Genomic DNA, 1,153,433 nt, shown 5'->3' with positions numbered 1-1,153,433 from the left:
TCCTTGGGTTATGAATGAGAAGAGTTTGTTCTTAAGTGAATTTCTATGTAAATTGGAGAAGGGACATTTACCTGTTACCTGTAATAGCCTCCATTTGTAAGTGTGAATTTAAATGTAAATCTGTTGTTTGTAACTCAAGGATTGCCTGTACTGCAAACTGAGTGGCTTAAACAACAGAAATTTATTTTCTTATAGTGTTGGAAGCTGGAAATTTAAGATCAAGGTGTTGGTAGGTTTGGTTCCTTCTGTGTTCCAGGCCTGTGTCCTTGATTTACAGATGGACAGATTCATAGAGGGCATTCTCCCTCTATGCATGTCTGTCTCCAAATTCTTCCCCTTTAATAAAGACACCAATTAAATTAATCGCATTAGGACCCACTGAAGACCTCATTTTAACTTGCTTGCCTCTGTAAAGACTTTCTCCAAATAGGTCACATTTGGAGGTACTGGGGGTCACAAATTTTCTGGAATGGGGACATACAATTCAACATGTAACAGAGAAATTGCATGTGAAACACGCAGTCCAGAGCTCAGAGTAAGCATGCCATAGATTATTATCATTGTTGTTGCCTTAATCCCTGTTCACTAATCTCTAGCACCCATGTGAAACATGCTCTTTCAACCTCAATATCCTGTCTATTCCCCAATGCTTCCTACCCTATTTCTTCCTATTCTGATCTCTAGTTTTTTGTTATCCCTGACCTGAAGATTCGACCCCCAACCCCAAGAAGGAAAAGGATCGCTGGTGAATGGTGTGATGAAGATTTAGATCACTGGGTATGTTTATAACATGTCCAGACTGCCAGTCTGAGCCTAGTCCTGGCTGATAATTGAAGCTGATTCCTGCATCCTTTGTAGTCATACTGTGGGACTTGCTTACCTTAGTTTCTAGGGAAAGGTATGAGTAATGGTTAAGAATTTAGACCCTGCTATCCATTTCCTCCTAGCTCAAAGATCAGCAACCACAGCCTATGGGTGGTACTTGGCCCACTGCCTAATTTTTGTAAATAAAGTTTTATTGGGACAGTTATGCCCATTCATTTATATATTGTCTATGGCTGCTTTCATGCTACAAAGGCAGAGTTGTGTATTTGTGACCAAAATAAACCATGTGGCCTGAAAAACAGAAAATACTTAGTATTTGCCCCATTGTGGAAAAAGCCTGCCAAACCCTGTCCTAGCTTTATGACATTGGACAAATCTCTTAACTTCTCTCTGTGTCACTTTCCTGTTTATTAGTTGGAGGTGGTGATGGTACTATAAACTAAAAGGAAACTCCTAAGCCCTCCACTGATGGAACAGAGCCACTCTTGGCCAAGGGGACATCAGAAAATTCCTAAATCTTGAGTTCCTGACCATGAAGGGAAGGGAAATCAGACATGCCTCATTATTCCCCCTTCCTTTTGGAATTTAGACACAACAATTAACTAACATTAATGTTAATCATAAAACTTACAACACAGACTCTTTGGGCAATATGATACCAAGTTAGAAATAAGGCCAAAGGTCATGCCAGGCAAGGGTTAAGTCATGCAATTTATGAAATCTAATTAAACAAGATTTTATTTTTTTCTTTTTACTGGCATGGTGAATAACAGACCCCATTATCTTGATTTAGGCTTTCCTTTTTACTGACTCTAAATTTTTCTAACAAAGCTTAACCCTCTCAGCCAATTGCCAATTAAAAGATCTCTAAATCCACTCATGTCTTATAAGGACCCCCCTCAAAATATCATGCCTTTTTCAGGCTGAACCAATGGATTCTTTCTATGGACTGATTGACAATTTTACTTGCAATTCCTGTCTCCCTGAAATGCATAAAACCAAATTGTAATCCAACAGCTTCAGTTCCGCTTACTGAAGCTTACACGATGCTTTTTGGGGTCTGTGCATCCCATGTATTGGCCACTCATATTGGCCCAGAATTACTTAATTATTTAAATTATTTTACAGAGTTTTTCTTTCCATTAACAGTACCTTTCTCATGGGGATTTGTGATGATTAAATGTGCTGCTACATACAGTGCAGCACGGACTGTTAGTGTTATTAATATACAAGCAACAGCCAAACTCCACTGACCTGGAGCTGTCTGCCCTCTGTTGGGCTTATAAGCAGGGCCAAAACCTGACTTCAAAGTCTTAGGAAGAAATCAGCCTCTCTACACCTACAGTATCTTCCTGCCTGAGAAGACCTCCCTTAGTGTCAGGGTGAGGACTGGTTCTTAACCTCCAGCCCAAAGAATCGCAGCCAGAGGAACAGTACAGGGAGCAATAAGCTGCACACACAAGTCACACAAGAAGCCTTTTATTGTGAAGTTCAAGTACATAGATCCCAGAGGAGGGACAGGTTGGTCTCTGTGAGTGGAGACAAGTCTGTGGAATACAAGGTTTGTTCCTTTTATTTTCCCGTGGAGGGCCAGGTTGTAACTTTCAGGGGGAAGACTGCTCCTTGCACTGTGGTTTCCCATAATCCTCTCTGAAAGCCCATGGGTGGTGGTGGTGGTGAAACCACCCCTAATGACATACAGCCATATCGTTGGGGTACTCTTGATCACCTTTCTCCTTCTATTATGTATGCTTTGTGCAGGGGAAAGTCCCCTAGTTACAGCTGTCAATGGTTGTGGTTAATCACTGCTTATTGTTTGATCCCATGGAGTCCTTTGTTTAATCTTGCTAAATCAACCCCTTTGCTGGGCACAGGGAAACTCTGCCCTTGACCTACCTCTTTGCTGAGGTGGCCTCCTCCCCGAACTGCACCCTAACACTAGCTCATTCTGGCTAGCATAGGCAGTTCCGTGCCTGTCTTTTTTTCATATTCAGCTGCCTCAAGCCAGGGCTCACCCTTGCCCCAGTCTTTGCCATCCCATTCAACAAGTTACTGAGAACCTACTACGTGGGCAAAGAATCCTGAGCTGGGCACCAGCGGGGCTAGAAATAAACACACCATCATTCCTGCCCTCAAATTCCTTCTTCCACTTCTTACATAACAAGGGTGTGTGGTAGACACTTGGACCTTGCAATTTTTGAAACTGAAAAACTTATTTTAAAAATTTCGGGCAGTTTCTGTCTTTAAGAGTGAAGACTGAAATTTACCTTTAGGGCAGGCTGTCCCTTTGTTCTCCGCAGAACCTCTTGAGTGGGCCCTTGTAGTTATGTAAATGAGAAGCAGGTACTTTCTCCCCGGTTCTCAAAGACCTAAATACAATTGCTTCAGACAGAGATGTTGGGTGTACTGCTTAGTAATGTAAATCAGGAGGGTACTTTAGTGGAACCATGCCTCTGTAAATTATGTTTCCTTTAGAGAAATGTTTCCTTTCCAATTCTGGATCAAGACTGCCCAGTGCCTGTAAATTGTGGCATTTGTACCTAGTGGATGAGGTTTTTCTGTGAGCAGTTGTACCTGACTGTATTCTTGGAGAGCCAGACTTTGGCAAGTGTACCGGGTGGGATTCTGGCAGGGTGGCCTTGTTGGGGCCCTGATGCCAGGTGTCCCCCTTGTAGATAGGTGGGATCAGTTTCAGTGGGGGTGGGGTGGGTCCATTTTAGGTTAGAATTTGAGGATTTGGAAGGCAGCCTGGGCTCCAGAGAGGGAAGACTGGCTGGCAGTCAGGCAGGAGCCAGTCCAGTAAGAGCTTTTGCAGCTGGGTCTGCAAGTTCCAAGACTGGCCACTTCTGGGAGCACTTCTAAATTATACTTTATGTTGTACTTTCCTGCATTAGTCTGAAACCTTCAGTACATCTTTGCTAAAGTTCCGATCAGTTCTCAGTGGTGATGTCAGGAGTGGGGGAGGGGCAGGTGAATTGGGGGAGGTGATAACCCAGGATTTAAAAATGTACAGCAATTAAGAGATGTTTTACTCCCAACTGGGTGGGGAAGGGGGATGGCTCACACCTGTAATCCTAGCACTTTGGGAGGCCCAGGCAGGTGGATTGCTTGAGCTCAGTAGTCCTAGACCAGACTGAGCAAGAGACCCCATCTCTACTAAAAATAGAAAAACTAGCCAGGTGTAGTGGCAGGCACCTGTAATCCCAGCTATTTGGGAGGCTGAGGAAAGAGGATTGCTTGATTCCAAGAGATTGAGGTTGCTGTGAGCTACGATGATGCCATTGCACTCTATCCAGGGTGACAGAGATATTTCTGTGGGCAGTTATACCTGACTGTAAAAAAAAAAAATTATCTCCCAGATTAGGCAAAAACAGCCACCTGTCACACTTCATTTCTTTGCCTGTTAAACAAAACCACCTAGTAATTATTTGTACTTCCTTTTGTCCTGGAATATTTCACTGTCACCCCTACCCTGGTTGACATTTAGGATTTATATAAATTTAATGGATTTGGGCTATTGACAGGACAAAGGACACTAAAGTAGTACCACTTGTGATGTTCTGTCTAGAACAACCAAAACCCTTCAGTACCCATGAACCGGTGCTGAGAGTTACAGCTGCCAAGAGTTCTCTAGAAGGAGGTAGCAGGGAACTCCCAGGACAAACATCTCTGAAAAAGGGGCAATGATCATGATGGCAGGTGGCTCCAGGGGAAACTGTTGAGCTGGTGGTGAGAAGGGTTGAAATGGAAGGTGGTTGTGTAAGGTCGTAAAGGTAAAAACTGGTATTTCTCTTTCTGGCCCAGGCATATTCTACATTCTGAATGTCCACTTTTCAACTTGTTAGGAAACATCTGTCTCCTAGAACTCGTGATGGATCATTTAGTAAAATCTCCAGGGCTTCCATGAGCTAGATACCCCATCTGTGCCTGCTGGTACCAGGAATGTTCTCCATGGAGGGATATCAGAGCTGCTCTTGGGGGGAGGACTAGCTGTGTGCAGCGAGGCAGCAGATTAGAAACAAGTCCCCTCTGAGAGGACCTAAATAAGAAATGATCATGGAGGAAACAGGAAGAAGAGGCTCCAAGGAGAACATTGAGTGCCTGAACCAATCACATTGCACACTTTTGGAGCCTTGCAGCAAGGGGCTCCAGGAATCAAGGGGCTCCAGGGATCAAGGGGCTCCAGGGATCAAGGGGCTCCAAGGGATCAAGCAGCAGTAATCTGGATAATTCAGGTCATCAGTTTGCTATTTTACATAAACTGGGGCCAGATGCCTGTTGGCACATAACACGTGCCAGCCCATACTCACAGGTGATTTTCATTAGTGCTCTAATGGGGGGCTAGTGTTATCTCCATGACTCTGAGTGGCTCTATTCAAGAAGAGTCCCAAAGTATAAGAGGAGAACAGGATTAATGGGCTGCAAGTTCTGTGGTTCGGAGACCCAGGTGGCCTGGCGCAGCGCTCTCAGAGACGGCTGAGCCTCTGAGCCCCATCCCTCTAGGGTGCCTGTGATTCCAGGGTAAAGGAAGCTGGGTGATTCTCCTTGGCCTACAGGACTGCTGCAGGGCTAATGTCCTTTTTCTGGAAATAACTCAAGACAGAAGCTACAACTTTTCCTTTGAATGGGAATTGAGTTTTCCAGGGAAGGACATTTAATAAGTTTCACTCAGGAAGTCTGTTACCAATAAAGACTTAAAGTTCATTAGACTAAACAGCAATTATTGTGTCTCTTCATTGTTCAATTATCTGCTGACTGGTGTTTCCTGATTAATTTTCTGATTAAAACGTATTAAACTGAAAAGACCAGCAAACAGGCCTTGACAGGTTCCTGAAGAAGAAGAGAAGCTATAGCTGCCCCTGTGGGGCTGTGGGTACTGGGGCTGCTGAGGTCGGTCCCCCCTGCCCAGCTGGGGGCCAAGGGAAGGCTGGAGGCGGGGCAGTATCCATCCACCTGTATCCCCATGGACACACCTATTGTGGGCACCTCAACTCAAACCTGGACTTCTGTCTTGGCAAATGGCATCTTTAAGTGGGTGGCAGAAACCTGGGAAGCACCCTTAGTCTTCCTTAGTCCCTCTTCTCCCCCCCACACAGTCACCATCCCCTTTTTAACCAGCTAAGAATGGATTATAACCGTCTCCTCACTGATGTCTGTAACTCCTTCCTAGAACATCCTGGATGCTGGCTACCCTTGTCCATTGGGCTTCCCCCAATCTGTACCCAGGCCTCTAAGCATTGCTGGAAAAACCCTGTAACTCTGCTGACGGGTCTCACTTTGAATTTATGACCACAGATCCTGAATGGACATCCATGGCTGCCCAGCAATGTCACGACCTCTCCTCCCCATGTGGCCTTCCCCACTCGGAGAAGACAGGCTCGTCTGCTCAGTCCCCCTTCTGCTTCCTGCTTCCTGTTGGCTGGCGACCTTGCCTTGTACTTCACCGAGCCATAGAGGCAATCAGACAAGGACTCCCGTGTCTTCCCATTGCCAAATTGGCAAACCTCCTTCCATTGCAACAAAAGACGTGTCCCTACTCTTAACAGAGACCGACCCCTGTGCGCGGGGCTGGGCGTCTGCTCCTTCTCTCCTTCTCAAGGACTTTGTTTCTGTAAATATCCTCTCTCTTTCCTGCATCATCAGTTTCTCCCCTCTCAACTGGATCATTCCCATTAGCATACAAAATGCTGTAGTACCTCTCATCTTAAAAAGAAGAAAAGAAACAAAAACTTCCTTTGAACAGCACATATGTGCTGTAGCTATTTCTTTTGAACGTCTGATGCATTTCCCAATCATAAAAGTGTAAAACAAAAGCGCTTTCCCTTGGCCCTCCCGCCCTCCTCCTCCCGTGTTGCCTGCTTTTCTGCTGTTCTCTGCAACAAAACTTCTCAAAGGACTTCTTGGGGTCTTCATTTCCATATCTCCCATTCTGTCCTCCACACACCTGAACTTGGCTTCTATCTTCACAGTGCTACTGAACCTGCTCTTAGCACTGTTGACAGCAACCTAGGTGATGCCCGGGGCTGTGATCCTTTCTCTTCTGACCACTTCTGCAGGCTCCTTGCTCTCTCACCTGCTTCCCTCGTTGCTGGTCTTGAGCTCTGCCTGTTCTCTCCTCCTTCTCTATGAATGTCTAAACCCTGGGGCTCTGAGCCCTCTCTTATTCCTTGCTCTATACTCTTTTCAGATGATCTTATGAGATACATGGTTTTCAATATCTTCATTGAGTCAAATGACTCACAAATCCCTGTCTCCAACCTAGATCTCTCCCTTGAGCTCTGATGTGAATTTCTAGCTTAGAACTCCACATTTCCACAGGTATGTGTAATAGGTATAAAACAAGGGGGAAGAATCCCCCAGTTCTGAGAAGGGTCTCTGCACGGGACACCCTCCTAGTCAGTTATCTGACCTCCTGACCATAGCTGGCATTCTGTCTTGTCAGAGCACAGCCAGAATGAACTGCTTGGGCATCATATGACTCATCTTTGACTTGGATTGGACTGAAGGGGGAAAGAGGCCATCAATTAGGACCACCTGAGAGCCTGGGACACACTGGTGTTGTTTTTGCTGAATTCACCTGGGCATACTCATTCAGCTGCAGGCAGCTGACACTGAATGAGCTGGGCTGGTGTGTCCAGGGACCCTCAGCTGGGTCAGCTCTATGTGGTCTCATCCTCCAGTGGGCTGGCCTGGGATGCCTCACAGGGGATTGGTGCCCACTTATGATTTGTAAAGGTGATGACATGAAGAGGTCAGTGTCTTTGAACATTGAAGAGTTTAATGTTACTCGCAGTACTCCTGGAAAGGAGAGGATAGCACACTTCCTAGGCCATGGGGGAAGCACTGGTGACATTCAAGGGGCAGAAGCAGGATAGAAGGAAGCCCAGGCTATGGTCTTCATCGTGGTTTCTGCAAGGCAGAAAGGAAGGCAAGGCAGGGCAGAGAAGATACCTTTGGATCATCTAGTTTGGATAATTCCTGTGGGCTTTGGGGCATAGGGCTGCCCCTTGTTGTCTGGAACTTGGTCCTGTGTTGATTTAGGGCAGGGGAACTATTGGCCTGGTGTGGGAGAGTTAGAATAAGGAGGCGGTGGGGAGTATGGACTTGGGGGTTAGCTGTTTTTTCATGACAAGTGTGCTCACTGACAGGCTAATTCCTAGAGACAGCAAATAGCAAGCAATCCAGAGAAGCCTTACTTTGCCTGCCAGAATCATCTATTTACTGAAGTCCCTGACTCATGCATTTTACTGTGTTATATTTTTCTTAATTATAATTGTTAATTCTTATGATGGCCAGGCACCATTCTAATTCCTGAGTACAGATTAAAACTCACTAAATCCTCACAACCACTCTATGATGTAGGTTTTATTAATATCCCCTTTTTACAGATGAGGAAACTGAGGCATAGAAAAATTAAGTGACCTGCTTGAGCTTACACATCTTTATCATGCTTATTTTTGTTTGGTTATTTATTTATATATATAAAACTTTCCCCTCCTCCCAATATTATGTTCCACAGGCATCGAGACATTGGCTCTCTTGTTCAATGTTGAGTCCTAGCATCTATAGTAGTGCCTAGTACCTAGCTGAGTTTCCATAGATTTTTGTCGAATGAACGAATGCATCTTCTAGGCCAATTTATTACCAAATCCTGTCTGTCATACTTCCTAAATATTTCTTAATTTCAGCACCTTTCTGCATATTTCTATACATAAGTAGAGAAATCTCTTCCCTATACCATTCTCTATAGACTCAATCTCATGTTCTCCAATCTATGGTGGACTTAGAAAGCTGAAACAAAAAGCTGGGCCACGTACTTCTGCCTAGAAACCTTTTATAGCTTGTAATTATCACTCAAAGAACTGCACATTCATTGGAATGAATCATATGATCCTTCCTGATCAGGGTTCCTCTACTTCTTCACCATATCCCCCAGCATTGAACTTTGCACAGCTCCCTAAACTTGCCGGCTTCTTCCCACATCCTACTAAGCCACACCTACTTTTTAAGGTAGTTCAATAATTCAGGTTACTCTTGGAATCTCACCCCAGCCCTTGCCTGGGATGCCTTTCCTGTCTTTTTTCATGCAGACTCCTATTTAACATTTGAAACCAAATTTAAATGACCCTAGCTCCTATTCATGGACACATAGTTTGTAACTCAGGTCTCTATATCACAGATACTCATTGATGAGTTCTGACAATTGAGTTCAAGAACTTGTCACCGTGTGCTTACATTGGCAGCACTGTACAAACAACTTGGTAAGGTTTCACAACCTTGCATCTCAGTGTCTCACAGTTGTGTTTGTGTCACTGTCGGTGGTGTTTTGCTGAGTGGTATCATTCTTGCTGTTGCCTGTTTTTGTGTGCAGTCACAAAAATGATGGAGGTTGAATTAGAGTGATGAAAAAACATTCATGAATTTCTTGAAAATCTTGGCAAGAGAGAAAGTGAAGTCAGGTACATGTTAGTCCAGGTTGATGGGGATAGTCCTGTGAAGAAAACAGCAGTGTACAAATAGATTAAACATTTTGTTTTTTTGAGACATAGTTGCACTCTGTCACCCTGAGTCCATGCAGTCTGGCAAGATCAGGGAGGGCTTCCTGAGAGAGGTGGTGTCTGAGATGAGATGTGCTTACTGTGAGCTGCTTCAAGGGCAAGGATTTTGTCTTTTGCATATATATTTTTTCTGGGTCAGCATATAACGTAATGCCTGACACATATTAGTTAGGCCAAGACATTTTTTCCAACTTTTAAAATTGTGGCAAAATACATGTAACACAAATTTGCCACATTTTTAAGTGCGCCATTAAGTGGTATTAAGTACATTCATAATGCGTGACCATCACCACCATCCCTCTTCAGAACTCTTTCATCTTGCAAAACAAGAAATACTTTTGAACATACGATCAAATATCTTTACCCTTGCTTCCCACACCTGCACACATAGTTTTTAAGGCAGTTCAATAATTTAGGTGACCCACAGAATCTTCTTGTCTAAAGTGGAGCCCCACCATGCTGTTCACAGCAAGACAACATGACTTAGAAATCTAACCAGGAGGGATCCGATTCAGCCTGGAATCACGTGATACTTTGCCTTCAAGCTTTATCATAAGGATGCTCCCTAACGCCCAGACCTGGGGGGGCTTCATCTTATCGACTCTGCCAACTGAGTTGGAATTCTGAATGGGTGCCTGACATCTGAGCCCATGGGTTCTAACTGGAATCTAGAGGTTGATTACTTGCATGTTTATCCCTTCCCCTGCCTCCACCCTCCCTTGTGTTAAATGAGTAGGCATCTGTCTCCCTCACCAAATTACAAGCTCCTTTGAGGCCAGAGACTGCACCTCCGGCGTGTTTGTATTCCCCACAGTGCCTGCCACATTGCAGGCGGGCATCAATAAAGGGTTGTTAAATAAATAAATAACCCACACTGAATGATTTATCCTAATTAACTCCTCGGAAGTAGTTTCCTTAGGATGGTTTAGGTATGTGGTTTCTCCCACCTTCTAAAAGGCTCACCCTTTATCTGCCACCCACTAGGGTCATTCCAGTTTCCATGCTGTTGGTCTGTTCCAAGCACTGCCTCTGCGGGTCTCTCCATCTAACACTGCAATGGCTTGGCTGACCCTGCACCCCAGAGCCCTCCTTGTCTGCCAGCTTGATTTCCAGGTATGCAGGTTTGGTCTCATTGACTCCTGGAAGTAATCTTGAGGTGTGACTGAGATACGCTAGTGTGATGGTGGTAGGGTTGGGGACTCAGGACAACCCGAGGGTGCTCTATGCATGGTAACCCATGTGGTGCATAGGTTGGCTAGCCTTGGCCAGGAGGGGCCACCTTTGATTTACCTATAACATTGGCATCAATGACCTCAAATGTTTTGGTGTGCTTCATCTTCTTCTAGCCTGAATCTTGGACCCAAATCTCAGCTGTTACTATTTCGGTGGGAGGACAGATTGGCCCAAAGTGTCAATGTTTGTGAGTGGAATCAGAAAAGGGCAGAGAGAGATGATTTACGCTGCTGCTTAGATCTCAGCTGGCTTAGATCATCCATCAGGATTTTTTCTCCTGGGAAGTTTCCTTTGAGCTGTTTTACTTAATCTCATGAAAGAGGAGATAACAGTCATAAAATGGACATACCTGTGTTTACTTGAGCCCTTTGGGGCTCCCTTCAATGGGACCATGATCCATTGAGCTGGCCCTGAACTTGAGCACTGCAGAATACACCTCTCTGTCAGGAGTTAGGGGACAACGTGGCTGGGGATATGCAGATTCTTGGTCTTTCCCTAGAACCCAGCACCCCTTTCCCACTATCTCCCAGCTCTGGCTCCAATTCAGTCCTGGGGAAAAAGAAGTTGAAAGAGCCCCTTTTGATGATTTAGTATCTCAAGGACTCAGTCCAATCTTGACTAGAAGCCCCCTGCTTAATCCCGAAAGGAAGCCCTGACTTTGTACCCTTGACATCTGGGTGCAGGTCCCTCTCTCCCCATCTTATTCTCTGGCCTTGTTCCCAGGTCCTGCTCATATTGGGACCCTAATTGGCTCAGATCAGTCTTGTGAGTTTGAGATAATTCTGTTTCTGAGTCTGGGGCCCTGGAAGCTTATGCTTCCTGGCTCTCTGCCAAGTTCTTTGCATTTGCTGGTTCCACTCACCGGCAGAAACACTCATTGTCTCCTAAACCTTCTGTGGCTGAAGCTGCTGGGACAACAATTCATTTGTTGACCAGTTGTTAGTCCTTCTCCAGATCCTGGGCAGCAGTGACATGACTGACTTACTACGATTGGCTCTAGCTGGGCTCAGCTCCCAGTGCTCACCTCACCCCAGCTTGTGTGCTGCGTCTTCAGGCCCCAGGCTTTCCTGCGCCTGAGTTCCAAGCTCCTCTTTGGATTGATCTTGCATGAAAACTAACTAGCCTTCATCACTACTACTTCACTTCTAATTGTTGCTGTATTGTTTCGTGTTACCCAGATAGCAGCTTAAAATAATGAAAAGCTTGGCTTTTTCAGTATTATTGATTTACTATCAGTCATTAGTCCCAAAGAGAAAATATCTGAAAGTGGACTCAGACTAAATCATCATAGGAGAGCATAGTAACAGCCTCATGTTAAATGGAATAAAATATGGTTGCATGCTATTCTTTCTAAATTTATGTCGAAGTAAGCTAATTGATGGAGCTTTTAGATGACCTGGTTATATTTGCTCCTGACATAGCAGTTTTGGAGACAAATAAGTTTTCTTTGCTGAGGAATGACTTGACAAGTATAAATAAGGCATTTGAAGCAATGATTTCATTCATTGTGCATTCATTCATTAACTATTTCATTCATGCATGTGTGCATTTATGCTCTGTTCATTCTACCAAATATCCTAGCCCCTGGGTTAGGTGTTAGAGATTAAGAGGTAAATAAACAGGGGTCTCAAGCTCAAGGAACAACTATTCTAGAAGAAGAGACAGATTATTACAATGCAACAGCCCCCACAATAGCCCCTAGTGGTCCTGCCCCCCGTGTTCATGCCCTGGTGTGTGGCCTCTACTGCTTGTGTGTGGTCTGGACCTACGGGATCACTTTTAACAAATAAAATGCAGCAAAAGTGATGAGATGTTTCTTCAGATATTGGGTTACAAAAGGACTGGCTTCTGCCTGCATCTGCCTTCTCACTTTCTGGCTCATTTGCTCGGAGGCACTCCTGCCACCATGTTGTGAGCTCTGTTATGGAGAGGCCCCCATGGCAAGAGCCTGATAGCTCCTGCCAACAGCCACACAAAGGAGCTTGGAGAGGTAGATCTTCCAAGGCCTCCAGATAGCTGTGTGAGTGAACTTGGACGTGGGTCCTACCTTCCTTGATTGCAGCATCTTGGAGGACTCAGAGCCAGATGCCTCAAGCCAGGCTATCCCTGGATTCCTGATGCACAGAAGCTGTGAGACAGTAAACGTCTTATCGTTTTTTGTTACACGGTGATAGATAACTCATACAACATGGTGCTTTGCTGGAGAGATGAACTGTAGAGAGGCAGGAGTGATCAAAACTGCACGAAGGAATTGGGCAAGGTGTCCCCAAGGAGGTGTTGATTCTCTAGCTAGAGAAGATAGCTACAGATAATTGGTGGCAATTCATCCACTCTTTCCCTTTTCTCTGATCACCTTTGCAGTTTCCCAGCTCATCCCCTAGGGTTCTTCACACCTTGCAAAGAATCTTTGCCATGCCATTTCATAGGTCTGGGGCTAAGGCACTCTTGTTAGTGGACTCAAAGAGATGCTGGTGGTCCCCCTCCCCTCTCTCCTAAGCCACAGTGAACTTGGCTCTGTTCTGGCTATTCATCTGGATCACTGGATCCTAGTTTAGTTGCTTTTTCCCAAAAGGGGCATCCCATCTTGCATTTGCAAAGTCTCTGCTCAGCACAGCTTGGCACATTTCCCTGTGCCCTCCTCAATTAAAAATGACACAAAAGTAAAGGAGACGCATAGCTCTTTGAAAAAGCTTCCAGATCCAAACTTTTTAATGAAGACAGAATATAAAGAGCCTGTCTTATCTCTCCGATGCGACTCCCATGTGCTGTAATCAAGCAGAATTAATTAAAAGCAACCAAGTGGCGAGTTGGCATGGGGGCCTGCGGCATCAGTCTTTCATCTGAGCCACAAGAGTGCTGTCCCTGAGGGGGTGGGGCTGCAGGCAGGAGGGTGTGGTGGGCCCAGCACTTGAGGGAAAACTAGCTCACCCAACCAGCTGGCGGTGCTGGGCATGGCCCAGGCTGCTGGAGAGAGTTCAGTCTGACTCAGGGAAGCATTCACACATCGCTGTGGGGCAAACCGTCCAGACCGGGGTTTCTCAACCATTCAGCCTCTGATCATTTTTGTACTAGATAATTCTTTGTAGTGGAGGCTGTCCTGTGTATTATGGATATTAGTAGCATCCTGCTGTCTACCCACTAGATAGATCCCTTCCCAGTTGTCACATTTGAAAGTTGCCCCAAGTTGGAGAACCACTGGTCTAAACTAGAGTTTCTTTCAATCAATGTGTTCTGTGTCCTTCCTTCAATAAAGCTGCACCTGGACTCGGACACCTTTCAGTCACTGGAGCCCCTGAGACACTGGGGCAACTTAATGATAATGAAGACTCTCTCTGGCTTGCAGCAACTTGGAAAATGTCATCATCCCAGTGGGATCGAGGAACCAGTCACATGGAGGTGGGCAACATGAAGCCTGGTGTCTAAAGGCTTCCCAAGAAGAATTCACCCACGTCCCAGCCATGCACACTCTCGCCTAATGTCAGCCACCTCCAACACTGTGACATTTCCCAGTACAGAAGTGGGGAAAGCGGGCAGGGAGTGTGGGCTGTCAGGGGACTTTCATCCCCAATTTGGTGATGTTTGTTCTCACCGGTCCCATGCTCTCTCTTTGCTCACAAGTACCTTATAGGATCTTGGGATCTTTGGCACCTGTTTTACCCAAAGAATATGAGCTTTGCTTGACTTTTCACCATTGAGAGTGTGACCAGGGCAGCCTACCTCAGTCCAGCAATGGTAGATTAGGCAAATGATATCCTAACAACCGGGAGAGAAGAGGAAAGCATGCTAAGGAACCAATGGAGTGTCGGCTTTCACCCTGTGGCCCCGTTTATTAGATAAAGAAGGACGTAGAGTTGAAAGATGGCTTAATGCAGGGTGGCAGGGCTGAAGCATTGCTGGGTCCAAAAGGACAAAGGGGAGGAGTTTCTGCCCAAGCTTGTTTGTGCTGCTTAAGCAGAGAGTCTATTAGAGCTGCCCTGGCCTCATGATTTATCTATCTTTCTCGGCCTTCCCTTTGGACTGATGCCTGCAGGATGGGAGGAGGTGTGGGGCCAGGCCTCCTGGATATACGCAGAAGGAATAGGTGACCTTTGAAGGTGGCAAGGAAACCGAGTGATTTTAGAACACCCATTATGTGCTGGGCACAGTGCTCGTATTTCCTTTACCCCAACAGCCCTGGGAAAGAACTACTGGTATCCTCTTTCACAGTGAAGGCAACTGAAGCAGCTGAGAAGAGGCAGAGCCGGGATCTAACCCAGACTGCTGACTCCCAAGTTTATGGTCTTGCCCCTCTATCTGCTGCTTTCCTTAAGCTCCTAAGATGGGCTTAAGAATGTGGTCTCGGAGCTTTTAGGACTAGGGCTGCTGACGGGCAGGTGGTGGTGGTCTGGGATCCCAATCCCAAGGAAATGGGGAAAGGCTGCTCAGGCTTCAGGTTCTTGTCCACTTCTGGGCCCTTCCAGGCTTCTGGGGGAAGGTTTCAGGGCTTCCTCAGAAAACTGGGGTACATTTTAAAGAGCAAATTGGGTAGTACCTTTGCTCTTCCTGTCACCTCCCTGGGCCACTCTGCCATATCTCATTTGTTACTTATATTTCCAGAAAAGTCTTCTGCCCAAGAATTACTCCTGACTTATCCTTCTCTGCTCAGGTCCTCAAAAGATATGTTGCAATGAGGGGCGTGTGGGGTTCCCAGAGTCACGTGACAGCCACTTGCCACTGCTGAAATGCAGAGGGCAAGGTTATAGAGGGCTAGGCAAGGAGCCTGGGCTTGATCCCAAAGGGCCCATAAGCCCTGTGAAGCATCCTGAATTCATCCCCAGGATGTCCAGAACCCCCTGCAGGTTTTAAGGAGCACAAGGAATCAGTGTGTGTGTGTTTTAGATGCTGGGTGCTAGATGGGAGACGGGTCCCCACACACCTTCCTCATGCTCTGCCCTTCACTTCTGATGGCAGTGACCCCCGACTGTGTGGGTGGAACCTGCTTCAGGAGGTCAAGGAGTCCATTTGGGAGAAGAGTTAGCCCTTGAAGGAGCCAGCCTGAGAAATCAGGCTGGCAGTGATGACTCCTGAAGCTCTTTCAGCATTTGAAGTTTTATTTGTCATGGGGTCTTTCTAGTGGTGGCCTATGTCCATGAAAGTCATTATAGAAATTGTTTTAAAAAATTAAGGCAATTAAGTCAGACTTCCTCCTCAGTATCCTAGAGAGACTGGAGGTTACAGACCAAAACCAGCACTGGCTAATGGCTTTGTGATCCACGGGCCCCTGTGTGCCCCAGCAAGGCAGTTCACCAATGTGAGCGACTCTCGTTCCGCTTGTGTTGACAAATGGAAACAGAAGCAGCTTGTGGGTCTGGGGCAGGAGCCAGAACTGAGTCAATCCTTTAGTCTGTGCTGAGTGTGGAAACAGAATTCCAGGGCTGAACGCGGCTGCTCACGGCCTCCCTCTCCCCCACATACTGTGCTGTGTCCTCCTGCCAGTGGTGCCTTTATTCTCCAGGCCACCTTCTGAGTTCAGTTACTTGTCACCTGTCACCTGGGTCACCCTGAAGCCTACCAGCTGATCTTCTGTCTTTTATTCCTGTCTCGCCCGTCCTGTACATCACCCATGGACTGCACTGTCTTAGGCACCAGGTAACGGTGCTTCTAACCCCCCCTGTTGCCTCTGGTCCCATGCTTTAGCCTGACAAGTGGTCTTGTCCTTCGGTCCCTTTCTGGTCTTCTGCTCTCCACCAGCGCAGACACCCTGCCACATCCTGTCCAAGGCTTGCTCATTCCCACCATCTTTCTCGGGTGTCTCTGCTCAGGACACCTCCCGTTTCATCTCTATCCAAGCTTTACTAGACTTTGTAGCGTGTTCATTAAGTGTGTAGCTCTGGAATCAGACTCTTTGGGTTCACACTCTGCTTCTGTCACTTACATGAAATGAAATATATGAAGCTCTTGGCTCCAAGCCTGACAGAAAATAAACTTCGATAATGTATGCTGCGACAGTATTATTACTCCTTTGCATCACTTCCTTTGAGTCTCAGTGTTCGGTTCTTTCCCGATTGCGTTCCTGAGTGACACATTAGCATGGTCCTCATAGGCAATAAAACCTGTCCTGGTGAGTCTAATCAGGGCAGGATCCTTCCAGAGTGCCCAACCCCAGGGATGGGTCTGCAATGACTAGCAGATCCTCTAGTCTGCCACTCTTTGGCCCAGTGTTCAGCATGTTTTGGTGAGTTTCTGTTGAATTGTCCTAAACCAAAGCTTTTCTCTTCATGTTCATCATGTACCACCTGCCTGCCCACCATCTACTCATCCATTGACCCACGGTAGGTATTGGTTCTACTGTGGTGGACAAGGCAGACTCTGCCCTGCCTTCCTGAAGTCATTGCCTCGCAGGAAGGTAGACACTTAGAGACAAGGGTGATATCAGGGGCAAGAGTTCTGGTGAGGGAAGTGCAGGGTGCTGAGATAACGTAGACGCCCAAAGGAGAAGCTCTGTAACCCTGCCTTGGAGGGTCAGGAGTCACTTCCAAAGGAAGCAGAGTCTGAGCCGAGACCCAGAGCATGAGCAAAATGGGGTCATATGAAAGAGGATGAGTGGTACAGAGTGCTTCCACTGAGGGAGCCATCTGTGGAAAGATGTAGAGGGAGAGGGAATGATGTAGTGGAAAGCTTGGGTAGTGCGCTTGTGTGAGCATCCACCTGCTCTCGTGCGAGTGTGAGTGTGAGCATGTGGGTGTGTGTGAATGTGCATGGGGGGTGGATGTGTGAGATTGGGCAGGAGAGGTAGGCAGGGGCTGGACCAGGATGTTCAGGGGCTTACAAGCCACGTTCAAGAGTTTGGGCTTACACATCACAGGCATGGAATAAAAGAAAAGTGAGTGGGAATATGTCTGTGGGGGATGGCATGATCGGATTTATAATTTAGAAACATCACCCTGGCTGCAGTATGGAGAATCAAGGGAGGTTGGTTTGTTAGTCTCCGTGAAAGAGTCTGCCTCAGCTTTTCCCTGAGCAATGTGATTCTTACCCGGGCTTGAGCCCAGCTATGGTCCCGCTGCCCTGAGTGCCAGGCTCCCTCTTGGCTGCTGGACTCTGTCTCCTAGGTTCAGCTTTTGACTTAGGTCCTGCTCAAAATGGACAAGTGACTTGGAATGAGGATCTTGCCACTCCAGGCACAGTCTTTGCCTGCAGAGGACATCTGTCCCCAGAATTGGGTCTCTTGCACACTGCTTTGGGCCAAGTCGAGTTGCCTATACATCTTTGGACAATACAGTTTGGAACTTTCTTGGGTAGCAGAAACTTTATCCAGTCATTCATGGGTCTTAAGCATTGTCCACAGTGATGTGCCAGGTCCTGGGTGCCCAGCGGTAAGCAAAGCCTGTAGTTCTGGTGCTCATGGCAATTGTCAGGGATAGGTCTTAAGGAAACAGAAATTGTTTGAATTGTGATTATAGGAAAGAATAAGATTCCATGAGGGTCACCAGGGTTGGATGGTGTGGCAGGTGTGTCTACTTTACTCCCCCAGGACTGGCCTCTGCCCTGGCAGGCTGAGCCAGACGGCCCACACCAGGGGGGTCTCTTGTCCTCTGACTTCTATCATTAGGAGGGTTCCGCCAAAGGCAGTCGCTGTAGGAGATGAGAGAGTGAGCGGAGAGGGAGGGTAGGGTTTTTATTCTCCCAGCTTGCTCCGGCCTGGTCACCCTGGGCTGGCTGCCCTCAGTGTCCGGCTCCTTCATCCTTCTGCCCTGTCGCTGGCTCTCCCTTTGTCTTGCTTCGTGCCTTCATGCATAGTCCTTTTTATCAAGTCTCCTTGGATTATCCTAATATGAGTGTCATTGTTTCCTGCCAGGCCCCCGATGGATACAGATGGCGATAGAAAGCCTCTCTGAGGAAGTGACATTTAAGCTAGACTTTCGGGATGAGCGGGAGCCAGCCATGTGAAGAACGGGGGAGGAGAGGCGCTCCAGGAGGGAGGAAGTTGCCTGTGAAAACTCCGAGGTGGAAAGAGCTCGTTGTCATGTGTTCAAGGAACAGAGAGAAGGGCACCGCGTCTGGAGCGCAGCCATTGAGAGAGACGGTATGAGATGAGACTTTCTGCGTGTCATCTGGACCACCCAGCACCCAGAAGCCGTCTTCCTGGTCATCTCTCCCCTCATGGTGCCCTTATGGGAGACAAAAATATTGGTAGTTAATGCTTACAAAGCACTTGCTATGTTTCAGACATCGTCTTAAGTGTGTCGTGTGCACTGATCGATTCATTGAATCTTTCGACAACCCCATGAGAGAGTTATTAAGAGTGTCCACATTTTACAGATAAAGAAACTGAGGTTCAGAGAGATTGAATAATTTATCCAAATTCTGTAGCTCTGAAATGGCACACCTGGGATTTGAAATCAGGATGTCTGGAGCTAGGATGTTTACTCTTAACCTCTTGCTGTAACTCTATAAAACATACGATTCCAAGTCCTCAGCCCCCACTGGTCCATTACCTTGCACACCTCAAACACATAGCAATTTCCTATAACTAGCACTCATTTCTGGTGGTTTCCTATAGACGTCACTTGTTTAATAAATTATGCATCTTTACCCTGCCTCCTCTAAAGTATTATAGACTCCTTAAAGACCTAGACAGATTTTTGATTCTCACTACCCATAGAATCTTGTAAAGTGATGAGCACACAAAAAAATGACTCCATAAGTGCTTTTTGGATTCTTGATTTAAATTAGATAGTGGGTGTAAAGTAATAGTGCCTGGGAAATAGAAGGTGTTTAACAGATGGAACCTGTCACTGGTGTTTATCAGGAAGGGAACAAGAAGGGAGGAAGTCAGTTTCCCAGGCAATTGTTATCCTTACATCAAACCTGAGCTCATTGGATCATCCCATTAGGTCATCTCCTTGGTGTCTGCTGTCCAGGGTCTTCTCTTATTCCCGGGCATTAAAGAGAAAATTAGGGGAGAACAGGATTGTTCTCCTAGATGTTAATTTAATGTCCCTGTCTCCTCTCAATAACCCAACATCTCTCTAAGTTTTGGGATCCCATTTGTATTTTCAGCCTCATCTCCTCTTGGGATGATGAATTCTGTAAATCTGCTCCCTGCCCTGTGAAGGAGCACTTCCTTCTGTTGATCCTGAATTTACCTCCAGCAAGTTTCAAGTTTCAAGATTTTCTCTTCTCCTGATTCCTTTCTCTTCCTGGGAGCAGGTGAGCAGCTCTCCATGCCCACCTTGACCTGTGCTTCATCCTAAGAGACCTGGTGGTTTCTCTGTTCTCACTTTCCTTCAAACCTTTCCTTTCTGAAAGTGAAGACAGTAGAATGGACTTCTAAAAAGTACCTGCCCGAAGAGGAAGGCAACCCAGACAGGAAAGAAGCAGAAAACACAAGCAGTGTTGAAGTCGTCTGCTGGCCCAAGCCTAGGCCCCTTCGCTGAAGCAGAGAAGCTTCTCCTCAGATCTCTGGATCTCTGGTTCCCAGGCACCAAGAACACCAAGTTTATTCTCCAAATAATTGCCTTGCTTTCCACCTGCTTTCCTGTGTGTCCCTTGACCAGGTGCTCACAAGGGATCTTTACGTTTCCTGTACAGCAAAAGTTTACCCGCCATCTTGTCTCCTAAGTGAGACATTTTGACAGAGGTGACATTTTATGTTGACTGTTTCGATGCCACTGGGTCCAAGTGATTCCATCAAAAAGTAAAGAAAATTTTTTTCAATGATCAAGTCATGTGTATTTTAGACATCTTTGAGCCTCTCTGCCCATGTGTCTCCCTTCCTCTTGGAGCTGTGCTCTGTTCCTGCATCTCACCCCACCTGCCTTCATCTTTGGAACTCTGCCCGTGGGCCAACCAGTGAGTACTGGTGGGTGAGGTGAGCATTCCCTCATAAAATCAGCTAAGAGTCATAGGGTGAGGCTGCACCCTCCACAGAGTGTGGACAGGGTGGGCGATGAAGTAAGTCTCATAGAGCAGGAGTGAAAGTCTCATGTATCACTTGGTTAAAAGAAGAGCAGAAAGGCTAATTGTTTTGTTTGGTCCCACGAGAACGTCATTGGCATCTAAATGAGTGTGTCCAGGTAGCCACATCAAAATTTATTCACCGTGGAACTATTCACCATGGCTGCACAGGAAAATCTGTGGGAGCCTTTACAAAAACAAAGAAAGCAGAATCTGGCTCCCTTCTGCGGCCTTCCCCCCCTGCCCTCTACCCCCAATCCAGGTAAATCAGAATTACTTTTACAAAATCCCCTACAACTAGGGAAAAGAGCCACCGTCCTGATCAAACATACAATCTCTCGACACCCACACACTGCCACTCAATCTCTCTTTAGCAGAAGGTCCACAGCTCTAGTGACAGCCAAGGGGTGGGGCTGAGAAGTCATGCTGAAGACTCGTCCTGAAGGATATTGATCTTGGGGCACTGATCAATGAGCTCTGTATTATCACAGGTTTTTGTTTTTAATTGTTTTATTGTATTTTTACTATCAAGTTCCGTTTTCCAGTCTCAAGAGCATGCTTGGTTTATGCCTGAATTACAGGGCTCACTAAATCTCACTTACTAATTCACTCATTTATTTGTTCACTCACTCGACGACTCATCTACTAATTCACTGATTTACTTTCCCATGGATTCATTCATTCACTCATCCACCCCTCTGCCCCTCACATCCTTCTGTCTGTTTAATATCCATTTATTTACTCACCAATTCTTCCATTTCTCATATTTATTTGGTTGTTCATGAGTTCATCCATGTGCCATTCGCCTGTCCATCCATCTGTTCACTCTCTCAGCCATTTGCCCATTCATTCGTTCTTGGTTAATTTGTTCACTTTTCAGACATTTTCTGTCACTTTAGATGAAGGCTCTGAGCTTGGTCCTGCTGAAGCTCAGGAGAATACACACCCAAGCGTGTTGTATTTGCAGGCTGAACTTACTCACTCTCTGGGCCAGAGCCTCCTGGCCTTTTGCTTTTCTTTGTGACCAGAGGAAGTGACTTTTGGTGGGAAATATTTTGCCATCCTAGCGAAAAGTCTTTCCATTCTAGGGGACTCTCCCAGGACTAGACTAGAGGAAATTGCTGTGTAGTGTGAGCTGATAGGAAAGAATGGGAGAAGATGGGGGTGACATTTAATGTTCCTGGTTAAGGACAAATCATCTGCTTAGAGTGATGTCTTCTTACAATAAAACTTTCTTTTAAATAGGAGTAAAGGAAATAGGAAAAATCATAATAGGAATAAAATAGTCTAAAAATGGCACAATGAAAGGAAAGTAGAGAAACAGTAAAAGCAAACTGCTGAAACCACTGTAGTAAGCACAGCATTTAAGAGAACACACATGTCAACCCTTAAGAAACAGTGAGTACTGGTGGGTGAGGTGAGCATGAAGGGCCTGGGGCAGGAGAGGGGCAGTGTGGGGTCAGCTACATTCTAGAAGGGCCGACATACAAAGTGGGGCTCCCTGCAATGTTCTCTGGTCAGAGAATCTGGCTGAGAGTTCTTGGGAAACTCTTAATGCATGTGTTTCATGGAGAAGTTAATCCACTCTCCAAATATTTACAGAGCATATGCTCTGGTGCCTCCTTGTAGCTTGACCTGTGGGGCAGGAGGGGAAGCCAGATGCTTGGACAAGGAGGTTTACATGATGGGGACCATGAGGGAGAGGGCACAGGGAGCTATGGGGGTGTCTAGCAGGAGAGACCAGTCTACGGAGGCGGGGAAGTTTCCTGGAGAAAATGGAGGTATCAGAGGTAACTTGAGTTTATGTGTGTAACGTAGTGAGAAGGGTACACAAAGGCAGTGGGTGCGGCAGGCAAAAAGGAAATCTACCCTGTGTGGTTGGTTTGGATAGTGCAAAGGGAGAGGGGCAGGAAAAGGGGTAAAACCCAGCAGTGTCATTCATTCGGCAGACCAACGCGATGCATCTCGCATGGTCAAGAGAGGAGGTTGGGACGATAAAGACATGTAGTTTACATGTCTACAAAAGCATCTATTGTTTGGGGAGCTGAAATGGAACAGATGGCAAAGGAAGGGTTAAGAGAAAATCCCTGCCAAGCTCTGACTTTGATGCATGACTCCCTGCCTTGGTTGGCCAGGGGAAGCACAGCCTGCTTGTTGGGCATATTCTGCCTGTGTGGAAATGCCTCAAGATTGGGCTTTTCTAACCCAAATGGCAGGGTTTCCTGTTGAGCAGCAAACTGGACCATCCTGCTATGTGGTGATTTTGTCATAGGAGGGACCAGGCAGGGAGCGGCAGGAGGAGAACTGGGGATGGAGGACAGGAGAGCCTGGCAGGCCTGACTTCATCAGGAGTGGAGGGGCCACATGGAGACTTGACAGTACCAAGGACTTTACGAGGTGTCTGAATGTTGAGATGTGTGTGAATTTAAGCTTTCACCAGGGAAAGCCAGGGGGGCTGTTTTCCCCAAGGCCTCCCACATGGCATTTTCCTTGGTGAATTCACTCACATGCAGGCTTCAGTCTAACCTTATGTATTGAAACACAGTTTGGTCATGCCCCAGGATGGCTCCAACTCAAGAGTGAATAACAATAAACTCATGCCAGTGAACGTCATAAGAGTCTGACCAGACCTCCTCGAGAAATATTGCTGCTCGGAAGGGCTACTCACGTCTTGTGACCATGGAGCGTTCTCTCTTTGTGGCCATGCCAAATGAGCAGTTAAATTACAATCAGAAGGTGCTTTCATGCATTCAGTCAGGGTTTAATGCTGGAAACAGAAGCTCAGAATATTTGAAGAAGAAAGAGATTTATTTATCATGAGGAATTGGGTGCTTTTCCAAAATTGTTGGGTATTTTGGAGGACAGACTCTAAGCTGGCCCTCCAGGAATGAGTCTAGTGGAAGGGATCTATCCGGAGAGCTGTTACCACTGACATAATCTGGACAGCAGGTGGTCAGGGAGTTGCCCTGAACCCTGAACTCACCGAGGGGCATAGCTGTGACATAGCACTCAGGAAGCACCCCAGCCTGGACACCGAAACATGGAGTCTGACAAAACCCTGCTGGCATCTCTACGCCCTTGCTTGTCAGCCACTGTCTGGCTCACTTTCACCCACAAAAATCTCACCTGAGTGCATTGGAATGGTGACACCTATTTCTCACCCAGAACTCAATTGCTCAATCTGCAAGGGAGTCTGGGAAATGTTATTTTTGTTGTTGTTTGACACTCTGTCCAGCCTTTCCAGCATAGGAATGTCCACAGAGGGGGATAGGAATGGGTTCTAAAAGCCAGTAGACCCTTTCCATCATCCCTGGCACACGTGGAAGTCAAACAGTAGGATTTAATGACACAGTTTGAAAGCTGGCAGGTCTGGGTTGGATTCGAACCCGCCAGCTCCGGTGTATGTGGCTGGCACCCTAGCCACTGAGCTACAGGCACCGAGCCACATAGCACAGAGCTAAGAGATCCTCAAGAACCAACCTCTTCGTTTGCCACAGATATGCCACTAATAAGTGAAGGGCCCAAGGCCTGGCCCACAGTGACACTCCATCCGTTCTCTGAATAGCCTCTTCTGGTTCTGTGCCAGAGGCTGACCACTTCCTGTTTTGATTCACAAATGATTTCTTTAGCTCCAACACACACTCCTGTCAGATCTTTTATGTGGCTTCATTGACCTCAGAAAATATTTGTAGACTTACTCGTACCATTGTGTTGACTCATAAGATGGACCCCAGTTTAACTCTACAGGGCTAGTTCTTCTCCTGCCTGTGGATGAAAACCCAGCTGGGCTCTTGGCATCTGTGTTGCTATCATGTAAGAAAAAACCCAAGCAATAGTTTAAACTTAGTGATTACGCTATGCAGCCCCACAATCTTGCCTTGAAGGGACGACGTCTTCCTTTCTCTGTGATGGGTTGGAGGCTGCTGGGGAAGGAAGATGTGGGGCTGGTGTTTTGTTGCTTTCTTCATTTGGCTGGTACTTCTGCCCTTCTCCCATCTTGCTAGTGATGTTCAGGAAGCCTCCAAGACCAAATGGGAGAGAAAGAACAGGCAGGGGGAGCAGGGAAGTCTTCATTTGACTGTTATCATGGTGGCGACCAGCTTCAACGTCCTTTGAAAATCTTGTCGTTCCTTTGCTATATCAAACCTGGAAGGAAGTTACTTCCCAAACTATAGCCCTCAGCTCTGCTCCAGACAGAGCAGTCCCCAACCAAAGTGGCTTAACCCCACACAAGTTCATTTCTTCTTCTCAGTCCACTGTGGATCCAGACAGCTGGGCAGTTGTCCTCCAGCTACTGACTCAGTGTTTCAGGCTTCTTTGATCGATGGCAACTCTGCATCAGAAAGGCTTCCACAAAAAAGTCCTGGAGGTGGACGGTGGTGTGGGTTGCATATTGGTGTGAGCATACTGAATTTCATTGAGCTATTTACTTACGTATACTTACCACAATTTTGGTAAATTTTATGCTTGTATTTTTAACCACAATTAAAAGAAAAACTGTTGCATGAGAGGAAAACAGTTATTTTTAGTGAACTTAACTTTTGCTTCCTATGGGAAGATAATTTTTACCTTAACTAGTTGCTAGGTAGTCTCTCAGAAATCATCAGTATTTTCTCTTTTCAATACTTGGGTTAAATAACTTCTCTAGAATTAAGTAATTAAAAAATGCTTCTACAAGTGTGACAGCAAGGGAAGAGGGGCTGCAGAGTGGCTGTAGGGCTGAGTCCTGTCGCAAAATGCTTCTGTCTGCAAGTGGCACATTTCATTGGTCAGCCCAAGTCACGTGCCATCCTTCAAGGGGAGAGGATCAGATCAGATGGCAATCTGATCAGTGCACGATCTCTCTGGTGTCCAGAAGTAGAAAATGCCAAACTCCTGTGAATATGATAGGACCTCCCACAGCCTCCCAGGACCTGCCACTCCTCGCTGGGTAGGAGTGGGATTCACAGCAGAGCCTGACTCCAGGAAAGTCTCTGCTTACAGTGGTTTTCCCAAATCCAACTCTTGAGCTGTATGTACGGTTGGTATGAAACTGATTTTGATGGCCTCCTATGTAAATTCTGTGTATGGCCTAGGAACCTCTTTTGAAATGTGAGAGCGATTGCCTTTTGATGCCCTTGGCTAGCACTTCCATTTTAACACCCTGTTATATATTTGTTCACGTTCTGTCTTTCCCATCTGAATGAAGACCCTTGAGATCAGGGGGTTCATTTGTCTCGTTTCTGTGCACACCTGTTAGGCTGCATGTCTGAGCATGGTGTTGGACACATTGTAGATTCTTTAGAGCTATTGTGAACAGGAAGGCGGGAGAAAGGAGAGATGAAAGGAAGGAGAGAGAGAGGGAGGATAGAGAGGAAAGAAAGAAGAAAAGAAAGAGGGAAGGAGGGAGGAATGAGGAGGAAAAGAAAATAAAAGAAAAAAAGTAGGCGGCAGGGAGGGCAAAATAAAAGAGTTCATAGGAAAGTATGCAAATATCCTTTCCCATTGTGTAGGTTGTCTCTTTGCTTTGGTTATTGTCTCCTTAGCTGTACAGAAACTTTTCAGTTTAATGAAGTCCCATTTGTTTATTTTTGGTGTTGTTGCAATTGCCATGGCAGTCTTCTTCATGAAGTCTTTCCCCAGGCCAATATCTTCCAGTGTTTTTCCTATGCTTTTTTTTTGAGGATTTTTATTGTTTCATGCTTTAAATTTAAGTCCTTTATCCATCTTGAATCAATTTTTGTGAGTGGGGAAAGGTGTGGGTCCAGTTTCAGTCTTTTATATGTAGACATCCAGTTCTCCCAACACCATTTATTGAATAGGGAGTCTTTCCCCCAAGGTATGTTCTTGTTTGGTTTATCGAAGATTAGGTGGTTGTAAGATGTTAGTTTCATTTCTTGGTTTTCAATTCGATTCCAAGTGTCTATGTCTCTGTTTTTGTGCCAGTACCATGCTGTCTTGAGTACTATGGCTTTGTAGTACAGACTAAAATCTGGTATGCTGATGCCCCCAGCTTTATTTTTGTTACAAAGAACTGCCTTAGCTATACGGGGTTTTTTCCGGTTCCATACAAAACGCAGAATCATTTTTTCCAAATCTTGAAAGTACGATGTTGGTATTTTGATAGGAATGGCATTGAATAGGTAGATTGCTTTGGGAAGTATAGACATTTTAACAATGTTGATTCTTCCCGTCCATGAGCATGGTATGTTCTTCCATTTGTTAATAACCTCTGCTATTTCTTTTCTGAGGATTTCATAGTTTTCTTTATAGAGGTCCTTCACCTCCTTCGTTAGGTATATTCCTAGGTATTTCATTTTCTTTGAAACTATGGTGAAGGGAGTTGTGTCCTTAATTAGCTTCTCATCTTGACTGTTATTGGTGTATACAAAGGCAACTGACTTGTGGACATTGATTTTATATCCTGAAACATTACTGTATTTTTTGATGACTTCTAGGAGTCTTGTGGTTGAGTCTTTGGGGTTCTCTAAATATCCATGTCATCAGCAAAGAGGGAGAGTTTGACCTCCTCTGCTCCCATTTGGATTCCCTTTATTTCCTTGTCTTGCCTAATTGTATTGGCTAGAACTTCCAGCACTCAATCAGACAAAAGCTTGATAACTAGGATCTATAGAGAACTCAAATTAATCCACATAAAAAAAGCCAACAATCCCATATATCAATGGGCAAGAGACATGAATAGAACTTTCTCTAAAGATGACAGACGAATGGCTAACAAACACATGAAAAAATGTTCATCATCTCTATATATTAGAGAAATGCAAATCAAAACAACCCTGAGATATCATCTAACCCCAGTGAGAATGGCCCACATCACAAAATCTCAAAACTGCAGATGCTGGCGTGGATGTGGAGAGAAGGGAACACTTTTACACTGCTGGTGGGACTGCAAACTAGTACAACCTTTCTGGAAGGAAGTATGGAGAAACCTCAAAGCACTCAAGCTAGACCTCCCATTTGATCCTGCAATCCCATTACTGGGCATCTACCCAGAAGGAAAAAAATCCTTTTTTCATAAGGACACTTGTACTAGACTGTTTATTGCAGCTCAATTTACAATCGCCAAAATGTAGAAACAGCCTAAATGCCCACCAACCCAGGAATGGATTAACAAGCTGTGGTATATGTATACCATTGAATACTATTCAGCCATTAAAAAAATGGAGACTTTACATCCTTTGTATTAACCTGGATGGACGTGGAAGACATTATTCTTAGTAAAGCATCACAAGAATGGAGAAGCATGAATCCTATGTGCTCAATTTTGATATGAGGACAATTAATGACAATTAAGGTTATGGGGGGGGAGGAAAAGCAGAAAGAGGGACGGAGGGAGGGGGTGGGGCCTTGGTGTGTGTCACACTTTATGGGGGCAAGACATGATTGCAAGAGGGACTTTGCCTAACAATTACAATCAGTGTAACCTGGCTTACTGTACCCTCATTGAAGCCCCAACAATAAAAAAAAAAAAAAAAAGAAATAGATCTCATATTATTGCCAAAAAAATAAAAGTTCATAGGAGAAGACATAGCTGGAAAACCCAATTTCAGCACAGCAGCCAAAAATTAGACAGGGCCCTAACACACCATGGAGGTTTTGTGCTCCTTACTCTTCTTTGTGGGTAGGGGGAAGAAAGAGAAATGGCATTTGTTGAATGCCCATTCTGTGCTGGGCATTGTGCCAGGCGCTGCCTATATCTTGTTAAACTCTCAAGGTAACCCTATTATAAAACTGGAAAACTGAAGCTCAGAGAGGTAAGGTAACTTGCCCAAGGTCACACAGCTCCTCAGTGCAGTTGGAACCCAGACCTGGTGTCTGTAGGGTCTGGGTTGGCTTCATTACAGACAGATCCTTCTTAGTTCATCTCTGAGGGCAGATGACTCCTCTCTCCCATTTCTCTCTCTCTCTGTCTCCTTGTGACGAAGTTCATTCCAGGTAGGCACTCTGCTAAGAGGACAGTGTGAGATGTTTGCTTTTTCCTCTTCCTAACTTCTGGGATGTCAGTCACTCTTGTGAGAGGCGTAAAACAACCTTGGAGCGACCCTGCCCGCCTCCGCTCCACTGATGTCTGACTTTGAGATTCCTCTCCTTGCCCAGTGCGTGACCTGCCTCCCACACAGGGTCTCGGGTCTTGAAGTGTTTTCTGGGGCACAAATCCATGTTAGAGAAGATGTGTGCGTGCGCGTGTGCTTGTGTGTGTGTGTGTATTTGTGCATGGGTGTGTGTGCAGAATTGCTGATGGGCTGCTGTCTGGGGAACTTGTCTGAGGTGTGCAGGTGTGATGAGGGTCAAGCATGTGGAGGGTGAGTGTGCACCGAGTGTGAGCTAGTGTGTGCACCACAGTGTTTACAGTTAACATTGGCCTTGGCTAAAAATAGCCTGAGGACTGGTGAATGTGACAAGTGACCTGTGCTGCCCAGCACCACCCTCAGGTGTGAAAGCACTGTCATTGAACTCCTGATCGTGCCTTTGCTGAATGCCCTTGGAAAATGGCTCAGTGACCTGCTCATGCAGGAGAGCTGGTGGTGTTACCCTGGCCTGCTCCTTAAGTTGAGGTTGGACATCAGTAAGACTTGCCTGCACGCACACATCTGTGCTCGAAGACTGCATTTAAAGTCACCTTGGCCGGTGGTGCTGATGATCTGAGAATTCTCTAGGAAAAAAGCATCTATGAAACCTCCCTGGGTGCATGGAAGGGCAGGGCTTGGGGGGCTGCAGTGGCAGCCAGTGAACATTTGTAGATCCCATCTGCATGAGATTTGGGTTGCAACAATGTGATACCAAGACAAGCAGTGGACACCGAGGCAAACATACCTTCGCTGTGGATGTTTGACATTTTTAATTTTTGCAACACCCCATTTCCTTCTTATTCAAGGCAGTGCTCTCTCTAGGAGAGAGGCCTCAGACTCTGGATTTCTTTTCTTTCTTTCTTTCTTTCTTTTTTTTTTGAGACACCTTGGGTAGAGTGAGTGGTATTATAGCTCACAGCAGCCTCAAAGTCTTCAAATTCCTCCTTCAGCCCTGACTTGGATACCTTTGACCAATCTACCTCCCACCTTTCTGCACCTTCCTGTCTGTCCCAGGGGGACAGTTCAGCCAGCGAACCGGTAGAAGATGAGGAGGAGGAAGAAGAATGAGGTTTGCACAGGTTTTTCAGGGTACATTGGTGTGTGTGTGTGTGTTCCTCTGGGATTCAGGCTGAGTACTGAGGAGTGCTATTTGCAGCTGATGATTGGAGTGGGTAAACGGCACCCATGGTCGCATTCAGCTCTCCCCGTGCCTTTGTGTGTGTCTGGAGCTAAGAATGGTTTTCATATTTTTAAATAGGAAAAAACAAAAGAAACAATATTTTGCAATATGTGACAGTGACATGGAATTCAAATTTCAGTGTCCATAAATGAAGTTTTACTGGAACACAGTTATGCTTACTGGCTATGTATTGTCGACAGCTGCTTCACAATGCAGAGTTAAGTAGCACAAAGGCCGAGTTGAGCAGTTATGACAGAGACTTTACAGAAGTGTGCCAGCCTCCGGTCTGCTGGAGCGGCTCCAAACTTCGGAATCAGAGCCACCTGGAGGGCTTTTTAAATCTCAGTTTACTGGGACTCACCCACAGAATTTCTTTCTCTCTTTCCTTCCTTCCTTCCTTTCTCTCTCTCTCTTTCTTTTTCTTTCCTCCTTTCCGTCCTTCCTTCCTTTCTTTTTCTTTTTTTTCTTTCATCTCTCTCTCCCTCCCTCCCTTCCTTACTTCCTTTCTTTTTCTTTCTTTTCTTTCATCTCTCTCCCTCCTTTCTTCCTTCTTTCCTCCCTTCCTTCCTTTTTCTCTTTCTCTCTTTCTCTTTCTCTATCTCTCTTTCTGTTTTTCTTCCCTCCCTTCCTTCCTTCCTTCCTTTTCCTTTCTTTTCTTTCATATCTCTCTCTCCCTTCCTTTTTCTCGTTCTTTCTCTTTCTCTCTTTCTCTTTCTCTATCTCTCTTTCTTTTTAGACCAAGTCTCACTCTGTCACCCTGGGTACTGTGGTATCATAGCTCACAACAATCTCAAACTCCTTGGCTCACATGATCTTCTTACCTCAGCCTCCCGAGTAGGTGGGACTATAAGCGCCTGCCACAACGCCTAGATAGTTTTTTCTTTTTAGTAGAGACAGGGTCTCATTCTTGCTCAGGCTAGTCTTGAACTCCTGAGCAAAAGCAATCCACCTGCCTTGGCCTCCCAGAGGGCTAGATTACAGGTATGAACCACCACGCCTAGCCTGAGAATCTGCATTTCTAACAAGTTCACCGGTGATGCTGATGCTATGCTACTGGTCTGGGGACAACACTTTGAGAACCACTGGTGCGTGTGGTTGGCTGAGGGAAAGCTGGACCCAATGGGCTATGGTCCATGGGATCAAAGGGCCAGAACTTTCCTGGCCTAGCGCAGAGCAGAGTATCTCAGCCTCGACACATTTGCCACACCGTTTTGTTACAGGAGACAGTCCTGTGTACTGTTGTATGTTTGACATCATCCCTGACCTCTACCTACTAGATTTCAGTAGCAACCTCCAAGTTGTGACAATCATAAATGTCTCAAGTCACTGCAAAATGTCCCCTGGGGGGCAAAACTGTCCTTGGCTATGAACTATTGCTATAGAAGAAGGTGTCTGAAGATGCAGGAAGATGGGAAGGGATAGATCACTTATGTGCCACCTGCTCAGCCTCTCCCTGCAACCCCCAGGGGGGCCTAAAGCAGGCGCCTTACACTAAGGTGTTACGAGCTGTGTTGGCATCAGGCACTAGAGCTGAGATCTTTGATCTTGGTGTGAATAATGAGGCTCCCACCCCTGCGTTGTCCAGGCCAGATGGTAATGCCAAATCATCAGAGACAAGGTGTGGGCAGTTTCCATAATAGTCCACAAGTAGAGGTGTTTGCCTTGAACTTTCCCCAGGCTGTTTCACCTTCCTATCAGCCCAACGGCTTCAGGGAAGTGGGCAGCTGCCAAGCCCATGGAATTCCATGAATTCTGACTCCTTCTCATCAACACACTTCCAAATACTTTGGTGAAACCAAAGTGCTCCTGTGGTATATTGTTTGGACATGGCTGAGTAGGTCATACATCAAGTATAGATTTGCAGTTGCTGCCCACAGTACTTCTTCCAGAACCATCATTTCTGGACTTAAAGAGTACTTAATTCCAGACTTGTAGAACCTCTTTCCTTGGTATTCCACATAATAATACCTTCAACCAGGGCACACTTTCTTAAGGTAAAGGAGTAAGACAGTGAACTCAGGCCCATGGGCTTCCCTGTTCTCACCACATGGCCCATCACCCATGTGATGATATGTGGCGGAGAGGCCTGCTGATAGCTCAGTCATCCTAGCTGAGAACAGCATCTATGAAGGCGGGTGGATTCTACAGGGTTTGGTGCATGCCTTAAACCAGTACCCACAGCCAAGATGAACAGATCTGGGCCCCAAGGAAGAGGTGAAAGCAGGTCTTTGACTATTACACCCAGGAGATCCCTGAAGATCTCCTGCTTGCTGTGTCCTTGACCTGGGGCTTCGCTGAGAATTAAGAGCTGATACAGTCTCCTGTCGAATCTGGGATCCTTGTGTGGTTGAACCAATAGGCTAAAGAGGGGGGGTCTATACTGGCCAGGGTGGTTTGCTGCCACACTGTGCAGGCAAGAAGAACCTTGTTTGGAATCACAGAGTTACTGGGACATCTCTTATGTGATAGTCTAGCGCAGTGGAAAGCCAGGGCAACTCAATAAAGACAAGACCACTGAAGACTCAGACCTCACAGGAATGAAGCACTGAGCCATTCCACCAGACTATAGTCTCATCCAGCCCAGGGAACCTTAGAAGCCAAGGGGAACGTGAGTGGGGTGGTGGAAGAGGGCTACTATGATTGCCATCTTAGGCCTCACATCCTGCTATAAAAGCATGGACAGTAGTGTCAAGCTTTGTGTGTTCTTTTCTTCCTCTTTTCATCCTCCTCTACTATCTTATGTGAAGGACACTGGCCATAGCTAAATTTTTAGGGTTCAGTAGAGAGTTGGACTGAATTGACAGCACTCTGTGACAATATAGAAGAGACGTGTGTTCTCTTCAACTTTGGGTGTTCTCGGTATTGAAGACGTGAACTTTTTACCCAGAAGAAGAATGACCAAGATGGAAGCCAAGAGGTAAAAAGAGTGGCTGTGCTCGATATCATTCTTCACACCCTGTGGGTCCCCTCTGCACCCTTTTCCGGTCCCCAGAGGCTGACCTTTATCCACCAGATCAACGAGCTCCTTGCCCTTTGGGTTTCAGTTGGCTGTGGTCAGTGGGGAGTGTTGTACGGATTAGAAAGAGGAAAGAGAATGAGGTCAGGGTGTTTATTTCCCTAGATCCCTCCCTGCTGGATCATCTTGGGCTGTCTGGCTGTGTCCTTCTCCCAAAGGTCATAGCTCCTGTCAGTGGCCCTCTCTCTCCACAACACACTCTCTTTCTGGGTTCCAGGAACCACTCTGCCCCTCGCCTCCTCAGGTCTACAATGGTACCTTAGTAGTACAAAACCCAGAATGTGGAATCATTCCTGTGGTTTTCCTACACCCTCCACTCACCTTTGCAAATGGCTTCTTTATCAAACTTTTTCCAGATCAGCCAATTCCTGCCAGAAGCTGGACTGATACACTGGTTTTGACCAATTAGTCACTCTTCCCAGGATTTTCAATCTGGAGTTAATTATGGAAACAGAGAACCACAGTTGGGGATTCCTGTGTGGTAGCCATGGTTGTGCCTGGTTGCTGTGGCAGTGGTGACTGGTTTCAGTGCTGTCCTTTTTAGTGTCCATGGCATCCTGGACAGATTGTTTGCTGCGTTTTGATCCTTGGTTAAGGGAAGCCTTGGTTCTTGCTTATTTTCCAAGCCTGATCCCCTAGCCACCTAATAATTTTGTGATCCTGCAATATCATTCTAAGAAATTCTTTAAAAAAAAATTAATATAGCCTGGGATGTTTCTAAGCACCCTTACCAACATAGCCATTCAAGCAGATGTTTGATGTCTTGTCCAAAGCTTTATTTTTTAGCCAAATTGGAAGCATGTGGAGCTCTTTAAAGGTGGCCAGTACAGTCAGCATGTTTTGTTCTTTGCTCTTAGAATTTCCCCTTCTTTCTACTTGGAATGTGGGCTGTTGTTGGAAGTACAGCCACCATTTTGTACTCATGAGTTAATCATAGAGAGAAGGAATATGGCAGAGATCTTAGCCTCAGTGTCCCTGAAAGAAGAAAGACAAACCTTGCTTCACTCAGATCATTGTTTCTCATATTATTTATCAGTAGAGCTAATTCCTTTAGTATTTTTCCCCTCTCATCTCTATGACAATCCGACCTGAGATTGAATTCTGTTTATCAGGTGGAGAAACAGACTCAGAGTAAAGAAGTGAACAGTCTAAGTACAACACTTGGACTGGGGAGGAGGACAAGCTGAGAACAATGTCATGAATACACATATACACACATTGGCCCATTCATTCAATAAGAAGTTCTTGAGTTTTTATTTTGTGCCAGGCCGAGGTGCAATATTTGAGATACAAAGATGGATACGGCAGGGTCCCTGCCATCCATTGAGATCCGCTGAAGCAGTGGTCCAAGTGCAGGATGTTGGAAAGCTCAACAAGGAAGATGGAAAGGACCGGGCAGATTCAAGAGATATTGAGAAGGAAAAAATTAGTAGGGCTTGGTGATGGATTGGTATAGGGAGTTGAGGGAAAGAAAGGTATCCCTAGGTTTCTGACTTAACACTTGGGAGAAATGGGAACATGGGAACACTTGGAATAGGGAACATGGAAGGAAGAGGGAGCATGGTGGGGAGAGCTAGAGGGCAGGTGAACAGGGGCAGAATGGGTTTCTGAGCCAGGGCAGTTCTGGGTAGGCACGAGCTCCAGACTGTTGTCACAGGGATGGAAAATCAAAGATGCCTGGGAAGCTTCACCTGCTAACTACCAACAGTGCCTTAACTGTCCCGCCTTAACTGTGCAACTGGAGCCACAGGAGCAGCCCAAGGAGGCCTGTGCTGCCTCTCACTGAGGGCCTTGGCAGGGCTCCCTCCTCTCCCCAGCCAATTCCTGGGCTCAAATTCAGCGTTCAGTCGATGTTCTCATTAGGAGGCTCAGCTCCATGGGGCCGCAGATCACTCAATACAGTAAGTGAGCCAACCCCAGGGGTTCTTTTGGTAACGAGTACTTAAGCCCGCCATTAGCCGCCATTAGGGCTGCACTTACTGCTTAATGATCACCAGCTACTAGGCCTGGTGGGGCTGGACAGATGGAGAGCAGGGAGGAGCTTCCCCATGCAGAGGCTGTTCTGATGCGCCTCTCCAGAGACAGCAGAACAGAGCTGCTCTGCCCTGGGCACAGGATTAGTTACAGGGCACTGGCCTGTCTTGGTTAGAATGGGCAGAGATCTGCGAAGGGAAGGAGGGAAGGGAATGCTATGAGCATATCCTAATAGTGGGATCTAAGGGATTTTGTGCACTGTATGTGTGTGTGTGAACCTCTTCTCTGCCCTAAGCCATCTGAGGTGCAGGATTAGATATGGGCAGTCCCCAAGTTACAAACATCCAATTGATGTACAACTCTCACTTACAAATGGAGGTTATTGCAGGTAATAGGTAAATGTGTCTGTTCCAATTTACATACAAATTCAATGTAAGAGCAGACCTACAGAATCAGTCTCGTTTGTAACCTGAGACTGTCTGCTGCCCAGTGTATATACTATAAATTTCTCCAGGATCCACCAGTCTGTGGAGATCATTGAGACCAAGGGTAACAGAAACAGATTCAAATTTGACTGCCTTATGTCCCCATCTTTGCCCCCTGTGAAAGGTTTTGTGGTTTCTCTAGAAATCCCAGGGTGTCCCTGGCACTTGGGAACGGGCCTGCTGCTGCCTCCCTTAAGGCTCGTTCCCCTCTAGGGGCGCTGCCGCTCTGCAGGGCACTGAAGCCTCGCTCTCTGCACTCCAGACCCATCTCTTGAGCTCTGCTGCTGTGGGGTTTCCAGGCCCAGCCGTGTCCGCCAGTCACCACCATTGCCCCTACTGTTGTTTCACTGAGCCCTGTGATTGTGGCTATCTCTCAAGGGGCACAGTTCCAAGCTGGAGAGTGGTCCGCAGGGAAAGTGGAGAGATAGGGGAAATGCCTCTCCTCCTCCCCTGTGCTGCACCATCTTGGAGGCCACCCAGCATTCTACAGAGCCTGATGACACAGGTCTTCCAATCTTTTCTTAGGTGTCTTACTGTTGAGCAAATATTCCGTTCCTCTTCGAGAACTGTAGGAGAGGAGTGGACTTCCCAGCCACTACTGTTGAGCTTGGCTGGAGGACTGGCTTTGGCTAATGGGAAGTTAGCAGATGTAAAGTAAGCAAAAACTTGAAATGTGCTTGTGCAGTTGGACTTGCCTTCTTGGGCTTTTGCCACGGCCGAGAGAAGAACAGGAATGTCCTCTTGCCTAGACCACAGACCCAGGGGATGGAGAGACCTGGAGAATGGATGTAGCAGATCTGAGGTTGAGACAGTCTCCCTGGGAGCTCTGCAGATGCTGGAGCAAGGAGTTAAGTGCCGAAGGTTGTGTACCACTGAGTTTTCAAATGGTTTGTTACGCAGCATTATTGGGGCCTCAGCTGACTGAGATTAGCCCTTGCCCATCCCCATCCAAGATCCAGATGTGCATTACCTCTGGGAACAACCAAGAATGAGCTCGATTAACAGCTACCATGTGGTCAGAGGAAATTTTCCTCTATTAACTAAAATTTTCAACGGGGTCATTTTATTTGAGTTCGACCCCTTTTTTACTTAGGATGGATTCTCTCAAAAGGCTCTCAGGTCTCATGCAAAGGAGCTTCACAAGGGCTATCTCAATCATGTGTGGATTCAAGCTCACAACTTTAAATTTATTAATTTTTACAAAATGCTCCGCAGAAGGGGTTGGCTAACTCTTTTAATAAAGGGCCAGATTGTAAATGCTTTACGCTTTGAGGACCACACGAATTCTGTCACAGTTATTCAACCCTGCCATTGTTAGCTCAAAAGCGAACATATATGAGACCTAAATGAAATGACATGGTTGTGTTTCAATAAAACTTTATTTACAGGTGGATGGAGTTTGTCTACCTCTGCTCCACAGCAAAAGCTCTTCAACTCTTCCTGCCACCAACAGATGGCGGTAGCGGCTCTGCTTGGTTATCACTTGATTTGTCAGGGCATGTTTATCCTGTTTGTGCTTAGACTGAAGGTGTTTCACAAACGTTGTTATCATTATGACCAATAAGTGAGAAGCAGTGAGTGAGCTTGTTGAAAATGCTGGTTAGAAGAGACATATGGTTACGATGGAAACCGAAGTGGAATAATAATTTCAAAAATTGAAAGTGGTGAGAAAATGGATTTTGCAAGTGAAAATAGGATACTTTGTTTTTTTTTTTTTTTTTTTTTAATAGTGGAGTGATTGTAAAGGACCTAGAGTAAATCAGGCAACATGTAAGGAATGCTGCCCACATACCACTGATGGTAATCAGCAGAACATGATGAGAAGCAATTGGCAAAAATAAAAAGAACTAGAAAAACTTTTGTGTGTACAGCTAGAGAGGGGTGGTATTAATGGAGGCTTATTAGTCTAATGTGAGTTCAGGAAAGGGTAGGAGTCTGTCTGAGAATGTAGAGGCCATGGTGAAATTGCTGTTGTTTGTTTGGAGTCATGAATGATTCCACGGGCTTACGGTCTCCAAAGTCTGTACAAGGTCAAAGTGATGTCGGCACTGTGGCTGCTAAGGAATTCACCACAGAGAGCTCAAAGGAGTCAAAGGAGGGGGTTTGCTTACCTTCACAGATTGTCAAAGGGGGAGAACTAGGGCTATTTTGGGGAAATCCTCCCACCCTCCAAGATATCAGAGCAAAGCAGATTATGTGAAATATCACCTCACTTTTCTGTTGGATGGAAATGGACCTGGGGATAACAAGCTTAACCTTCACTAGGTTCTTTGGACTTGCAAACAAACAGACATACAAACAGCTGTTTGGAACTGGATTTATTGGTAACACACACATACATGCATGCAGGAATGCACATGTGCACCCAAACATACACACACACACACACACAAAAGAAAGTCATAAAATAAAGGGTAGATTTGTTGTCTTGCAGAGCACGAAACAGTCATGAACTACATGATGACATTTTTGGTCAATGGCAGACTGCATATAAGATGTGGCAAAATACTGCATTTTTACTGTACCTTTCCTATATTTAGATCTAATTATCAATAGAGAAGCAAACACTTGCTATTGTGTTACTGTGGCCTAGAGTCTTCAGTACAGGTGGGTAGCCTAGGAACAACAGGTTGGACCATATAGCCTTGGTGTGTAGTAGGCTACACCATCTAGGATTGTGTAAGTACACTCTGTGATATCACTTAATGACGCATTTCCCAAAGCGATGCATTAACTACTCAGGTGGAATGGGAGGCTGGGAGGGCTTTCAGCTCAGCTGCTCCCTCCTGCCTCAGGGACAGGCAGCATTAAGGAGATGGTTTGCTGATGAAACCTGGTCATACATAGTGGAATGAACATGGGTTTTAGAGTCAGGCAGACTTCGTTGGTGTACAAACATGCCCCTTACTAACCGTGTGATCCTGGGTGTTACTGTGAGAACATTTCTAGCTCCCTCAAAGGAAATGGAGGAGAAATGCCTCCCTGGGAACAGATGCTTTAGAGAACAGAGGGGTGCTCTGGACAGAACCTTAAAGCCCCGATTAAAGGAGGAAAAACCAAGGTGTTAGAACAACATGTTAGATTCCAGGTTGAGATGGTAAACAAAGGATCAGGGGAAGGGGGTAATTTGGTCCAGGGGTAAATAGTTCCTATTAAACAAGAGAATAGGTTCTGGGATCTTTGCACAGGACAGTGATTATAGCTAATAATAATGCAATATGTATATTATTATATGGTGTCCCAAAGGTTGCCATATACACATACATAGTGAAAATGGGAAATTATAGCTAACTGTACCTTTATCTGAAAAATATTCATTATAAAATTTTATAAAATATTTTTCTACATGTTGATATATAAATATAAAAAATATAAAATATAATATAAAACATGAGCTTGTTATTTTTTTCTATTTATGGCAATTTGGGGGTTACCCTGTAATGAATTATATATTTTAAAATTTCTAAAGGAGTGTTTAATGTTTTCACCTCAACGAAATGCTAAGTATGGGAGGAGATAGATGTGTTAATTAGCTTGAGTTGCTAATTCTGTAATACAGGGTGGCCATAAAGTTCACGTCCAATTTTAAATTCAGGACAAACTTTATGGCCACCCTGTATATACATGTATTGAAAGATCACATTGTACCCCATAAATACCTGCAATTATTATTTGTCAATTTAAATTAAGGAAACTGAATACAAAAAAAAACACAAGTTAATAAAAGAGCAAATGTAAAGAACTGCGAGGTGGGAGAGGTGTGGGAGGTGGGAATCATTAGAGGAGCAGAGAGGGGCTGGCTCAGGGCCACCTGCCCCTGGGGGCCAGGATTGGGTGGGGGTGGTGATGACCTGGGGGATGGAGCGGTCTGCTTCTGTCATCTCAGGCTGAACCAGCTGTGCTAGTTGGGGTTGTCTTGGTTGTGAGTAATAGAAACCAATTTGCAGTCACTTAAGGAATAATATATTGGAAATATATTTGGATGTCTCACGGAATCAAAGAAACTGCTGAACCACCTATCTGAGGGAATCCACTTAGCAATAGGATTCATGCACTTCCTTCCTTCTGGGGCAAAAGTTCTTTAACTTTAGTAGCAGCAGAATCGGGAGGAAGACCTTCAGCCAGAATTTGCATTTCTAACACACTGCTGGTTGATGTGGTGCTGCTGGCTGGCCCAGAGCATTGCTATCAGTCTGACCCAGTGGTCAGCTCTCAGCCATGTCCTTCCATTCGCCCATCAGGTCAGGTGACCTCCCCTGGTGCAGTCATTCACGGCCAGGCTGTGGAGTCGCTTGGTGCAGACACGGCTGCCTAGGGGCCGCCCCAGCATATCATGAACACTTCAGAGATAAGAAGAGTTTGGTAGTGAGAGAGGATACCCAGGAAGGGTGAGGTCTAGGAGGACAGAGGTCTTCTCAAGGAGACAGCAAGGCACATCTGTAAGGTCCTCTCCATGGCGACTCAGCTCTTAGGAATTTATAGACTTAACTTCCTAGGACCTGGAAATTTCTACTTCTGTGAAATCCTATAGTTCTGTGGGGGCTGGAACAGCTTCTCCTGCTTGATTCAAACTGAGCAATGAGAAAGGTACTCATGGGTTGGAATTTTTTGACTGGAGATAAAAAGGGAAAGACCAAGCCAGTGGGGGAGCACAGCCATTTTGAATTCTTCTATGCCATTCACTTCACCAGCTGAAATAAAGCCCTTCCTCTTATAAACATGGTGTTTGGGTGCTCTTTCTTTCCACTGGGCCTCATCTTCCTGCAACAGAAGGTTCTGCAGTATCATTAGTAGGTATATACCCAGATGAACAAAAATCATTTTACAACAAAGACATTGCACAAGAATGTTTATTGCGGCCCCATTCATAATAGCTAAATTGAGCAAGCAGCCTAAAAACTCATCAACCCATGGATGGATAAGCAAATTGTGGTATATGTACACCATGGAATACTATGCAGCCATAAAAATGATAGAGACTTTACATTCTTTATGTTTACCTGGATGGAGCTAGAACATATTCTCCTTAGTAAAGTATCTCAAGAATGGGGAAAAAGTATCCAATGTACTCAATATTATTATGAAACCAATATATAAACACTTACACACTCATATGAATGGTAAAACACCAATATAGTCCAGAAAGAAAGAGGGGAGAGGAGAGGGAGGGGAGGGGAAGCAGGAGCGTGAGTGGAGGGAGGGTATTTGGCGGGATCTCACCTAATGTGCACAATGCAAGGGTACATTTCAAAACAACTAAGAGTATATTATAAATGTTTTGCCACAAAAAATAAGTAGGTGAGGTGATGGTTATGTTAGTTTGATTTAAGCATTCCATATTGTATATCAAATCATTACATTGTACCCCATAAATGTATACAGTTATGATTTAATAAAAATTAAGTTAAAAAAAAAAGAAGAGTTTGGTGGATGCACCATAAGGCATCTGTGATTCCATTCCTCTCAACTGGTGCATCTGGGAATCTGAATCTGGAGCTCTGGAGTTCATTGTATAGCGTTTTTCTTTGAGTGGTCACCCTATCTCTTGGGATTCTTCCCATTAAGATTGGCCTTCAAGGGGGACTTTGTCTTCTTGGTTCTTTGCTTTGTGGTCCCTTAAAAACAAGTAAGCAGGGCATTTAAGAAGTTTTACTGCTAATCCCTACCAGCATGCTCGAAGGAGATAATAAACCTAACCGATGGAATCTTCCAAATCCTTTATGGTGGTAGGGTGTAGTCAAAGACTCCCAGTTCTCTTCCAAGTTGGTATTTGGGCAGCTGGTAGTTAGGCTGTACCCTTCCTTTCCTCGGTCAAGAAGGCCACTCTCCTTAGCAGGTGACCTGCCCTTGCTGCCAGGGCTTTATGGTCTAGGTGGTTAATTACATCTTTGGGGATGGCCTAGGGTGATCATCACCAGGGATCTCCCAGGAAATAAAATGCTGGGGAAGAGAGCTGCAGATTCCTGGATTCCTGCCCCTTCTGCTTACCGACAACATCTTTATTTATTTCTTGGAGGATAACAAGCTTTCTTTAAAAGTAAACTAAACCCTCACTGTGTTTAGAGCAGAAAGAACAAGAGAGGTGTTGCTGCCACTGGGGAGGAATCATGCAAAGGAAAACAGCGAGAAAGCAGACTTCTGCTGCCATTTGGCACGGTATTTTCTGCCAAAGAAGCAGATCCTTAGAGCGGCGAGAGCACATAAAGCTTCGGCAGAAGGAGCCTGTCCTAATTGGAGAGGTTGTAAGAGCCTGGGATCATGGACTGAGGACTGGGAAAGACCTTCAAAGACAACTTTCCTCTACAAGTTCTCCACCAGGTAGTTATGCAGCTTGATCCTTTTCTGTGATGGGGAGATCACAACCTGTAGTCTTGTAGTGGTTCTGACACTTAGAATACTGCTCCATGTAGTGGCCTGTCTTCTCTCCCCTTCCAGGCTGACAATGATGAGTTCACTAGCTCCCTCTGTGGCTGGGTCATGGCACCAGCATTGAGCCCAAGTCATGAAAAGTATGAGAATAAGGCACTAAATCAGAACCACCCCAATTCATAAAAGGAATTAGACAGTTCCCAAGACCCTTCATATGTAGAACAACACAAAACTTAAATGTGAATGTCCTCAACGTCACAGGCAGTCTGATAAGGACCCTTGTGGAGGAGAAATAGAGCAGGCTGAGTAATTCCAGTCCCATCTTCCCGCCCTGAGCAGTTCAGCTCTACCCAAAACTTGTGTATCCCACTCAGCAGAACACAAGAGCTGCAGTTAAGCAGCCTGAACCTCCTTACAAGGGAGTCAGTCACCCATTGTTTCTTAACCATGTGCCTCGAGGCTCCACTCCCACAATTGGCTTAGCAAAGTCTCCTTTTCTAAGCATAGAGCGTCCTCTCTCTGAGAGAAGTTCTGTGAATACCATGTTCTATATATCACTGCATGTCTGACAATGTCTCCATGCTCTAATGCATTGGGCTAGATTTGATTAACCCATCCCCTTTCATTTTTCTCTTCTTTACTCTTTCTTTTTATTTTTTTTTCTTTTTGAGACAGAGTCTCACTATGTCACCCTTAGTAGAGTGCTGTAGTGTCACAGCTCACAGCAACCTCAAACTCTTGGGCTTAAGTGATTCTCTTGCCTCAGCTTCCCAAGTAGCTGGGACTACAGGCGCCAGCCACAATGCCTGGCTATTTATAGTTGTCATTGTTGTTTAGCAGTCCTGGGTTGGGTTTGAACCCTCTAGCCCAGGTGTATGTGGCTGGCACCCTAACCACTGAGCTACGGGCTCCAAGCCTTCTTTACTCTCACCTTGGGCATTTCCATTAGTGGAATCTTTGGTGTTAGTCTTAGCTTCAAGGTCTTTTTGTAGGAAACCCAGGCATATCCATTTTTTAAAAAAATTAATGTATTCCCAGTGTCTGACCTAAGTACTAAGATAGAGGGTTGGAGTGTTCTTCCAGTAAGAATCACAGGGATCGTATTGAGGCATCAAATCAACAGTTCAAAACCCATTCTGGAGGTTGGTAGGCTCTGCAGAGAGAGGAAGCAACTGGTGCCTTCTGGGAGGGAAGCAGGAGAAAGTGGAGCTCAGATGCCCTGAATAAGGCACATTTCAAAAGGGTTTGCTTACCAGATTTGCTTTCACCCTTCAGGGTACCAGGCCAGCCCCGGGAAGGGACAGTGATTAATTGTTCCCTCTCCTCAGCTTGGAGAAGTCTTCCCAGAGTCTGTGCACCTGAGACAGGCGCACAGCTTCACAGCCTGAACAAAGAGCCTGTCTGGGCCTCAGCTCCCTGCCAGGGAGGCCTTCCAGGTGTTGTCATGGCAATGCTGGAGTCAGGAGTCACTCACCACCACTCAGCTTTGATGGTAGAAAGTAAACTCCTTCTTCCTTTTTCCTGAAGAGTCAGGTGAAACCTCCCCTAATGTGGGGCACAGGCAGGGGAAGCAGTCATGTCAGTGCAGGTGGCTGGCATGGCCACAGGTGGTGGGCTCCCAGGGAGCGTCACCTGTCAGGGTCAGGGAGCCGAAGATCACACAACTGATCAGTCAGGTCCTGGTCCAAACTGGGGACCATTCAAACAATCAGTGCCTAAAATCAAAAACATCTCTGATACTAGGGTGATGTGGGAACTTGTAGGATCAGCCTGTCTATTCCAAGGTGGTGAGGGTTGGCTTGAGAATTCATTGGGTGTCCATTGTTAACGATAACGATGGCAGTATTGCTAACACTGTACGGTGCTTACCATGTACCAGGCAGTGCTCCAAGGAGTGTGGTAAGGCGTTTGGATTTGCTGCCATTGTCGTGCATGTAATAGGCCCAGCACAACGTCTGGCACAGAGAAAGGCCCAACAAATAGAGCCTCTATTATCATTATCGGAATCCTTGGACTCTGATGCCACCTTCTCCAATTGTGTTATTTGACTGCTGAGGCCACTCTAGAGTGGCTGGGGTCACCTTGCTTCCTTGGGTTTTGAATATAACTATTAATTTGAAGGGCCCATGTGGACGTGCCATTCCTCATCCCTGGTCTCCAGGGCCCTGCTCTGTTCTCTTCTGTGGAAGTTCCAACATGCTCCTAAGGGGCCGATGTCCACAGACCCTCTGGGCTATAACTCCATTCTAATGGTCAGTTTTGCAAGGATCCAACTCAGAGAAATCCCCAGGTTGTATTTGTGTCCTGCCGCTGGGCTCGGCGTAATGGCCTTGACAGTCGAAATAAGCAATTGGCCAATTTCCTTCAGGAACGTTTGAAATAAAAAGCAGTTTGTCTGAGTGGAAGAAATGGTGAGAGCCTCAAATGGAATTGCTTAAATTTATTGCCGGAGAGTTTTTACATATTGAGCCAAAAGCATATCTTGTTACACTTGGTCTTGGGCTTTTGGAAGTGCTGCACTGCAACAGAGATGGAGCGATCTGGGCTGGCTCCAAGGTTGGCCTGTAGCGTATCCCTCCCATACCACTGTTCCCAGCCACGGGTCTGCCCCATGCTGTGGGAAAGACTTGAATGCCAGGATAGGAAACACTCTAGACTTTTTCACTGGAAAGCAAGAAGTGGTACCTGCACTTCCAAGTAGGATGTTGATCAAGGCTCGGCATCCTTAGTGTTGGCCATGACCTCAGCTGCTGGGTGGGCCAAAGGCGGCAGCAGATGTAACTTTCCAGGTGGGACTTGCAGTCATTGAATGATGCGTGCAGGAGGCAGGAAACTTGGGGATTTTCAGGGAAGAGTCCCTGCAGCAGTTTTTCCCTGTTGCAACAGAAAATTTTGATCTCGACTTCTGGAAGACACAGAAGACTTTTATACAAGTCAGCATTTGAGTAACGTGTAAATTATTTCCAGAATGGCAAGAAAGTGTAGTCAAAAGAGCTTGGCTAGGCTATTATCAGATCAGATATCTAGTCTCACATAGCAGAAGTTTACTGTGTAACCATGAGCAAGTCACTTTTCTCTGGACCTCACTTTCCCTAGCTGTGAAATGAAGTGAGCAGACGAAATAATGTGAGGTCCCGCCCAGCTCCAACATGCTGTGATCTGTGCCTCTTTACTGATCACACCCCAAAATCTTCTCTTTCTTTTTTGTTTCTCTCTCTCTCTGCAAATATGGCTTGCATATTTGATATACCTTGGAGACCTCCCATTGCAATGTTGACCTCAGTGCATTTCATTTGATATCCTGAGAGGACACATCCTGATACAGTGGAAAGAGTATAGACTTAGGAGGCAGCCAGGTCTGGGTTCAATTCCTGGGTCTGCCTCTTACTTCCTGCCCTTTCTGAACCTCAGTCTTTCTCCTAGCCTAGAAATCATATTGTGAGGATGAGATAAGACGTGTCATAAATTGTCAAGGAAGGAGCTGGGCAAACACAGGTGCTCGCCCAGCATGAATTTCCTTCCCCTTCCCCTTCCCACACTCAGACCCACGTAGACTGCATCAATTACATCACTGCTGGGTGAGGGGGGACCCCACCTTGATTTTTTCATGGGTCTGTAACTCTTAAGAAAAGTGTTATTGTTCACGTTATCTTCTAAGCAGTTGGAAGGAAAGATTCGTGGACCAAATGATAGATGTGCTTGGAAGTGCTACACTGATAAATAGCTTGGTCTGGGAATTGAGGGAGACCCCTGGGATTATCCTTAAGTAAAACAGATTATAGCTAAACTGCCTTCTACAGCGGGTAGGTCCTATTAACTACAGAACTTTTGTCTTGCTGAGCAAAGAGATTAAGTAGGGAACAGGAATCTAGGAACAGAGTAGAATTACTCTGTAGGGGAGAGGGTTATTTGTAGGGTTAGGGGACAGAAAGAGAGCTAAGTGAGGCACAGGAGAGAAGAGACTTGGGGAAAGATGCAAGTGCATCTTATGGGGGACTTTAAAAAGGCAGCTGACCTACTTATATCAATTCATACCCTACACGTGCACAGAGATTTACCCTCATATCAGAGATGTCACATGGTGATATGTATTCCCTTACACGTAGGCATGGTGCTGTTGAGGGCCATGCAAATGAATCTGAGAGACAGAGAGAGAACGCCCACGTGTGCTCGCGGCTCTGCAGACACCTACAAACTAAGCCCCAGGGCCACTACTCTGTGTTAACCCTTTTCCCTTCACCTCCCCTCGTGCCTGGAGACCTGGCTGGGGTCAGAACCACTGTCTATGTAAGTGGGGCTCAGAGCCCCGCACTGGCTTACAAACTGAACAGGATCCTGGGGTACCTAGTGAAGGTGACTTTTCTCATTCTCTTGCATTTGGTGGCCTGAATAATAACATATTTTTCTGCTTGCAAAAGAAATACACTCAATCACTACAAATACCATAATGAGCAAAACAGGCATGGCCTTTCTGCTCCCATGCAGGATAAGGGCAAGAACCCAGCCCTTGAGGACTTGAAAGAAATTCAAGAATGTTGGGAGTGTAGACAAGCAGGGGGAGTGAGAGGATGAGGCTGGAATGGACACAGGCCAGATCATAAGTGCTTGTAAAATATGTTCAAAGATTTGAATTTGATCTTCAGGGCCACAGGGAGCCATTGAAGAGTTTTTAGCTTTGCCTTGTAGAAAGATCACTTTGGCTTCTCTGTGCATGCTGAGCCCTTCCCATAGAGCCAGGGCCCTTTAAAGTCACTGTGATGAAAGGCAGCAAAGTCCGGCCAAGACTCAAGATCACGGGCTAGGGCTAGGCCTGGCCGTGCAAAGTGGGTGGGACTCTCACCTCAGCTCACTGTGCCCTGCTGAGGCAGAGTCAATCATTTTCGGATTTTTATTTTAATTAACATTTACCGAGGGCCTAAAATTTGCCAGGTCAGAAATGCCATTTCATGCTTGGGGCAGCCTTATAAAAAATGCAAAATGAGTCTCATCTTAGAACTGAATGGAGAGAGGACGAGGCAAGGGACTGACATCATGGAGTCCTGTCCATCTTCCAGGTCTGAAGCTAGGGGCTGGCCTACCTCAATCCCATCTGAACATCTATAGATCAAGACTATTATCTTTATTTTAAAATAAGGAAACTAACCTTGGAGGTGAAGTAGTTTATCCAAGAACATCAAAGTAAGTGGTGCAACTGGAATTTTTCTTCCCCCAGTTCTTGGGCTGCAAGTCAAGTTTATTCTGCTAGGTCATTTCCTGAAACCTTAACAGGAAATCTTTTGCCTTGCAGAGTCATCCTAGCTCTCATGTGCTGCGTGGGGAGATACAGCGGAGCTAAGATGAGGGCATCTGCAGAGCCCAGGGCATCCTTGTGCTGGCAGCCTGGGAGCGTGAGCTCTCTCCAGCTCCTCGGGGATGGCACAGTATTCCACACTCTCTTATGGCACCAGCAGAGATGGAAGTCAGGGCTGCAGGGTGATGGGGTCAAGAGTTCTGATGTACACAGGCTCACAGACTCAGCCATCACATGCCTTTGACCTCTCAGGGTCAGCCAGTTACTGGATACCAGCCTGTCCAGGACAAATGGCAGGTGGGAGTACAGTGCCGCGAAGGGGTATTAGTGTGGAGTCAGAACTCTCTGGGTTTAAATGCAAGCTCTGCTATCTAGGAGCCATGGAACCTTTGTGCTACAGCAAGTCACTTTGAGGCACCCTGTCTGCTCCTGTGATCTTGGACAAGCCTCTTTGAGCCTCTGTTTGCTCTTCTATAAAATGAAGGTAATCTTAGAACTTACATGACAGAATTGTGTGGATTAATGAAATAAAACAATGCATGAACTCGGTGCCTGCCTGTTCTAAGTTCCCAGTAAACGTCACCTATTATTGTCAACCCTTCACTTAGGAACCACATCTATGAGATGAGAATAATTAAGCCCTTGGTAAAGAGTTTGGGTGGTGGTGGTAGGAATGAAAGGACAAACTGCACACAGAGAATCCAGCAAGACCAACCTAGTACCTAAGGGGTGCCTGACCCTTGGGTCAGATCCTTTCCCTGGATCTGGGTAAAAGAAATTACCAGATGTTTTCATCGACTGCAAGTATTGACTGGAAATCTTCAAGCCTGGGTCCTTTGCTTTGTCAATCCTTGAGGGAGCCGCTCAGATGGTGTTTGCTGCCACACACCCCTCTCTGCCTGTACTTGGGGCTTCCAGGAGAGCTATGAAATAATTAAATTATTCCTCTCCCCAGATGGCAATCCCCTCCCATTACTTCACTTTGCCAATTACACACATCTTTTGAGCAGCAATTTCCATGCCCTGATCACAAAGGGTAATGAGGGGTGAGACCTGCTCTGGCTGGAATTCCAACCACAGAGCCTCACTTCAGATAGATTTTCAAGTCACTCCAGCAACTTGGGAGTTCTGAGAGCAGTGCTAGGAATGGGGAGATGCTCTGCCCCTTCCCCAGAGGTGGCAACGAGGTGCACAGGTGCCAGGCCAGGGAGGCCACTTGCCCTCTACTCAAGTCAAGTTCCTTTCTGGTTGCCTGAAACTGATCTTGATCTTGCCATCTGCCTTTATTTTTCCATTCCACTTTCCTGATTCTGTTTGCAGCGGGACTCCTCATGAGTCACCGGTTCTGTCTGTCTGTCTGTCTGTCTTCTGCTCTCTTTCTCACCTGGCTCACTCCTGCCAGGTTCCAGCTTTTGTCGAGGTCATTAATGAGCTGTGTGCTGCTACCCTTGATGGTTGATCTCAGAAAATGTGGTTCTCAGGAACGGTTACCGTGGCTTCTCTGCAGCACATGGCCCTGCTGAGCACCCCCTCCTTCTTTTTTTTTAATTTCAAATTATTATGAGGGTACAAATTTTTATATTATGTTGTTCTCACTTCCAGGGTAAAGTTCCAGTCGTAAAAGAGCCCCTTACCCAGGTGGTGTGTTATGCACTCTCACCACGTGCACAACAGTGAGAGCCCTCCACACACCCTCCCTCCTTCTGCCAATCGTCCTTCCCCCTCTTTTTTCTCCTCCCTTTTCACCCTGCCCCCATACTAGACTATATTTGTGTTTTATTGTTCATATGAGCATGTAATTGTTTTTATATTGGCTTCCTATTAGAATTGAGTACATTGGATATTTATTTTCTATTCTTGCGATACTTTACTAAGAATAATGTGTTTCAGCTCCATCCAGGTAAATGTAAAAGATGTGAAATCTCCATCTTTTTAATGGTTGAATGGTATTCCATGGTGTACATATACCACCGTTTGTTGATCCATTCATGGGTTGATGGGCATTTGGGTTGCTTCCATGACTTGGCAATTATAAATTGAGCCGCAGTAAACAGCCTGGTGCCAATGTCTTTGTGATACAATGATTTTTGTTCTTCTGGGTAGATACCCCGTAATGGGGTTGTGAAGGATCGAATGGTAGGTCTACTTTTAGTGCTTTGAGGATTCTCCACACTTCTTTCCGCAAAGGCTGTATTCGTTTGCAGTCCCACCAGCAGTGTAGAAGTGTTCCCTTTTCTCTACGTCCACTCCAGCGTCTGCAGTTTTGGGACTCTGTGATGTGGGCTAATCTTACTGAGGTTAGGTGATATCTCAGAGTGGTTTTGATTTGCATTTCTCTGATGATTGAAGATGATGAGCATTTTTTTTTCGTGTGTTTATTAGCCATTTGCCTGTCATCTTCAGAAAAGTTTCTATTCGAGTCTCTCACCCACCCCTCTTTCTGGAAACACGTTCTTTGCTTGGCTTCTGTGCTATCAATCACTCTTATTTTTTCTTTCTATTTCTTGGCTTCTTCTTTTAAGTCTCTTCTATATTCATTTCATCCCCACAACCTCCAGGGCCTCTCACCTTCCTATTTACACTCATCTTCAGTGGTTTCATCCTGTAATATGGCTTTAAATACCATCTGGATGCTGATGACTCCAAAACTTACGTCTTTAGCCTGACATTGTCTTTTGCACCCCAGTCTCATACTTGACCTCTCCGTGTGGATGTAAAATGAACACCTCAGTTTTAATATGTCCCATACTGCCGTCTCGAGTTTTTCCTTTCAAACTTAACTCTTTCTTCTGTTTACTGTATCTCAGTTAATGGCAACTTCATTATGTTCTTTTTTTTTTTTTTTTTTACTTCATCAGGCCAATTATCTTAGAATTTTCCTGGGTTATTTGTATTTCTCTCACACCCTGCTTTTAATCAATCAGTGAACATTGTCACTATTTTCAAAATATATTACGGGAGTTTCATTTCTTGCCATCTCCAAATGTGTTCTAGTTGAGGCCACGCTTTTCTTTTCTGAATGACCGTGAAGTCTCTTTGCCTCTCCTCTTATTCTTCCTGCCTACTTTTCTGTTATCAAATGGCAGCCAGTGTGATCTTTTAAAAACAATTAGATCATGTCATTCCTCCGCTCATTTTCCTCCAGTGGCTCCTCGTCTGAGTTGGAATAAAATAAAAAGATCTTATCACCATCCATAAACCCAACATGGACTTGCCTCTTTATCTCTCTCGCCTCCTGTTGATAAGCTGAGTTTGGAGAATCCTCAACTCCTGTTTACCAAACGCATCAAGCGCACTCCAATTTGAACTGGCTGTTCTGTTCTTTTCAGGAACACTCTCCCTGGATCCCAGTTATCACCTGCCTGGCTCATCCTCACATCCTTCAGGTCTTTGCTCACATGCTATCTTCTCAGAGAACCTCTCTTGATTTCCTTCTATCCTCTGAAAGATTACCCTCCATCCTCCCTAATAATTCTTAATGATCTGTCTGCTGCTGGTGCAGGATGTTTTTTTATAGTCTCACTGTTGTTTGTTTTGGGGATTCTGTCTTACACTGTCTTAAGCATTTCATGTAAAGTTATTTTCTATTTGGTGTCTCACAATTCCAGTGTCTAAAGTCTTTGGGGCAAGGTTAAGTTTGTTGTTTGTTGGTTCTGCTATTATTTATGGTGCTTGGTTTAATTGTGTGTTTGGTGATCTTTGAATGTGCGTTTATATGTGGTTGATCTTAATCTATGGAAAATAACAGGTCAATAAACTGAGGATGCTTTCCTCGAGAGAAGATTTATATTTTCTTTTACCAGGCACTAGAAGGCATGATCAACCAGAAATCTTTTTAGCTCCTTTTAGGATTGCTAGCTAACTCTGTGAGTCTCAGGCTCAGGTCTCCCACTGTGCTGCTTGCTGACTTGTGGCTTAGTCCCTAGGTTGCCTCTCTTCCTCCAACTCCAACCTCATAGCTTACTTTTTTTTTAATTAAAAAAAATTAAATGGATACAAATGTTTTTGGTTAGATGGATCACTTTTGTAATGATTGAGTCATGCTATATGTGTTCCCATCACCCAAACAGTGTTGGTTGTACCCATTAGGTAGGTTTTAGACATGAATAGAAGATTTTCAAAAGAAGATAGACAAATCGCGAATAAACATAGGGAAAAAATGCTCAACGTTACAAATCATCAGGGAAATGCAAACTAAAGCCATATTGAGTTATCACCTTATTCCTGTTAGAATGGATTTTATGAAAAAGTTCAAAAAATAATAAATGCTGGTGTGGGTGCAGAGAGAAAGGAACGCTTAAACACTGTCTTGGGACTGCAAATTAGTACAACCCCTATGGAAAATAGTATGGCTCTTCCTCAAAGAAATAAAAGCAGACCTACCATTTAATCTGGCAATTCCACAACTGGGCATCTACTCAATGAAAAAAAGTCATTTTATCAAAAAGGCATCTGTACTTGAATGTTTATTGCAGCACAATTCATAGTTGCAAAGATGTGGAATTGGCCCAAGTGCCCATCAGTTCATGAGTGGATTAACAAAATGTGTATGTGTATTCTGTAGAGACATGTAAAAGGATGAATTGAGGCCTTTTGCAATAATTTGGATGGAAATGGAGACCATCATCCTGGGTGAAGTATCTCAAGAACAGAAAGACAAACCCTGCGTGTACTCAGTATAAAATTGGAACTAACTGATGAGCACACATGTGCACAGAGGGGAGTAGAACTCAGTGAATGTCGGATCAGCACCTGAAGCTCAGCAGCTAAGGCGCCAGCCACATACGTGGAGCTGGTGGGCTCGAATCCAGCCTGGGCCTGCCAAACAACAATGACAACTACAACCAAAAAATAGCTGGGCATTGTGACAGGCGCCCGTAGTCCCAGCTATGTGGGAGACTGAGGCAAGAGAATCGCTTAAGTCCAGGAGTTTGAGGTTGCTGTGAGCTGTGACACCAGAGCACTCTACTGAGGGTGACATAGTGAGACTCTGTCTCAAAAACCAACCAACCAAACAAACAAAAAACTCAGTGGATGTCAATTATGTGTATGGAGGGAGGGACAGCTTAATTTTGCTCATGGTTCGTGGCCTTTTTCTTCCAGCCTCTTAGAACTTTGCCCCATGTCCTAGGAGCCTGTGTTTTGTGCAGTATATAAATTGTGTTTGGGTAGAAGAGTCCCTCAGAACATCTTGACCATAATTCCAGAAGTGGAATTTTTTTTTTTTTACTACCTTGACCCCCTCAATTAATCACAATCTGACACAGTATCTGTGTTTTGTTCATTGATTTTATGTCTTCCCCAACTGAAATGCAGGTCCCAGGAAAGTAGGGATTTGGGCTGACTGGTTCATTGCTATATCCCTAGTGCCTAGAACAACATCTTATGTACAAGTAGTAAATATTCAATTTATACTGTTGACTGAAAGAGTAAGGTTCAAGTTCAGGAGGTTATTTTAAGACTTTGCATGGAGAGTTGGGAACTCAGAAGGCAATATAAGAACAGGAGGAGCTGCTGGGCTGGGCTCCACAAGGCTGGAAAGCAGTGGCTGCTTCTGACTCTAAGGTGGTTCTGGGTTTTGGTCAGGTGTCCATCCCCTGACCCAATCAGATAGTGTAGGTCAAGAAGATGGCCAGGTCAGATAACACATGGAAGCTGGGCTGCGGTGGTCTGAGCGAAGTAATTTCCTTTAGAAAGAGGCATGGTTGGGTCATGGAAGGAGATGACTAACTTCAGAACAATCTTTGAGAGTTAAACCGTGAAGAACCAATATGTGATGGAGTGAGTATCTTGAGAAGGCAGAGACCCGCCGTGAAGGAGGCAGGAGTCTCAGGGAGATGTGATTACACTGAATAAAGTTGTAGCCTGATCAATTATATCGAACCATGTTCCAAGTGGTCAGTCAGGGAGTGAGAAGTGGCTGTGGTTCTTCTTGCCGTTGCCCAAGGGAGACAGGCCAGGGCACAAGGGAGCAAGGTGTTAAGTTGAGCCAGCTAGTCTAACAAAGTAGACAGGCTATAATTAAACAATTACCCACATACCTAAGCTAAATTGTGCTTTGGGCCATGAAGGAAGACAACAGGGAATCATGAGAGCTTAGAGCAGTGGGTTTGATGGGGGAATGGGGAGGATCAGAAAAGGCTGCTTGGGGAAAATCACCTTTGATATTTAAAGGCAGCTTGGAAACTTGATAGGCAAAAGTTGGGTATGGAGAAAGTGTTCCAAATGCCCCAGGTTGTTTGCCGTGTTTCAGACTCACGTGTTCAATGCTTTCCTGCCTTGGGGCTTTGCAAGGGCTTTTCTCTGTGCCTGAAAAACCCTTTCTTCAGATAATCCAATGCCTCACTCTTCACTCAAAGATCACGTCCCTGGCACCCTGGCTAGCATAGCACCCCCTGACCCTCTGCACTCCCTTTCTCTGACTGATGCTTCTTTTCAACCCTTATCCACCCCCGATTTTGCATTTTGTACTATAGTGATTCATTTGTAATCTGTCTCCCCTCGCTAGAATATAAGTAAACTTCATGTGGGTAATGGTTTTGTCTTTTGTTCACTGCTATGTGTCCACCCAAGTGTCCAGTATATAACTTGCCTCAACAAATAGATGTTGAAAGATTAAATTAAAAGGAGCAAGGTACATCTAGGAACAGAAGGGAGACCAGTGTGGCTTGAATGGCAAGAGAAGAGGTGAGACAGGCAGGCAGAGGCTAGACAATGTGGACTTTATTCAAGAGTTTAAGCTCTATTTTATGAGCCATGGAAAGCCACTAAAGCTGTAATGAATGGGAATATTGGGATGAAATTTCCATTTAAAAAGACCACCCTGGTTTCTGTGCAAAGGCTAGATTGTTGGGGGTAAGGGAATGTGGAAAGATGGAGATCCGTTTGTAGGCTATTGTACTTTTCCATCCTGGGGATGAAGGTACCCTGGACTAGGGGAAAGATGGTGGAGGCGAGGAAAAGAGGTGAAGGCTAATAATGTTCATGAGGCAGAATCGGTGGGATGTGGGAATAAATTTTTATGTAGAAAGTGAGAGACAAAGAGGGGTCAGGGATTAATTTGAGGTTTCTGACTTATAACACTGATGGATGGTGGTCCATTGCTACAAATGCCACTTTGGAGAGGGAGGTGTATGAGGGGAGGAGAGGTTAGGAGAGGGTTGGAAAAAATCTGACCACATCAGAATTCAAGATTTAGAAGGTGGGGCCATGCCTAGGGGATAATCTTGGGATTAATCTTTGGATTAATTCACTCAAAAGTATTAAACATCTATTATGTTTTAGATACTATATGGGTTCCAGGCTTAGCCTACAAGAGTGGACAAAACAAAATCCTTGCCCTTAACTAGGAAAGTCAGATGGAACTACTGTGCATTACAAAAAAAAAATCTGTAACTCCAAATAGTGAGAAGACAGAGTAAAGGGACAAAGAGTGGATCGTAGCTTAGGCAGAGTGGTCAGGGAAGTTCTTTCTGAAGGTAACATTTGAACATGGACCCGTGAGGTGAGAAGAAGCCATCGACACTCAAATCTATGGGAACAGACAGTAGATGTTAAGCATCCTCACAAGTGAGGTAACACGTATGTCATTAGCTTGATGTAACTATTCCACAATATATGTTAACATTCACAATATATTTAAATATTGATATATTGGATATAAATTTAAAAACATTGTGTCATATACAGTAAATATCTACAGTTTTTGTCAATTAAAAAATAAAAAATGATAAGAAAAAAAGGGAGCAAGCAGGTCAGCTCAGCTCTGCCCTTTTCTGCTATTGTTTAGGACTTGGAAATTACAGGCTTTAAGAAGGCGCGTGTCATAATCTGACAAATGTTTTCAAAGGTCACCCCCATACCATGTGGGGAAGGGGCTGGAAGGGGCAGGAGTGGAAGGGGACAAGCCAGTGAGGAGGTCACTGCTGGGATCTGGGTGAGCTGGGATGGTGACCAGGCCAAGGTGGTGGCCGTGGGGCAGAGCCTCGGGCTGGCTCTGGGACCATTTGAGGCTGGCACTACCAGGACATGCTGCTGGGGTAGGTGTGGGAGTAAACGGTGGTGGCATTTGCAGGATGACTTGTGTGGCATGCAGACCATAGCTAGGTTGAGGCTATTGAGGAGGGCGTATGGCTTATAGAGCCCTCATGGATGGTGGAGTCCACATGGCTAACACGGAGAAGTAAGACACTGAGCCAGGGCCAGAGCCCTCTGTGGGGACAAAAGTGTGACTCCGAGGTCAGATATGGCAGCAGTGGGAAAGGGGAGTGGTGCCTGAGCCCCTGGTGAGGCGTTTTCGCACTAGAAGGTGACCAGGGTAAGGAGGACAGAGGCCAAAGGGGCTTAAGAGAATGAGGCTGGGAGGGGAGCAGCTCTCAGTCACCCCTGTAAGCAGAGGGGGAACATGTCGGGGGCAGAGATGCCAGAACTGTCACCAAGGAATGGGATTGTGTGGGGTGGGGTCCTTCCAGCCCAGTGCAAAGGCTGACAGGGGCAATAGTACATTTTAGCATCTGGATCAGCTTTCAACAGGTCTCCCTCTCTAGCCAACAAAATTATTTTCAGTATTAATTGTGAAATGAACCCAGTGATAATAATGTCTAGAAAAGAAACTCAGCCAAATGTTTCTTTTATTGAATTTTATATATGTTATTATGTTATTATAAGTTATAATATAAAAATTTATAAAATAACCAATTAAGAGGTTGTGATTATATTAATGTACATAGTGTATTTTGAAAAGAATGGTAGAAAACATATGGCTACTTTTTGTCTGTCCCAATGACAGGTAATACATTTCAATTCATCTTTTCTTGATTTCTTCTTTCATTTTAAAACAAGCAACGATGAAAAAAGAAGAATTTGTTTTCATGTTAAAGATATGATTCAAATCCAGCAAAATAGTTCGCGTGTGAGCTAAAATTTACACTTCCAAACAAGAGATGGTTCATCTTGCAGTTTGTATTTTGTTTTAGTGTTTTAAAAATTTATAAGCAAATAAAAATTCCATGTGGCTCACAGAATGACAGAATTGAAGTAACTCAAGTTCAGTTTCTTTGCTTTGCCATCACTGTGCTATCATTGTTTATTTAGAAGCTTCTTTTTAAATACAGGAATATGTAGTATCATGGGAGTTGGAGACATAAACCACTCCTGGAGTGAGCTTGAGAGATGCTGAAGGTCGGAACGCTCTGGAAATGAGCCCAGCTGAGCCCCCACGTGTGGGGCCAACTGTCTAACTGAAAGGGCTCCTCATTAACCTCCATGAAGAAAACAATGTTCATTAAGGGATAAGCAATCAAAAAGGACAAATTTGGATATATCTTATACGTAAACATAGATATATTAAAACACAAGAGCAACTATGGCAATTGCTAGCATTTTACCAGCAATAGAATTTTGGGGGAGAAGAGCATTTTATCTTTGACTGCATTTAGAATTGTCAGTACCTGGAGATAACAAAAAGAGACTGGTGGTTACCAGAGGCTGGAGTGGTTGGGGGAGGGGCGGGAGGATGGGAGATGTAGGTCGATGAATACATAATTACAGTGAGATAGGAGGAATACATTTCAAGAGGTCTATTGTACAGCAAGGTGACTAGTTAATAACCGATATATTGCATTCTCGAAAATGCAGAGAGTGGAGTTAAATGCTCTCCCCACAAAAGCAACTATGTGAGGTGGTGCATTTGTTCATTAGCTAGATTTAACCATGCCAAAGTACATGTGTATGTAACTTCAAAACATGTCGTGTTCTATACAATAAAAAAATACAAGGTTACCTGTCAATTAAAAAAAGGAGAGAGACTAACTTTTGGTTGGTTTTACAACTGTGTTAAGAATCTTGGTGGCTCATGCCTGTAATGCTAGCACTCTGGAGCCAAGGCAGGAGGATTGTTGAGCTCAGGAGTTTGATACCAGCCTGAGCAAAAGCAAGACTCCGTCTCTACTAAAAATAGAAAAACTATCCAGGCATTGTGGCAGGTGCCTGTAGTCCCAGCTACTTGGGAGGCTGAGGCAAGAGGATCACTTGAGGCCAAGAGTTTGAGGTTGGTGTCACCATGACACCACAGCACCCCACCCAGGGCACAGAATGTCTCAAAAAAAAAAAAAACCCCAAAAAACAAAAAACAAAAACCTAGAACAAAAAACATAAAGGCCAAAAATCTCTGCTGATAACACATCTGGTGTTGCCTGTCCTGGGGCACCCTGCCTCCCATCCCGGGGCACTCACCGGTGTGGGACAAGTCCAGGGTGGGTGTGGTGGAGGTGAGGTTTGGAAGAAGGCAAAGGTTGGGATCCACCTGGATTGGTGGGATGGCAAAGGATGTTCGGGGGAGCCCTTGGAGGGAGAAGCCTCAGTCCTTGGGTGTTTAAGGAGCATCCAGGATCCTGTGGAGGGAGTCCTTGACTTTTATTTGAGACTCTTCACTGAGAGAACAAAACTCAGACCCCAGGGGAGAAAGCAGTGGAAACCATAAGTGTGGGGGTCTCCTGGTCCTTGGGTGCTGGAGAAGCTGCACCCCTTATATAATGAGAAGACTGAGGTGCAGAAGGGTGCCCCAGTGGGATGGCCCTGGAGCTCACTCATTCCAGTTGCCTTCTCCTCACTCCCTCCACAGGATCTTGCAAGCTCCTCAAACACCCACAACACCGCAGCCTCAGGGCCTTTGCACTTGCTGTTCTCTCTGCCTGGAACCATCTTCCTCTAAATATCTGAATGGCTTGTTCTCATACCCTTTCAAGTCTTTTCCTCAAATATCCTTCTTCGGAAGTCTTTCCTGACCATCTTATTCGTCTAAAACTCCCTGCTTTATTTTTCTCCCAAGCAATTATCACCTAACAGACTGTGGAGTGAATCATCTATTTTTTTGGTCGCCTTTCTCACTAGCATGTAAGCTTCCCCAGGGAAGGGGATTCCCATCTCCTGGAACAGACTGTAGCACCTTGGAGGCAACTGCTAATCATCTAGTGAATGAATTTAGAGTCCCTGGCACAGAGGCTGCTCCAGAGTGGAGCTACTGTCTCCCGGGCCAGTGTTTACTGAGTGACCTCAGCTTCCCTGACTCAGCTGCATGTAAGCCCTCTATGAGGCCTGACTGCTCTCTGCTGGCTCTGACCGGAATGTCCTTTCTCTGACAAATGGGAGAATCCCTGCCTAGTCTTGAAAGCGCTGCCCACATCTTCCTCAAAACCTCTCCAAGCAGGTTTCTCTCTCGCTCCACTGGTTCCCCCTTCACACTCCACCAGACACCTGTCACTCTCGAATGATCATGAGCTTCTGGGCCCAACAGTGATTCACATCTTTGCCTCATCTCTTCCTGACCACTGACAAGTGGTTTAACTCTTCTGGGCCTCAGTTTCCTCATTAATAAAATGGAGGTAATATAAATAAATATATAAATTTTTTTTAAATTTCAGGTCAATACGAGGGTACATACGATTAGGTTACATTGTTTGCATTTGTAAGGTAAAGTCCAAATTGAGTCCTTCACCCAAGAAATGTGCCATATACCCGTACATTGCACCTGTTAGATGGGAATTCACCAACCCCCATCCTCCAACCCTCCTTCTTGAATTTTATGGTGCTTTTCTTGTGGAGTTCTGTAGTTGTTCATCTTTAGTTTAGACTGAGTACTGAGCATGTGGGATGCTGCCTTTTCTATTCTTGAGATACTTTACTTAGGAAAATGTTCTCCAAATTTATCCAGGTAAATACAAAAGATGCAAAGTCTCCATCTTTTTATGGCTGAATAATATTCTATGATACCACAGTTTGTTAATACATTCGTGTGTTGATGGGCACTTGGGATGTTTCCACACCTTTGCAATTGTGAATTGAGCTGCTATGAACATTTGAGTGCAGAAATCCTTATGGCAAAATGATTACTACAACATATTTCTGAGAGAATGGTTCTGAACACAGGTAGCCTTGTGTGAGATGGCCCTGGGACTGTAAGCTCAATCTGGGACACCAAGCTGGTGGAAACAACTTTCTTGGTATCAACAGCTCCATCCCAGATTCTTGAGTGGGGTGAAGCTATACTTTCCTATTGTAAGCCATGAGGCAGAGATGTGGCCGTGTTCTGAGAGCACGTGGGTCTGTGAGGAGGACCCAGCCATGGACAGTGTGGACATCCATGAATGGACCTGCTTGGTGAAGCTACTGCCCTGTGAGACCCCATGCCCATGGGGACTCGGGCAGGGCACCCATGACTGCCCACTCCAGAGCTTGTGTCTGCTGCTTCCGTTTGCTGGCTGTGCGGCCATTGTGCACATCTACAGGTGAGCCTGGGACACCCACCTGCCTGCCCCCTTTGGGGGCCAGTTCTTTGGTGGGAGACAGAGGACTCAGAGGAGGTACAGAACCTCTCTGAGCTGGCCAAGGGGGCTCCCCAGGCTTTACAGAGGGCTGTTTTACCATTTGTGAGAAATTGGACTTGCCGACCTTGACCATCCCTTCCAATTTCTGAGAACCAACAGTTCTGAGAATATTTTGCTTTATATCCAGCCGAAGTTTCTTTATCTAAACTTTTTTTTTTTTTGCTTCTGAGATTAGAAAATTGGAAAGCAAATGCTTAGGCCTTGTGTACTCAGAGGCAAGTCCCTTCTCCTCTAGTGCTCCTCTGAGTCAGGGAAGGAATTCTGATCAGCCATGGGCAGCTGGCTTCTTAGGACATTGATGAATCAAAGGCAGTTTGGGTGAGAGAGAAAAGTGGGCTCTAGTGTATGTTCAGCCAAATAGCAAAGACCCAATGTCCTTCTCAACTGAATAGCTTCTCTCAAAGATGTTGTGCCCGTGAAACCAACAAAAGCATTCGTGTGGAAATAGCTTTTGTTTTTTGGATTAATACAATATGATGTATTGAATGACTGCTGTGCTAGGTGCTAGGCTGGGCACTGAGGATATTGCACGTATAAGACCAGACACAGAACGCACCCACTCAGCGCTTGCTATCTAGGGGCTGGCATTGGTGGGGAACAGATCTTTTCATCAGCAGAAATTTCAGGACCTGTGAGAAATGGCAGTCAGATGCTCTCCTAGTGAGGGATAAAGATAGATCTGTGTTTCAGGAGCCAGTGTGTGCAATAATCAGAAGCCAAGTAAGCTAGGCTCCACCACAAGAGGTTTGCTGTAAGGAAACCTGCAGACTGTAAGTGTGCCTTGCATGGCCAGATCTAGAAAGCCATCAGGTAGCTATTCTGCTCTTTTGACTCTATCTGAAGCTATGTGATTTTTCTTCTACATGGGTCATCCTAACTGCCCCCACATTGTGACTGACCTCAAGCCATAAAAATCTCTGAGCCTTTCCAGCTAAGCCCCGGTTATTGTCAGGCTTCAGCAGGACACAGCTGCTCAAAAGGGGTGATCAAGAAGCATTTAAGGAAGGGATTATTCAGCCAGTACAAGGTTCAGAGAAATCAACAGGGGATGCTGAAGCAATCTGGGGCTAGCAATGTGAAAGCCATCTCCTCCTGTAGACCTGGAAGGGTAAGGGGCAGGAATGGTCTTGTGAACCTGGCAATGGCTGTAGCAGTAAGAGACATGAAGGATTTAGTTAGAAGAACTCAGCCACTGGCAAACTGTAGCCTGGGAGAGAGGGGGCTATGAGCGTAAATTCCCTTCCCTCTCTCTCTTTCCTCTCTTCCACGTCCTGCTGGTGCCTGTGTTGACCAAACATGACTAGAATTGAGGAGCCTCCTAGGGCACAGAGCAGAGAAGAGAAGGATGGAAGGCAAGAGGAGGGGGGTAAGTGGGGAATGTCCACGGCCACCTTATGTGAATTGTCTTACTTTCAAATGCCCTAGGCGGAATCAGCCTCATTTTCAAGATGAGCAAACCCAAGTTGGGAGAGGGGAAGATGCATGCAGAGAACAGTGGCAGTGCCATTGTGCTGCAAATGACCAAGAGGCACTAGCTCAAGCCTGTTCTCTCAGGGACAGTCCTGGCATGGGCTTAGCACTACACTTGCTGGGTCTCTCCCCAGGTGTCTCAGGTGCTACATTCAGGTGTCTCTTTAAAAATCATCAGAGGAGTTTAAAGATCAATGAGTCCACCCATGTGTGTCTTTCAAAAAGTCTGTTCCATCTTAGCAGAACACTGTTCTGATATTCTGCTCACCACACCGTGGAACTGTCTGCCCTGGCGTCACTGACTCCCATGATGCTCCTCTCCACCTGCAACCTGACTCCATGTTCATCTTTGCCTGGACTCGCCTGGAGGAGTTTGCATAGTGCAGAGTCTCCCCACTGCGGTCACTACATCTGCACTGGAGCCGCAGCCTGACCTTCATAGGGCCCTTGCTCTTGATGTAGGCTCAGGCCATGCTTTTCACTTTGCAGTGCCTGCCTGGGTCAGCACTGCACCCTGAAGGTCAAGTTTCCCTAAGAAGCCTCTGGGTAGAACTGCTCTGAGACACCTGTTAGCGCTTTCTTTTCTGGGAGTCTTCAAAGGAAGAGGTTTCTTGTGGGCGTATCTGAAACTCTTCTATAGGAAGCTCTCCTGGACGTCTTACTTAATTCACCCTGAGTGTAATTTAAACTGGTTTTGTTTAGCGAGAATGGAAGAGTCACATCAGTTGTGTCAGAGGCCATCGCAGGCTGCTTTAGTTCAGAGCAGGGAGGAGTGGGAAGCTTCTGGGTGCTGGCTGTGAGGACCTCAGTTCCAGCCAGCTGTGTGGACTGGGACACCATCTGTGGGCTGTAGTGTCAGCCAGTCATAGAGACCTGTCAGCTGTGTGCCTGGGGTGCCAGCCAGGTGATGGGACCAGGTGCCAGCCTGGGCCGAGATGAAACCGGACTTGTCTCGGTGACTTTCTTATTGCGTGTGCTTCTGTTTATGGCACAAGCAGTTTCAATCAATCAAGGTCACTGAATCAAATCGACTTTACCCAGCTACTTTTGTTGCAGAATGGAAGATGTGTTTCTCTGACAGGAAGACAAGAAAATGTGCTTAAGAAAGATAAAATCATCATTAGGAACGGGCAGGATCTTTCAGAATCGTATTTGCAAGAGGGACTATGTTAATTTTTTTTTTTTTTGTTCAACAAATATGTTATTTGTAGAATGCTTGCTATGTTGAAATTTGTAGAATGCCTGCTGTGTGTCAGACATTGTATAAAGAATAACACCTAAAATAGGAAACTCAAGGTCAAGGTCAAATACCTGGAGTTCTTTTGATATTTGTTAACATTCTGTAAGTGAGGACTCCAGGGCAGAGGCCAAAGGAGGTTCAGAATGGTCTTACCTTCACCCTTTTCTTCTCATGGGAAAGATTCTGCACCCTCAATCTGCCGGGGTCAGGGCCCAGCCGTGAGAACTGGACCCACTCAGGAACACACAAAGACCCACAAAGCAGTACGAGAGACATAGCAATCGCAGACCATGGGGTGCTCAGAGGTGCTGGCTGTGATGCGAGGAAAGAGATGCACTCACAGCTGGGGACACGGGCACAGTTCTGCAAAGGCAGGGTGATGCGCTGACTTAATTCATCAAAGGCTTGATTATTTTCATAGTTCAGCTTTATCATTCCTCCCCTTTTTTCAGCCACGTCCTAGAATTTTACTATATTACCTTGGGGGAAGTGCATTTGATGGTCGTTTTGAAAAAATAGGACATAGGGGGACCACATTACCTCTCAAAAAGGCATTGGAAAGACGCACACATATGCATATGCATACCCCCAACACACACACACACACACACACACACACACAGAGTCGATTTCTTTTATTCTTGGAAGTTATTCTACAAAGTTGCCACAGACCCTGAATCAGTGAACAATGCATCATTGCTCCTAGGGGGAACTCAGGGTTGGGCTTCTGTGAGCCTGTGGTCACAACATTTCTGTCAACTGATCAACACATAACCTTATATGTTTTTTTCTTTAGAGACATTTTATTTAACGTAGATCATTGATCGGTGAACACTGGAGTCACGGCCAACACATGTCTTTTCTTTGTGAGGCCCATCAAGGGAATGCCAGACTGTACTGCTGTGCTTGGGGCCGTGTTAAATAGTGAACAAAAAGCACAAAAATGCAAAAAAAAAAGTGACACTGAATAGACTGTGAAAAGGAAACTTGTTTACAGTAAAAGAGCTGAAACAACAAGGCAAAGGGTTACTATCTGGCCTCAGCTGGAAGGTGTGTCCACTGGAGGACTTGACTTTTCTGTGGGTTGGCACGTGTCCACTGATGATTTTAGAGTACAAGTAAATTTTAGCAAGTAGGTGAACTCACAAGCATGGAATCAATTGTATACATAGCTATATATATGTCTGTGGGACCCGCACACACACAGACTCAGGCACACGAAGGACTTACTACTCTGAGGCTAGAGACTCAACTTAGAGGCAGAGAACACCAATTAGAAGTGGTCTGGTGCTTCAGAACAGAGACGTGTGAAGATATGTTCCTCGGGGGTGGGGGAAAGGAAGAGCAGAGAGAGGGAAGGGGCGTGGGGGTTTTGGTGTGTGACATACCTTTCAGGGGTAAGACACAATTATAAGAGGGACTTTACCTAACAAATGCAATCAGTGTAACCTGGTTTCCTGTACCCTCAATGAGTCCCCAAGAATAAACAAAAAAAGAGATATGTTCCTCAGAGATGGTTCCTATACTGGGTCCTTCTAAGCATCTATAGGTGACCTGGGGTGGGGCATGGGTGGTACACACCAAAGTGTCTAAATCTGTACTTCTATCGAGCTTGCTAGGAGAGGCATTATTAAGTCGTTAGGGCAGACTCCTGGAAAACTTTTTGACCAGAAAAAGTCTTGGACAGAAAACAGAGCATGAAGTTGGGCTTGGTGTGAATCTAACACATTTAGAAATGTATAGTTCTAAAATTAACAGGTTCCAGGCCTTGGGAGGGCCCTGGGAGTACCCAGTCAGTGTAGATTTTTAAACGAATCTGGTGCAGTGTGCTGTGAAGATCAAGGTCAGTCCTGGTCTAGGCAGCATCATCTCACCCACCCATTCCACCATGTTGGACACCTGAGAGGCAAGCTCAACAGCCTTTCTTTCAAGATTTGTGGTCGTGTCTCCTTTATAACTCTTTAACCAGGCCACTGGCCATTCTCTGGACCATCATAAACCAGAGGTGACCAGAGCTGTCAACCGAGTGTGGCCCATGAGTATTATGGAAGAGGTAGGAGCATTTTTGTTTACATTTCCAGGGTTATACAGCAGGCTGTAGGCCCTGGGTGAGTAGAATGGTGGGAAAAAAATTGGCTTTGGTTGATACTTTTCCTGTCATTATCCAGGTGTAACAAAGAACCAGTGGTCTGTTACTATCTTTTCCATTAAATTGGACCACGTGGTGAGAAGTGATGGTGATAATGATGATAGAAACAATAGTGATAGCTAACATTTGTAAGTGCCTATATAGGCCAAGCATGGGGCCAAGTGTTTTAAATTTTAATTTTATCAGACTAACACATGAAACCTAGTTTCCTCCAGATGTTTTATTTTGAACTATTTGAAAAATGACAGAAAAGTTGAAAAAAAGTACAATGAACACCTATATTCCATTTATTTAGATTCACCAATGACCATTTTGTCACATTTGCTCTGTTTGCCCATCTGTTTTTGATGAATGATTTAAAAGGATATTACAGACCCTGTATTATTTTACCCCAAATGCCTCATGATGTATCTCTTAAGAATTAAAGCCATTCGCCTGTATGACCATTACCATCACTAAGAAATTTAACATGGATTCAAAGCTATTGTCCACATTTAAATTTAATGTACTTAGTCTAACAGAATAAATATTTGTAGGAGGCTTTGAAGGGAAGGAAACACTCATTCTTTCTCCTGATTCCTCTTCCAAGGCAAGCATTTCCAATTCTTTTAACTGTTTCTTGCAGTATTAACTCCATATTTCTAAATAATGTGCTTATCCTACTGGGTTTTTGGGAAAATTTATTTATCATTTATTAACATCCTTCTATGTAAGAAGAGGATCTAGCTCTTTTACCCTCCATAAATACAGACATTTCTATCCTCCCAATATGATTATATCATCATTTTGGAGGGTAATGTTTATATTCAGTATTGTTCTGTTATGATTATATGGGGTGGCCGTAAAGTTCTTGTGCAATTTAAATAGTTACGAGCTTTATGGCCACCCTGTATTATTTCAGATTGTTTTATCGTGCATGATGATCATATTTCCTTTATGATATAACTTTGTTGTATTCCCCCCATGTGTCTGAGAATATTAGTTGTAGAGTTATTTTTTCCCTCCCTACAGTGCTTTTATTTCCTTCATTTTTTTTTCTGTTTGCTTATTTTAGTCTTTTCCCAATAGAGTGTTTCCTCCAATGTCTGGCGGACCTTGATCGCCGTTTAGATTTAAAAGGGAGGCACAGCAATGCTTAAGGGAGGCTCCCAGTGTGCAGGTTTACAGATGTGTGAGTTCCTCTGGGATGAGGGGGTAGGACCTGCTGTTCATGTAGGATCCCATAAAGGCTGATTCCTTAGGTCTCTTCTCTTGGATCAGTCAGTGGCTGCCCTTTCCAGCCTCATGACCAGACATAACATTGCTTTTTTACCCTTTCCCCCATCCAAGTATAGTCTGCCCTCTAGCTATGGACCACTCCTGGTTGACCCCTGGAAGCGAGTAGTTAGGTGTCTGTGTGGGTATTTGCTTAGAATGCCTTTCCTCTCTCTTGCTTACCAAACAGGCCTTTGTTGCCCTCACTTCTTTTGCCTCCACACTCATTCCCCATTCCCTGTCTAGGGCAGAGTTAGCCTCTCCCTGATGTCTGACCTCGTAGCTCCCAGGGGCTCTCTGTGGGCACCCCGCCCTGCAAGATCACAACTTCCTGTTTGTTTGTCTCCCCCACCAGCCACAATGCCTTTCCAGGAGTTTTCTTACTGTATTACCTGGTCCTGGTCTGGCCAGTCCTTTAGCAGTGGTGACACCTTAGCATCTTGAGGTAAATAATGTAGAGATGACAGAGACACTGTGGTTTCCAGAAATCAAGGAAGTTTTACGGATCGGCCACCATCACAGGCATCTAAGCCCAACTTGAAAGTCTGCATTATCACCAACACTTAGGAATTCTTTTTTCCTTTTTATTTGTACAAATGTATGGAGTACATGTGCAATTTTGTCATATGCCTTGATTGCACAGTGGTCAAGCCAGGGCTTTTAGAATATCTATCACCCAAATAACATACACTACAGCCATAAAGTAATTTCTCATTATCCTCCCAATTCCCCCTCACTCTTCCAAGTCTCCCTTATCTATCATTCCACTGTCTATATCCATGTGAACACATTTTTTTAGCACTCACTTGTGGGTAAGAACATAGGATTTTTTTTTTCTTTCTGTGTCTGACTTAATTCACTTAAGATAACAGTGCAAAACACATGATGTCATTCTTTTTTGTGGCTGAATAGTAATCCATTGTATGTATGCATGTGTATATACCCATGCACATCTGTACATACCTAACATTTCCTTTATCCTTTCTTTCACTGATGGACACTTAGGTTGAATCCATCTTTGCTATTGTGAATAATGCTGACATGAACATGTGAGCACAAGTATCTTTTTGATGCATTGATTTCTTTTCCTTGGGGTAAAGACCCAGAAGTGGGATCGCTGGATCAAATGGTAGTTCTATTTTTAGTTCCTTGAGAAATCTCCATACTGTTTTCCAAAGAGGCTGTACTGATTTACATTCCCACAACAGTGTATGAGGATTCCCTTTTCTCTGGATCTTTGCCAACATCTGTTTTTTTTTTTTTTTTTTTTGTCATTTTAATAATAGCCATTCTGACCAGGGTAACCGCATCTCATTATGGCTTTGATTTGCATTTCTCTGATGTTTAGTGATATTGAACATTTTTTCATATACCTTTTGGCCATTTTTATGTCATTCAAACCATACCAAGTCTTTTATGTATTAACTTATTTTATCCGCTCCAGACCCCACGAGGAAGGTTATATTCTATGTTATTTTCTCTATTTCATAGCTATGAAACTGAGGCTTAGAAATTATAAATAATTTTCCCAAGATCACAAAGCAAATATGCACCTATATTAGTTATCTATTGCTGCATAATAAAATAGTACCAAATATAACAGTTTAAAGTAAGAAAATTTGTCTCAGTCTCTGTGAGTCAGAAATCTGAGGGTAGCTTAGCTGGGTCCTCTGACTTAGGTTTTTTCACAAGGATGCAATGTGTCTTCTGGGGCTGTAGTCAATTCAAGAATTCATTCTAAGCTCACTCATGCGGCTATTGACAGGATTCCTTTCCTGGGGATTAATAGACTGAGGGTTTTTCTCAGTTTCTTGCCATGTGATCCTTTCTATAAGGCAGCTCAAAACATAGCAGTTTGTTTGCATCAGAGTGAACAAGAGAGAAAGTAAGCAAGAGCATGAAAGATGGCTGTGCATATCTTACTGCAACCCAGTCTTGGGAATGGTATCTTATCATGGTTGTCATATGCTCTTCATTAGAAAGTCCCTAGGTCCAGCCCACACATGAGGGAGGGGATTGGATAAAGGCATGAAAGCCAGGTTGCTTGGATCAGTGGAGCCACTGTAGGAGCTGCCTACCACAGAAGCAATGATCCAGAGAGTAAGGCTCCAGAGCTCCCCTCCTAATGCCAAGAAGCAAGGGGATGATAACCACAAAATTAAGGACTATTGTGAGGGGAGGAAGGAGATGGAATATGAGAGAAGCATACACATGGATGCAATAATACTGATAATATTCTAGTTTTTAAGTGAGTATTCATTTTATTATCATGCTATATAATTCACATGTAGGTTATGTGAATTGTTTTGGATGCACCAAATATTACATGATAATTTCTGAACATTATCTTATTTTTTTGAATGTGAAAAGAGCAAACGGCAACTCTGAAGAATCAAGAATTTTTGTGTGTATCTGATGTACTCAATACTAATAAGAAGCCAGTAGATGATGGGACTTTCTGACTCTGTAGAGCACTGGAGAGAGCCAAACCTGAGCAGCCAGTAGACCTCTGCTATCTAGCTGCTGGAGACCTTTCAAAGTCTCCCACCTGAGAGTTCGTACTGACTAGGTCAATTGGTTCAGAACCCCTAACTTGGGACAATCACCCAAGGACCCTCTTGGGTGATACCCTGATTGTGTAGTAACAGGAAGGGTCAATTTCCCCATTCCAATTGTTGTCTGGGGAGGTGGGGTTGCTTAATTGCTTGTATTTCTTCATAGCTAAGACTTCACCAGAGTCACTGATCCATCAGGATCGGACAAGAACCAGTTGAATATAAGACTGAGACACCTAACCCCCCACACCAAGCAAGTTTCCCCAGCTTCAGACTGTAATACTGTACAGGTCCTTTGTAAAGCTAAAGGGGAAAAAGCTGCAGTCATCAGTCCCAGATCCTTAACGAAGGGCTGGTTAACCACAACTCCAGGAAACCCCAATTCAATCTCACCTTACAGACCACCTAGCCAACAGTGAAAAACAATCATGAGGCAGAATCAGTGGAAAAACTCTGGCAACATGAACAATCAGAGTAGATCAACTTCCCCAAGAAATGATAAAACAGATACAGCACAAGATCCTATTCATAAACAAATGGCTGAGAAGTCAGAAATCGATTTCAGAGTTTGGATAGCAAATAAGATCAACAAAATGGAGGAAATGATGAAATTAGAATTCAAGGCAGAAATTCAAAAGATGTCTCAAGAATTCAACGAATTTAAAGACAAAATGACCAAAGATTTTTGACACATTAAAGCATGAATTTGCAGCCCTCAAAGATCTAAAAAATATAGTAGAATCCCTCAGTAACAGAATAGAGCAGGCAGAAGAAAGGATCTCTGATATTGATGACAGAGCTTTTGAACTCTCAAAGAGGAAAAAAAGTGGAGAACAAAAATGGATTCTCTCAGAGAGCTCTGGGATAATTCAAAGAGGTCTAATATTCACCTTATAGGAATACCTGAAAGTGATGAGGTTGCTGCAAAGGATACAGATGCTTTGCTTCATGAAATAATTCGAGAGAATTTTCCAGACATGCCCAGAGATTCTGAAATTCAGATAGCAGACAGTTTTAGAACACCAGCATGACTCAACTCAAATAAAAATTCTCATAGACACGAGGGCGGAGCATGATGGCAGACAGGACAGATGTGTAGCCCACCTCTCCCAAGCCACCAGGTGAGAGGAAAGGCGGTGTGGACCTTCCCTGTGTGTGGATTATTGGAGTGGACAGACAGCTGGAGACGCCCAGTGAACTGGCGGTTTGCTATATATGAGGGGTAATTTAAAATCACAGACTCTGTTGTAGAGATTCTTCCCCACTTAGCCGTGCTGGCCAGCAGGCCCCTCCCCCACGGAGGTCAGCAGCTTGTAAATGCTGACAAAATCCAATTGACAAGTAATTAATCCTGAACTGAGGGAGGCATCCGAAAGGAGAGCCACTCAAAACCACAGGGAGCTGGGCAAACTGTTGGACAATTGAAGGGAAGGGATCCTGTCCAGGAAACAGACATTTTGAACTACCCAAAAGGGCGGGCACCTTTCCCCCAGGTGTTGGAGGGGACTGGCGGTTCAGGCTGCGCAGCGAACTGGTGGACGCCCATCCAAAACTCCGAACGATAAAACTCAGAATAAATCCCCTGAGCGCTCCAACCATGGGAACCAGCTTGAAGCCTAGGACCCGGCTTTGGCTTCTGGAGCCGCGAAGCTACTGAAGCCACGGACCAGCTTTGGCTGCTGAAGCCCCGGGAACCAGCTACAGGAGATACCGCGCGAACTCAACACCACTCCCCTTATGGCCGATTGCAGTTGCCAGTTTGCAGGGGAACCTGGGAACAGAGTGGAGGGACTTAGGAAGCATGGACACCTGCACTGAGTGGGAAGGTTGGTCGCAAGTGCTGTCCAGAAAAGAACAGCTGAGGTTGCACAATTTTTAGGCGACAAACTTTTACGGAAACTCCAAAATGGTGATCGGCCATGGACGGTGGTTACCATGGTAACGATATAAACTGTAAACCAGGTATAAGTCTCGAAACCATTCACAGCGCCACCTGGTGTCCAGAAAGTATATTGCAGTACGAATATATTCCTACGAAAGTTGATCCCTACAGCAGACATATAGATATTTATAGGTATATTTCTACCACAAGAATATTTTTGCAGTTGGTGCCTTTTTTTTTGTTTTGTTTTGTTTTTTTGGTTTTCGTGGTTTTTTTTTTTTTTTTGCTGTTGTTTTCTTTTTGTCTGATTTTTCCTCACCATTTTCTTAGAGGAGATTTCGATAATTTTTTATTATTACATTTTATATAGATTTTTTTTATTTCTATGTCTTCTAATTTTAATTTCTTCTTTCTTCTCACTTAACATTCCTTCTAACACCACTTTTTTCTCTCTTTTTTTCCTTTCTTTCAATTATTTTACGATTATCACTATTTTTATTGCAGTTGTTCTTATATTGCTGTTGTCGTGGCTATTGCTTGTATGTTTATGTGTTTCCGTCTGGCTCTGTATCTATGGGCCCATGTGCCTGGTAACCTTTGTATCTGTTTATTTGTTCATTTGGTCTCAATGAGCTTGGTGTTACGACCTGCAACCCTGAGCTCCTAACACCTCCCTCCACTCTCACTCCGTGATCTGGAGACCTGCCCCCTCAGGAGTTCAGATTCTTGGGTGAACTCTCAAGAGGTGTAGACAGGACCTGGACTGCAGCTGGCCAGTGCTGACTCTGTAGCAAAGGAGCGAGAAGACAACGGTCAGCTGAGAGGGAATTACACTGGAGCGGTGGTGCCCCGAGGTGCAGAGCAACAACCGTCTTCAGCAATAACAAGGCCCACCCCCAGATATTCCATAGCCTGTCCTCCTGTCTTCCTGGGCAACCAGATGAGGCTGAGCATCTTCTCAGATGGCAACCACCATGGAACAGACCTGGGACTGAAACACAGGCCCCATGAGTAAAGGGTTTTCCTGAGACGGTACTGACCTGGGTGGAACACGGGGACTAGAAAACACACCAGCAGAGCCGGGAAACTCCTAGGGTGCGGCTGATCCAGAGAACCGCTCTACTGAGCCTATGACACACCTGGCCCTTACGGGATCACTAGCCTATAGACAAAGGAGGCCAAGAGGCTACAGCCAACAACTGATCGTGCTACGAATACAAACCCACAGGACTAAAGACAGGGCCTGAGACACAGGTTCTGGGAACTCAAATCAGCCTCTCCTCTGCAGAGGAATCTAGCAAGGTCAGAAACAAACTCCCACAGGGTTGTTCCCTTCACCCAGTAACATAAACTAAGGGTGGGGCTGGAACTGAGTGAACACCTCCAGCCTCCATCAAGTGCCCGAGGTTGACAGGCTATACCACCCCCTGCTGGATAAAGACAGAGAATAGCGGCCTAGTTGAGCAGACACAGACTACCCTGTGACTTAGGCAGGTGCAAACCCCTGGAGTATCTGCTTACTGCAGACAACTGACTGGGTCACAGCCCTGTGGGGCTAGCAGCAACTGGGTGTGACAGAGCTGCAAGGTGGGGAAGGAGGCATCAATCTTCCCAGACTGATCTATTTACTGGTGGCTATTCCTGACTCTACGCAGCACTGGAGCAAGCCATTTTAGAGCAGTCACCAGACCCCTGTGATCCGGTTCCCAGGGACCTCTTGAACTCTCCCACCCGAGGCAGCTGCTGACTGAGACAATTGACTTGGACCTTTTGAACTGAGTCACTCACCTGGGGACTATCCAGGTGGTGCCCTGGGTGTGTGGTTGTAGGAAGGTTTGATTTTCCTTTTCCATTTGTTGCCTGTGGTGGGTGGGGTGACTTAATTGCTGGTATTTCTCCACAGCTGAGACTTCAACCCAGAGTAACTGTTTCACTAGGGTCACATAGAAACCAGCTGAAAACAAGTCAGAACCACTTAGCCCCTCTACACCAAACAGGGCCCCAGTTTCTCAGGCCACAGCACTGTGCGGGTCCTCGACAAAACACCAGAGGAGGGTGGTGCCTGTGGCTCAAGGAGTAGGGCGCCGGTCCCATATGCCGGAGGTGGTGGGTTCAAACCCAGCCCCAGCCAAAAACCACAAAAAAAAAAAAAAAAAAAAAAAAAACACCAGAGGAAAATCAAAGGGAGTAAAACAATCATGGGGCGGAATCAGCGGAAAAACTCTGGTAACATGAATAACCAGAATAGATCAACCTCCCCCAAGGAAAGATACAGCAGATGTAATTGAAGATCCCATTCACAAACAATTGGCTGAGATGTCAGAAATCGAATTCAGAATTTGGATGGCAAACAAGGTTAACAAAATGGAATTAGGAATTTGTGGAGAAATTCAAAAGCTGTCTCAAGAATTTAACGAATTTAAAGACAAAACCACCAAAGACTTAGACACACTGAAACAAGAATTTTCAGCCCTCAAAGATATGAAAAATACAGTAGAATCCCTTAGCAACAGAATGGACCAAGCAGAAGAAAGGATCTCTGACATCGAAGATAAAGCCTTTGAACGCTCCCAAACTCTCAAAGAGGAAGAGAAATGGAGAGCAAAAGTGGATCACTCACTCAGAGAGCTCTGGGATAACTCGAAGAAGGCAAATATCCGTCTCATAGGAATTCCTGAAACAGATGAAGTGGCCTCACTGGGCGCAGAGGCCCTTCTGCATGAAATTATGAAAGAGAATTTTCCAGACATGCCTAGAGAACCTGAAATTCAGATAGCAGATAGCTTCAGAACCCCAGCACGACTCAACCCCAATAAGACATCCCCCAGGCATATCATAATTAACTTCACTAAAGTTAATATGAAGGAGAAAATTCTCAAAGCAGCCAGGCGAAAGAAAACTATTACCTTCAAAGGGAAGAACATTAGAATGACTGCAGATCTCTCTGCTGAAACTTTTCAAGCCAGAAGAGGGTGGTCATCAATGTTTAATCTCCTCAAGCAAAATAACTTTCAACCCTGGATCTTGTACCCAGCTAAACTGAGTTTCATTTACGACGGAGAAATTAAATACTTTAATGACATACATATGCTAAAGAAATTTGCCATAACCAAACCAGCTCTTCAGGATATTCTCAGACCTATCCTACATAATAACCAACCCAATCCTCTACTACAAAAGTAAACTCACTCAGAAACTTCTCATCAAACTCCAACTTCCACAATGGCAAAAGGATTAAAAATGCCCACTGGACTTTCAAAAAACTCAATACCCCAAATTTCACCAAACTTATCAATACTCTCCATTAATGTGAATGGCTTAAACTGCCCTCTAAAGAGACATAGGTTAGCTGACTGGATACAAAAACTCAGGCCAGACATTTGTTGCATACAAGAGTCACATCTTAACTTAAAAGACAAATACAGACTCAGGGTGAAAGGATGGTCATCCATATTTCAGGCAAATGGTAACCAGAAAAAAGCAGGAGTTGCAATTTTATTTGCGGACACAATAGGCTTTAAACCAACAAAAGTAAGGAAGGACAAAAATGGTCACTTCATATTTGTTTTTTTTTTTTTTTTGAAGTTTTTTTTTTTATTGTTGGGGATTCATTGAGGGTACAATAAGCACACTTCATATTTGTTAAGGGTAAGACTCAATATGATGAGATTTCAATTATGAATATCTATGCACCCAACCAGAATGCACCTCAATTTATAAGAGAAACTCTAACAGACATGAGCAACTTGATTTCCTCCAACTCTATAATAGTCGGAGATTTTAACACTACTTTGGCAGTGATGGATTGATCCTCCAACAAAAAGCTGAGTAAAGAAATTCTAGATTTAAATCTAACCATCCAGCATTTAGATTTAGCAGACATCTACAGAACATTTCATCCCAACAAAACTGAATACACATACTTCTCATCAGCCCACGGAACTTACTCCAGAATCGATCACATCTTAGGTCACAAGTCTAACCTCAGCAAATTTAAAGCAATAGAAATTATTCCATGCATTTTCTCGGACCATCATGGAATAAAACTTGAGATGAGTAACAACAGGAATCTGCATACACATACAAAAACATGGAAGTTAAATAACCTTATGCTGAATGATAGCTGGGTCAGAGATGAGATCAAGAAGGAAATTGCCAAATTTCTGGAACAAAACAACAATGAAGACACGAACTATCAGAACCTCTGGGACACAGCAAAGGCAGTTCTAAGAGGGAAATTTATAGCACTGCAAGCCTTCCTCAGGAGAACGGATAAGAGAGGAAGTAAGCAACTTAATGGGACATCTCAAGAGACTGGAAATGTAAGAACACTCCAACCCCAAATCCAGTAAAAGAAAAGAAATAACCAAAATCAGAGCAGAACTAAATGAAATTGAAAACAAAAGAATAATACAACAGATCAATAAATCAAAAAGCTGTTTTTTTGAAAAGGTCAACAAAATAGATAAACCTTTGGCCAACCTAATCAGGAAAAAAAGAGTAAAATCTCTAATCTCATCAATCAGAAATAACAAAGACGAAATAACAACAGACTCCTCAGAAATCCAAAAAATCCTTAATGAATATTACAAGAAACTTTACTCTCAGAAATACGAAAATCTGAAGGAAATCGACTGTTACTTGGAAGACGTCACCTTCCAAGACTTAATCAAAAACAAGTGGAAATGTTGAACAGGCCCATATCAAGTTCAGAAATATCATCAACCATACAAAATCTCCCCAAAAAGAAAAGCCTGGGACCAGATGGCTTCACGTCAGAATTCTACCAAACCTTTAAAGAGGAATTAGTACCTATACTACTCAACCTGTTCCAAAAGATAGAAAAAGAAGGAAGACTACCCAACACATTCTATGAAGCAAACATCACCCTGATCCCCAAACCAGGAAAAGACCCAACAAGAAAAGAAAATTATAGACCAATATCACTAATGAATATAGATGCAAAAATATTCAACAAGATTCTAACAAACAGAATCCAGCAACATATCAAACAAATCATACATCATGACCAAGTCGGTTTTATCCCAGGGTCTCAAGGCTGGTTCAATATATGTAAATCTATAAATGTAATACAGCACATAAACAAATTAAAAAACAAAGACCATATGATTCTCTCAATCGATGCAGAAAAAGCTTTTGATAACATCCAACATCCATTCATGATCAGAACACTTAAGAAAATTGGTATAGAAGGGACATTTGTTAAACTGATAGAGGCTATCTACAGCAAACCCACAGCCAATATCATATTGAATGGAGTTAAATTGGAATCATTTCCACTTAGATCTGGAACCAGACAAGGCTGCGCATTGTCTCCATTGCTCTTTAACATTGTAATGGAAGTTTTAGCCACCGCAATTAGAGAAGAAAAGGCGATCAAGGGTATCCACATAGGGTCAGAAGAGATCAAACTTTCGCTCTTCGCAGATGATACGATTGTATATCTGGAAAATACTAGGGACTCTACTACAAAACTCTTAGAAGTGATTAAGGAGTACAGCAGGGTCTCAGGTTACAAAATCAACATTCATAAATCGGTAGCCTTTATATATACCAACAATAGTCAAGTTGAAAAAACAATTAAGGACTCTATCCCATTCACAGTAGTGCCAAAGAAGATAAAATACCTGGGAGTTTATCTAACAAAGGACGTAAAAGATCTATATAAAGAGAATTATGAAACTCTAAGAAAAGAGATAGCTGAGAATGTTAACAAATGGAAAAATATACCATGCTCATGGTCGGGAAGAATCAACATTGTTAAAATGTCCATACTACCCAAAGCAATATATAATTTCCACTGTCATACTTTAAAGATCTTGAAAAAATAATACTTCGTTTTATATGGAATCAGAAAAAATCTCGAATAGCCAAGACATTACTCAAAAATAAAAACAAAGCAGGAGGAATAACGCTTACCAGACCTCAGACTATACTACAAATCGATAGTGATCAAAACAGCATGGTACTGGCACAAAAACAGAGAAGTAGATGTCTGGAATGGAATAGAGAACCAAGAGATGAATCCAGCTATTTACCGTTATTTAATCTTTGACAAGCCAATTAAAAACATTCAGTGGGGAAAAGATTCCCCATTTAACAAATGGTGCTGGGTGAACTGGCTGGCAACCTGTAGAAGACTGAAACTGGACCTCTCACCATTAACCAAGATAGACTCTCACTGGATTAAAGATTTAAACCTAAGACATGAAACTATAAAAATATTAGAAGAGAGTGTAGGGACAACCCTTGAAGAAATTGGGTTGGGCGAGTTTTTTATGAAAAGGACCCCCCGGGCAATTGAAGCTGCTTCAAAAATAAACTATTGGGACTTGATCAAACTAAAAAGCTTCTGCACAGCCAAGAACACAGTAAGTAAAGCAAGCAAACAGCCCTCAGAATGGGAGAAGATATTTGCAGGTTATGTCTCTGACAAAGGTTTAATAACCATAATCCACAGAGAACTCAAATGCATTAGCAAGAAAAGAACAAGGGATCCCATCGCAGGCTGGGCAAGGGACTTGAAGAGAAACTTCTCTGAAGAAGACAGGCGCACGGCCTTCAGACATATGAAAAAATGCTCATCATCTTTAATCATCAGAGAAATGCAAATCAAAACTACTTTGAGATATCATCTAACTCCAGTGAGACTAGCCTATATCATAAAATCCCAAGACCAGAGATGTTGGCATGGATGTGGAGAAAAGGGAACACTTTTGCACTGCTGGTGGGAATGCAAATTAATAAATTCCTTTTGGAAAGAGATACGGAGAACACTTAGAGATCTAAAAATAGATCTGCCATTCAATCCTGTAATCCCCCTACTGGGCATATACCCAGAAGACCAAAAATCACACCATAACAAAGATATTTGTATCAGAATATTTATTGCAGCCCTATTCATAATTGCTAAGTCATGGAAAAAGCCCAAGTGCCCATCGATCCACGAATGGATCAATAAATTGTGGTATATGTACACCATGGAATATTATGCAGCCTTAAAGAAAGATGGAGACTTTACCTCTTTCATGTTTACATGGATGGAGCTGGAACATATTCTTCTTAGTAAAGTGTCTCAAGAATGGAAGAAAAAGTACCCAATGTACTCACCCTTATTATGAAACTAATGTAGGACCTTCACATGAAAGCTATAACTCGGTTACAACCTAAGAATAGGGAGAAAGGGGAAAGGGAGAGGAGGGAGGGGGGAGGGAGTGGGAAGGAGGGAGATTAATGGGATTACACCTGCGGTGCATCTTACAAGGGTATATGTGAATCCTAGTAAATGTGGAATGTAAAGGTCTTAGCAAAATAACTAAGAAAATGCTACAAAAGCTATGTTAACTAATGAGATGAAAATGTGTCAAACGATCTATGAACCAAGTGTATGGTGCCCCACGATCATACTGATGTACACAGCTATGGTTTAATAAAAATAATAAAAAAAAATTCTCATAGACACATTATAATTAACTTTGCTAAAGTTAATATGAAGGAGAAAATTCTTCAAGCTGTAAGACATAAGAAAACCATAACATACAAGGGGAAGAACATTAGAATAACTGCAGATCTCTCCGCTGAAACCTTTCAAGCTAGAAGAGGGTGGTCATCGACCTTTAATCTCCTTAAACAAAATAAGTTTCAACCCAGGATCCTGTATCCAGCTAAACTGAGTTTCATCTATGATGGAGAAATTAAATACTTTAATGACATTCACATGTTGAAGAAATTTGCCATAACTAAACCAGCTCTTCAGAATATTCTCAGACCTATCCTCCATGATGAACAACACAATTCTCCACCACCAAAGTAAACTCACTCAGAAACTTTTGATCAAATTCTAACTTCCATAGTGGTGAAAGGATTAAAAATGTCCACTGGACTTTTGAAAAACTTGATACCCAAAACTCTGTCTGGCTTATCATTACTCTCAATTAATGTGAATGGCTTAAATTGCCCTCTAAAGAGACACAGGTTGGCTGACTGGGTACAAAAACTCAGGCTTGACATCTGCTGCATTCAAGAATCTCACCTTACCTTAAAAGATAAACATAGACTCAGGGTGAAGGGATGGTCATCTATAATTCAGGCAAATGGAAATCAGAAAAAAGCAGGTGTTGCAATTTTATTCGCAGATACAATAGGTTTTAAACCAATCAAAGTAAGAAAAGACAATGATGGTCATTTCTTATTTGTTAAGGGCAACACACAACATGATGAGATTTCAATTATCAACATTTATGCACCCAACCAGAATGCACCTCAATTTATTTATAAGAGAAACTCTAACTGACATGAGCAACTTGATTTCCCCCAGCACCATAATTGTTGGAGACTTTAACACTCCTCTGGCAGTGTTGGATAGATCCTCAGAAAAGAAGCTAAGCAAAGAAATTTTAGAATTAAACTTAACCATTCAAGATTTGCATCTAATAGACATCTATAGAACATTTCATCCTAACAAAACCAAATACACAGTCTTCTCATCAGCCCATGGATCATCCTCCAAAATTGATCACATCTTAGGTCACAAGTCTAACCTCAGCAAATTTAAAAGAATAGAAATAATTCCTTGTATTTTCTCGGACCATCATGGAATAAAAGTTGAACTCAGTAACAACAGGAATCTCTACACACACACACAAAAACATGGAAACTAAATAACCTCAGGCTGAATGATAGCTGAGTCAGAGATGAGATTAAGAAGGAAATCCCCAAATTTTTGGAACAAAACAATAATGAAGAAATGAATTATCAGAACCTTTGGGATACAGCAAAGGCAGTCCTAAGAGGAAAATTTATAGCTTTGCAAGCCTTCTTCAAGAGACAAGAGAGAGGAAGTCAATAACTTAATGGGACATCTCAAGCAACTGGAAAAGGAAGAACTTTCCAACCCTAAACCCAGCAGAAGAAAAGAAATAACTAAAATTAGAGCAGAACAAAATTAAATTGAAAACAAAAGAATCATACAGATCAACCAATCAAAGAGTTGGTTTTTTGAAAAGGTCAATAAAATAGATAAACAGTTGGCTAACCTAACCAGAAGTAGAAGAGTAAATCCCTAATTTCATCAATCAGAAATGATAAAGGCCAAATAACAACAGACTCCTCAGAAATTCAAAAAATCCGTAATGAATACTACATAAAACTCTGCTCTCAGAAGTATGAAAATCTGAAGGAAATAGATCAATACGTGGAAACATGCCACCCTCCTAGACTTAGCCAGAAAGAAGTGGAAATGTTGAACAAGCCTATAACAAGCTCTGAAATAGCATCAACTATAAGAAATCTCCCCAAAAATAAAAGCCCGGGACCAGATGGCTTCACACCAGAATTCTACCAAACCTTTAAAGAGGAACTAGTACCTATATTACTTAATCTTTTCTAAAACATAGAAAAAGAAGGAATACTTCCCAACTCGTTCTTTGAAGCAAATATCACCCTGATACCCAAACCAGGAAAAGACCCAATAAGAAAAGAAAATTATAGACCAATATCTCTAATGAATATTGATGCAAAAATATTCAATAAGATCCTAGCAAACAGAATCCAACAACACATCAAACAAATTATACACCATGACCAGGTGGGTTTCATCCCAGGATCCCAAGGATGGTTCAATATACGTAAATCCATAAATATAATAAATCACATAAACAAATTAAAAAACAAAGACCATATGATTCTCTCAATTGATGCAGAAAAAGCTTTCGACAATATCCAGTATCCTTTCTCGATCAGAACACTTAAGAAAATAGGTGTAGAAGGAATATTTCTTAAACTGATAGAGGCCATCGCCAGCAAACCCACAGCCAATATCATAGTGAATGGAGTAAAACTGAAATCATTTCCACTTAGTTCAGGAACCAGGCAAGGATGCCCACTGTCTCCACTGCTTTTTAACATTGTAATGGAAGTCTTAGCCACCGCAATCAGGCAAGAGAAGGCAATCAATGGGATCCAAATAGGACCAGAGGAGATCAAACTATCACTCTTTGCAGACGATATGATTATATATCTAGAAAACTCCAGGGAATCAACTACAAAACTCCTAGAAGTGATCAAGGAATATAGTAACATCACAGGATACAAAATTAACACTCATAAATCTGTAGCCTTTATATACACCAACAATAGTCAAGGGGAAAAAACAATCAAGGATTCTATTCCCTTTACAATAGTGCCAAAGAAGATGAAATATCTGGGAGTGTATCTAACTAAGGACGTCAAAGATCTCTATAAAGAGAACTATGAAACTCTGAGAAAAGAAATAGCTGAAGATGTTAGCAAATGGAAAAATATACCATGCTCATGGCTGCAAAGAATCAACATTGTTAAAATGTCTATACTACCTAAAGCAATTTACAGATTCAATGCAATCCCTATTAAAGCACCTCTGTCATATTTTAAAGACCTGGAAAAATTAGTACTTCATTTTATATGGAAACAGAAAAAATCTTGAATAGCCAAGACATTATTCCAAAATAAAAATAAATCAGGAGGGATCACACTTCCAGACTTCAGACTATATTATAAATTGATAGTGATCAAAACAGCATGGTACTAGTACAAAAATAGAGAGGTAGATGTATGGAACAGAATTAAGACTGAGAGGTGAACCCAGACACTTATTGTCATTTGATTTTCAATAAGCCTATTAAAAATATAAATTAGGGGAAAGATTCCCTATTCAATAAATGGTGCTGGATGAATTGGCTGGCAACTTGTAGAAGACTGAAACTGGACCCACACCTTTCTCCTTTAACAAAAATTGACTGTCACTGGTTAAAGGACTTAAACTTAAGACATGAAACTATAAATAATCTTAGAGAGCGTGCAGCTGAAATGCTTGAGAAAATTGGCCTGGGATAATACTTCATGAGGAAGACACCCTGGGCAATTGAAGCAACATCAAAAATACATTACTGGGATCTGATCAAATTATAAAGCTTCTGCATCGTCAAGAACACACTAAGTAAAGCAAATAGACAGCCCTCAGAATGGGAGAGGATTTTTGCAAGTTATACTACTGACAAAGGTCTAATAACCAGAATCCACAGAGAACTCAAACTTATTACTAAGCAAAAAACAAGTGATCCCATTTCATTGTGGACAAGAGACACGAACAGAAGCTTCTCTGAAGAAGTCAGGTGCATGGCCTACAGACACATGAAAAAATGCTCATCATCTTTAATCAACAGAGAAATGCAAACCAAAACTACTCTGAGATACCATCTAACTCCAGTAAGAGTAGCCCACGTCACAAAATTCCAAAACAACAGATGTTGGCATGGATGTGGAGAAAAGGGAACACTCCTGCACTGCTGGTGGGAATGCAAACTAGTATGTTCCTTTTGGAAGGAAGTTTGGAGAACACTCAGGGATCTAAATGTAAACCTGCCATTTGATCCTGCAATTCCTCTTCTAGCTGTATATCCAAAGGACCAAAAATCATTTGGCAATAAAGATATTTGCACCAGATTGTTCATTGCAGCTCAATTCATAATTGTCAAGTCATGGAAGAAGCCCAAGTGCCCATCGACCCATGAATGGATTAATAAATTGTGGTATATGTATACCATGGAATACTATGCAGCAGTAAAGAAAATGGAGACTACCTCCTTCATGTTCACATGGATGGAGCTGGAAAATATTCTTCTTAGTAAAGTATCTCAGGATTGGAAAAAAAAGTATCCAATGTATTCAGTACTGCTGTGAAACCAATTTATAATAACTCACACTTGCATATGAAAAATGAAACACATCTTTAGCCTAGGATGAAGGAGGGAAGGGGAGGGAGAGGGATGAGGAGGGGGTGGGAGAGATAGTAGGGGATAGTAGGGGGACCACGACCATGAAGCACATTGCAAGTACAAGTTGGTTCTGTCATGTGTAGAACACAAATGTCCTAAAGCTATAATTGGGTAAATGAGGTGAAAGCTATGCTGATTAGTATGATGTAAACACTCCAATTTGTACAAATAATCAACATACTGAAATTGGCATAAATGTGTTTATGATATATGTACAAAAGACTTAATAAAAAATAATAATAATAAAAAAGAAGCCAGTAGATGATCTAATTCATGTTCACATAGGAGAAAAACTATTTCAATGCAAGTTGGGGGGAGCAGGAATGGGGGAGGGGGAGGGGGAGGGGGTTCAGGCTTCTCCCACTGAATGTACAATGTAGGGGTGTATGGCACACCTTCTGGGTGCAGGACACACTACAAGAGGGACTTTACCTAACAAATTCAAATATTGTGACTTGGTTGTACCCTCACATTAACCTCAAAAAAAAAAAAAAAAAAGGACAGACAAAAGCAAAAAAAGAAAATTTGTGTATGCTTAAATTGGTGATTTGCCACAGACTTACATAGAAGAAGTAATTGGGGTATATTTTTAAAAATAAAAGTCTTTACTTTTCAGAGTAGCTTTAGGTTTCTAGAAAAATAAGGTAGAAAGTACAAAGTTCCCATATACATCCTTGCCACCACCAAGTGTCCTTTATTATTAATATCTTGCATTAGTATGGTTATAATCAATGAACTAATATTTTATACATTACTATTAACTAAATTCCATCATTAACATCAGAGTTTACTCTTTGCGTTGTACAGCCTATGGGTCTTGATAAATATTTAATGACATATATCCACAATTTATAGTACCATACAAAAGAGTTTCACTGCCCTAAATATCTCTTATGCAATACCTACTTATTCCTCCCTCCTCTCAAACCCCTAGAAACCACAGAACTTTTTACTGTCTTCATAGTTTTGCCTTTCCCAGAATAGTATTTATAGTTGTTGGAGTCATACAGTATGAAGGCGTTTTCAGGTTGGCTTCTTGGACGTGGCAATATGCATTTAAGTTTCCTCCATGTCTTTTCATGGCTTGCTGGCTCATTTCTTTTGATCATGGAAAAACATTCCATTGTATGGATATGTCATAGTTTGTTTATCCATTCAGGTATGAAAAGATATTTTGGTTATCTCCCAGCTTCTGAAATTAGAATAAAGACAGCATAAACATTCATGTGTAGGTTTTTGTAGGGGCATATGTTTTTCTTTCTATCTTTCTTTCTTACTTTTTTTTTTTTTGAGACTGGAGTCTCAAAGTCATACAGTATGAAGTATGTCACCGTGGGTAGAGTGCTGTGGCATTACAGCTCACAGCAACTTCTAACTCTTGGGCTCAAGCAATCCTCTTGCCTCAATTTTTCCACTTTTAGTAGAAATGGGGTCTCGCTTTTTTACTCAGGCTGGTCTCAAACTCGGAGCTCAAGCAATCCACCCGCATCACCCTCCCAGGGTGCTAGGATTACAGGAGTGAGCCACCAAGCCCAGCTGGGGATATGTTTTTCAACTTGATGTGTGAAAACTGAGGAATGAAATTTCTGGATAATATGGTAAGAGTATAGTTAGTTTCATAAGAAAATATCAAATTTAGAGGGAAAAGTATCCAATGTACTCAGTACTTCTATGAAACCTACTTATGTTTACTTATACTTTGTTATGAAAGACAGAACACAACTATAGCCCAGGATGAAGGAGAGAAATGGAGTGGAAAGAGAGGGGAGAGGGGAGGTTTGATAGAGGGAGGGTAAAAGGCGGGACCACACCTATGGAGCATATTGCAAGGGTACAAGTCAAATTTGTCAAGTGTAGAATATAAATGTTTTAACACAATAATCAAGTAAATGAGGCAAAAGCTATGTTGATTGGTTTGATGTAACCATGTCAGATTGTATAAAAAAAAAATCAACACATTATACCCCACAATATGCATAAATGTATTCATGATCTGTGTGTATTGGACTTAATAAAAAAGAAAAAAGAAAATGCCAAATTGTCTTCCACAGGGGCTGTACCAATTTGCATTCCCAAATGAGAGTTCCTGTTGCTCCACATCCTTGCCAACATTTGATGTTGTCAGTGTTTTGAATGTTTGCCATTCTGAAACTTGTGTAGTGGTATCTCTTTTTTTCAATTTGGAATTCCCTAATGGTAATGGTAATGCTGAACAGCTCTTCCTGTACTTATTTTCCTTTTGTATATTTTCTTTGGTAAGGTGTTTATTCATATTGCCTTTTTTTTTTTTTTTTTTAGAGACACAGTCTCACTTTGTCACCCTTGGTAGAGTGCCATGGCATCACAGCTCACAGCAATCTTCAACTCCTGGGCTTAGGCGATTCTCTTGCCTCAGTCTCCTGAGTAGCTGGGACTACAGGCGTCTGCCACAACACCCAGCTATTTTTTTGTCACAGTTTGGCCAGGGTTCGGACCCACCACCCTTGGTTTGGACCCACCACCCATGGTATATGGGGCTAGTGCCCTACTCACTGAACCACAGGTGCCACCCCTATTGCCCATTTTTTAATTGTGTAGTTTGTTTTTATATTGTTCAGTTTTAAATATTCTTTGTGTATTTTGAATACAATGCCTTTAACAGGTATGTGTTTTGCAAATATTTTCTTCCAGTCCGTTGCTTATCTTTTCCATCTCTAAATGGCTCCTTTTGCAGATCAGAAATTTTTAAGTTTAATAAAGCCTAACTGATTATTTTTTCTCTTTCATGGATCATGCTGTGGTGTGGTGTCTAAAAGGTCATCGCCAAGCCCAAGATCACTTAGATTTTCTCCTGTGCTATCTTCTAAGAGTTTTATACTTTTGCATTTTACATTTAAGTCTGTGATCCATTTTGAATTAAGTTCTGTGAAAGATATAAGATCTGGGCCTAAATTCATTTTTTTCATGCAGATATTTAATTGTTCCAACATTATTTGTTGAAGAAACTATTTTCTCCATTGAGTTACTTTTGCTTTTCTGTCAAAATTCAGTTGACTATATTCTCATGAATGTATTTGTGGGCAATCTGTTCTCTTCCATTAATTTATTTGTCTATTCTTTCTCCAATACTGCATTGTGTTACTTCAACCGTACAGAAAGTCTTTAAGTTATCAGTTGTCTTATTTATTTTTCTCCTTCAATATTGTTTTGGTTATCCTGTTTTTTTTTTTCTTTTCCTTTCTTTCTTTCTTTCTTTCTTTCTTTCTTTCTTTCTTTCTTTCTTTCTTTCTTTCTTTCTTTCTTTCTTTCTTTCTTTCTTTCTTTCTTTCTTTCTTTCTTTCTTTCTTTCTTTCTTTCTTTCTTTCTTTCTTTCTTTCTTTCTTTCTTTCTTTCTTTCTTTCTTTCTTTCTTTCTTTCTTTCTTTCTTTCTTTCTTTCTTTCTCTTTTTTTGCTTTTAGAATCAGTTCATTGATATCCATGAGATTTTAAGTGAGATTGTGTTAAATGCAGAAATTAAGTTGGGAAGAACTGGCATTTTAACAATATTGAATCTTCATATCCATGAACCGTGATCATTTTTTAGCAGCTTTTCACATGCCATATAATTAGAACATTTAAATTATAGCACTTAATATTTTTAGTATATTGATAAGTTTGTGCAGCCATTTCATCTAATTTTAGAACAGTTTGTCTTCCCCAAATAAGCTCCATGCCCCGTAATAGTCACCCCTTATATCCTCCTACCTCCTCCTTCAGCCTTAGGTAATCATTAATATACTATCTGCACACAGATATTTTCCTATTCTGGATATTTCTGGGCATTTTATATACAGGGCATTTTATACAAATGACATTTTCTATAAACACGATATGTGGTCTTTGTACTGGATTCTTTCTTTTTTGAAATGTTTTCAAGGTTCATTCATATTATATCAGTATATTATTCCTTTTTAATGTGGAATAATATTTCCTTATATAGCTATACTACATTTTATTCTTCCTTTTACCAGTGGATAGATATTTGGATTGTTTCTACTTTTTGGCTATTATTTGGCTATTTTTGGCTATCTGAACATTGCTGTACAAGTGTTTGTATGGATGTATATTTTCATTACTCTTAGGTATATGCAAAGAAGTAGAATTGCTGAGTCACATAGTAACTTATGCTTAACATTTTGAAAACTTCCAAATTGTTTTTTGAAGTGGCTGGGCGACTTTGCAATCTCATTGGCAATAATTGTGAGTTTGAATTTCTCCATATCCTCACCAACATTTGTTATTGCTTGTCTTTTTCAGTTATGCCATCCTAATGGCCATGAAGTGGTATCACATTGTGATTTTGATTTTGTATTTCCCTAGTGACTAATGATGTTGAACATCTTTTTCTGTGCTTGTTGGCCATTTGTATTCTCTCTCTTGGAGAAATGTATATTCAGACCCTCTGTCCATTTTAAAACCAAGTTATTTGTATTTTCATTATTGATTTGTAAGAGTTTTAAAAAATATATTCTGGCTACAAGTTCCTTATTAGCTATATGATTTGAAAATATTTTCTTTTCTGCTGGTGTTTTTTTCACTTTCTTGATGACATCACTCACAGCATGAACTTTTTTTTTGTGGCTGGGGCCGGGTTTGAACCTGCCACCTCTGGTATATGGGACCAGCGCCCTACTCCTTTGAGTCACAGGCACCGCCCAGCATGAGTGTTTTAATACTGATGTAGTCCAATTTACCTATTTTTTTCTCTTACTATTTATAATCTTGGTATAATATCTAAAAAATCACTTCCTAACTCCAGGTTTCAAAAACTTCCTCCTAGTTTTTGTCTAAAAGTTTTATAGTTTTAGCACTTACATTTAAGTCTATGAGTAATTTTGAGTTAATTTTTGTATAAATTGAGGGAGAAGTCCAAATTTGTTTATTTGCAAGTTGTTACAGTTTTATTTGTTGAACAATTATTTTTGCTCCATTGAATTGTCTTGGCAGTCTGGCTGAAAATCAATTGACCACAGATACAAGGATTTTTTTCTGTACTCTCCATTCCGTTCCATTGATCTTTGTGTCTGTCTGTACGCCAGTGCCACCCTGTCTTGATTACACTGTAATTTTGTAGCAAGTTTTGAAATCTGGAAATATGAGTCCTCCAACTTTGTTCTTTATAAAGATTGTTTTAGCTATTTGGGGGCTCTTGAATTTCTATATGATTTGAAGACTGGCTTTTTCACTTTTGCAAAATAAAGGAGGTTGAGATTTTGATGGGGATTATGTTAACTCCACAGATTAATTTGGGAGTGTTGCCATTTTAACAACATTAAGCCTTCCAATCCATGAACATGGATACCTTTCTGAGATTCTTTAACTTCTATCAACACCATTTTATAGTTTTTCAGTGTACAAATATTTTGTTACAGTTCTTTTGTACAAATTTGACAAAATAATAAAAATAAAAATGCTTTATTCCTAAGTAATTATTTTAAAAAAATGATAAAATAAAAAATATTTTATTCTAAGTATTTTTTGATGCTATGATACATAGAATTGTTTTCTTAATTTTATTTCAGAATGTTTATAACCAGTGTATAGTAAGAAAACTTGAAATGAGGGGGTGTGAAGGAGGGCGAAGGGATCCAAAAGTACTTATTGGGTACAGTGTACACTGTTGGGTGATGAGTACCCTAAAAGCCCTGACTTCACCACTATACAAATCATTCATTTAACAAAAAACCGATTGTACCTCCTAAATCTGTTAAAATGAAAGAAAAACCTTTAAAAAAGAATATGAACAAAGAAGAAAGAAAACAAATTTTTATATGCTGATGTTGCACTCTTGCTGAACCTTTTTATTTAATTCTATTTTTTTACTGAATTGTTTAGGATTTCCTATATTTACAAAATCATGTCATATGCAATAGAGACAGTTTTACTTTTTTCTTTCTAAGGCATATGTCTTTTTTTCTATTTGCTTGCTTCATTACTGTGGATAAAGCTTTAGAATCCTCAGTAAAATATTGAATAGAAGTAGCAACATGGACATCCTTGTTTTGTTCTTGATCCTAGGAGAAAATCACTCAGACTTTCACCATTAAGTATATTGGGAGCTGTGAGTTTTTCTTAGATGTATTTCATTATGTTGAGGAAGTTTTATTCTATTCATAATTTGTTGACTATTTTTATTATAAAAGGGTATTATGCTTTTTCTGAAATTTTGAAAGGATCATAGTTTTGTCTTTTATTCTATTAACACAGTATAATATAGTATATTATCTGAATGACTTTCAAATATAAAACCAACTTGCACTTTTGGGATAAATCCTACCCAGTCATAGTGTATAATCTTTTTCATATGTTGCTACAATCAATTTGCTAGTTTTTTTTTATGGATTTATGTAAGTATATTCATAAGATATATCAGTCTGCAGTTTCTTTTCTTGTTATGTTTTTGTCTTGTTTTGACAATACTGGCTTCATAGTATTTGTTGGGAAGTGTTCCTCCTCTTTTATCTTTGGGAAGAGTTCATGAAGTATTGGTATTGAGCCTTCTTTGAATTTTTGATAGAATTGACAAATGACATCATCTGGGTCTGGGCTTTTCTTCATTAAAAGTTTTTAAATTACTAATTTAATTCCTTTACTGATTATATTAAGATTTTGTATTTCTTTTTGGGTTAGTTTTGGTAACTTATGTCTTTCTGATAAGTTGCCCATTTCATTTAACTTATCTAATTTGTTGGCACACAGTTGTTTATAGGATTCCTTTATAATCCTTTTTTTCTATGAAGTTAGTAGTTCATTCATTCCTGATTTTAGTCATTTGATTATTCTCTCTTTTTTTTTTCCTTTGGCCACTTTAGCTAAAGGTGTCAATTTTGTCAGTTTTCAAAGAAGCAACTTTTTTCTTTATTGTTTTTTCTATTCTGTTTCATTTTATCTGCTCTATCATTCCCTTCTGTTTGCTTGTTTTTTATTTATTTTGCTTTTATTTTTCTAGTTTCTTAAGGTAGAAACATAAGCTATTGATCTAATTATTTCTCATTTTAAAAATATAGGTATTTACAGGTATAGATTTTCCTCTGAGCACTGGTTTGCTGAATTCCATGAGTTTTTGTATATTGTGTATTTGTTTTCATTCATCTCAAAATATTTTCTGATTTTCCTTGTAATTTCTTCATTGCTTATTTAGCAGTCTGTTGGTTGTTTAATTTGGTTATTTAGTGGTGTGTTTGTTGTTTAATTTTTTTCCTTATTTGTGAAGTTCCCAAATTTCCTTCCGTTATTTATTTCTAATTTGATTCTCTATGGTTAGAGAACATATTTTGCTTTGTATAATTTCAGTTCATTTTAAATTTGTTGAAGTTTATTTTGTGACCTAGTATAAGGCCTTATCTTAAAGAATGTTCCATATGTGCTTGAGAGGAATGTGTATTTTGCTGCCAGTGTGTGGAGTGTCTTATACATGTCTTTTAGGTGTAGTTGGCTTATAGTATCGTTCAGGTCTTCTGTTTTCTTATGATCTTCTGCTTAGTTCTGTCCATTGCAAAAAGTCTAGAGTATTGAAGAATCCAACTACTATTGCTAAATTGTTTGTATTTCCCTTCAATTCTGTTACTTTTTGCTTCATGTAATTTGAATGGGTCTTTGTTGTTAGATGCATATATATTTATAATAATCATATCTTCCAGATGGATAGATTCTTTTGACATTATAAAATATTCCTCTTTATCTCTGGTAACCTGGAACTTCTTCTCAATAGGTGAGCTGGGGCTGGAGCAATTGGGCCCCCAGTATTGTTAGCCTACCATGCCTAGGGTAGAGCTCTTGCTTTATGATTGGGGGGCTGGGAGGCAGATTCTCTCTGTCATGTCAGCCAGAATAGAACTGCAACACTGGGCTTGGGAAAAAGATAGGAAGGGTCAGTAGTTGTGGTTCCTGCCAGGGGAAACTGTATTCCTAGAGTCGTTGCTGAGGAGAGAGGGAATCTTCTTGCCAATGTTGGCTTAGAGTAGAGCTAATAATATGGAATTAGAGTAGAGCTAATAATATGTAATATGGAATTGAGGTGGGGGATAAAGAGTGGGCTCAGATGCCATAGACTCTCACTGTTCTGGCTGAGATTTAGTAGATTTTCTTAAATGAATGATTCTCCTGTTGCCTTATGTCCTCAGGACAGTTTCCAGAGACTTTAAATAATCTCTAAAAAATAATTTTCACTAGACTGTTATCTTGTTAGGGAGAGAGTCTGCCAAGTTCTTTACCCTGTTTTTCTGGAAGTCTTATCCCTCCATGACAAATTTGTAAAGTAATAGCTGGGACTAGGTAGAACTTATTTAGGTTGAATACCACCTAGAAAGTCCTGACTATTGAAGTCACCATGACCAGAAATGAGGAAAAACAAGGCATAGTTCTTGGCAGCACCTAATTATAAAGAAATAAGAGTTGGCTGCTGAGTGGCCACATATTTGCCTTTCACTTCTCTGAGAGATCAATCTCATTACTCAGCAACTCAAAATTATGGCAGTAATAAAAGTGCAATTGCATTTGTGTGAAGGCCTAATCCAGCTCAGTGCTTTGAATTGCTTGTAAGCTCTGTGGGCAAATGCCAAGGCAGGAGGCTGATTAGCAAGAGGTCATAGATTAAAACAAACAAACAAACAAAAAACACCAACAAACAAAATCAAAACCCCCAACATTCTAATTATGCAGGTAAAATGGAAAGTGGAACTTGGTAGCAATGAAGAAATGTCATTCTCAAATTGGGAAATGCTTGTTAGAAGAGGACCTAGTAGTGGGCTGATATAGACTGGAGAGGTCTCAGAAATAAAGATTTGGCATGTTTACTAAGCATGGGTGTTTGCTTGGTGGTATAATTATCAGAAGGCCAAGGGCATCCTACCAGCCAGGCAAGGATTTCCAGGAGAGGAGAGAGATGAAGTTGTCTTAACAGGGGTCAGCCCCAGGGAGGTGCAACCACTTTCTACCCCTCACATCCCTGGGAGAATGAATACTGAGGTATCAGCCAGATCCCACTGTCTATGGGGCAGAAAGTCAAAATGGGTCCCAGCATACAGACTGGCAAGGATGGATCACAGATGGCAGCCTGAGAGAGTCATAAATGCTCCTAAATCCTAGGTGATTGGGTCCTGAGCCTGAGGTGAAAGCTGACTGGCTACAGCTATAGGCATCTGAGACCCTCGGGGGCAAATAATTGGGTAGAAGAACACAACTCTCCTTACTGGACAACTCAGGTTAACAATAATAATCACAGTGGTAATAGTAGCAGTGACAGCAGCAGCAAGCCCTTATATTGCACTCACAAAGAAATCAGAGTTGGGTGGGCTCTCTTCTAAACATGATGAAGTAAATCTAGTATAACCCCTGCCCCTGCCTTTAGAGATGAGAAATCTGGGGGCAAAGAATATTTAACTATTAGCACTTATTGGAGCCAGGGTAGAAACCCAAATAATCTGGTTCCTGGGTCCATGTCTTAACCCCATATTCTATCACATTGGATGATCTTGGAACCTACTTTCTCACCCTTAAATGAGAGGAACAACAGAACCCTCATCAGGTTGTAGGGAGGAATAAATGAATGTAGAAGCACAGGGAAGCCAGGAATTCTGGCCCTTCTGTTTGTTATTGTTTGTGAATGTCCTAACCCCCAGGCTGTCCTCAGATACAGTCCCTTCTGCCTGCTGATTGTAGTAACTAAAAATGATATGGAGACAGAAGGCTTCACCACTGTATTAAAATTTCATTGCTTAAGCTGAATAGGGCATGTAAGTATTCATTGCATTATTCTTTATACCTTTTGTGTACCTCAAATATTTCACAAAAAGCCAAAAAGAATAAAAAATAAGTATGTGTCAGGGTAGGGTAAGGAGAGTAGACATCAAAATATATAACCTTAGAGTGGCATTAAGATCAGCTTTCTTGACTTGACAATATGGACCATTCTAGCTTTCCAGACTCCATCTGGACACATCTGGAAAAAAAGCATATGTTTCAGACTGAGAGTGAGAGTGATGGGAAGCAGGAAAAGACCATGGGATGAAGTAAGTAGAAAGTCCATGATATTCCAGAGAGCAGCTTTCAAATAAGCTATCAATAATTCTGCCTCTTTCTACAAAAGAATCCACAGATACATATCTTCTATTGGTTTAGTAAAGGATGGATCCCAAGGAAAAGGAGGGACCAGGGATAAAAGAGGAACTAAAACACGATAAGAGAAAAGATTGACTTAGTCTTTTGGAATTCCAGGCAAAAAGTGACATATGGAATTGACAAAGCTCAGATAATTAGAAAGGAAGCTATAGGCCAATTTCTTAAGAGAAGCATTTTCCCTCCTTCTAGAGTTGGCCTTTGATACTGTGGGATACTTTCAAGTAAAAAGATTAGTTTAAATCACCCTTTAAAAAAGGAACTTTTAAAAAGGGACCAAAGTTTCACAGTGAATATTTAATAAAAAAGCTTTGTTGGAATGAATCTTGGGAAATAAAAAAATATTAAAATATTTTTTATTTTACTTTAAAATAAGTTTATTTTACTTTACACTTGAAAAATTTGTGCACGAACTATCCTCCCACTCTTTGAATGAACTGAGGGAACCAACTGCTGACTTTTTTTTGGTGGAATTTTCCCAACAAAAGTATATAATGGAATGAAATAACATTCTGAAATTCATGTTTGACTTTGGCAGCATGATCATAAAAAGGGTTATTTTTTTTTAAAATAAAAACTCTTGAGCACTTTATCAATTTTCTCAAGAGCTCCTCTTATTCCTTTGATATTCAAACTATTCTCTTTCAAAGTCTTCATAATATCATTGTCCTTGCTGTTTTCTCCTCTCTGGTTGCTAACTGCTCTAACTCTCCCAAATGTGTGTACCCATTTGTGACAGCCTTTGTACAGGACGCCAGCCATTCTTTCACTTAGCTTTCACAGCCTTGCTGAAATCCTGCCTCTCTCCTTTTTATAGCTATTAAATAATAAATATGTTTATTCTTCTTTAAAACACAATAAATTCATAAGAGATCTGGAAAATGGAAAACAATGTTGAGGTAAAAATTTATTTTGCATGAAAACCAATTTTACATCTGCGTAATTTATGTCTATGTATTTGGTTTACGTAAAATAGGACTTAACTAAGCTTTTCTGGGTTGTGTGGCTGATAGGTTTGCTTTTTAAAATTTTTCAATAAATTTGGAGGTACAGTGTTTTTTGTTACATGGATAATCATACAGTGGTAAAATCAGAGCTTTTGGTGTGCTCATTGCTTGAGTTGGGTACATTGTACCCAATAGGTAATTTTTGATCCCTCGCACCCCCTTCCACCTTCCTATCTTTTTACTTTTTAATGTCTGCTATTCCACTTTGTGTAACCACATATACCACATCTAGCTCCCACTTGTATGTGAGAACACGTGGTATTTGTTGTTCCATTCCTGAGATACTTCATTTAGGATAATGGGTCTCTACTTCCAGTCAAGTTGGTGCAAAAGATGTTATTTCATTCTTTTTTATGATCAAATAGTATTTCAAGGTATATGCATATCTCTCTCTCCATATATAGATATATATACATACACATGTACACATATATACACATATATACACACTACATTTTCTTTATCCACTCATCAGTTGATGGGTATTTAGATTGATTCCATATGTTTGTGATTGTCAACTGTGCTGTGATAAACATTTGGGTGCAGGTGTCCTTTTGAAGTAATGACTTCTTTTCTTTTGGGCAGCTACCCTAGAGTGTGATAACTCTATTTGGCAAGATGTGGTGGCTCACACCTATAATCCTAACCCTCTGGGAGGTCGAGGTGGGTGGATTTTTTGAGCTCAGGAGTTTGAGACCAGCCTGAGCAAGAATGAGACCCTATCTCTACTAATGATACGGAAAAAAAAAAGAAAAAAGAAACCTAGCCAGGCATGGTGATGCATGCCTGTAATCCCAGCTACTCAGGAGGCTGAGGCAACAGGATCATTCAAGCCCAAGAATTTGAGGTTGCTGTGAGCTATGACACCATGGCACTCTACCCAGGGCAACACAGTGAGACTCTGTCGCAAAGAAAAGGATAGCTCTACTTTTAATTCTTTGAGGAATGCCCATACTGTTTTCCATAGAAGTTGTGCTAATCTACATTCCCAGCAATAGTGTCAGTGTGCATTGTATTCCCAGGGTATTGATCACCTGCCAACTAGGGAGAGATTGAGCTGTAAGGATGGAGATGGCACAGGAAGGAGTAGACTCTGGTGGAATGTGGGAGGAAGGTGAAGGAGTGAGGACTAATGTCTGAAGTGGAGACCTTTGATCCCCTAGGGAACCTTGCAACCATGGGGGTTCAGATGATGAATGCTTCAGTAAGGGCAACAGCTGTATCAAACTCTTTAAGTGTTTCCCAATTACCCCTTATAAAGAGGACTACAAAGTTAAAGAAGCAGTAAACAATAGCTTAACAGCAGGTGTACGGCAAAATCGGTGGCACATTTTACATGGCTGTTTCTTGTAACTGCCTCTGGTAAAAGTTGAGGCAAAATACACAAACGCAGCCTGCTGCAGGTGATTCTGTGAGGGGCTGACCTGAATATGGTCCAACATGCAGTCTGTCTGTGTTAGTTATCTATTGCTGTGTAACAAATGACTCTCAATTTATCGGCTTAAAAGAACAAACATTTATTATCTCATCGTTTCTCTGTGTCAGAAATCCCAGGAGCAGCTTAGCTGGGAGTCAGCCATGGCTGCAGTCATCTGACCATTGCCTGAGTCTGGAGGATTTGTGTCCAAGCTCATTTGTGTGTCTACTGGAAGGAGGTGAGGCGTCAATTCTTGCTATGGGAGCCTCCCCATAGGATTTCTGATGACATGACTTCCTCTTGATGGAATGAGGAGAGAGAGAGAGAGAGAGAGAGAGAGAGAGAAAGAGAGAGAGAGCGCACGCACAAGCATGGCCAAGACAGAAACCATGGTGTCTTTTATAACTTGATCTTAGAAGGGACATACATCATTTCTGCAACATTCTATCATTCACCCTGGTACAATATGGAGAGGTCTGCACAAAGCTGTGAATACTAGGAGGTGGATGCAGAGGTGGATCTTGGACGGGTGGATCTTCTTTGCAGGGGTGGATCTTGGAGATTGGCTGCCATACTGTCCCTGGGTTGATTTGCTATAAGGGAGAAGCAGTTTTAATATATAACAAAGAACTAGGAAGAGGTAAGGAATCAAGAGAAGAAAGAAATGGAACAAATTTAAAGAACACCCTCATGGAATAAAGGGTGTGGAGGGTGTGGTAGGGCTGTCCTGTACAGTTATCCTGGTTGTACACTGCACTATTTTAGGAGAGTCCATTTATGTCAACCATATATTAGGTGCCCCAAGCAGAGGCAAGCGCAACCTCTTTTCTGAGGAAGTTTGACATTAAGGGTCACCTCTTCATCATACATAAATAACTCATGCAGAAATGGAAGCTGAGTCTGTGCAGTCCATTCATTTTCTGCATAGATCAGGTTGGAGGTAGCCACTCTGTGAGGGTGTCTAACCGGCATCTGTGAGCATCTGGGACTGGGTGATGCTCCCGTCTTCTGCTGAAGGAACCAGTGAAGGTGGGTGTGGTGAGGGGTGTCACAGGAGAGCTAGCTGAACTTGGGGATGGCAACACGACTCGCTAAGCGGGCACAGCAGGGAGGCAGAGCTGCTGTTTTGTTTTTTAACATCTGCAGTTCCATTTACATCTCTGTCAAAGGAAAGGTTGACAGGGACACCCTGACTCTGGAATAAAGCCCCAGAGATTCATAGATGGGAAATCAGAAAATATCAAGTTCTATTTCTGGAATCATCAGTGACTTTCTGTGTGACTCTGTATGATGGGCTGAATTGTTTTGCCCTCAAATTTATATGTTCAAGTCCTCAGAATGTGACTTTATTTAGAGAGAGAGTCTTTAAAGAGGAAACTAAGTTAAAATGAGGTCATCAGAGTGGGCCCTGATCCAATGTTTCCTTATAAGAAGAGGAGATTAGGACTAAGACATGTACTAAGTAACGACCACATGAGGACTCGGGGAGAAGGAAGCCATCTAAAAGCCAAGAAGAAAAACCTCAGAAGGAACTCTGTCAACACTTTGATCTGGGACTTCTGGCCTCCAGAATTGTGAGAGAATAGAATCCTGATGTTTAATCCACTTTGTGATGCAGGCTAGTGAACTGTCATGCTCTGAACAAGTCTTTACATCTCTGTGCTCTGGTCTTGCAATGCTTAGAGCAATGGTAATTCCTTGTCTATAGATATTATGACACATGTCACACATAGGGCTGCTGCCAACACATGTGGTGCTTGTGTGCAAATTAAAAAAAGATGCTCTTTTCTCAGGAAGAATCAGTTCTGCACCAGCATACTTAGCTTGGAGAAGAAAGCATGGGCTGGATTCCAACGCTCCCTTACCCTTAGGCTGGGTGCACTTGTGCTGCATATCCTTACATGGTGGCTCTGCTCATGCAAGAAACTCTGGATTGGGCAGGAAGCAGGGTAGAGGGGGCCACTGACCCTAACTGGGGAAACCATCCATGCCATTGTTCTCAAGGGGAAAGGTTCAGATGGCATCCCTTCCTCCCCATTGCCCTTTCTTAGAGAAACCTCAGTGGAAAACTTCTGCAAACGATGCATTAAACTTTTAAATTTACAACATACTTAGCAAGTCTACTGTACCTGAATAATATAACACACCAAAAGGTTGGCGAGAGCTCCTTTTAAACATTTTATGAATTCATGGCTCTGTACTCACCGCTTCATTCTCATTCTCAACCACAGATAGTTACAAACCTAGAAATTTACATATTCATGCATATAGAAATACCACCTCACTCTCTATATAAATACATTTTAATATCACTCCGAGGAAATTTGTAGACTTGGCTACCTTGTCACAGGTTAATGAATATTTGGTTAGATGAAACTGGCTCTTCCTTGAGAAATCTTCTCCTCCTAAGCCCAAAGCTCAGGAGCAGCCATAACTCTCTTCCCTTGGTGTGGTGCGCCCAAGACAGCCCAGGAGAGCTGGAGAAGCTTGAGAAGTAGAGTCAACAGAGGGGACTGAGACATGGAGCTGGCACAAGGGAGCTGAGGAGCTAAGGAGTGACAACTCCAGGGGTAGCTTTCAACCTGTGACTGGTGGGAGTTTGCACGTCTAATGACCTAGCGCCTTGGCTGGGTGTGTACATGTGGGTGATTCTGAAGCATTTCCCGGGGTCTCCTCTGGGATTATGCTGTGGTCCCCTCACTGCAGAAGCTGGCTTAATACATGGTCAGATAATTAAGTTCATGAACTCATCCTAAGTGCTGCCTCTCTCATTGCTGAATATCACTATGATCACCTTCTAAGTACTCCCCTTGGTCATCTGGTGACCATAGTGATATTTATCAATGAGGTACATAGCACATTTTTTAGGATGAGTTTGGAACTTAATTGTCTGACCTTCATAACACACCAATAGTGATTCTCCTGTGTCACTTCTTTACTCCTCTACTAGAGTTTCTGGTGCCTCCCAGACAAATTATTAGTACTTGGATCCTATCTCAGGGTCTGCTTCTTGAAGAAATCTGAGCTATATCCCCTCCATACTATAACAGACTCTGCGTCAAACCTTAGATAGCATCAGCTAATGGCTCTGACCCAAAGAGCTTGGCCAGAGTGGTTCTTCTGCTCATTTGTTACTCTAGGGCACCTTCTGGTTCACACCTGAAACACATTCAGTGTGTTTTCAAACAACCCTATGGATGGGAAATTATTATCCTGTTTATAAATTCTTGGGGCAAACAGATGAGTCAAGTTCAGGAAGTGGAGGGATATAAAGGGAATTTATAGGCCTTGCATACCTATAACATGATAAAGCATTTCCTTGCATCTTTGTATTTCTCAGCTCACTTTCATCTTACTTCTCGTTGCCCTTTCTTTCAACGTGGGTTGATGTACATAAATTTATTTCCTAGCTGTGTCTGATGAGAGGTCTGGGAAGCAGTGACACCCCAGTAAAATGAGCACACCTAGCAACCAGACCGTGGTCTCTAAGCATCATTCTTCATTCAATGGAACCAGGGTTCCTAGGAGAAGTAGTTGGTTCCAGGGCAGAGGAAAGAAAAGCACAAGATGAGCTTAGACCATCTGGAGGTTTAACAGAAGAACAGAGGAGCCAACCTGTGGAAGCTCCTAATGGCCACCACTGGAATAATTTAAGCAGCAAAATCACAATTCTGGTATTAGATTTTAAATCAGATAATAAAATATATACATTAAAAATTAAAAAAAATTTTTTTACAACTCTAAGAGGTAGACATGATTATCCCCAGTTTGTAAATACTTGAGGTAATGATAGAGTTGAGATTCAAATCCAGGTTCAGAGAAGAACACAGCTCCACCACACCATACACTTTCCCCACTGCCGGAGGGGGATTAGAGTGTGTATAAGCTCTCACTTCTGCTTTGAGTTGAGCCACAGGCAAACCCTTGCCCAAGTGAGACAAGGGTCTATTTTCTTTCTCACCTTTCTGTCTTTCCTTAAACCTTTAAGGATGACTGGCATCCCACTGACCTCATGGAGTCACTGTGTTGTTTACTCTGCCAGCTTAAATAAGAGGTGGGTTGGCAAGAGCAATCCAGTAATCTCCCTTTTCAAAGTTTACTGATGTTCCAGTTGTCTTAAAGCAACTGTTTCATTCTCCTTGGTAACTCAGATAAAGTCTCAGGTCCTATCTGGGCAGTTCTGGGGAAGGGAAGGAGGTAAAATAAAATAAGTAGAGAGGGTGGGGTGGGGGACCTTGGCGTCCCATTCTTAACCACCCTCTGTGCCTTTATGCCTTCTCTGATAGCGTGGATTCTGATTCCTTATTTGTTCACATTTCCTGGGGTGGTGCGGGGAGGCTGGTGAAGAGAGCTGAGCACTCTCACACTGCTGCAAAAATAAGGAAGGTGATGAATAGTCCCAAACAGCGAGGAAGAGAAGAAAGGCATTCCTTGCCCGCTTCCCCTGGGCCATAGATAAATTACATCTGTCGTGGCTGGGGCCTCTGAGCTTTAGCTGTGATGTGGTTGGGGTGGCTGTCTGCCAGGCCCTCCTCTCCCTCCAGCAAGGAGACTGACCCTGATGGCTAATTTTAAAAAGAGAAAACAAAGCAGTGGTCCCCTTCCTTTTAACAGCTCAAAGCCTGGACTCTTTGGGGCCTTGGGGAGTCACTTCCACATTGGCACTGGCTTCCTCATTGAGATCATGGCCAACCTGTGTGCTCACAGAGGGTCTGTCCTTTGCTGCACCTCTGGCTGACTGCTTAGATGGGTTCAGAGGCAGAGGGATGGCCACAGGTTTGGATGCCAAGATATGAGTTCTGGACCAGAATCAGGCTGTGATTTAGAACTAGAAAGAGAAAGAGCTAGAACTAGAACTAGAAAGAGAAAAAGAGGGCCCAAACCTAGGGGTCACCCTGCTACTTCCCTCTTGTCCAGTCCCTATGTACAGTAGGATTCTGTATCTTGATAATTCATTCCCTTTAATGTCTCCTGTTTGTGCCACTCCTCCCTTCCCTAGGCCCTCATCTTAAGGCAGCCCCCTCTGCCCAGCTGATCTGATGCAAGGGCTCTCTTGTGGTCCCATCTCTAATTTATCCACTATATCTTCTCTAAGCTGTCCTCTCTAATCCATCCTCAATAAACAGCCAGAGTAAATACTCATCTGGGCGCACATCTACCCCAAGTAAAATCCTTCCGTGGCTCCCACTGCAGTGAAAATAGAAACCCACATTCAACTGCCTTGTACACACGGTCTTGCATGACCTGGCTAATATCTTATCTCTCCAGCCTTGTTTCTCTCTGGTTGCTCTGGAGCAAACTCTAATTCCTGAGAACACCAAACCTCTCTAGGAGCCCTTGAATAGGACTTGCTTTTTTTCTGTCTTCAGAAAGGTACGCAGACACATTCCTATTTATTGTCAGAGCCTCAGCTGCACTGTCACCTCCTCCAGGAAGCCCTTCTATGGCTAGATTTAAAGGGGCCTCCTCTGCTGACACATGGACACCTCCTGCTACTGTCTGTTTTGCAGTCTCCTCAGATTCCTGAATAATGAGGCTCGTATGACCTACCAGATGCAGTTCAAGCACATGAATTGACCAGTTGAATCTTCGTGCCGTGCCACTGAGGCACAAAATAGTTAATATAACTTTCCTAAGTTTTCAGAGCTTGTAAGTGACAAAGCCAGACTTGGACTTAGCCCTGCTCTTCTTGACCACTAGGCTGGACAGTGTGTGTTAGGTGAAGAGTAGCTTTGCCGTTTTCCTTTGAGTAGCTGAGCTGAGATCCTGGGCCTGTAATGAGAATTTCAGGCACCTGAACTGGAGAACAGTAAGGTTGACCAGTTAGACCTGGAGTGCAGGCACTTGCTCTTATAGAAAGAGTTCTAACAGGACACAGCCACATTTATTCACCGACGCGTTGTCCATGGCTGCTCTCGCACTACCATGGCACAGCTGAGAAGTGACAGAGTTTGTATAACCTGCAAAGCTTAAAATATTTACCAACTGACTCTTTAAGAAAAGCTTTCCAGACTCTGGTTAGAGTAGCCCATATGGCTAGTAAGTGGCTGAGCTGGGGTGGGGAAAAAATTCTTTCAGTCTCCAAATTCCAGAAATTCCAAATTCTGTGCACCAATTTGCAAGGCCTCTCCCCTGCAGCCAGGTGCTGGGACAAGGAGCACACAGTAACCAGGTGACAGGAGGTGTCAAAGGCTTGGAGAATTCATTGCTCCTCTTCCTTACTGTTGTCTCCTCCCACTCGATATCTAATGTCTTAGCTGAGGCTGTTGGTCTGCAGAGCTCACTGGCCTTGCCTCTGAGTCTCCATCCTCTGGTGAAGCCCGGTTCTTCGTGGAACAGCTGGTCAGCCTCCTCATGCCCCCTGCCAGCCTGCTCCCTCTAGGCAGATGCCAAGAATTGAAGTCTGCGTCGCTCCAGCCATCTCCCTCTCTCTGGGCCCCATCACTCCAGACTGGTTTCAGTGCCACAGATGGAGCTGGTTATAAAAGTGCATCAATAAATGTTGTCGAGGAAGATAAAATCCCAGCATGGGGAAAAGCTCTTGTGTGTATGTTTGTGTGTGTGTCTGTGTGTGCGTGTTTCTTGGGGGTGCAGGGGTGCGTGTTTCTTGGTGGGAATGGGAGGAGGGCTCTGCAGAGGGGGAGAAAGGGCAAAGGCCCGAGGAAGGGAGGGTGTGTGGGGCTGTCAGCAGCAAGAAGGGTGATTTAAAATCCATTTTCTGGCCAAGAAGAATCACTCTTGCCAGGGTGAAATATAATGTGAAATAGGAAAGAAAGGCAAGCTCAGGCCCTGCCACCAAGTGCCTCAGGCCTTCCTGCTTATGAAGCAAATAAATAACCTTTTCCATGAGGCAACCAGGCTGGCTCTGTTATCCCAGCGGGGGCAGATGTGAGGTGCGGTCAGCTCTGGTCACCAGGCTGAGAGTGTCAGACTAACAAAGGATGAGCCCTCAAGGACTGCCTGGGCCCTCCTGTAAGTGGCTTTAGCATCCAACCATCTCAGATACCAGACTCACTGCAAACCCACCCTTCGGCTTTGATTCTGATATTAGAATTCTTTCAGTTGCCAATGACAGAAACCCGATTCAAGTCAGTTTAGGTTACAAGGAACGCTATGGACCGGAGCTGCCCAATCTCAGTTCGGGCAGGGGCTCCGGCACTGCGCCTGTCTCTCTGGGATGTCAGCTGAGTTCTGCCAGATGGGCCTTCTCCATTGGCTACTCGTGGGCTCACAAGTCCTAGGTTTCATTCCTAGAGAGGAAAATACTCGATTTCTTTGGTTTTAATTTGAGACATTCCAGCGAGGGAATCTGATCAGCCTACTTAGTAGTCATGCCTTCTTCTGGTCCCAGGTCCCACTGAAACTCAAGGGTTGGGCTTGTGGGAGGAAAGGGATCCTAGAAGAGGGCGCGTGAATCTCAGAGGAGGAGGGTCTGGACATGTAAACGGTGGATGTGCATCACAGTGCGAGTTCCTGCCTGAGGCTCCTGCGACAACGTCCTGCCCGGGGGTCTCCAAATCCCTGTGCACACTCCTCGCCTGCACCTGTCATTCTCTCTTCTGCACTCTGCAGTCCGGCTTCTGGTCCAACTCCGTCACAGAAGATCTCCCTCCGGGGTTCTGGTGAGCTGAATTGGTAGACAGAGTGCACGGTGCTATCTTTTTCTGCTGTTCTCTCTGCAGGTCTGTAGGGCACGACCTGACTGCGCGCAGCTTTGGGGACAGCCTCCCCTCCTTGCGTCTCGGGCTGCTCACCTCGCTCTCTGCTCCTTCTCAGCTCCTTTCTCTGGCCCTTTTTCTTTAGTCTGTAATGACAGCTTTCCCCAAAGTGCTGCCCCTCTTTTGTTCTTCATCTCAGCACTCCCCCTCAGTAATTTTAATTAATCTTGGGGCTGCATTAAGGGAGACCAGTGAATAGAGAAACGGGGGTGAAGGTCTTGCCCTGTAGACAGGCTGCATCCGTGGGAATATTCTTCCCGCTTGGGGGCATGTTTTCAAAGGAGCATTGAGAAATTAGTATGTGTTAACTGGGTCACAAGTAGGGGGAGACCCAAGCCTGGGTCACGTGGTGCAACAGACAGGGTGGAAATGCTCAACCTGGACAGAGGAGGAGCATGAGAGGGCTGTTCTGGGACTGTCAGCCCCATCGGTGGGGTGGGGTGAGGTGGGTGGGTTTCAAGCACTGCCAGGAATTCCCCGGTGACTATTTTCATCTTTGTGTTCTTGGGGCAAGTCCAGGCTTCAGCCTCAGAATTAGGGGTATATTCCCTATGCCCACCTCTGGGAAACAGCAGCGATCCAGGATGCTCTGGAAGGGTGTTAATAATCTTGGGGGCAGTTAGGCTGTCCTAAAGCTTCTGATACAGGTCCTTCTGATTTCCAAGTCACTGGCACTCTCTGGCTCAGGGATGTGATTTGACAGGAGGCCTAAGGTCCTCTTTGTGCCTAAAAGATCAGTGGGACACTCCTCTCCTGGGTCACCTCAGCCTCATTTTGTGGCCCTGGATACTCTTGTGCTCAATCCCATTCTCTTCCCAAACCTCAGGAGGAGGGGTCTTGTTTCTCTGTTTATGTAATTGTTCAAATAGTATTTTTTCAGTACCGGCTATAGCACTGATTTTCAACTGGTGTGCCTTGAGAAGATCCTAGGTGTGCCAAGAAACTTTTTAAAGATCATTAATTAATTTTTTTTGAAAGTAGTTCAAAGCACTGTAAGTATATCCTTTCTTTTATTCTTTTTTTTTTTTGTCAATGTACTTTAAATATGCCATGGAAGTTTAACTATAGGTTCAAGTGTGCTGTGAGATTAAAAAAAGTTTGAAAAACACTGTGCTATAAGCCAGACAGTACTCTAGAGGCTGGGGTATATCATCATCATAATAAAAATAACATATACGACCGTAACAGGTGTGCTAGGAGCATCAAAGGCAGCAAGTTACACAAAAGTGTGACTCTTTCTAGCGAAAGAGACAAATGCTATCAATTAAAGACACTTAAAGTCATGGTGATAACCATCATGATGAGAATAAATTAGGTAAGAGAAAGAGATGGGATGAGGGTTGGGGGGTGCAGCAGGAGCTCATCCAGAAAGAGTGCTCAGGGGAGTGCCTAGACAGGAAGGGTTTAAACTAAGACCCACACGCAAAGAGATGGAAGGAGAACATCCTAGGTGGGGATACAGCCTGTGTAGAGGCCCCGGGCAGAGGCCAGGCTTGGCTTGTTTGCAGACCAGAGAGAGACCAGAGCAGCAGAACACCCTGTCAGAGATACAGGGGGTGGGGTAGATCTGGAAGGCCACACAAGGGGGCGAGGATTTGAAGAAGGAGGTGGTGTGATCAGTTGTGCATTTTCACAAGATCACACCTGCCTTTTATAAGACAGTGGGTAGGTAGGGGGTGGGAAGGTGAGGAGGTGAGGATGGAACCACAGTACCAGGTAAAACCCTGACAATATAAGACAAGCAGGAGGGATGGCAGCTTGGACTGGGGACACAGAGGCAGTAAAGGACACAAGAGGACCGGGCTGCATTTTAGAGGGAGAACCCCAGATCTTGTTCATGGATTGTGTGGAGAGAAGAGAAAGAGAAGAATAAAAAATGACGCCATGTTTTGGGCCTGAGCAGCAGGGTCGCTGGTGGTAATTACCAAAATAGGGGCTCCTGGTAGAGGAGGATGAGATGTGGGGGGGAGAGGGATCAGAGTTAGGTTTTGACTCCTTGTGCCATGGTCTAGACTCTTGTGATCAGCGATCAGGGGCTGATGTCTGGTGCTGAGAGACCATGAAGCCCAGTCCTCTGACCCACAGGGATAATTCCAAAGCAGACCCAGGGCCTCTGGCACATTCCCTGATGGACAGAGTGCAAAGTCCTCCCTGAGGCTGGGCCCTGCTCTCCACACCACCATCCTACCAAAGTTTGGGTGGCATCGGCAGACTAACAGTCCCTCCCAAGGTCTATGCTCCATCCAGCACGTGTCTGAGCACCTGCTGTAGGCCAGACATGTGTTGGCCATAGAAGACACAGAGAAAAAACTAAGATGGTCCTTGACCCAAAGAGCTCATTGTCTGGGGTAGATGGATAATAACAGAACAGTGTGGTGAGGGCACAGGTAGGGACACACCCAGGACGTGGATGGAGAATGAAGGAGGTTGTGGCCTCCTTCGAACGAAGACTTTGTGTGATCTGTTTTGTCTTCCTGGTAATCCTCACAAGCTGCCCTCTGATCATGACCTTTCCAGAGAATGGAGTACTCCCCCGCCCCTTCCTCTGAGCTTTCCTGCCATGGCCCTCCCTGACAATGCTTGGGCCATCCTCTCTCTTTTTCCTAATGTGTTCCCTTCTCTGGTCCCTGCAGGCCCAAGCTAGTTCATCTCTGCATGTCCCTGGAGTCTGGTTTGTGCTTCCCCTCTACCCATCGCCCTGCGGTGGGAATTGACCAAAGACCATTTCGTGGCTGCTACCCTGTGCTTCCTGCCTGGAAAAGGTGTTGGTCTTCCCAGCCCGATAGCTGCTCCTCCTGCCTCTGGCAGCCAGAGAGACTCAGCCTGCTCCCTACTGAGGCCAAAGCACAGAAAATCAGTTGAAAATATCCATGTACACAGAAAGCATTCAAAGATGTAATATCTAGAGTGCATGATGGTTTTTGCTTTGTCTTTATCTTCTGTTGTTTTGGAGCCAGAAGTTAGCTTAAGTTTGTGCATGCTGTGGGAGGTGGGGGCTGGTACAAGCCACTTCACGCCTAATCTAATTCTTCCTCATTTGTCACCCTTCCAACCTGCTGACTTGGGACCCTCACGCACTGGAAGGACTCATTTGTGAGGACAGTTGTGCAGAGTGTGGATGGGTGCAGAGGGGGTGTGGGAGGCAGCACCCTGAGAAATCCCAGCATCCTCTTTCCACATCTACAATTCAACTTTATGGGCTTTGTCTCTTTAGCTTGTGGTTTTCTCATTGTGGGGCTATATTTTTATTTGCAGGAATAAAAGTCAGTGGCAGCAGATGTGGCCCTCTGGAGTTGGAGGCAATATCATTGTGGGCAATGCAGCCTGGGAAATAATAATAACACTAACCCATTGATTGTGTAATGTCTTCCCTCATCTCTCCTGTCAATCATGTACACCCAGCTGCCCTGTAGCCCTGCATGAAAAAAGCAGAACAGAGAGACTGGTACAGAGGAAGGGGGCTGAGGGTGCTGGTCTGAGAATTCCTACAATTGGGAGGCTACAGCAGCCACTGGGACATTACACCTTGAGCAGAGAGGGAAGGGAGATGAGACTCTCTGAGCCTCAGTTTCCTCATCTTTGTAATGGAATGAGCAGAGCCACCTCACAGGCTTGGACAGCTGATGTGAGACAGTGTCTGTAAAACCTGGCACAGGGCAGAGCCTCCGTGAATAATCATTCCACATCTTTCCTCCCATTTCAATGCTGAAGATGGAACCAGTAATGTTTTTTCAAGAGCAAGAAGAGAACTTAAGAAGAAGCACTCGGGTTTGATCTGGCCCTTGCCCACTGGAAGCATTTTGAAGGTGCTACCAAAGACCAGTGGAATTCCTCCCATCTCAATTTCTTTCCCACCACCTCTGCCCATGCCCTGCCCCCCACCCCCCAGCTTGGCACTCTCTCTTCTCAAATGCATCCCTTCTGTTCTCCTCACCACACGCTGTCACACAGTAGGACTCTGTATTCCCTGCTGTATCGTCTTCTTGGCCTTGCCCATGACGGTGTGAGATCTACAGGGATGACCATTGTATCTTTCTTTCAAGGGGAGGTGACCTAATTTTTTTTGGCTCAAATCCATGTGCCAGATATTTTGTAAGTCATGTTATAGTGCTATATATTTTTAAATCCATAAAACAACTCCAGGGGGTAGGCAGTCAGCTCTCTACCCTAGGGAGGAAAGCATTTGGATTCTGAAGGCCATGCTATAAGTGAGTAGGTGAGTGAGGGGTTGGGAACTCAGTCTGGGAAGACTCCAGAGTCCCTGCTCTTTTTATGGCACTAGGTTGCCTCTACAGTGGGTAAAGAGACCTGAACTCTGATGGAATGACCTGAACCTACCAGTCCCTAGAAAGTCACCGTACCCCACTGAGCACCCAGACTGTGAGAGCCTCTCCTTGGGAAGGCAGTGTAAGGGGCGTTTGGTTGAATTCTCCATTCTCCTGCCTCTGTGACCAATGATCATTCAGCTTCTGCTTGCACTCTTACAAAGACAGGGGATTCGCTCACCTGGGCGGGCAGCATGTCATATAGAGGTGCTCAAAGTCTGGTACCCAGAACAGCAGCTTCAACATCACCTGAAATCCTGTTAGAAATGCAAATTCTTGGGCTCCATCCATGATTCAGAATCAGAAACTCTTGTTAACCTGGGTGTTAACAAGCCCTCTGCATGTTTTTTTTTTTTTTTTATTGTTGGGGATTCATTGAGGGTACAATAAGCCAGATTACACTGATTGCAATTATTAGGTAAAGTCCCTCTTGCAATCATGTCTTGCCCCCATAAAGTGTTACACACACCAAGGCCCCACCCCCTCCCTCCTTCCCTCTTTCTGTCCCCCCCCATAACCATAATTGTCATTAATTGTCCTCATATCAAAATTGAGTACATAGGATTCATGCTTCTCCATTCTTGTGATGCTTTACTAAGAATAATGTCTTCCACGTCCACCCAGGTTAATATGAAGGATGTAAAGTCTCCATTTTTTTTAATGGCTGAATAGTATTCCATGGTATACATATACCACAGCTTGTTAATCCATTCCTGGGTTGGTGGGCATTTAGGCTGTTTCCACATTTTGGCGATTGTAAATTGAGCTGCAATAAACAGTCTAGTACAAGTGTCCTTATGATAAAAGGATTTCTTTCCTTCTGGGTAGATGCCCAGTAATGGGATTGCAGGATCAAATGGGAGGTCTAGCTTGAGTGCTTTGAGGTTTCTCCATACTTCCTTCCAGAAAGGTTGTACTAGTTTGCAGTCCCACCAGCAGTGTAAAAGTGTTCCCTTCTCTCCACATCCACGCCAGCATCTGCAGTTTTGAGATTTTGTGATGTGGGCCATTCTCGCTGGGGTTAGATAATATCTCAGGGTTGTTTTGATTTGCATTTCTCTAATATATAGAGATGATGAACATTTTTTCATGTGTTTGTTAGCCATTCGTCTGTTGTCTTTAGAGAAAGTTCTATTCATGTCTCTTGCCCATTGATATAAGGGATTGTTGGCTTTTTTCATGTGGATTAATTTGAGTTCTCTATAGATCCTAGTTATCAAGCTTTGGTCTGATTGAAAATATGCAAATATCATTTCCCATTGTGTAGGTTGTCTCTTTGCTTTGGTTATTGTCTCCTTAGCTGTACAGAAGCTTTTCAGTTTAATGAAGTCCCATTTGTTTATTTTTGTTGTTGTTGCAATTGCCATGGCAGTCTTCTTCATGAAGTCTTTCCCCAGGCCAATATCTTCCAGTGTTTTTCCTATGCTTTCTTGGAGGATTTTTATTGTTTCATGCCTTAAGTTTAAGTCCTTTATCCATCTTGAATCAATTTTTGTGAGTGGGGAAAGGTGTGGGTCCAGTTTCAGTCTTTTACATGTAGACATCCAGTTCTCCCAACACCATTTATTGAATAGGGAGTCTTTCCCCCAAGGTATGTTCTTGTTTGGTTTATCAAAGATTAGGTGGTTGTAAAATGTTAGTTTCATTTCTTGGTTTTCAATTCGATTCCAAGTGTTTATGTCTCTGTTTTTGTGCCAGTACCATCCTGTCTTGAGCACTATGGCTTTGTAGTACAGACTAAAATCTGATATGCTGATGCCCCCAGATTTATTTTTATTACAGAGAACTGCCTTAGCTATACGGGGTTTTTTCTTGTTCCATACAAAACGCAGAATCACTTTTTCCAAATCTTGAAAGTACGATGTAGGTACTTTGATAGGAATGGCATTGAATAGGTAGATTGCTTTGGGAAGTATAGACATTTTAACAATGTTGATTCTTCCCATCCATGAGCATGGTATGTTCTTCCATTTGTTAATATCCTCTGCTATTTCCTTTCTGAGGATTTCATAGTTTTCTTTATAGAGGTCCTTCACCTCCTTCGTTAGGTATATTCCTAGGTATTTCATTTTCTTTGAAACTATGGTGAAGGGAGTTGTGTCCTTAATTAGCTTCTCATCTTGACTGTTATTGGTGTACACAAAGGCTACTGACTTGTGGACATTGATTTTATATCCTGAGACATTACTGTATTTTTTGATGACTTCTAGGACTCTTGTGGTTGAGTCTTTGGGGTTCTCTAAGTATTAGATCATGTCGTCAGCAAAGAGGGAGAGTTTGACCTCCTCTGCTCCCATTTGTATTCCCTTTATTTCCTTGTCTTGCCTAATTGTATTGGCTAGAACTTCCAGCACTACGTTGAATAGTAAAGGTGACAGAGGACAACCTTGTCTGGTTCCAGTTCTAAGAGGAAAAGCTTTCAGTTTTACTCCATTCAATAAAATATTGGCTGTGGGTTTGTCATAGATAGCTTCAATCAGTTTTAGAAATGTGCCACCCATGCCTATACTCTTCAGTGTTCTAATTAGAAAAGGATGCTGGATTTTATCAAATGCTTTTTCTGCATCTATTGAGAGGATCATGTGATCTTTATTTTTGCCTCTGTTAATATGGTGGATAACGTTTATAGACTTGCGTATGTTAAACCAGCCTTGCATCCCTGGGATGAAGCCTGCTTGATCATGATGAATGACTTTTTTGATGATAAGCTGTAGTCTATTGGCTAGGATTTTGTTGAGAATTTTTGCATCTATGTTCATGAGTGAGATTGGTCTGAAATTCTCCTTTCTGTTTGGGTCTTTTCCTGGTTTTGGTATCAGGGTGATGTTTGCTTCATAGAATGTGTTGGGGAAGATTCCTTCTTCCTCAATTTTTTGGAATAATTTCTGCAGTACAGGAATAAGCTCTTCCTTGAAGGTTTGATAGAATTCTGGAGTGAAGCCATCTGGACCAGGGCATTTTTTGGTTGGAAGCTTTTTTATTGTTTCTTTGATCTCAGTGCTTGAAATTGGTCTGTTCAGGAGCTCTATTTCTTCCTGGCTGAGTCTAGGGAGAGGGTGTGATTCCAAATATTGATCCATTTCCTTCACATTGTCAAATTTCTGGGCATGGAGTTTCTGGTAGTATTCAGAGATGATCTCTTGTATCTCTGTGGGATCAGTTGTTATTTCCCCTTTATCATTTCTGATTGAGGTTACTAGAGATTTTACTTTTCTATTTCTAGTTAGTCTGGCCAATGGTTTATCTATTTTATTTATTTTTTCAAAAAACCAACTCCTTGTTTCATTAATTTTCTGAATGATTCTTTTGTTTTCAATTTCATTGATCTCTGATTTGATTTTGGATATTTCTTTTCTTCTACTGAGTTTAGGCTTAGATTGTTCTTCTTTTTCCAATTCCATAAGATCTCTTGTGAGATTGTTGATGTGCTCTCTTTCTGTTTCTCGAATGTAGGCATCTAAAGCGATGAATTTTCCTCTCAAAACTGCTTTTGCAGTATCCCATAGGTTTTGGTAGCTTGTGTCTTCATTGTTGTTATGCTCAAGGAAGTTAATGATTTCCTGTTTTATGTCTTCCTTCACCCATCTGTTATTCAACAGAAGATTGTTTAGTTTCCATGCCTTTGGGTGGGGTCGAGCATTTTTGTTAGAGTTGAGTTCCACCTTTAGTGCCTTATGGTCTGAGAAGATACAAGGTAAAATTTCAATTCTTTTGATTCTGTTGATATTTGTTTTGTGTCCCAGGATATGATCAATTTTGGAGAATGTTCCATGGGGTGATGAGAAGAATGTATATTCTTTATCTTTGGGATGGAGTGTTCTATATGCGTCTATCAAGCACAGTTGTTCTAGGGTCTCATTTAAGTCTCTTATATCCTTGTTTAATTTCTGTTTAGAGGATCTGTCCAGCTCTGTAAGAGGAGTGTTAAGGTCCCCTGTTATTATGGTATTATCAGGTATCATATTGCTCAGACTGAGTAAGGTCTGTTTCAAGAATCTGGGAGCATTTAAATTGGGTGTATAGATATTTAGAATTGAAATGTCTTCTTATTGTATTTTTCCCTTGACCAATATAAAGTGACCATCTTTGTCTTTTTTGACTTTAGTTGCTTTAAATCCACATGTATCTGAAAATAAGATCGCAACTCCTCTTTTCTTCTGAATTCCATTTGCCTGAAAATTTGTCTTCCAACCCTTGACTCGGAGCTTTAATTTGTCTTTTGAAGCCAGGTGTGTTTCTTGCAGACAGCAAATGGATGGCTTGTGTTTTTTAATCCAGTCAACCAATCTATGTCTCTTCAGTGGGGAATTCAAGCCATTAACATTTATTGAGATAATTGATAAGTGTGGTAGTATTCTATTCGTCTTATTTTGTGAGAGTCCATTGCTTAGTTTTATCTTTTGCATCAGTCTGGAGGTTAGGTTCTGTCCTTTAATTTCTGAGTTCTTACTTTGCTGCTGATCCATTGTGGTGGTCAGTGTGCCTAACAGGTTGAAGTATTTCCTGTAGAGCTGGTGTTGTTGTGGTGAATTTCCTCAATGTTTGTATATCCGTAAATGATTTGATTTCTCCGTCAATTTTGAAGCTTAGCTTAGCAGGGTACAGAATTCTGGGCTGAAAATTGTTCTGTTTAAGTAGATTAAAGGTAGATGACCATTGTCTTCTTGCTTGGAAAGTTTCATTAGAGAAATCTGCGGTCACTCTGATGGATTTGCCCCTGTAGGTCAACTGGCGCTTACTCCTGGCAGCTTGCAGAATCTTTTCTTTTGTCTTGACTTTGGACAGGTTCATCACAATGTGTCTTGGAGAAGCTCGGTTAGAGTTGAGGCGACCTGGGTCCGATATCCCTCTGAAAGCAGTGTGTTGGAATCTTTGGTGATATTTGGGAAATTTTCTTTTATAATATTCTCTAGTATGGCTTCCATTCCTCTGGGGCATTCTTCTTCCCCTTCCGGAATTCCTATAACTCGTATGTTGGAAAGCTTCATAAAGTCCCATAATTCTGACAGTGAACGTTCTGCTTTCTCTCTCTTCTTTTCTGCCTCTTTTACTATCTGAATTATCTCAAAAACTTTGTCTTCTACCTCTGAAATTCTTTCTTCTGCATGGTCTAACCTGTTGCTGATACTTTCCATCGCATCTTTAAGTTCCCTGATTGACTGTTTCATTTCCTTCAGCTCTGCTATATCCTTTTTATATTCTTCGTATCGTTCATCTCTGATTTGATTCTGTTTTTGGATTTCCTTTTGGTTATTTTCCACTTTATTAGCAGTTTCCTTCATTGTTTCCATCATTTCTTTCATTGTTTTCAACATGTGTATTCTAAATTCCCTTTCTGTCATTCCTAACATTTCTGTATAGGTGGAATCCTCTGCAGTAGCTACCTCATGGTCCCTTGGCGGGGTTGTTCTGGACTGGTTCTTCATGTTGCCTGGAGTTTTCTGCTGATTCTTCCTCATGGGTGATTTCTTTTATCTGTTTCCTTGCCCTAATTTTCCTTTCACTTCCTCTTGCTCTTTAAGTTCTCATGCCTGTGGAAGTTGTGGGCGGGTTTAGACGGATTGAACACACACGACCACTTGCCGGTTTTCCACTGTTTTAGTCCTCCTCTTGGGGTCCAGAAGTCTCTCGCTGACTCCCTGTATCCTCTCAGGGGTGATGATAGGCAGATCCCACCAGGCAGAGATGCATGGAGTCCTATAACCCCAGAGTCACGGTGCCCAGATGCAAGGAAGCTGTTACTCGGCTGCCATCTTGCTCCGCCTCCAAGCCCTCTGCATGTTTTAATGCTGCCTGAGTTTGAACGCCAGTGGTGTAGTGGAAAAGAGGAGGGCTTTGAGGTCACAGAGACCTGAACTCATAGCCCTGGTTCTTACCATTCATGTGACTTTGGAGAAAGGTAGCTGTGAAGCCTTGTAATAATATTATTAGCATTTATTGAGTACCGTGGAAGGATAAATGATGCCCCCCCCCCACAAAGATGCCCTTTTCTGGTGAACAGGTTAGCACCTGGCTCCAAGGTCAGATCATAATTCTGACCTCTGGAACTATGAGAGAATGAATTTATGTTATTTTAAGCTACTAGGTTTGAGATAATTTGTTACAGCAGCAACAGGAAGCTAACACAAGCACTTGCTATGGCTGGGCTCTGTTCTAAGTGCTTCGCTGACAAAAAAGGGATAAAATGGGTTATTTGTTACTATTAATAACTATTTTTATCCCAGCAACACCCCTATTATGTGAGTTCTGTTATTAGATCCAGATGAGGGAACCAAGGCACGGAGATGGTTAGTTATTGCCAAGGTCGTATAGCTACCAAGGGGCAGAACTTGGACTTGGCACCTGGCTCTAGGCTTGTCTTACAAAGTTGGATGCACTCTTTCTCCTGTTCAGCTTGCCTCTGCACATTGTCTTCCTGCCCCTTCCCTATTCTTAAAAGAGCATCAATGCTTCCTTGTATAATAGGTGTTTTATTCTAGAAGCAAAGCTCTGCCTGATGCTGGGGCACAATCATCCAAGCTCAACCGACCTCTGAACAGCCCTGTGTTCCCTTCTTATCTTCTCCTTTCCAACCTGGAACAACTGTAGTTTGGGGGGCCTTCCCCAGATGCTGTGCTCAGCTCCCGGAGGTTCCAGCTGTGCCCTTCTTGTGTATGGTAGAAGGACCCCCATGTCTGCTCTGACACTAAGCCCTGGAGTTGGGTGCACCTCAGTGGCAGGCCTCAGGAGAAACATCTGGAAGCTCTGCCCAGCCAGAATGCCCTTCTTAGAGAGCTTCCAGGGCTCTCTCTAAGGTTTCCATCCATCCTGCGGTGCAAACTACATTCTGGCTCTGGCTGCAATGTATACATGTGTGTGGGCTGCATTTCATTCATGCCAGAATCTGACACATAGGCAGAATTTTTGTAGCAAGCATATGGCTGGAAACCCTCAGATAACGTGCTCAGTGGGGACCTATTTTGAATCAAGATTTCAAGTGAAAACATAAGTCAGCAAAGAAATGAAGGCTGAGATATACATAGAAGAGCCCTTAGGCTTCAGATGCAGAACTTCCTGTCTCTGTGTGTGGGGTGTGTTTGTGTACAGAAAAGTGTGCAATATATGCTCTGCAGTGTAATATGTCTGAGTATGGAGTCACAGGTGACTTGCATGACTACTTGTGTTTGGTGAGGTATGTAAAAATCTGGGGGTCACCATGACCCTGTGTGTGGGTGGATGGCTTCAGGGTGTGAGTGTGTGCTTAGTAAGTTTCCATGAATGCCGGAATGTGTGTATTGTGTGGACGGTGGAGTAAAGGTGTGAGCATCTGGGCATGAGTGCACCTTTGTGAACGGTGAAAGGCAACCACCTACACCCGGCCGTGAGCTCACGTGGGGGTGCACGTGCTCCCGCATCCCAGTGGACGCTCCTGGCTAAACACGCAAGGTTGCCTCTCAACTCCTGTTTGCAGAGCTTGATGGTGTTTTATGATTGAGCCTCCCAGGAACAATTTAGATGATGCCCAAACAACGAGGCCGTTCAGCAAAAGATCCTGACAGAGGGACCACAGATTCCTTATATTCCAGGCCCATAGTGTGCATCTGATTTAGAGCCCTTTGCTGTGGTGCTGTCAGCGGTCCTCTCCCAGGGTCTTGTAGCCTTGGACATCACTGTGCACTCTAGATCCACGGAGGCTGCACCACCTCCGCTGGTGCCTCCCAGCAAATGAGGGAATACAGTCTGTGTAGATTCCCTCACTTGTGGTGACCAAACCTGAGACTGGTGTTTCGCTTTGCAACTTTTTGCAATATGCAAAATCACCTTAGTGTTTTGCAAATAGGCAGGGAACAGCACACAGGTCACACATTTTCCAAATGAGGGCTTTTCCCCATTCTGTAGATCTAATGGAGAACTGGAAATGCTGGGGGTGAGTCTGAGACATCCCACATAGAGAATACGGGGTGGGAGAAAGCGGTGGAAAGGGATGAGTGGTGTGTGCCTGCAGCAACAGCAGGCAGTGACTGCTCTTCAGCTGTGGCTGCGGTTTATACAGAGTGCTTTCATGTACACCACCAAATTTTGTTTCCATAACAATCCTGTCTGGGTTGTTCTCATTGTACAGGTGACAAATCTGAAACCCAGAGAGGGTAGGTGACTTGTTCAAGGCCACCCAGCTGTAAACCACTGGAGCTGGATCAGAGTTTGGGGTGGATAAGGCTCTGCATCAGTCGTGTGACATCTGAGTGAGCATCGCAGCCTTGGGGCGGGTCACGTCATCCTGCTTCTGCTCCACACATGGGCTCTTCCATCGCATGTTTTTCTCGGCAATCTCTCCTTAGCTGTGGTGCTTCTGACTCCAGTTGAGGGCTAACAAATCAAGACAAAAAGCCAGGAGCTATTGATGGAAGAGCTGCTACAGGCCTGCTCTGTGCCAGGCATCACGAGGGTGTGCCCTGTGCTGTAATCTGCTCAGGAGGCCAGCCTCAAGCACCTGTCACTTTCTTGCTGGGTGACAGTGGGTAAGTCATTTGTTCATTTACTCACTCCCTGACAGGGCCATCTGTTACTGTGGCTCTTCAGTGTCCCCCCTGCCTGCCTCTCATAACTGAAGCCCAGATTTCTTTGGGGGGTTTACTCCCCCCTCACCATATGGTGCGTGGTGGTACTTTACCCCCCAATACTCAGGATAGAGTGTTCCGCTCAGGCCCAGCTAATCACAGCATTGTGCTCCCCTGGCCATGGTGACAGGCTCAGGTCACAGTGACTTGGGCAGTGACTTTACAGTGAGCGTAAAGAGAATTTGGCTGGAATTGTTGAAAGTAGGGGCACCTGCTTTTGGACTTGACATGAACCATGATAGGCTGGGAGGGTGGGCACCATAGGCAGTGTCCCCACCTGGAGCCTGACACCAGAGCCAGAGTCAGGTGCAGAGTCAGGCTGGAGATGGAGTCAGGAGCTGGTGACATTGCTTGAGCCTCTGATACCAGTGATACCAGGAGCTGGCATAATAATTAGTGTGCAGACTGTGCTAGCATAATGAAGAAACTGTCATGTGCAGTGGTGTAAACAAAACACATTTCCCTCTCAGGTAACGGCCCAGAGACAAGTGGTCCACGGACAACCAAATGGCCCTGCCATATTCACTTCAGTGCTTCTGTCCCTAGGTCCAAGGCAGCTGCTCCAGAGCTTATCTTCTCCTTACTGGGAGGAAAAAAGGGAGCAAGAAAAGAATTTTCCAAAGTTGTTAATCAGCTTTATTGAGGTATACTTTGCATCCAATAAAATTAACCTATTGAAGTATATAGGCCTGTGATTTTCTTTCTTTCTTTCTTTCTTTCTTTCTTTCTTTCTTTCTTTCTTTCTTTCTTTCTTTCTTTCTTTCTTTCTTTCTTTCTTTCTTTCTTTCTTTCTTTCTTTCTTTCTCTTTCTTTCTTTCTATTTTTTTTTAATTAAATCATAGCTGTGTACATTAATGCAGTCATGGGGTACAATGTGCTGGTTTTATGTACAATTTGAAATATTTTCATCAACCTGGTTAACATAGCCTTCCTGGCATTTTCTTAGTTATTGTGTCAAGACATTTATATTCTACATTTAGTAAGTTTCACATGTACCCTTGTAATAGGCCTGTGATTTTTGACAAATGCATATGGCCATTGTAACCTCTACTGTAAATCAAGACACAAAGCATTTCCATTCCCTGCAGTCAATTTCCTTCCCCAACCCCAGCCAAAGTAACACTGGCCTGTGTTCTTCAGCTACAGCTGTGCATTTCCCCAGTTGCATATAAATAAATCATATAATATGTATCCTTTTAATTTTTTATTGTTTTTTGCTTGTTTGTTTGCTTGTTTAAGACAGTCTCACTTTATCACCCTTAGTAGAGTGCTGTGGAGTCCTAGCTCACAGCAACCTCAAACTCTTGGGTTCAAGGGATCCTCTTGCCTCACTGTTTTTTCATTTTCTTAGTAGAGATGGGGTCTCACTCTTGCTCAGACTGTCAAACTCCTGAACTCAAGCAATCTACCTGCCTCGGCCTCCCAGAGTATTCTTTTTGCCTAATTTCTTTGACTTAGCATAATGCTTTTGAGATCCAGCCTTATTGTTTTATGCTTCATTCATTGTTCATTCCTTTTTTATTGCTGGGAAATGTTCCATTGTATAGATATACCACAAGTTGTTTTCTATTCACCAGTTGATATAAATCTGGATAGCTTCCCATTTCTGACTATAAAGCTAATATGAACACTTGAGTATAAGTCTTTGTGTGGATATGCACTTTTATTTCCCTGGGGTAAACATGTACCTAGAAATAAAATTACCTGACCACACTTAAGTGTACACTTAACTTGGTAGAATACTGCCATATTCAAGACACGATTGTAAGACGGACTTTACCTAACAAATGCAATACTGGTTTCTTGTACACTCAATGAATTCCCAACAACAACAACAACAACAAAAAAGAATACTGCCATATTCTTTTCCAAAATAGCTGTACAATCTCATATTCCTGTCGTTAATACATGAAAGTTCCAGTTGCTCTACATATTAGTCAACATCAGCTATTTTTTTTTTTGGAACAAGATCTCACTGTGTTGCCCTCAGTAGAGTGGCATGGTATCATCACAGCTCACAGCAATCTCAAACTCTCAGGCTCAGGCGATCCTCCTGCTTTACCTTCCCAAGTAGTTGGGACTACAGGCACCCACTACCACGTCTGGCTAATTTTTCCATTTTTAGTAAAGACAGGGTCCTGCATTTTCTCAGGCTGGTCTCGAACTCCATAGCTTAAGCAATACATCCACCTTGGCTTCCCAGAGTACTAGGATTACAGGCATGAGCCACTATGTCCAGAAAGCACTTGCTATTTTTAGTTTTTTAAAAATTATTATTATAATAACTAATAGGTATTTAGTGGTATGTCATTGTGGCTTTAATCTTCCTTTCCCTTAAGGTCATTATGTTCAGCATCTTCTTATTTTCCATCCGTGATTTTGGTGTTCAAATCTTTTGCCATATGCAAAAAGTGAAGCTTCATTCATACTTTATATCACATATAAAATGAACTCAAAATGGATAAGATGGGTTTTCAGTTATTCCAGGACCATTTGTATTTTTTATTTTTTTTTATTGTTGGGGATTCATTGAGGGTACAATAAGCCAGGTTACACTGATTGCAATTGTTAGGTAAAGTCCCTCTTGCAATCATGTCTTGCCCCCATAAAGTGTTACACACACCAAGGCCCCACCCCCTCCCTCCTTCCCTCTTTCTGCTTCCCCCCATAACCATAATTGTCATTAATTGTCCTCATATCAAAATTGAGTACATAGGATTCATGCTTCTCCATCTTGTGATGCTTTACTAAGAATAATGTCTTCCACTTCCATCCAGGTTAATACGAAGGATGTAAAGTCTCCATTTTTTTTAATGGCTGAATAGTATTCCATGGTATACATATACCACAGCTTGTTAATCCGTTCCTGGGTTGGTGGGCATTTAGGCTGTTTCCACGTTTTGGCGATTGTAAATTGAGCTGCAATAAACAGTCTAGTACAAGTGTCCTTATGATAAAAGGATTTTTTTCCTTCTGGGTAGATGCCCAGTAATGGGATTGCAGGATCAAATGGGAGGTCTAGCTTGAGTGCTTTGAGGTTTCTCCATACTTCCTTCCAGAAAGGTTGTACTAGTTTGCAGTCCCACCAGCAGTGTAAAAGTGTTCCCTTCTCTCCACATCCACGCCAGCATCTGCAGTTTTGAGATTTTGTGATGTGGGCCATTCTCACTGGGGTTAGATGATATCTCAGGATTGTTTTGATTTGCATTTCTCTAATATATAGAGATGATGAACATTTTTTCATGTGTTTGTTAGCCATTCGTCTGTTGTCTTTAGAGAAAGTTCTATTCATGTCTCTTGCCCATTGATATATGGGATTGTTGGCTTTTTTTATGTGGATTAATTTGAGTTCTCTATAGATCCTAGTTATCAAGCTTTGGTCTGATTGAAAATATGCAAATATCCTTTCCCATTGTGTAGGTTGTCTCTTTGCTTTGGTTATTGTCTCCTTAGCTGTACAGAAGCTTTTCAGTTTAATGAAGTCCCATTTGTTTATTTTTGTTGTTGTTGCAATTGCCATGGCAGTCTTCTTCATGAAGTCTTTCCCCAGGACAATATCTTCCAGTGTTTTTCCTATGCTTTCTTTGAGGATTTTTATTGTTTCATGCCTTAAATTTAAGTCCTTTATCCATCTTGAATCAATTTTTGTGAGTGGGGAAAGGTGTGGGTCCAGTTTCAGTCTTTTACATGTAGACATCCAGTTCTCCCAACACCATTTATTGAATAGGGAGTCTTTCCCCCAAGGTATGTTCTTGTTTGGTTTATCGAAGATTAGGTGGTTGTAAGATGTTAGTTTCATTTCTTGGTTTTCAATTCGATTCCAAGTGTCTATGTTTCTGTTTTTGTGCCAGTACCATGCTGTCTTGAGCACTATGGCTTTGTAACCAGGACCATTTGTTGAAAAGAATACTTCGTCTCCATTGGATTTTGTGGGAAATTTTGTTGACAATAAATTGACCATATAGGAATAGAGTCCATCTATTTCTGGACTCTCTTGCATTCCACAGAACATGACCTATATGCCTATTTACATATTACATTTCTTCATTGATTTATGTCTATAGTATGTCTTGAAATCAGGTAGTATGTGTACTCCTGAGTACTCATGAGTATGTTGTTTTCCTTTTTGATATTGCTTTTGCTATCTTATCTCCTTTACTTTTCCATGCAAATTTTAGAAACAGCATCTGAGATTGTCATTAGGGTGGTGTTGAATTTGTTCAGCAATTTAGGAAAACTAATATCTTAATAATATTGAGTCTTCTTATCGATGAACATGGTATACATGTATATCTCCATTTATTAAGGTCTTCATTGATTTTTTAACCAATATTTTATAGTTGTCAGTATGCAGATTTTTCATGTATTTTTTGAGATTTATATATATATTTTTTTGTTTTATGGTACCATAAAGGGTACTTTAAAAACTACAATTTCCACTGTTCATTACCAGTACATAGAAATGTTATTTATTATGTAAACAATAATTGTATTGTATCCCGTGACCTTGTTAAACTTATTTATTAGTTCTATTATGCCTTTAATTTTCTGTATAGACAATCTTCTGTATTCAGATGACTTTATTTCTTCCTCTCCAATTATTCTTATTTATTTATTTGTTTATATCGACTCATTGTGCTGGCTATAATCTCCAATATAATGTTAAACAAGAATTGTGAGAATGGCTATCCTTTCCCTGTCTCTAATCTGAAAGGCAGAACATTCAGTCTTTCAATATTAGGTATGACATTAGCTTTTGGTTTTTCATAGATGCTCTTTATCAGGTTGAGGAAATCCTCTTTGCTTACTAGTTTGTTGAACTTTTTTTTTTTTTTGTAGAGACAGAGTCTCACCTTGGTAGAGTGCCATGATGTCACAGGACTCACAGCAACCTCCAGCTCTTGGGCTTTTGTGATTCTCCTGCCTCAGCCTCCCGAGCAGCTGGGACTACAGGTGCCCGCCACAACGCCCAGATATTTTTTGGTTGCAGGTCAGCCGGGGCTGGGTTTGAACCCGCCACCGTTGGTATATGGGGCCGGCGCCCTACTCACTGAGCCACAGGCGCCTTTAAAAGTCAGGAATTGTTATTGACTTTTATCAAATGCTTTTTCTGAAGCTAGAAAAATAGTCATATAGTATTTCATATTCTTTTGATATGGTGAATTGTATTGATTGGCAATTAAATTCCAGTATTTCTGGGATTAAATTCTACTCATAATACTCAATATATATTGATAACATTTGTTTTCTTATATGTTATATCATGTATCTCTTATAACTGCAGAAGTCAAATGTGACTTGAGTATTACAATGCTAGTACAGTTTTTTCCTTTCTTAAAATATGTATACATTTTTGGTACCCTCTGATTTTACTTCTTTCTGTGTGACATAAACCAGAAATTTATTAGTATTTCTTTCTATTTAAGCAGTCAATTATCTTTTAAACTGATTTTAAATAGTAAGGAAAAAAGATTTTTATAGATCTGTATACTTACTGCTTCTGAGGCTCTTTATTCCTTTGTATAGATCCAGATTTACTTCTGTTACTTTTCTTCTGCCTACAGGAGTTTTACAAAATATTTCTTGAAGTTCTCATGTGCTGGTAACAAACTTTTTATATTACTTCATGTCTTCATTTTTGAAGGATACTTTTTCATATTATTTATTTAATATGTATAGTGTCATATTCCTTTCAATATATTAAAGATGTTGTTCCATGGCTATGTGCCTGTAGCACAGTGGTTACAGCGCCAGCCACATACACTGAGGCTGGTGGGTTTGAACCTGGCCTGGGCCAGTTAAACAGCAATGACAACTGCAACAGAAAATAGCCAGGCGGGTGCCTATAGTCTCAGGGTGGCGGATGCCTATAGTCTGAGCTACTTGGGAGGCTGAGGCAAGAGAATCACTTAAGCCCAAAAGTTTGAGGTAGCTGTGAGCTGTGAAGCCATGGCACTCTACCAAGAGCAACATAGTGAGACTCTGTGTCAAAAATAAATAAATAAATAAGTAAAATAAAGATGTTCCAACGTCTTGTAGCTTGCATTTTTTTTCCACTGAGAAGTCTGCTGTCATTCTTATCTTTATTCCTGTCAATGCATTTTTTTCCTTCTGTGGCCAATTAAAAAAATTTCTCTTTTTCACTGGTTTTAAGCAATTTGGTTATTATGTACTTTGGTATAATTTTCTTTATATTTCTTGGTATTCATCAAACTTCTTGATCTATGGATATTTTCATCATATTTAGAAAAAAAATTGGCTCCTAATTTTTGCTCCCATTTCTACTTCGTGTGTGTGAGAGAGAATCCAGAATGCTAGACTATTTGTAATTATCTCACAGCTTACTAAGCCCTGTTATTTTTTTTCAGTCTTATTATCTTTCTGTACTTCATTTAAGATGCAATTTTTATTGATACATTGTCAAGTCCACTAATTTTATTATTGTGCAGAGTCAAATTTGCTATTTTACCCAGTTTACTTTTTATTTCAGATACCATTCTTTTATTTGTATAAGTTCTATTTGAATCTTTTGATTTTTTTATTTCTCTTTTTGTGTGTATTTTTTTCCTTAACATATCTGAGTATATTTATAATAGCTATTTTAAGATCTTTCTCTTAATCTCATAATATCTTGTCATTTCTGGATCTTATTTCACTCATTGACTTTTTTCCTAGTTATAAGTTACTATCATTTGCATGCCTGATAATTTTTTACTAGATTATAGATGTTGGGTATATTATAGTTTTGAGTGTTAGATTTTGTTTTTCTTCAAAGAGTTTTGGGCTTTTCCTGATGCCAATTTAAGTTATTAATAATCAATTTGATTCTTTTAAGAATTTACTTTAAGCTTTACTATTTAAAGTCCAGAGAAGCCTTTGCTCTAAGACTAACTTAACCTCACAATGAAGGCTTGAACCTGCTGAGGACCGTACCCAGAATTTCTCTACTCTGGCTTTTGGGAATGTGAACAATTTCTAGCTCTGTGTGAATTCTGAGCATTTTTTGGCCCGCTGATTACTGGAAGTTCTTTCTCTGGCCTTGAGGAGTCTCACCCCAGGATTCAGAGATTAGTAGTCAGCCAAAGACTTAAAAGGACCCCTTTGTAGATCTCTGGAGCTTTCTCTGAGTGCAGCTTCCTCATTTCTGGTACTCTACCCTATAGAATCCAGCTGTCTCAGCTCTCCCAGTCTCTGTTATTCATCCTCAGCTCAGTAAGACCTTTAGGCTTTGTTTTGACTCCCCTCCCTATCCGGAATCATGGAAACTGTCTCCAGGTAGAAGGCAAGGGCCATCTTGTGCTACCTTGCTTGTTCCCCTTCTCTCAGGGATGACAGTCCTATTGTGCAATGTCTTATAAGAATATATATATATATTTTTGTCTGTTATTTTAGTTGTTTATGATGAGAGGATAATTTTTGTAGCAGTTAATTCTTCATAGTCAGAAACAGTAGTCCCCCAGGGTTAAGCTTTAAGAGCAAGTCTCAGAAGATGCCCATTTTACGTCTAAGATATTGGATTATTAGTCATACAGCAACACTTAGTTATATGGAGGAAGCCTAAATAATGAAGTCTAGTTATAACCATGTTCCCAGTTAAATTGCATTTCTGTGGAGGGAGGGAACAGTGTACCTTTGTTGTGATGCCTAGTCTTTTCAGTTATGTATATCAGTTTGGGTTTGGGCTCTGTCCTTGTAATGTAGAGTCCTGGCTGATAGAGCCAGTCAAAAGGCAGAGGGAAACATGTTCAACAACAGAAGACATTTAATTTTGTACTTAATCTCTTTGGAACTTAGTTTTTCTATCTGAAAACTTGGGATATGTTATCATTTGTTTCTCTGGTTTGTTCCTAAGTTTAATAATTACATGAATGAGAACATCTTCTGTAAGATGTCTAACATTACATAACCACAAATTATATTTACCAATATTTTTCTAACCCCCAACTTTTTTTTTTCACTTACTATGTACTCTTAGAAGATCTGGTACTTATTTCTATAGTTTATCTCAATTGCAGTAAATAGTGAATTGCATAATTATTTGTTTTCAGGTTATATTTCCCAGTGGAGTGAAAGATGCATAGGATGCTCAGAAAGTTGTTTCTCTTGTCCACAGATGTATTTCCAACTTATTGCCCAATGACTGGCACTTATGGAGCTCCCAAAGAGTGTTAAAATGAATAAATCGCAACATTATGAGATGACATATTATTGTCTGATTCCTAGGGGGAACTCAAAGCTCCCCTTAACTATGACTGCACCTCTCCCATCTGAAGGCCAGGATGAAAGTTACAGATATCTACTGGGAAAGGATTCTGGGAACCTCTAGGAGGGGAGCATATTGGCAGTCTTCTATGAAAGTAGATAAAGATTAAATGTGATTGCATCCATATGGCATGCTTTCTGAGGCTGTGACTTCTCTATTGCTTGCCCTTGGAGCACTTATCTCCTCTGGGGTTGGTGCAATGAGATGGACCTGGTGCCGCCTTCTGCTTAAAAGGTGCTTACCTTGGGAAAGACTCTTGTGCTCTAGGATTTGAAGAGATTGGGGTCCATATGAATGGTGAGACTGTGAGGACTACAGTCAGGACTAGGGTCCAAATATGGAACATGAGATGGTTTTAGCAGTATAACCCTCCCTGAATTACAAGCTTCTTGAAGGACTGGATTCTGATCATTGCCTCTATATCCCCCAAAATACCCTACCTTTCAGTCTGTACTCACCAGCACTCTGTTCCAACCACTCTCTTGTCAATGTTCACAGTAAAACCCAATGGTCACTTCTTGTTTGTTCTAATTCATCCTCTAAGCAACATTTAACACAGTTGATACTTTATCCTCCTTGAATCACGTCCTTTTTCCACCTTCCACAGTACCATATATTCCTGGGTTTCCCCTACCTCAATAGGTTTTCCTCTTTAGTCTCCTCATTTGTTCCTCATTCTCTATCTTGCCTTAAAATGTTGGAACATTCCAAAACTATGTCTTTGCATTGTCCTATTTACACATTCCCTCTATCTAGTTCTACAGATCTAATTTTTACTTATATGCTAATGACGCACAAATCTTTAGCTTTATATTTTCCTAGAATTCCAGCCTCCTGTATCCAATTGCTTATATATCCAAATGGGTGTCTAATAAAGGCATTTCAAAGTAAATGTGTTCCAAATAAAGTTCTTGTTCTGCTCCTCAAACTTCCTCTTTTTCTCCGTCTCAGAAAATGGTAGCACATACCCTGGCTGTTCATGTCTCAGATTTGGGTGTTCTTACCTCCTATCTTTCACTTTCCAAACCCAACTAAGAAGCAAACTCTGCAGACTCTACCATTCATCTATTTTTGTCCATCTCCATCTCCAGTATCTCCCCATAGTTCAAGCTTCTTTCAATTCTTGCCTGGATACTGCAATGGTCTCATAACAGGTCTTCTTGGTAACTAGAATTAGATTTTCAACTTGCTGAACTTTTCCTACTCTGGGATATTTGCGTTAGCTGTTCCCTCTGCCTCCAATCACTGCCCTCATCTTATCATCACAGGCTCCAACTTCCTTTCTTTTCTTAGTCTAAATGTCAACAACATAGAGAGATTCCCAGATATAAATTAGCCATCTAATTTCTATCATGTCACCCTATTTTACCTCTCTGCATGCCATCTTGTCTGATATTAATCTAACATTTCTTTCTGTCTCCTCCCTTTTTCCCACTAGATTATAAGTTTGAGAGTAGAGACATTATCTTTCTTGTTCACTGTATAAATTCAGTGCTTAGAATCATGTGATACACATGTATCAAGTACTCAATAAATACCTGTCCAGTATATTAATAAAATCAGACTGCTCGTTTGTTTAGTATAGGTTGTCCAAGTCTGTCCCCACTTAGGCAAAACAGCCTCTAATAGCAGCTATTGTTTCAACTGAACTCATCAGATCATAATGAGGTTCAGAGCCATTAATACAGACCATGATTTTAATGATTGCTGGCCTTTGTTTGCCTCCCTGACCAACTTATGACTGTACTAGGTGGCTGATGGAAGATTTAAGGCACAGGAAAAATATAGAACCTCATCTCAATTAACATGTGGTGGAGTCAGCAAAGTTTAGAGATCCTGGTTCCTTGCCATCCTTCCCAACCCATGACTGCCTTCTCAACTGCACTCACCTCTGTTAGAATAAGCTACACTAATAGTGTTGGAGCAGATGATCAGGGAAGGAAATATTAGCTCACCTTGCAGTTTTCAGGGATTGTAGCAGGGCAGGGTAGGATTAGGATAGACAGATACATGAGGGAAGAATGCTGACAAAGGTGTGGTAATGGAAAAGCAAAGCATTTCTTCAGGAGAGGGAAAAGACTTCTGAAAGATCTGGAAACACTAAATCAGTTTTCTAAGTTTTTGGTGTAGAATTTGGGAATGTACAGTATTATTGAACCATGTGCAATATTTATTTCTTTGAAGACCCTCTAAAATATCTAAAACAATTTCATTACTTAAGGCATCACAGAATTTGATAGACCCAGAGGACACAGGATGGCATTTCATTAGCCTTCTTACTCTGGGCAGAAATGCCTTCTATCATGAAAGTGCAAAGATGGCCATTTGGCCACTAAAATACTAAATGATAGGGACCTCACTTTCAAGGAAGCCCAGTTAAATTTTAGAAGACTGGGCTGAGTATGGTGGTTCATGCCTGTAATCCTAGCACTCTGGGAGGCCAAGGCTGTGGATTGACTAAGCTCAGGAGTCTGAGACCAGCTTGAACAAGAGCAAGACACCATTTCTACTAAAAACAGAAAAATTAGCTGGGGGTCGTGGTAGGCACCTGTATTCTCAGCTATGTACATGAAAGGCTGGAGCAAAAGGTGCTCTTGGGCCCAAGAGTTTGAGGTTGCTGTGAGCTATGATGACACCATGGCACTCTACCCAGGATGACTGAGTGAAACTCTGTCTCAAAAAAAAAAAAAATAAAAAAAAATTAGAAGACTGATTATTAGAAATGTTTTCCTTATACTGAACATAAATTTCCCCAAATTGGCTGTCCAACAGTCCTTGTTTTTCTCCCCAGAGCACTCACAGAGTGAGCCTAAAACTCATTACCCTCTAATAGTTGGTTATGAATGGAATTGTATTCCTCCAGCCCCAATTTGTATGTTAAGGTATAAACCCCTAATGTGACTATATTTAGAGATAGTGCTTTTAAGTAGGCAATTAAGGACAAATGAAATATCTACCCAAAGGAAAAGAAATCAATATATAAAAAAGATACCTGCACTCATATGTTTATCACATCACAATTCACAATAGCAAAGATACAGAATCAACCTAAGTGTCTATCCATGAGGAAAATTGGATAAAGAAAGTGTGGTATATACATGCAATGGAATATTATTCAACCATTAAAAAGAATGAAATCATGTCTTTTGCAGCAACATGGATGAAACTGGAGGCCATTATTTTAAGTAAAACAACTCAGACACAGAAAGGCAAATACGACATGTTCTTTCTTATAAGTGGGAGTTAAATAATGTGACAAGTGGAAGCAGAGTGTGGAGTGATGGACAGTGGAGGTTCAGAAGGTGGGGGCTGTATGATGGGAGGTTGCTTGATGAGTACAGTGTGCTGTGCTTCAGTGATGGGTGCACTGAAGGCTCTGAGTTCACCACGATGCAATATATCAGAACAGCAATTTGCACCTGTGCTCCATGAGTGTATACAAATAAAAAATAAATGGGGTAGAAAAAGGATAAATGGAGTCATAAGGATGGGGTCCTATTCATAAGACCTCTATAGGAAGAGGAACAGACACCAGGGTTTTGTGTACCAAGGAAAGGCCATATGTGGACACTGTGAGAAGGCAGCCACTATAAGCCAAGGAGACAGACCTCTAGAGAAACCAAAGCTGCTGGTGTCTTGATCTAGGACTTGCAGCCTCCAGAACTGTAGAAAAATTTCTGCTGTTCAAGTCATCCATTCTGTTATTTGGTTAAGACAGCTCAAGATGACTAACACATACTCTTTGTACACATCAGGTGACAGTGAACGCTCTTTGTAAACTTCTTGTATTCAAATGGAAGGCTCTACTTTCCTCCACTGATCCTCCTTAGAGTAGAGACATCTATTAGATGGAGACCTTTCTTAAATGGAAATGAGCAGAATAGAATACAATATCAGTCAAATAGGATGAAGCCTGCCCAGAGCAGGACTACTTGTTCCACAGTTTCTATTTTCCTAATAAATCCAACTGAAGACCCATGTTTTGGCAACTATTAACCAAGATTAACTTCCAAGACAATTTAACCCACTCCCTCACAGGCTTTGCTAATAGTCCACTGGCTTTGTGCATTAAGTGCCTGACTTAATATCAGTCTGGTTAGAATTCATCATGTTAGATTTGCCTCATTTTTCAATCTATCCAAATATACTCACTGTCTGCCCCCAAACGCTTATTATTGGAAAATCGATGCCCTTCTTCAGACATTTCATAAAGATGTTGAGTGGGAAAGGGTCAAGAAGAGACCTGATATTATGAATGATAATAATAACAACTTACATTTATATAGAGCTTTACAGGTTACAGTGCTTTCTACCAGTTTAGGGTTCCTGGCAAAATAGGAAATGAGTTTCATCTTTCATGACCTTTTCTTTATGAGTTGCTCAGTATGATGAAAATGCCCTGGGAGCCAGGAGCACTAATCTTAGCTTTGAAGCCACATTACCGATCTCAGCTTTGATGTCCACCTACAAGTGAAGGAAAAGACTTGATGATCTCCAAGGTCATTTATCTTCAGTACTTTTTGACCTGGATAGCCGCACAGCGTACAATTTTTTTTCACATAACAGATATATAAAGACACACACACACTTATATATATCCTCCTTTTCAAATTAAACCTTCCTAACTCCTTAAATAAAGTTCCATGTTTGGTAAATCTACACTAGTTCTGAGGCTCCTTGCTGAATCTCTGAGTCTAAAGCATTCATAAAACTTTTCCCAAGTTCATGGTTTGAAGAACCCACCTTTTCCTCCTTTTCTAAGTTAACTACCTTTCTCCATCTGCTGCCATCAGCATCTCTCCCATTCTCCCTGATAGCTCATAGAAAACGAACAGTGGGTTAGTGATGGCATCTTTAAATCTTCCCGGGACCGTGGGGTGCGAGTCCTCCAGCAGAGTCTTTTCTGGCTTTGTGAGAGCAGCCAGGTGCTCTTTTGCTCCCAGTCCACCCATTGTAAGTTCTTCTCTCAGCACTTTCATCTGCACATTTCATATTCATGTCTGCCATATCTTTATTCAAGGTGCCAATAAAAATGCATTATGTATGACTTGGTTTGCTTAGAAAATGATCATGTTTTGTATATTTAGGAATGTAAAATCTTGTTTAAAAAAAGCAAAAAAAAAAAAAAACCTTTTCGGGGGGCGGGGGGGCAGATGTGTTATCTCCTTGACAAAAAATCTCCAGAAAAGTAATATTTTGGTTTCATCCTTCTCTGTTCAACCTCCTCCAACCCAAATCTCCACATCTCCATCTAGAGCACCTAGTACTTAATGGGTTAAAGCTGGATGGATGGGATGGGTGAGATGCAGCCATGTAGGGGCAGCCTGGAAAGCCAAACTGAGACATTTAGGTTAAATTCTGTGGGCAATAGGTGACCACTTTCAGTTTTTCGGCAGAGATGCAATGCCATGGTGGCGTGTCTTCTGATTTGTCTTTAGGTGGTTCTAATCGGACCAAGTGACTTTTTTCCTGGATCCCCATAGCCAAAGCAGATGTACACTTGTCACTACTATTTTTTTACTGACCAGCAGAAGCTTCATATTTTCTCAATCCTGTGTATGTATGTGTGTGTATGTATATAATCTGTTAAACACAGATTAATGGTACCCACTCCTAGAGTCTTTGTTCAATAGGTTGGGGGGGGTGCTAGAAATGTGCATAGTTAACAAGTTCACAAGTGATTCTGATGTTACTGGTCTAAGGACTACAGTTGAAAAACAAATGCTTGAGAGAATCACATCTGGGTCTTCCCCTGACCTTTCTTTATTAATGAGATGCAAATAGCGTGCAGTCCATGAGGGCCGCTGAGGATAATCACATCTCTTTTACTCATGGTGGCACCCAGAATTTCCCCTTGGCATATAACAAGACATTTTTCCTATGGAGGCTTGTCTTCAGAGAATGAGTTTTTATAGCCCCCAACAGAGGAATTTGACATTATGATCCATTTACAATAGACTGGAATTCTCCTTCTCAACTGAAGGGTCAGTTTGCAGATGTAACCCTCATCAGATTATCTCCACATGTTGAGATTATCTTGGGAGGTATTTAGATTAGTCACCAAGAAGAATCTACTGATAACAAAAACTGTAAAATGCCCACAGGGGACTCAAGAGAAGTTATTGCATCTCTTATCTCAGTAATAATTGGGACGAAGTTAGATTTTTCTTAATGTAGAAAAAATTTTGAATTCTGAAATCAGAGAGAACATGGTTTGAATAATTTTTCTGCCTCTTTTTTTTTTTTTTTTTAGGTAATCTGCTTTAGATGAGTCACTTAACCTGAACTTCTGCAACTATACAGGTATATCAGGGCTTTTGTCAATTTTAATCAAGTTTAAGGGTGTGGGTGTAAAATGCTTAGCCCTTGGTCTGGCTCATAGTAGGTGCTCAACTAATATTAATAATCTCTCTTCAAATGTCTTCTCTGTAAGAGGGGCCATTTTACTATTGAATATTATGGCTATTTTGAAATATATCAGAAAGGAAAATAAAGAACCAGGCTTGGAAGGGGAGAATCATTTTCAGACTCAGTATCATTACTGCCAATTTGGAGATTAAGGGATTTACTTAGAAACTTCAGAGAGAGATGGGCCCTGCAGGAAGCCAGCTCCAGCTCACTCAGTGCTGGGCGGCACCAGGAATCTGCTTCCTGGAGAGAGAGGGCGGCCCGAAATAAGCACAGTGAGCGTCAGCACCTTGGACAGAAAACAGCCAGCGATCCAGGTCTTATCTGTCAGCTGGGCCCTCACTCTCTAGTCCTGGGTAATGATCCATGGCCATCTTGTTAATGGCCTTAAGGTTTCACATATTTCTTTAATTATTGAATCACTTGGAAGTTTTGAGTTTCTACTTATTAGGCGCAAATTAAAATCTCCTCTATAACTTGGTTTTCCTCAGGCCTTGCGCTAGTGGCTCCTGGTTCTGTCGGGTTATCCTTCTAGTGAATGGTGGATGACAGCAGTTGCAATCACCTTTCTCATCATTTCTCTGTGCGCTTTACCTCCAGGACTTCCTTTTTGCTATCAGCGTTTAAATCCTCACACTGATGTGCCCAGTGATAAACGCAAGGTGCTCCTCTTTGTAAGCCCAGCCCCTTAGTCTGCATATTAAAATCACCTCAAGAGTTCTTAAAATGCTGCAAGGCCCCATCCCAGGGAAATAATTTGTCTTTGTCTTGGGAGAGGCATGAGTATTAATATTTCTTAAGTGCTCCCAGGTAATTCTTACTTGCAGCCAGAGCTGAAAATCACTTGACTAGAGATAGATCTTTTTATCTCCCAATGTTCCCCCCAGAGTTGATCTCAGCTTCTGACTCGTGATTCTGTTGGGATATAGACGGGATCCAATTTCTAGCTTGTCAATTTCCAGCACAGACATTGCCAAACCTGACATTGCAACCTTACCTTCCTCAGATGTAGAGTGGCGATATTACTTATCTAAAAGAATCTGCCTTATCTATCTCAAAAAGTTGATCACAGAATCAAAGAAAATAATTTATAAGTTGAAAATTTCAAATAAAAAGTTTTAATATACAATTGGAAGTTCCTAGAGAAGCAAGGCTCTCTTGTTGAATTCCAGTCCAGTCATTCTAGAGCTCATTTAGTGAAATTAAATGTACTCATGCCCTATGGCCTGGCAGTCTTACTTTAATGTGTATGTATATATAGAACTATCCCAGAAAACCTCAAGCACAGGTCCATTAGAACATGGACAAAGATGTTCACAGCATGTTCATAGCAGCACTGTTAGGGATGGCTGGGAGTTTTAGGCAACTGAGACACCTGTCACTAAAAAATTGACAAGAAAAAAATAAACAATGATTTTTTTGGAAGGCAGTATAGAAGTTACAAACCATAAAATGGGAATATAACACAGCAACATGGCTAGAACTTAAAATTGAGTGGTGAAGAAAAAAAGACACAGCATGAAACCTGAAGCACACCGCCACTTACACACATTTAAAACAAATTTATTCACAAAGCGGTATTATAGACTTTTCATGGATACACTCATGTCCAAGGGCATTTACCAAACACACTATAGGAAGTGCTTATGGGGAATGGGATTAGAGAGTGGGGACAAAGGGAAGAAATAATGAAACAAAATCTAGCAAGAGCAGAATCTTAAACCGGCAGATGCTGATGATATGTGCTGTGAACCAAGAAGAGAGATTGGCTTTAGCTCTCTGCCCTTTCCAAGAGGGAAACAAGAAAGAAAGACAGAGGGGGAGCCCTGGCTGGCTTACAAGTGGAAGCAAGAGAATCCAGAAAGAAAAATGAGGCCTTGGGAACCAGAAACAAAAACCAGGAACTTGCCCCAGGCTGGAAAGAAATATCTAGTTTTATTGCTCCCCTTAATGGATTGGGAAAGGAAGTGAAAAAGGCTGCCAGGTTAGAAATAAAGGTATTTACAAAAACTCTGAGACAGAGGCAAAGTACTTTGGAGGCTGGAGCTGAGGCACTGCACTTCTAGACCTAGGGGAGGGTTTTATTTCAGAGACTCTGGGATGTTGCTGCTGCCCTAGGTGGGAAAGGAGCTGTGTTCTTCCTAACATTCTTGACATGCTTGAGTTTCGGAACCAAGAAATTTCCCAAATTGGATTGGTATTTCCCACATAACAGACCCATGACTAAGGTCTCCTCTTCAGTTTTCTCCAGATACCGATTGTAATTATTGAATCATCCCTCTAAGATCCATGTAACAAGCCTCTGCCGTGTGCTAGGAGACGGGTGTCCAGAGAAGAGTGAGCCGTGTCCCTAGCTTTAGAAAGGACAGGTGTAGATGGTGAAGTTTCCTTCGCTGTGCCCCAGACCCTGAACTGAGGCTGTGCAGAACTTCTCTCCCTGACAATAGGTAATCACTTACCTCGAGAATAGAAACCCCGGCAACCTCCGTAAAACACACGCCTTAGCAAGAAGTCTTTTCATCTGCGCTACTGACAAACAGTTACGAATAGATTAACATATTAAGGAATCATGTTTTGAGCTTGTTTTCTACTAGGAATCTAGGAAGAGCAATACAAATATCACCAGCTTACAGGCAAGGACACTTTACACATCAGATCAAACTCGTCTAACAGTGATGGCAGGTCTGACCTCAGGTAAGTTGAGTGTACGACTGGGGGCACGAATCTATGAAATCAGATTCAGACCCCCAAAAGTAGATCAAGGAGTCCCGTGCTTGGAGGAGCCACCCCGGATGACCCCGTGAAAGTCACAGTGCAGTGGTTTTGAGAGGAATCATTTTGGTGGAACGGCTCTTGCTTTGCATTTATGATTGTCCTCCTGAAGAGGTCATGTGTAAATCAAATTTAATAAATCAAATTCCACCATTCATACCTTGGGGAGTCACTCTCTTCAAAGGAAGCTGTGAGTGAATCCCTTTTTAATGGAAATAATCAGCTCTTCATTTATCTGATTTGTATGGTAAGATTTTTATATGTCAGATTTTTCTTAAAGTGACCAGTAGAGTATCTCAGCAGTGGTAGAAAACCCAGCACAGAATGGTGGAAATAAAACAACAACAACAACAAAAATAACAAATTACAGGCTCAAATAACAAATGGCAAACTCATAGAGAAGAGTTCAGTGGTACATTGGCTTTCAACATGGCTGGATTCAGAGCCCAAATAATGACATCAGATTTTCTCCCCCACCCCCATCTCTCAGATCTGCCTTCTTTTGCCTTTGTACTCAGGTGCTACCTGAGTAAGGCAGCTGCAGCATCTTCTCCTGGCAGCTTCAAGGCCAACAAGGATTACTTGCCTTTCTTCCTAGTAGTCTCAGAATTGGCTCTGATTGAGTCATCTGCCCATCCCTCAATGAGTGAGGAGTGAGGGACTGATTAGCCTGGGCTGGTCACAGGGGGCCCTCCAGGAGCGGCATGGACTCTGAGTGGAGAAAAGCCACTTCCAAGGAGAAAATCAGGCAGTTAGCTGTCAGAAGAAATAAGGGAAAATGCCAGGGGAAGGGGACAAAACCCAACTCATCCCTCTCCCTCCCCTCATACCAATCTACCACCAAGCCTGTCTACCCCAGAAATATCTCACAAGGGGGTGTCTGTTGTACAGCCCTGGCATTGGAATCACTGGGGTGCTTGTTAAAATACAGGGTTTCAGGGTGCTACTTCAGATGCAATGAATTTCATTCTCCTGGGGTGGTTCTCAGATTCTGCACTTTTAAATCCTTTCCCAGGAAATTCTTTTAAAAGTGTACATTGACATTTAAGAACCACTTCCCAAAGCCGTTCCATCCTTCCCATTCCCCACAGTCACTCACCATTTCTCACCTGGGCTCTTCCAAATGCCTCCTCACTGGTCTTCCCTCCTCGGCGTCTTCTCTGCCAGCACAGTCCCTCCCTGCAGCACGTGGGCTCATGTGCCTCACAGCTCTAGTGTCTTTGCAGCCTCCTGCTCCAGGAGCCCTCCTCACCCACCCTGGAGGCCACCATGCCATTCCAGATGCTTCTTCCCTCATCCATCCTCTCAACATTCCAGGTCCTTTCCCCAGCTCTGCTCTTCCCTCTGCCTCAGGCGTCCTTCCCTTTTTCTAGCAAACGTGAACTCCTGCACGAAAGCCCAGTTCGACTGCCACCACCTCTGTACAGCCTCCCCGTCTCATACCTCCAGGGGGAATTGGTGGCCACCGTGCCCTGCCCCCCTTCCCATTCTTCTATGGAATCCTGGCCCTGAATCTCTTTGACAGCTGTTTAGCACACTCTAAATGAATATACATGTCTGTTCTTCCCTCTGGCACTACTAAGGGGGGGCTAGTCTAGCAAACCTCAATAATATAGCAAACCTTTGGAAAAAGACAACCTGGGTTCTCATCCAGTTTGAGATATTTATGTAATGTGTTACCTTGGGTGAGCCACTTCACTTTTCTGAGCCTTAATTTCATAATTCATAACTGGGGATTTTCATACCTATTTTGAAAATTTTTGTGGATGGGTTCAACTGAGATAACAAACAGATAGCTCTTAGTGCAGTTCCTGAAAATATAAATAGTGCCCGATGAATGTTAAATATGAAAAAATTAACCTTCAAGGTAAGGGAGGAAAAACCTTCCATAGCATATAAGCCTGAACTTACTTTGAACAACTTTTCCTTAAAACCACATTACTTAAATGAAACTGTAATGTTGTGCAGGTCAAATCTGGAAGGTTGCAGGTGCACTGAGACTATTGTCCTGGGTCTCGGACACCTTCATGCCCCTTCTTTATCTCCTCCTGGGCTTTGAGCAGCTCTCAGCCCACCCCCTCTTAGACAATCACTTTTGGAACAAGGAAAGCCAATATGGGAGTCATGTGGCTCCCCTGGGTGAGATTTCTCTGGGCTACGGAAACATTTTGGTTTCATGAGAATAAGGAAGGCTGAGGGTGCCTGGTAGTGGACAACCAGTTCAGAAATGGCAATGTTGAGCATGCATAAATAAAAGCCATGCAAGCCGCCTGAAATGACAAGACTGGTCCCTGAATCCAAATGAACCGATAAGTGTGGGAGAGATAAACATTTCATTTAAGTGAGCAGCAGGATAAATTTCAAGAAATTTAGTTCCTCTTCTGGTGACTCTTTCCTGCTTGTTTTATAATCTGTCTGAAATTGTCACTCCCCCTTGTGAACCACGTAGCTTGTATTTGACATCTGAGAGACTACACAAAAGGGATCACAAACAGAAGTTGGGGAAAGCACGGATAATCTAAGAGAAAAGAAATGACTGTAAATTCCTAGTTACCTGCAATGCCCACTGCAGTGTCACAGGTGGGGGAGACATTCAAATGGTGCATATTTGATGTATGGAATGAACCCAGCACAGGAGCTGGGTTTTTTGTCACTAGCAACTAATGTTGATTTCTTCGTTTCCTTCCATTCATTCTGAAAGTTAGTGGGTCAGGAAGGAACGTGTGCACGTGCATGTAAGTGGGTGTAAGAACTGACTCCTGTGTCTTTGTGGATTGCTGACAATTGAGAGTGTAGCTCACAGCACTACCCTGACTGTATTTATCTTGCTAATGCATTAGATACTATTCTGAATGCAACCCTGCTCCAAGTGTTCAGAATACGAAGTTTAACAAGAAAACACAGGACAAAATCTTTGCCTTCCAGGAGCTCAAGATTAGAACATAAAAATAGACAAGTAAACAAACAAAACATAAGATTAGGTTCCCTTGAAGCCAGAGATTATGTCTTATGTGTATTTGTTTCCCTAGAATTTTCCCTAGGTTCTTACATGACCTTCATAGGCCTTAGGTAGTCTTAGTTTTAGAGGCCTGCCTTATTTAAAATAATATATAATATAATACCATTGCTGCATTAAATATACAGCTGGCCCTCCATATATGTGAGTTTTGCATCCATGAATTCAATCAAGAGAATTGAAAATAATTTTTAAAAAGGATGGTATGTCTGTACTAAACATGTACAGACTTTTTTCCTTGTCATTATTCCCTAAGTAATATAGCATATAAACTATTTATATAACATGTACATTACATTAGGTATTATAAGTAATCTAGAGATGATTTAAATTATACAGGAGAATGTGCATAGGTTAAATGCAAATACTACACTATTTTCTATAAGAGACTTCAGTATGGGAGTGAGATCCTGGAACCAATCTCCCATGGATACCAAAGAAAGACTGAAATTTATATAGAAGAGCTTTGTTGAAAGGTGGTTGAAAGGTTGACATAAACTTGCACTTCGTAGGCTTTCAAGTAGATGTTGTTGATTTAATTTGCAGTCTTTGTATTTTGGAGAGGATAATTATTTTCTTGTCTCAAATATTTTCATGAACTCCAGAAGAGCTCATAAGTCCCAGGAAATGTTTTGGGGTTTGTCTAATAGATCACATGGCCCTGGAGACTTCACACAGTGCTTGGCACACAGTGGGCTCTTCATTCAAATATTTGATGAATGAATAAATGAATTAAGGGCATCAGATAATAAAGAAATATCATGTGTTAGAAAGTCTAGTTCAATGAAGCAAGGAACCTGTGGCTCCAGATTCTATTCCAGTTCCCAGTACTGATCCCTTTGAGAGCAAAGTCCATTGTCACTGAGGGATTATGGTTCCTTGAGGCAACTATCTCCTCCCCCCACCTTTTTTTTTTGAGACAGAGTCTTAATATGTTGCCCTCAGTAGAGTGCCATGGCCTCACAGCTCACAGCAACCTCCAACTCTTAGGCTTAAGTGATTGTCTTGCCTCAGCCTCCTAAGTAGCTAGGACTACAGGCGCCCACCACAATGCCCGGCTGTTTTGTTGTTGTTATTGTTGTTGTTGTTGCAGTTGTCGTTGTTGCCTTAGCTGGCCTGGGCCAACTTCGAACCCTCCAGCCTCGGTGTATGTGGCCAGCGCCCTACCCACTGAGCTATGGGGCCACCCTATCTGCTCCCTTTGTAAAACTAACTGAAAAACTTGGGTCCGGATGGAATTTTAGCAAAAGAAGTGGACTGGTCCAATATGCACAGAGTAAAGTCAAGCACTGTGGAGATGAGCCGGTACTTTTGTCACAGTTCAAAAATGGAGGCAGTAGCATAGTTAGTACAAAGTCCTGAGCACTAGAGATACTGGTAGAATGTAAGCTTTGAAGTCAGACTGCCTGGGTTTGGGTTCTGGCTCTAGTACCCTTGGGTGTGTGCCATTGGGCAAATTACTTAGCTTCTGTCCAGTTTTTATTTGTTTATTCTTTTAACATAAAAAGGGGGGGGAATAATTATAGGACCTATTCCATAGGGTCATAGTGAGAAATAAATGAGTTTTGTAAAATGCTTTTCACAGTACCTGACATGTGGTAGGCATCCTAAAATTTTAGCTATTTTTTTTTATTGGTTCCAGTGTTGTCAGAAATTAACCACCTGATCTTGGACAAGTCTTTTATTTACATACAAGCCTCTGGTTTCCTGTTTAGTACCTTTCCTAACAAATCAGAGCCAGGATGTATAGATTGGAAGAGGTCATTAGAACTCGCAGAGTTAGTGGTATGCTGAGCTAGCTCACACATGCTCACGCAAGCCTATCAATAAATTTTCTGGAATTCTGTAACCTTATTAAAGATAGACATTTAAAATATTAAAGTCTATACATTTATAATTAATTATATTTATAAACAAAGATAATAAATACTAAAAAGTCATCAATTTGTAATATTTTAGTAGATTTTACTATTATCGATGCTCTTGTATAGCTCTCCTCATTCATTTATGTCTATTGTATAGGGATGGTGAAAATGTTACATAGTAGTTGGTGTGCTCCATATTCAAAGCTGTTACACTGGCACCTTGAAATGACTTATGGTAGGAGTATTTACACCATGGAAATTGGCAATTGCTACAAATATGGGCTTTTTTTTTTCTACTGAAGCCAGTTGTTAAACATTTACCAGCATACCACTTCACAATTATCCATAAAATAGTCTTCCTAATTTCTGTTTTGCATACATGGATTCATAATGCCTTCAGGGTTCATCCAAAAATCGGGGCAGGATAGTAGGAAGATCCTGACATAGTAGGAAGATCCTGACATTCACTCAGCTGCTTACTAGTGCACTATCCTTGCACCAGCCAGCACTTGAAGACAGCACCAGCAAACCTTCTCACATGCCTTGTTGAATTACAATTGTAATTTGTTGTACCAGCCTCAAGACTGTGTTAGACTGAGTCTGTTGGACTCATTCTTAATGTAAATTTTGAGAAAAAGTGGTTCTATATTTTTTTCTACTGCAGTAATGTGGACCTGTTTCCTTCTGTGCTTGTGTAATCAACAAATACCTCCTGAGTATCTGTTCTGTGCCAGCTTGGGCACTCTGCTAAGCACTTCATGAAAGGATGGAAGTGAGTGAGAGGAGGATCTTGCTCTCAAGTAGTTCATAATATAATTGGGAGGCACACATAAATAAATAACTGCAGAAGACCATGATGTCCCTGGAGATGAGGCAGTTGTTGGGAGGCAACAACTAGGAATGAATTTTCTGCATGTGTACATGTAGAGAGGATGGTTAGAGGAAGATGGCATGAAAGAGATGTGGAGAGATTTCAGGGCAGGGAAAGTGTATCGGTCAGAGCTCTTAGTTGCAAACGATGTAAATCAATCTTAGTTAATTAACCAGAAAAGGAATTTAAGAGGGGATATTAGAAAGCTTGGAGAACTTCTAGGAGGGCCTATGCACTCAGGGGTAACCTCCAAAATCACATTGCAGAGCTAGGTCAATGAAGTCACATGGCTGTCCAAAGGGCACGGACAAGACAGTTCATGACCAACTTTGCTAATGCCAAACATTGTATATTACCATTAGACTCCCTGTTGCTGATGTCTTTCACAATCTACATTCACAAGATGTAGTTGCTGCCACTAGTGCCTGATTTTATAAGTAACACAGTTCTTATTTAAAGCCTACCACAAATATGCTTGCTTGGTGAAGTCCATGTCACCTCTCTGTGCTCTAGCTGCAAGGGAGGCTAGGAGAAATTTGGCTTTTGTTAAAGGATTTAAAGGATTTAGAAGTTAAGTGACTTTCCAGATGTAGTAAACGTGTTCAAAGATCTAGTGAGATCTAATGACACATGTCCATTATACTGTAATCCCGTGACTGAGTTTTGCAGGAAGTTTGAAAGAGTGTCAGATTGACAGGATTTTGATAGGGTATATGGTATGCTGGACAAAATGGACAGCATATTCAAAGAATATTAGTGGCCTGGGGAACCTGGCACATATAGGAAATTTTAAATATTTCAGTCTGGCTAGAGTGAAAGTCATGTATGTGTGTATGTGTGTCTGTGTTTATATCAGAGGTGGTTTCAGAACATCCATTTTGTACACTTTCAGCTGCTTTCCCTTCTAAAACCCACAGATTCATTTATATAATTTGAAATTTCCTCTTTTGTGATTGAGTTAGTTGTTAAATGCCCGATGGGAATTTTCTATTTAAAGGAAGCTTGTAATTAATCCTTTCACAATATGAATAATGAGAGTAACAAGTCACCTCCCACTCCTACACACTCATCTCCATTCCAACTGTTGAGTGTAACGTGAGGAACTTGGACATCGGAGTTGCATAGATCTGAAATCAAACCATCTTCCAACCACTTTGTACATGTGTGACCTTAACTTCTGTTTGCCTTAGTTTCATTGTTTATTCAAATTATTCTTACTGCTCTAAGTATTTATTCTTCTCAACTTCCCTAGTTAGATTCTATTCTTTTGTCTGATCTCAACGGAAGTGTTACTTCCCCAGGGAAGACATCCAGGACTTCCTGCAGTGGGTCAAATATTTCTATTTTGTGCTCTCAGAGCCACAGGTACCTTTTGTTTATTGCACTTGCCACACAATCATTTTGCATTTGTTTATGTTGATTATTGGTTTAGCATCTTCTTCCAGTCTAGGATATAAGATCTTCCTTACACAGCAGAGGCCAGGGATGCCCAGTCTGTGGTGCACATACGTTCCATGAACAAATTCTCATACTGAGAGTACTGAACCTTACCCCTATAGGGCTGTTATGGGGGCTAAATGAGCTAAGGGTGTCTTAGTTTGGGCTGCTTCTGCAACTAGGATGTAGGTATCAGAAGTGTATTTGGTTGTTTATCCCTGTTAGGATGGTGAAGGAACACAAAAGGGATACAGCAGAGGGAACAAGTTCCATAAAGGATGCACTGATAGGGAGGGACCACTGTAGGGAAGGAGGGCTCAGTCCCGCTGGGGACTCTCTGGAAACTACATAGAACTAACTTTGGAATTTTCCAAGTCGGGGTGATGGAGCTGAGCTCTTTGTTTATCTGCTCCTGTGTTTCATTGCTTGGGGTGGGAGTTCCTTCCTGGAGCTTCATCTCTCAGTTTCCAGAGAAGATCCTCAGGCAGAAAGGTGGAGGGAGCCAGAGCTGCGTGTCAAAGAATTGTCTGCAGAGGACCTCTGGGGCGGGGGATACCAGTAGTGACCACTACAAAGGAAAAGCTCTCTGTGTGTGTCCATGCTTATAAAAGCCACTGCTGGAAACTCTGCCTTCCTGCCTGTCTGCTACACGGACCCCAGCAGAACTGGGAGCAGTTACAGAGCGTATGCCAGGGCCTCAGAGTACACCTACTGTTAGCACTGACCAAAGCAAGCACACGGTGGATAGGCTTGCCCTGGGTCCGGGCTTCATTCTACTCTAGGAATGCTGCCTCTCAGGCTGACCTTGGACTGACCTTGGGCACACGGGGGGAACACAGACAAGGCTGCCTTGGTGTGAATTCTCTGGAGAGAGGTGGGGCACTGATCCAACCCTCGTGTGGGGCATAGCTTGTTATCAAGGCAAGACCTGCCTTTCCCCGTTTCCTCAGAGCCATCAGCCCTGCTCCATCCAGGTCCTGCACCTCAGCCTGTTGAACAAACGCTGAATCCACCGCCTGAGGCCATACCAGAATCAGGGCCATTATGGTGAAAATACACCAATATTTTAAAAGGTTAATAGCAACAGAACTGATTTATGGCAATTAAAAAAAAAAAAACTATTTCTTTGAGTGATGAGATGGGATGATTCTAATTCCCAGAATAAAAAATTAAGGTTTCTTTATTTTCACAGGGAAACGAAGATTTCTAGAACATTTGCGCTGCCAAATTTTAGCTCTGATTTAAAACACCTTTATCATAAATAATGCTGGCTGTGCATAGCCTTTTTAGACTGTAGAGAGCTGATTCAGTCCTCCCTCCTCAAAAGGAGGGAGTGGGGGGGGGCAGGGAGGAAGAGAGAGATTTCTTTTTCTAGCTTTGTGAATACCAATGTTGTTTCTTCATAACCACATGTGTGTCCTTGCCCGTGGGGTTCACATGTGTTTCTCTCTGGCAATAGGGAAAGGTCCCACCTTCCGCATCCTGGTTCCTTTGTCCTTTTACGTCTGTGTGTCTCTGCCTCCCTGCCTGTCTCTCTCCGAAGCTCTTCTGTCAGTCTGTTCATCTGCCTGTCACTCCTTCTCTGTGTCTTTATTTCTCATTTCTCTCTTTCCTGCATGTATCGTTGTTCTCTCCTCCCACGCCTGTTGGCATCTGTCTTCCTGTGGCTCACGTCTCCCCACTTCTGGTCTTCATCGTCTTCTCTCTCTTCCCCAGCGTCCTTCTTCTGTCTCCGTCTCCCAAACACACACACACACAGAATTTCTTAAGACAAACACAAAAGTATTTTTAATTTTATCAGAAGAGGCGTGAAATATCTTCAATCTGCCTCCCCTTTAAAAAAACAAAACAAATGGGAAAAAAAAAAAAAACATCTAACTTGCCCTGTTTCTTCCTTCTATGGTCCTGAGTGAGGCCCCCTGAGTGAGGCCCCCCTGTAGAAAAACAATCTCTGTTCCTTGTCTGGCCTTGACTGGCCACCTCAGTACATGATTTATTTTAGGCATGCTCAGTTTATTCCAAGTGGTGGACCAAACTGTAGCAAGTCATTGAGTTGGACAACCTGAGAAGTCCGCCCAGCGGCCAAGCCTCTAAAGGCCCAAGACATCTTCCCTCCACTCTGAGTGAGTCACAGTACAAATCGGAAGTGTTGATTTGGGGCAAAGGGCTGAGTGAAATGAGTTGTTTCAAATGAGGTGTGTTACCTCCGCCTGCCATCTTGCCTCTGAGTCTAAGTTCAAACCCCCTACTGGCAAGTAGCAGACAAGCGCCTTTGCCCTTTGGTGCCTAGGTTTTCTCAGCCATAAAATGAAGGATTTGATGAGGTGAAGAACATGCAGCTCATCACAGAGCTGTGAGCTAAACCTCAGGAGCAACAGGGAGATGACATCGCCTTGTCTACCGCACAGAATGGTTTTGAGTGTTAAATGAGTGATGATGAAAAAAATCTGCTTTACAAAAAGAGTACCAGGCACTACATAAAGTTTATTCTTATTTTTAAGAAAAAAACTCTAATGGCCAACAGTTATTGAGCACTGGCAATAATACGTTTTAAAAAACCCTCTAAGGTGGGGATTATCTCTATTTTACACATGATAAAATGAATCCTCGAGAGGTTAAATGATGACCAAGACACACATAAAAAAGAATAAAATTTCTTTATTAAGTGCTTCCCATGTGCCAGCCACCATCCTAGGGCTCTCACATGCATTATCTTATTAAAGTTTGCAGTTGCATGAGACAGCTATTAGCTCTTTTCACTTTGGTTTTTTAAAGATGAGTAAACCACAGTTTGGAGAAGTTAAGTGATTTGCTCAAGCTCATGTGGACACAGGCAGAATCCGTCAGATGCCAAAACTAGTTCTGGAAACTTCTTGGTGTTCCATCTTCTGGGGCTCGGCTCTGTCCACTTCACAGCGTGTCGTGCTGGCCCTGTGGGGTGTGTATGTGGGGGGCTCCTGTGTCCAGGCAGCGGGTGCCCTCACCTCTGCTGTGGGAAGGGGGGAATAGGGCAGTTCTCTGTCTGTCCCTCTTTCTCCCCACCTGCTTCTCTTGCTCCTGTCCTTCCTCTACTTTTTCTTCACACACCTCCTCCTCCTCCTAGTCCTCCCTCACTTCCTCCCCTCCTTTCCTTCTTCTCCTTACCCTCCTCTAACCTCTCCTTCCCTCCTCCTTCCCTTCCTCCCCCTCCCATTTCCTCTGGCTCTCCCTCCCTTCCACCCCCCTGCTGATTTCTCCCCTACCCCTTCCTCCTCCTGCACCGTCCCTCCCATGTCCCCAACCCCTCCTCCTTCTCTTCTTCACTAACTCCAAGCCTAAAGAGCCTGCTGCCTGCCGTTACCATGGAAACACCGCAGCCGGTGTTGCAGCCTTTTCCTGGATCTCTGCTGGCCAAAGACCAATAAGAAAAGCCTAATGAAGTGGCCCCAGCATGTCCTTCCTCTCCTCTCCCTCACAGAGACCTCAGGAACTTCCTGCATTTTCCAAAAGGCTGAACCACCTGTCCCTGGAGGGGTTAAGGGCAGAAACATAAGGGGCAATGGAGAGATGAGGGGCAGCCCTGGGCCTGGGGCCCGGCAGCAATCTCCTCTAGCACCATCAGCAGACCTCAAAAGGTTCTGCAGAGCTCCTCTGCACTTGGTACAGCACAGGTACCCAACTGCATGCAGGGGTGCCTGTGGAGCTGATGTGTGCCATCTGTCACCCTGTGCCAGCTAAGTGTCAAGTCTTGACCAAATTTTTTTGCCATGCACTGTCTTGTTGAGAGAGATCCCGGCCAGAACTCAGGGCACCTATGCTTTGTTCCTGCTCTTGCTGGGTGACTGGGAGCTTCCCACTGTACCTGTCACTTGGCGAGGTCTCATTTACTCTGCAAGCCTCCAGGATACTGTGGGAGCCAAGTCCACAGGGCTGCGTATGTGCTGGTAGAGTCACCCTTCTGTGGCCTTGCAGCGAAGCCCCATTCACAGACTCATTCTTCTCCAGGAAAACGCACTGTGGACTTGAGCTTGTTCTCTGTCGCTGGAGCCACCCCCATGGGCAATGGTTCCCTCCTCTCATCCCTGAGTGCTCTGTGGCCTCATTATTTTGATTTCAATTTAGAGAACATATTTAGATCACGAATTATGTACAAAATTGTTCTGGATGGTATAAAGCCCACCTTTGCAACCAAATGCATTACTTTTGCAATGCGGAAAACTGACATTATCCTCTCCGGTGCCTACTCCATCAGACTGCAGAAGGCCTTGTCCCTTCCTGTGCCAGGGACCATGTCTGCATTAGGCAGGGTTTCCTATGGCAACGACCTCCACCCACTCCTGCCAAATCTCAGTGCCTTACAATAGCAAGCGTTTGTTTCCTGCTCCCATTGTGTGAGGGGTGCCAGACAGCCGTAGCTGTCCTTGGTTCTTCTGGGCTCTGCTGGGTCTGGCTTAGCTCCATAGGCCTGCTCTTACTCTGTTCTCATGGCAGGGACAGAAGCTCAAGGGACAAAGAGCTAAGCCAACGAGCACATTGAAAAGCTCTGCTTGGATGTGGAGCGTGAGCCATGTCTGCTGGTGCACCACTGGGCAAAGCACGTCCCGCGGCTCAGCCTAACATCAAAGGAGCGGGAAGTAGGGCGGCTTCCAAGGAAGCAGGGGAGCAGACAATTACAAACAGAGAACGGAAGCCAGTACAATGTCTAAATAATCCCGGACTAGAGGACTCTTCTCTTTTTACCTCCAAATTACTGGCTGAAAAAACAAAATTGTGGGTATGTGTGGCGTGCCAACAAAATACAAGCTGAAATCTGGGTTTTTCAGGGTATGAGCTGTGTGACCTCAGCTCAGGGAGTTGACTTCTCTGAAATTCAGTTTCTGCTTCAATAAATTAGAGATGATAACATAAATTTCAGAAGGTTGTTATGGGGATGAAATAGGATTATATAGTGTGAGGCACACTATAGACACTCAACAAACCACAGCCATTAACTTTATCACTACCCAAAAATGAATAAATTATTTTTCTTTCTTTTTTTTTTTTTGTAGAGACAGAGTGTCACTGTACCGCCCTCGGTAGAGTGCCGTGGCATCACACGACTCACAGCAACCTCTAACTCCTGGGCTTACGCGATTCTCTTGCCTCAGCCTCCCAAGCAGCTGGGACTACAGGAGCCCGCCACAACGCCCGGCTATTTTTTTTTTTGTTGTTGTTGCAGTTTGGCCAGGGCTGGGTTTGAACCCGCCACCCTCGGCATATGGGGCCGGCGCCCTACTCACTGAGCCACAAAACTTGGCTGTCTTCTGCTTTTTCCCCACTACCCTCACAGACAGCACTCGTGGGGTTGTGTGTTAGCATACCTTTTTACTTTTAAAGAGGATAGCTTGAATATATGTATCAGAAAATCACTAAAAAAAAAAAGAAAAGAAAAGAAATTTTGATTGGGAAAAAAAAAATCTATGGCATAAACTGCTCAGAACCCAAAGATTTGAGGAGGAAGGTCAGTTCCTTGTTTAGAAAAAAGGAAAGAAAAAGGAGCAGTTTGATACAGAAAAAGAAAAAGAATTTTGACCTCAATAGTTTTCCGTGTAGGAATCTATCAGGGAGTTAACTTTTCCTGCTTACCCAGTTGGCCAGGTGATGTGAGCAACAATATCAGCAAATACATATGAGATCCTAGTCAAGGACTTTATGTATTCCAACTCATTCAATACTTCCAAACCCAGGAAATACTGCTACTGTTAGCCGCATCCTATAGTTGATGGGACTGAACCTACAGGAACACAAAAGTGAAAGAAGTTAAGTGACTTGCAGACTCTTTGTAGCAGAGCTAGGATTTGAACCCATGCAGCCCAGCTGAAAGTTCATTTTCTTAACTGTTGTGCTACAGCACCTCTTGGCTGGTAGGCAGACAGGGATGAGTAGGAGCTTTGTGATTGGCTATTTTGTTGGACTGAATCTGCAGAGTGACCTGGAGTCAATTTGTACTTAGACATGAAATAAAGGAGCTGCTGGAGGTGAGGCAAGATGTGTCCTCTGTGGGACAGCCCTTAGTCCACTAGCATCATGTGTGATCCCAGGTGGGAGGTGTGGTGGCTTTCCTAGAGTGGAGGGTAACTCTTTCTTTTCTTCTCTTCGAAAGCCCTAGGCTTTGCTCTCCAGCCAGGCCAGCTGCCCTTTGGAAGGCAGGTCTTAGAGATTCCAGTCTCTGACAATACTGTGATTGCTCTATCCCCTTCCACAGACAAGGCCAGAGGATGGCAACTCCATTGGGAAGCATCCTTACTTTCCCAAGGCAGGTGAAAACATTGTCATTCCAGCAGACCCGTGGTGGCTTTGACATCTGTAGCCACAGGAGAGCTGACAACCCTGCAGGTGGCACAGCTGCCCATCACCTCCCATTCTACTAAGAGCTGACCACCAACTCGTGACCCCAGCACCTGAGGACAGGAATGGCAGAAAATGTCTGCCTGAGTCCAGGCCTCTAAATGAGGCCAGCCTGCCAGATCACACCCATACACCCATCGGCGCTTTTACTGGGTCCTCTAGATATCCGGGTCTTGTTGACAGCAGAATTTCTTGACCTGCTAGCATCAACACACTGATTATGTTTTATCTCTTGATCTGTGTCTTTTGTTTATTCCACTCCTGTCCTGTTTATTAGCTTCAACTCCCAATGCTACATTCCCCCCTTCAATACAAGGACTGGTTGGGCTTTGTGTGATTTGATTAATGCATGTATGTGGCTTTGGGGTTACCTTCCCGATCTAGCCCCAAGTATCCTCTTGTTAGTCAGAGCCCTTGAGCACCTGGTAGGCTAAACCCTGCTCTACCCTGAGCCAGTCATTGTACTTAGATCTCATGGAGGTCTCCTTTGGTCATGAGTACTCTGGGAACAGGGACTAGACTTTGTGACAGTCCCTGTGGGAGGAGCGTTAGCTCAGACTCATGCTTTGGCTATTATTGTGCCTACCTCACTCCTACCTCCAGGCTAGAAAGGACTTGGTTGGAATGAGTCTCCTAGATGTTCTCTGGCGGGACATATTCTTTCCTTGCTCAGTAGGCAGTCATTACTCACCTGCTCTGCTACCTGCCCAGCCCTCGAGCCAATGAGGCCCAGCCTGAAAGGCCATCAGGAACCCCTTACCCACCACTCAGTGGGGTTTTCAAATCATCAGTTGCTGTCACATCCTGTGGGCCCAGTGCATGAGGGTGTTTAACCCCTGGGTACCCAGGGAGCCACTGGGCTGCAGCCTCACAGCCTGTGTCTTGAGTGTGACTGTCCTCTCTTGGCCCCCAGGGTCCCCATTATGCCCTGGGGCTTGTCATCCAGCCCTAGAAGCCAGCCCACTTGTTCAAATCCCTTATGTTGCTATCTTATGGACACATTGCCTCCCTCCACCTGCATGTCGCTCCTGTCAGCTCTCACATTGTCTAGATTTGTCTTTCAAATCTAAGACTGAGTTGTCCATTAGTTGCCAGAAAGCACAATCATCTGGAAAACCCACCCAGAGCCCTTGAATATGACGTTAAATGAACCAGACTCCACCTGACTCCACCTCTTGAATTTAATGGCCTGGGCTGTGAGCTTCTTTCCCCAGGGGCCAGATCTCTTGTCCTAGGTGATTTCTCCAAGAAAAGTCTCAGCTAGCTCTTCTCTCTCCAGCACAGGCTTTTGGAATCCTCCAAGCCCTGCCAAGACATGTAGTTACATCATTTCCTTAGATAGGGACTTTCTTGGCCTATTAAATTGTCAAATTTAACAAGGATGAGAAATCAGGTTTTACCTATCAGATCTGTAAAAATGAACATGATTGGCAATGCTTAGCAAGGGTACAGGGAAACAGACCTTCACAGACAGCATTTGCGGCAGTGTATGTTTACTTTTTTAGGGGGCAGCTTGAAAATATGTATCAGATGGAGGCAGAGCAAGATGGTGGCCGAGTAACAGCTTCCTTGCATCTGGGCACCGTGAGTCTGGGGAGATAGGACTCCAGGCATCTCTGGCTGGTGGGATCTGCCTATCATCACCCCTGTGAGGATACAGGGAGTCAGCAAGAGATTTCTGGACCCCAAGAGGAGGACTAAAACAGTGGAAAAACGGCAAGTGGTCGCATGTGTTCAATCCGTCTAAACCCGCCTGCAACTGTAAGTTCCGTAGCAGCGAGACTGCAAACCGGAAAGGCCTTACCTGTGACTGTTTTGGTGTCTTTGGACTTGGCACTCAGTTGAACTGCCTTGGGGAGAGCCTGAGTGGGAGTGCGGAGAACTTTGGCCATTGTCTAGGGCCCCAGTCTGAGCCGCTGAGCCAGACAGAGATAATAGTTGGCTGTGGATCACAGGGAGCCATTGTGAGCGATTTGCCCTGGCAAGCTCCACCCTCAGGGTCACAGAGCTAGAATCGGGTGGGAGCTAGTAACCCAGCGACCGAGTAGCCTAAGGGTGGGGTCTGAGCTGCCTTGTAGCCCTAACCCTCAGGGGCAGAGTGAGACTGGTTTTGGCACACTGGGTAAGTGGATAGCCACTTCAGTAGTGATTCCAGCGACAAGCGCTTTCCTGGGAAAGCTTCTGCTCAGCAAGTTTACAAGTTCAAAGTGCCTTTTAAGTGGGCTGAAGAGAGATTTAGGGTGTCTACCTGCTGGGGTTTGAGAAATCAGCAGCCTCCAGTCGTATCAGAACTGTGATTAACATCTCATACCCCAGAAGATCACATGTTGCCCAGACAATATTCAATAACATATACATATTGCTTCGTTTTGGGTTGTGTTTTTTTTTTTGGTTTGGTTGGGGTTTTTTGTTTATTTTGATGTTGTTGATGTTGTTTCGATTTTAATTTCAACCTTTTCCATACAGATCCTTTTTCTTTCTCAATTTTTCTAATTTAATTATAATTTCCCATTGCTGCCTTTTTCAATAACAAGAACTTCATTTTTGCTAGTGTTTCTATCACTATTATTTGGTTTTTCACCCAATTTTATCCCATAAAAGTTTTCTGTTTGCTTGTTTTGGTTTGATTTATAGCATTTTTATCTTTCCTCTCTACTTGGTGGAGGTGGGGTACTGTGTCTGATCAGGTTAGCAAAGAGCTGCTGACCTCAAGGGAACCACCCAATTGGGCACCCCCAGAAGGTGGGGTTTTTTTTAAGGTTGTGTCAAAGTACCCTACTGTACACCTATATTGCTCTGTCTCCCTCTTTCTGTGCCTCTCTTCTTTTTGTCAATATTCCTTTTACCCACCCCCTCTCCGTTCTCTATTTTTCTTTATTTTTCTTATCACTTGATCCTCCTTTCTTTCATCCCTTTTTTGCTCTTCAACCTTCTCACCCTTCTGGTCCTGTAACCCTTAGTCAACAGGCATGAGAACTTAAAGAGCAAGAGGAAGTGAAAGGAAAATTAGGGCAAGGAAACAGATAAAAGAAATCACTCATGAGGAAGAATCAGCAGAAAACTCTAGGCAACATGAAGAACCAGTCCAGAACAACCCCACCAAGGGACCATGAGGTAGCTACTGCAGAGGATTCCACCTATACAGAAATGTTAGGAATGACAGAAAGGGAATTTAGAATACACATGTTGAAAACAATGAAAGAAATGATGGAAACAATGAAGGAAACTGCTAAAAAGTGGAAAATAACCAAAAGGAAATCCAAAAACAGAATCAAATAAGAGATGAATGATATGAAGAATATAAAAAGGATATAGCAGAGCTGAAGGAACTGAAACAGTCAATTAGGGAACTTAAAGATGCAATGGAAAGTATCAGCAACAGGTTAGACCATGCAGAAGAAAGAATTTCAGAGGTAGAAGACAAAGTTTTTGAGATAACTCAGATAGTAAAAGAGGCAGAAAAGAAGAGAGAGAAAGCAGAACGTTCACTGTCAGAATTATGGGACTTTAGGAAGCGTTCGAATATATGAGTTATAGGAATTCCAGAAGGGGAAGAAGAATGCCCCAGAGGAATGGAAGCCATACTAGAGAATATTATAAAAGAAAATTTCCCAAATATCACCAAAGATTCTAACACACTGCTTTTAGAGGGATATCGGACCCCAGGTCACCTCAACTCTAACCGAGCTTCTCCAAGACACATTGTGATGAACCTGTCCAAAGTCAAGACAAAAAAAAAGATTCTGCAAGCTGCCAGGAGTAAGCGCCAGTTGACCTACAGGTGCAAATCCATCAGAGTGACCGCAGACTTCTCTAATGAAACTTTCCAAGCAAGAAGACAATGGTCATCTACCTTTAATCTACTTAAACAGAACAATTTCCAGCCCAGAATTCTGTACCCTGCTAAGCTAAGCTTCAAAATTGACGGAGAAATCAAATCATTTATGGATATACAAACATTGAGGAAATTCGCCACAACAAGACCAGCTCTACAGGAAATACTTCAACCTGTTCTGCACACTGACCACCACAATGGATCAGCAGCAAAGTAAGAACTCAGAAATTAAAGGACAAAACCTAACCTCCACACTGATGCAAAAGATAAAACTAAGCAATGGACTCTCACCAAATAAGATGAATAGAATACTACCACACTTATCAATTATCTCAATAAATGTTAATGGCTTGAATTCCCCACTGAAGAGACATAGATTGGCTGACTGGATTAAAAAACACAAGCCATCCGTTTGCTGTCTGCAAGAAACACACCTGGCTTCAAAAGACAAATTAAAGCTCTGAGTCAAGGGTTGGAAGAAATTTTTCAGGCAAATGGAATTCAGAAGAAAAGAGGAGTTACAATCTTAGTTTCAGATACATGTGGATTTAAAGCAACTAAATTCAAAAAAGACAAAGATGGTCACTTTATATTGGTCAAGGGAAAAATACAACAAGAAGATGTTTCAATTCTAAATATTTATGCACCCAATTTAAATGCTCCCAGATTCTTGAAACAGACATTACTCAGTCTGAGCAATATGATATCTGATAATACCATAATAACAGGGGACTTTAACACTCCTCTTACAGAGCCGGACAGATCCTCTAAACAGAAATTAAACAAAGATATAAGAGATTTAAATGAGACCCTAGAACAACTGTGCTTGATAGACGCATATAGAACACTCCACCCCAAAGATAAAGAATATACATTCTTCTCATCACCCCATGGAACATTCTCCAAAATTGATCATATCCTAGGACACAAAACAAATATCAATAGAATCAAAAGAATTGAAATTTTACCTTGTATCTTCTCAGACCATAAGGCACTAAAGGTGGAACTCAACTCTAATGAAAATGCTCGACCCCACCCAAAGGCATGGAAATTAAACAATCTTCTGTTGAATAACAGATGGGTGCAGGAAGAAATAAAAGAGGAAATCATTAACTTCCTTGAGCATAACAACAATGAAGACACAAGCTACCAAAACCTGTGGGATACTGCAAAAGCAGTTTTGAGAGGAAAATTCATCGTTTTAGATGCCTACATTTGAAAAACAGAAAGAGAGCACATCAACAATCTCACAAGAGATCTTATGGAATTGGAAAAAGAAGAATAATCTAAGCCTAAACTCAGTAGAAGAAAAGAAATATCCAAAATCAAATCAGAGATCAATGAAATTGAAAACAAAAGAATCATTCAGAAAATTAATGAAACAAGGAGTTGGTTTTTTGAAAAAATAAATAAAGTATATAAACCATTGGCCAGACTAACGAGGAATAGAAAAGTAAAATCTCTAGTAACCTCAATCAGAAATGATAAAGGGGAAATACAAGATGATCTCTTGTATCTCTGTGGGAGATACAAGAGATCATCTCTGAATACTACCAGAAACTCTATGCCCAGAAATTTGACAATGTGAAGGAAATGGATCAATATTTGGAATCACACCCTCTCCCTAGACTCAGCCAGGAAGAAATAGAGCTCCTGAACAGACCAATTTCAAGCACTGAGATCAAAGAAACCATAAAAAATCTTCTAACCAAAAAATGCCCTGGTCCAGATGGCTTCACTCCAGAATTCTATCAAACCTTCAAGGAAGAGCTTATTCCTGTACTGCAGAAATTATTCCAAAAAATTGAGAAAGAAGGAATCTTCCCCAACACATTCTATGAAGCAAACATCAACCTGATACCAAAACCAGGAAAAGACCCAAACAAAAAGGAGAATTTCAGACCAATCTCACTCATGAATATAGATGGAAAAATTCTCAACAAAATCCTAGCCAATAGATTACAGCTTATCATCAAAAAAGTCATTCATCATGATCAAGTAGGCTTCATTCCAGGGATGCAAGGCTGGTTTAACATACGCAAGTCCATAAACGTTATTCACCATATTAACAGAGGCAAAAATAAAGATCACATGATCCTCTCAATAGATGCAGAAAAAGCATTTGATAAAATCCAGCATCCTTTTCTAATTCAGAACACTGAAGAGTATAGGCATAGGTGGCACATTTCTAAAACTGATTGAAGCTATCTATGACAAACCCACAGCCAATATTTTACTGAATGGAGTAAAACTGAAAGCTTTTCCTCTTAGAACTGGAACCAGACAAGGTTGTCCTCTGTCACCTTACTATTCAACGTAGTGCTGGAAGTTCTAGCCAATACAATTAGGCAAGACAAGGAAATAAAGGGAATCCAAATGGGAGCAGAGGAGGTCAAACTCTCCCTCTTTGCTGATGACATGATCTAATACTTAGAGAACCCCAAAGACTCAACCACAAGACTCCTAGAAGTCATCAAAAAATACAGTAAAGTTTCAGGATATAAAATCAATGTCCACAAGTCAGTAGCCTTTGTGTACACCAATAACAGTCAAGATGAAAAGCTAATTAAGGACACAACTCCCTTCACCATAGTCTCAAAGAAAATGAAATACCTAGGAGTATACCTAAAGAAGGAGGTGAAGGACCTCTATAAAGAAAACTATGAAATCCTCAGAAAGGAAATAGCAGAGGATATTAACAAATGGAAGAACATACCATGCTCATGGATGGGAAGAATCAACATTGTTAAAATGTCTATACTTCCCAAAGCAATCTACCTATTCAATGCCATTCCTATCAAAATACCAACATCGTACTTTCAAGATTTGGAAAAAATGATTCTGCATTTTGTATGGAACTGGAAAAAACCCCGTATAGCTAAGGCAGTTCTTAGTAATAAAAATAAAGCTGGGGCATCAGCATACCAGATTTTAGTCTGTACTACAAAGCCATACTGCTCAAGACAGCATGGTACTGGCACAAAAACAGAGACATAGACACTTGGAATCGAATTGAAAACCAAGAAATGAAACTAACATCTTACAACCACCTAATCTTCGATAAACCAAACAAGAACATACCTTGGGGGAAAAACTCCCTATTCAATAAATGGTGTTGGGAGAACTGGATGTCTACATGTAAAAGACCGAAACTGGACCCACACCTTTCCCACTCACAAAAATTGATTCAAGATGGATAAAGGACTTAAATTTAAGGCATGAAACAATAAAAATCCTCCAAGAAAGCATAGGAAAAACACTGGAAGATATTGGCCTGGGGAAAGACTTCATGAAGAAGACTGCCATGGCAATTGCAACAACAATAATAAACAAATGGGACTTCATTAAACTGAAAAGCTTCTGTACAGTTAAGGAGACAATAACCAAAGCAAAGAGACAACCTACACAATGGGAAAGGATATTTGCATATTTTCAATCAGACAAAAGCTTGATAACTAGGATCTATAGAGAACTCAAATTAATCTACATGAAAAAAGCCAACAATCCCATATATCAATGGGTAAGAGACATGAATAGAACTTTCTCTAAAGATGACAGACGAATGGCTAACAAACACATGAAAAAATGTTCATAATCTCTATATATTAGAGACATGCAAATCAAAACAACCCTGAGATATCATCTAACCCCAGTGAGAATGGCCCACATCACAAAATCTCAAAACTGCAGATGCTGGCGTGGATGTGGAGAGAAGGGAACACTTTTACACTGCTGGTGGGACTGCAAACTAGTACAACCTTTCTGGAAGGAAATATGGAGAAACCTCAAAGCACTCAACCTAGACCTCCCATTTGATCCTGCAATCCCATTACTGGGCATCTACCCAGAAGGAAAAAAATCCTTTTATCATAAGGACACTTGTACTCGACTGTTTATTGCAGCTCAATTTACAATCGCCAAAATGTTTAAACAGCCTAAATGCCCACCAACCCAGGAACGGATTAACAAGCTGTGGTATATGTATACCATGGAATACTATTCAGCCGTTAAAAAAAATGGAGACTTTACATCCTTCGTATTAACCTGGATGGAAGTGGAAGACATTATTCTTAGTAAAGCATCACAAGATGGAGAAGCATGAATCCTATGTACTCAATTTTGATATGAGGACAATTAATGACTATTAAGGTTATGTGGGGGGAAGCAGAAAGAGGGAAGGAGGGAGGGGGGTTGGGCCTTGGTGTGTGTCACACTTTATGGGGGCAAGACATGATTGCAAGAGGGACTTTACCTAACAATTGCAATCAGTGTAACCTGGCTTATTGTACCCTCAATGAATCCCCAACAATAAAAAAAAAAAAAAAGAAAATGTGTATCAGAATTTTGACCTCCATAATTTTCCATCTAGGAATTGATCTGGTAGTTAATTTGATGAATTTTCAAAAACTTACATGTAAGGGAATTCTCTGATGATGTTTCTGACAGCAGATAAAGATATGGGATTTTTTAAATAATTTATGTGACGTCTATACAAAACAATGGAGTACTGCTATTAAAGAGCTTGTTATAGAGCATCTTGCATTGATATGGAAAGATGTCCACACCAGGTTTCTGAGTAAAGAAGCAATTTAGACAATAGTTTGTCTAAGATAATCATGGTAAATAGATTTCATACATCTATTATGTGCATGGGTAAGTATAGGGACATACATATACGCACACATAGATGCAACATATGCTTCAGGGAGGTCACAATCTACCAGTGATGGGTGGTACATTCAAAAAGAGACAATTGTAGAACTGTATGGTATATAGGTCATTAAAGACATGGGAGGAGTGGTCCAGGGAAGTCTTTCCAAACAGAGTTACAGCTAAGCTGGGAGTTGAAGGGTGGATTGGGAGGTTGGCAGGGGAGGATGCAGAGAGCCCAAAGGAGGTGTTTGGTTAATGGTTGGGCCTATGGGCCTCCAATTATCACTATGACCAAGGCATAGTGAGCCTTCTGCTCTGACCACTTAGGTCAGTGGGCCAAAGCCACAGAGGATGCAGAAAGAAAGCATCATTGAAATAAGTCACATAGATGGGCCATTGAACAAAAGGTGGGCTTGGACAATTGAACTTTGGCCCTATGCCCATTGTGCGAGGCAGAGAGAAGCCCCACCTTCTCTAAGTGACTTTCCGAGTTCTCCTTTCCTTGTTTGCCCTGCTGTGCCCTACAGTAAAATGACACTTGGTCACACGATCCATTCTGTGGTTAAACTTGAGCTTTAGTAAAATTGCTCTGAATAACTCTGGGGGTAAAATTGCATCCGTCTCCATTCATCTTGAATGGCTTTTACACCTCACTCGACATAACTGTCTCCTTTGATTAAATCTCCATTAGGGCTCTGTTCCATATTCAGCAGCTCTATAAGCCAATTAACCCACCATTCCATAGGTTAGGACAAAGAGCACTGCTTTTCCTTCAGAGAGAAGGAAAAGGAAGGGAGGGAGGAAGAGTGATGCAGGGAAGAGAAATGCATCCTCCCTGCTAGGGCTGCAGGTAGTCATTGTTTATCACTGTCCCTTCATTTCCCTCATTTAACCTAAAGGAAATGGGAGGGACATTGCCAGCACGATGCACTGGCAGGCCTACAAAGTCCAAACTTGGCCTGCCCACCATGCTAGACTCCATAGTTAACAAGATGCAACTTCTTAAACTGAACGATGTTTGGGAGTGTTCAAACCTCTCAACCCCTTCCTTCCTTGATCAGTCAGAATCTGCAAGGTTGTCCACCACTACGCTCAGCCTCTCCAGACTTGCCTGGGTGTACATAGTAGAAGCCCATCTACTCTAGCATGAATCTGGTCTGGTCTCATGCTCATGTGCTGGGGCTGGTTGTCCACAAATCAATGAGCTACTCCTTGCTCATGAACTGCCCTCTAATCTCTACTCACAGGAACAGACTGTAGAATTATCTTCTGTCTGGAGACACGGCCAACCTTCTAACTCTTTGTAAGGGCTGGAGCTTCCTTATGCCTCTGATTCCCAGCCTGGTTGTCAGGGACCCCATCCTCTATCTGGTTCAGCTAGCTCCTTTCCCTGGAGGATGGATCCACTTCCCTGCTCTTGGCCGTGGGATGAAGTTCTGCCCAGAAGACATAGCATCTGTCCACATTTTGGTGTTACCTAAAGCTGGAGAACCTAGTTGCTTCTCAGCCCCATGGACTTTGAGGATACCACTTCTCTGGAATCCTAAATGTCCCAGTAACCTGCATCCATGGCTGGGCCGAATGAAGTGATCTTGAACAAGAATTCATGACAGATCTTGTGCTGAGGCCAAACACTTTGGGTTAGGAGGTAGTGGCTCACAGTCAAAAGGCAGGGATGGGATTGGAGGTCAGCCCAAGACTAGGGCCTCAATCCATCCAGTTGCTTAGAATGGATACACCAGTCCCTTCTGCCCCCCTTTTAGTGGGGATGATAGGAGCAGAAGATGGCTTACCAGGTGTTCAAACTTCTGTCCTCTAGCAAGTGGCTTTGGGAAAGATACTTTCAGTTACCTTCATATAGAGGTGAGGTTTTCAGGGAGCCATAGGGCCTAAAGTGCTGGTGCGTTTCCCTGAACCTCCCAAAAGCATTTAGGTAGAGCGGGCTGACTTGGGCATCTGGAATCCTTCAGCCTAGTCTTCTGACCACCATGATGGTAGCCCAACAACTGTTCCCAGCCCAGCCAGGAGAGTCAGTACTCCCAGGTCTCCCAGCCATATCCTAGGCTTCCCTCAATTCATGCAGACTTGCTTCTGAGGGGTGCTATGCTCCTGGTTTGCTGGTTACCTCTTCTCTGCCCTGAATTTCATTCCCTGGATCAAGGATCTTGAGACACTGAACATGTCTGCAGGTAAAGCTTATGCCTGACCCTTTCCCTGAGGCGGGGAAATTTTCATCCCTTCACTCTTCCATCTTAGTGTTTTCTCACCCCCTACTCCTTTCAGAACAGGTGGATCCTGGATAGTACACACTGGACCTCTGTGGCTCAAGTCAACCTTGTTCTGGGATCCATTTGTCTGCTGTGGCTGTCCATGAAACCAGTGAGCTTGGAGGAAGCATTAGCACAAATATGGCTTGTGGAATGAAGGAGGTGACTCTCTTCATGCTGACTCTGTATGTCCCACCTATGGAGGGTATGTGGTATTCAGCCTGAAGGCCACCAAAGGAAGAGCTATGCTGTGCCATGCATGGTGAGGGTGGTAGGGGTGGCAGGCGGGGGGCAGGATTGCACAGCACTTTGCAACAGCGCATTCATGATTCTCCATCCCAGCTCTGCTATGCACCAACTGAATGATTTGGGGGCAAGTTAATTAATCCCTTTGAGCCTCAGTATTCTCAGCCATAAAATGGGAGATGTAATATCTGCTTCACAGGGGTGCAGAGAGGATCAGATGAGATCATGGACATTGTCTAGCACTTAATAAATGATAAATAATAGCCATTGTAGAGAGGATAACAGAAAGACTCAAAACCATCTGTATTAGAAATATTTGGGAAGACTGGAAGGATCAACCTAAAGGAATCAAGGGGGATGTGATGGGAATTTTCAAAATCTAGGACTGTGCTGAGAGTGAGGGATTAGAATCAGTGAGTGTCTGGTGTATCTAATATGTGGAGAGGATCACTTTTGAACAGCCCCCTCCTCTATACCAGATTACTTTAAGTAATAAACATAAAATGAAACAGATAATAATAATGGCCACCAAAGAAATGTAGATATTGACAATTTTCTTTTATTAAATTTAATCTATATAATTATGCTGGTTAAAAAATACAGCAAATATTGCAGAATAAAAAAGGAAAAAAGTAATGGCTTAATATTTTTATTATGTTCCTGTAGCTACTGAAAAAAGGAGAACCACAAATCTACATTATGTTGCAGTCATAAATAATAATATTACAGGTTCATTTTCCTGATTAACTCTTTAGTTGAAAAACAATTAACAATTAAAAAAGGATGATGAATTTGAGTTTAAAAGATATTATTCAAATTCAATACAGATAAACCTGAAATTACACTTAACCAAACCCAATATATTGCACCTAGTGGTTCTCAAGATTTCACTGTTTTAATTTTAAAAAACTAATAAAAATGTTCAGGGCTCACACAGAATGTCAGAATTGAAGTAACTCATTTTCTGTTTATTTGTTTGTTTTTCTCTTTATTGTTATGGTGCATATTCTGAATTTATCATTTAAGTTCAGGAGTATGTATTACCACAGGAGTCGGAGACATGAACTATGCTTAGAAGCAAATTGGAATAGGTCCAAATCTTAAGAATTGACCCTTGAAATGAGCGTGAATAGCTGAGATTGCATGTGTTGGGGGATGATTGTATAACTCAGGTTTCTCCAAATTAGTGGCCGTGTAGAGCGCAATGTTGTTAAAGGATAAGTAATAAAAATGTGCTAAATGGAAGCTTATTATATATATTGTTATTATTAAAACCCAATGCAGCTGTGACAATTATTTAGAACTTGACCAACAAAGGCTTTTGTTAAAGAGGAGTATTTTAATGTTGTTTGGAATTGTCAGTGAATGGTAATAATAGAAAGCAGACTGACCTTCCGTTGGGTTTATTATTGTTTTCACATTGTCTGGGGACAATGTTGCCTCAGTCTTCTGCACCTGGGGTGCGCTGCTCCCCATGCCATGCGTAGTGTGTTCTGGTTAGAGTGGTGGCTCTCGTGCAAAGCACAGCTGGGCTAAGCTCTGTGTAAGGGAGAGTGTCCCAACTGCCAGAGCACTCCAAGATGGAGTGGTCTGCCCCAGAAAGTAGTAAATCTCCCATTACAAAAGGTGCTCAAGCATAAGATGGCCTTTAAGGTCTTTCCAACCTGGAAATTCAGTGACTCCGTGAATCAGGAATAACAGAGCCTCCTTCACTCACTGGGAGAGGGGTGGGGACTTAGCTGTGGCTGGGGTTTGTGTCTGGGTATGTTCTGAATAGGAACAACCCCACACTCTAGAGCCACCGTCAAACCCCCGTCCCCCACCCACAACACCTGCTGTTGCCAAGAAAGACAGCACTGTCCATAGTCAGAGACCAGAAGGTTCCCAACTACTGATCAGAGCAAAGGGAGATCAGCAGGGGATTTTGGCAGGACTGTCACAAGGAAATGGTCAGGTGGACTTGCCCAGGTGCTGCCTTTTCCTTGACTGAAATTCTTCCCTCCATCTGGTGTTCCTCCTTCCAGCCGTGGGAGGGCTGTTGTGTTCCCTGCTGTTCACATCTCAGGGGGAGAAAGCAAATTTTGGAAAAGTGTTGACCCTAAATTCTAGTCATTTTTTAAATCCCTCTGTGGGAGGTTCCCATTATCTCTCTAATATGAGGTACATTATTAATGGATTGTGTTTCAGCAGGTAAAGGTCTTTTTTAATTGCCTTTAATCATTCCAATCTGGACTTTCTTTCCAGAGACAGTATCTTCAAGGCTCTGGTGGTGAAGAATATAGAGAATGGGTCACCCCCAAGGAAGACACCTAAATGTGCCTGCCTCACCCTAGGGAAACACTCAGCCTCTATCCACTCAGCATGCACTTGCTGGCACCTGCTCTGGGTCCCAGGCAGTACTGGGCACTGGATGTCCAGAGATGTGGGAGCGGCCTGGATGCTCAAGGTACCCATGGCTCACCTAAGGTAGATAGACCTGCAAATAAACAAAAGACCACAGGGCAAGCTGATAAATGCACCCATGGAGGTGGGGGATGGCATGTCCCAGGAGCTCAGTAGATTGGTGAAGTTTGTTTCATTCATTTAAGAAAGTGAACAATGGATCCTGGACAGATTCAGCAAAATGTGCTTTAAAAGTCAAGAAAGATCTTGGTTTACACTTGAATGTTTATAGTAGCTCAATTCACAATCGCAAAGATGCGGAACAACCCAAGTGCCCATCAACGCATGAAAGGATTAATAAACTGTGGTGTATGTCTACTGTGAAATACAGCCATTAAAAAGACGGAGACTGGGCATATATGCCAGAGGTGGCGGGTTCAAGCCCAGCCCTGGCCAAAAACTGCAAAAAAAGATGGAGACTTTACATCTTTTGTATTTACCTGGATAGATTTGGTGAACATTCTCTTAAGTGTCTCAAGAATGGAAAAGCAAGCACCCCACATACTCAATACTATGTTGAAACAAGCAGATCAACAACTATAGGCCCCCAGGAGAGAAAAACACAATTAAATTCAAGAAAGGGAGGGATGGAGGGGGCTTGGTAAGTTACCATCTAACAGGTACATGGCACACCTCCTGGGTGAAGGACTCAAATGCAAACAATGCAACCTAATCGTATGTTCCCTTATGTTAATCTGAAATAATGAAAAAAGAAAGATCTTGGTCACCAAGCTGCTAGTGCTTGATATTGTGCTACCCAGAGGTCTTTGGCTCGCTCGTTGGACTTAACAATGAGAGAGATAATTTTCTTTTGCAAAAAAGACAAGTTTTCCTGATGTGCTGACCTTTCCAGGGATGACGGGTGGTGGTTGCTATTAGATATTTTCAAAAAAGTAAACATTTGTAATCTGCCCTTTGAAGGTAAAGGTGACATATTTAACAATGAGTTAGAAAGGAACTATTTTTTGAAAACAGGTTGGTTTACACAGAAGAAAGAGCTTTTTATTTTTTATTTTTTGAGTTATTTTTAATGTTTTCAAATTAATATGAGGACACGATTTTTAGGTTACATTGTTCTCATTTCCAGAGTAAAGTTCCATTTGTAAAACAGCCCCTCGCCCAGGGTGGAAAGAGCTTTTTAAAATGAATGTTTGAAGTGCTTCCACCATTATGTGATCTTATTGCCTAAAATATTGTCAGTGTTATCACTTATAACAACTGTTGTATCTGTGTCCTACAAAAACGGGGAAACAGAATTTTCTAAAGTGTTAAAAAATTTCTAAATAAAGAATTCCAGAGAATATTAAAATGCCACACCTTCTGATCTGTTTGTAATAGCAGCAGATTGACAGTGGAAGATAGAAATCTCCTAGACAAATGTCCACAACACCCTCTGTGTAATTGGTAGATGAGACTGAAAAATGAGTCTACCGTGTAGAAAGCACAGCCACTGATGTACACCCTACACTTTGATCTCTGCATCTTTGGGATGCCGCTAGCCTGCCAAGTCACCAAAACCACATACAAAGTAAACATACTTTCAACCTGACCTTCAAATGATTATGTCCAAAAGTGCTAAGCTAGGATTTTAAAAAGTTGCAAAGGTTTTACAATGAACAATTACACTGTTCTCATTATTTTATTTAATGGTTCAAAAATTTTATACATACATTCTAATTTTCAACTTTATACATTTTCCCCTTTAAAATTTTCTACTTGCTGTGCAAAATTTCCATGACGCATGAGCACATTATGGGTGTGCAATTTATTAAATAAATAAACATGTTGATGACAGCCTTGGATTCTTAAAAAGGTTTTCACTGATGGGGCGTTGATCATGAAACTGGGAAACTTCTCCCATAGGTAATGGGAACAGCCTAAAGGAAATTAACAGATGAAAGTGACAGGACTTGGGTGGGTTTCCCAGCAGTGTGGAGAATGATCGAATCCAGGAGACCAATGAAAAAGTTGCTTTCATAACTCCAGGACCACATGAAGGTCTCAATTAAGGGTCAGAAAGAGAGAAGGGAGAAGGAACATATTTAAACAGCCCCTCCCCATCTGCTGCGCCTGCTTAGTCACATTCTATTCATGTGTCATAACTTAGTCCCTGTCACCAACACCAGGAAGCCTTCCCTGACTTCCCTGCACTGGCGTGGGTGCCTCTTCTTCGGGCTCCCGTAGCACTGGTGGTGTTTCACAATTCAGCTCTTATCACACTGTTTTGCAATTAACTCTTTACGTATTCTTGTGTTACTAGAAGACAGGGAGCTGGTGCCTACATTTTATTTCTGACTCAGGGTAGATGCTCTGTCAGTACTTCTGAATGAACAACGTAGAATTTGACAAGGCTGGACGGTGAAGAAGTACAGAGAGGTTGGAAACGTCTGAGATCAAATCCTTCCAGCAGAGGATGGGCCCATGGACACTTTTCCTTTGCCATCAAGATATTCTCAAAAATTTTTAATTAGCTGCCAATCTTTTAAAACTTGGAGATTTTTTAAATTAATATCTAGATTTCTTTTTTTTTAATTTTTTTATAGGAAGGCTATGATAAGCAGTGTGATGATAATATCTGGATTTCTAACTTCTTTTTTTATGTTTATTTTTCAAATTAATATGAGGGTACGATATTTAGGTTACATTGTTCTCACTTCCAGGGTAAAGTTCCATTTGTAAAAGAGCCCCTCGCCCAAGGATTTCTAACTTCTTTAAAAAAAAAACAAAACAAAACCCAGAAGAACAGGCAACACTGGGTTCACATTCCTATATGGCAGCATCAGCTGGAGATGGCAAGCTGCCGCCCCTCTAACTGTGGCATGTCCCCTCTCAGCCTAGCACTCTCCATTTATTTGAGTTACTTGCTTTAGGCATTTTACTTAGTGCTGTCTGCTTTCCAGAGGTGAAAAATGATAGAGCTTGATCCAAGATGGAAACTATTTTAAGGAGGCATTCCAGACACCTCTATAGAAACATTTGATGGAAAGGGAAACCTTCTGGTCCCTAAAAATTATATGATAGAGATGATCACTTATAGATCAGACAAATCTGATAAGCCTCCCAAACAAGTATACTCCTTCTCATTTGTAACCAACCCTCCTCTCCTGGATCCTCCAAAGTAAAAGTTGCTTCCTCCCTCCTAAAGAGAGGTATCTTTATCTAAATTCTCTCTCTCTGCCGAAGTGAGCTGGTCACTCTTTGAATCCTCTTGTGGCACTGGGTCTCCTAACTGTTTGCTTTTATCCCAAAGTAAGAGAACCAAGATCAAGGAACAAAAGACTGTCTCCCTCTTCATTCTCTATTCCAGGGAAGTCAGTGTCCCAGTCTGGTTTTCCAGAAAGCAGAGCTGGAGACCTGGACTTAAGTGAGGCCTGTGATCCTAGAGAGAAGTAAGGGACGGGGAGGAGAAGCCCAGAAGAGAGAGAGTCAACCTCAGGATGTGTGAGTAAGCTGACCCCTGCCATGGTTGACCTCTTGGCTGATCATCCCTCAAGATCATCAACAAGCCATATGAAATGCATCTTAGGACCATCTGTCCAGGGACAGAAAGAGGGAAGTATTTATACATCACCTTCTTGTTACCCATTGGTCAAAAGTTGACCCTGTGGACTCCTCAGAAATTCAAAAATCCCTTAATGAATATTACAAGAAACTTTATTCTCAGAAATATGAAAATCTGAAGGAAATTGACCAATACGTCACCTTCCAAGACTTAGCCAGAATCAAGTGGAAATGTTGAACATGCCAATATCAAGTTCTGAAATACCATCAACCATACAAGATCTCCCTAAAAAGAAAAGCCCGGGACAAGATGGCTTCACATCAGAATTCTACCAAACCTTTAAAGAGGAATTAGTACCTATATTACTCAACCTGTTCCAAAATGTAGAAAAAGAAAGAAGACTACCCAACACGTTCTATGAAGCAAACATCACCCTGATCCCCAAACCAGGAAAAGACTCAACAAGAAAAGAAAATTATAGACCAATATCACTAATGAATATAGATGCAAAAATATTCAACAAGATCCTAACAAACAGAATCCAGAAACATATCAAACAAATTATACATCATGACCAAGTCGGTTTTATTCCAGGGTCTCAAAGCTGGTTTAATATACGTAAATCCATTAAGTATAATTCAGCACATAAACAAATTAAATAACAAAGACCATATGATTCTCTCAATTGATGCAGAAAAAGCTTTTGATAATATCTAGCATCCCTTCATGATCAGAACACTTAAGAAAATTGGTATAGAAGGGACATTTATTAAACTGATAGAGGCCAGCTACAGCAAACCCACAGCCAATATTGTATTGAACGGAGTTAAATTGAAATCATTTCCACTCAAATCAGGAACCAGACAAGGCTGCCCATTGTCTCCACTGCTCTTTAACATTGTAATGGAACTTCTCTCACAGCAATTAGGGAAGAAAAGGCGATCAAGGGTATCCATATAGGGTCAGAAAAGATCAAACTTTTGCTCTTCGCAGATGATATGATTGTATATCTGGAAAACACCAGGGATTCTACTACAAAACTTTTAGAAGTGATCAAGGAATACAGCAGCGTCTCAGGTTACAAAATCAACATTCATAAATCGGTAGCCTTTATATATACCAACAATAGCCAAGCCGAAAAAACAGTTAAGGACCCTATTCCATTCACAGTAGTGCCAAAGATTATGAAATATTTGGGAGTTTATCTAAAAAAAGACGTGAAAGATCTCTATAAAGAGAACTATGAAACTCTAAGAAAAGAAATAGCTGAAAACGTTAACAAATGGAAAAACATACCATGCTCATGGCTGGGAAGAATCAACATTGTTAAAATGTCCATACTACCCAAAGCAATATACAATTTTAGTGCAATCCCTATTAAAGCCCCACTGTCATACTTTAAAGATCTTGAAAAAACAATACTTCGTTTTATATGGAATCAAAAAAATCTCAAATAGCCAAGACATTACTCAAAAACAAAAACAAAGCAGGAGGAATTATGCTACCAGACCTCAGACTATGTTATAAATTGATAGTGATCAAAACAGCATGGTACTGGCACAAAAACAGAGAAGTAGATGTCTGGAACAGAATAGAGAACCAAGAGCTGGATCCAGCTACTTACTGTTATCTGATTGTTGACAAGCCAATTAAAAACATTCAGTGGGGAAAAGATTCCCCATTTAACAAATGGTGCTGGGTGAACTGGCTGGCAACCTGTAGAAGACTGAAACTGGACCCACACCTTTCACCATTAACTAAGATAGACTCTCACTGGATTAAAGATTTAAACTTAAGACATGAGACTATGAAAATACTAGAAGAGAGTGCAGGGAAAACCCTTGAAGAAATCGGCCTGGGCGAGTATTTTATGAAGAGGACCTCCCGGGCAATGAAGCAGCTTCAAAAATACACTAATGGGACCTGATCAAACTAAAAAGCTTCTGCACAGCCAAGAACACAGTAAGTAAAGCAAGCAGACAGCCCTCATAATGGGAGAAGATATTTGCAGGTTATGTCTCCGACAAAGTTTTAATAACCAGAATCCACAGAGAACTCAAACGTATAAGCAAGAGAAGAACAAGTGATCCCATCGCAGGCTGGGCAAGTGACTTGAAGAGAAATTTCTCTGAAGAAGACAGGCGCACGGCCTACAGACATATGAAAAAATGCTCATCATCTTTAATCATCAGGGAAATGCAAATCAAAACTACCTTGAGATACCATCTAACTCTAGTAAAATTAGCCCATATCACAAAATCCCAAGACCAGAGATGGTGGCATGGATGTGGAGAAAAGGGAACACTTCTGCACTGCTGGTGGGAATGCAAATTAATACATTCCTTCTGGAAAGATGTTTGGAGAACACTTAGAGATCTAAAAATAGACCTGCCATTCAATCCTATAATCCCTCTACTAGGTATATACCCAGAAGATCAAAAATCACATTACAACAAAGATATTTGCACCAGAATGTTTATTGCAGCCCAATTCACAATTGCTAAGTCATGGAAAAAGCCCAAGTGCCCATCGATCCACGAATGGATTAATAAACTGTGGTATATGTACACCATGGAATATTATGCAGCCTTAAAGAAAGATGGAGACTTTATCTCGTTCATGTTTACATGGATGGAGCTGGAACATATTCTTCTTAGTACTAAGTATCTCAAGAATGGAAGAAAAAGTATCCGATGTACTCAGCCATACTACGAAACTAATTTTTGGCTTTCATATGAAAGCTATAACCCAGTTATAACTTAAGAATATGGGGAATGGGGAGAGGGAGGGGAAGGAGGGGAAAGGATGGGCGGAGGGAGGGTGATGGGTGGGACTACACCTGTGGGGCATCTTACAAGGGTACATGTGAAACTTAGTAAATGTAGAATATAATTGTCTTAACACAATTACTAAGAAAATGCCAGGAAGGCTATATTAACCAGTGTGATGAAAATGTGTCAAACTGTTTATAAAACCAAGGTATGGTGCCCCATGATTACATTAATGTACACAGCTATGATTTAATATTAATAAAAAAAAAGTTGACCCTGTGGGGCATTAGCTCTGCCAGGCTTCTGGGTTGCACATACACAAGTACCCACAGTAGCCCAAGCTGCAGCATCAACAGAGAACCTCAGGATGATGGGGTACAGGTGCAGGCCCAACGTAAGCACTCTAAAGATGCTGTTAGAATCCTGTGGGATGTCAGGACAAATGAGATCTCCTCCACAGACTGCCCCGTGACAGACAGCAGGAGAGTCAGCATAGTCCTAGCACAAGTCTCACCCAGGCTCTTAGTCTGAAATCAATGAAGGGTGAAAGGGACAAACTCCTGCCTCCAGGAAGTTATAGCAGCACCTGTACTCTTCAAAGAAAGGGAAGGAGATGCTTCCATTATCTCAGAGAGTTAATGGGGATCTGGAGGTTGAAGATTCTCAGGTTTGTCCGTTTACATGTTCCCACCCCACATCTTGAACTTCCATTTCTTTTCCATCAGGACTTTGACTTTGATGTTGGAGACCTATTAAGACTATGCATTCAATTTTCCTTGCAAATGGTCCCTCTTTCAATTAGATCTTGGGCAGGCTTTTGGCCCAGTCTGTCTCATGGCTAAAGAGAAAGCTTCAAAGCTTCCATAGAGGCCTTCTGGTTTTCACAGCATAGCTTGAATCCACAGTCAGAGATCTTGTACCTTTTATTCTCTGATTTCAAGGTGTTCAATGCAGTTAACAAAAGGCTGTGCAACTCTATAATCTGTATAATTATATATTCAAGAGCCACAGCCACCATAACTCACACCTCTCCTTTGCACTGGCCTCTCGTCTCCACCAGCCTCAGTTGGAAGTCTTAGTTTCTGGGATGCCAGGGGATGTCAGGACTCATCGCCCCTGCACCGACTGTTGGTGGTAGGGTCTTGATTGCCACGTGGCTGCTGAGTGATCCAGCTCTACAATCACATCCCATGGGGCAGTCTTCCAGGCCACTCAAGGCAACAGCCATCTTAGGCAGGGACCCCTGAAAGCAAAGGCTGAGACAGAACCGTCCCAGGGAGCAGAAGGAAGGACAAGGGCGTGAACCCAGGTTGGACCATGAGCCAATACAAAGATGCTTTAACTTGGCTACAGCCATGATCAGCTGGTTGCTCAATCCCACAAGAGCATCTGAGATGCTCTCTGAAAAGTATCTGAGACAAGGCACCTAGGGGGACATTCGTCTCTTGATTGCCTCAAGGATGTTGATTCCCCTGCACCTCCAGGCTGTGTGTGCGCAGGATGCTGAGCAGGCTCACCACAGTGTCCCACAGCGAGGCATCAGAGTGAAGCTGGAGGGGGGAAGCTGAGAGGTGCATGGTGTGGCCTGAGCAAGGCACTGTCAATTTGTACCCACCTGGTTACAGCAGCAAGGACTGGAACCACAGATAAAGCCAGGAGGATCTAAGTAGAGCCTAGAGGTACAGTCAGGTTGGCCCAGACATGCCTGAACTGAGCACCATCTAGAGCTGGTGGTGGTGCAGTGGGGAAGCATCCTCTACCTCCCCACCTGAGTGAGTCACCTTGAAATGAGACACGCAGGGAAGTTGCGTGGGGTGCGTGTGTCTGTGTGTACATGTGTACACGTGTTTGGGTATGCATTATGCTTGTGATGGAGCGCCGAGGGGAAATGCAGGGGCTGTCAGAGGTGCCCCTGCCACGTGTCTGAAAGCGCAATCAGAAGGATGCCTGCAGAGCGCTGCTCAGGAGGGGCCCCATCTCCTAGTAACCAGATCACCCAATTGAAGCTTTGCAGCCTGCACAGGCAGAACCAGTCCTGGTTCACTGTTGCTGCCGCAACAGCTGCTTTAAGCCTGTGGCTCAGTGAGTAGGGCGCCGGCCCCATATACCGAGGGTTGTGGGTTCAAACCCAGCCCCGGCCAAACTGCAACCAAAAAATAGCCGGGCGTTGTGGCGGGCGCCTGTAGTCCCAGCTGCTCGGGAGGCTGAGGCAAGAGAATCATGTAAGCCCAGGAGCTGGACGTTGCTGTGAGCCGTGTGACGCCACGGCACTCTACGGGGGCAGTAAAGTGAGACACTGTCTCTACAAAAAAAAAAAAAAAAAAAGAAGCCGACTGATACTTTAGCAATTTTCCTCCTGCCCAGATCAATAACGGTAATTGGGAACAGAACCTGGTGAGGAGCATGGACAGAAGGTGGTCAGCTGTTGATGTTGAATTCTATAAAATCCATTTCCAGGACAGTCTCTGGTAAGTCACACACTCATCTCCCTGCCTCCAGCTATGCAGGTCAAGAAAGGCAGTTGACCTCTGCCTTGTGCCAGACTTAGTGGCAGATTCTGATGGGGGAGCACAGAGGCAGGTGTGATCGAAGACATAGATGCAGCCTGATGGGAAGTGAGAGCCCCGGACCACATTGGGGGGCCCGGAGCTGGAGCGTGCTGGATCAGCCACCCTTCCACCGTGAGGCTTTACCATTCTCCAACTTGGCTGCAGTTGTCTCATCTATAAGTGAGGGCATTGGGCTGGGTTGGCAGTTTCCATCCTTTGTTTCTGGTGGCACAGGACAGGCAAGTTCTCAATGCTCACTTTGTAACGATCGGAGAACTAGCTTTCAATTGCTGAGCACTCACTTCCCTTGCTCAAGGCATGCACTGAGCGTGCTTCGCTCACGCAGTAGTCACAGCCACCTTCTGATGGAGGTTCTCTTGTCATCTCCATGTTACAGATGAGAAGACTGAGATAGTAAATTAAATGGTTCAAGGGCAGAAAGCTGAGAAGTACCACAGGTAGGATTCTTCAAATGCAAGTCTGTCTAACCTCAGAGGCTCAAACTCTTAACACTATGCGAGGCTGCTGTGTCAGAATTTTTCAAAGTTACTTATGACTCAATTGTGCAGTGTTTCTCAGTCTTCCGAAGCTCACAGCCCCTTTTGTTCAATGTAGAAATCTCACGCTGTCCCCTGGGGATTCTGGTATGCCCCCCCCACTAAGGTGGAATGTTGTTGGTGAGAATCAATAGGCCAGACACGTCTAAAGTCCATTTAAAATGTAATAACTCAACAAGAGAACACATTAAGCACACCATCCTTGACACGTAGTAGGTCCTCAATTCCTGGCAGCTTCAGTGGCCCATTGATGGTTGCCTCCCCAGCACCTTCTCCTCCTTCCTTCTTCTTTAGAGAATTCCAAATCTCCCATTTGTCCATGTAGGGTAAATTTAACCTCCCCTCCTTCTTCAAAAATGGACATTGATTGGCTGAAACTCATTCTCATCTGCATATTACATTCTTCCAGCTGCAGTTATTGGTTCAGGGATGGCCATGTGACTCAAATTGGCCCAATCAGAGAAAATCCTAGGATTCTGTTCATAATTTTATATTTTAAACAGTGGTGAATATTATATATCCTCAGGTATGTAAGAAAAAATCTAAAGGAAAGATCCAGAAACCATTGATGACTATTTTCACCTGAATGGGAGGCAACAAACCCATGAAGAAATAATGTGTTTTATAATTCAAACAGGAAGGAAAGATTTGGGGGTGGGGCTTTCCCCTCATCTCTCCACCTCTCTGGCTCTGCCCTCTGCTGGCTCTCCTTATATAGGTGCAGATAGGTGCAGACCCTATCTCTTCCAAAGATCCCAGGCCAGGATGACCTGAAATATTTAAAAAGCTTTGGTTCCTCTTTACCCTCGGGGAATAAGGGGTCCAGGATAGGGAGCAGTGATTGCTCTGACCACTCTCAGGTCACCTTCCCATGTGACGGAAGGACCCAGAGCTGATCCAGAGCCCTCGAAATGTTACCAAAGTCACAGGCCATTTCCTCTGGAAACTCCAAGATTCCTGCCATAGTTAATCACCCCACTACCAAAAAGGACCCCTGAACTTCAGTATGCAGCCCCCTTGAAATATATATCCAGGGATTTTTGCTAGTTCCTTAGCTACTGAGAGGATTGAGGTCTGGCCTGGCCTAAGTCCAGTGTTCCAGGGCATCCCTGAGGCTTGAACCATGACTGGACATCACACCACTATGCATCTGGTTGTGTTTCTCTTCCCCATCTCTGAATCTCCACCTCCCAGAGATTCTGTACCCCAATACCTGTGGCCCCACACTCCTCCACCCGTATAAGGTCCTGTATTATTTCACTGTGGATAAGCAGACAAGTGTACCTGTGGTGATGAGTGATAGTGACAGGTGTCCAATCACTGAGATGGGGGTGGGTCTGGGTATCTCTAGGTGGGAGCTTGGGCCAGGGTAGGAATGAAAAACGCTTTCACAGGAGGGGATGGATGCTGGTTTGGGGAGCTGGGTAGGCCATGTGGGAGCTGGTCTGAGCTGACAGCAATTTTTCCTATTTCCCTGGCTTCAAGATGATAAGCTTGAGACAGGGCCCAGCACAGTGGCTGGTCAGCTTGAGTGCTTTATTTTTATTTCTTATTCCCAATCAACAATTGTATAGCTTTTATTAGCAATCAGTGCTCTGACAAGACTGCTGATGGAAAGAGACTCAGTAGTGAGTTGGAGTGGTCAGCTCTCTGGCAGAGAGTCAGCTGAGGTGAGCAGAGGAGAAGCTGGGGAGAGGAGGGGGAGAAGAAGGGTGAAGGGGGTTCAGCAGTGTACACAGAGATGAGACTGGAAGAGGTTCAGGCCAAGTTTCATGAAAGGGGGCTGAGACCTGCCTGGGCAAAGTTGGCTGCTGCTACAAGAGTGGTTGGGGGCTTGTTTTTATACTGGGCATAGGGGGAGGGAGACTCCACAGGTTGCTGGAAGACTTTGGGGGGACTCTTGGGGTTGGGCCAGGTAGTTTTGTTCTGGGAGGGGAAGTGGAGAAGGGTTTAGGCCCCTAACAGAGGGGGAACAAATGGGAGCGGAGCAGAAGGAGGAGGGGTGGGGAGAGAAGGGTAGCAGGAGATGAAGGAGAAAGAGGAGGAGAGAAGCAAAAAGACTGGGGAGGGGTGGAGGGGGGAGAAGAAGGAACGGGAGGAAATGGAGGAGAGGAGGAGAAGGAGGGGGACCAGGGGGAACATTATTCCAAGCTGAAGCTTGCCGAGGCCTGTGGTTCCACATCGGGAGGCTCTGAGGGCTGGGTGAGCAGGGTGGGGCTGCAGCAGCTGCTTGCACATTCAGGGCCCACTCCCCTCCCACCCTCTGCCGATCCCCCAAGTCATCGGCAGTCATGACCTCAGTGGAGACTTAGTTTCCCTTGAGGCCTGTGGCAGGGTGATGTTTTTAGAATAATTTGCTGTTCCTTTTCCCTGAGAAGGATGAAGGAGGATGGACACATCTTGATCAGAGACAAAAAAATCTTTTTAATATATTCGAACTGGAAAAGCTCAGGGGTGAAGTGGACATACCCTCTTCATGGGACTTAGATTATGGCTTGAATCCTTAGTGAGTCTGCCAGCTTTTTTTTTTTTATTGTTGGGGATTCATTGAAGGTACAAAAAACCAGGTTACACTGATTGCATTTGTTACGTAAAGTCCCTCCTATAATTGTGCCTTGCCCCCCAAAAGTGTGTCAGCTTTTTTTTTTTTCCTGCAGTTTATGGCCTGGGCCGGGTTTGAACCTGCCATCTCTGGCATATGGGGCCAGCACCCCACTCCTTTGAGCCACAAGCGCCACCCAGGTGTGTCAGCTTTTTTTGTGTGCAAGCATAAACAGATCCTAACTTCAGTTCCAGCCTGAAAACCAACCACCTGGGGGTCTGAGCAGAAATTCAAATCCTTGCTTTGCTGCAGAGCCATTAAAAGAATGAGCCTGGGCTCAGGCCTACCTGACACTGATTCCTGGCTCTGTCCCTCACTGGCTGAGTGACCTTGCACAGATGACTGAATTTCATTGACCCTCAGTCTCTTTATTATGTGAATGGGGGATCAAGTGAGATCCAAGAGCTGGAAGAAAGGCCCTGGGAACCCCTTCAAAGACCAGCAGAGGTTCAGATTCACATGCAGCCACTTCATGTGATCTTGGACAAGTCACTTAATCTTCAGCCTTCAGTTTCTGATTTGTAAAGTGGAGCTGATGCTAATGGTACCTCTCTCCTAGGGTCCTTATGAGGGCTGAATGTCTGAGAAGCACTTGGAACAGTGGCTGGCTCCTTGTCAGCCCTCGCTGAGGTTGGCTAGGTCAGTAACCATCTAACCTCATGCTTGGTACAGTGGGATGTACGTGAGGTAGGACAGCAGCCGGGCATCATTAGCTAATATATTTTTATTGCCTAGGCTGGGCATCAGGAGGAGGGTGGCCAGCTGTCCTCATCATAATGTCTAGTGGCAAAAAATATTTGCAGCCCCCTGCCCTGGAGGCTTCCCTCCCTGCCTGTTAGAAATGCAGATTGTCAGGCTGCCCTCCAGACCTACTGAATCAGAACCTGCATTTTCACGAGACTCCCAGGTGACTGTGTGGACATAAATCTTGAGGGCATTGAGCACTGTTGAGGGAGGGACACGACAGGTGGGTTTCCAGTGCTCTCTCCGAGATGGTGCACTCCTGTGAACCCCCATGACACCCTCTGGGCAGCATTCCCCCCCTCTCCATTGTTACTGCCCATTTACTTGTCTGTCTCCCCTACTAGGCTGTGGGCAAGTTGAGGGCAAAATCTGTCTTTGTCCTCATGGAGAGATGGCAAAGAGTGGTGGTGAATGCAGCAGTTTTGGAGCCAACTGTTAGCCCTCCATCCTGGCTCTGCCACTTTCCAGCTGCGTCACTTTGCTCTTCCTCAGTTTCTTCATGCATAAAAAGCAAACAATAATAGTATCTGTCTCACGGGATTGCTGAGAAGATTAAAGGATTAAGTGAGTGCCAGGCGCATGATAAGCATTCAGGAAGAGGTAGGTCCTTCTATTATTGTTGCTTTTATTGTTGTTATTACTGTCATGGTATCCCCAGTACATAGCTCAGTACCAGGCATCCAGTGGACACTCCATATACATTTATTGAGTAATAAATGACCTCGGCTAAGTACACATTAATGTTTTTCACATCCTTGACATTGGCAAAGCTCTTTCAGGTATCAAACATTGAACTCTGCCTCTGTTTGTGACCTGAATTCCACAGGGGAAGATGAATGATTGAGGGCAGATTCCATGTCCTCTGAAAAACAACCTGCCAAGTAGGGAAGGGCATGTTGGCTCTTGTCTTCAGGACCAGGTCAAGAGAAGAACAGGACTTTAAAAAATATGGTGATTATGGTTTAGGAGGGCAGACCTTTAGAGCCCAGTAAGTAGGATCTGGGAAAAACAAATGCTGTTCGTTTATGTCCAAGGAGAAAGCATGCTCTCCAACACTGATCATCAAGGAAATGCAAATTAAAACCACTGAGACACCAAGTTACTTTTGTCAGAATGGCCATTATTCAAAAGTCAAAAAACAATAGATGCTGGCATGGATGCAGAGAGAAAGGGGCACTCACACCCTGGCTTACAGTCAGCCCTACCTGAGGTCGGCTAGGTCAGTAATCTAACCTCATGCTTGGAACAGTGGGATGTACTGGAGATGGGACAGCAGCCGTGACATCATTAGCTGTTATTGCCTAGGCTGGCAATCAGGAGAGAGGTGGCCAGCTGTCCTCATCAAGATGTCTAGTGGCAAAAAATCATTTTCAGCCCCCTGCCCTGCAGGAGTTGTTAGGACTGCAAATTGGTACAACCTCTATAGAAAACAATATGGAGATTCCTCAAAGAAATAAATGTAAACCTACCATTCGACCTAGCAATTCTCTTGCTCTTAAACAAGATACTGTGCTTTCAAAATTTTGTTCTTTTTCACCTACGATCGGCAGCTGGAGGAGGGACCTGGGAGAAGCTCCATATGGAGTCCTCGGCTTCTACTCCACTTCCCCTTCCCCAAGTGGTTGGAAGGCAGATTTCTGATTCTGCACCTTCCCAGGCAACTCAGGCTCCAGGGATGTAGTACCCAGTGTTGTTGGGGATGGTGGGATGTGTCAGAGGTCCACCACTTCGGGCAAAAACATCAGCTGTGCAGGGTCATTGCAAGTGTCTAGCGGGGTGGGGGAGCCTATGCACAGGTGTCTATACTCTTGGCTCTTCCTGGCAAGCTTGGGCCCTCTGTTACTCCTACCTTCAGTCACTGGTTTTCCCAAAAACTTTATACTGAGGCTTCCTTGCTGTGTCCCCTACCTGGCCAGGAGAGCTTTGGGGATAATTATCCCATCTCATTAACTGTTGTACTCCTAGAGTCCTCAAAGTCCTGGACCCAGCCTTGGTGTTAGAGAACGCTGATGTGAGTAGAATGTAGCAAGACTCCACAGCCCTGAGAACAGAGGAGACTTCTTGGGAATCACTGGGCTAAACTGAGGGTCAGGGACTGGAAGACAGGGATTCTGGGGTAATTAATAATGACGGTAGTTAATTACCATTTCATGAGCACCCACATGTGCAGGTATCTGAGTGAAGCCCTTAAGAAGCATCACCTTGCTGGGTGTGGTGGCTCACACCTCTAATCCCAGCACACTGGGAGGCCGAGGCAGGTGGATTGCCTGAGCTCAGAAGTTCAAGACCAGCATGAGCAAGAGCAAGACTTTGTCTCTAAACATACCTGGGCGTTGGGGCAGGCGCCTGTAGTCCCAGCTACTCTGAGGCAAAGGCAAGAGAATCACTTAGCCCATGAGTTTGAGGTTGCTGTGAGCTATGGTGCAATAGCTCACTGGGGATAAGCATTCCACTGGGGTAAGAAAATGAGACTCTGTCTCAAAAAAAAAAAAAAATAAGCATCACCTTTTGTTTCCACTTGACAGATGAGGGAGCTAAGACTTAGAGAAGTTAAGAAACTTGCCAAAAGTCAGACAATTCAATATGAGGCAGAGTCATGTGAATCCATGTGGTTTCTTCCATTTCCTTCATCTACTGTGCTAAGGATCCTACTTAAACTGCAGAGTAGGAATTAAAGTGGAAGGCTAACTTGAGAGGGCAGAATCCCTGTGTTTGAGCACCTGGAAGTCATCATGAGTAGAAGGTGTGTTCTCCTGGCAGAGCTCCTGTGAGTGGAGGAGCCATGAAGGAGTGGATGTGAGCTCACCGTGAGAACTCTCCACCAATGAAACCAGGTCCCCATGGGATCAAGGGATATTACGGAATAACTTTTAATAAAAACTGTGTTCCAGAGAAGTCTAGATCTATCACATCCCTTGGGAAAACGGATAAAGGGGGCATGAGGAATTTGGTATTAAATAGTTTGGGAAGCTACATCCAGTATTTCCCCTTGAAGACTTACTAAGTGTAACAGCCTGTTAAATACTCAGACAAGTCCTGGGGAAAGAAAGCTGGTCTCATGTTCTTGAAAACAGTGTTTCCTACGTTTATTTGAATTGTTTCCTGCATTTATTTGACTACCGAACAGTTTTTTGTTTTTTTTTTCAAGTGACATTTTTTAACATTCCTAGGAAGTAATGGTCCACTGAACTCAGTGGGGGAACTGAGTTTCTCAGGGGGAAACTTCTGCAAAAGTTTGGCCTGGACTGAGTCCCCTGTGTTCCTTCTCACCTTGTGGTCAAGTGAGGATTCTGTAGAGCTCAGTCAGAACTTAGCCCATTTTCAGTGGTTTCCCGAAGTAAGCTGAGGTGATAAGCTCATGGGAGAAGGGGGCGCTGCAGGAAGCACGGCCTTGTCTTACTGCCTGTGGGCATTGCTTTCCCTCCCAGCACAGTGATGCTGATAGAGACATTTTCCTCTGGTGCTTGAATTTTCTATCTTGCAATTATGTCTCAAGCCAAAGATAAAATTCACATCCACGTTTCACTTGAGATAAACCTAACTTCATAATAATACAAAAGATTAATTCATTATGGAGAAAAACAGAGGAGAAAAATGGCCTTGAATTAATACTCAAGATTTGTAGAAGGGGGCTTTTTATACCACACTCTGTCCTCGACCCTGACATGTGAATACAGAAGCAGTGCCCTTTAGTACAAAGTGCCCTTTAGTAGATACTCGTCCTTGTGTGTCCACTGATACACCCACACTATAACCAGCAGACGTCACTCATAAGGCCCCTAACTTCTGAGTCCAACTCACCCTTTAGGACACACTGCTGACATTTCTCTCAGAAGTCTTCCTTGACCACCTAGGCATCACTAATTTTTATCATCTATAATCATCTTAGAGGGTGTATCAATCAGCTATAACCATAGTCATGCTGCATAACAACCACCCCTAAACAAAAACTCAATGGTAAATAACAATGAGCTTTTTTGCTCTTATGTCTACAGGCCAGCTGGAGGGTGGATGATCCAGGCTGGGTTTAGCTCTAGGTCATGGGCTTGGTTCAGATATACCTCACATTTTGCTCACTCTTTTGGTGCCAGGAAGCCACCATGGGTCTGTTCTTTAGGAGAGGATGCCTCTTAAAGGTACACACTGTTATTGCCTTGCACATTTGGTTGGCCAAAGCAAGTTTCATGTTCAAGCCCAAGATCCATGAGGTGGATCTTATGGAAAGTGAGGAGAAAGGACCCAATATTAGATGAACAATATGTGATGTGCTACAGGGGGGCTGTACTCATGTCTTGGCGTGGTACCTTCATACTGGTAGGAATTATGTTTCTATGTCCATCAAAGGTGGTAACATTGGAGCTAACCCTTAAAGAATTAGTTTTCTCAGACACCTCTGTGGATCCCCATGTTCACCACAGCAGTACTTAGAGAAGGAATGTAACAAAAAGTAAAGTGCACGGTGGCCTGGTAGACATAGTCATGCGTCCTTGCTTCATTGGATACAAGGAAGGGGCCAAGCCCTTTCTCACCTCTTAGTGTTGGTGTTTGTGGGAACCATAATTAATCACACTCCTCTTCCCTCAAAGTTCTGAACCAATTTAAACTAATGCATAGGGGTTTTGATAGGGATGAAAATACTGATTTTATAACTAGTTAAGTAAATTTGAGAACAGCTTGGAGCTGAAGCTGAAGTGGTTTTCTTGACAGCTTCCTCTTCATCTGGACCCTGGATTCTACCTGAGGGTATTTCTGGGTCTTCAGAGTGGACTTTTAGCCATATGCATGAAAATGGTGGCTATGGGACAGGCCACACTTGGGAGGAAAGTTTACACATTTGAGAATTAGAGACCAACAGCATCAGCCTCTTGCCACCTCCACAATCGTGCCAGTCTCCCCTCCACTGATGCGAAGGAGGGAGTTAAGAGGACAAGGAGGTACAGGGGACATCTTCTTCCTCCCGATCTCATCTGAGCGGAGTGTCTGTTGCATGGGCCATCAGGAGGCAAGGAAGGAAGGAAGACTAGCTCAGTGACCTGTGAGATGGGGCAGATATTATGTGAAGAGGTCCTCACTTGCTATAGAGGGCCACCAGGTCAACTCTACCAGGCCCTGGAGCAGATCTTTCCCACTGCCAAGTCCAGATGGGGAACATCCTAACTCCACTCACTCCCTCCCAACTGCAGTCTTTGCTCACCTCCAAGTGAACCTGGGCCCGGTGAGTTCATCTGCATGGTCTCTGTGTCTCCTGGGACTGAGCCCTGCGGGCAGGAGACTGCTTAGAATCGGGTGCTCTCATGATCTTCCCTCTCCTCTCAGAGGCCAGTTTGTTCTGCAGCCAGTAGGAAGTTAGAAATTAAACCTGGGGGTGGGGGGGGCAGTCAATGAGGAAAGAGGGAGTGGTTACATGGAAAGTAACTTCTCAGAGCTTATGAAAAGCTGTAACCTGGGCAGTGGGACTTTCACTCATTCCCCAAGGGCAAGATGGAGTTTGTGAGATGGAGCTGGAGGGGGCATTGAGGGAGGGAGGTTGTGTTTGCTGAAGCCCCTAGCATCATCATTGACAGTGTCACATCTGATCCTCCAGCGACACCATTCTTAGCATTGTAGTGTGGGGGTTAAAAGCACAGACTCTGGAGCCAACTTTCAGGCCTCTTCACATACCAGCTGTGTGACTGTGGGTCCTTCCTGCTCACCTGTTGAATGGTAATAAAGGGAGGGGAGTATTGAGAGCACCTGGCACACAGAGGTGCTGGGAAGGGGGAATGGCTAATCGAGGTGGTCGGCAGTTACTGTGATGGCTCCCCATGACCGCTGCCTCCAGGGGTCCGTGCCCTTGCTTCCAGTAAGGAGGATATAGGCAAACTGACAAGGTGCAATTTATGAGCTTGCTGAGGAGATGCCCATGTGGGAAGAAACTGTGGGGCTCAGTCTGGGCTCTTATCCAACAGCCCATGGGAACTAGCTCCTGCCAAAACCACAATGCACGAGTTTGGGATCTGATTTTCCCCAGGACAGCCTTGAAATGGCTATAGCCCCGTCACCTAATATCTTTTTCTTTTTTCTTTTTTTGAGGCAAAGTCTCACTCTGTTGCCCTGGGTAGCGTGTCCCTGCATCATAGCTCACAGCAACCTCAAACCTTTGGGCTCTTGCCTCTGCCTCACAAGTAACTGGGACTATAGGCACTTGCCACATGTCTGACTACTTTTTTCTATTTTTAGTAGAGAAGGGGATCTCACTGTAGGTCAGGCTGGTCTCAAACTCCTGAGCTCAAGCAATCCACCTGCCCCAGCTTCCCAGAGTGCTGGGATTACAAGGATGAGCCACCACACCCAGCCTCTACCTAATATCTTAATTGTAGTGTGGGAGACTCTGAAACTAGAGACCCAGGAAAGCTATACTCACATTCTTGGGCATGGAAACTGAGAAATAAAAAATGCTTGCAGTTTGAAGCCACTGAGTTTTAGGGTAATCTGTTGGACAGCAGAAGATAACCAATACAATACATGGACAATTCTTATAGTGCTACCTAGTATATGGTGAGCCTTCAATAGATACCATTACTAATGCCTCCCTTACCCAGATGAGAAAAATGAGGCTCAGAGAGACTCGCCCAGTGTTGCACAGTAAATATGCAGCAGAGTAGGGTCTCTGCCCATGTCCAGTCTGATTCCAAAGTTGGCACTCTCAAAGAAGCACTATTGGGAAGACCTGGCTCCTGAAGGTATCTGGTAGGAGCTGTTGAGAAACAGAGGCAGGTTTCCACTGGAAGCCTTGGAGAGGCAAATGGCTGGCTGCAGAGGGTCAGACCGTGGGCTGGGGAAAGCCACAACCAGCCCTTCAGGGAATGTTTTTCAGGAGAGGAGGACAAATTCCTGTACTCAGACATAGCTGGGGGCTGGGCATGGGAGCACCAACCCCTGCCTGAGTCTATTCAAGGGGTTGTAAGATGCTATGAACAGAAACGGAGCACCTGTCTCTCTGCCTTCTGCTATGTGTTGGAAACTTAAATCCCAATGTAACAGAGTTGGAACCTAATGGGAACATGAGGGCTCCACCCTCATGAATAGATTAAAGTCAGTTATCAAAGGGCTATGAGTTCAACCTCTGGCTCTCTGCTGTTCTCTTGCCCTCCCACCTTCTGCAGCAAGAAGGCCCCCACCAGTTGCTGGCACCTTGATGTCAGACTTCCTGGCCTCTAGAACTGTGATAAATACATTTCTTTATAAGTTACCCAGTCTCTGGTATTCTGTTAGAGTAGCACAAAACAGACTAAGGCACTTTCTCTCATTCCCTTCAGGAGCTCGTGATCCAGAAGCCTGAGATAAGTCCCATCTGGGCAAAGGCTGCTCTCATTGCTATCTAGTCATGGTACTGGCAGTGATGATGAACCCTTTTAGCTGATTAGAAAGTGGTCATCGCTACTAGGAACAATGTGTCCTCTGAGCACCGTAACTGCTGGGAGCATCAACAAGGTCTGTCAGAATACACAGACAATGTACATGGGGAGCCTGCAGAGAGGCAGAAGGCATAGCCCCAGAGCTGGGGATGGGGTGGGAAGCAAGATGCAGGTTCAAGTTCACCATATAGACACACAAAGAATCAGACAGACACATGGTGGCACACAGATATATACATTAGTACGGATATGCTCCCAGACACACAGACACACCTAAAGAAGGACACCCTCTCAGATATTCAGTGAAGAAGACAAATGCTCTGATAAATGCCCCGATGTCCGGGAGGAGCACTTATACCCCACAGATCACGTTTCCATGAAGGAGAGGACTTTTCTATTGCGCCATCCAGGAAGGAAAATAATGGAGAGGGCTCTTCCTGCTTTTGTCCATCCCTTCATCCATCTCTTCCCAGAGGAGAGGGGACTTATCTGCCCAGTCAGTCGGGGAGAGGAGCGAGCCGTGCTCACCTTAGCCTCTTCTAGAGTCTCTGCACCTTGCCCTCCTGCAGCGGGGAAACAACATTCTCATCAGTCCTCTGGCACTGGGTGGCTGCAGAGGGTTGACTCTGCTCCTCTGAGAGTTACCTGGTGTGACTGGTGCTGATGGATTTGCCTTTCTAATTCATTGGTGAAGGATGTGCAATCCTATTTGGCTACAGATCTGAAGCCATGTTCTTTACTTGACTTTACCCAATAATAGAGTTGAAATTTTCATCTTCATCTTTGTCTCCTGGGCCTTATTTTCCAGGTGGCTTCAAATTTTAATTCACCAGTCCCAACACCCAACATTCCTACTGATGAGAAAAAACAAAAACATGGGCACATGTTCAAAGACACAAGAATAGGGACGTAGACGAAATGGTACATTTGCTTTCCTGAGTGGAGGGGAGATGGTTAGCAGAGCAGTTCTTGACCCTGACTGGGTGTTAGAAGTGCCTGGGAAGAGTTACAAACAGGTACTGATGCCAAGGCCACACTCCAGACAGACTAACTCAGAATCTACCGGGTTAGAGCCTGGGTGGTAGATTTTAAAGCTCCCCAGGTGAGTCTAGCAGGCAGCCCTGGCCCCAGCCCTCAGAGGCTCACATATACTTTGGCCTTCATGTATCAGTTCTGATTCAGTAGATCTAGGGTGAGCCTGGCCTAGTCCCTACAGCCCAGGCTGTCTACTGCAGACCTCGCTCTGACAGCACGTGCTCTCATGTTCAGCTCCTGGCAGTGGTGCTGAGAACTGGCTCCACTAACGTGGGCCAGAAAACACTGCTCTTCCCATAGCCAGAGGCACTTGCCTTGTGATGGGTGGAGGCCAAACTTCTCTGCCAGCAACAGAGAGCGCAAGGCCAGGCTGATGGCTGTAAAACAGGGAGGTTCTCTGGCATGGGACTGACCTGGAGCTGCCTGGATCCTTCTCTGCCTTTCTCCATGTATTGGAGAAAGCCATTGGCATTCTAACCAGGAATCTGGCCTTCTTCATCTGCCCCTTGGCTCTAGGGCCAAGATTCTCAAACTTGTGTGCATCCAGATCCCCTGGAGGGCAAGTTAAAGCACAAATTTCTGGGCCTTGCTTCCAGAGTTTCTGATTCAGTAGGTCTAGGGTGAACCTGAGAATTTGCATTTCTCACAAATTCCCAGATGCTACTGGTCCAGGGACCACACTTTGAGAACCGTTGCTGTAGCCCATTTGAGATGTGTGTACATGCGTGTATTTCCCCTGTCACCTGAGGATCAAGCAGGAAGGCACTTAGGTAACTTCTACAACAGTAATCCAGGTCAAGTTCCCTTCTACCAACTCCTGACTAGCAGCCTGGCACAACGTCAAGTGCTTTCAATGCATTATCACACCCAGTTCTCCCAACTGCTCTGTAAGGAAGGTATTATTATGTCCCCCATTTTACAGAAGGGAAAACGAAGATTAAGTAACTGACCCAAAGTAACATAACACAGAGTTAATAGATAGTTAAGCTGGGACTGGAACCCAAGCCAGATATGGTCTTAAAATATTCATTCATTTATTCATTCATACATTAATGAATGTATGTAACAAAAATATATTTAACATCTTCTAAGTATATTACTAACTCTGTCCTAAGTCATAGTGGTACAATGAGGCAGGGCAGATAGCTGCTCTCACGGTGCTTAAATTCAGGAGTATAGAGAGACAATAACCAGCATATTTAAAAAGTGCACATGAATTTCGATCAATTGTTCCTGTGTAACTCACGATGAGACAGGACTTGACTCCAAGTGCAGTTGGGGTTTTGGAGGAGCCTCCCATGGTGGAGCAGTCCCTATGGTCCTCAATTCCCTCAGGTGAGGTTGCCCAGCAGGAGCCCCCAGTTCTTGGAAGCAGGACCAGGCCTGAGGTGAGCCCAGTCGTGGGGTCAGCAACTCCCACACCAGCACAACTGCCCCTTCAGGGAGCCACACAGTTCCTGCCAGTCTAAGGGACACTCTGTCCTTTGGTGAGTGGTGGCCCTGGTCATGACAGCAGGGCTCAGTCTGAAGACCATCTGCTTGGCTTGGTGCCTGTAGCTCAAGCAGCTAGGGCGCCAGCCACATACACCGGATCTGGAAGGTTCGAATTCAGCCCAGACCTGCCAAACAACAATGACAACTACAACCAAAAAATAGCCAGGTGTGTGGCGGGCATCTGTAGTCCCAGCTACTTGGGAGGCTGAGGCAAGAGAATCACTTAAGCCCAAAGAGTTTGAGGTTGCTGTGAGCTGTGACTCCATAACACTCTACCAAGGGTAACGGCTTGAAACTCTGTCTCAAAATAAATAAATAAATAAATAAATAAATAAATAAATAAGATCATCTGCTACACTTGTGCAGAGAGAAATGGCCTATGGAGCTGCCACATGGAGCTCGTTCACTGGGTGAGTAGGTGAGGGGCCTGCCGTGTAGCTTATTTTAGAAAGCAGCCATCACCCTAATCCTCATACAACTTGTATGGAACACCCATGCACAGGGCAGGCTAAGCCGTCTCCTATTGGCAACACACACCATCGTCACAGCCACCTTCCAACTCTCCCCATTGCTCATCGATACATGTCCTCGGGCTTAGCCAGCATTGTCAATTGAACTCAGTGTCAGAAGTCTGCTCCTAAGGGGCTCCGTGGAAGCATCTTAATATCTGCAGTCCCCAGCAGGGTGCCTGACACATAGCATTTAGTGAACGTGGCATGGATGGGTGGATGGATGGATGGATGGATGGATGGATGGATGGGGCAGTGAATGGGCGAGATACTCCTGCCCCTTTTCCAGGCCCTGCTGCCTCCAGGCCTGTGCAGCTTCAGACACTCACAATTTCCCACACTGAGGCTCAGCCCATGACTCAGCTGGGTTGCCTGTGGGGGGCCCAGTCGCACCAGTCTTGTGATCTGGGGCTAACTCTGCTGCTCCCAGTGTGGCATCTGGAGAAGGGTCTAGTCCTGAGTTCTGATGACTCCTGAGCACTGCTCACCACCATCTGCTGTACCTCCTTCTCTCGGCTAAACCCTCTGGGTATGGTTGCAGGCCTGCCTCAGTTTTCCCATTGCTCCTTAGTTCCCCATATGGACTAGAGCTGGCTTTGAGTCCCTACCTGCTTTGCTAGGACCAAACCAGACTGCCTGGATCTTTCCAGCTCCCTGTCTCAGGGGCTGAACCCTGCCCCTGTAATTCTAGCAGCTCTCTGGTGAGAACATCTGGAATCACAGTGCCCCAAGTCTCCTGCCACACTTCCCTCTGTATATACATCGCATCTTGCATTTTAACACCTGCAGCCCAAGGCTGCTGTATTCCTATAGACCACCACATTGGGAACAATGGTCACCCTTACCTGCCAAGTTAGTCATCCAAGACACAGCTCCAATGGGTTTGACTTCTCCCCTGTTCTCAGTGGCCCACCGAGACATTGGCCTCCCTAGGTATAGTGCTTACGCAGGTCAGGCCATCCCTGTTTATCATCTTTAGTCATCTCTCTCTGGGCCTAGGAGGATCTGCTGAGGGTCCCCTTTCCTTTTTCTGCTCACTGCAGGCCAAGCCCTTTGCCCACTCTCCTGACTTTCCATCAACCTGATAGGTAAACCATCTCCTCCATCTCTTCCTCTCCCACCACCACTTCCAACCAAGCCCCTGCAGCCTCCCCGGTGCAATAAGCTGCCTCAAACAAAAATCTGATCTTCCCCACATCTAACGTATTCTTACTAATCTCTTCACAGGTGCTTTTGGCAATCCCTGTGAGAAAACTTGCTTTAAATATTTAAGCAGCAGTTAATGTGTTAGTTAACTGCCCCACTTCTTCTAGGGTTCAAATCCTGGCTCTGCCACTTTCTAGTTGTATATAGACAAAATAAGGAAACCATCTGGGGACCGACTTCTCCATATATAAAATGGGGATCTTAATGATAACTGCTCCTAGGGCTTTTGTGAGAATAAAAGGAGTTTAAATACGTACAATGCTACCGAGGCAAGGGTCCTCAAACTTTTTAAACAAGGGGCCAGTTCACTGTCCCTCAGATGGTTGGAGGGCCGAACTATAGTTTAAAAAAAAAAAAAAACTATGAACAAATTCCTATGCACACTGCACATATCTTATTTTGAAGTAAAAAAACAAAACGGGAACAAATACAATCACACTGCCGCATGTGGCCCACGGGCCGTAGTTTGAGGACCCCTGATTATTTCTAGTGCATAACAAATGCTCTATAAATGTTAAGTATTATAGTATGGATGATCTGTTTGTTCCTCATCTATTCAAGGTATAGTAATGAAGAACCCACAACATAGCAGGCTCTGTGAAGCACTCAGAGATGAACTGGATGTGCCCTGGAGCCTGCATGGGGATGCCACATGGGGGTGTGTTGGGAGGTGTCAGTTATACCGTGTCCTTGAGGCAGTCTTGAAGGCAGAAAGTCCCCTGGATGTTGCCCCAGGAGATCGGGCTGGACAGAAACTCAACTGCAGATTCTGAAGCACCATCCCCCCGGGCTTTAGGATTCGTGACCCAAAGTGTCTTGGGCCCTCAAGAAACAGGACAAACTGACCTACAGGACCTATGGGGATATCTCACCACGATGTTGGTGCCGCGAGTGGGATTGTGTAGCCTGAAGCCTCCTGGACCAGTAGACGTGGTGTGTGGTCTTTACAATCCCAGGATGGGCCTCCCTTTCCCTCCACGGTTTTCTTCCAAGCGACACAAACACATCCTCTCTCTGCTCCACCGGCCCCGCCCGCGCCCTCCCAGCAAAACACTGAACCACACTTTCTCTTATTTCTTCTTCATCTTCCTTGTTGAAGCTTCAGGTATTAGAGGATTTTTTTTCCCCTCTCAGAGTTTAGTGGAAAAACTGTGAGGGCTGCTTCCCTCTATTTTGCTCATCAGTTAAGTCAGATTGCTTCTTGGCATTTACCTTTCCCTGGCCATTTTTTCTGCCATCTTGAGTCAGCCCACTTCTGTCACCCTGCCACCTCCACCCTTGGATTCTTTTAATGGACTGGGTGTGTCTTCAGAGGCCTCCTGACAAGGGTTCAGAGAGTTCCTTCTATCATGGGTCCTATTCCAGTCACCCCGCAAAACAATCAACCACTGGTTGTGAAGTGCCACCTCCACTTATATAGAAGGGACAGGACATTAGATCACCCAATAAACTCAGTAGAGAGAAAACAAACGTCTCAAAAGAGAGCTCACTAAACACTCGAGGACTTCATTATCCTGAGATGTCCCAAAGAGACACCCGACATCTGGTAGAAAACAGTAAAAGCCTGCAATGGCCCCATTGTCGGCAAATGAAGCTTGCAGTCAGGAGTAGACCACCCTCGCGGAAAGTGCTTAATGGGAAGAGAATAGGGTGGTAGTTTAAAAAAAAAAAAATTGACAAAGGATTTTCTTGGTGTGGGAAGACCTGAGATTGAGGAGGAAAGATATGACAGGGTGACACTGAAGGGGTGTGTGTGTGTGTGTGTGTGTGTGTTGGTGATCAATGGGTGAGCTTCTTCAGGTCTGGGGACAGGCCCCAGGGTGCATGTCCTAGAGGTCAGCTCTGGAAAGGGGCAGGGGAGGAAGGACACTACTCTAATAAGAAGCCCTATTTATGGGCAGCTTGCGATGCCCCAGACAGCAGGCTAAGAACGTCTCCTGGGTTGTGTCTTTTCACACCTCAGACAGACACTGTCATGTCCTCATTTTCCAGATGAAAAACCCCAAGGTCAAGGAGGTTAAGTGACTTCCTCAAGGTCCTAGAGCTAAAAAAAAAAAAATGACACAGTCAGGACTTCCGAGCTCAAGTTCCCAACTGCTTTATGGTTGCTTGTCTGTGGTGCTTCTCAAAGAGAAATAACAACCAATGGCTCACATCGTGTGGCTCGTAGCCTGTGCATAGACCCCGTGATTGATTTGTGCTAACTCATCCACCCCCAGAGCAGCTCTGTGAGGGGAGGTAAACTGCTATTGCCATTTTGCCCACATTGTGACTTGCCTAAAGTCACACAGCCAGTACGAGGCACAACTTGCTCTTGAGCCCGAGGACTGACTCTAGAACTCGGTGCTTAATACACGCTTCACTGCCCTTCTCTTCCAAAAAGGGAGCATGGTGTGAAGACGAGAGCAGAGGCAGGGAGTCCCCACCTAGTGGCTTTGAGAGATGGGGGTGGGGAGCCTGGACTGGGGATGTGGAAGAGGTGTGGAGAATCCATACTATGGAAGATGAGCAGGGCTAAGGGACAAAACAGGGTGGTAGTGAGTCAGAGTCAGCTGAAGCTGCCCTGCTTGTCTCAGCCTGAAGCTTCCTTCAGAGTCTTCAGCAGAGAGCTGGACAGAGAGGCTGCCCCTGGGCCTGAGCTGGGTGCCCAGGGTGTGCGATCCTGGGTCTCAGACCGTGAGGACTGGTGGACATCCTGGGGACCCCATGTTAGCTTTGAAAGCATCTGAGATGCTCAAAAAAATACCCAGTTCCTAATCCCTGGAACCTGTGAATGTTACTGTATGGTGGAAAAGGGACATTGTGGATGGAATTAAATTAAGGATTTTGAATTAGGGAGATTATCCTGGATGATCTGGGTGGGCTGTAACTATAATCGCAAATGTCCCTCTAAGAGAAAGATTTGGCACAAAAGAGAAGGGATACCCCATGAAGTTTAAGAGGCTGTTAACTTGGGAGAGAGACCTCCAAGGATGAGTCCTTGGGGGGCAATATGGGTGTGTTTGTCCTGGCAGAGTTGACCACTGGTACCTCCAGCCTCAGGGAGCCACCTGGGCATAGGATTCCTGACGAGAGGAATCCCAGGCATTTTAAAACTCTGAACACCTGAGGGTGCCAAGTCTGAAGTGTTAGTGTTCATGGTCTTTTAAATCTTATGGACAAGAGCTGACCCTTCAGAAGAAGCCCTGATAAGAAAGGGTCAGAATTAATCAGGTGGCTGCAGCCCCTCCTCCCAGGTCCCGCCCCACTATCTTCCTGACTTGGCTTTTTCTCCAGGGGCTGATTCCTGGCTCCAAGTCCTGACTAGTATACCCTTTGGTCTCTACCTCTGATGACTCATCTCATTGGCTGTGGTGGCTCCATGACTTTCTGGAATCATAAACCGAACCTAGTTCAGAATAAGCCGCTTCTAGGCTAGGGCCTGGCCCACTTGTGCTGTGACTATTTATTGCACTTAGGACTCACTTCCTTCAGTGTCCAGCATCCAAAGGAGGCAATCAACTGGGGGAGCAGCAGAGTTCTATCCAAGAAGTCTGTGGAAGTGGAGGTGATCTCTGGGCAGCTGTGGACAGATGTGAGGACAGCGACTACTTATTCATAGCTGTCCTCTGAGGTAAGAGCCCCAGTTTTGCTCAGCTCTGGGCAGCTGATAGGAGAGCAGAGCTCAGCCACATCCCTGACAGGAGCCACAGATATAATGGCCAGAGGAAGTTGTGTGCAGAGATGCATCCAGAGAACCCAGAGGACTCATTAGAGCATCATCTTGCTCTGATAAGTTGTTAGTTAAAAGTTCACCTGGTTGGGCTTTTATTGCACCCCACTGAGAATTTCTACCTCCTGCTAGGAGTGCAGATTGGGAAGGAAGAATTTTATAGATGGTGTAAATGGCTAACTGTTCTGAGCGTTAGTTATTCAAGCCTCACACAATCGTGCTCTTTGGACCTATAGAAACCCAGCCCTTTGTTGGCTGTGCTACAGTCACAGGAATAATGTTCCGGCAGAATTAGGGGATAAACACTGTAATGACAATAACAGTAATAAGAATAGTAGCAGTAATTTATGGAGCTTCTACATGCCAGCCACTCTGCTTAGCACCTGCAGTGGGCCAAATAACAGCTCCAAAAAACACCCAGTTCCTAATCCCTGGAACCTGTGAATGTTACTTTATGTGGCAAAAGGGACATTGTGGATGGAATTAAATTAAGGATCTTGAATTAGGGAGATTATCCTGGATGATCTGGGCGGGCTCTAACTGTAATCACAAATGTCCCTCTAAGAGAAAGATTTGGCACAGAAGGGAAGGGAACGTGGCAGTGGAAGCAGAGATTGGAGTGATGTGGCCACAAGCCAAGGAATGCCACAACCACCAGAGGCTGGAAGAAGAAAGGAGTGGCTTCCCTCATGAAGCCACCAGAAGGAAGTGACATGCTTGATACCCTGATTTTAGCCCCACAGGGACTTATTTCAAACTCACAGACCCCAGAACTCTGAGAGAATACATTTCTGTTGTTTGCAGTAATTAGCACTAGGAAACCAAACACGTCACCTTAGATAGCTTAGCTCGTTTCCTTCTCATCTATCCTACGGATTGCTGCTATTGGGGTCTCTACTTACGGATGAGGAAGCTGAAACTCAGAGGGGCCGAGCAGCTTGCTAAAGCAGCACTAGCTAGCGTAAAAGCCGAAAATCTAATCGGGGTCTGCATGACTCTGGAGCTCATGTCCCTCACCACGTCTCTGTGCCTTGCAACTCAACGTGTTATTGTCTATGGCAAAAGTGGCAGGGAAATCGCACTGCCTCTCCAAGGCTGGGCAGAGAGATCATTGGGTGAAGATTGAGATGACTTTATGGAGGGCCCTTGGCCACTATCATGAGAAAAGCCCCCAGAAGAGAAGAAGCAGGCATTGACACCAGTGTCACTATCAAGATGTGGTAGGAAAGTGGAGAAGTGGGTGGGAATTGAGTTCTGGAGTAGAAATGGTGTGAGCTCAGCTATGGAGAAAGGGTGGTAACTGAGGTGCCCACAGAGTGAGGCTGGGGGTAGAGGAGCTGATCCAGAATTTGCTACTTTTCAAAAGGGCGATGAGCATCACCATCTCAGTGGGCACCCCTGTCTGCCAAAGCCAGTGTTAGAGGGGAGTGGGGTTGTGCCTGTCTGTACTCTTTTGCTCAGGTGGACTCAGTGCTTCTTATCCAGAGGGAGTGTTGCCCTGCCACTCCTTGAGGAGGCCCAAGACCCTTGTAAGATGTGGAGTTAGCAAGGGCTTGTGGGGTGTTAAGACCTCAGTAAATTATTACGGGATTGGGACAGGGCCCTCATCCCAAGGAAACTGACCTGGAGGAGCTGGACCAGGAGACCAAGGCAGAGCCCAGAAGCTTGGGCTGAACCCGTACTGTAGGGGCTGGGGAGGCTTGTGACTCACTGGGTATGCAGATGGCCAGCGTACATCCCAGGCCACCAGGCTCCCCAACTGCTGGGCTAAGCTGAGCAGCAAGCACAGCCTGCAAATGGTCGAGGTTCCTTGTGGCTTCCCAGAGATGCCCAACACTTGCTCAGAGGATGTTGCTGCAACTGAGTGGGACAGGAAAAAAGGGGGAGAGAAGGAAGTCTGGCAGCGGAGTCCCCACATGATGAACTCCCAGGTGTGACTATTCCAGAAGGTCCAGTTCTCAAAGTATTGTCAGAACGACAGCATCGATTTCACTTGGGAATCATCACAAATGCAAATTCTCAGGGACCACCTCACACCTACTGAAGCAGAACTGGGGTTGGAGCCCATCAATCTGGGTCTTAATAAGCCCTTTAGGTGACCCTGATGCCTACTGAAGTTTAAGAACCACAGGCCTACACCACCACCTATGCGATTATTGGGTCTCCCCAGAAAGATTGGGGTCAGAGACTAATTGTTTGTATTTTCTCCCCTCCCCCACCTCATGCCACACAGGTGGCAGATTTTCCAAAGAGGCTCACAGCTGTATCTAAAGCAATTCTCTGCATAAAGGCTTTTTTTCTCTTTCCAGAGATGTGAATTCCTATCAACAGATGAGTATCTACTTCCACTGGGGCTTTTGAATTATATAGGACTGTGGGAGGAATTTGGGGAATCAGATATTAACTAGACCTTGAAATACATCTTTTTCCAAATGGATGCACAGTCTTTATTTAAATAGAAAGCATTTATGGCTATATTTGGTGATGCATTTGTAGGAAAACCAGCAAAATCCTGACTTCTGGGAGTCTCTGTGATTTAAGCCATGTTAATACTAGCTACTGGTTGAATCACTGGGAGAAAATTGATGGATTCATTCTCTTGGGGCCAGGGAGGAGAGGGAGCTCCCAGCTGAGCCAGGAATCTGCCAAGGCTACAGTCTGGGTGATTAATGGCATCAGACCTCGGCACTTTCCTGTGCCATCCAGCCAGTGGCCCCGGGAATCCCTGCAGCACCTGGTTGTTTTTGTGAAGCAGCTCCCCAGGTTGGGAACAGAATGTAGGGGTTTCAAGTAGGAGATGAGGCAAAAAAAAAATGCACGCTATCTCCATCTTCCCTTCCCAGCGGAGCTGCCAGCCCGCAGCCCCCGTGCACCATGAAAAAATGATGACTTGACTTCATTAAAGCCTTGTCATCTTTCCCCTACTGACAGCTTGAAAAGAGTGTGCTCGCCTGAGTAGAATGGAATTCCAGAGGCCACTGGGGGCATAGAAATCACAGACTGAACTTTCAGAAAGAAAAATCCTTTTCTTCCTGTTAAGCAAATGGCGAACAATAGTGGGGGGTGGGGTAGAAAATTCCATCTCAGTTTCAGCAGGCCTGGGGCATGTACTAGGGCTGATGTGGATTCAGCTGTGTCCAGGCCAAGGGGATGCTATGGTCAGGAGCCCCAACCCTGCCCTTGGACAGGGCAGCATCTGGCTTCCCAAAACCTGACCCCATCTCGCTTGTTTTGACCTGGTTTTCCTCCAAACCATGTGGTTCAGGTCACTGGTATCTCCCAAACATCTAGAAGGCCCCATGGTGGGCACAGACACACATGTGATGCCCCTCTTTGAAGGTGGTGTCATTACCCTCACTTTACAGAAGTAGAGGCTGGGAGAGGGGAAAGATAGGGAATTTGTTCAAGTGACCCAGTGATGGAATCACATCTGGAGTTCAGGCCTGTCTCACCCAGTGGGTGGGTCTTCAGATCATTGAGACTCAGAAGGAAACTCAGAGAGCATGGAGAGCTTCAGGCTTGGACAGAACCCCAGAAAGACCCAGTGCCCTGCGGACAGCCACCCAGCTCATAGCAAGGGGACCAAATGTCTTTGCTCAGGGCTTGGTAATCTTCTCATTTATTCATGTGACAACTGAAAAAAAAATGTTTAAAAAAAATCTTACCCTCTACAAAGATTTTTGCAAACATTGCATGTGGTTAAAAGCAATTCAAATAATACCAAAAGGTGTATAATGAACCAAAAACCCAGTCCTTGACCTGATCATTTGAAATCTCTTAGTGCTTTTCCTGGCATTTACTTTAATTCCCTATTTCTACATGTCTGCTTCCCCTTCCTTGGTGATTTGTGGGAGGGGAAATTCAGCTCTTTCATCGCAGCCGTCCCCACCTCACCCCAACTCCATCCTCTCAATATAGTGCTGTCACTGTTTTCCCTGAAATAGAGTTACTATAATTACATTTCCCTTCTTCAACATTTGAACGGTTTTTGATTTTTCTTCGGGTTAGTAATTGCCTAGCTATTTCACTTGCATATTTTCTACGTATATATCCTTCAAGTTTTCAAAATTAACCAGCTTGATCATCTACCTATCATTAGCTTTTACAAAAATTCCATCATAGTACATATTTTATCATTTCCTCCTTTTTGAAAAATTTCTAGAGACTGCCATTGTCAAGAATGCTTTCCTCTCACTTCCAACTATACTGATTAATCTGTAGGCCTCTTGCACAGTTATGCTCTGGGGCCTCCGTTGTCACTGTCCTGGGCTGGATCCACCATTTCTTGATTCTTTGTCATCTTCTTGGATTATACTCTAATTTTCTTGGAGAATTTTTTCAAGGGAGGGAGTATAAAAGGTAATTTTTTTCTTGGTCTTTCATGACTGAATATATTTTTTATTTTATTGTCACAAAATTTCTAATTTGGTTAAATATAAACTCCAAGGCTGAAAATAAGATTTTATTTCGAGATATGATAGCATTGCCTCATTGTTTTCTAGTTTCTAGTTCTGTTCTTAGGAAGTTAAATGTCATTCTGATTATTATTTTTTGCATGTAGTATTTTTTTTTTCTCTTTGAAAACTTTTGGGATTTATTTCTTGTCCTTGGTGTTTTGAAGTCTTACAAAAGCCTGGAAGCAGAAGATGCTGTCTAGTTTCAAGAAATATTCTTTTTCTTTCTTCTTTTTTTTTTTTTTTGATAGGGTCTCACTCTGTTTCCTGGGCTAGAGTACTTTGGCATCATCATAGCTCGCTGACACCTAAACTCCTGGGCTCAAGCCATCTTCCTGCCTCAGCCTTCCAAGTAGATGGGACTACAGGAACATGCCACAACACCAGGTTAATTTTTTCTATTTTTTGTAGAGACAGGGTTTCACTGAGTTGCCCAAGCTGGCTGTGAACTTTTGGCCTCAAGCCATCCTCCCACCTGAGCCTCCAAAGTGCTGGGATTATAGGTGTGAGCCACTGTGCCTGGATCTCAGGACATTTTTTTGAATCCATCTTTGAGAATTTCTTCTTCTCTTTTTTTCCGTTCTCTAGTTCTGTTTCTCCTATTCATCAGATACTGGGGTTCTAGACTGGTTATCTAAGCAATTACATTTTCTTCCACAGTTTCCATCTCTACCTTTTCCTTCTGCTTTCTGACAGATTTTATTATCTTTATCCTACAAACCTTTTCTTGAATTGATTGAGTTTTTCTTTTTTATTCTTAATTTCTAGTAGTGCTGTCTTTCTCCCCTCTTGTTCCTTCTTTTGTAAACCCTATTCTCCTTTAATTATAGCTCAGTATGCACAAAGCCAATGTTACTTTTAAGTTTCCTTCTGAGTCCTGTATTACCTCTATTTTCTTCAGTTCTTGTTTTCCTGTTTTGAAATTGGTATTGTTTAATTTAATTTAATTTATCTTTTCTATTTTATGTTTGAGTCTCAATTGCCTACTTGCCCTTCATTGTTTATTCATGAAATGAGCGCTACATGGATGATTGAAATCTCTGAATACAGTCAGCGGCAGGGAGGATTACCAGATGATGGGTTTCACTTTAGAGTGATCAGACACCAAGCTGGTTGTTTCACGTGGAGATTCTCAAATAATGATGAGTAAAGTCTTTCCGTTGAAGCCATTCTGTTTAAGTCAATTCGGTCATCTTTTGCTTGGCCTGTGTACTTTTGGCTTCTAAAGAGTTGGACATGGGCCATGGGAGGGGGTGGCTAGGGGATATCACTTTTCCATGGGTAGGCTGTTAAAGCACTTTCTAAATTGAGGTATAATGCATGTATAGCAAATATAAATGTGAAAAATAAATAATTGTACATTAGATACATTTTATTTTTATTTATTTATTTATTTTGAGACAGAGTCTTACCTTGTCACCCTGGGTAGAGTGCCATGGTGTCATAGCTCACAGCAACCTCAAACTCCTGGGCTCAAGTGATCCTACTGCCTCAGGTTTCCAAGTAGCTGGGACGATAGGTGCCCACCATAACACTTGGCAGGTTTTTCTGTTTTTACTAGAGATAGGGTCTCATCCTTGCTTAAGGCTGGTCTTTAACTCCTGAACTCAAGAGATCCACCTGCCTTGGCCTCCCAGAGTACTAGGATTACAGGTGTGAGCCCCTGCACCCAGCCTAGGTACATTTTTATATTTCTATGACCCTGAAAGTTCTTCATGCCTCCTTCATGTTCAGACTTTTTTTATTTTGCTTTTTTTTTTTTTAATTAAATCATAGCTGTGTACATTAATGCGGTCATGGGGCACCATACACTGGTTTTATAGACCGTTTGACACATTTTCATCACAATGGTTAACATAGCCTTCCTGGCATTTTCTTAGTTATTGTGTTAAGACATTTATATTCTACGTTTAGTAAGTTTCATATGTACCCTTGTAAGATGTGCACTGCAGGTGTAATCCCACCAATCACCCTCCCTCCACCCATCCTCCCCCCTCCCTCCCCTCCTTCTCTCCCTTCCCCCTATTCTTAGGTTATAACTGGGTTATAACTTTCATGTGAAAGCCATAAATTAGTTTCATAGTAGAGCTGAGTACATGGGATACTTTTTCTTCCATTCTTGAGATACTTTACTAAGAAGAATATGTTCCAGCTCCATCTATGTAAACATGAAAGAGGTAAAGTCTCCATCTTTCTTTAAGGCTGCATAATATTCCATGGTGTACATATACCACAATTTATTAATCCATTCGTGGATCGATGGGCATGTTCAGACTTTTAACTACTGCTTAGTTTCAGTTTTGTACCTGGCTCGCAACTCCCCTATACCTAGTGCCCCTGAATCCTGATCCTCTCCCATTTTCCTTTTCCAGGGAATAACTCTTCCTCTCCAAGGGTCTCACTGTAATTGGGTAAGCAAAGATGATATCGCACATAATGTGAAGTTCAAAGGTAAGAAGTGCTCCCGGTGTGGTATAGATCAGCAATGAGACCATCTAGCATTCAGGGTTCTTTGGGCTCTTTGCTTTGCTGTCCTCAGCATCTGACTGAAATGAGCTGGTTCCTTCATGGCCATAAAATTGTGTCACTAGTACTTGAGCTATGTTTTTGCCACTCAAGGGTGGCCATTGGACTGGCCATCCTGGTATCACCCTAAAGCTTGTCATATATGGACAATCTCAAGTCCTGTCCCAGGCCTACTGATCAGAACTTGCATTTTAATAAGATCATTACGTGACTTGTATAAAGGTGAAAATTTGATAAGTTCTGAGCTATGACATTTCTATGTCTGCATTCAACTGAAGAAAGCTTGAGAAAATCTCTCTCCTAGTACTTTTTTTCTACTTGATTGGACTAACTTAGGATAGGAGTCCACCACCTCCAGAGCTTATGTGAATAGTCATGTGCTTACTGGCTTAAATCAATCAAGACCTGTCCCTTAGGTCTGAGATCAGGTCTTCCCTAGAAACATGCTTTATGCAAGAGGGATTGATAGTCTAACAAGAGCAGGGATCTGTTACAAAGGAAGAAGGGGAGTGGAATTAAAATTTCAGGGAACAACCTGTACAATCCATAGGAGAGTTTGGCCACTAAATTTACAGACTTTAGACCAATCCCTGCTCACAACTCTTAGTTCTCCCCATGCCCGATGTAGGGTCTAGGGCCTGCACATCCTGAATTCTCCAGGGGCTCTTGAGCAGAGATGCTGTATTCTCTACTCTCTGCTCTCTGCTCTCAACAGTATCCATCCCTAGGAGAATTTTCTGCTGGAGCCTCTTTCTCCCAGATAAAAGTTACCTCTATTTGCTTCTAAAAATTGTTGAAGTCTCTTGTTTGTTGTTTTTTTCTCTCCCTCTTCTCCTTGTCCTCTAATAAAATCCATTGTTATCGTTTTTGTCGTTTCTAGGGAAACAGAGGAAGCAAACACATGTGGTCAACTTACCATCTTTAACCAAAAGAACTCATCACGCGTGGTGTTCTTGCAGACGCTGTGCCACGTCACCTCTTTCTGATCAAAACCAGAAAAAGGAGATGTGGGGGAAAGGGGTGTGTGTGTGTTAGGAGGGAGACAGAGAGACACACACGGAGAGAGAGATAAAGAGACAAGGACAGAGAGAACCAGGACAGTAGAAGAAGGTTTACAGCTCAGCTCATAGGAAGTGGGAGCATTCCATGAACAGGAGAGATGATAAACTTAAAACTCAGGGTCTGGAGTAGGAGAGTTCGCCAAGCAAGCAGGGCAATCGGTGCAGCTGGAAGAAGCAGCCAGGCAAAGAGCGTCACACCAATGAGCCACAGCAGGGTCAGGTGCAGAGCCAGGGAGGCGCCTGGCCAAGAGCAGGTAGCTGAGCACATGGACAAAACCTCAAGACCAGGCCAGGTGGGCACTGCCCCCAGAGCCCCAAATCACCACAACTCAAGGCCAAGGCTCAAAGTTTGTCCACAGGCCTGCCTCGATTGCCTCAAAACCACTGTTTTCAAGGTGCTCCCATGAAAAGGGAATGTTGAAATAAATTGTGTAGGGAGAATATGATTCACCTGTTAAGGTGACAATTTCTATAGCTACCAAGATGAAAAGACACCCATGATATAGTTAGTGTGGAGATAGTGGTGGGGAAGCAGATTTCAAAACAGGGGGTTGAGAGCGTTTGTGCCTTTTCCAAGTATCTGTTTGTAACCAGGATGTCTCAGACTTAATCAGCCCGTGAGAACATGTTTCAACTAATACCATAAATTACAAAGGCTCCAAACCTTGGTGCTGCTTGGCTACGGGAACGCAGCCTCCCTCAGAGGGTCATGCTGTCATCTTCAAGAGTCCCCCAAGGCACCGTCTGCTCATTTTGTCCTTCTGAGTAGGAGGCCAGCTCTGTCACCACCAGGAGTGTTCTGAGACATCTGAGTCTCAAGGTCAGGCCTAACAGCCACGGGACCTGGAAAGGGAAGGCAGATAGTCCTCACTGCCCCCTCTCAGACTCACCTGCCTGGGCCATGCCTGTTTTCCCGGGATCATCTTTTTTCCCAGGCAATGGCTGGTGGTGCAAATGCTCATTTCTCCTTCGGTGAACTGGGATGGCCCTGCCTAGTGGACTCCAAGCACACAGCAGCATCCAGCACAATAGTTCAATATCAGTTCATCCCTCCAGGGCTGTGGGAGGAAGTTACTTGTTTAATGTTTCGTAACAAGAAGCCCATTTAAAGTGTTTTCCCAAAGTAAATAGTCTACTCCTGAGGTCAATGCCAGTCCTTTCAGAAGGAATACTGCTTATATGGAAGCTTTAACCATCAAAGTTTATAAAACAAAAAACAATTAAAGGAATTACCTTAAGTCAATAATTCTGGCTGGACATTCATTTGTATATATGCACAAAAATGTTCAAAAGAGTGATACAGACTAGTGGGAAGAGTGATTTTTCTTAATTTTATTTTGGTCTATCTGCTTTTTCTATAATAAACATGTATTATGTAAAAATGTTTTTAAAACTTAAAGAAAAGAAAAATGATGACATACACTGTTAATGTTCCTGCAACCAGATCCTTAGTAGAGACGCTAAGGGCAATGGGGTGGGGGCTGCCACTCGCTGGCCTTGTGCTCCTAAGAGATGGGTTCTCTCCATCATCCTTTACATTTTCCCCACAGTCAGCTTCACCCCTAATTCCAGTCCATTATGATGTACCAGAAAATGTGGGCACATGTTCAAGAAGGATTAGCGTCGGCAAATGTTCATTCTAAAATCTGGTCAGCGAAAGGGCAGCTCAGACAGAAGCAGCGTTCTCTGACAGTGCCCCAGGCTTGTCTCCCTGCCCTCTCTGTCCTGGAAAAAGCCACTCCTGGTGGCCACCCAGCCCTAAGTAGAGGACCAACCCCAGTGAAACTCAGCTCAGGCAAGTTCAAGGCCTGGGACTACACGGGAAGCAAAGTCGAGTTGAGGTGGCTGGTGTGTGCCAGGACCAGAGCAGACCTCATGGGGGGAACCAACCCCATTGAAACCCAGCTCAGGCAAGTTCAAGGCCTGGGACTACACGGGAAGCAAAGTTGAGTTGCGGTGGCCAGTGTGTGCCAGGACCAGAGCAGACCTCATGGGGGGAGCCTGAGAGAGGCTGGAGTCAGAGTCCAGTGCCATGAAAGGCTGCAGGACCTGGGCCTTGAGCCAGAGCCCAGGTGGCTTCCCTGTAGCTGATAGCTGGGGGCTTTAGCAGTGAGATCCCAGGATGTGGCTGAAGGTGCTCTGTTGCTTATGCTGAGTCCCCTCTCCCAGCCCCTTGTGTTGGCTTGAGAAGGTATGTCCTGGCCCTGTTACCTAGTGCCTCAAGCCACTTGGCTCCTTGGAGTCTCACCCCTGCAAAGGGCTGCTGAAGGGCACCTTCTCAGTCCAGTGCTGGCTTCCAGAGAGGACAGGGTAGTCTCAACCTACCCGGCTCTCCTGCTGCACTTGGCTCTGTGTGTGGTGGGCGAATGTGGGGGGTGTGGGGTCCACATAGGAAAGTGTCTGCCAGTTTTCACCCCCAGGGTCCCCCCAGTATCCAAGCTCCTCTCCACCCAGCCTTAGATGTTAATTTCTCCTCCATCCTGCTTGTGTGCATTTGGTTTGGGGCTCAAGGGCAGTAGCTTTGTGGATCCTTATTAATTCTCCTAGCAGTAAATTCAGTCCATCTGCAGTTCCACACCTTTGGACCATGGTGAAGTGGTAGGAATGGATGAGATGTCCAGCAGTAGGTGATCCCTTGGAGCAGGAACACAGCACAGCCTTGAGAGCTGTAAGTGCTGGTGCCCAGAGACCATATGGGAGTGGAGATGTTCAGGCCAGGTTTATTGAAAGGAGAAAGTGACCTGCCCAGGCAGTGCAAAGATGGCATCTGCACCAGGGGGCAGTTAAAGACCCCTTTGGTACGGGCTGTAAGGAGTGGGCGAATTCCACATTTTTCCTGGAAAGTTAGGATCTTTGGCTCAAACTTCTCAGGGAATGGGGCTAGCCAGATCCTTTGTGTCTTTGTCTTAGGAGGAGAACAGGAGGAGGAGGAGAAAGTGTTCATATGTGGCTGAATTAGGTCCCCCAAAAGGCCTGGGTGGAGATCCAATGTCCATCTCCCAGGGAGGAGCTGGCTGACCTCAGGTTCCTGCCACTGGGCCAGGTTGGGGGCATAGGCAAGACTGTGCCTTAGTGGAAGTGGGAGTGTGAACCCCAGGCAGGACTCGCAGCAGAGGCTGGTCCTGCAGACTGCTCCATAGAGTGGTAATTCTAGGAAGGGGATTGTCTAGGCTGTGAGGCCCATCGGCTTGAGTCTATACAGCTTAATGAGGCAGGAGATGCTGCTACCACTGGGTGCCTCAGGATTAAGGCCTTAAGAGTGATTCCAATCTCTACATCAAGCCTGGGGCTGGGGCTTCCAACATATTCTCAAACCTATGGACCAGGCAGAGCTGAGTCATGTGCCAGACTTGGTTCTAATGCTTTACACACATTAAGTCCTATAATTCCACACCCATCTCATAGGATAGGGACTATTACTATTCTCATTTAACAGATGAGGACATGGGCTGCAGAAATGGCAAAGAAAATAGTTTCAAAGTGACTACAGATGAGTAGACAATCCCCGGTGTTCTTCGTAGCACACCCTTGTCTCTCTCTCTTCCCTCCAGCCCCCTCTCTCCTTTCTTCGCCCTCATTCCCCCAGACCTGGGACGAATGGTGATGAAACCCAATATCCTTGGAGTAGCAGACACAGCGATGTCCCCAAGCATCCTCTTTGTGCTCTCCCCTCCCCTCCGGGCTAACAGTGGTCTTCTGCAGACACCTGGTCCCTCTGCCTGCTGGTGCTCCCTATTTAGAGCATGTTCAACCAGAGGGGAGGATGGCCAGGGAATTAGCACCCCTGGCAACAGCCCTCAACCAGACACTGGAAAGGATTAGTACATATACATCCAGCCTTGTCACCCTCAGGTGTGACAACTCTGAGCATGTCCTACACAGTCTCCCCGAGGCTCCCTCTGGGGCTGAGTTCCAAATGCCCACACCAGAAACCTGCTCTGGCTTCCCTTCCTTCCCTGTATTCCTCCTACTCTCCAGAATCACCTGCCACGTAAGCCACTTGCACTTCAGTCCTTGTCTCGAGGTCTGGTTCAGGGGGGACCCAGCCCCAGCTGTCTGCCCTTTCTAGGCCTGCCCATCAGGACTTCTTGGGTCACATCCATTACAATTGGCCTCTTTTCTTTATAGAAACACTTTTTTTGTTTGTTTGTTTGTTTGTTTTTGAGACAGAGTCTCACTATGTCGCCCTTGGTAGAGTGCCATGGTGTCACAGCTCACAGCAACCTCAAACTCTTGGGCTTAAGCAATTCTTTTGCCTCAGCCTCAGCTGGGATGACAGGCGCCCACCACAACACCCGGCTATTTTTTTGTTGCAGTTGTTCAGCTGGCCTGGGCCAGGCTTGAACCTGCCACCCTTGGTGTATGTGGCTGGTACCATAACCAATGTGCTACGGGCACTGAGCCAGAAGCACTTTCTGAAGGTAGGAAAGGACCCTCAGCTGGGGACCTGTCAGCTCTGTCCCTTGAAAGGGATGACAGAACATTATGCTGTCAGAGATCAGCTGCTTTGCTCCTCAAGAGACAGATGCAGAAGCAGCCCCTTCCTCACTTGTCTCTTAGGAGTTCCAGCTCACATCTGATTGAGGAGGTCCGTGAAGGATGCGCAGAGGTGAGGTTGCAGAAAGTTTGCTCTGCCATTCAGCAATCTGGGAATGCCGTGCGCCGTGCCATCTCTCTAATTTGACTGAGAATTTGGAATGACAAAGGAACTGGAATCAGCCCTCCTCTTTTGATTTTAACTAGACCTGTGGAATAATAAAGAACTAGACCTGAAGTCAAGTCTGCTGAATGACTCTATGCCTCGGTTTTCTCATCTCAAGCGTGGGAAGAACAACCTGCTTGACGGCAGCATGTGACGTGCCCTGTAGGAGTATCTGGCACATGGTGTGTGTTCGGGTGTTTCGAGATGGTTAAACAGGTTGTCAGTTTATCTTGGAAGTTACCATGAGAGTTCAGGGTCAGCTGGGGTTGGATGGGTTTGAGGAGTAAGACAGGAGGGCTGTGAAATTAAGACAAACATTCTTTAAAAGGTCTGTGACTGCCCTCAAGTTTCCCTGAAGTTTTAAACTTACTCACAGATCCCTTGAGCTGCAGTGTGATTGTTGCTTGTAAGACAAAATCACTAGTGTGGCATCCGTGTGTATGTGTGTGTGAGGGGTGGAGAAGCGAGAAAGAGCCTGACCCTGAGCCCTCACCGTGGATTGTTTGGTTTCCTAAACTCCCAGAGAGAGCCCCTGGTGTCTCAGATATTCTCCTCAATGGCCATGGAGTTCTTTCTGCTGCAGCTTTTGGGTTTAACTAATACTGGACCCATCGTAACCTTGACCTGGCCATCAGGATCCTCCCCTCACCACCTCCACCTGCTGGAAGGGATGCCCTTGTTGCTCTCAGTGATGGAGGGAAGGTCTCACAGCTCTCAGCTTCTCAGGTGTCCCCTATGTTCTAACACTTCTACTGGACTTGAACTTGAAGGTCCAGATTGGCCCTTTCCTTCAGGAACCTGGGGAAATTCATCCAGGGCTGGGTTTGAGGACAGTCTGTGTGGTACTCCCCTAGATCCAAAGTGCCCTCTGACCTTCCTGTTCAAAGTTAGCCAGAGATGGCTAAACTTTAAATGGCTTCCTATTTAAATAAAGCTACATATCCATTTGCAAATATACATTTCCAGGTCTGGTCAGTATCTGACTCTTTGAACTGTTGTGTAAATCAGTCTCAGTGAATGGAGGTACTTGGTCCCCAGATTCCCACCTCTGCACCCAGAAGGCTGGACTGGAGGTCCATGAGGGTTTCTGCCTCCTCACTTCCAACTGGGTTTGGCCAACAAGGAAGACCAGTAGGAGACCCCAGGGGGGAGGACAGCATGGATGGGCACTTCTTCCCCTTGCTGTTCTGGGGTCATTGTAAACTGGTTGACACCACAGCTCCTTTTGTCTCCAGATTCCTGGATACACCCCTCCACTGGTTCCTTTAGGCATAGGGTCCTGCACCATCCCTGGGGGCGTCTCTGCATGCTGATCCTAGTAGAATGTGCTATCTATTTTCTGCCAGGACCCATACTGGTACACAGAGCCCAGACATCTTGACTGATTGAGGATTTTATTACAGGGCTCAACCTGGAGTCCCAGTGAATACACTTTCTTCCAGAAGATTCTCAATAAATACACCAAAACAGTATGAGAGTTAGACACTGGCTACACAGTTAGCAAGATCATATCTTCAAAAAATGGCATTGATTATTTTTCCCCTTATTTGTATTTTCCTCTTTAGAGGTTTCTTTTTTTTTCCTGAGACAGAGTCTCATTTTGTTGCCCTTGGTAGAGTGCCATGGTGCCATAGCTCACAGCAACTTAAACTCTTGGGATCAAGCAATTCTCTTACCTTAGCCTCCCTAGTAGCTAGGACTACAGGTATCCGCCACAATGCCTGGCTATTTTTGAAGGTGGAGGTCTTGCTCTTACTCAGGCTGGTCTCGAACCAGTGAGCTCAGGCAATCCACCCACCTCGGCCTCCCAGAATGTTGGGATTACACACCTGAGCCACTGCACCCAGGCATATTTTCTTCTTTAGAGATGTCAGTTTTCAGAAAAGGAAGAATCTTGAGTCCTAAAACAAAGTTATACTTTCTGGCATTTTTATAACACTTAACAAAATGAATGGCCGTTATATTTTCAGTTGCTTTTGTTTACTTTTCTGTAGGTCCATATTACAAACCTTCTTTTCTGAGATTTTCTTTCTTTCTTTCTTTTTTAAATCTTTTATTAACCAGAATTGCTGTGAGGTAACCCAAGAGTCTGGAATGTGGCTGGAGGTTGCTTGTGAAATTGGTATTTTTCTTCTTAAAATGCAACTTTTCCTTAAAAAAAAAAACCAATACACACATTGTGGTGATGCTTTTACTTAAGATTAGGTATTATCTTCTTTAATAAATGTTAGAATAAATTAATAAATGTTTAGAATATATCAGAATACTATTCAATGTCTCAAGGGCCTTGGACCTTGCTGTACCTTGTTTGAAGGCCCTGACAATACTGTCAGGCCTGTTGCTTTGCTGGTGGATGGTGACTTCGAGCAGTCGTGTCCTGCTCATTTGTGGGTTCTGGTCACATTGGGATGCCCGCTTGCCTACAGCCATGTTTCCTCTAATTTTCTCAACTGTTCTGGATTGGCTGATCCAGGCTCCAGGCACCCTCTGTATGTACTGGGCCCTTCTTATAACCATCATTGGCCCACACCCTTAGCCAGCCTCCATCAAGGAGAAGGCAAGAGCCTCAGTTTCCCTATTCGTATATTGGGGTAATATTCCCTCCTCTCAGGTTTTATCTTAAGGAGGTAAGGTTTGCAAATTGCTCAGCACAAAGCCCACAGTTGCAGGGGGGCCAAACGCAGCCAGACATGAACCTTTCCGCCTCTTCCTCCCCCTCCCCCACCCCCTTCTCCTCCTACAACGAAAAGCCTACCTGGCCCAGTCCCAAGAGTTCCATCTCTGGAAAGACCCTAGTGCACCAGAACCTTCTAGCAAGCTGTGGAATCTTCCTCTCCCTCTTCCCAGTACAAAAAGAGGCCTCCAACCACCCTCAGAGCAGACACCAGCTTTGCACTGCCCAGGCAGGTTGCTGTCCCTTTCAATAAACCTGACCTGAACGTCTTCACTCCTGTCTTGTCTCTGGGAGCCGCGCTTAACACCTTTCAACAGTGAGAATTCACTGAATGTTTTCTATCATTATTATTGTCACTATGTTTTGAATATAGATCCTCAAGGTGACAAATTTACATCAAGAAAAAAGTCACTATATTATATCATAAAGTACAATTCTACATGGAGGCGGGACACAACTCCAACAGGAATCTTACCTAACCAACGCAAACATTGGAACCTAACCATATGTACCCTTGTGTTAATCAAGTACAATACAACATTGTCATCTTTCAGCATTCCAAAAAACTTAAAGCACAACCTTTTTGGGGGGCACAGGAAGGATATGTTAATCTAAATTTGCCAGCTGTTTGCTCTTGTTAAGGACTGCCCTTTGTACTGGTGGGATGCCTTCCTGATTTTTGTGTTAAAATGTCCTTTCTTTTGTGAAATGATGATAATAGTAAGTTTTAAAAAATATCCTTACTTTCCAAAGTAAAAAAAAAATAAATTGTGAGTTGCCTTGTTTTTAAGCTGGGATTGGAAGGGCAAAGAGTTTCAGAATCCTGCAGTTGCATAAGGAGGGTGATGGTCAGGGAAAGGAGATGAAGTGGGTAGTGGCTATTCTCAGTAGTGAGTACAAAAATCCCATGGGGGCTTAGCCCGAGCCACTTGTGTCTCAGGCACTGGTGACACTGTAGATGGCCCTGGGACATGCCTATTCACCATGGCAGGTGAAATGGAAGGCAACAAGCGTCACTGCATTTGTCCACACTAAAAATACAGTAGAACCTCTGCAAGTTGACCAGTCAACCACACAAGGGACTGATTGTCATAAACTGTCAACACATGCTGGTTGTCAGCATAAGGAACTAGGCCCACTGTACTGATACATATAAGTGGTGCATGTCTGGTCTATGAGAATTAGGTCAACTTAAGGAGGTGGTCAGTGTAGGGAGATGGTCAGCTATGGAAGTTCTACTATATTTATTGGGCATCTGCAACTTGCCAGCTACTGTCCCAGGGCTACAGCTGTGAATGTGATGGGCAGATTCCCTGTCATGAAGCTCACATTATAATGAGCTTGAAAGGTTTCAGTTTGATCCTCAAACAACCTTGGCTAGGTAGGTGTGAAGCCTCCATCCTCCGTGTGAGAAAACTGAAACCAGAGCTCACATCGCAGGTAGCAGCTCCAGTTTAGCACCCTGGTCTTCCTCTCAGGTTGCACTCTCCCCATGGAGCCGGGTCCCTCCCAAGGGTCATACTGAAGAGCTGTCTGACATCTGGACACTAAGCCTCCAGTGGCCATCGACAGGTTGGCTCCAATGCAATTTTCACTCCAGAGCTGTTGCATCAGCAAAAGCCCCAGGCCGGATGAGAAGTGCATCCTCCATCCCTTAAACTAGTCATGGATAGCAACAAAATGATGGAAAAGTCCCCCCTCCATCTGACAGCTGGATGACCTTGAGGCCCTCACTTACCTCTTCATCTTTACTATCACCATAATATTACTCCCTGGCAGACCGTTTGCCACTGTCCATAAAACAGCATATGTGAAAGCCCTGAGCTCATCTCCTGGCAAATATAGTTGCTCAATAAATGTTAGTTGAATTGGAATCTGAAAAATCGAGGCATAGTCAGTGAGTGAGGCTAATTCCTGAGACTGCAAACTTCATTTGGCTCATCAACTTGCCTTTAAGCGATTGATTTTATATGTCAGGGCACACATCAGGATGGTGTGGGGAGCCCAATTTAGCAAGTCTGTTTTATCTGACGTGGATGTGATCTGTGATTGAAATCAGGAGCATTTCTACCTGGGGCGTCTGAACACTGTCTGGACGGCTCGGCACACGCACACTTGTGAATGGCGTGTGTCCCTGTGCCAACTCTCTTGGCACTTCCACTACCAGGTAGGCCCCTTTTGCCTCTTCCTCAAGACCAGCAAGAGGCCTGGGGAAACACGGACGCTGCTTCAGAAAGTCAAGTGCCTACTCATCTCTGCTGACTCTGCCACGCTTAAGGTGACAACCTGATTTTCTCAGTGAACGAGAAACTCAGAACCTTCAACAACCAAGGCACAGGGCCATCAGGACACACACCGCCACTCACTCCACAACCCAGTTAATTTGGGGGATGTTAGTGAGAATGATGGTGATGGTGTCAGTGGGATGCTCAGGCAAGGCAATGGACTTTGCTGTCTTGATGCAAGGAAACGGTGTCCTACCGCTGTGTCAACTGTGAGGAGGCCGACGGACTGTCACTTTGGGAGAAGGAGGGGAGGCAGATAGAAAGCAGGTGCTGGGAGTGTGTCCCATGCACAGCTGCAGATTCTGAGCCTGAACTCCAGAACCATGTCCCCCAGAGAAGGGGCCTGGCCAGAGACGAGTGTCCACATGGGCCACTGAGCAGGGAGTCTGGAGGTGAGCATCAGAGCAGAAGGAGGAGCTGAAGTAAGGAGGAGCAGGCGAGGGTGCCAGGGTGCTCTTGGCACTCTCCACTCCTGTCTCCGGGCATCAGGCAAGGCAGAGATCCAGCCACTCGTCTGGACGCAGGTCAAAGAGGGAGTGGTGAGACCAGCTGGAGGTGGAGGCCCCTGAACTTCTGGGCAGATGTCCCTACATGCCTCCTGACAGCAATCAGGGGTCATCCTGGAGGTCAGGCTGCTCAAGTGGCTCTGGCCAAGGTGAAGACCTGGCAGGCTGCCCCCCCAACACATACTCTCACACACACACACACATGCGTGTGCGGTGGCTGAGGGTCCTGCTGAAGACCCAGGTGTCCCCTGGGAAGACTGGAGTCCTCCCTCTGGGCCTGGCTGGCTTCCCATGTGCTCCAGCTCCTAGGAGGCCTCTGATCCAGCAGGTCCCTGTCCTCCAGTCTCAGGGGCTACCAATGCCTGAACCCCAGGGCTGGTGGCCAGGCAGTGCATTCTGACAGCCTCTGTCAGTCACACAGCTGGTGATTTGGGGAATATCCATGGTGTCTATGGAGAGAGAGACATGTAAGGATCACCTTGGGAGACTTATCATTTGTTACTGATCAAGCCAGACAAGATAAGAATTCCCTCCCTTTGGCCCTTGGGGACCCAGCAGGAGGCCCCCTCCTCCCTGAGCCTAAGGAAAGCGGAGAGCTGAAGCAATTACCCAGATTATTCAGGCAAAAATCCCCACAATGTGGCCATTGAGATGGGGAAAATGCAAGTGGCACCTTCTCTTTAAAAATCCTACTTTCTCTATTTCAGTTGCTTTAAAAAAAAAAAAAAAAAATTCAAACCTATTGTGTTCAAGGAACCTTATAGGGAGACTCAGCTGGGGTCTCATTGTCCTCCCCTCAGGAATCACATCAGTCTCAGCCCCTCCCAGACCCTCCCAGGGAGATGGCAGAATTGAGTTAAAATTGAACAGATTAGTAAATAGATTTCCATCTTTGTGCTATGCAACAAACAGCATTGGGTAGAACACATGAAAGGATTACTGGATAAAAACCTATCAACCCGATCAGAAGGAAAGGAGCTATGACAAGGCACAGGGTGTCAGCAACCTCCTGCAGGAAGGAATTGCTGGGACCACCAGCCTTATTGGATCTACCGAGTCACCCCTTCTGGACCAGAAGTTCTTGTCATTGATTACCCCTCCTTTTCCCAACCATTGCCAAACTCTGATGAGATCTTCCCAATAGACTCTGAGTCTGTACTGACCCATCCAGGTCCTGGGTGAGTTCCACCAGCTTCAAGATCTGGACTTAAACTGCGTCTTCCTGGGCCTATGATGTAGCACGTGCCCAGGGGCCCATGGAACGCCATCACCCTGACCCCTGTCTTGTGTGCCTGACCTGTACTAGTGGCCTCCAGCATGAGCCCTGGTAGTATCATCTGTGTACCCAGGTGTGTTTAGAATGGTGCCCAGCACAAAGTCATTTTCCTTTTTGGATGATGAAGGGAGATGTGCCATCAGTGACCTCTCTTTGCCCAGGCCAGATCCCCGCACAGGGATAAGCATTGCATTCTGGGAAAGAGGCAGAGGCTCTAGGCTTCAAAATCCATTCTAAACACAGGATCCTGGGCTGGGGCAGTGTGGTGAGCCTGGACCCACATGCTGGTGGAGTTCTCACCCAGACTAGGAGCGGGCAGGGAGGGCCAGTGAAGGTGGTGAGCGGAGGGTACCTGTAGGTGTGACCCTGGGGATCACAGCCAGGACTTCAGCCCGTGTGGGCAACTCCTCCCAGCCCCGTGTTCATTAACACTTGCCTCGCAGCGCGTTCTCGTGACACGAAGGAGTCATCCTAGACTCCTCCCCGCTTATAAGTCAACAGACTGCATTGGTTGAATTTATTTCCGGTCATTCTTTTGTTTGCTAATTCTAGAAGCATCCATTTTCTCGTATAAACATACAAATCCTTTTACTAGAGTGATAAAATTTAACTCAATATGACAATCAGTAGTCTGACCTCATAGTTCCTCAAACCTATGAGGTCTCATAAGAAATTGATTTTAAAACATGTTGAGTCTTTGGGGTTGGATGTTCAGCAATGCCACATGACTTCCCCATGGGCGTGGCCAGCAGAAGATACAAACATGGGAAGGATGGTGTGTGAGCATAGCAACAGAGGCCACCGTCCATACGCCGCAGAGGTCGGAGGGCTGCTGCATCTTAGGCTGCCTGGACCCCTCCATGTCACATACTGGTCTCCCGTCTCCCACACACACACCTGCTCAGCCCTGCAGCATAGTGGCTCTTCCCCTCTCTTTCTCTGTGTTTCAGAATTCAGCTTTTCTTCATTCTCAGCTTTTGCACACTTTTTTGGTTTTGATGTTCTCTGGGGTTTCAGGAAAGAACTCCATCTTTCTCTTGCATTCACTGCAAGGTTAGAACTACTCAGAAGCTTCCCAACAGAGCTGCCAATAGCCCTCAAACTTATCTCTGAATATGGCTCTTCTGGGCTGCTGTGGTGGCAGAAATTGCTCACACTCTAGAGTTGTACAAGCCTGACTTTAAAATTGGGCTCTGCCTCCTTACTGCCTTGGGCATCTGGCAGAGTGTCCTGTCTGCTATGGGCACTTCAGAAATTTTATGCCTGAACAGGAGAACTCTGGTGAGTCATGTGGCTAGGAAAGATAGATCTTTGATTTTGTTTGCCAAATATAAAGGATATCTATTGTTTTTGTCTATTCTTATAACAACTACATTTTCTTCTGTTTCAATGATGAAAAATAATTAAAATAAACTTAGTGGCTGAAAACACCATTTAAAAAAATTACAATTCTGTGAATTTATTGGGCTCAGTTGGATGGTTCTTCTATACCTCCTAATGTCAGCTGGGCTACAGTCATCTGAGGCTTGCCCAGGCTGGAATGTCCAAGGTGGTCACTCATGTGTAGTAGTAGGTATTGGCCATCAGTTGGGAGCTCAGCTGCAGCAACTGACCTGAGCACCTCACTTCTCCTGCATGTGGCTTAGGCTTCTCACTGCATGATGTCTGGGTTTGGAGGGTGAAGGGAGCATACCAAGTGCCTAAAACCAGAAGTTGCAGGCTTCTTAAGCCCAGCTTAAGAATACCACATCTGCAACATTCCACCAGTCAGAAGAAGTCACAAAACAGCCCAAATTCAGGAGGAAGAAGAAGACTTTCCATCTCCCATTGCAAGGCATACCAAAGAACTTTTAGCTCTTTTCACCCTACTATAGCTAACTCTGGAAAGCCACCAGTCAGAGCTTTAGCCCTGTGGTCACAGCGATGGACAACTGGTCTCCATCTGGACAGCCAAAGTTCCCTGTCCCTACTCTCACCCCGCTGAGCCCCACACTTGGCAGATGGCCCAAGAATAGGCACCATCACCCAAGTTGAGTCGCCCAGACTCTCCCCTTGAGATCTAATGTAAGAGCAATAGGAGAGGCAGGCTTCCCACTTTACTCAGGGCTTGGGCAGCTGGGATGACTCGAGACTAAAGCTGTCTGTGGCCAGAGCGCTCGTCTAAGCTTCCTATCATAGGAGCTCTTCTTCCCTAGTGTACTGAGATGCAAATGGTGAGCTGGGGGGTGCTGCAGGAATGGAAAGAGAGGTTTCGAGAGAATGGGATCATGAACAAGACAATAATGATGATAAAAATGTGATTGGTTGAGAATTGGAGTCCCTAGACTTCCAGTTATATAAACCAACAAATACTCTATTTTGCTCATGCTAGTTTGAATTAGTGACTATCAACCTGATCAAAATGGTTCTGGGTTAAGAAGAAGTCACTTATTAAGGGTAATGGATAATTTTATCCATTTGGAAAATACCAGTGAAATTAGCACATATTATAGGCCAGGAACATTGTATACTTTTTTCATTGCCTGCTTATGGGAATCTTGGAGAGTAGGTACTATTGTGCCCATTTTACAGATAGGAAAATTGAGGCTCATGGGAAGAATCAACCTTGTGAAAATGTCTATACTACCCAAAGCAATCTACAGATTCGATGCAATCCCCATTAAAATGCCATCATCATACTTCAAGATTTGGAGAAAATAATTCTTCACTTTGTATGGAACTAGAAGAAACCCCGTATAGCCAAGGCAATTCTTAATAATAAAAACAAAGCTGGGGGTATCACCCTACCAGAGTTTCATCTATACTACAAGGCCATAGTGATCACAACAGTATGGTATTGGCACAAAAATAGAGACATTGACATTTGGAACTGAATAGAAAACCATGAGATGAAACTAACATCTTACAACCGCCTGATCTTTGATAAACCAAATAAGAGCACACAATGGGGAAAAGAAACCCTATTCAATAAATGGTGCTGGGAGAACTGGATATCCACATATTAAAAACTAAAACTGGACTCGTATCTCTCACCACTTACAAAAATTAATTGAAGATGGAGAAAAGATTTAAATCGGAGGCATGAAACAATAAAAATCCTGGGGAAAATGTGGGGAAAACACTTGAAGATATTGGCCTGGGGAGAGATTTTATGAAGAAGACTTCCGTGGCAATTGCAACAACAACAAAAATAAACAAATGGAACTTAATTAAACTGAAAAGCTTCTGTACAGCTAAGGAGACAACAACCAAAGCAAACAGACAACCTTCAGAATGGGAAAAGATATTTGCATATTATGAATCAAACAAAAGCTTGATAACTAGGATCTATAGTGAATCAAATTAGTCAACAAAAAAAGACCCAAAAATCTCATATATCACTGGGCAAGAGACATGAATAGAACTTTCTCTAAAGAAGACAGATGACTGGCTAACAAACATATGAAAAACGTCCATTGTCCCTAATCATCAGAGAAATGCAAATCAAAACTACCCTGAGATCTCACTTAACTGCAGTGAGAATGGCCCACATCACAAAGTCTTATTGCTGCAGATGCTAGCATGGATGTGGAGAGAAGGGAACACTTTTATACTGTTGGTGAAACTGCAAACTAATACAACCTTTTTGAAAGGAAATATAGAGAATCCTCAAAGAACTCAAATTAGACCTCCCATTTGATCCTGCAATCCCATTACTAGGCATATACCCAGAAGAAAAAAAATCCTTTTATCATAAGGATATTTGCACTAGATTGTTTATCACAGCTCAATTTACAATTGCCAAAATGTGGAAACAGCCTAATGTCCACCAATCCAGGAATGGCTTAACAAGCTGTGGTATATGCATAACATGGAATTCAGCCACTAAAAAAGATGGAGACTTTATATCTTTTGTATTAACCTGGATGGAACTGAAACATATTATTCTTAGTAAAACATCACAATAATGGAGAAGCAAGAATCCAATGTACTCAATTCTGATATGAAGGCAGTAGATGAGCTAATCCAAGGGGCAGGTCATAAAGGGAATGAGCAAATGGGGAGAGGGGAGGAGGTCACGGTGTGGGGCATTTGTATCTAACATGCAATCAGTATAACCTAATTCTTTGTACCCTCGATGAATCTCTAATAATAATAATAATGAAAGAAAACTGAGGCTCAGAGACATTCAGGCCCTACCCATGATGAACACATTAAATGGTGTAGACCTGCTTCTGACTCTTTTGGACAACCAAACCTATGCACTGTCCAGTGCCCGACGAGGCATGGCTAGACTGAGAGTTGGCATGACTTTTTAGACAAGTGTGCCAACAGTATAAGGCCATTGTGAGAAAAGAAAAGAAAAGGGAATCCCTTGGCCCCTCTAAATTCTCCTTCCTCGGGGTATCTTCCCAGGATCACCAACTCATGGTTAAAATTAAACAATATCAGGCCATAAGTAATTCTAACGTTTTGGGAAAGGAGCATCTCTTTACATTTTGAATGTAGCATCTATTTTTAACACACTCCAACTTTGAAGAGGAGAGGGAATCAATAGAGAGTGTGGGTCTCCCTACTCCAGCTCTGGAGGGCACCTGCAGGCCCCCTCAGCTCTCCCATGGGAGGCACTTACTATCTGTTGCTTGCAAGTCACTCTGACCCCTGTCAACTAGGTGGCTGTGTAAACACAGCAGAGCAGATAGGTCCGTCTTGGGACTAGATAGTGCCAAATACCACAAAATTCTTCCACCCTATGCTAAACATTTATTTCAATATTCATTATCCATAGGGTTCAAGGCCAAGAAGCGAGAGCTGGCAGATGTCTGTGTAAGAGAGTCATGTATTTTGTTGATATTTACTGAGCACCTGTAATGTGCCAGGCTTGGCCAACAGCGAACCTTTGATGCTGCTTTCAGTATCAGGAATTTATCCACAATCTCTTCCCTAAGCTGCCTGCTCTCTGACCCTAGGCAAGAATTATGCAGAATTCAATTTGCTTCCTGATGGAAATGGACTCAAGACCCTAGTGAAGTAAATAAGTAAGCACACACCTGATGCATCTAACACACCTTTTCTGTCACTCCTGGCTCTGCCTGGGGCCCTGCTTGGGCTGCAGCAATTGAAGAAGCTCTGAAATGACAACATTGCCCATCCTGAGACCCTGGGGTGTGATGGCTTCCCCTAACCCTCTCTGGGAGGGGAGGCCCTGCCCCCAGCACTGGGAAGGATGGGGCTTTGTCATAACTGTCCCCTTCTCTTGCTCCCTTTTTTTTTTTTTTTTTTTATTTGAGACAGAGTCTTACTCTGTCACCCTGGGTAGAGTGCCATAGCATCATAGCTCACAGCAACCTCAAACTTGAGTAGTTGGGACTCAGGCACCCACCACAATCCTGGCTAATTTTTTCAGTTTTGAATAGCAATGAGGTCTTACTAGTGTTCAGTTTGGTCTTGAACTCTTGAGCTCAAGCAAACCTCCCTCCTCAGCCTCTCAGAGTACCAGGATTATAGGCATGAGCCACCGCGCCTGGCCCTCCTGCTCCCATTTTAGGTGCTGGGTTCAGGCATCATCACTCTCCCTCTAGATTCTCTCGATGCCCTTCAGATAAACTTTAGGCCTCCTCCATTGGAATCTGGAAAAGCTCTTACTGGCCAAGAGATGTCAAAATCTAGCTCATGTAGTCTGGAACTCATCAGCAGGGTCCTCTCCCTGTTCGAGCAACAGGAAGAGGATTGACCTTCCCTTGGGGTCAGGCCAGTGCGCGATAATTGACTGGCACTGGGAAAAGGAGCTTTGGACCTGCTCTGTCCCCACATCCCAGTGGCTGTGAAAGGCAGTCTACACCTACTGCCTGGCCCCTGCTGCCTGCCACAGCCAGATGTGGTCCTGTCAAGCTCACCCAAGGGGATAGTTAGGCTTTCCTCTCTGGAAGCTGGCTTTGGAGTACCCAAGTGGATGAACCCATCAGCTATTAAGCCATTGCCCCATCTGCCCGTCAGCCCTTCTGGCTGGACCCTGCTCCCCAAAGGAATGGGTTCCTAAACTTCTCTGACCAGGCAGACTAGGGTGCTGGCCTTCCTCTGCATCCTGGCAGTCCCCTTTCCTGGAGCTGAACTCTGTTACAGAGCCTCCCATACCTGTCAGGACACATTTGGCGGAGTGAAGATTATGTCTGCAATAGGCTGCTTGGGCTACCGTAACAAAACACCACAGACTAACTGGCTTAAACAACAGAAATTTCTGTCGTCTCAGCTCTGGAGGCCAGAAGTCCAGATCAAGGTGAGGATTGGTTACTGGTGAAGTCTCTCTTCCTCGCTGTCAGACAAATCTATCTGTATCCCTACTTGGGATTTTCTCTGAGCATGCAAAGAGTCCTATCAGATTAGGGCTCCACCCTTATGACCTCATTTAACATTAATAACCCCCTTAAAGGCCCTATCTCCAAATCTGGACACATTAAGGGTTAGGACTTCAACATAGGAATTTTGGAGAGATATAATTCAACCCATAACCTTCTCCCCTAGAATGAGCCCAAACAATGCCTGGAGTCAACTCTCACCCCTCCTCAACCCATTCCCTTTGGACCAGTATCCTTAAAAACCAAAGCTGAATGTGAGCTTGCCCTGAATACGACGTTAGGAAGATCACAGGCCAGGCACAGTGGCTCACGCCTGTATTCCAGGATGCTGAGGTGGGTGGATTGCCTGAGCTCAGTTGAGACTAGCCTGAGAAAGAGCAAGACCCTGTCTTTAAAAACTAGCTGGGTGTTGTGACAGGCACCTATAGTCCCAGCTACTTGGGAGGCTGAGGCAAGAAGATTTCTTGAGCCCAAGAGTTTGAGGTGGCTGTGAGCTGTGCTGCCATGGCACTCTACTGAGGGTGACAACGTGAGCCTATGTCTCTAATAATAATAATAACAATAACAAAAAAATGTAAAAAAAAAAAAAAGGAAAATCACAGATGTCTCTAGCATCCCACAAGAATAGGATGTGGGGACATCACTTAACTCCTCAGTCCCATTCCACAAGCCCCCACCCAGTGCCCACCCACTCTGAGCCGGGCTGGTGCCCACCACCAGCTAGGAAAGCACATCAAGCCCCAGGAGCTTCCTCTGCTTGCCTCATTGGCCCCAGGACACTTCCTCTTGGGAGCCCCTGCCTCAAAGGGTTGGGGAGCAGAGCCAGGAACTGAGGAGGGCAGGCAAGGGTGGGAGGGCTTGGGGCTGGGGAGGGAGTGCACTAAAGGAGCTCTCAGTGTGGGTTTGTTGAGCAACAATCCTGTAGGCATATGAGCCAGCGAGGACAGAAGAGAAGCAGAGGTTCAGAGAGGACACCCGAGGCACAGCTGCCTCTCTCTGCCCGGCGGGAAGCAGAGTCTGTTGCGCTCTGGGTGCTGGAAACTTCTTAAACAGGGAGCAATGCTGGGCATGTGGGCCCCTGGGAGTGAGATTAGGCCCAGGGGTGACAGCTTCACTCCATTTATCCAAGTGGAGCCCCGCTTTGCTTCTTCAAACCCCTGTTAACTGCTGCTACACAGCAGCCCAACTTCATTCTCTCTGGACTTCATTCTCTCTGGCAAAAGACTTAAGCTTTTGCCTCTTAAGGGCACCCGAGGGAGACATTTCTGCAGGCTTTGGGGGAGGGGCCTCACGCCTATACTGGGAGCCACAGGCTAGGCCTGGTGTGTAGCTGACCCTGCCCTCCTCACTGCAGGGTGCAGAGACTTCATGGGAGTCCAGAATTCCTCGGATGCTGGGCACAAAGGCTCATGCCTGTAATCCCAGCACTCTGGAAGCCAAGGCAGGTGGATTGCTTGAGCTCATGAGTTTGAGATAAGGCTGAGCAAGAGTGAGACCCCATCGCTGAAAAAATAGCTGGGCGTTGTGGTGGGTGCCTGTAGTCCCAGCTACTCTAGAGGCTAAGGCAAGAGGATCACTTGAGCCCAAGAGTTTGAGGTTGCTGTGAGCTGTGACACCACGGCACTCTACCAGGGGCAAGAAAGAGATTCTGTCTCAAAACAAACAACAACAAAAAAACCCACCAGAATTCCTTGAAGATGTATGAGGACCACGGAGGCTTCCTCGCCTGTCTCCCACTAGGGGCCTCCCATTATGTCCATGTGTGTGTCATCCCGGCCTCATCTCCCTCCTCCCAGTTCATTCATTGTTCATCCACTCAGCACACACAGTGCACAGATTCTAACTACTTGCTGGGGCTACAGCAGTGAACAAATAAAACCCCTGTCCTCATGTAGCTCATTGACTAATTTGGAGCAGATGAGTAAACAGACAATAAAATGTCAAGGGCATAAATTCTAAAGAGGGAAGTAAAGGTGATATGGAAGCACGGAGTTGGGGCCTGCATTGGCTTCCTGGAGTTACTGTAATAGACGACCACAATTTGGTGGTTTACAACAACAAACACTTATTCTTTCATAGTCCAGGAGAATGGAAATCCAAGGTCAAGGCATGTCCAGACTGTGCTCCCTGGGAGAGCTCCGGGAGGATCATCTCTGGAGTCCTTCTTGCTTCTGGTGGTTCCTGGTGGTCCTCAGCATTCCTTGGCTTGCAGGTGCATCTTAGCCTCCCTGGGCACGTGGTACTCTCCTTGCCTGTCTCCAAATTTCCCTCATCTAACAAGGACACCAGGCATTGGTTTAGAACTCATCCTAGCCCGGTATGACTTCAACTTGATCATGTCTACAAAGACCCAATTTATTTTTTCTTTTTTGAGACAAAGTCTTACTTTGTCTCCCTGAGTAGAGTGCTGTGGCATCATAGCTTGCAGCAACCTGAAACTCTTGGGCTCAAGTGCTCTCTGCCTCACTTTTTCTTTCTCTTTCTTTCTTTCTTTCTTTCTTTCTTTCTTTCTTTCTTTCTTTCTTTCTTTCTTTCTTTCTTTCTTTCTTTCTTTCTTTCTCTCTCTCTCTCTCTCTCTCTCTCTCTCTCTCTCTCTTTCTTTCTTTTTCTTTCTTCCTTCCTTCTTCCTTTCCTTTCCTTTCCCTTTTCCTTCCTTCCTTCCTTCCTTCCTTCCTTCCTTCCTTCCTTTCTTTTTTTTTAGTGGAGACTGGGTCTTGCGCTTGCTCAGGCTGGTCTCAAACTCATGAGCTTAAGCAATCTGCCTGCCTCAGCCTCCCAGAGTGGTAGGATTTTAGGCATGAGCCACTATGCCTGGCCCCCAAACCCTATTTCTGAAGAAGGTCACGTTGACAGGTATTTGGGGATTTAGGAATTGAACATATCTTTTGGAGGGGACACAATTCAACCAACAACAAGTCCCTTAGCCCTAACATGAATCAACAGGGCAGGCTTCCTGGAGGAAGTTAAATCAACCTTTGAAAGCTAATAGCAGTTAGGCAGGCAAAGAATGAGGAGGGGAAATTATGCATGAAGTCCAGGAGTGAGAGAGAGTTGGTGCATTTGAGGTGACAAAGGACATGCAGTCTGGCATTGGATGGGACTAGGAGTGGTGTGGCATGGAATTGGGGCCTAACGATGTAGGGCCCCATGTTACATGTCAAGGGGGTTGGATTACATTCACAGGAAAATACTGAAAACCTTTATGGAAGAGACTGACATATTCGTATAATAGAAACATCATTCTTGTGGCCATGTGGAGAATTGATGGGAGGGCACAGGAAGACAGGTGAGGAAGCCCTGTCATGGTCCAAGGTAAAGAAAATATTGGCTCAGACTGTAGTCAGAGCACAGGAAATGGAGAGAAGTGGATGAGTTGGGGAGACATTTATGCAGTGTTATCAGTAAGACAGTGTGATTGAAGGGTGTGGGGAGATGAAAGAGAGGAGCAAACTGGCTTCAGGCAGGCCTCTGGCCTGGCAGCTCCCCAGAGAGGACGGAACGCACCTCCAAGGGAAGCTTCTGCCAAGGAAGGGGCTCCCTACATAAGGAATGTACAGAGATGTTTGGGGCTTTGATGTAAAATGCTCACAGAATTTACACAGTGCGGAGCCAAATGCCCAGAGAGCAAGAGGCCTGTCTTTCTTCAAAGAGAGCTATAGTCAGATTTCCACCAGCATGGAGAAGCCACGGACTGTGACACTATTTGGTGGAAGCAAGTTTAAAGGGAAATGACCCAGTCTAGACACTACCTTTTAGATTGGAGTAGGTGGGAACACTGCATGCCCATATAGGGATTGGAAGGGGTTATGGCCACGTTAGGCAGAAGCAGCTCTGGATTCCCATCCCACCTGATCCTCTTCTGGCCTTTTGAGTTTGCAACATCCTCTCACCACCTCTTTCTATTTCCTCCACCTCCCCCAGCCAGTCCCAAGCCCAGCTGGCCCAACCTATCTGTCCCTGGGCTATGACCTCCAGGTCTGCCCACCTCCTGGGGTGTTCCCACTGGCCCCTCAACCTGATCACAGGCACACTCTCCCTGTTCCACAAAGGCCGCCCCCACCCAGCCCCAGCTGCTGATCCAGCGCCTCTCCTAGCAGAAAGCAGCTGACCAAGAAACATGGAAATGAAGTTACATTTTAGAATCTGAGAATTAGAGAGGTTTTGGAATACTGAGAGGAAAAAAAAAAAACCTCAGGATAATTAGAGTTGTTATTTATGAAGCCAGGACTGTGCAAAGAGCTTTGCATGCATCATCTCATTCAGCTCCACCATCCCTTGAGTACGTGTGTTACTGTCTCCATTTTACAGACCAGGGGATGGGGGCATAAACAGTTATGTGACTTGGCCAAGGTTATGAGACTAGTATATGGCAAAGGCAAGATGGAAAGTGAGGTCTGCTTGGTTTGGAAGCCTGTGCCGACAATCCCTTCATTTTTTGCCTCTCAGTAGCTGACTGTGGATGTGGACAGTTCCCTCGGGGGTCTTTGTTGCAACTTATCCTCTCATGATTCCATCAGCTAGAGGTGGGATGATCCTATCCTCAAATCAACTCCACAGTCAGGCTCCGGGAGATTATGAAAACAAGCAAAAGGAATCTCTGATAAACAGAAATTATGTGAACCACACTCCTTGTCTCATTCATGGCTCATTATCATAAAAAGTCTGTGCACAGCCCTCTTTTGTTTTATGGGCTTTTTCTCATTTTACCCACAGTCCTCACTCCCATTTGCTTTCCTCCCCCAGGTACTCACTCTGGGCTATGTGATATATAGCCTCGCAAACTCATGGATCCTAGTTAAAATCTAATGTTGTTCTGTAGCGCGTATGTGTTTTTAATTTACACTAATGGTATTGTGCTATAAATCTTCGGTTTCGTACTTTTTTATGCTCTGAACTATGTTTTTAAGATTTATTTCAGTTGCTCTTTACGCAGCTAGTTCAGACTTCCAACCGCTCCCACCATCTTCTTCCTACTGTCTGCCCCTTCCCCGGGATTCAGCTAATCAGAAATAGCACCTGACTGGCTCACGTCAGCGGCAGTTCTGGGCTCTATACCTGGCAGAGGATTGCTGGATTGTAGACTTTACACAAACTTAATTGCACGGAGTATTTCTATAGAAATTGGTAGAATGCCTCTAGTCTACCAATCTATTTTGTTACCAGCAAGGGTTCTCATCTTTCTGTTTTTCTCTAACACTTGGTTTCAGCCACCTCTCTGATTGTGAGATGGGTTGCCACTCAAAGAAGGGGACTATAGGGCCCAGCGAGTCTCCTACCCCAGGGATCTATTCCCACCTGCCCGGCCCTGCCCTGTGGCATCTGTGAATCTTGCTCTGTCTTGCCTTCTGTGGCCCTATTTAATCACAGTCACCCGTTAGCATCAGGTCGAAGGCAGAGGTGGTTGTGCTGCTTGGTGTACTTGCATCTAGGTGCATGCCCAGCCTGAGGATATTCTTTCCAGCTCTTGTTCAGTTGGCTCCAAATATAGCAGGGTTTCTTCCTCATTCCTAGGCCGAGTCCACTGGGGCCTCAGGGTTCCTGGGCCCATCAATCGCAGCTTCTCATCCCTCCTTCAACTCCGTGCACACCATCCTAGCTAGGTGGAAATCCCAGCATGTTTGCGTGAGTAACCTGCCGAGAACTTCTTTTGGCTTTTCATTATTGTAGAGAGACTTCTCCCTAAATTTCTGTGGGGGACAGGAGGCATTGGAAAGGAAAGGTGCTCCCTCACCTGCCTTCCTTCCTATCCCCCTGGAAGGGTAGATAACTCCTTTGTGTTTCTAAAGTTGGGTTTCTTCTTGACTGGCCTCCAAGCTCCACTGTGGGATAGAGAGGTAGAATAAGACCTCTGTATTTCAGAATGTGACTGGAACTGGCCTGATGCTGAGAGACACTCTTGGGCTGACAGCAGATTCCTGCGATCCTTGAGGCAATCATGTACAAGTGGAAGAAAAAGGAAAGAAGCTGATCTTTGGAAAGGACTTCTGAGGCAGAAGAGCAGAGCAAAGCAGAGACCAAAGATCAGGAGGAACTTGAGAGCAGAAGCAGAGATGGGAAAAGTCACCACTCAATACTCTCAGCTGACTATTGTCACGGAAATACCACATAAAAAACAAGCACACAATCTCAGTGTTGTAGGATGAGTACTTATGTAGTACAGACATCTTTCAGGCAGCTGGGATTGGCTGACAAGGGCTGGCTTAGCTACTCAGCCTGGCTCACCCGCGCACCTGTGGCTGGCCAGGAACCTGGCTGATCTAGGCTGGCTCTGTTGCTGGTGACTCAGTTCTAATGTCTCTCCTCTCCCTCCTGGGTCCAACGAGCTAACCCAGGCACGTTACTCTCCTGACGACGGCAAAGTGCTAGACAACGAGCCCAGTTGTACATATGCTTTCCAAAGCTTTGGTGTTATGTAGCTTTGAAACGATTCCAAACATTTGCATAGTTTGCTGTATGAATGATAGAGTTTTTGCTGTGATAAGCACTTGGGAGGAAACTCCCTCTCTCCCCAAGAATGAGACAGTGAACTCCTCTTCTTCTCAGAATGTTACATCACCCTCCTTTATCAGACCCCGTATGTGAGTTCCTGACCTGAACTATAGGACTTCAAAAGACATACAAACCTCATAAGTCTAAAGGTCTGACAGATACTTTGAGAGCGTAGGCCCCAAGAGGCTGCATTCTGTTGGCCTCTTCTGGAAAGACGGACAGCTCATGCTGTGACAGGGCCACACTCTGCAGCCTGAGAGCTACTCCCCAAAGCATTCACCAAGTGCCACGCTGCTCTCTGGCCTCAAGGGACCTAATATGAGCCCACAGATCTTCACTGTGTTGGACGCCATCTCTCCTGAGAACCGTCAGAATAAAAGGTACCCCTGAAACTTTAATTAGACTTGACCTTCCACAGAGGCCTATTTCAGCCAATTGTTGCTCAACAATCAGATTTTACTAATTTTCAAAGTCATGCGCTATGTGGTTCATGTATCTCATCTATCAAGTGTATTCTCTGTGAGGTTTGTTGACATTATTCCAGCCTTTTAAAGGATTGTGGACCTAGGGTAAAACATTCTCATTCTATGGCAATAAATCTTGTGATTCGGGAGACCAAACTTTGATCATTCCCTTGTTGTAATTATATGAAACATTCGGTTACATGATGCTTGTCATAATTTCATTGGCCAAACAAGCCCCACAGCCAGAGGTAGGAAAATCATGGAAGGGAAAGGATTTAGGGACATAGATGCCTTTGATCTTCAATGCTTTCTATTTCTATGAAGCCTAGTTGTACTCCCTTTATTTCATTCGAATAGGTGATTTTTTTTCTTGACAAGCAAAGAATTCTTGACCAAGGAAAGAAAAACTCTGCTTTTCGACATTTCCCTCGAGACTTCAGAACATAGCTGAGGTGACCGATGTGACTTTTCCTTTGTCTTTTTCTTATGGCAGAGGGCACAGACCAGACAACATCCTGGGTCCTTGTCAAGGAAAATGTGATGAATTCGACCAGCCTGGGAAAAATGATTAAGCAAGGAGAGTCGTCCCTGGAGAGTGCAAAATCATACATCCAGGGGCCTGGTAGACTCCCCTCCTCTTCAAAGAGCCATCTGGAAAGGTGGGGGTGGGGTGGGCGCAGCCTCAGCCTTCCCAGTGCAGTGGTTTCAGCATCTCTTGGAATGTCAGAGGAGTCCGTATGAGGAGATGAAGGATGCCAAAAGGACACTGTCTCAAAGAGGAAGGAAGGATGGACATGAAGGAGGGCCAGGGGTCAGAGTCCAGCTGATGAAGCTGGGAGTGATCTTCAGGCCAACAGAGATCTGGAGTGAGAGCCAAGTGCCAGACCCAGGAGAGAAGGCAGTAAGGCCAGTAGCTCCAGGCTCCCCGAGCGCCTGAAGTTTGCCTACCCAGGTCTAGGAAATGTGGCAGTGCAGACTCTCAGACATGGGGCATCTATTGATGTCCTTCCAAACCTGGCTCTCACCATCCCAGGGCCATGGGGTGGAGCCTTCCTGGATGTGTGTGTGTGTATGTGTGTGCACATACACACTTCAATAAGGCTGGAGCAGGTAGGTACTGCAGAAGCTTGGGTACCCAGGCGAGCTCTTCCTCTACTTTCTTCCCTTCCTCCCACCTTCTTGGAGAATGGGAGCAGCCTGAACTGCCCCAGCCACCTGCTAATACAGCCGTAGAGTTATTGGTGGTCCCAGCGGCCCTATCCCTCACTTACAATAAGTGTTCAGGAGCCAGATCCTTGGGAGTTTTACGGGTGATGAGAATGTATGAACCAGAACAAGTTTGACTCCCTGACCCCCCATTGAACTGGCACCAGGAGAAGTGAAATCAATTCTGGTAACCTGAGCAGCAGAAGAAAGCAGGCAAGAGTAACGGGAAACTGTCAAGGCCATTTTCTCACTTGCACAACAGGGAAGAGGAGAAAAAAATGAACCAGTAACAACACAATGATTATGTATCAATGCCGGCTATACAGCAGACCCTGGGCTGAATATTGCGACACAAAAGTGCATGAGATCAGGCCCTGGAACTGGTGATAGCCTGGGTGAAGGTGGAGGGTACACACGCACACACACAAATACAGCATATCTGATGGGAGGAAAGACTGAGAGCTGACTGAGCCTCGGGAGGGCAGGGAGTCCACATGCATCAGCCTAAGGCTAGGTTACGCTGCAGTAACAGCCCCCAAATCTTAAGGGTTTAACGCAAAGGCTTCCTTCTCCATTGTAGGCTGGCAGGGGACTCCGTCCAACATTTTCATTCTTACTTGGGTTGCGGGTGAAAAGAGGAGCAGCTACTCAGGCCAGAGGGAAAGAGGATTCTAGAGAGTCTCACTTGAGCAAGCAAATGGTCAGACCCAGAAGTGACACATGCCACCCCCACCATGACTGTCCTGGGCCAGCCCTTGACATGAAACTCTGTGATGTGCCCAGCATGTGGGGAAAATGAAAATCGTGGTGCACAGCCCTCTGGACGGCTGCAGACTTCTGGAGATGCTTCACACAGGAGGAGGATCTTGGGATGGGGCTTGAAGAAGACACAGGGAACGAGACAGAAGAGGGAACGACCTTCCAGGCTCAGAGGCTTTGTGGACACATAAAAAAGGAGAGGCGAGGACATCAGCAGAGCTGGAGCCCGGGGTGGCGGGGTTGTGGGGGGAAGAGGAAGGGCTGCCTCCGAGGAAAGCTTCTTGTGAGCCTTGCTTAGTGATTTGGAGTTTATCCTCCAGCAATGCGCAGGCAGCAGGCATATCTGAGCAGCACGGGTGCTGGGGATGCTTAAAAGGGAAATGCCCGGGAGGATTTGGGGAGAGCTATATTGGGCACCAGCTTCGCAGGCAGAGGCCTGCAGGCAGCTGTCCGCAGCCTTCCTTGTCTTTGTTTCCCTGGATAATGCTTTTTATAACTCTGTAATAGCCAGCACTTGCTCTTTTTTAAAGATTTTTAAAAGCTGCCATTGTGACTGGGGTGCAGTTTGGGGTGAATGAAATCCTGGCTTTTGTTGAACTTTGGAGACAACGTATATACATGAAATCACCCATGCCGCGAGCTTGGGAGCTCCGGCTGCGTCAGGGGTTCTTGTCAGTTCCCATCTCCCATCTCGATAGAGAATTCTCTTGTCACCATAATACAGGAGGCCGAGCAGAAGGCAACTGTGGAAGGAGTTGCAATGTGGGAAGGGTTTGCCCTAAAACACTTTGTCAAAGTTGAGTCCTCAGAGCTGCATTTAAGGCGCTGCACTGCAGAAGTTTTCTCAGATTGTGCCTTGGTTAGACAAAAAGCCTGAGCACCTCCTCTCCGGCTGGCACAGTTGGGGGAGGACTTCAGGCCTAGTTCCCAAGAAGGGAAAACTCTTGGTTTCCCTCTTCCTCACATCACTGCACTTGCTCCCATGGGGAACTGTGTCCTTTTTGCTAGGGAGCCTCATACTCGTTGGCCATGCTCCTAGGGTCACCGTTTCATTCTCACCCAGACACAGCCTGCCTCAAAGACCGATGAGAAGCACCAGCCCCCTGTCCTCTTCCTCCATGTCAGCAGCTCCCTGGTGCTGGTCTTCATCTCCAAGAAGACCATCTTCCATTCTGGGACCAGATGAAGAAGTCACCTTGGTCCCATGATGTGGGCCTGGCTGTCTTGAATTCAGAAGACAGAGGGAGAGGATGTTTCATTTGGCCTCAGGTCCAAATCACCTTCTCCAATAGCTCCTCCTGGAAAGCCCCAAATAAGGCTGATCGTGGGCCTCCCCACTTGGCCATTTTGTGTCCCTTTTCAGAGGGAGAGAGGGTGAGCGATCAGTGCTTATCACCACCCACTTGTTGCCTTACAAAATTCCTAGGCCTGCAGGAGACAGGGTTTCTGTCTTCTCTATACTGGCTCTGTGCACCATGAGCACGGTTATGGGAAGAGAGTCACGGGAGTTTCAGGACTGGAAACAAGAAACATTAGTCTGTTTTAGAGCAGACCCTCCCGTGAGGTATAAAGAATGGGTTGGAGAAGTAGGGTTGAAAACACAAGGCCTAGTTAGAGACCGACAGCAATAATCCAAGTGAGAGATGATGCCTGGAAAAAGACTGTATCAGTTAGGGTTGAACGAGAAAGGCAGAGCCAGTAGGAGACGCCTGTGGGAAGCTTTACTGCAAAGGCATGGCCAGATGAGGCAGGTTCAAAGCCTGTGGGGCGGACCCTAAGGAAGGACCACTGGGGCTCTCAGGTGTGGAGTGAAGCTGACACCACAGGAGACATTTATCTTCTGCAGGGAAGCCTCAGCTCTGCTCTTAAGGCCTTCAAACTGATCAGATCCGGCCATATTATTAGGTTCACCAGATTATGTAGGTGTTTTCCCTTACTTCGAGTCAACTGATTATGAACTTGAATCCTATCTACCAAATACCTTCGTCTCAACCCCTAGCTCAGTGCTTGATTGTATAACTGGGGACTCTAGCCTAGCAAGTTGATGCATAAAATGACCACCCCACAGGGCTTTGGCCATTTTCCCTATACCAGGGACCCTGATATCTCAGAACCAGACTCACTAGAGAGGCTCTTTGGCTGTGCTTTGCTGGTGGCCTGGATAGCAAGACAAGCTCCAGCTGGCTAACGATCAGTCGCTACTCCAGGTAACAGGGAGCCAGCGGAGGGAGCAGGGGTGGATTGTTACATGTCTACCCAATGGGCAAGAGAAAGATTTTCATGGTCTCCAGGCAGAAGCCACAAAGAACAGAGCTCATGTCTTCTCGGGTATAACACGGGGATACTGATACCCCCTTCAATGGGTGTTTTTGAAGATTAAAAGAACTAGTGATGACTCTAAACTGTCACTGTAAGGAACGTCGGTCTTTATAGTGAAATGACAGGAAATTATTGACTCACATAGATGTATGAACTCAGTTTCTTTCTGATACAGACCATGAAATAACCTATCTGTATTAGCCACTCGGTCTAAGATGTCTTCACTGACAAAGACGGGTGTTCCCCACCTGTTACCAATCGTCTATAGCTTTGTTAATGGGCCAGATTCCAACAATATAATAACAGAACTCAACTTGAAAGTGCACGATCCAGTATTCTGGAAAGTTATATGAAGCTATTTCAAGAAGTGTGGTAGGAATGACATTTATGTGACTCGTTTTGTATATAATCTTGGAAAACGCCTACTTATCTTCTCACATCGAAATGAAATGTTGCCTCCTCGGCGAAGGCTGCTCCAACGTCCCGGGCCTCGTATGGCTTCCTCCTAGGATGACCACTGGGGACGGTGTCCAAACACAGACTCCGCCACCTGCTGCCTGCCTCGCTGCCACCACCCACCACTCACCTCCAACCGCCATCCCCGAACACTCACCCAGCACCCGCATTCCTGCCTGTCAGTGAGTATGGAGCCCTGTTCCCATTGGTGAGTCGGATGAAGTGGCCTCTGGAGACCTGTTCCCATCACATCTAATGTCTGCTGTCTCCAAGGAGCTGAGCCCCTGTCCTGAGTTGAGTCTTCTTTCCTCCAGCCGGTGGTCACTCATTCTTAGGCACTATGTGGACTGCTTTACAGCAATCATTGCTGTTATTTTTTAATGCCATATTAATAGAGCTAACACATATTTTCTGCTTCCTACATTTCAGCCACTTTTCCAAGAACCTCGTCTTCATTAACGTACATAATCCTCATAACTCTACAGAGTAGGTGCTATTATTGTTCCCATTGTATAGACGGTACAGCTGAGCTTCAAGGACTTACCTGAAGTCCTGCAGATCAGTAAGCAACAGAACTGGTTTATAAATCAAGCTCCTGTTTCTACTGCCCTCTGCTCCCTGCCCTTCCATCCTCCCCCTCCCCACACGCTTAGGCACACTTTCAGATGCAAGAGATACTCCTGCTAGTTTGGAGTTTGTGGCAACCTACCCTTCACAACATGGGGTCCCGATTCCTCTGGGCCAGCCCAGCTGATTCAACTCCTCATCTCCCATCCTCCTGTCTTCCTTGCTCCTTGCCCTATCAACCTTCCAGGAGTCACAGCTCTGACAATCTGACAGCCAAATCCACGGTCCTGTGGCCCCCTTGCTTACTGTATCGTACTGTCTCTATCTGACTGGGTGTCTCTTCATTGGCCGGGGAGCTCCTTTCATCTTACCTACCTCTCTTCGGATCCCGGTTCCTATGATTCAATGAGGAGAGAGAAGATCTGTAGCATTAGTGGGAAACCTCTGCTTAAGAATGAGGTAGAAATGGGTCCAATGGGAAAATTTAAGGAGATGAGTGGGGGCGGATGAGCCTTCCTGGCTGCTGGCTGAGTGGAGATTACAGAGCGGCACTTTGCATTTCCACAGAGACCCGGGACTTATGGAGGTGAGGACTTCACACCAGGGCTGGGGGTCTGCCCAGAGTCAGGGGAGCGATGCAGTGATGCTCACGGGGTCCACCCCACCCGCTTCTACTTAAGCATCACTATCTGAAATTCACTGTTATTTCTGGGGAAACCAGGATGAAGACACAAATAGAAGCACCTTATGTAGCTTGCCTGGAAGGAAATGCGGGCAGGAGGATGACAGGGAGGAGGGAGGCAGGAAGAAAGGGAGAGAAAAAGACGGGAAAAGGCGAGAACGGGGAGGGGGTGGAGAACATTTCAAAATGGACTTCATGAGGCTCCGTGGCTTGGCCATTTAATCACCGCAGATTTAGTGGTTTCTAGTCTCAACTCCACTGTCTGTCTCCAGAGTCTCGATTTTGCCTCTTGTACACCGGGCAGTAGCCAACTCACATCCCCCACCCCATGCTAAACTCTGCCCTGATCTCCAATGCCCCAAAGTGGAGAAAAAGAGAAAGAAAAGACCTGAGGGGCGAGCTCGAGAATGTGGTGAATCCCTTCCAAGAATGTTGTACATTTTGGAGAGTTGTTCGGTCTGGTCTGAGAGAGTTTGCACTGAGATGGAGAAACTGAGTTTCTCAGTTTGCACTGAGATGGAGTGTTTGGTCCCTTGAAAATTATCAAAGACCCCAAAGAACTTTTGTTTACATTTATAAAAATCTCTGTGTGTGTGTGTGTTGTCATTTTGGAAATTCAAACTGAGAACATTTCAAGACCCTAGAATACACAAGCGCACACTTCATCAGCCCTCAGGGTGTCAACACCATCAGACATCACGGAGAGGCTGGAGAACTCCACTGTGTACTCGGGAGAGAAGGAAAAAACAAATCACATCTCGTTGTGGTTACGAAAGGAGTTTAGATCTCTTAAGTACCTGGATCCTCCCCACAACACACTTTGAGAACATCTACATTAGGGAGCTGAGATGGGTACCGTGGGAGAATGGTACCCATGATGGAATTCCCTCTGTAATTCCCCCAAACCTTGGACAAGACGATGGGCTCCTGCACTCACAGCTGCGATTGAATTTCTTGAGATACATGGGTACCAGCTGATGTGTAGGCAAGTCAGGGTGATTCACTCAGCCAGAGGGGACGAATCTGAGGACCCAGGAAGACACATAGTCAGGAATTAGGGACAATCACAGACAGGGCTCTGGGTCCCTGTGAGTTATGAAATTTGAGGGTTTCGACCCAGTTTGTCTAAATCTGCCAGAAGCAGAAAAGCCCGGTTGTGCTTGTTGCTGGGAGGTCGAAAAATGTAACTGTCCCCAGAGGCCTTGAGCCCTGCAGCAGTGTCTGTACCCCCGTCCCATCCTGTGAGGGCAGCATCTGCCTTCAGCCCCACCAGCCTCCTCCCCTTCCATGGTGCCAGAGGAACCAGAGCCGCTGCAATCAAGATGAAATGTCAAATTTTTTAAAACCTGAGGAATAGCTGTAATTTGCAAGGAGACAGAATGCAATTAGCATACACTTGTCAAAATGGGAGATGGTTGCGTGAGCCCCGTATCGCCTGCGTTTTATTAAGACTGGGCCGATTCCTGCAATTCTGCTTGCTTTTTGCCCCATTAATGGCCAAACCAGAACAATAAATAGGAAGTCAGTGGAGAGCCATTTAGGAGTGGGACGGCCAGTTCCTTGAGAGTCTCGTGGAGGACAGAGAGAAAATCAGCGACTGCCAGTGATCTCTTGTTTGTAATCAGAGGAAATGAGGGCTTCAGCCCGGACCCCTCCGCTCCCTGGCCTGTCAGCACCTTTGTAACCTTTGTTTCCTGTGTGGCAGTGCTTTGGGGTAGAAGGCAGGAAAATCAGGGCAGATGGTGACTAATCACAGTATTAACCTGGTAATCTAGATGAGGCCCTGGAGGAAGAGGGGGAAATTAAAATTCCCTACGCAGGTTCTAGGGCCTTTAAATTATTCTGCACTTTTCTCTCCCCTACCCCTGCACTACCTGACCTTGAGGCTGCCACTGGGGGCTGATTCTGACCCTACTGCTTCCTGATCCCTGCTGCAGGAGGTTCTGCAGCCCTGGGATCAGACCTGGCCTCATTGTAATGGGAGTCACCTCCTAATCCTTCATCTGTGTCCATGTCCTACTGAGTCCTCTTCCATGGGCTCCATTAAAGGACCTTCAACCTGCTCATTGAAGGAGCACGACCTGAGGATAGGTCAGAAGCATGATTTTAGTTTTGCTTCTGTCTGCCTTTTAAAATGTATTCAGTGAGGGCCGTTTTTCTCTTGCCTGAGGATGAAATCTATGTCTCAAGCAGGCCTCATCATTTTCTCCTGGCTTTTAGGCAATAAAAAGATCTCTGGTCATTTTAAACCACAAATATAGTCTCAGTTCAGTAATTAAAATTGTCTAGTCCTAGATAATAAGAATTCTGGGCTAGTTTAAAAGTCCCCTAAAGGAATCTTTGATGGCTGGGAAGGGGCAGGGTCTCTGGCTTTCTACCCCCAGGGTCTCTCCTTCTCCCCCACCTCTGCTGACCTGGAACTTTTGGAGATTTCTGACCCTTTCAGGTGGGAGATGGTGGTGGGGTGAGTCTGGGAAGCACCTGTGGGTTTACACACTTTCATCTAGCTTCTTGAAGACCCCTAACCTCTGGTTTTGCAGCACCCTCTGCCACACAGTAGCATCAACTCACTGGAGTCTCTCTGTCCAGGTTTAGATGATTCCTTGGCAAAATTTGGGAGGCTGCAGAACAGCACGCTCTTCTTGCTGGGGGCGGGGGTTCAGATCTGTCCTGCCCAGGCAGGGACCTCCCATCTCACTCAATTGTTCCTTCTGCTTTGCTTTTGCAGCCCGAAAGCCACAACCCCTTGTCTGAGATTCCACAGGTGTGTGTGTGTGTGTGTGTGTGTGTGAGAGAGAGAGAGAGAGAGAGAGAGAGAGAGAGAGATTGAGAGAGCTTGGATATTTATCCCCTCCAAATTTCATGTCAAAATTTGACCCCCAATGTGGGAGGTAGAGCCTGGAGGCAGGTGCGTGGGTCATGTGGGTAGATCCCTCATGAAGGGCTTGGTGCCCTCTCTGTGCTAATAAGTGAGTTCTCTCTCTAGCTGGTTGTTTGAGAAGGCCAGTACCCACTCCTCTCTCTGCTTCCTCTTTACCAGGTGACATACCTGCTCCCCTTTCACCTTCGGCCGGTCGTAAAAGCTTCCTGAGGCCCTCATGAGAAGCAGAAGCTGATGCCGTGTTTCTTGTATGGCCTGCAGAGCAAAATAAACCTCGTTGCTTTCTAAATTACCCAGCCTCCGGTACTTCTCCATAGCAGTGCAAAACAGATTCATACAGTTAGACATCAGTTTAAAGTTCTCACGATTCCGGGGGCCACACTATGGGGTCTCCGTGGGTCCCATTAAGGGCCCTTCTATAGCTTCAGGTAAAGGAGGTAATGTTTTGTTTTCCAACCTCAATCTTTTTTTTTTTTTTTAACTCTTGCATATTTTGATCTTGGTCAGAGGTCCTGCTGAGAGGTCTAAGAGTTGTGAAATTTGTTCTCAACTTCTTCACACTGGAATATAGTATCAATTATGTTGAAACTTCCATTTTAATTTCCTGTAATGACCATCTGTGTGCTCAGTGTCTATTCTCTGTTCTTCTGGAAATGGTGCACAGACAGGTTTGGGAAACCACTTTACTCCTCCCCTTGGAGATGTGACTTGGGGATGTTGGCCCCATCCCGGCTCCAGCAGTGGGTCTTGATGGGTTTACATCAATTAGTATATTCTGTCCTTCTAACCAGAGGGATTGGTTCAGACAAGGGAACCTGCTTTGGCATGACTGACTCCCCTAAAAAGCATGTGTTGGAAACTTAATCCCCAGTGCAGCAGTGTTGGGAAACAGGACATAATGGGAGGTGTTTAGGTCATAAGGGCTTCAACCTTATGAAGAGATTAGTGCTGATTATAAAATACAAAAGGGCTTGAGGATGAGAGTTCAATCTCTTGCTTTCCCTTGCCCTTCTCTTTGCCCTTCTGCCATGGGGTGACTTAGCAACAAGGCCCTTGCCAGAGGCTGGCCCCTGCCAAGTTCGATCTTGAACTTTCCAGCCTCCATAACCTTGAGCCAATAAATGTCTCTTCATTATAAATTACCCAGTCTCAGGTATTCTATTTTAGCAGCCCAAAGTGGACTGAGACAGAAAACTGGTACTGGAAAAGGGGACTGTTGCTGTAAAAATACCTAAAAATGTGGACGCAACTTCAGAACTGAGTAATGGGAAGAGGCTGGAGGAATTTGGAGGAGCAAGCTGGGGAAAAGCCTTACTGCAGTGAACAGAATGTTAAATTTCTGCTCAGAAAAAGAGTAGAACTGCAAGGAAAGTCTGGAACTTCTTAGCCATGACTTAAGTGGTCGTGATCAGAATATTGGTGGAAATACAAACAGTAAAGGCCATTCTGATGAGATCTCAGAGAGAAAAGGGAAATATCTTAGTGGAAACTGGAGTAAAGGCCATTGTTACTACGAAGAGGCGAAGAGACGCGGCTGAATTGTGTCCACGCCCGTGGGTTTTATGGAAGGCAGAGTTTAAGAGCAATGAACTAAAATGTCTGGTGCAAGAAATTTCTAAGCAAAATATTGAAAAAGCTGCATGGCTTCCTTTAACTGCATGCAGTAAAAATGAGAGAAGAGAGACATGATTTAAAGATAGGATTTATAATTGAAAGGAAAGCAGAATTTAGGGTTCTGGAGGGTAAACAGCCTGGCCATAAATGAAAGAGTGTTTTCAGGGCATGGCCAAGCCACCGACTGATGAAGAGATTAATATGCATAAAACAAGGTAAGAGGCGATTCATCAGGACGATGTAAGAATGAGCCCCGAGATACTTTGGAGATTACTGTGATTACCATCACAGGCCCAGAGTGACAAGGCCTGGGGCGAGGAATCACAGTTATGTGTCTTATAAGGTCTTTTGGTCATAGGCTACACCATACGGCCTGAGCATGCAGTAGGCTAGACCACCTAGGTTTGTATAAGCACCCCTATGATGTTCACACAATGACAAAATCACCTAGCAATACATTTCTCAGAACTCAGCCCCAGCTCTAAGCAACACATGACTGTATGCCAAAAAAGAAGCCTAGGGCACCCTTGGGACCTTGGAGCTCATGGTCCAGGGTGGCTTCAGGTCTGTGCTCCTTGTACTCTAAGACAATGCTCCTTGGTTGTTCCAGGTGTGGTTCAAGGGGGCTCAGATGCGGTTCAGGCCGCAGTTCTGGAAGATATGGCAGGACGAGTCTTGAAATTGTCCACATAGTGAGCAGAATGCACAAAGAAGGGGGCATGGCTCCTTCCACTTAAATTTCAGAGAATGTCTCCAACAGCCTGGGAGACCAGGTGGAGACTTGTTGCAAGGGCGGAGCCACTGCAGGGGGGATCCTCTGGGGTGATGCCTAGAGGAACCATGGAGGTGGGGTCACCCCCAAGACCCCAGAACTGTGAAGCTACCAGTGTGCATACTAGCCTGGGAGAGCCACAGGTATGCACTTTCCCCCGTGAGAATGGTTGTGAAGCTGAGGCTGTCCAAGATGTGGAGGCCCAACCCCCACCCCAGTATTCCTGAAGACAGGACATGGAGTCAAGGAAGATTATTGTTGTATTTTTAATGTTGTTTTATTGCCCTGTTAGGTTTTAAACATTACCAGAACCAGTTATTCTTTCCTTCTTGCCTATTTCTCCCTCTTGGAATGGGAATGTCTATTCTATGCTTGTCTCACCATGGTATTTTGGAAGTCGATAACTTGCTTGATTTCATAGGCTCACAGCTGGAGGGAAATTTGTCTCAGGATGAATCCTGCCTTGAGTCTCACCCACATCTGATTTAGATGAAACTCTGAATTTGGACTTTTGAGTTGACACTGGAATGATTTAAGAGTTGAGGGACTGTTGCATGGAATGAATGTATTTTTTTATGTGAGAGGAACATAAATTTAGGGGACCAGGAGCAGAATGCTATGGTTTGAATGTGTCCCCCCAAAAGCATGTGCTGGGAACTTAATCTCCAAGGCAACAGTGCTGGGAGATGGGGCATAATGGGAGGTGTTTAGGTCATCAGGCCTCCACCCTCATGAATGAATTAATGCAAATGGGGTTAAGGTTGCAAATTCAATCTCTTACACACACACTCTCTCTCTAAGCCTGTCTTTGCTTTCCTGCCATCAGAGAAGCAGCAAGGAGGCCCTCACCAGAAGCTGACCCTTGATCTTGGGCTTTCTAACTTCTGAAACTGTGAGCTAACACATTTCTGCTCTTTATAAATTACGCAGTCTTAGGCACTCCCTGATAGCAGCACAGAATGGCTTGAAACAGCACCAACAATCAGGGCCGAGAGAGGCAAGGAAACATGCCGAGGGTTTTGCATGGGAAGGTGCCATCTTTCTCTTCCATGGGAACGACAAAAAGAGACCATTTTCCTTCCCTTGAACAGTGGCATCTGGACAGTGAAGTCTATAATTGTGATGGCCATTCTGTTGCTACAAGGAGAGGGGGCAGAGCTACCAGGAAGACTATAAGATGGACCCCTAGGATAAGCCTGTGCTTTGGTCATGAGAAACCAGGCCTGGTGACATCATTTCAGTCACCAGCTCAGCTTTCCTAAAGCAGTGGTTCTCAGCTAGGAGTGATTTTGCCCCCCCTCCCCAAGGGGACATTGGGCAATACATGGATGCATTTTTTATCATCATAGCTCCAGGGAGGATGCTGGTGACACCTAGGGGGTGGAGGCCAGGGACAACTGCTAAATATTCTACCATGCACAAGACAGCCCCCACAATGAAGAACCACCTAGCCCCAACTGTCAGTAGTATGGAGGTGAACAACCCTACTCTAACACCAAAACTATATCTGGATTTTTCACTTACTTGAGCCCAAGTGTTTTATTTATTTTGAACCAGTTTGGTTGTCTTTCTTCTGTCTTGCAATAGACAGGATTCTGAAAGACAGTCCCTAGAATAGCACCACCTTCCCATCCCCAAGTATTGTCCTCAGGGCCCCACCTCCGGCCTGCAGTCCTCTCTCAGGAATTGCCCTTGTGACACTGTCAGTCTATCTGCCTCCTTGGTAGCCACTTCTAAGAAATAGTGTTCTCCCCTCCCCAGGTTCTCATCCAGAAGCCCACCTCATTGAGACTTAATCCTCCTTGGATGAAAGCATTTATAATCGTGCTTACAGAGTTCAAGGTCACTATGTGAAATTTTTACTGTGAGCTATTTCAGACAATAAACAAGTGCCCATCTTCCAGCTGAAAAAATATGTCTCCTTTCCCAGTAACACTTTCTCTCCTCAAGAGAAACTAGTTTTCTAAATTTGGCTTTTACCTTCTCATGCTTATTTTTTACATAATATCTCTTCTCTGTGTGTTCTTCAACAACATATGAAATACTTCCCTGAGTATTTTATGTACACTGATATAAATGATATCATTATATCCTCTTGTGAATCTTTTTCTTTGTAACTTTTCTCAGAGTCCCCTGAACTGCTTTAGGTAGTTTTGAGTTCTTCTATGTGTGTCTTATTCTGTGAATGTCTACATCCATTTTCATGGTGAAGCATAGTCCAATTTTTCCACAAGTGAAAAAGATTCTACTTTGAAGATTCATGAGGTTGTGTCCTACAGATGCAGTTTCCAACACTGGGCTGCAGACCAGCACCAATCTATGGCCTGTTAGAAATGGGGCTGCACAGCAGGAGCAAAGCTTCATCTGTATTTACAGCTGTTCCTCACCACTGGCATTGCCGCATGAACTCCACCTCCTGTCAGATCAGTGGTGACCTTAGCGTCTCCTAGGAGTGTGAACCCTACTGCAAACTGCGCATGTGAGGGATCTAGGTTGTGTGCTCCTTATGAGAATCTAGTGCCTGATGATCCGAGGAGGAGCTAAAGACACAGGCAGTACACTTTCAGGTGTCATTGTCTCCCATCTCCCCCAAATGGGACCATTTAGTTGTAGGAAAACAAGCTCAGGTCTCCCACTGAGTCTGCTTTATGTGAGTTATAGAATTGCTACATTATATATTACTACTATTATTTATTTCTATTACAATATGTAGTGGTAGAAATAATGTAATATGTATACATAATTGTAATAGAAATAAAGTACACCATAAGTGCAATGTGCTGAATCATTCTCAAAACCGTCCCTTATTCCAGTCAGTGGAAAAGTTGATGTCCATGAAACTTGTTCCTGGTGTCAAAAAGGTTGGGGACCACTGTCCTAAAACACATGTATAAGAGAAGAGCTTCTAGTACTTTCACCTAGAAGTGGAACTATACAGTTGTAGGGTGTGTGCACCTTCACACTCTACCAGATGTTGCCAAATTGGTCTCCAAAGGTTAGTTGGATTTGCTTGTGCTGTGTGTGTTGTTTAGCTGTGTTAGAGGATACAAATATTGCTGTTGGCCTTCATCCATCTCCATCACTCCTGAGATTCACTGGGTCTTTGTGTACAAAGACTACGTTAGTAAGAGTAGTAGAAAGACTAATGGCTCCTTAATCCCCTTGACCTCTGGAATCTATGCATACATTACCTTCCACAGCAGAAAGAACTTTGTAGATGTGATTAAATTAAGGATTTTGAGATGGGAACATTATTCTAGATTATCTAGGCAGCACAATGTAATCACAAGGGTCCTCATAGGACAGAGGCAATGTGACAATGGAACCTGAGGTTGGAATGAAGTGAGGAATCAGCCATGAGCCCAGGAATGTGGGAGCCTCTCTAGAAGCCAGAAAAGGCAGAGAAATAGGTTCTCCCTGAGAGGTTTTAGAATGCATGCAGCCTGCTGACCCATTTTAGGGTCCCAAACTCCAGAAGTATAAGATAATAAGTTTATGTTCTTTTAAGTCACTGAGTGTGCGGTTATTTGTTACAGCAGCAATTTGAAATATTCAATCCGCAAGGCCAACTCAGAACAAAATTGAAAGGGCCAAGCTCATCTCTGGCGACCCTACCCACTCACTGTAGCACTAGACACACAATAGGCTGTCTCAGTCCCTTCAGGCTGCTGTAACAAAATACCACAGACTGGTGATTTATAAACAGGTACAGTTTCTCATGCCTTTCATTCCAGTACTTTGGGAGGCCAAGGTAGTAGGGTCACTTGAGCCCAAGAGTTCAAGACCAGCCTGGGCAACACAGTGAGACCCTTATTTCTACAAAAGAAAAAAGTTAGCTGCACATGGTGGTACAAGCTGGTAGTCCCAGCTGCTTAGAAGACTGAGGCAAAAGGAATCTTTTGAGCCCAAGGAGTTTGAGGTTGCAGTGAGCTATGATGACATCACTGTTCTCTGACCTGGGTGACAGAGCTAGACATTGTGTCAAAAACAAAAGCAAAAACAAAAACAGAACAGAGCATAAATGTGTTTGTCATAGTGCTGGAGACTGGGATGTCCAAGATCAAGTTGCCAGTAGATTTGGTGTCTGGTGAGGGCCTGATTTTTAGATGGGGCTGTGTCCTCACTTAATGGAAGGGGCAAGACAGTTCTCGACTTCTTTTTTTTTTTTTGAGATAGAGTCTTACTTTGTCACCTTTGGTAGAGTGCCCTGGTGTCATAGCTCACAGCAACCTCAAAGTCTTGGGCTCAAACAGTTCTCTTGCCTCAGTCTCCTGAGTAGCTGGGGCTACAGGCACCTGCCACAACTCCCAGCTATTTTTAGAGATGGGTTTTTGCTCTTATTTAGGCTGTTCTCTAACTCCTGAGCTCAGGCAATCCACCTGCTTCAGCCTCCTAGAGTGCTAGGATTGATTATAGTCATAGCAAGACAGTTCTCTGGGGCCTCATTTATAAGGGCACAAATCTCAGCAATGATGGCTCCACCCACGTGACCTAATCACCCCCCAAAGGCCCTGCCTCCTAAAATCTTATCTTAGGGGTTAGAATTTCCATGTATAAATTTAGGGGGGAAGCATAAACATTCAGACCACAGCAGAGACTTGTTCAGTGTCTCTTTACTCCCTTTTCCATCTATCCCAAGTGCTGACCCTTCAGGCTTCCCTGAGGGCCTATCAAAAAGGAAATGTCCTAAAGCAGATTTTTAATGTGGGAAAGTCTAGGAGATCTAATAAAAGCAAATCACATCCATTATGTGTGAGGCACTGCCCACTGTGGCGCCTTCACATGGCATCTCCCTTAAGCCTCACAACAACCCAGGGAGGTAATAATAATAATATCAACAACTACTTGTGGTTGAGATCTTGTCTGGGGGTTTACCAAAACAAAGGGTCTGTTTAACCACATAGATAACCCTGGCTGTCTCCTTTTGACTGATGAAGGAGACTTAGCAATTTGGCAAGAGTTTGTAACCCAAACCCATGGGATCTCAACATTCTGCTTGTCTATGACAATCTCCTAAGAAGGCAGATGGAAAGGGAGCTTCAGCCGGTCCTCGCGTGTGTAGCACACAGGCACAGTTCTTCTCCTTCTTCTTGTCAATGCCGTGTGTCAGACAACAGTGGTGAATTCTATTTCCTCAGTCCCAGAGACCTCTTGTGCTGTGTTTGTCTGTTACATCTGCAGAAAGAGGGGTGTGCAACTGTTATTACTAAAGCATGTTGACAGGACACTCCCAGACAGATACAGTCGTGACTGCAAAGGATGAGGCGATTTCATCCTGTTCTCGTTCCCCTGCAAATATTTCCACTTCCATTGTGCTGATGATCACCTTCTGCTTTATCTCCTCTCCTGCCAGAGGGAACTGTAAGAGTGTGTCTAGGAGGAAAGTAGGGGAGGTAGTTGCTATCAGCATGCTCCTAAGTACACATGTGTGAATGCTTGTGCATGCAGACATGAGATAGTCCTGACCGTTGTATAAGTCTCTTTCTGATGACTGGGCTAGACCAAAGGTTTCAAGCATGGAGGCCACTGCAGCCTTTGATCTACCAATGAATTTGGAGACACAAAGGAGTGAGGCTAGACATGGATAAGGAGGCTTTAGTTTCATGGGCCTCAAGAATATCCCATCTCTACTTAGAAAGGTGCTTAAATGGAAATTCAGTTTGCCTCCTTAGGGGAATGTGTGATCACATGATTAAGTACAGAGCAATGGAGTGTGCCTGCTGTTTCTCTAGAAGTATGGCCTTGAAATTACACATACAAGGTCAGACAATTAAGTCCTAGAACTCCTCTTAGACAAAGAGCTCTGAAGGGTGGACTAGGTACTGTGGTCAGTGCATAGCTTCCCAAGGGGAGCGCTTAGAAGGTGACTACTCGTATTCAGCAGTGAGACACGAAATGCTTTCTCTAGGATGAGTTTGTGAACTTCATTGTCTGACCTTTTATTACTTCTATATACTTCCCTTTTCCAAATGAAAACAAGCCACCTTTCTTGGATGTGGCTTTTTCTGTTCTTGAAATGTAGGTTTCTGGCTGACTTTGTGGGGTGAAGCTGCCCATCATTCAGATTGTCTGGATTGTTACACCAGTGGGAAATAAACTTCTACTTTATTCTAGCCACGTTGTCTTGGGGTGTTTTGTTATGGAAGTTGAGTAGTTTTACCCTAATTAATATAACTATATCCTACACAGCACCATGAGAGCAATTACCTAAGCTTTACACTTGCAAGAAAGGATTAAATTATTTGGGGCATATGGTTTTGTTGGCCAGATGGATTCCAAATAGGATCATTCTCCCCACCCTATAGCTACTTTGCCTTTTTACAGTAGATTTATACCTTAAACTGGCTTTAATTTCTATAGCTAGGTAAGAATCACACTTTAATACTCTGAATAAATCTAATGAAACCAATGCTTTTTTTTTTTTCAGCATAGAAAGATGGCTATTTCTCTGGTTGTCTTGATCTACATTTAAGGATCTTATTACATAAAAATGTGTTTTAAAATATGCTTATTCTTTTTCTCTTTGCAGTTGAGTGTGTCAAAGAAAAAAATATACATATGCTTATTCCACCCCTCCACCAACTTTTTCTTTCTGTCTTGGATAGAAGTGAATTCACCTAAGTTTACATGTGTATGAAGTGATTGGCATAAACACTGGTGGCCAATTGCTTGGCAGCCAGGAATGATGTGGACTTTGAATGCCGGAGGCCAGAGAGCTCCCAATCCATCCGATTTACTTCTGGTGCAATCCTGCCTTGGGTTAGGAAGCTGGACATGGTGATTTAATGAGATTGCTTTGAGCAAAGACAGGCAGCCTCCAGAGTGGCAGAGAAAGCAGTCACTTGCATGGGTAATTATTTCTGCCTCTTTTCCCATCCTCTCTAACGTTTTCCTTAAGTATGTACTGATTTATACCTAAAAATCTCCTTATTCTGACTTATTGTTTTAATAGATGTTTCAACACAAATCCTTGCAGTATTTTCCATTACTCATGATTTATATGTTGTTTTTGCAAACAGTATTATTTTTTAAAAATATTCACTGTGGATATTTGGTAAAGAAAAAATATCTGTACTCCCATTAGCTGGCCTCAACAACAATCTTCATTTAGCATAATCCCTTTTAGCTTGCATCCAAATGAATATATTTTTGTTTATTTGTAATTACGTTGAGTATATTATTTGATGTATGACCTTCTTATGTAAAATTTTATTATTGAAATCTTTCCATGTAGCTACGCTTTTGTAATTACAATTTTAAGAGTAGCACAAAAGCCTATTGAATTTATGTTTTCTATTCTACTCCCCAGTTGCCACAAACTACAATGGAGAGGATACTCTCCACTTCACAGACTTGCTGAGAGGATTATACGGCTATACGGTGCTTAGCCCAGACCCTAACGTATTGCAGAATTGGTGGAAAACATGATTTTGAACACAGACTTCCTGGCTTGGAATCCCATTTCTCTCCAGGTTTGTTGTGAGAATTAAATAAGTTAAGTACTACATGTGTTAGTTGTTGTCATTGTTATCCTCTTTTTCATTCCTTTCCAGTATATTTGGTCTTTGCCAAAATCTAAGAATCAGTCCTTTTAAGTAATTCAGTTTCATGTCTTATTGCTTTATCTAAAACTTCAGCAATAATAATGATTAAAGTCTTACCTGACATAATCATTCTATTGCATGTTTTAATTCTGATGTTTTTAGAATTGTCATTAAACATAGAGTTGAGGTTTTTGTGTGTCCAATGGGTATTACTTTTTACATAAAAGTGGAAATTTTTGTTTCTTTCTTGAAAATTCTTAGCATAAGGAATATATATTAGGTTGCATTAAATCCTTTGTTGTTTGTATTGTTTCTTGTTGAACTATTGAAGGGATGTGCATTTGTTCTTAATTAGATTTATTAGCTTAGGTTTCTTACCTCATTTTTATTCTTATCTTACTATTCCATTCATTTGGGTCTTTGTTCTTGTTGTCCTTTTCATGTGTCTTCATGTATTCTCTATACACAAATTAAATGACAGGTATGTTAGGATTCTCCAGAGAAAAAGAACCAATAGGATATATAAAAGAAGATTTATTATAAGAATTGGCAAAAAAAAAAGAATTGGCTTGTGTGATCTTGGAGGCCAAGAAATCCCACAATCTCTCATCTGTAAGATGGAAGCCCAGGAAAGTGGTACAGTTTTAATTCAGGCTCAAAGCCTGAGAACCAGGGAGCCAAGAGTATAAGTCCCCATCTGAGTCCAAAAGCCTGAGAACCAGAGGCACCAATGACCAAAGACAGGAGAAGATGAATGTCTCAGCTTAAGCAGAGAGAGAAAATTTGCTCTTCTTCCACCTTTTTGCTCTATTTGGGCCCTCAGTAGATTATATCATGAAAACCACATTGCTGAGCATGATCTTTCTTACTTAGTTTATGAATTCAAATACTAGAAACAGCCTCTCAGACACATCCATAAATAATATTTCTTTCTTTCTTTCTTTTTATTAAATCATAGCTGTGTACATTAATGCAATCATGGGGCACCATACACTGGTTTTATAGACCGTTTGACACATTTTCATCACACTGGTTAACATAGCCTTCCTGGCATTTTCTTAGTTATTGTGTTAAGACATTTACATTCTACATTTACTAAGTTTCACATGTACCCTTGTAAGATGCACCGCAGGTGTAATCCCACCAATCACCCTCCCTCTGCCCACCTCCCCCCTCCCTCCCCTCCCTTTCCCCCTTCCCCCTATTCTTAGGATATAACTGGGTTATAGCTTTCATGTGAAAGCCATAAATTCACTTTATAGTAGGGCTGAGTACATTGGATACTTTTTCTTCCATTCTTGAGATACTTTACTAAGAAGAATATGTTCCAGCTCCATCCATGTAAACATGAAAGAGGTAAAGTCTCCATCTTTCTTTAAGGCTGCATAATATTCCATGGTGTACATATACCACAGTTTATTAATCCATTCGTGGATCGATGGGCACTTGGGCTTTTTCCATGACTTAGCAATTATAAATTGGGCTGCAATAAACATTCTGGTACAAATATCTTTGTTATGATGTGATTTTTGGTTTTCTGGGTATATGCCTAGTAGAGGAATAATAGGATTGAACGGCAGATCTATTTTTAGATCTCTAAGTGTTCTCCAAACATCTTCCCAAAAGGAATGTATTAATTTTCATTCCCACCAGCAGTGTAGAAGTGTTCCCTTTTCTCCACATCCACACCAACATCTCTGGTCTTGGGATTTTGTGATATGGGCTAATCTTACTGGAGTTAGATGATATCTCAAAGTAGTTTTGATTTGCATTTCTCTGATGATTAAAGATGATGAGCATTTTTTCATATGTCTGTAGGCCATGCGCCTGTCTTCTTCAAAGAAGTTTCTTTTCAAGTCCCTTGCCCAGCCTGCGATGGGATCACTTGTTCTTTTCTTGCTTATACGTTTGAGTTCTCTGTGGATTCTGGTTATTAAACCTTTGTCGGAGACATAACCTGCAAATATCTTCTCCCATTCTGAGGGCTGTTTGCTTGCTTTACTTACTGTGTTCTTGGCTGTGCAGAAGCTTTTTAGTTTGATCAGGTCCCAGTAGTGTATTTTTGAAGCTGCTTCAATTGCCTAGGGGGTCCTCCTCATAAAATGCTCGCCCAGACCGATGTCTTCAAGGGTTTTCCCTGCACTCTCCTCTAGTATTTTTATAGTTTCATGTCTTAAGTTTAAATCTTTAATCCAGTGAGAGCCTATCTTAGTTAGTGGTGAAAGGTGTGGGTCCAGTTTCAGTCTTCTACAGGTTGCCAGCCAGTTCACCCAGCACCATTTGTTAAATAGGGAATCTTTTCCCCACTGCATGTTTTTAATTGGCTTATCAAAGATCAAATAATGGTAAGTAGCTGGATTCATCTCTTGGTTCTCTATTCTGTTTCAGATATCTACTTCTCTTTTTTTGTGCCAGTACCATGCTGTTTTGATCACTATCGATTTATAGTATAGTCTGAGGTCTGGTAGCATGATTCCTCCTGCTTTGTTTTTATTTCTGAGTAATGTCTTGGCTATTCTAGGTTTTTTTCTGATTCCATATACCATTAACTTTTAAACATTGACAATGATAGATGACTAGCAAGGATTAATTAATTAAAAGGATTTAATGCTTGTTTACTTAATATTTGAAAATTAATGTTAGCATTTATACAATGCATAATGTTAAATATTTTACCTATTTTGAACTTAACAGAATTTCTTGCATGTTATTCTGTGGCTGTTATAAGAATAGACTTTTGACGGACCTACTTACATCCTTGGAAATAAGCTTAGTCGCAGGCAACACTGGATGACACTTTCAAGAATTTTTCTAGAACTCATTAAGTGTTGTATCTTGTAGGAATGTAATTGTTAATTGTGTTTATAAGTGATGTGTGCATAAATAAACAGAACAGGCAATATTAATAATTGTTAAGATATTTTAGAACAGCATATGTTATGTCAAGTATGACTGATATGAATAGATTTCCTCATTATAAACCACCTTTATTTTGCTGGAATAAATCATATATGTGCCTGGTATATTATTCTTTTGATGTAGGGCTGATTTTGCTTACTGATATTTTATTTCAATACTTTCTGTCTGTATCCAAATATGATGTTGGCATAGATTTTGCTTCATTGTGATGATTTTGTCAGACTCCAAGCTCTGTGTCATACTGACCTCATAAAATCACATGGGCATCCTGAGTTTTTTTTTTTTTTCCTTTCCTTTGAAATAGTTGATAGCACATAAAAATCATTTGTACAAGGAGTAATTAGCAGTACAACATTATAGCCTTTGTAAATAAACTTCAGGTTAAATCTAACACTGTTTTCCATTTTTTTCTTGCATCAAGCTTGGAATGCCATGTTTTTAAACACATTTGTTCCACCTTTTTGAGGTTTCACATTATATGACAGTTCAGTATAAGGTACTTTCATAATTAAAAAAATTATTTTATATCAGTTGCTATATTAGCTTTCTGATTTTGGTTTTGTTAGTTTGAATTGATTTTTGATTAGCTTTGCTAGTTAAGTTTCTTTGTTTTGTCACTCCCTTACTTTTTGTCTTCTTACATCCTTTGGATTTCTATTGCTATTAGCAGTACAACATTATAGCCTTTGTCAATGATGTCCCTGTGTCCCAAGAGGCAAGATTAATCATTAGATTCTTACTAAGTAGAAATACAATTAAGAAACTCAAACACAGATGATTATTTCTTGTGAGAGCCAATAGGAAAGGTCAGAGTGTGTATGGACCAATATTTTCACCAGCAAAGACCTATGCCAGTGAAATTAAGGAAAGAAGGTTACCAGCCTGCCCTGTGGAAAACAGTAGGAAGAAAGACATGAATGGAGGCAGACAGAAATAGAGACCAGCGACCATATAATCCCAGGGTGATGCAAATGGGGAGTCCAGCTACCTTTGTCCTTCTCATTCCCATGAAGTCTGACGATGTTTCTCTACCACATATTTCCATGAAAATCCCCCTTTATTTTTACATAACTCTTATTTTATCCTTAGGCTAGAGAATTTCTGTTTCATACAACCAAACATGCCTTGAAAATATTTTCTTATGTTTTCAAGCTGACTAATTATTTGTCTTATTTTTTAAAAATAATAAAATAAGTTAAAATAATTAAGAAGCTGAAGTGGTTGCAAATTTATTATTTTTCCCATTAATTACTCAGAAGCATTCAGACTCCCTGATTCTCTGATGACGTTTGCTTTGCTGATTTTTTTCTATTCTTAGAAAAATAAGAATTCCAGGACACAGTTTATTCTCATAATGGTTGCCTTAAGTTTCTCTCCAATAGATTAGGTACAGATTATCATCTCATCCTCTCGCTGAATTACAAATCTAAAATAGTCACCAAACAAATCCATACCTCTTGTGAATACATATCTGTAACTACATAGAGGGAAAAAAGAAAAATGGATAGAAAATAGACCCAAATATTACCAGTGGTATTTTGAAAACTTTTACTTTCCTTGTGCCTCTCTGTTTTCTCTAAACAATGAGGGTGCATTATTTTGTAATCAGATAAATGCAATTACATGGTACTAAAAACCGAACAATTAATTTTCTCTGGGTCTGACTATGCTGTAAAAACAGAGGTTTCTGTGTTTAATGTTTTTTTGTTTCCATTGATTTCCACATTTGCTATTATTTGACCCAAATGTAATTTTGCAGAAGTTTTTTTTTTTTAATTTATAAGATTTAACAATGTTCTGTTATATGAGTTACCTGAGCACCCGACTTGGGAGAAAGTTGAGTCACAACCTTTGTTACTGTTCGCTCTGCATCTGTAGTTTTTTTTTTTTTTTTTTTTGAGACATGGTCACACTCTGTCACCTGGGCTAGAGAGCAGTGGTGCTAATAGCTCAAAGCAACCTCAAAATCCAGGCTCAGCCAATATTCCTGCCACTGCTTCTCTAGCAGCTGGAACTGCAAGCCGGTACTACCATGCTGGGCTGATTTTTTTTTGTAGAGATGGGAATCTCCCTTTTGCTCAGGCTGCTCTTGAACTCTTGGCCTCAAGCAATCCTCCTGCCTCAGCCTCCAGAGTGCTAGGATTACAGGTGTGAGCCACCTCGCCCGCCTGTATCTGCGCTCTGTACTGGCTCTGACAGTCTTTTCCAGGTCTGGTGAGAACACAAACAGCTGACCCAGGGGCATGTATTGATGGGTTGCTTTCAGCAGTGACCTGCGTGGGGCGTTCAGTATGCTGGCACTGTTTTAAGGTCTGAGGATAGGATACAGAAATAAGCAAGACAGATTAACCCGTTTTCACAGAGTTCATACTCTACAAGCAAAGAAATCAGAGTGTGGCATACAGGAAGAAGAGCTATCTAAAACAAAAAGTTCCAGTGGGATATAATAGAGATTGGGCTTTCGGGAAGGTATCTTTGCAACGAGATCTGAAAATGTGAAGAAAGTCACTTCAGGCAGCAGGGGTATCAGATGAGCCTGGGTTTTGAGGTTGCTGTGAGCTATGATGACATTACTGAACTCTAGCTCAGAGTATAGCCATGTCTCAAAAAAAAAAAAAAAAAAAAGAAGAAGAAGAAGAAGAAGAATACAGTAACACAGGTTGTGACCAAAGTTTCCCCCAAGTCTGATGCTCAGGTAAGTAATGCTGTATTAGTAATATAAGTTAAAACAGACAAAACATTTTTAAAGCTTATAAAAAAAATCTTCTGACCAAAATTACATTTGGGTCAAATAATAGCAAATGTGGAAATCAATGGAAACAAAAAAATATTAAACATAGAAACCTCTGTTTTTACAGCAAAGTCAGACTCAGAGAAAATTAATTGTGAAGGGCCTAATGAGCAAGGGTATTGGGAAAGGCCACAAAGGTGGGTGTGACTGCAGCTGAGTGGAACATGGGGAAAATGCAGTCGGACATGAACTTGGAGGAAGAAAGGGGGCAGCTCAGGAAGGTGCAGAACAGAGGAGGGGTGTCGGACAGGAAGACACTGGAGTGTCTTAAACAGGAAAGTGCTGGGGTCCCACACCAGGGGCAGGGTCTGGTAAGGCCTGTGGATCTGGTGGAGACTAAATGAAGAAATAGAACGTTAGAACGGATGAAAGAAAGAGACAAGACACACAGAATAGAATTTTCAAAGGTGGGAACACAGGAAACCACCACCTGCTTGTGGGATTCTGAAAACAGCCAGTGTCAGCTCCACTCAGCTTTTATTAAAGGCTATTTGCTCATTAGCCCAGAGGGTAAGCTGAGGAAGGGAGCAAAGACATCAACAGTTTCTCTGAGTGAGCTTATCAGCTCCTATTGTTTCTATAATCATTAACTTTAAGGGTCTGAGCAGTCATGAGAAATCTGGAACCTGAACCTTGTGGGGGCAGCCTCCTGTCTGAGGTCATACACACAGATTCTTAGGTGGGTGTTAATCCCACTAGTTCACTGTGGAATAAAACGTCACTGGTGTCAATCTCCTCTGAAGAATCAGTGGGAGAGAGGAATTTTCCTCTCATCACCACCATAGAGGGTCTTCCTCTGTGATAAGGGATGTAAGTCTTCCTACCCATATTTTAGTGCTCAAGCTCTTCCCTTGATCTCTGCCTCAGCCAAATACAAATCTCCACCACAGGTATTTGGTTTGACTGTTTACTGGGCAGGAAACGGCCTAGTTAATGTATCTTTCCAGGCCTTGCCACAGTATCTTTTGTGGCCATTATTCCTTCAGAGTGTTCACAGACCCAGCAGGGGTGTTGGTAAGTTGTATCCCCAATAGGCCAGAGCTCTGGGTAAAGCAGGAAACTTGCTCAGATAAGAAATTTAGCAGTGCTGGTTTAAAGGTAAACTAGCTGACTTTCCTTTGTTCCAACTCACTGAGCTTACTTTTAAATTTTTTCCTTTTCCTGGAAGTGTTTTCCCTTGCCAAGAATGAGGTCTTCGGTCCCCATTCTGCCTGCAGAGAAGTGATGTGATTTGTTTTAGGAATTGAAAAGATAACTTGAGGACTTCACTCTGAGAAGGTGGGATACATGTACTTTCCCCTATTCCTTCTGCTGAGAATAACTAAAAGCCCTGGATGTTATATGTAATACAAATATAAGAAGACTCTGAAAGGGAGAGAAAAAGAATCAGGCTAGTTGGACATCTCAGGACCTAAGAAATAATATAATAGTGAGTTTCCTATTTATTTTTTAGAATATGAGAATTTTTTTTAAATTTCAGATTAATATGAGGGTACAAATGATTAGGTACACTGTTGGCCTTTGTTAGGTAAAGTTCAAGTTGTAGTTCATCTTTTCACCCAGTGGATGTGCTGTGCACCCTTACATTGCCTACCTTAGATCAGCGTTCACCAATCCCCCTCCCTGTTCCCTTTTCCCTCCTCCCCTTCCCCCATTTGAATTCAATTGTGTTTTTCTCTCCTTTAGGCATGCAGTTATTTCTCTATTGGTTTCATATTAGTATTGAGTATACTAGATACTTGCTTTTCCATTCTTGTGGTATTTTGCTAAGAAGAATGTTCTTAAACTTCATTAAACTACAAAAGATGTAAAGTTTCCATTTTTATAACTGAATAGTATTCCATGGTATACACACACCATGGTTTATTAATCTATTCATGCATTGATGGACACTTGGATTGATTCCATGTTTTGGTGATTGTGAACTGAGCTGCAATAAACATTCTAGTGCAAATATCCTTGTAGTAAAATAATTATTTTTTTCTGGGTAGATACCCAGGGATTGTGGGAATGGGTGATCAAATGGAAGGTCTACTTTTAGCTTTGAGGATTCTCCATACTTCTTTCCATGGAGGCTGTATTAGTTTGCAATCCCACTAGCAGTGAAAAAGTGTTTCTTCTCAGGTGGCGCCTGTAGCTCAGTGGGCAGGGTGCTGGTCCCATATGCTGAGGGTAGCTGGTCAAACCAGGACCGAGCCAAACTGCAACAAAAAAATGGTTGGGCATTGTGGCAGGTTCCTGTAGTCCCAGCTACTTGGGAGGCTGAGGCAAGAGAATCACCTAAGCCCAGGAGTTGGAGGTTGCTGTGAGCTGTGATGCCACCACACTCTACTGTGGGTGATAAAGTGAAACTGTCTCTACCAAAAAAAAAGAAAAAGTGTTTCTTCTATCTACATTCACACCAGCATCTGCAGCTCTGGGATTTGGAGATGTGGGCTATTCTTACTGAGGCTAGGGGATATCTTAGGGTGGTTTTGATTTGCATTTCTCTGATTATTTAGGACAATGAGCATTTTTTCATGTGTTTATTGGCCATTCGTTTGTCTTCTTCAGAGAATGTTCTATTCAAGTCTCTTGCCCACTTATAAATGGAATTATTTACTCTTTTCTTGTTGATTAGTTTGAATTCTCTGTAGATTCTAGTTATCAGCCTTTGGTCCGGTTTGTAGCATGCAGAAAGTCTGCTCTCATTCTGAAGGTTCTCTGTTTGCTTTAGTTGTTGTACATTTAGCCGTGCAGAAGCTTTGCATCTTGATCACATCCCATTTATGTATTTTTGGTGTTGCTGCAACTGCCAAGGGGGTCTTCTTCATAAAACCTTTTCCTTGGCAAATTCTGTCAAGAGTTTTCACCCCATTTTCCTCTAGAATCTTTATCATTTCATGTCTTACGTTTAAGTTTTTTATCCAGGGAGAGTCAAATTTTGTTACGTGATGAGAGGTGTTCATCCAATTTCAGTCTTCGACATGTGGCTAACCAGTTCTTCCAGCACTGTTTATTAAATAGGGATTCTTTTCCTCAGTGGTATGCTTTTCTATGACTTAGCGAAGATCTGATGATGAAATGTGGTTTGTTTCACCTCTATGCAATCCCCATCAAAGCACCAATGTCACATTTTGAAGAACTTGAATAAATAATACTGTACTTCATATGGAACCAGAAAAAAAAATCCAAATAGCCAATGCACTTCTAAAAAATAAAAACAAGTCTGGAGGCATCACATTACTAGACTTCAGGTTATACTGCAAGTCAACAGTGATCAAAACAGCATGGTACCAGAGTTTCCTATTTTTTGTAAATTTTACAATTTCTGCTTCATATATCCTAGTCTTGGACATGAAGAATCTAGTGGCTGAGAAAAACTCAATGGCCATATTCTGCCCCACATCCAAACAAACAAATAAACAAATAAAAAGCCCTAACAAAAGCTTGCTGCCTAGCTGAGTGCCAGGAAAGAGGTGGGCTGGCACAACAGGAAAGTTAAGACAGTGACTGCTCTGCTTTCATCGAACACTATAGGAAAGGGATGCCAGCAAAGGTGAAGTGGGGAGCCTAGACTTCTACCACTTCCTGTCTGTACTGGGGGTCCCAAGACCCCCCACCTGGGGAAGGTTCAGAGAAGGCCAAGTAGGGGGCTGGAATTTGCATCCTGCCAGGTGACAAGAAGCCCCCAATTCTCTGTGGTATCAGTGGATACTACTTGGGGAGCCTGGACACCCATGTCCACCTGTTGGTAACTGGATGCATTCATCTTCCTGGTGAGGCAGTGTCAGAGGAGATCAAGTGGGGAAACAACACTTTTGCCACTGCCCAGAAGTGAGGAGACTGCCAGCTTCCCTATGGTGTCAGCAGAGGTCACTTGGCTGTCCTGCCTCTCCTAGCCAGGGGTTATGGAAGGCTGAGTGAAGAGCCAGAGCTTCTAACCTTCCAACAGTAATAAGGGACATACCCCCTCAGGTGTCAACAGAGACTGGGGGTGGGAGAAATACCTGTACTATTACCCCCACCTGGCAGTACCCAGGTGGCCCCAGCCCCCTTTCCCCTTTTCTGATCACTGTCAGAAGAATCCAGCTAAAATGTACTTAAATAAGATCCATAATACCCCAAATGTCCCAGTTTCAAAGGAAGATTACTTGTCATGTTAAAAATCAGGAAAATTCCAAACTGAAGGAAGAACAATCAATAGATGCTAATACTGAGGGAACAGAGAGGTTAGAATCATCTCACAAAAATATAAAGCAACCATCTTAAAAAGTGCTTCAAAGAGTGATTATGAACACATTGCAGACAAATGTAAAAAAAGAAATTCTCAGCTACAAAATAGGAGATAAAAAGCAGAACCAAATGGCAGAAAGAAAACACATAACAATCAAAATAAAAAACTTTTGGACGAGCTCAGCAGCAGAATGGAGGGGCCAGAGGAAGGAATAGGTCATGTGAAAGATGGAAAATTAGAAATTACTGATTCAAACAACAGAGAGAACACACATTAAAAATGAATGAGCGGAGCCTCTAGGACCTGTGGGTCTGTAACATTCATGTCATATGAATCTTGCAAAGAGAGAAGAGAGGGGATAGGAGTAAAAAAGCACTAAAAGAAGTAATGGCTGAAAATAGCCCAAATCTGGCAGAATCGCTCAACATAGGAGTTGAGCAAACCCCAGGCAGGATAAACGCAGACAAATCCACACCAAGACATCACAGTCAAAGTTCTTAACCCTAAGAAAGAATCTTGAAAGCAATGAGAGAAAGGACACCTTAGCTACAGGAAAAAAGGAATTCCAATCACAATGGATTTCTCAGCAGAAACCCAAGAGGCCAGAAGGAAGTGGTGCAGAATTTTTCAAGGAATGAAAGAGAACTGTCAACCCAGAATACCCAGTAAAACTCTCCTTGAAGAATAAATGGGAAATTAAGAAATATTCAGACGAAGGAAAACTGTGCCAGTTTGTCACCAGCAGGCACACCCTAGAAGACTTGCTGAAAGAACTTCTCTGAACAGAAAGGAGAAGATAAAAAAAAGAAACGGGCAACACACAGAAGCAAAAAAGAATGAGGTAGACAAAACTTTAACGGTTGAAGCGAAAACTTCAAACACTGTCAGAGGTGGTTCTAAATGCATACAGAAGAAATATTAATACAAGACAATTTATATACAAATGAGAAAAAGGAAAGGGTCATAAAGGGAAGAAAAGCTTCTGTGTTTCATTTGAACTGGTAACATTCTTTTTGTTGTTGTTCTTGTGTTTTTTTTTTTATTAAATCATAGCTGTGTACATTAATGCGATCATGGGGCACCATACACTGGTTTTATATACCGTTTGACGCATTTTCATCACTGTTATGTAAAATATGTTATGTACGTATAATGTAATACCTAGAGCAACAACTAAAAAGCCTACATAAAGAAATACACTCAGAGCAACATAAGTAGATCAAAATAGAATTCTAAAAAATGTTCTGGCAACCCACAGGAAGGAAGACAAAAGACAAAGGACAACAAAAACAAGCACAGAACAAAAACTAAAATGGGAGACCTGAGCCCTAACATCAATAATTACATTAAATGTCAACGGTCTAAATACACCAATTAAAAGAGAGAAATTGGCAGAGTAGATTAAAAGGTGTGACCCAACCATATGCTATGTGTAAGAAACTCACTTCAAATAGAATAACATAAGCAGGTTGAAAGTAAAATAATGGAAAATACGTACATGTATCACGGAAACATTAATAAAGGCAAAGCAGGAGTGGTTATGTTAGTATCAGATAGACTCAGGCTAAAGACAATTATCAGAGACAAAGATGTGTGTTATATAATAATGAAAGAACCTGGTGCAAACTGGCACTAAGACATAGCAACTCCTAAATATATATGTAGGAAAAAAGAGAACTACAACAAACGAATTGTTTGTACCCTCACATTAACTGGAAAGTTAAAAATGAATGAAAATGGAGTTTCACTCTCCAACACACACAAAAAGGAAAACTACAAAAATGTTTGAAGCAAAAGCTGGTGTAACTGCAAGTGGAAATGGACAAATCCACAATTACGGCTGGGTACTCGACATTTCTCTCTCAGTAACTGATAGAACAACTAAATATAAAAACAATGAGAATACAGAAACTATTCCTCTATCTTCAACAATACCATCAAACAACAGGATGTGATTGACATTTATTGAAAACTCCACCCAGCAATGGCAGAGTACATATTTCTTTTCAACTATTCACAAACACCACCGAGATATACTGTAAAATAAACTTCAACAAATTTAAAAGAACTAAAATCATACAGAGAGTGTTCTCAGGCCACAGTAGACTCAAGCTATAAATCATCAATAGAAATATAACAGAAAAATCCCCACACCTTGGAAACAGAGCGAGATACTTCTAATAATCCATGGGTCAAAAAGAAAACCTCAACAAAGATTTTCTTGAAATATTAAACTGAATGCAAATGAAAATATAGCATATCAAAATTTGCGGGTCACAGATAAAGCAGTGATGAGAGGGAAATTTAGAGCACAAAATATACACATTAGAAAAGAGGAAAAGTTTTAGCTTCTTAGTCAACACCCTAGAAAAACAAGAGCAAAATGACCACAAAGCAAAAGAGAAGGAAGATTTATTTAAATCGTATTTAAATAAATATTTAAATGTTTAAAACTAATATTTATAAATAAACACTATTTCATAAATAAAAACTATTTTAAATAGTTTCAAATATTTTTTGAGACTTAAAAAAAATACGAAGAAGTTAACTGATGACTCCATACTGAATCTCAGAGTCAAGGCATTCTGTAACAGATGTACTCTTATTTGACAACATGAATGTTACTTTCTTTGCATCATTATTATTATCATTATCATTGGTATTGCTTAATATTTCGATGTAGCAATTGTCTGATTCCTTTTCTGATTGTATTTGTGTTCGTTCTTTGTGAGGTTTTTGTTTCTGGTCCTTATCTTAAACAGGGCTATTACTGTTACATTTTGAGTCTTTTTAATTTTGTGAAGTCAAAAATTGGAAACCTAATAAATGCATATATATGTAAAAATAAAAATAATAATAATAAAAGAAGGAAGAAAACAACCAAGAGTAGAAATAAATGAAGTTGAGAAAATGAACAGAAAAAAAATCAATGAAAGAGAAAGACGTTGTTCGGAAGTATTGGTGAAGTTGGCATTCCACTAATAAGAGTGACAAAGAGAACAAGCCAAGAGACAGAGCACTAATATCAGGATGAAACAGGTTGTATCACTGTAGACCCTGCAGACATCAAATGCATGATAAGACCACTATGAACAGCTATTATTAATTAATAATATCAATCAATATTAATTAATAATTAATATTATTAGTAATTAGTATTAATAATTAATAATTAATGACCAAATACATCATTTATTAATAATTAATAATCATATGCATGATAAGACCACTATTAACAGTTATTAATACACACAGAAATTTGACAGTTTAGATGGAATGAGGCCACCAGCCTCAATCCAGGGGTAGTCAGGGGAAGGAGCACAGACTTGTGATCCATTGGCCTACTTGTTAAAAACCCCTACCCTTTTATTCAGCCTCTCTCTATCCAATCTTCCTGGGGACTTGGGATTCTTTTAACCCTATCTTTTGACATTTTTGCATTTTGCATAAATGCTTTTGTTAAAAATCAACAAAAGCCTTCTGAAGAAGCCAGAGAATTGCTCCATTGTCTCGATTTACTGCTTGGCCTGAGACAATGTACACACATTCTCAGACTCTGTGTTTTAAAGTGGCGTAGATTATTTTTCCTCAGCATAGTTTCCCAGTCAACTCTCAAACACAGTTAGGGTCCCTGCCTCACGAGTCCCAACTGGCCAATTCCTTAAAAAACACAAACCACCACAACTCACCCAAAAGATGATTTAAATAGGCCTATAGCTATTAAGAAACTGAATTATTAATTTAAAAACATTCAAAAAAGAAATTTTTAGCCCCAGATGGTTTCATTGGAGAGCCTGCCAAACATTCAAAAAAATAACACCAATTCTACCCAATCTTTTCCAGAAAACAGAAAAGGAGATAACATTTCCCAGTTCATTTTATGAAACCCATAGAAAAACCACATAAAAGGGAAAACTGCAGATCAATGCCCCTTATGAGAATTGGCACAAAGATCTTTAACAGAATTTAGCAAATAGGACTAGGTAATATCAGAGTTTTATACTTTTACAAGTTTTTCTTGTATAGATGTTCCACCTATTTTGTCAGATTTACTCTTAATTTCAAGGAGGGCTGCTAATGTAAATGTTACTACGCTCTGTTGCCCTGAGTAGAGTGCAGTGGTGTCATAGCTCCCAGCAACTTCAAACTCTCTTGGGCTTGAGCAACCCTCTCAACCCTCTCAACCCTCTCAACCCAGTATCTGGGACTACAAGTGAGTGCCAATATGCCTGGATAGTTTTTCTATTTTTAGTGGAGATGAGTTTCTGCTCTTGCTCAGGCTGGTCTTTGCTGAGGTCCTGCCCCGGGGGCAGGGTGTGTTAAGACCTGTGGATCTGGTGGCAATTGGCTGAAGAAACATAAAATTAGAAACGATGAGAGACAAAGAGACAAGACACCCAGAATAGAATATACAAAGGTGGAAGCACGGGTGACCACCACCAGTTTGTGGGGTTCTGACAGGGGCCCCAACTGTCAGTTCCACTCAGCTTTATTGAAGGCTATTTGCTCATTAGCTTAGAGGGTAAGCTGAGGAAGGGAGCAAAGACATCCGCAGTTTCTCTGAGTGAGCTTATCAGCTCCTATTGTTTCTATAATCATTATCTTAAAGGGTCTGAGCAGTCATGAGAAATCTGGAACCTGAACCTTGTGGGGGCAGCCTCCTGTCTGAGGTCACACACACAGATTCCTAGGGAGGTGTTAATCTCTGCTGGTTCACTGCAGAGTAAAATGCTACTGGCCTCAATCTCCTCTGAAGAATCAGTGGGAGAGAGGAATTTTCCTCTCATCACCACCACAGAGGGTCTTCCTCTGTGATAAGGGATATAACCCCTCCTGCCCATATTTCAGGGCTTGAGCTGCTCCCTTGATCTCTGCCCCAGCCGAATACAAATCTCCACAAGGGGTATTTTCTTTGACTGTTTAGTAGACAGGAATCAGACTAGTTAATGTTTCTTGCTAGGCCTTGCACACAGCTTCCTCTGTGGTCATTATTCCTTCAGAGTGTTTATAGACCCAGCAGGGGTGTTAGTAAGCTGTATCTCCAATAGGACAGGCTTCTAGGAAAAGCAGGAAACTTGCTCAGGTAAGAAATTAGCAGTGCCTGATTTAAAGGTAAACTAGCTGACTTTCCTTTGTTCCACCTCACTTAGCTTACTTTTTTATTTTCCCCCTTTTCTGGGGGTGTTTTCCCTTGCCAAGAATGGGGTCTTTGGTCCCCATTCTGCCTGCAGGTCTTGAAATGCTGAACTTGAGCAATCTACTCGCTTCAGCCTCCCAGAGTGCTGGGATTACAGGTGTGAGTCACGGGCCTGGCCCAGGGTTTTCTCCATAGACAATCATGCCATCTGTGAACAAAGACGGTTTTATTTCTTCTTTCCCAATCTGTATACACATATTTCCTTTTACTGTCTTATTTAATTGGCTAAGACTGTCAGTATGATGTTGAATGAGGGTGTTAAGAGGGGTAATTCTTACCTTGTTTTTCCTCTTAAAGGCAAAGCATCTAGTTTATCATCATTAAGTCTGATATCACCTCTAGGTTTTTTATAGTTTTTTTTTTTTATCAAATTAAAGTTTCTCTTTATTCCTAGGTTGCTGAGTTTTTATCATGAATGAATGTTGGGTGTTGTCAAATATTTTTTCTGTATCCATTGATTTGATCATATGAATTTTCTTCTTTAAGCCACTGAGGTAATGGTTTACATTAATTGATCCTTGAATGTGGAACAAGTCTTGCATACTTGACACAAATCCCACTTGGTCATGGTCAGCAATTCTTTTGGCAACAGTTTTGGATTTGATTGGCTAATATTTGGTTAAGGATTTTTGCATCTATGTCCATGAGGGATCGGTCTATAGTTTTTCTTTTTTACAATGTCTTTATCTGGTTGTGGTACTAGGGTTACATTCTCCTTATAAAACATATTAGGAAGTGTATTCTCAGAGCCTGTATTTTCTGGATGAGGTTATAGATGATCGTTAGCATTTCTTCCTTAAATATTTGGTAGAATTCATCAGGGAAACCATCTGGGCCTGGTGTTTTCTATCTTGAAAGTTATTAATTATTGATTCAATGTCTTCAATACATCTGAGACTATTAAAATTTTCTATTTCTTCTCATGTGAGTTTTGGTAGATTGAGTCTTTCAAAAAAATTGGTCCATTTTTTTCTGTTATCAAATTAGTAGGCCTATCTTTGTTCATAGTATTCTTTTATTATTCTTTCAATGTCCATTGGATCATTGTTGATGGACCCTCTTTCATTTCTAACATTGGGAATTTCTGTCTTTTTGCTTTTTTTTTTTTTTCTTAGATAGGCTGGTAGTGGTTTACCAATTTTACTGATTATTACAATTAACCAGCTTTTGGTTTTGTTGCTTTTCTCTATTGCTTTCCTATTTATAATTTTATTGATTTCTGCTTTAATTTTTAGTATTTGTTTTCTTCTGCTTACTTTGATTTTAGATATTTCTTCTTTCCTAAAACATGCATGCTATGCAATAAGTTCCTCTCCAAGCTTCATTTTCACTACAATCCACAAATTTTGCTAAGCTATATTTTCAGTTTAATTTAGCTCACAGTACCTACTTAAAGCTTTCTTTGGAGATTTTTTCTTTGAGCCATATGTTATTTAGAATCATGTTGTTTAATCTCTAAATATGTTGGGATTTCCCAGCTATCTTCTTGGTGTTGATTTCTAGTTTTATTCCATTGTGATCTAAGGGCACATTTTGTATGAATTCTAGTCTTCTTAATTCATTAAGCCCAGCATGTTGTCTGCCTTGGTGACTGATCCATGTGAGCTTGAGAAGAATATATATTTTATCATTGTTGGATAAAGTATTCTGTAAGTATCAGTTAGAATCTTTTCATTGATGGTTTTGTTCAATTCAACTATTGCTGATTTTCTGCCTATAGGATCTGTCCATTACTGATAAAGGTATGTGGAAGTCTCCAGCTATAATATAATCGTTTCACAGTTCTCAGTTATTTTGCTGAGTTTATTTAACTGCTTTTTTCCTCTTTGCATTTCATTCTGAGGAGTGAAGTGACCATGCTCATTGATTTTTTTCCCACTGTTTCTAGTCTAGTGATGATGGCTATCCAATGTATTCTTCATTTTTGTTATAGTGTATTTTTAATTTTTGGCATTTCCTTTTGATTCTTTCTTAAAGTTTCCATCTCTCTGATTGTATTACTCGTCTATTCTTGCATGATGTCCACTTTTTCATTTTTTTTTATTTTTATTTTTTGAGACAGAGCCTCACCATGTTATCCTTGGTAGAGTGCCATGGTGTCACAGCTCACAGTAACCTCAAACTCCTGGGCTCAAGCAATTCTCTTGTCTCAGCCTCCCAAGTAGCTGGGACCACAGATGCCCACCACAGCCATTTTTTTGTTGCAGTTGTCATTGTTGTCCAGCTGGCCCAGCCAGGTTTGAACCTGCCACTGTTGGTGCATGTGGCTGGTGCTGTAACCCACTGTGCTATGGGCGTCAAGCTAGATGTCCACTTTTTCCTTTAGCCCCTTTAGCATATTCACCTTAGTTATTTTAAATTCTTGGTTGATGATTCCAAAATCTCTTCCATATTTGAATCTAGTTTGATGTTTGCTCTTTATCTTCCCACTGTGATTTTTGTTTCATATTATGTCTAGTAATTTTTTGGTAAAAAGGAACTGAGATAGAAAGGTCTTTAATGTGAGGTTTTATGTTTATCTGGGCCAGGAGTTAATCTGTTTAAAATTTCCTCTGGTTACTTGTTTTTGTCTCTCCTGTTGTCTTGGGCTTTCCCTAGAGACTTTTTCACAAATAAGGTCTTAGACATGTAGTTCTTTCCATTGTAATCCCCTGTTATTATATAAGAGCCCAACTGATGTGGTGGTGAGGGGTGGAGAAGGAGGATATATTCTAGTCTTATGATTAGATGTCAGACTTTTAGTGAGTCTGTGCCTTGGGATGTGATCTTCAAAAGTACTTCTTCACTTCCAGGTGAGACAGGAAGGGTAAATAAAGAGGGCTGGAATTGGGTATTTCCCTCCTCTAGGTCAATTCGGCTCTAGTAAAATAGTTTCCCTAGAGGAAGGTTTTCATTAAGGAAAAAAGAATGCTCTGAGTGTATTTCAAAATGATTACTTTTCCTCCAAGAAAGGAGGAATGATTATTTTCCTCCTTTCTTGTCAGAAGCAGGAGAGGACTTTCAAAGATTAGGAAGAATGTGGAGGGATTCCAGGAGAACCTGGTGGGACTTTAGGAGGTAAAACCTAGGAAGGTGTGGGAGCCTCCCTGAGTTTCTAACTGTCAAGGTTGTCCACACTGAGACTTCACCAGTTCATCAATTATCGCTTAGGTTTTTCTGCCCTAATACTGGTCCAGTAGCAGGCTTCTGTCCCTAGACTTTTGCTTCCGTAGCCTGTGGTTTTCTGTATTTGCCTGGCTCCCCCAATTTGGGGTGCAGGAATTTGTCTGTGACCTGAATTCTTGGATGGATCTAGGAGGAGTTTTTGTTTTTCTGTTTGTTCAGTTTTTATTTTGCTGTGAGGCTTAGGAGTGATAACTTACAGGCTTCTCACATGCTCAACTGAAAATCAGAAGTCCCTTTATCTTTAATTTGTGTCTTCATATTTAAAGTGAGCTTCTTGTAAACAACATATAGTTGGGGCTTTTTTTAAATCTGCTCTGATTTTTAATTAGTTTATACCGTTCACACTTAACATGACTATCGTTACAGTTACATCAGTATCAACCAGTTTTGTTCCTGTTTTCTAGTCATTGCACTTAGTATGTATTTCTTTTTTAAAAAATCTTTCTTTTTCTATGCTCAATGCTATGGTTGTAATTGAATAATCTGTCTGATTCCATTTCCTTTCTTCTCTTACCATATCAATTATATTTCTTTTTAATATTTCTATAGTGATCGCCCTAGCATTTGCAGTATATGTTTACATCTAATATAAGCCCACTTTCAAATAATACTATACCACATCATGGGTACTGCAATTACCTTATAACAGATTATTCCTGACTCCTCCCTTTGTTCCTTTTAACGTTATTGTCATCCTTTCCCTATCCACAAGCTATAATCATGACACATAATTATTATTTTGAACAAAGAGTTATCTATTAGATAAATGAAGAGTAAGAACAATAAAAGTGTTATATTACCTTCATTCATTCCTTCTCCCACACTCTTCTTTTCTTTATGTAGGTCTGAATTTCTGACCTGTATCACTTTCCTCCTTTCTGAAGAACTTCTTTTAACATTTCTTGAAATGCAGTCTACTGGCAACACGTTTCTTTAGTTTGTGATTGTTTGAGAAAGTCTGTTTATTCCTCCTTCACCTTTAAAGAATGTATTTGCTGAGCATAAAATTCTAGGTTGATGAGTTTCTTTCTTTTCTTTTTCTTTTTTCTTTTTCTGAAAAGTACTTTAAATATTTCACTTCATGTTCTTCTTACTTCCATGGTTTTTGAAGAAAAACCCTGTGTAATTCTTTTTCTTTTTCTCCTATAGGTAAGATGTTCCATCCCCCGCACTTCTCTCCCACAGCTTCTTTCAAGATTTTCTCGACATTTTTGCTTTTCTTCAGTACACACATAATATGCCTAGATATAAAATTTTTGGTGTTTATTCTGCTTGGTGTTTTCTAAGTTTCTTGGATCTGCAGTTTGGTGTTTGCCATTAATTTTGAAAATTCCCAGCCATTATTATCTTACTTTTTTCTCTGTTCCTTTCTCTTTTTCTCCTTTTTCATTTCTTTCCATTAGGTGTATGTTACATCTTATGTAATCATCCCACGGTGGCGATTCTTTTCTATTTTTTTTCCGTTCTTTTTCCCCTTTGCATTTCTGTTTGGGAAGTCTCTAGTGTCCTCTTTGCAAACTCACTAATTCCTTCCTCAGCTGTGTCCAGTCTACTGCGAGTCCATGAAAGGCATTTTTCATTTCTGTTACCATGTTTTTTATTGTTGGCATATCCTTTTGATTCACTTTTAGAGTTTTATCTCTATTCTTATTTTACCATTTGTTCTAGCACGTTGTCCACTTTTACCATTAGTGCTCTTAAATTCATGCTCTGGTAACTCCAAGATTTCTGCAATAACTGAGCCAGTACTGTTGCTTGCTTTGTCTCTTTAGAATTTGTTTTTTTTTTTTCCTTGCCATTTAGTATACCTGGTAATTTTTTTGTTGAAAATAGGCCATGTGTAAAAAGAACAGAGGTATAGACATTTAGTGTGAGATTTTGTGTTTATACTCAAGAGTTATGATGTTTATTGTGGCTATAGGTGTCTTAGACTTTAATTTCCTCCTGTGTTTGGTATTTTTGTCACCCTGTTGTTTGGGGGCTTCCTTAGAAACTCCTTCTTAATTAGTGCATGAGCCTGCAGTTTTTTCTGCCATAACCCTCTTGTTATTATGCAAAAGCCCTGCTAATGTGCTGTAAGGAGAGAGGGAGGGGAAGCATTCCTTGCTCCTCTGATTAGGTATCTGTCTTTTAGTGGCCTGTGCCCCTGTGCTGTGACTTTTAGAAGTGCTCCTCAGTTTGCCACCACCTCTCTTAGATGAGACAGGGAGGGTAGAAGGGCCTGATGTTGGGTATTTCTCTTCCTTCAGGCCTGTGAGTCTCTGGTGGAGTAGCTCCCCTTGAGGGCAGGTGGGAAACAGAAATCTCCTGATGCATTTCAGAGTTGTACTTTTCCCCTCCCTCTGTGGGAAACACTATATATTTTTCTCTGATCTTCACAGTGAGAACTGAATGGAACTCCAGGAGGTAAAACTCACAAAAGTGTGAGGGTTCCCTTAAGACTTGACCTCCGGGACTTTTTAACTCTCTTGTTGGACCACCTGAAACCTCCAGTAGTTCACCAATTATGATGTCAGTTTTCCTACCCTTTCCTTTCTCCATTGGTTTCTGTTCCCATCAAGCTTTCATTCTCTCTATTCCCCTGTCTCTCCAATTTCGGGGACATCAGTTTATTCTGGGACTTCAATTCTCTGATGGATTTAAGAAGAGTTGTTGATTTTTAGGGTTGTTGTTTTTTCCCCAGCCTTTCCTTGCTGTGAGGATCAATGTGGAAACTTCAAGCTCTTTATATGTTGGGATGAAAACAAAAAGTCTCTGACTTTCTTTTTATAATTGTGTTTACATGATTAAAAATGATATGTATGTAGTTTGTGAATATTGAAGGAAAAAATTTTAAAGTAAGAATTAATTCTAATTCATTCTCTTAGCCAATAATTCCTTACTGAATATCTTCTATGTTCCAGGCCCTATTCACTGGGGATACTGTGATGGATTAAACAAGGCACTCCATCTTCATGGAACAAAGAGTTAAGTGGAGGGAGGTGCAAAATGAACCAAATTATTCATTTAAATTATAATGCCAGGTTTTCAAAAGTATCCTAAAGCAGGATGGGGAATAAAGAGACTAGGTTAGATGGTGCTATTTGTAATTGAGTAATTAAGAAAGGCCTTTCTGAGGAGTTGACTGTAGGGGACTTTAGCTTATGACTTTAGGCCTTTGGGTTTTATTATAAGGGTGATGGAAAGCTATGAAGGGTTTGGGACAAACAGGAGACATAACCCTGCAGATGCGTTGAAACGATCGCCCTTGCTGCTATAGGGAGAGCAGAGAAGGGGAAGGAAGGAGCCCATTTGGGCTGTCATAGTCATTCACACCAGAGGTGATGGCAGCTGGGACAAGCTGGTGGCCACAGAAGTGGTGCATTGTGGTCAAATATGGGATGATTTGGAAAGGTGAGCCAGTAGGACAAAACAAAAGGAGATAACTTAAAAATACTTTGCTGTCTTCATTCAGAATAAAAACTCTTGCTACCACTTCCATGTATTTCTTGATTTTTTAACGCTTATAAAATGCATTACTTGCTAATCTGTTTTATCACTTATTACAAATTTTTCTCCATGTAAGTACATTTTATTCTAAAATATCATTCTAACAGATACATAATATTTGATCATGGGATGCACTAAAATTTACTTAATCCATCCTTTACTCTCGGACATTTAGGTTATTTTCAATTTTTCATTGCTTCATAAACACATTCTGCCATGTTTATTCTATTAGCTAGATACATACATCCTTTCTTGTATTTTACGACAGTTTCCTAGCTGTATATAAAGGGTTTGTGTGTTTCTAAGGATTTTAATATGCATTTATTAATTACTCTCTGACCAGTAGTTTATGAATATCCTATCCCCTGCACCCAGATTAAGTATTTTCTGGTCACCACAGAGGATTATCTTTGTTTTAATCTTTGCCGGGCTGATGGCGACACAATGTTATCTCATTGTTTTAATTTGCTGTTCTTTGATTATAAATGAGATTGAACATTTCCTTGAGTACATCGATTGATTCTTCTCTAATCATTATTTAGGTCGCAGTTCGCCTGCACGCACAAAGGCTATACTGGGGTAGGGCAGGCAGTGGTGGAGTGTTTCTGTTGCAAGTGACAAACACTCCAGCTCAGGTAATTGAAAAGTCCAGGGATTGAAAAGCCATATGCAGTTCTAATTGGATTCAGAGCTCAAATGATGTTTTTAGGACTTCATTTCTTATCTTCGTCCTCAGTTCTGCCTTGTGCTGTATTGGTTTTTAGGTCTCAGCTCCTTACAGTACCTTGGTGGTGAATAGCCCTTCCAGAGCTTATACCTTTCAGCTTCGAAAACCCTGGCAAAAACACCTGCTCTTGTCCCAGAAGTGGCAGCCAACGAGTCAGGGGATCCCATTGGTTCTGAGGGCCAGTTCTGAGCCAAAAATGGTGGCTTGGGGAGTGTTGGGGCTGTAACTGCTTGGGCCTGAGGCATGTGTACCACCCCTGGGATTGGAGGTAGAATTGCCCTTATCTGAAACAGATGGACAGAGAGAAAGGAAGTAGGGGTGCCTCTACTGAATGTTGAGATATTATAACTGTGGGGCCAAAATGCAAAGGAAGCACGTAACTCTTCTCTCCCTCTCTCCACCCATTTCAGGCTCCCTGAATTCATCAAGGACTCTTTTCCCAACATGAATGGCCCTTGGCTGGCACCAGCTGAGAGCAAGCAGCCAGCCTCATCTTCAAAGCAATGCCAGGCAGCACATAGTTATTGATTACATGTAACAGGCAAAAGATGGCAGGGGTATTGGAGGGGAAGGAATAGGAGATCCAGATGTTTGAGACATTGTTTCAATCCTCAGTGAGTTCTCAGTATCTGAAAGGGGCAGCAATGGTTATAATTCAAAGTAAAGTTGAAGTGAGATCTCAGTGCAGGTGAAAGGATGCAGGGAGAGGCAGTCAGGGAACTTCAGTGGGAGCAGCACTTGGGCTGAGCCCTCAACCCTGAGCCGGCTTTCTGTAGGTAGAGAGAATGATCATTCCCTTGCATGAGCCCACAGCATTCGATATACAGTTTCCAAAGCCTTTCTCACAGAGCTCTGTGCAAATGACGCCTTGTAAATTATAGAGAATTAATTGCATCATTTATATTCCCTGCAGATCCAAGCCAGATCTGGTCTTAGCCTCTTTAAAGCAAACAGCACAGCCACTTTCTCCTCGAATTGCAGATGCCACTTCTTTTAATAATTTAGCTTACTTGGTCGAGATGCTGGGGCTGGGCTGTCCAGTCGGGCACCCCATGCAGGCTCCTGCCTTGGGTTACCGGAGGGCAACTGGAAGCTGGGCCAGGCAGCACTGGGCCAGTTCTTAGCTGTGCTCTGATTCCGACTGGGAAAGACTTGTTAGTAAACAATCTTCCTAATAGTTACCATTTTTAATTTCTCCTGAAATATTGGCAGGGGAAGGCTCCACAGAAGACAAATGAGCCTTGAGAGATTATTCACTGACACAAGGCTCAGTTGTGCTGACAGCCAAGCCAGGTTGCCTTATCAAGGACTGCTGTATCTATTTCCTCAGCCAAATTCCCATTAATAACCCGCTAACAATAACAAATTGCTACATGACACCCTCACCGTGCCGTTGGGACAAAGCACCTGGGGAGGTGTTTACAATAAATCCGACTCCTCTCCTTCCTGTCCCTGTCCATACTTCATGGAGTCTGTGTATATTTATAGCCTGTCCCCCTTGCTCCAGACTCACTGTGAACAAGACAAGAAGGTCCCTCCTCCTGGGATACTGACATTGTACAGAGGGGCACAGACCCCAGGAAAAAAAAAAATTAAACTCACCATTACAGATAGTAGGAACTGCTATAAAGGAACCAAAATGGGGTAAGAGGCAAAGAGGTTATTGGGAGGGGGTTATTTCCTAGCAAGTGGCCAAGGATGACTTCTCTGGGGAGGGGACATTAGCGTCTGACTTGAATAAAGCATGGGAGTCAGTGATGTGAAAAGCCTGGGGAAGAACATCTGGGAAGAAGAGACAGGCCAGGGAAGTTGGTAGTAGAGGGGCCCATGGGCTGACCTGCTAGGGACCAAGGAGAGGGTAGAAGCATCTAGTATATTCTGTCTTCCTGCCTGGCCCTTCCTTCATCTTCTCTCCTCCTCTTCCTCCCTCTAACCCTGTCCCCCGCCCTTGCCCAAGCCTACATAGGATTTCTCCCTGTCTGCTCCTCATTCTGTACCTTCCAAACTCATAAACTTCTGGGAGTCCAGGATATTGTGGTTTTTTGAAAGTTTGGCTCTTGGCAAAAAGCCAATGCTATTTCCATCTTGTGTGGAAAATATAGAATTACCATGAATTATATTGAAAAATTAGATTCATTCACTGCTGTGATAATTTATCTCCCAATCTGTCTCAGAGAGTTAGCAGCTGGTGAGAAAATAAAATGTAATTTAGGCAAAAAAAATCACTTTTAATCTATGTCTGGCAGGGAGAGAGGCTATTAAGTGAGTTTACTCTTTGCCAATCAGGTGGTTTTCTTTAGCACACCCTCAAACGAAATGTTGTGATGGAGACTAATGGGTAGCTTGGTCTGTTTGCATGGGCCCTGCCTACCTCAGGGTACGAAGTCAGGCCCCTCTTAAAATTCTAAAGCATCCTCACTGTGGGCCTCTCCCAGGGCTCATCTCTTGAGATTCTGTTGGACTTGGTCCTGCTAAGAGGATACACTTTATAGCAGCAGGGTTTTCCATGACAGCTTCTGCCTTGAGAAAAGAGGAGAAACAGCCCCCAATTTTAAGCCTTATCGATTTAGGGTATCTGAAATATTCCTCTCCAGCTGGTAATGATGTCCATTTTTCTTCTCCAGAGTGCCTGATTATGTGTCCTGGAATGGTCCTGACATCATTGCATGAGTCAGAACACTGAGCTAATGGTGCTGTGCCCAGAGCTGAGTCCACAGCTCCCTGCATTGGTGAGTCAGCCCCTCACAGTAGCAGGCCCAGCCGGGGCCAGTCAGGGACAGCAGACTTTAGGAGATGACCAGTTCTCTCATTCGCAGTGTCAGGGCAGACCTCTCCCCCTCCTCCCAAGGGGTTCTGTCCTCTCTGAACAGTGGCTCATGGGGTTAATATGGCCCACCTGCTTCCCAGGGAATGAGTTCTCTGGGTGGCCAGGTGGTAGGGGTGGAAGTTGTGGACACTAGCTGCTTTCCATTCTTCCTAGGATAGAATCGTGCATTCTTGGGGAGACTGAAGCACAGTCAAGAGAGAATATCCTAGACTAGAATTAGGAGCTCAAAGATGCCATTTGCTAGTCATATGGCTATGGGGGAGATCCCTTCCCCCCTCGTGGCCCCCTGGCTGGGGCCACCTCATGCATAAAACGAGGAGCTTGAGTACCATGGACAAGGCCCCTCCAGCCCAGAGTTCAATGATGTGAGAGCTTGTCCTTTGGGCTATACAGATACATGCCCAGCTCCACTCTGGGCATGCCAGGGAGAGCAGAGCCCCTGACTCTCAGCATGAGCCTCCCTGGAACCCGTGCTCAAGGAACCGTGTCTCAGGTGACATCAGGGGACAGATGGTAAGCTCTAATCCGGGGAGGGGCAGAGCAGTGGGGAGCAGCAGCTTCTCACTGGCAGCTGTCACTCTGGGTGCATCTGGTGGAACACAGCACCGTGGTGATAGTTGGTTTCCTTAAAGCCAACAGGGGATTCCCCTGTGGCAGCTGACAGGACCCTCCCAAGTGGGAAATAGTCACAGGAAGCCAGGTGTGCAGGGCCCTCCTAGAAGTCATCTGGTCCACCAGGTGCCCCTCAGGCAGAACTTGCCTCACCAGCTCCCCAAAGATCTCTCTGACTTCTTGTACACGACCTCCAAGTACAGGCAGACACAGAAAGGGTTTGATTGAAATTCAGTTTGAACCTCCAGTAAAGCTGGAGCTCTTGTTAGACATTCCACCTGCCTCACCTCCACCCCTCTGCCTGGGTCAGGTTAAAATTACTCGTGGAATATCAAAACCGGAGGAGAGCACACTGGTGCCGTGAAGCAGGCAGAGCTGGCAGAGGGGGGCAGACTCGTCCAGCGGGAAGGAGGGCTGACTGTATGGGAGAGCCAGCTACAGCTATTTGCTCTATTTGCTCATTCAGCACATCTTCACCAAGCCCTTTCTGTGTGCTGTACACTGCTGGCCTTCCGGGGGGTACAGAGGAGAGAACGGGAAAGTCAAGATCCCTGTTCTTGTGAAGATTATATTCCAGTTTGGGGAGACAAACAGAAAACTGATAAGCAAATACATAGGTATTTCAGAGGAAGAAATGCTGTCACATGTCATGGAGAGCACGCACGGCAGGCAGGCCACACAGTTGGTCAGAAGAGACTTTTAGGTGAGGTGAGCTCTGAGCAAACACCTGAATATCAAGAAGGAGCCAGTCCTGAGGAAGGGAAGGGGGAGAATATTCCAGAGAGGTTGTGAGACGAGAGCAGCCTGGAATGCACACTGTCTATGGAGAATGGATCTGGGTCCCTCTAAAGTTAAAGAAAAAGATTCTGGCAGAATTCCACTATCATCACCCCTGCCCCCAACATCTCAGAGGGAAGGCCCAGAGCTGGGGATGGGCTGCGGGCAGGTCAGAGGGACTGTATGGCTCCAGGGATTGAGGTAGCATCCCCAGATGTACAGCATCCCCAGATGTACACAGCCTTAGTGACCCAGGCGCTGACTGGGCCAGGGGAAGCAAGAACCACTGCTTCCTGCTTTGGGGTGTGTCACCAGAAATAGCCAGGTCATCTCCTACACAAAGGGTCCTGATAGGGTCTCCCTATCTCTCTCCCTCTTACCCCAAACCCCTGGGTCACTGGGACATCGGTACATTTACAATAAACGTAATCTTTCCTCTTCTCTCTTTTGCCTCAAGCCAGCAAATTGGAACAGGGGTCTACCCTGATCATCTTAGCCAGGACTTTCCCTGGGGAGGGGAAAGGGACAGAAAATAACCAGACATGGAGAAAGAAACTGAAGTTCAACAGAATTGGCCCATCTGAAACACTGGATAACATGTCTCCTTAAATAGTAAAGTTATTGAAAGGAGCAGGAGATAATTTTAGACAATTTTAATTGTCCTCTCAATGAGATCAAAATGTCATTGCATCTATGAATCTAAAGCAGAAGCTCATCCATGAAGATATAAGGACAAATTAGGACAAAGTCAATGAGGAGATGACAAAGGTGGGGGTGAAGAGCCTGGGCTGAACCCTGGCTCTCCACTTGTTAGCTTCGAGGTCCTGGACAAGTTCTAGAGCCCATCAGTGTCCTATAAATAGGGGATTAAAAATAGCACCTCCTCCCCAGAGCGTTGCAAAGCTTAAACAAGATAACAATGTGTGAACAGTACTTGGCACAATGTCAGGGACGCAAGAAGTACGCAACACATGTTATACTTTTGGAGAAAGTGCATGAAAAATGGAACATAACTGCTTAATTTAGAGATTATGGTGAAGGCAAAGAATTACAAGTGAAATTCTTCAGGAAACCAAGAGCAAAGTGGAAGGCAAGTGTGGGAAATTATCCCTCTTTTCAAAAGAAAAGAAAAGATGAAAAGCAGGAAGATTTTAAAAGGAAAGAGGCATAAATCATAGGGGTGATACATTCAAGACAGGTCTAGGAAGCTGAGTAGGTGAAGCTAGAGCGTCATTAAAAGAAAACCCTGGAAAACATATTTTGCTATTTCTACGGGTCTTGAGGAGGTACTGAGCGACAGGAAAGGAAAATAGACCAACGACTAAAAATAGCTTAGCAAAAAATTTGGATGTCAGAGATAAGAAAAATGGTTTGCCAAATAGAAGACAAAATAAAGAGCATTTATTACAAAGGAAGAAAATCGGACCAGCTTTAGATCTCGCCACGAAACCGAACACCAGACAAGAGGGAGCAACCCGAGAGGAGGAGAAGCCCGATGGAGACTTGTGCTTGTCATTCCTGACTGTCGCTCCTGTGAGGGCAGCAAGGGTTGCTCCTACATGAAAGGGCTCACAGTACACTTCCCATGGGGCTGCGATGAAAAAGGTTCACTCGAAGACACGGCCTAATGCTTTACAAATGAATTATATACAGAATTGAAGACTGCAGCAGCCATAATTTAAAGAACCATAGACTAAACTAGGTGACAAAGCTAAGGCTAAATGATTAATAGAATTTCATAACTGTAATTTTTCATAATTTGCAATTAAAAAAACCTCCTTAAAATAAGTTAATATTAACCCAGATCGAATACCTTATATTTCTTTTTTTTAACTGAAAAATAGGATACTAGGAGGAAGCAAAAGTTTACTACGTTTCTCCTCTTTCAAAAGCAAGTATGGATAAAGGTTTCTGATACAAAGTCGGGAGAGTGGGGTCACTTTTAAACTCTAAAATGACTCTTCAGGACAAAACCAGGATATAACTCCAAATTTAACAGGCAAAGGAAAAGAGAAAATGTATTTCCATACAGGAACAACCCTAAAAACGAAATGAATAAAATAATAAGCATGAGTACATAGGTTTAAAATAACAGAAATAAAGCTACCTACTTTTTTGTTGTTGTTAAGTAGGCCTCCGCCGGGTTCAAACCCACCATCCCTGGTGCATAGGGCTGGGGCTTTAACCACTGAGCTACAGGTGCCCAGCCCAAAGCCATTTATTTTTTATTGTGACGACAGGTATGAGTAAACTGAGCTCCCTTGTTAAAAAGAAAAGACTCCTGATTAAATAATGAATTGAAATCCATCAAAGTTAATATCACAGAAAAATTAAAACCCTACTCTAGCATATAAAAGGAAATGAATTAATGTCAAAATATACCATGATTCTTGACAAAAAGTCTCAACTTTTTAGAGTTAGGTCTAATTAATTTATAAGTAAAACAATTCTAATGAACAGTCAAATGGAATCTTTTAAACTTTGGCAAAATGATTTTTATGTTATTCTGGAGGAATAAACACAGGAAAAATAAAAATTAGAACAGTAGAATAACAGAGTCCCTTTTTTAATTTGTTATGTATTTATTTATTCAGAGTCCCTTTTTTATACTAAAATTTATTTATTTATTTATTTTTGTTGCTGCCGTTTGGCCTTGGCATATGGGGCCGGTGCCCTACTCCCTGAGCCAGAGGTGCCACCCCTATAATTTATGAAGAGAGTATGATATGAGTAAAAGAATGACAACATCACTGCAACATACTAGAAATCCCCAGAATAGACCCACATAAGTAAGGAAGAATTTCATGACATTGGGTAAAAAACAGATTACTATTGTGCTGATGGTAACTAATTAATTATTAGAAATTAATAAAGTTGACTGCTACATCATAGTCCATCCCTAAACGAAGACATGATGGATTGAAATGTTAAATGTAAAAGATTAAACCGTGAAACAACTAATATTCGAAAAACAAGGATAAATGCTTACTCTCTGGATGGAGAAGGGAATTTTAAAGCAAAAAAGCAAACGTAAGAAAAAACTCAATATGAGAAAATGTAGGACTTGACATAAATATTACACAATAATGATTTCTCTTTGTCTAAATGTTCCTAAAGCAAGTTGTAAGGAGAACAAACAAAACTGGCAGCACATCACACACACACATAACGTTTTGACTAAAGATAGGCACCCAATGGGAAAGACTAAGCACACCATACAAACTGATGAATAACAAATGAAGAAATGCAAGTATCCAACTGGCACATGAAAAAATAAAGTTTGACTACATTAATAGACAAAGATATTTCTTTTTTTTTTTTTTTTTGGCCGGGGCTGGGTTTGATCCCACCACCTCTGGCATATGGGACCGGAGCCCTAGTCCTTGAGCCACAGGCGCCGCCCTATAGACAAAGATATTTCAATCAAATAACACGCCTATCACATTGAAAAAGATGGAAGGATAGACTGTCACTGAGACCTGGAGAGGTCCAAGAAACAGGGACTCTTGATGTCAGTATTCTATAGGAATTTATTCCAGGGAAACATCCAGAAATTTACATTGAAGTGGAGCTAGGAGGATGATCTTTATAGCATTTTTTTAAGCAGGTCAAAATGGATGATAATAAGCAAATCTAATATTTATTTATTGAGCATGTAAAATGGCCAGGCACTCTGCCCAGTGCTTCACATGAATTATTTTCATTTTATCCTCAAACAGCCATGTGAGGTATATCCCATTATTATCTCTACTTTACAGATGAGAAGATAGAGGATTAAAACAACTCAAAGGCCCAGCAAAAGAATATGGTTACACGTACCATGAAACAAAAATAATACAAATGTATAAAGCCATTTAAAACCCTGTCTCTCTAAGCATACAGACAGACATCACTAAATGTTCATAGTACCTTTGTAAGTGTGTGTGTGAATAGGGTATCAAACATATGGCCACTTGATTTTGAAGAAAACCATGCAAACGTATCTCCCTAGGGGAAAAAAGGATAAGTGGAGAGAGAAAGGGGGAGGGGAGAGGAAGACGCAAGCTGTTAATAGCGATGTAGAATGATGTTAATCTTAATTCTCTTTTTATCACTCTTTGCCTTTACATTTTCTTCAATGAACTTGTACTTTTAGAATAAAATAAAATTTTGTTTAAAAGGGGAGAAATAATTGATGTCGCTTTTAAAGGTTTTCTTTCTCGTAGAAAAGGATTTTTCTTTTCTCAGATTTACAGCCAAGCCCTAATGGTTTATCTAAGGTGGCTGGGGTCACTAAAGTTGTCAAAGCCATCTGATCCTTGAAGAAGAAGAGGACTGATTTATTTACCTTGGAATAGTTCCACCTTTGGTCTGGAGAGACTGGGGCTTAAAAGACATTCCTTAGATCACTAAGTCCTCCCTCTGGCTAAAGTTTTGTTCTGAGGCTGAAGCCCTTGTGCATTTTCCCAGCTAAGTACATACGTCCTGATGCTCGTGTTTGCATATGGATATGTGTTTTTTTTTTTTATTAAATCATAGCTGTGTACATTAATGCAATCATGGGGCACCATACACTGGTTTTATAGACCGTTTGACATATTTTCATCACACTGGTTAACATAGCCTTCCTGGCATTTTCTTAGTTATTGTGTTAAGACATTGACATTCTACATTTACTAAGTTTCACATGTACCCTTGTAAGATGCACCACAGGTGTAATCCCACCAATCACCCTCCCTCCGCCCACCAACCCCCTCCCTCCCCTCCCTTTCCCCCTTCCCCATATTCTTGGGTTATAACTGGGTTATAGCTTTCATGTGAAAGCCATAGATTAGTTTCATAGTAGGGCTGAGTACATTGGATACTTTTTTTTTTCCATTCTTGAGATACTTTACTAAGAAGAATATGTTATGATATGTTTGAAAGCCTCCAGTTCTGAGCCTGCCTCTGCATTGTCTCCTGAATCTCCACAAACTAATATTGTCACTAGTAGGAAAAAAATTCCACAAATTTCCAATCAAGTCACTGAAGCAAGGTGATTTTTGGCTGTAAGGAGAAGGTCTAATGGCGATGTTAGGGTGTCTGCCTGGTCTGGCTGGCTTGGGGAAGGCAGCTGCAATGATGGCCACAGGGGGATCTGTCACAGCTATTCCCAAGGCCAAGGTCCACAGGCGGGAGGGCTCCTCCAAGCTGGGTTAAGCTTTAGAAATTTCATGAGGGGATTTCAGGTCAGGGAAATAAAATGTGCTTCTCTTAAATAAGACAAAGAGGCACAGAAAAGTCTCCTGCTGGCAGTCCTGTGGTGCACGCTTCTATTTGGCTGCTCCACTCACTCCTCCACCCATTCATTCACTCAAACAATAGAACTGTTAAACACTGGAAGTGTGCCAGATGCTGGGGGTGAACAACGCAGTGAGGTGTCTGCCTGAATGGACGTGTATACCTGCTGGGACTAGATACACCGTAAACGTGTAAACAGGCTTGGTGCCCATAGCTCAGTGAGTAGGGCGCCAGCCACATACACCAAGGCTGGCAGGTTTGAGCCCGGCCCAGGCCTGCTGAACAACAATGACCACTGCAACCAAAAAATAGCCGGGCGTTGTGGCGGGCGCCTGTCCCAGCTACTTGGGAGTCTGAGGCAGGAGAATCACCTAAGCCCAAGAGTTGGAGGTTGCTGTGAGCTGTGATGCCACAGCATTCTACTGAGGGAGACATAGTGAGACTCTGTCTCAAAATAAATAAATAAATACATAGGGCAGCGCCTGTGGCTCAAAGGAGTCGGGCGCCGGACCCATATGCTGGAAGTGGCGGGTTCAAACCTAGCCCTGGCCAGAAACTGTAAAAAAAAAAAAATAATAATAATAATAAAATAAAATAAATAAAAATAAATAGATAAATAAATAACCACATAAACATATAAATAAGTGTACCGACAAGCAAATAAAAAAGAAGATAACTTCAGATAAGGGTAAGCGAATAAAGGGAATAAAGCAGAGTAGTAATGGGATGAGTTTCTTAGGGTGGTCAAGGACGGCCAGGCCCTGCGTCGGACTGTTGAGCCGAAGTGTGTCAGAGCGGGAGAGGTGGCCACTCTATTATTTTTTATTTTATTTTATCTTTTAAATTTCAGATTAATATAAGGGTACAAGTGGTTAGTTGCATTCTTTTGTTTCTAAGGTAAAGTTCAAGTTGTAGCTGAGCCCTTCACCACGGGGCATGCTGAACACCCTCACATTGTGCACATCAGCAGGGATCCCGCCAATCGCCCCCCTCCCCCCTTTCCTTTCTCTCCTCTCCCCTCCCCCTCACTAGAATATACTAGTGTTTTTCTCTTGTGTGGGTGTGTAGTTGTTTATATATTGGTTTCATATATAGTACTGAGTACATTGGATGCTTGTTTTTCCATTCTTGTGATATTTTACTAAGAAGAATATGTTTCAGCTCCATCCAGGTAAACTCAAGGGTGTAAAGTCTTCATCTTTCCTTAGGCTGAATAGTACTCCACGGTATTCGGATGTTTGTTAATCCATTCACGGGTTCATGGGCACTTGGCTTGCTTCCATGTCTGAGGTGGCCACTCTAAAAGGCACATCTTGTCCCTGTTTTCCTTAGCCAGGCCACGCCTACACACCAGGAATCTCCCCCAGAGTTCTCTGCACGTGCTGTCCCCTCTGTCTCAGAGCTCCCTACCTGAGCCCCATGCACCATCAGAGAGTCCTTTCCATGATGCATGCAGTGTTTGCTCGTTTGTGTGTTCATGGAATGTGTGTGTGTGTGTAATATGTCTGCATGTCTGACCCTTCTGCTGGACTGCAGGGTCGTGTGTGAGCTAGTGGTGCATCCTGTGGTCAGTCCATAACTGAGGGGTCTGAGGTCTTCCCCAGCCTCGGCCCAGGTCCCCGTTTGCAGCTGCTGACAGGATGAATTTTCCTGAACCTGCCGCAGGTGCCTTGTACTCTGTGCATTTAAAACTGAATGGGCTGTTGGCTGCTTGAAGGCTGCTTCCAGTTCTGCAGCTCTGAAATAAAGGGATGGAAGTGAGGAGGTGCCCAGAGGGCCCAGCAAGAGAACTCGCTAGAATTCCCCCACTGCTAATTTATGTACCCTGTTTTCCCGAAAATAAGACATCCTCCGAAAATAAGACCTACTTACAGGAAAGCTAAGACGTCCCCTGAAAATAAGACCTAGCGCATCTTTGGGAGCTCTCCTTAAAATAAGACACTGTCTTATTTTCGAGGAAACAGGGTAGTAGCTCCCAGCCTCAATCCCATCCCTCCTTCCTGGTTGGCTTGGACTAAGAATTTTTCTCCAGTGGGAAACTTAGCCCAAAACTGGCCTTTTAGACCATGGCCCCATTTCCAGGGATTCTAAGTCATGGCAGCAGTAGTATAGCGAGAGACTGGGAACCCGGGTGACACATTTGGCTGGTATGGAAGTGTCAGGGCCTGACAGTGCCCGGAGCCTGCCAGGCCAGCCAGACTTTGTGAGGACAAAGCAAATGAAGCCCCCAGCACCCCGGGGAGGAGATGGAGGTATAGGAACCCTGCAGGCTCCTCGCAGCCCTTCAGCTCTGAGGCTGCCCAGGCCTCAGCTCCTGATCCAGACTCTGAGCTCTTCCCTAGGTCCCCCAGCCACATCAAAGAGCCCAATAGCCAACACTTTTGCAATCGCCTTGCCCTAATCAGGGACATGAGGGTAGGTGTGAGACCCAGGGAGGATTCAATTCAGTTTATCACAAGTTCTGCAGTAAGTCCTGAGGCCACACAGCCACCATCTCTGCGCCTGGGAGCTGCAATGCGCATGAGAAGACAGACCAGGAGCCAGCAATGGCAGGGCACTGTCCTCCTCTGACAGAAGTGGGTAGCAAGCAGAGTGACAGCCCAGACAGGCAGGAAGACCCCCTCCCTGGGGCCTGGGGGCAGGGATCGGGGAATTGAAGACAGGAAACATCTGAGCTAGACCTGGAAGAGTGGGTAGGACTTTGCGGAGAGAACAAGAAGGCAGAGAGGTTCTCAGGTCCACAGAACCGTATTAGCAAAGGCAAAGAGCAGAGCGCAGGGGCTAAGCACAAACGCTCCGGAGCCCGAGTGCTAAGGCTGGACCCGGACTCTGCCCCTTACCAGCTGTGTGCCCTGGACACCTCCACTCTTTGTGCCACAGTTTACTCGTCTATAAACACAACAATAGTAATAGTACTGACTTCACAGGATGGGAGTGGAGATTTCTCAGAAGAGTGTCTGGCACAGAATTAGTGCCATGGAGTATTCATGTTGACTGTTCTGTTGTCACCACCAATGTTAGCACCATCCTCTTTGGACAGCAGCTCAGTGTGGACTTGGCGAAGTTGCAGGTCACACTCAATACTGCAAAGACACACCAGAGCCAGATGGCCGAGGGGTGGACTCTTGGAGGATTTTTCAACCTTTTTCTTGCCTGCATGTGTTTTCACACAAGCAGAAGGCCAGAGAGGTGAGGAAGGGGAGGCTTACATGTGTCCTTGCCCTGGACCCATGGAAGGCTTCTCTGAGTGTGAGCCCAGCTTCAAACCCTGCTCTGGACATTTTGTAGGCTTGGTCTGAATGCCAGAGACCACTGAGTCAACCCCAAACAGCAGGTAGTCTGGAGGTGAACGTGGGCTTCAGTCTCAGAGAAGCAAAGCACTTCTGAAGGTTCTACCAAATGAGGAGGCTGCCGGGGTGAAAGTAGAAAACAATTTCTTTTTTGCTCATACCTGTTTTTTTAATCTCTACTTTCCTATCTCTCAGATGAAACCTTAGGCCGATCTCATAATACGGGCTGGTTGCTCCTTTATAATAAAATTCTCCGGTCACTTTCAGGCCCTCCCTTCCTTAGTTAGCATAACGTAAGGGGTGTCCCTTTCCTCCCCATGGGGTCATGGTGGACCCACAGTGCACCCACAGCTCTTACCAATAAATGACTCCGTCTCTTACCCTCTAACATTCAAGTTTGACCCTTTATGTCTTTGAGATGAGTGACAAGCTAAGATTCTCAAAACTGGTTTTGGACACCCCTTCCCATCTGTAGGGGGCGTCCAGCATGCCATTTGCCTCCCCTATAGATTAAGAGCTTCTGGGAGCAAGAATTGTGTCTGTCTCCCTAATGTATTCTCAGATGCTCAAAATGCATTTGGCATGTGACTGGTATGGTAGGCAGAATAATGGCCTGCAAAAAGTCCACGTGCTAATATATGAACCTGTGAATATGTTAGGTTACATGGCAGACAAGGATAAAATTTGCAGGTGAAATTAAGGTTGCTGATGAGCTGATCTTGAGAGGGACAAGTTTTGATGGATTTTCCTGGTGGGCCCAACATAATCACAAGGGTCCTTGTAATTGGAAGAGGGAGCCAGAAGATCAGAGTCAGAGTCAGGTTGAAGATGCAGCGCTCCTGGCTTGGAAGAGGGAACAAGACCATCAGCCTTCAGAAGCAGGAAGATGCAAGGAATGGATTCTGTCCTTGACCCTCCAGAAAGAAATTCTACCATGCTGACCCCTTGATTTTCAGCCCAATGGGACCCATTTAGAGCTTCTGGTCTCCAAACACCCATCGACCCGTGAACGGATTAACGAACCGTGGTGTATGTATACCACGGAGGACTACTTAGCCATAAGGAAAGATGGAGACTTTACATCTTTTATGTTTTACCTGGATGAAGTTGAAACATGTATCTCAAGAATGGAAAAAAAATCCAGCACTCAATACTAATATGAAACCAATATGTAAACAATTACATGCCAACATGAATGATAAAACACAAATATAGTCTAACGAGGGGGTTGGAAGAGGCAAGAGAGGGGAAGGAGATGGTGATTGCTGGGAGGAGGGAGGGTGATTGGTGGGATCTCATCTAATGCGCACAATGTGAAGGTGTTCAGCCTGTCCCCTGGGTGAAGGGCTCTACAAAAATTTGAATTTTATCTTGGAAGTGAGAACAATGTAACCTAAAAGTTTGCACCCTTATATAATTTGAAATAAAAAATAAAAATTAAAGGCTCGGAGCCTGTAGCACAGTGGTTATGGTGTCAGCCACATATACCAAGGCTGGCAGGTTTGAACCCAGCCTGGGTCAGCTAAACAACAATGACAACTGCAACATAAAGCAGCCGGGCGCCTGTAGTCCCAGCTACTCGGGAGGCTGAGGCAGGAGAATCACTTAAGCCCAAGAGTTTGAGGTTACTGTGAGCTGTGACGCCACAGCACTCTACCGAGGGTGACATAGTGAGACTCTGTTTCAAAAAAATAAAAAAATTAAAAAAGAACTTCTGGTCTCCAAAACTGTAGGATAATACATTTGTGTTGTTTTAAGTCTTTTAATTTGTGGCAATTTGTTACGGCAGCCACAGAAAACTAATAGAATCAGTGTTCGATACATGTTGGTTGAATTATGAAATTACACTGGATCAGAAGATTGCTTAATGCATGTGGAATCTGAGCAAAGGGAGGGCAAAGATCGGGAGCGCTGTGTCCTCTGGGCTGCTGTGGGTCTGTCAAAGCATTCCTGGATGTCCCCTCTGCCCACCTAGGGAGTGACAAGGTATCAGGGTGGGCGGCCCCTGGAGGCATTTGCTAGAGGACCAAACCAGTGCCTGATTTGCAAACTCTCCCCTTTCCAGTCTGCTTGCAGATCACTCCCTTCTGCAATTTGGGTGTCTTTTAGAAACGGTAGAAGTAATTTATGCACTTACTACATTTTTTTCTTGCAATTCAGATGAGTGTTAAAACATGAAAACAACCCCAACCCCTCTTTTTGATCTTCAGAGCTAAACTACTGCTATTTCTGTGAATCCTTTTTACAATTTTTATACACATATTATAGCACACATTTACATAACTATCTGTGTACACATGCAACTTATTTTGACACATAATAAATTATCCTGTAGATATTGTTCTACAACTTAAATGTCTTCTCTTATTAGCACATTGAAGTGCACTTTATTCTTTTTAATGGTTGCATGCTAGTCCATTGCTTGCCATAATTTATACAACCACTACCATGGTGGCATTTAGATAGCTCGGTGTATAATCTAACAGATTCTTTAATATTTAATCACATTCTCCCCAAACTACATACTCACAGACATTTTATGACTTTCAAAGGCCCCAAGTGCTCATTTTTGGAGGTTCTACCCCACATCACATCAAACATTATGTAAATACACCCACATCTCACGTCAGATATAAATTTTTGTTGTCAAAATCGAAAGGATTTTTATGATTTTGCTTTTGAAATGCTTGGGTTGCAAGCAACCATTTAACCTGCAAATAGCTTTTAAGGGCAATGACATTTTTATGACTATTAAATTTAACAATTAATGAATGTGACATAGTGCTACACTTTGTAGATATTTAAGTAGACACTTATTAATTTTGATTTTGCGGCTTTCTTTTCATATTTTGAAATCAATAGCTTTCTTTCTCAGACCTCATATTTTCTGGAGGGCATGGGGTGGCTTGAAATCCCTGGAGACTATGAGGAGAGTGCCCAGGAGTAAGCGCACACTGCCACTTACTGGATGCCTGGGTGGGAGAGTTGGGGTGTCCCCAGGGCTGGCTAACCCGGGTCCCCAAGGTGGGTGTTTCCCCAGGTGGCCTGAAGCAGCACAGTAAGATGTGGGACCAGAATGGATTGTAAAGAGAAGCCAGTTGTAGCTAAGGAAACACAGCACCACCCAAGGTGGGCTTTTAGTGAAGGAAATAAGACAAGCCAGGACGTGGGTGCCCCCAAATTCCTCATCCACATAGTCCAAGACCATCTCTCAGAGGCTTAATTTTGTTTTTTGTTATGGGGAGGGTGTCTCTTCTTCTTTTTTAAATCAGAGTCTCATGTCGCTCCGTCACCCTGGCTGGAGTGCCGTGGTATCATCATAGCTTGCAGCAACTTCACACTCCTAGGATGAAGTGATCCTCCTGCCTCAGCCTCCCAAGTAGCTGGACTACAAGCACCTGCCACCACATCCAGATAATTTTTCTATTTTTAGTAGAGGCAGAGTCTTGCACTTACTCAGGCTGGTCTCAAACTCCTGAACTCAAGTGATCCTCCTGACTCAGCCTCCCAGAGTGCTAGGATTACAGGTATGAGCCGCCAGGCCTGGCCCCTTGTGTTCTTCTTAAAGGGAGGCCAAATCTTCCAGGTCTGAGCATCTCTGAGTCTGCCTCTGTGCTCTGACTACTGTACGGCCTGGACAGCGATGGATGCTTATGCTGAGCTGACTAATGGGCAAATGAGGAGTCTCCATCAGGTGGTAAATTTTCCCATCTGCATTGCTACATGTGAAAATGTCATGCTGATCAGAGCAGCAAATGCTCAGGAGAGAAGGACAACATAATGACAGAGATAATTTGGCATCTCATTTAATTTCCTCACAAAAAAAAATTAACGTTTTTGGAAAGATTGGCCTTCTCCCTGGAAATTCCTCTCCAATGTAAGCGCTTGCTCAACGATGGCCCATTATAAATGCTTATGATCATGAGGATGAGATTTCTATAGCATCTGATGCTGTTATTACTTTGAATGAAATCATTGCGAGGACGATTTCAGGTCCCACAAGTAGCTCTTAGCTGTAAGAAGTCCCCACGGATCAGAACACAATTTCCGTAGCTCAGTCACACAGACAGCCAAGAAGCTGGGGCAGAGCTACAGAGTGGGGCGGGAGCAGCGGAGGAGGGTGTGGGACGCTGTGTGACTGTGGAAACACAGCAGTGGGACCACACCAAGGCTCATGACTTTTGACTCTTGGGTTATCCCACCTGGGCTAGGAAGGAGCTCCCAATTTTAGGCACACTCTGTATTTCCCTAGTTGAGTCCTAACTGTTTGAAACAGAGTCTTGCTCTGTCATCTCTGGGGAACCTCCTGCCAGGGTCCATTTGAGTCCTAGGTATTATTTTTCTTGGCAGCCATCGATGTCCATCTTCTTTCTTCTCTCCACTGTAGGTCACTGTGGGCTGCCTTCTGCTGCTGACAATAGCAGACGTGTCAGCTCTTGCAGCAAAGCTGAGGACACCAGTACTGCAACTGCTATTGGGGGAACTGTCAATTCTAATTTTTTTCTTTTTTGAGACAGAGTCTCACTATGTCACCCTCAGTAGAGTGCTATGGTGTCACAGCTCACGGCAACCTCAAACTCTTTGGGCTTAAGCGATTCTCTTGCCTCAGCTTCCCAAGTAGCTGGGGCTACAGGCACTCGCCACAACACCTGGCTACTTTTTTTGTTGCAGTTGTCATTGCTGTTTAGCTGGCCCAGGCCAAGCTCGGACCTGCCAGCCTGGGTGTATGTGGCCGGCGCCCTAACCACTGAGCCACGGGCGCTACCGGAACTGTCGATTTTAGATCGAGGTTAATGCTGACCAGTATCAAGGGGGTCTACCCTGATACCTTCTCCTTCTGGGAGAGTATACTGTGGTCCCCCGATATCTGTTCTATTTTTTCATAGTAAAAAGAACTTCAACTTTTAGTTTGACGTTGTCATCCAGTGAAAAGATTCTATTTCTAAGCCTCCCTTACAGCTACAGGCAGCTGTGAACATGAGTTCTGACCAATAGAAATGAAGCAGAAATGTTGTGTGAGGCTTCAGGGACCTCTCCTTAAATGACAAAAGTACACCCTTTTCACTTTTCTTTCATTTCCTACTTTCTTCACCCAGAATGAAGCAGATGTGATGACTGGAGCTCCAGCCACTTTTAGACTATGAGATGGCCTTGAGGATGGAAGCCATGTGCTGAGGATGATAGTCTCGCTCTATAATGACAACATGAAACCACCACACTGGCTCGTGAAAGCCACTTCTTTTTTTTTTTTTTTTAATTTTTTTTTATTTAGCAGGCTCTGGCCAGGTTTGAACCTGCCATCCCTGGTGCACAAGGCCAGCGCTCTAACCATTGAGCTAAGGGCTCCCAGCCCCATTTGGGTCTTTATGTTATATGTAGTCAAACCTTGTGCTAACAGATATACACTTGTTACTGTAGAATAACCCAGTTCCAAAGCTTCTGGAAATCATATGACAACCACTCTCAGATTTCTTCTTGTCCTTCTTGGTGCATCCAACTTATACTATAAGAACATTCTGGGCTCCCGAAAGAGCCACACAGAGCAGAGTTTATCCAGATACGCTACAGACCTCCAGTCTAAAGCAGGGATACCCAACTGATATACAGACCTGCAGGAAAATATATAACTTCTGTTTAAAAGTTACTGCCTTTGGGGGTGTTTATGTATGTAGCATTATTTCAGGAAAAGCCTAGCCAATATGGTGCAAAGGCCCTCTTGTGCCTTACAAGACCTCCAATTTCTTGGCTCAAAAGAAACCTTTCCAACTCATCCCGGTATGAATTCAGACCTGTGAAAAAGGGCAGGCTAGGATCCAGCCTTCCCTCTGGCATCCTCAACCTGTGGGTCATGACCACTTTGTAATAATGAAAATATATCGTGGCATTAGGAAGGTTGAGAACCACTGCTCTAATTCTTTATTTTTTCTCTTAATTTTTTAATTAAATCATCAATGCATTTATGGGACAAAATGTGTTGATTTTATATACAATTAAGAATGCTTACATCAAAGAGGTTAACATAGCCTTCATCTCACTTCCTTAATTGATGTATTAAGACATTTATACTCTACTCTTAATAGATTTGACATGTACCCTTGCAATACGCACCATAGGTGAGGTCCCACTGTTTACCCTCCCTCCCTCTCCCCCTTCTCTTCCTTCCTTCATCCTGGACTATAGTTGTGTTTTATCTTTCACTTCTACACAGCCAAGAACACAGTAAGTAAAGCAGACAGCCCTCAGAATGGGAGAAGGTATTTGCATCCTCTAATTCTTGCTGCCTCTCTTTCCAGAAAGGGAAAAGGGGTGGTGCGCAACACCTGCCTGGAGGAGAGCCTGACCCATCTAAATTGTTATCTCCTTCTAAGACCCACCACCCTCAGGCTCTTTACCAGCACTGCATTCTTTTCAAACACCCTCCCAAATGTAGCCAGGGGTTCTTGAGAACATCCTATCAGACCATGTCAGTGCTACGCCTATAATCCCTCTCTACAAGTGTTTAGTGAAATTTTCTGTTTCTTTTCTTTTTTTTTTTTTAATGTTCAAGGCCCTTCATGGTCTGACTGCTGCCAGGCCCTGCCAGCTCCCGCCCCTCCTCTACCCCACTGGCCTCTCCAACTCTAGAGAGCTCCTCAGAGTTTCCAGAAGGCATCACACTGCTCCCTGTCCCCCACACCAGCTCCCATACCATCTCCTTGACTTGGGTGCCCTTCCCCTGTTCCCTGGGATATGACTGTCTCAAGGTGACAGTGATATGATTGATGGAGAAGGAAATGAAAAGAAAAAGATACAGCTAACTACCGCAGATGGCCTCAGTGCTGGGAGTACCGCGACTACCGCAGATGGCCTCAGCGCTGGTGGTACTGCAGCAGGCCTGGGCCAAGGGGGTGTCGTTACAATGCAGTTTATCTGCTGCCATAGTGACCTGAATTCCTAATGCATCCTTCAGAACCCAGCTCAAGCCTTGCTCCCCATGCCTCGCTGCCAAGGTCTGATTTAGAAGCCTGTTTCCTGGTGTCCTAAGGGACCTAGCATACTTTCCATGGCAGGTCCATCCAGATGTAAGAGCCATTCTAGGAGCTCGAGGAGGGCAGGTAACCACATCTTACCTGGCATGCTGCAGGTGCTCAGCACCTACTTATTGAGCATCTGGGCTGCTTGAGTTGTATGCAGGAAAAGCAGCGGCATGCTTGGTTGATAGCTGTCACACCCGTGGATGACAGGTGCTCGACATGGACATAGATTGTGCCCTCTAAGCTGCCTCCCTGCCTCTAGGCTTGTCTCCATGTAAGACCCTCATGTGGCTTACAAAGAAGGGCTGCCAAAACTAACAAATAAAAAGACAGAGTACCCAGTTACATTTGGATTTCAAACCAACATCAAATAGTTCTTTTGTGTTAAGTATATTTTGTGCAATATTTGGGATATACTTGCACTAAAAAGAAACTTGTTTATGTTGTGTGATGTTCACACTGGGTATCTTGAATTTTTCCAGCGAAGCCCTTTGCCTCTGCCGCTGCTTGTCTCCGCAGCCTCCTTTCTGTCTAAGCCGCTGCCTCAGACCTGCCAAACCCCTTCAGTCCCTTTCTGCTTTCCTCTGGACTTTCTATCATGAGGCTGCTGTAAGGATCAAGTGAGTTAACACATGAGAAGTGCTTAGAACAGTGTCTGGATCATGGCCGGACACACTGAAGTCTGTCATTGTCCTTGCCCACTCTGTTGGGCACACCCAGCCCACCCTAACGGCCCCACCCGGCCAGGTTAACTCTTACCTGTCCTAAAGCGAGGTGATGGCCTTGGACCTTCAGTCTCTCTTTGGAAAGCCTCCTCTAGCTACACCTTGGATGAGATTGCAGGTCCTTGGTATCTGCTCCCAAAGCACCCTGTTCTTCCCCTGTTATAGCTCTTTTCTCCCTGTGTCATGATTCCTTAGTAATTTGTTTCCTTGTTTTTTTGTTTCCCTCCCAGACTGCAATGTCCAGAGAGAAAGCAAACTCTGTGGTGTTCCCCAGCAGAGTGCCTGAGGAGGAGGCAGCATTCGGGGCGTGCTGTGTGAATGAACCTGCAGCCCTGGTATTCCTCAGGGGCTGCTGTCCTGGGTAGCTCAAACTCTTTGTTGTCAAGGTCAGAAGCGCTCTACAGCTGCGCAGCCTGAGTGCCTGCTCGGCTTGGGATGCTCAGCCCCAGTCCCGGCAGAAGGGAAGCGGAGGAGCAGAGTTTCCATCTCATTCCTGCCTTACCACCTGCACACCACGGTGTCTGGTATCGGGGACACTTCGACTTCTCTTCCTTGTATTCCAGAACCCTCTGCTGAGAAGCAGCATCCATAGGAACTGTTCGGACAGGCCTGGGGGGAGAATTAGCAATGAGGGGACGCTGCGTGTGAGTTTTCTTCCTCCCGCACCCCAACAGTCTAACCAGGGCCTCCTTCAGAGAAAATACAAAGTTTGGAGGCACGTGACCAATACCCGGGCAGTTTGCATAAGGCAATGTATTTTGGTTTCAGATCAGAATCAGGAACCCCTCCTCTTTAAAGATGAGAGGGGAAAAATTGTGAAGTGAGAGAGGCCACGTCTGAAGATTTGAGAGAAAGAAAAAAGGGGCTGGAAGCAGCGGATCAATCATCAAGGTGAAAACTTAAAAGACGATTGATTTTCCTCCTTGATGTCCACGTTTCAAGGGCCTTGTTGGGCTCCTCCTGGGAAATCAACTTTGAGGCTCATCTGCCATGGAGAGTCATTTCCTCTGAGCTCTGTTTTCGGCAGCTCCCCAGGAGCTGGGCAGGGAGCAAACATTGGCGTCCCTGGAGACCAGCAGCCTGACCTTGGGGCCTTCCCTCGCTCCTTTATCCCATAGCCTGGAGGAGGGTGCCCAGAGTACTGGGCCTGGAGTTGCTGCCTCTGGATCCAGCCCAGCTGTCTTGGCCTTGTGGCCTTGGTTGAGTTTACTCATTGCCAGGTAAGCTTCAGGTGGCACCAGTGCATGTCTTGAAGGTCAGAGGCAAGTGGACAGGACAGGACAGGGATGGACCAGATGGTAGCAATAAGATATGTCTTAGGTACACTCCAAGTCAGAGCAGAAAGCCTATATTTTCCTGGGTGTATACCTGGAACAAGCAAGGAAAAGAGGGTGCAGCAGGTCCAGAGTAAGGAAGGAGTGGAAAAGAAGGAAAGGGCCGCAGTGCTTAATGGGAATTGGGGAACGCCCATGGTGAAAAGCCTGGAATGCCCAAGATCCAAGTGGGGAAATCGGGTTTAAAAGCCCAGGGTCAAGGTTAACCACTGTAGCTCTAGCCCGGCCAGAACGGTGTGAGGATTGCATGAAGGTCATGGATGAAAAGTCCTGTCACGTAGGGATTAGTAAATGGGCTGGGTCAGAAGAACATGAACGAGGCAAAGGACAAAAGAATCCAATCCATCACTCCACTGCCCGCACCCCTCATGCCTGACCTAGCCCTGGGGACCCTATCTGTGGGCACCTCTGAGCTCTACCTCTGGGGACTCCCTCTAGCCTTGTGGTGTTTGAGTTCTCCCAGAGGGACTGGGCTACTTGGGGAGTGTGAGTTTGCCCAGCCTCCGCCTCCTTAGCATCTCCACCTGAGTCTAGATGGGTCCACACTCTCCTTTAGAACAAAACCAGACCCCTCCGTGACCCAACATGTGACCCACAAGCTCACACTCCTCTTCCTGCCACACAGGGCAAGATCGTGGAGGCTCCCCTGCTCTTCCTCTCCCAATCCCACCTGTCCCCGACCTTCAACCAGACCTTTCCATAGACTCCAGGTACAAAGGGTGAAGGTAGTCAGGGTCAGCCACTCCCTGGTCTGTGGGACACTAAGGTCACAATCCCTCTGATTTAGTTTATTTGTGTGCTTTTCTCTTTCTTACTATTCTTCTTTCTGCTGTAGGCAGCCACTCACTTGTTGCATGGGTATCCTTGAATTCGTAGGTATCTTTGGAAAATAAGGATCATTGCAGTGTGTAATACTGTTTTAAGACCTTCACACATTCCTGATCTCTTTACTCACTGCCTTCACTTCTTTTTTCTTTTTATTATTTAGGATTCATTGAGGGTACCAAGAATTGAGGGTACACTGATTGCATTTGTTAGGTAAAGTCCTTCTTAAAATTGTTTCCCACCCCCAAGAGGTGTGCCATACACTGTGACCCCATCTCCCTCCCTCATCTCCCTGTTCCCTCAGTCCCCTGTCCCCCACCTTGTATAAGACCATCTACTGCCCTCATATTAGAATTGAGTACATTGGATTCTTTCTTCTCCATTCTTTTTTTTTTTGTTTTGTTTTTTTTTTTTGTAGAGACAGAGTCTCACTGTACGGCCCTCAGTAGAGTGCCGTGGCGTTACACGGCTCACAGCAACCTCTAACTGTTGGGCTTACGCGATTCTCTTGCCTCAGCCTCCCGAGTAGCTGGGACTACAGGCGCCCGCCACAATGCCCGGCTATTTTTTTGTTGCAATTTGGCCGGGGCTGGGTTTGAACCCGCCACCCTCGGCATATGGGGCCGGTACCCTACTCACTGAGCCACAGGCGCCGCCCTTTTTTTTTTTGGTTTTTGGCTGGGGCTGGGTTTGAACCCAGCACCTCCAGCATATGGGACCGGTGCCCTACCCCTTGAGCCACAGGCGCCGCCCTTTTTTTTTTTTTTTTTTTGAGACAGAGTCTCACTTTGTCACCCTTGGTACAGTGCTGTTGCATCATAGCTCACAGCAACCTCAAACTCTTGGGCTCAAGCGATTCTCTTGCCTCAGCCTCCTGAGTAGCTGGGACTCAGGCACCTGCCACAATGCCCAGCTATTTTTAGAGACTGGGTCTTGCTCTTGCTCAGGCTGGTCTCGAACTCATGAGCTCAGGCAATCTGCCCGCCTTGGCCTCCCAGAGTGCTAGGATTACAGACATGAGCACCACACCCAGGCCCTGTGTCTCCATTCTTGTGACGCTTTACTTAGAAGAATGTGTTGCAACTCAATCCAGGTGAATACAAAAGACGTAAAGTCTCCATCTTTTCAATGGCTGAATAGTATTCCCTGGTATACATATACTACATCTTGTTAATCCAGTCTTGGTTTGTTCACTTCTATCCATGCTGTGGCCCATACACCTGATTTCATTGTTCCTCTGTCTTGCCAGGTCACCAAGGTTACCACAAGAGCTGGATGCTGATGTGGGAGGAACCTGGGGGGCTGTGCTGAGCCCTCTCCCAGTCACACAGAGCAGCCCAGTCCAGGCTCAGATAGCGCACCTACTGCACTCACCTGTGCCCACCCCATTGCGCTCACCTGCACCCACCCCACTGTGCTCACTTGCACCCACCCCACCTGTACCAGCCTCTGAGGCCTGGATGGCCAACAACGGGTCTCTTTCATGAGCCTGATCTCTCTGAGGCTTCGGCTAGGGATAGTGCATTTAGAGCAAAGTTTGTTTCCATGTAATCGCCAATTATTTCCAGGGATCAAAGTTGATCTAGAAAACCCGAAGCTAAATTTAAGTCAGTTTAAGCTTTAAAAGTTGTTTGGGGCCAATAGTAATAAAAACAAGCAGGCTCTTGAATACCTTTAAGATGAAGTCATTGCATTATTTACGGGGTTTTCATCTCCAGTTCCCCTTCTGCTCCAGGATGTCACCCCCACCCTGAGGCAAGATTTAGGGGGAAGAGGATAAAGTAGAGAAGCCAGTGGCATCTTGGCTGCCTTCCCTGGGGTGCTGGTCAGCCCCTGGGGCTGGGTAGGAAGGAGAACTCTCCATTTGGACTTGGAGCCCTGAGTGACCACAGTCTGGCATGCTCGGACTATACCACTTTCCAGCTTAGGCCGCAGGAGCCAGGAAATTTGCGGCCTTTGGTGTCTACTTTTTATGCATGAGCAGCCACGTCCTGCCTCCCCATCCCCACCTGCCCTCGGTTCCCCAAATCCACCTGTGAGTTACAGGCAATTTAACAGGAAGATCTAATCTCACCGGATTTCAAAGCCATCCAGATAATGCGTCCTAACTCTGCTTTGTCTGCCTGTCCATAGCTTCCTCTTCCTCCTCCTCCCACGCTGGGCCATGGCAAAGACCTGTCAGAGGAGCCAAGATGCTCCCAGCTGGGTCTCGGCTCTTTTCATTGGATTTCACGCTGTGAGAAGGCATAGTCTTCAGTGTTCCTGATGAACTGTGGGGGAGTGCAGTGGTTGAGCACACGATTTTTAGTGCAGGAAGCCTGATATTTTTACTAGCTGTGTGAATTGGGGCAAGTTACTTAACCTCTCTGTGCCTAAGTTCCCCAGCCAGCAATATGGGGGTTCTAACACCTACCTGTCTCTTAAGAGCACCTACCTCAGAGACTTGTATGTGGGCCTTAAATGTGTTAATACTAACGGTGATGTGCTAAGAACAGTGCCTAGCTTATAAGTGCTCGATAAGTGTTTGCTAAGATGAGTGATAAGGATGATTGATGAGGAGGAAGAGGAGGAGGAGAGGAAGGAGGATGAGCAGCTTTAAAGGAGAAGAAAGATGGGAACTGGCTGGATTGATCAGCTCTACATCACCTTCTCCTCATTGGCCTTGGAACTCAGAGATCCTACACCTGTGCAAAAGAGCCTCCAGGAAACTCGCACTAAATTGGCCAGAATGAGGTCATTTCCCTACTGAGGTGAGGGATGGACAGACCTCCTGGACATAGTGGAGCAGGGAGCTCACAAGCAGACATCTGACACAAGACAGCTGGGGGGTTGCTCCTTAGAAAGAGAGTGAGCATCCCTCCTATGCAAGGCCGTGCAAGGTGTTCTAGTCTCTTCCACTCAAAGCGTGGTCCAAGGATAAACAACATGAGCTCCTCCTGGAAGTTTCCTTGATATGCAGAACCTCAGATCTACTCAGTCAAAATCCATTTTAACAAGGGTCCAGGTGATCTCCCTGCATATTAAGGTTTGAAAAGCACTTGCTCTTCTAGTCCAAGTGCAGGACAAGGGTTCAGTGGGCCTCCTTTGCTCCCCCACTGGACTGTCCATGCCATGTAGGCAGGGGCTGTGTCTGTTTTATTCCCCATCACTCCTCTGACTTTAGTGTGATTCCTATCACGTACTGGACACTTGTAAATATTTGCCAGTGGATGTATGAACTAGGTAACTGCATAGGTGAGTGAGGGAGTGGATGACTGCTGGATCAGAACCCCATTGTCTGGTTTGGGGTCCTTCGTGAATAAAGATGGGATATCCCAGTCGGAAGCAAAAATGTGTAAACCAGACAACATCTGTGCACCACCTCACCTAATTTACTGCCAAGATTGAGCAAGACGGGTTTGAGAGACTTGAGGCTTGCAGTTTCATGCAGCTGGGCAGAGCTAGGTCACACAGGAGCTGATCTTATGTCTACCACATACTCTGCTCTCAAACTCATGTGGCCCTGGCAAAGAAGGGAATCAGGTCAGTCTGACATGACTTATTCTAAATGAGTGATTCTCAACCTGTGGGTCGCGACCCCTTTGTAACAATGAAAATACACTGTGGCATAGGAAGGTTGAGAACCGCTGTTCTAAAAGAATGCGTGCAACCTGACAGCAAGCCTCAAGTCTCGGCCTGGGCACTCACCGTGCAGCCCCTACAGACTCTGGATACCCCTTTCTAGGTTGAGACAATGGCTTGTTGTACTTGCCCTCTCCAAGGCTTTGAAAATATGAATGACCTTTACCAGTTCTCAGACTTCCAGCCACTACCAGACTTGTATGAGTCCTCAAAGGTCAGCAAATGATGGTCTTTAAGGCTATGGTTTGTAAGACACTTTGCAAGTGTTTTAAATACCCCACCACACCATTCGCCTGGGCCAAAAGGCCAGGAACAAACGTGGTAGCTCAGTGTTTGACTGTGGTGCACTTTTCCTCTTCTTTTGGGTGTCTTTTACCCCTACCAATGTTCGTTCTAACCATTTAGTGTAAAGATCATGGTGAAGATCTGCCCAAAGCCATCTGTGGCAGCCCAAAGGCCTTAGAAGATCAAAGCGCAGCTTGGAGAGACACTCACTGTTCAGTGCTTGCTTTATCTTGTTCCCTGCCGCTCCCTCCTCCTGTGATTACTGCCCGGAAGTAAACCACTCTCACTCTGCCTTTGCCCATGTGCACCAGAACGTGTGGCACAGACACATCCATTCCCACCCCCACCTTCCTCCTTCCCAGTGGAACTCCTATTTTGTAGGACAGCCACCTTCCCCAGATTGCCCACATGCCTCCAGGAAGTGGACTCAGCCGGGTGGTGCATTCTGTGCGTCCAGACTAATTGTGATTATTGCCATTCCCAACGCCAGGGACTGGAATCCATTCTGGCCAGCAAGCTGTGAAGAACAGCTGCGAGATTGCTTCTAGGAGAGATTTACTTAGTCTTCAGAGGAGCCCCAGAGAAGAGTCAGTACTGTCTTTTTCTCAATATCAACAAGTCTAGATAAGATACTTGGAAATGGCCATGGTTATTGGCAGAAACAGACAAAGCCAAGAATATTCTGGATGGAAGACAGGAAACAGAAAAAGAGCCCGGGTCCTCAATGGTATCTCTGAGCATCTGAAATAATCAACCCTGGAGCGGCACTGCCTCTGGACTGATTGTGATATGACATAATAAATCTTCTTATTCTCTAGGGTTGTTAAGTCGAATTGGCTGCAGTCAAGAGTGTAAAATCAGAATGTGTGATTACACTCAGACAGCTCAGGCAGAGCTGGATGCTACTGTGGTGGTTGAACTAAAGAGGAGCCTCCCTTCAGCCTCCTGTAAACACACATAGAAGCTTCCTGGATACTCATGTGTGTACATATGCACACATGTTAAAATCAGCCAAGAAATGCAAGCAATTATATGGGTATTCCTAGGAGAAATCCCAGTTATGTTTAAAGCCTGAAATACAAGGGCCCAGTTTTGTTCGGATCAGGGAAACGAAGCACCACCAGGTGGGATTAGGTGAGAACAAGCCAATTAAGTGGTGACACTCATTAGTATCTTGTCCTCGAGCACAGGGCCTAATTGGTGCAAGTTTGTCTGGGAGAGGACTTCTGAAACCACAATTCTGTTGCTAAAACTAAAACTCATAATTTTGATGCTAAAAGGTTTTTCTCCTATTCAGAACCCATTATGTAATTCAGGAGATAAACCCTGCCTGATGTATAATGTTCTTTGAGGAGGACGAAGGTGGTGCCAAGTCTGCTGGGTGAGCCCTGCCCCGACCAGCCTGCTGTGACCCCCAGGGGTTCCTCTCTCCTCCATCCCTCCTCTTAGCCAAGCAGAAGCTGCAAAGTTACATTTTGTCTTCAGTGGGTTTCTCCAAGAAACAGACTCTGAGTTGGAAATTTGCATACAGAAAGTTCCTTGTGCAGAGGTGGAGGTGTGGGGGAGGGAAGTGGTCTCAAGGACATCTGGAAGGGAATGAATGAGGGAAACAGGATTGGGAAGAGAGAAGTTGAACTGGGACGCAGCCATTGTAACTGAGATCTCAGCAGATCCCACAGGGAGCTCTGGAGCTGGGGTGGCTCTTCAGAGCTGTCCTGAATGAAGGTAGAGGAGTCAGACCTCTAACTCTACTCCCACACCAGTTATGGGATGGGGGCTGTTCCCAGGGAGCACAAATAATCCTGGGAAAGGCAGTGCCCCTTTGAGGGAAGGAGGAAACTTCTCAGTGAGGGAATCATGAGCTCTCAACAGCTTCCATCCCTGACCACTGGGGAAGTGAATGTCCTGCTCAGAGGGGTGGGGGTGGGGGGATGGTTGGACAGTGTCTGAAAGGCACATCATAATCTACTCACACATCTGATGCAGAGATTGGAAAGTGCTGAGCAGAAATGTCATTTTCCCTTCCACCCCAGCGCCTCCCTGGGTGTACAGTGTAGGCACTGTGTAAATATTGTTGGACAAATAACGCCAGACATTGGGGACCCAACTGAGACAAAGACATGCCCACTCTCTCTTCAGCCTATTGCCCCATTCAGAGAAATCACTGCGAGCTGTTGAGCTGCCAGGTATTGTTTACATCACAGAGATCTGCCTTGAATAAGGGGAGAAAAGATGACATGGGCTGGGAGGGTTTGTTAACTATTTGGGAAAAAAATTAACGTTACAGCCATTACAGCTTTACTGCGTAATAGACAACAAAATAGATTCCAGGTGATCAACAATATAAATATAAAAGAATTGAAACCATAAAAGAATGAGAGGGACATTCTAGGGCAACGTTTTTATAAACTTGGGGTGGTGAAGCCTTTCTAAACATAACTACGCGTTTGAGCATTTCTAAGCAAAAACAATAAAGGAAAAGATTGATGGACTTGATTACTTAAAATCTTCCCTGGCTTAAAAAAAAACAACGAAAAAACCATAAGCAAAATTAAAAGGCAAATGAGACACTGGGGAAAATATTATGAGCATATATTATAGACAAAAGGTTGATGTATAGGAAGAGTTCTCAGAGGTCAAAAAGAAAACTTAAGCCTGCCTATGAAAAGGGGCAATGGACATCAATAGACAATTTGCTGAAGAAAAATTTCAAAGAGACGATGAACATACGAGAAAGAAATTCTGCAAATTAAACCAACAATGTGAGTAGGGAATTGGGCATTCTTGCGCACTGCTGGAAAGAGGGTAATTTGGTGCAACATTTTTAGAGGTCCATTTGGCAACATTTACCAAAAGTCCTAAAAATGTGTATCTGTACCCTTGACTCAGCAATCGTACTTCTAGGCATTTATCTTAATGATTGAGGTAAATAAATATACACCAATTATATATAAGTATATTCAATAAAGTATTATATATGTTAATGAAAATTGAAAATAATCTGTATATGCAACCATAAGTGCTTGGTTAAACAAATTGTGCAATATCTGTAATATAGGGTACTATAGAATCATTATAATTAAGTTACAGAATATTTACTGATGTGGGAGAATGCTTATAACATATTGTGACGTGAAAAAAGCAGGCTACAAAACAATCCAGACAACACTATGAATGTATGTGTGTGTGTGTGTATACACCTAGAAGCATGTATTTTCCAAATATTAACTTTATTTTTCACTTGGCAGTGGGTTAATGATTTTTATTTCCTTTGTGTCTTTCTATATGCTGGTTCCAATTTTCTGAATTAACCACGAATTACTTTTGTATTTAGAAAATAAAATGTCGTGAACAAAATAATTAGATCTGGTAGAATTAGCAAAAATAATTGTACGTATATTTCAGTATCAGGACTGGTCCCACAACTCCAAGGGGTGTTGGACTTGGATCTGTCTCACTCTGAACTAAGGACTCAGCCAGAGACAAGCTCACATGAGAACCACAGAAGACTCCCAGTGTGAAGCGATTGTGAGTAGGAGTCCATCTGTTGTTTGAGGGCAGGGATGAGTCCTGGGTGTCTCAGGGATCAGCACAGAACAGTGAACTGAATGCAGGTGTGAACGAGTAGCATAATTAGCAAACCTGCCTTCTGCCCTCTCCCCTCCCATGTCAAGTTCACTGCCCATGAAGAGAACAGCCCACTCCTTGCCCCTACAGGAGCCAGCATATACCCTTGTCATCAAGACAACCTGACTCTGGGAACAGGTTCTGGCTCTATGGAGACCACCTTCCATCTCAGTTTTCCACCATTGCCTGTCCCTCCCTCTGGCCAAATTTTCTCTGCAGTAACTTTCTGATAATCTCAAGGTAGAGACAGTTGGCTGCCCAATGTGAAGATGTTTTGTGATGACCTTGGCCCTCAGAGACAACTGCATGAAACTCCCAAGAGCCCCAGTAATAGATGATATTGATTTAGCTTTATTGCTGAAATAGAGGGTGACACTGTAGTTAAGCTTGGATGGGTGGATGGAAGAGTGGGTGGATATATGGAAGGATATTTGGTCAGTCTGAACCAAAAGCAGGAATTAGAAAAGGCAGTAGAAGGTACTAAAAATTAGATTGAGGCTAGAGGTGACTGAGAATGTCAGAGAGTGAGGACAAAGGTATTCTCTGCTCTTACCTCCCCAGACTTCATGTGTCAATCCAGCCTCTTCTTTAGACTAAGGGACACTCCCTCTGCCCAGAGCCCTGGGGGCTCCCACGATCCCTGTTGATAGCCATGGAGAAGCTCCTACAGTCTGGGATAGCTGTCTATTTCTTTGTTTCTCTCTCCTAGATGGTGAGCACCTGAAGGCAGTGATTTTATTTCAGTTGTAAGTTAAAGAAAGCCCAAACCAAACTGGCTCAAGGGAAAGGAAATCTATGGCTATAATAATCCTTAAGATCCAGGAAGTAGAATTGGTAGCTTCAGATGTGGTGTGAAGCAGAGGCCCACACAGATTCCCCTGGACCACCTGGTTTCTCTCGCCATCCCTGTGCTTTTATCCACTAGATTGGCTCCATTCTCAAATAAACATTTTCCTTGTGGTAGCAAGAAGGTTGCAGCAGCTCCAGCAATCACACCTCTTTGCCTCAAGCCCAGCCAAGGAAACATCCCAAATTCCCCAGTAAAAGACTCATTGTACATCAGGTTCTGATGGGACCATGTGCTCCTCCTTGATCCAATCACTGAGGCTGGGTGAAAGCAGAACTCTCTGGTTGGCTTAAGCTTGGACTAGGAAAGCAGGTGGTTATCCAGAGAAAAGCCACCAGAAGAAGGGTGAGGATGCTGTGTGGCATGAGAAACAGATGCCTACCCATGACCTCTGCAGTGTTTGGCTACTACCCCCAGCACGTAAGCAGAACTGACACATGCTGATCCTGTCCCAACTATTTTCTTTTCTTTTCTTTTCTTTTAATTAAATCATCAACACATAGATTATGTATACATTAATGCATTTATGGGGTACAATGTGCTGATTTCATATAGAATTAGGAGCATTTATATCACACTGGTTAATATAAACCTCATCTCGTTTACTTACGTGAACATGTCACAGAAGCTCTCCAGGCTATCACAGCGTCCAGCTGGGGCTCTGTGTCTATGAGGCTCACCCCCCAACCCCTCTGTTTCCTTTGCTACTTCCCTGCCAGTCCGTGGCTGTCATGCTTCAACTACAGGCAGCTGTCAGCAGGCCACCCTTCCCCTCCTCATTCCAGAGCACTGGGCTGGAAATGTGTGAAATCGATGCACACTAGAAAACTGGGATTTGGGTTTTTCTCTCTTCCTCCCAGCATCCTTTTTGCTCAACCAGCCAGAACTGGTGGCAACTGATGCTCCTACCTAAGCCCTAAATCCAAGCTATAATAATTATTATACTAGCAATGGTAATAGTACTGTTATCACAATGCCCATTTTGAGGATCTCCAATGTACCCAGCCCTGTAAGCATATATGGTCATGTGCTTGTACAGTAACTTTGCACAGTAGAGTAACTGAGACCACCACAAGCTTCACTTACCTCTGGGAATGAGTGGACCATATCACTAATAACTTCTCAGATTTCACAAATCCTTTGCCCCCAAATGCTGGAGCATGATCTTTAACCCCTTGCAAATATTTCGGTGGGTTTCTAGGGGTCATGTCATCTGGGCTCATAGTTGATTTTCCTCACTGGTCCCCACGGCTCTGCCAAGCTCCATGGTCTCTACTGTTGTTGTTCGCCAGCACCCAGGTCCCTCCAACTGAGCCACCAGCCACTGCATTCTCTGCCACTGCCCCAAAGCCTCTGCTCTGCCAGTCTGCATGGTGGAAAATGTGGGTAAGATGTCTCTCCCTGCCCCTCCACTCTGTGCGGTGGACTGTCAGCATGGCCCTGAGACAGCCCTCTTTATGCCCCAATTGCTTAACGGCTCCATCTGCACCTGTGCCCCCTCTCCCATCACACTGGACATTGGTGTGAGATCCCTGGGACTGGGCTAGGAGACAAATACAAGTGACAAAAACAAGGCTGTACTCAAGAAGCATGGCCCCTGCCCTCCCCTTCCCTTTTCTTTCTCTCCATCTCTCCACCCCTCAAATGCAGCCCCAGACTGTTTTACTGGGTAAAGTCCTTTCATTTGAGTCCCCTTTCCTCAGGAGAGTTCTCCTCACTGGTCAAGAGTAGGTGTTCAATGCATATGTGTTGAATGGTTAAGGTGATGGAGGGATGGATAGATGGATGGATGGACAGCACAGATGGATGCGTGGCTACAATGCCCCGTCAGTTCTTACACCAGCCTACTGTCTGATGATTCCACTCCGCATGTGTCTGAATTTCACTTAGACTCAAGCCGGAATCCTTGTTAGACTTGATACGATTCTCCTCTACAGGGCAGACTAAAAACCTGAGGCCCAGAGAAGTTAAGTCACTTGCCTGGAGGCACACAGCTAAAATGTGGCAGAGCTGGGATTCAAACCCAGATCGAAGTGCTGCTCAAATCCTTTGCTCTTTCCTTCCCACTCCCTCCACCACAAGGTATTGGAAGGTTGGCTAGTGAGGTGCAAGATCTACGTCACCGGGGCCCTGGAGGGCAGGACATCCCAGATAATCTTGGCACTTCCCACTCCTTCAACACACCTCTGGATAGAACAAATCGAGGCTGGAGACCCCCATGGGGGACCCTTCCCAGCAGCTGGTTGGCTGTCCGTCGTGGCAGAGGAGCAGGGCCAAGGCCGACTTTTCCTTGCACAGCTGCCCCTGACAGGCCAATGCTGTCCTGTACGTCCCCCAGCTCCCCTGTCTGCTGCATGCTTTTCAAGATCTCTGGCTCAGAAGAGCAACAGCATCTCTAGTGCTTCTGGAGAAGAAGGGAAGTCACTTTGGGGTCAGTTCTTGGCTGCCAACTCCCTTGTCAGAGAGCCAAAATTAAGCCCTCCCACTGCAGTCTCAGCCCTGGCCACGTCTAGGACTCTCAGGACACCACCTTGGCAATGGTCAAGGACCTTGCCCCCCTAGTGAAAGAGAGGTTCTTACTTGCCCTGCCAGCTGGAGGAAGCCCCACAAATCCCAAGCCACAGCCTTCCTGTCCTATTGTGGGCTCCTGGCCCAGCCCTGGTTTTCCTATAGGCCTCCTAAGTCCTGAATCACTGCGGCTTTGCTGGCTGGGGCCTCACATGCCCCCTCCCTCCTGAGGTCCCTCCCTGCCTCTCTTCAGTCTGGCTCTGAGTTCTTGTATCTTAAGCCACTGTCTGGGTCTCTCAGACCTGGATAACACATTATCAGCCTGAGATACCCTGGGATGCCTCTGACTGCCCACTTCTTGCTCCTGGGGCTAACCTCAGCTTGGATCAGACAAATTTTGCCAGGTCCCCTAAGTCCAATGGAGTCTCTACCCTGAATCACTGCCTGGGAGAGCCATCATCTGGGCTCAGAGTGAACAGACCTGGAGGTGAAAGACTGATGTTAAGTGGGAGAGTTGAGAGAAGCCCTGTTACAGCGGGGTAGGTGGGGCCTCTATAACTCTACGGATCCCATTCTATGGAAGGAGCCAGACAAGGCACAGGGACAAAGGCCAGGCTAGAGTCTGGACTCTGCCCTGCAGGAATTACTAAACAAGCATTAGGGATTGGTTTCATGAGACTGTATGCATGTTTGTATTTTATTGGAGGTGTTTCCATGGCTTTTACTAATAAGGACACTTAGTCAGAACTTACTGTGTGCCAGACACTGTTCTAAGCACTAATTCACTTACACATATTAACTCATCTACTTCTTCTCACACCTTATGAGGAGGGTACCACTGTTATCCTCATTTTATTTTTGAAGGAACTAGGGCACAGGGAGGCTGAGTAACACATCTCATATCACACAGCCAGCAAGGAGTGGAATTGGTGGTTTCATCCAGATCTTTGTGACTCCCAAATCCATGCTCCCCACCTCTGCCTTTTATTATTAAAATCTCAAAGACATGCATGACCCGACAAAGGCTGAAACTCCTCACACAGGGAGAAGCATCTGAGACCGTGGAGGACTTTGCCAGCTCATGTGCTGAGCATGGAGACTTGCAGAAACCAGCCTCGGCCGCCGGGCCTGCGGCATCAGGCGGCATTCTGCCCCTGCAGGCTTCTGCAAGAGCCACACGGAGCAGGCCTCACATGCTCCATCTTACAGACGAGCAAAAGTACAGTTCTGCAAGTTGCCCATAATCACACACGAGTGCACAGTGGTCCTGAGGTCCAAACCCAGGCCTGTGGGACTCCAGAACTGACATAGTGCGAGAGATCAGATGTGCCCACCATGGGCAGGGGCATCAGTGTAAGGGGAAGGCACGCTGCGGGCTTCTGTCCATCCATCCTGCCTCGTCTTCTTCTCTCCCACCCCCCCCACCCCCTCCCGATGCACCACACCTATCCCTCTTCACTTGCTAGGGATTAAGTTAGGAAAACAAAAATGAAATGAACACCGCTCTGCCAGCACGTCCCCCGAGACGCCGACTTACACGCGTCTGACGCCGTTGATGATGTCCTATCGATTTCCCCTCTAATTGCTGCAGCTGGATCTATATTCATTTTCTGTCTCAAACCTCTCTTTTGTTGGTTCAATCAACTAAATGAAGGGCCCATTTCTCTCTGCTCCTGTCCTGAAAAGCCAAAGAAGTTTCAAATGAAGAGCTCTCTTCAGAAGTCAGTGATGTCAGCAGGCTGGGGACAAAGAGGGCCAGAATTTGATTATCTCTTTTGAAGACTTGTCTAAGAACAAGGCTGGAAAAGAAAGTCCCAGGGGACAGACTCAGTTGGCAAGAAGTGGAAATATTCTGCCTTGCATTTGCAGATTAGGAGTTCATTCATTCAACACCTTTCTTGAGCATCTCCCACAGATGAAGGTAGGATCTAGAAATATTCATGGGACCCACATGGGCACAGACCCTGCTGTCATGAAGTTAAATGTGACTTGGGTGGACAGCTATGAATTAAATAATCTTATAGACGTATGATTTGTGCTATGGAAACATCCACATCAATCTGAGGGACCACAGGAAGGAATCTCAGGTTGGAAATCAGACTTGGTTCAAGCAAGACTCACTTTTCTTTTGTTAGATCACAAGCTTCCTTTTTGGTTCCACTCAACTAAGAAGATATAAAAAGATATAAAAAGAAGGGAGGAAAGTACTGAGGGAAATCTCCCATCTGGACAGGACTTGGTGCTTACTACATAGAGAGACAGAACCAGGCACCTGGAATTCTGAGCTGAGGCAGGCAGGGAGACAATAAAAGAATAATCTGAGTGGAGAGTGGGGAGGCCAGGTGGATTCTTACAAGGGGCAATGTGGGAAAACTTCTGTGAAGAGGCATAATTTGAGCAGAGCCTTGAAGATGTAGTAGATTTTGACAGCCCTGATGCATCTTCTGGGTGCCCGGCTTTTCAATAAAGGCTGTGGGGGATGAAGCAAGAGGAAGGCTTGCTGTCTGGAAGGACATCTGAGTCCATGGAGGGTCAGTGTCAGCCACATGCAGCAGCAGAGACACTGCTTGCACGGGAGTGGGAGTGCACGCAAAATCAACCCTCTTCCAGTGCGATCTGTCTCTAGCTTTGGACCCGGGGAGTGGGAGTGCACGCAAAATCAACCCTCTTCCAGTGCGATCTGTCTCTAGCTTTGGACCCGGGGAGTGGGAGTACATGCAAAATCAACCCTCTTCCACTGTGATCTGTCTCTAGCTTTGGACCCGGGGAGTGGGAGTGCTCGCAAAATCAACCCTCTTTCACTGTGATCTGTCTCTAGCTTTGGACCCGGGGAGTGGGAGTGCACGCAAAATCAACCCTCTTCCACTGCGTCTCTAGCTTTGGCCCTTGGATAAACTTGGCACCACTTTTGGTATTCACCCATGAATGTTCACTCCTTGCTCCAGAGGCATCTGAGGCTGCTCATTCTCTATTTTTTTAAACACTTTTTTTTTTTTTTTTTGCAGTTTTTGGCAGGGGCCAGGTTTGAACTCACCATCTCTGGTATATGGGGCCGGCGCCCTACTCCTTTGAGCCACAGGTGCTGCCCTCAGTCTCTATTCTTGGAGACTGACTACACTTTATCTTTCCAGGTCAGCCCATTGCCAGCGACTAACCTGCATGTGACCATTTTCCTCCTAGCTCTTTACTCATCAGGCCAGGTGAGTGTACAATGCAAACAGAGGCATTAGTCAAGATATACCTAGGCTATGCTGCAAAAACAAATACCACCCCCAAACTATTCAGTGGCTTAAGACAAGAAGGGTTTGCTTCTTACCCATGCAAAGTCTACAGCAAGTTCAGTGGCTCTACAGGACAGTTCCCTTCTAATCTTTGCCTTAGGAACCTGGTGAGCTTCCATCTATGACTCTGATATCTTAATACATGGTCTGCCATGACAGGGAAGAGATTGGATGGTCATTCAAGAGCTTTTCACTGCATTCCCCCCTGCCAAATGACACATTATTTCTGCTCACAATCTTGACCAAAATTAGTCGCAGAGCACCATGTAACTTCAAAGCTTCCCAGGAAGAATAGGAGAAGCAGATATTTTTAAGTTCTGGTCATGTCTACCACAGTTCATCCATCCTCTGAACAGAACAGCTATTTAGAGACATTCTTATCTGGGGCCCCAAACTTTCAACCCATCACAGCCCAAGTTCTAGTTTCTCATCCCTATTCCTATGATTAATTCACAGCCCATGTCTCTGACTCCATTAGATGCACCTCTCAGCCAGTAACTTCAAGCTGTGATTCAAGCTTATGACTATCTTCAAAAGGAAAACTTATACCTTTCCCTCTATATTAAACCACCAAATCCTCAAAAAATTTCTGCTCTTGCTGGGAGAACAATATTGACATGTATAATAAAGGTAGAATGGCTCAAGTACAGTGGTGAAGAGCTCAGTGTTTGCAGTGTGGCACATATAAGTTCAGCTTTCAACTTTGACATTGATTATTTAGGTGACCATGGTCAAATGACCTAACCTATTTGCACATCCGGAAAATGGAAGTTGAGAACTAACTTGGGGTGGTTGTGATACCACATGAGCTAATGTGTTTATTAGGGGATAAATAAGCATAAACTGTTATTAGCATTACTATGTATTTCTAGAAGTTGATATCCAATCAAGGATTTGAAGGTGCGTTTCACTATCTCAATGCAAATGGTGCTCCTAGGGGAAGAGGGAGGGAGAAGCTGAAGAAACACTAGGGGTCTGAGTTTTCTGCAGGCTCCAAATGAGTTGCTGGGTGATTAAGCTGCTAAAAAGCCAGAATGGGAAGGCTATTTCAAGGATATACCTCAAGAGTAATGGGATGTGGAGGTATGGATCAATACATCTCTGCATATAAGGAAGTGGTTAGGGGTATGGAGATATAATCTCCTTTCTTTATTCTGCAGCCTTGAACTTGAGATGGCTCCAACATTGCTTGAATTAGATATACACTATTCTTATAAAATGCACAACACAGTCCCAGGACTACAGTTGATGTGTGGTAAATAATAATTATCATTATGATCATTATGATTATGAGTCTACTCCAATAAATTATCTCATTGATGTGGGAGACCATACACAACAGTTTCCTTTACAGTTCACGTCCTCAGCTTGTCAAGGAACCCTCTTTAGGAACAAAACCACCCCTGAATAGTGTGACTTTGAAACTAGGAAATGCGCTGCTCCAGACCCTGAGGAGTTTATGGTCTAACAAGGGTGTGGGATCTGATAGCAATGACAATGATTGAGTCCTTTGTCCTGCACTGTGCCTGTCACTAACATTATCTCCAAAGCTCACAGTAGTTGAACAAGGTATGTCTTACTCTTCCCAATTGCAGATGAAAAGAATGAAATCTCCATTTCTTCAACTTCAAAATGGGTAACAACATAAAGTTTGACCGACTTGCTGTGAAGATTAGGAGAGCCCCTATAGAGGGTATGCGATAACTCTAGGCACAGGAAGATGTAGAAGAGGGCGGGGAGGTCTGCAGAGCACAGCCCTTCTGTGCCTACATATCTGTTTAGTTGCTGCCTATACTAGGAAGTCATGCGGGGGTGGGGGGGGCACAGGAGTCTGACAGCTGAAATTTGGAATGGGAGGGTTGTGTTGTGTGAACTCACAGGCACGGGCAGAGGATGGGAAATGAGGATGGGGATGAGAGAGGGTATGAGGGAGAGGGAGGAGGTATTAAGTATGCCAGCTCTTGCCCAGGGAGATAATTCTCAGACCCCAGGGCTGCCACCTGAGGCTGTTGCAAGACTAGGGTGGGTATGAGCAAAGGACAGCCTTTTCTCTGTCCCACATCTCCACCACTCTCGATCAAGTCCAAGTTGACCTGAAGTTCAAATCTAGCCTAAGACCTAAAGACTGCCTACAACTTTGGCTTTTTGTGTTTCCCTTAAATTTCTTTCTTTCTTTTTTTTTTTTATTGTTGGGGATTCACTGAGGGTATAATAAGCCAGGTTACACTGATTGCATTTGTTAGGTAAAATCCCTCTTGCAATCATGTCTTGCCCCCAGAAGGTGTGGCACACACCAAGGCCCCACCCCTCTCCCTGCTTCCCTCTCTCTGCTTTTCCTCCCATCCCATGACCTTAATTGTCATTAATTGTCCTCATATCAAAATTGAGTACATAGGATTCATGCTTCTCCATTCTTGTGATACTTTACTAAGAATAATGTCTTCCACTTCCATCTAGGTTAATATGAAGGATGTAAAGTCTCCATTTTTTTAAGTAGCTGAATAGTATTCCATGGTGTACATATACCACAGCTTGTTAATCCATTCCTGGGTTGGTGGGCATTTAGGCTGTTTCCACATTTTTGGCAATTGTAAAATTGAGCTGTAATAAACAGTCTAGTACAAGCGTCCTTAGGATAAAAGGATTTTTTTCTTTTGTAACCAGCTAAATCCAGGAGTCAATGCACCAGATAAGCCTTGGGTGAGGTGACTCCAAGTCTTCCCACAACATGCCACTCTCTCCCTCTGTCTTATTCATGGATTCAGGGCTAAGATCCTGCCCATAGTTCCTACGCATAGCAATCCAGTCTGCCCTGGTAACCCACTATGGCCTTGGTACCATCAGCTTCTTTGTACAGGTCCTATTATATGTGATACATCTCCATTCTCTTTGCTTCTGAATATTGGACTTCAGGTAATACATTTGTGGAGCCACAAAGCAGACTTTTGAAGAAATGCAGGGATATATATGTACATGCTCCTCAGGCTTAGCTGGAGGTAGCCTCCAATGGGGTGGACCTCTTGGAAACTCCCTCAGTCCAATAGACTCTCTTATCTGTTAAAAGTCTTTAAATTCCAACCATTGAAGATATTTTAATTCAGATTAAGGATCCTATACAATGAAAATCTTTCAAAGAAGGGTAAAATATCAGAGTTTAGGCAAAGTCTTAACAGGGGTAGCTTCTTGATGAGGTTGCCCATGGCAAAGCCAATAGTCAGAACTCTGGAAGGTGGATATCCTAAAACCAGAACCAGGGAGAGTTCCCTCCTGCCTTGCAGCAATCTCAGAAAGATTTCTAAATCTATTCCCTTCCTCCAGGGACCATTGCCTTAAAGCCATCAGCCTCTCAGGACAAGAGTTCTCTAGCAGACCTTCATTACACAATGAAGACTTCAGCTATGAGTAATGGTAAAGATCTTTTCTCTGGACAGAATTGGAGCTTGGCTTAGAGTTTCTGCTCAATCAGTCAGAGAGATTGGAACCTAAGGATGCAGACCCCCTTGCTGGATTTATCTTGATGATGGTGGTAGTGATGGTGGTGGTGGTAGAGATGGTAGTTATGATGACACCTAACTTATTGTGTAACATGTATTTACTATGTGCTAGGTACAGTTTTATGCACTTTGTGTGTATTCATTCACTGACTACCCAGAATAAGGCTAGGAGGTAGATACTGTAATTATCCTCATTTTACAAATGAGGAAACAAAGCACAGAAAGGTAGGTCTTCCCCATGCCCCTATATCACACAGCTCCAAGGGTGCCTGCCATGCTCGCTGTAGTCCATGTGAATGGCGCCCCCTAGAGTCGTGTAGAGCACAAATCATGCCGCTTACCTAAGTTCTCAAAGCTAAGTAAGAGGTGGGCTTAAACCCAGGTAATGTAGTTCCAGAATCCCTGTGCTTAACCATTGCATTTGGTGGTGATGGCATCCTCTTTATCAGGGATTTCCCTTCGTGGAAGTGCACTGCGGGCTTGATGGCTCATGTGATATTTTAAGATTTATTTTTAATTTTTATTTGTTATAATAAAATACGTGCTTTCCTCAGCAAACTCAACATTACGAAAGCACTCAGTGCGAGGTCAAAGTCTCTCCCCCACCACCATCTATCTTCATATTTTCCCTGTGGGTGTCTCTTCCACCCGCTTTTCCACCAGTCCCCTACAGACAAAATTTAGACAGGGAGCAGACAATGCTAGATTGACCTGATTGCCATTTTCAGAAGGAAGAGGGTTTGACATAGGAAGAAAGGGCAATAGAGCTGGAATTTCATGACCACTTTGGCCACTTGGGGCCAACTTCCTGCTCAGATATATCCTATCTGGAAGGATGCGATGGGGACTCTGCCACATATACAACTTTGAGATATGCTTTAAAAGAACTTTGTAAATGAAGGCAACTCATTCTTCCAGGCTCTGAAATAGAGCCTTTGAATCTTACTACCACCTACTAGACTCCTGCCAGGAGGACAAGTCACGCATCAGTACATGGTATCAAGAACTAGATAGATAGCTCTGTTCTCATTTTATGGACTCTGAAGATTGTGTGGTGCTTCCTTGCCCAAAACCATAGCAGGAACTGCAGGGACATTGCTAACCAAGGGTCTTTCAGCCTAGGATAATCTCTCCTTTTTTTTATTATTAATTGGTTCAGGTTCATTGAGGTTACAAAGAATTAGATTACACTGTTTGCATTTGTTAGGTAAAGTACTTTTTATAGTTCTGTCCCTCCCCAAGAGGTGTGCCATACACTGTGACCCCATCCCCCCTCCCTTGTCCCCTCTCCCTGCCCCCTCATTCTGCTGCCTCCTACCTTGAATTGATTTGAGTTTTTCTCTTATGTGGTATGTATCAGATCAACTACTGGCTGCATATTAGAATCGAATACATTGGATTCTTGCTTCTCCATTCTTGTGATGCTTTACTAAGAAGAATGTGTTCCAATTCCATCCAGGTTAATACAAAAGATGCAAAGTCTCCATTTTTTAAATGTCTGAATAGTATTCCATGGTGTACATATACCCTAACTTGTTAATCCATTCCTGGGTTGGTGGGCATTTAGGTTGTTTCCACATTTTGGCGATTGTAAATTGAGCTGCGATAAACACTCTAGTGCAAATGTCCAAATGATAAAATGATTTTTTTTCTTCTGGGTAGATGCCTAGTAATGGGATTGCAGGATCAAATGGGAGGTCTAAAGAACACCAATCCTCTTGATGTTATAAACATTTGCATATTTTTCTTTTATCTTTTATCAAAGTGAGATCATAGAATACTAGACTACAATTTTTCTGCTCCCTTCATATCATGCACATCTCCCAGGTCAGCACAAAAATCTACCATTTCTCCTAATGGGGATGTGGTGATCCATTGCGCAACTACACCGCAATTTTTTTTTTTTTGATATTTAGATTATTTCTAATATCTTTTTTTTTTTTTTACTATTACAAGCAATAGCATCATGAATGTTCTTACATGCATCCTTTCACTTCACGCTAGTATTTTTATATGGAGGGGAATTTCTGTGTGGAGGGTATGCGATCAGTCGGTTTTAATGATGTAGCCAGATAGGGTGAGAATCAAAGGAGAAGGGTTTTAATAGGAAGGTGGAGGTCTAATGGCTCGAGAGAGGCCATGAGGAGGAGGAGAATGCTGACCTGAGATTTTGCACCTTGGCAGAATGAGCAGCCTGGACTTGAGAAGACACAGAGGCAGCAGAGTCCTCTGGGGAGATTTCATTCTCAGTCAAGGCAGGAGGTGGAAGGAGTGCTCTGGGAAGAGGCCAAGCATGCAGCCAAGCCTGTTACCATGAGAGGGGAAGGACCTGGAAGGCTGGGAGCTGGGAGGTTGGGGCAGGGCTGAGCTGGAGTGAGGAGGGTCTTTCACACATGTGTAAAGAGAGCAGTGATGGATGACAGGGGGTGAGGCTGGAAGGTTCTGGCTACCAGGGGCAAGTGGCTGTCAGGTGATAGTCCTTGAATAGTACCCAAGGCTTAATGACACTTCCACAATGCCGTCTTGGCACAGGAATTGTCTTAGGTCTGATTCCCCAGAAACAGAGCCTGAGGGATTTGGATGCATGTGAGCTTCGAGGGAATTCTCATCAAGAAAATATGTAAGGGACCAAATGAAGCTGGAAATGGAAGGGGGAAGAGCCAGGCAGCCAGGCAAGGCTGAGGGTTCTGTCAGCTTAGCCTTACCCAACCCAAGGGGTGCTCTGGGGTGTAAATCACATTGCAGAGCCACCATGCTGTGAGATAAGGGGCCCAGGTGCTTATCCACTCCTGTGGGCTACCCATTGAGTATAATGTCCTTGGCTCCTTCAGGCAGAGGGTTCCTGTAGGCCCAGGGCAAATCTCAAGAGAAGGTCACAGTCAGACATTAGCCACAGTATTTGCAGCAGCTCAGGGAGAGTGCATGAACAGGGAACGGGGAAGGGCCCAAACGGAGTCTACAACACGGTTCAAAGAGATCCTCAGATCTAATTAGGATACCTTCAGAGATGTGCACTCTAGACACAGGACAGAGGACAGAAGTCACTGGTTCCCGGGAACCTTGCACCAGAGCAGAATAGCAAGAATGCCAGTGGGTGGGAGGGTTTAGACTTCTTTGGGTGAACAGCTTGCCTAGTCTTGACTTGGGCACACTTTGAAGCAGTGATTCTTCAACCCATGTGCTGTGAGAAAATCTTAATTGTACCATAAAAATCTTTCAAGAAGCATTAATTAAATTACTTTCAAAAGAAGTTCAAAGCACAGTTTTTTTTACCATAATTTAAGTGTGCCATAGAAGTTTAACTATAGGTTCAAGTGTGCTGTGAGATTAAAAAAGGTTGAAAAACACTGCTATAGAGGAAGATTTGATTTGTGGAGGAGTGGCTGATCTGAGAATCAAGACGTCAGGCCAGACCAATGTGGAATATCAGGAATCAGCCATTGCTCAGAGCCTGTGGAAGGGGCTCCAAAGTCTCTGTAGAGCAGTGGTTCTCAACCTGTGGGTTGCGACCCCTTTGTGACAATGAAAATACATCCTGCATATTAGATATTTACATTACGATTCATAACAGTAGCAAAATTACACTTATGAAGTAGCAACAAAAATAATTTTATGGTTGGGGTCACCACACCATGAGGAACTGTATGAAAGGGTCACGGCATTAGGAGGCATTAGGAAGGTTGTGAACCACTACTGTAGAGCCTGGAAAATTTGCAGAGAAACTGCAGACAAGGCCAGGGCTGTGCACCCCTTTCTTTTGCCTCTCTCTACTTTTTACCTTCTTAAGAGAATCTCCATGTCTGCTGATGCCCTGGCAGAGGTCCTACAGCCTGTGTTTCCCACACCCACTGTGGGTGCAACCCCTCACTGGCTGTAGTTCTCCAGCTGTCGTCCACACTCACAAAGCTTGACTTCCTGGGGGTGAGGGTGGGCAGGCTTTGTATGTTCTCCACTCAATATCTATTCCCTCTTTCTTCCTTGCCCACAGAACCCTGCTTTCATTCATGGCAACAATGTGCCCAGTCCTTGGAGATGAACCATGAGTTATCACTAATCCACATGTAACAGTTCTAGTCCTTGCTTTCCCTGTAAGTAGGGCTGGCCTTTGGGTGTTTGCTGGCCAATTGCACCCGCATGGAAGTCTTCTGAGGGGTTCCTTGATGAAAGGGGGAAGGCGGGGCTGGAGTTGTCTCTCCCTCTTCCCCTTCTTTCTCCTCCTGCCTTGAGCATAGGTGCCCTGTCAGAGCTGCAAAATCCATCTGTGGCCATGGAACAAAATGCAGAGGAAAAGGCCACGAGAAATCTCAGAGATGCTCTTCTGGGAACATTCAGCTGTTGAATCATTTCCAGAAGCCTCCTGCCTCCAGGCACCTTATGGTGTAAGAAAAACAAATGCCTATTTGTTTAAACTACTTTTAACCAGTCTTCCTGTTACTTGCAGATGAATGCATTCCTAAACAATCAGGAGCTGGTGGGAATCCAGCCTGAGTCCTCTATGCTCCTGTGAGCACAGCATCAAGGATGGATGGCAACTTGTCTGGGAGGCCAGCGCCACAGCAGAGCCGCCTGCTCTATCCCGATCCCATCTGGGCCTGTCTCCTTCCTAGTCTTGGTGGATCATAAAAATGCAAATCTGTGGTGATCAGTCATAATCAAGGAACAGGCAAGGTGGACCAGCAGAATCAGGAAGCAGAGCTTGGAAAGAGTCCCAGAGGAATAGAGGGGGAGAAATCCTTTTATGGGGTATTTGTTCTTCGGTCCGTAGGCAGAGAGCCAGCATAGACGCTGCTGAGCTCCCACAACGATACTGATTAGAAAATACAACCATAAATGCAACTGCGTTTCTTGAGCATCCACTATCTGTCCTGTGCTTCCTGTTGATGATCTCCTTTGCACAACCACCCAATGACATGACTACAACTCTATCCATGTTTTAGATAAGAATACTGAGGCTGAGAGATGAGGTAACTTACCTAAGATCACTTAATTTAAAGGGGCTGAGCCTGAAGACACACTCAGCCTGTCTGAATGGTTGTCTGAAGATTTAATCTCCCTGGCACGAAGCATCAGCAGATGCTCTAGGGAGATAAAATGTAGGGAGAGGCAAAAAGAAGGGGGTGCACAGCTCGGCCTTGTTTTCAAACTCTCCAAGCTTCATAGAGACCTTGGACCTCCTCCCACAGGCCCTAAAGCAAGGGCTGACTCCTGACACTCCAGGCCAGCACAACCTTTATACTTAGTATCCAGAGCAGCCCCTCCTCCACAGAACAATTGTCCCTCTGAAATATACCCAAGCTAGGACTAGGCAAACTGTTTATCAGAACAAGCCTGAATCCTCCCACTCAACTGGCATTCTTGTGGTGGAGTGGTGAGACAAAGATCCTGGGAACCATTGACTTCTGCCGGCCCCCCATCGGCTGGTCTCTGGAGGCTTCCTATCACACACCAATCAATTCCATTCATTCCATCAGCACTGCCCAGAGGAAGGCCACCATATTCAATGGAGGTATCCAGATCCTGCCAACTACAAGTGTGATTTTTCTCACCTCCTTTTTAATTTTGTGACTCCCCCACCTTAAGTTTCTAATAAATGTTCTTTTTGCTTTTGTAAGCCAACAAACCCTAATGAAAATGGTTATAAATAACAGGTTCCCTTCTTCCATGCAAAATATGACATGATTAATGGATGTTCAGTTTACATGTAATTTTACAGAGATTGCACAAAGGAAATAACCCCAAATTTTCTGATTTGCCACAGTCACATTGTGCACCTTTCCGCTCCATACCTTGGTGTCTTTGCTCATGCCACTCACTCCAGCCAGAATGCCCCGTCTCCTCGCAGGAGCCATCGTTTGGGGTAGGCGCTTTTCAGAAGCGTGCCCTGGATTCAGTGGTTGGGTCTCAGGTCCAGACAAATATACCAGGAATGGACCTCTGACCCCAGCAAGGCCAATCAGGTTCTTCCATGAATCTGAAATTTTGGACCAGAGAAAGACCCAGAGACCAGGAGTTGATGGAGATGTGTTATCTCAGGACAAGCTCTATAGAAAGGAGGGCCGTGGACTCCCGGGGCCGAGGTCTGTCAAACTCCTGAGTTCTTGCCACTCTTGAGATGTACTTGTTCGTCTTTTCCTTGGGCTCCTTGAACCAACCAGGACCCTTCCAATAACTCTCTGCTATTTTAACTAACCAGTCAGTTTCTGTTACTTGAGACCAAAATAACCTATTCAACACACTTCTGATTCTCAGCCTGTTTCTTCAAGACCACTGGGCCCCCTTTACGGAGAAACCTTCTCTGACTTACCATCCCCTGTCAGGCAAAATTGCCTTCTTCCCCCTCTGTGATTTCTCCACACTTATTGCATCATTTTCATAATCTGTTGGGTATTTAGAATGCGAGTCCTCAAGGGGCCTTTTATTTATACTGGTCTTCCCAATTTTAATGCCTGCAACATAGTATCCATTTATTAAATTGTTCTTGGTTAACTGAATGAATCGATGAATGAATGAACAGGTAGAGTGAAATTGGAGACTGGCTACATTAGAGGCAGGAAGTTAAATCCACTTCCTTTGTGGTGTGCATTGGTAAACAGCAGGGATCTCAGCAGCAAACCAGCTCTGTCCAGCTCACATCACCCAGCACAATGAGCTCCTCAAGCTGTCAGAGTCCCTTTGTCCTATTGGAGCATGGGTTTGCTGCCTGCTGCTTGGAATGAAAGGCCATGAGATGGGGGACTAGAGACTCCCTTGATTGTACAGAGATTTCTTGTTTACAGAGGGCTCCACCTGGCAGACACCGGCTGTCCCATTGACCCCTGGCTGTCTGGAGTGAGTCCCTGAGGGTGTAGGGAGGGCTCCTTCTCCGTCTGGGGAAAGGGAGCTGACAGGAAGCCCCAGAGAGGGGGCTGAGCTGTCTCCTCATTCACAAGGGTTTCATTCTGACAGGCTTCAGAGAATCTCCTGGCTGTGGCTCTGAGCTGAAATGTAAAGCCAACTGCAGCATGGGTAAACACGGGACTCCTGGCAGAGCAAAGATTTCCAGAACAACCAATCCAATGAATGCAACTCTGAGCCACGCAGCACAAAGCAAATGCAATTATGGAAAAGCAGGGCAAGAGTGGGCAGATGGATCTGAGGCTGATTAAAGTTCACATGCTCGGAACACTCGCCGTCTGAGAAGTTGCGCTACAAGGCCACAAACTGGGATTTCAATGGAGCTGCAGCACCTGGGACAAAACAGCCTGCCCAGGGGGCTGTGGTTGTGCCATGTGAGCCCTGGGTTAGAAAGGCAGAGACTGCCTACGAGGAAAAAACTTCTCTGAAACAAGGACCTGGGCCAAATATGCTCAACAATTATAACATAATTATGGTGATATAGTAACAATAATAACAACTAACATGCCAGGCACAGTTCTTAGTACTCCAGATGTGTTATCTCATTCAATCTGCAGTATATACTTAGGAGATCAATAGCTCTATTATCCCGAGTTAACAGAAATGAAAACATCCCTGGATATTACATACTGCGGCTAAGCCAGTAGTTCTCAACCTTCCTAAGGCTGCAACCCTTTAACACAGTTCCTGTGGGTCGCGACCCACAGGTTGAGAACCTCTGGAAGCTCACACAGTTGCTGCTGTTGGATTCCAGGTGGCTGGTCCCAGGGCCCTTGTGCCAGGTCTCCAGGACAATTCATGCTCCTCAGCAATGCAGGGCTCTCTCCTACTTCAAGACCTTGTGTGTGTTGTTGCCTCTCCCAGGGACATTTCTTGATAACTAATAGTAGCAGTATAGTAAGATGGGTGGAAGTTTTTAAAAAGCTTCTAGTGCAGTAGAGCTCAGATATCAGCTTAAATTGTAAGAAAGACTGTTCAACAGAGCCTAGAAAAAAATAGAGAAGTAGTCCAGTCATAAGTAAATACATCTTAAATGGCTCACCCTCATGGAGAATTAAAGCGATCAAGAGAAAAAGGGATTGGAGAGGAGGATTTTTTGGAGAGAGAAAACTGACACATGTGATTTTAACTTATCTATGATCTATTCTTATCATAGAATTTGTCACGATGTGGCCTGGGACAGGCTAATGTTGACGTCCAGCTTTCCTATTATGGCAGGGACTAGTCTGCTGTTAATCAAAGCCTTTTCCTTTTCTTCCAGGGCACATGGATAATGATATTTCTCAGACTCTCTTACAGCTAGGTGTGACCACGTGGCTGAATTCTGGCCAGTGGAATGAGAGTGAATGTGTTTGCTGCTCCAGAGCCTGGCTCACACAATCCTCCCACACAGGAGACTCACTCTCTTTCCACTTCTGCTCGCGGGCTCCAACGGAGAACTCCAAGACCATAAGGGGTGGTGAAACCAGAAGATGGACAGACCTGGGTCCCAGAATTCCCTCATGGAAAACCAACTCCAAATACCCAACTGGTCTTTTCATGGACAAGAAGTGAACTTTTATTTTAAGCCACTGAAATTTGGGGGTTATAGCCTGCATGTCTAACAGCTGTGCAGGGAAGAGAACACAGGTGAGCAAGTTCACCATCACTGCCAAGGGCAATCAATTTAGATAAATTTCTAGTTACAGAGTCAGATAGTAAACCCTACAGCTCAAGCTCTCCCAGCTATTCAGCCTTCTCTGCCTTCTACTGCCCATCTAAGTTACTTAACCCCCCTGAAGGCTAGCACGTTCTTCTGTAAGCTAGAGGTTTCACTTGAGATCAGGTTCTGCTATCATTAACAGAAACCTGACATCATGTGGCTTTAAAAAGATAGAAGTGTATTTCACTGCACAACAAAATCCAGTGGCAGAAGATTCAGAGTCAGTATGGTAGTTCTGCTCTACAGAGAACTCAGGACCAGGTTCCTTTGAACAATCAATCAATAAGCCTTTCCTATGCGCCCAACTCAGTAAAAGCATTTACAACCATGTTACAACCACGAGGTTCCAGGGAGTGCAGAAAAAAACGAAAGACCCATCCTTGCCCACCAGAGCATTTGAAAGGAGACATAATATGCCTGTAGATATCTGTGGCAGAGGCAGGGCCCACACACCATTTGTGATTCCCTTGTACCTTAGCAGTGGTAACCCTGGAGTTATGTGAATTCAGAAAGAGCTGTCAGGATTGCAGAGCCTTAGTTGACTTGAATCATCCTCATGTTTTGGGTCAAACCTTACTCCAGGAGAGAGGGTTTCACAGATAATTTATAAGTTACAAAATGGCATCTCCTTCCCAGATCCTTCCCACTGACCCCATCAAGGGGTCAACTCCACATGCTCATGACAAGGGGTTGGGGAGAGAAGGTTCGCTTATCCGTTCCTGAAGCAAAGATTCATTGAGAATTACTAAGTGTGCTGGTTTCTGCAACAACAGCGGTAGACAAACCAGACTGGAAAGAACACAGGGCAGAATAATGCAGAGAAAGGGACTTTGGGAGCAAGAGGGGTGAAGGATCCAGAGGAGATGACACTTGAGCAGAGACTTGAATGAAGTGACTCCTGTGGCTTTCTGGAGCGAGGGATCTCCAGGAGGAGAAGATATCAAGCACAAAGGTCTGAGAGGAGGAGAGGCGTGCTAACTTGATGCCTTCAAAGACCAGCAAGGAGGCCAGGATGGCTTGAGCAAGTCAGTGCCAGCAAAACTCACAAGGGCAGAGAACAGAAGGTGATGGGAGCCCTTGCAAGCACTGCAAGGCCTTTGGATTTATTTATTTATTTTTTTTTTGGTGAATTGGAAGGTTAAGGGAGGGTTTGTAGCAGAGGAATGACATGATCTGAGTAATTGTAAAGGATCAGAATCCCAGCCTGCCGCTGTGTTGACGCCAGGTGCAGGAGGGCTATGGTGGACACAGAAGGACCAATTAGAAAGTCACCGACATAGTGCAGGTGAGAGATGATCATCTCTTTATCAGTGGCTGGGGCAGTAGTATTATTCTGGCCCAATTATGAAGGAAGAGACAGAAGGATTTGCTGACAGATTGGACATGGAGAGGGAAAGAAAAGAGAGCAGGCAATTCCGAGATTTGGTGCCCGAACAACGAGAAGAATAAAGTTACCATTTTCTGAGGTAGGAAAGCCCCCACCAGGAGCTAGTGTAGTAATAGCCATCAGCGGTTCTCAGAGATGCCCATTAGAGCTGCAAGTGGAGGAGTTCACTAGGTAACCAGGTATGTGGCTACTCGGGGAGATGTCTGGATCAGAGATCACATTTGGGAGCCATTGGCCTAGACAAGGTGTTTGCCGTCAAGAGGCCAGAGAAGACAACCTGTTCACACAGAGAAGAGAAAAGGTCTGAGACGAAGCGAAACTATGCTTCAACATTACAAGGCAAGAGAGACAAGGGGGAATCAGCAAGGGAGGTTGAGATGTGCCCAATAAGGCAAGAGGCGGATCCGAAACTAAGAGAAGAGAGTGTTTCAGGCAGGAGGGAGCAATCATCAGTGTCTGCTGCTGCCCAGGGTGAGGCCTGAGCACTGACCTTGGACGAGCAACACGAGGTTGCCCATGACCTTGTGGAGCAGTAGGAAGGAAAGTAAGTCCAGTGGGCTTGAGGGAAGGAGCGAGGAGGACATGGGCAGCACAATGCTTGTGAGAGGTTTCACTGGGTGGGACAGTGGGGCAGGGGCAGGATCTGGGCTGGGAGTGGTATCCTTTTAGAGTGCTTTTGTCATTTTTTAAAGGATGCTTAGATGCTTACTGGATTGATCCCATAGGGAAGGAGAATTGATAGAAAGGAAGTAGAGGAGATATTTTCAGGATTGGTGGGTGTCTCTGGAAGCAAGAAGGTATGAGATCCAGATCACATGTTGGGGTGGCCTAAGATTGAGGTGCGTGCAGCTCAGTGGGAGGGGAAGCGGCACTTACTACAGGCAAAGACGCAGGCATTGAAAACCTGTGAAAATTATCCTCTGGGCCTTTCCGTGTTCTTGGGGGACTAAGAAGGATGGTTATTTCTAAGAGTGGGGAGGAGGAGGGAAGAGGAGTGAAATAGCTATCAAGGAGATGGAGACAGAACATGAGCTTCGGCAAGGGGGTTATGATAGTTTGCATTGAGGGTCTGTTTGAAGTTTGGAAACGCAAACTGAAAGAGAGAGCCAGGCATGGTTGCTCACGCCTGTAATCCCAGCACTCTGGGAGATGGAGGCAGGTGGATCACTTGAGCTCAGGAGTTTAAGACCAGCCTGAGCAAGAGCAAGGCCCCATCTCTACTAAGAATAGAAAAACTAGCTGGGTGTTGTGGTGGGCACTTGTAGTCCCAGCTACTCGGGAGGCTGAGTCAAGAGGATCGCTTTGAGCCCAAGAGTTTGAGGTTGCTTTGGGCTATGATGCCACTGCACTCTTCTCAGGGTGACAGAGTGAGACTCTGTCCCCTGCTTCCCAACCACCCCCCAAAAAAAACTTAAAGAGAGAGCACAGCATGGGATTTGGCTGTGACAATATACAAGTGTGAAGTCAGGTAAGGAGTTGGGTTTAATCCCAGCTGGGTAAGGCACACAACAGTGACAGTGGAGGCCACTTTGTCTGGAAAGAGAGCTCACCGGTGTCACACTTGGCTTGTGCTGTGCCTGTGGGCTCTGGGAATGCTCCCCACTTTAATCAGGGCAGTGGTAGGCATTCGCGTTTACCAGTTCCTCTCCGCCAGGTGGCATTCTAAGCACTCTGGATGGGTTATCTTATTAAGCAGTGTGATGACCTTCTGGAGCGCACACTCTTATTATCCCCATCTTGCTGATGAAAATACCAAGGCACAAAGAGATTCAGATATTTGTCTAAGCCCACATTGGGCGTAATAAATAGCACGGTCAGAAGTGGCATCTTAGCAATTTCTGTAAAGCCCAGAGGTTCCCCCCATACCGCACGTCCGTGATGCTACCCAAGGCCCAGTGAAAACCACAGAAATCTGGGCTTCACTGTGTATCTGGGTGCCTCATGCAAAATGGCAGATTTTCTAAATTTAGATACTAGATGGGGAAACATATTCCCATTTATAGCCTAATTTATAAAGGGCTCTAACTTAGCTCAAATTCTGGAGGCACAGTTGTCTAACAGAGGTATTCTAACCCAATTATGGGAGTTGAAAAAGGGAAGAATAATGGCTGGTAATTCACAGCCAGCCTGCTGTAATTTGTCGGCAAATGGGGGTGGGAGAAAGTTTGCCTCAATTCCTAAACTTCCTCATAATTAACAATATTGTGACTCAAGATCACTTCCACACACACCCACAAGCCTTTGCATTTTGGCATGACAAGGATGGAAGTTGCATCCACCACGCTGGGAAATGGCCTTTTTGATCTATTCAAAGAGATACCAGCGAAGTGCCTCAGCCAAATATTTTAAAAATCAGTGTATTGTCCTTCAAACCCTGTTTTCTCTGATTATCTTAATCCCCTGGGTCCCATGCTCTGCGCCCCCAGGCACGGTGCCGGTCCAGCTATCACACCTCTTAGCTGCTGGCACCCAGCTATGGCTGCTTCTCCAAGGTGACCCTCCTCCTACTGCACGTGTGTTCGTTCTTTATGTGACAATTGGCCTTTTGGTAACTAGCATCAAATCTCACTTGTTTAAGTGGGTGGGATTGTTTGCTTTGCTTTCAGCAAACCCTTAAGAGAGTCAGCTGACCCACTGACTCCTGCAGGAGGAACGTGGACAGTCATTATGGGAAGGGCCTGCTGGAGATGTATGGGTGCCTGGGAACATGCAGCCCCAGGAGGGTCAGCTGGGGAATCAGGTGAGTCAGGGAGACACGATGTGGATCAATGTAGACTATTCATTTCCCCAAGGGCCTGCGGGGTCTCCTGGGTGAGATTCTGAGTTGTCGCATCATGGCCAATGGATGTCCTTGATGTTTGAGTAGCTCAGCCTCTCTAAGTAGGGTCTCTGTGCCCCTGCCATGAACTCACAGCTTCCCTTTTGCTCCCTTACAAAGGGCAGGGCACAAAGATGGAGGTGCTGCTCTCTGAATGTTCCAGGCCTCCCACCCCATTAGTTGCCCTGGCCTGAGCTGCAAGCTGGGCATCAGGGTCTGGTCCTTCTTCCTCCATCTCCCAAGCTGCTTGGAAGAGGAATGGGGCCACCTCTGGGGCATTCATCCCACCTCTCCCCACCTCTCCCCTGACACTGGCTCAAATTCTGGAGGTACAATTGTCTAACAGAGGTATTCTAACCAAATGGGTCGCCATTGGAGCCTTTCCAAGAACAGAGAGAAGCAGCAGCCACCACTTCCTGAGGTGCCCTCAGGAAAAAGAAGCCCCAGAGTGGGGTCAGGTGTGAACGTCGGCAGCTGCTGCGCCTCATGGCAGAGGCATCCAGCACCTACCCGGCATTAATAGGCTCAAAAGCTCTTAGTGCCAAGTTCAAGGCCTGGCACACAGCAGCAGTTCTGAAGCTTGTCTTCATGGTGACCCAGGTGTCTCTTCTGTTGCAACCTTTTAAAAAAGGTAATTAAGTAATAAATGTCATTGTAGAGATAATGGGAAATCTAAGATAAAAGGGGGAAGTCCTATAATCTCACCACGCGAAGTTAGACACCTCCACATCTTCACATTTTTATATCTTCCCATCAAGACTTCTGTGTGTCCAGCCACACATAAATATAGTTTACACAGATGGCTTTGTCCTAGATGCGCGATTTTGCAGCCTTCCTTTCCCGTTGACAATCCTTCATGTTCGGCTTTCAATGTCAGTACCCATGGCTTTATATCATTCTTGATGACTACAGTGCAATCCTTTGGGTCGATATAGTAAAATTCATATAACCAACCCCCCACTGTTGGATATTTATGCTGCTTTCAAATTTTTTCCTATAATAAACAAAGCTGTCGTGAATATTTTTGTACATACAGTCTGTGCCCTTGAGGAACTCACAGTACAAGAATGTGGGAAGAAGGGATTCTGTTGCTTTAGTTTATGGCAGGTGAAATAATGGCTGTTGTTTTTCATAACAATAAAAGCCACTTTTATTAAGTATTTATTTTGTGCCAGGCACTGTGTCAAGGGCTTTACACTCATATGTCATTTGATCCTTAGCACGACTCTGCGATGCTGGCATTACTAAGATCCGGATTTTGCAGTAGTGGAAAAGGAAGCTCAAAAGAAGGAAATTATCCTGCAAGGGATACGTGGCAGAGACAGAATTCAAACCTGGGAATTTCGTCTGCACACTAAACTGTGGGCTAAACACTAGACCTTCTCTTGACAGTTGGAACTTGAATTCCTGGATTGTAGCCTCAGGCCTCCTCCTTATCAAGTACAGGTTCAAATAATGAAACGGCGTAACAGACTACTTGCAGATGGTCAAACAGCCTCCTATCATTTCTCTTCCTGTATGTATGCCTGCCTGCAACACGAGTTCTAAGTTTTTCTCTTGGAGAGTGATGCCCATTTTCCTAATACTGAAATCAACCCCGACCTTGGTGACTTGCTTTAATCAAAAGAACAGGGCAGATGGGTTGCTGTAACACTTCTGAGCTTAGGCTTGCAGAGACCTCTGGGCTTCAGGGCTCACCTTGGAGTCCTGTGCTGCTGTGTGCACGAGCTCAGGCTAGTCTACTGCAGAAAGGCAGGCGTGTGGCTCAGGCCCCCTGCCCAGGCTGACAGACTATAGATGACTGACAGGTGACTGAAGGTTCAGGAGGGAACCCAGTGGAGATTAGCAGAATACTCCTCGCCCCACTAAATTGTGAGCTTGTAAATACTGTTTGAAGCCTACAAGTTATGGGGTGGTGGTTATGTAGCAAAAGCAGATGGATGGATGGGTACACTGCTGCTAGGTTCCCTTACATATGGGTGATGCAGTCTGGGAGAAAGGGGGCTCCAGGAGGGATTGCAAACCACATGGCCAGGAAGGCTTCGCCGAAGAGGTGACAGCTCGGGCATTACGGGGTGTGTAATAAATAGCAAAGTCTCCTGAAGCAGAACAGGGAGGCGGGCCTGCATGTACAATTAGATAAACCTCTCTGCTGGTGGTGCCGGTTGCCTAGATGTCTCTCCAGAGCCTGAATTAAGCAGAAACCTCCCTCTGGTCGGAAAGGCAGACAGTTGTCATTTACACACCAATGCAGAAAAATAAACACCTGGCAAATTCCCTGGCAGCCTCTCCTGGATCTACCCTGAGGGCTGGAGTGCAGATAAGTTGGAGGCTGGTCTACCTTTCAAGTGGAGAATTGGAATTCCAGTCTCAGCCACAGGGAAATGTTGCTCCTTTCTAGGCTTCTCCACCCCCTGATTGGGGCCCAGCCCCAAGATGTTCTAGTTCCTGGGAAGTCCTGCAGAGGCAATATTTCCCTGCACCTTCAAACAGACACATTGTGGGAAGTACGACCCCTATGGGGTGCTCTTAGCAATGTCCCCATGAAAGAATTGAGCCAAATAATCTGCCGACAAGTCATTCATTCATTTCTTTCATGAACATTCCCGACCTTGGCACAGGTGTCACATGAAGATGCTCACAGTCTGGTGTGAAAAGCAGACACAACTAGAAGCCCAGGATTTATAAAACCCACCTCTACCAGCCACCTCTTTCTTCTTTGCTTTTCCTGGTTTCTCAGTAAGTTGGGTCTCTTGAAAATTCCATGCCTCGTCTCAGCTAAATTTCAGTGAAAGAGCAGGCGGTCCAAAAGGACCCTGTTTGCTCTGGGCTGCTGATGGAGCAGCAGGCGGTCTACTCCAGCATGTGAGGGAGACTGGGGAGCCGGGAGAGTGAGATGAGAAAGATGATGGAGAGGGGTGGAGGGAGAGGGTGTCTGGGTGCCGAGACCCTGTGCAGGTCTCTTTTGGCATCACCTAGCAGGCAGAGTTGCTGAGGCTTCATTCCTGTGGAAAGCAAGGTGAGAGGTTGGAGTCCAGAGGCCACTGTTACCTGGTATTGTGCCATCTTCCTAATAGACATGGTTTTTCCACACATGAAAGCATTTTTAGCAGTGTTTATTAATGCCCTGTTGTACTAATGCAAGGTATCAGGAGCTACAGCAGATCCTGCCTCCAGGAACTTGCGATCTATAAGTGCAGAGAGGTCTGCAGACAAATTGTTGCATGCCAAGGTGATGGGCACTAATGGGAGCTGGGCATGCCCAGGCAGCTGAGGAGAAGTGAAGGCTTTGGAGGTGAGTTGAATGAGTAGGAGTTTTCAGGTGATAAAGAAGAATTTTAAGAGGAAAAAGAAATTAAATATACCCAAATATAGCAGAATGGAAAAGCTTAGAACACTCCAGTATCTGTAAGTGATTCAGTGGGGAGCGGGGTTGAGAGAGGCAGGAAGGAGCCAGACCATACAAGGATTTGTGGGCCAGCTGGAAGAGCCTGGACTTCATCCTGGGGACAGAGGGAGGGCCCTGGAAAAACTTTAATAAGAGAGGGAATTGATCAGTGCCATCTTTTAGAAAGACTCCTCTGATAGCTGTGGGGAGAGGGTGGTTTATAGAGGAATAAGACTGGGGTCTTTATACCCAGAGGTACCACGGGAACCTCAGAAAGAGATGCTGGAGGCTTCTCCATGGGAGAGCACTAATGTAGTGGTTATGTGCAGAAGCCCAAGTCAGCCTATAGAGTTCAAAGCCTGCCTGGGTCCCTTACCGGCTGTGTGGCCTTAGATACAGGTTAAGTTACTTAACCTCTCTGCCACCTGAATTTCTTTCTCTGTAAAGGGTGAGGGGGATCACAAAAGTAACTGACTCGTCGTGGTTTTCTATGAATGAAATGAGATGAGGTGATCACGTAAAGCACTTGGAACTGTCCACAGAATGTTGCACATGCTCTGTAATCACTAGGTGCTCTCATCAAATCCATTAGACTTGGTGACTGATGATGGACAGTGAGTGGGAAGCTGAGTCTAGACTTGCTTCTACAGGGTGGGTGCTATGGTTTGGATATGATTTGTTTGGCTCCTCCAAATCTCATGTTGAAATTTGAGCTCCAGTGTTGGAGATGTTTGGGTCATGGCAGAAGCTTGGTGCCATTCTTAGAATAATGAGTGAATTCTCTATTAATTTCCACAACAGCTAATTATTAGTAAGATCCTGACTCTCTCTCTCTCTCTCATTCACTTTCCCTCTAGCCATGTGAGCCTGCTCTCTTTCACCTGCCATGATTGGAAGCTTCCTAAGGTCCTCTCCAGAAGCAGATGCTGGTACCATGCTTTTTGTACAGCCTGCAGAACTGTGAGCCAAATACATCTATCTATCTATCTATCTATCTATCTATCTATCTATCTATCTATCTATCTATCTATCAAAAACAGAGTCTCACTCTATCACCCTGGGCTTAAGGGCTATGATGTCAGCCTACCTCACAGTAGCCTCAAACTCTTGGGTTTAAGCAATCCTCTTGCTCAGCTTCCTGAGTAGCTGGGACTACAGGTGCCCACCACAATGCCCAGCTAGTTTTTCTATTTTTAGTAGAAATGGGGTTCTCCCTCTTGCTCACAATGGTCTCAACTCCTGAGCTCAGGGGATCCGCCTGCCTTGGCCTCCCACAGTGCTAGAATTGCATGTGTAAGCCACTGCACCTGACCTAATGAGCTTATATTTTTTATAAGTCACACAGTCTCTGGTATGCCTTTATAGCAACACAAAAGGACTAAAACAGAAAGCTAGCACAGTACTATTCTCAGGAATAAGAAATAAGAGTTTTGCAAAAATGTTCATTCCCCTCCAGGAGAGAAGTGATACCAGTGCAAAGAACAAAGCCTCTGTTCCCTGTTCCTCTCTGAGGACTCCTGCCAATGCTGTCTCAGTTCTGTGTAAGTAGACTGGATTCCTGCCCAAGACTGACAGCAACGAGGGACATCTGCATAGACTTTGTCATACCTGCTTATTCTCTTTAAGCTTCACAATAAGCTTGAAATACAAATTAGACAGGTATAACTATTGTTGCTATTTTTACAGATTAAAAAAAATGAGACTCAATGCCATTTGCAGGATCTAAAGGGAAGAATCAGGTTTTCTGACCCTCAGATTCAGCTATCTTCCTGTGACCATCATTTTGTTTCTTCACAGGACTCCCAAAGCCCATGTGACGGTGAAGAGCCCCATGAAAACTCTAAACTCTGATCTTCCTGTCTCCCAGAAGTGGAAAGGGGCTTCTGAATCTTACAAGAAGGGTGGAGCAGAGGGGTTTGCCAGCTTTTGCCTGAATTTCCATGGGAGGAATTCAACCCCTTGAAAACCCTCACTACAAGTCTGGAGATGTCTGACAATAGTGAGAAGAGGGAGGGGGAGGCACAACACGTAGCCACCCTTTGGAGAGTGGCCCAGAGAGGACCAGAGAGGAAGAGGAGGAATCGTTAGTCTTCTCCAAGCAGTGTTCCAGTGCCAGACATTCATCACCTCATCGACTGCTCGCAGCCATGATGGTAATCAATACCATTTTCATTTTTCATACAAGGACACTAAGAGCCAGAGAAGTAAGGTACCCAAATTCTTAATCATTCTGCTGTGGCCATTCTGCCCTTGGGTGAAGAAATAGGGGGCTGGGACAGTGCATTAGGACAGCCTCCTCTTATCCAAGGCGTGTGCTTTGTCACTCACCCGAGAAGGTATTCTACCTTTCATCAATCCTTTGTGAGGACAACCCAGTGAATTAAGTCCTGTTAAAGGGCTCTGTGGAGTAGTAGGAGTGGAGAACAGAGCTTGGTTTTTTCACCGGGCTCAGTGTGCATCTGTCTGTAGCACGTAGTCACAATGGTACCTAACTCAGAGGTACTCAAATGGAATGGACTAACTGCCAGAAAATGCGGTCAGTACTTCATACACATTTATTATCCAAAATGACCCTACGAGTTAGGTTCTATTATCATCATCCCAATTTCTAGCCTTGTTCCAAGATCATCCAGGTGCTAAATAGCAGAGCCCAGTCCACGTGCTGCTAACTTGCAATTTATGCAGCCTTCTGAAGTTGAGGAAAAGTGCTCTGCTACTGCAGGAGAGGGTGGGAATGGTGCATAGACCATCCATGGTGTCCAGATCCATTTTGGAGGCCACCAGGCAGCTTCTGAGACTGATCCCCCATATGAGCCTAGAGTAAGAGCTCCCAACACTGGTCCATGACCCAAGAACCTTCTAGGAAACCCATAGTGAGGTTGCACAGATGGCCTGCTTAGTAGGTGAACAGTGATAGCACAGCCTATGCATTGTGAAAGACCAAAGGTTCTGGTCCTACCACTTAAGAGCTTCATGACCTTGGGGAGAGAATTTACTTTGTTTGAGAAGTCTCACATCCCTCATCATCTGGTATAAAACAAGACCAGTGACAATACCTATACTTCTGATAACTATTGCTTTATAACAAATTATCTCCAAACTTAGCAATTTGAAACAACCACTCATGTCTTTGTGTGTCAGGGATGTAAGAAAGGCTAGGCTAGGTAGATTTGGTGCGGGGACTCTTGGATGATTATGGTCTGATGTCGTCTGGGGCTGCTGAATCTGAAGGCTTGACTGAGCTGAACATCCAGTGTAGCTCATCCATGGCTGGACAAACAAGACAGCTCACACATGTGGCCTGGACAGCCAAGGTAGCTGTTATGGTTTGAGTGTTTGTCCCCTCCAAACTCATGCTGAAACTTAATCCCAACAATGGCAATATTGAGAGGTGGGTCCTTTGAGAGGTGAGGGCTCTGTGCTTGTGAATATATTAACCCATTCATTGATTAATGGATTTATGGGTTGATGGATGAGTAGGCTATCATGAGAGTGGGAATGGAGGCTTTATAGGAATAGAAAGACAGAGCTGAGCTAGCACGTTAGCCTGTTCAGCCCCTTCTCCACATGATGCCCTGTGCCATTTGAGGATTGTAAAGAAAGCCACACCAGCAAGAAGACACCCAGCAGCTGTGACCCCTTGACCTCTGACTACTCAGCCTCCATAGATGTAAGAAATAAAATCCTTTTCTTTATAAATTATCCAGTTTCAGGTGTTCTAAGCAACAGAAAATGGACTAAGACAGAATTGGCACCAAGAAGTGGGGCACTGCTGAAAACAGATACCTAAAAATGGGGAAATGGGTTTGGAATTGGGTAATGGGAAGAAGCCAGGAGAATTTGGAGGAGAAGACTAGAGAAAGCCTAGATCCTGGTGAGGGTTGATAAGATTATGGAAAGCTTGACTCTTTTTGTTTCGATAAGTAATATTTTATTTGTTATCAGTACATATTCAATGTATGTATTTGGAACTTCTTAGAGATTGAGGAAGTGGTTGTGGGACATCTTGGGTTTGACTTCTTACATGGCAACTCCGACTGCAAAGAGAATATCCCTTCTAATAAGGGGAAGCTGCGTTATTTCTTATGATCAAGCTTCAGAAATCAAGCAGTCACTTCCATGGCACTCTAATGATTATGTGTGAAACATGGGGAAGCCAGGTGCAAGGTAAAATAATTAAATTATGTTTCCCACTGGGGTGGGGAGATGTTCTAGAAGAACATATGAAACAGATCGTATTGTTGGGTCATCTTTGGAAAAAAATCTGCTACCTTCTATACATGGCTTAAAGAAGACATTGCATGGGAAGCACTTAAGACTATGCTTTGCATATAGGGAGTGTTGGATAAAGCTTAGCTATATTTATTGGGTATGACATGATTGGGAGATGTCTTTCAACATATGAGGATGAGGGAAAGGGTTGAAGAAAGAATAAATGGGGTTATTGGCCAATATGAAATATTGGCAACAAATGGCTAACATCAATGGCAAAGAAGGTAAGATTTTCCCCAAAGGGCAGAATCACTTGACCTTTTAATGAGTAAATGGGCCCTAGCAGAGAGAAAAGGGCCAGGACCCCTAAGAAAGTAAAGGAGTGGATTATCAAGTTTGTGGTAGCTGAAGAGCCTGAAGTCTTGGTTAATGGAAGGCGCAGCCTAGGAGCTCAGAAGGAAGAGGCGAGAACAGAGCAGGACTGAGTGTGGCTAAGGCAGGTGGTAATACCGCATCCTGGGCTCCTATTATATGTGAAGAGATGAGTTCTAGGAGGGAGAAAAAGCCCACCAGGTCTGGCAGGGGGACCAACAGGTAGATCAGGTTTACACAGTTCAATCTTCAGGGGCTGGATGGCTTTGGCCTGTGTCTGGGCATGTACCCCACGGACAAGAAAATCAGTTGGCAAACCTGTTCATTTCAAGGGATAGGGGGTTAATCTTGGCGTATTTCGCCTTTAGTTTTCCCACAGCATATTCTAACTCAGGAATTCTCAACAAGGTCTGAAGTGTATCTGAATTTCACGAGAACGTCTGAGAAAACACTTCTCTGTTTTTCTATTGCTCTTAAAATATAAGGCGTCCCAAAAGCCACCCCTAAAGTCACTATACATATTGGAATATGGGAAATTGTAGCTCAATGTACCTTTATTCACAAAATATTCATTACAAAATTTTACGAAATATTTGCAAAATATTCTGTACATGTTAGCCACCTTTTTGTAAAATTTTGTAATGAATATTTTATACATGAAAGTATATTTAGCCATACTTTCCCATTTTCCCCATGGATGGCAACTTTAGGGCTAACTTTTGAGACACCCTGCAGAATCAGAGTCCATAACACAGCCTACAAGACCCTGCATTATGAGGTCGCTGCTATGTCTGCACTCTGATCTTAAACTCACCTACTCACTAGATTTATTTTTTATTTTTGTAGAGACAGAATCTCACTTTATCACCCTCAGTAGAGTGCTGTGACATCACAGCTCACAGCAACCTCCAACTCCTGGACTTAGGTGATTCTCTTGCCTCAGCCTCCTGAGTAGCTGGGACTACAAGTCCCTGCAACAACACCTGGCTATTTTTTGTTGCAATTTGGCCGGGGCTGTGTTTGAACCTACCACCCTCAGTATATTGGGTGGTAGGTTTGTTTTTTTTTTTTTTTTAGAATTCAATTAATACAGATTTATTGGGTTGATTTCAACATGTAGTTTAAGATGAAGAGTTCTGTTTGGTTTAAATCACTTCATTTAACCGCTTGGTAATGGTAGTCCTGAGAGTCTCCAGTGTTGGTAAAATCTCCCTGTGACCAAGGGTCAAACTGTTGAGGGCGCACAGCAACTTCTTGGCCCATCACATTTCCTTGTCCTTGTCCCTCGAATCTGATAGCCTTGCACCGAGGGACACAGTCCACCATGATGAAGAATGTTCAAAACCATTTTCTAAAGACACCTCCTTCCAATGTCCAATACTGCAGGTGGTCAGGAAAACTTGGAAGGAAGCTGCAAAAGTCCAGCTGGGAATCTTGACTTTGTTAGATATGAACACAGGAAAATCACCTTTGTCCTCTCCAGGTTTTATTATAGTCAAAGGAAACATCCATGGGATTCAAACTGCAAATGTGCTAGATATAAAATTGATGGAATGCTAATTGGTCCATAAAGGGCTGTACAAGATAATCCGCGGCAAAGTAGAAAACAAGCCCAAAGGTGATAGAGATTGGAAGAGCTGGCAATGCTTTCTTGAAAATGGCGAGGAGTAATAAAGTAAGGCACAAACCGATTAATATGGCTACAAAACAGGCTATGGTTGTGTTCCAGTCTCCACTGGCTGTTGCCGAAGCTTTACCAACAAGAACACTGTAGAAAATGAGCCACAGGCACCACCCAACTCACTAGATTTTAATTCTATTTCCTTCTTGCAGACCTCAAAGTATTAAGCATCTCCTTGCCTCAGGACCTTTGTCCATGCTCTTTCCTCTACTTAAAATGAGCCCCTCCTCCTCTTTGCATGACTAGCCCCCTTTCATGCTCCAGATCTCAGCTAGAACATCACCTCTTCAGTGAGAACGTTCTCAATCATCCTATCTAAACTGGCTTCTTTTTTATTCTCTTTCAAAACACCTTGTCATTTCCCTCATATCGTCTATCATAATTGTGTATTTATGTGTTAGACTATTTCTTTGTTTATTGTCTTCTCTCCTCACTGGACTGGCACCGTATGAGACAAGGGCCATAGCAGTCACTGTCACTCTATGTACCTAGCACCTAACCAAGTGTCTGGTACTCAGCAACTCTTAGGTCATTAAATATGAAATGTTTGATTTAAAGTCAAAAGTTTAATTTATTATATCTCGAGCAAGAAGCAGTACAGTTAATCAAAGGATAAGCCTAAACTATCAACACAGTTTCCCAGTTTTTTAATACCAGCAGTGAAGAAGCTCGGAGAGTAAGTGGTGATGAAATTGCAAAAGGCATTTTCCACAGCTTGTTGAAAATGGAATGTTTTTCCTTGCAAGAAGTTGTCTAAAGTCTGGGAAAAGTGGTAGTCAGTTTGTGCAAGATGGGTGAATACGGGGGATGACAGAAAGTTTCCAAGTCCAGCTTCTGTAGTTTTAGCAGCAATGTTTGTCTCACATGTGATCAAGCATTGCCTTGCAAGAGGATTGGCTTGTCTCTGTTGACCAATCTCGGCTGCTTCCTTGCACACATCCTCATCATTTCATCCAGCTGGTTGCAGTAGATTTCCGCTATAACTGACTAACCAGGTTTCATGAAGTTGTGGTGAATAATACCAGCACTGGACCACCAGTAGTATTTTTTAAAGGAATATTCCATTTTAGACTGTGTTTCAGCACTTAATCTTTAATGCTTGTGAATGTTGAAAAGAACCCAGTTTTCATCACACTAACAACACAATGGAGAAATGGTTTGCCTTTGTGTCACAACGGCAAAGAAAGGCAAGCTCTGAGATGACGTTTCTTCTGATGCTCGTTTAATTCATACAGAACCCACCTGCTGATTTGTCTCAAACGGTCCAATATTGTTGGAATAGTAATGTCAACACTGCTGCCAATTTTCACGTAAGTTGAGATGGATTCATTTTCACTACAGCTTTCAACTCCTCATTATCTACCTGGGTCTTAGGTCGCCCATGGGGCTCATTATCAAGATTAAAATCACCCGAATGAAACTTCTCGAACTATCGATACATAATGCATTCATTAGCCACCTCCTTTCCAAACACTTTGTTGACATTTTGAGATGTCTATGCTGCATTGGTTCCATGACGGAACTTATAATCTAAAATAACACAATTTTTTTACTTATCCATGATTTCACAAAAAATCACTCTAAAAAAACATGAAAGCTAATCCCAAGCCAAAACATGCTTTGGAAAGAATGAGGATGTACCTTCACAACAAAAATAAAACAAGAAGTGTCAACTTGAAATGTCAGAGATATCAACTGTCAAACTTAGTTCTTAGGAAATCAAATACTCCATACTTACTGTCACTCTATATATGTAGCATCTAGCCAAGTGCCTGATGGTCAGCAGCTACTAAATAGTAATTGTGTGAGAGTCTATACCCTTCGAAGGGTTGAGCTAAGGAATATGAACATTGTCTACCCTGTGGCCACAAAGCTAGGCTGGGTTAGAATGTACTGGAATGTTGGGAATGGTACTAGCCTGGACCCCTCAGTTAAGAGCCTACTGGGGGGAAGCCAAAGGGCTTTTGTTCCTTAGAGTTGAGACTGCTGGAGGGTGACTGTCTGAAGCTGCTCTCCCTTCTCTAGTGTGCTCTTTGTGAGATGATTTTCCAGGAAATACTTATTTTTTTGTAGATGAATTTGTGCATTTTTTGATATCAGAAAACAAAACTCTGTTACCCAATGTGCTGTGTGACCAGAAAAGAGTCTAATTTATCGTCTGTTCCTGGAGATGGGGGGCTGACATCCTCTGCACTCCCAGGGTCAGCCTGCTCTCCTTGCTCCTAAAACATCTTGTCTTAACAACCTGTCCTTGCAGAAGCTTGCATCTCAAAAGACTTGAGACAATATAAATTTACATGTATACACACACTAAAGCATGTATACGCGTGCACATTAACTCATTCACGTATACTCTCCTGAGTAGTGAGATGGCAAAACATATTTGATACATAAGCATTAAGCTCCTGCTATATTTATGCCAAAAAACTCAGATGGCTTAGGCCCTTTTCAAAAACAAGAAAGCATAGTATTAGTTTAGGTCAGTGGTTCTCAACCTTCCTAATGCATCCTAATGCCGCGACCCTTTAATACAGTTCCTCATGTTGTGGTGACCCCCAACCATAAAATTATTTTCATTGCTACTTCATAACTGTAATTTTGCTACTGTTATGAATTGCAATGTAATTATCTGATATGCAGGATGTATTTTCATTGTTACAAAGGGGTCGCGACTTACAGGTTGAGAACTGATGCTTTAGGTAGACTGTTTGCAAAAATATCCATAATTACCTCCTTCCACACATCCATGAATCTTATAATGTGACTACGCACCTCCTCCCCTCTAGAAGTGGGGTCTATTTATTTACCCTTTAAGTCTGGACTGGCCTTATGACTTGCTTTGGTCACCAGAATGTGATGAAAGTGACAGCGTGCCAGTCCCAGGCCTACCACCCAAGAAGCCTTGTGCCCTCTCTCAAAAACTTGCCCAGTTACTGGGAACAAACTCAGTCTCTCCTGCAGGAGGATGAAAGATCACACAGGACAGAGGTAGACCGTCCTAGCTGAGTGTCTTCTACACAAGTCAATCCCCATCAGACAGAAGACTCATGCAGGAACACATGAAGTGCCGGAAGTGCTTTGCCAATCCACGGATTTATGAGTAATAATAAATGGATATTGTTTATAGTCACTACGTTTGGGATAGCCTGTTGCCTTAAAAGACCTAACAGATATAATTCCTTTCATAAAGGAATAAACTTGAACTGTTCCTGAAAGTAATACATCTTAGAAGTCAGATTCTGTGAAACAATTCTATAGATGACTATGAAGCCCCAGAGGGACATGGTCCAAGAGCCCTGCCTTGGAAGCAAAGAGACCGAGGTCTTCATTCTGGCTTTGCCACCAGTTGACTATGTGACTTTGGACAAGTCGCTTGACATCTCTGGACTTTGATCCCTTTATCTGTGTAGTGAAAGAGTTAAGTTTAGCTAATTTTAGGCCCTTCAGGCTCTGCCACACATTCTGTGCTTCTGTGATTCTCAGTCTCTGCCACTTTTCTTTTATATAGCAAGGAAGGATAATCCGTCATTCTTTCTGTCTTGCAGGATCATCCAGAAGGGTGAAGTGCTATTTCCTCAGTGGCACCTTTGCTGCCTCAACACTTTCAAGAATGTGAATATCTCTATAGTAGGAACAGATAGGCTGAGATACTGGATTTGGGATAAGTCGCTGGGTTTTATCAACATATGTGAACACACATATTTTCAGCTACTATTAGAAATTAGGATGGAACTGATTAATGTGACTCCTGGCAGTTCCCATCACATCTCTTAAAAGAAGTGTAAACGTCCTATTTGAATATACACATGTTGGTCCCCCTCTTCTCTTGCGTTCCCTCTTGAGGATAATAAAACTTGATGAATGAGGTAAGATAGAGTTTCCCAGGCCCAAAGAGGAGTCCAGGACAGGCACAAACATGTATGTACACCATGCTTTGAAGATAAGCTTGGTTAGAGCTCTTTGTCTCATTCTGACCACACAGAGATCGCCACAGATGATGCGTGGTGATCAGCTCTTCCTATGGACCATTCTGAATGCATTTTAATAGCTCAACTCAAATTTATTCCAGAGATAAAGTGTTAGGAGTGCCCAGTTAAAAACTGAAATCTGATATCTGGCTTAAGATGGTGTCAGTGACCCAGGAGACAGCACTGCAGGTGGACCACAGGATTGTGGGATCAAGATCAGGCATTTTCATGAGGAGATACCAGGACTAGATGCCAAGACCAAGAGCTATCAATCCAAAGTCCAAGAACCATGCACCACAGTCAGCATCAATGCCAGCACACAGGAGAGTAATGCAATTAGAAAACCTTTGGCTGGAAGAGTTTAAGGACTCTTAAACACAAAGAATTGTGTTTTGTTCAGGATCTTTTTGGCTACAAATCACAGAAAATTCCAACCCCAAATGACCTGAACAGAAAGGAATTAGTGAATAAAACTGAAAATTTCAAGGGGTAGGATTGTTTTCAGGTATGGCTTGATGCCATGGTAGAAACAGTGTCTTCAGGACCCAGTTTTCTCTGTCCCTTGGTTTAGGCGTGCCCTCCCAGATGTGTTGGCTTTGGCAGGCTCCTTCGTTGTGGCCCTGGGAAGGCTTCAGCTACACCAGATCTTTCGTTCTCTACAATTTGTACCTGGCAGAAAGAGCCTCCCTCTGTCTTAACAGTTTATATAAAGTTCTAGGCCTGACTCTTTTTGGACCAATGAGGCCACAGGTCCATACTTGATCCAAACCCAGTGCCTAAAGTTATGCCATACACTGATTAGCCCAGGGTAATTAGAGCCTACCCTGGGAGCCGACAATGGTCAAACCACAAGAACTTAGAGTGTAGAAAGAGCAGCTCCCCAAGAGAAACTCATGATTCTGTCTTTAAACCAGAAGGTAGATTGGCCAATGCTGGGAAAAAATAGCCCACAGGTGTTCAGTGCAGACAGATATGGGTAGAAATATGGAAAAAGAATCAGAAGACTTACAGCTTGAGAGTCTGAGATTTTCTGAAAGCAAAGAATAAAAGTTGTTGAAAGCTGGCAAAAGTCTAGATGGTAAATGTTAGTGAAATCAGCTAAATCATGGCTAGATATGAAGAAAACAGGTTTCTTGAAAACTCCTTCTCCTCAGGAAAGATCAGGGGTTATAACAATTCAGATAATCTACACATGAGATCCAAAAGAAAGATTTTTCAGCCCAGGTAAAATATGAAAAATTTTTAGAGAATACATCTGAAACTGTGAAACCAATCAAGTGGAACCAATATTCTCAGAGACTAGGACTCAGAGTAAAATAAGTTGCCCAGAAAAGAAATAGGTTGGATTTTTCAAAAATCCAGGCATTTTAAGGCTTACCAAAAGAGCTCTAATTCATTTGTACATTGTGTTCACCTTAAATGCAGCTTACAGATGCAAAGGAGGTCACATTTAATGCTCAAATTGCCATAGCTGCAAGCTCTCACCTGCTGGATTACAACATTTATAAAACAGGATCACGGTCTTCCCTACAACTCAGTCACACTCTGTTACCTAGGTCCAAAGCAATTCTGATTGTTCCCCTGAGTCCATGATATCTCAACAAAACAACTCAATCAGCTGCTGGCTTTACCCTTTTCATCAGTGAGGCTTAGACCTGCTGTCTGGAACCGGAAAGTAACCTTGATCATGGCATCTCTCCCCCGAGTCTCCTCCATCATGTCTTGTAGCTAGACTCCAATAAACTGCTATCTTCCTTCCACAGATTCTCAATAGATAAAAATAAATATAAGTGAGGATAGTTCATTCATTCAATTAATATTTATGAGCACATAATATACTAGAAACTTGATTTTACAATTTAGTGGAGATAACAGAGAATAAAAAGAAACACAAATTTTTGGTGCATGTATGTATATATACACAATAGTGATAAATGCTGTTAAAAAACCATCTGGATGAAAATCAATTAATGTAACCATAATATCAGCAGGCTAAAGAAGAAAAATCACAGGATCATATCAATAGATGTAAAGAAAAAAAAAGCATGTGGCAGACTCCAATACCCATTCATGATAAAAATTTCCACATGGAAAAATTTCCACATGAACCTCTACTGGAGGTCCCGTCTAAGGCAATGAGACAAGTGTATTAGTCAGTTTGTGCTGCTATAACAAAATATATGAGACTGGGTCATTTAGAAAGAACATAAATTTATTTCTCACAGTTGTCAAGGCTGGGAGTTTAAGATAAAGGCACCAGCAGGTTCAGGGTCTGAGGAGAGTCCCATCTTTCCTTCTAAAATGAAGCCTTATTGCTGCATTCTCCAGGGGGGAGAACTGCTATAAGCTCACATGGAAGAAGGGCTAAAAGAGGCTAAAAGAGGCAAACTCTCTCTAAAGCCTTTCTACAAGAGCATTAATCCTGAGGGAAGACAAGGACAATATAAGTAAAGGAAACAATAGACTAATATCTCGCACGAATTTAGACACAAAATCTTCAAGACATACCAGCAAACTGAATCTCAAAATATATTAAAATAATTATATGCCAATTATATAACCAATTCATATCAGGACCACATGAAACTTACTTCTTGTATACCAGGTTGGTTCAATATTGGTAAAATTTAACATCCCTCATGACAAAAACTTTCCCAAAAATAAAAAGAGAGAAAAATTAATTTGATAAACAACATCTGCAAAAAACCTGCAATGACTATCACATCTAGTGGTAAAAGATTAAATAAGGAACAACATCCAGATGTCCAGCCTCACTGCCTTTATTTAACAAGACTACAATTTCTACCTCCTACAGTAAGGAAAAAAAAAAAAGCAAGAATAGAAATACAGATTGGAAAGAGAAATAAATAAATACATAGAAAATTCAAAAGCATCTGTAAAAGAAAACCCCTCCTAGAATTAATAAGTGAGTTCAACAAGGTTGCAGGATACAAAATTGATGTATAAAAAGCAAATTCCATATACTAACATATGCATCTACGAATATGCAGAAACCAAATCAAAAACATAATACTTTTTTCAGGAACTACAAATAAAATCTTAGGTAAGAAATTAACCAAACATATACAGAATCTCTATGTTAAAAATTGCAAAATGCTAGTCAAAGAATAAAAATCCGAAATAAATGGAGAAATGCACCATATTCATGGATTAGAAAACTTAACATAATAATTCTCCCCAACTTGATCTATAGGCTTAATAGAATTCCTAAAAAAAATCCTAAAAAGTTTTTTGGAAACAAAACAAGAATATTCTCTAAGCAAAATTATGAATAAATAATGAAATATCTATAAAAGCCATAAATATTTCTGAATTAAATCATATGCCTCAAAATTATGAATGTGTCCAAAGTAAGTCAAAAGAGAAATTAGAAACTAGTTCACAATGAATTTTAGTGAAAATGCAACAATCAACACTTGTGTTACTTGATTTTAAAAAATGGTGCTAAAGCGATCAAAGGCGGGGGAAAAGTTTTTTTTTTTTTTTCTGTTTCCCAGAGAGGTAACATAAGCAAAATGGCAGAGTAGCCTTCTCCAAGCTCTAATCTCCCCTCAAAAAAATTACTGAAAAGTAAGTACAGAATGTCAGAATCAACTTTGTTAGTATTCTGTAAAATGGAAAAATTCACTAGAGTGGTTTTGAACTAGGAGTGTTTTAAGAGCAGATATGAGCAGGCAGGACAAAGAATTGGAGAAATTAAAGGTAATATACTTGATATTATAGAGCCTGAGGAGCAGAAGGAAGAAAAATGAAGAAAAATGGATGAAGCCTGAGGGACCCATGGGGCACCATCAACCACACCAACATATGCACCATGAAGGAGAAGGGAAAGGGAGAAAGAATATTTGAAGAAATTATACCTAAAAACTTTCCAAATTTGATGAAATTTGATGGAAGACAGTATTTCAAATTCAAGAATCTAAAAATCTAAGAAGTCAACAGACTTGAAGTAGAATCAAATCAAAAAGACCCAGACTGAGCCACATTATAATTAATTTGTCAAAAGCCAAACCCAAGAGAGTGAATCTTAAAAACAGCAACACAGGGGCTACTCTTCATGTGATCCTCACTACAGTTAGCAGCCAATTTCTCACCTATAACTATAAAGGCTAGTAGGCAATGGGATAGGATTTTTAAGGTATTGAAAGAAGAAAAATGTCAATCAAGAGTCCATATCTGGCAAAACTATCTTTTAAAAATAAGAGAGAAATTAAGGTATTTCTAAACCAATAAAATCTGGGAGAATCTGTTACCACTTGATTTGCCCTTCTAGAAAAGCTAAAGCGAGTTCTTCAGGTTGAAATTTAAGGACACTAGATAGTAACTCAAAGCTGTGTGAAGAAATAAAGACCTCTGGTAAAGGTAGATATCTGGCAAGTATGAAAGCCAGTATGATTGTATTTTTAATGTGTGACTCCTCTTTTTTCTACATGATTTAAAAGACAAATAGATAAAATATAATGATAAATCTATGTTATTGAGCACACCATGTAAAAAATGTAATTTGTGACAACAATAACATAAAGGGGGACTGTATCTGTGTAGGAGCATAGTTTTGTATGCAATTGAAGTTATATTCATATACATTCAAATCAGATTGTTATAAATTTAGGATGTTGAGTCAGTAGCTATCAAGAAAACATCTAAAGAACATACACGAAGAATTTGGGCTTAACATCAAAACCTTTGAAGTTCTGTTGAGTTCCATATGTGAAGGCTCTCATGGAATTGTCAGTGCACTCTTTTACCAATCCCACTGCTTCTGCTCCAACTAACAGTCTAATCTTAGAGGCACCAACAAGATATAAGTCCTCATTTTTATAGTGTTTCTTTCTCATATCTGTTTAACAGAGGTCTAAACAACAACTGGGCACCTTCAAAAACAAAAGAACACAGTCTTAAAAAGAGACAAACACAGATGTTTCAAAAATAAAAACTTTCTAAGTAAACATAATGTTTCTAGTTTGGTGCAAAAAAAATCATATTCACAATTTAAATCCATCTTCCAAGTAATTAAGAAATGTAAGTAAGTTGGGGATGGCATTTCTTTATAGTTTTTTAATTATCACAAGAACTAGAAAATATAGCAATAAGTAGTTTGCCACTTATGCAAATTTGAAGGAGATATGAGATGAGATAACAATCCAATATTTATGAGTCTAGGTATAAAGTTGCACTGAGTAAAAATACAGAGAAAAGGATGCAGCATCTTAATATAAACATAATGAACTAAAATTTAAGCATATTAATTTGGAATAAAATATTCCAGTGTGAAAAACCCACACATAGACACTTATGACTGGATTATAACAAAGTTTGTCAATATTAAATATTAAACAACAAAAAGCAATATAACTTGTCAGTGATTAAAAATATATATACAAAAAGAAATAAGAAATAAGAAAGACATCAAGCACTTCACTACCAAAAAATAAAAAAAAAATCAACTTAACACAAAAGAAGGCAGGAATGAAATAAATGAGAGACCAAAGGGGGGGAAAAAAAGAAAAAAGAAAAGTAAGAAAGCTCTATGAGACATATAGAAAGCAAATAGCAAAATGGCAGAAGTATATTCTTCATTATTAGTAATTATGTTAAATATAAATAGACTAAACTCTTCAATGAGAGACTGTGAGAATGGATTTTTAAAAGTATAATCCAACTATCCATTGCCCACATGTGATTCACTTTAGATCGAAAGACACACAAAAATTGACAGTGAAGGGATAGAAAAACAAATTCCAAGTAAAAAATAATCAAGAGAGCTAAAGTGGCTATACTAAATATCAGACAAAATGGACTTCGTTTGTTTTTTTTTGAGACAGTCTCAAGCTGTCGCCCTGGGTAGAATGCCATGGTGTCACAGCTCACGGCAATCTCAAACTCTTGGGCTTAAGCAATTCTCTTGCCTCAGCCTCCCAAGTAGCTGGGACTACAGGTGCCCACCACAACACCTGGCTATTTATTTTTGGTTGTATTGTTATTGTTGTTCAGCAGGCCCGGGCTGGATTTGAACCCACCAGCTCTGGTGTATGTGGCTGGTGCCCTAGCTGCTTGAGCTACAGGTGCTGAGCCAAAATAGAGTTTTTAAGTTAAAAACTGTTAACTGTTAAGAGAAAAGGAAAAACATTATATATTGCTACATGGGTCAATTCATCAAGAAGATATAATACCTATAAACATATATGCACCAAAATATATGACACCTGAAGTTATATGAAACAGAACCCCCAAATATATGAAATAAATATGGACAAAATTTAAAGTAGAAATAGTTCTACAATAATAGCTGTGGACTTTTATAGCCCATTTTCAGTGGTAGATGGAATAACTAACCAGAAGATAAATAAGGCAATAGAGGATTTGAATAACACCATAAAACAACTATATATATATATATGTATGTCCATTCAACAACAGCAGAGTATATTCTTCTCTAGTGCACATGCAACATTCTCTAGGATAGATTGTAAGTTAGGCCATAAAACAAGCCTCAATAAACTTAAAAATAGTTAAATAATACAAAACGTATTCTCTGACTGTAATAGAATAAAGCTCCAACCAATAATAGAAAGTGTAAAATTCACAAATACATGGAAATAAGACAGCATTCTCTTAACCAATGGGTCAAAAGAAATTACAAGAGAATTAAAAAATACTTAGATATGAATGTGAATGAAAACACAACATGCTAGAACTTACAGAATGTGGCAAAGGCAGTATTCAAAGGCAAAGATATAGCCTATAAAATAGAAGATCTTAAACCAATACCTAACTTTACACTTTGAAGAACTAGAAAAAGAAAATAAAATTAAATCCAGAGCTAGCAGAAGAAAGGAAAGAATAAACACTAGATAAATAAAATGGAGAATACATAAACAGTAGAAAGAATCATCAAAACCATAGTTGACTTTCGAAAAAGATCAATAAAATCAACAAACCCTTATTTAGCTAGAGGAAAGAAAGAGAGAGAGAGAATTAAAATCAGAAAGGAAAGTGGGGATGTTACCACCACCCTCACAGAGATAAAAGGGATTATAAGAGAATAAGAGTATTTAATTGCAAGAGAGACTTTACCTAACAATTGCAATCAGTGTAACCTGGCTTATTGTACCCTCAATGAATCCCCAACAATAAAAAAAATAAATAAATAAATGGCAATATTTATTGGCAGAATTATTCACAATAGCCTAAAGCTGGAATAAACCACGTATTTATCAACAGATGAAAAGCTTTAAAAAATGTGAACTAAACATATAATAAAGTACTATTTAACCCTAGAAAGGAATGAATTTCTGATACACCCTGCAACATGCTTGAACCTTGAAAATACTGTAATAGGTGAAGTAAGTTAGACACAAAAGACAAATACTGTGTGATTACACGTATAAGAAATATCTGTCATAGTGAAATCCAGGGGAACATAGATTAAAAGTTACCAGTGCCTGAGTGGGGAGACAGAGGGATAAGAAATTATTGCTTAATGGTTACCGAGTTTCTGTTTGGGGTGATCAAAAAGTTTTGGAAATGCATCCTTTTGGGAGATGCCATGCCATTCTCTTGCTCCTTTTCTCTCTACCCTGCAAATTCCCTTCTTTCGCTCCCTGATCTCTTCTCTCTCTCTTTCTCTTCTCTTCCCTCCACTGTCTCCCTCTCTCTAATACAAAATAAACTTATACTTTGGGGGGGAAATTTTTTAGAAATAGTAGTGATGATTGTACAACATATCTAGTAAATGAAATTAATGCCACTGAATTGTAGGCTTGAAAATGGCCCACACAACAAATTTTTATATTACATGTATTGTACCACAATAAGAAAAGAAAGTTTTTCTACAGTTTATTCTGAAACAATTGGATGACCACGGGAAAAAAATAGACTTCAAAGCTTGTCTCACACTGTACACAAAAATCAGTTCAAGATGTATAGACACACCTAAATGTAAAACCCAAAACTAGAAAACTTTTAGAAAAAAAATGCAAAATACCATTGTGACCTTGGAGTCAGCCAAGATCTTTTAGCATGGCATAGAAAGCAATGACTGTAAAATAAGAAATTGATAAATTAGACTTCACAAAAATTTAAATGTTCTGCTCATGAAAAGACACTATTAAGAAAAGGAATGAGCAATCCACAGCCTAGGAGAAAACATTCATGAAACATGCATCTTACAAAGGACTTGTATCCAGAATATATAAAGAACTCCAGCTCCAAGATAAAAAGAACAAACAACCTAATAAATACATAGTCCAAAGACTTGAAGAGAGTCTCGAAGAGTTTTAATAGCCTCAAGCAGAGACAAAAGAAAATATATGAATGGTTGGAAACAAATGAAAAAGTTTTTTCACCATCATTAGTTGTTAGAGAAATGCAAATTAAAATCTCAATGAGTTGTACTACATATTCATTAGAATATCAAAAACTCAAAAGATTGAAAACAGAACACTACTAAGGACATAGAACATCCAGGACTCTCATATATTGCTAGTGAGGGTGTAAAATGGTACCTCTTCTTCGGAATTGGCTATTTCTCATGAAGTCACACCTAGATTATCCTGTGACACCACAATTCTGCTGCAGCTATTTACTAAAGAGAAATAAAAGTAAATATACCTTCAAAAAGTGGTTCACGGAAAATTTATTTCTAGTAACGAAAACAGCACAAATATATATTCATCAGTATGAAAATGGGTTTAAAAATTGTAATATGTTCATGAGATGGAAAACTAATCAACAATAAAAAGTATGCTACATATATACACAATAACACTGATAAATATTACAGATATTGTACTGAGCACAAGAAACCAGACACAAAGTTTTCATACAATATTAACCCATGTACCCAAAACTCCAGAACAGAAAAAAAAAAAAATAGTGATAAAAAACATCAAGACAGGGGTTTGCCTCTGGGGTTAGGGTAGGAATTGGCTGGGAGAGGACATGAGAGAAATTTTCTGATAGGGTATGGGTTACACAAATGTATCCATCTGTCAAAACTGTACAGCTTATATTTGTGCATGTCAGTACATTGTATTTTTATAAATATTAATAAGACATAAGAAGAGGCTAGCCCTGCACAGTGAGAGGAGAGGGTCAAAGACGATAAAACAGGGTCCGTAGAGCACCTAGATTTGTTCTGGTTAAGAAGGTAAAAGCTGGGCGGCGCCTGTGGCTCAGTCGGTAAGGCGCCGGCCCCATATACCGAGGGTAGCGGGTTCAAACCCGGCCCCGGTCAAACTGCAACCAAAAATAGCCGGGCGTTGTGGCGGGCGCCTATAGTCCCAGCTACTTGGGAGGCTGAGGCAAGAGAATCGCTTAAGCCCCGGAGTTGGAGGTTGCTGTGAGCTGTGTGAGGCCATGGCACTCTACCGAGGGCCATAAAGTGAGACTCTGTCTCTACAAAAAAAAAAAAAGAAGGTAAAAGCTCGGCGGAGCTGAAATAAGAGTTGATGAAAAGAGACTGAAATGAGAAAACCACTGAGTTAGACAGCGTCCAGATCACACAGACCCAGGTAAGCCAGGAAAAGGAGTGTTCATTTCTTCTTTTTAATGGAAGACCATTGAAGGGTTTTAAGCAGGAAAACACCAGCCTTCAATTCGTGTCTTGTAAGGGCTCACTCTAGGGACTGTGTGGGAAATGCATTGGAGAAGCCAAGAGCCAAAGCAGGGAAACTGCAAGAGGCCAGTGCCTTTTGTCTTGGTAAGAAATGAGAATTATTGGGACCAGTAGGCAGCAGCAGGGAGAAGAAAGTCAATCATTTCCAGGCACATTTAGGACTGAGTAGTGTTCCATGGTATACACATACCACGGTTTATTAACCAAGTCGCTTGGGTTGGTTCCACATCTGGAGACTTTACATCTTTTGTACTAGCCTGGATAGAGAGTTAGAGAATATTCTCTTTAGTAAAGTATCACAAGAGTGGAAAAGCAAGTGTTCAATGTACTGAATACTAACGTGAAGCCAGTAGATGAACTAATACAAGCCCACTAAGAGGAAAGCTCAATTTAAGTTGTGGGGAGGAGGATGGGGAATTGGTGTGCTCTCACCTAATGGGCACAATGTAAGGGTACATGGCACATCTCCCGGGTGAGGGTCACAACTACAACACGGACTGTACCGAACAAATGCAAACGTTGTAACCTAATTGTTTGTACATGCCATAGTAATCTGAAATTAAAAAAGAAAGACGCATTTAGGAGATGAAAAGAATTGAACTTGATACTAGATGGCTGTGTGGAAAGAGACAGGAAGAGAGAAGCTTACTGAATTGAGAAACTGAGCACAGGCTGATGCTCTTTGCAGAAGTAGGGAAGACTGGAAGAAATTTAGATGTGGGGCGAGAGGGGCCCGAGGGGCCCCCAGGGCCATTTGGACCACAGTACGTCTAAAAATGGAGCAGAGAGGTCAGTGTGAGGCAGCAGGACTTACAAGTGTGGAAGTCGGAGGACGGCTTGGTCTGGGGACACCAAGTAGGGAGTCGTCAGCCTCCAAAGGCATTCAAAGCTCTGCAAACCAGTGAAAGCAAGGGGAGAGTTTGGACAGAGCTAAGTTCCAAGGTGAGTCCTGGGACACACGGGGAAAACCACACCAAAGTGGGGGAGAGAAATGGCCAGAGGACAGAGGAGAAGCAGAAGAGAGTGACATCACCGAGCACGTTTGAGAGGATGGGGAGTAATCCGTTGTGTTAAATGGTACAAGAGGATTACATGTAACCAAAACATTGGTAGACCCCCAATTAAATTAAAAATAAATACATAACTAGATGGAGCTGTGAGGTTGCGGGAGAGAGACGTCTCTGCGGAATTTAGTAACACAGAGGCTGCTGACAACCTCAGCAAGATCAGACACCGCTGGAGCAGGGGCAGCTGAATCCAGACCGTGCTGCGTGAAGCGCTAACTGGGGAGAGGGGCAACTATGAAGTACGTGTGCCATCTTGTTCTAGAATTTCTGCAGTGAAATAAGCAAAGAAAATTGGGGTAGAGGAGGTTTGCAAGAGAGTGAGTGTGTGTGAAGGAGGCCCCTGAGAGGGTGGGAAATCTGCACAGTAGGACTGCTGGCCATCAAGGAGAGTCCTCCTAAACATAAAGCTTTTTACAGGTGGCCACGTGGCATTTCCTTTTTTTGTTTTTTAATGCATAGCATTGTTAATTTTATTTTGAGACGATTATTTACATAGACACATGTAAGATCTACCAGTATGATAAGAGTGCCTATAATTTTGGATATCCTATTTTATCATTTCATATTTATTTATTTATTTCTATACATTATTTGTTTATTTTTCTTTCAGATTAATACAAGGGTACATATCATTAGGTTACATCATTTGCGTTTGTAAGAAAAAGTCCAAGTTGCAGTTGAACCCTTCACCCAGGAGATGTGCCATGTATCCCTACATTGTACCCAGTAGGTGGGAACTTACCAACCTTCCCCTTCTTGAATTTAATTGTGTTTTTCTCTTTTGGGGACCTGCCGGTGTTGATCTACTAGTTTCAACATAGTATTGAGTACATGGGGTGTTTGCTTTTCCATTCTTGAGATACTTAAGAAAAGCTTCTCAAAATCCAACCAGGTAAATACAAAAGATGATTGTTTCTTAATGTGAGCCTCAGCAAAGAAAGGGATCATGTTGAAAAATAACACAGGAGAAGCTGATTACCTTGGGTGCGTGATGAATGTAACCTGCTCGAGTGTACGCAGGCAGGGAAGGGACAAATGATTGAGTTTATCATCCACACTTGATGTTTCTCAGAAGCGTATGAGAAATGAAGAGATGAGCGAGGGATTTGAGGCTCTTTGCAAGGGGGCAACTATAGCAACGGACCACAAAAAGCTCAGGGGTGATGAGCTAGGACATCATGGCCCTCTACCCAGGGCACAGAGTGAGACTCTGTCTCAAAAAAAAGAAAAAAAAAAGGCTCGATGGTGAGAGGAGGACAGTGAAGACAAAGAGAAACTGAGGGTGGTGGGATAGGCGTGTGCATGGGGGGCTGGGAATCAGCAATTGGATTCCAGAGTGATCTCGCGGGGGCTCTTGAGAAAGCAGATGTGAAGACAGATTGCAATCAGGACAGAGGGTGTTGGAAGTTTTAATTTTAGAGGTAGTCATACATTTGCAGGGATAGTTTGGAGTTAAAGGGCATCAATGATGGAGGGGAAGAAAGTGTCATTGCAGATTGAGAAGCTGCAAAGAGCCCAAGGATGGGTGTGTTAGGCTCCTAGGGCTGCCCTAACAAAGAGCCCCAGATCAAGTGGCTTAAACAGCAGAAATACATATTCTCAGCATTCTGCAGGCTGGAAGTCCAAGATCAAGGAGTTCTCAGGTTTGCTTTCTGCTGAGGCCTCTCTCCTCGACTTGCAGGTGGCTGTCTTCTCACTGTGTCCTCACGTGGCTGTCCCTCAGCTTGTGGATGTATGTGTCCTGATCTCCTCATTGGGACACCAGTCACATTAGATGAGGGCCCACCCACGTGACTTCATTTTCCCTTAATTTTCTCTACCTATTGGACCTGCCTCCAAATGTAGTCACAGTCTGAGATCCTAGGGGTTAGGGAATCAACATATGAATTGAGTGAGCAGAGGGTACAATTGAGGCCACAGCCTAACAGGGTATTGGAAGAGTATTCATTGTTTCTTTTTTTTTTTTTTTTTTTGTTGGGGATTCATTGAGGGTACAATAAGCCAGGTTACACTGATTGCAATTGTTAGGTAAAGTCCCTCTTGCAATCATGTCTTGCCCCCATAAAGTGTGACACACACCAAGGCCCCACCCCAGAGTATTCAGTTAACATTCAGGATACAGAGGAAGATAAAAAACCCGGAACTTTTTAATAAAATGCTCTCAAGTGTTTACAGCAACACAATTCACAATTGCAAAGATGTAGAATCAACCCAAGCCCTCAATAATTCATGAGTGGCCTAATAATTTATGAGTGGACACCATGGAGCACTACTCAGCCATTACAAAAAGTTGAATTAATTCCTTTTGCAACAATCTGGACGGAAGTTGCGCTGGAGTCCATTCTTCTAAGTGAGGTATCACAGGAATGGAAAAACAAACACCACATGTACTCACTATTAAATTGGAACTAACCAATGAGCACATGCGCACAGAGGGAAATAGAACTCAGGGGGAAGAGGAGCGGTGGATCACTCCTGTAGTCTTAGCACTCTGGGAGGCCGAGGCGGGAGGATTGCTTGAGCTCATGAGTCCAAGACCAGCCTGAGCAAAAACGAGACCCCATCGCTACTAAAAAAATTGAAAAACCGAGGCAAGAGGATTGCTTGTGGCCAGGAGTTAGAGGTTGCTGTGAACTATGATGCCACAGCTCTCTACCCAGGGTGACAGCTTGAGACTCTGTCTCAAAAAAAGAAAACAAAAACAAAACAACAACAAAAAAAACTCAGTGGAAACTGAAGAGAGAGGGGAGGAGAAGAGGGGAATGAACCAACCTCATGTAACTATGAACAGTATCTGAGTGAGGGGCATATCTATACCCAGGACTCAAGTACAAAAATGATCCTGTCTTTTACAACTGGAAATTTATCTTGAAATTGAGAACAATGTAATCTAAATATTTGTAACCTCAACAGAATTTAAAATTCAAAAAATTAAAAAAAAAATGAATCAGTCCCAAAGTTTAAAAAAAAAAAAATGATCACGTAACCCAAACATTTTAAAATTAAAAAAAAAAAAAACAAAAAAACCACACACAGAAACTAAGTCTTCAGGGAATGAGCGGAGTGGCCAGGTTGGTGGTAGCAGCAAGGGCTTTGTCTGTATGTTGGGGGCAGCAAGTATCCTAAGCCTAAGTCTTGAACAAGTGGTGGCATTCAAAAAATGGAGAGAGACGTTCTGGAAGCGGCGGTGAGGAGTAAGGAGAACAACCAGCCTCCCTCCCTGGCTGTGAGAAATTTGGAAAAACAGCCTCCACCTGAGAGGGCTGCCAGAGCAGGGATGTCCTCAGGCAACAGCCATGTTTCAGAAAAGGCAGCAGGTGCATGGGATGTGCGGGGAGAGGCTGAGGACACAGGGGAGGGAGTCTGGCCCCAGTCGGAGCAGGAGTCAACATGGGCTGCGCCTGCAGCACACCGGTGTGTACGTGCACACACGTATGTGTGTTTACATATTCTGGGCTCCATCTATTTCAAGACCACTATTCAGCTTATCCCACCTCCAAAGCAATAACTCTCATTGTCTATTTCCCATGTGGGACATTTTTGCCACCTCTTATTGGTGGCTGGGAGAAGCACACTCACTCACTGGTGAGATGGGCCACCTGTGAGATGGCAGCTGACTTGCTGTTTGTCAGTTTGTTCCTGGTGAGGATGCCCCCAGGAGCTCTCACGGCCAGCTTTCTCTCCATTATTCCAAGGACAGCCTGCAGTTAAAAGAATCACATCCTGGGATTTGGGGTCTCTGTTGGCCTCTTTCATTAAAGGGATCCAATTAAAATGCCAAGGGTTGAAATGGCTGTTTTATTCAAGTAATGCCAGGTGATTCCTCCCTTCCGATTTGGACATTTATGCCCAAAATGAAAAGTCAGCTGTGTGCAGTGGCTTAAGCTAATCCTGCAAGATACATGGAGCCAAATGAGCGTGTGCAAGTATAGAAATTAGAGTTTTGGGCTGGAACATCTGAAGGACAGGCTGTGCCTACCCATTAAGTACATTTTACTCCCGTGGAATGAGCCAGGCACTTTACCAAGATGATACATTTCCTAAGACTATCTAGAAACAGGAAAATTAAACCTGAGCTTGGGCAGGCCCCCTGAGCTTACATAGATGAGCATCTTAAAAAAATGAGTCGAACCTGTATTATTTTAGCCACTAGGAGGAAAGAAAAATCAGTATTATTAAAAAGGAATTGAATATGGGAGACTATCCAGATATTTCAAGTTAAATAGTAAAATAAGAATAATAATAATAAAGTCATGTAAATAATTCTATTTTCATTCATTCAGCCAGAATTTTTTAAAACTCATTTTGTTTCATGTCTTATTGTCCTATGCTGGGAGCTGGGGATATAAAAAAGGCAGGACCTATCCTTAAGGCCCTCCCAGTCCAGGGGTAGACAGACAGATGGAGATGATCGATTCTCATTAGCAGGTGGTCTAGACTCGATCATAATTGTCAACCTGTAGACTCAGGATCGTGGGGCAGAGGGCATCTAGATTTTCAGGTCTAGAGCATGAGGCATTTTCTGGTGGGAGGGGGATAATTTCACGAGTATATGAGCTATTTTAAAGGAAAGTGGATAAAATTGTGATTAGCCAAAAGGAAATTTATTTAAAGGGTTTCTTGAACTCATAGAGTTTCTTGCTATTATGTATTATCTCAATCGATGGATATTAGAAGTATAGTTACATCTTAGAGTCCGGGAAACATTTTGAGGTTCAAAAACAGTGGCTTCAAGCTAGGAAAACCTGCTAACCACTGGTCTAGCCACCAGCGAGAGATCATTTTTCCCCAGTGTAACCAGCCCAGTAGCAGTACAGGACTAGATGTTTCCTCCGATCCAGGCCAATCCCTCCACCAGGGTTGTGGATTCCATGCCTCTTTCCCCCTTGGGAACCTCACTGTATCAATGACTCACTTCTCTCTGGTATCTTCAATCTCCCTCTCTCTGCCAAAGCTCTTCTCTCAGTCCATAAACACACTCAAGTTTCTTTTGTCTTCACAGGATCTGCTCTATCCTATCTGTTTTGCAAACATATATTGGGCTTTTGTATCACAACTTAGCCTGGAATGTCAGGAAAAGGCACCCCAAGAAGGTCAAAGTTGACCTCAGAATAATTCATAGGCATTAACCTGCAAATATAGGAGTAGGGGTAGAAAGGGTATTCCAAACCTTTGAGGTATTTTACCTCCTAAAATATCTCTCAAATCTATTTGCTTCTGTCCATCTCCAAGCCCAACTAGTCTAAGCTGCCATCTACTCCTGCCTGGAATATTAATTACCATGTCTTTGGAACTGGTCTGACTACAGTCACTCTTGTCTCCTGTCTGATCTCCACATTGCAGTTGAGTGTTCTTTTCAAAGTGTGACTCTCCCCAGCTCCTTGCCATGATCTTCACCGAGGCCTGGACCCCCCGTGCCTAAGGCTCCACCTCACTGAACATCTCCCATCCTCTCACGCTTCCTTCTCCAACCCATGCTGGCCTTTCCATACTTCCTATGTGCTCTGCTCCCTCCTAGCCCAGGACCTTTCTATGCAATTCCTTGACCTGAACTCGGTGGTAAAGAACGTGATTTTATTTTCAAAGCAATGGGAACTCTGAAGGATTGTAAGCAGAAGAGTGGCTGCATGTGATTTGATTTATATCCTAAAAGAACAGCCTGGTTATTGTGTGAAGAGTGAATTTCAGGGGCAGAGGTTGAAGCAACCAGTAAGATCTTCCCACATTTGCGGGTGGCTTCAGGGAAGGAGAGTGAGAGAGATGGAGGAATTGAGGAGGAGCCCCCGAGATTTTGACTTGGGCGATTGAGTGGGTACTGGTGTCACTTGCTGATGATTTGCTGTATGAAGCTACGGGGGCTCACTGTCCTGTCTTCTACTGACTGCGGGGACTTTCCTGTTCTTGATGGATTGTGAAGTGTTAGGGTAATGGGGGTGCAGGGAGATGGGTAGGAAATAAACAGTGGAAGTTACGGGAGTATGGAGAAGATTGAGGAGCATGACCTGTGTAAAGCACTGTGCAAGTTCTCACCTGGGAGCTGAACTTGAGATGCTACCTCACTGGTCCATGGCACCAGCAACCATTTTCCTCTGTACATCAGCCCCTCCTGTCTTCACCTCCTTCTCTATCTGGCTTGGATGCCATTCCCTATCACTTCAGTCTCTCTCTTACTAATACCCTTACCCCCCTCCCCCAACATTCCTCCAACCCAACTTCTGGAAAAATACCAACTTTGGGTGAATTCAATTGTTGTTCATCTCTGGTTTCAGCACTGCTGAAAATCCACACAGATTGGTGTCACTATAAATCACTAGTGCCACTCTGAATTTATGGTCTCTGACTTCAAACGGACCCTCAACACTGCCTGGCAAGCCTTCTCTATTTCTACCGTCAGCACTCTCTCTTCCTCCACTGTGGCTGTTGCAGACTTTTAACCCTCTCTTCAAGGCCGCCTTTACTTCTCTCTGAGCAGGTGAATTCACCCCCTTCACAGAGAAAACAGAAGCCATTGGAAAGGGGAACTGCCTCAGCCTTTTCCCATCAACCTGTGAACTTAAGTCTAAAACTGTCCTTCATTTACTTAGGTCTAAAACCCCTTTCCAGAGACATGTCTCCTCTTCCTACTAAAAGCAATGCTTGAGCCCGGATCTCATTCCTTCCCACCTTTTTGAAATATTCTTCTATTTATTTCCTTTCTTCCCTATGTTATTCAACCCGTTACTCTACCAGCTCCTTCCAACTGCGTTGTATTGCTTAGGTCTCCGCTATCTTTACAAATGGTAGAAACTGTTCTTTCCTCCACCCCTAACAAGTCTCTCTCTTTTCTTCTCATCAAAACTTTCTGAAAATATTGTCAATGCATTTTTGTCTCCAGTTCTTGCCGTGAACACAATGGTCTGCCTTCACTATGAACCTGCCCTCACCATGGTCACCATTGACCTTTATTTAGAATTTGATGTTCACCCTGCGGTCACTGTGACCCTTGGATTCTCAGCAGCCTGGATGCTGTTAACTATTTCTTCCTTCCAGAAACTCTCTTCCCACTGGCTTCTGTAACACCACACTCTCCTGGTTTTCCCAAAACCTCTTTGGAAGTATCCCCACTTTCCTCTTCTTAACCTTGAATGACAGAGTTGTGAGCTGGCCTTTTTTCTCTTTTCCTCCTATAGCCTAATCTTAGCTAAGTTCTGTGGTAGATGATTTGCCAAAATGGCCCTAATTCTCTATCCTTCCCTATGTCACTGTTCTTTGTAATGTAACTTTGCAACTCTTCCTGTCAAGACGTGGAGTCTATTTTAATCTACCTCTTGGGTCTGGGCTGGCAGTGACTTACCATGGCAAAGTAGCATTGTGCCAGGTCCCAGCCTGGGCCTTGCTGCCCTATGAGCAAACCTGGGCTGGCCTCCTGCATGATCAGATTCCTATGGTCCAGTCATCTCAGTCAATAATCAGCCAAGCAGCCGGTGAGTGAGGCCATCTCAGAGCAGCCAGCCTCAGCGAACCTGCCAGCTGACCACAGATGCATGAGCAAGCCCGTTTAAGATCAGCCAAGCCTAGCCCAGATCCAAGAACTTATGCAGCCACGAAAAATAATGCATGGTCGCTATCAGTCACTAACTTTGGGGAATGATTTGCATTGTTGCAAAAGCTACTGAAATATCTTCAATCCCTCTCATGCCCTCAGTGGTCATCTTCAGGCTTATGGATTCCTGGACTACATCTCAAGCATAGATCAGCCTTCTTAAGGTTAGAGCCACATTTACACTTGAGTGGTGGACAATAGGATTTATGCAGCCTTTTTATTTGGTCTAAACACAATGCTACACATATTTCCCTTCATCCTCTCAACTACTCTATGTTAGGTAGGCTGTTTTCATTGCTCTGTCTTCCTGATGAGAAAACTGAGGCAAAGAGAGCAGCAGTTCTCAATCTGTGGGTCGTGACCCACACGAAGTGTATTAAAGGGCCGCGGCACTAGGAAGGTTGAGAACCACTGCCAAGAGAGGCTGAAGGCATGGCCGTGATCACACAGTAGATACGGGTGGGTCTGGGATTTGAACCCTGGCTTGTGAGACTCCAAAGCCCGTTTTGTCACTACTGTACTGCTTCCCCTCCATTTATGTTCTCCTTTCTCTAACTTTAGTCTTCCTCGTATATGCTATTCTCTGCTCTTGCTGGCTAATCTCCTACTTACACTTTATAACTCTACTCAAATGTTATCTCCTGAAGATGTTTCTCCAACTTTCCCTGCTTCCCCCCAAATAGGTGAGTGGACCCTCCACTGTGACATCTGCAAACATCCACCCTACTCTTACTGTGTCATATTGAAATTATATCTCTCTCCCCAGACTATGAACCCCTTGAAGGCAGGAACTCCAGCCCCAGGAATAGGGCCAGTGGATGCTCCATTCACTTTACCCTGCCAGGTACCATGAGCCATCCTGTACCAAAGGGACAGTTGCTAAGATATCACCACAGACAGCTCAAGGTCAGATATGTAGAACCCAAGTATGTAAAACTGCTCAAAACACCAGCTACTCATAGAAATGCAAATTTCAGTCCATTTGGCAATTTCTAAGGCAGCTGGGTCTGAAAATGAACTTTTCAGACAGGCAGAGAATTTGCAAAACCACTCACCCTAAACTCAGATACGTGAGCTTGAAGAGAAACTGCAAGACGTCACCGAGACTCTGCTTTTTCTTCTTCGTTTCATGGATAGATGCTTTCTCAGAAAATAGGTTCTAAATTTTGCGAGAAAGGAGAGATGTAAGAAGTGGAACTGGTCACCCTGGCCACGTCTCAAGCAATGCAGGATCCAGATGGCCCCACAAGGGTAGTCTGCCTTTGACAATGAAAGCGCACCTTCTCTAGGCTAGGTGGGGCTTCCCTGATGCCCCCCAGTCTCAAAAGCTGCTGTTGTCCAGCTGGGCCAAGGAAGGCGTCATATGGTGTGAGGCCATCGATTCCACTTCAGCCACCTCTGATGTGAGGAGACAGTGCTGGAGGAAGCTGCCTCAGGAGATGAGAGTCTTTAGAGAACAAATTCCTGGGTTCCAGCAAATGTCTCTTAGCAATAAACAAAAACAAAACAAAAGCCATTACACAGTATTTAGGGAGCAAATGCCAACATGGTGACATAATGTGTCTAGAATACGTTTTGCAAAGTTTTTCTCAAAAAAGATCAGGGAATTTTTAGCCATCTACTTTTTAAGAGATTTCTTTTAAAAGTCCTTGATTCTAAAATTAAGAGCACACCAGAAAGGAACCTTGGAGCCAGCATAGTCGTGGGGGACCACAGGTTACTTTGTCCTTGAGTTAGTGGTATTTGCCTTGGAATGATGGCTTAGTATTATTTAGGAATATAGATGCTGTTGTACACGGATATGATAAAGACTAGCGTATTCTCACCAAAAATCCATGTTCATTTCTTGGGTACATGGTCAGGCTATATTTCCCAGTCTCCCTTGCATTTAGGTACAACCACAGACTACGTTCTAGCCATTAAAATATGAGAGTTAAGTGATGCTCATCATTTCTAGGCTTGGCCATTAAAAAGTTCCCATGCATCAGTTTTTCAACATAGAAAAAGTTGTGGAGATGGATGGTGGTGATGGTTGTATACCAATGTGAGTGTACTTAATGCCACTGAGCCATATACTTTAAAATGGTTAAAATGGTCTTGCTATCTTCTTGAACCTAATCTCAGAAGTGACATCTCTTCCTTCCACCACATCAATTCATTAGAAATAAATCATTAGGTCCAGCTCACACTCAAGGACTTTTACACAGAGTAAAAAGAGAGACTCACCAAGAGTATGAAAGCCAAGAGGCAGGGCTCCTTGGAAGCCGGAGGTTCTGTTTGTTACAGGGACAAGCCTACCTTAACTAGTATCATCAGCCTAATGGATGCTTTTGCAGCCTTGGTATTGCTAAGCATTTTTGAAGGTTGTTTGAACATTTTCCCCCATGCATTCAGCCTGTTCCTAGGAGCAGAGGGAGAAAGTGCCTAATTTTAGGTTATTCATAACTCAAGAGATGGGTGAATGACATTTCAAAGAGGACTGAGTTTTTCTGGCACGATCCTCATCTTTATCTTGACCATAGCCGACCAAATCCAAGAAGCAAGGGAGAATTCATCATCTCTTGCCACCAAATGCTCCCATTGTCCTTCTCCCAGGACATTCACCACAGTGATGGCTTTGCTACCCTGTTCCCTAAAGGCTGTGACCAGTTCCTGATACTTCAGGCAGTGGAGGAGGGGCTGGCCAGACAGCTGTCAGATGCAAAGATGCTCCCTATGTGCGCATAGTTCAACTTAATTGCTCATCTGGCTAAGCCCCACTCCTCTCCAGATGTTGTATCACGGCACTGCTGGAACTGCTGCTTTCAGCCCCCTCTCATCACCCTAATTAAGCCAAAATAATAAGGCAACATGTTAGACATGATGATCGAGTTTTAATTAGACTTTGATAAACCCAATGTGAATTTGATCTCGTCAGGTGCAACATTCCTGATGAGCAGGAAGACCAGTGAATCATGAGATGGTTTTGGTATAAATAGCAACTGTGGTTCCAATTTCATCTGTGTACAGGGAGGTCAGGGATTGGGGATGTGTATAACCATAATAACCCTTTACATTTAGGGAACACTTTACAGTTTTCAAAGTTTGTTCAGACCATTGCTACCTGACTGTGTGAACTGAAGCTCATTTGGCATAAAGCATACAAGCCCAGATGGGGAGAAGAGGAAGAAACTAATGTCTAACCAATTCCTAGGGCTTGCCAGGCCCTCTGTGCTAGGAGCATCAGAGAAGGAAGAGAAGACAAATGTCTCACCAGAGTCTCCGTCTTAAGAAGTGTCAGAGCAAGAATTCCCACCCACGTTTCTTTACTTCTTCTATAGGACTCTCCTTCCTACTTCATGCAAATGATCTTCCAAAGCCACCCTGAGAGACCATGGTCATAGAGGGAAATACACAGAATTAGAGCTGAAAGTACTGTTAGAGATAATTCCAACCTTCTCACTGCATACATGGGTAAACTGAGGCACAAAAAGGCAAAGGCTGGCACCCTTGTCACACAATGATTTGTTGACAGAACCAGACAACAATTTAAGTTAGACACTGTCATGCTCTTTAATTTATTTAATTCCGTTTGATTCAACAAATACATGTGGCGCATCTACCAGGGACTGAGTGCTGTTTTAGGAATGCGTCCATGGATTTAAGTAAATAAAGATCTATGTTCTAGTGGATTTCCATTCTAGGGAGAATGAATAGTGAACAATAAATTAATTAACTTATACGGTTTGTTAAGGGAGGATAAATGGTATGGACACAGAGAGAAAAATAGAGCTGGATAAAGGAGCATGGGAGCCGTAAAGATGGGTGAGCTTTTCAAACGGCGTGATTAGGGCAGGTCTTACTGAGATAGAGAAAATTCCTAAAGGCAAAGGCTTCCATCCATTCATTCCTTTACCCATTCTCTGGAAATTTACTGAACACTTCCTCTGTCCAGTCTTCTGATAAAGGTGGGGGTGACGTCCACAGGACCCAACCACCCATCTCCCTCTGGGGCCTCTGCCTAATCCCCAGGAGCTGTGCTCTGGTCTATGCCACTTTATTCTAATAAATTTGATTTCCCAAGATCATGACTGGCCAACTGAATCCAATGCTTCCACGGGGCACAGAACATCTGTATACAAAATGGAAGGAGTCCCAGCCAGACAGAGTCTGGGCATGGAGGTGAGAAGGTGTCCTCCACCATGCTGGGGAGCAGGTGGTTTATCTGCAGGACCCTTCCTCTCCTCCCACTCACTTGCCATACGTGGTCCCCCACAAGCTTTCCTCCTTAGAAAATGATCCACCTAACCTTCACCCACCTTTCCACTTCCCAATTTCTCCAGATTGGAGCTAATTCCATCATCAAAGCCTGTTTGAAATCCTCGGGTGCCAGCTGGTTGCCATGTAAGCTTAATGAGTCTGTGGGTTCCTGCATCTACTCCGGTCTGCTAATTGGAGTCCACTGACCCCAGACCATTCATCTCTCTCCTTCTAATTTGTTGAAGTAGCATTCGAGAGATAAGTGGTCTCTGCCAGGGGTCTTTATATTACACCATATGGGAGAAATCCTTGGCGTTTGGGTAGAATTTTACAACTGACAAGGCATTTTCCCATCCATCATGTCATTTACATCCCACAAAGTGCTGGATCATTATTTCTTTTTTCTTCCCTAGATTAGAAAGCATATACTCTTAGGAGTGAAACATTTGTCCAACATCACACAGCTATTGAAGCATAACTAAATGGCCAGTGCTCTTTCTAGATTCCTAAGCTGGCTGACTCTGTGGACAATATATGGCAACAGGCCATGTGGGCAAAGTAGAGGTGACCCAACTCCAAGTTGAGTCCAAAGGTGATAGAACAGCATGAAATCCAGGAGTAGGAGGGTGTGATATTTCTCAAATGTGAATGTGTCCAGAAGTCACCAGGATATCTCGTCAACATGCAGATTCTGTGTCACTGGGTCTGAAGCAGAGCCTGAAATTCTGCATTGCATAAAAACTCCCAGGTGATGCCAGACAGCTGGTCTCAGGCTGCACTTTGAATAGCAAGAGGATGATGCAAATCTATACACCAAGTTGCCCAATCAAAGGAAGCTCAGCTCCCAGTCCTACCCTTTAGTAGCCATGGGACTTGGGCTGGATTCATCACCAAGTTAAACTCGGGGTGGTTGTTATTTTTTACCCAAATAGAGCCACAAAGAAATAACATGATGGATACTCAGAGGTATCACTAATGATACCTTGACAGAGCTACACTGAGACTATAATGTAGGATTATGTAAGGAAATATGCCCTGCACAAAGGTACTTGCCCATAAGGGATGGGCGTCAATCTAAATCCAGTCCCACACTCCACTCACTCACCATTTAGGACAATTAAATATCCAGTGCTCTTTCTGGACCCCTACAGAAAGGCTGCACTAGGCTATGTATACCTTGAAAAAGGGACGCCTTTTATCCACCTGACTCCAGGGCACTGCATGGATCATCAGAGGCCTTTTATTCCTTCCCATAGGTTTGGAGAGTCTCATGGTCTAATTGATCTGCCTCTGTAGGGTTTGGCTGCCAAGGCTTCACCTATCCTCTGTCCCCTCTTTCTGGGACTGCTCTATATTGACTGACCTCTTTGACTTTTCCTTCAGGCTTCTCCTATGTTCTATCCCCATTAACAGCTTCATGGTTGAGCTCATGCCCATTCATTTCCATTCATGCAACAGCAGATATGTATTGGGTGGCTTCTGTGTGCTGAGCACAGTTCCATGCATTGAGAATCAGCAGAAAACAAAAAAGACAAAGCCCCCACCCTTATACAGCCTCCATTCTCTAAGGGAAGAGACAATACATAAATAATGTTTGTAATAATGGCAGGGAATATATCTTATGTGTACTCAGAAAAATAAGACATGGTGGTCAGGAGATGACTTTTGAGCAGACATCTGCCCAAAAGGAGGTAGGGAGTGAACCAGGGGAAAAGAGGAGGGGATGTGATTTGATTCCTCTACAATTTGGGTAAAGGAATGGCCTCTGGCTGTTTTGCTGCTGTAGTTTTGACCCCTCCCACCCTCCTTTGTCTCTAGTTTAAGTGTTTTAAGGGCTTTGTCTCCAGTTTAAGTGTTTTAAATGGGTTGAGGTTTGGGGTAATTCATTCAAAAAATTCAGCAAGTGATTTCTCAAGTCCCTACTGTGTGCCAGACACTGTTCTATGCCCCATTCTAGGTCTGAGGAATATAGCAGTGAGCAAGACAGGTAAATCCCCCTTCCTCATGGGGCTTCTATTTCCATTAATAGCAAGAGGACTCTGCATTCTGCCCTCTGTGTGTTGAGGCCCCCATGTGATGGGGGTGTAATGAGCACTGCTTCCCTGAGCCTACCTCTCTTTAGAGACACATGCAAGTTGGGGAGGGCGTGGGGAAGCCAGCAAGGGTGGAAGGACCCAGGGCTACCCACGCTCTTTGAGAGTACTTTGTGTTGGTGACTCTCATGGAAATCAAGAGTAAGAAGTTAAAATTGTGTCAGGTCAAGCAAAGCAGAGAGGAAGGACAGCCTGGGGAGGGAGGAGCTTATGAGGCTAAGCTTCTTGAAGGAGCCAGAAATGACTTTGCCCTGGGAATGCATGTATATTCTGGGGAGAAAAAGAAATGAATCAGAGGCTTCACCTTACTTGCATTCTATACATATGTACGTAAGCATTCTCCCCAAATTGTACTTGCTCTTCAAGGTCCAGCTTTAAAAGTATCTCCTTGCCAGACATGGTGTCGTGCACCTGTAGTCACCACTACTAAGGAGGCTGAGATAGGAGCTCTGGGCTGTAGTGCGCTATGCTGATGGGATGTCTGCACTAAGTTTGGCATCAATATGGTGACCTCCTGGGAGCGGTGTGTGTGTGTGTGTGTCCGGGGGGGGGGCACCAGGTTGCCTAAGGAAGGGTGAACCGGCCTAGGTCAAAAACGGAGCAGGTCAAAACTCCCGTGCTGATCAGTAGTGAGATTGTGCCTGTGAATAGCCACTGACTCCAGCGTGTGCAACATAGAAACACCCTGTCTCTTAAAAAAAAAAAAAAGAAGTATCACCTTTATAGGACCATCCTTAAAAAACTAGATCACATCCATCTATACTACCCAAAGGACTGTATAGATTCACTGCAATCCCTATCAAAACACTAATGACATTTTACACAGAAATTAAAAAAAAAACTCCTAAAATTCATATAGAAATTCAAAAGACCCCAAATAGCAAAAGGTTTTCTTAGCAAAAGGAACAAAACTGTAGGTATCACAATACCTGATCTCAAATTGTATTGCAAAGCTGTGGTAACCAAAACAGCATGATACATGGACCAATGGAACATGATAGAAAACCTAGAAATAAATCCATGCACTTACAGCCAACTCATTTCTGACAAAGGTTCCAATAACATACATTAGAGAAAGGACAATTTCTTTAATAAATAGTGCTGGCATGTAATCCAATCCAAAGCTAACATCATGCTGAATGGAAAATAGTTAAACTCCTAGGAACTGGAACAAGACAAGGATACCTACTTTCATCACTCCTATTCAATAGTACTGGAAGTCCTAGCCAGAACTATCAGGAAAAAGAAAGAAATAAAAGATATCCAAGTTAGAAAAGAGAAAGTCAAATAATCTCTGTTTGCTAATGATACGATCTTATAGCCAGAAAATCTTAAAGTCTCAGCCAAAAGACTCCTAGATTTGCAAAATGATTCAGTAAAGTTTCAGGATACAAAATCAATATACAAAATCAGTAGCATTTTTATATGTCAATAGTGATCAAGCTGAAGCCGAAATGAAGAAGTAAATCTCATTTTCAATAGCTAAATAAATAAATAAATAAAACACCTAGGAATATATTTACAAAGGAGGTGAAAACTATCTATAAAGAAAATAACAAGATAATGATTAAAGAATATATAGCTGACACAAACAAATGGAAAAACATACCATGGTCATGGATTAGAAGGATCAATAACATTAAAATGACCATACTGCCCAAAGCAATCTACAGATTCAATCCAATTCCTGTAATTTTTTACAGCATTAGAAAAAATAATTCTAAAATTCATATGAAACCAAAATAGAACCTGGATAGCCAAAGCAATCCTAACCAAAAAGAACAAAACTGGAGGCATCATATAACCTTACTTCAAATTATACTGCAAGGACATAATAACCAAAACAGCATGGTACAGGTATAAAAATAGACACATAGGCTTGGTGCCTGTATCTCAGTGGTTAGGGCACCAGCCACATACACTGGAGCTGACTGGTTTGAACCCAGCTGGGGCCTGCCAAACAACAATGACAACTACGACTACAACAACAAAGAAAAAATAGCCGGGCATTGTGGTGGGCACTTGTAGTCCCAGCTACTTGGGAGGCTAAGGCAAGAGAATCACTTAAGCCCAAGAGTTTGAGGTTGCTGTGAGCTGTGACGCCATAGCACTTTACCGAGGGTGACATAGTGAAACTCTATCTCAATAAATAAATAAATAAATATAAAAATAGACACATAGATCAATGGGACAGAATAGAGAACCCAGAAATAAAGCTGCATGTCTACAACCAACTGATATTCAACAACATTGACAAAAACATATGCTGAGGAAGGGATGTCAATAAGTGGTGTGGGGAAAACTGGATTGCCACATGCAATAAAAAACTGGACCCCTATTTCTTACTATATACAAAGATTAACTCAAAATGATTTAAATGTAAGAACTGATGATTGCAAGAGGGACTTTACCTAACAATTGCAATCAGTGTAACCTGGCTTATTGTACCCTCAATGAATCCCCAACAATAAAAAAAAAGAAAAAAAATATACTAGAAAATAATCTAGGAAAAAACTCTTCTGGACATTGGCCTAGGGAAAGAATTTATGACTTAGATCTCAAAAACAAATGCAACAAAAACAAAGATAGACAAATGGGATTTAATTAAACTAAAAAACATAGCAAAAGAAGTAATAGAGAACAGACAACCTGCAGAATGGGAGAAAATATAAACTATACATCTGGCAAAGAACTAATCTCCAGAATCTACAAGGAACTCAAATAACTCAACCACCACCAAAAAATAATACCTCCATTAAAAAGTGGGCAAAAGACTTGAACAGACATTTTTCAAAAGAAGATACACAAATGACCAACAAGCATATTAAAAAAAATACACAGTGTCACTTATTATCTGAGAAATGTAAATTAAAACCACAGTGAGTTCTTACACCAATCAAAATGGCTATTATCAACGAGTAAAAAATAACAGATGTTGGCAGGGATAGAAAAGGGAACGCTTATACACTGTTGATGGGATTATAAATTATTATAGTACAACCTCTCTAGGAAACAGTATGGAGATTTCTCAAAAAACTAAAATAGACCTATCATTTGATCCATCAGTCCCACTCCTGGGCAAACACCCAAATGAAAAGAAATCATATCAAAAAGATATTTGCACTTGTATGTTCGTTGTAGCACTATTCACAATAGCAGAGATCTAGACTCATCCTAAGAATAAAGAAAATGTGGTATATATACACCATGGAATATTACTCAGCAATAAAAAGGAATGAAATCACGTAAGCAACATGGATAAGAACCGGAAGCCATCATCTTCAGAGAAATAATTCAGAAACAGAAAGTCAAATATCACGTTAGCACTTATAAACAGGGCTAAATAACATGTGCACATGGTCACAGAGAGTAGAACGATGGACACTGGAGTCCTGGGAGGAGTGGAAGGGTGGAAAGGTGGTGAGGTATGAGAAGTTACTTAATGGTTACAGTGCACACTCATCTAATCACGGCTGCACTTAAAAACCCCTGGCTTCACCATTACATGATATATCCATGAACAAAACTGTACTTGTACTCTGTATCTATAAAAAATTAAAAATGACAAAATAAATAAGTAAATTAATCGGCTTTGGGGAAACTGGATATCCACATACAGAAGAATGAAACCACATCCCCATACACAAATATTAACTCAGAACGGGTTACAAACTTAAATCTAAGACCTGAAATTATGAAACTACTAAAAGACAATATTGGGGAAATGCTTCAGAACATTGATCTAGGTAAATATTTTTAGGTTAAGACCTCAACAGCACAGGCAACCAAAGCAAAAGCAAAAAACAAATAAACAAAAACCAGATGAATAAGATTACATCTAGCTAAAAAAAAATTTTCTGTACAGCAAAGGAAACAATCAACAAAGTGAAGAGACAACCTTCAGAACGGGAGGTCTTTCTTTCTTTCTTTCTTTCTTTCTTTCTTTCTTTCTTTCTTTCTTTCTTTCTTTCTTTCTTTCTTTCTTTCTTTCTTTCTTTTTTTTTTTTATGAGACAGAGTCTCAGTCTGTCACCCTCAGTAGAGTGCTGTGGTGTCACAGCTCACAGCAACCTCAAACTCTTGGTCTCAAGTGATTTTTGTATCTCAGCCTCCCTAGTAGTTGGGACTACAGGCACCCACCACAAGGCCTGGCCATTTATTTATTTATTTATTTATTGTCATTGCTCTTTAGCAGGCCCAGGCCCGGTTTGAACCCACCAGCCTTGGTGTATGTGGCTGGCGCCCTACCCACTGAGCTATGGGCGCTGCACGAGAAAATATTTTCAAACTATCCACCCCATAAGGGATCAATAACAGAATGCATGAGGAATTCAAACAACTCAGTATAATAAAATAAATAAATAATAAATAATCTGATATTAAAATGGGCAAAAGACCTAAATAGACATTTCTCAAAACAAGAAATACAAATGTCCAAAAAGTTACTGAAAAAATACTCAACATTGCTAATCATCAGGGAAATGCAAATGAAAACTACACTGAGTGGCCAGGAGTGACAGCTCAACGCCTGTAATCCTAGCACTCTGGGAGGCCAAGGAGGTGGGGTCTCCTGACCCCAGTTCAAGACCAGCACGAGCAAGGGTGAGAACCCTATCTCTACTAAAAATAGAAAAACTAGCTAGGCCTTGTAGCCCCTGTAGTCTCAGCTACTCGGGAGGCTAAGGCAAGAGAATTGCTTGAGCCCAAGAGTTTGAGGTTGCGTGAGCTGTGACACCATTGCACTCTACTGAGGGCAACAGAGTGAGACTCTGTCTCAAAAAAAATAAATAAATAAAATAAAAACACAATGAGCTATCGTCTCACCCTGTTAGAATGATTATTATCAAAATTAAAAAAAAGTAACAAACCTAGTGAGAATGCATCGTTAGAATGCGGTGTTGGTGGGGATGTGAAGTAATACAGACCATTATGGAGAACAGTATGGAGGTTCTTCAAAAGGCAAAAAATAGAACTATCATCGGGCCCAGCAATCCCACTGCAGGATATAGACACACAGAAGAAAGGAAGTCAGTATCATAAAGGGATACTATGTATCTGCACACCCACGTTTATTGTAGCACACAGTTCACAATAGCCAAGACACGGCATTGACCTCAGTGTCCACCAGCGGATTAAGAGATAAAGAAAATGTGGTATATATACACAATGGGCTATTATGCAGTTACAAAAAAATAATGAAGCCTTGTCATTTGCCACATGAATTGAACCCTAGGTCATTATATTAAAGAAGTAAGCCAGACACAGAAAGACAAACACACATATCAGGTGTTCTCACTCATATGTGGGAGCTAAGAGAGCAGACCTCACGGAGGTGGAGGGTAGACTGGTGGGTGCCAGAGGCTAGGGAGGAAGGGAGGTGAGGAAGAGAAGTTGGTAAGGAGTACAATTAGGTAGAAGAAATAAGTCTTAGTATGGACGGCACAGTAAGGAAATTAGAGTTAACAATAATTATTATATATTTCATAGTAGCCAGAAGAGAAGATTTGTAATGTTCTCAACTCACAGAATAAATCTTCGAGGCAATGGATATCCCAATTACTCTGATTGGATCATTAAACATTGTGTACAAGTAGCAAAATATCACATGTGCCACCAAAATATGAACAATTATTACATACCAATTTTTGTGATTAAAAAAACTTGATCACTTCCTAATTTCAACAGATGTCACTCCCTGCACCTAACTCAATATTTCTGTTATCTGTCACGGAACTTGACTCACAGCAAGTCCTCGGTACATACACTGGGGGGAATGGATGAATGAATGAATGGATGGATGGATAATACCATGTCTGTTTGGGTATAGTTTTACCTCAGGGTAGCTTGTCGTCTCAGGGTGTATGCACATGAGGATAAGGGGAAAGTTTTAAGACTGATTAATTAATGTATTTTTCCCCTATAGCACCCAGACTGTGGATGTACATATAATAAAAGTTTAATAACTGTGTGCTGAATGAAAGAAGATAAGCTTTGACCAGAAATACGAGACCAAAGGTCTCGTATTCAGTTTTTCCCATGAAACTTTAATGCCATAAAGGATTTCTGCATATGAAATTTACCCTTCTCTGCTCACCTTTATATAATTCCAGCAGAGTGTGTCTCCTTGGGGACTTCTCTGGACATTAAGTTGCCTCTCAACAGGCTTAGGATTGAACAGCTGCATGTAAGCAATTGCCATCGATTTGTCATTATGAGGGGTAATGGAGCACCACGGGAGGAAGGGCATGGCGCTAGAGAGGGAGGTACGGAAGGGGACGGGGTGCGAGGCACAGCACCTGCCTTTGTGGAGTTCGGAGAAGTTAGAATGTGAGACAAGGCCACAGACACACCTGGGAGACACGGGGTTCCTTAAGCTGCTTTGCCGTGTTTGTTTCTTTCCTCTGAATAATATCTAACTCCTGGCCCCTCCACGTCGGCTTGACAAGCACATCTCAACAAGGAAAGTCAGACAAGGGAAGAGGTTGGAGAGGTTGTCTTTGTTTTGCAGCAAAAACCCAAGAGATAATGAGGAAAAGCAGCCAGGCTCTCTTTGAAGACGGGTGTCCCCTGGGAGCTACAAGAGCAGAGAACGGCTCGGGCTCCTCACGCCTCGGTTCCCAGAAACATCTGCACTGATGATTTGATAAGCACAGGTCCAAGTCCAGACGTGACCAAGTCTGCAGAGAAGCAGCTGGCCAAGACCCTCCACGGAGGACAGGAAGGAAATGACTCGTGCAAGAGACCCAGGACTCAGAAGAGTGAAACTCTGAGAAAAAGAGGACCTAGAATGAAATTCTGTCCTGTAGAGGGTGGGGGTAGAAACCTATCAGCCCATCCTGTGACCTCTCAGTGCTACAGGCTCTTGAGGATGCTGAGAGAAATGCGGAATAAAAGTAGCATTTACGTAGGTCACTATGAAAGTTTTGAGACAGACTGTGTTAGGGGTCATTATTTCACTTCCAAGAAACACAGTGACAGCATCCTTTCTGGTTCACCTGTTCAAATTTCAACTTACTTGACTGTTGGTGTTGCTGGGAGGGCTTCTTTTGTTTTTATCCATGCAGATTTTACATTGCTTAGTTTTTGCATATCTCAAATTACCTGCATATCTGTAATTACCACCTATGAGATGGTCATTCCCAAAGATCATCCTGCAGAAATGGGTAACAGCCACCTGGCCGGAGACAGGCAGCTGCGCAAAGCTTGCTTCATGGAACCCTCACACCAATGCTGTGAAACAAGTCCCGTGATCTCACTCACAGTGGATGGAACTGTGGCCCCACCACACCAAAGATATGTCTCAGAACCTGTCAATGTGATCTTATTTGGAAAAAAAGGTCTTTTGCAGATGTAATTAAGTTAAGGATCTCAAAAGGAGATTATCCTGGATTATTTGGGGAGGAGATCTAAATTCAAAGACAAGTGTCTTTACAAAAGGTGGGAGAGGAGGAAACACAGGGAGAGAAGAGGCAGCCATACAAAGACAGAGGCAGAGGCTGGAGTGACGCTGATGCAAGCCCAGGACCCGCAGGAGCCCACACGAGCTGGAGGAGGCAAGAAGAGAGTCTCCCCTGCAGCCTTCAGCCGGGGTGTGGTCCTCCCGGCACCTCCAGAACTGCGAGAGGATAAATTTCTGTTGTTTTTAGACTACCCAGTTTCTGGTTATTTGTTATGGTAGCCTTAGAAAATCAATACATCATTTTTGGGGTTAGAAAAATAAGGCTCAGAGAGATTAAGCAATCTCTCTGAGGACTCCCGATTCATATGAGACAGACCTGGGTTACAGACTTGCAGATGGAGCAAAAGGTTAGCATTTTCGAAGGAGCATCCTTCAGAAATGGGTCCAGAAAGGGCACCTGAAAAGAGTTCCAGAGGCAGAAAGTTTGGAAACACTGGAAACTTGAAGGTTTCCGCTGGTAAGTGCCTAGCGAAAGCTCAACAAGACCTTCCATCACCCTGCCTAGAGGTTAAGTCCACACCCGGGCTAGTCTTTCTCCTAGTACCCTCCCAGTACTTCCCTCCTTGACACTTAAAAATCACAAGCTGGATGGTTAGAGATGCTGAGCATTTTTTCTTAGGCTTATTGGTCACTAGCCTGTCTTCTTTTGAAAAGCTCCTGTACATGTCTTTTGCCCACTTTTTAAAGGGATTGTTTGATTTTTTTCTTGTTTATTTGTGTGTATTATTTATAAATTCTGATTATTAGCCCTTTATTGGATGTATAGCATGAAAATATTTTCTTCCATTCCATAGGTGTCTAGTCTCTCTGTTGATTGTTTCCTTGGCTGCACAGAAATCGCAAAGATGTGGAATTAGCCCAAGTGCCCATCAGTTCATGAGTGGATTAATAAAATGTGGTGTATGTACACCATGGAGTCCTACTCAGCCATAAAAAAATGATAAACTAATACCTTTTATAGCAACCTGGATGGAGCTGAAGACCATTCTCCTAAGTGAAGCATTGCAAGAATGGAAAAACAAGCACCACATGTACTCTCTATTAAATGGGAATCGATCAACACTTTGGGTGATGAGCACACTTGTAACGTTGACTCAAACTGTACAAAAGCAATTCGCATAGCCAAAACATTTGTACCCCCATCATATTCTGAAATTTTAAAAACAACACCACAAGCCCGAATAAATGCATATTTGAAATTTGTTTTGGTGGAAATTTTTCTCCCCTGCTAGACCATTGACCCCATGAGACCCATTCCTAGAGCTGCACAAGACACTTGGTACATGGCAAGGACCCATTAATACCTGCTGAATGGATGATCGAGAAAAAACTATTAAGCTTTTTAAAAATCCAGATATTCCAAACTTATTTTACTATTAAACTCTTTCCCTTACAGATCAGATTTGGGGAAAAGTTGGGGGTGAGGTCTATGCCAAAAAAAAATTAGGCTGACTCCACTGTCTCCAAGGTTGAGTCTGGACCTCTATCCAAAGGGCCTTTCACTCCAGGGAGACTCCACTCTCTCCCTGGGAAAGAGACACTCAGGAGGTGATGCAATCCCAATGAACAGACCTGAGGGACTCAGGGGGTGAGGAAGAACAGATGAGCTGATTGAAAGTCTACATGAAAAAGCAAACATGGGATGAAAGCCAGAAAAATTCCAAAGTGAAATTTAAAAGAATAAAGAAAAATGACAGGCCTTGCCATATATCAAAATATAATAAAAATCTATATAATACTTACAACTGGTACTAAGATAAGCCAGTAGAGGAAAGGAAAAGAGGGTCCAGATAGAAACTCCAGAACACACTGGAATTTTGTATATGATAAATGTGGTATTTCACATCACTTAAGCAAAAAAGGATTATTCAATAAGGGGTGTTGAGACAACCAACTTGCCATCTGGAAAAAAGTAAAGCTAGAGCTCATATTCACTTCTCACACCAAAGCAAATTCCAGATGGAGCGAGGATTTCAACATAAAAAATAAACTCATAAAAGTACTCGAAAGAAATATGGAAGAATTTTTTTTTATGACTATAGAGTAGAGACAGCCTTTCTAAGCAAGACATAAACTCTCTAAACTGAGAAAGTAAGGAATTGCCTTGTCTCAGTGGAAAAATGAAATTTTCTGAACTCCAAAAACCACTATACTAGTAGGCATCTACCCAGAAGGAAAAAAATCACTTTATCATAAAGACATTTGCTCTGGATTGTTTACAGCAGCTCGATTTACAATCGCCAAGTTGTGGAAACAACCCAAATGCCCATCCATCCAGGAATGGATTAACAAACTGTGGTATGGAATGGAATACTATTCAGCTATAAAAATGATGGAGACTTTCCATCTTTTGTGTTAACTTGGATGGAGTTGAAACACATCTTCTTAGTAAAATATCACAAGAATGGAAAAGCAAATATCCAATGTACTCAATACTAATATGAAGGCAGTCATGATCTAATTCATGCCCACATGAGAGAAAAACTCATTTCAATTCAAGTTGGGGAGAGGGGGGAGAAGGAAGAAGGAAGAGAAGGAGAGGGGGGCTTGGGGTGCTCCCACTTAAGAGGCACAATGTCAGAGTGTATGACACACCTTTAGGGTACAGGACACAACTACAAGAGGGACTCTGCCTGACAAATACAAATATTGTGACCTGGTGGTTTGTACCCTCATATTAACCTGAAATAAATTAAAAAACAACAACAATAACAACACTAAACACAAATTCAAAAGTCAACTAACAAACTGGGAAAAAATATCTGCAAATCATATGACAAAGGCCTGTTGTACATAATATATTAAAAGCTCTTGGAGATCAATAAGAAAATGACAGTTCAACAGGGCAAAAAACAAGACAAAACAAAAAACACAGACAGACAACTCAGAGGAAAAAATTTATAAATAGTTATTGATATTCTCTTCATCATTTCCTAAAAATGACAGAGAGTGTTGTATGTTTTTATCACATACAACACCATGCTTTGAAGTGCGTTCACATTGTGGAATGGCTGAATTTAGCTAATTAACAAATGCATCACCTCACATAGTCATCACTTTCGTGGCGAGAGCCTTTAACATCCACTCTCAATACATTTTTCAAGAGTAAAATATATCATTATTTTAGTCATCTTGCTGTACACTAGATCTCCTGAAATTTATTTCTCCTAACTGTAATTATATATCCTTTGACCTAAACCACCTTCTGTAATTAAAGAAATGCACATTTTAAAATGACACATCATTTTCATCCATTAGGTTGGCAAAATTCAAAACTGTGATAAGACACAGTGCTGCCACAGGGGTGGAGAAATAGGCACTCTCATGTACTGTTAGTGGAAAACATAAGTTGGGGCAGGCTCTTTGCTGGGGAATTTAGTAACCTCTATCAAAATGAGTGGGCCATCAGGGATAAAACACATAAAGAAGTTGATTGTGTCTATGAATGATTGGTCCATATATTTCTAGGTTAAGTCAAGCTCAAGACCAACTGCCAGACTTCCAAAGCTACAATTAAAAATATATTAAAAATAAATTTAAAAAAATGAGTGGGCCAGATGCTCAGTGCATGGGCTGAATCAGTACTCATCCTGACCAGCCCAGCCGGGCCCCAAGTCAGCTTCTCTCAGCCACCTGCCAGGAAGCCACATAGCCCTTGAATTGCCACCCATACTGAAGACCTCCCTCAACCCTGGATCAGCCTGGAGCAATGCCTCCTGAATCCTCTGTCTGTGTCTCATCTCTTTGATTGAGATTATTGGCTGTGAACAACTGTGCCAAATACTCCCTTGTCAAATCCCATAAGAGAGAGAACATAGTGGGATACGAGCCCAGCTGCCGAACCAACAGAACACCGAGAAAGCAGCCCCTGGCAAACGGGGTGGAGGTGGAAGGCAGGGTGCATTCCACTCTTGAACAAAAGTATGAATTGGTCATTACTGAAATTACACAAACTGGCCACTGACACCAAGGACCCCCACTTGGTGAGTTCTCCAAGACCCATTACCTGAATGAGTCAGGGTAAAGTGTTGAAGAATGGAGTGATAATGGAGCCAACTTCCCAGGAGCATGGTATGGTGTCATAGCTTTTTGGCAGTCACATCCAGGAAATGGTGACTGTGGGAGCTAAGCCCCAGCTGGCTTGCTCAGAATCACGGGAGCAGCTTTCCCATGCAGCGTATGTGTCCTTGGGTTACCTATACGCTTTCCATGAGCTGTGCCCAAACACCCACCACATTCTCCTGTGTATGTCCACCACTCTTTCCTAACAGCATTTTGTGCCCTCCCTCAAAGAAACATTAAAATGGTACATGTATTTTAAACCAGCAATCTGTCTTCTAAAAATTTACCTCTCAGATACGCTCATGCATGTGCCAAAGACACGTACGATTATAGGATCAGTAGTAACAGCAAAAGACAGAAAATAATTTAAATGTCAATCAATGGAGAACTAGTTAGATGAATTATGGGACATCATGCGATGGAAAGTTAGGCAGCCATGAAAAAAGATGAGACGGTGATATAGACACATCCAAAATATATGCACATATTTAAAAAAATAAGGTACTGGATGTTCCATCACTGATGCAAAAAGGGATTATACATGCATAGAATATTTCTTGAAGAAAAATTGTCAGTAGAAAAGCTATAGGATAATAAGGCTTTCTCTGTTCCACAGTTCTACTGCAGACCAGCCTCCCCTAACTCAGAAGGAAGGAAGATCAGTTCCCTGACAAGCAGGGTCTTTAGGCGTGGCCCTTCTCCCAAGGCAGTGGTCCAGAGCACAGAATCCAGCTCCTCTTTAGGATCATCATCCAAAATCTGCTGACCGGGAAGGCCTCCAGCAAAGATGGTCCGGAGGCAGGCTCCAGACAGCTTCCTGTAGACTCACAGCCTGAGGCAGAAACCCATTCCCAGACGTGTGCCTTTGTTGTCAGCTACCCTGATGTGTGGAGCACGTTCTGCATGGAACACCCAACACTGTGATCTGGAGTCCCGAGCCGTCCCTCCCACACCAGCACTGCTTTGTGGAGTATCTAGAACAACATCTGGGGAGTCAGGGGCTGCTCCCTGGAGCCCCCAGCATGCCTGGAACACAGAAACCTCAGTCCCGAGCACTTGCTGCCAGCCAGGAGACCAGACAGGGGCTGTGAGTCCTGAGCTCTACATATGGGGACCACAGGCTCTAGGACATTGAGGGTTTGGGTCACTGCTTGTTGGAGTCGTGATCAAGTACCTAGCTGACTGGAAGGCACAGCTCCCACCACTACACCTGCAGCGTTTCATCATGAACTGCCTATTTTTAATTATTATTTCAGACCAGGTGGGGTTTTTTTCTTCCTCCCCATCTGACCTCCCTGCAGTAACATATTTATTGAATACCTACTGTGTGCTGGGTATGGTGGCACCCTGATACCTACTATGTGCTGGGCACGGTGGCACCTGATACCTACTATGTGCTGGGCAGGGTGGTGCCTTGACACACACGATATACTGGCCCTGGTGGTGGTCTCATAGGATTGGTATGGTAGCAAAGGACAGGACCTGCTTCCTTGACCCAAGTCTTGCTTACACACATGCAGGGTGGTCTGGCAGTTTTCTGAGCTACTCAGAGTGAGTTTAGCAGTCAGCATATAGATGTCGGCTGGCCAAGCTCCCGGAAGGCTGAGGGCTAGAAAGATGGATTGACTTCATTTCAGGAAAGACCAGAAGATCTGACATTTGTTGTGAATGCTGATAGATTGGAGCCAAAGATATGCCAGGTTGGTCTCAGGATATATCAGAAAACCCCATGTGTGTTTTATAGGTAGAGTCGAGACCAGAGAAGCTGAGGCTATGCCATGGTTGCTAAGAGCCTGTCTTCCTCCTATCTTGAACCTCACCCTTCTCACCCCCAACATCAATTTAAGCCACGGTTACAATTAAACCACTCTGAGTCTCCACCACAGATTCCTTAAGTCAGGTGCTTCTGAGGAGACAGTAGCGGCAGCTGTTTTGCCCCAGGGCTGCAAACCTGGGCACATGGTCAGAGGTTAGTACACAGTAAATTTAGCAGCTGCTCTTTGCCAAGGGTTCCTTTCTCTGCCATTCTTTCTCCGTGCTTATCTGTATCCCCAGTGCTGGCTATGTCTTTCTGGAGGAAGATGGCTCCAAGCAGACTCATGCCTGCTTGAGTTATACCACAAATCCTAATACCGATCAGAAAGCTTCTGCAGCCACCGCTCTGGTGCATGACACCCGCTGGGTCAGGTGCTAAGTGCAAAGTACATGAGCACCTGGCTGCAAATCTTAGTCACAAGCAACTCGTTCACCTTTTCCACACCTTAGTTTTTTCACCGGCAAAAGAGGCTAAAAATTGTATCTATTTCGTAAGCTTGTTGGGAAGATTAAATGAATTAATATAGCTAAAAGCACTTGAAACAGGGGCTGACACACACTACCTACTCAATAAATATTAACTAACATCACCACTAACCATGATATACTGAACATCAAACGTCATCCTTCACCTGTGTTATTCAATTTTCATGCAATGCTCAAGGCAGGTACTATCATCCTCCCTCTCCCTTTGCTGATAAAGAAACAGAGTCAAAGAGAGACAGAGTAACTTTATGTCTGGAAAGTGGTGGAGGTGAGATCTAAGTGTAGGGAGGCAGGCCCAGAGTTCACTGCGCAATGCTGCCCAGCAGAAGCAGCTCCCCTGGGTTAAAAGCATCAGTGGACACGAAGTGTCTTCAGAAAGCAGAATCCTTCCCTACTGGTCTGGTGACTAGGAAAGAAACAGAAAGGAGGAATCCTGCTGAGGTCCCCTTCATGCACGCTAGGGACAATTCCTTGAGGCACAGAAGGTTGCCTGGGCCCAGGTCACTGGAGGGGTGGCCCTTGTTTTAGGTGAACCAACCGCAGTCAATGTAGGGAGATGGCAAAGGGACGTAAGAGCTAACACCCAGCACAGAGGTAAATGCTTTACCCTCATTTAAGCTTCAAACTCCCCTAATGACTTAGTACTCATTTATCTCATTTTAATGATATGAAGCTGGGACACAGACAAGTAATCTGCCCCAGATCACACAGCTAGGAAATGGCAAGATTTGAACCACAGGCAGTCTGGTTCTGGGGACCAGGCTCTCAAACATACCCTAAACTGCATGAGAAGTTTAGGTAATTTGCCAGCTCAGAGTACACACAATGAAGGTCAAGGGCTGACCTCCAGGATCTAGCCACCGGGAGATGCAGGGAAGTCTGACGATCCGAGGAGAATGTATATTTGGAGCCTATGGGGAAGGGCAGGACTTCTGTTACCCCCACATGCCATGCTGAGAGTGCAAGAAGGAAGCCCAGAGCACACAGGAGCAGCCCTGGGCTGGGAGCTCCAGGAGCTGGGTCCTGGTGCCAGACGCGTGATCTGCTGAGCGTATCTCCCTCCCTGGCATCAGTCTTCTCTTTCATAAATTAAGGTGGTTAGTTTATATGAGCTCTAAAGCTCTCTTGTTCTGATACTCTTTGTTCTGTCAAAAGAATTATGGTCCATTCTGGGAACAGAAACTTGTAGCAAGCTGATCTGTGTGAGGCTCACGCCGCACAGAAGGTAGGGACTACCCCCCAGCTTGTCTTGGGAGGGGCCTGGCTGAGGACAGCAAACACCATTAGTGTTGGCAGATGCTGAGGAGGTGACACCTGAGCCTCTGATGTGAGTGGTACCTCAAAGAGCCCAAGAGGTTGAATCCCAAGCTGTCTCTCAGGGGCTAGAAGTTGAGGAAGGACAGAACACAGCTCTGTGGAGTAAAGGCGACATAATAAGTTATCACAGGGAAAGGGGGCCTTCTCCTCACTGGCAGTGTCTGTGCAGAGAAGCGTGTTCTTCTTCCAGGGGTCTTGGAGAGGAAGTTTGTAATTTCTCCTCTGGAGTCAGGATGTACCACATCTTAGTCTATTCATTCATGAGCATTTATTCACCCTGCTAATATTTAATGAGCACCTATAATTTGTCAGATGCTGGGCTAGGGACAGTTAATCAAAGACGAACAAGACACAGTCTTACCTTTGACCACAATGGTGAATGTATGATCAGGAGTACTGAGGACACTGATCCACTGGGGTGTCACATTCTGGCAGGTCAGGGACCACTCTGAAGCAAGCTTTGGATACAGTACTTTCTATCCAAATTTGAAGTCCTCAGGGTGATGAGAGATGATGTCCTGAAGTTCATGCTTCCAACCTCTTAGCTCCTGTGCCCACACAGCTGAGCAGGTACTGGCCGGCTGCCAGCCATGCTGGGGTGATGCTGGACGCATCCGTCATGTCCAGGGATATGGGGGTGGAGCAAGCAGGGATGAGCTGCAGGCAGAGCAAGTGTCGAGGGATCTCAGCCCTCTAAGTGGACACAGCAGATCTACTCCTCAGTTCACAGTCCAGGAGGAAGCCGTGCTGCTGGCAGGGTGGGCAGGAAAGGAGGTTTCTGAAAAGCAGAGTAGGGACAGGGGGAGGGGACACCCAGAGCCAGGTCCTTCCTGGAATTCCAGGAAAAAAGCTAAATTGGGCTCACTAGGGCAAGGGGCTTTAAGTTGAAGACCTAGGCAGAAAGTAGGACACCCCAGGCCCCTTGGAAGACTAGATGGGGGAGGAGAAGATAGAAAAACACATCACAGGATGGTGGCTGTGGCTCAGTGAGTAGGGCGCTGGCCCCATATACAGAGTGTAATGGGTTCAACAAAAAGTAGCCAGGCGTTGTGGCAGGCACCTGTAGTCCCAGCTACTCGGGAGGCTGAGGCAAGAGAATCGCTTAAGCCCAAGAGTTTGAGGTTGCTGTGAGCTGTGATGACACAGTACTCTACTGAGGGTGACAAAGTGAGACTCTGTCACCAAAAAAAAAAAAGAAAAGAAAAGAAAAACACATCACAGCCAAGAGATCTGGTAAAGGAAGTACCAGGTGGCCACTCTAATCTCCGATGGCGATTTCTCTGCTTTTGCTTTGCAAAGAGCAGTCAAGTCTATTCCTCGCCCACTGCTGTTTCCAGGACAAATCCTCTTGCTATTGGGTTCCGTTGGAGGCTAGGGCCACAGATGGGGAATTCCTGGCAGGTATGTGGGGAGGGGGGGGTCCTGCATGGGTGAGCATTGCCAAAAACCCTCAGGAAGGCCACCAGAATTCAAGCCCAGGGTCAGCCCAAGTCACCTGGGGAATGAGAGTAGGACTCAAAGCAACCCTCTCTGGGTTAATCTTAGAAAGCAAAAGCACTGGGAGCCCCTGAACGGGCCTCACAGATGCAGCCAAGGAGATGAAAGTTGAGATTAGAGGACCTACCTCTGAAATGAAGCTGACCATTGATTCCTTGTCCATCAAGGAAGAGTTCAAAGAGCTTCTCCGAGGGTGACATTCTTCCCCATGCTGGTCTTTCATCCCAAAGCCTCAGGTAGCCGCTGTCATTGGCAGGAAGGCCACCGAAACAGGCCAGCGTGTCTCTGGACATTTCCATTACCTTGCAAAAGACAGAGCTCACAGCCTCCCTCCTCCTGTGTGCCGGACACTTCTGCTCACTTTGCGTACATACCTCCTGTCATCCTCAACCACCATCCCTATTTTTATTAGCCAGGTGGGGGAGGGGGATGAGATTTGGAGAAATATGGTAATTGTTCAAGATCGCCAGTCATGGTAGAGATCGGTCGGCCCCGGGTCTGTCTGCATCATTGCATCACAGGACACCCATGCCCTGTTGTCACTTGTCCTCACCTGGTTCCTGGTGGGGGGCATCTTATCTTATGGCCTTTCAGATGGCTTTTGAATGACCACATCCACCACATCACACTAAGTTTCTTCAGAAATGGGGGACTCCTTCCCTGGTACTAGGGACTAGGAAAAAAAGACATGGGGGATCCTGCTGTGGTTCTCTTCATCTGTGCCAAGAATAGTTCCTTGTGGCACAGAAGGTTACCTGGTGAGGACCTGGACTCAGCTCTGGCTTCCCCCCTCGGATGGCTGCATTGGCTCAGATGGCAGGCACACATTTGCACCCTCACCTGTCTGCCTCCATGCGGCTACTGGCACCTCCAAGCCATTGCTTCTCAATGCCAGTGCTCTTCCGTCACACAGCTCACAGCAACCTCCAGTTCCTGGGCTTAGGTGATTCTCTTCCCTCAGCCTGCCAAGTAGCTGGGACTATAGGAGCCCACCACAACTCCCGGCTATTTTTTTGTTGCAGTTTGGCCAGGTCTGGGTTTGAACCCGCCACCCTCTGTATATGGGGCCAGCGCCCTACTCAGCACCGCCCACTTTGGTAATAGACTTTTTTATAGACTTTGCAATGATGCCTCGCTCTGCCCAGTCCTCACTCAAATGTCAGTCTGCCCAGGGCTCTGCCACTAAGACCTGGAGACAGACTGGCCGGGTTGGATACCGTGCTCCTTGCCTCCCCCACTCCCACTGCTGTCAGAATGCCTTCTGATGATGGCATTCATGTGCCGGCCACACAGGCGCTACACCTGAGTCCCAGCCACACGCAGTCCAGCTTTCCCCAGCTACAGAAAACCATCTTTCCCTATCCCCAAATGGTCCATAGGCCTGTCTGCTGGTTAACTGGGATCTGCTCTGCTGCGTGTCAGTCGGGGTAGATCTGGAAGCTCAGTAGATTGGCCGCCGTGGCTGATAGGAGGCCCATCCGGCACGTCTCGGAACAAGCCAGTGTGGGTTGCAACCCACCCATTTGTTGTCTTCTCTTTTCAACTAGATTGTGGTATCTTAAGGTCAGTCTCATACTGTGCGTCCCACAAAACTAATTGAATCAATAATTCTAGGAGAAGGAGAGGGGAAACTCACACTTACAAGATTCTTACTTTATAAAACATACTCAGGAGCTGCTATGAGTGAATCGTGACCCCTCCTACCCGAAATTCACATGTGGAAGCCCTAACCCTCAGTGGGATGGTATTCGGAGATCACGCCTTTACGAGGTAATTAGGGTTAGTTGGGGATATGATGGTGAAACCCTCATGATGGGATTACTGTCCTTATAAAAAGAGGTACCAGAGGCCTTGAGCTCTCTTCCTCTCTCTCTCCCTCTCTTTCTCTCCTCCCTCCACCCCACCCCCTTCATACAAAGTAGCGGCCGTGTGAACCCATCACAAGATGCCAGCCACGTACAGGCCAAGAGAAGAGCCCCCCGAATGAAACCTGCCTTGTCCAGCTCGTAAGAAATGCATTTTTGTGGTTTAAGCCTCCCAGTCTCTGATGTCTGCTGTGCAGCTTGAGCACAGTAAAACAGGGGCCTCTGTCTTTTAACCCCAGGAGGTAGGGGGACAGACAGCTCTGGTCTCTACTCCAAGCCATTCCCCATTTCTGCCTCAGTTTACAGAAAACCAATTTGGTTTTCATATTAGCCAAGTGTAATGCGGCGGGAAAGGCAGATTCCCGTCACCTTCCCTGGAGTTTCATCTTTCACCGGTCACGGCCAAAGGCTGAATAAGCAAACGTAAGCGTCATTCAAATTCCAGTTCCAGAAATGGAGCTCTACAGCCAAGCTCTCTGGACCCAAATCTCAGCTCAGCAGATACCTGTTGCATAAGGTTTTCATCCTTTCTACACCTTAGAATTAGCACTTGTTTCTTGGGGGGGTTGTATTAAGTTAACCCGTGAAACATACATAGAAAGACACCTGTCACTTGTGAGTACTCAATAAATGTCACCACTGTTGTTGTTGCTGCTATGAGCTATAATGGGGACCTCTCTGGGTTGCTTCTATGCAAGATGTGTTCCTAGATAAAAAAAAAAAAAGGGAAGTGAGAGAAAAAGCTGCCTCCCTCTTGCTGTCTTGAATGCAATTGCATTGTGATTTGATGCCTGGAGCTGCCATTTTGCGGTTTTGAAGAAATCACCTATGGACAAAAAAAAAAAGAAAAATCCTGTTATAACAAGATAGAAACTTCAAAACATCTCCTTATGTGAGATAACAGCTATTTTGAGCCCCATTATAGCAATGGGGAAACTGAGGCTGGGGGAGGGAGAGGGAGAGGTTAAGTAATTTGCTGAAGATTACTTTGCTTAAGCTGGTAGATCTAGGATTCAAACCCACAGCCCAGGCTTTCTTTCCTTGGAGCCAACAGGGCTGGAGGTTTGGAGAGAAGAGTATGTCTCATAGAGGAGGTGAGGGAGGGTGTGCTTTGCCTGACTCCACGCTTTCCCTGGAAGAGGTGTACGGAGCAGGTGCCTGCCTGCCTCCAGTGCCTCAGCTGTCAATAAAACCCCCAGCCTGGCTGTGGCAAGCTGCAGATTCATGCAAATTCAGGGCCTATATTTAGCAGTAATTTAGCTGTCATCAGTCAGAGAGAGAAGAAAAAGCCCTCCCCAATGTAATGGTTATTCATATCAACTACCTACTCCTCCAGTGCCTTATAAATCCAATGGAATCTGACTCCAAGTGGCAGGGGGCTAGCTGGCTTGGATTATTTAACCCACTAGGGCAGAGATAACGGGACAATGGCCTGAGTACAAAGGGAATTTGCATTTTTCATGGAGGGTGATGATAAGGCAGAGAGAGATGGAGAAAGATGAGTCAGTTGTGAAAATCTAATAAAAAACCCGAAACGAGAAGGATGCCAATGAGTCAGAGGATGTCAGAGCTGGGAGGGCCCTTGGAAATCAAACAGTCCAAGCCCCTAGGAAACTGAATCAGGGAGGGTAGCAATCACAGAAACAGGGATCGTTATTACCACTAATTGAATTCCTGCTGTCTGTGCCAGGTACTGTGCTAAGCACTTTACCGGCTTGTGGTCATTTAGTTCTCTCAGTCATCCTACAAGATCAGAATTATTGTCCTGGATACAGAGAGATTCAGACACTTGCCACAGGTGCAAAAATGGTGGAGCTAGGATTGGAACCCAGGTCTGTCCGCCTGATGCCAGAGATCAATGCTCATAACCACTAATAAGACTGCCAAATGTCAACAGTTTCACAGTCGTGGATGTCCGAGCTGGATCAGACTTTGGCTTAACCAACTTCTGGTCCATTTTGTTTTCTCCTGTATCTCTTCTGCCAGGTGGAAAATAAATGAACAGAGAAGGAAGGAGGGATGGGCAGAAGGCAGAGTGAGTTTGTGCTTGAAGTAGTTGGATCTTTGGGAGAAAAAAAATAAATGTGGTGTTTTTTCCCATTAGTAATGCATCCGTTAGATTTATGTGAGGGTGGATGTGGGATACCTGTAAGACCAGAGGGAGAGGCTGCCTCAGAAGGGGGAGGGGGAGGTGTGCCTAGGTGGGCATGATGTTAGGGTGGGGGCTGGGAGGGCATCCAGAGACTGGACACAGAAAGGGAAGACGGTGCTGTTAACTCTGTCTTCTCATGCCTAAAGTTGACCAGGCACCACTTTGCATGAGGAGAAAATGATACCTAGTAATGGCTGGGCCAGGAGGGATGGCGCCAGGCCCCACTCACGGCCCGGGGAAGCCGCTCACAGACCTCCACGTCCTGAGCTGGTGCCAGAGCCCTACACGCAGCCCCTTCAGGACCCAGAGCCCAGACTCTGTTCCCACGGTGCCTCAGTTCAAATCCTTCTTAGCTGTGTGACCCTGAGCACGTCACTTCATCTGTCTGTGCCTCAGTTTATTCCACTATGCAGTGGGACTAGTATTGGTCCAGACCTCATAAGGTTTATGTGAGGATGAACAAAGTGAGTGTACATGAGCTGCGCAGCACAGCACCAGGGTCAGCTAGTACTACTGCTTTTGTTGTTGTTAATTCTGAGAAGCTTTTATCTGCCAAAGCAGAAGGTCTGTAGGACTGAGTGGTTTCCCTCTGTAAACTCAGGGTGATGAAATTCTCCCTGCCATGCCAGAGTGTGCACGCCAGTCATTCAGAGGATATGCAAAAATATTATATTTCTAGTTCTATCTTTTCCCCGCAGCTCCCTATCCCCCACCACCACCTCCTCAGAACCACATTTATCCGGATAATAATAGAGAAAAAAATCCCGTGCTTTGTCCTCAGATTGCTCAGGTATCTTCAGGCCGGTCGGATCATCTGGGAAGGCCCAGGCCTCTGCCCAGGCCCCCACCCTGGGTGCTGGTGCATCATGTCAGCCCTGGTCTGTGCTGCTTGGTCCCCTGGGTCAAAGACCGTCAGATCCCCCCCTGTGTTCTGGGAGTTTCGGGCATCATGTGCAGCTTAACAGTCAGCACTTTGTATCCCAAGGAGCCAGGAAGAGGAACGGCCACAAATAACCGTGCTAATGGAGGTAATGGAAGGAGAGAGACTGATGTCTCCAGTTCACGGAGGGCGGGTGGCGTGCGCTGGCTGGCTGCGCCCAGCCCAGTCTGAGTGCTTCAGCAGGCTGCTAGCTCTTAAAAGAGAGAGAGAGAAAGAGCATGGTCGAGACTGGGCTTCTGAGGCTCTGCCTGTAGTGACAACATCTCAGGAAAGAGCTGCAGAGTTCCCGGGTCCAGGGAAGGTACTGAGACAACCTTGTGTTCATTCTCCCGCCTCCACAGGGCTTGCCCCAGGTTTCCCTTTCTAAACACTTCAGGGCAGGGCAGATGCAACAGAGAGTGAATGGTATCATCTGTCAGTGGCTCTCAGTGTGTAGACCCCCACTGGCAACAGCAGCATCACCAGAGAACTTGCTAGAAATGCAAATTGTGAATAGGCTCCACCTCCCAACTACTGAGTACGAGTCAGAAACTACGGAGGTGGGTTCTGGCATTCTGGGTTTAACAAGCCCTCCAGGGAATTCTTCTGCTCGGTCTGGTTCGAGAACCACTGGTCTTGTCGACAGTTCTCAAACTTTGCTGAATAATAGAATCACCTGGGGAGCTTTTAAAACTCCCACTGGCCAGGCTGCTCTCCCGCCCAATTAAATCAGGGTCCCTCAGGGTGGGATTCAGACTCCAGTGTGTCTAAGTTCCCCAGGTGATGTTGATACATATTGAGAGCTGTGAACCACTGATCTAAATATTTAATAGACAAATCCACAGACATCTTCCTTCCAATATGAATGTGCTTAGCAAAAGCCATAAAGATGTTTGGCCTCTGTGCAAGAGAAGGGATATAGAGTTTATTCTGCTCCCATTAGATGCCGAAATGTTACTGTGTCGTTTTTTTAAATTGAGCAATAAATAAAGGTATGATACTATTAAGTAGCTTTTCCAAAGTCAGAAGCAAAGCTATCAAAAGCCAAACTATATCTGTTCTAACCTGGGGCCTCAGGCTAGACCAGGCGTCCTCAAACTTTTTAAACAGGGGGCCAATTCACTGTCCCTCAGACCATTGGAGGGCCAGACTATAGTTTAAAAAAAAAAAACTGAACAAATTCCTATGCACACTGCACATATCTTATTTTGAAGTAAAAAACAAAACGGGAACAAATACAATTCACACCGCTTCATGTGGCCCGCGGGCTGCAGTTTGAGGACGCCTGGGCTAGACCCTGGGTCTGGAGCTAGACCAGGACAACTCAGGCCATGTAAAATGTGCACGCTATTACTGTCATGACAAAAGCAGTTATTTCGACTCTGCTTCAGCTCTTGTGAATGACATCATTAGGTGACAGACGTCAAGGTATTTGACTAATGAGAATTCAGGAAGGCCAAGATCATAGGCCAGACACCAAGAGTGGTTTTTCTACACTATTATAAGACAGAAATTAATACAAGACACACAAAACTCATTACCTCTGCTTAGTACCTACAAATAGAAATGAGAAGGGTTTTTTTTGCAGTTTTTGGCCAGGGTTGGGTTTGAACCCGCCACCTCCGGCATATGGGGCCCGCGCCCTACTCCTTTGAGCCACAGGCGCCGCCTAGAAATTAGAGGTTTTTAAAACCACCACGAATATAACTTCAAGCCTTAGTTCCTCATCCCAGTAAGTTTGTTTTTTCCAGTAAGAATTCGATTCCTCTTCTTCCTGACCCCAAGCTTAGGCACTTAAAACTAGTCTTGAGGACTTACCCTTTCAGAAAGAATTCAATAGAAGCAAAAAACACCTGCATAAGGATGTTAATGAAAGCACTACTTATAATAGCAAAAAAAAAAAAAAAGTGATAAAAAACCACAGTAACAAAAATAATAATAGTAATTACGATAGTGTCTACCCTTTACTGAATGCTCCCTATGTTCCTGGGACACTGCGCTAAGAAATTTACATGTATAATTTCACTTTGATTATATGTTGTAGAAATAATCATAACAGCATATAGTTACACAATACTTTGTTGTGGAAATTATAAAATATTTCTAGTTTTCCCTTTCCTGGGTACCAAATAAAACTGTACTGCTCTTCCCACTTGCTGGGAGTGGGGCCTGTGTAACTCTATCAAGTGAGTTATAAACAGAAGTGACCCATGGTTTCTCTGTCAGCTGAGTCCCTAACCAAACACAAAGAGCAAAATCACACCACCTCCATCTGATCCCCACCACCCTTCAACCCACAATGCACATGTAACTTGAGGAAGAAATACACCTGTTTCTTAAGCTACAGAGACATAGGGGGTATTTGTCAGCATAACATTATCCTGACTGATGCATAGTCGACCTTTGAAACATACAGGAGTTAGGGGCACCAACCCTCTGTGAAGTCACAAATATAACTTTCAACTCCCCAAAACATATAACTACTAATAGCCCAGTTGACTGGAAGTATTACTGGTGACATAAACAGTTGATTGACACATAATTTGAATGTCAATACATATTACATACTGTATTCTTATAATAAAATAGAGAAAGGAAAATGTTACTGAGAAAAATCATATGGAAGAGAAAATATATTTGCTATTTGTTAAATGGAAATGGATGAGCAAAAAGATTGTTGTGTTGAGAAGACTATGGAAGAAGAGGGGCTGCTGTTGCTGTCTCAGGTGTGGCAGAGGTGGGAGAAAATCCACATGTAAGTGGATCCATGGATTCTAAACCCATGTTGTTCAAGGATCAATTGCATAAAATTATCTAATTTTAAACCCAACAACATTTCTATGAGTGATTACTATTGGATCTATGTATAGATGTAGAAACTGAGGCTAAGAGAGACTAAATTACTAACCTGCTCAAGTTCTCAAAGCTACGAGGTCTCAAATGAGGCCAACTAACACCAAAGACCAGCCCCTCAATCACTGTGCTAGGGAAACGGGATAGCCATTCTAAAGGACTCTAAGGAAATCATCAAGATCAATAATTTTAAAGATAATGTGCAAACAGAAGGAGAGTATGTATGATGAAATAATAAAGAAAAGAATCAGGTTACAATTAACCTGTAATTATAATTACAGGTTTGCAATTATATTTATAGGTGTCTAAGATGAACAAAGCCAGGAAGGAAATATATAAGAACAGACATGGTGGTTGTATTGGAACAGCAGGATTAAGCGTGACTCATCATAAGTTTCTCGAGGGTTATTTCACCACATGTTCATTAATAAAACAAATCAATCTTCTTTTTCACACACCGCGTTCACATAAAGTCCAGCATGTGGTGAAAAATAGAAAAGTGCCATCCATCAGCAGCACACATCTTTTGCCCAACATCAGACATCTGGAAAGTCTGAATGAACCAAATGACTGGATTTTTCATGCTTTGTTGAAAATTTGGGGAAATGGGGAGGACGGATCTCTAGAGCCCAGTTAGGTAGAAATTCTGTGGGCAGCAATGCTGTTCTGAGGAGGCGTCTGGGAGGGGGAAGAAAACACTGTCCCCCAAGCAAATCAGATGCAAGACCCTGCCTTCCCTGATCAGCCACCTCTACCTCAGGTTCTGGTAAGAAACAGGGTCCCTGGAGACTAGACATTTACCTGATGACAGAAGTGGGACAAGTGCTGTCCAGCCAGGCCTCACTGACCCCCCACCTCTGAATAGGGGAAGCATTGAGGATGGTTTCAACCCACCCGAAAGAGACGATGCCCATGTTAATTTAATATTCATTAAAATATATAGCAGACCCCGTCTCAGAACGCTGGCATTCCCACTACTCCCTTATGATGGAGTTTCTCTCCTGCAGGTTGTCCCACAGGTATTCTGTGACCACCTTCACCAAGACCCCAGTTGATGGACCACAGGAGAGCGAGCACCTGAGATGAGGGACAGGTGAGCTACAGGCGGAGGTCAGCACTGTTGGATCCTGGAGCATCTTCTAGTCCTAAGGACACCAGGCTGTGGGGCAGTTCCTAGGATACCTTGTTTGTGTTCCTTTAATCTGGAGTATGTAGGAAGGACAAGGAGCTTTGCCCAGGTCTAGGACAGGGATACAAAGCAACAATGGAAGGAGGTGACGAGTTCTGCAGACACACCTCTAGTCTAATTGGTTGGACTAGGAGTTGGCAAACTTTTTCTGTAAAGGAGAACATGACCCCTTTCAGCTTTCAGGGCCAAACAGTCCCTGTCACCATAATTCAACCTTCATGTTGTGTCTTGAATGCACATGGCTGTGGGCCATACATCTTACAAAAACAGGTGGCAGGAGGCTTTGGCCCTTGGGCTATAGTTTGCAGACCCCTGAGTTGGGACATGCGACTCCTCCACCTAAAAGGGGTGTGTCCACAAGCATTTCAGGAGTGGTGTCCCTGCTGCTCATTGAATGAACTTCCTATTCAGCAGTGCAAGGATTAAGCTTGGGGGAACAATGGAATTAGTCTCCAGTGTCACTTTCTCCTACACTGTGGCCTGCAGTCTTGCAACTCTTGAGTTCTGGGGCCAGCCTGGAAAGCAAGAGATACAGTGATGAGAGAGGCCACAGAGCTCCCCTTCTCCTCCTACCTCCTCTGCCTTCTGGGGAAAAACAGCTTCCTAAGGTGTGGGAAGATGGAGACAAGCTCAAGGAAAAACACCAGCTGCAAAAAATAAGAAACTTAGTTCTTGACTCCACACATCCTTAAATCCCCTTGCTTGGATTCCTAACAGCTACTTCCATGTCTATAGTTTCTCCCAGACATGCCACTCTGTCTGGTTTCAAAGCCACTATGCTGAGCTCCAGGTACAGGCAGACAACCGTTCCCACTTGGATGTCCTGTTGGCTTCTCCTGGTTTCCAGTCCTCGTGGGCTCCAGATCTGTTCCGCCCCCAGCGTTCTCATAGCGCTGAAACATCACCTTCAATCGCTCAATCGCTCAGGCCTAAATCCGAGGAATCCTTGCAGGTCCAATCCATGGCCAGGTATGATCAGTTGTGCCTCTGAAATGTATTTCAAACCTTTTCTCTTGCCATCACCTCCACTGCCAGTGTCCTGGCACAAGCCTGATCACTGTCTCTCTCAACAGCTTCCCAAGTGCTGTTTTTGCGTCTCTTCCTGCCTCCCTGCTGTCCTTTTGACTGGAGTGATAGGTTCTAAAGCAGAAAGGGCAGGTAGGCTCATGTTTTATCCTTCAGCTGTCTGTCTAAAATCTTTCCTTAGTTTCGCATAGCTCTTAGAATAAAGCCCGAAGTGCTCACAGGGCACTGAGGGCCCAGAGTAATCTGGCTCCTGCCCACTTCCCCCACCCTGTCCTAGGACACCCTCTCTGCTCACAGCACTTCCATACAGGTCTCCTTTCTGTTCTTTGAAAACAGTAAAGCCACCCCAAACTCCCAGACCACTGCACCTGCGGTTCCCTCTGCCTGGAAAGCTCCCCCACTTCTCTGCCTGATTGGTTTAGTCTCACCCCTCAGGTCTCGGTTTGAATTCAACCATCTCATAGAGGTCATTATCTCTGAAACCAGCTCCAAGGTATCCTCCCAATGCTCTCTGTCTATTTCCTTCAGAGCCCTTAGCTTAGTCTGAAATGACCCTTTTTTTTTTTTTTTTTGATATTTGTTTACTTGTGTATTGTTGCCTCACCCACTGGAATCCATTTATGTCTCCCTGAAGACATAAATCTTGTCCGGCCAATCTGCCGTTGCCTTTCCAGTGCCTGGGAGACCTTGGCACAGAGCTTGTCTTCGATAAAGACAAGTTGATGGAAGGAATGGATAACTTCACCCCACAACATGTGGGGGAAACATCCAGGGGTCCCCCTCCTCTCCTCTTCCCACTCTTCATTTGGTCTGATGAATGCAGAAACACTTGCTCAGGACACCTGGTTTGCATCTCCAGCCCACACTAAAAAGAAATTCTTTACTATTACTTTATCATTACCGTATGAATAGACAACATGAGTCTACCCTCTCAATAAATTTCTTGGAGTCAAGTACATAATTGCTAACTCTGAGGACAATGCTTTACAGCAGATCTCTAGAATTTACTCACCTTGCATAACCGAAGCTTTGTACCAGTTTAATAGCAGCTCCCGGTTCCCCCTTCACTCAGCTCCTGGCAACCACCATTCTACTTTTCTGCTTCTATGGATTTCACTGTTTTGATATCTCAGACAAGTGGAACAGTATTTGTCCTTCTGTGACTGGTGTGTCTCACCAGCATAATATCTCAAATTCATCCACGTTGTCTTATACGGCGGAATTTAAGAGGAGACCCTTCATCCTGATTGTCTCCTTTGGCAGGATTGAAGAAGGGGCTCCTTTTGAAGTGTGCTGGGTAGTGGGTGTGGGGTGTGTGCAGACTTTCCCTCACAGCGCAGAGCAGGAGTTAGACAAGTGAGGGGGGGAGCTAGTGCCCCCCGTTGGCCTTTTGTTCTCTTTACTCCAAGGAAATCCCTTGACTCTGAGTTTCGGTGTCTTTGCTGCAGGGAGTTCAACACCAGCAATCTCACAGAGTTATCGCCATGATCAAACGAGAGGCTACACATGCAGCTAACTCCCTACAGGGGAGCTCCAGAAGCTCAGGGTAGGAGTAAGTTTCTGGGGTGCTGCTGTGGGGGGCACGTGAAACAATGACACTTTAAAAGAGGATATCCAAAGGCTCTTTAGAAGAATACAAGCTCTGCAGAGTGGAAACTTTGCTTTGTCAGTGCTGTCCCCTCCCCGGCACCTAGAACAGTCCCTGGCACCCAGCAGGCACTGAAGATTCAAGGAGACTAAATTAGGGGTAGCTGAGCATTCTTGCTTGTTGTTAGTCAAGCATGAGAAAAGCAGGACTCAAACAAATTAGTCCAGTTTAACACGGCTGCTTCTAGTTATAACTTAAAACAAAAAGAAAGAAAGAAAGACAGTGTAACTGGTATAGTCGGGACTGTAATGAAATATCTTGAACCTGTTTGGGTTTAACTACAGGATTTAGCACCGGGGAACTGTGTTCTTCTGGGCTGTTATTTTACCCCTTTCTCATTTCTCTCCTGTTTGGGCTCAATATATTTCCCGGCAGCAAACCTTCTATATTACTTTTCTGCCATGCTTCACTTACCCCAGACAGACTCTGGGATTAACTTGGGCAATCCATTCTGTTCAGCTGAGGGCACTCTTCATTTGGTCTGATGAATGCAGAAACACAAGTAAATTATTTGCTCAGAATCAGTCGTTCTTTGTTGACCGTGGTTAAGAGGCAGTAGCCTGGGCTCCTGCCTCCCCACACCGGTGCCCAGGATTGAAGGTAGCAGACTCCATCAAATTTGTTCAGTCATGAAAGCTGCCAATTTCCTGCTAAGTCACTTTCTAAGGCACAGCAATTCACAGTAGTCATTTGGGTGTCTAGACATAGCCCAAGGCACAAACCAGGGACTGCTGTTGACTTGGGACGTGAGTCTGAGCTTCCCACACTAAGCTAAGTGTGTGGATGAAATTGAGCAGGAGGAAGCCCAGTCTCAGAGGCCATCTGGTCCCTGCCCCATCCTAAGCAGCACTCACTTTGCATGTCATCTGACCTTCTGCCTATGCTATTTTGCCTACAAAATAAATAAATAAACTAAAAAAAAAAAAAACTTTTCCATTCATTTTTTTCTAGCTTGTCTTCCAAGACTTAACCTAGGCACTTCCCATATTAACAACCTCCAGGAAGTCTTCTCTGATCTGAAGACTGAGTCAGAGATCCTTCCAGTGACCTTCGTGCTTCCCCCTAACACAACCCCTAACTCACTATCCCCCCTCCAACACAACGCTGACACTCCCCTATGGCAGAACCTTGGTCCCAAAGGTCCAAACAGAACCTATCACCTAGAAAGCATCAGTGAGTGTTTGGATTGAATAAATAAATGAAGAAACTTACTGAAGGTCACATAGCTCAGGAATGGCAAAGCCAGAAACATTAGTCAGCTTTGAAGCTGACTAATAACAAACAACTCCCAGGTCTCCAACTTAAAACAACATGCATTCACCCTGGGCTCATGTGTCACATCAGTCTGCTCCACGTAACTTCTCACTCCAGGATCCAGGTGGGAAAGGCATCCCGTCTGTGGGATGTGCCCATTTTCATAGAAGAGGAGAACAAGAGGCTGATTCAGATCACACATCTAAAGTTTTGCTCACATGTAGTGTTTGTCACATCCATTCATATTCTATCAGCCAACGCAAGCAGCATGGCAAAGTCGTAAGAAGGTGGAGTGGGGAGTATATTCCTCCTTTAGGGACCACCACAACAGGACTGTCTGACTCCAAAGTGGCCCGTCTTTCCTTTGCACCTGTCTTCTAGCTTGGATGCTGTCTCCCTAGGGCTTGAACCCAAGGAGATAAGAAAGGAGGAAAGGGTGGTGCCTGTGGCTCAAGGAGTAGGGCGCCGGTCCCATATGCTGGAGGTGGCGGGTTCAAACCTGACCCTGGCCAAAAACCACAAAAAAAAAAAAAGGAGGAAAGATCCAGATACAGAGAAGGAGGCTGATGGTGAAAAATCAGTAGACCACCTTCCAGACAAATCTGTTTATTTTTCATCTCGATGAAAAATTTGCAATGTTTACACCATCACAGCACAAAGTGAGCCATGACTTAACTTTCACAACTTCTGCAACTGATTTCATGTATTTTTGATAGTACGATCACATTTCAAGGAATCATAAATTTTCTTTTTCCTCTGAGAACCGTGTCCTCCAAATACAATGCTTAGAGAAATAATCATAGGAAACACACACAACATCAGCTCAATTCTCTTCTCAAGTCTATAATTGTAAGCCCCTAAATACCAGGTGATGTTAGAAAGAGCTGTACTGAGCCAGCATCTGTGACTCAAAGCAAGATCACCACAATATGCCCTAGAGATGACATGTTCACCCAGGAACATAGGGCTGAATAAGTTTAGGATGAAAATCAATCAGTCCATAAGAAGACAAAAAAATAGAACAGACTGGGGAAAAGAAAAACAACAAAGACCAAGACCAATACCAAGAGAAAGCACAACGTTCAACGGTAGAAAAAAAGTCCAACTCTACCAGGGATCCTAATAAATATAAAGTGACTAGATTCTCCAGTTCAGATTAAGAAGTTCCCAGAATTAAAACAATTCACTTCTATACTGTGTAGATAACACAGAAAGTAATCAGAAATAAACAGAAAGGTTAAAGCATAAAGATAGGGAAAGATATGTCAGTTAGATACTAAACAAAAGAAAACCAACATATCTCTATTAGTATCATCTGGTTAAATAGATTTTAAAGCAAAAAGCATTACCAGAGATAAGAAAGGTTATTATAGATTAATAAAAGTTCAATTCACTAGGAAAATTGAACAATTCCAAATTTGTATGCACATAATGATATTGCTTCAAAATAAATAAAACAAGAACAGATAGAACCACCAGGAGAAACTGATGAATCTGTCTTTCTAATGAAATATTCGCAAGCATTTCTATAGTGCAGCAAAGATCCATGAGCAAGAAAAAAGTCAGTAGATATATAGAAGATATGAATGCAAAATTAAAGTCTTAATCTAATTGAATTCTGCAGCAACAGTTTGAGAATAGCAATTTGCCCGTGTAGATAAGGAACAATAAACAAAGTCTGAACAAATTCTAAATAATTTGTATTACACAGACCATGTTTAATGACCATAATGCAATTAAGCTAAATAACAACAAATGAATAGCTAAAAGAAAATTTACTTGAAAATTAAAAAAAAAAAAATACTCTTTCAAATAATGCATGTCAAAAAGGAGAACATAATGGAAATTAGAAAATACTTAGAACTAAACAACATTGAAATACAAAACAAAACTGTGGGATGCAGCTAAAATGGTACTTATAGGAAAATTTATAGGGTGAAATGCATGCATACATTTATAAAGAAGATTGCAAATTAATGAACTAAGCTTATTCCAACTTTAATTAGAAATAGGAAACAATAGTATAAACCCAATGGCAGTAAAAGGAAGGCAGGAAGAGTAAGACCAAAGTTATTAAAATTAGAAATATGTACAATAGGCTGAGCATGGTGGCCCAAGCCTGTAATCCCAGCACTTTGGGACACCCAGGTGGGGGATTGCTGAGTCCTGGAGTTCAAGACCAGCCTGAGCAAGAGTAAGAGCAAGACCCTGTCTCTACAAAAAAATAGAGAATGTTAGCTAGGTGTGGTGGTACGCACCTGTAGTCCCAGCTACTCAGGAGACTGAAGCAGGAGGATGGCTTGAGCCCAAGAGTTTGAGGTTACTGTGAGCTGCTACATCACAGCGTTCTACTGAGGGTGACAAAGTGAGACTCTGTCTCAAAAAAATTAAAAAAAAAAATACAAAGAAAAGAAAAATGTAAAGATAAAGAAAATCAGGGATGTCATAGCAAATACTTCAAAAAGACCAAAATAATTGCCATCTTACATGGGCATAGTTTATGATACTCCAAACAATTATAATTATAACATTAAAGATCACTGATGGCCTGGTGCAGTGGCTCACACCTATAATCATAGCACTCCAGGGAACAGAGGTGGGAGGATCACTTGAGGTCAGGGACTTGGGGTCAGCTTAAGCAAATTGAGACCCTGGCTCTAGTAAAAATAGAAAAATTAGTCAGGAATTTGGGTGAGTCCCTATAGTTCTTCAGCTACTTGGGAGGGTGAAGCAAGAGGATTACTTGAGCCCAGGAATTTGAGGTTGCCGTGAGCTAGGCTGAGCTATGGTATTCTATCTAGCTCAGGAGACAGAGGGAGACTCCATCTCAAAACAGAAAAAGATCACGATCACAGATCACTATAACAGATATAATGAAAATTTTGAAATGTTGTGAGAATTGCCAAAATGCGACATAGAGACATGAAGTGAACACAGGATACTGAGAAAATGGTGCCAATAGACTGACTTCCTCACACAAGGTTGCAACAACCTTCAATCTGTAGAAAGTACAATCCCTGCAAAGCTCAACAAAGCGAAGAACATTGAAATGAAGTGTGATCTATAGAGAACTCAAATTAATCCACATGAAAAAAGCCAACAATCCCATGTATCAATGGGCAAGAGACATGAATAGAACTTTCTCTGAAGACGACAGACGAATGGCTAACAAACACATGAAAAAATGTTCATCATCTCTATATATTAGAGAAATGCAAATCAAAACAACCCTGAGATATCATCTAACCCCAGTGAGAATGGCCCACATCACAAAATCTCAAAACTGCAGATGCTGGCGTGGATGTGGAGAGAAGGGAACACTTTTACACTGCTGGTGGGACTGCAAACTAGTACAACCTTTCTGGAAGGAAGTATGGAGAAACCTCAAAGCACTCAAGCTAGACCTCCCATTTGATCCTGCAATCCCATTACTGGGCATCTACCCAGAAGGAAAAAAATCCTTTTATCATAAGGACACTTGTACTAGACTGTTTATTGCAGCTCAATTTACAATCGCCAAAATGTGGAAACAGCTTAAATGCCCACCAACCCAGGAATGGATTAACAAGCTGTGGTATATGTATACATGGAATACTATTCAGCCATTAAAAAAAATGGAGACTTTACATCCTTCGTATTAACCTGGATGGACGTGGAAGACATTATTCTTAGTAAAGCATCAGAAGAATGGAGAAGCATGAATCCTATGTACTCAATTTTGATATGAGGACAATTAATGACAATTATGGTTATGGGGGGAAGCAGAAAGAGGGATGGAGGGAGGGGGCGGGGCCTTGGTGTTTGTCACACTTTATGGGGGCAAGACGTGATTGCAAGAGGGACTTTACCTAACAATTGCAATCAGTGTAACATGGCTTATTGTACCCTCAATGAATCCCCAACAATAAAAAAAAAAAAAAGTTATCTAAAAAAAAAAAAAGAAAGAAATGAAGTGCCCTGTGTCTTTCCTAGAGAGCCACACCTCTGTTTCTGGCTTCTGCTGAGATGGTTGGTTGGCTTCAGGAGTCACACAACTACTTTCTAAGGCAAATGGTCATCCAGTCACACCCTCAGCTCAGTTTCCAGAGCACACTATCTGGATGGGCTGAGAATGTTCCAAACCATCAAGTGTTGGTTTCTTTTTGCTTAGAAATTCCTGCTTCAGTTTATTTCTCTCCTCTGTCAGCAAGGCCACGCCCTCCGCACTTTGCTTACAAACATCCCCAGCTGAATAGCCAGGTCTGTAGCTTGTAAGTTCTTTCCATCCAACAGAACAAAATTGAGCCAAATCTTCTGCTTCTTTACAACAAGTTTCCTCCCGTTTCCAATAACAGGTCTTTTGCGTCTATCTGAAACTTCACCAGAAGCATCTTTAACAATCCTATTTCCAGCAAAATTCTGCTCATGAGGATATATTTGTTCTCTAAGATGACAGACTTTATGGCTTTCCTCTTTTCTTTCTAAGACTTCACCAGAATCTCCTTTAATGTCCTAATATCCACATTTCTACCAATAGTCTCTTCAAGGTAATCGAGGCTCCAATTCAACTCACAACACTGTTGGGAAGGTCATAATTATATGTTATTTGAAAAAAATTATCAAATTAAAGCATACTATAAATCTCAAGGCATACATTAAAAAATAAATAAATAAAAACGTAGAAGTATAGTTAATAAGTTAACGTAAATAAAATGAAATTTTTTTTAAAAAAAAAGCAAGAGGGGGGCGTCTGTAGCTCAGTGGGTAGGGTGCTGCCCACATTCACCGAGGCTGGGGGGTTTGAACCCGGCCTGGGGCAGCTAAAACAACAATGATAACTGCAACAACAACAACAACAACAAAAATAGCCGGGCATTGTGGCGGGCGCCTGTAGTCCCAGCTACTTGGGAGGCCAAGGCAAGAGAATCGCTTACGCCCAAGAGATTAAGGTTGCTGTGAGCTGTGATGCCACAGCACTCTACTGAGGGTGACAGCTTGAGACTCTGCCTCAATAAATAAATAAATAAATAAATAAATAAATAAACAAACAAATGCAAGAAAAGGGAAAAAAATGAAATGAAGATCAGATAGGACAAATGGGAAAAATAATAACAGGGCTGTAAAATAACCCCCACCATATTGATAATTACATTAAGTATAAATAGTCTAAGCTGTCCAGTTCAAAGACAGAGACTGTCTGGACTTATGAAGCAAAGTCCAACTATTACATATGCCATCTATAAGAAAAGCATTTTAAATATGAAGACACAGATAGGTTAAAGTGAAATGACAGCAAACAGTAGGCCTTAACAGACACACAAATAAAATTACTAGGAATAAAGAGGAACATTTCATAATGATAACAGGTTTGCTAATCAAAGATATATGGCAATCTTAAATAAAATTCAGAAATAGCAGAATTTTAAAATACATGAAATAAAAACTGACAGAATAGAGAGGAGAAACACAAATCACAGTTATAATTGGAGATTGTAACAATAATTGATACAATAAACAGAAAATTAGTAAGGGTATAGAATACTTGAACTTTCAAAAAACTACAAGTAATTGGCAATTTTATAGGACACTCCTGCAACAATACTAGACCACATGTTTTTTTCAAGTGGACATGTAAGGTAAACCATATGCTGGCCCATAAAACAAATCTTCACAAATTTGAAAGAATTAAAGTTACATGGAGTGTATTTTCTGGATAAAAGAGAATTAAGTTAGAAATTAGTAACAAAATCCTTACATATTGGAAAATCTAGAAAATCCTTAGATATTTGGAAACTGAACCAAAAATTTATGACTCATATCAAAGAGGAAAGCACAAGGGAAATTAGAAAATATTTTGAATCAAATGAAAACAAAACTGAAACCTATCAAAATCTGTGAGATGAAGCTAAAGGAGTGCTTTGAGGAAAATGCAGAGCTTTATATGCTTACGTTAAAAAAGAAGAAAGGTCTAATGTTAGTTACCTAAGTTCCACCTTAAGAAGATATACAAAAGAAGATCATTTAAGACCAAAGACAATAGAAAGATACAAATAATAAAGATAAAAGCAGACATTAATAAAATAAGAAATAGAAAAAATTAGAAAATTAATAAAATCAAAAATTATTATTATTTGAAAACTCACAGCTTAACAGATAAACCTACAATAAGTGAGCTTGATCAAGAGATAAAGAAGGGGCTTGGGGCCCATAGCACAGTGGTTTCAACGCCAGCCATATACACTGAGGCTGGCAGGTTCAAACCCAACACCTGCCAGCTAAACAGCAATGACAACTGGAACAAAAAATAGCCGGGCATTGTGGCGGGCACCTGTAGTCCCAGCTACTTGGGAGACTGAGGCAAAGGAATTGCTTAAGCCCAAGGGTTTGAGGTTGCTGTGAGCTGTGACGCCACACACTCTACCGAGGGTGACATGGTGAGACTGTGTTCCAAAAAGAAAAAAATAAAAAAGACAAAAAAGAAAGAAAGAGGGAAGAAACAAATTACCAATGTTAGGAATGAAAGCAGGACCATCACTATATATTATGGAAGTTATGTTATGAACAACTGTATGCAATAAATAGGAAAATTCTTTGAAAGACAAAACAGCTCACAAAGAAAGAATGAATTTGAATAGTTCTATATCTATTAGTAAATTTGAATTCTTGGTTTAAAACCTTCCCATAAAGAAAATACCTGGTTCAGATGGCTTTTCTGGTGAGTTCTATAAAATGTTTAAGAAAAATAATAATATTACACGTTTTGTACAGAATCTTTCAGGAAATAGAAAAAGAGGAAACACTTTGCAAATAATTCTATGAGACCAGAATTATCATGATACCAAAACTAAGCAAAGACAGCACAAATAAAGCAAACTGTAGGCTAATATGCTTTGTGAACATAAATGCAAAATCCTTAACAAAGTATAAGAAAGTTGAATCCAGCAATATACAGAATGATAATACATCTTGACTAATCGAGAAGGCAATATTGGCTTGATACACAAAAATTAATCAATATAATTCAGTATATTTTTATTCAACAGAATAAAAAACACTGTCAGCAGATACAGAAGAAGCATTTGAAAATTATAAGACCTGTTCATGACACATGTATAATCTCTCAGCAAACTAGAATAAAAAAACTTTGTCAATCTGATAACAGACATTTACCAAAAAAATCTAGAATTATACTTAGTGCTGAAAGACTTTGCTCCCTAAATTCAAAGACAGATGTCTGCTCTCACCGTTTCTATTCAATATCATGGTAGAACTCCTAGATAGTACAAAGTGACAAGAAAAATGTATAAAAGGCATAAAGTGACATGATCCTTAAGTAGAAAATTCTAAGTAATGTACAAAAAAGCCACTAGTACTAATAAGTCTAGTAAGGTCAGTATACAAAATAGTTTCTACTTTTTTCTTTTTTATTGTTGGGGATTCATTGAGGGTACAATAAGCCAAGTTACACTGATGGCAATTGCTAGGTAAAGTCCCTCTTGCAATCATGTCTTGCCCCCATAAAGTGTGACACACACCAAGGCCCCACCCCCCTCCCTCCGTCCCTATAAACTGCCAACATTCAATTGGAATAAAAAAAAACCATACCACTTACAATATCATCACAAAATATGAAATACATAGGAGTAAATTTAATGAAATATGTCATAGACCTGTACACTAAAAACTATAAAAATAGAAAGTGAAGAAGAAATTAAAAATGCAGAAATATATCATGTCCATGGATTGGGGCACAGTATGTTATAATGTCTGTCAGTTTTTCCCAACCTAAACTATCAACCCAGTGCAATTCCAATAAAAACCTTAGTAGCTCTCATACAGAAATTTCAAAACTTTATATATTTTTTAACTTTTTTTTAATTAAATCATAGCTGTGTACATTAATGCAATTATGGGGCACCATGCACTGCTTTTATATACAATTCGAAATATTTTCATCACACTGGTTAACGTAGCCTTCATGGCATTTTCTTAGTTGTTGTGTTAAGACATTTATATTCTACATTTAGTAAGTTTCACATGTACCCTTGTAAGATGCACCATATGCGGGCCCACCAATTATCCTCCCTCCACTAATCTTCTCCTTCCCTCCCTTTCCCGTTTCCCCATATTCTTAGGTTATCATTGGGTTATAGTTTTCATATGAAAGCTGTAAATTGGTTTCATAGTAGGGCTGAGTACATTGGATACTTTTTCTTCCATTCTTGAGATACTTTGCTAAGAAGAATATGTTCCAGCTCCATTCACGTAAATGTGAAAGAGGTAAAGTCTCCATCTTTCTTTAAGGCTGCAGAATATTCCCTGGTGTACATATACCACAATTTATTAATCCATTCGTGGGTCAATGGGCACTTGGTTTCTTCCATAACTTAGCAATTATGAATCGGGCTGCACTAAACATTCTAGTACAAATATCTTTGTTATAACGTGATTTTTGGTCTTCTGGATATATACCTAGTAGAGGAATTGTAGGATCAAATGGCAGGTCTATTTTTAGATCTCTAAGTGTTCTCCAAACATCTTTCCAAAAGGAACGTATTAGTTTGTATTCCCACCAGCAGTGTAGAAGCGTTTCCTTTCCTCCAACAAAGGTTTGATAACCAGAATGCACAAGGAACTTAAATGTATTAGCAAGAAAAGAACAAGTGATCCCGTCTCAGCCTGGGCAAGGGACTTGAAGAGAAACTTCTCTGAAGAAGACAGGCACACAGCTTACAGACATATGAAAAAATGCTCATCATCTTTAATCATCAAAGAAATGCAAATCAAAACTACTTTGAGATATCATCTAACTCCAGTAAGATTAGCCTATAACACAAAATCCCCAAACCAGAGAAATTTCAAAACTTTATATGAAAATACAAGAAACTGGGCAAGATGGCAGCCGAGTAACAGCTTCCTTGCATCTGGGCACCGTGAGTCGGGGGAGATAGGACTCCAGGCATCCCTGGCTGGTGGGAACTGCCTATCATCACTCCTATGAGGCTACAGGGAGTCAGCGAGAGACTTCTGGACCCCAAGAGGAGGTCTAAAACAGTGGAAAACCGGCAAGTGGTCGCGTGTGTTCAATCCGTCTAAACCCGCCCACAACTTCCACAGGCACAAGATCTTAAAGAGCAAGAGGAAGTGAAAGGAAAATTAGGGCAAGGAAACAGATAAAAGAAATCACTCATGAGGAAGAATCAGCAGAAAACTCCAGGCAACATGAAGAACCAGTCCAGAACAACCCCGCCAAGGGACCATGAGGTAGCTACTGCAGAGGATTCCACCTATACAGAAATGTTAGGAATGACAGAAAGGGAATTTAGAATACACATGTTGAAAACAATGAAAGAAATGATGGAAACAATGAAGGAAACTGCTAATAAAGTGGAAAATAACCAAAAGGAAATCCAAAAACAGAATCAAATCAGAGATGAACGATATGAAGAATATAAAAAGGATATAGCAGAGCTGAAGGAAATGAAACAGTCAATCAGGGAACTTAAAGATGCAATGGAAAGTATCAGCAACAGGTTAGACCATGCAGAAGAAAGAATTTCAGAGGTGGAAGACAAAGTTCTTGAGATAACTCAGATAGTAAAAGAGGCAGAAAAGAAGAGAGAGAAAGCAGAACGTTCACTGTCAGAATTATGGGACTTTATGAAGCGTTCCAACATACGAGTTATAGGAATTCCAGAAGGGGAAGAAGAATGCCCCAGAGGAATGGAAGCCATACTAGAGAATATTATAAAAGAAAATTTCCCAAACATCACCAAAGATTCTGACACACTGCTTTCAGAGGGATATCGGACCCCAGGTCGCCTCAACTCTAACCGAGCTTCTCCAAGACACATTGTGATGAACCTGTCCAAAGTCAAGACAAAAGAAAAGATTCTGCAAGCTGCCAGGAGTAAGCGCCAGTTGACCTACAGGGGCAAATCCATCAGAGTGACCGCAGACTTCTCTAATGAAACTTTCCAAGCAAGAAGACAATGGTCATCTACCTTTAATCTACTTAAACAGAACAATTTTCAGCCCAGAATTCTGTACCCTGCTAAGCTAAGCTTCAAAATTGATGGAGAAATCAAATCATTTATGGATATACAAACATTGAGGAAATTCGTCACAACAAGACCAGCTCTACGGGAAATACTTCAACCTGTTCTGCACACTGACCACCGCAATGGATCAGCAGCAAAGTAAGAACTCAGAAATCAAAGGACAGAGCCTAACCTCCACACTGATGCAAAAGATAAAACTAAGCAATGGACTCTCACCAAATAAGACGAATAGAATACTACCACACTTATCAATTATCTCCATAAATGTTAATGGCTTGAATTCCCCACTGAAGAGACATAGATTGGCTGACTGGATTAAAAAACACAAGCCATCCATTTGCTGTCTGCAAGAAACACACCTGGCTTCAAAAGACAAATTAAAGCTCCGAGTCAAGGGATGGAAGACAATTTTTCAGGCAAATGGAATTCAGAAGAAAAGAGGAGTTGCAATCTTATTTTCAGATACATGTGGATTTAAAGCAACTAAAGTCAAAAAACACAAAGATGGTCACTTTATATTGGTCAAGGGAAAAATACAACAAGAAGACATTTCAATTCTAAATATTTATGCACCCAATTTAAATGCTCCCAGATTCTTGAAGCAGACCTTACTCAGTCTGAGCAATATGATATCTGATAATACCATCATAACAGGGGACTTTAACACACCTCTTACAGAGTTGGACAGATCCTCTAAACAGAAATTAAACAAAGATATAAGAGATTTAAATGAGACCCTAGAACAACTGTGCTTGATAGACGCATATAGAACACTCCATCCCAAAGATAAAGAATATACATTCTTCTCATCACCCCATGGAACATTCTCCAAAATTGATCATATCCTGGGACACAAAACAAATATCAACAGAATCAAAAGAATCGAAATTTTACCTTGTATCTTTTCAGACCATAAGGCACTAAAGGTGGAACTCAACTCTAACAAAAATGCTCGACCCCACCCAAAGGCATGGAAATTAAACAATCTTCTGTTGAATAACAGATGGGTGCAGGAAGAAATAAAACAGGAAATCATTAACTTCCTTGAGCATAACAACAATGAAGACACAAGCTACCAAAACCTGTGGGATACTGCAAAAGCAGTTTTGAGAGGAAAATTCATCGCTTTAGATGCCTACATTCGAAAAACAGAAAGAGAGCACATCAACAGTCTCACAAGAGATCTTATGGAATTGGAAAAAGAAGAACAATCTAAGCCTAAACTCAGTAGAAGAAAAGAAATATCCAAAATCAAATCAGAGATCAATGAAATTAAAAACAAAAGAATCATTCAGAAAATTAATGAAACAAGGAGTTGGTTTTTTGAAAAAATAAATAAAATAGATAAACCATTGGCCAGACTTACTAGAAATAGAAAAGTAAAATCTCTAGTAACCTCAATCAGAAACGATAAAGGGGAAATAACAACTGATCCCACAGAGATACAAGAGATCATCTCTGAATACTACCAGAAACTCTATGCCCAGAAATTTGACAATGTGAAGGAAATGGATCAATATTTGGAATCACACCCTCTCCCTAGACTTGGCCAGGAAGAAATAGACCTCCTGAACAGACCAATTTCAAGCACTGAGATCAAAGAAACAATAAAAAAGCTTCCAACTAAAAAATGCCCTGGTCCAGATGGCTTCACTGCAGAATTCTATCAAACCTTCAAGGAAGAGCTTATTCCTGTACTGCAGAAATTATTCCAAAAAATTGAGGAAGAAGGAATCTTCCCCAACACATTCTATGAAGCAAACATCACCCTGATACCAAAACCAGGAAAAGACCCGAACAAAAAGGAGAATTTCAGACCAATCTCACTCATGAATATAGATGGAAAAATTCTCAACAAAATCCTAGCCAATAGATTACAGCTTATCATCAAAAAAGTCATTCATCATGATCAAGTAGGCTTCATCCCAGGGATGCAAGGCTGGTTTAACATACGCAAGTCCATAAACGTTATCCACCATATCAACAGAGGCAAAAATAAAGATCACATGATCCTCTCAATAGATGCAGAAAAAGCATTTGATAAAATCCAGCATCCTTTTCTAATTAGAACACTGAAGAGTATAGGCATAGGTGGCACATTTCTAAAACTGATTGAAGCTATCTATGACAAACCCACAGCCAATATTTTACTGAATGGAGTTAAACTGAAAGCTTTTCCTCTTAGAACTGGAACCAGACAAGGTTGTCCTCTGTCACCTTTACTATTCAACATAGTGCTGGAAGTTCTAGCCAATACAATTAGGCAAGACAAGGAAATAAAGGGAATCCAAATGGGAGCAGAGGAGGTCAAACTCTCCCTCTTTGCTGACGACATGATCTTATACTTAGAGAACCCCAAAGACTCAACCACAAGACTCCTAGAAGTCATCAAAAAATACAGTAATGTTTCAGGATATAAAATCAATGTCCACAAGTCAGTAGCCTTTTTATACACCAATAACAGTCAAGATGAGAAGCTAATTAAGGACACAACTCCCTTCACCATAGTTTCAAAGAAAATGAAATACCTAGGAATATACCTAACGAAGGAGGTGAAGGACCTCTATAAAGAAAACTATGAACTCCTCAGAAAGGAAATAGCAGAGGATATTAACAAATGAAAGAACATACCATGCTCATGGATGGGAAGAATCAACATTGTTAAAATGTCTATACTTCCCAAAGCAATCTACCTATGCAATGCCATTCCTATCAAAGTACCTACATCGTACTTTCAAGATTTGGAAAAAATGATTCTGCGTTTTGTATGGAACCAGAAAAAACCCCGTATAGCTAAGGCAGTTCTTAGTAACAAAAATAAAGCTGGGGGCATCAGCATACCAGATTTTAGTCTGTACTACAAAGCCATAGTGCTCAAGACAGCATGGTACTGGCACAAAAACAGAGACATAGACACTTGGAATCGAATTGAACACCAAGAAATGAAACTAACATCTTACAACCACCTAATCTTCGATAAACCAAACAAGAACTTACCTTGGGGGAAAAACTCCCTATTCAATAAATGGTGTTGGGAGAACTGGATGTCTACATGTAAAAGACTGAAACTGGACCCACACCTTTCCCCACTCACAAAAATTGATTCAAGATGGATAAAGGACTTAAATTTAAGGCACGAAACAATAAAAATCCTCAAAGAAAGCATAGGCAAAACACTGGAAGATATTGGCCTGGGAGAAGACTTCATGAAGAGGACTGCCATGGCAATTGCAACAACAACAAAAATAAACAAATGGGACTTCATTAAACTGAAAAGCTTCTGTACAGCTAAGGAGACAATAACCAAAGCAAAGAGACAACCCACACAATGGGAAAGGATATTTGCATATTTTCAATCAGACAAAAGCTTGATAACCAGGATCTATAGAGAACTCAAATTAATCCACATGAAAAAAGCCAACAATCCCTTATATCAATGGGCAAGAGACATGAATAGAACTTTCTCTAAAGACGACAGACGAATGGCTAACAAACACATGAAAAAATGTTCATCATCTCTATATATTAGAGAAATGCAAATCAAAACATCCCTGAGATATCATCTAACCCCAGTGAGAATGGCCCATATCACAAAATCTCAAAACTGCAGATGCTGGCGTGGATGTGGAGAGAAGGGAACACTTTTACATTGCTGGTGGGACTGCAAACTAGTACAACCTTTCTGGAAGGAAGTATGGAGAAACCTCAAAGCACTCAAGCTAGACCTCCCATTCGATCCTGCAATCCCATTACTGGGCATCTACCCAGAAGGAAAGAAATCCTTTTATCATAAGGACACTTGTACTAGACTGTTTATTGCAGCTCAATTTACAATCGCCAAAATGTGGAAACAGCCTAAATGCCCACCAACCCAGGAATGGATTAACAAGCTGTGGTATATGTATACCATGGAATACTATTCAGCCATTAAAAAAAATGGAGACTTTACATCCTTCGTATTAACCTGGATGGAAGTGGAAGACATTATTCTTAGTAAAGCATCACAAGAATGGAGAAGCATGAATCCTATGTACTCAATCTTGATATGAGGACAATTAATGACAATTAAGGTCATGGGGGGGAAGCAGAAAGAGGGATGGAGGGAGGGGGGTGGGGCCTTAGTGTGTGTCACACTTTATGGGGGCAAGACATGATTGCAAGAGGGACTTTACCTAACAATTGTAATCAGTGTAACTGGCTTATTGTACCCTCAATGAATCCCCAACAATAAAAAAAAAAAAATGGGAAAAAAAAAAAAATCAAAAAAAAAACAAAAAAAAAAAGAAAAAAGAAATTAGACCCCCATTTCCAGGCACAAACAGGCTGCCTTTTTCAGGACATACCCTCTGGGCTCTAACAAAATCATGAACAAAGCAGCCTGAGATGGTTTTTTGGGTGGTTCCACCTTGAATAGGAAGCACACCCCATAATCCCTTCTCAGAGACAAAACCAGTAAGGACCTGACAACCTTGCCCTACTGGAGGAAGAACTGCATTCATTCGTTAATGCACTCATTAACTTTGAAAAGATGTTTTTAGACCTATCAAGTCCTGACCAAGTGTAATTCTCAAGACCTAATACCCCTAGATAAAGAGCCCACATAGAGACTCCCCAGTTACTTCTTTCCCCCCAGAAGCTCTGGTGCCTTTTACTTCTTCTGTATTCCTTTCTTTCTAATAAAAATCCTATCTTGCCACTGAAAAAAAAAAAAAAAAAAAAAAAAAGAAAATACAAGAAACTGAAATAACAAAGACTATTTTCAAAAAGAAGAACAAAATGTGGGACTTATATTATACAGAGGTACAGTAACAAGATAATGTGGCATTTGGTTTTTTTAATTATTTATTTTTCATTATGAGTACATAAATAGTTGTATATATTTATAGGGTACATGTGATGTTTTGATACAGGTAGATAATGTGTATTAATTAAATCAGGGTTGTTGGGTTGAGCTCTTAGATACGGTTGTGACCTCTACTAGGTATATACCCAGAAGACCAAAAATCACATTATAACAAAGATATTTGTACCAGAATGCAGCCCAATTCATAATTGCTAAGTCATGGAAAAAGCCCAAGTACCCATCAATCCACGAATTGATGAATAAATTGTGGTATATGTACACCATGGAATATTATGCAGCCTTAAAGAAAGATGGAGACAAGATGGATGTAAACATCCATTCATGTTTACATGGATGGAGCTGGAACATATTCTTCTTAGTAAAGTATCTCAAGAATGGAAGAAAAAGTATCCAATGTACTCAGCCCTACTATGAAACTAATTTATGGCTTTCACATGAAAGCTATAACCCAGTTATAACCTAAGAATATGGGTAAGGCAGAGAGGGAGGGGAGGGGAGAGGATGGGTAGAGGGAGGGTGATTGGTGGGAGTACACCTGCAGTGCATCTTACAAGGGTACATGCGAAACTCAGTCAATGTAGAATATAAATGTCTTAACACAATAACGAAGAAAATGCCAGGAAGGCTATGTTAACCAGTGTGATGAAAATGTGTCAAATGGTCTATAAAACCAGTGTATGGTGTCCCGTGATTGCATTAATATACAGAGCTATGATTTAATAAAAAAAAAGATATCTTTTCAATATACTTATTTCCTTTTTTTTGAATATATACCAAGCAGTAGGATTGCTGGGACATATCATAGTTCTATCTTTAGTCTTTTGAGGAAACTCCAATCTATTCTCCATAATGGTTTTATTAATATACATTTCTATCAACAGCATATAAGTGTTCTCCTTTCTCACCATCCCCACAAGCTTCATCATTGCCTATCTTTTTGATAAAGACCATTTTAATTTGGGGGAGAGATGATATCTCATTGTAGTTTTGATTTTTGTTTCTCTGATGACTAATGATGTTGGGCATTTTTATATAACTTTTTATACACTTGTCTTCTTTTGAGAAATGTCTATTCAGATCTCTTGTCCATTCTTTAATTAAGTTATTTTATTGTTTCCTCTGGAGTTGTTGGAGTTTCTTGGATAGTTTTTAATTTTTAGTTTTTTTAATTCTGGCTTTTAATCCCACGTCAGGTGGGTAGATTGCAAATATTTGATCCCATCCTCTGGGTTGTCTTTTCACTTTTTTGATTATTTCCTTGGCTGTGAAAAAGCTTTTTAGCTTGATGTGATGCCATTTGTTCAAGTTTGATTTGATTGTCTGTCTTTTGGGTTATTACTTAAGAAATCCTTGCCCAGACCAATGTCTTAAAGTGTTTTCTGAATATTTTCTTTTATTATCTTCCTGTGTTAGATTTAAGACTTTAATCCATTTTTATTTGATTTTTGTATATGGCAAGAGACAAGAGTCTAGTTTCTTTTTTTTCCATATGGATATCCAGTTTTCCTAGTACCATATAAGACAATGTGGCGTTTGCCATAGGGTAAATGTGTAGATGAATGAAACAGTATGGAAATAGAACCATGCATAGATGAGCAATTGATTTTCAACAAAGGTGCTGTCTTAGTTTTCTATTGTTGCTATAGCAAATTACCACCAACTTAGTGGCTTAAAACAACACAATTTATTATTATACAGTTCCGTAAGTTAGAAGAAGTCCAACAGAGGTCTCACTGGACTAAAGTAAAGACATCAGCAATACTGCTTTCCTTCTAAATCTAAAGTCTCTTGGGGACAATCTGTTTCCTTGCCTTTTCCAACTTATAGAGGACACCAACAATCCTTCGTTTGTGGCCCCTTCCTCCATCTTTAAATTCAGCAATAGCAGATCAAGTCCTTTTCCTATTGCATCACTCTCACTTGTATTCTGTATCCGTCGTTCATTTCTAAGGACCTTCATGATTATGTTGAGTCAACCCAGACAAATCATGATAATCTTCCTATTTTAAGATCAGGATATTAGGCTCGGCACCATAGCTCAGTGGCTAGGGTGCCAACCATATACACTGGAGCTGGTGGGTTTGAATCCAGCCCAGGCCTGCCAAAAAATAATGACAACTACAACCAAAAAATAGCCAGGCATTGTGGGAGATGCCTGTAGTCCCAGCTACTTAAGAGGCTGAGGCAAGAGAATCACTTAAGCCCAAGAATTTGAGGTTGCTGTGAGCTGTGATGCCAAGGCACTCTACCAAGGGAGATATAGTGGGACTCTGTCTCAAAAAAAAAAATCAGAATATTAGCAAGCTGAATTTTATCTGTACCCTTAATTCTCGTTTGCTGGGTCATTTGACATATTCACGTGTTCAATTTAGACATGGACGCCTCTGTCAGGGGAGGGTATTATTCTGCCTATCACAGATGCCAAGGTAATTCCACAGAGGAAGGATAGTCTTTTTAACAAATGATGATAGTACAATTGGATATCTATATCGAAAAGAAATGAACACTGATTATTTCCTTACCACACACACAAATACTATCTTGAACTGTATTGTATATCTAAGACATAAAAATTAAAACTATAAAACTTCTCAAAGAAAATCTTCATGACCTAAAAGAAGTCTTAGGAGACAAGATGTCTTAGAACACAAAAGGCAACTTGGAACACAAAACCATAACTGAAAAATATCAGTAAATTGGTCTAAATCAACCTTTGATCTTTGAAAGATGCTATTTTTAAAAAAATAAAAAGGCAAGTCTCAGACTAGGAGAAAACAGTCACGTGCATGTGTATCTGACAAAGGATTTGTATATATTTAAAGAATTCTCGTAACTCCATAATAGAAAGACGAAAACCCTCATTTAAAATGGGCAAAAATGTTAAACAGACATTTCTCCAAAATAGATATATAAATGGAAAATAAATACCTGAAAAGAGGCTTGACATCATTAGTCACCAGGAAAATGCAAATGAAAACCACGGTGAGATACCTCCACACATCCATTAGAACAGCTAAAATTAACAAGACTGATAATAGCACCTATTGACAGGGTGTGGAACAACTGGAACTCTCATAGATTCCTGGAGAAATGTTAAAAGAAACAATCGTTTTGGAAAACAGCTGGAAAACTTTTACTATGGTAAATCTCACTCACCATACATCTCTGCAATTCCAATTCTAGGTGTCTAAGAGATGTGAACACCTTTGTCCATACACAGTCTTGTATTTAAATGCTCAGCCATTAATTAGAAATAACCAAAATATCCAACTTCAAGCAAATTACAGTATGTTCATATAATGCGATATTGTCCGGTGGTGAAATTGCATGAATAACCATTGATCACAACAACATAAATGAATCCAGACAGTGGTTCATGTCTGTTAATCCCAGCACTTGGGAGGCCATGGTGGGTGGATTGCCTGAGCTCACAGGTTCAAGACCAGCCTGAGCAAGAGCAAGACCTCATCTCTGAAAAAAGCCGGGTGTTGTGGTGGGTGCCTGTAGTTCCAGCTACTTGGGAGACTGAGGCAAGAGAAGCACTTAATCCCAAGAGTTTGAGGTTGCTGTGAGTGATGGCACCGCGGCACTGTACCAAGGGTGACAAAGTGAGACTGTCTCAAAAAAATAAAAAGTCATAAATGAATCTCATAAACGTGATGTTGACTGAAAAATCACAGAATGCACAGATTGGAGCCCATAATAAAGTTCATAAACACACGTATATTGTTTTTGTGTTTATGTGTGGGTGGGTACTCTAATAAGAAACAAGAGAATGACAAATGAGCACAATGGCTACCTCTGGGGACATTCAAAAGGAATATGGCTTTTTTTTTTCCTTGAGACGGAATCTCAAGCTGTCACCCTGGATAGAGTGCCATGGCATCACAGCTCATAGCAGCCTCCAACTCTAGGCTCAAGTGATTCTCTTGCCTCGGTTTTCTACTTTTAGTGGAGATGGGGTCTCGCTTTTGCTAGGGCTGGTTTCAAACTCGTGAACTCAGGCAATCCCCCTGCCTCGGCCTCCCAGAGTGCTAGGATTACAGGCGGGAGCCACCATGGGCGGCCAGGAGCATGGGTTTGATATAGATTTCATTAGGGCACACAGAAGGAGTCCAAGTGTCAGCAACACCCCATTTTTTATGCTGACTCGTGGAAATGTAGGCTTTTCTTCTTCTTTTTTCTTATGAGCATATGTTAAAATTATTGGGATGTGTGGTTATAATATATACTTTTCAATATTTTAAATTTCACAGCATTTCATTGGTGGAACTAGAGCTTGAATCCAATTCCTGAGACTGTGGACTCTGAGCAGGGAAAGAGAAGCAGGTTCTATCATTCTGCCTCCAGTTGAAGTTGAATGTTTGGGGACACAGGTGGTGGAGCAGCTGGCTGGGGGAATCCCTCATGCTGCTGTCTCTCATCCGTGTCGTTGACATCGCCTGCCTCTTCTCTCCATGAGATATCTCCTCTTAGTACCAGGACCCTGGACAGCAGACTAGATCCTACAAAGAAGGATTTTTCCCCTTAGTGAAAGCAGTAGAGAGTGAGGGTGCTGGCTACCAGCATATATATTCATTCTCTCCTGAGGCAGTTGGAAGCTCAAGGTTTGCAGTTTCCTGTTGATTGATGATGTCAAGGTCAAGATTAAGCACCCCATGAGATAAGGAGTGGTCTGCTGACCTCCCTTCCTTAACTACAGGCTGAGTAGACACCCACTTCTGAGACAGAGAGAGCACTCGTAAGGCTCCCTGGAAAAGGTTGTCTCCATGTCACCCACTCCTAGTTGGCATGAGGGGCCCATGATTTGTTACTCCCCCGAGACAATATTAAAATGCACGTTCTTCACCTCAGGCAGCCAATTGGGTCTCTCCCATTAGCACATCTATGCTGGTGAGATCAAACCAGGGACTGTTCCTTCATCCACTCATTAGTTTTAACATTTATTGAGCACCTAGTGGCAGCAGCTGTCTTAGTGGATGGGGCACAGAGATGAAAAAGCAGCCAAGGTATCTTTGAATACAGAGCTTTTAAAAGAAGAAAAAAATACATCAACATATAATTGCAACACACTAAGCTTGGTGCATGTTGAGTTTTGTGCAGAGGAAAAAGTAGCAAGCTGCTGGGTTCATCAGAGGTGGTGACATTTGAAATGGGGGTTGCAAAGGGGGTAGGAATTCACCAGAGAGAAAGGTGGGGGTGGAAACCTTCTGAACACTTGCAGAAAGTTCGAGTGTTCTCTGGAGAAACAGAAATAGTTCCCCACAGCTGCAGCCTGGGTATATGTGGGAAGGGGGTGTGATAGAGGCTCTTTAGGAGCGCTGGAGGGAGCAAGAACCTTAGGGTTTAAGTTCTAGGCCAATTTTCCCAACCTATAAGCCCCTGAAGACCTTGGTAGGGCCATGAAGTTACTTATAAGAAATCCTCAGGTGCCGGCCCCATATACCAAGGGTGGAGGGTTAAAACCCAGACCCGGCCAAACTGCAACAAAAAATAGCCAGGTGTTGTGGCGGGTGCCTGTAGTCCCAGCTGCTCGGGAGGCTGAGGCAAGAGAATCACTTAAGCCCAAAAGCTGGAGGTTGCTGAATGCTGTGATGCCACAGCACTCTACTGAGGGTGATAAAGTGAGACTCTGTCCCCCTCAAAAAAGAAAGAAATCCTGAAATTCTTGTGTGCACTGAGCATTTCCCATTGAATAAAACAATACTACAAATATATATGCTGCTATTTTTAAGTGTAAATAAACAATGCACTGTTTTTTTAACATTCAGATGCATTTAAAAATCATAGTATTTTTGGCAACATGCATTTTCCCAACTGACCATTCTTAAAAGTACGGCTACTGTCGTGGGTTGAGGTTTGGGGAGGTGTCCGGTGGTGAAGATGCAGATGATGACCATCCTAACTGAAGCCTGGACATTCTCTGAGGCCCTGAGACCCATGGGATGGCTTTAAGTGGGGGGACAACTTAGGTAAGTTTCTGTTTGGGAAAGTTCATATTAACTGTCATGGGGGTAGGACGGATCACAGAAGGAAAGTCCAGCTGAGAAAGAGGCACCAGTCTGGGGTCTCTCACAGTGAAAGATAAGAGTGGCCTGAGTCAGACAGATGACAGCTAAGATGCTGAAAGAGGGGCACATTCCGGAGGCATCCAGGAGGTAGGATTGACCGAACTTAGGGGCCAACTGAATGGAGGGGTAAGAGAGACGAAGGGTCCAAGATGACGCAGAGCTACTCTGTGCTGTATGTCCTGTGATTAGTCCCATTCTAAGATGGTCTGTCTCTTAACATTCAGAAATCACTAGGCTCTGCATGGAAAAAAAAAAGTCATGAAATCTTCACCAAAGATTTGAGGTATAAGGAGGCAAAAAGAATAAAGTAAAAGGGTATAACTACAGATGAATCCTCCAGGGAAAGGCGAGGTTGAATGACACAAGTCACTAAGTGCAGGGAAGCAGTCATTACCCAAGTCACTGCCAAAGGAAAAGAAAACATTAGAAGCCTGGAAGTCACAAGGCTTTTCTGATAACAGCTCCTGTCTGTTCCTCAGAATAGGGGTGCTCTGCTCTGTGACTAGGAGGGGAGTTCGGAAGCCAGGGCATAGATTAAACCACTTGCACAGTATTACAGCTGGGAAATGGTAGGGAAAGGATTCAAACAGTGATAACAGCTAACCCTTAGGGAGCATTTACTAGGTGTCAAAAACTGTTATTAGTTCATAAAACATATGAATTTATTTTATAAACCTCCAAGCTCTATGAGGTAGGTAGTATTATCATCCCTATTTTACAGATGAGAAAACTAAGGTGAAATAACCGATTCGAGGTAGTACACATCGTAAGTGAGGAAGCCGGGAATTAGACCTCAGCCATCTGGCACCAAAGCCTGCTTTCTCAGGCTTTACCTGTGACAGTGGCCGTACCTTTAGTAACTGTCAGTTGGGAAATGCTCGTTGCCAAAAATACATCTGAATGTTAAAAAAATCAGTGCATTATTTATCTACACTTAAAATAGTAGCATATATATTTGTAGTATTGTTTTATTCAATGGGAAATGCTCACAAGAATGTCTTGTAAGTAACTTCATGGCCCTACTACTTAGGACCTCAGGTGTATCTGTCCAACTCCAGAGATTGTGCTTGATTACTGAGCCACACTACCCCGACACAGGAGGGCATCTGGGTGTAAAGGGAGATGAGGAACCCAGTTCAAGTTCAGGGCAGTGAGAGGCCAGGGGTGGTGGCTATCACCCAGGAGGTGTCTCTGCTCAGTGCAGGGGGTATAGTGAGCCACTGAACCCAGGAAGCCTGGGATGCAGCTGGAAGCAGCAGAGGGATTGATGCTAAAGCTGACTCAGGCGAGGGATAGAGGGACTGCGACGGCAAAATTCCACCCCACTGGCGCCCAGGCACGGTGGTTGGGGGGGCTAGGAGACTGGGGGCACTGAAGCTTGTTGGAATTCTATGGGGACACCTTACAAGAAGAATCAGGCTTTCTGGGTCTTGTGAAATTGATTTTATTTTTATGTCTTAAGTTGGTGCTAGGATGTTATTTCTCAGTTGAATTCCTTTGACTACTTCTATCTCCAATTACACTCTCATCTTCCTCCTGTAGCTGTGCATTCATTCCCACGTGCAAATAGGGATGGAGAGCAGACAAACCTTGTTTCCTGTGGGAGAAACATGCTGTCTGCCTGCTGGCCGTGACCCAGAAGGAGAGCTCTTCTGACTCTAGCAACCTTCTCCTTCACCGGGGCACCAGTTTACCTTTTTTTTTTTTAATTTCCATATGCCTCATTAACTCTTTACTCCAGAGTCCTGATTACATTTTAACTATAAAAACACAGCAATACCAAAGTTTAAAACTTCCAGGAGCACTAACCTGTGCTTCCTCCTCTGCCCTCAGTGAACAGACTCCATAGAAACTTTAGTGCCCTTGGGCAAGGCTACGTCCTACTTAGGACTACTAAGGGCCTGAGAGGCTCCTTCTGATAGAAGCTGCCTCAGGAACAAACAGTAAGAGAGGGAATGAGGTGAGGAGACACACATTTACTGAGCCTGATTCTGTACCCTGCAAAAACTGGACAGTCTCCAATTTAATAGTCACATGTACTAGGTGCCTTGGACTCTATGCTATGTGCTTTATAGGCCACACTGGTCTTTAAAAATACTAATCTGGTCCTGTTATCTTCCTGCTAAAAAACCATTCACAGGTTTCCCATTGCTCTTGGGATAGAGTTCCAAACAGAGTTGTTATCATAGTTCACAAAGCCCTATCAGTAGATGACTACTAACTTAACTCCAATACTCATCCTTCACAGCTCAGCTCAAAAGCCTCAGCATGCCCAAAGCAGAACACCACAGTGTTTTCCTGAGTGGCCTCTGCAGCCAAATTGACTGGGCTCATGTTCCAGCTCCGGACTTGATTGGCCTGTTTAGATCAGGTGCCCACGGTTAAGCCAGCTACTGGCCAAAGTGATGGAATACCCCGACTGGCTTAGCCAACCACTAGCCAAGGTGATGAAATATGCTGACTGGCTTAGCCAACCATTAGCCAAGTGATGTAATACTCCAATTGGCCTAGCCAACTGCTGGCCAAGGTGAAGGAATAGGCTGATTGACTTAGCCAACCACTGGCCAAGGTGGTGGAATTTGCTCATGCCCTTATCCACCCTCCAAGTCCTGCCACTGCAGGGCTCCAGAGTGAAATCAATTTTATTGGGAGCCTGGGGGCTGAGAGGGGTAGGGAGATGATTCACCAGAGCAAATCAGGAAATGTTTCCCCAAGAAGGAAGAGCAGATGCAGGAATAACAAATGACCACTTCATTGCCAGGCTATGTTTGCCAGACTTGGACCATATGTTCCTCCTCCATGATACTTGCCTTGTTCAAGTGTACTATATCATTTAATCAGTATGTCCCACAACTCCCTTTTTGTATTTAGAGCTTCATTTAAAAATAAATTTATTTATTTCGCTGCTGTAAATGAAAAACTAATACTACTTGCCATAAATAGGACGTAATCTTCAATTTTTTTAACAATGAAAACGAAGCCATGTTATTAAATTCCAAGCTAGAGATTGTGGCCTGCTTAAGAATGCTCTGAGAACTGTGGCCTTGTTCTCTCTTTGTTAAAAAGAGAGATTATCAAGCGTTATAGAGGTGTAAAGACATACTAACACCAAACTGAGCCTTTCTCCCTGAGGTAATCAGAAGGCCTAAGAAAGAATTGAAAAGGAAATTACTTTCTCACTGTGTGATTCAATGTGATGTGATCCCATATCCATACAGCTTTGAGAAGTCATTTTCTATGCCACTCGCAGACTTCTGGGCTACTACTGGTGCTACCACCAGTGCTACCTGCCTGACACTTGAAAGAGTACTGTCTTGGAGAGTTTGAACTTGGGCAAAATGGTTGAATGAATGGCTAGTGACCACGAGGGGAAGAACTGGCTGGCTTTTAGAGAGAAATGGGAGGAAAATAGCCAATACATTTTGTCTTATTGGTTTATTTATGAGACGTGAAAGGAAGTGGGTCAAGTCTCCTTGTTTCTCTCCCCGCTTTCTCTATATCAGATCCTCCTCAGTAGATGCCTACATGGTCTTCCTAATGAATGACCCCTCTTCCCTCTATCCAGCCAGAAATCTTGAGTTCTTGACACATCTTTATCACTCATCCCTGTCACCATGACAATTTCCCCGGCCTATTCAGTTATTTCCACCTCCTGAACATGTTCTCTAATCTGTCCATTTCTGTTCTTCTCTCTTGCAACAACTATAGTTCACAATCATATGCCTTCATATGCCTTCCAGACTACAATTGCCCTCTCACTATCATTCTTCTTCCTCTTGTGTGTTATGTCTCTGATCCACTTTCCACCTGTCATCCAGAATGATATGTTTAAGAAGTGAACTGGAACACTCAGTCTCCCACATGAAGACTTCAGTAGTTCATTAGGGTTAGAGAAAAGCTATATCAAGGCCTGCCTGGCTGTGTCATCTGGACCTACCTCGATTTCATATCTAATCTTGGACCACCCACCTCTTCCATCCCTATGCTGGAGAGAGACCTCTCATTATTCCTCTTGTTCCTGGACCCCTCTTCCTCACACTCTATTCCTGCCCCTCACCTGACTTATTTCTTTGCATCCTTCAGTTCTAATGTCTCCTTCACTTATGGCTTCCCTGGCCCCCAATACAAAATCTATCCCCTCATTCTTTGCCTTAATTATGCTTTTCATCATGTTACCTATATATATATATATATATATATTTTTTGTGTGTGTGTGTGGTTTTTGGCCGGGGCTGGGTTTGAACCCGCCACCTCTGGCATATGGGACTGACGCCCTACTCCTTGAGCCACAGGCGCCGCCCATGTTACCTATATATTCATGTGTATATGTACCTAATGTTTTTTCCTCAATCTGGCAAACAGCTTCTTGACAGGAAGGACCATGTCTGTCTTTCATATTCATTAATAGATCTCCCATCATTAGCCCAGAACTGGCATTCACTCATTTTTGTTAAAAAGCATACATAAATACTTTCCATAAAGCAAATAATGTCCTTAAAGTCTAAAACTGGCTAAGAGGGAAATGTGTTAGGTTAGAAGAAAAGAATTTGTAGGTTAAGCACTAAAGTGTATTTGGTAAGAGGTTTGATAATGAATAAGCTATAATTATGTGGCTTAAATACATTTAGGAATAATTTGTGTTTTATGCTTAGTTGATGGAAGTAAAAATCTATTAAGTTATGGAATTTAAGGAAACATGAAGAGCTCATTAAGACATTGGAAGAAACGGATAAGATAACTCAGAGGGTACTGACTATTCACCTCATGGAGACCACAGGGGTGAGGTGAGTCATGGATGGGGCTGGATGCTATCCACTCTCCTCCCCCAAAAAAGGCCTCTCAAAGCCGAAGCCATGTAACTACTGCATCACTTGCCTTGGTCCTCCCATCGATTACATCAGAAATGGAAAATCCACCTGCAAATGGGGCTGGTACAGAACAGAGTCAAGCTAGCTCCAACTCAGAGAGAGATTAGGTGGGAACAGAAGGGTTGGGCAAGAGCTTAAAATGTGTCATCATACGGGAATGACACTGAGGGACCATTTAGAACATGCTAAGCTTGTGTGCTTGAGGATGCCTTGAGCCAATTACCTTACTCCACGTTTCACCTTCATGTTGCAGGCAGTGTTAATCAATTAAGATTTGTGAAGTCATATTTCCTATCCTGCCCTGCTTACCACTATTACTGTTTGGAAGAAAACCTCATAGGGTGCAGGGTAAGGAAAAGTCAATACTCTCCACCAGATTTTAAAAATCATTTATCTTTTTCCCATAATACTGATAAGGCCACCATGGCTAGATGACATGACATGTAGACAGGGTGAGCCCTTGTGGGATAAGTCTGTACACACTATGTATGTGTAGTGAATACACAATCCCCAGAACCTCAAAGTGAGATAACTCCATAAGAGTAGACTTGTTAGAAGTGTCAACTAGAGACCAAGTTTGACCATCAGTGCAGGATCTCAACTAGGTAAACTAAGAGTCTGCTGTAGCCAGCTTATACTAGCTTGTAGGAGTTGATTGGTAAACTTTCAGGAATTTTGTGAGCCAGTTTTTTTTTGTTGTTGTTGTTGAGACAGAGTCTCACTTTGTCACCCTCAGCATCATAGCTCACAGCAACCTCAAACTCTAGGGCTTAAGTGATTCTCTTGCCTCAGCCTCCCTAGTAGCTAGGATGCAGGTGCCACAATGCCCAGCTATTTTTTTGTTTGTTTGTTTAGCAGAGCCGGGCTGGGTTCAAACCCACCAGCACTGGAGCATGTGGTCAGCACCCAGCCTGTGAACCACTTACAAAGCACAAACATCATCCAAAGTTAAATTCTCTAGATCTACAATTTAATTAATTTTACTAAAAACAAAGATAAACAATACTCAGAATTCATCAGTTCCTAATTACTTTATACTATTTTACTGTTCTAAGTGCTCCCAAGGTTATTCACATCCCTTACCTCTGTACGGTGGAAAGTTGTGTCAAGGGTGCAAACATCCGTGTCCTCCCAACTCTGTTCTCACTGATGGTATGTTGCTGGCTCAAAATCAGCCAAGGTGGGAGCATTTATACTACAGGAACCCCCAAATCATACAATCAGGGTTTGATTTGCTATTTTGTTGATTGTGTAGACTTAAGAAAGTGATGGAGAAATTGCTAACCATGCAGATTAAACTTGAAAGCCTGTCATGTCTGTAAATGTTACATGGTATATGGCACGAAAATTGAGAGAATATTATTCCAGTGTTTGAAAACTATTATCTGGTTCAGCAAAGCAGTCACTTCATGTCGCTGATGAACGAATGGAGTTCTGGCCTTCGTTGTTTCACTTTCATCTTATTTGCTAATGTGAAGGGAAATACCAGCCAACATTCATGTCAGAACTACACTCATTCCTACATTGGCCATAGATATAAGAGTCTAGCGAAAAAATAATGAGAGCATTCTATAAGCACCAATGGCTATTGGAATTTATAATAAATAGGGTTGTATATTTTAGGATTTGCAAATGATGTATTACATATCCTTTGCATCAGTTCAATCTGAACACTTATGTACATAAGTACCATATGTGCATAATTTTTGAGAGCTGTTGGTTAAATGATGACCAGCACACTCCTTGGTAACTCTCCTACTGTGTGTACTGAAGCAGAGTACTGTGCACAAGAAGACATTGGGTTCTAATGAACAGCTTCGATAGGAAGCTGAACTCCATGAAGCCCTAAGATCATCCAGAAAAGGGGAATTTCAGTGTTTATCCAGCCCGGGCCAGGTGACAGATGCACTGAAACATGGAGTATTAGGGATTAAAGTGTGGGGTTTTTTTGTGGAGAACAAAGTTTCTATTGGCTCTAATCATTGTCTGATCCATGTTTTTCAACCTTTTTAATCTCACAACACACTGGAACCTATAGTTAAATTTCATGGCACACTTAAATTAGGTTGATCAAAACAAAAAAGAGTAAAACTAAGAATATACTTACAGTACTTTGAACTTCTTTCAAAGATAATTTAATTAATGATCTTTAATAATGGTTGAGGCATGCCGGTTGAAAATTACTGGTCTAGATCATGCTTCTCAACTTAAGCACTGTTTTGGACCAGATTATTCTTTGCTGTGAGCCACTGTCCTATGTTCTGAGGAATGTTTGCCAGCATCCCTTGCCTATCCCCACCAGGTGCCAGCTGTGACAATCAAAATGTCTGAAGAGGGAGACAAGATGGCTGACTGAAGCCCAGCTTTCCACAGAGGCTCCCATCCAGAAGGAGAGTTAAAGGACAGAAATTTAGCTAGTAACCAGGTGGATTAGAGCTCTGCCAAGAGAGAAGGTTGAAGAACACACATCAACCCTGCTGAGGTGAGCTGCAACCCCAAGGATACAAACAAAAGGTACAAAATCCATCACCAAGTGGAAGGGAGGCCCTCCCCCAAGAGAATGGCTTGGAGTAACCCATAAACAAACACACACAGTTCAAAAATCCTCCCATTGTGTCCCACAGGAGAGACCCTCTAAAAACTGGACCTACTTCCCCTACTAGGGTGCCATGGGGCTCTCCTGACAGGAATAAAACTGTATAAAACTGTATATATTCTCTACCTGAAATTCTGAGCTCCCAGCACTCCCCTCCACTCTCACTCTGAGGTCTGGAAGCCTGTCCCCCATGAGTCTAGATTCTTCATATTATCTTGAGAGGTGCAGACAGGACATGGACTGATGCTGGTCAGTGCCGATGATTCTGCAGCATGGGAGTAAGGACAGGATAGTCAGCTGGGAGGGAGCCACGCAAGGAGTGGCAGTGCCCCAAGGTGCAGAGCAGCAACCGTTTTTGGCAACAATAGGGCTTACCCCTGGATATTCTGGAGTCACACCCCCTGTCTCTCTGGGCAACCAGAGGAGGCCAGGCATCTTCTCTGATGGCAGCCACTGGCAGAAAAGATCTGGGATGGAATGCAGGCCCCATGAGTAAAGGGTTTGCCTGAGGCGGAACCACGCTGGGTGGAGAAAGGGGACTAGGAAACGCACATGCAGTGCCAGCAGACTCCCAGGGTGGGGCTGACCCAGAGGACCGCTTTACTGAGCCTAAGACACACCCGGCCCTCAGGGGATCATCAGCCTAGACAAAGGAGGGCAGGAGGCTAGAACTGACAGCTAACATTGCTGCAAATACAAACTACCAGGCAGCAGCAAAGACAGGGCCTGAGATGCAGGTTCTGTGAACTCAAATCAGCTTCTCTTCTGCCGGGAATTTAGCCAGGAAAGAAACAAATTTCGCAAAGTTGTTCTGTTCTGTCAGTAACATCAATCAGGGGTGGGACTGGAACTGAGTGAACACCCCCAGCCTCCATCAAGCGCCAGAGGTTGTCAGGCCTCACCTCCCCCTGCCAGATAGTGGCAGAGAGCAGCGGCCTGGCTGAGGAGACATACATCTCCCTGTGATTCAGGCAGGTGCAAACCCCTGGAGTATCTGCTCATTGGAGACAACTGGGTCACAGCCCTGCGGGTTTATCAGTGACTGGGTGTGACACAGGTGCAAGGTGGGGAAGGAGGCATCAACCTTCCCAGACTAATCTATTTGCTGGGTGGGTCCTCCTGATCTCATGGAGCACCAGAGCAAGTCATATTTGAGTTGAGTTGTCAGCAGACCCCTGCAATCTGGTTGCCAGAGACCTTTTAAAATCTCCCACTCAAGACAGGTACTGACTGAGACAATTGATTTGGACCTCTTGAAATGGGCCAATCACCCGAAGACTATACAAGTGGTACCCCGGGTGTGTGGTTGTAGGAAGGTTTGATTTTCCTTTTCCAATTGTTGCCTGTGGGGGGCGGTGTGACTTAATTGCTAGTATTTCTCCATAGCTGAGACTTCAACCCAGAGTAACTGATTCACTAGGGTTGGACAGAGACCAGCTGAAAACAAGACAGAGCCACTTAGCCCCACCAAACCAAGCAGGTCCCCAGTTTCTCAGGCCATAGCACTATATGAATCCTTGGCAAGCTCTAGGGGAAAAGGTACAGACACCAGTCCCAGCTTTTGGGCAAAGGACAGGTTAATCACTACTCCTGGAGCCCCAAACCAAACTTTTCTTTATCCACTCATCTAGTCAAATGGTGTAAAATAATAATGGGCGAAATCATTGGAAAAATCTGGTAACATGAATAACCAGAGTAGATCAACCCCCACCCCCCAAGGAAAGATATGGCAGACATAACTGAAGACCCCATTCATAAACAGATGGTCGAGATGTCAGAAATGGAGTTCAGAGTTTGGATTGCAAACAAGATTAATAGAATGGAGGAAAAGTGGGAATTGGAAATTCAAGGAGAAGTTCAAAAGTTGCCTCAAGAATTCCATGAATTTAAAGACAAGATCACCAAAGATTTTGACACGTTGAAGCAAGAATTTGCAGCCCTCAAAGATCTGAAAAATACAGTAGAATCCCTCAGTAACAGAGTGGAGCAAGCAGAAGAGAGGAATTCTGATATTGAAGACAAAGCTTTTGAACACTCCCAAACTCTCAAAGAGTAAGAGAAATGGAGAGCAAAAATGGATCATTCTGTCAGAGAGCTCTGGGATAATTCGAAGAAGGCTAATATCCACCTCATTGGAATCCCTGAAAGCAATTAAGTGACTTTGCAAGGCACAGAGGCTCTTCTCCATGAAATTGTGAAAGAGAATTTTTCAGACAAGCCAAGAGATTCTGAAATTCAGATAGCAGACAGTTTCAGAACCCCAGCATGACTCAACCCAAATAAGACATCCCCCAGGCACATCAAAATTAACTTCACTAAAGTTAATATGAAGGAGAAAATTCTGAAAGCAGCCAGATGTAAGAAAAACATAACCTACAAAGGGAAGAATATTAGAATGACCTCAGAACTCTCTGCTGAAACCTTTCAAGCCAGAAGAGGGTCGTCATTAACATTTAATCTCCTACAACAAAATAATTTTCAACCCAGGATCCTGTATCCAGCTAAACTGACTTTTATTTATGATGGAGAAATTAAATACTTTAATGACATTCACATGTTGAAGAGATTCACCATAACCAAACCACCTCTTCAGGATATTCTTGGATCTATCCTCCATAATGATCAGCACAATCCTCTAACATAAAAGTAAACTCACTCAGAAACTTTTGATCAAACTCCAACTTCCACAGTGGCAAAAGGATTACAAATGTCCACTGGACTTTCGAAAAACTCGATACCCAAAATTTTATCAGGTTTATCAATATTCTCCATTAATGTGAATGGCTTAAACTGTCCTCTAAAGAGGTACAGGTTGGCTGCCTAGATACAAAAACTCAGGCCAGATATTTGCTGCATACAAGAATCTTATCTTACCTTAAAAGATAAATATAGACTCAGGGTGAAAGGATGGTCATCCATATTTCAGGCAAATGAAAAGCAGAAAAAAGCAGGTATTGCCATTCTATTTGCAGATACAATAGGCTTTAAACCAACAAAAGTAAGGAAGGACAAGAATGGTCACTTCATATTTGTTGGGTAATACTCAATATGATGAGATTTCAATTCTTAATATTTATGCAACCTAAATGCACCTCAATTTATAAGAGAAACTCTAACAGACATGAGCAACTTGATTTCCTCCAGCTCCATAATATTCGGAGATTTCAACACTCCTTTGGCAGTATTGAATAGATCCTCCAATAAGAAGCTGAGCAAAGAAATTTTAGATTTAAACCTAACCATCCAACATTTAGATTTAACAGACATGTACAGAACATTTCATCCCAATAAAACTGAATAAACACATATCTCATCAGCCCACAGAACATACTCCAAAATCGATCACATCTTAGGTCACAAGTATAACCTTAGTAAATTTAAAGGAATAGAAATTATTCCTTGCATCTTCTCAGACCACCATGGAATAAAAGTTGAATTCAGTAACAACAGGAATCTGCATACTCGTACAAAAACATGAAAGTTAAATAACCTTATGCTGAATGACAGCTGGGTCATAGATGAGATTAAGAAGGAAATTACCAAACTTTTGGAACAAAATGACAATGAAGACACAAATTATTAGAACCTCTGGGATACCGCAAAGGCAGTGCTAAGAGGGAAATTTATAGCACTGCAAGCCTTCCTCAAGAGAACAGAAAGAGAGGAAGTTAACAACCTAATGGGACATCTCAAGCAACTGGAAAAGGAAGAACATTTCAACCCCAAACCCAATATAAGAAAAGAAACTACCAAAATTAGAGCAGAATTAAATGAAATTGAAAACAAAAGGATTATACAACAGATCAATAAATCAAAAAGTTGGTTTTTTGAAAAGGTCAATAAAATAGATAAACCTTTGGCTAACCTAACCTGGAAAAAAAGAGTAAAATCTCTAATCTCATCAATCAGAAATGACAAAGATGAAACAACAACAGACTCCTCAGAAATTAAAAAAATCCTTAATGAATATTACAAGAAACTTTATTCTCAGAAATGTGAAAATCTGAAGGAAATTGACCAATACTTAGAAGCACTTCCAAGACTTAGCCAGAATCATTTGTTCTCTTCAAATGTTGAAGAGGCCTATATCAAGTTCTGAAATAGCATCAACCGTACAAAATCTCCCTAAAAAGAGAAGCCCAGGACCAGATGGCTTCACGTCAGAATTCTACCAAACCCTTAAAGAGGAACTAGTACCTATGTTATTCAACCTGTTCCAAAATATAGAAAAAGAAGGAATATTACCCAACATGTTCTATGAAGCAAACATCACCCTAATCCCCAAACCAGGAAAAGACCCAACAAGAAAAGTAAATTATAGACCAATATCACTATTGAATATAGATGCAAAAATATTCAACAAGATCCTAACAGAATCTAGCAACACATCAAACAGAATCTAGCAACACATCAAACAACACATCATGACCAAGTTGGTTTTATCCCAGAGTCTCAAGGCTGGTTCAATATACGTAAATCAATAAATATAATTCAGCACATACAAATTAAAAAACAGAGACCATATGATTCTCTCAATTGATACAGAAAAAGCTTTTGATAATATCCAGCATCCCTTCATGATCAGAACACTTAAGAAAATTGGTATAGAAGGGACATTTCTTAAACTGATAGAGGCCATCTACAGCAAACCCACAGCCAATATCCTATTGAATGGAGTTAAATTGAAATCATTCCACTCAGATCAGGAACCAGGCAAGGTTGCCCATTGTCTCCACTGCTTTTTAACATTGTAATGGAAGTTTTAGCTATCACAATTAGGGAAGAAAAGGCAATCAAGGGTATCCATATAGGGTCAGAAGAGATTAAACTTTCGCTCTTTGCAGATGATATGATTGTATATCTGAAAAACACCAGGGATTCTACTACAAAACTCTTAGAAGTGATCAAGGAATACAGCAGCCTCTCAGGTTACAAAATCAACATCCATAAATCGGTAGCCTTTATATATACCAACAATAGTCAAGCTGAAAAAATAGTCAAGGACTATCCCATTCACAGTAGTACCAAAGAAGATGAAATATATTGGAGTTTATCTAACAAAGGATGTGAAAGATCTCTATAAAGAGAACTATGAAACTCTAAGAAAAGAAATAGCTGAAAGTGTTAACAAATGGAAAAACATACCATGCTCATGGCTGGGAAGAATCAACATTGTTAAAATGTCCATACTACCCAAAGTGATATACAATTTTAATGCAATCCCTATTAAAGCTCCACTGTCATACTTTAAAGATCTTGAAAAAAGTAATACTTCGTTTTATATGGAATCAGAAAAACCCTTGAATAGACAAGACATTACTCAGAAATAAAAACAAAGCAGGAGGAATCATGCTACCGGACTTCAGACTATACTATAAATTGATAGTGATCAAAACAGCATGGTACTGGCACATTAACAGAGAGGTGGATGTATGGAACAGAATAGAGAACCAAGAGATGAACCCAGCTACTTACCATTATTTGATCTTTGATAAGCCAATTAAAAGCATTGAGTGGGGAAAAGATTCCCTATTTAACAAATGGTGCTGGGTGAACTGGCTGGCGACCTATAGAAGACTGAAACTGGACCCACACCTGGATTAAAGATTTAAATGTAAGACATGAAACTATAAAAATACTAGAAGAAAGTAGAGGGAAAACACTTGAAGAAATCAGTCTGGGCAAATATTTTCTGAGGAGGACACCCCAGGCAATTGAAGCAGCTTCAAAAATACACTACTGGGACCTGATCAAACTAAAAAGCTTCTGCACAGCCAAGAACACAGTAAGTAAAGCAAGCAGACAGCCCTCGGAATGGGAGAAGATGTTTGTAGGTTATGTCTCCAACAAAGGTTTAATAACCAGAATCCACAGAGAACTCAAACGTATAAGCAAGGAAAGAACAAGTGATCCCATCGCAGGCTGGGCAAGGGACTTGAAGAGAAACTTTTCTGAAGAAGACAGGCGCTCGGCTTACAGACATATGAAAAAATGCTCATCTTTAATCATCAGAGAAATGCAAATCAAAACTACTTTGAGATATCATCTAACTCCAGTAAGATTAGCCCATATCACAAAATCCCAAGACCAGAGATGTTGGCGTGGATGTGGAGAAAAGGGAACACTTCTACACTGCTGGTGGGAATACAAATTAATACATTCCTTTTGGAAATATGTATAGAGAACACTTGGAGATCTAAAAATAGATCTGCCATTCAATCCTATAATTCCTCTACTAGGTATATACCCAGAAGACCAAAAATCACATTATAACAAAGATATTTGTACCAGAATGTTTATTGCAGCCTAATTCATAATTGCTAAGTCATGGAAGAAGCCCAAGTGCCCATCGATCCACGAATGGATTAATAAATTGTGGTGTATGTACACCATGGAATATTCTGCAGCCTTAAAGAAAGATGGAGACTTTACCTCTTTCATGTTTACATGGATGGAGCCGGAACATATTCTTCTTAGTAAAGTATCTCAAGAATGGAAGAAAAAGTATCCAATGTACTCAGGCCTACTATGAAACTAATTTATGGCTTTCATATGAAAGCTATAACCCAGTTATAACCTAAGAATATGGGGAAGGGGGAGAGGGAAGGGAGGGGGCAGGATGGGCGGAGGGAGGGTGATTGGTGGGATTACACCTACGGTGCATCTTACAAGAGTACATGTGAAACTTACTAAATGTAGAATATAAATTTTTTAACACAATAACTAAGAAAATGCCAGGAAGGCTATGTTAACCAGTGTGATGAAAATATGTCCAATGGTATATAAAACCAGGGTATGGTGCCCCATGATTGCATTAATGTACATAGCTATGATTTAGTAAAAAAAAGTCTGAAGACATTGGCCCAGGGCTGCAAAATTGCACCTGGTTGAAAATCACTGGCCCAGATAAAACATCACTTCAATTCCACTCATCTCAACAAGTATTATATTATTACTTGCTATGTGCAAGCTACCATCATAAGGCACTTGGGATATATAAATGAACAAAATAGATCAAGGGGTTCGCCCTCATGGAGCTTCCATTATATAGACCTTTGAATAACCACTGAATTGATCTTTTCCTCCAGAATGTGAGCTCCTTGAGAGCAGAAATTGGGTCTGACTTCTCTCTGGGACTCCAGCCTGTCAGGGCACTAGGATGGGCCCCTATGTCCTCAGTAAACATTGGCTGAACTGAATGGATCCCAACTCCTGCACTGGGGGAACACACAGCCTGCCTCTACCTGCTGCATCTCTCATGCTCTTTCACTTCGAGACCTTTCCTAATGTTCACTGGGTGTGTTAGTTTTCTAATGATGCATCACTAACGTCTGTGAACATAGCAGCTTAACAAAACATTCATTTATCATCGCACTATTTCTGCAGGTCAGAAGTCCAAGCCCAGTGGGACTGGGTGCCCTGCTCAGGGCTGACAAGTCTGAAATCAGGGTGTCGTGGACTCTGCTCTTTTCTGGAACTGAGCCTTATCTTCCAGGCTCATCCGGGTTGTTGGCAGAATTCCGCTTCTTGCTCACTGCACACCAGGGATGGCGCTCAGCTCTGAGATGCCAATCTCCTGTCCTTGTCATATGGGCAGTTCCATGTGCAAATGCAGCAGAGGAGAATTGCGCACACATCAAATCCTCCCCCTGCTTTGAATCTCTCCAACTTTGCAGCTCTTTCTTCAGGAAGGGCCTTGTCCCTGTAAAGGACACATGTGATTAAGTCATATGATATGCTGGATAGAATAACCTAATCATGGAAGTGAGATCACGTCACAGTCCCAGGTTCCTCCCACCTTGAGGAGTCACACAGGGGTGTGGATCCTGGGAGACAGTCTTAGAATTCTGTTTCCCACACTTAGACTCATCCACTCCCCTTCAACCTCACTGCCCCACCTCTGCTGCTTTTTGGATCTTAGCTTCATTGTCACTATTCAATAACAATACAGTACAGGGTGTCCCAAAAGCCTTTATTTTAAATATTCTGTATCTTTTAAAATGAAATGTATTTTTTTTTATTTTGTAGAGACAGAGTCTCACTTTATGGCCCTTGGTAGAGTGCCGTGGCCTCACACAGCTCACAGCAATCTCCAACTTCTGGGCTTAAGCGATTCTCTTGCCTCAGCCTCCCGAGCAGCTGGGACTACAGGCGCCCGCCACAACGCCCGGCTATTTTTTGGTTGCAGTTTGGCCGGGGCTGGGTTTGAACCCGCCACCCTCGGTATATGGGGCTGGCGCCTTACCGACTGAGCCACAGGCGCCACCCAAAATGAAATGTATTTTTATTCATAAAATATTGATGACAAAATTTTACAAAATATTCCCTACGTGTTGGCCCACTCTTTCTAAAATCTCAGAATGAATATTTTGGCTAAAAGCCATGTACCATGCACTACCTCAGCATTGTACTTAATTTGCACAACAAGCATATGAAGAAGTTATTATTTTTCTTTCTGCACATGGAGTTCCCTCTGCCTTGCACCCTTCCCCCAGACAGTCTCCATGTTACTCTCCCTCACTCCTTTCTGGTCTCCACACAAATGTCACCTCCTCAGAGAAGCCTTCCTTGATGGTCCTGTCTAAAAATAGTTCCTATCATGCCTGTAATCCTAGCACTCTGGGAGGCTGAGGCAGTGGATTGCCTGAGGTCAGGAGTTCAAGACCAGCCTAACCAAGAGTGAGAACCATAGCTAAAAAATAGCTGGGTGTTGTGGTGGGAGCCTGTAGTTCTAGCTACTTGGGAGGCTGAGGCAAGAGGATCGCTTGAGGCTAAGAGTTTAAGGTTGCTGTGAGTTGTGACACCATGACACTCATCTCCCGAGGAACTAAGTGAATGAGACTCTGTCTCAAAATAAATAAATAAATAAAATAAAATAAAATAAAAATAGTTCCTAGTAAAAACCCAACTGGCAAACCCAGAAGGAACTATAATGAAACTAGAAAACCACCATTTGGCAACTAGGACATCAGTAATTGATTCAGGCAAGAATTATCAATGAAGCCTAAAGCCAGTGGGTAAAAGCTTGATCAGAAACAGAATAATTACATAGGCTCAAAGGATCTCCTCCAAAATACTTACTAATTGTAAATAGAAAAAAATATATATATACACATATATATTGAGACAGAGTCTCACTTTGTTGCATTTGGTAGAGTGCTGTGGCATCACAGCTCACAGCAACCTCAAACTCTTGGGCTCAAGAGATTCTCTTGCCTCAGCCTCCCAAGTAGCTGGGACTACAGGCACCCACCACAACGCCCGTCTATTTTTAGAGACAGGGTCTTGCTCTTGCTCAGGCTGGTCTCAAACTCGGGGGTTCAAGTGATCCACCCACCTCAGCCTCCCAGAGTGCTGGGATTACAGGCATGAGCCACTACACCCAGCAAGGGAAATAAATCATCTTGCCTTTATGCTGGAGGAAGCTGGCAAACGTCACCTTAACTCACTGATCAGAGTCAATGTCCCCAGTGATAAGGTAGAGCTACGTCACCTGCCTCCTGTGTGATGTGCCAAGAAGCACAAATCACTTCTGAAGTTGTCCTGTCATATTAGATATGCCCAAGTTGAGGGGTCATTCTGCAAAAAAAAAAAAAAAAGTAGTCTGTACTTTTCAAAATTTCAAGGTTATGGAGGGCAAAGGAAAGCTGAGCAACCATTGTAGATTAATGGAGATTAAAGAGACATGACAACTAAATGGGATGTGTGAGCTTGGACTATATCCCGGACCAGAAAAAAAAAGTCTGCTAAAATTTCAATAAGGTCAGTAAATTAGATGATAGTATCAATGTTAATTTCCTGATTTTTATAACTGTACTGTAGCTATGTAAAAAAAAAAAATTCCTTTGCTCTTAGAAAACACACAGTAGAGTATTTAGGGGTAAAGGGACAACATATCAATAACTTCCTACCTAATGGTTCAGAAAAATAACAATATGTAAGAAAGAATGATAAAGCCAGCGTGGCAGAATGGTAACCATTAAGGAGCGAAAGGTGTATGGGAGCTCTGTGTACTATTCTCCCAACTTCTCTGGATCAGTATTTGACTGATATGATTTAAAAATGAAATGTACTTAAAAAAAATAATAATAGTAGCTCACTGCCCCACTCTACATCCCTTGCTCACCTTTACTGTTCCTCATGGCTCTTCTCACTGGTTATAGCATAGAGAGACAGTTTATAGAGAGATGATATATATTTTATATGCATAATTTATTTGTGTACTTTTCTTGAGATAGGGTCTCCCTCTGTCTCCTTGGCTACAGTGCAGAAGTGTCATCATAGTTCACAGCAACCTGACACTCTGGAACTGAAGCAAACCTCCTGCCTCAGTCTCCTCCTGAGTACTAGGACACAGGTATGCACCATCACACCTGGCTGGTTTTTCTTTTTTTTTCTTAAGAGATGGGGTCTGGCTAAGTTACTTAGGTGGGTCTCAAACTCCTGGCCTCAAGTGATTCTCCCTCCTTGGCCCTGCAAAGTGATAGGATTATAGGTGTGAGCCAGGGTTATAGATGTGAGCCACTACACCCGGCCCATAGCACATATTTTATTTAATGTTTATAACAGCCATATAAAGCAGGCACGGCTACTGCTCTTTGCATTTACAGTTTCCTCTGCCTGGAACGCTCTCTTCCCCAGATAGCTGAACGTACTTCCCTCGAGTGTTTCCGCTCTCGTCTCAGATACCACAGAGCATAGCAGCAATGTTAATCTCTTCCTTGACTAGACCGTGACTCCATGAGACCAAGGACTTTCTGCTGATTCCTCAGCATCTTCCACAGTACCTGCACGTAAGAGGTGTTCAGTCACTGTGTTGAATGAAACACCTCTATTTTAGAGAAAAGGCTTAGGAAGAATTGAGGTGCTAGAACCAGACGTTGAATACAAGAGATGTGGTGGGGAAACGGTGTCCTTGGGGCCAAAAGGATTTGTTCTGTGAAGTTTTAATTTGGTTGAGGGGCCTCATTTGGGGATCTGGAGGGCCACACGTGGCCTCAAGGGCACAGGTTCTGATACTGATAGTAATGCTACCACCTTCTACATCTTCGTGGCACCTGTACTTTTCTATATTAGTAGAAACATTTTGAACGTGTCCCCATTCCTGACAAGACGATTGTGATGGTCAGCTCCAAATGCTTCTAATAACCCCACCTCCTAGATTCATGCCTTTGTGTACAATTGCTCTCTTAGGCTGGATTTTGTAACTCACTTAGAGCAAACAGAATATGGCAAAACTAAGGGGGTGCCACTTGCATGACTAGTTACGAAAAAATTGTGACTCCTGTCTTATTAGTGGATTCTTGTGGGCACATCTTGTTTTCTTGCTTGTTGTCATGTCGTGAGATGCTTTATGGAGAGACCCACATGGCAAGGAACCACAGGAGGCCTCCAGCCAATAGCATGCAAGGAATTGAATCCTGCCAACAAACACGTGAGTACTTGACGTTGGGAATATCTCTTCCCTTGTCAAGCTTTCCAATAAGACTACAGCCTTAGAAGATACTTGGACTGCAGCTAGTGAGGACCCAGCTAAGCCATGCCCAAGTTCCTGAACCACAGAAACTGTGAGATAATAAATGTTGTTTTATTTATTTATTTTTTGTTTTTTTGGGACGGAGTCTCAAGCTGTCACCCTGGGTAGAGTGCCGTGGCATCACAGTTCACAGCAATCTCAAACTCCTGGGCTCAAGCTATTATTTTGCCTCAGCCTCCCAAGTAGCTGGGACTACAGGCGCCCGCCACAATGCCCAGCTATTTTGTTGTTGTAGTTGTCATTGTTGTTTGGAAGGCCCTGGCTGGATTCGAGCCCGCCAGCTCCAGTGTATGTGGCTAGCACCCTAGCCGCTGAGCTACAGGCACTGGGCCAATAAATGTTGTTGTTTTAAACTGCTATGTCTTGAAATAATTGTTGCACCACAACAGGTAATTAATACTATAACCCTCTCCCTCTACTTGGCACCTGTTAATTTTCTATATTAGTAGAAACAGTTTGTAGTGTATTTATCTGTGTTCCTCACTCTCCCCATCACCCACACCATAAACTTTGTAGGCATAGACTATGATTTGTTTAACTTTTTTGTTTCATTCTCTAGTGCTTTTCTTCTTCTTTTTTTTTTTTTAATTGTTGGGGATTCATTGAGGGTACAATAAACCAGATTACACTGATTGCATTTGTTAGGCAAAGTCCCTCTTGCAATCCTGTCTTGCTCCCAAAAGGTGTGGCACACACGAAGGCCCCACCCCCTCCCTCCTTCTTTCCCTCCCTGCTCTCCCCTTCCCCCACACCCATCATGACCTTAATTGTCATTAATTGTCCTCATATCAAAATTGAGTACATAGGATTCATGCTTCTCCATTCTTGTGATGCTTTACTAAGAATAATGTCTTCCACGTCCATCCAGGTTAATACGAAGGACGTAAAGTCTCCATTTTTTTTAATGGCTGAATAGTATTCCATGGTGTACATATACCACAGCTTGTTAATCCATTCCTGGGTTGGTGGGCAGTTAGGCTGTTTCCATGTTTTGGTGATTGTAAATTGAGCTGCAATAAACAGTCTAGTACAAGTGTCCTTATGATAAAAGGATTTTTTTCCTTCTGGGTAGATGCCCAGCAATGGGATTGCAGGATCAAATGGGAGGTCTAGGTTGAGTGCTTTGAGGTTTCTCCATACTTCCTTCCAGAAAGGTTGTACTAGTTTGCAGTCCCACCAGCAGTGTAAAAGTGTTCCCTTCTCTCCACATCCACGCCAGCTTCTACAGTTTTGAGATTTTGTGATGTGGGCCATTCTCACAGGGGTTAGATGGTATCTCAGGGTGATTTTGATTTTCATTTCCCTAATAGATAGGGATGATGAACATTTTTTCATATGTTTGTTAACCATTTGTCTGTCTTCTTTAGAGAAGTTTCTATTCATGTTTCTTGCCTGTTGATACATGGGATTGTTGGCTTTTTTCATGTGGATTAATTTGAGTTCTCTATAGATCCTAGTTATCAATCTTTTGTCTGATTGAAAATATGCAAATATCCTTTCCCATTGTGTAGGTTGTCTCTTTGCTTTGGTTGTTGTCTCCTTAGCTATACAGAAGCTTTTCAGTTTACTTAAGTCCCATTTGTTTATTTTTGTTGTTGCAATTGCCATGGCAGTCTTCTTCATGAAGTCTTTCCCCAGGCCAATATCTTTCAGTGTTTTTCCTATGCTTTCTTTGAGGATTTTTATTGTTTCATGCCTTAAATTTAAGTCCTTTATCCATCTTGAATCAATTTTTGTGAGTGGAGAAAGGTGTGGGTCCAGTTTCAGTCTTTTACATGTAGACATCCAGTTCTCCCAACACCATTTATTGAATAGGGAGTCTTTCCCCCAAGGTATGTTCTTGTTTGGTTTATCAAAGATTAGGTGGTTGTAAGATGTTAGTTTCATTTCCTGGTTTTCTATTCGATTCCAAGAGTCTATGTCTCTATTTTTGTGCCAGTACCATGCTGTCTTGAGCACTATGGCTTTGTAGTACAGCCTAAAATCTGGTATGCTGATGCCCCCAGCTTTATTTTTATTACTAAGAACTGCCTTAGCTGTACGGGGTTTTTTCTGGTTCCATACAAAACACAGAATCATTTTTTCCAAATCTTGAAAGTATGATGTTGGTATTTTAGTAGGAATGGCATTGAATAGGTAGATTGCTTTGGGAAGTATAGACATTTTAACAATGTTGATTCTTCCCAGCCATGAGCATAGTATGTTCTTCCATTTGTTAAAGTCCTCTGCTATTTCCTTTCTTAGGATTTCATAATTTTCTTTATAGAGGTCCTTCACCTCCTTTGTTAGGTATATTCCTACGTATTTCATTTTCTTTGAAACTCTGGTGAAGGGAATTGTGTCCTTAATTAGCTTCTCGTCTTGACTGTTATTGGTGTATTCAAAGGCTACTGACTTGTGGACGTTGATTTTATATCCTGAGACATTACTGTACTTTTTATGACTTCCAGGAGTCTTGTCGTTGAGGCTTTGAGGTTCTCTAAGTATAAGATCATGTCATCAGCAAAGAGGGACAGTTTGACCTCCTCTGCTCCCATTTGGATTCCCTTTATTTCCTTGTCTTGCCTAATTGTATTGGCTAGAACTTCCAGACCTATGTTGAAAAGTAATGGTGACAGAGGACAACCTTGTTTGGTTCCAGTTCTAAGAGGAAAAGCTTTCAGTTTTACTCCATTCAATAAAATATTAGCTGTGGGTTTGTCATAGAAAGCTTCGATTAGTTTCAGAAATGTGCCACCTATGCCTATACTCTTCAGTGTTCTAATTAGAAAAGGATGCTGGATTTTATCGAATGCTTTTTCTGCAACTATTGAGAGGAGCATATGGTCTCTATTTTTGCCTCTGTTAATATGGTGGATAATGTTTATGGACTTGCATATGTTAAACCAGCCTTGCATCCCTGGGGTAAAACCTACTTGATCATGATGAATGACTTTTTTGATGATAAGCTATAATCTATTGGCTAGGATTTTGTTGAGAATTTTTGCATCTATATTCATTAGTGGAATTGGTGTGAAATTCTCCTTTTTAGTTGGGTCTTTTCCTGGTTTTGGTATCAGGGTGATGTTTGCTTCATAGAACATATTGGGGAAAATTCCTTCCTCCTCAATTTTTTGGAATAATTTCTGCAGTACGAGAATAAGCTCTTCCTTGAAAGTTTGGTAGAATTTTGGTGTGAAGCCATCTGGACCAGGGCATTTTGTTGTTGTTGTTGTTGTTGTTGTTGTTGCAAGCTTTTTTATTATTTCTTTAATCTCAGTGCTTGAAACTGGTCTGTTCAGGAGCTCTATTTCTTCCTGGCTAAGTCTAGGGAGAGGGTGTGATTCCAAATATTGATCCATTTCCTTCACATTGTCAAATTTCTGGGCATAGAGTTTCTGGTAGTATTCAGAGATGATCTTTTGTAACTCTGCGGGATCAGTTGTTATTTTCCCTTTATCATTTCTGATTGAGGTCACTAAAGATTTTGCTTTTCTATTTCTAGTTATTCTGGCCAAAGGTTTGTCTACTTTATTTATTTTTTTAAAAAACCAACTCTTTGTTTCATTAATTTTCTGAATGATTCTTTTGTTTTCAATTTCATTGACCTATGCTTTGATTTTGGATATTTTTTTTTCTACTGGATTTAGGCTTAGATTGTTCTTCTTTTTCCAATTCCATAAGATGGCTTGTGAGTTTGTTGATGCGTTCTCTTTCTGTTTTTCGAATGTAGGCATCTAAAGCGATAAATTTTCCTTTCAAAACTGCTTTTGCAGTATTCAACAGGTTTTGGTAGCTTGTGTCTTCATTATTGTTATGCTCAAGGAAGTTAATGATTTCCTGTTCTATTTCTTCCTGAACCCATCCATCATACAACAGAAGGTTGTTTAATTTTCATGCTTTTGTGTGGGGTTGAACATTTTTGTTAGAGTTGAGTTCCACCTTTAGCCTTATGGTCTGAGAAGATACAGGTAAATTTTAACTTCTTTTGATTCTGTTGAGGTTTGTTTTGTGGCCTAAGATATGATTAATTTTGGAGAATATTCCATGGGGTGATGAGAAGAGTGTATATTCTTTATCTTTGGGATGGAATGTTCTATATATGTCTATCAAGCACAGTTTTTCTAGGGTCTCATTTAAATCTCTTATATCTTTGTTTAATTTCTGTTTAGAGGATCTGTCCAGCTCTGTAAGAGGAGTGTTAAAATCCCCTGTTATCATGGTATTATCAGATATCATGTTGCTCAGACTGAGTAAGGTCTGTTTCAAGAAACTGGGAGCATTTAAGTTGAATGCATAAATATTTAGAATTGAAACATCTTCTTGTTGTATTTTTCCCTTGACCAATATGAAGTGACCATCTTTGTCTTTTTTGACTTTAGTTGTTTTAAATCCATATGTATCTGAAAATAAGTTTGCAACTCCTCTTTTCTTCTGAATTCCATTTGCCTGAAAAATTGTCTTCCAACCCTTCACTCAGGGTTTTAATTTGTCTTTTGAAGCCAGGAGAGTTTCCTGGACAGCAAATGGAAGGCTTGTGTTTTTTTTTTTGTTTGTTTGTTTGTTTGTTTTTTTCAGTTTTTGGCCAGGGCTGGGTTTGAACCCACCACCACTGGTATATGGAGCCAGCACCCTACTCCTTGAGCCACAGGTGCCGCCCTGGATGGCTTGCATTTTTTAATCCAGTCAGCCAATCTATGCCTCTTCAGTGGGGAATTCAAGCCATTAACATTTATTGAGATAATTTGTAACTGTGGTAGTTTTCTATTCATCTTATTTTGTGAGAGTCCATTGCTTAGTTTTATCTTTTGCATCAGTGTGGAAGTTAGGTTCTGTCCTTTAGTTTCTGAGTTCTTACTTTGCTACTGATCCATTGTGATGATCAGTGTGTAGAACAGGTTGAAGTATTTCCTGTAGAGCTGGTCTTGTTGTGGTGAATTTCCTCAATGTTTGTATATCAGTAAATGATTTGATTTCTCCATCAATTTTAAAGCTTAGCTTAGCAGGATATAGAATTCTGGGCTGGAAATTGTTCTGTTTAAGACAATGACTGTTGTCTTCTTGCTTGGAAAGTTTCATTAGAGAAGTCTGCAGTCACTCTGATGGATTTGCCCCTGTAAGTCAACTGGTGCTTACTCCTGGCAGCTTGCAGAATCTTTTCTTTTGTCTTGACTTTGGACAGGTTCATCACAATGTGTCTTGGAGAAGCTCGGTTAGAGTTGAGGTGACCTGGCGTCCAATATCCCTCTGAAAGGAATGTGTCAGAATCTTTGGTGATATTTGGGAAATTTTCATTTATAATATTCTCTAGTATGGCTTCCATTCCCCTGGGGCATTATTCTTCCCCTTCTGGGATTCCTATAACTTGTATGTTGGAATGCTTCATAAAGTCCCATAATTCTGTCAGTGAACATTCTGCTTTCTCTCTCTTCTTTTCTGCCTCTTTAACTATCTGAGTTATCTCAAGAACTTTGTCTTCTACCTCTGAAATTCTTTTTTCTGCATGGTCTAACCTGTTGCTGATACTTTCTATTGCATCTTTAAGTTCCCTAATTGACTGCTTCAGTTCCTTCAGCTCTGCTATATACTTTCTATATTCTTCATATTGTTCATTTCTTATTTGATTCTGTTTTGGATTTCCTTTTGGTTATTTTCCACTTTTCCAGCAGTTTCCTTCATTGTTTCCATCATTTCCTCCATTGTTTTCATTATGTGTATTCTAAATTCCCTTTCTGTCATTCCTAACATTTCTTTATAGGTGGAATCCTCTGCCGTAGCTACCTCATGGTCCCTTGGAGGGGTTGCTCTGGACTGGTTCTTCATGTTTCCAGGAGTTTTCTGCTGATTCTTCCTCATGAGTGATTTCTTTTATCAGTTTCATTGCCCTAATTTTCCTTTCACTTCCTCTTGCTCTTTAACTTGCTGCGCCTGTGGACTAGGGTTTCAATGAGTCCTTTTGGTACAGTAACAGAAGGATGAGAAGGTTGAAGAGCAAGAAGGGGTAAAAGAAAAAAGAAAAAAAAGAAAGAAAGGAAGAAAAGAAAAAAGAGAAAGGAGAGGGGGTGGGTAAAAGGGAATATCGACAATGAGAAAAGAGGCACAGAAGGACGGAGATAGAGCAATATAGGTGTACAGTAGGGTACTTTGACACAATCTTAAAAAAAATCGCCAACCTCTGGGGGTGCCGGGTTGGGTGGTTCCCTTGAGATCAGCAGCTCTTTGCTAGCCTGATCAGACACAGTACCACACCTCCACCAAGTAGTGAGGAAAGACAAAAATGCTATAAATCAAACCAAAACGAGCAAACAGAAAACGTTTATGGGATAAAACTGGGGGGGAACCAAATAATAGGGGTAGAAACACTAGCAAAAATGCAGTTCTAATTTTTGAAAAAGGCAACAATGGGAAATTGTATTTAAACTAGAAAAATGGAGAAAAAAAGAAAAGAAAAATCTATAGGGAAAAGGTTGAAATTAAAAAACAAAGCAACAACAACAACAGCAACAACAACCCCCCCCAAAAAAAAATAAAAAAGAAAAACCAAACAAAGCAATATATATATCTTGTTGGATATTGTCTGGGCAACAGGTGATCTTCTGGGGTATGAGATGTTAATCACAATGCTGGTATGACTGGAGGCCTCTGCTGACTTTTCAAACTCCACACGGTGGAGACCCTAAATCTCTCTTCAGCCCTCTTAAAAGGCACTTTAAACTTCTAAACTTGGCTAAGCAGAAGCTTTCCCAGGAAAGCACTTGTCGCTGGGATCTCTTCTGAAGTGGCTATCCACTTACCCAGTGTGCCAAAACTGGGCTCACTCTTCCCCTGAGGATTAAGGCTGTAAGGCAGCTCAGTCCCCACCTTTAGGCTGCTCAGTCACTAGATTACTAGCTCTGGCCCGATCCTTGCTCTGCAACCCTGAAGGCGGAGCTTGCTGGGGCAATTCTCTCACAATGGCTCCACGCAGCCCACATCTGAACACTATTAGCTCTGTCCAGCTCAGAAGCTCAGTCTGAGACCCTAGACAATACCCAAAGTTCTCCACACTCCTGCCCAAGCTCCTCCAAGGCAGTTCAACTGAGTGCCAAGTCCAAAAACACCAAAACAGCTCACAGGTAAGACCTTTCCAGTTTGCAGTCTCACTGCTGCTGTACTTACAGCTGCCAGTGGAATTAGACTGAACAAACACACACACACACACACACTTGCCAGTTTTCCACTGCTTTTGTCCTCCTCTTGGGGTCCAGAAGTCTCTCGCTGACTCCCTGTGTCCTCAAAGGGATAATTATAGGCAGATCCCAACAGCCAGAGATGCCTGGAATCTTGTCTCCCCAGACTCACGGTGCCCAGTTGCCAGGGGGCTGTTACTCGGCCACCATCTTGCTCCTCCCTTGCAATTTGTTTAACATTTTATCTATTGTTCATAGCATAGTGCCTATTTCATATTTGGAGTTCAGTAAATGCTTGTTAAAAATTATTAAAGAGCCAGCATATGGTTCACACCTGTAATCCTGTCACTTCAGGAGACTGAGGCAGGACTATCCCTTGAGGCTTGGAGTTCAAGACCAGCCTGGGCAATGTAGCCAGACCCTGTCTCTATAAAGCATAAGAAAAATTAGCCAGGACTACAGGCACACCCCTGTAGTCCCAAGCTTTCCAGTAATACTGGGAAACTGAAGGAGGAGGATCACTTGAAGCCAGGAATTCCAAGCTGCAATAAGCTATGATCAGCCCACTGTATTTCAGCCTGGGCAACAGAACAAGACTCTGTCACTTTAAAAATATATATATATTGAAGAGTCTCTCATTAGAAATAAATTGTGGTTGGAATTACATGCCAACCTGTGAATCTGGTTAGTTCTAAGGAATTGATAAAGATTTTGAATTTGAAAAGCTCGGAAGCACAGCCCAAACTATAGACACTCACCATGGCTCTCCTCCCGCACCCCCACAAAGCCCCATTTGGGTGGCCAGCTGGTCCCTGGACAATATCTCTGTTCCAGCTACCTCACTATCATAATTCTTAAAAATAATGTCTGTAACACTGAACCACAGGAGAGGACAAAGCGACCTGCCCATCCACCTGTTCTAATTAATGTATTTTTAAATCTTCCAAGGAAAACTATTTCTCCTCCTTTCTTTACACCACACAAAGATTTAGCCATAAAATTTCGGCTTAGAGTAATCACATCCAGAATCAATGGCTTCCTTTTTGAGTTAAAAAAAAAAAAAAACCTCTAACATGCTCATTTTAATTTTAAAAATACTATTTTAAATGGTAGGGAGCCTTTTAATTCTCCACTCTGGGTTATAAAAAAAATAATAGATAGGCAGAAATGTGTTATTAAAGCTATTTTTCTTGGCATTCTGGTAATTTAATAAACTGCTGAAGCTAAGCCTTAAGACTTTATGATGCAGCAAGAAGATGGCTTGTCTGTTGATTAATAGTTTTTGATATTTCCCCACCCAACCTCCCCCCTGCTTCTTGGGGTGATTTCTGAAGGATAACGGGCAATTTCTGAAGAATGAAGATTTGGAGAAACCTTGTGTAAAGAATGTTTCATCCAAGGAATTTTAATTTCCTGGTACACGCATATACACTCCTGTCTAAGGCTTGGGGTGCTGGTGAAACTGGTTAAGGTGAGGTCCAGAAGAGAATGCTTGAGTGATTCCTTCCATACTGGACAATTTCTGAGCATTTCACCAACCTTACAAAGTTTCCACATCAAGGCTACTGGGGGGTATCTTAGTCTGGTTAGGCTGTCATAATAAAATACTATAGCCTAGGTGGCTTAAACAACAGAAATTTATTTCTCCTAGTTCTGCAGGTTGGGAAGATTAAGTTAAAGGTGCTGGCAAGTAGGTTTCATTTTAAGGCCTCTTCTCTTGGCTTGTAGGCACCCTCTGTCTCATTCTGTGCTCACACGACCTCTTCTTTGGGAAAGAACAAGTTTTCTGGTGTCTCTCCTTATAAAGACACTAATCTCATGAGGAGGACCCCACCCTCATGACCCTATCCACCCCTAATGACCTCCCAAAGGCCCTATCTCTAGGGGGCCACAGTGGGGGTTAGGACTTCAACCCTAAGTTTTGAGAAGACACAAACAAAGGGTAGTCCAGTTATTAGGCCAGTCACTTGGCTTCAAATCCACTCCTAATGATCTTAAAACTCTGCAAACCACATTTCAGAATTGCCTGCCGGTTCCCTGTTAGGTTCTGTCATCAAGGAGCACCAGAGGGAGACCCAAGGCTAGAGGTGAAAGGAGGGATTGTTCATTCCCAGTTGGCTCTGATTCTGCTCAGCAGCACCCTGGCAATGGCAATCATCCCCATCAGCACCTGTGTCATCCATTTGGCCACTTGGCAAAGCCAGCCTCCCTGTGCCTCCTCCCCAAAGACCCCACCTCTGAGTGTAGAGACACCGATGCCACCCAGGCAGTCCCTCCTCCCTAGATTCAGAGCTCTGAGCTTCAGCTCCTCAAGGCTCCTCTCCTGGCCTTCTAAGTTTTCATCATTCTACTCTTTTCCCCTTGGGTGATCACTGCTTCTTTCAGTTCCTACTCTGTGCCACCCTTGGCATTCTTTTCATGTTTTCTCACTTTTTCAATCCAGAGGTAACAATTACATATTAAATTCTTTCTGTTGAAATAATTGAAGTCACTTCTGTGTCCTCTTTGGGCCCTGACATACAGTAGGGACTTGGCTATATTCATTAGATAGAAAGGGACAATCATGGAAAATATAGATAGGCTACCTTTGTACTCTCTAGGACTGTTTCTCTCCTTGTAAAGGGAAGAAAATGGTAAATACTCGTCATTTATGAGATCGACCCCACTGAGCTGAAGTTCTCCTGTTTAGGAATGTCTGGGTGGGCTGGTTGTGGCAAGGAAAAATCTTCCTATTGAAAAGTGTTCCTTCTTTCTTGCTAGATAGTTAGCTCTGTGAGGGCAGAGAATGTGATTGTTCATTTATGCAACTAAGCACCTCACCAAGTGCCAGGTGCAAGTGATGCATTCAATAAATGTCTGTAAAGTCATTGAATGAATGAATAGAAAGATAGATAAATGGAAGGATGGATGGATGGATATAATCTCATCTCAAGAATATCTAGTACTGGGGAGAAGAAAGCCTTCCTGAGGGAACAGTGGTACTTCATTTTTTAATGTGTCATTGGGATTAGGATTGGCTATACGTGAACACAACCCAAAATTATAATAGCTTTCAAAAGGAGTTCACTTTCCTCTCACTTAACAAAGTGCCGGGATAGGTACCTTGCAATCTCAAAGGTACCAAGCACTCACTCCTTCTGTCTCCACCAACCTCATCAAGCAGCTTCTGCCTCCATCCCATGTGGCCATAGCTAAGTCACATGTTCTGAATGATCAGGTATTGGTCCGAAAGCAGGGCATCATTGCTAAGGGGAAAGGCATCTTTGATGCCAGCTGGCAATCCTTTTCGTAGCAAGGAACAGACAGCATATGAACTGAAACTGTCTTCCCAAAACAGGGAGGATGGGAGGAGGATCTGAAGTCCTGGGAGCAGAGCTTCGGGTAACCTGCGCCTTTCCCTATGGTAGGTCCAGCAGGACTTCCCTTCCACCCACCAGGCCCTACCTCCCATGTCTTATGACAGGCTTAGTACTGGAAAATGACTTAGAAATCTTAGTGGTCTGAACACTTAGTAGCATGACCTATGTTCCAACACAGTTAATTTACTCTGGACTGTTAACTAGAAGCAGGGAGGCAGGAGGAAAAGTGGGTAAGAATGTTGATTTTGAACTGACAATCAATTCACCATGTGACCACAAATAAGCTACTTAATCACTCCGAACCTTAGTTTCTGCATGTGTGATAAATACATACCTTACAGGGCTATTATGAACACTAGATGATAAAGGTGATGTATATAGCTCTGTGCCTGGTCCATGTAAGTGCTTGATGATGAATAGCTGTTTTTATTTCATAAATTCTTTCAAAACCTCCTAAATAACATGCTGCTCCTCAACTTTGTTGCTGAAAAACCACATATGGACCATCCAAAGTTTTAAGATTCACAAATAAGGCCCGGAGCAGTGGCTCACACCTGTAATCGTAACACTCTGGGAGGCGAGGTGAGTGGATTGCTTGAGCTCAGGAGTTTGAGACCAGCCTGAGCAAGAGTGAGACCCCGTCTCTACTAAAAACAGAAAAGTTATCCCGGCATTGTGGCAGTCACCTATAGTTCCAGCTACTTGTGAGTCTGAGGCAAGGGGATCACTCGAGGTCAGGAGTTTGAGGTTGCTGTGAGCTGTGATGCCATAGCATTCTAGCTAGAGTGACAGAGTGAGTCTCTGTCTCAAAAAAATAATAATAAAAAAGATTCAAAATAGAGTATGTCCAGGAAGGAGACCGTAGAGTAACAACTTGAAAACATATCACATGGGAATTAGATGGAAGGGGGCAGGAGTGTGACAAAAACAGATGTCACTTGTCCGACTCCCTGAACCAGGTTTGGGTGTCCCTGAAATGTGCTCTCACAGGTCCCAGTATGTCCCTTTGCTAAACTCATAGTAACTATGATTTAATGTCCATGCTCAAAAATTTCTGTGGGCAGGTGCTATGTCTGTCTTACCCGCTGTTGTGCCCCTGAGAGTGCGTTTTCAGTGAACAAGTGCTAAATGAATGGGGTGACAGTGAGGGGTAGCTGGTAGGAACACTGAGAACAGCAGGGGTTTTCTTTTTTTTTTTGTAGAGACAGAGTCTCACTTTATGGTCCTCGGTAGAGTGCCCTGGCCTCACACAGCTCCCAGCAACCTCCAACTCTTGGGCTTAAGCGATTCTCTTGCCTCAGCCTTCCAAGTAGCTGGGACTACAGGCACCCGCCACAACGCCCGGCTATTTTTTGGTTGCAGTTTGGCTGGGGCCGGGCCTGAACCTATCACCCTCCGTATATGGGGCCGGCGCCTTACCTACTGAGCCACAGGCACCGCCCAACAGCAGGGGTTTTCAATCCCATCCGGGCTTCACAATCCTGAATCAGGGTCCCTGTTCCCATTACTCTCCAGCTATTTCTGGAACTCCCTGACAGATGGGCAGAGTCAGGGATGCAATATGTCGAAGAGGCATTGGGCACTGGCTCCAGGCCCTCCTTAACTAAGTTTCCTCCTTAAGAATTTCTTTTTTTTGGGCGGCGCCTGTGGCTCAAGGAGTAGGGCGCCGGTCCCATATGCCGGAGGTGGCGGGTTCAAACCTAGCCCTGGCCAAAATAAAAAAAAAAAAAAAGAATTTCTTTTTTTTAATCATGTTATCATAAGGACATTTGCACTAGATTGTTTATCACAGCTCAATTTACAATGGCCAAGATGTGGAAGCAACCTAAATGCCCACCAGGAACAGATTAACAAACTGTGGTATATGTATGCCATGAAATATTACTATTCAGCCATAACAAAGATGGAGACTTTACATCTTTTATATTAACCTAGATGGAGTTGAACACATTCTTTTTTGTAAAGTATCACAAGGATGGCAAAGCAAGTATCCAACATACTCGGTACTAATATGAAGCCAGCAGACAATGTGATACTCACCCACATAAGAGAAAAACTCAGTTCAATTCAAGTTAGGGGGAGGGGGAATGAGGGAGGAGAGAGAAAGGAGGAGGCAGAGGGGTTGATATGCTCCACTTAATGGGCACAATGTAAGGGTCTAGGGTACACCTCTTGGCTGCATGACACAACTACAAGAGGGACTCTACCTAACAAATGCAAATGTTGTAACTTAGTTGTTTATACCCTCACATTAACCTGAAATAAAATATTTATTTATTTATTTATTTATTTATTTGAGACAGTGTCTCACTTTGTTACCGTTGGTAGAGTGCTGTAGCATCACAGCTCACAGCAACCTCAAATTCCTGGGCTCAAAGCGATTCTCTTACCTCAGTCTTCCAAGTAGCTGAGACTACAGGTGCCCACCACAACGCCCAGCTATTTTTTTTAGAGATGAGTTCTCACTCTGGCTCAGGCCAGTCTTGAATCTCTGAGCTCAGGCAATCCTCCCACTTTGGGCTCCCAAGTGCTGGGATTAAATACATTTTTTTAAAAAAAGAATTTTTTTTTCCCTAATAGATTTGGAGGGTACAAGTTGACTTCCACTACATGTGTATATCATAGAGTTATGAAGTTTGGGTTTTTTAATGTACCCATCACCCAGATAGTGTGCAAAAATTCTTAAAGGTTTCTGACAATCTGAGTATCAGATTAGAGCTTGGGCAGTGGGCTGTCGGGAGGCGCTCAACACAAGCTGAGGAGCACTTTTGACACCGGCCATGTGCCCTGGTGGATGTTGTTCTACATACAAGTCCTCTCTCCCTCTCTCTCTATTTTAAATAAAGGCTTATTTGTATTAAAGTCATGCATTCAAGTGGCTTAAAAGCTAAATAGTGCTAAGACTCACAAGGCAGTGGTCCCTGCACCATCATCCTCCACAAACCCACCCTGCTTCTCGTAGGCAACGCTGTTAGCTCTCTTGGGTTTTATGTTGTTTACCTCCAGATTTCTAGATGAGTGTGTATTCCACTATCTCTGGACTCATCCATGTTAGCTATTACCTTCTGACTTCCCAGTAGGATAAATAGAGATTTGAGCTCTATTCGCGTTCTTCTTTCCATCTCCATCCCCCGCTTAGGGTTGTATCACCACTTTGGGTAAAACCCATATTTAAGCTTTTTGTTATTAAGACCACATAAATATTATTCAATGCTGAGTTAATAACAACTGTTTCATTTTTTTATTTGAACTTAGTTAAATGTTCCCACCTCCACTAACCACTATAAAAGAACTCTCAATACAATTCTTCATAGAATCAACGCTGTCAGAATAATATGGTTTTGTTTTTGCTTTTGTTTTGAGACAGAGTCTCACTTTGACCCATGGTAGAGCACTGTGGTGGCAGCAACCTCAAACTCCTGGGCTCATGTGATTCTCTTACCTCAGTCTCCCGAGTAGTAGGGACTGCTGGTGCCCTACACAATGGCCAGCTATTTTTTAGAGATGGGGGTCTTGCTCTTGCTCAGGCCGGTCTCGAACCCATGAGCTCAGGCAATCCACTCACCTGGGCCTCCCAGAGGGCTACGATTATAGGCATGAGCCACCATGCCCAGCCTGAGAATAATGTCATAATGTTTCTCTCCATCTCCTCCAGGACACCCCGATGATATACCCCTCTTCCAGAGGTTGCCAACTTCCGACTCCCAAATGGACTGGTAGTGGTGGCTCTCCAAGGTGCTGCTTCATGGCTCTTATGCTAAGATCTTCCTTTTTTGTCACCTGAGGAATCTCCTTAGCCTCTCTCTCCCAATGAATAACTTATTGCCTGGGTTCCAGGTTCTCTTTTTTGGGTTCCCCCACTTGTTTTAGTGGAGTACACCCTCTCTTAGCTTCCTGAAAGTGGGCAAAGAGGAAAATTGATTGCTCTGCATATATGAAAACATTTTCATTCTGCTTGCACAGATAAGAGCATGGGTTTAGGCTCAGAGAAGTGGTTCACTCCTGTAATCCTAGCACTCTGGAAGGCCGAGGTGGGTAGATCACTTGAGTTCATGAGTTCAAGGCCAGCCTGAGTCAGAGTGAGACCCCATCTCTTAAAAAAAAAAAAAAAAAAAAAAGCCTGGCATTGTGGCAGGTACCTGTAGTCCCAGTGACTCAGGAGGCTGAGGCAAGAGGATGGCTTGAGCCCAACTGTTTCAGGTTGCTGTGAGCTATGACACCAAGGCACACTACCGAGGACAGCAAAGTGAGACTCTCTCTCACAAAAAAAGAAAAAAAAAAAAAGAGTATGAGTTTAGAATTCTAGGTTGAAAATTATTTCCATTCAAAGCTCTGACAACTTTGTCCCAGCATCTTCTAGATTCCAATGTCACTGTTGGAAATGCGATACCATTTTGGTGCTTGAACATCTGTGTGTGAGCAGGGTTTTTGAGAACTTTTGGAGTTGTGTCTTTGTCCCTGTTATTCTGAAATTTCATAAGGATGTGCTTTGATGTAGGTCTCCTTTGTGCATTTTGCTTAGCACTGCTTTGGACCATTCAAACTGGGAAATTTTCTCATATTTTTTCATTAGTATTTCTCTCCCCTTTATTTCCACTCTGCTGCCTAGAATTCCTGCTAGCCAGATACTGGATCTCCTGGACTAATCTTCTCATTTTCTTGTCTTTTATCTCCTATAATCCATCCATCTCTGAGTCTTTTTTTTTTTTTTTATTGGGGATTCATTGAGGGTACAATAAGCCAGGTTACACTGATTGCAATTGTTAGGTAAAGTCCCTCTTACAATCATGTCTTGCCCCCATAAAGTGTGACACACACCAAAGCCCCACTCACCTCCCTCCTTCCCTCTTTCTGCTTCCCCCCACATAACCTTAATTGTCATTGATTGTCCTCATATCAAAATTGAATACATAGGATTCATGCTTCTCCATTCTTCTGATGCTTTACTAAGAATAATGTCTTCCACGTCCATCCAGGTTAATACGAAGGATGTAAAGTCTCCATTTTTTTTAATGGCTGAATAGTATTCCATGGTATACATATACCACAGCTTGTTAATCCATTCCTGGGTTGGTGGGCATTTAGGCTGTTTCCACATTTTGGCGATTGTAAATTGAGCTGCAATAAACAGTCTAGTACAAGTGTCCTTATGATAAAAGGATTTTTTTCCTTCTGGGTAGATGCCCAGCAATGGGATTGCAGGATCAAATGGGAGGTCTAGCTTGAGTGCTTTGAGGTTTCTCCATACTTCCTTCCAGAAAGGTTGTACTAGTTTGCAGTCCCACCAGCAGTGTAAAAGTGTTCCCTTCTCTCCACATCCACGCCAGCATCTGCAGTTTTGAGATTTTGTGATGTGGGCCATTCTCACTGGGGTTAGATGATATCTCAGGGTTGTTTTGATTTGCATGTCTCTAATATATAGAGATGATGAACATTTTTTCATGTGTTTGTTAGCCATTCGTCTGTCATCTTTAGAGAAAGTTCTATTCATGTCTCTTGCCATTGATATATGGGATTGTTGGCTTTTTTCATGTGGATTAATTTGAGTTCTCTATAGATCCTAGTTATCAATCTTTTGTCTGATTGAAAATATGCAAATATCGGACGGCGCCTGTGGCTCAGTCGGTAAGGCGCCGGCCCCATATACCGAGGGTGGCAGGTTCAAACCTGGCCCCGGCCAAGCTGCAACCAAAAAATAGCCGGGCGTTGTGGCGGGTGCCTATAGCCCCAGCTGCTCGGGAGGCTGAGGCAAGAGAATTGCTTAAGCCCAGGAGTTGGAGGTTGCTGTGAGCTGTGTGAGGCCATGGCACTCTACAGAGGGCCATAAAGTGAGACTCTGTCTCTACAAAAAAAAAGAAAAAGAAAATATGCAAATATCCTTTCCCATTGTGTAGGTTGTCTCTTTGCTTTGGTTATTGTCTCCTTAGCTGTACAAAAGCTTTTCAGTTTAATGAAGTCCCATTTGTTTACTTTTGTTGTTGTTGCAATTGCCATGGCAGTCTTCTTCATGAAGTCTTCCCCCAGGCCAATGTCTTCCAGTGTTTTTCCTATGCTTTCTTTGAGGATTTTTATTGTTTCATGCCTTAAATTTAAGTCCTTTAGCTATCTTGAATCAATTTTTGTGAGTGGGGAAAGGTGTGGGTCCAGTTTCAGTCTTTTACATGTAGACATCCAGTTCTCCCAACACCATTTATTGAATAGGGAGTCTTTCCCCCAAGGTATGTTCTTGTTTGGTTTATCAAAGATTAGGTGGTTGTAAGATGTTAGTTTCATTTCTTGGTTTTCAATTCGATTCCAAGTGTCTATGTTTCTGTTTTTGTGCCAGTACCATGCTGTCTTGAGCACTATGGCTTTGTAGTACAGCCTAAAATCTGGTATGCTGATGCCCCCAGCTTTATTTTTATTACTAAGAACTGCCTTAGCTATACGGGTTTTTTTCCGGTTCCATACAAAATGCAGAATCATTTTTTTCCAAATCTTGAAAGTACGATGTAGGTACTTTGATAGGAATGGCATTGAATAGGTAGATTGCTTTGGGAAGTATAGACATTTTAACAATGTTGATTCTTCCCATCCATGAGCATGGTATGTTCTTCCATTTGTTAATATCCTCTGCTATTTCCTTTCTGAGGATTTCATAGTTTTCTTTATAGAGGTCCTTCACCTCCTTCATTAGGTATATTCCTAGGTATTTCATTTTCTTTGAAACTATGGTGAAGGGAGTTGTGTCCTTAATTAGCTTCTCATCTTGACTGGTATTGGTGTATACAAAGGCTACTGACTTGTGGACATTGATTTTATATCCTGAAACATTACTGTATTTTTTGATGACTTCTAGGAGTCTTGTGGTTGAGTCTGTGGGGTTCTCTAAGTATAAGATCATGTCGTCAGCAAAGAGGGAGAGTTTGACCTCCTCTGCTCCCATTTGGATTCCCTTTATTTCCTTGTCTTGCCTAATTGTATTGGCTAGAACTTCCAGCACTATGTTGAATAGTAAAGGTGACAGAGGACAACCTTGTCTGGTTCCAGTTCTAAGAGGAAAAGCTTTCAGTTTTACTCCATTCAGTAAAATATTGGCGGTGGGTTTGTCATAGATAGCTTCAATCAGTTTTAGAAATGTGCCACCTATGCCTATACTCTTCAGTGTTCTAATTAGAAAAGGATGCTGGATTTTATCAAATGCTTTTTCTGCATCTATTGAGAGGATCATGTGATCTTTATTTTTGCCTCTGTTAATATGGTGGATAACGTTTATGGACTTGCGTATGTTAAACCAGCCTTGCATCCCTGGGATGAAGCCTACTTGATCATGATGAATGACTTTTTTGATGATAAGCTGTAATCTATTGGCTAGGATTTTGTTGAGAATTTTTGCATCTAAGTTCATGAGTGAGATCGGTCTGAAATTCTCCTTTTTGTTTGGGTCTTTTCCTGGTTTTGGTATCAGGGTGATGTTTGCTTCATAGAATGTGTTGGGGAAGAGTCCTTCTTCCTCAATTTTTTGGAATAATTTCTGCAGTACAGGAATAAGCTCTTCCTTGAAGGTTTGATAGAATTCTGGAGTGAAGCCATCTGGACCAGGGCATTTGTTGGTTGGAAGATTTTTTATTGTTTCTTTGATCTCAGTGCTTGAAATTGGTCTGTTCAGGAGGTCTATTTCTTCCTGGCTAAGTCTAGGGAGAGGGTGTGATTCCAAATATTGATCCATTTCCTTCACATTGTCAAATTTCTGGGCATAGAGTTTCTGGTAGTATTCAGAGATGATCTCTTGTATCCTTGTGGGATCTGTTGTTATTTCCCCTTTATCGTTTCTGATTGAGGTTACTAGAGATTTTACTTTTCTATTTCTAGTTAGTCTGGCCAATGGTTTATCTATTTTATTTATTTTTTCAAAAAACCGACTCCTTGTTTCATTAATTTTCTGAATGATTCTTTTGTTTTCAATTTCATTGATCTCTGATTTGATTTTGGATATTTCTTTTCTTCTACTGAGTTTAGGCTTAGATTGTTCTTCTTTTTCCAATTCCATAAGATCTCTTGTGAGATTGTTGATGTGCTCTCTTTCTGTTTTTCAAATGTAGGCACCTAAAGCGATGAATTTTCCTCTCAAAACTGCTTTTGCAGTTTCCCACAGGTTTTGGTAGCTTGTGTCTTCATTGTTGTTATGCTCAAGGAAGTTAATGATTTCCTGTTTTATTTCTTCCTGCACCCATCTGTTATTCAACAGAAGATTGTTTAATTTCCATGCCTTTGGGTGGGGTCGAGCATTTTTGTTAGAGTTGAGTTCCACCTTTAGTGCCTTATGGTCTGAAAAGATACAAGGTAAAATTTCAATTGTTTTCATTCTGTTGATATTTGTTTTGTGTCCCAGGATATGGTCAATTTTGGAGAATGTTCCATGGGGTGATGAGAAGAATGTATATTCTTTATCTTTGGGGTGGAGTGTTCTATATGCGTCTATCAAGCACAGTTGTTCTAGGGTCTCATTTAAATCTCTTATATCTTTGTTTAATTTCTGTTTAGAGGATCTGTCCAGCTCTGTAAGAGGAGTGTTAAAGTCCCGTTATGATGGTATTATCAGATATCATATTGCTCAGACTGAGTAAGGTCTGCTTCAAGAATCTGGGAGCATTTAAATTGGGTGCATAAATATTTAGAATTGAAATGTCTTCTTGTTGTAGTTTTCCCTTGACCAATATAAAGTGACCATCTTTGTCTTTTTTGACTTTAGTTGCTTTAAATCCACATGTATCTGAAAATAAGATTGCAACTCCTCTTTTCTTCTGAATTCCGTTTGCCTGAAAAATTGTCTTCCAACCCTTGACTCGGAGCTTTAATTCGTCTTTTGAAGCCAGGTGTGTTTCTTGCAGACAGCAAATGGATGGCTTGTGTTTTTTCATCCAGTCAGCCAATCTATGTCTCTTCAGTGGGGAATTCAAGCCATTAACATTTATTGAGATAATTGATAAGTGTGGTAGTATTCTATTCGTCTTATTTGGTGAGAGTCCATTTCTTAGTTTTATCTTTTGCATCAGTGTGGAGGTTAGGTTCTGTCCTTTGATTTCTGAGTTCTTACTTTGCTGCTGATCCATTGTGGTGGTCAGTGTGCAGAACAGGTTGAAGTATTTCCTGTAGAGCTGGTCTTGTTGTGGCGAATTTCCTCAATGTTTGTATATCTGTAAATGATTTGATTTCTCCATCAATTTTGAAGCTTAGCTTAGCAGGGTACAGAATTCTGGGCTGGAAATTGTTCTGTTTAAGTAGATTAAAGGTAGATGACCATTGTCTTCTTGCTTGGAAAGTTTCATTAGAGAAGTCTGCGGTCACTCTGATGGATTTGCCCCTGTAGGTCAACTGGCGCTTACTCCTGGCAGCTTGCAGAATCTTTTCTTTTGTCTTGACTTTGGACAGGTTCATCACAATGTGTCTTGGAGAAGCTCGGTTAGAGTTGAGGCGACCCGGGGTCCGATAGCCCTCTGAAAGCAGTGTGTCAGAATCTTTGGTGATGTTTGGGAAATTTTCTTTTACAATATTCTCTAGTATGGCTTCGGTTCCTCTGGGGCATTCTTTTTCCCCTTCTGGAATTCCTATAACTCGTATGTTGGAACGCTTCATAAAGTCCCATAATTCTGACAGTGAACGTTCTGCTTTCTCTCTCTTCTTTTCTGCCTCTTTTACTGTCTGAGTTATCTCAAGAACTTTGTCTTCTACATCTGAAATTCTTTCTTCTGCATGGTCTAACCTGTTGCTGATACTTTCCACTGCATCTTTAAGTTCCCTAATTGACTGTTTCAGTTCCTTCAGCTCTGCTATATCCTTTTTATATTCTTCATATCGTTCATCTCTGATTTGATTCTGTTTTTGGATTTCCTTTTGGTTATTTTCCACTTTATTAGCAGTTTCCTTCATTGTTTCCATCATGTCTTTCATTGTTTTCAACATGTGTATTCTAAATTCCCTTTCTGTCATTCCTAACATTTCTTTACAGGTGGAATCATCTGCAGTAGCTACCTCATGGTCCCTTGGCGGGGTTGTTCTGGACTAGTTCTTCATGTTGCCTGGAGTTTTCTGCTGATTCTTCCTCATGGGTGATTTCTTTTATCTGTTTCCTTGCCCTAATTTTCCTTTCACTTCCTCTTGCTCTTTAAGTTCTTGTGCCTGTGGAAGTTGCGGGCGGTTTTAGACGGATTGAAGACACGCGACCACTTGCCGTTTTTCCACTGTTTTAGTCCTCCTCTTGGGGTCCAGAACTCTCTCGCTGACTCCCTGTATCCTCATAGGAGTGATGATAGGCAGATCCCACCAGCCAGAGATGCCTGGAGTCCTATCTCCCCAGACTCACGGTGCCCAGATGCAAGGAAGCTGTTAGTTGGCCACCATCTTGCTCCACCTCTCTGTGTCTTTTTTTTATTCTTCTTTTCAGGAAAGCTTTCTGATGTTAACTTCCAACCCTTTCACTGGAAAAAATTAAATCAGCTTTCACTGTCTTAATTGACAAAAACCCTTCCTTATCCTGACTTTTTAAAATAAACATATGGCATATTGTCGTTAATTTTTAAATGTCATCTTTTCCCTTAGAATATTATGGTCTGTCTTTCTTTCCTTAGTTTCTTTTTACCTTAGTTTTGATATTTTTTTTTTTTGAGACAGATTCTCACTATGTCCCCCTCAGTAGAGGGCTGTGGTGTCACAGCTCACAGCAACCTCTAACTCTTGGGCTTAAGCAATTCTCTTGCCTCAACCTCCCAAGTAGCTGGGACTACAGGCACCTGCCACAACACTCAGCTATTTTTTTTTCTTTTTTGCAGTTTTTGGCCAAGGCTGGGTTTGAACCCACCATCACTGGTATATGAGGCCGGCATCCTATTCCTTTGAGCCACAGGCACCTCCCCTGGCTATTTTTCTATTGCAATTGTCATTGTTGTTTAGCTGGCCCGGGATGGATACGAACCTGACAGCCTCGGTGTATGTGGCCGCTACCGTAACCACTATACTACGGGCACCAAGCCTGATCTGTTTTTTTCTTATCAGAGACTGTCCATTCCTATTAAGAGTTAGGTCCTGGGGCGGCGCCTGTGGCTCAGTCAGTAAGGCGCCGGCCCCATATGCCGAGGGTGGCGGGTTCAAACCCAGCCCCGGCCAAACTGCAACCAAAAAATAGCCGGGCGTTGTGGCGGGCGCCTGTAGTCCCAGCTACTTGGGAGGCTGAGGCAAGAGAATCGCTTAAGCCCAGGAGTTGGAGGTTGCTGTGAGCTGTGTGAGGCCACGGCACTCTACCGAGGGCCATAAAGTAAGACTCTGTCTCTACAAAAAAAAAAAAAAAAAAGAGTTAGGTCCTAAAAAGTTGATTGGAAACTCTTTGTAAAGGGGCATTAATATGAGGGTAATTCTTTGTTTTTGAGACAGAGTCTCATTATGTCGCCCTCGGTAGAGTGCCGTAATGTCACAGCTCACAGCAACCTCCAGGTCTTGGGCTTAGACGATTCTCTTGCCTCAGCCTCCTGAGTAGTTGGGACTACAGGTGCCCGTCACAACTCCCGGCTATTTTTTTGTTGCAGTTTGGCCGGGGCAGGGTTCGAAACCTCCACCCTCGGTATATGGGGCCAGTGCCCTACTCACTGAGCCACAGGCACCACCCACGAGGGTAATTCTTATTGGTGCTTGCAAATGTCATGGGGGCAATTCAGTTTCTCCAGAGGACCTTCCTAGCCCAGGGAGCCTCTTGGTTAAAGTTTAGCTGCTGGCATTGGGGAGGGTGTGTATTCCACTTAATCCACATTTTCCCTTTGGGTGCTCATCTCCAATGGTCCTTACGCATGGTCTCCAGGGAAAATGCCTCCTGTCTTCTGGAGAAGTCTCCAAGACCTTTGGCTGTGTGGTGCTAGGATAGGGGATACACCTTCCATCAATTCCTTGCCTTCATTTCTTACCAGCCCCATCTTCCACAGTGCCCAGGATCTGCACCTCTGGTTGCTAAGATCTTCAGGGCTCTTCAGGGAAAGTGGTTTTCTTCCTTTGCTGTCTTCCTTGGCAGGCATTTCAACATGGGCTTCCGCTGCTCTGCCAAGGCACTTTGCGTTCCTCCAACCCATTTCTGCCTTAGCATGTGGGATGGGATTGCCAGCTTCTCCTGTTTTCCTTGAGGATGAGGCATGTGTAGGTTTTCTTGTTCTTGTTATTTGAGAATAAGTTTCAAGAGAAAAGGGGTACAATCTTCTTTCCTCCATCATCTTAAAACCACAGATCTATGTTGAATAGACAGTAAGTCTATATTAGGTCTATATTACCTTTAAATCATTATGGCTCTTGCCATTAATAAAACTGAGATTCAAAAAGGTTAAGTTCTCCACCCAGGGTCAAAGTTGGAAAGTGGCTAAGAAACCAGATCTGGCCAAGGCCAAACCCATATTCTTTCTCTCTCTCTCTCCTCTGCCTCCCAACACACTATGATCAAGGGAGGGCAGCAAACTATAGTCCATCCTGGATAAAAAACACCTGCAAGTACAACTGAGAAGGTCCTTCAGGGAAGACTATTAGCCAAAGGTGTCAAGGAGAAACAAGAAATATTGGAAATAGGGTATAGCATTGGGGAAAGGAGTTTGCAGGGAATCCTAGACTCAGACCATGGAGAAAGGGAGAAGGCCGATGTCCTAAGGGAACTGAGGTGAGAAATTTGTTTCCAGGGACCCAGAAAGAAAGGCCAATGAGGCCAATGGTGTCACACTGTGAGGACAAGAGAAATGCTCTTGTGGGCAGCGGGCTGAAGCTCATCCAGAAACATGAACAATGTCCAGACCCCCGCCCCTCATTGCTGCAGGGATTAGGGCTCCTTCTGGCCTCAGCCCTGAAGAGGTTCAGCTTTCAGAGCAGACAGGAGCGGACAGTGTCAGCCCCTCCTATATGTACATAGTTCATTCTTTAGACTGAAGACTATGTCCTTACATTAATCCCTATTTGCTTTCATATTTTTAGGATTTGCCAAAGAATGGTACATGGGTTCCACTCACAGAGTACCCTGGTCAGTGAGGCTGCCTGTGGTCAGGCTCAGGAGAACAGAATGCCACAGTTCATTAGTGACGCCTGCCATGGGTATTGAATAGCGGACTATCATGCTATCTCCTCTTCCCAGACTTGTGTTCTCCATAAATCTGATTAGGATCCCTCAATAACCTTATTCAAGTCATTGATCCAAGTTGAACAACACAGACCCAAGGACACTCCCATTAGGGCAGTTTGGGTATTGACTTCCAGCTGATGTACAATCACTGGGTAGAGACCATCAACACGTAGTGTCTGTTTCAAAATTGCTTACCAGGCCGCGTTTTCTCATCTTATGTCCAAAAGAGACTTTTTTGGTAAAACTTCCACTTGGGATAGGACAGAGGAGGGTTCGTTCTTTTCATGATGTCCTCTCCTGAGAAGCATACACTGAGAGGTTGAGGAATGAGAGGATCACAGGGGAAAAGAGATAAGCCCTCACGCGGACGAGCCCTGGAGACCAGTATTTAAACAGCAGCTCTCTGAGGACTCCAGCCAGGGTCTCTGTCCATGCCCTGAGTACATGCTGAGTCTCGTGGGCAAGCGAGCAGTAAAGATTACACGGAAGGTAACAAAAATAAAACAGGCACACTCTGTTTCAAGCAGCTCATACGTTTATCACAAAATACAAACTTTCTAAAATTAAGTGTCTTACTTCTATTTTACCAACAACAACAAAAACAAAAATCACTCATGTAGCTAAATACAGGTGCCTATGTGGGATGAGCAAGTGAGCACGGGTCCGAGGGGGCGCCCCGTGCTCTGTGTGTGTGTGTGTGGTAGTGGTCGATGGATCTGGTCTTGCTGTCTTCTGTCTGTCTGTGGCCTGGTCAGAACCTTGGCTTTGCAAACTTCATCCCCAGCTGCTGCAGAACCCAGAATTCCAGAGCCCTTGGCCCTGAACCAAGGGCTTACAGGAGGAGGGGGGAGGAGAGAAAGAGATCTAAAAATTTATACCGTTCCCACTGGAGGAAAAATAGGGGCTGTTCATCACGGGCCCACCAGACGTTGAGCCGAACCTGCAAGAGAGGGGAGGGTGGGTGCCACGATGAGACTCCTGATGTTATGGGAGAGATTAGAAGAAATAATATATTAATTTTGTGGCTGTCAAAGATTGCTAAGAGCATGACAGCCTTAGAGGCGAAAAGCTTTAGCATAATGAAAAAGCTTTGGCTCTGAGAAAATAAAATATTGAAATAATACAATTAGAGGACAATAAAGAGCTGCTTCTGCCACTTACTTACTTAGCTCGGAAAGCCCCTGGGAGCCTGTGAAGATTACTTTTATGGAGACTTTCTCCATGCCCAGGGCCACAGAGGAGGGAAACTCCCTGGATCTCAGCATCTCACCTATATCTTGGGCCCACTCTGCCTGCCTTAAAGGGCCGGGTGTCTTCCTTAGGAAAGCTCACATCATCACAGAAGTCAGGGGCAGGTCCTAGCATTAGATCGTAGAGTTCAGACAACCCCAGGGCTCTTTGTCCCCTTACCAGCACCAAGCTCAATCAGACCCTTCATTTCCACACCACCTGAGAAGCCTGGGGACATCCCTGAGTGCCTGGGCGCTTTGCTAGCTCCTCAAGGAAGGAAGAGCTGAGATGATGTGAAGCTTACTCTCTACGCCCAACAAGACACACACCTCTCTTTTCTCTCTCTGGCGCACACCACACACCTATCCAGCCTTGAAAATAAGAGTCCAGAAGCCATCTCCTCTGCGAAGCCTTCCCTGGCCCCTCCTGGTGGAATCATTCACTCACATTTCTGGCGTCCTACTGCAATTTTTTAACCCATCTGCTAGGACATTTTGAATGAATGAGAGCAGAGCTCAATGTAATTGCAGTGGAGCAAATGGCTAGATTTGGTCTAATCCTGGCATTCTCAATCACTTTTCAGCTGGGCAGAGACACATTACAGAAGAGATTCACATGCATAATGCCCGCCCATGAATGGATGAAACCAAAAGAAGTGGGGAAGGGGCGGGGAGGGAAGAAGTGGGCAAACCACTGCACTAATCTGTAATGCCTCAGCTGGCGACAGCATCGCTGATCACTGGGAGGAGGAGGGACAAGCTAGGCTTTGGGTTCTGCCGCATTCCCCTCAGTCTCTTCTCACTAAAGTTCCACGAGAGCAGGGACGACATTACACCAACTGCTCATCATTTCACACCCAGCACCCAGCACCCAACTCAGGACCCGGCATGAGGTAGTTGCCTAATAAGCAATTAATGCCAGCAGTGACATGACCTCTTTTTCTCTCTTTCAAAAATCATATTGGAAGATGAATGACGGAAAGTGATGTTATTATAGGGATTCCCTGGATTCCACTCTGATTTATAAAATAAAGGCCATAATCCACACTTCAATATTTAACAATTATCAGGGGCGAATTACTGGTGACACCCCTCACATCTGACTGCCACATACGCATCTAGCTCCTCCAGGCTGAGGACTTTTGTTTGGACCAACTGCCAAAGGCGTGGTCTTGACAGGACACACCCTAGATGGCCCGGGAGAAGAGCAATCTGTGTGGACAAGAGGAGGGCGAGGGTTAAGCTGCCACATGGTCATGGTGAACAGACGTCCTGGTCTGCCCGGGCTGGCCCCTATGCTGGTACTTCCACTGTCATTATTTTTTGTGCTCTTTTTTAACTCTCAAATTTATTATTGTTTGGAAGACAAATTGTACAGTTATCCCACCGCAATGAATAGACACAAGTTGCCTCAGCAGAGGGCGGGGAGGGAATCTCCTCTTTCCCTGGGGACTTGGAAGCCTTTTGTTCCTTCCTTCCTTTCTCCCTTCATATAATTTTTATCTCTTGATTCCTCCTGGACCCTCCTTGTCTCCCAGACTAACTCTCCACCGAGAGGCCCACGCCCCCTGCCCTGGCCAGCACGGCACCGGGGTAAGCCTCAAGCTGACTGCTGTGCTCAGGGCTGTCTGTGTCTCACGCTGCCATGCCCAGGCCTCTCTCATGACCCCGTGATCCCTCCCTCTCTCCTTGCCTCATCTGGCTTCCTGCTCCACACACCCCCATTTTCTGTCCCACCCTGAGAGATGCTCCTTCTTAGACCCTTGCTTCCTCCTCCACATCTGCCCAGCCTTTCTAGGAGCGGGTGCACAGGACACAGCTCTTGGGCCTCTCCTGTCCTCCGTACGCGCGCTCTGTGGGCATCCAATCCCATTCTGCCCATGCCTTCAAATGTCATCTATATGCTAATGGCTCCCAAATTTATTACCAGCCCCAACCTTTCCCCTACGGGAGCTCCAGACTCCCGTATCCACCTGCCTGTCAGCAGCTTCCCTCCTCTGCTTAGCAACATTGCAAATGTCACACGTCTGAGACTGTCCTCTTGATAAGCAGATCCATTATGACCTTAGTATTTCGGCACTGCCACTCCTCCAGTCGCATGGGTCAAAGACCAAGGAATCGTATATGACTCTTTCTTTTCCTTCTTCTACACCCATCATCGAGTCCCACCTATTCTCCCAAAGACACTAATAGCCCAGATCTTTCACCCACATGCCCCCCACCATGGTCACTGCCCTCATCCGTGCCACCAGCACGCCTTGCTTGGCCAATTATGTCTCCTACCTTTCTCCCCACATCAGCTCTTACCTCCTGGTCATTCTTCAGACAACATGGCCAATGTGGTCTGTTTGATAAAGCCAGAACCTGACCTCATCAGTTTAAAAGCCTTAATGGCTTCCCACTGCTCTTGAAAGAAAGCTCCTTCCTATGCCGACTGGGCTGGGGCCAGTCCAGCCCTGGCTACCTCCCTGATGCTAATGCTGCCCACCCCCTCTTCTCACCCTTTGTGCTCCAGACACGTGCGCCTGCCTCGGAGCCCCTGCAGTTCCCGTTCTCTCTGCCCAGATGTTCACCCCTACACAAACATGGCTCATTCTCCCATTTCACTTGGATCTGGGCTGGAGATGTCCAGTGATTCTTTTTTTTCTTTTTTTTGTAGAGACAGAGTCTCACTTTATGGCCCTCAGTAGAGTGCCATGGCCTCACACAGCTCACAGCAACCTCCAACTCCTGGGCTTAAGCGATTCTCCTGCCTCAGCCTCCCGAGTAGCTGGGACTACAGGCGCCCGCCACAACGCCCAGCTGTTTTTTGGTTGCAGTTTGGCCGGGGCCGGGTTTGAACCCGCCACCCTCGGTATATGGGGCCGGCGCCTTACCGACTGAGCCACAGGCGCCGCCCTGTCCAGTGATTCTTATGCCAAGCACCTGCCCACATCCACTTGCTTATAAAAAAAAGAGGGAGGGGGATTAATGGGATTACACCTGCCGTGCACCTTACAAGGGCATATGTGATTCTTAGTAAATGTGGAATGTAAAGGTCTTAGCAAAATAACTAAGAAAATGCCAGGAAAGCTATGCTAACTAGTGTGATGAAAATGTGTCAAACGGTCTATGAACCAAGTGTAGGGTGCCCCATGATCATACTAATGTACACAGCTATGATTTAATAAAAAAATTAAAAAATAAATCTCCTACTGGCTATTTCTCCCCCAAGAATGAAAGGTCCTCAAGAGAAGGAAAGACTTTGTCTTCCTTACTAACAGTATCCCCAGTGCCTCTGACAATGCCAGGCACACGAAGGGGCCTGACCAGTATGACCTGTATGACCTGACCAGTATGACCTGTTCACTCCAGTGAACAGATCACACCCCCTCCTTGCATCACTCTTCTCACCTCGCTGTCCTGGACTTCCTGATCCACTCTGTGACTGCCACACCTCAGCACCCTCCTCTCAGCCTCTGCTGCCTCCAACTCACCCAGGCTGTCTCCCCCGTCTCCACCCTCCCTCCCTCTCCTGTAGACCAATGAGAGTTGGGACCTTGAGCCCAAAATCACAGCAGGGAATGCAGGAATTGTGCTGGCCTGGATCCCTAGTCTCACCTCCAGGGGTGTCACCTCCACACTACACCCCCCTTCCCTCCTGTTTCCCTCCCCTCCAGCCCAGCCATTCACTCTCATATGCACAAATCTGCATTGGATCCCCCCACCTAGCAGCCAACAGCCTTTCATAATTCAATCTCCACCTCCCTTTTCCAATCCTATTTTCCACCTTTAGCAGGGACAAATCTAATACTTCAGCCAGACGCCTTCATTCCCCAGGCCTCCAGCGTGGGACACATTTCCCATCTGGGAGCCTTCCTGCTGGGATTCTGTCGCTGTCCTCCACTCTAACAGTGCTGGCCACATCTCGTCTGCTGTCAGCTATGTGAAGGGAGGAAGGGTGTCCTTTTCATCTATAGGTCTCCCTGCCCTACCAGCTAAGATCAAATGCACCAGATGAATGAACACAGCACTGCCCCATTTGCCTTGGGGCATCACAACATGGATGTGCTCTATAAGAAAGAGGGAGGGAGGAAGGGCAGAGAGGAAAAAAAGAAAGATTAAAAGGGGGGGGCAAGGATTTCACATTCAAATAGCACTTTTGACCACCTTCCTGAACATTCTCCAAACACCCTAGGAAATTAACCAATCTGAGAATTCCAACAGTTAAGAAATCTGTTTCCCGCAGTTTTTCCCAAAAGGATCTGACTATGGAAAACACTTTCTAGCCTTTATCCCTTTTCACAAGATATTTTGGGGAAAAATAGATTGAAAGGATAAGAATTTGGGGACCCATGGCTGGCACTACAATGAAGGTGCTGTGACAGGGAGGTGGGTGGATGGGAATCAATGTCAGATTGGGGAGTTTGGCCCTGGTCCTATAAACTGAGTTTTTCAAATTGAGGTAGCCATTCCCGAGGGTGTGCCTCTCAGAGACTGGGATTCACAAGAGTGACATGGCACCATCTACCACATGAAGCACCAACACTGGCTGAAGGTTTGGTGGGTGCAAATGAGTGGCTATTTATTATGTTCAAACAAACACAACTTTATCACCCAGCTGTATGCAAAATTCGAGTGGAATTTTCAGCTGGTATATTCAGTTAGAGTTGGCTGTTGGCTGCCAAGTCCTCAGACCATCCAGGAAATAGGGGGCCCTCACTTTTGCAAATTGGGGTGCTTGGTGGAAAGGCATGGGGAGCCCTCCCTGGTAAGTGGTGGAAGGTCCTTCAGCAGGGCCTGTCACAAAGTCAATGGGACATTCAGGAAATTAGATTGGCAAGGAGCTAGGGGTGCTGGAAGTGGGTGGGAAGAGCTCTAAGAAGATGTCCTGGCCTCATCCTGTTGTTGACCAAACACACAGATAAAGGCAAGTGCATCATCCTCCACCAATTGCTATGCAGTTGCATTTCTGCAACCAGACTGGAGGGCTGCAGCCCCCAAATTGGCTGATCAACAGGGGCTCATCAGGCCCTAGACCCTGCTTACCTCCCCATTAGGTCCCTACAGGACCCAAACAGCTACTGACTTGGTACGGGGCCTGCCCTTCCCCACTGCCATGGGACACATGTCTGCATGTCCCAAGAAAGCACACTCCACTCTTCTCCTCTCTAGCAGCTTTCCAGATACCACTGGGTTTCCAGTGTGGGCCGAAGACTCACCCATAGGCTTGGGGGAAGAGGTATTGTGGCCCATCCCCTGCCATGGGGGAAGGGTCTCGTGGATTGGCAGACATCTTTGGAGGTGTCCTCTGAGGGTACGGATAGTTGGGCTGGACAAAGGGGATGTAGCTCAGTAGGGGAGTGTAGGAAGAGCGAAAAATCTGCTGTCCCATCTGCTGCCCCATCTGCTGCCCCATCTGCTGTCCCATCTGCTGTGGGTTATACGGTGTCACCTGTAGGTTGGAGAGAAGACAGGAGCAAGGTCACCATTCCTTAGCCCTAACTTAAGCCCAGCTGCCACCCCTCAGCGTCCCTCTCAGTCATTGTAGTATATAGAAAGGCAACATGTTGGAACAGGAAAAGCATCAGGCTTGACTTCTGTAGTGAGCCTGCTGAGTTGCTTAATGTATCTGATCCTCAGTTTCCTCACCTGTAAAATGGGCAAACGCTATATACATTGTGTGGAGATGGAGTCGGTTGTTAAAGAGATGGCATGTAATAAACAGCAAATAAATACTGTTTTCATTCTCTTGCCTGTCTCTCTAGCTTTCCCTCTGTCAACAACCATCTCCTAAGCTCTTTGTTCATTTTTTAAGGCTTTTATTATCCAAAAAAAGCTGCTGTGATCAACATGGCTTTGGCTGGTTTTTATCCCAGAATCTCATTAGATTCCAAGTCCAAGACAGCCCTGTCCAGCCCTGAGATGTCCTACATCTGTCCAGCTCAAGGTGGCAGCCATCAGGCACACACGGCTGCTGAGCCCTTGAAATATGGATCATGGGAAAGAGGAACTGAATTTTGAATTTTACTGAACTGTAATTAATTTAAAAATAGCCACATGTGGCATATGATGTGGACAGTGTGAGTCTAGGAGGGAGGATAAAATAAAAGGGCAAAAGCTCAAACCCTGGGAAAATGCAGGGATCCAGTGGGGTTTCTGAGACCGCCTGGAACAAACTCCCATCAGGAGCCGGGGCTCTGCCATCTTGCCCCTTATAAGGCTGGGCCCTTATCTGTCTTATTTGCTCATCTCCCCCCAGACCTAAAGCAGTGCTGGTACACACAGTAACTGCTCCGTAGAAACATATGAAATGAACAAATGCATGAGAGAAAGAAAGTGGAAAGGGAAGGAGGGCAGAGGGCAGGAAGGAGGGAATAGAGAAGAGACCGTTGAGTATCTGAGCTAATCCCTGAAAATAGCGGGGCGCCCACGTGAGCACCGTATCCCGCTATGGACAGCTCCGGCAATCAGAAAAGCCTTTCTCTCATGTGGAGCTGACCTCTATCAGGGCCTGGGTGTGCAGGCCCTTCACGTGGATCCTCTCACCAAAACTCCAAAAGGCACTCTGGGAGGCAGAGCAGGTGTACTGCTTGAGTTCAGGAGTTCAAGACCAGTCTGAACAAGAGCAAGACCCCGTCTCTACCAAAAATAGAAAAATTAGGCAGCGCCTGTAGCTCAGTGGTTAGGGTGCTGGCGACATACACCAAGGCTGGCGGGTTGAAATCCAGCCTGGGTCAGCTAAATAACAGTGGCAACTACAACAAAAAAAATTGCAGGGCATGGTGGCAGGCACCTGAAGTCCCAGTTACATGGGAGGCTGAGGTAAGAGAATTGTTTAAGCCTGAGACCGCCTGGAACAAACTCCCATCAGGAGTTGGAGGTTGCTATGAGCTGTGATGCCATGGCACTCTACCAAGGGTGACATACAAAGACTCTGTCTCAAAAAAAAAAAAAAATTAAAGAAAAAATAGAAAAACTAGCTGGGTGTCGTGATGGGAGCCTATCCTTCCAGCTACTCGGGAGACTGAGGCAGGAGGATCGCTTAAGCTCAAGAGTTTGATGATGCCACGGAACTCTACCCAAGGTAATTGAGTGAGGCTGTGCCTCAAAAAAAAAAAAACAAAAAAACTCCAAAAGGCCCCATAAGGTAGAACCATTATTATTCCCATTTTGGAGATGAGGATGCTGAAGTTCAGAGAAGTTAGGTGACTTTCTTAGTCCTTTTGGTGTCTGGGTTGTGCTCAGAACCCCAGTAGAAGGAGCCAGAGCCTATATCCCGGCCACCATGTCTCTGCTATGCCCCTCTGGAAAGCCGACCCCTTCCTCCTGGTCCTTCCATGGTCCCCACAGGGGAAATGCAGGGCCTGGTGATGCTGGACCTGGGCACCATACCCCAGGATGCGGAGCTAAAGGTCAGAAAGTGCCAAGAGCTCACAGAAAGGGCCTGGGAGGGCACCTTCTGGGACAGACCCCAGGGGTCAGTGTGGCAGAAAATATCCCTGGTCTTCCCGATGGGAGGAAGCACCTGGGAGGGGACTGAAGTAGAAGAGGTGGGTCCTAGAACTCATACAACCTTGTTCAAAAACACGGCCCTGATTCCGTGTAACTGATAAAAACCATAAAATGCAGCTTTGTACCCTGCTCGGAAACTATCTCCAAATATAATCCTCACTAACAAAAGCGAGAGGAGAGTGTGCCCAGAATGCCTCATTTGTATAAAAATGTTTATATAAATAGATATCACGGAAGGATATGTAAGAACCCAGTAAACAGTGATTGCCTCTAAGCTTCTACATTTTTTACCATGTTCTCGTATTACTTTTTTCAAATATATACACCTACACATGTAATCATCATGTATGTAATCATCTAAAAAGATTGCATGTAATCATCTAAAAAGATTCTCTTTGTAGCCAGGCGGACGCTGTCACTGTTCAGGGGTAGAGGTGATGTGGCTAAGGCCTGATGACCCTGACTGTCACTCAGCCCAACTTCAGCTCAGGATGCAAAGAGCCTACTGAGGAAGCAGTCCTGGCCCGGGTTACAAAGTAGCCCACACCGGGGCCTTTCCCTCTGGAGTGTTCTGTTGTCTTTTAGGTCAGAGGTGCAGTAGTGTTCAGAGAAAGGGTAGGGCAGAGCAGTCCATGAGCTCGAGTGTGGGGGTGTCTGTCTGCCTGTGACGGGCTGCAAAGCCAGTCTGGTGATGTGGCAGGTTGGTCTGTGGTACCCTGTCTGCCCTCATTCTAAGCTCCTTTCTGGACACCCTGTCTCTACCCCAAGACTCAGTATCTGTCAACGTGTTTCTGGTGTCGTCCACGCACCTTGGTGCCAGGCATAACTGTATCTGTGCTTCACCCGGCCTGTGTGTGTATTTGTGTGTGTGTATTTCTGCCTCTGCTGCTTTGTTTTGATGCTGTATTTTTGTGTACAAGAGGTGAGAAAGCATAGTGATTAGAGTACCAGGCTACCCAAAGTCCAATTCCAATTCTGCTTTTCTGCTGTTATCCCACAGATATTTATCCCAGCCTAACTATGGAAGTAGTGTCGCCAGACTCAGCAAATAAAAATACAGGACACCAATTCAATTTAAATTTAAAAAAATAATTTTTAGTACAAGTATATCCCATGCAGCATTTGGGATATACTTACACGAAACATCTTTTCCTTGTTTGTCTGAAATTCAAATTGAACTGGGTCTCCTTTATGTTAACTGGCAATCCCATATGGGAAGAATATGACTCTTCGGCTCCACTAAGGCTGTGCAAAGCCATGCTATTTGCTTTGGCCAATGGAAGGCAGGTGGAAGTTACTTACCGTGGACCAGTTCTGAGCTGAGGCTTTCAGAGGCATTGTGTGAGTTTCCACCTGCCCTCTGGTGTCCCTGCCACCCCCATGGGAAGAACAGCAGTCTACTGTATCTTCTGCACAGACCCAGAAAGAGAGATACGTGGAACATCCCTGAACCTGATCCACAGCCCAGCTCAGCCAGCTTCTAGGCCCGAAAGAGAAAAACAAACATTCATTGTCCCTGAGGCTATTTGTTGCCGCTTGTAAATTACTTCATCTCATTGTGCTTAGTTTCCGTGTGTATAACTCACTTCACAGAGAGGTTGCAAAGATTGAGTTAGCTGGTGCAGTCAGAGCACCCAGAGAAGGACCTGGCACAACAGGAAGGGATCTGTTAAGTGACAGCTGTTAACACGCAGGGACATCGGTTTGCGGGTCTGTACTCTGGAGCCAACAGTAGACCAGAAAGTATGGGGTGGGGGGTTGCCAGGGAGGAGGTGTTTCCTCTGACCCCAAAGCCTTCACGGAGCTGAGACAGAGGAGGGAGGTCATCTACTCACCTGGCGGGAGTAACACCCCATCGGGGGGTGCACAGTCTGTTGATAGGGCATCCTTGGTGCCCGTGGTGGGTACACCCCCTGGGGAGAAAGGGAGAGGTTCAGCGCAGCCCGTCAAAGGGCTCCCCCACAGAGAGGCGCAGGGGCTCAGCTCAGCCTTGCTGCACGCTTGGGCTTCCAGACAGGGCTGAGTCACACTGCAGGCCAGACCCATGCGTGGGCTGCCTGAGACCACTAGAATCGGATGGGGCAAGCACAGCTCAGGCCACTCAGGAAGCCCCTTCGTAGCAGGCTTCATAGCCCTCCAGTAAGCATGTAAGACAAGAGCTTCTTGAGTCTGGCTGTGTGAGTCTCCCAAGTCTGTGCCTTAGTGGCTGTGTGACTTCAGGCAACTCACTTCACCTCTCTGAGCCATTTTGTTCTAATCTATAAAACTACGTGTGCTCAGGCCCGCAAAGCCGACAGGAGCAGCCACGTTATCTTTGTTGCTATCTATGCACCTTTTCCAAATGCCTTTCCCCAGACCCCCATTCTTGCCCTAAGACACGGGTGTTGGTTTGCATCTGTGTTTATTTATTTATTTTTATTTTATTTATTTTTCTTTTTTTGCAGTTTTTGGCTGGGGCCAGGTTTAAACCTGCCACCTCTGGTATATGGAACCAGTGCCCTACTCCTCTGAGCCACAGGCGCTGCCCTGCATCTGTGTTTAAGAACATCTGCATGGGTGTTTGCATTTGTGAGCATGTGGCTGTGTGTTTCTGTGTACAAACATGAGACTGCAAACCCAGGTGTGTTAGTTCAGGTTTCTGCGGCTGTGTGTCTACACACCCAAGCGTATGCCCGTGTCTGCAGCTTACTGGGAGGGCTAGCGTGGGGACAAATGAGTTCATGCATCTAAAGGCTTCAGAGAAGTCAAGTCTACTCTGTGTGTGTGTGTGTGTGTGTGTGCGTCTCTACTTCTTCTCTGCTGCACACAGTAGGGGCTTTATACACGTTGGGTGTGTTCCTCTCTCTCGCTGCCCTCTTCCTAGAAAGGCTCTCTGGCAGCTCAGCCAGGTGAGAAATGGACGCTTCATTCACAGTTCTGTCTGGGTGGCCTTGGGATGTGATGTGTCCACACAAAGACACAGACACACCTACACAGATGCAGCAGAACTGCTTCTCCGGGCAGGGTCTCGGGCTGACCCCTCCAGTCGCAGACTCTGCCTCTGCCTACCAATCCACAGTCACCCCTTAGGATGTGGTATCTCTCAGCCCAGGACATATTCTTGGAAGATTCTGGACCCCAAGATGCTTCCTCCATTCTGCGCTCGGGTTGTGTCCAGGATCAGCGTGTTGAGGGCTAACACTGTACCCGTGAGGATTTCCTCATGGCCTATGGAATTCCTGAGATGGACTCTGCAGGTGAGGCTCCCAGCTCTCCACGTCCCCAAGAGTGTGCATCAGAGCCTCTCCTTACTCTCTGCTCCCACGCACGAAGCACCCCACTTCCACCGACCCTTCACCTGGAACCAGCTCACCACCTGCTCCCTTAACCCCAAACCCTGCAGCCTGGATGGCCTCTCTCTCCAGTGTTGCCACAGCCTGGTCCCTACAACCCCAGTCTTGGCCCGAACCTGGACGGAGAAGTCAGACTGACAGGACTGCCTCGGCTGCTCCCAGCCCTGGTGACCCCAAAGCCACACTGAGCAGGTTGCTAAGCATCCCTCTTCTGCCTCCCCTCTCTCGACCCCATTAGCACTCTGACTTCCCCAGGCACACACAGCAAGCCTCCCCTTCCCCCACCTGCCTGTGCCTGGCTGCCCAGCCCTGCTGATCCTGGGGTGGGTTGTCAGGATATGAAGTCACATTCTTTAGCACCAGAAACACTCATGACTTTAAGGGCATTTCTAGTTGTTAAAATTGCAATTTTGTCAAATCACAAGCAAGAGTAAATAAGGATTCACTCTCTGCCCGAGGGCACAGCCTCCTCCGCATCCGCACACCCTCCCTCCCTGGCTTGGGAGCAGAGTTCCTTCATGCCAAGCAGCCCAAGAGCCTCTGAAGCTCCTCCGGGTTGGGGACTTTGTCTTGCACGTCCCCCAGTCCTTCCACACAGAGCTCTGGGTAAATTGGATGGGGACCTCATCTTTATTCCTCACGCTGAGCAGGGAAGAGCCTAGGATAGACTGCTCCCCACTTCTCCTCTCTGTCCCCTCTAGCTCTGCGGAGCTCCCTGATCCCGTTTCCTTAGAAGACTAGGGCTGAATAATAATAAAGACCAACCTCTGTATCACAGTTTAAGTTTTACATTGAGTCCATGGTTCCTTCCCAACCATGGACTCAATCCTTACAACTGAATCAGCATATGCTGCTACTGCTGCTGTTGTAATTGTTACAAACCCATTTCACAAAGAGTAAACCAAGACCTGGGCACAGTGACTCACACCTGTAATCTTAGCACTCTGGGAGGCTGAGGTGAGTGGATCACCTGAGTTCAGGAGTTCAAGATCAGCCTGAGCAAGAGATAGACCCCGTCTCAACTAAAAATAGAAAAATTAGCCAGGCACTGTGGCTGGCACTGTAGTCCCAGCTACTCGAGAGGCTGCAAGAGGATCGCCTGAGCCCAAAGTTTGAGGTTGCTGTGAGCTATGATGCCACGGTACTTGTTCCAAGGGCAACAAAGTGAGATTCTGTCTCAAAAACAAACAAACAAACAAAAAAAAAAACGAGGATATCAGGGCTTAGAGCAGTTAACTAAGCCCTTGGAAGCAGGAGAACCTTTAAACCCAAGTCTACTGATCTCAAAACCTGCCTTTTTTCTACGATCTCAGGCCCCTTGTTTAGCTGTCTTAAAGTTCTGAAATCGTGAGAACTGGGACAAGGTAGATTATGTCCTTCATTACCACCTGGAGGGCATAACTAAGGACATAATTCCTTCAGCTGGGCCCGTTGGGTACCTAAACTGCCTCCTAGACCCCAGCGGACCCTGCCAGCCAGGCTTCTTCCACCGCTTCTGCCCAGAAGCCTGGGAAGCTAGTCAGGCCTATGATGTAAGCACCAGTGTGTCTGAAGACAGAGGAACTTTGGCTCAGGAAATGATAGGTTCAAATCCTACTCACTCTCAAAAATCAAGTCAGAAGAAATTCACACAACAAAGAAATGCTATTCACACTTAATAAAGCAAACCACTGCAAATTAGCTTTACACGGTGAGTGCATTTTAGAGTGAATCAGTTTACACCAAATAAAATTAGGCAATTATTTCTCTTTTAGAGTTGAAGGTGCATACAGCTGGTCTCTGATTTATACCTGAGCTTGGATTAGACTCCAAGCATTTTTCTTAGTTATCTTTTTTGGGGAGGAGGAGGAAGAGGGCCTCACTATGTTGTCCAAGTTGAGCTCAAGCAATCCTCCTATCTCAGCCTTCCCAGTAGCTGGAACTACAGGTGTACACCATACCAGGCTTCAGTCTCTTTGAATCCCTTCACCCAGCACAATGGTTTGCCTGTTGTAAGTGTGGAGCGGAGCTTTTTAAAAGTCCTTAAATGAATGGTAAATAGATAAGTGGAAATGAGTAAATCAGTGAGTGCTTGAGTAAATGAACACGGAATCAGCAGACACAAAAAAGGAAGGGTAGAAGCCTGTCAGCTCGAGTTGATGAATCACTTCTCAGGGCATTTCCCTCCAGACTAGTGTGCAGGGATAACAGTACTGATATAAAACGGATACACCAGCTTCCCCCTTCCATCGCCTAGGGAGGGAAGGTGTGAGAAACTGTAGGAAAAGGCTGGGTACTTGTTTTCTTTAGCAAATAAACAAAAGGCTTGAAAACAAAACAGAGAGAGAGAAAGAGAGACTTTGCTAAAATTCCTGTAAGATCCAGGAGCTAAGTCAGGTGGACCAGCTCAGGGAGTCTTTATCGAGGTTAGAGAGGACGCCTTTCTGCACAGGACCTAAGCCATCAATAAGCCTTGCTGCTGTGCTGTAAAGGAGGACATTCTCAGGGCCCCAGGGGTGACTAAAGGGGAAGGGACCTGTGTCCCTTCTAGAGGCAGGATGAGTGTCAAAAGTACTTCCTTCTCCACCTTTGCCCATGCAACTACACACCATTCTGGGGAGGAGACAGCAAGGGGAACAGAAGACTGAGAAAATCTTAGGTGCTGAACCCCTTTCCTGAAAGAAAAACCCTGAGCACTACCTACAGGGACTATTTAAGTTATTGGATTGGACTAAGGTCTAAACCAGAGTGGACATTTATTTAATTTTTCCTTTCTTCTACCCAGTGGGTGGTAGCGCTTAAGGCATATTAAGTTAAATTGACAAAATAAAGAACCTGCGTTTTCCCTGCATATAAGTTCTGGGAGTAAAATGTCCAGCCCTTCTACACGTCCTTCACCATCTCTTTGTATTTGGTCCTAATGTCCTTCTAGCTATGAGCCCAAGACCAAGTCTTTAGAATGAATACCACTCCTTTAGCTGGTACAGCTCAGATTGCTTGAATGTATTTCAAACAAGGTGGCTGTATACGATCTTCCCCTGGTGTCCTCAGAGGATTGGTCCAAGTACCCCCCCTCCATCCTGTGGATAACAAAATCCAGTGAGGCTCAAGCCCCTGATTTAAAGTACCATAGTATTTGCATCCAACCTATCTACCTCCTCTCTCCTATACACTTTAAATCACTTATTGTGGATTACTTATAATATCTAATATAACATAAAGGCCAGGTAAACAGTTGTTATGCTGTATTGTTTCCTTATTTTTTTTTTTTATTTTTATTTTTTGAGACAGAGTCTCAAGCTGTTGCCCTGGGTAGAGTGCTGTGGCGTCACAGCTCACAGCAATCTCAAACTTTTGGGCTTAAGCAATCCTCCTGCCTCAGCCTTCCAAGTAGCGGGGACTACAGGCACCTGGCTATTTTTTTTTTTTTCAGTTATAGTTGTCATTGTTGTTTGACAGGCCCAGGTTGGTTTTGAACCCGCCAGCTCTGGTGTATGTGGCTGGTGCCTTAGCCGCTTGAGCTACAGGTGCTGAGCCAATTTATATTATTTTTTATTGTTCCATTGTTACTTTTTCTTTTTTTCAATTTCTTTTTTTTTTTTTTTTGATCCAGGGTTGTTTGACTTCTCAGACGCAGAACAATGGATAGGCTAATTTGTCACCCAGATCAGGACACTTGAGAGTGAAAGGTAATGCCATTAGTAATTGTTATGGGACAAAACATCTGATCTGGGACTGGTAATCTAAGTAAGCTAAGTCCCAAGTAATCCAAGATGTATGCCATCAACTTTAAGGGAAGTCATAGGAAGGAGGCCAAGCACCTAACCAGCCAAGACTGGCAATTTGCCTATAGAATAAACAGCACAGAGCGAACTGGGATTCAGACCATGCAAAGATGGAACCATATATGCTTACGTGTATATATGTGTGTGTGTTTACATATACCAAGTGGTAGGTCTGCTATGTTCACAGAGAAAATCCTAAGTGACAACATTGATAGCACCCTACTGAGTCCCAGTGAAGCCCTAGATATTCAAGAGAGTCTAAAGGCTCTTTGTGAAACAGGGCCCCTGCAAGCCACACCTCGTGCCTGGCCAGAACCCCCACGGACAGCTCTGGGAGGGTGAGGGCCCACTCACCTGATACTGGGGGAAGGTGGAGTGATTTGAGAACACTGGCGGAGGTGGATAGTTCATGTTGAGCCAGAGTGGCTGATTCACGGTTGCTGAGGTCAAGGCTGCGGCAAAGCGTGGGGTGTAAATGTTCCCTGCATACTTGTGGTTGTTCTTGTCAGCAGTGGTGGCAGGTGGGTTAACTGTAAGTCACAGGGAGAGACAAAGCAGATCAGTGATTGAGGCAGGGAGGGGCCAGAATGCCTTCAGCACCACACTTGTCCCAGGGATTCGTATTCTCACAGCTCAGGTCTTTTAACCTCCAGAAAGGTTCCTCAAAGTTCTGGTGAATTTTCAGCGATAGAGGAACAATCATTAGTTTACACCTTGCCAGTTTGGAAGGGATGAAAATCCCAGTGCAGTCTGCCTTGGAGCTTCTCTTTCTATCTTTCACTAGTAAAGGAGGCAGTTTAACAAGCGAATATAATAAACCAGATTGCTGGTAGGCTATATTTCACCTACTTACAAACTGAAATTCTTTCAAGTGCTTCAGAAAAATCCAGCTTTGTGTGAACGATTGTTATGCATTGGAACTCACTCTTATCAAAGGGTTCAAGCAGCCCCTCACAAGAGCACACACTTGGCAACACTGAGAACCTCGTGCAGGTTGTCGGACTAACATGGGAGCAATGATTTAATATTTTAAAACATGAACTAATCCAACATGGAGTGACTCAATACTAGTCAAAGTGAATGAAGATAGGTTGAGTTTTTTTTCAGGATATGAATGCTGGATTCTTCCCTTCTCCAAGACATCCTATTGGCTTAGAGAATCAGAAATGGGTCCTCAGTTTCCCCTTCATTGGTATCCTTTTTCGAAAAAGAGGTTTGACTAAAATAGTTGCAGGCGAGCAAGGGGGGAAAAGCAGAGACAGCTTAATTAGAAATAGTCTAAAGTACGGTTTTGTTTTATTTTGTTTTGTTGGGGGGGGGTTGGGCAATTTGAGAGGATATGATATGTGCTGGGTCAGGGCTGTATTCAACACTAACCCCTAGTAATCTAATAATCCCCATGTGAGCCCTGAAAGCCAACTGCCTTTCTCTAGCAATTGCATCCTCAATAAGAGATATAAGAATGACATCGTTTTTCCTATTTTATGGGTTTAAAATGGATACCTTCAGAAAGGGAGTGACTTGCCCATGGATAAGACAGCCATTGCCACCCCTGGGGCCTACGAGGGTTTCTGGAATCGCTTCCTCAGTCCTCTCCCCCTGCGCAGGTCAGCTTACGTTTCAGCTCCAGCCCATCCACTTCAGCTTTGCTGCGAAGCTTCAGCTGCCCGCTTGGGTTCTTTGTGGCCCCAAAGAACTCATAGAGCAGATTCTTCTCGGCCGGCCATGCTGGCTTCTTGGTTGGCAGCACCATAGACATGGTGCCCACTGGGTCACTGCAACCCTCCTCACCGCAGCTGTCCTTCCGGCTCTGGGGCCACTGGCTGAGAAAGAGGCTCTCTCGACCCTTGGTCAGCTCTTTGGTGCCAGGATTCCGTTCTATGACATGAAGGAAACTGAGTCAAGGCCTCTGGAAGGCCAAGTGCCAGGTGCCAGGAGCACCTTCTTATGGACTAAATGACAAGACTCCATAGCATGCACCTAGGGCTCAGAGCACTCTGGGGGACTCTCTCTCAGCCAGATACAGCCCTGGTCTCCCCCTAACCCTTTCCTGCCTGCTGCCCATTCTCATCTGTCCATCTCATGCATCCACACATTGACCCATCCACCCATCATCTTTGTCTTCCTCCCATCCGCTCATTCATTCTTCCTTTCATCCTTCCCTACTTCTAACCATCCTTTGGGCCAGGCTGGGGATATAAGGATGACGAGCACAGTTCTTGCCTTCAGTGAGCGCATGGCTCCTATAGGACACGTGCTCTCCTTCACCGTGCGCTCTGCTTCTGTCTCACTCATTAGTGCCAGGCCCTGACCTGAGTGCTAGGGACACAGCTGTGAGTCAGTGCCAGACTGTGCCCTGCAAGAGTTCACAACGCGGAAAAAGAGAAAGACATGCCCAGAAATAGCTCCAGGACAAGTTATCTGGGCACCAAGAGGTAACAGAGGAACAAAGTGAAAGAAGAGGGTGGTTGAGACTGCTTCTGTCTGAGAGGGGCCTTCCTTCCATGAAGGAAGGACACACATTTGTTTTTTTCAGCGATGGAAATCTTTCTGCAAACAAAATTAAGTATGGGGAGGAAATTATGTATAGCTGTTCGGTTTGGTTATTTTTTGGTTTTTTGTTTGTTTGTTTTGAGACAGAGTCTCACTATGTTGCCCTTGGTAGAGTGCCGTAGCATCACAGCTCACTGCAACCTTCAGCAGTTCTTAACCTGTGGGTCACGGCTCCTTTGTAACAATGAAAATACATCATAGCATTAGGAAGGTTGAGAACCACTACAGTCTCTTAGGCTTAAGGGATTCTCCTTCCTCAGCCTCCCAAGTAGCTGGGACTACAGGTGCCTGCTACAACACCTGGCTATTTTTTTTGTTGCAGTTGTTATTGTTGTTTAGCAGGCCTGGGCCACGTTTGAACCCACCTGCCTCAATGTATGTGGTGGGCGCCCTAACCACTGAGCTATAGGCACCGAGCCATGTTTGTTTGTTTTTTGATTCTGAGACAGGGTCTTCTTCTGCAGCCCAAGCTGGAGTGCCGTGGCATTATCCTTGCTCACTGCAGCCTCAAATCCCAGGACCCAAGCGGTCTTACCACCTCAGTCTCCCAACACAATGGGATTCTAGGCCTGAGCCACTGCTCCTGGCCTAGTTGTTCGGTTTGGGTTTTTTGTTTTTTTAGGTATTGCTCTGGTTGAAGCAGTGAAGAGATCCTTGACCTCCCAGCCCAAGTTGCTCCAGCCTCAGCCTGGAGGTCTTTAAAACTTGGCCACCCACCTGATGGCTGCATAGGGCGCTGGACACAGAGGAGGCGCCTGGGATCTCCCGGGCCGTAGCTGAAGCAGTTGGCCTGTGCCTGAGTGTTACCTTCTGGGAGGGACTGTTCCCCCCAGCGCAGTGGCTTGGGAGCTGAATCTGGATGGGACTGGGCCTGCCCACCTAGCACCATCACTACAAAAGGAAGAGCTGCTCTAGCCCCATCCGATTTTAGAGAAAATGATATTTTTAGTAAATCACATCTCTGGAGTCTCTTCTGAGAGTTTCTCTGGTTGCCGAGTTTAGCCCCCCGCCAGTGCACTGGAATAAGAGTGCCCACTAATAGTAGCCTTTCCCCAGCGACACACACACACCTCCAGCCTCTTACTCACAACCACAGTCACCTTCAACATCTACAAAGCTCCCTCTCTGCACGGGACACAGATACGCACACTACTTCTCGATGTTCCTTTGACTCACTCACACGTGCATAGCTACGCACAGGATGGACACACACGTGCTACGCTCCTGCCTCACCTCTGGCAAACACTCTCACATCTGCAGAGCTCCCTTCAGCACACCTTTGCCCCCACATCTGTACACACACCAGCCATGGGGAGGCGGTGCAACATGACTACCCCCAAACCAGCGGCCCCAACCAACAGGGAGGCATCTGTGGGTCCCTCCTGGAGAACAGTGGGGGAGAGGTCCTCTCCGCCCTCTCACACCCACAGTTCCTTACCCCAAAGCCCTCTGGCTTCTAGAGGCCTTGCCAGGACCCCAAGTGAGCCTTGCTGTCCAGAGCTTTGTTCCCCAGGCCTTCCTACAATGCTCAGGACACAGAATGTTCTCTCGGGCAACCCTGTTCCTATTTCTTAGGGAGATGGATTTGGGCCCGCCTGGTATAGGCGTCTCTAGTTATCCATCCATGCCCACAGCCTGGGCGTAATTTTTCCTTTGGTTGACATGAGCATGATCTACTCTCCTTGTGACTGCTGACTGTAGGCAAATGCCACTGCCATCAGTCTTGCCTTCTTGGAACCAATGAGTCTGAGTAGCTAGTTCAGAACAAAAGGCAGAATCCAGGGGTTAAGGTGGGAGAAACTTGGGAGGTGACTGGACTTCCCGGGAAGAGTGAGGGCTCCTCAATTAGTAAATGGGAATGTGTGCTAGGCATGGTGGCTCATACCTGTAATCTTAGCACTCTGGGAGGCTGAGATGGGTGGATAGCTTGAACTCAGGAGTTCGAGACCAGCCTGAACAAGAGTGAGACCTCATATCTACTAAAAATAATTAAAAAAACAAACTAGCCGAGCATTGTGGCAAGTGCCTGTAATCCCACCTCTGCTGGACACTGAGGCAAGAGGATTGTTTGAGCCCAAGAAGCTGAGGTTGCTGTGAGCGATTATAATGCCATGACATATAGCACTCTATCCAGGGTGACAGGGTGAGATTCTCTCCCAAAAAAAGAAGAAAGGAAAGAGGGAGAAAGAAAGGGAGGGGAGGGGAGGAAGTGGCCAGATTCTGTGGCTCAGGCCTGTAATCCTAACAATCCAGGAGGCTGAGGAGGGTGGATTGCTTGAGCTCAAACAGTTCAAGACCAACATGAGTAAGAGTGAGACCCATCTCTACTAAAAACGGAAAAGTTAACCAGGCATTGTGGCAGGGGGCTATAGTCTCAGCCACTCAGAAGGCTGAGACAAGAGGATCCCTGGAGCCCAGCAGTTCGAGGTTGCTATGAGATAGGCTGACACCACAACACTCTAGTCATAGTGACAGAGTAAGACTCTGTCTCAAAAAAATTACAAAAATAAAAACTATTTTAAAAAGAAATAGGAATTCCCCAGGGAACAAATTCTAAGGCCAGCACTCTGAACTGTGGCTGGATAATCTGGACATCTGCCCTCTGCCCAGAGAGAGGTCCTGCCCTCATGGCCAGAACAGGGGCCTCCATTAGACACAAGTGACCTGAGCTGCCAATCAAATTTCTCTCCCATCCATCTTAGAGTCCCCATGCTACAGTGTCACCCTGGACCCCAGCGGGAGTAAATACTTTTTTCAATGTATTCTGACGACCTGGTAGACGCTCAAAAATTGAGCCAGTTACTACGTGGTTCCTCTATCTCTCTCAGAGCATGTTGGGATCAGGGCCCCTGGGTTTGCTTAGCCAGGCTGTGCCCTCCAGCAAAGGAGGCCTGTGGGGGCTGAGAACAGCCTGCACCTGGGGACTGTGCCCAGCAGAGAGGCTGCTTTGTCCTGCTTCTCACAGAGATGCTTTGTGTGCGCACTGCAGCCCTGACGGGCTTCCTGGGAAGGCCTCCTCTGTGCGGGCCAGCTCTCTAGCCCTGTTCCAGCCCACTCACCCGTCAAGTTATGCCCCTCCACGGCCGGGTCAGCCTCAGGCTTGGAGCAGATCTTGGCAAACACTGGGAGCTGCCTCTTCTGAGCAGCGAGCTCAGGGAGCTTTTCAGGGGCCGTGGGAGGAGGCGCGGGTGGCGGCAGCAGGAAGGGGCCCAACCCCACGGGCTCCCTGGACCCAAGGCCACTGAACATGCTGTTCTGCAGGAAGTCCTTGATGGCTCTCGTCTCCTCCAGCACCATCTTGTTGTCAGGAGTCTTGGACGCTTCAGTGGACTTCAGCGGGAACTGTGCCAGGAGCTTGCTGATCTCCGAGTTGGAGGCACCCAGGCTGTGGCCCCCATTGTCTGTCCCCTTGGCACTCTTGACCTTGGCAGCACGCAGGATGCCTGTGACTGTAGACATGGCAGAATCGCAGTCCTGTTGACTGCTGATAAGGGGCATGGCCACCTTCTGCTCCAGGAGCTTGTCACAGGCGCTGATGGAGGCTCTGGGGCGCTCACTGCTGCCTGTCACCAGGGGAGATACGAGGATGCAGGCAGCTGGCTCTTTGGTGCCCTCAGCAGAGCCGCCAGATGCCTCCAGCTCCCCTGAGTTCTCTTTGACCAGGATGAGGTGCTCTTTGGTGAGGCTCAGGAACTCCTGCTCCACCAACAGGGAGATCTCATCTTTGCCACTGCTGAGCTCCAGAGCTCTGCAAACGGGTCGGAGAGACAGACAGTGTTAGTGCCAGCTTGCCAAGGCCTGGTTCTGCAGCAAGATGCAGGCCCCAGGGAAAGGAGATGGATACATGACATGACAAAACTGCATTTCCAGGTAAAGGAACACACTGCTTTCCCAAAAGAGAGAAAATGGGCACCCAGTGGACTCCCAAGAGAGCTCTGTACCACACCAGTGGGGCACAGTACCCAGAGCCTAGTTCTGGGAACAAGAATCCCTGAGTCCTCTTCCAAGAATTTTGCTGAGGGAGCTGGGGCAAGCCACAGCCTCAATGAGCCGTAATTTTAGTCCATCCCTCCCATTCATCGTGCTCAGAACCTGACACAATAAATGACCAGAGAGGTAGCTCAAAATCTTGTACAGCAGCATCCAGAGTGAACCGACAGCTCTAAGCACAGAATCCAGAGCACTGGGGCTGAGCTCTGGGAAGCCCCCAGGAGCACAGCTTGGCCCTCCTTGTCCACTCTTTGCATACTGGTGTGTGACCCTGGGCAGTTGATTCCACATTTCAGTACCCTGCTCTCCTCATCTGATTAACAGGAACATCAGAGGTGCAAAGCACTTGGGATAGCATCTGGCAGAGAGTAGTGGGTATTTAGGGCCAGAACATATATAGGACATAAGTAGTCCTGGCTGGGACCCTAAACCCATGCTGGGGCTCCATAGGTACACACGTCCACTGGGGGTGGCATGGCCTCTGACAAGATGAGGACCTCTGTCCTGGGCTTCACTTTGTGGTTGGTGCCAGCACCAATCCACAAGGGTCTCCCTATACCTAAATGCTGGCCTCTACCTCTGCCTCATACCCTGGACCCTCAGCTGGCCCTTTCCTGGTTGTCAACCGCCTGATGGCACCTGATGTTCCCCTGGACTCCGGGCTCTTGGTTGCTGGCTCTCTGCAGGTGTGGGAGGACGTGGCAGCCCCTGCCCCAATAACATCCTTGGCACAGAGCATCTTCCCCCCAGTGCTCCCAGGAGGACCAGAGCCATCACCTCAGAGCCATCTTCCATCCCTTCTCAACAGGTTCCTACTAGGAGAGGAGGATGAGGTGGCCTGCACCAAGCATTCTGGAAACTGCTCAGCACTCTGGGAGCACGGTGGGAGAAGATGATAAAAAGGCAGAAGGAAAAATGAACGAGTGGAGCTCAGCTGCTGTGGCTCAGGCTTTGCAGTCAGGGAGGCTCTGTACATGTTCTGGCTCTGACCACCCGCTCAGAGGGCACAGGAGTTCTGAGAACAGCCTCCAGGGAATGCTCCCAACAGGGACCATGCCAGACACACGCACGTGCACCTGGACACACACGTGTGCTTGATGCTTACACACATATGAACAAAAATAGGCTGGCACATGACTCATGTGCCGCCATACACAGAACCAGAGGAGTAGTCCTCGTGTTTGATGATCAATCAGAATAGGCACAGGCTATAGTCCCCGAGGTTCTCCGCTGTGCTGGGCATACACCCTTTTGGCCCCCAGCCTCTGCCCCAGACCCAGGGGTCCTGGGGCAGAGGCTGGGGGCCAGGGTGCTTCAGGAGCTTGAGGAAACTGTACTGAAGGTACAGGAACGTTTCTGTATTCTGACAACCAAGACAACGGCACCTCTGTACATCAGCCCTGAATATCATTGCACCGGGCTTGGAGGCAGGAAGCGATGCCAGGAAAACACAATCTCCAGCCAGCCAGACAGGCCTGGGTTTGAATCCAGGCACCACTGCTCCTTTCATTTCAAACTCTAGAGCCTCAGGGTGCTCCCCTGTAAAATGGGATGACACTTGACAGCACCTGCCTTATGGGATGGTTGGGAGAAATTGGGGGAAGTGACCCAGGTGTGAGCCCAGCACAAAGCCCAGGAGCAAGGCCAGCTCCTCCCCTGTTTTCTCTCTCCCTCCACTCTCTCTCCTCTCCCTCTTCCTGCCCTCTCATCCCTTCCTTTGCTCCTTCCTGTGTCTAGACTTAGGCCTATAAATAGGCTGCGACGCTCAGGGCTGAGCCCACTAGGAACAATCTGAATAAAGGGGTTGCCAATCCCTGGTCCCAAGTTTTAGATCTCCCTCCTCTCCTTCCTCTTCATTCTTCCTCAAAGGGAACAGGTGCATCTCAAGTCGCAGGAACCAGACATGTGAAGGATTAGTCTTTGCCTCCCCTCCCACAGGCCCGATACCTTGCCAAGCAAGCTATATACTCACAGCTTTTCTGAACTAGAGAGACTCACTAGAATTAAGTTAATTTTTTTAAAAATTGTGATAATGGTATTGTGGTTATACTTCAACAACAACAAAAAGAGGCCTGATCTCTTAGGCCTGTACATACCAAAGTATTTACAGATAAAATCATGTCTAGTTTCTTCAAAATTAACGTGACAGATGAAAAAAGACGGGCCACGCGTTGATCGCTGTGAAAGCCGGGAGGTGGACACACAGGGCCAGTACACACTAATCGTTCTAGTTGTGTCTGTACTAGCTTTCTTTGTAAAAAATAAAAATACTACATACAAGATAAATAATAAAAAATACTACATACAATACTACATACACATACAAGACTCAACACCGAACCCTTTAAAGGATCAGGTCCAAGGGGCAAAGTAATTTCCAAAAAGTCCACAGTGTCCTGAGGTCTCTGTACCAGAAACTGTCCCACTGGTGGTTCCCTCTCAGATGGTTCTGCCTGACAGGACCTTCCTACCCTCCCCAACCAGGCAGGCAGACAGGAAGCAGCAGGGGCTGAGTGGGAATCTCTGCTCTGTCTGCACCTCAGATGCCTCATCTGCCAAGGGGGGACACACCCACCTCTCAGGGTTAGACTATGAATGTTCTCTAAGTTGTGCGAGACACTTAGTGCAAGCCTTGTGCATAATGAGCTTCAGATATAGTCATGGCACAATTACAATATTATCGATGGTCACCCATATACGCGTCCACTCAACGCCCAGATGGGACAAGGAAGAGCACACTTTCCCTGTGCCCATCCTGCAGCCCTTGTGGCATTTGAGAAAACACGCCTGTCCCTCCAGTTGCAATTGCCTCCGCTCTATTCCAAACTCACAATGATCCTCAGGGGACATGGCTGCCAGATCTGACCCCTCCAGGTAGGTCATTCCCCTCTGGACACACCCCAGGGGCCAATGGGGCTCTTAGAAAGCTGTCCTTCCCAGAAGGGGGAGAGCTGTGTCAAGACCGGAGGAGACCACCCTGGCTGTGAGCCCTCCACGTGCTCCTGAAAGGCTGGCCCAGTCTCTACATACCCCTATCACCCTTGCATTTGTCATGAACACACTGTAGGCCGCACAGGAAGCCCAGCATCCACACACATGCTCATTTACTCCTCTCCACACCCCTGAGCAATAGACAGTATCATCCCCACCTTGCACATGGGCATTGTGAGCCTCAAAGGCCAAGGACCTTGCCACTGAAAAAATGGAAGAGCTGGCATAGGGACAGCGCTGAGTCCAGCTGCCTCCACTAACTCCCCCACCCCAACTTGGGCTTCTTTCAGGAGATAGTTACTCAGGAAAGCCTCCCTGCTCCCAAGCTGGGTTTTGTTCTCCAATGTGAATGCAATCAGGGGTATTGCTGGTCTCATCCCATCACTCCAGCCTGGGGAGGATCATGGCAGTGAATCTTGAGCCTGTCATCCGTGGCATTAGCTGTCCCTGACAGCTCCGTGTCAGCTGCATGTCTGATGAGCTCATCTACTGAGTCTTCCACCAATTTATGAATAGAAATGTTGAGCAGGAGAGAGTCCGGGCAGAGCCTTGGGGACACTGCCGGAGACCATCCTCCCAGCCTGACAGTAATCCTGGATCAACACTTTAGGGGGGTAAATCAACCCTGTCCCTGTCACCCCATCTCTATTCCTCCCCGACAGCCTTTATCAGATGCCTTGTTGCCATCGAGATTCAACACATAGTTCAAATTCCCTGCTCCAGGGTCACTCCCACGTCCTCTTCATCCCCTCCCCCCCCAAAAAAAACAAGATTTGCTTGCTCTTATTTGTTCTAGAACACTGCATGCCTGCAGAGCTAAGATATTCTCAAAACTTAGATCAAACCACTTCCCTGCTTAAAATCTTTTTTTTTTTTTTTGTATTTTTTTTTTTTTTTTTTTTTTTGGCTGGGGCTGGGTTTGAACCCGCCACCTCCAGCGTATGGGACTGGCGCCCTACCCGCTGAGCCACAGGCACTGCCCTCCCTGCTTAAAATCTTTGTGTGGCCTCTCATTACACGCAAGATGAAATCTAAGCTCCCCGGTGATCCTCAGAGCATGACACAAATTGGCCACATGTCCTCCTTCTTCCAGCCACACGTCACACTCATTCCAGCCCCAGGACCTTTGCACTCACCCCACGGATTGTCCCTGGACTGGTTCCTCATCATGCAGGCCCGGTTCAAGTGTCATGTAAATTACACAGAGTGCCCTTTGCTACCCATTTTTTAAGAGCGGAACCCTGACCGGGCGCTCTCTTCTCCATTCATTTTCCTCACAGTATGCATCACTATCATATGGTACCTTTCTCACATTTTTACTCCCCGCCACATACACTCTGTGAGGGCAGGGACTCTATCTTATCACTACAGAAGCCTGCAAACCTAGACTAGCTAACTCCAGCTCTGTGAGCTCACTTGCCTTTACCTATGTCCATCTTGCAGAGGTCTTCAATTCCCCGGTGCACACTCCTGGTCCTCCCCCAGGCCCAAGGCAGCCCAGCTTCTTCTTCCGGTTGCAAACTGCCTGGCTTAGGTTCCATTTTCACGTCCCACCTGTGGCCTGGCCTTCCTGTGAGCTGATCAGATGACTAACCATCCTGCTTGGCCCCATCCTAAGAACTCCCAACTCTGCAAGGCAATCCCACCGCAGAACCCAAATTGGCTCTGACTCTGAGCAATCACCTTGGGACTTACAGAGAGATTTTCCTGACACCCCCACAACTTTGCTGGGTTCGGCGGTAAGCCCCCTCACCTGCATCTCCTGGAATCTACCCTTCGTTTTTCCTGAGAAATTTGGCTGGTCCTGGCACCTCTCCTGTGCTGTTTGCCTTCTCCTCCAGGTTGGTGAAAAACCATAAATCTACCACATACTCTACCACAGTAGTGAATCATTCAGGGAGATTAACCAGCTCCTGGGCTCCTGACAAAGGAAGCAAGTCAGAATCGGGGTTGTCTCTAGTTCCACACCAGCTGCCACCTCTGCTTTGCCTGCCTCTAGAAAATGAGAGTTGTCTGATGGTGGCGGCTCTGTACTGGATACTGTGCATGATTTCTGCGTTTGCAGTGTACTTAGTCATATAAAAATAAAGGCTATTGACTGGTTGGCACCCCTTACCAGAATAATGAGTAAGCAAGCATGCTGTTAGCAGTTCTGTGTACATAACACAGAGCAAAGATGAAAACTGCTATTCATCTGAGCCAAACAACAGAAAAATGCAGGCAGAAAATTGTTAGTGCTGGAGGAGGATACCAAAACAAATATTTTCTTCCAGCTCTGGCATTTTAGCCGACGACAAACACAGTACCCAAGGCAACAGGCTGATTAGGGTGATGCGACTGAAGGACTTTGGAGTCAGGCACAAACCCCGGCTGGAATTGTGGGCTGTCCCTGGACTGGCCTTCTAGCTTGGAGTGAGGTTCTGCCGGTCTATGTCTGGGTGGATGTGCAGTAGTTAAAGAGAGAAAGAAACTAAACTCAAATCCCCACCATTTACTGGGGGCTGACCCTTTAGCAAGCTGCCTAATACGTCTAAGCCTTGGGTCCTATTTCACAAAATAACAGGAAGGAGTATTTATTTAGTGTTAACTAACCAACCAGATACCATGTTAAGCATTTCATATGCAAAAATTCTCATTTTAATCCCCACAATAGCCCAAATGGGATAGTGTGGTAAGCTGACCACAGTAATGTCCACCACCTGATCACATCTTCCTGGATCTAGACTCTTTGGTAGTTCCCTCCCATCTTGATTCAGAAAGAAGCTGAGACTCAAAAAGCATTTGGACATTAGGGCTTGGCCTCTTACTTCCCTTGGGACTCAGCAACATCCATGTGAACAAGACCAGACTAGCCTATTATAAGGTAACACATCACAAAGGCGAAAACTCCAGGGCACTGTAGCCAACAATTGGCCAGAGCCAGGAGGGGGAACAGGTACCTAAGAGAGCATGAGCCAAGCTCTGTCAAGCCCGGTCCACATCAGAAGAACCACCCGGCTGAACCCAGCCCAAAATGCTGAACCTTAGAAAACAGGAGTGGTTGTGGTTTTAAGCTACTAAGTTTAAATCATTTAAATTGGACACAAACTTTATGGCCACCCTGTATATCAAAAAGTACCTCACACAGATAGATACAATTATCCCAATTTAAAAAATGAAGAAGCCAAGGGACAGAGAAGTTAACTTCCCCAGTGACAGAATTACTAAGGGACAAAGAGCGTGATTTGAGGCAATCTTAGATGCTACTCTCTTAACCACTATGCTATACTGTTCTGAAAGCCAAGAGTAAAATGATGTGTGTGAAAATACTAGTGATAGTTACCTAAGTTAGGAGAGCAAGAGAGGCCTCTTTGGGGAAGTGTCATTTAAGCTGGTGCCTGACAGAGCATAAGCATCCAGCCAAAGAATGCATGGAACAGCTTTCCAGACACAGGGAATAGCATGTACAAAGCCCATGAAGTGGAAAAGAGCTTGATGCATTGGTAGAAATGTTCAACTGAGTGGGCACATTACTAAGGCAGAGGAGTGTCACTTAAGACAGGTTAGAGATAAAGGCAGGAGTCAGAATCTTTCAGGCCTTGGAGGTGATGCTAAGGAATTTTTTTTTTTGAGACAGAGTCTCACTATGTTACCCTCAGTAGAGTGCCATGGAGTCACAGCTCACAGCAACTTCAAACTCTTGGGCTTAAGCAATTCTCTTGCCTCAGCTTCCCAAGTAGCTAGGACTACAGGTGCCCACCACAATGCCCGGCTATTCTTTTGTTGTAGTTGTCACTGTTGTTTTGGCAGGCCCAGGTGTATGTGGCTGGAGCCCTGGCCGCTGAGCCACAGATGCTGAGCCAGGAATCTTATTCTAGAGTCACAGAGAAGCTTGGCACCTATAGCTCAGAGGCCAGGGCGCTGGCCACATACACTGGGGCTGGTGGGTTCGACCCCTGCCTGGGCCTGCCAAACAACAGTGACGACGATGACAACAACAACAAAAATAGCTGGGCGTTGTGGCGGGTGCCTGTAGCCCAAGCTACTTGGGAGGCTGAGGCAAGAGAATCGCTTAAGCCCAAGAGTTTGAGGTTGCCGTGAGGTATGACGCCATGATACTCTACCGAGAGCAACATAGTGAAACTCTGTCTCAAAAAATATAATAAAATAAAAAAATAAATAAAGTCACAGAAAAACCATTGTAGAGATTCAAGCAAGGAAGTTTCAGGCTCTGGTTTCCATGGATGAGGGGCATGTCTCCCAGGACAATCCAGAGGAGTGAAGGGAGGGGACTGAGCCCTGAGCCACTGTCTACAAGGAGTCTGCTGGGTGCTGGGTAGTGTAGTTGGTGCCTGTCCCACCACAACCAGGAGAATGGGGGCATCTTCATTCCCCATTTAGAAAGAGGAAACTGTGGCTCAGGAAAGTTAAAAGGCATATTTGAGTTTACACAAGAGAATGTACAGGATTGGATCCCAGATCCACCTGACTCTGCAACCTCTACTCTTAGCCACTGTCCTACACTTCCCAAAACAGAAGTGGGAGAAAGAGCAGAGGCTTTACAGCCAGGAGACCCGGGTTTATACCCCACTCTGTCCCCTCTGAAGAATGACTATCCACAGTTTACTTCCCTTCTTTGAGCCTCAGTTTTGGGGAGGGCCAGAGGCAGGCCAGGGAGTTGCCAGGAGCCAGCCAAGCACTGAAGATGAGGTAGCAGAAGGCAGACCTCAGTGGATAGGCAGGTGTCCAAGGCAGGGGCTTGCAAGAGCCACAACCTGCAAGTTGTGGGGTGGGGGACCACTAAATCCTCCAGACAAGGAGAGGCCACCCCTCATGGAAGCTAGGGTCTGGCATCCAGCCTGGCGTCATCCCCAGTGGAGATCCTGGCTCAGCAGGCATTCCTGGATCTTCCTGTTGGCATGGTAATCAGAGACCCATGTTTTATTTTCTCGGGCACATTTGTCACAGCACCCAGTGTGGCCTCTGCTCCACTGGGAGGCAAGGGAGGTGGCCTCCTTTGTCAAGCTGCCTTGTCTCTTCCAGTTTGAGGGTAGAGGTCAACTGAGAGAAGCTGCAGATTTAGTCGCCATCCCAGGGCCTATGACCTTTGTCCCAAAGGCACCTGGAAACCAGCTGAGCTCTATGCCCTAGGACTTCCCTTGTGGGAGGCAAGGGGGTAAGCATAAGGTCTAGGGAAAGCTTCAGCCTCCCCGCCCCCAGCCTCCTCCACTCTCTTCAAGCTGAGGTGAGGATTAAGTGAGATGATGAATGTGAAAGCCCTCGGTAAATTGCGCTATGCAAATGTTAGCAGCCCGGACGGAGAGACAGCTTGGTGTGGGAGAGCCAAGCCTGGCTGCAGGCTCTGGAGTCCTGCTGGCCCCATTCACAGCCAAGCCGGTTTACGGAAAGGTGTGAAACCCAGGAAGCCGCCAGATCTCGGTCTCTTCATCTGCAAAGTGGGAGGGTGATACCCACCCAGAGCGAAAGGAGGCAACACTGAAAGCTCTCGGCTCCCTGAATGCCAAGCCTGGTCTTTGTGTTCATCTCATTTCTTAGCAAAGGTCTTCACACATAGTGGATTCAATTTTTTTAAACGTCTCTGGCATACACTTAGAACTTGACAAATGTCAATCTCTTTCCTTCCTTCCTTCCGCACTTTTCTTTTGAAACACTTCCTTCCCAAAGCCATGCCCCTCCGTTTCCCCTTCAGCTTGAGATTCCATCATTTTTGCCTTCCAAAGTATCAGAGAACCTTCTATACGGGTGCATATGAGTCACCTGTGGTGCTTGTTTCAAATGCAGATTCCTGGGCACCCTTGGCGTAAGGGCGGTTCAGCTGGTTTAGAATGGGGCCGGGATCTGCATTTTGAGGTTTTCTTTCTCCCCTCATTGCCCACTCTTTCTACTCCCACATCCCACCTCCCCACAGGATTCCTATCTCTGCCTTGGTGCACAGCCTCCTAGTACAAATCTCCCTCTAGATCAGTGGTTCTCAACCTTCCTAACGCCACGACCCTGGTTGGGGGTCAACACAAGATGAGGAACTGTAGTAGAGGGTCACGGCATTAGGAAAGTTGAGAACCACTGCTCCAGATGATTTGCAGCTGTTTCCTGTGTGTCCGGCGGGGCAGAGGGGATACTGAGGAATGAACAGAAGTGAGGCACTGCGTCTTCCCCAACGAGATTCTCCCTCGGGGGAGCAGGTGTGAGTTGGGCCAAGGACTGGAAGTTGGGGGAGATGAGGGATTCAGTGAGCTGGGGAATGAGACAGGAAATACTGGGGAATAAATACAGCAATAAAGGAGCTTGGGCTGGAAGCTACACGGTGATTCGTATTGTTCAAATTATCTTTAAAACTTTTCATTTGAATCTGTTTAATAAGGGAAGGCTTACCCTAAGGAGGAGGTATTTTTTTAATGTGACTTGGGAGCTGAATTGGAAATAACGTTGCAACAAAGATATTAAAAAGGGGATTAAACCAAACCACTGGTGGCCCATCTCTGCGGGCTCCCACAACCTGCAACACAGCTCCCAAAACCGTAAAATTAGATTACAAAGGGGGACCTGGAAATGGGACATTAATCATGATTCCTCTTTCCTGGTACTAAGCAGACACAGAAGGGCTATCCTGAAGGGCTGCTGGTGGGTGGGTAGAATTCAGGTGCTGCAACCCCACTGGGCTCCTGTCCCTTGCTCTGCTCCCCTCTGAGCTGATGACCTCGGGCAAGTTGCCTACCTCTTTGAACCTCTCCTTACTCATCCGTCAAAAGGAAGTAATATTGACCCTTTCCTGGGAAGGGAGCTAAGGACAATAAAATAAAACAGAAACTTAAAATAGAAAGCCAGATACATGATGCAGACAAGGTGCTCAAGAAAATGTTATAATAGTTCCCTTATCTGCAGCCTAAGACAAAAGGAGAAAAAACTGCATTATCTTGGCTTATTGATATTCTGTTTTTATGTCCCTAAATGCCTCCCTGATGCCCATGACCCTTTGCTTGGATCTTGGCCACCTCGGGACCTCGCCCTCCTTGGAGTGGCATTTTTACAGCTCATTCATCATCTACTTCCTCATTCATTCATATACACTGCAGAGCCATCAAGTGCCAGGAACTTGGCTGGGCACAGGGGAGGCAAAGACGAGTAAGACACAGCCATTGCCCTTAAAATACCACGATCCAGTGGGGGAGAAGGAATCGTCACAAGGCAGCAGACAATGTGAGCCAGGTGACTGCCTCCTCATCGGAAATCCCACAATGACACCTCTGATCAGGGTATTGTGTCCTGCCCTCTGGCCAGCAGTCAACAAGAGAGTTGGGTTTGATCTGAGGCTTCCATTTTATCATCCACAAATAAAGACCCACACCATGTGGTCCTCAGAGATGCAGAAGTGTTTGTGTCTCATGAATATCTCTGTTGCTTTCTCTCTCTCTTTTTTTTGAGACAGAGTCTCACTATGTCACCCTTGTTAGAGTGCTATAGCATCACAGCTCACAGCAACCTCCAACTCTGGGCATAAACGATTCTCTTGCCTCAGCCTCCCAAATAGCTGGGACTACAGGCGCCCGCCACACGCCTGGCTACTTTTTGTTGTTGTTGCAGTTGTCATGGTTGTTTAGCTGGCTTGGGCTGGGTTTGAACCCACCAGCCTGAGTGTATTCTGTTGCTTTTTCTTATTAGATCATGTGAGTTATGAAAACCGATGGGTTCTCCCTTTTTGCCCTGGCTGCCAGGAATCTTAGACCAAAGGCTGTCCTCCATTGAGGACTACTCCCTTAGCCTTAGTTTTCTGGTATGTAAGTCTCCCTTTTCTGTGTTGTTCTTGTCCCATCATTTTAACCTGGTAACAATAGTGGTAGTGATGGTGGTGATGAACGTGAAGTTTCTCTGGTATTTGCTGGGTCAGGTTTACCTGCATCACTTCATTAGCCCACCCCACCCCTGGAAGTCCTTAAAGGTATCACTTTGGCTATTTCCATATTTCAGATGTGCAAAAGAGGGCATAGAAAGTCTGAGAAACTTGGCTACAGCTAGGAAGTGTGCTGAGGTTCCATTTAAAGAGGAACATAGAGGAAGGAGAGAGAGAAAGAAATGATAACTGGGGCAAGCAGTGCAAAAGTCGAGAACAACGACACACTTACTCCCAGTAGTTACGGAGGGCAGGGATTTTGATAGACAGATACGGAGAAAGGCATAGCCAGTGGCAGAAAAACCGAGCAAAGCAAGAGGACAGGCACCTGTTTGCCAGCAGTTCCTCTGGGCTTCCAGAACACGGGAGAGAGCGTTGAGACACGCATCCAGAGACACAGGCAGGGCCACCCCAGACAGCCCTGGAGACGGAGCCCCAGACGTCTGAGCAGTGCCCTTGATGAGGCAGATGAAGGGCGGAGGGAGTCCTGGAGGGCAAGGAACCAAATGCAGCAAGATGCGGCATCGTGGGGTGGCAGAAGAGAGATGAGCAGGGTGGCATGGAGGCCATCAGGAAGGTCACTGTCAGGAGCCGTGAGGGGACTGGACGAGGGAAGGCGGGCATGTCACATCAGTGTCAGTGGATTGGGGTGCTGAGATCCAGCCCTGGGAGGGAGAAGTTGCTTAAGTATTGAGTCTCATGGCTTCTTGGCCATTTGGCTCAGAACAAGTGTATCAGAGCCAAAGATTCCAAACTGTAGCCCCTGAGGATCTCTGAAATCATTCTCCAAATATTGAGAGATGTGAGGATGTGTCTCAGGTAGAAGCATGCCTAGCAGTTTCACCAGCTTCTCAAAGAGGAGTGAGAGCCCCCAAAGAAGAGAAAGTACTAGCCCAGAACATGAGACTCCAGAGGTCTTCAGAGCTGGCTTCAGAGCCGAGCTTCCATGCATGAACCTTGGCCTTCCACTCCCTTCGTTAGGTTTCAAGCTTTGTAAATAACAATAGGAGAAACATAGGTTATGTATTCCAAGCAAAATTCCTGGAATAGGAAGGTTGGAATTAAGTTCACCTAATTGTTTAAATAACAGTAGCACAGAGCATGGGCTTGTTGGGGGGCAATTCAAACATGACAGCCCTTTGGGTTCTCAAGTCTCCCCGGTTCCACCAGCACAGAGGACAGTGAATTGCTGGCAAAGCCAGAGTGGAACAGCTCTCTTTCTTCCTCCCTTCCAGCCCCAGAAAGCTGCAGATCAAGAAATCAGGTCTGGAGCTCAGCACAGTAGCTCATGCCTATAATCCCAGCATTCTGGGAGGCTGAGGCAAGTGGATCACTTGAGCTCATAAGTTTGAGACCAACCTGCACAAGAGAGAGATCCTATCTCTAAAAAATGGGCATTGTGGCAGGTGCCTATAGTCCCAGCTACTTGGGAGGATGAGGCAAGAGGATGTCTTGAGCCCAAGGGTTTGAGGTTGCTGTGAGCTATTATGCCATAGCACTCTACTGGGGGCAAGAAATTAAGATTCTGTCTCAAAAAAAAAGTAAGAAAGAAAGAGAGAGAAAGAAAGAAATCATATCTGTTTAAAAATGCTTAAAAGGATACCTTTTCTTTCTGTAAATTCATTTTTCTACTTGGGTCAGGCTTGGAGTGATGCCTTTTGGTTCTGCAGACCAAGTTCTTTCTGACAGGTAGATGGAGAGGTTCTTGGATGCTGACCAAGGAAGCAGTAAGGGAAGCCGCCCACCCCAGCAAGATCTAGGCCATCTCTCCATTCTTCCCCACTCTTCACACATGCTGAATTTCATCCCCAGGGAACCCCTCATCTTTTCCTGCACCTGCTGGCCTCTTTTCATAGGCTGGTCTTTCTCTCTTCTCAAGACCTAGCTTGGACTCTCAACTATGGAACCTTGCAGTTACTATGGGTTGTGACATTCTCTGCTTCCCGACAGCTGTGATCACACGTTTCTTTACAGTCACAGTGTTGGGGTCTCATCTGTTGCCCCTTCAGCTCACTTCCTTCAGCCTTGTCCAGGAAGCCTTCCCTAGGCACAGAGCCCGAGTCAGCGTGCTTCTATCATCAGAAGAACACTCATCGCAATGTGCTGTGCTCTGCCTTTTACAAGACACTGAAGCTCCAAGAAGGAGATCAGAGACTTTCCCCAGCTTTTCCACCATTGTATTTATCTTAGATATTGTCTGGCATGCAGTAATAGACATACATTAACTATGTGTTGAATGTTGTTCTCATATGTATCTGTGTCCCTCCCGCCTGCTCGAATGGGAGTTCTTTGAGGGAAGGGCTTCTGTCTTATATCTGTGTCTCTGAGACTCTGCACAGGGCACTGTGTTTGTTGAATGCATCTATAAATAAGGAAATTAACAAATGCCATTCCTTAATTAGGGCAATGGAGTCATCAGCAAATCTGAAGCCCTGATTCTGAGGCTGTGAAGTTTTAGAGACAAATGAATAGGCAATCCTTGAGCAAGTGTCTTGCCACAATTCTCCAAGTCCAAATTTAACACTAATTAAAAGAAAACTAACAAGATTCTGTTCAGTTTAATCAGCACTAGATAGAACTATTGATTTCTCCCCCAAAGGCCATTTCTCCCCCATTTCTTCCCCACCTCTGTAAATGGCACTACTGTCAAGCCAAACACCTCAATTCAGCTTCACTGTCTGTATATACCCAAATCATCAGCAGGTCTATGGCTCCTCTTAAAATACACACACAGAGTCTCACACTTTTTTCATCTCTACTGTAGTCACCCTGGTCCAGCCACCAGCATCATCAGGCCTTCATCAGGTCTCACCTGGACTCTTGCAGCACCTTCTCAGAGATCTACCAACATCTCTGCTCACATACAAGCCATCTCTGTTTCTCTCCCCTACTAGAATGTAAGTTCTGGAAAGGCAGGGCCTCACCTGATTCAAAGCTCTAGCCCCCCGTAGTTTTTAGCACAGTGCCAGGCACATAGTAGATGCTTAATAAATGTTTGTTGAATGAATGAATGAACTCAACACATGTCCATACAGGGAAGTCAGCTTAGGGAGAAAAGTGAATGTGGTATTGGCTGTATTAACAGGAATGCAAAAGGTAGACAAGGAGGATCCTGTCTCTATAGATTGGATCATACCTGGATTACTGGACTTGGTTCTGGGAGTCACGCTGCCACAAGGACCAGAAATGTGGTCAGGAAACTGACCAAGTTGGCACATGAGGAGAAACTTAGAAAACCAGATGTATTTAGCTTATAGAGACAAAATAAAAAATCCTAGAAGGTACATTGTTGCAATCTTTTTAAGATCTAACGGGCTATTCAGAGAGAGGGGGGATAGATTTGGATTGGAGCCCTAAGGGCGGAATCCAGATCAATGGGTATTAGTAGTTTGATAGAAAACACATTTTAGATGCAGGAAGAAAATGGCCTTTTGAGAAAATTCATAGCAAGGGAAGACACTGCCTTAGGAAGTGATAAGCTCTCCTTCTAAGGAAGTAGACAAGTGGTACAAGCATAGCACTTGGCAAGGACACGGAGGAGGGGATTCAAACAGCCGAAGATGGCCTCTAAAATCTCCTTCAAATTTGAGATGTCTGGGTTTCTACGATAGGTAAGGACAGAGTCAAGAAAAAATTTCTGGCTAACAATGGTTTTATAACTTACCTACCTATCCAAATAGAAGAAAGCATCACCAAATTAAGCAATGGATAAACTAGCAGAGAGGGGTCTCGTGGGCCTGGAAGTATCCTATTAACACCAGGGACAGCTGCCTAGATTTGATGTCTGTGTGATCATCAGAACATGGGACTCCCAAATATTTTGATCACCCAGAGATGCCTCAGATCCTAAGGGAAGACAACCAACATTGTAAAATAATGGCTAAGATGATCCTGGCTTTCATTTCTAAAACTCTAGCATTTTCTAAATGGTAAGACCTTGGGGAAAAAAAATTAACCCCTCCCAATCTCAGTTGCCTCATTTGCACAAAGGATTTTGTTTAAAAATGAAGGGTGGAGAGCAACTGATACCAGAATGGCACAATTGGGTAATTATTGAAACTTGGTGATAGGCACATAAACATTCACTATGCTATTCTATGTGTTTGAAAATTTGCATAATAAAAAGGTTTTTGTTAAAAAGATGGGGAGTTTAAAATAGTACCTACCTCATGAAATAACTGTAGTGCTTAAAGATATGATCATCATTACCACCATTACAAGAAATTTTTACAAATCCTGATTATTAGCAGAAATGTTTAAATATCGTCTCGACTCCTGTAGCTCAACAATTAGGGTGCTGGCCACATACACCTAGGCAGGCTGGTTTGAACCCAGCCCGGGCCTGCTAAACAAAAATAACAACTGCAATAAAAAAATAGCTGGGCATTGTGGCGGGCACCTGTAGTCCCAGCTGCTTAGGAGGCGGAGGCAAGAGAATCGCGTAAGCCCAAGAGTTTGAGGTTGCTGTGAGCTGTGCCATGGCACTCTACTAAGGGCGACATATTGAGACTCTGTCTTAAAAAAAAAAAAAAAGTTGAAATATCTAATTTAATCATCCCATCAACTCTATGATATGCATAGTATTCATCTCCATGTGGCAGATGAGGAGACCAAAACTCAGATAAATTAAACAGTAACAAATTCTTCAATTGGCACAGGGCTGGAATATAATCTGAAGCCAGAGTTATCTGATTTCACCAGGGCAGCTTTCTTTATTTCAGAATAGCTCATTGTGTTCTGCTTGGTTGACATCTGCACAATTATGATATCATTTATTCATCTAATTCAGTAGTTTCCTACCTAGTTCCTCTCAGTAGCAGAGCCCTTTTTTTTGAACACAACCTTACTTAAAGCTTCAGTAAGGAAAACTGATAAAAGCTGAATAGCTCTGGCTGAAGTGGGAACTGGGGCCCCAACTAGCTTACTTGACTCCAGGACAGTCCCCAAAACACTCTGGGGTTTAGAGAGTGCACTGTGAAAACCCTAGATCGAAGCCAACAACAACAATAAAACCTCCAACCCTAAGCATCGCATAGTAAGAGCAGCCTCATTTGTATAATGCATCTTTCATTTCCCTGTCTCCCATCACATCTGATCCTCATTATCAACTCTGAGGTGGACAAGGCAGGGCACATCATCCTCAATTTGCAGATGAGCAAATCAAGGCCAAATGGAGTTAAGCAACTGGCCAAAGGTGTGCCAGTTCAATTTTTGGCCAAGTGCAAACTGGAAGTAGAGTCTGCCTCCATTAACTCAGTGTGACCTGGCAGACTGGGTGCCATTTACTGGAAATTGCCACTGACCCTGGGTCTGCAAAGTGGACATCAGCTTCTTGGCCTCTGAGAGCTCACCACAGCCCCATGGGCTCTCCTGCCAAGGCCCTGTCCCACAGCAGATGGCAATGGGCAGGGGAGAAGGGCTCATTGCCACCAAAGGCCTGACAGCAGGATTTTGGCTATAGAAAAGCCATTCCTGTTTGAGCCAAGTCATGCTGAGCACAGGGCAGAGGAGGCAGGAACAGCCAAAGTGCCTTCCACCCTCATCGGCAGCACGTAGATGAGGGACAGCAGGTAGTGCTGATCCGGATATCAGTTACATGTTGCTTTTCTTCTCAGCTCTGACTTAGACATCCCTGAAAACAGAGGCAGCTGATAAAAGCTGGAATGACTCCCTTGCTCCAGAGCATCTCTGAACCAACCAGGAGCAAGTGTTGGAATGGCAACACTTAATTATCACTTAGTCTTTAATTTGCACTTAATTTTCAACACTTAATCCATCTGTAAAATGGGGACACTAACACCTGCCTCATATAGGGACTATGGGAGGATTAATTAAGTTTGCAGCCCCCTTTGAAGATGCAAAGCGTTGAATAAGTGTGCAACAATGGCATTAATAACCACAGCAGATTTATTTCCTTTTCCTAATGAGGTCCCTTCTTCCTCTCTCCTCCTTCCTCTCCTTGCCAATATCCATCCCCACCAATATCTGCCCACCTTTGACCTGATGGAAAAACACTTAATTCTGTGTTTCCCAGACACAGGATTTCCCATCCAGGAAACAGGCTATGTACAGCCATCTTCCAGCGCTTTAATTTTCTATTATGTCCTCTGAATATGTCAATGCCTTCCCAGTAAATATTTTGATGTGTGCTCTTGCAGCAGCTTCTGTGGAGGCTGAATGGGACAGCTGCTCCCTGTATTAGGGAATTCCAGATGTGGTTTAAAACCATCAGATTCATCTGTGTGAATGCCCAGCCTTTAAGTGGGAGATGGAAAGGAACCTCTACTCACCTCTGGGGCAAAAGCCACAAGCCATTTACCCCTAGGCTTTGGCTAGGGTTATTTTTCAAAGACCCGACATTCACATGCCTTTAGGATGAGAAATGGCCTTTTTAGTGGGCTGGTGAAGAGGCAGCCTAGAATACAGCCCTGATCTGGCCCTTCACGCCAGTAACTTCAGAACCTTGGTCAGCTCTTCTATAAAGATGAACAAAGGACCATTGGGGGAGGCCGCAAGGAGGAAAAATATAGTGTTCAGGGTTTAACCAGGCTGAATATGGGGTCAAGACATTCTCCCAAAAGGTCAGACTTCATCTCTCCCCTGTTCACTTGCTGCTGACAAAGTACAGAGATACTCACTCTTCTTGGAAGCTGAGTCCATAGTCTCTTGGAGTCCCACCCATGGGGACAGAGAGCTGCTCCATGGAGGTCCCGGGCTGCAAGGCCTCAGGTAGGCCTTGAACTCTCTTCCAGATTTCATGGCAAGTCTTGTCTAGGCTGTCTTGGGGTGTATCCTGGTGGATCCAGATGTATCTGGGAAATGGGCCCAGGGCGGAGGGGCGCTTGGCCACCAGGGCAGAGGATGAAGAGAGCCCATTCCCACTGGCCATCCTCCTCCTCTCTTTCCGGAAGCCCTTTTGTCCATCCAGGGCTCGAAGACAGGGGGACCATCCGCCACCACCCCTCATTCAACAGAAAGGGGGATGAGGATGGGTCCTGGTGGAAGGGGTCAGCCCTGCCTGCCTGCGGCTCCGGCAAGGCGACTGTGTTCAGAGGCCCCCGATTCGTGCGGGAGTGGTGGGTGGAGGACAGCTTTCTTTTGGGGAGGGGGGGCTTATTTTGATTTGGGTTTTTTTGCTCTTTCCTGACTTTTTCCCCCCTCCCCTCTCCCTTAGAAGAAAATATTTAAAAGTCAACAAAAACCAGTAGCTTAGTAACCGTGGAATCCCCCGGAGCTCAGGAACCAGGAGCCTGGGCGGGCAGAATGACATCTGGGAACAGCTGGAGGGAGAGGCTGGCTCTCCCCACGGTACCTGGGACTCCCCCCGTGAGACACCCCTGTGACACCTTGCGGCGCCTGGGCTCAGCCCATCCTTGCCCGCTGAGCCCCGCGGGGACTGGGCGAGGGCCCGGCACCGTGCTAGGCGCCGCGGGGGCAGGAGCCTCCCACACTAGGGCTCGGACCTTCCAGGGCCAACGGCCCCGTCTCCTGCCGCAGGGCCTGCTTTGCTTCCCCGGCTATCCTGCCAGTCCCTCTGTGCCCTGTCCGCAGCTGCTCTGCCGCCCCTGGGAGGCGAGAGCGGCGAGTGTGTCAACGAGCCGGCTGACCCCGGACCCCCAGCAGACACCTGCGCCGGCCCGCGCCGGGCTGCGGGGAGTGGCTCCAGGAAAGCAACCCGACGCCTCCAGAGGGCGCGGGCTCGGCTGGGCAGACCGGCAGGGCGGCTCTGGCCAATTTACGTGCCAGTGGCTCCCAGATCCTCGCCGTCGAGCGCTGGAATTCTTTAGGTGGGTTTCAAACGCAGCAACGGCTCGGTGCGCGGGGCGCGGGGTTCCGCGGCCAAGGCCGCCGGGTGGGCTGGGGGCGGGGTGGGGGGTGGGGAGGGAACGCCGGAGCCGGGGTGCCCTTAGGGATTAGGAGTCAAAATCAAAGAGCAGGCTCCCCACCCCACGCTCACACACACACACCTGGGGTCCGCCTGGGGGCCCTGCGCCTTTATCCGCCTGATTTTAACCCTAACTGCCATTTTATGTGGTGCTCAGCGTGTGCCAAGCTTTGGGCTCACATTCAACCCTATTCAAGCTCATGAAATTAGTACGGTTGTTTATTGTCGTTCTACACGTGAGGAAAGTGAGTTTCAAAGTCGAGAAGGGTTGTGTCCAAAGCCTACTAAGAATTGGGGAGCTGAGACTCAGACCCCAGCACGCCGGCCCTGACCGCGCGCCCTAATCCGCTGACATAACCTCGGTAGGAACCCCAGGGTGGGGCGGGAGGTGGGGGAGCTCAGGCGGAGGGAGCTGATGGCGATCAGCAGGTTGCTTCTCCTCACTGAACAGCAACCACAGTGACACAGCACCTCTGCCCACGCGGGGCTCCGTGGCCCCCGAAGAGTCAGTGCTTGTTCCTCCAGAGGTTCCCCTGAAAAGGAAGAGCAAACAACAGAGAAAGAAGAAAGAAGAATGGACACCCATGGACCAAGGCCTCAGCCTGCAGGTGTACAGCTGGGTTGAATCCTGACACTCAACTTCCCAGCTGTGTGTCTCTGAGGGCTTTTTATTTTCTTTCGGTTTTTGGCCAGGGCTGGGTTTGAACCCACCACCTCTGGCATATGGGGCCAGCGCCCTACTCCTCTGAGCCCCAGGCCCCGCCTCTCTGAGGGCTTTTTTAACTTTTCCCATCCTCGTTCCAATTTTCCCCAGAGCTCGCAGAGTCCTTCCTGGATGCCAGATGGGCTGTAGGCACTGAGGAAGCGTGAGGTGGACTACACTCCTGGGGTCTCTGCTCTCAGGGAGGCTGTGTGCTAGCACAGGGAAATCCATCGCAAACTAGCCCAGCAAGAAAAATGAAAGCAGCAGTAATTACAGATGAAATAGGGCTCTAGTGGGAAATAACTAACTCAGTGAGGAATTGGGGAAGGGAGAGGAGGCAGTGTTTGATGACCTTCCATGCAGGCCTCTTTGAGGAGGCAATTTTGAGCAGGACCAGAAAGAATCCTTTTCTATAAATGATTATAAGGATCCTGTTTGTGGCACATAGTAGGCACTCAGTAAATATGTGTTGGATGAATTCATGGCATACTGTATGTAAAGTGCCAGGCATACAGTAGGTGCCCAATACACAACCTTGCTCTTTACAGAGGGGCTGAGTTCCTAGAAATGTTGACTCTGAATTTTGAAATCCAAGCTTCATTCCTCTTTGATTTTCATTATAAAATTGAAGATGTGTTCCTTTGGGGAAAATTCCGAGGACCTAGACTGAATAAAATTATAGTTAAGAATGTAGAAAACCTTTTAAAATAAGTGTATTTAAAGGAAAAGTGATCATTTCTGATGAAATATTAATAGTTCTGAAAATGTCACTCGGTGTTTGTGCTGCTTGGCATTTGGTTGGCTAACACCTAAGCTTAGAGGGGCACGCCAGCCACCCTGCACTGCCCAGGCCACAGGATTCTGCATTTAGCTAGCTCACTCACTCCTTCTGCTCTCTCTCCCCACCAGCAGGAGACCAGGCAAAGGGGCTGAATTAGAAAGGATTGCAAGAAAAAAAAAGAAAATACAGCACAGATAGGGAACAAAGAGCATGTTTTTAAAGCACACAGAGGAGGGTTCTAGAAGATTCTGCTTTAAGTGATATAGTCAAAAACAGGATAAAGTATATGGGGTTATTTTCATTTTAATTTAATGGAAATTAAACTCAGAAGTCAGCTCCTCAGTTGCACTAGCCTTATTTCAAGTGCTCCATAGCTACATATGGTTAGTGGCTACCCTACTGGACAGCACAAGGACAGTTCCATCATGGTGAAACACGTACACTGTAGAACCAGACTACCTGGCTCAAATTCTGAGTTCATGCTTTCTGGCAATGTAGAGTCAGACCAATTACTCTGGGCCTTGGCGTATTAGTTTGCTGGGATTCCCATCGCAAAGCAGCACAGATGTGTGTGTGGCTTAAACAAAAGAAATTTATTTCTTCATAATTCTGAAGGCTGTAAGCCCAAGATCAAGGTGTTGGCAGCGCTGGTATCATTCTGAGGTTTTGTTCCTTGGCTTGATTCTAGGCTGGCTTCTTCTGTCCTCACATGATTATGTGCATCCCTGTCCTAATATCCTTTTCTTAAAAGTCCATCAGTCAGATTAGGACACACCCTAAGGAGCTCTCATTTTATTTTAACCACCTCTTTAAAGGCCATATCTCCAAATAGAGTCACATTGTGAGGCACTGAAGGTTAGGAGTGTACCGTGTGAATTTGGGGGGTGGAGACGTAATTGTGTCCATAATACTTGGTTTCCTCATCTGTAAAATGTGACAGTAATGAAGAACACGGGCTTTGCAGAACTGTTGTAGCTATTCCATCACTAAATAATTGCTTCACACATGGGAATTCCTTACAGCAGTGATTTTCAGCTGGTACACTGCAGCATACCAGTGTCCCATTTGAGGCTCATGTAAGAGTGCCACAAAAAATTTTGTTTATTTATTTATTGAGACAAAGTCTCACTTTGTTGCCCTCATAGAGTGCCGTAGTGTCATAGCTCACAGCAACCTCAAACTCTTGGGCTCAACTAATCCTCTTGCCTTAACTTCCCAGCTAATTTTTTTCAGGGTCTCACTCTTGTTCTGGCTTGTCTTGAACTCCTGAGCTCAAGCAATCCACCGGCCTCAGCCTCCCAGATTGCTAGTAGGATTATAGGCATGAGCCACTTTGCCCTGCACCACAAAAATTTTTAAAGATCATTAATCAAGTTATTTTTGAAAGAAATTCAAAGCCTAGTAAGTATATCCTTTTTTTCACTCTTTTTTTGTTTTGATCAACAAAATTTAAGTGTGCCACCGTTTAACCATAGGTTCAAGTGTGCTGTGAGATTTTAAAAAATGTTGAACAACACTGCCTTAGAGCAACAACCAGCACGTGTGTAGCGCGCATGAAAAGTGCTGCTGCTATTCTGCTTGTTGATTCCACTGCGACGTATTTGGAGTTTCTGAATAACAGCTTTTGTGCTCTGTGTAGGGAGGGAGAACTTTAGCTGTACTGGGGAAATTGTCCTTTGGTGAAGAAGTGGACTCGGAATCATCATTTACACCTTTCCAGGCTTTGTTTGTTTTTAAGCACCTATCAGGGACCATGACTGTACAAAAGACACAGAGATTAGAGATGAGAAAGACCTCTACCCTGGACTGAGTCACAACCGAGTGAAGGGGGCGGGCGGGCAAAGCATTTCATAAGCCCCTGCTGCAGAGCAGTGTGGCATGAGCCAACTTATTCCTGTCCTTATTCAACACGGAGTTGTGTTCTTCCAGTGCATGCATCTATGTGCCCAGCGCTGTCCCCAGTGCTGAAGATAGAATGGTAAAGATGGCAGGCTGGGTTTCTGCCCCTTTTTTTAGAGCTTGAAGTGAAGCCTTCAATGGTCATGGATTCTATATTATCTATGAATTATTATTAGCTTGGAAAAATTCTTAAAATCCCCCCCTTACCACTCATATGCCCCGGGCAGATTGTTTAGCTTCTATGTCTCAATTTGCTCATCTACAAAATAGAGAGACTATTGACCTTGTAGAGTTGTTTTGTGACAACTGAGATGATACACTTAGTGCTTCAGATAGTGAGTCTAGCTGATGCATGTACCTGAGGAAAGTTGGCTGTCATTATTTAGAATTCTGGGAAGTCCGGGTACGGTGGCTCACACCTGTAATCCTAGCACTCTGGGAGGCTGAGGTGGGTGGATTGCTTGAGCTCAGGAGTTCAAGACCAGCCTAAGCAAGAGTGAGACCCCATCTCTACTGAAAATAGAAAAACTGAGGCAAGAGGATGTCTTCAGCTCAAGAACTTCAGGTTGCTGTGAGGTATAATGCCATGGCACTCTAGTCAGGGTGCCAGAGTGAGACTGTCTCAAAAAGGAAATAAATAAATAAATAAATAAATAGAATTTTGGGATTCTTCCTTTCCTACTTAGAACCAGGAAAGTCTCAGGAGGAGGCAACGCTCCTACCTATCCCCTAGCCAAAGCCTCTACTCACCTGGCTTCTGACACAAACAAGCCTTGCTTGGAAAACTCAAAAAGGTGGGCATGGCCTCGGGCTCCTTTAAGACCTTCATAGCCCCTGAGCTTGCTTACTCTCAAAGATCCTGTTCCTCACCTAACATACTTTAAACACACCCACCTCTCACAGTAAATATAACTTTTGGCTACATGAGAAAATTGCAAGGATTTTTGCCATTTTTGTCTTTGAAAACTTTTGGCCATGAGTAAATTATTTCATTTATGATCGGCTATGATTTCTCACCGATCTTAGTGCCTACTTGAGAAATCTTGTGCAGTGGGGAAACTCCGACCTACAAATTGTTATCAAATGCAATGAAATTTTTACGACTACTAAATTCAACAGTTAATGAAGTTGACATAATGTTACGCTTAGCATTTAATTAAATATTTACTGATTTGAATGTTCCAGTCTTTTCTTTCATATTGTGGAGCCAAGGACACAATTTTTAGGCCTCAAACTTTTTGTAAGTCCCTAAAAACCAGACAGACCCCCATTACCACGGCAACAATGCCCAATGAATCAAACTGCTCAGAGGCAGGGCCCATGCATAATGATATCCGGGAAAATTTCTTGAGGTAAAAACCATCAAGCTGGAGGAAGAACAGGTGGTGGCCATATTTCATAGCAATGGGCTGCCCCCTGGATGTTGCCTCAGCAACAGAATAGGGCTGCAGAGCAGCCAGCCACTTACAGGACTTTGAAAAGGAACCTAGGGTGTTCTGGAAGCAAAACTGTGACTCTGTCACTTCTCTCTCCTGGCAACTCCGTTAGCAATCCCTGCCATTTTCCAGGACATTTTAGCCCTTGTTATTGCTTCATTCTTTGCCCACATGTGAGAACGTAGGTAAGAGCTTGACTGGTGGCGGGTGACACACTTGTATTTGTATTTCTGCTCTGCCACTTCCTAAGAGGTGGCTTTGCACCTTCGTAACTTCTGGCATTTCTTCATCTGCAAAGTAGTAAAAACAATAGACAAGTTTGGGGTGGAGGGAAGTTTCAAATAGGAAAATGCATTTGAAGTTCTCAGCAGTGCTTGGATCATGGTATGACTTCAATAAAGGAAACATTATACTTATTATTATTGGCTGTTGTTATTGACCTCTTCATAGCACAAAAATGGCAGCCTATGAAATCTCCGTTTAAAGATAGGGGAAAGGAAAGTCAGTGTTGGCAGAGGAAAGGGATATGACGTGGCAACAAAGTCAGACTCCACTTGACCTTCTGCCTCCTGCTGTGATCTTTCTATTAGACCCCAGTCATGAAAGAAGCCCCAAGGATTCTTAGAGTGGCTCTTTATGGGATCTCTCTCAACTAGAAGTTTGGTTCTCAGCCCTTCCTTCCATAACTTCCATGCCGGGATATTGGTCACCAAAATGCATTTCTTTAAAACTTCTGTTAGCTTACTGCTGAGATGATTTGAGGCAGCTTTTAGATTAAAAAGTACAAAATATAGCATTGAAGAATAAAGCAAGAACTGACTCCACCTAAAGAAAGCAGAAAAAGTTGCTACTTTCAGGCACCTGAATTGGTCAGACCGCACGGAGGTAATAAGGTAATAAAACTGGGTATCCCTATTTGTCAGCTAAAGCAAAAATGGAAAAACATCGGGTGGCAGAGTTTTTATTTTCTGACAGCAGAAAATACACATCTTCATCTGCAGAGACAAAATGTTTCCTGGAAATAACCCCAAGCATGAATTTATCATGAGTCCTTGTATAAAGGACACAGAATGACATAGTGGGCAATATATTCAATTCTGCTTTCCTAAAAGACAGAAATGCTGTTAAGTTGGTCAGTTTCTCACATCAGGGTTCTCTAAAGACAGACAGCATAATATTAAATCATAACTTAGTAAAGACATTTCTTTAAGGACCTCAGATAATGGAGTACAGGAGAGATATCTTTGGGTCCATTCTACAAACATTACTGAGCACCTACTCACGCATCCATCCATCCACCAACCCAGCAAAGATTCCCGAATGTCCACCAGGCACCAGACATTCTGCCCTTTGAAGGGCAGACAGGAGAAGATCAGACACAGAAGGAGGAGAGTATTCCAGGCAGAGGAGCAGTACCCACAGGGACCTGGGGAGAGGGAGTGAGACAGGGTGATTCATGGCAGAAGGGTACAGGGCTCAGAACAGCAGAGCATGGAGGTTCAGGAGCAGAGTAATATGACACCTGAGAGAGGCAGGAGCTTATGATGGAGGCTACTGTAGGGAGGATCTAGCGGGGAGCTTAGATTTTACCGTATAGACCCTGGGGGAAAAGTCTAGGGAACACAGGCGGTTGTAAACTCAGGTTAGTGTTTTTAAAAGGTAACTGATGGGAAAGAGGAAGGTGCCTTGAATGGAGCAAGAGCAGGGGTGGGCACTGTTATCCAGCTGTTGTGAGTTACTCAGCTGTTGTAACCTGAGAGACAGTGAACGGGGGCCCTGGTTAGGTTCTAGGAGGTATTAATTACCAAGGCAGAATCTGGAGGGCTGAAGGATGGCCTGGATATGGGAGCCAAGTGAGAAGGGGGTCTAGAACGACCCCACAGATTTCTGGTTTGAGACCTGGGTGTATGTGGAAACACTTCCTGAGCTAGGGAGCTGGGCAGAGGCAGACTATGCTGGAGAGCCGGAGTGGGTGAATTTAGGCCTGAGCAGGCTGGAGCGAGGGTCCTGGGAGTCATTCCAAGAGGAGAGAATGCTAGACACAATACAGGCAGTGAGTCTTCTGGAAACAAAAGGTTTCTACCATAGTAGCTGCCTGTCCACCAGGGGAGACAAGCAGGACCACTGAGTCACAGAACAGAGGTCTTTCCCCCCTTACACCCTTCTTCTGGCGCCTTGGGCTGCTGTGAGTACCGCAGATTTGCACACCGTGACTCCTCCCACTCCATGCTTTTTTTCCTGGAAAGTGCCACTTCTCACCCTTCTCCCTCTCCCCCCTCGTTGTTTCCCTTACACCCTGTATGTTCCTAGAGTAATTGATCATGCTCTGCTATTTACCTCTCTTCACAGTACACTATCCACCCCCGAGTGCGGGGGCCATATGTAAGGTCAGATCCTTCTTTGTATTTGTTCCCTTGGCATCTCACAGAGCCTGACATGCAGATCAGTGTTTGTGGCATGAACAAATGAATGAGTGAAGAGTGAGCGAATTACTGCACAGGATACTACGGGAAAAATCGGGCTGGGCGCCGGGGCTCATACCTGTAATCCTAGCATTCTGGGAGGCCAACGCGGGTGAATTGCTTGAGCTCAGGAGTTCAAAACCAGCTTGAGCAAGTGCAAGACCCCTTCTCTAAAAATAGCTGGGTGTTGTGGTAGGCACCTGTAGTCCTAGCTACTCGGGAGGTGGAGGCAAGAGGATTGCTCCACCCTAGGAATTTAAAGTTGCTGTGAGCTATAACACCACAGCATTCAACCCCAGGATGACTGAGTGAGACTCTGTCTCAAAAAAAAAAAAAAAGGAAATGAAGTGTGTATAAGGCTGTTGCTAGCTGCTGTGACTAATCCCAGTATTTCAGTGTTTTAATACTGGTAAAGGTAATTTCCCATATAAGAGGCTGATGCAGGTGTTCCTAGTAGGTGAGTGTCTTTCTTCCATGTGGTGATTTGGAGATTTAGGCTTTTTCCATCTTGTGGCTCTGCCAGCACCCAGGGACCTAAATATTCTGTATCCAGTCAGCAGACAGGGGAGTAAGAGTGAGGGGGATTTTGTGGCATGAGCCTTGAAGTGACACACATCACTCCTGGTTGCATTCCTTTGGCTAGAGCCCCGTCTCATGACTGCATCCAGCTGCAAAGGGGACTGGGAAATATAGTCCTGGCTGTGCAGCCACTTCTTACTAACAACTAAGCACTATTGACATTTTGGGCCAAGTAATTCTTCTGGGCAGAGAGATGCTGCCTGTGTATTGTAGGATGTTTAACAGAATCCCTGGCCTCTACCCTTTAGATGCCAGTAGCACCTTCTAGTTGCAACAACTAAAAATGTCTGCAGGTCAGGCGCGGTGGCTCATGCTTGTAAACCTAGCACTCTGGGATGCCAAGGCGATGGATAGCTTGAGCTCATGAGTTCAAGAACAGCCTGAGCAGAAGTGAGACGCTGTCTCCACTAAAAATAGAAAAACTGAAGCAAGAGGATCGCTTGAGACCAAGAGTTGCAGGTTGCTGTGAGCTATGATGCCATGACACTCTGCCGAGGGTGACAAAGTGAGACTCTGTCTCAAAAAATAATTAAATAAAAATAAAAATGTCTACAGATATTGCCAAATGTTCCCTGGGGGCAGGGGATCCCCTCAGTTGAGAACCTCTATACTATGGCAGGGAAAGTAGAAATTTTTGATGTCCAACTAGCTGTCCATGCTGAAAGGGCCAGCTACCCCAGCAAAGGGCAGGAGGTGGGAGGTTCAGGAAAGGTTATCTGGAGAGGTGACCCTGGAGCTGATCAGGAATTAAAGGAGAGGGATTTGTACTGCAGGCAGAGGAAAACAGCATGAATAAAGGCATGTGGCCTCAATAACATCTCTAATGGAAGGAATGAACTTCAAGTAGAGCTGATAATCCTTTCCTCTGGATTATGGCCTCTGACATAGAAGGAGAAATTTGACCTCTGCTTTGCCACTGGTGTGAGCTCTGTTCTTTTTGCTTCACAAGTGTAGAATTTTCTCCAAGAATATCAGAGTTTGGGGGCCCCAGTAAGTGATATTAGAGGAATGGCCCACGCCATTGGCCCTTTCTTACTTCTCCCTCTGGAGGGGGGTCCCTTGGTTCCTTCTGGCGTTTTCCATCAGGAACCCTTTCTGCCACCATTCCTGGGGCAGCAGATCCTGCCATTTCTACTCTGACAGCCTCACCCTTGGGAGATACTTGTTTCTGCCGGGTCATGCTCATGATTTAAGAATTCCCATCCCAGCTCAGGTCCTATGCTTTCCCTCTGAGCCTGTTCCCTTGGCTATAGAAGGCTCTTTGATCTAGCTGGGCGTTGTGGCGGTCGCCTGTAGTCCCAGCTACTCAGGAGGCTGAGGCAAGAGAATCACCTAAGCCCAGGAGTTGGAGGTTGCTGTGAGCTGTGATGCCATGGCACTCTACCGAGGGTGATAAAGTGAGACTGTCTCTAAAAAAGAAAGCTCTTCGATGCTTTTCTTGGGACAGAATGAAAACTTCAGGGCATGGAGTCCACAGTTCCTACTTGAATGAGGCTAAGTCCCCTAGAGCATCAGGCCTTGTTTTCTTTCTAAAACAAACTCTGATCTTATCTGGATATTAGGCTTATCTTGGTGAGTCACTAGACTGCATTGGGCTTTTTGTAATGTGATATTGTAAAGACACTTCTCCCATGGCTGCCTTTGAAAGGGGGCAGGCAGGGAGCCAGCCAGTCCTGGGGACTGGGCTGAGAGCCCCACTCTCTGAGCCTGGATGAGGAGGGCCATTATTATCTCTGTCTCTCTGTTGTGCTACAGATATTTCCAGGGCCCCTATCCCTGCCTTTGCCCACATCTCTCCCAGCTCAGACTATTGCAGTAGCCTCCTAAGCAGCGCTCCTTCCCTTCATGTCTATTCCCCAAAGAGAAGCCAGATACATGCCAGGCTGTGCCACTTGGCTTCTCTTTCCTAGGAATGAAAATCCACCTCTTGTATTCATCTTTCCAGATACTGCTGCTAAAGCCGTATACAGGTTTTTTATTTGTTTGTTTGTTTTTGAGGCAGAATTTTGCTCTGTTGCCTGGGCGAGAGTGCAGTGGTCTGACCATAGCTCACTGCGATATCCACCTCCTGGGCTCACATAATCATCCTGTCTCAACCTCCTGATCATCTGAGTTTATACGTGTACACCCCCATGCCAAGCTAAGTTTTCTACTTTTTTGGTGGGTGTGGTACAGACAGGGCCTTGCTATGTTGCTCAGGCTGGTCTTGAACTCTTGGCCTCAAGCGATCCTCCTGCCTCTGCCTCCCAAAGATGTAAGCCACCACCTGACCATAACAGTCTTAACAGATAGCCCTGTATATATTCTGACTGTCATGCATCTGTGCTCTCTCTCCTGCCTCCACCTTTCTGCGGGGGCTAAACTGCGTCTCCCCCACCCCAATTCATCAGAATGTGACTTTATTTGGCAGTAGGGTCTTTAAAAAGGCAATTAAGTCAAAATGAGTCATTACAATGACTCCTAATCTGAGGTGAATGGTGTCCTTATAAGGGGAAATTTGGACACAGATGTGTTTAGTGAACACAGGGAGAAGACAGCCATCTACAAGGAGAGAAGCATCAGAAAGAACCAACCCTACTGACACCTTGATCTTGGACTTCTAGCCCCAAGAACAGCAAGAAAATACATATTGTTTAAGCCACAGTCTATGGTACTTTGTTGTGGCGCAGCCCTAAAAAATTAATATACCTTCTAGATCCCACTGCCTAAGAATAAAACCCAAACTCCTCACTATCTCAAGACGCTGCATGATCTGGCCTCTCCTCTTGACCCCATCTCCTAGGCATCTCCCATTGCTCCTATTGATCCAGCCCCACCCTCCTTCTCCAGGTCCCTTTCCCTTTTTGTAGGCTTGCTCATGCTCTCTGTACCCAAAGACCCTTCCCCAACTCTTGGTATAACTGCCTTAATGTTAGATTCCTTCTTCAAGGTCACCACCTCAGAGAGGCCTTCCCAGAACATGTCTCTAAACTATACCCTGTATTCTTTCTCCTAGCACCATGACCTTTCCCTCATAGCATCCTTAACTAGTAGCTTTATGTCGATTTGTTTATTTATTGCCTGCCTTCATCAAGTCAGAGACTGTTCACTAGGTGTATATTCGTTATCCAGCTCGTAACGATGCTCAATAAATATTTGTTGAGTAAATGAATCTTTCCCTTGTTAAGATCTTTATCCAAGCCCCAGGGGCCAGCCAAAATCCTGCTTCCCTCCTTATGTTAGCCTTCCAATCCTGCAAGTTCAAGAATAGCTCACTGTCCTGACATGTCTCTCTGTAGCATGCCCCTCATTCAGCCGTGGTGATTACAGCTGTCTGACTGCATCAGCTACGTGTGGGCTTCTGCCCTGTGTCCTCCCAAAGCAGGACCCCACACTGTGCATCTCTCATCCCCCACAGTACAGCCTCGCTCAGGGCCTGGGGCTCAGGAGGCTCTCAGTAGATGCATGTGGACCCAAATAGATCAGAGAGAGCAGGATGGGTGGAGGATGTGAGTAACTGGGCTGTCTACATGGATAAAAAGGGTGCCCCTACCTCCACAGCCCCCAGGGAGAAGGATGGGTGTGGGGGTAAGTTTGATCTGCCGGTTGCAGCCACAGAGAAAAGTTTTGGGGGTGAAGACATGAGGAAAATCCATTGTCTTGGAGCCCCAGAACTAGAGAGCAGCCCAGACTCTTCTGCCCAGCTATGGGCTGCAAAGGAGGGAGGGGCATCTCTGCCAGACCCTTTCTGGGGAGGAGAATCTTGCCTCCAAGAGAGGGGAGGGTCGAGATCAGGAGATGAGGGGTCATGAGCCCACCTCAGGTTAGGCCCAGCCAAAGGCCCCCAAGGCCACCAACACTCCTGGCCTAGCCAGTCCCTCCCTCCTCTCCAGGGCTGATGGGAAGGCTGAGCCCTCTCCTTCGGGGGCTGGGTCTGGACAATGGGAAGGGAAAAGCCCCCTCCTCGCTGCCCCAGGGAAAATAAAGCAGGCCTTTCACTGAGGAGTTCTGGCTGCTTCGGTTGGCTCTTGGCACTCAACGAGGTGGCGACGGGAGGGGCGGGCCCACAAGTGTGTTGGGGGTGGGGACCGGGCCGGCGGTTCTGAGCAGGCTTGCCGGCCCAGGGCCACCGAGCTGGCTCCCCAGCTGTGGGATGAGCTCATGCGGGGAAACCGGAACAACTTGGGGTGGGTGGGGGAAGGAGGAAGACCCACATCAAGGAGCTGCGAAAGCAAAGCGTGGATCTGGGAGCAAGTTTTTCGTGGGGAGTAAAGACAACACTGCCCTGGCCCTGCCCCTCCTTCCAACCCGAATCCCTAACCCAAAGCCCCACTCTACTCTCTTTCTCGGAAATTTCCAGGTCCCGCTGGCCACTGCTGCCTTGGCCACACGATGCCAGGAACGCGTTGCTGCTCCTGGAGCTCAGAGCCTCTCTCGGACGTCTTCGGAAAAGGGGGTGGAGGCGCCCATCGGCAGGTGCCTTTCTGTTGCAAGAGCCTTGCCCCTCCTGGTCCCTTCTAGCCTTCTCCCTCCCCGAAGCGTCTCTTCCCTATACCCGAGAGTTTGGCGTAGACAGCGAAGGAGCCATCGTGACTGGCGGAGGAGTCTAGGGTAGACCAGACAGAGACTGCGACCGAGTCGGGGTGGGGGAGGGGGCTGGGATCGAGGCTGAGCCCTTGGGGCCTGGAGACAGCGGGTACTGGGGAGAGGCTCACGCCATTGGGAGGAACTCGCCGGGCTTGGGGGCATGGCTGGGAGGGGGAGGGGGAAAAGAAGAATCATGGTCCAGCTATTGATATTCGAGGATAAATTGTACAAGTAACTCTTGTTCCGTCTTTCCACCTGCCCCCCCCAACCCCCCTCCCTCGAGCACACGGGCACTCCTTCCTCAATCCTAGTATTTTGTCTTAGGATAGGAATAGGACCGCGCAGGGTCAAATGAACGGGTGGGTAACCACCCCCACCCAACCTGCCCTCCAATTCTTAACCCTGACTCAGTCTATGCAGACAAACCTCTTTCTGAGATGGGGTAGGAGGCTACTGCGAATGAGGTTCGTAAGCATCTCCCCCCCACCCCCCGGGCCCAGATTGCAAGTTCAAAGCCACCACCCAAGATCAGCTTGTAAAAGCCACGACTTAGGGAACCGCATCCTTCTTTGGTTACCTTTCCCAGACAGTATTCCAATTTCTAAATGTGGAAGAGGCGTGTGTGTTTGTGTCTGTGTCTTTGAGTGTGTGTCACTGTGTATGTGTGTGTACAGAGGGTGTATTAATAGGTGATCTTATAAATGAAAACCGGAGGACTGAACTTAAAAGAAACTGGTCAATTGTAAAACAGGAATAAACAACCCTTTAGATGTAATTTGTGGTTTATCTGGAGGTGGAGGTGGCGGTGAAAAGGAACCCCCACCCCCCAATATTTTTCCCTGGCTGCGCCTCCCCCAGCATTTGGAGCGGCCGAGAAGCGGCTCCGGAGTGATTAATCCGGGGATAATTCACCCCCCGCCCCCCGGCGCGAACCCCGCGAAGCGGGATTGGAGCGAGTCATTTCCGAGAGCGCAGCGCGCCTCTCCCCGGCCGGGCGGACACTTGGTTCATTCCAGCCGCAGAAGCTCAGGGCTCCCGCGTACCGAGATTTTTTCCGAGCAGAAAAAAGCTCCAGAGCTCTCCTGACCTCCTTTCTCCTCAGCGCGAGCGGAGCCTCTCCCTCGGCGCTGCCGGCCGCGCCATGCAGCGCTCGCGGGGACGGGAGCAGGGGCGCTGCGGCTGCCCGGCGGGAAGGGCTCGCGGCGAAGCCGGGATTTCGGCGCTCGTGCCGGGCGCCGGGAGCCGCTGGGGCCGCCCGCCGCCGCCAACGCCGCCGCCGCTGCTGCTGGTGCTGGGCTGGGGGCTGCTCAGCGCCTCGGCCGCCGCAGGTAAGTCCGGCTGCGAGTGGGACCCGGCGATCTCCTTGGGCCCCGAGCCCACCCTTCCTCGATCGGCTCTCAGTTCCTCCCTCCGCCCTATCCCCGCCTTAACCCCGCTATCCTCGTAATTGCCCACCCTCCTCATCCTTGCCTCTGTCTTCCATCCCACCCTCAGCCACGTCCTCACCGCCACCCACACCCTCATTGCTATCCCCAACCCAGCCGCAACTTGACCGGATCCCGCTGGTGTGGGGGGCCTGGGAGACATATCCCCGCCTGGGGTTGCGGGGCACCTGGACTGTGGCTTCAGTTTCTCCAGCCTCCTACCCCCGGGTGCCAGGCTTTTTCCCGATAAACTTTCCCGGAGCCCTACTCCCTAGGCTCCCTATTATGCTAGGCACGCTACTCCTGGGGGCTGAAGAGGAACTGCGCGCCCCCTGCCCATTTGCGCGTCTGCAAGGTCTGCCCTTCCCTGCCCCCGCCCATTTTCTCCCAATGAAGCCCTTGCCCCTGCCGGAGCCGCCCGGAGACTGCGGCCGCGGTCCCCCTCCCCAATTGTCCCCCTCCGTCAGCGCTCGGAACTGGGGGGGCTCAGGTGGGCGCGTGCCCAGGGTGGGGGTCCCGCTCATTCTTTTCAGGAGAGCTCAGGTGGGGTCTGGAGGGTGTTGAGCGACTAAAAGAAGGGGAGAAGGGTTGTACCCGGGGACGGTGGAAGGAGTGTCGCTGCCAGGCTCCGCGCCACCACATTTCCCTCGGTCCCCACTCCGCGCCAAAGTGCCCTTTCCCGCGCCCTGCTGCAGCTGAGCGCCCGGGCTGCGGCAGCGGCGGCGCAGGCAGTGGGACAGACTCCCGATGACCGAGTCCGGGAGGGGGGTAGACCTGGCGGGTGCTGTGAGTCCCAGAACTTCGCGGGTGTCTGGCTGCAGCTCGCAGCAGGGGGAGGCACGCGAACCTTCGAGGGAACCCGATAGCCAGTGAAGGCCGGTGGTCTCAACTGGTCCCCTCCCGCTGTACCCACAGCACCCCTCCGAGGCTTAGCCCTAGCCACAACCTAGAAAGTTCCGTGTGTCCAGGTGGGGACGGGGCCAAATAGGGACTCATTTTTATTTGGCCAGAAAGCTGATACTCACCGAGCAAGAGAACCCCAAACACCTGCTGCCCAGGCCTGGACCCAGTGCAGCTTCAGCCTGCAGCCGTGTTTCTGTGTTTTGTTTTATTTTGTTTTGCTGTTTGTTTTTAAACCACTATTGAGCCTCAGAAGGCTTGACCTCAGCTACCAGTGCCCCTTCTTGGAAAGTGCACTCCTTCCCTGGCAGGTCCCTGAGTGGTGAACTCTCTGGTCCACCCCGGCCTCCAGCTTCTTGTGAGCCGGGCCCCAAAGACCATGTCGCTTACCCCTCAGCGGCGAAATGTTGGGGTTGGCGGTCAGGGAGGGTGCCTGGAGCCGCCTCTGGCTCTCACATCCCTACTTGACTAGACTTTCTCAGGTTCTGCTAAGAATCATAGCCACTCTCACCCAGAGAGGGGCGCCCGCGCTGCGCGGGCCTGGGAGCTCTGGCCTCGCGCACATCCACACCCACTGGGAAGCTGTCCACGCGGAAGCCCACTGTTCACCCAACTTGCCCCATGGGTGGTGGGAGGACTTTTGCTACCTGCTGTCAGGCCTCTAGGATGATTGTCCAGGTGAGGCCCCAGTCAGGCTTAGCTGCCTGGAGAATCACTGTGGATCTGAGTGAATTATTTTTCTGGCTAGATTTGTCCCTGCTCCTTGGCCACGTCTTGCCCCTGAGGAGAGAAAAAGGCCGACTCCCTGGAGCTCACACACTTCCCACTGGTGCTGGGATCTGCCTTGCAGACATCCATTTGGGCGCAGACTTTGGTCAGGGGAGAAGCAGGAGGTGGGAGAGGCTGTGTGAAAGGCTTGGGAGGGAATCTCGGCTCTGGAGGCAGGCCCTGCTCAGGCCTCCAGTGCTCCCAGCTTGTTTCTTTCTTTCTTTTTTTTTTTTTTTTTTTTTTTGGTTTTTGGCCAGGGCTAGGTTTGAACCCACCACCTCCAGCATATGGGACCAGCGCCCTACTCCTTGAGCCACAGGTGCCGCCCTACAGCTTGTTTCTTTTTAAACCGTTCCGGCATTGAGACGTGCTTGTTTGGCCGTGCAGGTGGCAGAGATAGGGAAGTGGGTTTGGTGAGGGAAGATGGGCAGGATTTGGCACATTAGAGGGCGAAGCACATTCATGTTGTGTTCCCGTCACACTGTAGACTTTAAAAGACGCTCAGGACTGAAGCGGCTCTCTTCTTTGGTTCAGTGATCACTGGATAATATGAATGAAAGCATTTGAAAAAGGGGAACCTGCTCACTTGCCTTTGCTTGCCTCCCCCAGCCTCCTTAGCGGCTTCCAGGACTACCTGCTCTCCCTATACCCATTCTTTCTCTATATCCTAATAGCACATCACCCCCAGCTCTGTGGACAGTTTTGTCTTTAACGTAAAACAAGCCCAGAAACCTTGCTGGCCCTGCTGGCCTCTCTGAGCTTTCTAGTCTCTGTTCTGTCTCTGTATTTTGCAGTCTGTTATCTCAAAGGGGTCTTCAGCTTCCTTTCTCTACTACCAGTCACTCCCCACGGTCCGGCTTCTGTCCAGAGAATGGAACGCTCTAGCCTCCCAGCCAATGACCACCCAATTGCCAAACCCACTGTACTTTGTCCTTACCTTTCTGTGGTGTTGGACACTTTGGGTCACTCCTTTTATAATTTCTCTTTGTTGGGCTTCTGGGACACTATGTTTTACTTACCTCTATCCTGTCTCTTGAGTGTTCTTTCTCAGTGTTAGTAATGCTAACACTTCATTCCCCTCCCTGGAGTACGGCGTCCTGCTGTATTCAATTCTGTGTACTTTGCCCATTTCTTCTCTTCCCTCCCTGGGTGAGCTCATCCATGTCTGTCCCTTCCCCTACCACACTCTGAAGCTTCCAGACATATCCCTCCTGCCAAGATATCTCTTCTGATGGATGTCTGCTGGCTTCCTAGTCTACAGAAACTCTGAGTCTAGACAGCTCATATATCCAACTGACTCTTGGACATTTCTACCTAGATATTTCCCTCCCAAAACAACTCATTAGCATCTCTCCTCAGCCTCCCGTAGTCCCTGTGTGGGCCAATGGTATCTATAGCCTTCCAGTTACCAAGCCCAGAAACCTTAGGATGGTCCTCAAGTCCTTCCTTATCAGGTGGCCAACCTAGCTACTTTTCCCTAGAATAGGAAACCCTGAGCATTGAAAATTCTCTAACACCTCCCATCCCTTTATTAACTAATTAAAAATCAAAGCAATATTAAAGTACAAGTATAAGGAATTCCAACGAAGTTCTGATTTTTCACGTGTCAACTACTTCATAACTTTAAAAAAATCAAATATGAAATGTTTTTAAACAAATTTCCTCTGCTTTGCATACTTCACTTGAGTGCTAGTTGGCCTCTCGTAGACTAGGGTACTAACTGTACACAGTATGCTGTTACAGTACAAATTGGATTAGATTAAAAGCATTAGTTTGTCTGCCTCGTGTATTAAACTGTGGGCTTCCGGAAGGCAGGGACAGTGCTTATTTCTCTTAGTATCTCCATCAGCCCGCTCAGGACCTGGCATAGAGTTAGTGCTTGATGTACACTTGTTCGATCGATGATTTTTACATTTTTCTTCTTCAACAGTTTTCCAGGGACTGGTAAGGCTGAATCAGGAGTTGTAGGAGTCCAGGAGGTCAGCTAGTTTACAGAGGTAATGAGGCGACAGAAAGACCTGATCCCCACTTGCTTTTCCTCACAGCTAAGTGTCACAGAAAGGCGAGACAACACCCTAACTTCTAGAACCAATGCAAAAAAAAGCCCTTGGCACAAAACTCTTCCTCCAACCCTGTGCCAGAGAGAGATATTAGCTGCTGGGTCACTAATGTGTGTATGCATTTGAATTTCCATTGGCAATTGAGCTGTGGGTTTATAGTTAAAAAAAATAATAATAAGCTGACTACAGTGGAGAGCACTGACCATATCTAGGGCTGGTGAATGTATGTGTAGCTTTGTTGAAGATGAGACCAGAATCATGTAAAGGGGAGCAGAGGGCCAGACTGTGGGGTCTTGGACACTGTGAGGTGGAAGTGTGTCTAGAAGAGCCCAGCAGATGGCCTCAGCAGCGACCCCTTCACCAACACACATGTGCATGGCCTGCTGTTTCACCCCCATCTTCAAACCTGTAGGATTAAGAGAATCTGATTGCTCAGCAGAGCTTTATTGGAGATCTAGATGATCTTCAGACCTCTCTAAGGCCCAGGTTCCCAACCTGCAAAAGGGACAACTAATTCTTGTGTTTCGGGAAGGATTAGAAACCAGAGATGCAACAGGCCTAGGGCCACACCTACTCCATCAAATGTGCATATTGAATGGAAGCTGGGGCTGAACAGGAACACTAGGACAAAAGAATCAGCCAGGAAGTCTGTGGGCCTTCACCATGGCCTCCATCGTCCAATGCTCAGAAAGCTGTTCTGGATACCCAGGGGTGATGTTGACAGCAGGTGTTCACTGAGTCCTCTCTGGTACTGTTTTAAGCCCCTGTGTGTATTAATTCAATTCTACTGGCAGCCCAGTGCAGTGTTATTATCCCCATTTTATAGAGAAAGACACAAGTTCAGGGAAGACGTTTAATTTATCCACACAAGAAGTAAATGGCTAAGCCGGAGTATGGATCCAGAGCTGCCTCACTCCAGACCTGCCTCACTGCAGAGTCTTTCTGGGACCACCCAGTGTAGGAGTTCCTTAACTTGAAAATGATGATGTGGTTCTTAGAACTCTTTCCTTACTCTTGTGAGTTAAAAGAAACAAAAGGAAATTCATATCCTTTTTTTCCCCTGGACTCTTGAGAGTTCTACCACCTGGACTCTCTCTTTTTTTATACTCGTCCTTTGACAATGAGACTCTATAACTCATTTTCTTCTCTTGTACCAAAATGCACACTTAGTTCTTAGAGCTTTGGAGGAAGGTGAGACCATTTGGCTTTCTTGGGGACCTTAATGTAACAGGACGGATAAGTCATGACCCACTCTGGATACTCAAATGACAATTTTAGCCCTGCAAGGGGTAAGAGGGGAGGGCGTGGAACAGAATGTGCCTTAGTGGGATTGGAGAAGTAGGATAATTTGAGATGGACTGAGATCATGTAGGAAGGCGTGGATTGGGATGAGAGGGGGCAGGCTTAAGAGTGGGTTGGGATGCATGCGGATGGGGTAGGGAGAAGGGGGTCAGTGGTGGATGGAGTGTGACAGGACTGAGTGAGATATGGTGGCTGAGGATGGCTTGAGAGCTGGGGTATGAGTATTCAGCCACTTGCCTGGGGTGGGGTGAGATAGTGTGGGAACGTGTCACAATAGATTGAGATGGGATAGGATGGGGTGGGTGGGATAAGTGAGAAATGAGGGGTAAAGGTGAGATGTGTTGTGGTGGGGTGACATGAGATGGGGGTGAGTCAGGTTGTATTGGGCTGTTTTAGTTGGGTAAGTTGGGATGGGAGATTGAGAGATGAGTGGGATTAGACAGACAATTGAACAGGCACAGGAAGGCAAGGGGGAATGAGGGAACACACTAGGAACAGCTTAACCTGTTTCACATTATTGTACAGTTTTCATCTCCCTCCCCAGGACTCCTTGAACTATGGTCCGTTTCTTTACTGCCTCCACTGTGAAATTCCAGCAGATAAAAAGTCCCCATCGACTTTTGGTTCCACATGGCATGAATCCTAAAATACTGGAGGCTCCCTCTCCTGTTGGAGGGAGTCCCTTTTCAGGGAGAAGCTGGGAGTCCCATGTGGCCACCACCAGGAACCCTGTCAGAGAAATATGCCTGGCAGAAGCCAGGAGCTCCAGGGTGGCTCATGTCAAGTTCAACATCTGAGAAAGGCGTGTGCCTCCCCTAGAGCTGGGGTGGGGCTGCACCCACAGAAAGCAAAGCCCAGGGTGGAGTAGAATGGGGGTTTAGCTCCATGGCCCTCCCTGTAGGGAATCTCCTCACTGGAAACTACCTGTTACTTCCTACTCACTTGTTTCTGAATTGTTAGAAATTTTTAAGCTGAATTTGTTTTTCTGAGGATGTCAGTCCTACCCTTGAAAATCATCATCATAAGAAAGTTTTATGATGCTAAAAGTAATGCATGTATAGTTAAATTACTCAAAGTACCCAATTACTCTTAGAAGTGTATTTAGAAGCTCTAGAAGTGTATCTAGAAGCTCTAGACCACACCAGAGACTCTCTGGTGTGGTCTAGAGCAGACAAATAAGGGTTCATTTTGCAGCACAAATAGTCTTCCACCTTGCCAATGTCTAGTTTATACTCAGTTAAGTGCAATCGTACTCCAGAAACCTCAAAAAAAAAATTGTGTGTCCATCTTCTAGGTTTTCAAACAGAAAACAGAATAAATTCTGTTTTTAAGTACCTACATCTATTGATTGATTGAAAGTAAGCGAGTGTGACGGTTGCAACTTTAAAGGGGAAAAGCAGAAACTTTGAAATTTGAGATACAAGTGTATTATCAGAGAATGGGCAGGCATTTTGTGCAGAATGATTGATGGCCCCTTCCGAGATGAGCAAGTGTGGTAGAGTGGACTCAGGCCCCCGGAGCTTTGTCTTCAGGTTGCTGTCTGAGCTCACCCTTCCCCCACCCCAGGCTGAGTTTCATTTCTGACCTGCCAACTCTCATGGCTTCCCCATCACCATTTTAAGAATGGGGGTCAGGGACGGAGAGAGGCTCAGAAATAGGGTAGGCTTGGTGACGATGTGTGGAATTAGCAATAACGAAGAGGTTACAATTTAATGGTTTCTTTTCAATCCATGCTAGAATATTCCTAACGTGGTGGTATCCTCTCCTGCCAGGAACCTGTGTGGCCCTGCCCTCCTGGCTCTTGTCATAAGTGCTGTCCTAGAAGGGCTGACCTACAGCAGATCCTGTGCTGGGAGGAAGGCCGTGTTTGGACTAGGCAGCAGAAAGCCAGTCTTCCAGCTTTAGTCATGCCCGTAGCAACCTGTGTGATCAGGAGTGAATCACTGCATCTTCCTGGACCTCCATTTTCTCACTGGTAAAATGGGAAGTATAATACACACTTTGTCTATGCAATGATGGACTTGGAAGCTCTTTAATCAACAAAATAAGAAGGAACCAGAGATGTTAGAATAGAACCAAAAATATTACTAGTCTAAGCCCCATCCAATGGGAGACCCTGCCTGGATGTCTGGTTGGCTCTCCAGGGATGGGGAGCTCAGGACCTGCGTCAACAGCCTGCCTGGCGGCACATCAGGGCTCAGGGTAGTGGGTAAAAGAGGGTGGACTTGCTGAGCATCTGGTCCCCGATCCATTCACACCCTCCAGTGGTTTTGTGTGACTGCTCCTGAGAACTCAAACAGGAGGAAACAAGCCATCCCCACCCAGAGCCCATCAGACACACTGGCCGCAGCCTTCTCCCCACACTTCCAACCCCTGGCAGTAGCACTCTGAGTTTGGTCCTGGAGAGCTGTCTGCTTGGGCATCCCTCCCACTAACACATCCAGCCAGCCCAGGCACAAGATCAGAATGAGGCCTTTTAACTCTAGCAAGATGAAAATTCCCTGTATTCAGGGACCACTGGGCTCACATCTCTCATGACATTTTGTTCTAAGAAACATGGAAAGAGGACGATGTTATAAGGATCGTTTCCCCAAAGCCATGTGGAAGGCACAGTTGATTTTTTTTTTTGTTTTCTGCTCCTCCCCACGTCTCAGGTGCATAACATTGAGTTAACCCTCCTCTCGGCCCAAAGCACTTTCTGATTATCAGTCTGCGCAAGATTCCTCTTATTTTATGTAAAACCTTTTCTTCCCTTCATCCCTGATCCCAAGGCTATTGCTGTGCTCCAAACAGGTACCCATCCTGATGTATTTGATAGTATGTTTTGAAGTCTGCATGGATTCTTCTAATAAAATAAGTAGAGTTGTTTGTGTGTATATGTTTTTAATTTCTAGAAATGATAATGATCTATAAATTTCATGTGGTTTCTTACTTTATTTCCTCAACACCATTTTTTTTCTTTTTTTGAGACAGAGTCTCATTATGTCACCCTCCATAGAGTGCCGTGGCGTCACAGCTCATAGCAATCTCAAACTCTTGGGCTTAGGCGATTCTCTTGCCTCAGCCTCCCAAGCAGCTGGGACTACAGGTTCCTGCCATGACACCCACCTATTTTTAGAGACAGGGTCTCGCTGTGTCTCAGGCTGGTCTTGAACACATGAGCTTAGGTGATCTAACCGCCTTGGCCTCCCAGGGTACTAGGATGACAGGCGACACCATATTTTAAATATCCAGTCATGCTCCTTGTATGCGTCCAGTCTGTGCGTTGCATTATGAGTTAGCACTCACCACATTTTAAATACCTGTTCCCCTGGGGCTGGACCTGTGGCTGGTCTTCAGCTCCTCCCCACCACACCCTGGGTCCTGAAGGACATCCTTGTACATGCTTTCTCGGGACCCTGTGTGAGAATAACTCTGGGTGAGACAAATGGAAGATCGGGATTCTTAAATTAGTATGTTCATTTTCTGTAATCTGCCATAGTGTTTTTCAGAAGGGTTATGCCAGGTCACATTTCCTCCAAGATTGCCTGAGAATTTTTGTTTCCCCACACCCTGGCCTATACCTAATACTGGCCACTTTTCTAAATTTGCCCCTCTTCTGAGTGTTAAGTGCCATCTCATTGTATTAATCCACATTTCTCTGATTACTAGTAAGTTTAAATATCTCTCAGATGCTTGTTAGCTGTTTGAGCTTCTCCTTTGGTGAATTGCCTGTTTATATCTCCTTGCTCATTCTTAAATTAGAGTTCTTGTCTTAAATAGAAATTTTTGATTGATTTGAAGAAGGTCTGATTATGGGCCAGACACATGGATTGCCCTTTGTTAGTTTCGGAGTTCACTGGTAACTTTTTCCAGTCTTTCTCTGTCTCTTATCTATGGCATCATTCTCTGGACAGAAATACTTTGTTTTGATGTGGTCAGATCCAAGAATGGGGAAGGCAAAAGTCAAGATATGAGGATGCTGTCACGTTAAGGGGCAGCGTGGGGTCCCATGCCAACCCATGTCCACCCTCTCACAAGCTCAACTTGCTGTATGGAGGTCTTTGAGGAGTCCCAGAGCCTTCCTATCTACCTGGACTCCTGTATTCTATAGAAGCTCTTTCTTTTGGTTCAAGGCTCTGTCTTTCTTAAAGGCCTCAGTTACAGTACACATTAATTAATGGATGGGTGCTGCAGCAAGAGAATGTTCTTCAGCGGGTGTTTATGGCTGTGCTGGAACTCTCAGTGCACTGGGACATGGGCAGCTGTGAGTGGTAAGTGTACACAGAGGGGCATCTATACACATGTTCATAGGAACATTATTCATGGTAGCCAGACAGTAGAAGTGTTCCAGGTTTCTGTGGATGGATGAATGAATGGATTAAAAGGAACTGTGATAGGCCCATACATGCAATATCTTTCAGCTTTAAAAAGGATGGAAATTCTGAACATGCTATAGCAAGATGAACCTTGAGGGCATTATGCTAAGTGAAAGAAGCCAGGCACAAAAGGTGGTTGCACGTACTGTGTGATTCCGCTTATGTGAGATATTTGGAGTTGGCGAATTCATAGAGATGGAAAGTAGAATGGTGGTTGCCCAGGCTGCGGGGTGGGGAGAAGAGGAATCGATTGTTCCATGGGCGCTGATTTGCTGTCTTGCAGATGCCTTCTGTGGGTAGATGGTGCTAGAGGCAGTGCAGCAATGCCAATGTACTTAATGCGCAAACTGTAGGCTTCAAGATGGTTAAGATGGTCAATTTGATGTTATGTGTATTTTATAACAATTTTAGAAAAAGAAGAGGTGCAACTCTCCAGACCCCAAGGGGGGGGGTGGGCTCAGCAATGTTTAGGCCGAGATCTCCAGCATCATCAGTGAGCAGATGAAGAGGGCAAATAGGAATTGTCTAAGGACAGCAAAGCTTACCTGGGCAGGCTCCTTGTTCAGTGAGAGCAAGGCATGCCCCAGGTCTGGAGGGAGAGCTGGCTTCAAGGTTCAGAGCAGGGGAGCAGCCCGATGACGGGCTTGGTCTGCAGCCACAGGTCTCCAGAGGCACAGGGTGAGGGACAGCGAGGGCAGGGTGCTCCTGAGGAAGGCAGGTCTTGGTGTGGGCACATGGTGCCCCACTGGGAGTGGTCGGTGAGGAAGGAGTGGAGTCCTCCTCTTCCTGCCATTTTTTCTCTACCTTTCAGCCCATCCTCCCAGTAAACAGCTGCTGGAACTGTCACAAGTGCACAAAACCCACTCCATAAATCATGGATCGTAAATCACAGTTTTATTCATCCTGTGAGTACGTCACACAACTTTCTTCAAGAAAGAAAATAGAAATTCTACCTGGTTGGGGCTGACTCAGCAGGTCACTTCAGCTTGCTGTCTGTGGGGAGGCCTGCTGCATTCTTGCTTGTCCAGGGTGTGTGTGTGCCTGTCAATAGCACGGCCCTTGGTCCTTCTGCTCTTTCCCTCTTTCCCTCTTCCTTCTCTCCTCCACATATCTCCCTCCTCCCTTTCTTCTTCAGCCCTGCTCTTCCCCAGGTTTGCTCCTTCCTACACACCAGGACTCCTCACCCTCATTGTGGGGTCCTCCTCCCCACCCCCGGCCTCATCACCAGTTAGCAGCCTCTTCCCGGCCTTTGACCTTGTTGCCTCCACCCTCAGCCCATCCAGACCCCTCCCTTCCATGGCCTTCCCCTTAGCCAGGTTTCCACCCAGCAGCTCTGCCAACAGGAGGGTTTTTAAGGCTCTGGCTGTTCCCATCGGCTTGAGACTAGTGGGGCTGGATCCTTTGAATGTTCACTGCATACCAGTGTAGTGGCCTTGGGCTGGGATCATGGATCCAAATACCATTTAAAACCAAGTTCCTTCCCGCAAGGACAGTTGTAAGCTGCCAAAGGCCCAGGGAGCCCTTAGCAAACAGAGGAGGGGGTGGAGGATGACAGGGAGAGCTTCATTTAGGAGGTGCCAACAGGCTCTCAGGAGTGAGCTGGCCTCGGGCTGGAGGAGGATGATATGGGGGGAGGATGTCTGAGGCAGACAGAGAGGCCTGGACAAAAGCTTAATCTAGGAAGCTGTGTTTGTGGGATGTCACCTTTGCCTTACCCCCTCCGTCAGTGTCATCAGCCTCATCTTCCTCATGGAAGCTGTCCCTCTTTTTACGCTCAGACCTTGTGCTCGGAGTTGCACATTCCTCTCTGAAACGTTACTTCTAAGCATTTGATCATTTGCATTTGAGAAAACTGAGGCCTAAGGAGGTGAACTTGCTTGCCTAAGACTGCAGAACTAGGGAGGGAGAGAGCCTGGATTTAAACCTCCTTTGATTCTAGAGCCCATAGGTTTAACAAATGTACAGATTTCTCAGTTAAAAATGTAGATTCCCGGTCTAGGCATGGTGACTCATGCCTGTAATCTTAGCACTTTGGGAGTCTGAGGTGGGTGGATTGCCTGAGCTCAGGAGTTCAAGACCAGCCTGAGCAAGAGTCAGACCCCATTTCTACTAAAAATTGAAAAACTAGCTAGGTGTTGTGGCAGGTGCTTGTAGTCCCAGCTGCCTGGGAGGCTGAGGATAGTCCCAGCTGCCTGGGAGGCTGAGGCAAGAGGATCACTTGAGCCCAGAAGTTTGAGGTTGCTGTGAGCTATGACACCATGACACTCTAGCCCAGGCCACAGTCTCAAAATAAATAAATAAATAAAATAAATTCCAGGCTCTCTGCTGATCTTCTGAATCCGAGTATCTAGGAGCGGGGTGTGGGAATCTGTACTTTTAATGGATTCTTCCTGCTTACCTCCTGATGACTCACGGTCTCAACCCCACCTGAGACTGACCAGAAGAGCTGCGTTTCTGGATGGTGGCATTTGCAGCACCCCCCTTCTTATTTCCCTCCTCCATAATTCGCTGGGGCACTGCTGGGTGGCACCAGGACCTGTTCCAGAGACGGCAGCAGCCTAGAGGTGGTCACCAGGGTGACCAGATTGTGTGGATGAGATTAGGCAGCCGCCCTGAGGAGACCGGGAAACACTAACCTGGGGAGGCCCACATTAGCGTTCCTAAACTGCTTAGCACACTTCACAAAAGGCTCGTCCTGATAGCCGGAGCCCCTGAATCACTAAGTCTTTCCTCCATCCGGATTTGAAAGTGAGAAATCAGGACACTCAGGAGAGTCTTATCCTTCACTACTTTGGTGTACTAGTTCCCATTACCATTATTTTAGGTTTAATATTCTCTGAAGAGCAGCCACAAGTGCCAAAATGCTACTTTCTTTGGACCTGTTGGTGGGGGGCAGCTAGCATTTTAGGACAGAGGGCTGCCTGGGCATGAGGAAGGTCCAGAGGGAGGGGGTAAGGAGGCCAGGTTCCAGCTGCATATGCTCCTGGCTGGGGCTCGACCCACCCCCCAGGGGAGGGAGCCAGCAGGGTAGAAGGGTCCTAGCCCAGTGAAGGGCATTCAGAGTCCACAGTCCCTGGGAGGATCCAGGAGGCTCAGCAGGGTAACTGAGGCATGTGAAGGTAGGAAGTATAGAGACACTGGGAGGCCCAGAGACAGCATTCATTCATTTATTCAGACACTCTGGATTTTTGGATGTTGAGTTAGGGGTTATTAGATAAATGCTCCGGGAGGGGGGAGAGGAAAGGTTTCATGACCTTTGTTTTTAACATGTGACCCAAGATCTTGCCAGGAAGCTTCTTTAAAAAAGCAGCCTCTCAGACTCCATCCCCCACCTACTGAATCTGTATTTTGATCTTATTTTAATAAGATCTCCTGGTGATTTGGGGCCCTCTGAGAGTCTGCAGAGACCTGATGATACATTCTCTGTGCATACACTTGAAGTAAGGCCAACCAGGGCGAGTCCCAGCTTAAGTTCATTCTTGGTCTCGGTTGTCACATTTGTGAAACGGAGCAAAAGTCCTGACCCAGACCCATGCTTGCAAAGTGGCTGGCTCAGAGCACACAGCTCTCCTGCGTCCTCGCCTTGATGCGTTTACACCCCACTGAAGGAGGCAGTTTGGCCCTTTTGTTCCTTGCTGTGTCCCCAGCACCTAGGACAGTGTCCGGAGTAAGGTAGTTGCTCAATATATCTGAGTAAATGAATGGACAGATGAATGCTCACCAAGTGGCTGTCAGATCAAACTCAACACCCTGGTGGCTGCTTTCTGGAGCAGCAAAGATACAATGAGGTTTACCTTTCTGTTTTCCATTGTTGCCCCAAGTCATGGTAGATTTTACAGGGTGAAGGATCTCTGCGAGGCTGGGCAAAGGGGTGGTAGAAATTTTTGACATGGTGCAATGAGATAGCTGGTTGGTGTCAGCCTGTGTTTTAGGATTCTGCTATTGCTGAAATCTGTTATTGTTTTGGAAGCTGTTGTTAAAATTAAATATGATGGAAGATGTTAGTTATTAACACCTTAGTAAGAACAAACCCATCAGTTTGAAAAGAGCAGGACTATTTAGGGTGGTATGAGGGTAGACTTCTGTGGATCTAGACCCACTCAATGTCTCTGGGGTTCGGGTTTTGAACCTGGAAGTCCATTCCACCCAACCCTACCACTTCTCTTTCCCCCCTTTTTCCAGGCTGTTGACCTCTCCCACTCAGCTGAGCACTGGTGTGTCTTGCCCCTGACTCTTGATCCTTCTGGACCACTCTCTCCATTCTGGGACCATTCTCATCTCCTGGGCAGCTTCACCCATTCACTCTACAGAACAATCTTGCTTCCTACTTCACAGAAAAGTTGACACTAAAGGAAAACAGCGGCATGAACCTTGCTGCTGAGTTTGTGCAGGGACGCGCTGAGGGTACCACTGTACCTTGGTTACCCAGGAGCATCACCGCCGTGATGGGTACCCCCTTGGCCATTGCTCTAACCCCGCTCTCCCTTCTTATTTCCTTCCCCCTGCACATGCTTTGTTTGCATCTTAAAATACACTCAGAACCACCCCTCCCCTGACTCTGCACCCCCTTTTGGCTGTCACCCTGTCTCTCTCTCTTCCTACCCAGCCATGCTTCTCAAGTCGCTGTCTGCCAATTCATTTCTTAGCGCCTGTCATCTGGCTTCCACCCTCCCCATTCCAGGGGAAGTGCTCCAGCCCAGACCACCACATAACTTCCTATTTAGCAAATCCAAGCCTGCCTCTTGGCTCCTAGACCTTCCCCAGCCTGGCCACAGCCCAGCTCTTGACCTTCCGGCTGTCCTTTCCCCTTACTTCTCACTCTTCAGCATCTGATACTGCTCATCACTGCTTCCCACTTAAAATTTGCTTTTATATTGGTGCTTCCAGGTCTTTGGCCTTGGCATCCTCTTTTAATTCATTTCATTCCTTCCTATGGCTTTCATGCCATTGTCCAAATGCTGATGACCTCCATAGTTAAGTCTCCAATGCAGACTTTGCACCTGAACTCTGGACCCACATACCTCCTAGAAGGTCCACAGGCCCCACATTCAAGATGCCACAAACTAAATTCTTCCCTCCTGATGTTGCTAATGTGACTCTGTCCCACCCCCAACAATTTTGCCACTCCAAACTTTTTAGTGTCCCACCATGAATTATTTCACTAGTCATGCAATTTCCTAAGCCAGAAACCTGGGAATTCATCCTCGGTTCCACCCCCATTCACTCCCTTTCACTAACCAAATCTTGTGGATTCTACCCACATAATTGTCATGCCTTCTCCTGAGTCTTGGCTGGTGTCTTGGAACTCATCCATTTTCCCTTGGACAGTTGGAACTCATCCCCCTTGCAGCTGCGGGAGCAAAGGCGTGGACTCCCACGTCGGAGCTGGCTTCCTCCAGTTGGTGGTTCATGCTTCCGTCAGGCAGATAGAGGGGGTGACTTCACTCTCTGGAATGGAAAAGGAGGGGCGGGACAAGGGTCAGTGAGAGTTGGTTGGTGCCCCTTGAAAAAGAAGTGGCAAAGAGTCTGAAGCTCTTAGGGTAAGTGGAGCTTTGGAAGGTGTTTAAACTGATAAGCCACTAACACCCTCTTCCTTCTGGGGCTCTGGTAGATGGGGACAGAATCAAAGAAAAGTGGTCGAGTGGAGGGAAAGGTACTAATTCCTTCATTAATGGCTGGACATGTGCCTGATACCTTGGAAAATACAGGTCTTTTGGTGTATTGTGTTTGGGGTTGGCCTGGGTCTGAATGGGCCTTCCCACCTCCTCCCACTGCAGACTGACATCTTGGGGACTGAACATTCAGAACATCTGCAGAATCTGGGTAGTGTTGGGTTTCCACTGTAGCCTCAGCAGCCACTTTCCCAGGAAGCTCTCAGGCATGTGAGTGAGAAGGCTTGCTGTACCCACCAGTTTCAGGCAGAACAGTGGGTATCTGGTGCTTTCCTAGCCCTCCCTAGCATGGGGAGAAAGGAAGTCTCCCTCTCCTGGTGCATGCTGAGACTGCCTTGGGGCTTGGGAAGGAGACTCTTCTCCCTCAGACAATCCAACTTTATGATAGTGAAGGATGATGCTCTCCCACCCTGAGTTTGTCCCAAGAATCTTGTGTTTCAAGGCACTGTTTCCACCAGACTGCGTTTCTTAAGAGGATCTTAGATTCTTTCCCCATGTCTGCTGCCGTGTTTTCAGGTCTGTTGGCACAGATCAGCTCTCCCCCCAAATCCCACCCACTTTGTGATAACTGCACTGGACGATTTGGCCTAGGGGCAGGGACAAGGTTCGTTAGAGTTCTCAGCTTCATTCAGATCTGCCCCTCCTGGCTGTGAAAGGGCAAAGCCACATCCAAGAGAGGCAGGTGCCACTCACAAAGCAGAGATATGGCCACCTTTCTACCCTTCTGCTGTCCTGTGATGGAGCCCCTGCCCCTGTTCCCACCTTCTTGTGGCTTCAACCTTCCTTTATCCCCCATAGATTGTCTGAATCGAGGCACTGAGCTGTTCACACTCCTAATCTGGGTGGTTCTGTCCTTTGGCCCTGGGAAAAGGCATTTTCTTGGGACTGTTGTCTAAGATTGAGGCTATCCTCATTTATTCCCCCAAATGCACCTCATTTCAATTTCCTCTTTCAAAGCAGCAGGCAGCATTGCCAAGGGGCTAAAGTTTCTCATGCAGTCAGCAGGGGGATTGGGGAAACCAACATCTCTTAATTGGCAAGACTGGGGTCCCCAGAGGGCCACAGCTCAGTCCCACCAATCAGAACTGACAAAGGGCAGAATGACCTCACTGATTGGGAATACTTCCAGCCCGAAGCAGACACTTGGCATTTATTTGGCCTGTGCATTTTGATTGTGGATAAATGCAGTTTCTGTTAGGCTCTCTGAAATATTGGAAATAGCTCACCAACTCTCATTACCACTTTTGAGGACCCACAGGGGTCTGAGATCCCCAGGCAGGGAATGCCGTCCGTGTCTGATTTCTACTCTGCACCTTCCCCTCTTTCTTCAGCCCCCCAATGCCTTTCTTCCTCTCTCAAGTTTGGGACCAAGTGAGAAACACAAGAGGAGTCAAATGGAGATATCACAATGTCAGTGTTATTGCCAATAACTGATCGAAGGACATGGCTTTGGATATGTGGCCAAATTGGCTTGTTAATACATTACTCTTGAACTGGAGAAATTTACCCGCCATTCACCAGCAAAGGGATCAACTGTAGGCTTCCCTCATAGGAAGGGGTAGGGCCTGCTGGGTAAGTTTAGGGAGTTGCAAGGTAGTTAGGGCTGAGCTAAGTGTGCCAAGTTCTTTCCCCAGATGCTATCTGGACAAGTCAGTCCTGGTTAAGGAGGAAGTGACAGGTTAGAGAGAGACTGGGATGTGTGTGCCACTGGTACTTGGCCCTCAGGGGCATGGAGTGGGAACTCTCTCCCCTCTGTGCAGACAGGAGCTGGGGAATCAGGACCTGCCCCACCCACCTTTTGGCTCAGTTGTGGAGACCAGCCAGGCTTGGATGTTTCTTGAAGCTGTGACAGACTGGGAGGAGATGTTGACTAAGACATCGATCATCTGGCCCGCTTATCTCTGTGACATATTTAAATAAGAAAATAAATTGTTCATTTTTCTTCTCCCTTCATTGTCCCCTGAAAGAGTAAATGGAGAATGTGTTTCAACCAGGTGAATTATGAAGAAGTGGTACCACTGTTTAAAATGCAGCAGCTCTCTGGAGTCAGACCTGATTCTCTTTGGTTAACTCCTTGATAGAAACTGATGTCAGATTAGGGCCAGGCACCCCATTTTAGAAGAGGGGCTAAAATTGAGTGGAGTAACAGGCCCAAGGCATGAGGAGCAGGCTGGAGATCACAGAGGGAGTGCCTAGCCTCATGAGTAACGATGCCAAGCCTCTTTCCTTCCTCCTTCTTTCCCTCCCTCACTTCTTTCCTTCCTCCTTTTTGCCTTTCTTCCATGCGTCCAACCATCCATCCCCCATTTAGCCAAGTTCTGTTGAGCTCCTACTGTGCAGGGTTCTGGGATGTAGAATTCATGACTTGCCTGGTGTCTGTTGCCCAACCCAAGCTTTCGTTCTTCCTAACACGTCAGCTCTGCAGTGGACAGATCATCAAATGCCATGTGATGGGCATCACAGTAGAGTTTAGCTTGGGACTAGAATGGTCATTATGGGAGCATGGGAAAGGACAGAGATCCCTTGAGGGCTATCAACGATGACTTCCTGAAAGAGGTGATGTTTAAACTGAGACCTGGAAAAGACAGAGAAGAGTCAGTCACAGCATCTTTCCCTCCACCTGTTGTAATGGCCCTGGAGGCTGCTGTCTAGCGTGAGCATGTTCTGGGGTCGGGGGGTGCCCGTCAGAGTCTGACTCTGACTACACGGAGCACATCCCTGTACTCACAGTACTCGGCCCTATGCTGGATGCTTCATGTGCATTATCACGTTCCCACTTTAGAGACATAGAAACTGAGGTTCTTTGTTGTTGTTGTTGTTTGCTTTGTTGAGACAGAGTCTCACTCTGTCACCCTGGATAGAGTGCTGTGGCATCATCATAGCTCACTGCAACCTCAAGCGATCCTCTTGCCTCAGCCTCCCTAGTGGCTGGGACTACAGGCACCTGCCACAATGCTCAGCTATTTTTTAGAGACAGGGTCTTGCTCTTGTTCAGGTTGGTCTCAAACTCCTGAGCTCAAGCAAACCACCCGTCTCGGTCTCCCAGAGCGCTGGGATTACAGTGTGAGCTTCTAAGGTTTGATGGAGTGAGGTAACTTGCCCAAAGATCACACAGCAGGTAAGGGATGGATCGAGGTCTGTTGGCTACCGCATGTCACCACCCATGCAGAATCTCTCGATAGTGTATTTACAGCTATTTTTACTAGCACACACCACATGGAGGCTCTAGACAGAGTCTGGCAACAGCATGGTCACAAACCCTTTCTATAATAATAGCAGTAATGAAACTGTCTTCATGTTTGGAGGTTCTACTCTGCCTCTGTGCCGAACACTTTTTTTTTTTTGGAGACAGAGTCTCACTATGTCACCCTCAGTAGAGTGCCATGGCATCACAGCTCACAGCAACCTCAAACTCTTGGGCTTAAGTGATTCTCTTGCCTCAGCCTCCTGAGTAGCTGGGACTGCAGGCGCCTGCCACAATGCCCAGCTGTTTTTTGTTGCAGTTGTCATTGTTTAGCCGGCCCAGGCTGGGTTCGAACCCTCCAGCCTTGGTGCATGTGGCTGGCGCCCTAACCACTGTGTTATGGGTGCAGAGCCTGTGCCAAGCATTTTATATACCCCATCTAGGATAAGCCTTAAAACATGCCTATAAGATACCTGCCATTATTATTCTCATATTGCAGATGGACACACAGAAGCTCAGTAATGTTACAGAATGACACATGGTCACACGAGGTTGGTAAATGTTGGAGCTACATCGAGGGCTGCGTAACTCCGTAGCCCGTGCTACTGAGCAGAATGTTTTTTACTTCCTCTTCTGTGATTTCACACCAGAAAATGGAGAGAAGGAGCTGTGCTCATGTTACATCACATCCTGCTACTTTCCAGGCCTTAGTTTTCCCATCTGTATAGAGGGTGTAGTCCTTTATCCTGCCTTGAACAGAGATAGGAGCAGGCTCACCAGAGCCTTGCAAAGGCCAGATCCCACTGGGTGGGGACAGAGCTTGCAGCTGCACTTCAGGACTTGCCTCTCCTGGGGGTGGGGGTGGCAGGTGACAGCCTGAGAGGTAACTAAGGGGGCAGAGAAGAGCTGCTTCTGGGCCTCGGCTCCAGGGACAAGCTGTCTGACCTGATTGGGCAGATCCCTCTTCTCGGCCATGTACTGTTCACTCATGGCCAGCAGCTGCGCAAAGATAGGAACTTATTTGGAGACAGAGGGCTGCTGGAACAGGGTGACCCCTGTCTCTTTCCTGAAGGCCACAACAGCAAGAAGAAGGCTCAGAGAAGCTGCTCAGGGACACCTCGTGACTCATGCGCTCTGCGAACATTCATTGGCCTGGCCTGGTGCAGTGTTCCAAAGGTCGACAGACATCATCCTTACCTCGGGGAGGCACACGTGGGAACAGTCCCTGCAGCCATCCCCAACGCCGCTCTCTCTCTTTCCCCACATCAAGCAAGCCCTGCTGGCTCCACCTTCAATGTGGATCCAAGGTCCCAATCTCTCTGTCCTGTGGAGTCTGTCATCATCTTTTGCCTGGGCCCCTGAAGGAGCTCCTCCTCGCTTCCTTCCTTGCTACTTTTGCTCCAGCCCAACAGCTGGAGAGCTCTGGACATCGCTGGGCAGAACATTCATTCCTGTGCTCAGAAGTGGCTCCCATTCAGAAGCATGGCAAGGTCTGTCCCTGCTGCCTCTGGCCATCTTCCTGACCTCATCTCCTCTAGACCTACCTGCCTGACTGCGGCGGGCAGTGGCTTCCCTCCTGCTCCTTAGACTATAGGCGGGACGCTCTTAGTGCTCTTAAATAGATTTGAGATCAGCATCCCCCAGGTTGCCACATCCAGCTCATCGCTTTCCTCAACTCCTGCTTTGATGTCAGTGCCGTGGAGAGGCCCCTCCAACACCCTCTTCACCAGTATTGTCTTCCGTTACTTACTCTGCCTGCGGCTCTTTCATCACCCCTATAACAACCCCACATATTATATCTGCTTTTACAAGAATGTATTGCCTGACTCCTCGAGTAAGTCCTATGAGATCAAGGAGCTTGTCTGTTTTGGTCTCTGGTTTGCCCAGCTCCCAGCTTGGGCCTTACCTACAGTAGGGCTCCATGGATATTTATGGAATGTTCAATCCGTGGGTAGAGTGAGACCAAGACTTGGGGGAATCCAGAAAATGGAGCAAACAGCCCCAATGTGCATGCGTGTGTGTGTGTGTGTGTGTGTGTGTGGTGGGCCTGGGACTGAAGAAAGTAAGTTTGGAGAAGGGACGGGGGTAGAGGAGAGGAAGGCTGTGATTGCTCACTGGGAATCGATTAGGCGCCTGGACTCTGGAGCCGCCCAGCTGGGTTAAATTCCAGTTGTGCATGAAAAACTCCTGGAGGTGTGGCTATTAAATCCTGGCTTAGGACCTCAGAGATCATTGTTCTCACAAGCACAGGTCGGAGATTCAGAGAGACCTAGGCCTAACTCCTGGCCCTGCTCTGTACTGGCCTGGGTAGGAGTCTTAGCAATCTCTTTAGGCCTCAGTTCTCCATCTCTCAAATGAGAATAATAGTGCCTAATTCCCCAAGTCTTTATAAGGATGTGGAGAGATGATACACATGCCACACTTACCTAGGCCTGGCCTGGTACACTGTCGTGGTTGCCAAGGTGACAGGGCCTGCCGAATCCAGTGAGATCAGAGGCATTGGGATAAAAACTTGTCTTTAAGCCCTTGGAGGCGGCAGGTATTTTCTGGACGTTCACTTGGCCCTTGTCTGCAAGGGGCCATGCCCCTTGCTCAGTGAGCCTGCACTCCAACCTGCTGCCTTCCTTCATTCCGGCAGAGGGCTGGGCTCCCTCCTTCACGTGTGCACTTTCTCACAGAAGCCATCCCAGAGGTCCCCCAGGTATAGATCTTTCTCACAGAATTGTATTCCTTGCCTTGGGTTAGCTTATCTCAGTTGCTAATTAAATATTGATTAAAGACATTAATTTATTATTATCTATCTCCCCCACTAGACTACAAGCTTCAGGAGGGTGGGAACTCTGTCTGACTTTGCTTATTATCCTATGTCTGGACCACGGACAGTCCCTGGCAAATAGTAGGTCCTTAGTTAATATGGAGAATGACTCAGGGATGGGGAAATGACGCACACAACTCCAGAGACATTGCCTTATCCTGTCCCTTCCCTATAACACTGGGAAGACGGAGGGAGCCACTTTGGCCGTGAATCGCACAGCTTTAGGAGGGACACCAGTTCCTTTTGTATTTATAACAACAAGAACAACAATAAATAACACGTACTCAGCGCCCTAGTCGCCGGGCGAGGTACTCCATAGACACTACTTCATTTAATTGAAACATTGTTATAGGGAAAAGCAAGATGCTGCAAAGTGTGTATAAATATGATCCAAAACCCTGCTGTATATGTAAATGTGTATATGTGGCTACGTAAGTTTATGTCTGTCTGCGTCTTAGTCTGTTTTCTGTTGTTTATAACTGAATTATCCTAAACTCCTGAAGCTTATAACAAAATTACCACGAAATTTCTGTTGCTCATAACAGAATTACCACAAAACTCTGAAGAATAAAATTCCCTGAAGCTGGGTAATTTATAAAGAAAAGGGATTTATTTCATACAGTTATGGAGACTGAGAAGCCCCAGATGGAGGAGCTGTATCTTGCAAGGGCCTTCTTGTGGTGGGGACTCTCTGCCGGGTCCCAAGGTGGTGCAGGGCATCCCAGACTGAAGGGCTGAACGTGCTAACTCATGTTCCTCCTCCATAAAGCCACCAGCCCCCCTCCCAGAATGGCCCATGAATGGATTAATCCATTCAAAAGGGTAGAGCCCTCAGGATCCAGTCACCTCTTAAAAGCCCCACCTCTCAATCCTGCCACCTAGGGGAGTAAATATCAACACACATTTGGAGGTGACACACATCCAAACCATAGCAGTTTGTGTGTGGTTTTCTGAGCAAGAATAAACATATGGAAAGATGCAAACTAGATTTTAACATAGGTTACCTGGAATGTGAATTGATGAACAGGTCATGTGGGTGAGTGAAAGTAGGTGGAGAGGAAACGGAAACCAAGGGTTGAAAGGACAAGTTAAAAAAGTAAAGTGGCGGGCAGCACCTGTGGCTCAAAGGAGTAGGGCGCCGGCCCCATATGCCGGAGGTGGCGGGTTCAAACCCAGCGCGCCGGCCAAAAACTACAAAAGAAAAAAGTAGCGCTAAATGCCAATGCACACGAGCAGCTCATATTTGTACATTCATGCAAGGTTACCCATAAATGTATGTGCAAAAAGAAATATAAAAGTTGTTCCAGGAAAATGTACTGTGTGCAAGGCAAGGGTGCAGTGTAGGGGGCACTTTCATAAACTGCCCGTCGTTTGTAAATTGTTGCAAACTTTCAGAAAGCAACTTGGCACTATATTAGCAACAGCCTTTAAAATATTCATGCGCTTGGAGTCCATATTCTGTTTCAAAGAATTTACCCTAAAGAAATAACTAGAAATGCAGTCAACCGTTTATGTAGAAGATGCATAGCAATGTTTATAATAGAGGGGAGAAATGGAAATTTAAAAAGTAGCCAACAAAATAAACAAAATGTTGCATTAAAAAATAAATTGAAATCTCTTGATAATCCTAGGTATGGTTACTCTTACTATCTATATTTTATAGTTGGAGGAGACAGAGGCTCAGAGAGGGGAGATGAGGTGGCCACAGTAACACAGCAAGTTAGTGGTGCAGCAGGACTTAAACGTACATATTAGCAATGACATGAGACTCCTGACCTGACTGATAAGTTTGGGATTAAGGGAAACCTCCATTTCTCAAGTCCTTCTCCTGGAGGGCATTGCACAACTCAGAGTATAATGTACATGTCCCAAACCCTGGGACTTGTTCAACCATAGTGTGTAGAGAGACCCCCAGAAAGGTTATTAAAGTGACTTCAGTTTTTTTAAAATGAAATAATATATAGAAAGCCTGTAGCCAGCCCCTGACACTGAGTTAATTGAGGATTTGCATGATCATTTCTTCTTGGTTAGACAATCCAAAAAGTGGCATGTTTTCTTGCCTATCATTCTGATTTGTCCTCCCAGGTTAGCTTGGAAATTGTCCTCTTAATGGTAGGTAGCTTGTTGGAGCAGAAAGAGCCAAAGCTTTGGAGTCAGATCTGGGTTTGAATTCTGGTACTGCCTCGTAGCAGCTGTGTGACTGTAGATAAATTACTCTCTGAGCCTCAGCTTCTCCTCTGAGCCTCTTTGCCTGACTCAACAGAATTGCAGCGAAGATGAAATTAGGTGTGAACTGGAAAGCACCTAAGATAGTCCCTACATTGTAGTAGGTGTTTATTAGGTGTTAGGTTCCCTCCCTTCCCTATGGAAGGCACGTTCTTCAATTGATGCCTTGTCAAGTGGCACTGAATTGTGAGTGATTAGGCCAGGTTAGACCAGGCTAGACCAGGGTATAAACTGGGCCTGGGTACTAACATCGTGGCTGAGATGTAACCCCAAGCTAGATTTCAAAAGGAAGTGAGTGAAGGAGGGAGAGGTTACCTGGGTCCAGGATGGGCACTGGGGGTTACAGGCTAGTTTTGAGCCTGATATTTGTACTCTCAGCACCTAGAAGTCCCAAGTGGTCAGAAGGATTTGGAGTTTGGATAAAGACTTGCTGTTTGGAATGCTCAAACACATCCTGAGTGAAAAGAGCTTAGTGGGCTTTGGGGAAAGTATCAGGGTTTCAATCACATTTTTTTTTTCTTGTAAAGTCATTAGACCTTGCTTGCCCCGGTATCTTTACCTCCAGAGGTATAACCAAGTCTAGAGCATGGGGTGGGATGAAGAGATGTACTTGTTGAATGGATAAGGGGATGGATGGATGGATGGTAGGTAATGGAAGGATGGATGGGTGGATGGGATGGATAGCTAGATAGGATTGATGGGTGTTTGGGAGGGGTGGATAGATAGATGGGCTATTTATACGGAAGGATGGATGAATGCATGTGTGACTAGGATGGAAGGATGTGGTTGATTGATGAGCTAGTAAAGTGGAAGAATAGATGAGGTAGATAGAATGAATGGATAAATGGAAAATGAGTGGGAGGGTGAATGGATAGATGGAAGGATTGGTTTCATAGAAATTGTAGTGATGAAATGGTATGGCTGAATGAAAGGACGGATAGGATGGATGACAGGTAGATTCACGGGATGGTTAGACTTATGGCTGTTTGTAGAGATGAATGGACAAAAGAAAGGACGCATGGATGTGTAGATGGAAGGATAATTGGATAATGGATGGATCGGGGTTTTCATAATTTATTGCACAAGCAAACCCATTTGGGGACTGGCTGTTCAAAAATGATGAATTAGAAAATAAAATTTATTATCTCCTTAGAGCACCTCCTGGGAATAGGAGCCTGGACTCCTTTGCAAAGCTCTCTGCTCAATTTCCATGATGCCCTTAATGTAAACCCTTGGTACAGCAGGCCCGGGACCCCAACCTACAGACCATATTCACATAGCTCTGCAGGAACAGATTGCATTCTATTCTAATACATCAACAGTCTTTATTAACTCTGACCTGAAAATATGGGATATGTCCGCACTGGTGTTCACACACACATGTAGGGTGCCGTGGAGACCACCTGTTCACGCTCTTCTCAATGGGAACCAAATGAGACTCAATGGCTCAGAGACCACAGCACATTCAATGGGGTGGGATGAACCCACGGGAAAGAAAGTCAGGAGGCTCGGGGGGCCTTGCCTTGTTTAATGAATGTGAGAGTGTGAGATTTGTTTTTTTTTGTCTTTGTTAAACAAGTAATTTATTTTGAAAGCTACTGGTTCAGCAAAACAGCGTTTTTAGTGTTTCTTTACTGAAGCACGTGTGTGATGAAGATAAAGCACAGAGGTGCCTCTGAGCTTCTTGGAGTCTGAGGAGTCTCCAGGATGCAGTTTCCTAAATGGCCTCATTTCCTCCCCTTCCAGCCAGGCCTCCCTCTTTTGCTTATTCTTTCTCTCTCCTTTCAGTTTAATTAATTATGACCACTTTAAAATGCTCAGGGTACAAATGCAGATGGCAGAGAAGAGCATCTGGTGACCACTGCAGAGCCCAGCCACGCTTATTAATAGTTTCTTCGGAAATACTTCAGAAATTTTCAAAACATATAGAAAAGCAGAAATATAACACAAATTCTTTATCTTTTACAAAATGGGATCATTCTACATATGCCGTATATATTACCCTGTAATGTGATTTCTCTCTCTTTTTTATTTTTTGTTTTCGTTTTTGAGGTCTGTCGATCTGGGTAGAGTGCTGTGGTGTCCTAGCTCACAGCAACCTCAAACTCTTGGGCTGTCTAGGCAGCTGGGACTACAAGTACTTGACACAGCATCTGGCTAGTTTTTCTATTTTTAGTAGAGATGCGGTCTTGCTCTTACTCAGGCTGGCCTCGAACTCTTGAGCTCAAGCCGTCTAACTGCCTGGTCCTCCCAGAATGCTAGGATTACAGCCATGAACTTTTTTGTCTCTCAGCAGTGTCTCTTAGGAATCTTTCTGGGTCACCATTTCATTCTCCTTTAGTAGCTACATAATATTCCATAAGTTACCCATAAATTAGTTCTTTATCTGGGGAGTTTTTCTAGTTTTTGGCTACTCTAGTGAATACCACAGCAAAATAACTGTGTGTGTGCTTTCAACACGAGTGTATACTCTGTCAGATGGATTTCTTGCTTCAAAAGGTATACACATTTGTGCTGATAAACTTGCCAAATTGCATGAGTTTAAATTCGGCCAATAGTATTGGAGAGTTCTTGGTAAGGCTACACTTTAGAGTGCATGAGAATTACCTGGAGGGCTTGTTAAAATGCAAATTACTGGGTGCTACATTTTCTGATTCAGGTTTGGTGTTGAGTAGGTCTTCAGTAGAGTAGGTTTGGGAGGAATCTGATAATTTTCATTTCCAATAAGTTCCCAGGTGATGCTAATGTGCTGGTCCAGGAACCACTGATCAATCCCTTTCCAATAACTTGTTAAATACTTGTCAATCTGATTAGCATCAGAAAGGCATCTCATTATTGGAGTTCTTTAATCGTAACTGAAACTGAGGCAGTCTTTTTCCAGTTTGGACCTTGTCTTTAAACTCTATGGCATCTTTATTTTATCTTGTTTTTTACATGTAGAGGTTTTTTTTTTTTTTTATGAGAGAGAGAGAGTCTCACTATGTCGCCCTAGGTAGAGTGCCGTGGCATCACAGCTCACAGCAACCTCAAACTCTTGGGCTTAAGTGATTCTCTTGCCTCAGCCTGCCAAGTAGCTGGGACTACAGGCTCCTGCCACAACACCTGGCTGGTTTTTTTTTCTTTTTGGTTGGAATTGTCATTGTTGTTTAGCAGGCCCGGGCCGGGCTCGAACCCTGCAGACTTGGTGTCTGTGGCTGGCACGCTACTCACTGAGCTACAGGCACTGAGTCAAGGTTCTGCATGTTTGTGTGATCCAATTTGTCTATGTTTTGGCTTTCCAGTTTTGTGGCATACTTTGAGAAAGACCTTTCCCACGTTAAGATTATATAAAAGTTAGCAATGACTATGTCCTAATGCTCCTTTCAAATTTCTAACCTAAAATAAGACAGCAAATGTTACTATGATAATGTAGCAATTACTTATTTGGAAATGAAGATATTAAGTTTTCATATTTCTGAATTAACCCAAAGGGATCTTGACTGCTTTTTATCCCTTGGGTGTGTAAGAGAGAAAAGAAACTTCCATTTGATGATTTTCCCCTCTTCAGGCTATGCTGTGATGAGTTGAGATTAAAAAAAAAAAAAGAGTTTGAAGTTTGAGAGCAAAGTGTGTAAGCTGTTTTCAGGCAAACAGATGTTCCTAACGTGATGGAGGCACAGAGAGCGCCACGGCGGCCACAGCATGAGGCAGCGTGGCAAACAAAACTCCCTCCCTCTTCTGCCTGTCTGGCTGCCAGGGCTGCGCAGAGCTTTACACGTTCCCTCCCTCTCCTCGGTCATGTGCTCTTTGGCTAAGCTGGAAGGCTTACCATCGGAAGGGACCAACAGGGATGGGAGCTGTGAAGCACAGCCCTCTGCATAGTCCCTTAGGGTGGGCTTCCTGCATTCAGGGAAGCCTCATGTTTGGTAAGGCTTGTTTTCCTATCACTCAGGCAACTTTAGGTGCAGAGTTCTGTGCTAAATGCTGGGACAGCATTGCTCACGAGCTGCTGTACCAGCCAGGGAAGCACTGGTCATCTGGTGGACAGTTAGATACTGAGGTAAGCACTGGTCATCTGGTGGACAGTTAGATACAGAGGCACCTTCAATTAACACTTCTCTCCTTTTTTAGAGAGAAGTGTTAATTGAAGGTGCTAGACTGCACAAGGACAGGGACCATGTCTTAGGGCCTGACACTGAGGTATTCAACCAAGGGTTGGTGACTGAATGAATGAGTCTGAGAACAGTATTAGTCAAGGTTTCCTAGAGAAATAGAACCAGTAGGATGTGGACACACACACACACACACACCATATATAAGAGAAGATTTATTATGGGAATTGGCTCATGTGATTATGAAGGCTGAGAAGTCCCATGATCTGCCATCTGTGAGCCGGAGACCCAGGAAAGCTGGTTGTGTAATCGGTGTGAGTCTGAAGGCCTGAGAAAGGGCACGTAGTGGGTGGGGGTAGGAAACTGGTCTAAGTTCTGGAGTGTGAAGGCCAAAACCATGCTCTGACGTCCTAGGGCAGGAGACCATCCCGGCTTAAGGAGAGAGAGAGAGAAAGATAGAATGAATTTGCCTTTCCTCTGCCTTCTTTTTCTATCTGGTCCCTCAGTGGATTGCACAGGGCCAACCCACATTGTCAAGGGCTGATCTGCTTAGCCTACTGACTCAGTGCATGTGCAGACATAATGTTTTACCGGCTCTCTGGCCATTCCTTAACCCAGTCCCATTGACACTTAAGATTAACTGTCAGAGGAGCAGAGAGGAGGGAGCCAGTGATTCTGCCTGGCGATGTAAGAGGGGAGGAGCTATTCCAGTCTCAGTGGGAAGAAGAAGGGAGACAGAGAGGTGAGTAATAAATAAGATGGGTCTTTGTGGGTACCACTCACTACCCTCGGGGGCGTGGGATGAATCCTTCAGTGTCACAGGGCAAGGGTGAAGGTGGAGGCTTTTGTTATTCTAGGAAAGGAAAGCTGTTAAAGCAAGGTCAGCAACACAGGAGGCTGGTCGCCTATTCCCCCTAATCTCCATGGAGGGGCGTGCTGGGGCCCTGGCACTCTGCCTTCTTTTGGCCAGGTCTGTGTTCCAGGGGAAGGTCCTCACCCTCTGTTGCTCCTTCTCTTTGCAAGCCAAACATGGGAGCCACCTTACTGCCCAAGCTGCTTGGGTGCAGGCTGTGTGTAGGAATTGGCTAGAAGTCAGCTGTCCCATGCAGGGGGAATTTGCAGCCTCTAGGAGGTTGGAGTCCCCCTGTCTCTGGCTCCAGCTGCTCATGGTTTAGGCGACCCTACATGAGCTTTCAGAGGTATTTCCAGAGGATCTGGCTGTTGCATCATGGCAGGGAAGGGTACTACAGGTGGGCTTGAGCAAAGACTGGGAGGTGCACCACTGGGTTGAGGTCGAGGAACCCCCTGACTAGAGATGCTGTCCTTGGTTTATTTGCAAATCAGAAGGAAATTTTATGCTGGAAAAGGAATGAGCAGCTTGGTAATGGTGGGCCTAGACTCCTTGGGCCGACCAGGCTTAGGTGGGCCACCCTGGGCCACCTCACCAGGAAGCCTGGGCCCTGGAGGCTGCAGATGCAGGTTAGCGTGAGTCTGGGCTTCTGCCTGCCCTCTGCTTCCTGGGATTCCTGGTGGTGAACAAGCCCCCTTCAAGCTGAGTTAAAGGAGAAGACGCAGGATGCCAAAATTAATACCAGGGCCAAGTCAGCACCTGGGGTCTGGTCTCCACACCTTTTAGGACAGAGAAACCCCCAGGCCAGGCCAGCGCGTGTAAGTAATGTGTAAAATACATTTATCTGTTTGCTTATTGAAAACAGTTAAGGCGTGACACCCCTCCCGGACTTCCCAGTAGAGCAGACCGACCTTTGAGTTTGGCTGATGTGTAGTTGATTCTCATCTTGTACTTCCACTGTTAGCTGGCTCTACCACCTCAGTTTCCTCATCTGTAAATTGGGGCTATGATAGCCCGTGTCTCATAGGCTAGTTGGGAAATAAGAACATACCCTTGAAAGTGCCCAGCATGTGGCAGGTATGTAATAACATTTAACAAAAATAGGGCAGGGATGGGTACTTGGAGAGAAAGGGACAGGCACCACACTGTGAACACTTATTGAGCACCTACTGTGTGCTCTATCTGGTGGGTCTGCTCATAAAGGAGAATCAGATACCGTATTTGTTCTTGAATCTTGGGTGGAATGAGATGGAATCAGTTTGTCCTTTAAACCAGGTACCAGGTGCTGTAGGTGGTGGGACCAGGGAGGGGCTTCAAAGGGAAGGTGGCCTTTGAAAACATGTTTCCAAGAGTTGGAAAGTGGACTCTGTAGTGAGGAGAGGAGGCAGGTGGGGGGTGGGGGTGGTGTGAGTCAGGGCAGGCTGGCCAAGGTGAGCCTTTCAAGTCGTCCCTGGCTGGTGTGCCTTCCTCCCTGCTCTCACCTGCGGTTCCTTCCTCGCAGCAGCTGGAGAGACCCTACATGTGCTTCTGACCTCAGTCTCCCGTCCCAAATTCACACAGCTCCATCCTGGTTTGATCTGCCCTTGACTGCCAGTCTGTCCCCATATCGCCACCCATCACTCCTGCCGCTTCTCTGTACCCCAGCGGTGTTGGTCTTCTTGCTGTTCCCTGGGAAACTACACGCTTATTCCTGCCGCAGGCATGTGTGCCTGCCATTATTTCCTGCTGGAATGCTCTCCCCCCTGCTCCTGACATGGCTCACTCTTACTCCACAGTTCTCTGCTCAAGGGTGGCATCCTCCAACATGACCGCCGCAGCTGAAGCATCACCACAACACCTTCACAGCTCTGATCGTGCTCTTTACATTCCGTGCTATTGTTTATTTGTTTACCGTCTCCCCCACACTGGAAAACAAGCTGCGTGAGGATGTGGACAGGGACTGTGCATCCCTGGTGCCTCCTGCAGCCTTGACACACAGCACTTGATAAATATTTATCAATTGCATGACTGAAAGGCACAGGGGTGGGTGGAAGGGAGAGAATGAGTGGTAATTAATGTTTATCGAGTTCCCCAGGGCCTGGAGTTTCACATCTATAATCTTATTTAGTCTTGCCAGCATGCCTGTGAGGGATGTATTATTATGCTTCCCTTACAGATGAGGGAGCTGTGGCTCAGAGAGGGTAAGCAGGGTGCCCAAGGTCACACAGCCAGCAAGTGGTAGAGTGGGACTGTGCAGTCAAGTCTGTCTGACTCCTTGGGCTAGGTTGGTCCTCCCCGCTGTGCTGCAGCTGCTCGGTATGTGTGTGCAGGGAGCAGTGAGGCAGCCAGAGTGGCAGATGCCCTGGAACACGTGCGTGTCTGTGGCAGTGGGGGTGGTGCAGGTCAAGTCCTGGCTATCACGGGCTCTTTTTCAGTTCCACCCCCTTCCACATATTCTTCCACATGTTGTAACCTGTATGTGTAAGAAAATGTGTGCACACACTTCTACACACAACCTGTGTTCATGAGCACACAGTTCTGCCAGATAGGCCCACTGCTGTAATACTTGCAAAGACAGCAGCAGGTGCAAGGGACACCCAGAGCTTTGCAGATTCTTCCAGAAGGCTGCTGAGGGGGTGTGGAAGGCCAGGCAGTCCAGGGTGTGCTGAAGGGCTAAGTGCATGCTGCAGAGCTGTGTGTAGGATGCATGTGTGTGTGGGGGTGGGGTGGGGTGGGGTGGGGTGCATGTGTGTAGTGCCATACACACCTGTGTCTGCAGCTGTGGGTGTGGTGTGTATATGGATTCTGCATGCCAGGACTTGGTCGATGTGAACACTCGACTTGGCTTGGGTGTCTCCTGAGTCTCAGCTCCCAGCTCTCCAGCCCCAGGGGTGGGTGGGGAGATGATCTTGCATCTCTCCCATCCCTAGCTGCTGTCCTGAGCTGCAGAGAGTAGGGGCAGGGGCCCTCCCACACCTCATTCAAGGCTCTGTGTGGAGCGGTCTTCCTGAGAACAGAAGCTGGTCTATTCACTCCTGTCATGCCCCCATCCCCGGGACGCTTCTAGAGTGTGAGTCCGTGCTTGACACCGTACCTGGCAACATCCAGGGCCCAGGGATGCCGGCAGCTGCTCAGAGCCTACTGGGCAGTATGGGGCTTAAGGTACTCAGCAGGTCTCTGGCTCCATCTGAACCTCAGGCTTCCTGGAACACGTGTCTTTTGGTGACACCTTCACTGCCTGTGCTTTCTGTGTGGGGTGGGAGCGGCACCCCCCACTTAAGCAAGGCAGGCCTGCCTGTGGGTGCAGGTTTGGAGGAGACGTGATTCCCCAATGTTTCTGTTGAGATCATCCCTGGAGTTGCCCCCAGAGAAACAGAGGCATATGTAGGTCTTGTGGCCCTGATTCCTGGAAGGAAGAACAGGGTGGGACAATGGATGTGGGCAGTGCCCTGCCACGCATGGCGTCTTCAAAGCTGGAGACCCCAAACCCTTCAACAGCTTCTGTCCCGAGCAGCCACTTTCCTTCATTGCCAAGGCCACCAGTCTCCACCGTCCACCCTGGAACAACTATCCCACTGGAACCCTCAGTCTCTGCGCTCTTGCCCTGGGTCAGTCCCACAAGTCAGCTCTGGGCCTGCCACCATGGCTGTTAGCCCCCCTGCTGCTGTGCACCCACGGCTCTCACCTAAGCCCCGCACCGCTTAGACATCTTTCTGCCTGCCCCTTGGTCAGTTATCTGTCTTAATCCCCAAAGTGGCCATTCCAAAGCACACATCCCCGTTCCATCCCCTGGGGGCTTGCTGGCACCTCCCTGAGCACACACAGACTTCCCCCTTGTCCCGCCCTGCCTGTGTTCCCCACACCTGCTGCTACCCCTCTCCTAACTGCTCAAGAGCAGTGTCTTCGCTGCTGCAGTTCCCAGTTCCCAAGGGACCTGGACCCCTTTCTTTCCTCTCTCTCCTCTGGATTTGCCTCTTTTCTCCCCTCTACCTTTCTGGTTTTATTTTTCTTCTCCACTGACTGCACTGCCTGAACTTCAAACAAGTTCACAATTTTAAAAGTTCTGCATCCCTTTGGGCCCTGAACTCCACCTGGCCTCTGCCCTGTCCTTTCGTTTAAAGCTAAGCTCCTCAGAGGGTCCACACTTGGTTTGCAGCTCTCCTGGGTTAGTTGGAAGCGAGGCCTGTTGTCGGCGGCTGGCAGAGCCATGAGGCTGTGTGGGACCATCGCTGTCCCCTAACCTTCTGCCGTCCCGATCTGGTCTCGCCGTGCGTGTCTGCTTCTTTCCTGTCTCTTGTTTTCTTCTCTCTTCTACTGTCACCTCTCTCTCTCTCTCTCTCTCTCTCTCTCTTTCTCACAGTCTCTCTCTCCACCTGCCTCTACGTCTCTTCCTCTGTTGAGCAGCTCTCACTGCCTGTTCTTCTCTTTGGGTCTTGGTTTTCTGTGCCGTGTCTTTCTTTTTACCCATCTGTTTCTGTATGTCCTTGTCTCTGTGTCCCTCCTCTCTCCCTGTCCAGGTCTCTCTCCCTTCCAGCCTCTCCCTGTCTGTCTCCTTTTCCTTCCTCCTGACCACAGGACAGCCTGCCTGGCTCACTTCAAGGCCTCCAACAGCGGGACTCAGAGTCCTTTCTGCCCCACTCCTTTCCTGCAGAGCCATACGACCTCGTGGCCCTACCTCTCCCTTGTCCAGGTATCAGCAGCTGTTGCAGGAATCCAGGGCTCAGGATATTTAGAAACCCCCAAGGTTTACAACCTTAGAGGCCAAGCGGAGCAAACATCCTCTGTGTCCCAGAGATAAATCTTGGTGAGCAGGCAGTGGCTTCCCACTGGGCCTCCCACAACATAGAATGCCCCAGCTGTGCCGCTCCACATAACTGTGGCCATAGAGGGTCACAGAGGCTGTGATCACAGCCAAGGCCCCCTGGGTTCTGCATCTCCCAGCTCCGGGGAGGTGATTTTGCTCAGGGCCCAGCTGACAGCAGGAGGCGGTCCTGGGTGGACTCAGCCCAAGCCTGTAGATGTGGGAAGAGCTCAGCTTTCTCTTCTAGGGAAGGGATGGGGAGCTGCCGGGGACCTTGAGATGGAAGTGTCTTAGGTTGGGCTCCCCTGAGGAGACCCAAGCCAAGGATTCTAGCCTACATAGTTTAACGTAGAGGTGGTTCAGGAAACACCGATTGAGGAATAGAGAAGGGAGGTCCTCCTCTGTATGGGGTTTATTTCTAAGCCAGTTACTCCTAGGAGCAATGGGGTGGGTCTGGACCAGCGAGCGGGTGGGCAGAACTTGTGGCCTTCCCATACCCCACAGGGATGTCTGTTGGATTTTACGTGGAGCTGGAAAAGGGGGCTGGGCCCTGCAGGCCCTCTCCTGTCTGACCTGGGATGTCAGGCCATGGATGGTGTCACTAAGGGGACCCCAGTGGGTCCTGGAGGTCACCCCTTAGAAGCCTTTCCTGGGGCCTGGACCAGAGCAGCAAAGTCAGTCTGGCTATCCTAGGCCTGGCACAGTCCCCACTTCCCCCACCCAAGGAAGTGCCCTCAGGCAATAGTGGGGCTGGGGGAGAGTCCGTTTCTGTGCGGATCTGTGGAGTGCCTCCAGTTAGTGTAATTACATTCTTCCTGCTGACAGCTCCTACCATGGTCTCAATTGGATGTGACATTCTTATTAAATAACTTCTCCAGTAACTAGTAATAATAACACAGTCCTTACTTCCTGACCTAAATTGCTCCATGCTATTTTGGTGAGCAACAGCGGTGCTGCAGGGCTTCTGCAGAACAGCCTGCCAGATCGCTACCAACACACTCACATAGGCACGCACACACACACTCACACTCACACACGCATGCATGTGGGCAGCCCAGGCTGACAGAAAGTGTGCTTGCAACATCTGTGCACAGCCTGCCTGTATGTGTCCCAGAGCACACACCGGGGCCACACTTGCTGTCCAGTCCAGGGAGCCCCTGTCCTGATGGCAGGACAAGCTTCCTGACAAGGACCACTTCCCCAGCCCGGTGGTTGCACAGAATGGAGATGTGACTTCCAAAGTGTCTCTTATTTTGTGTCCCTTTCTCTACCTGCTCCAGCTTCTGTGCGTTTGTAGATGACTTCCCCTGTTTCTGGCGTTTCCTTTCCTTCCTTTTCCGACTGATGAAATTTTACTCGTCTTCCAAGGCCCAGTGTGGATGTTACCTTTGCTCAGAAGCCATCCCTGATCCCGCCATAGGGGATTTGTTACTCCCTGAATTGGTCTCCAGCTTCATTTGTTCTGTTCTGGCTCTGTACTCTAACTTTGTCAGGTGGATGTGTGTGTGTGTGTGTGGCGGGGGGGGGGGGGGCGGGGTGTCAAGGGCAGAGGCTGGGCCGTAATCACTCTCTCTGTGCACCTGTCCACGCCAGTTGTGAAGCTGCCCGTGAGTTTCCTGTGTGGAAGTGGATCTAGGCCTATGGTGCGGAGCATTGTTGGACATGGAGACTCGCTGGCCGTGGGTTTCTCCACAGAGATGAGAGGCTCGCAGGGCCCTTGGTCTGTCTTTGTTTTTATTTTCCATCCTGACAAAAAAAAATGTGAGATGTTCAGTCTTGCAGAACAAATAGAACTGTGACTTCGGTTTCACAATTTATGTGGCTGATTTTGTCTGCTTCTGACAGTTCTGTCATGTTCCTGACAGTTACAATTTGGTTTCCCTCTGGGACCTCAGGGTGATAAGTTGGGTTGCCAACCTTGCATTGATCCTCTGGGGGAACACATAGCCCCTTCTTGGTCCTCCCAGGCCGTGCTTGTGGATGGGAGTTGCCAGCAAGCTGGGGAGTGGACAATGGGGAGAAAATAAGGCAACATGAGAGTGTGCCCGGGGAACAGGGCATCATCTGGATCGCCCGACCCAGGTGACCAGCTGAAGGCCTGCAGGGTGTCTCCTTGGAGTCTCCTAGGCTGACTCCCCCCAGGCACCCCATCTTCCTGAAGATCAGTGAAAAACATCTGCTCTCCTTCATCTGTAATGTGTTTTCCTCCCTTTCCTCTTTTCTGCCTTTACCAAGAAAATTAAAGAATGCAGGAGAGAAGCCCCAGGCTTCAGATACCCTGCTGGCCCTCCCCAGCTCCACATTCATCCATTCATCCATCTATCAGGTATTCCCTGGCTACCAACTATAGCCCATGCAACTCTTCTAGACTCTGAGGATTTGGCAATACACAAGAAAGAAATAAAACAAATTCCTGTCATCAGGGAGTTTGCCTGACTGGTATTTACAGACAATAAACAGACAAATACTCAAATATGTAATATTATGTTGGGTGGTAATAATTGCTCTAAAATAAATCAGAGTTAGAAAGTTCTCTCTTGAGCATATGGAAGGGGCAAAATTAAAATTACCAATTGATTCTTGTCCTTTTATACTCCTCATAAAACCTACCCAAACTCCCATGCACCCCCCTTTTGATTATGGCAAAGAACATTATAACACGCAATTTACCGTCTTAATCATTTCATATGTAGTTCAGTAGTGTTAACTATATGTACTTCGTGCCACAGGCATCTAGGACTTTGTCATCTTGCATAACTGAAATGCTATACCCATTAAACAACAACTCCCCTCTGCCTCCTTCTCCCCAGTCCCTGGCAACCACCATTCTATTTTGTAATAGTCTGACTGTTTAAACACCTCATATAAGTGGAATCTTATAGTAATACCTTTCGTGACTGGTTTATTGCACTTTGGATAATACCTTCAAGTTTCATCCACACTGTAGCACATGACAGGATTTCCTCCTTTATTAAAGACTAAATACTATTCTATTGCATGTATATACCACATTTTTTTATCCATCTGTCCAGCAATGGCCATTTAAGTTGCATCCACCGCTTGGCTATTGTGATTAATGATACAATGAATATTGATGTGCTGATATCTGTTAGAGATCCCATTTTTAATTCTTTTGGATATATACCCAGAAGCAGGACTGTTGAGTCACAGAGTAATTCTATTTTTAACTTTTTGAGTAACTTCTATGCTGTTTTCCATAGAAGCTCCACCATTTTACCCTTCTACCAGAAGTGCATAGGGTTCCAATTTTTCTAGATCCTCACCAACACTTATTGTTTTCTGCTTTATTTTATAGTGGTCATCCTAAGAGGTGGATGGGAGATGATGTCTCCTTGTGGTTTTGATTTTCACTTTCCTGATGATTAGCAATGTTGAGCATCTTTTCACATGCTTGTTGTCCATTTATAAATCTTCTTTGGAGAAATGACTATTAAAGTCTTTTTCTCATTTAAAAATCAGATTACTTATTTTGTTGTTGTGGAGTTGTAGGAGTTGTTTGTATGTTCTGGATATTAACCCCTTGTCAGATATATGTTCTGCAAATATTTTCTACCGTTTTTCTTAGGTTGTTTCTTCACTTTATTATTTCCTTTGCTGAGCAGAAGATGTTTAGTTTAATGGAGTTCTCTATGTCCATTTTGGTTTTAGTTACTATCTTTATGGTGTCATGTCCAAGAAATCATCACCAAATCCAAGGTCATAAAGTTTTCCACCTGTATTTTCTTCTGGGAATTTTGTAATTTCAGTCATATCTTTAGAGCTTTAGTCTATTTTAAGTTAATTTTTATATAGTATAAGGTAAAAGTTCAATATTATTCTTTTGCATGTGGATGTCCAGTTTTCTTACTGTATTTGTTGAAGAGACAGACTGTTTTTCCCTATCCCCTTGTAGTCTTGGAAGCCTTTCTTTTTTTAGACAGTCTCACTATGCCACCCTCAGTAGAATACTATTAACGTCACAGCTCACAGCAACCTCAAACTCTGGGGCTTAAGCGATTCTCTTGGCTCAGCCTCCCAAGTAGCTGGGACTACAGGCACCTGCTATAAGGCCTGACTATTTCTTTTGTTGTTGAGGTTGCCATTGTTGTTTAGCTGGCCTAAGCTGGGTTTGAACCGCCAGCCTGGGAGTATGTGGCTGATGCCATAACCACTGTGCTATGGGCGCTGAGCCCTTGGAACCCTGTGATCTTTTATTAAAGATCATTTGATGATCTACGTGAAGACTTATTTCTGGGCTTTCTAGTCCATGCTGCTGGTTGGTATGTCTTTCTTTATTTCAGCACCATGCTTTTCTGGTTGCAATGTATTTTGAAATCAGGAAACAGGAGTCCTCCAGCTTTGTTTTTCTTTCTCAAAATTGTTTTGGCTCTTTGGGGTACTTTGAGATTCCATATCAATATTAGAATAGTTTTTTTGTTTTTTTCTATGTCTGCAAAATATACCATTGGGATTTTGAGAGAGATTGCATTGACTCTGTAGATTGCTTTGGGCAATATGGACCTTTTACCAACATGAAGCCTACCGAACCATGAACATGGGATCTCTTTCCATTTATTTGTGTTCTCTTTAAGCTATCTTTTGTAGTTTTCAGTGTACAAGTCTTTTGCATCCTTGGTTAAGTTTATTTCTTAATATTTTGCTCTTTTTGATGTTATTATAAACGGGATTTTTAAAAATTCCCCTTTTTGATTGTTCATTGTTAGTGTGTAAAAGGGCTGTGGTTTATGGTATGTTGATTTTTGTAACCAGCGTCTTTGCTGAATTCATTTATTAGTGCTAACAGAGTTTGTGTGTGTGTGTGTGTGTGTGTGTATGTGTGTAATCTTTAGGGTTTTCTACATATAAGATATAATGTTATCTCATCCTTTCCAGTTTGGATGACTTTTATTTTTTTGCTTTGTCGTCTGTCTAGAACTTCTATATTATATTGAGCAGTCGTTAGAGAGAGTGTATGGACCTTGTTCCTGATGTTTGAGGGAAAGCGTCCAGTTTTTCATCATTTAATGTGATGTTAACTGTGGGCTTTTCATATTTGGCCTTTATTATATTGAGGTAATTTCCTTCCATTCCTAGTTAGATCAGGGTTTTTATCATGAAAGGGTATTAGATCTTGTCTAATGCTTTTTCCGCATCAATTGAGATGAACATGTGGCTTTCGTCCTTCATTCTGTTAATGTCGGGTTTTACGTTGATTGATTTTCATATGTTGAGCCATCTTTGCATCTCAGAAACAAAACCCATTTAGTCATGATGTATAATCTTTTTAATGTGTTGTCGAATTTGATTTGCGCTAAGATTTTGTTCAGAATTTTGGCATCAATATTCATCAGGGATATTGGTCTCTAGTTTTCTTTTCTTGTGGAATCTTTAATTTTGATATCGGGATAATACTAGGAAGTGTTTCATTCTATTCAATGTTTTTGGAAGAGTTTGGAAAAGACTAGTGTTAATTCTTCTTTAAATATTTGGTAGAATTTTCCAGTGAAGCCATCTGGTCTTGGGTTTATCTTTGTTGGGAGGTTTTTGATTACTGATTCAATCTCCTTACTAGTTATAAGTCTGTTCAGATTCTTTTTTTTTTTTTTCCTTCATGATTCAGTCCTGGTAAGTTGTATGTTTCTAGAAATTTTCCATTTCTTCTAGGTTGTCCAATTTGTTGGTTTATAATTATTCACAGTAGTCTCTGATGCTCCTTTTTATTTATGTGGCATCAGTTACCATAAGTCCTCTTTCATTTCTGTTTTTTTTTTTTTTTTTAACTGAATCTTGTGTCTTTTTCTTTAGGTGGTCTGACTAAGGATCTGTCAATTTTATTGATTATTTTCTAAAAACCAACTCTTAGTTTTGTTGATTTTTTTCCCATATTGGTTTTCTATTCTCTATTTTCTTTGTTTCTTATCAAATCTTTGAGATTTCCTTCCTAATTCTAACTTTGGGTTTAATTTGGTGTGATTTTTCAAGTTCTTTGAGGTAGAAAGTTAGGCTGTTGCTTTGAAATCTTTTCTCTTTTTGAATAGATATGTAATGCTATCCTATAAACTTCCCTCTTAGTAATGCTTTTGCTACGTTCTATGAGTTTTTGGTGTGATTTCTTTTTGCTTTTATTTGTCTCAAGATATTTTCTAATTACCCTTCTGATTTTTTCTTTGCTCATTGGTCGTTCAAGGGTATGGTGATTAATGTCCTCATATTTATGAATTTTCCAGTTTTTCTTTTGCTGTTGATTTCTAGTTGTATCCTGTTGCGGCTAGAAAAGATACTTAGTATGTATGATTTCAGTCTTCTCAAATTTGTTACGATTTTTATTTTATGGGCTAACATCCTGGAGAATGTTTTATATGCACTTGAGAAAAATACATAGTCTTCGGTTGTTGGGTGGAATGTTTTATAGTTGTCTGTTAGTTCTAATTGGTGTATATGTTTTTGAGGTCCTGCTTTCTTATTGATCTTTTGTTCCATTACTCTATCCATTATTGAAAGTGGGGTATCGAAATCTGCTGTCGTTATTGGGCCACTGTCTATTTACCCCTTTAATTCTGTCCATGTTTTCTTCATATATCTGTCTGCTCTGCTGTTAAGTGCATATATATTTATAACTGTTTTATTTTCCTGGTTGAATTTATCCTTTTTATATTATATAATGTCCTTCTTTGTCCTTTGTGACAGTTTTTGACTTAATGTCTATTTTTTTTTAAATATAAGTATGGGCCATCCTGCTGTCTTTGACGACCATTTACATAGAATATCTTTTTCCATTCTTTCACTTTTAGCCTATGTATGTCCTAATATCTAAAGTGAGTGTCTTCTATAGAATAGAGAGCATATACTTGGATCTTGGATTTTTTGATCCATTGAACCACTCTGTGTCTTTTGGTTGTTGAGTTCATGGATTACAATAACATTGAACGTGATTATTGATAGAGAAAGACTTACTGTTACCATTTTGTTAGTTGTCTTCTACACATTTTATAGTTATTTTGTTCCTCCTTTTCTCTCTGCTGCCTTCCTCTGTGTGTGCATGTGTTTTTAATATTTTAGTAGTGACATGCTTTTATTCGTTTCTTATTTTCTCTGGTGCTTCTTCTGTAGGTATTTTCTTTGTGGTTATAATGGAGATTGCATAAAACATCTTATAGTTGTAAGGATCTATCTCAAGTTACACCAACTACATTTCAATTGCATGCAAAAACTCTGCTCCTTTTTATTTCCCTCCTTCCATACACTTTTATGTTATTGTCACAAATTACATCTTTTTACATTTTGTATTCATCAACATAGTTTTATGATTATATTTTAAATTATATTTAAAATTCCATGCTAGAATTACCAGTGATGTATGCATCACTATGACAGCATTACAGAATTTTATATATCTCTCTATATGTATGTTTACTAGAGAGCTCTCTATTTTTATAGGATTTCATATTACTGTCTAGAGTGTCCTTTCATTTCAACTTGGAAGGACTGTCTTTAACGATTCTTGTAAGGCAGTTCTAGTGGTGATGAACTCCTTCAGAGTTTTTTCCTTTTAATCTGGGAAGGAATTTATTTCTCCTTCATTTTTCATAGACAGTTTTGCCAGATAAAGTATTCTTAGGTGGCATTTTTTTTTTTTTTTACTTTTAACACTTTGAATATGTCATCCTTTTGGCTTTTGGGCCTATAATGTTCTGCTCGAGAATCTGCTGACAATCTTATAGGAACTCCCTTATACGTGATAGGTCACTTTTCTCTTGCTGCTTTCAAGATTCTTTCTTTATCTTTCACTTTTGATCATTATGTGTCTCAGTGGTGACCTCTTTGGGTTCATTCTAGTTGGAGGCCTTTAAGCTTCTTCAATTTGGAGGTTGATTTTCACTTTCAGATTTTTTTCTTTTTTGCCATTATTGTTTAAAATAAGCTTTCTGTTCCTTTCTTTATCTTCTCTGCTAGAACTTCCATAATTGGCCTATTTGATGGCGTCCTTTTAGTCCCTTAGTCTTTATTCACTTTTGTCCATTTATTTTTCTATTTGCTCTTCTGACTCGATAATGTCAAATGATTAGTCTCTGAATTCACTGTTTGTTTTTTTTCCTGTTTGATCGAGTCAGCTGTTGAACCTCTCTAATGACTCTTCAATTTCAGTTATTATATTCTTCAGCTACAGAATTCCTGTTGGTTCTTTTTTAATAGTTTCTTTCTGTTGATATCATTTTATTCATACATTATTTTGTGATTTCATTTAGTTGTGTATCCGTTTCCTCTTATAACACATTGAACTTTTAAGACAATTATGTAATATTTTGAATTCTCTGTCAGATAATTAATAGGTAGCCATTTCTTTAGGATCAGTTCCTGGAGATTTACTTTATTCCTTTAGTTGGGCCATGTTGCTGTGTCTTTTTGTGTGCTTTGTTATTTTTTGCTGATTTCTCCATTTGAGAAAAACAACCTTGTCTCCTAGTCTTTATGGATTGGTGTTCTACAAAGGAAGATCTTCAGTAGTCATCCTGGCTAGAAGTTTGGGGGGGCCTCACAAACTTTTCCTGGGGATTCATCTTCTCTGGACTCTTGTGCATAATTTTCTAATTTGAGATATTTTATTTTATTTTATTTTTTCAGGAGCTTGTCATCTCTTGCTCCCTCTGTTGTCTGACATGGCGTTCACGTTCTCTCATATCCCAATAAGTGACTGATCTCTCTTTTATTCTCTGTGGTCCCCCAGGCATTCAGCGTATGCTGGTTCATCATCAGCACTCCGAGTTAGGGAGGGAGAAACCAGTCCCTCAGAAGCCCCCCGAAAAGATGGAACACTGGAAGTACATTACACTCCTCTTTTTCCTTCCCAAAGAAGATGCAAGTTGGAATTTTCCTCCCAATCTCACTGGGCTACACCAGTTTGGGGGAAGGATTATTGTAATTGACATGAAACAAGTTTTCTTACACATTTCAGTATGGCTATTTTTGTCTTTGTATTTGCCTGGGGTACTGTGCCTTTTTACTTGGATTCTAGAGTTCTCATAAATTCTTTTTGGACTGTATATTGTTTGTTAAGTCAATATCTCATGGCGGGGGGAGAGGAATGAGGTTTGGGGCTTCCTATTCTGCCATCTTGCTGATGTCATTCTCTAGTTCCTTTGAATGACACCTCCTCCAGACGCCTTTGCCTACTTGCCCTCAGCAGAGGCCACTGGACTGAGGTAGGAGGGGCACCAGGACTTTACACTTACAAAGGTCTTCCTGACCATAATAAACTTCCTCTTGCCCAGTGGTGACAACAGACATGTGATGTTAAGGGTAAATGTATTCATTTAAGTGCACCCTACACAGCATTCATGCTGCAGGTGAATACATCCTCCTAGCCATTTCAGGGTGAGACATATTTTGAAAGGATGTTGCATCTGCAGGATCTGTCAGGAATCAAAGGTCCTTAGACATAGCTCTATCACTCCTTTTGGTGTGACATTTCTGGGTCCATCAACTCATGCATGATTGGACCCCACACTTCCCTCTTGGGAGACACAAGGAGATGGATACCTCTTGATCCTAACAATTCAGATGGGAAATGCCACCAGAGGAAGGCTCATGGACAGAACACATTTTCCAGACAAAGTCAAGAAGTCTGAGCCATTTGGCGGCTCAGCTAGGAGCAGAGCTTATCTCACAATGGCAGGGATGAAACTAGGTCTTACTTTCCCCTCTGTGTCCCTCTTTTCTAGTTCTATAAATTTCTTGCTTTTCTCCACCCACTCTCCAGCTGCCCTTCAGCTGTGAACACTGTCAGGACAGGATCAGATTGTCTTGTAGAATGCCATAGTAAAGATTCACCAAATTGGCTTGAATTCTATTCTATTCTTTCCATAGCCTCCATACTACTCCTTAAGCTAGTGAGTTTCCTGCCAGGAATCTCCAGCACCAGGACCAGTAGATTCTAGACTTCACTCTTTACTAATTCTAATATTGGAAGGCCCATTCATTTATTTGTTCATTCATTCATTCAATATGTACTTTTGATTCTTCTCAAGACCACCCAACAGATGAGACTGGGAATGCCTGCCCCAGTCTCTGGCATGGTGACATGTCTTAGTATGTCCATAGGAGAAGAAAGCTAGCATCAGATGGAGACTTTCTTTTTTTTCTTTTTCTTTTTTTAGAGACAGAGTCTCACTTTGTCACCCTCGGTAAGTGCTGTGGCGTCACAGCACATAGCAACCTCCAACTCTCAGGTTTAGGTGATTCTGTTGCCTCAGCCTCCTGAGTAGCTGGGACTACAGGCACCTGCCACAATGCCCGGCTATTTTTTTGTTGCAGTTTGGCTGGAGCTGGGTTTGAACCCGCCACCCTTGGTATATGGGGCTGGCACCCTACTCACTGAGCCACAGACACCACCCCAGATGGAGACTTTCAAGAGTGTCTAGGACCTTTATCCATAGATCTCTGCAGAGCAGTCCACTGAGAACCACTTTGAATTGCCTCATGGCTGGAGCATCTGCGGGTAGAGCTTCTTGCTGGAGTGAGGATGCTGCAGGACAGTAGGTGGGTATATAGCCTGAGGCTGTGGCTGATGATGTTGGGGTAGCCCAGGATGAGCAGAGGTCATTAAAGGCAAAACTAGGCATCTGGGGAAGATGCCATGGAGGAGTCTTTTGTGGAGAAATCTGGTGTCACTGGGGCAGGTTCTGAACCAAATGCCTCCACATGCCCATCCTGATCAGGTTGTTCACCATGGCTTGAATGTGTATGGGCAAAGGGCAATGACGGAAGTGTGAGGATTTCCTTTTATAGAGATTTTAAGAGGAAGTACATTTTTTTTTTGCTATTCCCTGACACAAGTTTTAGATCATCTGTCCACCCACTCAGATATATTTTTCCCTCAGTTCATTCATGTTGATGTGTGTGTGTGTGTGTGTGTGTGTGTGAGAGAGAGAGAGAGAGAGAGAGAGAGAATATGATAATCTAAAAGAATTTATTAAAATAAAGTCTCTTCCAGACCAAAATGTCTATCCCATCCTCTAGGGGTAGGGAGGGGGGACAGGCCTATAATTGTGTCATGTCTAGCCAAGAGGAAAGGTTCTTAGTTCTTTTAGACCTCCATGTTGCTTCTGCATATGGACACCCCCGACCATCTCCCCTTCCTTCTCTCCCTCTCTCTCACCCTCTCTTTCCTTCCAGTGCAATGGTATAGCATATATGTTAAGATCTCAGTCTCAGGAGTCAGATAAACCTGTGTCTGAACCCCTGCTTTGCCAGCTGTTATATACGTGATCTTGGGTGAGTCACTTGCCATAATAACCTTAAACTTGGTCAAGAGTAATACCTACATCTTTGGATATTGTAAGTTTTGGTGGAAATAATGCAAGAGTGGAGCTCAGTATTGTTTGGGCACACAGTCAGTGCTTAATAAATGATGGATGAACACTTGTTCAACTTTCTACTTCCCAATGTGAGCATCCTATGGCAGCCCTGTGCTGGGCCCTCAAGAATGCAGTGAAAAAGGCAGAGCATGCTGTCTGCCACCAAGGAGCTCAGTCTTGTGGGGAGATGGTTGTGGAAACAGCTAGCAAGTGGCAGCCAGGATCCTCCCTCCCAAGCTTTAATTGCATTGTGGGCTAGGTCTATGGGGGCTCTTCCATCTCGTATTGCTTTCAGACAGAGCCACACTAACTGGTTTGGCTTCTTGGGTCTTTAGGGAGTTGGCCCCACATGAGCCATGCTTTTGTAAGTGCACTGGATTGCAGTTTGTTCACTCATTCAGCGGACACTTACTGAATGCCTACTATGTGCTGGACACTGTTCTAGGAACTTGGAATGCATCACTGGATAAAATAAAGACTATGGTCTTCTAAGCAAAACCTTCTAGCAGGAGGAAAAAACAACAAACAATAAGCAAAATATATAAGAAAGTTACTTAGGGTGCCCTAGAGTGATACATGCTATTGAAAAAAGAAAATAAATGAGGAAGATTGTAGGTGCCAGGTTTGGAGATGAGAAGGTTGAGTTGGTATTTTTAGAAAGCCGTCACAGCAGAGCTTACTGATAAGGTGATGCTGAGCAAAGGCTGGGAGGAGGAGGAAGCATTTGCCTTATTTGGGGGAAAGAATTTTGTGAGAAGAGAAAGCAAGAACAAAATCCCTGAGGAGAGAGAATGGCTGGCCTGTTGGAGAATCAGGAGGGAGGCAGACATGGCTGGGGTGGTCTAAGTAAGAGTGGGAAGCTCCGTGGAAGCAGAGACCACATTTGTCTTGTGCCTGGTATGTGGCAGAAGTGCAGTGAATGTCCAGAGAATAATGAGTCCTTGCTGGCATCTGGGCTGATGTCTGCTGAGCCATGCCAGGACTGACCCCATCACTAATTTGCTTGAGCAGAGGGGGCTGATTTGAGCTCTCCTTTTTGATAAGAACAATTTTCAAATCACCAGCGGAGCTCATATAAAATTCAAATGTGCCATTGGGGGCATCAAAACACAAAGCTCTTTCCTTTGCATGTAAAATGAGCAACACATCTGCTGAAGATTGGGAAAAACAAAGTGAAATTGCAGGTGACCTTTGAATTCCTTAATTTAAAGAAAGATCTGGACTGAGCTTGCCCTGTAGCTACCTGACTGTCTCCAGGAGTGATCTTTTGGACTCCCGGCAGATGTCCAGTCTGAAGCTTCCAGAGGAGTGAGGGGGTGAGGTCTCTGTGGAGGAAGAAGAGGATGCACTCAACAGCTGCTGACCACATGGCATGCCCTCCTTGAGCTCAAGGATTTTGAGTCTTCCCGCTCCTCGTGTCCAGAGAGCTAGCTTCCCACCCATGTTCCTCCCTGTTACTGGCTTCTGGAGAGTAAGTTCCAGGAATATCCAGGCCTCCTATGCAATCCACCTGTAGTGTGGTTCTGTTTGGCCCAAGGCTAGGGCACTGTGTCTCAGGCACGCAGAACCCCAAGTGGGGCTCCATCCTATCTTCACCCCATCAGTCCCTTTCCTTCCCTCTCTTGCTCATCTTCTGCTTCTTTATGCCACAAATTCTCTTTGTTGTCTTTTTCTCACTGAAATCCAGGGAGAGGTTGGACAGGCATCTCCAGTAGCCTGGCTTCAGGAGAAACAAGCTGTCTGAGGACGTTTGCAGTTCAGGACCATGGATAGGGCTCCCTCACTAGGGCAGATGCTGACTCTTCACTTGGGCCAGCGACCTCAGAGCATCTCTGCGAAGGTGACCTTGAGAGCCACATTTTATAGATGGAGGGACAGGGGGCTTAGCAGTTACATACCAAAGGGTGGGAGTGGGGGGGGTCAGTTCTGAAGTGGTTTTGCACATCTGGTTAAGGTGGACAACCAACATACGAAAACAAACCATTGGTGGGGTTAATCCTTGACCTCCCCAACTGGTATATGACTGTTAAGTGGCTAAAGGACTTGACCATAGACCTTGCTAGTAAGTGATGAAGCAGAGTTAAGAACCCAGGCTTTCAGATTCCTTCCACTGCACCATGTTATGGTTGTTCCCATTTTTTATTAGTTTTCAAATGTGCATTAAGGGAAGGCTCGAAGTTACCTACTTCCCTTAGGGATGAGGTCAGTTGCACCAGGCAAAACAGCAGCCATTGGTTTTTAATGGATAAAGAAACAATTGGAAAGCAAAGAAAAAAAATAAAGGAACAGATACAAGGCATATTAATCTCACTACTCAACAAATACCGACTGAGTCTCTATGAAATGCCAAACCTTGTACTGGGGATTTAGTAGGGAATCGAGTCTGGGCTCTGCCCTCATGAAGTGTTCATGGTGAGAGAAGGAGATGCAGAATCTTGGTTCCACATACTCTGACAGCTCATTCCTGTTTCCCACGTTAGTATTATTTTTTTCTTCTGGGAATTTCAGTGCGCACAGTTTTCTCCATGTGGTCCCCCTCTGAAACCAGGAGGAGCCTTGCCACAGTGGGCACATCCCAAAAGGGCAGGCAGTCGGAGAGAAGCCTAGGAGTTTGGGCTAAGATGGTTGATATTTGAGGAAAGGGCTCCTTAAGGCAAAGTGCTCTTTGCCCTGTGGGGGTGTTCTAGAAAGAGCTGTAGCTTAGGACATGGGCCAAAATAAGCATCGATCTACTCCCCTCGCCTATCTATCCATCTATGATGGAGTAGTGGTTAAGAAGGCACCAAATTGCCTAAGGTTGATTCCTGTTTCCTCTATTTATCAGCTGTCTGACTTGGGCAGGTTATTTAACCTTCCTGGACCTCAGTATCCTTATCTGTAAAATGGGAGGAGTAATAGCACCTATCTAATATTGTGAAGATGGAATGACTTATTAACGGAAAGTCTGTAAGAGAGCAAGTGGCTCAGAAAAATGCAAGCTTCATGAGGGCAGGGATAGTGCCTGGGACACAATGGGTGCTCCATATGATTTTGAAATACGTAGATAAAGGAATTGAACATTTACTAAGCCCTGAACTTTGAACTTTCTTTCTTTTTTTCTTTTTGAGACAGAGTCTCACTTAGTCACCCTCGTTAGAGTGCTGTGGCATCATAACTCACAGAAACCTCAAACTCTTGGGCTTCAGTGATCTTCTTGCCTCAGCCTCCCAAGTAGCTGAGACTACTGGTGCCCGCCACAACGCCCAGACATTTTTAGAGATTGGGTCTTGTTCTAGCTCAGGCTGGGTAAACTTTGAACTTTCATATGTTAGCCCCTGTCTTCAGCCATGGTCCCCTGGACCAAAGTCGCAGTTCAAGCATCTTCTCATCTGGGGAGAAGTCAATGACAGTTTTTTGTTTGTTTACTCTGAAAGACCCAGCCAGGAGCAGAATCAGCCTTGCAGAGGACCCTGCCCCTGGACACACATGGCCTCTTCTCTTGGTGTCAATTCACGGATGTGGCATAACTTGATTAGGGAGCACCTCTGCCATCATGAAGGCAGAGATACTTCTGCTGGTCCAGGATTCTCTGTCAACATAATAAACAACCCCTGGCTAGTGTTGGCTCAAGATGATGAAAAATTAGCTGCATCTGTAGCACCAGGCAGGGAAAATCACATTTGGTCCACAGTGGAGGCTTCTGTGTTAAGCATGTCCAGGAGAATCAGAGAGCCTGGAGTCAGAATTAGGAAGCCGAGTAGCATGGGATTATTCCCACGGAGCAATTGGATGTCGCACAGAGGCAAGCTCACTCCTCACCCCACTTGCCACATGTTGTTTTGTGCCTTTGTTGTACATGTCCCCAGCTTGAGAGGAAGAAAGAGACCCTATTTTGTTTCCATGTCCCTGGGGCACAGCAGCTGTGCTGAGCTCTTTTCAGTAAATCCTAGGCTCTGACTCCTGGTGCTGGGCACAGAGGAGAAGCAGGACTGTAGCTCTGGGACTGTGTCCCCAGATCGTGTAGGAAATCCTTGCAGCCTGGCAGAGACGGGGCACACTGTGCCTTCACACAGATCTGAGTTTGAATCTCTGCTCTTTTGCTGCTGCTTGTTTGACCTTGAATGTGTTCTTAAACCTTAAGGCGCTGTAATTTCTTCACTTGTAATGTGATATGGGGCAGGGGTGTAACAGCCACTTCAAAGAGTCATTGTAAGTATTAGGGGGATAATGTTAGTAAGTGCATGGGTAGATGTTTGTCCTCTTCTCAGAACTGCATGAAAATACCAGTCACTCTAGATATATCTGTCTTCCCTTCTGCTGTGCACCTAAGCTCTAACAAGGTGGTCTCCCTGAACCACCGGTCAGGAGGAGACACAGTGGGACGGGCTATGTCTGTCTGTGTCCTAAACTCCGCTGTGAACTTGAAGGCATGGGCCATACTATACACAATCCACCCCTCCTATCTCTCCAATCGCTGCCTGGCCAGTAACTTCCCCCCACACATGCAACCTGAAACTCAACAGCCCTCCCCAAGACTTGCTGAATGAAAAACTGAGTTTGGTTTGGACCCCTGGAGTTCTTGATAGAATCCATGGGGTCCCTAATTTGGATGTGGAAAATTGCATTATTTTCATTGATCTCCTACTGAAGCTTACATTTCTATCAATCATGAACACAGGCAACAAAGCACAGTAGTATTAGCAGTACCTGTGAATTTGTTACTATAAGGTCATAGATAGTTCCATCAAACAATACAGTTGTTACAACTATCTTGATTTTTTTTTTTGTTAAGCAGGCCCTGGTGAGGTTTGAACCTGCTGCCGCTGGTGTACAAGGCCAGCATTCTAACCACTGAGGTATGGGGCCCAGCCCACAACTGTCTTGAAATAGCACATACACAATGAGCTACTGTAAGATCTTCTTAAAAATGCACTAATAAGGGATTATCTCTATTACTCCATGATCTATTTTTCTAGATATTTTGAACACCATGTTTCAATATAATTGATTTCCTTTGCAACTCTATGCTTTTTTTTTTTTACCATATGTAATTAAAGACATTATTGAAGATGGTGTCATCAGGCTGCCAATGGGGGCATGGCCCAACAAAGGTGAAGGGCTCTTGGCTTGCAGATCTCCTGAAATGAATGAAAAAAGTGGGAGGTTAGCTTCCCATGGACATTATTCCAGAGGGAGTATTTCTGACTTTCATTAGGAACTCCAAAAATGGCTGAGAATTAAACCAGGGGTTCTCAAATGGGGCTGCTTTTCCTTTTAGAGGACGTTTGGCGATGCCTAGAGCAGTGATTTTCAACTGGTGTGCCATGGCAGGATCTTAGGTGTGTTGCGAAAAATTTTATAGATTATTTATTAAATTATTTTCCAAAGAAGTTCAAAGCATGGTAAATATATATATATACACATACATATATATATATATTTTTTGTCAACATAATTTAAGCATGCCACAGAAGGTTCAAGTGTATGTGAGATTTAAAAAGGTTGGAAAACACTGCCCTAGAGAGATTTTTGGTTGTCACAATTGGGAGATGCTAGTGGCATCCAGTGAGTAGAGACCAGGGATGCCGCTGAATTCCCTATGTGCCCAGGACAGTGCTTGTAACAATTAGTTATCCCAGCCCAAATGTTCAATAGCCCTGAGGTCGAAAAACCCTGGACCAGACTACTGCACATTAATAGACGTCTCTGACTGTTAAAACCTCTAGGGAAAAAAAGAATGCGTGCACCACTTCATTGGAAACATCTGTGGTAATCCTGCCATCCGTGCCTACATCCGCACACATCTACAATACACACCAGGCCTTGGGCTTGGTGCTGGGCTTACTAGAGCAGCTTCAGGACTGCAGTTTGGCAGGATGTGTGAGCTAGTGGACCCAGGCACAAGGTGTAGCCATGTCACACACCTCCCTGGGGCACCTGCTGGGTTCTAGGCTGTGTGCTGGGTGCCAGATTTTCCTTGAATTTGATCTTGAGGTCTCTCTCAGGAGAGTAACTGATGGGCTTCAGGGGAGGCAGCTGTGTGTGTTTACAGTGTGCCTTTCACTGGATAGTCCTTCACCCTAGTGGATGACCTGATGCTGAAGTGTCCAAACAGCGACCAGGTGTCCCTCTCACAGGAAACATGGTTATACTGGCAGACGCCCTTCTGGCTTTTTTCTGCATTGTATCCACTTTATTCCTGCCAAGATAGCCTGAGGGATGCCCTGACAGAGAGGAGAGTCAGGTTTTGGGCTGCCTGTCAGGTGAGACAGGAGACAGCTCAGCAAAACCCATGAGATGACAGAAGCAGTTTATTGCTCAAAAGATCCCAGAGAGAGGAGGGATCCCCATGCTTCACAGGACCCAGGGGAAGGGGAGCCATCTGGAACAGCATCTGAACCAGAGGGTGGAGGTGAGAGGCAGAGACCTGGGGCCTAAGGCCTTTACTGGGCCTGGGGCATTACCCAATCAGGTTGCCCATGGGGAGTTTTAGTTGTCTGGTTTAGAGCCAGGAGGTCATGCTGTGACAGAGAGGTGCTCTCTGTGGTGTGTCTGCGTGGTCCATGCAGGGTGTGGGGGTTGGTGGCATGGATGGGTTGTAGCTGGCTGTCCCACACGGAGGTGGTTACCAGGAGGTGGTGTCTAGTCAGATACACGTATCTAAGGCTGGGCACGGTGGCTCACGCCTGTAATCCTAGCACTCTGGGATTGCTTGAGCTCAGGCGTTCGAGACCAGCCTGAGCAAGAGTGAGACCCCATCTCTACTCAAAATGGAAAAACTAGCTTGGCATTGTGTAGGTGCCTGTAGTCCCAGCTACTCGGGAAGCTGAGGCAACGGGATCACTTGAGCTCAAGAGTCTGACGTTGTTGTGAGCTGTAACACCACAGCAGTCCACAGCCAAGGGTGACTGAGTGAGACTCTGTCCTAAAAAGCAAAAAGAAATCAACTGCAATGAGGAAGTGGGAGGAGGTGGTGAACAGGAAATTGTCAAGGGTGACTAAGTCCTGCTTCTGGTCTGAGAAAGTCAGATCTGTATTCAGAAGGGATGCCAAGGCAACACTAAATTATAAGAATTTATTCCTCTGAGGAATGAGTGTGGAACAGGTCAGAACGTGGTCTCTCCCCTCCTGGAATCCCCACTTCTCCAGGAAGACAGATACTCAATGCTGCCACACTTTGTGCCCCGTGGGACACACAGCAGGGTGTGCTGTTGGCTGTGTGTTGGTGTGAGGGGAACACAGCTTGGTGTAGCAGTCAGTAAGGTCTCCTGGCAGAGGGGCAGTGAGGTTTAAGCTGCGAACTAAAGGGTGCGAAGGAACTGGCTCCAGTGAGCAGAAGCATCCTGAGCACTGAAGGCACCAAAGAGTCTGGCTTGGGCAGAGGGAAGTGGCCCCAAGCAAAGCCTGAGGGGAAGGAGGCTTGTGGGGGGTCTTGTGCACCACATTTAGGGCTCTGGGCTTTGTCCAGAGGAGCCATGGAAGGCTTTCAAGCACAGGTGGCACATTATCTTTGCTTTTTTGAATAGTTCAGATTGGGAGAGGAAAGGTCTGGAGTTGGGGGCTGGTTGTTGTTTTGCAGTGGGGACAGGGGAGTGGGGAGAAAAGAGGGACTCTGCCTGGAAGCCAGAGGAGGGTGCTCAGAGGGGGTGCTGTGTGAACCGTGGCTGCAACCGAGAGTTAGATTTGCTAGGTTGAGATGGCAGAGGAAAGACGTTCCAGGCAAAGGGCCAGGCATCACAGGTGACGAACTGGTGGTGTGGCTGAGGCACATGATGTGCAGGGAGAGGAGCTAGAAGGAGTCTTGATGCCAACATCTCTAACGACCATATTCTTGGTACTTCCCTAAAGTGTCATTGCAGGGGGACAAAGATACTGCTTGACCCTTGCCTCTCCATCTGCAGACAAGGTTCTCCTGCCAGAAGGCACCACAGAGATGGGCCAGAGGCCGACTGTAGACTCGAGGTGTCCAGTTGGTTCTCTGACAGTGGGTGCGATGATTTATCTGGCATCTGCAGCTCCCCCTCTGTGGTTCCTCTTAGGGCAGTTTCATTCATTGCATGGTCTGACAAATCTGTATCTCCAGTCCAGATTGCACCCCCAAACACCAGGCTGCTGCAGCCCTAATTGCCTTCTGGCCCTCTCCGTCTGGATGTCCCACTGGCATCTCCAACTAAATTTGTCTAGAATTGACCTTATCAGTCAATAAATATTTGCAGAATTGAATTGAATTTTCCTGCCAAACTTCTCAAAAGAGTTATCTCCCCCAAATTATCATTATTTGTAGACAACATGATTGTGTGCCTAGAACACCCTAAGGGAATCAACGGAGACATTTTTTAAAATTAATAGGAGTCCAGAAACCTGGTTGGATGTGAAATGAATGTATAAAAATCAATAGGTTTTTCTGTATCATAGTAATAACTGTTAGAAAAAATAATGAGAAAAATGTCATTCACTAGTGCAATAAAAGTGCATAAAATGTCTGTGAATAACCTTAACAAGATGTGACTGGGATCTATGTGAGAAAAGTATATATCTTTACTGAAGGGTTAGATGGTAATTATTGATAACTTATGGTGTGCCTGGTAGTATACTGAGTGCTTATTAACTTATGAGATATTGTCCCGTTAATCTGTACAACCATTCTAGAAGTGGGTGTTAAGTTTCAAGATCTCAAAACTAAGGTTTAAGGAGTTTAATCAAATTGTCCACAAGGTCTTAAGTGGCAAAGATTTGAGAACTGTACTCAAATCTTTGAATAATAAAGATTTGAATGAAACACATGCTTTTATTCTTTTCACTAAGCCACCTCCAAAACAAAGCATAAATAGACAAATGAAGTTTGTGGGTAGTGTCTGTATATTATAAAGTGATTAATTTCATTTTGCTCATTCAGTAACAAAATATGTGCTGAGTGTCTACTGTGGAAAAGTCCGGGGCTAGGTGCTGGAGATAAAATATGAATAAGATTGTAATGTGTATACTGGTGGAGACAGCCACTTACACACATCCTGGCTGCTGCCATTGGTGAAGGCAAAGCTTTTCATAGCGAAAGTTGAGTAAGCAGTGGAAGAATGCTTGATGTTGTCTTGAGGGTTCTAAGAAGGTTTTCTGGAGGAGATAATGAGTTTTAAAGTGCCCGAGGTAGTTGGCTGAAGGGACAATCAGAACACAGAGAGCTGGGTGGGCAATTAATATCCTCATTCATTCAGCTCACTATTCTGTGAGCATCTACTGTATGTCAGGCTCAGGTCTATGAGCTGGAGAGGGAGTGGAGAATATAGTAGACCTCTGCTTTCCTGGAGATTGCATTTTATAAGGGTGAGGTGGGGTGCAGAAAATGAACAAATGGAAAATACATGTCATAGGTGCTAAGTGCTGTGGAGAAAAAAATGAAGTGGTTACATGGAACACCAGGTGTAGAGGAAGGATGCCTGGATTAGGGTGGTCACTGAAGAGGTCATGTTTGACCCAACTCCTGAAGGAAGTGAGGGAGTGGGTCGCTCAGCTATAAGGGGAAGAATTTTCAGGGCATCAGCAAATGCAGAGGTCCCAAGGTGGGTGTGTGATGGGCTTAGGGAACAGTCAGGAGGCAGCATGGCTGAATTACAGGGATGAGGCGAGGAGAGAGGCCGCGGAGAGCCCATTCATTTGATGCTTTAGGGGCCACAGCGAGGACTTTGGCTTTTATGTCGAGTGAGCGCATCAATCACTAGAAGTGATTGGAAGGAATCCAACATTTTGTGAGTATGAAAGGACACTTGGCCATTTGGCATGGGCTCCACACCATTAGTGTTGCAATCTGTGGTGTCTGTTCCAAGTTAGAACTTCCTCTCCTCGCTCACATACATTGGATTTCTAGGGGACTTGCAAAGGCATCAGGCTTCTAGACCTTTCTAACCATCCCTGACAGAGGTCAGCCAGCCTAATATGGACAATGTGCCCCTCCCAGCCCCGACCGAAACCGAACCTGGTTGCGGTTACCAGGTAAGTGAACATTCATTCTGGGACTCTGGCCACGGAAAAGCATTTTCCGCTGCACTGACCTCCATCCTGTCACCAGACATAATGAAGGGTCCAGGTCTTATTTATCACAGAAAAAAAAATCCAGAAACAATTCAAATCTTTGACAATAGAAGAATGGTTGAGTAAATTCTAGTGTAACCATATATTGGAAAGTTGTGCGTCCATTTAAAAATGCTGTAAATGAACAGATTCAATATCTTGGGAAAAGCTTATGTTATAATGTTTACTGAATTGTTACAAAAGAAAACCGAGAAATGACCAGAATGGTTATCACCAGGGGAGTGTTTGAATAAATTGAGACACATCCCTGGCCTGGAATATTACACATTCATATAAAAAATGAGTTAGATCTGTATCTACTGACCTGGAAGGTGTCCCCAACGTATTGTTAAGCGAAAAAGCCAGTTGCAGAGAAATGGACTAAACTATCATCTTTTTTAAACAACAAAATAATAAAAATTCTCCTGGAATGTGTCCATGTGTTTGAGAGAGGAAGTGGGGAAAGGTAGCTGTTAACTTTGGTAACTTTAGATTGAGAAACCGGACGTACGTGTCTCTTTTTACTTGTATTGCATACGGGCATATGTATGCAAATTACAAGTGCACGTTGCCTTTTGTAATTTAAGACGGTAGAATAACTAAAAAAGAGCACACAGAATTATATTCACAGTATTATCTCAACAATGTGAAATATGCATGGAAAAATCTAGGAACAAAATCTAGAAAAAATATTAAGCACGGTTGCCCCTGAAGGAAGATGAGAATCCATTTTCTCTTTTAAAATCTTGCCTGCGATTTCCAAATTTTCTACAATGAGCAAAACGTGTTAAGTTGTTGTTTAAAATAAAATGGTTTTCTACCATCTCATCAGCCAATCTCGCTGTTACCTGTTACAATGAGGCATCCGTCCACTTTGCAACCCTTCCTCCTGCCTTAGCTGAAATTGATGTATCCATTTAGCAAATAGTTATTGAATTCTGGGCACTGAGGATGCGGCCGAGACCAGAACAAAGCTCCAGCTCTCGGCGTTCTGGCGTTCTTACTTCCAGAGGGACCATTTAGACATCAAACCGAGTGACCTCATCCGAAACCCCCATCTTCGTGTCTCTGTGGTGGTCATCACATTGAGTCACCTTCTCCTGCACGGATGTGCCCTCTGCCTCTTTCCTCCTATTCTGTCTGCCCCTACTCTGTCACCTTTCCTGTCCCCTTCCATGAAAAATGTCCCCAAAAGCTCTGTTTTGAGCCCTTCCCCTTCTTTCTCTACAGCGGGAGCCATGCCATTCATAGCCAGATTCTGAATCATAATCTCTAGACCTGAGCCTATGTTGGACCCAGGCAGAGTCTGGGATGCTGGAGATGCTGGTGAATATTGGTATTTCAATGCTTGCCAATGAAATGAACTAGGCTGGACCTTACCATCTGTCCCCCTGTGGCATCTATACTTGAGAATCACTCTGTGCGTCCCTCTGGATTTACTTGGGTTTAGTATATGACCCACCATGGCTTATTATAGTATCGAGTGAGAAGAATGAATGGATGACATGGTGCAGCGACATCACTGGACATAGTTTAGGGACATGAGCCAAGTAGGTTTGGTGCCTACACCAGTGAGGGGGTATTCAGAGAACTATATACAGGGTTCCTTTGAATGTTGAGGAGATAAGAAGCTTCATTTCATTATTACTGTGGTTGGATATTTTTCTGGTTTCTGGGCTACTTATGTCTGCTTTTGTGAACTATTTGTTCAGACCCTGTCCAATTACTAGAAATAGTACTTCCCCCCCCAATATTAGTAATTGTTCTTTCTATAATATACATAAATATATATATTTTAAGGTGAGCACAATTCATAATAGTCAAGTCGTGGAAGAAGCCCAAGTGAATGGATTAATAAATTGTGGTATATGTATACCATGGAATATTGTGCAGCCTTAAAAAAGATGGAGACCTCTGTTACGTTTACATGGATGGAGCTGGAACATATCCTACTTAGTAAAGTATCTCCAAGAATGGAAGAAAAAATATCCAATGTACTCAGTACTATTATGAAACCAATTTACAATCACTCACACTTTCATATGAAGAATAGATCACAACTATGGCCCAAGATGAAGGAGGGAGGGGGGAAGGTCAAATCCAGGGAGGGTTAATGGTGGGCTCACACCTATGGTGCATAATGCAAGGGTACATGTCGGATCTATTAGTATAGAGTATAAATGTCTTAACACAATAACTAAGTAAACGAGATGAGGTCTATATTAACCAGTGTGATGTAAGTATTCCCGATTCTATAGAAATCAGCACATTGTACCCCATAAATGCCTTAATGTATACCTGATCTATGTGTTTACAATTTAATAACAAATAAAAAAAGAGAAAGAGAAAGATAGGTTACACTGTAAGAGCAAGATAAAGAGATACAGGGCAAGATATGTTCACAATGGGCAGTGAATTGGCCCCCACTGTTGCAACAAGGAAAAGGCAAAAACACAAAGAGACCGATTCTTTCAATAACATAGGAAGTTTATTATTTTCTCCCTATCACATTTGCATACCTTTTGATTCTATTTTGACATAACATATACTTTTTACATAAAACTATCCATCTTACAGTATCTTCCACAACAATTAGAAATTCAGAAAGTCACAGTCAGATAATTGACTTACATTTTCTTCTGATTATTTTGTGACTTGATGGTTTTTAACATTTAATTCTTTGCTCCATCTGGACTTTATTTTGGTAGACGGTGTGAGTAAAAGAGATAGCGTCATTCTTTTCCCAAACTGTTAATTAGTTGACCCTGCAAAACTCATTTTCTTTTCTCATTGATTTTTTTCTAACATTGGCCACATGCCAATTTTTCTACTCATCATATGTATTGATCTTCTTGAAATATCATCTCATGTCCTACCTGTCCTCTCTTGGCCTGCCCCCACACTGTTTTCTTACGTGTTAAGTTGTGATGCTGTTTGTGACCTTGTAGGATGAGATTATTGAATTTACCACCTTTTTAAAAAGTGCATCATCTGTGATAATCTATTTTTGCAGTTAAACTTAGGTATCATTTTGCCAAATTTAAAACAGGTCATTGCGCTTTGGATCAGAATTGCATTAAGCTTATAAATTAACCTTTCTATAACTTTTCATGAGGTTAATATTATAAATTAACCTTTCAGTGGTTAGTCTTTCCACTCAAGATTACACTCTGTCTCTCCAATTATTCAAAAATGTTTTATCCCTCTGTAGAAGTTATTTTTGTATAGTGCCTACATATTTCTCATTAATTTTATTTCTGTGGATTATATACATTTTGTAGTTACCATAAACAGGATCTTTTTTCTTTGTATTTTTATCTATCGCCAGCATATAGCAATGTTACAGACTTTTTGTTATAATATTTTGGCTACTTTAATGAAGTTTTTTTATTAGCTCTAATAGCTTTATAATTAATTCTCCTGGGGTTTACAGGTATCTTAATATATCATCTGCAAACCATAATTTTGCTTTCTCTTTTCTCATTTCTTTCTCTTGTGTCACATGGGTTAGCTCTTCCAGTAAGGCGTGAAATCCCAGAGGTGATGGTGTCATCTCTGCCTTGTTCCCAGTCTTAATCAGGTGTTTCTAAAATGCAATCTTTATCATGGTAAGGATAAATGCAATCTTTATCATGATAAGGACCCTTTTTCTTAGTTCTGAATGCTTATTTTAATCAGGGTTACAAGACTAATTTTATTCAATGCCTGTTTAGCATTTGTTTGGAAGACCTTAATGTCTTTTCTTTTTTAATGGCATACTTTGTGTTAAGAGATTTCTTAATATTAAAAGTCATTTTAGAGATTAACTGTCCTTTGTCGGTTAATCCCTAAAGTGGACTTTTAAAACATTAGTGTTGAGTCCATTTATGAGCATCGTGCTAAACCAGGTGAATTCAGAGAGGACTACTTATGTTGGAATCCCTTTGCATAACAACCACTTGGGTCCCCCTTCCTTAATTTCTCTTTGCCTTGTTCTTCTGTAAAATAGAGATGATATTGATAGTACCCACCATATAGGATTGTTGTAAAGATTACACAAGTCAATATAAGTAAAGCTCTTAGCAGAGAGTCTGGTAAAACACTAAATAGATACACGCAATATACCAAATTATTGAGAACTTACTGTGTGTCTAGTACTAAGCTTGAGATGTGGATTCCAAGATAGGCAAACTCACATGTGGTCTCTGCTGTCATGGAGCTTACAGTCTGGTGAGGAGATAGGTACTTAAGATATAGATATCCATGTAGCAATCAGATGGAAGCATGGAGATTTGCATCGATTATAAGTGCCACCAAGGAGAGGTTATGGTGTCATGACAACATGTAGTAGGGACATGTTGCCCTCCCTTCACCTAATCAAGGAGGGTCATTAGGCTGAGATCTGAAAGATGATTATGCCAAGAACAGAGGGAAACATATCCTAGGCAGAGAGAGCAGCATATGCAAAGGTCCTGTGGCATATGCAAAGGTCCAGTAAGAGATTGTGGCAGTTACTGAGGACTAAGAAGGGTGGGATTTGTCTGGAAAGCTGGTGGAAATGAGGCTGGGAGGTCACTGAGGGCCTGACTGCACAGAGATCCTTATAGACCTCATTGAACAGCAATGAGGAGTCATTGAATGTTTGGGGCAGAGGGAGATGTGAATGACCTGATTAGATTTCTGCTTTGAAAAGATGTCCCCAGCTGCAGTATGAAGAATGGTGGGCAAGGACCAGAGTAAATGTGGTTGACCAGTTAGGAGTCCCTTGGTGTGGGGTGAGGGAGAGTGGAGATAAAGACTGCATGGTAGATTGGCCATGGGGATGTGAAGGAGAAGAAGGTGTCAGCTTCTAGGCGGGCCTAATTATTTATTTATGTCTTGATCCTAAACTCTTTATTTATTTATTTTTTATTTTTTTGTAGTTTTTGGCCAGGGCCGGGCTTGACCCTGCCACCCCCAGTTTATGGGGCCTTCACCCTACTCCTTGAGCCAGAGGCACCTCCCCATCCCAAACTCTTTAAAACAGGCTTTGTGCTATATGATCTTGCCCAACTGTAGACTCATGTAAGTTTTCAGAGCATGTTTAAGGTAGGATAGACCAAGCTTTGATATTCAGTAGGTTGGGTGTCTTGAATGCACTTTAGGCTTAAGATCTTTTCAATTGTGGGGTTTTTTTTGACAATGTAATCCTATCTGTACTAAAAAGCACTGCAGATGTGTTAAATGAAATTCTAGAAAAACTTGAAGTAGCACAGAAAGGCAAGTAAAATACTGCAAAATAACAACAAAGACAAGAGAGGAGCCATGCAAAGGGAACAAAAAAATGAAATCATAAAATGGCAGACTTAAGCGCTAACATATTAACAATTATTTCATATTCCAATGGTCTAAATGTACCAATTCAAAGGCAGAAATATGCAAAATGGATAAAATAGCATGACCTCAGCTGATAAGAAATTTACTTCAAATGCAGTGATATATGATGAGACAATATAAACCGTGCCAGCATTCAGCAAAAAATGCAAGAGCGACACTGGGTTGGTATCAGGTTAAGTATTGACAAAAGTATCATTAACAACAGAAAAGAAAAAGCATTACAAAACAATAAAAGAGTTCATATGCCAACACTTGGCAAAGTTACCTGTGTATTTATCAAACAGTAGAGCTTTTGAGTTAGTTGAAACAAAAAGGGATAGAACTTAAAGGAGGAACGCACAATTCCACAGTTATAATTCAAGACTTCAACAGCCATCTCTCAGCAAGGTAGGTGGGCCTGATGGAGGCACCATTCCACTCCCTGAGGGAGGGAGCAGCGGACGATGCCAGAGTGGGAGGGTGGCTGTCGCAAGCCTGAGCATCCCAGAGGAAGGTGTCAGGCTGGTCGTGCAGAGGGGAGGTCTGGCCTGGACTGTGACTACACTGTGAGTCATCTCAAGTGGGGAGCTCCTCTAAACTACAAAGAGGGGGAGAGGCCCGATTCTGAGCCTGAAGCAGGCAGAAAAAGAGCAAGAAAGGAGGGTGGGGGGATGGGAGGAAGACCCCGGCGCTGCTGCTCAGAGTGTGGCCCTTGCAGAGCAGAAGCATCACCGCATCACCAGAGAGCCAGGTGGATATACAGACGCTGCAGGCCCCCCCCCCCCCAGGTGTCCATCTGTACCTCCATCTGAGCCAGATCCCCAGGTGGCACCCGTGCAGAGTGAGATCTGAGATGCTGTGTCCCAGAAGGAGTATTTCTGGAAGGAGGGTGAGCAACAGTGTCAGAGGTGGCCAAGTAGTGTGTTAATTAATGAAGATGGAAAAAATATCCACTAGACCCATCGAAGACCTTAGTAGACCTGTTTGGGGTGGATCTATAGGACCAGAAGGCAGAACCGATGGGGATGGAGAGTGAGTGGGAGGTCAGGAAATGGAGACGGAAAGTATAGACAGATTGTGTTTTCTATAAATTTGGCTGTGAAGGGGAGGAGAGAGAGACAAGGCTGGGGAGAGATGAGTGGAGTGGGGAATTGTTTTCTTCATGATCTTGAGCACATTTTAAAGGAGAAGCTTCCAGGAGAAAGGAAACAATTGAACATATATGTATACAAGAGAGATCATGTAGCATTCTCAAAGAGCAGGGAAGAAAGGGATCCGATGGGCACATGGAAAGATTCGTTTAGGTGCAGAGGGACGTGGATTCTCTGTAGGAGGAAGAAGGTGCCCTGGGGTCATGCTAGAAGACCAGGGACTCCTCATTGATGGCTTTTCTTTTCTCTCTCTCTCTCTCTTTTTTTGAGACAGAGTCTCACTCTCTCATCCTAGGTAGAGTGCTGTAGTGTCATAGCTCATGGAAACAAACTCCTGGGCTCAAGCCATCCTCTTGCCTCAGTTGTTTTCATTTTTTTAGTAGAGACAGGGTCTTGCTCTTGCTCAGGCTATCCACCTGCCTCGGCCTCCCAGAGTGCTAGAATTACAGGTGTGACCCAGCACACTGGCTGGTTTTTATTTTCCATGGGGGTGGGAGCAGAGCACATTAGCTGAGAGTTGGGAGGCTGCAGACAATGGGGAAGGTTTGAAATTGTCATTCTGGTAATTAATGTCGTAAAGGGGAAGTCTGGGTTTAGTCTGGTATTGGTTGCTTTTTAGCCCAAACTCCCTGAGCTTTAGTTTTCCATTGCATGGACTTGCTCTGAGGCTTGAATAAAATGATACTCAATTTATCACGGTGTCACTGCACAGCACACAGCAAGCTGACAGTCAGTGTTGGCCGGCCATCTTGCCTCCCTCTGCGCCAAGCACAGGGCTAGCTCATAGGAAGTGCGTGGGGAAAAAAGTGGATGCATGCTTCTTTAACAAATTGCTCCTGTCTCTCTGGAAGCTTGTAGATGTTCTTCTGGCTGCACTGAACCGCTGCTCTCTTTCTCTCTCCCAGGCCAGAACTGCACGTTCCAACTGCACGGCCCTAATGGGACAGTCGAGAGCCCAGGGTTCCCATATGGCTATCCCAACTATGCCAACTGCACGTGGACCATCACAGCGGAGAACCAGCACAGGATCCAGCTCGTGTTCCAGTCCTTTGCCCTGGAAGAAGACTTTGATGTCCTGTCCGTGTTTGATGGCCCACCCCAGCCGGAGAACCTACAGACAAGGTACCACCCTGCCTACCCTCCCTGTAGCAGACAGCGGGGCTCTGAGCTGAGCTTGCTCAGAAGGACTTGCTCGGATGAAAGGTTTATGGCCATTGACAAAGACTGCTGTTTCTACGAGGCCCTCCCTCAAATCCTCTGCTTTCTTAGACTTTCTCAATTCCTTTCTCCTGCTTAGTGGTTATCAGTAGGCAGGATTGATGAGTAGAATATTTGGGAAGACTAGATAGAAAACACCCAAGGGCTCTAGAGAAATCTTCCGTTGAAACTGACTTGACTTTACATGAACGTGCACAAGTGTATATGTGTGTCTACCTCTAGGTGTATATTCTTTGCACACACAGAAATACAAGCTAGACCCAGAAGATTCAGGGCTTGAAGGCTAATAGTGCTGGGCTATAGGATGATCCCAGTGTCTTTGGCATTCAAAACCATCAATAAATTGCTGGAATTTGCTCTGCGTTTGCAGGGCCCTGGTTGTGGGTGTATGTATGGCTGAGATGGCTTCCTGTGTCCCTAAGATGCCCCCCAAGGGGGAAAGTTCACATGTGAGAAGGGAGGCAGGGGTAGGGGAAGGCTCCCACCCTCTGCAGGAAGGGCAGACTCCTCTGGGCCAAAGGTGGAGGCCCTAGTGTCATAGCTCTCCAGGTTCTGCTGACCCAGAGGCCATGCTCCATCACAAGCCTTGTCCCTGTCCTGTCAGTCAGCCTCCCCAGCTCCTCAGGGAGCCAAAGGGTTAATGGCCTACCAGCCCTGGGGAGCCAGAGGTGCTAATTGCTTCTAATGACAGGATGCCCTAATGAGTGATTCCCTGCCACCAAGTGCTTAACCTCCAAGTTTTGTTTAAGATGGTGTCTAAGCCTTTGGGTTCCCAGCTCCTGGAACAGGGTCACAGGCACATTTACAGGGACAGCTCCTTGCCCTCTTCTCTTCCCCTCCCTTTCCTCTGGGGCAGTGCAGAGGTGAGTCTAGGAAGTCTTCAGTGGGAGGTGGTGAGCCTCTGGGGACCTGCTGACTAGTAGCTTCTCCCATTCAAGACTGGGCTAATCCCTTTTCCCTTGATGTTCAGCAGGAGTTGGACATTATGTGTTCTGAGAATGTTTGGTGAAAAGGGATCGAAATCTTCTTCACTCATTCCTTCCACACATATCTCTTGAGCACATATGTCCTGACGCTGGCCTGGGTGCTAGGGATACAGCAGTGAGCAAAACAAAGGCACTGCCTTCATGGAGGTACATGCTAAAGGGGAGACAGGCATGGCGATATCTAACATGATTATGTTCTAGAACATGTTATGAAGACAACACGTGTAGGCAAGAGGGTGATGGTTTTATAGCATGGCTGAGGAAGGCCTTTCTAAGGAGGAGACGTTTGAGCAGAGAGCTGGATCAAAGAGCATCATGTTTGTTGTCCTGTGCGGGTATCTGGGAAAAGCATCTAGACTAAGGGCATGGGGAATATCAAGGCCTTTGGAGGGCAGTCCTGCCATGCATAGCCAGCCCTGGTCAAGCCAGCCTTGTAGATGAGGGGTACCTGCAGCTTTGGAAGTTTCATTCTCGGCCATTTCAGGTGTCATCTCTGTGATCTACTAGTGTGAATCTATCTCACAAGTAGATGAGGGGATGCCTGAGGCCAGTGGCTACAGGCCAGAGTAGAGCCCGTGGACAGGAATCCAGAAAGGGGAAGGTGAGGCTGGGAGGTGGCAGGAGGTAGTAGATTCTGCAGGACCTCATAGTCAAGTGAGGACTTTGGCCTTGGCCCAGAGGTAAACAGGAAACACTTGGAGGGTTCTGAGCAGAAGACCTTTGGGGGACCTTTGGTTGCTGTGGGGAGGCTGAAGGAAAAGTGGTGAGGCTGGAGGCTAGGAGGGAGGAGGCTGTTGTAACAGCCCAGGGCAGAGAAGGGGGAGTTTTGTATTCCAAACACAGAGTGGGCAGGATTTGCTGTTGCATTGAGTAAGGAGTCAGCAGTATGAGAGACAAGGGGACCAGGATGATCCCAGTGTCTTTGGCTTTAATGACTGGTAGAAAAAAAAAAAGTAGCTCTTGAGCTAGGCACAGTGGCTCACACCTATAATCCTTGCACTTTGGGAGGCTGAGGTGGGAGGATCACTTGAGTCTAGGTATTTGAGATCAGCCTGGGCAACAAAGCAAGATCTCATCTCTATAAAACATTTTTTAAAAATTAGCCAAATTAGCTTGGCATGGGGGTACCTGCCTATTTAGGAGGCTGAGGCAGAAGGATTGCCTGAGCCCAAGAGGTCAAGATTGCGGTGAGCTGTGATTGAACCACTGCACTCCAGCCTGGATGGTAGGGCAAGACTCTGTCTCTTAACAACAACAAAAGCTGTTTCCTAACATGCGGACAGCTGCAGGAGAGGCATATTGGCAAGAGGTGGGGTAGGGGCTAGAGGTTAAAACTTTCGTTTGTTCATGTGAAATTTGAGGTGCTTATAAGATATCCAGATGGATCCATTGAATGTCCGCTTAAATCTGTGAGTTTAGAGTTTAAGGGCGTTGAGGCTCGAGATAATAAATTGGGAGACTGAACAAGGTAACAAGGGAGCGAGTCCTCTCTGTCAGATTTTGAGCTCAGGTGACACTATCTTTGGGGCAGCTGCATAAACTTTTGATGAAATGAAATGAATGTTTGAAAGACAGAAAGTCCGAGGAAGTCACCCGAGCACTTGGTTGAGGTGGGACAGCTGGAAACAGACTCTCTAATTCCTTTCCTTGCTTTTCAGGCGGGGTCCCCACAGATGCCATCAATCCTCTGTTTTCTGACACTTGGTTTTCTGACTCTGAGGGGGACATATAACAGAGTGGGGACTGGCTGGCCTGTGTTTGGAGGCTTTGATGGATGGTGGTTGCCCTGACCTGAGGAAGTAGCTGTGGCAGGGGAGGCTTCCTCTGGTCGTGAGAAGGCAGAAGGACCTGGACATGTTTCCAGCCATGGTACGGGCCACTCCAGCCAACCAGACACGTTTGAGAAGGTTGTCCCTTTTGCTCCTAATCTCTGCCATCTTTTGTGACTGGCTCATTACAATTCATTGCACAAGTAGCCAAGGACATGTGTACTAGGTGGAGGGGAAGGAGCTCGCTGCCTTTTAGCACCCCTGGAACTGGGGGCTCTCACACGCTGGGTGGCATTAAGAAGGGGAAGAGACCTAGCAGTGGTTCTCAACCTTCCTAGTGCCGCGACTTTTTAATACAGTTCCTCATATTGTGGTGACCCCCAACCATAAACTTATTTTTGTTGCTACTTCATGACTGTCATTTTGCTACTGTTATGAATTGTAATGTAAAGATCTGATACGCAGGATGGTCTTAGGTGACCCCTGTGAAAGGGTCCTTCGACTCCCAAAGGGGTCGCAACCCACAGGTTGAGAACCTCTGCCCTAGAAGATGGTCTGAGTAACCTCAGAATGTGCTGTCCTTGTATTAGAATAGTGCTCCTTTAGGGGCGTGCAAGGGAGACAGCAAGCCTGTGTTTGGTGGGGACCCTTAGGTCTTTGTGATGATTTTTTAAATCTATTCATCTACTTGAGTTTTCTTTTTATTTGTGAGTCAGTTTTTTCTACGGCGAGCCCAGAGAGTCACCCATTTACTGAGATTATCAAGTGTATTAGCCTAGGACTGTGCACAGCTTCCCCCTCACCGTTTCCAGCTCCACAGAGTCTGGGTTACCTCCCTCTTTCACATCTGCTCCTGTGGTTCGTGTTTTCTTTCTTCTTACTCAATTAGTCTAGCTGGAAGTTTGCCTATTTGATTGCTCCTTTTAAAGTTCCCATGCCAGGGCTATCAATTTTATGTTTTCTCTATTATCTAACTTATCGATTTCTGCTTTTATCTTTATCCATTCTTTTCTCCCACTTACCTTAGGCTGATGTTGCTCTTTTGCTGATTTCGTGAATTGAATTAGTTTTATTATTTCTTCTTTGACAATAAAAATATTAGGAGGCATTTTCCCCTAAGTATAACTCTGACCATATCCAATAAATTTTGATGGCTAGTTGTTATTTTAGAAAGAGTGTCTAATTGCAGTTTTGTTCTTTTCTTTTACTCTAGGGATTTTCCCTCAAAATTTCAAGTAATATTTGTTTATACTTAAAAAATTATTAGCTGGTTTTATTGCATTATGATCAGATTATGATTTCTACTTTGGAGAATTTGTTGACTTTTTTTCCCCTCTAAGATCATTTTTTGAAAATGTTCCAGTGAGTATTTGAAAAGAATACATATTCTGTGGTTGAAGGGCAAAAAAAAAAAAAAATTAAGTTATTAATATCATTCAATCTTTCTGATTTCTTATTTACTACCTAATTGATATTTGTCAAAGTAAACAATGTATTGGCCTTACATTTTCATTGGAGAGTTTATGGAGTTCTTTTTTTATTTCTACATTTTTATTTTATAAATTTTGATGCTATACACTTTGATACATAAATATATTTTAATTATTAGAGCTTCAGAATAAATTATACATGTTTTTCCAATATAAAAATTATGTTTATCCCCAGTGTTTTTTGCCTTAATTAAATTGCATTTTGATACTAACATTGCCACCAATTTTCTTTTAGGTTTGCATTTATTAGGTCTATCTTTGCCAATTTATGTACTTTTTTTTTTTTTTTTGTAGAGACAGAGTCTCACTGTACCGCCCTCAGGTAGAGTGCCGTGGCGTCACACGGCTCACAGCAACCTCTAACTCTTGGGCTTACGTGATTCTCTTGCCTCAGCCTCCCGAGTAGCTGGGACTACAGGTGCCCGCCACAACACCCGACTATTTTTTTTGTTGTTGTTGTTGCAGTTTGGCAGGGGCTGGGTTTGAACCTGCCACCCTCGGCATATGGGGCCGGCGCCCTACTCACTGAGCCACAGGCGCCACCCTAATTTATGTACTTTTAATATGACCATGTCACTGTTTTAAGGGTAGCTCTTAGTACAACATGCACAGTAGTTGAATGTTTTAGAATCTTAACTGGGAGTCTTTATTCTTTAATAGGAAAGTTTAGTCCACTCACATTTTTTGATGATAACTGATACATTTGCTCTTCTATGATGCTTAATACTTTCTATTTTTAAGCTTGCTTACTTACTTTACTATGTCTTCAAGGGTTTTTTTCACTTTCTTTTTGTGACTTTTATCTTGCTAGTGGTTAATTACTTCTTTGGAGCACATTTTAAGCTGTGTGTGTCTGTCAACATCCTGCCTATCTGGCCTTTTTCTTAATTGGGTCTTACAGGCTCTGTATCTTGTATAAATTCCTTAGTGTTTGTAGCACATAGGTAGGTACTTCCTTTCCTTGGTTTTCAAGGTTGACATAGATATTCCATCTCTTTATATACCTTAGATCATTTCCATGAGAATTTAGGGGGTCAGGCAGAGGTGGGTTTAACATGTTATCTTGTTGGCTCTCCATCTCAAACTGGAAATGTCTCATAATGGTTTTTATATTTTTTATTTCATTGCAAATGGAAATTTTTTTAATTTAATTTTTGGCCTAGTCATCGCTAATATAATAATATATAGAAATACAATTGATTTCTGTATATTGATCTTGTATCCTACGATCTTGCTGAATTCATTGCTCCTTCAAGTTGTTGTATTTGTGAATAAAACAATTTTAGTTCTTCTTTTCCAGTATGGATGCTTTTCTTCCCTCCCTCTCTCCTTTCCTTCCTTCCTTCTTCCTTTCCTCTCTTCTCCTCCCTTCCCCTCTTTCTTTCTTTCTTTTTTGCCAGACTGCACAGCTAGAACCTCTAATATGATACTGAATGGAGTGGTGAGAGGGGATGTCTCTGTCCTGTTACTGATCTTGGGGGTTCAATCTTTTCCATTATGTATGATGTCAGTGGCAGGTGTTTTGTAGATACCCTTCTAATGAAGGGTTTTAAACAGATGATTTTGGCGTGGCCTTGCTGTAGTGTGGAAAATTCCCTAAAGTTGGGGCCAGACTGGCAACCCTGGGGCCAAGGAGAGTTTGCAGCAGCCCAGACGATATGTAGTACCAAGAAAGGGCAAAGACGATGTGGATGTGTGTGCTCTCAGAAAGCCTTGTCCCCAGAGGTAAGAGTGGATTTATAGAGATTGGGGAGTGGGACTAAGAAAAAAAAGGAGTGGAGGAGAGCTCTGCGGTATCCGGCTTAGAAACAGCAAACAAACTGCAGTGAATTCCAGTGTTCAGTAAAATGTGTTCTCCAGGCTTACCAGGGTATTTTCTGCACTGATGCTTTTCTCCCCTCGTCTGGTAGAGCAGGTAGGTCACCTCCTCTCTCAGTGTTTTCCTGTGAGACAGAGGGTACAGTGGGGACAGGCCTAGATTTATGCCTAGCTGGGCTCTATATTTATTAATGCTATGACCTCATGTGCGGTGGGGCTTCTCCAAGCCTCAGCTATAAAATGGAAGTGACGGGGTCATTGTGAGTCCCCAGCTGCAGATCCTGAAGTGGTCCACAACGTTGTTGGCATCCTTCCCTGCCCTTCTGTTCTTAAGACCTAGGAACCTGGACCTTTCTGAGGGCCTTTGGTGCCTATCCTGACACTTCATCAGTGGCCCACTCATCAGATGTTGTAGACTGGGGTGTTGTGGGGGGTGGGGAGGCACCGAGGCAGGACCTGGGCTTGGGGGTCATTCGTTGTGTGTAGTGTGCACGTGTGTAGTGTGTGTGTGTGATGGCATTGCTGACCCCTGCACCCTTCCTCCTCTCCCTCCCACACCGACACTGGGCCAGGACCACCAAGATGCCCTTCGCAGGTTTCTCTCTGTTGGCATCACTTGGGGGCTTTCTATGTTTATTGTGCTAGTGGGTTGAAATAACTGTAAAACTGCGTTTTTAGGTCAGATGCAGTGGCTCACGGCTGTAATTCTAACCCTTTGAGAGGCTGAGGTGGGTGGATTGCTTGAGCTCAGAGGTTCAAGACCAGCCTGAGCAAGAGCGAGATCCCGTCTCTACCAAAAATAGAAAAACTGTGGCAGGTACCTGTAGTCCCAGCTACTCGTGAGGCTGAGTCAGGAGGCTTGCTTGAGCCAAGAGTTTGAGGTTGCTCGTAAGCTAGGATGCCACAGCACTCTACCCATGGGACAGAGTGAGACTGTCTCAAAAAAAGAAAAAAAAAAAACCCTGCATTTTTAATGCATTTCTCTTTTTCCTCTTTCCCCCCAGCACTCTGATCTTCTTTATCTATGAATACATTCCCATAAAAGGCTGCAGAGTTTCCTCCCTACCCCAACCTCAGCCTTTCTTTGAACTTGTCCTTCTCCAGATGCTTGCTCCTGAGCTGTGTTGTAAGCAACAAACTTCCTCCTATTACAGCCTGAGCTCCCTGAGGCTGAGAGCCAAGCCTTCTACTCTGTTTTTGCAGTGGCAGAGTCATGCTGGGAAATGATGCCCTGGTCCTGCATGTGGATGACATGAGTGTGAGTTTTCTCCCTAGCCACATGTTGTTGGCAGGTAACTTTGACTCTCCTCCTCAGCATCCTCATCTATAAAGCAAGGATATCAGGACCTTGGCTGATGAAGATTAAATTAAATAAAATATATAAACCTCTTTAATTATGAGATAGAAACTAAAGCAATACTCGTATATTTGTAAAAAATTTTAGCAAAATTAAGCAAAAAGACAAAAAAACACTGATAAATTTGTAAGTCATCAATTAGAGCAGCAATTGATGCTCACCTGAAGGCAATTTTTCAGGCCACCTCATCCCCACCCCCAAGAGACATTTGATCATGTTTGGAGACATTTTTGTTGTCACAAGTTCAGGAGTGTTCACAGCATCTACTAGAACAGTTGATTTTCAACCCGTGCACCATGGCACACTGGTGTACCGTGAGAGGGTCTTGGCTGTGCCTTGAAATTTTTTAAAGATCATTAATTAAATTATTTTCAAAAGACTTTCAAAGCACAGTAAGTCTATTCTTTTTTTTTTTTTTTTTGTAGTTTTTGGCCGGGGCTGGGTTTGAACCTACCACCTCTGGCATATGGGGCTGGCGCCCTACTCCTTTGAGCCACAGGTGCTGCCCTATTCTTTTTTTTTTTCACTCTTGTTTTTGATCAACATAATTTAAGTGTGCCATGGCAGTTTAACTATAGGCTCACATACGTCCTAGGATAAAAAAACGTTGAAAAATACCACACTAGGCTGAGGCCAGGGATGTTAGGAAACATTCTACAATGCACAGTACATCCACCCACAACAAAGGATTATCTGGCCGCAAATGCAGTAGTGGTTAGATTGATTTGAGGAGTTAATGCCTCTGGCATATGATCCACCTGGGTTTTAATCCCTTTCCTGTATCAGTGACCTTGGGTGAGTGAGTCAACCCATCTGAGCCTCAGTTTCCTCCTCTGCAAAGTGGGACTTCTCAGTGATGCTGTGAGCGGGCGGCTGCACCTGGCATGTTGATGGAGAGGTGCCCATACACAAGCGGTGCACAGCCTGGTCTCCATGCGATGCCATTCATCTCCCAGCGACGCCTTTCTTCCACCAGGAGTTCATAGCCGTCTCCTTGAAAGCATCTCACATTTCATCTAGAGCTATTCACAAGCAGCGACATCCCAGGGTGCCAGGAGGCAGTGTCTGGCTGCTTCAAATTAAATTTACAATAGAAGCTGATCAGATTCTTCTCATAATGGATCAGGGTGGGAAACAGGAGTTGGAGGCGGCCTTAAGGCTGCAAGCCTGTAGGAGTTGGGAAAATTAGCAGGAAAAGAACAAAGAGCTTTCCAGATAATGCAGTGTCAGCCCTGCCTGGATGAATTACCGAAACGATCACCACGTCTCTGCTTCTGCACAATTAGATGGCCTTCCCTTGCTGGCAAACATCCTATTGCATTGCAATTTAATGTGAAATGAAGTTTTCTAATGGGGCACAAGCAAGCATAATGTATAGAGACACTGCTAATAAACTGCATACCCTGTGTACTGGAGGCTTTATAGGGTGCTGGTGATGACTGCACCAGTTAAGCACAGCTAAGCATCCCTTAATTTGGACATTTGGGCTCAAGTTATGGGAAACACTACAACTCGTTCCCTCAGTTGGCAATACACATTCTGTCATCAGCCTAAGGTGGAATGTAGTTTAAGTCTTTTGGAGCTGGTTGCAGATTTCAGTCAACTGGCGTTAGACACCTGTTCGGTAGTTGTAAACATCCACAAATTTGCCAGATTTACTGTCTTCTTATGAATATGTATTACAGCAGAGTCCGTCCCCGCCCACCCCAGGGACCTGTCTGTTGATTCCTTAAAAAGTGTGCCTTGCACATCAATAGGGTTGTCCTTGAAGGGTCCTCTCCCCAGAATCCCTCTGCATTGTGCTCTTGTGGGCAGGAGGAGTCTTTGTTGAGTACCAAAACAGAGTGAGGATGCTGGAATGGGGAACAAAGACACGAGGACGCCGAACACCTATTACGTGCCAGCCACCATGCTAGATGAATTGGTTCATTCATTCACTGCCATTTATTGAAATCTACCCAGAATGCCAGGTGTTGGAGAGACAACAGTTAACAAGATTGCTTCTGCCTTCAAGGAACTTAACCATATCTTTAGGGAGACAGTTTAAAATTTAGGTAGACAGGTTAAAATTTAGGTAGATAGGGTGGCGCCTGTGGCTCAGTGAGTAGGGCGCCGGCCCCATATACCGAGGGTGGCGGGTTCAAACCCAGCCCCGGCCAAACTGCAACAACAAAAGAAAAATAGTTGGGCGTTGTGGCGGGCGCCTGTAGTCCCAGCTGCTCGGGAGACTGAGGCAAGAGAATCACATAAGCCCAAGAGCTGGAGGTTGCTGTGAGCCGCGTGTGACGCCACGGCACTCTACCGAGGGCGGTACAGTGAGACTCTGTCTCTACAAAAAAAAAAAATTAGGTAGATAGTCCAGGAGCCCAAGTGCTATGACCAGGGTGCCTGAGCTGCTCTTGGGGGAGATCCTTGTGGACACCCATCTAGGAGGGACCTGGGGTGCCCGCCCTCCATCTGCCCCTTTGCTTAGCTGTCTCTTACTCAATCTTCACATAACTTAATCATCACTACCATCCTTTGGGTACCCCTTCACCCTAACTTGTGATACTGGCTCAGATTACCCTGGATCTGACTTTTAGCTTTGTGTGTGTGTGTGTGTGTGTGTTTATTTAACTTATGCCCATCTCCTTCACAAGTCTGTAATCTCCTGGACTGTAGGAACTCCTCTTTTATTCACCCTTGTAGCTCCAGGGCCTACCACAGTAACTAGCATACAGCAGGTGCTCGATATATACATATTTATGGAGTAAAGGAACAGAGGCTTGCTAGAGGATGGGAGTCTCACTAGGACATGGAGGGAAGGTTAGGGAGAGTGTTTCAAGCCAAGAAAATACTGTGTGGGCATCAGAGAGGGAAGGGCCAGCTGCAGAGTGACATTGGGTTGGCTCCCTGTGGTTGGGGTGTAGGGGTAAGGTGGGAAGTGGCTTGGCCCCAATCACACAGGACTCTAGAAGCCTTGTTGGGGAGCTAGAAGTGTATCCTAAGAAACATGGGGACACACGGAAAGGTTTTAAACAGTCATATAACTCTGGCAGGCCGATGTGGGTGGATTGCTGAACTCAAAGGTTTGAGACTGGCCTGAGCCAGAGAGAGACCTCATCTTTAAAAATAGCTGGGCACTAGGGGCGCCAGCCCCATATACCGAGGGTGGTGGGTTCAAACCCGGCCCCGGCCAAACTGCAACCAAAAACAGCCGGGCGTTGTGGCAGGCGCCTGTAGTCCCAGCTACTCGGGAGGCTGAGGCAAGAGAATCGCTTAAGCCCAGGATTTGGAGGTTGCTGTGAGCTGTGTGAGGCCACGGCACTCTACCAAGGGCCATAAAGTGAGACTCTGTCTCTACAAAAAAAAAAAAAAAAAATAGCTGGGCACTGTGGCAGGTGCTTGTAGTTCCAGCTACTCTGGGGGGCTGAGGCAAGAAAATAACCTGAGCCCAAGATTGTAAGGTTGCTGTGAGCTATTAAGTGACAGTACTCTACCCAAGGTGACAAAATGAAATTCTGTCCCCCCCCCAAAAAAAACAAAACCAGTCATATACATGCTACCTAATAAGGTGACACACCACCAGCAGGTAAGTGGTAATAATTCCCTTTGCAGAGGTTAAGCAGCATCTAAGCCTCTAAGCTGCAAAGTGGCTAAAGGAGGGGGATGGGGTGTGCATCCTGGGGCCAGAAACCAGGCTTCCCCTGACTGCTGTGGATTCATTTGCACTCAGTCCATTTCCTTTAAAAAATCCATCCCCTTTTCCTTGCTGAGCAGTTTCTGTAAAATAGTGAAAATCATAGGTACTTATTGCTTTTATAAAACAACAACACAAGCAGAGTCACAGTGTATACACTATAAAAAGTACATGTTTCTCCTTCCCAGGCCCTTGTCTCAGACCTGCACTCTGGAGGTACCCCTCTTAACAGTTTGGTGTATGTCCAACTCCTTCCTTCCTTCCTTCCTTTCTTCCTTCCATCCCAGACGGGGTCTTGCTCTATTGCCCCAGGTAGAGTGCAAGGCTTTATCATAGCTCATTGTAACCTCAAACTTTTCGGCTCAAGTAATCCTCCTACCTGAGCATACCAAGTATTTGAGACTACAAGTGTGGTATCGCCATGCCAGGTAATTTTTATTTTTTGTAGAAACATGGGGTCTTCCTATTGCCTAGGCTGATCTCGAACTCAGGCCTCAAGTGATCCTCCTACCTCGGCCTCCCAAAGTGTTAAGATTACAGGCATAAGCCACCGTGCCTGGCCCAATTTCTTTTTGAATAAAGATTCATTAAACTGCCCATGAGGCTTATTGGGACATCCATCAGCCCTTTAAAAATTGTTCTGATGAATTAAGTGTAAACTAATTAGAAACATGGATTCAATTACCCTTGAAACACACAAGGGTTTAATAATTAATAGGAAGAGGGTTTGAGGCCAAAGGCATTATGGATTTTATCAAGGCTCTAATATCCAAAAAGTAAGTATGTTTGATTCACCCTAAATGCTTGCAAATTTGCCATCCAGAGGCAAATCTGTTAATAGGAGCTGTCCATTTAATCATGAACGTTAGCTATGATTAATAAGGAGTCAGCTGAAGTGGGGTAGAGAGGCCAAAGCCTCCATATTGCTGGACGGAGCCTCCTGGGGCTTTCGGTGGCCTGCCTTTGAAGTTACTATAATCGGCTTTCTTCATGATCCTTTATCAGGCAAGGTTTGGGGAAAGGGACTGGATGCCTGCTGAGGCCCCAGGTGAGATCACTGACCACCAACTATAGACCCAGAGCAACTGGGGAACAATATTGGGCCAAGGAAACACTGCAGAACTTTTGGGGGGAACACTTAGTTCATGCCCTTGAACTGTGAACCACGATGACTTAGACTCAGAGGGCAGTCACAGGTTGACATAAACATTTATTTACCTGTGTTATGCCAGGTAAATGTGTGGAATCTCACTTAATCCCCACGGTTGTCCTGCAAGTAAGTAAATGTTATTACCTCCACTTTTATTGCTAAGGAAACTGAGGCTCCAAGAGACTTCATGCCTCGTGGAAGGCAAATTCTAACTCCCTGATCTGCTTGACACCCAGGTTCACGCAGGTCGGCACAACCACCCCAGCGTGGAAGGGGGTTGTGGAAGGGGAGGAAGTGGGATCTGCTAGGGATGGGGCTCTGGAAACCCATTGCAATGGCCCCACGGGGCAGCCATGTGCTCCATCCCCCAATGCCAAAGGGAGGGTCTGGGCAGACGTGGGATGGGGAGGGCTTGGCAGCAGGTGATACACAAGGCCAGGTGGGCAGCAGTGTCGGGGTCCTGAGCAATCTCTCTACTCACAGTAGGATCCTGTGATTCAAGATCAAAATCAAATTTTGTTTATAGTCTCACCTTGTTCATTCATCAAGTCCACTGTTTAATAGCAGCCAAAATTTAAGGCCCCATAGAGCCCGTGGTTGAGGCCAAAAGACCGTGCTGCCTGCACCTTTCCTTATGGTCAGTTCTGCCCACAGTGTTAAGTGTTGGCCAAGATCCAGCATTACCCCAGAATAGACTTGGCTACCCTTCGACCCTCATGGGCCCCCTTCTTCCAACCAGGTGCCTGCAGAGCTGGTGCTGAGACAGAAAGTGTCCCCTTCTTTATCCTCAAGTCTTATTCTCTGAAACTTCGAGGCCACAGAAATCTCTGTGCAAGGGACCCTGATAGCCCAGGGATCTCATCCCCAGGGTAGAGGCAGGCTTGGACTCACAATTCAAGTCTTCCCTGCTTCTTTGTTAGCAGAAATGGCACCCAAATAAATACCTCTCAAGTACTGACTTCCTCATTCCCTGGGAATCACAGGCAATATAGAAATAAACCAATTCTCAGCTTGTAAGTGAACAAAAAGCCAAATTATTTTTCCTTCAAGTGGGTCTGATCTGTCACGAATATTGTGCCAGGAGCCAGGCGTGGGAGTGTTAGGCTGGGTTCTGTCCCAGCTCGGCCACTGGTTTGCTGTGATCTTCACTTAGTCCTATCCCTTCTCAGGGCCAGCTGCATTTTCCTCACTTACAAAATGAGGATTTAAATCTCAAAGAACTCCAGAGCTTCCTCCAGCTCTGAAATTGTGTGATCAAGCAATGCCAAAGATGTATTGGAAGAACTGTAAAACACTCTGATTGTCTGGGATTATTTCTGTCCTCCTCGGATACTGCTCTTTAAACAACTCCAGCCTTTTTCTTTTGGCAAAAGGTTTCTTCTCCAATGGCATGTTGGGCAAGGTGGCTGGCAGGCTACTGTTCACCATCGGTCTTGTTCCTATTCCACAATGTAGAGCCATCAGTGGGAGGCAGCCATCCAGCCAGGGATAGTACTTTTCAAACCCCCCCACCTTTGTATTTAATGAGGCCATGTGGCTTCATGCTCAGTAGAAAGTGGGCAGAAGTGATGTGCGCCCCTTCCAGGCCTGGCCCAGAAGGGCTCCCGTTCAATCCTCTGTTCTCTTTTTCCTGGAGACAGGAGATGGAAGAAGCCTAGATGCCTGGATGACTGTATGGCGTGAAACCCCACCGCTCTGCCCCACCACCTGCTGCTGATGAACTGGATCTCACATAAGTGAGAAATGAACTTTGTGTAAACTTAGACCTCATACATTATGTACAGTGCTAGTCTCCTTTGCCCCAGGAGCTGTGGTCAACTAGGGCTCCCTGGGTAACAAGGTGAAGGTGCTGTAGATGGTATTGGCGTCTGGAAGTCCTTGAAGTGACTTCTGACCATGTGACACCCCTAGTATCTTGGGGGCTTGCAATGCAGTCTTTATTCCTCCTAGAGGAGAAAATGTTTTCCTGAGGTTTATATTGGCGAGCTCCTCTGCACTCGGCAGTCTTTCACTGGACCCTCCTGGTTCAGTCTCTCTCATGTCCTTTGCCACCTTCCCCTTTGTCCCTTAGTAAGGCAGTGGCAGCCTTATCAAGCAGCAGAAGGAAGGAAGCCTATACCTTCGGCTCCACCTTCTCACTTGGATTATCACATCCCCATAGGGTCTCAGCTAGTGATTTGGGGGGCTTTGCGATGCCCTGGCCAACTGGTAGAGGCACATCCAACCTCTGCCTTCTCCAAAGTTCTGTAGCCACCTATCATAGACAGGGTAGATCTTTGACTTACGCAAACCCTAAATAGCAAAGGGTAATAACAGCAGTGACGGACTCACCTTCAATACTCCAGCGAGATTTCACTTATAAAAGGAATTCATCACTATCTGGAGATAGAGACATTCAGAAAGCCAGAAAGTTGTCAAGGCCTTTGCTAGGTAGAGGAATGCAGACAGCCACAAAGAGTTCTTGCAGACCAAGGCAGGCTTGAAAACATTGACCTACGGTAAGGATCCACCCTTTAAGTGCCCAATATTGCTCCTCCAGATTCTGTTTGAATGTGGAGGCTTCCCAGACACATTATTTTATTTACTGCTTTCAACAATCTATTTGCTTTCGACAATCCATTAAGTGTTGTATTCATCCTATTTTGCAGAGAAGAGAAAGCTGAAGTTCAGAAAGGCTCGCAGACCCAATGCTAATAAGATGTGGCTGAATTCTCAGCGTTTTGTCCCTGCTCTGAATCAGTGTCACTCAGCTGTCCAGGCTATAGGTCCTATGGCGAACGGGAGAGAGACTCCAAGGATCTAGCAGCCTGCAGGAGGCCCTAAGGGCAGCAGTGGGTGAGAGGAAGCCTACCAGAGACATGATTCTTTTCCCACACCCCTAGTTCCCTCTATACTGCTATCTGAACGTGGGCAAAAAGGGACAGAACGGGGTCTTTTCTCTCTGTGCTCTTGCTCTAGTCTAACCTAAGTGAAGGCCTCAACCTGGCAAATTATGTGTAGAACCCTGAAGGAGTGGGCTCCTTCTATTTTGGAGTATGTAGAAGAGTAAAGATTTTCTTTAATTAGATAGTGCCGGATAGATTTAATTAAAGCTTCAAACCTGCAATTTTCTTTGTTTGATTGATCAGTTGGTGCTGATTGCCTGGCGTAATTATGAGGGGGAGGGGGAGTTCTCAAAGTCTGATGGTGATAAGCAGCAGCCTGAGCCAGCTCTGGGATACTCGGATGTCAGAGTGATGCCGAGAAGGTGCAGATTGTACAAATGTTTGTTAGCTGGTAAAATGGAAAATGCAGCGTCTCAATTACGCTTTTGTCTAAATCGTGTCCTTGGCTGATGTGCTTCTGTAGAAAAGTTCCCCCTTTCTCCTCCTTTCTCCAAATGTAATCACACCCCCGAGACTAGGCAGTATTCTGTTATTTTTGTCTTTCTTTTATGAAATAATTGAAGCACATTCTTGGAAATGTCTTATAATGGCCTTTTAAAATGTCTAGAGCCTACTGGAGGGTCAGGAGCGAAAGCGCTTCTCATGATGTCTGTGTGAATTTAGGGAACTCAGAAAGAGCTGTAAAGTCAGGCAATCCTGGGTTTGAATCATATCGCTACCATTTACCAGTTCTTTAACCTTGGTCAAATACCATTGAACTTCATCTTCCTCTGCAAAGTAGGGAGTTGGGTGGAGAGAATTCAATGAGCTGATGTGTGCATGTCAGGCCCGTGGGCCTGGCCCAGGCGGGTTCTTACTGCCTGACTGTGGGTCTGCCTCTTCCCTTTCCTGAGTGCTCTTGCTTTACTGAGATCACCACGCACATGAGGTCGTGAGACCACAGCCCCCTTTTTGGCCATTAGAAACAGCCCCTGGCCTCTGCTTGCTTCATGATGGGTCTCAGCAAATACTTGTCCAGTGAATGAATAAATGAATGAATAACTGATGCAGTTAGGCTTCCCCCAAAGTAGATGATACCAGTACAGGGTAAAGGAGTTTTTCCATTCATAAAACCCTAGAGGGGTGCAGTTTGAACAATGGGATGGAGGCTGCCTTGTGAAAGCATTGATGGAGAAGCTGTTCTCTTTTTATTCTGATCTGGTAGAACTATCTCAAGAGACTGAGTTTAGTTCTTAGTTACACACTGGATGGGGAGGCTAAGGCTGATTAGCAAGACTGTCGCAGCATAGAAAAACGTTTCCTTAAAAAAAACAGGCTACAGAATTATGAGTGCCTTACGTATATCATCATGTAAGAACGCTGATACCCGGTGGGCAAGACTGGGAGGGAATACAGCAACGTGGGATTAATGTGGTGTGAGGATGCTTGATTATAAATGGTATTTTGTATTTAAAAGTTTTTCATAACATAGTTATATTATTTATTTATTTATTGAGACAGTTTCACTATGTCACTCTTGGTAGAGTGCTCTGGCATCACAGCTCACGGCAACCTCAAACTCTAGGGCTTAAGTGATTCTCTTGCCTCAGCCTCCCAAGTAGCTGGGACTACAGGCGTCCACCACAATGCCAGCTATTTGTTGTTGTTGTTGTTGTTGCAGTTGTCATTGTTGTTTAGCAGGCCCAGGCTGGGTTCGAACCCACCTGCCTCAGTGTATGTGGCCGGAGCCCTAACCTCTGAACCACGGGCGTCGAGCCTAGTCATATTATTTTTATAATAAGAATCCATTTCCCATTAATGCAAAGTTAAATATATAAAAGGGAAAAGCTTTGGTATAGTCCTTCCTACTCATACTCCAAGAGGGACATTGACAAACTTGAGTGCGACCTCAGGAGAAATGATCACAATGAAGAGAGGCTTTATGTTGCAAGATGGATTTTGGAGAACTTCAGAGTGTTGTCTGGAGGAAGGAGACTGTTCGGGGAAACGAGGTCTGTTGACAAAGCAGACGTCAGTTGGCAGCACTCGGCTGAGACGGGCATTGCAGGAGAGCAAACTTCAGGATGTGTCTAACACTTGTATCTATCTAGAACTGGGGCTCCCTGCCTCAGGAAGCATGGAATGTCGTGCTTCTGGAAGCATCTGTGCAGAAGTTGGGCCTTCTGTGAGGCCCCTCTCTGAGCCACAGACATCCCCCTGCATGGTAGGGCGGTGCATGGGTGATTCTCCACCTGGGGACATGCCTTCCCCAACCCAGACTTCCTAGAGTCAGGGACAGTAACAGCCAGAAGGGACGGATATGCGCAGTTTGAAAAAGCACCTTCAGAATGACCATGGCTTTGACTTGTTTTTTCCACTATATTTTGAAAATTTAAACTACCTTAAAAATGGAAGTGATCATTTTATATGGATCCTAAGGGGCCCCTGGTTTGTAAAAGTTTGGCAGACTGGTCTAGATGGATGCTTCTTAAACGTTCAGGTACACCCAAGACATCTGGGATTTGGGAAAATTGCTCATTCAGATTCAGTGGTTCTGCAATGGGGTCCAAAATTTTACATTTCCAGCAAACTCACAGATGATGCTCATGTTGCTGGCTCGTGGCCTACTCAGAATGATCTCTGAGGTCCTTTCTGGAAGCCCTGGGGGCCCCAGGCTCCTTGGTGGCTTCTGTACAAGTCCGTGGCCCATTCCTTTTTTTTATTATTAAATCATAGCTGTGTACGTTAATGCAATCATGGGGTACAGTGTACTGGTTTTATATACAATTTGAAATGTTTTCATCAAACTGGTTAACATAGCCTTCACGGCATTGTCTTAGTTATTGTGTTAAGACATTTATATTCTACACCTAGTAAATTTCACATGTGCCCTTATAAGATGCACCGTAGGTGTGGTCCCACCAATTACTCTCCCTCCACCCATCCTCCACCCCCTTCCCTCCCTCTCCCCTTTCTCCTTCTTCGTGGGCTATAATTGGGTTACAGATTTCATAAGAAAGCTATAAATTGGTTTCATAGTAAGACTAAGTAGATTGGATAATTTTTCTTCCATTCTTGAGATACTTGGCTAAGAAGAATATGTTCCAGCTCCATCCATGTAAACATGTAAGAGGTAAAGTCTCCATCTTTCTTTAAGGCTGCATAATATTCCATGGTGTACATATACCACAATTTATTGATTCATTCACGGGTTGATGGGCACTTGGGCTTCTTCCATGACTTAGCAATTATGAATTGGGCTGCAATAAACATTCTAGTACATGTATCTTTGTTATAATGTGATTTTTGGTCTTCTGAATATATACCTAGTAGAATTGTAGGATCGAATGGCAGGTCTATTTTTAGATATCTAGGTGTTCTCCAAACCTGTGGCCCATAAAGATAGAGGGGCCCTGTAAGGATGCACCACCCAATCCAGGCAGGGACTTGAGAACTGAGTTTTAGTAGCAATAGAACTAAGCGTTCGTGGCTCAGATTTACATGTTTATATCTGTGTCCGTGTCTGCTTATCATCTGCAAATAATGCTTCGTTGTCTTAATCCTACTTTTATGGCTAATGATGTGTGTTTCATTCCGATCAAGCATAGCATTAGAGTAAACATATATTTCCTCAATACTTTTCCCTCTAATCACTACTCAGGGCTGTGAGTCATTGAAAGAAATCATGTGTGAGGGAGCAGAGTTGTTTGTGGAGCTCGTCCCTGGGTGCCACCCTTCTCTGGCTGCGGGCTGCCGTTCCGGTGCTGGTGGGCGTGTTCACCCTTGCACGTGCCTTCCCTGTGGGCCAAGGAAGCCCTTACAACCTTCCCTGTGAATCCGCGAGGGCGAAACGAGCCTGCCAATGCCATTTGTCACCAACCCCCTCCAAGCAGAGCTATTTCACTCTCATTTCCAGGAATTTGTGATGTTTCTAATTCAATTATTGAATACTGACCCCATTCCTGCTCAGCTGTGGACAGTGCTGAGTGCTGTTCAGACCCCAGGCCCATCCTACACAGCTAATTGTGGTGCAGCCCCTGCCTTCCCAGAGGTGGGCCCAAGGCTTAGCCTCCCAGGCCAGGACCCTCAGAGTGCTGCAGGGGGCTTGCATCTTCCCAAAGCCCTGTCTCTCTGTCGAAGGCCAGACTGCCCCTGATTCTCAGCCCACTTCTGCCTGCAGCTAGACTCTGTGCTTCTGACCTCTGACTCTATATCAGCAGCTCCCAGGACTTGGACCTCCTGCCTCATGGCATGCACCCCATCCCTGGAGGGCTGCCAAGCCCCAGCCTTTGGTTCTCCCCTCCCTTCCTTCCTCTGCCCCTTCCTTCTGCTGACTTAGATGCTGTTTCAAGATGCCAAGAATCAGGGAACACTGAGGGAGAGGAAATTCCAAGGTGGGGTGTGGGGGATGCGAGAGGGAATGAGCAAGGCGGAGGGTGGGAGGAGGCAAAAGCAGGCTTCAGAGCAGCAGTTCCTGGTCAAAAAAGGGAACACATCTGCAGTTATTTGCATATACAGTATATTCCGCATAGATAGAGATATAGATAGATTAGCATGTGTGCAGTGCAAATGTGTCCGTATAAAACCACTCCGATATAGAACATGTCTGTGTGCTCAGCATTCTTCTCAGCTCGAGATGCAGCACCTCGTTGAGGGCCTCGTGGGGTACATATTATTATCACCCCTGTATTATGGATAGGAACTGAAGCAAGCAGGGCCAGCTGACCTGCCAAGGTCACACAGAGCCAGGATTTGGACCGCGGCGGTCAGACTTGTGTGCCACGGTCTGATCACTGTGTGGTCCTGTCTAAAGCTTCTGGCTTGGGCGGGATGGGGGTTATGGAACCCTCTGAACTTCTGACGATAGGCAGGGACTCTCAACCCGTAATGGACACACGTGCATTCAAAACTTTATATTCATTTTCATTGGACCTGCCTGGAGCCAGGTTCCTGCTTTAGAGGTTGTGCATATGGATGGCAATAATAACAACAGAAATTTACTGTTTTTCTTCCTAGCATTTATTATGTTTTAGGCATGGTGCTAAAGGCTTTCTGTGAATTATCTTTTTACACCTTACAAAAATTCCTTGAAGCGGTCATTATCACACCCATTGCACAGATAAGAAAACTGAGGTTTGGGGAGGTCAGGTCACTGTCTCAAGCTCTTGCAGCTGATGAATAGCAGAGATGGACTTAAACCAAGGCCTAATGCCCCCAGAGTCATGCTCTGTGCATCACGTAGCTGCCCCTGCGAGGCTGAGTGGTGCCCCTATACCCAGGCAGACACAGGCCCAAAGGCGGGAGGGGATGATTTGGGGATGGTTTCTAATGGATGCTTCTGGACTGTTTTACAGCCCAAATCCTTGGTGAGTTGGACTGCAGCCCGGGTCTCTTAGAGTCTGTGGTTTGGTGTCCTCAGTTCCACATGTACCCATTAGTAAGATGCCCTCTTTGAGAGCAGGGACACTGAAATGGGCAAAGAAGGAAGGTTTGGGGGACCCAGCTGCAGAACTAGGCATGGGAGGGAAGAAGGTGTTTGTTCCAGGCTCTCTAGGGGACTCTCTCAAAGCAAAGTGACCCCGTGAGGGAGGGCTGCTGAGGAGAAGGAAGAGGTTTTGGGAAGTCTCTTGCCAATTAGGGATTGGGAATGTGTTTCTGTAGTCAGTTTTGTTGCTTTGCTTCCCCGGAGACTATTAGTCCTGGGGTCTGAGAACAAAGCCTCAAAGATCAGCAGAAGCAAGTGTGGGGCGGAGCCAGGTCCCGATGCAGGCGTTTTAGGCTGCCCGTGGCTGTCCTCCTTTGCCGGGACACCCGTCCTTGGGTCTCATGCTCCCAGTCCTCTTTCTGCCTCTCTACCACCTTCCCTGTCCTCCATGTCCCCTGGTCTTCAGCCCTGCCAGTTCAAATGTATGTCCTGAAACACGGCCACAGCGGGACTTCCCGGCTTGGCCATTTAAAGCATCCACATTAACGTGACTGTCAGAATGTATAAGCTACTTCTTTGTTACCAGTCGTGTATGCCACAGACACCCGTAATGGATGTCAATGACATGTGTTACTTGGTAATAAAAATAGTTGAAGGCTTAAGGTTTTATTTTTAGGCTGAGTCCAATGTCGCTGCCTCCAAATGCCACTGCAGTCTCTGGGGGGCTGGTGGGTGCTCGCCTGGTCTCGCTTTGGGCTGTTGCCAGTGTCTGGGTCCCAGGGAGGTCAAGGGCAATGGTAGGATATTCTCTTGCTGATTTAACTCACCAAGGTCAGGAAGTTGCGGGGTCCAAAGAGCCACTTCTGTCCTGTTTGACTCCCCACTGGAGGGGAGGCCACCAAATTCTCTACACTGGGGTCTTGTCCCACTCCGATCCCCTAATTTGGAGATTCCCATATAGGGATAGGGAAAGACTTGACGCAGTTCCCCTCACTGAGCTGACCCAGCAATGTCCTCTTTTGGAAAATGAGGATGGATAATATCTCCAACCTCTGGGGCTGTTCATATAGACACAATGTAGGGCTTCTAAGGGGGCTTGTGGGAGCCTGAATGGAAGTGTGTATCTCTGTGTGTGGTGGGGACACACCACGGTCACCCTGAGTTATGGTGTCCCGGGATTCCTTTCATGCATCTGGGCAATAATATTAATGGTTCCTGTCTATTGAGCACTGTGCCAGACACTGTGCTAAGCACTTTGCATGTGTTCACCTTTTTAAGTCTTATGAGAACATTATGAAGCAGATGTTCCCATTCTACAAATGAGGAAACGGAGGCTCAGGGAGATTCAGTGACTTGTACATGGTGTTGCTGGGATTTGAATTCAGCCCGACTAGTAACACCAGGATCTCATGGAAGCTATGGGGAGGCCAGGACATTGCATTGTCTTCCTCCATGAGGCAGCCTTGCTAAATGTCTGGATAACCCAAGGATGGGCAGCTTTGGGAGCCCCACGCCGCCTTGCTGTCAGAGTGAGACAGTACAGCTTCCCCCAAGGCGTCGCTGTTGACATTTGGGGCTGTGGACAGTCTTTGTTGTAGGGGGCTGTCCTCCACATTGTAGGATATTTAAGCCAGTAGCATCCCTTCCCCCATTGCAGAAACCAAAAACTGTCTTCCGACCTTGGCAAATGTCCCCAGGCAGGGTCCAGAGTGAGCTTGCTGTAGGGCTTAGGAGATGTGAGCAGGTTTTGTCTCACCTGAGTCAACGCCACGCTTATGCCACAGCTGTCTCTGGTAGACTCACAAAGCCTACTCTTCTGGCCCCTGGGCCTGCAGGTGAGTAGGGCCCCTTGTGCATCTCCAGTAGGAGGGGAACTGGAGCCCTAGAAGGAGAAGCCCGGCTGGGAGGGGACTGGACAGTGACCACTTTCCAAGCATTTGCGGCCTTTTGATCCTTTTCTATCACAAAGATTCACGGCACTTCTGTTACTCCATTTCCACCCAGAATCAATTGAAAAGATCAAAAAATATGGCATCTGGAGAGTTTAAAATTAGATTCTTACAAAATACAAAGTGGAAGAGCGAAGAAAAAAAATAGAAACAGGGAGCCCCATGACTTGCACAAATACCACATTTGTTGCCTGGGAGCTGAGCAGTGTGGCTCCAGCTGAGAAGGAATTCCAGGATGCCTGGGGGCGGGGAGCACTGGGTTGGGGCCTGGGTGTACTGGGCTGGGGGGTTGGCCACACCTGGGAGGTGGCACCTTCCAGAGCACCTGCCCCTGCTGCTACCCATGCCTCTGCTCTTCCTGGGGCTCTCCATCCTCAGCCTCCTGGTCTTTCTCCTTCCGTCTATGTTTTCATTATAGAAATATATTCTAATTATAGAAAACCTGGAAAGTGAAGACTATCATAAAAGACAAAATTTTTTTTTTTTCTTTGAGACAGACTCACTTTGTCACCCTTGGTAGAGTGCCGTGGCATTAAAGTTCACAGCAACCTCAAACTCTTGGGCTCAAGTGATACTCTTGCCTCAGCCTCCTAAGTAGCTGGGACTACAGGCGCCAGCCACAGCATGCGGCTATTTTTTAGAGACAGGGTCTTATTCTGGTTCAGGCTGATCTCGAACTCATGAGCTCAGGCAATCCACCTGCTTCGGCCTCCCAGAGTGCTGGGATTACAGGCATGAGGCACTGCGCCTGGCCCTAATTTTTAAAGTCAGCTGTAGTGTTGTCACCCAGAGAGAACCACCAATAATACGCCTCTTCTCCATGCTTGTACATTCATTTTACCCAGAGTGGGGTGCACTGTGTATCCCTTAGCCCCCTGGAATCATGCTTCAGGGCCCCCCATCGCCTGTAGACTCTTTCCCAGGATGTCCCCCACCCCTCTGACCACCGACCCTGGGGCCTCCTGGGCCTCTGTGGCATCCTCTCTGCTGACCTCTCCTGTCCCTGTCCTCATCTGCAGCCTGTGACACCCTGTGCTTTCCTGGCTTTCTTCTTTTCCTCTCTTATACATCTTACAAATGTGCTGAGATTCAAGGGGTCATTTGCAGCCGTGGCTGTGGCTTCTGACAGCCCACAAGTGGCCTGTGAAGAGGACCTGATGGTCCAGCATGTCGTGGAGCTGAAGAGTGGGCATTTGAATGAACGTAGATGAGATGGGGGCAACCAAGTAAGAGCCTGAGGGGTGGTGGCCAATGAGGATCCCAACCAGAGGGACCCGGGTGGGGGGAAACCTGGAAAGTGAAAGGTAGCTGCCAGGGCCAGGGCGCGCTGCAGAGCCAGCAGTACCAGTTTCTGCTCATGCCCATTCATTCAGTCCCTAAATAGTCACTCAGCACCTGTCAGCGGCCAGGCACAGGGGCAGCTGTGTAAGTGTTAATTATACCAGGCCACGTGTCACCCTTAGGGATGAACAGGCTTCAGGAGAGCAGTGGGGGCAGGAAATTCCCATTAATTCCCAAACTTAGCCTCTAGTAAGAGAGATTAGTAAGTAAACAGAGAAGTAAATAAAATGATTAGTTTGGGGTAAGCTTCCTGGAAAAAATAAGCAGTGTACTAGAATTGAGCCAGTCTGGGGGCCCCAGCTGGGTGCCCTAAGTATTCGGGAAGGGTAGAGTGGGAAGGGCTGAGGGGAGAGGGTGCCAGGCAGGGCACACCCACGGGAAGCTGTGCTCCAGGAAGGCCCCACGCCCCGGCCCTGCCCGGCCCAGCCACAGGGAAGTAGCTGTTGCCGGGCACTTGAAAGCACCTTGACTTCTGCTGGTATTTATTGAGAGTGTTACCCTTTATCACAGGACCTCAGGGTCACAGCGTCACTGACTGCTTTGTCCTGCTGTGCAACTCCTCATGCTCTGTCCCTTGAAATACAGCAAGAAGCCCAGTCTCCAGATTTGCAGGTGGGGACCAGGGCTGGGCGTCATTGCCTGAGGTGTTATGTTCACCAATCAGGGCCCAAGAGGCAGTGGGCCTAAAGCTTGGTTCGGGCTGCCCCACCCAAGGTTCAAGGCGAGTGGAGATCTAAGGACATGGCATCCTGAGCTTCCAGCCTGTAAAAATACCTTGTGTCTTTACAAGGAAGGGCAAGGAGTGGAGCCAAAAGGCAATTCAGGGCTGGGGTTGGGGCACAGGGTCCAGGCTTCTGGGGAAGGGGGCTGACCGAGGCCTAACGAGGCCATGTGAGCAGCGCGGAAGGCCCAGCTGTGTGCCGGGAACCTGGACCCTCTGTGCGGACACCCACCCCAACACCCAGGTGCCCAGACAGCAGGTGTAGGTGGCAGTCCTGGCTCTAAACCCGTCCCGCTCCCTGTCTCACCTGTCTCGGGGGACGTGTGGGACCTCTGCTGCTGTGGGACCTGTGCTTACCTCCCCTCTGACGCCACAGCCTTACATACTGTGACCCTACAGTTTCTCTTTCCTTATAGTAGGCCTTGGTTTGTTTTTCTTCATAATTTTTTTGATAGTGATAGAAATATGGAAGATTTGTTTTAATATCATTGTAACATGAAGCCCTTGTTCTATGTCAGGCATCTGCTAAGGGCCTTTCCTATATTAACTCATTACATCATCACCATGTGGGATAGGCACCATCATTGTCTCCATTTGGCAGATGAGGTAACAAGAATCAGAGAGGTGAAGTGAGCTGCTCTAGGTCACAGAGCAAGTAAATGGCAGAGCCAAGGGCCAGAATTAAATGTGTGACCAGTCTGCACTGACCAACTCCTGTGTAATGCAAGAGCCGGGGAAGGGGCCTTCCTCTTCCTGCTCAAAAGCTGTTCTATGCAAAGGGATATTTCGGAGTTATCACACCCACCTGCTACAGCTGTGCCCACCTCTGCCTTGACCAGATGACTGTGCCTGGTTTTCCCTCCTCTCATGCCCCATCCCCTGCTGCTTCTCTCTCTGCTCTTAGGCCAGGAGAAGCCACACCTGCCAGACATTGTGAGTTCAGGGAGGAGGTCAGAGACAGATCTGGCCAATGCCATTGCCAGCCCAGCATCGGGCTCACCTCCTCGCCCCAACCCCCAGCTTGCCTGCCAGCGCTCAGATGTGTGGTGCCATAAAAAGCCAAGTAGTAATATGCAAATCGCCCTGATTATTTATGGCCAAGTTAGTAAATAAGCCAGAGAGACAAGGTAGGTTGTTGTTTTTACGATCTCTGCAGTCCTCGCAGGAAAATCTACGGTAGACATAGTCTGAGCAAGCAGAGCCAGAGCCCATGGTTTAATAAACACAGCCCAATTATCAGGCACCAGGGACGAGCAAGTGAGGGGGCTGTGGAAGGGAGTAATGACAGCCGGTGGCCAGGAAGGGGAGTAGGCAGGAGGTAGGGGAATAGGAGCCTGGCAGCTGGATCCTCTCCACCCACCTCTCAGGCCCAACCTCTGAGCCACCTGCTGGGAGGGAGTGGGGACTGAGCTACCAATCAATGTGATGGTCTGTACGTGGCTCTGGGTCCTACCAGTGTGCCAGGAGCCTCCCATTACTAAAGCTGCAGAAAACACCATCTGAATAGAAGTGGTGAGGGAGGCTTGGGGTTTAGGGGTCTAGGACTAGGATGAGGGAAGCTTCCTGCCAGCCACGAGCCTAGTGCGGAGGATGGCATGGCTGCCTGGACACCCAAATTAGTCTTCAGCACTGGTGCATCTCTGCAGCGCCAGCCCTTGGGAGGTTGTGGTCAGGATGGGGTACAGCAGAGAGATCAGGGCAGGGGCGAGGCGGTAGAGGGACTCAAGGAGACCAAGACACTAAGCAGCCAGGGCACAGTCACATGTGTGTGTGTGGGGGTGCCACAGTCCTGCTGGGCACCCCCCACATCGCTCAGGGGGTGAGTGGGAGTGGAGGGGAGACCCAGCAGGTGTGGTGGTTGCCCCATCCATACTCACTGCTTGGAGCCAATGTCCCAGAGCAACCAGCAGCCAAAAAGGAGGGAGTTGGTGGGTGAATCCTCCAGCCCCCTCTCCCTGCAGTGGGATGACCCTGAGATGCATGCTCCACACCTGTTCCAGCCTTCCCCGATGGATGTGGCTCCCTTTACTCACAAGGGCACCAGGTGTCACCAGGATCCCTTTCTCAGCTGCCTCCTTTTCCCTATTTCACATTCCTCCCCTCACTGTGCTTCTTGGGGTCTCCTCCCAAAGAGGCTCTTTTATACCCAAGTCCCTAACACAGGTCCTGTTTTTGTGGAAACCCAACCCAGGTGACTATAACTGAAGGTGCTAAACACTTTGATAGAAATAATTACTATGTAATAGCTGTTGAGCCCTTAGTATGTGCGAAGCACCCTTCTAACCATCTAACCTGCATTAAGCCATTGAATCATCTCAACATGTTACAAGGTAGATACCATTACTAACTCTGCATTTGATGAAGGGGAAAGTGGGGCATAAAGATGTTCCCAAGGTCACACAGCCCAACCAGGATGCAGACCCAAGTGCCACTAGTTTAAGAGATCATTTTATTAACCTTTCCACTAAACTTCAGGCTTGTCATGAATTCCCCAAGCACTTCTTCAATCCAGGCCTCATGCTGAGCTAGGGGATTCACAGATGGAGCAGACGTGGGCCCTGGCCTTCCGGGGAGGGTGGGGTCTTGAGGCAGAAACAAGAAGGAAACAGACAAGCCCGTGTGGCATGGAGAGAGGTGTCCAGAGCAAGGAGCATTCAGAGACAGGGCACGTGGAGGAATCAGGGAAGGTCTTGTTGAGCAGGAGCAGCTCGGAAGGAGTCTTCCAGAAGACATCTCTGTTGGGGGATAGTAGGGGATGAATGAATGGGGAGAATAGTCCAGGTGGAGGAACGGGGTATAAAGGATCCTAAGTGGTTGTGCCATGGTGACACTCTGGGAATTGCATCACATTCTGCCTGGCCAGCGTGGTATTGTGAAATATGCATCTGGTATGCATCACTTCCCCTGGCACACACAGGCAAAAATACTAGGCAGCATTCTGCGAGGAGAGGAGGGTGGATTGCTTGAGCTCAGGAGTTCAGGACCAGCCTGAGCAAGACCATCTCTACTAAAAGTAGAAAAAAATAGCCAGGTGTTGCAGCAAGGGCCGGTAGTCCCAGCTACTCATGAGGCTGAGGAAGGAGGATTGCTCAAGCCCAAGAGTTTGAGGTTGCTGTGAGCTGTGATGATGCCACTACCCAGGGCCAGGGCCACAGAGTGAGCCTCTGTCTCAAAAAAAAAAAAAAAAAAAAAACATGGAAAAATATCAGGCATCTCCTAAGTGATGTCTTTATTTTTTATTTTTTTATTAGTATTAGATCATAGCTGTGTACAGTAATACGATCATGGGGCACCATACACTGGTTTTATAAACAGTTCCACACATTTTCATCACACTGGTTAAACATAGCATTCCTGGCATTTTCTTAGTTATTATGTTAAGAGGGAGGGTGATTGGTGGAATTATACCGGTGGTGCATCTTACAAGTGATGTCTTTTTGAATGCTAATGAGCTGGCTGTGGGATGGCCACCCCTAAGTAGCTTCAGGATGGGGCCACTGGAAAGACCAAGCCAGGGTTAAAGGGTTGGGGTTTTCAGCCCCAACCTCTAAACTCAGGTCAGGAAAGAGGGGGCTGAAAGTCAAATTGATCACCAATGACCGGTAATTTAATGAATCATGCCTATGTAAGGAAGTGTCCATAAAACCTCAAAAAGACTGGAATCGGGGGGGCTTCCAGACAGTGGAACATGTGTAGGTCCCTGGAGGGTGGTGCACCCAGAGAGGGCACAATGGCTCTGTGCCCCTCTCTCCATTCCTTGTACTGTGCTCCTCTTCACTGGGGCTTCATTAGTATCCTCTGTAACATTGTTTAGAATAAACCAGTAAATGCAAGTGTTTCCCTGAGTTCTGTGAGCTGCTTGGACACGAGGAGGGGACTGTGGGAACAGCGGTATACAGTCTGTCCATCAGAAGCACAGGAAACAGCCTGAGGCTTATTACTGGCATTAGAAGAGGGGGGTTCATTCTTGGGGTCTGAGCCCTCAGCCTGTGGGATCTGTTGCTAACTCCAGGTAGACAGTGTTAGGAGTGGATTGAATAGCTGGCGCCAGCTGCAGAATCGATTACTTGCTTGATGTATGGGGAACCACCCCCACCCCAGCCCCACATACACACCTTGGGTCATAGAAATCTGTGTTGGTTCTTGTGGAGTAAGAGCAGAGGAAGAACAGCATGTTTCTTCTACAACTGAAAAGCTGGGGGCAGGTTGGCTTTTGCTTGCTTGTTGCTATTGTTGCATGGCTGAGAGCCGAGGACTGATGGGAGAAGCAGCAGAGGCCAGATTAGGAAGGGTCTTGTCACCAGGCCAAGGGGAGGGCGAGCTTCCCAGGGCCTCTGATTATGCTTGTGGTGTTTCATTTCCTCAGCAAATGCTGAATACACGGGAGTTTATTATATTATTCTTTATCCTTGTGTTTCTAAAGGATTTTTATTTTAAAAAATGATTTGGCTCAGCGCCTGTGGCTCAAGCGGTTAAGGCGCCAGCCACATACACCTGAGCTGGCAGGTTTGAATCCAGCCCGGGCTCTCCAAAACAGCAATGACAGCTGCAACCAAAAAAATAGCTGGGCGTTGTGGCGGGCACCTGTAATCCCAGCTACTTGGGAGGCAGAGGCAGGAGAATAGCTTGAGCCCAGGAGTTGGAGTTGCTGCCAGGATGACAGCGTGAGGCTCTGTCTCAAAAAAAAAAAAAAAATGATTTGGAAAAATAAAAGCATCACTTTCTCATGGAGATTGCAATCCTGGGAAGGTATCCTAAGGGTCTGTAAACTTTCTTAGCATGACATCACACGATCAGAGACAACTCTGAAGACCAAGAACGGCAGGCAATGGCCTGTTTGGAAACCGCTTTTACAATTTGGGTCTAGTACTGAAGGACGAAAGGTTTTTCTGTGTTTAATGCAAGTCCTCTGGATTAAATCTGGGGAAACCTTTTGGATTCCCAACTCAGGCACCCAGGGCACCCGTGTTGGCCTCATACCTGTCATTGAGGGGCCTAGGGTGCCAGCTCTAGTCCCAGAAAATATGTTAAACATTGTCAGGCAAATGAAATGTAGTCTTCTGGATCAGATCTTGGTACAAAAGGAGGACATTTGTGGAAAAACCAGGAAGTATTCAGATAAAGTCTACAGCTTAGTTTAGTAGTAAAATATTATACCAGCGTTAATCTCTTCATCTTTACAACAGTGCCATGGTTACACTGGTTAACAGTAGGAAAAAATGAATGAGGAGTATATAGGAATTTTCTGTGCTATCTTTATAGCTTTTCCCTAAGGCTAAAACTACTCCATAATTAGAAGTTTATTTAAAAATTATGGAGGGCAGGGCAGGACTGAGGAGTTAGCTCAATTGTAGGCCACTACGGCCCCATTCCCAGTTGAGGTCTGTGTACAGTGGTTGAGCCAGCAAGCAAGCGGTCTTGTCATGATGGAGTCCAGCTCACCTCTCCCCTTCTTGTGCATTTATAAATGCTTTGTTGAAACTAGGATATTCCATTTCCGTCACATCTTCCTGCTTTCCCACCCAGTAACTCTTTTCAAAAGGAAATGAAGATGATGATAATGCACTTTGCAGAGAAACTCCACTTGATCAAAAGATTCACCAGAGATTGCTCAGAAATAGCGTCCTTTCTTACCATGTTTTAAGAAGTTCTTCTATTAAAGTAGTATTTTTGCCGGCCTTTTCAGAAATCTCTAGAGCAAGTAGAGCAAGGCACACCTGTTTTCTCCAAGGAACAAAGGCTCAAAGCACAGAAGCCCAAAGGAAGAAGGCTTCAAGGCAGGCAGAGCCTTGCAGTAATAAGGGACCCCTGTCAAGACCAGGTGCCACTAAGTTTTAACTTTCCTTAGAGCTTTCTTGTGACCGCTTTGTTTGCAGAGACCCAAGCAGGTGGACTAGAGCGGAGTCAGTCACGCATGGAAGTGTCTGCTTCTGACTCCGAGATGTGGTGACCTTCCGTCTTCCCCAGACAAGCTGCATAGCAAACTGTCCTCCACTGCATTGTTCTAATTGTTCCTATTGATTAATGAGGTCAATTAAGGTATCAATTATTATCCTGCCAAGAGAATGAATATCAGACTAGAACAAATGCCCATGAACTTGCTTATTCTATTAAAAAAATAAAATAATGAGCGATGATTAATGGTGTGTGCCCCGAGAGAAGCCCCAGGAAGGGATGACAGGAGAGAAAGGTAGAAATCAGCATGTTGTGATCAGGGAGCACAAAAGGCTTTTCTCTACATGTAGCTTGCCACTGACCCTCAGGAGAGCTGTCTCGGCTGGGTGTCTCATCTCACCAGGGCCTTCCTGTGAACTGCTCACCCGCCGTGTCCGTGTTCCAGTCTCACCACTGTGCTGACACTGCTCTGTGACAGGCCACCACCAGCTTCCTCCTTGCCAAACCCACAAACCCTCTTCATCCTCTCTTACCAGGCCCCTCAAAAGGGTTTTCAGCCAGTGACCTCATTCTTCTTGAAACACTTTCTTTTTCTAGCTTCTCTGACACCACCAACTCCTCGTTCTCACGTATTTATTGAGCATCTGCTGTGTACTGGGCAACGAGCCAGGCACTGAACGTACCAGGGTAAACAAGATGCACAGAGTCCTTGTTCTAAATGGAGCTGACATTCAGGCAGAGAAAGACAGGCAATTAGCAAATAAATTCCTATAAATAAGCTGAATTGTTCTGGGTCCTCCATAGGAACAGAACCCATACGAGATATCTATCTATCTATCCATCCATCCATCCTATATTGAGCCTATACACACATACATTTGTCCCTGAGTATCCACAGGGTTTTGGTTTCAGTGCCTTCCATAGACACCAAAATCTACAAATACCCAAGTCCTTGTTATAAAATGGTTATTTGCATATTACCTTTGCATAGCCTCTCGTATATTTTAAATCTTCTCTAGACTACTTAATAGTACCTAATATGATGTAAATGCTGTATAAATAGTTATTACACTGAATTTGTTATTTGTATTATTTTTTAATGTGTATTATTGTTTATTATTATTATTTTTTAATATTTTCAATCTATCACCGGGGATGACTCTATGGATGGGAACCCACAGATACAGAGGGATGGCTGTGTATATATCAGTAATTTATTATAAGGAATTGGCACACCTGATTATGAAAGCTGAGAAGTTCTAAGATCTGCAGTTGGCAAATTGGAGACCCAGGAGAGCTGATGGTATAAGTTCCAGCCTGGTAGGAGTCTCAATCAGAAGGCAAGAAAAAAGACTGATGCCCCATCTTGAAGACAGACAGAGAGAATAGTAAATTGTCCTTACTCAGCTTTTTGTTCTATTTATGTCTTTAATGGATTGAATGATGCCCTCCCCACATCCTGAAGGGCAGTCTGCTTTCTGTAAAGCACGTTGGTTCAAATATTAATATCACCCAGGAACACTCCCTGCACACACACACACACAGAGACAGAATAATGTTGAACCTATTATCTGGGCACCCTGTGCCCAGTCAAGTTGGCACACAAAATGGACCATCACAGATCCACCCCTTGTCAACTTGGCACCCATGCACATCTCCTTAAAACATAGTGAACCTCCAAATAAAGATAGTAACAAAGTTAAGATTCTGCCTAACATGATTATGACTATCCTGCAGACAAATGCAAATGCAACAAGAGGAAGTAAAGTCCCTGAGTGATGTTTAATCTTCTCCTTGGTATCCCATAACTTAAATACCACAATATAAAAATAGCAATACTTAAATACTATAATATAAAGTCATTATATCTTATGTGTTGAGGGAATAAGAGAGAAAATTAAACAATATACCTGCTTAATATACAGGGTGTCCATAAAGTTCATGTGCACTTTAAAATAGATAACTATTTAGATAAATAGAGACAAAGATGACATAGTTATCTATTTTAAATTGCACATGAACTTTATGGACACCCTGCATATGTGCATATGTATATATATGCATGTATATGAATAAGTATATATACCTATATATGCACACACATAAGCAAGCATTCATAACAAAATAAAGAGGAATACTCATTCCAGTCTTCATTGCTGTAATAAGTCATACGATCATATTTATAACAACTCCTTTCACTACCTGTTCCCTTTGTCTTCAGCAAGCATTTCAGCTGGTCATGGTTCTTTACCTGATGGATTGACCTAAACCTTTCATTCTAGAGGGGTCAGGATTGGGTTGTTTGGGTTCTTTATTGGCCCTAATCATAGGGCATGGTGATACCAAGAGATGCCCTAAGAGATTCCCCTTATTCCGCACATTCTCTTTCTGCCTTCTATCGTGGAGTAGCAGTCCAGTGTCCCCTTGGAGGTCAGAATTAGTAACCTTGGCCAGCACAGTCGCTTCCTTCTTTGCCTGTTGGCTCAGAGGCATGAGGAGTACAGAGTGGCCTGGTGGCAGTCTTAACTTCTAGTACAGTGGACTCCTCGGGGAAGCTTCCACCAGAAACTTTCTTCCCTTTGGAAGTAAGACCTCTTGGCCAGCATAGCATCGGGTTGTGGGGAGAGGAAGCAAACTTCTTTGAGTTTCTTGGTCAGAGCAATGCCATGTGGAATTTCATGATGATGGATAAAGCGTTCTGTAAGTCTGTGGATGGTAGTTTTGAAAGAATCACTGCATGCAGGGAAGTCAAATCCATTTCCAGGGCAAGTGAGAACAAAAACACTGCCTCTTCCATCTTGGTTCAATATAATCAAACTGATACCAGGTAGCTGGTGTATCAGTCTAGGGAATGGTGCCGTAGGTAGGATCCCACTCCTGGTACCAAAATCTGTCTTAGTCTTCTCTCCTTATCACCAACTAGCCGTAAGAAAATACCATAGACTGCATGGCTTAAACAATAGAAATTAATTTTCTCACATTTCTGGAAACTAGAAGTCCAAGATCAGGTTCAGCATGGTCGTATTCTGGTGAGGACTCCTCCCTGGCTTGTAGCTGGCTGCTTTCTCTGGTGTCTTTTCTCATAAGGGCACTAATCCCGTCATGAGAGCCCCATCCTTGGGGCTCCTGAAGGTCCTACCATCACATTGAGGGTTTGGCCTTCAACATATGAAGTGAGGGTGGTGGGGGGGACACACTTAGCCCATCACATAAGCCTTTCAGGTAGTGGCACATGTTGTGAGGCAGTAACACGGAGTAGCTGATGGGGTGTGGCAGGGTGGCATCAGCAGGCATAGTCAGCAGAGCCTCTCTGTGGAAGTGACACCTCAGCTGTTGTCACATGGCAGTCCCTTCAGTCTTGCCACTGTCTCCGGGGTTTCACATCTTCCTTTGTGTCATCTCAGATCTCAGGGGTGGTCAAGTCCCTGGTTTGCAGAGTACGGCACCAACAGTGATTCAGAGATGGTATTTGAGGGGGCTAGAGGTCATACCCAGCCCCCAATTCCAGCTGACAGTTATGACATCCTAAAGGTCTAGGCAGAAAAGCAGAATTCAGGGAGAAGTTAGTGGTTCAGAATCTAGGGCCACCTTCTGTGATGTGAATGGTGCAACATTGTGGCCTTGAAAAATCCTCAAAGCTGAGAAGAGATAGAAGTTCAGAAGTCATTAGGAAGCAGAACCCGAGAGTCCCTGAAATGCCTGTAAAAACTTTCAAGTGACCAGTGTCACTGCCTCTGTGGGTCCTCCCTCTCCTGTCAATAGGCGACACCCACAGGTCAAGCCTCTTTACTGCCAGTTGCAATATCGCTGTGTTTTGCTGTGTTCGCTTTGGCAGCACATATGCAAATATCTTTAGCTTGGATCCAATTCTGGTTTGTCCCTCTGCTGATTACAACCACCATCACCTGTGCCCTGGCCACTGCTAGGCTCCTTTCGACCTGGAAACCCAGCCTGAGCAGAATCCCTGATCCCCTCTTATTCAGAAGGGAGTCTCCACAGTTCTCCTTGAGGTCGTGGCTCTGGAGGCTTTTGTTCCTCTTGGTTCCCTGGAGTATGGAAAAACAGTGGACGTGGTGCCTGGGGTGTCCTGGCCCTGGCCCTTCCCTCTAACCAAGGCAAGAAGCATTTCTTCCCAGTTGACAAGGATAGGGACTGGGCTTCTCCCCTGTCATGCCTGGCACCTTCTGGTAGTGGCTGTGCAGAAGCCGATAATAAATGATGGTGGTTGTCATTAACCTGGACACAGGTGCTACCTGAGGCTCACTGTAAAGCACTGTCTGGAACACACACACCCAGCCTTTGCAGACCAGGTTCAATGCTCAGAATGGGGTCTGTGGTGGGCAACAGAAAGGGCAACATAGTACAAGAGCAGATAGGGGTGGTCCACCCTATCTCTCTGTAAAGCCTCCCCACCCCCTCTTACGGGCATTTCAGCACCTTGAGCCTCCCTAGAATTCCCTTGCTCCCTCTGCAGTTTGACCTCAGCAGCCATCGGAGAGTCTAGGGAACTAACTCCATTGGGATGGAGAATCTGGGGAGACACTGTTGGCCTTTCAGGGATATTTGAATGACTGTTGTTGTTTACGTCTCCCTGGCACATGAGTAATAAATAATTCAAAGTTTTTCCAAGTGGTGTCAATCCTAGCCTGGCTCCATCTGAGGGCATAGGCAGGTCTCAGCTGTTCCATCGAGCCCCCTGAGTTGGCCCAGGCTTTAAGGGCTACCTTGATGGTGCTGTCGCCTGATCTAAGAGTGGTAGATACAGAAGCAGCAGGCTTCTGGAACATGCTGGCCCTTCTTCCTCAAAGCCCCCTTCCCCATTCCCCTCCTCATCACCCTCCCACCCCACTGTGTCCGATGCTTTAGTCTCCTCGTGGAGGACTGAGCTCGGTCTGGGTTTCCCAGGCTCCTATAATGAAGTCTGCGTCTGCTAGATGGCTGAACAGCCTCCAGAAAAATCCCCTCTCTTGGGGAGACTGGTAATTAAGCAGTCACGGCAAACAAATGGAGGAGGAACATCTGGTTATATCCATTTGTTCTCCTGTCATTGGTTGGGGAACAATTTTATAATGTAAATTTGGGGTTTGGGCTTCCTGTGCTTGTAGCATCCCCTGTGGTCGACATGACCCATGACCTCCTCTTCCTACTGCCCCTCTCGGTGCCCTTTGGATGACTGGCTAGCAGTCCTTTTTAAAAATCTATTTAGCTCAGCTCAGGCCGGTGCTGTCAAACTCTCTGGGTACATTTCTGTCATTGCATTTGCTATACTGAATTATTATTGTGTCTATTAAAAATTAATTCTTATCTCCTATGGTGTGCCTGGCACTGTTCTCAATGCTGGGGTTAAATCAGTGAACCAAATGGATAAAAATCCCTGCCCTCGTGGAATTCACATGCTAGTGGGGAAAGATGAACATAATAAATAAGGATTGATTAAATATTAATATATAGTATGTCAGAAGGTGATGTCAGGATGGGGGGTCATAGGGAGCCAGGAACTGGGACAGGGGAGAGGAGAGTTGCAATTTTAAGTGGCATGGTCAACAAAGACCTCAGTGTACAGAGGAATATGTGAGCAAAGACCTGAAGAAGGTAAAGGAAGCAGCCACACACAGCTTGCAGGAAGAGATGAGATAGGTGGAAGAAGCTGCAGGAACAGAAAGTGCAAAGGCCCTGTGGCAGAGATGTGCCAGGTGTGATTGAAGAAGAGCAGGGCTAGAGTAAGTGAGCAGGGGGTTAGTTGGTGATAAGGAGAGAAGTGATGGAATGGGAGGGGGTGTTGATGGAGAGGATTTCCCTGGGCCTTTTGGCCATAAGGAAGATGGCTATTATCCCAAATCAAGGGGGATGCCTTTGGAAGGGTTCTGAGCAGAGAAGCGACATAATGCGACTTAAAATGATCCTACAGGCTGCTGTGTTGAAGGTGTTCTGTAAGTAGATGAGGGGGAAATAGAGAGGCCCCTTAGGCGGTTACTGCCCTAACTACTACAGTTATTGCAAGAGAAAGATGTGCCCTGATCCAGCTTGGTAGTAATGAAAGTGATGAGAAGTGGCTGGATTTCTAGATAAATTCATGTAAATGCCTCCTTTGGAGAGTGAACCCCTGGAGAGCAAGTCCGTGTCTTTCCATCCTTAGAACAAGCATATAATACGTAACATTTAACAGGGCACACAATTAATATTTGTTGAATGAATGATGAGAAAAAATTTTAAATGTTACCAAATGGAATAAGTCAGCCTTTAATCTCTTTGTGAACCTCTCAGATCATAGACCAGAGGTTCTCAACCTGTAAGTTGTGACCCCTTTGGGGGTCGAACGGCCTTTTCACAGGGGTCACCTAAGACCATCTTGCATATCAAATATTACATTATGATTCATAACAATAGCAAAATTACAGTTATGAAGTAGCAACGAAAATAATTTTATGGTTAGGGGTCACCACAACTTGAGGAACTGTATTAAAGAGTCATGGCATTAGGAAGGTTGAGAACCACTGTCATAAGCAAATCATGAGTAACATCTATCTAGTTTCCCAACTGACATAATAAGTAACTCTACTCTTGGGTGTGCTGGACCAAAGAGGAAGTGTGGGGCATGCTGGCCCCCACCATGCTTGTCTGTTTTTCAGGACTTTTCAAAGCCTTTCAAATGCTAATACAAAGGTTCCCCAAATTTCTTAGACACAATTAGTGTCTCATTAATTTTTCCATGGTGCTTCTCGAGTAAAAGTAGTATCAGCTCCATCTATTAAGTAATTAGGTCCACATAACTGAGTGACTGTACTCTAACAATATTGGATCTGTTTGCAAAGATAACAAATATGAATTGAAAGAAAAAATATTTTTACTCCATCCTTCAATAATCACAACTACTTACTAATAGTACGTGTGTACTCTTTGGACATCGCAGAGATTCTCGAACCTTGAAGTCAGATTGGACGCCACTGCCCTCGCATCCCGTTCCCTGCTGATTCACACACGGCACCTACTTCTTATCACACCAGCCACTCCACACTCTGCTCTGCAAAGACGTGATGTCCTCTAATGGAATGCAGCTTTGCGATGGTGAACTGCCTCGAGCTAATAGTTGTGTGTCCAGCAGAAAGTGAGAATCACTGTTTCCCTGAAAGATTTAAAGTACCCCACAGCACCCTTGTAAATTCTCTGCAGTGCTCTGGGATCCATGATGCTACTTGTCTGCACATTTGCCCAGATTATTTATTTTCCCAGGCCAAGCTCCTGACACCGCAGTGGACAGTACTACGTGGAACTGTCTGGTTTGGGAACTGCCGGGGTAGAGCATATAAAGAGAACTCACTCCCTGCTGCAGAATGAGAAGCCGCAGTTCTACAGGAAACACCCCTGGGTTTTGACAGAGGGACTGCGCTTAGAGGATTTGCATTCTGCACGCACAGTGCTTCTCCCTTATTTTTAGATCTCAGGAGGTGGGTCTGCTGTAACTCCAGATCTTGCTTCTAAAGACAGTACACAACCTAGAAAGTGCTCTGTGCATGGAAATTTAAAGGCCTAGCATTGCTCTCATGCAACCATACTTAGGGCAGGTATCCTGGCCTCTCAAAATAAGTACACACGGTGCAGCTGAAAACAGAGGTTTGCAGACACCAGTCCATATTTTCTGGATACACAGGGACATTTTGGAGAAGATCCTTTAGATGTAATTTTTTTTTGTTTTTGTTTTTTTTTTTTTTTTAGCATATATATGGCCAATGCAAAGTCACCTTCTGAAAGGACGTTTCCTACAAGGATTCCCAGATATTGAAAGAAGAACTATCTCTTTAGACTTTCTGCCACTCTGGGGTTCAGGGGTTCTAAGACAAGAGTGTGTGTCAGGGGGCCCATGGCCAATGTAGTGACATTGTCAGCTCTGTGACCTGGGTATCATTTCCCAGAAAGAGTTCCACAGAACCCCAGCCCACAGGATGCTCTAGAAAGGCACAGAAAGCCTAGTTTTTCCAAGTTTCCCAGTTAATTTAGAAGCTCTCGATGAAATGCAAATGGGAGTTACCAGAGAGAACACGTGTTCGCAGGTGTGTGTGTGTGTCTGTGTATTGTGTGTGATTATGACTAATGTCCATCAATTACCTGCAAATGACTAGATGATGCTTGTAATGATAGTTCTGTTTTTAGCTTAATGGTTTATGTATCTAACTAGTGGCTGCTGTCTGGAGTAGGGCTGCTGGCAAATCAAAACACTATTTGCCAAGCCTGTCACTGTGACAAATGTTGCTTACATTTACTCTTTTATTCCCAAGGTCAATTGACATGTCTTTTCTTTCATATTGCTATTTGACATGCTAAGAGCCTTCAATGAGAACCATTTAATAAAGGCCCCATTTACTATATTGCTGTTTATTCTTAGATAATTCCATTTAGTGAGCTCTTTCAGAGTACAAAGAAGATAGTGGAATGGATCACCCTCAGAAATGGGGGTTTAGTACGAGGATCTCCAGATTCTGGGGCAGCATAGAACCATCTCCTCAGGGTTTTGGTCACTCTGGGTTACAGGACTTTTAAGACAAGGAGTGTCAGCAGCCTCGTGACCAGTGGTAGCAATACCCTTACCTCCATGGTCTTCCCTGGGCATACCATTGTCCAGAGAGGGTTCCACAAAACCCCAGCTCACAGGGTGCTTTAAGAATAAAAGAGTTTATAACAGTGTTTTTCAACCTCTTTTATCTCATGGCACACTTGAACCTATAGTTAAGCTTCTGTGGCACACTTAAATGATGTTGATTCAAAAAAAGAGTAAACACAAGAATATACTTACTGTGCTTTGCATGTCTTTTGAAAATAATTTAATAAACAATCTTTTTAAAATGTTTGTGGCACACTTGAGGTCCTCTCATGGTACCCTGGTTGAAAATCACTGGTTTATAATCAAATGGGGGATTTGGGACTTATTACATAATCTATTCTAGCCTTGGAGATTTACCTTTACTTAGTTTATTAGAAGCCCCAAGAAGCACTTCATTTTTTGTTTTCTGAAAAGTCCTGCCTTTGTTCAACCCAACATTTCCCAATTCTATTTAACTAAGGAACACTCTAGAACATGCTTTGGAGAATAGCCTAATTTTAGTACTTTCCGGAGAGTCTGGTTGTATTAATTTGTCATCCTCTGCGTGTGTGGTGGGGGGAGGTACGTGGGGGGTGGGGAGCATACCCACTTGCAGACGATCTGTTAGGAAGACTCTGAGGACTCAGGTTATAGTTGTATTCGTGGCTGTGATTTGTTACCATGAATGGAAACAGAGCAAAGACCAAAGGCAGCAGAGGAAGAGGTGCATGGGTGAAGTCCAGGAGAAACCAGGCACGAATTCTGAGTGTCCTCTTCTGGTGAAATCGCACAGTGATGAGCTGACAGCACATGTGAAGGATTGCCAACCAGAGAAGCTCAGCAGAGGCTAACTGGGAGGATGATCACCTAGGCACCCTCTGCCTGGCACGCACCAAAATTCTAGACTCCCAGACCAAGAGCAGGTGTTCAGCATACACCATGATGTTCGTACATGTGCAAATAGTTTAGACTATTCTTATTAGTGTTGGGAAAGGTGGGAACCTTCCTGAAATCCCAAGTTCCTAAATGCTAGCCAGGGGCCAACCTTGTAAGCCGTGAGGCCTTTTCTGTCCCCTCCATCATCATAAAACCTTCATTTCTTCATTCTCTATTGCATCTAATATCTGCCAGTGATACAGTGAATAGGTCAGACTCACAGTCCTTGCCTGTAAGGGACTTACCACCAAGAATAAAAGACAGATATGTAACAATTCAATAAGAAAGTCAATGCGTGACAATTGGGATGAATGTTACGAAGTAGAAGTACTCTGTTCTCCAAGGGGATTTATCAGGGATCTCAAAACCCTTCCCAGAGGAAGTGACCTTGGAACAGAACCCTGAGAAACTAGTGGGAGGGTAAGTAAGGTGGGGGCAGCCTGGGTGGCTAACAGGGGAGCTGAACACACAGCTCTGAGGGCAGCACAGGCAAAGGCTGTGAGGTGGCAACAAACATGGTGCATTCGAGGGCAATGTAAGAAGCCCATGGTGGGGGGACAGAGAGACAGACATGAACTGAGGCAGAGAGAAAGACAACCCAGGTAGTACAAGTGCAAAGTCTTGGGCTTCATCTCCTGAGGGACAGTCCATCATTCCCGGTAGTTATGTCCTTGGAACTGACCCAGATCAAGCAACATTCATTGCAGAGACTTCGCCAGGTTCTGCCCCTATCCTTAGAAGGCCACCTGTGCCTGGAAGACATTTGGACAAAGCCTTCCTCTTCAATCTCTCCCTCCCTCCTGTGTTTCTCTATAAAGTCGGCATCAAGATTTACATACACTCCCATAATGGGGTCACTGGACGTATTGATGGACTCAATGGAATTAATTCATTGACATCAGTTTTTGTTCTCTGACTGGTAGAAGCAAGAAAAGCCATGTCCTGGTGAGCCTGGCCCAAGGTTCAGCCTCAGTATGTTCCTACTCACCTCTGAGGCTCAGCATCTGAGACATGCTGGTGCTCAGTAAATATCTGAGCAACTAAAATTGAATTGAACTTGAGAGGCAGTGTGTTCTCACCTCTGACAGGTGTGAATGCCAACATTCCTCCATATGTGGAACCCAATAGTGTGTCTCCCTGGATCCTCTGGCCCTGGTTCATTGCCAAGCATTTCGTGAGGACATTGGTGTGTCAAGCATGACCTTGAGGGATTTTGAGAAAGTGCTTGCCCTCCCCCTTAGCAATGATGTTTTACTCTACTCCTTTATTCAACGTTCCTCATCACACAGGGTTCCTTCAGGATCTCCTCTTACCCCAAGCCTGCTGCCTCACAGGCAAATGGCTACAGCCTGGAGAAGTGGGTAGTTGGTCAACTTAGAGTCTTGAAGTTCTCAAACATGAATACCATCTCCTAGAATAAGAAAACTAGCTTTTATTTCCTTGAGTGGGAATTTACAAACACTTCACTTGAGTGGAAGAAACGCCATATGCGTGCATTAGAAGAAAAGTTGACCCTGGTGCATTCATGGTAAGAAATTCCATTTCAGCGTTGTTGGGGTTCCCCTGAGCAAAGTCTTACACAGACCCCACATTCCAGGAAGATCCTCGGTCGTCAGGCCTCACTGGGCACTGTGGATGTGCTCACGGCCTCAGTAATACTTGGAGGTCAGTGGCTTGGTTGTATCTGTGCCAAACTTGGGTCAGGGAGTTCAAGCTTCCTTGCTTAGAATGGGAGTCCTTGTGTGTACCCGACAGCCTCCCTGGCTTCCGCCACCAACCCCATGCTTCATGAAGTGCAAATCCCATTGCTCTGATTGCACCTGAGCTGACCGTGGTACGGGGCAATCTCACCTGCGCACCTGGGCTCACTGCCCCCTCTCTACACTCCAAACTCTGACCTCTGTCCCCTTTAAAAGGCCCTCTTTTCCCTGGGGTGGTTGGGAGGAGACATTCGAAGCCATCTGCTTTTTCCTTGTGTCTCCCCTCATTGCAGGGGTCTGTAAGGGAGTTGCCATGTCAGTAGGTGTTACTGAGCTCATGTCTGGATGTCTCTCCCTGTGGTCCCTACTGCCAGCATCAGGATCACCTTTGAACCCTGTGGCTGCCCCTGGACGTGCCGTGTCATCTGCCGTTCATTCACTCATTCAAAAATACATGTGCAAGGTGAGCAAAATAAACATGCCAGGGCTTTAGGCTAGTCAGACCTTACCGAAAACTATTTACCCCACTAAACATCTCATTAAGAATTGTGGCAGATGCTAGGGAAGAAAAGAAACAGGAAATCAGGATAGGTCAGACGATGCTGTGTGCGTTAGTCAAGTTTGGTATTTTTGCTGTATTTCCTGATGCTCTGGCATCTTGGGCCTTATGGACCACTCTTCCAGCAGTATGCCTTTCATCTGCAAACCACCTGCTGGGGTGGGTAGAGCCCAGCCACCTCCTTTACTGGGCTCTCACCCTTGATCCACTGTCCCCTTTACAAATGACTTCAGGGCCACTTTCAAGAGTTTAGACTGAGGATCACTAAAACTGAGTAGCCAGCCTTGAGAAAGGAGATCAGACCCCCCTGCTATTCTTAGAGGTGTCCTTTGTCACTCACTAACAGGCCTAAAGCTATGCAAGACCTACCTGGAGGTCCTCAGTATACACAGCAAACCATTTGAGTCTGTCAGGCCCTTTGTCTCTAATTAACAGACTCTTTAATCTTAAGCATCCTTTTCACTGACTCCTGGTCTTTTAGACAGAGCCTAACTCTTTCAGGCAATTGTTAGCTAAAAAATCTTTAAACCCACCATAACCTGTAAGCTCCACTGTATATTCTCCACATATTGATGCATGACGTCACCTGTTGTAATCCCTGTCTCCCTAAAATGTATAAGACCAAACCGGAACCCCACCACCACGAGTCCACTTACTCAAGGCTTCTTGGGTGTGGCTCCAGATCATGGTCCTCAAATTTGGCTCAGAATAAACCTCCTTACATTAAACAAACAAACCAAACTCCAAAGGTTTAAGCAGGATCCGTATACTCCAGAGCCCTCTGAAATTTCTCAAAATAGCCAATCCTAAACCTGCTCAGTCACCAATGCAGCCTCACCCCTTCCTTCTCAGGAAAACCATCACCATGGCTCTGTCACATTGCCTCTGCTCTTGTCTCCTGACATCCCCCAGGGCTTTGCACCTGCATGTGGCCCTGCATGGGGTGGTGGCCCCCTTCTGCTGGTAACTGGAACAAATTTCCTTTCAGTGGCAAATATCCCCTGATCTGTGGGCCTCATCATACCTGAATAATAATAATAATACCTATATTTGAAAACACTGTGGTAACAAATGCTCAAATCAAAATGTCCTAACCCACTGAAAGTTTATTTCTTGCCCATAGTGCACGTTCAAAAGGGTGTGCGGGGGCTCTCTGCTTGGTAAAATCACTCAGAGACAGTGGTGGACAGAAGCCCATCTTGGCTGCCCACCTGGGCTTACTGCACTCCAGTAAGGGAATTCAGCAGGGGTGCTCAGGCTGCTCAAGGCTCCCTCCCAGATAGGCGGCTGCACTGCTGCCCACATCTCCCTGGCTAAAGCCCGCCTTCAGAGGGATGGGGGTGTGGGCCCACCCTGTGTCCAGCTGGAAGCACCTGGTGAAGAATTCCACCGACTTCCCAGGACCTGGGAGAGTACCGAACAGACTAGCCAGCGAAGTTAGGAACTTCAGTTTGTTCAGAACTGATATTGAGACGTTTGCAATAAGATTTGAACGACGAGAAGGAGTTAATGACACAACTCCTAAGAGTTAGAACGTGTTCTGAAAAGACAGCAGCAAGTGCAAAGGCCCTGAGGACTGGCCATGGCAAACTGAAGGAAATGAAGCCAATGATGGACTAAGGGGGGTGTGTACCCAGAAGAAAAGTGGGAAGAGTATTTCATCACTGACATCAGAGTGTGGGTGCAGGGTGATAAGACGTGGACTCTTAAAGTCATTTTTATTACTGTTTTCAAATTCTTAATAGGAAACACACCCACTTGTTGCTCGTGCTCTGGGCTGACCACTCCTCCTGCCCTCGGGATGCCCGTGACCAAAGAAGCCTGCAAGGGCAGGAGCCGGAGCAGGGGATCTAGCAGGGCCAACCCATATAGGCTTTGGGGATCTATTTAGGGATTCTGATCTCAATCCTAAGAATATGAAAAGCCATTGATAGATTTCAGATTGAGAGAGTGAGGAGTATGGGACTGTGGACATCACCAGTGTTCAAGACTCTGGGTCTCTCTGGGCAGGAAGGTAAAAGCAAAGCAAAGGTGTTTGAGGAAACGAGACAGATGATAAGCCTTGGGAAGCAGAGGGTGAGTGCTGTTTCACACGTGTGGCCGCTAACCTGTTTGTGAGATTCTGCTCTCTGTGCATTTTAGAGGCAGCAGGGAGGAGAGCCAAGAGCGACGGGGGCCTCTTGCCTGCCTCTCATCATTTTGCCACGTTTCTCCACTAAATCTCCACCTTACTATGGAGGGTACCTCCCTCCTTTCAATATGGTATTTAAACTTGTCAGAGAAAAGATGAGAAAGTCTGAAAGTTTTATTTGCTCATTCCAGCAAGCAGCGTGATAGATCCCAAGTGCAGGGTCATCAGCTTCTCTGAAATTGATCTGGAAAATAATGAGTAGGTGGAGGAGGGGACAAGATGATGATTCAGATGCCCAGCTTGAGGGGTGGGGTGGGGTGGGGTGGGAGAGTCACAGTGTCACATCAGCCCCATGGAGGAATCCTCCCTGCTGGAAACAACCCACCAACCAACCCTGTGATAAATAGCAGAGCACTGGTAAACACCCGACCAGAGAAAATGCCTAGTAAGCTGTATTACCATACATTGCACGTGATACAACTGTAATTGTTTGTTGAGAAGTATACATTAGCTATTCACAGCTTGTGTCAATATAGCACCAAGCAAGTAGGGTCTAGGAATCTTTAATGGCAGCACAAAATTCTGGAACTAACTTGGGGATTAAAATCAACAATTTCTACTTAGTGAGAGGAATGCCGTTCCCAGAGGGGACTTTGTGGGAGGAGCCCTGGTGAGGTTCGAGATTCCTCCAGGAGGCTCTGTCTTGCTGAATGTCCCTAAGCATGGTGTCTGGGAATGGTGCCTGGGGGCTGGGGGGCGGAGTGGGAGGGATAATTCTGGTGGACATAGGTGGGTGAGAGATGAGTGAATTGGGCCCATTTGAAGGCAGAGGAAACCAGCCTACTTGGGTGGGGCCTAGGTCTGGCCTCATTAGGGACAATTAGTTATTTTAATTCATAGAATCCAATGGGCTGGCAACAATCCCACATAGGAATATTTGGTAGGGTGGATGGGTATCTGATGCATTCTTGAGTCCACATGTTACTGGATGAAGAGGGTCCAGCTGCCTGTCACCGTCAGCCAGTATGAAGCGACGGAGATCAGTCCACCAAACTGAAGGCCAGGATTCTGGAGAACAGTGATGGTAGCCTCTCCAAGACAACTCTGTTCTTCTATTTCCAAAATTACAGTTTTATGCATAATGGTTCAAGGCAAAGACCACACCAACCCCTATTCCAAATAATAATCAATATAACTCAGTGACCTATTACAACATCCCAAGTTGAAAGTTAATCTAAATCGGAGGCGGAGCAAGATGGCAGCCGAGTAACAGCTTCCTTGCATCTGGGCACCGTGAGTCTGGGGAGTTAGGACTCCAGGCGTCTCTGGCTGGTGGGAACTGCCTATCATCACTCCTATGAGGATACAGGGAGTCAGCGAGAGACTTCTGGACCCCAAGAGGAGGACTAAATCCGTGGAAAACCGGCAAGTGGTCGCGTGTGTTCAATCCGTCTAAACCCGCCCACAACTTCCACAGGCACAAGAACTTAAAGAGCAAGAGGAAGTGAAAGGAAAATTAGGGCAAGGAAACAGATAAAAGAAATCACTCATGAGGAAGAATCAGCAGAAAACTCCAGGCAACATGAAGAACCAGTCTAGAACAACCCCACCAAGGGACCATGAGGTAGCTACTGCAGAGGATTCCACCTATACAGAAATGTTAGGAATGACAGAAAGGGAATTTAGAATACACATGTTGAAAACAATGAAAGAAATGATGGAAACAATGAAGGAAATTGCTAATAAAGTGGAAAATAACCAAAAGGAAATCCAAAAACAGAATCAAATAAGAGATGAACGATATGAAGAATATAAAAAGGATATAGCAGACCTGAAGGAACTGAAACAGTCAATTAGGGAACTTAAAGATGCAATGGAAAGTATCAGCAACAGGTTAGACCAAGCAGAAGAAAGAATTTCAGAGGTAGAAGACAAAGTTCTTGAGATAACTCAGACAGTAAAAGACGCAGAAAAGAAGAGAGAGAAAGCAGAACGTTCACTGTCAGAATTATGGGACTTTATGAAGCGTTCCAACATACGAGTTATAGGAATTCCAGAAGGGGAAGAAGAATGCCCCAGAGGAATGGAAGCCATACTAGAGAATATTATAAAAGAAAATTTCCCAAACATCACCAAAGATTCTGACACACTGCTTTCAGAGGGATATCGGACCCCGGGTCGCCTCAACTCTAACCGAGCTTCTCCAAGACACATTGTGATGAACCTGTCCAAAGTCAAGACAAAAGAAAAGATTCTGCAAGCTGCCAGGAGTAAGCGCCAGTTGACCTACAGGGGCAAATCCATCAGAGTTACCACAGACTTCTCTAATGAAACTTTCCAAGCAAGAAGACAATGGTCATCTACCTTTAATCTACTTAAACAGAACAATTTTCAGCCCAGAATTCTGTACCCTGCTAAGCTAAGCTTCAAAATTGACGGAGAAATCAAATCATTTACGGATATACAAACATTGAGGAAATTCGCCACAACAAGACCAGCTCTACAGGAAATACTTCAACCTGTTCTGCACACTGACCACCACAATGGATCAGCAGCAAAGTAAGAACTCAGAAATTAAAGGACAGAACCTAACCTCCACACTGATGCAAAAGATAAAACTAAGCAATGGACTCTCACCAAATAAGACGAATAGAATACTACCACACTTATCAATTATCTCAATAAATGTTAATGGCTTGAATTCCCCACTGAAGAGACATAGATTGGCTGACTGGATTAAAAAACACAAGCCATCCATTTGCTGTCTGCAAGAAACACACCTGGCTTCAAAAGACAAATTAAAGCTCCGAGTCAAGGGTTGGAAGACAATTTTTCAGGCAAATGGAATTCAGAAGAAAAGAGGAGTTGCAATCTTATTTTCAGATACATGTGGATTTAAAGCAACTAAAGTCAAAAAAGACAAAGATGGTCACTTTATATTGGTCAAGGGAAAACTACAACAAGAAGACATTTCAATTCTAAATATTTATGCACCCAATTTAAATGCTCCCAGATTCTTGAAGCAGACCTTACTCAGTCTGAACAATATGATATCTGATAATACCATCATAACAGGGGACTTTAACACACCTCTTACAGAGCTGGACAGATCCTCTAAACAGAAATTAAACAAAGATGTAAGAGATTTAAATGAGACCCTAGACCAACTATGCTTGATAGACGTATATAGAACACTCCACCCCAAAGATAAAGAATATACATTCTTCTCATCACCCCATGGAACATTCTCCAAAATTGATCATATCCTGGGACACAAAACAAATATCAACAGAATCAAAAGAATTGAAATTTTACCTTGTATCTTTTCAGACCATAAGGCACTAAAGATGGAACTCAACTCTAACAAAAATGCTCAACCCCACCCAAAGGCATGGAAATTAAACAATCTTCTGTTGAATAACAGATGGGTGCAGGAAGAAATAAAACAGGAAATCATTAACTTCCTTGAGCATAACAACAATGAAGACACAAGCTACCAAAACCTGTGGGATACTGCAAAAGCAGTTTTGAGAGGAAAATTCATCGCTTTAGATGCCTACATTCGAAAAACAGAAAGAGAGCACATCAACAATCTCACAAGAGATCTTATGGAATTGGAAAAAGAAGAACAATCTAAGCCTAAACCCAGTAGAAGAAAAGAAATATCCAAAATCAAATCAGAGATCAATGAAATTGAAAACAAAAGAATCATTCAGAAAATTAATGAAACAAGGAGTTGGTTTTTTGAAAAAATAAATAAAATAGATAAACCATTGGCCAGACTAACGAGAAATAGAAAAGTAAAATCTCTAATAACCTCAATCAGAAACGATAAAGGGGAAATAACAACTGATCCCACAGAGATACAAGAGATCATCTCTGAATACTACCAGAAACTCTATGCCCAGAAATTTGACAATGTGAAGGAAATGGATCAATATTTGGAATCACACCCTCTCCCTAGACTTAGCCAGGAAGAAATAGACCTCCTGAACAGACCAATTTCAAGCACTGAGATCAAAGAAACAATAAAAAAGCTTCCAACTAAAAAATGCCCTGGTCCAGATGGCTTCACTCCAGAATTCTATCAAACCTTCAAGGAAGAGCTTATTCCTGTACTGCAGAAATTATTCCAAAAAATTGAGGAAGAAGGAATCTTCCCCAACACATTCTATGAAGCAAACATCACCCTGATACCAAAACCAGGAAAAGACCCAAGCAAAAAGGAGAATTTCAGACCAATCTCACTCATGAATATAGATGGAAAAATTCTCAACAAAATCCTAGCCAATAGATTACAGCTTATCATCAAAAAAGTCATTCATCATGATCAAGTAGGCTTCATCCCAGGGATGCAAGGCTGGTTTAACATACGCAAGTCCATAAACGTTATCCACCATATTAACAGAGGCAAAAATAAAGATCACATGATCCTCTCAATAGATGCAGAAAAAGCATTTGATAAAATCCAGCATCCTTTTCTAATTAGAACACTGAAGAGTATAGGCATAGCTGGCACATTTCTAAAACTGATCGAAGCTATCTATGACAAACCCACAGCCAATATTTTACTGAATGGAGTAAAACTGAAAGCTTTTCCTCTTAGAACTGGAACCAGACAAGGTTGTCCTCTGTCACCTTTACTATTCAACATAGTGCTGGAAGTTCTAGCCAATACAATTAGGCAAGACAAGGAAATAAAAGGAATCCAAATGGGAGCAGAGGAGGTCAAACTCTCCCTCTTTGCTGACGACATGATCTTATACTTAGAGAACCCCAAAGAGTCAACCACAAGACTCCTAGAAGTCATCAGAAAATACAGTAATGTTTCAGGATATAAAATCAATGTCCACAAGTCAGTAGCCTTTGTATACACCAATAACAGTCAAGATGAGAAGCTAATTAAGGACACAACTCCCTTCACCATAGTTTCAAAGAAAATGAAATACCTAGGAATATACCTAACGAAGGAGGTGAAGGACCTCTATAAAGAAAACTATGAAATCCTCAGAAAGGAAATAGCAGAGGATATTAACAAATGGAAGAACATACCATGCTCATGGATGGGAAGAATCAACATTGTTAAAATGTCTATACTTCCCAAAGCAATCTACCTATTCAATGCCATTCCTATCAAAGTACCTACATCGTACTTTCAAGATTTGGAAAAAATGATTCTGCGTTTTGTATGGAACCGGAAAAAACCCCGTATAGCTAAGGCAGTTCTTAGTAATAAAAATAAAGCTGGGGGCATCAGCATACCAGATTTTAGTCTGTACTACAAAGCCATAGTGCTCAAGACAGCATGGTACTGGCACAAAAACAGAGACATAGACACTTGGAATCGAATTGAACACCAAGAAATGAAACTAACATCTTACAACCACCTAATCTTTGATAAACCAAACAAGAACTTACCTTGGGGGAAAGACTCCCTATTCAATAAATGGTGTTGGGAGAACTGGATGTCTACATGTAAAAGACTGAAACTGGACCCACACCTTTCCCCACTCACAAAAATTGATTCAAGATGGATAAAGGACTTAAATTTAAGGCATGAAACAATAAAAATCCTCAAAGAAAGCATAGGAAAAACACTGGAAGATATTGGCCTGGGGGAAGACTTCATGAAGAAGACTGCCATGACAATGGCAACAACAACAAAAATAAACAAATGGGACTTCATTAAACTGAAAAGCTTCTGTACAGCTAAGGAGACAATAACCAAAGCAAAGAGACAACCTACACAATGGGAAAGGATATTTGCATATTTTCAATCAGACAAAAGCTTGATAACCAGGATCTATAGAGAACTCAAATTAATCCACATGAAAAAAGCCAACAATCCCTTATATCAATGGGCAAGAGACATGAATAGAACTTTCTCTAAAGACGACAGACGAATGGCTAACAAACACATGAAAAAATGTTCATCATCTCTATATATTAGAGAAATGCAAATCAAAACAACCCTGAGATATCATCTAACCCCAGTGAGAAGGGCCCACATCACAAAATCTCAAAACTGCAGATGCTGGCGTGGATGTGGAGAGAAGGGAACACTTTTACACTGCTGGTGGGACTGCAAACTAGTACAACCTTTCTGGAAGGAAGTATGGAGAAACCTCAAAGCACTCAACCTAGACCTCCCATTCGATCCTGCAATCCCATTACTGGGCATCTACCCAGAAGGAAAAAAATCCTTTTATCATAAGGAAACTTGTACTAGACTGTTTATTGCAGCTCAATTTACCATTGCCAAAATGTGGAAACAGCCTAAATGCCCACCAACCCAGGAATGGATTAACAAGCTGTGGTATATGTATACCATGGAATACTATTCAGCTATTAAAAAAAATGGAGACTTTACATCCTTCGTATTAACCTGGATGGAAGTGGAAGACATTATTCTTAGTAAAGCATCACAAAAATGGAGAAGCATGAATCCTATGTACTCAATCTTGACATGAGGACAATTAATGACAATTAAGGTTATGGGGGGGGGGGAGCAGAAAGAGGGATGGAGGGAGGAGGGTGGGGCCTTAGTGTGTGTCACATTTTAGGGGGGCAAGACATGATTGGAAGAGGGACTTTAGCTAACAATTGCAATCAGTGTAACTGGCTTATTGTACCCTCAATGAATCCCCAACAATAAAAAAAAAAAAAAAAAAAAAAAGAAAGTTAATCTAAATCAATCCCCCTAAACTACTCAAGATAGGCATCTTTAGGGTGGGAGCTAAATTTATAAAACAGTAAGAATGGGAGACGGGGGGTGAAGGTCAGGCAGGACCTAAACCGGGCAGACCAGCTGTATCCCCCCGAAGCCTGACAGACTCCATCTTCCTCCCACTACATGTGCTTTCAAACAGGGGCCCAGGGGCAGCCTAGTGGCCCTGTTATGGACCTGGTGGTCAGTACACTTCCAGCGACGCCCCAGTCAGTGCTATAGGTGCGGGTGGGGAGGGAGAAATCTGCGTGTTGGAATAGACTGGAAGTACCTGAAGTGAGGGGCCTGGCAAAGACCAGTGGGAGCTTGAACACCCATCCAGAAGACTGAGGTTAGGTCAGACGTGATGGAGGACTGGGGTGCTCCCATAGAAAGAGTTCTAAAAATTTTTCTGTTTTGAAACAATTATAGACTCCCAGGAGGGATCCCGTGTAGCCTTCACCCGGTTTTCTCCAGTCCTCACATCTTTCGTGACTGTAATACAGTATTAAAACTGGGAAACTGATGTCGGCACCGTGTGTGTGTGCGTGCGTGCGTGTGCGTGTGTTTCCATGTCATTTTCACACGTGTGCAGACTCACACACCCAGCACAGCCAGTCGGATGCAGGACTATTCCACCCCCAGGAGGATCTCCTTCCTGCCCTTCCTTTAGGGCCATACTCTCTTCCTTTCCTGTCCCCATCCCTAACCCTACAGCCCTTAATACATTTTTCAGGCCACCACTAGCCTGCCCCTGGGCCTCCTGTTGACCTTACGTGCCTCAGATACACTTTCCCATTTTCATTTCAAGAATATTATATAAATGGGATCATGTGACATAGGATCTTTTAAGATTAGCTTTTATAAAAAGACGTATATTTTTAGTTTGCTTAAAGTCCTTGAGGTCCACCCAAGTTATTTCACGTTATCAATACTTCGTGCCTTTTTATTGCTGGGTAGTATTCCGTCCTGTGGATGTGCCGATGTCTGTTTACTGATTTTATTGCCTTCTAGGACATTTTGGTTGCTTCCAGTCTGGGCTATTAGAAATAAATCTCCTATGAACAATCACGCAGGGTATGGTGTGGATGTGAGTTTCCATTTCTCTTGGGATAAATGCACAGGGGGGCAATTGCTGTGTTGTATAATTCAAGTATTTTTTTTCTTTTTTTAAAGAGACTGCCAAACTATTTTGCAGAGCGACTGTACCTTTTTATACTCCATCCAGCAACGTATGAGAGGTCCAGTTGTTCTGTGTTGTCACCAGCATTGCGTAGTGTCACTACAGGATTTTTATTTTAACTGTTCTTATGAGTATGTGGTCATATCTCATCATGGTCTTAATTTGTGTTTTTTCCTAATGGCAAATGAGGTTGAAGATCTTTTCCCAGCTTGTGTCAATATAGTACCAGGCAACTAGAGTCTAGGAATCTTTGCCATCCAGATTTTATTTTTATTTTTATTTTTTGAGACAGAGTCTCACTTTGTTGCCCTTGGTAGAGTGCTGTGGCATCATAGCTCACAGCAACCTCAAATTCTTAGGCTAAAGAGGTCTTCTTGCCTCAGCCTCCTGGGTAGCTGGGACTACAGATGCCTACCATAACACCCAGCTATTTTTAGTAGAGATGGGGTCTCCCTTTTGCTCAGACTGGTCTCAAACTCCTGAGCTCAGGCAATCCATCCACCTCAGCCTCCTATAGTGCTAGGATTACAGGCATGAGCCACCGTGCCTGGCCCCAGATATTGTTTTGGGTGAAATGTTTCTTCATGTCTATTCCTCATTTCCTAACTGAATTGTTGGATCCTGGCCTTGAACTCAATCTTAGGGGAAAAGTACTCTGTCTTTCACCATTACATGTTACGTTAGCTATAGATTTTTTTGAGATATTCTTTAGCAAGTTGAGAAAATTTCCCTTTATTTGTAGTTTTTTGAAGGTTTTTCTCTTAAATCATAAATGGGCATTGAATTTCGTCAGATACTTTTTCTGCATCAGTTGATAGAGTCATGTGATTTTTCTACTTTTTACCCATTAATATGGTCCGTCACATTGATTGATTTTCAGCCTTGCATCCTTAGAATAAACTCCACTTGGTCATGGTGTGTAATTACTCTATATATTGCTAAATTCTCTTTGCTAAGATTTTGTTAAAGATTTTGGGTTTATATTTGTGTGAAATATCGATCTTTACTTTTTAAAATTTGTACAGTCTTTGGCTTGGTATCAGGGTAACACTTTCCTTTTCATATGAGTTTGGAAGTTTTCTGTTTTCTGAAAGAAATTCTTCAGAGAGGAATTGGTGTTAATTCTTCTTTCTGTGTTTGTTAGTTAGAATTCTCTAGTGAAGATATCTAGGCCTGGATATTTCCTTTTTGGGAGTTTTAAAACTACCGATTCAATTTTCATAATAGTTATAGGGCTATTCCAATGATGTATTTCATATTGGGAAAGTTATGGTAGTTTGTGCTTTTCAAGGAACTAATCCATTGTATTTAATTGTGTTAAATGTGTGTTGTATAATTTGTGGTATTTCCTTATTATCTTTTTGATAATTGTGAGACCAATCCGTTTTCCTTAACCCTTGCTAACTCTGGCTATTTGCCAATCAGGTGAAAAATGAGTCTTGTGGATTTATTTTTTCTTTTCTTTTTTAAAATTTCAATTAATATGAGGGTACAAATTTCTAGACTACATTATTCTCACTTCCAGGAGCTCTTTTACAAACCAGTTCCAGTTGTAAAAGACCCCCTTACCCAGGGGGCGTGTTACACACCCTTAAAAATGTGCACATTACCCCCCGGCCACATGCCGTCCCTCCTTCTGCCAATAATCCTCCCCATCCCTTCCGCTCCACCCTCCCCCTCCCCCCCACAAGACTATATTTGTGTTTTATTATTTATATGAGCATGTAATTATTTATTTATTGGTTTCATATTAGTATTCAGTACATTGGATATTTATTTTTCCATTCTTGTGATACTTTACTAAGAAGAATGTAAAGGTAAAAGATCCATCTAGGGTAAATGTAAAAGATGTAAAATCTCTATCTTTTTAAGGGCCAAATAGTATTCCATGGTATACATATACCACAGTTTGTTAATCCATTCATGAGTTGATGGGCATTTGGGTTGCTTCCACGACTTGGCAATTATAAACTGAACCACAAGGAACATTCTGGTACAAATGTCTTTGTGGTAAAATGATTTTTGTTCTTCTGGGTAGATACCTAGTAATGGGATTGCAGGGTCAAATGGGAAGTCAGCTTTTAGTTCTTTGAGGATTCTCCACACTTCTTTCCAAAAAGGCTGTATTAGTTTGCAGTCCCACCAGCAGCGTAGAAGTGTTCCCTTCTCTCCACATCCACACCAGCATCTGCAGTTTGGGGACTTTGTGATGTGGGCTAACCTTACTAGGGCTAGGTGATATCTCAAAGTGGTTTTGATTTGCATTTCTCTGATGATTAAAGACAGTGATCAGTTTTTCACGTGTTTCTTGGCCATTTGTCATGTTTGGAGAAGTTTCTGTTGAAGTCTCTTGCCCACTCACAGAGAAGGAGGTTTGATCTGTTCTTACTGTTTGAGTTCTCTGTAGATTCTAGTTATCAGGCGTTTGTCAGATTCATAACATGCAAAAATCTTCTCCCATTCCAAAGACTGTTTCCTTTGTTTGTAGTCCCCTTTAGCTGTGCAAAAGCTCTTTAGCTTGATTAAATCCCAATGATTTATTTTTGCTGTTGCTGCAACTGCCAGGGAGCGTCTCCCTCATAAAATTCTTTCCAGGCCGGTATCTTCAAGCGTTTTCCCCACACTGTCTTCTAGAGTCTTGTGGCTTTCGTTTTTCGTATTTTGATGTTAATTTGGCGGATCCTCTTTCTGTTTTTGTTTGCTCATACCCTTTGCTCTTTTCCTTTTAGTTGTTTGTCAGTTTCCTACTGATTTCTAAGTGTTCTTTCAGTTATAAATACTCACCCTCTTCCTGTCACATATATAATGCATAATCTTTCCGTTTGCATTTTCCTCATTACTTTTTTATGCTTTCTTTTGTCACCCATACCTGATTTTAATTTTCACATAGTTATCATAAATCCATCAATATTTTTCTTTAAGGCCTCTGGAGTTGCATGTTGGATCTGTCAGTACTCAATCAATTTCAAGAGATAGAAACCCAGACCTAGTTAGTTTTGAGAAAAAAATAAAAGGAAAGGAAAAAAAAGAATGTTGGCTGGTGTAACTGGGCATTGAAGAGAGAGATTTCTCTGCATGGCTGGATCAAGGATCTGAAGAATACATCGTCAAGGCTCTCTGCCTCTCTTCTCTTACCACTGCTTAGCTTTTGTTTATATCTACGTGATGATACCATTTTCTCCAAAGCAGATAGTCCATGTGTGTTGATAAAGAGGCTGCTGGTAGTCCCAGCTTATATTCTAATGATTTCAGATCCATCAATATACGTCACAGTGTATGGCACACCTCTTGGGGGTGGGATGCAATTATAAAAGGGACTTTAACAAATGCAATCGCAATCGGTGTAACCTAATTCTTTGTACCCTCAATGAATCCCAAAGAATAAAAATAAATAAATAAATAAAGTAACAAAAAAAAGTTTATAGACAGGGTGGCCATAAATTCCATGTACAATTTTAAATTGCATGCTCTTTTAAACTGCAAACAAACTTGATGGCCACCCTGTATCCTATTCCATGTAAAGACTTAGAATGACCCTGCTTGGGTGTGTGTACCCTCTTCCCTCTCTCTCATACCTCGAGCCAGTCCATAAAAATAAGAAACAGTGTATCATGCATAATTATTTGCTCAACTCCGTGGCTAGTGGGCAGGTGGGACTACCTGTCAGAACCCCAGGCTGTGGAAAACTCCCTGGAAGACTGATGGGCAGGTAGAAGCAAAAGGAATCCTCTACACATTCTTACTTAGAAAGATCTTCCCTTCTAACACATATGGCTTCGTTATTTTATATGTAATTTTTAGCCCATGAGAAGGCGAGAAAGAGAATATGAATATGGGGTGAGGTAGGGATCTTTTGCTGGATACCTTTATACTTGAAGAGCAGATGACCTCGAAACTTATATGCTTGCCTGTTTCATAATTTCATCACTTTTTCTTCTCTTTTTCTTGAGTTTATTCTGAGTTAACATGAATCTTAGAAAATGAGAATGGTGGGAAAGGTTTGTATAGTGGGTGTTAACAAATATCTCTTTTAACCCGTCTGAGCCCATTATTTATGCCCTTCTGGGATGTCCCGGCATCAAGGAATTGGGTAGCATTGGAAGGTACAGAGTGGGCTCCAGGAGCACCATAGATATTCCAAACTACCTAGATGTGGGAATAGAAGGAAAGCTGGAATTTCTTCCAGATGCTGGATTGGGCTGAGGGTGGGGATTGGCTGAGTCTAAGAGGGAAGGTTAAGGATGCAGGTGCCACCTGCGTGGCCACCTCACTCCCACCTAGGTGTCTCATCAGGTCTCCTGTGGGGGCCACAATGCATGGACGCCCAGGGACAGGCGAGTCATTCTAAATGTCTTCCCAAGTGTTCACTGGAATCTTTTTAACTTTAGAGGAATCTTTCAAAATGACTCTCTCATGCTAAAAACATACTATCTCTGGTTCAACTATTCCTTTAATTTCACCCCACATTCCTTTTCTTCACTTAAATTCCAGAAAGACAATTTCTTAAATTCCAGAAAGACAATTTAAACATTTTAATTTCAAAAGCATGCACAGTGTGATCCCACTGGTATGAAATTACGTTGTTGAATGAGATTCCATCTATTGATCCTTTCATCCCTTTGTATGTCAGCTGTCGAGAACGATTATTTCTAGATTGTGTTGGGTTTTCATTTTTTGCTTTCTTCTTTTTTAAGCTAATAAGCACTTATTTCTATAAAAAGCAGTAGGCATGCCTTTTAAAGTCTATGATGAGAAGCATCCACATCCTGCTACTTAGAGTTGGATATATCCCCCTCAGTATGTGAGTAAATATTGTCTACTGACAATTATTAGTTGCAAATTCATGGGGAGGTTTACAGGACCTCAGCCAGAAACAGAGGAGACAGGAGAAGAATCTAGAAGAGGAGAAAAGAAGTCACAAATGAGGCAGGGGATTAGGCCATGGGGAGTCGTGGCCCCGCGTTTCAGTGGCAAACTGCTACTTTTCATCACCTCTGCTGAGAGTCACTTTTGTCTTTATCTCAAATCAGGCTCCTTTTATATCCCTTCCTGTGCCTAGAGCAGCACTGTACATTCAGCAGGTGCTCAATAAATGCTTAATGATGTATAGTTTACCAAAGGAAACTAATACTAATTGCATCTTGTTGACTTGCAGGCTCACGGGCTTTCAGCTGCCAGCCACCATTGTCAGTGCAGCCACCACCCTCTCTCTGCGTCTCATCAGTGACTACGCGGTCAGCGCCCAAGGCTTCCACGCCAGCTATGAAGGTAGGTGTGACGGGAGCCTGAGAAGCGATGTCCTAATAGCCACAGGCAGGCCCGTGACTCTCTTGGCTGCAGGGAAGGAAAAGTTCTTTCGATCCAAAGCTTGCACCTGTCCTAACAAGGTTGGTCATGAGCTAGAAACTCAGTTACCTCAATCGCCCCTCTCCTATTCCCGGGAAGCCGAGAATTGCAGTCAGAACTCAGCTGCAATAGTTTATCCTGAGGGCCTGGTAGCATCTACTTCTCTGTTCCCTTTAACTAAGTTTTGGTGTGTTTTTATTTTTTAAGTTCTGTTCTATATTGGGTTTAATTGTACAAGGTACCTCAGGTTGTTTTCGAAAATAAAAGAGAAATAAGACTGAAGTAAAAGATATAAAACAAGCAGCCGGAAGCTTGATATAACGACTGCAGAGTCATTTATATATCATTCCGAAAGCAATCGATTTTTCCTTAATAGCATGGATTGGGGTTTTTTGGTTTGAGCTAAGCAAACAATTTGCACGTCTCTCAGTCTGTTTAAATACGGTGTTAAAATTCAAATTAACACTAATATCTTCAGATTATACACTATTATTATTATTAACTTTATTATGTTAGTTCAGAAGGTGGTACTTCGAGATCTCTGTCATTTCCCTGGGAAATTTACATCTCATTAATAGGTAATTATGCTGCTCTTGGCTAAGACCTGTGCTGCTATTTTGTGTTCAAATCATTAACAGGCATATTTTAAGACTGTTAATGATAATTAATAACAATAATGATATAACACCCTAGCAAAGCATGCCAGTTATTAGAAAGCTTTTTTCCTTTGCCTTTGTTTAAAAACTTAAAAAATAAGAGATGCTTTGCTTGAAGCTATACTGATATAGAAATAGACACCACCTTTGTCTTGGCCAGGGGTACACCACAAAAAGAGGGCAAGTCCTGTCTCCTTGGCAAAAGCCACCCCTGGTGGTAGGGGCATCGGGGGCACTCAGATGCTTGAACCTGAGGAATTGAGGGCTCCTGCGAAGGCCTCTGTTATTTTTAACTAAAGAATTCCAAGCAGGTTCCACATGCCTTTTAATGAATGGCTCCTGACAAAGATCTACCTGTCTTTGAAGTGAGGACTCCTGAGATAACCCAATTTCTTTTTTTTAAATTTCAGATTAATATGAGGATGCAAATGTTTAGGTTACCTTGTTTTCATTTCTAAGGTAATGTTCAAGTTATAGTTGAGCCCTTCACCCAGGGGGTGTGCTGAACACCCCCCTATTGTGCACATTAGGTGAGATCCCGCCAATCACCCTCCCTCCTCCTCCCTTTCTCTCCTCTCCTTTCCCCCTCGTTAGACTATATTTGTGTTTTTTCTTTTGTGTATAATTGTTTATATATTGGCTTCATATAAGTATTGAGTTATTGAGTACATTGGATACTTTTTTTTCCCATTTTTGAGATACTTTACTAAGAAGTATTTCACCTCCATCCAGGTAAACACAAAAGATGTGAAGTCTCCGTCTTTTCTTATGGCTGAATGGAACTCCATGGGACACCGTAGTCTGTTAGTCCATTCATGGGTTGATGGGGACTTGGGTTGCTTCCGTGTCTCTAAAAAAAAAAAACAATCAATTTCTCCCACTATCAAGTCCGACTTTGGTCAGCTGGGCTATACTTTCACCCCATCCTAATTCCAAAGTAATTCTCTCCAAGGTTGATCTACAAGCTCATTACTAAAATAGGCCTCTTCAGAAGCTTCTCAAGCCCCTCCAGCCATTTGGTCCTTCTGTGATATTTTGCCCTTGGGGAGACTGACCATATCTGGGGAGAGAGCAGACAGGAGGGGGACTGAGTTGGTTGTTCAGAGGAGGTGTCTACAGAGACTCTGGGAGTGACTGACACATGGGGGACCTAGGCCCTCGTTCAGCAAGCCTTGTGGGTCTTTGTGGGAGGCCCAGACTTTTATGAGGCTTGGGGAAAAAAGTGTCCCAATGGACTCGGCACCTGTAGCTCAGTGGTTAGGGCACCAACCACATACAGCAGAGCTGGTGGGTTTGAATCCAGCCTGGGCCTGCTAAAAAACAGTGACAACTGCAACAAAAAAATAGCCGGGTATTGTGGTGGGTGCCTATAGTCCCAGCTACTTGGGAGGCTGTGGCAAGAGAATCACTTAAGCCCAAGAGTTTGAGGTTCCTGTGAGCTGTGATGCCATGGCACTCTACCGAGGGCGACATAGTAAGACTCTGTCTCCAAAAAAAAAGTGTCCCAGTGATCCCCAGCCACACCGCCCTGTCAGGAAAACAAGTACTTCTCCATTAGGCAGAGAAGATCTGTTTGTACGTTCACAGAGCCCTTTGAAAACAGAGGTTCTAGCCTGGAATTTAGGCTCTAAAGCAGGGCATCAGGACGTCTGTAACAAGGATCTACAGAGAACTCAAATTAATAAACATAAAAAGAGCCAACAATCCCTTAGATCACTGGGCAAGAGATATGAATAGAACCTTCTCTAAAGAAGACAGATGAATGGCTAACAAACATATGAAAAAGTGCTTATCATTCCTAATTGTTAGAGAAATGCAAATAAAAACCTCTCAAAGATATTATCTAACCCCAGTGAGAATGGCCAACATTACAAAGTCTCAAAGCTGCAGATACTAGCGTGGATGTGGAGAGGAGGGACACTCTTACACTGCTGGTGGGACTGCAAACTAATACAACCTTTTTATTACCCTTTACAACCCTCAAAGGACTCAAGCTAGACCTCCCATTTGATCCTGCAATCCCATTACTGGGCATCTACCCAGAAGAAAAAAAATACTTTTACCACAAGGACACTTGCACTAGACTGTTTATTGCAGCTCAGTTTACAATTGCCAAAATGTGGAAACAGACTAAATGCCCACCAACCCAGGAATGTATTAACAAGCTGTGGAATATGTATACCATGGAATACTATTCAGCGATTAAAAAAGATGGAGACTTTACATCCTTTGTGTTAACCTGGAACACATTATCCTTAGTAACGCATCACAAGAATGGAGAAATAAGAATCCTATGTACTCAATTCTGATATGAGGACAATTAAGGTCCCAGTCCCTAGTGGGGGGTGGGGTGTATGGGATGGGGAGAGCTGAGAAAGGGAAGGAGGGAGGGGGTGGGGGGTCAAGGGGTGTGGCACAGCTTTTGGGGGTGGAACACAAATATAAGAGGGTCCTTATCTAACAAAAGCAATCAGTGTAACCTGGTTCTGTGTACCCACAATGAATCCCCAACAATAAAATATATATATATATATCCGAAGGTATATATACCTTTTTTCTAGGGAGAATATCCAGTAGAAGTTAGCAAACCCAGGCCCCCTGGTCCAAATCTAGATAGTAGCTTGTTTTAGCAAATACATTCTTTTGTGTGTGTGTGTGTGTGTGTGTGTATTTTATTGTTTGGGATTCATTGAGGGTACAAAGAATTAGGTTATACAGATTGCATTTGTTAGACAAAGTCCCTCTTATAATCGTGTCCCTCTTCAAGAGGTGTGCCGTACACCGTGATCCCCATCCCCTCCCCCTCCCTTCTCCCCACTTGCTCATCCCCTCCCCCTTGTATGAGCTCATCTACTACCTTCACATTAGAATAGAGCACATTGGATTCCTACTTCTCCATTCTTGTGAGGCTTTACTAAGAATGTGTTCCACCTCCATCCAGGTTAATACAAAAGATGTAAAGTCTCCATCTTTTTTAATGGCTGAATAGTATTCCCTGGTATACATGTACCACAGCTTGTTAATCCATTCCTGAGTTGGAGGACATTTAGGCTGTTTCCACACTTTGGCAATTGTAAATTGAGCTGTGAATAATAGTCTAGTGCAAATGTCTTTATGATAAAAGTGTTTTTTTCTTCTGGGTAGATGCCTCCTAATGGGATTGCAGGATCAAATGGGAGGTCTAGCTTGAGTTCTTTTAGGATTCTCCATACTTCCTTCCAAAAAGGTTGTATTAGTTTGCAGTCCCACCAGGAGTGTAAAAGTGTTCCCTTCTCTCCACATCCACACCAGCATCTGCAGCTTTGAGACTTTGTGATGTGGGCCATTCTCAGTGTGAGAATTAGGTTAGGTGATAGATATCTCCGGATAGTTTTGATTTGCATCTCTCTGATGATCAGGGATGACGAGCATTTTTTCACATGTTTGTTAACCATCTGTCTATCTTCTTTAGAGAAGACCCAGCAAATGCATTCTTATTGGAGCACAGCTGTGCCCATTTGTTTGTGTGTTGTCTACAGCCACTGCGTGCTCTTCCGCTGCAGAGCAGAGCTCTGTGACAGAGACCACATGCAAAGCTTGGAAATGTTTACTGTCTGGCCCTTTGCAGAAAACATTTGCTGATTGCTGGCCTAGAGCTGTGGTATCCAATGCAGTAGCCATCAGCACGTGATTACATTTAAATTAATTAAATAAAATGCAAAATTCAGTTTCTTCGTCACACCAGACTCACATCAAGTAACCACATGTGGCTTGTGGCTACCATATTGGAACACAGAGATACAGAATCACAAAAGGGCCTGTGATTCAGAAGAGGTCACAAAACATTAGGGACACCTTACAGGCCAGCAGGTCCGTCCTCTCATCTGCCCGGCACAGGTGAGAAAGTGCAGAAGTGAGAATCTACAGCCGGGCTGCCAGGGCAGAAGGAATGGCCCGTCCTCTCCAGACACATAATGCTGTCAGGTCTCTAAGTCATTGACAGGGAGAAAATAAAGCCTTGCAGGCCCTGGCCAAACACTGGGCCAGGGCACGCAGATTGCTGTAGCTGAGTGCATCTCTATGCAGTCACTTATGTAGGGTTTCTGCAAACTTCACTGGGCATGTGGCTGGCTGCCTTTGTGCCGAAAGGTAAAGTGGGTCACAGGTGTCTATACTAACAAGGAAATCAGGCCCCAGTAAGCCAAAGCTGTGGCTGTTTTATTTACATATATATATATATATATATATACACACACACACACATTTTTTTCTTTTTTTGGAGACAGAGTCTCACTTTGTCACCCTTGGTAGAGTGCCATGGCATCATAGCTCACAGCAACCTCAAAGTCTTGGGCTCAGGTGGTTCTCTTACCTCCCTCCCAAGTAGCTGAGACTATAGGCACCCACCACAACATCTGGCTATTTTTAGAGATGAGGCCTTGCTCTGGCTCAGGCTGGTCTTGAACCTGTGAGCTCAGGCAATCCACCTGCCTCGGCCTCCCAGAGTGCTAGGATTACAGGCATGAGCGACCAAGCCTGGCTGTCTGTGGCCATTGTTAAATCCCATTGGTTTGACTTAGGACTGGACTGTGGGGTAATTTGTACATCTGGAAAAATGTGAATTACACCCACTTTGGGGACACTTGACATGGTGGGGCAAGACAGGGGCAGGAACAGTAGGGTGAGCTGCTGCTGTGAAATCCCCAGGGGACACATGCCCTGGCTTATTTTCATCCCTGAGCTCATTCAACATGAGAGTGAATGATCCCATGTTTGGGGATTTACTGATAAACACTAACTCTTTGGAGCTAAGCCTAACTGGCTGAGCCTAGGCAGATTTTTAAACTCTCTGGGGCTCACTGGGGGGAGTGGGGGAGATTCAGTCAGGGACTTTATGAAGATCTGGCTCTCAGGGAAGAAGATCAATCCCTTCCTTCCATTGCAGAGTTCACCTTAGACATTTGTGCTGGATGGTAAGCAGGAAGACAGCAAGGCAGATAGACAGGCTCTACGGGAGAGGCTCACCTGCCAGCTGGGCTGCGCCAGCAGGGCCCTGCTCTTGGTAGCTCCTCTTGGCTGACATCCCTACATGTCTGCTATCAAAGCAAGTTTGATCCTCCTCCGCCCTCATCCCAAATGTGAAAAGCGCAGATAAGGAACTGAACCGCTGTTAGGTATTTTGGAGAAAGGTGAAGTCAGGTGAAGAGTGTCAGCTCACAGCTGCTCCTGCTTCAAGGAAAAGATCCAAAAGGCCAAGAGTCCAACCCTGGGGTGACAGAAGATGCTTGATTTGTAATCCTCAGGGCAAGAGAATGGGCTGCAGCAGCTGGACAGGAGGGAAGAGGATCAGCTTGTATTAACACTGCCTGTATGCCAGGCACTTTGCATACATTATCTCATTTAATCCCTATCCATCTTACAGAGGTACAAGCAGGGCCTCAGGGAGGTTTTCTGTGCAGCTTAAGTCTAACCGAGGGCCAAAGTTTTAACATGGTTCCTCTAGCACTGAAGACGTTTGTTCTGCTCTGTGCTCCTTCAGAACTCCCGGAGTAAGGCAGGGGCAGGTGACTGCATTACATGGACTGGTAAACTGAGGCTGGGCTAAAGGCAGGGGAGGGCAGAGGAGTGTTCCTTGGCTTCAGTGTCCCTCCAGGCTGCCCTGTGTCCTCCCATGCAGTCAGCAAGAGCCGCGTTCCAGAGCTTCTCAGCTAGGGTTAGCAGGCAAAATACAGGATGCCCAGCTAATTTGAATTTTAAATTATTCTAATTTTTAAAAATTGGGATAAGTTTTGGTATAAGTATATCCCAAATATTTTCATGGGACATATTTATGTTGGAGATAAAATTATCCATTCATCTGAAACTCAGGTATAACTGAGCATCTCGTGTGTTACTTGCTAGATCTGGCAACCCCATTTTCAGGGCTGAGCCTGAAAGAGGCTCACCTCACTCACCTCCTCCTCCTCCTTCTGACTCCCAGGCCTGCCCCTGTTCTGCTCTGCCCCCACAGGGCTATCTGGCCAGGTCTGGCCTCCCTGCTGGCATTCCTGTGAGTATATACATTCTGTCTGCACATGCACACAGACGCACACACAGACCCAGATCTATGGGCCCTTGGGCTTATGTTATGCGTGCAATCCTGTAATCTTGTTAATGAGGACGACATTTTCCTATGTTAATAAAAGTAGCCCGGTTTGTCCTTTCTAATGAATATCAGCGAGGGAGGCACTGTTTGAATATATAGTCGTCTTCTGTGGACATTTAGGCAAAGAACATCCTTATACATACAATTTAAACCCTCATCTAATTATCTTCTAAGAATAAATTCCTGGAAGCCCAATTACTGGGTCAGATTTTACACTTAGATACGTAATTCCAAAGTGTCTTCAGAAAGGTTATACTAAAGCACACTTCTAGCAACGTGCGTGAGCTGGCCCATTCCCCACACCTTGCCAACATTGCCTGTTGATGAGTTTTAAGTCTATTTCATTGATTAAAATGAGTGACAGTGAAACCTCATTTGTCCTGCTCATTTGCATCTCTTTGATTATAGGTAAGGTGGAGCACCTGTCATCACTTACTAGCCCCGTGTGGATCATTTTATAAATTGCCTGTCCCCCTCCGTCTCTGCCTACTCCTTCACTGGGGTGTTAAGGGTGTTAGTGTTTTTCTTATCTTCTTAGTAAGTGGTTTTGGCATGTTAAGGATATTCATGGGTTGGGTTTCTTTTTCATGTGCAGCGGTTTTCACTTTTATGCCACTGAGTTTACGTTTTAATTTTTTTTTACTATGTCCTTTATGATATCTCTTTTTGGTGCCATGCTTGGAAAGGTCTTTTCCATGTCGAAATTAGACAAATACCCATGTAAGTGCTCATCTTATTGATGCAGTTTTATTTTTTGCTTTTCACTAAATCCCCCTGGAAATAAGTTGTGTTTGGTTTGGTTTCTGCGACTCCCTTTCTGTTGCTGGCTCTCTGATGTTCCCTGTGTGTCACTCTGTCTCTGGGTGTGGGGAAGGCTCCCCCACCCCCTCACCCCCAGCGTTTCTGGTCTTGCTGCCATCTGGACATTATTTTACTCACTTTGGCCCAAGGACCGCCTGCCTTCCCCACACACAACTCTCAAAAGTTGTATAGAATTGTTTCTGTCTATTCTGGACCGATTGCCATGTACGCAAGAATTATGAGCAGATCAGAAATGTCAATTAGTAAGAGTCTCTGCGGGTTTTTAATGCCCCATCCCGGTTGCACGTTTGCATTTTAGCAGCATGAATACTGTGCAGCCAGTCTGACACTGATTTGAAGGAGGGCCCATCTCTGAGTGCTGGCCTCAGCCTGTCAGATCTATCTGGCAGTCTAGATCTCAAAACAGTTATTTCTTTGTTTAGCTAAGTCTATCTGTGATCTGATCCTGATGGTTCAGAACAGACCCAGACCTGCTCTGTTCCACTTACTATCTCCATATAGAAATCCAGAAGGAAGAGGAATGCTTATTTTTTCAGAATCCCTGGCAACCGTAAGGGGGGAGGCAGCACAGTATGAACCAGGACTAAGATCTCAGGCGCTGGCTTCGGACATCTGGAATCAAATCCCATCTTGCTCCACACTTGGTGCTTGACCTTGCACGGTGTCAATTCACTGAGCTCCAGTACCATGACTGTAAAATCAGGATAAGAATAATACTTCACAGAGTTGTTGTGAAGATGAAGGAAGGGAATGCACAAGTCACAGGATGTACTCAGTACAGGGCCTGGCAAATTGTCAGTGCTCGATAAATGTCAGCTCATTAATTAAGTCTCTCTCATGGTAACCTGACTTGATGGGGATTATTTCGGGAGATGGAAGGAATATGTCAACTCCTTCGGTCCCCAAACCAGCCCTACCCCAGCTCCCTGGCTCCTGAGTTTACATACAATCCTCAGTCCTGCTGTTCATGGTGATAACCAGACCGTGGCTTCTTTGGAGAAGGATCAGAGTGTTCTCTAAATCTGTGCCCCTCCAGCACTGCCTGAAAGCAGGCCTGCTGGATAGGGATGAAGTCCCCTGCCTTGTCACCTAGTGGACCGGAGCTAACGAGGCCAAGCCAAGGACTAAGTCTATTCACGGCATCTTCTCTTTGTAACAGAGACATCAGGTGTAGAGCTAAGGATCCTGGTAACAAGTCCAGTAGGTCCTAGACCAGCGTTTCTCAACCTTTTCTAGCTCATAGCACACTTGAATCAATAGCTAAACTTCCACAGGACACTTAAATTATGTTGACTCAAAAAAAAGAGTGAGAAAAGGAATATACTTGCTGTGCTTTGAACTTCTTTGGAAAATAATTTAACTAATGATTGTCAAAAATTTTTGTGGCACACCCAAGATCCTCTCACAGCGTACCAGTTGAAAATCACTGCCCTGGACCACTGGGATCATGGGCTTGCAAGCTGTGACCCGCGCATGAAGACATGCACTCACGCAAACCTAAGTTTCCCATATATTAGTAATTCACAGGAAGCTCACAGATGCCCTGCAGCCCACCTGGGAACCTCTGGTCTACCTGAAACACTAAGCCCAGAGAGGCCAACGTCACACATGAAGTTGGTGGTAGAGATTCTGTCTTTCATCTAGCTAACATGTATTGAGCACCTACTGTGTGCAGTGCCTGATTTTTTAATCCACTCTTCATTTTTACAGTCACAGCTCATGCCTTGTCTCCACATCCATCTCCCCTCCCTAAAGGGGACAGAGAGGAAGAAGTGCTTCATTTAGTGTCACTTCCAGAAAAACTCCTTGGGGTGCTTTTGCTACCAATGGAAGCCTAGTAATGTCATTGCTGCATAGGGACCACGGTGTGTTGACACAGGGCCAGACAGGCATATCTGCAAGAGATGGACAGAGGGAGGCAGAGCTCCCTGTGTCATTGTACCAGCACAGGCAGCTTGGGAGTGAGCTTCCAGACAAAGCGTGTTTTCGTGGCTTTTAGAGGTGGGGACAGGGCTGAAGGTGATCACACCTCTGTGCACACAGGGAGATCGGGCTGCAGAGATGGAACTGGAACCTTTTGCATTAGAGAAACGGACCCCTCTGGGTTTTATTCCTCCCTGGAATTAGATTCTCCTCTCCTGACCTTAGTCACTCAGATAATTTTCTCATTCTCTAATTCTGGGACATTATGCGGACAATCACAAAATTGGGCTAATGGAAGCTATTTGATCACACACACACACACACACACACACACATTATATACTGTTTGTACTGTTTAGGCAACTCCAGGCCAGAACCTCTGAACAGTAGGGCAAGGCCTCCTTCAGGGTGGGAGGTGACGAATGTCCATTTCTTCTGCTCCCGAGGAATGGCATTGCCTCCTGAGCCTACCTGCCCCATTTCTGATGGCTCTGCCTTGGGAGTTAGAGAACATTCATTTTAATCAGCACGGTGGAGTAGCAAATTAATACATAGAGATGTGACATTTGAGACAAATTGGGCAGCACTTCTCAATAAGTGGGAAATCAGGATGATTTTTATATCACATCCTCCATAATCCCACAAATAGTTCATCATGCATAGTGATATTTCCCCCCTTTGGGAAGAGTATTAACATAGCTTTAAGATGATGTTGTGCCAAGCTCTAGTGCCCTGACCCTCCTCGTGCCGAGGTGTCAGGGGTAATAGTGGTGAGCAAGGAGCGTCCTCAGATAGCTGAGTGCCTGTAGGTAAGATCTGCCTCGACTTTTCTGCCCCCATTCATTCATTCTTCACTCATTCAACAAATGTTTGCTTAGCACCTGCTTATACTAGTCCCAAACTAGGCTTGAGGATACAAGAATGAATTAGAAGAGACCCCTGCCTTCCAGGAGCTCTGAGACCTAAAACTTCCTGGGAGGAGTCTAAGATCACAGGAGTCAAGAGATGTGGGTTCCCACCCTGCCTTTCCTTCAGGCTCTCCTTGAGACCAGAGGCAAGTCTCCCAACCTCGCTGAACTGACTTTTTGCAAAAGAAACTATAATGCTCACCTCAAGGGGTTGTAATGAGGATTAAAGGACGGAATGGATGGAAAATGCCCAGCACAGAAAGTTGCTATTGAATAAATACCACTTCCTCTACTGCATGGAGACCATTGTTCTCAAGCCCAATTAGGTGTCTAGAGAACAGGTTCAAGTTCTGCCACATCCCCACCTGCAACTGTCCTGGAGAAAACAGGGTAACTTTTTTTTTTCTCTGAAACGGAGTCTCACTCAGTCGCCTTGAGGTTGAGTGCTGTGGTATCATAGCTCATTGCAAAATCTTGATACGTGTAGCTGGGACTATAGGTGCCCACCACAACACCTAGCTATTTTTTAAAAACGGAGTCTCGCTCTTGCTCAGGCTGGTCTCAAAGTCCTGAGCTCAAGCAATCTGCCTGTCTTGGGCTCCTAGAGTACTAGGATTACAGGTGTGAGCCACTGCATCCAGCCTGTAACTCTCTTTTCCTTTCGAGAGGGATTGCACTTGTGATAAGGTATTGAAAGCATGTCGTGCGACGTCCGGCACCTGCTAGGCACTCGGTTAATAAAAGGAAGCTATTACAACAGGTCATCGCGTGTTTTGTGAGAGTGAAACAACTCTTTCTGTCCCGTGACAAAATCTTTGGTCATGCACTATGCTTCTCTAAGGGCAAGGGCTGTCACCTGTGTTTTATTTCCTCTACCATCAGGCTACCTTAGTCCATTATGCCACACTGTAAGGAGCCTGTGATAATAGCTAGTGTTTGCCTCCCCTGACCTGGATCCCTGCTAATTCATATAGAGCTTTTGTGCCAAGTGGTCAGCCTGAAGGGACACGGCCCCATGAACGTATGACTTAATGGATGGAATTTATAAACTGAGTTTTAGTCCTCAACTCCCCTCAGCCTGGGCACATTTCCACAGTGCTCAACCTGATCAGCTGAACTTGCTCCAGAGCCCTCCTTTTAGGAGTCTATAGTCATTCACTGTTTGACAGAAGATCCAGAGAATCATTAGATGTTTGGGTATAAGGATCTCAGAAAGCTTTTACTTGAAACCCTCTAATTGCTTCCAGGCTGGAGTCCAAACTTCTTACCTAGCAATCAAAGCCCTGGGCATCAGCCCCACCTCTACCCGCTTCCTTCTCCAGCCACAATGGCTTTTGTCCAGTTCTTAGACATACCACGTTCTGTCTCCTCCCCACTTACTCTTCAAACACAGAGTCCTCTCTCCCAAACTCTTCTAGTTTCTGCCCACGCCAAATCCAGGAGGCTGCCCCTGTGCACAATGGCTCCATTCTATTCTAGTGCTGGGTGGTGCCCATGGCTCAAAGGAGTAGGGCGCTGGCCCCATATGCTGGAGGTGGCGGGTTCAAACCCAGCCCCGGCCAAAAAAAAAAACAATTACTAAGTTCCATTCTCCTAGTGCCCTACAAGTCTCTTTCCACCAGGGGCATCACTTGTGTATCTCCTGTTCCTTGTTTGCCTTCTCTACTCCTGTGTGTCCTTCTGGACAGCTGGGACGCTCACTAGAATAGCAAGGTTAGAACTCAGGTGCTAGGGGGAGGACTTGACTCTCAGCTCAGCCAGGTAGGAGCCAGTGTGTGACTTTGAGAGGTCACTCAACCTCCTCTGACCTCCTTTGGCACAGGAAGACAAGGATAACAGTAATAAACTCTACTCCATGGGATTGTTGTAGGGAAGAAATGGGGCGACGCATGTCGCGCTTTCCTAAGAGTGCCTGGCAGAGATAAACACTCAAACAGCAGACAGGTGAGCCCCGCCCAGGATCTGATACATAGTAGATGCTCAAGAAATACAGATTAAATAAATGAATAGATAAATGATCATCTCACCCAATAAAAAAGCCCCAAAGAGATTTGTTCAAAGTACCTGGTACCGTATTTCACTGACTCTAACATGCCCTCAGATGTACGATACAGTGTTAGCTGATGTGCCACCAAGAAAGAAAAAGTGCTGTCGATTAAAGTGTGACATGTCATCAATTATAAGACAGTTTCAGAGATATTAAAATACAGGGAAGCTTGTGCCCTAGAACCAATGAAATACAGTGAACTGCTTAATTGCTGTTGACCACCTGTTGGCCTCAGTTTGGGATGGGCTCATCTTTCTGGCCTTCTCTCTGACCCGGAGCTCTCTGGCTGTCAGGTCTCCTTCTTTTTAGCATTCAGATGGAGGCTCTTGGCCATGTGAACACCTCTTAATTTATTCTCTCGGCTCCAAGTCTCATTACTTCTCAATTTTCTGCATTGAACTCTATTTAACACCTATTAGCACAGGTCTTCAGCGATAAACGCCCTTTCCATGGGAGGCAGCAGGGTGCCCCAAGCCTGACCTTTCGTACCTTATCTGTGCCCAAGGCAGGGGGGCCCACAGAACTCCAAATAGGGCTTGCACAGGACCACTGCTGCCCTCTCCTGCCTATCTCTACCCCCCAATGGCTCCTGTAGCACTGAGAATCTGGATGAGGACCTGGATATATTTTTCCTATTTGGATAGAAGGGAAGAGGGTCAGCCTTCAATCACTGCTCTGGCAGGGACTGTGTAGCTGGACATGCACATCTGTCTCCTCCGCTGGTCAAGTGACCCCAGCAGAGTTTCCTCCACCAATTCCGTCAGGGGATGCATGCCTTTCCTCTTCCTCGGGGTGACTTGTCTCCCAACCAACAAGCCCAGGATCAGTAGGGGGTGGAACACTTCCAAATAGGAATATTGGATTGAATGTTTCAATCCCACCTCTTCCCATTAACTGATAACTCGGGGGTGACTAGCCAATGATTTGGTTTATTCTTTGCAGCCCTTCCCTTTATTAGAGTGAATAATTGAGGGTTGAACCCACTGACATTTCATCTTAACAGCAGGAGAGAAAAGCTCTCATAGCATTCGGTGGGAGATTCGGATTCAGAGATTTGGTGATGGGCAGATGACATCTCTGCCCTTCCTCTTTCGATCCCATTAAATGATAGGAGTTGCTTCGCAGTCTTTTATCTTCATATGAGCTGCAGGATCCAGAAGCCAGGGCCTCTGAGATGTAGGAAACAAAGGAAGCAGCTCTTGCTGGGTACTTTCAACATGCCCAGCAATGCAAGGGGGACCTTGCAAACACAGAGACATCACCATCTCGTGACCCCCATTTTATACATGAGTAAGTCAAGGCTCAGGGAGGTGAGTTACTTTTCCTGAGGTTATCCAGCACATAAGGGCCATGCACAGTTTGAAAATCAGTCTGGTTCCAAAGCCCACACTCTTTCCCTCTCAAAATAAGGCCCACACAGTTCTCCAGCCCTGCCCCTTCCACCTGTTTCTACCCTACAGAAAGGAGGAGGTCCAGGCAGAATGCTGGGGCACCTCTCTGGACCTGTAGCCCAATCCTGGCCTTGCCAAGGACCTCATTGCTCCCTAAAACCTACATTGTGGACCCCCTGGCTTTGCTTCCTGGCTCTGAGACCTTCCTCCCAGGTCTCAGCTATCCTGTTTTCCCCTTGAGACTTTTATCCAGCCATATTTTAGGAGTAAAGCAGACTGGACTTCGTAATGAATTACATCACCAGGAGTTAGTCTCAGGAGGTGGAGAGCAGAGGAGTGAGCTTGCTGAGCACATTGTAGCCTCAGGGCCTCCGTACATTCTGTTCCACTTGCTGCGCTGCTCTTCCCAGTGCTCCCACAGCCCTTTCCCTTGTTCCATTCCAGTCTATGTTCGAATGTCCCATTATTGAGAGGCCTTTCTTGAACAGACTGTGCACCGCAGCCCCGCCCATTACTCCTGATACATAAGATTATTTGTTTTTTCACTTATCATCCTTCTTCCCTACCAGAATTCGAGCTTCTTGGTGTCCCGGGCTTTGCGTTTTGGGCTGATTCCGCAGCTTCTAGAACATGTACCGGCATATGTTAGATGCTCAGTAAATATTTGGTGAACAAATGAAATCAAAAGCCAGAAAAAAGAAAGTGCCTGCATTTGAGCAACTTCAAGAAATCCCACAGGGCAAGCAGGCAGAGTGTGGGAGGGGTAGCAGGAACCTGCGGCGGGGAAGGGCAGGGACTGGTCAAAGTTATCAAAGCTGGGCTGGGAGGCCTGGGGAAGGAATCCAGGCTTTATTTACAGAGAAGGACCAAACTGAAAGGTCTCCAGCAGGGACGTTACACAGTGAGATTTGTGCTTTGGAGACGGTGGGAGGGCAGGGCCAGACTGGACCTAAGAGTACCAGTGAGTGGCCGGGGGCAGGAGGGAAGCAACTGTCCAGCTTAGAACTTGCAGGACTGCCACAGCACTGAGCATGGGTGCCTGGACAAGCAGAGACCAAGCCCAGGGCTCCCTCCCCACATTTCTTTGTGGATGGGCATCTCCACTGCTGGAATGGAAGGAATGCCCCACACAGGGTGGACACAAAGTCTGTGTGCACTTTACTATGTTAAACTGTATAATAGCAGCTTCGCCTTCACAATTGTTTAACCAAGAATGTTTTGTAACTGATCGAACAAGCTCACCTTCAGAGTCCTGATCAAGAGATGAACATTGAAGGGTCTCTAGTTACAAGTGATGTGGAAGGAGCCCTAGAGATCACGCGTGGAAATTATGCAGAAGATTCGGAGCAGGGAGAAAAAATGTCTTGGACGATGATGGTTGTGAGGATGACAATGAAAGCCAGCCTGGCTGGATCTCTTCCCAGGTGCCAGACACTCTTCTAAATGTCATGTAATCCCTACAACAATCCTGTGGGGTAGGCACTCCTACAGATGAGGCACAAGAAGGTTAAGTAACTTTGCTTGAGGCCACACAGCCAGTAAGAGGTAGGATGTGGGTTTGAACCCCGGCAGTTTGCCTTCAGCCTGCAAAAAGGAATCAAATAATTTCACACAGATGGGACTGTTGGATCAAAATAAAACATTCCACTGTAATAAAAGGAGTGTCAAGCTTTGTACTTTAGTTTAAAGAATCTAACAAAAGGAAAAGATGTAGTAATCAGACCATATTCAAATGTAAAAGTTCTGCACAATAAAAATCATCTAAAATGGAAAGAAAACCAACTGAACTGTTGAATATGACAGGGTGTCCCAAAAGTCACCTCTAAAGTCGTCCATCCATAGCTACAAAATGGGAAGTTGTAGCTAAAGGTACCATTATTTACAAAATATTCATTACGAACTTTTACAAAATATTCTCTGCATCTTGGCTACCCTTTTGTAAAATTTTGCGATGAATGTTTTGCAAATAAAGATGCCGTTAGCTACAATTTTCCATTTTCCTGGGGATGGTGACATTAGGGGTGACTTTTGGAATGCCTTGTAGGTTAGCAAATATGGCAGGGAAGGGTTACTCTCTGTATTACATAATGAATCCACGTGAAGTGGTAAGAAAGGAGTTCACACCAGAGGAAATAGAGTCAGCGAATAAATACTCACGGATGGCTATTGGGTCTTGATAGTTATCAAAGCAATGTAAATTAACACAACGAAATGGCACTTTATCCTTATTAAATTAGGCTGAAGAAATTGGAGGCTGTGATACGGTGCCGGAGTGGTCTCCGAGACATGGACACCCTTGTGCCTTGCTGGTGGCATGTAAATTAGCTCTTTGGGAATCTGCCTTGACAACATGTATCAAGACTCGTAAAACGATCCTGTCATTTGACCCAGTAATTCCCCTCCTGGGAACATATCCTACAGAAATAATTCAACAGAAGAAGAAAGTTATATGCATGAAAGTGTTGATTTCAGCATTATTTATAATGATGAAAAATTGGAAACTGTAAAAATGTCCAACAATAGGGGAATGGCTTGGCAAATTATGGGATATCTACCTAATAGATTTATGCAGCCATTTAAAATTATAATAGCATTATTTAATAATATAGAAAGATGTTTATGATATTATTTTCAGGGGAAAAAGCAGAATGCAGAATTAATTCCTCGTATTTATTACGACCATGTAAAGTAGGTCTTCTATGGACAGGGACTGGATGGAAATAAAAAGAGAAGCAACTGACAGGGGAGGACAATGAGATTTTTGGCAATTTTTATGAAAGTTCCTCTTTATGACTACTCTTTATGTTGTTTGGTGATAAATAGCAAATGGGAGAAAATCCAAAATCAAAGGGTAAACTAAAACTAAAACCAACAGCAATGAAGTCCTGGCTTATGTGAAAACTGCATAGAGATTTCAGTTGGCTATGAACATAATGTGAGCTGATGTGACACGGGTCTATTGATGGAAGTACAGCATGTCCCAAAAGTTGCCCCTAAAGTTGCCATACGCAGGGAAAATGGGAAATCATATAAAATTTTACAGCGAGGTGACTAATAGGTAGAGACTATTTTGTAAAATTTTGTAGTGGCTATTTTGTAAATAAAGTTACATTTAGCTACCATTTCTCATTTTCCCTATGTACGGTGACTTTGGGGGAGGCATGTGGGACACGCTGTATAGACTCAAGGTCTTGGCAAGTGGGTGCATTCAGAGGAAAGAAACTCACATAGTAAAGCATCGATCCGTAGCAAGGTGTCTTTGAGGATCATGAACTGTATCTCCAGCACAAGACTCAAAACAGAGTAGGATTTGGGCAGAATAAATGAGGTTAAGTAATGATTGATCACACAAAGAATAGCTACAGAGAAGACCTGGAAGGGACTAGAGGGTTTGTCACACAGAAGGCAGATAAGGGTTCATTCTAGATTGATAGCAGGACCGCAGTCCATGGGAAGATGTTAGACCTACGTGAATTTTAACTACCGATCAGGAAGAAGTTTTATGGCGCTTTCGGTACCATAATTTGGAGGAGGCTGCCTTAGGAAGTAATGAATCCCTCATCTCTGGATAAAATTCATCTCTGAATTTTATCAAAGTTAACATTCTGTTGATTGTAAAACGCACCATTATTTTATGCATCACTAAGAAAGAAAAACTGTGCCAATTAAACTGTGGCATGTCCTTGACTGTTAGGCTCATTCATCCCAATTTCTGAGATGTTTAAATATGAAAAAAAATCAGTGAAATACATATAGCCCCGGGGGATACATGGTGTATTAGGAGTCCCCAAATCTACAGGCCAAACACGATACATTTTCCAATATATACACATGTATTTGCTTATTATAAAACTTATACATATATACACACACACATATATTTGCTTATCATAAATATATACACACATATATGAAATAAATCTATGTATATACATGTAAATTAAATAATGAGCTAATTACATGTATTTTAACTAAATATACATTTCTGTATAAATCAAGGAACAAATTATTTGAACTAAATATATTTATATTTAATATTTATATACATAAACTAAAGCTACAAAGAGAGAGAGTCAAGTGCAAATGGGCATCTTTTAGAAGACAGAGGAGGAAACATGTCCTGCTTGTGGCTGGCCACACTAGCTAGACCCCAGGTGCATGCACCCCTGTTCTTTTTCTGCTGACGGTTTCTTCGTGTGAGAAGCTTGGCTGAACTCGAGAGGGAGTTGCGCTACATGCCTTCTGAAATCCATGACAAATCCGAGTGGCTCATTCAGTGGATCCATGATACTGTATTGCTGCTTTAAATCAGCAGCTCCTCATCCATTAGTCTGATAGACTTTGATTCCAAGGCATTTTCTAAACTCTAGTATTAGTCTGGCCCTGCCTCTCAGCTGCTGTCAATAACATGTCTGCAGCGATACAGGTGCATGGACAGCCTGCCATCCCATAACCCTCCTACTATCCACATCCCCAGCGTCTTTGGAGCCCCTGCAGCCTTTTGTTATCTAGGAAGCTGAGGAGGCCCCGAGAAGGCCCGGCCGCTTCACCTGAGCCTTGGCGTGCCCCAGGCCCAGGTAAGCCTAGCCCCAGAGCCATGGTGCCCCCTCATGCCTCTCACCTAGCTAGTCTTCCTACCCCTTCTGGAGGCAGGGGGAAGCAGGAAGCAGACAGAACAATAGGATGTGCATGTCTTTTCCAATCATAGGGTTCTTGGGTTAATCTGCCACTTACCATGTTACCTGGGGGAGGCTCTCTAATATCTCTGAGCCTCAGTTTCCCTGACTGTAAAATGGGGGTGTGGCATGAGCACGATGTGATAATAGCAGTTCTTTTCTGCAGCCATCCAGAGGAGTGTACTTCCTCCCCAAGATCCTTCTTGCTCTGGGACCATAGGAGACTCTTCTCCTAAAGCCTCCATGTCCATCTCAAATGGAGGGTAACATGCAGGAGGACTTCCTTCTTTTCTTGGGAAATATATCCAGAAGACTGTGGTTTTAACAGCTCTACCCTTCATAAGCCAGGAGAATACGTACTCTCTTTCCTGGGCTATACCCCTTACTGCCTTGGGGAACAGCCCAGACCCTGTTTAGAGGCAGCGCATGGACTAGTTGGCTTCTGTCTGAGGCTTCTTGGAACACAGAGTATATTTCTTGGGTTCTCATTGTCCAATCAAGCATAAACAGGAAAAAATGCCCCCCAACCACTGTAAAGGTTATGAAAACACAAGTTTTTAAAAAGTAATTTACCCATTCATTCAATTCATCCATCCATCCATCCACCCACCCATAGGTCTTGAATACCTACTCTGAACAAGGCCTGGGAAGACCCACTGCGGCAACACCCAGTCCTTGCCCTCACAATCATGGGGAACCTTCAGTCTTCTGATTTCAGGATCATTCTTTTTTAAGAACCAAAGGAGGCAAGAAAAGCTTCATCTTTCTCTGCTGCACCCCATTTATAAAAGGATTTGCTCTGTGAAATTTGGAGTCAGTCCAAAGGCCACACTCCAGGATCCAGAAGGCCACATGTGACTCCAAGGCCACAGGTTCCCCACCCCTGGTTGATGAGAGAGATAAGAAATCAAACAACCGTGACAATTGCTGGAGAGGTGAGGTCACTTGCTTAGGCTCCAGAAAAAGCACTCACTGAACAGCCTGTGGCTTCTATGTCACTACTTCCTGAGGAACCCCTGGGCTCTAGCCCAGCGGCACCCCGTCCCTCTGGGGTGAGCATTTACCTGACACATTTGAAGAGGAGAGACGCAACCAGTGTGGCTGGAGCAGAGTGAGTGGAGGTGAATGGTGGGAGGCGACAAGATCAGAGAGAAGGAATCATGTCACACACAGCTTTTACATTAGTAGCTTTGACCTCGAGTGCAGCAGGGCCCATCGGCAGGTCTTGAGCAGAGGGTAACCTTGTCTGACCTGCCTTAAACCAGGTGCTGAGTTGAGAGTATGCTACAGGTGAGCAGAATGGGATCAGGGAGATTGGCCAGGAGTCTACTGCAGTGACGCAGGCAAGAGAACGGGGTGAGGGTGACAGAGGAGGGTACACAGGGGGACAGCAGCAGTAGGGGAAGGGTGAGAAGTGGGCATCTTTCAGGTGGAGCTAACAGAATTGGCTGGCAGGTGGGGTGTGAGTGTCACGGAGGAGTCCAGGGCAGCTCTGAGGTCTGGGCTGGAGCAGTCCACAGCACAGAGCTACTGTTCACTGAAATGGAGAAGCCGGTGGGGAAGACAAGCTTGGGGTGTGGAGATCGGGAGCTGTGACTGGAGCGCCAGGTAGGAGGTGCCTGCTGGGGATCTGGGAGGACGTGGCGCGTGGCAGTCGGATGGAGAGACCCTGTCTGCAGATGCCAGTCAGAGCTTCCTCAGCATGTGGGTGGTATTGAAAGCCATGAGGTCAGATGAGATGACCTCAAAGGGAGCAGATGGAGAAAAGAGAGACTCACTTTACTCCCCAAAGATGCCTCTGCCTGTGGTGTTCAGAGCACTTTCACTCGCTTTTCTCCCGGACGAAGGCCTGGAGAATAGTTCTGTCTATTTCTCGGTCCTTACAGTGGCCTAGGAAGGGGTGGGTCAGCCTGCAGAGAGCTGGGGACCAAGGACAGTGGTGGCCATGGCAAAAGAGACCTGGTCCCTGCTTGGAGGCCCTCACTGGCTCCCTATTTATCCTCCTGAAGCAGGTGCTAGCCCCTGGCAGGAGCCGCATACATGTTGGCTGAGTGAGAGAGATGCAGGGTTCCAGGAGAGTTTGAGGGTTCTACCTGCAGTTGGGAGAGAAGCCCGAGAAAGCCTGTGTCTCTGCGAGGATACCCCTCTGAGCAGAGAGGGGCAGGTCGTCTGCACGTGGGCGCTGGGAGCTGGCGGCAGCACCAAGGCAGAGCAGGGAGTACAAGTTCATCTCTGCCTGGCAGGCACCTAGCCTGGGGAACTATGGATTAAGGAATCCTTAACAGGCGTGACAGTGCGTGATAATACTTGGAATGAAATCGCAACGTCTGTTTCCAAAGCAATGTTCCCCCAGAATACCCATCAGCCCTCCATTCCTATGGCTGTGCCTTTGGTGACGGCCATAGCACTTAGCCAGCTTGCTGGTGTCCACGCGTGGAAAACAATGAGCGGATATGTGGCTTGGACTTGGCATTGGGCTTCTTTCTAGGGGCTAATAGTTGGCTCAGAATAGTGAGGCACTGGGGGCACATTGCAAGGGGGGGCTCCAGGAAAGCAATGGCCAGTCCTGGTTACTGCAAATGCAGACAAGCTTGGGAGAGGTAGACGAGTTCCCTTTGTGCTGGGGCCTTGTGCAGCTATAATGAAAGGCAATATTTCATTGGCCTTGTTTATGTGAGTATGTTTTTGTAGGAGGCGCCTTCCTTTATTCAACAAATAGGCACTGACCACATGCTACTATGTGCCAGGCACAGTTTGAAGTCCTGGGCTTACAGCAATGAACAAAACCAATAAAAATCCCTCCCCTTCTGGACCTTTCATTTCAGTACATGGAGCAGATAATAGACAAGCTAAATGCATACATGTACCGCATATTGGTGTTGTTGAATTTGAAGCAAACTTAAAAACAGAGACGGGGGTAAGATGGGTCCAGGATGGGGACATGGCGAGTTTAGGTGGGCTTCTGAGGAAGACCTTGTTGAGAAGGTGCTATATGTGTGAAGACCTGCAAGAGGGGAAGGTGTGACATCGGGGGGGAAGAGTGTTCTGGGCAGTGGGAACAGTAATTGCAAAAGCTCTAAGGTGGGCCTCGGGAGAACAAAGAGTCGGGGCCGTTGGAGGAGATGGGTAGGGAAAAATGCATAGGAGGTGGAATCAGAGAGTCCCCGGGGCCACATGTGGTGGACCCTGATAGACTGTTTTAAAACTAGAAGAAAACTTGAAACCATTCTTCAGCCCGAATTCCCAGTTTTTCCAGATAAGGAAACTGCCCCCTGCCAGGCAAAGTGGTCTGTCCATAGTTATACTGTCAACAGCCAACCTGGTTCTCTCAGTTTCCTCGGCATCCAGATTATTTCTTTTCATTCAACTCATTTAGCCATTCAGAGCACGTTTGTAGGCATTTCACTCAGTATTGGAGATGAAATATGAATTAAACTGGTGGAGATTTCCAGAGAACTCGGGTGGGGAAAGCATGGGCCCTCTCTGTTTCTACCTCTGGTCTTGGAGGGAGCACCTCAACGTTTGCCTCTCCCAGAGCAAAGGGAGATTGGAGTCCTCTGGCCCCATTGACCAAACTGACTTCTGCACTTTTAGCAGTTGTCTTTGCCTTTAGAAGTTATTAGGCAAAGTTATTAGACTAGGGCTTGGCCTCCAGTGGGAAAAGCAGCTCAGCGTGTACTAATTTGATCGGGGACTGTTACGTAGTGCCAGGCAGCAGGGATTTACTTGTGAGCAGAGGCAGCCTCTGCCTCTGAACTTTATGGAACTCTCAGCCCAGCTCATTCATTCATTCAGTGAACGGTCACTGTGCACCCAACTGTCTGCAAATCACCATGAATACACCCGTGAACAATACAGTCCCTGTCCTCAGGAAACTTAGAATCTAGTGAGAGAAGAGACGTTAAACAAATAAGCACACAAATAAATATAACTGAACATATTAATGAATGAACGAACATATTGATAAATGAATCTCTTAAGACTTCACTTTTGGGCGGCGCCTGTGGCTCAGTGAGTAGGGCGCTGGCCCCATATGCCGAGGGTAGCGGGTTCAAACCCAGCCCTGGCCAAACTGCAACAAAAAGTAGCCGGGCGTTGTGGCGGGCGCCTGTAGTCCCAGCTGCTTGGGAGGCTGAGGCAAGAGAATTGCGTAAGCCCAAGTGTTAGAGGTTGCTGTGAGCCATGTGACCTCAAGGCACTCTACCCGAGGGCGGTACAGTGAGACTCTGTCTCTACAAGAAAAAAAAAAAAAAAAAAAGACTTCACTTTTGTTCCTAAGAAGCTTCAACTTTATTAGAAACTGCCCATCTGTGTAGTCGGATGAGAAAGCTCTTTTGAACTTGGGCCTCTTGTTCCACTTAGTTCTGTGGAACAGGACAGGACAGTGATAGGACCCATGGCAGACACTAGAGACTGGACAACAGTCCTCTGACTTAACCTGCATCATTTTCTTAGTGCACAGGCTAGCACTTTGCCATCTTGACTCACAGAAGCTTCTGCCCATCCGCGTGCTTGAGATGACAAGAGGCAACATGGCATAGCTAAAAGAGTCGGGGAGTCAGGACACCTGGGTTCAAGTCCTCCCAGCCAGGCCCCTCCCTGGGGGGAACATCTCCTCCTCTATAAAAATGTGGTCGATGCTAATACGTGCTATGCCTTCTTCACATGGCACTTGGGGAGGTTGAGCAAGGGAACGTGGCAGAAGCCGGGTGGCAAACATAAAATCCAGAGCACATCTGTGGTTTTTAGGTCTCACCTGTGCCCACTTGGAGTTGGAGCCACTGATGGATGAATGCAGAGGATTGGCAGCAAATGTCAGAATCCTGATTTGGTTCTGCCTTCTTTATAGAGCATAGTCATTTGTTGGTTTAAGTGAGATCTCTAGGCTTTTCCAAAGAGTCAAACAGTTTATACTCAAACTGCATCTCGACAGCCAGACTTGGATGTGCTCATCTTTTTTCTTTTTCTTTTTTTTATTTCTTTCTTTCTTTACTTTTTTTATTAAATCATAGCTGTGTACATTAGTATGATCGTGGGGCACCATACACTTGGTTCATAGACCGTTTGACACATTTTCGTCACGCTAGTTAGCATAGCTTTCGTGGCATTTTCTTAGTTATTTTGCTAAGACCTTTACATTCCACATTTACTAGGATTCACATATACCCTTGTAAGATACACCACAGGTGTAGGAATCGTCTTTTTTCAAGACCACATGTTTTGCTTTTGCAGATTATGTACTACATGTCCATGGAAGAAAATAGGGGAAATTCACAAAAGCACAGAGGGGGAAATTCACAAAAGCACAGAGAAGAAAATTAAAATCAACTTCTAGATAGAACCACAATTAATATCTTGTCATTTACTCTTGCAGACATATGCATGCATTAAAATTAGAAATGCATTAATAAGTATTATACATATTTATACTATTTATATTGTCATAATTATTTAACCAATCCCCTGTGTTTAAAATTTAGATTGTTTCTGCTTTTCTTCTATGATAGATAATGCTGCCATGAAAAATTCCTATACATAAATCATTGGGTTGCATCTGATTATTTCCTTAGAATAAATCTATAAGGGCATGACCATTAAGACTTTTGTTACGTGGTTTCAAATTGCTTTCCAGAAAGATTTATGTTCCCATCAGCCATGTAGACCCATTTTCTCATTCCCTTCCAACCCCGAACATTAACATTTTTAAGCAATGGCTCACCAATTGGATGGGGAGAAGATGGTTCATCAGCAGAGGTCAGGGGAGGCCAGTCTTGAGGGTTGCCTTATCCCAGGAGCTGTAGGAATCTCAGCAGAATGTATGTTTCTCAGAAGCTTTGTTCCATGGTCGTGACTCTGACCTGCCTCCCATTCACTGAGGACTGAGTGAGTATTTCTCATGTGCTTGCCCCAGGGTGGGCACTCCCAAGAGACTGAGGTCAGGCATGATGCTCAGGGGTTCTGGAGAGACAGAGGGAGATTCAGGTTAAGGTGGACCAGTCCCCTGACATGACTCTAGGCTCCAGACTTGGGCTACAGAATGCCCTGGCCATTCACAGGGCCTGCCTCCTTCCAGACTAGATGCAGAACCTCTTGACGCAGCAAGCTAGTCTTCTGCCCATGGGAGAGGACATCTTTATGCCTAGATGGTAGTGCCAGAGCTTCTGTGACTGAGAGAGTCTGGCAGCGGATTCCCTGGGGTCCACTGACCTTCCTCACCAGCGCTTGCTGTCTCCTGGGGGACTTTCACTATTCTGGGCCTGGGTCACCTTGGGATGGTTATGACTCCACCCTAGATATGGCTGGAGACTCAGAGAAGAAGAGGCAGAGGGAACAAACTAACTGAGCTTATGCCCAACAATGAACTGTGTTTCATTCATTAATTCATCCAACCCTGTGTCACGTTGGTTATTAGGAGAAAAGTGAAGATAAACAGGACCAGGCCTTCTGGTGCCTTCTAGGAACTCACAATCAAGTAAGGAAGACAAGCCCATAAATCATCATTCAAAACAAGGGGGTGAGCTCTAAGCCCCCTAACAGTTTCTTCCTGAGACTCTAGAAGCCCAGGCTGCTCACCTGTTTTCATCTGCCATTTACACTCTAGAGAAAGTTCCTCCAGAAGCAGTATGGGATGGTGAACTGGAGGTGAGAGGGTCAGATGTGAGATCGGGGGTGGGCTGAAGTGGGCTATGAGCAGCTGCTCTACTGGCTCTTGCTTGAAGCTCTTAATAGTAAAAACAGGTGTAGGTGGGGTCTGAGGCCAAAAAATTCTCCAGGTGCAATATACAACATCCTAGGAGGCAGGATATTAGCCTCTGAGTTAAGGACCAAGGGACTGTGGTGAGGCTTGGGAGGACTGTCCCACAGGAGTTTAGGCTGAGGCAGCTGGCTGAGCATCAGGATGGGGTTAGTGGTGAACCAAGATGGGCTGGGGTCCTAGAAGACAGGGAGGACCAGGAATGTACTGACCTGGCAGAAAGGACAAATGGTTTTCATCTTATATGCCTGCATCAGTCAATTAGTTGTGGTTAACAAGAACCGTGTGCTGAGGCCACCTCTAGAGTCACTGAGAAGAGTGCAGAGATCCATTAGTCATGTCTGTGCTGGTAGGATGATAGGAATGGGGGCATGGAGGAGGTTTTTGTCATCCCCTATGTTAGCCATCACAGAACACATTGGTAGCTGGCAGCGAGGACGGCATCAGGATGGTGTACACAATTTATGCTTGTCCCTGGGAAAGGTCTGCATGGGTCCTGCCAGAAGACAAATCTGAGAAGCTGGAGGACCAGGAGCCATCCAGGGAAGAAAGACTCTTGAGTTCACCAGGGTCCTAAGATAAGGTTCTAGTGCTGGGGGATCTGTGTCCTCAATCAGGGAAACTGAGGTAGAAACCCAGTCTGCCGAGGGCAAGGGAAGCTTGAACTCAGTGGGCTCCTCTTCACTCATAATATTGGGCCTGTGGCCACACAGCTAATTTGGACTCCACCTTCTAATGATGCCTTCGCCCTGTTCAGGACCAAATCAAGGAGTGGGCATGACAGAGCCTATAGGAGCTGCGTGAGTCACACCTAATCATATACATGTCAAGAGCAGCCATACATAGGGGAAATAGGAAGAGCCCTGGCAAGTGCAGTATTAGGAGTATTAAAAGTCCTCTTCCCCCCCCCACCCCAAACCCTCTCCTATAGCCTAGGCACATGGGCTATATGCCTACGTTTTCACTATCAGAGGTGGCCCTGTAAAACGCCTAAGCTAGAAATGTGCTCATTTCTGAGCACATGACCTGTCCCTGTCCAGGGAGTAGATCTCTCACACTCCCTCTGCCTCTTGGGCAAAGCAGAGATGGTCTCCCTGAATGTGCTTCAGCCTGGTTCTCTTTCTCTGGGAAGATTTCTTTATCTCAGCTCTAATTAGCCTCTCTATAGAGAAATCGTTTTCACTAAACAGGACTTGGTGCATGGGTTTCCTGTGTCAGTATGGAGAGCTATTGAGGGAAAGTAGTAGGAGATTGCGTCCCCGCTGAGCCTTTCCATGTCCACTGTGGTCAGGGGTAATTGGCAAATGACCAATAGAACAGGACCTGGGCTGGCCAGCCCAGAAAGGATGGAGGAGAGGTGATTGCTGGGGAAGAGGAAGAAAGAGTAAAGATGGGCAGAAGCAGAGCCAGATCTCGAACCCTATCTCAAAACAACATCAACTCTTTGGTGTAGGAGGGAGTAAGAAATAGCAGATTGAACGGGGGTTGGGTGTGGTGGCTCACACTTGTAATGTGAGCACTCTGGGAGACTGAGGAGGGAGGATTGCCTGAGCTCAGGAGTTCGAGACCACCCTGAGCAAGAGGGAGACCCCATCTCTACTAAAAATAGAAAGTTCAGAGGGGCGCCTGTGGTCCTAGCTACTTGGGAGACAGAGGCAGGAAGCACACAAGTCTGAGGCTGCTGTGAGCTGTGAGGCCACGGCACTCTACCCAGGGTGACAGAGTAAGACTGTGTCTCAAAAAAAAAAAAAAAATAGATCGGATGGAATGAAGATGACATTAGGAATGCCTGGACCCTATCTCAGACCATCTCTTCCTAAAACCTTCCCTGGGGAGACTCCAGAACTCCACCAGGTACTCCCCCAACCCTGAATGCCATCCAATAGTTTAACCCTTCTGAAATCAAAATATATTTTACAATCCACAAATGCAGTGCATGCTGTTTTTCCCTTTCTTTTTTTCTTCCTTGAGAAGCTCTAATTAAATCAACAGCGCATGTCATTATTGACGGCATGCTTGAATCAAGGAGATATGGTATATATATGCAGAGAATGACGCTGGCAAAGACACCCTTGATTACTAGATGAAGCTGTGGCTCCAAATGCTCTAGTGAGCTGGCTGAGTTCCAATGACAATATCTTTAGCCTATTTCCGTGATTTTTTTTGCTGGTAGATGGGAGAAAGCCAACTCTAAGACATTTGAACAAGAAAGGTAAGCTATAGGGCGGCGCCTGTGGCTCAAGGAGTAGGGCGCCGGTCCCATATGCCAGAGGTGGCGGGTTCAAACCCAGCCCTGGCCAAAAAAAAAAAAAAAAGAAAGGTAAGCTATTGTCTTAGGTTCCAGGGAAGTCCAAAGCATGGCTGGCCTCAGGAACAGCTGGATCCAGTGTTACTGAGACCTTGTCCATCTCTCAGCTCTGCTTTTTCTCTTTTATGAAGCCAGAAGATAGCTTCCGGGAGCTCTGAAGTTTACCTGACCCTAGAGAAAGAGAGAGATCCTATTTCTCCCAGCGTCCACATATCAGAAGTCATGGAAGAATTGGTATTGGCAATGCTGGCATTTGGGATGTTATTTTCGGCAGTCACTTAAACCACAAGGCAGATGGGGCTTTGTGACTTGATTGACAGTCTGTGTAGAGCCACGTGAGCGGGGCAGGACCGCTCTCCAATATGGGCAAATAAAATTAACAACTGCACACTCTTGGAGCAGCCTGAAAGGCCTGGAACCAGAGTTCTTCCCTGCAAAGCTCAATCTGAGACTTACTCTTACCACTTCTGTTTGAGGAAAGGCCAGTCTGGAATAGACCATTCTAGTGACAGAGGACAAGGAGAGGAAGTGGCCGAGTGTGGTCCCTGGAGGGTGCGGGAGAGTCCCTGTCAGGCAGTGCCTGCCTTTGGGCCTGTCTCCACAGAGGAGACCTGGGTGGGGACGAGAAGGGGCAAATTGCTGGAAAGGCTTAGAGCAGCCTAAACCAGGCCAGCAAGGAAGGAAGGGGCAGAAAAGAGACCGTATCCTCCCGGGAAGATAATGCATGGGGCTGCTCAGCCCAGGGCCTGGCACCCGGCACCCAATCAATAAATGGTAGCTATTATTATTACCCATTAGGGATCATCCCTCAGCGCCTGCAGTCTGGGCGTGATGGATGCAGGCTGTGTTTGTGTAATGGGGATTATTTATTAGTCACCTTGTAAAAAGCAGTGACAGAAAGGCACAAAACTATGTTACCACAGAGGGATCTTATCTCTTGGAAATCAAAAGCTTCTGTTTTTCCACTAAGAAACAAGAGCAGTTATTCTCAGAGATTAATCCAATTCCATTAGACCTCAAGGGGAAAGAGGAGATGTAATTCCTACAGATCTCAACACCTGCTTTTGGGATAATTCTCCAGCCCTAAGTACCTGGGACTTGGGCTTGTCGAGAGTGGGAGTGGGAGGAAAGGGAGCGGGATGGAGTTGGAGAAGGAAGAGAGGAGTTGGGTGGGGACTCACTTAGGGAAAAGCCCCAGGGATGAGGCTTATGCAAATCGGTTGCTACCCACTCCCCCAGCTGCACTTGCTTTCAGCTTCCTAACCTGGTCCACTGCACAGCCTTAGACCCATTTTACAAAATGTGGTCCATTACCCTTTGCTATCTAATCACATATATGTTTTAGAACCACTGTCAATTTTTTGTTAAATTTTATTTTTTTAGTTAGTAGATGTAGAGAGAGTATATTTACGTGGTGATGCTCTAGTAACAGTTTCAGGGTAGCCACAAAATCCCCATGCGTGAACTTAGATCCTCTGTTAATTGTTTAATAACAGCTCTGCCTAACAATAATTGAAGACCTAAGGACAGCGATCAACAACTGTTCCCCAAAGAACATGGGAAGTCTTAAATTCATGTGGCAAATAGAAGGCAGCCTGCAAATCACTTCTCATTAGCGTGCGATGAGAATATTAACATTCATGAAACACTTAGATCGCTTCTGCACTTTGTGGCCATCATTGTTCTTATTCCTCACAACTCTACTCTAAGTAGGTGTTATTAACTATTATTGTCCCTGTTTTACCAGTGAAGAAACAAACCAAAGCACCAAGAGATTCATAAACTAGGGATGGTGGTGGGAGGCTGGGTGTTCAAGCCAGAACTTCAGAGCTGTGGTCCTGCTATGATATTAAGATGAGTCCCCCTGGTATCATCACATCATGGAAGAAGGAGTGATGACTTAGTTTTTCTAAATGATTCATGTCTATATTAACATTCAAACAATACAGTTAAAATAGAACATAAGACATTTACAATCACACTAATTCCAATAATCCACAAGTGAAACGTGGCTAACATTTTCAGAGCATCCCCCCTTGACTTCTAGTTAGCTGGGAGATAAGCTAATCAGAGAGCTAGAAAGAAAGGATTCTCGTGGAATTGATACATACTCCCCATTTTATTTATTTATTTATTTATTTATTCATTCATTTATTTATTTATTTATTTATTTACAGAGTCTCACTTTCTCACCTGGGTAGAGTCGCATAGCATCACAACTCACACAACCTCAAACTCCTGGGCTTAAGTGATTCTCTTGCCTCAGCCTCCCGAGTAGCTGGGACTACAGGCACCTGCCACATTGCCTGGCTATTTTTTAGAGATGGGTCTCCCTCTTGCTCAGGCTAGTCTTGAACTTGAGAGCTCAGACACTCCTCCTCCTTGACGTCCCAGAGTGCTGGGATTACAGACGTGAGCCACTGCGCCTGGCCTCACCCCATTTTATTTTTACTTTAGAAAATTTTACTTGAATTCAACAGATGGAAAAAAAAATTAAAGAAAATTTAAGAAATAATTTAACTTCGAATAACTGGGCCTTAGCTCTTAAAACATATCTCTAAGGTTAAGAACAAAGTTTAATGGATACATATTAAGAAACTGCCTCATTATTGTTATTCTTTTTGTTATTATTTTCCCAACATTTATTAACTTTATACACTGAAAGATGAGGAGATTATTGCATTTACATTTATTCTCATTTCCATAGCCTCCCTGTCCTGGCTTAAAATTGATTTTCTTTTTACTTGGCAAGTTCTATAACATTTATATTCTGTTATGTACAGTGATTCTCAGAGTTGTGTAATTGTAGCTCCATTTTTAATAGGGTTGAACACTCATTACCAATTTTCTTGCTATATATTTTACATTCCAAAGTTCTGTATTTTGACTGAGCTCTTTGTTTGCTGAAGTATAGTCAAATACTTTTTGCAAGAAGGCACATGGATGTCGTATTTCTTGAATTTCTACATTCTCAAGAATGTCTGTCTATTGTCCAAATGCTTAAATGACAACTTCCCTGGGTAAGCTGTTGTCACTTCCCTCAGAATGACTTGATTGGAGGCCAGACTTAATTTTCTCTTGTTTATTAGCATGACGTTTCTGCCTGGATGTCCATGTAAATCATTCTTTTCCCTTGAAATTTAGTCACTTCAACAGAATATGTCTTGACAGTGATTGTTATATGTAAAATGTTTAGAGACCTCATGTGCTCTTTTTATCTTAAAATTCAACTCTCACTATTTCAAGGATGTTTTCATCCATTATATCTTTGTATGCTTTTCTTTATAGGTGTGTTGAATTGCTTTTGTCAATATTCTATTATTTTTGGTCTTCTCTATAATCATATTTATTATCTGTTTGATATTTTCCATTTAATTATTTGATTTTCTCAAGTTTGCCTGTCAAATTCCCAATTTGGGCTTTCAGATATATTTAATTCATTTCTCCCTCCCCCTCCTCTGCCCCTCCACTCTCCTCCTCATCCTCATTCACCTCCTTTTCAGCAGCCTCGATGTGATCTTTCTTTTCCCTTTCCCTGTTCTTCCAGCTAACTTTTTATGTCTTCTGCTTATCTTATAATTTCTCTTTTAGATGCTTGAAAGTCTTCTCTGAATTCCTTTTGTTTTTTAAACCTGTAATTCCTTTTTTTGTTGTTTATTTTATTTTTTAAAATATTATTAAATCATAGCTGTGTACATAAATGCGATCATGGGGCACCATACACTGGTTTTATAGACCGTTTGACACATTTTCATCACACTGGTTAACATAGCCTTCCTGGCATTTTCTTAGTTATTGCGTTAAGACGTTTACATTCTACATTTACTAAGTTTCACATGTACCCTTGCAAGATGCACCACAGGTGTAATCCCACCAATCACCCTCCCTCCATCCATCCTCCTCCCTCCCTCCCCTCCCTCTCCCCCTTCCCCATATTCTTAGGTTATAACTGGGTTATAGCTTTCATGTGAATTTGTTTCATAGTAGGGCTGAGTACATTGAATACTTTTTCTTCCATTCTTGAGATACATTACTAAGAAGAATATGTTCCAGCTTCATCCATGTAAACATGAAAGAGGTAAAGTCTCCATCTTTCTTTAAGGCTGCATAATATTCCATGGTGTACATATTCCACAATTTATTAATCCATTCGTGGATCGATGGGCACTTGGGCTTTTTCCATGACTTAGCAATTATGAATTGAGCTGCAATAAACATTCTGGTACAAATATCTTTGTTATGATGTGATTTTTGGTCCTCTAGTAGAGGAATATAGGATTGAATGGCAGATCTGTTTTTAGATCTCTAAGTATTCTCCAAACATCTTTCCACAAGGAATGTATTAATTTACATTCCCACCAGCAGTGTAGAAGTGTTCCCTTTTCTCCACATCCATGCCAACATCTCTGGTCTTGGGATTTTGTGATATGGGCTAATCTTACTGGAGTTTGATGATATCTCAAAGTAGTTTTGATTTGCATTTCTCTGATGATTAAAGATGATGAGCATTTTTTCATATGTCTGTAAGCCGTGCACCTGTCTTCTTCAGAGAAGTTTCTCTTTAAGTCGCTTGCCCAGCCTGTGATGGGATCCCTTGTTCTTTTCCTGCTTATACGTTTGAGTTCTCTGTGGGCTCTGGTTATTAAACCTTTGTCGGAGACATAACCTGCAAATATCTTCTCCCATCCTGAGGGCTGTGCAGAAGCTTTTTAGTTTGATCAGGTCCCAGTAGCGTATTTTTGAAGCTGCTTCAATTGCCTGGGGCTGGGGGGTCCTCCTCATAAAATACTCACCCATACCGATTTCTTCAAGGGTTTTCCCTGCACTCTCTTCTAGTATTTTTATAGTTTCGTGTCTTAAGTTTAAATCTTTAATCCAGTGAGAGTCTATCTTAGTTAATGGTGAAAGGTGTGGGTCCAGTTTCAATCTTCTACAGGTTGCCAGCCAGTTCACCCAGCATCATTTGTTAAATAGGGAATCTTTTCCCCACTGAATGTTTTTAATTGGCTTGTCAAAGATCAAATAATGGTAAGTAGCTGAGTTCATCTCTTGGTTCTCTATTCTGTTCCAGACATCTACTTCTCTGTTTTTGTGCCAAGTACCATGCTGTTTTGATCACTATCATTTATAGTATAGTGTCAAGTCTGGTAGCGTGATTCCTCCTGCTTTGTTTTGATTTATGAGTAATGTCTTGGCTATTTGAGGTTTTTTCTGATTCCATATAAAACGAAGTATTATTTTTTCAAGATCTTTAAAGTATGACAATAGAGCTTTACTAGGGATTGTATTAAAATTGTATGTTGCTTTGGGTAGTATGAACATTTTTAACAATGTTGATTATTCCCAGCCATGAGCATGGTTAAACCTGTAATTCCTTTGAGACTAGAGAACCATGTTTTTCTGAATTCATCTTGCTTCCTTTGATAATTCCTTCTGAGGCCTATGTTTTCCACAGCCTTTTACTTTATATATTTCTTTCTTTTGTATTTTGTTTACTTATTTTATGACTTCTGCCACTTCTCTAACTAGTTCCCTAGTAATTATCTCTCTCTCTCTTTTTTAATTGGACCAAATATTTGCTAAAGAACAGTCTGTGGACCTCAGGGGCCTGGGAAATAAGGGGACATTGAACTGAAAAGTTCTGCACTGCAGGTCAGGTTTTGTGGTCCAGATTCCTCTGACCAAATCCAGTGTTTCTATTTGTTCTGTCCCAGAGCTGCCCTGTGCCCTTTGACTTAACTCTGCAGTCTCCCTAGGTTGGGGCCCTTGACTTTCAGGTGGAAAGGCACATGGTCTCTTCATGGCCTTCTCACCTCCTTTCCTGGCCATAGCACTGTCAAGGTAGCTGGTCCATGTCTCTACATCTCATCACTTTCATCAAAGGTGCATTGAAGGGCCAGGTGCAGTAGCTCCTGGCTGTAATCCTAGCAGTCGGGAAGTCTGAGACCAGAAGATTGCTTGAGCTTAGGAGTTTCAGACCAGCCTGAGCAAAAATGAGCAAGATCCCAACTTTACTAAAAATAGAAAGGAAAATTTTTTTCTTTTTTTTGAGACAGAGTCTCACCTTGTCACCTTTGGCAGAGTGCTATGACATCACAGCTCACAGCAACCTCCAACACTTGAGCTGAAGTGATTCTCTTGCCTGAGCCACCCAAGTAGCTGGGACTACAGGCGCCCACCACAACACCCAGCTATCATTGTTGTCATTGTTGTTTAGCAGGCCTGGACCAGGTTTAAACCCACCAGCCTCGGTGCATGTGGGTGGCACCATAACCACTGTGCTACAGGCGCCAAGCCTAAAAATAGAAAAAATCAGCAGAGCTTGTGGAGTGTGCCTGTATTCCCAGCTACTCGGTAGGCTGAGGCAGGAGGCCGCTTGAGCCCAGGAGTTCAAGGTTGCAGTGAGCTGGCATGATGCTGCTGCACTCTAGCCCGGGACTCTGACTCTAAAAAATAAAAATACAAAGTTTGTCGACAGCCTTTTGAGGGCTGAGATAATTTGTTTTAGGGAAATCTGAATTTTGCTGAAGGTCTGAGGTCTGAGATTACGAGCATTTCCCCTCGTTTAGGTCCACACCTGCCGTATTTGGCAAATATACCAAAAGGCTTGTGTTTGGGGCGACTTCCTTGTTTCACTAAAGATACAGTTGTTACTCCCCTATACTTCTGTTCTTGTTGCTGTCAGTGTATTTCAAGGCAAAAAATGTAAATGCCTTCACTTGCTGTCTTTAAAAAGAGACTCCCACATCTATACGGTTGAATGGTTACATAGAATTGCACCGTGCAAATGCTAACAGCATTCGATTTACTAAAATCCTCTCTCAAAGGATATTTCTTTTGTTTCCATTTCTTCTTCTCCTTTTTTCAAATATAAACAATACTGTGATGAATATCTCAGGTATATTCATGAATATTCAGGTATGCCCTCACCTTATTTTAAAGAACTGGGAGAAAGCCTCAGAGAGGTCAATGAGTTTGCCCAAGGTCAGGAATCTAGTTCCCATAGACCTGGGAATGCAGGCTCAGCCTTGCCATGCCCATTTCAAAGCTGTCTACCCGCCTCAGGTCTGCTCCTCTGTTTGTGTCAGGAAGAAACCTTCCCCCTGCCCATTCTCTAATTTTACTGCCTCTTCCTCTGGCTCTGAATTCTTGTAGATTTAGCCCCTGTTCTCAGAGGGATTAACTGTAAGAGGATTTCTGGGTGGTTTTCTGCTGGATTCACACAAAAGGACTTAGATAAGTCTTGGCTTATGGGGCCTTAATGGGCTATTAGGAGAAAGTGGAACATATGGGGCCAACTCTATTCAGGGGGAGGTGTCGGGGAGACTGGACATGCCTGGGAAGGGGGGTTCCCAAAGCCTCTTCTTCAACGTCCTTGTTAAAGGGAGACTCTGGGTGTCTGGGCTGTTTGTGCAACTGAGATGTGAGGATTTTCTTACATTAAGAATCAACTTTTGGAAGTATTCACACATCAGTGACAAATAATTGAGTGCCTAACATGTATCCAGAGCCTGTGTCCTAGGCACGTGACCCGTGCAGTCTTCTAGGATCCCACTCATGGAATGGCCCTGGGCTTGGTTTGATGCTGTCTTGTTGCCCTTTTGGAATGTTTAATGATGTTGAAACACTGCCTTTTCATTGCATACTGAATGCTGATGTTGTAGCTGGTCCTCTGTGTGCTGGACACAACGCTGAGCTCTGTCCCCTGGGCCCTCTGAAGCTGCCCTCCAGAAAGGCAGAGAAGTGGCTCTAAGGGCCCCCAGGCTGGGAGCCTGCAGATCTGCAGACTATAGTCAGGGCAGCCTTGTGTGAGGACAGCAGCAAGGCTGATGCAGAACACCTGGACAAGGTGATGTCCTTGGGCTTGTAGCCACAACTGGCCATACTGCAAACTAGTCATTCTGCATGCAAATGACCCGGGGATCTGCCTTTAGTGCATTTTCTGTAGCGTATATCAGGATGCCTGAAAGTGAATAATTTACAAAGAAAAGGAATTTATTTCTTACAGTTATGGAGGCCGAGACAATCAAGATCAAGGGGCCACATCTGGTGAGGGCCTTCTTGATGGTGGGGACTCCCTGAAGAGTCTCAAGGTGGTGTAGGGCATATATGGTGAGGGTGATGACTATGCTAACGTGCTAGCTCAGGTCTCTCTTCTTCTTATAAAGCCACCAATTCCCTTCCCATGACAACCCATTAACCCTTTAAACCTCGAATCCGTGAATGGATTAATCCATTCACGAGAGCAGAGCCCTCGTGGCCTCTTAAAGGCCTCACCTCTCAAAATAGCCACATTTGGGGTGGCAGGGGGTTTGATAAGTTCCCACCTAACAAGTGCATTGTAGGGATATATGGCACACTCCCTGGGTGAAGGGCTCAACTGCAACTTGGACTTCACCTTACAAATGCAAACAGTGTAACCTAATTGTATGTACTCTCATATTAATCTAAAATCTAAAAAAAAATTTAAAAAAATGAACCCATTAAAAAAATAAGAAACTAAAAAAAAAAAGATACAGCCATATTTGGGAGTAAACTTCAACATGAGTTTTTTTGGGGAGATAACAAATATTCAAAACCACAGCAGGGTCAGAAGAGATACCCATCATTTGGTTCCTGGACTATAGATGGATGGCAGAAGCTATTAGAAAAGAGAGCACTCACTGGATTCCCACTCCATGTTCCTGCTATCACCTGTCCCTTCCCCAAAGGAAGGAGCCCAATTCCAAGAACTATGCAGACAGATTCCAGCATTCCTTCCTAACCCTGGCTGGAAGGCAGCCTCCCTTTCTCTCCCCCTCTAAGTCTTTCTCTGTTTTCTTTCTTCTGTTTTATTAGCTGCACACACAAAAAAGGATTTTTATTACTCAAATGAGCTCTCAGCACATCTGCTAATACACTCCTAATGGGTTTTAAGACTTAAAAGCAACAGCACAGATCACCATTTGCTTGCTCAGCAAGAATTGGCCGGTGGGAGGGAGGTGGAAGGGAGGTAGGCCGGGAAGAGGAGCCACCTCTGCCGGCCAGACCCGCCATGCAAATGAGCTGGGATGCGGTCCCAACATATTAAACAGATCAGAGCAGCTTCTCATTCACATGTGCAAATTAGATTAATCAGACCAGACGCAGAAAGAGGAGAATAATAATGCCATTACTAAGGACATGTGGGCACCCGCGGAGACAGACAGGAACCACACCTGGACTGGGAATCATCTGTGGGCAACGAATTATGCTCTGGCCTCTTTCACCCAGCCATTACACTGGGTCCAAATCCGCCACATGATCCCTGCCTCAGCAGCCCTCCAGGTCCTCCCTGTCAGCACAGCCTGCTCAGGTGGCTTCCAGGGCACTGATGAGCAGGAAAACCAACTCTGGTTTCTTTGCAGCCCGCTTGGTGCCACGGGCTGAGCCCTGCACACAGGACAGGTGTCAGAGAGGTTCAGAGCACAGAACCCAGAGCCTCCTGAGCTGTCATGATCACTTACATGCTGCATGACCTTGGGAACGTGCCATGAACTCAGCTTCTGCAAGTGCTATTGATAACTCCTCCAAAGGGTTGGTCTGTAGATTAAAGGAGATAGTACATGTAAAGCATAGTGCCAGATGCAGTAAATATTGCCTATTATTTTCTTCCTTCTTTCTCCCTCTTTTTCCTCCCTTCCTGTCTCCTTCCCTTCCCCTTCTCTCCCTCTCATCCTTTCCTCATTCCTGTCCTCCCTCCCTTCCTTTTCCTTTCCTGATTCATGGAATCACTTCTAGTTTTCCCTTAAATTGATTCACAGAATCAATTCCATTTCTCTAATTTGATCTCCCAGGAGAGGTACACAAACCCATCCCACCCAGAGACGAGGATGCTTTTGGAAATTCCAGTGGCCTGCCTGGAAGGCTGGCCCCTGGGCAGGCAACCATTTCCTTCCACTTCACCCGAGCTCCTCGGTCCCTGCCTCCTCCGGGCTTGGCTCAGGCCTCTGTCTGCTCAGCTCTCAGTAGCTCCAGGATGACTAGGACTTGCTGCCAACACATTCTGTTTGTTCCCTGCACGTTGTGCCCTGACAGCTGATATACACAGAATCCACACACCTGTGCCAGGACCTGTGGGCAAGCAGGTTTTCGTGGAACAGCCAGGACAGGGGGACTGAAAGTGGGGCAGAGTGTGGCTTCTCATCATCCTTCAACACATTTTCTTCCCTCTGTGGATTGTTTTTTCCAGCAGGCAACGTGTAGCCTGGATGGGGGCAGGAGGAAAAAGTGGCAGATATGGCCAGAGGGTGTGGTCATTGCATCTTGCTCAGATTACCAGTGACCTTCAGTGTCTTGCCTTTCTGTGAATTTTCTGTCCATATTCTTGGATCATTTGAGTTTCTTTTCCTTTTCTAATAATTTGCAAGAGTTCTGAACAATATCAGGGCATTCGTTCCTTGTTGTCTGTTGTACATATTTTCTTGTAGTTGGCTGTTTGTTCCCACTTGGTCAATTGTGTTTTTCATCATGTCACTTCAATTGACCTCCTCAAAGCATGTGCTGGCCCTGGGGTGTGCACATCTGTAAAGATCGTTATGGTTACACCTTGAATAATACACATCAGGTGCGCAGCAATTAAAAGAAAAAAAAAACTAGATGAACTTATGCTCCAGGTTACTAAATACAGACACAACTGGACTTTGGGATTTTTAAAGCATTGCTTTTCCTATTTGCAATGAGTCAATTTCTTTCCAGGATACAAAAAGAACACAAGCCCCGCTGTAGCTAGGAACTGAATGTGAACAACACCGTTAGAGAATGATCCAGAAGTGGGGGCTGCTGAGACCAGCTGGTGTGCTTTCCTGTCTCCTGACAGGGGGGTGGACTTGAAGGTTCTGCCTAGCCCCTGGGTCTTGACTGGAGGCTGACTACAGAGACACTATCCCTGAAGCAGGAGCCTGGCAGTGACTTTGGTCCTAGTTGAGGGGCTGGGGGGAATTGGAGTCCAGAGGGGGTAAGTCTGATGTCGCGGAGCCCCCAGGCCCTGCGAATCAGCTCTTGGCAGCCTCCAATGGTGACAGCGTTGTCCTGCCATGGTGGGTTTATAGTGGGTGATTTCAACCTTAGCAATGCCAAAAACCTCGTGTGTGTGTGTGTGTGTGTGTGTACATAGCCTGGGGCGGTCATTCTGTGAGAAGCCAGGGCTGCACAGAGTATGGACCTTATGAGCGTCCCCGGCATCTGCTGTTGGAGAACTTCTCTTTCTTCTCATCCCTGAGAAACATTTACCAAACATCTATTGAGTTCTGGACTGATGGGAGCTCGTGGAACTATTTCTTAGCTGCATAAACCAGCTGCTCTACACGTGAGACCAATGAGGTTAGATATGCAGGCCCACTGGTGTTCGAGATGTGGAAGTGACTTCACTAAGTATTTCCAGGATAAAGGGTGTTTTAACTAATAATGCACTAAATGTGATGAATATTCATGGCATATCTACCATGTGTTGGGTACTGAGTTGGGTTCTGGAGATACAATGAAAATTAAAAATATAGGCTCGGTGCCTGGAGCACAGTGGTTACAGCATCAGCCCATGCATCGAGGCTGGTGGGTTCCACCCCGGCCTGGGCGAGCTAAACAACAATGACAACTGCAACAAAAAAACAGTCGGGCGTTGGGGTCGCCTGCAGTCTCAGCTACTTGGGAGGCTGAGGCAGGAGAATCGCTTGAGCCCAGGAGTTGGAGGTCCCTGTGAGCTGTGATGCCACGGCACTCTCCTGAGGGTGACGTAGTGAGACTCTATCTCGAAAAAATAAATAAATAAAAAATAAAAATAAAAATATAGGTGCAAATCTTTCCTTCGTAGATCTTAAGGGAGAGAGCAGGTAATAGATGTTATCAAGGTGACAAGGTGATGACAACGCTGAGACAATGGTGAGAGGGGAGCAGCCTTGATGCTGGGAGCAGGAAAAAGATCGGGAGGACTGGCCTTGTGGGAGGCGGGGGTCCCTGAGCCTGGCTCTGGAGGGAGGTGGGACTCTTTTAACTTCTCTTTCAATCTGTTTGATCATAAGAAGAGCAAAGCAAGATGGCTGGAGGAAGTAGAAGTAGCGAAAGAGAGAAGTGAAGGGAGAGAAGGGGGGAGAGAAAGAACGGCTGATCGCAGGCTGATGATGTGATGATGCAAGGAGGGGCGGCTTGCTGAGAGCTAGGGCCCAGGAGACACAAAGCGGGCAAAAGTGGCCCAGATGGGGCCGAGGGCCCAAGCCCAATGGTTGACCTTGGACGAAAGGAGGGAAGGCAAGTAGAATTCAGTGACATAGGGAACACTGAGATGGAAACAGAGGGAGGGGGCCGGTGTGATCCAGCTCAATTCCGTAAACCAAGCTCTTAAATAATAAAGCTAACTACCTTAACATATGCATATTTTGCTGTAAAATTACCAGCCCCTGTCCTGCCTTCATCTCTCGAGGTTTTCAGGCTCAGGGATCAATGTGTAACTTGGCAGATCTTTTTGTATACATTTAGACCCTTGTCCATATCTCTAGACAGGGAAACATTCACGGATGTAGACACAGGTATATGCTATGTACGGAAACACATATCTGCACACACATATACATACACAAATGTATCGCGTGTTTTTACAGAAGGGGCGTAATACAGAATGTGCTATTCTGAAACTTGCTTTTTTACACATGCCATATTCCTTAGATCTCTTTCTATATCCATATGTAACCTTCTTCGAGGCTGTCTAGATCTGCGCGCCATCAGTTATCTAAGCATTTTATTGATGGATGTTGAAGTTATTTCCAGGGATCTGTGTTAAAAGCGGTGCTGTCGATGTCCCTGCCTGTTTGTGAGCTGATGTAGGAACATCTGTCGGGTGGAAAGTGAGGAGCGGAACTGTTGGGGCACAGACTATGCAGCTGTCATTTTGATATTGTTGCATTGTCCTCCCCCCAAGCCACACTCATTTAAATTCCCACCAATGACCTGGGTTGATTCCCTTCCCCTCTCCCGGAGCCAGCAGTCTCTTTCATTTCTGCCAATCTGATAGTCAAATGATGCTTTCTCGTTGTTGTTTTGATTTGCATTTTCCTGATTATTAATGATGTGCCTCTTTCATATGTTTATCCTCCATTTGGTTTAGTTTTTTTATTTTGATTTTGTTCTTATCTCCTGCCCATTTTGTTTCCCCTCCGTTGGGTTATTTGCCTTTTTTAATTGACTTGGAGCTCTTAATACTTTCTAAGCATCACGGTTTTGTCTATTATATATGGTGACTTTCTTCTACTCCAGAACTTGTATTTTAACTTTGTTTTGAGGCCTATTTTAGAGATGAAGAAACTGAGTCAGAGAGAGATATTTTAAATGACTTGCCTCCGGCTGGAGCAAAATGTCTTCTGACGCCCCATGTTCTTTCCACCAGATCCAGTATTCCTCCCCAGAACAGCAAGGCTGTGCCCTCCTCTGGCTCCCACTCACGGAGCTCTGTAAACTTGTGCATTCTCCTAGGAGGGAGCTGAGCTTCAGCAGGTGGCTGAGCTGGCTGGGTTCCACTCTGCCTCTTCCCTCTCTGTTCCATATCACAATGGCAAAATTACAAAGATCTGCCATCCACCAGTTCACATGCCCTGTAACCTGAAGGGTTTCAAACTGTGCTCTCTGAAACCCTAAAAGGTTCAAAGATAGTATATATGGGGCCACCTGGAATAGGGTTGTGAGCCTTCACAACTGGAAATACAGGACGCCTAGTTAAGTTTGAATTTTATATAAACAACAAATATTTTGCAGTAAATATGTCCTGCAGTCCCCAACTCCTGGACCACAGATCGGGACTGTTAGGAACTGGGACTCAAGGCATCACTGCCTGAGCGCCACCTCCTGTCCCATCCCCCACCCCTGCTCCCCTCTCACCGACCATGAAAAAATTGTCTTCCGTGAAACTGGTCCCTGGTGCCAAAAAAGGTTCCTGTCCTTGGCCTGTTAGGAACCGGCTGACTAGCAGGGAGGGAGCAGCAGGGGAGCAAGGGAAGCTTCCACTGTAAGCCACTCCCCTTGCTCCCGCCTGAGCTCTACCTCCTGTCCCACTCTCCTCCCTTCCTTGGTCTGTGGACAAGTGGTCTTCATGAAACCTGTCCCTGGTGCCAAAATGGTTGAGGACCACTGTATACAATATTCTACTTTAAGTATGCACATGCAATTTACTTCTACTAAAACATATTCATTGTTTACCTGAAATCAGATTTAACTGAGATCATGTATTTTTGAATTTCAGATTAATGGTATAAGGGTACATAGGATAAGGCTACATTGCTTGCATTTGTTAGGTAAAGTCCAAGTCGTGGTTGAGCCCTTCACCCAGGAGGTGTGCCATGTACCCTACATTGTATCTGTTAGGTGCGAGTTTACCTCCCTCCTCCCCCCTGCCCTCTCCCACCTTCCCCCTTTGCCTCTTCTTGAATTTAATTGTTTTTTTCTCTCCTGTGATCATGTAATTGTTCATCTGCTAGTTACGTACTTTATCTGGTTACTCTATCCCAAAGGAGATGGGAAAAGACAGGAGGTACAGTTGGCCCACCCCTGGCTTCGGTGAAAGGGTGGTGCTTTTAAATGTTTTAGATTTTCAGATTTAAGAATTTAAAGTACAAAGAGGTCAAGTGACGTGGTTGGGCTGGGATTTGGATCAAGATACCTTCTGACAGAAGAGCCCATGATTTTCCCCAAGTGCCCTGTGTTTGGGAAGGCCAGTTCTCCCCTTCACGGTCCCTTCCCATGCTGGGGAAGTGACAGATGGCCCAGGAGCAGCACAGGGGGTGAGGACATACAGACCTACGATACGTACAGATCTGTGGGCTCCCTGCAAGGCGAGAGCGTAGCGTGAAAGGAGAGAAATGTGTTTCTTGCAATACTCTCATCACCTTAAATGGGGTGAACCCACATTAATTCAAGTTAAATAACTATTTAATTGGCTCTGACTCCATTTCCTGGAGTGAGTTCCCAGCCCATGTATGGATCTTTGGACCTCTGATTACCACCTATCTTGCAACACATACTATCCCTATTTTGGATACCTGGTCTACATTTTTTTGTTGTTGTCGAGATATAATTAACATATAATAAAATTCACCAATCCAGAATATACAGTTTGGTAAGTTTTGACAAGTTATGGATCTACCTAACTACCACCACCAAGACACGGATGCTGCCAGCACTCCAAAAAGTTCCTTTCTGCCCTTTCCTAGTCATTTTTCTCCCACTCTCTTGACCCCAAGTGGCTGATCTACATTCTGTCCTTTCAGATGGGACTTGTCTTTCCTAGAGTTGCAGGTAATGGAATCGCACAGCATCATCATACAATATATACTCTTTTATATCCAGCTTCTTATAGGGTAGCAATTTTGAGATTCAGCCCATGCTTTTATGTGTATCAGGAGTTCATTCATTTTTTATTGCTGAAGAATATTCAGTTGTACTAACATATTATACTATAGCTTGTTTAGCCCTATTGATGGATATTTGTGTTGTTGCAAGTTTGGGGCTATTATAAGTAAAGCTCTGTAAATGAATATTCATATTTAAGTTTTTGTGTGGTCATGGTTCATCTCTCGTGGTTAAATACCTAGGAATGAAAGTACTAGGCCGTGTGGTGAGTGTATGTATAACTTCATAAAATACTGCTCAACTGTTTTCCAAAGTTATATCATTGTATATCCCCATCAGCAATGGATGGCGGACATACTCTTGCTAAAGCTCAATATCTTCAATTTTCTAACTGTTCTAATGGGCGTAGAGTGATACTTCATGATGGGTTTGATTGGCATTTCCTTCATGGCTAATGATAATGATAAACACTGTATATGTGTTTATTTGAATATTGTCTGTTCAAGTTTCTGCACATTTTTAAATTGAGTTGTTTATCTTCTTATTAGCAAGTTGTAAGATTATATATTTGATTGTGTATGTGCATGTGCGTGCGTGTGTGTGTGTATATATATATATATCTTATAAATATGGAAAGAGAGATTTTTACCTTGTCCCAAATTCATGAAGGTTTTCTTCTAGCAATTTTTAAGTTTAAGCTCATAGGTCTGATCCATTTAGAGTTACTATTTGTGTATTAACTCAACACAAATATTAGAGTTGGATCAAGTGAGGATCCTCATATAGTGAGGACCAAGGTTCATTTTCTTCCCTCATGGATATCCAGTTGTTCTAACACCATTGGTTGAAAAGACTATCATGAGATCGTTCTTTGACTGAGATGCAGAGGCAACCTGATTGATTTCCTATCAGCCCTTTTATTTTTCTTTTTAAACTTGTTTCCCCAAGTCAGCAAATGCTTGTTGAATTTCTGCTCCCCGTCAGGTGTTGTTTTAAGTGCTGGGTATTAGTTGTGAGCAAAGTGGAGCCAGTCCTCATTCTCATGGAGGTCATGATCTAGCCTTAGGAGACATTCAACAATTTAACCAAAAATAATAATAGTAGACCAACTTCTCGAAAGAAAGCTAAAGTAGGGTTAGGAAACAGAGAGTAGCAGGATGTGCTAGCATGGGACAGGGAGTGCAACATGTCTGAGAAGGCAGTGTTTGAGCAGAGACCTGCAGGATGAGGAAGTAGGGCCTCAGTTCTCTGCAAATGTGCAGTTAAGGGAAGAACCCAATTCCCAACACCTCCCATTGCAGGCCTAGCAGAACCTCCTTCCCAAACGCCCCAAAGGTTCTGCTGTTTTGACAGGGCCCTCTGCAGAGACCATGTCCCATCGGATGTCAGGTACAGTCTCTCCCTGCCCTGGCTGTTCCAGCCACCACTCACAAAGGTGCCCCTCACAGTAGGGAATGACCTTGGAAGATGCCACTTCTTCATTCATTTCTTCAATCATCAGCCATGTATTAAGCATACCAAGTGTGCTTGGCACTGGCACAAAACTCTGGGGAGACAGAGATGAATGAATGAATGGGCCCAAGTTACTGCTTCAGCAGAAGTTTGTTCAAGAAGAGTCTTAAATGCACATAGTGCGTGAGATCTTTGCTCTGCAGACAGAGGAGCTCCATGAATGGTTGAAGCTACTGGATGGATTTGAGGTGGAGTAAGAGATAGGGAACAAGCAGGAGACGATTACAATAGGTCAGGCAGGACCTGACACAAGTGTGAATTAAAGCAGTGGAGATTGGAAAGATGTTTGGAGAACACTTAGAGATCTAAAAATAGATCTGCCATTCAATCCTATAATTCCTCTACTAGGTATATACCCAGAAGACCAAAAATCGCATCATAACAAAGACATTTGTACCAGAATGTTTATTGCAGCCCAATTCATAATTGCTAAGTCATGGAAAAAGCCCAAGTGCCCATCGATCCACGAATGGATTAATAAATTGTGGTATATGTACACCATGGAATATTATGCAGCCTTAAAGAAAGATGGGAACTTTACCTCTTTCATGTTTACATGGATGGAGCTGGAACATATTCTTCTTAGTAAAGTATCTCAAGAATGGAAGAAAAAGTACCCAATGTACTCAGCCCTACTATGAAACTAATTTATGGCTTTCATATGAAAGCTATAACCTAGTTATAACCTAAGAATATGGGGAAGGGGGAGAAGGAGGGGAGGGAGGAGGGAGATGGACGGAGGGAGGGTGATTGGTGGGATTACACCTGTGGTGCATCTTACAAAGGTACATGTGAAACTTAGTAAATGTAGAATATAATTGTCTTAACACAATAACTAAGAAAATGCCAGGAAGGCTATGTTAACCAGTGTGATGAAAATGTGTCAAACTGTTTATAAAACCAGTGTATGGCGCCCCATGATTGCATTAATGTACACAGCTATGATTTAATATTAATAAAAAAATGATTTTAAAAAAAGCAGTGGAGATGGGGAGAGGATGGGAAAAAGTATCTCAGGGACTCGGGTTTCTGACTTGAGCAGAGGGGGATGGTGTTACCACTGATTTGGGGGGCAAAAGAGGAAGAGCAGATTTGGAATAGGTAAGTGGATGGGTATGGGTAAGGTGATGAAGAGTTCAACTGGGGCCATGTTGGGGATGAGGTGCTCCTGGTCGAAATGTCCAGGACTTCTTTCATTAATAATTGCACTGGAAGGTCTGAAGCGCATGGGTAAGGTCTAGGCTGGAGGTCAAGCCTTGGGATTCATCCACAGAGAGATCAAGGCTGACACCAAAAATGGATGAGATACTACTAAGAGGAGTCTAGTATATTGATTTAGACATTGAGTTCTGACACCCAACTCCCTGGGCTCCAATCTCAGCACTAGCCCTGACTAGCAGGGTAATGTTGGGCAGGTTACTTCATCTCTCTACACCTCTGCTTCTGTGTCTACAAAATGATGATAGTCATACATTAACCTTGTGGGGGTATCATGAGGGTCAAATTATTTAATATATGGATAACACTTAGAGCAGCGTTATAGTGTGAGATCAGTAAACGTTAGTTACGGTATCTTTTAATTCTCACAATACACCTATAATGTAGGGATTATCATTCCCCATTTCACAGATGGGGCATTGCTTGAGGTCATGGCATCAGGGAGTGCAAGAAGCAGGAGCTGAGCCGGTCTGTGTGGCCCAGAGTCTTCCATGGAAGACTGGCTTCCATGTGGCAGAAGGTCTGTGCATCACGAGCTTCCTGACTACCTCAGCTCCCCTGGGCGGATGGGTTCTGCCGGCTGGCTGAGCCTTTATCACTGCTATGCTGTCAGCCAGCACCTTCCCGCCCCTGGCCTGGGGCCAGAGGACCCCGCAGCCTGGCCTGCAGGCCTTGTGCCCCCGCGAGCACCTCCTCCTGCTTTCTTTAGGATCCAGGTCCTCCTGCCTCCCCCAGGACAACACCTTCCCTGGAAGCCCACTTCTCTGGAGCCGTCTTCCTCCAGGCACCCTTAGTCCTGATGCTCACACACTGCCCAAGGGCAATCTCGGGGCATTTCACGGCATCATGGTCTTGCACCCACTGTGTCACATCGGAGTCACATGCTGTATGTCCCTGCTGTGGACTCAGGGTGGAGGAAGAAAGGAGCCCCGGAGTCAGTGCTGACGGAGGTCTGTTACCATGCCCAGTGCCCTGCATTGTGCTCCGGGTGTCCATGTGAAGAAGAGAGCTGGTCAGAAGCCCTGGCCAAAATCCTGGTGGCCAGGGTGGGGCGAAGCCGGGAGAGCAGGCTTGGAAGGACTTTAGGCTATTAGCAAATAGGGCATAGACAGAGGCCAGAAGTTCTGGCAGGACTTGGGGTTAAGGAGTAGTCTGAGTCATGGCCAGAGGGAAAGAAGGGAGGCAGCCAGCTCTGGGGAGGGCACTGAGAAAGAGCCTGGCTCACCTTCCCTGCTCTGTCACAACTGCTGCGCCTCTCTGAGCCTCAGCTTCCTCATCTGTAAAATGGGCATGACTGGATGTGTCCCTTCCAGGGTTTATGTGAAGACTCTGTGCTGTGCCAAGGATGTTACATGTCAGCTTCCTGTCCCCGGCTCTCTGCTGTATTTAGTTGTGGCTTCTTCCCAGGAAGGGGCAGGTGGATGGGGAAGAAAGGCTGAGTCTGAGCTTTGAGTCTCCACGACAAGAGGGAGGCAGCTCAGGGCTCCATCCCTCCAGGGAAGCCTCCTCTCCATCCCCCGCCCATTGGGTTGTCACACGTACACGTATTTGTCTTGAAAATGAGAGATTCTGAGCCCCGTGTCCGACAGCAATGGAAACCTTTAACATCACGCTTCTGTCTTCATCCAAGCTGCTTGTTTACATTGACAGGTTTTAAAAGAAGCAAGCATCAGACATTTGTATACTTTTCTATTAATGTCATTCATCCATTTAATGCATTAAGGTTCTATGGAAGATTTCTTCAGAGAGGGGTTTGTTTCCTTTGGAAATCAAAGCTTCACAATTGAGGGCCTGGCTCCTCTGAGTGTGGTCCGAGGACCACCAGCAAGGTGAGCCTCACCCTGGTGAGTGTTAGAAATGCACAACACAGACCTCGCTCCATGCCAAGGGAATGAGAAGTGACACTTTACCAGGTCAGCCCCCTCAGTCTAAATCCGATCACTGGGGAGCTTGTTAGAATGCAGATTCCCCGGCTCACTCCATGAGATTCAGACTCAGGAATTAGGGGAAGGTTCACACAATCTACCTTTCTCATAGCAACCCTGTTTATGGAGTGAGCCCTTTGACCTCAGAGACATGAATGTTCCCTCTCTGCTAACAACATCTGGCAAAGCAATGCACAGAAATATAAACTTTCCTATGAAACCTCTTTCTTTCCAGAAACCCTGTCCCCTGAGGTTCCAGACGCCAGGGGTGGTGGGATGGGTGACTGCCCTAGGGGGAAAGCACCTGTGTGACCAGCAGTTTCACAAGTTCACATGTTGGCCTTGACCATGCAAACATCCTTCTACTGCAGGGAGGAAAAGACTTAAGACAGCAGACACTCTGTGGGAACCAGGGCTGTTCCCAAGAGGAGGCAGCCATGGTCACAGAACAACACTGCAAATATACTGGAAGATATATTTCTTTATAACAAGTCCCCAAGGAGATGATGCCAGTTCTTTCTTCCCCTTCTTGACCTGCCAGAATTCCCGCAGAGAGAAGTGAGAAATGTCCCAAGGGAGGGGAGCGATGGGTGATCAGACCAGCTAGATTATCCATATCCTAGAGGATGAGGCCCTGAATATGTTCTTGTCACCTGCTAAGTGCACAAAAGTATTTATTGAGTGAAAAAAACAATAAAAAGAGCTATCCATTATCCATCACCTGGATTGTTGCTGGAGCCCCCCTGCCTTTGATCTCCCTCCCCTGAATTTATCCTTCTTAGGGCCCCCAGGCCTAAGTTGCTCTGAGTCTCTGGGGCTCCCTTGGGCTCTCAGGGACTGATCCAAATGCCTTGGACATGATCTAGTTCTGTGCCTCAAGCCCTTCCAAGACCACATTATGTGCACCCTCCTCTGCACCTGCTAGCAGGTCATCTGTAATCACCCTGGGATCCACTTCATGGATCATTCAAGAAGAATTAAGTTCTGCCACTTGTCACATGATAAGCTAGAGCCTGCGGTCATACCGGATCTGACAATCAAGTTCCTGAACTTGCCACTATGTACTTACCTTGGCGGCACTGTACAAACAACTCAGTAAGGTTTCATAACCTTGGTATATCAGTGTTCATGTTCACATGTGGCAGTGTCTTGCTGAGTGGCGTTCATAATTGTTGTGGCGTGTGTTATGTGTCATTGAGAGAATGTCAGAGCTTGAATTAGAGCAACAGAAAAATAATTGTAAATTTCTCATTAAACCTGGTAAGAACAGAAGTGAAATCAGGGACATGTTAGTCCAATTTTATGAAGATAATGTCATGAAGAAAACCACAATGTACAAATGAATTAAACATTTTTTCTGAGGGGAAAGAAAACATCACTGATGAAGAGAGGTCAGGGTGGCCATTCATGAGCAGAACTGATGAAAACATTGCAAAAAGTTGACTAATTGTGCATCACAATCACCAGCTAACTGTGAAAAACATAGTAAACCAAGTAAACATTTATAGAGAAATGGGAGAATCTTCATTGAAAATCTTGATCAACAGCTCATGGCTTTTGCATCACAACAATGGGAATTTTTAGCCAGTGAACAAATAACTGTATTGGAACACCTTCCCTACTCACCTGATCTGGCTTCCAAATACTTTTTTTCTTTAATCTGAAGATAAAGGAAGATACTTTGATAACATTCAGGACATCAAGAGTAATATGATGATAGCTCTGATGCCCAGTCTAGGGAAAGAGTTCCGTGGTTGCTTTGAAAGATAGACTAGGCACTGGCATCAGAGCATAGCTTCCCAAGGGGAGTACTTCAAAGGTGATTGTAGTGATATTCAACAATAAGGCATGTAGTGCATTTTCTAGGATGAGTTTGTGAACTTAACTGTCAGACCTACTGTTTACAGTAGACACAGTGAACTCCTTTATGGTATTCACAGTCCAAGGTGCTTCAAGATAACATCTCTCCTACCTGCACATTCAGCTAACAAGGAAACTGAGGCAGAGCAGGGTTAAAAGGCTTGCTCAAGGACATGCCACTAGAAGGTGGAAGGTCGCGACTGGGAAGTAGTCTGGCTCCTTCTAGAGAGCAGGGGCTGTGACTATGCTCAGTACCTTGGCAAGAGCCCAACATGTAGCAGGTAAATATGAGATGGATGGAAAGATGGATGAAGGAATGGAAGTAGCGGTTGAGTGGGCAGAGACTTCATCTAAGGTAGAAGGAAAGAAAGTAAAGTAACTCTTAGTGAACTGCCTACTGTGTACGTGGCCCTGGGACAAGTTATCCCCTCTTAGGTCATGGCTAGGGTGTATGTGAATGGACCCTTATGTGTCTCATCAGAGAATCAAAGGTTTTCTTTCCTTTGTTCAGCTGCTGCTTCCCTGGGGGACCTGGCTTACTAAGAAATGTGCTGGGGAAAAAACAAAATATTTTAATAAATGCACTGTCTGCATTTAGCACTGACAGTCACTCTTTCTGTACACTGCTGAGATGATAGCAAAGAAGGGGCCAGTGGCCTCAGTTTACCCATCTTTAAGAGAGGGATTGGGGTTCTAGGATGATTCCTTAAGGATTATGCCAGGTGTGGAATCTGTAAGTGATTTCTTAAGAAGTGCCTTACGTCTTCACTCCAGAACTAGCCAGGTCCTCCCCAAGAGTCCTAGCCCCAGACCAGTGCCAAAGGTTCTGCCCACTGGTGCCTACTGCTTTGGCCAGGACAGGGTTCTCCCCTGGCTTCAGGCCACATATTTTATCTATGGAATTGCATACAAGAATCTCACAGACCCATGAAGCGGGCATAGAAACCAACTCATGCAGGCACATACGCCCATTACGAGACCCCTAAATGATAATAGTCAGGCCTTAAAAAGCACTGGCTGGGTGGCAGGCATTGCTCTAAACCGAAGCTCAGAGAAGTTGAAGACCTAGCCCAGGGTCACACAGCTAGTAAGTGACAGAGCTATCTTTGGACACAGGCAAATGGGCTCTGAAGTCCCCTGCTTTTAACTCCTGCTTCATCTGAGATACTCAGACACACTCACCACCAGACACGCAGCCTCTCAAAAGTACACACACAAGAAACACACCCAGTGTTTTCCAACACAGAGACAAAATGGCTCCCATTGTCTTCCCCTTTTCTCTCTTGTAGTGTATTTAGGCTTTGCTGGCTAAAAGCCCCGCACAAAGCCAGCAAGGCCTCTCGTTGTCAGTAGCTCGCTCGCTCTCAGATGGATTAGCGTTCCCAGTCCCTCTGCCAGCCAGGCTGGAAATGAGGCTTGGGAAGCGCTGGGCCTGCAGTGGCCTTAGATACTGGTACCCACAGCAGGCGAAAGAGGCAGGGCTATTTCTCAGCACGCCCCTGGCCTGGCTTGACAGCTGCTTTGGTTGGTAGCCGAAATGCCTCTTTTATCTCTGTCCCGTTAATTCAAAGGTGCCATAGGAAACCTGTTAGGAAAAAACAAAGTAGGCTTGCCTGGCTCTGTGCACTGACAACCACCCTAGCTCCAGCCTGCGCCAGATGCGCCAAGGCAGAGAAGCTGTGAGGAGGCCTGGTCCGGCCAGGCACAGCCAACCTGGGCATTCCACCAGCCAGGGATGGGGCATGGAGTGGACAAGGGGAACCTGAGACGAACTGAGAAGGGGCAGCACGAAGCAGCAGGCCAGAGAGGAGACGTCGCCTGGGTGCACAGAGCAACAGACATGTGGAGCTTATGGGAAGGACCATGCACCTGTGAGGACCTGCGGAGGGGACAGCTGCTGCTGATCTTACTCCGATATTACTGGCTGTGTGGCTTTGGGCAAGATACTCGCCTCTCTGTGTTTCAGTGTCCCCTTCTGTAAAATAGAGAGGCAGTGGTACACACCTCTTAGAGTTGTGGAAAGGATTTAATGAGATAACCTTGCAAAGAGCTTAGTACAGTGCCTGGTGGATCATAGGCATGAAGCAAATGCCAGCTCTTATGATTGGTAATAATAAGGATGATGACGAGGCAGCAGGGGCAGGACAGACGGCAGGGAAGTTTCTGTGCAGGAGCACGGATGGTGTATGGGCATCCCCAGCCACCCTGAGTTTCTGCTGTTCCTGGAGGGGGCTTCTGCTCTCCACTCTTGGCCTTTGCAGATGCTGTTCCTACTGCCTGGAGTGCTCTTCCCTGCTCTTCTCTGGATGAACTCTTTATACTCAGGTGGGGCAGACTTAGGAGCTCTCCCAGACCCTGCTCCATCTAGGGAGCCCTTCCTGACCCTCATCGTGTAGAGCTGGCTCAAATGCCCCTTGCAGGACTCTCATGGATGTCTGTTCAACCCTTTGTGACCTTTTGCACCCTAGGGTGGGATTGTGGTCTACCTGTCCCCTATGGTGTGTCTTGCTCAGCACAGAATCCCCAGAGATTCACAGAGCCTGGGGCACAGTGGGTGCTAACTCAATGTATTGGGAATAAATGAAAGATCTACCCATATGATGGATAATAGAATATCATCCCTTCAAATTTGGCACCTGTCTTAGCATCTTGGTACTGAGATTCTGACCATGGTGTCCCAGGAGTGTAGGCTCTGGAGCAAGACTTCCAGAATGGCAGTGTCTTCTTCCCTAGTAGCTGCCATGACCTTGGGGACCATGACCTTAGCATATCTCTTCCTCAAGTTCCTCATCCATAAAATGGGAACAATCAAGGCTCCACCTCACAGACTGGTTAGGAGGATCAACAATGCACTTAAAGGACTTAGGACCCAGGTCGAGCTCTCTGTAGGTCCAGCACTGCTCCTGCCCATACTGGGAATCACATCTGCCTGGCCTGGCCCCCTACCCTCTTCTGTGGACTCTTTTAGTATGTTTTAGAAACTATTGTGACATTTCCTAGTTTAATATTGATATCCCTTGGTGTCCTAACCAAAAATAAACAAGAAATAGTAACAGGTTCAAAAAAGAAGTGAAAGCTGCCTTGGTCATGATGTGGTCAGGCCCTGGTCAGCAAGACACAGCTTGCTGGCTCCCACCTGGGTACTGGGTCTGCAGCCTCTTACTGCAGCCCAGGCTCCAGCCCTCTGACCGCCTGAGCCCAGTGCAGTCCTGTTCCAGGCCCCCCAGCTGGCTAAGCAGTCTCAAAGTTACCATATCATGGGCTGGCTGGGCTGCTGCCAGCCTGATGTGCTGAGAGAATGCTGGTGTGAGCATGTACATGTGCGTGCATGTGAGCATGTGTATGTGTGAGTGTGTGCGTGTGATGAGTGTGCGTGGATGGGGATGGGGGAGTTCAAGTTGTTCCTCTTCCCACCCAGAGCCCTTTATGTCATCTCGGTCTTTGTATCTGGACTTCTTGATTCGTCTTCTGGTGTCAGGCTGGGGTTCAAGGTCTCTTCCAAACTTGGGCCTGCTTGTCTCGGTCCTGGTGTCCTGCCGAGCTCTCCTAGCCTCTTCCTTGGGGACTGGACCTGCTCCCTATCCCACTGGCTGCTAGCCAGGCCTGCTATAAATTTAGCAACCTCTCTGATACTCCAGCACTGTCTTACTCCCCTTTCTGTTGCTTGTAACAGAATACCTGAAACTGGATCACTTATAAGAAAAGATAATTTATTTCTTACAATTATGGAGGCTGAGAAGTCCAAGGTCAAGGGGCCATATCTGGGGAGGGCCTTCCTGGTAATGGGAACACTCTGTGGAGTCCTGAGGGGACACAGGGCATCACATGCCAAGAGGACTGATCTTGCTGGCACAGATTTCTCTTCCTCTCCTTATGAAGCCACCAGTCCCACTCCCGTGATGAACTGTTAATTCATTAACCCATTAGTTCATTAATGGATTAGTCTATTCAAGAGGACAGACCTTTCAGAGCCCAACCACCCCTTAAAGGCGTATCACTTCTTGATACTGCCACATGTGGGATTAAGTTTCTAAATGAGTTTTGAGGGACAAACATGCAAACCATAGCAGGCACACATGCCCCCCTCCCCCCCAGGACAGAGCTGCAGGTCCCAGCACACCTCCAGGCCAAGCCCACAGAGGTTGGGACTCAAGATCAAGACTAAAAGCCTGATGTAGCCTATGATGTCTCGCAGGCTGGGTCCACACTCACCTCTGTGTCCCCACTCTCACCAGGCTCCCTCTGCTCTCTGACCCCAGCTGCACTGGCCTCCAGTTAGTCCCCAGAATGCCCTCCTCAGGGCCTTCTCATGGCTGTTCCTGCCACTTGGGATGCTATTCCTGCACTGCCCTGTCCTCTTTAATCCCCTGTTATCCTGCAAAGAGCTCAGAGGTCACATTCACAGGGAAGCCCTCAAGGCCCCCAAGACTAGATACAGCCCCTTACTGCTCATTCACACAGCTCCCGGAATCTGTTCTTTGTCAACCCTATCATTGCTTATAATTGTTCATTAATTAGTATTTTTATTTGATTAATGTCTGCCTTCTCATTAGTCTGGACACCCAATGGGGACAAGGGCAGTGTCTTACCCCAGAGCCCTTACAAATGTCCTTTGAGTGCCCACTGGGTGCCAGGCAGTGAGCTAGGTGCGGGGGGTACAGGGTGAGGGAGATCCTGGGAAGAGGGGCCAGTAGATCTCCTGCAAATGGATAGCGGGATGGGTGGGGTGCAGGGGTCCACAGCAGGAGGAGGAGCCCCAGCTCCAGCCTGAGAGGAGGGCTTGGGGAGGGGGGGAACCTGTGAGCTGAGACTTCCAGTCCCCTAATCACAGATTCTGTTTCTTGGGGACACCTTCTACAGGGTTAGCGTGTGCGTCTCAGGCAGAGGAGGTGGTGAGTAAAGCCGTGGGGGCCAGGAGGAGTGCAGCACAGGAGGCCGGCCAGCAGGAGCGCAGGGGATGCAGTGAGGGGCTTGGTCATAGGGGTTCCCGGGGTCCCTGGAAGGGGTTTGGAATGTTGCCCAAAGGAAACAACATGCCACAGAGGGCTTTGAGCAGAGGAGAATTAAGAGAGGCTACCCTGGCTGGTTGCGGTGGCTCATGCCTATAACCCCAGCCAGGTGGTAGGATCACTTGAGGCCCTGGAGTTCAAGACCAGCCTGGGCAATGTAGCAAGACCCCATCTCTACAAACAGTAAAACAAATTAGCCAGCCAGGTGTAGAGGTGGGCACCTATGTCCCAGCTACTCAGGAGACGAGGCAGGAGGCGTGCTTGAGCCTAGGAGTTTGCAGCTGCAGTGAAATGTGATCAAGCCACATGCTCCAACCCTAGTGACAGTGTAAGACTTACAGAGAGAGAGAGAGAGAACTGTGATGATGGAAGGATGGGCAGTTTGCTGGCTGATAGGTGGGTGTCTGGACATTCCTGGGTTGGTCTTCTGCTGTTCTTGCCTCATCACCTTAATCACCCCACACCTTCGCTGGGCCTCAGTGCTGTCTACTCCCTTCCCAGTCCCACCGCCAGGCGGAGTCCAGGCCTCATGCCTCCCTGGCTATTTGCCCCTAGTGCCCTGGACAGGACCTGACCCAGAGCAGGTAGAAGTGTCTCTCTCCTCCCTCCCTCCCTTCCTCCCTTCCTTCCTTCCAGACTCTTTTCCTCTACCTCCTAACTTCCTTACCTGCTCCCCCCCTGGGCCCCCCACCTCTCATCTGGGCTGTGAGCTGATTTCTTTCGTCCCTTTTCCCTGATGCTCCCCCTTATCCTGTCATCTGCCACTTCTTTCCGGGAAAAGCTCTGAAGCCTGTGACGCTTGAACCTAAGTGAAGGGGGAAGGAGTCAGTGTCAACTGAGCACCTTTTATATGCCAAGAACAGTGCTAGGAACTCTACGTAGATTACTTCATTTAATTTTTAAATCATCCCAAGGAGGAAGGTATTAGTGTCCCATCTTATAAATGAGGGTCAGAACAGTTCGAAGCCACCCAGTGTGACACTGTGGCAGAGCCGGAGGCCTCACCAAAAGAATGGGTCTATAGCGGTGGAAGCTCAGGCATTCTGATGAGGCATTGGGAAAGAGATTTTGGTGCCAGGAGACCTTCCAAGACCACCCATATTATGCCCTGGTGGTGACGCCCCTGCACTTCTGCCCTGGGTCAGAGATGTCTAATGCACAGCCCTGCTCTGAGCCTGGCGTAGACTCCGTGATCTTCCTGGGTCAGATGGTGCTCCAGGAAGGCAGAGAGTGCATCTGACTCAGGTGGGCCTACCTGCTGGAGCCAGGGAAGCACAAAGGCAGAGGCCAGATCTATCTCCAGAGATGTATGGCAGGGCTACGGCCACTCCTAGGTTGGGATCCCCAGGTAGGTTCTATTTCCCAGCCCCTCCTTTTGCCATCAGACCCCATTTGGATCTATCTGACCCCAGTCTTCTCCTGCCCCAGTCACTGCCCTGGGCCAAGACAGTTAAGCTTCCATTCTGGGCCCCACCATGGTAAGTAGAAACCCTGAAAGTGGAATCAGCACGTCCTACTCAGGTGAGACAGCACCCCTGGTCCCTGGACCCAGCATCAAAGGGCCTGCAATCAGCAGCAAGTTGCTTTTGAAAGAGTAGAGAAACAAAATATGTGAGGCTGCAACTTTTAATTTAAAATGCTGTGCCCTCTGCCTTTGGATATCATGAGGGATCTTGAGTGGCATTTGTGGAGCTGCGGGAGCGAGCGTGCGAGGTCGAGCACACTCATTAGCCATGCTTGGTGGCAGTGCAGAGGGAGCAGAGAATGCAGCGGTTCTACTGTCAGGAGGGAAGCAGAGCTTGGATTCAACTTGGCATCCCCAAGGCAGGGCCAGAGCCACGCACAGAGAAAGCGCCTACAGGGGCCACAGTGGGGCAGCAGGAGGAACCCAGAGAAGCCAGGCTGCCTTCCAGACAGCTTGGTCCGCTAGGGAAGGGAGGCCCAGGGGTGATTCCTCTAGATACCACCTGTGTGATATCATCCCTGCTAGGAGCAAAGTAGGTCCAGGCTGCCAGGAATTTTATCTCAAAAGAAATCTGGATGTCCAGATGTCACATGACATTCCCTAACCCAGGGACCTCAGACATCTACGTGGCCTAGTGTGTGTGTGTGTGTGTGTGTGTGTATGTGTGTACACTTGGGAGGGTGGTGGGCCATGGGACTATTGAATATTTTGAAATTCTCAAAGGGGTTCGTTCATTGATTTACAATGCATTTACTGAGCAGTTATCACATACCTGGTGCTGTTGTAGGTACTGAGGAGACGGCAGTAAACAAAGCAAAGATGGGGTCTTGCTCTATTGCCCAGGCTGGTCTTGAACTCCTGGCCTCGAGTGATTCTACCACCCAGCGCTCCCAAATGGCTATTTGTGCTCTGATCTGGGAGGCAGGTAATGAAGGTGTAAACGAACACATCGGTACCCCAATGGTACCCTCATTTACCTCTGTGGCTCATTTACCTCTGTACCATGAAGACTAGCACCTGGGAAGCAGAATAGAGAGAGAGGACAATTGTGCTGCTGGGTACATGACTCTAAAACCGTCAGGAGCCCTTGGTTTAGACAGTTAGTGGGTCCCAGTCTCCATGTGATGGGTGTCCCTGGATCTGTAGCACCTTACAGAACAGGGTCTGGGTGTGAGCCGGATGCTTGCAGACGCCAGGCCCTCTGGTGATGGAGATGAACCCTGGGAAGAGACAGAGTGGCCCAGTGACCCTTTCTTCCTTTCCTCCCTGCACTTAGCCTGGCACCCTGCTCCTGATGAGAGCGGTGGGAGCTGGCTCTGCCAGGGCTATCTGAGTGGAGCTCTGTGCAGTGGGAAGCACCTGGCTTCCATCAGCTGAGCTGGGTCAGTCTGCCTCGTCCCCTCCCTAGAGGTGTCCTGAGTGGACACATCAAGCATGGAGCACCTGATGTTGTGTGTGGCTCACGGTGGCTGCTCTGTCTACAGAGTGCCCTCCTCCTTTGCCCTGTTAGGGACGCTCAAAGATGAAGAGCGTGCAGTCCTCCAAGCGTGCTTGTGTGGAAGGGGCTGGGAAGCTCCAGTTCTAAGAAGACCCCTCCTTGGAGAAGCTCCATCCACTCTCTGGGACTTGATGGCTTCACAGTGCAATGCAGGAGTCAGATCCTGACACGGGCCTCATGGTCCCTTCCATTCTCAAGTTCACACCACAAATATACTCCTGTGCAGCACTCAGCCCCCAACCTTAGGATGTTCACAGACCAGTGGGGGAAACATGCAAGCCAAGGGGCTCTGCCATGGACCAGCCCTGTGACATCCAGCAAGTGACTTAAACTTCCCTAGGTCTCAGTTTCCTCATCCGAATAGCAGGGATCATCAGAATACCTTCTGGGGCTTTGGCAAGGATTGAGCAAGTTAAGAGAGCAGGTGGAACAGCACTCAGTAAACCTGCTCCTTGGGGACAAACAGCCTGCCTTGCTGTGTCTGTGTCCTCAGTGCCTGGTCCCGTGCTCGGCTCAGAGCAAACAGTGTGTGTGGGGGGGGGGGGGATGGTGGGGGGGTTTCTGCTGCATGCTGCATTATCAGTTTCTGCAGGAGCCATGCGAGATATGTGTGAGCCCATGTGACCACCAGACAGTTCTTGTAGGCTGCTATAAAGCCATCGCCAACACCTGTCCCTACGAGCCACCGCTTTGTGTATTGGAGCCTTTGATATACTGGGGATGTTTGCCAAGGGAGAGAAATGTTATTGGACATTTTTCGTGGTTGTAAAGATTACTTCTTGATGAAACACACACAAAGAAAGACTTGCAAGCTGCCCTTAAGGTAGGCAAATGAACGATGTGTGTTTACCGCAGCCAAGCCGTTGCTCAGGGCTGTCAGCTCCGCGGGCGCCTTGCAGGGGCAGAGGCAGAAGGAGGGAGTGGTTGGCCCTGCCACATGCCTGAGCAGCGGGCAGTTTGCTAACCCTGCATCAGCCCATTACTCGGATTCATCCCTTGGTTCTCCTCTCAGCTTGATACCTTTTTCCTGTAAGAGCCCTAGCCTTTTCGCTGAGCTCCGTGCTGGTCACTTCTCCCTCCTCACACTACAAGAAGCCTTGTTATAGTGGGGACGCAGGCCCTTTCCATAGAGGAGTCCAGATTCTAAATCCTATAGGGCAGGGCACATGGTCATTCCTCTAAGCCTCCTCAGCCCCAAGCACTGTCCCCGACATGGGGCAGGCAGGCAAGGAGAAGTCAAGGACGAAAGCACAGGCCGCCTCCTCCACTGACCTGGGACACCCCCACCCCACCCCTGGCCTGCCAGAGCCTGGGGAAGTTCATGGAGGGAATGGAGAGAGTAATGAGGCTCAGCTTTGGCCCCCTTGCTGACCTGTCCCTTCCCCTACACCATTTCAGACCCTACCTCCTCGGCAGGAGGCCCCTTTGGCTTCCTTAGGGGGTAGGCTCTTCCCCTTGGCTGGCTGCACTGCTTTTCCCTGAGTCTGCTTCCTGGCATGGAGTGTTCTTCCTGCTGCAGAGACGTCTTGGGGCCATGCCAGGGTGCTGAGCAACAGGCCCAGAGCATCCTAAAGCAGATAGTATAGGCAGGTTAGGGTCCTAGCAGGGTTGGATTCTGGCTGTGGCATCTGCTCGAGAAGGGGGTTAGAGGCAGACAGGGCCTGGGTTGGAGGCTGAGATTGACTTACAGCTGTGCAACCTTGGATAGATAGCTTAACCTCTCTGAGCTTTCCTCTTCTCTCAGTCTGCGAGGGAGAAGCCTTTTAGCAGAGGGACCTGCCCTATGCTGGGCCTTGCAGAAACATCAGTAGACGTGTCAGCAGCCTTCATGCAGGTCATGGTATGCATGTTCATTTCCTACTGTAAACAATCTCTCCAAAGGTAGTGGCTTAAGACAACAGAAATTTATTTATTTATTTTCTTACAATGTTGGAGGCTGCAAGTCCAAAATGAGTTTTACTGGGTTAAAGTCAAGATGTTGGCAATGCTGGCTCCTGCTGACCTTGGTTTGTGGCCCCTTCCTCCCATCTCTGTGACCTCCTGCTTCCAAGTCACATTTCCTATTACTGCCTCTGATCCCTTTGCTTCCCTCTGATAAGGACCTTCGAGATTACACTGGACACATCCAGACAACCCAGGACAGCTTCCCCAATCTCGAGATCCTTAATCTAGTGATACCCAGAGTCTCTTTTACTGCATAAGGAAACATGGCCACGGCATCTGGAAATTAGGGTGGGGATGTGGGGGGTGTGAGTAAGCCCAGTGCAGTGTGGCAAAACATAAAACTTGTTAAAGGCGAGAGTTCACCTCTGAGCAGTTCGGTGGACCTGGTTTGGTTCATCCCGTGGAACTAGCAAATTTGGCTGAGTCAAAGAGAGCAAGGAACTGAGTGGATAATGAGGCAGATGGGGATTCAGTATAGCAGAATAGAAGCAAAGTTTTATCTAAGTAAAGAAATCGAGTAAAGGAAAGCAGAGATAAGCATAGACTTTTCCAAAGAGTGGAAAGAGTCCCCCCTGGGAGCTAGAGGACGTACAAAGGCAATACACCAATATTACTCTGTCTCAATTGTTTTTGTTTTGTATCGATAATAATTACCTGTTATTTTACTAGTGATGCAGCATCTATCAGTTCCTGGCGGCCAGGGTCCGTATGCCCTGTTCTGTGCTGGGATCCTTATCTTTGTTTTATAGGGAATCATTCATGGGCTAGAAGTCATGGGTCACAGGCTAGAAGTTATATTTCACAGAAACAGCACACACTTGGTTAACTAGGTCACACCCACCCCTCATTTCTGGTTGTGCTTCAGGGCCCTTTCCAAATTTCTTGTCCAGAAGGCCGTAATTCTCTCCCACCTCCCTGGAGCCCCTTTACCCACCTTCCATCCCTAAACAAAACTATACGTCAAATAATCGTCATATGAGTGTGTTTACGTGGACTCTGGCAGCACCAGTCATGGAGAGCCTCTGTCCTGGGAAGGGACTAATGGGCCTGGCTTAGCCCTGGCTGCCAGGGCTGGGGCACATATCCTTTTCCTCAAGCCTTGTCAGTCCCACTGCCCCATCTGCTGTCCAGAAGTCCCCAGGAAGTCCCTTTCTGCATCCCCCCACTGTCCCTTCCCCCAGCCCCTGCCCCTGGCTGGCGGGATCCGTAGTAGTGCTTCTCCTTCCCAGCCAGGGTCCTGGGGGACGGGCCTCCTGCAGGAGTGTTGGAGATGGAAATATTAGTATTATCAGTTTTGCCTCTTGGGTTGGGAGCATCAAGCTGGGATTTGGTTGGTTGCCCTGCCTCCGTCTAACCCCCACAAGTTCTCCATCACCTCTTTGGAAGCCTTACAGGAATAGATCTTGTCATCAGACCTCTCTAAGGAGCCAGGTGGGATTGGGAGGTGGGGTGGAATCCGGGTGGTTCCTTGGGAACACCCTCCCCCAGCCCTGTCCCCAAATAGGGTCCACCCCAACCCTGCTGAAGGCACTTGAACCAACCTCACTTGCCAAAGCTTCCTGAAAAGGCAAAGAAGCAATCAGCTGCTGGCCACTGGGCTCCACAGGGAAACTGCCCTCCATCCTCGTTTCCCAAGGCTGTAAGTCCCAGAGCTGGTGGTTCTGCCCATGCACAACACAGAAAGGACATCAGAAGGTATCTGGCTTTGCACCGAAGCCTTGGTACTTCCCCAGGTTCTGCAGATCCCTCAGCCCGGGAGTAGCGTCCAGGCTGGGCCAGGCAGCTGCCCCGTCTGCAGGACTGGAGGAAGATTGGTCATCAATGCCCATTTCCATGAGGCCACCTGCGCTGGCTGCCCCATGCACGTGGGACTCTCCTGCCAGCCCCGGCAATTCAACTCTGGAGGTCCCAGCTAATGTAGCCCAGGTGGGGCCTCCAAGGAGGATAAAGCCTGGGGTTCATCCACTGCGTGTTAATCATGAGTCCTGCTCTCTGGGAAGGTGCCCTTGTCTGTGGCAGGAGCCTTGAAGGAGAACCTCTTAACTGCCAGCGACTTCCCACCGGTCCCGCAGACACCACAAGGGCCGCCATAATGATGATGATAATGGTTCTGATAATGATGGTCGCTCTCATTTGCCCAGTGTTTATGTTGTGCTGGGCCCTGTGCTCAGCTCTTCATATTCATTGCCCCAATTAATCCTCCCAGCAGCCTAAGTGTTATCACCCTGATTTTACTGACGAGGAAACTGAGGCAGAGAGGATTAGGCAGGGCTGCTGACGGCTGGTTGAATAAGAAGGCTGTGGGCAGCGTGGGTTTTGCTAAACAGCATGCATTTTGCAGTTGCACAGATGTGCGTTTGCCACTTACCATGTAGTGACCTGGCAAGTCACCTCCCTGCTCTGAATCTCAGGGAGGCAGGAGAGAGTGAGTGCACATATATGGACATATGGGTCCCCGGGCGGGCCCCTCCCCCCTCCCTGGGGACCCTACCCTGTCTCCACACACACCTGGACTCATATAGTCCCTGCAGGCCAGGGCTATGCCTCAGAGGAAGCCACCTTCCCTCTGGGGAAGGCTCAGCTGGCAGACAGGGCTGCTGGGTCGAGTGGGTATCTGATCTCCCCTGCCAGGGAGGGCAGAGCAGAGGAACATGCCAGGTGAGCTCTTGTGTACCCAGGCCTGAGCCCCGTCTTGGATGTTGCTCTGTGATTCCACAAAGCTGGCCTCACTTCACAAAGGGCAAAGAGGACAGGTGAGATGTGGAACACTGGGATCAAAGACCGACAGACACAGGGATTTCCAAAGGAGGGGGTGGCAGCCTCCCACAGAGCAGGTGGCAGGGAGGGCTGAGCTGTGGGCAGCACCTTCACCATTGGACCTGCCTTGGCTGGAGAGCCTGCTGGGTAGGAGCTGAAATCCATCCGCCTTTCATCACCATCTGAAGCAAACACGTGCACTCGTGCACCTTCATCTAAGAGGATGGGCTTTGCAGACAAATGGACTTGGCTTTGAGTTTCTGTCTTTTCATGAATTTTCAGCATGAGCTTGGGAAAGTCATTTATCACCCAAGACCTCCACTTTCCTGTATAAAATGGAAATAACAATACCTCATTCACAAGGTTGCTAGTAGGGTCAGAGGAGGTAGTAGTATACATCACCCAGCACAATATCTATACCCATAAATGCTCAAGAGATCATTTTAAAATCTCTTTCTAGAACTCTGTCTAGGGGAAATATGATGCAAACCTCAAATGTGAACCACAGATTTCATTTTAAATTTCTAGTAGCCCTGTTAAAGGAATAAAAAGAAACAGGTAAATCGAATAGTAATATGCTTTACGTAACCTCATATAGTCACAGTATTATTAAACATGTAATCCATGTAAGACATGGTACTTTTCATTCTTTCTTACTGCCTTTGGAATTGGGTGCGTATGTTACCTTACAGCACGTTTCAATTCCGACCAGCCACCTCTAAGTGTGAGCATTCCCCGGGGCTTGGTCCTTGTCCTTCCTTGACCACATGCTGTTTCTCCTATGATCTCACTGACTCCCATCTTTTCAGTGACCACTCCTAAGAGAACGATGTCGGGAGTGATTTACAGGACCTAATCCAGGGAGCTAGAAAAGAGACCAGAAGTGCCCAGAACAGACCCAGGGGGCATGTGGCCAACGGTAAGGGTCAGCAGAGGCCTAAGAAGATGGCCTCAGGGCGGCAACGCCCCAGAAGAAGCTTGAGGGTGTTAGATCCTTATTGTTCCATACTAAATTATCACAATTACAGATAATCACAATTATAAAATTATCACCAATTTGGCAGCCTAAAACAACTCCGTTTCTGTGGGTCAGGAATCCGGGCACAGCCTCTCTGGGTCCTCTGCTCAGGGTCTCTCAAGGCAGCAATCAAGTGTTGGCTAGGCTCATTCTCATCTGGAAGAGGCGTCCAATTCCAAGCTTCTTTGAGTTGCTGGCAACTGGATGTCAGGTTCCAGATGCCAACTTCAATGCCTCGTCACCCAGCCTTCTCCAGCATGACCCTTTCCTTCATCAAGCCTGCAAGAGAAGTCTATCTCAAACAGTCTTACGTAATGTGACATAACCACACACATGGTATCTCTTGCCCTTTGCCATGTTCCCTTGGCATGCCCCACACTTGCAGGGATGGGATTACACAAGGCACAGTCACCAGAAAGTAGAGTTGTTGGATGTCACCTTGCCATCTGTCTGTCACTAAGGATTTGTCAGATGTGAATAGGAAGAAGACAGTGGGCTTAAGACTCACCCCACCTCTCATTTGAGTTTTCAGCCAAGGAAAGTTGAGAAGCAAAGATAATTCATTTCCAGACAAGCTTGCCAGAGTGTGGGACTTTGATAAGGGCTAGACTGGAGAGTGGGTATGGCTTCCCATCTTTCTCCCAGAGAGAAGACAGCCGGGCCTGTGGGCCAAGGCTGCCCAGCTTTACCCACCTGACCATTCAGGGGAAAGGTTGGCCACCAGGAGAGAATGGTGTGTTTTCTCCTAGGAGGCAGACTAAGTTGGAGCAAAATGCAAGAAGTGGCCCCTTTTCCTGTTAGTGCAGTGACTCTGCTCCTAGTAAAATGTACCTGCTGGATAACAGGTTCTCAATAATCAGGTGCTGCCCCCTTTTTCCTGAGAAGGAACAAATAAGGGTGGCCACAGGAAGGAAAAATAGAAGCCAGAGGATCCTCTTCTGTATGGATGGGAGATAAGGGCTCCCCTCAACACACATAAAAGGAATTTTCAATTACGTTGGAGCAGAAAGAAGGGCACGGCCCACTGCTGGGTAATAAATAACCCCTCTCCTGTGCACTGGATTTTATAGACTCCCAAACCCTTTTGTGTCCAACTGACCTATTGAGTCATCATACCAACAGCGGTCAGGGCAAGGGTTTAGAAATGAGAAAGCTGGAGCTCTGGGCATCAAGTGACCTCACGGTCAAGTTGCAGAGCTAGACCTTGTATACAAGTCTCCTGGCTCCCCAGCTGGTCCACATTATTCTGGTCACAGAATAGAAGGAACACGCAGCAATTCCACCTGCTCTTATTTTTTACACCCACCTCATGGAAACTTTAGCAAGACTGCCAAATCAGTAGCTGGAGAGCATGCAGAGGCCAGATCAACATAGGCAAACTAATAACAGGTCCCATCAAACTTCCCTTCCTTGTAATAGTTAGCTGAAGGGTGACAAAAATCATGGAGGTGGGCTGGGCACAGTGGCTCACACCCGTAATCCTAGCACTCTGCTAAGCCGAGGCAGACAGATTCCTTGAGCTCAGGAGTTCAAGACCAGCCTGAGCAAAAGCAAGACTCTGTCTCTACTAAAAATGGAAAAAATAACCAGGCATTATGGTGGGAGCCCTGTAGTCCCAGCTACTTGGGAGGCTGAGGCAAGAGGATCACTTGAGCCCAAGAGGTATGAGGTTGCTGTGACACCACGGGACTCTACCCAGTGTCACCCTTCAGCTAAATAAATAAATAAATAAAGTGGGATGCTTTAGCAAGGAAGACATCTCATCTGTGATGTCTGACCTTGCGGACAACTGTCCAAGGAAGCCCTGGCATCCTTCTGAGTTTCTGTCATTCTAGAGGATGGAGTTCTCCAGATTATACTGCTCCGTGAAGGTCCTCCTCCATGGACTGGAGGTTTCAAAGTGCAACAGAAGTGAAACAGGGAGTGTGACCGGGCCTTTTATCAGAGACCCATTGCCCTAAATGAGGCATTAGCACTGGGACATCCGAAATCAATTGGCCCGGTCTCATTGGGAAGGCCCTGTGGGCCATTGCTTCCCCACATGGGATCCCTGCCTTCCTGCTTATAAAGAGTTCATGCATTTTCCTCTTGTGATACCTCTAGAATACCCACTGAGTGACTTTCATGGGCCTTTGGCTGGGATTTGACCTGGGGAGTCAAGAGCAGAGGAAGTGGGATCACTTTAGAAAGAGAAAGAAGTCGGTAAAAGATGTGGGGACGGAGAGCGTGTGCCCTTGAGCCTGAGTTCACCTGTGGATGCAGCTGTGCTGAGCGAGTACGCAAGAGTCTACATGTGAACCTGTTCACACTAGTGTGTGGGAGTCTACCTGTGTGTGTAGATCCTTGAACTTCAAGTACAGCACATCTAAGAATAAGACATCCCCAAATACTCAAATACCTTTATAGAATATTTCCCCCATTAAAAAATCAGTAAAGTGTGTACTTGAGAAAAATGTTTTGGCCACCCCATCAGACCTTTAATGATTCCATAAATATGAGATCAAAGCCATTTATAAAATATTAAAATCAATTCTTCACTAAAATAAACTCCCCTGTACGTTGCCTCACATCATTATGACTAACACATTCACGCAGAGTTTTAAGCAAAGCTTCTAAGCCGAAATGGGATCAGGATGAATAATAATGCCACGCCCCTATTAACTTCTCCTGCAGCAAGGGAAAACGCTTTGCAAAATGTTTAAACCTTTCCTTGTGCTTAAAGGTCACTTGTACGGCCACAAGATTCGACAGCTTCTGCCACCTGGCGCTTTATGGAAGTGTTTACGCAGCTCCCAGCTGTATCCCAAGCTCATTGCCACGGAGACTCATGGGTTTCCTGGGTATAGACTCACAACACTCTCGACTGCCTTTTTAGCTGTCACCGAAGTATTCATTCCCACTCAATGAGCAATTTTTGCCCCGGCTGAAGCACTTACTGAAATGCTTTCATAAATCATCTTTTTCTTGTTTCCAAACAGTCACAAATCAGAGCCACCATCAAATTCAGCATCCACTCCTTATTCACCCACAGCTTCTATTTTTCCAGCTAAAAACCATTACTTTCTTAGACTCTCTCACTTACTTTTCACTTCTATTACCACCCTGGGCAGTTAGCTCTATTTGGGGAAATGATTTTTCACAATAAAATAAAGATTTCCATCACTTTACTGGAGTTGCCACATAAGCCCCCAAAAAACCCCCTTAGAATCAGAGAGATGCCTGGGGTGGGCCTGGTTTTCTCACCAGCATGTACCAGCCTCCTGGTGCATGAAATTCACAGTTAGAACTCAGCATGGCTGGGAATTATTACCTGGACCAACTATTCACTTTATATAGACTGGGCCTTCAAGGATTTGCCACCATAAAAACTGAACATTTCTATGGCTGCTTCCTAGCACTCTGGGAGGCCGAGGCAGGTATGTTGCTTGAGCTCACGAGTTTGAGACCAGCCTAAGCACCAGTTTGAGACCAGCCCAACCCTGCCACCCCGTCTCTAAAAATAGCTGGGCGTTGTGGCGGGCACCTATAGTCCCAGCTACTCAGGAGGCTGAGGCAAGAGAATCACTTTTGCCTAAGAGTGTGAGGTTGCTGTGAGCTATGACTCCACCACGCTCTACCCAGGGTGACAAAGTGAGACTCTGTCTGTAAAAAATAAATAAGTAAGAAATAAATAAATAATTTCTATGGCTGCTGCTAGGGATACACAGGTGGGACTAACGTTGGCTTGGAAATGGGGCAAGAAGGCTTCCTGGTGGGTGGGCTGGCTGGAATCTGGGGTCGGGACCTGAAGCCTGAGGCTAGACTTCAGACCAGGGACTCCCTGAAGATTCAGAGAGCCGGGTAGGGTTCCTGTCCCATAAGATTCAGATCTTGTGTCATTTCTTCCTGGAAGGTGTCTCTGACTTACCCCCCTTGCCTCCCCAAAGCAGGTGAGCTCCCTCTGCTAGTTCATACCATTCCACTTCATGCCTCAGCGGCGCGACTCAGCCGTCCCTGCTGTGCTTCACTCTCTCCTGGTGGCGTCCTGCATTAGACGGGACCTTGCCAAGGTAGGGACCGTCCTAGCTCTCCCTCTCATTCATTCTGCTGCTACGTGGTTTATAGAAAGGATGTGCCCTTTATGTAGCTATCTGCATTCAGGGCCAGGTTCGTGGGCGTAGGAGTGTGTGGTCTCACCGGGCACCAAGGGTCCACACATAGCATCATGTTCTGCAGCTGCCATCTTGAAATTCACAAGCAATGTTTTGAATAAGGGGCCCTGTGTTTTCATTTGGCACTGGGCCTTGTAAATTACATAGCTGTTCCTGACTGCATTTTGAAATCTAGTAGACATGTTTTTAGAGGATTGTTGTCCCTAGAGGTCTGATGTCAAGGACCATAGCTATGGGCACTTTCTGATGGCACCCAGCATCCTCTGAGGCACACAAGCATCCCTTACCCTTGACTTTGCCTGGTGCAAGCTGAAAATAAGGAGAGGGTTACCTGCACCCAAGAAGGACCCTCAACAAGAACCTCAGACCACCTGGAGGTGGTGTGCTAATGGTGCTAAGCATGGCTTGCATTTGTCCCCTTGCATAATTTCAGAGCCGACAGGCATAAAGCCAGGAATAACAGGCTTAGGTGAGGCCTCACCAGTCAGGGAGGAGATGGTGCCAGAAGTCAGAGCTCCTTATTAGCCCTCATCCTAATTAGGCCCTATATGGGAAGCAGGAAGCAGGAGGGTCTTAGCAACATGGCCACTAAGAAGAGGATGAACAGCAAGAAGAATTCCAGCTCTCTCCTGAGTGACTTTGATTCCAGCTCCATGAGGTTTACCAAGGGCAAAGCTTGCTGAATAGAGGTGATCCAGGGGACAGAGTGAGTGCAGGTGCCTGACCCAAGCAGCCCTTTGCCTGTGTACCAGGGACCTTCCCTGTGTCACAGTGCTCATGCTTCACATGTAAGTTTGTGTCCAGCCCCCCAGCAATCCTATGAAGGAGGACTTACGAGCATCGTTGTTTCACAGATGAGACGCTGAGCACAAAGGGGTCCAATGACTTGTCCAAGATCCCCCATCTGGTTAGGGACAGATCTAGGATATAAACCTGGTGCTAAAACCTGCACTCTCAGCACCGCAGCGCTCACCCTCCCGGGCTCTGGGAGAAAGGGCTTCCCGTGGGGGAGGGGGTCATGCACCCATATTCCAGGACAGGCCAGAGGGAGAGAAGAGACTTGGGGTCCTCATTGTCAGGAATAAAAACAGAAAAGCAGAAGCCTTGATGGGATTGGGGGGGCAGGGTGAGTCCTGGAATTATCTTAAAAGGCATCAGGAACCTGGAATTGTGAGAACCTTAAGGATGCTGGAACCTCCGCCACTGCCCAACTCCACTTGCTTGTTTTTTGTTCCTTTATCCAGCAGTTAGCTCCCAGGAGCCTGACATGTGCCATCACATTTTACTAGGGACTAAGAGTGCAGAAACTAAAAAGAATGACAAATATTGAGTTGCTTCAGCATCCGGGTGCTGCTGTAGTGTGGGTCCCGTGCAGTCCATTAGCCAAGATGCCTGAAGAAACCCAGACCCAAGACCAACCAATGGAGAAGGAGGAGGTTGAGACTTTTGCCTTTCAGGCAGAAATTGCCCAGTTGATGTCATTGATCATCAATACTTTCTACTTCAACAAAGAGATCTTTCTGAGAGAGCTCATTTCAAACTCATCAGATGCTTTGGACAAAATCAGATATGAACGTTTGACAGATCCCAGTAAACTAGACTCTGGGAAAGAGCTGCACATTAATCTTATACCAAACAAACAAGATCGAACCCTTACTACTGTGGATACTGGCATTAGAATGACCAAGGCTGACTCGATCAATAACCTTGGTACTATTGCCAAGTCTGGAACCAAAGCGTTCATGGAAGCTCTGCAGGCTGGTGCAGACATATCTATGATTGGCCAGTTTGGTGTTGGTTTTTATTCTGCATATTTGGTTGCTGAGAAAGTAACTGTGATCCCCAAACATAACGATGATGAGCAGTATGCCTGGGAGTCCTCTGCAGGAGGATCATTCACAGTTAGGACTGACACCGGTGAACCTATGGCTCGTGGAACAAAGGTTATTCTCCATCTAAAAGAAGACCAAACTGAGTGCTTGGAGGAACGAAGAATAAAGGAGATTGTGAAGAAGCATTCTCAGTTCATTGGCTATCCCATTACTCTCTTTGTGGAGAAGGAACGTGATAAAGAAGTCAGCGATGATGAGGCGGAAGAAAAGGAAGACAAGGAGGAGGAGAAAGAAAAAGAAGAAAAGGAGTCTGACGACAAACCTGAAATAGAAGATGTTGGTTCTGATGAAGAAGAGGAGGAGAAGAAAGATGGTGACAAGAAGACGAAGATTAAAGAAAAGTACATTGATCATGAAGAGCTCAACAAAACAAAGCCTATTTGGACCAGAAATCCTGATGGTATAACTAATGAGGAGCATGGAGAATTCTGTAAGAGCCTGACCAATGACTGGGAAGATCACTTGGCAGTGAAGCACTTTTCAGTTGAAGGACAGTTGGAATTCAGAGCTCTGCTTTTTGTCCCAAGACGTGCTCCTTTTGACCTATTTGAAAACAGAAAGAAAAAGAACATCATTAAGTTGTATGTCCGCAGAGTTTTTATCATGGATAACTGTGAGGAGCTAATCCCTGAATATTTGAATTTCATTAGAGGAGTGGTGGACTCTGAGGATCTCCCTCTAAATATTTCCCGAGAAATGTTGCAACAAAGCAAAATTTTGAAAGTTATCAGAAAGAATTTGGTCAAAAAGTGCTTAGAGCTCTTTACTGAACTGGCAGAAGATAAGGAGAACTACACAAAGTTTTATGAGCAGTTCTCTAAAAACATAAAGCTTGGAATACATGAAGATTCTCAAAATCGAAAGAAGCTTTCAGAGCTATTGCGATACTACAATTCTGCTTCAGGTGATGAGATGGTTTCTCTCAAGGACTACTGTACCAGAATGAAGGAAAACCAGAAACATATCTGCTATATCACAGGTGAGACCAAGGACCAGGTAGCTAACTCAGCCTTCGTGGAACATCTTCGGAAGCATGGCTTAGAAATGATATATATGATCGAGCCGATGGATGAATACTGTGTCTAACAGTTAAAAGAGTTTGAGGGGAAAACTTTAGTGTCAGTCACCAAAGAGGGCTTGGAACTTCCAGAAGATGAAGAAGAGAAAAAGAAACAGGAAGAGAAAAAAACAAAGTTTGAAAACCTCTGCAAAATCATGAAAGATATCTTGGAGAAAAAAGTTGAAAAGGTGGTTGTGTCAAACCAATTGGTCACATCCCCGTGCTGTATTGTGACAAGTACATATGGCTGGACAGCAAACATGGACAGAATCATGAAAGCTCAAGCCCTGAGAGACAACTCAACAATGGGTTACATGGCAGCAAAGAAACACTTGGAGATAAATCCTGACCATTCCATCATCGAGACCTTAAGGCAAAAGGCAGAGGCTGATAGGAACAACAAGTCAGTGAAGGATCTGGTCATCTTGCTTCATGAAACTGCACTCCTGTCTTCTGGCTTCAGTCTGAAAGAGCCCCAGACACATGCTAACAGCATCTACAGGATGATTAAACTTGGTCTGGGTATTGATGAAAATGACCCTACTGCCGACGATACCAATGCTCCTGTAACTGAAGAGGTGCCACCTCTGGAAGGAGATGATGACGCATCACGCCTGGAAGAAGTAGACGAAGCTTTCCCTGACAAATTACTTGTATACGTGTTCAATACTTCATTCCCTCTGATAACACATTTTCAAGTATTTTTGTTTGTTTGTTTTTAACATTTAAAAATTCTATATGGCATGATATAATACTTTAAAGGAAAGATAAGATTTCTTTCTCCATCTAAGTGTGATACTGTGATACTTGAGACGCTGAAGCAGAGCTAGTAATGCTTTTTTCTTCACATTGACTTATTTTAAGAGATTGAGGTAAAGTGCCGTAAGATGTATGTAACCTACGTTAATGTTGTGGCCTAGAGTTTTAGCTATCAAGCCAGATTCCTTGGTAGACCAAATCTTTTTGTCATTGAGTATTCAGAACATAACTTGATGTTGAGAAGAAGAAAACCATTTGTTCAAATGACTTAAGTTTATCTTCCAGGCTCTACTTTTTAAACTTTTCATCCCCTTGTAGTTTTTGCACGTACTGGTACTTTAGAAATATAAAGTGAAGCAACTTGATGAAACTCTACACAGGGCTTGTTTTCCAAAGAAAAGTTACTGTTTAGAGGAGCAAAATTAGAAGCTTACCCATGTGTGTTGTAAAGCTATCTGAAAAGTGAGGCTTGTGAATGGAAATGTAGTGCCCAAGTCACAATCCACTTAAAAAGGGTTGTAACAAATATACTTAAGTTAAAAAAAAAAAAGAATGACAAATATTGCTGAGGGCTGACCACGCACCAGGGGCTGGTTTAGACACATCCTTTCTTCACAGCAGCCCTGTGGGGCACTCCCATGTTATAGGACACAGGGTGAATCGCACATCTGGAAATGGATGAACTGGGCTTTGAACCAGATGGTCTTGCTGCACAGCCGCCTCTCTATCACTCCATGGCACCACGTCCATCTTCAAGAACCTCCACTGCACCTTAGAACTACCTGGGGAGCCTTTAATAATCCCTGTGTTCACCGAGACTCTCCTCCACTATGGGTGAGAATACAAAATGGCACCAGGACTTTGCAAAAAAGCTGGGCAGTTTCTTAGAAAGTTAAGCACACCCCGCCTACCATCTGACCCAGCCGTTCCACTCCATGGCTGTAAGTACCCCAAGACAAATAAACACATATGTCCACATGAAGACTTGTACCCAAAGGTTTGCAGCAGTTTTATTTGTGAGAACCCCAAACTGGAAGTAATGCACATGTCTGCCAACAGGGGAATGAATAACCAAATTGTGGTCTGTCCAGGGTTATACCCCTCAGCCATAAACAAGAATAGATGGGCAGCAACATGGATGAATGTCGAATGAATTGTCCTGGGTGGGAGAAGTCCCACAAAAACGAGTCTCTGCTGTATGATTGCATTCATATATAATTATAGAGATTTTAAACTGATTGAGAAGTGGATCACTGGTTGCCTGGGGGCAAGGGGATGGAGAGGATGGGGAGAGAGAGATGATGAGGGTCCCATGGAAGTGCCCAGGGATGCCTGGTACTCTCCTTATCCTGATTGTGGTGATGGTTAGGAGAAGTAGACATAGGCTAAACTTTATCAGAGTGTGCTCCTCAAATACACACAGTTCAAATCAACTGTGTGTACTTTATATATATGTTCATAATAGCCCCCAAAGGCTGTAAAAAATATGTCCGTGCTGAGACCTCACCTCAGACCAAGTAGATCAGGGTGTTTGGAGGTAGAATCCTGAACTAAGCGTATTGAGCACCTTCTCTCTAGTCCAAACTGCACGAATTTGCTGGAATGATTTCTATTCCTTCCAGCCTAAATAGCCACTGTACCATTTATTGAGTCCTTACTTGGTGCCAGGGTTTGTGATTATATATATAGTGATAGAGTCTCACTGCGGGGCTCTCGGTAGAGTGCAGTGGCAGTGGCATCACAGCTCACAGCAACCTCAAACTTTTTTTTTTTGAGTGACAGATTCTTACTTTATCACCCTCGGTAGGGTGCCACAGGGTCACAGCTCACAGCAACCTCCAACTCCTGGGCTTAGGCGATTCTACTGCCTCAGCCTCCCAAGTAGCTGGGACTACAGGCACCTGCCACAATACCCGGTTTGTTTATTTTTTTGTAGTTATCATTGTTGTTTGGCAGGCCTGGGGTGGGTTCGAACCCACTAGCTCTGGTGTATGTGTCTAGCACCCTAGCCACTGAGCTACAGGCGCCGAGCCTTAAGTTCCCCCGAGATTCTAATGGGCTATCAAGACCCAGAAGCACCAATCAGTGGTGTATAAATAGTTGGTGCTTAAGACAGGTGCATGTAGTTGGTTGGTGTTCAGTTGGGTGAGGGGCTCGACAAGGGGTTTTGAGGAAGGGAGGGGCATGGCCAGGGTTGCACTCAGGAGAGCAGTGTGAAAGCCGAGGCGAGGAAGACAGGCTTCAGACAGCAGGATCTGTGCTTCAGGCAGGTGTCACTGCCTCTTCATTCCTTCCTTTATGGATTCATTCATTCAGCAGCTCCCTGAGGGCCAAATACATGCCAGACCTTGTTCTGCACAATAAGGACAGGAATGAATGAAACAGAAACCCCTTCCTTCATCGGCTTGCATTCTAGGGAAAATAAATGGTGGCATTGCATATACCGTATGAACTGTGAGGTGCTGATAAATGCTATGAAGAAACCAAAACAGGGAACAGAGATGGAGAGAGATGTGTCTGGGAGTAGGGCTTGCGATTTTAAACAGTGTAGGGGCCAATCAGGAAGGATTTCACTGAGAAGCTGACATCTGAGGAATACCTGAAGGGGCTGAGGGAGTGAATCTTGCTGTATTTAGGGTCAGATCCTTCCAGGTAAAGGCCTAAAAGCCCTGGGGCAAGAGCGGAGCAGGGTGGGTGGGGGTAGTAGAGGGTCATAGAGGGAAGGGCAGAGAGAGAACAGTTCATGTGAAGCCTCTCAGACCACTGACAGGACTTTGCATGTACTCTGAGTGAGAGGGAAGCTGTTGGAGCATTTGAGTACAGAAGTGGTAATAAATTTGTTCTCTCGAGGTTTCCTGTAAATCAGACATTTGTCAAGTGAATCCTGCTTCAGATCTCCTCCAAGAACCCCAGCTGACCTAACAGTTCTTACGTGGAAGTGGCTGGTACAGAAGTAGCACATGCTTTTCCCAAATTAAGTCTTTAGGTGACCCCCGCCCACTGCCAAATCCCAAACCCTCCTGGATGAGAGAGCAAGCCCCTCAAATAGCAAGGCTGCCCGCATCCAAAGCCCATTCCTCCTCATCCAGCCGAGTCCTCTCACCCTCACGGAGAGGGGATGAAGCCTGCAAAGAGGAAAGGCGAGATGCCAATTGTGAGAGAGGCTGCTGGCCCTGCAGTCTGAGACCCAAATGAAGGGTATTGAGCACCCTCTCTCTAGTCCAAACTGCACGAATTTGCTGGAATGATTTCTATTCCTTCCAGCCTAAACAACCACTGTACCATTTATTGAGTCCTTACTTGGTGCCAGGGTTTGTGATAGTTTATATATATATAATCTAACTTATTTCATTCTTTCAGTATCCCCAAGTCCTAGTAACTCCCATCTCACAGATAACCCACCTGAGGATCAGAGAGGTATAGTGTATTTCTAAAAGTCACACAGCTAAAGAGGACACCCAGGTCTGTCTGACTTCAGAACTGTGCTTGAAACCATGACCTTGCCACTTTCTGAGACACTTGGTGCCCTTTACCTTCCAAACGGGGCAGGGTGCACTAGGCCAGGAGATCCTTTCCCAATACACACAGCTCCTCAGTCCTCCATGGCACAATGGGACATTTGTGGCAGACTGTAGGGAAGGGGTGGGGTTTGGAACCAGATTGGGTTTGAATGGGGGGAAGTGGCCAGGCTTGGGCCACTTTGAGGGTGGCCGGCAACCTCTAGTACAAAGCCTCCAACACCCCTAATGTACCTGCAGGGGATCCAGTGCAGTGCGTGAGAGCAAGCAGCAAGGCTCCTCGAGCTGTGGAGTTGAGGAGCCTTGGAGAGTGGGACTGCAGCCTGCGAGGGAGGGATTGGCAGCAGAGGGGGCTGATGCCTTTAGCACTCTGATGAACTGGATTTAGTTTGAGGACTAGTACTGGTCAGGAACAGCAGGAGATAGAGTCAAGAACTGTGACCTGGGGTTGTCTGGGCCAACACAGGAATCATGAAAGAATGGGAGCCATGGCCCACTTCAGACCCCACCTGCTTCCTGCACTGTCTCCTCGCAGTTCCTCACTAATTCCAGAGTCTCCTTCAAGCCAGATATGTCTCCAATGGTAGGTGCTTTCTAAAGACGGCATGTATGTAGACTTTTGCTAAACTCCGAGAACAGAACGTAAAACTCTCATCCTCCAGAGAAATCCTGTTTGCTGGGAGAAGAGGTATCTGACTCCTGAGCTTGGAAAGGTTGGCAAATGAGAGTCTCTGTTTTTATGGGAAATGCATGCAGTCAGTCCCTGGGGTCCCGCAGTGCCTAGCGCAGGCCTCCCCCGTCTTCCTATAATTATTTGCTTGCACATCTGTCTCCCGCATAAGACCATGGGCCCCTTGAAGGCAGGGTCTGTGTCTGACACTGATCTGTGTCCCCGTCCCCAATGGCTGGCCCAGGTTGCTCCGTAGAGTTATAAATTCATGAATAATTAGGAAGAAACTGCTTCCAGAGAGCATCAAGGTTCCAAGTCAGTGGTCTGATAATGTCTGTGTGAGTGAATCTGGCTCCCATGGATTTTGCGTGTTGAATAATTGAGTGAGGCGTGCCAGAGGCAGAGCAGATGTGAGATTTTTTTTCAAACCTCTGACAAATGAAAGACAGTTTCCAATATAGAAGAGGTGGATGTGTGGCTGAGCCCCATCCTGGGGGCTAATCCTCTGGAGATTCCCGGGAGGGAGGATGCTGACCTTGCCGCTTGAGGGCAGACAGCACCCCTGGGAGCACCCCGGAGGAGGGAGTGGACTGGACTGGGGTGGGGCCGTCACTGTGGGTCAGCACAACTCCTGAGACCCAGAGGGCTTGTCACAAGGCACCAGGATTTGGAAAGGGGCTGAGGGTCAAGTTAGCAGACAAGCCTTCGTGTGACATATACCCATGCTGCTAGGATCCAGCAGGAACCAGACAAAGTCAGTGTCCTTATGGAGGTTGACTTCTAGTGTGGAGACAGCCTGTAGACAAGACAAACAAAAAATAATCCAATTTCAGATTAGCATAAGCTGTACACAGAAATAAAAGCAGGGTCAGGGAAAGAGAGTGGTGAGTTGCATTATTTGGGACAGGGCAGTCCAGGAGGGCTTCCTGGAGGACGTGACCCTTGAGGAGAGGGATGAAGGATGTGAACCGGGGAGCTTTGCAGACACCAGCAAAGGGTGAGATTGTCAGGTTTGAGGAGCTGCCTGAAGGCCCGTATGGAAGGAGTCAAGGGAGCGAGCAGGGTAGCCCACAGTCCTGCTTTTCTTTGACCAAGGGTTTCCTGGGACACAGGACTTTCAGTACTAAACTTGAACACTTCCCAGACAAACTGAGTGAGGATAGGTAGGCAGGGTGGGAACATGCTGGGCCCCCTCTGAGGTCATGGGAGGTTGTGTTCTACGTTTAATGGAATGGAAGACAAGGGCTCGTTTTTGATTTAACAAGTATGTACCTATCTGTGCGAGCCTCCCCTGTGCCTGGCACTGTGCTGGACGGTTGGCAAGGATGAAATGCACACACTCCCTGCCCTCGTGGGGTTTCAGGCTTTTGTGTCCACTCACATTGGCAATTATGCCAGCAGTGTCACGTTTCACCACATGCCTTCTCTGCAGCGTTTTCCCGCTAGGCTCAGGATAAACAAAAGGAAAGCATCCGTGGTCATCAGCGCAGGTAGTTTTCTTTTCCATCTACATCAACAGGACGCAATTTGCAGAACTCATTTCACTGTGACCACGAGGGAAGAATATGTTATTTGATCCAGAAAATCTAGTGCTGGCTCAGTTTTGCTGGGCACCTACAACGGAAGGTCACGGATAGCAGAGGAGTTGAAATAATTGGGTAGTTACAACGCAGCACGGGCAGGGCCACGGTGGCTATGTGGACAGGGAGGCCTGATGCCCACAACAGTGAATATCTATTAAACACTAACTGGTTCCATTTTCTATGCTGCATAACAAATTGCCACAAACTTAGCAGCTTCGAACTTATTTATTATCTCAGAGTTTCTGTAGGGCAGAAGGGTAGGCAGGGCTTAGCTATTAATTGCTTCTCTTCTCAGGCTCTCACAAAGCTGTAAACCAGGGGTGGCTGAGCTGAGGGGTCGCAGGCTTGGGGTCTGTGACTATTGGCAGAATTCATTTCTTGCAGCTGTACAACCCTGCTGGCTTGTTTCTTCAAGGCAGCAGAAGAATCAGTACAACTTTAAGTCTCTGAACTTTAAATCCTTGGGGCTCACCTGATTTGGCCGGGCTCACCCAGGATAATTTCCTTTTCCATTAACTCAAAGTCAGCTTATTGGGGGCCTTAATTACATCTGCAAAAAAATCCCTTCACCTTTGCCATGCAACTTCATCCTAGAGGTGACAGCTCATCATTTCCATGGGGTCCACCCACACCCAAGGGAGGGGGGTTCTGTGGGTGGGACCAAGGGCTTGGGGACATTTCAGAATTCTCCTTGTCATGCTAACAGTGTAAGAGGCGCTTTATATACCAACTCATTTCATTCTCAGAACCATCCTCTGAGACAGATGCTGTTGTTGTCCTCATGTTCCAAGTGAGGAAACTGAGGCAGAGAGAAGGTAAATAATAAGCCCAAGGACCCACGCCTGCCAAGAGAACCCAGTGCTTTGGCAAAGCACGGTCTCATGGAAAGAGGATCCCTATGGCAGTCAGGGAAGGAGGAGGGGAGGGGAGCCCACCAAAGTTCTCCTGGCTGTTTCATAAAGTGTTGCCATGGAAACCCTGCATGAAGTATCACTTAAAGAGCGGTTTGATTATTTTTCAGGGTGGCATCTGCAGGCACCTAGCAGCAGCGCAGACACACACACACAGTGGCTAAGTTAATGGGTCTAGCAGCAGCACCACGCAGGAGATCTGGAAGGTCCATTGATAAAAGAATATGCTCACTGGCAGGATGAGGATTCTGGTGGGCATCCCTGCTGCAGGGAACTCAGATCTGAGCACTATTGAGGTACTGATGGTCATGGTGCTGTCAGGCGTCAGTCAGTCCAGGCCCGGAGAGCGCTCTCTTCCAGCTGCCTGCTCCATGTCCTCCCACTGGCCTGTATCCCTGGCCTCAGCCCTGCCCATCCTTCCCGAGCCTTCTCATGTCAATCTTGGTGTCTTTGCCTTATGGGGAATGGGACAGGACTGTGTAGAATTCATGGATGTCGAGTCTGAACACACAGACCTATGAGGTGCCAAAACTGCTTTCTCACCCTTGGATGAGTCCCAGCTCCCGTCGTGACACAGAAAGTCCTGGACACTTATTGATCTCGTCCTAAGTCTCGAAGCTCAGGCTAGCCTTGCAGATCAATACTGCAGGAGAAGCAGGGTAGTAATTATGACAACAACGATGATCGTAATGACTGCCATCTAGTGTGACTTTTTGTCAAGCCCTGTGTAAAGCGCTTTCTATACATTATGTCTAACTGCTCATTTGTCAATTCACTCAACAAATATTTATTGAGCAGTGGTTCTGGGCCAAGTTCTGGGTCTGTACTGATAAATTGGTCCATTAGAATCCTTGACCATGGGGGGCTTACTTACTAGTGTGGGGGAGGTAGATAATAAACAGCTGATTATGGTAAGTGTTGTGCACAAAATTAAAATAGAACATCCTTGGAGAGGGGACTTTGCTATGGGCATGTTAACTACCACCTCTCAGAGGAGGTGGTAGTTAAGCAGACAGGTGAATACAAAGCTGCCTGGGGAGAGAGCATGGCACATGCAAAGGCCCGGAGGCAGGAGCTGGCTTGGCTTAGCCTGAGGAACGGAAAAAGGGCTGCTGGGGCTGGAGCCTGGTGAGGAAGGCAGGGAAGGCACCAGCAGAGGCTGGCTAACAAGACTGCAGATCCCGGGAGAGAGGAGGGTGGGTTTAATTTGAAGGGAGGATGTTAAACAGGGGACAGACATGCTCTGACTTGTGTTTTAAGAGCTCTCTCTGGCCGCTGTGTGGGCCACAGTGGAATCAAGGAGTCTAGGCAATAGGCCTTTGCTGACACTGGGTGAAGGAGTCTGGGCCTCAGGCCAGGGAGTTAGCACCAGAGCTGGAGAGAAGTGCTCAGACGCAGGTCCCATCAGCAGTGCTGGGGAGGTTGGGGAAAAGAGAGTTCTAGAATAGTTCAGGTGTTTGGTCTGAGCAACAGGGTAGGTAGAGATTCCATCCTCGCAGCAGCTCTCAGGCCCATTGTCTCCTGCATTGCATAACTTAAAAACCAGGCCCAGGATGGCCTGACCCAGCCTGCAGCGTAGGTGGCCCTCAAGGACATTATGCTAAGTGAAAGAAGCTGGTCACAAAAGGACAAAGACTATATGATTCCACTTATAGGAAGCACTTATAGTGGTTAAATTCATAGAGACAGAAAGTAGAGTGGTGGTTGCCAGGGGCTGCGAGGAGAGAGAAATGGGACATTATTCTATTCGGTTTGCAAGATGAAAATAGTTTTGAGGATGGATGGTGGTGACGGTCGCCCGACAGTGTCAAAGTTCTTAATGCCACTGCACTGTATATTTAAAAATGGTTCCGATGCTAAATTTTATGTTATGTGCCAAGATTTCATAGCTGGTAAGAGGCTAAGCGAGGTTTGAACCCAGATCTGGCGTTTCTAACTGCTACACCACCCTGGTTCTGGGGCGCGGAGATGTCCTGGCTGCGAGCTTTCCCACGGCATCAGCGGCAGGCAGGGAGCAGCTCTCACCTTTCAAAGGCCTGGACACTGAAAGAGAACACCAACGCCCTTTGTGTGATTGCTTTGGCACTGCGAGTGGGATGTTTGAATAGAGGGAAGAACAATGACAACCACTTTAACTAACAGCGTTGACAGGTACAGAGTAGCCCTTTAGAAATGATGGTGATGGTGATGAGCATGGCAATGATAAGGATGACACAAATGTCAGCTCCCACACAGTGGCACGTGGGTACCAAGCCCTTCACACATGCCCTTTTGTCAATCCTCACTATATCCCTCCAGGGCAGGTAGTTCAGTTATCCCCATTCTGCAGATGAGAAGACTGAGGCTAAGTGACAGTAAGAGACTTGAGCGAGGCTTCCCTGGAGTAAGTGGAGTGAAGATTCCAGGCATGGTCTGCCTGCCTCCAGAGCCTGCGTGCCTTTCCAGGAATGGCCTGGGTTAAATGAGGAGACTAATTAAGGAGGTACAGCAGCACCTCCCTCCTTGGTGTTCTAGTTTGGGGGCCAACCTGAAGGGACACCGAGTAATTATTTCCTGGAATGAGCATCCTCTGCGCGGGGCCCAGGATGCTCCACACTCAGCCTCCCGTGTGGAAGCTGACACGGTATTTGCTTGGCGACAAGTCACAACAAAGCTCAGCACACTCGCGCCCCGCCCCACTCAGGCACCTCATGGGGGAAAATAAGATAAAACAAAATCAAGCTGAGCTCCTAATCCACACTCCATCTCCGGCAGCTCCTTGATGAAAAATAATTCTGGAATTGGAAATGAGGCAGGAGGGAGGTGGATGGAGACCTGGGCAGGGCGGCTCAGCAGCGAGTTTCCGCACGGGACTGTCCTTTATTCCTCCTTGGAGCAAGTGAGACGGGGCCAAGGCAGATGAATCAGCACCTTTGCCTCTCCCTCCTTTAAAAAAATTATTATTCTTAAATTTACCATCTTAACTGTTTTTAAGTGTACAGCTCATAAGCATTAAGTACGTCCACACTGCTGTGCAATCATCGTGCTATCCATCTTTAGAACTTTCTCCTCTTCCTAAACTGGAGCTCTGTCCCCTTTAGTCTGTACTAACTCCCACTGCCCTGGTCCCCCAGCCCCTGGGAACCTCTATTTCTGCTTTCTGTCTCTATGAATCTGACTCCCATAGGTACTCAGATACCCATATGTGGAATCATACAGTATTTGTCTTTTTGTGACATCTTCATTTCACTTAACATAGTTTTCCCAGGTTCATGCACATTGAAGCACCTGTCAGAATTTCCTTCCTTTTTTCAGGCTGGATAGCATTCCGTTGTATGGACATACCGTATTTTGTTTATCCATTCATCTGATGGACAATGGGGCTGCTTCCACCTTTTGGCTGTTGTGAATGGTGCTCCTGTGCCTGGAATTCCCCCTCCTTGACCCCAGGCTTTACCATGACTGTGTGTGATTGTGGGTATTTTGGTGACCAGGCTTAAGTCAGTGTCCACACCATACTGTCCATGGCCTTAGTTTTGTCAGCTGTAGAAAGAAGATCATTATAGCGCTGTCCTTGCTTCCCAGCTAAGGGGAGGGGTGGAAGGTGTAACATCAGCCCTAGGTCTGTGCCAAGCATCGTGCTGTGCTGGGTGCTTTGCCTGGGTTATCTGACTTGATCCACACTGCTACCCTAAGAGGTAGTTATATCATTATCCTCCTTATAGATGAAGAAACTTCGTCTCAGGGAAGGTGAAGGACTTGCTCAAGGTCCCGCACCAGGGAGCAGTGCTGCTGGGATTCTGAGCACTGGGTTTGTACCCTTGTGCACAGGACATGCCCTGCACATGGGGGGCCCAGTCTGATCAGTCTTAGACATGGTCATGGCTAGAGAAGGCCAAAAGTAGCAGGACCTGGGGGTCTGGAGCCAGGAGACAGATCTGGGCTTGACTCTGGCTGCAGGCAGGAAGTTAGGAATCCACGGCTCTAGGGCCTACAGCCTGGAAAACATACAGTGGGGGCTTCTGTGCTCCTGGGTATGTGCTGCTCCCCGACCTGGAATGGTCCCTTCTCCTGCTCCAGGAGACCTCTCCATGTTTTCCCTTCCCATCATCTCTGGGACTCTGCACCACTGGCTGGTGGGCCGGGAGAGCACAGGGCAGCTGAGAGGAGGGAAGGGAAGGGCAGAGAAGGGCAGGGCCCGGGCCTGCTGTTATGCGGCTCACCTCTCACATCTTCCTGGTCATTTGGGGGCTGGGTAGGACCATTTGTGAATTATGCTAATCAGGATCTAAGCGGGGAGGGGGGCCTTTCAGACTCAAGCAGCAGGCCCCTGCCTGGCTTGACAACAGTGGTTGTGGGTCCAAGTGATGACACCTTGTGCCTGATGGAGCCGGGTATGGCTTCCCATGTCCCAGCTCCAGGGGCCCCTCTGCCCTCCTCAGCTGCTGCTCCCAGTTTCTCTCTACTTCAGCTCCGGCCTCTGCACACTCCTCCCAGGGAACTCCAGGGACTTCAGCATAATCATATCCCAAATTAACTGAGCTCTTACTATGAGCCAGGCACTGAGATAAGCACGTCACCTGTTCTATCTCACTTAATCCTCTCCACAGCCCTCTAAGTCGGGTGCAGTTTCTACCTCCATTTTATTGGTGAGGAAGCCGAGACGCAGGGAGGGGGAGTAACTTGCTATTTAAGTAAGAGAGTTGATATTTGAACATGGGCCAAGTCCACCTGCAGGGTCTGTCTCCAAAGTCCACTATCCTAACCCGTATCTGTCACATGGCTGCTAACCCACAGCCAGCAGGGCCACAGACGGAATCTAAACCCAGATCTGTGGGACGCCAGAGCTGTTTTCCAAACTCTGACGTCCTATGCCTCCCCATCCTGACACTGCTTACTGCCCACTTCCTAGCTCACAGGCTAAGCAGTGGCCGCCTGCAGTGTCTCTGTGGTCGAATCTGCTCTCCTGCCTCGCCGCTGCAGCCACTGTCGGGTCTGGAAGGCCCAGAGCTTAAACACTGGTGATGGCAGGCCCTGTGCATGTGGGGAGCTGGGCCTGGCTTCCGTGGGCTATGCTTGTTGTCTAAGGGGACATCTATGAGAAAGGTTACTAACCCATAGAGGTCATACGGAAGTGGATCAGTAATTCTGAGACATGAATGTAGGTTGTTTCTTCGAATGTGTGGGAGAGTAAGCGTGCTGGGTCTGTTGTGTGTATAAATTGCAAGAGCTGTGTGCAGATGCGGGCTGGATTTGTCTGTTTTAAAACATGAATGTTTATGTGTATGCAAATGTATGTATGTGAGTGTGTAAAAACAGTGTGTGGATGGATTTGAGCCAGTTGGGCTCAAGGATATGAGCCTACTTGTGTTCACGTGTAAGACACTGTTGGGTCTCCCAGGCAAGCTGCGTCTCCAAGGCAGAACCAGAAGGTAGAGCCTGCTCCACGTCCTGCCTCTGTGACATCAGAGGACCAGAACAGTCTCCTTCACGGAGTCCTCCACGAAGCCTTTGGAAAAGCAGTTAGACTCCAGAGATGAGTGACAATGAGCAGAAAAGCAAAGGCAGGGTCTTCCCTCCCCTGCTGCTCCTGATTCTCAACCTGCAAAATGTTCACCAAGAGGGAACCTGTGGGAAATGGTGCCTCAGAGTGACTTCCCAGCCACCAGGACAGCCCTGTGACCTACCAGCCTTCCTCTGCCTCTTCACTGTAATGAATAAAGAAGGAAGGTGCAGGAGTCAGGCCTACTAGGGTCACATCCCAGCCCCCCAGTTCCTAGTTGTATGAATGAGAACAAGTCGCTCAGCCTCTCTGAGCCTCCAGTTTCCTGACCTGTAAAATGAGCGCAGTACCCACCTCGGGCTACTAGGAGAACAGGATCGAGTGTGATGTTAGTCCACAGTGGTCGGTAAGCAAGGAAGCTAATGCTAAAGAAGAAAGTGAGGAGGGCGAGGACTCACAGGACACCCCATGGGGACTCAGGTGCACCGAACTTTTACTCACTGTCTTTCGTGGTCACTGTGCCCACTGTCCTTTGCAGAAGGAGCAAGAAGCAGGTGGGCGACGGTGGTCAGAAGCCCTCATTGGGCCCCTCTATCTGATTCTTAAAGGGAAAGAGGCCCAGGGGTCTGAAGCCTAGAGTGTTGTGCTTCTGGTGGGTGCAAGTTCAACTGCCTCTTGCCTTGAGAAGAGAGATTGCTATGGGATATGCTGAGGTTTCGGGGCTCTCTGTGGGGAGCCACGTGGAGGAAACAGGAGCTCCGGGGCTGTGCTGTCCCAGGGGTTGGATATGGACTTGGGCATCCCTGTGGGCCTCTCAGGTGGTGCTGGCACTCCAGGCAGTGCTTCCCTGCCAGCCAGCAGGATACAGGGACCGAACCCTAGCCTGGGGAGGGGCTGCAGAGCTTGGTCCAGAGAGGGGCTCACATCTGGGGAAAGTTAAGGACAAAGCCAACTGTGCGTCCTGAGGAGATGGATCTGGTAAGGGATAGTGCGACCTCCCATGTGGGCAGACTCACCAGTAGCTACAAGTTCTAGCCTTCCCGCAGGGCCCCCTGGCAAGAGGTTTAGCCTCCTCCTCTCTGAGCTCCTTTGCTGGGATTGGTTCAGGGCTGAGGCCACAGTGGGTGATGACATCATGTCTGAACCTGAGCAAGGGTGAAGGCCAAACATGGCTGGCCCTGGACATAAACCTCTTAAAGTCTGGGCCCACCAGGCCTGGGGGTCACAGTGCCTCAGCCAAACAGAAAACATACCTCGTTACAAAAGTTGTCAGATGAAAAGAAAAAAAGCATACCTCGTTGCCCTTCCGTTACATGCTGCATTTAATTGGAAGTGATAAATTTACCTCTTCAGTAAGACTTGATCTCACCACCAGAAGTTACTGACTCATGGGTCCTGGAAAGCCTCAGACCATCCCTGCTCCCAGAAAACCACAGGTTTGCATGTGTCAAGGGGAGATCACATTTAAAAAAAAGAAGAAAAAAAGAAGGAGTGCCTTTCAGTTTTATTTCACAGAACAGTTCAGAGGTTAATAGGTATTACTGAAAGAAAAATTAAAAAGTCAAGGGAGTGATTCTATAGTCAAGTTTTTGGAAATTCTGGATTAAGCAAGGTTAAGCAAGGTTTCTCTCCTTCAGAAACTCTCAAGCTTTCATTTCTTTTAAGAGGAGGGAATTTCTGCAGTATTTTCCAAAATGACCTGGCCCACTGAGTGATTTTCTCATGGCATCTATTTCTCAGCCAGTCTTGTATGGAATGCACTTCGGATAACATTTCTAAGCTCCATTCTGCTATTAATCAAATTTAGCCCCACATTGCATATTTAGCTCCTCTAAGCTTAACACTAACAGTAGTTTGTTTCCGCTGACTCTCCATGTGTTTTTCTGTCTAGACAGGTTTGGAAATTGCTGTGTCGTGGGCAGGGCAGGCTGGGTCGGGGGCAGGGGGACAGGGGCTGGAGAAGTGAACAGAAGCTGAAGGACCCGTCCCTGCCTAAAGCTCTTCCTCCCGGAGGGTGGGTGAGTAAGACGCACTCAGTGTCCTGGAAAGGGAGCGGTACCTGGTTTGGGTTTGGAAAAACTGAGCTTCCCAGTAGAGCGACCGCAGGAATAAGAAGGCAACTGGGCCCACCCCTGGAGTCTTGCTGTGCCCCAAACTCCTCAGGCCTTCCCTTTAGGGGCTCCAAAACTGCCCTCCCAGCCCCCAGCCCCCCTGCACATTTGCTCTTCCAGCTCAGTGTTAAATTCCTTAAGGATAGGGGCTAGCTCTTCACCCTTTTCTCTTCTCCATTTCTCCAGAAAAATGGCCCCAGCTCAGCTTGGCACCCAAAGCACTGTAGTTACAGCGCTAACCACATGCACCGAGACTGGCAGGTTCGAGCCCAGCCCAGGCCAGTTAAACAACAATGACAATTGCAACAAGAAAATAGCCGAGGATTGTTGTGGGCTCCTGTAGCCCCAGCTACTCAGGAGGCTGAGGTGAGAGAATCACTTGAGCCCAAGAGTTTGAGGTTACTGTGAGCTGTGACGCCACGGCACTCTACCCAGGGGGATATAGTGAGACACTGTCTCCAAAAATAAAAAAAAAAAAGGCCCCAACCTTTTTTTTTTTTAATTTCAGACTATTATGGTAGTAGAAATGTTTGGGTTACAAGAATTACTTTTGTACAGTTTAGTCAAAGTTCTAAGTGTGCGCTCACATGGATCTTGGGCATTGTACCCATTAGCAGCGAATGTACCTCTCCCCCGCTCCCTCCCATTTTCTTGCTTTCTTTTCTGTTGATTTTTACTACCATATGTGCTCATGGCGTTGATCGACCTGTTCCAATTTAGTGGTAAGTCCCTGTGGTGTTTGATTTTTCATTTTTGTGAAATTTTACTTAGAAGAACGGTCTCCAGTCGCATCCAGGTTGTTAGAAAAGGTATTAGTTCACCTTTTCGTAATGGCTGAATAGTATTCCATGGTGTACATACGCCACAGTTTATTGATCCATCTGTGTATTGATGGGCGCTTGGGTTGATTCCACATCTTTGCAGTTGTAAATTGTGCCACAATAAATGTTCAAGTGCATGTATCTTTTTGATAAAATCATTTCTTTTTCCTTTGGGTACATACCCACTAGTGGGATTGCTAGATGACAGGGTAGGTCTACTTTTGGTTTTTTGAGGTATCTTCACCCGACTTCCCATAGAGGTTGTACTCGTTTGCAGCCCCACCAAGGGTGTATCAGGGCTCCTTTCTCTCTGCATCCACACCAGCTTTTTAAGAGGTTACAGTCTTTGATCCAGAGGAGATGCCTCTTCCCTCTGGGTCAGGGTTGCCAAAACTGGCAAATTAAAATACGAGAAGACCAGGTAAATTTGAATTTTAAATTACAAATAATTTTTTATGATAAGTATGTTCCAAATAGTCCAAGGGACATACTTATACTAAAGATAGTGTTTGTGTTTCTCTGAAATGCTAATTTAACTGGGCATCCTGTGTTTTCTTTGGCAGCTCTACCCTGAGGCCTGTGATCTTTCCTTGTGATGTTGCTTCCAAAGAATCACAGGTTAGATAGAGGAAGCCACGTGGCTCTGTGCTTAGGAACGTCAAGGAGAACTCTGCTCTGACACTCTGTGGCCCCACTGATCAGATGATGGATATCTTTGTAGCCCCAGCTAGTCTGGGTTGGGGAAGATGGGCCAAGGAGAAATCTGACTGCTTGTGGGTCAAGCATGCTCTAGGCCTGGCAGGAAGAGGGTCTCTGAAGGTGCCCAGAGTACTGGCCCCAAGATGGGGAAATAGTGAAACAAACACAGGCCTTTTTTTTCCCTTAGAGATATGATCTTGCTGTGTTTCCCAGGCTGGAGTGCAATGGCACCATTATAGTTCATTGTAACCTCAAAGTCTTGGGCTCAAGCCATCCTTCTAAGCAGCTAAGGCTAGAAGTGTATTCCACCAGCCCAGCTAATTTATTTTTTATTATTATTATGTTTTTACTTATCTATTTTGAAACAGAGTCTCACTCTGTCACTCCAGGCTAGAGTGCCCTAGTGTCATAGCTCACAGCAACCTTAAACTCTTGGGCTCAAGCGATCCTCTTGCCTCAGCCTCCTGAATAGCTGGGACTTCAGGTGAGCACCACAATGCCCAGCTAGTTTTATTTGTCTTTTGTAAAGATGGGGTCTCGTTTTTGCTCAGGCAAGTCTCAAACTCCTGAGCTCAGCCAATCCACTTGCCTTGGCCTCCCACAGTGCTGGGATTACAGCCTTGATTCAGTGCACTTGGCAAAATTTTCTTAATTTTTATAGAAATGGAGTTCTGCTATATTGCCCAGACTGGCCTCAAACTCCTGCCCTCCAACGCTTCTCCCACCGCAACCTCCCAAAGTGCTGGGATTATACGCGTGAGCCATTGCACCTGGCCTAAACACAAACCTTGAATCCTGAGAGATCTAGGTTACAACCCGGTAAAGGACATAGGCCCTGAGGTCAAGTGGCTTGGACCCTAACCTGCAGTGTGGCCCTAGGTCAGAGTTATCCCGGGTGTTCCTCAGTTTCTCACCCTGTAAAAGTCGTAGATGAAGCAGTAGATGCAGGAGTGCTAAGCAGAGTGTCAACTGCCTGTCCCTCCCAGTCCCTCCCAAGTCACCTCTAGCCATGACATTACTTACATTCTATCAGGATGTGTTCTTGTGGGATCTTATGGTTTCTACACAACACCAGGGGTATTAGTATCAAGGAGGGCTTCAGAGAGGAGGTGATGTTTAAGTGTGGAGTTTGCCAGATGAAGAACTGGAGAGAGAAGTAATGTGTGCTTGGGGAACTTGTGTAGAGCAGCAGTGGTGCAGGGGACACGATGGATCAGCTTACGGAAGGATGAGGCTGCCTGAGCCTGAGCTTCGATTTCGCCTGACTGCAATGGAGAGGTTCCCAAGGCTTTCTTTTTATTTCCATTTCCTTTTCTTTATCTTGGATTAATCTTTCAAACTCTTGCATGAATTGCTCAAAAGGACAGAGGGTCTGTTTTTGCCATTGGTGGTAGGGAACCCACTTTTGGCACGTGGGCACCTGGTGGGGAGTCCATGGGGCAGGGCCATGATGAGTTTGCTGTTTTAGAATGCTCACTCCAACATAAGTGGGGACAATGGCTTAGAGGGGGCCAGCAGCGAGGGGACCAGAGTTGGGTTTAGCAGCCCAGGGGAGAGATGAAAAGGGTCTTCAAAGGAGAAGGAAGGACAGGCCCAGGGTGATTGGCAGAAGTACAGGCCCAGTGTGAATTCCAGGAGAGAGGCCAGGCCTCTGCTCTACAATAGGAAGGGCTCTGGAGATTGAATAGTTAAAGCTTAGACACATAAACCCAGCTGGGCCCATGGAATAACTTCCTTGGGGAGGTTTCTGTGAGTTGTTCCAGTCTCAGCTTTGCGGTCTCCTGGAGGAGCCCAGGCTCTTCCTCTGATATTCTGAGTCAGTAGGTTTGGGGACAGGGTCCAGGCGTCAGTATCGTTATAAAACTTTGTAGATGACTCTGAAGCTGAAGGTACAAAATTACAAATAGGAGTCAAGAGAATAGGCCAGTGGAGAGCTTATGCCTGACAGTGATCAGGGAGAGCACGGGTGTGGTGGGGACAGGGCCCGCAGACTTGTCATGGGCGGTGTGCTCCTTCTCAGGCCCTGGCATTACCTGCTGTGTGTGATTGATGAGCAGCAGGAAATGTAAAGGACCCACCAAGAGGTTGATTTGCCTGACTGTGGCCCAAATCATCCCCTGAAGGAGAATAAGCATGAGTCCCTTGTGAGAATGATTGCAGGTACGCCTGTCACCATGAACTTCATGTGGAGTGGTCAATGCGGCCTAGTGCAGGCCGAAAGGACATGGGCTCAGTGGTTAGGTGCTGGTGTGAGGACCTGGTTCTGCCCCTGTAATGAGCTGAGTGGCCTTGGGTAAATGCCCCACTCCTCGGGCAACCATTCTCAACTCAACAAGGTACAATAAGAACACCTCTCTCAATAGATTGTTGAGAAGATTAAATACGATCATTAAGTCATTCAACAAACTTATCAAGGTATTATTATATACCAGGCACTATTCTGGAAACTGAAAAACAGCAGTGAACAAAACAGACTCAAAAAAAACCCAAAATGCCTGTCCTCATGGAGCTTGCAGTGTAGCAAGGAGAAACAAACAAATGATTGTACCAAACATAAAATATATATCATATGTAATAGGTGATTATACGTGAATTTTATATAACAGATGATATACCATATAAAATATATCATATAATGATATCTATCAAATACATAATATAAATATATATCAGATGGGTGGAGAGGAAATGGAGAAAGCACATATAGATAACACTTTGGGGATGGAAATACACGCAAAGCACTTAACATTGAGGATGGCACAGAATAAACGTGCGGTACATTATGTTTAAAAGACCAAACAGCTAAAAATAGGGAGTTGTAAAAACTGGGGAAGATACTGTGTGGTGCAGACGGGCCTAGCACAGAGCCGGTACTCAAAAGATAGTGGTTTTTATTACTCTCTCCTTTGATAACTGCCCGCTGCCAGATCACACACACATATGTCACAGACACACACACACACACACACAGAGCACTTTCTCTTCTTTCCAGGGTGAGGGGTGTGGGAAGGCTAAATCTTTCTCCCAGAGTCCTTCCTCCCAGCTCTCCTGCCGCTTTGTATCAACCGTATGGCCATGGACATGAAACAAGTTACTTGATGCAAGATAAGAAATCAAAACATATGGAGGGTTCTTGTCCAGATAGTATAAATGACACTTCATTATAATATGGGAACCAAAGTCTCAAATTAAAAATAAAAGAAGGCATGATGTCGGTTTTGCTGCACTTCAAGCACAGTGGAGAGTCACTGTCACACAATCACTGAGAATATTATGTTGATTGGCAAGAGCTGGGCTTTGTAGAAGGGACACAATTCCCCAGGGCTAATCTACAATGGAATTGTTCCATGTCAGGCGCAGCTCTAATAATATTGTTCTGGGCTGCGTTGGATGTAAATATCTCACTCTTCATTTTGTAAGCAATCAAAGGGAAGCTTTATAGATGGAAAAGCCAGAACAGTTATAGTATCTGTGCTGAAAAACACACAAGCTAAGTAAAAAAATCAAAGAACATTGTGCTTTAGAAAGGCTTCACTTTGTGACTTATCTTCAATCTCCTATGTCTGTCCAGCAAGTTGCACATTAGACACATAACAAAAGACCACACTTTTAATGTTGCCCTTGACATTATTAAAAAGTACAGGACTGGCAAATCAGACTTGGAGGAAAAATTAGACTTTTAAATCTAGACAGTCAGATACTCTCCCTTCATTGTGTGGCAACGCCTCGAATGGTGATGGGAGGAAGGGAACTCTTAACACTCTTTAATAAAGTACCCACTATGTGCATAGGTGTTTTGCCTCTGTCAGAAGCAGTACCGCATTCCAATTAATAGTGCTGAATAATGGAGCCAGAAAGACCTAGCCGTGTGGCCTTGGGCAAGCAAATTAATTAAGTTCTCTGGTCCTCAGTTCTTCTGCCTGTAAGATGAGGATAGCATGTAACTCACAGGATTGTTTTGAGGATTAAGTAAAATAAACTTTTAGTCCAGGACCGGAAACATCTCAAAGGAAGGTGTAATTGTAAATCTTAATCTGCACAACAACCCTGTTATGGGTTGGACTTTCTTCCCTAAAATACTATGTGAAGACATAACTCCTAATACCTGGGAATGTGACCTCATCTTTGGAGATGATCAAGTTAGGATGAGATCATGAAAAAGGCCCTACCCAATATGATTAGTATCCTTATAAAAGGGGAAAATTTGGACACAGAGACATGGTAGGAGAACACTATGTGGAGATGCAGGATTGATGTGATGCCTTTACATTTCAAGTCAAAATCTAGGAAGAGAAAAGGAAGGACTCCCCTGTAGGTTTCAGAGGACTCATGGCTCTGTGGACACATCAGTTTTGAACTTCTAGCCTCTATAACTATGAAAAATAAGTTTCTGTTGTTTTCATTCATGCAGTTTGGGGTATGTTGTTATGTTGGGCCTAGAAAACTAATATAGCTTTATAAGAAGAAAAAGTTTCCCCATTTTCAGATGAAGAATTGAAACCCAGAGAGGTAAAGTTTCTAGCTCAAGATCATTCAGGCAGAGGTGTTGGCTGGGATTTGAACCCAGATCTCTCTGAGCCCAAAGCCTGTCCTCTCTCCATTCACTGTGTGGCCTCCATTCATAGGAACAAACCTGGGATGAAAAGCAAGGTAGGGCTGGAAATGAGCCCCCATTTATTATGCCAGCGTCCCAGTGGAAGCTCCAGGTCAGAGTGGTCTGATTATGAACAGCTCATTAAGTAAAGAGCAGTGAATGTTTGAGAGTGACTTTTTAAGAAGAATCGACTTTTATTTATAGTGACGTTCCAGTCATTAATTTCGAAGGAAGAAAGCCCAAAGCAGAAGCAGGTTCATTAAAAATTTGACATTAGTAATTTAATTAAATTGAGTCTTTGCGTCTCGTTGCAGAAAATGAAACGTTAGTTCTACACCACTTCTCAGCTCATTTCCCCTGGTTGGTTCCCTCCCCTCACCTTAGCTGGCTTTCTTCTCCAAATGTTTACCTTCCCTGCCCCTCCCACCCCCAACACTCATAAATACACACACATCATAGTCATTGCCTCTGCTGCAAGCCAGCAGCAGGGGATCATGGGAAGCTCCAGTGAGCCAGCAGCAGGGGATCATGGGAAGCTCCAGTGAGCCAACAGCAGGGGATCGTGGGAAGCTCTAGGGAGCCAGCAGCAGAGGATCATGGTAAGGACCACGTTAGCCAGCAAGCCAGAAGTAGGAGATCATGGGAAGTGCCAAGTAAGCCAGCAACAGGGGATCATGGGAAGCTCCAAGTGAGCCAGGGATCATGGGAAGAGCCAAGTGAGCCAGTAGCGGGAGATCATAGGAAAAGCCAAATAAGCCAGTCAGCCAGCAGTGGGAGGTCATAGAAAGCTCCAAGTGAGCTGGTAGCAGGAGATCATGGGAAGGGACAAGTAAGCCAGCAAACCAGCAGCAGGCATCAACCATGGGAGATGCTGTGTAAGCCAGCAGCAGGCGATCATGGGAAACACCAAGTGGGCAAGCACAGGGAATCATGAGAAGTACCAAGTAAGCCAGCAGCAGAGGATCAATCATGGGAAATCATATTTAAGCCAGCCACACAGAATCGTGGGAATCGCCAAGTAAGACAGCAGCAAAAGATCTATCATGGGAGATGCTATGTAAGCCAGTAGCACAGAATCATGGGAGTAAGTCAGCCATAGGGGATCATGGGAAACACCAAGTGAGCCAGCAGCGGGGCACCATGGGAAGTAAGGAAACCAGCAGCAGTGGATCAAGCCATCATGGGAAGTACCAAGAAGCCAGCAGCAGGGGATCATGGGTGATAGATGTTAATCTTTTCATCTAGGTCATCTTGGCAGAGGTAGAGAATAAGTAAGGAAAAAACTCATTCCTTAAGATTAACACTGCTGTATTCTCAGTGCCAAGCATAGTAGGCCAACACTAAATTTTTGTTATATGAAAGAACTAATATGTGAATAGGTAACTCCCCAAACAATTAATTAATGAGTGTACAAATATGTTCCTATATGTTCCAGGCACCACGTTAGTCTCCCAGGATAAATATACCTGTGAGCCACACCAGGCCTGTGCCCTCATGGCACCTGCTGCCCAGGGAAATGAGAACATCTGCTGGCTTGTAAGCACCCACTATGTGCCAGGCACTGTGCTAGCCATGCAGCATTTATATTGGTCAACCCCATCAACCACTAGATGTTACTGGCTTCGCTCCCTTCTCAGCTGAGGAAACTAAGGCTGAGAGAGTTCATGTGAGTCAAGATCACACAGAATAAGGCAGTAATAACCTTATTAAACCCAGATCCGGCTGTTTCCCAAGTCTGCCATTTTCCTCTATACTGAGCTATTTCCTCTCATAAGGGGAGGAAAAAGGACTGAGAAGGCCTTCCTTCGGAGGGTCCTGGAAGGCAACCCCCAAAAGCACTGTGGCTAAGAAGAAGGCGCTGCAAGGGTTTGGGGACCCCTTTAGAGTCCAGGCCCACCCATGTTCACTTCCTCATCATCACCACTTCACCATTTCATTCCAGGACCCCTCAGTTCCTAGGTTATTACTGGCCCCAGGGCCTTTGCATATGCTGTTTGCTCTTTTTGACCTAGCTAATTCTTTCTGACGTCTCAAGGCTCTGCATAGACATCACTGCCTCCAGGAAGTCACTTCTGACTTCTCCCCCTGCCCACTTGACTGGGTTTGGGCCCCTGCCTAGTCCCTATCTCATCATAACCCTCAGTTTTGGCTGGGTGCTGTGGCTCATGCCAGCATTCTGGGCGGCCAAGGTGGGTGGATTGCTTGAGTTCAGGAGTTTGAGACCAGCCTGAGCAAGAGTAAGACCCCATCTCTAAATATAGCTGGGCATTGTGGCAGGCACTTGTAGTCTCAGCTACCAGGGAGGCTGAGGCAAGAGGATTGCTTGAGCCCAGGAGTTTGAGGTTGCTGTGAGCTGTGATGCCACAGCTCTCTGCTGAGGGCAACAAAGTGAGACTCTGTCTCAAAAAAACAAAACAAAACACCCTCAATGTTCCTTTGCTTATGCACATCTGCCGCTGGCCTGGGAGCTTCGATTCACTTGTGTTGTGCTCACTGTACATCAGGCCCTGCCCTAAGCACTTCGCATACCTGAACTCATTTAATTCTCACAGCAATTAAATGGGCACGAGGAAAGTACTTTCGTGATTCCTATCTTACAAACGAGGAACTAAGGTGCAGAGAGGTTAAAACACTTGCCTAAGGTGCCGTAGGTGGTAAGCTGCCGGGCTAGGAGGCGAACCCAAGCACTGTGGTTCCCAGTCTGCACTCTCCACCACCCTGCTGCATGGCCTTCCACAACTCCATAAATCAAAGTCAAAAAGAAGGCAAAAAAAAATCAATCAAAGCCAGATGGATCGATGGGGAGGTTCCATCAGTGGCCTGCGCGTGACTGAAACCCCTCATCCTCACCCTAAGGCGGTGTCTTGGCATGGTGGGAGATGTTGACCTTCAGGGAATAGGCAGTTCCAACTCAGAAGAAAGGCAGAGGCAGGGGGAGCTGGGTCAGTAGGCACAGAGGAGCTGTCCTCCCTCTATCGTAATTGGTGGGTCGTGATGCTTTTCTGCCCTTACCAAGACCTTTTCTTCTGGATAATGGGGGTGTGCTCACAGCTGGGCCCTATTGCTTTGGCTCCATTCAGATACTGTGCACTGTATTCCCCAGCTCCCAACTTTTTCCTTTAAACAAGTCAGGCTGATGAGAACTCATGTTCTTGTCTTCCCATTTCACTGCCTGTCCCAACATCAGCCAGCCCCTTTGACTCCCTGACACCCGCTGGGCCAAAGTACCCTTCTGGCTTCCAAGGCAGACCACACATGATAAAAGGACACAGGATTTAATGAACACCTATCTATGCCATGTTTTGTGTCCTTTCCACGGTGTTTGGTGAGAAGGGGAGGAGTCTGAACTCTGACCCAGCGTGCCCAAGAGATTAAAGTGATTTCCCTGGGGCTGCGTCTCTAGTGACTGGGATGGACATAATTCACACCTAGGGCTGCACATCAGAAAAAGCAAAAAACCTGGCTGTTCAATTCCACATCTCCTGTGTGGCTCCTCCTTAACATATAATCTCTTTTGTGCAGCCCATTCTCTGATAATCAGCAGACATGAGAAGTGAGCAGATCAGCAGGGGCCAACCACATTCGCAGAAGAAATGAGTCCCGGGGAGGCCAAGTGGGGAAGGTTTGGCTAAGAAACTGGTTTCAGGGCTTGAGCCCAACTCATGAGCGGCATGTCTCTCCCTTTCTTCATAGTTCTCCCCAGTCATACCTGTGGAAACCCAGGGAGGCTGACCAATGGTGTCCAGCAGGGCTCAACCTTCAACCTGGGTGACAAGGTCCGCTACAGCTGCAATCCCGGCTTCTTCCTGGAGGGCCATGCCGTGCTCACTTGCCACGCCAGCTCCGAGAACAGTGCCACGTGGGACTTCCCCCTGCCCTCCTGCAGAGGTAGGTGACCAGAGTTGGGTCTGCAGGGGTGGGCAGCGGCTGGGACAGTACGTTGGGGCTGCCAGTGGGATCCAGTCTCAAGGGCAAAGGCTATACCCCAGCAGGGCATGGGGTACCCACCATGGGGAGTCAAAGTCTAGGGAGCACTGAAGGTTCTTAGGGGCCCCAGGTATTCTAGAGGCTTTTTAACCTCGCCTGAGCTCCTAGCCTTCATATATGCACTCCCTTGATTTCCTTCCTCTGCATCAACAAACTTATTTTTAGCCAGTCTGCCCTGCCTGCTGCCCTGCAGTCTCAGATGAAACATCGTTTCTCTCCCCTACAGACCATCTCTCCTCTTGCGCACAGATTGTTCCCCCAACAGGTTCTGTAGTGAACCTTCCCGCAGCAATTATTCTTTCCTCTTTCTCATAAATTCACCCTCTCCCTATCTAATAGCTCCTTCCTCCCCACCTCCAGATATGCTCAAAACCACCTTAGCCCAACCGTACCTCCCCCCAAAAAACCTCTCCTCAATGCAATGTGGGCCTCATCCTCCCAGCTAGAGTGACCAACTTGTTTGCCCAGGACTTTCCCATTTTTAGTCTGGAAAAATCCCACATCCTGGCAAATCACTACATTGGTCATCCTCCTCCCAGTCTTTTCCTCATCCTTTCCCCAACTCATAACAGCCGTGCACGTTTCTACAATAATTTCCAGTGGCTATCATGATAAAAATAACACAGGGTCATTTTTAAAAGCTTAGAAAATACAGAAAAGAATAAAGAAGAAACAAAATTTGCCCGTTTCTACCACACTTTTTATGTATTTTCTTCCTTTCTTCGCATACATATCACACACATACAAATAGTACAAATAGCACATAAATTGAGATTATAATCCATGTAGAAAATTTGTAACCACCTTTGAAAAACGACCACATTGTGCCATAGAATTTCCAATGCCATGTCCTGAGAGTATCAGACGGCCTTGTCTCTCCTTTTTACTTCCCATTTACTCCGCTGCAGAGTGGGCTTTGCCCCAGTATTCTATATCTCTACATCATGCTGCCAAATCAGATGAGAATTATCTAGGCCCTCATATTTGTTGATGTCCTACAGTCATTTGCACTATTGACTACCTTTTCCTTCTTGAAACTCTCATCTTCACATCCTGTGGATACAGAACCCTACCTATCAGTCAAGGGGTTGAGCATGATTGGTACAAGTAGCTCCTCCTTTGGTCCCAGTTTTACTTTTCTCTTGGAGGAAGCTTCTCTGTAATTATTACCACAAGACTAGCTCCAGGGATAAGCAGCTCCCTCCTCCCACCACATGCACACATTTTTATTATTGACTCCAGGGATGAAAATTACTTGGCACGCATACCTATTCCCCATCTTCCCACTCGCATGGCAGACATAATTAATCGATCATAGCATCCCTACTGCCTGAGCCCAGGCACAGCTGCAAATGCCTTCCCAACAGGCAAGCCGCCGCCAATCAATCTGACTTGCCACTTGATTTCACCTTTGTTTATACCTCCTCAGCCAATAGAATCAGCCTCGGCCATGGTGATCCTTCTTAGTGGAGTCTGGGGGGACGAGAATCCGTTTCCTGTCTTCTCAGGGTCCATTTCTAACTGGGGACTTGCCTCTTCAGGAGATTGACCAAACCCGTAGGTGAAACCTGGGCTCCTACCTACATGTGCATGGCCTAACCACAGCCTGGAGCCACCATGGTGTCTGCCTATCCTTGTAGCATCTGTGCTCACTGCCACCCCCTGCCCTGGGGATGTGACAGTTAACATTCTGATATTCCAAGGAGGGTGTGAGAGTTGTGACATGATGATAGAATATGAGATATGATAGTAAATGAAATCGAGCATTCGAGGTGTAAAATATAAGCCACAGCTCTTTCCTTTTGCAACACTAAGAGTATTATGCCCTTTTGTTAAAAATAGAGACTAAAAAATCAGTATCATCCAAGTATCAGATGCAGAAGGGGTATCACTCTGCTGGGTGGGGTATAACTCACATCATATCCCAGGCTAATATAGTAGAAATCCACTATTTCCTGCAGTATAGTCAGAAATCTTTGTTGAGTTCAGCTTCCTGTGACCTCGAACTCACTGCCGTACTTCTCTTCCCCTGGTTCTGCTCTGCCAACTCAGGTCAAGAACTTGGCCCACAGTTTTTTTTATGCCCCTCCCCATAGAAAAAATATAAAAAACACTAGCAAAAGTGTTTGTATGTAGTGCAGCCGTGGTGGAAGATTTGTGGCAATGCAAGGCGCTTACATCTCAGCAATGCCAGGGTCTTCGGATGAAAGTATGAGCGACCATGGGCCTCCAGGTCCTTTGGCCGCCTCTCCCCTGGAAGCTTCTCCCCAGCTCTGACTTGGCATGGCCAGCTTCCTGGGGGTGTCCATTGTGTCTGCTCTTTTCTCTCCAGCCTCTGCCACCTTGATGCGGCCTGCATCTTGGCCCCATTTTTCGGATTTCCATCAACTTCTTAGGCACAGAGCCTGATTTCCTCTTCCTTATAATCTCCCTCTCCCACCTAAGCTACTTAGGTATTAGGTGATATTTTCCTGAACAAAAAAGAAACTCTGGGATTGGCTGTTAAAATATCTTTTTGGTTAACCCCACTAGCCAGAGATAAGAGATGAGGGCTATCTCAGGGAGGTCTTCCTTTGCCAGATCTTGGCCATGAAGTCCAGGGTCATGGAGCTTAGGCATGGAGGGCAGCAAAAGCCGGCCCTTCAGGGGCGAGGACCCAGGTGGGGGGATGCCACTTGTCCAGCATTCACATCACATGTCCCTACCTCCAGCCCATCCAGCCCCTCCAGCCTCTGCCCCGTCCTAGCTTCAGGGCCATATAAATGTTGGACCCACTGCTGAACCCCTGGATGGCACATCTAAACCCTAACTCTTTCTGTTTTCCCCAAACCGGCTATTTTTGCTGTCTCCCCCAGCTCAGTGAAGAGTGTCCCCCCTCACAGCAGCCAAGCCAGACACCGCAGGGCATCTATCTCACATTCTTGATTTCCTTGCTGCCTGCATCATTAGCCACCATGTCCCTCTGCACCAGTCCATCCCCTCCATGCCTCTGCCACCCTTCAGACGACAGTCTGGATCCTCTCATCTCTCCCCTGCCTCACTGCAGGTGTCCCTCTGTGGGTAACCGTGCTCCAGCCCCCACTGCTCACACATTTCCTAGTCCTTTCTCCACTGCTGCAGTGAAGTTTCTAAGGCACAGACAGATAAAGTCACCCATTGCATGGCTTGGACTCTTGTCAGTGGTTCTTCTTCACAGGCAGGGTCAAGTTCAGATGCCTTAGCATGGAGCACAAGGCCTCTCCAAAGAGCCCCAGACTGACCTTCTAGTCTGTCTCTTAGCCTTCTCTTAAGTAGCTTCCACTTTAGCCACACCAGAGAATGCTCCTTTCCGAACACACCAGGGAGGCCAGCTGAGGGTGTCAGATGTTGCTTTCAGAAGGGCTTCAAGCCCAGGAGACTCCCTGCTGCCCAAGGAGGCAGAGATGTGGATTTGCTCAAAGGCTGGGAGAGAACAGAATGGCTCTCCAGCTCTCAGAACCCCCAGGGCCGCCACCACCAACCTCCCTGTGCTTCAGGTCTATTTCTTGATTCCAGTTCTCCATAAGCTGCAGTCCTCAGTATTTTGAGACACGTCCTGAGTAACATCAGTGATTTTCTGAAAGTGATTTTCCAAACTGCTCTTCCTTAGGAACAAAGGGCGCTCACCATGTGCCCACAGTCTGCCAGGGGCAGCGGTCACACCAGAGCTAGTGGGTTCATGCTCAGGAAGGATTAGAAGCCTTTTGGTCTTTCTTCTTCTTGCATGGAACCCCCAAGGGATGGCATCTGTGAGTGGATAAACCTCATGCACAGGGCAGTGGTCTGTAAATATTTGCTGAATGAACGGCTGTCTGGATGGCTCTAATTCACCACCGGGATCGTGCAGGCCTACGAGCCCGAAAGGGAAATTGCTGGCCTGGGTTCCTGCACCTGCTCAGTCGCTCTGAGTGACAGGATCTCTTTAAGTCCAGAGTTTCCTGGAGCAGCTTGGAGAGCTGTATGTGTCTGCTTCATCCAGGAGATGCGATATGCCCAGCTGAAAGGTGGGCTCGGTCTAGGGATATAATGCAGACCAGGGGACTAGGGAGCGGCAGGAATCCAGCGGGCAGAACGGGTTTGAGGCCAACCCCGAGTAGCCTCATCCCAAGGATCCTGGCCCATGGAGGCTTAGTCCAGCTGGCAGAGGGAAGGAGGCAGGGCCTGTGACTTCCCTTCACTTTGTACCACTCTGGGCATATTTTCAAAGGCAGAGGGCCCTGGGAGGTGCTGAGTTTTGGTAACCCCTTTGTTCCATAAGAAGGAAAACTGTGGATTTCAGCAACCAGCCTCTGACTTGTGCAGGGCCCTGGATCAAAGAAGGCTCCATGGGGAAGGAACAGAGTTCAGATGCACTGGGAGGCTGAGAGGCAGGTGGTAGAGAGAAAGCTGGCTTGAACAAGAAGTGCCTGGCTTTTGAGGTTCAAGCCAAACACTGCAGGCTGCCACCAGACCCGGGGAAATGGGCGTTTGGTATGCAGCAGTGTGGACTCCAAGTGTCGAGTTGTATTCTAGATTTTCTGGGCCTAGGGAGAGAAGCCTACAGAATGTGAAAGAGCAGTGGCAGCATTAGGCGTGAACAGTGGGTGAAGTCAGACTGGCCTGGGTTCAGTCTAACTGTGCCAGCTCATGGCTGTGTGGTTGCCAGTGTACTGCTAAACCTCTCTGAGTTGTAGAGGTGAAAAGCTAGCAGCCTGACAGGGCTGATTTCTTGCTCATTCTTTTACTCAGCTGTTCAATAACTTTCTACTGCCAGCCAGTCATTGATTCAATCGTGAATTTATTAAGTGTCTATTAAGTGTCAGATATTCCTCTAGTTACAGAGAATTGAAGCAATGAACAAGTCAGACCAAATTCCACGATCTCATGGTGTTTCATTCTGGCAGACAGGAGGCAGGAAATAGATAAAGCCAACTAAATAAATTTCAGGTGGTGGTGGGAGCGATGAAGGAAATAAAGTAGCCAGTGAGGAGGAAGCGACTTTAGATGGAGCAGACGGGAACAGTGACATCTGATCTCAATCTTGAATCACAAGAAGAAGACCTAGGGAAGGGCATTTCTGGCAAAAGTGACAGCAAGTGCAAAGGTCCTGAGGTGGGAAAGAACTTGACCAGATCCCTGTGGCTTAAGTAGAGTGAGAGGCAGGTGGAGAGGGCAGAGCTGTGGGGAAGCAGGGTAAGAAGTTCGGGTTTGGTTTTGAGTGTAGGAAATAGCCAGGGAGAGTTCTCAGCAGTGGTGTGGTTCAATTTCACTTAATTTTTTAAAAAGATGCCCTTGGATAATGGAAGGGAGGGAGCGTGTGGTTGGGTGAGGGGTGCAATGGGAAGACAAATTAGGAGGCAGCCATCATAGGCAGCCAGGGTGGAGATGTCCCATCTCCATCAGGGGTGGCCAGGGCAGAGGTGGAGGCACACGAATAGACTGGGCTGTGGCTCGTGGTGCAGCTGACAGGCCTCGCTGACGGATTAGACGCAGGTGCTGATGGAATGAAGGGTCAAAGCTAACTCCTAGGCTATCCTGGACCGTTGGTGAGTGGGGATGCCAAAGACCAAGATGGGGTGACTAGGGCAGGGGGCAGGAAGCATGTGCCTCAAAACGGTTCCCGACAGCTCCTTTTGTCCAGGGGAAGTTTGAGACACCCCTGAGACATCCCAGTGTGGGTATTGATTCTGGGATCTGGGAGGAGTCAAAAACTAGAAAGAGGTCTGAGAGAGGCAGAAGGGCCCCTAGGGCAGCACTGCAGTTAGCAAAGGGGGTCTGTCAAGAGGAACAACACACAGAGAGCAGCAAATGCTGTGCTGGGCGCAGGGCGGACCCGAGGCGCTCTGAGCGCTGGGGTCTTGGCATGGACCATGGCTACCCGATGCCAGGCCTTATGCTAGTTCCTCACTTCAGCTCGGATCACTAGTACCTCTCCTGTCACCTTTGCCATCACTATCACTGTGGCAGAACATTTTACAACACGGGCTCTGGAGTCCATTCACCTGGATTCACGTCCTTGCCACTCGTACCTCGCTGAGTGGCTTTGGGCCAGTTGCTCAACCCCCTAGTTTTCTCATTTGCAAGTGGGAAGTGAGGTTTGAGCTGATAAGTGCTAAGCATGTAGCAGAGGGCCTTGCTCCTAGTAGTGACTTGATGACAGTCAGCTATCATTGTGATCCTTACTGCCACGGCCCCACCAGCCTGCATGTACTAAGCCCAAACTATGTGCTGGACCCCATGTTACCCAATTTAATCCTCACAAAACCCTAGGAAGTTAGAGGATTTTATCTCCTATTACCAGCAAGGGAAGCAGGGCCCAAGGAGATGCCATGGTTTGCCCATGGCATCATGGCCCTTGGATTCAGCCCAGGGCTGTGTGCCTAACAGCCATGATCTTGGCCACTTCTTTTCCACTACAAACAAGGAAGTTGGCCTTAGGCCTTTGGCAGGAGACTCACAAACACTGTAACTTCCAGAGCTCCGTCAGCCTGGAAGTCCAAGGCCCGACAGCGTGGTCCTCCAGTGGCTGCATCCCCTGGATGGGTCCCCCTGGTCAGAGACTGCTGGCCTCCCACGGTTCCTCTCGACCTTCCACTTTAACTTGTGCTGTGAGCTCTTTAGGAGAGACGCCTCTGGGAAAGGGCCTGAGGTCTTTCTGCTGGATGGAAGCTGCTTCAGGACAGGGGGCAGGGTCTGCGAGGAGCTACCTCTCCTTTACGAAGAAAGTCTAACCCAAGGCTCACCCACCTCCACCTGAGCACCAGGTCCCTGCCTTGGCCCCTCAGGCAGAGGAGAGGGAAGCAGGAGGTGGCTTCTTATTCCTCTAAAGCCCCATCTCTAGGGTCTGGGCTTGCCTGCTCCTATATCGGGGCAGCCTTACAGTGATAGGGGCCAGGGTGGCACAGAACTAGATGGATAAAGGCATGGCCGAGAGTCACAGTGTCCTGAGTTCAAACCCTGGCCCCTCAGAAGTTTTAAAAACTCACTGAGCCTCCATTTCCTCATCTGCCAAATGAGTGTGCTAATATCTATCTTTTCAAGAGGTTTGAGGATTTAATGAGAAAATGCAGGTGAAGCATGTTACACAATGCCTGGCCCATAATGAAAACTCAGCGAAGAATTATATAGTCAAATACGGCATCCTCTCCACGCTCATCAACACCCTTAGATGGCCGCAGCTATGGAAGGATTATCTATGGGGCAAAAGTGATGTTCTTGGGACTGGGTTATTTTTTAATTTTAAGGACCATCTTTAATAAAGCCAAGGATAAAGGGGCAGAGTCTAGAGCCTCCCAGAGGAGGGTACTGAGGAAGCTGAGCAGGTGGTGAGACCATGCGTGGGCAGGGATTCCCCAAGCTGTATAATAAGGGGGAGGGTGGCTGCACCAGGGCACGGCTGCTGGGCTCTCTTTCTTTTCTCTGGAATTGCAAGATGGCAGCTTCTCCCTCGTGTTGAATGAAATGGGCCTGTTGGCATTTTCATCTCCTGGAGGCTGAGTGGCCCTGAAGAGGATGACATGAACAGAAGCCAATGTGAAGACCCCAAAGCTTCCAGGCATCCAAGATGGTGCCCTGGAGTTAGCTCGAAACAGGGTGGCTAATGTGCTGTTTCCTCCATTGCTACCTGAGGCGGACCAGTCGTAGACATCCAGGGGGACTGAGGGACAGTTCTCTAAGATTATCGTTAACTGAAGAAATGTCACTAGTACTTAACATTGATCATAAATACAGCCATAAACTTGGAAAGTCAGTATAACACACCCGCGGCTCAGAACACGCATGACTTCATGGCAGTGCATGATGCCCATTGCCAGAGAAGGAGAAAGTTTGAATGAATATTTTAGAGCAGTGGTGTCAGCCGAAGGTTATATTTTTTTAGTCTGAAGTTGGAACCGTGAAATATGATGCCTTGTGTTAAAGTGAGAGAAAACCTCCAAACAGCTTTTTATAGGATCTTCAGTCAAAACAAGATGGTACAAGAGTAAGGGTGGCCGGGGAAGCAAGCTGGCTGAAGTGGCAAAGGTGCCATCTTCAGAGCAGATGAGCGGTTCTGGCCAGAGGGTCTCAAGTTCCCAAGGACTTAGCTCCAGCACAGTCCAGAAGTCATTTGACTAAAATTGGGAAGTTTGAATATCTCAGAATGGCTTACCAAGCCATTGTCGAGCAGGAAGGAGACGGCTATCCTGGTACCAGAAAGACTCAACTAGAATCCTGGCTTAATAACTTCCTGTGTGACCTAGGGAAAGTCACTTAACCTCTCTGAGCTTTGGTCCCCTATTACCTTTCTTTGTTCAACAGATATTTATTGAGTGCCTGCTGCATACCAGGAAATGTGCCAGGTGCTAGTGACAGAACAGACATGGACCCTGCCCTCATGGTTTTTACTGTGTAGATATTAAATAAATAATGACATGATAGATCAATTAATGAAAGTTCATGATGTACTGAAAGTGTATGATGGGGGCAGAGGGTGTTCTGTTTCCATAAAGACCCTTGAGGAAGTGATACTGAATCTGAGGAGGGGCCAAGCCCTTGTTTCCTACCACGGAGGTAGAGAAGAAGGATCCAGAAGGAGAAAATAACACTTGTGAAGGTTCTAGAGCAGCATGACCCGGTGCTGTGGCTCATGCTTATAATCCTTGTACTCTGGGAGGCCAAGGCAGATGGATCAGTTGAGCTCAGGAGTTCTGAGACCAGCCTGAGCAAGACTGAGAACCTGTCTCTACTAAAAATAGCCAGGTATCATGGCAGACACCTGTAGTCCCAGCTACTCAGGAGGCAGAGGTAAAAGGATCACTTGAGCCCAGGAATTTGAGGTCGCTGTGAGCTGTGATGCCACGGCACACAGGGTGACAGAGTGAGATTCTGTCTCAAAAAAAAAAGCCAGAAGCCAGTAGATACACACCCATACAAATGAAAAACTCAATTTAATTCGAGTTGGGGGAGGGGGGTTGTTGTGCTCTCACCCAACAGGCACAATGTAAGGGATTATGGCACACCTCGAGGTGAGGGGCACAACTACAACAGGGACCTTAGCTAACAAACACTAAGATTGTAACCTAATCGTTTGTACCCTCATATTAATCTGAAAGAAAAAAGGGGCAGGGGAGAGGAGCTGAGAGGAGGCCAATGTGTCTGCGATGGTGGGGAGGGGCTTTCTAACAGAGAGCTGTATAATCAGATCTCTGCTCGCCAGTGTCCCCCTGGCCTCTGTGAAGAATGGACAGGCTGGGGGAAGAGGGAGCCTTGTTACCCAGGAGGGGGCTTCATGGCTGTGGTCACCTTTGGGCATGACGTGGCTTAGAGTAGAACAGTAGCAGTGACTGTGGGGGACAGAGACAAGAGCCGCTTAGAAAGGCTCCCAGGGCTGGGTCACGGTGGACGTGGGGTGCAGGAAGAGCCTCCTGCGTGGGGAACTAATGAGCAGTGCTGATACCTACCAGGACGGGAACTCTGGGAGAAGCAGGTTTTGTGTTAGGAGAGGATGAGGCGGTCTTGGTGGGCTGAGACCGAGGACAACGTGGAGTATCTAAGGGTTGGGTTCCTAAGGCCACCTTCGATGGAAAGCTGTGGGGTCACTATCTTTCCCGCAAGACCTGCTTCCCCTTGGCATTCCCTGTTGTGCATAGGCCATGAGGACCGCAGACCTGGTTGGAGACTTCTCCATGCCGAGTATCTGCCCAGCTAGGCCCTAACCCTCTCTGCAGCCCCGAGCTGTCCTGCTCCCGACACCTCTCTTTGGTGACCTGCTCACTGTCCACTGAGTTCCCCTCCCTCCTGGACTGTCCTTTCTCTCCTTCTCTTAAATGCCTTGGCAGCTGCCTGCTCCTGAAAGTGTCCCTTCGGTCCCCAGCCTTCTCTGCTCCCCGCAGCAAGTCCCCGCTTCACTCTGCTGACTCCCGCCTCACAATCTCTGGTTTCCAGGCCCACAGACCCAGCAGTGGGGCTCACACTCATCATGGGGGTGGGTCTGAGTGGCTGAAGAGCACGCCCTCTTCCTCTTCCGCCTGCTCCATCTCTCCCCTCCCACACCACTGCCTCGCTCTGGGCCCTTGATGACTGGAACAGCCTCTTCTCTGTTCTCCCTGTCTCTGGTAACCTGCCTGCCACTTCCCTGCCCCCAACCACACCATCCATCCATTTCTAGGGCCAAAGTCATCATTGTCAAGTAGGCCTGGGCTCCTCCTTCCTGCTGAAAACCCTCTTCTCCATACCTACCATGGTCACCTGCCCGGGCCAGGCCAAACTCCTCAGGGGTTTCTGAGCTGACCTTTGCCCTCCTTCCCATTTCAGCTCCCACTGTTCCACTTATGCGCACGGCACTCTCCTCGTGGTGGGGAGCCAGCCTGGTGCCTAGTGCCCTGGGTAGGCCTTCTTGCCCAAGGGCTTGTTTCTTCTTTCTTCCTCCTCCTCTCAGCACAGTCCTCCTCCTTTGTCAGAGTTTCCTCCACTGTCATTCCTCCACTGTGATTTGCTGGCCCTCGTGCAGCCAAGAGTAAGCCCCTGTGAACAGGGCTGCAGATGGCTCTGCCTGGTGTAGTCAGGGCCAGTGGCAGGACTGCTGGGCCTGGGCAGGCCCGGTGCTTGCTGGGAACGCCACTGACAAATATCCCGTGTGCTGGCTGGCTTCTGTGGTTTATCTTCCTGGTAATGTTCACATAGAATTTATTTACATCAGAAGGAGACAAACTCTGCCTCGGATGTCAGACTTCACAGCCTCCTGCCAGAGAGACAGTCAGGGCGGAAATGCTGTGCAACTCGATAACACCAATAAACAGCACCACTGCCCTGGATTTGAAGCCAACAAGGCTCACCTTGCCTCCCTTCCCTCTCTCCTGGAGTCTGAGAGAAAGGGACCTCAGCTCCTCTGCTCACCGTTCAAGGCCCTTCTCAATGTAGCCCTTGCTTTCCTGCCCAGCCCAGCTCTATCATCTCGGCTTATCCCTTCAAGTTCAGAGCTCCTACCCAGTAAGTCCCTAAGCACGCCATACTCCCCAACTTCAATGACTCTTGCTGTTTCTCTGCCAAAGACACCCTCTCCCCTGAGGTTCAGCAGGCAGACAGCCCTCAGTTAGTGGATCGTGCCAGCTCAGTTCCCAGAGTGCAGCCAGACCCTGACTACCTCTCGCTGTTCCAACCTGGTTCAAGCCACCATCGACTCTCACCCAGATTACTGGGGCAATCTCAAGAGGCCCCCAGCTTCTGCCCTTACCCTCTTTGATTCATGGTCTACGTGGCAGTCAGAGGGATCCTGTTAATAACACAAATGAGATCTTGTCATCCTCTGCCTAGCACCCTCCACCAGCCTCTCATTAGAGTAAAGGTCCACATCCTTACAGGGGCCTCTAAGGCCCTCCGTGGTCTGGCCTCCACTGCCCTTGCTCCCTGCCACTCTCCCACTGTTCCAGCCCCTGAGTCTCTTGGAGCTCTTCAACAGTGCTGGCCTCTGCACCCCATGCCCTTAGTTTTTACTGTTCCATCTTCCAGAATGTGCTTCACTCTCCCAGACAACCACATGGCTCCTTCCCTCACTCTTTCAGATCTTGGCTCAAATGCTAATTGCTCAGTGAGGCTTTCCCTGACCACCCTTTCTGAAATGTCCATACCTCGCTCCCAACCGAGGGTACACTGCGTGCCCCTCCACACTTATCACCACCTCATAACCACAGGGTTTACTTATTCATCTGGAAATTGTCTTTATCCCTCTGACCAGAGTGTAAGCTCTGTGAGGATCAGGGTTCTTTTTTGTTATATTCACAGCTGAATCCCTGGCACCTAGCACAGTGGCTGACGCATGGTAGGTGCTCAATAAGCAGTTGTTGAATGAATGAATGAATGTCTCAACAAAAATGTCTCTTCCCTACATCCCGTGTGCTATCACTGTCCTTTGAGCGCCTCCACTATAACAATTCCAAATGGCCTCTGCTGGTTTGCCTCCCCCGCCCCTGAGAAACACTAAGAGCAGGGATGGAATCAAACATTTCATATTGTAGTGCTGTCCCCAGCCCAGCGTTTGGCACCCAGAAGATGCTCAGTTAACAGGTGTGGGAGGAGATGGGTACCTACTGTGTGTGAGGCCCTTTCATTTCTCTGCTCATTACCTACCTGACAGGTGGCATTTAGAAGTCGGCTCATGGCTTTCTTGACTCTGTAGAATGGTCTTAGTAAGAATTGTTCAGAGCCTCTAACCAAACTCACTTTTGTCTCTAGCCCACATGGCTCCTATGTATCTGTTAATTTCTTCTCACCACTGGACGCCCCACAGACGTGCCCAGCAGTCTGTGTCCAAACCTCAGCTGGTTGCCTCTGCACGGCAAGGTGTGCCTGGGTTCCCTGCCGCCAGGAAACAGCACCTCTCATCTGTGCGTTGGCTTCTGCCACGGACTAGATTTCATACCTCCCAGTTGCAGAGTCCTGTAGATTCTACTTCTTAAATATCCCTTGAATAAGTCCCTTTTCCATCCACCCCACAGCCTCACCCAGCCTCTCCTGGGCTTTGGTGACTATGTCCGCCGAGGGCACCCTGGGTGCTTCCTGACTCAGACCTCTGCTCTGCCCCAGCCAGTGTTCTTTCTAAAATGCAAGTTGAATCCTATTTCTTTACTACCCTTGATCCCTAAGATGAAGTGGAAGGAAAAGGAGAAGTTAGCGCTCGTTGGGCTTCTGCCATATGCCAGCCCCTGGCTAATGCTGGGGACTGTCCCTTTAATTTTCCTGTTCGGTTACCACAACAAGCCAGTGCACAGAGAAGCAAACTGAGGCTTAGAGAAAGAGATTGGCCAAGGTCACACATGTGCCTGGGGGCCTGCGAAGCCGAAATTCAAATCTAAACCTTTCTGACCTGGCTACTTCCAATCTTTTTGATCCAGTGTTCTCTCTCACATGGCTCCTTTTCACATTTTATCACCAGCAGACATTATCCCTTTCTGCTCATCCTAGCGCATTTTTATATCTGTGGCTCCTCTTCTTTTAAATGTCCTTTCCCTCCCTGTCTAGTGAACTCCTATTCCTCCTTCAAAACCCACCTCCTCTGTTCAGCTTTCCTGAATTGACTTTTCTAGCAAAGTTATTTGCACCCTGTGTCCTCAAAGTGTGAATTGTACTCTTGGGAGACAGAAGAGTGTCTTGGTTAACAAAGTAGACCCTGCAGGGATTTGAATTCATCTCCTTCTACTATGAATTTTGTCGTCACCTTTGGGAAGTGACTGAATCTCTTTGTGCCTCAGTTTCCTCACCTGTAAAATGGGAAAAAGTACTTCATAGGGTCCCAGTTAAAATTAAATGAAATGCGCATAATATTTAGAATAGCGTCTGGCATATTATAAATGCGCAACAGATTTTTGGTTAATGTAAAAAATAATAATAAAAATAAATGCTCAATAAATACTAGCTTTCATTATTGTTCCGTGCTGGATCTCATGTACAGTGGAACTGTACATGAGATAGTCGTTTTCTGTACTGATAGTCGTTTTCCCTGCTATATCGTTTAGCTCACATCTCTAACGTAGCCTATGCTACACATTGCAGCCGGAGGGAGCAGAGAGGAGAGAGCAGTTACTAAAGCTCCAGGGAACTGGGCAGTACCAAGAGGTGGGATTGAGAGAACTGCCTTGGACAAGGGCACAGCACCGGCACTCATCTGGCCAGTGGACAGCGCGGGAGGAAAGATTGCAGCGTCTGGCCAGGCTGTAACAGGCACAGAATACCCTTTGCGTTTTGCCCTAGAGAGGGCGTCAGTTTAGTTTTGTTTCATCACATCTGAAGTTGATCAAGTCTGATGAGAAGAAACATCCTAGCCACTCAACTAGTCACCATGGAAACCCGTGTGCCAGCTGATTTCTTCCTGGCATGGTAGTTAAAAGTGAACCCTCCAGGAACAGCACTGCCACTCAGTAGCTGTGTGACCTGGGCCAGGTCACTTAACCTCCCTGTGCCTTGGTTTCCTTGCTCTGTTACGTGAGAACACTAACATTCTATCTAAAGTTCTCTTTCCCTCCCGTGGTAAGGGCTATAGAAGCATCTGGCATCATTATTCAAATGATACCCTGGCCAGTTCAGACCAGGATCTTGTCTGACCTGTTTGCACGCGTCCTTCATGGGTGAAGCCCACAGTCGTTTCTAGGGCCTGGAAACCAGACCACTCATGTGAATCTCTTTCTCTGCGCCCACAGCGGACGATGCCTGTGGCGGAACCCTGCGGGGCCAGAGTGGCATCATCTCCAGCCCCCACTTCCCCTCGGAGTACCATAACAATGCTGACTGCACGTGGACCATCCTGGCTGAGCTGGGAGACACCATCGCCCTGGTCTTTATTGACTTCCAGCTGGAAGATGGTTACGACTTTCTGGAAGTCACAGGGACCGAAGGCTCCTCCCTCTGGTAAGCACACCATCCCCGCCCCCTTCCTTTCTTCCCTGTTCTGCTGGAGTCCTTTCATCTCATCATGATGAGAAATCACTGCTTATTTTTAGAGCTGGGGTAAAATTTTACAGTGATTTTGATATCTGATTTGAAGCATGTTCTTACTGAAAAATTTCATGATGGGCCTTGAGGGTGAATAACTTGCATTAAGGCGAAAAATGTTCTGATCTCGGGATGTGGACAGGGTCCAGGAAAATGGTTTGAAATATTGCTCCATTTCTGGAAGACATATGCATTGTATTCAGCAAGGGGACTGGAAGCGTAAGTGGCAATTGCTTTTCCCACCCCCAGGGTCGTGAGCCAGAGGAAAGGCGTGATTTCTCAGTGTTGCAAGGGAAGGACTAACCCTCCCCCTCTTGTTCTGGCTTTGCTAAAATGTGTGGGCTCTTCTCTGCTGTGCTGCATGGAGGTTCTTAGGTGTCCATGGGTTAGGGAGGAGGTGGATGGTTGAAGACTTACCAGCCTTTGTTCCTGTTGTCGCCCAGACCTGGACTCATGGGATATGCTGAAGCTGGGGTAGGTTTAAGGTAGTATCCAGCTTTCTGTTTGGATGGCAAGCTCCATAAATGGTGTTGTGGCATTTGGGAAATTCTCTTGTATTCTTCTTGTGGCTGTGTTATCAGGATGAGGGCATCAGGAGACCTTTGGCAGTACGTTAGGAGGCAATAGAAGTATATGTTCAAACACACTTTTGGCAAGGATGGGGCATGGTCACAGCTCTCGCTGTTGCACAGTGCCAAGGGAAGGCAGGGCTCAGTGTGCAGGGATGGAGGATGGAGGCGGTATCACTGAGGATTCTGAGTGGACAAGTTGGGTTGAAAGTTTAGATGAGCCTTCACTGAACTGGAATCTTGATGACCTGCCCAGCCCAAAGACCCTCAGGCTCCCTGCCTCTTTTTGTAACACACCTGTTTTGTTGATCCTAAGTGTAATGCTTATGCTCCTTATAGGAAACATAGAAAATATATAAAGGCATGGAGAAATAAATAACAGATAGTTACAAGTTTGATGTACTCCCCTTTGACCTTTTTTGCTTGACCTAGATCAAACTGGGTGGTTATTTATATATATTTTAACATTACCAAGTTAGAATCTTAATATGTCTGCAGTCACATATTTTTAGCTTAACGTTGTGTCTTGAAATTTTTTCCTATATCTTTACAGATGCTTCCAAATTATAAAATGTTTGCTAATTATATAATTTGTTGAGCATTTTCTACCAAAATGCACCAGGCCAGTTCTAAGCTCTTCAGAACTATAATTCATTTCATCTTCATAAAAACTCAATAAACTGGGTAGCATAATTATCCTCTTTTTACAGATGAGGAAAATGAGGTGCAGAGGTTCTGCTATTTATTGAGGTCACACAGTTAGTAAGGAGCAGAGCTGGGATTCAACCCCAGTTTAACCTGATTCCAAAGCTTGTCTCCTAAGCCATGACATCGTACTATGACGTGCTGCATCTGTGATGGTTTTCCCTGGCTTTGTAGCATTCCCGGGTAAGACTGTGGTACAGTTTACTCACCAAATAGATCTCGTATCAGGTTCTTCTCAGGTTTTCGCCCCTATGTACAGGTGCCAAAGGAATAGTTCCCTTTCTTCCAAGGCCTCTTTCTACTCACTTGTTTATCTGTGGGCCAAATGGTCTCCTCCTGCGTCCGCCCCCCAGGTGTGAGCCTACACATTGTCCAAACTTCTGGAGTGAAACGAAACTGAAGGAGTATCCCTTTTCCTATTAAGTCACTCAGTGGGGAAGGAATTAAATGGAGGAAAACGTTAGGGGAGTCATTCAAAGCTCTTTGCTGTAAGATTACATTATTTACAGGGTTGGTGTCACCATTCCAAGGCAGAATGTATTTGTTGTTCTAATTTATACTTGCTTAGCAATTACGGGTAAACAAACTTGGAGGCCCAAGTTAAGTGTGGGAAGAATCCACTCCCTCCCTTGCCCCTCTCCTTTATGGATCCCCGGATTCCTGTAAAAATTTGATGCTGCTAGTTTATGAGTATCCTGCTTTTGTTAGCATGTATTAAGATTGCAGGCTGTTCTCTTGAGTTCTGTGCCAAGCCATAGAAAGACAGCAGATCCTGTTAGAAAAGATGGATTTGAACAACTGGGCATCCCTTAACCTGTTGAGAAGACAGGAACTACTTTGAGAGAAAAAAAAAAAAGAAAAAGAAAACATCTGTCTCCCTTACCAAACAGCAAGTTTCCATTGATTGAGAAGGGTGGCAAACAATGGCTCTGACTCAAGTCCCACACTCTTCTCCTCCCCCAAATAAGATGACAAGAAGAGATTTTTAATTAGGGGGCTCCAATTGTTTGGATTTCACAGACCAGTAAAATTCCCAAACGATTAGGGAAACATACCATTGGTAATTTTTATGGTAGAAGAAAACCTGCCAACTCTTCAGGATGTTATTTCATAAAACAAAGGACAGTAAATGATTTGTTGTAACCTTGTGCTAACATCATGAAAGCTGGTGGTGGGGGTGCGTGTGAGCAGTGGTGTGTGTCCTTTGCTGGAGTTCACTAATCTGCCGTGTATGCACCAATCAGAGAACCGGCTCTTCCTGTTCTGCTGGCCCATGACCAGCCTTTGGGGATCCAACAATACATGTTTTGAACAAGAAAAGGCTGTTACTATGGTGAACATTGAACCCTGTAGCTCTGAAACGTTGAGAGATTCCCTAGTATTTTAGACTCAGTCCCCTTAAAGTTAATTGCTTCATGTGTGTATGTGACTGTATGTGTATGTGAGATTTTGTGTGTGTGTGTGTGTGTGTGACTGACCATGAACCAAAGCTGGCCTTGGACTGGCAGAGGTTTCTGGTCTGGACAGTAGACTTGGTACTGCTCCCCCGCTGCACACATGCAAACACACCACACACTCACACACTGCCAAGTCACCTCTGACACACACCCCTGCAAGTCACAAACAAGTATGCATCCCCGAGTCATGGCCCCAGGTCCCCTTAAACACACACCCAGTGCCTCTACCCCCACTTATGTATCTAGTTCACTGAACTGAATTCAGGGGCCAGATTTTTCTCTGGGGGTGTGACCCTTCTGGGGGCGTGATGTCTTTCCTGGTTCTGCTCTGACCCTCCTGGAGCCCTATCCCTGCCCATCACATTATAGGAAAGTGCTCTCATCACTGCCAAAGTGCCCCAGGAGGCCTCTGGAGTTTTTCAGAGGGCTGGGATGGAGGATGCAAAAGCCCCCTTTAAGACATGGGGAGCTGACTCCCCAGAGGGCATCAGGATCCTGCTCTCATAAGTAGCAGTGATTACCACCCACCATGGAGCTAGCCTCCCCATTAGTGGAGAAAACCAGTGACATGAAGGCCACCGAGAAGCTGCTAGACCCGGAATCTATCTCCTCCTCCCTCTGCGTCATGCTCAATACCACTGAGTCTTGGCCGGGTGCGGTAGTTCACGCCTGTAACCTCAGCACTCCGGGAGGCTGAGGCAGGTGGATGCCTGAGCTCACAAGTTGGAGATCAGCCTGAGCAGGAGCAAGACCCCATCTCAAAAAATAGCTGGGCGTTGTGGTGGGCGCCTCTAGTCCCAGCTACATGGGAGGGTGAGGCAAAAGGATCAATTGAGCCCAAGAGTTGGAGGTTGCTGTGAGCTATGATGCCATAGCACTCAACTGGGTGCCAAAGTGAGATTCTGTCTCAAAAAAAAAAAAAAAAAAAACGAAAAATACCCTGAGTCTCCCCACAATCCTCCCTGGGCTACATTAAAGGAGGAAAAGCCACATGTTCCCTCCAGGAATATTGGAGAGAGGCTTGTGCAGTTTCCTGGGATTAGACTGTGAGCCTGCTTCTTGGCATCTAACTGGGGAGTGAGCAGTCTTGGGAGTCAGACAGACTTGGACTCAAAACTCAGATCTTCCTTTTAGTAGTTGCTTCATTTCGGATATTTACTAACCTCTCTCTGGGTCTAAGTTTCCACATTTGAAAAATGGGCTCGTCGTACCAACCTGCAAAGCATTTTGGGAGGGCTAAACGTGTGAAGTGCTGCCTGGCTCACCACAGACCCCATCCTCCTGGGAGGGTAGCCAGAGGCAGTAGGAGCTCACCCTCTGAGGGGAGAGTGGCAAGATGAGGTATCTCCAGTAACCCGGGGATTCACTGCCCCCTTCCTGGTCCCCTGAGGCCATTACCCCAGCCTTCTAGCCCAGTGGCATCTCACCAGGCACAAAGGCACAGCCCCAACTGCTCCAGCTTCCAGGGAATTGCTTGGAAATCCGGGTGAGGTTGGCTTGTGGAGAGTCCCTGGGTCAGACTGGAGTATGCCCTTTCAAAGGTCAGAAAGAGGGCCAGCGATTTCTTTGAAACTGCCTTCCCAGAGCTGCACTTTGTGAGCACTGTGTGACAGTGTCACTGCTCTGCCAGGACTCAGCCCCAGACGGACCAATCAGCTGCTTTGCCAGAAATGTAGACGAGGACTCCACGCACTCAGCTACCACCGGCTGCTCTGTCAGGGGCTCTGCAGTGAGCGAGGCACAGCCCCCGACCTGAAGGGCCCTGACGTAGGGACAGAAAGCACAGAGCAGCGTCCGAGGAAGCAATGTCACCACACAGAGAGGGGAGGGGTGCTGGGCCTGGCTTCCCTCCGCTCTGTCCATGTGTCTGGGGGTCTTGCTGGGCCCTCCTCTGTCCTCTCTCCCCGACCCCTGTGGCAGTTTCTTCCTGCAACAAGGAAGGCCGAGCCAGGGTCTGACCTGCACTCAGAATGGAAGTCCCCCTTGTCCCCAGGGCCAGCGGCAGTGCCAGCATTTGAGCATGTGGGGCGTATGGTGGAGGAGGGGATCCCACAGCGCCTTCCCACATGTGGCATTTCAGTGTAGACCTTGGACTGTCCCTCCCCCTGTTTCTTTTGCTGGACTCTGTGGGCTGGTCTCGGGGGCTAATTCTCAGCCCCTCTTCCCTGCACTACATTTTGGTTTACTTTTTTCATTTCTTTCTTTCGGATCCCTGGAGCTCTGCCTGCCCATTCTCTATATCCCCTGCACTCCCAGGCCCAGTCCTCACAGACCTCTATGTGACCCATACTTGCTTCCACCAAACATTGACAACAAAAGAGAGCATGCTCCAGGGTTCCGAGGACACTGCCCAGGGCGGGAGAACAAGGCCTCAAGGCAGAGGCTACACTTGAAATGGGCCCAGAAGGGCGGGTGCCTTCCCATGTAGGAGACAGCATGGGGGGAGGCATTCTTCCCTGGCTTCTGCCAAAGTGCAGGGGCTCCTCACATCCCTGGGACACAGGCCCGAGAGGAAGTGATCCCAGGAATTCTCTAAGGAGGATGTTCCCCACGGTGGGTGAGCCTAGGCTGCCCCCTCGGACGGAATAGCAGAGCACAGCCTGTTTGTCCTCCCAGGTCCCAGCCCTGCCTGGATAGACTTTGCCTATTTTGGGAGAGAGGATTTCCCTGAAATGCAGGCTCCCTCCCCGCCCTCTGGATCTGGCAACTGACCCTTTTGAGTTTCACCATTAAACTCCCTCAACTCATACTTCCTTTTTACCTCATGAGAGCCATGGGGAGGAGGGGGGTGTTTCTTCACCTCTTTCCCCCTTTATTTGTTTGTTTTGTTCTTATTGGTGGGGATACGAAAACGTCTGTCTACTCTGCAGACATTCAGTTTGAAATTTTTCCCAATAATGCACTTTCTCCTCTTGAAAGACCTTGTTTTAATTATTAGGGATTTTACACCAGGAATTTGGGCCAACTAGAACCATTTGATCTCAGCAAATTTGAACTAGACATTTCATTCAGGAACAGTGAGATTCAGATGTAGTTAGAATGAGAATAGCATGCCAATGGGAATTTGTTAATAGTAACTATTCATTTATTTATAAAGTCACATGTACTTTATCAAATCATTGGTTTAGATTAACATTCTTTATTACTTTCCCCCTATTTATTTTCCGTAATCATTTATTGAGATCCTTCTATGAAGTAGCCTCTCCCGGGTGCTAGAGAGACAAAGACACGGTCTGTGTCCCTGACAAGGTATTTGTTCACCCTGCAAATGTTTATGTAATAGCCGTGCACCATGCTGGACCCTGGAGCTCACAGTCAGGGCGAAGAGGCAGAATATCATTAAATGTTTTACAAACTGTGTATGAAGTACTTCGCTATGAGGCGTAAAGAAGTTCCCCCAGGGACTGAAAAGAGAAAGGCAATAGCTGGGACCCTTTTGGTTTAAGAAATAGAAACCCGGGTGGCGCCTGTGGCTCAAGGAGTAGGGCACCGGTCCCATATGCTGGAGGTGGCGGGTTCAAACCCAGCCCTGGCCAAAACACACACGCACACACACACAAAGAAATAGAAACCCGTCTCCAGCTGACTCAAGCTAAACAGGGTACATGGTGGCTTCCATAACTGAAAAGTCCAGGACGGGCTTCAGGAAGTGCTGGATCGAGGTGTGCAAATGGTGTTTCTCCTGCTCCCTGGCTTTGAATGACTCCTACGTGTCAGCCTTTTCTCCATACTTTCCCCAGGAGGTGGCAAAGGTGAGCACCATCGGCTCTCCAAAGCCCATGTGTTTTAGCAATCTCAGCAGAAGGGGAACATCTCTTCTCTGGTGGTTCCTGCACAAACCCTCACATGAACATTGCTTGGATCAGATTGAGTCATGTGTCCACCCCTTCATGTAGCCAGGGGTGCTGTCACTGACCAGACCCAAGTCACGTGACTGCCCACCCCAAAACAAAAATGGAAACTGTCCTCTGCACACATTGTCAGTCTTCCTGTCAATGGGCGTGGTGCTGGAAGGACTCAGATGAGTCCCACAGAGGACGGTTTTTGAGCGAGCTGAGGGGTGAGATTTTGCCACTGGCGCAGGCATGTGGGGCACTGCATGTTAGGTGCAGGGAGCAAGGGATGAGATGCCCACAGTGCAGGAAGAGCCTGGGCCAGAGAAAACCCGCCCCTGTCTATTAGCCAGAGAGGTTGCCACTGGCTGGGGGAAGCTGTTGACAGGCTTTAAGATAATCACTCTGAACTTTAAGTGGGTCAAACTGGAAGGCCCAGAAACCAGCTGTGAAACTTTTTTGTGACTACTCAGGCAAGAGATAACCCCTGAACTGTAGCAATTGTAAAGAGGTGGAGAGGAGGGGGCTGATGAAACTTGGGTGAAATTCCCAAGTTTCTGGCTGGATGACTGGGGAGGGGGCATTTACTGAGCAGGGGAACACTCAGGGAAGGAGTGGGCTTGGGTGGGGAGGGGGCCGGCAGTGTCCAAATAGGCACCAGATGATAGAGAAATCAAGGCCTCAGCAAGAAAGGAAATGGGGCTGGATACAGGGATGCAGCTGCCCTCAACCACTCATTCACAGTCTTTGGGATAAGACTGGTGAGCGTGGGCAGATGAAATCGTAGCTCCACCTGAAAGTTTGTTTAAGTCAGTGGCCCAGCAGGATGCTCAGAAGTCATCTTCATGACGAGCTCCTCCAGCATCCTTTTTTGGCAATATCTCCTTCATCATCATCACTGTTGCCTCACCATCTCCATCTTCATTACCATCATCTGTCCATTTACTGATTCACTGATTCAAACAAGCTGACTACTTAGGCCCTTCTCCTGTTTGGCCTTGGGCTTGGCACTGGGACTATAGTGGTAGAGAAGACAAATAAGGCCCTACCTTTGTGAAACTTATGTCTGGGAGAGATGGACACTAATAATATTTACAAAACAAATGAAAAATACAGCTGTGATGTGTGCCATAAAGTTAATGAATGGGACAGGGAATAATATGTGGGGACCCTATTATGCGATAAAAGGACCAGGGAAGACCTCTCTGGGGGGTGGGGGTGGTGGAGGGTAGGCTATAAGCTGAGACCTGATTGTTGAGGAGGGGACTTCAGGGGAAGAGCTCAGGGCAGAGGAAACTGTGTTTATAAAGACCCATCATCACAACATCCTATTCACTTGTGAACTTCATACATGGAAGTAGCATGGGCCTAGTAGCCTTCCTCTGTAGTTTTATCCTCTGAAGGTCAAGAGCAAGGCGGGGCCAAGGTCTCCAGCTGTCAGAGATGCTCAGAAAACAGCTCAGAGGCACACGGCTGAGGATGCTGACCCCTCCTTGGTTGAGCTGGTAAGCAAATGGGCCTCTTCCTGCTGAGATTCAAAACCCCCCACTTTCCTGAGGGTTTGCAACTTCCTCGCTTCTCTCTCCTTCTCTGCCACATCACAACGCTCTAAGCCACACTGAGAAAACTGTTCTTTTTTGATGAAGCCCATGAAATTGCATCTGTTATATCCATCAGGAGCCAGGCCATAAATAACCAGCCCTTTAAAATCTCATCTCCCGTATCTCTCGGAGTTGGAAATAGCATTACAAGCTCTGCAGCCTAGCAGTTGGAAGGGATTAGTGGCCTAGCGTGCTGCTGGCATGAACACGTCCGGAGGGGTGAAGGCTGGGCCTCCAGCACTCTCCACGGACTATCAACGTGACTTCCTTGCTTCCGTGGGCATGAACTTGCTCTCAGGTGGAGAAGAACAACCACAGCTGGAAGGAGCAGGAAGTGAGCCAGTGTTGTCTCAGTGGGCAGAGTGGCTCAGCAAGCTTGTGACTTGGCCAAGTTCTGTGCGTGGGAAGCTGTGGTTGAGCAGCTGGTCTGCCCACCGTGCGTCGGACTGCGCGCAACAGGTTTGTACTAAGTGCCTCATCTGCAAGGAGGCCTGTGCCAGAACCGCAAAGGGCCCTGGACAACAGGACGCTGTCCTCCACCTGTCCCGAGGAGCTACTGAGGCAGATGGAAGGAGCTCTGGCCCTTCCAGAAGCCCCTCATTCTGGCAAGATCTGTCTTCTACAATGACGTCCGTTCATTCAGAACATCCATAGGGCCCCTCCTGGTCTCTATTTTCAAGTTTGGCCACAAATGTTTGTTCCGCTTACCCACTCTGGGCTTATCATACCCAGCATTTCATACGGGTTTGCCGCTGTCTTTCTGCTGCAGCCTCTCCCCGGGAATTAAGTCCTTGGTTCTATCCCTAAGCCTGTATTTTTTTTACTCTCCTTTTCTTCTGCTCCAGTGGCTGGTATGTGACACCCACACACTCACCAGGGATGCAAGATTCACACAGAAAACTAGCAACGACAATCTGAAGGAGGAGCAAAATCATCACTGTTGATCTTCATAGGTTGGGTCATATGAGAAAAGAGAGTGCAAGGATGGTTTGAACAAACCAGGGAGGCTTCACAGAGGAGACGGACCTCCAGCATCCCTGGGAATTTCCCATTCACACCTCATGAAGGGTGATCTAAACTGGCTGCCTCTGAGCCTTCTCTTCCCCTTCCTTCCTCCCCTGCTGCACCCTCACTCTTCTCCCCTCCAGCCTTCCCCCTGAAACGACTCAGGTTAAGATCATCGTCAGGGAACTGCCCCCACCCTGCCCTGCCCACTTGCAATCGCCCATACAGAAGGTATTTTTCCTGTCTTGTCTCGCTGGACACTCTGGATGACTTTACACTGTTAGTTACTTTCTCCTTCCACAACTCTACTTTCTCTTTGCCTCACTGTTTGCTTCATGCTGATTCTTCTTGGACCTCTGGCCACTGTTCTGTGTCTCCTTTGATGTCCCCAGGGCTCTGTTCTTGCCTTAGTTCTCTGCTCACTGCACACACTCTCCCTGGGGAACTCACCTGCTCATGGTTTCAGTCACCACCTGTTTGACTCCCAAACCTGGCTCCCTAGGCCAGCCTCCCCACTGCCCACTCCCTGTTGGACATCCCTACTCGATGCACTGCCGGTACCCCCAACTCAACTTGTCCCAACTCTGCTCATAATTGACCCCTTAAATGGGGCAATTCCTTTCTTAGTTTATGACCACCATCTACCTCATTATGCAAAAATCTGGGAATCATCCCCATTTAATTCCTGTCTCTCTCACCAGTCACATTCCATTAGTTGTTGAGTTGTCCCAGCATACCTCTTATAACATGTCTTTCTATCCTTGTTGCCACCTCCTGAATTCAGCTCATCATCTTTTCTTCTTTGCGGGATGTAATAGCCTCCTTACTGATCTCCCAGCATCTTGGCACTCTCCAATTCATCCTCCTCACTGCTACCAGAAGGGCTTAATTAAAATGCAGATCTGACATGCTAAGCCCCAGGCAAAAGCTTTCAATCATCTTCTGTTGTCTACAGAATAGAACTCAGTCCCTTGATAAGGTACCAGAGGCCCATGTGGATCTAACCCTTGCCTACACCCCAGCCTCATCTCTTGCCGTTTCTTTCCTTGAATTTCATTAACCCTAACATTCAGGGGTGTAGCAGCACCAAGGTTTATTTCTTGCTGATCTTACATTTCCGTCATGGGACAGAGGGAGTGGCTGTGATCTACATGGTCGTGCACGTGAGTACGACCACATGGCCTTCTCCAAGGCCAGGGCAGGGAAAGTGAGTGGACAATCCACCCGGGCTTTTCATGATCTAGCCCAGATGTGATACACATCACTTCCAACTCATATTGCCTTGGCCAGAAACAGTCACATGGTCCAGCCTCTCCGTGAGGGAGCCAGGAAATGTGGATGAGCAGATGAAATGCTTGGTAAGCCAACCTCTGTGCCACACCTCATATTTCAGCAGACAAGCTGTCCTGGCTCCTGGCAAAGGCCAGCCCCTCCCCTGTGCTCCAGATCTCACTTTCCCCAAAACTACCCTAGTACAGTCACCTCTTTCTTGCACTCTTTAACTTTTTCTCTCTCCTGAGCTCTTCTAACAGCATAGAGGGAGGTTCTAATAGCTACCATGCAGAACCAAAACAAAAATCGCACCTACCCAGCCCTCATCACTCTCACGGCTCTGCCAGTTCCTGAGACAGCTCTCTTTCCCAATTTCTGCCCCGTCTTGCCACTACACTGGACCTTTCTAAGAGTCTAAGATTGTCACTTTCTAAGTGACCTCCAGGTTGCCAGATCTAGTGTCACTTTTCCATCTTCATCTGACTTGACCTCTTGGCAACAAATGACACTAGTCTTCCGTCCTTCTTGGACCATTTCCTTCTCTCGGCTAACAGGAAACCACCCAGCTAGCCATCTTATGGCCCTACCTTCTCACTCTCCTTTGCAGTTTCTTCTGTGTCCAGCCTCTGTCCAGCCTTTATATTTGGACTACCCAAGACCCCGCTTTTCCCGTCCGTCTATCCCCTTTCCAAGATAATTCACCCCCACCAGTCACAGTTTGGTTTTAAGTATCATTCCTTCGCCAGAGACTCTCAATTTGAGTTTTTCATCCTGATAGGTCTTCTGGGTTCCATGTACCGCATACATATGTTAGCAGGAATCTCTAAATGAGTATGTTTAAAGCAGTTTTCTTTTTTTTTAAATGTGGTAAAATATACATAACATAAAATTTATTGTTTTAACCATTTTTAAGTGTACAATTTAGTGGCTTTAAGTACCTTGGAGACTTGGTGATGGATAACACCATTCTCCATTTCTAGCACTTTTTTTCACCTTCCCAAAGAGAAACTCCAAACCCCTTAAGTAATAACTCCTCCCTCCCATTCCCATCTCCTGGAAACCACATTCTACTTTCCATGTCTATGAATTTGGCTATTCTGGGTACCTTACATAATTGAGATCATTCAATATTTGCTCATTTGTGTCTGGCTAATTTCATTTAGCATAATTTTTTAGGTTCATCCATGTTGTAGTATGTTGCAAATTTTCATTCCTTTTGAAGGCTGAATAATATATTCCCTTGGTCTCACTCTGATAACCAGGCTAGAGTGCCATGGTGCCATCTTAGCTACCTGCAGCCTCAAACGCCTGGGCTCAAGTGATTCTCCTGCCTCAGTCTTTTAAGTAGCTATGATTATAGGCATGTGCCAACAGGGGTGGCTGAGTTGATTTTTAAAATTATTTTTTGTAGAGACAGGGTCTCCCTGTGTTGCTCAGGCTGGTCTCAAACTTCTAACCTCAAGAGATCCTCCCACCTTGACCTCTCAAAGCGCTAGGATTACAGGCAGGAACCTGACTCCCTTGTATTCTTAAACAATATTTTGTTTATCCATTTGTCCATTGATGGACACTTGGGTTATTTCCACCCAATTCGGACCTCCCCATTCCATGCATAATCTATTCCCCTGCCAGCCTTCTCCACAACTTCCCACATCTATTTGCTGCCAGAAGAAAGCTGCTTTTGCCCATTCTGTGCTGCCAGCACCTTTGGGCTGCTCGGTGGCCTCATCCCCCATGCTCCGGTATCCCTTCTATAATCCATTCTCCAGATGGCACCTAGAGTGCTTATGTTTATAAGTCGAGTCACGTCTCAGCCCTGTTTAAGGGCTCCCAGTGGCTTCCCATCACATTTAGAATAAAATCTTACAAGACTCTACCTTGTCCAGCCACTGCCTCCTTCTGACTTCCCTTCTGTTCCTCACCCTCTCCCTGTGCCCAGCTACCCTCACCTTCATCCTGACCCCTTGGATGAGCTAACCATGATTCCCTCCTAGGGCCTCTGCACCAGCTATCCTCAGGGCTTGAGACCCTCCTTCTTCAAAATGTTCAAATCTCTTCCTTCCAAGTTTTTTCTTTTTCCAAAAGAGCCCTGGATTTTTGGAAATTGTAGGGTCCAATTTGAATTTCCCCTCCCTTGAAAAGCCTTCCCTGTCCACAAGCCTAAGATGACCCCTCACTCTCTAACACGGCATCTTGTAGGGTAGGTGCTTGTCAGATACTCTCTTGCTTGCTTAGGTATTTGTCTTTCTCCTGTGCCCTTCCCCTCCCCCACCATTGCCTGCAGAACTTCAAAAAGCCCCACAGGGAGGGCTTGGCACTTAGTAGGTATCCAGGGTTCGTTTATCTGGAGGAGAGATCTGCTTCCACCTCACCAGTAACAATGTCCTGTGGCTAATTGCAAAGGTTAACATGGAGCCTCTCCATCAAGTATTTTAAGTAATAACCTTCCTGGGGGACATTTGCAAATTAGCACTGACTCTTGCTGATTACTCATCCTAAACTCAGTCTGATTAATAATTAATCAGTAAACTGCTTGGCCTGAGGAGGCTGATCAGTGCTGGAAAAGATCTTCAATTATGCAAGTCACTTGGCCAGTCTTAAAAAAATTTAAAAAATTAAAAAAAAAAAAAAGCTCAGCAGTCAACAGAACTGGAGAGGTTTGATTGCAATGTGAGTGAGGTTTCTCGGTTGTTTATTTTTCCTTTTTGTCTTTTTTTTTTTTCCTTTTGACTAAAATCAATTAGGCTCAAACTTGCAACCTCAGAGAGAGACTGTAGAGCACGGAAATAGAAATGTGTTAAATATCACTTTCTTTTCTGTTCCTTTCTTTCAAAAGAGTTTTGGTCTAGGAGGCAGAGGTTAAAATTAGCCACTTGCCTAAGCAAATGCCTGTCTGGCACCTGATGTCAATTTCTGCAGCCAGGGAGGTCAGGTTCAGCTCTTCCCCTCACTCCTCCTAGCTGTGGCATGCTGTGCCTGGCAACAAGGAGGTGAGAGATTTGATGGGTACTGCTGGCTCACCCTGCACCCCACCCTGGGGTTGAGGCGGAATCAATTTGCCAGAAACCTGCCTCACCAGGAATCCTTACAGCGCTCCCTGCTTCTGCCTCCAAACCCCAAAGAGGAGAAAAGGCAATCAGTGGGTGATGAACGGGCTGTCAAGAGTGAACTTGGTGACCCCCGGGGGAGCCGTTTTAAGCCTAGTCTGCAGCTTCCAGCCTTCAAGGCCAGCCCCACGTGTGGCTTGGTCTTTCTTCTCTGCATTCCTCTTCTGGCCGTTGGAGATATGGCTGAGGGGAAGACTCAGAGAAAGCAGGGGAGTCTGTTGCAGCTGATCTCTGGGCCAGAGAAAAAGTGGAGGGTAAAAGGTTGGCTTAACAGCACAGCTCTGATCCCAGTTAGAACCGCAGTGTGACAAGGTGACTCCCCAGAACAACTAGATCAGAATGCCCAGGGGTGGGCCCCAGGCATCCGTGCTTCTCCCTGCTCCCCTTCCCTGGACCTTCTCCCTGTGCAGAAGTGGAGAACCCTGAACTAATAGAGCGTAGGAGGCTTTGGGGAAAGAGATTATGAAGGACATCACAGAGTGATGTAGAAAATGGGCTTTTCAGGAGTTCATTGTTTCCCTGGACACAATAAAAGGACATCTTTCTATCTTCCGACAGGCAGGTTAGGGGAGAAGAGGTGTCCAGACAGGAGCACCAAAGCTTCTGGTCCATCTTAGAGTTCTGCCTTAAAAAACGCCCTCTAGAACTTAGCCTGTGTTTGTCAACTCAGGCATGCACTGGCCAACTCCCTGCTTCAGAAGACTTGCCTGAAAGGTGTTTCAGAATGCAAATTCCTAAGCCCTAGGAAGGTGAAATTTCTGAGGCCAAGACTCAGATTCTGCATTTTTACGCATTCTCTTGGGTACTCTGACGTAGACTTAAGTGTGAGAGCTACACTAGGCCTAAACAGAACTCTTTCCAGAACAATAACATGGAAGAGGTGGATTTTGCCCATTATGAAATGATCCGTCCTCTTACCAATGGATTCATTATTGAATTTCTTGGCATGGAAACTTGCCAGTTATGTTTGACACATGGGTTTGATTATGGTTTATGCACGAGTTTGGGCAGGCACATCTATTATGCACAATGAAGCCCTCTGACTCCAAATGGACTTTATTAAGTTATTTCATAAATTTCTGGTTGCCTGCTCTGTGTCAATTTCTGTGATAAACCCTGTGCTTACCATGCCGAACGAGGAGGTCTTGTCCCTTGGAGGAACCACCGAAATCTAGCCTAACTTCCTTGTCTACCTGGTGTAGGCCTCAAAGGACAGCTCCCTCCTGAAACCTGTAGACATGGTGATATCTCTGCCCACCCCCACCAGCCCACCCCAGGCTCCCACCACACTGGCATAAGCCAAACTTGTCTAGCAGCCTCCTCCCAACTTGAACTCTTTAAGACCATGGACTTGGCCTGTCATCTCTGAAACCTCAGTGCTCAGTGGAGTCCTGGCACAGACACATGTAAAGATTTTTCTGACAATTTGTTGGATCAACACAGCCTCTGAGATCCGAGAGTGACAGCAACCTCCTCCCAGGCCCATGTCACCAGCACTGGAAGGAAAAGCATGTGGCACTTGTCTCACCTGCCTGGTCACAGAGCCACAGGCTACAGGACCGATGTGAAGATAAATACACAGGCAAATAGCTATCGATTACCTCTGCGATTGAATCAAGGCTATCACATATCTTGTCCCACTCAATCTTCACCGCCATCTTTGAGTTAGGTATCAGCTTACCCATCTTGCAGATGAAGAAACTGAGCCTCAGAGACTTAGCTTGCTCCGTACCTGCACACTCCTCTCCAGCTAGGTTTTCCCGTGCAGATCCTAGAACAACCATTCCTAGAATCATTCCTTACCCTTGGAGCAGGTTCTGATGCCATCTCTCTGTCCCTTTCGAGTTTCTGATTACCAGCTTTCCTCCTGCCTTAACATACCTTCCAGGGGCGTAATTGTCTTTAAGAGCTACTCTATGTCAGGCACCATACTAAGGGTTTTACTTGCATCATCTCACTTGATGCCTACAAAACTCCTGTAAAAGAATGTATCATCCTGAAGACATTAAGAAACCTGCAAAAGGTATTACACCCAGTGAATGTCTAAGCCAGGAGTTGGACCCCCATCCCCTGGACTCTAAACTCTGATCTACCCCCCTCTCTTTCTCTTCTACACCTCTGGGCTGTGATTCATTTTCAGTCTTGACTCCAAAGAAGGCAGCGTGGAGCAACATTGACTTTCAGAGTCAATGTTGGGTTCAAATACCAATTCTGCTACCAACTAATCTTGTGACCTCAGTTAACTTTCTCACCTTCTCGGGATCTTGCACAGAATTACAAGAAATAATTGGGCACAGAAGACTTTGAACAGGCCCAGATTCCCAGCCTTTAAATCTTGCTTGTGTCCTTCCTCTGACCTCGCACGGCTATGGCACCTGGAAGGGCCTTCCTCCCCCGGCCCTCCCTCTCCACTCCCAGAGACTCCCAGCATGCGGTCTGTGTGGAGGGCTGAACACAGATCCTTTCAGAGGGTCAAGGTCCTGTGAGTCTTGACCTCTGCAGCTGATGAGTCAGGGAGGCAGCTTCAATCTGGCCCGGGGTGAGAGCCACAGCAGGAGGTTGTCACGTCCTGGGCCAGGCAGCTCTGAGATCCCAGGGCCATTTGGCGTGATCCTGATGGGTGTACAGAGAAAGTCAGGGGTGAACAATAATGGCTTTTACTCTTCTGTCTGAGCTTTCCGAACTTGAGTTGCCCTAGTTTTATAAGGCAGATGATGGGTCTTCTCCCATTCCCTCCCCAACCTGCTGGGAATGCGTGGCATGGTGCACAGAGATTTCTTGATTTTGCACATAAACACACAGCACCACAGACTCCTCTCCAGCAGGATCTGCCTCCTAAGATGATTTTTCTAAAACTGGGAGGATTTGACAAGTACTATCTGTGGGTGCCAACGACATGCTAGGCATTTACACTGACTATTTCCTTTGCATCTTCAAGACACTGAAGAAACCACTCAGTGAGGTCATGTGCCAAGGTCACAGATCTAGGAACCTGCAGACTGAAGCCAGATTTTTTTGCCTCCCATCTTCTCGCTTTTTCTGACCATGTGCGTCTTGGAGGTTGAGAAGAGGCTTTGGGTATCCCAGAAGGATGATCCTGGGCCTGTGCCCTCAGCTTCAGCTCCCCCCAGCCTGGGTTGCTTTATGCCTTGGGCTCTGGCTGGTTGAAGCTGTGGGCTGGCTTCGCAGATAGCGTGCTCTTTGAGGCCTCATCTGCCATATGCTGCCAGCTCCCTAGCAGCTGGCTGGGGGAGCCTGGGACAGACTGTCATCAGCCTTCCCCTTTCAGGAGAGCCCTGTCACTGCTAACAAATGGCTCATGTCATTTAACCACGTCCGTCTCGTCCTTCTCATTGCTGGTCTGTGGCCTGAGTTGTCCAGATAACCCTTTTCATTTAGTGTTGTCTTTATGGATGCCACAAAAGTCCCTGGGCAAGGACAGCCCAGCCTTTGCCCCAACCAAGAAGAGTGCGGGCAGGCCTGCTTCCTGACTTCTGTTGGCTGCCAGTTCGGCTCTCACAGTTATTGGAATCTGTCAAACTCCATCAAGTGACATTTTTCACATGAGGTCAAGTGTCCCCTAGGACTTGCTGTAAGCTGAGGATGACATCCTGGATGCCGACACAGCCTCCATCCATCCACCAACAGTTTCCTTAGCAATTGCCAATCTCCTCCTAAGTCTTGCCCAGCGGTGCCCTCCTAAGCTCCCCCGAAATCCTCCCATCCCTCCGCGTGTAATTACCCTCCCCCAAACCCTTTCCCCAGCCCCACCTCCCCTGGTGCCTTAGCAAGTAATTACCTTCACAGGGAAGTTGACAAGTCTCTGGCGACTCCTAGCCCGGCTGGAAAAGATTCATTATTCTGTATCTGGAAATAGCTAGCCCCGCCAGCACAGGGGCTGAGATAACACCAGTATAAAAGTTCTCTATTCAGGGGAATTAATTAGGATTCCTTATTAAAGATCCAATTAGGCAAAAGGGCATTTTTATCTGTGATAGTCAGCTGCTCCTATTTTTCTAAAGCTATAACTCTAAGTTTTTTTTAAAAATGAGAAAATCGGGGGGCTGTGTTTTTGTCTAAGACAATTCACTCTTTCATTGTCAGTTACGTCTTCATCAGGATGTGAAAATAGATTTTCTCATTCAATTTGCAATGCTTTATCTCTTCCGAGTGTGGTAATGACTCCACTCTATCCCTTCATCAAGAATGGCAGCCCACATGGGTTATTTGGGGAGTGGGCTGTTGCTTGGGACGAGTGCATGAGAAATAGCGGCTTTTAGCCACCTGATCAGTCATACCTGCTGTGTGACCCTGGGCAAGTCACTTCATCTTTCTGAACCTGAATTTCCTCCTCCCTAAATCTATCTCCCAAGGACAGGGTAAGGATTGAAGAGTAAATTGGTGCATGTAAGAAAGTGACTAAGAACCCAGGCTCTTGACTGAGACCACCTTACACTCACACTCATGAGCCGTATGGCCTTAGACAAGCTGCCTGAACCTTGGTTTTCTCATCTGCAGAATGGGAGGGAAATAGCTCCTCATAGAGTCTCTGGGAAGATGGAATAGGTGATGTATGGGTAAGCACCTTGCCCATGGAGGGTACTTCATACGGGTTTGTCAAACTTGAATGAACTTATTTTATATTTCCCTCAAAGAAGTGCAGTGTGGGTCCCAGGAGATAGCCATTCCCACTCCCTACCCTGGGGGCACTGAACTAATTTTGTCCCTAGCAGTTCTGGGTGATTCGAAAGGGCAGCTGAGGCCGCAATGCCCTGTCCCCACTCTGTATCATCCAGCTGTGTCCTTGGTGGCTCCCAAAGGATGCAGCACTCAATGGGGGAGGAATGACACCTTGATCTCGGTGGTTGTTCTATCCTACCTTCAACCTGGGACCCTCCACCCTGAGTCCACCCAGCCGCATGATGTGGACATTGACAGTTTAAACCCAAGAGGGCAGCGTGGTGTATTTATCGCCAGGAAAAGCGAAGGCCTGGAAAAACAACAGAATCTGAGGTTTCTATGAAGTTCTGTGTGTCATTGTCCACATGCCGCATTCCACAGATGAGGCGACTGAGTCCCAGCATCACTCAACAAGCAAACAGCAGAGCCGGGGTGAATCCAAGCTCTCCAAGTCTGATCCAGACCTGTGTCCACCATCTCAGATGTTTGCAGACATTGACCACTGAGCCAGCATTGTAGACATCACGGGAGAGGGTCATGGCACCCCATCTTCTGCCAGCTCTGTACCCACGTAAACCCGGTACCAGGTGGTGTTCCTCTCCTGTCTGCCTGCCCTGAGTCTTCTTTGCTGGTGCTTAGTGCCTCAGTTTACCCCAGAGAGCAGCCACATTAGCTTCTGGTTCCTCTCCTTACCTTCCCATAAGATTGCCTTGGACCCAACACCCTCTTTTCCAGGTCCTGCCTCCTGTGCCCACCTAACTGCCTCTTTGACTCATCTCCTCCCACTCTCCCTCTTATTCACTCCTGCAGCCACAGTGGCCTCCTTGCTGTCCCTTAGACCCCAGGCGTGCTCTTCCTGCCACAGGGCCTTTGCACTTGCTATCCCTGCACTTGGAAAGCTCTTCCCCCTCACCCCAGAGATACACATAACTTAGTCCCTTACCTTTTCCAGATGCTACTTCCAAGATCACATTCTCTGTGAGGCCTTCCCTGAACACCTACTTAAAATGACAAGTGCCTCTTCCCATTCTTCAGAGAGTTTGTTCATTGGTGTCTATTTCTTCTCAGCAAGACCCCACACCTAACAGAGTGCCCAGCACCACCGGGAGCCTGGAATCTGGGAGTTCTAACCCCTCTCCTTGGTTCTAATCTCAGAAGCACTCATTCTCCAGATGAAGAAACTGAGGCACAGGGAGGGGCATGTGACTTGCCCAAGTCACGCAGGGAGTTAGTGTTGCAGGAGTGACTATGCCAGGGCAGTCTTAGAATAACTGCAAAGATAGTTGTACTCCCAGAGTTATTTATGTTTGCCTCGAGCCTCGGGGTGTGTGTGACTTCACTAGGTCATGTCTTCAGGTTTTGCTTGAAGCCTCCAGGAGGTGGCTGAGTATAAGACCCATGTCGTGGAAACAAATTGTCCTGCTACAAAAATGGGTTGCTGGAAGACAACTTGGTCTATGCTGAGAACCAGGAAATCCTCTCCCCCTCCCTCCACCCCTCTGCACCCCCCACCCCCTGCCAATTCCCCCATCAAATAATTCCTGATAATGAAGTTAGGATGATTCAGTGGTTTTCTGATGAGCATGAATTCATAATCAAAATCTACATATTTCAATCCCCTGATATGTGCTCTCAGATTTCTAACCTGATTAATATGTAAAGTGCTTTATCCTGTGACTTAACAAAAGAAAGCCCAGCTTGCTTTCAGGGACCTGCATGGCTCCCAGCCTCTGAGTTCTGGGAAGTGTGGGGAGATGCTTCTGGCTGCTTCTTGGGGGAAACAAAAGCAGCTCAGCAGGGGTGTGCCTCATGCTGCCAAGGTGCCAGCAGGTGGCACAGCTGGAAGGGAGAGTTGGTACTCAGGGTCAGGCCCTGGAGTGACCAAGCTCTGCAGCTTCAGACCCCTGTCTCAGAACCCAGAGAGACCTGGCCACAGAGAAGTTCACCATTCACAGCCCAGCAGACTTGTGGGAGCAGGAAGAAGCCAACATTTCATGTCTAAGAACCTGGACAAGATGCAGCATCCTCTTTTTGAGCCTTTCTGGAGGGACAGCCAGGTGCCCTGTCACATCTCTGCCACTTAACCCAGAACCCTGTGTTGTGCGTCCACACCTTTTCAGGAGAGGGAAGGCTTTAGCTCAGCAAACAGCCTCCAGCCTCCCTCCAGGGCCACAGCCCCCGGGATGGGCCTGCTACAGCCATTCCCTCATAGTGTCCCAGATACCCCCCATTCACAATCCAGCCCACCACACACCCACCCCTTCCATCATCAGCTTCTGCGGTCAGCCCAGACTGGACCAATTCTGGCCTGTGCCTCCTTGCATTCCCACACTCGCCCCGTCGCTCCACACAGGGCCAATCCCTGTCTCTCTCAGCCCTGACCAGCAACACCCACACACCCCAAGGGAGCTTCAACCCTGTGCTGTGGCTGTTCATAACTGGAGAGTCTATTTGCCTAGAGGACTCCGGGGTCAGTTACAGATACAGACCTCAACTCCAGGGTTGGGGTGCAGTATTCAACCCCTCTGAGGCTATCAAAAATAATAATTTATTTTTCTTAGGGCTGTTGTGAATTTTAAATTAGCACCAAGTGGCATATTTAACATACAGCATAATGCAGCCAGTATTGTTATTTATCCTTTTTAGCCATTAACTGAGGTGGACAAGTGTTACTTCCAGTTTTCTGATTGGAAGTGGAAGCTCAAAGATATTGAGGTTGGGATATAGTTGGGGGAGCAAGGCTGTACCCCTTCTCTAGAGTCTTAGGGCCTGAGGCCTCTTGGAAGAAAAGGATTTATGACCCTGTGGAAGATTAGATGCCCAAGAGAAGACTTGCCTTGTAGGAGAATGGGGACCCCATCAGTGAACTGGATGCCCCATCATAACAGAAGTCCCATGGAGATCCATTGCTTGGCACAGTAAGTGTCCAATGCTGGAGTTCTTACCACCCCCTGCACCAGGACATTGTCCTAGGTTGGATGTCCCCAAAGCAGGGTTCAGGCAAGAGTTCAGGTGCAAATATTTTATTTAGAAGTGCAGGTAACATCAGAAGAACATGGGGACGTGATATAGGGAAGGGACTGAAGCCCATAAGGAATGTGTGGTCACACCAGTTATCACCATGGGGGTCTGGGCTATAATCCCAGGGAAACTCTGGGAAAGTCTGCCAAACTCTGGTCTGCAAAACCCACTCAAAGGACAAGGGAGTTGGGTGTTTATATACCAATTCCCAAAAGCCATTAAACGAGTGTTGTCTCTGGGGGGCGGGGGGGTTAATCCTTCCCTCCCTCACCGCCCTTCCAGTGGGCTGTGCACATGGATGGGCCAAGTAGCTTAGCAAGAGACAAAGAAGTCCTGGCGCACAGGAGTGCAGATGCAGGGACTGGGAGTCAGCTAGCCTGCTCTTCAAGATCTAGAATGACAGGCAGGACACCAGCATCATCTGTGACAGCAGAATGTGTCAAATGGCAGTGTGGAGGTGAACTTACAGAGCCACAACTCTTGGAGCTAGGCAACTTGGTGGTGGGACCCAGCTTCAGCCCTGGAGAGCCACTGAGATTTGGGCAAATCCACAGAAACTGCGGTGAGGCAGTGGCTCTGGTGAGTGGTACAGAAGGCAAGAATCCATTATCCAGGTAGCCCTGTCGCTGTGACACCAAGCACCCTTCCCCCATCATCACCGTCAGACAGCCTAAAGGGAGAGCTCCCAGGACAGGATGAGGGGGAGACCCCATGCCAGGGTGTGTGTGATTCTTGTCCTGCCCTTCCGGCAGACTGCAGCCAGCCAGCGAAAGGTCCACCTCGGGGACCAGTATCCTCCATCCCAGGAGCCTGGGGAAAGGCTAGGTTTCCTGCTAGCCCAGCGATTAGCCATTGAGATTTGGAAAATTGGGGATATGAAATTTCTTTTGTATAGTCGCAGGATGGCAAGTTCTGTAGATTTAGGTCACACACACACACTCTCGCTTTCACATGCCAATTATTCACTGGCAGGCAAGAGGATCTGCTGTCAACATTCAAGTATTTTTGGAAAGTTTGTATTTTTCTGGCTGTGCATTGAGTGAAGCACTTGTTCCACAAGTTGTAGGCTCTGGGGGTGAAGTCACAAAGAGCTCATGCATAGTGGAGCAGGAACACCCACTTGGGGGCTTTATTTAGACATGCCCCAGCATTTCCTTCCTCGCTTTCTAGAACCATCAGGAGAAGTTTCAGAACTATGGCTAGGGAGAAAGAAAAGGGCTGAGAGTTCAGACACATACTTTTTGAAAGGCTGTGGGTGAAAGCGCCTTCGTGGTGCACTTCCCCATCCTTTCTGCTCACTCATCCTCTGTCTGGGAGGCCAGTGGCAAGAGCCCAGGCTCTGGACTCAGATGTACAAGTTCCATTGGGCTCCTTGGGCAAGTGACGAAGCTGTCAGTGTTCCCATCTGCATAGCAGACAGGATCGTGCCGGTGCTGGAGAGACAGGTGGCACATAGTAACTGCTCAGTAAACACCACTCCTCTTTCATTTCTTACACGTAATTTTAGTTTTGTTTTAATTCCTTTCCCTTCCTCATCCATTCAGACTGTACTGGGCACGGATGTGACCTGGATATTTCCACTGATGTGGGCATTAGATAGATAGCGTGGTGATCCATTCAGTCATAATGAAGCATCCTTAATTTATTACACACATACTGTTATGCTAGTAACAGCCCATTAATCATTTTTAATGGGATAACATGAACCCTTTCACCTGCTCTTATACCCATCTGCACTTGGTCCTTCACCTCCTACAAATGTGCTCAAGTCAGTGCTGAGGGCCCAGGGAGGCCCAGCCCCCACTTCCTGCCTCAAGATCGCCTGAGCAGCCTCAGCAGAAAGGAGCAAAGGAGCAGTTATGTTACTGAATCAGTTTCTAGCAAAAAGGCAACAGAACTTAAAAGGAATGGAGTATTTTTTTTTATTCCCATTGTAAACATAAGGCATGGTCATTAAAGAAAATATAGAAGATAGAGAAAAACCAGATAAGTAAATAAACTTTTATGCGTGAACATTTTGAAGCAGTCCCTTCCATTTTTTTCCCAGGCATGGTTTTGTTTTGGTTTACGTTTAAACAGCTGTGTTCGTAAAGTGTATATGTGTGTGTGTGTGTGTGTGTGTGTGTGTACGAGAATGTGTACATAAATATATATTCGTTTTCGTTATTTACAAAAGCAATTTATATTGTGAAAAATCCAAAACATATCCGAGACTATGGAATAAAATATTAAAATCTTCTATTTGTCAAGCAACTACCCTAATTCCACTGTCCTCCTCGGGGACAAACACCATTAAGTTGGCCTAAAACCTTGTAGACATTTGTCCCTTATACATGTGTGCACACACACGCACCCCTATACACACACAGGAGGTGGGTGAGCAGAGACACACTGTTTTACAGCTTACTTTTATTCTTTTGAATGTACATATGAGATGTTTTCAATGTCAGTATATGTATATCTCTCTATGTATCTGCCTCATTATTTTTTTAACAACTGCCTAATACTTGTACTTTTTTACCATTTCAAACAATGCTACAGTTACCACCATCCTGAGTATACCTTGGTGCACACAGGAGCTTTAATAGGCTAGTTTCCTTAAAGTGGAATTTCTGGGTCAAAGTATACGTTATTTTTAAATTTAGATTCTGCTAAAGTGTACTCCAAAAAGGCTGTGCCAATTTAACATCTCCATCAACCACGTATGAGACTAGCTGTTTCCCTACATCCTTTCCAAATAAAAGTTTTGCTATTTTTATCCACGTCGATGGGTGAAAAATAACAGCTCATTCTTCTGTGGATTTCTAGTCCTCCAATTACTGGTGTAGTTACTAATCTCTTTGTGTGTTTATGGTCATTTTTATTTCATTCTCTTAATTATCTCATATTCTTCGCAGTTTTTCTTTCTTTTTTTTTAGAGACAGAGTCTCACTAGGTCGCCCTCAGTAGAGTACCATGAGGTCACAGCTCACAGCAATCTCCAACTCCTGGGCTTAGGCAATTCTCTTGCCTCAGCTTCCCAAGTAGCTGGGACTACAGGCACCTGCCACAATACCTGGCTATTTTTTTTTTTTTTTTTTTGTAGAGACAGAGTCTTACTTTATCGCCCTCAGTAGAGCACTGTGGTGTCACAGCTCACAGCAACCTCCAACTCCTGGGCGTAAGTGATTCTCTTGCCTCAGCCTCCCCAGTAGCTGGGACTACAGGTGCCTGCCAGCAAGCCCGGCTATTTTTTTGTTGCAGTTTGGCTGGGGCCAGGTTCAAACCCACCACCCTCAGTATATGGGGCCAGTGCCCTACCTACTGAGCCACAGGCGCTGCCCTTTGCCTGTTTTCTATTGGGTTGTATGGTTTTCTTATGGATTTATAGGTGTTTCTTGTCTATTTTTTTTTTAATTTTTATTTATTTTTATTTTTTTATTATTTTGTAGGGGTTTTTGGCCAGGACCAGGTTTGAACCTGCCACCTCTGGTATGTGGGGCTGGCGCCCTACTCCTTTGAGCCACAGGCACTGCCCAATTCCTTGTATATTTTGAATATTAGATACGAGAATTAAGCCACGTTATAAAATAGTTTTATCAATCAGTAACTTGCCTTTTAGCCTTGCTTTATTCTGCCTCGCAAGAGAAATTTTAAATTTTTATGTGATCAAATCAGTTGGTCTCCTGATTTAATCACATAAAACTCCCGAGTTTTATGTCTTGAGTAGGAATACCTCCCTACTTGGAGATTGCGGTCTTCTCTATTTCTTCCAGAATTCTCAGGGTTTTATAGCCTACACTTAGCTTTTTAATCTACCTGAATTACAGTTTTGTACCAGGTGTGAGCCATAGATCTGGCTTTATTTTAATTCCAAATGAATAATGAATTATTCCCAAACCTGTCCTTTCCAATTTGAAATAGCCCTTTTATCATAAACTGAGTTCCATTCTATTCCTGGCTGGACTTTCTCTTCTGTTTCATTTCTCTATTATTCTATGTCTGTGTCATAATTACATCATTTGAACTTTGTCATACCTTTATAATAATTTCTAAGTGGGAAAAGACCTCCTTAATTAATATCGTTAAAATATTCTGTTGGAAATTCTTGTGCATTTACTTTTCCGGATAAATTTTATTTATTCATTCATTTATTTATTTATTTATTTATTATTTTTATGTATTTATTTTTTTGAGCCAGAGTCTCACTTTCTCACCCTGGATAGAGTGTCGTGACGTCATAGCTCATAGCAACCTCAAACTCTTGGGCTCAAGGGATCCTCTTGCCTGAGTCTCCAGAGGAATAAGTGGGACTACAGGTGCCCTCCCACAACACCTGGCTACTTTTTTTTTTTTAAGAGACAGGGTTTCACTTTTGCTCAGGCTGGTCTTAAACTCCCAAGCTCAGCCTGAACACCTGCCTCGGCCTCACAGAGTGCTAGAATTAGAAGCATGAGCCACCGCGCCCAGCCCTTTCCAGATGAATTTTAGAATAATTTTTTTCCCAGAGTAAATTGTAATGTAATTTGGGTTGGAATTTTGCTGAAATCATAGATTCATTTGGAGAGAGTTGCCATTTTTACAGAAGTGACTTTTCCTATCCTAGACCATGGTATCCCTCTCTTTTTCAGGTCTTTTTTTATGATCTTTAATAAAAGTTTATAATTTCCATCATAGAGGCCTAGTTAATTTATTGACTATTAAATGTTTTCCCTATGTACTTACAGTTTTTATCATCATTGTGAATAGGGTCAATTTGTCCTTGTATTTGCTAACAGTTTATTGCTGATAAATCAGAACGCTATTGAGTTTTGTGCATTTTTTTTGTGACCAGCCATCTTCCTGAACTCTCTCATTAGCTCTAATAGTTTTAAAGTTGATTATTTTAGATTTTCTACATGAGGCAATCATATTAGTTGCCAGTAGTGTAATTTTGTTTCTTCTTTTCCTGTATGTATGTTTTTTTGTGGGGGGCGGCAAGGGAGGCTTCTTCCATAGCTAGAGCCTCCAGGACTGTAATAAAGTGTGTGTCACACTTTATGGGGGCAAGACATGATTGCAAGAGGGACATTGCCTAACAATTGCAATCACTGTAACCTGGCTTATTGTACCCTCAATGAATCCCCAACAATAAAAAAAAAAAAGGGGGGGGGGGAAAGTGATAGGGTTGGCAGTTCCAGGATTTTTTAGGAGAGGGACCCAAAGGCAACCAGAGTTTTTACTAAATTCTACATTATAGATCAATAAAAACAGCAAAATTAGTTCTAGGGATGTTTTTACCCTCACATTACACAAAATTGAAAAATCATGTCATCACATTAAATAGTGTTATTTGTATTAATCAGAGTGATTTTGATCTGATGGAGATTGAAGGTAGAAATGTCCAGAATGGAAGCCCCAGTGGCTCCATAACACCATGGATGATTCCATGTAGAATTCTGCATTCTGATTAGCATTAGTATTTTCTCTGTTATTCTCAACCCTTGGCCTCAAAATATTCCATTAAGTGGATACATCACAATTTACTTAACCATTTCTCTTTCCGTGGGCATTTAGACTGTTTCTAGTTGTTTATGTTATAAATATAGCTATAAAGAACATTTTTGTGTGGAAAGCTTTTCTTCCCCCACCCCCCTTGAATTTATGATTATTTCTTTAGGAGCAATTCCCAGAATGAGTATTTTTTAAGATTCTAAATTCTTATTGCCACATTGCTTTCTAAAAGCATTCTATCATTTTACACTGCCACAGAATGTGCGTGTTGGAAGAAATGGGACTTTTAAAATTCAAGATTATGAAATATGTCATAGAGAAAAGAAAATGGGCTTTGGAATCAGGGACTTGGATTTGAATTCTGATCCCAACATTAAAAAATAAAAGTCGTCTTCAAAAACATAAAGCTTTCTGAGCCTCAGTTTCCCTATCTGTAAAATGCTCAGCTAATTCTTTCTGCAGTCGTGCTGAAGACTGAATGAGAATACAGTGGTGATGGCACCAAGGAGCTCTAAACAAATGGCAGTCCCTTTATTTGAACTGTTTTCAGAGGTTTTTATTTTCTAACCAGCTTTGGAGACTCCTCCTAAAGAACATGCTGCAATTAGGAATGACTTCTGTCCTTTCGCTGGGGCCTGTCTGCCAAGGGGAAACCCTCTCGTGCAGCTGGCTGCTGGCCCCAGCTGTAAGCTCCGAGGCCTGTTACATGAAGGAATTTCCCGTAACAAGCTGCACCCTGCTCTGTGGGCAGGTAGTGAACCCTGCAGCCAGACCTCTGTTTAGTGCCAGGGAGGAGGGAATAGCACAAGGTCAGCATTCCCAGGGACACCAGGGGCCAGGGACTTCCACATGGGCCTCGGCTTCTCCCTGATTTGCTAACTGCCTTCCCTCTTTTACTGACATGACATGGAGCAGGCGGTTGTCATCTGTTCCCAGCTCTTGCTTGCCAAGTCCTGCCAGTGCTACCCCATAAATATCTTAACAGTTGGTCGCTTTCTCTGTAATACCAGTACCCCTGTCCTCCTTCGGTGCTCTCACCCCTGGAACACTGAAGCAGCCCCCCTGCTCATCTCCAGAATATCTCCATCCTGTCTATCCTCTCTTTTGGCCCAGAGTAATCCTTCTAAACACCCATATCTGGCCATCCCATTTCTCTGTTGAAAACTCCATGATGATGCCTGTCACTCATGGGGTATAGTCCAAACCCTCAGCAGAGCATCCCAGAACCTCCATCTCGCTGTCACTCCTAAGTCATGCACTCCACTCATGCTCAAGACACCTTTTATTAAATATCAGTGACCAAGCGAGATGTTGGAGTTTTGTGATTTGTTTCAAGCTAACCAGTCCATGTAGGAATTGTATTAGCTTAACACTTTCTGTACTCTTTCTAGGCACTTGGGGCTATGCTAAGTACTTAATATGCATACGCTCTCCTAACCTTTTCAACAACCCTAGGAGGCAGGTATTATTTCCATCTCCCTCTTACACATAAAGAAACTGAGGCTCAGGAAGGACACATAGCCTGCTCAAGGGGATTCCACTGGGAAACAGCAGAGCCAATTTCTCTGTCTCCAGAGCCCAGGCCCTCAACCAGCCATCAGTCCCAGTTTCTTTCATGCATATTAGACTTGGCAATACCTGTTCGACTAAATGGTGGTATCTTTCTCTATGTACATATCTTATATAAGAAACATGGGCATAGAATTCACAATTCTAATAAGAAAAATTACAAAATGTTCCACTAACCAGGGACTAGAACAATTCTACTCCTGCATAGTCCAGAGCTGACCACATAGGACCCCTGCCTTGAACCCTGGCTCCCAAAACCCCCCTTCCAGTCTTCTCATGGGGTACCCCATGCCTAAGTTGGTCATCTTTTCAAGAGGGACATCTGCTTTTCTCTCTGCCTCTTCCGTAGCCAGGCTTTATGGGGCGCATGGTGTACCCTTGATAACGGCACTGAACTAAATTGGATTGAATTGAGCCAAATTGAATTCAGAAGCAGATATTCTCCAGCAGTAGCTGGGATTTAAGTTCATTGTTGTCCTAATCATCTTGTGGTAGATAACACTGCCTCCTCCATAAGCCAGGCTAAGCACTTAGGTTTTCGAGGATAGTGTATCGTAAGGGGTTTCTGTTCAAGCAGGGTAGCTTTTTCTGCATAGACCATTGGAAACAGATCTGAGTTGTGCATGTTCTTTGATGTAGTTTTCTGATTCGTCTCCAAAGTCAAACAATCTGAGTTTAAGAATCATTTGGGCTGTTCATACTGACACATGACCTTGGGCAAGTTATTTAGCCTCTCTGGGTCTCTAGTTCTTCGTCATTCTCTGTCCCATGGGGAGACTGTGGGAATTAAAATGAGAAAATTAATATAAACTCTGTAAGTGTACAAAGCCCAGTAAGAGCATGCAGGTTTTGGCAGTAACTCCAACAATTGCTTTTCTCTCTCTCTGTCTCCCCTGTCCATGCTGAACTGGACAGTGAGGTGGACTGGGGGCAGCAACAATAAGGGAAGGGGCAGAAATCAGAATATATCGTCTTTAAAGGGGGAAGGTCACCCCAGGATCCTAGAAAAATGGGGCATATTCCCAGTTCTGTGCTCAGAAGAGTAGCTGAAGGATGTGGAACATTGAGAAGGGATGAGACTGGAGAGGTAGCTATAGACCAAATGGTTCATATTTTATTCTGAGGGCAGTAGGGAGCCACTGAAAGGTCTATGGCAGGAGAGTGACATGATCGACTTTGCACTTGCGAAAGGCCACTCTGTTGCTAGAGAAGAGGGTAGAGGGATGTATGTCGGCACAGACAGGTCCCACTTTTTGTTGCAGGACCCACGTGAGCTATGATGAGGTCTGGGTTCACACAGACAATATCAGTGGCATCTGCGAGGAGGGGAGAGAGACTCAAAGAACATAAAAACAGCATCATTGGGTTAGCAACCCAGTGAACCCAAGGGGCAAAGGAGGAGGAACAAGATGGCTGGCAACTCTTGGTGTGAGTGGCTGGTGGGTGGGATGGCGAGAGGCAGCAAAGGGAGTGATGCATCTTAAGTTTCAGGTGACCCTGGGATACCTGAGGTCAGTGGTTGTAAGGATCTGAAGTTTGGGGGATGGGTGTGAGTTATAAATTGATGTTTGGGAGCTAGCTATCAGCATAAAATTGGGTATGAGGAGAGAGCTTACAACTGGAGACCACAGGGAAGGAGGAGCATGAGAGGACAAGAGGCTGTGCAGGGTAAATGGGTGTCGGGGCTTCCTGGGACACCCAGCTCCACCAAAGGGCGGGCCTGGAGCTGGCTGCCCTGAGATCCAGTGTGTCCCGGGAAAGCTCGGGCATTCTGTTGTCCACTGTGTGTCTGCGATGGTCACAAGAGACCTCCCAGATCCCTGCCTAAAGTGTGCCCAGAATTTCCAGGTGCTAGACTGGCCCATAAGCCCCTGCCTTGCCCTGATTCTTCTCTATCTGAGGCTGCCCCCCTCCTTCTGCCCATGTTGAAGAGCCCTGATCTGCATGGGCCTTTTCCAATCCTCTCCCAGTTCCACACTCCAAATCCCATAATAAGGAGGGAAGGGTCCTATCTGACAGCAAGCAAAAGAGCGAGACACCCTGAAAGTTGGGCCTGGACTCCCAGTTCAGAGGCATGTTTCCCAGGGATCATATAAGTCCTTGATGGTGGGACATCCCCTCTCTGAAATGCTGGAGAATTCCTAAATGTGTTAAGGCCTTCCAACTTCTTGGCAACCTGGATACTGCTCTGAACTAAACAAATAGAAATTTCCAGCTCCCACTTGCACACAATATAACTCATTAGATTTAGAAGTATGACCCAGAAATTTAAGTTTAAATACTCACTTTTACCCATCTCGATGCAATGGGTCAGAGACCACCTTTAAGAAATACAAATTTAGAAAAAAGACAGTTGTGAGGAGACCCAACATCTAACAACCACCCACCATTTGCCATACCAGTGACATTTCATTTCATCCTCACCACTCTCCTGTAAGGTAAATGCATCATCACTTGTGGTCCGGGACATAGTCTGAGACTCAGAGATACTTAGCACCTCACCCAAGGACATACAGCTGGTTACTAACAGACACGGAATTGGAAGCTCAGGTCTTTCTAAGCTTAAAACATCTAAGCTTAAAAATGGCACCTGTTTTCAGGTAATTAAATGTCTATCCTATGGAGCAAGGTTTAGATAATGGTCAGAAACTAGACCAATAGGTAGTTGACTCAGCACAAAGATTTTTCTAATAGGATAGAATAGCCTCCTGGGGAGATAACTGGAAATGTCCAGTAGGGGCTGGACAGACGTTACCTGAAAGTGTGATAAGAGAGGATTTATGGAGTAGGCCAGAGTACATGACTGAAGCCCTTTGAAGCCTATTATGGTTACAAGACAGGGTTCTGATGACTTGAGTTGCTGACTGTGGATCTCAGTCTAGCTAGGCCAGTCTAGCTGGCCCTGGACTTATGTTATTGCATTTGTGGCCATGAAAGGAAGAAGGGGAGGAAGGAAAGAAGGAAGAATGGAATGAAGGGAGGAAGGAAAGAGGGGAAAGTTAGCTAGGGTTTCAAGTTATGAAGATTGAGAGAGCTATGGATCCTGAATGTTTTATTCTCTGTTGAGTCGCTTCTTAATTATAAGACAACTGAGAAAATGTGCTGTGGCCTCAGAGAGTGGGGTGCTTCCAATTGCCTAGATGGCTGATGGAAGTATATGTCCAGTGTTGACTCTTCAGTGAACCTGGGCATTAATGGAGAATCCTCCTTGAACCAAATTTCGGAAGAGCAGGCAAGTTTTCATATGTGCCCTTCCCACTAAGCCTAAGGTTGAGTCTACAAAAGAATAATAGTCAAGAGAAAAGTGGAAACATTCCATTTGTCTTGGGTCTGAACTTTCTCAAGTGGGAAGAGGCATGACCCCAGTAGCTTTAGAGAGAGCATGAGATTACTAGTGTCCATCAACAGGCTGTTTTTTCCAGCTGTCTCATGAGACCATCTATCTCTACCTGAGTCAGTTTCAGCCCTCTAGACTCAATTACTTCTGGTCACCCCACTCCCCATCTCCCCACCGACATTCTGCCACAGCCCCGCGGCTACCAGTGGTCACATTTAACTCCCAGCCCTCCACTCACAAACTTAAATCTTACACGAGTCATTGAACTTTTTTGAGCCTCATGCCTTGCTGGAGGGATTATAAATTGGCACAGCCTTATTGGAAGATAGTGTCATGGTAATGATTAAGATGTAGAATGTGGATACCATTTTTAGGAACTTATACCTAGGAAATAAAGAGATGTTTTTACAAAACGGTATGTACAAACATATTCACGGTAGTGTTATTATAGTTGGAAAAAGGAAACTGTATATATTCAACATTCACGGTTTAATAAACTGTGGTGCATATGGCTGATACAACAGGTAGCAATTAATATTATACTTGCAAGAATATTCAAAGACATTGAAAAATGCTTAATATCTGGGATTAAGTGAAAAAGTCAATATGCAAAACAATATATTGTATACACTGAATATATAATATTAATGCATTTTCTTATGTTCTTTTGCATTTCCTAATGGCAGGATCACACCTGTGGTGCATAATGCAAGGGTACATGTCGGATCTATTAGAATAGACTATAAATGTCTTAACACAATAATTAAGTAAACAAGGTAAGGTATATATTAACCACTGTGATGTAAGCATTCCTAATTCTATATGAAATCAGCACATTCTACCCCATAAATGCATTAATGTATACATGATCTATGTGTTTATGATTTAATAAAAAAAAAAATAAACAAAATAAATAAAAGTTTCACAACAAGCATATATTACTTTCGGGATGCAAAAAAAAAAAAAAACTAGTAAAAGTTAAAATGTGTTTTGATAGCTCTCACTACCTACAGAGTGAAAAACAAGCTTCCTAACAGAGAGTGTTCACAATCGGACCCTCTCTTAACTCAGCACCTTTACCTCCCCCTCGTCATCACGTCCCTCATACCTTGCTGTGTCCACCCCAAGCTCCTTGCCATTGTATAAACACATCAAACCATTCCTACTAACGTGCCTTTATCCTTCCTGCTTTCTGCAGCCCGAATGCCCTTCTCCACATTTTTAAGAACCATTTCAGGCATCCCTACCTTGTCCTTGATAGCTGTTTCCTGGCCTTTCCACTTGCAGAACGTTTTATGTATGCTCAATAATTACTTATTTAGTGCCTGTCATTCCTACTTTACCTTCTTCAAGATTTTATGGGAATCCCCAGAAGGGAACACTAACTCTGTCTTAGAGAATCAGGAAAGGATTCATAGAGGAGGGTTCCAGAAAAATGAATAGGTGTTAGTCCACTAGATAAAAGACTAGAGAAATCGCACCCAATTCTGGAATGCGTTCCCAGCTGGCCAGCTCTTACGTCTCTCTCTCTCTCACAACCCTTATCTCACTACATAATGTGTTGCATGTGGGTACGTGTCTCCCCCCCGCCAGACAGTGAGGTCTTTTAAGGCCGAAAATGCACCTGGTTTCCCTTGCAGCGTTCAGCCCAGTGCCTGGCACACACTGGGTATCATAAATTATATTTTTGTCCTGGAGTATGAAAGTACTGATACAGTAATTACCTTCCCCCCATCTTACTATGAAGGGGGATCATCTCTTACTCTTATTGTTGCTTATCACTGATTTTAAGTGAGGGTCCCACCGTTGCTGAAAACACTTTATAGACTGCTGATTTGAACCAAATTGAAGATGTTGTTTGCCTGGTAAGCATTAAGAGGATGTGCTGCAAAATTTGGACTTTGAGCATAAGAACGCTACCGACATGAGCTCTGCTTCTCCTTTAAACAACAAGCCACAGTTTCAGAATGATGCCTTTGAAATAAATCCTGTGTGAGTAATGTTTCTCTTGGACTCATAAAATCTTCATGGAAATCTTTTCTCATCTCATAGACTATGAGAAGGAAGAGAGAGCCAGAACCACTGAGCCAGAAATGGGGAATGCAGATTTTTTTTTTCATATGTGGGTCACACATTTAATGTAGTTTTTAAAAGCAAATCCATTACTGACTACACATTAGCTCAAAAATCCTAGCTCTGTCCAAAGTGCTGAATCTGTGAGTTAAGATCTCCTAATCTCTGATTAAAGGGTAGATGGTATGGAAATATATTCATTCAGATAGAACGTTTAACTGTATTAAAAGATCCAGTAATAGCTAGACTAGGGATAAGAACACAAATGCGAAAAGAAATAAAACAACAGCTTAGTGCCCCCATCCCCCAAAGGAAAAAAAAAGAGAGAAATAGTAAGTTAGTAGAGCGGAACTCTCAAATCAGTTATGCAAAGGGACATTGACCTGGGATCCATGCATTCATTAGACACGTTTTTTTTTTTTGAGTACCTAGTATATAATAGTCATTATATTATGACATTAAAGTAGATAAGTCATAATTTTTTATCCCCCATGAGGTCAAGATCAGCACTGGCTCAACCACGGACCAGCTGTTGACCTTGAACAGTTTACTGAACCTTTCAAGCCTCAAGTTTCTCATTTAAATATTTGAGATAATAGGATCTCACCAGATTATTATGAGGATTAAGTAAGGTAATGCTTGCAAAGAACTTTGCACAGAAGTCAGTATTATAAGCTCTCAATGAATGTTCCATATTACTACCAGTTGTGATGAACTTTGCTAAGACCATATTGAAGAGCCCTGCTCTGCGTGGGCCTTTATATTCATCCTGTATTCTCTCATTTGCGCTACACCAATCATGTTGAATTGGTTTTAATGTACCCTTTACACAGATAGGGAAAATGAGACTCAGAAGAATGGGGTTGGCTAACTTGCCCAAGTTCATACAATTAGCAGTGTGGACAGAATTCAAAGTCAGTTGTTTCTTACTCTAGAGAAAATGCTAAGCTGGGCATGGTGGCTCACACCTGTAATCCTAGCAATCTGGGAGGCCAAGGCATGTGGATTGCTTTAGCTCAGGAGTTTGAGACCAGCCTGAGCAAGAGGGAGACCCTGTCTCTATTAAAAATAGAAAAATTAGCCAGGCATTATGGTGGCAGGGGGGGCAGCGGTGGTCCCAACTACTCAGAAGGTTGAGGCAAGAGGATCGTTTAAGCCCAAGAGTTTGAGGTTGCTGTGAGCTACAATGCCAGAGCACTCTAAGCTTAGGGCAACAGAGTGAGACTCTGTTTCAAAAGAAAAAACAAAGCCAATGTTCATGATAATGATGCTGGTTAGAGCAGGAGTTGGGGACAAATCAACTCTCCTTATCCACTATCCAAGGTAATAAGGCAAACTACCCTCATCTGGGCTGTCATTTTTCATAAGGTTAAGTCTAAGGGAGCAAGATGACCAGATGCCTCAAGTGGTGTGTGACATTTGGATCAGGGACACTTCTGGGTTAATAGAAATGGAGAGGATAAACCCCAACCTTTGAGAAAATGGGACTAAAGCCCAACTATCCAGAAAGGGCCTATGGGGGAGCAAGCCAAGGTACCAAAGACCGGAGCAGACCAGTCAGGTAGATGGGCCACACTCAGGTGGGGTTGTTGACAACCAAGGCCACAGGAATCCAGAGACTAAACTCCTTGGGTCATGGTACCTAAGATGCTGTGGGCGAGGGCAGAAAACTATTTCCAGAATCCACTTGAGTAGAGGGAAAGGGGTTCATGATGATTTGCCTGCTGTAGACTTATTGTCATGGAGACGAGGAAGGTTGATCCTGAAATATGTGGCTAAGTGAAGGCTGGGCAAAATCTAGAATCATAAAAGCTACTGTGTCATACTCTCCATTTGGAACCCCCAGCTGAGAGAACTCTTTGATTGTGCTGGTCTGTGTCCCATGGAGCAGTGACAGTGGGGGTTCTGAATTAGTGACAACACATTATTACTTCAGTGGCAAGAATGTGATTTTTCTTTTAGTTTAAAAGAGCTTATGATTCAGTCCTATGAACTCACACAAATATATATTTGCTTTGCTTCCTCCCTGTGGTAAATCAAACTACAAAACATTACAATACCCCTTCCCCCTGCCCCAAGGCTATCCCATAAACAATGGGAGCTGTTTGGATTCCCTTGATTGAAATTGGAAAGGTCACATCTCAGGAGTGCCTTTGGGGCTTGCTTTTACTATTTGTGACAATCCTGGGCTGCCCCCAGGGCCTCCCTGAGGTGTCCTTCCAGTTCTGACCTTCCATGGGTGTCTTTCAAGCACAGAGTCTGGCCAGCCATCAAGCAAGTAAACAGATCAATGGAGGCTGTTCATGGAATTATGCTCCCCAGGCCTCTGTCTGCGGCTCTCAGCCCCTGCTGTGCCACAGATCAGTGGGGGGAGCAGATGGCTGTGCTGTTTAGGACAATGGCTCCTTTGAAGAGACTTTGCTCAGTCCTTCTCCTTTAGGCTGGGGAGGAGAGGGGCAGCAGATATCCACACCTTGGCAGCTCAGGGGAGGCCCATGTTGCTTTCTGATAAAAGTCAGCAGGGGTCCCTGGAATGGACCACATGCTGGCCCAGCGCCTGCCTGTGATATCTGTCCCCATTAGAGGGGAAGAGTGGTTGCGCACATCTCATGTACATGGAGCCCACGGGGTGCTTGGCCTCATCTTCAACTGAAGCTGAAGGGAAAGCATGCTGTGTCCAAGAAAACAAAGCAGGAGTTTGCATGTATTCCCAGCACCTTATCTTCATGCAGTAATGTTCTCAGGGGCTGGCTCTTGGAATCAGAGAGTTTGTTTGATCAAATATATGGGACAGAAAACGCTGGGGGGCAACTCTTAGTACATGGGTCACAAATGGTCACTCTGGCTCCTGAGTCTGTCTAACCTTCTGACTCTGGGGACCCAGATGACTGACTCCCAATTTCTGCATCTCTTAATTCAGATTTTCAACAGGGAGGATCTGATCGGCACCACTCATTAGTCAAGTATCCACTCCTTATTCCATCAGCGTAAAGGGGAGGGGGGGGTTCAGCAGATGCCAACACAGCTGCAGGTGCCCAGCCCTTCAGCAGGGAGTGGGGAGCCTTGGGGGAAGGGAGCAGGGACAGTCCTGAGAAGAGGGCAGGGGCTTGGCAAGCAAGCTGGGGCGTCTCGTCTGCATTCGCTTTAACTCTTTCTCTTCTCTTGGCCATCCTCAGGAGGAAGGAGAAAAATATTCTTTTTATCCAACCCTTGAACTAAGCAAAATCAAACAGGTAAAGGGCCTGGAGCTCAGTGGAGAGAACTGGAGAGCAATTTCAGGGTGTCTTCACCACGACAGTATTGTCTAGCTGGCTTCCACAGTCTGCACAAGGGAGCTTTGTAAATAACAGGTATTTCTGTGATTATTATGAATCCTCTAAGCAGCTCAATTTCCTAAATTCTCAGAGTTGTAATGCCTTGGGATTTAGAGATATAATTAAGAACAGATGAGCCGCACAAAGGTTGCATCAAACAGCAGACAGAATTCTGATGTGAGTTCCAGGCCTTCATCTCCACCACGTGGTAGCAGGATGAGGACAGGACGGACTGGGGACATACCAGACCTCAGTTACTGAAACCACTGGGCCCAGGACTCCTGGCCTCTCATTCTCCCAGAACGTGAGACGCAACCTATAGACCCACTCAACAAGTTAGGAAGAGGCAATGCTGAGCTGGCCTTGGGCTGGGCACCATGGCCACCCAGAACACCTTTCTGCTGTTACAGGATCGAGGGAGACAGGCCAAGTCTGGCCCCTTTCCTCTCGGGGAGCCACTTGAACTATACACCAGTTTTGCCAAAAGAGGGCTTGTGCCGTGGCATTGGGTCATTCTCCTCCTCTGTCTAGTTTCTTCTCACTTCCCAGTGTTTTTCTCCAAAAGGAGCAGAAATACCAATGAGGCAATACCACGTTTTATTTGATCTATCGAATGTAGCAACTTTAATCTATATTATCTGTCATGCCCAGACTGTTTTGACCTTCTTAAAGGAAATGAATGCTCTCTGAACCAGAGCCAGACAAGCAGCTTAGACCCATTTGCAAGTAAAAGTCTGGGGCCTGGGGAGTTCCTGGTATTGAATCACCATCAGGATACGAGTCTTGAAGCTCATGATTTGGAACAGCAAGTGACAGGAAGGAGCAGTGACCCCACAGCTAGCATGGGAGGTGGTAGAGTGAGGATGCTAGAGCCAGGATGCCTGAGTTCTGCTATTTGATAGCTGTGTGACCTCAGACAAGTTGCTTAACCTCTCTGTGTCTCCTCCTCCTTGCCTGCAAGTCAGAGTTGTCATAGAATCTGCTTCATGGGTTGCTGTATTAGATGAGTTAGTACAAATGAGGTTCTTAGGACAGTGCCTGGTAGGGTGACATCTATTTCCCACGGGCTACATTTGATTCTCATAATAATCCGGGGTGATAGCTTTCTGAGTTTCCACTGTGCAGAGGAAGAAGTTGAATCTGTGATGCTCATTAAATTGCCCAGGGCTACGTAGCAGGTACTGATCCCTAAGATGGAAACCCTGTGTGGTTTCTTTTGCACCATCACGACTGGTCCCCGCATCATCAGCCTGGCTTGCCATAGTCACGGCCTCTTCCCTCCAAATCCCTCTGAAGAGTCTGGTGGGGTTTGGAGCTTCCTCTCAGCAGTGAGAAAATTCGGGCATGTTACTTAATCCCTCTGAGCCTCAATTTCTTTATTTCTATAAACTGACACTATGATAGAGCCTTCTGGGAAGGAGAACAGCAGCCCCCAACAGCTGGAAACTGGTCTGGCACTATCAAGTTAGCTCTCGGGCTGCAGGGTTCTGGCCTGGCACCTACACCTGGCCTTGAGGTTCTCCTGTTGACCATAAATAATTTCACTGAATGTCAACACCAGACAGGGCCACTCTAGGACTGTGATGGATTAAGACAAAAATAAGACTATTTCAAAATCATGTCTGAACTCAAACAAAAACAAGAACATTATTCACAATACAAAAGTGATCTAATGGCCCTCTCCCTCCATGTCTTGGCTAATGTCAGTGGTGCTGGCTTCTTCACCAATTACAACTCTCTGCCTTGCTTCATTCCTCCTGCTTCCTAGACAAAATTTGCCAAGTACCCAATCATAGAGTTGTATTTACTTTCAGACAGTATCCAATCCAGAGAACAGCTCTGCTTCTCTGAATCCTCCCCAAAATCACCCGAGACAAGCCTGAACCCTACAATAAATTTCTTTCAGCACCTTCCTGCCGAGACACTCCACTGTTCCCTGGGGAGTGCATTCTCCCTCACTGCCACCGACCAGGGGTCACCTGCAGGTGGATTCCTGGTGATCTTTAGCTGGAGGATGTCTCCAGAACAGCAGTTCTCAACCTGTGGGTCGCAATCCCTTTGTAAAAATGAAAATACATCACGGCATAAAGAAGGTTGAGAACCATTGCTCTAGAATTATACCTGGGGATGCCTACAAAGCACTTAGAAATAGAGTACAATACATAGGAAGTGTCCACTATGTGCTAGTTATTAACATTCTATTTATTACCAAAAAATGCCTTCCCCTTTGGACAGAGCTGTGAAGCACCTGTTGGCTCTCCCTTGCCAGCCCGCTTCTTGTCTGCAGGCCGTGCAGACACCCTCTTATTTTTGCCCTGGGCACTACAACATTCCCCTGCTGAATTTTGTCCATCTTAACTGCACACTGTAGCCCTCAAGCCTGTGAAAACCTTTTTTGCCTATGACATTGGGAACTGCTGTCTGTCCTGTCTTTTGGGGGTTCCCCATAGAGGATATTCTCTTAGGATGTTTAGACTGCAGACAAGGGCAGGAGGGGGCCATGTTAGCTGTGGAGTGATGAGCAAGTATCAGCAGCTCCTTTCCACTCCATGGCAGAGCAGACAGTGCCCATGGAAGTTCCCTCACCCACTTGCCAGGGCTGTGCAGGCTGGAGGAGCCCAGCCAGATCCCTCAGCACAAATGTACTCGCAGCTGCATCCACAAGGGGTAGCCCAAGGGACCTGAGTTCTTCCATGCCCACTGCTGCTAATTGCAGATAATGCATTAAAAATACAGAGCCGCATCTGTGTTTGAACATGGGTATCGAGGAATTTACGTGGTTTATAATGACAGGGTGTAAGAGAGGAAAATGCTTACTCTGTCTGCAAGCCAGAGGCACAGCTGTGAGCAGAGAGCTGGAGGTGTGGTTTCTGGTGCCTATCAAGCTCTCTGGGTCCCAGCTTCTAAGCCTTTCCTTAGAAGCACAAAGGGATTGAGCCAGGTATTTCTCCAGAAATACCAAATTACATCACCCTCCAAGCACAGTGTATGGGTCCAGGTGCCCAAGAGGCCTTCTGGTCCGACTCTGGAGTTTGCAAAGAGTTCCTGATAAAAGAGAGAACTGACCACTGCCAGGCCCAGGAGAGAAGGAACAAGGGGCCTCTCATGGTTCAGCTGTTTAGTGTCTATTAAACATGATGTGAGCTCTTAACCTGGTGTTGAAGTTTGTAAAATGGGGTGTTTAGAGTGCCTACCTCATTGGATATTTTATTAAGTAAAATAACATTAAATTGCTTCAAACGGCACCAGGCATGGAACAGACTTTCAATAAAAGTTTACTATTCTCACTTACTCCATGTGAAACATTATGGTAGATTTTAGGGCAGTAGGATGAATAAGGCAAGGTCCAAGTTAGGGAGAAAAATAATAGCTGTAATGTGCTGTGCCTGGGGGCAATGTTGTATGGACTACCTACTTACGCTGTTATGGGAACACAGAGAAGGTGAAAAGGTCAAAGAGAGCTTCCTAGAGGAAGGAAGATCTGACCTAAGTCCTATAGGACAGGTGCAAGTTTACTAGAACTACAAGCTAGGAAGGATGATCCTAGGCAGCAGTAGCATGTGCAAAGGCCCTGGGAAGTGGGAGGAGAGTGTAGTATTTGGGGGAAATAAAGTATAGCAGGACCTCGGGGTGGGTGTATTAGATATCTATTGCTATATCTCATGGTCCCCCCAAATTTAGTGGCTTGGGACAACATTCATTAGCTCATATTTTCTGTGTGCTTGGATTCTGGGTGTGGCTTAGCTGGGTTCATTGGCTTAGGATTTCTCATAAGGCTGCAATCAAGGTGTGCACCGGGACTGCGCGTGTCTCAAAGCTAAATTGTGGCAAAGGATTGGCTTCCAAGCTTACTCACATGGTTGTTTGCAGGATTCAATTCCTCAGTGCTAGTGATTGGAGATGGCTCTCAGTTCCTTTCCGTAGGGCAGCTTTGAACATGACTGCTTGCGTCATAGGAGCCAGCCAGAGAGGAGAACCAGTCAGAGAGGCTAAGACAGAAGTGGCCATCTTTTATAACCTGGCACCAGAAGTGACAAGTTATCAACTGTCTACATTCTTTTTGAAGCAATTCACTAGGTCCAGCCTGCACACAAAGGGAGGAGATTGCACAAGGGCACACATACCAGAGTCATTTCTGAAGCTGCCTACCAGTCTCTCCTCCACCGCCCAATGATTTGTGCCCCTTCCACATGCAAATATGATGGCTTCATCTCGAGGTTTCCAAGTGTCTTTCCCTAGGATAGCATCAATGGAAAGTCTAGAATCGCATCATCAAAATCAGATTCAAGTGTGGATGAGGCGCCTGGTTGTGGTTTCTTAAATACAGATTCTAGAATGTTGTCTACTCTGGATCTGGAGAGCTACAAAACTAAACAGAGACATTATCTGCCCCACATGCCCAACAGACACAGTGTACTGGCTACAGACATTCCTACTCAAAGGTGGGTAGGGGACATGTAAGACACAAAGGAATCCCTGGTCCATAGCAGTTTTGAAATCCAGCCAGGAAAATGCTAGAAATTTCTTGGTCAGGTTTCAAAGCCTGGGAATAATTCCCTATGACACTTAGTTCTACCTTCTGTGCTCTTGGGCCCTCCCTGTGACTTCTCTTTCCTTTTCCGTGAGAGGAAGCATGTGTTTGAAGCTGACTTGTCTTCTCTGCCTGTTTCCTGCGGAGAATTTGGGGGGTCCAATGGTGATTTTTTACTTTGTACTGTCTCTGTCCCTTTCTGTCCCAGCCATCAGCCTTTCTTTGATAATAGTGTTCTCAAAAATTGTGTGGATCTTCTATAAATCACACTGAGATTCTCTCCATTACACAAAAGCTGTGGCCATAATTTCTCTGAACTAAACCCTTCTCTACCTGGGCCTCTTCCTAGAACCTGCTGACATGGCCAACACACAGCCCAGACTTCCCAGAGTCTGGGAAGGATCTGTGAGGGCAGGATCTGTGAGGCCTCCTCTAGTCTTTAAATGGCCTTTGTGTAGTTGAATACCACCACGATCCTTAGATTTTTCTGAGGTCTTAACCAAAGGCTGCACAGTTGGCCGCATCTTCAGCTTTCTCTCCAGACCACCTTTTCTTGACAGTGCTCAAAAGCCATTTCTTACTTTTAACATCTTTTCCTGTCTTGGGAAGCTGAGAATTTTCAAAACTATCGATTCCTGTCCCCTTTTGTTTAACAGTTTTTCCTGTCTTCTCACATAAGCAGTGGGAAGAAATCATTTTCAACACTTGGCTTGGACATCTCCATAGCTAGATCACTAGGTTTATTAGGCTGATATTCTCCATCTAACTGCAGACAACAATGTTGCTAAGCTTTCTACTCCATCTAATAAAAATCCCTTTCCTCCATGCCATGGTTGGCCATGCCATGGTTGGCCCAAATTTTATGTGATGGAAACTTAATCCCCCATGTAGCAGTATTAAGAGGTGGAGCTTTTAAGAGGAGATTGGATTATGAAAACTTTGCCCTTTTGTATGGATTGATCCATTACTGTATGAATGGGTTATGATGGGAGTGGACCTATTGCTCCCTTGCCATGTGATCTGTGCCCCTTCAAGACTCTGCAGAGAGTCCCCATTAGCGAGCAGGCTCTCAGATGCAGGCCCTTGACCTTGGACTTCTCAGCTTCCCTAACTGCAGAATAAATTCATTCTCTTTATAAGTTACCCAATCCAATATTCTGTTATAAGCAACAGAAAACGGACTACTAATACACTCCAGTTGCCAATAACATATTCCTCATTTCCTTTTGAAACCACCCTTCTCCCCCAACAGCATCTTCAAAGTCCAGATTTCCACCAACAATCTCTTTAAGGCAATTGAGAATTTCTCTACCAAGGACCTCAAAATACTCTCAGCCTCTACCCACTGCCTAGCTGGGTCTGCCACAGGCTGCAGCGAAGGTGTCACTGGGGAATGATCCATTTTCAAGCTCACACAGTTGTTGGCAGGATTCAGTTCCTCGCAGGCTGTTTGATTGTGGGCCTCGGTTCCTCACTGGGTGTTGGCCAGAAGCCACCCTAGTTCCTGGCCACATGGGCTTCTCCATAGGGCAGCTTTCAACTGTCAGTTCGCTTCAAGCAATCTAGAGAGAAGAGCCAGAGAGAGAGAGAAATCACAGTCTTTTATGGGCTAATAAGAGAAGTGACGTCCCAACACTTTGGCTCTGTTTTGTTCCATTCATTAGAAGTGAGTCACCAGGTCCAGCCCCCATTCAAGGGGAGGGGATTACCCAGGAGCAGGAATCTCTGGGAGCCATTTCAGCTGCCAGCACAGTGAGTGCCAGTGACAGCACAACTGGCAAGGCCACAGTGGTCCAGTGATGCCATGCAGACTCCCATAGGTGGTGGGCAACTGCTGAAACATTTCACTATTTGAAGGGGAAGAATATCAGAAGCATACCCAGCCAGACAGAGCAGAGAAAGGATTGGAAATGGAGGCTGGGCAGGGAGAGCCATTGCAAGGCAAAGCTCCATGGGCAGCCTCATAACGGAATGTTCGTGTCACTGGCTATCCAACCTAGACGTCACAGCCAGCCTGGAGCGTCACAAGGCTCCCTGTGGGCCAGGCTGCTTCTGCTGGAAACTCCCTTTCTGTGTGTTATTCTCAGCTTTATGCCCCTTCCTTGAGAGAGCAGGGCAGGGACCCACATTCCTAGGACACTCCCTGTGCACTGGACTTCATTCACAGTGATGTCCCAGGCATTTCATTTATTCCCCAGCACAACTGTAGGACAGGTATTGCTTGTGGGAAGTGTGACAAGAGGTCACATGGCAGTTCTAATGCCTTTGTGACCTCATCCTGATGACCTCACACCATCGTGGTCCTGACCTCCAGTCTTAGAGGCCCAGGAATGGACCTTTTGTTCCCAAATATTTGATGAGTTAGTGGAAGCTGAAACCAACCATAAGGTCCCAGTGCTGCTGTGTGGCCCAAATGCCAGCTGATTGTTGTGTAACTAGAATCAACTTCTCTCTTGGGATTTGAGGAAAACCAAATGTATTTATGCCCCTCTCAAGTGCAGAATCAATTGGCAACTACAGGAGAAAGACAGATGAGGATCCATCCGTCCCCTGATTAGAGGGCTACCTTCATGTACTCCACAGCTAGGGACAGAGAGAGAGGAAAGGGGGGAGAGGGAAGGACGAGTCACACCTCTGCAGAGTGAAGGAGACAAATTCTTCCGTGGTCCTCAGACCAGCAGCATCAGCATCACCTAGGAACTTTTAGACAAGCAGGTTATAGATCCAACTCCCAGAAATACTGAGTCAAGCTTGGGGGGGAAGGGCAGCACCTTGTTTTAATAAGCCCTGCAGCTGGTTCTGGTGCAGGCCCAAAACTGAGACCCACTGGCCTAGCAGAAGTTGCTCCCTATGGAAATACAAGGCCCAGGAGGAAGAACTCCCCTGGAAGATTCTGCCACTGTGCCAACCCATTTCCTCTATTCCTGGGAAAACACATCACCGAGAGAGAAGTTTCACAGTTCCCACATTTGGGTTTTAGCTTACAGCTGTTCCAGGAAATATCAGTGGAGGCTTCTCCTGACCTCTACCCCAACAGGGAAAAAGGCCATGCGTTTGGTGTTGTCTAGCCTGGCCTCTTGCGGGCCCTGGAGGGGTTGCACTTGATACTTTCTGAAGCCTCTAGAATGACCAATAATGAGAAATCAAAGCTGGAAGCATGTGAGTCCTCCCTGCTGAAAACTTTCTCTACCTGTCCATTACACTTAGACTTCAAAATAAATCCCTTGCCAGGGCCTGCACCTTTCCACCTACCCCTCACCCATTTCCTCACACCTCCGGTTACTCTGACCCCCCCCCCCATCTGTCCCTCTGAGATGCCAGCCTCACTCCTCTCTCAGAACCTTTGCACCTGCTGCTGGACATTGGCATCCCTGGCTCCTTCCTCTCCTTTAAATCTAAAAATGTCCCCTCTGACCACCCATTTCAAGTGCCCTGCCTACCCCACTGGTCACGGATTATCTCGTTACCTTTACCCTGGTTTATTTTCTTCCAGCATTTGACCGCATAGAAATTTGATCTGGTGTTGGGTTGTTTTTTTTTTTTTTTTTTTACTATCTGTCTCCCCCTCACTGGAATATGAGAGGGAGATGAGAGATGAGGGACCTTGTATTCCTAGCACCACAACAGTTGCTATTAAATTGTTCACATGAGATTTAAATACATATTTGTTGAATTCATTAATGACTACGTGAACACAGCAAAGGGCTCTAAGAGAGAAGGATCAGAGTAGAGTGACTCACTCATCAAGAGATGTAGATCTGCCTTCTTCTTCCCAAGGACAGGGGCAGCTGAGGCCAACTGAGTGGGGCTGGAATGCTGCACCCCTGCATTTCTTCTCACCCATTATCTTAGGGCCAGCCCCCCACTTCTTCTCCTCCTTGCTTCCCTCTGTCTACCTCCAATGTCATCACATTACAGTCATTAGAAGCCAGAAGATTCACACCCTCCTGTTGTCTTTTTCATAAAGGACTGTTAATGGAGTTAGTTTTCAGCAGGGGCACTGCAAACTGTTGCCAAAACTCTAACTTGGCCACCCACATCCATATAATTAATCACACAGGAGACCAGAAGGAGGTGGCAGGCGGGCTGGGGCCTGGTTGTGCAGGGGCCCTCTTCCCAGAGTGGAGTGTGGTACATCACACTGCCGCTGCCCACCAGGAGCCCACAGTCTGGAAACAAGACAACCCAACTAAAGCCACTACAAAGTAGTGCAAGTCAGGATCTAATTAGCACTGGAAGGGGGAGGGCGCTCCTCCACCTTCAAGAGGTTGGTAACAAAGGAAAGGAAATTAAATGGGGATGGTACAGGCTGGAGGTAGAAACAAGATTAAAAACAGTCTCTTATAGAATTATAAGAAGCTAGCATTTATTGGGTGATATATTAGTTCCCTATTGCTATATAGCAAGTTGACACAGACTTAGTAACTTAAAACAACACATGTTTATTCAGTTTAAACATTTATACTTTTTTATTTTGGGGAATTCATTAAAGGTACAAAGAATTAGTTTACACTGATTGTGGTTGTTAGGTAAAGTCCCTCTTGTAATTGTGTACTGCCCCCAAGAGGTGCGCCATACACCATGATCCCCCCCAACCCCACTTTCCCCAATCCCTCATTCCCCTACCCCACCCCTTGTATCAGATCATCTACTGCCTTCATATTAGAATTGAGTACATTGGATTCTTGCTTCTCCATTCTTGTGATAAACATTTATACTTTTAAACATACATTTATTCTGTTTTCATGGATCAGGAGTCCAATAAATAGCTTAGCTGGGTTCATTTCTTGAGATCTTATAGGAGATCAATTAACATGTCAGCCAGGGCTCAAGATCTCATCTGGTGGCTCGACTGGGGAAGAATCTACTTCTCCACTTGAATGGCTGCTGCAGCCTTCAGTTCCTTGTGGTTGTAAGACTGACAGCTTCTGTTTTTTGCTGGCTGTTGGTCTGAGGCTGCCCTTGGCTGCTGAAGATTTCCCGCAGTTCCTTGCCACATGGACTTCTCAAACTTGGCTGCAGACTAGCCAGCAACAAGGAGAATCTGCAGAGTAAATTAGTTAGCCAGATGGAGTATTATATATTATTACATAATCATGGAAGTGACATCCATTCTATTAGTTAGAAGGAAATTATAGGTTCTTCCCAAATGTAACTGTCTTCCACAGTTCTTATTAGGTGTTCAGGATGGTGCCAAAAACTTTGTATGTGTTACTTCAAGTAATCACTAAAACAACCTGTAAAGGCAGGCATCATTCCTATTGCACAGATGAGAAACCTTAGGCTCTGGGGAATGAGAACTTGCCCTAGGTCCTGCTGATGGAAACCGCCACATCACAGCATCGAGTTAGCTTCTGCAAGCTTAGACTGAAGGGCCTGCCTCCTTACAGTCAGGAGCAAGGGCCTGAGGGAAGCAGAGAAGAGGGACCTGGAGGAACAGGGTTCTGGCCAGCTCCCCCTGAGGCATGAGACCAGAAGGAAAGGACGGGTGTGGATCACATTTTAAGAATGAAAGAAACCAAGAGCACTTGTGTCTGATGATCTCTGTTTTCTCAATGAAGCAGAAAATGAGGGTGTTTCCTGAGAGGAGGGTGGAGGTTGGGCTGGTGGGGGAGCAGAGCCAAGCTGGAATCGCAGCTGTGAGGCTGGGGAATGGGAATTCTGCCAGTGTGCATGTAAGGTTGTCAAGCGGAATGAGGCGGCTTCCTTCATGAAGACTGCAGGGATAGGCTTAGTAGGGGGGTGTCCCCACTCCCACCCCCCGGCACTTTGTGTATTTGCTTTAATAGCCTCGCTTTGCAGTGCTGTGATTTATACCCATATCCATCTCTCTCAGCAGAGGAAAGGTTCTCACAGGGCACTAACGGTCATCCACGGTGCACCTCCCTGTCCTCAGCACAGTATTTGGTACATGGGAATCCTCCAGTAATGGCGTGTCTGATTCCAGACCCTGAAATTGACATCACTCCACTATGTTACTGCTCATCCCCAAAGGCGGTTCTAAAAGACTGCTCAGAGATATGGATTTTTGCTTTTGTTTTGAAAGTAAAAGTTCAAATAGTGCCTAGAGTAGAAACTGTAAGTCCTCCCTCACAGAATAGGGCTTTGAGGTGGAGTTAGGGAGGTCTGTTTCATGCATAAACTGCAAAAAGAAGCTTTGCATTTTGGCTCAGTCTTTTTGATGTCAAGAAATCAAGAGAACCATTTCAAAATATTCCATTTCAATCTTTATCGATTGGTGTAAAACACTGCCCACAGTATACTGTTGCCTGAAAACTCCAGCCACTGTATAGACACTTAGGGCATAATCCCATTCGTGTCAAATTATTGTCAAGTAGCTGAAAACCCAACTCAAACCATCTTAGGCAAAAAGTGAAAAGTGAAGGAGAATGCACTGATGGCAAGGGGATTCTGCCATTTTGGCCTTATTCTCAGGCTCTGTGAGGTGCCAGGGGGCTGTCAGCAGCCTCTCTGGGCTGTGTTCTCCCCTAGGATTCCTGACAAAAGTTCTGAGGTCCACCCTGATCGGACCAACTGAGATCACATGCCTGTCGCTGACTCAGTTACTAGGGCCAAGGAATTCTGTCCTCTGATCAAGGCCTTGGCCACTCTCAACAGGGAGTGGGGGTAGTATGACCAAGAGCAAGAAGAATGGATGCCAGGTTGCCATAAATTTAATTAGATCTACTGAAAAATGACTGGGTGGATGCTCCAAGCCTGGGACCTGCAGACAGAAGCTCCCTCTGTTGGTTTTCTTGTGCTGTGTATACATGTGCACATGCCACACACATGCGTGCACGTGTGTGTGTGTGTGTGTGTAAAATCAGCCCCACCCTCATCCTGACTAGGGAACACCACTGGGGACTTATCCTGGCTGGCTCATTAAGGGTATCTAAGCCTTGCTACAAACCCTGGGTCCCCTCTGGCCCACCAAACTGCAGCTTTCTAACCTCTGCTGCTTGATCCCATCCCTGGGATGAGCCCCTGACTAGGAGCCTTATCATATATCCTGCTGGGGCCTGAAATGGGAGCCTAAACTGAACTCCAGGCCTTCTGGCCCTGGCTGTCTGCCCAGTCCTGCAACCCTCCTTGTCAGAACTGGGCCTCGTGTTTCTGCGCCTGACGCTGAGTAGGGTCCTCCAACCTGGACCACCACCTGGTGCCAGGGTGTTCCTACCTCCATAGCTGCCAGCTTCTGACCCCCTGGAGACTTCCGCCACCTGCTCAAGCCATGTCCTTTGGACAGTATCACCACTTTTCTCAAAGCCACCCTTCCCCTCCCCTACACCCCTCCCAGGATCAATTTCCCCACCCCAATCTCTCCTCCACCAAACCACTCACTACCCCCTAAAGCATCAACCACAGCTGCTCCTCTACCCCCCACACAAGACCAGGGACAGGCAAGACGGTTGAATGGCATTTTATTTTTTCGAACTGCATCCATCAAGCTCTGCCCGAGTCACCTTTCCCTCTGCGTTGTTTCCTAGCCAACATCTGGCACTTCTTCCTGGCATTACGTTGTCTGCGGTAGATTTGGAGTTCCTCTTGGTACTTAGCTCTCAGAAGAGCTGCTCTCTCTTCATATGGTTGCTTTTCCGCATTGGTTGATAGGGACCACATCTTTCCTGTGGCCTTTGCCACTTGCACCACAGACCAGTTTGGATTCTCCCTCTTCAGCTGGGCATAGTGGTCTTGGCAGAAGAGTAGGAAGGATGACGGAGGTCGTCTGGGTGCCTGGGGGTCCTTCTTTCTTCTTCTCCTCCTTTTACCAACGTAATGCATCATTTCTTCCTGGTATCGGGCTTTGTCAAGTTTGGCCAGAGCTTCGTACTTGGCCTTTTCATGCTTTGAGATGGATCTCCATTTTTCCGAGCACTTTCTAGAGAACTCTTTAAAGCCAATGTAGGTGTTTGACTGCTGCTCCTTGAATTTGTTTCTGTAATTCAGCAAAAAGTGGATGTAAGAAGAGACATTCACCTTAGGCCTTAGCTGGACTCCTTTTCCCATGTTCATAAGATCATTTTTTGCCTGGAATCAGTAACTTGGACAGTGGAGACTTCTGTTCCCACACTTCAGGAGCAACCTAGGTGCTCTCCTTGAGATGAAGTTTTTCTCTCTGGGCGAGCTGCAATCAGGGCTGGGCCTTTTCAGTAGTGGTGGCATTGTCAGGTCAGAGGAAGAAAATTGTGACATCATTTACAAGCTGGCCAATCCCAGCCCACACCTGCGTTCATTTGCATGTAGGTACTCTCATTGGTTGATGACTTGAGGGGCAATTTTTGCCTCTCTTGAAAGACTGGGATCCATTCCAAGAAGGCTATGAAACCACTATTTCCCACAGAAATATTTCTTCTTGGCTTCCTGGAGGCTGTGGGTTTTGCTCAGCTTTGGGGGCTTTAAATCCCTCAGGTGGAGTAGCAAGCTGCGGGGTCTGCCTTCCTCACTATAAGTTTGTCAGGATGTCTCATCATCCCTTCCAAAGACAGCCTGGAAATAATGAACATGAGGAGGTGGATGGCTCCAGAGCTGTCACAATAAAATGTGAAGCTTTCTGTTTGCCTTGAACAGTAGCAGCTCATGCTGTACAGAGGGTTTAGTACTAACTCTAAAAGTAATCAGGTGTGACAGCTGTGACTCGGTTCCTGTCAGGACAAAGTTGTCTAATTTAAAACCTGAGCACTTGGACTATGAGTCTGAACTCTTCGTGTCTCTGAAGAAATTTGAAAGGAAAGAGGGAGGAGCACCTTGAGATGTTATTAATTACACTTGAGTCCATGAAAATGGGATGGCGTTCTTAGCACAGTGGGTAGCCTTCCCACTCCCAGGGGAGAGGTCCCTATTTCTTAGGCTAGACCTCAAAGCTATGATCAAACTAGTTGGTTTCTGTGTTTTTGTAAAAGTCAATTCAAAAAATCTACTAGTCTTCCAGTTGGAAGGAAAAGAAAAGAGAAAGCATTGTTTTTGAGCCTTCGGGCACTGCTGTACTTGCTCATAGGGCACCAAATTTAATACTAACTCAGTGGTTGGTGATAGTGCCAGATTCATTAACATAAAAAGTAGCATGTTCAAGGTTAAACAACAACTAACAGGTGGGACTGTGTGGGTTTTTGACCACCTGACTCAAGCCTGTGCTTTATCCTGCCTTCATAGAACTGGGTGAGGGTGAGGTGGTAGTAAAGGCCTAGAGGTCTCAGATGTTGAGCCTGGCAAGGAAACTTGCTTAAGACTAGACTACATTTTGAATTTTTACAAGTCCATTCCCAAGGCTCCAGGACTGACATCAATATTTATCTTCTGAAAAAGAAATTGACTAGAAACCCCAATGCTAAATGCTGGCCCTAGCCCAGCTGCAAGGTGACTGGGCTACCTAAGTCATCCCTGTAATAAATTGATTCAGACTGGCTAGGTAATCCCCAACAGGTGATAAGCTGTAGTTTTGGAGCTGGATTTGGGGGCCTGTAAAATATCAGGTGCTAATTAAGGAAGTCGGTCCTTGTGTGTAGGGGGAATCTAGTCAATGGAAACAGATTGCTATAGGGATATTTCTCAGCCTAGGCAGCTTTTTTCACTCTGGTTCTTTCTCCCAAGGGGCTAGATGTTGGCTTCGCCGTGTTTTGGACTTGAGAGTGAGCTGGGGGCCAGAGATAAATAGGACACAGCTCCTTCCTGAGATCAAAAGATGGGACATGAAGAACTTTGAAGTCTAAACATATTGATCAGACTTAACCTTCCACCTCTCTCAGGAAGATTAACCCATCATAACCCTCTGGAGGTAGCAGATACTGAAACAGAAGGCAGTAGAAGGTGTTTGAGCCAAACTTCCAATCTGGGGGGAGGAAGCAGGGGGAATCCCTTGTGTAGGGAGCTTAGGGAAGGTGAATAAACATGGCTTTCTACATCAATGCTCTGTGTGCTGGGTAGCTAATGTTTGCCCTTCCCGATCCTCGTCCAATCTTCTCCAACTGTCTCTCTTCAACCTTCTCTGGCCTGGGAAGCAGACTCATATGGTCCACATCACTGGGTCCTCTGTCCTCTGGCTTTGATGTTTAGCTACTGGGGACTCCCAACAGATTAGAGATGGAGGAAGCTGAGATCAAGGCGTTCATTCTCCTGGCTCCCTCCTCACGCAGAGCTGGCTCTCCACTCTGGACTAAGGTCTCAACTTCTCTTAAGGTGTCCTCCCTAAATGACTCTCCTCCCAGGCTTAGGAATTGCTCCCTCCCCCATTCCCTCCTGCCTAGGGTGGTAACAGCTCTGCTTTTACTAGCCTGTGAGTTCTCTACTACTTTCCTATGTTCTGTTGACTTTCCTGTGCTCTGTCCTTACCTTGTAGACAGTCTCTTTATTAAATGCTCCTAGAATGTCTGATTTGAATGGCCATCTCTTTACTGCTGAGACTGCAACCAAAGTACCATGTTTCCAGCCTTCCACCACGTAGGCATCAGTTCAAAGTAGAGGGTAATGAGCTTCTGGAGACTCAAGTGCCCAGCAGAGTTTTCTGCAGAGGCATGCATGCCGATGAGGGCAGTGGCATGACAGGGCCACACACCTAGGAAGAGGCGTCTAATATTCCCTGGATTATGCAATGACCTCTAGACAGGACCATTGGTAAATATGCTAGGCTTTGGGAGCTGCAGAGTTTCTTTGCAAGTACCCAGCTCTGCCATTGGAACTCCCAAAGTATTCATAGACAATACATAAATGCATGAGTGTGGCTGTGTTCCGATTAAACCTTATTTACAAAAATAGGTGGAGGGTCATAAATCTGCCAACACCTTGGTCTAGAGATGTGAGTTGAGTATTTTCAAACAGTTTTATTGGAGCCTACAATAAGAAATACATTTTACATCATGACTCATTTACACCCATCCATACTTAATATTTATATAATGCTTGATCTGTGTCAGCCTGTTCTCAGCACTTTGTGTATATCAATTCATTCAGTTCTCATAACAATCCCATCAGTGCTGCTATTTTTATCCCCATTGTAAAGATAAAAGTAGCACAGCACAGAGAGGTTACAGAAATAAAAAGTTTTACCAAACCATACTTACTACATCTGTGATGTGCTCTTATTTTCGATTACAGTCACCTCTATTTTGTTATTTAAACTGCAAACAGCAGACTGATTTCATGACCCACCAGTGGTTAAAAACCATGGATTCATCTGCAAAGCACCATCCAGGCAGGCTGAGAGGGAGCTTTCACCTAAGAGACTGTAAAATCCTCTTTTCTTAGTAGCAATAACATGAAGTGGGAAAAGTGTGGCCTTTGGAGCCGGACAGATATGAGTTCAAATTCTTGCTTTGCCATTTACTAGCTGAGCAACTTTGGACAGGTATAGCTCATGACAACTATATCTGCTGAAAGTAGTGAGATGATAAAACTATTAGGATTTCCAAATTGACATCATGGAAGAAAAACATCTGGTACCCCTCTCCCCTCAGAGTGGGCCGGACTTAGTGACTCACTTCTAAGAAATAGAACATAGAAAAGGTCAAGTAGTATCTTTACAGCGGAGAAAGCTGGCAGACACCACCCCAGCCAAGTGATCAAGGTGAACATCATCAGTAACAACAGGTCATGTTGATATCACACATACCCTTTCTATGACGCCATAATAAGAGCATCTCAGCCCCATGGTATCCTTCCCCCAGATCTACAGCCCAAGTTTCATTATGAGAAGACATTAGACAAACTCATGCGAAGGGACATTCTACAAATACTTGGTATTCGTCAATAATGTCAAGGTCTTGAAAAAACCAATAAAAGCCTAGGAAACTGACCAAGACTAGAGAAAACCAAGGAGATAGAACAACTAAATGGCATGAGACATGCTGGATTGGATCCATCCTGGGACAGAAAAAAATGGCACTAGTCAAAAACCAGGGGAATCTGAATAAAGTTATTCAATTAGTTAGTACCAATGCCGATTTCTTAGCTTTGATGCATGTACCATGGTCATGTAAGATGCTAACACTGGGGAGGGGAGAGGAGGGCTATACAGGACATTTCTGTACTATCATTGCAACTTTTATTCTTACTTCAAAATAAAGTTTTTTAAAATTCTCCCCAGCTGGCAGCAATGTGCATCAGGGTTGCGACACCTGGCTCTTGATCTGTTACCTCTAGGACTCACAGGGCCTGGTTTTCACCCTTAATCTCAGCAGCATATGCTCTTGGCATCTCTCTGTCAAAGTATTTCTCAGGTTTGGGGGCATGTTGGAATCACCTAAGCCTTGAAAAATCCCAGTGCTCACAAAAACAGCAATACCTGGCACAGGCATTTATCTGACAGATGCTTTGAAGCTTCCTCTGTCCTCCTCCTGCCCCCTCTGTGGGGCAAGACTCCCTGGCTGCATTTCCCCTTCTGAGCAAGGTGTTTGTGGCAGGTAGGATAACGGGCTCTTCAAAGATGTCTACATCGTAAGCCCTGAAACCTGTGAATTTGTTACCTCCCCTGGCAAAAGGGAGTTGGCAGACAAGATTACATTGGAGATTTAGAGATAAGGAGATTATCCTGGATCATCCAGGTGGATGTGTTGTTATCACATGGTCCTTATAAGAGGAAGGCAGGAATCTCAGAGTCAGAGGAGACGGGATGACAGAAACAGGATCAGAGGCAGAGAGGGTTTTGAAGATGCTACACTGTTGGCTTTGAAGATGAAAAAGGAGGCCACAAGCCAAGAAATGTAGGCGGCCACCAGGAGCTGGGAGAGGCAAGCAAAAGATTCTCCTTTCAAGCCCCCAGAGGGGTGCGGCCAGCCAACTCCTCCATCTTGGCCCACTGAAATCCATTTTGGTTTTAAGATGAATATATCTATGTAGTTTTAAAGTCACTGAATTTACAGTTATGTATTAACGCAGCAATGGGAAACTAATACAGTATCTTTCTCATCCAGCTGGTGGTCTGTAACTTTTCCTGTGCCTTCCTTAACCCCTGCTTGTGTTAATAAGGATGAAAAATTTAAAGATGAAAAATGTTTGTCTCCGCGTATGGGATTTGAGGGGGAGAGAGCGTGATCTATTCAGCTCTACACACTCTTCTCCACTTGCTGACTCATTAAGTCACTAATTCACTCATTTGCTTGCCAATTCATGCTTATGTTCTTAGATTCTTTCAGTCTATTCACTCACTTGTGGACTCACACATCTCAATAAAAAGCTTTTGAACTACTGGAGCAAGAGGGCTGCTGCTTTGATGGTCAGGGAGAGCAGTGTTTGAGGGACAGAGATGTCTCAGGAAGGAGGCTTAGTCAAGGGAAGCATCTGGCCACTTCTAGATCTCTGCATATAAAAAGCCAGACTGGTGGGGAAGGCCAGGCCATGAGCAGCCACACTGAGGGTCTTTAGTGCTGACCCTGTGCCAGAAACTGTTATTTAATCAGATGTGTTCTTCAATCCTGATGTTTTAATAAAAAGGATGATCATACTTCAGGTACATCATCTCTAGAAGCCTGGACAGAGCAATTTGTCACATAGGAGGGAGTGGCAGAGCCAGGCTTCAAACTCAGGTTGATGTGACTCCTCGGTTCAAGAGTTTACCCTCCACTCACAGTCTAAGAGCTCCTGTGGTTGGGGCTAGGAGGGGCAGAAACTGGAAGGAGCAAGGCAAAGGATTTCAGGAGGAGGGAAGGTAGAGTAAAAATAAGCCATCTGAACCTCAACTTTAAAGGGATTCAAGTGAGTCTTTTGTAATCTGGGTTGACCCTTATTACAGATGATCTTGTCAATTTATCTCCAAGGCACGGGATGTTTTGAGTCCAGTAGGTCAGCTGACCTGGGTGACCCATAGAACTTCACCTACAGGAGCACATGGAGCTGGGCCCACCCCCCAAAGGCAGAGGCTGCCCAAAGCTGACTAAGGGGTCAGCACCTGGCCAGATGGTCTGGTGGACAGGGAACAGGAAATTGGACAGATAATTAGACACAAGGATGAGATCAGCATGGTAGGGGGCAGGCAAGCCTGGCTACCTCTGGTGGGATGTGGGACAGATTTAGAACAAGATCAACTTTGGAGGGACATCCTGCCCATAGTGATCTGTGTGTACCCCTCATAGGCCTTAACAAACCTACTTCCTTATGCCACAGAGTGGGAAGGTGGCCCTGGCTGTGCAGCCTGCCCCCTGGACTCTTCCACCCACAGCAGACATCTTTTGTCTTGCCTGCCTGGTATCCCTCTTTTCTTTTAAACACATTCTTTATTTTGGAGAAATGTCCCCAAATCTGTTATGGGATTCTAGTGGGAACCATGTCCTTAGCCCCAGGAATGTGCACATGCCCCAGATGAAACTAATCAGAGGCTTCTCGTGGACTTTTTCTAATTAGATCCAAGGGCAAAGCTCTTCATCTTTTCTCTGCTGGTGAAGGTCAGTGTAAATCAGCAAGCTCTGAGGGTGTCTTGATTCCAGCGTCAAGCAGCCACCATTTGCAATAGAGAGAAGGATAGACAGCAGGGAGGGGCTTTGCAGCACCTGAGCTCCTAGTGCTGGTCACCTTTGCAGGCAGCACATCCCTACAACCCTGCTCTTCCTATGGTTTGTCTACAGCAGCCAATAATTCCTTCTCTAGGCTCATGTGATCGGGATTTCTGCCATCTGAAACCAAAAGTATAAGACGTTACTAAGCCAGATGGGATGGGGGCAACTAACATGAGAAGACAGGAATTCTCCTCTCCCCCATTTTGGGGTGTTTTTAGAGTGTTTGCTATGTGCCAGGCACTGTGCTGAGAGCACTGCAGGAATCATCCCACCTAAACCTCCTAAGGACTCTACGAAGTGGGTGCTATTGTCATCCTTATTAAATAGATGGGGAAACTGAGGCCCCCAAATATGTCAGTTACTTGTGCAAAGTAAGCAGCTAATAAGTTTAGAGCTGAGACTTGAACCCAGGCCCTGCTCTTCTAGGGCCTACATGCTGCTGACTACCCCAAATTGTGTTCTGCTCAGTAAACACTGGTCTCTTTGCCCAGGAGTCTCCCTCGCTACCCAGAAACATGACCATATAGCATGACTGGAGGCCTTAGTGGGACTTTGTGAGCGTCACTGTATCATTTTTAATCCTCACAGTCATTGTATGAGATATAAACTGGGGAAAGGGGGATTCAAATAGGTGAAGCCACCTCCCCAAGATCACATGGTCAACAGACGGTGGAGGCAGGATACGAATCCAGCTCCAGAGGACTCTAGGACAACTTGTTCACTGGTCTTAGTGTGTGAGAGATGTCTAGCCCACCCATTCTCCAGCTGCCAGGAGGCTCACTCATTCAGCCAGGCTTCGGAGCTGCAGGTCTCAGGCAGAGCTGCCTGGCTGCCTCTTGAGGGATCAGGGAGCACCGATGCTCAGACACAGAATGGTGGTCACGTGGCAGGTCACGTGCTCCTGAATGGCTCTCTACTAAGCCATCTAGGCCAAGCTGCTCTGGGGTCTGCCTCATCCTGCCTCCTCTGGAACGTTGGGGTCAAGGCACTGATAATATCCCACTCCTCTGCTCTGACCTAAGCTGTGAGGCACCCACTGGGTGTCAGGCACAGTCTTAGACACACTCTACCCAAGCATGGCTATGCAGAGGAATCCCATTGCATAGATGAGGAAACTGAGGCTCAGAGAATCAATGCCACATGCTCATGGTCACACAACAGTGTGAGGTACTATGGAGCTTCAATTCAAATGCGGACTCTCAGGTACCAGGGGCCTGGCCCTTAACCTTTAACCTTAAACCTATTGCCTCTATGGGGAACAAGACAGGGAATGAATCAGACAGGTGGCATCTCCACTTAGGCAGATACCTGAGCCAGGAAGAGGAGGTAGGTCAAATAGAGTGTGAGTGTGCTGTAGTCACCAGGCTCTTCAAGCTTGGGCCCCGTCCTGGGCCACATCTGATGGCGGCGGGCTAGCACCCCAGATCTGTAACCTTTAATATCAGAGACTTGGGCTGGGGAAAGGGACAGCCATGTAAGGGCCCAGGAGCTGGTCAGACTGGAGCAGAAACTGGAGGAGGACGAACATACAAGGTGCAAGACATCGTATGAGAATGAGGCAGGTAGGGAGGGGACACGGCAGCAGAGGCAAAGATATGATGCTGGACACCCAGGGAGAGCCAAGTCTGCGAGGCCTTCTCTTCATCACAATGAGTGCTCAGCACTCCTCTCTGCCAACCTCAACTTTAAAACAGGGGCCATAGGGCTCCATCTTCCTGAGAGAAGTGCCAACAGCTGATTTGCCCAGCTTAGGTCACATGGCCACCTCCATGCAATCAGCTGTTGCTACAGTGATTGCACAAGGCTGCCCCTTTCAGGAGCTGAGGTTTCAGGGAGGGAGACTGGTCTTCAAAAGCTTCTAGTACTCAGAAGAGATTAGAACTGCCTGCTTTAGAGCTGAAGGCAGAGAAGGAGGGAGATGGGCAATTCAGAAAGGTTGCAGGGCATCCACCACAATGGCCTTGCCCTACAGTGTGGCACCTGGCGTCAGTTCCCATCTTCAGCCACAACCCCGTTCCATCATTTCAGCATCATGGGCACATTGTCTCCATAGAAGGCAAGAAACAGCTCACCCATCAATGCTGCCAGCTGAGTAGCTGAGCAAGGAATGAAAGGAAACTGACACCCCACACCTCCCCCAGACCTCCTTAACGTGCCACCACCCAACGTGTACGACCCAGGATATTGGTGATAAAGCACTCATCCCAAAAGCAAACACAGCTGGGAGCCCTGTCCCTCGGCACTCCCAAGCACAGACACATGTCCTCCAGAGAGCCAGGCATCAGGAGGAAAAACATTTACCTGATGTGGTTTGTGTGGGTTCCCTGGAGCTAACAATTAGCTGAGCAGGAAAGAGCTCTGATAATTTTGCTGAGTTTATTGAGTTGCTTCTGGGGAAGAGGAACATTTGCCCACATTGATTATTAGACCCCACTGCTGCTGTCTTGGGGATAGGTCACCATGAGAAGAGTCCCCCAGGAAGGCACTGGCAGCTGGTATGTGAAAGGGAGCACAGCCAAGTTGAGGAAGCATGTCTTTCTCATGGGAGTGGGCAGTGCCCCAGCAAGCCCAGATGAAGGCAGCTTGGAGTTCAAGGTCCTCCACATTGTCCCCTGGCTCACCGGTTTGCTGCCTCTTCCTTTGCCTTCCCCAGCAGGGTCTCATCTGTTCACTCCTTCAATCAGTCGTCCCTTCTTCCATTCAGAAATAGTCACTGAGCCGTTTCCTTGTGTCAGGCACTCTGCAAGGTCCCGAGGGAAGAACCGTGAACAGGAAGGAAGCAGCTCACAGACCACTGGGTGAGGCAGATGTCTGAGCAAGGCCTGGTGAGGCAAGGACGGTGGGAGAGAAAGTGCAGGGTGTTAGGAGGGCACACAGGAGAAGCAAACCAGACTTGGCAGCAAAGGTTTCCTGGAGACAGAACTGATGCAGCTGCAGGACGGGTGAGAAGTAACTGGAAAAAGAGAAGGGACGGATCATGGATCAAGACTGGCAGGGAGAATTTGGCCAAGCGCTGAGTTCTTGATTGTTGGAAACATTCAAAACAGATCGTTTTGAAAACTGGCCATTTGTGAAGAAGGCCGTGGCTGGGATTCATACGTAGCTAGGCGTTAGACCTAGAAGACCTTTGCAGTTCTCAAATCTAAGGTTTTAAGATTACCCGGTTCTCACACTCCTGATAGCAGAGGGAATATACAGCAAGTGACTGGTGTTTGTTTATTCCTTTATTTACTCATTCACAAAGCACGTATAATAAAAGTATTCGTAACCAATCTCCACCAAAGCAGCTTGTGCATTACCTGGCACACCCCTGCGCTCAGTCTGCCCGGTCCCGTGGCACCCTGAGCATCTGCGGCCACCGGGCCATCCCCGCCATCCCTCCGGTGCACTTCTGCTCCCACCAGCTGGGTCTTGTACTTTCTGAGACGCAATTGGGTTTGTTGCCAACTCTCTCTGTGCCAGTCACACTTGTTATTGTAATTATGTGATTTAAATTAAACATCACATAAACTGATGAAATATGAGTGTGAAAGGAAGTATAGTTGCATCTATGGAAACGAAATTGAATGCTTTGGAATGAGTCCATGAAGGAGAGTCTCTATAAAGAATTGCTTGCTAAATGTTAGGTGTGAGTGAACGAGACAGCTGCACCCCACTGGGTAAGTGATGAGGGGGTCGGGAGAATGGGATGCAGCCCCTCCGGTGCCTGCCACGTAAGGTTTTCAGTAAACCTTTTCTAGCTGGATGATCTCTAGCAAAACTAGAAATGGTGAATGATGCATTACAGCTGTGGTTAACATAAAATTTACACTGTGAGGGACAAGTCCACGGTCAGAGGAAAGGCCTTGGTCCTGCGCTAAACTAATTGACAATAAATGTACATTTAAGTATTGTACATTATAAAGCAGTGTTTAAGCTACATAGATATCCTTTTATGATTCCCTACTTAGAAATTAAATTTTAATTAACCAGCCGACTCCGTCATCTGTGAAGCTTCTATCGTTGGGGTCAGCAAACTTTTTTCTGTGAAGAGACAGAAAATAAATATTTTTGGCTTTGCAAGCCATAGTCTCTGGCACAACTACTCAACTCTGTTGTTGTAATTTGGAAGCAGCCACAGACAATATGTAAATGAATGAATAGGCCTGGTGGTGATCCGGTAAAACCGTATTTACAACAACAGGCAGCAAGCCACAGTTTGCCAACCCCTGTCCCACGGAACCGATTTGTTCTGTGTGCCAGGCACTGTGCTGTGCTGCTGGAGAGGCTGAGACAACGGAGATTCCATCCAGGCTCTTATGGAGCTTGCCTTCTAGGTGGAGAGACAGTCAAAGCAAAAGACAGAAGTAGTCGCGTTTTACATTTAAAATCCTGTACATTAAAAAGTCAATGTTGTACATTAAAATGTTTGGACTTGATTCAGGAGCCAGTGGGCTCACCCTTCACTCCTGGGCCTTCGAGCAAGGCAGGGACGTGATCAGATCTCCCCACAAAGTATAGACGATGGAGTGGAGGCAGAGGGCAAATCAGAAGACTGTTTCTGCAATCCATGTGAAAAATAATGAGGTCACGAGGGGGCCTCACTTGGACATGAGGAAAAGGAGGGGGTGATGAGGATGCTACGTGGATTGGGTGACTGGGAGGGTAGTGAGGATTAGGCAAGGAGGTGCACAAGGGAGCAGGTATGATGGGGGAGCTTCGGGCTGCTCAGAGCATGGTAACCAACCCCAAACACATGGTAGGTGGTTGGGAATTGGCTTGGAGCTTCCTGTGCAACTGGGGTGGGCAGGCACTGCCAGGAAAGCAAGCCATCAAAGATAAGGCTGGAGACTGGGAGGCCAGTCGTCCGAAAGAGCCTTGCATTCATCCCAGCATTCACCCAGTTCCCGGAAATGTATAACATCATGGGGTTGTCTGGGGAAAGGATTTATCTTAGCTAAAGGGAAATTGATTATGGAAGGCATTTGTGATGAGGTTGGGTGTGAAGCCTGAGTCAACAAATCGAGATTCAGGGATGAAAGGTAGCTTAGGCTGGCAGGGGAGCCGAATTAGCCTCCAACAAGGGCCTTTGGGCCATTTGGCCACCATTACCTTTCCAGAAGGGTTTCCCTGTTTGCATCATGGCGTCCTCTCCATCCTTCTGGGAGGCAAGCACATGGCAGATGGGAAGGAAAGAGGGCTTGGGAATGGGGATAGGTGAACACCTCCTATAGTTCGTGCTCCTAGGCCAGCCTTGGAGGTGGAGGAATGGTTTAGGCCTGGTCCTGGGATGCGGAAGTTCTTCAGCCCTGAATCAGACCCAGGCTGTCCACAGAACTTGGTCACGAGATAATGCCCACAGGAGGTGTTCTGGGAACACAGAAGCCAGATGCTATTGATGCAGAAGGAGGAGTGGGGGCTGCACAGAGAAGGGGACGTTGCGGCTAAATCATAGAGATGCCGGGCTTTGCAGGGACTTCCCATATCTAGGGAACTGCAGGGGGAGTGGTCTTCATTGTCAAGCATAGTGCCTTGTACAAATATATGCGTGGTGAGTGTGTGAATGAATGTTCTCCTGAAGATGTCAATTTTCAGGGATGCTGGGATTTAAACCAACATCTCCTAATGCGTCTCCCCCTAGGAGGAGCAAATCCTCGCACTCCCTGTTATCATCTTACAGGGGATGTCACCCAGCTCCTCAACATCATCAGCACACAAGAAGCTTCTTAAGAAGCAATACTGTCTACCAGCCCCGCTCTGAGCCCTCCTATTGCCAAGAGAAGGGCTCAGAGCTTTCTGCAGAGGAACTCAAAGCCACTTTTTCTATAATCAACTTGCATTAAAGGGAATTATTTTTTTTTCTTTATTCTCCCCAAGCCAGATTCCATTAATGAAGCCCCATTTAACGGAAGTCAATTTACCAAAAAGAAAAAAAAAATTGAGCGTAATTGCTTAAATACATTTTATGTTGTACTGCAATAGCAATTTCCTGGGTGAACTTGGAATTCCCCAGGCCCCCCATAGTGAAGTTAATGTGGACAGAAAGGTTTGAAGGGGAGGATCTCTCTTTATGTTTCTCTCCTTTAATTATGATTCTAAGAGGGAGCAAAATTAAAGAGGATGGGGGGGAGGAAGGAGGGGCAGAGCAGGAACAGAATGGAACTCGGCCGAGACTGTTCTGCTGTCTTCCTTCACGTTTGCATGTACAGGCCAGCTTAACGCAGAGGCTGACTACATGGGCTCTGAAAGGGATGGCCTGAATTTGAATCCCACTTAATAGCTGTGTGACTGTGAGCAAGTTCCTTTACCTCTCTGTGCAGCCCAGTGGTGCAGTGGGAAAGAGAGTCAGTGCAAAAGGCAGTGTGCAGTCCAGTACACGTAAGCCTTCTTTCTGGAGAACGGAGCATGTATGTGAGTGCTGTGTGTATGTGTGTGTGCGTGCATGTGTACACGTGTGTGTGTGCTCTCATGGTAAGAAGGCAGGAAGGGGGGAAACCAGGAAGGCTTCACTGAGAGGGTGACATTGGATCAAAGGTTTGGCTGAGCCGGGGGAGTCCCGAGAGAAGAGGCAGTGTGAAGACCCAGAAATGGGAGCGGGCCTGGCCAGCTTTGAACAGCCCGGAGACCCAAGCGGCTGGAGATGAAGAACAGAGAGGTGAGGAGAGAAGCAGGCAGGAGAGGTGAAGGCGCACAGGCTTTGCTACAGCCTTGTAGGCCCTTGTAAAGTCTTTTAGTCTGAGGACTGGAGCCAAGGTTTGTTTTATTTTGATTTGTTTTTAATTAACTCGATTGTGGTATAATTTACACAAAAATAAAATTACCCATTTTAAGTGTACAGTTCTTTGGAGCTTTGACACATGTGTGTAGCCCATATAATCAACATCTCATTCAAACTGTAGAACATTTCCATCACCCTCGAGGGTGCCCTTTATGCTTTTCCAGCCAGACAGTCCCCCAACCTTTGCCTCTCATCCTCAGCTCCAGCAGTCACTAATCTGATTTCTCTCACTAACGGTTGGTTGGTTTTTTCCGGAGTTTCATGTGAATGGAATCACACAGTACGTGCCCACAGTATATATACCCTGTTAATGGCTCAGTGGGACGCTTAGGAGAGCCATCCACAGTGTTGCAAGTATTGGTGGTTTGCTCCTTTTCTTGGGAACCTTCTTGGAAGGTTTTGAGCAAGGCCTGACACTATCTCAGAAGCAGAGTTTGATATGATGATTCTGCCACGTAAGCCCCCAGTTCTTTGATAGACACCAAGAAAATTCGCAAATGTTCAAACATTTATGCCCAAGGGAGGCAGGGGCTGAACAGAGAAAAGACGCTCCGGTGATACAGGGCCCGTGGAAATTAACAAGCCTTGGAAATTAACCATCATAGGATTCCTGGGAGTGGGCAAAGGTGTGGGAGAAATGGGAGGTGGGAGATGTTCCTTAGGACTTCTCCAGGCTATCCAAACTGAGATTAAAGCAATCATTCCTACCCTGAGCTCATGGCTGGGAAGTCTCCCTGACTTCCTGAGATCATCTGCATCATTAATCTCACTCTGCTCTGGAGACCTCGACACCCTCCCCTTATTCCATTTTGTAATAAGGAGCCTTTGGTCATGATTTATTCAGGTAAGTTCTCCCTATTTCAAGGTCCCTTATGTAAATAGCCTCCACGATTTGTCATTGAGATAGAATTGAATTTGGCCTAGAGGAAAAAAAAGAACCCACAATACAGTTTGTGACTCCTTGCAAAACTTAAATGACTCAGTCTGTAATAAACTATTTTAAATGGGATCTGGTGAAACACAGTAATTGGTTTCTATTATAGTTCTTACCATAGCAAATATGGGCTATATTCCTGAAGTTTGGTGTGTGTCAGCATTTTCATTATAGTAAGAATTCAGTTTTGCGGGGGGGGTGAAGCTCCTCGGTTAGTTCTTTTGCTTCATACATATTTATGAAGACCCACTGTGCTGGAGCTCTTCCGTTTGCCCTCCAGTTCCTTTTCCTTGCCTCCCCCCCCCCCACAGCAGAGGAGGCTTACCTGTGGACTGCGTCAGTATGCTGCTCCCTTGCCCTCTGGCTTCCAATTGGGCTAGATCAACAGAAGCATCAACAGGAGACTAGAGGAGGGGAAGGAAGAGAGTGAGTTCTGTATATTCATTCCCTGCTCTTTTCTGGTGGAATTTGTACAGATTTTTCACAGCCCCACTGAAAGTAGCTCTCTACTTAGAGATAACCATTCCCTCTTCTCCCCACTCCAGGGTTGGGAGTGAAATAAGTTATTACCAGCCCCCAGATATTTCCTTTCCCCGATGGTCTTCCCATAGCTCGCCCTTACCTTTGTTAGAGTCATTCGTCGAGTTCCTGGAATTATTCTTATAGGACTGTGCCACCTGTTTTCCGCTGGAACCCTGACATGCCTACTTTGTACCAAGCATTGTGATAAGCTCTGGGAACTAGGATGAATCATAAAATAACAGTTGCCATTACAAGAGCTTGCTGTGCCCAGGGACCCTGCTAAGGTCTTGTTACGTATTATCTCATTTAATCCTTGCAACCCTTAGAGGGAAAGGTCTGTTACCCCTATTTTTTAAATAAGGTCACTGAGGGTTGAAAGGTGGGAGCTGTGGCACCCAGAGAGGAGATCTGGAAGGGAGAAGTTTAGGTCAGGTTTATCGAAAAGGGATGTGGACCTCCCCAGCAGGATAATGATGGTGTCTGCACCTGGGGGCAGCTAGAGACGCTTTTTTTTTTTTTTTTTTATTGTAGAGACAGAGTCTCACTTTATTGCCCTTGGTAGAGTGCTGTGCCATCACAGCTCACAGCAACCTCCAGCTCCTGGGCTTAGGTGATTCTCTTGCCTCAGCCTCCCCACTAGCTGGAACCACAGGTGCCCGCCACAACGCCCGGCTATTTTTTGTTGCAGTTTGCCCAGGGCAGGTTCGAGCCCACCACTCTCAGTATATGGGTCGGCACCCCATTCACTGAGCCACTTTTTAATGGGGCCATAGGGAGTGAGCAAATTCCACAGCTTGCTGAAGGGATTTGGTGGGTTAGGGTCCTTTGTTGCAAATTTCTTCAGGGGTGGGGCTGACTAGGTCCTTTGTGTTCTTTGTTTCAGTGGGTGGGGAGGGAAAGGTTCCTCCCAACGGGGTTTAGGTAATTTTTCTAAGATTACACAGCGATTCCTCCAGAGTCCAAGCTTCTTCACCACTGGACTACACTGCCCCATTGAGGAGTTATCTTAGGGAGATACACACCTAGATAAAGGACTTCCCATTTGAATAAAACACTGTGGCATCACAGAGGAAGGAAAAGAAAATTCTGTTTATTGAGCCCAGTATGTGCCCAATACTGAGCTAGGTTCTTGGCCCCTGAGGGTTCTGGCGTACTCTTACAAACTCTTAGGGCCAGTGTTATTCTCATTCTTAAAAAGGTTAGGTAAGGATTTCAGGAGTCACACTGGTGAAGCCTGGATCTGAACCCAGATCTGTTGGCTTTCCTGGGAATGTGATGGTAAGGATGGTTTGAGGGCAATGATTTTTAATCAGTATGCCGCAGCACCCTGGTGTGCTATGAGAGGATTTGGGGGATGCCGCGAAAATTTTTAAAGATCATTAATTAAATTATTTTCAAAAGGAGTTCAAAGCACAGTAAGTATGTCCTTTTATTTATTTATTTTTTTACTCTTTTCTTTCTGATCAACATAATTTAAGTGTGCTGCGCAAGTTTACCTATAGGTAAAAAACACGGTTTGAGGGGCCTCCCAAAGTTGTCTCCAGTGACATGAATATGCAGGAGAAAGGGCTGGGGAGGCGGGTATATTCCAGGTAGAAAAGGCAAAAGAAAAAAGAGGGACAGCTTAGGAGACGCAAGCAGGAGGCAGTTCACCTCACCACACTACGCGTCTGAAGGATCAGTCCCCTGGTCTCAGCGTCTCAGGGACAGCCAGCTGTGGGATGAAGCCCTGGAGGAACCAGTCAAGCTGCTCACGTCCAAGCTTTTGGAAGGGCTGGGGCGACACAGCCTTCCTTTCCTGCTCCAGCCCTGGATGGAGGCCCTAGCACGAAAAGGAAGTGGGGCAAATCCTGGGTGCCCATGCCCCTGCCCTGCCAGCTCCCATCTCTGACCCCACCTGCTTCCTGTCCTCACAGGTTCACAGGAGCCAGCCTCCCAGCCCCCGTCATCAGCAGCAAGAACTGGCTACGGCTGCACTTCACGTCGGACGGCAACCACCGGCAGCGCGGCTTCAGTGCCCAGTACCAAGGTAGGCAGTCCCCTGGCACGATGACACCCAGGGGACTCATTCCATCCCCATAACCAGGTCCAGTGTGGCTTCCGGGCATCCTTGCCTCTGCTGTCTGTTCTTACCGGCAGACAGAAGCCTGCCGATCTGTACCTCTGCATCTGCCCTGTGGCCTTTTGCCCCAGGGAGTGACATTTCTGGAATTGTGTAGCCTGAGCTACCCCACTCAGGTCAGGCTAATAATCTTAATAGTTAATACTGAGTGCCCACCAAGAGCCAGGCACAGTGCTAGCCGCTTAGCGAGTACCTCATTAAATCCTGTAAGGAAAATGTCACCACCCCACTTTATGCACAAGGAAGCCAAGGCTGGGAGAAATTAAGCCCGTTTTCTAAAGCCATCTGAACGCCTGCCTTTTGAGTCCAGAGCCTACCCTCTTAACCACCAGCCTTTAGCCTACCTCGGGGTAAAGTGGGAGAGCAGCCCACATTTTCACTTCCTTTCATTTTATCTAGAATACAAGTATAATACAGACACAGGCAAAATCTCTTTAGGGAGTATGGTAGCTTTGAAACTCAAATCTGCAAAGAGCTGCCTAGTGGCAAGAGATCAGACCAGGAATGGCAGGTGGAAATCACCAGTAAGCAGATTTCTGCTGCAGTGATAAGGGATTTCCTATAAAGAGGTATGGGTTTATCCAGAAGGGAGAGCTCTCTGCAAACGGAAGAGACCCAGAATTCCAGCAATGGAAGAGAGTGGGTGAGGACATTCCTTTTCAACATCGAGTTTATTTGAAGTATTCAAAATTTATAGGGCTAAACAGCAAGGGTTGGACTCATAACATCCTCATTAAGTCTTTAACTATTACCACTCTCAAATGGATGCTGGTTTTAATGTGCCAGCAAACTTATACTGCACCCCTACTCAGTATATTAATAAGGCCCTACACATAGCCCTGGGCCTCAGAGGCCAAGTGTCTGCTAGTTCACCCTGAGAGTGGCTTAGGGCACAGGGGAGCCTTCTTCACGAGGCCCCTGGGGCCAAGCTTTCTGGCTAGAAATTAGAATAAAATCAGCCCTGGCAGCAAAAGCATTACCTTCAAAATCAAAACCTTTTATGAATGGCCTCAATTTTTTAGCCCTGGTAGCAGAACATATTTGCGGTATCTAAAAGGTAAACAAGAAACAAACTTGATCCACTAGCGTAACAAAGCCTGGCCCCCAGAGCTTTCCTGGAGACATTTGTCCGGTGCTGAGGCTGGGCCTCTGTGTGAGTGGAACAGCTGTCTGAAGCTTTCTGCTGTTTTCCACAATAGAAAAGCAAAGACAGATGTTATAATGGTATCTGATTTAATAAGTACTAGGTGCTTCTAATGTCTTAAGTTACTAGGGGCTCATATGTCATAGTAATTGGTTAAGGTTTGATGCCAGACAATGGACAACAAGAACCCACACCAGACAGTCTGTACATCACATGTGGATTGCCTGCCTGTGCCCACCAGTCCCTGTGCCAGGGTACCAGATGTGCACTGCCCCATTTCATCTTCCCCACAGTGCGGTGTTGTTTATGTTTTTATGCTCCTTCTTTCCAGGTGAGGAAGCCAAGGCTTAAAGTGGTTGCATAACTAGCCCCAAGTCACACAGCCTATAAGGGGTGAAGCTCAAATTCATTCACAGGCCTCTGGGTATTCTGCATATGCACAGAGCCTCTTTTATGGGGCCCTGGGTATATTCCCTGTCCTGTTTTTAACCAGTAGCTTTTCAACTTTGTTTTGTTAATCTCACACCACTGTAGGAAAACCATTAATCACAACCCAGGACACACATACATCTATAGAACTAAACAAAAATGTCGCCAAACAGTATTTACTCTTACTAAGTGTGATGTACCCTGAAATTTTCTTTTTCATCTTTTAACTCTAGTTGCAACCTCTACATTAATTTTGCAAGTCGTAGCAGGGAATAATGCACAATCTTAAAAACACTGTTTGATGTGCCTAAGCCCTATCTCTTCTCTCCAGCCCCCTTGGCACAGTCTAGAATGGAGTTTTGCATGTTACTGTATGCCAGTTTTTAAGGAGGGTTTTGTAGATTGGGGGCACTTGGCAGTTTTCAATTCTAACAGCAATTGTATAAAATAAGGACTGTTATGAGTCCCATTTTACAGATGAGGAAAGACAGTCACAGGAATGGTACCGAGCTAGCTCAAGGTCTCATCAATAGCATGCTGGAGTTAGAATTTGAACTCCAGCAGCGTTAATTAGGATCTGGCACACTTAATTACTGTGATTGTGTCAGTAAATAGTTCTCCCCTGAGACCTTCTCTTTCCAGGATTTGCAGACTGAGGGTACATAGTGCAGGATACACAATGATTATTTAGGAACCCAGTTGGTGACTCAACAAAGCAAGTTTTCTTAGCCTCAGTGCTATGGACGTAATAGTCACTCTGGATCATTCTGTTGCGGGGACTGTTCCATGCATTGTAGGATGGTCAGCAGCACCCTTGTCCTCTGCCCAGATGCAGTGCAGGAGGAGGGGAATACAAGGACCAGTGGCCACTGGTGCTCCCCCCTTACACACACAGTCATGACGACCAGGAAAGTCTCCAGACATGGCCAAATGTCCTCACGTGCAAAAGCACTCCTGGTTGAGAACCATTACTCTAAAGGAATGAAAAGTTGGAACCACTAAAGACCAATCTCAGCTTTGATGTTACAAACACAGTCCCAACAGTGGCAGAGAGATCTCAGTCAGGGAGCCAGTAGGAGACAGAAGGTAAACCTCATGCCTTTAACTGAAGAGGGCTTGGTGAAGAGGTGAGAGCTAGGTTAAATGAAGCCACGGGGATGATGAGGTCCTCAGGGACTGAACAGCAGGATGGCCTTTAACACCCCTCGGCACATGAAGAGGCCAGGGAAAGGGGTGGCAAGAGCTGGAGCCATGGAAGTGGGGCCACTTGGCAGGCCTGAAACGTTGTTGCCACCCCAAAGTGCAGGAGGAAGGGACCAGGGTATCAGTATCTTCTTCCCCCCACCTCCCACCATCTGCTGCATTTCCCATCAGGAAGCTGGGGCTAGGGAACAGAGGCCCTGCTCTGTCCTGCACTGTGCCCGAGATGCTGACTGGCATCACCATCAGGCTCTCTTGCCCTCTAGCAGTACAGAGAGTTCAGTCCCCTGAGGCCCAGAGCAGGGCAGAGGAGTCTGAGGAATGAACTGGAAGGGTCAGGGAAGAATCACCAACATGGGATCAGTTTCCCCTACACTCAGCTGTATGGCGTTAGAGTCTCGAGTGATTTATGACTTATCAGAACTAACGATTACCAATCTCTAATTGTACTGATGGACACTTTTTCACCAGGGAAACAAAAAGTAAATTTAAAATAAAGGATAACTCACAACATAGCATATTCCATTCTTGTTTCAATCCGATCAGAATTTAGGGGTGTTCATGGCCAGACACAATTTTAATAATTTTAACACAGGGCATTGGAAGATCTGAGATCTAGTTGAGCTCTGCCTAAACAGGCTGGGGGCAGGTGGGCTCTTGTGTTCAATTTAATAAGCATTTTTGGTGTGACAGCAGAGAAAGATGAACACCACTAGGCCGCTCTCTGCTCTTAAGGAGAACAGGTTAAAGAGAGGCACAGACATAAATCTATAACTTCTGTACAGCATAAGAGCTATATAATTGAGGCCTGCTTAAGAGTTCTGGGGCTAGAGATAAAAGGGCAGTTAGGTTTGCCAAAGGGACTTAAAGAAAGCCAAAAAAAAGGCAGTGACTTAAATATGGGTCTCAAAAAGATTGCTACTGACAATAGAAAGAAGCATTCCAGATAAAGCAAAGGCAGGAAACTGTGAAACTGCTCAATCTCAGGGACCACAAATTCACCATGTGTCTGAAGCAAGAGTCATAGGCCAAATCCAGTTCTCCACCTGTTTTTGAATCACCCTCCAGCAAAGAATGGGTTTTACGTCTTTATGGTTGAAGAAAAAAATGGAAAGAATAATACTTCATGACACATAAAAATTGTTTGCAATTCAAATTTCAGTGTCTGTAACTAGAAGTTTATGGGGACACAGTTATGCTCATTTGTGTACACGTAATCTCTGGCTGCTTTACTGCTACTCGGGGCAGACTGGGTCAGTTTGCAAAGGACACTGGTGGCCCACAGACCTAATAGATTTACTACCAGGCCCTCTGCAGAAAAAGTTTGCAAACGGAGAGGCAAGTCTATCCCCCAAAGTGAAGGCGAGCAGGAGGGGTAGTAAGTGCTGCATCCAGAGAGTGAGGTATGGGTCCATTTGCTAAAAGCCTTAATAAAGTTGGGCTTGATCCCATAGGTCATGGATGAGAGATGACAGCAAATTTTTAACAATAGGGAAGACACAGTTACAATTTCATTTTAGGAAAGATATTTGCTTTAGAATCAAAATTGGGAAGACAGTTCAGAGTCTTGGGGCATCAGATCACAGGAGCCAAAGTTTAAGCAAAAGTTGAGATGGACAGGAAGAGACAGACCAGAGATAATTCCCAGTAAACCACACCGGGCTCCTGGGGGGTGAGCAGGAAGGGGTGGACATCAAGGAGATGAAGGAGTCAAGGATGAATCCTAGGTTTCTAGTTTAAGTGGACCAAAAAAAATGATGCTGTTAGCGAAGGTGATCTGGGGAAAAGACAGAGGAGGGATGGATTTTTTGGGACATTGATTCTGTGGTAGTCTTGGGATATCAGGAGATCATCTGTGTGTCTATAAGCTCAGAGTAGAAAGTTCTGGGCTCAAGATAGGGATGTGAGACCACTGTTCCCCATATAGATAACATAAGTGCAGGGCCCAAAGTGTGATTGTCAAAATGGGTTCTTTGGAGACCAAGGGGGCCTCCCAGCAGCTGGTTTGATGGAGGCTGAGGAGATGGGGCTTCAGGCGTCTACTCCCACTTTAGCCAGAGCACTTTCTCATTGACCTATGTATTTTGTTCAGTGGGTACTTAAGAGTTTGTTAAGATGATAAGTTCCTGTAGCTGAAGTGTTTGGCAAGGACAGGACTTTAAAAGACCCTAAGGTTCCTTTCAGTCCTGGTAGGGGCATTGGGCAGAGTATAATCAGATTCCACCTCCAGGCGGCGATGTGTCCAGGGCTTCTCAGGGTGTTAATGGCTTTCTTGGTTGTTTTTTGTTTTTTTCCCAAGTCTAGAGAGATGCTGGTGGGAAGAACCTTTCCTACTGCAGCCAGTGGCTGGTAATCAACCTGCTGAGGGCCTTCCCTGGCAGGGAGGACAGTGCCTGCACTGTTAACGTCCTCATCTGGAAAGAGGGACTTTTATTGACCCCACAGGGCTATTGGAAATAGAATGAGATCTTGATAAAATGTCCTACTCGTGTCATGAAATGGAACTCTCAGCCCTTATAACCCACCATGGCCTTGACTTTCTGTTACGCAGCAAAACACGTGCAGTGGGAGAGAAAGATCCAGGGCCTCTGGCTCCTCCTTAGAGACCTGCTCCTTGCCTCTAATCTGACCTGTTCATCTTCTTCTGGTCCGTCCCTCCCTTCAGCCAAATCCCAACCTGGCCCCGCTACCTCTTTCATTGCCCTTCCTGTCAAGTTAGCCCTGGTGACAGAAAGCTGGAAGATACTCCGTGGTGAAAACCACTGGCTCCTCTGCCTTCTAGAAGTCCTGCACTGTGTTTGTCTACAGAATAAAGTTTTTCATTTGAAAACAATTTACATTTACTGAGATGCTTGAGGCTTTTTATAGTAACAGCTGAAGCTTTTGTTTTACACATGAACATGCTGGATTCTTGCTTGTGACTTACCTGCCTTCTCAGGCCAAAATGAAAGTGCCTCGGGCATCCCGTGGTCCACACTCTCTTTTGCCCTAACCTTGTTGGTCTGTTCAGCTGCCAAACTCTTCCTAGCCTCATTTCCAGGCCTCTATGGGCTCTGCACAAATTGCAGATTGTGGCTGCCTGGTTAGGGAGCCCAGGTCCAGAGGCCACAAAGTCAAGCTGCTAAGTTCAGTCAAAAAGTGAGCCTGTTACACAATGAGTGAACACAAGATACAGCACTCCTCACCTCCCCAGTTTTAATTGTAACCCTCTCCTTCTGCTGGGAAATAAAATTACAGTGCGCATTTTTCTAACAGTCATTCATGCATTCAGAAAGTTACTAGAAACTTTCTGGGTGCCTGGCTCTATGGCAGTCCCAGGATGTAGACACACGAGATGGTGTGGGCAGTGCCTAGGACATGATGTTGCAGTGTAACAAGAATTTCAACCCCAATCTGAGTGATGTCTTGAGGTTGGCAATGACTTTTACCTGAGAGATGTACAGACAGCCATGGGGAGGTGGTAACATTTGACTCAGGCCCTGGTTACCTACTCCATTAAAGGATATCTCAACCAAGCAGAAAAGTGGAGGAAAGAATGTTCCAGGTAGAGAGAATAACATTGCACAGATAGGCAAATACCCAAAACCAATGGCTACAGTGATTTCCTTAAGTATCTTTCCTTTACTCATTTTCTCCACCTGAGTTCGCTGAAGTTGTTAGTGAGTTAGTTACCCACTAACAGTGGCAAAGCACTATTCCAGGAATTAGAACATGCCACCCCCAACACCACCTCCCATCTGCCATCCCAGGCCCTGCTCTTCCCGAGCACGTCCAGCGGCTACCAGATTTTGCGGTGGTGAACTGAGAAACCAGAGCTGCAGCATCTGACAAAGCAGCTCTTACCACCTCAGTTGGTTATTTTTTCCACCATATTCAGAAGATCTCTGAGCACGGTGCATAACCAGCTTCTAAAGAGCTTTGCATAATTCTCTCAACTGTTAGTGATCCTTCGACACCTGCATTCTTAGCAATGGTTATTGCTAGAATTTTGAGTGTTCTTTTAATTATTTCTATATTAATTTTTTACTCTTCATTAGCTGGAGCAGTGACTCCAAGGATGAAGTGCACCAAAGCCAACCACTTACTCAGTGTGTCTGGAGTCTATTTCTTTCTGTCCACATCATTTTCCCCATCAATCTTCAGTGTAGCCACTCCATCTGAAGTTTTGCTAGATGTTCATCTAGGGAGGAGTCAAGGTTAGTGGAGGGGCTCACTCCCACAGAGGACAGTCTGAATCCAGTGAGATTTTAAGAAGCCGCAGATTCCATCCACTCCTGAACTCCCAGAGCACAGGTTAGATAGGACTCCATCTCCTCTCTCCTCCCCTAACAGGTCCTCATCTCCTGCTAGCTCGGCCCAATAACTTATGCTGCAGACTAGAGAGGCATTTGTATTGCCAGATTCTTCTAGCTAAATGTGTACCATGTGTCCCGCTAACCTTTACAACAGCGGGGAAATGTCTTGTAATTAACCAGAATATAAAGGATGAATGGAGCAGCCTGGCAGTCTCCTGTAGTCATTACCATTCGGAGGAGATGAATGCACATAGTAAGATTTCCATCAACCAGTTAGAGCCAGCACTCTTCTCCTGGGAGTCCTGACTGTGTTCACGTGCAGTGAAAAAAAAATGTGTATAGCATACGTGTGTGACTTATATTTTGTATGTGGCTGTTTGTGGCCGTGTGCACTTGTGACTGAGCTGGGTATAGACACAGATATGCACGTATGCATGGAGAGGGACACATGGATGTGGGCAGCCGCTCCAGGCTGCAGATTACCTCCCTATATTGACTGTTCCAGAATATTCCCTCTAGAGACCAGTGGTTTCATGTGATATTGTTGAAAAAGGCTAGTGTATGTTCCACAAAAGAGATTCTCTAGCTCCTTGCTTTTTTTTTTTTTTTTTTTTGAGACAGAGTCTATGTCGCCCTTAGTAGAGCGTCACAGCTCGCAGTAATCTCAAACTCTTGGGTTTAAGTGATTCTCTTGCCTCAGCCTCCCAAGTAGCTGGGACTACAGGCACCCACGACAATACCTGGCTATGTTTTTGTTGTTGTTGTTGGAGTTGTCATTGTTGTTTAACTGGCCCAGGCTGGGCTCGAACCCACCAGCCCCGGTATATGTGGCTGGCGCCCTACCCACTGAGCTACAGGCGCCACCCACTCCTTGCTCTTTTGTCCATCTGCTGGGTTTGACCTTCCTTTCTGACTTTGGGCAAGGATCCTCATCTGCTGGTTGTGCACTTTGGAGGCCTGGAGGGGCTGAGGGGACCTGCCCACATTCTCTGATGTTTTGCATCCCAGTCTGCCCTGGTTTGTTGAACTAGCTCTTCAATGAGCTCATTTTGCAGCTGATTTCACATGGTGTTCCATACCCCATGATCACTCATACCCACCCTGGTGGACTGTTAAAAAAAAACAGATCAGCTACATGTAAGTCAGCGTGTGACCACTTCCTTGGAATTGCTCAAGAACTGAAACCCCAGCATCTGGAAGTTTTTTTTTTAATGCCAACATCCCTGGTGACATGGATCTTGCCGCTCAGTTACATGACTCATCAGCTCTCAAGTGTGTGGGCCAACTGCAGGTTTCCTGTCCCCAGAACCTGGGGCTGGCCAACTGGTCCCAGATGTACATCTTTTAGAGACTGTGTTATTGGTATGAGGATCCTTGCCCAAAGCTCTGCAGCCAATGCACATCCCCAGGATAACATGATGAGGACAGAAACTCTATCCTGGTGACCAAGTGGTGGTCACAGACCACATGGCCGATGCGATCTCTTGACCCAGCCCGGTGGGATGAAAAGTCACAAAGTTCACAGGCACATTAAGGAGCCTCTGTTGCTTTTCGGCTTCCTTCTCATTCTGCTCTCATGACCTTGACAAACTACATCCTGTGGGAAGTAGCAGGACATGAAAGAGGAAGAACAGAAGTTAGTCCCAGTGTGGGAGGTGTGATGACATCACCACACTAAAAGCCGTCTAGTGAACATTAAGCACTGACCCGTCAGGTCAGACAGTCCTCCCTGGGGAGGGACGCGTGGAGAGGACATCAGATTCCTTCAGGGCCTTGAGAGGAGCAGGAGGAGGACCATTTTCCTCCGTGAAGCCTGGAGGAGAGAGAAAGGAGGGCTCCCTATAGCAATGCTTCTCCTTACGGCCACCTGTGTCTCACACACACACACCCGCACCAGCAGCTGCAAGGAAATTCAAGCAGCTTTGCCATGGCAATGGCCTCCCTTGACACCAGATCCTGAGACAAAGAGACTAGGACAGCTCTGACCTCCCTTCCTCCTGGGCCAGGTACTCTGAGCCATCCCTGCCTGGCCTCCAGTGGATTGCACTGGGTCACAGAGAACGCTCACCCACCCTGTCCCAGTGCTTGAGCTGTTGTCACCATGCTGGCACCGCTCCTGTCCTCCTTGGGATGGCAAATCAGAGGGATATCCCCCCTGCCGGACCACATTAGCGAGGCTTGAATAATGCATGTTTTCTCACTAATGCCCTCTGTCTGGTAATGGGTCCACGCTAGTGTTCATTGGAAATTTTCCTGCTGGATACACACGGAGAGTGATGTACATTTATAAAAAGGGTTCGAATGCAGGTTGGGAGGCTATGTCTGTGGTAATAACTGAATTTTATCAGGCATTCAGCATAGACAGTGGCTTGCCAGGGGACAAACCCTTGGGGAACTTTGTGAGGTAGGCAGAGCAGGGGCTGGGAGCCACTCCCCTGCACATCTGATCACTGTGGCTGTGGTTTGGGGATTGGCATGTCCCCTCAAGTCCAGAGCAAATACCTGAGTTTTCAGGGGCTGAGCTCCAGGTGGGAGGCAGACCCTTTGGGAAGATTGACGGTACCCCTGGGACAGGACACAAGGAAATAAGCTGAGGCTCAGCTGGGTGCAGAGCTGCCTCCTGGCTGTGTGGCCTACAGCAAGGCACCCAAACCACTTTTAACCGCCGTTCTATTATCTACCAAGTAGGTTTAATAACTACCGGTCAAGGTCATTGTAGTATAAAGACCAAATGAGTATTGAATGCCAGCAGGCACCACATGTATTCTAGGCATGAGGACGCAGCAATGAATAAAAATCCCTGCCTTTGTGGAGTTTCCATTGCAATGTGGGTGACAAAAATAAGGAAGTAAATGATATAGTGTTAGAAAATTGGGGGGATAAGTAGGGAAGTGAGAGAGCTGGGTTCGGAGGTATCATTTTAATGGAGCAATCAGAGAGGGCCTCCGTGAGGAAGTGTTGTTTGCAAGAACTCTTCAAGGAGGGAGCCAGTTGTTTGCACAAACTCAACAGGGAGCGAGTCACACAGCTATCTCAGAGGCAGGGAAGCATTCTGGGGACCTGGCAGGCTGAATCAGAGCATGCCTGGCATATTGTAGGCACAACAGGGGCCCACAAAGCTGGAGAGGAGTGATTGAAGTCAAAGATAGGACTGGGGAGGTCGAGGAGAGAGCAGGTTGGTCCTTGCAGGCCATTTTAAAGACTTTGGCTTTTACTCTGAGCAGGACTGTAGCTTGGATTGACTTGTTTTAACAGTATTCCTCTGCTCTGGTGCTAAGAACAGACTCTAGGTTGGCAAGGGTGAAAGATGGGAGACCATGGCAATGAGGGGAGAGGTGTCAGCGACTTGGACCAGGGTGATAGATGTGGACGTTGTGACAACTGATCGCAGCGGGATATATTTGGAAGGCTTTGCTGGTAGATCACATGTGGGTGTGAGAGAGAGGAGTCCAGTATGTTGAGTAAAGGAAAGAACTTGTAAAGCACCCAGGGCCTGGCACGTGAGCTGTTGTCACCACTGATGGGCATCAGTGTGGACAGGGCTAAGGTAGCAGGCAGGGGCTGGCTACAAGATGGCACAGGAATCTGGGATTGGGCAGATAACTAGAGACTAGATGAAGCCCTCAGGAGAGTGCTTTGAGGAGCACGGGTGGCCAGATGATGGATACCAAGAGGTGGCCTTCAGAATTGTGGCATTCTAGATCTGGCCCCTTTTGTGTGCTGTTTTGGCAAAGTTCCAGAGAGCTAAGACATGGACTTAATGACAGGGTCAAAGGCAGATTTAGTCCCTCAGGTACTCACTCGAGCCAGATACCATGCCCCAGAGACCTCCAGGACTCAGTTTCTCCTGCCTGCACAGGTTGGCTGCTGTAGGCTGGACTGGGCAAGGCTGACCCCCCCCACCATGTGCCTCTCCTTCTCTTGGGACCAGCCATGCTGTCATTCAATGATTGCAGGGATACGAGAGGGCACGCCTTCTCTGGCAGGTATTTCTCAAGCCTTTGGACCTGTCAAGGATTCCAAATTTCTAATGACCAAAGCAAGTCACATGCCCAAGTCAAGGGATGGTGACATACAATCCACGTCCGTAAAGAGGGACTACAGAATCACACAGCAAAGGGTGTAAAAGTGGGAGACCACCTTTCCCGCCTCCCCTGGAGAGCCAGCCTTGATAGCAGCTCTCCTTCATGTCAGAGATCCCACTGTATTGAAATACTACTCTTGGTAGGGCCCAGCCCGGAGGAGTTCCTGGCTTCAACCCACCATAGCAGTCCCAGACCAAAGGAGGAGATCATTGCAGAGTAGCGATTTTTAACCAGTGCTGCAAAAATTTTTAAAGATCACTAATTAGATAATTTTCAAAAGAAGTTCAAAGCACAGTAAGTGTATTCTTCTTCTTACTCTTTTTGGTTTTTTAATCAACATAATTGAAGTGTGCCACGGAAGTTTATAAGTTCAAGTGTGCCAAGAGATACCAAAGGTTGAAAAACACTGTTCTAGAGGGACTCCCATCCCTGGTCACAGACAACAATTCAAACTGCTTTTCTTCTTGTCTTCCTCTAGTTAAGAAGCAAATTGAGCTGAAGTCTCGAGGCGTGAAGCTGATGCCCAGCAAAGATAACAGCCAGAAGACGTCTGTGTGTAAGTGTCTGCCCGGGGCTCAAGGTCAGACCCGCCGGCGCTGTGACCGCGGGGAAGCCAGATGATGTTGGATAACTTCCCTTCAACCCTGCTTCCCTCCCTCGCGGGCTCTGTGCATGGACACACTGACCCAGTGGCCAGCGAGCAGCCTGGGGCCTGTCCTCTGCCTGCTTCTCCCCTCCCATTTCCCTCCTTATCCAATTTCTCCCTCACTTCCCATTCGAACTGCAGTCCAGGGAGCCATTACTGCTACATTTCTCTCTTTATTTTTCCTTTTGAATCACTCCACCTGCTAAGACAGTCTTTTCAGCTCCTCTTTTAGGAGTCAATAACCTTAGGCAAGGATCTTGGGGGCTTCGGGGCTCCAATTCCACCTCCCAAGGTTAGACTGGGAATGGGGTGGGGAGGAAGATTTCCAGTAACCTCCTCTGAGGATCCCTGGACTGGGCTGGGCAAAGAGGGGCGAGGCCTGCTCTCCGGCCACTAGGGAAGCACCATGGGCTCTGCTTGGGCACAGAGAGGATGAACGTCTTTGAGAACCTGTTCCTGTTCCCAGTGTATGGTTGATTAAAAGAGGCCCAAGGTTGGGGAATGGTCTGGAATGTCGGCCTTAGATACGCTTGATTGGAGCCCGTGCTAAGACACATTAGGGCTAGAGCGCAGGAAGGGTTGGGAAGATTCTGCGCACCCTGCAAGGTGAGCTCGAAAGCAGAGGTGGCTTTTCCAGAAACCCTCCATTTTCCTCCTGGGGGAATGTGGGGAGCTTTCCTTGGTCCCCATACAACCAACCAACCTTGTGGTTTCCCCATTCCTTTCCTCCCTTTGTCCCCCGTTATGCTCCCCAACTCCCTCAAGGCCTTCTCCCCCTCTGCTCTTCCTCTTCTCCCCCCAGCCCCCTCTACCCCTCTTTCTACCCTCCCTGCCCTCCCCCCACTTCTCTCTTGGGCCTCACTTGCTCCGCCACCCTCCTCCCTTTTGTCTCGGCTCCACGCGCTCACTTTCCTGGAGATGCTGGCAGTCCACCTAGAGGAGTGGCACATGCAGGGCGGCGCCACGGTCCTGGGCTCCGTGCTGATCTGTGTAGCTGGGAGAAGGCTGGGCCAGGGACAGTTTGGTCTCTGGCCCGGACCAAGCGGAGCCCAGGTGGGGATTTTCTCTGGTCCTTCAAGCCCTCTGAATGGAGACAAGGTGCCACTGGTGGTTATTTTCAGCTGGGGTCAGTGTCTGTGGTCACCTCTCACCCTGAATGGGCTGGATGGCCAAGGGTAGCCAGGGCAAGCCAGGACTCTGCAGCCAGGGCTCCAGCGTGAGCCTGGACCTCACCGGCTCTTCCCTTCTGTAGTCCCAGGAGACCATGTGAACTGAGGAGGGCCTGGTTGAATTTTAGAGCTTGTCCAGAGGCCACAGGCAAACTTAAGGAAATGGCTCTGGTTTGGGAGTCAAGTGTATATCCCAATTGTCCACATCGGCAGAAAGGGGATGCAGATTTCTACCCTGCCTTCTTCTCGAGGGTGCTATTGGATCTAAGGTGGCCTTCTTCACCAAGGACTTCAAGAGGTCCATAAACTAGATGAAAAATGGTATGCAATGTTGTCAGTGAATTTGCCTGAGAGAGGGTCTGTGGTTTTCATTAGCTGCTTAAAGATGCCCAGAACTCTCTCAGAAAGATGAAGAAATTCTGTTCTAATGGAATACAGTCTTTGAAAAAAAAAAACATGCCTCTCTCTGCCAAAAAGATATTAGTCTCCTTCAGAGTTCCTCACAAAAAGATGGGTATGTGACTCAAGAGGCCTCGGAAGCAGGTAGCCACATGTCTGTAGGTGTCTGGCCCTTTGTGTTCTACCCATATTCCCTGCAGACAGCTGTCCTGAACTGTAGGGGAGGTCTGGACCCCGCTATGTGCCTTCAGTAGGGAGTCCATGTTTGGAGGCAGCCCGTGGGGACATGGACCCCTGGCTATCGATTATGGCCAGCCACCTGTCTGTGCCTCCCAGCACTTTGGGTAGAAGGCATTGCCTTTCTAGGCATGTTGTGGCTTCTTCCTCACCAAAGTGACCCTCCCAAGATGGATAAGTCTTACCCTTCTTTCAGTAGACACCAACAAATACAAGCAGCTGGTTTTGAATAAACAGTGAAGGCTGGAATTACAAAACGAAAGGGGAAATGCCTCTTGCCTCTGTCATTCAGACAGTAAACTGTTTGCTGAGATTTAAGTTTTCTTATTTCCTGGGGAACCTGGAAGGTCCTCCTGGGACTGCTGTTATCTTCTCCGTGCTCCCTGGGAGAGGAAACTGGCCAGGTGTGCATGGCGTCCCCTCTGGGTTTGTGACTTCCTGGATGGCGCCTGATCCTCCTCTGGGGCTGGCTAATTTCGAGGGAGGTAGGGGGATCTGCGCTGTCTGTTGGGGCTGTGTCTTGGTGGGTGGCCTTTGCGATGGTATCTCCTCTTTGGTCCAGCCCCATCATCATCGGGCGGCCACCTGTTCGGTCTGCTTCCCGGGTGGTGTCACTACTGAATGAGAGGGCAGGAGTGGGGGCAAGAAACTGCTGTACATTTATTCTTCATGCGCTACAAGGGGGCTGTGTGTTCCCATGTGGTGGTCGGCAGGGATATCGGGGTGGATGTGGTTCCAGGGCAGTGTTGAGTAGGGAGGACCTAACAAGAGGTGGGTCCTTAGCTGGGAAGTCCATAGTGGGAACAGATCTCCATGAGGCTGTATGGGGGGTTGATAACCAACAAGTACAGCTCAGGATTCCTCACAGCTTTTCCCAGGTACCCTAGAGAGTGACGTCTTCTTTCCATTACTTGTGAAGCATGAGACTCCCAGGAGGCAGGAGTGTGCTGTGCTGTGAGGGATGGTATTCCATCTCATTATCCCAGCCTGAAGGTGTCTGGACTGGTGGGAACGGTGACTTTGTTAAGTTCAAGATCTGAAAGCTTTGGAGGTAGAGGCTCGGCAAAGAAGGGGATGGGGGTAGGGGACAAGCATACAGTGGGGGGGACCAGTTTTAACCTGGCAGTGTGGAATGTCAGAGAAAGGGAGGCTAACAGGAGGCCTTGCATTCACCAAACACAACCAAAGGGGTCTCTGATGTCTCGCTGGAGGGTGCGGTCTGCCTGGGCTACCTGGAGGTTTGAACAAGGTCAACACCAGACTCAGACTGTAGCAATGAGCTTTAGACTCAGTGAATCTAATAAGGGCTCCCTGTCTTCTCCCCTCCAGGAGATCCCCCTGCACCCTCACAGGTACCCAGCCCTGGAAACCCCTGCTCCCTGCCCTCACGCCCTGGTCCTCCATGAGCCCCGGGGATTTTTCCTTTGCCACAACATGCCCAGATTTTTCCTTTGTCCTTCCCACTGTGTCATACCTGTTTCCATCACCAGGCTCTTGTCCTCAACCCTCAACTTTAATCACAAAAATTCCTAACTCACCTCCCAGTAACCAGCCCACCCCGAGCAATGGGTCTCACCACACCCTTTTCCCCCTTGGAACGCCTCAGTGATGCCTGGTCACTTTCAGGATCTGACTGGAACTTTTTCCAAGTCTGATCTCGGAAAATCACCTTCTACCCTCCCTTGTCATCCTTCAGCCTCCCCACTGCACGGGCCACCCCTAGTTCTGTTTCCGTGTTCCCACTTAGCTCCTCATGCCTATATGTCTGCCTTTATCATCTCTGCTGCCATGTGTCCCAATCCCGCTGCCTCAGAAGGTCCATATTAAGTGCCACCTCCTCCAGACAGCCTTTCCCACTTCTCCCAGGACTGTGAGACTGGCCTTCCCTGCAGGTGCATGTGGCATCCTCCCATATGTCCCACTGTCTGTTTCCATATTTCACGTCTTCACTCAACTGGAAGCCCCTTGAGGACAGGGGACATACGTGACTATTCTTGGCATTTCTCGTGGTATCCAAATAAAGCCTTGTACACAGTAGGTGCTCAATGAATACTTATGTACCTATGTGAGTCAGTGTGTGTGGGGGTAGCGGAGCGCTTTGCTCACATCGTGGGGCACTGAGGGGAATGGGAGGGAAATGTGTAAACGCAGGGAATGTTGCTCCAGATGCCCTGTCATCCCTCCTCTAGAGGTCGCTCTTGGGACTGTGGGATTGGTGAGTCCTTGAATGGAGCTCCTGTGACCGGGCTGTCTACCTGGCCCCAGCTCCTGCTCATCCACAAAGCCAGAAATCCAGGAGTATGAGGGGTTCCAGCCTCATCAATATGTGCATCCCGTGAACGATTAACAGGCGGGGGCTGAGGGTTCCTACCCTCTCCACCGCATGTGTATCCGCCGCCCCAGCCCAGCTTCTCCTCCGGCCGAGACAACTGTGCATATGGTTTTTGTAAACAGGACATTGGTATTGGCAAGTGTCCAAGCATCACACCACCTGCCAGAACCATCACAGGGGCCATCACTACTACTGAGTGCCTTTGGCCAGTGGCCTTGGGCGGGGGGTGCTCTGGTTCCTGCTTACTGTGGCTTGAGAAGTATCTGATGGGAAGAGGTGTCTCAGAGGAGATGTCCATGTTCCAGCGACAGTCCCTGCTTTGAACTTCAGACCGTATCTCTCTCTTACATGCTTTACCGTTTCTGACCATGCATCCACCTTTTATTTAACTTTCTTTGAGTCATTTCTCCATTTGGGGCTGAGGTGGGGGGCTCATCTCATCTAGAGTCTCCACCCCTAGACCTGTAGCACAGGGTGGGGAGGTCACCAGGGCTGTGGACAGGCCACCTCTGGCCGCTGGTGTGGGACAAGGGAACTGGGGGGTGGTTGGGGTGGAGGCCTGTTTCTGAACCCACGTGCTCTAAATGACCTTGCTCATAGCAGCTGCCCACCTTGCACACTCAGGAAAGCCCAGGCCAGAAGCCCAGCCATCCCGTGTGGGCCCAGCAAAGCAGGGCCTCATGCTGTGTCTGCTTCCACCTCCCACCCTGAGACATTGCCCTAGCGGTGTCTTCCTGTGACTACCCATCTCTGTATATGCTGTTTTTTTGCCTTGTAGTAACTCAGGTTGGTGTATCCCAAGGACATAATATGTGTCCAGATCCTGGCATACCCGAAAGGGGCAAAAGACTAGGCTCGGATTTCAGGTAAGACCTATTTGGGAACTTCTTGACTGTAAAAAGGTGGGGTGGCCTGGCTCGGGGGAAGATAGGGGCTGGTCTTCCTGGACGTGGGAATGGAGAGAATGGTGTGGACACAGAAATATATAACTTTCTGGAGCTGTGGCCTTCAACAGTCTCCCTGGCCCAGCCTTTGGAACACTGCCTGTGCTTTATGAGGGGCCCATAGACTGCCAGGGTAACATCCAGGGCGCAAAGGACTGCCATCTCAGGATTGATGCTTCCGTAGGCAGCTCACACCTGTGATAATCTAGGGGACCCTAGGGCCTGGCAGAAATGTTTGCAAACTTTTTCGTTATCCAGGCATTTTCCCATAATCCTCCTTTTTCTTTAAAGTTTATGGGTATCATCCACCCACCCTTAGCTGCCCTAGCTGATGCTTATCTCAGAAGATTGCTGTGTTGTTCACAAAGTCACCTTTTAACTCAATCCTAAAACCATTAAATGGTCAATAAAAAGAAAAAGATGGAGAGCAGATGTTCCTTCCGATGGAGATTTTCAGTGATAAAACAGTGGAGCAGAGATTAAAGGCCAGAAAGAGAAATAATGTTCCACGTGGCACTTCTTTGTGGAACCAGCAAGAACTCAGGGCTGGGCACGGCAGGCCCCGGGATTGAGCTCACAGACACACCTTGTCTCCCAGGTTAGGATCCAGTGTCCAGTTTACCTGCAATGAGGGCTATGACCTGCAAGGGTCCAAGCGGATCACCTGTATGAAAGTGAGCGACATGTTTGCTGCCTGGAGCGACCACAGGCCAGTCTGCCGAGGTGAGGGTGCCTGGGGAAGGGAGCCCAGCCAGAGACTGGGCCAGCTATGGGGAAGAAAGCCCAGCTCTGCGCATCTGAGACCCAGCTCTTGCCCCGACTGGCTCCCTGTGCTCCTTGTGTTTATTTATAAATTAACATATTTATTTAGCAATTTATTTATCAAGGCCTGTACTAGAGGAAGGAAAAATAAATGTGGTCCTTGCTCACCTGACAGTCCAAAGGGGTAGCCACATATAAAACGGGTTGCCAGATGATAACCGTTGACAAGATACTACAACCACATCTGCTAGGAAGGGCAGCCACCTTGAACCCCCCCTCCATTATAACACATACATGTCCTGAGCCCTCCATGCCAACGCCCTTGTATCTTTGCCCACACTCTGTGATAAACAGACCTGTCGCTCCTGGAAGCTCTTAGCTATGCAGAAGTGACATGGACCACCAAGATCAAAAGGCTTCTCTGTGGGATTCCACATCTGAGTGTCTTGTTTGTAAGGGCTCTGCCACTCACATTCCCAGCTGTCTCATAAGCCAAGGCTGTGCCCAGATAGACTCGGCTGGCCTATCTCCCAGGCCCCAAATAATTAGAAGGGGATGGGGGTAGGAGACAAGCATACAGTGGGGGGACCGGTTTTAACCTGGCAGTGTGGAATGTCGGAAAAAGGGAGGCTAACAGGAGGCCTTGCATTCACCAAACACAACCAAAGGGGTCTCTGATGTCTCGCTGGAGGGTGCGGTCTGCCTGGGCTACCTGGAGGTTTGAGCAAATAATTTTAAAATATCATACCTAACAGTATTTCTGTAGTGGGGCAGGGCCACCAGCTGTTTCTGTGGTAGAGAAGCCCTGCCCTCATTTCCCAGGGCATAAGCAAAGAGAACCCCCAAGCTCTAGGGAGCTAGATGAGCTTTAAAAACCAAAAGATGCTCTTTTGAGAGCCCCTTGGGAAGAGAAGGTATGTTGCCCACTGTAAAATTAATTCTGGATCCTTCTAATCCAGTAGTTCTCAACCTTCCTAATGCTGCGACCCTTTATACAGTTCCTGTGGGTCACAACCCACAGGCTGAGAACCGCTGTTCTAATCTAAGAAAGAGAGTCTCTGCCTAGGCATATGCATCAAGAGGAAATTCATGCAGAGTAAGAAGGGTCCGGGAAAAATAACTTAAGATCATTATTCTACTCAGGAAGGGACAAAGTCGGAAGAGGGGCATGAAAACATCTTTCAAATTAGCTTTTGATTTATTCATCCTCACTCAACTTTACATGTGGCCATGATCCACCATGTATAATGTACTTTGCATTCCACTGATTCCAGCTATATTATTTCAGGGATTTTACATAGCTAGTATGTTTCTTTTTAAAATGAAAGAACACAAAAGTATTCTTGTTATAACTTGTTATAACTCAGCAATTGGGCAAATCACCTATTTCCTTTAAGCCTTTCTCACCTATGAAACTATAGATGATGGTACCCATGTGACTCTTCTTGTGTTTAATGTGAAGATCAAATGGAGTTGTGGATGTGTCAACCATTTATGAATTGGGAAATGCTAGAAGGAAAAAAAATCAAATATCTTCGTGCTAGTTGAATAGGAGCTAGATAGGGCGAAGACTTGTGTTTTGTTCACCCGCTAACATATAGTAGGTGCTCAATACCATGATTGAATAGTACACCACTCCAACCGCAGGGAACCAAGACAGCAGCTGTAGAGAGAGGCATAGAATTATCAAGTGTGAGGACTTCTGCCAACCTGTTGTTTCACAACTCCTTTTGAGAATCCAGACTAACAATGCCTTTAGGCAGTGGTAGGATCTGATCTGTCCCCGAGACCTTTTCACTAGAGAAAGGTTGTTCTTTTAGTAATGATGGTTGTTTATGTGAACATGCCAAGAGTGGGGAAGGGCTGGTGTTTCAGCCGTAAGGAAGCTCAGAGTCAAATAATATGCTCATCTTTTTCTCCAGTGACTTGGCCCCACGGGACTCTGAATTCTCTGCTACATTTTCACTAAGCATTGAGCTAAGTTTCTTTTCACATTGTCATTTCATTTCATCCTCTGCCGCTGTGAAACATGGCAGAGGATGGTTCGAATCAGCCATCCTCTTGGGATGTCCTTGGGACAGTTTCTTCACCTCTCTGAATCTCCTTCGTTCTTGCTAAAAGGTGGTGACAATAGAATGTGACTTCATGCCATTACTTAGAGGACCAGTCGAGGCAGTGCTGGTCTAGAATTGATGCCGGTGCTTCTGCAAGGCTTAGGTGCATGCTGAGTTTAACTTGCTCAAGCCCTGTCAGTTTGCATATAGCTTCCTTAAGCCCCGGAGCAAACCTCAGCCTCTAGTGAGGCTGCAGGTCCTTTGTCACGCCTGTTTCCTCGCCATCTTGTCCAATCCTATTGCAGTCGTACAGTTCGGGAGTCCCATAGACTTTGATCGGGATCCCATTTCTGACACCTATTAGCTTGCTGGCCCTGGGCTGGTGCCTTCAACTTTTTTAGCCACGGGGCCTTCATTTATGAATAGGGAAAACAAAACCTCTTTGCCTAGTGATGGTAAAATTCTAACAAGTCATTTTATAGAAAGTGACCAGTGCTGACAGTGATGGAGAGTGGATTCTCAATACAGGTTAACCTTCCTGCCTTCATCTCCGTCAAGTAGGCCACAGTGAGGGAGAAAGAGAGACAGCTATCACCAGGGTTCAGATTTGGATAATCCGCGTTGGGCCTCCCAGAGGCCAAGAGCTGAGATAGATATTAGATCCAAGTGTCCTTTATTTTGGCCGTTTTTAAGCTTTTTCTTTTAAAATCTTTTGTTCATAATTCATTGCAATTACTATTCTAATTGTGATTTTTTAGGACCGATTAGGTGAACCATACCTTAAGATTAGAAGGGGACAAAACTCTTTTAATTCCAAGAAGTTCCACGAAGAAGCAGGTTACCAATCACGTTCTAAGATAGGATTGCCACCATACACAATGGTGTTATTTTTTTCCCTCTAATGAATTCAAAATATGATTCCATTTGAAATATTCATTTTTCCACACAATTAATTCTACTAAAACACAGGGTCTGGCAAATAATAGGTTCTCAATAAATGTTTGAGGACTACCTGAATGAATCAGTGATTGAAATGAATGAACAATGTGGAACTGCGCCCTCATTTTGGAATTTGAAATTAGGTATTCACAGGCCTTTCTTTTCTTTCCCTCCCACCAGAAGAAATAAGCTTCATTTGACTCCTCGAAAGTTTTGATTATACAAAGGAGATGGAAGGCTACATGAAAAACAGTGACAGCAATTCTGTTCAACCCCAGGTGTGGGCAGGATGATACAACATAGGGCTTATCAGACTTAGTTTTACATAGGGAGCCCAATATATAAAATGAATTTTTACAGTCTCTCAAAAAAATAAAATAAATGCAAATGGAGAATCTCTCATGAAAGGAAGGGCCGGGGACTTGGATCACCCCCTCCTTCACCAGTCTCAGCCAGCTCGACGAAGCCCTAGCGCCCCGGGGTCTCTGGGGAGCAGGTTTGTAAACCACTAGAACCGTGAAAAGAACCAAATTAATAACCAGGAGACATGGTTTCTTGTGACCATAGGTTGGTGTTGATGGAGAATGGGGATTAATTACCAGCTCCAGATGGGATTTTTTACAGCTGATGAATCACAAAGTAAATAATTAACGAAATATATATATATATTATTTTTTCTTCATGACTAAATCCACTTTCTCCATCTATCTATCTCTATCTCTGTACACATACACACACACATGGAATAAAAGCCTTGTTGGTGGATAGAATACAAGGCTTGGGACTCAGTGACCTAAAGTAAACTTTCAACTTCGTAATTAACAAGCCATGTGGCACAGGGGAAAGAAAAGTCACTGAAATGTGCTGAACCTTTTTCTTCATCTGTAAAATGGGAAAGAAACAATGGCAACGTGGCACAAATCAGCTGAACGAAGAGTCATGATAATTACAGGTGTCTTGGAGGCCTTCATTGGATCAGCTTCCTGGGACTGCCCCTTAAACACTATTGCCCAGAGTTCTGTTTGCATCTCTTTTCTCTCTTTTGCTCCTTCCTCTCCCTCTTCTCTTTTATTCTTTCCTTCTATCCATTCTCTCCTGACCTCTCTTCTTTCACTACCCAGTCTGGACCTCAAGACAACTCACTGATACCTTCAGCTCCCCCCTGCTCTCATATCTGCTTGGTGAAATGCAGCTATGTCCCTTCCTGTCCTGTCCCTGGCTCCGCCCTTCTCCTCTCTACCTGTTCTCCCTAGATGATGCCTTCTGACTGTCCTGGAACACATGCCCCTGGCTGCAGCCCTGAGAGTGTCTTGAGTGCCTATGTGATCATAATAAAGCTCCCATTTATTAAATTATTCATACTTGTATAAAGCATTGCACTGGGCATTTTTCATAGTTTCTTTGTGAGGAAAGGGGCAATAACCTTATTTTATGTTTAGCTGAAGCTCAGAGGGGTTGGCTAGCTTGCCCAAGGCCACAAAGCTAATTCGTTGAGCTGAGTTGCAAACCCTGACTCCAAAAGCCAAATCCCACTTCTGCTTGCAAACCACACCTGGACATCCTTTGGGTTTAATATATTGGACGGAACCATGCAGAACTACTCCCCACTTATTTTAATAAAAGTTTAAACTCCTAGAACAATTTCAATTAATGAGCAAAGTATTGCCATATACACTTTCCCCAGATTCAAACAGCTACTTTTAAGGAATTAATGGAGGAGAAGGAAGCTGAGGAGAGTCGGTCAGAGGTAGGAGAAAAGAGGCAGCACTGAAGCCAAAGAACACGAGTCTCACATTAGAGAAGGGTCAGTAGGGTTGGGTACTCCAGAGAGGCTATGTCTTATAATGACTGAAATGCGACCATTAGAGTTATGTGGCTCCACCAAGCATCACATTTGATATGTCTCTGCAAGGAGCTAGCCTAGGAAGACCAGGGAGAGAGCTGCAGCTTCCATTATGATGGCAAACCATGAGTCTGTGGGGCCACCATGATTCTCCTGGCAGCCCCCAGGCCCCAGAATTAGGAAATAGAAGAGGTGGCTGGTAGGGTTGAACAGATATAGGCATTTCACCAAGCAGATCTGAGAGTATGGGTAGAGCTGAGGGTATCAGTGAGTTGTCTTGAGATCCAGTCTGGGTGGTAAAAGAAGAGAGGTCAGGAGGGAAAAGATGGAGGGACAGAATGTGGGAACCAGAGGGCTGGAGGGGTAGCAGGTGCACTGAGACCAAGTCACTCTGCTGGGAGCATAGGCAGTGGGGGAAGAAATGGGGTGATTGGTATTAAGATCTGTGAGTTACACTTTATGGGGGCAAGACATGATTGCAAGAGGGACTTTACCTAACAATTGCAATCAGTGTAACTGACTTATTGTACCCTCAATGAATCCCCAACAATAAAAAAAAAAAAAAAAGATCTGTGAGTTAGACTTTCTGGGTTCCCAGGACAGCTGGGCACTAGGTGCAACCGTGGGCATGGTTAATCTCAGAACAGAGGGAGCGCAGGGTGCCAGTTCTCATGAGAAGAAGTTGACCTCCAAAAGAAGGGAGCATCCCTCTGTTGGAACAGGAGAGAAAAAGAAAATCAGCATGTACACAGACGGTATTGTACTTTTAGGCAGTGGGAGAGGGGATGTGCCTGCCAGATGGATGGCTCTGCTTCCTCCATAAAGAGTGAGGTGAGGTCATCAACTGAGAGGAAGGGGAGGTGAGGGGAAGGGCAAGAGGTCTGAATGGCAAGATAGGAGGTGTGACAAGGTCTTTGAACAGAACAGGAGCATGAGCTCATAGAGCTAAATAGTAGGGTCACTGGGCAACAGGTAGGATTTTTTGACTTTATAATGACATCACTCTTCCTACTCATGTGATTTTTTTTTTTCTCCAGCAAAACACAACCTCATGGGGGTAGGTATGGAGGATGTGGGTGGAGGGGTTCATCCACAATTGATGTCTTCCAGGCAACTGATTAAAGGAAAAAGAAGCAAGGGACTTGGGAGGACTTGCAAGAAAATGTTCATAATGGTGGACCATGGGATCTAAGTTGGGTAAGGACAGAAGACAAGACAGGAGGGGCTGATGGGTAGAGAGAGGATATTGATGTCAACAGAGTGGAGGTGACGGTAGAACAAGATGAGTTCTTCTGGGCTTCTGCAAGCATTTGTTGAAAGAAACACTAGAAGGTGGGAGCAAGATCTTCCCTGCAGAGGCTGCAGAGGAGGCAGTGGCTTGGGAGGGGGAGATGGGCTTCAAGAAGGCAGTAGCAATAACAGGAGGTTGCGGTTATGTGCAAAAGATGTTGCAGTTATGTGCAGAGGTTTGCTTGGCTTGGACAGCTGGGTGGGGAGAAGACAGGCAGTCAGGGGCACCTGCATCTGGAACAGTTCCTTTTTTGGTGCCAAGTTATTTCAGTTCTGGAACTGGCTGTGGTGCCTCCCTGTGGTCCCCATTATATGGTGTAGTGATGTCCAGACCAAATGTAGGAGTGGCTGCAGAGCTCAAGCATAGACGCTCTCTCCTTCAAGCTGGCCAGAGGAACATTTGATGTGGAAAGGCAAAGAGAGTGACATAACAATATGTTCAACCATTTATTGAGACATTGTCTGAGCATCTATAATTTTGCCACCCATCTGGGTTTCTGCGATGAGCTTTCTGTGTGCTGGTGGGCTCCCGGGAGCTGGATGCTCAGAGGAATTCTGTCAGTCTACAGGACCCCTGACCTTGCCCAGACAGCAGAGGAAAAGAGTAGCTATTTCTCCATTCTGAACCTAGTTTAAAGTGCCCCGTGCTAACTAACTGCAGGTCGTAATTTTAGTTAAACCCTTCTAAGCCCTTACAGTGGTAAATGCCTTTTTGGCCTGCTCTCTCATTACTTTCAGCTTGTATCAACAGACTGCAAATACCATCTAATTCTGGGAAACAAGTGTAAGATAAATTGAGTCTGAATCTGAGGGCTTTGGCAGCAAAATCTGACTTTCCAGAAGAGGTGCAATAGGAGGGTGCTGGTAAAGATGTGTAAGGCTGCTCTGCAGGGGGAGAGTTCTGAACCCACAGGTCCTCTTTGCAAAGGTGGGATGGAATCAGGGTCTTGTATTTGATTATCTTATGCTAATTCATTTGGTAATGTCTGTCTCAGATGTGGTTGGGGGAAAGAATCTATGTTGAGAAACTTTAGGAAAGGTAGGAAAAGAAGAGCCTTAGCCATGGGAGAAATCTCGGGCATAGAAAAACAGAGTGGACATGGCATTGGGAATCTGATATTCTAGGTCCCCAAGGTTGAATACTGACCCTGTCCCAGGCTGAGCTTCACGTCCTTCATCTCATATTTAAATCCATCCTCACCATATCTCAGTGAGGGAGTATCACTCACCTTTTATAGATGAAGAGGTAGATCAGAGAGGTTTTCTGACTTACCAAGGTTTAAACAACCTGCAAAGAGATTCAGATCCAAAACCCCAAAGGCTGACCTGGCCTCAATCATGCCACACTGCCTTAGGGCCCAGTTGTTATCAAGAACAATCTGTGGATCTCAGTGTTTCTCAGCAGAGAATTAAAGGAGCAAACGGATACACAAAAGGGAGAGGAGGGAGGGCTCAAACTTGGTTCAACTGCCATTGGAGCTCAGCGCCTTCACGTGTAGGATGGGGTGAGCCATCAGTAGGGACTTCCTCACAGGAAGTGTGGAGCTAGCAGAGACGAGGGAGCAGTTCTGATCCCAAACCCCCTTGAAAATAACCCTCTGACAATACCTTCTGTGCTTGGTTGGAACTTTGTTCATCCTTCTTTCTTCCACTTGACATGGCTTTTCAGAGGCAGTTGGCCAGACAGTTTTCTCTCCCCACATTCTGCCCGGCCCATGACAGACACTCAGTAAATGTTGGAATAAATGAGTACAGGAACAAATGCATGAAATGAGAAGAGGTTCATTCTGTCCAGGAACTGTGGTCCCTGCTTCCCAAGACCCTTCCAGGAAGGGTATCCTGGGGGAGGTCTAGCACAGCCCTGTCCACAAGTGGAGAGGAGTTCTAAGATACTTAGCCCCATCGGAGGAAACGAGATTTGACACCAGCTTCATATTAGTTAGGCTTGTTGCGTTTGCTCACTATTTCCTTACTTTTAGGCACTTTGCCTACAATTAGGATAAATTGCCATGTGGGCAGCCACGGAATAGACTTATAGAGCCCTTTATTAAAATAGCTGAGCACTAACATTAAAGACAGAAGTGGCTAGAGCTAAAGTACATGCATTTAAAGAAAGCAAACACCTAGGTACAATGTAGTACCTTAACTGTTATCAATCACTACTTAATCTAATTAGTTTAGAAGCTATTTTAAAGAGCTTAATTAGATTAAGCTGTGATTGATAACACTTTATATCTACTTGAGTAGAGCACTTCTTCTAATTCACCTTGAATCTACGCTTCCAGTCAAAAGCCTGTTTCAGGCATGAGCTGAGTGTGGAGTGGGTTTAGGGAAGTGCTGAAATTACTTTGGGTGCCTGGCACTGGGCTAAGTCAGGGACCTTCACAAAGTTCTTGGGCACAGATATTCTGAGACCTAATGGGGTGGCCTTGACAAAGACAGCTTGAGTTTCTACTGCAAGAAACCTGGGGGTGTCACACCGGGCAGCATTGAGGGCTGGCAGGACCTGGAATGAGCTTCAGGTGCAGAGCAGCACTCAGCTGGTTTGGAGGGCAGGAGTGCAAGTAGGTCAACAGAGCAGGACCTGGGTTGCTCAGCAGGCTCATAGGTGCCAGGACCCACTTTAGGGGAACACAAATAGTACTAGCCCACACCCTCTTGGTGAAGAAGAGCTGCTTCATCACTGTGGAGCTGTGGCCTGGGGGTGGACAGGACACGCCGGGAGGTGCTGATCCTGCGTGGGAAGTTCACTGTTGCCCACAGAGCAGCAGGACAGGGTATCTGGAGCTTGCTCCTGCTCCAGAGCTCCAGGCACTGTGCTTCCCTTTGAGCCCGCAGAGAACTGAGGGGGGTGGGCACAGGAAGTAGAAGGTTATGTCTGGGGTGGGATGTGCAGATTCAGTGTCTTGTGGGCTGGGAGTGGAAGGTGGCGAGGGGAGCTGGACATGGTCTAAACTCAGAAGCGTATCTCTCATCTCCTCTCTGCAGCCCGCATGTGTGATGCCCACCTTCGAGGCCCCTCGGGCGTCATCACCTCCCCCAATTTCCCCATTCAATATGACAACAATGCACACTGTGTATGGATCATCACAGCTCTCAACCCCGCCAAGGTAAGGCTCTTGGGGGCCAGGGGAGTGGTGACCTGTGGGCAGGGCCAGGTGGAGGACAGTTGGTTTCAAGCCCAGAACTGTGGGTGATAGACAATTCTCTGAAATTGTTTTTTATTAATATTGATCAAATAGAAAGCATATCTATTAAATATAAGATAGAAAAAAACATGAATACCACAAACACCTGTGCAGCCATCTTCCAGCTCAAGAAAAGAAAAATCTGTTACCTTAGTGATGTGTGCTTCTCACCAATCCCATTCCTTGTCCTATACCCTCCGAGGCTAACTGTCACCTCAATGGTGAGTTTGTTTTCCTTTACACTTAGCACTTAACTGTGTATCCCTAAAAATACATTGCTTAGTATGCCAACATTTGAATGTCATGTAAATGTAATCATGCTGTGTGTATTTTTAAACAACTTCACTTAAAATTATGTCCCTAAGTTTTATCTATGTTAGTGTGTGTAGTTTTACACCACTATATACACCATAAGTTTATTTCCTATTAGTTTTTTTGTGTGTGTTCTTTATGCTGTCCCGTAAATCTTATAAGCATCTTGTCAAGATCTACAAAATAACCTACTGTCAACTTTATTTTAATTATATCAAAACTATGGATCAATCTTTCATATTGAGTCTTCCGGTCCATGAATATGGTATATCTATTTACTCAGGGTTTCTTTAATGGCTTTGAAAACTGGTATAATTTTTTCCGTTACGGATCTTACACATTTCTTAATATAGTCATTCCTAGATATCCTTTATTTCTTGTTGCTATTACAAATCATATCATTTTTTAATTGCATTTTCTGCCTGTTTCTTGCTGGAATTTAGAAATGCAGTTGATTTTTATGCTTCGACTTTTACATATAGCCACTATGTTGTGATACTTTATCTGTGAATTCTTTGGGTTTTTCTTTGTAGACAGTCATCATCTGCAAAGAACTATGGTTTGGTGTCTTCCTTTCCAGCCCTTATACCTTTTCTTACTTTCTTTTTTTTTTTTCTTGCCTCATTGTTCTAGCTAGAACCTTCAGGATAATATCAAATGATTATTATGATGGTAGCCCCTCTGGTCATTGTTTGATGTTAAATAGAATGTTTTTATTTCTTCATCAGTAAGTGTGATGTTTGCTGAAGTTTATTTTTAATTTACACATACTCCTTTTTGGATTGAGAAAGTTCTTTCCAATAGTTTGCTAAGAGCTTTTATGACAAATACATATTGAATTTTAAAGCACCTTTCTACATCTATTGATAAAATCATTTTTTTTCCTTTATTCTCTTAGTGTAGTGACATTGGTTGACATTTCTAGTGTTAAATGAAACTTGCATTCCTAGATAAACCTAATTTGGTCGTTTTTATACATGCCTATATTTGATTAGCTAACGTTTTGCTTAATAATTTGCTTCTATTTTGTTAGTGAGATTGGCTTGATATTTTTTCATATTTCCATTGCCAAATTTTTGTATCAAGATATTGCTAGTAGCCTCATGAAATGATTTGAAGAGTGCTTCCTCTTTTTCTATCCTTTAGGGTTGATAGAAGATTGGAGTAACTTTTTTGCCTTGAAAGTTTGGTAGAATTTTCAGTGAAACTATCTGGGTATGATGTGGCCACCAGATTTAAGATTTTAGACTATAGATTTAATACCTGTAGTGACTAAGGGATTAGCTAGGTCATATGTTTTTTTCTTGAGTTTATTTTAATACTAAATCGTCAAATTTATTAGATATAAAGTTGTGTAGATCATCTTTTGTTATATTTATGATCTCTAGTGTTGTTTCTATTCCCTTTTGAATTTCTAAAAGGTACCATTTTTTAATCGGTATTTCCAGAAGTTTTATTTTTATTTTTTTAGTTTTTTCAAAGAATCAATTCTGAATATTTTCTAATTTCCATAATAGTTTCATCTTTCAACGTTGAGTCATTTAAAAGTATTTCTTAAATTCCCATTAGTATCTGTCTACTAATGGTCCTAGTACAAGATTCTAAATCTTATAGTCAGAGAATATTAGTCTGTATTTGATATTTGTGCTTTTGGGAACATAAGTGATTATTTTTTGCATATATTCTGTGTGGTCTTGAAAATTAAACTGTACATTTTTCAATTTTTGTGTTCTAGCATGTCCATTACGTTGACCTTGTTAATTATGTTTATATCTTTTATATCTTCATTGATTTTTTTTTTTTGTCTTCTTGATCAATCAGCCACTATTATGGTGGGTTTGTCTATTATTCTTTGAAGTTTTGTCAATTTTTGCTTTATATTTTTTGAGAATGTATTATTAGACCACACAAGTTTAGAATCATATATCTTCCCAGTGAATTGAACTGTTTCAAAAATAATTAGGTAGTGACTCTCTTTATCTGTAAGTAATTTTTTGACCTTAAAAGTTTTTTCCCCTAGCTATTACATCAGCTTTCTTTTGGTCTTTGTCCAATAAATCATCTCTGTTCTCTTACTATCAACCTTTCTCTTTCTTTGTGCTTTTGATGTGCTTTGTGTATAGCTGTGTTTTTAAAAATACAGGCCGATTACATTTTAACTGAAAAATTTAGACCATTTAAATTATAGAATCATTTATTTCTTTTAGGGTTACCCTAAATACTCCAGAAATTAATATGCATATTTAATAAAGTCTAACATTAGATAATGTTGTGTTTCTTCTGAAAATTCAGGGATCTTAGAACACTATAACTTTATTTATCCCCTCCCAATTCATACTCCATGATGTATGCAATTTTCGTATTTTCTTAGCTTTTCTTACAAGTCATTATCGTTACTGTTAAAATAAAGCCAACGTCCATTTAGATTTATTCATATACCTACCATTTGTTGACCTCTCCTTCTTGTGTGTCAATCCTTCTGTCTGGAATTTCTGTCTAAAATACATGCTTTAAAATTTGTGTTCCTGTTGATGACAAATTTTCTTAGTTTTTATTTGTCTTAAAATATCGACTTCTCCCTTTTTACTGAAGGAACATTAGTACTCCCTGGACATTTGACTCACAGTTGATAGTTGTATTCTGTCTGTATTTCGAGATATTGTTCCAATGTCATCTACCTTCCATTGTTGCTGTCAGTTCATGTCATTCCTTTGAATATTTCTGCCTGCTTTTATGGTATTTTCCTTGTCTTTAGTGCTGTACAGTTTCACTTTTATTTGTCTAGGTGTGAATATTTTTGTATTCGTTCTGTTTGAATTAATTAAGTGTCTTGAATCTGTGGATTGCATCTTTCATCAGCTTGGGGAAATGTTTAGCTGTTATCTTTTCATCTGTTGCCTCTCCTTTACTCTCTTCTCTCCTCCTGAAGGTCTGACAAGATGCGTTAATCTTTCTCATTTTATCTTCTGTGTTTTCTAACCTCTCTCATATATTCCCTTTCTCACTATCTTCACTAATTCTCTGTTCAGCTGTGTTCTAACCTGTTAAGTTCATTTACTAATGATACATTTCAATTCCAAATATCATTTTTATTTTGTGAAGTCCTATTTGGTTCTTTTTCAAATGTTCATTTTGTAGTTGCTTGCTCCTTACTCATATGTTTAGATCCTTCTTTAATTTTTAAAAATTTATTACAAATATTTTATATTCTGTATTTATTAGTGTCAGTATCTGAAGTCTTAAAGTTTGATTCTATTCTCTGTTATTTCTCACCTCTTGCTCCCAGAACTATGTTTCCTTCTTTGTTTGGTAATTTTTGAATGAGTGGTTAAAAGGATAAATTTTGTCTCTGTGAATTCTTAGAGACTTGAATGGAAGATGATTTTTTCCAGAAAAGGTTTGTGTTGGACCATTAGTAGACAGAAACTTATTCACACTTAATTCTCATTGTGAAGACTTCAAATTACCCAAGTAATGTGAAGGCTTTAAACACATGTGAAGACATATGGTTACAGATTCTCAGAGAAAGTTTTCTGTTTTTTGTTTCCTTATTGTCAGTGTCAAGGTTTGATATGAGCAATTAGTTTCCAGATCCATCCAGAGGATTGTAGAGGCAGGTGAGAAGGAAGACAGGCTTATTTCTAGTTCACCCTCACTATAGGTACAGCTTTAGCTACTGCAGCTCTATGCAGGGGTGTCATATTAGAGTCCTCACCTTGGTAGGCTCTGACTTTTCTCTCCTGATTCTTCTTCCTCCTTCATGAGTCACTGAAAACCAAAGCTTACTTCACAATCAGAGCTCACAGTAATCTTGAACCCCTAGGCTCAAGCAATCCTCCTGCCTCAGTCTCCTAAGTAGCTAGCACTACAGATATGTGTCACCACACCCAGCTAATCTTTTATTTTTTGTAAAGATAGGGTTTTACTTTGTTGCCTAAGCTGATCTCAAACTCATGGCCTCAAGCGATCCTCCCACCTCTGCCTTGAAAAGTGCTAGGATTGTAAGTGTGAGTCACCACACCCAGCCCACTTGACCACATTTTTAAAATACACTCAAGGCCAAAACCAAATTCATGTTCCAAGTTGCATTTTAGGTTTCTACGGTCATGGTGTTGTGGGCTTTGAGTATTCCTGATTACGTTAGTCTAGTCTACTTGGACTGCTGTAACAAAATGCTATAAGCAAGGGAGCATAGACGACAAACACATATTTTCTCATTATTCTAGAGGACTGAAGTCTATAATCAAAGTGCTGGCAAATTCAGTTTCTGGAAAGGGCTTGCTTTCTGGTTTGTAGATAGCCACCTTCTCCCTGTGCCCTCACATGGCTTTTCCTCTGTACTGTGGATGTTGGTACCCTTCTTATAAGGACACCAATCCCACTGTACTAGGGTTCCATCCTTATGACCATGTTTAACCTTAATTACTTTCCTAGAAGCCCCCATCTCCATATAGAGTCACATTGGGGATTCAACATGAATTTGATGCAGGGTGGGGAAAGGGGATGTTCTTATTCAGTCTATAACACTTAACTAACTTGTTAAAAGCTTTTTTTTCCTTTTAAATTTTTACCTAACACTTTAAAATTGTTTGGACCTGGTGCCTGAGGCCACAAGTTGCTGGGAACACTGGAATCAGATTGCAGTTTTGTTAACTGCACAACAGTTAACAAAAGTGTATTCACATCTTATTAAGCCATTTCATGGTGAAGCTAATCAGTGGGAAAGGATGCTTCAGCTACATGAGGTGAGGATGGAGGCTAGATCAGAAGGACATATGACCATGAGGTTATATTAAGTTGTTGACTAGAGGCTCTTTCCTGGGCATTGTTAAGGATGTTTATCTCCATTCTATTTTGAATTTGAAGGAGAGGTGTAGGGGAAAGTCTAGGTGAGGCCTGAGAATTTTCTAAGAAACAATCAGATTAACCCACAGAAGGCCCTGGTTTGGGCTAGTATGTGGAGGTCAGTGGAAACATGTGGTCACTCTTCCACCACAAGTAGACCCCAAGAGGTCATGCCAGCCTGGGTTTCTGAAGACAGCCCAGCTGAAGACCACCCCCTGAGCACGTGCAGAAGAGCATTCCCAGCATCACTGTACATCCTTGCCTGGGCTCCAGGTAGTGCTGAGGGAGCCCAGAAAGGCTGAAGAGAGGAGCCTCATCCTGACACCAGGTACAGGAAGAGTCGGAGAGCAGACAGTACAACAAGAAGGGTTTAAGTGTGGAAACCCAAAGACTAAGGACTAGAAGCTGTCTTCTGGCAAACAACAGGGGAAATGGATTCTGTGTTCCTACCTCTATTTGTGGAACTGGTCCACAGGTAAGACACAGGTGTATCCAAGGACCGCCTGTCTACTCACCTTCAGATGTCTCCTCCAGCAAAAAGCAGTCTCTCTATGCTCGCAGTATGTTTTATGAGATGAGCATTCATTCATTCATTCATTGACTTAGGAATGTGCACATAGGAATGAAGACAGGCATATGAATAAGAGGCTGGAGCATTCATGGATAAGTGCTGATGGATGTGTGTTCAGAGTGCTAGGGGGAAACCCAGAAAGGAGCTGCCAACTGGGAGATCAGGGAAAGTCTTTACAAAGGAGGTGACATTTGAGCAAGGTCTCAAAGGATGGATAAGCTGGTAAGTATCTCAGAGTGGACACGAGCGCAAAGGCACTGAGGTTTGAAGCAGCCTCTTAGAATGGAAAGTAATTTGACATGCCTGGATCCTGTGCCACACACTAAGCTGGAGCTCTCTATATAAATAATTTTATTTCTTTCTCTTAATAAGACAATGAATTATGTTTCAACAGACCCATTTGGTGGATAAATAAACTGAATTATGGATAGGTTGGATACTCTGGACCAATCTAGATTCAAGACGGAGATTTGGGTGTTACCTCATGGGTGCAGGGGTGAAAACAGAGGCCTTAGGAATGGGCACTATTTCTTAGAAAGGGTGAAGAGAATCAGTAGATTCAGAATGGATCTAATAACACCATCCCTGTAGGTGAAAGTGCAAGATCCAGGGGAAGAGCCGCGTGAAAGGCAGGAGGAGAGCAGTGACGAAAAGCAAGAATGTTTCTGATCGTGGCAAGGATGAAAAAAGTCTTGCTGGAAAAGGACTGAAAAGAGACAGCTGGCTTTGGCTTTGGAAGACCTTTCAGTAGGGCTCTGGGAGCAGCAACAGACAGCACTGGGAAGGGAGAGAATGGATGGGAGCTGAGGCCCCGGAGGCCTGGAGTGTGGACAGTTTCATGGTGGAGTGAAGGAGGGAGGTAGGACAGAGAACGTTTGGGGCTACTTTGAGGTATCTGTTTAAAATATTGGGGTATGAAATACTTAAATATTTCATGCTTAAATTTTAATTTAATATTTTAACATTTAAAATGTTGGAATATGTTTGTAGGCTAAGGGCAAAGCAAGCAAAGAGGAAGGGAGTGAAGACATAGGAAAAACAGGCTGGTGAGAGAAGGGGGATTCTGCAGTGCGAGGGCGATGGAATTGAGCATGCAAGCCTCCTCCTGCCAGGAGTGGCAGGGGAAGAAAGATGCTGTTGTGAGAAGGAGCGGTTTGCCTACAGGAGTGCAGGGTGGGACACACGTGACCCCTTGGTCTCCCCCAAATTATAGGATGATCCTGCATTCCAAGCGCCTGCACATGTGTGCATGCGGGGCGCCTTCCTGGAGTTCCGTCCTTTTTGTGGGGCTTTGCTAGCTGTGCTTGGGAGAGCGCTAGGAATGTCCCAGTGCCTAGGACCCTCCGAGGGCAATGAGAATCCTCAAAAGAAGAGGCAGAGGTGCTCTGGCTCAGGAATGGTGAAAAACTGCCAGCGTTAACTGGGCACGTATAGGCTGTGCACCTCTATACCACAGAACAATAAGAACTTCTTGTCTTACTGGAAAGGCAGGTGAAGGGTACATTTCCACTCAATCAACTGAAGTGCAACAAATGGAAACACCTAGTCCCTCCTCCTGGAAGCTTGGTAGGTTGCAGGAACAGAGAAAGGATGGCTCAGAGTAAGTGATGCTTCCCTGTTCTTCACGTGGCCTCTACACTTGCCCCCTGATTGAGCAATCCTTGGGCTGTGCTAACCCCACGTTGGGCATTTGGACTATGTTAGTCCTTGTAATATTAATCTAATATCAATATAATATCTGCCTACAATAATATTTCTCAAATTTCATCAGAAATAATCTGGGGAGACTTTAAAAAGTTTCCCAAGCTCTTTCCCCCAAAGGTCTGATTCAGTAGGTCTAGAATGGGACCTGGAACTTATTTTTAAAGAGCACCCTGGTGATTCTGACCAGCCAAGCTTACCTGTTAAATAATAATCCTCTCTCCCAGCAAAGCATACAGGGCCCATCTCCAACCCTCCCCACAGACAGCCCAGCTTCGGCCACACTGAGCTCAGAGCCACAGACACACTTGGCCCTTTAAGACCTCTGTGTGGGCACATCTAGTTTCTCCAGGCAAATTTCTGTGCCTCTTTGAGTCCAAACATTCCCTTTTCTGAGAAGCCTTCCTGACTCCACTGGGTCTTTCCCTTTCCCCTTCCTACAGCACTTGACAAGCACCTTTTATATTTTTGTGTATTGTGTAGTGCCGAGAGGGTCCAACCTTTTCTCTTCTCTGCCACACATTGGAACGGCTGTCTTGGACCACACATTAAATACACAAACACTAACAAAAGTTGATGAGCAACAAAAAGATCTGTGCATAATTTTCACCATATCCTACACCACAAATAAGCAAAACTGTCCTCAATCTGCATGCGGCCTGCAGGCTATGGGTTAGACAGCCCCCATAGCTCTTGAGCGTCCCCAAAGCAGGGATGACTGTTTAATTCTTTCACAATTAGCACAGTTCTGGGCACAGAGGAGAAGCGTGGAGATGTTTGACAATGTGATCATTGATGGAGGGGTAGCTCCTCTGGCCTGGCTCCACCCATGTTGGGCTGGAGCTTCAAGCCTCCCTCCTGGGGCCTCCTCTTGTTAGGAACATTCAGCTCAGCTTGGTGGAAAAAGACATAGTCAGGCCCGGGGCCCAGACTTGGCGTCCATGCCCCCTACCTACACACACCTGTCTTTCTTTTGCAGCTTCTCAGTGTGAAGACAAGACATATGATCCAATTTGCATATGAGCCTCACTGGATTGGATCAGGAAAGTTAATCCACCTTTGCTAAAACAGAAGGAAAAGCAGAGAAAGGGAATGAGGGTGGGAGGGCCAGGGGAGGGGCACAAAGAAGGAAAGGAAAGCTCATTTCATGAACTTCAAAGCCAAAGTTAACAGTGTCTTGATTATTCCCTCCTCAGGGAGTATCAGTGTCACTCTTCCCTTTGTGGACCTGAAGAATGGCGAAATAACTCTCCAGGCAGGTGATCACTGGCTAGTGTAAATGTCAGAAAGGCATTTGTTCACTCACTTATTCGTTCAGCAAACATCGACTCTGTGCCAGGCCCTGTGCAATATGCTGCCAGTCAGATGGGTTTCCCTAGTTGACTCCATGGCCCCCTCCTCATGGTGGAGTAGCCTCCCCCAAGACCAAAGTCTGGTTCCTTTCCTTTGTACAGTTATCTCCTTCTTAGCTCTAGAGGCCATATAAAAATAGGTCATTTATGATCCACATTTGGCTTCAGCGCCATGTTTTCCAAGCCCTGCTGTAGAAGCCAGGGTGGCATTGAGGGTGCTTGGTACAGAATGAAGAGTGGGGACAGGGGCACCAAGCCCAGGTAAGAGGGTGTCGCCAGAAAGCAGTCATTAGACAAAACAACCTAGTCCAAGTGTCTTAGGTGTCCAGCTTCCCACAAAACCCTCCTGAGCTGCTGGGTCCTCTGCAGCCTCACCCAGACACTGGGTACAGGCTGGCAGGACCAGAAGCCCTTCCTTTGGCTGATTCTGGACAGTGCTCACTGGAAGAAGTGAGGAATGTTCTCCAGGGTTTCAGAAGGGTGCCTTCCGTGCTCCTAGTCCACTCTCCATGATTCTCAGGACAAAGTGGCTATGTTCTGAGGGGTCTAGTCTCCCAACTCCCTTCCCCCCCCTCCTCTGCCAGGGACCCATCTCAGGGCCCACCTAATTCCTCCCCACACTCTTGAACTTTGCACCAACCTCCCACTGGTCTCTCTGCCTTCAGTACTCCCTTAATGTTGAATTACAGCTTCTCATCAACTTGACCGTGAAGTGCAGACTGCCCACTCTGGCTACAGGCAAAATACAGCTGCAGACCCAGCCAGACTGTTCTTCCCTGCCCTCCACTGCTCGCAGCCTTGTCACACCTCTCCTCATCCTCCTCCTCGCATCCTTTCATCTTTGCAGTCCTCCAGCGCTTACCATCAGCACCATGGCCTTGGCCAAATTCAGTTTAGATTCTGCTCTAAATTCTCAAGCCAGCAGAATAACTTATGGGAAGCAGCTAGCTCGGTGCTTGGCACATGGCAGGTGCTCAGTAATTATGTCCTAGATGATGAGTTTGTTTATTCATTTATCTAATGGGTTTAAATTGGATGCCTGAGCTGTATACAAATGTGCCTCTTTGATCATGCCTATTTCATGTGCTGCCATTTCTCCTGCTTCAGAAAGGCGCTTTGTGAGTTTGATTGATCTGCGTGTTAGTTAATGAGTCATTATAGGAGTCTGTCTTTAAACAAAGGCCAAAGCAAGGAGAAAAAAAAGGAAAGAAAAAAGGGAAAGCATCAGGACATTGTGTGCTGGGGGCTGGTCCAGAGGCTGCACTGCTGTGTACGTTCAACAGTCTTCTTGGTGTAATTAGCCCCTACATTAGGGTCGATGCTCTGAAATGTGGTTTCCATCAACGGCATCGCCAACCAGTGATGTGAATCATTTTATGACTCTGGGTTCTGGCCTTCAAAGTAATAGTTTCCCATCATAGGCCCAATAATCATATGTTCCCTTTTTGGGAGGTGGCTGGGTGAGCAGTGTCCTCTGCCCCAGGAAGGCGCTGATGTGGTGAGAACATGCAGCCACCACCCTCCCGCCCTGCAGAGCCCAGGCCCTTCCCCCTGCGGAAGGCACTGTCTGCCTTCTGGTATTTTATGCCCCGTGTTTGCTGAGCACCTGCTATGATCCAAAACAAGAGCTTAAGGAAGATTTGAGAGGGTAAGTCATAGTCCCTACCTGGGGGACCTCAGACATTTGTTGGGACACCACACAGAGCAATGTCAAAAAGCCTGGCCTCTGGCTGCCTGGTGCGAGTCCCCTTTCCACCACTTATCTGTGTGACCCTGGGCAAGCTGCCTGAACTCTATGGCTGGGCTCTCCCCTTGTAAAATGGAGGTAATCAGAGAAGCTGTTGTTGTGAGTTTTGCATGAGTTGATTACGTGTGGAGTGCTCAGAACAGAGTTGGGCACATTGTGGAAGTGTCAGCTCTTGGAGTGACGGAATCACATAAGAGAAGACAACCAAAGACTATTATTAAGCATCTCAGAGAATCTCCCAGACTAAAGGTTAGCAAACTGTGGCCTCTGAGCCAAATTCAGCTCATTGCTTGTCTTGTAGATGAAGTTTCATTGGCACCCGCCGTCCACATGCACATCGTGCGTGGCTGTGCTCTTGCGACTCTAACACTGTGAGTAGTTGCTTCGGAGATCATATAATCCATAAAGGGAAAAAGATTTACCATCAGGCCCTTTAAAGGAAAGGTTTGCCAACCTTTGTTCTAGATGGTAACTACTATGAGGGATCTGAGAGCCTTGCCAGGCATCCATGCTGGAGAATTGGGAAAGGTTTGGAAAATGTTCCCATTCAACACTTTCTGAGCCCCTGGGCTGTGCCTGGCACCCCAACGGCACTGATGGTGCAGAGGGAGGGAGACCTGAGCCCAGCACTCCAGGTGGGCACGGGCAGTGGAGGAGTAAGATAGCAGATCAATCACAGGGCAACAGGTAAGGACGGAGATGGAGGGAGAGGAAGGCTGGGCCAGAGCATTCCCTGCGGCAGGGTCAGTCAGAGAGAGCTAGGACCACAGAGAGCTGGAGGAGGAGAAATTTGCTAGAGGAGCAAAAAGGAGAGGGAAGAGCCTATGGAAAGCAGAGTCAGGAATGGGCCACCATGGCAGGAGTGCCCCCAGAGCTCAGACGGCTACACAGCCAGGTGGAGCCAGAGGTCAGCAGGTGCAGGGGCCCCCTCCTGTGTGTCATGAGAGGAAATGAGACCCCAGGACACATTCTGTACTGCAGGGCTGTGGAGAGTAAGAGGTGGGAAGCGGCCTGAGCAAAAGATCTGGTGATGATGCTTTGCTAGCCAGCAGGGAATATTCTGGATGGGAAACTCAGAAGGAAGCCCCGCTCACTCTCGACAGCTAAATTCCATCTCCTCTTTACGAATCCACCCCACCCACTGCTTGCTGCAGGCCCGCGTTCTCCCTCAGCTAGACTGTCGCTGCAGCCCCGGGATCGGCCTCCATGTTTTCAACCATCCCTCAGTGCTATGGCTCCTAGAACAAAAATCTCATGTCATACCCTTACTTACGAGTCTTGCACAACTCCCAGGACAGAGCCCAACAATCTTAGCATGACAGACAGCCTTTCGTAATCTGGCTCTTGTTTCTCTCATGTCACCACCCTCTGCTTCCCTCTCACTTAAACAACTACTAATTAATTAGAAGCTTCTGGACCCAAAGTGGAAGCTTCTGGACCTTCCGCATTCATTGGTTGAACTCCAGTTCATCTTCCCAACCCAGGCTTGGCTTCATTTCCCCCAGGAAGCCTCCCAGAGGGGGAAGGTTCTCCCTCTCTCCCAGCAGCGGTGACCCCTGCCGCCTTCCCCTGTGTCTATCTGAAGATTCACTGATGTGCTCGGGATGATCACTATTAGCCAGAGATGCTGCAGAGGGGCCCCGCCAGGTGCTACCCAGGCTATCAGCCGGTGGCAGCGTCAGCTTGCCCCTGAGAGACCAGAAAGCACCTTGGGGTGAGCCTCTACAGGCTCCCTGGCTCCGGGCTTTTCACTTTGGGTGGAGAAACCTTCAGAAGGCATCAGTCTCAAGTAGGAAAAATATCCATAGGCATTCTGTACTCCTTGAATTGTAGAACACAAAACAAAGGGCAACTTCAGCCACCTCACTGGGGGAGTGAAAATGACCGTCAGGTTGAATGGCTCACCCCCCACACACACCCCCAGTTGCCCAGGCCAAAAGCCTGTAGCTCATCCTAACCCCTTCTTCTCCTCAGCCCCATGTCCATTTAGGCACAAAGCCCTACGTAACCTCTGGGACCTGCCCCCTGCTCCATCCCCATCACTCCTGTCCCATTGGTTACCTGCACAACCTCCAAAGCCCAGGGCTGTCCCCACCACCCACTTCACTCCTGCAAGTCATTTCCTCACAAGCAGCTATTTCTCAGACGCAGTGTGTCCCCATAACCATTTAAAACTCTTCCACTGCTCCTCCCTCAGGGAAAAAATCAATTGGGGTGTGTGTGGGGGGGGGGGGGGTTGGACCAAGCTCCTGGCAGATTTTTCAAGTTCTGAGCCTTCTTGTGTCACCACTCTGCACTGAAGCCTTGCCGTGCTGTCCCCCAGAGCTAGGTGGCTGGCAGGTATGTCCAGCTTCTAGATCTGCAGTCAACAAACACTGAACAACTTATTCTGGAATGTTCTGGGTCTGCCATAACTCAGGCCCTGTGGGTCTGACTCCTTGTCAGTGTCCACCTCTCTCTCCCAGCATCCCCCTGTGGCATGGTGGAGTCTTCTGTAGCCTTCAGAATTCTCTCAGGCACCATCATCACAAGTAGCCTCCCCTGCCAAAGGCTAGGTGAGCTGCAGGCTCCTCTCTGCTTCCCCCTATGGCATCTGTCACCCCCAGTGTTGTGACTATCAGTTTATTTGTCTGTCTCCCCTTTTCACCATGGGCAGGGAACATGTCGTACTCACTGTTAAAACCCCTGGCATATGGTGAGGGCTTTTAGTAAATATTTGTGGAAGGCAGGATTAAAACAAGAGGGAGGAATCTTGTCGAAATCTCCTTCTGAAAACATTTCATTTATTCAACAAATAAACAAACAAAAAAAGATGGAGAAAGACAGGCAGGGGAGAGGCTAAGAGAAACTCCTACAGGTCCCTGGGGGCACAAGAGCTGAGATTCCACATGTGGCTTGAAAAATTGCCACTAAGCCCAGGGGGACTTCTGTGCATTAAAGCATGAAGAAGGCATCTAATCATCTCGCGGTCGGCCAGATGTGCCCGGTTGCTGTGACAGCCTCTAGAATTGGCCAGATGTGCCATGAACATCTTCAGAAACATCAGGGGGCTCCAGAGACTGTCTAGCCTGGAGGGAAATAGTCACACATGTTAAGGTGGCACAGAAATGGTCAATGGTAGGGGGGATGGTGTCACCAGTGGCTCTGGGCATCAGGACCTAATGAGGCTCTGGAAGGCTTCCTCGGGGCCACAGCCTGCTCCTAACCCTGTGCTCCTGCCCCCAGGTGATCAAGCTCGCCTTTGAGGAGTTTGATTTGGAGAGGGGCTATGACACCCTGACGGTCGGGGACGGTGGGCAGGATGGGGACCAGAAGACAGTTCTCTACGTGTAAGTGATGTGGGCATGAGATCTGGAGGGTGGGGTGGCCATGGATGATGGGATGGGTTTGCCAAGTCCCATCTGGTCCCAGACCTTACTGCGCCAAGGGCAGCGTCCTGCAGTGCTCTTGGCTTCCACAACAACCCCTCCACCTCTCTCTTCTCTAACCAGGGGGAAAAGAGCATAGGGCATATTCTCACTGGGAATTCACACAGAAAGGGAGCAGCATGAGCAGTGTCTCAGAGGCAGAGGAGATGGAGGCTTTACACAGGAGCCGGAGCTTTCCGCCGGCAGTCTGCTGCCATTCACAGTTTTCACTGTGGGCCACATCTTCCTGTGGCAGCCTGACCTCACTCAGGGACAGTGTGAGTGTGTTCCTAATCTTCCTGCCTGCTCAGAGCCATCTGGTAATCAGACCCTTACAGACATAGCGACCACACTTCCTGAGCTGAGCCAGGCCAGTATGACATGGTACAGTCAAGGGACAGGAAAATATCAGGCTGTCCTGGGGATTCTAGATGTTGTGCCTGTGCTCCGGAGAAAGAGGAGGACATTTCGCTTCCTCTTTGCTCACACCTGACAGCTTGATGTGAAAGCCAGGAAAGGCTCCCTTCAGGGCACGTGGCCTAGTTCAGGGACAGGCAGGCCTGACCTGGTCCATCTCCCTTGCAAGAAGGAGGTGGGGAGTCACAGACACTGAGCACCTCCTATGCACCCAGGTACTGTATAGGGGAGTTCTGTATTAGTTACCTCGTGTGAGCTCCACAGCAACCCTGTGAGGAAGGTGTTATTATCCCCATTAAATAGGTAGGGAGACTGAGGCCCAAAGGTTGCTAGCAGAAGCAGCACTTGAATTCTTGTCTTTTGATTTTAGTCAGGGACCATGCCCCATGCCACAGCCCCTCCCAGCCAGGCTAGCTCCAGGCACTCTCCCTCCGGTTCCAGGTCTGTGTGAGAAATGGCCATATGTGACTCATCTCATTCAGTGGTACATGGCTGGGACTTGGGATCTCCCAGAACAAAGGCATGGAATATGAGCCCATTCCTCTTCCTGGCTACTCTACTGTGGTAGTCAGGGTTCCTCAGAGAAATAGCTAGTAGGAAATGATATATGATAGGAGAAAAAGAAGGAAGGAAGGAAGGGAAGGGAAGGAAAGGGAAGGGGGAAGGAAATATGTGGATAGATAGATAACAGATGATAGGTAATAGATGGATAGATTGATGATAGATGATTGATGATAGTAATATGTGGATAGATAGATAATAGATTATAGGTAATCGATGGATAATAGATTGATGATAGATAAATAGATATTTGGCTCGTGTGATTTTGGGTGAGGTCCCAAGATCTTCAGGGAGAGTTGGCAAGGTGGAGGCCCAAAACAGTCAATGATGCCATTCTAGTCCAAAGACCAGTAGGCAGAACCAATGTTCCAGTTGAAGTCCAAAAGTAGGAAATAAGTCCGTGCCCCAGATCAAAGGCACCCAGGCAAGAAGAATTCTCCTAGCAGGGGAGGGTCTACTTTTTTGCTCTATTATCAGCCCTTCAACTGACTGGACAAGGCCCGTCCACACTGGGGAGGGCATCTGCTTTACTCAGTCTACAGATTTAAATGTTAATCACATCCAAATGAATCCTCGCAGAAATACCCAGAATAATGTTTGACCAAGTAACAGTGGCCTAGTGAGGTTGACCATGAAACTGTACATCACACCCACTCTCTCCTTCTCTTGGTGTATCCCCGTCACTCATCTCTGCCCTACTTTGCTGACCTGTATGGTGCATAAGCCTAGTGTGCTCAAGAAGCCAGGATCCCAGCCCTCTTTTCCCTCATTATCCCATTCTGTTTTGACACAGAACCTTAGAACATCAGAGCTGAAAAGACTCTTGATTATACAAAATAATCCCCTTATGTAGCATGCAGTGAAAAGGCTCAGAGAGGCTCAGCCACTTGCCCAAGGTCCCATAGCAGATGAAAGGAAGAGGTAGAAGTTGGATCCAGATGTCTGGAGCAGTATAGTTTGAGTAGCTCCCAACAGGTGTTGTCATAGCTCATCGGCTTTTCCACTACCACCCAGATGTCTTTAAGCCAAAATTGATCTCAAACCTTTAGGGAAACACATGCAAAATGGTTGGGTTCCTTGGTTGTCATAGTTGGGTTAAACAGAGGAAAAGCAGAGACCTCAGCCGGCCCCATCGCTCACCACTATCCCAGAGCTAGGAGCCAGTACAGGCCTGGCCTCAGTCATTACTCATTACAGAATGTCAGAACCTCAGCCTCGAGGATGTCACCGGGCCAGGCTGTTGTATGTATCCCAGGTGGTCTATCCTAGCTCCACCTCCCTGCTACTCATGCTATGATGATTACCTCTCTACAGCCAACTCAATAGGCCCCTACACTTTGAAACCCCAGCAGAGATTAAGACCCATTAATTCAATTGCCACCTCTGCAGCCCTCTGTGCTGGTAATTTGTCCCATGTCAACAGGAGGGAGCCAGGTTTCCAGAGGAAACCCCAGTCTGCAAGCAGACTGCTGGCTCTGCCATTCTCTATCAGGTTGACATTGGCAACCCACTACCTAGTCTTCACCTGTCTTCTGATCTGTCCCATGTTGATGACACCCCTCTCTCACTGGTGACAAGGGTATTAAATGAGATAATGGGCGGGAAATTGGTCAGCACTGTGTCTGACTCACATTGGTGCTTGGTTTAGTGAGTTGGAACAGAATCCTCCCAGGGCTTAAACCTTTTTCAGAAAGAACATGGCCCTCAGCTGATGCTATACTTTAAGCCTTATTTCTCATACTAGAATGGAAGGAGGTATGTCTTTTAAAGGAATGGACTGGGTTCCAACTGGGGAAACTGAGTTTCTGTGAGAGGAAACCCACGCAAAGATACCTTTCGGGGTGTCCTTTTTGCTATACAGTTCACATGAGCAATCAAAGGTTGCAAGAGCATGGGCACCCCCTTGATTAGAATTGGCTCCAACAATCCCTATCCAATCCCTGTCTCCTTGTGATCTATGTCATGCTATGATGATTACCTCATAGATCTCATCATGGACATAGGTCTCCCTCGTGAACCCAGAGATCTGGGCAAGTGGGTCAAAGTTGATATTCAAACTCTGCTTGTGGCCAAGGTGAAGAGGCAGTGAGTCCTCCCAGCACATGGTGTACACAACACTGGGCTCCAAAGTCATTAACACGGTGGGGCCCAGACTTTGCCCCTCAGTGGACCTGGGTATCATAGATAGTCCTTTTAATGTCATAAGTTGGGCAATTGTTCTACTTAGGTCAACGCCTCTAAATATCTTCTCTATTGCCAGCCTGACAGGTACATCAGTCCCAGATCTGATTGTCAGCACCAACCATCAAATGTGGCTCCTCTTCCAGACTGATGGCAGCGGCAGCTCCCTGGGATTCAAGGCTTCTTACGAAGGTAACTGCTGTCGGGGAGCCATATGAACTCTGTCCTGGCAGCCATAGACTTGGGTTCTGTATCTGGAATCCGAAAGCCCTGGGTTTGAATCCTGGCTCTGTCCTGCACTAGTTTCACTGAGGCACATGGTTCAGCTTCTCTGAGCCCTGCCTCCATCCTTGTTCACTGGGCCTCCCAGCTGGTTTCAAGGATTATCTGGAATAAATCACTTAAAATGCTAGGTACCCGGCACCAGGCACATACCCCAGTGCCATCCCCCATTCATTCCTGGTTCATATAGTCTTTCAGGGGGCCTTACTTAGTTTTAGCCTAATTAAGTGTCAAGGAGATGAGTGAGTGAGTGTGCATAGGGCTAGGGACAGACACACCCCAGTGTGGGTGGCCTGAGGAGGATGTTGACAAAGGTCTTCCTCTCTCGCTGGGAACAGGCATTAAGGGAACTGCAAACTCCGGGGCCCAGGAGATGCCACAACCATCACCCTTCTGGGCACTTGCTGGTTGGCCAATGGCTGCTAAGACCAGTCCCCACAAGGAGGGAAGGAGAAGCCATTCCACGAGTAATTAATCGTGAAGCCCCTGTTAGGTACCAGACACCAGACCCATGCTAGAGGGACGGATGCACCAGGTCTGGGCTTTGCCTCTCATGGTGAGACAGAGGGGAAGAGGCATGATGTGTTAAAGCCAGATAGTTCTGCCAAGAGCCAGTGGGAGCACAGAGAAGGGTGCAGCCATCATTTTGGGGGGCAGTCAGGCGAGGCTCAGTCAGGCGAGGCTTTACCAACAAAGTGAACCTTAAGTCCTGAGAATGACTAGGTGGCTGCTAGGGAGACTGTGGCTCAGATACCCAGTCCCCACCAGCAGGTTACCAACAGCTCTTCTGCTCTGGGACATGTGCTCTGTTTCCAAACTGGGTACAAGAGGTGTGTTCATCTGCTAATGCCGTCCTAACAAAGTTCCTTAAAACAACAGAAACGTATTCTCCCACAGGCTAGAGCCATGTTTTTTTAACCTTTTTTTATCTCACGGCACACTTGAACTTAGAGTTAAACTTCTGTGGCACATTTAAATTACGTTGATCAAAAAAAAAAAAGAAGAATATACTTACTGTGCTTTGAACTTCTTCTGAAAATAATGTAATTAATGATCTTTAAAAATTTTTACAGTACACCAGCTGAAAATCACCGGTTTAGAGGCTGAAAGTCCAAAATGTCAGTGTCATCAGGGATATGCCCCACCCCCCAGCCCCGCCCAGAGACTCTAGGCAGAACTTTCCGCACCTCTTCCTCACTTCTCACTGTGGCTGTCAGTCCATCGTGTTCCTGGGTTGTAGCCAAGGTTATATCACTTCAGTCTCTGCCTTTGTCATCACACACTTTCCTGTTCCTCATTCTTTCCCCTTCTTATAAGGGCACCAGCAGATTGGATTAAGAGCCCAACCAATTCCACTGTGGCCCCATCTTAACTCGATTCATCTGCAAAGACTAAGGACAAATAAGGACACATTTATAGGTACCATGTCCAGCTAGGCTCTGGGAAGCCAAGGCAGGAGGATTGCTTGAGGCTGCGAGTTCACGACTAGCCTAGTCAACATATAGAGTCCCCATCTCTACAAAAAGTTTTTAAAAACATTAAACGAGCCCGGTGGCACACACCTATAGTTCAAGTTATTCAGGAGGCTGAGGTGGGAGGATTGCTTGAGCCCAAGAGTTCAGGGCTGCAGTGAGCTATGATCTAGACACTGCATTTCAGCCTAGATGACAGAGTGAGACCCTAACTTAAAAAAATAAATAAATAACTTCAACATATGTTCTTGAGGGAAAAAATTCAACCCAATAACAAGAGGCCAGTCCATATTTCCTACACTACCATGTCATACCATGATGTCCCTTGGGGTGAAGAAGATGGTTGTACTATTGTAAGACTAGGAAGCCCCGTGCCCAGGTGAGGCAGAAAGACAACACTTACGGGTGACAAATGCTGAGGGCAGATCCTGGCTCTGCGAAATGGAGATACTAACATGACAAGGTCACAGGGGTCCCGTGAAGATTGTGAGATTAAAAATGTGAATATAGGCTTGGCGCCCATAGCTCGGTGGTTAGGATGCCAACCACATACACCAAGGCAGGCAGGTTCAAACCCAGCCTGGGCCTGTTAAACAGTGACAACTGCAACAAAAAAAAATAGCCGGGTGTTGTAGCTATAGTCCCAGCTGAGGCGAGAGAATCGCTTAAGCCCAAGAGTTTGAGGTTCCTGTGAGCTGTAACACCACAGCACTCTACCGAGGGTGACATAGTGAGACTCTGTCTCAAAAAAAAAAAAAATGTGAATATAAGAAATGATGCAAATCGCAGAGTACTTAGTAGCAAATGAATCTGTACCTAGGTAGTTCAATGTCCTGGTGCATGGCTTGCACATAAGCTGGGGAGCAGAGAGAACACACCAGGCAGGAATTCAAGCGACCTGCACTGGGGTCCAAACTCGTTCACTCGTTACTTTGGAAAGGGGTATGGATTTGGAGGCAGAGTTTCCAAGCTTCCCCCCATTTCTGAAATTCTATGGATGTTCAGCAGCGAATGTTCCCAGAAGTGAGAGGAGTAAGCCCATGTCATCCGCACGCCCTTAATCTGTCCATATTTGCCAGTGGTTTGGATAAGACGTAAATAGCATGAACGTAAAAGAGATGACAGCACCACTCAGCAAACAGAGTGCAGGAAGATCTCGATGCAGTAGAGCTGCTGGATAAATTTGTAGGATAAGATGAAGTGGGGATAAATACTGCCGTGTTTTAAGTTTCAAAATATTAGCCTTGCCTTGGGAGAACGTCAGAGAATGAAGCTTAGATGTGAGGACCTCAGCTTGAGGTGGATAAGGAGAGGATTTGAGCCAATCCCTGTGAGAAATGTTGATGACCCTAAAGGTTTATTTGGGGAGAAAGTAGGTAAACTCAAGAGACTGGAGAGCTGTGTCTAAATATTGGAAGAGCGGTCATGTGGGAAAGAGGAGTTAGGTTGGTGTGGTGTGATTTCACTGGAAAAGAAGGGGACATAACATTTGTGGAGAGCCTACTGTGTGCCAGACACTCTATGTTCATTAGCTCAGGATTTTCCAACAGTATCATGAAAAGACTTAGAGCACCCCTGGGGACCACCGAGACCACCCCATGTGGGGCATGCCCAGGAGAGAGGGCTCTGGCCTTGCCTCCGTTTCTTCTCCTTCCTTCTCTTATGCTCTTTGTAAGACTTATTTAGAGAGGGGATTCTGACTAAGCATTAGATCGAAAGGCGTTGCTTCATCTCATTCAATGCTCACAGAGTGAGGTAGTCCCCCATGGGTACAGTGTAGGATGTGGAGACAGAAGAGCCAGGAGGCGGAGTCCAACTTACGGACATCCTGAAGGCCTCATAAAGCCTTTGAACTTGACCCAGTGGGAAGAAGAACCTTTGAAGGGTTAAATTGGGTAGACTCACCTTTGTCTTCTTCTCCGTCCCATCTTTGGCTTCTTATCTGAGGGGTGAAGCCCACTGTTCTGATGTTCTCACACCACCGTGGTGAGGCCCCATGGCGATCGATGTGACCCCGTGTCCCTGCCCATCCTGCTCCCTCAGCATGTCTCGCCTGCCTCCTGGCTCTCTCCACCTCTCTAGCCGGTCCTCCTCCACAGCTTCTGCAGGCTCCTGACTGCCCCTTCTCAGGCCAGTCCTCAGCCTTCAGCCCTCTGATTGTAGGGCCTTCCACAGCTGCTCACTTCTACTCCCATGGCTTCGGCTTCACATAAACCTGGTGACTTGTGCCTCTGTCCCCAACTTGTGTTTCCATCTACCTATCCCACATTTTCACACAACTTCCCCCAGACATCCTGAACCCAACCCAGCTGTGGTAGTCAGCTACCCCAACAAAATATCACAGCCTGGGTGCTTTACACAGCAGCTCTGGAGTCTAGAAGTCCAAGATCAGGTTTTTGACTGATTTGGTTTCTGGTGAGGGCTCTCTTCCTGGCTTGCATGTCCTCACGAGCCCTTTTCTCAGGGAGTGCAAGCAAGTTCTGCGGTATTTTTTTTTCCAGATTAATATGATGGTACATACGATTAGGTTACAATGTTTTTGTTACAAAAAGTCCGAATTGTATTTGAGTATTTCGCCCAAGAGGTGTGCCATCTACCCCGCTATGTTGTACCTGTTAGGTTAGAGCTTACTGAGCCCCTTCTCCTCTTCCTCCTACCTGAATTTAATTGTGGTTTTCTTTCCTGTGGGCCTGTAGTTGTTCATCTGCCAGTTTCAAATTAGTATTGAATACATGGGATATTTGTTTTTCCATTCTTGAGATACTTTACTAAGGAGAACGGTCTACTAGTTATCCATTTAAAAAGACAGAGACTTTATATCTTTTGTTTTTACCTGGCTGAACTTGCAGTATTTCTTTTATAAAGACAGCAATCCTCTCAGATTAGGGACCTGCCCTATGACCTCATTTAACTTTAATTATTTCTGTAGAGGCCTCATCTCCAAATACACAGTGGGGTTTAAAGCCTCAACATATGAATCTGGGATGGGAGGGACAAACATTTAGTCCATAGCATCAGCCCAAACCAAGCTTGCCAACCTACCCCCATGCACAACCTGCATCTGTGTGCTGTCTCCATGAACAGCACCACTGCCCAGCCCCTCACTTCGCCTCATCTCTGCCTCCTTCTCGTCCCGGTCCCACCTCTAACTCTGCTTGCAGGCTGGCAGTCTCCCTCTGCAGCCTCCTGCTCCTCTTCCTCTGCTTTGGTTGAGCACCCTCCACCACCACCATCACCCTCACTTGGGTGACAGCACAGTCCCCTTACCTGTCAGGCTTATCTCGAGTCCTCTCCCTTCATCCCCCACCCACCTGCCACATGGAGCACAGTGATCTTCCCAGAATCCAAATCTGGCACAATTCTCTCCTACTTAAAAAAAAAAAAAAGTAAATGACAACTTCTTATCGCTTTTAGGATAAAGTACTGAATTTTTCACATTGCATCCGACATTCTCCACGATAATTATTCTAAACTAGTTCTGGCGTCTATGAATCTATCTAAGACAGAAATTACAGTTTATTAATCTGTCCAGTGCTACAGGACCTCACCCAGTGCCTGGCACCGAGTGTGCGCTCTGAAAAGCTTGCAGATTGAATCATAGTAGCTCTTTACGTGGGCAGACTCACCCTCCTCAGCACCCTCTTAAGTCTCTTTTGGCCACTTCACCTCCTCATGGTGCTCAAAAGCCCATGGCATTCTGTATTGTCCCTGTACAGGACAGGCGCAGTTTATAATCAGGCTCCTCCTTTGACTCCCTGATAAACGTGACCTCCCGGGGTCTCTTGAGGACTCAGCATAGTGAAGCCCCCAGGGCAGGTCCTGCCACTTAGTAAGTACTCCCTTGAAATCTTGCTCTCGTCCCTGCATCCCCACACTTGCAGCTCTTCTCCCAACCTGCATCAGCCTTGCCTGAAGCTTCAGAATTACCTCTGACCCCCTCTCAGCCCTCCTGTTATTCCAGCTCCTGGAAAGTACCACACAAGACCGCCATCTTGGCTCAGGGCTGGGAAGGCTGCTGGGATGCCGGTATTCTACAAGATGGCAGGAGGCATCTAGAGGTGGAGACCTCATCTGTCCCTCGTTTCCACCTCTCCCCCCGGCCACATCACCATCCGTACCCCCTCTGCCCCAGTTTGGGCAAAGAGATGCTACCTTGGGGCAGGCAGATGGCACTGCAGTATCACCCCTCCCTCCTCATTAAAATTATGAGCCCCAGTGGAAAAGAATTGGGGCATTTATTCTCAGAAATCCTCCCAATTCTGCTCATCACCATCTCAGGTTTGGGTGAGGGAGGGGACTCACGATCTATCAATATCTGAGCAGTCTGAGCCTGGAAACTCAATCTCCCTCCACGGGGGCAGCCAGCTGTGGGGAACGCATTCATAGTTGCAATTGCTTTGCTTCCCAGTAGAATAAGAAATATTTAAGGAACAGGCAATTAGCACTTACCAGAAACATTATAAAATTACACACAACTTGCTAACAAGTCTTAACATCAATCTGGAAGTCTCCTTGCTTTCTCACTGGAGTCTGGAATCTGGCAGGCTGATACTGATTCCGGGCGGCCAGCCCAGGGGGAGGAAAGAGCTGGGACCTGGATCCTGCAGACATGAGGGAGTGAAGTGGTAGAGATTTTGCAGAAGGGATGCCCAGTGGGCTAGGGGACTCATGTTAGAAATGAGCTCATCTGTTCATTCCATATTTTCCAAGGCCCTGTGATGTGTAGCAGACACTGTTCAGGACACCAAAGCGACAGGGACAAGACAGGCTTTGCCTTTTCCTAATTCACAATCTGTTTTCCCTCGGGTAGAGCTAGTGCTAGCAGATGGGGCAGCACAAGGAGCGGGCGCTCACCTCGCTCAAGGGCATCAGGGAAGGCTCCTTGGAGGAGCTGATGTCTGAAACTGAGACTTGCTGGAAAGATGAAAGAGTTTGTGGGGCATCCCTGAGAGCTGAGATGCAGATAGATTGAGGCTAAAACTTCCGCAGGAATAGACCTTGAGAGCAAGTGAACAGAAGAGGACCGGACACACCCCATGCGGGCAGGGCTACACCCCTTCTCTAGAGCGCCACCATAGGGGTGGGCACTACTGACTTCCTGGAAGAGGTGGTATTAGAGCCAGGCTGGGAGGAGGAACAAGGGCAGCCAGCCGGTGTCGCTGACCCCCACCCTCTGGGACACTTCCTTTCCTTCTGGCAGACGACTGTTATTTTCAGCACACCTCTGCCTGCCTGGTCCCCAGGAGCTGTAAGCCCCGAACATTCCAACCTTGGCCAGGAGCAACAGCAGGTACATTCCTCAGACACCCACTGAGTTTCCATGATACCTTTAGAATTTTTCAGGCACTGGAAGCTAAAATGCAGCTGGATACAAGTAGCAACTGGCTCTTCTCGGTAAAACCCAGTGGCATCCAGTCTGTTCTGGCCCCTGGAGGCCGGGGCAGCAAACAGGAGAGGATGCCGGAGTGTTAAAACTTGGCAGGAAGTAATTTGTCAATGAGATGCACTCCTTAAATACACAGACTTTTGCAAATGGGAATCTCCAGTTTGGGGCTAATACAGGCAGCTTGGAGGCTACCTAAATGTCCATAGTCATGTGTGTTCCCAAACTCCTTCGGCCAGCAACAGACCCATGACGATGTTGGGGAAAGGAGACGGGGAGGGGAGACTGTCACCCACTTCATCCCTCCGTCCCATCTTTGGAAATCACGAGCGGAGAGAGCAGCAGCCCCCAGAGATACAGAGTCTCTCACTTCCCAGTGCCCTTCCCACCGGCAGTTGAGGAACAGAGTGGGATGTGGTTCTAAGGAAATCCAGGAAGTCTGGGCCTTCCCAGGGGGGTGTGCTAATGCCCAAAAGATGTCCTCATCACTCACTAGGAGTCTGAGCCGATTAAACAGGTCTGGAGTGCTTACTAGGCGTAAGTAAGCACTGGGCTCGGCTTAGGAGGTGCAAAGAACAGAAGGAACAGGACCCTGGCTTGATAGAGCTGGCAACCTATAGGATAGATGTGAAATGACTTGGGGGCACCCATAGTTCAGTGGTTAGAATGACAGCCCCAGGGAGTAGGTGTGGCAGGTTCAAACCCAGCCTGGGCCTGCTAAACAAAAATAACATAAAAAATTCAATTAAAAAAAATGTTTTTAATTGGGCGGCGCCTGTGGCTCAGTCGGTGGGGCGCCGGCCCCATGTGCCGAGGGTGGTGGGTTCAAACCCCACCCCGGCCAAACTGCAACCAAAAAATAGCCGGGCGTTGTGGCGGGCGCCTGTAGTCCCAGCTACTCGGGAGGCTGAGGCAAGAGAATCGCTTAAGCCCAGGAGTTGGAGGTTGCTGTGAGCTGTGTGAGGCCATGGCACTCTACCGAGGGCCATAAAGTGAGACTCTGTCTCTACCAAAAAAAAAAAAAAAATGTTTTTAATTGTTTAAAGCGTTGAAATGACTACGGAACCAGGCCCTTCATGTTCCCCCTCTGGCCATCTCTCCAGCCATCTCTCTTCTCTTTGCACCATCACTTGAACTTCCCACCACACTGAGCTTCTAACTTTTCTCCCAACACTATGCTTCCATTCTCTATTTCTTCTTTTCTGCCGCTTTCCTTCCCTCCTTTCCTTCATCCTCGTCACTCCTCAAACATGTATTGAATGGCCCCCTCTGTGCCCTACACTCTACTAGAGCCCAGGGTGTAGGCATTTCAAAAACACCATCACTGTCCTCAAGAAACGTACCATGTAATGAAGAGAAACAGAACCACAGAGAGAGAAGTGTGTGCCGCAAACTGCCGCCCTGTGGCCGTAAAAACAGAAGTGTCCAGGGAGCCGGGGGGGGGGGGGGGGGGGAGCGCGTGAAGAGCTCCTAAGTCTGCCTGGGTGATTCAAGGGAGGATCCCAGATTGGGACCGCACTTGCTCTTGAAAGATGATTCTCTGTCTGGCAGACAAGCAGGGGGTGTTGGCTTCAGGAAGCAAAGATAGCAAGAGCCGAGTGAGAGCCATGTGAGAGCCGGCTGGGCTCTGCAAACTACAGCGGCAGGGATAGTGCTCACGCACCCCGTGCTGGACGTCTTGACAACTGTCTTCTGGATATGAGCTCATTTAATCCTCACAACAACCTTGTTATTATGACCATTTTCATTTTACAGATGACAGACCTAAGGCTCAGAGAAAGTAAGTCCTGTGCCCAAGGTCTGCTCCTTGGAGTCAGAGCCAGGATCCTGCGTTTGACAACAGAGCCCTCCCTTGTTGTCATTGTATTACACCACCTCCTTCCAGATCACTCAGTTGTGTCGTGTGCTAACGTCAGGATCAGTAATGCCCGAAGATGAAGCTGGGCTGGGAGGGAAGAGAGGGGTAGGCGAGGGTCCTGCCATGCCAAGGAGTTAGGGTTTTAATCTGCAGATTTGAGGAAGAAAGAATCCATGAGCAGGGGACAGGAAGGATAAGATTTTTATTTCTGAGCCATCTGTGCTGCTTTGTGGAGTGTAGAATAGAGGAAAGAGGCAGGGGAACCACCAGGCCACTCCTGCTAGCCAGGTGAGCCACTGTGAGGGCTGGCCTAAGGTGGGGAGAGACGGGATGGCGAGCAGAGGGTGCCGGGCCTTTAGGAGCAAGAGGCAACATTTGGGTCTGGGGAGGGGAGGTGGAACCCAGGCTGATTCCCAGGTTTGGACTGTCTCCAGGAAGCCTGTCCAGTGCTCCCAGCCAGAGGCCAGAGCTACCTCTTCTACTGGCCCACAAGCATGTGGTCAGGTCCACACCTCTCCATTGCCCTCATCATTTGTATTGGAATAATTTCTGCACCCACCTGACTATGAGTTCCCCCAGGGCAGGGGCCAGGGGTCAGGCAGCTCTATACTTACCATGGCATTTAGCACAGTTTTCATGCAAAAATGGAAAAACTCATGCATTAAACAGAATATCCTGTGTTTCAGGCACTGTGCTGAGTGCTGGGTATACAGTGGTGTATGCACAGTGTGTACACAGTGGTGTGTGCACAGTGGGTACACAAAACTTAATCCATGCCTGCCTTTATGGGGCTTACTCTCTAAGGAGTGGAGAAAACAAGAAAAAAGGGGCCAACCTGGGTTGAGCTGGTAAATCAGCTCATCCCTTAAGCCCAACCAGACAGCAAGCTCCAGGGGAATAAATGTTTACCTTTTATCCACTGTCCTACCCCCAACATCTAGGACACAAGCCAATAAAATATGTGTTGAGTGAACAGGTGGAGAGTTGTAAGGGGCCCATCAGTGCTATGGGATGCCAAGAAAGAAAAGGAAAAGGGAAATATTGATTGGGGGAAATTGTGGCCTTCTGGGTCTTTGAGTGAGGCCTTTTGACTGAATCCAAATTTTACAGAACAGATCCTTTTAGTAAAGGGACTTGTTCTGTGAAGTCGGAATTCGGTTGAGGAGCTACACTTGGGAATCTGGAGGGCCACATGTGGCCTTAAGGCTGCAGGTTCCCCTTCCCTTATTAAGTGGCATTTTAAGCTAAAGTCTATCAATGTGAAAAGCAGCCACATAAGAGCGGGAGGAGGGGACGCTCAGGTGGAGGGGACAAACAGAAAGTGAAGGAGCAGCTGAGGTCCCCCTCTTGAAAGGGCAGGTCCGCCTTCCTCCCAGGCTGGCTTCTCTTCTCGGAGCACGTTAAATAATCAGTGAATCTGTGGGGACCCACGATACAGTCCCATCTGGACAGACGTGGTGATAAAAGAGGACTCCAATTTAGTATTTGGAATTGAAAAACTCGGGGAGAAGACAGTGAGGGCAATCACAGATGATGGGGATAAAACAGCCGAGAAAGGGCAACGCAAATACACCGAATGGCAGAGCCCAGTCATGACAGAATCCTGTGGCATCTTAGAAGCAATCATGTCATGTTTCCCAATGTATTTTGGTAGGCAAAAGCAAAGAGAGAGAGAGGAGAAACATTTATGAAATGGAATTCTATTAAACCAGATAACAGGAAGTTGCATGTGTGATTTTTGTCCAAGTCAGAATTCCATTTATCTACTTGCATGTCTGGGTCCTGACGTCAGACTTGGCCGGCACTTGTCTAGAAGAGCCGAAGCCAACCACCTTCCGGGCTGGGCAGTGGGGCACTGGGGGCCCTCTGCAGGAAGACAGGGGGTCTCCGTCCCTGTGTGGGCAACAGGTTTGATGCTGGGCTTGGAGTGAAGGCTCAGGCCCAGACAGGAAGGGTCTGATTGACAGAAACCAGCCTCCAGCCCCCTCCATCTTCCTAGCAAGAGCTCCTGAGCTTACCCCACCCAGCTCTGTTCTTCCTCTCCCCTCCATCAAATCTTGGTTCTTTGGTCGACACATCCCCCTGCACCTTAGACCTCTTTGACAAATTCTCCCTTGAACCTGACGCCCCCTTAAGGTCACCCTAACCCTGTAGCTCCCTTCAGTGCTAGCAGCTCATGTCAAAACATCCAATGAACTTGACATTTAAGAGAGGACTGTGCACTTCCCATCCTTCCCCTCTGACCTGCTGTCTGCTGCTCTGCCCCTTTCTGCCCTCCCACCACTGTCACAGGGCCCTTCCTCTCTACTCCAAGTCTTGCCATGTCCTTGTTTCTCGCCTTGACCTTCTCACTTTTCTTCAGTGCACTGCACCCTGCCTGCAGCAGGACCTTCCGGTGTAACCCCTCTGAAGTCCCAGCCCTAGCCCCGACACTCCCTCTGCTCCCACTGCCCAGCCTGCCCCTGAGCTCTATTCCCCCATCCCTCCTGCTCCTGCCCAAGCCCCTTGGCTAACACCTCCCTCCTTTCAACAATACCCTGAGCTCCTTAGACTGTTATCCTTCCTGTTCTCCAAGCCCAGCCATGCCCTCAGCCAGCCCTGCTCAGACTGGGGGAAATTCCCACCTTCTTCATATTTTCAGTTGACCATTCAGTACCCCCTTACCCATCTCTCTCCCCACCTTTTGTTATTTTCTAGCATTTAAATATGGTCAAGTTTCTCCTATCTTTTTTTTTTTTTATAATTTGAATCTTTATTAAAGAATTCCAGTGATCAAGGTTGGAGGGGATGAATTGCATGATACAGCATAATGTCCCAATGATCTTTTTTATCCCTTTAATTCCCCAGACCCCCTTTTAAGCTTCTCCTATCTTAAAACCATTTTAACAACCTCCCCCCAGCCATGCCCCTCATGAGATGCAACCTGATTTCTCTCTCCCTCTTCACTGGCAAGGAATGTTTATTTCCAAAGTCATCTGCTCTTCTTGTATCCTCCTCCTCCTCCTGCCGTGGGGTGACTGTCATTACACTCAGTCTACTCCCGCCAGTACCAACGGTGACCTCCTTTCACTAACCTGCTTTTCCAGCCTGTCTAAACTTCCCTGCAGCAATGGAGGCTGTTGGTTTCCTTATCGAAACTCATTCTCCTCTGAGCTTCCGTGACCCTGCTATCCTCCGGATTTTAGTCTAACATTCTGTTGGGCTCTACATTGTCTCAAACTTTCCTGTCCTGGCACCTCTGCTCCTCTTCTTGGGTGCTGGTCTTCCCCTTCTCACAGCCTCTTTTACCATCAATGAACTCACTTTCTACATCATCAGACTTCTCTCCTGACCTTAGATCTCTAAAGCCACTTTCTACTATGTAACTCCACTTAGAGGTTCCACCAGCACCTACCAATGACCTCCATTCAGAACTGCACACTTGTCACTGGGGCAAAAGCACAACCCAGTGCCCAGGTCGAGCCCTCCAGGCGGCGTTGTAGAACCCTGCCTCTCCTCACCCCATGGCCCCACTCCCAGAATGAACTACAGCTTCTTCCTGCTTTAGACCTCCCAGACCTTCCTGCCTCTCTCCAGTCTGTGCCCAGTCCAGGATGCCGTCAAAACACCTCCCAAATTACTGTGAGCCTCCCACTGGAATGGAGGCTTCCCGGAGGCAGGGCTGGTGTGTGCCTTGGTCTCCATCATGTCTCTGTGTCAGCACAGTGACTCACGCTAAGCAGGTATTCAAATGTTTGTTGAGTGAATCAATGGCCTCGCTGCTTCTGGCAGCAGAGGGGGCAGCTGTCAGGGAATCTTTCTCAAATATAAAATCTTAAATGCTAATTAGAATGTGGCCCTTCACTGATCCCCCCTCCTCTGCCAAAGTCCATTCTGTAGATTGCACAGGCCCTTTTGTGAGTTGGCCCTGATCATTCATGCCTTTCCCAGCCTCATCTCTTCTCATCTTGTAGAAAGTACTCAGAAGGGTGGTGTGGCACAGGCATTGAGAGCCCAGGAGCCACGCAACCGAGTATGGCTGTCAGATCCACTGCTTCCTAACTCTGTGGCCTTGGGTGAGATCTCTGTGCCTCAGTTTTCTCACCTTTCAAATGGGGAGAATAGAACCTAGCTCACAGGGATACTATGAGGACAAAATCAGTCAATCAGTGTAAGGTGGCTGCCAACATGTAATCAGTGCAAGAGTTACTAGTTATGTAACTAAGAGTCAGTTGTGTGGCTAGATGCCCGTGGCACAGTGGTTACAGTGCCAGCCACCTACACCGAGGCTGGTGGGTTCGAACCCGGCCCAGGCCAGCTAAACAGCAATGACAACTGCAACAAAAAATAGCCGGGCACTGTGGGAGGCACCTATAGTCCCAGCTACTTGGGAAGCTGAAGCAAGAGAATCGCTTAAGGCCAAAAGTTTGAGGTTGCTGTGAGCTATGACGCCATAGCACTCTACCAAGGGTGACATAATGAGACTCTGTCTCCAAAAAAAAAAGAGTCAGTGGTGATAATAACTGGGAGGTGGTCATTGTCACTGCTCCATTGCAGTCCTACAGTGTCACCTCCTGAACTTGACCTTGGTTCTTCCCTCCACCTAGAGGGCCCTTCCTCTCCCCTCTGACCTGCTCTCCCTTTCACCTTGCCAGCTCCTCCTCAATCTTCATCTTAGACCTCACCTCCTCCAAGAAGCCTTCCCTGACCCAGGGCTGGGACTAGGGTGAGGTGAGCAAGGCACTCGCTGGCCTAAAGTTTAAGGAAGGGGGGCAAAATTTTCAGTAATTACGATAAGTAATGTTTTAACGCAATTATTTAAAATCAATATTAATGTAAAATATTCATGATTAAAAACAAATCAATATTTGAATTAAAAAGAGGCTCCGACAGGGCTGGGACTGAGGTGAGCCAAGTGGCATCAAGTTGTCCTCCAAGTGGCGGGTAGGATCCAGGCTTCCTTGAAATCAGTGTCTCTCAGCCACTGTGCCGCAGCACCCTGGTGTGGGTGAGAGGATCTTAGATGCGCCGCAAACATTTTTAAAAAATCTATAACTAAATTATTTTTGAGAGAAGTTCAAAGCACAGTAAGTATATTCTTTTTTGTTAACTCTTTTTTAAAAATCAACATAATTTAAGTGTGCCATGGAAGTTTAACTAGAGGTTCAAGTGTGCCGTGAGATAAAGAAGGTTGAAAAATGCTGCTTTAAATGTTAGAATTTTTCTTTATTGTAGACTGGATTTAATCTATATTAAAGCATTAATTGTGGCTTCTTATGAAATATTGCACCCAGTTACTATTTGTCTTGATTACTGAGTTTCTGGTGCCTCCTGAAATTTTGTATGTGAGGCCAGTGCCTCACTTTCCGCACCCTGTTCCCAGCTTGATCCTCCACGTTTGAGTTTGGTGCTTTCCCTGTGTACTTCTATAGCACGAATCACCTGTGTCATAAACACCTCTGCCTGGTCTGTTCACTCCTTAGGAGCAGAGACATGTCAGGTCTCAAGTGTCTAGCACCAGAACTGGCACACAGTAGGTGCTTACTATATACTCATGATTGCAAGGGGATTGGTGGGATTACACCAGGGGTGCATCTTACAAGGGTGTATGTGAAACTTGGTAAATGGTCTGTAAAGCTAGTGAATGATGCCCCATGATCATATCAATGTACACAGCTATGATTTAATAAAAATAAATAAATAAATAAATATACTCATGATTGCACTGATGGTAAGAGAAATTGGGTGGGTGTGGACATGTGGACAGGGCAGTGCCTACGCAGCAGGAGCACTGGGAGGGAGAGTCCTTCCTGCCCCAAGAATGGGTGTCCCCATAGCCTCCAACTAGCTGAGGATACAGGGACGCAGGCAAGTGTACCCACACGGGTCTCTCCTTCAACATGGGCCTTGCTAGGAAATCTTAAATCTGGGTCCTGTATCAAATGCCTGGTAATGTTCACCAGGTCTCAGAACGACTACAGTGACAGCGCTCACAGCCCAGGATCTTGCATCATGAACATGTCTGGGGACATCTGGAAGAAGGAGGGCCCTCCTGCTTGCCTCCCCTTGTCAACTTTCTTCCTTTCCTTCAAAGGCCCTGTAGCTCTGGGACATGGAGCAAAGGTGTCACCTTCCCTGGAAGGCCTCAGTGTATTCCCTCCCCCACCCACATGGGAGCAAAGCCAGCTTCCCAGGGGGTTCAGACATATTTGCAGCAGGCACGTGCAGAGGGCAAGGCCAAGGGGGTGTGGGGGCGGGGGGTGGGCTTGCTCACACTTGAGATTCCTTGGACTTGGTGTGTGGTCATACAGACCCCCACCCCCAAACTGGAGGACCCTCAATGTTTAACTTAGGTCACACACACACTCACTCATGCAATCCCAGCTATATAGAGTGCCTTGTCTTGCCAGCTCTTAACAAAGGGCAGGTGCCCTAGTTTTGGGGTTAACATGAATGTGATAGCCAAAAGCTCATCGGTATGTGGCAGTGCCTGAGGCTAACATAGGCTACCCCAGTCAGCCCATGGAAGCCCCACGATGGTGGTAAGAAAGCTTTTGCAGAATCGTCCCTGACAGAGAGCTCCTGATAGCTCATAATGGTGTCTGCAGAAAAGCCAGGGTTCCTTTGTCCTGAGATCCCTGGGAAGGTGTCCAAAAACCTCCCCTGATGACTCCAGGTCTCTCTCTCCCAAGTCACAGGGCTGTCCCAGGCCTCACCTCACTGTCTGGCACTTCCTTCATCACATCCTTCCTTTCCTACAAGCTGCCCTCCTCCCTGGGAGCAGAGGTCCTTTCCTTCCCACACTCCTCTCCCTCCTCCCCCACACCCCACCACCTCCTTCATCTTTCACAGCACTGAGCATAGCGTGGGTGAAAGTGGGGGTGACTCTGGAGAAAACTCCTGGGATTTGGCCAGGACAGATTCCCTTCCAGAAGCATCTGAATCCTGACTGATACCCAAGAGGTGGACAGCCCTCCTGCACACTGAGCCCTGGCCCCTGGAGGTATCTCAGGGAACCCACTCCGTGTCTGACTCACCACTGTTGACTCAAGTGAACTTTAGACGCATCCTGAATGAGTCATTTGTTTCTTTTTAGCTGTTACTGCCTTAAACTGAATTTTTAAAAAATATCTTCACGAAAGTACTTCCACATCAGAAGGTCATGAATATTTATTCTCATTTAATCTCTGGTTTGGGACAAAGGCAGGCAGAAAGAATGGGCTGCCGTGTTGTCTTGTATTTGCCTTTGCTGTCCAGAAATGGACTGTTCCATTACGTACAACCTGTTGGTAATCCAGATTAGTAATCCAGATGCAGGGTCAAGTTCAATAAGGAAATCTCCAAACACTGGGACTTGTTAGCTCCTGGGACAGGGAACCACCAAGAATGTACACCCACCTTCCCAGAATGGAAATATCCAAAAACTAGAGCACTCTGTGTGGACCCAGAGTCTCAGGCATTTGTTAGCTGGGGTCCTGTGTTGAAAGAGGACATTACAGGATTTCTCATGTCAATCCCATCCCTTCTAAGAACATTAGTCCTACCCGTGTCGCTCTGAGCACGGACTCACGGAAGAAAGGAGGCAGAGCATGTGTGGACCTCCATCTTCAAGAGACGTATAAAGTCATCTTTTGTCTCTGTTTTCTCATCTTCCTGTCTTTCAGAGATCGAGCAGGGCAGTTGCGGTGACCCTGGCATACCTGCCTATGGCCGGAGGGAAGGCTCCCGGTTTCACCACGGTGACACGCTCAAGTTTGAGTGCCAGCCTGCCTTTGAGCTGGTGGGCCAGAAGGCAATCACGTGCCAAAAGAATAACCAGTGGTCGGCTAAGAAGCCAGGCTGCGTGTGTAAGTGAGCAGGGAGGAGGCCGCGTCAGGGTCTTCACCAAGAGGCAGGGGGACCATTTCCTAGCTAGTCCAGGGGCCCCATCCCTGGGAACCTCGCAGGATGTGACAACAGCTTCACTCTGGTTGGTTTTGTCTATTTCTCGGAATGTTGCTAGTTGGACCCTCATTTCCAGCCATAATGTAGACAGTGGCACTGAGAATAACTGCCGTTGACATTTGGGGGCCTTCTTCAATGCTATCTTACCCTCCCTGCTGATCCTTAACGAACAAGGTAGAGACCACTGGGGCTTGGCCCACCAGACTTGGCCCAGACACTTCTCACTACCCTCATTGCCGCCACTGACACCATACAGTCAGGCAAGGTGGAAGAGACTAGCAAGTTCGAGAGACTGTAAGCTCTGTACCAGCCTCTGGGTACACTGGGAAACCATGGCCTTGCCAGACACAAAGTTTCCTAAAATCACTTCCTCTTATACTGGATTTAGGGAGGGCTGGGAGATCAAACTATCTTTGGATTGTTGATCCATGGGGGATGGGGTTAGAGCTGAGTGGTCTATTTTGTGGAGATAACAAAGAATCCTTTCTTCCTTCATCTTGAATGCTGTGACCATACTTTGTGGTGCAAGTGATATCGTAGGCCTTCAGTCACAGTGGGATAAGTGTGAGGGGTTGTGTGTAGGCAGGGGAGCCCCAGGCTTGGTCTCCTTTGGAAAACTGGAAGTTTCAGCTTCTCTGGAATATCACTTCTTCTCCCAATCCTTGTCACCCCACCTCCTCCATCTCTTTCAGTTCCTTCTCTCAAGGAAAGGCAGACAGCCTGACCTGATCCTTCACCCACCTTGGTGGGCTACTCAGAGATTCTGGGTTCTGTATACTAGAAAATGGTGGCCCCTGGGGGGCAGAGGGAGGATTAGCCTGGAGACCATCAGGGTCTCTGTGATGACCGAGAGTTTGGTGTGTGACTTGGTGAGTTGGTTCATACCATGGCAATTACACCTTTCAAACAGGAAAAAAAAAAAAAAAACTCTGTCTAACAAAGCATTTTGATACCTTTTGAATTTATTTATGTAAAAATTCTTTAGAGGTTTAAAGATCACATCACTCCTAGAGTGAACACATCACTCTTACTGAAAAAAAAAAAAAATTAAATTGCATGATATCTGCCTAGCTCTGCTCCCCATTGTGGATAATACAGAGCCCAACAGTGGTAGCCTCTTAGCATAGTGGGACCAACCACAGGCCCAGGAGGAGCAGCTCAGAGAAAGCCAGCACAGAGGCTATGGCCATGACGGAGACCAAACCCAGGTGGGAACCCCAGGTGCCAGGGAGCTTAGTCAATATAAAACAGGACAGGAAGGAATGGAAGCGGACCCAGCTTCTGGGGCAGACAGCTGGTAGGACTGAAGTGGGAACAGAGTCAAGCAGTTCCTTGGGACCAGAATAAGGTTTCCTCTCACATAAGCTGAGCAACGCAGGTGACAGAATGCTGCTACCTGAGAGGCTATCACTTGAGTCCTCCAAAAAATGTACTGGACACTTTGCCTCTTAGAAGTAGTTTTAGACCATCTTTCTAAAATCTTCTCTAAGGGCAGAAGACCTTGAAGTACTGCTCAGTGGGCCCAGGGCTGGCAGCCTTAAGCAAGCTGGGCACTGCTTGCAAACAGCTGAGAAGAAAAGAGGACAGAGCTGTCCCCCAAATATAGATCAGTGCTCCCTGGGGTTCCCAACAAGGACAAGGGGCCTGAGGCTTATTGATGAGAACTGTGAAGCAGGTACTCTGGGAGGCCAACATGGCATTTCTTCTTCTACACGATTCTGGGGTACAGGAGGATGACATCCCCAGGCACTTGTCTCTCTCAAGTTGGTCTGGACATTCGAATGTAACAGAACACAGCTTGAGTCTCAGGGATGCTGGCTTTAGTGGAGGGGCCACAGGGAGCCAACCAGTCCCATGCTTTTGTGCCACACAGCAAGATCGCAATGGCACTTCAGGAAGGCAATTGCCATCTGTCCACTCTCTACTGAGTCCTGAGTTTTACCATCAAGGAGTTTACACTCTCATTGGGAGTAAAAGGATGGTGATAAGAAAGGCCTTGTGCACTGAGATAACTTTGGATTCAAAATCTAGAGACTTGATTCTTACTCCTAGCTCAGCTCATGACTAAGGCCAAGGTATCTCTTCTCTGCCTCTCTGGATTTATTTATTTTAAGAGACAAAATCTTACTCTGTCACCCAGGCTGGAATATAGCAGTGTCCTCATAGCTCACTATAACCTCAAACTCCTGGGCTCAAGTGAGCCTCCCACCTCAGCCTCCCAAGTAGCTGCGACTACAGGTGCTCAATACCATGGCCTGCTAATTCTGCTTATTTTTTGTAGAGATGGGATCTTGCTATGTTGCCCAGGCTGGTCTCAAACTCCTGGTTTGGATTTCCATTTACTGATCTATTCCATAAGGTAGCACTTTATTCTAGTTCCAAATATCGTAAGCCTCTACCACCCTATTTATTAAAAGAGATCACTATGACATGAGCCATCCTCCCATTTTCCACAACAAATGCTTGGAAACTACCTCTAAAATGGATCAGGATAGGGCAGGTCCTATTCGACTGAAGGTCAATGACAAACTTTGATGTTCACCTGATTCTAGATTAAATCTATCATGGTGTGTGGCCAATGGAAAAGGGACAACATCTATAAATGTCTACAAAAATATAAAATACTAAGGTTTGTCTCTGTGTTTTTATAAAGTGTTTATAAACATACACACAAAAGCCCCTCTAGCCAAAGTCAGCATAAGTGTCCTGAATTTAACAATACATTAGTCACAATAAATATTAATGCAGTATTTAACAAACAAACTGCTCTTTCCTTATTAGAAGTTCAAAGGGGATTGGGAAAATTATTCTGATGGCTCAAATTTCTTTGAGCAATTGTCTAAAGAAGTGCAGAGCTGTGCGTTGTTCCTCTCTTGAAACATTTTCTTCAAAACAATTCCTTACTAGGGAATTACTCTGCCAAGACTACACAGATACACTCTTCCTTTATGTTTCAAAGCATTCTCTGTAGCAAGCAGAGACTTCAGAATCATTTCGTTGGCTTTTGAGTGCCCTCGCAGTAGGAGATGCTCCAAAGATAATCTTTCTTGTTGAAGTTTTAAAGAAAATGATGTATCTCACAGCGAAAAGCATTTTGAAAGATAAGATGGAGTCAGCTTCTTTCCTCGTACATTCTGTTCCTCCTTGGTTAATTCGCATCTCCAGGGACTCCTGCTCCAAATCAAGGGGAGTTAGTGTCCCCCACATTCCCTTGATGATATTTACCGACCGTCTTCCCTGTGCCCAGCACCATGCATTGGATTTGGAGCTGTTTGCTCTCTGTCTAGGAAACATGCTCACACTGGCTGTCCTGGTGAAAGAAAGCTTTGGCCAAGTGACACATATTCTTTACCCTTCCAGAAGCTCTTGCTGCTCCTTACCCCCTTCCGTGCAAAAGAGTGGTGGGCCTTCCCCACACCAACCATGTCCGGTTATCCCTCCGCTAGAAGGAATACAGTGGGAAGCAGGAAGGTACAAATAACTCTCTTGGTGACTTCCATAAGACTTGATGCTTTGTTGACAGGCCCACAGAATACTTCACACTCCATAAGGAAGCCAGAAAGCCAATTATCAGTCCATTAGCAGCCACTTGCAAAAGAAGTTTCAAAACAGCCTTCACCAGAGATATGGCAAGACTGCACGAACACATTCCTTCCTTTACCATCTTGCAAACCACGTAGAAGGTGTGAATCCTAATTGCTCGGTTCTTAATGTGTATGGTCTATGGACAGAATGTTAAGGCAGGGCCTACTGAAATGTATACAGTTTAAGTTACACAACAGCAGTCTAATCTTGACAGGTCACGGGAGAAAGAATCGGAGCCTTGGGTGCATTAAAAAATGTCCCAGAAGATATAGGGCTTGGGCTGTGCTTTAAAATGCTGGGAGGAGGAGGTTGCTCTAAACAGGGATGCTATGGGAAGTGGCCCTCCTAACATCTTCCTGTCCTTTCCCCCTCTGAATTCCTCCCCACCTCTCCCACCTTCTGCTCTGGACACACACACACACACACACACACACACACACACACACACACACACCCTTCTGGACAAAGGAGTGAATTGGGTCACAGGGTCCCCAGGAAGCTGTTCTCTGTCCATTACTCTTAGGAGGGTTTCTCAACCTCAGCACTATTGACATTTTGGTCCAGACCATCTTTTTGTGGGGGGCCAGTCTTGTGCATTGTAGGATATATAATAGCATCCCTGTGCTCTACCCACCCAATGCCAGTACCACCCACCCCACACACCTGTTTTGACAAATGAAACCGTCTCTACACATTGCCAAACATTCTCCAGAGGGAAAACCATCCCATCTTAAGAACTACTCGTCTAGGTTAACTTAATCTTGTCAAATTCCAAATGGAAAGAATCCTGTGGGTTTACATTTTATGTGAGACTACAGTTAAAATCTATAGCATTATAATAGTGAGAAAGCGTGGGGTGCAGGAGGACGCTGATGTTTATTAAATGTTTTATGTCATTGGGAAAATATGAATCTCCCCTACAATTCTATGATGTGGTTATTCTCTCGATTTATAGTTGGAAATGAAGTTCAAAGAGATAAGGTAACTATGCTGGGCTAGAATTTGAACTATTAATTGAACACAGGTTCCTACTCCAAGTTCTGCACTCTCTGCATTGCATCATATTTCCAGAGCCTGAGGGGTCCTTGGCAGAATAAGGACAAATAAGCCTAGGACAGAGTATGAGGCCAGAGCACAGGAGCAGACTGTTGGGTGTGTCACTCCAGTGAAGTAACAGAGGTTGACAAGAGTCAGATAAGTTCATGAAGGATAGATCTATGACCTTCATTGGAACTGTTCTGATATTGTAGACCAATATGAATATAGTGGAGTTGAAACCTTTTCCTAATTTTTACTTTTTCTCATTCCTTCTTCCCATCCATATATCTATCTGTCTTGCCTTACTGAACATCCTGTTATGTTCAATGGCCATTCCTGGTCAAGTTCCAAACTGAAGGGCCTCTGGGGACGATCCTGCTTGGGTTGCAGGGGCGATCTCAGTGCCAGGCCCTCTCGAAGGTGCTAGAACTGAAGAAGTTATCTGTGTTTGGGGGCTGATACTCAACACAGGCTTTTGGTTTAAATAGATTTAATGATTTAAATAAACTTAGAAGTTTAAACAAAAAAAATACTCTTATCTCCCTTCCTTAACAAAAACTGGTTTTAAATTTGGCCATTTTCTTTTGATTCTCGCCCATCTACATACACAATCTCACGTGGTCTTAACAAGTGAACACAACAATTTGTATTCTGTGTTTTAAAGTCTATGTGATGTTGTATCGTTCGTAGTTATTTATCATTCTTAAGATCGACGGGATATTCTGTCTCATGAATGGACCGTGGCTTGTTCGACCAATTATGCTCAGCTATATTTTATATAAGGCAGTAATGAACATCCTCATGCATATGACTTTATTTTTCCCTTCTCTTTAATTATTTCCAGGAGTAATGTTATCAGGCCAGAGCATGAACATTTTTATAACTCTTGATGTCTACTCTCCTATGGCTCCCCCCAAATGTACCCGTTTACATCGCCAGCAGCAAAAGCTGAAAGATTGAGATTTCTGTGATGCATGGCTTCTCCGTACAGAAACGTGGCCTGTGCCTCTTTTGTGTTTGTCTGCTTTCACTTTTCTAAAAATAACAACTACGGTTCTCTTCATGTAGGTCATATCCATTGCTTGTAACCTTTATCGGCTTCACTAAACCTCAAGTATTTGTGTGGCCTTTTGTAAGTCGCTAATTAACAAGTAGAAGTTGAATGTATCCTTCTAGCACACCCTTGTCTCCTCTGGAGAGTGCCAGATATGACGATCAGTGCTGCAAATCCAGAGATGAACTGGGCGTAGTCCTTGACCCTAAGACGTTCTCTCCACGTGGAGATAAACACAATTAGGCGAATTAAAATGGTCCCTTGTGATTTACAATTTAGTTTAACAATGAGAACGCATTGGTGACACTGATTCATTCAGGTTCATTCTTCCATTTTACACATATTTATTGAGTGCCTGAAATGTGGCAGGCATCATAGTGGATGCTGGGCAGAAAAGCAACAGCCCCTCTTCTCAAAGAGGATGGACTTGATGTCATCTCTGTTAGGGACATTGGAAAGAAGGGAGGACAGAGTTGGGGCCCTGCTGGAAAAGGAGACATCCAAGTGGCAGTGCTGGTTTCTGAGAAAAGCCATAGGTCTTGGGCTTATGTTGCATCGATACAGTGAGGCTTGTGCTCACGAACATGTAGGTACGCACGCCCATGCTGCTGGCCTGGGGGCTTCAGTTTGCAGTAGTTCCTGGAAGGTTGTGACAGAAGGGAAATAGAGTCTGGAGCAAAACTGTTAGGTAACCACAGGCCAGAGACGTGTCCCTGCTGGGGAAGGAGGGCTGCCGGGATTTCCATCACAGGACACTAGATGGGGACTTCAGTCTTGGCCTTTCTCCAACCAGCCTGGGTAAGCTCTGTCTAGCAGGGACACGGAGCAGTTGCTATTTGTAATCCCTGTACAGTGACCATCTGTACTGACACCTGCCTCCTGGGGCATTGGGGTATTTTCCTTTCCAATTTGAAAACACTCTTTGGATGTTGTGGCTAGAAACTCTTCATGGTATTTGATATACCTCATACATACTTTTCCAATCTCATTTTCCTTTTTTTGTTGTTTTGCTATTTTTTCTTTGTGCAGTTGTTTTACATTTTTACAGAGAACAAATCTCTCAATATTTGCGATTTCTTTTCAAAGCTGACAAAGTTATCATTCTGCCACAGATCTGAGAAGCAGTTTGTTCTATTTTTTGTTATTTGTCAGTAATTTGATTTTTTTAAAATATAATTTGTTAATCCATCTGGAGTTTACTTACGTGAATGTATAATATTGCCCAAACTATTATGCAGTTTTCCAAGGCAATTTATTAAGTAATTTATTTCTCATTTGATTTGACGGAAATGAATTGTTTCATTACATACCGAATCCTCAAATGTAGTTAAGTCTACTTCTTGAGTCAGACACTTTGTTCTGCTACTCTGTTTCTATCTTCACACCGGTACTGAATAATTTTAATTGTTGTTTTATAATATGTTCTAATATCTGGCAGAGCTAGAAACAACTCCTTCCTCCCTTAATTATTTTCTCTTTCAGAATGTTCATTGTTATTCTCATCTGTTTGTTGTTCAAGATTAATTTTAGAACCATTTTGTCGGGTTAAAAAAAATTCCCATGGGGATTTTGTATGTGAGCTCTTGTTAAATTATAAATGAACTTGAAGCAAATAGGCATCTTTATAAGACACAACCTTCACATCCAGATGCGTGGCTTCTCTCTCTTTGTTCATCTACTTTCATTTTTCTCTGTAGTTTTCTTCATATAGGTCACATACATTGCTTGTTACCTTTATTCTTAAATAGGCAGGTACTTTTTCCACCTCCCTCCCACCTTGACCTCAGGATCTTTGCACAGGTGAAGCATGCCCCTGCTCTCTTTCCCTCCTTCCCACGTCTATACCTTGGTATTCCCCGTAAACATACAATCCCAGATTTCCTGAGATAAGTGCAATTTCAAACATCATTTCCTTTAGCCCAGAAAATATGGTCACAATAGCTAGAGCCCTTGGAAACTGCCCTTTTTAAATGTTCAGAGCCAGAGTTGGGATCAGCAAAGGTTTAAAAGCATCGGCCTCAGGGTGGGTGATGATATTCCCATGAACTGTATGCATTAGGGGATGGACCATGATAAGGGCTGTGTGAGCTTCTGCTTGATGTAATGTTTTTGAGTTCTCATTGACCCCCCGATGGCCCCAAGAAATAAGCAGGAAACAGAGGGCCCTCTTCCTCTGTCACCCAGTCCTAAGAACCAGGACACTAAAAACCTGTGGTCTCACTGTGCCAGTGAGGTGCAGAGGTGAGGGTGGCCTGCTTGGCAGAACGGCTTCCAGGGATCCAGAAGGGGCACTGCCTGGAGTGGAAAGTCTGTGGTGGCAGCAGGCGGTGGGGAGGATCTGTATCTGCTCCTGCACTGGGGAGTGGGCACCAAAGTTATGGCTGTGAAGCTATGTGGGGTCACAGGGCAGCCTGGAACAAGTAAGCCAGAACTGAGGGAGTCTGGGGCTTGGAAAACCAACCTGGATAAAGGGATGGCTCCCCAGGGAGCTGCCAGACTTTCCTATCAGAATGTCCAAGAATGTAGAGTCCATCAACCCTTTTCCTACCAGGCCCATGTGGGTTACATACATCATTTGTTACCTTTCTGTTTAAATAGGCAGATACTTTATAGGAGAAAGAGATGTCTTTGGTGGCCCTGCCCAATCTTAAACCAACCCAAACACAATCAATCCTTAGACTCATTCAAAGAAAATATACAATTCCTGGCCTCTTCCCCAGAAGTTCCAATTTAGTAGGTAGGGGACAGGCTGTAGGAATTTTTATTTCTAGAAGCCTCCTAAGTGATGAAGATGTTAGGCTGTGTGTCGGAGCCACTGGTATGGAGCACCTACTATATGTCGGTTGCTTGGTGGGGGGTGAGGTTGTGTCATTGCTGATGGGTTTGGTTTCTTGGCAAGAGGGTAGCCTCGTGATGCGTGTGATGTATGTGGTAGTCACGTGTCATCACTGTGGGGCTGGCCACGTTATTATGATGGTCTCCTGGGGTCCATGGAATGTTGACCTCTGCATTGATGTGCTAGCAATGAGTGGGATGCACAGTCCGATACTCTGACATTACTATTTCATGTTTTCATTTAATTTAAATGCATCAAAATGTGGAGGGGAGGGGCTACCCATACTGATCATTGTACTTAACACTGGGTGAGTAATGGGGACAATTCTAACATGGCTCTTGCCCTCAAAGACCTTATCATTTAATGTACAAGATAAGCATGTACTTCTATTATAAAGCAGTCTCTGAATTATTGCAATAATGGGTGTGGTCACAAAGTGCTACTAGAATGTAGAGGAAAGAAAATTTATTCCAATTGGCAGATTCTCAGAAGTCATCTCGGAATATTTTAGCACAGGCAAAATTTCAATCCAATCCAACCTAGGCATCTGTCCAAGACCCAACTGTGAGCACAGCTTAATCCAAGGCCAAGTCCAAAGGCTGTATTCCTGCAGCTCGGGGTCCTGGTGCAAGGTATTTTAGGACCACAGCTACCTGGGTGGAATGAGGACTAAGGAAACTGACCAAGCTTTAGGACTCTAATCCTGGGCCATGACCTTTGCTTTGGAGGAATGGGGGGTCTGTGTCATTCTGCCTTCAGCTTTCACCTTTGGGATCAAGCCAGCAGGTTCCGTCTTCTCTGTGATCTGTTCAAGCTGTATGCGCTCTGCCGTGCCTGACTCAGATTGCTATGGCGGCAGACACAGAGTTTCACCAACCAGGCTCTGTTTTCACAGCTGCTAGCTCGGGAGCTGGAGCTCGAAGTTCTACCAGAATGTCTGCCTCATTCTTTGAGCCTCTTGGCAAATTTGTCATCTCACTTGGACATACGCACATCACCATCAGCCCCCAGTGTTGTGGGCATCCTGAGACTGTGGTTCCCGGGGAAGGCGCTGCGTGCCTGTTCCAGGACGTGGCTTTCTAAGAGGACCTGGGGTTACCCCTTTGCGTTTATTGGCCCTCAGGTCCTTGTGCAAGAAGGTGACCTCCTGGGAGATGCAGGGAGGGGAGCCCAGCGAGGGGGCTACCTGACTAACTCTCACCTTGCTCTGGGACTCAGATAAGTCTCCCCCAGGGCCTTGAAGGTGGCTCTCCTGGGCTAACTATAAACTCCCCTGGATTATTGTGATTCCTCTGGAGGGAAGACCAAGCACACTCCCTTATGCCTTTGGTGAGTGGTCATTAAGTATTCTTTTCAATGCTGGTGGTCTGAGGCATAACAGGACCACAGCTGGTTCTAGACCTCCTGGGTAAAGATGCTCTAATTAAACAGGCTTAGGAAACTCGGTATAGCTCTCTGACAGCTTTTTGAGGGCCTCCAAGACCCAGTGGCCTGGGCTTGCCATCTTGGGAGCACCGCTTGAGTTACCGGAGAGGTAGTTCCCAATCTTTCTTAAATTCCTCAGGGCTAATGGGAGGGCTTGGGCTCTTGGATTACATCAGGCTAAGGTATTTTTCTTCTAAGCTAACTCTTGTGTCTGGATGACAAGGTTAGTAAGAGCAGCTGAGGCAAACCCCAGCTGAGCAGAGGCTGGCTGGGTTCTGAGCATGTGCCAAGGATAGGACCTTATGAGTGACAAGGGATGCTGGCTGTGGGATCTCACGGGAGTGAGAAGCACTTTTGAGTAGACTTCGCTGCTTGGGACATGGAAAGACTGGGTCATCAGGGCTTCCATCTGTTACCCCACTTGTCACAGTTCATCAGAATCCCACAGCGAGGCTTGAGACTGACAGACTATCCCACACTCCAGGCAGAGCTGATCAGCACCCCCTAGCGCTGCCTGAGCATGTTTCTCTTCTAAATTAATCTGCCCACAGAAAATGACACATCAAGTCACACTTGGCAAACAAACAATCATTTCTGCAAATAAGGAGGGTTGTTTGTTTGTTTGTTTTGGAGTCTTCTAGACTTGGAGCCACCTGTTTGTTCCTTGAGGAGAAGAGGGACTAAGAACTAGAGAGAAAGCCATTTGTTCTGGGGTCTTGCTCAGTTGACACCATGCTGGGGAGGAGCGTGGAGACACTCCTCTTGCTGTCCCAGTAAGCTGGCTGAGACTAGGACATACCGCCCGCAGAGGCATGAGTGGAGACAGCCATCAGCTGCAGAGCGGAGACATGCCTCTCATTCCAAATTCAACCAGAATTGAGTTTGCCCCTGCCTTGCAACTGCCCGGCACTGAATTCCATGTCATCACACTAAGGCCTCAAAACAATGATATAAGTGAGACATTATTAATGCAGTTTTTATTTTTATGTATGTGGAAAAAGACCCAGCGGGATTAAGCAGCTTTTGACCCCCTCCCACCAAAATATATGTCTAGTAAGTGAAAAACATGTTCACACCCAAACTTTTTAGAAAGACTTCCATTTACTCCAACGTTAGCAAGATGGCTTAGTTTGGCTACATATATTTTCCAAAGAATTTATGGTCTATTTTCAAGGTGAAAGCTGAGTCCTTGGAGTGTGGACTCAGCTCATTCCCAGGAGCACAGAGCAGGGGCCTCTCCATTCCTTGTTCTATAAGGCGTCAGAATCGGGCCTGTGCACAGGGCCTTGAGATCCCCAGCTAGCTGCTGCAGAGTGCATGCACAAATATCCTGCTCAGAGTAAGCACCAAGAGTAGTGTGCGTGGACATCATTCCAGAAGTGTGGCAAGAGTCAATCACGGCAGCAGGGGAATTCCAGGCAGTGGGTAATCCCCAGAGGTTGCACTGCTAAGCAGTTCAGTAATTTATATCAAGTACCTCTGTGGGGTGCAGGGAGCAGGATCCAGTTGTAGGGGGCTTATCTGACCCCTCCACTGAGCTTCGGTTTAGGATTCCAGTTCCAGAGGCTGCCAGGTTATGAATGAAAAACTTGAAGGAGACACAACAGGACAAAGGAAATAAAATGATCATGAGTAGGTGACCCTACACCCGTATTTTCTTGAGACAACCCCACTACACATCTTTTGTTCTAGTTAATTGTTAATAGTACCCCCTTTCATTCTCAAAAGCGTCCCTAACATACAATGGGAAATATACATATTATGTGGCCTCCCTAACCATGGCTCAACAGACTTCACGGTAAGAAAGGAATTGGACCTCAGCTGAGGGAGGGCCCTGAGCCTGAGGTTTGCAAGGCTCTGTGTGATTAACCCCTTCTTCCCCCTCTCCCCTCGGCCCAGCCACTCTTGTGGGAGACTTTGCACTAGGGTTCACCATGTTGGAATGTTCTGACAAGGCTCCTTCTCATCATTCCTTAACTGTCACCTTTGCAGAGAGGCTGCCTCTAGCCACCTTATTAAAAAGAACAATCTTTCACTTTTAATTTTCTTCATATCCTTTTTCATAAGTGTTAGTAGTCAACTTTAGCTGTGGCTTCGACAGCTCCCAAATCTCAATGGCTTGACTTGCAACAATAAGTGTTTATTTTTCTCTCACATTCCAGCAGGGCTGTAAGTCAGGTACATCTCCGCATGGTTCTTGGAGCTCCTCATGGCATCTTAATCTGAGACCCAGGCTGAAGGACCAGCCTTTCCCCGGGGCATGTTCTCACAGCAGAAGGCAAAAACTCCTGGGAACAGAGCCAAAGCCCCCAACACTTTTAAAGCCTCTGCCTAGGAATGCCTGTATCCTGTCCACACACAATTCCATGGACCAAAGCTAATCACAAGACCACGCCCAAAGTCAACAGGGATAGGAAGAGACGGCTCCACCTATAAGGGTGGATAGCGAGGGCAGGGAGGGACTGGATGGTCGCAAACAATATAATCTACCACAATAAATGACACTTACTCTCTTTGTCAATTACCCAACATCCTCACTAGACTATCAACTCCCTGAGGGCAGAACTGTACGTATCTTGTTCACTGTTGCATCTCCAGTGCCAATCACATAGCAAGTTCCTAGTAGTATTGGTTTCCTATTTTTTATAGTTATTATTAGTAGTATTAATATTGATGATATGATGTAGACAAAGCCAATATGGTAGGGGTGGGGGAGGATTTGATTTGGAAGATGCTTGGCCACCCAAGGTTGATCAGCAGCAGAATTTTCTTCTATGGTCCTGAGCTGGTGGAGTTGTAACCAGGGATGGCCGAGGCACTGGGTGGTGGGTGGTGAATCTGATATAGAAACTCTATGACTACAGCTAGGAAGGCTAAGTGGGGGGTGGGAGGTTCCACGATGACAGATAGAAAGGTAATTGTGGAGCAGGAAGGGGCACACATCCCTCAACAGAAGTGATGCTGATGCTTTAACAGAGTTTTGCAGGTGGCCAGGAGGAAAGAACATTCGGGAAAAAGAAAGTTGCCTGGGCAACAGTGCCAGCCTGGAGTTAGCCTTGCACATTTGTAGAGCTGCAAACAGTCAGTGGAATGTCGGGTGCAGTGGTAGTGGGGTGAATAAAAATAAAAGAGATTAGCCTAAAAGGGTCTTAGGTCACTGAGTCTTTTGTGCCCAGTTGGGGAGTTTAGATCTTATCCTCTGAGCACCAGGCAGCCTTTAAAGGGCCCTAACCATGGATGTAACAGCACAAGGATTTGTGATATTCAGAATTGACCCTGGAGCCAATATGGAGGATGGATTCAAAAGGAGGGAGATTTCGCATCAGAGACCAGGTAGACTATTGCCGTGGGAAGAGGACCTCCACTTAACAGGATGTGAGGATGTGACAAGTACAAGAGACACCGAAGAGATAGAATCAACACAAGTTGGTTACTGATCGGATGTGAGAGCGAGGGAGAAGGAGTTGATGTATTTTGCTTAGGCAACTGGGTGTTGTCATTCATGGAGATAAGGAGTGAAAGAAGCTTAGGAGGATAGATAAAGACTTCAATTTGGGGCGTGCTTCAAGGTGCCAGTGGGGTTTCCAGAAGAGATGTGCTTCAGACAGCTTCGCGTCAACCCTGGAGCGCCGCGGGAGTGTGTGGAGATCTAGGCTGCTACTCCCTACTTGAGAAGCAAAGGGTGGGAAGTGGTGACAGGGCCTTGGATAATGGCAAGGCTGAATAATTTGTTGATGCCAGGGAATGTTTTAGGTCCTCGGGAATCTACGTTCCCCCTGGGAGACGTTTAAGGAAGATGACCAGGAGTTTGGTTTGGGACATAGTTGAAATTGCTGTGATAAATACACACTCCTCATGATCTAAAAGACCTTTGCCATCCTTTTCAGTTAATTTCATGTCCCTGGCTCCAGGCATCTCCTGATTCTGCCACACTGGTCTCCCTTCTCTCCTTCACATACACCAAGCTCAGTCCCTACCCCAGGGCCTTTGCACTTGTGATTCTTTCTCCCTGGAGCGATCTTTCCTTAGGATGGTTGGTCCCTTGTCATGAGGCCACAGTCTAGAGGCCACCTCCTCAGAAAGGCCATCTCTGACCCCCTTATTGAAAGTAGCCCACCCCCACTCCATTCATTTCTTTTTGTTCACCCTGCCTCATTTTCACTGTCACCTATTAGAATGTAAACTTCAAAGGAGTAGAGGACTTGCTTACTTGTCTTCGGGGGCTGCTCCTCCCATACCTGGAACAGCAACTGGTGCACAACAGGTGCTCCATCATTTCTTCAATACTTGAGTACCAACATTTATAAGACTTCTAGATACAAAGGTCTGGAGCTGGGAAGAGAGCTCTGTCCTGGAGGTATCCTAAATGTATAGATGAGGTGGTTGGGGCTCCTTAAAGAGAACAGACAAGTTTAGAAGATGACCCTGAACAAGATCCTTTCATGTTTCAATGCAAAAGTCAAGTAGAAGCAGAAAGCTTTCCAATGACTGCCAAGAGACGGTCAGCTGGAGGTGGGCAGCCTGGAGGGAGCATCATGGACGACAGAATGGCAGTGTTCTGGGAATGGGAGAGGACTAGTTCTGTTGAGTCCTCTGCTAATTTGTCTCAGTACTCTAGTGCTCCAATCCTGCCTTCCCAAGCAGCGGGGATTGGACAGAAAAAAAAAAGAAATGCAAAAACTGAAGCACAATTCCTGGTTTCTGGACTGGGTTGCATCAAATATGAATTTAAGAGGATATACTGTGTACTCAGGAACTACGTGGCCAGTATTGTTCATTTATTCTTGAAGCTTCTTTTGGAACGTGTATGAGTTTCTAGAAGGTATCCTTAGTATTCTCCTTAGAACCAAGACTAAGGTACTAAGCCCTGCCCGGTAACTAGCTTCAGCCCTGATATACAGGTAACCTTGAGAACCTCATACAGCCTCCTTGAGACAAAAAAAGTTAAGAAAAACTCTCACCAAGGGCCAGTGCCAAAGATGACATCAACATGCCCTAGAAGAAACTGGATATACCCTAAGCTTCTGAGCAGAAAGAGGAGAAAAAAATTTAAGGGTGGCTTTGTAAAGCCTCAGCTTCCAGCTCAGCTGTAAACATTCATCAGCAGAGCTGCCTCAGTTTGCTGATCCAGAGAAAGATAATAAAGCAAGAACAATCTGATAGGGCCACTTCTGCTTGAGTGAGCATTGCTGGAGAAAATCACCCAACCAGGCAAATTAGCCCTGCTGTAAATCCATGGTCACCAATCTCAATCAGGCCTGCAACCGTGCCTGGCCATCCGTCTGTGCTTCTCAAGTCAGTCTCTTCTCCACCTCCCCATGGAAACATCCCCAGCATGCTCCTCTCTCCTTGAACTCATGAACAACCTCCTCCCACCACCTTGCTCTAGAGAATGACCTTGCCTCCCACCTCACAGGCAATGCCATCACTGCCCCGCAGACCTAAACCCACTCTCACCTCCTCTGTCCTTTCCGCCTTTTATAACGGATGACCACTCCTCTCTCTCCTTAAACACCTGTAGTTTACATACTGGGAAAAAAATGTATTGTACCTCCCCTTAGGCTTCCGATCTGGAAGTCTAACACCTTTAACATCACAGTGAGAAATGCATTTGGATGCTGCAGGGCAGTACCGCACCTGCGCAGAATTGAAACTCACATGTCACAAATATATGTTTACTACCTTTGATCAATGCAGATACCTTCCGCGCTTTGCTTGTTCATTCGTCTTGTTTCATTCTGTTTTGTGTTTTGCTATGCAATTCATGACACACCATGTCAGCTTCATGACCAGTCACGAGCAGGCTACAACCACTGCTTCATACATTTTGCTGTAGAGTCTCCTTTGCCTCTCGCCTCTCAAGAACCTCAGGCCTGATGTAATTCACCCTCCTGTCTCTTCAGCCCCTTCCCTTCTGCCACTTGCTTGCTGTCAATATTGAAATTTTCTCAGGCCACGCTCGTCTTTAAAAAAAAAGTTTCTTTACACGGCACACCCAGACTTCTTTTGCAGGATGTCTGTCTGCCCTTGGCAGTGGCCATGCCCCATCTCCCGGTCACTTGTCACCACTACTCTATCCTGCCTCTGAATCTGCTTTCACTAAGCCTGCCAGTGAGCTTCTTGTGGCCGAAACCTGATGATTCCTTTTTCAATCCAGATGATACATGACGCTCAGCAGTTTTTCGAAACAGATGGCTCTTCCTCTTTCTGGAAACCTCTTTCCTTGCCTGGATGACACCACTCTCCCATTTTTCCTCCTACCTCTTAACTGCACAGTTGGTCTGCTCATCCAGCTTCTCTCCTTTCTCTTGAAAGGTTCCATGCTATCTTTTTTTCCTTTGCCAACCTGTTAACTCTGTTATTTTAAGGTTTTGCTTTCTAGTAATCGTGTACATTTTTCTATATCTTTATTGATCAATTTCATTCTTTTATTAGTTGCCTCAATTTCCTCAGGCATTATTTCTATTTTTATCAAATTGCAGTTCTTTATATACGGCGCATAGTAAATATTTAACCATAATAATTTGCAAATATTTTCTCTCCATTTGTTCCTCACTGTTGAACTGTGGTTTAGGGTGATTTTGGAAATACAAATGTTTTCCATTTCTATAGTTTAAAATAGTGTTTAGAGATCTAAAAATAGACCTGCCATTCGATCCTACAATTCCTCAATTAGGTGTATATATCCAGAAGACCAAAAATCACATTATAACAAAGATGTTTGTACCAGAATGTTTATTGCAGCCCAGTTCATAATTGCTAAGTCATGGAAGAAGCCCAAGTGTCCATCAATCCACGAATGGATTAATAAATCATGGTATATGTACACCATGGAATATTATGCAGCCTTAAAGAAAGATGGAGACTTTACCTCTTTCATATTTACATGGATGGAGCTGGAACATACTCTTCTTAGCAGAGTATCTCAAGAATGGAAGAAAAAGTATCCAATGTACTCAGCCCTACTCTGAAACTAATTTATGGCTTTCATATGAAAGCTATAACCCAATTATAGCCCAAAAATATGGGGAAAGGGGAAAGGGAGAGGAGAGGAGGGGAGAGGATGAGTGGAGAGAGGTTAATTGGTGGGACCACACCTATGGTGCATTTTACAAGGGTACATGTGAAACTTACTAAATGTAGAATATAAATGTCTTAACACGATAACTAACGAAATGCCATGAAGGCTATGTTAACCAGTATGATGCAAATATTTCAAATTGTATATAAAACCAGCACATTGTACTCCACGATTGCACTTATGTACACAGCTATGATTTAATTTAAAAAAAAAAGAAAATAGTGTTTCCCTACTGATCTCTAATTTTAGTATAGTGCTAAGAAAGTCCTTCCCCACCTCTGACATTTTGCAAATACTCCTCATATTTTCTTCTAGTACTTCTCTAGTACATGGAGTGAGCGGATCTAATTTTTTTAGAAGCTGGTTAGCTATTTGTCATATATCAATCGATCAAATCTTTACTTGCTAATTTAAAAAGTCCTCTTTATCATATAAAATTCTTACATTCCTGCAGGAAAGAGAACTGGACTTTCTTTTTCATTTCCATTCATCTTTCATTTGGAACCAGTACATACAGATTGTATTATTGAAGCTCTGCAGAATGTTTTAATATTTAATATCTCAGTTGACAAGCCATCCCTCCACTGGGAGGAAGTAGGTGTCATGGTTGGAGCTTGGGCTCTGGAACCAGCCTGAATGGTCCATCATCCCAGCCCCATCACTTACAGGCTGTGTGACATGAACACTTGGACTCAGCTTCTGCCTCTGTAAAATGGGTTAATAACAGTACCCACCTGAGAGGGCTGCCATGAGGAAGCTCTTAAAATGCCAACTAGCAACTTGTATGCTGTTATCCCTTCTCTATCTCAAGGAGATCTTGGCTGTTTTCACCCATTTATTCCAACGGATGGATATTACAATAGTTGTAAGTTACAGAGAGGGGGAAAGTGGTGTGGATCTTATCTGGAATCGTGTTAACTTTGCATGTGATTTGAAGATAACTGTCATCTTAGGAATAAGAACTCTTTTTATCCAGGAATATAGTTTGTCTCTCCATTTTTTAATTTTTTATGAGTAAAGTTTCATTGTTTTGTTATATAGGTTGTGTTTGTTTACTTTTTTAGGGCTGAATTTAACTTGCTCACACATTGTAGATAAGATTGTTTTTTACAGTGTAGATGTGTCAGGGAGGTGGGTATATATGTGTATCATCTACAGGGGGGACACAAAGTTTGTGTGTATTTTTTTTTAAGTTTGTGTGTATTTTAAACTAGTGTACAATTTTAAATTGCACACTAAACTTTATGGCCACCCTGTATACTATCATTATGTGAGTATTTTTATCAAGATTTATTTAACTAACGTGGCTGTGAGCAATTTATTTAAGACTTTAAAGCATTGATCATAAAAACCATCTACCTCTTAAGTTTTTTTCAGTTTCTCAGGATTTTCCCTTCACACTAGTTTTGGTGATTCAAATTTGCCTAGGAAATTCTCCCTTTTGTCAAGATTTCAAATTTATTAGCGTGTTGTGCAACTATCCTGTTATAATTGAATTATCACCATAATTTTATTATAGCCTCTATGTACATGTACCCTCCCTATTTTTATTTCTTGCATCTACCAATCAGAAATTTCTCTTTCATTGGTCTCCTCAGAAGTCAGTGGTGTTTTTTTTTTTTCTGCTTTTATCATTTCCAACTTTATTCTCCCTTCTTCATCTTGTTCAATTATTCTCTTTGTAACTCTTTAATTTATAAACACTCATTTCACTCATTTTATTTCTTGATTCTTTAATAATGAATAAAGCTATGAATTTTCTCCCTACTATAATGTTGGCCTAATATCTAGTATCATCATCATTATAAATAGTTTGTACTGACAGCTTTTGTTTCTTCATTGAACTCAGGAACTTAGGAAAGAGTCTTATGAAATTTTAAGTGACTGTGGATTTTTCCTTGTTCTTTTAGGATTGATTTCTGATTTCTTTCTGCTGTAAACAGGAAATATGGCCCGACAGTTTTGCTTTGTGGCAGAATTTAGGGGGGTTTTCTTATAGCCTAATGTAAGGTCTATTTTTGTAATGCTCCATGGGCACCTATAGAGAAGGTTGTGTTCCTTGTTTAAAGACTACAGAGCTTCATGTAACACACACACGCTTGCAATATTCTTCAAATCCTTGTTATCTTTACTTATTTTTTGACTTCAGGTTAGTATATTGTATTTTGTCTCTTTTAATGCTTTGGGGCATAACGTATCATATCTATTATATTTTCATTTTGGAACGTGTCCATCATCCATGTTTTAAATATCCTGTCATCTGTGGATTTTACTGTAGGTCTCTGTCAAGATCGTGAAGACTCTCATTGTCAGCCCCCAAGAAATCAAATTATCATTTTGAAACCAGTGAAGCCAGCAGTGACAACACCAAAAGAAAAAAAATAGGAGAAGAGGATTTTACAAACCCTTTTTATAAAATTTTCTACTCAAAATCCTATTAAATAATAATCCAATATTATGCGATCTTATCTTCCTCTTAACCTGTATTGATGGTGATGAGATCCAATTACCTCTTTTTTTTTTCTTTGTCCCTCTTCCGGGACACTAAGAAGCAGGCTCCTCCTGTCCTCTGTGAGAAGCATTATGATGTAATGTGCATACATAATTCTCCAGAGCCAGAAGGATTTGTAGGACCCACACGCTTCCTTTTTCTGCCCTCCTCGCCACGGGTCGGAGTACTCTCTTGAGATGGAAGACAGAGCCTTGTATGGCCACACTCTTGTTCTAAGAGTGTCAGTTTATCAGCCTCATCTCTAAGTAGAGAAAAAAAAAAAAAGTATGTCTTGGTAAGCTGTCCAGAAGGCTCCTGGCTTGAAAAAAGGATCATCTAAGAGTCAAGTATAATACTGTAATATACAACAGTCTGATATTAATATTAAAACTCCTTTTTCTTTTTAAAATTCACATTTACCTCCATCGCTAATTCTCAAATGCTGACTGCAATTTTGGTTCACCTGGGGAGCTTTTGAACAGGAACCTTTGGGACCCGGGCATTAGTAAATTTTAACACTCTTGTAATATAAAGCCTGAGCTCTCTTGGCTCATTCCTTAGGACTCTTTAGAGTCCCTTTATTCTAGCTGTGTGCCCTGTCCCAGTGTGAGGATTCCACGTTACTAGAAAATCAACATGTATACATTTATTGTCATACGTGATGTTTTGTTCTTCTAGCTTCTCCCTCCCTTTATACTTCCTTGTTGATTCCTTTGAATTTCTTTCTTCCTTAAATTGACTGCTTTGCTTTTTCCCCTTTGGTAATTTTGAAGATGAGCTATTTCATATTCTATTGCTAATTACACCTAACATCCTTTAAAACACGATCCAGCCTATATCTCTACAATTAACCACAGAAACTATAAAAGAGAATTTCTTGCAAGATAAGAAAAATCAGCATTTCTCCTTGTTCCAACTTTACTTTATTTCAGTATAATCTGGAATATTTCACCTGGAGTTTTGGCAGGAGTGATGTACCTTCACTTCCCAGGAGTATTTATTGTACTTGGATTCCATTTTATAACTATGTTTGTAACAATTATTTAAATTCATTACCATATTGGTTTAATTGTTTATTGCCAGTCTGGTTTTTTTATGTTTTTCTTTTTACTTTTTTTTTTTAACCACAACTTGCCCATACTGGAGGTCTTCATTTCGATTCATCTCTTAATTGGGTAGAAAGCATCTTTGAGTGGTGCTTTATGAATGTTATGTGAATAGCATATTTTTTGAAGCCTTTGATATGTGAGAGCAGTTTTCGTTGTCTTTGCTGTTTAATGACCTGGCTGGGTCACATCCCTGTTCTACTCTAAATTATGTAGGGGCACTGTGTGTAAGAGAAATGCATCAAGGATCGTGGCCACAGTATTTTTCCCTGTTTTCCAGAATGGACACAGGTGTCCATCTATTTTTATAGACTTTGGTCAGTTTTGTTGGTTGAGCTTTGGAGTGGGATGGGCCTTTGAGGTCCACATGTTCACGTCACCATCTTTTCAGATGGTGTTAACTATTATTACTCAAGGATTCATTCAGCAAATACTGAACGATCGCCAGCCATGTGGCAGACACTGTGGGAGCCATTAGGCAGCATCAGACAAGATTTCTGATCTCATGGTGGATCTGTGTATGTGCTGGGGTGGGGACTGACCATAAACAGCCAAACACACAAACAAGACAATTTCAGATAATAACAAGCAGAGGTGTCCTATAGCACTGCTCATGTTCCAAAATGGTGCCCCTGGAGCTTTACAGTGTGGCAACCCTAGCGAGAAATAAGAATACAGGGACAGAGGGATGGAGCCCAGGCCAGGGGCTCAGGCATATTAATCACATTCTCCTCTGCAGCAAATCCATTGGCTCATATACTTACAGCCCCCCTCCCCTGCTCCCATGATCTTCCCTCTAAAACTGGAGCAACTTTTCTTTGCCTTTAATCTATGTGGCTTGTTTTGCTGGCCAAGAGATTTGTTCCCTCTTGTCTTTAAGGTATGTATTTGCCTTTGGGTTACAATTCCCACGTATTTGCATTATTCTCCCAGCTGGACTTCCACAAAGCCAGAGACAGGATAGCCGTGGGTGGGGGTATCTGTGTCCAGCCTGGAGCCCCTCCCACTTCAGTGCTGGGATAAGGCTAGGGGTCAACAGATAGGTCTTCAGCAGATTCAAGGACACCCCCAGCAGGCCCAGTGGGCAGTATGGTTCTCACCCTGGGAGACAGTGTTGAGGGGTGGCTAAGAGCTTTCTCCCTAGACTCAAACTGCATAGGTTTGAAGTTGGTACTACCAGTTACTGGCCATGTCACCTGGCCATATCACTCACCCTCTGTGGCCCTCATTATCTTCTTCTTTAAATGGAGTTAATAACAGTACCTACTCCCTAGTGTTATAGAGACAGCTAAATTGAGTAATTGGGGAAAACACCTAGAATGGTGCCTATATTCAGCAAACCCTTGATAATGTATAATAAGCATTGCTATTAAGTTTATCTTGCATTGCCAAAAAGCTTTCTCATGTCCTTCTTTCTCCTCGGCTCAAATTATTTCTTTACTTGAAACATACAGGGATGAAATTGAATGCGTCTTAGGCCTAGGCTCACTTTGCTGAATTTCATGAGAGGCTTTTTCAGTAGCAGGTTGGAAAAGAAACACCTCACTTTAAAAGGGGCAAAATGGGTAGAGTCAAGGAGAATCAGGAAGAAAGTCACCCCTAGGAATCACCAGTTCCTTGGTTTTGTGTGGTTCTTTTCTTTGACAATCAAGATTTTGTTATTCACCTTGGCTTTGTTACTTAGTATAATTAGTAAGTCAAATATATTCACCTAAGCATTGGTGTTATCATATTAACACAAAACATCAATATGAATGTTAGAAATGGATTTCCAGGAAGCGCCTGTAGCTCAGTGGGTAGGGCCAGCCACCTGCACCGAGGCTGGCAGGTTCAAACCCAGCCCAGGCCAGCTAAAGCAACAATGACAACTACAACAGAAAAATAGCCAAGTGTTGTGGTGGGTGCCTATAGCCCCAGCTACTTGGGAGGCTGAGGCAAGAGAATTGCTGAAGCCCAAGAGTTGGAAGTTACTATGAGCTGCGATGCCACGGCACTCTACCCAAGGTGACAGCTTGAGACTCTGTCACAATAAAAAAAAAAAAATTTATATATATAATTAAAAAAATAAATGGACTTCCATGTTTATCCATGTTCATTGTTAACCTACTTTGCACTGTTGTGTATTAAAAAATGTTTAGAAAGAACCTATAGCGTTTTTACAGTCAAAAAAATGAAATGTTAATTCATTTTTAAAACATATCACCGAGAAACCTACAACCTTAATACAGCTTTTTATTTGGGGGCTTATGTCCAGCCTTTATCTACACATAAACAAACATTTAATAGCTATAATCAGAAGTACACATATAATTTTATGATCTACTGCTTTGCTCAAAAAGATGTTTAACACTCTTTCTACGGGGTCATATTTATCATTTTAATGAGTGCGTTCAAACTGCATCACATTAAAAGCTATCATTTACCTCACATTATTAGGCTGACATACAGTTTGTTCTCATTTTTTTTCCTCTGTAATAAAATTATGTCACTGTACACATCTTTGCCCAGGCGGTTTTTTTTTTGCAGTTTTTGGCCAGGGCCAGGTTTAAATCCGCCACCTCCAGTATATGGGGCCAGCACCCTACTCCTTGAGCCACAGGCGCCGCCCCCTTGCTTCTTTTTTTTTCTTGAGACAGAGTCCCACTATATCGCCCGTGGTAGAGTGCCATGACTTCATAGCTCACAGCAACCTCAAACTCTTGGACTTTATCAATTCTCTTGCCTCAGCCTCCTGAGTAACTGGGACTACAGACACCCACCACAACGCCCGGCTGTATTTTGGTTGTAGTTGTCACTGTTGTTTGGCAGGCCCAGGCTGGAGTCGAACCTGCCAGCTCCAGTGTATGTGGCTGGCGCCCTAGCCACTGAGCTATAGGGGCAGAGCCAGGCAGCACTTTTTCTTTTGAATTAATTCTTAAAGATTACTGAGTAAAAGTATTTTAATAGTTCTGTGGCTCTTGATAAGAACTCATATACTCCCCATCAGAAAGAATTATTATATCCACTTTACTCCACAACTGGCAATAAAGGCATGTGTAAGTTTCCACAAAGTCTCACTATTTGAGTTTTATAGTTTTTCTTTATTTCTTCCTAGCAAAATGGACTGTGTTATCATATCGATTCTATTTTTTCTCATATGAATCCTCTCAGCATCATCTTGATGGTGTTCTTAGATAATTATAAGTGCTCTAGCTTAATACTAATATTTTTCTATTTTTCCCTTATCATAGTTGCTCCAATTTTTTTTCATTCTATTATTTTCCTTTTTAACTTTGATTTAATATTTGTTTTTCCATGTACAGCACTTTTCTTGCCTCATCCTGTTGCAGAGTCTGTTAGGAATTGTTATAAAAAGGGCTTAAAATAAGGAATTTTCAGAAGGTTGGATTCTTAGGGTGAAGGAAGGAGGGCACAGTCACAGGACTGGACGGGGGGATCCCAGTGAGATGCTGCCACCTCCCTCCCCCCGTTTCCCTAGAAGCTTCAGTCACTAAAGGGTGGTGTTCCCAGACCTCCCCAGTGTAGTGGGGTTAGCGTGGAGTTGTCAGAATGCCCTTGGCACACCTGTCATTTCCCCATTGAAGCATTTTAAGGAGAGAAATGAACCTGGACTGTCTCCACCCTGATTGCCCCTGGAGATCTACCACCACTGTGTCATTAAGCGGTGTCCTTTCCTCCTGATGCCAACCAAGCTAAGGGAGGTTGGGAGCTGTGACTGTGCTCAGGCATGAACATGGGTTTCCCCACGTCCCCGCCCCAGGGGCCCAGAGCATGCAGACACTGCCTCAGTGAGCATGCCAGCCAGAGGAAAGGGGCCAAGAGCAGACGGGCTCCACCACGTTCGCCCTTTACCAAGGGGCCCCAGTACTAAGGCCAGCATGGAGCCCAGCATGGCCCCCGCCTACAACCCAGCCAAGCCCTTGTGCTGCCCTTTCTTCCTATTGCTCGTTAGACTAAGAAGATGTTCCCCCGCCAGCCCTCAGTGTCCCCACAAAATGTTGGGGACACTCATTGACCTCCCCTGCTCTTCTCTTGCAGTTTCCTGCTTCTTCAACTTCACCAGCCCATCCGGGGTCGTCCTGTCTCCCAATTACCCAGAGGACTACGGCAATCACCTCCATTGCATCTGGCTCATCCTGGCCAGGCCTGAGAGCCGCGTCCACCTGGCCTTCAACGACATTGATGTGGAGCCTCAGTTTGATTTCCTGGTCATCAAGGATGGGGCCACTGCCGAGGCCCCAGTCCTGGGCACCTTCTCGGGAAACCAGCTCCCCTCCTCCATTACAAGCAGCGGCCATGTGGCCCGTCTCGAGTTCCAGACTGACCACTCCACGGGGAAGAGGGGCTTCAACATCACTTTCACCAGTGAGTCCTCCCTCTCTCACCAGCTGGCCGTCCCTCTGAGTGTCTGCCTCCCAGGATGGCCCAGGGTACTCCCTGGGAGGATGGTTGATGTGGGTCTCCAGGGTGTCGCTGGGCTGCAGAGCCCAGCCCAGAGCTCCCAGCATGACCACGAAAAGGCTGGCTGCCAAGCAGGTCACTTTTTCTTGGCGATCACTCTCTTTACAGCATTGATGTCCCGTGGGTGTGATACGTGTATGTAACGTAAAAGGAGGCAGGGGCTTCATTTCTCCTGCCTACTCTCCCCCTCCCAGAAGGCCCTGCCAGAACCAGAGAGGGCCCAGGGGCAAGAAAGCCTCTGCCATGCTCTCTCTCTGCTCTGGTCCCTATCTGAACCACGTCCCCAATCAGAAGTCAAGTCAGAAACAAAGATCGAAGCAGCTTTTCTGTTTGGCTCAGAGGCATAGTTAAGCCACCTCCCTGAGCCTTCCCTCACCGCCCACCCCGGGCCACCATTTGAAAGCTGCCACCTCCAGTCTCCATCCTGGGTCCCTTCCCTAGAAGCAGCCTGAAGCTCAGCAGTGATTCCTTTCATTTCTGTATGTGGTTACCGTAGGGGTAGGGTGGGGACAGAAGCTTGGAGGCTGCAAGTAGCAAGCCACCAAAGACAGCAAGAAGTGGTTATCCGGTCAGCAGAAGCTGTAAATCCAGTGAACTTGACACAGAACTAGTAGAGTCAGGTCTGCCTGATCAGCTAGCCAGACGCTTTCCCAGAGGCTACCCATGAAGGGCAAGTCCTCGATGCAAGCTGTGTCCCATACCACAGACACGGGTGGAGAGTTCATCTCTCTAGTACTCTGTGACAGCCTAAGCTCCTCCAGCCCCACACCCAGCCTTGGCAGAGAGGGCTTGTCCCACCTGACCCATAAAGTACCTCATGGTGGGCCCTCTGAGACCCCAGATTCCAAAGGCCCACCCAGGCTAAAACCCACTCCCCTCACCACCCTTCTTCGGGATACTCAAAAAGAAGCAGAGCTGAAGCCCAGTTCTAGCTTTCCCAGTCTTTTGGGTTCAGCACCGACAGGACCAGTGTTTAGCTGCTCTGCCCCCCTACCTGTTTTCCCCAGAGAATGTGCACTCTGGAAAGGAGTATTACTCATCCATCTATCCCTCGGCCCAGCACAGGGCCAGGGGGTGGAAGGACCGGCAAATCTTTATTAAATGGAAAGATCCAGGAATGACTAGATGCTCTTTGCTAGCCTAGCAGGAATGGGAAGAAGAGGGCTGAGAGGTGTCCCTGGGAAGGCCCCTTATCCAAGATGGTGAGAGCTGAGAGGGAAATACATCCTACTAAGACTTCACTTCCCAGGAAAGGACCAAATCCTTCTCCTGGGAAGGAGAAGGGAGAAGGTGGCCCGGATGGTGAGTGTCACTCTGAGAGCATTTGACCAGCATTGCTGGGGATTGAGCTCTTAGCTAGCATTTCTCTCCAGGGTTTCTTCACCCTTGTAGAAATGACACATATCCGATGTGTAAATACTAAAGAAATGGGTCAGGTCAAAGAAGAGATGTTAACTCCCACCCCAAATCCCCCAGCCAGAAATGATTCTTGCCAACTTTTGGGAAACCTTATTATAAATATCAGACATTTTTCTGGGCAGTTATATAGACAGACGGTTGTATGTATAGATAGAAATAATTTTTTAAATTATGTCTGGGCTCCACTCTAGACTTTCTGAGTCAGAATTTTTAAGGGGATGAGGCCCCAGAATGTCCATTTTCACAGGCTTCTGGGGCGACTTTTCTATAGCCAGTGAGCGGTGGTCCTTGGACAAGCACTGGGGACTGGTACAGTCTCCCCCACAGGGCATTAATCTCCTCCCACACCCCAGATAATGGGCATTGAGGCTGAGCTTGAATTTGCCCAATGCCAGGGAGCTCCCCTGCACAGACATCCCTCTCCATAGCTAGGGAGCACTGAGTGAGTTCTCCTTTGTTGACTTAAATCTCTGTCCATGGAACGAGGATCAGTGGTCCCATCTGCAGCCCCAGAGCTCCCGGGAATAAACCCAATCTTTCCTCTGCATGGAGAATAATGGACAATAATGATAGTAGGTGTCATTTACCGGGCAGCTCTAACCTGGCAACAAAAACTCTATAATGCAAGATCTGTCCCTTTTCACATGTGAAGGTTTGAAAAGGTGCGTAAGTAGAAGTGGGCAGGATTTACATCCTTTTTCTCTCAGATGTTAGAAATAGCTCCATATGCTTGCTTGTGCGTTTGTGTATCAGCATTTGTGTGTGTGTGGATCTGTGCACGCACACGTGTGTGTGTGTGTGTGAGAGAGAGAGAGAGAGACTGATAGGATTGCGAACAGAAAACGCCTAGACTTCTGGGTATCACGCACCACTTTTCTTCCCACTTCATATTTCTAAACATCTGGGCAACTTCATGGTCATAATTCCTAGTCAAGGAAGGTTGAGAGACTGAGGTCTGGGCTGACATAGACTTTCAGAGGGGTGGGTGCTGGGGACTGAGCCGAGGCCCTGCATGGCATCACGATAGCTGTCACCATGTCAGAGGCTCCTGCGGTTTCTCCCCAGTGGAAGGATCACTCGGTTTACAGGTCTTACCCAACAGCCTGCAGGAAATGGGTTCTTTACTGCGGCTTATACTCATGACGCCGTGGTTGCCATCCTTTAAGCAGCAGGGATGCAGGGGCGGCTCCTGTGGCTCAACGGAGTAGGGTGCTGGCCCCATATACTGGAAGTGGCGGATTCAAACCCGGACCTGGCCAAAAAAAATACCAGCAGGACTGCAAACAGGGCCTGGCTTCAGAGACCTCCAGCCTAACGTCCATGGCCCCCAGGATGGGAGACGGCAGGGAATGTGTCTGGTGGAGGCAGAGCAGGAGAGGGTGCCTTTCCCTGCAGCAAAGGGAAGAAGGAAGGGGCCAGACACTTACCGCCTGTCAGTTGCTGCATCAGACACTCTCCGCTGTCATATTCACGCCAACTTTCATCTTGTTTCTATCTCGGAATGGCCCTGCAAGTGAAGTGTGATCTCCTTATCATTGGCTGGGAAACTGAGGCTCAGCAAGATGACACAAGTGGCCCAGGGCCATGTAACGAGTAAGAGGCAAAGCACAGTTAAATCTGTGGAGGTCTCACTCCTGCCTCTCCCACCCGACATCAGGGCGGCAATGGAGGCGGTGCCTCCAGTCGGGTTAATTCCAGGCCACCCTCCTACAGGACGCTGAGTGTCTGGTCATGTCACAGGACTTAGAGTCCAGGTCACCTGAAGCATAAATGATCTCATAACTGTCTAAAGTTAAGAAAACATGGATTGGATTTGACACTGGGGAGAAAGATCAGTTGCTTAGCCACTTGGAGCCTCAGTTTCCTCATTTGTAAACTGGGGTAACAACATCTACTTCGTACTTGTTATGTGAAGTCAGTGAGCTCCCAGAAGGGACACTCAGCACCTGTCTGACCTGCAAATGCCGTTAGCGCAGTTGGAGGGGGTGCTTGGGAAGGCAGGCGATCAAGTTTAACAAGTACCTGCCGTGTGCCAGGCCCTGGGCTATCTCTCCCTCCAGCAGGGTAGCTCTTGGGGGTGGGGGATTCTGACCATCCTAATGGAGGTTATTTTTTCTGAGGGCGTCCTTCTGCACACCAGCTCTGTCTGACCACTGTCCTTGTCACCCATCTGCACAGCCTTCCGACATAACGAGTGCCCAGATCCTGGTGTTCCTGTAAACGGCAAACGGTTCGGTGACAGCCTGCAGCTAGGCAGCTCTATCTCCTTCCTGTGTGACGAAGGCTTCCTGGGGACACAGGGCTCAGAGACCATCACTTGCGTCCTGAAGGAGGGCAGCGTGGTCTGGAACAGCGCCGTGCTGCGGTGTGAAGGTGCGTGGCTGTGGGCCAGCGGGGGCATGTGCCCAACAGCGGTGGTCCCTTTTCTCATCCCCCAGGACCTAGGGCCACCCTCCTGCCCTCACGCTAAAATATCATGGGCTCTGTGGGACCACTTTGCATAGGAATTTGAATTGTACTCAGAGATTAAAGTGGAGAAACGCCGGCTCTGAACTGTCAGGCATCAAAAACATTTCTCCTTTCAACCAAGAACTCTCTTGGCGCGATAGCCGCTAGCAGCCCTGTCCACAGCTCCTGCCCAGGGGCGCCCCAGCAGCCTGGAGCAGTGTTGGCAGCTCTGTGAGTTTTAGTGTCTTTCAAGCTGCTGCCGTGCTTGCCTTCTGTCCACATCTAATTTTCCCCCATTCCCCAGGATGTCGCCCCATCTCAGCCTCTGCGCCCCTGTTAAATGCTGCCTTGATGCCTTTGTGGTCAGTCACTAGAACATGTAGGGCAGAGCGGCCAGAAGAAACACGGCTTGAAGCAAACACATGCTTATTATGTGTCTCCTCAATCCTACCTTGCCACACAAAATAGGTTTTTACTCAATCTTAACACACCAGCCATCTGTCCCACCAAACTATGAACAGTTAGAAAACAGATTAAGCTTCCTGAAGGCAGGAAGGAATAAGGTCAAATCTGTGTACCGGGCTGAGCATGCACAGTGGCTCACGCCTGTAATCCTAGCACTCTGGGAGGCCAAGACTGGTGGATGGCTGGAGCTCAGGAGTTTGAGACGAGCCTCTACTAAAAAAGAGTTTGAGACCCCATCTCTATTAGAAAAAAAAATTAGCCAGGCATTGTGGTGGGTGCCTGTAGTCCCAACTACTCAGGAGGCTGAGGCAGGAGGATCACTTGAACCCTCCTGTTTGAGGAGTTTGAGGTTGCTGTGAGTCGACTGGTGGCCACTGCACCCTAGCCTGGGAAACAGAGTGAGGCTCTGTCTCAAAACAAATGTAATGTACCAAACACAGTACCTGGCACAAAATAGGTGATCAATAAATATTTGTGAAGGTGGATGAGTAGTGAGTGTTCCCAAAGTCTGTCTGAGGGCAGTGATGGGTCTAAGAGGCAGGGTGTGTGGTCCTCTCTTTAGGGGAGCAGGGTGTGTGGTCCCCTCTTTGGGGGAGCATGGTGTGTGGTCTCCTCTTTGGGGAGCAGGGTCTGTGGTCCCCTCTTTAGGGGAGCAGGGTGTGTGGTCCCCTCTTTGGGGGAGCAGGGTGTATGGTCCCCTCTTTAGGGGAGCAGGGTGTGTGGTTCCCTCTTTGGGGGAGCATGGTGTGTGGTCTCCTCTTTGGGGAGCAGGGTCTGTGGTCCCCTCTTTAGGGGAGCAGGGTGTGTGGTCCCCTCTTTAGGGGAGCATGGTGTGTGGTCCACTCTTTGGGGGAGCATGGTGTTTGGTCCCCTCTTTAGGGGAGCAGGGTGTGTGTTCCCCTCTTTGGGGGAGCAGGGTGTGTGTTCCCCCCTTTGGGGGAGCATGGTGTGTGGTCCACTCTTTGGGGGAGCAGGGTGTGTGGTCTCCTCTTTGGGGAGCAGGGTCTGTGGTCCCCTCTTTAGGGGAGCAGGGTGTGTGGTCCCCTCTTTGGGGGAGCCCGGGTCATGTGGTAGGCAGGGAATAGAAACCTAAGAGGCCTCTCAACTTATCCGTCCCCAAAGCCAGATCTGAGCACCCGGCCACGAGTGGGATGGGCAGAGACTGAAGCGGGGAAAGCATTGCCCAGAGCGGACAGGCAGGTGGCTGGGAGGGGAGAGACCGCTGAGAGCACACGGCACAGGGCAAGGGGTCCAGGTCAGCTTCCAGGTCAGAGAGGCCTGGGCTGGAGTCCTGGCAAGTCGGATTTTGCCCTCTGAGCCTTTGGTTTTTATTAGCTGAAAAACAAAAGGAGGGGTAGTAATAAAACATACACAGAAAGGACAGTCCCTGGCATGCAGTAAGTCCCCATGAACGTTCCTGTGCCCTCACTGTTGTGTGAGGTTAAGAAATCCCCCTCGGCTTCATATCCCTGCACCTCGAATGTTGTTTGACTCACCTGGGCTGGGGGCTTCCTCATGGGAAGTGTCAGGGGAAGGCCCAGAGCCCTGACCCTTGGCTAGACTGCCTGCTGTCTCCACCCAGCCACTTACCAGCCAGGTCACCCTGGGTGAGAGACTTGATCTTTCTGTGTCTGGGTCGCCCCATCTGTAAAGTGCAGATTGATAATGGGAACCTCCTGCGGGCTTATCGTGGGCATGTGCACTTCCTGGAGCAGTAGTGCCTGGCTGAGAGCACTCATTAAGTGTTGGCTGTTCGCATGAACTTGATTTTAACCGTATCCTTTTTTTTTTTTTTAAATCATAGCTGTGTACTATAATGCAATCATGAGGTACAATGTGTTTGTTCCATATACAGTCGGAAATATTTTCACCGAACTGGTTAACTGTTTCTTTATTGGGCCAATCAGATCAGTGTTCTGTTTGCTCCACTTTCTGGTATCAAGTGATGCATTTTCAGCCTTCCAGGTACCTACCCCAATTGAGATGTAAATAGACTTTACTCTCTGACTTTTAAGATCCCCACAATGTGGTCCACACAACCGCATCCGCCACTCTTCCCCAGTGCAGTCAGCACTTTGGACGGAGGATAAGCTTTGGAGTTAGAGAAGCAACATGAAACTCACAGCTCCAGCCCTTCCCAGCTGTGGAACTGATGGGCTTAGGTTAGGTAACTCCCAGACCTCAGCTCCTGCATTGGCAGGAGGGGAATAATCTTTCATATCTGATGCAGCCATTTGCCAGAGAAACAGATGACCAACCAAAGGAATAGCCCGTACAGAACCCGGTCTGAGGGTTGTCGGTCAGTGGTCATTCAGCTTCTGGAGGCCTCCATCGCCTTGCCTTTGTAGGCATCCATCACCTCCCATTTCTTGGGTTTTCTTTGTGTTGGTTCATCCCTCTGACATCTTCCCTGCTTCTCAAGCTCACCTGATCTCTCCCTTTTCCTAATTCCTATTGTTCTTCATAGGCTCACCACCAGACCACTCTATTGGACACTTGGTCTTACCACGATTACATTTTTCTTTACTAGTTCCATGTACCTCGGTCCAATCTCCCCACCAAGATTGTGGGCAGTTCCAGGGCAGAAGCCCAAATCCCCACTGCCCTTGATCCTGCAGGGCCTCAGTGCCGAATGAGTCAACCCCAGTAAAGAAGCCTCAGGACTTGGTAACTGCTGAATCCTTCCCTCCAGTCCCCGCACTCCTGAATCAGGTGCTCCCAGACCAGAGCTCTGTTGATGCAGTGAAACACTCAAGACCACATAGGAGCATGTGAGAGAATTTGACCTTTGTTAATGGATCTTCGAGTGGCTCACTATTTCATAAGCAAAGTCTTAATTTGAAAATTAAAATGGTCTTATTCATTCTGTCCCTGGAGGGGGAATGCTGTATATTTGGGAGTAGTTGGCAACAGAAATAAGAGGCAGCCTTTGGGGGGAGCTCAGAGAGGAGCCTGCTCGGTTTGCTCAGACTGATGGGCATGTGACGCCAGCCGGGTTGTCAGGGGTCTGAGGAGTAGCATATCAGAGAGGCAGAGCAAGGGCTAGATGCCACCCACAGTGGACAAATCCAGCATTAAAACCCTAGAGAGAGCTGGGTCTTTTTTTTTTTTTTTAAGTCCCTGGGAACCTGCCCCTCCTTCTGTCCAAGCTGCAGGAGAGCCTTGCTTTGTAATCAGCATCTTCATCTTTTCTAATTTTTTTCGTTTTGTTTTTGATTAAGTATCTCCACCTTGTGGACAATTAAATGCAGAAGCTAATGGTCTTTTTGAAAATCTTTTAATATATGCTAAGAGCCACTTAGCTTTTGAGAGGCTATAATAGGACAAGGGAGAAGATGGCTTCTCCTAAATTTAGAAAGAAGGATGATCATCCAGCAGATCTAACGCAGGGGGTGACTAACTTTTTCTTAAAGGGCCAGATAGGAAATATTTCTGACTTTGTGGTCCATAAGGTCTTCTGTCATAATGCAAAAGCAGCCTTAGACCATATATAAATGAATGGGGCAGATTTGGTGGGATCTGTGGTCTAGAGTTTCAAAATCAGTTTAAAATCACAAATGTCCTAAGAAAGACTCCTGAGTAGTAAAGGCTGCTACACAAGAGTGCCTGGCTAGCTCCCTGCCACCCGTGTGCGTCTCTTCCTTGTCTCTTTAAACAGTCACAGACACTAGGAACTCTGGGAGGCCAAGGCAGGTGGATTGCTTGATCTCAGGAGTTCAAGACCAGCCTGAGCAAGACAAGCCTGAGCCTGAGACCCCATCTCTAAAAATAGCCAGGTGTTGTGGCCGGCACTTATAATCCCAGCTACTCAGGGGGCTGAGGCAGGAGGATCACTTGAGCCCAGTTTGAGGTTGCTGTGATCTATGATGCCACAGCACTCTACAGAGGGTGACAACGTAAGGATCTGTCTCAAAAAATAAAAATAAATACAGTCACATACAACTGGGGAGGGGGCAGTCAAGGATGGTTTCTTTTCGCATACCTTTGACCTTAAAGGAGAAACCAAATAATCATCCCCCCACACACACTATGGTAAGTGTTTTACAATTATCAACTCAGTTCAGCCTTGCACCAGACCTAGAAAATAGACGTAGTATCACAACTGGGGCACAGAGAGGTGAAGTCACTTGCTTGTACGTGATGGAGCCAGAATTCAAATTCAAGCTCTTAGCTACCCTGTTACTGTATTTTTCTTGAATTATATCACTAGAGAGACTATGACTTTCAACAGTTTTATGAAAGACTTAAAAGGTTTTGCAAAATAGAAGGAAAGCAAGTTTTCTACTTGTCACATCCCCGTAGAAAATTAAAACCAAAGGAAACATATTGCCTATCAAAAAAGACAATGAAGGCAGGACAGTGCATAGAAGCTACAGAAATTGACAGCATAAGACAAAATGACAGTGGTAAGACAAATATATCAGTTATGACAATAAAGGTAATTAAACTCCTATTAAAAGACAAAGCTTCTGAAGCTGAATTTTTAAAAAATTCTGCATACACAAACAGAAAAAGGCAATACATTATCTCCAGCACGTATGTATTTTCATTTTTTAATTTTTAAAGGAATATTTGGTATTTGTAGAAATTTCAAACAATGCACAAGTGCAATGAAGTTCAGAGTAAAAATACTCATTTCGCAATCTCATTCCCCAGAGGGAAATGGTTTAACAGTTTGGTATAATCACATCCATGTATTTTTCTCTATCTGTACACCAAATGGGTTACTTCTCTGATTAGAAAAAAAAGCCAAGTCCTATAATAAAGAAAGAAGATCAATTTTCCTCATCCCATAAAGAAATCTGAATGAATGAGAGCTGGAGCTCATCTGGTCCTCCAAGGAAAATTTTTAGGGTAGTTATTGAGTGTTTCACAATCTTGTTATCATTTTTGTGACAAAGATATAATTGTGCCTTAAGCATACGAATTCTGAAAAATAGTGAGGTGAATTGCCTTGCTCCAAATCACCCGGCTAGTGATAATTGAGCACTTACTATGTGCTAAATACTAGGCCAAGTGCTATTTTATTGACTTGTGAGGTACATGTGCTTATTTGCTACATAGCCATAGTGCATAGCGGTCGAGCCTGGTGTTTTAGCTCTCATGCGATTAGTGTACATAATACCCATTAGGCGATTTCTCTTCCTACACCCCTCTGCTGCTCTTCTGAGGCTCCAACATTTGTTTTTCCATTCTCTGTGTCCATATGTCCTCATTATCCAGCCCACTCATACATGAGAACATGCAGTGTTGGACTTTCTGAGTTATTTCACTTAAGATAGTGGCCTCCAGTTCCATCCCTGTTGCTGCAAGACATTGTCTTTTATGGCTGAGTATTCCATGGTGTGTGTGTGTGTGTGTGTGAATGCACAGCGGGTGCCAAAAAATGTATGCACACTTTAAGAAGGGAAAAAACTGTATTAAAATTGTAATAATAAATATCAATAACATTTGTTATCTTGTATCTCTTATACTTGCAGAAGTCAAATATGACTTAAATATTACAATTTTAATACAAGTGTTTTCTTTCTTAAAATGTGGATACATTTTTGGCACCCTCTCTCTATATTTATACACACATATACCTATGTGTACGTACCACGTTTTTCTTTATCCAATCAACCATCGAGGTCTGGACACTCAGGGTGATTCCATGTCTTTGCTATGGTGCACTAGTGCCCAATAAATGTATGAGGATAGGTATCTTTTTGATAGAATGATTTCTTTTTCTTTGGGTACATGTTCAGTAGTGAAATTTCTGGATCTAATGGTAGATCTATTTTTAGTCCTTTCAGGCATCTCCTTACTGTTTTCCATAGAGGTTGTACTAATTTATATTCCCACCAACAGTGCGTAATTCCCTTTTCTCCACATCCTTGCCAACATCTTTTGTTGTTTTTTTACTTTTTTCTTTCTACCTAGAGTAAGATGGTATTGCACTGTGCTTTTAATTTGATTTCCCTGATGATTAGTGATGTTGACCATTTTTTCATATTTGTTGGCCTTTTGTATATCTTCTTTTGAAAAATGTTCATGTCCTTTGCCTACTTTTTAATGTGGTTATTTGGAATTTTTTTCTTGTTCAGTTTGAGTTCTTTGTAGGTGCTGTATATTAGTCCTTTGTCAGGTGCATAGTTTGTAAATATTTTGTCCCTTTATGTAGGTTGTCTGTTTATCGATTTTTTTCTTTTGCTGTGGTGAAGCTTTTTAGTTAAAGCTTCCACTAAGTGCTTTACAGACTTTGTCCTATCGAATCCTCATGACAACCTTATGAAGTAGGTACTATTATCCTCATTTCACAGATGAGGATACTGAAGCTCAGAGGGGTTAAGTAACTTGCTCAAGACCGCAGCTAAGGGATTGGCAGAGTCAAGATTCAAATCCAGGTATTCTGATTTCATAGTTGTTACTTTCAACCACCAAATGAGGTCTGTCTGAAACCAAAGTTTATTCTTCTTTCATTCTACCACAAGTAGGGGAAGATAGGTGGGTGGAACAGTGGGCAGTAGAGAGAGAGGGCTGGAATGAGTAAGAGCTGCCCCTGTTGCAGGGCTGAGGACCTCTAGAGTCACTCTGTCAGAAGAGAGGACATTCACTACTGCTCATCATTCATGCTGGACAGCTAGTCAACTAAACCCCTTAACGGCAGCCTACATGTCATTGTAGAAGCAGCGGTCGCGGGGGCCTTCCCACACCCACCACAGTTGTTAGAAACACAGGCTCTGGGGCCATTCCACACAGGTATCAATCCTAGCTCTGCCACTTCCTAGAGTGCATTCCTGGCCCATCACCTAAGCTCTTTGCAGCTCATCTATGTTCTCTCTACCATGAAATAAGACCTGCACCCACCTTACAGGTGGTTGTGAAGAGTAACATACAAGCAAAGAAAAAGCGCACAAAAGCACGGGGCCTGGCGTAATGCAAGGTTGGTGAGCATGTGGCCTTTGTGTTGTTCCACCCTGTCACTGTTCCCAATTCCTCTTTTCCTTGCACAGCTTAGGCTTCAGGGGTCAGGAGATGTGGCTTCTCCCTCCCAAGGGATATCAGACCCTCATGAGAAGCTCAGAGTATTAGTCTGGGCTCACATAGCAAAATACCACAGACTGGATGGCTGAGACAATAGGAATGTATTTTCTCATGGTTTTGGAGGCTGGAAGTCCAATATCAAGGTGCTGGCAGGCTTGATTTCTCCTGATTCCATCACCTTGCTCACTCTGGAATTGTTTTGAAGCACATTTCAGGCATAATGCTTCAGCCATAACACATTAGTATATATCTCTGACAGATTAAAAAGAACCTTAAAAAATAACCACTATACTATTATCTTTGAAAATTAAAAATATTTGCCTACTATAATCAGAAACCATGATTGGCTGATACAGTCTGTAAGCTGACCACCAAGGGACTCTAACAAAAACGGGTCAACATGCGGAGGTCAACATAAGGAACTAGGCCTACCGTGCTGATATGTACATGTGGTGCATGTCTGCTCTACAAATGTAGGTCAACTTAAGGAGGTGGTCAATGTAGGGAAGTGGTCAACTATGGAGGATCTACTGTATTTTCTCTTGTATTTTTTTTTTAATCGGAATCCTAGGTAGGTTCATACATTACAATTGGCTAATGTTTCTCAAGTCATTGATCATTCAGTTTTCTTTTCTTTCTTTTTTTTTTTTTTTTGTAGAGACAGAGTCTCACTGTACCGCCCTCAGTAGAGTGCCGTGGGTCACAGCTCACAGCAACCTCCAACTCCTGGGCCTAAGCGATTCTCTTGCCTCAGCCTCCTGAGTAGCTGGGACTACAGGCGCCCGCCACAACGCCCGGCTATTTTTTGGTTGCAGTTTGGCCGGGGCCGGGTTTGAACCCGCCACCCTCGGTATATGGGGCCGGCACCTTACCGACTGAGCCACAGGCGCCGCCCTCTCAAGTCTTTTTTAATCTATAAGTATCTACCCTCCCACCCCTTGTGATTTTTTTTGTTGAGGAAGTTGGGCCATTTATCCCAAGATAAATGAGAATTATTCAGAACGAGGAGTCTCCTGCATTCTAAATTTTGCCAATTGCTTCCTTGGGAGGTTATTTAACATGATTCCTTCTCTCTTACATTTCCTTTAATTGACAGTAAGATCTAGACACTTAATCAGATTCAGGTTTCAGTTTTTAACCAGAATATTTTATAGGCAGGGCTCTGTGTCTGCATCAGAAGCACAACATGTTTGGTTGACTCTCTTTTGGGGTTGTTAGGAGGCATTGATGATCGTAGCCTAGGGACTGCAAAATGGCAATAATCTCTCATTTATTTTTCTTTTATAAGCTGGAATACTGTACTTAAAGAAAACTTGTTTTCATCAACTATTTGGTTCCTCTGACATACAGTACATAAAGGAAAGGACAAGAGAAATAATGATTTTTTTACACCAGTTTTCTTATTAATGAGTTGATTTCTTAACATCTTCCAAAGTTGAACATTTTTTTCTTTTTTTTTTTTTCTTTCAAATTAATATAAAGGTACAAATTTTTAGGTTACATTGTTCTCACTTCCAGGGCAAAGTTCCAATTGTAAAAGAGCCCCTCATCCAGGGGACGTGTTATACACCCTCATAATGTGTACATTGGGTGAGATCCCACCTCCTGCCCTCCGTCCTTCTGCCAATCATCCTCTCCCCTCCACCTCCCTCTGCCCCTGTACTGGACTATGTTTGTATCCTATTGTTCATATGAGCATGTTATTATTTATACATTGGTTTCGTATTAGTATGGAGTACATTGAATATTTATTTGTCCATTCTTGTGATAGTTTACTAAGAATATATTTCAGCTCCAACCAGGTAAATGTAAAAGATATAAAGTCTCCATCCTTTTTAACAGCTGAGTAGTATTTGTTGATCCACGGTTTCATGATGCTTTCATGGATTGATGGGCACTTAGGTTGCTTCCACAACTTGGCAATTATGAATTGAGCCACAATAAACATTCTGGTGCAAATGTCTTTCTGAAAAAATCATTTTGTTCATCTAGGTATAGACACTTAGTAATGACGCTACAGGATCAAATGGAAGTTGAACATTTTTAAACATCATTACAGTCTAATGGATGTAAACATATTTTATGTATTTAACTCCATTTCAATTATTATTCTAATGGATGCTCAAATTGTCCATTGGCTAGTAGGAGCCCCTAGAAGTTTGCCCAGCCTCATTGTGCACATTTTCTGTCCTTGACCTAGAACCAGTTGTTTCTCCCAGGATCCCTTGTTCCTTTCAGTGGAAGTTGATATTTAGAATCTGTACACTATGTTGCTCACTCCTATTTAGTTGGCCCTTGTTTCTGAGGAACACAGCCAGGACTACTTTGTAAAAGAAAATTCATCACTGTTCATTTCATTTCAAATATAAAAATACTTTTTCTTTTTTACTTAAATTCCTTGATTTCATACCTGTATCTTCTTTCACTCTTACTGAAAATCTCCGTTCCCAACACAGCAGCATAATTTCCTATTTCATAAAGCACACCCAGACCTCAAAGTAGTAATACTAATACTACCAACAACATGCAGTTATTAAGAATGGTTTATGTTATAGTGTGTGTTGGATTTTTTTCAGTTCTTTTTGTCTTTATATCCTGCTATGGATGGGCTAGGGAATGACTATGTTTTAAAAGCTCTTTAACTAGTTTCTTTGTGTGCAACTATGCCACCAATTGATACAGGATTATGTTTATTTATTTCACTCTGCTTTTGAAATCATTTATCAAATCTATCTTTTTTTTAATTAGGTAAAACATTTACCTAGTTCCAAAGTTAAATTTATAAAAGAAGGTATGTTGGAGGAAGTTTAATATCTATTACTGTCTTCTCTACCCTGTTACCTCGATCCCTCCATAAGTAATCTTTTAAGTTTTTGGTTTACCCTTTCCTTGATTGCTAACATGGATGAATATGTGTGTGCGTCCCCCACACTTTTCTTAGATAAGTAGAATCGTACTCTATCCACGATTTTCTACCTTGCTTTTATCCAATTAGCAACATGTTCTGGGGACCACTTCATGACATTATATAGAATATTCCTCGTTGGTTTTTATAGCTGCATAAATAGTCCATTTTGCTGATTATCCTTGCTTATGCAGTCAGATCCCTGTTAATGAACATTTGGGCTATTTCATTCTTTTGCTATCACAACAGCACTACCTTGCTAGCCTTGTACATGTATGTCTTTTCATATTTTTGCCAGCATATCTTTGGTATAGAGTTCTAGAAACAGAATTGCTGGGTCAGAGAGTTCATGCACATGAATTTTGCAGGATATCGCCAAATTCCTCCCCATAGTGTTGTGCCACTTTGCGTTTTCACCAGCAAGGTACTAGAATTCATGGTTTTTCACAGCCATAGGTGTCACCATCTTTGGTTTTGCCAAAGATGATGGTAGATGAGACATCATATCTCATCGTCATTTTAAGATGGATTTTTATTTTTAAGAGTGAGCTTGAACATCTTTTTAAATGTTAAAAAGGCCTTGCATTCAGGAGTCCTTTCCCACCCACATCCCTGCCAGGCAGCTGCTACTCTGGAACATGAAGATGAAACAATGGAGACTGCGAGGGACTGAACGAACAGACAGGTGGTTTGATAATCACAGGGGCACAAGAAGAAATAACGAGGCAAAGTTATCAAACAAGAGAGCAGAGAAGAAAAACAAAGTGGTGACGCCTAAACGGAGGAACTGAGTTTCTCTCCCCAGCAGTTACATCTGGGGTTTTGTTGCCACGTGTGCACTAGGGGAGAGTAACCTCAGCAGTCAGTCGTGGTGTGGGACCTGGGGCTTCCTGGAAGGTAAATGCAGAGAGCACAGTCCAGCAACCAGAGAGGCTGGGCCTGTGCTGAAATGGAGCCAAGAAAAGAGCCCCCAGTCATGGGAGGCTGGGATGGAGCAATAGGCGCACCTTTCCCCTCCTCCAAGGCCTCACATGTCCACTACAGAAGTAGAGGAAAGCATTGGTGATTGCAGCGAAAATGATGGGTGTGTTTTGAACTCTGGGGTTTCAATACATGTGTGCAATTTACTCTCTCAATGTTCCGTGTAGGTACTTAGTTTCTCTAAGCCCCCCATAAAACAGGGATAATAATAGCATGTGCCTTTTAGTGTTGTAATTATCACAAGAATAATCCACATTAAGCCCTGACAGGTAGTAAGCTCTTGAACCCCCAAGCTCATTACTCTCGTCTGTGGTTGTAACACTTTTAGGTGCTGCAGGGGGATTTAGAGACAGAAGTCTTAAGGTTAAATCTCAGCTCAAACTAACTTCATTAGCTCTGTGCTCGTGATTGAGGGCCTTAACCTACCTGGTCTTCGTTTCCTCCTCTGTAAAATGGGGATAATAACTTTATAAATGTGTGCATTTAGATAACATAAGACACATAAAGCAATTAACAAAGTAAGTCGTCAGCATGAGTTGACTACTATTATTTTCTTTCATGTTTTTTTTTTTTTTTTTTATTGTTGGGGATTCACTGAGGATACAATAAGCCAGGTTACACCGATTGCAATTGTTAGGTAAAGTCCCTCTTGCAATCATGCCTTGCCCCCATAAAGTGTGACACACACCAAGGCCCCACCCCTCCCTCCATCCCTCTTTCTGCTTTTCCTCCCCCCCCCATAATTATTAACTTTGTTGTTAACTTTCCTAATATAACTTTCTATTTAAAATACTTGACACCTATTTTAGATAATTCCAAAAGATTATAAATTTAAGAGAAAAGAAGGGTAGGGTACATTTGGCTATAGTGTAGGAAACTGATTACCTATGGAAATCTATAAAACTTGGCAGAGAGAGAAGGGGTACATGGCTCTTTATCCCCTCTGTAGTCTTATTTCACAGCAGATTTGACATCTGGCATTTCTACAGTCACAAGGCCTAAAGGAAGCAGAGGTTCCTTTAAAGTAGGGAGGCTGCTTAGCTGAGGATGTCTGAATTTGTGCTATCTTGCTGAGGAAAATCCAGGCTCTATGACTTGCTAACCCAAGGCTAGTAGTCACTTAGCCTCCATACGCCTCAGATTACCTAGGGGGTAACCATAGCACCAACCTTGCAAGGCTTTTATCCTGTGAATAGTGAATATCATCATGTGTGTGGAGTCAGCTCTCTGTCGAGAGCAGTGGTGGCAGCAGCATTGGTGGTGGGTGTCACCATCCCCCTCATCAGCCTTGAGGAGGTATGTTCTTCACCGTGGGCTGGGCTAGGCTGTGTTAACAAACCCCTCCCACATCCCAGCAAAGCTGCGTGTTGAGCACAGGTCATCCTAGTGTCTGCCCTGCTGGTGGGATGGGACTTACCTCTGGAGATTTGGTTTCCACAGTCACTGGGGTGGGAAAGGGAAACTTTGCAAATCACACGCTGGCTCTTCATTTTATTGGTCAAAGCCTCACACAGTTTTGTGTAACCGCAAAAGGGGTGGGTGACGAAATGGGCCCCGGACCAGCCCAGGGACCAAGGGCCCAGCTCTAGGAAGAGGCGAGGGGTGGGGGGAATACAGGTGAGAATGGGGATGCCCAGGTGGGACACTGGGATGTGTGGGCAGAGAGAGAGCAAGGGACTGAAATAACAGTCTTGGCAAGGCCAGAGACAGGCAGAGACTGTGCTCAGGCCACCCAGTGTCTGATGGAGCCCCCGCCATGGACTGCACTCATTCATCCTGCCGTCGACTCGTCATTCATCCCGCCCAGTAATCGCTGAGCCTGCCTGCCTGCCAAGCACACGCTCAGTGCTGGGTACTGAGTTGTGGAAGACACATAATACAACCTGGGCCCTCCCGCTGCTCACAGTGGGGCAGGCTGTGCCAGGGCCTTGAGCCAGGCGTGCATGGGGGTCTTGACCACTCTCCAGTGCGGGGAGTGAAGGAGGTGGGCTGGGTTTATGCCTCTGCTCCAGGCCCGACAATTGAGTGAGGAACAAAAGAAAAGTCAGTGTGACCCAAGTATTAGCTATACTTCAGCCCTTCTAGAATGACACAAGTGCTTTGCTTAAAGGATTCTTTTCATTTCTCCCCTCTGGCTTTTAATAAAACTCCACATGATATAACTGAACATATCCATAAAAATCCCAGTAGACAAAACTCACAGTTTATAGTTTATGTAATATTCCATAAAAACAAAAACAATACTTGTCGGCTGACACATATTATGGAGAGGTTTTTGTTTGTTTGTTTGTTCCTCTGTCCCCCTCAAGAAAGTTACTTCTCTGCCTTCTGTCCCCCCAGCTCCCTGCGGTGGGCACCTGACTTCTCCCAGCGGCACCATCCTCTCCCCGGGCTGGCCAGGCTTCTACAAGGACGCCCTAAGCTGTGCATGGGTGATTGAAGCCCAGCCTGGCTACCCCATCAAAATCACCTTCGACAGGTGTGTAAAACCGCAGCCTTGACGGACGGGGTGAGGGAGGGAATCCAGAATGGGTGGGGAGGACAGCATTGTCAGCAAGGTCAGAGAACACTGGACCCAACCACCCAGGACGGGCAGACCTCACCTGCCTGGTTTGCACTATTTAGGGGACTATGGCAGGAGGGGGTGAAGAGAAGTCTGGGGTATGATTTGCCTTTTCCGCCCCCACCCCACCCCACCCACTGCCACCATCCACTAAGGAGGGAACGTGGACAGACACCATCAGACATTAAAGCACAGTATTAGCACCTGAGGAACTTGCACCTAGAAATTCCTGATATGGGAAACAGCCTCCCGGACGGCTGGCCCAAAGCCTGCTCAAATGCCCCACTTCCAGCTCCCGCCCAGGTTGTGCCTCTTGGGTGGAGAGAGTAGTCACCCAGATAGGAACATGAACTCTTGCCAGACCAAATTGTTCATTGTCTGGAATAGCAGTCCACAAACTTTTTTATAAAGAGCCAGATGGTAAATATTTTAGGTTTTGTGGGCCACTTGCCCATTTGAAGATCTCTGATGTATATTCTGCTTTGCTTTTTGTTTTTAATATCTCTTTACAGATGTAGAAACCACTCTTAGCTCTACAGGCCATGGACCAGATTGGGGCTTAGGACTTTGGTTTGTTGACACCTGACCCCATGAGACTAGTCAGTGTGTCTCGAGGGTTGTGGTCCAGGCTGCAGAGGGGATAAGAGAGCTGTTTCCCACTGAGGAGGGTTAAATGGTGGAGTAGGGAGGGTCCTTCTGCATCATTAGTGAATGTCTGCAGATGACATTGACGATCCCAGCCTGCCAAAATCTGGTTGGTCCAAAGCCATGGGGTAGGCGGGGCTTTTGTCCTTTGCAAATTAATAAGCCTTGAGTTTCTCAAGAAGTCTTCATCTCCATCATTTGGCAGATTTAAAACCGAGGTCAACTATGACACCCTGGAAGTACGAGATGGGCGGACATACTCAGCGCCCTTGATCGGGGTTTACCACGGGACCCAGGTCCCCCAGTTCCTTATCAGCACCAGCAACTACCTCTACCTCCTCTTCTCCACTGACAAGAGTCACTCAGACGTCGGCTTCCAGCTCCGCTATGAGAGTGAGTCTCGGGCGGGTGCAGGGAGAGAGATGATGGGTGAGGGCGGCCCAGGTGGGTGAAAGGCCATGAGATCCTAGAGTTGCTCATGACCTTCACACTGGGTCCTTGTGTGCAAACTTCATGGCACCTGATTGGGTGCCACTGAGCTGGGTAGTCTGGAGACAGAGTCAAATACTCAGCCATCGAGCTGAAATGAGCTGGCATCTCCTGCTCACACTCGCCCTCACTCACCGCCTTCTGCATTCATCCCCGCCATTTACAGGGTCAGCATCACTCAGTTCTCTGTAGACCGACATAGAAAGTGAGGGTTGGGAGCACCACGAGGACAGGGTCACGTCCTGGCTCATGTTTGTATCCCTAAGCCTCAGCCCAGCACCTCAACCACAGCAGACACTCGACCATTTATGAACAAACTCGTAAACAAATGATTGAGCACTTGTTTCCTCTGGGGATAGGTCTTTAATACCCTCTCAGCAGATACCGATAGCCACATTTCATGAGTTGCTAATTGGCAACTTCTGCCTTTTATAAACCAGGGTTCTCTTCTCCGTCTCTGTGAGGCAGCTGGGGTCCCTCTGTGGCAGCAGCAAGCTGTCTGCTCCAGAGATGATCTCTCTCTTCCAGCTATAACCCTGCAGTCAGATCACTGTCTGGATCCAGGGATCCCTGTAAATGGGCAGCGTCATGGGAATGACTTCTACGTGGGTGCTCTGGTGACCTTCAGTTGCGACTCGGGCTACACATTAAGTGATGGAGAGCCCCTGGAGTGTGAGCCCAACTTCCAGTGGAGCCGGGCCCTGCCCAGCTGTGAAGGTGAGAGCAGCTTCCTCTCCCACCAGGAAAAAGCAGGGCTCCCGGGTTTGAGAGGGGTTGGGGGACAGCGTCGCAGAGGATCGTGGGGCAAGCTCCCTAAGCCACTCCAGTTTTTCACTGCTCTCTTTATTCCTTCTGTAGCTCTCTGTGGTGGCTTCATTCAAGGTTCCAGTGGGACCATCTTGTCACCAGGGTTCCCTGACTTCTACCCCAACAACTTGAACTGCACCTGGATTATCGAAACATCACACGGCAAGGGTGAGTATTTAGGCAGGAAGGTCACCAGCCCATTCAACAATCTGTCACATTATGATTGGGGTGTGAAACGGTCAGGTCCCCAAGGTCCCTAGGTCAAGACTACCTTAATGGGCATCTCTCTACATAGTGATTGGGGACTTAGTCTGAATTTTCCTCCCCTCCACCACCAACAAAAAAAGCTTCCAGAACTTTCCCATCTCTTTGAATCACTGAACTCATTCAATAAATATGGTTGACAATCTAAAATCTCCATGCTAGAAGAGATCTTAGAGGTTACCAGCTGTCTAATCTCACTCAGTGCAGGAAATCTGCTCTACGTTACTCCCCACAGATGGTAACACACCCTCTACCCAAACACCCCCAGGGGAGGGAGGTCGCCAGCCCATTCAACAATCTTACTTTGTCCATCCTGTGCATCTGAAGCCTGTTTCCTTGCCTCATGTCCTGAAGGAACATCAGATATTCTGCCCCTTCTCCCTCATCTGTCTGGCCTTCAGACACTGAACACATCACTGCCTTCTCGTGTAACTCAAACCTCTGAGGCTCTGCATGTGCCATGCCACAGTCCTCAGCCACCTGCACTGGTTCAAGTTCAAAGTAATAGTGCTGGTTACAAAGAAACATTGATATACTCTTAATTCTTATTAAATGCCACCTAAGGGGCAGACACCCGGGCTGGTGATCAGCGGTAACCAGGCAGACACAGACTCTACTCTCAGAAGTTTATTCCAAAGTTCATGTTAGAGGTGTGGTTCTGACAGTTTGGCAAATACACTAACACTTAGGCCTCACCCTAAGAGGTTTTGATTTTCTGTGCTAGAGGGTGGAAACCAGGTATCTCTGTTTAAAGAACACTTGGCCAGTGATTTTGATGCTTGCCTTTAATTAAGAACCTCTGATCTAGAAGAATTCACATGTAAAAGAGCCAAGAGAAATTTTGATGAAAAAGCTTTGACTCCCACTATTCATTAAAGAAATTCAATTTCAACTGAGAAATGAAATACCACTTCCCTTTTCAAGTCATCAAAGAAAATCCTAACAGTCTGGGGGAGAGTGTAGACACATGAGTACCATTCCCTGCTGATATTGTGTGAAGTGGCTCAAATTTTCCAGAGGGTGGTTTGGTGATATGAATCAAAAGCCTTCAAAATATGCTGTAAGAGACTTGAGTACAGATTTGGGTACGTTAGTCAGGGGAGTCCTGGAACCAATCCCCCACCGATACAGAAGGCCAACTGCACATGCCTTAGGGACCCAGCAAGTCCACTTACTGCAATTTATATGAAGAAAATAAGTATAACTGTACATTGAGATGTAGCTGTAAGGATGTCCCTTAAGACATCAATTATTATATTGAGGGATTAGGAATTATTCAAATGTCCATCAATAAGGAAATGTTAAATGAACCTATGTGAACAGCCATAGAATAAAATGCTAGGCAACTAGTATTTTAAGGAAATACTAAGGAAAAATGTAAAAGAATATTTAAAGACCTACAGAGGTGGTTGCAATACATTGTTGGGTAAAAAAGGCAGTTTGCTAAAAGGATATTTTTAACATATAAGACATCTTTGTATGCATAGAAAACAGCCTGGAAAAGATAAACCTCAAGATGTTGTCTCTTATTTTCATCTTTTGGCTTTTTTTCTAATTTTGAGCAGTAAACATATATTACATGGAAAATATGCTATTTGTGTGAAAAAGAAAATTTGAAAGAAAAATCATTTATAGTACCACCACGTGGACATCAGCACTACAGATTAGCCTTTGCTATGCTGGCCCCAGTCAGGACTAGGGTGGCCCAGAGCTTCCTGGGGCAAGGCGGGACTCTCTGGGCAGTCGAGGTGGGGACAGACCCTGGCCTGTCCCCATCCTCCACAGGGAAGGAGAGATAAGGACAGTGCCCTTGCTCATCCTGCAGAACTGTTTCCACCAAGCCTGGTGGGAAAAGACTGTTAGAGGAGCCAGAAGCCACCCTAGGCATCCGCAGTGTCCTGTACCTCCCCAATTTCAGACTCTCCCCACCATATAGAATGTGCAATTTCATCATCTGTCTCCCCAGCAGACTATGAGCTCTTTGAGAGATGGGTCTGTCTTATGTCCTGCAATTTCCCAGCTTCTGGCTCTGTGCCTGGCAGTGAGGAACTGGAGAAGTATTTGGTGATACAAATTGAATTGAACTGAGCCCAGACCTTTCTCCAGAGGGCATTCCTCCGTCTCTGTTTATGAGAGTATCTCAGGTTAACAGACCTATTAAGCCACTGACTCTGATTGCTCCCTAACAGGCAGAAGCTCAGCTCAGGAAACTCAAAACTTGGTAAATTCAAAATAATTCAACTCACTACGTGTCCAGCCCATGGGAACAGCCAGTCCAGGAGTCCTGAGAATGTGTCCTAGCTGAGACCACAGAATTGACTTCTTTTAACTTACAAGGCTGTCTAAGAATTAGATGAGCCAAGAAAGAGAACTCCTACAATGTACACATGCTGTGTGCCACGCACGGGGCCGCGGGCGTTGTGAACGCCGTCCCAATTATTCCCCACGGCAGGAATTATCACCTGTGAGGCGATATTATCATCTCCATACATAGTATTATAGTTGAGGCCCTGGAATTCAGGGGTGCTAAGCAACCTTGGCTGGGAGCCTTGAGCTAGCAGACAGGCTTTTGGTCCAGGTGTGTCTTCCTCCCAAGCCCGGGCCTTTCCCACTGCCCTGCTGTTTCTGCCCCGCGCAGTGTTGGTGTCACCCATACAATTCTGCACAGATCATTGCAGTGAAGTATCCATGCGTGTGCCTTTGTCCCCTAAATCTGGATTCAGACTCCAACACCGACCCTCTCTATTTCTGTGACAATGTCTTCTTTTTCTCACAATGGCTTAAAAAGGCCCAGGCAGTCTGCACAGCTGGGAAACTCAGGGGTTTCATCCCAGTTGTTTGCTCATCCTTAGAATCTTAGCCAAATGTTTACTCCTCAGAGGGCGGTATTTATGTCCTCAAGGAACAGAGTGCAAAGCGTGGCGCTTAATCAACTTGTTTTTGCCTGTTGCTGTGTCTGACCCACTCCCCACCCCACTCGGTGTTCTTAAGCTGTACAGACTGAGAACAGTTTTCTCATTTGCACATGTGTTTATGTGTCACGAGTACAGCAGGCGTGCAGGCAACATACCCACAACCCCTTAAGCTTTCCCAAGCCTCACGGCAGAGTTACGCACTCTTCCCGTGTGCCCCGCTCTGGAGTCTCAATGTTGATGTGTCTGTCCCCTCCATGAAGCTGGGAGATCCTTCTCCATGTTAGCATGAGGCCCAGGCACCTGGTTTGTTCCTTTGACAACAGATATACAGGAATGCATCTGAGTTACCTGGGCACGGGGCATTTACAAGCCATATCCCTGGTCCCATCACCTCCGTTGGGTGCTGTCTCACCCACCCACCATTTATCAAAAATGTATGAGTAATTATGTGGAGAAGAATTTCTCAAACCTTCACGTGTCCGCAGATCACTGGAGATCTAGTGAGCACGCAGAGTCTAATCTGGTAAGTCCGTGGTGGAGGCCCAAGGTCTGCACTTCCAATCAGCTGCCAGCTGATGCCCACGTGGCTTGTCCCTGGACCACACTTTGAGTAGCAAGTGGGTGCAGCACACCTAATCTGGCACCGCTTATAACATGTATTCCCATGGGCACACTCACCTGTGGGTGGGCGAGCATGTCCCCATCGCAACTGCCATCTCGAGAGGTTCAAGAGTGACTTTGGGTGTTAAAATCCTGTCGCCCCGTCACCTTCCTCAGCCCCTGCTCCCTCCCGCCACCTCACTGCTCGTCCTACCTGCTCTCTTTCTATAGCCAGAAAGGCAGCGTCCTGGAGCAGTTGAGAGCACTTCCTCTGGAGTCGGGTCACCTTGGTCCAGATCCCGGTCCTCCCATCTGCTAGCTGAGCAGCCTTAGACAAATGGCTTCATCCTTGTGTGCCTCTGTTTCCTTGGGTGTAAAATGGAGATGGTAAAAACTGTACCCACGTCATAGGGTTCCTGGCAGGATTAAATGAGTTTTTGTATTTCTCTTCCAAATGAGAGGGGCTGACGACAGAGCAAGTAAAACAGGACAGTGGCACCAGATAGTTAATGCTTTGAATCTTGTGTACTGCAGCTTTGATTTTCTTTTGCTCTTTGAAGCTCCCTGCTTTACTGGACCTCTTCCTTCCGTCTCTTCCCCTCTCTGACTCCTCCTCCTCCCTCCATCTCCCCTTCTCTGACTCTCACTCCGCCCACCTCCTCTGCCTGCAGCCTGTGCTTGTGCCTTCAGATGTTACCTAACTGCCAGTGGCTCCCAGATCCACCTCTGTAGTCCCCCTTTAGTCCTGAACTTCCAAATCTGTCCTTGCAATGGCCACCAGATACCACGGCTTGGATGTGAAAAAGGTGAAGTCCTGGTCTTCCACCCCTGTCCCTCTCCCTCCTCTATGTCCTTTCCCTGGCAGTGAAAGGCATCACCATCCAGCTGTCCTTCCGTTTCCCCTCTGTCCAGCGCCTGCTGCTCTGGCCACATGCCCCCAGCGCTCACGCCCATCTTCTGCTTTCTTGTCCAGGGCAGAGCAGCCGCCATTCTAACTGGTCTCTCTGCCTCCTCTTCGTCCTCCTCACAGCCACCAAGAGTTTGCTAAAACTGAAACTTGACCCACTCTGGATAGGACAGCTTCTCATTGCACCCAGAGAGACGGCGGCTCTGGCCCCAGCCTACCCATCCAGACGCGATTGCAAGTGTTTCTGCTCAGTGGGTGCAGCCACACTGTGCTGCTCGCTGAGCTCTGTCCCTGCTCACATGCGGGTCCCCTGCTCTCTTTCCTGGTTAACTCCTGGGCCTCCTCTTAGGACCCACCTCAGATGTTCACTTCTCAGTGAAGCCGTCCCACACTCACCTGTCCCTGCTGCCCACTGCCTCCTGTTCTGCCTCCGGGGCATGCAGGGCTGCCTCAGTGATGGCCTTTGTCCCTCTGTGGCAGCTCTTCATTTAACACCTTTGCATCCCTCCCAGCTAACCCTCCCTGGACCCTAGCCCATAGCAAGGACTCAAAACACACACACAAATGCCTATGGCATGGATTCATAAATAACTGCAGGACATTTTCACAGGCCTGCCCATAAATCTGTCTTTCAATTTTTTTTTTTTTTTTTTTTTTTGAGACACAGCCTCAAGCTGTCGCCCTGGGTAGAGTGCTGTGGCATCACAGCTCACAGCAACCTCCAACTCCTGGGCTTAAGCAATTCTCTTGCCTCAGCCTCCCAAGTAGCTGGGACTACAGGCGCCCGCCACAACGACCGGCTATTTTTTGGTTGTAGTTGTCATTGTTGTTTGGCAGGCCCAGATTGGATTCGACCCTGCCAGCCCTGGTGTGTGTGGCTGCCGCCTTAGCCACTTGCGGCCAAGCCCTCTCCTTCAAATTTTGACACCACAGTAATGTGTCCTTCTCCCTGAATGGATCTTGGTGCCCTGGTGTGTTCAGATTCCTTCATTCACACTCACCAGGATATTTTATCAATCAACGCCTGTGACCATACATACATGTTCACGAATTGAAATGTTTGTGCAGGCCCCGTCCTACTTCAGCTGTGTGACCGGCGCCGACCTCACCCATCTGGTCTCTCGGCAGGTGTGTTCTTCACTTTCCACACCTTCCACCTGGAGAGCGGCCACGACTACCTCCTCATCACCGAGAACGGCAGCTTCACCCAGCCCCTGCGGCAGCTGACCGGCTCGCGGCTACCCGCTCCCATCAGTGCGGGGCTCTACGGCAACTTCACTGCCCAAGTCCGCTTCATTTCTGATTTCTCCATGTCATACGAAGGATTCAACATCACCTTCTCAGGTAAGGAGCACGAGAGTCGTGAGGGGGCAGGGACCATGGAGCCACTTATTCTCTCCCTCCACTGCCAGTGTCTGGTCTTTGTGCTAGGAAGATGGGTATTAACCCACTCACTCTCCAGGTTCTGGCAGAATGATCTCAATGCTGCAGCAGAAGATATCTGAGTTAGACACAAGGAAGACCTTCTCTATAATGGTCTTGGAAGGAGTTAGCAGGTTCCCTGGGGAATCTTCCCTGCAGATGTTTGGGGATTTATGCTGACCATGACCAACCCAGCTGGTTGAACTAGAAAACTTCGCAAAAGTCCCTTCCTGCTCTGGTAATTCCAGATTTTTCTCTTGATCCCACTTCCACTATTGCACAACCTCAGCAATTTAAAACACTTTCAAAAAGGGGGGTTTGAAATGAATGGATCAGGATCTTTTTCATCAGGCTAATTTGGTGGTGCTAGATACTTATCTCTGTGTTTCAGGAGTCCTGGGGGGAAAGCTCTTAAGCTCTTTCATGTGGTATTCAGGGAGAAAAGAGGACCCTGGGCTCCTCCATATCGAGCTCCCCACCCTTTTTGTCCCCTTACACCCTGAGCACCTTTCTTGGGTGGGACCAGGGATGGCAGATGGATTCCTCCTGGGAGGAGCAGTAATATCTGCCCTTTAGGAACTGGAGTGGGACCCAGCTTAGCCCTCTGCTGGTCTCCAACCCAGAAACCACCTGCCACGAGCCTGGGCTAGCTTGGCTGATGGGATACATCTGGCTACCACACATGGGAGAGAGGCCTTCCTCCCCCCAGACAGAGCCCAGAGGGGAGGCAGCCTCAGGGAAGAGGGGCTGGTTACTTCTGTGTTGTCACTAGAGGCACCAGGCAGGTCCCTGGCTCATCAGTGCCACCTGTCACGCTTGCCATCTGTCTCAAGTGCCAGAGTTACAGAGGCATGGCTTCTAGTGAGGCATTGGGAGTCTCTTCCCCGGTGGGAGTTGCTCGAGGCTGGGTCACATATTCTGACCCTCTGGAACCAACCGGTTGCATCTACGTGGTTCAGTGCCAGAGAAAGAGGCAGGAGAGTCTGTGAGCCCCAAGGCTTGGGGTTGAAATGGAGATGGAGGGGAGGCTGGGACGGCTGATTCCTGAGGAGCCTCAGAAGTCCTCCCCTGCTACAGACCACCTACTCTCACCTCCCCACTTCTCTCTTCCTCTGGGACCCCACCACTTTTCTCTCTGCCTTTTGCGGGCCAGCGTGTGTGCCTCCGTCCCTCTGTTCCTGGCCTTTCTCCTGCTGTCCGGGCCTGAGTGCACCTTCTTGCTCTTGTACCTCCGGAGGTGTCTCTGAGCCCCACTGTCTGGCTGCCTTTCTAGAGTACGACCTGGAGCCCTGCGAGGAGCCCGAGGTCCCGGCCTACAGCATCCGGAAGGGCCTGCAGTTTGGCGTGGGTGACACCCTCACCTTCTCCTGCTTCCCCGGGTACCGTCTGGAGGGCACCGCCCGCATCATGTGCCTGGGGGGCAGACGGCGCCTGTGGAGCTCGCCTCTGCCAAGGTGTGTTGGTAGGTGGTCACGTGCTTTCATTTTGCTTCACTAGTGGGGTGGGCCAAAGTCTAGTCAACTGGTGTGAGGTGGTGGACTGCACACGGACCGAGAGGCAAACAGGCCTGGGTCTGAGGAAGGACCGAGCCCACGCTTACCTCCTTCTGCCCCAGCCTCCTTGTTGAACTAAGGATGGCAGTACCTGCTTCATGGGGCTGTTCTGTAGACTACACTCAGGGGGATGCACAGAAATTTGACACACAGACCCTCGGCTTAAGGATGGCTCTGGCAGAGAAATGCAGATGGGCACTGGGTGGAGCCATGAGAAAGAAGGTATGACCTTGCCCTTGGGGATCCCAGTCTGGTGGGGTAAATGTGAGCTCTGATAGTCTGAAGGAGAATCCCTAGGGAGACTCCATCCATCAAGCAGGGGAGGAGACAGAGGCAGGATCACCTACTCCATGTCAGGCACCCTGCTTGGTTCTGGAGATGCAGAAGTGCGCCAGACAGGAAGCCTCTCCACGCATGGTCCACATTTGAGAGCTGGGCCGGGGCAGGCACAAGCCGTGAGCACAGACGTGTAATGTATCAGGCAGTGTCAGGGGGCACAGAGCAAAGCTGTCATCTCGGAAGGTGCTGGAGGTAGGGCTGCTCTTTTTAGGAAGAGGGGGCAGGAAAGGCCTCTCTGATGAGTTGGCAGAGATCTGAAGGAATTCAAGAAGACAACCGTTCAGATGTCCAGGAAATGGGGAACAGAGGACTGAGACCTGGAGCCAGGAGCCCACTCAGTGTGTGAGGAACAGCTGGGAGGCTGGTCTGAAACAAGTGACAGAGAGGACAGGAGATGTTGGACAGGAGGTAGCTGGCTGGAAGTTGGAACCAGGTCTCACCTGCCTCCCTGTGAAAGCTCTGAAGAAGGCTGTTCAGAACTCCATGCCCCGAAGGAAGGGGAAGCAGGGAATACCCCCCCCAGAAGCTGGGACAGATGTTGGCTGTGCCTTACCTATGAGGTTCATGGCTCTGTCTGTTCAATTCTTAAAATGCAGGACAGAGTGAAACACTGGCTACATTACCAGCATACTTACCAGGCTCACTTTAGCCATGGAACTTGCTTAAAATGAAATATTCCATAAAACCCCCTAAAAATATACAAAAGAGATAAAAGCAACACTGCACTGACTAAAAAAAGGGACCAGCAATCCCAACAGTGGGTCAGGACAGCTCTTCCTGCGTCGACACCATGGAGCTTTGGGTTCCGCAGAGAACAGCGCAGACAGTCCGGCAGGACGTGTTCAACAACCCCCAGCCTCAGCTTCCTTGTTCATAAAAACGAGATAACAGCATCCAATTCACAGGCTTTCTTCTAGATTAGATCACATAATTTACAGAAACCAGGAGGTGCCATTTAATTATTGTCATTTTGCCGGTAACCTTTTTATCATTATTTATCAGTCACCAATTCTTGTTATTCTGCCAATGACCTTTCACAGTCTCAGAGAGGAAACCTTAAGACAAAGAGCTGCCAAATTCTGTTTTTGACCAATGAAATAACTGCAAAGTTTGACTTCTGGTCCTGTAACCACGCCCCCAGGCACCCACCTATCGCAGCCTGGCCACACACCCTCTGACACACGGGAGGCTTCCCCAGGGAGGTTCAGTTTGTATACAGGTGCTGGCAGCTCCCTTGGTCTCTTGGAAAACGTCCTTAGCTAAGTGGCTCTGGGGGAATCTTTTCCTGAATGGGATTATCCAGGACCACAGATGCGCACAGCCCTTGGGCTCTTGCCTCATTGATCTCATTACAGAAACTCATTCTTTAACTTATTATTCCAATTACTGTTTGTTCATGACACCTCACAATATTTTCATTATTACATTTGTCTTCTGTTTCACATGTTATTAATAACGCGCAGCAATTATAATCACCTCTAATTACCACCAGCCCTGCTGCAGAGGCTCAGGCTGGAGGTATCATGGGAATGCCCACCCGGGGATGCTCCCAGTTGCCACATGCACTGTAGGTGTAAATTGGATGATTTAGCCCTCTCCGTGTTACCAGGAACACGCCCAGCTGAGAAGGAGGTGAACAGCCCTGAGCTCAATTCATGTTGTGACATTGGGGGAGGACATAGCCCTGACCTGAGGGACCCCTGAATCAATGTGGAAGAGACAGCTCTGACCCTGGGGGACCCCAGTCTGCAGCAGGAGGCATGGTCCTATCCTCGGGAGCCTTAGTGTGATGGAGACGACTTGACCCTCTGCCTCGGGAGCCCCAGACAGGATAAGATACAGCCCCTCCCCTTAACGAGACCTCTTCTGATGGGGGTGACAGAAGTCACAGATGCTGGGATCAGCAGTGGCACTCTCCTGTGCTTGTGACTGTTTGTTTCTCTGGAACATTTATTTGTTTCCACTTATGCCTGTGTTTGGTTTCTCGGTACATCTGCTCACCTCCCCTATTACTTTGGAAACTCTCCCAGAAGCAAGCACTGTGTCCCTCTACCCGGTGCCCAGGACAAAGGCCTGGCAGGGAGCCAAGACTTGGGATCTGCCAAGGAGTGGCCACATCTGAAGCTCTCTGCCCCTCTCCATGAAGGTGCTGGGTGTGTGGGAGAAAGGAGAGGGTCATGCTGGGGCAGAGTTAGGATGTGCAGCTAGCTTCTTAGCTCTCTGCCAGTCCTAAAACCTAGGCAGTTAGGGCTCCAGATGGAAGCAGGTGAGCCACATAAATGCACCTGGGACAAATGAGAAAGAGAGAGGAATAAGCCTGGTTGAGGGCCTACTATGTGCCACCACTCCCCATATGTTTACCTACCGTCATACACATAAAACCTCCTGCATTTATCCTCCAGTCTTACGAAAATACTGCTCCTATCCAGATGATAGCAGATGAAAAAACTGAGGTTCAGAGAGTGGATAAATTTGTAAGTCTGACTCTAAGGCTCTGATCATCCCACTGTACCACAGGCCTCTGCCTGGACAGAGGGAAGGGTGTGAGATACTTCAGAGGGCTGCGCACACACTGTAACTAATCAATGTCCAAATGCTCATGGTCCTCAGCAGGCCCCCGTCCCATCCGAGGGTGCCCAGGATTTATGTACCCCCTCTGAAAACACATCTAGATGAATTATCAGCAGCCACTGCCCCCATGGTGCCTGTCCACGACTGTCCCTTTAGTTTTCTGCCTCAGCTGAGCACATGCATCATATTTGGTGGGTTTGCAAACAGCCTAAGTTTAGAGCCCGGCAAAGTTAGATTTCTCTTCTAACTTGGATAAAGGGCTGTGTAAAGTCTTTGGAAACTAAAGCTAGTCTCAGGAAACTGAACTGGGAAGGACCCAAGGAGCAGGACCCACGGAAAAGTAGGGACTTGGTGGAGGGACACATGGGGCCTAGGGAACAGCCTTGTGGACAGGAGAACACACAAGCCTGTAAATGAGCCCACAAGAGGCTCAGCTCTGAATGTTTCTGTGTGCTCCATTTGTACTGCCTCAGCCAGGATGCTCCCGGCTTAGAGTAATTAGGGTTGACTGTATGGTCAGAGCAGTGGCCCCTTGGTCAACCTGGGTTCTTGCAGCCAAGGACTGTGCCTAGAATAAGGACACTGAGGGGTGATTTAGGGAAAGCAGACTTGCTACCGGCAACCTCAAAGATTCCAGACATGTTCCAAATTCCCCATATGTCCAGACAAATGATGGGCCTGCCATCTGGACTTGTATTTACATCCTTCCGGAACCTAATTATTTTTAGGACTGTACATCTTCTGAGGTCAGTGTACTCCATATTCATTCCTTCGTTCATTTGGTAAATATTTATCTTACAGACGCTCCAGGCTAGGCCTCGGAAATTCATAGATTCATCAAGCATGACCCTAGCCCTCCAGTAACTCACAGTTTGGGTGGGGGATACAGGCGGTAGCAAAGCAATCAGGGTGCAATCTGGCAGGTGCTCTGAAATAGAGAAGCACAGAGAAGAGCTTCCCAATTATTAAGGATCCTGGAGAGCCAACCTCAGGGCTCCTCAGAACACGTCCTGCCCACGCACTGCGTGGGTGGCAGGGAGACCGTGATATGACCAAGCCCCCGAAGGATGCACAGTGCAGCGGGGAGACAGGAATGTTAACCAATAAGTCAAGGAAAATGTGATGAGTGCTGTAAATAAAAGGATGGGAACAATGGGGAAAGAATGACTAATTCTGGAAGAAGAGAAACAAATTTCCAGAGAGGAGTGTGATTTTATTAGCTGTTGAATGAAACAGGGGTTCAATGAAACTATGCTAAAACTTTCTCCACAGACCTAAACTCTGGGACCAAAGATATTAAGTTTGCAGTCCCCTCCTTTTCATGAATTGAGAGACTTGGTATGAATTGCTAAGTACTCAGTTCCTTGTCCTTAAATTGAGGATGATTGCGCCTACCTTGGGGGGTTGGTTGCTGTGACTCGTAGCCAAAACGATCCTTGTAAAGAGTCTGGTGTGGCATCTTGCATGAAAGGGTGATCAATTATTATTTGATCTTGTCCCCACTTAGTTTCTATCCTCTGATACTGAAAGGCTTTGTCTCTCTTCACTTAACTGTCCCCTCCTCCCCTGGCCTCCTCCTCTGTCATTGCTGTTGCTATGACACCGTGGGAGCAGGTGTGGGGAATGGCTGTGTTAGAGCACTGTGAATGTAAAGGGTGCCTGGCGGGTTAGCTTCTATTTCTACAGAAAAGAATCCAACAAGCAGAATGAAAGAGAGAAACAGCCCAGGCAGAGCTTTAGGTAGGCAGGTGTTAGGAAGAGTTTGATAGGCATTCCTGTTGACAGGCAGACAGATGGGCAGATAGGCAGGCATCCTGGCAGGGAGACAGAAAAACAACTTGGCATCTTTGTAAGGTTTTCCAGAACTGTGAGTTGTATTCTGGATGCAGCTGCTGGGGGTTAATCCGCAATTATTGTGATTCTCTTTCCAGCTGAGTGTGGCAATTCAGTCACGGGCACTCAGGGTACTTTGCTATCCCCCAACTTTCCTGTGAACTACAATAACAATCATGAATGCATCTACTCGATCCAGACCCAGCCAGGGAAGGGGATTCAGCTGAAAGCCAGGGCGTTCGAACTCTCCGAAGGAGATGTCCTCAAGGTAAAATTGATTAAGATTTCACAGAGTACGTATGCTGTCATATACAAAAGTATGGTCAACACTTATTTCCCTATGAATAATCTAAACACGCTCCTTTCCTCCTGAGACCCAACATAGGGTCCTCACTCATCTGGGAGAAAGTGAGGACCAAAATGGGAGAGGTATGTGGGTGTCTGAGAATATGGCTTTAGAAGAGTTTGCTTGGCAGCTGCCTGCTATAACCTACATGTGTGCCTGAGTGTGTGTTGACTGCATAATAAAAAATAATACATTCAGTTGGAGCAGCCACGGATTCAGTTTCTCATTGTGAACCCTGACTATCAACGTGGATAATGAAGAGCTGTGTGTGTGTGCTTATGTGTGTGTGTATTTGTGTGTGTGCGTGCACAGCTCTGTGTTTGTGGATATGGATTCTGTTACATGTCCATTTCCCCATGGGTGTGAATTGGTGTCTATGTATCCATTTGGTTTGGGGGCATCTGTGCCTGTGCACACCTTGTCTGTGTATTTGTGTGTGTGCCCTGTGCATGTTTTGAGTGTGTATTTTGGTAGAGTACCGGGCTATTGCAGTAGCTTCATTGTGCCTCCATGACGGCCTACGTGTGGCAGGGGGGTAAAGAAAGTGAACTCAAGACATAGGTGAGAGCAAGAAGTGAAAGGACTCGGCTTGCAGAGAGGGTGATAAAGGGGGAGCTGGTAAGACGCTGAGCACACGTGCGTCTTGTATCTCTTGGTATGTGTGTGATGAAGTGGGCAGCTCCAATAATGTGGGGGCTGTGCGGAATCAGAGTTGACGTGAGAGAATTGATTAAAGAGCTGCCTTCATAAAATAGATGATAAGGAAAAATCTCACCATTTGCATTCTAGGCCAAAGAACTTTCTTAGCTTGTACTAATACTTTAATTCTCTGTAGCCGTAGAAGTCTGACACTAGAAAAACCAGAAGCCACTACTCTGAAAAGTCCAAAGAGAAACCATTAGATCCACATCCTTCTGGATTCCGTTTCGATGTGATAAATGTGCTGCCCTTTTTTTAATGCACAGATGATATCTTGGCCCACTTGCACACATTCTCTTGCTCGTGTGTGTGCGCGTGCGCGCACGTGAAAGGTGTTTCTCACTCTTACCTGGTGCTTTTTGAACCCAAGAAGATGCGCTCCTGAGATGACTGGGTGGAACTGAGGGTACAACAATTCCACTGGCTTCTAAGCTCCGCTTTTCAGCTGCACATAACAAACTGTGTGTGTCTCCAAACACAGGAGCACAAACAAGCTTCACACCCTTCCCAGGACCATGTCTTGAGGCATCTGCCTCAACCCCCTCTTCTCTCCATTCATTTTTTTTTTTCTTTTTTGAGGCAGAGTCTCACTCTGTTTCCCTGAGTAGAGTGTTGTGGCATCATCACAGTTCGCAGCAACCTCAAACTATTAGGCTTGAGCAATCCTCTCGCCTCTGCCTCCCCAGTAGCTGGGACTATTGTACGTGCACTACAACACCTGGCTGTTTTTCTATTTTTAGTAGAGACAGTGTCTCACTCTTGCTCAGACTGGTCTTGAACCATAAGCTCAGGCAACCCACCCACCAGGGCCTCCCAGAGGGTTAGGATTACAGTTGTGACCCACCGCACAGGCCCCTCCATTCATCTGTCAATCAGCAGCAGTGGGACAGTGAGGCAGAAGGGCTGCTCTCTGCAGTGGCAGGGGTGGAAGTCTGTGAGTAGCCAATGCAGAGGCCTTCTTGGAAGAAGGCGGTCAGCAGAGAAAGGTGGCTTGGAGGCACAGGTTGCAATGTTCAGCTTTTGCAGGGATTCTGAGCAATGGTTCTGTGCATGTGGCCTGACAGAATCAGCAGAAATGGCTCTGGGTTGTTGGAGGTCGATGGCCCGTGGCTAGTGCCCAAGTTTCCTCACTTTGGGTGGTCTGGATTCAGAGCAGTCAACAGGTGTGTACATCCAACTGCACTGTCAAGGTTTGGCCTCAGGGTCAGGTGAGCAGCTTAGGAGACAGGCAGAGACAGACTTCCTGAGGTGGTCAGGGTCAGAAAGGAGAGACACCCACATCAGAGATCAGGGTGGTCATGCAGGAGGCAGGACCCCAGGAAGTCCTGGAGAGTTACAGGGAGAGGGACCTGAATTCCTGCATCTCTCAGGGAGGACCTTCCCCCCCACCCCCCAGACTTCAGACTTTGTCTCTGCAGCCACTTGCCCAACGTGCCCTGCCACTCAGCCTGATGTTCTATGCAGAGAACAACTTCCTCCTGTGTCTGGGCCTCTGTAGTGTTGTCCTCAGAAGGTCGGGCTGTGGCTTCTGACCTGGCTGAAAGACCATGCAAGGAGCCCTGTGTATACAGATCCGCTAGAACGATGCCCCAGGGGAGGGAAGGCAAGGTGTGCAGGGATGTAGGGATAGTAGTGTGTGTCACCTCCCCGTTCTCATGCCCTGCCTTGGGGCTGCCCACCTGAGGGAGAGAGCCTAGGATGTGACTAGGACGCACAACTGCCCTGCAGCCACAGTCAGCTGCAGTGCAGTGTCCCTGTGGTTTACACCTGACACTCTAGTCTACCTCAACACCAATATTTGCAGAAGGAGAGAAGAGTCCATTCCAAGAACATCTCACTCTTCCCCTGGTGTAATTGACCCCTTCTGCTAGACCACGGGCACCTTCTTAATCTCAAGGACTTGCCTGTCCCTTCAAAGAAGCTCTGATGCACACTGAACTCCTGACCAAGGAAACCTCTCACCAGCTTCATACTTAACTCCAAAGATGCAGTGTTTCATGAGTCTGACCAACTCTCCAAACCTTCGGTGGTCTTGCATTTCTGACCCATAAGATGCCTGCTTTCTTGCATGGGTGACCCCCTGATCTGTTCCTTACCCTCCATAACTGCAGATTGCTTAAGCGTCACCCACTTCCACTCCAGAACCACCTGACTTCTACTATTTTGGTCCCTTCCAGGTGACCCTTGCTGCTCCTCTAGCATGAGCAAGACAGGAAGGGCCTGTCAATGCAATTGTAGAAAGACAGCTTCCAGCTCAACATAGCAAGTGAAGCCCATGCATGTGACTATGCCCCCTACAGGTCCCCATCAGAAGGACCAAAGGGACGTTAAAAGTAGGAGGGTGGCCTTAGCCCTGTAAATTAGACAAGGGTGCCTTTCACATACAACTTAAAGAAATTTCTGCCAAATGAAATGCCCGAAAATGAATCCAGATTGAGAAATGTCTATTCAAACTATAATCACTCAAATGAAAGGAAATCCTGCTGGCAGACTGAGTGCCAGAAAGTTTAAGGACAAGCCTAAGACCACCTAGCTCAGAGCAGGAGAGCCTAGGGCCAAAGACATGCTATAGACTAGGCGTCCTCAAACTTTTTAAACAGGGGACCAATTCACTGTCCCTCAGACTGTTGGAGGGCCGGACTATAGTTAAAAAAAAAAACTATGAACAAATTCCTATGCACACTGCACATACCTTATTTTGAAGTAAAAAATAAAACAGGAACAAATACAATTCACACCGCTTCATGTGGCCCGCAGGCCGCAGTTTGAGGACACCTGCTATAGACTATGGGCAGGGCCAAATCTCAATCCTCCTAGCTCCTGTGGATATAAGCATGAGGTCTGAGAGACCACATAGAACTCCTTCCCTATCGACATAAAATTGACCTTCATTCAGCTTTTGTTGGCAAGCCGGGCAAAGCAAGGTGATGCACGGGTGATTCCACTTGCACACACATACACACATGCGTGCACACACATGCACACCCTTTAACACCAGGAGTAGGAAAGGCTCCCACTCTGGCCTCTTTGAGTTTAGCTCTTTTGCTTCCCCCGAGAGACTACTGGGTGTTTCCATTCTCCATTTCCATTCTTGCTCTGTAATGGCATCCCCAAGAAAATTAACCGAATATGTGTAAATATTCGGTAGATCAGATAGAAGAGACCTGTCTGAGGAATCAGAGCTAATTGCCCCTCTGGAAGCAACAAAGAAAAGAAAAATACTTTAAAAGCTCCTAATTTGTATTCTTAACAGGATTTGAGAGAATATTATATTTATGACACAAAAATAGGCAATAATGAAAACAGAGCAATCTGAGATGAGGAAAGATTGAATAGAGATAAAAAACATGATCACCCAATTAAAAAATGGAATGGAGGCAACGAATGGAAGATGGTAAACCACAGAGAAATGAAATCAGCTTATTATAAGATAAATTTGAGAACTTCTCCCACACCTCGTAAGGAAATGAAAGAGGACTTTTTTATATTAATAAAATGTATAATCAACCCACAGTAAAACTTTATGTGCCAAAGAACATAGCTTGAATAAATTAAATAAGAAGTTCTGGAAATGTAAAAAATTTTAATAAAGTTACCATCATCAAGGGAGATTTTCATATAGCTCTGCTAGTTTCTGACACATCACCTGGGTTAAAAATAAATAAGGATTTGGGTAGTTTGGATACTCTAACGGAATAAATCCAAAGAAAGGAGGAGAAAGATACTTTTAACAACAAAGACAGAAATGACGGGGAAAAGAAAACTAAAAAACAACAGCAAGTATCAGCAAAGCCAACTAGACCTTTGAAAGATAGCTAATAAAATAGAAAACGTAGAAGGACTGATCAAGGAATAAAGAAGCCATACATATGTAATATTAGGAATAAAAAAAGGAACATAATCTCAGATATGGATTATGAAAATAAGAAGAAATTTAAGAACTACTCTAAGCCAAGAAATCTGAAAGCTTAGATGAGTTGAAAATCTTTATAGATAAAAAGGACTAATTTCAAAAAGTACTTAGAAAAAAACAATAACCATTTTTTTAAAAATGGAATTCACGCATATCCTCTCTCCAAAGCCCCAGGTCCAGACTATTTTATAGGTAAGCTTCAACAAAGCCTCAAGAAGGAAGAGGGAGGGGAGGGGAGGGGGAGGTTGGGCGGAGGGAGGGTGATTGGTGGGACCACACCTATAGTGCATCTTACAAGGGTACATGTGAAACTTACTAAATGTAGAATATAAATGTCTTAACACAATAACTAAGAAAATGCCAGGAAGGCTATGTTAACCAGTGTGATGAAAATATGTCAAATAGTCTATAAAACCTGTGTATGGTGCCCCATGATCACATTAATGTACACAGCCATGATTTAATAATAAAAAAAAAAAGAAAGAAAAAAAGAAACAATTAGTCAGGCTAGGCACAGTGGCTCATGCCTGTAATTCCAGCACTCTGGGAGGCCAAGGAAGGTGGATTGCCTGAGCTTACGAGTTCTAGACCAACCTGAGCTAGAGCAAGACCCTATCTCTAAAAATAGCCCAGCGTTGTGGCCAGTGCCTGTAGTCCCAGCTACTCGGGAAGCTGAGGCAAGAGAATCGCTTAAGCCCAAGAGTCTGAGGTTGCTGTGAGCTATGATGCTACAGCACTCTACCAGAGGTGAAAAAGTGAGATTCTGTCTCAAAAAAAAAAAAAGAAACCATTAGTCCTTGAACTAACAAAAGTGTTTCAGAAAATCGAAAAACAAAGCTTCAACTCCCAACTTGTTTCTTTTGAATGAGTCAAGTAGAAACAGTGATATCAAAGAGAAAAATGATGGTTGCTAGAAAGGGATACAGGGATCATGGTCAAGGGGGGGGACACAAAACCACGGTTGGACAGGAGGAATAAGGTTCTTCTTCTGTGAGATCTATTGCACAGCATGGTAAATGTAGTAAATGAAAATATATTATACATTTCCAAATCACCAAGGGAGTAAATTTCAAATGTTCTTACCAGAAAAAAAAAGATAAGTATTTGAAGTAATGGTTATGTTAGTTAGCTTGATTTAATTATTCTGCATTGTAGTCATAAATCACAGCATCACTTCATACCCTACACACATGTGTGACTAGAATTGTATCAATTTATAATTAAAATCAAAAAGAAAAGAATAATCTAACCTCGCTTATGATCATAGATCTAAAAATTCTAACTACAATATCAGATTGAATATAGCTGTGTATTAAAACAATGATGACCAAGTAGACTTGAGTCCAGGAATGTGAGGATGTGTCAAAATTAGAACAGCCCATAGTATTATTTATTAGACAAACCATATGTAATTGCCATTTTTGTAGGGCAATACTGCTCAAATAGTGGCTCCATCCAATATCTTGTAAACAGATTAGAAAAGAAAAACACATTATGTTGCTAATATATCCCCAAATATTATGTAGTGAAATTTAATAAATACTCACGATTTTTTAAAAATCTCTTATTTTAATAAATAGTTTATACTTCCTAAAGATTTCCAATAAAATCAAGAACAAGATCAATAGCTCTCCTATCACCACTAGGACTTAGGATTATACTGAAAAAGACTCAAACAGTTATAATTATTTCCCAAAAAAACATGATATAATTAGGAAGGAATGTAAAAGTCATCTCTTTTGTTTAGAATATGCAAAAGAATCAACTAATAAATCATTAGGACCAATGACACAATTCCACAAAGCTACTCATATTTCTACAACCAATTAAAACATGTAATCAAAGGAAGACGTCTCGTTTAAAATAGAAACAAGAACTATAAGACATCTAGGAATGAGCCCCACATACACACACAAAATGTGCATGATCTTTACTGAGAAAACGATGGAACTTTATTTTGAAGGTGATTTAGCTAAAATAAATGCAGGGAGAGTTCGTGCTGGGGGATGAAGAGAGGATACGAGCAAGCAATTCACAGAAGAGGAAAATAGAATTGTTGATAAACACACGAAAAGACGCTCAACCTCAGCAGTAATCAAGGAAATGTAAATTAAAATGGGATATCGTTTTATACCCATCAAATTGGAAAAACTCAGAGTGCCTGAAAACACCAAGTGTCAGCAAGGATGTAAAGCCGATGTTGACTTATGTCTTAGGTTGCTAGTGAGAGAATAAATAGGAATTCCTCTTCCGAGAGCAATGTGGTAGTGTCTAATCAAGTGGTAGATGTGCTTTCCCTGCAACCAGTCTCTCCACTCTGCCCTGGAGAAACTCAGCATGCGCGTGCAAGTGGACACGCAGGAATGTTCACAGAAATGACACCCACGTTTGTAATTGTGTTTAAAAAGCCATCCGCTTGGCATGTTCCTTTTGAAACCAGCCATATTGCCTTATTGGATGTGATGGATATGCATGGAGTCTCTGGGATTTCTCAGGGAGATTTTTATCACCTGCATATGAGGATGAACTGGACTACCATGTTACGTAGGAAATAATGTATACAAAGGCCCAATTCCCAGTAGTAATCAAAAATATAAAGATACCCAGGAGTCAGTACCAAATGTCACCGAGACATAAAGGACAACTTGATTAAAATGAAATCAGACACTATGTATGTGGCTAAGAAGACGTATCACACAGATGCATTTTTTTTTTTTCTCAAATCAATCCATACATTTACTGTAACTCAGTCAGAATTGTGTTTTGGTCCAGGTGCAATGGCTCACGCCTATAATCCTAGCACTTTAGGAGATTGAGGCAAGAAGATTACTTGAGACCAGGAGTTCAAGACCAGCCTGAGCAATATAGCGAGACATCATGTTACAGAAAATAAAAAAAATTAAAAAGAAAGAAAATAAAAAAATTTAGCCAGGAGTCATGGGCCGGCACCTGGAAGTCCTGGCTGCTCGGTAGCCCAAGTCCAGAGGATCACTTGAACCTAGATTTTACAGTTGCAGTGAGTTATGATGACACCCTTGTACTCCAGCCCAGGTGACAGAGAAAGACCCTATTTCCAAAAAGAAAAAAAAAAAAAAAGAACAAGGAGAATTACATGTTGTATTTAGAGGGTTTTGTTTTATGTTTTTAATTTAAGAAAAATCTTCTTTAGTTTATCTATAAAAGTACATCTGGGAGAATAATTTTTTTGAGTTAAAAGAAGACAAATGAAAACTTTCTCCACTGAATATTAACATTTTAAACCGATTATAAAAGCTATAGCAACTAAAACAGGGTGGGTCATGCTCAGGAATAGACAGTAGACAAATGTAACAGACTAGAAAGTTGACAAACAAAACCAAATTTATGTAATTATATATTTGAAAAAGATGGATTTCAAATTGGTGGTGGGTGGAATATTTACAGACCGGGTTTTGCTAAATGGCTAATCTATCAAGGGGATAAGGTAGAATTTCATATCATATGCCAAAATAAATTCCAGGTTGATTTAAAGACAAAAGTACTAGAGGAAAAATATCGATTTATTTATCATGCATTTACTGAGTGCCTTTTATATGCCACGGCACATATTATAGGCATGAATATATTGTGGATATATTTTATGTGGAAATATTTTAATCTTACGATGGAAACTCCTGCAACCATTTAAATGCTGTTGTGGAAAAAATAAGTAATGACTTAAAATATAAACACATTCTATTAAGTGAAAGAGAAGATTGCCCTATATAATAGCTATAGTTTCATCTTATTTTTATAAAAAAGAAAATCTGTAGAAGATAAGAAACGCATAGAACAAAGCCTGGAAAAATGGTCACCGCAATGTTGTTAAGGCTGAAAGTTGTTTCTGTATGTGTGTGTTTTTCTGTTTTATAAGTCTTTCTGCAATGAGTATTTTATTGTAATGTCACAAACAACACTTTTGTTTTTAACGAATTAGGGTGAATTGTGCTTGGAAATTAAGGACAATATCCTGTTCCTATCCTACTCTTTATTCACTAGCAATAATTTCTCATATACCATCATATATCCAGTGAGTGTTCCAATTTTCAATTACCTGTATCTCATGTACGTCATAATATTTCTAAAATGCACCATTTGTTTTGAGTCAGGATTCAAATAAGCTCCACACACACTAGATGAGTGGTCTCATTTTTTTTAATATCTGAGTTTCTCCCTCAGTCTTTTTTTATCCCCCTTGTAATTTATTTGTCAAGGAAATAACATGGATTCAGCGGAATTTTCCACATTCTGGATTTTTCTGACTACGCTGCCGGGGTATCATTTCACATGTTCCTCTGTCCTCAATGTTTCCTGGAAGGTGGAAATTAGATCCAGTGGCTTGATCAGATCTGGTTTGATTTTGTTTGGCAAGAAAGCTTCATAGGCGATGGTTTCTCTTCCATTTAGAAACACACAATGTCTGGTTGTATTCCTTATTTAAACATTAGCAACCATCGATGATTAATGCCTTGATCCATTAATCCCAATATGTAGTTTAATGGGTCAAAATATATTTATTACCATTTACATGCAGCTGTGGGCTAAACTCTTTGAACTGGTATCATTCCGATGTTTGCTGTAATCCCAGAATTCACTCAGTCCATCAGTGACATAAAGCAATTGCACATAGGATCAGGAGACAGACTTGAAGTTCCCAGGAGCCCAAACAAATCTCTGTAATATACAGTGCTGTTAGCTTGAAGGATGGCTTCTTTTAGAAAGCTTTGCTTCATAAATAGTGGAATGGAAATATTGTTCCAATTTGCTGGCAGCTGGCACCACATTGCGTGTCATGCACAAATATTCATCACCCACCCATAGCTCCCATCTTTGATATTTACCAAAGCACCAGGGGGTCTTTCACTCAATCACAACTTCTGTTGTTATTTGTACAATTATCTGGAAAGGAGCAGCAACCTCGAAACCTGGGGAGCTGGTTCATTATTCTGATGACTGTTGTCTTTGCTGGTGCTCAGAAGTTCAGGGGACAGATGGGAGTCAGGGAAGCCAGATGCCTGCACGATTCCACCCTTGGCAAGCCCAGCAGGCCCTAGCTGGAGTCCTCACTTTAGGAAGGTAGGGGCAGGGGCTGAGCTTGGGGAAGGGAAAGTCACCATGACATATTGGCCATTTAAACTCCATCCTTCCTGGATCCCAGGGATCATGCCCAGCAGAGTGGTGAAGACAGGCCTTTGTCACAATGGGGTGGGATCAGGTGGGAGGATGGCCGTCTCATCTACTGGAAGGACAGGATTGAGGACTGAGCAATATAGAGTGCTCTCATCCTGCCTGTCTGCAGAAACAGATGGCTTGGGAGGCAGGCAACCCTAACCTGGCCTCCCCGGGCTGCTGAAGAGTAAACTGGTGCCATATGGGGGTTGGAGAAACAAGAACAGATCTCCAGAGAAAAGGTCAGACTAGTGACCATTTCCTAAAAACCAGTTTCACACTAGAGATGGGCCAGGCATAGAACTGACACCAAGGGGAAACGAGATAGCTTGCTCAGTTGCTGGTTTTACTCCACTGTCTTCCGTGCATCTGAGGACTCATTGAGCCTCCAGCAGTCGTTACCAGTGCTAAACTCCAGGGCTGTGGGGTGGAAAGGCCAAGTTCAAAATAAGGCCATGCTGATGACATTGGGTTGGGGATCTCTCCTGTGTCCAGGTTTATGATGGCAACAACAACTCCGCCCGCTTACTGGGTGTGTTCAGCAACTCTGAGATGATGGGGGTGACCTTGAACAGCACATCCAGCAGTCTGTGGCTTGATTTCATCACTGATGCTGAAAACACCAGCAAGGGCTTTGAATTGCAGTTTTCCAGTAAGTCTTTCTTGCATCTGTGTGTACAATGAATTCAGGCTTTCCCATTTTATTCATTTATTTGAGCTTCTGCTTGCCCACCAGATACAAAGAATATCATGTTATAGCCTGTCTTAAAACCCAGTGAGTGATCATCAACAGATGAACGGCTAAACAAAATGTGACGTGTCCAAGTAGTGGAATGTCATGTGGCCAGTAAAAGGCGTACAGTGCTGATACATTCTTCAACATGGATGACCCTTGAAAACATTATACTAAGTGAAAGGAGCATGTCACCAAGGCCACATATTGTATAAGTCCGTTTATATAAACTGTACAGCATAAGCAAATCCATAGAGACAGAGAACAAATGGGTAGTTCCCCAGGGCTGAGGGAGTTGGGGGAAAATGTGCATGGAGCTTCTTTTTGGAGTGATGAAAATATTCTAGAACTGATTGTGGTAACAGCTGCACAAATCCATGAATATGCCAAAACATATTTAAAATGTATACTTTAGATGGGTGAATGTATGGTAAGTGAATTTTACCTCAAAAAAGCTAGTGGGGGGAAAAATGAGTATACTTTAGATTCCCCTTACCTGGGCTCTAGGCCATCTGGCAAAGGCATTAGATAGTTGGCTGGATATAAGCAAGGTGGCTGACAGATTTGGTTAGGCTATTTTGGATTGTTTTGGATCAGGCTAATCTGGGCTATTATGGGAACGAGGCTGATTACTCTTGCAGGTGGGTTGTTTTGAGAGTTAATTAAGAGCCTAGGAGACTTCCCAGAAGCAGCTGCTACGCCTCAAAGTTATGAATAAAACCCTTTCTATGGAGCCTGCAGTCATTAGGATGGGGCTTGGCTTGCTGGGGGGGGGTTGTTAATAAATTTCCTTTTTCTTGCTAAAACCTTATCTGTTCTTTTCAGTTATTTTGGCAACTACCTTGAGCCATCATGCCACTCTGACAGAGGTATCTTTGCCTGTTATAGCAGGTGGTTCAGTGGAAGAGGATTAAATAGAGTCACCTTTGAATTACATTTCTATCATATGAAAATTGTGCAAAGAATTTATTTAGCCTTCCCAAGTCAATGCTCTCAGTTGTAAAACGTAGATAATAACAAATGAGAGATAACACATGCAAAGCCCTATACAGTGGGAGCTCCATATAAGTCTGTTTCCTTTTCCAGCCTTTTTCAACAGGATATGTTTAAGTAAGTCATAACTGAGCTCTTAAACATATATGTAAAGTGACTTTTCCATATTGCCCCATCTTATCAGAATGTTTCAGTGAGCAAAATGGAAAGAAGAGCTCTTGCTGGCAGAATACTATGGGGGTCAATGAAAGAAATTGAAAGAAATAGAAAATCCAGACCCTGGACCTGAAAACTATTAAAGCTGAAATTTTATGTATAGCAACATGGAAACTAATGCTCCTTAATATGCCCCTAACCATGCATTGAAATGTGGAGGGAATCACCAGTGGAGAGTTTATCAGAACCTGGGGCAGTGGCTAAGATGTCTTCCTTGAGCGTTTGGCTTTGAGGGAGGGCAGGAAGCATGGCTTCCACCACGATAGGTCTTGTTCACTCTGCTTCTTCTCTCGTCACCAGGTTTTGAACTCATCAAATGTGAGGACCCAGGAACCCCCCAGTTTGGCTACAAGGTCCATGACGGAGGTCATTTTGCAGGGAGCTCTGTGTCCTTCAGCTGTGACCCTGGATACAACCTGCGGGGCAGTGAAGAACTGCTATGTCTGAGTGGGGAGCGCAGGACCTGGGACCGGCCTCTGCCCACCTGTGTCGGTAGGAGACCACTTGCTCTGCTGGGAACCACTTGGGTCTCTGGCAACCCCATGCTCCAACTCTGGTCTCATTCCAGGTGGACTCCATGCTCCTGGGGCTCGGGGGAATCCTATTAACATTCATCATGGCTCACCTGCACCCCTTTCTTGTTTTCACACCTCATTACACCCCTATAGCAGCACACTCAGGCAGGGGTGGCTTGCCTCTGTCACACATTTAGCCAGTGGGACCAAAGCCAAGTCACATCCTCAGAGCTGGGGTGGAGCTTTTCCTGAGTTCCAAGGTTCTCTTAACACCAAGACACAAACAAGTCTCCAACTCACTCTTGGTTTCAGTTCCCCTGTAGGTAAAATGGAGCTCACGCCCCCTTTTCTAAGGGTAAGAACACGATCATTAACTAGCATTGATCTCAATCTTACAAAGATGGCAGTAATGAACTTTCATCTTCTCAAGCCTATTGTTCTTCTAGAATGTCAGCAGAGGCTTTCTGGAGGCTTCATGCATCCCAGAACAAGAGATGGTGGCCTGAGGCAGAAGTGCGAAATAGACTTAATTGGGGATTCTGTTTGTCTGGGCTCTTTATCTCTTGCCACCCACCTCACCCTGGCAGTGAGGATCCCCACCACACTCTTCATCCTGTCTCCCCAGCATCAGGGCTCTCCCTCTGTCCACCCCGTTCCCCACATCCTCATGCAACACTGGCTGATCTTATAAGAACAAAATGTCCCCTGGAAAAACATGTAAGTACCTACCAAGCCCCTCACATGCCAGAATTGGTACGAGTGTATGTCTGGGTAGGTGTGGAAGTAGAAAGAAGAAGGAAGGAAGGAGGGAGGGAGGGAAGGAAGGAAGGAGAGAAAAAGAGAAAGAGAAGCCCATTCCCACACCATAGCAAGGAGAATAGACTCACGAACAGATAATTATCATATAAGACAAGCACTATAGAAAGAGTCATGTGCAATGCATTAGGAGGACATGAGAAAGTTTTGCTCGAGAGGGAATGTTGCAGTTGAAACTTGGGTTAGAATTCACCAACAGGATGGACAAGGTGGGAATATAAACATTCTGGCCTGAACAGGTACAAGGGCTGAAGGCATGAATTTACATTTTCTGAAAGCGGACAGACTGAAGCAGTGGCCTTCACACAGCCTTTAGGGACTTCCTTTCCTTTTGTCCTTGAGGTTGACCCAGTGTGCAGACAAATCCTTTTTCTCTCCCCCTCTGTTCCTCTTATCCTTCCTTTCTTTCACAAACCATGTCCTATGCAAGGCACTAGGAATACAGAGACAGGCAGAGCCCAGGTAGCCGGGGAGATGCGTGCATACACAGATGACAGTGTAATGCCGCCGGAAAGCAATCCAGAGCACACACATGTAGGGAGGAGTGACGATTCACATTATAGGATAATTATCAAATGCAGAGTGGACATAAAGTCTGTGTACAACTATTTTAAATTGCACACAAACTTTATGCCCACCCTGTAGTGGAGGCCAGGCATAATGGCTCACGCCTATAATCCTAGCACGTTGTGAGATCATGGCAGGAGGATTCTTGTGTTCAGGAATTCGAGACCAGCCTCAGTAGCATAGCAAGACCCCGTCTTTTCAAAAATTAGAAAAATTAGCCAGGCACAGTGGCATGCGGCTGTAGTTCAAGCTACTCAGGAGGCTGAGGCAGGCAGATCCCTTGAGCACAAGACTTTGAGGTTGCTATGAGCGATGATGATGCCACAGCACTCTATCTAAGCAATAGAATAAGGCCTTTGTCTCCAAAAAACAAAATCAACAAACAAAATTCCAGGTGTACTTGATTTATTGGATCTGCTCAAGTCACACTAAGTAAGAGCATGTGTACTTAGAAACCTGGAGGCCTTCCCCATGGAGACTCCCAAGGCTGTGTCTTGGTGACTCTGTGTGCCTATTTTTATATATCTTGTGTTGCAGTAGACTTCATCGTGGTCTACCAGAAGTGACTGCTGTAGCTTAAAGCAGTGTTTTTCAACCTTTTTTATCTCATGGTGCACTTGAACCTATAGTTAAACATCCATGGCACACGGAAATTTAAATGTGATCCAAAAAAAGGAGTGAAAAAAGGAATATGCTTACTGTGCTTTGAACTCCTTTTGAAAATAATTTAATTTGATCTTAAAATTTTTTGTGGCACACTTATGATCCTCTCACAGCACTCCGGTTGAAAATCACTGGCTCTAAACATCCAAAGATTTTCTTTGTTGACAAGTAGACTCTGCTGCCCAAACTGGCCAAAGCTGTAGGATGGGAGGAAGGGAAAAGACCAGAAAGCAGAGTCTTCAGCCTTGATGCTGGTGATTCTGCATGTGTGGCCCTCACCAGGCCCCAGACAAGGTGTCCTGTGGGGAAAGGAGCAGGTGTGTCTGCGATGCCGTGCTTCCCAAGCTGCTGCCTCCAAACACTCGCTTTCCCGGAAGGAGGAGGGACTTCCGGTCTGAAATATACCAGGAAGCTCCAACCAAGGATGTGCATAATGTCCTGCCACCTTTCAGTCACCACCTGTGTCGTGGAGCCAGTCAAGCCTCCTCCTCTCACCAACACCCTATTCCCTACCATGCGCCCATTCAGCCTGTTGTGGTCCAGTCAGGTGGGCACCTTGCATCCCAGTAGCACCACTGAGGGAGGTCCCTCCATGAGATTTGAGCAAAGGATCTAGTAGAGGGCCCCTCCCTATTGCTTCTTCAAGGGGTCCATGAGATACTTGATGGGTCCTTTGTAGCAACAACTAAAGGTCTCTGACCTTGAACCCTTCTGCTCCTACTTCTTCTAGCATCTTCCCTAATCAACTCTTCCCTTTCCTAAACAGCTCTGCAGTAAATATTCTCCTCTTCATTTTCACTCATCTTCCCCTGATTCAGACCCTTGATAGTAATTTGCCTGGAAAGCAATGAGCTTCTTTTGTTCATCTGATCATCTACCCATCAGTCACTCATTCAGTAAATATTTATTAAGCATCTCTTAAGGTGCCAAACACTATACCAGGCACTTGATGTGCAATTGTGAGTAAGACAGAGTTCCTGCAGCCAAGGGGCTTATAGTCTGGTGGAGGAGATACACGTGATTTGAATGACATATTCCACGTGCTAGGACATCTACTCACACTGTATTAGAGACACTGGGAGGACATTGTCAACTCCACCTGGAGAGGGGAGGGGTGTCACAAAAGGTTTCATAGGGAGGATGTTTGTCAGGTTGTTGGTCCAAGTAGAGATAAGAGGAGTTCCTGTAGCCTGGGCTCGTGAACTTCATCAGACTCAGCTGGACCAGGGGCTTCAGGGAGGCCAAAGGGAGGCCCTCTGGTGGGCTTTTCGGACTCAACTGAAGAGTTTGGACTTTGTTCTAGGAATGAACACAGCGGTGACATGTTTGCATTTTATAAAGATCCCTCTGACAGCACTGCAGATGGTGGACAACTGTGTCAGCCTAGAGATGGTGAGGGCCTGAGCTCAGACTTGAGCAGTGTGGGCAGAGCAGGGTCAAATGTGAACACTCACATGAGTTCGGAGACTGGTCTTGGAGGCAGATTAGATGTGGGGGAGGAAGGAGGAGAAAGCCAGGAGGAGCCAGCAGCTATTGACGCCAGTGACTGCTGCAGTGGGTAGTAAAGATCTCTCCACCTCCTGCTACCACGGTGATCTTCCTGATGAAGTTCACTAATGTGGGATGTGATCGACTCACTTACGTGTACAGACTCTGCAGTTCTTTCCTATAGTGGTGACTGTGTAACAGCCTGGTGTGCAGTGTATAGTGTACAGTACCCTGTGCTGGCCCAGCTTTCCAGCCCCATCCACCACCTCTCCCTACTCATATCCCCGCCCAACCTGCCAGGCAGCACCTCACCTCCAGGAACCCTGCACACGCCCTCTCCCAGCCTGCAGTGTCCTCTTCCTCTTGTCCCTTCCAGCCCCTGCTGCCACCCAACCAACCTGTTCAACGTCTGTCCCTCCCTCAAGGTTTATTAGAAACTGTGATTCTCCTGGACTGTCCCTGTCCTGTGCTGGGGAAAATCGGTCACATCTGCTGCCATTCACCACTCGTGTTGTTAGAGCGCATAGCACACACAGCGGCTGCCTCCTCTACTAGGCTGTAAGCTCTTCCAGAGGAGGGCCAGTATCTAGCTGACCTCTGTCCTCCTGGCAGCTGGCACCAGTCCTGTTGCTGTCAGTGAGCAGGCTCGAGCTCCTGCGTGTTCCTCCCTGAGAGGCTTGGAGGAGCTGGGCCACAGAGTAGGCAGTCAGACTGACACCCACCCCATGCCTGCTTTGTTAAACAGTGTACGATTCAGTTGTTTTCAGTCTGCTCACAGGGTTGCGCAACCAGCACCACAACCTAATTTTTGAACGTTTTGTTTCCCCAAGTAAAAATCCGATCCCCCATTAGCAGTCACTCTCCCTTGTCCCCTAACCCCAGGCCCGGGCAGCCGCTAATGGACCATCAGTCTCTAAGAGTTGCCTGTTCTGGGTATTTCATATAAATGGAACTGCCATGTGTGTGGCCTTTTGTGTCTGGCTTTTTCCACTTAGCTGATGTTGTCAAAGTTCATCTGTATCATTGCATTTATCAGAGCCTTTATTCCTTTTTACAGCTAAATAATATTCCACTGCATGGATTTACCACATTTTGTTTCCCCTCTCATCAACTGATAGACACTGGATTTGTTTCCACCTTTTGATTACTGTGAATAATGCTGTTATGAACATTCATGTTCAAGTTTTTCTGTGAACATATGCTTTCATTTCTCGTAAGTTTATGTACCTAAGGGCAGAATTGCCAGATCCTATGTTTAACATTTTGGAAGACAACCAAAGTGTTTTTAAAAGTGGCTGCACCATTTTGGATTTCCACCAGTAACGCATGAGAGCTCCAGTTTCTGCACATCCTCAATTGTTTCTCCGCAGTCTGCCGTTGTTATTTTCTGTCTTTTTGACTACAGCCATCCCAGTGGATGTGAAGTGATATCTCATTGTGGTTTTGATTTGTATTTCCCTCGGGACTAATGATGTCAAACATCTTTTCATATGCTTATTGGCTGTTAATATATCTTCTTTGGAGAAATGTTTATTCACATCCTTTATCCATTTTTAATTGGGTTGTCTTTTTATTGTTGGATTATAGAAATTCTTTATAGGTTCAGGATACAGATCTCATCCAGGGACCTTTTAATGTGCTACGTTCAGTCACCCAGAATGAACAAGAAGCGCTCAGGGGCACACAGGCATGAGGAGCCTCTGAGTGACTGCTGGTGGCGTAGGCCACCCCGCGAAGCTCACTCTTTTGGGATTTCTTTCAGCTGAGTGTGGAGGGACATTGAAAGGAGAAGTGTCGGGGCAGGTCCTGTCACCTGGGTATCCAGCTCCTTATGAACACAATCTCAACTGTATCTGGACCATTGAAGCAGATCCCGGCTGCACCATTGGGTAAGTGTCAAAGTTGACAAAGTAACGATTGCCACAATTAATGCCTGGTGGAGCCTGCCTCACCTGGAGGCCCCTGTGATCAGGAATGATTACTGCAACCCCACACGTGAGCCAGGTCCCATGGAAAACCTGGAAAGACCAGCTTGGCCTCCCAGGGCTGCATTCTGAGTTGCTGGCCTAGACGGCACAGTATTTGAGGACACGGGCTTGAAGTCATACGTCCCCTGTTGGAATCCAGCCCTTCCGTTTACTGTTTGCAGGGCCTTAGGCAAGTCCCTTAACTTCTCTGAGTCTCACCAGCTCCTTCCGGGGAGCGTGACTGTCAGGATTAAGCACTTACATGAACTATTGTGTGTAATATGCCATGCCCAGCGTAGTGCTTGGAACACAGTAAATATTTAATAACAGCTATTGTGGCTGTTTCGAAGACAGTTAGTAAGGGTTAGCTAAGAGCTGTGTGATCTCAAGCAGATTGTGAGGACAAAAATATTTGTATTTTAGGGGTACAGAGGGAATAAATGACAAAGCCCAGCAGTGTCTGGTACGTGTTATATACTCCCTCAGAATACAGCTTCCTTCCTCCATAAACACCTGACTCACAGGAATTCCTTATTGGAGCTCCAAGTAGTCTGAGAAGAAGGGAGTGTCACCACTTGAGCACAGAATCTTATTAACTCTTCACAATAGCCCCATTGATAGTAACAAGCTGTAATAATAACTAGACACTATCATTATTGTTCCCATCTTGTAGATGAGAAAAGTGAAATTCCAAGAGAATGCCGAGCATGTCTATGTCTGCATGTGGAATCAGAGAGCTGGGGTCTGAAGCCAGTCTTTCTGAATCTTCACACTATATCGCACTGCTGGCAAAGCCGGGCCTTGAGCTGTGAGGAAAAGAGCAGGTCGGGGTAGCCGCATGAGCAGAGCTGTGAAAAGGAGGATCCAACAAGGGAACTGGGGAGGAAAGGGTCTGGCTACAGTTGGGGACATGTGGATAAGGAATGGGAGATAGATAGGGTTAGAGTGTGGCCTGGCTATGAAGGATCTTAAATGCCAAAAAGTAAGAGGGAGCCATGGCAGGTTCTTGAGCAGGGTTGGTCCACCAGGGTTAGTTGCCGTGCCAAGAACTCATGGGAAGGCAACCATCACGAATCTGTTGCAATAATCCGGGAAAGACGTGTTGAGGATTTGGAGTGGTGGGGAGCCAAGCAAAAGAGAAGTGCAGCTAAGAGAAGCTTCCTGCCCTCAAGAGTTTTCAATTCAATTAGGGCGAATTGGCTGAATGGGTGTATTGCAGTAAGAGAGGTAGATGTTCATATATTCACAAATGTACACACGTCCTTAGACTCAGTGCAATTAAAACTAAAGAAATGTACTATGTGTTTAGTATGTGCAAGTTTGTGAGCTAAACCCTGTGCACAGTGAGGTCAGTGGTGCTCTTAGGGACTCTCCAAGGGACAAGTTAAATGCACGCATTCATCCTGCACACTGCTACTGGGATAACCTGGAAGCACGCCTGGTCGATTCTCCCTCTGAAAACTTCCATGGCACCGGTGCTCACAGGATGAAAGCTGAATACCTCATCCTACCTCCCCAGCTTTTTCCACCACTTCACTTCAATGTCATTTCAGCAAAGTGGTGACCCGTCTGCATAGGCTCATGGCCTTGTTCTGTGCTCTGTCTCTTCATCTGGAAGGCCTTTCCCCTTCCAAAGGCTGATGTCTAAAACTCTCCATCCTTCAAAGTCAAGTGCAAATATCAGCTCACCCAGGAAGTCATTCCTCATGTCCTCTTGGGAGACTCCTAGGAGTCATTTCTCCCTCTTCTGCACTCCCACTACCCATTACCTATATTTTCCTATGACCCTGACCACTTTTCTCCGATATTTATGCTCACGTCTTATCTCCGCCTAGAGCCATGTCTACACCTGATTGACTTTCGCAAGTCTACAGTGCCCCAAGCTCAGCAAGTGTCAAGAGCCTGATGAGTGAGTGAATAAATGAGTGAATGAATGAATCAAGCAGGACTTGAGTATAAAAATGGTCATATGACTAGTGGCCTGTGGTAGTCCTTCAGTAAATAGTGAATAACAAACAGTATAATGACCAATTCACTTCAGTATTTCAAGCATGTGCAAATCAGGAGGTTTACCCACTTTCCTAACTTGGACCATCATTCATTCATCGATTCATTCATTCCCTCTTGTAACAGCCATCTGCTTATTTACTACATGGCAGTACCAGGATGAGGTCCTGGCGTTACACAGATAATGCGATCTGGTCATCTGCCCCCAGGGAGATGAGATCAAAACAAATACAGGAAGTGTTCCCTCCAGAGTGACATAACAAGAAATATGAAGTCGTGGGGGCATTCTGAGAATGCTAGTGGGGACCCCAAGATAGGAAATAGCGGGACGAAGGTGATGGTGACATCGGTCCTCCATCTGGAACACTTCTTGGAGCCACAGCAACCTCAAAGGAGCTCAGTGAGCAGAGGTTTTCTGAGCTGCATTGAGAGCTGCTGAAAAATGGAGATGAGGTGACAAGACTTGCACCCCCCAGCACAGCCTGCATCCCAGCTGCGTGCGGCGGCACACAGACAGCCATCCTCAGGCCTCTGCTCACTCCCTCCCTCTTCCCCGCTCCCTCTCTTCTTTCTCTCTTTCCTCTTTCTCTCGCCCTCTCTCTCTCTCTTTCTCTCCCTCCTTACCTTCTCTCTCCCTTTCCTTCTCCCTCAATTACCCCTACACACACCTCTCTCTTGAATAACCAGCAGCAGAGTTAGGGGAACTCAATAATCATAATTAGAGAAACATGAACAGCCCCTTCTGTATTCAAGTCCTTATTTAATTATTATCTTTTTACTGGGCATATCTGTGTAGAATTTTTCACATAAAGGAAACTCATTTTTAAAAATTCAAAGTGCAAGTAATAAAGACATTTATAAAGCAGAAATCAAATATTCACCATCTCACTCTATAATCTTACCCCTCATCCCCCATGAAAGCTAACAGCGATATCTGTTTGTTCCACGTATTCTTTTAGATATTTCCTGTGCCAACACACACACACGCACACACACACACAAAGCAAATGCAATCAACAGGGTCCCTAAAACAAGATCATCTCAGTACATGGCTCAGTAACATGCCTTTGGTTTTTCCATCTAGTCATAGATCATCATCTTACCATGTCAAGATGTGGAGATCTGCCTCATCCCGTGTAATGGGTACCAAGAACCTTCTGTTCACAACCATCCCTGATTTAACTACTCCCCTATTGATAGAGTGAACATTTTTCAGCTGTTCACTCCAATGAATATCCTTATCCATGAATCTTTGAGCAGTTTTCCATTTATTCCCTCAGGATATATTCTTAGAAGGCCAATTTTGATGCATGAGCTCGAATTTTCCTCTAGCTATTACAGCAATTTGCAAGTCCACCAAAAGTCTGTGGGAGGCCTGCTTCCCCATCTATCACTAGACGTTGTCAACACTTTTAGCCTCCACCAGGTTGAGGGACAGAAGGTTATTTAGTTGTCTTTGCTGCTTCCAGTCTTTCATATATTTCCCTTTTGGGAAATTTATCTTTTTTATATGAGAATGTTCAATTGGGCTGATTTCTAAACAGTCCATAATTTGTTTAGATTTCCTCCAAACCCAAGAGTATTTAACAACATTTAAAAGTTACTAAGTGGTTATGTATTTTGTACGGTCTTTTCTATTATTTTTATTTTTTGAAGTATTTTGGCTTTTTTTTTTGGCCCATGCATATTTAAGCACATGAAAAGAGTAAAAGGATCTGTATTTCTTTTACATAAAATGTATTTTTTCTTTCAAACTAGCCACATTCTGCGTCTGTATTGCTTTCTTTTATTTTTAACTCTTCCTGTTGTTAGCTGATCTGATTTAATTGGCTCTGTTTTTCTTCTAGCGATTTGAAAAGTCTATAACCTGTTTTTACTCTGCCTTTATTCTGGCCTTGTGTTTTCGTTAATTCAGTTTTCAACAATAATTATCCTGTTATTTACTCCCTTATTTTGGAAGTCTAGTTTTTGTTTCTGCTTTTATTTCAAGGAAACTGCGCTTTTTGTTTCCAGACCTCTCTTGACAGCCTACTTTTGTTGTTATCAATATGTTATCGCCTTGCATCTCTCGGGGAACACTATTTATGTTTTGTTTTACAATGTTGTCTGTCTCTCCCTGCATCAACCACGTTTTGCAGTCAGGCCACTTGGTTTCATTTTTCAGCTGGATTTTTATGTCCCATGAATTTGATTGTTCATTCAGTATCAAGTCAGAGCTGAGAGCTGGACTCTGGCACCCAAACACCTGCCACTGTTATTAGCACTATTGCTCAGGGAGCTCTTTAAGCCCTCTGTGCCTCAGTTCTCTTATTTATAAGATGGTAAGTAAAGATAATACCAACCATGAGATTGTGATGAGTGAGAGAACACACGTAAAGCACTTAGAATGTGGTTGGCAAATAATTCCCAAATGAGGACAAACAGCAGGTCGGTAGACAGTTGTCCATTCCACCCAAGCAGGGCATCTCTAAGCACAGCACCTGTAAGTTGCCCCTTAAGGCTCTCAAGAGGTGAGTGTGAGCAGGTGCACCAGGTGGAAGGGCATGTGAGCTAAACAGACCAGCCCGGGAGCCTGCTTTTGTGGGCAGAGACTGGGGAAGGCTTTCAGGTGCCTCTGTTCACCTCACCACATCCCTGACCAAGTACTGGGGAAGATGGGAGGGATCTGTGGCCAGGTTCACTCCAGCAAGATGGGCAGGGATGGCTCCTTTCCAGGAATGCATAAGAGGAGCAGCAGGTGGTTGCAGGAACCTGTAGGCTCATGCGGGGTACAGCCCCTGCTGGAAAGTGGGCCCTTCCTGGGTGTTCTAGACGAGCAAGCTGGCAAGAGGACCCTTCCCTGGAACGATCTGGCAGGTGTTTCTTCCTAAATGTCAAGAATGGGGTTGGAGGGCCGATGGACTCCATCTGGGCCTGGCTCAGTGCTCCCTCCCTGGAACTCTTGCCTGTGCCATCACTACATAGAATGGAAAGGTTTCATCCCCTGTGGGAGGGACTCCTCAGTTTCCAGTGTTGGGTCTAAATTTTCCTTTTTAGCATCAGTGGACCGGCTTGGATGGAAACTGGAGAAGAAAGGAATACAGAGTCTTTTGTTCTTGGTTCTGCCCCTCTGCCTAACATTTAACAAATAGCTACAGCAGGCCAGGTCTAGACCAGTTCTTATTGTCCCCCGTTTTATAATTTTTTCTAGGAATAAGTTACCTGGGTGAGGTCCCACAGTTCTCCAATGATGTGTGTTTTTGGTTTGTTTTGTCTAGTTTCACTCGTCACTCTTAGCAGCCAGCCACTCAGGCCTTGGTCTATGTCCATGTAACAAAATATTCACTGGATCTCTCTTCTGTGCGAGAGACTGTGTGCCCCTGGGCGGCAAGAAACACGAAGATCTGGCTAAGGCCAAGCCTTGTCTTCCAGGGGTTCACCTTCTAGTGGGGAGGAAGATCAGGTGCCTCCAAGATGAAGTAGATGCTATAAACACGAGACAAGCAACAGAGCTCAGGGATGCAGCAGAGGGAGTTCTGGCTGGGGGTGCAGTGGTGACCTTTCCAACTGGGGGCGAGTACAGGGTCTGTGGCTGGAGCTGCAGGTCAGGGAGATGGACTTCATGTCTAAAGTCCAAGGCAAGAACTCTGAATGGATTTCTCATTATAACAAGGAGCCATTGGATCATTTGGAAGATGATGAGGATGTTCAGTTCAGTTCAAAAACTTGGAAAATCTACTCAGAGCCAGGCATTCTGCCAGGCATTGGGGGTATAAATATAAATAAGAAACAGTCTTTTCCCTTGAAGGTCTCTGTATTATAAAAGAAATTATATCAGTTAGGAATGGAAATAGAAAAACTGACTAAAGCTGGCTGGCTTCAACAGATGGGGGTTCATTTTTCTCCTGGAACAAGAATATGAAGGTCTCATCCAGATCTACTGTAGCTGCTCAGGAGGCCATGACCCTCTTCTTGCTCTGCCAAAATGTAGCTTTCATCCTCATGATCACCTAGTTGGCTGCTGAAGCCCCAGGCATCACATCTGTGTTCCAGTCTAAAAGAAGAGAGAAGAAGAAAGGGCACAGCACTCTCTCCCAGTGAGGGTTTGTGTATTTATCTGGGAAGAACCACCATCCTTAGAGTCATCTTCCTATATCTCATTAGTCAGAACTTGCCATGCCTGGTGGAGGAATGGGAAATCAATTTTGCTTTGCTTTTAGAGCCTCAATAGTAGAGACAAATGAGAGGTTTGGAAATGGAGTACAGATCATCCACCCTACAGTGTCTGCTACAGTTTCTAATATAATGTGATAAATGCTATCGTAGAAGTAGGCACAAAGCACAGTAGAAAAGCATCTGTGAGAAGAGATCATAATTCTAGGTGGCAGTTGGGGGCGGAGTGCACAGAGAGGAAGCATTATTCTAGCTGCACTTTAAGGAGCAGTAGGAGTTCCCTATTCAGGGTGGAGCTAAGGACTTCCCAGGCAGGTGGAAGAGAGGAAGGTGTGCATGAATGTACTTACTGCTTCTGGAAGAGCTCATTGTCTGGGGTGACAGGTGCCTTCAGGAAGGTTCATGGCAGCAATGCAGGGGATGAACTGGCCGCGAAATCAGGGAGGAGCCTTGCATTATTGTGAGGTGTCCTGGTCACACTCACAAGAACCAACATGGTTGGAGGTAAAGCTGTAGGTGGCTGACCCTGAGAAGGAAAGGAGAGGAGACTGCCCCTTGCAAATATGCTTTCTCTACAGAGATCTGGGACCCCTGAGGCTGGAGAACTTGCTCCTGGACACTCTGATTTCTGTTCCTAATACCCACAAAGCTCACAGTTGGCTAATAGCCCTTGTTTGTAAACTGTAGGGATGCTTCTTAATGATTAATAAAGAAGGTAACTGAAAACTCTATTCTTGGATGTTGGTCACCATGCAGCAGGGTTCAGGAGGAGGGGGGGGGATAGTTTTGATTAACTAGGACCCCTGCCCAGTGGAGCTTGTCTTCCTGGGAGGACGCTGGGCTAGACAAACATCTGGCTGTGCCCGAAGCCCGGATTCCTCTGCTGCCCTTTCACATCAATCACAGGGCAGCAATGCCCTGCTGTGGTCAGTGTTGCCTCCCCCTAACCAGCAAGTGGGCAGCTGGCCCAGAGGAGGCAGAAGGCACCAGAAGGGAAGCTCATGTTCACAGCTCTTGCCAGGAATAGTGGCCACAGGTTCAGCAGCTTCCATAAGGTTTGTTTTTGAGCAATGATAGTGAGTTAAACCTTAAACAGAGAAGGTCTGTGTACTCGCACTGCAAGAGCTGACCTCCTGGAGGAACTGAACAGAGAAGCACATACACCCGTAGCGTATTCCTTTGTCAGAGTTAAGGTTTCAACACATCGGGGACTGACCAAAAGTAACGCAAATGTTTTTTGAAGGAGAGGATGTGGATAGCCTGGTAGGTATAAATGTAGTGCTAAGAATGGTGGTGCTCTCTGGAAATTTTATTTTTCCATGAAACACCTTTAGAAAAAGAAACACAAACTACTTGAAATTATCCACGTATAGTAGGTCAGGCAAGCTTCACTGGGGAGTTGAATTGGCCAGAATGCATCAACTCGAGTGCCAATTTACAATCCCAGAAATGAATTCTAACATCAGGAGTAGAATAAACAGTTCAACCAAAGAAATGCACATACCTTGTTGGTTGAACACACCGTATAGACCAACATAGATCTCTCCTTCTCCAAAGACACGCAAAAAATAAATAAGTTTGCATCATGCCACTTAAAGCATACCATTTATGAAAAAAGAACCATTTCCTTAAAAAAAATGGAAAACATTTTTTGAAGAGATTTTACTGTAATATACCAAAGAAAAAAATTAAATGAGTATAGATATGCTCTCATTCAAACATAAGAAACGTGCATGTTATGTAGAAGATGGATGATGAGATGGGGGAGGGGAGCCCCTGAGATAGTGATGGAAGCAAGTAAGGAATGCAAAGAAATTAAATCCACAATAACAATTAAAATCCACAATAGCAGCATTGACCATGTGGGAAGTAAAAGCATTGAAATAGTAGATGAGTTAGAGAATCTCCGTAAGAGAAAAAGTATGAAGGAACAGAAGTAATGAAAGAAAAGTAGACAAACATGGAAGACAGAGTCCCATAAGGGCAGCATAACTGACCAAGAACAGTGAGCAAACGGAGCAGAAGGAATCATGAAACACAAAAGGTTAGCAAACTCCTCTGAAAAGGGCGTGGGAGAGTGGAGTAACCATCACTAAAATATCCTCAGTGAAATAAAAGGATTCATTGCATTTCCTGGCAAAAAAGGAATTAGATACAGCTAGGATGAAAAATGAAACCACTCCAAGGGGTTTCCTACTCCATGAAGTAATTCAAGGCTCCAGGGCTCATGTGAGGTAGAAGGGAATGGGGGGAACAGACCACGGTTACAGAGGCTCAGAAGGGCCAGAGACTCTGAGGGTCCACAAATACAGGGCCCAGGGCAGAGAAGTGCTCTTGTCCAGGCTTCACTGAATGATCAGCAAAGAACCAAGGGTCAAGTGGGTGAGCAGAGTGCAAGACTTAGATGTTGAGCAAAGGAGACGGTGGATTGATGTATGGAGTACCCCAGAAAGAGGCTCTGGGATGATGGCACACAGGAAGGAAGCCTTCATCTACTGTTACGTGCAGAACAACTACTAACCGACCTGCAGGCAGGAAGAGGGAGGTACGAGGAGCCATGAACTGGTGCCCACATGTTAAACATCCACATTGCAAGGCAGAGATACTTGAGTTGGTTAAAAGAAAAAATAATGCTGCTACCCAGAACAAAATATTAAAAATAAAAGGCTGAGACAGAAGAATACCACGAGAACACACATAAATAAAAGGCAGGGACCATGATACCGCTTTTCTTTAAAAAAAAAAAGAAAAGAAAGAAAGAAAGTAAAATCAAAGATTAAACAAGTATTGAAGGGGACAAAGGGCATTCTTTCCTGTGATGAAATGCATAGTCCACAGTTGTGCTAACTAACAGTCACAAATCTTTATTCACAGAGTAACCTAATGAGAAAACATAAAGCAAAGCCTGTCAGTAAAACAAGAAATTGGCGATCATTGTAGGAGACTTTAACACAACTCTTAGTCAAGAAAAAAAAAAATAGAACAAAAATGGAATTAGTTTTAGGTGATTTTACCATTTGTTGATTTCTTTCACACTGGGTGTCAGCTCAGGGCTAAGTGCTTTCTATGTGATTTCATTTACGATAATCCTCTTAGTGACACTGCGTGGTAGATTGATGTGACTGCCATGTGACAGAGGGGTAAACAGCCTCTGCACAGTCACCCAATTAGCTATCACAGAATCAGTATTTGAACCCAGGTCCTTTGCTCCACAGCGTTCTTTATTGTATGGAAAACATTTCTTCCAAGGACAGAGAACACATCTGTCCCTTGAAGAATCTCTAGCACATGCAGGGAAGGCTCTGGCGAATGACAGGCAGATTCAGAGCCCTCAGTTTCAGGGTGATGATGAAGAGAAGGCACCTGTTCCAAGGTCACCCAGCATCTTAGCAGGAAGCGCAAAGCAATGGGCTGAGTCCAGGACACCAGTCACCACCCCAGAACATCATGCAGCTTTATCAGTGACCCGAAGCCCAGTTTCATTCTTTCACTTTTGAAAATAACCAAAGAATCTTTTATTTTTTTCTTTTGAATACCATCTGGTCCCAGAAGAGAAAAGCCTTTTATTTTGCTCTAGACACCAATGCATGCTTTCAGCTTTGGGCTGTCTTCTCAGTTTCTGGTCTTTGGATGGCATGATGCTCTAATTATTATTGTCTGCTATTATGATCACGGTTTAATTGTTGGTTTGCAGCTCGGGTAGCTTAGAGGGGGGCATTTGATAAAACAATTATTATTTTCTTATTGCCCTCTTCAATGTTACTGAGGATAATTGAAGCTGTATTCTCATTTGGGGACAGGAGTGATTTCTGACCCCTTCTCCCTGCAGCAGCTGTTCGTTCCCTTGCTGTTTTCCCCTGATGTAAAGATCTGCCGGCAGGACTTATATCGGTGCAGGGTCCACTGTGCTCCTGCAGCGGTGAACAGTTGACTGGGAGCATCTAAAGCCCTTTTGTCTTCTGGGGCCCGGATGGAGGCAAGTGAGATCAACATGTCAAGATGCCACGGATTGTTTACCTTTTCTTGTCTCTGCGAGGCTTTCCATGTGCAATGGATATCGATGCACCACCTATACGCAGGGAGGTGGGAATTATCCAAAAACCACCCAGCGTGTCCAAGCTTCCCTCAGACTGAGAGAATGGAGGTCACTAATCCCAGAAGTGAGCTTTGCCTGTGGGCAGCACTCAGGAGGGATGGACTCTTACTGCAAGAACCCGATACTCTCCTAGCTTCTTGGATGTGGGCTCTGATAGAAAAATCTACTGTTGCTGAAGCTCAATGTCATGCACCTTACATTGGCCTTGCATGGTACAGCCTCAGTAGTGGGCTGGTGGGAAGAGATGAGGGAACAAAACCCAGGTAGGGACACCCTTAGCTGGGGATCTGCTCGTGGCGGAGGGTGTATGGTGGAATGTGGAACTCTGGAAACATCATGAGGAAAAGGCTCATAGAGATCTGACTTGAACAGGGACATCCCACAGCTCAGGCATCCCTGCAGTTGCACCAGGCTGCAGCCAGCTGTGAAGTCCAGACCCTGACTCAGCAGAGCAAGCAGAGTCAGGGCAGCCCTGCAGGGCAGAGGGAGGCCCAGGGGCCCAGTGGGCCCTGTTATCTGAGCTGGCCCACTTACTGGAGTCGGACTGCAGGTTATCCTGTGTGCTCATGATGCAACCCAGAAACCAGACTTAGGAGACCACCGAGGCTGACACAAGACCTCTCCTTTGGCAGCCTCCTCCATCACTGCCCTTGGCCCTACCCCAGCCCCATGGAAGCTGGTCTCTAGGGTCACAGAAGCTGTGCCTTCCTTGCTTCTCTACAGCATGGATGTTATCCATCATCTGGGCCACCCCTCTAGGTCTCACTCAGCTGCACCCCATCCTTGGCCCTCCTGAAGAGCTTGTTTTTTCTTGGATGGACTCTCTGTCTCATCTACATCTTTGCACACCCTCTTTTCCTTCATTCCCTGTCCTTCTCACACTCCACCTCTGTCATCTGTGCCCATGTGTTCATCTTTCAGGACATAGCTCAGTCGCTACCTCCTCCTGGAGGCCTGGTGTCATCCCCTCGGCCCAAGTGAGGGACCTCTCTGTGCATATGTTTACTGTGGTATGCATCACACTGCCTTTAGGGCAGAAGGATGCCGTATTCCTATCTGCATCACTAGTACCTAGTGTGCTATGGTACCTACCATTTATTGATTGAATGTGTGACCATTTGTACCAATATAGGCTTAGAGAACCTAGAAGGCTGGATTTAGAGAATGTGAGACCACGGCTGCAATGTCCCCAGTTTCTCCTGGGTTTAGACTCACCAGATGGCTGTGGTCCAAGGTCTAAGTGACTAGATCCTAGCTCTTTGGTATTGACAGAGCATCAAGATACAGTTGTAAGATCTGTAGGCTAGATGTGGACAGTAAAGAGAGATGTCAGAACTTCCAGAGAAGTAGCCAGTCTCCTCCTCGGTACATAGGATTTGTTTAAATTACCTTTTCTGGAAGGGTGCATGGTTAGCAAGGACAGCGGGTGAGTTTGGCTGAACTATGGGGGTCTCCAGAAGCTGACTGAGCATTCATCAATCCAATCAAACAACATTCGCCAAGTGGTGAGGGTGGTCAGGTCAGTGCCAGGTTCCAGAGATGTTGAAGCAAAGGAGCTCAGCAAGACAGATGGGCCAGTGGGTGACTCTGATATACCAGGGACAGAGACAGGGAGCATCTCAGCAGACTGAGTGTAGGGAGGACATGGAGAAGCCTGTGGAAAAGTTTCTCTCCAGATTTTGAACGTCTACCAGCACACATCAGTCAGGTGTCTGTGAGTCTACTCAGGCTGCTGGAACAATCCAACTGGAGTTAAACAACAGGAATGTGTTTTCCACAATTCTAGAGGTTAGATGTTGCACATCAAGGTGTCAGTAGGCCCATACCCCCTCTGAAGTCTCTAGGGAAGAATCTCTTTCCTGTCTCGCTCCTGGCTTCTGCTGGGGGACAGCAATCCTTGGCTTGTAGATGCATCACTCCAGACTCCACCCCCATCTTCATAGGATCTTCTTCCCTGTGTCTCCTCTGTGTCTCTGTATCCAAATCTCCCTGTCTTTTCTCTTACAAAGATATCAGTCAGTGCATTTAGGATCACCCCTCCCCCAAGTTAGTGTGACCTCACCGTCACAACGTGATTACTCCTGATCCTGGCTCCAAACAAGGTCACAGGTGCCAGGAGTTAGGGCTCAACTATATCTTGGGGGGTGATGGTGGCAGAATTCAACCCAAAACAGGTGTTATGGGGACTCAAGGATCCTTACAGAAGGATCCAAAAAGAAGGCCCACAAGGAAGAGAATGAGAAGGGAGCTGGTGGAGAGAGAGGAGAATGGGGGAGGCGGCCGGGGCTGGTGGTAAGGGTCATGGAGTGCGCCCCCAGGAGTCTGACTTCATTCCATGGAGAAGAAGGAGTGACTGGCTCCGAGGAGTGGCCCAGGAAGACCTCCCTGGCCCAGGTGGGTTGGGGGATGGGAGGGGAACTAGACACAGGAGAGCTGGTTACTTTTCCTGCCTCTTTGCACACTGTTCCCCTCTTTCCATCCTCTTCCTCACCCTCAATTTCTTCATGCTTTGCTTTTCTTTCTTCAAAACTACTTTAAAGACACGTCCTCCTTGAAGCTCCCCTGATTCTTTTTTAAAAGAAGGTGGTGTAAAGGAAAGGCCTTTGGTCGCAGACAGTCATGGTTCCAAAGCTGACTCTGACCTTGCTTGGCCTTTAACCGCTCGAGTTGCTTCTGTTTCAGTTCCTCCCGTAGCAAAAATGGTGGAAACAGGATCCAAACTGCAGGGTTTTATGAGACTACAAGGCAATAAACGTGAAGTAGTTGGCACACAGGAGATTTTCTGCAGTGTTTAGTCTTTTTCTCTGGTCATTTGGTAGCACTTTATTTATCCCACTCCTTAGTACCTGTTGCACGTATTACTGAATTTTGTGTCTCCTCCAAAAAGCAGCAGCATCCTTCAGGACAAACACAGAGCCTCAAACATTTCCGCAGAGCCTGACACACAGCACACTACCTCCCTCTTCCCCAGAGACAGGCTGTTTCATGTCTGTGACCCAAAGAAAACAAACACACACACACAGGGTCAAAGCAAGGTAACTGTGGGAAGGAAGATCTTTCCATTCCTCCCTTCACTTCGGTACCTCCCACCTGGGGACGCAGTGGGGGCGGGGACCTCAAACTGTTTTTGCCATACAAAAGCCAAATAGACTTAATGTTCACCAGCAGGGGAGCTGCTCTGACAAACCCAAATGTCTGTTTTGGCCTGGAATTATCTCTATTGATCAGAACTTCTAGTTAACATTTATAGACTTTGATTTCTAAAAGATGAGAAAAGTATTCAGTAAGAGGCATAATAAATGTGGTCAGTTTGGCAAAACTGAGTCTTTCCCGGCTGCCATCAAGGATTTATAATAAGAGGGTTCACCAGCCCCCTGGAGCAGCCCCCTAGCTAATTTTCTGCATCTGCTGGAACCCTTGCCAATTTGGTCTTACCTGGGCAGCAAGAGAGATCTTAAAATGGAAATCAGAGACCGTCAGGCCTCAGCTTTACATCTTTCCATGACTCCTCTCTGCTCATAGAGTCAAATCCAGGCTTCTTCCCAGCTGCCTTGGCCTAGGCCTGCCTCCCCTGGCCCAGCTTCCACCCTGGGGACTTTCACATGCCCTGGGCTGGTTCCCTTTGGGGCCTTCGCACTTTGCTGCCCTTTATGCACAGAGAGCTTCCCCGCACCTCCCACCCCGCCTGCTCTCCACATGGCCACCTCTCTTTGAGCCTGTCCTCTTGCTTAAACGCCACCTTCTCAGAAAGGTCTTCCCCAGCCACTCCATCCAAAGTGGTGGCTCTGCCTCAGCACTCTGCTATTTTCTTCCCCATCTCCAGAAGCTCCTGGAAGGTGGCACCCTGTCTGTCATCATCACAGCACTCAGCACAAAGGAGGGTTTAAATAGATTAACACACTATAAGAGGTTTGGAACTCCAGCCTCCTTCCTTCCTCCTGGGAGCCAAGTTGTATTGTTTCTGCACACAGAGGACCCGGCTCCTCCCTCCCCTTCCCTGCACTCTTCTCCACAAGGTCAATGCCAACCAAGCCTTTGACTTTGATCATCAGATCAGCTAAGCCAAATGCATGAACTAATGTTTTTAATCCATGGTCTTAAATACCAGCCCTTGATCTTTGGCATGATGCACATGTAGACTACTGGTTATTGATAGAGCCCCCACTGCCTGTGCCTGGCACAGCCATAGCCTATTCCTCCCTGCAATATGGGCAGCAGCATCAGGGGAAAGAGTAGAAAGAAGCACTAAGGCCTGACCTGTATGGTTATTAAGTAACAGTAATTCTGGCTCACTCTCTAACCAGCCCTTGACCTGGGACAAGCTTCTTGCCCTCTCAGAGCCTCAGTATTCTCATTGTTGAAAGATGAGATGGACGCTCCCTACACAGTACAGGGGCTTGCATGGACTCAGTGGGGTAATGTGGGAGTGCCTATGTATAGTGGTTGTTATAGAAACATGTTTTCTTTCATTTCTACTTAATCTCCACATTCTGGCTTTTCTCAACTTCCCACCAGATGGAGATTTCATTCATTCATTCATTCATTCAGTGACTTATCCACTCAATCCTTCACCTCAGGGACTTCAAATGGTCTCTAGAGTTGGTCTCTACCTAGAAGAGGGTAAAGCCCAAACTCGGGTGGCTAATTCGGAAGTCCTCATCCTCTTCTCTCTCTCAGTTCAGCTCTATTCTCTGTGACATCCTAATACCACATCAGACTCAAGTATGTAGCTGCCTTTCTTCCCAGACACCTTCATCTCCTCTCTGCCCTGGGTCTTATATTATTAAATCCCAAGGAAACACACATCTTTCCATGCCACCCAAACTTCAGGTCTCTTTTCCTCCCTCCTGACAAGTGCAGGCTTTGCATTCAACCTTCCTTTTCTGAGAGCACATGCAGAACACACTTGAGCTTGGTCCCCACTTTCACAGTACATTGAGCAACAGAGAAGGCAGAGAAGGAAGGGGCAGCTGGGCACAGTAGTGAGCATGCCCACACTTCACATAGCTCTTGGTATTGAGGAATCCCACCTATACCTGAAATTAAATCTATCTCACAATGGAGCCCAAACCCATAAACCTATAGACTGCAAAGAATGAATTTAACAAGAAATGTGCAAAAGAACCATGAAACTTTGCCAAAGTACATAAACTAAGTTAAGATATCTGCAGTGTCCCTGACTGGCAAAATTAGTCACATAAAGACATCAGTTGTCCCCAAATTAATTGATAAATGTGTGCGATTCCAATTAAAATCTCAATAGGATTTTTGTTTTTTGAACTTGATCACTGTAAGGTGCATCTGAAATAGTAAATTGGGGAAATTAGTTAAGAAATGTTGAGGAAAAACTATGAAAGAGTACTTGTCCCATAAGGATATTAAAATTTGAGAATATGGAAACTTCACTAAGCCGAGTGGCCATGTTCCTGGTACCACAAGTAGAGTCCAGCGTAGGCAAATGAGGGAGCCCTGGAACTGGGAGGAAAGTCTAGAAATGGGCCACAAGCAAGAGGACATTTCGACCCAGTGGGGAGGATTACTTAGTTATGAGCGTGTCTTCATTTCACAGGTTTTTCACTAGCACCATCCACAGTCAGGCACATCGTAGGCACTGGGCCTATAACAATAAGACCTGGTCTCGCACTCATGAAAACTTTGTTCTAGTTAGGGAGAGGAAGAATAAACAAATGTATATACTAAGTGTAAACTGATAAACGGTAAGGAGGGAGTAAGCAGATATAGACAGGTGTGGAACAACTGAGTGTCCCCTTGGAAAAATAATGAAGTTAACATATGATAGCATTCATATGAAAGTGTGGGTGATCATATATTGGTTTCATAATAGTACTGAGTACGTTGAATATTTTTCTTTCCACTCTTGAGATAAAACACAACTATAGCCCAGAATGAAGGAGGGAAGAGGAGGGCAGGGGGAGGGGATGGTGGTGGCCGGGGGAGGGAGGGTAATCGGTGGAACCTTACCTGTTGTGCATATTGCAAGGGTGCATGTCAAATTTATTAAGAGTAGAGTCTAAATGTCTTAACACAACAATTAAGTAAGTGAAGTGAAGGCTATATTAACCAGTTTAATGTAAGCATTCCAAATTGTATATAAAATCAGCACTTTGTACCCCATAAATGCAGTAATGTACACAGTTCTGATTTAATTTTTAGAAAAAGAAAAAATGAAATGATACAAATTCTGGAAAAATATTAAAAGTTTTGTTTTTCAATCATTTTGCAGGTGAAAGTTTGGCCAAGCATAATCTGATACCTAGTATCCTTGAATGAAAGGATTAACATATATGATTACATAAAATGAATGATTTTTATACCAAAATAGACACCATACACAAAACTTAAAGAGAAGAAAAGTCACCATTACCAGACGCTAGGAGAAAATATTAGCAACAAATATGTCATGCGAAAGAGAAAACAAAATATATAAAGATAAATAAGTCATAATGTATAATTAAACAGAATTTTAAAAGACCAGTAACTCAATTAACATGGTTAAAGGGTATGCAGACATATAAATGCCCAATAAATATGTGTGAAAATACCCAACTTTACTAAATTGTGTAAACTCACCATGCCAGTGAGATTTCATTTTGGTGTAGCGGATGGGGGAGTATTTTAGTATAGCATATATTTACAACATCATAATATCTGATGTTGGTGAGTTGGAGAGGATAGTATTATTAATACTGTTTAGTGGAGACATAAATTGGTACAATCACTTGAGAGGATATTTAGCATTATTTATTTAAAAATTTTAAACAGATACCCTTATTCCCCCTAAAATTATTCCTCCAAGTGAACTGGAACATTAACTGAAATGGGCAAAGCTACATAAAGATGGAAATGTTCCTTGCAGTTTTATATAAAATAGTGAAATATAATAGCGTCCATTATATAGTATTACGTGAAGAAAGTTGCATAAAGCTGTGTAAAATATAGTCTCATCTTGAGGGAATAATATATATGTGTGAATCTATTATATATATGATTTGGGAGAGACTTTTAAAAATTGAGTATATCTGTGTATTGATCTCCTTTTTCTGCCTTGAGCATGTCTTATTTTTAAAATTTAAGAAGCTATTTTTGAAAAGAGATAGTGATAAAGGAATGGGATCCTAGAGCAGAAAAAAAGACAACAGTGGAAAAACTGGTGAAATCCAAATACCGTCTGGAGTTTGGCTGGTAGTAGCACACCAGCGTCCGTTTCTTGGCTGTGACGAATGTGTGATACCATGGAAATGTGAGATGTTCGCAATGCAGAGATGGTGAACCAGGGTCTCTGGGAATTCTCTGCATTGTCTTTGCAACTTTTCTGTAAATCAAAACTTATTCCACAGTAGAAAAACTGAAAAACAGTGAGACAGTCACCCAGGCTCGTAGCCAAGGCATTTTTGGCTGCCGGAGCCTTTGGTCCCAGAAGAATTCCGGTCACTGCTGAGCTGTCTTGCTCTGAGAGCTCTGCCTGTGGCCTGCAGGCCTCCCACCGGGAGACCCCTGCCTGGCTTCCTGAGGTCAGCAGGGACTATAGGGTCTCGCTTTATGGGAAAACTGAAGTGCAGTCTCACTTCTGCCACCACTGCGGCTGGGCTGGCTTCTCAGAGACTCCACAGATGCCCCTGCCCTCCAGCCCCAGTGGTGTTTCTACTTACATATTTTGCCCACCCCAGACCCTGCCTTCTCGTCATCCCCTTCCAATCTGTAATGGTCAGGATATGGCGCTTAGGAGCGAGGCTGCATAGGGGTGCAGAGAGGGGTGTGGTCTGACAGCAGCGCAGAGCTTGTCATGATAAACAACACGCACAAAATCCATGTCCCCTTGCCCTGTCCCCATTGCTAGTGGCCCTGGGAGGAAGGAGCTGGCCAGATCCTGCCTTCTCTTGCTTTCTCCTGGACAGGCAACCCCTGGGGGGAAGGGGCTGAGCCTGGGGTGACCTCTGGGGGGAAGAAAGGGGCTGAGCCCAGGGTGACCTCCGCCTCTTCTCCACACAGGCTCCACTTCCTGGTGTTCGACACGGAGGAGGTCCACGACGTGCTACGCATCTGGGACGGGCCGGTGGAGAGCGGGGTCCTGCTGAGGGAGCTGAGCGGCCCGGCCCTGCCCAAGGACCTGCACAGCACCTTCAACTCGGTGGTTCTGCAGTTCAGCACCGACTTCTTCACCAGCAAGCAGGGCTTTGCCGTGCAGTTCTCAGGTCTGTGCGTACCCCCACCCCCACCCCCGTGATGCCCGCCTCTGCTGCTCCCTCCTTTCCCCCGGGCCTCCACCGTAAAGATATTTACAGTGCCTGTGCTACAGGCCTGATACATGGTTAGCTTTTGCTTGTTCAAATAGCCATGCTGAGCTGACTGTGGCGGGGAAGACAGGCGGGTTAATAGACACTAGCCTGCAAATTGGTGAGTATCCGGATGGAGAAATACAGGCGTCACAGTCAGCTCGGAGCAGGGGAGCAGTGAGTAAGTCATTCTAGGAAAGACGATGTCCAGCTCAGACCGGAAGGATGAGTGGAAGTCACTCAAAAAAAGGATGTGTTTGACAGAGGGAATAGTGACCTGTGACGCAGAGAGGTGCCTCTGAGTTGGACTGTGCAGGGTTTGTACACCCCTATTAGATAGAAAAGACGAAGAGGGGCATCCAAGGTGCATGGACGAGTGCAGCCGTGGGAATGGGGGTTCCAGAAGTGGAGGGTTGTCCCTGTGGCTGAGACACAGGGGGCAGGAGGGATGCGTGCAATACCAGTGGACAGTCTGTGAGGCACGTCTGCGAAAGAGCTGACCCAATGTGCCACACGCTTGGGTTCTCACTTTTGGGCAGGTCTCAGTTAAGGACTGGAAGCTGCACATGAGTAATTATGTGCTGCAGGAGCTAATTGTGGAGGACCGTGGTGAGGAGCTGCCCAGAGTGGTGCTCAAGCATCCATACACAGTCGAGGATAATGTACGTGACCAGTCCTCCCCTCCCTGGCCTGCATCACCTCTTCTCTTCTAAAGTGCATCTCCCTTCACTCCTCTCTGTGTATGTTTATTATACAGCAGCTGTCTGCATTACCATCTCCTTACTCCACGGAGGGGGAGTTTCCATGGTGATTCCAGAGCTGGTCTGCATGGCACCTCTGCCATGGCTTTGCCCCCACACTGTCTCCTGGTTGGTGTAGCCACTGAGGCTGGTGGGGGCAGGCCTGCCCCTGGCACCACTGAGGCTGTTATAGGGCTGCAGATCCCACTTCCAGCTCTTTTATGCATCTGTCTTCTCCGCAGAGATGAGCATTTAGCAGCGTGGGGAGCAGACGAGGGTCTCCAGGATCACACGCGTTTATACTTATTAACTTGTCCATTTAACACTCATTCGAGCTTCCAGCCTAGCATTCCTAGTCTACTCCCATGAGTTCCCTGGAATATTAATTGAATATTAATTGGTGTTGCAAGAAAAAGAAGTTGGCATGATGAAGTAGTGTCAGGAAGGAGCTCTGCTTGAGACTATCTATAGTGTGGGACGCCGGGAAGACGTTGGCTGTGCTGATGCAGATAAACTCACAGATCAAACTCCATATTTGATCATGGATGACTTTTCTCAAGGCCATCTCAGGAGACTAGCATTTCGCAGGGCAAACTTTGGAAGTTGCTGGGATAAGCAATGGAAGATTCTCCCAGCAGAAAGGAGGGTAGAAGGCTGAAGAGACTGCTCAGTGCACTCTCTGGGGAAAGGCGTATTATGAATAATTAAAGCCAAACATAGATTTTCTCCAGCTAAGGGTATGGCTTTAAAAAACAAAAAGCTCATACTTGTACTGACAAATTCCCCTACCGGTTTGCATTATCCAGCTTCCGCTGCATCCTCAGTGCAGCCACGTGGGACGGAGTATCTGGGTGCTGCCCTGCGCTGTGCTCAGGCTGCTTTTTCAGGCCTTGTCCAGCTCACAGACACTCTAGTCATCCTCCAGGATCCATCTCAGGGGCACCGCCTTCCATTTCCCCATTCAGAACGTGTTGCTGTAGCCAGTGGCACCCGGCACTTCTGTATCTCCACCTCATTGTCACTATCAGGCATTCGGCCTCATTTTGAAGCTGACCATCTACTTGCCAGCCCTTGGAGAGTCAAGGCTATGCCATACCTCCTGGACCCCCTCAGAATGTATGTATGCAGCAGGTGCTCACTCACTGCTTAGTGAACAAATATGCACATGCAGATATGAACACATGAATAGGTGGTTTTCTGTCACACAAGGGTTTCCTTGGACAAGGTGCCCTGAGCATTGCTTAGGCCCATGCAGGGTGATGTGGTCAAAGCTACCTAGCCAGGGCTCCAGAAAGGCCGTGACAGCCTGGCCCCATGTTCTGGGCATAACCAAGGCTCGGGAAAGGTCACCTTCCCTGTTGCTGTCATCAGTTAGCAAATACCAGGGCTACTCTAGGGAAGAGGGAATGGCTTACCCCATGTTAACTTGATAGTGTGTGTTTGACAGGGGATTGTACAGAAATGCCAGGGACGATTAGTGCAGCCTTGACTTTATTAAGTAAACATGACTGTGTAACATCTAACATCCTGTCTGTACCACGTGAATCCAGCCTTTCCCTGGGTGCTTTGCCAAGCAGCTCAAATGCAGGAGCATTAAGGAGGGAAAGTGAGAATTAAAAAAGGTGAGCAGGAAGCATAATCACCGCCATCTATTGGGGGGCACCACGCTAAGGTCTCCACAACCTCAGCCCCTATAATTTTCACAAAAACCATAAGGTAGGGGCATCATTATTAATCCATGTTGCAGATGTGGGCTCTGAGTTTCTCATACAAGGTCATCTAGTAAATAAGTAACAGTGCCTGCATCAAAATGCAGGTGTCTGATTCCTAAACCCAGGCTCTTAATCATTGTACTTGATTGCCTTCCACATAAATAATCTTTCCAAGTATGGTCAGAACAGTGAGATTTTTTTTTTTTTTTTTTGTAGAGACAGAGTCTCACTTTATCACCCTCAGTAGAGTGCCATGGCATCACACAGCTCATAGCAACCTCCAACTCCTGGGCTGAAGCGATTCTCTTGCCTCAGCCTCCCAAGCAGCTGGGACTACAGGCACCCGCCACAACGCCCAGCTATTTTTTGGTTTGCAGTTCAGCCGGGGCCGGGTTTGAACCCGCCACCCTCGGTATATGGGGCCGGCGCCTTACCGACTGAGCCACAGGTGCCACCCAGAACAGTGAGATATTTTTATTCTAGGGAATCATTTACATGTGTACAGTGCACTGTAAAGCTAGACATGAAAGCTAAGTCTGTATTTTTTAATTGGGAAGGAAAATGATGGATGCTTATTTGACTTTATAAATTCGGTAAGTGTCAGATGGTGATGATTTGTTCATTCATTCATTTATTCAACAAATATTTACCGAGCACTATTGTGTGCTGAGCTCTGCTCCAAGCCCTGGGGATACAGTTGGGAAGCAATACAGCCAAAGACTCTGTTCTGTAGAGATACACAAGTGATATACAATACAGAGGCAAACAAATAAATTGGCAAGGCTGTTACGGATTTTGCTGTTAAAAGAAAAAAGCAGGATAATACAATAAAAATTGATGGAAGGGAGTTAAGGGAGTAAACCCAGAAGACGGTGAACAAAGAGGCCTGTGTAAGGAGGTGACATTGGAACTTCCAACCGAATGACAAGATGGAGTGGATATAAAAATAACTGTGGCAAGCTCATTCCAGGCAGAAGGACCAGCATGTGCAAAGGCCCTGCGGTGAGGAAGGGAAGCAGAGACTGAGCTTGCTGTCTTAGAAGATTTTACAGATGTGCCTGGAGCATAGTAATAGCAGATCATTGGTGGTATTAATGATTAAAGCTGGATAAAGCAAAGGATGGGTTTTTAAAATGTCATCTTGAAAGAGGGGAGCTTAAGCTAGGATACCATATACCAAGGTTGGGAAACATTTTCTGTGAAAGACTAGATGGTAAATATATTCAGGCTTTGTGGGCCATACAGTCTCTGTCATAACAACTCAACTTTCCCATCATAGCACAAAAGCTACAATAATGTGTGAGTGTGCCTGTCAATAAATAAATAAAGTTCCAATAAAACTTTATTTACAAAAGTAGGCACCAGACCAGACTTGGCTGTGGGCCATAGTTCTCTGTACTTGCCTTAAGTGTTACTGAGTATAAGGTGTCAGGTGCTATATCCAGACTCACACACAATCCTAGGTGCTATAATTAGTGACATCAGTGTTTACAGTTACCCTAGGCCAGTGCTTCTCAAACTTTTCCACTGAAGTCCTCCTAATAGTGGAAGAGAATGGGTGCATATCCCCAGATGGTCTGGAGGGAATAGCAAGCATAAAACCTCCTTGAGCCTTCGTGTTTTTGCTTAGAAACTGATAGGAATTTCACATTCTGCTTTAAAATAAGTAATTTTGCCTAGTGTAAAAGTAACTTTTCCTGAAATTTTTGAGAAGACTTACTGACACTCCAAGCAAATGAGCAGTATTTGTCCTTTGGCATCCAGAACTTTCGTATTTATCCTTTGGCATCCAGAACTTTCTGCTGACCACAGTTTGCAAAGGGTGACAGAGCCGCCCAGGCCCTGATGTCAAATCTGGGCTTCGAAGGCAGCTGGGTTCGTTGCAGCTGCCTTGGAATCCTTTCTCTGGTCTTAATCTTACACGATTTCCTCTGGTGTGTTTTCTCATGCTGCATGTTTTCGTTTGTTTTCTCATTCATTCTGTATTCATTTATTCCTCTCTGTTATCATTCATCCAGTGTTTGATTATAAAACACCTGCTCTGTGTTAGTTGAGGTTAGGAACTAGACCATAAGCAAATCCAAAATTCCTGAGTATTTTGGATTTTTAACCGACCTCAGCTGCTTATGTTTCTTTTGAACTCTGCTCTGCCACTTGCTATGAATATCTGATTTTTCTTCAAACGTGGTTTCGGCCCGATGGATCCTTGATGGTTTGCCCTTCCAAGAGACCGCATAGTCATCACCTGACCTCAGTAACTCCCTGCAACTTCCCGCCCACTGCTCAGCATTCAGGCAAGACAGCTCTCAAACTCCTTTGCAGACCCTCCTGATTGAATACATAAAGTCTAGGCTTAATTATCTCCTCTCTCCCTCATACTGATCGCAGTCACATTATACAGAATTGCAACGTTTATGTAACAATGCTATAGTCTTAAATCAAACTGAACTCAATTCTGCAATCATAGCAGTGCAATCAAGCTTAACTCATAGTATCTCGTGACAGTGGGTGACAGTGATGGTGAGGCTACAGGTAGAATGGTGGTAGTGATGGGGTGAGAGTAACAGGTGCAATCACAGTGGCAGTGGAAGCAGTGACAGTAACAGGAGTGAGAATCATGGTGCTGTTGCCACAGCCACTGCCAACGCTGTAGAGGTGACAGTGGTCGGTGGCAGCAGTGGTACTGGTGAAGGCAGTCAGCCATGGTAACGAGCTGGATGCCTCTTGTCTGGCAGACCCTGAGGCAACTCCACTCGCCCTTCTACTTTCTTGCCACAGTGTCCACAGCAACGTCCTGCAATGACCCTGGGGTCCCGCAGAATGGGAGCCGGAGTGGTGACAGTTGGGAAGCCGGGGACTCCACAGTGTTCCAGTGTGACCCAGGCTACGCGCTGCAGGGAAGTGCGGAGATCAGCTGTGTGAAGATCGAGCACAGGTTCTTCTGGCAGCCCAGCCCGCCGACGTGCATCGGTACAAAGCCCCTGCGATGCGCTCTGCCATTTGGGCCCACGGTTGTGAGCTTTAGGCCCCTCCACACGGGACAGGCTGCGTCCTGAGCCTGGGGCCCAGAGAATTAGAACAGATGAAAGTCATAGGAAAACCCAGTTTGCTCATCTTTGCACACATGTGTGCCCACACACACATTCACACGCTCACACTGAACACACATGCAACACTACAGATTCTTCACTTGCTATAATGAGCCCAAAGATTTCCAAGCCTGGCAGGTTGGTTCCTTTCTCTCTGGGACAGTGAGTCACCGTGGGGAGTGAGGGTCAGCAGGCTCCCAATGGCCCGCTGCTACGTGCAGCACTAGCAGGACACCCACAGGCTCAGGGTGGAAAGAAAAGAAACTCCCTCTTCCCATTCTCAAGGAAATTATTGGTTACCTGGGTTTTGGTTCTTTAGATGGATCCTCAGTCTTAAAACCTCCCCATTTGACAGATGAAGAAATGGAGGCCTTGAGACTTACCCAAAGTTGTGTCACTTGGAAGGGGTGGGACCTGAATAATTCCTCACTACTAAAGATGGGAGGTGGGGACAGGAAAGAAAGAAACAAAACAAACCCAGGTGCTCTCTCCCCTATGGCTTTTCTGCTCAGGCTAAATAACGAATGCGTTTCCCTCCGGTGTCAGCACTGGCCGTCAGGAGACAAGCAGTGGTCATTGAAGCCTTCCCGTGAGCCTGCCCCACACTGGGCATTTACTTAGATAACCTCATTTAACTTTCTCGGCCAGCTCTCTGAAATTAGCACCATTTCCTCATTTACACTTGTGGAAACTGAAACTTAGACAAATTTGGATATCTTGCCCCAAATCCCAGAGCTACGATACAGCAGAGCCAAGATTCACACCCGCACCAGTCTGAACGCAAAGCCTCCCATCTTCCTCCCTCCCACGCCGCCTCCCCCGCTGGAGACGGTGCCAGGGACTTCCCAAGGCACCCTCAGCGGTGCCCATGCTGGCCGCCCCTCTCTTCAAGCAGGCCAGATGGGAGGCACTGTCCTGCAGCTAAGGTCTGGCCTTTCCTAGTCATGCTTCTGAGACACTAACTCCTGTTCCCAGTGGGAATTAGAAGTCACCTAGATTTGCGGGGCAGGAGTGTGGCGAGTGTGTGGGGCCAGGAGGCTGATATCTCCATTCCAGAACCAGCTTGGCTCTTAGCTATGTGTTGTACCATATAGGCAAGAGCGCGGGGTAGTGAAGGAGACAGATCAGGTTTAGCTTCTGGCTCTGCCATTTACGAGTTCCGTGGCCTTGGGATAATTGCTTCAACACTCTGAGCCTGAATTTGCTCATCTGTGCAGGTAAATACACTTCCCTTATGGCCTTGTGGGGGAGTATCCACAATCTCAAGAAATACCATAGTAACTTCCCTCCATCCCTTCTCCTTTCAAGTTTTGGGAATCACTTCCCTTTCCTATACCAGAATTCCAGCTGGCCATGGAAATTCTGGCGAGGCCCAGGAGGGGCTCAGATGACTTCTGAGGCCCCTTCCAAATTTAGCGTTCTGCGAGGCTGCGAGGCCTTAGATATTTTACAGAAAAGCAGGTCCTGGGAGGAGACTGTCCCAGGAGGAGAGGAGGGCTGCGCTGTGTTAAGCAGGTGAGAGCGGCAAGTGTGCAAGAGGCAGGGCAGAGAGGTTAATTCAGCTTCCACTGCCCATTCTTCTACACTCAGCTTTGGGAAATGTTCCTCAGGCAACAAAATAAATGCCTTTGCCTCTTCTCTGAAACAAACTAGAAATCCTAGTGACAAGCTTCTAATTTCCAGCTCCCTGGGCATCCTGCCATGAGGGGTCTAGCTGGCCCGGATAACCCTTCATTATAGGGAGGGAACACATGTTTATTGTCTCCCCATGATAGGCAAGGGGCTGGGCATTTTTAGCTCCATTATCACGATCGAAGTCACCATGTGGTGAGTGGAGCGCTCAGGATTCCAACCTCCTGGCTTCACGTCTGGCTTCAGCACAGCGTCTGCGTGGTCTGAGACAAAGTGCTTAACCTCTCTGTGCCTTAGTTTCTTCTCTAGTAAAATAGAGAATAGTACTAACCCCTCGTAGAGTTGTTTTGAGGATTAACAAAGAAAATATTGCAAAGCACTTAGAACTGTGCCTGGCTCATAGTAAGCACTGTTAGAAGCCATTGTCACTACTATTCTTTTGTAGTATTTTACAGATGAGGAAATGGAGGCTCAGAGGTGGGTGGCTTGCCCAAACTCACACAGCCAGTGGATGGCTTATCAGAATTTGAACCCAGGACAGTGTGACTTCCAAGTCAATCCCTTTTTCACAACTGTAAAGCATACTTTATGGCCATCTGGAAGGGTCAGCAGGGTGTGTCCACTCCCATTGGGATAGCCAAGGTTTAGTAGGTTCAGCTGGACCCCTTGAGCAGCCCTGAGGGGCGGGAGCCCTCCTGCTGGTGAAGCAGCCCAGGAGTCCATCCAGGGCCTTGGGACACAGTGCAGCTCGTGCTGAGGTCCTGAGCGGGAAGCAGAAGCCTGGTGTCAGGGAGCATTTGGCAGAGGCAGAGGCCCAGAACCTCAACAAACTGAGAGCATTTAGGGGGTTGGCAGGGGAATATCAGGAGCAGTGGCAGAAACACGCAGACTCCCCTGTCTGTGGCAAACTTGCTCCCAAGCCCTTGAGCTGGCAAAGGGAGGTCAAGCCTGGTGATCCTTGCCCAGGACAGAGGCCACATTGTGCCCCCAGGGAAGATTCCCCCAGGAGGGGGGAAATGCCATGACACAGGCTTTCTGCTCCCAGTGGCTGCGCTGGACTCTGTTTCTAGGCTGGCCTGGACAGGGCCACTCTCTGGGCTGGACAATGGAGTCTTGTTTTGCTCAGTACAAGATTCTACCCTGGTGGTACAGGCCTCTGGGCAGTCCCAGTTATCCAGACTTCGGCGAGTGGGATACAGTCAGACCTGACACATGAAGCCAGCCTCGCTCATAGAAGCTCTCACAGCTGGGGCCTCTCCCCTGCTGGCCTGCAGGGAGGAACACTCCTCCTCTCCTCCGACCACCACTGACTAAGGCAGCAGGGAAGCGGAAAGTGTCAGACTCTGGAGCAGACTGCTGCGGGTTTGAAACTCAAAGTGACTGGGCAAGTTACATAACCTCTCTGAGCCTCAGTTTTATCCTTTACAAATCAGGAAGAAGAATTCAGAGTCCACTGAGTTATTCATGAGACATCAATGAAATAATGTGTCTAAAATGTCGTTTGTCGCATCTTACTCGTAATAGGTGCCTACTGAGTATTTCTGGTACTCAGGTTGGTACTGGAAATATATATTTCCCAAGGAGAAAAACACACTGCTCATGACCACTCAGGTTTTATGTTCGATCATGTCCAACTTTTATAGCCTGACCTGAGCACCTGTCATTTTTTTTTCAAGACTCCGTTAGGGACTGACCCAGCCCTTTAAGCCTCACCCTGAGTAAAAGCCACAGCGTGAGGCAATAAAGCTCAGCTCTACCACAACCAAGTGGCTGCTGCTCTTAACTTCCATGCTTGGATATAGGCCCTGGCTTGCACCCCCATCCTGGATCCATCCTCATCCTGGATTTTCCGGCCACCCCTTAAATGGCTCTCTGTGCCTGCTGTGGGCTCACTGTTTGCCAACTCCACTCCCGATCCCTGACGGTGCCCTGTGGTTTTGAGACCGAGTCATATTCATAGTCTTCTAAGCCCTCTTTTCCTGTTAATGACCCCAGGCACTGCCCAGCTTCTACTCTGTCCAACCCTCACGCCACAGTGCAACAGCCTCAGCCTTTTAGGGAGAGACCTGACTCAGGATGTAGGGGGGCTGCCCAGAAGGTCCCCAGGTGAGTGGGCTGCTGAATCACTTGGCCACTCCCTTCCTCCCCACCTGCTTGAAAGACCTGTCAGCTCAGGGTAGGCAACCGCTGTGGACTAATTGGGGATTTGTCACATCTCCACACAACTGAGGTACACCACACTCTTGGACAAGGCCTTTTGGAAAGTTGAATGGCATCTGCAGCCTGAGCAGATGCCAAGAGCACTGGCAGGGTTGGAGACTGGCTGCGCTTGGCAGGTGAACATGACCATGTTTTCTGCTCCTCCTGACAAGGAGTGCGCTGGAACTTGCCGTAAATACCCACAAAGCTCACCTGGAAACTGGAGGTGAAGACGTGAAAGGAGACTGTGTATTTCCTATGACTGAAGACAGTGATAGCTCTGTATATTGACTACACCAAATGCTTTATCAGACATGTCCAATATCCTTACCCCTACCCCACAAAGAAGTTAGGTCTCTTTTTAGAATAGAGGAAGGATACTAAGGTCCAGAGAGGTTAGGTAAATTCCCAAAGATCACCCAGCCAGGAAGTGACAGAACCAGGGTTTTAAAAATAATAAAAATGTATTGACACTAAACATAAAATTACCCATTTTTTAATGAACAATTTAGTGGCACTTGGGACATTCAAAATGTTGTGAGACCACCACAGCTATCCCACTAACAGGCCCAGCACTCCAAAGTGAAACTCCATCATTCTGTTCCCCACCCCTCAGCCCCTTGAGCCTGTCGGACTCATCCCCTCTACCGTGCCTTACCAATGCCCATCAAACCATGAGCAGGGGCTCGGCGCCCATAACGCAGTGGTTACGGTGCCAGCCATGTACACTGAGGCTGGCGAGTTCAAACCCAGCTCTGGCCAGCTAAACAACAATGACAACTGCAACCAAAAAATGGCCCAGCATTGTAGCAAACACCTGTAGTCCCAGCTATCTGGGAGGCTGAGGCACAAGAATCACTTAAATCCAAGAGTTGGAGGTTGCTGTGAGCTGTGACACCTCAGCACTCTACTGTGGGCAACCTAGTGAGACTCTGTCTCAAAAAAACAAAACAAACAACCAAAAAGTGTGAGCAGGTGAAGGGGACAGCCTTGCCCCTCTCTGTCTCTCTTTTCAGCTCCCTGCGGGGGAGACCTGACGGGACCATCAGGAGTCATCCTGTCACCAAATTACCCAGAGCCTTACCCACCAGGCAAGGAGTGTGACTGGAAAGTGACCGTCTCACCGGACTACGTCATCGCCTTGGTATTTAACATGTATGTACCTTTCCCCTGGGTGGGAGACAAAGGGTTCAGAGCAGCTAGTGGGGTCGGGACGGGTCTCTAGGTGAGTACGACAGGCTGTGATGTGAGCAGAGGCCTCAGTTCTGTGGAAGTGAGGAGGGTGGGTACGTGCCAAACACTGTTCTCCATGGTTTCACACGTATCATCTTACTCAATCCTCCCAATCATTTATGAAGTAGCTGCTGTGTTTTCTGTCTTGTCTCCGAAGATGCCAAGGTTCAGAGAGGCGAAGCGTGCTGCCCACGTCCTGCCCGCTGCGTGGCCCTCTGCTCCCCGCGCTCTGCACATTCCCACCGTGTGAACAGACCCGGGCCCGTCCTCGGCCTGGCTCTTGGGCTCTTTCATTCCGCTTACAGGCGAGCTCTTCAAAAGAACCGCCTCTGCCTTTCCCTACTTCCTCGCCTCCTGTTCGCCCTCAACCCCCTGGAATCTAGTTCCACTAGAAACTCCTCTGATAAAAGCCACCCACGAACGCCTGGCTCCACACCAAACACAACTGGCCGCGTTTCATCCCACTCTGCCTCGGGGTCACCCCTCCATGCTCACGCTGCTATTCCCTGTCTGGGAAGTCTCTCTCTCCGAGTTTTCCACGCTCTACTGTGACTTTGTGTGACCCTGTTCTCACCCCGCTCCCTTTGCCAGGCTTCGTCAGGGCCTCCCACCCACACCTCCTTCCCGGACAAGCTCAGCCACCCCCACGGCCACTCTGTCCTCTGGTCAGGGGAGAATCCCCCTCTCTGCCATCTGCCCTGTCTTTGGAGTGGCGGGACTCCTGGCCAGCTCTGGGCTTCTGTCTGGGCCTGCAAGCACCTGAAATGAGGGGGTATGAGCTCCAGGACCTTCCTTCTCCCCCAGAGAAGCTCTGTTCTGGGCCTCGGGCTGACCCTGGGCCCACTCTTACAGCTTCTCCATCCTTCCAGCTGCCATCCTGCTTCAAGCCCTATCATTGCCCACCTAGATGACCACCCTCGTCTCTTTCCTGGTTCCTCTGCCCCGTCTTGCCTTCCGGGCGGATGGCTCCTTCAGCTAGCTGTCAGAGTGAGCTTGTCACTCAAAAACGCTGAAATAACCACCCCAGTTTCCATTTTAACATCCCGTAATGATAGTGCTCAGCAATAAGAAAGAATGAACCACTGATACATGCAACAACGGGATGAATCCCCAAAATATTATGCTGAGTGAGAGAAGAGATGCAGAAAAGCACAGTGTGTGACTCAGCTCGCACGAAATTGTTGGATCGGCAAAACTAATCTGTGGTGAAGAATTCTGATGGGCGCTGGCATCTGGGCTGGGGGAACACTAGGAACTTCCTGGGGTGGTGGGACAGCTCTGAGTCCTGATACGCATGTGTCAAACTGATAACACATTTCACGGTGTATAAATCATACCGCAATTTAAAAACAAAGAAACAAAAAAATAGTCCCTTTATTTTTAAAATCCTGCAATGATCCTCTCTTGCTTACAAAGGCTGGACCTTCAAAGTTTCATTCCAAACTGCCCGATCCTTGCCTGCGTCTGCAGTCGGTCCCCTGACTCCATTCCAAGCCCTGAGCTCCAACCAACCTGAACTTGTGGTTGCAAGGCCTCACAAACTCCTTATGCCCTTGTGACTTTGTCCCTGCTTCTTCCTTGAGAGCAACTTCCTTTGCCCTCCTGTCCAACCTCGGAGGGTCTTTGCATCTCCCAAGACTCAGATCAAGCCCAAACTCCTCCATGAAAGCCTCACTTTCCGCTCCCCCGAAGAACCTTGTTTTGGGCAGGCGTTTTTCTTTCTTTCTTTCTTCCTTTTTTTTTTTTTTTTTTTTTTTTTGAGACAGACCTCTCACTCTATAGCTCTGTGTGGACTGATGTGACATCATAGCTCACAGCAACCTCAAACTCCTAAGCTCAGGAGATCCTTCTTGCCTCAGCCTCCCAAGGAGCTAGGACTACAGGCACCCACCACAACTCCCACTAGTATCTCTATTTTTAGTAGAGACGGGGTCTCACTCTTGCTCAGGCTGGTCTCCAACTCCTGGGCTCAAGCAATCCACCTACTCTCGGCCTCCCAGAGTGTGAGGATTACAGGCGTGACCCACCACCCCCAACACTGGGCAGGCTTTATACTTCACTCTGTTGTTGACACATCTTAGTCCTTCAACCCCAGGGCTGGGGCGGGGGTGCGGCTTTCTTCTTGCACCCCATTTCTATTTCCAAACCATCACTCCTCTTCTTCCCCTTTTCTATGAGGGCTATTTCAGCTCCGCTTCAGTCCTATAGCCCCACTTCTCACTTCCTGCAGCACCGTGAACTTCCCAAAGGCAGGGGTCTATCTGTCGTGTCTCCATGTCCTTGGCATCTTGCACAGTGCCTGGCTTATTCAGAGTTCCCAAATAAAATCTGATAATCGTAGGAAGAGAGGGACAGACAGAAAGCGTTACTTCAGAAGTGGCAGTGCCATCATTCATGACCAAGACTGACTCACTCCAAAACCTTCCTTGGTGACTTTTGAAAAAGCAGATGGGTAGAAGCAGAAGTACAGGGGCAAGAACAGTGTCACCCGACAGCGGAGTGGTAACCACACAGCTGACACCAGCACGAGAGGGGGCCAGGTGGGGAGGAAGCCCATGCTCCTCTGGCTGTGCTTCTCTGTCTCCACCAGCCTTACCCCTTTTGTCACAGAGATGTGTGGCCTCCTCTCCGTGCCACGGGTCTTAGCGAAGGGGCAGAACAGCCATTTCATTCTCAGTCAAGCTGGGTGACGTACAGGAAGTCCTCACTCAGCATTACCGGCAGGTTCTCAGAAACTGTGACTTTAAGTGAAACAATACATGGCAGGTCTTCAAATAATATTGTTTTTGCTCAACGTCATTTTGTTGCAAAGTTGATGAGAGAGAAAAAATGGTTTTGTTATATTAATATTTCATTTCACTTCAAGTTAGCCTTTCCAGGAGTCTATGGATGACGTTGAGGACTTATTGCGTATCCCAGTCCATGGCTGGGCATGAATGAAAATTTGGAGGGGGGTGGGGCCTTGGTGTGTGTCACACTTTATGGGGGCAAGACATGATTGCAAGAGGGACTTTACCTAACAATTGCAATCAGTGTAACCTGGCTTATTATACCCTCAATGAATCCCCAGCAATAAAAAAAAAAAAGAAGGTCAAGTAGAAGCCAAAAAAAAAAAGAAAATTTGCATCCAGAGTCTGTTTCCTGCAATCTGCTTTACTTCTCCACTGTGGTCATCTTGGCACCCTTGACTTTTGTACTTAGAGTGGAATCGCTATATTACCAGGCAGGTGTATGTTCAGATTCAGTGGATAACAAGGTAGCAGGCTTCCAAAGTGGTCTAACCAATTCACACCCACACCAGGGCCCGGAGCTCTGGGAGCCCCGTGTTCTTGCCAATGTTTGGCATTGTCCATCACTTTCACTCCAGCCATTCCAGTGGGGTAAATTACAGTCCTGGACTCTGATATTCAATTTGCTAAACTAAGACAGTTTTTTAAATGGATTTTCCTTCACGCCAGGGCCAAGGTAACTAAAAGAGAGGCACACCTGCGGGCACTTGGGGCAGGAGGGGCGCAGACCCTAGGGCAGTGTTCTTCAACCTTTTTTTATCTCATGGCACCCTTGAACCTGGGTAAACTTCCACAGCACACTTAAATTAATGTTGACCAAAAAAAAGAATATACTCACTGTGCTTTGAACTTCTTTTGAAAATAATTTAATTAATGACCTTTAAAAATGTTTGTGCACACCTATGTCCCTCTCACAGTGCACCAGTGTGCTACGTCATACAGAAAGAGAATCACTAGTCTAGGGAGAGCTGGGAAGTGGCTCTGGGTACAGGAGAAAAGCTAGGATCCTTCAGGCTAATAGGCCCCTTCCTGCTTAGGAATGGCTCCCTGATGGATCCTGTTAGAAAAGGAGGTCCAGAGTGGCACGGTTTAATACCCTTGAGCTTCTGGTGTGACACCTGCCTTCTGGGCCTGTGTAGGCTGGCTGCTCAGTGTCTAGAGTTGCTGACTCATTTTCCCTTCTGGATAAGGGGACATAATATTTTCAGCTCCAGAGTTTTGGATGCTGACTGTGGACTCTGCCTCCTCTGCCCCCAAGCCCACCTTGTCCCCCTTCTTACCTGACTGAGAGGTCACCAGGGCTTTATCCTCGCCCTGCCACCAGCCAGTCCTCGGGGTTGGGTACCAGTCGGGTGGTGGGCTTGCTTTCTGGAAGGCCCCGTCCTTTGGTTAAGCCTGAGGCCCCAGCATGAGCCTTTCTTTGACCTCAGTGGGGTGGGGGTGGGGTGTTTTTGTTCCCCAGCTTTAACTTGGAGCCTGGCTATGACTTCCTGCATATCTACGATGGACGGGACTCTCTCAGCCCTCTCATAGGAAGCTTCTATGGCTCCCAGCTTCCAGGCCGCATTGAGAGCAGTAGCAACAGCCTCTTCCTCGCCTTCCGCAGCGACGCGAGTGTGAGCAATGCTGGCTTCGTCATAGACTACTCAGGTAAGGGCCCTGGTGGCAGAAATTCCCAAGGGCAGGGCCGGCCAGACCCGGCAGGGGGAGAGTGTGGTGCAGTGAGAACAGCACTGGGTGGGACCACGGGGTGGAACCTGCCTTCCCTGGGGTCCTTCAGGTGGCCTAGTCCTTCCCCCATACGCCCCAGGGCTGGGAGAGAAGGGAGCCAGCTTTCTGCATGTACCTCATTCTTATTCCCAAACCATTACTCCACTTCTCCCCCCTTTTTATGAGGATTATTCTTAGCTCTGCTTCAGTCTCCTAACCTCACTCCACACCTATCAGCTAGTAGCTTCCTGCTCACTTCCCTTCACTGAGTAAGGGTCTAACCTCAGGCTCAATCTTCCTCTCTACTACAAAGCCTCCCACCATCCTGGTTGACTTCAATACCCATGTGGACAGCCCATCCAACCCTAGGGTCACAATGCTGGGCCTTCTGTCCCCAGGACACTCCTTGCCCATACTCTGGCACCTTGTTATAGACATATCACTTTCTAACACTTCCTGACCACATTTGCATATCCTTCCAGATGTCTTACCCCGTCGTCACACCTTTGAATTAATTAAGGCAAGTTCATAGCATAGGGGTCGAATGCAGGAGTCAACAACTTTCATCTTTAAGGCAGTAAATACTGCAGGTTTGCCTCTCACAACTACCACTCAGCTCTGCCATGTAGGACTATAGCAGACATGGACGAAACATCATGCAATTGGTGTGGTTGTGTTCCAGTAAAAATTCACTTGCCTGGTGAAAAGCATAGACTGTCAGACTGATAGTTCATGTATTTATGTAACCTCTCAGAACCTCCATTTCTTTATCCATAAAATGATGGCAGGAAAATACCTGTCTCAGAAATAGAAGATGTCTCCAAAGTTGTCATACACAGGGAAAATGAGAAATCGTAGCTAAATGTACCTTTATGTACAAAATATTCATTATAAAATTTCACAAAGAGTTGACCAATACATAGAGAGCATCTTGCAAATATTTTTTATAAGTTTGTAATGGATATTTTGTAACTAAAGGTACATATAACTACAATTCCCCATTTTCCCTACTTCTGATGACTGTAGGGACATCCTATATGATAAAAATCGGTGAGTCCAGGCATCAAAGTCCATGGTGCCTGGCCCACCTCTCACATTCTGTCTTGTTTAAATGTTGTTAGAAGAAGTAAGAGTAGTTCAGGCTCTCGAGCGCTCCACTTTCTTCTACTCTGTTAGACTATTTTGGACCTTTTCTTCTTCCCTAATTATCTCAAACCCCATTATCTTTATCTTGGCTCCATTTCTTACTTGATTTGTGAGCTCGGCAAGTTATCTCTTGGAACATCATCTACAAAATGGTAGTAATAATAATTAGATTGCAGAAGGTTAAGATTAAAAGATATTTTGTACATGCATATTTTATACGATATGTGTACTATGTATGTGGAGTGCTCAGTATCTAGAACACTCTGCAGATAATCTAGAGATGATCGATTTTGGTTTTGTTACGATAACCCAAGTTCACCCAGACCTCATCAGCCTGTGGCTACAAATGGGATCACATTACCAGTTAAAATTAAAAATCCTCTGGCTCACATTCCCACTTGCAGAATGTAGGACCTCAGCCACCTTTTAAAGTGACCCTTAATTAAATATTTCTGAACCCCAGGGAATATTTCCCATGAGCTCACAAATAAAGCCCCTCCTAACCGCTGCTCACTGAGTGTTTCCCAACCACCAGTGCTATCCTGCGCACTTCACGTGCATCAATTCGTCGACCACCCCCTAGCTCTCAGCTGTCTGCTATTTGTTAGATACAGTTCTAGAAGATTAGTGCGCAAGATAGAGAATGTTTTGCTTGTAGCCTTCTAACCCCAAGGCCTGGCCTGGGAAAAGGATATTTTACCATCCTCTCTTCCTCTAGGTACCTGCCATGTGGCAAACTTTCTGTATCCAGACCCTTTCCCACATGCTGATACCAGATCCAATAGTCAGACGTTTGGCTTTCTGACAGAAGGCACGACTTAGACCCAGCCTGGGATTTTTCACTGCTCCACCCACCAATGTTCCCATTGCTGTATCATCATCATCATCATTTTGTTATTATTCATCTCTTTATCCATATTCCCATCAGTACCCTCAATTTTCCTGCCCCCTGGTTCTTCTATTGTGTAAACTTTACAAACCTGCACCCTTTGTGAAACCCACACCCAGGCAGCTAAGGACAGCTGAGCAATCATGATGCTTAGAGCCATTCCAAGTAATGTCCTTAAACCCCAGCTAAGCCTTAGCCACCATCAGAGCTGCCCCGACTTGTTACAACTGAGTTAGTTCTTCTCCTTAGTGGAGATTCTAAAATTTCACCCCAAAGGTCATCACTGAGAGCTCATTCTGATGAGATGATTTCATGTCCTCTTCCCTGGATATAGTAAGCTACTGACTAGAACCCCCATCAACTTACTCTTCCATCACTTGTTCATGGCAGCCTGGCTATGGCCATCCCTCCCACCCCCCAGGTTTTCTCCAGGAAAATTCATGGGCTGAAAGCCACACCCCCAAGTCCTCCTTCCCATGAAGTTCTTTCCATTTCAGCTATTGGTCCAAGGTAGCATCTAGATGGGTCCTCAGATCCAAAACACAGCCCAGGGAATCAGGCCTTCCCAGCAACCATCAGAACCAGCCAAGCGGTGGAAGAAAAGCCAGTTACTAGGGAGAGGCGAGGGGAGGTGCAGCTTACCAGCCCCCCCTCCACTGGTTCATTAGGCTCTGTAGTCCAAGTATCAAGATATAGATAAATGGGGGTGTTTGGGGGCATAGGGGGTTCCTGCTGAGAATCTCAAGCTGCCTGCCTTCCCAGACTGCACACCTAATATTAGTCACCCCCTGCCACCTCCCCAGGCCTCTGGTCTGGGGAGGTGGCATTTGGTGGAACCCAGGGACCCCTTCCCTACCCTGTGGCCCCCCATCTTGGGATCCCTGGATGCCTGGAACAGGTCTACTTTGCTATCAGGGGGATGATACTCTCCCCTGCTCAGTATCTTTCTTTATATGGTGGGCTACATCACTTATTAACTGTGATCTGAAACAAGTTTCCTAACTTCTCTGCTTCCTCATCAGTCAAAGGGGGATAGTGACGTGAGATGGAAGAGCCCTTGCAAGGATTAGTGAGTGGGCACACACCCAGCAGAGTGCCGGCACCAGTAGCTCCTGGTCATGCGCTGTGGTCTGCCCCTTTTCCACCCCGCCGCCTGTTCCCTGTGTGTGGTATTTCATTTTCGGTGCCCTTGTGGAGAAGAAAAAGGATGCGGACTCCTCCTCCTGGGACTAACCCTGGGGATCGCAGTAAATTTCTTTTTTGTTTCCTGGAGACATGAAGTGTCAGCACAATGCTTTGCATGTCAGTGAGGGTTATTCATAACATGGAAACTTGGGGGGAGTCCATAGCAAAGAATTTAGACATCCTGCACTCTGTCAGTCCACAGAATACCATAGATGGAGATGTCACCCACCAAGGCAGGGCTGGCTCATCAGGAAGAGAAGAATTAGCATCCAGAAGTCATCTAAATCTATGTCTTTAGAGAGAGTCAGGCTTCTGCTACATGTAAGGCAGAGGATCTGGGTCTTCTGGGAGCTGTGGCTTCAGGGGTCCTGCTTTTGGAGGTGAAGGGAGCCTACGAAAGCCCCATACAGGGAGATGTTGCTGAGTAGGGCTTAGCACTGTGAAATCCACTCTCCAGGGTCAGTCCTTCTTCTGACCCAAGGTGGGGAGACCAAGAGCCTTTCTCCACATCCCAGCAACTTCCCATGTGTGAAGCTGAAACAGTTCGGTTAATCTTAGGGAACATTTAATTTCCAACCAAAAGCCTACTCAGACCATTTTAAGGGGGGGGGGGGGAAGAAGAAGAAAGAAAAGAAAAGAAAAAGGAAAGAAAGACTAATTTATTATAAGAATACAAGAGGCAGAAACCCACTCAAAACAATCCAAGACAAAAAGGAGATGTAATTATAGGAAAACAACTAACAAGCAAACTAATTTAAGCTAAAAAGGGCTCTGTATCTTAACAATACAGATAAGGAGAACACAGTCTAACAGAAACTGGCAAAGTATTTTTCAAATACAAGATCCCAAGGGCAGGAAGCATAAGGTCCCTAGGGCTTGAAATCAAGATGGGAGAGTGAGGTTATCAGCCCCCTCCAGGACCACTCCTCTGCCTCCTCCAATCTTTCTGAATATTTGCTGCATTCTTCCATCTCTGCAGATCAGTGTTCCTGGCTTCTCCGTTCTCCTAGGATCCTAGGATAGGTGTGGCTGCCTTACTCTTGACTTTGAATCACGTCCCAGTTTATATTTCAATTCCAGATCCCAAAGGGATCATCAGAGGGTCTGGTTTAATTCATGCGTCCACTGAGGAGCCTCCTGGGATTAGGCTTTTGCACTAGGGGCAAGGGCAAATCAGGCATTTTTATTCATTTGTTCATTCAGTAAATATTAATTGACCACCTACCATGTGCCAGGCATTGTTATGGGGTGGAGAATAGAGCAGGGAACTAAAGTCTCTGCCTCCGTGGGGTTCACATCCTGGTGATGAGCAGACTCACAGCTGTTTCCCCTGCAGATGAGACGCTGGAGGCCCACCTAGTTGTAAGGCAAAGAGGGGTGTGTTTTCAGGTGTCTCTGTTCAGTTGCCTCTGGAGGTGTCTGTGAGGTCTTAGTGATCCCTTCCACTTAGTGAGGCCTTCCAGGAGGTGATTCTAAACTCAATCATGCCATCTGTGAATTTCTATTCCTTTTTTCTTTTCTTTTTTTTTATAATTTCAGATTAATATGAAGTTACCAACAATTAGGTTACAATGTTTGTGTTTGTTGGGTGGAGTGCCTATTGTATCTGTGTCCTGCAGCCAGGAGATGTGCCATATAGCCTTGCATTATGCCCATTAAATAGGAACACACCCATCTCCCTCCCTCCTTCTCTCTCCCCCTCACTTCTTCCTTCTCTCCCCATCTTGAATTGAACTTACTTTTTCTCTCATGTGGGCATGTATTAGATCATCTACTGGCTTCATATCAGTATTGAGTACACTGGATACTTGCTTTTCCAGTCTTGCAATATTTCACTAAAAAGAATGTGTTTCAGCTCTATCCAGGTTAATAACAAAAGATGTAAAGTCTCTATCTTTTTTATGGCTGAATAGTACTGCATGGTATATATATACCACAGCTTATTCATCCATTCCAGGGTTGATGGGCACTTAAGTTGTTTCCACACCTTGCTGATTAAAAACTGAGCTATGATAAACAATCTAGTGCAAATGTCCTTATGACAGAATGATTTTTTTTTCTGGGTAGATGCCTAGTAATGGGATTGTGGGATCAAATGGAAGTTCTGTTTTGATTTCTTTGAGGATTCTCCATAGTTCTTTCCAAAGAGGCTGTGTTAGGTTGCAGTCCCACCAACAATGTAAAAGTGCTCCCCTCTCTCCATCTGTGGATTTCTATTAAACCATTGCTCAGAGACACTTCTCATGTGAATAATTCTTCTGGGTAGGTCTCACTTTTGCTAAAAGGAAGCAAAGGAAAGAGGGAGGATCCTATCTTTGGATACAATTGCCAAAAGAGAGTCTGAGCATGTTCATTGTCTTTCTGCAGACCAGAGATATTAGCAAAAAATGGGTGGGGTGGGGTGTGAAGACCTTTATTCTCCTCAGTGTAGTGGCCTCCCCACTGGGCAGGGACAGGATAATACCACCGTGCATGCTCGTGTGCACGACCATTCATTCACTCAGCGTAGGCTTAGTGACATCTGACTTCCTGCCACTGGAAGGATATTGAGAAGATAGCCCTGAGCAAATGGTCATGGTCCCTACCCTAACATACCTTAAAGATGAGTGAGGGAAGCAGACAATGACTAAGTAAATAAGCAAGAAATAAAAAGCTTAAGAAGTTGAGAGGAAAAAAAGAACAGGCTACTTTGAGGGAAAAAAAAAATGGGGGCCCCACTTTAGAATGGTGGTTGACAAAGGCTTATCTGAGCTCGGGCCATTTAGACAGTACCCTAAGGGTTAAATGGAAGCCTTCTCTGTTCGAGAGTGAGGGTGGGGGAACAGAGGGGGTTTCAGAGGGAAGAGTTCCAAGCATGTGTTAGAGAACCTGCAATAACTCAGGAAAGGCCAACACGAATCAATTTTTATTGGGAGGTACTAAAAAATATCTATTTTTCACGTTCAAGCCCTTGCAAGTAACACTGCGGGCTTGGGAGCTACGGCCAGATTTCCACGCCTGCTACCACCCTCCTTCCCACCACCTGCTGCCGCTATGGGTCATCCTTTATAAAGTCAAAATAAAAATATCTGCATTTTTGCCTATTTTTAAAGTAACGCATGTTTGTTGGAAAAATTCACACACTATAAATGCAGGTAAGCTAGACCCTTCAGAACAGAGCATCCTCCAACAACACCATCCCCTGAAGCACCATTATTAATAACTTGTTATCTCATTTCAGGTATTTTCTATACATATAAAGCAATGTAAATTCTATACTGGGGTTGGCAAATGTTTTCCAGCCAGGGAGGAAATATTTTTAGCCCAGATGATCTCCGTTGCCATATTCAGCTCTGCCATTGTAAAGCAGAAGCAGCCACAGACAACGTGTAAACAAATGGCTGTGTTCCAATAAAACTTTATTTACAAAACCAAGCAGCCAGTGACCTGTGGGCTGTAGTTTGCTGAACCCTGTTCTGCATGAAAGAGATTACACCATGTGTACTAATCCATGTAATCTGTTCTTTTGTTTTTATGTTTTTCCTCAACAATAAATCTTGGGCTTCTTCCCACATCTGTGTTCAAAGATTGTGCTATTCTTTTTAAAAGCTGCTTGGATTTCAGTGGATGGCTCTAGTCCAGCCTTTTAACCACTTCCTTACTGAGTGAACGTTTGGGTTGTTTTCAGGGTTTTTTGCTATTAACAAAGTTTGGAGGTAAGCCTCATCAATCAGGACCATCACAGAGAAGCTGGATTTTTTAATGTTCCAATTTTGGAGAACTTGAGTTTTATTTATTATCATCATCATCATGATGTTTTAGTCATTATGAATGAGCTCTGGTCTGGCAGACTGCAGATCTGATTTTGGTCTTAATTGCACCTCTAAATAGCTGAATGACTTGGAAAACTCATTGTTCTCTTTCATTGCCACATTCCTCATCTATAAGCCGAACACGAGCAAACCTGGCCCTGCTGAGGGTATCGTGAGATGCAAATGAGATAACAGATTGGAAAATGCTTTGCAAATTCTGAAGTGATACTCCTATGTAAGGGGCTATCATCATTATCATTATCCTTGTCGTTATTATTAATGTGATAATGCTTGGAATGATGAGCTCATCTTCCTCTGACATGTGAGTAAATATAGAACAGTCTGGAGATGGAATCATTGATGTTGATTTTCCAAGCCCCGGTGTGTTCAGCCAGATGATTCAGTCGCCATATATTAAGTCTCTATTATGTGCCAAATGTGGCCAACCCCGGTGCCAAGTTCTGTGCTAGTTGCCAGGATTGTGAGAATACCAGGTGTTGGTTCTTGTCCTTCAAGAATTTGGAGCCCACTGGCAAGAAATATCCAACTTACTAATATAATGTGATACATGCTATACCCGGGAAGCTGGGGGTACAGAATTCTGCCTGAAAAAAAGTCAAAGTTCAGAAAGCCTTCTCGGAAGAGTAAAGGAGTTGGCTGCACAAAGTAGGGAAGAAAGGACGTTTTGGAATCTGTAAAGTTCTGGGGCAGTCATACCAAATGGGGGTTCAGAAACCCAGCTGCCTAAAAAAGGTAAAAGTTTACTTCTTATAAAAGAAATCTGGAGGTCATGGCTTAGGGTTGGTGGAAGGCTCCACCTCGGCTCCTTCCATCCTGCTCCCCTGTGCTAGTCTGTAATTCCCAAGGTGATCTCGGATCCAAGGTGACGACTGAGGCTGCAGCCATCGGGGCTGAGTTCTAGACTGAGGGAGGAGGAAGGAAGGAAGGAGGGAAGGGCCAGTGAGCATTCTCTCAGCGGAGTCAACTTCCCTTCAGCAGCCTTGCTGGAAGTTCCACATTAAAATCCATGAAAGATATTAAGTACATACCAGGCACTGGAATACAGCAGTGAACCAAACTGAAAAACTGTCCTTCCAGAGCCTACGTTCTAATGGAGGAAGACAGAAAAATAGAAGGTAAATACATAATAGATGAGAGAGTATTAATCAGAGTGGAGAGGGAGCAGAGAATGGCAGCAGAGAGCACTGGGGAGAGGAATATTGCGATTTTAAACAGCTGCTTTCAGAGTATCACTGAGGGAAAGACACTGATCTCAGTCCTGAAAGAGTTGAGTGTGGTTGGGGCCAAGTTCACAAAGGGATGACAGGAGCAGAGGTCACAGAGGGGACCTCTGGGGACCGCATGCACGGGCCTTGGAGGCCTGAAAGGATTTTGGCCTTTTCTCTGAGTGACACAGGATGCTATTGGATTGTTTTCAGCAGACATGATCTGAATCGTGTCTATATCTCCTTGGCCAGACCTAACTGCCTATGAAGCTGGGAAATACAGAATTTAGCTAATGCCTTGAAGCTCTAGATAAAATCTTGGTTCCACTGTGGAAGGATGAAGAGGGGAAATGGATATTGAGAGCCTCTTATGACCTGTGTCCACTTGGTTCCAAGCTACTTACTTTTTCTGAACTTCAAATAACTCACTTTGAATTTATAAAAAAGGACAGATGAAACCTAAGACATGGTAACGTTTCCCTGCACACCCATAAAGGTGGACATACTTTAATATGTAAAAAATGTTTCCTAATCAAATAGATATATCCACATCTAAAACATAATAATTACATTCTGGATATTTATACAAAAACTTTGTGGCCTTGTCTGCCAGTGTGTAGTGTTTCTTTTTCAATAAAATAGAAAAGTCGCCTGTGTGTATATGTACATATATATGGTCCCTGTATCTCTGCAATTCACAAATGGGTGACCCAAATGCCAGTTTTATTCTGGCCAGAGCCACTAGGCTTACAGAGAGGACAGATTTGACCAAGAAGTCAAGGCAACACATCACAGGGCACACGAGGCAATGACTGAGGGGACCATTGTCTGGGTCCCACTTGAGTTTAAATGCAGTAGCATGTCCAGGATTGCTCCGTGGTCATAGGATGGTCAGAAGCCTCAAATGCAGAAATAGCTCAACTCGATGGCATCTAGACTCTCAGACCCCCATCCCCATCAGTCAGCCGGCTGATTGGCAGCTGGGCGGCAGCTTCCAGGTACATAGGTAATAAGTACTACCCTCAGCAAAATTTTCCTCCCAAGCCATTCTTCTCTGGTGAGTAAACCCTGATCCCTCCTCTTCCAGCTCTTTTCTCCTTAGCTCCGCTCTTTTAATGTCCGGATCCTTCTGCAAGTGCTGTCAGCACCTCCTTGTGAGCCCCAATCTCTAGACCTCTCTGGTGGTGCCCCTTCCCCCACCCCGGAGCGTAGCCTCCAGGACTCCAGTGGAAACCTGTTTCTCAACTGGGTCTTCCTAGTACTGACTGGACTTGGCCGTGCCCTGCCACTGCCCAACGCTGATGACAGGCCTCATAAAGTGTCAAAGAGCTTAGAAGGATGACAGAGGAAAGGCAATAGTGGATGGACGAGAGTGACGGCTCCCAGGAGCTGCTCAGGATTTCCAGCTGGTGGTGAGGGATGCTGTGGATCTGCTACTCCCAGTCCTCAGGCAAGGTCAAGTACAGTCTTCCTGATGCAGAGGGACAGAGTAGATGACAGTTAGGCACAGCCACTGTATGACAGACTGGGGAGATGCATAAGGATCAATAGCCAAATGGGCAAATCCTGAGGTTTTAATAAACCAGCAAGCACTCAACATCCGGTGCAAAGCCCTAGGAAATGGTATTGAAGGCCTCAACTTGTCCCAGAGGTTGGATAACCCAACCCAGAAGTGGAAGTGGGGTTTTCTATGTCCTCTCTAGATCTAAGCATTGGTATCTATGCATTTACAAGTGCCTGCACCAGGCCCACCTCCCCAGCTAGCATATGGATGGGGCGGGAGGGAGAGGAAGAGAAGGAGCAGTGTCCAGAGCCACACTGTCCACTCTGCTCCCCAGCAGGAGAAAAATCCCAGTTGGCCTGCCATGACGGGGGACTAGGGGGCAGGCTGTACCTACACACTGGCCTTTACTGCAGTGACGCTGCTTATGGCTGCGATGGGTCAAGGACCATCAGCTCCCACCAGTCAAAGCAACACATGCTTCCCCCAGGACGGAGCCAGGAGGGGCATGAGAGAGGGCTTCAGAGGTGTGGTTCTAACCCCTTCTTCTGTGCACCACAGTCCCCGTCAAGAATGTGGTCAGGGAAGGGGAAATCTCCCTCTCTAATATGTTTTTCATATTGGTTTCTAACCAAGTTCAAAGGAGTTTCTAGACCTGAGGAACTAGGACTGATGTGCTCCCTGCAGCCAACAGAGGTGGGATTCTACGCATGGGCACTGCCCTAGGTAGGGGACAGGCTACTAATGGCCCTCTGTGTGTGTGTGTACGTGTGTTTGCTTTTCTTTTACCCAGAAAACCCACGGGAGTCATGTTTTGATCCTGGTTCCATCAAGAACGGCACGCGAGTGGGATCCGACCTGAAGCTGGGCTCCTCCATCACCTACTACTGCCACGGGGGCTACGAAGTTGAGGGCTCGTCCACCCTGAGCTGCGTCCTGGGCCCCGATGGGAAGCCCGTGTGGAACAATCCCCGGCCGGTCTGCACAGGTGCTGGGAGCCCAGGGATGGGGTCTGGAGGCGCTGAGGGCAGCCAGAGGTGGGAGGGGCTGGCCTCTATGGGAAGGGGACCGTGGTCCTCAGGGTGGCTCTTCCAAGTGGGCCCTGGCAAGCCAGGGTTTGCTATAAAGGAGAATGGCTGATAATGCACCAGGTGTTCAGTCCCCGTCAAAATGTCATCGCTCCTAGATCACATAGCATCCCCAATCCCATTCTGATAGATGCTCATGTCCTCGAGGCCCCCAGACATGCCACACCAGGGAGCCCATACCAAGGAGAAGGAAGTTTAAAGGAGGCTCCTAGGAAATCACTGAGAAGTCAGATGTGTCTAAGTAAGGCCAGCCGAGCAGCCTGAGGCCAAGTAGGTCTGGGCTAGCCACGGAGGGGTCCTGACAAGAGGGGCAGAACCTCCATGCACGGTGACCACCCAAGCTAAAGAGCTCAGGGGACCCTCTTGGCTGAGGTAGGAAAGGCAGGCTCCGAGGCCCGCTCCTTGTGGAAACTAGACACCATGGAGGGGAACTGAAAGTGGCTGGGTCACATGGGCTGGCTGCTCTCAAGATGCTTCAGCTCTCTACTCATGCAAATACTACCCGCCTGCATACAGACATCAGCCGTGGGGCAGCAGGTCTTTTGTAAGCAAAAGAATTCCTACTATGCTCCCCAATCTGTGCCTATAGGAACCAATGTCAATGTTAATGTTTCACAGCTAGATAGCCAACATCTGGCCAAGAGGGTCCACTCATCAGGGTGAGTTTTGGGCTATGTGCCAGGCCAGGGATGCATGTCCTTGGGCAGGAGAGGACTGTGTCCTCAGAACTAACCTTCTACACAGTAGTGACCACCCACTTCAGGGCAACGCCACCAGGGCCAGAAGCTCAAGCTAGAAGCACAATGGAAGATGGACTCTTGATGAGAGGCCCAAAAGGTCACCTGGCTCTCTACCTGGTTTCTCTTTCAGCCCCCTGTGGGGGACAGTATGTGGGTTCAGATGGAGTGGTCTTGTCCCCCAATTACCCCCAGAACTACACCAGTGGACAGACCTGCTTGTATTTTGTCACCGTGCCTAAGGACTATGGTATGGGATTTCTTCATTTATATGTATTCTGACTCCTCATCCTCAACCCAACATGGGCAACTCCTCAGGCCCTTCCCAGTTATCCCCTCCCATTGTGGAAGCAGCAGAACAGTCTCCCACACAGGACAGCAGAGTGCTGATGCTCTGACAGACACGAAAGGGAAGAAGGGCACAAGTGAGCCTCACTGGAACCAAGCGGAGTTGGTCAGGAAGGAGAGAAGGCAAGGTGCCCTTGGGGACAGCCCAAGTCCGAATGGAGATGCTGCAGATCCAAGCCTGGTGGGAACCCAGGAGCAGGCGGCCAAGGGGCGGGTAGGAAAGAAGGAATAGAGTGGAGCTGGGCTTGGAAGTGGAGGTGAAGGAGATGGAGCCTCATCCTTCTGGTGTCCCATCTGAGAACCAGAGCCTGGTCCAGGGGATACAGGTAGGACAAGCAGGAAAAAAGTGAGGAGCAGGCCCATGCCCTGAGAAAACTAGAGAACCCTCCATATTCCAGGAGATGCAGGCAGAAAGAACCAGGCTTATTACCTGGTTGGCAGTGGGGACATTCAAGAGTCCTACCAGCCCTGCAGACATTCAAGATGCTGGAAGGCAACCAGGTGCCTGGTCCTCCTCTTCATAGTAGGAGTAACAATTTCTGTTTCCAAACACAGCTGGTGTGGGGTATGGCAAAGGGCATCAGTATGTCTTAAACATCTAGGAGAGGATCAGGGCCACCTCCAGAGACCTGGCTGCTTTTTCCCAAAAATGGGATGGGCAAGCACAGGCCACAGCCTGATGCTTGAGTCATTCACTAGAAGTTCAGTAAGCACCTCTTCCAAGCCCTGCAGAGGTCAGGGAACATGCCTCACTCATCTCTGTCCCATATGCCCAGAACTTAACACTACCCAAAATGATCTTGTCCATTTGCTTAAGTATTTAATTGAGTTTGGGGTCTGTTGGGGTTGTTTTTGACTAGAATGTGCACTCTGTGAAAGCAAGGGCCCTACCTCTTCTTTTCACCACACATGAGAGAGCAATGACATATAACACACGTATCGCGTGCACACCCAACATACTCAGTGCACACATGTGCACACCCAGCATACTCAGTGCACACACGACATGGTGCACACACAGCATATGCAGCATACAACATACTCACAATATATACAGCATGTACACAATTCTCATGCACATGTGCAACACACAACACGTGTAGCAGACACACAATCCACACATGCATACACAATATACAACATACCTACACACACAGCGCACAACATACATGTACAACACGCATAACACATTCACGCATAGCACACATATACAAACAGCATATGCAACGTGCATGATACACGTAACACACATACACAATAGACACACATAATGCACACAACACAGGTGTGCATGTGCAATGCATGCCACATACATGCATAGTACGCATGTATGCACACAACACAGGCAACACAGTACATGTGTGCACACAACACAGCATACCTAACATGTACAAGATGCGTAACACACGCACATACATCCTACTTCCTATGTGCTCAAGGCTCCAAAGTGCAGCAGAGTCTGCCCTGGCTCTTGCCCTAGGTGCAGGAGGCCAACGTCGAGACAGGTGCAGGTAAATTAACCCAGGGTCTGGAGGTAGCTGCATGGGAGCTGTGCCTCCTGTGGCCCAGGAGTGACGCCAGCTCATGCAGCAGGAACTGGCAGAGGGGGAGGGCTGAGGAGACCCTGACAATGTACAGCTGGTGACTTGAATACCCATCAATTGGCCAGGCCCTTAGACCTTGTCTGATTGAGGACTCATGAAGGCTGTGGCCCATCAGCTTTTCAGCCCCCTGGCCCAAACTAGCAGAGTAGCCTTGGGCAACTGTCTTAAGCTCTGAGCCTCAGATTCCTGTCTACAAAATATGGATACTATCAGGAAGAGTCATGGTCAAAAAAGATGATGTACATAGCAAGGACGGTTCCTGACCCCAGTAGGTGCTTAATAAATGTCATTTTCCCTCTTCCCTCTGGGCTTTGCCTATTCTGGGGACAGTTTCTCCTTCCTCGGGAGGAGGCTGCTACTTACCACCCTCCTTCCTCTTAGTGGTAGAAGACCTTGTGTCCAGGGGCTCCCTGTTCTGCTGGACCTTTGAAGAAAAAGAGAGAATGTGGGGCCCTTAGATCACATGGAAAATGGGGGGGAGGGTACCGAAAGCCCTCTCATGGGCTTATTCCTGAGAATTAGGTTAGCTCAGGGCCACCTCCACCAGCCAGATTCTGTGGATGTAGTCCCTGATATTGTCAGCTATGCCTTCCCACTTCCCTGGTGTCCTGCCAATGTGCTAATCAGCCAGTAGAAAGCCTCAGCAAGCCATTAGCCCACAAGCCAGCAACTTCCTCCGGGTGGCCCTCCCCCGGTCTGGGGCCCCCAGACCCCCTCTCTCCCTGCCCTGCTCCCAGCACGCCTTCCCCACCTTCCACACGGAGCTCTCTGCACTGTTTCTCCTCCACAGTGGTGTTTGGCCAGTTCGCCTTCTTCCACACGGCCCTCAACGACGTGGTAGAGGTGCATGACGGCCACAGCCAGCACTCCCGGCTCCTCAGCTCCCTCTCGGGCTCCCACACAGGTACCCAGGGCTCAGCCAGCATGGGGATGGTGGTGGGCTGGGGGCACCACGGCCAGCTGTAAAGAAGGAGGCTCTGGGATGATGTGGCCAGAGGTGCAAGCACACAGCCTTGTGTTTCTCCTGGTGCTGACTCTACCAGGCCAACTCCTGAGAGCAGAGCTGGGGCTTCACCCAGGCTGTGTCCACACCGCCACCAAGTGGTGCAGCATTCTCCTGTTGGTTTATCAGACTTCCGATTTTTTTCTAATTATAAACACAATTTCATTTTCATTATAAAAAACTTGGGGACAAACCAAAATAACAATAGAGAGGATTAAACTACAGACCTCCCAAAAAGAGCCACTGATAATATGGAGTGTATTTCCTCCAGTCTTTACATCTACTTAGACCTGATCTTTTACATATGTTATTGAACAAACAATATACATATTTTTATTGAAATATTCACTGCAAGCTTTGCTCTGTCATTTTTTCCTTCTAGAATAGGATTTTAAATACTGTATTATAGTCCCCCACATAATTATTTAACGTTGATGTAATGAATTCCCTATTACTGAAAATTTGAATTGTTTCTAATTTCTCACTCTTACGGTTAGTAATTCAATGTATTATATACATAACTTTATACACTTCTCTGACCTTAGACTATCTCAAAGTAGAATTAAAGGATGTGCGAGATATTTAAGGCTTCTTATACAGATTGGCAAGTATCCCTCTGGAAAGACCTTGTCTCTTTGTTTACCAACAATGAGTAAGAAGGAATATTTTATTCTCACAAAAACCAAGTAATTTAAAAAACACTGTCATCAGTTTGAAAATGGAAAATGGTATCTCATGTTCTAATTTGCTTTTTTATTACAGCTAGGTTAACCTTTTTTATAATGTTTATTGACTCACGCAGTTTTATTTGTGAATTTGTGTCAATTTTTCTATTAGCGTTTATTTTCTTATTTATTGAATAGAGGTCCATATTTAGCGTAAACTGTATTCATTATATGCTATAAAATGCCTTATCCTCCAGTTTTTCATTTGCTATATAATTTTCTTCGGGGTACTTTAATGTTAGAAAATGTAAGTTTCCCACGACATCAAATCTATCAATATTTGCTTTTGTAGTTTTCTCCTTTCCTTTTATGCTGATCAAATAAATAATCCTCTGCATTTTCTTTTACTTCTTAATTTCATTGTATTGCTGTAACACCTTTAGAATTCATTTTGATTTTTTTATTTGATCTAGGGAACTATATCTTCCAAATATAGTTCATTAGTTGTCCTAGCAAAATTTTCAAAATGCCAGATTTACATATACTAAATTTTTATGACGTTAGGGGTTAAGTTTGTTCCGAGATTTTTCATCCATTCACTCTAAGTTCTATTTATTCTTTTTCTATTCTTAATTTCTGGAAAGAGTCTGTTTATTCTTTTATCAGTTTTAATAGTGTAATCCGTTTATCCTTGTGTAAGTTTTCATTAAATTAATTTTCCTTTGATTAATTGTCGTAAAGTTATGCAGTGTTTACTATTACAATAATTTTAAATATATGGTCCTAGAAGTAGCCATGGTCATTCTTTGCTTTGAATTTTTTATTGACTGTTCTTCCTTACTTTTGCCTCCAGATAAAATCTAGAAATAGTTTGTCAAGTTAAAATGCCTCAACATTTTGACTGGGATGTCATAAAACATATAGATTAATTAGAACTCCCATCTTTATAATATTAATTCTTTCTTCCCACCTAGGACCATGGGGTGTCTTTCCATTTACTTATCTATTATCGCCTTTGGGAAGGTGCAACATTTTCACTTAGGTAGTATTCATTTTTTAACTTTATTCCTAGATATTTCATGAAGATTTTTGTTGCCATTATAAATGTCTCTTTTTCTCCCTGTTATGTTTTCTAACTGGTCTTTGTTAGAATGTTCAAAGACTGGCATTCTTGGCATATTTTGTAAAGACATTGGACTCTTCATAATCGTACTAACTCATTCTCCTGACTCCCCTAGGCAAGAAGTAATATCATCTGCAAATAAATTTGTCTCATTACTTTATCGCCTACTTTTCAGTGGTTATTCTTTTCGTCCATAGTTAGTGGTCTACTCGGGTATATATATCACTTTAATATAAATCTACTTCATAATGTCTTAAATTTAGCAAAATAGTTTATACAGTATACTACCATGATATTTAATCTTCTTTGTATTAGTGGTCATAGATTTATTTATTTATTATCCTCAATAGTCCCCTTTTTTCTCAGCTGTATCAGATTTTTGTGTTTTTGTGTTTGTATGTTTTTTAAATTTTGATTGCTCCAGTTTATCTGTTCATATCTATTCTTCCTGTGGAGTTTGTTGTTATTTTCTCATTAACCTCTGCCTTTATTTCATAATTTCCTTTCTCCTTTTTTTCTTCAGATTATTTTTTCCTCTTATGTTAATGTCTTGATTTGAAAGCACTGTTTATTTCTTTCTCTGTGTAATAAAGGTGTGTTTACAGTAATATATTCACTTCTAAGCACAGTTTCAGCCTCATGCCATAAACTTTGATATGTACTATTTTCATCATCATTAATTCCTAAATAGCCCATGATAACATGTGTTGTTTTAATCTATTTGCCCAAGAGTTGGTTAAGAATGCCTCTTCCTTTCCCCCACGGACACAGATTTTGTTCTTGTTGCATTAAACTTTTGTGTTAATTTCTCATTTTATTGCTGTCTGGTTGGGGAAGATGAGCTGGTTGGAGATAAGATCATTTCTACTTTGGGGGTTAAATGAGATGCTCTCAATAGCCAAGAACATTTATTTTTTTCCTTAAGTATTTAAGAAGAGTCCCCTGTAGGGAAGTTTAGGCTCTGCAGTCACAGTCCTGGGCTCCAATCTTAGCTCCAGGCATACGTGCTTGCAAGGTGACTTCAGGCACAATACTGGATCTGTCTGAGCTTCAGCGTCCTCATCTGTAAAATGGAAAGAATAAAAGGTCTGCCTCCTAGAGTTATTGTTAGGAATAAATGAGCTTTGTAAGAGCATTAAATGAGTCTTACTCAATTTGTTACTGAAATCCATTATATCAGTGACTCTCAATGAAGCGATCTTTTTAATACCACCAGCCCACATGTACACACCCAACCGAGAGCATATATAAATCAGGATGTCCTGGGGTAGGATTCTTTTTCAACTCTTTTATCATCTAGGTAGGTAGATGATAGAAATATGTAAAGTATGGCTGTAGATGTAGATATATAAGGATAGATACAGGACCTACATGAAAAGAGACAGGTGTACATTTAGGACCCGGAGACATGATTGTGGATATGGACATAAGTGTACAGGATCCAAAGACGTAGAAAGAAATGTAGATAGACAGGTAGAAGAGAAAGACCCAAAGATGTCAGTATCCTGTACTTAGACAGGAAGTCTCCTTCCTTATTTGGACAGACCCTGACAATGAGCCATGGGTAAGACTGGGAATGAACAGTGTTCCAGTCCCTGAGGTGTGGATGTGTAGGGGAAGTCTCATGACTCCCACCCAGCAATCTTAATTTTGTTTCCCTATTTGATATATCAAAGACTGACAATGTTGTGTTAAAATATCTCCCACTACAATTGTGATGTTTTGTTATCTTGCCTTTCTAACAATTTCCGTGTCTGTGTTTGCCTTATAGATCTTCTTCCCTCATTTTCCCCAAGAGTCTTTTCCTCTTCATTGGAAGGTTGCTTATGGACTTTATAAGCAAAATATTTGCTCTGATCTCTGTCATCTTCTTTTGTTCTTTCCGCGTTTTTGTTTGTGTTGTTTTGACTTTGCATCCTTGTTTTTCCATTCATACCTGACCCATCTCTGATTTCTAACATTTTCTAGATATATTTCGACTTTTATATGAATGTTGTTAGTGATTAGTTTCAAATTATGGAATTCCTCCCCAAAGACAAATTTTTGCATGTGCATTTGGTTTTGTTACCTCATGAAGAATAGTTATTATACTTTCCTGGTTATATTCACTCCTGCTAGTTCTTAAACTCCCTACTTGAGGTTGGGTGGGCTTTCTTTTAACTAAGCCTCATAACTGCAGTCCTCTCTGTCACCCTGAATGTATGAGAATGCCTGCCTTTTGACATATATAAATGACAACTTGATTGCAAATCAAATTATGTGTCACAAAACTTGCATCTTTCAAAGCTGTAATAAATGTTTCACTGGAATCTTAGGGTCCAACCTCAATTTAGGCCTCGTGAGTAACCTATTTTTTCTGTCTATATGATTTTCATATGTTTCTTTATTTTTTAAATTAAAAAGCCTTCTGGGATATGTTAGAGTAGAGGTCTCTTTTCACTAATTAGATTCAGCACTTGGCAAATCTTACTTCAATCTGAACCTGAAGTCTTAGGAAAGGTACCTTCTTAAATTATTTCTTTTTTCCTTCGATTGCTCTGTCTTCTCTCTCTGGAATTCTTGATATATACATATTGGATTTTTTCATCTCTCTTCCATGTTGCTCGTCATTTCTTTCATTATTTTAATCTCTTCATCCTTTTTCTATGATTTCTGGAGAATTTCCCAAATTTCATCTCCATTTCACTGTTCGATTTCTATAAAATCCAGCCGCCCTCTGGTAGCGTTTCTCTTTTCTTGGTAGTTTTTGTTAATCTTAGGTCCTTTTTCCTCTGCCTTCACAGATACGATGCTAGATTTAATATTGTGACAACCATGATTGAAAATCTGCCAAGACTTTTGCCTGTTCTTTGTTGTGATTCACACAGAAATATTTGCTCTGACTCAGCAGAGTGCTCTTCTTCCTTAAAACTGAAATCTTCTCCTATGTCCAGTGATTTTACTAAGTGTTTTCCCATGGAGCAGGAGGCTGGTGTATATCCAGGACCAAACCCAACGTGGGTTCTGGGAGAGACCCTGGGGTCCTAATCTGCCTCTGTCAGGCTAAACTATGTGAGAGGAGAAAAGTTAAGTTTCTACATTTACTAAGTTTCACATGTACCCTTGTAAGATGCACCGCAGTTGTGTAATCCCACTAATCATCCTCCCTCTGCCCATCTTCTCCCCTCCCTCCCTTCCCTCTCCCCCTTCCCCATATTTTTAGGTTATAACTGGGTTATAGCTTTCATGTGAAAGCCATAAATTAGTTTCATAGTAGGGCTCAGTACATTGGATACTTTTTCTTCCATTCTTGAGATACTTTACTAAGAAGAATATGTTCCAGCTCCATCCATGTAAACATGAAAGAGGTAAAGTCTCCATCCTTCTTTAAGGCTGCATAATATTCTATGGTGTACATATACCACAGTTTATTAATCCATTTGTGGAACGATGGGCACTTGGGCTTTTTCCATGACTTAGCAATTGTGAATTGGGCTGCAATAAACATTCTGGCTCAAATATCTTTGTTATAATGTGATTTTTGGTCTTCTGGGTATATACCTAGTAGAGGAATTATAGGATTGAATGGCAGATCTATTTTTAGATCTCTAAGTGTTCTCCAAACATCTTTCCAAAAGGCATGTATTAATTTGCATTCCCACCAGCAGTGTAGAAGTGTTCCCTTTTCTCCACATCCACGCCAATATAATTGTCTTAATACAATAACGAAGAAAATACCAGGAAGGCTATGTTAACCAGTGTGATGAAAATGTGTCAAACTGTTTATAAAACCAGTGTATGATGCCCCATGATCGCATTAATGTACACAGCTATGATTTAATATTAATAAAAAAAGAAAGAAAGACAAGTTAAGTTTCACCCTGTTCACTTCTATTGGGGGGAGGAGCTGGAGATGGCAGTGATAATGAAGGGAGGTTTTGTCCTCATGAGTTTCTTTTTGCTTTGGCTGCCGGAAGTTAGCAGGGGGCAGTGACTCTTAGCCAGGCTCAGCCATCTGGGTCATACATAAATCTAAAGGTGCTTTGGAAAGGGCTCTCTGCTCCCATGGTCAGTAGCATCACATGGGCCTCCACTGGTGGACCTCCCAGGGGCCCTTGGTGGAGCCCTCATTGCAATGGAGATGTAGCCTGATTCTCCATGGCCCTGACTTCCCTTCTGAGAGTGGGCTTGCGGCCCTTCTCAGGGCTTCAGAGAAGCAGCATGCAGACTGCCTCCACCATGGACTGCAGGTGGACTGCCTCCACCATGTCCTCCTTGGGCTTCTCAGAAAGGTGTCTACACTCCATGGCTGGAGTCCACTTGGGGCTGTCTCTTCCCCGGGCCACACAAAGCAGCAGATGGGCCTTTATCTTCTGCTACAGAAGCTATCTGACTCCCCTAGCTTTCCCCAATTCCTGAGGTATTCACTGGATAACAGCACATCCTGTTTTGCCTGGGACAGTCCCAGCTTCCACCTGATTGTGCTAGCATAATTTTTAATAGCACTTCCTTTGACTCTAAAAAGAAGCATAGTCTGAGCAATGAATTACTGTTTATAATAGCTCTGGTTATCTGTCATTTCACAGGGTGGAAGGGGGGCATGGTTTGGGAAAGGCCAGTTGCTCTCAGACAATCCCATCACCCATTTTCCCAGCAGCTGCTGCCATTTTTTTTTTTAAATCAGATTGATATCAGTTTTCCAAGTAAACCCCCAAGTTCAGCTCGGTAATAGTCACTGTCTCCATCCCTGTGGCCCAACACATGTTTAGCAGCTGTCTTCTCTCTAGCGGGTCATTTCATTTTTTTGAACCTCTCTTTCTTGTTTTATTAAATAAGTGTATGGAACTCTGACATGCCAACTTCACACTGGCCACCAATCCAGTTAAGATCATGGATGCAGAAGCCTTCCATGAAGGCCTGGAATGTGGAAGGGATTGGATGGGGGCCGGGCAGCCCCTCCTTTCTCATGGGATTTTATCAGCTGGTCCCAACTGCTGTTCTCACTGTCTTCCTCTCCTTCTTGCCCCTTATCTCGGCAGGAGAATCACTGCCCTTGGCCACCTCCAATCAAGTTCTCATTAAGTTCAGTGCCAAAGGCCAAGTACCAGCCAGAGGTTTCCACTTTGTCTACCAAGGTATGCCGGACACGGACGCTGGAGGTGGAAAGGCGATCTCAGTTCTTAGGGTACTTCGTGTCCAAGGAAACAGGGATCTCTGACCCCCCCAATCTGAGCCTCTTTCTCAGGGTGCTTGGAGACAATTACAAGTTTGTGGGGCAATTTCCTGTAATTCTGTTTAAGTTCATACATTTGCTTATCCAACGGACATTTCTTAAACCAAGTTCTATGTCAAATAAGGGAGGAAATCAGACATGGGAACCTAATTTCTTCCCTCTTCCAGCCCTCCCCCACCCCACCCCAATGTCTGGGACATTCCAGATGTCACTGGGGAGACTAACCCAGGCCTCTTCTTGACTCTGGCTTGTGGAGTTTGGTTTTGTCTGCAAAGCACAATAAAGGTATGGGGGTAATATAGGCTTTGAAGTGAGGTGGACACGGATCTGAGTCTCATCTCCCCACTTTCTAGCTGGGCACCAGCAGCCCCACATCGCAGAACCCCAGTTTGCTCACCTATAAAGTGAGGGTAATAACAGTACCTCACTGATAGGATTAAAAGAGAGTTTACAAAGTACCTGGCATCAAGCAGCTGACTAAAGTTAGTCCTCTTTCTTACTGGTTCAGAAAGGCTAAGATTGCAGCATCCTGGCTTTTATTGGCAGGCAGGACCTCTGCCCTTGTCCAAGAGAATATCCATATTTTCAGGGTTCAGGAGCTAAGTATGGTCCTCTTCATTTGGCTCTGCCCAAGATGAGCTGCAGGGGTAATCCTCCCACAGGTTCAGGGACAGTCCTCCCATAGGTACAGGGGCAATCTTCACACAAGTGCAGAAGCAGTCCTCCTGTAGTTAGGGCAATCCTCCCACAAGTGCAGGGGCAGTCCTCCCAGAAGGGCAGGGGCAGTCCTCTTGTAGCTGCAGGGGTAGGCCTGTTATAGGGGAATGCCATCCCTGTGGCCAAGTTCAAGGGTCCCAGCCACCACAGTGGATGGGGGAGATAAGATTAAGGTCCCGGAAGCCAGGGCCCCAGCAGGCTCCTAAGGAGCATGGTGGGTGGGAGCATCCCAAAGGCAGGGTGAAGACACGGAAAGTGGAGGAGGAAGTTCCGATGGCTGTCCTCGTCAAGGAACATGGGACCCTGATCACTGAGGGGCATCACTGGGAAGGCCAAGAACAAAAACAGGCCCGGGTGCACACTGCCTCCCATAGTCTCCAGAAGTTGTGCTGTCACACGGTGTGTCCAGTAACGTTTCAGTAAAACCTCTCCGAGTCCCACCTAGGTTGTCTTTGTTCCAGTCCCATGTGTGTCCATCCCTGGGCCAGTTTCTAGAGGGGCGAGGCCCACCCCTCAGTGCCACTGTCCCCTGCAGCTGTGCCGCGAACCAGCGCCACGCAGTGCAGCTCTGTGCCGGAACCCCGCTACGGCAAGAGGCTGGGCAGTGACTTCTCGGTAGGGGCCATCGTCCGCTTCGAATGCAACTCCGGCTATGCACTGCAGGGGTCCCCAGAAATTGAGTGCCTTCCTGTGCCTGGGGCTCTGGCCCAGTGGAATGTCTCAGCTCCCATGTGTGTGGGTGAGTGCCTGGGCAGCCAGGGCTGGAGAGAGGGTGAAGGGAACAGAAAATAGCCCTCTCTCCCTGAGGGAGGGAGCAAGTCCCAGCAGATGCCCCAAGACACACAGCAACACCTTCTCACCAGGTACCTTAAGCAGGAAGTGCCATCGGGGCCACACCCCTCATCCTGCGGTGGGGTGTGGAGACAGCCAGAGGTTCTGGGGCAGAGATGCATGTGAGAGGAGCTGAGGGCCGGGTCCCTACAGGGGGTTGCAAGTGAAAAAGTCACATGGCAGGTGAAAAACAGAATGAGAAGGTGGGACTGGGGCACGAAGGAAGAAGCCCCATGGGCAGGAGTCACAGCAGAGGTGGGGCCTGAAGGAGCACGCTGCTTGGTGGGCCCTGACCAGAACTGCTTCTCTCCCAGTGCCGTGTGGCGGCAATCTCACTGAGCGCCGGGGCACCATCCTGTCCCCTGGTTTCCCAGAGCCCTACCTCAACAGCCTCAACTGCGTGTGGAAGATCATGGTTCCTGAAGGCGCTGGCATCCAGGTAGGAGGAAGGAAGTACCTTGATGGGGCAGGTAGTCACCCACAGGGGCCAGCTATTGCCAAGTCTTAAACAGGGTGAGCCAGGAGGAGACACAGCCCTATCCCCTGCCCCTGCAGCTAAGGAGGCTCTGTCCAAGGGTAGAGATGTGGCCCACAAATAGAAAAACACAATAGTTCCTGGGCCACAGGGGCCTCAGGGCACGAGGAGAGAGGAAACTGAGGAAGGGGTGATGGGCATTGGCTCCAGCCAGCGGGGAAGGGCAATGGGTCTAGCGCTGGGATCTGAAGATTGGGGAGAACTCATAGATGGCTTGAGGATTTTTTTCTTAAGATTGTGGGGGGGGGCATTGCTGATGAGGGGCCAAGCACAAGTCCAGAGTGGGGCACATACCTAGGGTACCACACCTGTTGCCCGAGCTGAACTGGGGCATAGCTGGTGCCCAGTAATAGGACCCCAGTGGAAGGAGGCCCTGGCCTGGATGCTGAGGCAGGGAGAATGTCAGGGGGCTGCAAAGCCAGCAGAGAGGCAGCAAGCCTGAGCTGAGCGACCTGGGCGGGAGTGGGCCACTGCTCACTGATGTGGATGTCTGAGGCAATCAGGGCGGCAAAGCAGGGAAGCCCAAGGAATGCTCCAGAGATGAGGAGAAGGCTAGTCCCACTTCCTGGAACTTCTTTCCCCCATTCTCCACCTTGTAAATTTTCCCACTGTCCTATAATCATTTAGTCATCTTCCTTCCCCACCAGAGAAGGAGCTCCTTGGAGTAAGAGCTGCTTCTTAACGTTGCTGGAAGGGCCTAGCACGGAGCAGGTGCTCACCAAGTTGGATTAACTGTGGGACTGGGGAATGGAGGAGAGGGAGGGGTGAGCGGCAGGGAGGAAGGAAGGGACAGAGGCCGCTTTACTAGCAGGACAATCCTTCTGCCTCCCCAGATTCAGGTCATCAGTTTTGTCACAGAGCAGAACTGGGACTCCCTAGAAGTGTTTGACGGTGCAGATAACACCGTAACCATGCTGGGGAGTTTCTCAGGTAAGGAGGGCTTCCGATCTGGAGGGCAGTGTGAGATGCTGTTGTCCTCATCACTGTGACATACTCACACACCATAACAGTCACCATTTTAAAGTGCTTTGGGTATATTCACCAGGTTCTACAGCACTTCCTGCTGTCTAATCCCAGAGCATTTTTATCTCCCTGAAAAAAAAACCAGGCACCCATTTCCCTCACTCTCCACCCCGCCTGCCCCCAAGCCCAGCCTCTGGTAACCACTAACCTGCTTTCCACCTCTGGATTTGCCATTTCATATAAATGGAATCATACAATACGTAGCCTTCTGTGTTTGGCTTCTGCCACTTAGCACGATGTTTTCAAAGTCCACCAAGTTGTAGTGTGTATCAGCACTTCATTACATGGATATACCATGCTTTTTTATCCATTCATCCATTGATGGGCCATTTCCACTTTCTTGCTATTATGATTAATGTTCCTTACATGAATATCCATATACCAGTTTTTGTGTGAGCATGTGCTTACACAGGAGGAATGCTTGCTGGGTCATATCATAACTTTATGTTTAACTTTTTGAAGAACCACAAAACCATTTTCCAAAGTGGATACACTATTTTTCATTCCCATGGTGGATGGACTTCTAATGGAACGTGGCACATGATTTTGCCCAATGGCTTGGGCAATTATCTGAGTCTTTTAGGCCCAGAACTCTAGGCTGCCAAGATATAAAGAAAAGTCATGAGCCCGAGAAAAACTGTACACTGAATGGTCCAGAGAATCATGCATGCCAGGGTCTTTCTGAAGATGGTGGGGAAGGGACCAAACTCAGAAGCCTCCTGAGGAGCTCGCCCTCCTGCAGGCATATAGCGCTGCACTGCTCATCTTGTGGGAAGTGGTTTGGGAGGGGTCTCTCCTCCCTTGGCCATTGGAGACCTAGCCCCCTGAGGGGTCTAATTTGTCATTTAGTGAATTTGATAACTGGGGAGTTTGGGGGCATTGGGAGCAGAATGTCAGTAAAAAGCCAGAACACTGGGGAGGAGCGTGGGGAATGGGAGGAGCTACATCTCAATGATGCTGGTATCCTTGTCCTAGGAACAACTGTGCCTGCCCTTCTGAACAGCACCTCCAACCAGCTCTACCTTCACTTCTACTCAGACATCAGTGTGTCTGCAGCCGGCTTCCACCTGGAATACAAAAGTGAGGATCTGGGGTTTCAGCTGTATACAGTGCTCAGGGTGGAACTAAGAGTTACTGAGTGCCCACTCTGAGCTAATATATATTGGGGCTGTATATTCTCCACCCCATGTAAGCCTAACCATGGACCTAGAAGAGGATGCTAAAGCCTAGAGAAGGTCTGAAACCTCCTCAAGGCTGCACAGCAGAGCTGGGTACTCACCCACATGTCTGTTACTCAAAAACCTGTGCCTTACTCAGTGTCCACCCCAAAAATGGGAAGGGAACTTGGTCACTGGCCTAGGCCCCTGTAAACAATTTAGGATATAAGAAGATGGAGGGGCGTTCCTCCCTCAATCCTAAACATTGGCCTCTCTAACCTCTAGTTCTGTGATGCAGTTATCTTTGAAGTTCCTCCCCTCATTGGATACTTCACTCCTCTTCTACCAGATTTCTCCCTGCAAGCTTTAACCCTTACATCCTGGCTTCCAGCATCCCTAAGTGCTCACAACTAAATACTCTTAACAGAAAAGTTGCGGATGTGTCTTCTGGGGAACAAAGAAAGAGGTTTGTGGGGAGACTACTTGCATCCTGGGACTGCCTGCCCCACCCCCTTGCCCCACTGGGTATGGGAAGAAATAGGTCAGCAGCAGCATTCATCCCACACTCATCCAGCAAATACTTACGGAGCATTTATAAAGCGACTGGGTGCGATGCTGGGTTTGCCAGGATTGGGTATTATCAAAATAGATCAGTCCCCTGAGAGTCCACTAGAAAGAAGTGGACACAAAGACAGACAAGGACATTGCAGCATTACAGGTGCACCCATGGATGTCTCTAGATGGTACAGCAGTGGTTCAGAGGAGAGAGTGGTCACTTCTACCTGGGGCAGGTGGAGATATAAATGTCTTGAAGAAAGATTGAGAACCTGCACTGTGCCAAGCCCTGCATTAGGTGTCCACAGAACAATGAATAAGACTAAGTCCCTGCCTTCAAAAGTACAGAGTCCAGGAGAAAAGATAGACATTGATTGTAACCTAGGAGGGTAAGGCCTTACAGAAGGGGATGCCTTAGTTAGGTTTGGAATGAGAAGTGAGAAATGCTGGAAGGCATGGCTGGCTTGAACCCCTGTGACAGTATGGGCCTGTGCAGATGGAAGGCCCAGCTGGTGCTAGGTGCCTGATCAGGTCAGCACCATCTGGGTGTCCAAAACAACCTTTATCTGGATGCTTAGGATAGGATTAGCTGGATCCCAGGAAGCTCATCACCTGAAAGAACTGATATGTCCACCTGGCAGGAAAGACCCAGGACAGCTAGAAGTAAAGCTCCTGAGGGGTAAAGCGTAGGACAGGGACCTCTGAGATTTCCTCCCTGCAGATGTCTAAAGTTTCACTCACCTGGTAAAGTACCCCGGGTTTCTCAAACAAATCACACTTTTCCTTTTATCCTCTCTTCCCTTGTTTCTCCTAGTTTTGTTAATCTAGCCTATATTTTAATTTGAGTCCTAAATGCTCCTTAGAATCTTTTCTGTTCTTTCTTCTTCCAAAGGCACATTTCCTTCCTAAATTGCTTTGTCATTCTCTTGCCTCATCCCAGAAAGAATCTACGTCTTCTCAGTTTTCTTGGTCCCAGAGAACTGGCAGTTTTCTCAGTAGCTGACACTTCCCTTACAGTATCCACTCATTAGGGGAAGAGCTGGGGAGAAACAGCCTCACTGGTAACTGGAGATGGGAATTCCTAGGGGCCAGGACCCTGTAGTGATATTTTGTTTTGTAAGATAGTCTACAAAGAGGGCACAGAGGATGGAGAGTTAACTGCTAGTACAGAGGCAAATGGTTTTGAAGGGTACTGAAAAGTCACATCTATGGCTGTGATTCATATTTAATGTTTATTTAATTGAAATGGAAATGGAGCAATATGCTTTCAAAAGTAATAAATTACATATGATAAAAAAATTTTTCCTTTGTTGTAGCATGGCTTAAATAAAATCAAGCTGTGCAGTGTCAAGGAAATTAGAATGGGCTTTTCTCCATCTGCCTCCTTTGTTCTCTGTCTGGCCTCCTCTTTCTCCCCATTTCATTTTTCCTCCTACCACACTCTTTTGTCCTCGCTGTGTCTCTTGCTCTCTCTTTGCTGCTTCTTCTGTCCATCTCTCCCTTTCCAGCAGGTGGGTCTCGAGTCTCTAAGCTGCGACCTCCCTCTCTCTAAGCTGTGACCTCCCTCTAAATACTAAGCTGTGTTCTACTTGGCATGCAAGGGAGACAGAGACAAAATGGCAAGACTAGGTCCTCCAGATTCATCTGATGATTGTTTTAATACTTGTCTTTGGGATCTTCTGTGTCAGCTGCTCAGAGTTTAGGAGATAGGTCCAAAGAGCCTTCATTTCCAAAGATCACATCCATGTCTTAAATGCACATGTAGAGGGTGGTGCCTGTGGCTCAAGGAGTAGGGTGCCGGTCCCATATGCCAGAGGTGGTGGGTTCAAACCCAGCCCTGGCCAATAAAAAAAAAAATGCACATGTAGAACAGAAACTGCCTGGGAAGAGCACGAGGGGATCTCTAGGTGACAACAATGTTCGGCAGTATTGACAGGGGCTTGGGTTATACTGTGTAAGCTCAAAACTCATAATTATGTCAATTGCAACATGGACATGTAAGATTGGTGCATTTCACTATACGTAAATTTCCCTCACAGGGAAATAAAAGCGCAGGTAGTTGTCAGAGTTTCATCTCAATGTGGCATGAAGACCCGTCACCTACTACATAAGAAGGTGGGCTGGGGGCTTGGAGCCTTGCCTGACCGATCCTGCCCTGTTCTTTTTCCGTGAGCCCCTAGCTCCCTGAAGGCACTAAGTACATGTGGATTTCTCAGGAAGCCTGTATTCCCCAAGGGAGCCACTAGGAAGGCTGAGGCTGCTGTCCCCGAAGCTCTCTGGACCCTGCTGATGGCCAGGGTCAGACCCAAACCCACAGTTCGCCCTCCTTTCCTTCCTGCCAGCTATGCTAAGGAGGATCACTTGAGAGTTGGACAACTCAGTTTGCAGCTATCCTTTGCCTGCCCCGAGTCTTCCAGCCCTAACCCCTAGAGAGGTTCCCTGCAAGTCCAGTCCAGAGCACACAGAAGTTTACTTAGTGCACCTGAAGCACCTGCACCTGCGGGTGGGCTCCTACGAGGCACAGGGGAGGCAGGAAGCCCCCAGTTGGGAGATGCTACACTCCTGCCTGCTGTTTTGGAGGCAGCCTGGAGGGGTGAGGGGCTGACCAGGGGCAGGTGAGCTCATGTGGCCTCAGGCTTGGGCAGACCTGGGGTCAGGCTGGGCTGGGTCTGAACTAGGGGCATGTCTCTGGGCCTCTCTCAGCCTGTGTCTCCATCTGTAAAATGGGATGTCAAGAGCTACTTGAAGGGTATGAAGGGACATATGTGGCTCACTGGCCCCCACCCTGCTCGTGGGAAGTGCGGCTCCCATGATGATGGTGTGGGCAGGCAGGTAGCAGGTGGAGGAGGTAGATTAGGATGGGTGCTCTCATGAAGAAAGCATTATGTACTGTGCCAGGTATAGAATAAGAAATAAATGAATGTGGTTGAATTTTTAGAGTCATAAAGGGGAGTAGATGAGGAGTATTGAGAGTCCACAGAGGTGATCTTGCAAAGGGACCGGGCCAAGATGGTGACAGTCCCAGATGTCAGGGTGAGAAGGTTGGATTCTATATAAAAGACCACGAGGACCTACTTCACATTACTGACCAAGTAAGTCCCACGAGTCAAGGAGAGATTTTAAGAAGCACACATTGCCTATGAATTCAGGATGATCTAGAATGGCAGTGGCTTTGGGTAGTGATGAGCAGGGGCCTCTTATAGGGGCTGGTGTTAAATGAGGTCAGAGCTGACAGTAGCAAAGTGTGAGTGGCCACCACTAATGCTCCCAGAAAGGGGCTAGCTTGATCTTGAAAACACAATGGGAGAAATAAAGCAATGGAGAGTCTTAGCCACTAGCAAATGTCCCTCAGAACATTTCTGCCCCAGAGGATGAGGCTCTAACTGAGCCCCGAGCATTGCCGAGATGCCCTCCATAACTGCTCTCCTTCCTTCTCACCTTTCCTCCGCCTCTCCCCATGTCTCAGCCCCCCAGAACTGTCCCTTTAGGGTAATGAAGACAGAGGGAAGTTAGGAGGCAGGAGCCCATGCAGAGAGGTCTTAGGGTTTACAGGACAGGGGAGCTCCCAAGCTCAGAGCTGTGGGTGAGCAGGGCACCCAGAGTTCATAGAGTGACACCTATGTCACCTTTGGCCTGTTAAGCCTCTGTGCCACGTGAACATTGCATTTCTTAAGAGGGCTAGGGAGCACTAGGCCAGATGGCCGTGAGAGGCACTCCTTCTCCTGCGGCCCACATCTCCCAGCCCACTGTCTCATTGATCTGCTGGGCTGGTCCATTCTCCTTTCCGACTGTCTCTGTCTTATCTAGCGGTGGGCCTGAGCAGTTGTCCAGAACCTGCCGTGCCCAGTAATGGGGTGAAGACGGGTGAGCGCTACTTGGTGAACGACGTGGTCTCTTTCCAGTGTGAGCCAGGATACGCCCTCCAGGTACCTCCCTTTGACACCCAGGATGGGGAACAGGCATCCCCTGAGACGTGTGGTTGGCCAGCCTTACACTAGCACAGTACAGTCACCAAAGAACAGGGAGCAGCCACCAGTTCTCCTAGGGACCATTATTCCCTCCTGAGATGTTCATGCCAAAGACAAACTCCACTAACTCTAACAATTTGGCACAAGCCAGCCACCAGTGTGTTCCTGCAAAGTTGGGTTTGATTTGGCTTTCGGAAAATTTAATTTCTCTTTGAAGGCCATCAGAGAATTTAGTAATTAAAGGAGTCTTACAAGGAAAGCTCCAGTAATGAGAATTCTTTAGTAATGGTTGTTAATAATTGGTCTTCCCCCAAATCTCTCTCCCTCTGTCTTACCCCCATCCCACAGTGAGTCTGTGGGTCTTTACATGCCTGTTCCTTAGCATGAGGCTCCTGAACAAGCCTGACCCCATTCTGGTTGTACATGAGGTGGGGGGCAGCCAACCCACGCCTGTTTCTGATTCCTCCAGGGACACGCCCACATCTCCTGCATGCCCGGAACCATGCGGCGATGGAACTACCCTCCTCCGCTCTGTATTGGTAAGAGAGCTCAGACTTCACAATTCACTCAAATCCATTTACTCCCAGGGATTTGAGTTCAGGGGCATATTGTTGAGTTCAAATTCAAACCAGAAGAATGTTTCTTATTCCAGATTTGTCCCAAGTCAACAGTTTTAGACTGATGTTTTGATGCTCTCTAACGCTCACGTAAGCCATGACTTTCGGAAACCTCTACCCACCAAATAAAAAATTACAAAATGAAAAAAATGACCATTCTGATTTCCCGTGAGCTTATCTCCTGACCCCAAGTGCAACCTGTGGGCACTTTGGGCTTATCTCTATGACTTTGTTGTGCCACAGGCAGATAAATCTGCTAATAAATATCAAGAGTTACATGCGAAACAAGGATGTAGCTTGGTTTTGTTTCTTACCCTGTACTAAAGCAGTGATGAGGAGATCAGCAGATACAAGGGAAGTTCTCTTTCTTCGGAGCTTCTGATCGGGGCAGACAAGGGCAAATGAACGTTTGGTGAGCGTCTCCTCTGTGCTAGGCACGGCTCCATGTTTCCTCAGATTTCCTCAGGGGCATCAATTACCTGTACTTTACAAACAGGAAGTCCAAGCCTGGACTTGGCAGTGTCAGGAACAGAAACCTCAGGTTCTCCAGTGCTCAAGTGACCCTAAGGTTCCCCCCAGGCTGACCTTAGAGTAGGAAGTGAGGGGAGGCAAGGGAATGTCACTTGGGTACAATGGCCTTTTCCTTCTGTGATTTCACCAGGGTACAGGGCCTGGTCATCTCCGGAGCAGGTCAGAAATGTGAGCAGTTAGTGCAAGGCACTGTCCCCCATCATATGACAGAGATCTTGGCAGGGAAGCCATTCACATTAACAGCAGCTGCTATTCACTGAGTGTTCACCACGGGCACTGGCCCTGTCCCACATGAAGCACGGTCCTTCCATGACAATCCCATTAGATAAGTGCTATGGAAAGTTCCATTCTACAGATGGGGAAAACTGAGGAACTTGTGCCAGGTCTCATAGGAAGTGAAGGTGGGACTGTGACCCAGGCGATCAAGTCCAGAGCCTGCTCTGCACTGGTTTCTGCTCCATTTGCCGAGCCTACCTCTCCTTAGAAAGCACTTGCCTAGACCTGCCAATTCTCCTTCTGTCCTTCCTCTGGGCCTCTGGAGCTGGCTGACCCCTTTCTCACACAACCTCTTTAGAGTTGATGCCAACTGCCCAGGCCACAATGATTCCCCAGTCCTGCATCTTCAGATGACCCTGAAATCATGACCCTTGATGGGCGTGTCAGATGTTCTCAAACTCTCAGGTCACTCTCAAGGTTGGTTCCTGTGGAATGTTCATCAGAGTTGCTTTTCTGAGAGGGGCTTGTGGTGGGTCTCACCCTACCACCTTGCCCGGTATAATGTATTTGTAAAGAGCCTAGCACAGTTCCTGGCCCAGAGTGGGAAGGTGATACATGTCAGGCCCCTTCCTTCATCTCCTTTCTGCTGTCTTGGGAGAGTGGGTTAGGCAGTGAAGAGAGGGAGCCTTAGGGGACCATGTAATAAATGCTCAGACTTGGCCCAGACCACTTTCACTTCTCCTGTGAGTCCTCACTAAGGGGATGGACTTATGAAGGGTATGCTCAAGGTCACGAGTCCATACTTGGGTTTGTAGGATTCACTTCTCTTCCTGAATCTACATCCTCAATTTTGCCCACATGTGCCATTTTTTTAAAGGGATACCTCTGGATTCTTGAAGGGATTTATGGCTCTTGAAAAGTTAAAATCTGCAGCTGTCAGGGAGCTTCCAAATGTTGGCACGGCCCTGTACCCACCTGATATTGTCCTAACCCATCTCGTGTCATTGTCACAGCACAGTGTGGGGGAACAGTGGAAGAGATGGAGGGGGTGATCCTGAGCCCGGGCTTCCCAGGCAACTACCCCAGTAACATGGATTGCTCCTGGAAAATAGCACTGCCTGTAGGCTTTGGTAAGTCTCCAAAGTCCCCAGGACTTCATGCCCAGGCACCTGAGCTTAAGCCCTCGGCCTCTCTGTTTTCTCATCCACTGACATCTTAACAATCATGAGGATCTATCAGGAGCGGCAGAGATAAAAGCAGGAAGGGAGGGGTGGTATCTCTGGGGTTTCCATTATTATTGTTTGAGTAATGAACTAGATCCAGGAATGTGGAATGAGAAATTACTCAGGGATGGTTAAAAATGAAAAAAAATATATGTTTTACAAGAGACTAGACCTCAAGTTGTACTTTAAACTCCAATATCCCATTTATCATTCTAATTAAATTGAGCCAAGGCCAATCGGAAATTGAGTTTGCATTCTCCATACACAAATTCTAGCTGGCCTAGAAATGGAGAAGCTTTTTTTTTCCTTTTGGTGCAATATGCCAGGCACAGGAGGTTGTCGGGGTGTGGAGGACATGACGTGGGTATAAAATTAAATTGCAGATGAGCCATGTCTTGTCCACTAGGGATATAATTTAACCCCAGATATCTAAGTTGAAGCGATAGAGGCTTTGTGCCGATGTGGAATGGAGGGGCTGTAGATGTGGGTACGTGTACATCTTGCAGAAGTCATTGCTCTGCTTCTAGGAAAGAAATGAGCCAAGGGGATTATTCCTGCACAGGCCTGGGAGGGCCCAGTCTGCAAGCCTCAGAAGCAAAGACCACCCATTTCATGCTCTATTACTCAGCCTGGAGTGTGTCTTCCAATGAGAGAAGAGGCTCTCAGCAGATAGCAGTGTAACTGGCCTTGCCTAAATCTGGCTGGAGGGGAGGAAAGAGGTCGGTGACCCTCCAAAGGAGGCAGTCTTCTGCTCAGTACTGTCTTCTGAGGGAAAGAGGGTGCAAAGTGATGACAATTTTGGCAGCCTGGGAAAGTCTAGATTTTAAGATATTGAGGAAAAGGATCTGGGGAGACCCTGTGTCTCTGCATCAAATCTCAGGGCAGAAGAACTTCAGATGTTAGAAGGGAGATGCTAGGGGAGATGGAAACATTCAAATGCAAACAGAAGTTTAAATAATATGATTGCTTTCTCTAAGTCCTAATGTTCAGCTCCCAGAGATCACCAGAGTTCGCAATCTACAATGTGTGGGTGCTTATTCAGGCTTTGGGAAATAAATCTACTGCAGGGCCCTGTGGCAGAAGCCAGGATCCTTCACTTTCAAGTTAATGTTGGATCCAACCCAGTGCCTAATATGGCACCTGATTTCAGTGTAAAGAGCCACCACATCTACATGCTTCTGCCACTAGATGTCGGTCACAGGCCAGTTCCTCACGCACAGCTCAGCTCTGAAATTCTGCAGTCCTTATAGAGCCCCTCTGATGGGCATGCCATCCATTGCGCTCTTGTGAAAGGCGATGATACCCAGCAGGAAGTGCAGAGCACGGCTCCACAGATTACCTGTACAAAGAGGCTCCTTGCAAAATGATCAGGAATTTGGAAACAGTCTGCACGTTCATTAGTAGGGAAGTGAGTTGTGTGGTCAGATAATTCATAAGATGCAATTAATTAATACGTAGTATGAACTCTTATTTTTGTATATTAACATGGATAAATGAATATTGAATATTTCAATATTCATGGATATTGAAAAACAATATTATGTAAAACATAATGTCTGCATGGCATAATACCATTTATGTAAATATATAAAACACATAAATCCAGATATATTTAGAAATCTCAAACCATGAACTGGAAGGATATTTTCCAAATTCATGATAGTGATTGCTTCTGTGGAAGGAAGGAGAGGATTGGAGTAGGGCCAGAGACAAAAGGTCTTCAACATTAAATGTCAAGTCTTTATTCTTTAAATAACCAGATGCAAAAAAAAAAAAAAATTACAAATCACAAATTAAAACAAGTGTTGATCCTGAACTTTGTTTTTAATAAAATAAAATAGACTCCAGGGGAGCTCTGAAATGACTGATGCCTTTACTTTTGAATTAATGTACTCTAAAGATCAATCCCATCTGAGAACAAGAGACTTGGCTGGACCAGCAACTCCCAAAGTATGTTCTAGGAACACAGAATTGAGTGGGTGGGAAGGTAGCGGTGGGAACTCGTGGGAAAATAGGAGATGCTTTCAGGAAGCAGCACCCTTGAAGTGGGACCGTGTTGCTTTGGGCACTGTCTGCCTCTGTCTTACTCCCAGGAGCTCACATCCAGTTCCTGAACTTCTCCACCGAGCCCAACCACGACTTCATAGAAATCCGGAATGGCCCCTATGAGACCAGCCGCATGATGGGCAGATTCAGTGGCAGCGAGCTTCCGAGCTCCCTGCTGTCCACGTCCCACGAGACCACTGTGTATTTCCACAGTGACCACTCCCAGAACCGGCCAGGATTCAAGCTGGAGTACCAGGGTAAGGACAAGGAGTGCTATGTGAGTGCCTCTGCCCGTCCCCATCCCTGACCCCCCACTGCCCATCTTCCAGCCTTCCATGTGGGAGAGACAGAAGCCAGAAGGGGTGGGGCTGCCGGCAGGCCTGTCCACAGATGCTTCCTTTCCTTGGCAGATGTCTCTGGTCCCTGTGTGACAGCTAAGTTCTCTCATAGCCTTTTCCAGAGTTGGCAGGCCCAATAGCACCATCTATCTAGATCTGACGGTCAAGAGCGTTCCCTGGGCAAAAGGAAATCCCCTTGCTGTGCCCAGCCAGGCACTTCCCCTAGGGCCTGATGAACTGAGTTACTCCCTCTGGGTCCTTCCCTAGAGATCAGGCTTGATTACTGAGAGCAAAGCTCTTTCTAGGACAGGGTAGAGGGTTCTACTTACAGTCCTGACAATACCCCCTAAGCCTTGCACAGCAAGACAGGTTTTCCTGTGTGGGGCCCAACCACACTTGCTGTGGCTCTGCCTTCCTGAGGTGGAATCCTGTGACAGCCCCGCTCCTCCCAGCACTTTCTTCAGAACGATCCCCATCCACTCCCACTCAGGCTTGCCCTATGTGATAGGCCTTCCGTCACCTGTGAGTATATGGAGATTGTGCCCAACCTGTGCAGCTGTGCAAGGCAATCCATATTTTCTCTGCCACATGCTTCCCTGTTGTGACTTCCTGAACCATTTGTTCTAAATCCCTTCCAGATTCTTCAAATTTATTTCAGATTTTTAGAATTTTTTCCAATATTAATACATGATTGTAAAAAAATTAAAACAGACTGGGTGCAGTGGCTCGCACCTATAATTCCAAAACTTTGGGTGGCTGAGGCAAAAAGGTTACTTGCAACCAGGAGTTCAAAACCAGCCTGGGAAACAAAGTGAGACCCTGTTATTACAAAAAAAAATTTTTTTTAATTAGCCAGGCACAGTGGTGCATACCTGTATTCCTAGCTACTTGGGAGTTTAATGCAGGAGAATCGCTTGAGCCCCAACATTGTGAGATCCTATCTTTAAAAATAAAAGAAATTAAAACAAGTAAGGCCAAAGCTCTCTTTGTCTGCCACCTCTAAACCCATGATAATTCCCCAGAATTAATCACTGCTGTTTTGATGTGACCTTTCCAGACCTTTTCCTGTGCCTTGACATACATATGTTGTTTGTACCTGTCAAAAATAGGTAATGTTTTACAAAATGTTTTGGCTGTGTTTTCCATATGAATAGTACCATATTTATGCAATACTCTGAGACTTGGCTTTTTCATTCTGGGAATAATAGAGCAGGGAACTCGGCCCTTGTCAGAGAGGAATTCTGAGCCAGGACTGGGTTTGTCACTTAAGGAAAGCCTTAAAAGCGTGTCCCACCAGGTGGGCACAGTTGGGCCAGTTCTCCCCGGGGTCTCTTCCTCAGAGTGCTTGGGTCCATCTCAGGGAATATGTCAGTGGATGTGGCTGGGCTGGTCACATCAGGGAGAGCTTCAGGAGGAGCTGGGCTCACACTCAGACAAAGGAAATGAGGCTGCCACACCCAGGCCAGCTGTGGGTGGTTGTCACACAGGCGGGCCTCACCAAGTGTGTCTGTGCCTATCATGTGGGAGGTGCTTGTCACATCGAATCCTGTCACATCAAACGGCCATGGTCTGTCACAGGAGGAACTTGGTCCCAGGTGGTCAGTGTTCCCATCAGGGACATATTTATCACCTCACACCAAGGCTCCCCCTGTGTCTTAGTTTCCTAGGACTTCCCTAACAGGACCCTCCTCCAGATCCCCCTCAAGGCCATCCCTGCTACAGTCTGAGCCAATCCTGATGTCAGGTTAGCTGCTCCCCTCAGACTCGAGCTCCACTTCCCCTTAGGCTTCTTGTTTGGGCTGATCCCAGCCTCTAGGACTAGGTTGTTTCTGGTGCCAGAGGCCCAGTTGCTCCCACTGAGGCCTCCCAACTTGTGACAGCCCCAAATAACTCCCCCTGACCCCAAAGCCCACATTCTCCATGTATACCTTCCTCGCTCCTATGGAACTACACCCTGAAAAGCAGCCCTTCCTGGGTTTTCCCTCTTTGGAAATGCCCCGCTTCATGAAGGAGCCAGTCCCCCACCCCGGAGGCTATTTCTATTAAATAGGCCCAGCAACTTCCTTTAGAAGTCTGACTCTTTAGCCTTTTTCAAAACTCCTCGGAAGGAGCACACTACACTTCCTTATGCCAGGGTTTTCTTGTCTCTTCTTCAGGTAAGTATTCCCAGAAAATTTTTAGTAACAGTGTAAGGTATTCCTACCAGGCCTCCCAGTCTAACACACCTAACCTATCCCATTAAAGTTTCTCAGGAGGGTTGTGTGGACACGGAGCCTAGCAGACTGACTAAGACGTATAATTGTTCCAAACTGTTATTATGAATGGCGTAAGTTACGGCACTTTGCTTGAAGTTGTGCACATCTAATGATGTCACTTTGTCTGGAAGTGCATTTCCCCTGTCCAAGTGTGTCCCAGGGACAAACCCATCTGTTCTTCCCCGGAAACGTACGTGATTCCTCCTCTTAGGGTCTGTTTCTCCCCTCTAGACTCAACCTCTCCCTCTCCCTTTGAAGCTTCTTCTAGGGAAACAGGCTCTGGGATTTTTCCCTGTATCCAGGTACAGTCACTGGAGTTTCTGTCTTTTTGAAAAGCTAAGATCCTTCCATTCAAGACACTTCCTATAAAAGCCTAGATGCCCTTGTCAAAGCTGCCTCTGGCTCCCCACACAGGCTTCTTTTGAAGACCCCACTCATCCCATTTAGTCTCCTCCCTAAAGTCTCCCTAACACTTCCATTGCCAAATCAACCAGACCCACTCTGCCACCAGGGCCATCACTGCTTTTCCTCCAAGTGACCAGCCCCCCACTCTTATAGGGTGGATCAGGATTGTTGACACACCTAGCCACCTTTATGATTTCCCAGGGAAACCTGCCCCATTCCTCCCTTTGGGACCTCCCTGTATGGTATTGAATGGAAGCACATAACATAGCCACCATCACTGTTGACTGAGTGCTTAGGAAATGTTACCTTCATTATTTATATTATTATTATGTCTGATAAATGCAGCCACTTCCATGAAACATTCCTTCAGGCCCCACTGTTTCCCCTGAGAATTTCCACTGTCAGAACGCTCCATCTCTTCCACTGCTGATTTCCTATGCAAAGTGGGCCCCATGATTGCCACAAAGGCTGTGCTGTGTCCCATGGACCAAATTAATGGAAGGCTTTGCTCAGCGAATCCCACAGTAGCCTTTCCCTGATGGGAGGGGCTCAGCTCTCCATTAAGACATCTGCTGTTGAATCATCACCATCCATTCTCACGGAAGCGGCTTCCCTACTCTTTCTGGGGACTTGCTTTCTGACAGTCATGCATTCCTGTAGCCCAGCTCTTCCTTCCAAAAAGTTTCACTCCTTGCCACAAATTTAGCTTATTCCCCACCATCCTTTCCAGTGGGTTCTGATCTCTCCGACTTGGAAAGATCCCACTCACATCCAACCTTCACTGCTTTGTCTGTGATCTTGACCCTGTTGTGAAGGTTCCATGAGATAAGCAGCATTGAAAGGAGGCAGACCTATGCCTGGCCCTGGGCAGTGCTCAGTGAACAGTGGTTCAGTCTAATGATGTCTTCCTTGAGCCTCCTTTCCCACAAAAATACTGATAAAAAATAGTATTTATTGAGTATTCACCATGTGCCAGTGCTGTGCCTATCTTATCCTACTTAGTCCTTACAGGAGCCATGTTATAAATAAAAAAACTGAGGAATAGAGCAGTTGAATAACTTACCCCAAACCAACAACTAGTAAATGACCAAAGTCCGGCTGGGTCTAAGACTTGGTGCTTCACCACTCTGACAACTCTCTGCTACTCTTGTCTCCTGGTTGGGAAGAAAATACAGAGAATAAAGTAACCTTCCCCCCCACCCAATCTTTTCCAGCCTATGAACTTCAAGAGTGCCCAGACCCAGAGCCTTTTGCCAATGGCATCGTGAGGGGTGCTGGCTACAATGTTGGACAGTCAGTGACCTTCGAGTGCCTCCCAGGATATCAACTGATCGGCCACCCTATCCTCACGTGTCAACATGGCACCAACCGGAACTGGGATCACCCGCTGCCCAGGTGTGAAGGTATGTCTCTCCCTCATCCTGGGTCATCCTTCCTAGGCTGGTCCTGGAGACAGATCAAGAGCAGCCCAACATCCCACCTGCTGTTTTATGGGGCCACCAAAGCAGAGGTCCAGTCATACTTTGGTCCATCCTGGAGGCAGAGCTCAGGGAGAACCTGGAGATGTGGGAAGATCCAGGATGATGGTCTAGATGTCCCCAGTGGATGCGAAGGCTCCCCAGGAGGGTGCAGGGGCCAAGTGGTGAGCTGAGGGCCAGAGAGGGAGAGTTAATCATGGCATTCCCTGAAGGGAGGAGAGAATGAAGCCTCTTTCTAAGAACTCTCTTGCTTCCTTTTCACCTGCCCACCCCCACCTGCCATACTCTCCCTCCTACATGTCTCTGGAGAGAGCTGAGCTGATGACATCAGGGCACGAGAGATGGCGCTTCCTTGGGTCTCCCTTAACCAGACTGAGGATGGGAGAGGACAGGGAAGTTATGCTGCCTCCACCCTCGTCTGCACACTTCAGATCCACTTCCTTCCTTTTTCTGCCTGGCAGCCCAGCATTTTCCTAGAGGAGAGGCAGGAATTGGTCTTGAAAGGGGAAGGTTTGGCAAGGGCAGTGACCCAGATGCACTCTGCCAGAGTACCTGGCAGATCCACCCAGGCTCCATCCCTAACCATTCTGCCTCTCCGAGCTTTGGTTTTTTCCACAGTAAAATGGGACTTCTCATCTGTTTCACAAGAGCTGTGGCTCCTGCAGATGACTCTAGAAAGAGCAGATCTTAAGCGACAGAAATATATTATTCTAGTTTCTTAGCTCTTTCTGCAAAAACATTACAACCCTAACCCTAACATCTGCCCCCTCCCATTCCTGAGTAGAGAGAGGGACAACTTCGGTGTGACCTGCCTTCTTGGCAGGTCTCTTCCATGAGAAAGAGACAGAGGGAGGCTGTGGCCAGGGCTGACCCACAGGGCTGTGGTGTATTAGGACTGATGGCCAGAGCCAGGCATGGCCATCCCCAGCCCAGACTCCATGGCAGGATGGTTTGTGCAGAGAGCTGGGAGCTCACTCGGAAGTCATCTGCACCCTCATGTGGGGTGGGCCCATGCACTCATCTGTGTGTTTGTGTTCCCTCCCCGGCAGTCCCCTGTGGCGGGAATGTCACCTCATCCAATGGCACCGTGTACTCCCCGGGGTTCCCCAGCCCCTACTCCAGCTCCCAGGACTGTGTCTGGCTGATCACCGTGCCCGTTGGCCATGGCATCCGCCTCAATCTCACCCTGCTGCAGACAGAGCCCTCCGGAGATTTCATCACTGTCTGGTAGGGCCGGGTGCAAGGGGCTCACAACCGGGTTACTCAATATCTTACCTATTGGTTGAGAAAACTAAGAGCTGAGTGGTTTTAAATGTCAATATCAGCCTCCTGGGTTTCAAACAAACATGGTGGAGTGAGGCTCAGCTTCAATTAGTTAGCTGTTACAACTCCTTAAAGGGAGAGAAGCAGGAAGGCCATGGCTACCAGCCTGTGGTCCTGCTCAGGCCAGAGAAAATACCAGTGGGTGTGTGAATGGGAGTGAGCCATGGACATAGACTTTTCTTAGCATTTCCAGAGTTCAAACCAGAGATAACCCACCCAGACTAATGAAGATTTCAGGGGGACTTTTCTGGTCATCTTATGTTTGAGCCAATACTGTCCAACAGAACTTTTTGCAGTGATGGGAATGTTCTGTGCCTGCGCAGTTCAATGTGGTGGCCACCAGCTCCATGTGGCTACAGAGCACTTAGATGTGACTAGAGATACTTTATAAATTTTATTTAATTTTAATTAATTTAGATGTAAATAGACACATATGGCTAATGGTTACTGCATTGGACAACTAAGCTCTGAGTTACATAGTTATGTGTAATAGAACTCTAGTTAGTTTGAAAATGGGAATACAAATTATTATTTAATAAGTACAGTTTTCTGGACAGTTTTTCCCAAACCACTGGGTCTGTGGACAAAGATATAATTTTACAATTCCTTTGTTTGGAGGTTACTGCCATTCTGGGAATTGTCAAGGGATAGTGGGATTGTCTTCCAAAATTCCCAGGGCTGGATAACTATAACCAGATTGCCCTGGGTTAATTTTAGCTCAGTTTCCAAGCAATGGCTAAAGACAAATGGGAAGGAATAGGTAAGGTTCCTGGGGAGAAATCCTTTGCCCAGAAAGATAATATGGGGATATCTCTTTTCCTGGGGGACAAGGAAGTGGGGCTAGTGGGGACAGCAGCAGCAGAGATTCCTGCAGCAGCTCCTTGGCCCTGTCCTAGAGACACGCAGCCTGGCTCCATGGTGTCTGCAAACCAACTGGGTTGGCCAAGAATCAGGCGAATGAGGAGTCAGTGTGAACTTCACCCATTCTATCAACTGCATTGGGATACCGACTCAGGACGAGTTCAAGAGAGATGTTTATGGCCCTGGGGGGAAAGTGTTGGGTATAAGAAGAGTCACAGCCACCCACTCCAGGTCTCTCTTAAGGTCACTGATGGCACCAGGTTGACCGGGCAGCTGCAGTGACTAGTGACATGGCAGGGCTTTCTTTCCTACGTGCAGGGATGGGCCACAGCAGACAGCTCCACGGCTTGGCGTCTTCACCCGGAGCTTGGCCAAGAAGGCGTTGCACAGCTCATCCAATCAGGTCCTGCTCAAGTTCCACCGCGATGCAGCCACAGGGAGCATCTTCGCCTTGGCCTTCTCCGGTCAGTATAGAAGCCCAGCCTGGGGTAGGGGGCCAGTTGTGTGACTCTAAGTGAGTTATATAGCCTCCCTGAGCCTCAGGGTCCCCAGAGTGATGAGCATCAAATGTATTAGCATATGGGAGTACTCACAGCACAGGGCTGGGATAACTCACATTCTGTGTGGTCCACTCATTCACATGACGCCGTCACTGTCCATTTACTGCACCCCAGTTTGTCCCTTCACTCCTTCTAGAGCAGTGTTTTTCCAACCTCTTTTTTTTTTTTAATCTCATGGCACCCTTGAACCTACAGTTAAACTTCTGTGGCGTGCTTAAATTATGTTGCCAAAAAAAAGAGTAAAGAAGGAATATACTTACTGTGCTTTGAACTTCTTTTGAAAATATTTTATTAATGAACTTTAAAATTTTTCACAGCACACTTAGATCCTCTCATGGCACACTGGTTGAAAGTCACTGTTCTAGAAGGTTCTCTCTCTCCAAAAGAATCCACAGCCTTGGCCGACCTCCCACGAAGTTATGTGTTTTTATGCACACATGATAGTGTTGTGATTCCAGGTAGAAAGAACATGGGTTTGGTCTTACTGGCAGCCTGATTTATTCTAGAGTTCAAAGTTAGGGACCTAAATGTTTCCTCATAATTATTATCATGGAACTGCATAGAAAAACTTACAGAAAGTTCTCTGTGGGCTTGTGCACATCTATGGAATGATATATGTGTTTATAACTTACAGAGTATTACACATATTTGAATGGAAAATCAGGAAAGCCCGATTTTATTCCTGGCTCCACCGTGGGTCAGCTGAATGTGACCTTGTGCAGGTCTCATCCCCACCGGAGACCTCAGTTTCTTCACCTGTAAAATGATAGGCTTGGAGTTTGTGACCTGGAGAATTCTGTGACACAGTTAGGCAGATATTCTCATGCTCATTTTACAAATAAGGAAGTGGGACCAAAGGAAGGCTCAGGTACCTGCCCCAAACCGTGTGGACAGGATTGAGAACAGAACCCAGTTCTTTCAGCTCTGCAACATCGGTGCTGGTATAAAGACACAGTGTTATTACATCCTGTGAGCACTTACAGAAACGAGCATTCAGTCCTACGCCTGCGGAAGCGGTAGGAAAAGAGAAACAGAGCCAATAATATGAAAAACCTAATCAGGCCAGCACAATGGCTCACACCTGTAATCCTAGCATTCTGAGAGTACAGGTAAGTGGATCGCCTAAGCTCCGGAGTTTGATACCAGCCTGAGCAAAAGTGAGATCCCATCTCTACTAAAAATAGAAAAATTAGCCGGGTGTTGTGGCCAAGTGCCTGAAGTCACAGCTACTTGGGAGGCAAGAAGATCACTTGAGCCCAAGAGTTTGAGTTTGCTGTGAACTACCACTGCCACAGCACTCTACCCAGGGTGACAAAGTGAGATTCTGTCTCAAAAAAAAAAAAATCATAACCATGTATATAGAATAAAAAGGGCTCACTGTACACCAGCCCAGTAATTGTTTCAATTCACAAAAGGAAATCTACGTAGAATCCAAGCTAAGAAAGTTAACTTCAAAGGAACACAAATCAGACAATTCTCAACTAATTCTGGGCTCTAGATTACAGAAAATGAAGAAGGCATTCCCGTAAGTGTTTAAGGGGAAGAAAAAATCAGGAGTTTCATGTGTGCAGGATTAGAGCTTAAAATGAGTGCCACCCTAGCCTCAGTCAGAACTGTTTCTCCAGAATGTAACCACCCAGAGAGGGATGAGCCACTAACTAAAAATAGAGGCAAATGAAAGAAAAGATATAAGTGGGAAACGCTGATACAAACTAAGCACAGATTTCAATAATAATTGAAAATATAAATTCAAAGCAAAATACAAATACAACAATTCTCTAAAAATAATAATTTTATGTTAACAAATTACCCAAGTAGACGGAAGAAAGACAGGAGAATGTCCTTATCTTTCATGAAGGTAAAATCAATATATGTTACTCAACTGTTGAATTTGATAATTAGAGAAGTAAAGGTTTCAAGCGTATAGTTTGGTCACTAATACATTTAAAATAGGGTATAACACTTCTAAATCACTAAATGGAAAAGCCAGTGAAGCATAATTCAAATATAAAAGGTAGAAAACAAAGAAAACTAGTTAGAAGCAAAGATACAGTGAACACAAAATAAAATAAAGCCGTAAAATGAAATTGTTCCATTATAATGAAAAATGCAAATTTATTAAAGTTTAATTCACTATTTAAAAATCAAAGACTCCTAGATTAGGCTAAACAATATTTAACTATATTTTTTATACCAGGAATCTAAGACAAAGCGATATAGTTTAAAAGTAAAAGAATGGCCAGTGATAAATTGGGCAATGGCAACAATAGTAACAATCAATGAAAAACACGGAATTCAAAGCGAGAAGCATTAAATGGAGAAAGTGAATTATTTTATACCAGAAAATGCTATAACCTATAGTAATAATTTTTAGTTTCTTTTATTAAGTATGGTAAAATATACCTAACATACAATTTACCATCTCAACCATTTTTAAGTGTACATTTCAGTGGTATTAAGTACACTCACATCGTTGGGCCACCATCCAATCCACATCCAGAACTTTGTAATCTTACAAAACTGAAACTCTGTACCCACCATTAAACCACCATTTTGCCACTAACCCTCCCACCAACCCCCAACAACCACCATTCTATGTTCTGTCTCTATGAATTCGGCCAATCTAGGTACCTCATATAATTGGAACCACATAATATTTGTCATTTTGTAACTGCCTGATTTCGCTAAGCGAAATATTGGCTTCAAGATTCGTCCATGTTGTAGCACGTTCCTTCTTCTTTAAAGCTGAATAATATTCCGCTGCATGAATGCTGCATTTTGTTGTTCCTCAAAGGGAACTTGAGTTGCTCCTACCTTCAGCTATTGTGAATGATGCCAGGAGCATGAGTCTACAAGTACAGGGTGATTATTTTAGTGATAATCGGAAAGGTTGCAGGAAGATGCCCACTCGGTGGTGGACAGCTTGAGACTACATACCACAGCCTTGACACATGGGATTAACTACACATTCAGAACAGTTTGTGGTGTCTACACCACTCAGAATGACTTCCCGTACCTGCCCCCTCCCAGGGCACTTGGCAGCTATGTTTGTACCACTTGACACCCCTCTACACACACCCCTGACACCCAGCCACAGTGGCTTGGACCAGAGGTGGATTGACCTGACTCCCGCAGGGATCATCAGGTGTTCTCTCTTGGGAACTTAAAATTACACTTAAGAGATTCTGCTTTTCCCTGGACTCATCTCCTAAAGAGACACAATGTAACTCCAGGTGCAATGGATTCTCTCTTAGTCCCTCCACGTGGACTAAGAAGTGAAACCATCCTATGTGCGGGAAGAGAATGACTGAGACATGTGGGAAACTTTTCCTGGGTTTCTGACCGCTCAGTTCCTTTTCATCTCCCCTTATACAGTCTGCCTGCAGGTCCACCCCTGGGTTCTCTCTCATTTTAGCCTGAGTTAATCAATACTGTTTGCATCAAAGGTTCCTGATTGATGTGATCATCTAGGACCCAGAAATCCTACTTCTGAAAATTGTGCAAAGACATGCACATAAAGATATTTCTTGACGTGTTATTCACAACAGGGAAATTGGAAATTATCTAAATGTAAGATAATAGGAGATTGAGTATATACATTTTAATACATACCCTTAGAGAGAGAAGGGAAAATCTAGTCATTCCAAATCATTCAGGTAGACTACAATTCATTGATTTAGGGAAATGTTTATTTGATAGTGTTCAGTCCAAAAGAAGATGATTTTTAAGCCCCCAGGTGACAGTATTAATATAACCAGACAAGGCAATGATTATGGTCTCCCAGCCTAGACTATAGTCACCCCTCCTTTTGAGGTTCTTGAGAAGGAGATATATACAAAGAACAAAAGCCAAGGAAGGGATTTTAAGATTAGCTGGGCCTGGACGCCAAACTCAAAAGCAGAACCCTGAGTCTTCTGGTAAGTTTAAATCAATCATGGAAAACTACATGTTTTCCTAAGCTGATTTTGGCTTTAAAATGTAGGAGTATACAGCACACCTCCTGGGTGAAGGGCTCAATTACAACCTGGGTTTTACCTAACAAACACAAACAATATAACTTCATTGTAGCCATATATCAATATTAATCTGAAATTTTTTTTAAAAATCTCAAATGGGCCTATAATTCTGGCATGTGGGGAGGCCAAGGTAGGACAATTGCTTGAGGCCAGAATTTCAAAACTAGCCCAAGGAACTAGCAAGACCCCATCTCTTGAAAAAAAAAAAAAATGAATGGAGACGTCACTTGAGCCCAGGAGTTGAGGCTGCAGGAAGCTACGATGATATCATTGCACTCCAGCCTAGGCAACAGAGTGGGACTCTGTCTAAAAACAAGCACACAAAGTAAAACCACAAAAGAAATATAAGCTTCAGATGAAGGGCCGGTTGAACACACCCATCAGCCTGAGTAAGAACATACCTAAGACCAGTGTGATATGCGGTTTCCCACTGTGGCTATTACTGAGCTGACTGCTGCTTAATATTAAGAAAGCAATGACCTCACTCACCCACCAGCCAACAGGTTTACATGTACAAGAATTTGACTAATCTATAGGGGGGCCTCTCCACAAGATGAAGAAGGAGGGCAGGCACTAAACAAAATGTAGGTGTCAGTCTCCAACGTCCCCTGCCTTTGAGTTCTATAGCAATAACATGGTAGATACCAGCAGTGTTGAAAGAGAGTGTTTGTGTTTGGGGGTAGGGGGTATGTTTTTAAAGGATCAAAGGTCAAACAGCAAAATGTTAACAATGCTTATGCCTCAGTGGTGAGATTTTAGGAATTTTTATCTTGTTGCTATTCAGCATTCCATAAATTTTCTGCATGAAGCAGAAATGTGTAAGTTTTTGGAAACATTATTTTATTTTTTGAGACAGAGTCTTACTTTGTTGCCCTCTGTAGAGTGCTCTGGCGTCACAGCTTGCAGCAACCTCAAACTCTTGGGCTTAAGCGATTCTCTTGACTCAACCTCCCAAGTAGCTAGAGGCGTCGGCAACAGCGCCCAGCTATTTTTTTAGAGATATGGTCTCACTCTTGCTCAGGCTGATCTTGAATTCATGAGCTCAAGCAATCCACCCGCTTCAGCCTCCCAAGTGCTAGGATTACAGGCATGAGCCACCATGCCCAGCCTTGAAAACGTAATTTTAAAGTGTAATGGAAAATAACCCAAATCAAAATAGTAATCATAAATATATAAAATACCCAGCTCTGTTTAAGTGATTTCATGTGTTTGTTGTGTTTTCTGGAAAAGTTTAGTATACCTTAGAAGTTTCAAAGGTAAGTATGAGACTGAGAATGGAAGGTAATAAAAAATTTTTAAACTCCAACTAAGGAAAATGAGAGTTGGCTAAATAAAAAGTTAACACTTCTACAAATCCAATGACTGCCATAAATAAAACTAAGACAATAATAAACTGCGAAAATAGAATTAATAGGCTAAGGTCAATATTGAATATTCATAGAATTCTTCAGATTTTTAAGAAAAATAAAGGCAAAGGACATGAATAGACAGTTAAAAAGAGAAATGCAAATAGCCCACTAAAATATTTTTTAAAGTTCAACCTAATTAACCATCAAGTGCCAATTAAAAGAAAATTATTAGTTGACAAAGGTCAAAATTGATGGCTATCTCCCCCAATGGGCTCTAATGTTCCATGGGCAGTATTTGTATCATTTCTTGCATCCTGAGCACCTGACACAATGTCTGACCCAGGCTGAGCCCTCAATAGGTAATCATTAAATGAATTGGGTGAAAGAAGAATGGGGGCACCCAGTACTGGAGAAGCGTCGTGTGTTGACAGTATCAATTGGAACAATTTTCCTGGACAACAAAATGGAAGCACACATTGGACGCAGACACAGCCCTCCCTGGTTTATGTGAAATCAATGTTAAACCCGCTTGGCTCCCTCAAGAGCGCCTCTTAGTGATAATGCCCACACTTCATAAAGTTTGTATATTTCTCAATAGGACATTTTCAGCCAACATGTCTGTAGAAGAAATTTATAGTTAGATCCCCAACACATAATACAGTTTAAATAAATCTATCTGCGGGAAAATCTCAAGTTACATTCCAACTACAGTTGGTAAAATGTCAGAATTCCACGTGGACATGTGGAAAGGAACCCCCAGTGCCACAGTGGGGCGTGTGTCTCAGATGCTGCTGGCTCTTCCACCCAATGCCTGTGCTACACTCGTTGCCTGAGTCTTTCCTATTTCATCCTTGCCTAGAATTTTGCAACGTCTCAAGCTGAGGAAGTTTGCTTAGTGCACTGAATGTTTATGGTATAGTAGCGTGCCACCATGCTCAAACCCCCTGTTTGGCTACAATCATAATTTTTGGGTGATCGTGAAGTGATGTGTTAGGTATTTCACTTCTAGCATAATGGTTTATTGCATAAATTTCAGTATTTTATTGTGCTTCAATTACTTTGGGCGCTTGGGGTTGATGTACAACACATTATAGCATTTTCCCCACTTAAAATAATGGGAAATAGACTCCTAGTTAGCATCTTTACCCAGAACATCTGATTTCCAGGAATGAATCACTGACATTCAGCAAGAGATGGTCATGTATTTTAATCATTTCTAGTTGAAAAAAAAAAAGAAAAAGTAAATAATCAGAAAAGATGCATGTATTAGAAAGATTTCATCCAAACTTTGGAAACCCAAGTGGTTAACAATAGAGTATCTGTTGAGTAAATCCTAGTAAGTTCAGGTGATGAAATGCAATAAAGTGGCTTGGCTGCCAGGTCTTAGCTAAAGAAAAAAATAATAATAATAATAATTAATCCAATAGAGTCATTTCAACCATATTTTTTAAGAAATTTAATTATATGGAGAAATTCTTGCAATATAATAGTAAGTGTGCAAAGATTAACAGAAATTATATAACATATAATGCAAGTTGCATAAGAGAAAGATATTTATGTATGTGGAGAATAAACATTTCAAGAGAAGGCAATGGACAAGTTTGATTTTCTTGCTACTGTCTTCAAAGAAAAGCTCAGACTTTCTTGAATGACAATGTAAAATATTACATTTTTATTTTCAAAGAAGGAACATAGCAGGGATTGGGGTGATTTTGAGAATAGTAATAATAATAAAGGTAACAGCAGGTAATACTTGTATAGAGCTCAACTACACACCAGACAATGAAAGTCAAGTTATGAACCCACACTGAGTTTTGCCACAATAACACCATCCTGTTCCCAAGCACCATCTAGTCTCTGCCTATAGGGATATAGGAAGTCAGATGTTTCTGGTCAAAGAGCAGAAGGGTCAGTGGACTTCACTGAGTACTCTGAGAGGCCACACCTAGTATGTAGAGTAGTGGGAAGAATACAGGATCTAGGAGTGGCCAGCCCTGGATTCAAATCCTGCCTATGCCACTTAAATTCCTATGTGACTTTGGGAAAGTAGCTTCACCTTTCTGAATCGTACTTGCTCATGAGTAGACTAAAAACACCTCACAGCATGATCAGCTGTTGAGGGGCTGCCTGTGAAAGTGCTTTGATATAGCAAAGGAGCTCAGGAAATGCTCCCCTCTTATGTTCAGTGTTGGTGACTGTGTCACTGGCTTCTTCTTAGACCCTTCCTCCTTTATTATTCATTTCAGTAAGAATTACAGAAGATGAGCAAATACGCCTTGCCTAAACTCACTCCATATACAGACAAATACTCTTGAGTATTGGTTTTATGAATGAGAAAGTGAAGAATGGAATAAATGAATTGCTTGTGCTCTAAGAATGATCATGTTGCGCTGACTTGTCTGCTTTTATCTTTTCAGCGTATCCACTCACCAAATGCCCTCCTCCCACCATCCTCCCCAATGCCGAAGTCGTCACAGAGAATGAAGAATTCAACATAGGTAGCCTCTCCCAAACCAGCAAGGACTGGGAGCCCAGGGCTGGTTGGGGAGGGGAAGAAGGGAGACCTAGCCGGGAAGGGGCTGCCTGACCAATGTCATCTCTCCCTTTCATCCATGGAGAGAGAAACAATAGGCCCCATACCAGAGGGTTGGTGTTGTCAGCTGAGTTTGCACCCAGAATACAGCCACCCTTCCTTTTAGCCATACCCAGAGGGAGAAGCTGAGAAAGTGCTTTTCTTCTGATTCATGTCACCATGAAACATGGTGATTCAAGTCACCGTGGCTTTGAGAAATAAATCTATGTAAGACAGTACAAAATGTCCTGGAATATGAAACTTTAGTAGGTTCAGGCAAGGCTGGGCCATAATAGGGGAGCAGTATTTGTCTGAGCCATTTGATTGGAGCTCAGTTAGTTACTCAAGTATGAGCAGAACACAACCCACCACTGATTACCTTGCCTAGAAGGGTGTTCAAGGTACTAAGGGGCACCCATCAGCCCCATCTGGACTTCTCCAGAGAACCCCCATGCTGGTCTCTCTTTGACAGGTGACATCGTACGCTACAGATGCCTCCCCGGGTTTACCTTAGTGGGGAATGAAATCCTAACCTGCAAACTTGGAACTTACCTGCAGTTTGAAGGCCCACCCCCAATATGTGAAGGTGACTGCACAGAACCATGTTCCCAGAAGTTCCTCTTGAACAAACTTGAAGTTCCTTTTCATCTCTTTCTATTCTAATTCAGTCGCTGCCCTTGAACTTGTGTTGTCTGATGAATGAATGAGCGAATGAAAATGAGTGAGGTCTCAAGAAAGATTCTCTGCCCTGTTCTGAGGTTTGGGGCTAAGAATTGGCCACCCTGGACACATTTATTTCCATCTTCCTTTTTTATTAAGAAGTTGATTTAGTCCTCAGAACTTTGCTTTGGCGTTCCCAACCCCAGCATTTGGAGGTGGATCATCCTGAAATTAGTTGCATGAGGGGTGTTACAGCATCTTCCCAGGCCCCAGGACAGAGCACCTCCTCCATGCCTGCCAAAGGCCTCTCTGAATCTACCTCATCCCTTCCCTTCCTGAGGATGACAGAAAACCCAATCCTGCTCCTCCAGTTCCTCCTTTTCTAAGTTCCACAGGCAATGTCTTCCTTAGAGTGACATCTTTTTCTTTAGATACGTCAATGCTACTAATCAGGTCACAGCCCAGCTCTGAGACCCTCCAGATGCAGTTATCATCGTTATCATCAGCATCTCTACAGTTTATTGAGATGCATGCTTGACATATATTATTTCATATAGTATAACATTTTATATGATACAAAAGCCTGTGAGGTAGATGCTACCTCTTTGCATTGCATAGAGAATAAACAATTTGTTCAAGATCACAAAGGTAGTCTATAAATCCAGGTGTTTGTCTCAAAAAGCCCACATGCTTACCTCTTCCCTATACTGGTACACATCAAACTTATCTTATAGATGATCTCTTTTGGATTTGGGGCTGCCTACTGTTGTCTGTATGTATGTACCATCCCCACCTATTCCAAAGCCAGGTAGTAGTGTCCACAACTGAACTTGGACCAGTTGATGCCCACCAACTGGTCAGGCCTGAATCCCAGAAGTACTGTAACATTGACATAAGATCTGAGGTCACCTCCTGGCACAGAGTAGGAGGTTGAGGGGCATGTGAGATCTTGTTTGAATGTGCTCAAATACCGATTTTCCATTGGTTGTCTTTCATAGTGAGGAAAAGCAAATGTGTTGGCCCCAGTTCCATCTCCACCAACATACCTGGTGTATTTCTGTTTCTTTCTCCAAGTGCACTGCCCAACGAAAGAGCTTCTCACAGACTCCACAGGCGTGATCCTGAGTCAGAGCTACCCAGGGAGCTACCCCCAGTTCCAGACCTGCTCTTGGCTCGTGAGGGTGGAACCAGAATATAACATCACCCTCACTGTGGAGTACTTCCTCAGTGAAAGGCAATATGATGAGTTTGAGATCTTTGATGGTAAGTCAGTTATGTACTACAGATGGCATGACCTTGGTCCAGACTAGGGAGTCCGTGCTGCAGTTTTCCTATAGGGCTCACCAGAGAGGCTCCACATGATGTCTCTCTCTGCCACAAAAACCCCAAGACCCTGGGATCTGATAGGGTTGCTTACATTGGAGCTTGCACCTGTTACAGCACCCATTCTTGCTGTAGACCCCACTCAAACCAGTATCCTTGAATGCCAACCAATAAGTCAGTCACAACAGTCCTCCCAAATGAAGAGTGCTGCTTTCGAACCCTGAAAAGGTCTACAAACATTGTGTTTCTCTTTGGTGGTAGGAAAGGAAAAGTGCAATGATTTGCTCTTTAATTTGGAGGGAAAGTCTGAGCATGCTCCAGACCACTAGACCCAAAAATTTCACTGCAAACTTGGTAGGATCGACCTCTTCCCTTCTGCAGCACATGTGACTTGCAAAGGAATCTACACTAATGGTCCCTTCTTACTCATCTGATTCGATTAAAATGATGCCCTCAATATGGTGACCAACACACTGTGTTTTGCAGGATGTCCAGATGGTCCCCATCCCCTCATACTGTGTTATGACAGAAAGCAGGGGGATTAACATAGCTCTGGTGCAAAATCATGAATGTATACTGTGTCTACCTCACGTGAATGAGACTGCTTCTGACCCTCCTTTCTAAAAGGGAAGAGCAGAGAGAGGGACAGAGGGAGAGGGGCGGGGGGTCTCAGTGTGTTACACACCTTTTGGGGACAAGACACAATTATAAAAGGGACTTTACCTAACAAATGCAATCAGTGTAACCTGGTTTCTTGTACCCTTAATGAATCCCCAACAATAAAAAAAAAATTTTTAAATGTGGTGACATCAAATGAAAATTTGGCTATAAAAGCGTTTTATAATTCTAAAATGCCATTCACATGTTTTATTTCAAATTGTTAGTTTAATTATGTTGCTTCTGCTCAATGTGGCAGAAAGTTTTCTTTAAAAAAAAATGCAATATTGCCAGGAAAAATAGGATTAAGGTTATAATTTCTATTACAGATAAAAGCTAAGATATCAAGATAACTAACTAGGTGACTATTAATACCTTCTCTTAACTCAATATTCGAACTCCATTGATAGTTGACTACTGAGTAATTCCCCCAGGAATACTAGAACAAGCACTTCACTTTGTTTTAAAGCTTGCATCGCATTCTCTGTGGGTTGTCGCATGTATTACAGGAGGTTACATGTGGCATTAATTAATTTTTGTTAAGCACCTTGAAGCAGCTACATGCACAGCTGTTAAATTTCTATATCATGTGTGTTTAACTAGACCCAGAAAAAAAAGAATGACATTCCAGATCAATAGCTTATTCCACGTGACCAAGACTGTGTTAGTCTGCTCTAATTGAGATACTGCAGATGGCCTAGCTGCTACAGTGGAGCCTCCTACTTGGTTAAGCTGGTGCTGTGAGGCAAACCTGGGCCAGGACTCTATTGTCACCACCCTGACCACACACTCCCTCCTCTAGCAGAAGAGCCACAATAATGCTTTGGGTCCCCAGTATCAGTATCAATTCACACCCTGTATGCAAAAGACCTAGGTATTTCTGTTTTGGGAGTCTAGTGGACCCCAACCTGGGACAGTGGACAGCAAGGGAGACGGCTCTGGGGAAATCATGAAACTTACACCAAACTTAGTGCAGAAAACCTGGAAGCCTATAAGGGTATACGCTGTTTCATGTGCCTGGTGGCAGCATGAAAACAATGCAGCAATCTGTCCTGTTTTCCAGAATATTTTCATTGGGTATCATAACAGAGTACACATGCAAGGATGCACAGCAGTCAGGAGGCAGCAGTGAAGGTTAAGAATGAGAGAGGGGGCTCGGTGTCCATAACTCAGTGGTCAGGGCACCAGCCACATACACCGGGGCTGGCGGGGTTGAACCCAGCCCAGGTCAGCTAAACGACAATGACAACTACAACAAAAAATAGCTAGGCATTGTGGCAGGCACCTGTAGTCCCAGCTACTTGGGAGGCTGAAGCAAGAGAATTGCTTAAGCCCAAGAGTTTGAGGTTGCTGTGAGCTATGATGCTATGGCACTCTACTGAGGGCAACATGGAGTCTGTCTCAAAGAAAAAGGAAAAAAAAAAAGAATGAGAGAGGGTAGATTACAGCTCCCAGGAAAGTTGAGTAAAGGCTTAGTAAGGACATAAGACAACAGAACATCTGAAGTGACCACATAAAGGTGCAACCCGTAAAGAGAGTGGGGAGAGCAAGTCTCATCTCAGACAGACATATCAGCTTCCCTAGCCTAAGCTACTAGTTGACGGCCTCAGCTCACCTGCACTGCTGATTTCTCCATGCAGGAATAGTCACACAGATATTCCCCTAACTGAATACTTCACTCTGAGCTAGAAGGTCACTGAGGAACTCAGCCTGTCTGCCTCCCACATCTGGACATAGCCTTTTCCATAAAATAATAATTCAGTGACCTGAGTAAACAGAGGCTGGTCATTTGGGGAAGGAACTGGAGAAATCACTTCTGTATACAACAGGTGCCATTTTACAGGGTCCCTTTTCATAGGGACCCAGCCTCTTTCTCAGCCCAAGTGCTCTGGAGTGGGAATGAAACCTGGCTGAGGTCTGCACATTGGGCAAAGGACTGGGACTTTCCAATGGTTATGTACTTACATTCGTATATTCATACTCTTTTTGGCTGCCCATCTGTCCTGCCCTTAGGAATACCATGTTCCATGAAACATCTCCTCCATAGATCCTGGGACCGAGGCCCTCCTAGCGGCCATTCCAACCTTGCCGCCCACTTTAGAAATTATGCTAGCCTTGCTTCCCACCTGACCTCAGTATTCTGGGATCTGCTACTCACTGCCAGGGAGCCCGGTTCTCTGAGAGCATCCCCCCATCAGTTTCCACCTGCAGAGGACAAGCCTTTACTCAGGTTGTCAGTCATGCCACTGTTCACCTCCTCACCAGCTCCTCACCTCCTGACTCTCCAGTAGACAGAGTCCTCCCTGCCCTGCTGAGAAATACCCTCAGCTGGTGGGTGTTCCACTTGTACACAATAGGCCTATTCCAGCATGACAGTCCTCTGAGCCTTCTGATCCGTTCTCCGTAGTTTGTCAGAGCAGTTCTGCTGGCTCTACTTTGCTAAACGTGGCCCATTACTTTTCCCAGCACCTAAGGTCTCAGCAGCATATTGAAGTCATCACTTAGGGCCTTTTCAAGGATGATAAGTCCCGTGTTAGGGATTATCCAGCTTTATATTCTGCCTCCCTTGAGCCAGCACCCCCAGGACAAAATCCCAAGCATTTAAGGTAAGAAAAAGGAAGAGGGAGACCTTTCCTGAAGAGCCTTGAAAAGCAATATTGGGAAGCTTTGTTACTTATGACTGTGAGACATGACATTTTCCTCTAGCTTTATTGCTATATAGTCATTCAGTAAATATTCTTTATCTATGGTGGGCATCAAGCTGGTTTTAGTAGACATTAGCAGACACAGAGAAGTAGGGTGGCTAAGTGAAGGGAGTTCTAAGCATGAGAACCAGCTCTTCTAATTAACCAGCTGCTTGACCTTGGTCATGTCTCAAAATGGCAAATAGATTTTGTCTCACCTACCAACTCTTACAGGTGGGCAGGGACCTCCTAGAGCACTGAGCTCAGGGGCAGAGGTCACCTTGAGCAGAGCTCGGGGATGCAGAGAGGAGTGTAGTACAGATGATTTTGCTGACGCTGAGTGAGTTACCCAAGCCCCTGAGCCCTAGTGTCTTCACTCAAGGCTGTCTGCAACAGCTCTGATGTCTGCAATCCTTTGTCACTCTCATCCCAGGGCCCTCAGGACAGAGTCCTCTGCTGAAAGCCCTCAGTGGGAATTACTCAGCTCCTCTGGCTGTCACCAGCTCAAGCAGTTCTGTGTACCTGCGCTGGTCATCTGATCATGCCTACAATCGGAAGGGCTTTAAGATTCGGTATTCAGGTGAGTAAAACATGAGGACTTGTGACGCTCACCAAAAACACCCACATGAGCCAAAGGACCTCTGCTCAGCAAGGTGGCAAGCTCCTCTGCCACGCCCAGGCAGACCCTTCCCCTCCTCTGAATCCCCCTCACTAAAGCTGTCCAACCAGCCATTCCTGACCTCTTTTTCTTTTCCTTTCCCCACTTTTAACTTCTTTTCCTCTCTTCTTCTCATACTGCCAGCCTGTGTCTTTAGGATAAGCTTAACTATTACCTATGATCTGATAATGCTCCCAAAGTTGATCCTATCCCATTTGGAAATTTGGGAAATGTTAATATAAGGTCCTTAAAACTAAAAAGGCCTAAGAGATGGGTCTCTAACAGGTAACACCAAGAGCCTTTCATCTGTTCTGCAAGCCCTATCTCAAAGGGCAGGCAACCCAAAAGGTGACCCTGGGTCACCTTCAACAGTCTATAAGGAGCACAAAATAGCGTAGGAATACAATGAGATGGAGAAAATGGAATTTATCTGAACTCCCATTGTGGGGTATTGTTGACCGCGGGTGGAAGAAAGCTTAAGCTGCCTGGTTCCCACTTTGAAGGTAGGTGAGTCCTGTGAACTGCTGGCTGGGCTCTGCAGGCAGAATGGATTACTTAAGGCCATGGGGGCTCCAGTTCCCTTTCAGTCCTCTCCCCTGGCCTATGTTCCAAACAAATTTTTAAAGAATATTGGTTGGAAGAGATGTTAGATCATAACCTGCCTAATGTTCCACTTGCCTCGGTCTACCTTCTAATGGGTCTCCCACTTGCCAGAGCAGACCTAACCTAGAAGACCCATTTGAACAGCCTTAAAGAACCTTTGGATGTGGCTTCCAGGGAAGAGCCAATCAGAGGAAGCTGAGAGGAGCCTGGGAAGAGATGGATCTTTGCTGTCTCAGAGCCCATATTTTCTGAAAGTCCACCCAAACTCTCCTTTCCCTGGTGCAAACAAGGTCAGGGGAAGGTGGCTTCACAACTAAGGGGCCCAAGGCTTGTGACCAGCACCGTCACTAGCTAGCAATAATCCTGTTAGACAAGGCATTTAGCCACTTAGGGCCCAAATTTCCTCATGATGAAAAAGAACTCTTAAGGGCCCAAGCATGGTGGCTCATACCTGTAAAACCTAGTCCAGGCAGAGGATTGCTTAAGGACAGGAGTTTGAGACAACCTTTGGCAACAGTGAGACCCCTTCTCTACAAAATATTTAAAAATTAGCCAGATGTAGGGGCATGCACTTATTGTCTCAGCTACTGGGGAGTCTCAGACAGGAGGATCACCTCATCCCAGGAGTTCAAGGCTGCTGTGAGCTATGGGGATGGATGCCACTGCATTCAAGCTTGGGCAACAGAGCAAGACCCTGTCTCTCTCATACACACACACAAACACAAAGGCAGATAAAAGAAACAAAATGAAACCTTAAGGTACCTCTCAGGGGAACTGAGGCTGAGCTCCTGGTGGCATCTCATGCAGAAGGGAAAGATGTAGTACAGCAGTTTAGCAGCATTTCACCACACTGATTGCTAAATTAAGAGCTAAAAGCTATTAAGGAGTTACCCTTTCCTTGATGTTCTAAAGGTTAACATGTTTGGGGATAATGAATCAGTGTTAATTACAATACACATTCCATGTAGACAGTAAATTAATTACATGGTGCAGCAATTAGTACTTAATAATTAAGATACAGCAGATCCGGGTAATTGCACCTGTGTCTATCACTGTGACTAAGCATACTTCATAACTGAGTTCTCGTTACTGAGTCAGGTAGACGCAAAGACACAACATCATAGAACACAGGGGACAAAGGAACACCACACATCTCAAGTGAGGAAACACAACTGGCTTGGGAGGGAGGAGTTTAGCACAGCAATTTCACCAGCAGTGTGATGTGGTCACCAGATTAGAGGCCATTGGCCCTCACCACGAGGAGAGAGTAAGTAAGGGCCAAGCACCCTAATCCTGCCTTAACCATGGTTGCCTCAGAGACCCTTCCAGGGACTCCAGGGGCAAACAGAGGTGTTGTTCTGCATGACTTTGGTCACCCCCCTTTCTCAGCCCCCTAATGGGAGTTCTTTCAGGCTGGGATTTTTGTCTGCTTTCTTCGTTGTTGTATTCCCAACACATAGAATACTTAGTACAGCACGTGGTAGACACTCGGTGGCTCTTTGTCAAATAAATGAATGAACTAAGTTGAAGTCATATGCGGAGGGAAATTAGCACAGTAGGGAAACTTACATCCTACATCATCACAGGTCTGTCTCTGCCCATCCCTACACAGCAGAAAGAAGAACTGCCATTTATTGAGCACCAAGTTCCCTGAACTATATAGAGGGGCTTTATGTACAATTTAAATTGTCCAAAAACCTGTGAGGTGGGTATTGCCAGTCCCAATTTTCAGGTGAGGAAACTGGAGCTGAAGGAACGTCTATGATTTTTCCCAAGTCACAGACCCAGTAAGGTCAGAAACCAGACTTGAGCCCAGGCCTGACTCACTCCAATGTCCACACCCTTGCAATCATACCTCTCTGGAACCAACCCTGTTGGATTCTGCTTTTTGAGTCTGTGTGGGAGCTAAAGGGATTTGAGAACCTTAACTTAGCCATGCACTTGGTGCTGCCTCCAGGTTGTACAGGGGACCCCATATTTCCTAGGACGGTTTTGTTTTGTTTTTGTTTTGTTTTGTTTTGTTTTGCTTTCCCTTTTTTTTTGTTTTGGCTTTACTAAACCAACTGGCTGTTTTCAATATCAAACACTCAGACCTCTCTAAGCAGCAGCAGACTTGGCAGGGGTGAAGATAAGGAAATGGTGGGGGGACAAGAACCAGGAAGGGACTCCCGCTGGTACTGAGTCTACTCTTTTCCTCCCTCAGCTCCCTACTGCAGCCTGCCTAGGGCTCCCCTCCATGGCTTCATCCTGGGCCAGACCAGTACCCAGCCTGGGGGCTCCATCCACTTTGGCTGCAATGCCGGCTACCGCTTGGTGGGACACAGCATGGCCATCTGTACCCGGCACCCTCAGGGCTACCACCTGTGGAGCGAGGCCATACCTCTCTGTCAAGGTGAGCAGCAGGTGGGAAGTGGGTCACAAAGGTGGGTGGCTTGGATCTAACCCTGAACTGGTCACTTTCACACCTGGGTTTCCTCTCTGATCATTCATTCTTTCAGCAAACATGTGTTGAGGATCTATAATATCTTGAACCAAGGGATTACATACGCACAGCACCCTTGATGTTTTGAGAGTCAAGGGGGAGGTGGGTATGAGAGCACGTAAGTGCAAATTGACTGTGGAAGCCAGTACTGTATTGGGAATACCAACAGTGTGCAGGAGCTGGGAGATAAGCAGGGACCTTTCTCCTCCAGGACAACTGGGGCTTGGAGTCATAAAGCAAGTGGTTTGACCAAACACTTAAATGTTCATGCATTGCCTTTTATACCTTGAGACTTTCTTCTTGGAGGATCTACCCAGAACTGCCAAAGGGGTGTTAAAATCTCCAACTATTATAGTGCAGGAAGATATACTGTTCAGATAGTTGGGGGAGGGGGGGTTGGTTTTTTTTGTTTTTTTTTGATGAATTTTAATGAATCAAGGAGTTTTCAGGTAAGGGAAATAAATGTTGATTATTGAAATCTCTTCATGTTGTATGTTTCCCTTGACAAATACATAGTGTCCATCCTTGTCTTTCCTTATTTTTGCTGGCTTAAATCCAATTGTATCTGCAAATAAGATTGTAACCCCTGCTTTTTTCTGATTTCCATTTGTGTGGCTTACTGTTTTCCATCCCTTCACCCTGAGTCTTGTTTTATCTTTTAAGGTAAGGTGTATCTCTTGGAGGCAACAGATACCTGGCCTGAGTTTTTGTGTCCAGTCAGCCAGCTTAGGTTTTGTCTTCTCCCTTAAAGTAATATACACTCACATTAGAAGACGGGGGGGGCGGGGGGGGGACTATAGATTATGCAATAGAAAAAAACCGAAAATGACCTATAACCCTATCACTTGTGATCACCATTGTTAACATTTAAGTGCATTTCCTTTGGTCTTTTATATGTTGATTACAAAACTAGGATCATAAGTGTAGAAAGCCCTTAATATTTTTTAACATCATTTATATCATCAAATACACTTCATCATCATTATTTTCAATGGTTGTATAGCATTATGGGAAAAATTGTCATTTTATTTAAGTATCATTCTATAGTAGTACATTTCTATATATTTTTGCTACTACAAACTTGTAATTCTTGGCAGGTGTGGTGTTTCATACCTCTAATACTAGCACTCTGGGAGGCTTAGGTGGGAGAATCACTTGAGGTCAAAAGTTCAAAACCAGCTTGAGCAAGAGCATTGGTTTTAATAGAGACTGTTTTAGTAGAGACCTCATCTCTACTAAAAATTGAAAAAATTAGCCTGGCATGGTTGTGACTTGTAGCCTCCAGCTACTCAGGAAGCTGAGGCAGGAGGATCACTACAACCTAGGAGTTTGAGGTTGCTGTGGGCTGTGATGATGCCACTGCACTCTAACTGGGGCTATACAGTGAGACTCTGTTCAAAAAGAATTAAACTTACAATTCCATCCTTTTGAAATTTCATATTTATTTCCTTAAAATAAATTCCCAGAAATGAGACTGTTGAATCAAAATATATTCAACATTTACACCTTTTGATAATTACAGCTTTTGACACACCAGAGAGTTTGTCCTCATTTACCCTTTCACCAGCCACATACAAAAGCTGTCTTTTCTCCTAGTCACAATGTTATGCACTGCATTGTTTCACCAATTACACAGGGAGAAACAGGAAATCACATTGCTGTTTGATTTCATTTTTCTTTGGTTTCTGGTGTGGTGAAATTACTTTCTAATGACATCTATCACCTCTAAACTTCACAACCTTTTTGCCTATGCCTGCATTTTCTCAAAGGATGAAAACAATGTGTTATTAATAATCTATTCTAAGCCTGAGTAAAGGTCACAGAGAACTGACTGTCCACAAATGACAAATGTCATTTGGCTTCAGGCTCCTTTTCTTTAATGGCATCAGCACAGACAAGTCTCTTTTCCACAGCTCTAATGGTACCAACAAGTCTCTCGTCTCTGTTATCTCATGTTCCCACCCGTACTTAAGCCCCTCTGGCTTCTGTCCATTCATCACCACGCTGGTCTGTGTATCTTCTCCCTATTCCACCCCAAGCTTCCCACCACTGCCCTCCTTGTCAGCCTCCCTCCACCTGCCCTGGAATCCATTTCCATGGCCAGCAAGCCCACACCCTTGGCCACTGCCTGGGAGTCTGTCTTCACTTCCTCCCTCCATAGAGACTGTGTCTGTCCTCTGAGGGCACATATGCTGTGGCCCTTTCAAGTGGAAGGTGTTAATCCCCCTGCACTTCCCCCTCATTTCCTATGTAACTCAGGACCAGAAGTCTGACATTCTTTCAGTTCTCTACTGCTGCTTCCAAACCATGACTTCCCCAGCCCCCATGAGAGAGCCCATGCCTCCCAGTACTTCCTCTTTCCTTCCCCAGCTCATTCTCTCAGTGTACACAGTCTCTCCCAGACAGATCTCATTCCACCACAGGCCTCCAATATTCTGTGACAGTGTCCCCTCCTCTCCTACCCACAGGAAGTGTCCCTCCTCCCTCCGTTTTGGGGTACCACATTTTAGCAGGGAGATCATGAGACTCAGGCTTTACATCTCTCAGGCTGAGAAGTCATCTCCTGTCCCCTTAGTCATCCACAAGAGCAGAACTGGTGACAAGTGGCTGCTGCCCACTTCCTTCTCCAGCTCTCCCCAGGTTGACTCTCCATGCAAAATGTTAGTGGGCATCAAAGTATTTCTTCCCAAAGGATTCAAGGAAGCTAGGCAGTTAGTTGATCTGATATGACAATTTAGTCAACCAGGAATTACCAAAGGAGCTCTATGTCTTGCTCTCAAAGCATTAGAAGAGTCTTATGTTTAAAGGCTGCCTTATTTCCTCATCCCTCCTGTGTTCCTGGCCTTCCTCTTTTGGTCCCATGTGCAGCCTTTGACTCTATCTTCCATCTGGTATTCCAATCTCCATCCCTCTGGATGGTCCTCCCTTCCCCTTCTAGTAGCGTCAAGCAACATTGCTAGTCAATATAGCTGGGACTTTCCTCTGCTCAAGCAGCCTTCATAGAGTGAGTGGAAGGCTGTGGGAGGGCAATGCTGTCTGCAGGTTTACCAGGGGAGCATTAGCCCTCCCCAGATGTGTCTCTCCCAGCCAACAGCTGGCAGCTTTCTTGAGAGTTGTTTTCCTGAAAAGTTTGGGCCAAAACATGGGTGCAGGAGTTATACACAAGAGTGACAGGCACACCTATAACTTCCATCCAGATAGTACAAAATCACTGTATGTCACCAAACTGTTTGTATCCCGGTAATATTCTGAAATTTAATTAAAAAAAGGAAATCCAGATGGGTTCCTAAAAATACAAACTATGTATGAATAAATAAAATATATAACTGATTCCATTCCCCATATATAAATACTGCTGACCATGTGTTGACTATTCCTGATTTTTTTCAGCAGCAAATAATTTAGAGTAAATATATGGAGTGTATTATATTAATTTGTTATCAGAGTGTGCAATTTAAAGTAAAAAAGTTAAACTGATTATGCGGCAGAGATGAGAAGACAAAGGGACAGCCATTAGGCCAAGAGACCCTAAACCCTTGAATTAAAACTGCTCTTCCCTGAGATACCACTTCCCACCATCGCAGCTCTAATTCTTCCACACATTCCCCTTCAGTGGGAAGAAAACCCTCTCGATTTTGCTTGGAGAGCGGATGTGTGAATGCCTCTACACAGCATTTGTGGGAACAGATGGAGAACTGGTCTTACCCTGAGGCTCCCTCCCATCTATTTGGGGCTACAGCTTCTTTACTCCATTTAATCCATCAACATACTTCTATCTTCATTCTGCCTTCCAGTTTTTTTCACTAGGCTTTTCCCTTTCATAAGTTTTTACTACAATTTTATGATGACCTTGGGAGGAGAGGAAAGATAAAAATACATTCTCAGAAAACCGTCTTAAATCAGAAACGCTCATGGCCTCTATTTTCCTCGGCTAGCTCTTTCCTGTGGGCTTCCCGAGGCCCCCAAGAATGGAATGGTGTTTGGCAAGGAGTACACAGTTGGAACCAAGGCCATGTACAGCTGCAGTGAAGGCTACCACCTCCAGGAAGGCCCCGAGGCCACTGCTGAGTGTCTGGACACAGGCCTGTGGAGCAACCACAATGTCCCTCCGAAGTGTGTCCGTGAGTCCTTGGGCATAGGAGGCTGGTGTAAGGAAGGGCAGGGCAGGAATCTGCAAAGATTTCTGTTGGAAATGAGCTAAAAGCACAGTGATGGAAAAACCGTGGATGTGGAGGCTGGGGGATTCGGGAGAGGAGACAGGAGTTAAAATTGTGCTCAAAGCAATGATAGATCATTGTGCCCTGAGATGCTTTCACAAACCATCATGGAACTTAGGAATGGCCTGGTCCAGTCCCTTTTAGATGAAGAAACTGTCAGAAGTTTTCATGACTGTCCCTTGCTCACATAACTCTAAAATAACAACTTTTAGGCCAATGTCACAAATTGGCAGGCTACTAGGCCATCTCTGGTCTGAAGATAGAGGATTTGGTTTTGTTTTATTTGGCCTACAGGTGCTTTACAACAAATTTCAATTTGCTTTGCAACATCTTAAAATCAGGAAATTGCACATAAAAAATCCAGATTTCTGGCTTCCCTGGCAAAATGAAGATCTGACCAAACGGAACTCGCATTCTCACAGCCAGCTGCCAACACAGATGGAGCACCACCGCCCTTTTTGTTCATTATTTTCTGGGCAGATCTGTGCTTCCCAGTTTGCCACATCCCCCGGCAGGAGATTCTTGGACTCATGAGTACCACTTTAAGGCCTCCATGTCCCCAGATCAGGGCTCTGGCAGTGTCTCCCACAATTAATTAACTAATCCTGCTCCCTGCTCCTTATTCCTCCAGCCGTGACCTGTCCTGATGTCGGCAGCATCAGCGTGGAGCACGGCCGATGGAGGCTCATCTTTGAGACACAGTACCAGTTCCAGGCCCAGCTGATGCTTGTCTGTGACCCTGGCTACTACTACACTGGCCAGAGGGTCATTCACTGTCAGGCCAATGGCAAATGGAGCCTCGGGGACTCTCTGCCCACCTGCCACAGTAAGCCCAGGAAGGGAGGGTGGGAGAGCGTGGCAGGTACCTTTCACGTGAACCGTTTCATTCATGGGATGCACTAGGAAGGGAAAAGGGGGCTTCACTAGGGATTGCAGATACCTCTGTGTGGACACTCACCTAGAATCCGGACCTGGAAAGTAAGAAGTACTTCCTCCTCCTTTAAGGAAGTACTTCTTAGCATCCTGTCATCTTATTAAAAGCTACCTTTGTCTAGCTAAGCATCCACTAATTCCTCTATTTAATATTCATTAGGCCCCTGCTATGTGCCCTATATGCCAGATCCTACAGAGTTATGAGGGTGAAAGATTGTGGTTCCCGCCCACAAGGAGAAGCAGACACATAAAGAATCAAAGATAACGTGGTATGATAAGACCTGAAATTGAGGTGTGTATAGGAAGAATGAGCAGAGCACAGCAGACAGGCCACGTGAGTCTGACCTGAGTCTGCCTTTTTTTCACCACTGTTGTTTTTCTTTGATTCTTTAATAGAGTTTCAAAGGTCAAGGTCCATAGGAAGCAGCTCTGAGGCAAAGGTTTATTAGGGAGTTCTCTTGAGATCACCACCTACAGAAAGCAAAGAAACAGAGGGGGACCAGGACAGGGCAGAGGAAAAGCTGAGCTCTGATAGAGAAACAGTGAAAGCCTCAGTGGACCCCTGGGGAGCTCTGGAGCTGGGGTGGCCTTTGACTATTGTCACAAGTAGGGGAAGACCAGTCATTGGATGCAGGCTGGCCCAGGGAGGGAGCATGGTCTCAGAGGGGAGGACTCTTCACCCAACGCAACCTACGAGGGCTGACAGCTGAGGGTTGTTTGCCAGCAGCTAGGGAAATAAGGGCTCTGAGTGGCTCACCGTGGCATCCACTATGGTAGGAATACATTCCTAATGCTTGGGTAATTGGCAGGGTTTTGTAGAGGAAGTAGGTGATTGGAAAGAGGAAGTAGCTTGTCAGCAAGATGTGGAGTTTGAGACTGAGTGGGAGATGGAGTGGTGTCTTTCAGCACCTGTCGTCCAATACGATGTGTCTTTCTACACACCGTGGTGCAGACTCCACAGCAGGATGTGGCCAAGTGTGTGGCAGAGTAGAAGTCGTGAGCATGTGACAGCCCCACTGCGAGGCAGCCACTCACATTTCAGTGCAGCCTGGGTGGCTGGGCTTCACCACACTTGCCAGCCAGAGGCTCTGGGCTGTGTTGAGCACCTGCTGAGCTCAGCAAAAAAGGAAGCAACGTTGATTTGCAGTGTCTGCCCTGGGCCCATGGAGCACACAGAATCGCCATCTCTTCCCACCCCCAGTGCACATCTGAACCGCTGAGGAGTTTTTAAAAATACACCTGCCTGGGCTCTGTCTCCAGAGATTACTAGTCGTGAGTCCGCAGTGGAGTCTGGGCATCTTAAAAGCTCCTCAGGGCTGGACACTTTGGCTCATGCCTGTAATCCCATCTATTCTGGAGGCTCCCTGAGGCCAGAAGTTCGAAACCAGCCTGGGTGCTCCTCAGGGGCTTCTGGAGACACCTCCATTCTGGTCAGGAGTTCTGGTAGAGCAGTGTTTTTCAACCTGTGAAACTTCTACGGCTCACTTAAATTATGTTGATCCAAAAACAGAGTTAAAAAAAAAAAAAGAATATACTTACTATGCTTTGAACATCTTCTGAAAATAATTTAATTAATGATCTTTAAAATTTTTTGCAACACACCTAAGATCCCTTGAGGGCCCACCAGTATGCCACAGCACACAGGTTGCAAATCACTGCGATAGAGTGAAGTTACACAGATCGTATTACCGTCACTGTTCTTGCTAATCAGAAGCAGCACGTGTCCCTCCTCTCGGGGCTGGCTTACTGTGCATTTTGCTGTCCTTTTAGTCATCTCCTGCGGCGAACTCCCCATCCCCCCCAACGGGCACCGTATCGGGACTCTGTCTGTCTACGGGGCCACAGCCATCTTCTCCTGCAACTCCGGCTACACACTGGTGGGCTCTAGGGTGCGGGAGTGCATGGCCAATGGGCTCTGGAGTGGCTCTGAAGTCCGCTGCCTGGGTAAGTGAACTTGCCAGGTCCATCCTTCCCAGTTCTTGTCCTCAGGACAGGAGGGATCTTTCCCAGGCGGGGATCCGGTCTTTGAACAGTATCATTTTATCTACTGACATAAAATGCTTCATCCAGATGCTGACTGTTGGGCTTTGAGCATGACTAAAACCCTGAACTAGCTTCTGCAGGGCACCCAAAAGGATGAGCAGAGCTGTAAGTTTGATGAGGCAAGCCTTTAAGAGGTTCTTGCTGTGATCAGAAAGACAACCTTCTTATTAGCCCTTATATAAAAAGCCCCAGTCCCCACCTTTGGGAAACTTGCAGGAACACAACCTGAGACTAACTTTTATATTATACGTTTGAAAATTTTACAGACAATATGTACATGTATAGATATATACACATAGACACACACATGCACAAACACACACTGAGGAAATTACAGAAGCATGAAGACAACCCAGCTTACAAAGGACAAAGTTATCATTTCCTCATGGCTAATCCATTCCCTGCCTGAGCCTTAGATTCTAAGGTCCTCTGTCTTCTCACTCCTTTCTCATACCCCTCAAGTCCAAAAGAAGGTCCATGCCACACAAATCTAATGGGATACACTGGATGGTCTGTCCCGGAGTGAATAAGGCTGTACCCCACCCCCACTGTCTGGGGCCCCTGTTAGGGACTCAGTGTTATGTCCACACAGAGCCAAAGGAAGCCGGTAGAAAGAAATGCCAGGAATACACTCTACCCAAACCCCAGTTAGTAAAAACTCACCTCGGTGCCACTCAAGGAGAGGGAAGTATGAATGTAACCAAACCAGCTGTTTTCACTTGGTTGTTTTCAACACAACTCAGCTTCGACTGCTCTAATGTAGACACTGGGATCCTCCGCATAGTAGATGCTCCGTAAATCCTGGCTGGTAAGAAAGGCAGGGGGATGATCTTAGAGGCAGGACACTGTCAATGATCATTTTTCACCCTTGTACAGACACAGAAACTAAAGTTCAGAAAGAGATGGCCATTTGAGAGGCAACTTTAGGATTTGAGGTTGCCAAGGCCTCTACACCATTTCTTTTGCACCCAGAATTCCTAAAGTCACTCCTGAATTGCTACTTTCAGCAGGAGGTGGGACAAGCAAGGAAAGTTTGGATACTTGGTCCTTTTCCCCACCATCCCTGTCTCCGCCCCCGGCCAAGCTGCACCTTGTTTTCTGTAAGTTCATGTTTGATTTACTGTCTCTTTCATCTTCCACCAAAGCTGGACACTGTGGGACTCCTGAGCCTATCGTCAATGGGCACATCAACGGTGAGAACTACAACTACCGGGGCAGCGTGGTGTACCAGTGCAACGCCGGCTTCCGCCTGATCGGCATGTCCGTACGCATCTGCCAGCAGGACCATCACTGGTCGGGCAAGACCCCTTTCTGTGTGCGTAAGTATGTCATCCACTCTCCCTAGTCATGGGCTCAGACTCAGCACGGATGGGCTCCCTTTTTCTCTTGATTAGATTCGCTTGTGGGGTGTTTTTTTTTCCTCTGTATTTGTTAATTTTTTTCAAAGATGAAATCAACTGTTCTTTATTATTTATTTCCTTCCTTATAATTTCTTTTGGTTTCCTTTTTTGTTCTGTTTTAGCTTTTGAGTTGGAAATTTAATCAGTTACTTTCATTCTTTCATTTCTACTGATTTGCATCGATGTCAATGTTCAAGGCTATGGAATTTCTTCTGCTCACTGCTGATTGATTCTAATAATGAATATGTATCACTTATTAAAAATTTTGTAATTTTGGTTTTAATTTCTCCTATTACCTAGAAGATTTTTAATAGAAAGAGTTTTCAATTTCTAGGTCAAAGGGCCTTTTTGTTTTTATTATGTTATTCGTTTCTAATCTTATTGATCTGTATACAATATAATCTACTTCATGGAATTTACTGATGCTTTCTTGGAGACCTAATGTTATGAATGTTCCGTGTGTACTTGAGAAGAAAGATTATTAGGGTGTAATGTTCTACATTTATATATATTCATAAGCTATAGCTTGTTGATGATGTTGACTATGTCTTCTGCATTCTTTCTTACATTTTGTCCACTTGACATGATTTGTTCTGAGAGATGTGTATAAAGTTTTCTATTATTTGTGTATTTCTATTCTTCCTTTTGTTTCCTGTAGTTTCTGTTAAATAAAGGCGTTTACTGTGTTATTTGATGCATAGATGTTCATAACTGTTATATCTCCTTTGCAATTTGTAGTTTTTAGCCTTTCAAAATGACTTCTTTGTCACTTCTAATATTTTTTAGCATGAATTTTACCTTGCTTGATATTTGGCTTGCAACCTGTATTTTCATTCTTTTGCCATTGATCATTCATTCATTTGAGCCTTTCTGGATCTCTTAAATTCAGTATGCCTCATATACAGCATAGATTGGGCCTTGCCTTATGAGCTAATTTTGAAATATTTTTTCTTTTGATAGGTTGCTTAAACTCATTCACATACATTGATATGATTGATTTGGTCTTAATTCTGTCATGTTTTATGCAATTATTATGTGTAAAATGTATTTATGGTATTTCTCTGTATGCATTTTCTTTTCTTCCCCACTCCCCCCATTTATTTTGGTATTTAGGAATTTTTTCTGTCATTTACTTTTGTAATTATAACATTTTAATGCCAGTAGCTCCCTGTTTTCTTATTTAACTTTTTATTACCTACTGTGTCAATTTTTAATAGTTTGCTTTGAGTTTCACTTATTGGCTGTACAACAACCAATGAGCTGCTTCTTTCTTTTCCTCTCTCCTTTTCACTTTTAACTGCATTATTTGTACTTTTCCAGACTATAAAACCTTTATTTATAGTATTTATATGTTATTATTCTACTTCTTTTCCCTTGGGTAGGGTAACTGATTCAACCGACTTCTGTTTTTCTGTTTTTCTTATTTTTTTATTTTATTCCTAGATCTACAATTAAATATATTAAAAACTCACCTATGCTTCTGATTATTTTCCCAGTTGTCTCTTAATAGAGCCAACCTCAGTCTATAGCTGATTCAATAAGGCTTCCTTGCATAATAGTTCCCATGCTCTTGCATGTTTAAAGCTGTTTTTCTACACCAAGGACAGCTACATTGGATGTAAAAGCCTTACTTGCCACTTCTTTCTTTGACTTTTTAAAAAATTCTCCTTAATCGTTATTTTGCTTTGCATGTTACTGTTTTTTTTTTTTCCTCTTGCACCAGGCTTTTTTAATTGTATATATTTAAGGTGTACAACATCTGTTTTAATACACACACACACACACACACATATATATATTCACAGTAAAATGATTATAATGATTACAGTCAAACAAATTGACATGTCCATCTCCTCACATAGTTAGTATCTTTGTATGATAGGGTAGATGAGGACATCTGAAATCTACACTTAAGGAAATTCCCAGCATATGACTATTACTAACTATAGTCATCATTCTGTGCCTGAGATCTCTAGACTTAGTCACCCTGCATAAGTGCAACTTTCAATGCTTTGACCAACATCTCCCTATTTCCCCTACTCCCTCCCAGCCTGGAACCATTGTTCTCTCCACTTTTATTTATTTGACCTTTAGAGTTATAACATTTGTTTACATCTATTTTTCTGATAGGTTATTTGGTGGTTTTCTGGGGGTCCTAATTATTGTTTTTTTCCTTTCCTGAAAAGGTCTAATACTTTTACTAGATTATGCCTCAGAATTAACTGTTTCAAGTGGATTTTCCCAGGTATTTTGTGGGCCTTTGAATATGTAGATTCAGGTCTTCTTTTATTTCTGAAACATTTGCTTAAGTTATAGTTTTAAACACTGGTATTGGCCTAGCATTTTGTTTTCCTTCTTCATCAACTCTGATTAGAGTTGTGTATGTTGGATTTTCCTTGCCTGTCTCCTAGATGAGCCTCTTTCTCTCTGATCCTTTCTATTTCTTTGTCTCATTTTAATTCCTTTGGCTGATTGCCTGACTTTCTTTAATAATTCATTAAATTACCATGTGAGGATAGTCTTCCTTGGGCCTTAAATAATTTAGTCTTTATTTCTCAGTTGATTTTGTCTTTTTCTTCTATTTCTTTCCCATAGTAATCTGTTCTTTTTTATTTTCTTCCCACTTTTTGTCCATTTGTGCTTTTAGTTTTTGATTTTCTGATTCTCAAGGTGATTTTTTTAATATCTCCAAATGCTTCATGTGTTTTGTTTTTGGTGAATACATTTTCATGAGTTCAAATGTTTTGATGCTTTTCTATTTTTTCGTAGAATAGCTTTGTATAGATTTAGGTTAATGCTCTTTATTCATGTTGTCAATTTATGGTGATTTACAAGAGTACCCACTTCTGTCATTGTAACAAATTCTTACTCCCCGATTCATTCTTACTTCTTTCATTTTGTTTTTGAGATTGTTGTTGTTTGCTTGTTTGTTTTTTCTGTTCACCCTTGGTAGAGTGCTGTGGCATCTTAGCTCACAGCAACCTCAAACTCTTGGGTTCAAGTGAACCTCTTGCCTCAGCTTCCCAAGTAGCTGGGACTATAGGCACCTGCCATAGTGCCCAGCCACTTTTTAGAGACGGGGTCTCACTCTGGCTCAGGCTGGTCTCAAACCTGTGAGCTCAGGCAATCCACCCACCTCAGCCTCCCTAGCACTGGGATTACAGGTGTGAGCCACCACTCCCGGCCTCATTCTTACTTTTTTTTTTTTTTATTCTAATTCCCTTGGACATTCGCCTGGCTTTTGTTTGTTTGTTTATTTGTTCATTTGTTTGGTTTTTTTGCTTTTTTTTTTTTTTTTTGGCCGGGGCTGGGTTTGAACCCACCACCTCTGGCATATGGGACCGGCACCCTACTCCTTGAGCCACAGGCGCCGCCCTGCTTTTTGTTTTAACAGAGGCTTGTGTGTGTGTGTGTGTGTTAAGGGAGAAGGCGTGTGTCCTTTTTTGAGGAAAGGGGGTTTCTCTTTTGTCTTGCAGAAGCCCAAATTTTCCCATCTTTGCTTCTTTTTCTATTACCATAAGGTTGTCTCTTTCTTGTCTTCCAGAAGCACACACTTCTGTGTCCCTTTCTTGTAATGACAATTCCAGGATTTCTTCTCAATATGTTCACATTTAAGATGGACTTTCTGGCTCAGCACCTGTGGCTCAAGCAGCTAAGGCGCCAGTCACATACACCTGAGCTGGTGGGTTGTAATCCAGCCTGGGCCCGCCAAACAACAATGACGGCTGCAACCAAAAAATAGCCAGGTGTTGTGGCAGGCACCTATAGTCCCAGATACTTGGGAGGCAAAGGCAAGAGAATCGCTTGAGCCCAGGAGTTGGAGGTTGCTGTGAGCTGTGATGCCACAACACTCTACTCAGGGTGACAGCTTGAGGCTATCTCAAAAAAAATAATAATAAGATGGACTTTCTCTTTCTAGCAGTGATTTCAGGTCAATAGTAGGCTCTTCACCTCTTCCTCTCTTCTCTTTTCTTACAGTCTTACTGTCTGCAAACGCTTGCAACAGAGGCATGAGAAATAACTGCCTGGGTTTAGTGTTTATTTCTCTACTTAAAATGTGTAGCATTCTCTTTCTTCTAGTTGTGCTGCAGGCCTGGCTTTTCTATGCTTGTATTTGTCCTTCTTGTTAATGCGCATTTTATTTGGATTTAAGTGACTACCATTATCCTTGGCTGCCTGGAAGAAATTTGGAAAATCCTTCACTTTTTTACATTTTAAACTAAAGAGTAAGCTTTTTTATAAAGTATGGGTTTTTCCTCATAATTTTGTAAGGCAGGTTTTTGCTTTTAAGTCTTCTTTATTTGGCTTTTCATATATGGGATAGGGCCATAAAATAATGAAACTTGCTCAATAAATAATGTGTGAAAATTAGTCTTAATAACGTCTTAAGTATTAGCGTTCTAGAAAGCAAGACCCAAACTAAGATAGATACTTAGATATCTAAGTATAGATACTTCCAGATATTTCCAGATACTTCCCACACAGATACTTCCCAGCTACTCAGGGGACTGAGGTGGGACAATCCCTTGAGCCCAGGAGTTCAAGACCAGGATGGGCAACATAGCAAAACCTTGTCTCAGAAAAAAAAAAAAGAAGAAGAAGGCAAGACCCATTTATATTCAGTCACTCTGTCAGATGTATCTAAATAAAACGTATTTATTTAGTTCTACTCAGAAGATGCAAATTCTATTGCGCCGAGATTTAGGTAATGATAATAGAAAATGTTGAGGTCTAGATAGAGAACGTCTGCCTGGCTCAATGATAGTGCATTTCATGTATTAAGGGCCAGTGTGTGGAGTAGTCAGGCACCCAGATGTGGGTCCAGAATGCCCACATCCGGGACTCACAGCTCACCTCTACCCCTATTTATCCCAGGGCAATGGGATTACAGACTGTTCCGTTTACCTCCCTATGTTTCCCTTTCCTTATCTACAAAAAGCAGGTGCCCCAAAAACTATTCTGAGGATCCGATAAATCAATAAACAGTTAGAATGGTTCATGATGCAGATGCTGAGCAGCAGCAGCTGTCATCCTTGTTGTCACTGTTGTTGTTGTTACAATGCTGACAATAATGCTGGAGGTGGTGGGGACCCTGACTCCCTGCCCCATCATGGAATCCAGGATCTCCTACACCAAGCCCAAGAGTCTGGAGGAGGACAACAGTGAAAGAAAAAATGTCTGTTTTTCCTCCGTGATGGGCACTGTTGTTAGCTGCCATCACATAGAAACTCAAGGTTTCCAGTCTCAACCAGACTCTCAGAACTTCCCGGTTCTTCCCACTCGGCCCTCTTACCCCTTCCTGTCACACGATATCACAATTCCACCCTTTTTCTGAAGATCCAAGCTCCTCAGCCTCTGGCCATATTCTCAGCAAATAACTAAAGTGCATAGTTAAGGTAGCCTAGAATCAGAGAAGTAGGGTTCAAAACTCAGTCAAGTTTAGAAAGTGTGCCCCTCGAATGAGTCTCTTGACTCCTCTGAAATTCTGTTTTCCGGCGGGGGTAGTGACAGAGCCGGCCTCATGGGGTTGTGAGGATTCAGGGAGCCGGTGCACACCAACCCCTGCAATCAGCTCGTTGTACAGTACTGCTTTCCATTTTGCACAGGTGACAGAAGCCATCAGACGACAACTCCTCCCCCACCCACACACCCCTACCGTCTGCGTCCAGCCTTGCCCTCTCCCTCCCACCTCTGTAGAAGAGTCCGCTCCCTTCCCAAGCTAATCGCTTCCCCACTCTCTGGGTCTCTCCCTCCTGCTTCCTTGGTGAGCTCAGCCTATTTTTAACTCTCTTCTCTGTTACCACTGGCCTTCCCTTCCTCCCATTTCTCTCAGTCTGAAGGCCCGTATTCCTACACATTTACTCCCCAGCTCCTGTGTGCCAGGCACTGTGCTAGGCGCTGGGCATAAACATGAACGGAATGCATCATGGTCTCTGCCCGCAGGAAAGTCAGCTTTACATGTTCCTGCGTGCAAGACCCTACAAAGCGCTCAAGCTTCCTCAGCACCTTGCTTTCCTTCCCATAATGCTTAATCCAACCCATCACAGCCAGCATTCTTCTGCATTCTGCAGAAAAACAGAACAGTAAGATGGGTAGAGAGAGAGAGAGAGATTTATTTCAAGGAACAGGCTCACTCATTTTTGTATACTGACAAGTCCAAAATCTTCAGTATAGGCTGGAGACCCAGGAAAGAACTGCAGTTCAAATTTGAAAGCAGTCTTCTGCTTGAATCCCCACTTCTTCCAGGGGTGTCAGTCTTTTTCTTTTTCCTGTGTTTCTGTCTTTTTTCTTTCTTTCTTTTTCCTTTTTCTTTTTTTTTTTTTCTGAAATAGACTCTCACTCTGTTTCTCAGGCCAGAGTGCAATGGTGTCATCACAGCTCACTGCAACTTCTAACTCCTGGGCTTTAAGCAGTTCTCCTGCCTTCATTTCCCAAGGAGCTGGGACTAGAGGTGCATACAACCACACCTGGCTCATTTTTCTACTTATCGTAAAGACAAAGTCTCTCTATATTGCTCAGGCTGGTCTCAAACTCCTGGCCTCAAACTATCTTCCCATCATGGCCTCCCAAAGTACTGGGATCTTAGGGGGAAGCCACATGCCTGGCCCAATCTTTTTCTGTTAAGGCCTTCAACTGATTGGACAAGACTCACCCACATTATGGAGGGTGACTGACTTGACTCCAAGTCTCCTAATTGAAATGTTCCAAGGCCACTGATCTAGGAGGGTAACTGAACTCTGCATTGGACCTGGTTAGCATTGACTGTGGTTCTTCAAGTTTGGCCCACAAATGGGATGGGTCTGAATCAGCTGATGGCTGGTTATCAGTATATCTGGCAGTAAAGAATGAAGACAGGGCTCCAAGGCAGAAGAAATAAGACAGGACTGCCCACTCAGACCACAGAAAGCTGCAGTTTAAGCCTAAGGCACCATGGAAAGTCGTGGAATGATTTATCTCAAGTTGTGCAAACTATGGACATGCCTTCAAGGAAGATGGAATGTTCCCATGACAATTTCGGGAAATAAATGTTCTACATCAAAAGAGACTAAAGTTAGACTTAGGGCTGAACGTCATTGATGTGCATGAGAGATCTGAACTGAGAATGAATTTTGAAGGTATGGGAGGGTTCACCTGTCTTCTGTTTTGATTACAGCAATCACCTGTGGACACCCAGGCAACCCTGTCAATGGCATCACTCAGGGCAATCAGTTTAACCTCAATGATGTGGTCAAGTTTGTTTGCAACCCTGGTTATGTGGCTGAGGGGGCTGCTAGGTCCCAGTGCCTGGCCAGTGGGCAGTGGAGCGACATGCTGCCCACCTGCAGAAGTGAGTCACTCTTCCTGTCCCACTCACTCCCCACTCCCTCTGCCCAAGAGCAGAAGCCAGTGAATTCAGTCCTAGCATCTGACTCAGACAGGGCAGACTCAGAGCAGAGAAGGGTCTGAAATGGGGACTTTGTCAACTCTTGGATGTAGCCATCTAAAGTATCATCATGGGTTATATAAGGACAGCAAAACTTATTTTCACCTTTCATAAACAAATCATTTATCTTTATCATGTAGGGCCCCATTCTTTCTCTTTTCAAACAAACATGTTCATTTTTCTCACATAAACAAGAAATTTAGAAGTAGTATTATTTCTGCAACTGTTCGGTGAGATCAAGAGTAATAGCTTGGCCTTTCTTCATGGTTGCAAAATGGCTGCTGCAGCTCCTTTGTAACCACATTTAATAGATCCCTATTCTTGATGAAGATATTTCAATAGCAGAGGGTTGTAATGAAAAATAAACAGGAAGCAGAGTAAGAACTGAAATGAAGCAGTAAGGGTGGGAGTGGGGGAAGAAGCACAAAGAGGAAACCAAAGACTCAACTGGCAGACTGGGTGAAGGATGTTCCAGCCCCATTCAGACTATTTAGGAAGAGCTTCTAAAGCTTTTAAAGGTTTTGTACAGCAATGACATTTTCAAGAGGTTCATACATGGTTAAAAGTAGCTTATACCTTAAAGACTTAGCAAAGATTTTTTTCAAACTACCTTTCCTGTCCACCTAATGCATCGGTAAGATAATGGATGTGACAACGTTGGAAGCAAAAGCACACGTAATGGTTTATCCATAATATCGTTGTTCTAAAATCTTACTCCGATTTTGGTGTAAGCTGCTTTTAAAACACTGAAACTTTTCAGAGTCAAGTTGATTCCCCAGGGTAACACTATCTCCCTGAAATACTCATAAAAAGTGATAAAAAGCATTGTTAAAAGAGCCTGACCCCCATTCAGGTCAGTTCAAGTGAGTCAGTTTTACACATGATGAGCTCTTCTATGGAGGCACAGAGACTAGACGTTCACACCCTCAAGGGACCCGTGTGTTCAGATAAACCACAGCGCAGGCTGGGAAGTCAGCAGTAGAGGTTTGTGCGAGGGTGAGCTGACAAGGGAGTGGCCAGCCAGTCTGGAAAGAGCAGGGCGGCTTCTCTAAGGAGATGGTGTCTATCTGCATGCAGAAGGTGGATCCCCTTGACCGGGTGACCAAGGCGGGACCTCAGCCACCGCAGGACCGACTCGCCCTCCAGACAGGATCTGCATTATCTCCTGGTTTCAGTATGGAGGTTTCTCTGTACTTGGCATATGTGCTGCTTTTGACTTCTAAATTACCGTTTTAAGAAAATTCTCATGTCTGTCCCTATGTTTGCCTCTGACTACCCTGTAGTCATCAACTGCACAGATCCTGGACACCAAGAAAACAGCGTCCGTCAAGTCCACGCCAGCGGCCCACACAGGTTCAGCTACGGCACCACCGTGTCCTACCAGTGCAACCACGGCTTCTACCTCCTGGGCACCCCAGTGCTCAGCTGCCAGGGAGATGGCACGTGGGACCGTCCCCGCCCCCAGTGTCTCTGTAAGTAGATGTCACTGCTCAAAATGACTGATGGGGTGGCCCTTGGCAAAGAATGTGCCCTTCCATCTGTGCGTGTGCGTGGATGTGTGCACATATGTGCGTCACACTCTGACTGCTCCTGGGATAGCAGAGCCCTCCTGAGCCAGGGGCTCCTGGCTAGTTGCCACCCCAATTCGTGTGTTCTCTTTCTTCCTGGGCAAAGGCCTGGTCCCTTTCCTCTCTAGTACTGCCACCCGCCTCTTCAGACTTCAGATTTGGCTTCCCTCAGAACTGGCTGCCCACTGGGACACCAGGTCCCCATTTTACCCCTTCCCTTGGAAGGACAGAAACAGAAATACCCCAGGTGCTGGAGGCAGAGCAACCTGGACTTGAATCTGGGCTTGGCCACTGACCAAGCTGTGTGGTTTGGGAGAAATCCATGGACCTCTCAGAGCCTTGGTTTCTTCATCTGTAATACCTTTTCCATAGATTGTTAGGGGATAAAATTTAAAAATCTGTAGCAAGTGTCAACATAGTCTCTGGTGCATAGTAGCAATGAACAATAACTGCCTTAATTAGTATTAGGAAAAGATATAAAGATGACATGTTTTTAAAAAATGTTCAGGGAGATACTGGAATCCCGACATCTAGTCACTGGGCTCATATGTCCTTATGAGAAAAGCGGTCCCTCGGCCTCCTGCTCGCTCTCCTGTGCTTCCAAAAAGTGAACCTTACAAATTCCTCTCTCCCAGTAGTAGAGAAGTGCTCCAGGGGAGGGAATGGGTGTTGAGTTGAGGGCATTCATCAGACCTTTAATGGACAATGTGCATCTGTGTGCCTCCAGTCTGGAGACTCCATGCCTGTAGGTGTGGTACAGCTGCTTGCTGCCTGTAGGTCCTGACAAGACATCCAACCCCTTTTATGACCGGCAAATTGTTTGGAGTTGGAAATGGACAACCACTGGTGTGCGATGGTGCCAGCTGAGATTCAGCGCCCCTGCTGGTTTCAAATTATTTTATCTTATGGTCAAATGAAGCTTTTTATCATAATAAAATGACCCCTAGGTATATGAACGTTTTGCCCCAATGCTTATTTTACCTGAATTTAATAATAATGATGATATAATTTATCATTATCTTGCTAGACAGGCATTTCTCAGAGATCCTGCCGGTGCCATTCCAGACCTCTGTGGTAAAACAAATATCACAGTAAAAAAGAGCCACATGAATTGTCAGTTTCTCAGTGCAGATAAAAGTTATGTTAGCTCTATATGGTAGTCTGTTAAGTGTGCAATAGCATTATGTTTAAAAAACAATGTACATACCTGAATTTAAAATGCCTTCTTTCTAGGGTGGCGCCTGTGGCTCAAGGAGTAGGGCGCCGGCCCCATATACCAGAGGTGGCGGGTTCAAACCCAGTCCTGGCCAACTGCAAAAAAAAAGCCTTCTTTCTAAAAATATGTATAGAATAAGGATCATCTGAGCACCCAGCTAATCCTAATCCTTTTGCTCATATAATCCTGATCTCACTTCCACGCTGATGGCTGCTGACTGATCAGGGTAGTGGTTGCTGAGGGTTGGGGTGGCTGTGGCAATTGCTGAATATAAGACAGCAGTAAAGTTTGCCACATTGATTAACTGTTCCTGCCACACAAGATTTCTCTGCAGCATTTTACCAGCCGTAGAATTTTTTTCACATTTGGAGTTAATGCTCTCAACTCCTGCCACTTAGCGACCAAATTCACATGATATTCTAAATCTTTTGTTGGCACTTCAACAATATTCACGGAATCTTCACCAGGAGTAGATTGCTCCTCAAGAAACCACTTTCTTTGCTCATCAACAAGAAACAGCTCCTTGTCTGTTCGAGTTTGATCATGAGATTGCAGCAATTCAGCCACGTCTCCCAGGCCCCTCTTCTGATGCTCTTCTCTTGAGGTTTCCATCAGATCTTCAGTTTCTTCCTCCACTGAAGTCTTAAACCCCTCAAAGTCATCCATGAGAGTTGGAATCAGCTTCTTCCAAACTCCTGTTTGTGCTGATATTTTGTTTTTTTGTTTATCTGTTTTTGAGACAGAGTCTGACTACGTCACCCTCAGTAGAGAGCTGTGGCATCACAGCTCACGGCAACCTCAAGCTCTTGGGCTTAAACGATTCTCTTGCCTCAGCCTGCCAAGTAGCTGGGACTACAGGCGCCCACCATGACGCCCAGCTATTTTCTTCTTGCAGTTGTCATTGTTGTTTAGCTGGCCTGGGCCGGGTTCGAACCCACCAGCCTTGGTGCATATGGCTGGTGCTGTAACCACTGTGCTATGGGCGCTGAGCCTCGTGCTGATATTTTGACCTCCTCCCATGAATCACAGATGTTATCACTGGCACCTAAAATGGTGAATCCTTTTTAGGTTTTTAGTTTACTTTGCCCAGATCCATCAGAGGATCTATAGCAACTATAGGTTTATGATGAAATGTATTTCTTAAATAATAAGACTTGAAGGGTGCAATTATTTTTTGATCCACGGGCTGCAGAATGGATGTTGTGTTATCAGGCATGAAAACAACATTAGTCTCCTTGTACAACTCCATCAGAGCTCTTGAGCAAGTAGGTGCATTGTCAATGGGCAATAATATTTCAAAAGGAATCTTTTTTCCTGAGCAGTAGGTTTCAACTGTGAGCTTAAAACATTCAATAAACCATGCTGTAAACAGATGTCCAGGCTTTGTTGTTCTCTTTCTAGAGTACAGGCAGAGTAGATTTAGCCTAATTCTTAAGAGCCCTAAGATTTTTGGAATGGTAAATGAACACTGGCTTTAACTGAAAGCCACCAGCCACATTAGCCCCTAACAAGAGCCTGTCCTTTGAAGTTTTGAAGCCAGGCATTGACTTCTCCTCTCTAGCTATAAAAGTCCTAGATGGCATCTTCTTCTAGAGACTAATGTGTTTTTTAGTGTGTAGCCACCTGCATTAGTGATCCTAGCTAGATCTTCTGGAAAACGTGTGACAACGTCTGTATCAGCACTTGCTGCTTCACCTTGTACTTTTGATGTTACACAGACAGCTTCTTTCTTTAAACCTCATGAACCGACCTCTGCTACCTTCAAACTTGTCTTCTGCGCTTCCTCACCTCTCTCAGCCTTCAAAGAATCAAGAGTCAGGGCCTTTCTGTGGATTAGGCTTTGGCTGAAGGAAATGTTGTGACTGGTTTGATCTTTTATCCATGCGGCTAAAACTTTTTCCCTATCAGCAATAAGGCTGTTTTGCTTTCTGATCATTCGCAGCGGCACTTTTAATTACCTTCAAGAACTTTTCGTTTGCAGTCACAACTCGGCTAACTGTTTGGCACAGGGGGCCTCGCATTCAGCCTGTCTAAGGCCACAGTGAGAGGTGAAGGCACCCAACAACTACCCTTGCAATCCCTGTTCTCTGCCAAAATTCCATCATCAAGAACAGCCTTGGTCCCCTGTCACAGTCAGTATCTATGCCATGTCCTGTGCCCTTTCTCAGTGCAAGCCGTGACTTCAAGGATCTCCTACCTTGAAGATTCCATTCAAATAATTACCATCTCTTCTTCAACCATGACAGGTCCCTCTTTCTTGCCCCACCCTGGTCTTCTCTGCACACAACTTCCGGTATGTTTAGATCATATTGCTCCAGTGGCTTCCCCAAATGTTTATAATGTTAATAAAATCCAAATTCCATGCTGTCATCTGACTGCTAGTGAGCTCTCCACCCTTGTTCCCTTCCATTCTTCCCCTGCCTATCCTAGTCCAGCATCCCTGCCTTTCTGGCTGTTCAGACACACCATGCTCACTCCAACCTCTGGGCCTTCATGCCTAAGGCTCCTTCCCTCACGAGGCTCTTCCCCAAATCATGGTGGCTAACTTCCACATAGCACTCAAGTCACTGCTCACATGTCACCTTCCTCAGAGACATCTTCCCTGACCACCCTGTTCAAAACCAGCACCTTGGCTCGGCACCCATAGCACAATGGTTATAGCACCAGCCACATACACCAAGGCTGGCGGGTTCAAATCCGACCTGGGCCTGCTAAACAACAATGACAACTGCAACAACAACAACCAAAAAAATAGCTGGGTGTTGTTGCGGGCACCTGTAGTCCCAGCTCCTTGGAAGGCTGAGGCAAGAGAATCGGTTAGGCCCAAAAGTTTGAGGTTGCTGTGAGCTGTGACAGCACAGCACTCTACTGAGGGCGAAATAGTGAGACTCTGTCTCAAAAAAAAAAAAAAAAGCTAGCACCTTCGCCTCACTCCTGAGCACCCTTTTCCTGTCACAGTTTTATTTTTCTTCATAGCTCCCCTGGAATTACCTATTTATTTTCTTATTGGTAGTCCTTCCTCCCCGTTAGAAGGTAAACTCCGTGACAGCATGGACTCTGCTCTCCCAAACATGCAGAATGGTAACAGGCACCCTATCTATCACGGTGGGAGCCCAAGCCCAGTGACATGGTCAGCATTGTCCCCACCCTGGCTTGTACATCTCAGTTCTGCTGTTTTGATCTTATCCCTGGTTTTCACAGTTATACACAGTGTTTCAGGAAAGGGAACTTGCGGGGAACAGGCTGGGGACCATTGATAAAGTACTGTAAGATGCCGTTGGGGCCCTCGTTCTAGAAGGTGCGGCCAGTGAAGACAGTCTGAGGACGACAGCACTCTCGTTTTGTCTTATGTACACTATGTGCGCTGTCTTCCTGCCAGGAGGCACCTTGGGTGTGTCCATGGCAGTGAAGGAATAGGGAGAGGTGGGCACAAGAGGCGTGACAGAGAAGAAGCTGAAGCTGTCGTGTACCTGCCACAGGCAGAGAAGACGCTCCTCCTGCAGTCACAGAAGCGGCCCGTGGGTGGGTGGCCGCTGTCTGCCTGCCAGACAGATGTGCCAGCAGGAAGCGCCCTTCAGTAGGTACCCAGTGGTTCCTCTTCTTCCCCGCCCCGGCCACAAGAAGCCCGCCATGTGCTGTGTGATGGCGGCCCTTTCCTGTGCAGAGCTGCTGAGCTATTGGCTCTTCCCCACAGTGGTGTCCTGTGGCCACCCGGGCTCCCCGCCTCATGCCCAGATGTCTGGAGACAACTTTACTGTGGGAGCGGTCGTGCGTTACAGCTGCACCGGCAAGCGGACCCTGGTGGGAAACGCCACCCGCATGTGCGGGCTGGACGGACACTGGACTGGCTCCCTCCCCCACTGCTCAGGTATGGCACTTGGCCTGGGGAAGGGCTCCAGTGGAAGTTGTGGCTGAGGATGGTGGCTGAGCTCCCAAGGTGTGAGCTGACTGATGGAGGGGGAATCCTTAGGCACCCTGTCCCTTCCCTACAGGCAGAGAACACAACCGGAAGAGGCCCCAGCTGGACTCCAGCCCAGCAAAACCAGGAAGGACACAACTTGCGGGGGGGGGGGGGGGGGATGGTGGTGGTGGTATTGAGTTCTTTGTTTTGTCTTTTTTTTTTTTCCTTTGCTTTTTTGGTTTTTGAGACACGGTCTCACCCTGTTGCCCAAGACAGAGTGCAATGGTGTCGTCACAGCCCCCTGTAGCCTCACACTCCTGGGCCCCTGTCTCAGCCTCCCAGGAATATCTGAGACTACAGGCACCTACTACCACGCTCAGCTAATTTTCTATTTTTTTGGTAGAGACGGGTTCTCATTATGTTGCTCAGGCTGTTTTGAACTCCTGGCCTCAAGCTATCCTCCTGCCTGGGCCTACCAAAGTGAGATTAGGAGCATGAGCCACCATGCCCAGCCTGGGCACAACTTTTGAGGTCAACCTCTGGCCAGAGTCCCCTCCACACACCCAGACTCTTGATTCCAGGAGTTCCTGGAAACGATCCGAGCCTTCCTGTTGATTGGCCCAGGTCAGACCACTCCTAGGTCCTTCTCTGCCCCATCTCAGACTCCCAGACCCCACACTACTTCCCACGCTTCCTCATCACTGCTCCCTGCTTGTCCTATGTCCCGGCTGCCTAGTGGGGTGCAGTCTTCTTTCCTACTGCCCTAAAACGCCAGTCCTTTCCTATTAATAAATTCACTTTACTGCTAATCTCTACGAGGATAATGACAGATGTCAAAATAGCAAACGTAGGGAACTGCCAGAGTTCCCGTGTCCATGTGATCTGAACAGAATATTTGAAAGGGGATTTTCCCACCAATAACAGAAGCCACCAGACTAATAAAACTAACACCTCGCAGCTTTGTCTTCTTTGAGGTGAGCCTGGCCAGCCCTAGGAAGAGATCCCACACCATAGGTCCCTCTCAAGAGGGCAGCTGCTCACCTTGAAATTGAAATGAGCCCCAGCCCTCCCCACCAGCTCCCTTCTAGAAGTAAGGGTCCTGATCTCCTCCTAGCATGGGAAGCCTTCTGCTCAATGTGGGACCTCCCCATAAGCTCTGCAACTCTTCTCACAGTTTGACAGTCCCAGATGAGCCTGTCTTCCAAAATTTAGGACACCGCCAGACACTGATCCAGAGAGTAGTTATTTTCAGAAAGTTGAGAGTACAAAAGCTGCTGTTTTAAAAGGCTGCTGGCTGCCCAGGAAAACCCCAGACATACCACTCCATATGACCACCCAGGACTTTGGCCCATCCCTCTATTAACTCATTCATCACCTAATAAATAAACTGAGAACTGCCTATGAGCCACAAGGTAGCCTGGCTAGAGGAAGGCCTGCTGCTAGCTGGGCCCCTGACTCCTTTCTGTTTGGGCTCCTGGTGGAAGTGGCTTAGAGAAAACGAGCATCTCCTGGACATCCACAGAGCAAGTCCAGGAGGAAGAGGCTTTCTGAAGGGGAAGGGAGCCGAGCACACACTTCCCAAGTCCCTCCTGTGATAAGCCCTTTTGTGGAAAGCTCTTCCCTCTAGGCACTTCTCCAGGACATTGGGCTAATGACCTTCTCAGAGTCTATTTGATTTATTTTGGGGATCTTTTTTCTCCATGGGAAAAGGACGCACAGAAAGAAAGCTGTGTGTAAGCCTCCTACCCTTAGCATATGTAACCCAACCACATGGTCATTCTTCTGGCTCAGAGCATGTAGTCCAAAGCCTCATCTATCCCAGACTATAATTTCCCTTGTCTGGAGTTATGTTAGCAGAGGTCCCTGCCATCGTTCAGGCAGGAGAATGTTGAGTACCTGGGCCAGACAGGGGCTGGTGCTGGGGACGTGGGGAGAGAGGAAGGGAAGAGGAGGAGATGGCACTAGCTTGAACCACTGAAGTCCGAGACTGGCTTGGGCCAGAGAAGGAAGGCATGATTTCCACGAGAAGGTCTTCCCTCTGCCTCCTTGCGTCCGTTCCTGTTTGCTTCCCAGGGCCTTGCCACGGCCTCACACCTTTGTGTTCTTCATCTATTGAATAGTGAGGCAGAAGCCTATCCAGGTAATGGGCTAGGTAGGCATTCAGGTGTCACCTCCCTCATTCGTGGGTCCCCTTGCTTCCCCTTAGCCACGACCTGATCTTTTTCTCTCTCTAACTCCTCCTCTCCCTTTTCTTTCATGCAAAAAACATGAGGTTTGTCTGATTCTGGTCCATAGGAACCAGCATGGGAGTTTGTGGTGACCCTGGGATCCCGGCCCATGGCATCCGACTGGGGGATAACTTTGACCCAGGCACCCTGCTGCGCTTCAGCTGTGAAGCTGGCCACATGCTCCGGGGATCGTCAGAGCGAACCTGTCAAGCTGACGGCTCGTGGAGCGGCTCGCAGCCTGAGTGTGGAGGTAATGTATGTGACCATTCTGCTTCTCTCCTTTGCCCAGCCCCAGAGCTGTCGCCCCGCTCCCACTCCCATAGAGAAAACCACAGCCCTGAACAAACCCTTGGCCTGGCTGATAGCAGACAGTCACAGATAGTTCATGTTCATTTTCATCAGCAGTCCAAAGACAGACATACTCCCACCCTCATCTAAAAAGAGAAGAAACCAAAAGGATTGGATTTAGCCCATTGATTCATTTATTTTCCATACAATTTCCCTCAATAACTATGTGACAATTGCTGTTGTGGTACGTGCTGGGGATACAGTGGTGACAAAGACAGACACACTGCTAAGGTCTGAATGTTTGTGTCCCCCCCCAAGATGATACGTGCATACCTAATCTGACAGGACTAGGAGGAGGGGCCGCTGGGCATTAGTAGGTCATGGAATGGGATCAGTGCCCTTGAAATGACTGCCAGAGAGCTCCCTTTCCCTCCCACCATGTGAGATCACAGAGTGATGGCACCATCTATAAACCACAAAACAGGACCTTGCCAGACACTGAATTTGCCAGTGCTTTGATCTTGGACTTTCCAGCCTCCAGAGCTATGAGTGATAAATTTCTGATGTTAAAAGCCACCCGTTGGTATACGGCATTTTGTTACACCTTCCTGAACAGACTAAGACACACATCTTGCTCTCCTGGAGCTTACAGTCTAAGGGAGGAGGCTATGTTTAAAAAAAAAAATCATACCTGTAATCTTAGCACTCTGGCAGGTGGAGGCAGGTGGATGGCTTGAGCTCAGGGGTTCAAGACCAGCCTGAGGAACAGTGAGACCCATCTCTAGTAAAAGTAAAGAAAACTACCCAGGTGTCGTGGTGCGTGCCTATAGTCCCAGCTAGTTGGGAGGTAGAGACAAGAGGATCCCTTGAGCCCAAGAGTTTGAGGTTGCTGTGAACTACGATGCCACAGCACTGTAACCCAAAGGGACTGAGTGATACTCTGTCTCAAAAAAAAAAAAAAAAAGAAAAGAAAAAGTATTCAAAGGACCAAAAGAACTACAAATCCAATTTTTACAAACTCGTTCAAAGCAATCTAGGCCCTCAATGACGTAGTGCCAATGAGGGAAATTATAATTTCCTACCCACTTCTGAATTTCTGGTGGGGGAAAAAAATCTTTGTAAAAATATCTCTCTCCAGAATCCAACTTTTTGCAGCCAGTCCCCACATCTCTCTGTCTCTCTCTTTCTAAAATACAGCCTGTATAGCCCTGTCCTAGTCAGGAATCGGGAGTCGCAGCTGAGAGTAAGGCTGAGTGAGAAGATGTGGCAGAGGGAGGCAAGGATAGGAAATAATCATCTAGCGAGGTGGGGGTGGGGGTGGAAGGGGCGAGCGTACTTGCCAGGCAGCACTGAGGGCGATGTAAGATGAGGGATCAGCAATTTGGAAGCAGTCGGCATTGGGTTGTGTTTTTGTCCAACCACATTTTGCTCCATGAGCACAGACACAGCGCAGAGAGCACACTGGGTGGAGAGCTGGAGATTTATCAGGCAACTAAAGACACTGGCAGGAGGCGGCAGGGGAAAGGAGGGTGAGGCATGGCCGTGATGTGATGGACCTTGGCATCTCGGCTGGGTAAGGAAGGAGCAGCCGCTTTGTAAGTGGAGTAAGAGGCAGTGAGAGAGCTGTAGGATCAATGGATCACAGGGCCCCACAGGACTAAAAAATCACCAGCCTACAAATCCCCGAGGGAGTGAGCTGAAGAGACAAGAGGCAGTGTTTAGAGAGCACGCTGCTGGGGGCTGAGATGGTGAGTGTCTTGCACAGCACAGGGACACCTGCCGGGGAACTGAGACAAATAGAGTCAGAGCCCTCTTCCACTTGTCTGCCCAAAGAATTGCCTTGCTGGGTTGCTATTTGCCAGGTTCGTTTCCATAGAATTTCATAAGCAGGGCAAGGAGGTTTGCAGTAGTGGGAGAGTATAATACAGGTGAGGTGTAATGCAGGTGAGGATTTAGTGTATTCTTAAACACCCACATAGCCCACATCCCGCTTCATACCACTCAGATCCTAGGGTGGAGTCACTTACTGTGTCAGGACTGTTCTGGGACAGAAAGTGGATGGTTACAAGTTTGGAGCTGGAAATGAATGTTTAAATGGAGAGAGAGAAAACACAGGTACATAACTCTTAGGGCATCTCCTGATGAGCTCCTACTGATCCTTAAAGATTCTGCTCCAGTCCTGATAACCTCTTCCCTTCTGAGTGCTTTTCTTTTTCTTCAAGTGTAACACTTACTGTGTCATATTTTAATTCATCCACCTAGAGTCTGTTTCCTAAAACAGACTAAGCTCCTCGAGGACAGGGAACTTGGTCATTGTATTCCAGGCAGCACAAATATTTATCAATGAATGGATGTCAAGGTTTATCTGTGGTGCTAATTATACAGGAATCATTTTGTAGATTTTACTTTGGGCCTGTGTAAATGTTGTACATCCTTACAAAATTAAATCAAAGATTAGAAACATGCCATCTCTGAATACAACATCCTAATGGAAATAACTAATTATATATCAAGTGGGTGACTTAATAACTCAGAGAATTACTTCGACTTGAAAAAAATGGAATTTGACTGTGGTATATACACTAAAGACAAAGAGATCTCAAACTGTTTTTAGCAATCATATTGTTAGCAATAATTGTGGTATTGCTGTCCTGGAGCTCTTATGTATGTACTACCATAATATATACAGATAAAACAAATATGAATTATTTTCTTTTTTTTTCTTTAAGACAGAGTCTCACCTTTTTGCCCTTGGTAGAGTACTATGGCATCATAGCTCACAGCAACCTCCAACTCTTGGGCTCAAATGATCCTCTTGCCTCAAGTAGCTGAGACTATAGGTGCCCGCCACAACACTCAGCTATTTTTTGAGTCAGGTCTCTCTCATGCTCAGGCTGGTCTTGAACACCTGAGCCAAGCAATTCACCCGCTTCATCCACCCAGGGTTCTAGATTACAGGCGTGAGCCATGATGCCCAGACTACAAATTACTTATTTTCCTTGAGAGCCAAGATTTTTAGCATCAAAGAGGTACAAAAATGAAGAAGTTAAGGAAAAACTCTTTTTTTTTTTTATTAAATCATAGCTGTGTACATTAATGCTATCATGGGGCACCATACACTGGTTTTATAGACCATTTGACATATTTTCATCACACTGATTAACACAGCCTTCCTGGCATTTTCTTAGTTATTGTGTTAAGACATTTATAGTCTACATTTACTAAGTTTCACATGTACTCTTGTAAGATGCACCGTAGGAAGGAAAAACTCTTAATTCTAAATTTGGATTGGCAATATCAACATAAATGCATAATGTATTCTGAATTGAAAAAGTGATTTCTCCAGCTTTATCCATTCTTAAATTCTAGAATCAATGACCAGCTCAGTAGCAATAAGTACTTTTAGTGCCCTGATTGTGATCTCTCGATCCATTGTCTCAAAAGGAGCCAAGCTCTTTGGAGTAAGGCTAGGGCAGGAAATATACAAGATAAACATAGAATGTCCTGTCACTCCAGCAAGGAATTCGCCAAAGATAACTGGGGTGATACGAAAGGAACTTAGGAGCCAATATGAAAAGGCTCCCATTGGTCAAAGACATGATAATTTGAGCATCAATAAGAATAGCAATGGTGGATGGCACCTGTGGCTCAAAGGAGTATGGCGCCAGCCCCATATACCGGAGGTGGCGGGTTCAAACCCAGCCCGGGCCAAAAAAAAAAGAATAGCAAGGGCAATGCGTGTCATCAACTTTAAATCCACAAATTTGAAAGGGTTCTTAAGAAACCGCATTAGTCGTCTTGGGCACTTGTTAAGAAACTGACTCATTATTCTGATCTCAGACGAAGAACAAACAAAGGGGTACACATTCTGTGGCCTTCATGTACGAACTATATATTTCAGGGTAAGCAAATATTTGATGATGGGAAGCTTCTTTCTTAAAGAGGACTACCTAAGGCAGAAAGAATGATAGAATATTGCCCTTTTCCAAACCCTAATGAAATAATGAACCTGATCAGCAATCTTCACTTGCTTCAGAAACTGATAAGTGAAAATGGGAACATTCTGGTTCTGGGTTAGGCAGACAAGACTGAAACCACTGCTCAGGCTCAGCACCCTGAATGAGAAAACAGCCCTAGACCTTCTGTGCCTCCTGATTCTATGCAACAGGAAAGGCACAACCTATGAAGTGCCCTTGCCAAAAAGTACACCTTGGTTACAGGACCTGCAGGGCACAGAGAAATGCATTAAGTGGTACCCCATTGATGCATTTAGCAAAGCCCAGAAAACAGGGGATTCTGCAGCACAGATGCCCTGGTTTCTGCAACAAATAAACTGTAGGAGAGGGAGGAGTCATCTCTGTACTCACCATCTCAGAGACGTGTCAGCCAAAGTCTTGTGTGGGCTTTATTTGGATCCTCATTCAAACGAAACTATTTTAAAAAGAGAGGGAGAGACACTATTGAAAATTACACACTGTTTATATATTTGATAATATTAAGGAATTGTGTTTAAAATTTTAGAGTGATAATAAAGCAGATGTTGTCATTTTTTCCAGAAAAAGAGACAGGACTTTTTAGAAATTAAAAAATATACATATAGGTGTCTCCTTCCTGACTAGGGGTGAGATAATTAGATATGAAAGCAGCATTTCCAGGCAGAGGGTCCCTATGTAGCAGGTGGCTTCCACTCTGGGCAGCTCTCAGTCCCCTAGGCAATGCCTGCCACTGGTTTGTTAAATAATGTGCTCCTTTGGCTTCCTAGTGATCTCTTGTGGGAATCCTGGGACTCCAAGCAACGCCCGAGTTGTGTTCAGTGACGGCCTGGTTTTCTCCAGCTCCATCGTCTATGAGTGTCGGGAAGGTTACTACGCCACAGGCCTGCTCAGCCGCCACTGCTCAGTCAATGGCACCTGGACAGGCAGTGACCCCGAGTGCATAGGTGAGAGCCCAGGCCCTCTGGACTCTGTGGCAAACGGAGGCCTCAGTGATCCAGCTCCTGCACTCCAGAGAAGGCTGTCGGAGGGAAACTGGGTGGGCCGGCTGGGGCTGGGAGAAGCACAAGACTAGCTGCTCTTTACTGAGCAAGTGCTGTGGGGCGGCCACTGCGCTAAGTGCTTTATTTGATATGCATATACTGTTTGATTCTCAACACAGCCCCATGAAGTAGCTCCTAGAAGCCCCATGCTACACGTGAGGTAAGGCAGGCTCAGAGAGGGTGACAATCTACATACATTGGCTACTTCTCAGGCTTCAGCCAATTCCTTGGGCTTTCTTTTCTCTTCTGGAGCCACCCCCCAGGGCTCAGCCTAATTCTTTTTCGGCTTTAAGGCTGCCACCATCCTTGTCACCTCCTTCTTTCCTGGTACCCATCCCCACCCGCTCATCAGGGTGGCCTCACAGCTCCCTTGCTTTCTCCTCTCCAGGGCAGCCCTAGACCTCTTCCTTGGGCGTGAGTCCCAACGGGGCCCAGGTGGAGGGGGAGATAAGATGAGGGCATCTGACAATATTCTCCTGTTGAAGCCCTAGTCTGTGATTTCAGGCTCCCTCTGAAGGACCATCTGATGTTCACTTTTGTTCTGGAACCAGAGCTCACCAAACCGCACCCCACCATCACACAGGCATGACCATTTTGTGGGCCACAGACCCTGCTTCCAGGCTGTTCAGCCTGCAGAGAAAGGCCTCCTAAGCACAACACCAGGTGACAGGAAACAGGACAGACAAACAATTATCTTAGGTGATCTATTAACACCTCTTAGGCTCTTTAACCTGGAAACCCCACTCTCCCAAGGTCCCAGCCTCATTTAGGAACGGAGCGGCCTTCTGGGTATCCCCTGGTGCCGGGTGACTAAGAAGATGGTCTTCATAGCTCAAGTTTCTGGGGTGCATAAGGATGGTGTGGGCAATGACAGGGCCAAGATGGGGCATTTGACAAGTGGACTTTGGCAATGCCCGGTTGGGCATCATCCCTGATCCCACAGCTTTCTTTCTTGGCTGTGTGCAGGGACTGACAGAGGTGGGGTGGGAACACGCAGGAGAAATGGGGTCTGGGCTGGGAGTGAACAGTGCTATACCTCTTTATCCTAGTCATAAACTGTGGGGACCCTGGGATTCCAGCCAATGGCCTCCGGCTGGGCAATGACTTCAGGTACAACAAAACTGTGACATACCAGTGTGTCCCTGGCTATACAATGGAATCGCATAGGGTGTCTGTGCTGAGCTGCACCAAGGACCGAACGTGGAATGGTACCAAGCCTGTCTGCAAAGGTGCGTCAAAGGGGGCTGCAGATGTGGACCGAGAGCCAAAAATCTAAAAGTGAGATGGAGGCCCTGAGGGCCTAGAAGGGAGGGAGTAAAAAGGCAGAGCCCTCCCATTAGGCAAGGTGAGAACTTGTCCCTGAATACCTGCCAGGAGGGAGTCCAAAGCTACCAAGGCAAGGCCCGGGCCTTGAACACCAAGGGAAGGGCTGTGCAAAGCAAGACCTGGGTTGTCACACTGGAAATAAGGCATTGTAAGGTGCAAAGAGACCAGACTTCTGCATTTAGAGGCATCCTTTCTGTTCTCTCTGCTTAGCCCAGACACCCAGCAGGTACAAGGTGATGGTGACATCACTGATGGGGGCAGGGCTGGTCTCACCAGGATAGCACCAACTCTCAGTCTTTCTGGTCTCCCCCCAGCTATCATGTGTGTGCCGCCTCAGCTCATCCCCAATGGGAAAGTGGTGGGGTCTGACTTCACGTGGGGTTCCAGTGTGACCTATGCCTGCCTGGAGGGGTACCAGCTCTCCCTGCCTGCGGTGCTCACCTGCGAGGGAAACGGGTCCTGGACCGGGGAGCTGCCTCAGTGCTTCCGTAAGTCGCTCACACCCGATGGCTCCCTCCCAGCATGCCTCAGAGCTCCGCTGCTGGAAGGCTCAGAGCAGGCAATCCCCTACCCTACACCAGGGAGGCCCTTCATCAAAGACACTGTTAAAGAGTAAGAAAAAACGAGAATCCCTTGATTGAGCCCTGGCTTCAGGCATCTTCCGGACTCACAGTAGAAGGGAATTAGGCCCCAGATAAGGGAGGTACTTTTTGAAGGATGTTAACTAGATGGGATGGCACCCAAAGATCTGGTGACAACCAGTGCTAGAAACATTCTGTCTTCGTGGAAAACACCCTGCACAGAAAAGGCTTCCAGGGACCTTCAGTTTCCTGGTGAGATGCTTTATTTTTTATCCGCCTGGCCCAGTTGTATTCTGAAGAGTTTCAAATCCATTCTAGCGTTCATTCCTTACCAAGGTCCCCAGAGAAGCAGGTTCCAGGTCACCCATTCATTGTTACACCCATGAATGGGCTCTGGAAGGTTGTCTCTATGCCCATGTTTTGAACAAACAGTAGGAGCTAATTTTTGATCTAATTCTGTGGAAAACCATCCACAGACTCATGACATTGGGTGCCTCTGAACATTTGCTTCCATTTGGGAATTTCAGCCGAGCTTCAAGCTAGTAGCTCCAAAGTGGACACAGCTGCGTGGTCCATGGTGCCCAAGGTCCCTCTGACTCTCACGTACCACCAGGAAAAGTTGCAAAGGCTCATGGTTGAGGGGGGACTCGGCAATGTTGCTTGTGGAGAATAGCGGAATTGCTGTTTAATGATGAATTCTGATTGCTATAAAAATGTATTCTACATTAGAAAACACAAAGAAGACCGTAAAAATCCTCCAAGCTTTCACTTCCCAGTGACAGCCACAGTTCAGCTTTTGATTGTGCTTCCACGTGAATCCCTGTGCATTTCCACATCTGCAGAGATATGGATGCAGTTTTCTATAAATCGTATTGGGCCATGCTGTGCTTACTTTTTCATAACTTGTGTTCATCCAGAAGCCACCAAAAACTTCTCATCAACACCTCCAATAATACTGCTCTATGCACCATCCTATTTAATGGCTTTAAAGAATTTCCTTGCTGCAGAAACCACTGCTTGTCTAATCATCTCCTACTTGTAATGAATTTTGGTTCTCTCTAATTTAATTATGTTAGAGGCAGTTATGTAATAAATATTCCCGAAGATTCCATTTCTTTTTGCTCTCATGGTAAAGTCCTCGGAGTGAGACTGCTGAGCCAATGACAGTCACTTTTCATTTCTTGACATGTGTTCCCAAACTGTCTTCAATGGATTGTGCCAATTTATTTTTAATATATACCAGCCTAAGGCATTGAAAAAGGCATGTTATTATTTTAATTGGCATTGCTTTGCTTATTAGAAAGGCTGAACCTCACCCTCTTACCTTCGGCCATTTGTATTTCTTGTTCTTCCTTGACACAGTAACTTCAGATCAACTTGGCTTTTAACCAACTTCTAATTGGTCAGCCTAGACTCCCCAGCTTCTGAGGTATAGGCTGCAGGTCCAACTATCACTTTATTTTCCATGTGTTATGAACCTCATGACTCTATGTACACAAACACACGCAGACTCACATCATAGCATAAAGTAATACTTAATATGGGAGCTTTGCCTTTGATGGTTAATTTTTAATGATACCCTCTGATGTTAACATGGCCTAAACAAAAGGGGTACGCCCATATGCTCCCCATCACAGCGTAAATGTTCATCCCTTGGAGCAAGAAATTTAACAGTCTACATTAAGAGCTGCAAACATGTTCCAACCTTTAAAAATAAGTCCACTCCTAGAAAGTTCTCCTAAAAAGATAATATGTTTGAAAGAAAAGGCATATGTAATTTTATATCAGAATGTATTTAACTCAATAGTTATGATAAAAAGTAATCATGATACAACCAATCGTGCAAAATCGTGTAGCCAAGAGGGGACAGGGATGTCAGAAACGGGGAAGATGCTTACAGGACAATATTAAGTGAATGAGGCAAGATTCATAGTCACGTGGACTTTGGTTTTTCAGCTCTGTGAAAGTTTGCACCCAACTGAACAAAGACTAGAAAAGAATGTGTGTGAAAATGGAACAAAGTTTTGGACAGAGGGGTTGTAATCGGGGTTCTTTTCCCTCAGTGGTCTGAACTCCCCATAATGGTGCTCCATTAACAAGCACTCGGGATGCAGACACCAGCCACAGCGCTGAGGGAGGTACAGCACGTGCCCGGGGCTGCCAGTTCCCAGAGTTCAAGCAAAGCTAGGAAGAAAACAATACAGAGAAAAAAGGGAGGCTGTGCGGGAGAGGTAGGCTGCGTTCCAGAAAGCGACTTGGACCCGCCTTTCTCCCTCTGTCTTCCCAGCTGTGTTCTGTGGAGATCCCGGGGTCCCACCCCATGGGAGGAGAGAAGATCGAGGCTTCTCTTACAGGTCGTCCGTCTCCTACTCCTGCCAGCCCCCTCTGGTGCTGGTGGGCTCTCCACGCAGGTTTTGCCAGTCAGATGGGACGTGGAGCGGCACTCAGCCCAGCTGCATAGGTGAGAGGTGATCGGTGCTGCAGAGCGTCGCCGGGTGGAGGGCAGCCTTCTTAGAGCGTGAGATGATGACTGTCCTTCCCTGGCTTCAGAGGGCTCAAGGAAATAAGTCGTTCTCTTCTGAGCTCCTTAAAGTAGGCTGCAAAACAGCCAGAGCTAACATGTTCTGGGGAATCAAATAGTCAGCTGGGGCGGGAATTCGGGTGGAGACTTCAAAAGGGAAGGAAGTTGGGCTGTGCCTCCTTTCCTGCCCCTGTTTCTCAGAGTGACAGCTCCGGTGACCCGCGGTCTGTGTCTTTGTTTTGGCAATCCAGATCCAACGCTGACCATGTGTGCAGACCCCGGCGTGCCACAGTTTGGGATTCAGAACAATTCCCTGGGCTACCAGGTAATGAGGTCAGCCAGGATCAGGCCTTCCTGACTCCTATCTCCTCCTGTCACCGTCAGCATCAGAGGACCCTTGGGACAGTGCTAGGGGAGGATGAAACGTTGGAAGCCAGAAGAAGTAAGAGCTCAGCTCCATGGGAGCACTGCTTAGAAACGGGGAGGTGCTGACATCCAGCAGAGACGCTGATGAGGGACAACAGATGACATAGTGCCGCTAACACTTCCCAGTAGCCCCCAGAGCGGGGACAGGGCAGTGCAGGCACACAGAAAAGAGAGAAACAGACAGACCTTCCGTCCTCAGGGCGTCCACAGCCTCCCCACAGACCCGGGCCCGTCCGGGGCGGCAGGAGCAAGCTCACGCTACGCGTGCCGAGCAGGGTGCAGGTCCTGTGAGCACATCTCAGAATGAGCTTTGGGAGAAGGAGAGAATTTGGATAGGCTGGGACGGGATGCTCTGAACAGAGAAGGAAGCAGGAGAGTAGGGTGGGTTCAAGGCAGGACAGTTAGCTGCAGCCCAAGATGTGACCACAAAAACATATGGGCCTAACCTGGAAAAGACGACCTGAGATCTAGTCAAGTGATGTGATTGGTACACCCAGTCTGTACTCACTCAGCACACACAGCCACGAGCTGCCATAGGAGCTGGGCGTACGGTGGGGGCAAGCAGGCCAGGTGCCTGCTACAGCCTGGCTGCGATGACAAACAAACAGGTTAACTTCTGAGAGCTAGAGGGATGTGAATAGGGTGGGTTGCTATTTTAGGAAGATTAGTTAAGGAAGAGCCCTCCTAAAGGTAACATTTGGTTTTTTTTTTTTCTTGAGATAGAGTCTTGCTCTGTCACCCCGGGTAGAGTGCTGTGGCATCATAACTCACAGCAACCTCAAACTCTTGGCTCAAGTGATCCCCTGCCTCAGCTCCATCCCAGCTACTTTGGACCTTGCACTACTACAAATGCCCACCACAACGCCCGGCTAGTTTTTCTGTTTTTAGTAGAGACAGGGCCTTGCTCTTGCTCAGACTGGTCTCAAACTCCTGAGCTCAAGCCATCCACCCACCTCGGCCTCCCAGAGTGTTGGGATTACAGGCATGATAAAGGTGACATTTGAACTGTGGCCTCTGCAATGAGAAGGCCTAGCCCTTTGCAGAGTGAGGTGACATTCCTGGCAGAGTGGATGGCTGGTGCAAAGGAGCACTGAGGCAGGGAAGTGCTTAACAGGATGGGAGACTGGAGAGCAGGCTGGGCCAGCCGGCGAGCCTACAGCACAGTGAGGAAGGGTGAAGTCAGAGAGCCAGGCCAGGTTTGCAAACACCTTGACACTGGGCTATAAAGGTAAACACACACACACACACACACACACACACACACGCTGTGACCCAGAAGATCCACTCCTGGAAAAGAATGCCAGAGATACCCATGCACATGTTACCAAGAAATGAGCAAAATTGTGGTTCAGTCTCTTGATGGCATTATTGCCCAGCGGTAAAGACAGCTCTGTGGTACGTGGATGAATCTGGGAAACATACTATCGAATGACAAAGGTGGTATGGCACTATCTTCAGAAGGATTAAAACCAGCAAAAACTTACTAAATTATTTAGTGACATGTATACACACGTGCAATAGAATTATTTTTTAACAAGGCAAGGAAATTAAAAACCCAAAATTCAAAATAATAGTTACCTCCAAGGGGAGCTGAGGAACGGAGGAGGGAAGGTGCACCCAAATGGTTACAACCCAAGTCTGTAAAGTTCCAGCTCTTAAGTTGTGTACCGGGCTCAACCTCAGGTATCCATTTTATTGTTACACTTTATATGTGATATGTTCAGTATCTCCTTCTGTATGACTCAGATACTACATAATAACTTCTAAAAAGAAGCAGCCCTGGGCTAGGACATGCAGGGCCTTGAAGCCATGATACAATTATTTTGGATTTTACTCTGAATGTCATTTGAAGGTGACTAATCTGACTTATCACTTGAAATATCACTCAGGCTGCTGAGTAGAGGGTGAATAACAGGGTTTTAGGAATAGAAGCGCTGAGACAAGTAGCACACTGTTGTCATGACTTGAGTGAAAGCTGAGTGTGGTATTCACAGCAGAGGGGGAGAAGTAAAGAGATCGGGATACATTTTGTAGGTGGAACCAAGAAGGCTCCTCTACAGGTCTCACTGAGGAGTTGAAGGAATCAAAGATGACTTGAGATGTTTGATTAGCGCAGCTGCATGAGTAGAAGTGCCATTTGCTGAATCAAATGATGAAATCGAGGGAACAGACAGATTGGGTGTGGAGGAACGGAGTGGGAATTAAGAGTTACACATTGCAGGTGCTTGGGTAAGTGACAGGGACACCCAAGCGTTCAACCAGGAAAGTAGTATGATCCACGTTGCAGGGTAGGAAACTGACCATGTTATGCCAGTGGACTGGAGAAAGAGAAATGGGGCTGGTAGTTGTAGGCGTGTTGGGGAACGTGAGGGGCTAGTGGGGAGTCAAAGTGGAGAACACAGCTGAACAGAGGGAGGGAGAAAGGGAGCTGGTAATTATGTGTAACAGATGTGGACAAAGCACAGCACCAGTTCCTGCAGGGGCCATATCTGCAGAGAAGACAAATCTCTTGTCTTTAATGAATTTATGGTTTCATAAAATAAAGAAATTCATAGACAAGGGATAATTTTATTTTGCACTGTTCTGCATATTTTATAAAATGCTGTCAAATCCACCATCACACTTGAGTGTCACAACATCCCAACGGAGTTGTGGCAGAGATGGCCATCTCTTCTTGACACATGAGGTTTGCAGAGTTCCTTACAGCTGGTCGTGAGTAAACAGAGAAGCCAGAACTCAGATCCAGGAGCTTGTGGTTCTGAATGAGGCGCTCTGTCTCCTGCAACAGAGTGTAATATCAGACCATGGCTCGGGATTGGAGGAGGCCTTGTGGAAGTGGCCCTCTGGCAGCTGCCTCACAGAATAGATGGGATTAAATCAGGCAGAAAAGCAGAAAAAGGGCTTTGCGGGCAGAGGCAACAGCTGGGTCCAAGTTGGGTCCTGAGAGAGTAAATGGTCAAGGGACAGGTGTATGAAGCATTGGTGGAGGCAAAGCGATGATGGGACCTTCTGTCCTTGCCACAGGTTGGAAGCCTGGTGCTCTTCCGCTGTCAGAAAGGTTACCTGCTTCAGGGCTCCACCACTAGGACCTGCCTTCCCAACCTGACCTGGAGCGGAACCCCACCTGACTGTGTCCGTGAGTGCAGACTTCACCCGCTCCCTGAGAAAATTCCTCTTGCCCCAACCACCGGGTGTCCAGGACAGGCTTGAATGCTCTGAATGACAGGGAGCTCACAACTTCTCATTTGGGCAGATATTGGTAGTCTTCACTCCTTGGGACCTGCCAGAAAATGTTTCCACTCAAAAGCCTTTCTGTCTTACCTAATGGGCACAGTGTAGGGGTCTACAGCACACCTCCTGGATGAAGGCCTCAACTACAACTTGAACTTTACCTTAGAAATATAAACAATGAAACCTAATCATTTGTACCCCCTCATATTAATCTGAATTTTTTATTTTTTTTTAAAGCCTTTCTGATATTGGAAGGCAATCCCTGCATCTTAGCAAAGAAAAATACTGTCCTGTAGCAGCAGGGACAACCAAGAGGCCAAGCAAGGCCCAGAGTGGAGACATCAGGCTTTTGACCACAATTACTCCATCTTCTCAGGAAAAGTGCTACAGCTTAGGTTCCTCCAGGGTTGACAGGGCTGATGTCTGCCTGACCTCCATCTTGGCCATTCCCATAGACATGGAGCTTGGGTTGGAGGCAGGACTGGGGAGGAGGGTTCTGGGCTTGAAAGGGCCTGTGAGATCACATTAATGTACACAGCTATGATTTAATAAAAAAAAAAAAGAAAGGGCCTGTGAGGGAAGGGAAAGGAACAGGGAAGGGTTGAAAAGGCCCTCTGAAACCCCTAATCTCAAGTCCAATGGTGTCTTTCCTCTCGTCCAGCCCACCACTGCAGGCAGCCAGAGACGCCAACACACGCCAATGTCGGGGCCCTGGACTTGCCCTCCATGGGCTACACACTCATCTACTCCTGCCAGGAGGGCTTCTCCCTCAAGGGCGGCTCCGAGCACCGCACCTGCAAGGCCGATGGCAGCTGGACAGGCAAGCCTCCCATCTGCCTGGGTGAGTGTCCTGCTTACTCAGTAGCCTCTCCAGGGTGGGAGGCTGAAGGGGATGGCTGAGCTGCAGCTGAAAGAGGGCAAAAGACAGGGAAGAAACTGGCATCCCAGGAGCTGGATCCTGCTTCTGATTTTCTAAGGTGTTGAGTCTCCAGTAGACCAGATCAGAGCAGTCTAAGAGGCACATATTGAACCAATCCCAATTTTTATTTTGCTTCCTTCTACCTGAACAAAACATTCTCAGGGGAATAGACTTAATCATCAGGCAGAGAAAAGCTCTTTCTTCCACCAAGCTGAAATAAGGCCTTGCATATATTATCACCTTGATGAAACAGCATGTGCCCATGGCTCCTCAGGGGTTACCAAGATGTCCCAGACGTCCCTTGCTGTCTCCTTCAGTCTTCCTCAGTTCTTCTACTGAGCACTGTCACTGCACCATGCTGTGCTGGGATTCAGAGGTGACAGACACAGCTCTGCCCTCCTGGAGCTCACACTCTGCTGGAGAAGACAGACAGTGCCTGGAGGAGCATGGAGGTGCAGAGAATGGGAAGGAACAAGAAGGGCACTGAAGGGTTCAGGGAAGAAGTCAGGGAGGGCTTCCTGGAGAAGGCGCTGTCTGAGTCCTGTCTTAAGGGCAAGGAGCAAGGATAAAGGACCAGTTTGGTGGTGAGTAGCACTGACCGCCCCTTTAAGGAGCCAATCTCGCCATATGCCAGGCATTGTTCTAAGCCCTTTGTATGTCTTAACTAGTTTAATCCGCACAAGACTCCTATGAGGCAGGCGCTGTTAGTATCTCCATTTAATATATGCAGAAACTGGGCGCAGAGAAGTTAATTAACATGTCCAAGACCACCAGCTGGTAAAGGGAAAGAGCTGAAGATCCAAACCTCAGCCTAACCTGAGGATTGTGCTTGTAACTATCTTGCTATGCTGCTCTGCAGAGAGAAGCTTCAGGGTCAGAGCCTTTATCAGAGCCAGAACTTAATTACATCACTTCTTTTTCACTGTATGAACTGTTGTAAATTTCTTTTATCTATGGAAATTATTTATTTTCCACATTATTTATGACAGTGACATAAGGGCTTTTAAGTGCATTTATTTTTTTACATTTTTATTATCATATAATATACACAATATGAAATTAAAGTGTGCAATTCAGTGGCGTTAGGCATATTCATGATACTGTGCAACCATCACCAGTATCCACTTCCAGAACTTTTTCATCATCCAGAACAGAAACTCATTACTCAGAAACTCCATACTCATTAAACGACAACTTCTCATACTCTCTTTCCTTTAGCGCATGGTAACCATTATCTTACATTCTGTCTCTATGAATTTGCATATTCTGAGCACCTCATGGTAGTGGAATCATTCCATATTTGTCCTTTTTTATTGGGCTATTTCACTTAACATGCTATTTTGAAAAATCATCCATGTTATAGCATATATCAGACTTACATGCCTCTGATGGCTATCCCAATTTTCACTTACGCATTCACCCATCGATGGACATTTAGTTTGTTTCCACTTTTTGGCTATTATGAATAATGCTGCTGTGAACATATATGTGGACATTTTGTATGGATATTTTTTCGATGCTCGCCAGCACTTTTTAACCTTATTGATAATAGCCATTTGAACAGGTGTGAGATGGCATCTCGTTGTGGCTTTAATTTGCGGTTCTCTGATGATTAGTGACGCTGAGCACTTTTTCTATCTGTTGGCCATTTGTATGTCTTCTTTTGAGAAATGTCTGTGCAGGTGGTTTGCTCCTTTTCAATCAGGCGACTTGTTTCCTTGCTACTGAGTTGTCTAAGCTCCTTGCATGTTTGGGATATTAACCTCTATTCTCCCACTTCCTAGACTGTCTCCTTTGCTGTGCAGGAGCTTTTTATTTTGATGTAATCCCATTTGTCTATTTTTGCTTTTGTCGCCTGCGTCGTTGCGGTTTTGATTTCTATTCCCTAATGGCTAATGATGCTGGGCGTCTCTTTGTGTGTGCCCGTCTTCTTTGGAGAAATGCCTGTATAAATCCCTTGTCCGTTTTTTTCATTGGGTTGTCTGTTTATGTTCTTGATACAAGTTCTTTATATGCTTAGACTATAAGGCCCTTATATGATATGTGATTTACAAATTTTTTCCATTTTGTGGGTTGTCATTTCACTTTTATGTTGGTATGCTCTGAAGCACCAAACGTTTTAATTTTGATGAACTCCCAGCTTATCTTTGCTTCCTTTATTTTCTTATGCTTTTGCTGTCATATCTAAGAAACTCGGCATGATCCAGCATCACAAATATTTTTTGCCTATGTATTATGCTAAGAGTTTTATAGTTTAATCTTCTACATTTATTTCTTTCATCCATTTTGAGTTAATTTTTTAGGGTGTTAGGTTGGAGTCCAGATTCATTCTTTTGCATGTGTATATCCAGTTGTTCCAGCACGATTTGTTGGAAAGACTATTCTTTCCCCAAAGGAATTGTCTTGGCAACCCTGTCAAAAGTCATTTGACCATAAATGTATGAGTTTATTTCTGGATTCTCTATTCTATTCCACCAGTCTCTATGACTATCCATACATCCTCACCACCCAGCCCTGATTACTTTAGCTTTGTAGTAAATTTTGAAATTGGGGCTTGTCAGTCCTCCGATTCTCACCTTATTTTTGAAGATCTTCTTTTGCCTTTTACTTCTACATGGATTTTAAGATTGGCTTGTCCGTCTCTGAAGATAGCTGAGATTTAGACCTTGCGCTGAATCTGTAGATGAATTTGGGGAGTGCTGCCATCTGAACAATTTTAAGATTTCCAATCCATAAACATGAAATGTCTATTTATTTAGACCTTTAGTTGATTTTAATTATGTTTTACAGTTTGACGTGTAAAAGCCTTGCTTGTACACTCATGCGAGTCTCTGTGGAAAATATCTCCATGTCTTTGTGTACACTCAGAGCTGACCTCCAGACTTGGAGGGGTTTTGTTAAAGCCCGCGCCTCCTCTCCAAGGGAAAAAGTAGGGAGTCTGCCCTTACTTGAGGTAGATTTTCTCGTTTCTCTGCAAAAGAAGGATATTATTGATATTACTGACTTACTATGACCTTCCTGTTCATAACCTCATTTATAAAGCATAGACCTGTGAGTATGTGTCAGTATTTTTCCATGTTTCAATGAGAAGACAAAGACTCTGAGTAGTAAAGTGACTAGTCAGGGTTACACATAAAGCAGCACAGCTGAGACCTGAGCCTTAGGCTGTTTTTGCCTTTGCCTTTGCCCCTGCTGTGAAGGCTCCTCGGGCTCCAGGAGCTCACTTGTGATGGCTACAAGTTCCTGCTTCTTGCAGGACATCTGGAAGGAAAGCAGACTCAAGGACAAAGCTTTTAACCCAAAGTCTTTGGTAAGGACATGGGGGCGTCTGTGGACTAGGGATGGAAAATACACATCTTTATTTTCCTGTACCTCGTACTGAAATTTAGCATTTCCTTTCATTTTTAATGTAGACAACAAGCTGTAGTATTATTGGAAATACCTATAAATTTGTCACCAGTAGAAATTGCAGACATTTTTGTGTTCTTTCACAATTGTTACCGATATCATGAAATATTGTTGACGTTCCTAGATTTGCTGCTGAATCCTGTTATTTAATGCAGTAGTATGGAGTCATGTATGCAACTGTATCCTAATGAGTTGTTTAATAGTTTAATAACTATAAAAAATAAAATTGATTTCCTTTGTAATTCTTTGTATTTTACTATTCAGAGAGAGGTCCACTGACCATCCAAGAGTCTATCTCCTGGGCTAAGAAAATAAGTCCAAATTGACCTAATGTCAGACAGGTGACCATTATTTTTTTAATGGAATGTGACCCAGACTCTGAACCTGTTTCCTTCCATTCTCTTTCCCCAGCAGAGGTCCGGCCCAGTGGGAGACCTGTCAACACTGCCCGGGAACCGCCACTCACACCGGCCTCAGGTATGTACAGTCCCGATCACTGGCTCAAGAAACTGGTGTTACTTTTGTCACCTAGCTAGCCAGAACCATGGACTTGAATTTCTGAGTGCCCCTTGGAAGGGAATAAAAACTATCTACAGACCCAGATACATAGACCCAGCTGCTGCTCAGAAATGGTTACATTTTTAAGACAAGTGTAGTGTCTTTGAAAGTGTCACATCCAGAACTGATACAGATCCATATGTGTAACCTGACCAAGGCAAAATTGTCATAGACTGTCATGTCCACTTCTGAACCTTCTACTTTTATTTTCCACATCAGCGTGTGTTTTGTACAGGACGCAAGACTAGATTTGGCATCATGAACTCAATTTAAGTGCTATTTTGGTCACTGACCAGCTGTGTCCTTGGACAAATGAGCTTCGCCTTTAAGCTCCATTTTGCCTTCTGGTAAAGTACAGATTGTAGACCAAAGTGGCTCATGCCTGTAATCCCAGCACTCTGGGAGGCTGAGATGAATCACTTGAGCACTGGCGATCAAGACTAGCCTGGGTGACATAATGAGATCCATCTTCGCAAAAAAATTAAGTTTTCCAGGCACAGTGGGGCATGCCTGTATTCCCAGCTACTTGGAAGGCTGAGGTTGGAGGATGAAGATTGCTTGAGCCCAGGAGTTCAAGGTTGTACGGAGCTATGATGGCGCCACTGTACTGCAGCCTGGGTGATAGGAACCCTGTTTCAAAAAAAAAAAATTAAAAAAGTGGGTGTCATAATACTTGCCATAGAGAATTATTATAAGGATAAATGATAGTTTTAATAGCTATGCTGATTAAGTGCTTTTATCACCCAACATCATGTAGCATACAGTTTACAATAGATCATTTAACCTCTACAATAACCCTAATGAGGTAAGTGAGATGTCCCCCCACACGGGGACTACAAGTGTAGACTGTGCAGGTGAGAAATTTAAGGCTCGTGCACATGATCAAACAACTGATAAATGACAGCGCTAAGATCATAACCCAGATCTATCTGACTCCGTTAGCCCATGTTCCGTACATCACGCTATACAATTCACTCTCTCTTCTGACTATTTCCCTTTTTCCATCCTTTAAACCTCTTCACTCCTTTTTTTCTCTTTTTTTCTTTCTTCTCTCCCTTCCTTCTACTTTCCTCTCTTCCTTTCTTTCTTTAATTTTATTTTTAATTCAAAAATCATAAATGAAAAATAATAAATGTATGTATTTATGGGGCACAATGTGATGTTGTGATATGTCTATCCATTGTGGGGTGATTAAATCAAGCTAACTAACATATCCATTGCCTCCTCTGGTTCTCATTTTCTTATGGTGAGAGCATTTAAAATCTACTCTTTCAGCGATTTTAAAATATACAGCACCTTATTATTAACTACAGTTGCCACGCTGTGCAAAAGTTTTCTTACTAAAATTTTATACCCTTTGACGACATCTACCCAGCCTCTGTAACCACCATTCTACTCTCTGCTTCTATGAGTCCAACATTTTTAGAACCCACATATAAGTAAGATCAGGCAGTATTTGGTTTGGTAAGGACATCAAGGCATCAGGGCATCTGTGGACTAGGGATGGAAAATATACATCATTATTTTCCTGTACCTCTTACTGAAATTTAGCATTTCCTTTAATTTTAATGTAGACAACAACCTGTAATGTAATTGGCAATACCTATACATTTGTCACCAGTAGAAACGGCAGACATTTTTGTGTTATTTTCCAATGTTACCAATATCATGAAATAATGCCTTCTAGGTTCATCCACGTTGTTGCAAATGACAGAATTTCCTTCTTTTTAAAAGCTATAGTATCCCATTCCTTATTTGCATCACATTTTCTTTATCCATTGATTATGTACACGTAGGTTGTTTCCCTATCTTGGCTATTGTGAGTAGTGCTGCAGTGAACATGGGAGTGAAAATATCTCTTGGACATACTGATTTTAATTACCTCCACCCAGCTACTCTGAGACACAAGAGGATCGCAGGAGGCCAGAGTCTTCTACCAGCCCCTACCCCACATGTTAGGCTTTGGGGAAAAGGAAACCATCTCAGAGAGTGAGCTAGAGTCAGTCATCAGGTGGCCCCAATTCCATCAGTGTGCACACAGTTCTACTCACATCTGTTTCTCAATTCCTCTAGTTCCTGGGGATGTTTTTGCCAAGAATTCTCTGTGGAAAGGGGCCTATGAGTACCAGGGGAAGAAGCAGCCAGCTATGCTCAGAGTGACTGGTTTCCAAGTTGCCAACAGCAAGGTCAATGCCACCATGATTGACCACAGTGGTGTGGAGCTTCATTTGGCTGGTAAGAAGCAGGCGCCTATGTCAAAGTAGCAGGAGTGGTCAGGGAAGATGGCAAGGATGAGTCTAATGTCATCCCATGATACTGTCACATGTGTCTAGTGGTCAGGGAAGGAGGAGATGTCTAATCATATTTATTTGCATAACAAAGTGCCACCAGACCATAGGAAATGGTTAGCTGGCAAACATCAACGGTGTGAATGTGTAAAGAACTCTTATAAACAAAGAGAAAAGAGACTGATATCCCTTAAATTGAGCCAAAAAATTGGGGCAGATGGGCAGTGCCCATAGCCCAGTGGGCAGGGCACCAGCCACATACACCCAGGTTGGCAGGTTGAAACCCGGCCTGAGCCAGCTAAACAACAGTGACATCTGCAACAAAAAATAGCCGGGCATTGTGGCAGGCCTCTGTAGTCCCAGCTACTTGGGAGGCTGAGATGAGAGAATCGCTTAAGCCCAAGAGTTTGAGGTTGCTGTGAGCTGTGATGCCACTGTACTCTACTGAGGGTGATATAATGAGACTCTGTCTTTAAAAAAAAAAAAAAAATGGGGGCAGAGAGTTCTCAGAAGCCAAAAATGTACAATCAGTCAACAAACAAAATAAAAAACATTTTTCAGCAGTAATCAAAAAGAAAATAAAAGTAAACACAAAATGTCATTTTCCATTTGTCTGTCAACTCAGAGTTCTTTAAGTGGTAACTCTTAGTTGGTTGGGTTCAACAGTACCATTCTAGAAAACAATATGGCAGTTTTTGTCAAGATCCTTGGAAATGATGGGACCCATCAATTACATTTCCAGCAATTCTTATCGTAAGAAATTGATATGAAGCAAGTCAAACATTTAAGATAAAGGATGTTCCCATTACAGGGACACTTGTATTATATGGAAACTGGAACTAGAAAACATGCCCAAAATAAAGAAATGGGTATTTTAATTATAATATATGCACTGAATAAAATATTATGCCAATTTGGGGACAAACATAGCCATTATAATGTACATTAAATGACTTCTAATTTTTAAGGCAAAAAATGTATATTGATAAGAAAGAAAACTGAAGCATTCCCACCAGCATATTAGCAGTGGTTATTTCCCATAGTAATACAACTGGAAGGATTTTATTTTTCTTCATGAATCACTGCACTTTCCAAAATGTCCCCAATTTTCAATCTTTCTATAATAAGAAAAAGTAACTATCTTAGAAAACAAGCGTTTGAATAGATGGATAGATAAGTAGATGCAGGAGAGAGCGAATGAACACTGAACATACTAATGCATGCACACAACCCCACGTATAATCTTAGCAGCTCATTCACACGCACACACACATACACAACTATACAATCACATTCACTCGGTTGCTCTAATACCTCGTACACAGTCATAAACACACTGACATCCTCCCATGTGCACGAATGCTCCATACATTCCTGTACCCGCTGAATTACAAGCATACCCATGCATTGAAAGATTACAAAATTAAATCCTCACACGTGCGTGTAAAAATAGGATAACAATCTCAGCCCAGGAATCTGGTTATTAACACACTCAGGCGCATTCTTTCATACATTCACATTCAGCCTGTAAAAACTCCCATGAAAACAATAGAAAAACTAGACTTACCTCTTCAAAGTATGCAGGGGGTGTTTATACATCTACACGTGAAATTCCACTCAGAACTCACATCCACATGCCCACAAATTCGGGTTTTGAAATGTTCCCAGATCTTTCCAATATAATCCCTGAACTTTCTTTTCCCCCAGGAATTTATAAGAAAGAAGATTTCCATCTGCTGCTCCAAGTTTACCAGATCACAGGGCCCGTGGAGATCTTTGTGAACAAGTTCAAAGATGATCACTGGGCTTTAGATGGGCATGTAAGTCTGACAGATTGACCCCCCTCTACTCTGCCCCATCCCTCATCCCCAAGTCAGTGCCAGAAAGAGGGGGACAGAAGGGTGTGGAAATTCTTAGGATCAACCTGGAGACCTAGATGGTTTCCTGTGGTGCCAGGACTGAGAGCATCATGGGTGTCCACACTGCCAGTGAAGTGGGCAAGGGAAAATACAAAAAGAGACAGAGGACTCAGAGTCGGGGGGGTCCCACATCTGGGAGAGATGGAGTGCGCTCTGCCATTGGAGCCCAAAGCAAGCGATTGAAGGTTAGGGCAGAAGAGGGAACTCAAGCGCACTGGAGTTGATGGTGTGGTGGGTGGGAGTTGGAGGTGGTGAGTCCCACGTGACCACCTTGGAATCTCCCCACACTTGAGAGTGTGGACTGTGGGTAATTCACACAAGCTTGAGAGACCAGCACGTGGGGGTGCGGGGACAAGACTTTCCTACATTCCCCATGGGAAAGACTTCCTCCATTCAAGGGCATTCTTGAGCTGAAGGCCAGGCCCCCAGTGATACTCCTCTGCCTGTACCTTCCTATTTTAGACATAGTACAGTTGAGCTTAGTGTCACCAGCCATGTCCTCGGCTTCCCTGTCTTGTATGGTTGGTGCTGGAAGAGGAAGGTGAGAAAAGAGCAAGAGGTCACGGTGGGCCAGAGCAGCAGAGGGCTGGGGAGTCATGTTGCATCCTCAGGGACAGGACTGCAGGTAGGGGGCTGTGGCACCAGTGACTTTGCTTTACAAACACATCAGGAGAACCAAGAGGATTCTGCAGGGGCAGGCACATGCAAGTGCTCCTGGCATGCTCAGGGGTATCTTACGGATCCCTTTGCATATCGAAGGCCAGACCACCTTCACTACTGGAATCCCCAAGCTATGCAGGGATAAGAGAACCCAGCATGCTGGGCAGGTCAGTGCTGGGACGTGGCGTGCAGGCCTAGGGCCTGCAAGAAGATGAAGATGGCACTCTAGAGGGTACAGTGGCAGCTACAGCTGTCATGGCCCTTCTATAGCCAGCCAGGTGTGGGGTATGTCTGGGGGTACAGGTGGGGCAGTCAGCCCGGCCATGGAGCATGGGCTGGAAGCAGGCGCTGGCATGAGCAGCCTCACGGCATGCCTTCCGCGGCTGAGGCCCCCAGCATGGCAGGGGCACGGTGACAGAGGGGGATGTCCCCAACTGCCTGCAAAAAATTAACAGCCCTTGGAACTGTGATGAATCCTCTCAAGTGCCTTTAATCTGCCAGAGACATTTCAATCGTGGTTCTGTTTCCTCAGTTTTTCACCACACCACAATAATAATAAACAACATTTATCTAAGGAATCAAATAAGTGCTCTCAGTTCTTTATATTAACATTGTCCGTGTCATCGTTTCATCCTCACAGCACCCCTCTGACACAGGGGCTGTTATTATTGCCATTTTACAAATAAGAAACTATGGCACAGACAGATTAAGTGATGTGACTGGTAGGAGATAAAAATCGCTCCCACCTCACACAAGTAGTTGGTGCCCCATCCTGCCCCATCCTGGCTAGTCAGTTGCAACCCCCTGCCCTGATGTGGGCAGTCAGACTCTGTGTGTTGGACCAGTGGGTCGATGGGTGACACCAGCTGGTCTGACAGCATGGTCTGATGAGCCTATCTTACCCGGGCAGCAGGAGCTCTAGATCCTTCTAGCACGCCTTCCATCTTGCTCTCTCTGCTCCACACCTTCACAGGTCTCCTCAGAGTCCTCCGGAGGCACCTTCATCTACCAAGGCTCCGTCAAGGGCCAAGGCTTTGGGCAGTTCGGCTTTCAAAGACTTGGTAACTAGCATCTGCCCCTTGGAAGTGTGAGCCCTAGGGCTGGGAGGGAAGCCGGGGGTGGTGGGGGTGCTAGGGAAGCGCCACAGTCTAAGATGGAGTGTTTAGCCTCTTTTGGATCAGGGACACATTTGAGATTATGACAAAAACTATGGAATCTCCCTGCACAAATAACACATTCGTATGACACTCAACCTCTGCCAGGCAGTTTCACACTCAGCCCTTGGGGTGAGGACCCCCAGCTCCAGGGACACTGGGTCTTAGATACAGCCCCCAGTGACACTCTCTGGCCAGGCCTCAGGCCTCGCCTCTGCCTCAAGGAACAAAGACATCCTGAAGCATTAAACTTGGGGTCCTCAGCAGCACCTTCACCTCCTTAGCTTGGTCCTGAGGGGCTGGTATTGTTGTCCCCATTCTACAGAGGAAAAAACTGAGCATCAGGGAGGCTTCCCTTGTCTGTCTTAATGCTTCATGTCATCCATGCAAATGCCTACACGTCAGAGCCTGCCTTGACGGAGACCCTCTGGTGCCCAGCCTCCTACTCTGGCAGAGGGAGGGGTCTTAGTTTCTCAGAAGCACCAGAGGGGAGATAGGAGATGTCTTGGGTGCGTGAGAGCCATGGTATTCCCCCAACTGACAGTCCCAGCACCAGGGCCCTGCCTGCCAAGGCAGTTCCTTGCATTCCCTCCATCCTGTCTCTGCACTAAGCAGCAACCCCCCTCCCCGCCTGCTCCCCCACACTGCTGCTCCCCAGAGCTGCCTTAGCTCTGCCTGTGAGCTGCAGGGACTGGACCACTGTCCTCCACACAGCCTGCAGCCCCCCATCCCAACACACAGGGGAGACCAGTGTTCTGGCTCCCTGTCCCCTCTCAGAGCCCCAGACCCCTCAGGGGGGTTCCTAACAGGGGCCACAGGGTCTAACTGTGATCTCCTGAGCCCTCCCAGTGGGGGGGGGAACCAGGAAGGAGGGAAGGCCATCCAGAAGGTTAAGCATCAGGTGCCCTCCCACCACCAGGGCATCACACCACTAGAGCAGCTCTGTCTTCATCTGTCTTAATTTTAGCTTCCTTGTAAATTTTCATCTGCTAAAAAGGTCCTATGGCAAAAAAAAGTTTAGAAACTTCTAAACTTTTAGAAGTTTAGAAGCATGCACCCTTTTAAGATCTTATTCTGTGACATGGTTTCAGGTCCCTCTGCAGAGCTTCATCCCCAGGACTAAACACAGTCCTCCGGATGTGCTGTGAACACAGGCGGAAGCATGTGGGACTTTCTCCAGGGGCGGGCTGGAGTGCCTGTGAGGAGGCGGGTGGGGGCTGTGAGCACGCGGCACGCCCCCCTCGGCCCCCACCCCCACCGAGCTGGAGAATGGAATAGCCCACTCTACAGCCCCACGTCCCCAGAGGGTGCAGTGGCACAGGGTGGCTGACGGAGGCCTACACTGCCAGCTGTGTCGCTGTAACTCGAATTTTGTGCTTTGGGACTTTACAGACCTCAGGCTGTTGGAGTCAGACCCCGAGTCCATCGGCCGCCACTTCGCTTCCAACAGCAGCTCCGTGGCAGCCGCGATCCTGGTGCCTTTCATCGCCCTCATCATCGCGGGCTTTGTGCTCTATCTCTACAAGCACAGGTGCTCAGGGATAACCAGCGCGGGCCGCGGGGGAGAGCTAGAACCTTCTGGAAGGAAGAAAGGGCTCCTTCTCTCTCTGTCCCTCTCTACCCCGAGTCTCTCCGTGTCACCCTCTCTCTCTCTCTCTTATTCCCAGGAGAAGACCCAAAGTTCCGTTCAATGGCTATGCTGGCCACGAGAACACTAATGTCAGGGCCACATTTGAGAACCCAATGTACGACCGCAACATCCAGCCCACAGACATCATGGCCAGCGAGGCGGAGTTCACAGTCAGCACAGTGTGTACCGCGGTATAGCCACCAGGCCGGGCCGCCTCCACCGCCACCGAGAGCCCCGCCTCCAGCAGCTGGTGAGACGGGGTTGTGGGAGGCGGACGGGCCTCAGGGACAGTCAGGGACCTGTGCATGCGCAGGCGCCCCACGCCACGGAGTGGCACCCACCAGCACTCGCACACACAGCTGGGGGAGGGCGAGACCTGAGCGCGCCAAACGCTGCGCTAAGCCCCGCCCTCTGCCTGCTCATTGGCGGAATCCCCGCACCACGTGACAAAACTCAGGCCCATAGCAGTGAATCCACTTGACCAAGGTCACAGAGCTTGTAGGGACAATGATCAGAATCCAATCTCAGGCTGGCTGGCTCCAGAGACTGTACTCTTAACCCCTGGACTTGGCAAAATGTCCAAGCAGAGTGTGTAAGTCAGAGTTCTCCAGAGCAATGTAGTCAGTAGAAGATGTGTATGTATGTATATGTATGTATCTCCTCTGGGTCAGCTGGGGTGGGTGGCTCCAAGTCTAGGAGGCCTTCAAAATTGTCTCTTTGCTAGAAGCCAGGGCCTCTGACCACTTTTGCCCACAGTCAGAGTGCAGGGAAAGCATTGCTTGGCTCGGGGTGGGATGCATGAAGAGCCACACTGAACAGACATATATGTTTAAAATGCAGATTAGAGGGCGGTGCCTGTGGCTCAGTCGGTAAGGCGCCGGCCCCATATACCGAGGGTGGCGGGTTCAAACCCGGCCCCAGCTGAACTGCAACCAAAAAATAGCTGGGCGTTGTGGCAGGCCCCTGTAGTCCCAGCTACTTGGGAGGCTGAGGCAAGAGAATCGCTTAAGCCCAGGAGTTGGAGGTTGCTGTGAGCTGTATGATGCCATGGCACTCTACCAAGGACCATAAAGTGAAACTCTTATCTCTACAAAAAAAAAAAAAAAGAAAGAAAGAAAAGAAAAGACCCTCTCAATAAATAATAATTTAAAAAATAAATAAATAGAATAAAATGCAGATTAGATGTTAGGTTCAAATGATGCCTAATGAGAACGGCTATAATTAAAATTAAAACTCTCCCTAAGGCTGGGTGTAACTCTCCCTAAGGCTGGGTGTGAGGGCTTGTATCTGTAACTCCAGCACTTTGGGAGGCCAGGCAGGAGGATCCCTTGAGGCCAGAAGGTCAGACCAATCTGGAAGACATAGTGAGAAACATCTTTACAACAAGTAAAAAAATGTCAGGCATGGTGACATGTGCCTGTAGTCCTAGCTACTCAGGAAGCTGAGGCAGTAGGATCACTTGAGCCCAAGGATTTGAGGATTCAATGAGTTATAATCAAACCACTGTACTCCAGCCTGGGCCACAGAACAAAACCCAAACTCTAAATATAATAAAAACACCCTACCTGCATCAGGGCTGTGTTTTGATCTTTGTGGGCCCCTCCTCCATTAAAAAAAAAAAAAGAGTTAAAAGTGATGCTTTATAACTCTGGGTTGTTATAAAGATGAATATAATCCAGGCCGGATCCATCATTACATGTCAATTATTATTCTACTCATTTTTTTCTTCTGATTTTGAAAACAATGAAAATAAAACATTTTCCTAGACCCCACCATATCACATGTACCTAATGGGCTGGCTGGTCCTACAAAAGACAAAGACAACAATTAGAAAGATGTATGTCCTGCTGTGTGCATTCCAGACCTCCACCCCACCCCCAGTTCAGGAAGATTAAAAATGAAAGACGCAGATAGAAGTGACCAATTCTCTGTCCTTCTTTCCCCTTTGCTCCTTCTTTGCTTTCACTCTCTCCTCCCCATCCCCTTGCCTCCCTTTCTGTTTGTCCCCAGCTCCCCAGGGGGGCAGGACGCAGGCTCCCTGAGCACAGCGCCCAGTGCCCATCTCTGTCCGTCTCTCCACCCACGTCTGCTACTGCTGGGACTTGCGCCCTTGCCCTGCCACCATCTGCGCCCACTACTCTGGAGAGGACTCCTGCTGTGCCCGGACTGGGGCAGCGAAGGAAGAAGGGCTGCAGACGGAGGAAGGAAGTCCTGGATCCAAAACAGCAAAGCACCCTGTGGGTGTGCATGTGTGTGTTCAGGTGTGAGCACACACAAACACACATCCCACTCCTTCATTGATGTCCTGTGGAAGAGACGTGCGTGTGGAAGATGCCATAGGCCCTGTTTCCTGCAAACATAGAGAAGGGATGAAGACAGGGAGGAGGAACCAGCTTGCAAGGCAGCACGCCCCCTGCCCAAACCACGGGTGAGCACACCGCAAATGTACCCATAGGACGCACCCATGTGGTCAGTGTGCAGAAGCCAGCCGTCTGCTGATGGACGGTCCCGTCTTCTCAGTGGTGGCAAGGATTATCCCAAGGGCAGGAAATAAGTCTTCAGAAATAGTTTGGAAAACAGTTTCTTCATTTTTTTTTTTCCAAACTTAATTGTGTTGAGTTCTATGCCCAGTGGATTAAAACGTCATTTGGAACCTGGGCAATGCTGGGAAAAGAAGGGTGGGTCAGAGGTTTGGGGGGTATAGTGCAGGAATCTGGCCAGGAACCCAAGGTCAAGTCTGGCATTCAGTGACAAAAAGAAGAGAAAACAAGTCTGTGGCCCAGACAGGGACGCCAGGTCTGAAGGCAGCAGGGGGACGCTGGGAAGGATAGGAGAGAAGTGACCCCAGACCCAAAACATAACGGCTGATGGACACTGGGTTTCTTCTCTATCCCTGTCATCCACTTCTGTTATTTCCAGTCTTCAGATCACCAAAATGTAGGAGCTGTTATTCTTGTTTTATACCTAAGAAATCAGATGCCCAGAAAGGTGAAGAGACATGAACCACAGAGTTAGTGTGGAATCAGAAGGCAAACCCAGACTAGTCTGACCCCTAAGTCCAGGGCATCAGCAGCCAGAAAGACCAGTAAGCCCAGTCAAGAAAGGGCAGGCAGGCAGAGAGAAGCAGGTAAATCTGCAGTAGCACCGTGGCCAGGTCTGGTAGGCCAAGCAGGCTATTGGTGTTTCCTGTCTGGGTCCTGCTCTCTCTACACAGGCAGCAGCAGGGCAAGGACAAAGCATCCCAGGCTTCCTGGGCTTGGTGCTGGTCCCTTGGCTCCGAGCAGCCCTTGACCATAGCAGACAAAGATCCAGGCAGCTCCTGAATCAAAAAAATGGGGGGACTGAAGTCACACTCTCCAGCACCTTGCACGTGGATCTGATTTCCTTTGACAGCTTCATTGTGCTTGGATCACTAATAAATTCCATATGGGTATTCTTGGGAAGCTAACAAGTTTAGGAAACAAAGTATGGCATTTAGAGCCATTTTCTCTGTTCTCAGGAAGATCCCCATGGGCTTAGGCACCTGTGTGACGTGCAGGCCTCAGATGTTAATATCAAATATTAAAATAACAAAATAGAAATGTGTGGGAGTAGAGAAGCAGGGATACTTGGTTCTTAAGCATATTCTAGGTTGGAACAATTAAAGTTCCAACTGATATAAAGTTGACTAAATTGTCAGTGTCTGGCAGATGCAATGGAGGCTGGCAATGCCAGTAGGAGTACACCCCTGGTGCAGCCTGCTGGGACACAGCACCCCAGGCCTGGCAGGAGAGGACGGATCCAAACACACACTCATCTCTTTCTTCTCCTGGAAGCAAATGCAGAAAGCTCTTTGACGCTGCCTTCTTCTTATACTCCCTTAGACTGCCCAGGGGGCTCCTGCCCCAGGCCTGCCTCCACCTCGTCCCCTGTGTCTCCTTGTAGAGTCCCACAAGATGCACAAGGAGCATCTGCTGGTGGGGCACCCAGCACCCTGCTGTGCGTCACCCTCTCCACCTGGCGTTTTCTCTCACCTCTAGAGGCTTGGAAGGGAACAGGGCAGATTAGGCTCTCCCCCCTCCACACCATTCACACATACACCCACCACCATCCCCAGAGGAAAAGAAAAGTAAAACAAAAACAAACAAAAAAAAACTTTTGTACAGAGATATATTTTTATTATACAAAGTTTGTACAGTACCAAAAAAGAAAGAAAAAAGGTGTAAATTTTTTTTCATTATTGTAGGTAAATGATAGTGGAAGCCTTTTTTGTAAATGTAATAAAATGTATAAATATGGTTTTCAGAAAACATCGAGTGCTGTAAATATGTAATCTACACACCTTCTTGGCCTGTCTGCAGTATATACATTTAATTTATCTGTCTCTGTATATGAGGCTTCCCCCTGGGGTCCTGCGTTATGGTACTTTCCTGAATTTGAAAGCAATTTTAAATTTTTTGAATTCAAATAAAATATAAATTTTTGCATTGGTTTTCTTACATTTCTATGGCCTCTTTTATGACTAGGGCCACATGTTTGTTGGGGGAGGGGAGGGAAGACATATTTGGGACTAAAACCAAGAGTGGAAACATGGAAGCATCTTTCTTAATTGCATAGTGTTGCCACTGCTCCATGGTAGGGACTCCCAGGAAAACCAATAGTGGATACACCATATACAAAAGTAACTCAAAATGGATCAAAGACCTAATTGTAAAGCCTAAAACTTTTATAAGAAAACATAGAAGAAAGCTTCACGGCATTAGATTTAGCAATGATCCCCTGGATATGACACTAAATCTATGGGCAACAAAAGAAGAAATAGATAAATGGAACCACATCAAAATGAACAACTTCTGTGATCAAGGGACACACATCAATGGGCATCTTGTGGGACTCTACAAAGAGTGAAAAGGCAATCTATGAATGGGAGAAAATATTTGCAAATTATATATTTGATAAGAGGTTAATGTCCAGAATAGGTAAAAAATGCCTACAAAAGACTTGAATAGTCATTTCTATAATATATATGTGTATGTGTATGTATAAATAAATGGCCAATAAGCACATTGAAAAGATGCACTAACACCACTGATCATTAGGGAAATACAACTCAAAACCCCACTGAGATACCAGCTTATACCCATCAGGATGACTATCATCAAAAAAAAGAGAAATAATAATAAGAAGAAGACAAGAAGGAGGAGGGGGGAGAAGAAGAAGAAAAAAGAAAAAGAAAATAGCTAGTGATGGTGAGGATGTGGAGGAATTGGGAATTGGAACCATTATGTCCCATTGGTGGGAATATAAAATGGTGCAGTCACTATGGAAAACAGTATGGTGGTTCCTCAAAAAAATTAAAAGTAGAATTACCATGTTATCCACTAATTCTACTTCTGTGTCTATACTCGAAAGAATTGAAAGTAGGGCCACAAAAAGATATTTGCATGCTAATGTTCGTAGCAGCATTATTCGCAATAGCCAAAAGGTGGAAGCAACACAATGTCCATGAGCAGATGAATGGCTAAACAAAATGGAGTGTGTAGGTGCGAGGGAATATTAACCTCAGAAAGGAGGGAAACTCTGACACGTGCTGCAATGTGGGTGAACCTCAAGGACATTATGCTAAGTGAAATAAGCCAGTCACAAAAAGGCAAATACCATGTGATTCCACTTCAGCGAGGTACCTAGAGCAGCTGAATTCATGGAGACAGAACAGAATGGGGGCTGCCAGGAGCTGGAGGGAGGGGCGATGGGGAGTGATTGTTTAATGGATGTAGTTCTTCAGTTGGATGAGATGAGATTAGTTGCACACAATGTGAATGTACTTCATACCGCTGAACTGTACACTTCAAAATAATTAAAATGGTAAGTGGAATGTTGTATGAATTTTTTCATACAACAAATTTTAAAAAAAAATTTTTTTAATTTATAGTGGAGCCCAGGTCAGCTCAGGACAAGAACCTGAGAACAAGACATCTCTCCACTTCAGGGATGGGGTAGGCCTGGACCAAGCAGTCAGGGTGTAAGGATTGCAGCCTATAGGCAGGTTGGCTTTGGCAGCAGAAAGTCTACAGTAGAGAAAGGCCAAATCCAGGAAGATCATCCAGGCAAGTCGCTAGAGGAGTAGGAAAGAGTGGCAAAAATTAGGCTCCATGCTTCCCTAAATGCATACATTAGGAGCCAACATTTCATGTGGAAACTTATCCAGACTTCCTTTGGTTTTCTGATTCTCACTACCCTTCATTCTGCACTTCACTTCAGCTCCAGCTGACCCCCATCACCTCAATAAACTGATTTAGACCAACGTTCCCAGTTGGGCTGGAGCATGACGTCTGATGTTTATCACCTGGCCACGGGGAACCAGCTGTGTGGAAGCAGCTTGCTCTCTGGAAGCTCAGCTAGCTTGTCTGGGATTCAGGGTCAGGAATTGAACTGTCATTAAGCATAAGCTCCTGTTGGCTTGGGAGTCAGAACAAGGCAGCAAATATTAATTCCAAGCTCAGGACATATGCTCACCCAGTATACACATGGATTTATAAGAAAATAGCAAACAATTACTGAACACCCAACAGAGCAAGGAAAGACTTCCAAACATCAGGCCAGGACAAGTTTTCATAAGCCCAAGAGCATAGCTAGAGGGGAGACAAGCCCCAACTGCAGCCTGTGCAACAAGCTACACCATCTTCATAAGATTGACTTATCCCAAGAGAAGAGAGAGCTTATGAACTAGAAATCAAACAAGCAACCAACACCATTTCGTCACCCCTCACGCCAATAGAATACCTGATACTGCTGGTGTAGGAAAATCTAATACGTTTATTTTACTATGAACAGAAAAAGGCCATGACATATCTTCAAAGTTTCTCATTCTGATTTTTATAGACTTTGAGGGTACAAGGGCAGCTTTGTTACATGGATATATTGCATAGTGGTAAAGTCTAGGCCAGAGGTCCTCAAACTTTTTAAACAGGGGGCAAGTTCACTGTCCCTCAGACCTTCAGAGGGCCAGACTATAGTTCAAAAAAAAACTATGAACAAATTCCTGTGTCTTATTTTGAAATAAAAAAGCAAAATGGGAACAAATACAATATTTAAAATGAAGAACAAGTAAAGTTAAATCAACAAACTTACCAGTATTTCAATGGGAACTATGGGCCTGCTTTTGGCTAATGAGATGGTCAATGTCCAGTTCCATATTTGTCACTGCTAGTCGTAACAAGTGATGCAAGTGTGCATCAATTAGTCTAGATCTGGTTGGAGATTTCAGATGTTTCATTCTGGAAAAAGTCTGTTCACAGACATAAGTGCTGCCAAACATGGTTGCCATTTTGAGTGCATGGTTCCTGAGAATAGGATATGTCTCAGAGGGGAGAGATGCATAGAAATTAGGAAGGCTGCTTCACTTGAATGCGTCTTTCAGAGAGTCACAATTCTGCAGTTCAGCCAGTTCCATTTGGTAAATCGTATCCATACTTTCAACGTCAATAGAAAATGGGTTACAGAAAAGCTGTATGTCCTGTTCATGGAGATGAAGCTCTTTAAATCTAAATTGGAACTCCTTTTGCAACTTTTCCGGTGAATCCACACGTTTTGTTTGGAAATGCAACCAATGGTTTTTCCGCTAACAGATTTTGAGTTGTAGGGAGATGGCAGAAATCTTCCTCGTTCACTTGTTTGATGAGGAGGCTTGATTTTACTTCAAATGCTTTCACATGTGATTGCATATCACAGATAAGCTTCCCCTTTCCTTGAAGTTGCACATTGAAACTGTTGAGTAGCTCTGTTAACATCTGTCAGAAAGGCAAGGTGCCACTTCCATTCTGCATCTTTGAACTCTGGTACTTCTTTGTTTTTTGAAAGCAGAAAAGCTGTAATCTGTGGAAGTAAGTCATAGAAATGTTTCAAAACTCTCCCTCAACTCAGCCAACGGACTTGTGTGTGGTACAGAACATCTTCATAGGCAACATTTAACTCAGACAGAAATTCCTGAAATTGTCTGTGGTTTAGTGCATTAGCTCTAATGAAATTAACACAAGATACCACAATTTTCATAATAGAGTCCCTCTTCAGTGATTTACTACACAGTGCTTATTGGTGGATGAGGCAGTGTGTGGCTATTGGATGAGAATGGTTGTGTTTGTCCATCTCTTGGTTAATGCAAGCAATTACCCCTTTCTTTTTCTTTTTCTCTTTTTTGCTGTTTTTTGGCCGGGGCTGGGCTTGAACCCGCCACCTCTGGCATATGGGGCCAGTGCCCTTCTCCTTTGAGCCACAGGTGCCACCCCAGCAATTACTCCTTTCTTAGACCCCACCATGCTAGGAGCATCAGTTGCCACACTGGCTAGTTTAGCCCAGTCCAGCTCCAAGCCATTCACAGTTTGGCAAACCTTTTCATAGATATCCTCTCCTGTAGTTGTTCCTTTGCTGCTTTGCAGTGCAGCAAGCTCTTCTGTGACTTCTAAATAATCATTCATCCCACAAATAAAAATTAGAAGTTGTGCAGAATCAGAAATATCATTACTTTCATCGAGTGCCAAGGAAAAATAGGAAAGTTTTTTTGCAGAATTTTGCAAATGCTGATGCAAATTGTCTCCCATTTCTTCAATCCTTCATGTAACTGTAGGTCCTGAAAGACTCACTGTACTAAATAAATCGGCCTTCTCTGGACACATCTCTTTGGCAACAGAAATAAGTCATTCTTTAACAAATTCTCCCTCCATGAATGGTCTACCAGTGCACACTATTAGCTTGGCAACTTGAAAACTTGCTCACAGTGATGAAATATTTAGCTGCTTCTGCTTCACAAAAGTATTTTGCTGAGTTGTCAATGTATTTTTCAGTTTTAATATTTTATCTTTTCTCACTTCTCTGACCAAACAATCATATTTATCTTTATGTTGAGTTTGATAGTGTCGACGCAAATTGTATTCTTTGAATACAGACACTATATTCTGGCATATCAAACACACAGCTCTTTCCTTGTACTGCATGAAAAAGTAATCATAAGTCCACTGTTCTTTGAATATCCTACACTCCGACTCAATTTTTCTTTCTTCATATATTGTTTCATAGGGATTCCAAATTGCTATTAGTAAAATACCAATATATATATACAGCACTACAAAAACAATATACCAGCAATAACTTTGCCCACACAGAGACATATAGACTGCACTGCCCATCAATGCAATCTGATCAGTGCCCATCAAGGCAGTCTGATCAGTGTCCATCAATGCAGCCTTGCCAGTCCACATCATTTCAGCCTCACCAGTGCCCATATTGGTGGAAGTCTGCTTTTACCTCAGGCTCAACTGGTGTGGTGCGGTAACCGGCACGATTACAGAGCCAGTTCCTCCACCACCTTTCCAGTTCACACTACCCTGTGCGAACCACACTGCCATCTGTGAACTCACACAGGAATCTGATCTCAGGGGTGAGAAGATCCATACGATCAGATTCCACTGCAGGAAAAAGAAGACATGTACGCCTTTTTTCTTCCGAATCCAATGCGAGTTCAGCCATATGCTTGTATGGCTCAGAGATCGCAACAGTGTAAACCAGGGCTTACACAGCACACAACATACAACATACAACATCATACACAACTGAATAGCAATCAGAATATAAATGCACTTACTATCAATAAAATTGGATTTCCTACTCCTTGGCTGTCTGCAGAGCCAGATTAAGTTCCCATGGGGCCCTAGGCAGATTACCAGTTTGGGGCTCCCATGCAATAACACTGAACACTGACCATTTGCATTAACACTGACCGCTGGCCATTTTCAATAACACTGAACACTGACAATTTGCATTAATAATGACTGCTGACCATTTGCATTAACACTGAGCACTTGCAATTATCATTACCACCAAGCACTGCCTATTTGCATTACCTCTGAGCACTGACCATTTGCATTACCTCTGAGCACTGACAATTTGCATTAGCACTGAGTGCTGACTATTTGTGTTATCACTGTGGTGCAAACCCCCTAGAAACCACCCCCAACCAGCTAACCAACTTAAAAAAAAAGGCTCTCTGGGTGGCACCTGTGGCTGAGTTGATAGGGCGCAAGCCCCATATACCGAGGGTGGCGGGTTCGAACCCATCCCCAGCCAAACTGCAACCAAAAAATAGCCATGCATCATGGCAGGTGCCTGTAGTCCCAGCTGCTCGGGAGACTGAGGCAAGAGAATTGCCTAATCCCAGGAGTTGGAGGTTGCTGTGAGCTGTGACCCATGGCACTCTACTGAGGGCGATGAAGTGAGACTGTCTCTACAAAACAAAAAAAAAAGCTCTCCTAACTTCAAAAAAAAAGGCACCCCCTATCTGCAAAAAAAAAAGACCTCCTAAGTTCAGAAAAAAAGGCCCCCCTTAACCACAAAAAAAGGCCCTACTAACTACAAAATAAAAAAAAAAAAATAGACCTAACTTCAAAAAAATAAATAAATCCTAACTTGTTCTTACCGCAGTCCTCAGGCAGCAGCAGGCTTTGCACAGGCAAGCTGGTGACTAGCTCGATCACACCCAAGACTGAGAGGAGACAGAGAGAAGGAGGGGAGTCAGAGAGTGTGCGCATTCCACACATGCGCACTGCGGCCAGAGATGAGTCGGCTGCTAAGCAGGACAGGCAGCTGCGGCAAAAAAACCCACGGACCAGATAAATGTCCTTGGTGGGCCACACGCGGCCCACGGGCCCTAGTTTGAGGACCCCTGGTCTAGGCTTTTCGTGTAACCTTCACCCAAATAGGGTCGATTGTACCCATTAAGCAATTTTTCATCCTTCACCTATCTCATCCTCCCACCCTGTCAACCTCCAGTGTCTATTATCCCACTCATTCTGTCCATATGTACACATTATTTAGCTCCACTTCTAAGTAAGAACGTGCAGCATTCGACTTTCTGCTTCCACGTTTTTTCCCTTTTGATAACAGCACCCAGCTCCCTCCATGTTGCTGCAAAAGACACACTGTCATTGTTTTCTTATGGCTGAGCAGTACTCCATGGTATATATAGACTGTGTTTTCCTTATTGGACTATTTGTTGATGGAGACTTAGGGTATTATTAATAATTGCCATAAACAAAGAAATGCAGGTAACTTTTGGATTTAATGATTTCTTTTCCTTTGGGTAGATACCCAGGAATGGGATTGCCGGATCCAAAAAGGGAACACTCAGACACTGTCGGTGGGAAGGTAATCAGTACAACCCCTTTGGAAAACAGCATGGAGAGTTCTCAAAGAACTAAAAATAGGACTATCATGATCTTCAAATTTTCTAAAAGGAGATAAAACAGAAAATGAGTGGGAGAATAATATAACAAAATACTCCCCCCCAAAAATAAATAAAAGATAGGAATACTTTTTTAAAAGCATCTCAACATTACTTAAATATAATTAAGCAAGCATTTACAAATATTTAAGGACAACACCAATCAGAACTTTGAAAACTCAGATTATAAATGGACATAGAATAGGAAAAAATGAAATGAGAGCTTACCAAAAAAAAAAAAAAAAGACAGGTGGTACCTGTGACTCAAGGAGGTGGCGGGTTCAAACCCGGCCCTGACCAAAAACTGCAAAAAAAAAGTACAAACACATCTTAGAAATTAAGACCAAACTGCAAAGTGTTGAAAGGACAATATACAGAAAGAAAGTAAAATAAAAGCCATAAAGGAAGAAAACTAAAATTTCTAAGAAAACAGAAATTACATAATATGTAACAAAGGTAAGAAAGATATAAAAGACAAAGCACGCCAATTTATGCATAAGAGAAATCCGTAAACAAGAAATAAAAGGAAGATAAAAGTAACATTTAAAGTTATACTCTAAGAAAACTATCTACAACTAAAAAAAAAACTTAACATACACTCACACACATACATATAAAGGCCACCATGTTCCCAGGAAAATTATCATGAAATGGTCAACTCTGGGACCTATTCCAGTAAAATCATAAGATTTTAAGGAAAAAGAACACATTCTCTGGGCCTCCAGGTTAGAAATTAAGTCAATTCCATGGGCAGTGCCTGTGGCTCAAGGAGTAGGGTGCCGGCTCCATATACCAAAGGTGGTGGGTTCAAACCTGGCCCTGGCCAAACACGGCAAAAAAAAAAAAATAGAAATTAAGTCAATTCCAAAGGAAAGAAAATTGGGTTGTCATTAGATTTCTTAATAGCAACACACAAAGCAAAACTAAAAGAAAGAAATCAAGAATTTTAAATATAGTGATGTTAAGCATCAAGTATGAAAACACAGCATTAAATATTCAAGAACTCAGGAACATTCTGCCCAGAAGCCCTCCCTGAAGAATCTGGTGGGAGGACAAGTGTTATCCAACCACGTGATAACTGGGGAATTTCAACAAAAGTGCGGTGAAGGCTATGTTAACCAGTTTGATGTTAGCGTTCCAAATTGTATATAAAATCAGCACATTGTACCCCATACGTGCATTAATGTACAGTTATGATTTAATAAAAAAGATAATAAAACGAACAAAGACTGGTACCTCATAGCTGTGAGTTACGATGATGCCTCGGCATTCAACGTGGGGGCAACAGAGTGAGACCTGTCTCAAAAACAAAAAGAAAAAAAGAATTGAATACCGGGCCAGATGCGGTGGCTCACACCTGCCTAGCACTCTGGGAGGCTGAGGCAAGTGGGTCACCTGAGTCTGGGAGTTCAAGACCAGCCTGAGCAATAGCAAGACCCCATCTCTATGAAAAATAGAAAAACTAGCTGAGTGTCATGGTGGTTGCCTGTAGTTCCAGCTGCTCAGGAGGCTGAGGCAGGAGAATTGCTTGAGTCCAAGACTTTGAGGTTGCCTTGAGCTATGATGCCAGGGCATTCTCCCAAGGCAACAAAGTGAGACTCTGTCTCAAAAAAAAAAGAAAAGAAACCGAATTGAAATCTAAGATGAAGATGAAGCTAAAGATGGAAGAGCAGTCTGCAAATGTCATATGTCCTGACAAAGCGGAAATAGCATAGCATTTCTTTTTTTTTTTTTTTTTTTTTGTAGAGACAGAGTCTCACTTTACCGCCCTCGGGTAGAGTGCCGTGGCGTCACACGGCTCACAGCAACCTCTAACTCTTGGGCTTAAGCGATTCTCTTGCCTCAGCCTCCCAAGCCGGGACTACAGGCGCCCGCCACAACGCCCGGCTATTTTTTTGTTGCAGTTTGGCCGGGGCTGGGTTTGAACCCACCACCCTCGGCATATGGGGCCGGCGCCCTACCGACTGAGCCACAGGCGCCGCCCAATGGCATAGCATTTCTAATGGGAAAAGAAGGAAGAGAGAAAGTGGAAAGTAAAATGAGCCCATTTGGTTCCCACACAGTTAATAGGTGGGAGTCAAAAGATCCTTAGAGGTTCGGCAAACTCAGCATGATTGACATTCGGGACCAGATAATTTTTGTTGTGGGGCCTGGCTGTCCTGTGTTTGAGAGGGTGTTTAACGGCATCCCTGGCCTCTACCCACTAGATGCACCCCTCTCCCACTGCAGCAACCAAAAGTGTTTCCAGACATTGAGGAACAAACCTATACACACATGTGTACACACACCCTCCCCCCCATTTCTGGGAACCACTGATCAACACATTAGCTGGAACCAGCTAATAAAATAGTAAGAATCTAAGTAGAAAAAAGAGTACTAAGGGCATTATTTAATGTATTAGTATAAAGGTAATCACTAGAATAAAAATATACATTTTGCTAAACATTAATACACATATTTTAAAAGTACCAAGAATCAGACTGTGAAAGAACCAGTAAATAGGACAACATGCACAAAATAAATACAACATAAAATAACATGGCAGGTTTGAGAACAAACATAGCCAATCTATCATTAAACATAATTAGGTTTTATTCACCTATTAAAAAGACTGGTCAATAAAGTAAAACTAAACCCTGGGCTATAATAAGAGGCATGTCTAAACAAAGTGATTTAACACAGCTAACAGGAATGACAGGCATATGAAACAAGAAAACAGGAGTCACCACCTTGGTATCAGATCAGTTAGAATTTGACCAAATAAGACAAAGAAGGACTTTTGATAACACTATAGGAGACAGTTCACAATGAAGAAATAACAGATGCTAATACCTATGTATCAAATTAGAAGTAGCTGCCTTCATAAAGCAGAAACTAGAAGGTAAGAGAAAAAGAGACACCCATGATAAGAGTGTTAGGGTGGTGCCCACAGCTCAGTGGGTAGGGTGCCGGCCACGTACACCAAGGCTGGAGGGTTCGAACCCAGCCCCGGCCAGCTAAAACAACAATGACAACTGCAACAACCACAACAAAGGTGCATGTGAAACTTACTAAATGTAGAATATAAATGTCTTAACACAATAACGAAGAAAATGCCATGAAGGCTATGTTAACCAGTTTGATGAAAATATTCCAAATTGTATATAAAACCAGCACATTGTACCCCATGATTGCATTAATGTGCACAGCTATGATTTAATTTAAAAATAATAATAATAATAGCTGAGCATTGTGGTGGACGCCTATAGTCCCAGCTTCTTGGGAGGCTGAGGCAAGAGAATCGCTTAATAGATCAAGGAAACAAAGGTAAGGCTGTTGCAAATCTAATCCAAATACTCTTAAAGAAATATTTGTGAATGTATGTCAAGCTCTGCAACCCAATGTTTGAGATACTGCCTTTAGAAGTGCTATGGAACATTCAAGCAAATATTCCTTACATGAAAAGAACTCTCAAAGATTGAGAAAAATAAGACCAAATATGTCATCAGCAAATAGTCAAAAACTATAAAAGATATGCAAAGACTTTTAACTATGTGAAAATGTGTTCAAGATCACTCCTCGGAGATACGATTTCTCTCTCACCTAGGTCAGCAAAAATCCAAAATCATGTCAATAGCATGCTCTGTTAACACAGATGGAGGGACATGGGCACACGTAGTCACTGCAGGTCCAACTTGTAGAAGAGAATTTAATAAGATATAGCAAAATTTCATGATGAGTTACCCTTTGACCCAGCAACCCCACTTACGGGAAGTTTTCTAAGGATACACCTCCTTGAATTTGAAATAACATATGTACAATGTTACTCCCAGCAGCACTATTTATAAAAGCAAAAGACTAGAAACAACCTCGGTGTATATCAATAGGAAATTCCTTGAGTAAACCACAGTACATCTTGCCATGACGTATTTATATAGCTATTTAAAAAAAAAAAAAACGAAGAGATGAAAGCTATAACCCAGTTACAACCTAAGAATAGGGGGAAGGGGGAAAGGGAGGGGAGGGAGAGGGGAGGTGGGTAGAGGGAAGGGGATTAGTGGGATTACACCAGCAGTGCATCTTACAAGGGTATATGTGAAACTTGGTAAACAGTCTGTGAAGCTAGTGAATGATGCCCCATGATTATATCAATGTACACAGCTATGATTTAATTTAAAAAATTAAATTAAATTAAAAAAATAAAAAAATAAAAAAACGAAGAGAAAGATCTCCAAGAACTGATAGGGAATCATTCTCAAGAAACACTAATACATGAAAAAGCCTGAGGGCAGAAGAGTACATATTTTTGTATTCTTTATACAAGAAGAGGATTTATTAAAAATTGAAAAGAAAATGAAGCAAATATACCTTCTTATAAAGTTGGTGCAATAACTGGGAAAGAGAAACTACTTCAAATGATTTCGAAATATAGTAATTTAACTGTTTCTCTCTAGAAGCATAGAACTAAGGACCACAAAAGGATTTTAAAAATATTAACTGTTTTCAGAAGTCATGTTGATGGAGATAGGGTTGGTATTTTATTTGGATACTTGTGTGTATGGAGAAAAGCAGATAAATTATTTTGTTGGTGTCATTGGAAACCAGGGTTTTTCTCCGGGTTGTGGGGGAGGAGATTTATGTGTTAGATAAAACCCTGTAGTCCAGAATTTGAGTAAGAAACATCATTATGATCTCAGGGTGATGTACATACATGTACATAGGTAGGTAGGTAGGTATACATGTACTATTTTCTACTGAAAAGACCTGAAAGGAAAAGAAGGAACAATCCTGTTGCGAAGAACACAATTAACCTCCAACCAGCCAGGTGCAATGGCTCACACCTATAGCACTCCAGGAGGCCAAGGAGAGTAGATTGCTTGAGCGCAGGAGTTTCAAGAGCAGCCGGAGCAAAAGCGAGACCCTGTCTCTGCTAAAAGTAAAAAAACTAGCCGGGTGTTGGGCAGGCAGCTGTAGTCTCAGCTACTTGGGAGGCTGAGGCAGGAGGATCACTTGAACCCAGGAGTTTTATGTTCAAGCCACAGCACTCTACCCAAGGCAACAGAGACTCTGTCTCAAAAAATAAAAATAAATAAAAAAGCTAACCTCCAGATTAATATTATTTTCCAATAAAATGACCAGGTATCTTTGGAGAGACGGCAGAACATGTACAAGTCAAGTATTGAAAAAACTCTGTCATCCAGAAAATAAGAAAGGCACCAGATGACATGGCTCATGTCAAGGGAACTTCAAGAAGCTCCCCCCAGGATGAATATGGGACAATGTGAGTATCAATAATAATAATGGCAATCGATGGCAACATAATAAACTTGTTTAACTCTATGAGTTAATGATAACATTTTTTAAAAACTGACTGGTCACCTATGAAAAATGTTAAGGAACAGGATAATTATTTTGATAGCCAGTAAATAAAAAAGGGAAAAAGCAAGCATTTATCATGTTTTTCTTATCTGAAATGTATTTCAGGGTAACCAAAATACTAAGAAGGGGAAGGTTCTCTTTATAAATGTATTGCAGCTAGAAAATGAAGAATAGAACTCAAGTATCACCATTTTGGAAACTGTTCATTTGCCATTGTACTGCTGTTCAACAATTACTTTCAACAGAAACATTCAAAGAAATCACAAGGATTGAATTATACATGAAAGAACCCAAGGCAAAAACTAATGATACTACATATTGCAGCATATTCATCTTACCAGACAGTAACCACCTGGAAGAAATCTAGTCTAATTTATCTACCTGTAAAAGAGGAGAATTGAATTCTAGATACTCCTGACAAGTTCCTAAGATCTCTTCCTTGTCTTTAAGATGCACAGGTAGATTAGCATCCCTCCACTTTTAATATTCTGTGAATCTATGATCTTCTATTATTTAATAAATAACAAATATACTAAAAATAAATCCTGACAATGATCATCAGTGACTGATATTCTGTGTCTTCTGATGGAAGTACATATCACCACCTATGAAGTATGTTTTTACAAAAAAAAATAAAATTTGAATCTGATCATCCTTCTACATCTATATACCAGTTTGCAAGAAATACAGATGACAGAAAAACAAGTGACAACACACAGACTCTGGAAAAACTCTCCAGCAAAAATGACCTAATCTTAAATCCAGTTGCCGTGTAAGACCTTATCAGAATCCAGATTCAAATTGTTTCTAAAATTTTTGAGATAGTCTATGAAATGTGAACATTAACTATCTTATATGAATCAGTAATTTTTAACTTTTAGATATAATAAGGGTATTGAGGATGTGTTTATTATCCAAAGCCTCATTATCTTTTGGAGATATACTGAAATGTTTATGGATGAAATGATGTCTGGAGTTTGCATCTAAGTAGTTTTTGGAGGGAGTATTACAATACATAAAACAAGAATAGCCATGAGCTGATAATTATTGAAGCTGGACATTGATTATATTTTCTACTTTTATATATGTTTAAAATTTTTTCATAACAAAAATTTTATTTTTAAACAATAAAAGGACAAACATAAATCAAATACATATTTGTTTTTCTTGCCTAATAATGTAGGGAGGATTAATTATCATTCATGGGAAAGGGGTGAAAGAATGGGAATGGGAGCAAAAACCTTGAATACATGTCTTTGTAGAGTTTTTAACTTTTGTACCAAATACATCTACATATTCAAATATTTAAAATTAAAAAATTTTTAAGTCCTTAAATTGAATACAAACAGCAACAAAAATATACAACATATTAATAACATAACCACCAGGAGAAAATAATTGTTTTAAGTCACATTTGAACACAGAACTCTGACTTGATATGTTTTCTAAGAACTAGAAGGATTCCAAAGAAATTTTAAACCTTACTTGGTTTGTTGTTAATCATAATACTGATATTGTAATTTTAAAACAATGTCATGTATATTATATGATAAAGCAAATAATATGTTAAAGCACCAAGACGTTGTCTGTAGAAGGAACATCAATACATAGTAGTTAATAAAAATCACATAATATTAAATTTGGGGTAAAAATATTAATATAAATTCATTAAGTTTAAAATACATGGATATTTCCTGTTCTGTTCATTGAAAGGGTCCATAAGCAATAACACCCAGTGATGATAGCACACTAAACATCCAGCTCTTGGCTTCTAAAAACCATATCCAGTAAAAGGACCTAGAGTTCCTCTGAGACATGGTTGAGTCTTCATTGAGGGCAAGTTAAGTGCAGGGTAGGTCTGGACATCTTATGACAGTAAGCAGGAAATAAAGACCATGAATGAATATTAGATATCATTATCACACACCCCCAAAATTAATAGTGAGAAACTTTTCAAAATTAAAAGTTGAGGGAGGATATCAGGTCTAAACGATTTTTTTAATTGATATTGAAAGTATTTTATTTGCTCACATGCTTTGAGACTGTTTTATCCATCCAGTGCATTCTTTTGTTTTATTTATTTTTTAATTGACAAATTAAAAATTGTATATAATTATAGTGTACAGCATGGTGTGTTTTGAAATATGTATACATTTTGGAAGGGCTAAATCAAGCTAATTAACATATGACTTACCTCACATACTTATTTTTTGTGGTGAGGATATTTAAAATCTCTTTCTGCAATCTTCAAGAATACATTGTCTTTTGTTTTTTGTTTTTGAGACAGAGCCTTACTTTGTCACCTTGGGTAGAGTGCTATGGTGTCACAGCTCACAGCAAAATTAATCTCTTGGGTTTAAGCAATTCCCTTACCTCAGCCTCCCCAGTAGCTGGGACTACAGGTACCCACCACAACTCCCAGCTAGTTTTTTTTTTTTCTATTTTTACTAGAGTTAGAACCTCATTCTTGTTCAGATTGGTCTCGAACTCCTGAGCTCAAGTGATCCATCTGCCTCTGCATCCCAGAGTGGTAGGATTATAGGCATGAGCCACTGCACCCAGCCTAAGAATACATTGTTATTAGCTACAGTCACCATATCGTACAACAGATCTCTTGAACTTAACTCCTGTCTAATCAAAATTTCATATTCATGAACAAACACCTCCAGAATCTTCCCACCCATCACCACCACCACCACCCCTGGTAACCACCATCCATTCTACTCTCTGCTTCTGTTAAGTTCAACTTTGTCTGAATCCACATACAAGTGAGATCATGCAGTATTTGCCTTTCTGTGCCTGGCTTACTTCACTTACAATATCCTCCAGGTTCATCCATGTTGCTCCGAATGACAGAATTTCTCTCTTTTTTAAGGCTGAACAGTGTTCTCTTGTGTGTACATACCACATTCTCTTTACTGATTATTTCATAAACACTTAGGTTGATTATTCTTCATTGGCTATCATGAATAATACTGCAATGAACACAAAATCACACACATCTCTTTGACTTACTGATTTCACTTCCTTTGGATACATACCCAGTCACACTGCTGGATTGTATGATAGTTCTATTTTAATTTGGAGGGTTGGGGGAAAGGCCTAGCCAGTATCTTCAGCTCCACTTCTCCAGGATTCCCTCAGCTGTGCTCTAGATGTGTGGCTTCAAGCGGCTTCTCTCGAGGTAGTAAAACAAGAATCCTGATTTTCTAGCTCTGCCCCTCAATTTGCTATTGCATCTCATGGGCAAAGATTGAGGCATCCTTTTTGGAATCAATCCCTGCCTTCGCGGGACTGGCATCACTGATTAGCTTACTGTGTTCCAAGATAGAGAATAGGCCAAGAAGAAGGGGATTTGCTTTGGACAAAGCATGCCCAAGTCTGGAACTGGGAGTAGAGGAACAGGGGATGCACGTGGCTCCCTGGGAGGAGCTGGTTACCTAAACCAAAATGACAGTGCTCTTAGCAAAGGGGAGGCAACCTGCAGCGTCCACCAGGATGCTAAAAAATAGACATTCAGTACTAGACTGAGAAGAAGGCAAATGGTGGGGGAGAGAAGGAGCGTATATTTTAGATTGAGGTAGGAATTAGGGACTGCCTTCTTGTGACTTAAATCGAGACCTGAAAGATGAGTAGGTATTTGCCAGATGATGAATCCAGGGAAGAACATTCCAAGTAGCAGGAACAGCATGTGCAAAGATGGGAAAGGAACTGATAGGAAGCCAAAGTGGCTGAAGTATGGTAAAGGCGGAGGAACTACATGTGACAGGAAGTGCAGAATCATGCCCCTGTAATGAGAAGCTGAGGGACATGAGCTGGTTTACACTGTAAGATAGTAACGTGCTATTCTGACACTTGGGTTGAAGAGGGCTATAGGTGTAAAGCCTATATGCAAGACTTTTATACAGATTAATTCTATGAGATTAAGTTAAAAGTCTTTGGGAGACAGAATGGAAAAAACTGGCTAGCACTCCATTATTGTTACAGGCCTGGTCATGTAAGAGACAGGGCTTGCTGACTTTTGGCCTGAGCACGGAGGCAGAGCTTGAAGGCAGGTTCTGTATATCTCAGGAATTTCCAAACTGCTCCCTTAAGATGGATGACTGCCTCCAGATGGTCTGTTAAAGGTCAAGGCATTGTAGCCGTTTGGTCCCCCAGAGTTCTGTCTTGTGTCTGTTTGATCTCCCTTGGTTTTTACGGTTTGTTATTTCTAGTTACTTAGAATAAGAAACAACTTTTTTATTATTATTTTTTGTTTGTTTGTTTGTTTTGTAGAGACAGAGTCTCACTTTACCACCTTCGGTAGAGTGCCGTGATGTCACAGGACTCACAGCAACCTCTAGCTCTTGGGCTTCCGCGATTCTCCTGCCTCAGCCTCCCGAGCAGCTGGGACTACAGGTGCCCACCACAACACCCAGCTACTTTTTGGTTGCAGTTCAGCAACTTTAAATAAGGTTAAAAGTGTTGTTATCAGCTAAGCTGTAGATATCCTGGCGCCAGGTGGTTGGGGCCTGGGTCTTTGGGTTAGAGCTAGTAGATTATTGATTTATGATGCGTATGTGCAGTACTGCCTATACAAGTTGTGATAAAATAAAGATTTCTTGTCACACACCTAAGAGAGTGGTAATCTCCTTTTCTGGTAGACAATTTCAATTGCAGGACCTATACTCTGCGACACTGCATGCATTCATATCCCACAACAGAGGACCTAGAGTATAAGTAAGAATACTGGTTAGGAGGCAGCTTCAGGTGGCCAGGTGGGAGCAAGGACAGCCAGGATGAAGGTAACAGCAGTGGGAATGCAGAGAAACCAGTGGGCTTAAGATTTCTTTTGGAGATTTATCCCATGTGACTTGGTGATTGGTTAGATGTAGAGCCAAGAGAGAGAGAAGATTCAAGAGTGACTCCAAGATGTCTGGCTTGAGTAACTGAATAGATGATGATATTCTTGAATGGGGTGAAAAAAGAAAGTGGTAGAGAGTTGGGAAGCAGGTTTAGTGGGCCCAGAGAAGATGCTAAGTACTTAAGCAAATCTGGAGATTAGGAGAGAGATTGCTGTCTGGATTGGTTTAACTGGTGGTTTGGACTGGGTGGTGGGTTCAAGGACTGGACAGCGGTTGTTCTGGAGTGTGGAGGCAGCCATGAAGTCAAAGACGGCCATGCACACAGCTCTGCTGCAGGTGTCTGAATCACCCAGGGTGATGGCAAGGGTTGGTGTGCAGAGGAAGACTGCCTGCTGGTGGGAGGATGTCCTTGGTGAGTGCAGGAGGACACTGCGGAGGAGCTGATGTAGGGAGCAGCTACTGGAGGATTCCGTGAATGGTCCTAGCATCAAAGAAGCAGGGGCCTTGCAAGGGCCTTCATGAGTGAGCTTGAGAGCACACCACTACCTAAGTAAGTGGACTAGGAAAGAAGGCTTTCCCAGCTGTGTGACCTGAGGCCCTCAGCCCCCTGATAAACGGGGATGACAACACTAACTCACTGAATTGTGCTGAGGCTGAAATGTCATCCACCTATGGTCCTTAGTGGAGTGCCTGGCCTTCAGGCCCTCTGTAGCTCTCAATTACTGGTCAAATGAACAGGGAGGAAAAGGAATGACCTTCCGGAAGCAGCAGCAAGGCTGAGAACAGCTACCCTACCCCCACCAGAAGGAACGAATGGGCTATGAGCAAATGAGCAGCCTCTATTTGGAAGGGCTTCTGAGGGAGGCAGGATCAGCAGGAGAAAGCCGTGTTTCAATGATGCATACGGTACAGAGAAGATTAAGTAAAGCCCTGGAGGATAGAGGGGGCTGGGTAAGGAGGAGCAGGACTTCAGAAGGGCTGGGTGGGCAGGTTTGTGGGGATAGAAAGAGTCTGCAGGGTCAGCTGAAGGCTGGAGCAGGAGCCCAGGGCACTGTGGGAGGATAATCAATAAAATCTGTCACGTGAGGGAGGCCTGGCATGGGTCGGTAGTCCTAACACTGGGCACTTCAGTCTCAGATAAGTCATCTAAGGTAAATTTATTCACCTATGGACAGAAAGAGAAGGGCCAGGAGGCGCTGTGGAGTAGCAGCCCTCTGAAGAAGCACACGCAGCAGTGGGCAAGGAACAGGGGAGCCATGTTGGCTTTTCAGCACTTCGTGGGGATGGGCAGTGATGGGTGGACTTGACCCTGACTCAGACCACAGGCTATCTGCATGGAGTGGGAGTTACTGCCCTGTGTGTCTGGGGTAGGTAACCACAGCCATCTTCCACACTCTATAATCCCACCACAGGGATGAGAGCAAAGCAACACTGGAAGGTTCTGATGGCTGAAAGGTGCACACTAGCACTCACTGGCCTTTCTTATGATCCTCTTCGTTGCTGCCCCTGGCTTTTTACTGGCGGGTGGGAGGACCCCTGAAGCTGCAGTCAGGAAGCCTGGTAGAAAGGGTTCTGCTATTCTAATTTATGTTCATCAGATTGTAGGTGTCTGATAGGTTCCCATTCTGAGCCTCAGTTTCTTATCTGGAAAATGGGTATGATGATGTCTTGACTTGAAGCCTTCACATAAAGGTTTCAATGAGATCAACACTGAAAATGTTGTGGAAACTGTGATGTGACATGTAGACTAGGACTGGGACTTTAACTTCTCTTCCCAGTTCCTGTATTTATAATATTTAGAAATAAACATATCCTACATCAAGCACACAAAGTGAACTCAGTGTGAGTTTAAAACAGCTTGCTATTCTTACAGAGGCTTAAGGGACCTGGACCCCCCTGAGGCACGCACAGAGTTAACTTGCCTGGAGTTAAAATCCCACAAGCCAATTCTCTGAAGTTGTGCACCCCGTTAAGCATGAGGCCAAAGGGCATGCCGCCCTTCCTCAGAGATACGGGCCAGAGGATTGACGTATGTTAAAAACATATTGTCAGAGGTCTATAAGTGCTCTGCCCTGAGGAGAAACACAGTCATTACTTCATGCTGAGTAAACTGAGTGAATGTACTCTTCCATTAACTCTGTTCCCCTGTGGCTGCTTTCTTCTTTGTGATCTTTATTTAGATACCTGCCCAAGAGATTAGTCAGTGTCTAGAAAAGAATGTTTACTGCAGAAGTGATTGTGTTGATGTGGTAACAGGATATTTCCCTACAAGTTAATTTCAGATAGGTAAAATGAGGTAATGGTGAAACTAACAGATGATAGATTAAGTGTGTACGTGACTAGAAGTGTATAAAATCAGACCCCTGAATAAAGAACTTTGCTACATGCCATCCCATGCTATGTAGTCTGTTTCTTGCCCTCATTTCTTAACATTGCAGGAGTGAGCTTATCCCTGAAGGCTGCAAGGCTGTCTTTCTGCAGCATTGGCATTCACACCAACAGTTCCCAGCACCCAGACTTTGTGCTCGGATCAATTACAGCTCCCTGAGGAGGTTGGGTCCTACTGCTTCCATCTGGCACATGTGGCCTGTCATCTATGGCCTTCCCTACGAGAGCAATAGTGGACCCATTTATGACCCTGGATATGGGGACAGCAGGCATAGCTTTCATGTGTCTTGAACAATTATAAGAAAGTGGTGAACTCTCATGGCTGTGCATAGTCCTGACACAGATGGCTCAACAGACCTGGGCCCTCGTCAGAGTGCTGTGACAGTTTCCTGGTGACCAGCACAGAGACTTTAGGATTTAATCACATCATCTATAAAATGAGGTCTAGTTAAAATCCCCTAGAACAGTGCTAATAATAGAAATATAATGCAAGCCACAAATGCCTGCAGCATGTATAACAAAGTTTTTTAGTACCCATATAATAAAAATAAAAAAGAAACAGGCGATTTAATTTTAATAATGTATTTTATTTAACTGAACATATCTAAAATATCATTTTGAGATGTAACCAATATAAAAAATATTGAGATCTTTTGCTTTTTTAATGTTAAGTATTCAAAATCTGGTGTATATGTTACACTCATGACATCTCCATTCAGACTAGCCACACTTAGAAGGCTCAGCTGACACACGTGGCCAGCAGCTACCATCTTGGACAGCGCGGCCCCAGAATTGATGGTCTTGGTTTCTACAGAGTCTAGGCCACAGGAGAAGGGAGCAGCAGAAGGATAAAATGCACTGGACTGAGCAGCCCAGCTCCAGTTCTCACCTGGGAACCGTGAATAAGCTGCCTCTCACTTCTGCTTCACCTCCCTCTCCACCTGCAGCAGGCCTGCATTCTCTCCCATCCCCAGGGTCTTCCTCTCAGTCCCTAGACATCCAAGGCAGCCAACCCTTATTTCTACCTCTTACCCCTCCCATCTTCCAATCCTGGTTGCCCCCTCCCCTGCCTATCCCTTTGTTCTTTCTCTTCCCTTTTCTGTTCCTCTGCCCTCCCCATTGGCCCACCTACCTTTCTCCTCTCTCTTCTCTCAATCCTTCCTCAAGCTGCCTGGACCCTGTAACCATCAGTTCCCTTGCTCCCTCTCTCCAGACTTCAACCCCAAAGATGTCCTGATCTCACCTAATGGTTCCCACTGCCTGAGGACTAGGCATCCCTGCCAGTCAGAGTCCTGGGTCAGCCTATAATTTCTGGCAACATGAGCACCCAGCAGCTTCTTGACATTGAGGCCAAAGGGCATCCAGCCCAGCCCACAAGCCATCTCCCTCAGGTCGGATTTTTACCCTAGTGCAGTGGTTCTCAACCTTCCTAATGCCGCAACTGTTTAATACAGTTCCTTTGGGTCATGACCCACAGGTTCAGAACTGCTGCCCTGGTGTTACATCCTCAGCTATGCTGGCTGGCCAGCTCTCTAGCTGTCCATTTTGGCCCCTTTCAGATAACAGAGTTCTTACTGGATTTGCTGGCTGGCCTTAGTGAACCCTGACATTCATTACTGACCTCTATGCTCTGCTGAACTTGTGGCCAAACCACAGCTAACATAAAAGCATGGACAATGTCTTCCAGGAAGGTCACCCTGGTGGGTCTGATCAGTAATAGAACAACTTCTAAAAAGCAGTTGCACGAAAACATGTGAAAAAGACCCAGAGCTTGCTACTCAGAGACCATGACCCATTTCCCCTCACCTTTCATCTTTGCCCCAAGACATGCAGTCTATTTAGTGCATGCTGACCAAACTCTCAACTATACTTGGGATTCTGACTCCTACAGAGAAAAACAGGTTTCTAGTGGGTTCTGAGAAATGCCATGCTAAACTCTGAAATATGGCTATTTCCCTACCAATTCATGATTAGAATTTGAAGATAAAAGGGTCTAGAAGGTAAAGTTAAGAAACCTCATCTTTGAGCAACAAATCTTCTAAATGTTAGCAGAAGGAAGAAAAAACATGGAGGAAGGAGAGGAAAGAATCCCCATGAAGTCCCCTGGCTCGCCCCTCCTTCTTAAGCACTGGTGTATCAGCACTGCTCCTGAACCACTTGGGAGCAAAGCAGAAGAGCCAGGTGAGATTCCAGCCTCTGGAAACTCTTCTCTTTCTTCTCATCCATAATGGTCCTTGTGTTACTCAGGTCCCAGACAGATCAGATTTCCCAGCACAGGGATTCTGAGGGCCATATCAAAGTCGATAATATGAAAATGGGTCAGCAGAGCAAGAGCCATTTATATGGGCAAGAGGCGATGACTCCCAAGGTTGTTTACATGCCTGAAGAACCAGAAGAAGCATGAGAAGAAGTGAAAGGAAGATGCCCCTAGAACAAGGGGCTCAAGGTCACAGTCCCTGTCTTCCTGAGGGTTCCACTGCATCTCCCTGAGTCCCCCCTCCTCCTCTCCTGCAAGCTTTTGGTGTAACCAGGAAGATGCCAGAAGAATCCAAAACACATTTCCTTCTTCCCCCCCCCCCTCCGGCAGTCATTTAATATAACTTATTGACTTATCAGGCCAATCCATTCCAAAAAAAGAATCTGACTATAAGAGACATACGTAATAGCACACAGAAAAGAAAACAATAAAGGATAGGGAAGCAAAAACAAAGCCAAATAAAGTGAAGCCAGGGACTGGCGCATAAACTGCCAACCAAAAGCGTTTGTTCTGTTTTCTTGAATTGAACATTAAATCCCCAAGCCTCCTGGTGGCCAAAATTTAATCCGTTTTAATTTCATAGTCACGATAAGGAACTAAAATCAATCACAAATGTCTAGTTTCCATTAGAAATTAGTTGGTCAAAAAAAAAAAAAAAGAAAGAAATTAGTTGGTCAAGAAAGGTCTCTGGAGGAAACACCCCTGTTTGCTATGTCTCTGTGAGCCCTCAGCCCCACCGGCCTCACCTCCTCCATTTATATCTGAGAAACTTCAAAAGCAGGATTGGGCGTGGCGCCTGTGGCTCAAAGGGGTAGGACTCCAGCCCCATATGCTGGAGGTGGCGGGTTCAAACCCAGCCCCGGACAAAAAAAAAACTGCAAAAAAAAAGAAAAAAATAAAAATAAAAAAAGAAATTGAAATTTAAAAGAAAAAAAAAAAGCAAGATTGGGTTGGGGACCACCTACATGGTCATGAATGAGCCCTTTCCTGTAGTGCTGTCCATAGAGGCACTTTCTCCTGCCTTGGCACTGGGTGACACGTACAGTGGAGGGTTTTCAAAGAAGCTTCTCACCACCACCTCCTGCTGGTCTCCACTGCTTGGGAAGCTACTCTGTGGTCTATGAACCCCCAAAGCAATGATGCCAAGCTGTGTTCAGTGGAAAAAGAGGAAAAAACCCTTTCCCCTCTGCATCACGTTTGCCACCTGCCACCAAGCTAGGGCTCCCTAAGCCCCAGTGACTCTCATCGTTTTGGTGTCAACAGCTCTGCTGGCCTCAGTCTGTGGCTCTGCGACTGCTCAGATGCATCTGCAGTGCTGCTGGCCCAGCCTCAAAGAGTCTCAGTTTCCTATTTCTGTTGCTGGCCTTCATGCTCTAGATGGCACAATTATGGGGGTATTTTCCTACAATGAAAATGTGAAAATAACTAAGAAAATGCCAGGAAGGCTATGTTAACCAGTGTGATGAAAATGCATCAAACGGTCTATGAAACTAGTGTATGGTGCCCCATGATCACATTAATGTACACAGCTATGATTTAAAAAAGAAAAGAAAATGTGAAAAAATGTGACTTTAGAGATAAGTGTCATGGAATGGCAGGGAGGAGCAGAACCACCTTTATATACAAGGAGAATCACTAACAGCGCCCTAATCAGAAAGTCAATGTCTCTGTGAATGCCTGGTCTTCTCCAACGCATTTAGGCAAAATTATCTAATTGGATTTTGTTTTGTACTCCTTTTGATGCTTTTGACTTAACCAAATGCCTCTTGAAACAAAGCAGCTCTCTGCTTTGAGAAGTGGGATAGCTGATTACGCACGGAGAACCAAGACTTCCTGAGCTCTCTGTCTTGTCTTCCAAGGAATATAAACGGGAGCTCTTGCGGGGGCTCCCAACAGGGACCAAGTGAGACACAACATAGGGGAATGAGGAGCGGAAGGCACTCAGCTGGAGCGTGGGGTGGGGGAACTAACAAGGTGAGAAAGAATGGTTACCTTTAGCCCCGAAAACATGCATTTGGAGGCAACTGCAGGCTTGCTGAAAACCTGAGGGCAAAAAAATGATTCTACAGAATTGCCGGTGGTAACACTGATGGGCATGTGAAGAGACAGCCAACCAGGAGCTGTGCTGAAGGAAGACGACACTGTCTACCATCCAGGCTCAGAGGCCCGGTTAAAATCCCACCTCCCCTGCAAAGCCTTCTAGTATTCCCTGTCGCAGACTGGGGCAGAGGCTTGACATTGGTGTTTGCTGCTAACAGGAGGGGGCTGAGGGCAGATCAAAACTGAATAAGGGGATGTCATGTATGATTCATTTTGACTTTGGGTATTGAGTCCATTCAGAAACTTCTCAGACGGCCAGGTAAGCTCATAGTCCACCTGGAAAGGCCCTTGGAAGTGGAAATGTGCATTGGCAGGACTGAGTCAGGGACCAGCGTGAATGGGTAAGGCTCAATGGGGAGGTGTGAAGGAGCCTTATTTGGGAGCCACTAGGTGTGTACATGAATCACCGGGTGTGTACATGAATGCACGTGCTCAACAGGCCACGCAGGGCTGGCCACAGGCAGCTGGGCTCCTATAAAGAAAAGCCAAGGTGAGAGACAGATCTGGAAGTCTAGGACAGAACTGGAGTACACAGAACCAGGGCAGCCAGTGATGCGGCCAACCTACGACACCCACATTCACTCCAGACATCCCTGCCTTCATCACCTCAAAACTGCACCCTGTCCCCACAGGGTGTTACCCACCCCCCCCTTCAAAAAGTGACTGAACTCTTTTCTGCAGCCTGAAGGCAGAGAGCTATCACTGCTTGGGAACCCAGAACCAGATGAGGCAGGGAGAAGGGCTACCCAGAGGTCCCAACTCTACATTTTTTAACATGAGGGACTCCACTTGCTTTACACAGCTTTGGGGAGGAGGCTACAGGGCACAGTAAAGCTGAGGCAGCCATGACCATGAGTTCAGCTGCCAAGGCCAAGACCTAAGAAGGAACTGGGCATCTAAAACCCTGGCCCTACCTTTCCCCACCCCTACCTTGGTGTCTGCTGCCTCCTGAGGAGCTGGGGAACTGGAGGCCTAAGGTCCTTTCAGTACCTTTCAGTCACCCTAGAGGAGCCAATGCCCTTCCCAGGAAGGCTGCTACAGAAATCAGGTAAGGGACACAGCCACCCATGGAGGGGATCCAGCACTGAGCAGCTCGCACCCTCCCGGAGCACCAGCCATTGCTCGCGTTTTCCATAACCAGGATCTGCCCTGCGGCCAGGCAGGCTAAGACACCCTCCGCCCACTGTGCAATTATTCTACTCGCACTAACAAACCGCTAACAAACCGTACGATGTGAACAACCAGATGTCAGTTTACTGGAGCAGCACAGACCTGCTGCCAGATGCCTGGATGCCCTGGCAAGACGATGGCCAAACACTGAAGCCTCCTTAGAGTGCCTCTTCCAAAGGAAAAGGGGAGTGGGCAGAGAGGAAGGGCCACCCGGGCCCAGTTTTCTCTCCTTGCCACACTGCACACTGTCATGACTAAACCTACAGTTAAGAGTTGTGAGGCAAAAGTGACAGGTAACAAACATCAAAACTGCTCGCCAGAAATACTGGGTGCTGGCACACGGAGCAGGAAAAATGGGGACTCTCAAGCGGGGAGAGGGCTACCATCTCCCTGCCAGAGCTCAGCTTGGCTTCCATAGAGAAAGTTTCAGAAAAGTCAGGTGTTAGCAGCAATGGAGGCAGCACCTGAAACATGGAAGGGTTTGGAGGTGGGAGGAGTGGTCTAGAGCTCCTTTGACGGGCACCCTCCTTTCCATTTTAGTGTTTCTCAAGCAGATCTGTCTTGGGCCCAATGTTCCTTTGACTTCAAAATACTCCCTTCATCATGTGCCTACCCAAACTTTCTCATCCTAACTTCTCCCCGAGTTTCAGGCCCTGATAGCCAAATGCATATCATCATGCAGATTCCCATTAGGCACCTCAAGTCCAAAATATCCCAAACTAAACTTGCCATCTCCGGCCCGCCCACCCTACCTCACCTCCTTCCTGTGTTCCAGTTCTGAGTGAGGAAATGCCCCATGCAGGAGCATGCTTCTGGCTTTCTTCAGCTGTCCTCGAGTCTGCCTCTGAGACCTCCTTCATCCCCTCCCCCTTCAGGTATCATCCCCTAGTTCAGGCCCCCACCTTTTCACTGGACACTGCAATAGTGTCCCAACAGGCCATCCTACTTATAGCATGTCCAAGTTCTATCCAGCTGTCTGATATCAACAGTGCATTATCTGAACAGGTCACCCTTGGCCTGGCACCAAGCCCCACTCATCCATGAGACTCTCCAGGACGGTGCCCCAGCACCCCTCCAAGATCAGCTCTCACCATTCCTTACCTCCCACTTTACACCCCCACCCCAAATCCATGGTATTCCACACCACAGTGCCCTTCTCTGGAACTCCTTCCTCTCCTTCTGGACCCTTCCTCTCAGCTCACATTACAAATCATCATATCGCAACTACTGATGTCTGCTGATTTCAATCCAGGGCTCAGCCCACAACCACTGCCCCTCAGAGATAAACCTTAGCCAAGAGAGTAAACACGGAAGGATCTGACAGTGATCCCAGCGGTCTGGTTCTTGGGAATGGAGGTACTGAAGCAGAAGCAGGGGCTAAGGAGCCATCTCATAGGTGGGAGTAGTGAATCTCTGCACTGACTCCCTCACCTATGAAAAGAAAGTTCTATTCTTCAAAGTTGTATCACATCCACTATCTGACAGTTGCTTCCCAAGTCCATGAAATAAGCAGGGTATGAAAGGCATCCCAGTGTCCTAAGGGGATGTCAGGAGAGGGATTTTTCTTTAAAACCCTATGGAAGCTAAAGTCCTTGGTCAACATTATTAAAAACTTCTAATTAGGGAAATTCTAGAGGCCAACATGCTACAAATTAGAAAATCATCCTATGTGAGCTGTTCTGACTTAACCTGTGTGAGAGGTGGGTCTCAACAGCCAACATGCATAAAGCATTGTGCAGGCTGGGACAAGATGGCTCAGGATAAGACTGGGCCATGAAGCTGGAATACAGAACCGTCTCCAAGCCCTCTCATGGGGACCACACACACCAACTCCTTCTGCCTCCCTTCTCCCACAGCCTTGGATAGGGAACAGGAACAAAGCTGCTGTCCTACCCAAAGGAAAGGGTCAGAGACGCAAAACTCTAGGAACGAGAGAGCCCTAGTGAGGAATCACAGGTTTTTTAAGTGTAACCTCTGATTAGCCAAGGAGCAAAGAGAAACTCTTAAACCCCATTTCCTTAGCAAGAGCAGCATCTCACTGGGAGAAAAATCACTTTAGCTACATATATTTCCCAATCTCAACCCACCTAGATTTCTCACCTTTATTACTGAAAAGATGAAAACTCACACCAAGTACCTTGATAATAGCTGAGCCTTGTTCAAAGTACTTTTATCAATTCCAAAAATCCCAAGTCCTTTATAGGGATTCTCGGTTTCCATATTTGTTAAAAGGAGAATTCATAATGTAATTATAACAGCAAATATGGGCAACAAAGTGCTTGGAGATCCTGGCAACTCAGTACAGCATTAAAAGCACCTCAGACTCCAAAGACAAATCTGGTTGAGTCCCACCTCCCCCGTTTTCAGATATGTCACCAAAACCAGTTCCTTAACTTTCCCAAGCCTTAGTTTTCTCCTCTGGGAAATGGGAAGAAAGTTAGTAGTATCTGCAAGGGCTGTTGTGAGGATTAAATGAGTGCTTAGCACAGAGCTGCAAAAGAGCAACTATTTAATAAGGACTGGCTCTTGATTAATGGTTTTGTTAATCAAGTCGTTATGATTAACAGTTTTGTAATGCTGTCACTGTTATGCCTGCTCTCTGCTGACCTCACAGTGGTCTGCTCTGGGCCAGCCCCTCCCCCACAGAGTCTCAATGCTCTCCTGTGATGATGTGCCCAACTGAGAATGTATGAGAAGCCTTTCCCACGGGGTGTGCATACACGTGGACAGTGGGAAGGCACAGCGAGAGTTGCAATCACTGCCCAGGCCAACTAGTTTAACTATAATCCCCTAAACTGCCAGTGTGGCTCAAATACTGACAAAGCTCTTCTATGACAGCAAATATAAGGACAGCCTGAGAATCGCATGTGGGTTTTATACAGGAGAAAAACAAATTACACTTAAGAAAAATGCCTTCAAATCTGGATTCTTAGTATTTGTAATTTGCTTCCAAATTACCTGGATTATACCAAGATAAACTCCTTGGGTACACAACCAAGCTTAAAAGTTGAAAGTTTCTAGCATACATTGTATAAGGTATATACATTTATCTCTCCCTTGTTGTGAGGGAAGGCGTCCCCTATGATGCTTTCCCTCCAGCATGGGTCCTCCGGTGGGCACTAAAGTGGGAGCTGTTGTTGAAGTCTTTGCCACACTCTGTGCACTTGTAGGGTTTCTCCCCAGTGTGGATTCTCTGGTGAATAATAAGACTGGAGCTCTGGTTAAAGCATTTCCCACATTCTCTGCACTTATACGGCTTCTCTCCTGTGTGAATCCTCTGGTGAGTGATGAGGTTAGAACGGTCACGGAAGAATTTTCCACACTCAAGGCATTTGTAGGGCTTCTCTCCTGTGTGCACTCTCTGGTGTGTGATGAGCTTAGAGCGCTCACTGAAGCACTTCCCGCAGTCCACACACTTATAAGGCTTCTCCCCAGTGTGCGTTCGCTGGTGGTTGGCCAGGGTGGAGCCCTTACTGAAGCTTTTCCCACATTCGGCACATTCATATGGTTTCTCTCCTGTATGGATTCTTTGGTGACTAATGAGGGCAGAGCTTTTGGAGAATCGTCTTCCACATTCAGAACACTCATAAAGTTTCTCCCTTGAGTTGGTGCTGTGCAGTCCAGGAAAATTCAAGTTCTTACTGATACTCTGACACTGCTCAGGAGATGTCACCTCTGTAGAATTCTTCCAGTGACCATGAAAGGATAGGCTTTGGCCAAAGTTTTCCCCAGGCTCAATGCATTGGTCAGGATTTCCTCCCAAATGGATTCTCTGATGTTTCAGAAGGTTTGAGCTCTGGTTGAAGCTTTTCCAACATTCCCCACATTTATAGGGCTTTTCCCCTGTGTGGATTCTCTGGTGAGTGACGAGATTGGAGTGGTCACTGAAGCCTTTCCCACATTCACGGCATTTGTAGGGCTTCTCTCCAGTGTGGATTCTCTGATGGGTATTGAGGTTGGAGCGGTCACCAAAGTTTTTTCCACATTCAAGGCATGTGTAGGGCTTCTCACCTGTGTGGATCCGCTGGTGATTGATGAAGTGGGAGTTCTGATGGAAGCTCTTCATACATGTATCACACTTGTAGGGTTTCTCTGTGAGGTACAGGCCTTGACAGTCAATAAGTTTTTCTAAGTCCTGTTCAGAAGAACTCTCCTCCCACTGTTCCTGTGGAGGATGTCCCCACTGCTCTTTACCTTCATTTTCATTTTCACTGTCTTCCTCCCAGTCAAGAGGCCGGCAAAGAGCCTCTGTAGTATCTGTGGACAATGCTCCAGGCAAACTCTCAAAAATGTCCTGCTCTGAAATATGGTCTTCATCTTCATGCCTCATCTCAAAACCTGAAAGAATGGACAGAAATGCAGCTTTTCTTCATTAATTAGTAAGCATCTATCCATTTATCTTTGTATATTAGATCTCATGAATTTCTCTAACATGAATTTGTATCCTATACCTCACATCTTATGTGACTAAGATGAAATCAACCAAGTTTTAGTGCATACATATGTTTCTAGCCTACAGAGCTGAGGAACAGAGTCTGGGGCAAGGTGACTCCACAAGCCCAAGCAACTAGCCAGCCAGTCTCCCATCTCAATATTCAATGATGAACACCTCATTCCTCTAGAGCAGTGTTTTTCAAATGTTTTTATCTCATAGCACACCTGAACCTATGGTTAAACTTCCACAGCAACTTAAATTATGTTTATCAAAGTAAGAGTAAAAAAAATGAATATACTTACTGTGCCTTGAACTTCTTTCAAAAGTAATTTAACTAACAATCTTCAAAAATTTTTGCAGCATGCCTTGGTGTGTGTCACACTTTATGGGGGCAAGACATGATTGCAAGAGGGACTTTACCTAACAATTGCAATCAGTGTAACCTGGCTTATTGTACCCTCAATGAATCCCCAACAATAAAATAAATAAATAAATAAATAAATAAATAAAAATTTTTGCAGCATACCTAACATCTTCTCACAGCACAGCAGGGTGCCTCAGCACACTGGTTGAAATCACTGCATTCAATATAATTTGTGTCGTACAAGACCAAATAAACTCTATAACTGAATAAACTCTATATCCTAGTAAAAGCTTGACTGATTTGGAGGATCACATGAACCTAGAGATTGGATAATCTGGGCAAAGTACAAATCCTTTTTCCTACCTAATCCCATTCACTTTAGTTAAGTGACAAAGATAACAAGCCTGGCTCCTTCACTCTTTCTACATGTCTGTGGATTCTGTGGATACCCAACTAGTCCAGGCTTACCCGTATCTGGGGTTCTAGGACAGGGGCTTGGAGGTTTGACAGTATCTTCATCTGCCATCTCATCCCAGACCTCTTTGCCATTGGCCTCAGCACTGCTCTGTCCAGACCTTGGAAGACCCGCAGCCTCCCTGATGGTCCCCACAGCCCTGACCACAGTCCGAGCCCTCATCAGTGAGTCCAGCTCCTCATAGAAGGGGCATGTCCCTGGCGGGTGGCTGCTCTTGGCTTTCCGGTAGCTTCGAAGGAGGTTTTTGAATCTGTAGCGACACTGCTCCAGTGTCCGCAGGAAGCCCATGGCACACAGCCGCTCTGCAATGGCCCGGTACACCTGGCTGTTCTGGTGACAGGTCCGAAGCTTTTCAGAGAATGGGGACTCACTGAGAATCGCCAGGAAGATCTTGGTCTCCTCATAGCCCCAGTGCACACCTGCTGTCAGGAGTGAAGTTCAGAGGTGTAAGACTTATGAGATTTGTCTACATTATCAGGGACAGGGGTGACATGCCCTTCTGAATACTGAACACTAGCTTCTCAGAAACTACCCGGGGGCCTGGGGAGTAGCCCTTGCTTCTCAGGGGTATGCTAGGAAAAGTCCAGCAGAGCTTCCCACCCCTACTCCCTTCTAAGAGATTCTAGTAACAGAGTCTTAGCTGAACGGGAGGTCTTATGTCAACTGTATCAGGTAACCTCACTCCCCTGGTTTTGGCTGACTGGCTCAAGGAAAGGCCTTATAATTGAGATCCATGTGATCCTGTATCCATTCAATACACACCCTCTATTTACTTCATAAATTCTCCTTTTAACAAAACATGGAAGCTAAGAATTCCTGAAGATTAGAGGATTTCAGATACCCCTGAAACAGTAAAACTGAGGATGCCCTTTCTTCTTTCACAGAGGAATAAAAAGGAGGTGGTAGTTCCTCTACAGGTAAATTATGCAGCCCAGGGTGGCAGCAGAGTGGAGGGAAAACCACATAAAACTGCCAGGCAGGAGCGATAGACTCTGATCCTACCTCTGTGTATCTTTAAGTCCTCATCTCTTGGACTTCAGTGTTTCTACTTTTACCATGAATGACAGGGTATTTCCCACACATCATTTGTTCAAGCCTACACTGCCATGATTTCTGCTCTGTTTAATACTATTTCACTCACTGTCCTTCTTTACCTTAACTCACAGGTTGATGTGCTCATTCCCATTAAGAGAAATACACAGCTAGATTGTATATAACACCTGTGCTTATTCCCATACCACCAGTGACACACTCTGGGAAACACTGGATGTTCTGCTCTTTGGGTTGAAAACATTTGAAAAATGTTTGCTTCTATAACTATGAAACTTAACCATGGGAGAAGAAAGGAGTTTGAGGATGAGCTAAGGATGTAGTACTCTAGTGAAATCAATACAGACTTGAGGTTCTGACCTCAGGCAACAGCAGTCTGACAGGCAGGAGGGTTGGAATCTGAATCTGATTAAACCCCTGGTTCTTACCAATACGATTCTGGAGCAGAGCTGGGACTCCTTTGATCCTAGATCCCTGCGAGCACTCATCAGTGACCAGGCCAATACTGTTACAGTCTTCTGTTGTTTCCTCAGGCTCCCAGCCCTCCTCCTGCTCATCCATCTCAGCATCACTATCCCCCAGCCTGGGGAGTGCTATGACCTCTCCTGGGCTGTCTGTGACTCGGATGGCCGTCCGAGCCCTCACCAGGGCTTCCAGCTCCTCGTAGAAGGGGCAGGTGCCTGGTGGGTGCTTGCTCTTGGCTTTCCGATAATTCCGTAGGAGGTTTTTGACCCTATAGCGACACTGTTCCAGTGTCCGCAGGAAGCCCCTTGCCCTTAGCCGCTCTGCAATGGCTCGGTACACCTGGCGGTTCTGGTGACAAGTCCGGAGCTTTTCAGAGAAAGGAGACTCACTCAAAATTGCCAGGAAAGTCTTGGTCTCCTCATAGCCCCAGTGAACACCTGACACCTTCATGTCCTCCATGTCCCATGGGTATTGCTCTTCCCAGGCCCTTGAGTCCCTCCAGGCCAATGCCTGAGCTGGTTTTGTTTGCTCATTTTCCAGGCTATAATCTGCAGTGTTCCTTTTCCCAGAATTTTTAAGACTGACACACCAAAATTCTGGTCCTTGTTCTCGCTGAGAGGTAATACTTGGGTTTGGAACTGGAACTCCTATACAAAAGGAAGAAGAGAAATGACTGAGTAGAAATGATCTACTGAGCTGAGTGTTTGCCAAAAATGTTCCTGAAACTTATATCCTTTCCCTGCAAGAGACCGACAAAAACTTTCCATGCTAATCCTTAAAATATCTGGAGGGATAGGGAGAGGTAACTAGAGGTAATGAGACTACTATTCCAAAAGTGTTAAGTGACCTGTTTGCCTTGTTCATTTGCTTTTTTGTTGTTGTTCTGAAGCAGCATATAACGGAGTGACTGTTATTGGTCCACAGATGGGCACACAGCCAAAATTCCGTGGTTGGAGGAAATGTTCCTCTGTGTATGTGTGTGTGAGTCAAAGAGAGAGCAGGACAGAGAGAAAGAGAATCTCTTTCCTCCTAGGCCTCCAATGCCCCTGATATCTATCTCATGAGACAAAATAGCTTTGGGATGAAGCTAATACTGAGGATGGCAGAGAGAAAGAAAGAACCCAAGTTCTATGCTGTGGTTGGAGCAAGTCCTCCTCCACACTTCTAATATTGTGAGAAAATTAATTCCCTTTAACAGTTAGCTATGTTTAAAGGACTGCTGCCTTAACAGCTCCCAACCCTAACAAAATAGAAAGCCTTTAATTAAAATAAATCAAGTAAAACCTCCACAGTTGACCATCTCCCTACATCATTAAATTGATCTTTTTTTTTTTTTTGCAGTTTTTGGCCAGGGCTGGGTTTGAACCCACCAACTCCAGCATATGGGGCCGGCATCCTACTCTTTTGAGCCACAGGCACTGCCCTAAATTGACCTAATTTTCACAGACATGTACCACATATCAGTCCAGTAGGCCTAGTTCCTTATTTTGACCACCTTTGTATGTTGACCAGTTTGTTACAGTTCCTTGGGTGGTCAACTTATAAAGGTTCTACTGTATTTGAAGAAAACTAGATGAAAAAGAGTTAGCGATGTAGGGATAACTTAGCTCAGCATTTCCCTAAGTCTACTCCTTTGAACACTATTTCCCCCAGGTATCATGACTAAAGAAGAGGTTGCCCTCTCAAACAAGCAGTCAACAAGCATCTAGCATCTAACCTTACCATGAGTCCATCCGATAAGTCTCTTCTACTCTACTGCACTCCCATGTCCAACTACCCTACAGTGATCCCAGGCTCCACAGGAAAATGGCTCATTATTATTTGGCTTCCCACATCACTGTATCTACAGAGCTAGGAGTCTGTGCTGGTCACATAGGCTTCAAGTCTTTAGTGCCCAATGATATTTGTTTCTCATTGGCTTTAATATATTGGTCTCATGGGTTTACTTTAGTCTGCCCCTGAAAGCTCCTGTTTGGTGCTGAAAAGATCAGATTTATAGACTTCAAGCTGGGCCAGCCTCTGGACCCCAAGAGGGGAGGCTCTTGAAAGCCATCCTGCCAGCCTCTGCGCAGGCAGACTTCACCCCTGCCCTCACAGTCTCAGCTACAGAGAGTAAGTCTTCTATCTCTGAAATTCCAGAGGCTACAGAGTCATGATTCTTAGCCGAGTGGTAATTCTCTTTGGGAATTAAATGTACCAGAAACATGACAACATCACCTTCAGAGGGATGTTACCTTACCCAAGCACACGCTGTCCCCGTAGTTGTCTTCTAGGAGGTTCTTGAACTTCTTCTCAGCATGTTTGCCAATGCCCAGGGCATCCTATGAGATGCAGAAGAGAAGGACCTTAAACATCACTGATGCTTGAAGACAGTCTGGAGACCCTGCCAGGCCCCAGGAAAGGTAATGGGAATGGGAATATAGACACATCACATATGTACATTGCTAGGAACAGCATGACCAAAGAGAGAGGCCTCACACACTGAAGGGTGAGGAGCAAAGGGCACCTGGGCCTCCTGCCCTTAGGCTGAGGGGAGCCATGGAGAGAGAGAAGGAGCACAGGGTCAAGAACACAAAAGCTGCAATGACAAGAAGAACAAGTAACAGCATACCTGGGACTCGGCTGTCACCTCCCAATCTCCAACGCTCCCCATCTTTGGGAGAGTAGGGACTCGAGGAGTAAGGACAGCTGATGAAAAGAAAAAGTCTCTGAAACCCAAGCTCTGGTTCCCCAAAACCACCTCCCTCTGAGATCCAGCTTTCTGAACTTATGGCTTTCAGAAAATTGAGACTATCCCATAGCCAATGAAGACATCCCTTTTCACTTCCCTTCTAGAGGGTGTAGCTCCTAAGCTGCCCTGATTGGGGTGTCGGGGGCAGCACCTGACCTCCTATGATCACCGCCCACTCCAGTCCCAGCCTACCACATTCTGCAGGACTCCAGCCATGGTAGGGCGTGCTGGCACCACTGGGAGCTTCAGCCTCTATCACAATGCTTACTGACCTTTCCTCTCAGTCAGTGTGTCCCTCAGAAGCTATCCTGTCCCTTGCCTTGAATTCTGGACATCTTTCCTCCCCATACACCCTTCCTTAACTCCCACCCCTGTCCCCTAAGGAGAAGATTTTCTCTCTGATGTTCCCAGATTCTTGCTACTCACCACCTTCCTTTAAGGGTATCTTGGCGTTTACATGATTGGGAAAGTCAAAGCATGTATTCTTCACCCACTGCTTCTGGGACTGTCCCTCAGGGCAGGAATCCACTGGCTGCAGCTTGAAGTCCTGAGATTCTTGTACTGTTTTTAAAGACTTGGTCTCTTGTGCACACAATTCCAGCTCCTACACACAGAGATCAAAATTCCTAATCACCAGCCAATCATTAGTTCAATAAGACCCACTTTGGTAGGGCAGGGAATGTTATTTTGAAGGATAAATAGAACGTCTTGTCATGGTCAAGAGGTTAACAGGCTCTCTTAAGCTCCAAAGATAACCTTCAAGTATGATAAGAATGCCATCAGACTGTTTTCAATGAATAGGCCAGAATTTATACCACCAAACACTATCTTTTCATGCAGAGTGATCAGACAAGTGTTTCAATAAGCCTGCCACTGCCCAATACAGTTTTTTCTTCAGACAAGATCTTACTCTGTCACCTAGTCTGGAATAGCTCACTGCAGATTATTGTTCACAGCAACCTCAAACTCCTGGGTTCAAGGGATCCTCCTGCCTCAGCTTACCTCAGCTAGGACTGCAGAAACACACCACACCAAACCTGGCTCATTTTTTTAATTTTCTGTAGTGACGGGGTCTTGCCAAGTTGCCCAGGTTGGTCTTGAATGCCTACCCTCAAGCCTCTTGCCTCAGCCCCCCAGCATGCTAAGGAGCCTCATAACATTTTTGATTGATAAAAGATAAATTATATAAAATTTTTGTGACTTTGAAAAATAATCCAGAGACATCAAAAAAGGTTGTTTAATTTTTAAGTTACAAAAAAAAGATAAAAATTAACAAGATATACATTAAAAGGCAAAGAGAAGCATAAAAATAGGGTAAAAAAGACACAAATATAACACTAAATGTAATTGCTCTAAATATCTGCTGAGAGGCAAAGATTTTTTTAAATAAAAATCTTTAAAGGAAAGACAAAGAATTACAGACGAAATTTTAAAATGAAATAAATGTATGTGCTGTTTAGAAAGGTACATCTTAACTTAAACAGAAGGATAAATAGAACAAAGGTTACTAAAGGCTGGGAAGGGTAGAGAAAAAGGAGGGATAGGAAGAGATTAAAGGACACAAAATTAAAGCTAGATAAGAGGAGTAAGTTCTAATGTTTTATAGCACTGTAGGATGTCCATAGTTAACAACTTATTATATATTTTCAAATAGCTAGAAGAAAGGATATTGAATGTTCCCAACATAAAGAAATGATAAATGTTTGAGATGATGGCTATGCTAATTATCCTGATCTGATCACTATACGTTATACGTACTGAAACTTGACTATGTACCCCATAAATATATACTATTATTACGGGTCAATTAAAAAAGAAAGAAGAAGGCATAAGATAAGACACTCTAACTCAAAAGGAAAACAGAAGTGGAAATTTTAATTTCAATATAGAATTTGTGGCAAAGAAAAAGTACTCAGAAATATAAAGCATATATATAAAATAAGAGAATAATCAACTAAGAGATAACATTACTCAATCAACTTTATCAATCGTGAAGCTAATTCCTAATTTCTATGTCCCATTTGGTTTCAAATTTAGAGGTAGAGGCCAAGGTATTATTATTTCCTGGACCTAAAACCCTAACAATATAACAATTTAAATGCTATACAGAACTTCTTAAAGTAGTTTTCAATTTTTTCATTGGGTAATAGACACATTTGATTTAAACACAGAAAATACATATGGAGATATATTTAGTAAAAATACCCCACTCCCAACCATCTCTATCTCTTCTACTCAGTTCTTCCCCTCCTCACTACAGATAATCATGTTCTTCTGCATCCTTTCAAAGTTTCTTTCTACATACAAATGTAAATACATATTCTTATTTTTCCCCATTTTTGAACAAAAAGTAGTGACTAGATACACACATTTTTTAAACCAAAATAATAATATCCATCCTCATCAACTTATTGAGTTTGCCACTTAGCTCTAAATATCTTTTAGCTAATCTAAAAACTCAATTCCATTCTCAAAGAAAGGACTTTTATCATTGAGGAAGATAGGCCATGAGCATCAAAGGTTATTCCAAATGAGAAGATCCATCAATGTCCTATGTGATTTCCCAGGGCAGGGAAATGTCTGCTTATCATTCTTATATGGTCATTTTAAAAAATAACTAACAACTCATTTTGTTATAATCAAAAGAGGAACATGTGACTAGACTCAACAATAATCTTTACGTTCACACCCAGCACCTACAACTAAGAGCAGAGCAAAGCAAAGACTCCCTAAGCAAAGACTCTGATTCCATGAATGATAATTATAAACACAGAAAGAAGATTCAACTGATGAGTTGGACAAACTTTTGGTTTCCAGTCTAGTATGTAAGGAGCTTAGAATTGCCATTCTATTCCTATGAACAAGTCAAAAGCTGAACAGTCTAAAAAACTGCAGTCCTCCTTAGATCCCTCAGAGAAGTGAGGAGCTCACAGGGCAAAGCACTGCTCCCAGAGTTGGAGAGACAGATGGGTGGATTCAGGGATTCACAGCTTACTAGAGCAGAAACATTTGCAAGAACCAGTGCCAGAACAGGAAAACTTCAGCTGTATTTGATGAATTGCTGGAGGCTCAACGTGGACAACTCAAAGAGTTAAAAACTCCAGGGCACCCAGTCATGGGAGAAAAGTACATTTTTGTAAGTTTTGCCTCCAGGAGCTCAACCAGGTCATCATAGTAAGTATCAGAGAAAATTCCCCTCTTGCTTATGGCAAGGGACAGGGAAAAGGAATGGTTTTGAAATATGCCAGAGCACTCTGCTCTTAGTAAGACCTGCCCTTAGGAGAAATGATTTCACCAAAGTCAAACCTAACTGGCAGAAGGGAAATATGCAACTCCAGCTCCCTCTACTTACCATATGGGGGATGGGAAATAGCCACCTGAAGCCGACTCTAGGCATCCAGGCATCTTGCCCCAACTAAGACAGGGAAAACTGAAAAGCACTAATAAAGTTCAGACTCCAGGTGCAGAGGCACACAAAAAGACTGAGACCTAATCATGGGACTACAGAATGCTTCCCCTTCCCTCACACCTTATCACTATATCTCTAAAGACCTATTTACACAGCTCCTTTTATATAGTACATCTCATCCATCTTTCAACAAAAATTACAAGGCAAACTAAAAGGGACAAAACACAGTTTGAAGAGAATGAACAGAAATTTCTGAATTCAGAAATGTGAAGAATGTTGGAGTTATCAGACTAGAAATGTTAAAAATATTAATCTGAGTTTATCAATAATCACTTTAAACGCCAAGAGTCTAAGTACACTAATTAAAAGATAGAGATTTCCAGAGCAGGTCAAGAAATAAGACCCAAATATATGTTATCTACAAGAAATGCATTTTAAATATAAAGACACATATAGATTAAAAGTAAAAGGAAGAAGAAAGATATACCAAGCTAACACTAATCAAAAGGAAATAGGAACATGCACATAGCTATATTAATTTCAGACATAGTAGACTTCATAGCAAGAGAAAAGTTATCAGAGACAAAGAGGGGCATTACATAATGATGCAGGAATCAATACTCTAAAAAAATATAACAATCCTAATACATTTAGGATTACATACACTTCATCCTTAATGCACCAAATAACAGCATCAAAATAATGTGAGATAAAAACTGACAGAATTATAAGGAGAACTAGATTAATCCATAACTGGAAGCTTTAACACCCACCCCTCTATAAGAAGTGTACCAGGCACAAAATCAGTAAGAACACTGTTAAATTCAACAACACCATTAATCAACTAGATACATATGGGTCATTACGAAAGTTTTGAGATATACAAAAATCAGGACATGTAAGGGAGAGAGGGAGCGGGGGAGATGGGGGGAGAGAGAGAGAAGGAGAGAAAGAGGAAGGGAAGGTAAGGGAAAGGGAGGGGAGGGGAGGGGAAGAAAGGGGAGGAGAGGGGAGGGGACGGGAGGAGAAGAGAGAACAAGTGGTGGCTCATGTCTATAATCCTAGCACTCTGGGAGGCTGAAGCAGCTAGACTGCTTGAGCTCAGGAGTTTGAGACCAGCCTGAGCAAACCATACCCCATATGGTAAGTAGACCTTGGTACAACACCTCATCTCTTTAAAAAAAAGAAAAAAAATAGCTGAGCATTGTGGCAAGTGCCTGTTGGGAGGCTGAGGCAAGAGGATCACTTAAGCCCAAGAGTTTGAGGTTGCTATCAGCTATGATGCCACAGCACTCTACTGAGAGCAACAGAGTGAGAGGAGAGGGAGGGAGGGAAGGAGGGAAGGAAATCAGAACAGAAATCGATAAAATTGAAAACAGGAAATCGATAGAGAAAATCAACTAAATCAAAGCTATTTCCTTGAAAAGATAACTAACATTGGACAGGCCTAAAGTCAGTCTAAGAAAAGAAAACAGAAGACACAAATTACTAATATCAGAAATAAAAAAGGAGACATCACTACAGATCCCATGGACATTAAAAGGTGCCTCGACCAACTCCTTGAAAGTCAGAATTTGCCAACACTTATACAAGAACACTCATTCATATCTATTAAATGAATTGAAACAATAATAACCTTCCAAAACAGAAAGCACCAAGCTTAGACAGGTTCACTGGTGAATTCTACCAAACATTTAAGGAAGAAATCATACCAATTCTCTATAGTCTTCTCCAGAAGATAGAAGCAGAGAGAATATGAGGTCTGACAATTAAATTCATGAACTCGTCCTAGAAAAACTGTTACATACCTCATTGTTGAATATCACTATGGTCACCTTTGTATACTCCCCAGAAGCTATGCACTGATGCCAGTGCCTAGTCCACCCTTCAAAGCAATACTTTTTCTGGAAGGGCCATCAGAGCTATCATCATATTACCCTTGATGTCCTGAATGGCATTAAAATGTCTTCCTTTCAATATCTACTTTATCTTGGGTAAAGAAAAAAGTCACTGGGGGCGCAGATCAGATCTGTGGGGAGGGTGTTCAAATACAGCTATTTGTTTATTGGCTAAAAACTTCCTCACAGATAGTGCAGTGTGAGCTGGTGCAATGTCAGGATGCAAGAGCCATGAGTTGTTAGCCAAGATTTTCAGTTAAGATTTTCCTGTTTATCAATGTTTACTTGGGCCGCTATGCTTGTCACAGTTAGCCAATAATTTTTACTCATAATTTAACAAATTTTTACAATGCTTTCATCAGTTCTGCTTATTACTGACCATCCTGACTTCTCTTTATCAGTGATGCTTTCCCTCAGAAACACATTTACTCGATTTGTACACTCCTGTTTTCTTCATGGCATTATCCCCATAAACTTGGACCAACATGTCCCTCATTTCACTTCCACTCCTGCCAAGTTAAATGAGAAATCCAATGTTTATTTGTTGCTCTAATTCAAGCTCCAACATTCTCACAACAGCACATGAAACATGCAACAGTAAAGAACACCACTGCCATGCATGGAAACAAACACAGCTGTGAGACATGAATATACCAAGGCTATGAGTTGGTATATTACTGAGTTGTTTATACAGTGCTGCAAACATAAAGGCATGGTGGCAAGTTCAAGAATTTGCAACAGCACACAAAAAGCGAGACATTGCCACATGTCAACACAAACACAATTATGAGACACTGATATACCAAGATTATGAAACCTTACTAAGTTATTTGTATAGTGCTGCCAACATAAGCACACAGTGGCAAGTTCACAAACTTCATTATCAGACCTCATATATGAAAATGAAGTTAGGAATTACAAATTAAAACAACAATGAGATACCACCTTACATCAGTGATAACAAATGTACATCTCTCGTGAGGGATGTTAATAGTGGAGGAGGCTGGAGTGAAAGAAAGCAGGTAGATGAGACCTCTCTGTACCTTCTGCTCAATTTTGCCCTGAACCTAAAACTGCTCTAAGAAATAAAGCCTATTTTTTTTTTTAAAGTGCCTGTGCACCTGATAAAGAGAGGGGGTTCTACAAGATGGTGATGATAGATGAAACTAGCTAAAACAAAACAAAATAGCAGAGCTGAATGATCCCTTTTTAGGAAAATATCTTATGGGCCATTTAGCCCTGGAGTCTCCACCTTTTTCAGGTGATGGTTTGCTCTGAGGAACAGTTAAACTATATTTCACACCATTATTAAAACTTGGAAAATTTTTACTTGCAGAGAATGTAACTAAGTAGATCACATGCTACAACGTATGTGCCTGAAAAAACAAGCTCCTTTACTTTTGAAATTTGTGAGCCCTCAGGAGCAAATTGAAAAGTCAAAATATAAAAGTCACAAGAAAAAATATATATATAATATAGAAGATTCCATTACCTTATTTTTTCTCAATCTTAGAAGCAATTCAACTTTTGGTCAGGTCACAAGAGCATAATTTGCGAACTTTTGGTCTAGTCCAACCCTCTCATTTTATAGAAGAATCATAAAAACCTTGATTTAAGGTCAATTCTCAGCTTGGGTCTCAAATTCTTCATCTTCCAGCTCTGAAGCCCTAAGACTTCCTCCATTTGTTTCTTCACTGCCACTTAAGATAAGTAGCTGGTTTCTTTAAAAGAAATAATATAGGGGGAGGTAGGGTGGTATATTAAAATAAAGCATACTCTCTGTACCTAATTTTGCAACTTTAAGTATTATTCTTTCTCAATTTTCAGTTTGTAAAGGAATTTAAAAGGCAAAGCCATAGACCTTAAACCTTTCTTCCTCCAATCTTACAACTATATAGAGATTTACTATTTAAATGTATAGAAAACCCCTGCCATTTGCAAGGGGTGTTCCCAAAGCTATAATTTCCCCCCCAAAAAGTTGTTAAGTATAATAATATCACAATAATTACTGACTATAACAAGTGGGGGGCCAGGTATGGTAGATCACACCTGTAATCCTAGCACTCTGGGAGGCCAAGGTAGGAAGATTCCTGAGCTCAGGAGTTCAAGACCAGCCTGAGCAAGAGACCCCATCTCTAAAACTAGAAACATTAGCTGGGCATCATGGCAGATGCCTGTAGTCCCAGCTACTCAGAAAGCTGAGGAAGGAGGATTGCTTAAGCCTAAGATTTTGAGGTTGCAGTGAGCTATGATGATGCCACTGCACTCTATCTGAGGGATAGAGCAAGACTCTATCTCAAAAAAAAAATAAAAATAAATAAAGTGGAGAACAACAGAATTATGTTGAGATGAAGGTTCTGCATAGCTAGCTTAGGATCCACAGCCAGCTAAAGGATCCTCTACATATGCCAGTTACAAAGCAGGATACATTATATTGTTGGCCTTCAGGGTCTTTTGCAAACTGTTACAATAGCAAACGTTAAACCCATTTTACTTTCACTTCTCTTACCTCAGTTCTACCACTTAGTTATATAAATTTACATAAGATCACTTACCTGTTTACCCATTTGGCCTACCTTACTGGACTGCAGGGTTGACTAGATGACAGATATACTACATAAGAACCTTAGAACAGTGTCTGATACACAGTGAATGCTCACAAAGGGTCAGTTAATATCTCATTTGAGCTTCAGAGCTTATAGGTATTATGAGACACTGATATACCAAGATTATGAAACTTACCAAGTTGTTTGTATGGTGCTGCCAACATAAGCGCACGGTGGCAAGTTTGCAAACTTCATTCTCATGGTTTGCAAATGAGGCATTGGTCATGTAGCAGAAACAACAATGACTTTGGAACCTGTCTACCTACACTACTGCTATAAGCCTCCAAACATATTACAGATATGAAAAGATTTTGTGACGTACAAAACACAATACAAATTATCCACACTGCGTGTACGGTCCTGGGAGGCAGTTTGGTGTACTGGTTACACATGCAGGCTTTAGAGTCAGAATGTCAAGGTTAAATCCTGACACTACCATCTAGAAGCTATGTGACCTTGAACAAATTATCCACCTTTTCTCTGTCTCTGTTTCTTCATTGGTAAAATTAGTAATACAGTACCTATCTTATTAACTTGTTGACTGTATTGAATGAGCTAATACATGTAAAGCACTTAGAACAGAGCCTTGTATATCATAGTGGTCAATACATGTCAGTTGGTCAGTAATCATTATTTTTGTGATTTGGGCAATTATTAACCTAGACACAACCCCACTGCCTTGCCTGATCATGTAGAAGAGATCGGGAGAAAAGACCTTTTGCCTCACCTGCTGTCCTGCAGCCCGTGCCTCCCGGTGCCAATCCTCCACCAGGGCCACCGCTTCCTCACCACTCTCAGGGTGGCGTGCCTGCACCCAGGTCTGGACCTCCCTGGGTAAGATAGTCAGGAATTGCTCTAGCACCAGCAGCTCCAGGATCTGCTCTTTGAGGTGGACCTCTGGCCTCAGCCAACGACAGCAGAGAGCCCAGAGCTGGCTGAAGGCCTCATGGGGTCCAGCGGCATCCCTGTACTGGAACTGCCTGAAGCGCTGGCGGGAGGCCTCGGGGCCAGAGACAGACTCTTGGTCCTTCTTCTGTGGTTTGGATTCTGAGCCCCACGAGTCCTCCTCCAGTTTCACAATCAAGACTTCTTCAGGCTCTGGTGGGGGAGAGGCCTGGGCCTTGGATTCTGGAGCTACTGCCATGGTCAGGTCAGCTGGGCTATCCTCATCTGACATCTTCCTGCATCTACAGTCAACTCTTCCTGGGGCTCCTGAGAGAGGGACTGCTCCCCCCGGTTCTGAAGACAGAAAGACATAGGATGGAGTTAAGTAAGAAGACCCAGAAGACTCACTTTCCTCACTTCCCCAGTACATTCCACCCTCTGTGCTTAAGGAAGGGGTGCTAAGAGATGCCCCTTGTCCATAGGCAGGAAGTGAAATTGCAATCTGGTATCAAAGCCAGCAATAGCATGCTTCAGAAGAAGACAGTGGGGTATTAAGTCCTCTGGGACATACCTCAACACCTTAGCCTGGCATCCTAGGCCTCCATTATCTGGCCTCCCTCCCTCGTACATGTGTCCAAATTCTAATCTTCCTTCAAGTTGGGTTTCAAATTTTAACCCCTCCATAAGGCCTTTCTTCCTGAGCCTGAAAGCTTGACTGGCATCCTCTAGGGAAGCTCTCTTTGCAAAATCCTTCTTTTACTCTACACTCCCTCTTGGTCATCTCACCCATTTGGCATTGTTCACCAAGTCTGAACATGACTCCCAAAAACCCAGGCAGGACCTGTCTCCAGACCTTCAGGCCCCCCAAATCTAAACCCTTACATAACATTTCTACTTTACAGCTCCTTAGCCACCCCAAACTCAATGAGTCAAAAGCTAAATTCATCCTTTTCTCCTGCAAACTGTCTGCCTTCTGAAGCTCCCCCATTCAGTGAAGGCACCACCTTCCATCATCTGCCCACTTCAGAGGGCTGGTTGTCTTCCTTCTCCAAGATCCCCTACATCCAATTCATCACCAAGGTGTGTCCACTTGGCATCTCCATCCCCAGTGCCACCACTTCAGTCCCAAGAATCATCATGCCCTAACACATGTCCTGCTTCCACTCCCCTCACTCCAACCTCTGCTCCATTCTTTGCACAACCACACTAGATCAAAACCTGACTATGTCACTTCCCCACTAAACATCTTTCAGTGGTCTCCAATTTCCCTCAGGATAAGGTTGAAACCTTGTGCAAATCTCCAACCTCATCTCTTTATCATGCTCTACTGGTCACAGTGACCCAACAGCACAGCCCGCAAACCCTACACCGTGCTGCTCTCTGAAACTCCCCTCATTTTGTGATCTCTCTTCACCTAGCTGGGTCCCTCTTAAATTGTACTTTTACCATGAGGCCTTCCCTATACCCTGTAACAAGAGTCAGTCCTCAGCCACAAGCTTCCATAGCATCTTATGTTTTCTCTACCATAACCCCGATCATCCTTCATTGTAATTATCTCACCTACTAGATCACTGGCTTCCTGAGGGACCTAGCACTGTGCCTAGCATACACCGGAAGCACTCAGCCAACAGTAAAGTCATGAGTGATCAACTAATAATATGGCATGTCATGACACAGGATTACAATTAATCCCTTTTTGCACACACTAGATAAAAAAGAATAAATGACCTTCCTGCTCATGCCAAAAGGCATTCCTTCCACCTCTTTATTTCCATCTCTCTATGACACTTAACACTTCCTATTAAATTAGAGGGATATGCGTATGTCGCCAGGGAGATTACAGCCTCCCTGACAACACCCATGCTGGGTTATCTGAGAAAATGAGCTTTTTGTGTCACTCCCAACAATTCTAAATGACATTAAAAAAAACCCACTCAAAGGAGGTTATTATCTGCTTCCAAATGGGAACAACAGGGCTGAAGTGAGAATGGAGGAAGGGTACTATTTAGCATTTTAGGCCATCTGACTAGCCCTAATGAAAACAGGGCAAGGATAACAGAAAATAAGGTTTGTCCTAAAGACTTCCATTTACTTAAGAAAAGGCTGAGAGCAGAACTCACAACTGCCTAACCACTTCCTGCTCATCCTTCAACTGCCAGCTTAAAATGTCACCTCCTTTAACAAGAGTTCTTCGACATGCCCTTGTCATGTCCTGCACCCATCTCTGCCTTCCAAGAATTGCCTCCCTGCTCCTGTATTCCCGATGCAGGTACACACCTCAATGTATTAATAGGTGTTATCCTACACCACTATCATTATCGGTTCCTACTACATCTGACAGCCCCATCCGACTGCATTCCCAGGTCCAGTACTGTATCTTATAATTTCTGCATCCACAGTGCCCAGCCCAGTATCTGATATAAAGGTTATAAAAAGTTTTATTGCCTAGGGGGAGCACCTGTGGCTCAGAGGAGTAGGGTGCCAGCCTCATATACCAGAGATGGCGGGTTCAAACTCAGCCCTGGCCAAAAACTGAAAGAAAAAAAAAAAGTTTTATTTCCTTTTAAATCTGGTACATCAAAAGCTTAATGGGATATGGATGATCCATAATTTATATTAAAATAAAGAATTAACCTTTCATGAAATTTCTTTTTTAACCACAGCCTTACTGAGGCACCAGTCCAAACACAGTTCTGTCACTCTCTCACACAAGGACTAACTCACCATTTATAGAGTGCCCACTGTACACCCTGCACTTCACTGGGAGCTACTGATCTAACAGTAGCTAGGACAGACAATCCCTACCTTCATGAAAACTATAATCTAGTGAGAAAGATAGTCAAAAAGCGCACACAGACATTTCTGCTCCTGCATATAGAGAACGCTACAACAAAACAGGCAATTAGCCGTCCCACCAGGTCTGAAGTCCAATCTCAGTTAATAGGTATTTTCTTCTGCAAAGACTTGAAAATCCCAAAGGTTAGTTTCAAACAGAAATCAGAAAGCCCTGGGACAATATATCATCACAACTCTTGTCCTTTCTTCGACTGAAATAAAGATAGCAGCCTATGATGTGGAGAGAGAGGACAACACAGTCAACAGCAGGGTGACTTCACATAGGAGTGATCTGGCAGCCCCCAGTCCTCAGGCTACCAGGAATAGCCCAGCCTCACCAGGATCAGCAACCTCCATGAGCACCCATTCACTGAGTGTCTACAAGGTGCCAGGCACAGGCTAAATGCTCTGAATTCACGACTGCACTGAAACCCCCAGGCAGGCAAGTGGGGTGACACTGGTGTTGAGCTACATTTCATTCATCTGTAATTTCTACTGCATACAAAGACCGGAAATTAAAATAGAAAGCATAATTTAAATAGTGCAGCCAGGCCCATTCATTGTGTGTCTGTTGTAGAGCGAGCATATGGTGGCAAAACTTATGACTTTGCTATTTCCCAGGTTAATCTTAGTTCCCTTGTGCCTCTCTCTACTGAGTGTGAGTAAAGTGTCTTTCATATAGTACAATCCCTAATATAAACCAACTCTTTCATTTCATGTTCAAATAAAAAAAACAGCTGTGCTGGCGGCGCCTGTGGCTCAGTCGGTAAGGCGCCGGCCCCATATACCGAGGGTGGCGGGTTCAAGCCCAGCCCCGGCCGAACTGCAACAAAACAATAGCCGGGCGTTGTGGCGGGCGCCTGCAGTCCCAGCTACTCGGGAGGCTGAGGCAAGAGAATCGCTTAAGCCCAGGAGTTGGAGGTTGCTGTGAGCTGTGTGAGGCCACGGCACTCTACTGAGGGCCATAAAGTGAGACACTGTCTCTACAAAAAAAAAAAAAAAAAACAGCTGTGCTAAATTAGCTTATTGAAAGACAAGTGTGTTGATTTCTGAAATGGCCCTTTGCCAAAGGATTTTCAAGCTGACTGAGTTTTGGCTAAATGTGATTTTCACCTTCTGTGCTGACTTCAGAATGTAATTATCTGATAAGGTATGACTCCCACTATATCCTCAATTACATATATGGAAACTGGGCTTCTATGAAGAAGATTCACTTAAGGCACACAACCAGCAAGTGGCAGTTAGGATCTAAATCCAGATCTGTTTTCTCTAACCATAGCCCCTCTTTTTCTACCAGTCCTCCAAACTCCAAGAAGATGATATGGGAAAGTGTAAAGAACATTAAGGCAGAAGTGAGCAGACTGGCGTTCTAGTTCCACTCCTGCCATTTATCAGCTGTGTGACTCAAGATAGGACACATAGCCCCTGTGGCTGCCTACCTAGGATACAGCCTACAGTCTGACACTACTCAGCAATTTTACTACTTCCCCATTAGTATGATGGGGGTTGAGCAAAGGGGCAGGGAAACTAGAACCAGTGGTTACAAGTTTAAATGGCTACAGGGGCCTAGTGGATGTCAATGAGTGAAGAGAACCAGGTGGGGACTGTGACTAACCAGAGTGCCAGGGAGACATAGGCCCAGAGTGGTCATAGGCCTTCCAATCTTTCCAAAAGAAGCTAGAACTCTAGACTCTTAAATATTGGCAACTGGCTGGGCATAGTGGCTCACACCTATAATTTCTAACACTCTGGGAGGCCAAGGCAGGTAGATTGCTTGAGTTCAGGAGTTTGAGACCAGCCTATGTAAGAATGAGACCTTGTCTCTACTAAAAGTAGAAAATTTAGCTAGGCATTGTGGTAAGTGCCTGTAGTCCCAGCTACTTGGGAGACTGAGGCAAGAGGATCTCTTAAGCCCAGGAGTTTGAGGTTGCTGTGAACTATGACACCATGGCAATCTAGCCTGACTCAACAGAGTTGAGAGTCTTGTCTTAAATAAATAAATAAATGTTGGCAACCAACTCAAAATTGTTTCACATGCCATGAGGATTACATAAAACATGGTGATGGACCTCACACAGCATGGGCTATTGCTTTGCCATCTATCACCTAAATGTTCTCAAAGGTCCCTTCCAATATCCAGAAGACCTACAAGAGGTACAGATTCCCTCAAGCGATGAGGAATAAGTGTTGACAAAATCAGGATCCCTTTATAAACACAGGGGAGCTGAGAGGCATCTTGGCTCCTGGGTGAGTAAGAAAGAGGACATGAGGAGCCCACTCAGTGAACAGTAGGATGAGAAAAGAAGATCCTACCAAGTTCCATGGGAAAGGCCAAGACTGGTCTGTGACCTCCAAAAAGAAAAATCAGAGAATTACCAAAGGCTGCCAAGCCCACTTGCCTGATCATCTAAGCCAGGGGTCCTCAAACTGCGGCCCGCAGGCCACATGAGGCGGTGTGATTGTATTTGTTCCCATTTTGTTTTTTTACTTCAAAATAAGATATGTGCAGTGTGCATAGGAATTTGTTCACAGTTGTTTTTTTTTAAACTATAGTCTGGCCGTCCAATGGCCTGAGGGACAGTGAATTGGCCCCCAGTTTAAAAAGTTTGAGGATGCCTGATCTAAGCTATGGCTTAAAGCAGGCTGACCTCACATGTAAGAGCTTAAACCAGGGAGAGCAAATAGGTTTTACTTAGAGCACAAACTTCAATCAACTGGAAGTGGCCACCTAAAGTAGTGTGCTGAGGGCTCCGAGTACCGTGTAAATATGTGCTATGACCAATTAGCCATGACTGCCAGGGACACAGGAAGGGGAAGTGGCAGTACACATTCTATGTAGTTGCCACCCCTGGCTTAAACGACCATGGGCATTGACTCAACCTCACTTTCCAGGAGATAGCTCTGACAGGCAGAAGACTAAAGCTCCTGCTCCTTGAAAACTCCACTGAAGCCTGTATAGCAAAGCTTACCCTGGATGGTCCTTATTCACTCAAATAGTTACTGATTTACATCAAGTGCTTACTGCTCTGGGACAGGCAATGGGGAAACAGAGGTGACTGAGAATCCTGTCCTGGAGATGCTCACAGTCTAGCAGAAGAAACAAAAAAAGTCACATGTAATTATGACAAATGTGGTAAATACAGTAAGAGAAGTCATAGGAGTTGGGGTTTGGGGGTAACAATCTAATAAAGGGAACGGAACAAATTAAGAGTTGAGTTGTTTCTTGAAAGAGTAGTTTTCTTGGCAGAGAATGGGGGAAAAGAGGTAGAATATTCTAAACAGAGAGAACATCATATATTATAGTATGATAGAAAATCAAATGGCATTCCCAAGAAAAGAGGGAAATTCTGACAGCCCTGGAGCATGGGGTGCATGAAGATTATGTTGTAAAAGGAGTATATGAAAGGTCTAGAACAGCGGTTCTCAACCTGTGGGTCGCAACCCCTTTGTAACAATGAAAATACATCCTGCATATCAGATATTTACATTACGATTCATAACAGTAGCAAAATTACAGTTATGAAGTAGCAACAAAAATAATTTTATGGTTGGGGGTCACCACAATATGAGGAACTGTATAAAGGGTCACAGCATTAGGAGACATTAGGAAGGTTGAGAACCACTGGTCTAGATGCTTGGACTTAATTCTACAGATGATGGGAACCAATGAAGGTTTTTAAGAAAAGGCTTAACCAAATTTGTGGGTTAAACTGATCACAACAGCTGCAATGTGTTTGTTCATGCTGTGGGAGTGAAAAGACGGAGGCTTCTGTAAAAACTCTGCAAGGAAAGGGACAGATTAAAGATACAGTAAAGAAAGTCAAAGATGTGAAGACCCCGGGATCTTCAAATGCAGTAAGAATCAGAGTTAAAGCAGATAAGTAGGTTGGTAGGTATAGAGCATGGTGGTGCCATTGACTTCCATCAAGCAAGGGAAAAAGTGCAGGTCTGGGGCAGAACACAATAGCCAGGCCCACCCACAGGGTTCCAGAGGCAAAAACCATTAGGAAGAGTATCAAAGTAAATATGTCTGTTCTAGGCACTATTTTTAAGGTAGGGCTTCAAGTTCAGGCCCTCTTATCTTCACTTCTTGCCAGGGCCCCAGAACCCTCTATCAGCCCTTGGGTCTCCAAACCCTTCTACGGCTCTCCCACCTCCAAAACCTCTCTGCCTCCTCACCTTCAGACCTTCCTAAGACCTGCCTCACTCCCAGGGCCATCTATCTCCCTCCTCATCCCCGACCCCTCTATGACCCTTCCATCTCCGGACGCTTCATCCTCTGACCGCCTCGCACTCTCTTACCCCCGCCCCCACACACACACATAAGCTTCTTTCTCCTCTGTCACCTTCCCAAGCCCCAGGAGTCACCACGACCTCCTAAGTCTAAGTCTTCAGCCCAGAGCCTGCGTCTCCGCTGCCCCCGCCCCGCCACCCGGACTCACCCACCGAGACACCCACTTCACAACAGGGCGGAAGTGCTCCAGGGTTCGCGCAGGGAATGCTGGGACGCGGAGTCCGAACGGCGCCACCCCGAGGATGGAGCCGCTGAGACGACTACAACTCCCAGAAGGAAGCGCGCGAGCGCCGGTAGGCGGCCCCCTCCGGCTGCTGTCTTTCAGATGTCGTTAGCCAATAAATAAGTCATCTTCTCACGGCTTCTGACACTGAACAAATCGGAACGAGTTCAAGGCTTGAGGGCGGAGCTATTGAGATTCTGACTTTTTCCATAGGTTCAGGGATAACGGCACGGCCCAATGGGCGGGCACTCGAACAAAAAGAGGCGGAACCTGTGGAAGGGCGGTGAGAGCCCTAGACTCTGAGAGACCAAAGAAACAGTGAGAAATAGAGAGGGTGACTAGAGGTGAGCAGGAGAGAACTGGACAGTCGTAATTTCACTTCCCAGCTCACAGCGTGACTTTGGATGAATTCTGAACCTCGCTTTCTCTACTTGTTAAAATGATGATTATAATAGCGTCCATGTCACCAGGTTTTTGTGAGACTTCAATGAGATAATACACCTAAAACGATTAGCTCAGGGCCTGGGTCCTAATAATGCACAGCAAATGTTAGCTGTTATTATGCAAATTAGTTAGTACAGAGCTTGACACTTCGTGGGTGTTGGAATAATGTTAATCATTATTACAGAATAATCCCGTTACAAATGTAGTTGCTTTGTACCACTGCAAGTATTTCAAGGTATAAGCAATCTAATGTGAAATTGAGAATGTGGGTTTTATAGTTAGATAGATCTGTATCTCAACCCAACTACTTCCTAACTGTGTTACCTTGAACAAATTACTTTATCTTTATTGTCTTGGGATTTTTCATCTATACAATGTAGATTAATATAATAGAACTGACATCACAGAGTGTTGTGGAGATTGAATGAGATGATGAGGGTAAGGCCTGGACTCTGAAGTCAAGCTGCTTGTGTCTGATACTGTTTACTTTCAGGTATATGATGCAGGCCTTGCCACTCACTAGTTGTGAAGCCTTGGGCAAATTGCTTAACCTATTAATATCTTAGTCCTCTCACCTGTAAGATAAGAATGATAATAGTGGCATCTTCCTGATAGGGTTATTGACAGGAATAAATGGGGGAAAGTAGGGAAAGAGCTCAGAACATGTCTAATACACAGAAAGTGTGTAAAAATCATCAGCCATTATTATTAGTTTTATCAGTGGTCATGACTTTAGGTTAACTGACAGTACCTAGTATATGGCAAGGGCTCAATAGATGATGGCTAGTGTGAAAAACGGGGGAAATCTATATTTTAGTTTTAATTATGTAGTTTGAATTCCTTCTCCTCTTTAAAACATGTTCCAATCTATTTATACTTGTAATGACTCATGTGATTTTACTCAGTAAACATAATAGTCCCCTATAAAAAGTCCTCCTTGAAGTGTCACGCCTGCCCTATGAAGGTGGTATCCTTGGCCCAAGTTTACAAAGAGGGAATAGGAGCTTAGAAAAATGAAGTGGCCTGCTCAGATTGCAGAGCCAGCAGGCACTAGGGCTGGGATTTGAACCCCTGGGCATGTGGCTCCAAAGGTCCCACCCTATATGAAGAAAAGACCATCTGAGGGAAGCAGTGTGGGGTTCTGGGGAATGGGACTGGAGGCATGTGATAGTGTGGTCAGGAAGTTAAGCTGGAGGGGTAGATATGCAGGTCAGGTAAGGACATCCACTTTAGCATCATCTGCCCTGAAGAGGAAGAAGGGAGGTGTGTGCTCAGAGACCGGACACAAGAGGGCGCACCTCACCTAAATCCAGCCTGGAATTATTCTGTGGTTTCACTTAACCTTTGTCTAAGGCTGGTGTTTTACAAAAGAGGAATACTAAGAAAGGCCCCAAGAGACCAAATGCTCTCTCCAGTGTCATATAGAAATAAGCGACAGAACCTCAGCCAGATGTTGAGTTCTCTCTGGGTCAGCAACCATCAGGATTTGGTTTGAAAGTATTCTGTCCACAGTTGTGTATCAAGACCTTCTGAGCTGAGGCAACACTAGGCTCTAAGGAGGCAGAGATGAAGGCGCTGGCCTCTGACACCAGGGTCTGATTTCTAAACTTTCCTGATAGAGCACTTGTATGAGTAAAACATTTTTTGAGCACCCACTCTCAACATACATGCCTTTATTTACTTATAAATGATGTACATGTAACAGCTAACTTTTCTTGAACACTTGCAATGCATTATTAGGTCCTTCTCCCAGTGCTTTATACATATTAACTCATTTAATCCTCACAAGACCGTTTGAGGGAGGATCTAATATTCCTTTATATCATAGAAAAGGAAACTGAGATACAGAGAGGTTAAGTAACATGCCAAAGCCGTGTGGCTAAAAAGCAGACAGGCCAGTTTCAGAATTAGGCGAGATTAAAAAAAAAAATAGAAATAGAAGTTATAACATTTTCTTCCCAACTGTAGTGTGATCCCCAGACCTGTGATCAGTCAGTCTTCTGAGAAAGGGAGGTGCAGGAAGTTTGAGAACCCAGAGGCAACATCTTACCTAGGCTGGGAGATCAGGGATGGCCTCTGGTGTAGATGATGGCTAGGCTGCACCTTAAAGAATATTTACGGGCTCCCTAGGGGACAGGGGTTCTTTGGTACAGAAGCAGCATGTGCAAAGGCCCAGAGGCAGGAGTGCACAGTGTTCTGGGAGCTACAAGTTGTCCAGCATGGCCAGAGCACAGAGTGACAAGGAGTCAGTTCCTCCTCCCAGTGTTGCCGAGTCTCAGAAGGAGATGGATGTGAACAGGCCTTTATATGTTTATTGAGGGAATAGGCAATCAGTCTGCTGCCTCCTGGACAGTATCCCAGCTTTTGTATCCTCGGCTGCCAATTACTTTATAACCCACATGGCAAAAGGGGCCTCTTTGCCCCTTGAAGATCAAGTTGAACTTGGCCTGGACCCCATTCCACAGCTTAGGACTTCTCAGAGCCCTCTTTCCTTCTCCACATGCTCCTTGAATTCCTGACCTTATTTCCTCTGAGCTACAGTTTCTGTGACTCTGGCCTCTTCACCTTCTGCCTCATGCGAGTTTTCACACCCACACACAAAAAAATTCAATCAAGCCAAGCATTTCATGGATTAAGCAAATTTATTAAGGATTAGGAGAACTTGAAATCACATCACATACCACACAGCCACCTGCCATCTTCCAAATTTTCTCATTCAGTCTCTAGAGTCTGTCCAAAGCTTGTGTTCCAGCATTTGATCTTCCCTGCAAGTGCAACACCCCCACCTTCTACAGGGAGGCTGAGTTCACCCTCACAAAACACACTTTCCCACTACCTCTCTGCCAGGCTGGTCTCCAGCACACATGCACGCACGCCACCTTACCCAGGCTGCTCCAGCCTGCTCCCGAGCCAAGCTCAGAAGTCACCTTTCTTTCATCTTTTTTGTGCCACATGCAATAGTCTCCTTGGCAGAGCAGCCAGGCCAGTCTATGGTAGCAGGGGAGCTGGTGGTGAGAAATAGCTCCCAGAAGACCTGCAGAAGCACCAAGGGTTGTGGGAAAGCCAGCAGGAGGTAGGTAGCCAGGAAGAGTTCCAGAGGATACAGAAGGGTGTGCAGGGCCTGGTGACAGGGCATGCAGAGTGTGACTGGCTGCCCACCATGCTGTCTGCTACATTGTCCACCACAATCTTCCCTGGCTCAAAATCCCACTCAAGATGGCAGATGAGCAGTCCCCAGGCAGCTGGAGGAGGGCGCCCTCCAGAGTGAGCAGGCAGCTGGGTCTCACCCAACCTGGTCCTACCAGCAGTAGGACACAACTCATCATAAAGGAACCTCTCGCCTTCACCCTCTGACTCCTCAGATCCTTGAGCCAATCCCTGAACAAAGCCTGGAGAAGGAGGATCGATGAGTTCCTGGCTTCCCATAAGAGGGGTAAGGAAACCTCAGAACAGCAGGGCAGAGCTTCCCCCAAAGCGTTCCAGCCCCAGAGTTTTAGAGCAGAAAAGGGGGGAAAGGAGAGCCCTGTCTTCCCCAGCTTCTGGATGGCAGAGCTGCTGTGACAGTGTGTGTGTGTATGTTCAGGGGGACCATTCCAGCCAGAGACCCACCCGGGCCTTGGCGCACTGCCAGGTGGACAAAGTGAGGATATACAGGTAATGGGACATAGGAGGACTGTGACCCTGGAGGCTGGCTTCCAGTATGAGGCCTCTCTCCTTGTCCATCACCAGGACCTGAAGACTGCATAGGCCCTGGAAAGGGGCAGCAGATGGGGTCTACAGCCCTGTCTGGGCCAGCTGCAGCCCCACAAGCCTGGTTAGCTCACCCACCAGCTCCCCCAGCACACTGGGCGGGACGGGGCTCCAGACTGTAGCACCTGAAGCTTCTCTAGCAAGTTGGACAGCCCTGTGACCGTGAGGCAGCAGGGCTTGGGGCCATGTCATCTACCTATACCCAGAGGAACTTGAGCCTGGGGTGATGCCACAGGAAAAAACTGGAGGTATCCTGGGAACAGAGGGCCTCTAAGCTACTGCCAAGCAGGGAGAGTTGAAAAAAGGCAGAATGTCTTGGAGACATTCTGGGCCTCCAGCTACAGTCCCCAGTGTTCTCAAATCAGGGCCTGCAAGACCTTAAAGGATATTAGGAGACAGTTTCCAATGCTTCCTGCCTCAGAGTGCTTGAAGCTCAAAGTTAGTCAGCCTCGGGGACAACCATGCCCCAGAAGGGCCAAAGGGGAACCGCAGGCTCAAGTTGCCCAGACTCACGGGGCCCCAGAAGTCCCAAGTTGGGGTCAGCACCATGCAGGTGTCTAGTAGTTCAGAGTGGTCAGTGCAGGCAGAGGAGCCAACCAGCCCTCAACAGGACTGCCAGTGGATTGCTCCCCAAGTTCAAAGTCTCTAGATTATGTAGGCCCTGAAATACTGGGCGCTGGAGAAATCTGATGTCTACAAAGGCATGGGGGTGGGTAGAAAAATGAATCTTCCCTTTGGCAAACCAGCTAGTTTCCACAAAGTAACAGCTCTCACAAATGGGAAAACAAAAGAAGGTGGCTGGGAACAGGGTATGCAGCCTACTCGGGGACAGATCTAGGACCTACAGTCTGACACAGCCCCTGCCTCATTCCTAGCATTCTGCAGTGGTTTGCTGGCCACATTCAGTTTCTGAAGCCTGGCATGGCAACCAGGAAACCTGGTGATAGCTCAGTCAGACCACTGCTATGAAAACCCAACTTCTTCAGGTTGTACCAGGAAACCAGAGCTTCTAGAGGTATGTGCCTTATCTTCTGAGTTCTCAAACTCAGCTTCTGCAGCTCAAAGTAGGCAACTGTCCAGGAGGGCAGCTCGGCTATGTCAGTGTGTTTCACAGACCATCCAACTTCTGCTGCTCCAGTCCCACCATGGCAGCTGCCTTCATCTTTGTGTGGTCCAGATGCAGAGCCCCTAGCCTGAGACCATGGAGGGCCCCAGGCCTGGCCATTACCAACTCCCTGTTGAATGACAGACCCAACACACCCAGAATCTAGGCATTCCCAGAAGGGGCCATGCACCCGATCCAGGAAGATGTCAGCCAGCACCCCCATATTCTGGAGGCAACTATAGTCAACAGCCAGCCATTGTAGACTGCAAGGCAACCACACACCAAATTCCCATCCCAACAGGGGCCTACAAAAGCAAGGTTCTGGAGGGATCTAAGGTCTACAAAGGCTTCAGGGGTTAGAAAGATGAATCTTCCCTTGGGGCAGAGCCAGGAAAGAGAGATGTGGCAGTTGTCCCAAGTCCTTGAGAGCTCCTGGCAGGATCTGGGTGGGATGCAGATTCAGTCCCAGGACGTTGAGGGCAGGGAAGGTAGAAAGGGATTCTGGGGCAGAACAGAAGTAGAACCAACAAGACAGAGCCCCTCCATCCTCTGTGGCACTGCTTCCAAGGCCTGTGTCAGGCTGGTCACTGAGTTGCATGCAGCAAGAAGGGGCAAGCTGGAGTCCAAGGGGCAGATCAGGAAGAAGCGGGAACGGGAGGGAGCTGGGAGACTTCAGTCATTAGGCAGTCGGAGACGGTCCAACCTGCAGTCAGAGGAAGGGACAGGAGCAGACCAGGCAGCAACAACAGCCTGCCCATCTCGACATCAAGCCTAGTCCACAGAAAAGGAGAATCATAATCCCACTCTGCTCTCCTGCCTTCTCCAGACTCTCTACCCTCCCTCTGCACATGTACAAACATACACATGCCCAGTAGTCGCAACAGTGACAGGACATACAGCCCAGGAGACTGGAGGCATGGTCGGAGGGCCACAGTGCTTCCAAACCATAGCCCTGCTGGGGGAGTGGATGGAAGAGTGGAACCGGAATACTTACAGCTGAGGCTCCAAGGGTCGGGGAAAGGAAGAAGCGCGCCAGTGGTCACATGGAGCCCAGGTCTCACTTCTCTGTTCTGAAGAAGAAAGCAGTGCTCCTGAACACAAGATGTGGAGCCACAGATCTAAAATCCTACTCTGCTATTATTCTGGGCAGAGCAGGTCACCTCTCTGAGCTTCAGCCTCATCATCTGTAAAATAAGCATACTAATAACTTCTTCACAGGATTGCTGTAAGTGACATGGGCGTCAGATTGTGGTTTCTATCCTAATCATCCCGTGTTCTCCTTATAAGAGAGAAGAGTAAATCAGAAACAAAATAGTACGTTAAAACTTTGCCATCACCAACATCTGGCAATGTTACACATGGAAGATTTTATAAAGCCCAAGCCTCACTCGAGGCTCCATTCCTGCCCTTTCAGGCTGGGGCAAGGACAGATCATCTCCAGGGCTTTGACCTTGACTCATTCTGTAAGGATGGAGCCAAGACTCAAGGTAGAGCCAGACAAGAAAAGGAAAGGAACTTCATAATCATCTCAAATAGTACAGTGCACTATTCAATACAAGTTAATATCTGTTCATGGTTTTAAAAAATAATAAATGCAGGACTTCTGCCTTCCGCACAGGGTGTGGCTGCCGCAGCTCCGGTGGCCTGTTGCGTCACATCCAGCCTTTGGCAATTCTGGATTGCGAAACCCTGAAACCCGCGCAATGAAGAGCGTATTTGTTACTGTAGGGACCACCAGCTTTGATGACCTGATTGCGTGTGTGTCATCGCACGATTGTCTGCAAGTACAAGGATTCGGTAAAAGAAGACCTTCGGAAGGCAGATCTTGTCATTAGTCACGCAGGGGCAGGAACCTGTTTAGAGTCGCTGGAAAAAGGAAAACCACTTGTGGTGGTTGTAAATGAAAAGTGGATGAACAATCATCAACTGGAATTGGCAAAGCAGCTACACAAAGAGGGGCATCTCTTCTACTGTACCTGCAGCACGCTTCCTGGGCTGTTACAGTCAATGGACTTATCAACACTGAAATGTTACCCTCCTGGCCAGCCAGAAAAATTTTCTGCATTTTTGGATAAAGTTGTTGGATTACAAAAATAAACACTAAACTCTCAACACTTTAAAAACACCCCCCAAATCCAACATATGGAATGTGGTTAAATCAAATTAAACATTTATTTGCAGAATAATATAAGTTAATAAACTTCCTATATCTGTAGAATGTATAGGAAATGTTATGGTGTACACGTTTGCATTTGGGTCCAAATCCTAATTAGAATTTAGTAAATTTATTAGCTTTTTCCTGATCTTCAATATGTAATGAGCATTCACAGGTTTTGTCCTAGAATTCCCAAGTGGATTTGGAATCATGAAAAAATGAACAAAACTTAAAGACTTTGACAAGGAGCATAAATGTAATTAGTTTGATATTCCTTGGAATAAAAAAAGGAAACAGTAACAAGTTTCCATGAGAGTCGGCATTTTTAGCTTCATAATCCAATAAACCATTTTTTTTTTTTTTTTTGAGACTGAGTCTCATTTTGTTGCTGTGCGTAGAGTGCTGTGGCATCATACCTCACAGCAACCTCAAACTCTCGGGCTTGAGCAGTCTTCTTGTTTCAGCCTCCTGAGTAGCTAGGACTACTGATGTGCTAGTTTTTTTCTATATTTAGTAGAGATGGGGTCTTGCTCTTGCTCAGACTGATCCCCAACTCCTGAGTTCAAATGATCCTCTCCCCTCAGCCTCCGATTAGGATTATGAGTGTGAACCACCATGACTGTCTCCTAGGAACCACATTTAAATAACAAAACCCAGAAATGATGGGTTGTGTTCTGCGAAATAGTTCAGTCCTTGATTAGAAAAGATTACCAAGTAAGTTGATCTGTTGTACATGGAGAAACTACTTTTATTCTGAAAAATAGAGTGGAGTGGTTATGTTCACTTTTTTTTTTTTGTAGAGACAGAGTCTCACTGTACCGCCCTGGGGTAGAGTGCCGTGGCGTCACACGGCTCACAGCTACCTCTAGCTTTTGGGCTTAAGCCATTCTCTTGCCTCAGCCTCCCGAGCAGCTGGGACTATAGGCGCCCACCACAACGCCCGGCTATATGTTCACTTTTTTAAAATCTAAAAGTGACAAAAATAATTTTGCTCAATGTCAAAGCTTTCTTGGTTTGAGAACAACAAATCAAAGGACTTACACCAATAGGATTTACTGTTATTTTAAAAAGAATCCCTTCCCATAGTGGTAATGAAACATCTACTGTAACAAATTTACAATGTGTTTGGTTATAAAATTAGTTTCACAAGTGAATAATAAATGATGTGTATGATGACTTAAATATATGGTTTTGAATATAGTTTTGAAGTTTATATGGTAACATGAGATAGACACATTATACAATTCTTATTAAGAGTACATGGTCTCAAGACCTTTAAAATAAACTGCTTTATCCTTAAAAAAATAAAAAATAAAAAATAATAATAAATGCAGAGAGACAAAAAATTCCTTAACATAGAAAAGGCATCAACCCTAGATTTACAGCAAATAACAATTCTTAATGACAAACCATTTTTTGCATTCAATTTAAAGCAAAGAATGAGACAAATAAAATTACTTCCATTCCACTTTATAATGGAGGCCTCAGCCAGGAGAATAAGAAAGAAAAAAACAGAAATTAAAATTATAAGTATGTTAAAGGAAGAAACACACCATTTACAAAAGACTGTGATCATCTACCTGGGAAATTGAACAATTTCTAGAAACAAACTATAAAAACTAAAGCATGTTGAGCAACAATACTGAATATAAGACATTTTTTAAAAAGCTTTCTAGACTTGGCGCCTGTAGGTCAGAGGCTAGGGTGCCAGCCACATACACCGGAGCTGGCGGGTTCGAATCCAGCCCAGGCCTGCCAAATGACGATGGTAACTACAACCAAATAAATAAATAAATAACCAGGTGTTGAGGTGGGCGCCTGTAGTCCTAGCTACATGGGAGGCTGAGGCAAGACAATCACTTAAGCCCAAGAGTCTGAGGTTGCTGTGAGCTGTGATGCCATGGCACTCTATCCAGGGTGACAGTTTGAGACTCTGTCTCAAAAAAATATATAAAAATAAAAAGTTTTCTAATACACCAGTTCCTCTCACAAGGAAATTTCACATTCAAATTAAGGTTTTTCTAAGAGGTTTATATGCAAAGATATTAGCAGGGCTTAAGGGTAGTGCAGGAATCCAGGCATGACTAGCAAGCATAGGAACTGTCACCTTTCCTAGAACTGAAGAGAGAACAACAGGGAAAAGTTACCAGAACCTGGAAGGATAAGGGGTTCTATAGGATCAGCTGCCTTCAGAGGAGGAATGATATTTGGTCAAGTCACAAAACCAACATGAGGGGACCTCACAGGAAGGAAACCAGGAGCATCAATGTTCCACCTCTCTTTCCATCTTCCCTTGGATCTCTCTCTAGGATTTTCTGTTGGCCCCAGAATCAGAGGCAGGAAAAAACCTTAATGTAATCCATTCAGTTCAGCTTCCCTGAGCAAAGAACAAGGTGGGGAGGGACAATTTAGTATGAAGGGACAAACAAATGAAATAAATGCAGCACGGCCATCAACAATCAGAGTAGAAAACTTACTGTGAAAAAAATGTTTAAGTGAGACCTGGCTTATTGTACCCTCAATGAATCCCCAACAATAAAAAAAAACAAAAAAAAATATTTAAGTGACAAGTCACTAGGAGATTTTAATGTACGAATGGAATAGAATAGAAACTAAACCCAGACCTAATCATATCTAGTCAATTGATTTATAAAACAGTTCCTGGTAGATTCCACTTATGTCCAAAAGATAACTTAAGACGCATCATAACCCAACTGTGGAAAATAAAATAACAACTAATTTAAGTGAAACCACAGGAGAATATCTTCATGGTCTTGAGAAAAGCAAAATTTTCCTAAATAGACCATCAAAAGAACTAGCCATAAAATATTTTCATAAATGGGACTTCATTAAAATTAAGACATTGTGTTCATTAGAGGATCTGACCATGAACATAAACAGACAAGCCATACAAGAGAAGATATTTGTAATACATATATTCAACAAAGGACTAATAGTTGTGGGAAAGAATGGATATAAGTTTGAATAACTCATGACTCCAGGAAGGAATGTTCATAAAAATTAGAAAATATTTTAATTGAACAATAACAAAAACACTACAAAGCAAAACTTGTAGGATAAAGCCACAGCAGTGTCCATGGGGAAATGTGCAGCCATAAATGTCTGTGTTAGAAAACAAACAGCAAAAGTTGAAAATTAAGCAGTCAGGCAAGATGCTCACAAAGTTATTAAAGGAACAGTTAAACTGATTACAAAAAGACTTCCTCTTTCCATTCCCCCCATTATGCAGTAAGTGGTACCAGAATAGTCCTCTCCCCATGAACAACAATAAAACTGGGCCAAATACATCAAACAACTGTTTTCGGATGTTAGGATGTTGTCTGAGTCTGTTTATAACAGGACACCACAGACTAGGCGATTCATAATGAATACACATTTCTTTCTCACAGTCTTGTGGCTGGCAGTATATGATCAAGGAGCTGGTGTGTTTGTCACCTGATGAGAACTGCTGCCTGCTCCCAAGGTGGCCCCTTGTTGCTGTATCCTCCAGAGGGAAGGAGAGCAAAAGAGCGAGCTAGCCAAAAGCCTTTTTATTTATATAAAAGCCTAAATCCCCTTAGTGAAGGAGGAGCCCTTGTGGCCTGATCACCTTCCTATGGGCCCCACCTCTCGATACTGTCACATTGGCAATACCTGGATTTTGGAAGGGACACATTTAAATCATAGCACTGGCAGTAAAGGATAGAAATTCCTGAGAAGAAAGTATCTGTTTCACTAGGGTAGAACAGAAACCAGCTGAAAACAAGACAGAACCACTTAGCCCCACCACACCAGACAGGGCCCCAGTTTCTCAGGCCACAACACTGTACAGGCCCTCGACAAAGCTCCAGGGGAAAAAAATCAGAGGGAGTAAAACAACCATGGGGCGGAATCAGCGGAAAAACTCTGGTAACATGAATAACCAGAATACATCAACCCCCCCAAGGAAAGATATGGCAGATGCAACTGAAGATCCCATTCATAAACAACTGGCTGAGATGTCAGAAATCGAATTCAGAATTTGGATTGCAGACAAGATTAACAAAGTGGAATTAGGAATTCGAGGAGAAATTCAAAAGTTGTCTCAAGAATTTAACGAATTTAAAGACAAAACCACCAAAGACTTAGACACACTGAAGCAAGAATTTCCAGCCCTCAAAGATATGAAAAATACAGTAGAATCCCTCAGCAACAGAATGGAGCAAGCAGAAGAAAGGATTTCTGACATCAAAGATAAAACCTTTGAACGCTCCCAAACTCTCAAAGAGGAAGAGAAATGGAGAGCAAAAACGGATCACTCTCTCCAAGAGCTCTGGGATAATTTGAAGAAGGCAAATATCCGAATCATAGGGGTTCCAGAAACAGATGAAATGGCCTCGCTGGGCACAGAGGCCCTTCGGCATGAAATTATGAAAGAGAATTTTCCAGACATGCCTAGAGATTCTAAAATTCAGGTAGCAGACAGCTTCAGAACCCCAGCACGACTCAACCCCAATAAGACATCCCCCAGGCATATGATAATTAACTTCACTAAAGTTAATATGAAGGAAAAAATCCTCAAAGCTGCCAGGAGAAAGAAAACCATTACCTTCAAAGAGAAGAATATTAGAATGACTGCAGATCCCTCTGCTGAAACTTTTCAAGCCAGAAGAGGGTGGTCACCGACTTTTAATCTCCTAAAGCAAAATAACTTTCAACCCCAGACCTTGTATCCAGCTAAACTGAGTTTCATTTATGATGGAGAAATTAAATACTTCAATGACATTCATGTGTTGAAGAAATTTGCCATAACAAAACCAGCTCTTCAGGATATTCTCAGACCTATCCTCCATAATGACCAACCCAATCCTATACCACAAAAGTAAACTCACTCAGAAACTTCGGATCAAACTCCAATTTCCACACTGGCGAAAGGATTAAAAATGCCCACTGGACTTTTGAAAAACTCAATACCCAAAACTTCACCACACTTATCAATACTCTCCATTAATGTGAACAGCTTAAACTGTCCTCTAAAGAGGCACAGGTTAGCTGATTGGATACAAAAACTCAGGCCAGATATTTGTTGCATACAAGAGTCACATCTTAACTTAAAAGACAAATACAGACTCAGGGTGAAAGGATGGTCGTCCATATTTCAGGCAAATGGTAATCAGAAAAAAGCAGGTGTTGCAATTTTATTTGCAGATACAATAGGCTTTAAACCAACAAAAGTAAGGAAGGACAAGAATGGTCACTTCATATTTGTTAAGGGTAATACTCAATATGATGAGATCTCAATTATTAATATCTATGCACCCAACCAGAATGCACCTCAATTTATAAGAGAAACTCTAACAGACATGAGCAACTTGATTTCCTCCAGCTCCATAATCGTCGGAGACTTCAACACTCCTCTGGCAGTGTTGGATCGATCCTCCAACAAGAAGCCGAGCAAAAAAATCTTAGATTTAAACTTAACCATCCAACATTTGTATTTAGCAGACATCTACAGAACATTTCATCCCAACAAAACTGAATACACATACTTCTCATCAGCCCATGGAACTTACTCCAAAATCGATCACATCTTAGGTCACAAGTCTAACCTTAGTAAATTTAAAGGAATAGAAATTATTCCATGCATCTTCTCGGACCACCATGGAATAAAACTTGAGCTGAGTAACAACAGGAATCTGCACACTCATACAAAAACATGGAAGTTAAATAACCTTATGCTGAATGATAGCTGGGCCAGAGATGAGATTAAGAAAGAAATCACCAATTTTGGGGAACAAAACAACAATGAAGACACGAACTATCAGAACCTCTGGGACACTGCAAAGGCAGTTCTAAGAGGGAAATTTATTGCACTACAAGCCTTCCTCAAGAGAACGGAAAGAGAGGAAGTTAACAACTTAATGGGACATCCCAAGCAACTGGAAAAGGAAGAACATTCCAACCCCAAACCCAGTAGAAGAAAAGAAATAACCAAAATTAGAGCAGAACTAAATGAAATTGAAAACAAAAGAATAATACAACAGATCAATAAATCAAAAAGCTGGTTTTTCGAAAAGGTCAATAAAATAGATAAACCTTTAGCCAACCTAATAAGGAAAAAAAGAGTAAAATCTCTAATCTCATCAATCAGAAGCAACAAAGATGAAATAACAACAGATTCCTCAGAAATCAAAAAAATCCTTAATGAATATTACAAGAAACTTTATTCTCAGAAATATGAAAATCTGAAGGAAATTGACCAATACTTGGAAGCACGTCACCTTCCAAGACTTAGCCAGAATCAAGTGGAAATGTTGAACAAGCCCATATCAAGTTCGGAAATAGCATCAACCATACAAAACCTCCCTAAAAAGAAAAGCCCGGGACCAGATGGTTTCACGTCTGAATTCTACCAAACCTTTAAAGAGGAATTAGTACCTATATTACTCAACCTGTTCCAAAAGGTAGAAAAAGAAGGAAAACTATTCAACACGTTCTATGAAGCAAACATCACCCTGATCCCCAAACCAGGAAAAGACCCAACAAGAAAAGAAAATTATAGACCGATATCACTAATGAATATAGATGCAAAAATATTCAACAAGATCCTAACAAACAGAATCCAGCAACACATCAAACAAATTATACATCATGACCAAGTCGGTTTTATTCCAGGATCTCAAGGCTGGTTCAATATACATAAATCTATAAATGTAATCCAGCACATAAACAAATTAAAAAACAAAGACCATATGATTCTCTCAATCGATGCAGAAAAAGCTTTTGATAATATCCAGCATCCGTTCGTGATCAGAACACTCAAGAAAATTGGTATAGAAGGGACATTTCTTAAACTGATAGAGGCCATCTACAGCAAACCCACAGCCAATATCATATTGAATGGAGTTAAATTAGAATCATTTCCACTCAGATCAGGAACCAGACAAGGCTGCCCATTGTCTCCATTGCTTTTTAACATTGTAATGGAAGTTTTAGCCACCGCAATTAGGGAAGAAAAGGCGATCAAGGGTATCCATATAGGATCAGAAGAGATCAAACTTTCGCTCTTCGCAGATGATATGATAGTATATCTGGAAAACACTAGGGACTCTACTACAAAACTTTTAGAAGTGATCAAGGAATACAGCAGTGTCTCAGGTTACAAAATCAACATTCATAAATCGGTAGCCTTTATATATACCAACAACAGTCAAGTTGAAAAAACAGTTAAGGACTCTATCCCATTCACAGTAGTGCCAAAGAAGATGAAATATTTGGGAATTTATCTAACAAAGGACGTGAAAGATCTCTATAAAGAGAACTATGAAACTCTAAGAAAAGAAATAGCTGAAAATATTAACAAATGGAAAAACATACCATGCTCATGGCTGGGAAGAATCAATATTGTTAAAATGTCTATACTACCCAAAGCAATATATAATTTCAATGCAATCCCTATTAAAGCTCCACTGTCATACTTTAAAGATCTTGAAAAAACAATACTTCGTTTTATATGGAATCAGAAAAAAACCTCGAATAGCCAAGACGTTACTCAGAAATAAAAACAAAGCAGGAGGAATTACGCTACCACACCTCAGACTATACGACAAATCAATAGTGATCAAAACAGCATGGTATTGGCACAAAAACAGAGAAGTAGATATCTGGAACAGAATAGAGAACCAAGAGATGAATCCAGCTACTTACCGTTATTTAATCTTTGACAAGCCAATTAAAAACATTCAGTGGGGAAAAGATTCCCTATTTAACAAATGGTGCTGGGTGAACTGGCAACCTGTAGAAGACTGAAAGTGGACCCACACCTTTCACCATTAACTAAGATAGACTCTCACTGGATCAAAGATTTGAACTTAAGACATGAAACTATAAAAATACTAGAAGAGAGTGCAGGGAAAACCCTTGAAGAAATCGGGCTGGGCGAGTATTTTATGAGGAGGACCCCCCGGGCAATTGAAGCAGCTTCAAAAATACACTACTGGGACTTGATCAAACTAAAAAGCTTCTGCACAGCCAAGAACACAGTAAGTAAAGCAAGCAAACAGCCCTCAGAATGGGAGAATATATTTGCAGGTTATGTCTCTGACAAAGGTTTAATAACCAGAATCCACAGAGAACTCAAACGCATTAGCAAGAATAGAACAGGGGATCCCATCGCAGGCTGGGCAAGGGATTTGAAGAGAAACTTCTCTGAAGAAGACAGGCGTGCGGCCTTCAGACATATGAAAAAATGCTCATCATCTTTAATCATCAGAGAAATGCAAATCAAAACTACTTTGAGATACCATCTAACTCCAGTGAGACTAGCCTATATCACAAAATCCCAAGACCAAAGATGTTGGCGCGGACGTGGAGAAAAGGGAACACTTTTGCACTGCTGGTGGGAATGCAAATTAATACATTCCTTTTGAAAAGAGATATGGAGAACACTAAGAGATCTAAAAATAGATCTGCCATTCAATCCTGTAATCCCTCTACTGGGCATACCCAGAAGACCAAAAAGCACATCATAACAAAGATATTTGTACCAGAATGTTTATTGCAACCCAATTCATAATTGCTAAGTCATGGAAGAAGCCCAAGTGCCCATGGATCCATGAATGGATTAATAAATTGTGGTACATGTACACCATGGAATATTATGCAGCCTTAAAGAAAGATGGAGACTTTACCTCTTTTATGTTTACATGGATGGAGCTGGAACATATTCTTCTTAGTAAAGTATCTCAAGAATGGAAGAAAAAGTACCCAATGTACTCAGACCTACTATGAAACTAATTTAGGGTTTGCACATGAAAGCTATAACCCAGTTACAACCTAAGAATAGGGGGAAGGGGGAAAGGGAGGGGAGGGAGGGGGGAGGTGGGTAGAGGGAAGGGGATTGGTGGGATTACACCAGCGGTGCATCTTACAAGGGTATATGTGAAACTTGGTAAATGGCATGTAAAGCTAGTGAATGATGCCCCATGATCATATCAATGTACACAGCTATGATTTAATAAAAAAAAAAAGAAGAAGAAGAAGAAAAATGAAAGAAAGATAATTTTGCAATAGGCACCTGGTAGAAAAAAAAAAAAAAAAAAGAAATTCCTGAGAAAAGGGAAACAAATGAGGCAAGGGCTACAGTTACCCTGACTCTCTACCTGTCAGGATTTACTGCACCCCAGCACAGAGACAGAGAGGAAACTCAAGCAGAGGACAGCAGCCTTACTCAGCCAAGAAAACAGAAGGTCAGGACAACTACAATTTGTGGTACCAAGTACAGCAGGGGAGAGAGCTATGCAAACAAAGAACTCCATAAATTTGCATAGATTCCCCTCGGATTTTTGTCTGAACACTGAGTTGAGTATATTTAGAATAAAACTACACAGGAATGGACAAAAAATAATTGTTGGACAGCTATAAGATTAGTAGTCCCCAGAGTTCTCACAGGGTTGGGAGAGGCTTAGTCTGATTAGCTAGATATAAGAGAGTTTGTTGAATACCCAGAACACTTAGTAGACAACCGTCAGTTCACACTTAACCCTGTTTCCCCGAAAATAAGATCTTATTTTAAGGTGTGCTCCCAAAGACGTGCTAGGTCTTATTTTCAGGGGACGTCTTATCTTTCCTGTAAGTAGGTCTTATTTTCGGAGGATGTCTTATTTTCGGGGAAACAGGGTACTAACATGGCTAAACCAGCCTAGAGCACAAGCTTAAAAGGAAGTTTTATAATTATCAAGATGATTCACAAATAGCTGCCTGCCCAAACACACTTTGATATTTTTTATAGGAAAACAAAAAGTCCAGCTTGTCAATAATGTAACATTATCAATGTCCATCACCTAAAAAAAAATTATAGACACAAAAAATCAGGAAAATGAGACCTATAACCAAGACAAAATCAATTAATAAAAAGATGCCCAGACATGACAGAGATGATGAAATCAGAAAAGATATTAAATGAATTAATATAAATACTGTATATTCAATATACTCACAGATTTAAAGGAAAACATGAGCATAATAAAGAGAGAAAGGGGAGATTTTAAAAACTAATTTTTTTTTAGTTTTAGAACAGAAAAATTCAATATCTGAAATTAAAATTTCACTGGGTAGGATAATAACAGATTACACACTACAAAAGAAAATAATTAGTAAACTTGACCTAGAAATAGAAACTATCCAAATGAAGTACAGAAATATAAAGGCAGGAAAAAGTGAGCCAAACCTCAGCGACCTGTAAGACCACATCAAATGGTCTAACATCCGCGTAATTAGAGTACCATGGTGGGACGAGGGAGGAGTGTAAAGACTTAAAGCCAAAATTTTTCCAAATTTAATGAAATCCCTAAACCCACAGAGCCAAGAATTTCAAGAAAGCCTATGGAGGATAACCACAATAAGGAACGTTATAATTTAAATGTTGAAAATAACTGGTAAAGGGAACACCTTAGCATCTAAAGGAAAATTATTCCATAAATGAAGGGGAAAAGGCAAGAATTTTTTCCATAGTAATTATACCGGTAGAATTATCAATGACTCAAATCCTTCAAAAATGAGGATTTCAGTTAACCTACTGTGCAGAAAGAACAGCAAACAAATAACAGTTGAGGTACTGGATTAAGCCAAATGGAACATGGAAAAGTTATTAGAGAACAGAAGTAAAATATATCATCAGAAAAAAGGACTTAGAACAAAAAAAAAGAAAAAGAAAAAAGGACTTAGCATATATTTGTATTTTCTTCCCTGTTATGTGTTTTTATATTCATTATTATTGCATTTCATCAATTCTAAGATGTTCATTTCTTCACATTTTTAACACCTTTCAAATAGGGATGCATCCTACAATTAATAGCACCTTGCTATTGCTGGTAACATGCAACATTCATGATATAATTACCACTGCTTGTGCATTTTCTTCGTTGGTCATAGCCGTTCATATTAGCATTACCTCACTTGAGCTATGTATATTGTTAGTACAACCCATTTTAGTTTAATTGTCCTTGAAAATGTCTTCCAAAATATTACATAATCTCACTTTGAAATAAAAAGCCGTCGTAATGCAAAAAGGCATGGAAAGAAAACAGTGGAGCAAATATTCTTTGTTGAAGAAATAATGTGGGAGGGATCCAGAGTAGAGCTATAAATATAAAGTTTAAGGAATACCACAGTCAATATATTTGTCTTATATTTTATTTTATTTGAGACTGCCAATCCCAGGTAGAGTGTCATGGAGTCGTAGCTCATAGCAACTTCAAATTCCTGGGCTGAAGCAGTCCTCTTGCCTCAGCCTCCCAGGTGCCCACCTAGTATTTTTTTTTTCTATTTTTAGTAGAGATCTAAAATAGAAATCTAAAATAGAAATAGTAGGATCTCGCTCTTGGTCAGGCCGGTCTTGAACTCATGTCTTGTATTTTAATTTTTATGTATGCACAAGGGTTATAAAAGAAAAAAGTCTATGTCATTGCCTAGAGGAATATAAAATAGCTCTAAATTGTAAGTGATAAGAAAGCATTATATCAATATTTAATTAGATTACTGTCCTTAATGATACCTAAAATAGTGGCTTATTTTACAACTGATCCTTAGTTTCAATCAATGCATTAATTTAACTATCTTAATCTAGTTTTTCTCTTCTTTCCTTTCCCTTGCTATTAAGTGTGTTGTTGGTGGTTAATTTTATAATTCGCCAATTATATATTATTTTTATAATTAATTGCACAGACGATAGAATTTTGAAAGAGGATAGTGTTACTACCAGAAGGATGACCATCACCCACAAACTGAGGAAGCTTGGTTGAATATAGTTACAGCTGAGATACAGGTGACTCCTTGGGGATGGTGAATGTGTTACTGGTTTTTCAAAGATGGTTGGTTGCATTATGGTTGGTGAGAGTGTAAGCATCAGAAGAAAGGGATATGGCGAGGCGGGTGAAGGGGTAGATAGTAATGAGCATTTGTTATTCATCTGGCAACTGCTCTATGCCTATTTGGCAACTATGTCCATTTTGCCTCTAGTGACTAAATGCTACTACTTGGAGTCTGCCCCCACCCAGGCTCTTTTTATCCCTATTGAAATCAGGGAGCCCATTTCAACTTCAGCTTTCAGCTTCTATCCCCAGCCTTACAGAGAACAGCCACAACAGTGCTCCGACCACTAATGTATTTCTCAATAACGTCACAAATGTATGGTCTTCTTGGTACACTCTGAGACCACAGTTAGAGGGTAGGAAATGCGCTGCATATGGAAAAGTACTCAGTGCTTCAACCTCCTTTCTTCTATTCTATAACAAGGAATTTATGGCATCTTAACTTTGCTTAGTACACCATTCAGTCAACCAACCAAGCAAACCATTAGAAGAGCCTTTGCGATTACTCAAACTAACCAGTTGAAATAAGAATCTCTAGTGAATGCCTACGTATCAATAAATTTAGTCCAATCTAAAATTATATACCCACTCCTTGGTAAGGCACACTCAGAGTCTGTCTCCATGTGTGCTCTCAGCTGTGCTCATACCAATTAGCAATATTTTACCCTTACTTGCCTTTCCTCTTAGGTCTGACTTTGTAACACCTTGCAGGCACACTGGGATCTGATGTAGTAATAACATCCCTTGTCTAGGGAGAAGATGCTTTTCCTGTTTCTCAGATCCATTCCTCCCCTTCCTCTGCTCTATGTCATTGTTATATCATGGTTTTATTTTCTGTCTTCTATATGAATAAGAGGTTAGAGGGCAGAAGAAAAAGGGAAATCAGGATATTTCTTTCCTTCCTTTTCTACTTGGGTGACACCTCCAACAGCAACTACAACTCTCCCGAGACTCCAAATCTTAAAGGACAGACCTGCCATTATAGTTCCAGCTTCTACTGGTTGGCTCTGGGACCTGGGCTCCAGTAATACTTCTTCCTGTTCCTGCTTCTGGGGAAAAAATATTATTTTGCCACAATCATAAAAGATCCTTAGCTTTTAGGTAGACACTGGAGCTGAAGAGTTGGGATATGAGCTGGGACAGTGTAATCGGATGCAACCATCCCTCCTCATGGCCTTGGAATTTCTGTGCCCCTCAGACTGGTGTATAACAAGGCCACTCAGCCTCTGAGACCCTTGCTTTCAAGGAGCACTCCATTCTAGATGAAGTTTTAATTTAATTGACTATCTCACTAATGTATGCTTGACCTGCCAGAGTCTCTCTACTTGAAGCTGGGTTGTAAGCTGCCCTTCGTCCCAAATAACCAATGCTCAGATTTCTCCTCATTTCCTATGGGTCTGTTGTCAACAAGCCATTCCTCGTACAAATTTCTGCCTCAGTCAGCGTTTAATTATATGCAACAGAAACTTACTCTGGCTGACAGTTGAAGCAGAAAAGAAACTTAAGAAATGAATTTGGGGGTAGCTCATGGAATCTTCAGGGATGCTTGAGAACCAGACCCAATAGCCACACAGCCAGGAACAGCACCCCAAACCATGTCCCAGAATCAATCCTGTAGGGATATCACTTCTGCTGCCACTGGGGCACTGGCCTGCGCTGCCAATCTACCAGAAATTAGTCACCAGAGCAGCTGTTAGATTAGAAACCAGGTGTAGCTCCCTCCCCACCCCTTTACCCCATTACCATTAAAGGGTTCCATTTGGTCCTGCTTTATAGTGTCACTGCCTTACAATTCAATGTCAGGATTAGGTGCATTTCATTGGTAAATACTGGCCCATGGGTCTGACCCACAACTGAAGAGAGATTGGGAAAGTAACATATGGACATTTGCCATCTTCTCTAGTGAGAAGCAGGCTCTATTTCCCTATGGATGAGCAAACCATCTCCCCCAAAAAGAAACGTAGAAAGTGGAGTCAAGGGCGGTGCCTGCGGCTCAAAGGCAGGGCGCTGGTCCCATATGCCAGAGGTGGCGGGTTCAAACCCAACCCTGGCTAAAAACTGAAAGTGGAGTCAAATACTGGACAGCCAGAAAGATGGCAAGTATCACTACTCTAGAAGGATGGAACTTAATGAGTTCATGATTCATGCCTAGGACTGTGTGGCTAGGGGCAAATGGTTCTTACCCACTCCTAATGTCCTCTTCATATGCGGAAA

General features: G+C 45.1%; 5 protein-coding genes and 1 pseudogene across 6 annotated transcripts; 3 read left to right on the top strand and 3 right to left on the bottom strand.

The window, feature by feature from the left end:
* Window positions 1-446,734: 446,734 nt before the first annotated feature.
* Window positions 446,735-486,214, bottom strand: C22H1orf94 (chromosome 22 C1orf94 homolog). Its single transcript, XM_053576809.1, has 7 exons — window positions 485,886-486,214; window positions 467,438-468,126; window positions 463,443-463,703; window positions 462,180-462,355; window positions 456,565-456,642; window positions 452,437-452,669; window positions 446,735-446,946 (listed from the first exon to the last, which is right to left on the bottom strand). The coding sequence occupies exons 1-7, from the start codon at window positions 486,212-486,214 to the stop codon at window positions 446,871-446,873; spliced, it is 1,842 nt and encodes a 613-aa protein (XP_053432784.1). The 3' UTR covers window positions 446,735-446,870.
* Window positions 486,215-500,529: 14,315 nt separating this feature from the next.
* CSMD2 (CUB and Sushi multiple domains 2) lies at window positions 500,530-1,081,344 on the top strand. The gene is made up of 71 exons (XM_053576806.1): window positions 500,530-500,886; window positions 562,777-562,993; window positions 620,479-620,591; window positions 715,777-715,971; window positions 730,239-730,446; window positions 796,686-796,798; window positions 808,523-808,600; window positions 813,606-813,693; window positions 814,370-814,494; window positions 823,648-823,769; window positions 837,601-837,704; window positions 841,021-841,133; window positions 857,580-857,762; window positions 882,514-882,840; window positions 886,534-886,728; window positions 900,521-900,659; window positions 901,594-901,781; window positions 902,406-902,594; window positions 902,736-902,852; window positions 908,499-908,714; window positions 910,066-910,254; window positions 915,187-915,356; window positions 925,729-925,885; window positions 927,476-927,667; window positions 932,987-933,113; window positions 951,457-951,659; window positions 956,971-957,162; window positions 962,129-962,267; window positions 966,597-966,784; window positions 977,376-977,570; window positions 978,541-978,657; window positions 981,150-981,263; window positions 988,169-988,264; window positions 989,615-989,818; window positions 990,225-990,349; window positions 991,279-991,375; window positions 992,444-992,548; window positions 996,988-997,106; window positions 997,618-997,687; window positions 999,526-999,642; window positions 1,001,829-1,002,038; window positions 1,005,994-1,006,182; window positions 1,007,307-1,007,484; window positions 1,008,760-1,008,905; window positions 1,016,784-1,016,864; window positions 1,017,411-1,017,524; window positions 1,018,673-1,018,861; window positions 1,022,696-1,022,842; window positions 1,025,727-1,025,915; window positions 1,029,941-1,030,126; window positions 1,030,854-1,031,048; window positions 1,032,926-1,033,099; window positions 1,034,344-1,034,517; window positions 1,041,752-1,041,925; window positions 1,043,305-1,043,493; window positions 1,048,500-1,048,673; window positions 1,051,002-1,051,184; window positions 1,055,985-1,056,161; window positions 1,057,307-1,057,486; window positions 1,057,898-1,058,071; window positions 1,060,452-1,060,625; window positions 1,060,937-1,061,010; window positions 1,064,136-1,064,247; window positions 1,065,004-1,065,183; window positions 1,069,081-1,069,146; window positions 1,071,301-1,071,462; window positions 1,073,223-1,073,335; window positions 1,075,068-1,075,155; window positions 1,076,641-1,076,779; window positions 1,076,916-1,077,128; window positions 1,078,889-1,081,344. The coding sequence occupies exons 1-70, from the start codon at window positions 500,700-500,702 to the stop codon at window positions 1,077,073-1,077,075; spliced, it is 10,824 nt and encodes a 3,607-aa protein (XP_053432781.1). The 5' UTR covers window positions 500,530-500,699; the 3' UTR covers window positions 1,077,076-1,077,128; window positions 1,078,889-1,081,344.
* Window positions 689,372-691,295, top strand: LOC128575273 (heat shock protein HSP 90-alpha-like). Its single transcript, XM_053576807.1, has one exon. The coding sequence runs from the start codon at window positions 689,372-689,374 to the stop codon at window positions 690,959-690,961; it is 1,590 nt and encodes a 529-aa protein (XP_053432782.1). The 3' UTR covers window positions 690,962-691,295.
* HMGB4 (high mobility group box 4) lies at window positions 779,482-780,188 on the bottom strand. Its single transcript, XM_053576808.1, has one exon. It carries the CDS (start codon window positions 780,087-780,089, stop codon window positions 779,520-779,522), a length of 570 nt encoding a protein of 189 aa, XP_053432783.1. The 5' UTR covers window positions 780,090-780,188; the 3' UTR covers window positions 779,482-779,519.
* Window positions 1,081,345-1,109,160: 27,816 nt separating the features above from the next.
* On the bottom strand, window positions 1,109,161-1,131,885 carry ZSCAN20 (zinc finger and SCAN domain containing 20). 2 transcript variants are annotated; one of them, XM_053577246.1, is made up of 8 exons: window positions 1,131,842-1,131,885; window positions 1,124,407-1,124,918; window positions 1,116,193-1,116,370; window positions 1,115,647-1,115,723; window positions 1,115,275-1,115,356; window positions 1,112,999-1,113,682; window positions 1,111,514-1,111,942; window positions 1,109,161-1,110,584 (listed from the first exon to the last, which is right to left on the bottom strand). In XM_053577246.1, the coding sequence occupies exons 2-8, from the start codon at window positions 1,124,854-1,124,856 to the stop codon at window positions 1,109,326-1,109,328; spliced, it is 3,159 nt and encodes a 1,052-aa protein (XP_053433221.1). In that variant the 5' UTR covers window positions 1,124,857-1,124,918; window positions 1,131,842-1,131,885; the 3' UTR covers window positions 1,109,161-1,109,325. The 2 variants fall into 2 exon arrangements, with proteins under 2 accessions (XP_053433221.1, XP_053433223.1); XM_053577248.1 differs by having other exon boundaries at window positions 1,111,514-1,111,939.
* A 7,026-nt stretch (window positions 1,131,886-1,138,911) lies between these two features.
* Window positions 1,138,912-1,139,349, top strand: LOC128575187 (UDP-N-acetylglucosamine transferase subunit ALG13 homolog; annotated as a pseudogene).
* Window positions 1,139,350-1,153,433: the final 14,084 nt, after the last annotated feature.

Source organism: Nycticebus coucang, chromosome 22 (assembly GCF_027406575.1).
Source record: "Nycticebus coucang isolate mNycCou1 chromosome 22, mNycCou1.pri, whole genome shotgun sequence".
NCBI lineage: Eukaryota > Metazoa > Chordata > Mammalia > Primates > Lorisidae > Nycticebus > Nycticebus coucang.
The sequence above is the reverse complement of the archived record's forward strand: the minus strand, read 5'-3'. Positions and strand labels throughout refer to the sequence as shown.

Coding starts and splice junctions, on each gene's coding strand:
- ZSCAN20 (XM_053577246.1), bottom strand. CDS start 1,124,856: ATGTCAGATGAGGATAGCCCAGCTGACCTGACCATGGCAGTAGCTCCA. Junction 1,115,724..1,116,192: donor GATACCCTTAAAGGAAGGTG/GTGAGTAGCAAG, acceptor TCTTTTCATCAG/CTGTCCTTACTCCTCGAGTC. Junction 1,111,943..1,112,998: donor TCTGCTCCAGAATCGTATTG/GTAAGAACCAGG, acceptor CACTCCTGACAG/CAGGTGTGCACTGGGGCTAT.
- HMGB4 (XM_053576808.1), bottom strand. CDS start 780,089: ATGAACATGGGAAAAGGAGTCCAGCTAAGGCCTAAGGTGAATGTCTCT.
- CSMD2 (XM_053576806.1), top strand. CDS start 500,700: ATGCAGCGCTCGCGGGGACGGGAGCAGGGGCGCTGCGGCTGCCCGGCG. Junction 730,447..796,685: donor ACCGAAGGCTCCTCCCTCTG/GTAAGCACACCA, acceptor CTGTCCTCACAG/GTTCACAGGAGCCAGCCTCC. Junction 991,376..992,443: donor CATGCTGGGGAGTTTCTCAG/GTAAGGAGGGCT, acceptor TCCTTGTCCTAG/GAACAACTGTGCCTGCCCTT.
- C22H1orf94 (XM_053576809.1), bottom strand. CDS start 486,214: ATGAGGGGTGGTGGCGGATGGTCCCCCTGTCTTCGAGCCCTGGATGGA. Junction 463,704..467,437: donor GGAGGGGCATAACTTGACGG/GTGAGTGGGCTG, acceptor TTCATGTCATAG/AACGGAATCCTGGCACCAAA. Junction 462,356..463,442: donor GGATGGGCTGGAGCTGAAAC/GTAAGCTGACCT, acceptor TGTGACTTACAG/TTAACCCACCTGCCACCACT.
- LOC128575273 (XM_053576807.1), top strand. CDS start 689,372: ATGCCTGAAGAAACCCAGACCCAAGACCAACCAATGGAGAAGGAGGAG.